This window comes from Hemicordylus capensis, chromosome 3 (assembly GCF_027244095.1).
Source record: "Hemicordylus capensis ecotype Gifberg chromosome 3, rHemCap1.1.pri, whole genome shotgun sequence".
In the NCBI taxonomy this organism is placed as follows: Eukaryota; Metazoa; Chordata; class Lepidosauria; order Squamata; family Cordylidae; genus Hemicordylus; species Hemicordylus capensis.
In genome coordinates this window covers 232,640,209-233,720,726 of record NC_069659.1, presented here as the reverse complement: position 1 = coordinate 233,720,726, position 1,080,518 = coordinate 232,640,209, and the positions used below count along the sequence as shown (strand labels likewise).

At 44.0% G+C, this 1,080,518-nt stretch overlaps 6 protein-coding genes and 3 long non-coding RNA genes across 33 annotated transcripts; 4 read left to right on the top strand and 5 right to left on the bottom strand.

Annotated features, from left to right (window-relative positions):
* Positions 1-13,783: 13,783 nt before the first annotated feature.
* SLC29A3 (solute carrier family 29 member 3) lies at positions 13,784-67,937 on the top strand. 3 transcript variants are annotated; one of them, XM_053312924.1, is made up of 6 exons: positions 13,784-14,121; positions 17,907-18,205; positions 48,394-48,476; positions 55,622-55,848; positions 58,788-58,950; positions 61,033-67,937. In XM_053312924.1, the coding sequence occupies exons 1-6, from the start codon at positions 13,953-13,955 to the stop codon at positions 61,706-61,708; spliced, it is 1,617 nt and encodes a 538-aa protein (XP_053168899.1). In that variant the 5' UTR covers positions 13,784-13,952; the 3' UTR covers positions 61,709-67,937. The 3 variants fall into 3 exon arrangements, with proteins under 3 accessions (XP_053168899.1, XP_053168902.1, XP_053168900.1); XM_053312927.1 differs by lacking the exon at positions 13,784-14,121 and adding an exon at positions 14,365-14,693; XM_053312925.1 differs by lacking the exon at positions 13,784-14,121 and adding an exon at positions 14,365-14,763.
* A 46,583-nt stretch (positions 67,938-114,520) lies between these two features.
* Positions 114,521-961,050, top strand: CDH23 (cadherin related 23). 18 transcript variants are annotated; one of them, XM_053312564.1, is made up of 68 exons: positions 114,522-114,847; positions 169,168-169,242; positions 196,811-196,888; positions 308,395-308,537; positions 312,690-312,737; positions 313,931-314,023; positions 436,548-436,742; positions 437,306-437,434; positions 460,427-460,505; positions 495,905-496,017; positions 501,411-501,599; positions 534,579-534,728; positions 539,565-539,723; positions 600,159-600,223; positions 603,367-603,604; positions 614,140-614,245; positions 614,391-614,518; positions 644,568-644,640; positions 650,012-650,128; positions 652,136-652,248; positions 671,321-671,428; positions 689,479-689,668; positions 692,230-692,375; positions 695,350-695,569; positions 697,823-697,975; positions 707,754-707,867; positions 710,343-710,491; positions 736,956-737,016; positions 740,521-740,669; positions 744,773-744,908; positions 745,947-746,335; positions 746,429-746,530; positions 759,285-759,434; positions 776,001-776,129; positions 776,832-776,960; positions 781,815-782,042; positions 829,554-829,775; positions 829,902-830,021; positions 836,509-836,689; positions 855,817-855,950; positions 856,276-856,485; positions 858,427-858,534; positions 860,399-860,501; positions 862,706-862,831; positions 868,266-868,469; positions 870,657-871,115; positions 874,302-874,418; positions 874,588-874,812; positions 883,119-883,288; positions 890,707-890,844; positions 891,963-892,082; positions 893,226-893,403; positions 894,675-894,886; positions 903,276-903,470; positions 910,042-910,152; positions 917,910-918,039; positions 920,038-920,301; positions 920,849-921,010; positions 921,416-921,672; positions 921,896-921,993; positions 922,790-922,910; positions 933,789-933,868; positions 934,868-934,908; positions 935,930-935,990; positions 945,683-945,812; positions 952,010-952,132; positions 957,244-957,357; positions 959,921-961,050. In XM_053312564.1, the coding sequence occupies exons 2-68, from the start codon at positions 169,173-169,175 to the stop codon at positions 960,245-960,247; spliced, it is 10,080 nt and encodes a 3,359-aa protein (XP_053168539.1). In that variant the 5' UTR covers positions 114,522-114,847; positions 169,168-169,172; the 3' UTR covers positions 960,248-961,050. The 18 variants fall into 18 exon arrangements, 17 of the variants coding, with proteins under 17 accessions (XP_053168539.1, XP_053168521.1, XP_053168523.1 ...); XM_053312546.1 differs by lacking the exons at positions 114,522-114,847; positions 169,168-169,242; positions 196,811-196,888; ... (2 more) ...; positions 313,931-314,023; positions 957,244-957,357 and adding an exon at positions 431,910-431,937; XM_053312548.1 differs by lacking the exons at positions 114,522-114,847; positions 169,168-169,242; positions 196,811-196,888; ... (5 more) ...; positions 460,427-460,505; positions 957,244-957,357 and adding an exon at positions 480,116-480,162.
* On the bottom strand, positions 677,419-680,321 carry LOC128352205 (uncharacterized). Its single transcript, XR_008320258.1, has 3 exons — positions 680,194-680,321; positions 678,596-678,667; positions 677,419-677,459 (listed from the first exon to the last, which is right to left on the bottom strand). It is a non-coding gene; the product is annotated as an uncharacterized LOC128352205 (long non-coding RNA).
* On the bottom strand, positions 713,139-753,717 carry C3H10orf105 (chromosome 3 C10orf105 homolog). 4 transcript variants are annotated; one of them, XM_053312567.1, is made up of 5 exons: positions 753,580-753,715; positions 738,795-738,824; positions 730,652-730,791; positions 729,189-729,425; positions 713,139-716,463 (listed from the first exon to the last, which is right to left on the bottom strand). In XM_053312567.1, the coding sequence occupies exon 5, from the start codon at positions 716,456-716,458 to the stop codon at positions 716,039-716,041; it is 420 nt and encodes a 139-aa protein (XP_053168542.1). In that variant the 5' UTR covers positions 716,459-716,463; positions 729,189-729,425; positions 730,652-730,791; positions 738,795-738,824; positions 753,580-753,715; the 3' UTR covers positions 713,139-716,038. The 4 variants fall into 4 exon arrangements, with proteins under 4 accessions (XP_053168542.1, XP_053168546.1, XP_053168543.1 ...); XM_053312571.1 differs by lacking the exon at positions 729,189-729,425 and having other exon boundaries at positions 753,580-753,717; XM_053312568.1 differs by lacking the exon at positions 738,795-738,824 and having other exon boundaries at positions 753,580-753,622.
* Positions 791,759-822,637, bottom strand: VSIR (V-set immunoregulatory receptor). Of its 2 annotated transcripts, XM_053312565.1 has the most exons (7): positions 822,405-822,635; positions 812,779-813,228; positions 811,556-811,612; positions 805,244-805,351; positions 796,390-796,417; positions 795,548-795,732; positions 791,759-794,184 (listed from the first exon to the last, which is right to left on the bottom strand). In XM_053312565.1, exons 1-7 carry the CDS (start codon positions 822,496-822,498, stop codon positions 794,147-794,149), a joined length of 960 nt encoding a protein of 319 aa, XP_053168540.1. In that variant the 5' UTR covers positions 822,499-822,635; the 3' UTR covers positions 791,759-794,146. The 2 variants fall into 2 exon arrangements, with proteins under 2 accessions (XP_053168540.1, XP_053168541.1); XM_053312566.1 differs by lacking the exon at positions 811,556-811,612 and having other exon boundaries at positions 822,405-822,637.
* Positions 961,051-972,070: 11,020 nt separating the features above from the next.
* On the bottom strand, positions 972,071-1,034,207 carry LOC128348948 (prosaposin-like). The gene is made up of 15 exons (XM_053304739.1): positions 1,034,096-1,034,207; positions 1,007,800-1,007,933; positions 1,005,487-1,005,561; positions 1,003,083-1,003,208; positions 1,001,554-1,001,739; positions 999,408-999,551; positions 997,516-997,575; positions 993,079-993,084; positions 991,887-992,006; positions 988,363-988,458; positions 987,569-987,752; positions 986,415-986,599; positions 986,157-986,237; positions 980,680-980,781; positions 972,071-975,353 (listed from the first exon to the last, which is right to left on the bottom strand). The coding sequence occupies exons 1-15, from the start codon at positions 1,034,154-1,034,156 to the stop codon at positions 975,318-975,320; spliced, it is 1,596 nt and encodes a 531-aa protein (XP_053160714.1). The 5' UTR covers positions 1,034,157-1,034,207; the 3' UTR covers positions 972,071-975,317.
* Positions 995,819-1,002,894, top strand: LOC128348950 (uncharacterized). Its single transcript, XR_008318447.1, has 3 exons — positions 995,819-996,746; positions 999,372-999,565; positions 1,001,510-1,002,894. It is a non-coding gene; the product is annotated as an uncharacterized LOC128348950 (long non-coding RNA).
* Positions 1,006,067-1,034,194, top strand: LOC128348949 (uncharacterized). Of its 2 annotated transcripts, XR_008318446.1 has the most exons (3): positions 1,006,074-1,006,387; positions 1,032,056-1,032,172; positions 1,034,043-1,034,194. It is a non-coding gene; the product is annotated as an uncharacterized LOC128348949 (long non-coding RNA). The 2 variants fall into 2 exon arrangements; XR_008318445.1 differs by lacking the exon at positions 1,034,043-1,034,194 and having other exon boundaries at positions 1,006,067-1,006,387; positions 1,032,056-1,032,236.
* A 943-nt stretch (positions 1,034,208-1,035,150) lies between the features above and the next one.
* On the bottom strand, positions 1,035,151-1,075,834 carry PSAP (prosaposin). Its single transcript, XM_053304737.1, has 14 exons — positions 1,075,679-1,075,834; positions 1,059,380-1,059,516; positions 1,058,058-1,058,132; positions 1,056,633-1,056,758; positions 1,056,154-1,056,348; positions 1,054,200-1,054,343; positions 1,053,625-1,053,681; positions 1,050,884-1,050,997; positions 1,047,386-1,047,481; positions 1,046,585-1,046,765; positions 1,046,289-1,046,452; positions 1,043,502-1,043,582; positions 1,037,364-1,037,471; positions 1,035,151-1,037,173 (listed from the first exon to the last, which is right to left on the bottom strand). Exons 1-14 carry the CDS (start codon positions 1,075,722-1,075,724, stop codon positions 1,037,138-1,037,140), a joined length of 1,560 nt encoding a protein of 519 aa, XP_053160712.1. The 5' UTR covers positions 1,075,725-1,075,834; the 3' UTR covers positions 1,035,151-1,037,137.
* Positions 1,075,835-1,080,518: the final 4,684 nt, after the last annotated feature.

The following is a 1,080,518-nucleotide window of genomic DNA, read 5'->3' as shown; positions in this document are numbered from 1 at the left end:
CGGTATTGCAGAAACAGCCCTGTTCTCCTCAGACTTAAAACTGTGCAATCACAATTTTAATAATGGGTGTCATGTTGTGCAACTGTGATTGCACAATTTTAAGTTGGAGCAGAACAGAGCTGTTATGCAGCAGCATGGATGGTGTTTGGCGGTGTTTTAAATGTATGCAGAGGCGTCAGTGTTGCACCATCTCCATTACCTTGCACAGTATGTCAACCACTATTATGTACCAGCCATTTGTGCTAAAGATATGATAACTTTTGGTTGGGATGGGAAAAGTGGAAGGATTTGAGTTGGTTGTCTTTTTGTTTGAGTAGCTCACTAGCTTCAATGGTCCCAAATTTTGTTTTGTAAAACATGCAATGGAGACAACTTTCAGCTCTCCTTTGCTGCTGGGCTGACAACTTGAGGGTCAGGTTCCTTCCCTTACTTGCTCCCCTGGGCTGGCAACTTGGCCTGGCAGGCTGAACAGATAAAACCCTGCTGGTTTGTTGGGGTAGCCATTTATATAGGAAGTCATTGAGGAGAATCTGGCCCACATTCCAGAGGCTGTTAAATGTGTTCTCTCTTCATAGAACGACTGTCTGGGTAGATTGACTACCCAGAAATTTGGAGAAAATGGGAAGGACTGCAAAGGTGAGGATCTTCTTGTACAACTCCAATCCTTCTCCATGGGTCTCAGTCCCAATGCTGTGGATCTCACATAGCCCATGATCCTCGTCTCTTCTTCCTTTTACCATTCCACTTTGGCATATTTGGGGTGGGGGAGGGAGACTGTCTGCTTTCGATTAATAGTAATAATAAACTAAGTTTGATTGATTAGACCAAATAGTCAAATTCAATTTGTGTAACAGGTGATATACCTGTAGGAAGCCAGTGCAGATGTTGTAGCCAACAATCATCTCCCCTTTTGTGGGGACAGGTTGCTGCACTCTCTACTAAGTGTAAGTACACAGTATGATAGATCACTGTGTCACCTTGAAGGCCCTAATTCAAAAGCACTCCAGTGGCTACAAAAAACAACTTCATGTTGCATTTATTGATCTTGCCTCAGCCTTCTATTCAATCAATAGGTTCCAACTATGGGAGAAACTTGAGAGGATGGACTTCGATAGGCATTGTCTTGGGCTATTTATCAAACTACACTCTGGTATCAAGGCTAGGGTGAGAGTCGGCCATCAAGGATCTTTATCAGATCCCATTTTCTTGCAGAGAGATGTTAAATAGGGCTATTTAGTTGCTCCTTTTTAATTTAATTTTTATATTAACGCTATCCTGTTAGCCATGGAATTGCAAAGTTTCTTGCCCCCTTCACTTAGTGGGCACAAAGTTTCAATTTTAATGCACAGTGATGACATGGCACTCATTTCTTGTGCCGAGATTGGCCTCAGAAAAATGTTGGCCAGACTGGCTGATTATTGTGAAAGGGAGAAACGGGGGACAAATTATGACAAAACAAAAGTAATAGTCTTTGGCAGTAATAACTCCAAACATAGGCGGTCAATTAACACCCAACAAATAGAGCAATGCTCCTCCTTTAAAGGCATCTCCTTCCATAAGTCCCTTGCATGGAAGACACACCTTATCACATGTCTTAACAACTGCTCAACATACCGTGGGGGCTATTCTGAAGTTTTTCAACTCTAAAGGAGGGCAGTTAATAGCCCCTGCACTTAAAACATTTCAGGGCAAAGCACAGATGTTGTATGGTGTTGAGATCTGGGGATCCCATCTTCTGATGGAAAGGCTATTGCCCACTTGGAAATAGTCCAGAAAAATTTCCGAAGGGAGATTTCCCAGGGCACTCCTGCCTATTTAAGAATGGAGGTAGTAGGGCTACCCTCAATCTCCGTTAGAGCCCATTTAGCATTGTTAAAGTACTTTAAGAAATTAGAAAATATCCAAGAACACCACCTAGTTAAATCTTGTTATTTACACTATATGGGTGGGAATTAGTGGAATAATTTTTTGACTCACATCCTACAATTCTACTCCTTGCCTCAGGTGGGGAATTTAGTTCTTGGAGCAGAGAAAATATCAGAGATCAGTAGGGATGTACACAAAACCGGCTTGGCCTGTTTGGTTCAAATTTGAACCGGCTTCAAACCAGGATGGGGTGGGGGTTGGTTTTGCTCAAACCCGCCTTCGGTTTGGTTCAAATTTAAACCCAGTTCGAACCAGTTTTGGAAGGTTCACCATAGGCTCTAATGGAGATTCAAACCAGCCCCTTATAGCCTATGTAGAGCACTTAGGGGCACAAAAGTGGGGTGGGTGGCCTACCACCCACCAAACCCCAAGGCAATCAGACACTTCTCTGATTATTGGTGAATTTTTGAAATTTTTTTTATTTCCCATAGGAAGTAATGGGGATTTGTGGCAGCCCCGCCCCATCCCTTTGTGGGGTGCCAGGGCACCCCAAAATGGGTCTGGGGGCATGGCACGGCCAGCCTCAACTCCCCCAAACCACCCCCAAGTGGATTGGATTTATTGTTATTTATGAATTTTTAAAGTATTAATTTCAGACTTTTTAGGAAATTATTGCTGAGCCTTTTTTCATTCAGAACAACACACTGTACTATGACCTTAAATTAACTAGGTCAGTAGGTGAAAGGTCTAGCAATGGTTTCCTATGCAGCCCAAAATTAATTCTTTAAAAATTCATAAATAACCATTTCTATCAACTTAGGTTTGCCTGGGGGCAGCTGAGGCCAGCCCTGCCATGCCCCCAGACCAACTTTGGGGTGCCCTGGCACCCACCCCCAGAGGGGTGGGGTGGAGCTGCCACAAATCCCCATTGTTCCCTATGGGAAATAAAAAAATACTTCAGAAATTCAGGGGTGGTAGGCAAACACAGTGACACAACTAAGACACCAGCCAACTGGCAACCAAAACAACAACAACAACCACAGAAAGAACTGCAAAGCCAAGAGGAGCAAACCAAGCACCACAACAGCACAGCCTAGCTACACAAAAACAGCCACAAACGGCACAAGGCAGTAAAACCAACCAACCCGGCATGCAAACTGCGAAGAATTTAGGGGCAAGGCAAAAACAACACACTGCTGGCAATCACAGAATCAATAGCTCAGCCAATGCAAAGTCAGCAAATTGAGCAAAACAAGTCTCACAAAATGGAGGTCAGCTGATGAGCTGAATTGAGCAAAACAAAGACAATTCTCACGATCACCAAAAAGCGGACTAAGGGAGTCTAGCCCACTTTTTGGCAGTTGTGTGCTGCAACAGGAGCTGCACAGCTCCCAAGAGCAAACTCCACTAATTCCCCCTCCGCTTAGCCCAGGTTAGTGGAGCGAGCGCTCCGCTAACCCAGGTTTTTTGGTCGTGTGTTGCTGCGGCGCAGTTCTGTGCCATGGCAACACATGAGGAGACCCCCCAGCCAGGAGGCTGCAAGCAGCCTCCCGGGCTCAGGGGGTCTCTCCAGGATGCCCCACGTGCCCATGGGGGCAGTGCAGCCACCAATCCCCACAGCCCCCGCCAGCTCCATAACGGAGCCATCAGTCATGTGGGTGGCCAATCTGGCCACCCAGGGCTTCCTGCCTGCTCGTCTGCAAGGAGAGCGGTCTAAGCCTGCTCTCCCCACAAACCCCCTAGAGGTGAGTCTCACTGATCGTGAGACTCGCCTCTCAGTGTCACAAAATGGAGAACAGACCTGAAATGGACCCTAGGAGCTTTGAACCAGTTCAAACCGGTTCAGTTCGAACCGTGGCCAGTTCGGACCGGCAGGGCAAAACCAATGCCCGGTTTGGTCTGAGTTTGAACTGTCGAACCAAATTGATTCGAACTCGAACCGGTTCGAACTTGGAACTGGTTTGTACATCCCTAGAGATCGGCTCCTTGAATGGGATGCCAGTAGAGATGCTGCTGCGGTACAATCTTCAAAGTTCTCATCCTGGTACTACCATTATAAGAAACATAGAAGTCTCTCACAGTATCTCGTTAATATTACAAGTGCACCACAGAGGAAGGCTTTCATAACTTTTCGTTTCCAGCCTATGTCCACAGCATATCTTGAAGGGAGATTCCGCAAACTCCCAGTGGAACAGAGCCTTTGTCCTTTTGGTGCTGGTCAAGTGGAGAACATCATCCACTATGTCCTATACTGCCCCGACATATGATGTGATCAGGAGAAAAACACTGATGATAGATAAACTTAAGGGTTCAGATGTAGAAAGTTTGACTTTTTGCAGATGCAATTCCGTATGTCAGTTGTCAAGTTGCCACCTTCATTATGCTTTCTTTTAAACTCTGAAAGAAATGTGTATGTTCTAAAATGTAGCTTTGGTTTTAGTTCTACCCAACAGATGTAACCTTTTGTTATGTTGTGTTTTCCCCCCTTGTTATGCTATGTTATGGCCTGTGGTCACAACAATAAACATTATTTACTTACTAAGTGAGCTTCTGAGCAATCTTCAAGGGGGTAGGCCCATGGTGGTTGCACTGGACTATGCTCAATAGTCCCATTTTAGATGTCAGTGAGGGGGCAAGGGTTTTAGAACATTGGTTATTATTTTTCTTATACATGCAAATAGCAGGCTCATTGTCCACAGGACTGTCACCAGATAGTTCTGTGGCTCTTACAGGACTACCTAGTAAATAAGCCCATTTAATTATTTAAAACAATCATCACTCAGTTTAACAGCATAGGGATAGGTTCTCCCAATGAATAACGACATGGGTCTGAAACACAGGAGGGGAACTACACCCACCTGCCCCTCTTAAATGGTGCCCCTGAGTATATTTAAAGCCTTATCATGCTTCAACCCCATGGCAGAAAAACCAGTGTCTCTCTCTTCAAACAAGACACGGTCCAAAATGAATAGTCTCCAACAGGTTTTGAATAGGGGCCACAATTGGCTCAAGAAATGCATGCAGGGAAAACCAAAGAACACAGCAATGGAAAAATCATATTACAAGTGTATGAAAGCTTGCAAAAGCTGTTACGGGCCACCACACAAATCTGTATTACTGATTGAATACATCCAGCTTTTGGCTTTCTAAGCAGTTTTTAATGGGTAATATTTACTCGATGGACCAGAACGGCTTCAGCTAAATGCAGGTTTTTCCCGTTACCAGCCCTAATTGTATTGTTTACCCTGGCAGGCTGTCACAGTCTCTTGTGCTAATCTGATCTGAGTCGCTTTTTTCAACAGTGCCTTTTCTGACATGATCGACCACAGCAGCTTGGAAATATCAAGCATGTCCTCCTGAGCTGATGACTTACAGTTCAGGACAGGCTGAGCAATCTCCTCCTCGGGTGCTTTCATGGCCTGGGTTGGCCATGCAGTTGAAAATCAGTGTGTCTTTTATAGATTCTTCCAATTTTAGGCACATCTCCATTTGATACCCTGCTTTGGGGACATCCAGGGGTTTCTTTTTGTTTGAGGAAAAACAAAAGTGGGCTATTTTTATTGGATCCAAAGACCAATTATTCTGATATAGCCTAAACGGCCACACAGGAATAGATCAGCTCTGTTAAGGTCAAATTACATCCTTTCGAAATGGCTGTTATCTACTATGCATACATCGTCAGTGTGGAAGTTGTTAGTATTTATAACATTTTCATCACTGCACAAATGCATGTGATATTAGAATCCAACAACCTCTCCATCTCATCCATATATAATATCCCACCCCGCTTTGATGTTATTGCTAGAATTGCCACTCTTCCTTTGATGGATCTTGAACCCCTGACATGAATGGCTGCAGGGCTGGATTAAGCTAGTGCGGGGCCTATAGCATATGTTATGAAGGGGCCCTAAATTTAAAAAGATGCACATAAATATTAAAACATAAATTATTTACTTGCATAGTAAAGTAATTCAATTTTTTCATTTGCTATATTTTGGAGTATGGGAGACCAAGCCACAAACTCACACTTACTACAACAACAGTGAACATTTATATACCGTTTGTCAATCAAAATTCTCAAAGTGGTTTACATAGAAAAATAAAGAGTGGACAGATGATTCTCTGTCTCCAAAGGGCTCACACGCTAAAAAGAAAAATGTGGTAGGCGCCAGCAACAGCCACTGGACAGATGCTGCGCTGGGCCTTCTCTTAAAAGGCACATTTAGCAGAAAAGGGATATTTTATCTAACATGGACCAAATAAAACAGGCAAAGTTTTAACTTTGATTCCCAGAGTTTTTGATTTAGGAATGAAAACAAACATGCCAAGGAAAAGTGAAGGGCAAGATTGGAAAAAGTCAAAAACCGTATCTGTCTATATAATTCTCTAAGGCATACCAGTGGCTAATCCCATGTGTGGCAGCTCCCGTGAAAGTTCACGAGCAGAAGCCCCGTGGTGACTGGGTAGTGAAGATTCCATATGCAGATAGGGAGGAGGAACCTGTGAGAGCAGAAGCACCATGATGATTGGGGGATTACATATGCAGATAGGGAGGAGGAGCCTGTGATGGTTAAGGTCAGGTGAAATGCAACTGGTACTGGTCAGAAGATGTTCTTGATTGTAGAGGAGATTAATCTATCTATATCTATATATAAATAAAAGGATAATGGGCAGGGATCTGCGAAGAAAGGTGTTGTGAGGAAAGAAAGAGCCCCTTCAGGAGGAGGCTGCCACTGTGTGAATTAGATGAGGAAACAAGATGAACAAGATCTGTTAACTCAGGAAGGGAGAGAAAGAGAGAAAGAACGAAAGAGAAAAGAAGGGAGGAAAAGAAAGACAGAGGGGAAGATAAAGTGGAGGAGAGAGAAAGAGAGAAAAAGAAGGGAAGGAAGAGAGAAAGAATGAAGGACGTGGGACAGGCCCAAGACTGCCCAAGGCCTGACGGGAATGAGCGGCCATGGCAGCACCGATTGGGAGCAAGGAAGGGCCCAGTCAACCACTGCTGCTGTTTGGGGCTACCGAGGCCATTGGCAGAGGGAAGCAGGCAGGCAAGGGACAGGCCCAGGCCTGTCAGCGGCCCGAGGGGGAATGAATGGCTATGGCAGTGGTGGCAACGAGGAAGGGTGCTCAACCGCTTCTGTATTGTTTGGGTGGGTGGGGGGGGCAGCTGAGATAAGGCTTGGGTAAGATTTGTTTTGAATATTTTGGAGCCCGTCTGGAGATGGGGAGATCGGAGAGCGTGTCCATTGGTCTCGGTGCGGCAATCCCAGTAGTGGTGGGGAATAGAAGAAGTTACGTTGGTAGGTCAGCAGGCCGTTGCAGGAGAAGGGAAATCAGAAACTTAATAGCTGTTTCCCCTTCTGGCTGCCCTGCTAGCTCTTTGACCTTGGGGAGTAGAACCTTGCCTTGCGCCTTTGTAACGCCAGGTCAGTCCAAAACAAATCTAAAGTAATCCATGACTTGATCAGGGATGAAGGGACTGACCTGGTGTGTATCACAGAGACTTGGTTAGGGGAGGCTGGGGGCCCAGTTTGGGCCCAGCTTCTCCCTCCATGGTACTCTGTAGAGGAGCAGGTAAGGGAGTGTGGGCGGGAAGGTGGAGTAGCTGTGGTCTTTAAGGTAATATCTCCCTTACCAGGATCCCTATCAGAGTGTCTGATCATATTGAATGTGTGTATGTACGTTTGGGGACCAGGGATAGATTGGGACTTCTGTTGGTGTACCGATCACCCCGCTGCCCAACAGAGTCCCTAACTGAGCTCGCAGACTTGGTCTTGGGTTTGGTTTTGGAGTCCCCCAGGCTTATGGTGCTGGGGGACTTCAATATCCACTTCGGGACTGCGTTGTCTGGTGCAGCTCAGGAGTTCATAGCGGCCATGACAACTATGGGCCTATCCCAAGTGGTCTCTGGACCGACACATGTTGCTGGTCATACTCTTGATTTGATCTTTCATTCTGATCACGGTGGTGTTCCATGGGTGAGGACTCCTGTGATCTCCCCATTGTCATGGACGGACCACCATCTGGTTAAGGTTGGACTCACAGTTGCGTCCCACCTCTGCAGGGGTGAGGGACCTATTAGAATGGTCCATCCAAAAAGGTTATTGGATCCAATAGGATTTCAAGAAGCCTTGGAAGGATTTAATGTTGGCCCTGCCGGCGATCCGGTTGATGCCCTGGTGGAGAAGTGGAATAATCAGCTCACCAGGGCAGTAGACATGATCACTCCTAAGCGTCCTCTCCAACCTGCTTCAGAAATGGCTCCTTGGTATACGGAAGATCTACGGGAGCTGAAGCGGCAAGATAGACGACTGGAGCGCAAGTGGAGGAAGACTCGACTCGAATCCGACAGATTACGACATAGAGCACATTTAAAGATCTATGCTCTGGCTATACGTTCAGCAAAAAAGTGTTTCTTTTCTGCCCGTATTGCTTCCGCAGGCTCTCATCCAGCGGAGCTATTCAGGGTTGTGAGGGGTCTAGTAGGGCCCCCTACTCCCCTGAATCTGAATTTGGAACCATCAGTTGCCCGCTGTGATGCTTTTAATGAGTTTTTTGTGGACAAAATCTCTCGTATTCGGGTCGATCTAGATCTAGATTTAGACTCCACAGTTATCGTGGTGTCAGATGCAGAGGTATCCAGCAACTCCTCTTGTGTGGTTAGACTGGATCAATTTCAGTTTGTGACTCCTGAGGATGTGGACAAGCTGCTTGGAACAGTGCGTCCTACCACCTGTCTGCTTGATCCTTACCCGACGTGGCTTATACTATCTGGCAAGGGGGTTGTTGTGGAGAGCCTGGTGGCAATTATAAATACCCCTCTGAGGGAGGGCAGGATGCCTCCTTGTTTAAAGGAGGCAATTATTAGACCTATTCTTAAGAAGCCTGCATGCAGCGTGAGCAGACACAGAAATGGGCACCTAGAACACCCGTCTGATGGAGGAATCAACCAATGCACTGCACTCATCGCATGGTGTATTGTGGGATACCAGGAGACTGGGACTATGACTCTGGGCATCAAATGATCCATGCAGCGGAGCAGTGTGGATCATCTGGGTGTGCGGCGCTGTGCCAAAGGCTTCTAAAATGATTGTTGGGCGGGGGAAGGTAAGTGAAGCATAGCCTCCCCCCACCCCCCTCTACCCACCCAGTCAGCTGAGCTGAACTCTGGTCAATCAGGATTTCAGATTGTATGGAGGAGCCTACTGCAGTTTGTTTGTTTGTTTGTTTGTTTGTTTGTTTGTTTGTTTGTTTAACATATTTCTATACCGCCCCAAACACAAGTTCTCTGGGCAGTTTATAAAACAATAAAAATAACCGATAAAAAGATTAACACATTTCAACAATTAAAATTTTAGAAGTTAAAACTATTAAAACACAATTAAAACAATATCTAATTAAAAGCCTGGGTAAACAAATGCATCCTGACTGCACTTTTTAAAGTTGTAAGAGATGGGGAGGCTTTTATTTCAGCAAGAAGTGTGTTCCAAAGCCTCGGGGCAGCAATGGAGAAGGCCCATCCCTGAGTAGCCACCAGATGAGCCGGTGGCAACTGCAGATGGACCTCTCCAGATGATCTTAATGGGTGGTGTGGTTCATAGCAAAGAAAACATTTAGGCTATTCACACAATAGGGCGAAATCAGGCTAGCGGAGGCTAACCCGATTTCGCCCCATCGTGTGAACCACCGGGCTCGACGGTAAGCCCAGTGGCTCCTAGGTGGGTAACCCGCCTGAGTACCCCCCCACACTTAAAACCAGGTTTGCCGCGGTTACTCACGAGTAGGTGAAAAGCCGCCTCCCAGCTCCAAGGATCTCCCCAGTATGCCCTGCGTGCTCGTCACCCGGCTTCACCTGCCGCCCGCCTGCCAGCCACCCTCAGGCTGCCAAACTCCTTTTGGCTTTCTGATGCAGCCGTCTGCCAGCTGCCAAACTCTCTGCCACTCCCAAAGCAGCCAAACGCCTCCTCGCTTGCATGGCGCTTTCTCCCACTGAAAGGCTGGAACTCTAGCAAGAGGTTGCCACGCATCCCCACGCATGGACCATCTTGGATAATTAATTATATAGAAGAGACTGATGGAACTGAACCCAAATTTTTCATGGCTGAACTCCCTGATTTTAGGAGCATTTGATTGTGGGGTCCACTTACAAACTGGTGGCACAGCCTAGACAAGAGTTTACCACCTTAATGAGAACTAGGCCAGAAAGATGGGATAAAAACCAAGTTGTTTTCCCCACACATACACACCACTTTGACAATCTCACGTTGCCTTAGAGGTGACTGGTTTAAATTTAAATGTTAAGGCAAATAAGTAACTTGCAAATGAAATTCAGCTTTGTGATGCCTGCAAGGAACTGAAGTGAAGAATGAAAATGAATTAATTTGAAGGGGGCACTCCTAATACATAACCAAGTACTTGCAGTTACTAAGCATAGTTATAGGTCTTGTTCAGAATAGGTCCTTCTGCTTCCTGAAGGGATTGTGCGGTTTACATCCTATCTATTGAGTGTGTGCATGTGTGCGCGCGCACATGCATCCACACATGTGTCTGTGTGAAAAATTGCTGTAGTGAGAAACAAATCTTCTGCATGTTTTTTCCATCCTGCCTCCCAGGCCTCACTTCTGAAGTGAAATGTGATGTTAGTGATTCCTGTGACTTTTCTGCCACAGCAACAGTGCCCATAGAGTTCAAATAGCTGGATCCTGAACCCTTAACTACAAAGGACTTTGATTACAAATTGCAGAAAATGATGGCTTCTACTGTGATACGCACTGGAGAAAGGAAGGGAGTTGGGTTGTTGTTGTTTTTTATCAGCCCCCATTTATGGCACAACCTGGCCATAATTACTAAAGATACAAAAGATCCATAACAGGGTGAAAAGACAGAAGACTAGTATCAGAGGCGCTCTTACCCCTGGACTTTGGGGCAGAAGTCCAGGGTCTCACCCCCCGGGCCCCCAAAATCCTCTTTAGTCTGTCCTGGCTGGTGTGGTTTGTGCCCTCAAGAACCTATGTGTTTAAAATGATGCTTAACTTTAGGGTTGTCATATTCTGGCTTTCCAAATCTGGTTGCCTAATTTGCATCCAAAGGCCTTTAGGTCCAGGCTCCAAAATTACCAACGGGCACCTCTATTATTCCACCGCTGGAGTGAGCGCTAACTGCTAGAAGGCACTACCACTAAAGGGCGATGCTACCTCTGTAAAAAGTAGTCACAAGCTGCTGGATTAACTCTAGGAGGTGTCCCACGATTGCGATTGCTTGGCTTCAGCATCCTTAGTTAGGGGTACAGTGCCAGACAGAGGGAAAACTTGAGAAGCAACTCATCACTTTTTGTGGTGGCAGGGGGAGGAAAGACACTACTGTGGGGGGATATATGGGTTATTAATTTTGGCTCATCAAATGCTTACGGGGACTGCACTCCTGCTTAGTGGCCTCCTGTAATGTCCAGACTCCAGACTCAATGTACCATTATGTCTAAATAGCCCTAGAGAGTTGGAGAACCTACGGCTATGAGCACTTCACCTGATCAGGAACCTGGCATGATCGGAATATCTGTTGGGATGATAAACACTTGACATGGTCTTGCTTTCGGCGGGGGGGGGGGAGCGTTGCAATAGTGTGTGTGTACAGTGTCAAGAGTTGCGTAAGCGGTGATTTAAGAAGAGTTATGCGCTGGACATCTCCAGTTTCAAGGACAGAAATGCTAAAGATGAAGACATTTTAAAAATCAGTGTGCTTAATTTCATACAATTCAGATTACTACATGCCTAGGAAAGGAAAGTTCTCTGAATATACATGCGCTGGTTCTCTTAAATGAGTATTGTGAAGAGGGAGGTTTGATGCAAAAAGAGACATCAATATTATTAATTCTCCAAGACAGGCCATGCGTGGGGAACGTGGTAGAAAGGAGGCAATTGGCTGACAGAGTTTGCAAGCAGAAGCACCTGATTGGGCAGTGGGGATTCTATATGCAGATAGCGGGGAGGAGCCTGTGGCACTGTGCTGATTGGGCAGTGGGGATTCCCTATGCAGATGAGGAGCCTGTGATGGTTAAGGTCAGTTGGAATGCAACTGTTACTGGTCGGAAGATGTTCTTGACTGCAGAGGAGAGGAATCTATATATATAAAAGGATAGCAGGCAGGGGTCTGCAAAAAGACAGGTTGTGAGGGAGGAAAGAGCCCCTTCAGGAGAAGGAGGATGCCGTTGTGTGAATTAAATTAGGAAACAAAATGAACAAAATCTGTAACTCAGGGAAGGAGGGAGATAGTCAGAGGAAAAAAACATGAAGGGAGGGGGAAGAAAGAGTGGGAGCAGGAGCAGGATTCAGGTGAGGGTGGAGAGGTCTCTGGGGATATGGGGCTGTAGCTTGGCCAATAGGCAGCAGCAGCAATGCTGCAGCCACGACCAAGAAGGGTGAGGGGGATGGAAGCAATGGGATGGAGGAGGAGCAGGAGTGCAGCTCAGGTGAGGGTGGGGAGATCTCTGAGGTCAGAGGAGCAATCAAGTACTAACGCTCAGATGCTCTAGAGCAGGCCTGCTCAACTTAGGCCCCCCAGATGTTTTTGGACTACAACTCCCATAATCCCCAACCACAGTGGCCAATAGCCAGGAATTAAGAGAGTCGAAGGCCAACATCTGCAGGAGGGCCGAAGTTGAGCAGCCCTGCTCTAGAGCGTGCAAGAGTTCCAACACTGAAGCGGAGAGAAATAATGGCGGTGGTCAGGATGCAGAGGTGGAGGGCCAGCAGGCGAAGCCCTGCCGGCCAGGAAGAGGAAACGGTGGTGGGGAGAAATAATGGTGGCGGCAAGGAGGTGGGCAGATGGTGGGCAAAGCTCTACCAGACGGGAGGAGGAGGTGGGAGGCGGCGGCAGGATGGCCTGGCCCTGGCCCGCCCAATGGGGAGAGCTGCGGGGGGAGAGAGCTGCGGGGGGGGGAGTGAGTGACCTGCAGGGGGAAGAGCAAGCGAGCGAGTTGTGGGGGGAGAGCGAGTGAGCTGCGGGCAGGAGAGCGAGAGAGCGAGCTGCAGGGGGAGAGCGAGCAAGCGAGCTGCAGAGGGAGAGTGACCGAGTGAGCTGCAGGGGGGAGAGCGAGCGAGCTGTGGGGGGGAGAACGAGCGAGCTGGGGGGGAGAACGAGCGAGATGTGGGGGGAGCGAGTGAGTGAGAGCATTGCAGGGGAAGAGCGAGCGAGAGCACTGCGCTCAGTGCCAGAAGCTCAGTGCACATCTGCACAGATGCTCTGTGAGGGGTCAGCTAGTCTATATACTTATTTCTCTTAGACATGCCGTTCCATCGGAAATCACATGCGTGGCGGAACTCTTGCGAGAGTTCTGCACATGTAGTCAGCAAGAAGTTTGGGCGGGCGGTGGAGCCGTGCACATGGCAGGAGGCAGTAGGCTGGCTGGTGGACTCGGCCTTGCGCGAGGAGGTGGGCAGTTTTGGCAGGCAGTGGAGCCGTGCGCCCGACAGAAGGCAGTTGGCTGGCTGGTGAGAGGAGGCGGTGGGTGACTGAGGGAGTTGCCGCCATCGACCGGAGGCTTGACCGACTGAGGAAGGGAGCAGTTTGGGCAGGCAGTGGAACCTTGTGGGCAGCAGGAAGCGGTGGCCCGAGTGAGGGAGCTGATGGCGGGGAGGAGGATGGGAGGCTTCGGTGGCTGTGGGACCTGGGGAACCTTGGACAATGGAAGGAGGCGGTGGAGCTTGGCCGAGTGAGGGGGCTGGCAGGGGCAAGTGGGACAAGACGGCACCTTCTTCTCTAAAGTGACCAATGGTGAGTGTAAATAAGCGAGGGGAGGAACATGGAGAACAGATACCAGGCGGCAGAGAGGGTGGTGGGCGGCCCTCCTCTCCGCCTGTCCTGCTGCCAGCATGTCACTGGGGCCAAGCAGAACCACTATCTGCAGCATAGAGAGGGAGGAGGGGGTGGGGGATCCCAAGCGAGGAAGTGTGAGGGGCAAAAGCACTAACTAAGACTAAGCCAAACAGGTATAACAGCATATAACAGCAGTAGGGCAGTAGCACCCAGATCACTGGGGCCAAGCCTGTGCATTAACTTTGTCCGCCTGCCAGAAAAGTCACAAAAGACCAATGATTAACTGGGTGACTGCTCTCTGCTGTGTAGTTATGAGTGCTGGAAAACATCACAGCCACAGCTGCCAGGTGAGCGCATGGGGGGAACACACGTCCAAGCAGCAAGTGGGGCAGGAGAGGAAAAGCCAAGCAAAATCTCCGGAGAGAAGGAGACCAAAGGCGAAGTGTAAGTAATACGGTACGGCACAGATGCTCTGTGCGGGGTCGGCTAGTTTCTTACATTCTGTGATGTTGGTTGACCGGGATAGGCCAAGGTCCCAAAGACAGAGACACTGGACAACGGGGAAGGAAGAAGAGAGATCTGGCATTAGCGAATTGTACTAGCTGACACGCCACTCACCGATTGGCGTCCTTTGTGTACTTATACGACACGCTGTTATTGAAGTAGGACAGCGATCGACACCCCTGACTGAGCAGAAGCTTGGACGAGAATATAAAAGGCAGAGGAAGGCCGGAACATGATCCACTGGATCAGAGAGAGTGTTTAAGAGCAGGAGCTCCGTTTTCGGCAAAGAGGGGAGCGAGCCCAGAGTATCGGTGTGATTCTGGTGGGAGACAGAGTTGCGTGTCAGCGCCGCCGCCAAAGAACCTCCTCCTTCCTCCTGCGGCCCCGCCTGACTCCAGGAAAGCAAAGCGGAGGCGCGGCTTGGGGAGCGCCGGTGGAGCCAGTGTGTGGCACAGGCCCAGTTGTGAGCCGGGGGCTCAGAGTGGATGGGGAGGCGAGGAGGGCCGGCGACAGTAAGTGGCTTCTCCGCCTCGCTTTCCTCTCCCCCTTGCCTGCGAACCTTTCGCCTTCGACTTGCAAGGGGTCTGTGTTGTTTTGTTTCCTACCTCCGACGTCTTTTCTGTTCGCGTTTCTCCTCCTCGCCACCCCTCTCTTCGTTGTGGTATCGTCTCGGTCTCAAAACCTGGTCTGAAAGGCATGGTTCATCTGTGGGAATATGGGGGGGAGGGGCTCTAAGCATTTGCAAAGTGCACTTCTGGGTGTCCCCCGAATAACTACTGCCGATAACTCTCCCCCCCCGCGCCCCCCAACTCCTGGAATTGGCGAGCGGGGCTCCCGGTTCACAAGGCTGAGCTCTGCTGCCTCTCTGTTGAACTCGCCCACACAACAGAGCGAGGGTGAGCCTCCGCTCTGTACGCTCGTCTACTGGGAAGCTTGCCCTTCGAAATGATGACTCGCTTCTTACTTTCCTGTTCCCCATCAAGTCTGGCTTCAGGTTATAATTTCTCCTCCTCACCCCCAGTGGGCTCAGTCCTCTCCCCCACGCCACTAAGCAAGATAGGACAGGTGTGTGGGAGCGGGTGGGGAGTCGCATATGTTCTCTCCAGGATTATTAATAATAATAATAATAATAATAATAATAATAATAATAAATTATTTATTTGTTAGCTGCCCCATACCATTTACTTTACATATAAGCGTAAACATAAATAAATAAATAAATGTTCTCTGGGCAGGTTACAGCATAACATTAACATAAGATAAAAATACACGTTAAATCATAACAGACCCACCCCCCAAGGGGGGATACAAAACACAATACAGAACAATTTAAAAGACACTGTTAAAATCAAATAAAATCAGATCAAAATTTTAAAGTTTAAACTTTTTTTAGAAGTTGCTGGGCCGTGCTGAGGTGCTGGCTGTAGCACCAGGGACTGAGGAAAATAAAGATTCCCATGTCTGAATTTCTGAAAACTTGCCCTTCAGTATTGTTTTCAAGAGGTGGAAGGAGGCTTATATTGAGGGCAGATCCTTTTCCTAATTGCCCACCTTGTACTGAAAGGAAGATAAATTCTTGGGCTGGATCTCTAGGTTCATTTCTGGCCAGGGTGAAACTTTGTGGAATTCTTGCTCTTTCTTTAAACTGAGCATGTTTAAAAAACAAACAGCCTATATATCTTTTGGGGGCGGGGGGGGGGGAGAAGAGTTAGCAGGTCTCCCATTGGGTGAAGAAGAAACAGTTTTGTGTAAGTGAAAAGTCTGAATGTCTTTCTGAGCAATTGTTGGCCAGTTTGCATCTCCATTGTAGATTGACACTGAAGTTCTCCTCACCCTACGTCCCCCCCCAAATATGTCTATTTTGCTTGGGCTGCACAGATGGGGGAGAGAATCTCGTCTGCTCCCCCCTCACCAGTTCTTGACGTCAGAGCTGAGTACTAAAGGATGAGGCTTAAACAGATGGCTTTAAAACAGAACTTTATGTAAATAGAACTGTATGACACACTTGGTGTGGTCACGCACCTGTCAGGGCCCACAGTCCTAGCTCTGTTGTCCCTCCTTCCTTGATGCTGTTGCCTGTTTGTTCATCTACCTTCTAGCCCAGAGAGGATGAGGAAGAGGGCAGTGATGGAAACTGCTGCCATCTGCTTTCTCATCAGCTCTCTTCCTGGCAAACCAGCGGCAATGGGGAGGATGAGGGCCCACTGAAGGAGGGAAGCCAGACTAGGTGCACTTGTCCAAAAAGATCCCCAGAGTCTGTATCGAGCATAGTTGGCCAGATCCACAGTAACTAAATCTGTTTTTTTTTAAAAAAGAAGTTTTCAGTATTGAAATAACTTTGCTTTTGCTTAGTCCATGTGATGTTATTTCCTCACTGCGAACCTGCTGAGAATTGTTATTCCATAGTCCATTGCAATCTTTAATTGTGTGACAAACTATTTTATCCTGCCTTCTCTGAAGGCAGCTTATAGTTCAACATTAAAACAACAACAAATTAAGTTAATACCCTAAAAGCCTCCCAAGAAAACTATGTAAATATTTAAGAATATACTTAAGCATCTCTGTTCAAATGAGGAATTTTGCAGCCGGTCTTCCGAAAGGCCTCCTTGGGCTGTGGCAAGCCTCAGTGGGCAGTGTTCCATAATTCATAAAGACACTCAGGCTAACCTTTTCTGCTCTGGAGGGTTGCTCCCAATACTGGAATTGTTTATCCTTTTAAAAATCATTTCCTTGAAATGCTTGGGACTGTTGCAACTTCCAATAGCAACTAGATTAGTTTTGTTTCTTTATAACCGGCATTTCTATGGTGCATTTCAGGTGCTCAAAGCACGCCACGTATTCCTTACAATAGCCTGATATGATAGGCCAGTACTGTTTTCGCAGATGGAGCAAAGCTGAAAAAATAGCAGCTTGCCTTAGGCCCTCTCATGAGTTTCTGGTGGAAATGAGATTTAAACTAGAGAGTTACAACTTGCAACTGTCATTCTTAGTTCCTACATGACACCAGCAGAAAAGCAACAAACCCTACAGTGCTTTTGGTGGTGGTATTTCCAGTGGTGGGTTTTGAGAGTCATCCAGTGGGAAAGGGAATGTTGCTCACATGCTACGCAATGCAACTTGGGCAGTCGGAGCCCTGCGTGTGCTGCTGTGCATGTGTAAGCACTGTTGAGAGAGTTATGCCCCAGGACAGCTACATTCTAGTGAAACATTGGGCAGATGCAGTGGTGCAACTGGGTGTCCATTGGAAATAATGGGTGTCCTGCTGCGCAACTGCGTGCGTGCAACTTTCCGCCAGAATGTAATGTGTAGAGCCAGTGTGGTGTAGTGGCTAGAGTGCTGGACTAGGACCGGGGAGACCCGAGTTCAAATCCCCATTCAGCCATGATACTAGCTGGGTGACTGGGCCAGTCACCTCTCTCTCAGCCTAACCTATTTCATGGGGTTGTTGTGAGGAGAAACTTAAGTATGTAGTACACCGCTCTGGGCTCCTTGGAGGAAGAGCGGGATGTAAAATGTAAAAAAAATTAAAAAATAATTTTTTTTTAAGAGTGCAATTGCCCTGGGGTGCAACTCCGTCGACAGTATTTACACACACTCAGCAATGTGAGCGGAGCTCCTACTGAGGACATTGAATTACAAAGTATGTGAGCTACCATCCTGAGAATTCGATCTTGCAGTGCTATTGGTTGTAACTTTCACACACTTATATTAATTTCTTCTAAAAGTGGCTGCTGATTTGAAGAACGAAGAAGACTACCACCACAGTGCTGACTCCTTTTTCAATTCAACAAACAACACTATCCAAGAAGAGAAGCCATTATTTGAGGAGTCGGCAAGAAGCAGATATGGTTTGTACAAGCCTGAAGATCACTTAAATGGCGCCTATATTATTTTCTTCCTCCTGGGGACTGGCTCTCTCTTGCCTTTCAACTTCATTGTGACTGCAAAGCATTACTGGATATATAAACTTCAGAATTGCTCAGAACAGCCTCCTCCAGCAGAGCAGGGAGCCTCCGATATCCGTGTAAGTGTGGCAAGTTTGTGTTTTTAATATGATTGTGTGAATCTTCCATTTGTTTGAATCTAAGATGTGGATCTGATGTTTTGTTTATTATCATTAGTAGGGAGCACAAATGAAGCTTAAGATGCAGTGTTAATCCTGAGAGTGTCTTGAGTGTTTATCAAATAGCAGTAACAACTGGTATTCATGGATGAAATTAAAGGTAAAGTGTGCCTTCATGTCGGTTTTGACTCCTGACGCCCACAGAGCCCTGTAGTTGTCTTTGGTAGAATACAGGAGGGGTTTACCATTGCTGCCTCCTGTGCTGTATGAGGTGATGGCTTTCAGCATCTTCCTATATCGCTGCTGCCCGATATAGTAGCAGCAGATGACATTACATGCTCACTATAACCCTATTTTTCTCCCCACTGTGTTTTACCAGTGAGGCTGTGTTTGTCCAGGATTTTCCTATCCCGCGTTTCTGGTTTTGAGGGTCAGACAACACGTCATGCTAACTACAGAAATGCTACTGAAAATAGCTTTCCTGTGAGAACCAGTTTCTAACCCCTGCTCCCGCTCCTAGCCACCTATACATAGATTATGGCCATCACACTGTGAGTTTTCACACATGGCAGAATTTCCTAGCCCCAGCCTTACTAAGGGGTCTACCTGTTTGCTGTAAATTCTGCAGTTGTTTTTGTTTTGCATGTGTATTGTGTTTTTCTGCCATCCCTTTTCCCCTCTCACTTGGGACAGACTGGGTTGAGGTGACTGTACATGCTGTCTTATGGTATTGTGTGGGAAGGAAGTCTGGGGTCCAATTGTTCTATCAAGGCTTCTGTATCTTGAAACTTTGCTGAACACAAAGTCTGGCTATACTAGTAGCCTATCCACAATGGTGAAAGCAGGTAGGAAACCCCTCTCAGCGCCTGGCTGCACAGATTCCTCAAAGGGTAATGCTGACACTTTAGAATGTGAACTTTAGAATGTGAACTCAGCATTCAGTTCAGTGCTGAGATATTGCTTTTTAAAATATATACTGTCTCCTAGACACTTTTATATAGGCACCTAGAAATTTGGAATACTTTTGGGTCTTGTGTGGGAATCCTAATTCATACAGGTATAAAGGAATTTGAGAATAAAGACACATGTAAGAAATAAGGCAAGGTCTGGATTGAAGACTTCTAGATAAGAGGCTTTGCTGTGTGTGATAACAAAAAGTATATTGCTTTTGAAATTGCACTCTGCTTCCTTCTAGTGCTATTAATCTCTCGGACATATGGGGGCTTTTGTTATAATGCATGTAGCATGACAACTCTCTGACTGCATAATTGTAACTGCGATTTAAATCAGTGAAGGTGCCATACAAAAGATCCACTCAGATCACAGCATTGCAACTTGAGTTTGGGATTCATCACATTTATGAGAAGATAAGCAAATAACCTGGGAGTACAACCCAGTACCTACTAGAAAGGGATCCGTCCAAGCCTTGTCCCATTTTCCACAGACTTGAGAATTATCTCTTGGATTTGGCAGCCTTGAGAATGGGATTCCAGCAGGTTGTGTAGCTGGCCACAAAAGGCTGGCCTAGGCTCAGCATTTCAATGTCCTGTAGCCAGAAGTAGCAGTAGAATTGGGTCACATAAATGAGGGGTGGGCGGAGTTTGTCGTAGCCTATGACAGGAGGGAATGGAAGGAAACCACCTCTACACACTGCCTTGGCAAAAGTAAAGTGCCTTTAACAACTTCCTCCTTGGACTGCTTGGCTGCATAAGCAGAAGGTCAAATGGAACATGAAGCAGTGAAACACCCATGATCAAATCTTCTAACAAGCTGTTTGCTTTTTTAACTTTCAAGCAGTTACTGGGGGCTCTGATCTTGATCAGGTCAGTAGCACTGGGGGTGTACACCATAGTTCCATAGTCCCCACACCATAGTTCCAGTCTAAACTACCCTCTGCTAACACTTCTACGAGCTCTACAGTAGGAAAAAAATATGTGCGCATAGGTACAGTACCTGTATTTTAGATGATGATAGCCCTGCTGGATTAGGCCAGGGCCTACCTATCCAGCACCCTATTTCCCCACAGTCAACCAAATGCCTCTGGTAATCCCACCAGCAGGAAATAAAGGCAATACTCCTCTCCTGCCACTGCTCCCATTGTTCTCCATGGATTTGTCTATTTTGTCTGCTGTAGGGCTTGTAGTTTCACAAGGTGGAAGCATTTATATCTGGAAAACAGAATGAAGAGAGAAGTAAACACTAGCTTGCCCAGCACCGTTGCTGTGATCAAAATGAAATCCCCCAGCATCCCTTGAAAATTTAAACACAAAGCTATAACCATGGGTCTTCCCCAGCATGTATGATTTGGCCCTGCAAGTCCTCTGCTTCTTGGAAACCTCCCCTTCAGTTGAGCAGCTCAGTTAGTCTGTCTACCTTGCTCCAGTCTCCTCCTCCTCCTCCTCCTCTATAGGTTCTCACCATTATGGCACCTGTCCCTGCTCTGGGACTGGCAAAGCAATCAGGCCCAGTTTCTGGAGCTAATAGCTAATGCTTTAGGGCTCTGACCTTGACTTCTCCCACAGTAGAGTGAGCCATTGCTGGGCTATTAAGGGTGGGGATGCTTTTTAAATTCAAACTGCACATTACTTTAATAGGGTGCTTGGCCCTACGTGATTGATTTTTCTTTACTTGGTAGCATCAGCTGCTAGGGTTGAGGGAGTGATCTGGATTGGGACTGTGGCATGGTGGAGGCCCCTTCCTCATGCCAAAGTCCCAATCTGGATTGTGCCCTCACCTCCACCCCTGCAACTGCTGCTGAGTTTTGTTTTGTTTTGTTTTTTAAACCACCTCAGATATGTTGGGGCCAAATGCTTTATGAATGTAATGTATAGTTTGGCCATGGATTACGTGAATGATGGACTGCTGCGTCTTACTTTGTTTATTGTTAATCAGAAAGAGGCAGGAAAAGTAGGTACGTTCCCGCGCCCTCTGACTCTAGAATTGTCAGGCAGGTTTCTGTCCTACTGCTAAAGAATACTCTCAGGGTCCATCAGCAACCATGCAAATGTCTTCTGTGCTATTCCTGGCATAGATCTCTTCAGGATAAGAGGCACCTTAGCATCCTAAGCAGACTAACTGCTTAGTTTTTCAGGCCTGTGAAATGTATCCAGTGTAACTTTTAAAGATGAACCTGCCCGAGTGTGTAATAACACTTTCCCCCCACTCCCATCTCACAAATGCTCTTGTGTTTCTAACATTTGCTGTGGCCTGGGTCCTGCAGAATAGTTGCTACAGCTGCCTAGAAAAACCAATTTTCGCAAGTGCTATCAAACTCTAACAGAGGCTTATGAACCTATCTATCAGATTGCAAAGTACTATAGAGAGGATTAAAACAAAGTTCAGGCAGTGTAGGCTGAGAGATGATGGTTGGCTGTTGGAATGCCACAGAGAGAAGCATTAAAAAAAAAAAAATTTGGTCTGGAGGGGACCCCAGATGATATACAGTAAACTTAAATTCAGGAGTAGGAAAGCCTACTCTTCTTTCGGATAGAGGTGCCACGTGAAAGTATTAGCCAATTTTAACAGGTATGAATGGGTCCAAGTGTTTCTGCATTCAAGATCAATGTGAGGGATGGGAACAAGGGAATGCGCTGCAGCACGCCATCTCAGGGCTGCGTAGAATGAACTATACACCTAAAACTTGATGCATATTGTTCAATGCCAGAAACCTTTGTCTCCTGCTATGAGTCAAATTTTCTTCCTCATCAGGAAATGGCATATCTTCCCTAAATGCCTGCCTGGAGGCATTAATGGGCTGGATGAGGGATAACTGAAGTTGAATCCAAATAAGACAGTGATACTGACTGAGGGGAGGGGGGGCAAGATCTGAGAGATTGTTTAGTTATGCCTGTTCTGGATGGGGTTACACTCCCCCTGAAAGATCAGATACGTAGCTTGGGAGTGCTCCCTGGCCCAAAGCTCTGCCTGGTTTCTCAGGTTGAGGCAGTGGCCATGAGCGCTTTTTATCAGCTTTGGCTGATACGTCAGCTACGTGCATTTCTAAAGGCAAATGACCTTAAAACAGTGGTACATATTCTGGTAACCTCCAGGCTTGGCTACTGTAATGTGCTCTATGTGGGGCTGCCTTTGTACATAGTCCAGAAACTACAATTGGTACAGAATGTTGCAACCAGATTGGTCTCTAGGACAACACAAAAGGACCATATAACACCAGTTTTAAAAGAACTGCACTGGCTGCCAATATGGTTCTTGGTGAAATACGAAGTGCTGATTCGTACCTATAAAACCCTTAACTGCTTAGGTCCAGGCTATTTAAGAGAGTGCCTCCTTTGTCATAATGCATGCTGCCTGTTACAATCTTCTGGAGAGGTCTGGTTACAGATGCCATCAGCTTGTTAGGTGGCAACCCAGAACCAGGCTTTCTCTATGGCTGCAGCAGAGCTTTGCAATATGCTCCCTACTGAAATAAGAGCATTTTCTTCTCTGTTTTCAGGAAGAACCTCAAGACTCTCCTACTTCATCAGGCTTTTAATTATAATTAATTCTTAATTTTTTTTAAACTTGTTTTAATAACTCTTTTATTCTATTTTTATTGTCATGTATTTTAATCTGTGACTTTTAAATATTTTAAATTTTGTACACTGCCTAGAGATGTACATATCAGGCAGTATAGAAATATGATAAATAAATAAATGAGAGTTGATTCTAACTCTTGATCAATTTTACTTTTCCTGTGTCTGCTGACCACTGAATGGTCTGTACCCAACATAGCTGATAGGCTGTATTCTTCATGTTGTCCCATGAAAAAATTGTCTTGCAGTGATTCACCCTATGGTGAAATCTGCCCAAGGTATTGAGCAACAGCTGCAATAATTTTGTGAACATGGTACATTCAGAGAATCATCTATAATATTTTTTGTTCTCAGAGTAGACATGGATAGGTGAGCATCATCACCTTTCCAGCACCTGTTACTTCGCTCCAGATAATGGAGAAGTTAAGAAGCACTCTTGTTGTTTCTTACCTTTGCCAACTCCTGGTATGATGAAAGGAAAATTTGTTCCCCTCCCCGCTTTTCTGTGTCAGACCACTTGAGGCAGAGAGGGTCTCATCTGACAGTGAGACAAGGCTCCTCCTGTGTCTGTCATCATGGCAGAGGATACTGACCATATACTCAATATGGAACTGAGCTTCTTGGGCTTGGAGGCTGAAGAACTGGGACAATTTGAGATAAGAGAGGATGTTCTAAACTGTCTTGAAAAACTAAAAATAACCAATTGTCAGGGCCAGATGGCATCCACCGAGAGTTTGAAGGAACTCAAATGTGAAATTGCTGATTTCCTAACAAAAATATGTTAACTTGTCTCTACCATCAGGCTCTATACCAGAGGATTGGAAAGTAACTAATTTAACTCTAATTTTTAAAAGGGATCTGGGGTGGAGGTCTGGGAAACTACAGGCTGGTTAGTTTAACTTCTGCGCTGGGTAAATTGTTGGAAAGCATACTTAAGGACAAATTTTTTAAACATATAGAAGAACAGGCCTTACTGAATGAGATCCAGCATGGCTTCTGCAAGGGCAAGTCTTGCCTCACAAACTTTATGGAGTTCTTTGAAAAATGTCAACAGGCATGTAGATAAAGGTGATCCGGTTGACATAGTATACTTGGACTTCCAAAAAGCTTTTGTTAAAGTTTCCCACCAAAGGCTTTTGAGTAAACTTAGCAGATTTGGAATAAGGAGAAAGGTTCATGTGTGGATTAGTAACTGGCTGAAGGACAGGAATCAGGGTAGGAATAAATGGACAGTTTTCACAATGGAGGGAAGTTGGAAGTGGGTTCCCCCAGGGATCAGTACTGGGACCCCAGGGGTCGGTACTGGGACCAATGCTCTTTAACTTGTTCATAAATGATCTAGAAGTTGGGGTAAGCACTGAAGTGGCCAGATTTGCAGATGTCATTAAACTATTCATGGTAGTTAAATTCACAACAGATTGTGAGGAGCTCCAAAAGGTTCTCTCCAAACTGGGTGAGTGGGTGACAAAATGTCAAATGTGGTTGTTTATTTTCAAAAGGGATTGAAAATTAAAATGTTAATATTATAATGTCTTTATACAAATCTATGGTGCTGCCACTTCTGGAGTACTGCGTACAGTTCTAGTCACCATATCTTAAGAAGGACCTTGTAGAACTGGAAAAAATGCAGAAGAGGGCAACCAAGATGATCAGGCACCAGGAGCACCTCCCTTATGAGGCAAGGCTACAGCATCTGGGACTTTTTAGTTTAGAAAAGAGGTGACTATGGGGAGATACGATAGAAGTGTATAAAATTATGTGTGGAGCAGAGAGAGCGGACAGAGAGAAATTTTTCTCTTACACAACACTAGAACCAGGGCTCATCCCATGAAATGGAAGGTTGGGAAATTTAGCATCAATGAGAGAGTACTTTTTCACACAGCTTATAATTAATCTATGGAATTCTCTGCCATGGCATGTGGTGATAGCCACTAACTTGTATGTCTTTAAAAGGGGCTTAGACAAATTCATAGAGGACAGGTCTATCGATGGCTACTAGTCTGAGTGCAATAGGCCACCTCCAGCCTCAGAGGCAAGATGCCTCGAAATACCAGTTGCAAGGGGGCAACAGTAGGAGAGAGGGCATGCCTTCAGCTCTTGCCTGTGGGCCTCTCAGAGTCATATGGTGGGCCACTGTGTGAAACGAGATGCTTGGCTAGATGGTCCTTGGACCTGATCTAGCAGGGCTGTTCTTATGTTCTTCTCCAGAGCCTAGCATGAAAAGGGAGACAGAGACTAGCCAATGTTCATGTTGCATGTGGGAAGACTTGACAATAGGTGGTGACCAAAAGCCATTGCTGGCTATTAAGACAAAACATATGGGCCTATGCATGTGCCTGCTTCTGGACTCCATTCCACCCCTCTAATCCCTTGTGATGAAGCATGTGTGTAAAAAGCAAAAAGACTGTTGTGGCAGTAGAGCGGTACAGATGCCAACTACAATCTAGCTTTCCTACAGTTAAGCCCTCTTAGCACCTGTTTGGAATTCTGCAAGCTGCCTCCCAGTATTTTATGGCTTTTCCCAAAGAATTGGCAAATCTGAACAGGCTGCTTACTGCAACAGTGAGCCTCTGGTCTTGGCATGCAAGATTAGGAAGTTGTCGCTTCTCGATTCATGGGCTAGGCTTTCTGATGCAAACCTGCCAGTGGAGAAAGCCTGGTTGGCATCTCAGTGTCCAGGCTGTCATCCCCCTCCCCCCCACTTAATTCCTTTTTCTTCTCTTCTTCCTCTGGATTCACAATTTCTCTGTAAGAGAGTTGATATCTTCTGCAGACGAGGAAACACATCTGTTATGATAGGCAACTGCAGAGTTTATTTATTTATTTTACTACAATGGATGCTAAGTCTGTTTTGCAGTGTTAGTTTCTGAAATTGTCATGTCGGTAAAATTAACATACTTGATGTGCGACTCCACTGAAAATCCCAACAGCCCATTGCATTGCTAGCTTCTGGAGCCATCTCGTACATTCCAAATGACCATGGAGTGCGACAACATGATTTCAGTATTTTTCCCATTGGCCCTGAGGGCAAACTGAAGTCTGCCCCATACCTGTAGGGGCTAATCAAGTTTGGTCTGCATGAAACCTGCACGCTGTCTTACAAAGGTTAAACATTTCACTGCTTTTCCCTTTCCTCTTTGCTTAACATTCAGCCTGAAGAAAGAATCTATAGAACCCCAAATTTACTCACTCACTGTGGGATATTTTGATTGGTCCTAATAAAGGTGTTACCCTAATTTAGCTTTTGAATGATTCATTTGAGTTTCTGATGTAATGTGTGAAAGAGACAGTGACTGGCAGAGCCCTGCTTTTGTGAGATCTGGAGCCAGAACTTATTACTAGGGAATTAGGCCCCCAAGACTTCAGTAGTGCTTTGTTTGCTTGTACTTTGCTCTCTAATAAAATTTATTGCTGAAACCCAATAGCAATAAAAATATCACTAAAAACACAATACTAAGATCATAAGAAAAAGTGCTATATAAATATTAAATGCTCAAAGCACTTCCCATACATTATCAGTAATCCTTGCAACAGCCCTGTGAGTCCTGAGATGAGGATGTGAGACTGAGAGATCATGGGTTGCCTAAAGCTATTCAGTGAGTCCTTGCCTCAGCTGAGTTTTGAATTGTTGGTTTCCCACTCATGCTTTTCGCCTCAAGTGCTGCATGAATACATCAATTTGTATGCTGCATCAGAAGCAGAAGTTGCTCATGCTACTGCAAACCCTGCATCTGATGTAATAACTGAATTGGCTTTTAAATTAGAGTATATCACTCTTTAAGCCTTGTCAAAATAGCTCTGTGCTATCAGCACTAATGAAATATGACTATTGGCTCTAAAGAGATGAGCTGCTGTTGTTTTCCTGACTTTGCTGGTGGGAATGCCTGTTGTTGACACGTTATAATAACAAATAACTGTTGAAAATAGTCCCTCTTGTTTGTGTGAGTGATTCTGTTCTAGTCAATGGTATTGTTGCAGTCTAGTATACTCTCCATGCCAGGTAATTCCATAGCCCAATGACAAGAAAAAGGGCAGTTTTTGCAGTCCTGTTTGGGACAGAAGCTCAGTATAGTTTGCTGATTAAAACTTAGTGGCTGCTTTTCAGCCCCAAGGAGCCACCAAACGGATATATAGCAATCATAAAATAAATGCAAATTTCAAAGAATAAAGAAGACTTTCATCAACATAAAAACAGACCAAATAGTTCCAATAGAACCTACTCCCTCCCCCGCCCTTTTAACATGGTGACTCAACCATATGTCATGAATCTGCTTTGTATCTTAGTGTCAGCACTTGGGTTAGAAAGGGGTGTTGTCTGTGTGACTGCCATCCAGTGTTCTCTCTAATTTTTTTTTCATCTGTGTGCGGAATGAGTGTTGTTCTGAGTGGCAGTATCAAAGCAGTGTGCAAGCACATGCATTCAGAGTGGGATCTTATTAATGGGACCAATCATTTGCTTTGAAAAATAGGCTAGAAAGGAGAAGTCAGTCACAGGGCCAGGCAGCAAAGTAAGTAGAGGGAAAACAGATTGCTCGGTATTGTTGAAACAAGACAGCCTTCAACATCTCCTTGGAAGTTAACAGGAAAGGGGCTAGATGGGCTTCCCAGGGGTGGAAATCCTAGTGTCTAGGTGCCACAGCCTGTCCAACATACTTGCCAAAATGCCATGTGAACTGGTATCTGGGGTAAAGCACCTCCTCCAAAGATCTCAATAGGTGGGCAGAATAATGTGAGAGCACGTCCTCCTTTAAATGCAAAAATCCCAAACAGTTTTGGGCTTTAAGGGTGATGACCAGAACTTTGAATTGGACTTTGAAACAAAGCAGTGCAGGCTACTGAACACTGGAGTAAACAATAATATAATAAGGGGCCCCTGTTGACACCCTGGCAGCAGAATTCTCCACCAGATACAGCATACACTGAACTGAACCACAGCTGTAAGTGCATTGTACTAATAATGATTAAGGACTGGATGGGGAAATACATGATGTGTGAAGAGGAGAAATGACACAGGTACTACTATATACTACTATAATAAGTGCACCACTTTGCAAAAAGGGATAGTATGCATGTAACATCATCTCATTCGAACAAGAAACATTGTTTACCCTCTTCAATCACCCCATCAGTCTGTGTGATACAGTAAGAAGCTGTGGAAGTATGTGCAGGGATTAATGTTCTGAGCCCTCAAATACAGCACTCCTGTAGTGATATGTAAGTTGTAACATTTTACATGAAAAGTGTTTGATCACTGTCTCTGAGGCCTTCAGCAAATGAGGTGACACTGAATGGTTTGGCATCATGAATTTTATCTCCTTCCCCTCCACTTTTCTGAACCAGTTTCCCCTGACTAGGGGTGTACAGAACTGTTCAATCGCGAATTGGTCCACTGTGACCTGAGCCGGTTTGAGTGGCTCAATCCTGAACTGGACCAGCATTCAGGAAAGGGGGTTGATCTTAGATGGACCCGAATTGAACCGGGTTTGAGTGGATATGGCAGCCCTTGGTGCTAAGGTGATTCCCATGGGTTCTTCCTCCTCCATTTGGGGGATGGGCCGGAGGAGGAGGGAGGCGACAAAGGGCAGGGCAGGGTTGGAGGGAGGGGAAGGAGGAAGCACCGTACTAAAGCCAAGAAAGTGGGAGTGGTGCGCCAGCTTGCTTCTCCCTTCCTTCCACTGTTCCCTCTAAAACGTGCACGTGCTCACAAGTTTTTGGATGTCCACTCAGTTCATTTCAGATCCCGCTCAGGTTGAATCAGGAAGGGCCCACTCTGAATGCATGTGCACACACACTGCCTTAATACTGCCACCCAGAACAAATCTCTTTCCACCCAGATGAAAAAAATTAGAGGGACCACTGCTTTTCCCCTCCTGCTGCTGGAGTGGACCGCTTCGCTCTGAGATGGTTGGGAACACGACACTGAAGGTACCTTGAGGTAAACGCCTCCTGGGCTTTGATCTGTTGTGTTCCTTCTCCTCTCACTACTCGCTTCGCCATGTTTCCCTTAAGGCCACCTTCCTTTACCGGGCACCTGCCATCTGTGCTCTGAAGGTGTCATTGCACATCCCTGAGAGCACCCAAGGGGCAGAGTTCCTCTAAGGCATGCACATGTGCATGCACTCACACGTTTTTTTAATTTCCACTCAGATAATTTTAGATCCCACTCAGGGATCAGGAAGGCCCCACTCTGAATGCACTTGTGCACACACTGCCTTGATACTGCCGCCCAGAATAAAACTCATTCTGCACAGAGATGGACAAAAATTAGAGAGAACACTGCCGAGGGGCAACTGCTGGAGGCCAGGGCTGCTCGCTGTCCACTTTGTACTTCCTGGCAGTTGCAAGCTGCTTGACTGGTTTTTTCATTTCCTGGCTGAAGTGCTCGAGTGCCTGGTGGGCTCCCAGGACTTTATTAAAGGACACTTTGCCTGACAGCTTTTGGAGATTGAGACTGGGGCCAGGTGCCATTTGGGAGGGCTGTTGTCACTTGCTGAAGGAGTGTTGTCAGGGCAACTCTGCCTCCATTGGCTGGGAGGGAGGGACGAGGGATGGGGGAGCGCAAAGGAGGGAGTTTCAAACCACTTTTCCAGTGGGCAAACTGGTCCAAGCTTGTTCATTGAACCGCCCAGCTGGGCAGTTCGACTGAACCGGTTTCTGGATCCATGGTCCAGTTCAAATGCTACTTAAATTCGGACCAAACCACAGAAAACTGTCCCTGCACATCCCTACCCCTGACTTCATGAAATGTTAACACACACATACAGCTGCAATCCACACCCATGTTTGCTACAGTAACTCACAGCTTTTCCTTCACAGTATCTGTCTATATAAGAACAGCCCTGCTGGATCAGGCCCAAGGCCTATGTAATCCAGCATCCTGTTTCACACACTGGCTCACCAGATGCCCCTTGGAAGCTGTAATGATCAGCCAATAACAGCCTTGCCTAGCCCTTTGGGGACAGGGATAAATCTTATGACATTATTATTGTTTTCTCTATGTAGACCGCTTTGGGAACTTTAGTTGAAAAGTGGTATATAAATGTTTGTTTGTTTGTTTGCCTGCCTTTCCTCTAAAGAGTGAGCTGGAAGTGTACCTTGTCCTCACTGATGGGCTAGGGATCAGCCACTCAGCACACAGTGGGCGGGACCTTGAGGGCCATGAGAGAGGAAGAGAAGGGTTTCTTTGTCTCAGAAGGAGCTAGGTGGAAGATGAAAGAGAACGGGTGGAAGGCTTAGTGAGCAGCAAAGGAGTTTTGTTGCCTCATGATTAACAGCTAGCCTAGAGAATTCTCTCATGGAAGGAGAACTGCATATCCTTGAGAGACAGGATTGCCGGAAGCTTAAATTCTCTCCTGGAGTTTGAGGTGAGTTCAAGGGGGAAGGAAGCCAGGGCTTTTGGCTTCTGAAGGTTTTAGCCAGGGAATAGTTTGTTAGCTCACATTAGATTAGTTTCTTTCGGTGTGCTTTGCAAATCCTTACAATTGTTCTAAGTTTGTTTATCTGTAACGTAAGAAATGCTAAACCTGTGCCCCAAGTCCATCCAGGGTACTGCAAAAGTCTCTGTAACCTAAAGGGACTTTTAAAAGTTTCTATATCCTGGTTCCTTGCTCTGTGGTCGCCAGGAGTCAACACCGACTTGAGGGCACAATTTTACCATTATAATAGATCAACAACAACACATATTTATATACTGCTTTTTAACAAAAGTGTCCAAAGTGGTTTACATAGAGAAATAATAAATAAATAAGATGGATCTCTGTCCCCAAAGGGCTCACAATCTAAAAAGAAATATAAAATAGATAGCAGCAACAGTTGCTGGAGTGGTACTTTGCTGGGGGTGGATAGGGCCAGCTGCTCTCCCCCTGCTAAATAAAAAGAATCACCACATTTAAAAGGTGCCTCTTTGCCTAGTTAGCTTATAATATATATAAAAAACCAACCATATAGGACTTACTAGCCCTTTTCAGATGGTTCACAGATGGTTTAATGGACATTCATGGTGGGTGGGATCTGTTGTAGCATTTGTAAAGCTTCCTGTGTACATTGCAGTGAGAATCATGAGAAGTGGAAGGCCACCCACACACATCCTAATTATGTCTTGTTCAAGTGTTTGAAAAGGATGGATGTGTGTTTGAAATGGGAAATGACCATCCCTCAGTCTTGAAATCATCCTACACAACTTTGGGGGCTATCTTCATATGCAAATGTGGGCTTATTTCCTTGTATTTAAAAAGCAAACAGCATGTCTTTCTGGGTTCATTCTTATCTTGATAATGAAACTGATCTGACTATATCATATGATTCTTATTGTCCTAATTAACTTATTTGTAGAGACTTTGTTTTTGTGAATTTCTTTCCACTGCTGACAGCAGAGACAATTCAGTACTTGCCTTTGCCATGTGGTTGGAATTACAGTATGAGAAAAAGACTGGTTGCATTCATGCAACTGAGTTTTAGACTTATGCTATGCCCATAGTATTTCACAGTCTTCTGAGAGAATAGTGAAGTATGAAAGAGGAGGCAGCATGTCCTTGTTGATCATTGGAGATAAGGGGTGAAATTTGAAAAAAGTCACTTCCCCAGCCTGAAATAGTAAATTTTTTGTTGTACTTATAGAGATGTTTTAAGGTATGACAAACCCATGATGAACTTTGGAAACTGTTTTTTAAAGCCAAGCAAGAAGCTCTTCTTTGAAATAAAAATATATGGGTGGTTAATATTCTTTGTGCAAGTCCAAGATTGTTACCTTACAGAGATCGGGTCTAGGCAAGCAGCCGAAGGAGGTGGTAGAATGGACTGAACCACTTCAGACTGCAAGTAAGCTATCACATTTTTAAAGCTCCCAGTATTAAAAACTCAATGCAAATAGAAAATTAGCACATCGGGGAGAAAGGGCTCTATTAGAATCTTTTTCCCTGGATGTGCTAGTTATCTGTTTGCAGGGAGCTTTTCTCATGGGTGTACCCATCTAATAGCGCAGTGGGGAAATAACTTGCCTAGGGAGCAAGAGGTTGCTGGTTTGAATCCCTGCTGGTATATTTTCCTGACGATGGGAAACAGCTATATTGGGCAGCAGCGTTACAGGAAGATGCCGAAAGGCATCATCTCATACTGCATGGGAGATGGCAATGGTAAACCCCTCCTGTACTCTTCCAAAGAAAATCACAGAGCTCTGTGGGTGCCAGGTGTTGACACTGATTCAACAGCTCAACTTTACTTTACTTTCTCATGGGTAAGCAGTTAAGTGGCATGTTCCACACATGTAGACTAAATAGTCCCTTTATCATCTAATTCCTGCCTCATTCTACTGTGTATGCAGATCCTTGGTTGCCTTAAGCTGCGTATTTTATAACCTCCAGTATTCAGGTCAGAAAGCATTTCTGACCTGTGAATCCCTCAAGTTTAGTCTTGAAGCAAAGGACAGTCCCTCAACAAAGACAACAAAAATCCCAGCTGGTGTTAGCATTTAAGAGTGAGTGCTGTCTTTGGAGAGGTGGTAACCTCACAACCCAAGTGGTTTCCTGAGGCAAAGCTGACCTGATTCCTATGGTCAGGTAGATAATAACATTAATGCCAGATGCTAAACTCTGGTAATAAGTAGAATGGCTAATTGGGCTTGGTGTGTCAGTGCCTTCTGTCCTCTTCGGTTTCATCGCTTATTAAGTCTTGGAGGAAACTGATTTTCTCCCTCGAAGTAGGAGGTCACGGCTCACAATGGGTTGTCTTCCGCTCCTTGCTCCAGATAGACAGGAAGTCTCAGGTGTTTCAGATAGGTGATGATCCATCCCCTTCTCCCAGCATGCCCAGGTGCATTTCCCTAGTTCCTTCCACATTTCAAACTGGCTTTAGAGCTGGCTATGAGGTTGAGACAGCCTTGGTCGGCCTGATGGATGACATTTACTGGGGAATCGACAGAGGGAGTGTGACTCTGCTGGTTCTTCTGGATCTCTCGGCGATGTTCGATACCATCGACCATGGTATCCTTCTGGATCGCCTGGCGAAGTTGGGGATAGGGGGCACTGCTTTGCAGTGGTTCTGCTCCTATCTCTCAGGTAGATTCTGGATGGTGGAGCTTGATGACAGTTGCTCCTCAAAATGAGAGCTGTTATATGGAGCCCCCTAGGGCTCCATTCTGTCACCAATACTTTTTAATGTCTACATGAAAGCGCTGAGTGAGGTCGTCAGGAGATTTGGTGCTGGGTATTATCAGTATGCTGATGACACCCAAATCTACTTCTCCTTTTCATCTTCAGGAAATGGCACTCATTCTCTAAATGCCTGCCTACAGGCAGTAATGGGCTGGATGAGGGAGAACAAATTGAAGCTCAATGCAAGCAAGATGGAGGTGCTCATTGTGGGGGCTCAGAATCTGAGGGGTGAGTTAGACCTTCCTGTGCTGGATGGGGTTACACTCCCCCAGAAGGAGCAGGTGTGCAGCTTGGGAGTACTCCTGGACCCAGGCCTCACCCAGGTATCTCAGATGGAGGCCATGGCCAGGAGTGCTTTCTGTCAGCTTTGGCTGATTCAACAGCTGCACCCATTCATTGAAGAGGATGACCTCAAAACAGTGGTGCATCAGCTGGTAAACTTCCCGGCTCGACTACTGCAATGCACTCTACGTGGGGCTGCCTTTGTATGTAGTCCAGAAACTTCAGTTAGTTCAGAATGCGGCAGCCAGATTGGTCTCTGGGGTAACTTGGAGAGACCTTATTATGCCTGTTTTGTAACAGCTACACTAGCTGCCGATATGTTTCCGGGCAAAATGCAAAGTGCTGGTTATTACCTTTAAAGCCCTGAATGGCTTAGATCTGAGTTATCTAAGAGAGTGCCTTCTTCTTCATGATCCCCACTGCATGTTAAGGTCATCTGAGGAGGTCCGTCTCCAGTTGCCACTGGTTCGTCTGGTGGCGACTCAGAGGCGGGCCTTCTCTGTAGCTGCTCCTGGGCTGTGGAATGCACTCCCGGCAGAAATTCGTAATTTGAGATCACTACTGTCCTTCAGGAGAGCCCTTAAGACCTATCTGTTTGGCCTGGCCTTCCAGGGTTTTTTAGCTGTTTGAATTGTTTAATTGGTTGTATTCTGTTTTTATAGTTTGATTTTAACTGTTAACTTGTTTTAATTCTTTATAAACTGCCCTGAGCCATTTTGGAAAGGTGGTATATAAATCAAATAAATATCTAAGGTCATCTGGGAAGAGCTGCCTACAGTTGCCTCTAGCTCATCTGGCATTGATTCCTTCTTTATAGCCAACCATAAGCTTGGGAAAGACTGGTGGTCCTTCTTTATAGCTGCCCCTGTGCTTTGGAACATGCTCCTTGCTGGAGTAAGAGTTTGAAGATATCTGGCTGATGTGGCACAATAGAACATCATCCTAAATTATTTTTTTAAAGGTTTTGTAAATTGTGGACGATGCAAGTCATTTAATGGTCCTAGAGAAAGACATGCTGTTCTGGTAGCTCCAGGTCTTAACACTCACATCAATTTCGGAGGATGAATACAAATGAAGGGAGCCCGGGCAGGTGCATGGCTGGGGGAGTCAGTCATGTGACTTACCTCTGGGCCCCCCCCAAGGCAGTGGGCCCCCAGACAACTGTCTCCCCTTGCCCTACTATAGTTATGCCCCTGTAACCAGGCTTTCAGTTGAGGTTTTAATTGTGTAGTTCTAATAGTTTTAATTGTGTTGTTGTTGTTTTGACTTGTTTTCTTGTAAACTGCTACAGATTTTTATAAATTGATGTTATAAACATGTGATGGATAAAGAGCAAGGACTTCAATAAATGTTGGAAGATAAGCAGACTTAGTGCCAAGATAACTTCTTGGCGGGCAAGAGTTCAATTTCTCAGGGCCCACACTGGAGAAAGAGACTCTGTGGTAATAAAGACATTTAGTTTCCACAGAGCATGAGACTATTCCATCATGCCAAAATTTGACTGGGTGCTTTCCAGATGGCAGCTTAAAATTGCTTTGCAGCATATAGGCTTGGTGTGTGTACGTATGATCTAGATTTTGACAAACACTTGCATAGGGGAACATTAGCAAAGCCACAGCCTGAATTGGATCTTATCTTGACGTTTTCAGGCTTAAATGGTTGTATGTGCATAAGAAAAAAATAGCTGGGTTTTTTGTCTTTGTAGGCTTGCTCCGCCCCCCCCCACTCCCTCTCAGCTTCCCCACACACCCTTGTGGTGTGTATTTGTCTCTCTTGCCTCTCACCTCTCTCTCACTCTGTCTGGTTGTCTTCTACCCCACCACAACCCTCCCAGTGGTGCCCTTGTGCAAATTCACCGTTCTTTTCTCCCCCCCCCAACTCCCAGCTTTGCAGTCTCCCTCTCCGATTTGCCTCAAGTGTGGGGGTTGTTTCTTTCCCCCTCCTCCTTCTTTCTCTCGCTCTCCCCCATCCCCTCAAAAATATCACAAACCACTTTTGAAACTCAAAATGCACTAGTAACAGTGAGGAGTTACTAGTAACTTAGCACTAGTGACAGTGGGGAGGTGTGGTGGATAGTGAACCCCCAGGAGACTGGTGGTGCCCTTGCGCAAATTCACCGCAAGTGGGGGGAGGGAGGGGAGGGAAAGCTGTCAGTCACCCTCCCCCTCCTCTCACTCTCTCCCAAAGGAAGTGGTGTTGCATTCCACGGCAGCTTCAGAATTTTAGGGTAAAAGCTGTGGGATTGTATACCACTTCCTCCCACAGTCTGGAAAACAGCCTGGAGTACCTGATAGCTTGCTGACCATGTTGGATATTTCCATTGGTCCTAATAAAGGGGTTGCCCTTACTTCAGCTTTTGGATTTTGGTCTGATGATTATGTAGGATAGCTCATTTGTGTGATGAGCTATGTATGGTTTTTGCACAATTATGTTTGTAATTCCTTGATACACAAAACAAATTCAGTAATCTTACTGCTACGGCATCATGACAGTTCCTAGTAAGGAACCTGGGTGTGAGACAGAGGGGGATAACATTTTTCATCATGGACTATATCTTGGGATACACTGTAACTTTGCAGGGTTTTTGTTCTGGTGAACATTTCTTAATATTGATGAAGTTCTAGGTGGAGGATTATTATTATTATTATTTCTTGTTTACACAGTCAGACAGGTGTTATTGACTGGTTTGTTTTATCCAGACATCGAGTCCTTCCCAAGGACCTGGGATGGCTGCAATTTATTGTCAATGTTGTTGCTGTTGTTATAGATATCGTCGCAGAATATAGGCTGTTCCCAGTAAAGCTGCTTTTTGTAATTGGCTGATGGTGATTTCTGTGGCCCCTATGGTGTTGAGGTGCTCTTCAAGGTCTTTTGGAATTGCACCCAGGGCGCCAATGACCACTGGGATTATTTTGGTCTTTTTCTGCCACAGCCTTTCAATTTCAATTTGTAGATCTTTGTATTTGGTGATTTTTTCTATTCCTTTTTCTTCTATTCTGCTATCCCCTGGTATTGCTATGTCGATTATTTTAACTTGTTTTTCTTTCTTCTTGACTACAGTTATATCTGGTGTATTGTGTGGCAGATGTTTGTCTGTTTGTAGTCGGAAGTCCCATAATATTTTTACATCTTCATTTTCTTCAACTTTTTCAATTTTATGGTCCCACCAATGTTTGGCTACAGGTAGCTTGTATTTTTTGCAGATGTTCCAGTGTATCATCCCTGCTACCTTGTCATGCCTTTGTTTGTAGTCAGTCTGTGCGATCTTTTTACAACAGCTGATTAGGTGGTCCACTGTTTCATCTGCTTCTTTACAAAGGATGCACTTGCTGTTTGTGGTGGATTTTTCAATGTTTGCTCTTATTGCATTTGTTCTTAGTGCCTGTTCTTGTGCAGCCAGTATTAAACCCTCTGTTTCTTTCTTCAAGTTGCCATTCTTAAGCCATTGCCAGGTCTTGGTGATGTCTGATTTCCCACTTATATTGTGCAAATATTGACCATGCAGGGGCTTATTTTTCCATTTTTCTGCTCGGTTCTTGACTTGTTCTTTCTTGTAGGCCTGCTTTGTTTCATTGGTGTTGAATAGTTTTGCATTATTGACCATTTGAAGTGCATCTTCTTCAGTGTCCTTGATATATTCTTCAAGGCCTCTTTTCTCCTCCTCTACTGTTTGATGAACTTGCAGCATTCCTCTTCCACCTGAGCTGCAAGGGAGGTATAGCCTATCGACATTATTATTATTATTATTATTTATTAATATTAAAACATTTTAATACCGCCCAAAACTTATGTCTCTGGGTGGTTTACAACAGAATAAAAACAAAGTAAAACATTCATTAAGACAAAAATGCTGTGGGGGGGACAATTTAAATTTTTTAAAATAATATTTTAAAACAGCATTAAAACCATTAAAACAACATTAATTAAAAGCCTAGGTGAATAAATGTGTATTTAAAGACTTTTTAAAAGCTGTCAGAGATGGGGAGGCTCTTATTTCACTAGGGAGCGCATTCCAAAGCCTCAGGGCAGCAGCGGAGAAGGCCCGTCCCTGAGTGGCCACCAGATGAGCTGGTGGCAGCTGCAGACGGACCTCTCCAGCAGATCTCAGTGGGCAGTGGGGTTCATGCAGAAGAAGGCATTCCCTTAAATACCCAGGGCCCAAACTGTTTAGGGCTTTATAGGTTATAACCAGCACCTTGTATTTTTCCCAGAAACATATCGGCAGCCAGTGTAGCTCCTTCAATACAGGAGTTATATGGTCTCTCCGAGATGACCCAGAGACCAGCCTGGCTGCCGCATTCTGGACCAACTGTAGTTTCTGGGCTACGTACAAGCAAAGCCCCACATAGAGCGCATTACAGTAATCTAGTCTGGAGGTTACCAGCAGATGTACCACTGTTTTGAGGTCATTCATCTCAAGAAACGGACGCAGATGGTAGGGGTGTGTCCGAACCGGTCTGGAGGCCATTCTAATGGCCTCCGAACTGCTGGACCGGTTCGGACTTGGCCGGTTCGGGTCCAGGTGGGGGGGTCTTACTTTAAGGGCGGGAGGGCTTGCTTACCCCTCCCGCCTCTTTGCCCCCGCCAGAGGCCGTATCGTACCTAGTAAATGGGGCGCTGGAAACCAGCCGCCCCCGCTGCCCCCCCCCCGCGAGCGTATTAGGGCGAAAAATTAGTAGGGTACTCCCGCCGTCCCGCCCTCCCTCCTTCCCTCCCCCCCCCCCAGTGCTCACCGCATTGTTTCAAAAAAAAGAGAGGAGCTCGCGAACAGAGCTCCTCTCTCGGCAAAGTCTGTGGCCCAACTGGGGCCTGGGGCACGCGCGCGATACGACGTCTAAAGGAACTACTGATCAGATTAAGAGTTGCCTCATGAAAAGCCAGACCATTGACATACCCCTGCCAGTTCTGTGTACTCTGATTGACAGCAGCTTTGCAACAGCTCAGATGATATAAATTTCCTAAGCTTCACGTTTTCCTCAAAAGGCAAATGTGGGTGGGTGGGGACTTGCAGGGGATGACTGGTGGGCAGGAGGAGGTGCTCCACCCTTCTCCCCAGGTGATGGGTATTGCCAGGTTACAATTTGGAGCTTTGAGTGCAGTCTTCCAAGTCATTCTGCTGTCTAAAATTGCACCCTGGGAGGATTGAACATGCCTACTGAGGGGAGAGATGTGAGAATGCACCCATGTCCACCTTGCAACTAGAGATATGTCAGTGCTTTTTATCCTGAGATATTAAGGCATATAGATCACTGGCAGGGAGACTCACCCAAGTACTTCAATGAGGTCTTTCACATCCTCTCTGGGGAGGGCAGGTGGTCTGTGGGGAGGGCAGGAGCTCGCCTGCTTTCCCCAGCAGACAAGTGGCCACGGTCCTCCCTTCTGTCATGCTACACACCCACAGGAGCGGCGGTGCAGTGAAGGGAAATGCTGGGAGCGGAAGCACTTGCCCTCCTGCATCCCAGGCTGGCCCAGGACACGAGTATGTTGGCTGCTCTCGTTAGAGCGGCTCCCGTGCTTGGCGCAGCTGATCCTTCCACCTGCTCGCTGCTGGAAACGATGGCGGGCTAGGGGGGAAGCCGTTCACCCAGCTAGCCAATAAACATGGTTAGGATGGAGTTGTTGGACTACTAATATTAATTTAGGCTCTTCTCAGGGCACCAAAAAAACTGTGTATGTTTCAGTTCAAGATGGAAAAGTATCCCTTGGTGTGTGGTTTATTTTGCCTGTAACAAGTAAGATTTGCTTCCAGGCAAGGAAATCTTTGCGAAAGTGGCTTCTCTTCCCCACCCTCACTTCTAGGCAGAAAATAACTAATATTGTAAGGGGCGTTGTGGGCTAGTAAAGATTTTCAGTTAATTACGAACTCTTATGAACTTATTTTCAAGGCTGTTTCACTAGTCTTATTGTAAATCCCCACGCACCCCTGCCTTCAATAGCGGAGCCATTGTCTTGGACAAAACAACCTGGAGAAGATAGCTAAAGTGCTACTAGCTGAGTTGGTTGGTTATTTTAATGTTCCCTAGTGACTTCTTTGTAAATTTGACACGTGTGTGTGTGTGTGTGTGTGTGCGCGCACATGTGCAGGGGGTGGGGTGGTGGTTTTATGATTGTCTATGCATAGGGAAATCAGCTGAATCATGTAGCAGCAGTATTATTGCTGGAAGTCGCATATGGGAAACTTCCCCCCCCCCCCCGCTAGGTTTACATAATCCAACCAGCCTGCAAAATGGCCTAATCTAAACAAGGACATTGAGGGGGCCAGGGGCACGGTGGGGGGCGGGGGAATGAGTTAAGAAAACCACGAAGTGAATTTTATTGCTTATGAAAAGTGCTGGCTTGCTAGCCCTGAAAAATGAAATGCTTTATCCATTGAGCTCAGACAGCAGAGTCAGCAACAACTCAACCCCTTATTCACCTCGCCTGCCCTCTGACATTTGGAGGGAGCAGCTTCAGTTGCAACAAATGCCAGTTCACAGATTCTGAAAGTGGCAGGTTTCTTTTAGACAGTATTGTTCCCCCTTATAGGCTGCCTGGAATGTAGTGTGTACCCTGCCCAAACATGTATTCACTCCATGGCCATTTCTGTTATCATGGCAAGACTTCTTGGAACTGCCACATTCACAGATATCGGCATTTGCTGTTAACGTGTCCTGTTAACGTCATTCCTTGCAAGTGCTGAGAGAGCCCATAACGTGGCACTGGACACAGAGCTTAGAGACAATGAATGACAAAGTAAGTTTCTAGCCCATATGGTTGTGCAGATAGGCTTGAAAGTGAGTGGGACCTCAGACACCAAAGATGCAACTGAATAAGATATCTAGAATAAGGAATGGGATCTTCAGTGCCCTGCATAACTTTACCCAAAGCTTACTGAAAAGCTGAATAAAGTATACAGAATAACTAAAAATATGCATGATTTACATAAGTTTTTTAAGCTGGCTTTTCTTTGAGTAGAATTTAGGTTACTCTTGTGTACTTGTGTTTTGTCCAGGGCTTCCTACCTCACTTGTATAGAACTTGCAGTCTCTTTTAGGTTTGCTAAATAGCTCTAACATGTAACTTCATGATGTGCTTTTCTGCTCTGGAAGCCTGTCCTTTCTTAACATCCACCACTCAAGCCCATGGCTCTCTTCTGCTCTCAGCTCTGCATGAGTTGTCATGAAGTGGATGAATGTTCAGCCCATCATAGTTGTCCTTTCTAAGGAACAATGGACATTAGAGGCTTTAAATATTTCTCAGCACTTAAATTTTGAAGAAGGCTGCAGTCCCATTGCCATTGCACAGGTATTTTAATAATACCAACATTATTGCCAGATATGTTAAAGTGAAATGAAATGCCAGCAAAAGTGGTCTAATGCGTGTATATGTCCAACATACCAAGTTGATTGCACAGCAAGGAGTCTGGCAGTCTGTTGATGACGCCTGACCTACAATCTGAGGGAAGCACTGACTTGCGCTAATGGTCCAGTCGGGGATTTGTTTTTTTAAGGCTTTAGCACGGTAGCTTGTTTTGATGCCATCGGTAACCCATTTTTGGTTGATGAGGACTAGAGCCAGGCCTTAATTTGTGCTGGGGCTCACCAGGGTTCCATTTCAGCATCTCTTTCAGATTCATGGCTCAACCTTGTAACATATTTTATTTATATACCGCCTGGTGCATTTCTTTCTTTCTCTTTCTTTCTTTCTTTCTTTCTTTCTTTCTTTCTTTCTCTCTCTCTCTCTCTCTCTCTCTCTCTCCCTCTCTCTGCAGTGTATGTAATCCAAACTACAATATGAAAATAAAATAATTAAAACACTTTCACAGAGTAGAACAATTACACAGTTTAAAATTAGCTTTAATTAAAAGCCTGAGAAAGCAGGTGTGTTTTCTCACCTGCTTTCTCTTATGTGTGTTGAGGGTATTTTTAAGAAACAATCAGAGATGGAGAAGCTCTTATTTTGACAGGGAGTGCATTCCAAACCCCTTGGTCAGCCACAGAGAAGGCCCGGCCCCAAATCGCCTCCAGACAATCCGGAGGCAACACCAGACCTCTCCAGACATCTTAATAGGCGTCAGGGTTCATGGCAAAGAAGGCGCTCTCTTAAGTACCCTGAACCTAAGCCATTCAGGGCTTTATCGGTAATAAGCAACACTTTGTCTTTCACTTGGAAACATATCACCAGCCCGTGCAATTCTTTAAAAATTGCTGTTATATGATCCCTTCGGGTTATCCCAGAGACTAACCTGGCTGCCACATTCTGTACCAGTTATAGCTTCCAGTTTATGTATAAAGGCAGCCCCACGTAGAGTTCATTACAGTAGTCAAGTAGGTTACCAGCATATGTATTACTGTTTTAAGGTCATTTATCTCCAGAAATGGGTATTGCTGATGGCTGATAAAAAGCACTCCTGGGAACTGCTTCAACCTGAGAAACAAAAGAGTTTGGGATCCAGGAGCACTCCCAAGCTCCATATCTGACCTTTCAGGAGGCAAGCAGAACACATCGAGAACAAGTAGACCTATATCATCTCTCAAGTCTTGACCCTTCTCCCCCCCCCCGCCCCCAATCAGTACCTCTGGCTTATTTGGATTCAATTTCAGTTTGTTATTCCTCATCCAGCCCATATCTGCTTCCTGGCAGCCATTTAGGGAAGTTTTGCCATTTCCTGATGGAGTTGATGGGAGAAATAGATTTGAGTGTCATCAGCATATTGATAACATCCTGCATCAAATCTCCTAATTATCTTTCCCAGCAGTTTCATGTAGAATGTTGGAGACAATATGGAGCCTTGTGGAACTCTATATAGTAACAATCACTTTGCAGAGCAAAAGCCTCCAAGTGACACCATCTGAAATCTACCTGAGAGGTAGGAATGGAACCACTGTAAAACAGTGCCACCTAATCCCACCTACCTCAAGTGACCCAGAAGGATTCCATGGCCGATGATACTGAAAGCCGCCAAGAGACCCCAAAGGATCAGCAGAGTCACACTCCCTCTGTCAATACCGAATTGGAGATCATCCATCAGGCTGACCAAGGCAGTCTCAACCCTATAGCCAACTTGAAAGCCAGATTGAAATAGGTCTAGATAATCAGTTTCCTCCGGGACTGTCTGAAAGGGCCTCTAAGCAGGTGCAGAATAACCTCACCAATTGGAAACTACATAGAGTCCCCACACATTGGGTATTGGGAGGAAGGGCTTCCAGATCAGAAGATGAGATTTCTGGACAGGTTTGAGCCTTGGCATCTCCTCTCCTAGAAATTAAGCACTGCTTGGAACCAAGCTCTGTAAAGCAAAGAGATCTCCTGCTGTGTGCTGTTTAATTATAGTTCCTTCCATCTGGTGGTTTTTCAGGGTATGGTGCAGTCAGACATTTCTCCTAATTACAAATGACCAGAGAGAATTGATAATGTGGATGCTACAGTTCTCTATAGAGAAAAAACTAGGAGGTAAAGAGGGTAACGGTTCGATCAGTGAACAAAATGGAACCCCAATCTAATCTGAAATTAAAAAGCCCTGCATTTTGCCAATGTCTTCATGGGCCTTGCATTTTGGCCAGGCCTGCATCCATTTTTCACAAGCTACATAGCATCCTTGCAGAGAAAATTCCTGATCTTCCTTCAGTCTATGTAGTAGCCCTGAAGAGTGGACTGCCATGGAGCATGCAGTCAACACAGGGGAAAGCTGCATATTTCCCCACCCCACTCCCAGGATTGCTTCATACTGCTGAGTGCACATTTAGGTGTTCCAAATAAAACTAATCTAGATCTAGCTGCAAGTGCTCAATTGTTGTGCCCATAGCTTTATGTAGGAAAGCATAGGTATCACACTTATATCCCACTTTTCCAGGAGCTCAGGTCAACATGCATGGTTCTCTCCCTCATTTTACCTTCACAACAACCCTGTAGGGGAGGTGAGGTTGAGAAATAGTGACTGGTCCAAGGTCTCACCCAGTGAGCTTCAAGGTGATTGGGGGTTTGGGTGCAGGTCTCCATAGTCCCAGTCTGTTGCTCTAACCACTATACCTTGCTGACTCTACTTTAGGATTGGCAAGGATAATGGGCGCTTCAACTTTTGCAACGTGCTTGGCTTGAGGCCTGTTATTTGAAAGAGACAAGACAGGAGGAGGAGGAGCCAGTGAGGTTATCTGACTTAACTGGCCACATTTTCTTTTTGGCCATCGGATGCCTAGCAGTGGTCAGGAAGGATATGAATGCTTTTGCCCAGGGCTGCTCAACTTCAGCTTTCCTACAGATGTTGGCCTACAGTTCCCATAATCCTTGGCTATTGGCCATTGTGGCTGGGGATTATGGGAGTTGTAGTTCAAAAACAGCTGAGGGGAGCCTAAGTTGAGCAGGCCTGCTTTTGCCACTCAGTGGACCACTTGAACAATGCAGGAAGAAGTAGGACTGGCATAGCAAGCTGGAATTCTGTGGGTGTCCCCCACTGATCATCATTTATTGGATACAGCATTGTGCAACAGATATGGAGACAGTTGAGATGTAGGATCTCCTGCACATGCACCTGTTTCACATGCCTAAGACTGCCTTATAGCCAGGGCCACTTACTTGCTTACTTATTTGATTTATATACCGCCCTTCTAAAAATGGCTCAGTTCCATGCAAGGCTAGGGAAGTATAAAATGGCGTTGGGTGCAGAATTCAGCTCTCTGAGAATCTTGGTTTTCTTTTTAATAAAAAAAATTGCAAGCTTCTAGACCTCAAGGTTGCAAAGATAGAATAGAAAGTGTGTGGGCAATCTCTGAAAGCATAGGTATGGCTTAATGAGATTTCTAGTATTTAAAGTATTTTTACACTGTCTTTTGACCATAGTTCCAAGGTGATTTACACCTTATTTTGTTATGATAGTGTTTTTAAACAGCACCTAAAACCCAGACAAGAAGACAGCTGAAATCCTCAAAATAGAAGAACATAAGCAATAATCCACTGAATGCCTCTAAGTGCTTGGCTGTAAGTGTTGGTACTTAAATGCAAATAAAGTAGGTGCCTGATGGGTAAATATAGGGTGCTTCTACTAAACAAAAACACACCATATTCCTCATAGCCACCCACCTTATTCATTGTTTTGTTTTATGCAAGCCATCTAAGTGGACTATTAAGGTAGTAATGCAGTAAAGGATTGTGCCGTCCGTTGAGTTGGTGTCAACTCCTGGCGACCACAGAGCCCTGTGGTTTTCTTTGGTAGAATACAGGAGGGGTTTACCATTGCCATCTCCCACGCAGTTTGAGATGATGCCTTTCAGCATCCTGTATTGCTACTGCCTGATATAGGTGTTTCCCTTAGTCTGGGAAACATACCAGCAGGGATTCAAACCAGCAACTTCTTGCTCCCTAGGCAGGATATAAATATTTCACAGAGAATATTCCAAAGGTGCTGATGAAAATCTCCAGGATAAGGCAGGTTGGAAGCAAGTGGACCTTCAGATGTGCCAGTCCCAGGCCATTTAAGGCTGTGTAAGTCAAAACCATCACTTTAACCTTGCAGCCACAGTGAGTGCAGATCTTTGAGCATTGGTGAGATGCAGTCATTTCTTCCTGTCCTTTTAAAAAGCCTATGTGTTGTATTCTGAACCAGCTGAATTTTCCTAAGGTTTTAAATAGCAAGTCCCATGTACAGCGCAGTTCAGTAATCTAACGAATTTTGCTTCCTTTTGTTTTGTTGTGGAGTCCTACTTGTAACCATATTTGCTTCCTTGACAGTACTGTGGGGCTGGGGCTGGGGACACAATAGTGAGGATGTACAGTTCCGAAGCTGGCCGACGGAGTTGTTAATCTGGGCAGCTCGTTACAGGAGACTGGTGGCTCTGCTGCAGCTGAAATTTCCAGTATTCCTGCTTGCTTTTGAATCTGGTTACTGCCAGATTATTTGGTGCTGGGGAGTGGAAGGGGAGCAGGGGAGAAGGGAAGTATTCACTGGCCCTGCACCGATTCATTAAAAGCGAGGCTTGCCTCTCTGAAGATGAGCTCACAACCGCAAACGGTTCTTGGCTCCAACCTGCATGCTGCTGCTAATTTCATGCCCTGTGATCCAGGTAACGCTCTAGTGCCTTGCTCCGTCACCCAGGGCTTGAACTGCGTTTTTTAGCCCAGCAGGTGCCCAGCTGCTTCTGCTGCTGAGTTTAAGCTGAATAAAAAGCTACTTTGCAAAAGCATCTTGGCAGCACAGGGCAGAGTTTTTGCTGAAGCCACTGAGTGAAACTGCTCTCTTGCCATTTGGAAGAGAGGGAATTGTGAATCTCATAGATCTATAAATATGTCCAGTGGTGTTACCTGTGTACAGAAATCATGGCATTATGATGCTAGACCTAAAGTTATGTCATCCCCCCTCCATTGTAAACATCCTTTTTCATTGATTTAGAGTGTTGGTAATTGATTGTTGCAGAAGACTCTGGAGGATGAAGGCTCTTTCTTTTGTAAATATGATCAGGATCAATTCTCCCAGCTTCCTAGGAATTTTCCAGAGCAAATTCTGTATGTAGAAGTTGGCATCAGGACCACAAGCCATCCTGTGCATGACCATGGATGCAACTCTGCACCTCAGTCTCCTTATATATGAAATAAGGGAAGTTTCAGGGAATTAAGCAACAGTGGACGCTGGCATGATCTGCAAGGCTGCTGTATCACTTCCTGTAAATAAGTCCACACAAGTTAGTAGCCCATAAAAATGTTTACTGGCCTGCCTGCTCCCACACGTGCCTACGTTAGTCATTTGTGGTGCACCAAAGGTCTAAAAAAGAAGAGAGAATCAACTCTCTTCCAGTTTATGAAAGTCTCCCTACCTAGTCATTTCAAGGCCTTTTGTTTTATTTTTTTACAGGAAAAACTAGTTTTCTTCTCATTTTACTTTGGCCTTCCATAGCCTGAAATTACTAATATACACACATCGGTACGAGCAGGCTTGTGAATATTTTTATGGGATTTTAGTAGGCATTGCCCACATTACTTCAAGCATACAGGCGGACCTCGCTATACGCAGATTTGTAATCAGGTAATTGACACCCAACCTCAGCATACATGGGGAGGGGGGAGGAACCAGCAAAAGGGGGGTTAATTTCATGTATGCATGGTTTGGAGATGGCTGGAAATGACCTCTGAGGTCATTTTTGATCACCATTTTGTACAAGATCCATTTTGTGTCTCATTTAGTAAAAAACAACACATACACACACCCATGGAAAAATGGAAGAATTTGGACTTTTAGTGGGCATTGCTGGATAGCTGTAGGCCTGCAGAGCATGTTAGGGCACTCTGTTTCGCCTTTTAAAATGTGTTTGGGCCATTTCCCCCATTATTTCCACAAGCTGAAGTTGAATCCAAACAAGACGGAGGTACCGTCTGTAGGGGGTCGGGATCCAAGAGATGGTTTAGATACCTGCACCCCCCGTAAAAGATCAGGTTCGTAGTCTGAGAGTGCTCCTGGATCCCAAACTCTCCCTGATTTCTCAGGTTGAATCTGTGGCCAGGAGTGCTTTTTATCAGCTTTGGCTGATACGCCAGATATGTCCATTCTTGGAGACTAGCAACCTTAAAGTGGTGGTACATATGCTGGTAACCTCTAGGCTTGACTACTGTAATGCACTCTACATGGGGCTGTCATTGTACAGAGTTTGGAAACTACAATTGGTACAGAATGAGGCAGCCAGATTGGTCACTGGGTTTACCCAAAGGGGCCATATAACACTGATTCTAAAAGTACTGCACTGGCTGCCGATTTTTTTCTGAACAAAATATAAAGTGCTGAACCCTTAATGGCTTAGGTTCAGGGTACTTAAGAGAACGCCTTCTCTGTCGTGAACCCTGGCACCTATTAACATCATCTGGAGAGGTCCGGTTACAGTTGCCGCCAACTCGTTCAGTGGCAACTCAGGACCGGGCCTTCTCTGTGGCTGCCCCAGGGCTTTGCAATAAGAAATAAGAGCATATCCTTCTCTGTTTGTTTTTAGGAGGACCCTGAAGACATACCTATTTTCCCAGGCTTTTAACTGAAATTTATTTTTTAAATTTTAATGTGTTGTGATTTTTATCTGTTTTAGGAATTTTAAATGTTTTATATTTTATTTATATTATGTTTTAATCTGTGCACCGCCTAGAGATTTCTATATTAGGCAGCACAGAAATTCAATGAATGAATGAATGAATGAATGAATGATTTTGATCCTCCGGGAACCTAAAACACCACCCCCCAATTCCATAGGTGCAATGACACGTTATTTGCAGTTTTGTTACCACAGTTGTAGGCAAGGAATGGAACCAGTGGTCACTCTAATGTTTTTCATCTCTGTGCGGAATGAGTTTTGTTCTGGGCGGCAGTATCAAGGCAGTGTGCATGCATGTGCATTCGGAATGGGGCCTTCCTGATTCAACCTGAGTGGGATCTAAAATGAACTGAGCAGACATCCAAAAACTTGTGAGCGGACACATGTGTGCATGTCTTAGAGGGAACAGAGAATGGAACCCCCACGAATAACGAGGTACACCTGTATTGCCACAGCCATAGAAGCTAGAAATGTGATTGAGGTGGAAGCCAAATTCTGCATCCAGTGCCACATGATGTTGTTTGTTTGTTTGTTCGTTGTGCTCTCATAGAATCACGGCATACACTTAGTTCTGGCCATTATATGCTGCTTGCGTTACCCCACCACCACCAAGGCAATTGTTGCTCATCCCAAGCAAATGGGCAAGGACCAAATTACATGTCTGCTCTTAGAGCCTGGTGAATATTTTTGTCCTATATGGGGATGTCCAGTACAGTGTAAAGACTGTAGGCTTCATGTTGGGTATCTTGACTGCTGGCACAATTCATGAAAGATCAGGAGGAGACAGACACTCCCTTTTCTTTCTCCTCTTGTATTTTTACTCTGTTTCATCGGAACTGAGAGACGATCACCATTCAGTGCACACTCCAGAGGGACTGGAAACACAATAAGTGGATCTTGACATTTACAGCAGCAGACAAGCTCCTCAGTGAAACAAAAGGAATGCTGTAGGTTTAATCACTTTGCAAAGTCTTCAGTCTTGTAAGCTTTAGAATGCCATGAGACCATGACCTTGGGCCTCTGTGTCTTAGTGTCTTTGATCTGTGAAAGAGGGATCTGGGGACAGATCATGTCATGTTCTTCTTTTTTTCCCCCTTTCCCCAGCTTAGTTTCTCGAACCTTCTTTGACAATTATTTTTCCCCCCTAGGACTTCTTTGAAAGCTACATTTCCGTGGCTTCCACTGTGCCTTCTCTCCTCTGCTTGATTGGGAACTTCCTCCTAGTCAACAAGTAAGTGCGTCTGCATTAGTCACCAGCATTTTCTCCCCCTCCCTGCGGCCCTGGCCGTGCCACTTCTCTCCCCAGGTTGCAGTGTTAGCACAGCAGTGGGCTTGAAGTCGGGCTAAAAACCCCTGATGGACAGAGGAGTTTAGCCGGAAAATTCTTAGCTGCAAAACTTCTCAGAGTGATTGGGCAACATCCAGACTAGTTAGTCAGCACCAATGAAATCAATGGGAGATGTTAATCATGACTAATTCAAGTCTCATTATGTTCAGCTTTAGCAGCTTAATAGTGACCACAGAGGACTTGATTGCTGTTGGCAGTGAATGGACTACTTGAAGCAATGTAGTCCCTTGCATTCCTGCGCATGCCTCCAATATGCAAAGCATGGATGGCAAGGGGTGGCTTCTAGGGGAGAAGTGGTGGGAGTTGCTTATCTCTTCTCCCTGCCACTTTCCCTTTGCAGCACTTCCCCAACGTTCCCGGAGCGGGGGGGAGAGGCTGTTTGGGGAGATGTGACTGGGGTAAGTAGGCAAGGAGGGGGAAGGTTTAGGCAACCTTTCAGCTGCTTTGCTTTTGGAAGCCAACATGGATTTCTGTATTTGCTGCCAAAATGTAGCTTTGCCCTTAAATTTGCTCTGTGTCAAGTTGTGAGGCTCAGATGCCTCCCTTATTACATTCTGGCAACATGAGAATGACCTGCCAAATCTGAAATGTCCTCAGAATTCACCCTTTTGAAGGTCTAAGATGTACTTGGATGGGTTTAGGTAACATTGAGTAGACAATGGAATCTTGGATTATGATACAGTCTTCTTCCTGGAAGGTAGAGGCCAATTGTGAAGCTTTCCCATGTTTTCTTTTACGAACATGGTAGTCACAAATGTGGCATGTGGGAGGTGATTGGCTTTCCAGGTGATTGGTTGCAGACAAAAGACCCAAATGCTGGGCTTGTCAAGAGAAGTTGGAAGAAGATGGGGCTAGGCAAATGTAGCATCCTCTCATTGTCACATCAGGCTTCTTGGAGTGAGCAGATCTGCACCAATGAATTCATACAGCTGACTCTTTTACCACACACTTGCATATGTGGTATCATAAAACCCTCTTTATTTGCCAGGACGATACAGACAAAATAACCAAACTGCTCAAGGGTGAGAGAGCTAATCCCAAGATACTTAGGTCAGCTGTGTGAGGTCTACGTATGTTGGGGGTGGGGTGGGGAGGACTCTCTGCTCACAACTGGCAGTGTGGACAGGAGGCACAATTTTTGTTTTGTTTAGGTTAGCAAATGAAGCTTAAGAGACATCTTAAGGATTTTGACATCCTATTCAAAAATTAAAAAAAACTATCACTCCTGTGTATCCCAGGCTTGCTTCTTTTGGAGATGCAGCTCCAGATGGCATTGACCTTTTGTTCTGATAACTTTGAAGTAGCCTGCCCATAAACCTTTATAAGTTTGGGTGCCCCAGGCTCAAACTTTAAGTATTACTTATCTCCAACAGCTTCCAGCTCGAAGCAGTCCCTAAGGGACCAGTTCCCTAGACCCCTTTCCGTTCGTTGGTCGACCTCTGTGTTTGCATCCAGACATGTTTGTGTGCCAAGACGAGGATTTGACAGGGCACAGAGGAATGTTCCTTTTGTATCGTCTGCCAAAAGAAAAAGAATACAATGGTGATCCCCACCTGCAGGGTGAAAATCTTTGCAAGTTCTTGAAGCTCTTCTCACGATCCGCGAGGAGAGCTTCTGTCGGGTCTGCGGGGAGACCGGGCTTAGCCTGCCCTCCCCACAGACAATCCTGCCCAGAGCAGCCATATCAGCCACCCGCATGGTTGCCGGCTCCGCCACAGAGCTGGCAGGAGTGGCGGGGATTGGGGGCCAGCTGGCCACCAGAAGTTCCAGGGTGCCCCGTATGAGTGTGCAGGGCATTCTGGAGAGACCCCCGAGCCCGGGAGGCTGCTTGCAACCTCCCGGTCGGAGGTCTACTTGTGTGTTGCCACATGCCGCAGCAACACACGAGCAACGAAATGAGGTTAACAGTGCTCTCGCTCCATTAACCTCATTTAAGGGGAGGGTGTTTTAGGCAGGCTAGCTGCCTTGGGAGCACCAGGCTCGCCCACGTGTCCGGTGGTTCCCACGATCCACGGAAAGCAGGCTAAGCTCCTTTAGCCCGCTTTCTGTTGATCGTGAGAATAGCATCCTTGCCTCCCTGCTGGCAGGAATGGTAGTTTCTGAGTTGTGTTACCTATGATGTTCCAGGGATGCCAATGCCTTTTGTCTTTTTTGTTCTTTAGTAAGTGGAACTATGCAGAGCGATTTTCAAAATCCCAAATCCACCCTGGAAGCTGAAAGTGTGGGCTGTAGGTTAAGGCTTGATCGTTGGAATACTTAAGCAGGCAAGCACTTTCTCTACTGAAGTGGATCTCTCTCTCTGTGTAAATGCCCTATTGTTTATTACTGCTACTGTCCTAATTGAAGAATTCCTATAGCAGAAGAATTCCTAAAATAGAAAGCAAGATCTTTTCTTTCAATTATGCCATGAAAAAAGTGAAAAGAGCAGAAGGCAAAGGAAGGAGACACAGAGATAATGCCTGTTCTTTTTATATATTCTCCAGGTTGGAAATCCATTTCGCAAAACCCATTATGTGCTTAATGCATTACATTTTAAATGTAGCATTCATTTATCTTTGGCACATTGTTGATTTTGCTGAGTGGCACATCCATAATCAATAAGTGTTTTATTATGCTAAGTTTTGAGTGTCATAAATACACATGAGGTAGGCTTGCATTTATGGAAACTCCTGAGCAGATCGGTTCCCTGTAGTTCAGCTCCCTCTGGAGAGTAACTTATGGCTACTCTGCACTCCACTCTTGCTAAGGGCATCTGTGATGCTTCTGAAGCTGATTTCATGTTTGCATAGCTGAAGGTGACATCTCTGGGGAGAGAGTAAAGAAGTCATCAAGTGACACTAGTAGGTTAGAATGCAAGAAGTGAAACTGTTACTGGTGCTCCTGTTTGTCCAAAAATCCATTTTGTGTGCTTAATGTGTGCCTTTAAAAGTATTCTGTGGAAGCAGATTGCATTTGTCAGGAGTCCCTGGGCCAGGCAGGCAACATTTCTAACTTTCACAGTTACATGGCATGAAGTATATCACATCTGGGGTCTCTTAAAGGAGGGTGTACATCATAAAGGCACATTGAATCCAGGGTCCTATCCCTGAAGAAGAAATAGAATACTGTACCCTTTGGTTGTTAGATCTTGATCAGTTGCTTGCTTTAGTCTCCTTCCCTGCCATCTGCACTGAGAGGTTACTGATCAAGTCATCAGTGCATATAATAACTAACTTTCCTGTTCAGGCAGCTAATTATCAGCTGGTGGTAAGTATGCAATTGCTTCTCCCCAGCCTGCTGTATTCCCCAAGCAGGCTCCATCCCTGCTATGGCTGCATGTTGCTATTGTGATTTCTTTTAGAAATGGGTATTTCCAGCTTGGCTGGGTTTCTAGAGAGACTGGATCAAATAAGCATTGATGTGGAAAGTAGAATCTGTATACTTGATATCAAATAAAACACACACACACACCCCCAAGCCCTGATCTGTATTTATCTTGTATTTTTGTATGTGGCCCTGCCCCCTCCCTAAAGCATTCATTCAGAACAACATATACCCTGGTTCCGTCTCTCTAGCTACCTGGCTTCCTTTACTTTCCTGGAGAATTCCCCAGAGCTGTCACATCAGCAGCCTGCTATGAGCAGCCTAGATGTGCCTGCACTCCTTAACTCAGTGTTGTAGCAAGGCATCTGCGGGAGCCTTGTGGAGAAAATGCCATGTTTTCCACTTTTGCACTTAAATCGGATTAAAGCTAGCAGTAGAGCTGGAGACGGTCAAAGTGAAGAACAGATAACTCTTCAATTTGATGAAGCATACAGGAAATAACTGAGTTTCAGTTTGCTGTTAGTACATTGACTTTCCTGTATATTCATTGGCTGACATCCAGACTAACCCTGTGCCAACCACTGTACCAAGATTTTCTGTCATGTGGGAGTGATTTTTAGCAATTCCCCCTTCCCTTTGCAGCTACCTGTGCCTCCCAAAACACTGTCCCTGGAGGCTGGGAGACCATCTGAGACATAGTTTTGAGAAGGGCAGGTGACTGAAAAGGGAAGGGGGAATCACCAATAATCCCCTCCCCCCGGTTGCACAAGGGAAAACCCTGGTGCATCAGTGCCAGGATTTGCCTGGCTGTCAACCATTGTGTTGAAGCACTATAATAAACCTTTTCATAATTAAAGGCATCAAAGCCAAAGTCTATCTGTCTCAGCAGCTGATTTGCTGCTCCATTTGCCCATATTGTGGTACAGCCCTGTTCTGAGGAGCTTTACCTGGCTTCAGGAACACTTTCCCTAGGGGACGTGGCTGCTCAGAATTGTGTGTCTGAGACCGCACAATTAGCTGAGACGCAAAAAGCTAGCCCGTTCAGTAGATTTCTAAATGGGTTCAGGGGAAGGGTTAGTGAGCTCTCCACACAAGACTTCAGACAGAAATAAAGATGGAATCCATAAGGGCTGGAGGGGACCTTGTTAGCACGGGGTTCCAATGTGGGGGGTCCCAGAGCTAGAGTGCCCCCAACAGATGGCTGACCAGCCGCTGCTTGAAGATCTTCAGCTAGGGAGAGCTCATGAGCCACTCTTCCCCAGATAATTAGTTTCTTTCTCAAACTGCTCTTGCTATTAAGATAAAATCATAGAGGGTTTTGTTTTGCTTTGTGATTGGCTGCAGTGCACTATGGAGTGAACACTCCACTGCCAACCTGGCTTTGCCTCTTGTGTGATATGTAACAAAGCAATGAGCCCTTTGCTAGCTTGTCTGGACAGGAGAGCTTGGTGAGGCTGGGCCACTTCACACACTGCATTTTTAGGTGTGACTCTGAAGTTTACCTTTAAAAATGTAACAACTTGCAGCAAAAATGACTAATCTTGTAGCACGTTTAAAAATCAACACATGCGTTTCAACATAAGCTTTAGTGGACTAGAGTCTACTGAGTCTGATGAAGTGGATTCTAGTCCTTGAAGCTAGTCTTTTTTGCTAGTCTTTAAGATGCTACAAGACTCCATGTTTGTTTTCTTTCTTAAAAACCTGAAGTGTGATGATGACGACAATGATGATTTTACATTTATATACTGCTATTCCTCCAAGGAGCCCAGAGCGGTGCAACTGCAACAAACATGTTCATTGTAAAGGTAAAGGTAGACTCATCAGATAGCCGTGATTGGCTGCAGTGCACTATGGAGTGAACACTCCACCGCCAACCTGGCTTTGCCTCTTGTGTGATATGTAGCAAAGCAATGAGCCCTTTGCTAGCTTGTAAAGATGGTACATTCATTTGAAGCCTGTAAGTGGCTTCCAGGGTTTCGTGTTAAGAAGAGGAGCCCATTTGGTATAGTGGGCACAGTAGATATAGTTGACTTTGATTTAGCACTCTAGCTGAGGCAAATGCATGGCTTCAATTGTCATGGTAATTTTAGATGTAATAAAGCTATTATTATAAGGTCACTCTCCCCAACCTCAGTTATTTTTGCAAGATGGATCATTTCTTGTGAATGTGCTCTCTCACCAATATCTCATGTTTACTATGTAACATATGTGTCCCTTTAGATTACTGTGGGTCTTTGCAAGAATTCATTAATTTAGGCAAAAAAAATTGGTTGTAAGGAGAGGCATCAGATTGAGGCTCCTCTTTCTGACTCTGCCACAAGTATCTTTCCTGGATTTATGCAGGATGCCTTTCCCTCCTCCTTTTTTTATTTTCCCACCTGTCCATTGTCTGAGATATCTCTGACCTTTTGTGGAGCACCACTCCTTGTCACTCCAGACTTCTCTGCAGTACTTTAACACACACTCACAGTCAAGTTTGCAGTGGGTTCAGCCTTTCCTGGAGGGACAGTTCCAGAAAGTGGTGCTATGTGCCTGCCACTGAACACCTTGGCTATCTGGCCAATGGTGTCTCACAGGGTTCTGTCTTATCCCCTATGCTGTTGGGAAGCTGGAAGCGGTCATCCAGAGATGTCCTCAATAAATTGTTGAGATCCATCTCTCTCTGCCTCTCCGACCCTCTCCTTTTCATGTCTGTTCAAGGAGACGGTTGAGGTGCTAAATGGGTGGCCAAGGTCAGTAAGGGCCTGGAGGGTGGGGGGAAACAAATTGTAACATAATCCCAAGAAGACAGGTATTTCTGGTTAATAGGATGGCTGAGCTAGGGATAGGGATTCAACCTGTTTTGGCTGGGATTGCTCTTCCCTTGAAGATCACACTTCTCGACCCAGCTTTGCTTCTCTATGCCCAGGTGGCAGCTGGGCAGGAGTGCATTTGCCCATGTGGGTTGCTGAGCCAGCTGCATCCCTTTCTAGACAAAGCACTTCTAGCAAGACTCTCACTTATGCCTTAGTCAAATTAAGAAAGGGTACAGCAGTAATCAATCTTGGACTGCCTACAAAAGAGTCTAGAAACTAGCTGCCACATTTTGGACCAGCTGTAAAATGTTGACTGGGGCCAGTGTGCAGAAACAGATGACCCCTTCTGGTAACAGCATCATTGGCCTCAGATCCATTTCTTGGCCCAATTTGCTGGTTGTTACCTTTTTTAAAAGCACTAAATGGTGTAGGACCAGGAGACCTAAAGGGCTGACTACCTTGCACATGAACCTGCTGCCTGTCATGAGCAATGAGGCCCTTCTTCACATCCTGGCAACATCTGAGGAAGAGCTGGTTGGCATGCATGCCAGAGTGATTTCTGTGGCAACACCTATACTCTGGAACTCCCTTGTAGGAACGCTCACCTCTCCCTCCCCCCCCCACCTCCAGCAATGATATTTTGCTTTCTTATGAAGTCCTCTTCAAGCAGGCACTTGATGTGTCAGTCTGATGGGCTCAACTGATCCTCTGGAGGTAGTATTGATTAATTATTATCTCTCTAGCCCTTTAACATTGTTGGGTTTTTAATTTTTAGTGGTGGTGTTTTTTAAATATTGTAAGCTGTCCTGTGTGTGTTAAACAGAAAGGCCGGGTATGAATATTTTATTAAATAAGTTACAAGGACTTAAGGAAAGAGCAAATGATTTCTGTTCAAAAACCCACATGCCAACCATTGCATTTCTTCTCCAGGATCTCTGCCAGGGTGCGCATTCTCTCTGCCTTAGTCGTCATGTTGGCTGTCTTCATGGTGCTCACAGTGCTGGTGAAAGTGGACACCTCTTCTTGGACTTCATGGTTTTTTGTAATCACCATAATTTGTGTGGTCGTCATCAGCTGTGCTGCCACAATCTTCAGCAGCAGCATCTTCGGCCTGACAGGATGTTTCCCCATGCGGAATTCCCAAGCATTGATTTCAGGTTAAATCTCCCTATGAAATCTAAACTGGAATGTGTAGCAAGTAAATGGAACTTCTTCAATTGCAGAGTCCTTTAACTGTTGTGGGCAGGATGCTGTTTTTGGACTTGAGGTTTTGGCTGTAGCTAAACACATGACAATTCAGTGTGCTGACTTTAAAATAATGAACCATAGAGTGCTTTTAAAAGGAAGTTCTAAAGGAAACTCAGCAAATGATGTGTGCTGACTTTACAGTTTCTGCGTATACTCCCTTTTCTTATCTCAAATTCTGATATCTTTCTCTCTCTCTCCAAATCTTATTGCATCTTTATTGAAGATTCAGAGTTAACTTTTTTTATAAAAGGAAAACATCTGCATTCAGCTCCATGTTTGTTTATATCTCAGAAAAATATGAAACTGCATTGTCTCATTTTATATTCAGCATTAACATTCATTTCCATAACTGATGAGCTCCAAGTTTGCAGCTATGAATGATGAGGCCCCTCGAGGTTTTGGAGGCATTGATAACACTAGAAATGTACTGTAAGATACAAGGAAAGCTGGGTGGGAAGTGGAAATCTCCACACAGAGATTTCAGACATCTTTTTCTGGGCCATGGAAAGGATTATATTTGGGGTTGACCATTCTGGAGATCTTCACTGCAAGGCCCTCTTGGAAACCATACAATATTTACAGAATTCTGAATCTGGTCTTGTGGTAGCAAGCATGAATGACCCTCTGCTAAGCAAGGTCCACCCTGGTTGCATTTGAATTGGAGACAACATGTGAGCACTGTAAGAGATTCCCCTTAGGAGATGGGGTGGCTCTGGGAAGAGAGTATCAGGTTCCAAGTTCCCTCCCCGACAGCATCTCCAGGATAGGGCTGAGAGAGACTCCTGTCTGCAGCCTTGGAGAAGCTGCTGCTAGTTTGTGTAGATAATGCTGAGCTAGGTGGACCAGGGTCTGACTCGGTATATGGCAGCTGCCTATATTCCTGTATAATTTTATTTTTAGTGCAGAGTTAGAAACAATACACTGAGGTCATTCACATGACCAGGTCTTCCCAGGCTAGCACAGCCCTAGCTGGGTAGACCTGGTTGTGAGAACTGTCGGGATCAGTCCCAATCCCAGTTCTCCTCTGCTGGGTAGCCTGGGTTTTTAACCCTGGTTAAAAGTGAGGTAGGAGAGACGCCTGCTAACTTGGCAAAGAGGCACCTTTTAACGTGGTGTTTCTCTTTATTTAGCAGGGGGAGAGTAACTGGCCCTCTCCACCCCCAGCGCAGTACTTCCAGTGACTGTTGCTGGTGTCTATCTCATGCTTCTTTTTATAGTGTGAGCCCTTTGGGGTCAGGGAGCCATCTTATTTGTTTATTATTTCTCTGTGTAAACCGCCCTGAGCCATTTTTGGAAGAGCGGTATAGAAATCGAATGAATGAATGAGAGAGCGTGTATGCCCTCCTACCCACCCCACCCGGTCGTGTGGGAGCATGGGCTGCCAGCAGCCCTTGCTACCATAGAGGCTGCTTGCACTGAGCTTTGTGGGATTCCTGGCAGCTGGGCATACTTCCCCTGACCTCTTTCTTGCTATGCTGCTCATTACAGCAGCAATCTTTTGTGAGCTTTGCATGGCAAGTGGGGCAGGAGCCTCCGTGGTGTGGGGGAAGGTAGGAATGATCCTGCCTTCCCCTAGCCCTCCCTGGCCCCAGGTCAAATGGTTGTGTGAACGACTTTTCTCTATGTTCAGACCTATAAACTGCATACATAGAGGAGTTATCTGGCAATAGGGATGGGAGGGCAGAAAGATTTACCCACAAGATCACTGCAGAGCTATTTCCCATGATTAATGTAAAATTCCTGCCTAGGTCTTTAGTTCCCACATCAACTATAATGATAAAGTTTAAGGCCTTTGCAGTCTGGAGTCTGATAAATGAGAGTGAAATTTCACTGTAAACATTAAATAAGGATGACTCCACATTATCAAACTTGTTTACATAGTTGGGGTTCTCAGGATTCTAATGTGCAGAAAACTTCTGCAAAGACATCTTATAGCTCATGAGATGACTGCTGTCTTTCTTTCCAAAGAACAGCTTCTCCAAACTGCCACCTCAACATCTACTTGAGAAATGTTTTAGCATTTCAGAAGCAGCTTGCCATGTGGTAGAACAGCCCCCCACCCCCTGCCGTCTACGGCAATAATCCCATGTCAATGAAATCCTTAGCCAGGTGAGCACCTCTTTCCACCTGATTCACTTGTTCCTCCTGCTCACACTTTGTGTTGGTCTTGGTCCCTCTTCAGATGTCTTTAGAAGAGGTCCTGTACTAGTGTACAGCATCTCAAAATGGTGCCCACCTGTGTCCTGCCCACCTGTTCATCAGTCCCAGCCGCGTGCCGCTCACAGTTACAACATGCTGACAAATGCTGCTGTCACCATGAGCAGCATGCTGCAGGGACTGAGTAAGGGGTGGGTAGGTCTTCCAGACCTGCTTTGAGACTCTGTACATGAGTCTGAAGAGGGCTAGCATCACACTCAGACATATGGTTGCTGTTGTTGCTCATCTGTGAACATTGTATAATTCTCCAATTTGTGCGGTTTTGTTGATCACAAAAAGAAAACATTCTGGCAAGACCCCACATGTGCACATGGTGAGAGCAGAAATGAAAACAGACACAAGATAACAGGAGCAGGGAAAGGGAAGTGAAGAATGGCCACTGTCCTGTAAGCAGAACAGACCCAAATCGCAAGACGTTATTTAAGCAGCAGTGCAATGCAAATGCACCTGAAATGTCAGCCTTGAATCCCAGCTTCAGCTTCTCTTTTTTCTCTTTCACTTCCAGCGTGTCTTTCTTCGGTAGCTCTCTATTCAAAGCATCTGGCTTTGGCTGACCCAGCAAAGGCTGGGGCTTATTACACAGTTCATTGACTTCTGTTCTTCTCCCTCACTCCATTCCCTTGCCATGTAGGTCAGGCCATGGGAGGAACAGTGAGTGCCGTAGCATCGGTGGTAGATCTGGCAGCAGCATCCAATGTTACAGACAGTGCACTGGCCTACTTCCTGACGGCAGACATCTTCATCATTCTGTGTATTGGGATGTACCTGATCCTTCCCAAGTTGGAGTACTCCAGGTAAGTCCTGCTGGACCATCAGGTCAATCCTCAGCATGTGACTTAATGGTTTTGTTCCAAAATAGCTTGCTTTGGATGCTGTGAGCCTGCCTTTTTGTGGAGATCCCCTTCTTCTATACTTAGAAAGTATTATGCAGTACATCTGTTGCTCAGAGTTCTGTTGCTTTTGTCTCTCTGGCTGCTCTCTCCAGACTGAACTTCCTTTTTTGATCAAAACTGCAGGCAGAAACAATGGGGGTGGGGGAATCAGCACATACTATAGTATATGCTGATTCCCCCTCCCCCATCCCTTCCTGAAAAGCTATCTGTGGGTGGGTGCAGGGGCAATGTCAGAAACTACACAAACAGTTCATGAGTTACTGAGACAAGACCGTTATTGTCATCTCCATCCCAAAAATATTGGGGCGGCAAATTAATTGAGCTCTGTGACAAAGTTACCTTTGAATCTAAGATTCACACTGCCGCTATGATCCTTTTTGGAGTTAACTAGAGGTCTTTTTAAAAGCTCATATTCTCAGAGCTATCCCAGTGCATTTTCTACCCCTAGATCATGTTGAAAATAATGACCTCGCTCGCCCTCTAAGGGTTTCCTGATAACCTTTAAAGTCATTGTATGACATCCTCACTATTGGTGTGGAGGCACCACTTGTAAAATGCCTGCACAGTTTTTAGTAATGCAGCATCACACTGCCTGCATTGGACTTTTGCTGATCCTCATCCCTGGAAGTTCTCCTTATGACCCCATAGGAGGTCCCTGAGTTACAGGGACCTACTTCCAGGTTTTAGAGAGTGCTTCAGGGAGGGAGGGGAGAATCAGTTAAAATGGGCCTCCCGTGTGCGCACAGTGTGACTCAGCACTATTAAAGACTGTGGAGGCAGTTTGCACTCAGCGCCTCCACACCGTTAGTGAGGCTGTCAGCCATTGTTTCTGCAAAAGGGCTATTCACACATTTTTGTGCATGTAAAATCTGTGCACTGTGTACAGAGATTGCTAATCTATGCACACGAATAGTTATTCACACTTAATGTCCAACACATGTGCAGCAGGACACACAATCTGTTCCATACTTTGGGGAGGGGCAGTATCCAAGTTCACTCTTAAGATGAACGTGCGTACATTCACCCCCAAAACATATACAGACGTGCAATAAATAGCCCTGCATTATTGCATAGCACAAGCTGCTTAATGGGGACCAGTCTGTGCAACAGATCCTTGTCAGACCCGACAAAACTACTCTCATCTGTGTTTCACCTTGGTGCCTCTGCTAATTGGTGCGCAGGTAAGATGGTGTGCCACCCTCCGCTGGTATAGTGTAGTAGTGGCTAAGAGTGTGAGTTGAGAGATCCTGGCTTCACATCTTACCTAAGTGGCAAGCCACTATCTATCTCCACAAGCAATATAGGGGATAATTCTGATGTAACTTAAAGCATTATCAAAAGGTTTAGTGAGATACTATATATGGAGTGATTTGAACACTCAAAAGCCCTGCATAGTTTCATATACCATTAGCTGGAAACCTGCATCTGCACCCATATCCATCCATGCTTCCTGTTTCCTCCAGTATAACCTGAACGTAAGATTTTTGTACATTGAGCTCTGAATGGATGGAATGTATACTTTCCAACAGCACGCTGCTGAAGCATGGCAAATACATCAAGAGAAAACATATTAAGCTGCTTTATATGGAGACAGAACATAGGTCCACCTTGCCCAGGATAGTCTTTGGATTAGCAGTGCCTCTCCTGGATTTCAGTGAGAAGTCTTTTCTGCTACCTCAGATCCTTTTACCTGGTGCCAAAGATCAAACCTGGGACCATCTATGTGTAAAGCATGTCTTCTCCTAGTGAGCTATGGGCACTGGTATGATTGCTCTCTCTATTGGCTTCTGGCAAGACATCTGGATGTTGTTAACCACCCAGAGACAAAAGTTTGGGGTGATGTAAAAATTTGACAAATAAATACATAAATCTTTATGAAGCTGGTTGTGAATGTTCTCCTTTTGAGTTTCAGTACCAACTTCTCCATCTTGGTTTTTGTTTGTTGGACTGCCTGATAGCAGCCTTTTTCCTGTCTTCCTCCAGGTACTATATGAGACACCAACAGGGCAGCACACAGCCACCATCCACCTTGCCTAATGATTACTTGGAGGGAGAGGATGTTGTAACGGACAACACCAGCCTTTCCCCACAAAGCAGAGAGCCTGCAGCAAGCATCCCTCCCTTGCGGCTCATCCTAAAGACGACCAGTACATTGGGCTTCTGTGTCTTCTACACATATTTCATTTCTGTCATCATTTTCCCTGCAGTCTCATCCAGCATAGAATCTGTCAACAAGGACTCTAAGAGTCTGTGGACGAATAAGTACTTTACGCCCCTGACTAGTTTCCTCCTGTACAATTTTGCTGACTGGTGTGGTCGACAGATCACTGTCTGGATCCAGGTTCCTGGGCCAAAGAGCAAGCTGCTGCCTGCCATGGTTCTCTTGAGAACATTTCTTGTCCCAGTCTTCATGCTCTGCAACTATCAGCCTCGAATGCACATCATGAGGGTGGCCTTTGCCCATGATGTCTATCCAGCGGTCTTCAACGTATTCCTAGGATTCAGCAATGGCTACCTGAATACATTATCCATGATATATGGCCCCAAGGTCACATCTAAAGAACTGTCAGAGGCAGCCGGGGTGGTGATGATGATGTTCTTGCAGTGGGGGTTGGCTTTGGGATCAGCCTTCTCAGTTCTTGTGGTCCATCTCATATAGAAGGGATGAGGTACATGTTACTGTCGGGTTAACAAGGGAAGGAGGAAATCAAAGACTCAACGGATGCAAGCCCAGGGGTTCCAAAATCTGTGATTCAAGACCTTTCTAAGGAACTCTGACTGCAACTGGGATCTCTGTAATTGCATCAAGATAAATCTGATGACTCTTGATTTCCTTCAGAGTAGTTGATATTGCCTGGTCCTATTTGATTACAACTGTAGTCCCATTAACATGGAAGTGTTGAAGTCTGAGCTTAATCAGTACCAGGACATTTTCAAAAGGGCAGAATGAAGAAGTGCCAAAAAGCAACTATTTTCTTTAGGTGCAGATCTGTACTCTCTTGACTACAGTGAAATGGGGAAAGGAAATGCATCACAAAGTAGAGGGGCCAAATTCATAACTTTATGGTGCATTGTTGATGCTCTCCCTTCCTTCTAGGTAGTGGGGTTCCATCTTTAATTGTGTTCCCAGTTGTAATATATTGACTCTTGCTTACTTCTATTATTTATATGCTACATTTCAATGAACAATTCTCAAAGCAGTGTACAGAGAAAAAGTATAATAAGATGGTTCCCTAAGAGGAGAGCTGGTCTTGTGGTAGCAAGCACGACTTGTCCCCATAGCTAAGCAGGGTCTGCCCTGGTTGCATATGAATGGGAGACTTGATGTGTGAGCACTGCAAGATATTCCCCTCGGGGATGAAGCCGCTCTGGGAAGAGCAGAAGGTTTCAAGTTCCCTCCCTGGCTTCTCCAAGATAGGGCTGAGAGAGACTCCTGCCTGCAACCTTGGAGAAGCCGCTGCCAGTCTGTGAAGACAATACTGAGCTAGATAGACCAATGGTCTGACTCAGTATATGGCAGTTTCCTATGTTCCTATTCCCCAAAGCCTAAACACATGCATGCACAGTAGACACCAGCAACAGCCACTACAGGCGGTGCAGTGCTGGGGTTGAATAGGGTCAGTTGCTTTCCCCCAGATCAGTAACAGAATCACCACTTTTAAAAAGTGCCCCTTTTGTTCAGTTAGCAGGGGCAAATATAGTAGTACACTTCCTGTCTGAAGCCTGCATTTGAGGAGATTTCTGTTTTGGTACATGTCTTTCCTCACAGGGTTTATGGGGAAGAGAGATGTTTATGTTTTGCTAGGGACACTTAATTTTTGGTCAAATTTAGGGTTGATCATTTGAAAAGGTGGGGGAGGGGGGAATCATAAAATTGTGTGTTCATTGTTCTGCAACTCCATGTTCCAGGTCAGGATCCTCAATGAGGTTAAGTGCCCTGTGGTGTTGCAAGCCCCCACCCATTCATAATATTGTTTAAAATTGCAGTGTTTACCAATAAGGATACTGAGGTATGGGCTATGCCTATTCCATTGCATGGGAAAACGAAAGCCCTGTGCACTTATGGTGCTAGGGGTCAACGAGACCCCTCAAAATGCTGTTGTTATACTGTAATTGTTCTTTTATTCTGCTTGGACCAGAATCTGTACCTTCTGTGGCCTTTGGAAAAGGAGCACACACCAGATCTCTTCTAGATCATGTTTTTAAAGAAAAAAATCAAACGCTGGAGGGAAAAATACCCCTCAAGGCAAATGTCAAGATTAGTGTGGGATTCCATTATTGCTGGTGCTATGGGGAGGAAAAATGAATGACATTGAATAGGAGAATGCCCGATGAGGGCAGCATTAGCCATTACAAAGGAAAAGGAGGGTGTTTTCATCTCCAGGCAAAAGTAGGGAGAATCTGGATGCAGAAGATGCTCAACTTCTTACCCATGCACCCCCAGGCCGTTGTTAATGCCTGTCATCACCCAACTGGAAAGGAGCCTTTTTGGCAGAAAGAACTGTGGAACCTTTGCTGGGGAGAATCTGTGGGCAGGACCAGGGCTGAGTATCCCTCCCTCCGATCCTTCCCAGCAAGTGTTTGCTCTAGCATTTGCGTTCTTGGCACACATGGGTTTAGGAATATGGCTGAGATAATGTGTGTTTTCACCCTAAGTGTACAGCCATGTTTGCCCAGGCACACTCCTCAATTAGGCAAGCATTTTTGTATATGTAAGGCATTGGCACACAGGTATTGGAGAGGAAATATCTGGACACAGGAGTTTTGTCAGCAGAGTGAATGACAAAGTGACCCATGACTTCTAATAATCACACAACAAGGTCTCACTATGTGCCCCTTCTTATCTGATAGCATCCTTTTCCTGTGACTAAAATATCAGTAACAGACTGATTAAATGGCATCTTTTAATCCTGTTTAATCTGTACTTTTGGAATTATGGGCTGCATCAATAGTGTGTAATTTTTCTAAATTGATGCATATTGATATTGAGTGTGTTTGCATTCCCCAAGCTCCCATATGAAGATCTAAAAAGAAATATAAGACATTACTGGAGCTGATAACGCTTGTGCTTTATTCAGCTAAGGGACTGAAGAAAGAGACTTGCTGAAATCCATGGTAATGTTTGCACAAAACTGGTATATTGCTCAAGGTGGGCATTATGGAATCGAATGGACTGGTTATTGCAGGTCATGTTCATTTTAATCATGATGTAAAAAAAATAATCTTATGTTTAATTCTGATGCACTGATAGAAAAAAACACAAAACTAATGTAATCAATTTGTATATCAATCAAAGTGGGGTGTCTTGGAGGTGATTTCATACCTTAGAAGGCTTTAATATTTAAAGTACATAAAAATATTTAAAGTACATAAAATAGTTCTGACTTTAACTTGAGTTATATGTTTTTTCCTCTTGTAAACAGGATTTATTTGCATGCAGAAGTATAACTTTTTAAAAACTTGTTATACTGTACATCTGGTGGACGCGTTAAGCATAGAAAACATTTGCTTTGGGCTTTGCTGTTCTAGATCTGCTTCACACAAGATAATCTCCTACGTGCATAAAATTTTCAGGTTGAAAAAACTTTGTGCATAATGTATGTGCAATGGCCCATGTGAGAGATGCACAAATATTTGTTGTACATATATACGTGGGGAGTGAAGATGTGTGTGCCTGTCATATGTGATGGTGTATGTTACATGCCCATATAGGAAACTATATGGTGTGAACCAAATGGAAGAGTGAAGATGACAACAGTGGGCACGTGTACTTAAATTTTAGGACATTTATTGCAGAGGCAAAAGCTAAACTGAATCCTGTCCATTCTCTTTCTGGTGAGAACTCAGAGATAAAGCACTTGGTGCAATCCACTGAGATTTTCTGTAATGTAGGTCCCATAGAAATGCATTCAACTTGCACAAGTCATGCAGGAGAGATTCCAGGGGGTTGTGCCATTGGGATGTTGGGTGCTGCACTTTTGTGGGATGCTACTTGCACTGTTAAGGTGGCTTATGCAGTCTGCTCTGTGTTGTGGCTGTGGGCCTGGATTAAGAGATGACTTGAAGACCCAAACCTCTGTGTCTCAGTATTTAACACTTGACAGAATGCTAATTGGAAAATAATCTGATCCTGTTGCCAAAGACTGATCCTGTTGCGTATCATGTGTAGGAACACTGGCTGCTTGTAGTGTGGTTGTGAACAGAAAGATCTTTTAAAATCCAGATCTCTTTGCTTTCTGTTTTTATTATTGGATCTAAAGAAGAGAACAGAGCTAGTGGATAGTAAACTGACATGATTGACATCTCAGCAGTAACTGGGAATAGAGTGCCCTAAGTGTGCGTTTGCTATTTAGCTTGGGATCACTAGTAATGCGTACCAAGTATAGCTTTATAGGTAATTTAGGAATAAAAATGAAACCCAGACGTGAGTAGAAAATTTACTAGGCATGTGATGGAGGAGAAGCAGCTTTATGGTTTGTGATATGCCATTGTGTAAACTCTGGAAATCGTAAGTGAATACTTGTTCCATTAGGAAATCCTTCGGTCTTTGCTGCATGGATTTATGACCTAGGCTGACTGGCTTTGATTAGTCTCACACTTCCTATTTGCTTTTCCATTTGGAAAACAGCACAGATAAAAGGTTTGGAAGCGCCCTATGCTCATCCGTTTTGGAATGAGTTGTGTGTGTATATAAATGAGCCCAAAGTGTATTTCAGGCTGTATTTTCTGCAGAATATCCGCCGCCCCCCGCCCCCCCCCCCCCACATTTTTGGTGCAGCTGAAATGTAATACTAAACCATACTTTAATCTCTGAAAAGCATAGTTAGGTCTGATTTGACAAATGAACGTGGCATCTTCAGAAATTCAGCTGTTCAAGTTCTTAAATAGAGGTACTGTAACTGTGCCTCTTGTGGTGCTATGGTAGAGAAGTCCTTCCACAAAAGCTATGAGCAAAGCTATGAGCTATGAGGGTCATTTTTAAACCTTTTTTTACACATGTCAGCATGTACCTCTGCTGTTGTTCATTTGTGACCTCAAAGAAGCAAAATGCTTAACTTCTGTTAGGCTTCTGTTCCTGGTGGCAATCCTTATTCATTACAGGTGAGCGACACCTGCTCAGCATTCTACTTGACTCTACTTTGAAAAGTCAAAAAGCACTTGTCCCTTTTAATATTTTAATTGAGACCTGTGAATGAGGAAGATGCTGGCAGCTATTTGTTATCTTGAAAACAGGGTTTTGTTGACTCTTCTCCTTAACTACACTGCAGATAATTGCTCATTTTGTCATCTGTGACAAATGAGGAGTGCTACCAGGCATGGAAGCTTGACCAAAGTTGAGCATTTTGTTTCTTTTCAGCCGTGGATGTAGATAGGTGGGCTAGTTCAAAAGTCAAAATAGATATATAACAGACATTAGGAAATGGAGACAATAGACACTTTTCCAATAGTCAAGACTAGGTGAATGCTTAGTTGGCATGCCGCTCTCTGTGGTTGCATAGAAATTGAATCTTATTTGAGCACACTGTTCTGGAGGCACACTCATAGAGGCTTACGCAAATTTCAGGACTGAGCTCTGGAAAAACCAATTCTGCAAGTGCAGCAGAAGCTAGCTATGCAGGGCACTAGCCAGCCAGCTCAGTGTCCTTCATTGCAAGGCCCATAAGCCAGTGACAGATCCCCTCAACCCCTATGACAGTTCCCTGACTAATTGTTGGTTAGGCCTGTGCTGAGCTTTGGCCAAAGCCAAATACTCTTCATAGCTCTACACACACACACACACATGCGCGCCGTGGGTACCACACAAAGGCAACCATTCCCACTTTGTAGGCTGTGATCTGTCTACTGCCAGTGGGACCCCTTTAAGGGAAACAGAGCCCTGGCACCATCTTGGAAGGTGTTAATAGAGCACTGGGTAGTGTAGTCCTTCCCAGCACTTTCCCCATAGAGCTCAGTGGGGAAGGACTCCACTTCTAAGTGCTCCATGTGTACCTTCCAAGATGGCACTGGGGCTCAACAAGGCTCTGCTTCTCTGAAAGGGACCCTCACAGCACTGCATGGAGGATCAGCACATGGGAAATGACTCTCACCTTGAAGGTTGCCAGAGTGGCCCTCACTTGAAAAATAGTGAAGCTCACTGGACTAGCTACTGCTTATGTACCACCTCTCTCCCTGCCTCCCTAGAGCACTTCTGCAACTTTTTTTAAGTGATTGTTTTTAATTTTTAAAAAGGCAATATATGCATTTTTAATTGAATAGGATTAAATGTGGTTTTTGTTTTGCCTTTTTAAAAAGGCAAGATAGTTTGATGTGTAAGGGAAGGGAGCAAGGCTGTCAACTGAATTAATGTGTGAATTGCTGGTAAGTGTCTGTCAATTACATTGGCTTTCTCCCACATTTGCAAACTTGCCCCAAAGGAACAAAGTCGTTTAATATTCTGTTTGTACATAGGCCAGAATTTGCCTGCCTGAATTTGAAAGTATTCCGTGGGTTCAGCCACAGTACTTGTTGCAAGTGACAGACAAACCAAATATGCACACCCACAAGCCCAATGGGGCTATGCCAGTCTTTTCCCTAGCCCATTAGAGCAGCAATGATCTGTGGGGACATCAGAGTGTCAGTAGTGTGTAACCAATCATATTGTGCCATATCTGTGCACCAAGCACTACCTCTTCCTGTTGACTTCTGTGATAAAGCTGATGTTTGGAATATCCTAGACGTTTTTATTGCCAGATCCTTGTAAGTCTTCTATTTTGTTGAAATCTAGCTTTCTTATTGTAACAGGTTTTGCTCCACAATGGACTCTGGTAAATTGTTCACCAATCAAATTAATTGTAGCTTTTTGAAACACAAACTTGTCCAGCATCACTAATAAAAAGTTTTTATAAATATTTGTATGTGCTGGTGTCTGGTATGCATTAAATTTAAAGTTGGCTGATGTGATGTTACAGCAGGTGTCACCACTGTCTGCAGTAAGATTAGCCTCTAGGGAGGAGGCCTTTTCAGTATTGTGAAATGCTCTCCCCCAAGAATGGTCCATCAGGCACACCTTATTGAGAGCTTTAGGCTACCAGTTAAAACATACACTCTTGTATGGACACTAAGCTTGATCTTGCCTAGCTTCTATACATGTGCTCCAAATGCTACTTTAAAGTAATTTGGACTGTGTGGGCGGGGAGAGAGACAGCAGATAAACTTCACCCTAAACTGTTCAGGAATGGTGCTCTGAGGGGGAAGACGTGCATACTCGTGTCTTAATCATGTAGGAGCAGGGCCAGTCAGAAAGTGTTGTCCAAAGGGGCTCTCCTAGAACCTGATGGGGAGGCCATGCCTGAGCAGAATTTGCAGTGGTTGGATGCTGAGGTCAGCAATCTGAACTGTGCCTGGAAAAATGTGGAGGGCGAAGAACCCACTGAGTGAAACAATAAGAAGTTAGTGCAAAGAGCACAAATGCAGAGCAGTAGTGATAGCACTTGAGCTAAATCACAAGCCGTATTTCGGTGATGCTGCGAAAGAGACCGGTGTTGGAATGGGTTCTCAATACTTCCTGGCACAACATTAGGATGGTGATTATTCCCATACACTGAACTGGGGGTCAGGTTTGACACTGTATGGGAATAAGATAAACTAGATGAAAATCTGCAGTAACAGTAAGTTGCTTCCAAATGTAGACGGGTGGTTCTTTAAGCAAAGTGATAAGCCCTCTTCTCAGACTGTCAGTACTGAAGATGGTTGTGTATTCGAGGCTAATGCTTTACAACCAGCGAATATCACTTTGTGACACACTGCACAAGGGAAACCCTGGTGGTTACGTCACCCCTGGGCCCTCTGTGCATGTGAAAACACTGCCAGCGGTGCTATGGTTCAGGGCAGTACTGCTCTGTTGTAAACTAGTGCAAATGCAGTTGCGTGATTGTGCCCATTATTTCCAGAGGGCATTGCGCTACTGCGCCTGTGCAACTTGACAGTGGAGCGGTACTGCCCTGAAGCATAGCACCATCAATGGTGTTTACTCATGAACAGGGTAAACAGCAGTAACGGTTGGCGTTCCCCTGCACGGTGTGTCAGTGATCTGTGAGAATAGTTTTTTTTCTCATGACGTGGAGGGATAGACTTGGATATTCAGTGTCTTATTCTTTGTCCATCTTGCATTCTGGAAGTGTGTGTGTTTGTGCATACCATGTTTGCAATGGTTTGTTAGAAACAAATATACCATTCTGGACCCAATGGACAAGCTGCACATAATGGAACAGAAGAAGTGGAGGTAACAATGTACTGCTATATCTTTTTGTAGAGTTGGAATTCTGACAAGTGCAGTTTTTCTCACTCAGTTTTGCTGCATTGCAAAGCTGCAGTTAGATCCCAGAGTCCAGTTGCCCTTCCCACCTGATCACTCTAGAGCAGGCCTGCTCAACTTCCGCCCCCCCCCCCAGCTGTTTTTGGACTACAACTCCCATAGTTTCCAGCCACAATGGCCAAGAGCCAGGGATTATGGGAGTTGTAGGCCAACATCTGCAGGAGGGCCAAAGTTGAGCAGCCCTGCTCTAGTCTAGAGAAAGTGAGTAAGAATGAAAAGGTCTTTTTTCTGATAAGCTTATCTTTAGTTGCCTCCAAGAGTTCACAGGCTATTAGAGGAAATGAACTGAGTGAAAATGGGCACAGATATCTGTTTTGTTTGAAATATGCACCACTTCGCACCTTCAAATAGCCAGATGGAAAGTTCAAGATGGCTTCAAACCTTTTTTTTAATATTCAAGTTTTATTCTGCCAACTCTGAGATGCGAGAGACAATTAAATAGTTCCTTTTATTTTTGCATACGTTTTCTAGACAGCATGGGTGATGGTCAAATCCAGGAACAGGAGCATGCATCTCCTTGTCACACCCATTTGCCTGCATGCTCTCAACAATGGCAGATTAACAGGTCAATTATTGGTCAATTATTTAAAACAAAATTGACCGCCTCTTATGCTTCTGAATCCAATCTGTTTTCAGTGGGACTACAGCCCTGTATATAGTTTCAAGGCAATGGCATTATTATTTTCCATTTAACTAGACAAAATATTGCACTTTTCAAGCCCATTGTTTTCAGTGGGAGGGTTAAGTGCACACTTAAAGCTCTTTAACTGAGACTAGAGGAGCTTGAAAATGCTTAGCTTTGTCTATGTCATGCCCAATATTTGTTTAAAATATAATGGTTTGAGATCAGCTTCGCCAGTGCCTATCTGGTGAGCGGAATTTCTATGAATATCTGAAACTGGTCACCAGTAATTTCTAACTATTGGGGCATTGAGAATGGCACATTATCAGTGTTGGGTATCTTTCACTAACATGCCTGACTGAAAAAATCAAAACTCCCCCCACCTCTGGAAGAACTGTAAGCTATATGTGTTGGCTAGAAGTACATTTAAATTCTTCTGGCCATGGCTTGGAAACTCATCACTGCCTCGGGCTTTGATCCCGCCAGGATTCCATGTATGTAACACTTGACCACTATGATATTCAATCTGTCTGTCATGTTATGCCTGCAGGAGTTTTCAAGAGTGAGCTCCCAGGATGCTCCAGCCAGCCAGAGCTGAATTCAATAGACCTGAGAGTCAGCAAGTGGATCCTTCACATCTCATACATGCACAACCACTGAGCAGCATCCTGAGTAATTAGTCATGACTAAGTCCCATTGAAATGAATAGGATTTTAGTTGTGGCTAACTTGCCTTGTTGACTCTAACGGTGATTAACTAGTTGGTTCATGACTAATTACTTTGAATGCTGCCCATTGTCATCTTCAGGTGGTAAGGACACAGTCAAATTATAGTAATACTTCCACTGGGATTGTGTAGAATACTTGAATAGAATGACATATTCCCAATCGGTGGTACTCCAGATGTCGCTGAACTACAACTCCCATCTGCCCCAACAGCAAGTTATCCTATGCGCTGTACTGAGGAAGTAATAAGTGCCTGGCTGGATCGGACCAAGAGGCCATCTAGTCCAGCTGCCTGTTTCCCAAAGAAACCAACCAGATGGCTTCTGGGACTTGTCCCTGCAATCAGGCTCTGTACCAGACGACTGGAAAGTAGCCAGTGTAACTACAATTTTCAAGAAGGGATCCAAGGGGAGATCCAGGAAATTACAGGCTGGTCATCTTAACTTTGGTGCTGGGTAAATTGATGGAAAGCATACTTAAGAACAAAATTGTTAAGCATATAGAAGAACAGGCCTTCTTGAAGGAGAACTAGCATGGCTTCTGCAAGAGAAAGTCTTGCCTCACTAACCTTCTGGAGTTTTTTTAGTGTGTCAACAGGCATGTGGATAAAGGTGATCCAGTTGACATAGTATTCTTGGTCATCTGAAAAGCTTTTGATAAAGTTCCCCACCAAAGGCTCTTGAGTAAACTTAGAAGTCATGGAATAAGGGGACAGGTTCATGTGTGGATTGGTAACTGGTTAAGTTACCAGGAAACAGAGAGTAGGAATAAATGGAGGGAGGGAGGAAGTAGGGTCCTCCAGGGAGCAGTACTGGGACCAGTGCTCTTCAACTTGTTCATAAACAATCTAGAAGTTGGGGTGACCGGTTAAGTGGCCAGATTTGCAGATGACACTAAACTATTTAGGTTAGTGAAATCCACAACAGATTGTGAGGAACTCCAAAAAGATCTCTCCAAAATGGGGGCCTGGAAGACAAAATGGCAAATGCAGTTCAATGTAAGCAAGTGTAAAGTGATGCACATTGGAACAACTTCACCTATACTCTGATGGGATCTGAGCTGTTGTTGGCTGACCACGAGAGAGATCTTGGGGTCGTGGTGGACAGTTCATTGAAAGTGTCGTCCCAGTGTGCAGCAGCTGTGAAAAAAACTAATTCAATTCTAGGAATCATTAGGAAGGGGACTGAAAATAAAAAATGCTAATATTATAATACCCTTATACAAATCTATGGTGCGGCCTCATCTGGAGTACTGCATACAGCTTTGGTCACCGTATCTTAAGAAGGATATTGTAGAACTGGAAAAGTTGCAGAAAAGGGCAACCAAAATGATCAGGGGCCTGGAGCACCTTCCCCAGCATCTGGGGCTCTTTACCTTTGAAAAGAGGTGACTAAGGGGAGACATGATCCAAGTGTATAAAATTATGCATGAAGTGGAGAGGGTAAACAGATAAACCTTTCTTCCCCTCTTACAACAATCCAGGGGTCACCCCATGAAACTGAAGGTTGGGAAATTTAGGCCTGACAAGTGGAAGTACTTTTTCACACAATGCATAATTAATCTATGGAATTCTTTGCCATGGGATGTGGTGATGGCCACCAGCTTGGATGGCTTTAAAAGGGGTTTAGACAAATTCATGGAGGACAGGTGTATCAATGGCTACTGGTCTGATGGCTGTGGGCCATCTCCAGCCTTAGAGGCATGATGCCTCTCTATACCAGTTGCAGGGGAGCAACAGCAGGAGAGAGGCATGCACATACCTCTTGCCTGTGGGCTTCCCAGAGGCATCTGGTGGACCACTGTGTGCAAGCAACAGGATGCTGGACTAGATAGGCCTTGTGCCTGATCCATATGGGCTGTTCTTATGTAAGCCCAGAAGCAGGACATGTGGACAAACACCCTCTTCTGTTCTTGCTTCTGAGCAATTGGCACTCTGAGCTGTACTGCCTCTGAACCTGGAGATAGCTTACAGCTATCATGACTAGTAGACATAGACTTCATCTTCAATAGAATAATGGCGATTGCTATGTCTTGGAGCAGAGAACCTCATAAATATGATGTGTTGTAACAAGAAGTACTTCTTCGTGAGGCTGTTCTAATGAGCGGCTTAGCTGCCCATGAGAATGGCCAGGTTCCACATGGATCCCAGCAGCCCTGCAGCACCAAACCCAGCATTGAAGCCTGGTTCTTAGCACAGGTTAAGGGTGCAAACGCACCTTTAACCTGGCTGCTGGGTTCATGTGTCAGCATGAGCTGCTTGCAGCTTGCACCAACACCGATGGGCACCTGGAGCGCTCATCCCCTGGGAGAATCCCCCAGTGCACTGTGGTGCACTGTGGAATACTCAGAGGCCAGGATAACAAGTGCTGGACTCTGTTTATCCGCGCTGCTGGAAGCAGTGCAGATAGTTATGGTGGATAGTCAGCACAGGTCGTGCACGGCTTGCACACCACAGGGGCTGAACACAATCATCTGGGGGAAGGTAGGTTGAACCCTGCTTCCCCCACCCCTGCCCATGCGGTTGTGTGAATAGCCCCTGTGTCTATCTTGAATCTCTTGCCCATCCGTTTCAAAAGACAACTTCAGGTTCTACTGGTATAAGAGAAGGGAAAAGCACTTTTACCTACTTTCTCCATCCCAATGCATAATTTGATTCCCCTCTCTCACATCCCACCCCGCCTGCCTTAGTCCTCACTCGCTCACTCATCGACCAGCACAAGGGACTAACATTGTGTACATAATCCAAGCCTGTACAGCTCATTAACCCGTGAAGCCAAACACAACCAGCTGTCTATTGTGCTACTCGAGACAGTTCCATACTTGAATGGACGCGTGCAGAGCAGACGAGCCACCAGCAGGGGCTGGGGGTGGGGGGAGTGTTACACACTTTCTGGTACTAATGTCACTCAACTTTGCAGGCGCTGCTTGTCTGCTCATCCACTGCCACCTTTGCTGCCCTTGCCGAATACAACATGGTCTAATTACATCTCTGCTCTAGCCCCTGTTCTCACTGGGATGGGCTCGCACTGGGATGATTGCATCAAGAGGCCACATCACCAGTGGCGACAGTGGCCATGAATGAGCAGCCAAACTAAGGCCCACGAATGGAGGTGCTCTTATTCCTGGACTTCCGAGCCGAAGTCCACAGCCCCTGGTGGCCCCCAAATCCTCTTCAGTCTGTCCTGGGTGGTGTGGTCACACAGATGAGCATGATGAAGCTTAATGTGGGGGGGTGTTCCAAAGGCCTTTAGGTCCAGGCTCCAAAATTACGTAGGTGCACCTCTGGCCAAGAAGGCAAGCAGCAGCAGGCGGGAGGCTGCAGAGGCAAGTGGTGGGTGGGCAGTGGTAGCAGCAGGGGGGGCCAGCCAATGGCTGCTACCAACATCATCACACCACTGGTATGACTACTAATAGTCCCAATAGTAGTGGTAGACTAGAGAATGTGGATTTTGCAGTCCAGGCAGGTAATTAAAACTAGACTTGCTGAGCCCCTTGTACTCCACCCAGGAGTGTAGCAAGGTTGGAGTGGGCCCAGAGACAAGATTTTAAAATGCCCCCCCCGCCACTGAGAAAGTGGTACTAGAGAAAGACATGCTGTTCTGGTAGCTCCAGGTCTCAACACTCACATCAATTTGGGAGGATGAATACAACTGAAGGAAGCCCGGGAGGGTGCGTGGCTGGGGGAGTCAGTCATGTGACTTGATTCTGGGGGGCCCCCAAGGCGGTGGGCCCCCAGACAAGTCTCCCCTTGCCCTATTATAGTTACGCCCCTGACTCCACCATATAGAATGGGTGGGCTTCATTAAGCTTGGGGGACCCAGAACTAACACAAACAATAGACTTTAGTTACCATTGGCAGCAGTTCCTCTTTTAGCAATGGGGATGCTTATTACCACCGGTGGCATCAGAAAATAGCTACTCTGCAAATGCTAATGTGGAGGGGGAATATTGCCAGTGCATCAGCCACTTAACAATATTTTGTTGCCTGTTGCCTTGGGATAAGACTGTGTGAGGGTTACTCACTTGGAAATGTAAGTTGCTTTGCTTCCAATTCACCTTCTGTCTTCCTGGGTATGTTTCCCTTTCATCTGTTTTCACAGAATGATTTGCACCACATTTCCATGATGTTGATGAACAGTTTTGAAAAGGAAACGGAAGAAAATGCAGCTGAATGGCTTGTTTCAAAAAAGCCCTGTTTACCATTCCAAAAAAGATTAAAGTGAGCAGGGGAAAAAATAGCCATCCCAGGGACATTCTGCTAGTCAGTGTTGGGTACTTTTCCCTTGATTTGTGTCTGTAATGTGAGGAGAAAGAGCCACAGATGCATGCAGAAGTCTGCAAGGAACATATGCATGCATTTAAATCATTTACGGCTTTTTACGGGCACAATTGTGAAGCACGTTTCCTTTTTTGCATTCATAATTAGGTTCCAAACAGATGGTGGAGGAGTGTAGCACCCGATTAGACAAGCTTTTGCTCTGCTGGACTACACTGGAGAAACTAACCAAGCTTTGCAAGTTGCTTAATTTATCACACTGCTAATGGAAAGGAGACTACAACTGTGCTTAGCAAAAGTGGGCCAAGACTGCATCGCAGGGTGCAGTCTAATGTGCACCAACATGCAAACAGCCAAGCCATCACCAGTCGATGGTCTCCATCATCACTGAAGTTGCAGAGCCCAGCTCTCACCATTACAAATGATGCCTTTTATCTGTCCCTCCCTCCCTTCTGTGTGCTTGAGGTGATGCACAACTGGAAACGCTGGTCTTCCAGAATGTTTGCCGTGATTGTCTTCCTCGCTTGTCACAGGCCGGGGACCTCCAGTGCCTGAGGCAAGGGGTTAAATGCTCTCTTGCCCCATTACCCTGACGACCCCTGAAAACTTTGAAAGTGTCACAGGAGCACAGGGAAGTTGTCAGCAGCCTCTCTGTCTCTCCTTGTGCTGCTTGCAAGCTTTGTAAGTGTGAGGAGAAGCAAGGCTCAGATTGGTTCCAAAGAGCTGCTCTGATGGCAGAGGCCAGAGGCGTCTTGATTGATGGCGTGCTGGCACCCCCAATAATCTGTTGCCAGGGGCAACCGCCTCACCTAGCCTCATGAAAGGGCCACCCCTGTCGCAGGGGAACTTATGGGTTGAGTATATGCTCTCACCTGCTCTTCTCATGCTGCTCTCTCTAATCGGAGTTATATTTGTGAGGGCTAAGCAACATGTTACATTAAATGTGGTGATGGCCCTTGCTTGCTCATTTTTCTTTACCTACATTTCCCTAACGTGAGGCAAGGATCCAGATTGGGGCTGCATATTGAAGTGGGGGATTAAGCTTCCCCCTGATGCAGTCTGATCAGAACCGCCAGCACCACCACCACCCGCTGCTCTTTTCTTTTTCGGCGGTGTGGTGGTGGGAGCATGAAAGGAGCAAATACTGAACCCCAGCGCAGCGCTTTCCCAGTGACTTGGTAGTGTCTGCCTAGTGTTTCTTTTTAGACTGTGAGTCCTTTGAGGGCAGGGGACTATATTGTTTCTTTTTCTATGTAGACTGCTTTGTGAACTTTTCATTGTTGTTGAAAAGCTGTTATATAAATATTTGTAATAGTAGTAATAATGTGCTTTAAGGAACATGTGCTATGACGCTGTCAAGATGCTCTGCTTTCTCTCACCTCCTCTTAGGCCAAGGTGGTTCTTCGACGTGGTCTCTGTGCTTTACACTAATGGGCTTTGTGCCTGCGCAGAGACCACATCGGAGCTTCCAAGCTAGAGTTCTAACTTTGGGCAGTAACCCCGCCCCCTTGGTATATAGGTGGCTGCGCGGGCTTCCCTCTCCGTCTTTCTTCGTCCACGATAGAAGACACATCGTGAGCACTTCTTGCTAGACTACACTGTTGAGTATTTACCCTTACCGTTTTTTACCCTATATTTTGTTCAGTATTTCCTTTCATTAGCGTCTTTATTTCATCCTTGGTACCCCCCTTTCCCCCCTCAAAGTTCTTTCTTGAGTTCGCCATTCCGCCGTGGCCTTCGGGCCCAGCGTGTGACGGTCTCTCCACTCTTTCTTCAGCCTATGGCCAAGACTACAAACTTTAAGCAGTGTGGTCACTGCAGATCTAAGATCCCCTCGACCAATGGCCACAAACTTTGCCTTTTTTGCTTGGGCGAGGCCCATAAAGTTGGCTCTTGCTTGCACTGTGCGGCCTTTACTAAACAGGCATGCAAGAATCGGGCGTCTCGGCTTCGTTCTTGGCTTTGGGAACAGGCCTTCAAGTGTTCGGGATCGAACAAAGGGCCTGCGATGCAGGCCTCTTTGAGCACTTCTCCTTTGGCCCAGGGCTTACAGCCCATTTTCTCCCCACTGGGGATCTCAGTTAACACTCCAGAGGCCAATATACCAGTCGATCCTATGGCTTGGGCTTTGACCTCGGTATCGAAGAGTTCTGTAGCAGTGTCGATCTCGATGGCGGCACTCACTGAACCACGCTCGGTCCAATCTGCCAAAAAAAAAAAGAGAAAGAAGGCCTGTCATGCTTCTACAGAGCCTCCTAAGAAAAAGCATAGACTGACCTACGATACCGAACACCGATCCCGTACACTCCAGACGGAGACCATCCTGGATGCTGAGGTGATCTATGCATCTAGTCCCCATGATCCCGTATACGAATCCGAGCGAGATTCTGAACCTGAAGAGCTTCCCCCAGAACAGCCCTGTCAATGGTCCAATCAGGAACTCGAGGCTGCTCTTGATGAGCGCTATGCCAGTCAAGTTGAGGAAGAGGTGGACTACTTCTATGCCCACCAAGAGGTTTGCCAACACCGCCAAGCCTCGGCCACCACAGAACAACCCCTCAGGCGTTCTGTCTCACCCTGGCCGTTGACCTCAGTACTGGCTTCGATACCAAACCCACGCTCGGAGACAACTACTCTTCCTCCTCCGCCTTTACCCCGAACCACGTCTCTGCTACCACTGCGGGTTCCACTGAGAAGTTCTCCTGTGCAGGCAGCCATGGCTACGATCACCCCAGATTCTCGGCCACCTCTCACTCGGCTTTGAATCCAACCCCTTCCTCCTCCGGTTTCGAGTGATTCCTTGGATTCGTCTTCGGATGAAGAGGGACCAGAATCCTCAATTTCAGACAGGATATCGTTGGGCTCTTCGCCCCCTACACTTATTATGGAACCTAGGCCTAGCTGTCTATCGGAAGATTTCCGAATATATACTGACTTTGTCTCCTGTATGGCGACCTCCCTGGGCGTTCAACTTTCCCAAGGAGACAAATTCGAGCTGGACCCCTTTTTCAATTGATTGAGGATGATGCCTGTCCATCGGTATCACTCCCTTTGAATCCATCCATCCTCAAGGTCACTAAGGCCTCTTGGTCAAAACCCTCCTCCCTGCCCCAGACATCAAAGAAACTCGATTCCTTCTATAAGGTGCACGCTTCTGCTGATCAGGACGATTCCTTTCTGAAGCAGCACCCTTCCACTGACTCCATCATAGTAGAGTCCTCACTCTCTAAGTTCCGTGGATATACCTCATCCACACCACCCAACAAAGAAGGAAAGAAACTGGACACATTTGGCAGGCGTTTGTATTCGATTTCATCTTTATTGACCAGAATTACAAATTATCAGGCCTACTACGCCAGATACCTCAAGGTTGGCAGGTTTGGCTTTTTTAAAAGCCAAACTTTGGGTTATGGCCCATTTGACCCACGAGTATACCCCTTAGGTTCTGGCAACCTAGGATACCATTCCTTTCTGTGGGACCACGTTGCCCCCTTCTTAGATCATTTGCCTGAAGAACAGCAGGGCCCTGCTAAAGTCTTCCTGCGTGAATCCACGCAGGTTTCAAAACAGGAACTCCACGCAATCTGTCACCTAACAGAAGGTGCTGCTAAGGTGATGGCAACCTCCGTCGCTCTTTGTTGACACGCCTGGCTCCAATCTTCCAGCCTTACACCCGACACTAGGTCCAGAGTGGAAGATCTTCCCTTTGATGGCTCATCCCTGTTTGGAGAAAAGACGGATGATACACTTCAGAGAGTGCAAAAACTTCATAACACAGCCCGCTCTATGGGATTTCAACAATCTTCATCCCAACCTTACAAGCCTTAGAAATGGCAGCAACAGCCATACTCCTCCAAGCATCATTACTACCAACCGCAGGACAGATCCTTTCGCTCCGCCAGGTACCAGCCTTACAGAAAGCGCTCAACTTCACTGGCTCCAAGCAGCAGCTATGCTCTAAGGGCTCCCAGCCCCAAACTAAGAGACAATGACTTGAAGTCTCCCCGTTGGGGCACCAGACTCTTCCCCTTCATCTCCACTTGGGAAAATATCACCACCGACTCTTGGGCTCTTACCATCATGAGAGTCACCTATGCTATAGAATTTGCATCCACCCCTCCATACAATCCCCCACTCCCCACACTGGCCACCCCAGCTCTCCTAGTGGAAGTCGACTTTTTACTCACAAAATCTGCAATAGAACTGGTTCACAACCTGCAGTCTCTGGGTTTCCATTCCTGATACTTCACTGTACCCAAGCCAGACGGCTCTCTCCGCCCTATCCTGGATCTCCGGGAACTGAACTCCTATGTCACATACCGGAGGTTTTGTATGGTCACCATTCCCACCATCATCTCCCTCCTGCACAGAAACCAATGGTTCATTTCAATAGACCTCAAGGATGCCTACTATCATGTCACCATCAGACCTCAGCACCATCATTTCCTCTGCTTTCAGATAGCGGACGCCACTTACCAGTTCCACGCCCTCCCCTTCGGGCTGACATCTGCTCTGCGGGTGTTCACCAAATGCATGGCTCCAGTGGTGGCGGCCCTGCAACAATAAAACATTCAATTTTTTCCATACTTGATGACTGGCTCGTGGTAGCTGACAACCCACAATCCCTATTGAGGGATCTTCACACAGTCATCGACCTCCTTTCCAACCTGGGGCTCCAGGTGAATTATGAAAAGTCGAAACTCAACACTTCCAGAACCATAGAATTTTGGGGGATCATTTTCTACTCCATCCAGTTGAAGATCTTATTACCTCAGCGCAGGATCCAGGCTATTCTGGACTTGTCATCCCACCTTCTCTACCACCCGTGTCAGCTGGCTTGAACAATCCAGTGCCTATTGGGCCACATGGCTTCCACCACCTACGTCCTCCCTCACGCTCGTCTGCGTACCAGGACTCTGCAACATTGGTTTCTCTCCGTGTTCTCCCCACATGAAGATTCCCTCACCCGCACCCTTAGACTCCTGCCTCGAGTCCTGCGTTCCCTGCTGTGGTGGATGGACCCTGCCAACCTCAGCATCGGCTCCCCCTTCCAAACCCCGTGTCATGCCCTTCTACTCACTACGGACGTGTCCATGGATGGCTGGGGTGCCCATGCCAACAACCACAACATCCACGGCATCTGATCCCCACCGAAGCCGCTCACCATATCAACTACCTCAAACTGCTGGCCATTTTCAAGGCTCTAAGAGCTTTCCTTCCTCTGATATGGGATTCTCACATTCTGGTCCAAACTAACAATACTACCGCCAAGGCCTACCTGAACAGGCAAGGCGGCACCTCCTCCAGCTCCCTCCTATTCCAAGCCATGGAAATGTGGTTCTGGTGCATTTGCCACAGCGTCATCCCTCTGGCGGTCCATATTCAGGGACAGGACAATGTCACGGCAGATAGGTTGAGCAGGACTCAGTCAACGTCACACGAATGGCAACTGCATCCCCCCATGTTCCGCTCCCTCTTCCGCCGCTGGTTCCTCCCAGAAATAGACCTCTTCGCATCAGAAACGAATGCGCAATGCCACCTGTATTGTTCCAGGTCTGGGATCGGACCCAACTCTCTCACACGTTTGCCTTGAACTGGGTGGGATGCCTAGTCTACGCTTTCCCTCCAATTCCTCTATTTCCTCGAGTCCTTCAGAAAATCTCCCAGGACCGACTACATTGCATACTCATTGCCCCATGGTGGCCCAGGAGGCCCTGGTTCCCCCGCCTCCTCCACCTCTCCAACCATCAGTACCACCACCTACCCACACACCCCTCACCTCCTCTCCCTGCAGGGCGGTCACCTCCTACATCCAGACCTACAGCGTCTCCACCTCAAGGCTTGGCACATAGTCCTAACCTGCCCGTAGATCTACAGAGGATAGTCAGTGCCTGCTACCGTTGCCTCCTATTCCCATAAATGGATATGTTTTCAGAACTTTCTAAAGGACAGAGACGTCCTCTCACATTCCATCTCTGTGGAACATATTTGCTCATACTTACTCTCCCTCAAGGAGGTCAGTCTTAAGATACCTTCCTTGCGCGTTCATCTCACAGCCATAGTGGCTAATTCCCCGCCGTCTACGCTATCGTGGTTCCAACACCCTACGGTTAAATGTTTCCTCAAAGGACTCACTCACCTCTATCCAGATCCTCAGATCATGGCACCCGCATGGGACCTGACCTTGGTCCTCTCCTCTCTCATGCACCCTCCCTTCGAACCCATGGCTTCAGTTTCTCTGGACCTACTTTCTTGTAAAGTAGCCTTCCTCACAGACATCACTTCTGCCAGGCGGGTCAGTGAACTCAGGGCACTTGAGTTGACCCACCTTACTTGGTTTTACACAAAGAAAAGGTCATCCTTAGGCCGGACATTGCTTTCCTGCCGAAGGTAGTCACTTTGTTTCATCACTCCCAACCAATCTCCTTACCTGCGTTCTTCTCTGAGCCACCGACTGCGGCCAAACGACGTCTCCACCCTCTCGACGTTTGCAGATTGCTTGCCTTCTACGTAGATTGGACCTCCGCTCTCTGCACTTCTGACTCTTTCTTCATGCTTCACTCTGGACCCAATAGAGGCAAGCAGGCTTCTACACAAACTATATCCAGATGGGTGGTTCACACAATCTCTCTAGCATACCAACTTTGCAGGAAGCCTCTCCCACCCTCCATCAAAGCGCACTCAATGAGGGCAGTTGCGGCTTCCACTGCCTTTGACAGGTCCATTCCTTTGGATGTCATCTGCCAGGCAGCTACGTGGGCGTCAAAATATTCATTCGTACAACACTACGCCCTAGATGTCCAAGCCAGAAAAGACATGGCGTTTGGCAGGACGGTGTTACAATCCATCTTTGCCTGATCTCTCCTCCAGGTGTGCATGGCACGGGTGCAGCTTGCTATGCTCCCATTCATGTAAAGCACGTTGAAGAACGACAGGTTGCTTACCTGTAACTTGGGTTCTTCTAGTGGTCATCTGTGCTCTTACACGCCCACCCATCCTCCCCTCTTCTAATGTCTTTTCTGCTAGTCTTTCAGATTTGCGGACTCAGAAGACTGAAGAGGGAAGCCTGCGCAGCTGCCTATATACTGAAGGGGTGGGGTTACCGCCAAAAGTTAGAACTCTAGCTCAAAGCCCATTCATGTAAGAGCACAGATGACCACTAGAAGAACCCAAGTTACAGGTAAGCAACCTGTCGTTCTTAAAGACCTCTCTGCCTGGAAAGGCCACCTCAACTGGAACCACCAGTGGGATGGTGGGCAACTTGCCATGTTAGGCAGTGAATCAAAGCCTTCAAAGCTCTATTATAATAAGGTAACCTTGAAGTACATTTGATGTAGGATTATTGTATGTATCATCTGTATTCCTTCATCTCAGAAAACCCTATAATGGATAGTGCCCATAAAACTTGTATCTTTGATGCCCTTTAAACATTTGATTTGTGTCACAGAATGGAGACCCTTTTCTGTGGCACTAACAAAATGCTTAAAATGCCAGAACCAGGTGAGTGGTTAAGCGGGACAATTGTCCTGACTATGGAGTCAGTATGGATTTCCTTTAACAGGTTACAAAATGGAAGGAGGGATGGGCTACAACCATGCCCGTGGTGAGAATGGTTGCTAGATGCTTGGAGATCAGGGATGTGGCAGTCTCAGGTGAGGTCTAAGAAACTGGGAATAAGAGGCAAGGGCAGGAGAAGTTATACCCCATGGTGAGAGTGAGGAGCAAGTAAAGAGTTGAGGCATAGGAGGATTGAGTTGAGAGAGGCTAGACAGTTGTATGGAGAGACAGGAATGGGAGTGGGTGGCAAAGCTGCTATTGGAAGATTTCTGTAGTGAATGTTTAGTGTGTGTGTGTGTGTGTGTGTGTGTGTGTGTGTGTGTGTGTGTGCGCGCACGTTGTAAAAATGTATTAAGTACTGAAAACATTGCATTTTTCTCTCTTGGGACTTTGCGTTCAAATTGAAGGCCACCCTGAGACTTTGGATAGTGTGGAATAAAAATCTTAATTAATGAGCTAACTAACTAAAGGAAACAAGCATGTGGTACATTCCCTTTGGTCCTATACCACTTCAGTCTGCAGGTGGATACCCATATGTTTGAATGCTCCAGACACCAGAACAAATTCCTCACTTCCTAATGCATTTTCAGAGTTTGTAACAAACTGATCTTATTTTTAACAAATACTTTATCTAGCCTTTAGAGCCAAAGAAGGCTTCACAAGATGACTAAAATTCAAATAATAAATACATATCTATATAATTTATATTACGATGATGACTACTACTATTAAACTAAGCAATTGAATTCAGCACCAGTAAGCAAAACCAAAAAACAGCACGGGAGAAAAAACCTCAGTGGAGTTGCCAAAAAAAAAAAGTCCCTTCTAGAACTCTTCCATCATCATCATCATCATCATCATCATCATCATCATCATCATCATCCTTTCAAGTATTAAAATGCCAGCAGAGAAGGAACATAACAAAACTTTCCACAGAAGGGGGTTCTGTAGTGGACTGGTTCAGAGAATAGGCCTGTTCACACAATCATTTGGGGGTGGGTTAGAGGGTTAGGGAACTCCTAATACCAAGCCAGAGGTTGTCAGTTCAAATCCCCGCTGGTTTGTTTCCCAGATGATTGAAAATACCTATATTGGGCAGCAGTAAGATAGGAAGATGCTGAAAGGCATCATCACATACTGCGTGGGAGATGGCAATGGTAAACCCCTCCTTTATTCTACCAAAGAAAAACCACAGGGCTCTGTGATTGCCAGGAGTCAACATCAACTTGACGGCATACTTTACCTTTACGCTAGTTGCAGCAGATGATCAAAACCTCTATTGAGGTCTGATAACACAGGGAATACATGAGTAACCCCAGTAAAGCCTCCATTACTGAAATGGGGAACTGGAAGCATGCAAAGGCCTAGCAGGCCATCCTAGCATGCTTTGTGCCACCAATAGACTGGAAAGCCACATACATCAGCAGCTGCCCTCTGACTGGCCACAAGGAGCAGGAGACAGACCCAATCCAGCTGAATAGCTGTATAGATTGGATCATAGAGTGTGCTTTGCAGAGTGGCACATCAATGGTCAGCAGGCCCTGTAGCTACATATTTCTATTGTTTCCAGGCCTATTTCCAGGGTAGAAAATGTGAATGAGTTCACATGAGCAGAAGAGCAAAGCTCTCTTTTCCTCCTACCTTGGTTAAGGACAGAGTAGACAATCTGGGTTATCCTGATTTGAGAAACCTGGGCTGGAGGGATTTTTGCAAGTTCACACAAGCATTAAAATGTGGGTAGACCAACTTATAAATTTTATTGTCATTATTGTTAATTGCAGGAATAAAGGTATTATTGTTTTAACTTTTTTTTACTGTGATCTTCCTTGTGCTGTTCATATCCTTCAGTTTATGACCTCAGTTCACTCATGTACTTTTTATTTTCCAGCTGGAGTTAGCAGCGGCACTGTGGGTGAGCATTTCAGTGCTTCAGAAACGATGAATTGCTGGAGTGTTCTGCAAAGCAGAAAAAGAAAGAAAAGGAGGGGTAACAAATTTATTGTGACCAGAAGAAGAGGAGAGGAAAGGTGCACATGAAGGTGGAAGGTGCACCTTGCTCCTCCCTCCCCCTCCCTCCTTCCTCTTTAGGAGGGCAATCACCCTGCCCACGCTTCCTGTGGAAACCTGCAGGAGATGCATACACAGATCACTGAATGTGTGTAGAATAGTGGTATCCTCCCACCCACCCACTCCCATATATAGCATGGATTTGGGGGCATGGATTTGTGAGAGACAAATTCAGATTTCTACATGTGTCATTTATACGGGCAGCAACATCATCCGTTAAAATTAGCACTAAAGCTGGTTCAAATTGCTGTTTAGAAGGGTTCTGTTTGAACCACCCTAATGTGTGTGAGCCAGTTCGCTTACTGTGAGCATACAGAAGCACATCCTTCTCCATCACTTTACATATCCTTTCTAATCATGTGGGGGGAGTGCAGATGTACCCCTCCATCTGATTAGAAGAAGGGAGAAGGCACACAGGGAGGAGGAGCAGGATGTGGGTGTTCATGTCCCTAATTATGTGGCAGGTGAGGACTATGTTCCCTCAAGGACACATTTCTGGAAACCAAAGAGCACTTTTGGAGGGAGGGACGACCAGCACAACTCACTCCCCCCCCACCCCTGTTCATGTGCTCTGCTGCTCAACAAGCCTTTAGCTGAGCTCGGAGGTGCCCTCACTGCAAGGCCGCGGCTCCTGCTTTGGCTTTCCAACACTGTGCTGGATGTCAGCCAGCATCTTCCTTGTAATTTTTTGTTGTTGTTTAAATGAGTGATCATCTAAAGCAGGGGTTCCCAACCTGGAGGTTGCTGAATGAAAACTCCTATCACCCCCCAGCTACAATTTAATGTGGCTGGGAATGCTAGGAGTTGTGGTTCAGCATCATCTGGAGTACCACCGGTTGGGAATCCCTGATCGAAAGTAAGTCCACAGTCCCACGTCAGTAATACTTTTTTTTGGTTGGTCCTAATAAAGGCAACAAAGCATCAAACCAGAGGTGTAGACAGAGGGGACATTTGAGGGAGCAGCTCTGCACTTACATTTGGTGAGGGAGAGGAAAGACACTTTTGGCAAGGTGTAAAATATGTTTTGGGGATTGAAGATACTAGTCATTATGTTTGGTGGGGAGATCTCAGCAACATGAGAGAGGCATTTCTCAAATGCTATGGAGGGAATTGACTCCCCTCGCATCAAACAGCATCTTTTCAAATCCTACAGAACTCTTCGTCAGGCTGGATGATAGCAAAAGGATGGATGGGGAAAGCAGGCATGTTGGAGGTGCCCCTGTAGTATACAAAATCTAAAAATAGGGTGCAGAAGATTGTATCTAGTCTCTTATTGCGCTATGCGTTTTGCAGCCTGTAATCAATCTTGCAAGTAACTGTTACTTTGATGCAGGCATAGTCCAATATTCCAATGTGTTAAAATAAACCAACTGGGCAGCAACACAATCGTAGAAATATTAATATCAATGAAAAATGAATACTGTTGCATTGTCTTGCTGTGAGGAAGTAGGATGCTAAAGGGATTGTTGTGTCTGAAGCCAGCCTCCAGGTGGCACTTGTTGTGAGTATCTACTATGCTGTTTCTCCTCTCTTGCACTTACTGTTTTCATTGCTGAAAGGGGAGAAAAGTGCATATTTATATTATGGAGGGTTCATTCATAGGACATTAAGTCTGCTATATGAAGCCTGTTGGATGTATGATCCTTTCCTAAGGCTGAATTAACTAATCCTGAAGACTATAGCACATGTTACTCCCACCTCCCACAAACTTCAAGAATGCTCCCAGAAAGCAAGTACAAGTGGTTTTGTATTGTGGCCACAATCCAGCACAGAGTTTGATGTGCTTAAAAGTCCACTGAAATCCAACTTCTGCATTGACTGTGACTTTTGGGTTTAATAGACAGAGGCTTAGAATCTGTTTGTAGAAGGACCTATTTGTTGAACTTCTGAATGATAAGCATGAAGAGATCTGTTCCTTCACCACTGACTAATCCCAGAAAATGCCCATGTATTTGTCAGGGAGGGTTTCCAAGCAGCTTTCAGACCCAGCACCTAATGTTAAAAACTAGTCCCTGCTGATACTAAGCAGCCGAGGCATGTTACAAAGTGAGTTAGCCAAAGCAGAAGTCAAACAGAGTAAAAGGTCCTACATAAATACTTGAGAATTGGCCAATATACTCAGTGACTACGTTACCAAAGAGCACCAAATACAAAAGCTAAAAAATAATTATGTGTTTTGCAAGTTAGACCAGGGGTGTCAGTAGGGGGTGGCCCATGGAACACAGGCCTCCAGTGAACCTCTCAGGGCCCTGAATCTCATCAGCCATTTCCCTCCTCCATGACCTCTTCCAGAAAGAAATTTGCACAGAGCATGGGACTGGGAGAGAGCTCCTAACTTCACCTAGCTTGCTGTTGCTCTGCTTGCACCTTCATAGGAGCACCTATGAAAGCTCCTTCTTCTGCATGATCCTCACCGCACATTGAGATCATGGAGAGAGGTCCATCTCCGTGTGCCACCAGCTCATCTGGCAGTGACTCTGGGGCGGGCCTTCTCTGTAGCCACTCCTGGGCTATGGATTGTGTAAATTTGTGGTTTAACTTCTTTGCCAGCCTTCAAAAGTGCCCTTAAGACACATTTTTTCAGCCAGGCTTTTAGTAATCTCTGAATTGTTTTAAAATTTTAATTGCTGTTTTAATAGTTTATATTATTATTATTATTGTTGTTGTTGTTGTTGTTGTTGTTTGATTTTGTGAACCACCTTGATTATTTGGAGTCAGGTGGTATATAAATTAAATAGATGATGATAGGTGTATTATAATATTAGAGACTTTTAAAACATATGCAGTTATTGTTGGGGGTTATGAATGAGTAATGGATCAAAGGGGGCTGTAGGCCCAAGACCTGGATCTTTTAAGTACCTAGCAGTGCCCCTGGTTTAGGCAATCCCAGGTAGAAATATAGAAATGGATTCTTTCTGTTGCCATATCATAATATTTGATTTAATATTAATGCTTTTTAACAACATTACCAGTGCTGGAAAATAGTTTATTTCCCAGTTCTGGAAAACCAGCATGAGTTATACAAATACAGTACATGTTTCTTCTTCAGCCTTTACATTATTGAAATGGGATGCCTCAGTCTTGACCAGGTTTCTTATTTGGTCACCATCATTTATAATTTCCCATATACAGAGCACAATCCCAGAATTGGTCTTCAAATTTGCGTGTAATAGACCTAGAAATTAATTTCACATGGGGCAAAAGGATCACTGTCAACCATAACATTCAGATATTTTTGCATGCATGAGCCTATAAAACCAGTCCAACGCAAATTAATTTATTGAATTGGACTCAGTGATAGCAAAAGGTGCTGCTATCCCAGATGTGAGAGACAAATTGGGGCAGGGGAAGGACACTCATGGTTGAACACTCGACATCCCCTCTGGAGTGCAATTGCATGAAGAATGATGTTAGCTCTGGTAATTACTGGAATTCTAATACTGCCAAAAGGTTCAGAGCAAGAACAGAAGTCCACTGTACTCTGTGCATAGAAGTACCCAGCTCTCTCTGCTCCTCAGAGTTTACACCACCAAAAGGGAGTACAGAATACATTAAATGGTGCTATTTTATTCTGGATTAATGTATAATATACAGGATATATACCAGTCACAATCTGCTTCTAGTCTCCTGTAACAGTGTTTAGAATGCCTGCCGTATGCTTTTTGGGTACACTCTCAAGACTCTGTAATGCTATTTAGACAGGTCTTGACTCAGATTAAGCACTTTAAAGTCCCGTTTATGGCAGCAAATCAAGTGTAAATTTACCATTGAAACCGATGGGACAAAGGCTCCAATCCAATAATCTCTAATTTTGGAATAAATCCCATTTGACTCAGTGGACTTGCTTCTGAGTAAATATGCTTAAGATTGGGCTGACTTTTAACTTTGACTGGATCATGCATGCCTTAATAGTGGTTAACATAAATATGTTGTTGTCTGCATTATATAAAAAGGGGTGGGGGGAGTTCAAAGAAATTGAATTTCCTGAAATATTCCATATCACACTCACACGCTCCCCAAAAGTCTAGCCTTTGCCCTACTACAGCAATGACTTTGAAAGCAGCTGTCAATTACAATGTATGTTCTTGCTGGAGGGATGGGCTAGAGCCTTGCAGCTGCTCTTTGTGCTCTGGCCAGTTCCTGGGACCAGGAGTTTTCCCAGCCAGCATGCTTTAACACAGGTTAAGGCCTGTAAGGCTTTACTGCAAGTTTGAATTTGCCCCCCCCACCCCCAACAACACAAAAAGTGGAATTTTAAACCCCGGATATAAATCAGCCTACACTCTAACATGCAATGGAAAACCCAAATTGTGTGTGAAGTGCTCCCCTATAGCTCGGGGATTTTGGAGTAAATTTGGCCAATATGTGAATGTACACCTCCATTCCAGAGGTGATGCCTCGCAAACTAAAAGCCAAGTGTGGAAAACTTCCAGGCTATCTTTGCCCTCAGTTCTGAAGGAGGATAACAGACAACTGCAGCAAAGTTTTCTCTGGACAGCAGAGGTAAGGAAACACCCAGCAGATTAGTCATGTGGACATTGGCTGGGAGTATGTTGTTGGTCTTCCTCTTGATGATGTGGTTCTTACTGGGAGTCCAGGCTCCCCTGTTCTTCTGGCTGGGGCCAGGCAGTCCCTCCCCTCACTTCTGTAGCCTAAGGCAGTTAAAGATGATCTGACCTCATCTAGCACTTCAGGTATTGAAGAAACCAGAGGCGGTATACAATCTCATACACTTTCCATAGAGCTGAAACAAATTTTAAAGTCTCTTAATTGAGAGTTTAATGAAACTGGCAGACTTTGCTGTGCTGACAATTCTTGTCAGCAATGTAATAAGATATTTCCTTGGAAGTTTCCCATCTCCACCCTGCTTTATCTATCAGTTTAAGAGACCACTAAACAATCTCTCTCTCTCTCTCTCTCTCTCACTCACACACACACACACACACACAGAGCTTTCTAGAGATTAATGTAAAGAGAGATTTGTGGGGGAGGGGGCAGGATGAGCCAGAGAGTAATTTCAAACCTTATCATTCTTTCTCGTGTGTAATGAAGAGCTCTCTTGTTGCAGACAGCTGCTCTTGAGGGGATGTTTTATAGCATCACTTCCATAATTCAAGGTCTAATAAGCCTTGTAACTGGGAAGCTTAGACAGACTTATAGGAAGGGCGATTAGAATTAGCTCTAAAACACCAACAAAACAAAAGCTCAAGAACCAGATTCACCATATACATACATTTACTTCATTTGCATTGTGGGTGGGTGTAAACTGTGTTGTTTATAAAATAGGTATTCTGGGTGTTTGCATTTAAAAAAAATATCTGCAGAATTTGAGATAAACACTGGAGATAAAGGCTTTGGATTAACAAACCATGTATAACCCTGTCTTTTGCCTGTTTCCTTGCATAAACATCCTGCTGTTTTCAGTGGGCCTTTCTTCCAGGTAAGTGTGCATAGCAGGGGCGTAGCTATAATTGAACGAAAGGGTTCAAAGAACACAGGCCCCCAGCTCCTGAGGGCCCTCCAGATCCCTCCCTCCCTATTTTCTTCATTATCTCCCTCACTCTGGGGGGCCGCCAGAGAGAGGGATGAACACAGGCCCCCTCTCCCCTAGCTACGCCCCTGGTGCATAGACATGCAGCCTAGGGGTCGGTCATGGGACAGTGACAAAGAGGCTTGGGGGAAGGGCTAGATGCTAAATACTACCTCTGGCCATTGGAAGCGCTCTGTCCCATCTGCTATTTAAAAGCCTTCAACAGAAAACACTTGTGGAAGTCCAACCTTGGAGAAACCGCTGCCAGTCTGTGTAGACAATACTGAGCTAGATAGACCAATGCTCTGACTCCGTATATGGCAGCTTCTTATGTTCCTATGTTCCTAAGATGTGTAGACTAGTGATAACTGGAACAACTTCTTCATGATCCTCTTCGCTTACTAAAATTGTCCGGTAAGATCTGCCTGTCATTGCCACTGGCTTGTCTGGTGGTGACCCAGGGTTGGGTCTAGCTGCCCCAAGACTTTGGAAAACACATCTGTCTTGAATTAGAGCTTCAGCATCCTTGACAGCCTTCAGAAAGAATCTCAAGACACACCTGCTCAGCCAGGCATTTGGTTAGTTAAGTCATTTTTAAATTATTTAAACATGTCTGCATGGCTTTTAACTATTTGGCTTGTCTTAATTTTTTGTTCCTGCATTTGAATTGTGTAAACTTCCTAGAGACACAGGTTTTTGGCAGGATATAAATGATTTAAATAAATAATATAATCCTCCCCACCCAGCAAGCTGAAAGTGGCACAACAGAGACATTGCTGCTTGTAGTGTGTACAGTTGCCTGGCTCTGTTCATAGGTTTTTTAGGGTTCTATACAGCTTTAGCTGTTGGAAGTGAAGGACTTTGCGCTGTCTCTTGTCTCAGTGACATAGGAGGACAGACTAGTGAGTCAGAGGGCTAGAGGGTCAAGACATTGGTCATCCCTTCTCTACTGCTCTGACACTATCCCTTTGGAATGTAGATTGCTAATCTCAGGGACACTTCCTTCCTCTCTCCCTTCTCTTCCTGTTCCTTCTACCTTGCAACATGCAAGCTCATCTCCCTGCACCACGTGCAGAGATGCAGAATCCATCTGCATCCAGCTAGCTAGCTAGATTAGAGATCCTAACTCCTCACTTTCCTATCTAGAATGGAGTTCTTTAATAAATGCTATATATGTCGATTTGAAACTATGAACTGGCTCCAAATTACTTTACTCTCCGCATACACGCATGCCTAACCAAATTCTGCTGTGTTGTGCCTCTGTGCACTCTGCTATAATGAAAAAGGGATTCTCTTACCAGAGAGAATTCCCAACATTAGCATTCTGCAAAATCTGTTTGACTAGAGAAGACAACTGGGCAGGTGGTTTTTCCAGTGAACAGACAACTCATTTCCTGTGGTTTCTAGCCAGTGTAGCACTCGAAGTGTTCTTCACCAGGGCAAGCACAGCTCAAAGACCTAGATGCATCTGGATGTTGATTCCTTCCAACCCATCATACTCTATTAACATGTATTGATCAAGCTGTGTGCAAATATAATCAGATTTTCCTTCACCTGCAGCGTTACCATTACTGAGATAATGTGTGGAAGTGCTTTGAACACTAAAAAATGCTGTATAAGTGGTAAGCATCTTTATTTTTTTTAATTTTTCATTGTTGATCGTTTTATACAAAAACAAACAGCTCAAAGCCAGGATTGATACCCTTAACATAACATCACGTCCACAATTGCACAAATCCCTCCATATATATGCAGCAACAGCATTTTGAACAGAGAGACAGGAGCCTAAAACCCATTTAAACCATGTATCAGTGCCATCATCCCTCATTTTCTGTGTGCTGTTCTTCCATGGGCATCCAGGATGGCCATCACTGCTTATCCTTCCACCAACCACTTTCTGTGTATTTTGCTCCATGTGGGCTTAATTTTACCAGTTCTGGATGGGGTTGCACTCCCCTTGAAGGAGCAAGTACGCAGCTTAGGGGTATTACTGGACCCGGCTCTGCTTTTCGAAGCTCAGGTGGAGGTGGTGGCCAGGGGTGCCTTTGCACGGCTTCAGCTAGTGTGCCAGCTGCGTCCCTTTCTTGAGAAGGCAGATCTGGCCATAGTTACCCATGCCTTAGTCACGTCATGGCTAGATTGCTGTAACGCGCTTTAGGTGGGGCTGCCCATGAAGAATATCCGGTAACTGCAGCTAGTGCAAAATGCAGCAGCTAGGGTTTTATCTGGAGCTGCCCGGCGGGATCACATCACACCCATTTTGAAAGAGCTGCACTGGCTGCCAGTTCGTTTCCGGGTCCAATTCAAGGTGCTGGCTTTGACCTTTAAAGCCCTTAATGGTTTGGGCCTGAGGGGACACCTGCTCCCAAGGGTTGCTGCCCACTTGACAAGGTCATCTGAGGGGGCTCTGCTATGGGTGCCGACAATGAAGGAGGCTCAGTTGTTGTGCCCGCGGGACAGGGCCTTCTCTGTTGCTGTGCCCAGACTCTGGAATCCTCTCTCAGCGGCTATTCGCTCCTTGGTCTCCATCACAGTTTTTAGAAAGCGTATTAAATCTTGGCTTTTTACCCAGGCTTTTATATGATTGTCTCTACTGCTGTATTTTGTACAGTTTTTATACTTGTATTTTAAATCTTTTAAATCAGATTTGTTTTATATTTTAGCTTAATATTTTAATTGTGTCTTTTTTATAGTTTTTAACTTTTGTGTAAACCACCTTGGGATTGTTTTAATGTTGGTGCAACTTCTCTTTGATTCTGGCCACAATGAAGAGCCAGTCATCTAAAATGGGAATAGACAGATGGCCTGTTGGCAGTGGTGTGCCACCATCACCACCACACACTTAGTAAAGACTCTTGCTGTGGTGAACAGACCAAATGGCATGACCCTGTATTGGTAAATACTTTTCCCAACACAGAAGTGTAGGTCTTGTCTGTGGTGCGGCCAAATCGAAATATGAAAATAGGTGTCTTTAAAGTCTATTGCCATGAAACAGTCATTGTGAAACAGAATCTCTAAGATCTGGGTGAGAGTGGTCATACGGAACCAACAGGAGCAAAAAAAGACTGTTGAGGCCATGAAGCTCTAGAATGGGCCTCAGGCCTCCATCTCATTCCGGGATTGCGAAGTACCTAAAGTAAAGTCCCCTGGCTGTGTTTGTGTGCACTGTTTGAATGGCGCTTTTCTTGAGAAGTGATTGAATTTCCTGTTGTAGGACAGGGATAGATTGTCTATAACATGTTCCCCAAAGGGGTGGAAGTGTATGGAACTCTATTGCAAATCCCAATTGAATTACAGTCATAACTCACTGGTCTGTAGCAATTGCCCAGCATGCTTCTGCGAAAGGGAAGAATCTTGAACCAGTCATCATATCAGGCCCTTTTATTGTAGGCTGGCTTGGACATAGGAGTGGTTTTCTGTGATGGCGTAGTTGACTTGCAAAAGGACCTGTAAGATTGATACCTGTTCATTCTGAGGTCATGTGGTGGAACAGCTAGTAAGATGATCTTTGTTGAAAGTGTTTGGTCCAAGGGTGTTGCTTAACTGGACTTCACTGATGTGGCCATGTGTACCTCCATAGTGCCACTTTCACTGCCATTGCCATAGAACTGTAGTCTGCCTTGTGGTGGGCAGAGTGCAGTTGCTGCTTGGTAGTCTGTAAGCCTACAGAGAAAGGTCATAGCTGCATCCTTTTGGTCCAGTTGAAACTGTCAGATGAAAGGTTCAGGTTTTTCAAAGAGAAAATGCGCATACCTAGGCATATACCCCTAATAGTGTGATACGCGCACCTGAAGGCTTGCAATGGCATATATACATTTACCAAATGAATCTAGCTTTTTGCCATCAGGATCTGATGGGGAAGATAACTTCTGTTTGGCCCCTTGCTGAGAATAATCAACCTAATGATTGAGTTAGGTTTGGGATACAAAAACAGGTAGGGCACATCACTTTGATGTACTCTATAGAAGTACTCTATAGAAGTACATTTAACAACAAATTAAAAATAAAAATAAATTTCCAGATATATGCATCATTCCCCAGCTAAGGAAGACTGCAGATGGTAGTGTGTTCTTGATGCTCTACTATGGATAGCATAGATGGATTCATTGAAACTGAATTAAACCTCCAACTATTATTCTTTGAAATTCTCCACATAGAGCATCCCCATATATGCTACCAAATGGAGGAAGTAACGAAAGCACAACCACATTGACTAGCACTGCTTTCTGGAAGTGATTTGCATGATCACAGCAGATTAAAACAAAGGGCCATTTTGCTCTCATGATTCACCTTTGGGAACTAGTCAGTTTGGTCAAGCTAGCTCAGATTTTACTTCTTCCAGTCTAGTGAGGATGCCTCATGTTGAGGATTTTATAGAGTCTGAATTGGGCTGCAGATTCATATGCAGCCACCCTAATTAAAGGGACAAGATTATCTATAATGCTTGATTAAAAGAAACAGATCTGAAGTAGTGAATCAGATCTAGCTATTCTTCTAGCTATTCACTTTAGAGGTTAGATCAGTCTCGGGCTGACCTCGAATAAGTCACAGGAAATATTTGGCTAGTGAAAATCAATAGGCACCTCACAGTTTGATAATATAGTGAAAATCAACAGGCACCTCTCAGTTTGATAATATAGTTGTCACTGAGAGGTAGGGATATGCATGGGCACCGGCCACTTCCAGTCTGATGCTGACCAGGGTGGCAGAGGGTACGCTGCTGCCCTGAACCATAGATTTTGGGCACAGTGCCGGCAGCAGAACGTGGTGTGTGTGTGTGTGTGTGTGTGTGTGTGTGTGTGTGTGTGTGTGTAAGAGCACCCTCCCTGCTCCTTAAAGTTAACCCCCACCCAACTGACCATCTGCTGGTCCATGCACATCCCTACTGAGAAGTGCTCTTTATGAAGACCCACCATAATTAGCCAGTTCTAGATCTCAAATTTTAATACGTAATGTAAAGCCATCAAAAGACTCTTCATTTAATGGGAGAAGTGGAGAAAATTGTTGTTTTTTAAATCCAAAAGGGATTCCTTAGCAATCTAAAAAAGTAAATAGATGTACATTTCCAAAATTGTTTTTAAAAAAGAAAAGAAAGAAAAATGTAGAATTTTCAAATTGGTAGAGGCTGCAATCTTCCTAAGCATATTTGGAAGCAGGTTTCACAGAAATCAATTTACTTCAAAGTAAATATGGTTAGGATTAGGGATGTACACAAACCTGGGAAGCACCCAACCAGCCCAACCCCCTGGGTGCCTGTAGCCAAACCAGTTCAGTGGGATGGGGAGTGGTTCCCTTAAGAAGCTGGTAAGCAGGTCCTTAGATGCTCCACTGCCACCCCGCTGCTTTTCAGGGCATAGTACTTGCTCTAGCAAAGGCTGCAAGTGGCTGTGGTGCTGTTCCCTGCAGATATATTAGCCCGCATGTGCATGGTGGTCATGTGCGTGCCAACACTATGCGCTCAGGCTGAAGGGAACAGCACTGCAGCCACTTGCACCCTTTGCTAGAGTGAGCGCCGTGCCCAGAAATATGGTGGGATGGCAGCGGAGCAGGTAAGGACCTGCTTACCGGCTTCTTAAAGGAACCATTCCCCTCCCTGCCCCGAGCCATTCATGCACATCTCTAGTTAGGATAGGACTTGCAAAAGTGCTAAGACCCAATGTGACACATTCTCATGGATATATTAGCCTGCACATGAAGCTCATTGTGTATTTTAATACTGCACTGGCCCAACCAAAGTGCTATGTTGGCCCATCCAGGTAATGTAATCACTTTTAAGTCCTATAAATTGGAGAGATAAGCACATGCTTAAATCTGACATCCATGGGATTTAGAAGTGTTTACATTTTGTGAGATAGTGCCCTTATTACTAACTAACTCGCTACTCCATGTTCAGATCAGTCTAATGTGTAGTTTGGAGAGTTGGTTGACTGACCTGAATCAGTTAATGAATTGGTACAAAATAACTAGGGAAATGCACAAATCGATTTTTTAAATTCGACTTGTACTCGAATGGAATCACCCCCAATTTGTTTTGGGTCTGAATGCAGCCAGCTAGCACAGGGGTGATTTGTGTTGTCGACAAATCTCCCGAAACAAGTAGATCCAGGTACAAATTGTTTTGTACCCAAATCGATTTGCACAGGCAATGATTCTTTCAGCAGCAGGAAGGGGGTGAAAAAAAAAATCTCTTCTCTTTTCCTCAATCAGGAAAGCAGGAGCAAAAAGCAGAGAATGCACTCCAGGCAGCAGGCAGGCAAGACAAAGCAAAACTCCTCTTGCTCTCGCTCTTTCTCTTCTCCCACGAGGCAGAAAGGCAGAATGGTGACTGGCTGCCTCAAGTACATTTGAAAATCCCTCCTTCAAAATCCCCCCCCTTGTCCCTTCTTTGACCCTTCCCCTAGCCAATGTGGGGTCAGTCACCCCTGGCAACACAAGTCACCAATATGAAGCTTGGGAGAGCGGGATTTTCAAAAAATTTCCCTGACACAAAATGGAGACAGCAAGAGAAATTGCCACAAAATGGAGGTCTGAATCTACAAATTTTCAGGTTTGAAATCTGGGGGATTTGTTTTGGACCCAAATCTGGCCAGCTAGCACAGAGGTGGTTTGTTTTGACCACAAATCGCCCAAAACGGGTAGATTTGGGTACAAATCATTTTGTACCTCAATTGATTCACACATCCCTAAATAACTGCTTTTTGATTTGGATATATGAAGGATGGATTATACTTCTAGCACAGTGTCTTTTCCAGTGACCCTTGATGGTATCTCTCATGTTTTTCTTTTGTTTCTCTGTGTGAGCGGCTATGAGATAGGGATTTCCACCCCCCAATCCCACCGATTTCTCTGTTGTGCAAACCACTCTGTAAGCTTTTTGTTGTAAAACAGTATATAGTTATTCTAAACACAAATGGCAGTTTATTTTTTTTCTTAGAAAAACCATCCTATTTGCATAGTCTTGAAATAACAGGTAAACACTACAATTTGCAACAGTTATAATCATTGAAAACCTTTCATAGTGTCAGTTCTTGTTATTATAAATTTAATATTTTAAAATCACATTTTAAGTTAGGAAACACATACTTAATTCTAAATAAAATCCAGTACACAGGCAAGCTTCTGAGGATCAGGAGAAAAGTGATTATTTTTAAATGGAGGCACCAGGTAGATACATTATTCCCAATGCCAACAATACAGAGACAGACCTTTTTACAATAATACCATAGTATTATTTTTATAGTGCATTCACCAAGTGTTCTAAAAGCTCCACATACCTTGCTTGTTTTATGTATATTTCGCCTTTCCTCATGGAACTCAAGGCAGCATCCATAGAGTTCCCAAGCATGTATGTACCTACTTGTGGTGTTTTTTGGTTAATCCGTTCCTTGATCCAGACCAGCTTTTGAATGGGGCTTTAGTTACTTGAATTTCAGTCTGGAGCTAACAAACAGCCACTAGCAAGAGCACTGAAAAGCATTCTGCACTTGCCTCTCTGTACATAGTATCTATTTCATTAAACTATTAGTATTCCTGATCCCACTCCTCTGCCTTGTCCTTGCATACCACAACTCTTTCCTTTGGATTCTACACTACCCAAATAGTGACCAGACCCAGATCTGCTTAGCCTCAGAAAAGTTATTGAGTGCCTTCAGACCATGTCCTTGAACCAGGGATGCTGACACACCTCTAAGCATATGCAGAGTCTGCCCCCTCCCAATTTTTACTGAATGTCCTGCCACCAAACCTAATAAACCATACTTTTAATGTTCAAAACATAGTTTTCTACCCCTCAAAGGTGTCTTCCTCCCCACCCACCCACCCGCCTGCCAAAATTTGGTTGTTCTGTCGGCACCAGAACTGATACATTATCTCAACAATCCTTACAACCCTATAGCCTAGGCTGGTGTTACTGCAGTATTCTTATCTCCATAGTGCTGATATGGCACTGAGACTGAGACTATCTAGTAAGTCCTAAACTGAGCAAGAACAAAAGAGAACATTTCTAATCCTTTCAAACCTGCCAGTTTGCTTCAATACAGGTTTTACATTTTGAACTGTGTCTGTGTTAACAGTGGATTTGGGAAACTGCTTAATTCATTAAACCATTGCTTGATTCATGAAATCGACAACACTATTGCCTAAGCAATGAATTAAGCAAATTTCCTGCACAGTTCAGGAGACCAGCCGTGCCTTGCCTTGATTTATGCAACGATACCTTTGCCTAATTCATGAAGTTACATGGTTTTATCTAAGTGTCTGCTTCCTTCATGCAACTAGCAAATGAGACTCAGAATCTTATGAACTGATATTATTATTTATTTTATTATTATTTATTACGTTTATAAACTGCCCCGTCTAGGGGCTCTGGGTGGTGTACAACTACTTTTAAAAAGACATAAAAACACACAATTCAAAACACAGTGCTAAAAACAATTCAAAAACAATTAAAACCATTTAAAAGCAATTAAAATATGCTTAAAAAACACTTTACAAGCCTGGGAAGGCCAGGCCAAACAAATATGTTTTTAGGGCTCTCTTAAAGGCCGACAGTGAGCCTAAACTGCGGATATCTGCTGGGAGTGCATTCCATAGACCAGGAGCAGCTACAGAAAAGGCCCGGTTCTGAGTTGCCACCAGACGTACTGGTGGTAACTGGAGACGGACCTCTCCAGATGACCTCAACGAGTGATGGGGATCATACTGAAGAAAGCACTCTCTAAGGTAGCCCAGACTCAAGCCGTTCAGAGCTTTAAAGGTAATAACCAGCATTTTGTATTTTTCCCGGAAACATCGGCAGCCAGTGCAGCTGTTTAAAGACAGGCATAATATGGTCTCTCCAGGTTACCCCAGAGACAAATCTGGCTGCCACATTTTGAACTAACTGAAGTTTCCGAACTATGTACAAAGGCAGCCCCACGTAGAGCGCATTGCAGTAGTCGAGCCTGGAGGTTACCAGCTGATGAACCACTGTTTTGAGGTCATTCTCTTCAAGGAATGGACACAGCTGTCGAATCAGCCGAAGCTGATAGAAAACACTCCTGGGCATAGCCTCCACCTGCAGGCATGTGGCTCATCAAACCTTGTCCCCCCAGACCAGGGATATACCATTGGTGCTGTTGGTGCCAAATGTGTTATGGCTGGGTGTCTGCCCCAAGAAAACACAACTATTTAAGGGAAATGACCATGATCTAATGGAAATAAATTGATTACTGTAACTGATTAATCATTAAACAAGAGTTGATGCCTTCAGCTCTTTTGATTGCAGACATTTTGAGTTATCACCTTATTACACACAAACTCCCATCTGAAGTTAAACATAGCATCATATCTTTCCTTTTATGAGATTGCTACACAGTGTCAGCATTTATATTGTATTCAAAGGACAATCTTAGTTAACTAGCAGCAGCACTGACCATTGCCTTCTGTGGCCAAAGTGAAACATTATTCTAAATGTGTGCCTGACACTGAAAATAGAGTCATGCATTTAGCTCCCTCTTTCTCCCTCTATAACATCTAATAGAGCTTACCCTTTCTCCAAATGTCCTTCTTCACTCTCACCACTTGCAGCGATGTGGAGTGGGGGTGGGGCAATTCAGAACACAGTGACCTCAGACCATGGGTATGTTCTCTTAGATGTTAAGGGGCGGAAACTAAATATGTAGCCACCATTTGTGATGCATGGCATAATGTCTCGTTCAACCCTGAATAATCCCAGCTAAGTGTCAGGGCCCATCAGGGTCAGAGACAAATGCCAGATTTGAAATGGACTGGAGGTCACGTTCCACAGCAGGCAGGCAGTGACCAAAAGGGCTGGAGACAGAGAACATGGCTGAAGATGGGCTGGTGATCAGGTACCAAAATAGCAAGGCAATGTTGTCTGTGTGGTTTCTCAGACTGGAGAGTCAAGCTTAAGAGAGTTCTTCTATAAGGCCAGCAGGGCCCCTATTGGCTGCCCAGGTCACCTGATTCCTCAGGAGCTGACTGACCACAGTATGCCTTTCTGCCACTGAACTGTTGTGCCTAACACGAAGCTTCACCTGCCTTCAGTCTAGAATAGAGGTGTAACACAGGCAGTTTCACACAGGAGGCTTAGAGTCCTTGCTCACTGACAAACCTTGGGCCAGACAAGATATCTCTCTGCCTAACATACCTTGTTGTTAGGATCAAATACAAGGAAGGAACATCACAAATCAAATACAAGGAAGGAACATCACAAATTGAAAGGGTGGCATGAAAATGTAACAAATAAACAAAAGAGTCTACAGTGGCACACAATTGTCCCTGGCTATTCTAGCTATACATTTGTATTACAAATGAATGTGTTAAGCTGTGTGTTATACTGAGTGTGTGTTATACTGAGTCTGACTCTTCTTCCATCTGTATTGCCAGCTTTGTAGTACTGTATTGCCTACTTTGGGTGGTGGCAACTCTGGGGTTCCAAGCAGGGATATTTCTCTGACCTTGAGGTTGTTACCTTTTTAGCTGGAAATGCTAGAGACAGAAGCCTGGATCTTTTGCATACAAGGCATGTGCTGCAGTACTGAGCCCTCCCCCCACCCTTCTATGTTTGTTTTGTGTATTAACAACCACATGTTTACAAAAATAGTGCAAAAGAAGCTCAGAGGCCATTTAAACCATGCATGTGAAAATGCCTGGAGTTATGGAACGGATCGTGTCTCTTAAATAGCAGGGCTACTGTGGATTAGTATGGAAGTGCATTGATAGTACCACACCAGGGAACATGGCCACTTCCTACCCTCATTATATTTGCCTTAGGCTGGGCATATTAGTCTCTCATTGCATAAATATTGAAATTCACTCACGTTTAATGGGTGGGAATTGAGGATCTGTCAGCCAGCAGTTCCTGTTTTAAATATAAATGTGTAGAAGTAACTAGCAACTTTATCATGAGAGAGAAATGAGCCTGCAGGAGCATTAATTGAACTAGCAATGAGGTCCTTCTGCAACTGAGAGCCTGGAAAGGAAGGTGGATATTTTGCACCGCTGTCCCCAGTCATATGTATGAAATGTCAAAACAGACTGAATCTACAACCTCCCACCTTCTCTGCAACAATAACAAACAAGCAAGCAAATACTTGTGACGTACTTATCCCTGATGCTGTGGTTGTTAGCTTGCTCCTTGGTCAGGGGCGTAGCAAGGTTGGAGTGGGCCCAGAGACAAGATTTTAAAATGCCCCCCGCCCCCACTGAAGCTCAGCTCATGAAGTAAATAAATCTTAAATGAGGCTGAATAGTGGCAACCAAAAGCAAAAACATTTTTTTAAGGTTTTGTAAATTGTGGATGGTGCAAGTCATTTAATGGTACTAGAGAAAGACCTGCTGTTCTGGTAGCTCCAGGTCTTAACACTCACATCAATTTCGGAGGAGGAATACAACTCAAGGAAGCCCGGGCGGGTGCGCGGCTGGGGGAGTCAGTCATGTGACTTGCCTCTGGGGAGCCCCCAAGGCAGTGGGCCCCCAGACTACTGTCTCCCCTTGCCCTATTATAGTTACGCCCCTGTCCTTGGTTGTGCATACTTCCTCCCTCCCCTCTTGCATTTGATAAATAGGTAATAGGGTTTTTAGCCTACCTACTTTCCAATAGGCTTATGAGATCACCCTGCATTCTGTGTGTCTGTGTGTCCCCCATCAACTTGGCACACCTGGACCAACATGAACCAAATCAGGTACAGTTGTAAGGACATGCAGGACACCACAACGGCATAGTTTGTGGTGATGTCATCCACTCCCATTCAAGATGGTGGACGTGTAAAACCTTTGAGGTCTAAGTGGGCCAACTTGTGAACCGCTTAACTGATTTGAACCAAATTTGCTACAGCTATAGGGACACCTCAGTGATGTAGTTTGTGATGATGTCTTCCAACCCAATCCAAGATATTGGACTCATGAACATTTGAGGTGCAAGAGATCTAACTTGTGGACATCGATTTGAACCAAATCTAGTCCAGTTGTAGAGCTACTGAAAGGAAAGAAGGCAGATTAGTTCTTACTAGAACAACTTGTTATTAGTAGTTTGAGAGGGCTGGTGGCTGCTTCAAACTGCTGAGAGTTATGTTACTCTCCACCTGTCGGTGTGAACTGGGGTGGGTGGGGGATGTTGCCATTTGAATGAGCTTATGAGAGAGAAACCTTATGAATTTGCATCTAGATGGAAAAGATTGCTTCGCAGATTCTGACTGACAAGGAGCAGCCTTCAGGGGGTTAAAAAGGAGGCCTGGATGCTGCAGTTTACTATACAATGTGTATGCCCCTCTGGTCACTAACTCACAAATGTGTATCTTGATAAGGCTTAGAGGTGGAATGTTGTTCACCTGCTCCCTTGTCCATTCCTATAGCTTCATGTGGAGGCTGTACACCCTATCCTTGTACTTATTTCAACACTAGAGGATACTGGGGAATTCCTATCTTCCTCCTCCCCTTCTTGCAGCCACACTGACTGATCTAACTGCGTCTGATCTCTGCAGTCTAGACCTAGAAGTACTTCAGTGTGGTCAGATCCCTTGCTGGTCTACATGGTGATCAAGAATGGACACAATAGCATCCCAGATGTGCAGTCCACATGTGGGCTTACAATGTAACCATGACCCAGCAAAAGGGTAGCTGTCTTTCCCTAGGACATTCATACATGGCTGAGGAATGGTGCCCAGCTACAGGGAACTTGGGAAGGTGCTATGCTGACCAGACATGCCCAAATTTAGCATTGAGGAGATCTGAATGATTTTTGGTTTTTTGACCCAGGATTTCTCACTATGGACTACGTCCAAAATTATATGTTACAAACAGGCTTAAGACATGTCTCAAACAAACTTAAGAAATGTCTCAGTGAACCTCAGAATGAAATTACATTTGCTTTTATTGTTCTGCTGAGAGATGCACACGCAACTGGTTGACCTGCAAAGCAGATGTACATATACCTTCTCTGATGCTATGAGGGATTTAGCGGGCGAGATCACCCTTAGGGTGCTTTACTGAATTCGTTACCTAATCAAAGACAGGTTAAATATTTTAGGCTGTTGAAAAAACTTTTGAGATATTTAGACACTATGCAAAATTAGCATAGTATGTGTTCACATTTGTTTACAAAACATAAGTCAAATATGTTACATCAGATCTCAGTTGATTTAGAGTTGGTGGGCTGCACAAAAAGTCTTGGTGGGCCACAGGTGGCCCCCAGGTGATATTTTGTGCACCCCAAACCTAAATCAAGCTCAATCAGGTGGTGGGCTGAATCTGATTCCTCCTCCTCCTCCCTCTTTCTCTCATTCTCTTCCTTCCTGCCTCCCACCTTGCCCTACCACTTAAACTAACTGAATGCACTACTTTTTATACCAGAATATGCTTGGGAAATTTTTAAATAAAAATTTAAAGTATTTTTAGGAGCATAAAACATTATATTTTAACTGTTATTGTTCTAAACAGATTCTAACCCTCAATAATCAGATCAGTAATCATTCCCCAAGAAAAGCAGAGTTCCTCTTTCCCCCTCGCTTATCCTCAAGTCACCCTTCTTTCTTTTTCCTCCTCCCTCCTCATTCTCTTACCCTCTGCCTCTCTTCCTTTCTTCCTCCCCTCCTCCTCCCTCCCTTGTCCAGAGAAAAAGTGCCCCATGGTGTCTTCTGATTATGTCATCATTGTCTTCCTCTCCCCCTGCCCCCTTTAATCTCCTCTCTTCAACTTCTGGGTTAGTGCTTCACATACTGAAAAGGCTACCATGAGGAAGGGAAGAAAGTGGCAGTGGCAGAGGAGGAAGGAAGCACTGATCTCCGCTGACTTTTCCCATCCTGCCTGGCCCTGCAGGGTGCTCTGTGTTGGTGTTGGTCTCTGCTAGCTGGGTGCGGGGTGAGAGAAAGAAATACCACCAGTGCCAAGGGTGGGGAGAGAAGGAAATAAGAAGGCATGCTGCCTCTTTGGCAGGCAGTGAAGGGAAGAAAGTGGCTCCTGCGTAGACTTGTCCCGGCTTCATGTGGATTGGTCAGATGAGCTTAGTGGGCCTTATCCAGCCCATGGGCTGGCAGTTTGACATCCAGGCTGCTAGGGCATTGGGGGGGAATTCACAATTTTTTTAAAAAAATTCTGATTCAAAATTGTTCAGAAAATCCATATCACTGTCCTCATACAGTGAAAGGGGTTGAATTAACCTTTCTGTAGGGAAAAGCAAGAAAGGGCTGCTTGGGGGATAGTGGTTTCCTAAACTACAGTGCACTTTATCACTGGAAAAGACAAGCATGCAGCTTTTAGTGATAATAAGAAGGAAACGGGGGTGGAGAAATGATGGGATGTGCAAAGTGACAGGATTAAATGGGGAAGTATCTCACAATATAACTGGTAGTAACATTATGGGCACCATTATTTATTATTATTATTATTATTATTATTATTATTATTATTATTGATTTACACAGTCAGACAGGTGTTATTGACTGGTTTGTTTTATCCAGACATCGAGTCCTTCCCAAGGACCTGGGATGGCTGAATTTTATTGTCAGTGTTGTTGCTGTTGTTATAGATATCGTCACAGAATATAGGCTGTTCCCAGTAAAGTTGCTTTTTGTAATTGGCTGGTGGTGATTTCTGTGGCCCCTATGGTGTTGAGGTGCTCTTCAAGGTCTTTTGGAATTGCACCTAGGGCACCAATTACCACTTGGATTATTTTGGTCTTGTTCTGCCACAGCATTTCAATTTCAATTTGTAGATCTTTGTATTTTGTGATTTTTTCTATTTCTTTTTCTTCTATTCTGCTATCCCCTGGTATTGCTATGTCGATTATTTTAACTTGCTTTTCTTTCTTCTCAACTACAGTGATATTTGGTGTATTGTGTGGCAGATGTTTGTCTGTTTATTGTCTGAAGTCCCATAATATTTTTACATCTTCATTTTCTTCAATATTTTCAAGTTTATGGTCCCACCAATTTTTGGCTACAGGTAGCTTGTATTTTTTGCAGATGTTCCAGTGTATCATCCCTGCTACCTTGTCATGCCTTTGTTTGTCGTCAGTCTGTGCGATCTTTTTACAACAGCTGATTAGGTGGTCCACTGTTTCATCTGCTTCTTTACAAAGGCGGCACTTGCTGTTTGTTGTTGACTTTTCTACTTTTGCTCTTATTGCATTTGTTCTTAGTGCCTGTTCTTGTGCAGCCAGGATTAAACCCTCAGTTTCTTTCTTCAAGTTGCCATTCTTAAGCCATTGCCAGGTCTTGGTGATATCTGATTTTCCACATATTGTGCAAATATTGACCATGCAGGGGCTTATTTCTCCATTTTTCTGCTCGGTTCTTGACTTGTTCTTTCTTGTAGGCCTGCTTTGTTTCATTGGTGTTGAATAGTTTCTCGTTCTTGACCATTCGAAGTGCATCTTCTTCACTGTCCTTGATATATTCTTCAAGGCCTCTTTTCTCCTCCTCTACTGTTTGATGGACTTGCAGCATTCCTCTTCCACCTGAGCTGCGAGGGAGGTATAGCCTATCTACATATTATTAATTATTATTAATAATAATAATAATTTATTTTACATTTATATCCCGCTTTTTCCTTTGAGGAGTTCAGAGCAGTGTACAAGGTTATGTTTATCCTCACAACCACCCTGTGAGGTAGGTTAGGCTGAGAGATACATAACTGGCCCAGAGTCACCCAGTGAGTTTCATGGTTGAATGGAGATTCAAACTCAGGTCTTCCCAGTCCTAGTCCAACACTCTAACCACTTCCTATGCTGACTCTCATTCATTAAGTGCCCATGATACTAGCGCATCCACCAACCCCACATTAAAAATATGGAAAATACTTGTTCTTTTGTTGGAACGCAAACCATTATTTCCCAACAACTGCATTTAGCAGTAGTTGTCATGGGCTGAGAAGCAAAGGTTTGCTGAGAGCATCAGCAGTACTTGATTGGGCAACAACATCTGGTCAGGGGAGCAAGAGTCCACAAACACACTTGCCAGATTACTAATAGTGATCACAAAACCCCTTGATGTCTACCTGCCCTTGGTTGCCCAACACAAAAAGACTTCCTCCCCTTCTCCAAGTTCTCTGTGCATGGCTAATAACTCAGAATGGGAAGGGACTCTCATTTTATGCTGGATGGGAGACAGACCCTCCTCATCCTCTCCTAAATTATCTGACATGTGCAGAAGGATTGGGGGAAGGGCAGGCTCACTGCTTCAGTGTGTCTCCAAAGCATAGTATGAAATGACCCTCTTCCTGCTACCCTGTATGTGTTTGAAGACTTGGGGGAGGTGTGGAGTAAGCGGCAGCAACCAGTAATGGTTGTCAACCATCTCCTCCCCAGGGCAAGCCATAGTGTCAGGAAAGACCCAGATATATGCAACTAGCATGTATTCTAAAATGGGAAATATATCTGGGAAAGACCCAAATATATGCAACTGAAGGCATGGGTTCTAAAATGCATGTCAGTAAAATGAAATGACAGAAGTTTGTGAACCTCTCTTTTAAGAAGATGCCCTTCAAAATTTTTGTAATATGCAATCATTTACTAAGGGCAGTGGGGAGGGAAGAAGCTGGATCACTGCATTAGTTGATGCGACTGTTTCATGCCCCTTCAAAGAAATAACTTTTATTGTGTGGCATTCATGGAGCAAAACAGGTGCAGAGAACATTTTAATAGTTGTCTTCCTTAGTCGAAGCCAGGTGCCAACTTCTTAACAGCTAGCAATATAAAATAAAAGCCTATTGCAAGGGAGGGGGGAATCATTGTCCATTGAAACTGTGCATTAGGTACCAGAGCGGGAGCAAAGAAGATGTGAATGACACCCTTGCCACTTCATACTTCTCTAACAGCATGGCATGACGGGCCAACTTCTGCCCATCTGGGCCAGTTGCAGCTATTCCACATTCATGTATGATTCATGTACCCCACATTGCTCAGCCAAAATTTTCATTTGTTTTTAATATCATAGTGGTTCTATAAAAAGACGATGCTATAAAAACCAAGAGGAACTTTATGTCCAGGCACAATTGGTAGTTTAGTATTGTGGGGGTAATTCTCTTCTAACAGACAATTGTTTTCCACAGCAGCTGATGTTGCTGCCAAAATAAGAAAATTTGTTTCTTTTCTAAAGGCTTTTATGTGTAGAACTATCAGCCAAAGAATGAACAACCCTGATTAGATTTAAAAGAATATTTTGGATGCCAGGTCCCACAAGAGAGAAACCCAGCTTTTAACATACATGCTAATTTTATGGAGACAGACACAACCAAAAGAAAGGGAGCCAGGGAAATGGGAGATGGCTCTTGAAGATAGTTTGACAAGTAAATTACTTAATTTAAAAAACCAAAAAAACCCACAAACAAACCAAAAACCAAATGGGGGCTATAGAATTTTTGAAAATGTGTGTGCTGCAGAGAAAAGAGCAACTAAGCCATACTAGGAGAGATTGCCAACAGAAGTACACTACTGGAGCTTGTGTGTGCACCATATAACATAATCATCTAACTAAGATGTCTGGAAGGGACATTTTAAGGCGATAACTGCATTGTATATAATTTTGATAATAGCTACTCGAATCTTCAAATGCCTATATTGGCCATGCAGGATCACAGCCTTGCACAGTTAAACCATGATCCTCTTGTGTTCAAGCAATGTGGCAACCATAGTTGATGGAACGCATATTCTGGGGATAGCCTCAGTGAATGTCTCCCTGTACATGTTTGTACTGTTGCATAAAAGTATGTTAGCATATAATTAATGTTAGCATCTAGCATACATCTGTGGGTATGACCATACACCTACACTGGGTAGATGTATGTGGTGGATTCCTGTGGTGTTTAGGAAGTTCCATCATATCTGCATTCTTCCCCCTAGGCCAGGAGTTTGCAACCTGTGGCTCCAGAGCTGCATGTGGCTCTTTTTAAGACATCTGTAACAACTTGTTTTATTTATTTATTGCTACATTTGTATACTGTCTTTCATTTAAAATAATCCCAAGGCAGTTAATAACATATTAAAATACAGTACAAATATATTAAACAATTAAAACAGTACAAATATTAAGTTTGAACATTAAATACAGTACAAATCTATTTTAAAGGTTAGAAAACATTATACCCAAGAGAACAGTAAAATGCTGCAGCACACAGAAGCTGCAGCAACAAAAGAGGAGAACAGCACTCATATCAAAGGCCTAAGTAAAATGCCATGTTTTTTACCTGCGTTTTAAAAGCGGCGATGGAGACTGAGGAGCAGGTGCCAATTGGGAGAACATTTCAAAGCCTGGGGGCAATGACTGAGAAGGCCCTGTCCCGCATGCACCATGACTGAGCCTCCCTTGTCGTCGGCACATGGAGCAGAGCCCCCTCCAATGACCTTACCTGGAGGGCAGAAACCTTCGGGAGCAGTTGGTCCTTCAGATATCAAGGGCCCAAACCATTAAGGGCTTTGAGCATTTGTACTTTACTTGTTTACACTTTCAAATGCACTACTTTATATGGACAGTGTGAGCAAATCAGGACTCTGCACAGCCAGAAGCCAGCCAGAGCTGCAGAGGATGGTGCACATGAGAGGAGAGACACAAAGAATGATGCTGTTTTAAGAGAAAGGCAGTTGGGAAGCTGCTAGCAAAGAGGGTTATACGAAAAAAATAAGGTATAAAGTTATTAAACCATTTTGTTTGGTAATGAATAACAGAAAGAATAGAAGGGGGCTTATTGTGAGCTGAATTTGATTACCCCATATATTCTTCTTTTATGTCAGTCACAACTGGTTATGATGGTACCACCATAACTCCAAGGACTTCTGAATGAATCTGCCTTTCTATATCCTTATCAGTCTGGCTTCAGGCCTGGGGTGGGTTTTTTTGGTTTTGTTTTAAATGGAAACAGCTTTAGTCACTCTGCTGAAGTGTGACCCTGTTGACTCTCCTGGATCACACAGTTGTTTTTGATCCCATCAGCTGTGACATCCTTTTGGCTAGACTGGAAGTGGGAGGCACTGCATTAGTTCAATTCCTACTTGTCAGATCCCAAAGGTTGCTTTGGCCCATGGGACTTGTCCTATGGGCTTCCACAAAGTACCATCTTGCTTTCTGCTGCTTAACAACTACACACTGAGGCTATTCTCATGGCCTCCGAAATCTGGACTAGGGGAACCCACCCCAGTTTTTGGAGGTTGTGTGCTGCAATGGGAGCCATGCGGCGGCTCCCAGCAGCAAACCTCCTTAACTGCCCCTACCCTTAAATGAGGTTAGCTCCGTGCTGACTCACGAGGACATCCCTGACTTTGAGGCTCTAACAAGCCTCCCAGCCTCGGGGGTCTCCCCAGTATGCCCCACGCACTTGTGCGGGGCATCCTGGGACTTCCAGGGGCCAGGTGGCCCTTGATTCCCGACTGCCCCTACCGGCTCCATGACGGAGTCGGTAATCGTGTGGGCAGCCGATCCAGTGCTAAGTTCTCAAGACCTCTGCTTCTTAACCTTAAATTCACCTCCGAGTTAGGTTTGGCACCAGCCTTTCATCCAACTGCATGTAGCAGGGTACGTCGCGGATGTTCAGTAATGGACCGGATGAAGGTGAATAAGCTGAGCCTTAATCCAGACAAGAGCGAAGTACTGTAGGTCGGTGGTTCCTCTGCTTGGCCACAGTTGCTCATGCTCTGGTAACCTCTCACTTAGTTTACTGCAATGCATTGTATGTGGGGCTGCTTTTGAAAACTGTCCAGAAACAGTTTTCAACTGGTACAAAATAGGGCTGCAAGATTATTAACTGGGACTGGACATTTGAATCATATTACACCAGTGCTTTGTCAGCTGTGTTGGGAATTCTCTGTGGTGAGAGAATCCCTTTCTCAATATAGCAGAATGCACAGAGATACGACACAGCAGAATTTAGTTAGGCATGCGTGTGTGCTGAGAGTAAAGTAACTTGGAGCCAATTCATAGTTTCAAATAAATATAAAAGGCATTTATTAAGGAACTCCATTCTAGATAGGAAAGTGAGGATTTAGGATCTCTAATCTATCTATCTAGGTGGATGCAGTTGGATTCTGCATCCTCTCTGCACAAATGGTGCAGGGAGAGAACCTTGCCATGTTGCAAGGTAGGCAGCCAGGTAGCAAGAGAGAGAGAAGGAGGAAGTAAGTTTGAATCCCTGAGATTAGCAATCTACATTTCAAAGGGATAGCATCAGAGCAGTGGAGAAGGGATGACAAATATCTTGACCCTCTAGCCCTCTGACTCACTAGTCTGTCCTCCACTGTCTGAGGCAAGAGACAGCGCAAAGTCCTTTAACTTTCCAACAAACTTCACTGGTTCCCAGTCAGTTTCTGGACCAAATTCAAAATGCTGGTTTTAACCTTTAAAGCCCTAAATGGCTTGGGACCAGGTTACCTTGGAGAGCACCTTGCCCCATATGGCCTGACTCAGATCGTAAGATCTTCTTCAGAGGCCCTGCTCCAAGTGCTCCTGCCAAACGAGGTGAGGCGGGCGGCTACTAGAGAGAGGGCCTTTTCAGTGGTGGCACCAAATTTATGGAACAGCCTCCCCAGTGAGGCTCACCTGACACCATCACTTTGTTCTTTTAGATGCCAGGTGAAGATCTTTCTGTTCACTCAGGCTTTTTAAAATTAGGGCTTTTTTTAAAATTAAAATATCAAATGTTTTGTATTTTTTGTTGTGATTTGTTTGTCACGTTTTGTGTTTTTAATTGGATGTTTTTAAATGTTGTGTTGTGAGCCACCCAGAGAACAATTTGTTATGGGGCGGCTAACAAATAAAGAGCCCTTTCTCATGAACAGTGAGAAGGCGCTGGAGGCCTTAAAAAAGCTTACTCCCCTGCAGAGACGATCAGGTTCCTTCCTTTGGGTGGGCAGATCACCAGCCGAGATGATTACTGGCTACTGCCAGTAGCTCTGAGGATTGGGGTGCTGGATGAATCACCCTTCCCCTGGAGCTCCCATAATGCACTGCACAAGTGCACGGTGCGTTATAGAGATCTCCCTCCCTTCCCCAAAGCTGCCCAGGATCTCCAAAGTCTGCCAGCCTTGGCTGCAAGACAATAGCAGAAACTGGGTTAGGAGAGCGCTCACTCTCCTAACCTCATTTTGGAGGGTGGCTCTGTAGGCTGGTTTGCCACCATGCCCATGCTGCTGGGATTGGGTCTGATCCCAGCGGTACACAGGTGTGTGCAAAACCAGGCTGGGTTTCCTTAGCCTGGTTTTGCATGCGTGTGTGAATAGCTTCAAAGTTTATTTTATTTATTTCTGTATGGGCTTGTACTCTGCCTGAAGAATCAAGTGCATAGTTTGAGGTTGCTGTTGGACCTGATACAGCTATTGGATTCCCAGGTAGCTGCTGTGCCTAGAAGTTCCTTTTGCCAGCTACAGTTACTTCTAGAGAAGGGCAATTTGGCCACTGTGTGATGCATACTTGGGTAACCTCCAGACTGGGCTACTATATAACCTCTTCAATATGGGACTTTAAAAAAAAATCTATCATACTGACATGCACCTATGTATTTATAAATGGATGACATGCACCTATCCATTTGTAAATGGAGTAATAAATAAAAACTTTAAATTGTTTTGGCTATTTAATTGGTGTTTTATGATGTTTTAATTGTTAATTGTTATTTTATGCAGTTTTATAATTTCTGTTTTAATTGTTAATTTATGTTAATGGTGTTTTAATGTAAACTGCCCTGAGCCTTTTGGAAGGGTGATATAAAAATTTTAATAATAAAATAAATAAATTTAATTTCAGGAGTAGACCAAAGGGGGCGTATGATATTGATGCCACCCGATTTGTTTCCAAAAATAACTTACAGTCCTAGTTTTAACCTTTAAAGGCCTAAATGGTCTTGGAGCAGGTTGCCATGCCTGAAGAAGGGCCTTCTTTCTCAGCAGTAGTCACATACACTGTGAGCCAAGCTAGGAAGCATTAGTTTATGCACATGATATATGAACTTTTAAAAATGAGATGGTTTTAACTTTTAATTATGTGGACTCATTTTGTTTTTTTCTCTTTTATATTTCTTGTTTTTTTACATTATATACACAGGACATATCAGATGCACATATCAAGCAGTATATAAATATGATAAATTCGATGATTGGTGCTAGTGTGCTTGTTTTTTATTCAATTCATTGTAACTAGATATGGCCCTCCGCAAACTGGGACCACCATGGCATGGAAGTGGGAGGTTAACCCTCTACTCCTGCCACAGTCCTGATGAGATCCACCCCCCTCCAACAGCTACTATGTGTCCTGAGGAAAAGTGTTCCTGCTGATGCCAATCATATACATTAAGTAACACCTATGTTGAGCCCAAGACCCACAGACAACACCTTGCTCTGGTTCCTCCTGTCCCATCCTTGACTGAATTAAGATTCCTGGGTATGAGGAGCAGACTTTTCTTGGTGGAGCAGAACTTTCTTGCTCTCTCTGGAACTCCCCCTTTAGGGACACCTGCCAGGCAAGCTCTGCCCTAGTTTTCTGGGTAATAGTTAAGGCCTTTTTATTTCAGAAGGGTGAAGCAGATGCAATTTTAAGTCAACCTAGGAGTTTTTATTTTCTGCTCTGTGGATTTTATTGTTCTAAAATTTTAATGGTTTATTTATTTATTACATTTATATACCTCTCCATCCAAATGGCTATGGGCGGTGCACAGCAAAATAAACCCACGAATCAGTCCTTTAAAAACAATCATTACAAAACAATTTAAGAACAGTATAGAACCATTAACAATTGAAACATTTAAAACAGTTTAAAAACCCTGTAAGGCCAGGCCAAGCCGATAGATTTTATATTAATGAATTGTAAATTGTAACCACTGCCTGTTTTATGTTTAATCTTTATATTTATAAACTGCCTTTAGGCCTTTTTAAGGCTATGCAGTCAAATATAAGTTGAAATAAAGTTATTTTCTGGGTATCCCATGAGAATGTATTATATAAGAGACGTGGCTTGCATACTGTACAAAAATCTGTCGCTCCGAGAGGCATGTGTAATGCAAACGAGCCACTCCAAAGCATGCCCATGCAGCTTGCGGAGGTGGGACTGCTCTGTGGCTGGCAGCTATGCAGTTTGCAATCACAACTGTGAGGGCACACCCACTGGGAAAAATGAGAGTACCATCACAATTAGAATTATGCACTGCTTAGTAGCCCCAGAGTGGTTGCACTTTGGAGTGGCTTGCAAGCAGTACATGCACATCTCAGAGCTATGGATCTCTGCGCAGTATGCAAAGTAGTATTGGAAAGTTCTATAATTTTGAACAATTACAGTCATCTTCACAAATAGTAAATAATTAAGCAGAGCATTAATATAATATATATGGAATATAATGTATTCCACATGCCATTAGAGTAGATAACCTTGCTATTTCTTCCTCCGCACACTTGAGGCAAAGAGGGACAAACAGAAACGATTAAACAAAAGTCAATGGATCCTTACACTGGGGTGCTACAGAAATCAAATAGTCAATGTAGTCATTATCACAGGAAAAGAATCAAGCAGTGTTTAATTTCTAAAATGAGACACACAAACTTGTTTGCAAGCTCCGTCCCCCAACCCCAGATCCAATATCCTGTCTTTCCAAGCTTGAGGCCAACTTCACACTAAGTCTTAAAGGTCTCTAAGTCTTTAAAAAAAATGTTGGCAACCATACTGGTACACACCTTTTTGGAAAAGAGCCTGGTTTTAGAGAAGTGAGATAGCTAGCAATAGTGCAAGCAGCAATACATTTCTTGTTCTGCCTGTGGAGAAGTGCGCTCTACTAACCCCGAGGGTTTAAATAAATAAATAAATAAATAAATAAATAAATAATCCCAAAGCAGGAAGGGGGCGCTTAAAGCCTGCGGAAGGGATGTGTCCCCTATACAAAGGAAATCGCAATACAGTTTTAAAAAACCCAGGTGTCCGTCTATTTCCCGGTGCTTTCTGAGGTAAAAACTAAAGGTAGCTCGTGCAAGGAAAGGCTCGCCCGGGGAGCTGTGACATCGTTCAAGAGCATTTCTTTGCCACAGATGAACTCGCGGTTTGCGTCCTGCGCTCCCGCTTTCTCTTTGGGGGATTGGTGGAGTCGCCAAAGCAGCAAGTCTCGTGACATCAGCCAAGGGGGCTGTTTAGCTCGCGCTGAAATATTCATTACTTGGTAATGAGACGCTCGATGCTGCTGCTGTTTTCTGCTCTGGCACGCGCCAAGCGTTACCTACTTGTTCCTTCTCCCTCCAACAGGCGCAGGAGCGCGCGCTTTAGGAGCCCCCCTCCCCGCACACCTTGAGAGAGCTGCCGCGCCCCCTTCCCTGCGCGCGGCCGTCGCTCAGGAGGGGAGGCGCCCAAAGTTGTCTGGCTTCTGAAGAGGAGCCATCAGGACTCCTCCGGGGCGCGCGGGGTTGGGAAGGCAACACTCTGCTTCGGGCTCCTCAGGCGAGGAGCGTGAAGGCACCGAGGAGGGCGGCTGGATTATTGACGGCGGGCCATGGCAGCACCGGCGCCGGGTTGCCAGGGGTGGCGAATAAGGGACAGGAGAAGGTGAAAGAGCTACGCTTTCAGTCCCCGAGACTTTGAGACTCTTTCTGACTCTCGACGCTGTTCCTGGCCAAGCACTCCCTTCCCAAGATTCTTCCTTTGCTAGCTCCGTGCATCTCTCGGAGCCCGTCTGGGCAACTACTGCACGACTCCACTTGCCCGCCAGCCAGGTAAGGCGAAGTGCCGAACCCTTCTTCTCCCCTCCTCCCCTGCGCGGCTCTCCCCTTTCTCTCCGCAAGAACTTTGAGTCTGCCCCTCTTGGATTATGGGACTGTGTGCGAATGTGAACCTCGGAGTGGTTTGCATGGAAACGAGCCTGCTTTTGCTGGCAAAGTAGTACTTCGCAGGCAGTCCTGACAGTAGTTCTCGCGACAGCTGACTGTGGCATCCCCACTTCAGTCAGTGTCGGGAGGTTCTGAACTTGAAGCTTCTTTTGATGTTTGTTGGCACTTGCCGCCCGCTCTAGTCTAGAGCTTTATGGCGGGTAATAATTTGCCCGTCGCAACGAATGAATCCACGTGTTTGTAATTCTAAGCAGATGTTCTTTGAAGTTCCTTTTCCGATTAAAAAGTGCTTGGTTCGATTAAGACCGTTAGTACTATCTCGTGTGTGTGCCACTCGAAAGTGAATCACGACACGACGCTATATTGAATGGGCTTTGTTGTATTCTATCTAGCAATCTTTTGGTTTGCTGTGTGGATGTTTGTCCCAGTGCGGATCCTGTAGAGAGTGGTGTCAGAAAGGGAAAGGAGGAGGAAATGGAGTTATTGCTGAATAAACCTTTAGTTAAATCTATAGAAGGGTTCTTTGTGTGTATGAGGCTATAAAACTGGCTTTCTCCTACATAGGATGGTAGCCCATTTTTCAAGGCTCGGGTTTTTAATCTCTCTATTCAAACTCTTTATTCATGAAGGGAAGCTGAGAATATATACACTATTATTCTAAGGTTGCAGTCCTATGCACCCTCACCTGCTATTGAACTCGATGCATAAGGCTTCTGAGTAAACATGTAGCGCTCTAAGGCTGTAATCTCATGCACACCTGCGACTAAGTCCCCTTGAACTCATGGGGACTTACTTCCGAGTAAACATGCATGCGATGAAGCTGCACTTCAGTGCGTTTGCCACTTTCCAAAACACTTTTTATCCACCAGAGGACAGATAGAAAGCAAGGGTTAACAAAGAGAGAGAATCATCTTCTCACACACCGGAGACATCTTTTAAAATTGACTTTTGAGTATTTGAGTTGTCTCTCTGCCTGCTCAACGTAAAAACCAGGCTCACAACATAAAAGCCCCCCCCCCAAATAGTAAGACAAGAATTCGAACAAAAATATTATCGGCAGAGAAAAACAGTGCAAATACTGTGTGCCATAATCCTAGCACAACATACAACCACCTAGTATTATAAACGTCAGACTAAAGGTTCGTATAAAAAAACTTTTAAAAGGTCTTCAAAAAAGACCAGCCCCTAATAATCTGGAATAGAATCGTAAATAAAAGACAAGGAAGGACTCACTGAAACATAACAGAACAACATTATTTGAACAGCAAAATAATACGAATATCTTATTAAGCTTAAAAAACAACACAAAACCTTTCTGTTCAGAACTGTTACTCGACAGGAAGGATAGTCTTATTACCCTTTTCCCAATACCAAGGGTGTAATCCTGTGCATACTTGGGAGTAAGCCTCCTTGAGCTCACTAGGTCTTATTTCTGAGTAAGGATCAGGGTGCACAGGTGCAACTGCTATCTCCCCCCCCCAACCCTGGCCACCTGTTTCAGGTAGTAAATGAAGGGAACTGAGCTGCATTTAGAGGTCTGGGAATGGGATTTGGAAGAGAAAGTGAGTGGAATTTGGAGATCCTCTGAACTGCAAGTATAAAGAATACGCAGGGTTGTCAACATATGTATTTCTGGCAGAGTTCTTGTGCCTTATTGAACGTCTGTGCAATACGCAAATAATTCGACAGGTGAAGATTTTCCTATATCTCCATCTCAATACTGGAGAAAGGTCCACCTGGTAAAGGCACAGGAACTCTGCAAGGAAGAGGAATAAAAGCTGGCAATTCAAAGAGCTTCGATTTGGAGAGAAACACATCTATTAGCGCCCCTTGCCTCACACTTACATCAAAAACCTGGAACGATGAATGATGGCATTCAGACTGGGATGATTCAGTCAGTCGACCAGCCTTGTAGGCACTTAAAGCCGCTTAAACTTGCTCGGTCCCTGGAAGGACCTCGGCTGCTTATTACACTACTAGAGTGTGAAGGCAGCCGGTGATCGCCTCCCCAAGTAGACAGTGTTTCGAAGGGCGGCGGCAGCGGCATCAGACGGTGCGAGATCTCACTGGCTAAGAAGTCGCTTTGCACGACAGTCGCTTCCAGGTGTTGTTAGGCGGTCCACAGCATCGCAGCCGTGCAAGCCGGGTAGAGGCAGAGGGAAAGCGTGAGCAGCAGCTCCTCGCTTAATTTTCTTTTGGGGGGGGGGCGGGAGGGAGAAAAACACTTTTTGGGAGGAGATATGGGCTATTAGGTTTTGAGGGGGAGCTCAGTAAAATGATGGGGAACTCTGCACCGCGGCCACCCCAGTTTTATTTTCTTGGAAGTAAATTACTGAGTTTCAAGGGGACTTGTTCTTCCTAATTTAGTGAGTGTGCTCGGGTTTGCAGTTTTTCCAGTTCCGGTCTGTCCCAGAAGGCTGAGGGCCACTGAGAGGTTGCACCTCCTGTTTCCCATGAAGGCTATAGTGGCGAGGCGGTGAGCAGCCTAGCCTTATCCACGGGCCAAGGAAGGAGCAGCTGAGGGAGCTGCTTCTCCTTTCCCTGTTGGAAAAGAGCTCTCTATTCCAACTGTCATTTCCCCAGGAACTGCCGAGGAAAGGATAAGCACCCCCACTTTCTGTGTTAATAGCGATTTTAAAGTTTTTTGTTAGCCGCCTTGGGGCTATTGAGAATGGGGGTCGTAAACTCAATTCTGCTGGTTTTTTGTTGATGCTGCGCGCCTAACGTTCAGTTATGCACATCTATTTTGAAAGCAAGTTCCATTAATGTCAACGACGTTTATTTAATGTAAGCACCCTAAAGTATAGTGCTAGTAGTGTTGGGATTGCCTCTACAGAGCAGCAGGCAGACGATTTAGAAACACGGATCAGATAGTGGGCTGCAATTGGCAGGGGTCAATTAATTTGAAATGTTTGTTAGTCTGGCTCATACCCAAGTGAGTGTGCTAAATAAGGGCTTGCCTTATTCCCCTGTTTAAGCTTATCCATGGTTTCTTCTCCTCCGCCCCCACGCTCTTCCGTCGGTCACTTGAGGTCACTCAGTTCCAGAAAACGGTGCTCTCCAGCCCAGGTGCAGCTGTTTGCTCCAGGCTTCTAAATAGAAAGCTGCGGTACTAGAACTTGCTGCATTGGAAGGAGAACCTAAGTGTTAACTTGCTTCCGGAAGCACCTCCGAGCTCATCAAGTTCAGATATGGCTTCGGTGTCCCTGGACTTGAGGGACTTCAGACTACAAATCGAAGTCCCTTTACTCCAGGACTGTCGCACATGCAGCCGTGCTTTGGATTGTGTTACAAGGAAAGGCAGAACCAGAGGTGTAACGAGGCTGGAGTGGGCCCAGAGACAAGATTTTAAAATGGGCCCCTCGCTGATACACACACACTCACTTCACATGTGACTTGCCTCTGGGGGGGGCCTTGAGGCGTGGGGGCCCCCAGGCAGCTGCCTCCCCTTGCCTAATGGTAGTTACGCCCCTGGGCAGAACTAAGTTCTGAAGGCACAGTAGCAAGTGTCAGAAAGTGCCTGGCAGGTTCAGCAGCAGATTGACCAACCTTCCCTCTTTCCTGCTTTGTGGTGGTTGTTTTAATTGACAAACGGCAGCAGCCCATAATAACCTTCTGTGTTCTGAATTAGTCTCATAGTTACAATGAGCACAGCAAACCTGGTAGAACTATTTGTCCACCAGGAACCCTGCTCCAGATTCATACTCCTAAGTACCTTGGCACCAAGCTACTGTGGAAACTTCATGCTGTACTGGCATAATGTAGTCTTCTGCAATCAAGTGATCTCTCTTTCTTCCTGTTCTCTTCGCATTCCACAGGAAGTGATTTTTGGATCATAGCCTCTCCCTTTAGCTCCCGTCGGCCTTCATATACAGTGTATATTATAAGACATTTGATCTATGTTGCTTCTCTTAGTCCCTTGCAGGGAGAGTGTTCTTCCAGGCAAAAACCATGGAAGAGACTTGTGGCACTGCTATATGCTAGATGGCATAAGATTTCATGGGTTACAGTCCACTTCATCAAATGCAATCTTGTAATGTAAATTCATAATCATGTAATCCTCAGTAGGCAGGTACATACATATGTTGGGTGGGCAGTTGGAACCGAGGTCTCAAATGGCAGGTAATGCAAAGGGCCTAGTCAAGTGACTAGTTTAAAAGTATAAAAGGTGAAGATGGTGACAATTCACAATAGGTAATAATCTCCTAGGCAGTGCTAAATTAATTCAAATGAGATTAAAAAATCCTTTGAGGTTAGCAGAGATATTTTCAAATTCTAATGGAACTGATTTTTGCTTTAGTTTCCTTTGAAAAATTTCTGTTGAAGAATTGTCACTTTAAGATCTGCAGTAGGGTATTCTGGAAGGCTGAAATGTTCTGGAACTGGTAGCTGACAATTGCTATTTCCAATGTCAGATTTGTACTTGAGATCTCTCTCTCTCTCTCTCTCTCTCTCTCTCTCTCTCTCTCTCACACACACACACACACACACACACACACACACACACACACACCCACCCACCCACCCACCCACCCACCCACCATGTGTGCACAATATACTTCTCTCCTGAGGATTATACTTCATACATCTGATGAAGTGCAGTCCATTAATGTTTATGCTACAAATCTATTAGTGCCACAACAGTCCTTGTTTTTTCTGCTACAGACAAATGCAACTATCTTTCTAGAAGTTCTTGCTTCTGGAGTGTGTGTGTGTGTGTGTGAGAGAGAGAGAGAGAGAGAGAGAGAGAGAGAGAGAGAGAGACTGAACTGATTGATTAACACTGCTGGCAAGGAAAGTTCAAAGCAGGAAAGGGAATGGGGATCTTGAGGTTATCTATGTTGCTTTTAAGCAGCTATCCTGGACTAAGGGGAGGAGAAAGTGATTGCAAAGTGCAATTCTGGAATAATTTTCAGAATGTGATTCTTCAGATAGATTTGACCAATTTAGTATTGTGTAAACAAGTGCACAGTTTTGTTTGATTCTGAAACAGTCTCATTTAACAGAACCCCCTATGAGTTTTGCCAATCCACAGGGACCATTTATGGATATTGTTACATTATGTTATATTATGTTTCTAATCCCAGCTATAGTTACAAACTTTGCTAATCTAAACTGTAGCCATAAACTTTGCTAATATAAACTTTGCTAATCTAAATGAGAATAACTCTATTTCAGTGGCAAAAGGTTGGGTGAATACAGGTGGGCTTCTGTCTCAGTGGTAAGTTGTTCCTTCAGTGGTGTCCAAGTGGTTTATCATATGGGGGTGGAATTAAACACTGGGGTGAAAAGAGGAAATGCAGAAGGACAAATATGGCAGGTGTATATACTTGTCTTTATAGGATCACAGATTATTTACATTTGGGCAGGAGGGGTGATGTTGAAGGCTCAGTATATATTTATGTGTTAGTAATGTCATAGTAGTTTCCCATATAACCAATTTAACTGGGTTGAAAAGCATTATATAACTGACTGTGTACAACTCCAAGCCACCTAATGGTGCAGTGGTAAAATGACTTGCCTAGCGAGCAAGAGGTAGCATGCTTCAAATCCCTGTTGGTATGTTTCCCAGACTATGGGAAACACATATATCGGGCAGCAGAGATATAGGAAGATGCTAAAAGATATCATCTCATACTGTGCAGCAGATGCCAATGGTAAACTCTTCCTGTATTCTACCAAAGACAACCATAGGGCTTTGTGGTCACCAGGAGTCGACACCAACTCGACGGCACACTTTATCTTTACAAACAGCTCCACAAAGCCAGTGCCAGTAACAGTGCAAACAGCACACACTTGCATATTTGCCCTGCCCTCATCATCTTCTCATTGAAGCCGAAAATATTGCTTTAATCTATTTCTCAGCCCAAAGGGGGAAAATATCAAAAGGGTGGAGAACCTTCTTGTACTTACTACTACTGCTATACAGTGCCATGTTGTAGAAGGATTCCTAGAGAGTCCACCTACCTCACCTGCGTGTGCAGTCACTTTCCCCAGCTGGTAGAGGAAGAGAGCTTTGCTGATTCAAGTCTGACGTTACCTCATAGTTGCATATTAAATTGAAAGCTGCGCCTGCAAAAAGAAACTGGGATTTAAATAGATATTTTGGACCACCCCAAGTCATCTGTTCAGACCACCAGTACCCTGTCCTGTGTGTGTCCTGGTAACATGGTGCCCAATCAAAATATCATTGGTGTGAGATATCCTTCCAAGTGAATAAAACAAATATTTATATACCGCTTTTCATCAAAAGTTCCCAAAGCAGTTTACATAAAAATAAATAAATAAAAATGGCTCCCTGTCCCCAAAGGGCTCACAATCTAAAAAAACACAACAACCCCTAAGTTAGACACCAGCAACAGTACTGTTGTGCTGGGGTTGGATAAGGTCAGTTGCTCTCCCGCTGATAAATAAAGAGAATCACCTCTTTAAAAAGATGCCTCATTCAGTTAGGAATGTCCCATTACAAAAACTGTGTTGGAAGTGAAGGACTTTGCACTGTCTCTTGTCTCAATGACATAGGAGGACAGTTTAGTGAGTCAGAGGGCTAGGGGGTCAAGACATTGGTCATCCCTTCTCTACTGCTCTGACACTATCCCTTTGGAATGTAGATTGCTACTCTCAGGGACTAACTTCCTTCCTTCCTGCTTTGCACTTCCTCTCTCCCCTCTCCTCTTCCTGTTCCTTCTACCTTGCAACATACAAGCTCCTCTCCCCTGCACCATGTGTGCAGAGATGCAGAATCCATCTGCTTACAGCTAGCTAGCTAGATAACTCCTCACTTTCCTATCTAGAATGGAGTTCTCTAATAAATACCATTTATATTGATTTGAATCTATGAACTGGCTCCAAGTTACTTTACTCTTAGCATACACACATGCCTAATGGTGCCTCTGTGCACTCTGCTATAATGAAAAAGGGTTTCTCTTACCAGAGAGAATTCCCAACAAACTGAGTGTAGGCAAATGAAAAAAATGTCATGGCTGGTCATTTATGAGGTTGATCATGCCATGATCGGATGATGCTCTCTGCTGCCCAAAGTGCTTCATCTGACATCCTTTGTAAGCAAGAAGGCTTGGAGGATTTAAAAGGGCTGGATAATGTGATATTCAAATCTGAAGTACTTATTCAGTCTGCATCTGTACCTTTGAGTGAAACAGGGATCAGACACAGGATGGAACTGCCAAAAACAGACATCTGAATTGGTCTTTGCTTCATGCTGGTGGAGGGGGAGAGCATGTTTACTAAGCATGCTCCCTTGTGGCAGTTACCTGACCATTTCCCCACCGGTTCACTTAAAAATTGCAATGGGTGGGGAGAAAGAAAGGACAACAACTCTAGTTACTAGCAATAGCATGTAAAACCTGTATTGCTCTCCCAAAGGGCTCAATTTTCAGCTTAATGTCCTTTGGATCATAAGTGAACATCTGTTAGTGGACTTATGTTGCATGGTTGAAAAGATACACTGATGGCAAGCAAACTGATCTTTTCAGAACTAGATGGAAGGTGTGCTGCAGAGGCACGCTTACCCCTGGACATCTGGGCTGAAGTCCAGGCCCTCCACACCCCCTGGGGCCCCCCAAATCCTCTTTAGTCTGTCCCAGGTGGTGTGGTTGCCACGCTGCCAGTCCACAATGTGCCGGGCAGCCAAGCATGACTGTGACCTGTGCTGGGCACCGAGCTTGACCTCTGCAATAGAGACAGAGGCAGGAGTGGGGAAAGAAATATGTGGGATGGGAATATGTTAATTTCTGGGTTGAAATGTTTCTGCTAATCCATATTTGCACAAATATTCCTGTTTTATATTCTTACATTCTTGTGAGTTCAGTTGCTGTTTGGGCCATCAAGAACTCACATGTTGGTAAATACTGTGTGTACCACAATGTATGCGTGTGTGTGTAGATTATGCTTAACTTGCAGTGGGGTGGACGGTGGGGGGCGAGGTTCTTCAAAGGCCTTTAGGTCCTGGCTCCATACCTCTGGGTATGTGTGCAAGTGAACTAACTTTAAACAAGTAAACTGTATCATGTTGTTTTGCACATCTTAAGCTTATAGGATATTTTTATAGGATAATATTTTTTGCTGAATGGGACCATGGAAGCTTATTTAGTGATTTATGTCTCCCTTTTCTGAAACCCAGGCATGAAGACAGTGGAAATACTTGAGCAACTCTTCACTTAAATTTTTGAGGGGGATAGGAAAGACACTTTGGAGGGGGAGGGATATGGGTTATTTGTTTTGGCATGGGGGAGTTCAGTAAAATTAGTGGGGAGCTCCTCAAATGTTTAGATGGAATTTGCACTCAAGCTGATTCCTACTGTGCAGGAGTTTGGGAAAATGTTTGCACCTCTCTAGCCCTGGCAGAAGGGCAGAGATGGTAGAGAGAGGAAACAAATGTGTATGCTTAGTAGACTACTGTCCTGGTTAAGCTCAAATTGCCTCAGTCCTTCTTTCCTATGTTGCTTTACTGTCCAAGAGTTTGACTAAGAGTGCCTTCTTAACAATACCACTTTCCCCCCCAGTTTACAAAGCAAGGGTGCACAGAGAGGTGAGTTCTTCTATTTGGTGAAAGCTTGGAAGAGAGAGGCTACTCAGTAGTTGCCCCAAGGATCCTAGTTATGGAATATGAGTTGGAACTAAATGTTCCAAATGTGATGAGTTGGAACTAAATGTTCCAAACTAAAATGTGACGATCTTATAGAAATCTTGTAATACAGCTATCTCATTATATATTTTTAAGCATGTGTTTGAATTTTTTATCTTCATTCTGAGTTAATGCTTAAACTCTTCTCATTTGATCATCACCCCAAATCTTTGGGTATGGTGGCTGGAACCTCAAATTTTTGCTGTTTGGCTAAATATGATTGGCTTACAGGTAGAAAAAAGATCTTCTCTTTCTTGGCCTAGCAGCTTGCTGTTGTGTCTGAGCCTCCGCATTTAGGAACTTGATATGTGAAGCCAGATGGGTTGTGGTTCTGGCCCTGACAAAGCAGACTGCTAATTATTTCCTTACTTGTCTGCTGATTTGCTCTCACCTCTCCACCCCTGATAGGCACAAATATATTGCTGCTTACTTGAAGCTGGTACTCTTGAAGTTGCAGTCCTAAGCATACTAGCTTCTTGGTAAATACAAGTAAAGTCAGTGGGTTTTACTTCTGAGGAAACATGTTTAGGATGAAACTATTAATATATCTAGTCTAGCTGTTAAAAGACATGAGATCCACAACAGATTACATCTTTTGCTGAACCATAGTGGTAAAACAGCAAGCTTTCAAGTTGCACAAAACTTTGGTGTATGGAAACCTATTTGGAGTTAGGTGGAGGATTGCATGAAGAGATATAGCCAGTGCTATAGGCTATAACATGGCTCTACAAATGATGCCCACAAATGATGCAAATTATTATATGTAATGGGAATTCTAAATTGTATCTGTTTAAACAATGTGTGCCGTGATCTTGATGTACTTGTTCCAAAGTGGTTTGGTCTGTGTTTTTTTAAGGCTTAGACCAGGTTTGGGGATGGGAACTAACTTGGTAGACATAGGGATGTGTCTTGGTTGTTCTGCTGGACTGTTCAGGCAGTAACTTTCAATAGCACTAACCATGGTATTCTTCTGGGCCACCTGGCAAGGATGTGGAGGGGGTACCAATTTATAGTGGCTCCACTCTTACTTGGGGAGCCACTACAAATCGGTGGCTCCCATCCTTGCCATAGAATACAAGGATGGGTTCCACTCCTACCTGTTGGATCGGTCCCCTAAGGTGGTGCTGGGGAACTACTGCTTGTAACTTGGAATCCTGGGGTCCAACAGGATTCTATCTTGTTCCCCATGCTGTGTAACATCTACATTAAACCACTGGAAGAGATTGTCCAAGGATGTAAAGTACAGTGTCATTAGTATGCTGATTACATCTATCTCTACTTTTCCTTTCTATTTGGTGCCAGAGAAGCTGAGGATCTCTTGAACCAGTGATCTTCACTATTTTTCAAGCATGGGCCACTTTGGCAAAATACTTTGAATGTGAGAGCCATTTCCCACTGTGCTGACCTGTACAACACATTTAGTGATGGGAGGACCCCTTAAAAGACACATGATCTTCTCTTAAGAACTCTGTGGGGAATATGTTGGGAAGGGCTATGCTTCTCAGTACTCCATGAACACTTTTCAAGATGGTGCAGGGGTTCAAGAAGATTCCATTTCTTTTAAGGGAGCCCCACCAGTGTTGGGGAAAGTACAGCACTGCACGGTGGGAATGGTTGTCTCCACATGGTGCCAGGTGGATTGTGTAGAGCAGGGTTTCTCAACCTTGGGCCCCCAGAAGTTGTCAGACCACAACTCCCAGAATCCTCAGACATGGCCTTTGTGGCTGGGGATTCTGGGAGTTGTAGTCCAACAACATCTGGGGGCCCAAGGTTGAGAAACCCTGGTGAGTATTCAGCTTCAGTAGAAGCTTCACATAGGCCCAATAAACAATTAGGCAGGGAGTTGCACTCGGGGTTGATGGGGACCACCACTGGCTCTTGGCTTTACAATGAAATGGGGACCACCACTGGCTCTTGGCTGCTGCTGCTGCTATATAGGGCAGGCTAGCCCAAGGGCCTGGGGGAGGAAGACAGAAGGAGAACAGCTTGGGTGGGGCACTGACTGACTGCTGTCTTTGCCCCTGCCCCACCTTTCCTCAGGTGTGTGTAACATCTCCTTGGGCTGCTGCTGGGGCTTTGGCTGCTGCTGCTGCTATATAGGGCAGGCTAGCCCAAGGGCGCGAGCCTCTTGGCGCGAGCCGAAGGGCGAGAGCACAAGGGCTCTCGTCCTTGTGGCTCTCTGCCGTGGGGCAAGCTGCCTGAGGACCAGAAGATCTCTCTCCTTCCGCCCTGAAGAGCCATCTTCTCACAATTAAGAAGTCAGCAGGAGACTACGCAAGCCTGGTTTTGTTTTGTTTTTAATTAAGCCAAGAAGCCGTGTTGGGTTAGTATGGGGAGATGTGTCTGGGGGAGCAAAAAAGTGGGTCTGGAGCGGGGGCGGCAATATCACAGGTAGCGGGCAGAGGGAGGTATGGCGGTGGGAGTTGGGCGGGCCGTTGCTGGGGAAATCGGTCCAGGCAATTGAGGCCTGTTCCTTTTTCCGGCCCTTCTCCCAACCCTCTGACCCTAGGGAGCTCTGGGAACACTCCTTCGAGGATTAGGGTGCTGCTGCTGAATGCCAGGTCAGTTAACGCAAAAACATCTCTCATCCACGATCTGATTGTGGATGAGCGTGCTGACCTGGTATGTGTGACGGAGACCTGGTTGGATGCGCTGGGCGGGGTCAGTCTCTCTCAGCTTTGTCCTCCAGGTTTCCAGATCGTGCAGCAGCCCCGCCTCGAGGGTCGGGGAGGAGGCGTTGCAGTCATCTTTCGAGAGACCCTCCCCGTTTCCAGGTGCCCGGTCAGGCAATCTCAGAATTTCGAGTGTTTGTCCTTGAGGGTGGGCCTCCGAGATAGGCTGGGGATTCTGCTGGTGTACCGACCACCCCGCTGCACTTCAGTCTCCCTACCTGAGCTGGCGGGGGTGGTCTCGGAGGTGGCTTTGGGTTCCTCCAGGCTTATTGTTTTGGGGGATTTCAATGTCCACGCTGAGGCCCCCCTAGTGGGTGCGGCTCAGGATTTCATGGCCTCCATGGCAACCATGGGCCTGTCTCAATTGGTATCGGGCCCTACCCACGTGGCGGGACACACTCTGGATCTGGTTTTTGCCGACCGGGAAATAAATGATCTGGAGGTGGGGGAATTTGAGACCACTCCCTTGTCATGGACAGATCATCACCTGGTAGGGTTTAGTTTGACTGCTCCGTCTGCCCTCTGCAGGGGTGGTGGGCCGATTAAGATGGTCCGCCCCCGGAGGCTTATGGATCCGCTTGGATTCCAGACGGCCCTCGGGGAGTTTCCAGTGTCCAGAGCTGGTGACCCTGTCGACGCCTTGGTTGATCTCTGGAATGGAGAGGTGGCCCGGGCTGTTGACACGGTTGCCCCCAAGCGCCCTCTCCGGCTTAGTGGAGCCCGTTCCGCTCCTTGGTTTTCCTCGGAGCTTAGGGCGATGAAGCAACTCGGACGACGGCTGGAGCGACGCTGGAGGAAGAGTCATCACGAATCCGATCGAACACGGGCTAGAACCCATTTTAGGGACTACGCCGTGGCGGTGGGGGCGGCGAAGAAACGTTTTTTCTCCGCCTCCATTGCGTCTGCTCAGTGCAGGCAAACAGAGCTGTTTCGTGTGGTGAAAACATTGCTCCACACATCCCCCCGGACAATGGGGGAGGAGCCATCTACGGCTCTTTGTGATCGGTTTGCCTGTCGCTTTGCAGATAAAGTCGCTTGCATCCGTGCTGACTTGGACTCCAGAGTTTTGGCAGTTCCGGCAGACGTGCCTTTGGTACCATCTGGTCCCGTTGTGTTGGATTCTTTTCGGTTGGTGCGGCCTGAGGATGTGGACAAGATCCTGGGCAGTGTGCGGGCGACTTCGTGCGCTCTTGACCCTTGCCCTTCATGGCTAATAAAAGCTGCCAGGGAGGGGACAGGTAGATGGCTGGAGGTGATGGTTAATGCTTCATTAAGGGAGGGCAGGATGCCATCGTGCCTTAAGGAGGCGGTGGTAAGACCTTTATTAAAAAAGCCCTCCCTTGATCCCTCCAGCCTGGACAACTATAGACCTGTGTCTAACCTGCCCTTTTTGGGCAAGGTGATGGAGCGTGTGGTGGCGTCCCAGCTGCAGAGGGTCTTGGATGATACGGATTATCTGGACCCTTTTCAATCTGGCTTCCGCCCCGGGTATGGGACTGAGACTGCCTTGGTCGCTCTAGTGGATGACCTACGCCGGGAACTAGACAGGGGGAGTGCGTCCCTGTTGGTTCTGCTGGACCTCTCGGCGGCGTTCGATACCATCGACCATGGTATCCTTCTGGGCCGCCTCTCGAGTATGGGAATCGGAGGCACTGCGTTGCGGTGGTTCCGGTCCTTTCTTGAGGGGAGGGTCCAGAAGGTGGTGCTGGGGGACTACTGCTTGGCCCCGTGGCCGTTGGCCTGTGGGGTCCCGCAGGGTTCGGTCTTGTCCCCCATGCTGTTTAACATCTACATGAAGCCGCTGGGAGAGGTCATCCGGGGATTTGGACTGAGTTGTCAGCAATATGCGGATGACACTCAGCTCTATCTCTCCTTGTCATCTGATCCTAGGGAGGCGGTGGATGTCCTGAACCGGGGACTGGAGGCCGTGATGGGTTGGATGTTGGCTAACAAACTGAAATTGAATCCGGATAAGACGGAGGTGCTGTTGGTCAGTAGGAGAGCCAATCGGGATGTGGAGATTTTACCAGTTCTGGATGGGGTTGCACTCCCCTTGAAGGAACAAGTACGCAGCTTGGGGGTACTACTGGACCCGGCTCTGCTTTTGGAAGCTCAGGTGGAGGCGGTGGCCAGGGGTGCCTTTGCACGGCTTCGGCTGGTGCGCCAGCTGCGTCCCTTTCTCGAGAAGGCAGATCTGGCCACAGTTACCCACGCCTTAGTCACGTCGCGGCTGGATTACTGTAACGCGCTCTACGTGGGGCTGCCCTTGAAGAATATCCGGAAACTGCAGCTAGTGCAAAACGCGGCAGCGAGGGTGTTATCCAGAGCTGCCTGTTGGGAACATATCACCCCCATTTTGAAAGAACTGCACTGGCTACCGGTTCGTTTCTGGGTCCAATTCAAGGTGCTGGTTTTGACCTTTAAAGCCCTAAACGGTTTGGGCCCAGGGTATTTGAGGGACCGCCTGCTCCCAAGGGTTGCTGCCCGCTTGACGAGGACATCTGAGGGGGCCCTGCTCCGGGTGCCGACAATGAGAGAGGCCCGGCTGTCGTGCACTCGGGACAGGGCCTTCTCTGTTGCTGCCCCCAGACTCTGGAATGCTCTCCCAGTGGTCATTCGCTCCTCGGACTCCATCATGGCTTTTAGAAAGCTTGTAAAGACTTGGCTTTTTACCCAGGCTTTTACATAATCGTTTTTACTGCTGCTTCTGGGTGTTTTTATTTCTTGTATTGTTTTATGCCTGTTTTTATATGTTTTTATACTCTTAGCATGTTGTTTTTATTGTGTTTTTATTGTATGTTTTTAACTTTTGTAAACCGCCTTGGGGCTATATTTTAACGAAAGGCGGTATAAAAATGCAAAAATAAAATAAAATAAAATAAAATGAAGAACTCTGTCTTAAGTAGGTGCTTGGCTGCAATGAAGGCCTGGATGTGGGCTAAGAAATTGAAGGTTAATTTAAGTAAGGCAAAAGTGTTGTCAGTAGGAAAACTAATCCAAGAATGAGTTTCCAACCTGTTCTAGACAGGATTGCATTCCCCTTGAAGGACCAGATTTGCTGATTGGGTATGCTACTGGATTTGGCTTTGCTGCTGGGGAACCAGGTGGTTGCTGTGGCAGGAGTGATTTGCTTAGCTTCAGCTGTGTGCCAGCTGTGCCTCTTCCTGGAGAAGGCAGATGTGGCCACAGTGATCCATGCCGTAGTTACTCTATAGCACGTTACTCTGGTGCTCTTCAATCTGCCATTGCTAACCAGTTTGTTTATCAATAGGTAACCAAACTGGGCTATACTAAAACTAAAGTTGCTAGTTATAACCTGTCCCTAAATGGCTTGGGATCTAGATGTTTGAAGGACCTCTTTCTCCCCGTAAACCTGCTTGGCTCTTGTATCCATCAGAATAGGCCTTGTTCTGCATCCCATATTGGAAGTGCAGTTGGTGGGGATGTGGGACAGGACTTTTTCAGTAGCAGCACCCAGACTGTGGAACTTCCTTCCACCTGTGGCCAGGTTGGCCCCCTTGCTGCTGCCTGTAAGGCAAACAGTTAGCACCATTTCCCCCTTTTGGGTTTTGACTGATTGGTTTCTGTGTTCTTATTGTAATGTATGTTTTAAAAAAACTTTTAATTAGATTCCAATTTAATATTTTATTGTGTAACTGTTTTATATTCTGAATGTTTTGTAAACCTCCTTGAGATTGTTTTAATGAAAGGCAGTATAAAAATCTAACAATAAATAAATAAAATAAACAAATTGTAGTCTTAAATGCTTCTGTATTGGCTGTAACTGGCTCCCTTCTGTGTTTATCTGTTTTTTAAAAAGTATAATTTCTTTACTGGTTGGTGTGAATCTGTGTTATGCTGCATTTGTGATTTGATTATAAGTCCATTACCCATTCTCTGTGTCTTTGTGGCACTTGGGACATAAACACTAGGGATGTGTGAATCGATTTGGAAACAAATCAATTTGTACCCGAATCTAGCTGATTTGGGTGATTCGGAGACAAAACGAATCACCCCTGTGGTCCGTTGGCTAGATTCGGGTACAAATCTTGCTAACCCATGGGGTACAGGGTTCTGTTGTTTCTGAGGTAGTCTGAGTGTAGATTCTATGGTAGCAAATGAGAGTGGATTCATGGTTTGTATTGAAAATCTCATTTGCTACCAGAGAATCTACACTCAGAACACCTCAGAAAGAACTGAACCCTGAAACCCATGGGCTAGAAACCCATGGGGGTGGCTGGCACCCTCTGTTCACTACACCACCACTTACTCTGGGTCACCCCAGCACCCCCCAAGTGCAGTTATGGGGCTGCTGAAACCTACATGATTTCCTATGGAAAACTTCAACAATTCACCAAAAACCAGCCCTTTGCCCAATCCCTCTGCAATTTGGGTGGTAGCCTCCACCCATTAGGCACTTAACTTAAACTGAGTAGTACCTCACTGCCTTGTGGGTGGGAGTGGGGTGTAGTTGGCACATGGCAGTTGACAATTGGCACTGTCTAAAAGACAGTCAAAATGAATAGAAGAAATGAAGGTGTGTAATGAATCCTCATAAGGATTCATTGAGTGAAAGTTATTATACACCAAAGAATCCGAACACTTAAAAAATAGTGACCACACATTTTGCTCCATAACTCCACTTCTATAAGGGCTAGAGCTTAGCTTTTTTTAAAAAAATGAAAGCTGGGAATCGGGGGAAATAGGACAGATCCGAAATCCGAATCGATTCAATTCAGATCAGCCACGATTCGGATCGGAATCGAATTTGGGGTGATTTGGATGGCTCAGATTCGGATCCAAATTGAATCAGGGTTGTTTCGATTCGGTTACAAATTGAAGCACAGATAATCTGAATTGCACACCCCTAATAAACACTCTTAAGCGTGTTTTCTCCAAAGACTGCAAAGAGCTGCATTTTTGTGTTGGAAATGATGTACAGGCATGGTAATACACAGGTATTTCTTGGAATTGAGTAGTCTATCACCTGTGTAAGTTTTTTTTTTTTTTTAATAGGAAGACCTGCAAGAACAGTCTCAACTTTGGAAAGAAACACTAATTTTGATCTAAGTGAAACTGCTCAGTGTGTCTAGATATGGGTGCTTGTGTAAGGCATTTTATGTTGATAGCAGCACAGAATCTTAAGTATGGAACTTACAAGAGTCATTAAAAAGGAGGGACATGCCTAGGTCAGAGAGAATGACTGATAGAATGGTCAGGATTAAGGATTTGAAATTAAGCTAAAGTTGATTGCCAGGTTCATAAATCCAGTTCCTAGTTCAGAGGTGCAGGTGGTGCCTCTATAAAGAACTGTGATCAGAACATCTCTGCATTCCAACATGACCTTTTGATCTCTCCAGTTCGCTTTTCCACACCATCAGGAGGCTCTCTTGTGAGCTAATGTATGTGGATGCCCAGTCCAAAACTGAATAATTATTGCAAATGTCTATATAACATTTTGCAACAAAATGTTCTCAGAACAGTTTAGATAGCAACAAAAACAAGAAGAAAATAGAAAATACAGGTGGCCCTCATTATCTCTGGGGGTTCCATTCTTGCTTACAACTGTGGATAACAAGACCTTGAGTCAATGGGAAGGGGGTGGGTTTAGGTTCCTGGAGGTTAAAAAAAAAAAGGCTAAAAAGCATGGAGGAGGCAGAAATAAGAACAACACAGTACCATACTATGCTCTCCAGCTGTTCAACAATGCCCCAACCCCCAATTGTGCCAATTTTCTGTGAAAAATAACAAGAAAACAAAACAAAAATTTAAGAGCCACAGAATGGCTCCATTCAGCACTAGCTGTGGATAATACTCTGGCCCTAGAAGTCCAGACTTGCAGTGAGCTTTAATTTATGCTGGTTTACATGACTGATGGCCTCATGCATGTGAAATCTTCTGGTTTTCCCCAAGTAAATATGAAGTTGTCTTGAGTAGTGTGGGAAGGCAGTAAGGGGAAATTGATCCCTGACTTTCCATCAGGTCACATGTGAAGAAGCTCCTCCAGGCAACCGGGCAAAGAAACCTTTATACCCTCCCTGCTTTCATGCTATTTGTGTGGCACAAATAACTAACCTTGGCAGGTATGAATAGACAGGCTAGTAAAAAAAATCTTGTGGATTAATAACTCCTGTGAACATATTTGTAAGGTTGTGTGTACTATGTAAACCAGGGGTGGGGAACCTTGGCCCTCCAGCTGTTTTTGAACTACAACTCCCACTTATGGCTGGGGATGGTGGGAGTTGTAGTTCAAAAACAGCTGGAGGGCCAAAGTTCCCCACCCCTGATGTAAACCTTCAGGGAGACGAAACTACCACAAGACAATTGGATTTTTCCCCCTTGCCCATGCTACATGTTTTTGCCCACAGCAGAACATGTAGAGGAGTTCTCCCCGCTAGGCTCTAGTAGTAATGGAATAATCAATCTGCTATTACTATTGCATGAGACCATTTTTCTCCCCTCATTCTTAAAGGTATTTGAAATGTTGACTCACTGAAACAAATTGAGGTCTTGCAGGGGCCAGCATCCTCTCTTGGCTCAGGATCTCTAGCTGAGTGTCACAGGTACATTCTTTGAGACTTTCCTGGAAAGAAAGTTGAAGCAAAGATGATTAAGCAGTCATCTTGCCTCTTCCTTTTTGAATGTTTTGTAACGTTTCTCTGGTGGGACCACCGAATTGTGACTTTGCAATGTGATGTACCTCTCTTATGCAAGTTTACGATTGGGGCAGTGATACTTGGAAGCAGTGATACTTGGAAGCAGTTCAGAGCATGTGGAGTACACAAGATAATGAGCATAAGTAAGAAGTACAACTTTTGGAATGTAGTACAGCAAATCTGATTACACACAAATTGGAGATGGTCAAGAGGGTGCGCTCTGTTTCATTTAACTCAAAATCCAGTTTAGTGTGTTTTCTTAATCCCTAGGGATTATAAGGCCCCTTTTAAGTCATTCCTTCTGGCAATAATCAAGAGCCTGATTATCAGATTATACACCTACATACTGTATAATATATACAGCTGTCTAAACCTTTTTACTGTCACAAGGAGAGTCTCTTGTTCCAAAGACGTGTGAGTCAGTTGGCCAGATTGCCTGTAATCACATAGCAGTCTGCTCGGCATCATGCAGGCAGGGCCGGATTAAGCTAGTGTGGGGCCTGTAGCATATGTTATGAAGGGGCCCCAAATTAAAAAAAAATGCACATAAATATTGAAACATAAATTTACTTGCATAGTAAAGTAATTCAATTTTTTCATTTGCCTAGTGCCCCGCACACCAACCACCCCATGCCTCCACTCAGCTGAGCCAGCCAGTCAACAAACTTTGCAAAACACCCCCCCCCCCACACACACACACTTTTGTGACTCCTGACCGTGGGTTCTCCTTTGGAGTTATTTTCACAAAGAGAAAGGGGGTGGGGAACAAAACTCTGAATGTTTAAATTAAAAGGTTCTCAGGAATTCTGTACTTTGAGAAATCTGAACCTATTAGCAATTTTGGCACACAACGGTGGATGTTTGATTCCAATGTGTGCAGAACATATTGGATCCCAGCAGCCATCACATTAAAAGGGCCATTTGACAATATTAAGAATATATGTTTAACCTCTTGTGCAAGCCTGACAGGAAAGCAGATGTATATTTAAAATAGTTGATGCATTGCAAATGAATGTGATTATGATGAGGTGCATTAGCAACTTCCACGAAAACAGAAGTATCCAAAAGACAATCTTTTGGCAGGAGGCACAGCCTCTTTCAATCTAAATTACACTAACATGCTTAATATAAAAAAGGAGGAAATGCACAAATCATTCAGTGCAACCCTAAGCATGTTTACTCAGAAGTAAGTCCCACTGAACTCAATGAGCCTTACTCTCTAGTAAGTGTGTTTAGGTTTGCAGCCTCCGTTTATCTTTGGACAATTTCAATGGGCATCCCAGTGTAAAGCTAATGAAGTTGGCAACGAAGCAGTAGTTATTTCAGTTCTAGAGGAGAGGAAAGGAAAGGAGCTCACCTTAAGTTTGGCAGTTCCTTGAAAAGCAATGATCACAAATTCCCTCCCAACAGCACTAGATACTAAAGGAGGATATAAGTGACCTTACCCAACAAGACCATAATATAATCTCCATCCAAGCTCCCCTCAATTGATCCACTAAACTTTGAGACTCCTCTTGCTGTGCATCTGAGTTACTTCCGGCTTTCTTTTTCCTCTTAAAGGTACACATTCTCATTGTTTATCTTTACCCTCTCCCAGTCAGTCGGAAAATGCTGGCAACATTCAACTAGCATCTTCTTTAGCTTCCTTTCTTCCGCCCGGCATTAATGGTTAGTTGTTTTTAAATCTAAACTGCTTTTATTTCTTTTACTCTCTGTGTGTATGTTTTTAAAAACTTTTACAGTTTAAACAAATAAGGACCAACTCCCTGGTGATTAAGTTATCTTTGAGACCCCTTTGCAAGCTATCTGTTGCTATTTTTGTTCTTACTACTCCCTCCCATGCTGCTTAACATAATAGATAACCCAATCAACACCATGGTGCCAGGAAGACCTTGCTTAAACGCCCTCGAGCAAGGCGAGCGATGCTGGAGATGAGAATGGGCAGCAGCAGGCAATGAGGAGAGTCAGCAGAGAGCACCAAATAGAGAGCAGAAAGAAGGGGCAGACGTTCAAGCCAGGCATGTGGGGCCCTAGAAAACGTGGGGCCCGTAGCAAATGCTACATTTCCTACTATGTTAATCCAGCCCTGCATGCAGGTTGGCCTAGATAAATAGGCTCCAAGCTTAATAGACCATTGAGCAGTGAATGTGTAATGTTAGTCTGAGTGCACTATCAAGCCTTTACCTGCTTCATTTATGTCAAAGGTGCTGACCACGTCAATGGTGCTGTTTCATGAACAAATCATATTTGACCTTGGTCATTTGAGCTCTAGTCACTCTAAGATTATAGTTATCTAATGTGCTCTGCATGGGGCTGCCCTTGAGGATGGTCCAAAGGTTTCATTTGGTTCAGAGCCTAGGTACTGAGTAGAGCTGGTCAATCGTATCATATCACACCAACATTTTACTAGCTATACTGATTGCCAAATTGTTTCTGGGCTCATTCCAAGGTGTTGATTTTGACCTTTAAAGCCCTAAATGGCCTGGGTCCAGAGATCTTGAGAACCGTGTCTAGTAGTTCTACATCTGAGCAGGGCTGTCCTTGGGGTATGGCTAGCAGGGTGACTGCCCTGGGTCCCACTCTCTTAACCCCCATTAGAATGAATTGTAAGGGGCTCCTGCACTGGGTTGCGCCAGGCCCTTGCACTGCCAGGGCTCTGTAAGGACAGCCCTGCTTCTGAGGCCCTTCTCTAGTGCATGTGGGCACTGAAGATGGGATTTTCTTGATTGTGGCACTTAAAATCTGGAGCAGCCTCTCAAGAGTCACCCCTGACCCCATTACTGCTTCTTTTTTCAATGAACAATGAAGATGGTTTGATTCCAATGGGTCTTTCTTGGATACTGCTTTTAATAAGGTCCTGGCTGCTGTTACTCTTATATTTTTACTGTGAATTGTGTTTATTTTGTTTTATGGATTGATTACTTTTATAGAAAAGCAAGGTAAAAATAAGTGTGACACAAACCTTTTGAATAAACTCCTACTACAAAAGGTAGCAAATGCTTCCATGCATGGATTCCATGCATAGTGACATTTCTTTGAGGAATTTTAAATTTAATTGTAGACCGTCAAACCTCAATATTCTAAAAATTTTTTAAAAATAAAGCATACATTTAAATACTCACATTTTATGGAAAATATTTGTGGATTATCTTTAATTCTTCCGCACAAATCACATTTGCCAGGTGTACCATTTAGTTATGGAGGTGGGACAAGAAGATTTATAGCAAGATGATTTATAAAAATATATGTTCTTGGATAGATTCTTGTTTTTCCCATTTTTATCCTGCCTTTTGCCCATGGTCCCAAGGCAGATAACACAAAAAATTTAAAAACATGCCAGTACACTTATTGATATCACAATGTAATACACACTCAAAGAAAACAGACCAAAACGATTAAGCTTGTTTGCCAGTTCATTGCAGCACAGAGGCCCCCGGTTGGGCCCTCCTTTCTCCAGGGCAGTAGTTCCAATGGAAGGGTTCCTGCATTCACACACATTCAATGAATGATGCATCTAGGAATTATTTGGGCTCACTGACCTGTATTTATTTATTTGGCATAGTCCAGCAGTGGTAGTTGGCCTCATCTGCCTTGTTGGCCCACATTTACATTGGAGCTCCTTACCTCTCTTTTTGACCTGCTGTCATCCTCAGCCCTGCATGAACCTCCTGCAGTCTCCAAGACCAGACATTCCCCTCCAGCTTCTCATCCAGCAAGTGTCTTGTCCTGTGTTAACCTTGTTACTATGCAGTATAAAAGATCAAATCATCATAATAAGCACTCTTTACACTGTTCTTTTGCTATCATTGTAAATATAGTTGTGGGTGTGGGCCTCCTGACCAGGGGGCCTACAGGCAAAGAGAGCTCAGTTGTTTCTGGTTGCATTCAGTTGGCATCCTACCAATTCCCCCCTGGCCATATAACGGATCTCCTAAAAATGAAACGAGAGGGGTGTTACCCTAGGTCCACCCACCAGCCCCAGGTGAAGTGAGGGCAGCAATTGGAGTTCCTGCTGTGTATTGCTGCCCTCATATGCCTCCCATTCACTGGCTGTCATTTGGGTGATCCGTAAGTGGCAGCTGAGGAGCTCTCCCTTAGGCTCTTCTTTGCCTGTAGGTCCCCTGGTCAGGTGACCCACTTCCACAACTATATTTACAATGATGTTGCAAAAGAACAGTGAATGTTTGTTGTGGTGACTTGATCTTTTATACCTCATAGTAACAAGGTTAACACAGACAGGACAAACCTTTTTTTAAAAGCAGAACTCACTTCTGTGAATGGATCAATAGATATGTACGCCGGCTAAATATTTTTATTTATGTGAACTTTCAGCAGCCATTTTATGTGGGAAAGGGTACTTCCACGAGCTCCTATAGTCAGTCGATGTGGATGAGTTCCCATTCTGGTGTCCAAGGGGCAGGCAGGATGCTAAGTACTTAAAAGATCCAAGACCCAGGCCCATAGCCCTGCTCTTGATAATTAAACTCAGTCATACCCACTAAGAGTAATTGCATTTTTTTAAAAGTCCATAACTATAATACAGCACATATGAAGGAAGAAGCAGGAGGGAGTGAGGCTAAGAACTCTCTCACATGCTCTGCACAGGTGCCTCCACTGCTGTACTTCCTTTCTGGAAGAGGTCATGGAGGAGGGAGGTGGCTGAAATGATTTAGGGCATTGCACAATTCACTGGAAGGCCACGGCCCGCCCCCTAATGATGTCCCTGTTGCTGTTCCAAGAGCCATGGTCTCAGAATAAAGCGTTGGGTTGTCTTGCTCATTTCTGACCATGCCTACTTCTATGTGGCACATTGTGGTATATAGAGCGCCAGAAGCAGCTAAGCATATGTGGAAAGAAATTGGTTCTTCATTTCTAACCAGGCGCAGGTCGGAGATCTGCACTGGCAATGTCACCATAGACTAGAACTGTGTTGATGCGGCCGTTTACAGCTGCCCAAACCTTCCTTGTGGTAATTGGCCCAACCAAGTAATACCAGTGGCTGTGAGCTGATTACAGCTCCATGGGCATATCACCTGCAAGCTCTAAAGGGCCAGGTCATTCTAGGTGCTTCTGCACATGGATGCTACCTACTCTTCAGTGCACTGTTACTGAGCTGGAGGCTGGCTGCTGGGTATCCTCAGATCCAAGAACAGATGGCTGCAGTAGGCAAGTCCTGTTATGTGGATCTGCCTTAAGGCATGAAAAAGCATGTGTTGCCACTGGAAGAAAAAATATGATTTAGGTCTCAGCTGCTCTGGCTTCTGTTCATAGTAGAAAACGTGATTGTAGCTAAAGAGAGTGGCAGATTAAAAATAAGAGAGAGCAGCCAAGCTGAGGTGGTGTAACTTAGCTGAATAAAAAGGTTAAGAGCAACAGAGTGATTTACTGCCTATATGAGATGAAATGCTATGCTACTGGAAGAAAAATACTTGCTCAAAGTTTCCTGTACAGTCAGGAAGAGAACAAGAACAAATTCAAACCCTGGATTCTTAGAGGACAGAGCCCAAAGTGGAACTACTAGTGGTATTCACCTAGGCTATCCCTGCAGAGCCTGTGGAAGTCTAGAGTTCAACTGGGTACTGCAGATTAATTATGTAAACTGCCATTGATGTGCACGTTACTTTTTGCACAACAGAGTGGTCCATAGTCTTCATTACAAGGTTGCAGATACAAATCCACACTTGTTGGTTATTCCCCAGCACAGCTGGGACTTAAATAGGTTCGCTCAGGGGCGTAAACGGACAATAAGCTCCCTAAATATTGTAAACAGCCTACTAAAACAGTATGAAGATAGAAGGTCAGCAGGGGAAGGGGCACTTCCCAGTGTATTGCACAGAGTGCCACATGTACGACTATTTGCCCCATGGGCAGAAGTCATGGGTGTGTGCTCGGTGCAAGGAGCTCCTTGCTCTCAGGGAACAAATCCGTTCCCTCGATACCAAGGTGGCGGATCTGGAGAAGCTCAGGGAGACAGAGAGGCATGTGGATGAGACCTTCAGGGATGTGATAGAGGCATCCCACTCCAGGGCTGGTAGCTCCTCTGCTGTCAGGGAGAATGAAGGTCTTGGGCGAGGAGGACATCGGTCTGAGGAAGAGGGAAATGCTCCTTTAGAAGGGACCCCTTCCATGGATGATGAGCCCATATCCTCTCGCACAGGGGATACTCCTCTGGGGGGTGGGGGCCTCCTTGTAGTTGGTGATTTGATCATTAGGGGGATAGAGAGATGGGTTTGTGACCCGCGTGTTGACCGCACGGTGACTTGCCTGCCTGGTGCGAAGGTTGCGGACATTACGCAGCGTCTAGACAGGCTGCTAGGCAGTGCTGGGGAGGAGACAGCTGTCGTGGTGCACGTCGGCACCAACGATGTGGGAAAATGCAGTCAGGAGGTCCTGGAAGCCAAATTTAGGCTGATAGGTAGCATTTTGAAATCCAGGACCCCCAAGGTAGCATTCTCAGAAATGCTACCTGTTCCACGCACAAGTACAGTGAGACAGGCAGAGCTGAGGGGTTTCAATGCGTGGATGAGACGTTGGTGCCGGGAGGAGGGCATTAGATTTGTTAGGCACTGGGACACATTTTGGGGCAAGCAAGGCCTGTACAAAAGGGATGGGCTGCACTTGAACCAAGATGGAACCAGATTGCTAGCACTTAAAATCAAAAAGGTTGCAGAGCAGCTTTTAAAATGACACCTGGGGAACAGCCGATGGGAGCTGGGCAGTATCCCGTTTGGCAAAAGCCATCCTTTAAAGTGTGAGGCTGCAAAGAATCCAAATAAAACAGATGGGGATGGAGCAGAACTGCATAAAGAGCAGACAGGAGGCTGTGCCAGCAGGTCAAAGAGTCAAAGGAATAGCATACATCAGGGGAAAGATTCAGTGTATAGGTGCTTGTATGCCAATGCCAGAAGCCTCCGAGCCAAGATGGGTGAGCTGGAGTGCTTGGTTGCTAATGCAGAAATAGACATAGTGGGAATAACAGAAACATGGTGGAACAGTGAGAACCGGTGGGACACTGTTATCTCTGGGTATAAACTCTATAGGAAAGACAGGGAGGGGCGCCTTGGAGGAGGGGTAGCACTGTATGTTAAAGAAGGGATAGAATCTAACAAGCTAGAAAACCTAAGTGGACTGGAGTCCTCCACAGAAACCCTGTGGGTGACTATACAAGGCCGGAAAGGAATCATGCTACTGGGGACATGCTATCGCCCTCCGGATCAAAATGCCGACAGTGACTGGGAGTTGCAGGAGGAAATCAGGCAGGCATCAAGGAGAGGCAGGGCTGTAATTATGGGTGATTTCAACTACCCACACATAGACTGGGTAAATTCACATTCAAGTCAGGACAAAGAGGTCAAATTTCTAGATACGCTAAATGACTGTGCCTTAGAACAGTTGGTCATGGAACCGACCAGAGATAAGGCGACCTTGGATCTAATTCTGAGTGACACCCAGGACCTGGTGCATGATGTCAGTGTCATCGACCCTTTAGGGAACAGTGACCACAGTGCCATCAAATTCAGCATACATGCGGGGAGAGAATCACCAGGAATGTCAAACACAGATATTTTAAATTTCAAAAGAGGAAACTTCTCCAAAATGAGGAGTATGGTGAAAAGAAAGCTGAGGGGGGAAATCAGGAGAGTCACTTCGCTCCAGAGTGCATGGCGTTTACTCAAAACCACAATACTAGAAGCCCAGTTAGATTGTATACCCAAAAGGAGGAAAGGTACCACTAAGTCCAGGAGGATGCCAGCATGGCTAACGGGTACCATCAAGGAAGCCATAAAAGGGAAGAAGACTTCCTTCCAAAATTGGAAGGCCTGTCCAAACGAAAAGAACAGGAAGGAACACAAACTCTGGCAAAAGAAATGCAAGGTGACAATAAGGGAGGCAAAAAGAGAGTTTGAGGAACATTTAGCCAAAAGTATCAAGGGGGATAACAAAAACTTCTTTAAGTAAATCAGAAGCAGGAAACCTGCCAGGGAGGCAGTTGGGCCATTAGACAATGAGGGAGTGAAAGGGATTATTAATGAGGATATGGAGGTTGCAGAGAAACTGAATGAGTTCTTTGCATCTGTCTTCACGGCAGAGGATACTGAGCATATACCTGTTCCTGAACCAGGCTTTTTAGGGATGGAGGCTAGAGAGCTGAGTCTGATAGAAGTGACAAGGGATGATGTTCTAAACTGTCTGGAAAAACTGAAAGCTAACAAATCACCAGGGCCGGATGGCATCCATCCAAGAGTCCTCAAAGAACTCAAATGTGAAATTGCCGACCTCCTTGCTAAAATATTTAACTTATCCCTGAAATCGGGCTCTGTACCAGAGGACTGGAGAGTAGCAAATGTAACACCGATTTTCAAAAAGGGATCCAGGGGCGATCCGGGAAATTACAGGCCAGTTAGCCTAACGTCTGTTCCAGGCAAATTGATGGAAAGCATCCTCAAGGATAAAATTGTAAAGCACCTAGAAGAACAGGCCCTGCTGGGAGTGAGCCAGCATGGCTTCCGCAAAGGTAAATCTTGCCTCACCAACCTTTTGGACTTCTTTGAGAATGTCAACAAGTATGTGGATAAAGGTGATCCAGTTGACATAGTCTACCTGGACTTCCTAAAAGCATTTGACAAAGTTCCTCATCAAAGACTCCTGAGGAAACTTAGCTGTCATGGAATAAAGGGACAAGTACATGTGTGGATTGCTAACTGGCTGAAAGACAGAAAACAGAGGGTAGGTATAAATGGAGAGTTTTCACAATGGAGGGAAGTAAGAAGTGGGGTCCCCCAGGGATCTGTACTGGGACTGGTGCTTTTTAATTTATTCATAAATGATCTAGAAGCAGGGGTAAGCAGCGATGTGGCCAAATTTGCAGATGATACCAAACTCTTCCGGGTAGTGAAATCCCAAACAGATTGTGAGAAGCTCCAAAAGGATCTCTCCAAACTGGGGGAGTGGGCGACAAAATGGCAAATGCGGTTCAATGTTAGCAAGTGTAAAGTGATGCACATTGGGACGAAAAACCCCAACTTCAAGTATATGCTGAGGGGATCTGAGCTGTCGGTGACAGACCAGGAAAGGGATCTTGGGGTTGTGGTTGACAGCTCGTTGAAAGTGTCTATTCAATGTGCGGCAGCTGTGAAAAAGGCAAATTCCATGCTAGGGATCATTAGGAAGGGGATTGAAAATAAAACGGCTAACATTAAAATGCCCTTATACAAAACTATGGTGCGACCACACTTGGAGTACTGCGTACAATTCTGGTCACCACATCTTAAAAAGGACATTGTTGAACTGGAGAAGGTACAGAAGAGGGCAACCAAGATGATCAGGGGCCTAGAGCACCTTTCTTACGAGGCAAGACTACAACACCTGGGGCTTTTTAGTTTAGGAAAAAGACGACTGCGGGGAGACATGATAGAGGTCTATAAAATCACGCATGGTGTGGAGAAAGTGGAGAGAGAGAGATTCTTTTCCCTCTCACACAACACTAGAACCAGGGGTCACTCCATGAAATTGATTGCCAGGAGGTCTCGGACCAACAAACGGAAGTACTTTTTCACGCAACGCGTGATCCACTTGTGGAACTCTCTGCCACAGGATGTGGTGACGGCCAACAACCTGGATGGCTTTAAGAGGGGTTTGGATGACTTCATGGAGGAGAGGTCTATCAATGGCTACTACCGTGTTTCCCTGAAAATAAGACACTGTCTTATATTTATTTTTCCTCAAGGAGACACACTATGGCTTATTTTCAGGGGATGTCTTATTTTTATTAAGTGTGGTACAACAATCTACATTTATTCAATTATAGTTAAGTCATCTTCTTCTGGAACATCGTCATAACTCCAGGCTCGGACTGGCCCATAGGTCAACAGGGCATATTCCTGGTGCGCCCTACCCATGCGGTGCCCCTGCGCCCCAACTCTCACCCTTAATTACCTATTCTGCTCAAAACCTGGCGCCCTCCCCACATACATTCCGGCACCCTCTCGGTGCCCCCAGTCTGGCCCTGCATAACTCTCATATGATCCATATAAGACCCACAGACTGTTGCTGGTCAGTGTTGGGGAGCAGCAGCTTTACAGTGTTGGCGGCGTCGCTTCCCGGCGTACTCTTGCCGCCTCCCGCACCACCGCGCCAGGAGGAGGGGAGATTGAGGAGGAGATTTTCTGAGGAGATTTTTTACCGTACTTCCCTCTACCGTATGCCTCAGCTTGCAGCCTGCCACCCCTACCAGTATCGTTACGCCCCTGTCTGTGGGTCTCTCTCACCCCATACACACACACCAGGGGGATAGGGGAAAAGCTTCAGCAAGCAGCCTACTACTGAGCCAGGAGAGATCACCACTATGTCTTATTTTTGGGGTATGGCTTATATTGCACAACTGCTTAGAAATCCTGCTACGGCTTATTTTATGGGTATGTCTTATTTTCGGGGAAACAAGGTAGTCAGAGGGCTGTGGGCCACCTCCAGCCTCAAGGGTGTGCCTCTGAGTACCAGTTGCAGGGGAGCAATGGCAGGAGAGAGGGCACGCCCTCAACTCCTGCCTGTGGCTTCCAGCGGCATCTGGTGGGCCACTGTGCGAAACAGGATGCTGGACTAGATGGGCCTTGAGCCTGATCCAGCAAGGCTGTTCTTATGTTCTTCTGTAACTACTATTAAGCAAGGGGAGGCGGCTGCCTGGGGGGCCCCACTCCTCGAGGGGCCCCCAGAGGCAAGTCACATGACTGTATATTGTGAATTGTGTGTGTGTATCAGCGAGGGGCCCATTTTAAAATTTTGTCTCTGTGCCCACTCCAGCCTTGTTACGCCTCTGGGTTCTCTATAGCTGGTGGTTAAATGTTGTCCCACTTGCAAAGGGACCCTTTTTGATATTGCAAAGAGCACTACCTGCTGCAGCAAATGGAGGAAGAGGAAAGCCTTCTATGACGGAGGCAGGGAGAGATGGTATATGACTCTGCCAGTCTCCTCTCCCATCCATACTTTTTAAATTCTTGATTGTTTAATCAGGAACAATTGCTATCTTGTTGCACCATCTTCATAACTACTAACATGGACCTGAAGTCTTGCATGTCACTCATTAGCATGAATTGAAGGGATAGCAGGATTCTCAGGTTGTTGCCAAATCCTGGAAACTCCATAATTGCAACAGTGGATCTTGCAGTCCAGCTGGGAAGACCATGCAGAAGAACAGGTGGAAGACTAATCTGAGTTCATCAGCAGCCTCTGTATGGATCAGGAGTAGTTCCTCTTCATGCTAGCTGTCCTTGGCTTGCTTAGAGCCTTTGAATACTTACTTGAGCCTGTTGAATACTAACAACAGTTTCTGTGATGCCAAATAATCCTGAATATGGTTCACCCTAGGCATCTGCACCTACTGAAGTCTGCACAAGCAGATTGGATAAGAAAGTATACCATTCCATTATGCAAACAGCAGTGAATAAAGAATGAAACAGAATTGGGGTAAAGAGGATCACAACTTGGTCAATGATGTCACTTTTAAAGCTGCATCTGCAACAGAGCACCTCCCTCCGTAACATAACTTTTAGTGTGGGTTATCTCTATGTGGGAGTTCATAATCTGTTTCTCTCCCCGCCCCTGCAGCGACAATCGCTGGGTGAGATCCATGCTGCCTTTGTACCAGAAGCAGTCAACCACTGATCCCATTTTCTCCTTGCCTCATACCTGAATGGTATGATGGAGGCCATGTCTGAGTCACACTCCCCTTCCTCTAGCCAGCTAACTCTGGTGGTTGAGTCAGGCATGATTCCAGATGTATCCCAACTCAGTTCTTGAGGCTACAAACTCTGAGAAACTGATCTGAGAAATTCCTTCAGCTTGTGTTAGATGGCTCAAGATGCTCACCAAAATTTCTCTACTGAACTGATTTGGCAATCATGTTGGCTGTAAAAGAAAATTTAGGGCGGGAAATTGACTAAACTGTATCAAATTGTGTTTAAGCTGATCTTATTATATTTCGTAGCCTGGTTACTTGTGGATAGCTGTTGATGGGGAGTTGAACTATCCCATCCCCAACTGTTGGGGGAGGGGGTTAGAGATAAGTGAATGTTGGCAGAAGGGAACAATGTGCAGTAGTGAAACCCTAGCTGGTTGAAGGGGAGCAAGCTGTCTGCAACTTGCTTCGTTCTGTTCTGTTTAAGGTCTCAAAGAGTAGGAGGGAATTAGGCTTGAACATTCCCCCCTAAGGCATGTGTCCTTCAAGCTCAACTTCTTCTCCCACAAAAGGATCCTTGAACATGTGAGGAAGGCTTCCCTCTGAGATTGAAAAGTGAGAGGTTGGCCTTTTAGTATACATCCTCCAAACCCAATTCCTCTAGCATAGGAGGAATTATGCTGGTCCCCTAGCATAGGAGATGAACCACAGCTTTTCTGTTTGAGCCAGGAACTTCCTGACTTGAGCAAAGGGACTGCATTGGCTGTTCCCAGAGAAGCTCTGTAGGGATTAAGTGTATAAGATGTCTTGCCAAGGGTAACCAAGTGGGCTTCAAGGCCAAGTGAGATTTTAGAATCAGACCTTGCTAGTCATAGTCCAACACTTTGGCAATTGAGTCACATGGCTCTCTACCAACTTCCTTCTTTATTTACAATAAGTAAACTATATAAACATCAGAACTTCATCCCCGAAGATGTTTCTACAGTGGCCATGGGAACATTCAACTGAACTGGCCAGAAAAAGATAACCAACCAAGCGCCCTTCTCAGGGTATCTTCATCCCTTTTGATTATAATATTGGACTAAATGTTCAAGGGATCCCAAGAACAATTTTTTTTTGGGGGGGTGCCTTAATGATAATACCTCTTTAGAGTCTCAGTCCTTTTGTTTGTGATTTGCTGAGGAAAGGGCTGATCTGCTTTCTGTCTATGGGTTGTGTGCAAATCTTGCTTTCTTTCCATACTATCTTGTGCCCATGCAAAGATATGTGTGCAAGTTTCATTGATGCCACCTGCAACCTTCAAAAAATCTGTTCTAGAAATTTGGCAAATCATTAGAAGCAGCTTTTTAGGGGGCGCAGAGGGCTGAAAAAGAAATGGAGAAATGGCAAAACTTGCCTGCTCTTGTGTGAATCCAGGATAGCAGGAGCAAATATATAAATACAACCTTATATATTTGGATATCTTAGAGAAGACTGTGAAATAGCATGTGGTCTATCTAGACTTCAGTGGTTTAAGCTGTATGCTAAGAGTTCTGAGTGTGGGCCAGGCCCTTTTACACTGTGAAAATGTAACATCTGAAATGGCCTTTGCCATAAAGAACTTGTCAAAGTTGAATGGTTCATGAATGAAGAAAAAGAACTGAATTAGGCTGATGGAGGAGAGAAAATATTCACTGAGTTGCAAAGAGAACCAGAATGTTCAGGGAGAAATAACTAGATAATGTGACGCCATATTAGCAGTTGGGGATATGTGGATGATCTCACAAGAGTCAATGTATTTGTAATGGTATAAAGTAGTCTGATAGTAAATTGCACGTGTTCATGTGTGAAAGGTTTGCACTTGTTGCTTGATATGCTGCTATTAAATGGTGCAATTTGCTAATATAAGATTTAGAAAGTGGACTACAACAGGAGCTGTCCCGCTGTGAGTGCTGAATTCATTGCTGCATCTGTAAGATAGATCTCTTGAAACAAGCCAGGTATTTTAATGTGATTTTCTAAACATGACGTTTGTCTGTTTGGGCTGTATTTGACATCCAAAATGGTTTTTTTTTTAAAGAACTGTCTTTTTAAAAGAGGGAGAGGCTATAGCTCAGTGACAGAGCACATGCTTTGCATGCAGAAATTCCCAGATTCAGTCTATCTGCAGTAGGCTTGGGGGGAAAATCCTGTCTGAAGCACCAAAGATATCTATGTCAAGTCAATGTGGCCAGTCCCAAGCTATATGGATCAGTGGGCTGACTCAATATAAGTCAGGTTCATATATTCAAAATGGTAATATTAGGTTTGTAAATTAACTAGACAAAAGCAAGATGGTTAATAGACTGGGGAGAAAAATCTTTCAAAATTGATATCTTCTTTCCCCACCCCCACTAACCATAGCCTCATAAAATCTATATAACTGAAATTATGTCATGGCGTTTGTAACCTGGACACTAAAGAGTTATTCTCAAAGGTTGTCAGAGTGGCTTCCCCTGGTGTAAGTCAGGCCAAAATGTGAAACTAATTTTTGTTATGTCTAATCATACTGTAAGCATTATATTGGAAAGCATCAGGTTAGGTAGATGATAATTGTTTTCATGTGTCTCTTCTGCGTGTGTTTCTTCTACTTTCATGTATTCCTATGATACTTTTTTTGCTCGCCCTGCTCTCTGAGAATTTTTTAAAAAACCCTTTCTTAGGCTTCCCCCTCCAGTTTTCTTTCATCTCCCCACTTTTTTAGTTGGAGGTTTGTTGTTTTGCTTCCCCTGTCCTGAGAATATGCTTCATACTCTCTTGGTCAGTCGGCCTAAAGGTCCAAACATTGCAGGGTAACATTTCCTTTTTGCTGTTGCATCTCCTTCATGGCAACATTTGCTCTTGATCTCCCAGCTACAACTACAGTTTTCTCTTCTTCTGCTCCCTCCACTCACTGATCCTTAGAACAAAAGAGGGAAGCAGACTTTGTGTTCCTAGTTGAGCATGGGCTGTAGCTACTGCCTCAATATTTCTCCCTCTCTCTTTCTCATGACTGAATCCCTTGGGTGGCGAAGGAGAAAAACTTAAGGCAGTTGCTCCAAAGTTTTGGCTCTGAGATGGCTCACCTACCAACACCATAGGCTAACTGGTTTGAAGGATGAGTGAGTGTCATTCTGCTCATAGCCAAGTCTATGGCTGCGTCCACTACTCTAAGCATTTTGATTGGTATTTTAAACCTGCTTGCTTCATAGAGATTCAAAGGAGCTTATAATAAACAATACAAATAAGATGCATCTGACGTAAGCTGATACATAGAAAACTCTTTATATTCTTCTTCTTGTAACTCATTATCAGTCCCTGTAGTTTGTGGGCACTGAAGTGGGGTGATTGTCCTGGCGTGTTGGCAAGGCTCTGCGCAGCCAGGAATGCTCACTCAAGATTCAGTGGGGGGTGCCAGCGAGGTCACACTGTTGAGATTGCCGGAGCAGCTGAAGAAGGTAGGTACCATGTGGCAGCAGCAGAGTCTGGAGCAAGGTAGTGGGTCAGGACAGGAGCGAGGCTGCAGACGGTGTTAGGAAGCAAGGGCTAAGAAGCTAAGGTCCCTTCTAGGAGCAAGGGAGAGCTGGAGACAGGGTCAGCAAGAGCTGAGATACTTATAAAGCTGAGGTTTGGTGAACAGAGACTAACGAGTAACTCGTTGTAGCTGGGGCTTATGAATATAACTTCTCCTTGCAAGGAGACCCTTTTCCTTGGTCATGAGTAAGCCTTGATCTGAGCAGCTATGTGCACTCTGCTCTGCCTGTGTTCTCAGATGGCTTTGCAGTCCTTCCTCCAGCACTGTTGATGCTGGTGGGAAGGCTTCTCTTGATTTGAGTCCACTGGGGGTTTCGAGGGGACCACCCAATGCCCACCATGGACTGGGTATAGAGGGGCCTCATAGAGGACTCAGGGCTGCTTTCTTCTGAGGCATCCTTGGTTCCATGGTCTTGGGAAGGACTTTAGAAGGGTCCCTGCTTCCTGTCTCAATGGTCTCCACGCCAGCTGAGGATTCAGTGGGTGTGTAAGGGACACCTGGTTTATCTGTCCTAACTCCCTCCTGATCCTGTTCAAGATCATTACTGAGGTATCCATCAATAACCGGTTCCATGGCTACGTCCTGATCTGATTCCTCTGAGTCTGACTCTGGTGGACCGGGGCAATCCCTGACAGTGATGACTTGGCATAGGTACAGAGAACAAGCCATCTTTAAGCTAAGGTAGTATACCACACTTTTTCATACTCCCCACTAATTCTTTATAAGCAGGTCTGCATAACGTGGATCAAATAGCAGGGCTAAGGCTGGAAGATGTATCCACTGCTGCACAGGCATCTGAACCATGCCTACATAAGGAGGAACACCTCACCCTGTGAGGTTGTAATGTAAAATCTGGCAGCTACAGAAGAATCCTGTAGAGTTGTTTTAAGACTATATTGCTAGCTTTCATTTTTGTAGGTGAAAACAATGAGGATAATTTCTGTTGAAGGTCTAGAAACTAGGGATGTGCATGGAACTAGCGACTGCTGGTTCGAAGTGGTTCGAAGTGGGAGGGATAACTTTAAGGACTGGGGAGCAGTGGTTCCTCTATTTTTTTTCATCTCTGTGTGGAATGAGATTTGTTCTGGGTGGTGGTATCAAGGCAGTGTGTGCACACATGCATTCAGAATGGGGCCTTCCTGATTCAACCTGAGCGGGATCTAAAATGAACTGAGCAGACAACCAAAAACTTGTGAGCATGTGCATGTGTGCACACCTTGGAGGGAACAGTGCTAGGGAGGGTGCTCTTACTCCCCCTCCTTGCATTTCCCCCACCAGCGCTGTTCTCAAAAATGATCCAGCCAGGGCAGCAGTGTAGGTTCTTGCCACCCGGTACATCACAGCAAGGAAAATGTGGTGTAGGGAGGAGCTCCCCCCACCTTTGAATTGGCCAAACTGCTGGCCTTTCAAACTGGTTTAGAGGCCCATAAAGGGCATCTGAACCAGTTCTGTGCACATCCCTACTAGAAACAAGGGGAGGGATCTTCCAGGGGTCTTGTGGTGAGATGCCTGCCCTTCACACAGTTCCCAGATTCTTTCCATGATTCCACCAGCCTCAAACCCTCTGCATGTCTGTCATTCTACTTTACCAAAGCTCTAGTTTGGGGGGAGCACAAAAATGGCCAAATTCAACAACCTCCACCCTATTTCAAAGTCGGATACAAATAAAGTAATTTTATGTAACCTTTCATGATTGAGTTTAAAAGCAGAATCTGCATGTTCTGTTTGCAGCATTTTATGGGTTTTTTTTTAGCTCACACATTTTTGGATGTCCGCTCAGTTCATTTTAGATCCTGCTCAAGCTGAATCCAGCCATTCTAGCTATGGCACATTGAATACTGGTGGCTTCTTGGTTATCTTTCCCCCTCCCCAACCCCTACTTTCCATTTGACAATGAGTGATTAGCCGTGACATGCCCATGGTGTTACCATATAAAGTAAACCATCACCTCTATGAATTTGAACAGCTAGTAGGCACTGAAATGACTTTAACAGCAAAAACAAACAAAACAACAACAACAACAAAAACCCAACCCTCTCCCTAAGAATTAAGTGAGCTTTGTGCAAAAGCAGCATGAACACTCTTTATTTGGATGAAATGTGAGACTTTTTGTAGCCCAGGCAGCCCAGTGAAATCAGTTGCCTACTCTCTTTAAGATGAAGATCCCCAATTCATTGCTCATGCTGCTGTAGGAGTAGTTACATCACTTCTTTTTCAAAAGGTGGTATTTATTTATTTATTTATATTTTATATCCCGCTCTTCCTCCAAGGTGCTTAGACACGGAACTGAATTAAGTCTTTCCTGTATATGAAGCAAATATCTTGAAATATGAATATATATAATATAAAAAGAATCCAAGTTGCTGTGTTCCTAGTTCTAGTGTGTAGAATCAGCTGAAATATGCATAGACCAAGAGAGTGGGGAAAAGGTTAATGTTTAATAATGGGCTGAGGTTAGTAAAGTATTGTAGGTAGGTAAGGTTCAAGCTTCTTTCAGATAACTCTGCTGGTGCTCAGTGCTTCTGCTCCTCAGTTACTCTTGTCTCCCACATTTCCTCATCATTATCTATGTAAACCACTTTGAGAACTTTGGTTGAAGAGCGGTGTATAAATAGTCATCATAGTAGTAGTAAGACCACACAGAAATCAGTCTTCTCTCTAGTACTATCTTTGTGTCAGGTAAAACTTGGGTAGTATTGGCTTGACATGCATTTATAATTAAATGGGGCACAATCCAGTCAAAGTTAAATGCTCCACTTCACCAAATCCGTAAGGCTGACACGCCCCCCCCCTCCAAAAAGCTGCCTGTGCATCCATCCAAACCATGGTTTGTCAAGGACTATGTTGATGCCAGGAAATCTCTTGTTTCTGCCTACAAGTTCCACAAATCCAGTTCAGAAACCAATGCCGCAATGGTCCTCCCAAACCTCCTCAAGTTGAGGCAATATAAACACCTATTGGCATGCAAGAAAAGTGAGGCAATGAAGGCCACTTGGTCACGACTCACCCAGGCAGTCAGAGCAAAGGACTCAGCTATGTTCTGGCGCATCATAACCAACTCCACCGGCAATGGCTTGGCTCAGTTAGGCACCCATATCCCATCAGAAATCTGGGAAATGCACTTTCAGAAGCTGTATGAAGTCCCCACTATGGAAGATGCCCCCGCCCACCACCGGATGTAGAGGACTTGCCCAGGTGGCCACCAGTCTCTATGGTTGAGAATCGAGTATCTCATTTCCCAAACCAGAGTGGGGAAGGCCCCCAGGGAAGACCTTATCACTCTGGAGCTTATTAAAAAAATGTTTAAATTAAAATTTACTTTAAAATGGTGGGCTCCAGTTTTGGCCTTGCTCTTTATATACATTGACTCTCATGACTGTATTCCCAAGGACTGGAGGCTAGTGATTATCATACTCATATTCAAAAAGGGAAGAAAGGATGACCCCAGCAACTATAGGCCAATCAGCCTGCTCAATACCATCAGCAAGCTCTATGCTAGACATCTACATGGGAAACTGGCTAGACCATGAAAATCTGTTTGAAGAGGAGCAAGCCGGCTTTAGGGAGGGTAGATCCAAAACCAACCAATGCCTGGTGCTTCAGCACCTCATTGAAAAATATTCTTCCAGCAACTCAGCTTCCCTTTATGCTGCCTTCATTGATCTTAAGACTGCTTTTGATTCCATCTCCCGATTCAAGCTATGGAAGAAGTTGGAAGTCTCCTCAATCAACTGTCATCTGCTTTATCTGATCTGCATTTTGTATGCAGGCCCAACCCTCAAGGTAAGGTGTGACCCACAAGGGTACCTCATGAATCCTGTCTCGACACAGAAGGGAGTCAAACAAGGATGCATCCTGGCCCCGTTCCTTTTCAATTTTTACATCAATGACATAGTGAGACAACTTAGTAGCCCAGACTTTTACCCTCCCAAGCTAGCAGATAGATGCATTTCCTCCCTGCTCTATGCCGGCGATAGATATCCTCTATAGGACCCCTATAGGTCTCAGAAGAGCACTGATGGCTCTAACTCAATAATGCAGGAATGATCAACTTGAAATCAACTATAAAAAAACTAAAGTTATGGCTTTCACCAGAAGACCCAAGTCCCATCCCTGGAGTATAAATGGCAACAAGGTCAAACAGGTCATTTGTTTCAAATATCTGGGAGTGATCCTACATGCCTCTGGCTCAAGAAAGGCCCACTGCAACCAAGTTGCCCTCACAGCTCAGATGAGTTCCACAACCATTTTAAAATTCCTGTGTACTAGAGGAGGCTATTACATACCCACAGTACTCAAATTATTTGAGGCCTAGATGTTGGCAGAACTCTACTATGGTGTTGTGCACCTTTATGGTGCCCAATCAGGGCCTCCCTCCAATCTTTCCCACTTGGAGCTGGTGCAGTCCAAATTTCTAAGAATGGCCCTCCAAGTGCCTCACTGTGTCTCAAATATCACACTATGCTTGGACATGACAAAGGTTGAGGCCAGAGTGTGGCTGTCCATTCTTAACCTCTGGCTTAAATTATCCCTCAACCCTTGGGGCTTGGCCCCTCTGATCCTACAGGACAAATTTTAATTTTATTGGAAAAGGGCCAGGTGTACTAAATTGTCGCTCCTGGGCTTTACACCCCCCCCCACACACACACACTACTTGCTACGGGCCATGACCAGACATAACCAGTCATCAGACAGAGGATAATGGACACTGAATGCCAGGCTGACCTAGGCAAGGTTCCATCCTTCATGTCCTCGGAAAGGCTCAGATAATCTGCCTCCCCTGCCGTATACTTGTCACGTCTATAAATCTCAAGCCACAGAAGGGCTTATACCCTCACCTGTTGTGATGCTCTTCCCTCTGCTGTACTGGATGGCAAATACAGAAAGATCCCAATTGCAGAGAGACTTTTGTCCCTGTGGCACTGGGGAGGTAAAAACCACAGAACATACACTTCTTTTTTTGCCCCCTTTACAGAGACACTCGGGCCAAGCTTATATTTCTGCTACTTCGCAAGTACCCTGGCTGCCCAAACCATGTCTATACCTGGTTGCTGCTTTTGGATGAAGACTCAGCCTTCACAAATAACACTGCCAATTTCTGCGTGGCAGTGAGCAGAATCTATCAGGTCATGATTACCAGACCATTTCCTTGTATCACCTCTGCATATTTTTAAACCACTGACTATTTTATTTTTAGTGTTCCAATTTAGGTGCCTTATTTTATATACCCCGTTTTAGCCACCGCTTTTTGCATCCCATATATTTCACATTTTGTATGGTCATAATTTTTTTTAATACAGCTGTTTAATAATCTCATAGCTACTCTCTTTTTTTAGGAATAGCCGCTTTATAGTATTATAATATAGCTTTATACTATTAGAGTAGTAATTTTATAGTTTTATGGTTCCATAATCTGTATTTAATCAGTGTTTATTATTTTAAATCATGCTCTATAGTTCTATCTTATGCTGCTCTTGGACTGTAATAAGGATGATTGATTGAAGTGCTCCACTGATATCAATATGTGAGATATAGGCCCATTCATGCTAACCTTTCCCATTGAGATCAATGGTATTTGAAATAACTTTGACTAGATAGTGCCCACATTTTAGCAAATATCCATGTATTCTGTGACTCTCAACAAAAGTGAGGGCACATGCATACTTGTGTAATTTGTTTTAAATTAGTAAAATGCAAGTGAAATTAACCAACAACATAATATGAAATATGGTCCTTGGGAGGTTTTTAGCTGATTGTTCAAGGAGAAGGCATGGCCATCACAGCAGGAGATAAAATTGCCTTTCAGAATGGTAGATTAGTGCTGAGATATTAAGATCTTACAGATGTGTGAGGGTGAACAATGATGATAGTCGTAGGCTAAAAGATAGGCTTTTATATTGCTATAATTATTCCTAGAATCAGTGGAGTAGTCACAAATTCAGAAGTGCAAGTGCTCTCCATGATAGCCCCCATAGCTACACCACCATGGCCACACACCCCACTTACATGCAGTAATTTGAGGTGTGTATGTGGGTTTCTGTTAATAAGAAGTTAAGGATAGCTTCCTAATTCGATGGAGCTTGAACCACATGTGGTTATTCACTCAGAAAAGCAGTCTGAGTTGTCAGCCACAAAGGGTGGGGTATACTTCTTGTAATACAAGACAGGAAGAATTGTAACAAAATTAATTGTAGTCTGATATTCAGTTAGGTAACAAACTGTTGGAATAGCAAAGGTAGTTGATTATTTCCATTTAGAAAGCCCAGGGCTAACAATTACAGGTGGGGGTGGGGGGAGTAGTTATTGCTTGCTCAGCCAAGCAATTGGAGAAAAGATCATGAGCAAGGAGCTGCTGTAAAAAGGGCAGAATGAGCAACAAGAAAGAGAAAATCGCTCCCCTCTCAGTCAGCTGCTTTATGTCCCTGCTGAAACTGTGGAAGAAAAAAAAGTATCAGGACTGTCACTGTAGTCCTACACCACTGCCTAGAACAGATGCAGTTTTTAGGTATCTTAACTTTTTATTTAATCCAAGTGCATGATTTAACAGTTGTCATATTCATGTAAAACCCTTAACCAGGTCTCTACAGACCATGCCAAAAAAACTATTGTGGTATTTGTTTCTGTTTGGGAATCTGAGAGATGGATGTATAAATAAAAGTGCATGTAATAGCAACTGTGTTCCTTAATAACTGAAATTAAAACCTAGGACTTCTTGACCTAGAACATTATTTTCCCAAGCTTGAATTTGAGAGCTGGGTTTCCCCAGAGGCTTACAGAATTTCCTGTTCTTATAAAACCAGCATAAAGGCTAATGCTTCTTGCGGTGAATGGAAGCCTATACAGATGTTGGTAATTTGTAACTGGGAGTCTGTCATGACTATTGTGGAAAGAAAAACTTTTTCTGTAGCAGTCAAAGGAAGCCTTATTATTGGCATCAAGGGAATAAAGATTTCTATGAATATGGTTCTACAAAAGCACATCCAGAACATGTTTGTGGAAGTTATTGTACTTTTAAGGAAGCATGCATCATTGTTTAGGATTCCTTGCCATGTTGCAATTGCAATGCTGCATAGGAATATCTTGTAATGCTTGCTTAGATATGTTTTACATCAAAATATACCTGCAAGTGGTGGTAATATGAAGTTTGAATTTTAAAAGGCGGAGAAGGGCTGTAATAGGAGGATTTATTTACTTTTTTGCTTTAAGACACTGCTATGCTTAAATACTCGTCCATAAACATGGCACATTGCTTTTATCAGTTGTGTAATATATGTGCTCCAAATTATGGCACTAGGAAATAACCACAAGGTGGGAGCAAAAGCAATACCACCAGTGGAACTGCAGCACCGTTCCATTGAACACACAAGGTTGGCTTGTATGGAGTCAGACTGTTCTAGCACTGTCCATTCCATTCTGACTGGCAGCGCCTCCCAGAGGACTCCTCCAGCTTTCCTACTTAAGTAAAGGTGTTGGGAACCTTATGCATGCAAAATAGGTGTGCTATAATACTGTTGAGTGATGGCTTCCTCCGCAAGAATGAGGTCATAAAAATAATATTTTAAGGATTTTGAATGAGTATCCTAAGTCTATAATAGCTTTTGGCATCATGACTGTGGAATATAGCAGTCATACTCTGTAATATATTTATCCCTCTATATGAAGTGCCAATGAACTATATTTATTAAGGGACCATGTTTAATCACTATGGGCGGTGGGGGTAGGAGGTGAGATTCTTCACTGGGAACAAATCTCATTTTCAAGAGTCCTTACAAAATGAGCCATAAAATTACAATATTTCAAAGCACTTCGTAATTCCAGAGCAGGCAGCTCTTCATCATAGAATCTGAAAGCTCAGAAAATACAAAACTCATTAGATTAAAATAAACCGCCTACTGCGAGGAAGAAAAGCTTATTTATCAATATCAATTTTGCTTCTGATTATACTGCATGGCAATTTGTTATTTTTAAGAATTATGATTTGGGTATCATTTAAGCCCAAATGAAAGTGTCTTTCCTAAATCTTAGTTTAGCTCTCTTTCAAAATATTGTTAGTTCTAAGGCAGGTGGAAAATGATGGTGGGTGACTGAGCAACGTGCTTCACTTTTCATAAGACAAAAATCCAGCCAACTAAGCAACCAAACATTCAGCGGTTATGTGAAAACTATTGTATTCAAAACATTGTCAACATCTATTTGATTTAGATAGATTATTTCAAATATCTATTTTCTATACTTATTTATAGGGCAGAAGGATTTTGTATCGTGCCTAATTGCTGAAGACTGTAAGGCAGATCACTGATTCAACTTTTTTAAAAAAGTCACAGTAAATGATATTGATTTATTTACTTTTGATTTGTGTTTTATACTGGATTAATGATGATAACAAGAAGCTCTGGAACAAACTAATGTGCTTACCATACTTCTCTTTCATTATAACCCTTATTTATTTGTTGTTTCTCTGTGTAAACTGCCCTGAGCCATTTTTGGAAGGGTGGTATAGAAATCGAATAAATAAAATAAATAATTGATAATTATCAACTTCTGCCTCAAACATTTCTGCATCCACCTTCTTGACTTGGGGTGGTTTCATCATCACAAACTATACCATTGAGGTGTCCCTACAACTGTACTAAATTTGTTCCAAATCAGTTCCCACTTGCGCCTCAACCATCCACGCATCTGCCATATTGAATTGGGGTGGGTGTAATCATCACAAACTATGCAATTGAGATGTCCCTATAATTGTATCAAATTGAGTTCAAATCTATTCCACTTGCAGCTCAATGGTCACGTGTCCACCATCTTGAACTGGGGTTTATGACATCATCACAGACTATGCCATTGAGGTGTCCCCATGTGTCACCCACTACAACTGTACCAAAATTGGTTAAGATTGGTTAGGCAGTCCACAAGTTAGCCCACTTATGCTTCAAATAGTCACGTGTCTGCAATCTTGAATTGGGATGGATGACATCATTACAAACTACACTGCTGAGGTGTCCCTATTTGTCACTCACTACAATTTACCAAATTTAGTTCAAATCATTCCAGGCATGGTGAAATTGATAGTGGGGACAGACAAGGACAGAAAGCTGGGTGATTTCATATGTTTAAGGAAAGTAGGCTTAAAAATAGCACAGTTGTGGGAGGGTGGGGAAGACTAGAAAACTACAGCAGTTAAGATAATGCCAATTGGAGGAATATGAATCGCCAGAAGGCTAACTAATGCCATTAAAAGCTCATGAGAACAGGATGGACTCTGTTTGGCACCAGAAGAGATCAAAGAAGGTGCCAGCTGTGCATGTCCTGGGAGAGAATTATTTGATTTGAACCCTGCCACTGAGAAGGCCTTCTTATATCAGAGGGTGAGAGTGTCCAGAAGCATCTTGGATTATCTGAAATGATGAGCAGGAGCATGTCTTATTCTGATTTAGTATTGTCCACACAGACTGGCAGCAGCTTCTCCAAGGTTTCATGCAGGGGTTGCTCAACCCTAACTTGTAGATGCCAGGGAGGGAACCTGGACCTTCTGCATGCAATCATGCAGGTGCTCTTCCAGAGCGGCTGCATCCCCAAAGGGGAATATCTCACAGTGCTCACGCATGTAGTCTCTCATTCAAATGCAAACCAGAGTGGACCCTGCTTAGCAAAGAGGATAATTCACACTTACTACCACAAGACCAGCTCTCCTCATATGGCAGCTGGTAGTCTTTCAGATACTTGGCCTCAAGCCAGGCTGGCTTAAGTCTACTGTAACTGCAGCAGGGGCACAGCATTGTGGGGAGTGGCATGCTGGGCTGGGGTCTGTGCAGAACAGCAACAGGAGGGGAGAAGAAAGTCTCAGAAGCTGTTCTCTCTCAAGCTGGATTTTCAGACAGGCTTGCCCTCTGCTGATATAAAGAGAGGAGAGGCAGGAGCCACAGGGCAGCCGAGGATGACACCAGCCATGGAGGGTTGAAGGACCTGGAACTTTTTGTATGCAAAGTAGGGGCTCTATCTCAAAGGTTTCCCCTGGACATAGGAAGCTGCCTTGCAATGAATCAGGACTTCAGTCTATCTAGCCCAGTATTGTCTATCCTGACTGGCAGCAGCTCTTGAAACTCCTCCCCAGCTCTGATACCTGACGATCTTGTAGCTAGAAATTGAACCTAGGACCTACTGAATGCAAAGTGTATGCTCTTTGCACTGAATTCCTTAGATAATGATACAATGAGGCTATTCACGTGACCATGCTTGCAGGTGGGAAGGCAGGGTTCAACCTACCTTCCCCCAGATAATTGCACGCAACCCCTGTGGCACACGAGCCACGTACTCACATGACCTGTGCTGCCAGGAGCAGCATGGTTGAGTATCTGTGCTGCTCCCAGCAGTGTGGATAAACAGAGGCCAGAGCTTATTAACCTGCCCTCCGGATATACTACAAGGCACCGTGTGATGACTGCAGTGCCTTGGGGGATTCTCCCATCAGATGGTGCTCTAGGTGCCTGTCTCTATGTTTCCTCAGCACTGTGGAGCAGAGCAAACTCACGAGCCTAGCAGCTGGGTTAATGGAGCACTTACTCTCTTAACCTTGGCTAAGAGCCAAGCTCGGGAGTGGGGTGAGGCTGGGCGAGAGCACTGGGATCTGCATAGATGGTGCTATACATAAGCAGCCTATTCCAGGCTATAGGGGTCTGCACAAAACCGGAAAACTCTGTTTGGTTCGCGTAGAACCAGATTCTAACTGAACTGGGCCGGTCCAGTTCTGTACACACTAGAGCTGGGCCTGGTCTGGCTCAAGTCGGAACCAACTAGTGATGTGCAAACAGGTTCAACGTTGAACATATTCAGTGTCAAACCGGTTTGGTTCAACTGTTCTGGGTTGAACCGAACCGCCCCCCCGCCGGCTGTTTGCGGGGGTTTGCAGGGTTTTTACATTTTATTTAGTGTTTTTTAAAAGAACTTATCCCTTTAGAACTTTAGAACTATTTTTTAGAACTTACCTAGACTTGCTCTAGGTGGTGAGGGGGGTGGTCCATGGGGTTTCCCCCTCCCCACACCGGCCTCCTTGCCTCCAAAACCGGCCCGTTTGGCCCGCTGTTCAGGCCTTCCTCCTCTGGTGTGGTGGCCATTTTGGAAGATGTCACGCCTGCACAATCGGCCTCTGTGTGGCCTGGTCAGTTTTTTTTTAACCAAACCAGCCTGGCGGGTTTGGCTCGATCTAGAGCCAAACCGGGCCCAGTCCAGCTCGAGGGTGAGCCCTCGAGCTGGACCAGTTTGATTGTGAACTGACTCTACCTCAAGCCGGCTTGCTCATCCATACCAGGCTAGGCTGCCCTAGCCTGGGCTAGGCTACTTGTGAGAACAGCCTCACTGTGTGAAAAGGTCCTTCTTTGTCTTCACCCTAAATCTCCTGCCAATTAGCTTCATTGGATGACCCCTGCAATGAAAATGAGGCAAATAAAAATGAGGAAAGGAAATGTTGCTTGGAGGCTGCTGTTAGTTCTCTTTCTTTTGTTCTAGATTGTTGCCAACTTAGCTGAGTCAGTGGAGCAGCCAAGGGATCAAAGTGCTGCCAATCTTTCCACTCTTTAATCCAAAGAAAATTAGCTGTACATTGGGGGCCCCAAACCTAATTTTGCAGTAGGCCCCAAAATTTCTAAAACTGGTCCTGCTGTTTTAAGACTTTGCAGCTGTAAAAAGAAGAAAAACACTACAATTATATAATAACAATATACGTTCCAACTGAGTTTATTTTGGTTGGTTGAGAGAATTACTGCTGATTTCCAGTGCCAGATGAATACAGCCTTGTCTAAGACTTTTGTTAGTAGCTAAGTTCTCATTGAAACAATATAATCAATGCATCAAATTGCAATTTAACATCAGACCCAAGTATATTTGTTGACCCAGGGATGTATAAAGAGGAGAGGTGATCTGTATGTTAATAATTCTGTCTCTTAAAGTAATAGACATTTCCTGAGTGACAGAGAGCCGACATCTGGTAGCAGATAGCTGAAAGCAGAAAGAGGAGAATTGAAGCTTGGGACAAATGTAACTGGACACGTTGGTAAACGGATCTCTATAAAAGTTTGTTACACTGATACTTGATCCTACAGTATACAACTGAGAAGTAAAACAATCTAATATGAGTGTTCTCTAGCAGTTCGTAAGCATAGGTTCAGACTAAACGTGGGTCACATATGTTTTTCCTCTAATACACACAACTACATTGGTTAGAAACATATCCATTAGAGAACTATGGGGTGGACACTCACCACAATGCCTTTCATAATAGCACTTATCTGAAAAATTAAGCTTCCTTTTGCTCCTGTATATACTGAACAATATTGTGGTGGGAGCTCATATGCCATGAGGAGCTAGAGGGGAGGGGGAATTGGCAGCCAGGTGGTTATCAGGAGCTGGGTGGCTGGGTTCTTTGAACCTGTCCATCCAATTATAGCTCCATCCCTAGTTTACACTAATCTTTTCATCAAATTTCACTTCATGAAAATCAAGGCAAAATTTGAAGGGTCTTTGTCAGGCAAAACATTTATAAGAATGTTGCAGGAAGCAGAAATAATAAGTTGTGTAAAAAGAGTGGCATTCCTTATGGGGCAAGGAACATCTCTGCAACAGTATACCCAGTATGAAAGTGAAGCATTTTTGCTTGCAATATGCAAAACTAACTTTTATATCCAGTATTTTAATTTTCACAATGCAGAAGGTTTATTCCTATCCGGTTCAGCTTTCCACTTTAGCTTGTTAGCTTAAAGTTTTTGCTTTTGTTTTGTAATGCTGTTAGGCAGCTAATTTTTACACTGCAAGACCAATGTGTGACTGGTAGAATTACTTACATGAATACATATCAAGTTTGTCTGGATTCCATTTGAGTTCTTAATGGTAATGAGCACAATTTATTTAGGGATTCAAAATGTGAATATTTTCATGCCAATAAAGTTATCTAGTGGTACAAATATTTCAGCTCAGTCTCAAAAAATCTGTCATTTTAAAAAGAATGCTTGAGAAAGATAGCTTGCTTTTTAAAATTTCCTTGGTCAGTTGCTTTACAGAGGGTGTCAGAAGATTAATAGGCAAAACCTGGAGCTAAAACTGGAATTCTGGAAATGATCCTACAGAACATTCTAGCCATGTTTAGTGCCTTTTCTCTTCTAGGAATAAAAGTAAAGTTGTGCATTCGAGTTGGTGACCACAGAACCATGCGGTTTTCTTTGGTAGAATACAGGAGAGATGTGAAAATGTTAATCAAACAAATTGTTTCCCTTTGGCACCAGAAAGAAGATGAATTGATACTTAATGATGTCAAATGGACCTTTTGTATTGGTAATGCCTTACTGAGTATACCATATACATATTGTAATTAAACATATCGACTGAACAATATAACAATATAGTTAGAGATTATAACTATAAGAGATGATAAAAATGGTCTGGAAACCTAACTAGCCACAACAATGTCACATCATCTCCCAGGTCAAAGTTCAACTCTGTTCCAGAATTCATCAAATACCTCCGTTAGATAGCAGACACAACTGAAGGACTGGGACCCAAACAGCTGCTTAATCTCATGCAAAGAGTTTACACTAACTGGTTGGATGTTTAGTTTTTTCTTTGAACAGCTGATTTCCCTGTCCTGTGTGCCCATATCAAAACTGCTTTTGACAATCTCCTCTGTTTCAAAAGCAGTTGAGCATGCTGTATGCCTTAGGCGGGGAAAGTCTAAAGCTGTCATGGCCTCATGGAACTCATTCCACAGTTCTTTGGATCCTCACCATAATTCCAGAAAATTGCAGTAGTGATGATTGCAATCTAACAGTCCCATTCTAAAGCCATGCCATAAAGAGTGTTATCTAGATAGAAGCCTCACCTTGGTAGAAAGCTGAAACATTAATGTGGACAGAACTGGTAAATTAGTCTGGGCATTGCTTTGTTAAACTAAGTAACTTCCTTAGAATAAACACTGAATTAAAAAGGATGTTGTCAGCTGAATCTCCTGTAAATAATGTAAATTGTGTTTTCGCTTTATGCTGAGTTTTAAAAATGCTCAAGGGATGGTAAAAGTAACATTCCCTTCCTCTTCAAGTTTGGTAAGTGGTAGACTTAAATTTGGCTTCAGCATTGTCATGGAATTTAGTTTGTATAGCTTTGCATGCATGACAACAGGAGTCCAGCAGCTCAATCTGTAAGATAGATTTCCTTCTTGGATTCTCCATGCTGAACTGTTCTCTCTGTAACCAGAAGAAGCAGTGGAATTTTCTGAAGCACTAAATAAACTCTTTTTAAAAAAATGTATCAGTTGCATGTGGTTAGTGTAGAAGAAGGTGGGACATTTGTTCCAGGGCCGCAAACAGAGGGGGGCTGTCTTCATTCTCCTCCTCCCACCTCCCCAACTCACTGGCACACAGGCTGGAGGACTCATCTTGCAAGCTTGGACAAGTCTTCTCTGGGAGGGGAGCGGGATATGGATAGGGGTGGAGTATCAGGCAGCATCCTTCCCTCCCTCTTTCCTTGTGACTGGCTGGCTACATGCTAAGGTTCAGTCCACGCTTCAGCCTGACTGACAGATGTAGCAGTGAGGGAAATACTGCACTGAACAGCAGCCATCTTTTCCCTCAACACTGAGCCTGTAACATGCGCAAACTGTTGCGGAGTAATTACTTTACTTATATAAGTGATTACACAGGAAGCTTACTTCAACTGAGAAACAAGAGTTTGATATTTATTACTAATTAAATATAGGCTAGTCACCTTAAGTGGCGCAGCGGGAAAATTCTTGACTAACAAGCAGAAGAAGGTTGTCGGTTCAAATCCCTGCTGGTATGTTTCCCAGACTATGGGAAACACCTATATCGGGCAGCAGTGATATAGGAAGATGTTGAAAGGCATCATCTCATACTGCGCAGCAGGAAGCAATGGAAAACTCCTCCTGTATTCTACCAAAGACAAACATAGGGCTCTATAGGTGTCAGGAGTCGAAATCACTTAACTTTACTTTACAAACATAGGCTAAGAAAACAATAAGCTGCCTCTCATGTAGAGAGAGGAAGAACCTCTCAGTTTTAAATTTAGGGCAGCAAGTAAGGAGCAGACGAACAAACTGTGACTAGCCAGTACATAGACAAATCAAACATAGACAAACATGTGTCCGGGGCAGAGCCACCATCCAGTGGATGGGTTCAAAGAACCTGGCTGCAAGCCATGGAACGGCTGTGCAAGCCCTCCAAAGTTTATTCCCAGCCAGCGTTGGATGGCTGGGTGCATTTATTTCCCTTTCTCTCCCCAAGAAGGGTGCGACTCACTGAGCAGCAAACACTGGCTAGGAATGAGTTCTGGAGGGCACATATGGGCCCTCTGGAGACTAGGCCATGCTCCTTTTGTGCATGACATCAAACACATGCGTGTATGGTCCAGTAGGAAGCCTACTGTGGAAAAAGCAGGAGCGGCTTCAGGGGGTGAGCAAGCTTTTCTAATCAACAACATCTAGCCTCCCCCCCTTTAAACTAACTAACAGGAGGAGGGAAGACTTTGAGGGGCTGGTTTCTCTTTAAGGGATAAATCCTAGTCTATGTGTGTGTGTTATTTGCCAGGGCTAGCATAGTCTCTCTGTGTGTTATTTGCCAGGTCTAGCATTTGCCAGGGCTAGCTAATTCCTGTATTTTAGTTTGTCCCTGCCTGGAGGGGGTGGAGTCAGCTAGGGCTGGGGGCGCCCCACATTCCTTTGACCCACATCCTGTGTCTCAGTTGGAAGCCTACTCTCTACATAAGAGGTGTAGGCCTGAGAACATAGTGAACAGGGATAACAAACAGGATGTTGGAGTTTTGCAGGAGTTTAGTGGGAAGTGTGCCTGGAACAAGCCCCTGTGATCACAAAGAGCCTGGTGGAGAAGAGAAGGTAAGTATACTGTAAATCCCTCCCTCATATTCCTGATAAAGGCTGTTTGGATAGTTAAATAGCTGACCATTACAGCTGAGACCTATCCTTCAAATAAACTATCACTAAATACCAGGGTGGATTTGATTTAAATCAAACTGATTTAAATCACGATTTAAATCACTAGCAGGGTGGATAAAAATCAAAAAAATCCAATTTAAATTAAAAAAAATCTGATTTAAATAAAAAAAATCGGATTTTTTAAATTTAAATCGGATTTTTTTTATTTAAATCGGATTTTTTTTATTTTTATCCACCCTGCTAGTGATTTAAATCGTGATTTAAATCAGTTTGATTTAAATCAAATCCACCCTGCTAAATACTGTAATCAGCCAACAAAACCACTAATAAGCTAGAAATCCAGCAGGAGAGGGGGCACTTCCCAGTATATTGCACAGAGTGCTACAAGTATGACTATTTGCTTCATGGGCAGAAATCATGGGTGTGTTCTCGGTGCAAGGAGCTCCTGACTTTCAGGGAACAAGTTCATTCCCTCGAGACCAAGGTGGCAGATCTGGAGAAGCTCAGAGAGACAGAGAGGCATGCAGACGAGACCTTCAGGGATGTGGTAGAGGCATCCCACTCCAGGACTGATAGCTCCACTGCTGTCAGGGAGAATGGAGGTCTCGGGGAAGGAAGACATCCATCTGAGTAAGAGTGAAACACTCCTTTAGAAGGGACCCCTTCTAAAGAACTCAAATGTGAGTTCTCGGGAGAATGGAGGTCTTGGGGAAGGAGGACATTGGTCTGAGGGAGAGGGAAATGCTCCTTTAGAAAGGACCCCTTCTAAAGAACTCAGATGTGTGTTTGCTGGCTGGGTGCATTTATTCCCCCTGCCACTGGGGACAGGGCAGAACCCGTGCCTCTGTTCCCTGGCTCTGCCACTGCATGCCCCACTCAAAGAACTGAGACAATGTCCATAGACAATCCCCTTCACAAGCACACAACTGGTTTTAAATTAATGTGTGTTGCTCAGACAGGGTCAGATAATTTAGCACCTTGAAATGATAAAAAAATGCATTTTGAGGGGTGGGGGAAGTTTATTTATTTATTTATTTATTTATTTATTTATTTATTTATTGTTAAATTTATATACCACCTTTCATTAGAACTGTAGAGCTGTCTCGCTTCTCATAAAAGTTCTGAGTTGCCTTGAATCATAGTTACCAATTCCATTCAATTCAATTTTTATTACAGCCATAGGCCATACAATCATAGTTACCATCTGTTTTCATTAAGACTGAAACACCCCACAAGACACACATGATGATTCACAATGAAGAATCTGATGCATACTTCCATACTATCTAAATAACTCACAGAGGTTTTACAAGAGACACCTTTTCTATTACCTGTCTTTTAGCTCACTGTACCCCAAGGGTACATTTTTTGCCTGAATAATGGCTAGAGGCAACAGTGTAGACCACACCAGTCTCAAATCCATGTGGTCTCAAATCTGTAGCCAGTTTTACCAAAATATGGTCTATCATTCTCAAATGAAATGGGAATTGCTGTTTACTCTCCTGGGTGATTATAGTTTTGCAACTGGGGAAGGGCAGAATGCAAATAAATTAATATGATTTTGGTGAAATTTGTGTCAAGTCTGTGCTAGGACTAGCATTTTACATCATGCCTTTTCAGTCACTTGATATGGCCAACCCACAGGGAACACAATGCAGAACAGGAACACTACAACAACAGCAACAGCTGCATCCAACCAAGAAGTATTGCCCTGTTCGTCCTCTTCCCATCGCCCATCTTTCTCTTGTTAATTACCTTCACAAACCCCCTTTTCCTTACCCTAGTTAGACTTTATTTTTTTTGGTAAAATGTTCAATAAAACTACTGTTCTTTTTTTCTTTTAGTATTTAGTGTAATTGTATATGGTATGCATATAATATGCACTTTCTCTTTTTGATATGATTCCTATATAGTAATCTTGTTCCTCTTCTGAAATCCTATGATAATTACCTCTGATTTGGAGTTTGCCTTTCTTCTTTATTGGGATGCTTTTGGTTTTATTTTTGGGAAACAAGATAGCATCAGTGAGTTGCCATAGGTCTAAAGACTCCACTACCATATTTCATTCTAGTGTGTGTGCTTTTCTTTCCCCCCAGTGTAAGAAAATGTATGCTCAGATAATCTATACTTGGGATTTTCCTGCAGGCAACGTGGGATGCTCATGTTGGTTTGCATGCTAATGTTCTTCCCAGCACATCACACTATTTCATAGCAGTGCTCAGGATTGGATTGCTTAAGATATATTCATATGTCTTTTGCTGGGTGCGACTTACCAGGATTTCTTTTGCTGAAGCCCCATTGCAATGAACAAGGGTGTCTCACGTTTGTAGAGCTTGTCTTCTTTATATTTTGTTTTTCCAAATTTTTGTTGAAATCTTGATTATGAGAATTGTTGCATATGGAGTTCCAGTGCATCAGCCTTTTGCACCAACTATGCTAATAACCACTAGGGGCATTGGGAGTAGATGTAGCTAGTGAGGGGCTCATTGACCTGTCCCTGCTTCCCTCTACTCTGTGACCCCTGCGTTGACTCCTCAGGTCCTTCCTGTAGTGAGTCAGTCCTCTTCCTTTCCTCCTAAAGCAGGCCTGCTTAACCTAGGCCCACCCTAGATGTTTTTGGACTACGACTCCCATAATCACCAGCCACAGTAGCCAATAGCCAGGGATTATTAGAGTTGTAGGCCAACATCTGCAGGAGGGCTGAAGCTGAGCAGGCCTGTCCTAGAGAGAAGATGGAAACATCCTTCTCTCTCTAAATATTCATTATGTACGTAGCTGAGAGATAGGATAGGTCTTTCCTATCTCAAATGTACTTCACCAATAGATCAATTTAGTTTAGACTCTACAGAGATCTCCATGTGTGTTACTTAAATAGCTGCAACAACTAAACTGTGCACTCTATAACTGGAGTGGGAGCTTCCTTTGGTGCTTTATCCAAAAGTCCTGAAAGTCAGCTCCAAAGCATCAGTCAAGCCTCAGTGAGTCTCAAGGGGAAGGGAGCCCATAACTTCTAGTGAACTGCTGGAAAATGCCTCAGTGTGCCATTGTTCTCATAAACTGTGCAAAGATGGTCACATTAAGAGAGCATCCTTGGCTGACTTGAGAGATTATGCTGAGACATAGTGGAGGAGTTGGACTCAAAAGTATGTTGGACCTAAGTGTTTAATTCTATGTGTTGTCAGAACCAGTATCTTGAATTGTGCCTAGAATACAACAGGAATGCAGTGCTGGTGAAATATTGTCTCAGATACCAGCCTTTGTTAGGAGGCAGATCATTGGGTTCTGCTTCAGCGGGATTATCCATACAATCTTCAATGAAAGCAATATAGAGAAGACTGCAATAGTTTAGCCTCAGAGTGATGAAGGCAGGAATGATAGCTATCAGTAAATGACTGAATGACAGTCATACAGGATACAGCCAAAAGAAGGGAGTGCAGCCTTGCCACCAGATGACATTGGTGGAAGATACTCCTGACCATTGTGGAAACTGAGCCTTCCAGGTGCATGGAAAGTATTGCATCTATTATTCTGAATGCAGCTACACCTGTCTGAACATGAATGACCAGGGAAGGGTTGGAAATTCCATATTTGCAGATCACTGTGGCCTAATTTGGATTCAGTGTTAGCCTGCTGAACTGCTTTCACCGCCACCACCATCACCACCCCACAATGGCCAAGTACTAGGTAAATACAGATTACATTACCTGAAGTAGATGAAAGAAAGGTACAGCTGCATATATTGGAATACTAATTGTACCTTTGTACAGTCTTGTGCAGTGGAATTGCACATGAACGGTATGTGTCAGCAAGACAGGGCATGGCAGGAGCACCTTGTCATGTTTACACTCTACTCTCTGACATCTCTGCTCTCTGAAATGTCCCTATTGAGAACAAACACAACCACCAATAATCCTGCAAGGTTGCATAACTGCCTCACCAACAAACACTTCATGATCAATTGTATTTAAGGCCTCAGGAACAGCTCAACAGGATCAATAAGATGCAATTCCTCCTATCAATCTGTAGGTGGAGATCACTGACACAGGCCAGAAGCACAGTTTCAGTACTATTCCTGGACTGAAAGTCAAGTAAAGCTAGCTGTAATGTTCTGCAAATGCAATTTTAATCGTAATATTAACTATTCACAGCTGCATCATTTCAGACCTTTAAATATTTGCTACCAAAGCAGCCTATTCCAGGCCTTGCACATTTTGCTTTTAGCCACGGGCTTGTATGAAGCTCCGATATATGTGACCCTATAGCAACTAATTCACCTTGTATTCTAATGGACCTTTGACAACTGTCTTGTAGGTTTGCAAAATGATTCTCTTACTGGTTCACCAAATCTTTTGTTCTTTCCAGCAGCAGAGTCTTGCGGACGTAGCAGAAAGAGACTAGTGTAGTGCAGTATGGGTGAAAAAGATTAAGAATAATAGATGCAATGCTTTCCATACATCAACAAAATGCAGGTAAGCAAGCAGGACTGTATCAGAAAGAATAGAGCAACACTATGTGCTCCAGAACTGCATCTATAATGCATATGTATGTTTGTATATGTGTACATATTATGGAGCAATTATGAAGACAGGGAGTAAAGACTGTTCCCTGGTACTACACTTATGAGAAAACAGTTGAACAGAACAACTGAATAGCAACGGTTCCCAACTTTTCAAGTATATTCAGAATAGACTATTCTGCATGTAACTGAAAAGTTGGAAACAGTTTGCCAGAATTCAGTGTCCTTGTTTCTTGTGCTTCCTCACCCTGTATTGTGCTTCCTCACCAACTTTTTGCCCAAGCTTTCTCAGCTTTAAAAAATGGTCTGTTTTAATTTTATGGTTGATTATAAACTGTTGATTTGTTTTTAACTTTTTTATGTATTTTAATTGTTTTATGTTAACCACCCAGAGACAAAAGTTTGGGCGGTATATAAGTTTGATGAATAAATAAATAAATATTGTATTTTAGTTCTTCAAATTGCTTTTCTTTTTGATTCTAGGTTTCAATGCTCCTTGAAGACGAGTCTTCTATTAAACACAGAAGGATTGAAATCATTAACATCTCTATGTTCTCCTCTTTTAGGAACCATGAAGTATTACTCTTCTGCTGCCAGGAACATTTTCCTTGTCCTCTTTTTCTTGGAGTCAGTCTGTTTGGGTGAGTACAAATCCATTTTGGTTCATATCATTGCTGAATGATTATTCCTTCTCTCCTTTTGCTTACTCCACCATTGGTGGGTACCTAAAGAACAGCTAAGCCAAATTTGAACAAAACACAAAACCAAGGGTCCAGTGGACCCACAGTTCCACTCCCACCCACCTGCACGCACTTACCTGTCTGAATTCAGACATAAGTGCTGGCCTCCTTTCTGCAATGTGTGAGACTGCAGAGAGGAGGGGGAAAAGGCTGCCGGGCTTCCTCCTTTGATTGGACAACCACAGCAGCCAATCAGGACAGAGAGAAGGAGAAGCTTCCTTCCCTTAACTCTGGTCCCAGGGAAGGCTGTCTCCATTACTGAATTCGGAAGTAATGGAGGCAGCCGCAAACTGGAGGCCAGAGCAGCGAACCTCACTTCAAACCGAAGGTTCAAACTGAGGGAGTTTGGTGAGTGAACTCTCGTGTTTAGTTAGGGTCCAAACTGCAGCTTCCTGCATTTGGACGTTCAGAGCTGGCTGCTCTGCCTTTGGTTCCCCATTATGTCCGAATCCGGCCCCAATGTAATCCCTAACTGCATCCAAATACGAGGCCCTTTGTGATGGCTAAGTCCAGATTTTCTACTAAATGGTTATATTGTTAAATCTTAAACCATCAGTATATTGCCTTTTTCCTGCTCTGCCTTGCCCTCTCTGTGTCCCAATATTTTCTTTATTGGAGGTGAATTCACACAACTGACTTACCATATCCTGTTTGCTAGTACTTATTGCCTGCCGTTCTTGGGTAATAGATTATGTGATACAGGAGAGAATGCCCATGGGAGCTGATCTGGGAAGCAATTTGACACAGGCAACTGAATGATTATTTCAGTTAATGTGTGGGGAAAACACAAATGACAATAGAATAATGAAACTATTGAAACATGTGTATTTTATATACAGGTGGCCCTCATTTGTGGGGGGTCCATTCTGGCCTACAACCACAGATAATGACACTTGCAAAAAATGAAGCCTGAAGTCAATGGGAATTGGGAGGATTAAGTTCTGGAGCCCAGCAAGATGACAAAAAAATCACTGAAAAGACAGACTAAAAGCAGGAATAAGGATGGAGCTCAGCACCTGTCCCTGGCCACCTCAGATCTTCCGCTCTCCCACTCTCTAGCTCCTCCAGCAATACTCCCCAGCTCCTCCAGTAATTCATAATCAAAAAGTTTACTCACCCACAGTTGAAGTTCAGTACATAGCAGGACAAGCCCCTGGCCTGTTTGGTCGGCAGGTTGGCCAAAGAGGCAGCCCAAAACTAAATCCATTTCAAGTAAACACACACAGAGCAGTGAGAGGCAACTCAATGCATAATTAAAATCAATTTTTATTTTCATTTTAAATTGAATTGTAGTTGCAATTTAAGTTAAATATACTACCGTAATTATCAAAATTAAAATTAATTTTCTAATTTGAATTTTTAGTTAAAAATAAATTTTCATCAAAATTAAAATTATAGAAGTGATATTAGTATCTTGTGAGGGCAGCATGATGCTGCAAAAGGCTCCAGAAAATGGCTCCAAGAACTCCACAGGAATGTCTCAAAAAAGCCTCCCAATGGCTCCCTAAGGATACCCAAGGCTGCCAAATGCTACCCCAGATGGCTTTTAGAAGCCATGAGCACATGCAGCAAGAGCATGACCATGTAAGGGCAGTACTGTGCTGCCGAAAACTGCGGATACATGAAACTGCGTACCACAGATAACAAGATTGAGTATATATTGCCCAACCGCGGATATGTGAAACCACGACTGCTGAAACCGGGGATACCGAGGGTCACTTGTACAGACAAACATGTAGAAAAAACATGGCAACACCAGTGGGAGCTCTGCTACTCCCCCTTCAACTTTAAAACGAGTTTTAAAGAAAGAAAAAATGTGCTGCTCTGTCAGGTTACAGGTAAACCCTCCGCTATGAAGATGAAAGGGAGATCTGAATGAACCAGATGGCTCAAATGCCATTTGCAGTTCTGTGCCATTTGTTTCATAACAAATGAAAAGTGAACCAAATGGATCTAATTTAGTTGGATTTTTCATTCATTATAAAATGAATGCGCACTCCTGCTGAGCAGTGAAGCTATGGCTGCGTCCTCGCTGATCATGAAAAATGCTAGACCTATTGTTAGGAATGCATGCTGTTTGCAAGGAAGGAAAGAGAAGCCCTAAAGAATGATCATGACAGCCAGCATTTGTGCACTCTCCTTTCTCACTGCCCATTTCAACACATTCCTTTAATTGTACTACAAATGGCTCTGCCCCATTGACAGCAGGAAATAATTCATTTCCAGTCTTGGTTCAGAAGGGAGTACGGGGAAACCACTTGCTGAGAAGTGACAAGAGTAGTTAGCAGCAGAGAGTGTTATCTTCATGTAGGAGAAGAGAAGTCTTACTTGGAAAGGGTTAAAGCCATAAGGGGTCTTCAGCTTGTCATCTGTTCTCATCCATCTTGGAGGACTATGTGCCAAGAGCAAACTTTTGCCCTAAGGCAGCAAGAGCAAATTTTTATTCTCTTAAGAGGATGTTTGGCTGATACTTTCATTATTTGCTGCTCTGAAGCCTGAATGCAATTACGGCTTCCAGTCAAAGTTGAATCCTGTGATGGGCACAAGGCTGCTGGTTCCCCCGCAGGCTGGTCACCATGCACATGGCTGGGACAGTGGCAAGGGGAGTGGTTGTCAAGGTGACTGATTGTCAAGGAGGACATTTGCCTCTTATCTTCAGATTGGCCTCAGAAGAAGAAGCAGGGGGAATCCCTGAATTTGGGTTTAGAGGTGCTGAGGCCTGGCTCAATACACAGAGTATAAATAAAGTTGTACTTTCTCAACAGTATTAACTAAGGCTTACCAATACTGAGATGAGGGTTGGTTCATGTGACAGTTGTTGTCATATGTGTATAATTTGTGTAAAATCAATATTTATCACATCCTGGATTATCATCTATTTTAACACAATTTTTTGTTGTTGAAATGATCACCTTGTGTGAGTTGGCGTAATGTAGTGGAAAAGAGACTGAACAGTGGGTTGGGACTTTTCTAGTTTGAATCATAACTCTGCCATGAACTTAGAAAGTTCTTGGGCAACCTACTTCCTTTCTTAGCCTCAGCCCCCAATCTGCAATATGGTGATAATAATTTGTGCATTAAAAGATTGTTATAAGGATTACATTAAGATAATACATGTGAAGTGTCTTGCACACTCAAAAAATGCTCATTATTGTAATTACCAATTTTAAAGATTAAAAAATGATCAATGTGTATCAGCCATGTTCAATCTTCTCATATGTAATTTCCTGTGTGAGAAATGTGGTCTGAATCGGCATTGACTAAATAAGAAAAATATCATGGGATAATGGTGGATAAGCCAACAAAGAATCAAAGCAAACAAAGCACCAGCTACAAGAGAGGCACATTTCGTGCTAGGGATTGACAATAAAACTGCCAGCAACCTAATGCCTTTATATAAATCAATGGCATAGCTACATCTGAATATCTTGTGTGGTTATTATAATTTAACACACTTCTACACTGCCCAAAATGCATGTCTCTGGGCAGTTTAAAACAAACAAACAAAAAGCTAAAACATTAGTTAAAATAAATGACAAAAAAAACCCCTTAAAACAAAATAAATGACATAGTAAAAGTTAAAACTTTTACTTAAAACAATTAAAAATTTTAAAATATTAAAACGATGCTAAAACTGTTAAAACAATATTTAATTAAAAGCCTGGGTGAAAAGGTGCATCTTTAAAGACTTTTAAAAAGTTGTCAGAGATGGGGAGGTTCTTATTTCAGCAGGGAGTGTGTTCCAAAGCTCTGGGGCAGCAGCAGAGAAGGCCCGTCCCCGAGCAGCCACCAAACGGGTTGATGGCAACTGCAGACAGACCTCTCCTGATGATCTCAATGGGTGGTGGGGTTCATAACGAAGAAGATGTTCTCTTAGTTTCCCAGGGCCCAAGCTGTTTAGGGCTTTATAGGTAATAAACAGCACCTTGTATTTTGCCTGGAAACTTATCGGAAGCCAGTGTAGAGCTTTCAATACAGGAGTAATATGGTCTCTCCGAGATGGCCCAGAGACCAACCTGGGTGCCACATTCTGAACCAGCTGTACTTTCCAGACTACAGACAAGGGCAGCCCCACATAGAGCACGTTACACTAATCCAGCCTGGAGGTTAACAGCATATGTACCACTGTTCTGAGGTAGTTTATCTCAAGAAATGGACGCAGCTGGCGTATTAGCCGAAGCTGATAGAAGGCGCTTCTGACCACCACCTCAACCTGGGAGACCAGGGAGAGGCTCTGATCCAGAAGCACCCCCAGACTGCGTACCTCATCCTTCCAGGAAGTGTGATCCCATCCAGAACAAATCTCATCTCCAGTATTTCGACCCCACACAATGAGTACCTCCGTCTTATCTGGATTCAGTCTCAGTTTATCCCTCATCCAGCCCATTAACTCCTCCAGACAGGCATTTAAGGAGGTTATGCCCCCACCTGTTGACATGGAGAAGTAGATAGGGTGACAGGACAGTTGCGTCCCTGGTTGTTTGCATCCCTAACCCACAGTATAACTAATATTTCCACATTAGATTTCATAAAAACAATTTCATTAATTAAAAAAGAGATTGTAGGATGCATCAAAATTGATTTTTACGTCTGCAAAAAGTATGTATGTTGTGGGCACCCCTCATAAGAAACTTATTTTGTCCTCAGGATTGTTACATGCAAGTTATTGATATTCTTATTTCTGGGTTAGACAATAATCCCTCTTTGGTAGTCAATTTTCTTATTTTTGGCCATAGCTTCCTCTTTCTTCAACACATTAATTAATTTCCAAACAGAGGGGTGTTGACAAGTAATTGAATTTTGGATAGCATTATGCCACCCCTCTAAACTATTGTTAAATCTAGGTAAGTGGTTCATTGTCCGATCATGAACATTCCAAGATTCAATGGAAAAGGTCACTGCAATCCTGTGCCCCCTTCTGCTTCTTGCTTGGCCTATGTATGTAACTTTAAAGTATACGATGAATTCGGGAGGTAAGTCGTGATCTTCACTCAGATCCAAAAAGCCTGCTACCACATCATTTACTGGAAGGAAAGCTAATGCAGAGAAACATCTTATTTGTATATTGAATTCTTGATCTTTGTCGTCTTAAACTGAGGTCGCATATTTTCTTAAAGATGGATTTTGACAAATGGAAAATACATGAGGAAAAGTTTCCTCTATACTCTTTCTTGCTCCTAGTTCAAAATCCGTCAGCACTGATTTGGGATTAAGTTATTGGTGAATTGGCAACAAAAGAGTGAATAGGCAGTCATATGTTTCTTTAGTCTTATTGGGTAGAAGAGCAAATACACGGGAAATACACCATCTTGGACATGGATGCAATACAGTTGATACAGTAGTAGATGTGTGGGCAAATTTTGAAAGTGCCATCTGCTGCCCAATTCTGAAATCGTGACAAGTCATCCAAACCCTCTTCTGAAGCAAAGATGAACATTCTATTTTCATTATTTATGCCAGTATCAATTGCAAGAAACCTTTGTCCTGTTGGGAGAATACAATATTTTTCTGGTATTTCATAATTACAGTAATCCCTCTACCTACGAACTACTCACCTTACGTTTTTTTCGAGTTACGAGCGACAAAAAAGACCGGAAGTAGTTGCCGGTTTAGAATCAGCTTACTCGACCTACGAATGTTTAGATGCGGCTTCCTCGAATTACGAGTGTTTTGAGACTTCCGTGGTGCACTCCTCGACTTACGAAAATTTCGACCTCCGAACATGCGTTCGGAATGGATTATTTACGTAAGTCGAGGGACCACTGTACATATTTGGTTTCGTATAGGCGGAGCATTTTGTGCTCTCTGTCTCCAAAGACGAACATTTCTCCCCACTGCTGAGACAGATGGCATTTCTGCCATTGAAAATTCATCATGTTTTGACAAAGTTGTTCCAATGAGATGTCTGGTTCTTGTGAGGATATCACAGTTTCTTTCAATTCTGAAATAGATTCTTTGGCTCTAATTGCAGCAGGAGAAGAACCATGGTAATGCTCATTAATTCATTTTTTTACTATATCGCTCTCCGTATGAACTCTTGCTTTGCAGGATCGTACCACACATCTCCATTAAAATTTCCTTCCCATGGCATTTTTCTTATGATGATAGCTATAATTTCCATCATCAACACCTATGCTTGATTTCACGAGCTGTGACATAGCTTAGCTTACCAAATTCATGTGGGGATTTGTTTATAATTAGCTCAGTCACAAATGAGGGGCCCATCATTTGCCTACAATAACACTAATTGATTCGACGGGATAAGAGGCTTAACATATATAACATGGGGTTTACTTATAGTTGGGTTAGGGACGCAAATGTCTGGCATGCAAAAAACCCGGACGCAAATGTCCAGGGATGTCCAGGGACGCAATTGACCAGGATGCAAATGCCCTAGTACCTACTGATAGCAGAACCTCCAGAAGGATACTATTGAAAGTTGCCGAGAGGTCCAAGAGGACCAACAGAGTCACACTTCCTTTGTCAATTCCCAATTGGAGATTATCCATCAGTCTGACCAAAGCAGTCTGACCAAAGCAGTCTGACCAAAGCAGTCTGACCACCCCATAGCCCGCCTGAAAGCCAGTTTGAAATGAATTTAGATAATCAGTTTTCTCCAAGACTATTTGGATCTGGGAGGCCATCACCCTCTCAGTTGCCTTGCCGAGCCTCGGAAGGTTGGAAACAGGCTCTGAGGGATCCAAGGTAGGCTTCTTCAGAAGCGGTCTAATAATTGGCTCCTTAAGACAAGTAGGCTTGGGTTCTCATAATCTCATAAATGGTGCAGTAAACTGATCAGAAAGCAGAAGCACCTGTGAGAAGAGGTTAGGTGTTTAGGTCTTTTTAGGTTAGAAAAAAGGTGGCTAAGGACACCTTTAGCAGAGGTTTATAAAATTATGAGGCTCTTCTCACTATCGGTAAGAAGAGCCTGGATGGGGTTTGCGTGGAGAGCCCACTCTCCAGCCCTGGAAGGTTGGAAACAGCCCGCTGTCCCCGCAGACGAGCAGGGAAGCAGTCCTGGGCAGCCGCAGTGGCCCCCTATATGACTGCCAGCTCCATTACGGAGCCGGCGGGGGCTGCGGGGATCGGGGGCTGAATTGCACCCGGAAGCTCCAGTATGTCCTGCACGAGTGCTCAGGGCATGCTGGACAGACCCCTGAGCTGGGAGGCTGCTTTTTAGCCTCCCAGTTGGGAGTCTACTCATGAGTTGCTGCAGCAACACACAAGCACAAAGACAGGGTTAGCAGAGCGCTTGCTAATCTCGGCTAAGGGCAGGGGCAATTAAGCGGGTTACCCACTTGTAAACAACCGGGCTCACCCGCGAGCCTGGTGGTTTACACAACCAGTAAAAATCAGGCTAGGCTCTACTAGCCAGATTTTTGCTGGTCATGAGAATAGCTCCTATGTCTAGGTGGAAATTATGATGAGTGAAATTCTTCTATGAATTTTTAGACAATGAGAATGAGAGGGCATACAGGAAAATTAATTGGCAGTAAATTCAGGATAAAGAGAGTATCTCTTTACAATGTACATAATAATTTATGGTATCTACTGTCAAAAGCTGTGGTGATGTCCATGGCTTTAAAAGAAAATGAAGCACATTCATACAATATGAATGTCTCCAACCTTCCGTGTATATATATATATGTCTCCAACCCTCCGTGGTTGGGCAAGGTAATTGAGAGGGTGATGGCCTCCCCGCTCCAGACAGTGTTGGAGGAAACTGATTATCTAGACCCATTTCAAACTGGCTTCCGGGCGGGCTGGGGTGGAGACTGCCTTAGTCAGCCTGATGGATGATCTCCAACTGGGAATTGACAGAGGAAGTGTGACTCTGTTGGTCCTCGTGGACCTCTCGGCAGCTTTCGATACTATCAACCATAGTATCCTTCTGGAGCGTCTGAGGGGGTTGAGAGTGAGAAGCACTGCTCTGCAATGGTTCTGCTCCTACCTCTCGGGCAGGTTCTAGATGGTGTCCCTTGGAGACTGTTGTTCTTCAAAATCTGAACAAATGACACAATAAGTTCTAAGCTGTAGCTGTTGCATATCCCAACAGAAAGAAGTTGAACCTGCTGACTCCTTCATGCCAGTGGTGTAGGAAGGGCATAGGTGGCCCATCTTGGGGCCACCCACTCCCCCCAACCCAATTGCCCCCCCTGTACATGTGGCAGTGGCCTCCCTGACTGAGCCACCTGAGGTAGGCTGCCCTGCCCCTCCTGCTCAGCTGGCTATTGTGCATGTATGGTGGCCGGTTGAGTGGAGGGGGCAGGACAGCCTATCCCGGGCTGCTCGATCAGGGAGGCTACCACTGCCAGATTCTCATAGCAGTAGCCACGGGGAGAGAAGGGGCAACTGCAGCAGCCCCAGAAACAAATGGAGGTTGCCCTAGTGGCAGATTTTGGGGTCACAGTTTTTTAAAAATTATGTGGGCATAATTACAACTCTGCCCCTGCTTTATACAATATCATGATTAAAAGTACAGAAGTCCCGTATAAGTTAGTAGTTGGGAAAGGTATGGAGTAAAGACCATGGCCAAACACCAGCCTTGGTTATATCAGGAGTTGACTACATGGCTTAATGTCTCTCAGGCAGGGGTGTAGCCAGAGAATAGGGGGCCTGTGTTCACCCATCTCCCTGCCAGCCCCTCGGAGTGAGGGAGATAATGAAGAAAATGGGGAGGGGTTGAGCTTGGGGCTCCTCAGGAGCTGGGGGTCCCAGGTTGTCTGAACCCATCCACTCAATTAAAGCTACACCCCTTCTTGCAGGCAAAGTTTCTTGTGTTGGATAAGAGAAGAGAGACAGTAAAGGAGAACGTCAGCTCTTTCCCATGTTATTTAAACAGACTTCATGTTTTCAGCCCAATACCTTTTAATATATGCCCTGTAATAAGTAACACCACTGTCTCGGCTATAAAGTGTATTTCTTCAACTGGGATACTTAAAAATTCATGGCATTCTGACAGCCAGATAAAGGAGACTTCTTCTATATTGCTTTGCTGTTGATCCCTCAAATAGTAATTTGCTGAGCAGGGGGAGAAAACAAGTCATTAAAGTTAGCGACAATGTGTTGAAAAGATCAGCAACAGCTGCCTCAAACACCACCTGGCAAGGCTTTCATGTGGTGGCATTAACAGTCTAGTACAAGTGAGCTCCCAGGTGAGTATGAGAAGCCACCTCCCAAACTCCGCCAGTGGATAGCTTTGAAAAAGTCTTTTTTCCGCTTTGAGAAAGGTGTTGAGACTTTCTTTCAAGGAGGCTTCTGACAGCTGTAAAGAATGACAAACAGAAACTTGGCTTCCTTCTGTCCCTTTGGCCCTCACTTATCTAAGGGGTCTAGATCAATGCCATCCCACTCTTGTGCTGGAACATTTGCTTAGGCTGCTTAGCAGTTGGATTCTACTAGAATCTATGTTCTGATACTACTATTGAGATGAATCATGCCACTTCTTAAAATGTTGTTGTTATTGTTGTTTACACAGTCAGACAGGTGTTATTGACTGGTTTGTTTTATCCAGACATCGAGTCCTTCCCAAGGACCTGGGATGGCTGAATTTTATTATCAATGTTGTTGCTGTTGTTATAGATATCGGCACAGAATATAAGCTGTTCCCAGTAAAGTTGCTTTTTGTAATTGGCTGATGGTGATTTCTGTGGCCCCGATGGTGTTGAGGTGCTCTTCAAGTTGTTTTGGAATTGCACCCAGGGCACCAATTACCACTGGGATTATTTGGGTCTTCTTCTGCCACAGCCTTTCACTTTCAATTTGTAGATCTTTGTATTTGGTGATTTTTTCTATTTCTTTTTCTTCTATTCTGCTATCCCCTGGTATTGCTATGTCGATTATTTTAACTTGTTTTTCTTTCTTCTCGACTACAGTTATATCTGGTGTATTGTGTGGCAGATGTTTGTCTGTTTGTAGTCAGAAGTCCCATAATATTTTTGCATCTTCATTTTCGACAACTTCTTCCATTTTATGGTCCCACCAATTCTTGGCTACAGGTAGCTTGTATTTTTTGCAGATGTTCCAGTGTATCATCCCTGCTACATTGTTATGCCTTTGTTTTTAGTCAGTCTGTGCGATCTTTTTACAACAGCTGATTAGGTGGTCCACTGTTTCATCTGCTTCTTTGCAGAGGCGGCACTTGCTGTTTGTTGTTAATTTTTCGACTTTTGCTCTTATTGCATTTGTTCTTGGTGCCTGTTCTTGTGCAGCCAGTATTAAACCCTCAGTTTCTTTCTTCAAGTTGCCATTCTTAGGCCATTGCCAGGTCTTGGTGATGTCTGATTTTTCACTTATATTGTGCAAATATTGACCATGCAGGGGCTTATTTCTCCATTTTTCTGCTCGGTTCTTGACTTGTTCTTTCTTGTAGGCCTGCTTTGTTTCATTGGTGTTGAATAGTTTCATGTTATTGACCATTTGAAGTGCATCTTCTTCACTGTCCTTAATATATTCTTCAAGGCCTCTTTTCTCCTCCTCTACTGTTTGATGGACTTGCAGCATTCCTCTTCCACCTGAGCTGCAAGGGAGGTATAGCCTATCTATAACACTGTGGGGGTGTAGAGCATGATTGATGGTCATTATTTTCCTGGTCTTACGATCTAGCGTCTCTAGCTCTGCCTGGGCGCAGTCTATTATTCCTGCAGTGTATCTGATAACAGGTATAGCCCAGGTGTTTATGGCTTGTATGGTATTCCCTCCATAGAGTTTGGACTTTAGGATTTTTCTAACTCTCCTGATGTATTCACTTTCAATTTTTCTTTTAACTTCAGTGTGTGCGATGTTATCAGCCTGGAGAATGCCCAGGTATTTGTCATGTTCTTTCTCTTCCAGGTTCTTGATCTTGCTTCCATTGGGCAGTTCTATTCCTTCTGCTTTTCTTATTTTCCCTCTGTTCATTATTAATGCAGCACACTTGTCTAGTCCAAACTCCACTGCTATATCGCTACTGAATATACGGACAAGTGTTTAGCAGTGGTTTGATTTCTGACTGGGACTTTCCATACAACTTCAGATCGTCCATGTACAGCAGATGGTTGATTTTACTTGATGTTTTAGATATTTGGTATCCGAGGCCTGTTTTGTTTAGTATTTGTGAAAGTGGGGTCATGGCAATTACAAACAATAGAGGGGATAGTGAGTCCCCTTGGAAAATGCCTCTTCTAATGCTAACCTGTCCAAGTGTCTCGCCATTGATTGTTAACTGTGTACTCCACCTGCTCATTGCTTTTTATAATAATAATAATAATAATAATAATAATAATAATAATAATAATTTTTACATTTATCTCTCGCTCTTCCTCCAAGGAGCCCAGAGCGGTGTACTACATACTTGAGTTTCTCTTTCACAACAACCCTGTGAAGTAGGCTAGGCTGAGAGAGACATGACTGGCCCAGAGTCACCCAACTAGTTTCATGGCTGAATGGGGATTTGAACTTGAGTCTCCCCTGTCCTAGTCCAGCAGTCTAACCACTACACCACATAAGTTTTGTGCTAATCAAGAACGTTTGTTCCTGCAGAATGAAGGTCATTTGTTCTATGGAAAGCTCTCTGCCCATCAAGGATTGCAGTGAAATCGTTGCTATTCAGAGGTCTGCTTTGTATGTGTCTGGCAGTTTCAGAAAGCTGCTGCCCAGCAGGTTATGTAGAAACTTGGGCAGCTAGTAATCGTAATCTGCAGGTGCTCTAAGCTAAGATTTTAAAACTGAGCATGCCACAGAATGTGTTATTCACTGGTCTTGTAAATATTCCCTCACAGTATAATGCTTTTTCATTTCTCTAATCTACAATTTTTTGCTTTCAAACTGAAAAATAAACCAGTTAGCATAACAGTCTGATCCTCTGGAAAAGGGAACTGGCATTTCTTAAAACCGCCATGTTATTATTCTTTGAATTATTGTTATCATTCTTCCAGCCCTTTAACATAGGATGCTGAGATTCCAACACAGGACAAGTAAATACCTTAATGGAAACAAATTTATGGTGATAATTGTGATGGCTAACTGCTCAGGAAAGAAGATAAATCTGTTTAGATGTATGCAACTATGGCATTCTTGTAACACTCCAGTATCGTTTGCCTGTGTGCGGTGTGTGGAATCCTTCTGTCAACACAAAATGCAGTCTTAGGACTCAATGGTTGCCCTCTTGTCATACTATAGCCTGCTTATGTATCTTGTTGTAGTACCTCTAGACGTGTAGTGGTGGACAGTATCCTTGTTTGACACAGTTATGCAGTGGTGTAAGAAGCCCTGTAGTGGCCCATGTTAAAAATTGCATGAAGGCCCCCCACAGCACCAGAGCCTCCCACCACTTCACCAAGCCTCCTGCTTGTCTCCATTGTCATGGTGGAGGCAAGTGCTTGCCCATCTGCATCACCCTGGGCCTTGCTGCTGCTGCCACCTGCTGCTGCTGCCACCTCAGTCTCCTGCCTCTTTGTGTCGTCATTTCCCCACCGGCTCTTGCAGCGGCGAGCAGGTGGATGAGCTGTCTCCTCTCTTGTGTGAGCAGGAGGAGGAGGCAACAGCAACAAGTCAGGGGGCAGCACAGAGGGGCTAGCCCCCCCATGACAATGGAGGTGAGTGAGGGGTTTGGCAGGGGGTGGGGAATAACAGTTGAGGGGCTCTCATGTTTTGGACATGTCTGCACCATTACAGTCACACCCCTACAGTTATGCTAGCATTTTGCAGAAGTGCTAGAATATAGCGTCTCTACTAATACAGAAGCCCTTCAAATAATTTCTAGCAGGGATGTGCCTGAACTGGTTTGGTGATCCTTTCCCACACTGCTGAACCAGTTTGGAGGTCCGGCATTTGAGGGGACCAGGCCCCTGGCTACATTTTTCCTGCCAGCGCTCTCACCAAAATTGCTGGGGTGGGATGCCAGCCTACCTCCTTGCTGCCCCAGTCAGCATCAAACCAGAAGTACCCTCTCATGCACGTCAAGCATTTCCAGCTTGATGTTGCTGTTATGCCTTTCACTGAGTGAGTAAAGAGCACAATTAGGGTCCCAAATAGCACATACTAGCTGACCCCGCACAGAGCATCTGTGCACTCTTTGGGGCTGGCGGTTACCTCCCCCACTTCTGCCCTAGTCTCTGCTTCCGGGCCCAGCCACCTCTCCTCCCCACTGCCACTTCTGCCCCCCCCGGCTTTCTTTTCCCCTCCTGGGCCTTGCCTCTGCGGCCGAGGCAGAGGCAACCAATCATCCTGGGTGCGCCTCAGCCAATCAGGTGCATCCGCCACCCAGCCAGTCAGCTGGGCTCTGGGACGCACATTCCAAGGCACACCCAGGAGAATTAATATAATAGAAGATTACACCATTACCACTGTGCTGCATGATGGAGTGGTGAGGTTCCATGCTGTACAGAGCTTCTCTTTTATGCCAGCATGACAGGTTCCACCACACCCCCCCCCCGCCCACTAGTCTCTTTCGGAAATCTGGTGGGAGTGTGATGAACTGGGTGAAGGCTAGAAGATAGTGAAGATAATATACATATTAAATCGTCTTCCGAAATACAACTCTGAGGTTCTACTGAATTTATCCTATTGATTCCCTCTAGTGTTTGATTGAAGCAACTGCACAATTTAGTTTAAATTTAGATTAGCAGAAAAAGTTAAGGTTGTTGCTAAATCAAAAAGAACACATCTCAAGTGACTTGTACAGTTCATCTAGAACAGACATAAGTAACTCACAGTATTCATTTGTTAATACATTGCTGCCACACCTGTTGTTGTTTGGAACTAAATGAATTGTGCAAACTGAACTTAATGCACGTTTACTTGATAGTAAGTTAGACACACAGAGCATTGCCACCACAGATGGTCATTGTGGGTTATAATGTTCTCCAGCCTCTAAGGTTGCATTCCTGTGCACACTCAACTAAGGCCCATTTAATACAGGGGGAAAGTTTCAATGGGCCTTAGTTAGGTGTGCATAGGATTGTAGAGGCTGGAGAGGGTTTATGGCATCACTTGGTTGAATATCACTCTCCAGTAAACATTATAACCCATGATGACCATCTGTGTGTGGCAGTGCTCTCCTAGTCTTACAGGAGCATCAATAATTGACATTTCTGCAGCTGACTGTCTCTAGAACAGATCAGTTTGTCTTAAGTTGTTTCTCTCCAGGAAAAAGAGCCACAGCAGAAACCTGAGAATGTAGCCTGGAGTTAAGAAAATGCAAGTGGATTTATTCAGGGGCAGGCAAAAATACCTGGCGGTCAAGTGCCAGGTGCAAAGCCTTCACCCCCAGAATGCCACTTTTTTCATGAAGCAGGAATGCTCTCTTGTAGCAAAAACATTGCAGCAGAAATTTTGTGGCAATTCTGTAGCCACATTTTGTGCCTGTCAGACACACAAAAGCCGACTGTTACAAAACTGGTAAACTGGAAAACTATTCCCAGACTTTCAGGTTCTTACAGTATCTATTAGTATCTGTATTCGTATAGGCCCATATGTGAACTTTGAGCAACACAGAAGAGGAGGAAAGCTCCTGTCACATGGGAGCATGTATACATCATTGTGAATATTGCTAAGTCATAATGGAGGTATATATTTTACTGATCCTGTGACTTTTGCCTATTGCCCTACATAACCTAATTGTTTAAGCCCTTAGTAAATCTTGAAAGAAGAAGGAGCTCCTGTAGGACTGTATAAGTCTTTCTCCACACCACATGTCTTCCCTTTGCCAAAGTGTCATGACTGAGCTTCTTATTACATAACTTCTATTGGGAGTCTGGCGGTGAGCTAGTTTGTTTAAGTTCTGTTCTATATAGTTATAGCTTAATTTCCATTAAATACTTTAATAAACTATTTGAAAACTTTTTGTTTTTCTAGCATGTTATAAGGCACAAGAGATGATGAGGGAAGCCTCAGTATTTTTCCAGAAATCCTAGGTTAGTGTAAAAACTATCCTAGGGGCACTATCCTGGTCTGGTCTGGGAAACACCCCTCACTTCCATAATATGACACCTGTTAAGGTACTCTGTGTTGCTGTGACAAACGTTTTTAAAAATGTCGCATCAGTGCTGTGCTATCATGTGTATAACATAATGAATGAAAAAACGGGAACAGCTGCAAAAACAAATAGTCAGGTGCTGGAGTTACTGCCAAGAAGATTATACTGAGTACCACTCTGAATTAGAGTTCTTGGCTCTTAAACAGAGAAGATTCTTTGCTCCTCTTTCAGTTCCACCTGTTTCTGCTTCTGAAAAACTTCAGTTTTTAAAATACATTTTTTCTCTAAAAATTTCTGAAAGACAATAAATAAAAATTCCAAATATTGACACTCATATTCAGGGAAGGAGAAAGGAACATGCATTTATTGCTAAAAATAGCATCATGCTGCTTTGTTCTATGCTGCCCCTGAGAGAGATACGTCCATCTGTCTGCCTCCCCTATTGTATATAGGCATCTCTTTTATAGGATTTGCACAGGTTCCAGGACATCTTTCTGATGAGCTTCAATTGGCTTTGTTTGTTGACATGCTTTGTGGTTAGCTGCCTCTCTGTCTCTTGTTTGCCACTTTCGACTTTAGAATGATTTAAAGTACTTCAGAGCTAATCATATATGGGGTGATTCCATACCTGTACAAGAATGAAATTAGTGGATAGGATGACCAACACAGGCATCCTCCTTGTGCTAAAAGAAGCAGTATTGTCAATTTATAGAGGGGAAATGGAATATGTTCATGAAGGACATCCTATTTAAGGATGTCTTATTCAGTCATGATTAAAGCCAAATTTCTGATGTTACCTAAGAATATGCAGACATGTGGTTACATTGACAGCTATTTATTGTTGCATGTCAATTTGGAGAAAACCAAGACATGTAATAAGACAGGACTGCTCTTTTGTTTGGGTTCTAATTGTGGGAAGGGAAAAGATGGAGTACAGGTTGGCAACCATAATGCTGGAAATGAGAAATGGAAGGGAGGAATTGAGACAGAGATGAGAAAAGAGAGGAAGAGTGAGTGCCACCAAATTAGCAGTCTCCAATTCTCTCCCTTTTGTGTTAGACTGTAAAATCGATGTAAGAGTGGGAAAGGGGTAAACAGATTGGTGGCACTATGTTTATTTATCATTTTCCTAGGCAGTGCTATGTTCGTATATAACTTTCCTAGGAGTAAGGAAATGATGCGGGAGGGGGGGCTTTGATTGCAAAATAGCCAGATCTCCAAACCCATTCTTTTCAGTATGTTTGGGGTTTAATATAATTTAGGAGCATAGGAGGTGGGAAACATCTTTTCAGCCTATATTATTTGACATCAAAGACAAAAAGCAGTGTTGAAGTGGCAGTTGGTGTTATTAGTTGATGTGAGAGGAGAGCTGGTCTTGTGGTAGCAAGCATGACTTGTCCCCGTAGCTAAGCAGGTTCCACCCTGGTTGCATATAAAAGGGAGACTTGATGTGTGAGCACTGTGAGATATTCCCCTCAGGGGATGGAGCCACTCTGGGAAGAGCAGAAGGTTCCAAGTTCCCTCCCTGGCTTTCCCAAGAGAGGGCTGAAAGAGATTCCTGCCTGCAACCTTGGAGAAGCCACTGCCAGTCTGTGTAGATAATACTGAGCTAGATAGACCAATGGTCTGACTCAGTATATGGCAGCTTCCTATGTTCCTATCTGCACAGCAGTTTCTTTTGGGACTTCACTGGCATTGTGGGAATCCTCTTAGGATGTGGCAACTACATCCTTTCCTGTGACTCTTTTGTCATTTGCTGATATTTCTAATCCAGCCCTGTAGATTAGACCAGAGGTTCCTAACCTTGGGTCCCTAGATGTTGGACTACAACTCTCATTATCCCCAGCTGCAACAGCCTTTGGCCATTGAAGCAGGGAATCTATTTATTTAAAATTTTCTTATATACTGTCTCCTCCAAAGACTCTAGGTGGTGAACATTTTCAAAGGCAACCCTCGGTAGAGTGCATTAAAGTAATCCAAACAAGAGGTAACAAAGGCATGAGTTACTGTTGCCAGGGCCTGCCAGTCGAGAAAAGGCCGTAGCTGGCGAACCAGCCGAAGCTGGGCAAAGGCACCCCTGGCCACGGCCTCCACCTGCTGTTCAAGCAGGAGCCACGAATCCAGAAGGCCCCCCAGATCATGAACTGTCTCTTTCAAAGGAAGCGCAATCCTGTCAAGAGATAAACTCACACACGGTAACTGGCCAGATCACAAACTGAACAGGAGCAACTCAGTCGTTGAGGGAATGATGGGAGTTGTAATACAACATCTGGGCACTCAAGGTTGGGAACCCCTGTATTAGACTATTCATTTGGACTGTGATTTAAGAATGTGCTTTTTTATTTTATTTTATTTTTTATTTTATTTTTATTACACATTCATCCAATTAGCTTTCAAGTCCCCACATGGGCTGTCTTCAGTGGGTCTAATGGTGTGTGTGTGTGTGTGTGTGTGTATTGTGAATTGCCCAAGTGTATGACCCTGTGCATGTTTATCCATAAGTAAGTTCCAATATGTTTAAGTGAACATAAGATTGCCTGTATTGCTACCTAAAATTTCTGCTAAAAATTATAAGCCAAGAGGTATCTTCAGTGGAAAAAGGAGCTGAGTTTTAGTGCTTCAGTCCTTGTCTGCTGGAACGTTTTTATCTGCCTGAGGTGGCACTCGTGGGTTTTGTAAAACGTCTAAGCTTATTGGATGAGCTCCTTTTGAATCTACCGAACTGATTCTAGTCATTTAAGGAATATATATATGACACTATACTATCAAACTGCTAGTGTCCAATATGCATTCAGGTGTTCTGGTAGTGGTTTGTGTTGAGAACTGGGCACCTGCTTTATAGGTATGCCAGAAACCAGATCCTGCAGAAACAAGATGCAAAACATTTCTGACAGACTAATTAAAACCCTTATTTCCCTTGTTCAATAATGTCTGGCAGCTAAACGGGATCTCTTAATAAGAGACAGTGTTGGCTACTTCAACACTGGCTGGGAACCAAAGTAAACCCATCTGTCAAATGTATTACACTCGGCGTTTATACCCTTTCAGAAACTTCCTAAGTCTCTCTTCTGCTGCAATAATTGCTCGGTTTTTCACTCTACCTCCCGACCAGTGTGGGCCAATAAATAGATCAATGGTTCTTTTGCATTTGAGAGTCCTGTTTTTTTATTTTCCTGGATCAGCCATGTTTCAGCTTGGTTGTCCATTGGTAAAATATTACTTCTGAGCTTCCATTTCCCATTTATAAAATGGTCATAAGAGTTACTTTTGACAACCTTGTGAGGCTAGCATGATTGTGATTTTTTTGAGGGTTTGTAACCAGTTTGTAACCAGTGTTCCCTGTAAGAGGGAATCTCAGACATTGTTGACTAAAGCTTCCAGAAACCCCAGCTGCAGTGGGCTTTGGCTGATGGTGCTGGGAGCTGTAGTCAACAACATCTGGGATTTTCTCTTAGAGGGAACACAGTTTGTAACACAATGATTAGGGCAAAATCCAAATTATAAACATGAGAGAGATTGTCATACAAGATCCTACACCCAAGTGTGTGGGTGTTGGACTTGGCTGCTCATGTTCCAAAACTCCTATAGCCCTAAACCTACCAGAACACTGAAGGGCTTACAAAATTTGGAATTGGCAGACACACCATCCTCAAATGTTTATTTAGCTTTAATTATTTTAAATCAAATGCCATTATTTTCAGTGGAGCTCCTTCTCTGTCCTTCTCTGAATGTTGCCTGCTGATTTTCCTGTGTTTTGGCATCACTACTCCCCAACAACATCCATCTTGGAAATCAAATTAATAATAATGACTAACAAGCAGAAGGTTGCCGGTTCGAATCCCCACTGCTACTATATAGGGCAGCAGCGATATAGGAAGATGCTGAAAGGCATCATCTCTTACTGCGTGGGAGGAGGCAAAGGTAAACCCCTGCATTCTACCAAAGACAACCACAGGGGGCTGTGGGCACCAGACAAGTCAAAATTGACTTGACAGCACACTTTACCTCATTAGAGGAGAGCTGGTCTTGTGATAGCAAGCATGACTTGACCCCATAGCTAAGCAGGGTCTGCCCTGGTTGCATCTGAATGGGAGTCTTGATGTGTGAGCACTGCAAGATATTCCCCTCAGGGGATGAAGCTGCTCTGGGAAGAGCAGAAGGTTCCAAGTTCCCTTCCTGGCATCTCCAAGATAGGGCTGAGAGAGATTCCTGCCTGCAACCTTGGAGAAGCCACTGCCAGTCTGTGAAGACAATACTGAGCTAGATAGACCAATGGTCTAACTCAGTATATGGCAGTTTCCTATGTTCCTATGAAGTTGCCATATTCAGAGTCAGACCTTTTGGTCAATCTAGCCCAATATTGTCTACACAGATTGGCAGCGGCTTCTCCAAGGTTGCAGTCAGGAATCGCTCTCAGCCCTATCTTGGAGATGCCAGAGAGGGAACTTGGAATCTAGATACTCATCCCAGAGTGGCTCCCTCCCCTAAGGAGAATATCTTACAGTGCTCTCATGTAATCTCCCATGCAAATGCAACCAGGGTGCATTTGCTAAGGGGACAAGTCATGCTTGCTGCCATAAGATCAGCTCAGCTTTCTACCCTGTCTTACAGCACCAGATCTACTGTTGCAACATCACCGAGTCCTCTGATGCTGCCGTCTGTGATGTGGAGCTCTATCTGCTGTAAGGGGGCTGCACAGCCACCTCAGGGAAGCAGACCCCTCTGCAGCCCATGTGCTTCCATTACCTATGGGCCCAGGCACCACGGAGGCTTCCACCACCTGCAACAAGGCGAAGGGGAGAAGGTGGGGCTCTGTCACACAATAGGGAAGCATCAGGGAAAGGAAGCAGAGCAGAACCAGGTTAGGAGCGAAGGAGGACTGCTTTGCCTCAAGGCCCCTTACTCTAGAGCAGGCTCATGGAGAAGATTGAGAATGTCTGAAAAGTACTTCTTGCCCATAATTTGTTTTCAATTTCAACTAGCAATGTTTATAACCTGTATAGATTATGCAACTTGCACAGGGTCTAGGTTGCAGTTTGCCACATTGCTCAGAATTAAATGCTCTAAACTTTCTTTGAATAAATGAGCCCCAGTGCAAAAGGCTGGTTGGCTGTGGCTGTGGGGAGGTGGCAGGTGTATGTGCTTTTATTTAGCTCAAGTGACTAAATAAACATGCAACTGAATTAAATGAGCCTCATTATTAAAGGTGAAAGGAAGGGATGCTTTGGTGGAATTAAGGCTGACGAGGCAAAAGGCTCAGAGCCTTGGGAACAATATGAGATATTAATCATGTGCTAAAACAATAATTGCCATCTTCTGTTCCTGTGCACTGCCTGCCACCTCCCCACAACAAAATAATAATTATAAGAGAAACAGCCATTGTCTTTGGGAAGAGCAATGTATCTGGTTCTTGTATTTACAGCAGTAAAAGCACAGTGGTTGGAAACCATGGCTGGTGACAAAGCTGGCGCCTTCCAAGGTTCTTTCTGAAAATGTGCAACATAACTGTTGTGTTGGTAATAGCCTTATTTTAGGAAATTGCCATTGTTAGTCCATTTTCTTTCATTCTTTTACATCTCACGACATGTGCAATCCTGTGCAGGGGTGAAATAGCAAGGGCCATGCACAAATCCAAATAACATCTATAACTCCGTCTTAAAACACAAACAATAAATTTAAGATTGTGTGTGGGTCGGGGGGGAGATCTCTTTACCCACCATGCCCTAAAATGGTAATGGGCAGCCCCCTCCTCTTTATTTCAGAATCAACTCAGTAATTGCAAGTTTGTTCATCAAGTACTCCCCCCCAAATAAAATAAAATAAAATAATTGCTTGTTTTCATAAGAATGGCATCTCAACTCTAAGGTTGCCATATGCATCCTGCCCAGGAACGGTAGTTCCTAGTGTCACCTATGTCACTAGGAATTGCTTCAAAATTTCTTCCCCTCTCTCTTTTCTCCCTTCTTCCTCACAGTTGCTAGAGCAAATACACTGAGGCAAGTATTAGGTCTGGATGGGGTGGGGGGTGGGGATGATAACACATAAATAGTTTTAAGAAACAATTGAGTTGACTGACCCAACCACAGAACAGAGAGATGATGTTGTTCGTTGATCAGGTGATCTAGTCATATAGCTGATAGCAATCATCAACCATTTCCATGAGAGTAAGGGGATCGACATTAGGAAACCTTTGTTGCATGGATCTACAATATATCTGGGAACCAGGCCTGCTGAATGTTGACCATATAAGCTCAGCACCTAATTTTACATTTTGAGCTGGATAAGAACTTTTTAGGGAAATCGCACTTGACTTGAATACATCCAAGTATTACAGGATGGACAAATTAGTAGGGATGTGCACAAAGCTGGTTTGCCCAGTTCGGTTTGAATTCAAACCAGGAGGGGGTGGTTCGGTTTTGGTTAAGCTCGAACCTCCCCCTGGTTCGGTTTGAATTTGAACCGTCTCGAACCATTTCGAACTGGTTTGAACCAGTTCATACATCCAAAAATGAGTAGGGTGGTATCTGGCACCCAGGGGTACCTGCCTCCCAAACCCCAAAGCAATCGGACACTCATACCATTTTTTAATGATTTTTTTTTTTTAAAAAAAATTCTCATAGGGTATAATGGGGCTTGAACCAGCCCATTATTCCCTATTGTGGAGCACCCATGGGTGCCAACAACCATGCAAACCCTGAAGCAATCGGACACCCCTGTGATTTTTTAAATGGATATTTGAAATATTTTTAATTATTTTTCTCATAGGGTATAATGGGACACTAACCAGCCCATATCCCCTATTGTGGAACACCTAGGGGCACAAAAGTGGGGTGGGTGGTAGACACCCGGGGGTGCCTGCCACCAACAAAGTTCCAAGTTAATCGGACACTCCTCTGATTATTGGTGAATTTTAAAATTATTTTGGAATTCCTCATAGAGAATAATGAGGATTGCAGCAAATGTATAGCTTCACGTCAGGGAGAAAGAGGTGTCCTAGAGTGGAGTGTGGTGGGTGGTAGTTCCCAAGGTGGGCAAGGAAGCTGTCAGAATTATTTGAAAGGAATTGAGCAAAGGGCTGATTTTTAAGTGATTTTTGAAGTTTATGTGTCTTTAAGGTTAGCAATGAGATTGGATTCATGGTTTGTCACTGAAAATCTAATATGCAACCAAAGAATCTACACTCAGAACACTTCAGAATCAACAAAACCCAGCACCCCATGGGTTAGCAACCCATGGGGGTGGTTGGCACCCTCGCTCTGGGCCACCCCAGCACCCCCAAGTGCAGTTATGGGGCTGCTGAAACCTCCATTCTTCCCTATGGAGAAAAACCTTAAAGCCATTTGTAGGGTGCTGGGGTAGCCCAGAGTTAGTGGTGGTCTAGTGCAAAGAAGGTGCCAACCACCCCATGGGTTGCTAACCCATGGGGTACTGAGTTTTGTTGTTTCTGAGGTGTTCTGAGTATAGATTCTTTGGTAGCATATTAGATTTTCAATGACAAACCATGAATCCACTCTCATCTGCTAACCTTAAAGACACATACAGGTGAAACTCGAAAAATTAGAATATCGTGCAAAAGTTCATTAATTTCAGTAATGCAAATTAAAAGGTGAAACTGATATATGAGATAGATGCATTACATGCAAAGCGAGATAAGTCAAGCCTTAATTTGTTATAATTGTGATGATCATGGCGTACAGCTCATGAGAACTCCAAATCCACAATCTCAGAAAATTAGAATATTACATGGAACCAAGAAGACAAGGATTGAAGAATAGAACAATATCGGACCTCTGAAAAGTATAAGCATGCATATGTATTCAGTACTTGGTTTGGGCCCCTTTTGCAGCAATTACTGCCTCAGTGTGGTGTGGCATGGATGCTATCAGCCTGTGGCACTGATGAGGTATTATGGAAGACCAGGATGCTTCATTAGCGGCCTTCAGCTCTTCTGCATTGTTTGGTCTCATGTCTCTCATCCTTCTCTTGGCAATGCCCCATAGATTCTCTATGGGGTTCAGGTCAGGCAAGTTTGCTGGCCAATCAAGCACAGTAACCCCATGGTCATTGAACCAGGTTTTGGTACTTTTGGCAGTGTGGGCAGGTGCCAAGTCCTGCTGGAAAATGAAGTCAGCATCCCCATACAGCTCGTCTGCGGAAGGAAGCATGAAGTGCTCAAAAATCTCCTGATAGACGGCTGCGTTGACCCTGGACTTAATGAAGCACAGTGGACCAACACCAGCAGATGACATGGCTCCCCAAATCAACACAGACTGTGGAAACTTCACACTGGACTTCAAGCATCTTGCATTGTCTCCATTCTTCCTCCAGACTCTGGGTCCTTGGTTTCCAAATGAGATGCAAAAGTTGCTCTCATCAGAAAAGAGGACTTTGGACCACTGAGCATCAGACCAGTTCTTTTTTTTCTTGAGCCCAGGTAAGACGCTTCTGATGTTGTTTGTTGTTCAGGAGCGGCTTGACAAGAGGAATACGACATTTGAAGCCCATGTCCAGGATCCGTCAGTGTGTGGTGGCTCTTGATGCAATAACTCCAGCCTCAGTCCACTCCTTGTGAAAGTCCCCAACACTTTTGAATGGCCTGTTCCTGACAATCCTCTCCAGGCTGCGGTCATCCCTGCTGCTTGTGCACCTTTTTCTTCCACACTTTCCCCTTCCACATAACTTTCTATTAATGTGCTTTGATACAGCACTTTGGGAACATCCAACTTCTTTTGCAATTACCTTTTGAGGCTTTCCCTCCTTATGGAGGGTGTCAATGATGGTTTTCTGCACAACTGTCAAGTCAGCAGTCTTTCCCATGATTGTGATTCCTAAAGAACCAGATTGAGAGACCATTTAAAGGCTCAGGAACCCTTTGCAGATGTTATGGTTTGATTAGCTGATTGGAGTGGGACACCTGGAGCCTAGACTGTTGAACCTTTTCACAATATTCTAATTTTCTGGGATTGTGGATTTGGGGTTCTCATGAGCTGTACGCCATGATCATCACAATTATAACAAATTAAGGCTTGACTTATCTCGCTTTGCATGTAATGCGTCTATCTCATATATCAGTTTCACCTTTTAATTTGCATTACTGAAATTAATGAAATTTTGCACGATATTCTAATTTTTCGAGTTTCACCTGTAAACTTCAAAAACCACTTAAAAATCAGCCCTTTGCTCAATTCCCTTCAAATAATTCTGATAGCTTCCTTGCCCCACTTGGGCACTACCACCCATCACACTCTGCTCTAGGCCACCCCTTTGCCCCTGACGTGAAGCTATACATTTGCTGACACCTCCATGCTTCTTTATGGAGAAAAACTTTAAAGACGCATAAACTTCAAAAATCACTTAAACATCATCCCTTTGCCTAATTCCTTTCAAATAATTCTGATAGCTTCCTTGCCCACCCTGGGAACTACCACCCACCACACTCCACTCTAGGACACCCCTTTTTCCTGGAGGTGAAGCTATACATTTGCTGCAATCCTAATTATTCCCTATGAGGAATTGAAAAATACTTTAAAATTCACCAATAATCAGAGGAGTGTCTAATAGCCTTGGGGTTTTGTGGGTGGTAGGAACCCCTGTATGTCTACCACCCACCCCACTTTTGTGCCCCTAGGTGCTCCACAATAGGGGATATGGGCTGGTTCAGGTCCCATTATACTCTATGAGAAAGATAATTAAAAATATTTCAAATATTCATTAAAAAATTGTAGGAGTGTCTGATTGCTTCAGGGTTTGAGTGGTTGTTGGCACCCATGGGTGCTCCACAATAAGGAATAATGGGCTGTCCCATTATACCCTATGAGGAAAAAATAACAATAATTTCTAAAAATTCATAAAAAATGGTACGAGTGTCCGATTGCTTTGGGGTTTGGGTGGTAGATAGCCATGGGTGCCAGCTACCACCCCACACTCTTTTGGAGGTCTGAACCAGTTTGAACCAGTTCGAATCGAACCACCCCCTGGTTCAGTTCGAATTTGAACCCCCAGCTCAAACCTGATGGCTAGTTCAGTTCGAATTCGAACCTTTGAACCACCCCGGTTTGAATTCGAGCCACCCCGGTTTGAATTTGAACCGGTTTGCACATCCCTACAAATTAGTATTCCAGGCCAGGTGACCAGTGACCACAAACTTAAGAAACATTTAAAGCCATAAGCCATATATAGTAGGTTCCTGTGACACACACTCAAATCAGTCCCATGCAGTAATTAATATAGTGATGGACACGCTAACTTTTAAGGCTGTGCAGTTATGTTGGTCTGACAGGAATGTTGGACCCAATATGCCCATGGTTGAGCACTATTGGAAGAACTTCAAACATGACAGTAGAGAGCCCTGACGGTTGAAACGCTTACTAAAATCCCTGTTTTCATGTCTGAACTAGGGATGTGCACGGACCGAGTTTTAGGGATGTGCATGGAACCAGCTGGCCCGGTTGGGTTCAAGCCCGGACTGGCCTCAAACCCAACCGGGCCAGTTTGGTCCGGCACCTCTCTGCCCCACCCCACCCCGGCTCCAGTTTGTTTCAGTCTGGGTGGGTTCGCAAGCTTCATATTGTTAATGTGGTGATTCTCTTTATTTAGCAGGGGGTGAGTAACTGGCCCTATCGACCCCCAGAACAGTACCTCCAGTGACTGTTGCTGGTGTATGTCCTGTTTCTTTTTAGATTGTGAGCCCTTTGGGGCCAGGGATCCATCTTATTTATTTGTTATTTAAACCGCCCTGAGCCATTTTTTTTGAAATGTGGTATAGAAATCAAATCAATCAATAAATAATAATTGTTTTAAAAAATAACTTCTCACCTGCCGGCCTTCCTCATGCCCCCCTTGACCGGTTCTCGGCCTTCACCCAGTGGCCATTATGGAGCCTGCACACCTGCACACTTGGCCTCTGCGTGGCCAAGTTTGTTTATTTTTTACAATGTGATGCTCATTAATCCTCTGAACATTCGGGGGGTGTTCGGTCAGTCTGGGGTCAGACCGAAAAGGGGCTGGTTTGGTTCGACCCCAAACTGTCGAACTGAACTTGTTCGATGTCGAACCTGTTTGCACACTCCTACCAAGTTTAATGCACTGATTCAGTGCGAAAGGGAGGGGAGGGGGAGTGTGGGATATTGGAGGGGAAAAAGAAAAAGGAGAGCAGATCCTTACCTGCTCTCTGCCAACACATGCAGCTTCCGGCTGTGGTGGTGCTTGTCCCAAGTACCTGTGTGCTGTGTCAGCACACACATGGTGCCCACACAGGTGCAGGCTGTAACCCCCCCCAACCCCCCCCCCCCAGAGACACACACAAACATGGTGCCGGACCAGTGCATGAACCTTGGTTGGTGCACATCCCTAGTCTGAACTCCTTGTAGTTCCAATGTTCCTGCTGGACTGGGCTGCATTTGAGGGATAGCATGGTAGAAATCCAGGGAAGTTGGATGAGACAATCCCCTCTGCAGGGGACCCCCAGGGTCAGAGGGCCCCCTGCAGGGATGCCTGGTTCTCCCCTTTCCTGGATTTCAAGCATGTAGCCCTTCAAAAACAGCTCCACTGCCAAGTCAGGGAGAAATTCCCTTTGACTTGGCAGTGGAGGTGCTTTTGAAGGGGCTGCATGCTGGAAATCTGGGGAAGGGCGGAGTAAGGTAAACCCCCACAGGGGATCCCTAGGGTCAGAGGTTCCCTCATGGTGGGTACCTTTGCCCCACCCCACCCGATTTTGTGGGATGCAATACTCAAAAAGCAGCCCAAGAGCTTTCTCTCTAAGCTTGCACCTGGGCTGCTTTTTGAGGGCGTGGGGGCAAAGGCAAACCCCCATGGGTTCACAGGGCTAGAGGGTCCCATTGTGGGGGTGCCTTTGTTCTTCTCTCCTGTATCTTGAGGGTTCAGTCTCTGAAAACCACTCACATTCTGTAGGGAATGATTCAGACCCCCTGATAGTTTTGCAGGGAGCATGTTAGCCCTCCTGACAATTTCTCCATTAGGTCTGGTTGGATCAAATTGGATCCAAAATTTTGTATAGAGCACAGGCCTACTATCTTGACTAAGTGTCCCATTTTCTCAGTATTACACTCCAAATGTTAGGTGTTATCCTGAGGAAGATGTGTGGACTGTGTGCAGTAAATAAGAAACAAATATACTTCTGTTATGCAAACCACCACCATAGACTGTAAATATTTATATATTCTGGGGAGCAATGCTACCCACAATGCTACCCACCATTCCATTTTGTGTGCACTACACTATTTCTTTTCTTCCCTATATACACTGGGATCCAAGACTTACTCCTTTCATTTCACCACTGAGTCAATTTGCTATGTTTGGGTAAAAGGGATAAGTCCTTTACAATAGCTTGACTGGGGCTAGTTGTTTGCTTTGGGCCATGCAAAAGACTCCCTCTTTACCCATTATACTCCCAGCAATCTGTTCTGGGTTATAAGCTAACAAAATGTCAATTATCTCAACATAAACATGACCTCACAAATATAAATAAAATATTTATCTTTCCCAATTTTTCAGGTCTGAGCAATCGACTGCCGTACTTCATAAATTATTTCTTTGACACATACCTGTTGATCAATGAAGATACTCCCGTGGGTAAGTGCTCTGAGCTAGTATTTAATGAGTAAAATGGCACTTTTGCATCCAGCTGTCTTTGAGGAGATGAGAAAGTCAGAATGGCAACTCAGCATGTTGATTTTTTTTTTTTAAAGAAGCTGCCTATAAAAGGAAAATGGATCCCCTCCTAGAGCTTTAAAACTTTCACTGTCTTTGGTTGCTTGCAGAAGGCAGATAAACATTTTGTTGATGAGGCTGTTGGTTTCCACATAAGATCTGATTAAAGGGAAATTAAGGTGGATGCAAATGGACTGTGATACTCTGTACAAAAGTTGAGGGGGGGGGAGGCCAAAAAGCTCACACCAAAATATGTTTATATTATTTAGAAAATTCCTATTTTATACACCACTTTTTAAACCAAAACAAGTTCTTAAGTGTTTATATAGCAAAAGCAATGAAATAATGGTTCCTTGTTCAAGAAGTGCTAATAACACAAAGGAGACACCAGCAACAGCCGCTGGGGAGGATACTAGGTTAGGTTCCATAGGTTTATTGGCTCTTCCCCTGCTATATATCAGTGCTGCCACTTGAAAAGATGCCCTGTTAGCAACAAGGTATAGGAAGTCTGGTAGAAGCCCTAGAAAAATGGGAGGGTGGACACCGCACCACCCCCTCCATTGCTTCTGTTGTATCTGCCCCCTTCTTCTCTGGGTGCTTTACCCCATATTAGTCATGCCCCTTCCATCTACATCTTCCAGCCAACGCTGGAGCCAGGAGGTTAGTTTACCTGTCCTTTGTCCTGTAGTGCATTCATTGCACTTGTGGCTCGCCTCATGGGGAAATGGACAGAAAGGCAGGAAAAGCACAGCGAGGAGCAAAGGGCTACAACTCACTGGTATGAGAGTCGGTAGGATAGTGATCCAAGCAGATTCCGAAGCCATGTGCTTTGGCTAGAGGTACTTATACTTTGAAAGGTGCCCTGAGGCAGTTTACAAGCCATTCCACACACCCTGAAGGTGGCAGATTCCATGAAAGACAAGTGAGTGTATTGCTACTTGATCTTCTGGTTGAGAGGATCTTGCCCAACAAAGTCAAGAGGAAACTATGTAAATGCACCTGGACATGTGTGAATAAAGAATTGCTGGGTTGCCCTTTCAAGAACAGCACGTCTTTCATTGAATAGATTAGATACTTCCAATTTTGATGTGCTCATCTCCCTGAGTCCTTGCCAGCTAGGTTGTTGGTTCAAAGACGGGTCAGGAAATACACTGCTTATCTGTGCGACTCTCAAGGAGTAGTTTACTGTTATCTCTCATGGAAGGGAGGATACCTTCCTTGATTGTTTTACCTTTTGAATCAATGTCTGCTCACTTGGCTGAATGCCTTCTCCTTTGAAAGAGAGGGGTGGGGTCTTTCCATCCAGTCTTTGATATTCTGACCTTAGGGTACATTGCCCCATGCTTTACTCATGCTGAGCGACCAGCTGTTAGTCTTGCCAAATATAGGCAGGTGGAAAGTTCATGGTCTCATGAACTGAAGCATCCAAAATGGAGACACTGATCCCACAGTCACATGCACATAAAGGGGTGCTTTTCTGTGCTATCCCGAAACACAACTTGTCTGGTAATATCAGAATTGAAACCTTCTGATGAGAAGAAGTAGTAGAGTGTGCTCTATTTCATCATTTTCATTCCTGGGATGTACTTCTAATTAGAAATGAAAGGACATCTTCCATTTCTTTCCATTATTGCTCTGTGGATTCACTCTGTGCAGTGTCCTAAATTCCTAAATTCTGTTTTTACTAGAAAGAATTCTGAAAACTAATTCAGAATCGCACATGGATTTATGCAGTTTCAATTTCTTCTAACTTAAGTGTTTCTTTTTCTTCTCTACATTACTGATAGGCACATGTGCACTAATAAACCACTTCAAATAAGCCATCTTGATGTAATCATGTGTATGATTACATGAGATTCTTCTATGCAAAAATAATTTTGGTACAACCAATTGTACAATTATATAAAGGCTGCTTTTACAGTGTTTGAAGCAATAGGCACAATTACATGTGCATTGGTATAATACTGCTCAGATGAATCTTATATGATCACATCAGGACTGCTTGATTGCAGTGTTTTATCAATGTGCACATGCATGTCATTAATACAGGAGGCAAAGATGTGAATAAAAGGAGGGAACAGAAAGCTGTGGCAAACTGTAGTGCGCAATGCAGAGCACTCTACAAAATTCAGAAATTATAAAATGGAGTGATAGAGAATTCCCGATGCACTGATTTTGTGGTCTTGGTTCCAAAGGGAATCTGGAACTCCAAAATACAGGGAGAAATATGGCTGGTGAGGAATACCCCTGTTCTAAATTCTGCCCTAGGGATGTGCACAAAATGGATTTTGCATTTTGTTTCAAGCACAAAACAAAATTCAGAGAGCCGAAACATTTTTTTGAAACAGCAGACAACCCAGTTGTTTTAACAGAATAAATGTTGAAACGTTTCAAGTGTTTCAGCCATAGGGAAAAATAGGGAAACATGAAACACTCCAATGTTCCCATGGGTAGCTCCTAGGGACACCAAAATGGGTTGGGCGGTAGGCATGATGAGTGCTTCCTGCCACCCAACCCACAAAAGAAATGTCCAAGCAGGTGATTTTAAACAAATTTTTAGCCTTTCCCCAAAACCCACAAAGGATACTATAAGGGCTCTCTCTCTGCCTCCCAGTCCCTTTAAATTCATTTTGAAAGTCCCTCATTTGGACTCCCCTCTCCCTCCCCCCAGCCAATGGGGGCACAGTTGCCCATGTCTGGGGCGTAACTACCATTAGGCAAGGGGAGGCGGCTGCCTGGTGGCCCCCACGCCTCAAGGCCCCCCCCGAGGCAAGTCACATGACTCCCCAACACCCGCAGAGCTTCGGTGCCGTGGAAAAGCCAACCCCAAGTTCGGAGCAAAGTCGGCATGCATGCAGCAAAGTCCTTGTCTGCAGAAGCAACTCTGAGCCGGGAGCGCTCTTCCCATGGGAGGGTGGAGGGACGGGGTTAAAGCGAGGGAGTGGAGTTTTCTAGAGAAGCTGGCATAATGGGGATGTGAGTGTGAGTGCACTATATATTGTGAAGTATGTGTGTATCAGCGAGGGGCCCATTTTAAAATTTTGTCTCTGGACCCACTCCAGCCTTGTTACGCCCCTGCCCATGTCAGCACTTGATTTGTGTGATAACAAGCCAACCAGGAAGCAAGGAAATCACAAGCCAATCACAAGCCAGTTCCAGTAAACAAATCAGCAAGGGAAAAACAGGCCTCCAAAAAGGCACTCAAAGTGCTGAAAACGGGGTTGTTTTGTTCTGAGTTTGAAAAAGACCTTTTATTTAAAGGGTATTTTGTTTCGGGCTCAAGATGCTTGAAATGGCCCATTTTGACACTGAAGCATTTTGCTCATCCCAATTCTGCCCCACTGCCCAGGATGAGTTAAGAAGAATTTTGGACCTTAATTCTTCCCAAAATTTTAAGTTGTCACTACTCACTTTCCTTGGAGAGGCTTGTGGAAAAAATCTACAGTTGTCTATAGCAGCACATCTCTAATTTCCACTGTCACACCAGCCGCTTTCCGGGGCTGAATGTGTTTTGCTGTATTATAGGCAGTAACAATGTTTATAGGCAGTGAAGTTGTGCCACTTTTATCTGGCCTGCTGCCTTCACTAATCATCTGAGCAAGCTGATATCTGGTTTTTCATTTTTAAAAACTTGTTCAGTTATTCCATACTGAAAAGTGTTTCATTCTCTTTTCAGAGACTGGAAAGAGGTTTAAAAAGTTTAACATTAACAACTGTCAATAAGATCTTTGCTCATTTTGACCCCTTTCCAAGTTAGTTTCAGGGAAGACATTCCTATTGCCACATCTCTACACTGCTGGAGGGGAGAATAGAGGAAAAGGAAGGGCATGCAGCTCTTCTAAACTTTTTATCTGCAACCTAGAGTGCTAGGGCTAACCACACAGTTATTATTTATTACCATTGTTATTGTTCTTCCACTTCTGTGTTTAAAACAAACAAACAAAAATCTATAAACACAGGAAGTGGCTTACCAAATTTAGAAGCATATGCAATTAAAAAAAACAAAACGGAAGCAGTAAAATCACATAAGTAAACAAATAAAGCAGTATGGCTGGATCTCCTATGCTTAAGGTCGGTTGACAACAGCTCCAGAATGGCAGCAGCAAGGTGCTGTTCATATACCCAGTGACATTATTCACCCTTTTAAAAAAATTGCTCTTGGCTCTTATAGAGTCATTACTGAGCCAGAAAAAAGTAGCACTTTCTAAAACACTTCATGGAATATGCTGTGATTTTGGAGAGGCCCCAGCTATTTGAGCTGCTCCCCCCCCCACCTCTTCCTCCGCCTTTTACTCATCATGAGCAACTCATCAGAGCAGCAGTACTGGGGAAAGGAATGTTTGTAACACCCCTTTCATAGCTGCTATTAGCCCTGTGGAAAAAGATACTTGTACCTATGTTTCTCCCTAACCCTGATAGCAACTGGGGTGTGTCAATTTTATCTAGTCATAGGTCTCCAATGTCGTGTGTGGTTTGGTCCTCTGAGAAAGAGCTCCTGTTGTTGTTTGTGATGCAGCACACCTAATTAAAGGAAATTATAATGTTTAGAACTGTTAGGAAAGGGACAAAGGATAATTATGAAGACAGCTTGCAAATGCTTCTAGAAGATTTACCCACACCTTCAGAAACATTTGAAGTGTAGGTCTTCTTTGAAAGAACGTAGTAGATGTGGAAAAAGAACAGAAAATAAAATGTTAAACAATTGATAATTCAGGGAAATGACTTTCAGAAGCCATCTGGGTGCAAGAAAATTCAAAATGAAAAGGCAAGTTCAGGGAAAATGTTTAGAAATACTGTTTACTTTTCCATTAAATGTATATTGAGGTCTTACTAGTTTTTGCAAGTAAGTTTAAACCAAATAAGTGTATTTCATGTTGAGAGAATGAGGGCAATGGGCAGTATTATAATGGGCTAGTATTGTAGATTTCATAGAGGAGAGGAATATATATGGTTATAATAGCCAAGATGGCAGGCACCTTCTCATCTGGGGTCTTGCCAAACCAAAAAGTGTTGGGGAAAATAGCATGAGATATGGGAGACTGAGACCTTGCAAAGCTGCTCTGTGCTTTTGTATGAATCCACTCTCACATTCTATCTTCAGACATCGTGCAAGACCTCAGTAGCAGCTGAACTCCACCAGGCACAGAGCCTGACTGCCAGTGGCCTGTGTGTGGCCGTGGTGGCGGCCCCGCTCACCCCGTCCCCCCACGTCTGATGTCAGATGTGGGGTGTGTGGTCTGGCTCCCGAATGAAGCTGCGCGGCTCAGTTCAGGAGTTGCAATCTGGACGGTGCTGCATTTGCAGCGCCAGCCATTTAACTCCCAAAGGGGCTGCATGGCCCCTTCAAGATCTAGACTTGGGCTGTCACTGTGTTTGCAGTGTAGCCAGGAGTGGCTCTTCCCTGAAGAGCCACTCCTGGTTGTGCCGTGAATGCAGCAGTCATTTAACTCCTGAATGGGGGTCACATGGCCCCCTCTCAGGAGCTAAACCAGCACCCCCACGTCTGACGTCAGATGCGAGGGGTGTGTCGGGGCCGCGAGGCGTGGCCCTTGATTGGGCATGGCCTGGGTTCTTTGAAGCCATTCACCCAATTGTGGTTCCGCCCCTGAGCTCCAGGCAACCTCAATTAGCCCTGGGAGCATATGTTCCTCCCTCCCATCCTTGCGCAAGTGCTTGCTTACTTTCTTGGTTAGGATGTTCTGAGATTGGTTGCAACAACATCTGAACCAAACAATCTTGGCATATTCTAACCTATTTGCTTAAGAAAATCCAAGCCCCGAAACTCATTTGAACCATCAGACATTTGAAGCTGCCCCTTGAATTATTCTTGAGTTCAAGGGATCCTTCAGCTCTAGGAAATGTCAACTGAGACAATCACTTGCTTATCTTCTTATTTTATATGCTCAAAATGTGCAACTGGGAAACTAAAGTACGTATGTACTGCTTTTCAATTGATATATATATTCCTTATATACAATACTTGAGAAGAAATAAGTTCTCAGAGCAGTTTCATTTCAAGAGAAATGAAACTGGGAGTGTCCATATGCTCACAGAAATACCATTCACTGTGCACTTACCAGATCTTCTAAACAGGGGTGTAGCTATAATTGAACAGATGGGTTCAAAGAACCCGGGCCCCTGAGCTCCTGAGCGCCCCCCCCCAGCTCCACCCCTCCCTGTTTTCTTCATTATCTCCCCAAGGGAGGATTAAGCTCTTTGCTGCCGTAGGTGGCCAAAGATTTTCCACCAGTAGCAAGGAGGAAGGGTGGGGGGAGTTAAATCTGTTTTTAAAAAAATATTAAAACCACCTATCTCCCAAATGATAGCTATCGCCTGATTTTGGGCATTTCTGCTCACTCATGTGTGCAGAAAGGAGAAGAGGGCAGTGATACCCCTCCTTACCGAAGCCCACTTACCTCCCAAATGACAACTATCACTCGAAATCTTGCTTTTCTGTGCACCTATGCGCTTGCACAGAAAGGCCTGATTTCGGGTGATAGTTGTTATTTGGGAGGTAGGTGGGCTTGGATAAGGAGGGGTATCACCGCCCTCTCCACCACCACGCTGCTGCGCTGCAGTGCAGCGGTGGTTTTAAAGTTAAAAAATAGATGTTTTAAAGTCTAATTTTTAAAGTTTTAATTTTTTCCCCACCCACAAGACCAAAATTTGCTGCGGGTGGGGGGGATTTTGCCACCATAGGCAGTTGCCTCTACTGCCTCTTCTTTAATCCATGAGTGTATCTCCCTCACTCCAAGGGGCCGCTGGAGAGAAGGGTGAACACGGGCAACCTCTCCTCTAGCTACGCTCCTGATCCTAAACCATTTAAAAGGCAGGCCTTTGTAATAACAGTGTAATGCTCAGAATAACCTAAACATTGAAACTCTACTGAAGTTTGTCCTGCTCATTTAAAAAAGAAGAAGACAGAGTAGAAACAAGGGCCTTGCTGAGCTAAAAAAACTTCTGTAAATTTAAAAATGTTAAAATCTAATTGAACTACTTTCCCCTTTTGCCACCCTGCAGGATAATACAAATGCAATGCATCCCGCACATCTGGCTGCCTCAGCCACCTGTAAACTGGCTGAGAATAGAGAATGGGGTGTGTTTAATTGTGCCCTTGGTGAAAATCTCAGGGTTTGATTGACAGATGTAGCTTTTATTTATTTACGTTGTCAGTGATCAGTTTTAGTAAATGTAGAAATCGATTGGGCCTTTCTTGGCCTCTTTCCAGGCTCTCAGTCCATTAAATTGGTGCTCTTCAATCAGGGCCTGTGGATGGCTTGTAATGCTGTTCAAATTGATTGTAAGCCCTATGTGTGCACAAGCACAGAATCTGTGTGATGGGCTTCTTTCCCCATTCAGGTGAATAACTGTGATTTTATCAGGACCCTGTTGGGACCTGTGGCTTGGTCTGGGAGATTAACTGTTAATGTATTAGTTAAAAATATACAATATGTATGTGACCTTTCTTTTTTCCAAAACCCCTTTGTTTTATTTCGCTGCCACCACCAAATTATATCTTGATTTGGGTTTCTGTATCTAACTACAGTATTGTGTCCTAGGATAGCATAAGGAGAAGAAATACAGACACAATTGAAAGTTGTAAACCAAAAAAGTTCTAAACCAAAAAACCCTTCATTTTCTTTTCAAGAAGGTAGGGCCGCATGCGTAATGGTTGTTGAAACAAAGTAACAGAATAACTCCTGAACAGACAGTAAACCAATTGTCAGACCTTTGGTTATGATATACTCTTAGGTTAATCATTGGGGTGTTTTTTTTGTTTTATTTTTCTAACAGAGATTTTCCTTTCATGTTTCTACTGATATGGAATAATGAGCTTGCATTGACTTTGCTGGAATACACCCTCCTGGCTGTATAGCTATGCACTTACAGCATAAATGTTTCTTAGTCATACTTGACTGACTGAGGTTTTCCCTTGTGTGTTGGAATCTACCCATCTAACCTCCCACTCCTTCCCCCAGTCCCTCTCTCTCCCTCTGGAGACACTTTATCTGGCTCATCCTAGCCCTCTCTAATCAATTAATTGTGATCTCTATTTATAACCTCTTGTTCCCTCCATTCTAAAGCCCCTCCCTTAGGAATCCTCTAAGAGGAGGTGCCTAGATCTAAATTATATTTGATTGACAACTTCCGATGGCTAATCACCACAGGCCCCAGTTATAGAGCCTTCTGTCTTTATGCATGTGCTCCTCTCCTTGTTTTTACTTGCAGCACACCTTTGTTAATGTATGCATCTTTGAGAAAAGGTGGTTTGTTAAGTACTTTAAAACATACAAACCACAGGATACTTAGGACAGACTTCTTTGAAAATGCTAAAAGGGTTCTGTTTAGCATAAATATGTTCCTAAAATTTCTTCACTAAATCAGAGATAGCCGTGATGTTCTATTAGAAGAAAAATCAACAACCCATAGTAGGGTAATCAGGGGCAGCTCCCCCATGAGGCCAAATGAGGCAAGTGCCTCAGGTGGTGAGTGTGTGATGGGATGGAAAGTGTCGGCATCCTGCTGGCCTGCTGGTGCTAAGCACACTTCAGTTCTGCTGACATCATTACCTCTATGCTTTATTTCTCCCTCACTGGCCCCATTCCCCATTTCCCCAGCCCAGGGGCCACCTTCTTCAACCTCACCACCAGCTTCAGCTCCTGGCTGTTTGCACAGCACGCAATGCAGTGTGGCGTGTACCCTTGGCAGCAGTGATTAGTCTCTCCATCACTACACTGCTAAGCCCGCAGTGAGTCTCTCCCTTCCCTTTCTGGGGCTGTCTCTTCCCTCCAGTAAGAAATGTGTTGCTGATGGGCGTTTAATCAAGAAACTTGTTCTATAGGTGAGCAAAAATGTGGGTGCATTTTCTCACACTGCAACATATGCCCCCATTTTGGAGCTATTTTGAGTGTGCCATACCAATTTTTAAATGGGAACACAGATAAATTCCTTTATACCTTCTTTGTACCTATTTAGCATTCAGACTATGGTAAATATGTTTTGTTGCCCCTAGCAATAGTTTTTGAACCTTCTGTTTGTTTGTTTGGAAAGGTAACCCTTCTTCCTTGTAAATGTGACATCTTAATTGAGGTAATTGGATTTAGTTATGTGATGATGTTTCTGAGGGATAAATAAAGCTAGGTCAGAGTGAGGGCAATGTCTCTTCAGGAAGCAATGTCTCTTCCCTTGCTCTTTTTGTCCTCAGTAATGTGGTCATATTGCCCAAAATTAGGCTGAGTGGAATTATACTTACTAGGAAGAAGAGGTATTTTAAAACAAAACAAAACAGTGCTGAAGTTGATTGGGGTTTCAAAGAGCAGCAAGCCAGTGCAAAAACTGTAATATTTTAGGAAACGTTCTGTGCTCCCCCCACCCCACTACTACAGTTTTACTTTGAAAAATTTGTAGGGGAACATTCAGCTCAGCTCTATGTATTGCTTGGCTGCTGTGGTCTACTATAACTCATTCACCATCCTTTTAAATCCTCCCCCCCCCCGCTGCTGCTTCTGTAAATCCCTCCTCTCTCTCTCTCCCTCTACCTGACTAGAATTTCACTATCTCCCCTTTCCCTCACGTGGTGCCTAAAGGAGTGTTAAGCAACAATTAAAGACATAATTCCCTCTCTAATTACTTACATGAGTAAATTAGTCTTGTCAAGAGCTATTAAGACAGAGAGCTCAGAATTCATTAGGCTAGATTGGGCCTATGGTGCTTCTGGCATCACTGCTAGTCCAGGCTGATTAATTTCCTTGAAAACATCATCAATGCCCATCTGTTTCATTTAGGTCTTCAGAGAGCAATTTTCAGGTGGACTGACCCCCTCGTCAGTTATTTCACCCAGAAGTAATGACTGACACAACCTCCTGCTGCAGTGTGAAGAGGAAACTCTCTTTCGCTCTTGTTCTGTGTGTAAAATATTTATACACACTCACACAAGGCCTGCAAACAACATTTTGGCCGATTATGTTACATTGGCCAAGGGAAATTCAGCTGCCGCCTTGTCCTCTGCATTTTCTGGTTACATGTTCTTTTTTTCAGTTTGCTTCTCCCTCATTCCCTGGACCACTCTTTTTCAACCCTTCTTTCCTATGCTGTCCTGTTGCCCTTTTCCTGCTGCCATTTTTGTCCACTGCTTCCTCATTTGAACAGAGGAACAGCCCTGCTGGATCAGGCCCAAGGCCCATCTAGTCCAGCATCCTGTTTCGCACAGACCCTATAATGTACACTCCCTTCCCTGTGGCATGCAGAGCATGCAACAGAAGATTTTCTCTTCCAGTGTTTTGTCCCCTTTGCCCTGGCCTCTCTCTCCCATGCTGCCATCTTAGCTGCTGGCAGGGGTGGAGCCACCATTGGGTGAATGGGTTCAAAGAACCCGGGCCGTTGCCAATCAGGGGCTGCACCTCACTGCCCCAACACGGCCCCCGTGACTGACAGACGCAGGGTGTGTTATTTCTCTCCCAAATGGGACTGCATGGCCCCGTAGGGGAACAAAATCGGCCTGTGCTGCATTGGCAGCATGGGCTGGAGTGACTCGCCCTGCCTTTAAAGGCAAGGAGACCTGCTCTTGGCCTTGCTGTCAATGCAGCGGAGCCAATCTCCCTCCCAAACGGGGCTGCATGGCTTTGTTCAGGAGGGAAATCGGCCAGCGCTGCATTGGCAGCGTGGCCAGAATGGCTCTCCCTACCTTTAAAGGCAGGGAGAGTCACCTGGCCCACGCTGCTCAATGTAGCTCTGGACAATCTCCGTTCCGGATGGGGCCTTGCGGCCCTGTTTGGGAGGGAGAGTATGCCCACACATCTGAAGTCAGACATGGGGGCATGGTCTCCTTCCCAAATGGGGCCGCGAGGCCCCATTTGGAATGGAGATCAGCTGGCGCTGCATTGGGCAGCATGGGCCAGAGCGACTCTCCCTGCCTTTAAAGACTCTCCCTAGCCAGCCCCTGCATCTGACATCAGATGTGGGGGTGGGGCCAGGGGCCATGGCGGCGATTGAACACAGGCTGCCGACTTGCTCACTCCATTCCTGGCTGGTGGTTGCAATGGAAGTAACATTACTTCTACCACAGCTCTTTCCCCTGTCACTGGTCTCCCACTTTCCCTGCCTTTTGCAAACTTTAATTAAATTTGCATCTTAAATTTTGCAGAAAATAGGGAACTGAGCAGCAAGAAGTGTGGACACACTTCTTGAGTACCCACACTTAGCAGTTCTTGCACTAGTTTATTTCACTATTTTCTGTCCATGCAAAGGTGGATGTTGCAGGTTGTGAGCACTCCCTCTCACTTTCATTAGTACCTAAGGTGCTTAATGTGAGCATATGCAGAAAGCAACAAATTTTACTTTTTTATTTAAATGTTGTGGAACAGCATACTTCCCACTTACTGATTTTCTGCAGCATTTCCTGTCCTGCCCCACCCTTTGGGCCTGCCAGTACCTTCGGCTGTGCCTCTTATACAGGTGGTACCTTCTCAACTGGTCCCACTGCTGCCTCCTAAACTCCCTGAGCTGGAGTCATTGGGCCTGAGTGCTCCAGCTCCATGTCAGTTGCCTGCAGCTACCTTGTTTCCATTATGTTCAGGAGTGTTAACCCTCAACTCCCAAAGGAGCTGTAACTCCAGTGAAGAGGAGGGCAGAGCCTTCATTGGTGCTGATGAAAAAGGCTCATAGACTCCCAGAAGCTCCTCCTCCTCCAGCGCCTGAGTTACTGGCCCCAGGTGGTGCTCCCTCAGTACGTAAGAAGCAAAAGATGCTTAAAATACTGAAAGCACCAGTGGCCATCCTTGGGCAACAGCAGGGCAAGTGCAGAAAGAAACAAGAACATGTAGCAGAGCCACATGTACCTTCTTCTCCACTACTGCCCCTGCTTGGACCTTTGGGTTCTCTCTGCTCCAACTCCAGTTTGCCCAATCTCCCATGGCTGACCCAATGAGTACTCCTGCAAACCCGTGCTCTTATGGGACCCACAGCTGCCCTAGTGTTTCCTCCAGAAAGTATAAAAGATGAAGAAGGAGTCCATCTTGGGATTCACCTTACTCTCCCCTCAGTAGGGAATCATCTAAATACTACAGGCCCACCTTCTCTCCGGTGGGTGGCTATTCCTCTCCTGAAAATGAGGACTTTGATTCCTATTATGACAATAGGCACTGAGATTATAGGTGCTGCTATTCATAATGTCTACCCTCCTGAATCTCATTACTCTTCCTTTTGTTACCTGTCACATTACACCCTTTTGGACAGAGGCTATTATGATGCTTGTCATGACAGAGAATAATGCTACTCCTCTCATTGACATGGCCAGACTTACCATAGGTCTTGGTCAGTTTCCAGATTGCACTCTAGGACCTGGTTTCGTTCAAAGTCACCTTCAAAGTTATTGGTCCTCATTGCAGCTGTGAAACCACAGTGTCAAGCTCCAGTAATCCCAGTCCATGCTGATGTACTCTCTGCACTTCCACTTGAACCTCCTCAAAAGCCACTTGTCCTGGTGCCTGTTCTGCCAAATTCTGTCTCACTTCCACCTGATCCCATGCCTGAGGACCCAAGTCAATCCACAGCTGCCGAGTCCATTTCATCGGACTCAGAAGAACCACCAGAAGGCATGTTAGTAACGTCAGCTGCTGAGTATGCTGTACAAGATCAGGCAGACGCCCCCTCCCCTGAAAGTTGAAACACTATGCTGAACAATTGCTTCAAAAGGCTTCGTCTTTGGGCCTCACTGTGCATCAGCAAGCACCCACTGTAGATGACCCCATATCTGAATTGATTCAATCAGATTCCAGTGTTCATGTGGCACCTCCTCTGCTGCCAGCACTAGCCCAGGTTGTCAAGACAGCATGGGAGAAACCATCTACAGTTTCTGCTACTTCCTAGAAGTTGGAGAATATGTACAAGATCCACAGGATGATTCTGCTTTCCTAACTAAGTATCCTGTGCTCAACTCTGTCATGGTTGAGTCCACACAAGCACATAACAAGCATCACTTTTCTATCACTCTGTGTGACAAGGAAGGGAAGAAGTTGGGCTCTTGGTAAGAAAGCTTATTCCACAGCAAGTCTTCTCATCTGTGTCGCTAACCACCAAGCACCAAGCTTGTTGGGCACGATATCAGTACTTTGTTTTAGCGAAACTAGTGCAGTTTATCAACCAACTTCAGCAAGACCAAAGGGATGTGCAGGCCTGACCTTAGGGTGGGGTGACCAGGATGGTAGCCCTGGGCCCCATGTTTGGAGGGGCCCTGCTGTGACAGCAAGTGGCGGGCAGCCTCGCAGACTGCCCACACGCTTGGCTCCAGGCGGTGGCGTGTGCGGTGAATGCCACCACCATGTGTGCTTGCCTGAGAGAGGGGGGGAAGCAAGCCCCACGCCTGCTGCACCTGACGCAGGGGGCGTAGCTTCATTCTGAAATGAGTCCGCATGCTCAGTTTCAGAGCAAATACCAGCAGCGCCACATTCACAGCGTGTCTGGGAATTGCTTTCCCTGCCATAAGGCAGGGAGAGCAGCCCCCAGCCACACGGCATATGCAGCGCTGGCTGACATTTGCTCCAAAACGGGGGGCGCAGCCCCATTTCAGAGAGAGGCCATGCCCCCTGCTGCATCTGACATCAGATGCTGCTGATGTCAGATGCAGGGGCAGGCCCCTTTGCTGCCGCCCCCCCAAGGGACGGTGCTGGGGATGTGGCCATGGTTTTCCATGGTTTTCCATGGTTTTCCATTTTTCCATGGTTTTCCATGGTTTTCCATTTTTCCATGGCCATGGTTTTCCATTTTTCTGCTATGTGTGGCCAAGCAACAGCTGCATTCTTTACGGCATTGTGCAGACTGCGGGTCTAGATCCATGTCTACTGCAGTATCTTTGAGATGGCATGCATGGCAGCAATCTTTCTCCCTATCCCAGGAAGCCAAGAGTCACATTGAAGACTTACCTTTTGATGATGAGACTATCTTTGGCCAGAAGACTAATGACATGTTGGAAAGGGTCCAGAAGCTCTGCACGACAGCTAAACCTATGGGTTTCTTGCAGTCTTCTGCCTCTGCTTCAATATCTATAAGAAAGAAGCCTTGATCCCATTACTCACCATCAAGGCAATCTACATACCACTTAGGTAATTGCTTTCGCCAGCAGCACTGCTTCTGGCACTGCATGACTACCAACCTATCAGTGGGCTCTAGACCTCAATCTACTCTCAAGTCCAAAGCCTCTTTTTCAAAGTGACAATGAAGCCACTCTATTATCCTTGCGTTCAAAGCATTACAGGGCCTAGGCTGCTATAATGTCATATGGCAATAAATGTCAGGAGGCAATAATAAGACCTTTTCTGAAGTAGCCTGCATTGGATCCCTCAGAATTAAGCAACTATCATCCCGTCTCCAATCTTCTGTGGCTGGGTGATAATTGAGAGGGTGGTGGCTTCCCAGCTCCAGACAGTCTTGGAGGAAACTGATTATCTCAACCCATTTCAAACTAGCTTCCAGGCAGGCTATGGGGTGGAAACAGCACTGGTTGGCCTGATGGATGATCTCCAATTGGGAATTGACAGAGGGAGTGTGTCTCTGTTTGTCCTTTTGGATTTCTCAGCGGTGGTATCAAAATATGTTTAAAAATATATGCGTGGGTCCTAGCCATCATTCAGAACAGGTACAAAATAGAATTTCAATCACTGACGCCGGTTTAAAACAGGCATAATATGGTCTTTCCGGGTTCCCCAGAGACCATTCTGGCTGCTGCATTTTGTACTGTTTCCGAACTATGTATAAAGGTAGCCCCATGTAGAGTACATTGCAATAGTCAAGCCTGGAGGTTACCAGCTAATGAACCACTGTTTTGAGATTGTTCTTGACAAGGTATGAACGCAGTTGTTGAATCAGCCAAAGCAGATGGAAAGCGCTCCGGACCATAGCCTCCATCTGAGATACCAAGATGAGGTCTGGATCCAACAGCACTCCCAAGCTGTGTACCTGTTCCTTCTGGAGGAGTGTAACCCCATCCAGCACAGGAAGATCTAACTCATCCCTCAGATTCTGATCCCCCACAATGAGCACCACTGCCTTGCTTAGATTCAGCTTCAATTTGTTATCCCTCATTTAGCCCATTACTGCCTGTAGGTAAACATTTAGGGAGTGAATGCCATTTCCTGATGGTGATGATAAGGCAAAATAGATTTGGGTGTCATCAGTATACTGATAACACCCTGCACCAAATCTCCTGATGACCTCACCCAGAGTTTTCATGTAGTTGTTAAAAAGCATTGGTGACAGAATGGAGCCCTGGGGGACTACACATAATAGCTCGTGTTTGGAAGACCAGCTGTTACCAAGCGCCACCAACTGGTATCTGCCTGAGTGATTGGAGCAGAACTACTGCAAAGCAATGCCTCCTATCTCCAACTCCCCCAGGTGATCCAGAAGGATATCACAATTGATGGTATCAAATGCCACCGAGAGATCCAAAAGAACCAGCAGAGTCACACGCCCTGTTGATTCCCTGGTACAGGTCATCCATCAGGCTGACCAAGGCAGACTCAACCATATAGACTGCTCTAAAGCCAGTTTGAAATGGGTCTAGATAATCGGTTTCCTCCAAAACTGCCTGGAGCTGGTTAGCCACTACTCTCTCAATCACCTTGCCCAACCATGGTTGGTTGTAGACTGGCCTATAACTATCCATCGCTGAGGGATCTAGGGAAGTCTTCTTAAGAAGTGGTCTAATCATTGCCTTGGTCAAACAAGAGGCATTCTACCCTCCCTCAGCAATGAGTTAATGATATTAACTAGGCCATCTCCAACAATTTCCATGCTAGACAGAAGCAGCAAAGTTAGGCAAGGATCCAGAGAACAAGTGGTAGGCTAAACCACATTAAGCAGCTTGTCCACCTCCTCGGGCATCATAGATTGAAACTGATCCAATCTAATACTGCTAGAGGGATTGCTGGACACTACCTTAATAGACTCTGCAAAAACAGTGGAGTCCAAGTCAGCTGGAATACAAAAGATTTTGCAAAGAACCCATTAAAAGCATTGCAGCAGAACAAGGTCTCTGGGGACTGGTGTGAAATGGAAGGAGCCTGAATCAAATGTTTCACAACCTGGGACAGCTCTGCTGAATGCGAACCTGCAGAAGCAATGTGTGCAGACCAGAATTGTGGTTTTTTGCCGCATGCACTGCTTTCGCATAAACCTTCAAATGGGCTCTATGCTGTGTCCTGTCAATTTCGAGCTTTCTCCTCCACTTGTGCTCCAGTCACATTCTTTGCTGCTTCAGACCCTGTAACTGCTCTGTATACCAAGGGGCCACTCCTAAAGCAGGTCAGAAGGGATGCTTAGGAGCAACTGTGTCTACTGCCCTGGTGAGTTCCCTATTCCAGGTTCCCATCAGGGCATCAACAGAATCACTGGCAGGACCAACATTAAAACCCTCCAAGGCTTTTTGGAATCCTACTGGGTCCAGCAGCCATCTCAGGTGGACCATCTTAATAGGTCCTCTATCCCTGTTAAGGAGGTAGTGGTCCATCAATGACAATGGGGAAAACACAGGATCCCCCACCCATGGAACACCCCCTTGATCCAAACAAAAGACCAAATCAAGTCTGTGGCTGGCAACATGAGTTGGTCCTAAAACTAGTTGGGATAGGCCCATAGTTGTCATGGCCGCTATGCAGGGGTGTATCTAGGGTGGGGCAGGCAGGGCACATGCCCCGGGCGCCACTTGAAGGGGGGCGCCATTTTTAAAAATAATTGGTTTTTTTAAAAATGGCCACCAAAAACAAAATGGCCACTGGACATGCACAAATGGCCTCTGTGAGGCCCTAGACCATGCCAGGCCTTGCAGAGGCCATTTGAGCAAGCGTGGTGGCCATTTTGTTTTCAGCTGCCATTTTTTAAAAAACAATTATTTTAAAAAATGACCACTGCACATACTCAAATGGTGCCTGTGAAGCCCTAGAGGCCAGTGGGAGGAGGGGGAAACATTGCAGACCCCCTACAGCAGACACCCGAAGGGGCTACAGGTAATTTTTTAAAAAAATTAATATAATATAGGTCACTGTACACATATTCAGATTGGCACTATGTACTGAGAATCAGGGCTTGTAAATACTGTGCTGAAGTTTATGAGCTAAGATTGTATTCATTTGCTCTTACTTTGCTTCTTGTGATAAGTGAGTTAAATGTGATGTCTTAATAATATGGCTATTAATGGTGAGTTTGTCTTTGAATCAGTGTGAAATCCTTAGTATTAAGGCCCACTGGGAGTTTCTTGCTCTTTCTCTCATTTTAACAGTCTTTCTGAAATACTAGAATATATTCCAAGCAGTGACACAGTTTACTCTGCATATCGTTTAATTATTTTCAGAGTATCTGGGAAAAGTCATATTCTCCATTTATTTTTAAAACTTATGTAATCGTGATGCTACAATGTATAGCAGAGAATTAGACAGGCACTTCTATTTAGTTTTTCCAAGTATACCTCCGCATAATATTTGGGTATTTCAAGAGCCCCAGCATACTGAAATTTGTAGTTTTCCAGCATTTTCTTGGTCTGGCTACATCCACTGCTAAATAGTTTTTGAAATATTAAAAGATTAACGAGCTTGACTTGTATTTTTCAGTTGATATTATGGTAAAGTTATCTGAAAGATGGGTGTCAGATGTTTGGACAGTGGGCGCAATTTCAGTGCTTGCCCTAGGCGCTATTTTCCCTAGATACGCCTCTGCCGCTATGAATTCCTGAGCTGTACCAGACATGTCAGCCTCACTATGGATATTGAATTCCCCCAGCACTAAAGGTCTGAGTGATGGCAACACCAACTCTGCAGTAACAGCAATAATAAATAAATGGGCAAAAGATCATACTGTTGATCCACTGGCCTGGGGAAAAAATGGACTGGGGGAAAAGTGTGCAAGGGAGCATATGGGGAGTACATTTGTAAGTCAGTCCTCCCATACATCATCACCTGTGCAGATAAACATTCCTCCACAGGTTGTGCTATGGCTGTCCACATTTTTCCCTCCTCATGCAAAACTTTGCACTGCACATTCAAAATGAGAGGAAAAGGAGTATTGGAACACATTTCTTCCCCAGATTTTTAATTGTGGCCCAAAATCTAGGCAACACTGCCCACAGGAACTGGCATAACAAGATGGAATATATAATTGTCTGGAAAGACTTTGAATTGAGAAATTGTGTTAACTGTATGGCCAATGTACAGGCAGTGCAGAAGAGAGAGGAAAAACCTTTGGCACCCCTGCCCACCAGCTTATTAGGACCAGCCGCTACTGTCAGAAAGTCAAAATGGTAAATAGGCTAATATGCATTTTCATGCATAGACTTTGTTGCCTGAGTGTTGCACAAGAGTCTCTGCTTGCTTGCTTGCTTGCTTGCTTATTTATTTATTTATTTTAAATATTTATACCCTGCCCCTCCCGTGCACTACTGCTTGGGACGGCTCACAACAATAAGATAGACACAGATACAATAAAAGTAACAAAATTAACTATTTTTTTTAAAGTCATATTAAAAGCCACAATTATTAGGTTCAATTTAAAACTGAAAATTATAAAAAGCTAAATAATCTGCTAATAGGTCCTAATGGATCCTACTATGCGTGCACACATATACAGTATTTTAAGCCAGAAGAAGTGTGCAAGAAAGTCCTTCAGGCAACTAGATAATGAGGTACTAATTAGGCATCAACTTGTGTGAGTTAAATGAAACCCAATGGATGATTAGAAAGATGTAGCAAAGTCAGTAGCAAGTAGCAAGCTACATTTGTATACTTTGGATACAATATAATGCTCGGAAAATACAACTATCTGTCTATCTGTCTACCTACTGTATCTATCTATCTATCTATCTATCGCATTTATATACTGCCCAATATAAAAATCTCTAGGTGTTATACAGAATTGAAATATAATATAAAATATAAAACATTTAAAATTCATAAACAGATAAAAATCATAATAGATAAAAACACATAAAAATTTAAAAATTTTATATCAGTTGAAGGCCTGGGAAAATAGCAGGGAGCGTGTTGCATAGCCCAAAGGCCCAGTCCCGAGTTGGCGACAACCATAACTGGACCTCTCCAGATGATCACAATAGGTAGACAGTGTTCATGTCAGAGAAGGTGCTCTCTTAACTACCCTGGACCTAAGCCCTTAACTTTATAGGTAATAACCAGCACTTTATATTTCGTTCGGAAACATATCGGCAGCCAGTGCAGTTCTTTTAGAATCGGTGTTATGTGGACCCTTCGTGTTGTCTCAGAGACCAATCTGGCTGCCGCATTTTGAACCAATTGTAGTTTCCAAACTATGTACAAAGGCAGCCCCACATAGAGTGCATTACAGTAGTCAAACCTAGAGGTTACCAGCATATGTACCACCGCTCAATGAGGTCTGTTAGCCTGCTCTCCCCTCAGACGATGGGCGGCAGAGCCCTGGGTGGCTGGATCAGCTGCCCACACAACTGCCGGTTTTGTCATGGAGTTGGTGGGGGCTGCAGAGATTGAGGGCTGTGCAGCCCCAGAAGTCTCAGGATGTCCTGTGTGAGTGCACGGGGCATCCTGGAGAGACCCCCAAGCCCGGGAAGCTGCTTACAGCCTCCTGGCCAGGGGTCTACTCATGTGTTGCTGTGCACCACTGTGACCCATGAGCAACAAAATGAGGTTAACGGAGTGCCCGCTCCATTAACCTCATTTAAGGGGAGGGTGTTTTAGGTGGGCTAGCCACCTTGGGAGCACTGGGCTTACCCACAAGCCTGGTGGTTCCCACGAGCAATGGAAAGCGGGCTGAGTTCCCTTAGCCCGCTTTCCATTGATTGTGGAAATAGCCTCCTCATGTTATTGATCTTCCTATGTGATGCTGATGCCATCCAGGAAACAAGCTATCTAGTCTTGCATAAGCCCTGGAAGCTCATATCAAGAAACACCCCATCTAGAAATACTCTGATTTTCCCTACTACATTTCTGGAATGAAATACTGTATCTTGAATGTTGCCCTTAACTGTCAAGGAGAGATCGAATGTTCCCCAAATTTCTTTGTATTCTTATAGCCACTGTACTCTATAGATAAGTTTATATAATCCATTATGTAACTTTCCCCTTGTCCTTATTTTGTGGCTAATGTTTCTTCTAAATTAATGCTTGTGCACCTGGATTTCTGTTTAATTTCTGGATTTCTATGTCCTGAGAAATGATAAAAACTTTCAAGTTTTAAAGACTAAAATTTACATTTGTCCACATGTTGGGGGCATCACTGGTAACTTACTATAATGAATGATGACTTATTTTTAACTGAAAACTCTGAATCTATTTAGATATTTCTCAAATAGAATTGCGCTACCACATGATAAGTAGGTCTCAAGACAGTTAGTTGAAAATAATAAATCGCAAACATTTGAATAATCTGTAGGCCAAAACTGACTAATATCCAGATATGGTGCTTTATGCATAGTGGAAGCATCTTGGTAACTTGTAAAGTCCTGTGTTGTAAAGTCCTTTGTTGGTAGTTACCATGTCAAGGGGCATAGCTACTATAGACAAGGGAGGATAAATGTCCCTGGGCCACTGCGGTCTGGAGGCTGCCATGGTGCCCCTTCTTCAGGGCACCCACTTGCCCCCCCCCCACTCAGCTGGCTAATGAAGCACTCGCTTGGCTGGGAGTACAAGGTGCAGCTCCTCGCTCCCAGCTGACACTCTGCTGGCTGGGAACAGACGAGAGGTGCACAACCCTCTTCCTCTTCTTGGCCATGCCCTGTGTTGGTATCAGATGCACACTGACACGGGGTATGGCTAGGACTGAGAAGGGGGGATGAATTGCCATTCAGTCCTTCCCAGCCAGTGCTTTGTTTATTGGCTGGGTGCTTTCTTTATTGCCCCTGCTCTGAACAAAGCACCTGCTGGGAGCAGGTAAGGGACTATGTGTCCCCACTTCCTGGTTCTGGCCATGCCGCCTGTGGCAGCATCCATGTCACACTGTGACATGGTGCAAGGGGCATGATCTGCACAAGTTGGCAGTGATTGGGAGGCCGGTGGCAGTAGCCTTCCTTGGGCTGTCAACAAGCCCCCTACACTAGTGACTATGTCATTAGGGTAATCCATAGAGATCTATGCATCATGCATGCTGCTATATGTGGAAATCCATGTGAAATTTGCTATAGATGAGAGACTCTGTCTTTTTGTCTTCTGTAAGAGCTAAAATTTGCCCAGATCTCTGTTCAGATTTCCAGTCCTTACTGTAAACTATACCAAAACTCAGTTTCCTGTTTTTCCTGTTTGTAGGACAGGAAACAGAGGGTAGGTATAAATGGACAGGAGAGCTGGTCTTGTGGTAGCAAGCATGAATTGTTCCCTTTGCTAAGCAGGGTCTGCCCTGGTTGCATATGAATGAGAGACTTCGTGTGAGCACTATAAGAGATTCCCCTTAGGGGATGGAGCCACTCTGGGAAGAGCATCTGCATGCTTGCATACAGAAGGTTCCAAGTTCGCTCCCTGGCATTTCCAAGATAGAGCTGAGAGAGATTCCTGCCTGCAACCTTGGAGAAGCTGCTGCCAGTTTGTGTAGACAATACTGATGGGCCAATGGTCTGACTTGGTATATGGCAGCTTCCTATGTCCCTGTGTCCCTATGACAGCTCTCTAAATGGGCGAAAGTAAGAAGGGGGTCCTACAGGGATCTGTACTGGGATCAGTGCTTTTTAATTGATTCAAAAAATGCTCTAGAAGTTGGAGTAAACAATGAGGTGGCCAAATCTGCAGTTGGCACTAAACAATTTAGAGTAGTGAAATATAAAACAGTTTGTGAGGAGCTCCAGAAGGATCTCTCCAAACTGGGGGAGTGGGCAACACACGGAATATGCTTTTCAATGTTATCAAGCATAAACTGATGCATGTTGGGGCAAACTTCACATTTATGCTGATGGGGTCTGAGCTATTGGTGACTGACCAGGAGAGAGATCTGGGGGTTATGGTGGGCAGCTCATTGAAATTCGCCTCAGTGCATGGCAACTGTGAAAATGGCTAATTCCATGCTTTGAATCATTCGGAAGGGGATTGAAAATAAAACTGCTGATATCATAATGCCCTTATACAAATCTATGGTGTCGACACATCTGGAGTACTGTGTACAGTTCTGGTCACCATACCTCAATAAAGATATAGAAGTGGAGAAGGTGCAGAAGAGGGCAACCAAGATGATCAGGAGCCTAGAGCACCTTCCTTACAAAGTAAGGCTACAACACCTGGGACTGTTTTAGTTTAGAAAAAAGACTAAGAAGTGACATATAGAGGTGTATAAAATTATGCATGGTGTGGAGAGAATGGATATAGAGAGAAATTTCTTCCTTGTTCACAACACTGGAACCAGATATTATCCCATGAAACTGATTGCCAAGAAACTTAGGACTGACAAAAGAAGTACTTTTTCACAAACTCATAACTAACTTATGGCATTCTCTGCCACAAGATGTGGTGACAGCCACCAGACTGGATGGCTTTGAGAAGGGCTTAGATAAATTAATGGAGGACAAGTCTTTTAGTGGCTACTAGTCTGAGGGTTATAGGCTACCTCCAGCCTCAGAGGCATGATGCCTCGCAATACCACTTGCAAGGGAGCAACAGCAGGAGAGAGGGCATGCACATACCTCTTGCCTGTGGGCTTCTCAGAGGCATCTGGTGGGCCACTGTGTGAAACAGGATACTGGACTAGATAGGCCTTGGGCCTGATCCAGCGGGGCTGTTCTAATGTTATTAAATGCTAATTTTCATTGCTTGAGCTGCTATATTAAGTGCTTGTGCAATTTGTTTATATTTCTTTAGAATGTGGCCAAAAGTTTGAAGAATTAGATTAATGCCTACAATTATGCTATTTCCAGTCTCTAATTCAGCAGTGCACTTAAACATCTGTTTTAACAATGTTTCATTTGAGACTTGAAACTATGCTTAAAGATAAACATCTGTGAGGTTTATTAGCTAATGTAGTGTTGTGTTCAGTATGTATCCCTTCAATGTGTAGCTTGCCTATGTTTATATCTATGAATAATATTAATATATACAGCATCATATGTATAATATACTATAAAATCAATATATAGTACTGATGATATAGAATCATAAAAAGAAGGAAATTTCCTTCTTTTACATGAGGATCTTACTTGGATGGCAAGCTTGTTTGAAGCTGTGAACTTCTTTAATGTGAGTGTAGTAGGATAGGCTCTTAGTTGTTTGTGTTTTTAAAAATTATTTTATTGCAACCTAACCATCACTTGGATGAAATATTCTATCAGATCAAGCTGTACTTAAAATGCTGTCCTAATCAGGTGTTTTACTTGCCCTCTAAAAGACAATAGTCTGTCATAACTCAGTATCTCTAGGGAATAAATTATCATGAGATATATAGTAGGGGTGTGCACGGAACCGGCTGACCCAGTTCAGTTCGAGTCTGGACTGGACTCAAACCATACTGGCCAAGTTCAGTCCAGCCCCTTCTAATAAAATAATATTTTATTATTAAAAATAAAACAAAAGCACCTGTAGCTCCTTCGGGGGCTTCCTGTAGGCCGTGGGGTGGGGAGTGGTCCGCAAATGTTCCCGCTCCCCCTGCCAGCTTCTGAAATCAACTCTTTTCGGTCCGTTCGGGCCTCCATAAGTGCATGTCGTGGCCATTTTGGCCACTGCCATGCATGCGTAAATGGCCTCTGTGAGGCCTGGCATGGCCCATGGCCTTGCAGAGGTCATTTGCGCATGCGTGGTGGCCATTTTATTTTTCCAAAATGGCTGCAGTGCATGTGTGACGGTGGCCAAAATGGCCAGCGTGCAGTTACGGAGGCCCAAACGGGCTGGAAAGAGTTGTTTTACCCGGCCGCAGCAGTGATTTCAGAGGCTGGTGGGGGGAGGGGAACCTTCGTGGACACACACACACCGCGGCCTACAGGAAGCCCCCCGAAGGGGCTACAGGTACTTTAATTTAATTTAATTTTTTAAAAAAAACTTTGAAAAATCCGCGGACTTGTTTGCAGGTTTGGTTCCGGTCCGGACGGAACCGGGGTGGGGTTCAGTTTGATCCCGAACCCCTGGACTGAACCCCCAGACCTCCGGACCAGTCTGCACATCCCTAATATATAGCATAGCTGTTAACATAAGAGAGTCATTTCAAAAATGTGTTAGTTTCCCCCACCCCAGTATGGCATAATAAAATAATAAAGAAATAAAAGCAATGGAAAATGCTAGGTGTAACTTAGAGTCAATTTAAGTATAAGCATGACTCCACTAATTTTAATGGATCTAGATTGTACCCATCGACTGTGATCCACTGTCTTCTATGCACTAGTAGTGTATGTGGAACCATCAGGCAAATACTGCTTCATTCTCCTTCATGAGAGGGAAAACCCTTAGCTTGCACATAAGAAATCATCATATGTGAGCAGAGGCAGTCCCCTGCACAGAAGGCACAGGGCTTTGAATAGTTCCCATTGATCATAGCTGAGAAGACAGTTCTGCATTCTAAATCCTGTAGATTTTCATTAAGCATGTGTATGTGACTTCATTCTGTGTTTCATATAAAATATGAATAAGCTGGACGTGCAGCATATCAAATTAAAAATAGTATTAGTATGTGTATTGTACTGTCATAACTCTGCATTTGCTAGCTGCTAAATATGTGTTGACCATATAAGTGATCACAAGACTTGTTCAGACTGCCCACACGTACTTGGTAGCTCTTAAATAACCTCAGAGGAAAAATACAGTGACAACTTGGTGAAACATCTGCTCGATTAGATGCTTCAGGCACAAGAGTGAATTGAGTTCTATGTCTTTTTTCTTTAAAAGATGTATTTGATTTAAATTTTGAGGGGAGAGAATTATCCACTTTTTATTTAATGGCTAGTGCCTAAATTTTATTCTGGTAATCTGTACTGCCTGTCAAATTATGGCTTGATTGCTTTGTATAACAGTGTTGAGTCTCCTCACTTCCTATTTCTGCATTTATAAATACAATTGGATTCAAATTTTTAGATTTTATGTTAAATTATTGCCTTTGCACACACAGGCAAACCTCTGTTTTAGGAATCTGGCTGATCAGATGTTTGGTTTAGTAGAGAGTACTATTTGCACTGACAGGGTTCCATTGGGTAGTACGGTATCTGCAGCAACCTATGTCAAAGACTTAGTGCAATCAATTATCACCTTACCATCCTCCTTCCTGCAGCTATAAAAGCCATCCTGAGCCATTTCTGCAATGGTGTGGAATTGCCATGCTGGTGGCTGCAGTGCAGGGAGGGCGAGGGAGATGCAGAAATCTTACAGAGATGGACTGGAAGGTGTGCGCGCACTTCTCTCCCATTCCCCTGTGGCACAGCATCCCATGCAGTTGTTGAGAATCCTTAGACCCTCAGGAACAGCTTTCGTAGGAGCTCTGAGGGTTGCAAAGAGGAAGGTGGGAAGGGAAGAAAAGTTCCCATTAAGTCGTTCCACATGCACTGCTGTGGATACTACCCATTGACATGAATTTACAAGTACTCCTTTGAATTTGAGTACTCCTTTTTCTACTGTTCTAGTCACGTTGGGGTGTTTGGTTTTCTTTGTATGAATTTACAAAGGCAAGCAACACTGAGTACTTACGAAGGGGTTATCCCAATACCTCTTACCATTTAATTTTTTTTTTTAATGTAAAGGAGCACAAAGTACAAACAAGCTCCCCCTCAAAGCTTAGTGAAGTCATTTTAGGGGTACCTTGGGGTTCTTTTGCACTGTATTCCTAATTCCTGGCCTAATTCCTAATTCCTAACTCATTGGCTGTATTCTGTCCATATATGGAAAATTGTTAGTGGACAGTTACTTTTTGAGGAAATGCTCATACTTGAAGTGACTGGGCTGAGAACAGTGAACTAAAAACTGAGGCTGTTCTAGCAAGGGTCTTTCAAATTCCTCTGGGATAGGGCACATACTCCTCTTCAGAATAGTGTGCGTTTGTACCCCTCTCCTCACTTTAACAGAAGAGGAATTGTGTGTGTGTGGGCGCGGGTTGGGTCTGTTGAGTCAAAGTTGATGAGAACATACCCAAGTTTACTAGATATTTGTCTGTGAGATTTGTTTGATACTGTGTCAGAAATATGTGCATTGCAACATTGGTTTCCCAAATCTTGTTCAGTGATCAGTAGCTCTTGGAGAGGGTACAAAACAAAAGGCCAGTGACTTGCACTTCTAAAACAAACAGATGATTAAAAAAACAAACAGCAGCAACATTCCATTGGTTTAGGGAAAAAAGCTCCAGGAAACGATTGCCATAGAGCTAACTTTAAAATGAAAACTTTTAAAATTAAGAATATTATTTAGTACAATACTTCTTGCTTCTGTACTGGTCAAAGACTGTGATAAAGTTTATCTATCTATTTAGTACAATAATAGTACAGCTCACAGTGATGGATTCTTCCATTCAGTTCTGTTCAGGTGTTTGCTTAAGAGCTGCAGAAATGTGAAAAGCCAGTGGAAAGGTAACACATGATTTGCGCTATTGAGGGAGAGGATTGTGTGTGTGTGTGTGTGTGTGTGTGTACGCAAGTCAAGATGAATGACTCTTAATAATTAGTTTGGAAAAGGTACACAAAGGAATAGAAAGAGCAGAAGAATTTCAAACTACCGCTGACACCTGGGGATGAGCAAGCTGGTTTTCATAATTTACTTTTCTATCACACAGAGCAAAGCAAGAAATATTTCTGCAATCAGAATCTTGGCATGGGATTCATTATAGCAAGAGATGAAGGCAAATAGCCCAACTATATTTGCCTTTGTGAAATACTACTTAAGACTTTGTGAGTTTCAGAAAAGCCTTTAAACTACGATCATAATGTTTTGTGATATAGGATCTCATCTGGACATACTCTTGTGCTTAAAAACTAAGCACATATTCAAGTTCCTTGCTAAATGAGAGCCAACTTATACAATAGCATCTGCTTGGTCGCTAACAAGACTATAATGATTGCAAACACTCCCCATCCTTCAGAGAACAAAACTTGCTTGGGGAAAGTTCAGTGGTGAGGAGAAAGTTCTTGTTTACCTTGTCTTCTGTTCCTTGCTGTGCATTTTTGGGTGTGTGTTTGTGTTTGGTTTGCAACAGTATTGAACTTGAAAAGTTCAGCCTTAGCATATACAGTACTACACAGAAAGAATATTGTACCTCCCACAGGTGAAGGCAACAGGGAAAGTCTTAACCTTTTCCTCTCGCTGTATTGAACACATGGTGTGAAAAACTATGCAAAAAGGGGTAAACTTATTATGATATTGTAAAAATTGTGTCTCATGTAATTACAGCCAGGGATTTAAAATGCAGATGTGATTTAGCAACTTGTATATCTAGGTGTTGATGATCATAACACCTTGCTCCACTGAAATTCTGAAGGAGACAACTATGTAGTGCATTTCCCCCCATGGGTAAAGAGCATCTGGTTATGAGTTTTTTTTTAAAAACAAAAACAAAAAACAAATGAACACACAGATGTTTTCCTGACATCCTGTCAGCATGAAAGGGAGGAAAAAATCTTCTTCTCTGTGGCCGATATTCTTCACTGTCCTGCAGAAATTGGCCTTGTGATTGGAATATTGTCTGTAGTCTTGTCAGGTACACAGCAATGAGTGACAGGTTATAGAAAGCAAATCAACCGAAAGCTATTACCCTCTTACTTCAGTGGAGTTTGAAAAATAGTCATAAATTAATGTTCTGTGCTGACTTAAAGAAAAATTCCCTACAAGCATTCCAAAATGCAGCAGGTCATAATTTCTTTTTAGGAGAGGTGCAACATAACTGAAGAATAATCTAGTTTTTCTTTTAAAGTCTACTGCTTCTGTCAAAACTAAATCTTAACCCTGTTTGGAAGAAACTCCAGCACAGAAAACTATCCAAAAGAACAGGTTGTAGAGGTTCTCTTCTGCATTTCTGCATCTCTGGCACAGCAAGGGTTGCTGCTTAACCTTTTAAATATTCAGGCTTGAATAAAAAGACCACTCTCCTGCTTCATAATTCACACACTGCTTGTTTTACAGCTTATGGAAGAGAGAGGCAATGTATTCCAGTCTGCTTTCAGAACCAGCAAGAAGGGGTGTGTGTGTGTGAGGGGGGGTGGGTGGGTTACTTTCTAACAGCAATGGGATATATGGGCCATAAAAGCATTGGTTTCTGCTTCTGTCCCTTGTAGTGAGAGATGACGAGCGAAACTTAGATGTTTCTGTAAATACCTGGTTGCCACCACATCTAGTGCTTGCTCCTACTATGTAATGTCCAATGGCAATGGAACAGTTTGTGTCAGGATACCACAGTATTATTTATTGCCCATCTTTCCCTAGCTTTTTACATCATCAGCTGTCAGAAATAGGATTGTTACAATGTCAGGATATGGATAAATCCTGTGAGGCATAACAAAGGGGGAGGACAGTGCGCGACATATGATGGCTATGTTTTGATGACAGCGGCATGTTTACTGCAATGTCTAGTTTGGCCCCATGAGTCCATTCATAATTGTATATTATTTGAATCATGCAATATCACTAGAGGTATTTACAGATTTGCTACTTGCAAAAGCCTGTAGTGGGGCAAATCTCAGCTTTGGGGGAGGGGGGTGTTTTTGTCAGGAAGAGGGTTTTGTCAGTCAAACCCTTCTTCTCCGGTATTGCCATACCAGAGCAAGATCCTGCAGCTGTTTTATTTATTTATTTATTTATTTATTTATTTATTTATTTATTTCTTTATTTATTTAAAGACGGAAATGTGATAACACTTTGTTGTGTTTAGTTTGACCCTTGCATACATTCATTTGAACATCTGAAGAGAGCTTACACACATACAAGTAAATGCTTTGCATAGGTTAAGGGCAGAGTCCCTCCCGCTCCTCCCACCGCCACATATGCCCATTCTAGCAAAACCGAATATCTGTGAAGAGCTGCTTCCATCCATAAAGTGGGTGACAGTAGTTATTTTGTTCACTGCTCTCCTTTTGAGCCTTTTATTGGTAGTAGAGTAAAGAAATCTTAACTGATTAATAATATGAGTTTTAATAGAGCAGCCAATTAATGTAGATTTGGGAAGGATTGTAGCCCAATGGAAGAATATCTGCTTTGCATGCAGAACGTCTTTCTCAGGTTCAGTCCCTGACATCTCCTGCTGGAGATTTCTATATCAGGTGGTATAGAAATACAATCTATCAATCAAATAAAGAAAATATTTAAGTTTGACTAGAAAATACCCATCTGAATCCCTGGAGAGCCACTGCCAGTCAGTGTGGACAAGACTGTGCTAGTTAGGCCAATGGTACAAGGCAGCTTCCAATGGAACTTGTGTTGAGTCTGCATAAATGTATGCATTAATAAAAGAAACATTTTCTCTTGTGTGTATGAGAGTAGAAGGAATGCCTCTTTTCAGAGCCAGTCACAGTGTTATAATTACTTGTATTAAGAAAATACAATAAAATCTTCTGCCTGATTAATTGGGGGCACTTTTTAAATAAAAAAGATTAAGTGGTTAATCATCCTTAGTGATTAAGTTGGGGTGCAAAGAGGGAAAACATCTGAAAGTGTTTCTGCTACATGCTTGCATGTTAGTAGCATGTGTGAAAGTCTTAGCTGAGGATGGAAGTAGCAGAATAGCAGAGAGTGGAAATATGCAGAAACCATGTTGAGGTTTAAGGCATGTCCCAGGTCTAGAAAAGCTGAAGACCATTGCACTGGACAACACTGGCTGTTGTTTCTGGAGGCCCCTTGTGTCCATGTTTGAAAGTCCCTGCCTCAGCTGTCTACCTATGCCAGTCCTTCCCCGTGTTCTGTCTAGCATGGCTAGACAGAAATGGAACCCAGAAATGGAACCCAGAGCTATGCTGAGGAAGAGGTGGTTCTATACAGATCTGCCTTGATTCCCAAAGGTTCCTACTTGAGTGTGACTCTCTATGCAGCAACAAAGTAAATGGGCTATCATTTGATAAGATATGGCATATCTTCTCTGGCATATCTTCTCTGCTTTCCTTTTTTATGGCCTGTCATAACAATGGGTATTTTAGCCTTAAACAATAAATACAGTCAGTCCTCACAAAGCAACCAGTCCTGATTTCAAATGTAGGCAGCAAGTTGTTTGTTTGTTTGTTTTGTGTGTTCCTCCAAGTCCTTGTCTGACAGTCTCTTGACCTCTTCAGGTTAGATACTCATCCTAGCTGCGTTACTCATGTGAGTCTGCATGCAAGTCTGCTTTGAAGGATGAAGAAAACGAATATTTTGCTGAATTGGCTGGAGAGCAAGTGATGGTTAATTGAGGTTTGGCAGGACAGTCCATTTCTCCATTCTTGTTTGGGTCCCTTTTGTCTCTTGAAACCTGCTGGGTTATAAAAGCGAAAGTGGCCCCAGGTGGCAGGATAATAGCATCTTTAATTGTGCTCAGAGTGAAATTAGCTTCTTATCTGACAGCTTGACAACTTTATTGTTAATAATGTGCATATTGCACAGCATTGATTTTGCAAACTCTATAATGACAAATGTTTTCCTCTTCTTTCTATTAGAAATAGATGAATGGCTCTGAGGAGCTCTGTTTAACTCAAAAGTCTGCATCTCCTATATCAGTCAAAAGGCAGCCCCATCAAAAAATATTACTTAGCCTAGTTGCATTTCAATAATAATTTTTTAAAAAGATGGCAGGAAGACATTGACTTGGTAATGTGCTGTGTGTTTGTGGTAATCAAGACTAACAGGTTCAGAAGGAGACCTGAACTATGGCTGGACTTGGGACAAGAGTAGACAACTGCTATAACTGGCAAATCTAAGAAAACAAGAATTTAAACATAGAATGAACAAAGTCCCCCCCCCCTTTTCCTGTCAATACAGAACAGCTTTTCCTCTCACCCTTCACTCACATTTCATTCATTTTAATAATGTTTAGAAGGAAAACAAACAAAACAAGTGTGCCAAGAGCCAGTCGCATTCTGGGTTGAGCCATGTGGTGTTTTTAAAGCCTTCTCAGTGGCATCGCATCTCTAAGGGTTAAACTATTCATTGATCATTGGTCATTGATCCACTGGATGACTGAGGGGGATGTTTTGTCCTTGCAAGAAGAGATGCTTGGCAATCAGTGCTCCACAGAGAATCCATTTTGTCTGTCCCATGGTTATGTCCTAGATAGCTGGCACATAACCCAAGGGCTCAGGAACAGGGTTGCAGAAAGACACAGTGAATGAGAATTTGAGCACCAGGTTGATGTCAGAAGGCAGCCACTCATGGGCACACTCACATCACACCCACAAAGAGGAGAGCTGGTCTTGTGGTAGCAAGCATGACTTGTCCCCTTAGCTAAGCAGGGTCTGCCCTGGTTGCATATGAATGGGAGACTAGAAGTGTGAGCACTGTAAGATATTTCCCTCAGGGGATGGAGCCACTCTGGGAAGAGCAGAAGGTTCCATGCTCCCTCTCTGGCTTCTCCAAGATAGGGCTGAGAGAGCTTGCTGCCTGAAACCTTGTAGAAGTCACTGCCAGTCTGTGAAGACAATACTGACCTAGATAGACCAATGGTCTGACTCAGTATATGGCAGTTTCCTATGTTCCTATATACACCAGGGTGGCAGAAGGGTGTTCATATCTCCAGCATTGTGGTGTGTTTCTCTCATATTGCTCCTCACTCCAAAGAAAAATATGAGAAATTTCAGCTGTATTAATCTGAGGTTGAAAAAAAATGTAGAGGCTTTTATTGCTTCTAGTGTTTTTCATTGTGCATTTGGGATAGGCCATCTTATCTCCCTATTCCATTCTTCTCTCAACAATTGTACATCTGGCTTGAAAATAGGTGTGAGTAGTTTGAGCATAGGCTTAGGCAGGTTGGGAACATACTGTGTAGTGTGGAGGTGAAGGCGGGAAGCTCCGATATTCTTCGTGCATATTGGTTCGTGACAAGTGATAAGTTGAGGGTAATGATGTCCTCTGTTCAGCCAGATTTTCTGAGTGGTTGTGAGAACAAGACAACAGCTCTTCAAATTTCTGTAGTCTCCTACCAACTGGCTCTCCTTGTGGTTAGAACTGCCACTGGGTAAGTGATGGTTTGACTTCACCTTCAGAGGGCTTGACTTCACTTTCTGTTCACCAGAGTGGTCTGTTGCTGCAGTTTCTAAGATCCCAACACATTCTCTATTACTTTATTTATTTATCATTTATATACTGCCTGATATGGGCATCTCTAGGCAGTGTGCATATTTTAAAGCAACTGCCGGCAACTCCCCTGCCAGCACTTTCCCAAAAAGCGTGGGCACGGGACTGCATCGTTCCTTCTTGCAACCCTGTTCAGCATCGCCATGCAAATGGCTGATACGCATGTGAATGGCATGCACTCGCATCGGCTATTTGTGTGGCAATGCTGAATGGAGCTGCAAGGAGGAATGCTGCAGCCATATACCCACACTTTTGGGGAGAGTGCTGGTGGGGGGTGGGGCAGAAATTGGCAGGTAAGAGGCACCCTCCCTACCCTCAAAGTAACCCCCCTACCCTCCCGGGAGAGCATGGATCCAGCACGGATCCAGTTGCGTGCACATCCTGAGTCCCAACACCCCATAGTCAGTACTTCTGTCTTTTTGAATTCAGCTTCAGTTTGTTATCCTTCATCCAGCCAGCGTGGTGTAGTGGTCAGAGTGCTGGACTAGGACCCGGGAGACCCGAGTTCAAATCCCCATTCAGCCATGATACTTGCTGGGTGACTCTGGGCCAGTCACTTCTCTCTCAGCCTAACCTAATTCAAAGGATTGTTGTGAGGTGAAACTTAAGTATGTAGTACACCGCTCTGGGATCCTTGGAGGAAGAACGGGATATAAAATGTAAATAAAATGTAATAATAATAATAAAATAATAATAATAATATTACCCCCAGTGAGGCACTACGGTATATTATTATCACTATATTATTACCCCCAGTGAGGAACTATCTTGACGTGGTTGTGGGGCTTGCGAGCTCCGAGGAAGGTCAGAGCTATGCCAGAGGTCCAACCATACTGGACAGGTCTCACCAGAGGAGCCAGACAAAGAGTGCCTCTCCCATCAACAATATGGTGAGATGTAACTTTAATAAATCTATACCGGATCAGTCGTTGCCCGGGTCAACAAGGACTGCACCAGGTGCTGGAGTCCCTGGACATCTGGTGGCAAGAGGACTACAGGACTCAGGATCTTCAGTTGAGGAACCAGGGCTGGAGACTGCAAGGTTACTGGAAGAAACATCGCTTAACCGGAAAAAATATACGAAAAATGCCAACAAGGAAATAATGATCTGCTATTACAAGTCTAGGGCAACTAGAAGAGGTTATTTAAAAAGAATGTACCAAACTTGGAAAGAGAAGCATCCAGATACAGAAATAACAGAACAAAGGCTAGCAGACCAGAGAAGATTCATAATAAGAAATAAAGTATTCACAGGAGTTGAGCTGGAAGAACTGAAAAGAGCAACACAGGCTCAAGATATGGAAGAATTACCACCAACTGAAGAAGTTGCTCAGGCACAGGTGAAGGAGGTGTTGGAAATAGGGGATGCCATTGTTGCTGAACTGTTTCAAAATCAAAACCAGGCAACCTCCCCTTTGCCTTCATCTCAAAAACCCAAATGCCGTTTAACAGAAAAGCAACAAGAACTAAAGCAAAAAATAACTGAGCACATGAACCAAACAACCACCAGGGTTCGACTTCCAGCTCTAAAAACAGTTGCCAAAAAACCACTTGCTCAGGCATTAAAAGATGTCAATGCTGCACGTGCAGAAACAACAGCCAATAATTTGCAAGAAACAAACCAACTAATGTACAGTGCAGCAACAATAACAACACAAGAGCTCGGATATAAGATCAGTGTACCTGTAAAAAAAGAAAGTAGTACATCACCTAAATGGAAGATTAGATTAGAAAATAAAATAACCAGGATTAGATCAGATGCTAGTAAATTGAAAGATATGAAAGACAAGAAGCTGAAGAATGAAAACACCAAACAATATTTGATCCAAAAATACCACCTAGATTCAAATAAAATTAGAGAATTCCTGGAAATAATAAAACAGCAAATAACAGCAGTGTCAAAGAAGATTAGCAGATACGAAGCCAGAATCACACAACACAGGCAGAATCTCCAATTCCAGTCGAATCAGAAATGTTTCTACCAAAGCATAGAAGGAGAAACTGCAAGACACATAGAAACACCAAATGAAGAAGAAACAGTGCAATTCTGGGGGAAATTACGGGACAATCCAATAGATTATAATAAAAAAGCAGGCTGGATGAAAGAGGTTGAAAAATGTAAACAACAAACACAAGATCTAATAATAACACCAGAATTAATAAGTGAAAGAGCAAAGAAAATTAAAAACTGGACTGCGCCAGGCGACAATGAACTGCATGGCTTTTGGCTTAAACACCTAAGAAGCCTTCATAAACAACTATCAAAACAGTTGAATCACATTTTGCAAGGAGGTGATATTGAACAATGGCTAACAACTGGGAAAACTCATCTCATCATGAAAGACCCAGCAAAAGGTGCAGTTCCAAGTAATTATAGACCAATAACATGCCTGCCAACCATGTTCAAATTATTAACTGGAATAATAGCAGATGAAATGATGCAACACTTATTAACTAACAAACAGCTTCCAGTTGAACAGAAAGGAAGTTGCCCAAACACCAGAGGCACAAAAGACCAGCTGCTGGTTAACAAAATGATTTTAGAAAATTGCAAGAGAAGAAAAACAAATCTAAGTGTTGCATGGATTGACTACAAGAAAGCCTTCAATTCATTGCCTCACACATGGATACTAAAATGTTTAGAAACAACTGGTGTCAGCAAAAACATTCAGATATTTATTTAAAAAAAGCAATGAGCATGTGGAGTACACATCTACATCCCTCTATGGAGGGAACACCATACAAGTCATAAACACCTGGGCTATACCTGTTATCAGTTACACTGCAAGAATAAAAGACTGGATCAAGGCAGAGCTAGAGATGCTAGATCGTAAGACCAGGAAAATCATGACAATCAATCATGCTCTGCACCCCCGCAGTGATGTCGATAGGCTATACCTCCCTCTTCAAGTGGAAGAGGAATGCTGCAAGTCCATCAAACAGTAGAGGAGGAGAAAAGAGGCCTTGAAGAATATATCAAGGACAGTGAAGAAGATGCACTTCAAATGGTCAATAACGCGAAACTATTCAACACCAATGAAACAAAGCAGGCCTACAAGAAAGAACAAGTCAAGAACCGAGCAGTAAAATGGAGAAATAAGCCCCTGCATGGTCAATATTTGCACAATATAAGTGGAAAATCAGACATCACCAAGACCTGGCAATGGCTTAAGAATGGCAGCTTGAAGAAAGAAACAGAGGGTTTAATACTGGCTGCACAAGAACAGGCACTAAGAACAAATGCAATAAGAGCCAAAGTCGAAAAATCCACAACAAATAGCAAGTGCCGCCTTTGTAAAGAAGCAGATGAAAGAGTGGACCACCTAATCAGCTGTTGTAAAAAGATCACACAGACTGACTACAAACAAAGGCATGACAAGGTAGCAGGGATGATACACTGGAACATCTGCAAAAAATACAAGCTACCTGTAGCCAAGAATTGGTGGGACCATACAATTGAAAAAGTGGTCGAAAATGAAGATGTAACAATATTATGGGACTTCTGACTACAAACAGACAAACATCTGCCACACAATACACCAGATATAACTGTAGTCGAGAAGAAAGAAAAGCAAGTTAAAATAATCGACATAGCAATACCAGGGAATAGCAGAATAGAAGAAAAAGAAATAGAAAAAAATTACCAAATACAAAGATCTACAAATTGAAATTGAAAGGCTGTGGCAGAAAATGACCAAAATAATCCCAGTGGTAATTGGCGCCCTGGGTGCAGTTCCAAAAGACCTTGAAGAGCACCTCAATACTATAAGGGCCACCGAAATCACCATCAGCCAATTACAAAAAGCAGCTTTACTGGGAACAGCCTATATTCTGCGACGATATCTATAACAACAGCAACAACATTGACAATAAAATTCTGGCATCCCAGGTCCTTGGGAAGGACTCGATGTCTGGATAAAACAAACCAGTCAGTAACACCTGTCTGACTGTGTAAATAAATAAATAAATAAATAATTACTGCCTCCAGGTAGGCAGGCAATTAGTGATGTTATGCCATTTCCTGATGAGGTTGACATAGAGAAATAGATTTAGGTGTCATCAGCATCTTGATAACACCCTGCACCAAACCTCCTGATGATCTCTCCCAATGGTTTCATGTAGATGTTAGCCTTGTGGAACTCCATAAGTTAACTCTCACTTTGCAGAGTAGCAGCCTTCAAGTGACACCTTCTGAAATCTACCCAAGAGGTAGGAATGGAAGCACTGTAAAACAGGGCTACCCAATCTCACCATCTGAAATTTACCCAAGAGGTAGGAATGGAAGCACTGTAAAACAGGGCCACCCAATCTCACATCCCTCAGACGACCCAGAAGGATACTATGGTCAATGGTATTAAAAGCCACCAAGAGATAAAGAAGGATCAACAAAGTCTCATTCCCTCTGTCAATACTTTATTAGAGATCATTCATCAGGCCGCCCAAGACAGTCTCATCCCCATAGACCACTCAAAAGCGAGTTTGAAATGGTTCTGGATACTCTGCATCATCCAAAACTGCCTCTTGCTGAGGCCACCAGCCGCTCAGTCACCTTGCCCAACCATGGAGGAAACAGGTCTGTAATTAGCTAACTCTGAGGGATCCAATGCAGGTTTATTCAAATAAGGTCCGATAATATTATTAATAATATTACTATCTGAGGATTAGATGGTTGCAAAGTGTAGTGGTTCTAAGACAAATGTTATTGGCAAAACCTTTCAGACAAAAGGCAAAATGACCTGCTTATACTGTTTTGACAATATATTAATCAAAGCCAATATTAAATTATTCACCAATTAAAGATGCCTAATGATAACTATTACGCAGCTAATTTCGTAGCTGTGTAAGTTGCAATAAGAGAATGCCACATCGTGGTGATAGGATGAGAACTTCACACTTCTTTGAGACATGGAGGGTAACTTCTCGGTGCAGATGTTGGGAGTTGTTAGAAAAATAATAATATAGAAAACATTACACTGGCTTTTTTAAAAACACTGGTATATTTATTTAATCACTGACTAATCTTGCATGTCTCCTCTAAAATGATATATAGTAGAACTGGGAAAGATGAAAAAGCAGGGGGGGAAGTGATTGGAGTTATGGAACACTTTGCTGTATTGGGATATTACAGAAGTGAGCAAAAAAGCTAAGTAAAGCATGTAAAATCATGAGCAGACTGGGAAGGGAAAAGGTGAAGAGGGAAATTTATTTACCATGCAATGTAATGCTTAAAGCAAAAGGCACCAAGTGAAATTTACACAGCAAATGTAAATATAGAGATGTATGAAACCCCCCCGGTAAATTTTTGCTGATTTTATAGGAATTCTTTTAACTTCTATGGATGTTTTTAAGTTGAATGCAAGTTGCCTTGAGCAAATTGGATGAGATGGCATATAAATGTAGAAATAAAATTAAAACTTCACTTGAAATCCTTAGCAGGACTCTCCAAATCTATCTTGCATTTCATTATAGGTACAATCTTGGCAGCTAGTTTTGTGTGGGAAGAACTGCCTGTGAAATTTTGCTGATCTTAATGAAACTGAGTTTTTCAGTCAGAATCCTCCAAACCTACTTCAGATTTGACCCACACTTTAGTTTTGGTGAAATTTGGCAACAACTGTAACATCTCATAGTAGACATAAGGAATTCTTCTGCCTGGAGCAGTAATTGCTAACTCAGAAAAAGATAAGAACATTCGCAGCTATTTGGTACAGTAAATGGGATTTTAAAGTCACTCATCAAAATACGTGGGATGCCTGCTTCTTCACATGAGAGTCTCCATGCAAACTACTTTGCAAAGTGCCTACTCCATGCAATGAATCTTCTTCTTTTTTTTTTTTTTTTGGCGGTGGGGTATATCAGCTCATTATGCAAGTTGGCCTTCACTATTATGGTTTGTCTCCAACCTGCTGCCAGGAATATTGGGCGGTGGCATGGAGTCACTGCATGGTGGGCAACCAACCTATATGGTGAACCAGTGTACATATGTACACACCTGCATGTGTACAGGTGCGGGTACACACACAGAGACACACACACACCCCTTACAATGTGAATTTGGCACCATACAGAGACAGTTAAAATGTCTGTGCATGGCAGCCATATCAAGTATATCACATTTTAAGTTATCATAAGGGATGGAGTATTCTCATAATATTTTGTGCTGTATTACATATGTGGCCCTTCAAGCCAGAGACAGGTTACTTCTAGTCTGCTTTTGCAGGGTTGTTCTTATCTATCTAATTATCCATTCATCCATCACATGCTGCAATTATTATCTTTGTATTGTTGCAAGAATTGGTCCTGTGTATGAATCTTGATTTTTTTATCTGCTGTTCCCCATTAGCTGCTCTCATATGCATACCAGCTGTGGTCCTAGTTGATCTGTGAAAGTGATCAGACAGCTGGGGGAAAAGGTAGAAAAGCGGTACAGAAATTTCTGCATATAACTACCTCAAGGAAGAAGTCTATTTTAAACACAGAGGCTACACAGTACTTAAAATACCACAAGAGAGGGAAAACTATCCAGCCACAAGTATTCGTTATTTCTCAAAAGTGTCTAATGTGAAACTGTAGGTGGCTAGGAAGAGGTGCCATTTTCTTGGTGCTACTGTCATGCTAGGAAGCAAATATATTTGGGATAGTTCCTGGAAACTTCCCTGGGGGGGGAAAAAGTACTGCACCAAACCCAGATGCGAATGAAAAATATCCTAGAAGAATCCACACAAGAGCCAAGCCATGCAGAGGCCCATTGCGCAGGCGTGGCAGCCTCCAAAATGGCCACCGTGCCAGAAGGGGAAGAGCCAGCCAAACAGGTTGGTTTGGGCAGTAAGGGAGGCCGGCGGGAGGAGGGAGAACCTCCGCAGTCCCCCCACCACCACCTTGAACAACTACTCCATAGGGGGTAAGTTAAAAAAAATCAAATAATAATTTAAAAAATCACGAAACACACACACACACACCGCCCGCCATTTGGTCCAGGGGTGTCAGTTCAGGGTTGGACCGAACAAGGGGTGGTTCGTTTCGACCCCAAACAGTTGAACCAAACCAGTTTGACATCAAACCTGTTTGCACATCAATAGGGAGCAAAAGGTTGCTGGTTTGAATCCCCGCTGGTATGTTTCCCAGACTGTGGCAGCAGCAAGATAGGAAGATGCTGAAACCCCTCCTATATCCTACGAAAGAAAACCACCTGGCTCTGTCGTCGCCAGGAGTCAACACCGACTCAATGGCACAACTTTTAGTTCCTGTTAACTTCCCTGGGGTGGGGGGAAAGTATTGCACTAAACCCAGATGAGAATGAAAAATATTCTGGAAGAATCCACACAACAAGAACACACACAATCACTGTCTGTATGTGGTGCTTAAACCACATTTAGAAAGAACAATACAGAGCACTATTCTTTCCTAGTAGAGGTAAAGGTTGCTCACCAATGAGGCAAACTAAGGCTATGCAACAGACAAGAGCTGCACCTGCCATGGGGAAGCAAATATATTCCTCTCCATCATCTCTTCCTCTCTGCTTCCAGACGAAGATACAACATTGTGATCTGTGCCATTACAGTATGCTGATATTGCACCAACAGGGTAGCACAGGTCACTGCTTCTGTGCTAGTAACAGATACCTTTGCCAGAAGTACAGTTCAGTACTTGCATAGTTGTGGGGGCAGAACTGGAGATGACTTACATTCCTGGCACCCTAGTGGTATTTCAGCCACCATATAGCAAGTATATCCCCTAGTAATCTTTTATGAAGGGGATGATATTGTAACAGACAGGCAGCATGGCAAAAATGACTTCGCTTCCTTGAACAAGCTGCTACAGTAGGTGTGGATAGTTTAAGTGGCTGATATGATGTGCAGTTCCCTCTCAGGCAGCATCTCCAAGAGAGGGCTGAGAGAGATTCCTGCCTGCAACCTTGGAGAAGCTGCTGCCAGTCTGTGAAGACAATACTGAGCTAGATGGACCAATGGTCTGACTCAGTATATGGCAGCTTCCTATGTTCCAGTGTTACAGAGCAGTAACACAGTACCCTGGGGCTTCTGCAGACTTGGGGACACCTATAGGAAAACTGCTTTTGCAATTGCTGTTCCAAAAGAGCTTCAGGGCTGAGGTCTGCAGCACCTCCAGGCTGCCGTGTTATGGCTTCATAACACTGAGCATCATGTGAGCCAATGTCCCCTGCATATCACTATATCTATACAACTAAAGTGCCAGTAATGCATGTTGGGAATTCTCTCTGGTAAGAGAATCCCTTTTTCATTATAGCAGAGTGCACAGAGGCACAACACAGCAGAATTTGGTTAGGCATGCACGTATGCTGAGAGTAAAGTAACTTGGAGCCAGTTCATAGTTTCAAATCAATATATATGCATTTATTAAAGAACTCCATTCTAGATAGGAAAGTGAGGAGTTAGGTTCTCTAATCTGTCTATCTAGCTGGATGCAGATGGATTCTGCATCTCTGCACACGTGGTGCAGGGAGAGGAACTTGCATGTTGCAAGGGAGAAGGAACAGGAAGAGAAAGGAGAGAAGAAGGAAGTGTCCCTGAGATTAGCAATCTACATTCCAAAGGGATAGTGTGAGAGCAGTAGAGAAGGGATGACCAATGTCTTGACCCTCTAGCCCTCTGACTCACTAGTCTGTCCTCCTATGTCACTGAGACAAGAGACAGTGCAAAGTCCTTCACTTCCAACAATGCAATCATTAATATGAAAATGAGGGGTATAGAGAAGTCTATCCAGTGCTAGCATCTTGGGGAGCAAAGCACACTTCTTTGCATAACTTAAAAAATAAAATAAAATATATCAAGCTGGGGGAGGGGGCTCACTATGTTGAGAGACTTCTGTTGTAAAAACATCTGTCCAAGAGATAAAACGGGATGGAAATCATACCGATGAAAAGCAGGGCAGAGGAGATGACAGCACACATACCTGTTGTTTTGAGAGGAGGGGTGAATGAGAAAGTTTCTCTGTACTTATCACCCAGGAAAAGCGACCTTCAAGCATAGTCATTCTTGGGAAAAGTTCCCCCATCCGTGACAGATTTGACTATAAATCTCTAGTATTAATGCCTAGGTTCCCAAGGTCTGTCATCCTGCATGCCGGTTAAGCACGCACGTCTCTTGAAAACAATGTACTAACTCATCTGTCATTTCTGAAACAGATCTGATCTGGTTTCTGTTACTAGGAGACTGGAGGAAGGCTGGAAAATTGAGCTCCGGGTGTGAGAATGCACATGGCATTTGCACAAATGCGTGCAAACCTATGGATCAAACTGGGCATCATGCAAGAGATGCACAAACACGATCTCACATTGGGTTTTGTTTTTTTTGAATGACAAATGAAACCTCAGGAGAGCCCAATTCAGATTGTAACTACTGTTGTGGAGGAAGGTTTTAAAACTCTTTTGCTCAGTGCCATTTTTCTACCTAATATGCCCCCCTCCCCGGAAACAAAAACTGCCCATGGGGCAAAACATACAAGTACCTATAGAAAAATTGACAGTAACTATCCAGAGCAGAAATCTTGGGGTCATGGTGAATACCTGAATAAAAATGTCAGTTCAATATGTAATGGTGACTTTTAAAAAGACAAATTCCATGTTAAGCATTATCAAGGAGGACTAAGGGCACCTTCACACATCATAGAGAACTGGTGACTTGACTGAATCACTGATTCCTGGAGCATGTGCATGAGCCCAGTTTCTGGTGTCAGGAAGATATTTTGAACCCAACACCTGTAACCTACTTTGAATTTAGGCTACAGGTGTTGGGTTTGGAGCCATGGGTTGGTGGTTGGTGGGTTCACATGTCACACTTAATGCTGACATAGCTGTCCTGATACCAGAAGTCAGGCTCACGTATGCGCTCTGCCAGTTCTCCATAATGTGTGAAGTTGCCCTAAGAAAGGGATTAAAAACAAAACCACCAGGCATCATACTGCCTTCTTACATATCTATGTTGTTACTGCATTTGGCATATGTATTCAGTAATCCAAAAACCTTCAGTTTAAGATGAGGGTTAAGATGCTTTACATTTTCACTCGTGCTCTAAAACAAATGGAAATTGCAAGGTGCCCATCTTCTGCGCCATATAAGCTGCAGTCTGGAATATGATGCTGGCTTTAGATGATGATGCTGGCTTTAGAAATGGGGCCTACTGGTTAAGTAGAGTCTTCCCATTCTTAGGCAGTATACCTCTGATGTAAAACCTCTGTGTTCATAGGCAAGGTGCCACCACATTATATGCTTCCTCAAAGCCCTGGACATCTCACCTCTGCCTTGCATTCCCTGGTAAGAACAATTGCCACCTCATTGCTGACATACATGCCTTCACAAGTGCATTCACAACCCTGCCCCCACTGCCTCATATAGCTTGTAAGGACCCCTGTTATCTTGCCCCCAGCTTGTGCTTCCTCATAAGCACTCACCCTAGCTTAAGTTCTCTTCCACAGCCTGTTGCCACCTCCTTACATACCCTTGCAAGTCCATACCCCACTCTGTTGCAGCCATGGAAATAGCGCTGGGAGGAAATAAACTTCCCACATGTCTCCATGTGCTTTCCTAATGTCCCTGTGTGGCTTCTTAGTCATATGGACTCTGCTTCCTGCAGAAGAGGCCCTCCCAGTTCCGGGAATGTAATGAACTGTGCCAGAGATGGCCATGGTGGAAGCAACACAATGGGGATGCTACAGATTAACTGGGATTGCCGTGTCTAATGAACATCCCTAGTAGCCAACAGGGATGGGCAAACCGGTTCAACGTCGAACTGGTTTGGTTCAAAGGCTCAGGGTCGAGCCGAACCACCCCTGGTTCAACTTGACACCAGACTGAACCCCCCCGTCCATTGGGGGGGGGTGTTGCAAGCCTTTTAACACATTTTTAAAAGTGCTTAACCCCCTCTGGGGGGCTTTTCTGAGGCCTGGGGGGGGTCTCTGTGGAGGTTCCCCCTCCCCTGCTGGCTTCCATTTTGACAAAAAGCACCCAGTTTGGGCATTCTTCAGTCCATTCTGGGCCATTCCCCCATTGCAGTGACCATTTTGGAGGCTGCCACACATGCGCAATGGGCCCCTGCATGCCCCTGCATGTGCAGAGGCCCATTTTGCATGCGCGATGGCCTCAGTACAATATCTTTATTATGGTACTTGACCAGATTTCAGCATTATATACAAAGTTGACATTCAACGCAGTGGGTACAGTCTGTCAGATATCACACTTGCATTTAGGTAGAGGAAGTTTATTCATCAGGGACCCTTACCTAACTGATGTGGGGGGCGGGGTTTCTGCCATTGCTTGACAGATCTTGTATGCAATGGCACAAAACCTAGCAACACAAGAAGTATTTTACTTTTACTTTTATCTTTATTCGGTCAATTGACCAGCAAAACAAACAAATAAAACAGCAGCACAATCAGAAAATACATTCAAACAATCCCACCGGTCCTGCCACGCACCAGGACACAAGAAGTAACAAATACAGTCTTATCTGCAAGAAGATATGTTACATAAAAATCCATTGGTCTTCCCTGAAGGTTCTCTAAAAGAAGTAAAATCGATTTGCTACCTGGAGAGCTGTAAAATTTACAAAATTTATAGTACATTAAAATATGAGACAGAGGCGCTCTAACCCCCGGACCTTGGGGACCCAGTCAGGTCCTCCAAGGTCCGGGTGTGTGTGTTTCCAAACGGCTCGGGGCCTCTGGAGGCCACTCCGCGCTCGCCTTGTCAAACCTCTGTTTTTTGAAAAAAATCATTACCGCAGCCAAGGGGTGGCTGCAGAGGGGAGCGGAGCAGTCCTTCTCCCCTCTTCCCCCCCTCCCCTGGTGGCGGTGGGGGCCAGGGCAATGCTGGGTCCATCTGTTTGGACCAGTGTCATCTTCCAACTGTGAGGCGTGCCTGCGCAGTTGAGATTGTCACAAGCCTGTGACATCATGGGCTTGTGATGATCTCGCAGGCATGCTTCGCAGCTGGAAGAAGATGCTGGACTGAATGGATTGGCCCAGCGCCACTCCGGCTGCTGCCAGGGGAGGGGAGAAGAAGGGAACTGTTCCATGCCACCCCTCGGCTGCGGTAATGTGTTTTTTTTTTAAATGGAGGTTTGGTGACGGGCCCCCCAAAGGAGGTTTTGGGGGGCCTTGCATGGGGGACCCCCTCATTGCTGGGTGGTCTGGGAGCCCAAATTACCTAGGTGTGCCCCTGTATGAGCCAAATTATCAACTTGGTCTGATCCACAGGCACACTTGTACAGGTGATAGGGTGTCTTTTTATATCTCCTCTGTAACCAAGCTGATGGAAGAACATTATAACAAGCGAAGGTGAAGGCTCTCCAATGGGTTGGACATGTCAGATAGCTTGCCGGAGCTAGAATTGAGGTGACCCATCAATTCTTAATGCAGTTAGGGAGTTTGCTTCTCTCTTTTTGTGATTTGATATCTACTACTACTACTACTATTAGGTTTACATAGAAAAATAAATACATAAAATAAGATGGTCCCCTGTCCCTAAAGGGCTCACAATCTAAAAAGAAACATAAGGTAGACACCAGCAACAGCCACTGGAGCGATGCTGTGCTGGGGTTGGATAGGGCCAGTTGCTCTCCTCCTGCTAAATACCAGAGAATCACCACTTTTGAAGATGTCTCTTTGTTCAGTCTAGAAAATGTTCTATAATTTTATTGGCTTGATCAAACCCCACAACAATTAAAGATTCAGAAGAGAGTCCAACTGTCTGGAGTTTTCCCATTAACTTGGGTAACCACTTAGAGTAGGTCTGATCCTCCAGAACTATGGGGGCCAATCCATTTGGTTGAAGTTTTAGCTTTAGCCAATATCAAAAGACTGCCAACCACACTCAGGTCTCCACCTTATTCACTCCAGCCTTAAGGCTGAGTTGGCTATGTCTTTTGGCATTTGAAGAACTGTTCTTAGAAATTTGGTTTGGACAGCCTCCACAGGGGTAAAGTTTGAATATGGATCCGACTGAGCTGCAAAGAGCAGCTGGGCCATTGACTTCGCTTGAAACAGCTTAATAGCTGCTGGGACAAATTGTCCTCCCCTGGAGTGATAGAACATTGAAATCACAGTAGTTGCGGCTAGGGGAGTGCACAAAACCGGCTTGGCCTGTTTGGTTCAAATTTGAACCAGGGAGGGTAGTTTGGGTTTTGCTGAAACCCCCCTGGTTCAGTTCAAATTCAAACCCAACTCGAACTGGTTCTAAAAATTCTACATAAGGTATAATGGGGACTCGAACTGGCCCATTATTCCCTATCCATATCACTTAGGGACACAAAAGTGGGGTGGGTGGTAGGCACCCATGGGTGCCTACCATCTACCAAACCCCAAAGCAATTGGATGCTCCTGCTATTATTGATGAATTTTTGAAGCATTTTACCTTTTTTGCATTTTCCCCATAGGGAATAATGGAGATTTGAGGATGCTCCATCTGCCCCCCTGGGGGAGTTCCTGGGCACCAAAGTGGGTTGGAGGGCAAGGCAGGTATGGCCAAAACCCACCCCAGGAGCCCCAAGAGGGTGGGGTTCATGGTTTTTTAACAATAAATTTTAAAAAGATTTTAGCCTGTTTCAATGCAATGAATAGAGGAATTGCTCCCACATTCATAACAGTAGAACAGCGTCTGACTTAATGTGCTGTGAACTCTCATTCACAGCAATTAAGGAACAATCTGTGAGGGAGAAGGCCCGAGACAGGCCAAAGAATGCCCAAACCGGGCGGTTTTTGCCAAAATGGAGCACGGTGTGGGAGGGGGAACCTCTGTGCCCCCCCATGGCCTTGGAGAAGCAGTATTTCTTCCCATTGCAAGAGGTCAGCAGGAGAACTCCCTGCCGTCCCCTTCCCCTTTGCCGGCTGGGCTGCAAATGTCAGTATGGAGGCTTCATTTCTTAAGTGTGGTCAAGTGAAGCTTCCATAATCACTGGCAGTTTGGCTTGGATGTAGAACCTCCATGATCAAGGGCAGTCTACACCAGAATGGTGGTTTCTTGGTGCTGGGTGGGAATGGTTTTGAGGTTCCTTCTTTGGAACTTCCTAGCATGGAGTCCTTGGTCCTCATATTATAATTTCTACTTAGAAGTAAGCTCCAGAGAAATAAAAGGGGCTCCCCGCTTACAAGGGTTCCCGTCTTCTATGCTTTGCTGAGGGGCTGGGAGGAAGGAAAAAAAAGAGAACCCACATCTTGCGGATATCTGCTGGTCCTAATTCCTATTTGTGTTTACTCAGAAGTAAGCTCCAGTGGAATCAATGGACTTACTTTCTAGTAATTTATTTCAAGCTTTGCTGAGGGTCTCTGCTTCCCCTGTTTGGTGGGAGTGAGAGAAGGGGTCGGGGACAGAGGGAGAAAACAAATGCCCATAAGAGGAAAGGGAGGAAGAAGGAATTGATGTTTAACTGTATGAGTGCCAGAGTGCTCATAGACCTACCTATGTTCAGAACCAGAAAGTTATTCTCCAGAAATTGCCAGGACTTGCCCAATGTTGGCTTCAGAATTCTCAGTGAGAAGACTCAGATATGCTCTTAGCTAACTATCCCTTTATTTCCCCTGTTGTTATGGGGATTTCAAATAATAATTACTCAACATTCAGTAGATTGATGTTTTTCAAACCAGTAAAAGGCACCAGTTTAGTATGGACTTGAATTTTTGGGGAATGCTACAATACACAAAACATTTTTAAAATCTATATAATTAATTCTCCAATACATGGGGATGTGGCAGAAAGGAGGTAGTTGGCTGACAGAGGAGGAAAGAGTTCCAGAGCGGCAGGAGTTTGGCAGGCGGCTGGAAAGCAGTTTGACAGTTTTCTCGGGGTGCCATGAAGTGACAGGGAGCTCGGAGGCTGGGGGCGGCTTCAGGAGCTGGACAGTTGCCTTGGGGGCTGCGGGCGGCAGACGGTTGGCTGCGCCGTGCCATGAAGCAGCAAGGAGCAGGGAGCTCGGAGGCTGGCAGGTGAGTGGGCGATAGGCCTTGGCAGTGGCAGGGGGAAGCAAGGACTGCGAGACAGAGACAGAAAGACTGAGGAGAGAGAGAAACGCAGGAGAAAGCGAAAGAGAGCTGTGTAGGCAGAGCAAGCTGTGGGGGGCGGAGCGAGTGAGCGAGTTGTGCAGGGTGGAGAGAGCGAGAGAGTTGTGCTGGGGGGATGCCACAGGCTCAGTGCACATCCTCACTGATGCTCTGTGTGGGGTCAGCTAGTATACATTATCTGTTGTGAAAAAATGTCACCAACACTTTGAACCCTCTTTTTAGAAGTTAAAAACTTGAAATGATGTATCTCAGCCAGTTTGCAATGGATTTGCACCAAATATGGAGGAATGATGTCACTTGTCCCATGGTTGATGTGTGCAAAGTGTCACAGGGATTGGGTGGATACCTTTCAACTTCAATAGAATGTTCAAGGCTTTTAATGACGGAATTTGAAAACATTCCTCATCTTAACTATACTGGCATGAATGTGCCAATATAATAGAATATGTGCAGTTCTGGTCATCCCATCTCAAAAAGGAGAGCTGCAAAAGGTGCAAAAAACAGGGACAACCGCATGATTAGATTTGGAGCTGAATGGAGAGGGTTAGGAGAAAGACCATATATATACTGTGTGTGTGTGTGTGTGTGTGTGTGTGTGTGTGTATATATATATATATATATATATATATATATATATATATATATATATATATATATATATGGTGTGGAGCAGTGGCGGAGCCTGACCACCAGAGACCTGTGTGTGGTGGTGGCCCTGCTCACCCCGCCCCCTGCATTTGACGTCAGATGCGGGGGGCATGGCCTGGCTCCTGAACGGCGCCTCGCAGCTCCATTCGGGCGGGAGTGAGTCAGGCCGGTGCAGCGCCAGCCATTTAACTCCCTAAGAGGCCACGCGGCCCCTTTGGGAGTTAAACTTCTGCTGGTGCTGCGTTCGCAGCACAGCCAGGATCAGCTCTTCCCTGCAGGGAAGAGCCACTCCTGGCCGCGCTGTGAATGCAGCAGCCCTTTAACTTCTGAATGGGGGCCGTACGGGCCCCGTTCGGGAGCTTTACTAGCACCCCCGTGTCTGACGCGGGGTGTGTGTTGGGGCCGCAAAGCGCGGCCACTGATTGGGCACAGCCCGGGTTCTTTGTAATCATTGGCCAAAAGGTGGCTCCACCCCTGGTGTGGAGAAAGCGAGTCTCTCTCTCCCACATAATATTAGAACTGGAGTGGGGGCCACCTACTGAAAGTGATTGGCAGTAGATGCGAAAGAAAGAAAATTTCTTCACACAATGTATAATTAACATGTGAAATTGACTGACCCAAGGTGTGGTGATGACCATAGCGTTAAAAAAGGAGTAGACAACTTCATGGAAGATAGGTTTATCCATGGCTGTTATCCATGCTGGCTGAATGGAACCTTCAGGTTCAAAGGCAATTGGCCACTGAATAGCTGTTGCTGGAGGGCAACACTGAAGGATGGCTGCTGTCTTTGTGCCTTGCTGGCTGGCTGTTATGGGAAACAAGATGTGGGACTAGATGGACCTTTAGTCTGAGTCAGCAAACGTGATCTTGCGAGATTGTGTCAGCCCTGGTTCTAGATCTGCATCTCTGTGTGCCATGTGAAATATCACAAGAGCAGCCAGAGCTGGAAACTCGGTGCTTTTCCATTTGTTTGCTTAAGGGTTTTTTGTTCGTTTTGTTTTTTGCAGTACCTTAAAATAAATCCCGGATAACGAATAAAGTTGGAATAGCTGCTGCTGGCTTTGCCATGGAAAGTAATTTCACATCCTTTTCCAGAGCAAAAGGTTGGGCTTTTGCAATGCTGGGCTGAAGGCAGTCTAAGGAGCCAGCAGGATGGGAGCAGATGGGGGACAAATACCAGGAATCCTCTGGGAAATCCAGTAGTCAGGGATATAAGAGCCAGGGATGACAGAAAAGGCCAAGCTGACTATTGCCCAGGCAAAACTCATCTGACTTAGCAACTTTTGTATCCCTGCTAGGGATTGATCAGTAGGCTGCTTGAGTAGGCAGAAGTGGTGGTACCAGAAAAAATGTGGGGGGCACAGAAGTAGCAAAATGCATGAATGGATCGGCAGGCTGTGTCCCACATATTAGGTATCTGAACCAGGACTGGGGTCAAACTATTTGTCTGAGGGGGCACTTGTCCCCACCACCACTCTACCCCTAGAGTCACCCTCGACAGGCAGTCACTCTGGAGCTTGGGAGGATATTCTAACCTTGAGAACAGGCTGTACTAGTTCTGAGTGGCCAGGAGGCAATGGAGCAGAAGCAGAAGACTCCTAGTTCCAGCCCTGGTGGCTCCTTACAGGAGCCAATCAAGTAGCTGCTCCTTGTCATTAGACAAGGTACCTTCAGACATTACAAAATTTGCCTAGAATCTCATTCTCTGAAGGCTAGTGACATCTCTCTTGCACTGAAGAATTTCCTCTTAAGACAGTGCTCCTCAGTGCTGTTTTGTGTTAAACTCTGTTCCTTCACAATAAATTTACTCCATCCTTATAACTGTGCATCAGTTGTAATGCTTTTGGGGTCAATAACTATTCACAACAGGAATGAAGAATGGCCCAAAGCACAACTTTAATAAAGCAGAGTGAGTGATTTCAGACTAACTACAGAATTCACAAGCTGCCTTCTGTTGTAAAAGCCCCATGTGACCTTAGGGCATGTTCACAAATTACCTTTTTCTTAATATGGTTAACTAGTGTGCCATATAAGGGAATATGTCTCAATTATAAACTATTATTACATCAACCGTCGGTTTGAATGAGTGTGTAGAGATTCTGCTGCATGGGAAAAGAATAGGTGGATTAGGACAAATGGATATTTAAAGATAATTTAGCATGAGTGCTCCCTTTCCTACCTATCATTGTTGCTCTCTGCCTGGCAACAGGGCCAAGCTGGGCTGTTCTATGCATTGACTTAGAGCAGAGGAACTGAGCTGCCGCTCCCTCCTGATGCTGCTTTCAGAGTGTATACTCAGGGTCTCAGGAGAGATAAAGAGACAGGACTTTGAGCCACTGATCATCTTCTAGCTACAATGGAACTCACTCAGGAGTCTCAGTACATTTGACACAGTCCCTCCCATTCTCCACATGGGTCTCTCATGACTTCCTTGGTGGACCTGAGCCACACAATATAACCTAAGCATTTGTTTTCCTCCCCACGAAGTAATGAACTATGTATTAATTTTGCCTTAGCGCCCTCCCCCCACCCCACCCCCGCCTTTGCAGTGTTCATACTTTTCAGGAGAGTGTTTCCAGGCCTTATTCAACTCCATGAGTTCCTCTTCCCTTGTGCACTTTTGGTTACTAAGATGCTCAATGAGTTTCCTCTTGTAAGGTCACCATCGGTTCAATGTTCTATTTTGTGGCAGTCAATGGCAGAATTAGCTTCCTGGGCTCATACACTAACAGAAGATTGTATTTTAACTAGGGGGAAATGTATTGTTAGAGCTGCATCTTGAACAATTTGTCTAAAAAAAGGAGACATGAATTGGAAGAATTTTTCTATTGAGGACGGGAAAGGGGAAGGCTGACTGCAAAACAGGCTCAGCAAAGGCACCTATTTTATTTGTATAGGCATTAAATGGAGTTATGAATGTATTGCAGTTCTCGCTGCAAGGGAAATCCTTTCTTTATTCCTTTCTCATTCACTGCTGGATGATGGGGTTTATTATAACTTTTTAATAATGATAGATTATCACTATGTTGAAATTGAGAGAACTCAGGAGGTTACTTGGCACAATGTTCATCTGTTTCTTCATAGGGAAAAGGCCAGTGAGTTCTTCCATGGCTGTCATCTTGAAATTTGTACCATCTTGTTCAGAGAACTGATTCATGTTGCTGTATCACATGGCCTGCTTTAATTGTCATACAATTAGGGTTTTGCAGCAAAAATGTGATGGTACAGAACAGCTGTCATGGGTAGGTCTAAGGCAGGAATTGTCAGTTGGGGGTATGCAAACCGCTGGTGATACTTCAAAGCCTCCCACCTGTCATGCATGCCACACCATTGGTTCCCAATAGGACTCTTCTCTTAGGCCAAGACAGTGAGTTCTCTGAGATGAGTCCCCTCCAGGAGTGGGTGGGGGAGAAAGGAGTGTCAGGAAGCATCCCTCCTCTCCTCCTGACTGGCTTCATGCACAGGTTCAGCCCACTCCTCCCTTGGCCTGACTGACAGGTTCAACAGCGAAGCAACTGCTATTGCTGAGCATCAAGCAGCATTTCCCTGGCTGCTGAACTTGTCCATCTGGCTGATGGAAGGGTGGACTAAGTTTCAGTATCTAGTCAGCCAATCATGAGGAGAGCAGGAAGGGGGGTGGTGCCTGGCCAAGAGTATGCTGTGGAGCCCTGGCAGTGAGGCTTCAGAGTGTGAGAGGAGAAAGGAAGCCATGGGTTTTCGTTGCTTGCCTGATTATAGGTATGATTAATTTGGCTTGTATTTCTTGCTACCAACTTTGGCAAGTTTTGCCTGTGGGTGTTGCAATTCCTGCTTGCTTGCCCATTATTGTTTTATGTCCAATCAACTTCAGCAAGAAGGCAGAAGGGGTGCACTTGTTTAAAAAGGCTGAAAAGCCCTGAACTAAGGTATTGCATTTTTAAAATGGAAACATTGTTATCAGGTGAGCTATTCACTTGATAACTACATCTTTCCGTTCATCAAGAGACAGTAGGCTAGTTCACATGACATTTGCTCTACTCATGTTTGGGAGCGGTGTGCTCCCATTGCACCCAGAACTCCCAAGAAAGACAGGACAAGCATGTATGGATAAAACTAGGGACATTTTATTGATAAATAACTGGGCAAGGATCTGCAACAAACAACACATGACCTAGTGTGTGGGTACGTCCACCCCTCATGGGTAAGGTCTGCCTCCTATAGAGGACAGGCCTCCCATTATTGTTGGGTGAAGCAGTCAAATGCCAGCTGAAACCTCAGCATGGCCCCACCAAACCACACAGCTACCTGTGTCAAGGAGACAGCTGTTCAGGTCACCCCCCACAAAGCCACAAGACTCTGAGTGGGTGAGTTGAAGAGCACCCCCAAAATAATCCATTCCCAGACACCACCAGGGCTGCAAGACCCTGAGGGGCTCTTCCATGAAACCACTAATCACCTTAAAGGTGCCTACAGCTCAAAGCCTGGCACAAAAAGGGGGAAACCTCAGTTTAGCCCCTTCCCACACATCCTACCAATAACATCATGGATGCCTTGCTGCAGATCCTTCAAAAATATGCCATTGTCCTGCTCAGAAAGGTGAACATCATCCTCCCTGTACAAACTTACCTCACTATGCCTAATGTCCCCATGAGGGATAACCATCCTTCCAAGTGATTGAACTATTCTACCCAGCTCACATTTGACACCCCTTCGTCCCGTTCTATAGCACAAAGGTCACCGGCTCTGCGCCAGCAGCTCCTGAGAATTAAGCAAGACCATATAAGGATTAATTGGGGCCAACGGGCCAACAGGACTCGAAAGTCCACAACGGATTGCAAAATAAGGGCCTTGCCCTTCATTGCCACCAAGATGAAGTACCAACACACGCGGGTGTGGGCAGGAGCTGAAATGATGGAACAGGAGGGGCAGCAGCTGGCACCATAGCATGCCTCTTCATCCAAGTCACTCCACCCAAGCAAAAATGCTACAACCCAACAGGGTTCCCCAATTACTGAAGCAGTTGCGGTGACTGACCCAAAATATGAAACTGTGTCCACAGATCAAAATGTGGACCATACCATGGTGGCTCCCAAGATCTGCAAAAGAAACAAGTCAACCAACTAAAAATTACCCCTTAGGCCCCTTCAAAGGCCAAGTATAATCCCTGGTAGGCAGAAGAATGACACCAACCAATACGCCAGATGAAAGCTGGGGGCAGAGCAGCGGCTGCAGCAGCAGCGGATGCTTCCCCAATCCTAAAGAAATGAGTTCTGAATGAACCAAACAGCACACCCACCGCATGCAGAACAGACTTGGTCTGAGTCCAAAATTGGTAATGCTTCGGCAGGACAGCATGAGTGTGCATGAAGAGAGGCCTGGGAGAATCCCTGTGGACCAAAAGGTAGGCAAGCTTGGCTGATACAAGACAAAGGGTCAGAGCAATGTTGAAGCTGGAAGACAGTGCCCATACACTCCTGATCAGTCTTGGAAACCCTCAGCCCTACCTGTAACACAGTCTGAGACATCTGAATGCTCCTGGCTAATGCTCTACCAGATGAGTCTAATTTGGACAAGACCACCAGTTCACTAATCCGTAGGGCGCCCCCAAAGGCTAGCAAGGCGGCCACCTGAAAAAGCAGGGTCTCGTAATTGAAAGAACAGAGTATACCGAAATGTCTCATCACCTGGGGGAGAATCAGTGGTGAAATGGGAGACCTGTTGTTCCATGGCTGGTTCCTAAAGCAATCCTCCAACAAGCATCTGATTCTAAAGTCACTAGTGTTGTCCTCTTGGCAAGGAAGGAAAGAGCCAACTGCCACAATGAAACAGAACAAGGGGCCATCCCTCTTGTGTGAAGAGCCACTCAAGATGGCATCAAGTGCTCTCTTCAAGCCATAAATCTTCCATGTGAGACTCCAGTTTAAACTGCCTTGTTTAGACTCCAGTTTAAACTGCCTCCGTTTGGCAGCCTCATACCAAACTCTGGCGCTGGGTGCAAAGGACTGCTCTAAACTGCCAATTGTCCACAGGTAGCACCACGGGTGCAGGAGCAGATACTGGGACGAGTTGGCAGAATCGCTCAACCTGCATCTGAGACAGTGAATTGGTGATGCTGTTATCCAGTCCCATGTTGGGGGCCCATAGGTACACCACCACCACAACAACTGGAAAGAATTAAAAAAAGGTAAGGTCCCTCATTAAAAAATCTGTCAGCCATGCTGCAGCACACCATCATCCCCAGAAATACAAAACAAACCAGTGGGCACCTGAGGCGTCTGAATGGACCTGTAGTTCAGCTTCAAGCAACAGCTCATTCCTCCACAATGAAACTCCATTAAACTCACTGAGGAATTGCAACCACACTCAGAGGTCTTCTCTGATAGCACCAGCGATGCATAGTCTGTGATGTGGTGCCCTAGCTTCCAATATAGCATCTCACCAGCATCGCAAGAAGGCTCAACCAGGAGCAACCACATGGCAGGCAAAATTAGGTGACCTATCAGAGACTGGAAATCCTTCAAGGTAGCATTTTTACTATTTAGGAAATGCCACAGATGCAGACAGAATAACAGGTCGGACACTTTCTTGCTAGGCAGTCAACAACACTCTTGAATAGAATCAATCTCAATGCCAAAGAAGGAAAGAACCAGGGAGGGACCTTCCATCTTTTGTACAGCAAGGGGAACACCCACTTCCTCTGCCAGGTATTGGAAAGCATGCATGAGTACCCAGAATGTTGGGGGCAATATGCTAAATCATTGTAAACCGCTTAGAGAGCTCCGGCTATAGAGCGGTATATAAATGTAAGTGCTATTGCTATTGCTATTGCTATAAGACATTGGCAAACTGGGGTGGGGGCAGCCGGTCCAATAAAAAGGAAATAATTGAGCAAATGAACAAGGGAGTGATGTCCCATCTGCTGGGAGACACACCATTCTAAGAAGGTACGAAAACACTTGAATGCTGAGCAGGAGACAGAACAACTCATGGGCAAAGCACAGTCCAAATAGATTTTGCCCTCAAAAGCAAAACCCAGAAGTTCAAAATCATCAGGATGGACCGGCAGTAGACGAAAGGCAGATTTTATATTGCATTTGCCCACGATGGCTCCTGTGCCCTGGGACCACACTCTGCAAATTGCAGTGTCAAAAGATGTGTATCAGACTGTGCAAAGATGGTGAGGAATGGCATCATTAACAGACTCCCCGTGTGGGTAAGAGCAGGGGCAGCCAAAGATTTGCTGCCCCAGGGACAAGAGTAAGGGGGCTTGGTGGGAAGGGAAACTTAACTCTGTTTTTTTTACCTTGAAAAACACTGCTGTGTCGTAGTGGAGGCTCTGCCCATCTCCTATCATCACAGGAGATGTGGTTGGGCACTGGGGGACGGTGGTGAAAGAGGTCCTCCCTCAAGCCAGGCTTACTCACAGATGACACAGAGTGGGCTATTTCGGGCCTCTGCATGTGTGCGCACACGGGCAAAGGCCCGAAATCACCTACTTCGAGTCATTTGCAAGTAAGCAGGGCTTGAGGGAGAACCTCTTTCGCTGCCGTCTCTGCTCACGCGCAGAGGCCCAAAATCGCCCGCTCTGTGTCATTTGTGAATAAGTCAGGCTTCAAGGAGGACCTCTTTTGCCTCCATCCTCCAGTGCCCGACCTCACCTCCTGTGATGGTTTAGGAGATGGGCGGAGCCTCTGCCACTACACAGCAGCATTTTTAAAAGTAGAAAAAATAATTGTTTTTTTCCAGATGTCTCTCCCCAAGATTTGCCACCATAGGGGACTACCTATATTACCTATGCAGTAAACTGCCATTGGGTAAGAGAGATGTTTATAAGGTGAAATTCACCCAGCACCTTCTTAGGTACTACCCCCCCAATGGGAAGACTCTAAGTGATGGTATAGGAGGGGCCATAAATGGGCCGAGCACCCCCCCTCCTGAACTTCCTTCTTATCTTCTTATCTTACCCCATACCACATGTTCTAACCCGAGCATGGACTTAAGATTGCGTGAAAAGTATGGCAAATGTGGGCCATCCAAAGGAATGAGAAAACCAAACAAAACCCTTTGAGGTTGGTGGTTTTTTTGTGTTTTTTTGCCAATAATTATTAGGATAGGCCTCCAGCACATGCAGTAAAGCATGGATCTTAATCGGACTAGGTCCCCTTTCCCATCGCACTTCTGGTTGGCCTGTGGGGCCCTATTTCAAATCAGATTCCCCCACACTCGACTGCAGGAGCTGAACGGGTGAGCACATGATCACAAAACAGTGATCACTTTTATGAGCACACAAAACTTGGGTTGGACCCTTGTCCTACTCTATTGCTGGCTGCAAGAACCACTCTAGTGGCTGACATCCTGACTATCTCTGTGTGTTGAGGTCCTCAAGCACATCTGCTGTTATGGAAGAAGGCGTAGAGCTTGGAGCTCTTCCTGCACTCTGGAGCTGCTCTGTAAGATTATAACATATCTCTGTAACATGTGTGTGTTGTAGGGGTGTGTATGGAACCAGCTGGTCCAGTTCGAGCCTGAACTGGACCCGAACCATACTGGGCTAGTTCGGTCCAGCACCCCCACAACCCCCCTTCCCCAGTTCAGTTTGGTCTGGAGCAGATTTGCAATTTTTTTTAAAAAAATTGAGGCGGCGGCGGGGTTCCACAGAGGTTCCCCTTCCCCTGCCAGCCTCCCTTATTCCATTCAGCCGGTTTTCAGCCTTCCCCCCTCAGCATGGTGGCCATTTTGGAGGCTGCCGCGCCTGCGCAATAGACCTCTGCATGGCCTGGGTCATGCTCCCACATATTCAGTTTTGTTCCATGCAGCACAGAGCAGGGTGGATTGATCTGAGGCCAGGATTTGTCCCAGCCTCCATGAAGCCCATAATGCACATGCTACATGTGCGATGCATTGGGGGATTCTCCCAGGAAATGGGCACTCTAGGCACCCGTCTCTATGTCAGCTGGACTAAATATAGCCCCAGCAAATACACGATCAGTTAGCTCGGGTTAAAGGAGTACTTGTTCCCTTAACCTTAGCTAGCAGTCGGGTTTGAAAGCGGGGCTAGGTGGTGCTGCCCTTCTGGGATTGCACCAGATCCCAGCGGTTCTCACACACAGCCTAACCCAAGCTGGGCATCCCTAGCCCAGGTTAGGCTGCACATGAGAACAGCCTCAGTCTATTATGTCCCATGTCCTACTTGTCCTTGGCACAAACTGCAAGAGGACTATCTGTTTCAACTTTTCATCCCGCCCTACCCCCTGCTTATATTTCCATGTCGCTGTCAGCAAGTTAGATTCAGATTTGTAGTGGCCAATACCCATTGCTTTCATAATAGTGTACAATTGAGGCCTCAGAAAAGGTGAGTAAAAGTGAGAGCTCTGAACCAGTGACCTAGAGACTTGCTTAAAAGTGAACCTTTTATTTGTTACTTCTCTGCAGCCCTGTTCATCTCTAACAATCCAGGAATCTGAGGATAACATGGACATAATCCCTGACTTCCTTATTATTTTTGACTGATAGATTCAGGTGTAAAATAGCCACTACAAAAAGGTGTGCCCAGAGTGGGAGCATTGCTAGACAACTGGTGACATGAGAACGTCAAAGCCTATCTAGTCTCTGAAAAACTGCAGTGACAGATCTCATATAGTTTTGCTGTGTATACTGTGCAGATTCGCCAAATGCACATGGAAAAATATAATCCTTTGGCCCGATGGGTCCAGCTCCTATAATGGCATGGCTGCATTATGTGTTTCACTGCAGCTGCATATATCTGAAGCCTGCTTTATTTATTGTTGTGCCCCAGTGACAGGAGGAAGTTTACTGTAAACATAGGCCAATGGGTTGGGCGGGGACCCCTCTCTTTATTGTTCATGTAAGATTACTTGCCCTTGTTATGAGGAGTTATATTTATTTATGCCGAGACCTGTTTTGTTTACCAACCAGGTGTCAAACAGTTAGTTCTTTCAACCGTTTCTTTACCTGATTAATAGAACTTCCATGTTAGTCTCATGGCATGAAGTTTAAATCAAATATTAATTATGAGAGATTGGCCCTACTTGCTTAGATGTTTGCCCCAGATACTGGCTTTGTTGGGATTGATAAGGAGATAGCAGCTGGGACTGATGGTGAAGGATCCTAGGAGAATATGCTCCCAAATTGTTAGATTTCACTGTAATGTCAAATCTAGCAATGCCAATCCATGACAAAGGAAGCTTGTCTGCAGGGATGGTTCTTCTACGAGACAAGGTTAGGTGACTGTCTGGAGGTCTGCCCCACCTTCCTTCCAGTGCTGCTTGCCACCTAAGCAGCTGTTCCATCAGATAGTGCCACACTGTTCAGCAAAGAACCGCTCCAAAATGGCCCTCCTCCACTTCCAATACTGCTGTGTAAAAAGGTAGAGGTTGGTGAGGGTAGCAGAAGGAAATGGAGTAAGGCCCTCAGAGTACTAGTCTAGAGCATCTCTGTGGGGAGAGGCTGTAGGCTAGCACTCTACTCTCCAGCTGAAAGCACTTCCCCCTTCTGCTTCTTCCCATGGCTTTTCAAATTCCAGGGTGGGACTAGAAGAGAGTGAGGTCAGCTCAGGCTTGTGCTGCTGCTGGGTGAAAAGAGATGGGTGGTAAGTAAGGAAGCGGGGAGTGACAGGTGTGTGTGTGTGTATGTGTGAGAGAGGATGACTGGGCATGGGGGTGGGAGAAAGAATGAAAAGAAACGACTGAAGCAATAGGCCTAGCAAGGTCGGGTGAGAGAGAGAGAAGGGAGGACAGTCAACCTGGGGGAAAAAAGTGCCGCATGTAGCTGTTGGTATAAAAAATATGGAGGATGGGTATGGTGCTTTGTGTTACATAAGTGGAAGCAGCGTATTGCTTCCTGCCTCAGGTGCCAAAGGGGCTTGAACATCTCAACTTATTACACAGCTGTTGCCATAAGAACTGTCCATTTGGGTCTTCCCTGAACATTATTCCAATTCATGAGTATATGGCTGAGACCTTAGAAGTATGTCAATGTTTCTTGCTCCATCATTGGGGCTAAAGAATATATTACACATTTTTATTTCCATTGCCCTTTATGCCTTTGGTACTGGGGATGAGTTGACATTGACAATATCCAAGTGGTGAGAACAAAATATGAATCATGAACAAAACCCAAGTAAAGTTGGATGGGCTTCCTTATTAAAAGGTTTGGGCCTGAATTAACTTGAGGATTCTCAAGTGGTTCTGCTAAATCTGGAATTTGTAGGTTATTTTCCTACACATAGCTTGATCAAATTTCTGTGACATGTATCCAATGCTCCAAGGTTACTTTTCTGTGCTAATAAATATTTTATATTTAATTATGCACTACTTGCTTTATGGAAGTATGCCATGAAACCTGTAAAAACTTCTATCATGAAATTAGTATGAACAGCTGGCCCTGGAACAAAATAGTCCTATTGTCCATGAGGTAGTCCTCAACTTAAGAGTTAAGATTGCTGTTGCAATCATATAGCGAGAACCGTTATGGACATGTGGAGGCAAATATTTGTGTACTAGTCTACCCACACAGAGCATCTGTGCGCTATTTGGGGCTGGCTGTTCCCCCCTCCCTCCTGCCCCACTCTCCCTCCCCCTCCCTCCTGCCCCACTCTCTTGCCCTCTCCCCCTCCATTCTGCCCCACTCTCTCTTGCCCACTCCCCCCTCCCTCCTGCCCCACTCTTCACTCTCTCTTTCCCACTCACCCCCTTTGCAGTCTCTCCGCTGCTTCCCTGCCACTTTCTTGTCTCTCCAGCCTGGCACGCCGCCTCCCGCCCCCGCCACCGTCTCCCCTTAACCTGGGACTGCCGAGATGGCTGTTTCACCACTGCCTCCCACGGGCAGGCCGGGCTTTGCTGCTGCTGCTGCCTTCCCCTTACCTGGGACGGCCATCCCGCTGCTGCCTCCTGCAGGCAGGCCGGGCTTTGCCGCCGCCTCCCTCCCTTACCCGGGATGGCATGGCCAGGCCAGGTCGTCCCGCCGCTGATTCCCAGCGGCTGCCATTTTTTCTTTGCCCCGAACTCTCACCCAATGCTAGGGACTCTTGCGAGAGTTCTGCCGCCAAATCCAGGAGGACATGCATGCCGGCTAAGAGAATTAAATATATAGAAGATGATAGGACTCACTTGAATGTGGATGTGTGTTTGATACAAACAGGGATGAGACAGGCCTTCAATAAATAAATACTCAAATTTATTAAAATAGAATCAAAACATAGACTCTTATTATGGAATTAGCAAACTAAACTGTTTTTGTGGAGAAATTAGCAAAATTTCAGCTCGTTATTGGGGAGATAAGCACAGTAAAACAATACATTCAAGCAATACTATTGGAATGAATGGGAAACCTTGAGTTTTGGGCGATGGGGCCCATGGTAATCTAGTGGTTAGAGCTGGTACTAACTAAAATAGCTGACAATTGTAGAGGCTATGAGAGAGATGGATCCTAGAACAGGCAGTTCCGAGGAGAGAATGGATTGACAGAAAACATAGCAAACCAAAGAGGAGAGGTTCCTAAGGCAGGAGAGAATAGGGAAAATACAACTATGCACTGCAGTCTCACTAGACCAGCTATACATAGTCTGCAGCAGGAGAGCAAATACTCAAGTGGTGGGGAGGGTTTGACAGGCTCAGGAGAGGCTCAGGAGAGGCTCTTCCGAGTTGGCTTCTGTGATATGGGAAGGTGGTGAGAAGAGGGAGAGAGGATTTTGGAGAGTCCAGTAACTCTCTTAAAGGCTCAGCACAGTCAAAAGGACGTATTCATAAATGTGGACCTTCAGTGTACGAGAACCACTATCCTTGTGATTCATATAGTTTTCCAAAGTTTGTTGTGGCTATGTGCTTCCTTCCTTTCTGACCCCTAAATGCCCTTGATCAGAGTACGCTTTAACAAATAGGGATCCCAGGTCTGCTGGTTGAAGAACAGAAAATAGTTGAAGGAAAGAGAAAGACTCCTGGAAGAGGAGGATTTCTATCTGCTGGGCATCCAGACAGGCCTTTATTGAAACGGGGCCAACTGGTTGTTTCTGCAGTCAGCTCTTTAGGAAACTGGAGGAAAAATGGGTAAAACTTGATTGTTCAAGTTAGTAAGAAGGGGGAATATTCCTGTCCTTTCTGCATAACATTCTTGGGCTGGAAGCAAGATGGTCAGAGGCCTGCTTGGCAAGAGGAACTCTGATAACTCAAGGTCGGGAGACTCACCCAAGGGGGTGAAAGCAGTGAACATAAAAACAACCTTGCTGGATCAGGCCCAAGGCCTATCTAGTCCAGCATCCTGTTCTACACAGTGGCCCAGCAGTTGCTTCTGGGAAGCCCACAGGCAAGAGGTGAGGTCATGCCCTCTCTCCTGCTGTTGCTCCTCTGCAACTGTTATTTAGAGACATCTTGCCTCTGAGGCTGGAGGTGGCCTGTAGTCACCAGACTAGTAGCCATTGATAGGTCTGTCCTTTATGAATTGTCTAACCTTCTACTAAAAATAATGCTTAGTCAAAGAGTTTTAATCTATAAATTGTAGCATCAGTTCTGCCTGTCCTGGTAAGACATTGCTGGGGGTAGAATGGGGAATAGCCTGCTGGTGTTTCTGCTTTTTTAAAAAATGGATTTAATGAGTGATCCTGTGCTGGTGTGCACAAGAGTCTAATTCATTGCCTACAAAATAGTCCAAGCATGAGAAGGTAGCTTGTTACTGTTGATATTACAAGCTGTATCTAGTGGTGACATTTTGTGTAGTGAAATTGCATCCAGCACTTGTAATAAAAGTGGATCGACTGTCTGGAGGGAAAATCACATTATCCTAGTGGTGAAATATATTTGAGTGCTAGTTAAATGTGATATTTCTATGGCCTTGAGGAAAAGATATATGAAGTGAGAAACATGTGTATCTCTTTAACGAACAAAAACCTGTGGAAAAGCAAATACCTTTTAAATACAGTAGCAAATCTCTGCCAGCCAACTTCTCTTGCTATGTGCTAGTTCTCATAATGCTTCAATATGTTTCTTATATTGCATATCCATTTCTTTTTCTCTTATATACACCCTATGTAGACTGTTCTGCTAAGGTCTTGTACAGTGGTAGATGGAGAATAATAGAGAATAAATGCCTTATTTCATTTTCTGTCCAAAGGCTTGCGGTTCTTGACTGTACCAGAAGTCAATAAGTATTCTAAGATGTGGGTCAAGGGCTTGGATATGAAGTTGTTGAAAGCTGGAATATCAAGGTTTCAGTACAATCAGAGACCCAGAACCTTAGCCCAGCCCTCTACAAGAAGGCTTTATCAATTCATTTGTGAGTCACTGGTCCAGCACAATCCATCCATTTTCCAATTTTATTTTTTGTGTCTGTTGTTAAACAACCTGAGCTAGTTTAAACTCCTGTAACTGAACTGCCCCATTACTCACACGTGAGAGAACAATAGAACACCAGGCTGCTCTTAAATGTCTCCACACATTGGCATCATTAATAACTGTAATGCTGGCATCACTCGCTCCTAAATAGCCTCATTTATCAACAAGCAATTTACCGTGGAGTGGTGGCAGGGACGCAGATAAGCAGTTGTGGATGAGGTACCTGCATGCCACCTGCCAAGTTTTCCTCACCACCTCCTCTACAGGACTGGAGAAGTTGAGTAAGTGAGAGAGAAGCTGAGGGGGGAGGGGGGGAGGAACTTCAACCTGAAACATGACTTTCATGGTGAGCACTGAAGCCTCTTGGCAGTTTCCAAAAGTGCTTCTCCTCTGATAAGGCTGTTGTTAAGAACATAGGAAGCTGCCTTCTACCAAGTCAGACCATGAGTCCATCTAGCTCAGCATTGTCTACCCAGACTGGCAGCGACTTCTCCAAGGCTGCAGGCTCTCTCAACCCTATCTGGAGATGCAAGGGAGTGAACTTGGAACCTTCTGCATGCAAACATGCAGATGCTCTTCCCTGAGTGGCCCCATCCCCTCAGGGGAATTTCTTACAGTGCTCATACATGTAGTCTCCCATTCAAATGCAAACCAGGGTGGACCCTGCTTAGCATAGGGGACAATTCTTGCTTAGATGTGCATTTGCTGGTGTGTTTCCCTGTGCTTCTGCCATTGTTGCCCTGCTGGTAAGAGAAGCTGGGTTATTGTTAAGTCATGGCTATATAGCATCCATGCAGACAACATTTTTTACAAACAGCTTGATATCACCTATGGTGGTTGCTTAATACAATAGGACAGCAACCCACATGGGCATAGGGCTGTTTGTTCTCTTCCTGGTGTGGGTGCAATCACCGAAGCAGCAGTAGCTATTCCAGTATATGCACATTGTAAAGGAGCCTTAGGTATTATCCAGACAACCACCACCACCACCTGGGTTTCCCTGCCTATAGAATAGCTGAAGGTAAAGACAGTGAAAGTATCTGAAGTCTTTCTTTTAAAGAACAGATTTCTTTAAAAACACACACCATGAAATGCAAAAATATGAAAACATTTCATATTGCCATATTTAAAGACTGAACTGTAATTTTTCATCTTGTTTTGTTGTCTGGATAGGGGCCTCCACATCCCCTGCTCCCCCATCCTCTTTAATCTGTCCTGGGTGTTGTGGTCGCCCAGCCGAGCATGATGATGCTTAATTTGCATGGGGGGAGCTCCAAAAGCCTTTAGGTCCAGGCTCCAAAATTACCTAGGTGCACCTCTGGATGTGGATCATCTTGGGTCATTGCTCAAAAGCATGGATCTACTATATTTAATAATACTCTCTGAAAATAGATTTCTCTTTCCAAGTTTGTCATAAAATGTACTTGAACATATATCAGCTCAGGCTAAAAAACATAACTGCACCTACTTGGTTTATCCTCTGCATAGTTTTAGTTGTGGCTTCACAGAGAAGAATCCACAGTAGGGCATGTTCCCTCCTTGACTTAAGGTTCTCCAAGTATAAATCTTATGGCAAATTCAGATTTGAAGAACTCTCTCTCTAGTGTGGTGCTATGCTCAGTCTTATTTCATTTCACATTCCTTATATAAAATGAAGCAAATAGAAGTTATGCTGTGACCACTGAAAGTAAATTAACTGTTTGTTAATTGATATAAAAGCTGGTAGTGAGGGGGAGAAAAATAAATTAATTGATACTATTGATGAAACAATACTTTTGTTTGGATATATATGTCATGCAAGAGTTGCTACTGTTCCCCTAAAACAACATTTGAGATGAATTGTAGGGGGGTTCCTATATAGGTGAAACATCCATGGGACTTTTTAGATAAATTGGAACATTTTTGGTAAAATATGTAACACTTTTCAGGGGGTTGTGTATGTCTAGAGCAGGCATCCCCAAACTGCGGCTCTCCAGATGTTGCTGAACTACAACTCCCAGAATCCCTAGACATAATTTTTTGTGGCTGTGTATGCTGGGAGTTGTAGTTCAGCAACATCTGGAGGGCCGCAGTTTGGGGATGCCTGGTCTAGAGTTACCAATGGATTTTGAATAAATACAATTCAAGGCAAATATGGAGGTGTTGCTCAATTTTGTAGGAATGTTGAGGAAAGTCAAAATAATTTCAGTGTGCTCAATTAAGTTTTTTAGACAGGTTTCACACATAACCATGGAGACAAAGTGTACAGCTGTTGTCTCAGAGCAAGCTCACGTGAGGGAAAGAAATGCTGAATCATTCCTGCTGAGCTGCCTGGCTAGGCTTTTTCTAGAATTATTCTGTATTCCCAGTAGGTTTAAAATGCTGTGACCACTGCAACCCCTCTTATCGACTGAGCTTGAACCTCCCTGGGCTTGGGGTGGAATCCAAGGGGAAACTCTTTATTTTGCTATTGGATAAGTACAAAAATCTTCCACATGCAAGCCTACACATGGTGAGAAAATGGATAGCTTCTGACCGTTTGAGGATGTGTTTGCATTAGAGAATTCCCCTCCCCCCCCTTTTTCTGAGTTAAAAACCAACTCGGAGAGGCTTGTAAGAAGAAGAACTAAAAAAAACCCACCCCAGTTTTATTCAGTTACTACAGACTGCTTCCGTCTGAGGCTTTCTCAGATTTAAATACATTTAGAATACTTAGTAGGATTACAAAAATAGGTTGTCTTAATGCACACTTAAATGTTTATGCAGTCTTTTGCAACACCCTAGGTAGGGTGGGTGTAGGCTTGTGTTTCTTATTTTAATTATGTTACAGGTAAACAATAATAGAACAGTATCAGGAATTTGCAAAAGCATACACAAAGAAATATAAGTTTCTACCACAAAATCTGACTAACAAATTGTTCTCTATGCTGAATCTCATTTTCCTTAAACTTACCCAATTCCTGATGAGAAACAAGCTTCCTGCAATCCTTTTTTTCAAGGATCTACAGAGTAATTCCATGAGAGAAACCTCCATGCTGGCTTTGACCAGTGACCGGTGGTGGTGGGGAATAGAAGAAGTAATGTTGGCAGGTCAGCAGGTAGTCAGAAACCTAATACCTGTCTCCCCTTCCAGCTGTCCTGCCAGCTCTTTGACCCTGGGGAGCACTGCCAACAACCCTCATAACCTTACCTTGCTCCTCTGCAATGCTAGGTCAGTTCAAAATACATTAGAACTCATCCATGATTTGATTATGGATGAAGGGATCGACCTGGTGTGTATCTGACAGGATGCAGCATAGAACCCATAGAACCCAGCATAGAACCGAATCTGACAGGATGCAGCATAGAACCCATTTGAAGACCTATGCAATGGCGGTGCGTGTGGCAAAAAAACAATTTTGGTCGTCGCGAATTGCGTCTGCGGGCTCACATACGGCAGAATTATCCCGGGTGGTGAGGAGTATAATTTCTGCTGCTTCTGCCTCAAATCAGTTCCCGGAGACACTCTGCTGTGACGCCTTTAGTGGGTTCTTTGCAAATAAAATCTCCTGTATTCGGGCCGACTTGGACTCCACTATTTCTGCAGGGTCCGGGAGGGAGGTATCTAGCAATCCCTCTTGCAGTGTTAGGATGGATCAGTTTCAATCTGTGACTCTTGATGACGTGGACAGACTGCTTGGAGCGGTGCGGCCTACCACTTGTTCTCTGGATCCTTGCCCGACCTGGCTGCTTCGATCTAGCGGAGAGATTGTTGGAGATGGCCTGGTTAATATCATAAATGCATCTCTGGGGGAGGGTAGGGTGCCTTCTTGTTTGAAGGAGGCAATAGTTAGACCTCTTCTTAAGAAGCCTACCCTGGATCCCTCAGTGATGGATAGTTATAGGCCAATCTCCAATCTCCCCTGGCTGGGCAAGGTAATCGAGAGGGTGGTGGCTAACCAGCTCCAGGCGTTTTTGGAGGAATCTGATTATCTGGACCCATTTCTAACTGGCTTTAGAACGGGCTATGGGGTTGAGTCAGCCTTGGTCGGCCTGATGGATGACCTTTACCGGGGAATCGACAGAGGGAGTGTGACTCTGTTGGTCCTCCTGGATCTTTCGGCGGCGTTCGATACCATCGACCATGGTATCCTTCTGGGTCGCCTGGAGGGGTTGGGAATAGGGGGCACCGCTTTGCGGTGGTTCCGTTCCTATCTCTCGGGCAGATCCCAGATGGTGGAGCTTGGTGACAGTCGCTCCTCAAAGCAGGAGCTGTTATATGGAGTCCCTCAGGGCTCCATTCTGTCACCAATGCTTTTTAATATCTACATGAAACCGCTGGGTGAAGTCATCAGGGGATTTGGTGCTGGGTGTTATCAGTATGCTGATGACACCCAAATCTACTTCTCCTTTTCATCTTCAGGAAATGGCACTCAGTCTTTAAATGCCTGCCTACAGGCAGTAATGGGCTGGATGAGGGAGAACAAATTGAAGCTGAATCCAAGCAAGACGGAGGTGCTCATTGTGGGGGCTCAGAATCTGAGGAGTGAGTTAGATCTCCCTGTGCTGGATGGGGTTACACTCCCCCGGAGGGAGCAGGTGCGCAGCTTGGGAGTACTCCTGGACCCAGGCCTCACCCTGGTCTCTCAGGTGGAGGCCGTGGCCAGGAGTGCTTTCTATCAGCTTCGGCTGATTCGACAGCTGCGTCCATTCCTTGAGGAGGATGACCTCAAAACAGTGGTGCACCAGCTGGTAACCTCCCGGCTTGACTATTGCAATGCGCTCTACGTGGGGCTGCCTTTGTACGTTGTTCGGAAACTTCAGTTAGTTCAGAATGCGGCAGCCAGATTGGTCTCTGGGGTAACCCGGAGAGACCATATTACGCCTATTTTGAAACAATTACACTGGCTGCCGATATGTTTCCGGGCAAAATACAAAGTGCTGGTGATTACCTTTAAAGCTCTGAACGGCTTAGGTCCAAGTTACCTTGGAGAGCGCCTTCTTCTGCACGATTCCCACCGCACATTAAGGTCATCTGGGGAGGTTTGTCTCCAGTTGCCACCGGCTCGTCTGGTGGCGACTCGGAGGCGGGCCTTCTCTGTGGCTGCTCCGGAGCTGTGGAATGCGCTCCCTGCGGAAATCCGTAATTCGAGTTCTCTGTTGGCCTTCAGGAGGGCCCTTAAAACATATTTGTTTGGCCTGGCCTTTCAGGGCTTTTAAAATATATATGTGTGTATGTGTATGTGTATGTGTATGTGTATGTGTATGTGTATGTGTATGTGTATGTGTATGTATATATATATATATATATATATATATATATGTGTGTGTGTGTGTGTGTGTGTGTGTGTGTGTGTGTGTGTGTGTGTATGTATATATGTATATATATGTGTATGTGTGTTTGTGTATATATATATATATATATATATATATATATATATATATAATCTTGTAATTTTTTAATTTTTAACTTGATTTAGTGTTTTTAATGACTTAATAACCCACCCACCCCCGCCTTGTGCAGATGGGAGGGAGTTTGTCACAGCCTGTCCTGTGCGAAGCCCAGGAAGGGTTCCGTTTGACCTCTTTGGTCAAGGGGCGGGGTTTCGGCCAGGATTGACCTATCCCGGCCCCATCCTCCATTTTCCATTCTCTCTTCAGTTGGGGTCAGGCAATCACAGGAGAAGGGGCTTTCCCCTCCCTCCCTCCCCGGTGCAGAGCGGGTCTAGAGACTGGCCGCCTGAGGGGGCCGAGTAGGAATTTTTTGCTCCCAACGCATTGGCCACTGTTGGGGTTTTTTTCGCCTACTCCGTTCTGTGTCCTGGGTGCGTATTTAGAGTTAGGTTAACCACAATGGCAGGAACAGTGCGGGCGGGGTGGCAATTTGAGGGTTAGAACATCGGTGAGCACCCTTGGATATGTAAAAGGGGTGATTGGTTAATCGCTCCTTTGTAGCCTGTGCGGCACGGGGAGAATGATTGCCATGAACCCTGCTTCAGGACTTCTCTAACCTTTGGGCTGTGCGGTCCGGGGTGGACGAATGCCTAGAAGTATCCAGACCCTCTCTTACAGAAGGGGGGGTTGGCTTTGAAGGAATTGGGTGGGATGTACCTGCCCATTCCCGAGCCAGGGTGTGTCCCCCCAGTAGGGTGCTGGGTAGGATTTCAGAGTTCTGACCTGCTTCTATTGGCCCGCACTGTTCTTTAAGGGTGATTAATCACCTGGTGTTCCAGTCTGCCATGCTGTGTGTAATAGTTAACAAAGTTGTGGCCCTTTTCCTCTATACTGAGTCTACGTTTTCTTGAGCTGGGGTCTGGGGATAATGTTTTATTTTTGTTTTAAAATGTTTTAAATTGTTAGTTGTTGTTTTATTGTTTTAATTTGTTTTAGCTTTTTACTGTTTTATAAGTTGTTTTAATTGTGAACCGCCCTGAGCCATTTTGGAAGGGCGGTATATAAATCAAAATAAATAAATAAATAAATAAATAAATAAATATTACCAAGACTTGGTTGGGGGAGCCTAGTGGTCCAGTTTGGTCCCAGCTTCTTCCTCCAGGATATTCTGTAGAGGAGCAGGTGAGGGGAGGAGAGGTTAGGAGAGGAGAGCTGGTCTTGTGGTAGCAAGCATGACTTGTCCCCATAGCTAAGCAGGGTCTGCCCTGGTTGCATCTGAATGGGAGACTTGATGTGTGAGCACTGCAAGATATTCCCCTCAGGGGATGAAGTTGCTCTGAGAAGAGCATAAGGTTTCAAGTTACCTCCCTGGCTTCTCCAAGATAGGGCTGAGAGAGATTCCTGCCTGCAACCTTGGAGAAACCACTGCCAGTCTGTGAAGACAATACTGAGCTAGATAGACTAATGGTCTGACTCAGTATATGGCAGTTTCCTATACTCCTATGATGTGGGCAGGGAGGTGGCGTGGCTGTGGTCTATAAGGATAATATCTTCCTTACCAAGGTCCCTGTTAGGGTATCGGACAATATTGAATGTGTGTACTTGAGTTTGGGACCAGGGATAGATTGGGACTTCTGTTGGTGTACCGATTGCTCCGCTGCCCAACAGAATCCCTTACTGAGCTCGTGGACTTGGTTGCGGAACTTGCGTTGGAGTCTCACAGACTTTTGGTGCTGGGGGACTTCAATGGTCATTTCGGGACCAATTTGTCCGGGGCTGCTCAGGAGTTCATAGCGGCCATGACAACTATGGGCCTATCCCAAACAGTCACTGGGTCGATGCATATTGCAGGTCACACACTTGATTTGGTCTTTTACTCTGATCAGGGTTGTGTTCCATGGGTAGGGACTCCTACAATCTCCCCATTGTCATGGACAGACCACCATCTGGTTAAGGTTGGACTTACAACCGCTTTCCACCTCTGCAGGGGTGAGGGGCCTATTAGAATGGTCCGCCCGAAGAGGTTACTGGATCTGGTAGGATTCCAAGAAGCCATGGAGGGATTTAATATTGGCTCTGCTGGTGATCCTGTTGATGCCCTGGTTGAGAATTGGAACAACTTACTTACCAGAGCAGTAGACACGATTGCTCCTAAGTGTCCCCTCCGACGCGCTTCGAAATTGGCCCCCTGGTATACGGAAGATCTACGGGGGCTGAAGTGGCAATGTTGGCGACTAGACAAGTGGGGAAAGACTCCATTTGAATCTGACAGATTACTACATGGAGCACATTTAACGATCCATGCTCAGGCGATACATGCGGCAAAGAAGTGTTTCTTTTCTGCCCATATCGCCTCTGAGAGTTCACGTCCAGCGGAATTGTTCAGGGTTGTGATGGGACTAGTATCTGCTCCCTCTCCCTTGAACCAGAATTTGGAAGCATCAGTCACCTGCTGTGATGTGTTTAATGAATTCTTCGCAGACAAAATCTCTCGGATTCGGGCTGACTTAGATGGAGACTCCACAATTAATTTGATGTCTGAACTGAAGATGTCTAACAACTCCTCTTATACAATTCAACTGGATCAATTTCAGTTTGTGACTCCTGAGGCTGTGGGCAAACTGCTTGGAGTGGTGAGGCCTACCACTTGTTCTCTTGACCCTTGTCAACGTGGGGCTGCCTTTGTACGTAGTCCGGAAACTTCAGTTGGTTCAGAATGCGGCAGCTAGGTTGGTCTCTGGGTCATCTCAGAAAGACCACATTACTCCTCTGTTGATGGAGCTACACTGGCTGCCAATAGGTTTCCGGGCAAAATACAAAGTGCTAGTTATAACTTACAAAGCACTAAACAGCTTAGGCCCTGGGTATCTAAGAGAGCGTCTTCTTCACTATGAGCCCCACCGCCCATTGAAGTCACTTGAGGAGGTCCGTCTCCAGTTGCTGCCAACTCGTTTGGTGGCTACACAGAGACGGGCCTTCTCGTCTGCTGCCCCGAGACTGTGGAATGCACTCCCTGCTGGGATACGAGCCTCCCCATCTCTGGCAATTAAAAACAACACTTCTGAAAACACATCTCTTCGATCAGGCTTTCTCAGCTTTTAAAAACTTGTTTTTAAATTGTTCTGACTATTTAATTGTTGTTTTATGATGTTTTTAATTGTTAATATTGTTTTATGTTTTTATATTTTTTCTTTTAATTATTAACTGATTTTATTGGTGTTTTAATGTAAACCACCCTGAGCCTTTTGGAAGGGCAGTATAAAAGTTTTGATAGATAGATAGATAATGCTCCATTGCCCCTTACTAAGCCTTTCCATACCCACCTCTCTCCAACAAAGACCAACCTTCTTGTTCCCAGAATTCCCAGCAACCGCTTTCTAGGTCCCACCCACCTGGTCTACTGATTGGCTACCTGGGAGTTCAGCAGCCTGTCAGTTGAGACAGGGGTTCACTCCCTGTTAACTCTTTAGAAGGAGAGGAGCCTGATATTACACAGAGAGTTGGTAAGGGAGTATGGTGGAGCTATGTTAAAGTTAAAGCTTCAACACAGAGCATGATAGAGCTATCCTGAAGTGAAAACTTCAACATAGATCCCCAGTGCAAAGAGAGAGGAGGGTAGCACACTCCAAGTTTTCTTTGAATTTATATCTGCTTCCATTTGTTCTTAATCCTCTGAAAGATTGCACTGGAAAAGGGGAAAAAACACTATAATTATGCCAAGTTGTGGAAAATGCAGTTTTCCTATTTCATCATTGGGAAAAAAACCTATTTGTGTGATCAGCCGGATCATTGATTTAGATGTGAAACCATCTATTGGCTTATATAGCTAGCAGCATTGGAATACCAGTTAGTAGATCAATGTCTTCACCTAGCAAATAACAAAAACACCTAGTTGACAAACAGTAATTGATTATGTGCTTACCTCCTGACACGCTTCTAACTGGAATGATCAGCAACAGGAATCCTCAACCTCATTAAGACACTGGAGGTGACAGGAGATGGAGGACTTAGATTGAACTAGGGCCCATCAGAGCTAGTATATAAAGGAACCCATATTGAATGCTGAAGTTTGGGTCAAGAACCTTAGAGAGGATCATGAATATATTTCCATTGCTATCTCTGTCTAAACAATTACAACCCCACAGCTACTACTTTTTCAAATGGGGTGCTACTGCACAATCCCAACGAGATAGCATTGCTATTTCTATATAAACAATTACAGTCCCACAGCTACTACTTTTTCAAATGGTGCTACTCTAATTGGCCAAGCAAAGTGAGGCCTCTGGTTTACATAGCCCACTAGGCATTTTTTTCCTAATTCTTTTGAACATCAAGACACCAAAATGAAATTTGTTACACATGTACATGACACAAATCTATTTCATTCACCTATCCCTGCTTTCAAAGTGAGAGCAAATGTAAAATACATTGTATACACTGAGGTTGTTCACACAATCAAAAACTGTGTTCTACGCAGGTTTTGGAGCTGTGTGCTCTCCCAATTTTCAGTTGTGTGTAAGCAAGGTAAGAGGAAAACCTGGGTAGAAGTGATTGTGTGGAAGCAAGGTAGGAGGAAAAGCTACCCAGGCTTCCCCCCTAACTTTCTTCCAAACTGAAAATTGTGAGCATATACAGCTCCCAAACCTGGGTGGAACATAGTTTTTGATTGTGTGAATAACCTCAGTATATTCTTTGGACTGAGATATCCCCTCCAACCTGCTTCAAAAATGGCCCCTTGGTATACTGAGGAGTTGCAGGGGATGAAGTGGTTAGGTAGGCAACTAGAGCGTAAGTGGAGGAGAATTCGGTTCAAATCTGACAGGATACAGCATGTGACGCATTTGAAGACTTATGCAGTGGCGGTGCAGGCAGGAGAAAAAGAGAGTCTTGTCTGCATGCATTGCGACTGCATGTTTGCACTCAGCAGAGCTATCCTGGGTTGTGAGGAGTTTGGTCTCTGCACCTTCTGCTTCAGATCAGTCCCTGGGGTCGTTCTGCTGTGATGCTTCTAATGGGTTCCTTGTGAACAAGATCTCCTGTATTTGGGCTGACTTACTCCACTATTTCTGCAAGGTCTATGGAGGAGGTGTCCAGCAATCCCTCTTGCAGTATTAGATTGGATCAGTTTCAATCTGTGACTCCTGAGGATGTGGACAAGCTGCTTGGCGTGGTACAGCCTACCACCTGTTCTCTGGATACTTGCCCGACTTGGCTGCTTCTATCTGGCAGGGAGATTGTTGGTGGCAGTCTAGTTAATATCATAAATGCATCGCTGAGGGAGGGTAGGGTAGGGTGCCCCCTTGTCTGAAGGAGGCAATGGTTAGACCTCTCCTAAAGAAGCCTTCCCTGGACCCCTTAGCGAAGGATAGTTACAGGCCAATCTCCAATCTCTCTTGGTTGGGCAAGGTGATTGAGAGGGTGGTGGCCAACCAGATCCAGGCAGTTTTGGAGGAAACGGATTATCTAGATCCATGTCAAACTGGCTTTAGAGCTGTCTATGGGGTTGAGACAGCCTTGGTTGGCCTGATGGATGACCTTTACCGGGGAATCAACAGAGGGAGTGTGACTCTGCTGGTTCTTTTGGATCTCTCGGCAGTGTTCGATACCATCAACCATGGTATCCTTCTGGATCACCTGGGGGCGTTGGGGATAGGGGGCACTGCTTTGCAGTGGTTCAGTTCCTATCTCTCGGGTAGATTCCAGATGGTGGAGCTTGGTGACAGTTGCTCCTCAAGACGGGAGTTGTTATATGGAGTCCCCCAGGGCTCCATTCTGTCACCAATGCTTTTTAATATCTATATGAAAGCACTGGGTGAGGTCAACAGGAGATTTGGTGCTGGGTGTTATCAGTATGCTGATGACACCCAAATCTACTTCTCATTTTCATCTTCAGGAAATGGCACTCATTCTCTAAATGCCTGCCTACAGGCAGTAATGGGCTGGATGAGGGGAAACAAATTGAAGCGGAATCCAAGCAAGATGGAGGTGCTCATTGTGGGGGCTCAGAATCTGAGGAGTGAGTTAGATCTTCTTGTGCTGGGTGCGGTTACACTCCCCCCAGAAGGAGCAGATGTGCAGCTTGGGAGTACTCCTGGACCCAGGCCTCACCCAGGTATCTCAGATGGAGGCCATGGCCAGAAGTGTTTTCTATCAGCTTCAGCTGATTCTATAGCTGTTCTCATTTCTTGAAGAGGATGACCTCAATACAGTGGTGCATCAGCTGGTAACCTCTCGGCTTGACTATTGCAATGCACTCTACTACATGGGGCTGCCTTTGTATGTTGTCCAGAAATTTCAGTGAGTTCAGTATGTGGCAGCCAGATTAGTCTCTGGGGCAACCCGGAGAGACCATATTATGTCTGCTTTGAAACAGTTACACTGGTTGCCAATATGTTTCCGGACAAAATGCAAAGTGCTGGTTATTACCTTTAAAGCCCTGAATGGCTTAGGTCCGAGTTATCTTAGAGAGCGCCTTCTTCTGCGTAATTCCCACAGCACATTAAGGTCATCTGAGGAGGCCCATCTCCAGTTACCACCAGTTCGTCTGGTGGCGACTCAGAGGCGGGCCTTATCTGTAGCTGCTCCTGGGCTGTGGAATGTACTCATGGCATAAATCTGTAATTTGAGATCATTACTGTCCTTCAGGAGAGCCCTTAAAGCCTATCTGTTTGGCCTGGCCTTCCAGGGTTTTTTAATGACTGAAAAATGGTTTTAAATGGTTTTAAATGGTTGCCCTGGTTTTTCAGGGTTTTTTTTTTAGCTGTTTGAATTGTCTAACTGGTTTATTCTGTTTTTATAGTTTTGATTTTAACTGTTAAATTGTTTTAATTGTTTTTATCTTGTTGTAAACCACCCTGAGCCATTTTGGAAGGGTGGTATATAAATTGAATAAATAAATAAATAAATATTGGAATGAAAGTTGATGTGTGCATTTAAGGCACCATTGTGTGTTTCAAGGTAGATTGAACTAACTTGAACACTGCCCCAGTTTTCAAGGAGGTGTGGAAAGATATAAAACACACTGTGAAGAAATTTCTTCACTAAGCATTGGAAAATATGACTAAACGTGTGTTTATGGCATTCTCCATTTGAAGTTCAAATTTTTTCAAGGCAGGAGTGGGTTGAAAAGATACAAAACAGATTGTAATACAATATTTGACATGACCCCTTCTCAGATTGTCACACTTCAGTCAGTGCTGGAGCTGGGCAACTCTGTTCATAATCTTCCGAGAGAGGCAGAGACCAAAATGGATCAAGGGAAATAGATAGGTTCTTGAGGCCAGAGTGCTGAACTTCAAAGGAGTTGTCCACAGCTAAATTCAGGCAGGAAGAGGTGTGCCTTACAGATATTGCATCAGCAGCTTCCAGGTAGCAACTGATGGATATTATCTCCAGGCTTGCAGTCCTCCTGCTGCACCAGTGGTCAGTGCACAGGGATTCTCCTCAGTAGTGCTATCAGAAAGGAGGCATCATGCAGCAAGGAGGACATCCTGACTTCCAATGTAGGCATCTGTTTGAGCTCATTGCTGTCTTTGTTCTTGAGGTCCAGAGGTTATTGCAGGGGGGTTCGGAAGGGGAGGATGAGCCCAGATATGGAGATAATGGGCCCTCACATGTAATAGAGAACGGCTTCTTCGTAATGAACCCCGCCGCCCATTGAGATTATCAGGAGAGGTCTGTCTGCATTTGCCACCGGCTCGTCTGGTGGCTACTCAGGGACGGGCCTTCTCTATTGCTGCCTTGAGGCTTTGGAATGCGCTCCCTAGTGCAATAAGAGTCTCCCCATCTCTGACATCCTTTAAAATGTCCTTAAAGACACATTTCTTCACCCAGACTTTTAACTGATGTTGTTTTAATTGTTTTGAATGTTGTTTTTAGAACATTGTTTTAAAGATTTTGAATTGTGTTTTATATTTCTTGCTTTTAAATTTTTGTGTTTTGTTTTGTTTTTGTTTTTAATTAATGTTTTACTTTTTAATCTTCTTGTAAACCGCCCAGAGACGTAAGTTTTGGGCGGTGTGAAAATATGATAGATAAATAAATAAATAAATAAATAAATAAGATAAGATAAATAAGATAAATAAGATAAATAAGATAAATAAATAGATTGTGGTCATACCTGGTCAGGTGAGGTGTGGCAGGAAGCACACTGCAGAAGCAGGCAAGGCAAACAAACCGGAGGTCAGGGGCCAGAGATCAGTCAGGTAGGGGCAGGCAAGCCATAGACAAAATAGGCCAAGGGTCAAAAGCCAAACATCAGTCCATTGGGAGTAGGCAGTGTTGAAGTCCAAAAACAAGCAAGGGTGCAGGCACACACATGCACAACAAAGTTCCTTTAGCAAATGGTGGCAGCAAACTGAGGCCTTAAATACAGAGCCAACACTTCAGCCCCACCCGAACCTGGAATGTCTTAAAGGGGTTAGGAATCATAGGAACATAGGAAACTGCCATATACTGAGTCAGACCATTGGTCTATCTAGCTCAGTATTGTCTTCACAGACTGGCAGTGGCTTCTCCAAGGTTGCAGGCAGGAATCTCTCTCAGCCCTATCTTGGAGAAGCCAGGGAGGGAACTTGGAGCCTTCTGCTCTTCCCAGAGCGGCTTCATCCCCTGAGGGGAATATCTTGCAGTGCTCACACATCAAGTCTCCCATTCATATGCAACCAGGGCAGACCCTGCTTAGCTATGGGAACAAGTCATGCTTGCTACCACAAGACCAGCTCTCCTCTCCCAACCCAACCCAAATATGGGTTGTACCATATTTCTTAAGAAGCGTAGCTTGGTGGCTGTTAGTGGAAATTGGGGTGCTTTGGGTTCATCCTCCAACTCAGAGGACACAGGCAAGGGTGTGTTGAGGGGGTCAGCAGGTCCTGGCATTTCCATTAGTGGAGGCGAGGGCACCTTGAAGCTTACCTCATGCTATGAGTCCTCTTGGTCAGAGTCAGGCTCAGGGGTCACAACTAGGGATGTGCAGATTGATTTGGGTACAAAATCACCCGATTGCCCCTCTGCCCAGTGGAATCCCTTACTGAACTCATGGACTTGGTTGCAGAACTCACGTTGGAGTCTCCCAGATTCTTGGTGGTGGTAGACTTCAATGTTCATTTCGGGACCAATCTGGGGTAGCTCCGGAATTTATAGTGGCCATGACAACTACTGGCTTATCCCAAGTGGTCTCTGGACTGACGCATATTTCAGGTCACACACTTGATTTGGTCTTTTACTCTGATCATGATGGTGTTCCATGGGTGGGGACTCCTGTGATTTCCCCATTGTCATGGACGGACCACCATCTGGTTAAGGTTGGACTTACAACCACTTCCCACCTCTGCAGGGGCGAGAGGCCTATTAGAATGGTCCGGTTATTGCATCCAGTAAGATTCCAAGAAGCCTTGGAGGGATTCAATGTTGGCTTTGCCAGTGATCCTGCTGATGCCCTGGTCGAGAATTGGAACAACTTGCTCACCAGGGCAGTAGACATGATTGCTCCCAAGCGTCCCCTCCGACCTGCTTCAAAATTGGCCTCTTGGTAATCGGAAGATCTACGGGGGCTGAAGTGGCAAGGACTGGAGCACAAGTGGAGAAAGACTCGACTCAAATTCAACAGATTGCGACATAGAGCATATTTAAAGACCTATGCTCAGGGAATAAGTGCGGCAAAAAGGTGGTTCTTTTCTGCCCGTATTGCCTCTGTGAGTTCACGTCCAGCAGAGTTGTTCAGGGTTGTGAGGGGACTGGTATCTGCCCCTGCTCCTTTGAACCAGAATTTGGAGTCATCAGTTACCCACTGTAATATGTTTAAAGAGTTTTTCACAGACAAAATCTCTCGGATTCGGGCCAACCTAGATGGAAATTCCACAATTAATTTGATGTCTGAACTGGAGGTGCCCTACTCCTCTTATGTGATTCGACTGGATCAGTTTCAGTTTGTGACTCCTGAGGATGTGGATAAGCTGCTTGGAGTGGTGAGGCCTACCACTTGTTCTCTTGACCCTTGTCCAACATGGCTTGTTCTATCTAGCAGAGAGGCTGTTGTAGACAGCCTGATGGAAATCATAAATGCTTCTCTGAGGGAGGGCAGGATGCCTCCTTGTTTTAAGGAGGCAATCATTAGACCTCTTCTAAAGAAGCCTGCATTACATCCCTCGGAGTTGAGCAATTATAGGCCTGTATCCAACCTCCCATGGCTGGGCAAGGTGAATGAGAGGGTGATGGCCTCTCAGCTCCAGGAGGTCTTGGAGGAAACTGATTATCTAGACCCATTTCAAACTGGTTTTTGGGTGGGTTATGGGGTGGAGACTGCCTTGGCCGGCCTGATGGATGATCTCCAATTGGGAATTGACAGAGGGAGTGTGACTCTGTTGGTCTTTTTTGATCTCTCGGCGGCTTTCGATATTATCGACCCTAGTATCCTTCTGGAACGTCTGAGGGTGTTGGGGATGGGAGGCACTGTTTTATGGTGGTTCCTCTCCTACCTCTGAGACAGATTCCAGATGGTGTCGATTGGAGATTGTTGCTCTTCGAAATCTGAGCTTAAGTATGGTGTCCCTCAAGGCTCTGTACTTTCTCCAGTGCTTTTTAACACTGACATGAAACCGCTGGGATTGATCATCAGGAGATTTGGAGCTGGGTGTTACCAGTATGCTGATGACACCCAGATCTACTTGTCCATGTCAATTTCTTCAGGCATATCCTCCTAAATGTGTGCCTGGAAGCAGTAATGGGCTGGATGAAGAAGAATAAACTGAAGTTGAATCCAGATAAGACAGAGGTACTTATTGTGAGGGGTCAGAACTCTAGAGACGATTTTGATCTACCTGTTCTAGATGGGGTCACACTTCTCCAAAAGGAACAGGTTCGCAGTCTGGGAGTACTTCTGGATCCACACCTCTCCTTCATTTCTCAGGTTGAGGCGGTGGGCAGGGGTGCTTTCTATCAACGCCGGCTGATACGCCAGCTGCACCCATTTCTCAAGATCAATGACCTCAAAACAGTGGTACATCTTTTGGTAACCTCCAGACATGACTTCTGTAATGCCCTTTACGTGGGGCTGCCTTTGTACATAGTCCGGAAACTTCAGTTGGTTCAGAATGCGGCAGCCAGGTTGGTCTCTGGGTCATCTCGGAGAGACCATGTTACTCCTTTACTGATGGAGCTAAACTGGCTGCCAATAGGTTTCCAGACAAAATACAAAATGCTAGTTATAACTTATAAAGCCCTAAACGGCTTAGGCCCTGGGTATCTAAGAGAGCATCTTCTTCACTATGAGTCCCACCACCTATTGAGGTCATCTGAGGAGGTCCATCTCCAGTTGCCACCAACTTGTTTGGTGGCTACACAGAGACAGATTTTCTCGGTCGCTGCCCTGAGGTTGTGGAATGCACTCCCTGCTGAGATACGATCCTCCCCATCTCTGGCAATTTTCAAAAAAACACCTGAAAACCCATCTTTTCGCCCAAGCTTTCTCAGCTTCCTAAATTTTTTAGGTTTTAATCTCTGGTTTATTTTAAAATTGTTAAATTGTTTTAAGTTTTTGTATATGTTTTTAACTTGTTTTATGCTATTGTTAACTGCCCAGAGATGATAGTTTGGGGTGGTGTACAAATTTGATAAATAAATAAATAAATAAATATGATTTGTACCTGAATCTAGCTGATTCAGGTGATTTGTAGGCAGAACAAATTGCCCCTGTGCTCAATTGCCCAGATTTGGGTACAAAACAAATCACTCACATTCAGACCCCCCCCAAAATGGGGATTTTGACCTCCATTTTGTTGCCACAGTGGGTTGGGTGGTAGTGCCCAATGGGTGGAATCTACCACCCAAATTTTAAAGAAATGGGGCAAAGGGGTGATTTTTAACAATTGTTTGAAGTTCATGCGTCTTTATGTTTTTCTCCATAGGGAATAATGGGGATTTTAGTAGCCTTAGTTATAACTCCACATGGGGGGGCACCAGGGTGGCCCAGAGTGGGTTGTGGTGGGTGCAAAGAAGCTACCACCCAGATTTCAAAGACATTGGGCAAAGGGGTGATTTTAAACAATTTTTGAAGTTGTTGTGTCTTTGTGGCAGATTCGGGGCAGAAAAGGGGTTCCGGGGGCAGAAGAGTGGGTAAGGTGGAAGTGACCCAATGGGTGCCTGCTACCACCCAGATTTCAAAGAAATTGGTGAAAGGGGTGTTATTTATTTATTTATTTAAGTTGGTGCATCTTTAAGCTTTTTTCTCATAGGGAATAATGGGGATTTCAGAAACCCCATAACTCCTCTTGGGGGGCACCAGGGTAGGTTGTTGTATAGTGCACATAGGGTGCCAACCACTCCCAAAACCACAAGCCCATGGGGTACTGGGTTTAGTTGTTTTTAATGTTTTAATGTTTGAGGTGTTCTGGTGGGAAATGAGAGTGGAGTCTAAGATGATTTATCATTTTTCCCCAAAGATGATGAATGAACAGCTTTCAGCTCAAACCAGTTGAACCAGTCTGGTTCAAACTGAACCTGGTTTGAGCTCAAACTTGTTTGCACACCCCTAGTGTAAATATAAATTTAGACTTCCTCCTCTCCTATGAAGAGGGGAAAAGAGGAAGGGAGATTAGGAGAACCCAGCCTTCTTCAGTAGGCCTACTTTGCTTCTGCCTCTCAACCTCTAGCTTCTCTCAATCAGGAGCAGAGAAACACTAGGACTTTGTAATACATTGTTTGATTAAAAAAATAAAAAGCTCTCAAGGAGATAGCTGTGAGCCAGGGATAGGGGTAGGACTTGACAAATACAAAGAAAGAACATCACGTTCTCCAGGGTACCACATTTTAAGAAGGACACACACAAACTGGAACAGGATCAGAGAGTCTTTCCAGACAGTGAGGCGGGTCTCACGATCCGTGAGACCCGCTTTTGTTAAAACTGTGGGGAGAAAGGGCTAAGCCCGCTCTCCCCGCAGACGAGCGGGCAGGGAGCCCTGGGCGGCCGGATCAGCCACCCACATGATGGCCAGCTCCATGGCGGAGCCGGTGGGGGCTGCGGGGGCCATGCAGTTTTTCGTCTCCTGGCAAGGGTGTACAAGACATACCGGGGAGACCCCCGAGCCGGGAGGCAACTTTTCGCCTCCCGGCCGGGGGATCTACTCATGAGTAGGCGCAGTGTGAAGCCGCAAGTGGTGTGTGTGTGTGTGTGTGTGTAACATTTCTCTCTATCCAGCCCCTCGTACACCTCGATCATGTCTCCCTTTAGTCACCTCTTTTCCAAGGTAAAGAGCCCCAGATGCTGTAACCTAGCCTCATAAGGAAGGTGCTCCATGCCCCTGATCATCTTGGTTGCCCTCTTCTGCACCTTTCCCATTTCCCATTCACACACTCATCGTCTAAGGATTGAATCATCCACTATTTCGAGGCCCCCACCCCTTGGAGGAGTATCCTCTGTGCGAGAGGATGTGTGTCCAGTTTAAAAAAAGGGGGGGGAGCTCCCTGATTTGAGTCACAGGAAGACAAGTATTGCAAAATGGTGATTCAAGGCTGCCCAGTGAAAACCAATCAAGTATTTTCAATTCAATATTTTTTACTTTTACTTCCACTGAGGACTTACATGTTAAATGAGATATACTGCATAATAAAGCAATTATCCCTTTTAGGATTCAGTGGGGTATCATTCTTCATGCTCTGTCAATCCAAGACTAAAAACTAGAATGTGTCCAGTTAAGGCTATACTTTAACCTACCATTTTTGTGAAGAGCAGAAAGGCTAAGACAAGGCATCCCCCCCCGCCACAAAAAGGGAGGGGAGCCAGTGAGATTGTTTGACATAGCAGCTTTTCATGGCACAAACAATGGATGGAATGGCATTTGCATAAAACTCATTAGAAAAAGTGCAAGTTTCATAAATCTTGTGATAAATTAGTGTGATATCATTCCAAAAGTGATGCATTAATTTTAGGGCAGAATGAATGGTTCTGTGATCATTGCAGGTAATTAGAAGGCTTCTAGGTAATGCAGAGGAAATTATTTTCAAGGGGGTTTCTATCATGGAAAGTCATTGCTCTTCGAGTAGGGTGGATGGCCTAGAGAAAGGACCAAGCAGAGATGGACATGTGTTTTGAACTCTATCACTTCTATTTTATAACTTGCTATGGTTTCCTAAAGTTCCATTTACTTACTATTTTTTCAGTCTTAAAACTAATACATAACATCTTTGCTTTTCTTGTTTTGCTGTTTCTTCCCCCCTCTCCCCATTCTAGCAAAAGTTGATATTCTCCACAAACCCCACCACTGTCACAATATTTCTGCTACAGTTGTAATCAGCAATGATTCCCTGCTGTTTATGTCCTCACTTGTACATTACTGATGATCTCAGCGGGAGCATGTTAGTATGGAAAGAGAGTGTATTAGAATGCTGCAGTTGCAAGACCCTTATAAAACATTCTTTTCAGAGGATAACGAGCACTGAAAGGACCAGCTATGCCATGAAGTGATGTGAAGCAGTGCGGTTCAGGTGGCAGATTCCTAAGAGGTGGGGTTTTGTTTCTGTTTTTGGTTTTTTTTGCCTTATCTTCTTAGCCCCGCTATACCTCATTGCCATTTTAACTATTTCCAAAAGAGCTGGAAATGTTATGCTTCTTATGGATGCATAACTGGAGCACCAGCAGGTGAGAGGGAGGTACTGACAGACCTGGGGTAATCTGATAATACTTTGGTTTCACAAATATCTGAAGAAAAAAGGGAGCCACGGCCACACAACTACCTCTGTAAAACTCAATGGACTGGAATGTTTGTGGAATTAGAGGGTGCTTAATAGACAAACATCTAATGGATGGAGCTAATGGAACCCAGTGGTGAGTGGGGGAGGAGGGCTTGAACAAGAAGTGTGGAAACTTTCAGTAAACAATAGGGAGAACACAAAGGTGGTGAGGGAAAGGACTGCATTAAAAAAAGTTTTAATTTTAAAATAAATAAAAATAAATAATGAACCCCTGAACCTGAACCAGGGGTTGTGTGGTCCGTGATCGGGTTGAACAAGGGCCCGTTTGGTTCGGGGGTGGTTCAGTATCGAAATCCAATGGGTTCACTACCGAAACTGTTCGCACATCCCTACAATGCAGTCTTTCCCCCCACCCCCTTTGTGTTCTCCTCTTTGTTTACTTGTGTTCTCCCCTTTGTTTACTTCTTTCTCTCCTCTTTTCCTCATTTTCTCTTACTACTTTTCTTGATGCCTCTGAGCCTCCATGCATGCTCACTCAGCCCTTCCCGCAGAGCTTACTCTGGGCATGGGGAGAAGGGGGATGACAGCCCCAACACCACATGAAGTGCAGGAAGTACCCATGGTGCTTCATTCTCCTAGTGGTGGCAGCAGCAAGAGAGAACAAGCAAGCAATGGAGCAGTCCAGAGCAGGGTGCAGGGGCAGAGCCACCACTGGGTGAATGGGTTCAAAGAACCCAGGCTGCCGCCAATCAGGGACCACACCTCACCACCCCCCACACGCCTTTTTTAAGGCAGGGAGAGCCACTCCTGGCCATGCTGCAAATGCAGCATTGGCCAATTCTACTACCAAATGGTGCTGCGCGGCCCCATTTGGGATTGAAGCCCCACCACCTGCATCTGATGTATGATGCAGGGTGTGTGGCTAAATGCACCCTGCGTCATATGTCAGATGCAGGGGGTGGGGCAAGGGGGGGCTGCACTCCTACAGTAGCCAGAAAACTGATATTTGATACCTATATACCACACTGGAGCCAGCGTGGTGTAGTGGTGAGAGTGCTGGACTAGGACCGGGGAGACCCAAGTTCAAATCCCCATTCAGCCATGATACTTGCTGTATGATTCTGGGCCAGTCACTTCTCTCTCAGCCTAACCTACTTCACAGGGTTGTTGTGAAAGAGAAGCTCAAGTATGTAGTACACCGCTCTGGGTGCCTTGGAGGAAGAGTGGGATATAAAATGTAAATAAAATAAAATATATATATAATCCAAGTCACCCTGATTACTAGAAAAATTTTAAAGGGAAACATTTGTAACTTTTTTGCTAGGATGTAGGTTGGGGTGTGGAGACATGTATGCTTAATATGCGTAATATGCTCCAAAGTGCTTAATATGCTCCCAAATGACAAAGCTGAATTTGGTGTGCACACAGCCCAAGACACAATGAATACTAGAAAAGCCTGGCAATGAGACATTTATGCACTTAGCTGTCCAAACTTGGGCTGTGAACTCTGCCTGATAATAGAGAATGTTCCTAGCATTCTAGCTTGGAGCAAAGTTAAGTTGCTTGCGGATCAGAAAGTTGATCTGTGTGGGTTCTATTGCCTCTTCAGCTTTTAATTTAGGGGGAGTGAGCATAAGCAGAATGCAAGCCTCATTTACTAGTGAATAATAATAAATTGCATGGGTAAAATAGCATAAACTGAGAACTTTGGGGTTAGAAGTGTGCACTTCCTCTCTTCTGTACCACATTCTTAGTTGTGATGGAACAATATGAAGACATTTCCACTTTGTTTATGTCTTGTTTGTCCCTTAGTACCCTGCCTACTTTAGCTTTTCTTGGCTATTTGTATATTCCTGCTTTGCAGAGGATTTAACTGAATTCTCCATACTGAAAACTTCCTCTTCTCTGTTGTTCCTTTGGAGTCTATACTTTGGCTTCCCAGTGTGACCTCATAATTGTTCTCTATATAGATACACGCTCCAGCCTGGACAAGCTCCTGCCTACCCTGCTCAGGAGGGAACCTGATGCTTTGCATTTCCTCCTGCGGCCAACATACTGAGAACTGTGTGCAGGAGAAACACTATGAAGGCAGAACCAGGAGATGCGATGTGGACTAGGAATGTGCAAACAGATTCAGTGTCGAATGTGTTCAATGTTCAACAGTTTGGTGTTGAACCAAACCACCCCGTTTGGTCTGACCCTGGACCGACCCTCCCCCAGCCATTTGGGGGGTTCGAAAGTAGTACTTAACACCCTCTGGGGGGCTTCTCCAAGGCTGCAGGGTGTGTGTGTTTGTGGTGGTTCTCCACCCCCCCCCCGCCGCCGGCCTTCCTCATGCCAAAAATCGCATGGTTTGGGCATTCTTTGGCCTTTTCCAGGCTTCCCCCCTATTGGAGGCCATCGCACATACTCAATGGGTCCCTGTGTGGCTGGGTCATGGCCCAGGCCACACAGAGGCCCATTGCGCATGCCTCCAAAATGGCCACCATGAAGGGGAAAGGCCTGGAAAGTGCCGAAGAACCCCTGAACCAGGTGATTTTTGGTACAAGGATGGTGGGGGGGGGAGGGAGAACCTCTGTGGACACACACACACACACCCGCCGTGGCCTTGGAGAATCCCCCCCAAAGGGGGTAAGTACTACTTTTAAAACAAAACAAAACAATGACTCATGACCCCCCCCCCCAAGATTGGGGGGGGGACCGAACTGGCCCAGTCCTGTTCAGGTCCTGTTCAGACTTGTGCACACCCCTAATGTGGACAGCCCAGCTGAAATCTCATTTCATCAGTTGTCTGTGGCAGTCACATTAAAACACCTTACAACTGAGTCTCAAGCACTTAGGGTTCTGCTGACCTATTTGCATGGTGGCTGAAATATTTGTTGGATGCTAAGCAGATGGGTCCTGTGCTGCCCCAGCATATATCCATGCCATTTCTCAATTGTCTGTTACAGCAGTTTTACATGGTGTCATAATATAGCATTTGATGGTGGAGTTTGCTGCTGGCTTAGAACCTGTCCACATCTTTATATCAGTGAAATACCCCACATTTTGCATATTTTTTGCATCCAGTGAGCCAGGGCTGCACAACTCAAATGCCCTGGTGGGCCAGAACCATCCACAACTTGGTGTGCAGGGGCCAAGGTCGGACATTTAGCACATGATTACATTAAAAAATTTTTAAAATGTTATTAGTTACTTGTGGATCTACTCCCCCTGTCAATGAACCCATAGTTTTAACCAGTGATAGTGGCCAGAGAATAGGTCCCATCCCTGCTCAACCAGTGGGGCCCCTGGAGTGCATGCCAGCCCCAAACAAATGCTAAGTCCTCTCCTCTCCCTAAGTTGTTGTTGCTTTCAGGCGGTAATGCTAGGCTTGCTTACATGGGAGTAAACCTCACTGGGCACACCATGGAAGATATTTCTGAGAAAGCATGCACAGGATGGCGCTATAAGGCAGTTTCCCACTCCTGTGTTGCTGCAGGATACCTTGGGGCCAGTGCAATAATAATAATAATAATAGAAAAAATAACAAAATGAAAAGATCTACAAATTGAAATTGAAAGGCTGTGGCAGAAAAAGAACCAAACAATCCCAGTGGTAATTGGTGCCCTGGGTGCAGTTCCAAAAGACCTTGAAGAGCACCTCATCACCATAGGGGCCACCATCAGCCAATTACAAAAAGCAGCTTTACTGGGAACAGCCTATATTCTGGGACGATATCTATAACAGCAGCAACAACATTGACAATAAGATTCAGCCATCCCAGGTCCTTGGGAAGGGCTCGATGTCTGGATAAAACAAACCAGTCAATAACACCTGTCTGACTGTGTAAACAAGAAATAATAATAATAATAATAATAAATTAATAATTCACTTCAAATGGTCAATAACGCAAAACTATTCAACACCAATGAAAGAAAGCAGGCCTACAAGAAAGAACAAGTAAAGAACCGAGCAGAAAAATGGAAAAATAAGCCCCTGCATGGTCAATATTTGCACAATATAAGTGGAAAATCAGACATCACCAAGACCTGGCAATGGCTTAAGAATGGCAACTTGAAGAAAGAAACAGAGGGTTTAATACTGGCTGCGCAAGAACAGGCACTAAGAACAAATGCAAAAAGAACAAAAGTAGAAAAGTTAACAACAAACAGCAAGTGCCACCTTTGTAAAGAAGCAGATGAAACAGTGGACCACCTAATCAGCTGTTGTAAAAAGATCGCACAGACTGACTACAAACAAAGGCATGACAAGGTAGCAGGGATGATACACTGGAACATCTGCAAAAAATACAAGCTACCTGGTCCCAGAACAGATCCCTGGCGGACCCTACTTCTTTCTTCCCTCCATTGTGAAAACTCTCCCTTTATACCTACCCTCTGTTTCCTGTCTTAACCTGTTAGCAATCCACACATGTATTTGTCCCCTTAACCCATGACTGCTAAGTTTCCTCGGGAGTCTTTGATGAGGAGCTTTGTTGAAAGCTTTTTGGAAGTCCAGGTATACTATGTCAACTGGATCACCTTGATCCACACACTTGTTGTCACTCTCAAAGAACTCCAAAAGGTTTGTGGGGCAAGATTTACCTTTGCAGAAGCCATGCTGGTTCTCTCCCAGCAGGGCCTTATTCTTCTGTGTGCTTTACAATGTTATCCTTGAGGATGTTTTCCATCAATTTGCCTGGAACAGATGTTAAGCTAACTGGCCTGTAATTTCCCAGAGCACCCCTGGCTCCCTTTTTGAAAACTGGTGTTACATTTGCTACCTTCCAGTCCTCCGGTACAGAGCCTGATTGCCGAGATAAGTTATGTATTTTAGCAAGGAGGTCAGCAATTTTACCTTTGAGTTCTTTGAGGACTCTCGGATGGATGCCATCCGGCCCTGGCAATTTGTTAGTTTTTAGTTTTTTCAGACAGTTTAGAACATCATCTCTTGTCACTTCTATCTGACTCAGTTCTTTAGCCTCCATCCCCAAAAAGCCTGGTTCAGGAACAGGTATATGCTCAGTATCTTCTGCCGTGAAGACAAACACAAAAAAGTCACTTAGCTTCTCTGCAACCTCCATTGTGGGATTCCCATGTTAGATGGGCATTCTAGGCACCCACTCTGTGACTCCTCAGGCTGCATGCAGCCCGAGGAGATGCACAATCTTGGCAGCTGGGTTTATAGAGCACCTCACCTAAGAGCCAGACTTAAAAGTAAAGTTTGACTGGGTGGGAGCGCCAGGATCTATGTGGATCCTGATATCCATGTGGATCCTGGTGCTCTACAAAAGCAGCCTAGCCTAGGCTAGCTCGTGAGAACATCCTCAAGGAATGATTTATCCAATCAATTCAAATTTTCACATAAAGACTTCTTTTCTAGTTGCATGTCTATTATATCTGAACAATTAAATAAAACTGAGAAATAACTTCTTTCACTAATGTAATATCTCCCCTCTTTTCTGGTTGCTGTTTTTGCAAGTTGGTTCCTGTGTTCCCTAACATTTCTTATGTTTGGAAATGTTTTGAAAATTATACTGGTTAACTTGTAAATTACTACAGACGTGATACATCGATGTTTTAAATACCATTCACAGAAAAGCTGATTGTGCAATTAACATTGTACAAAGAAAGAAGAAAAGTAAATTCAAAGCCATAAGTAGATGCAAAATTAATCTATGATCATGCTTATGCACAATATTTGAAGTTGCTGGATGGAGTTGAATTATACTACATGTCATGTAGGAGTATCTAAATTCTGTCTAAAGCTGTGATGTAATCAGATTTATTGCTAGAATAATTCACAGTTCGAGCCTTTTTAGTTCAATCCAATTTCTGGGTATCTTGGGTTGAAGTTTCATCTCTGCCATAAATTCATTTAATAGGCTTTGGTTAAGTTTACAAGTCTGAGCCTCAGTTTCCAATAGGCAAGGACTGAATAAGAGTAATACCCTCCTGCGGTTCTTTAGTTTATCACCACCACAAATTATATGACCAGTACAAGAATTTCTTGTCTGATTTCCAATGTATGTAGAAGAAGAAAAAGTTCATGAAGGCACCATTCATCAAGATTTTTTGTCAAAGTCTTTACAAAAACTGGGTTTTCAGGAGGAATTCTAGGAGAAATGTGTCAGTTTTTATAGGGAGTCATGCCAAGTTCATTGTGATAATTCGTATTTTCTGTGCTAGAAATTTCAGGTTTTGAAATTAAAACAAGACAATGAAACAGGAGGATTTTATTTTGGGGCAGGTGAAGGAAAAATGTATATAGGTTTCACTAAGTTCAGGTACCGGAGAATTTAAGTATTTGAAGTAAGTGTGTGTGTGTGTGAGAGAGAGAGAGAGACAGAGAGAGAGAGAGAGAACAAAAGGAGACAAGATAAATTGAGATTATCCACAGAAATCAGGACTCTTAACTGCCCTGTCTGATTCCTGAGAGGAAACAAATGGAGCCTATAACTTTACAGTGTGAGAAGATCATTTGTTCCTGTTTCTACAGTCCTTCAGCTGAATCAGTTGGCATGTCGGGTTCATTTCTGATAGTGTCCAACTCAGGTGAGAACAAATACTTCCTTCTTTCCCTGTAACCATGCAACTGTGCTTTTAAAGGTTCAGTTATACTGATTTTCCATGGATGGATCCTAATATTGGATCACAACTCCATTTTTGTATTGGGATTCAATACTTGCTGCCAGAACCTCACCTTAGAATATGTGAAATGCAGAGAATAGTGCCTGTGAGTAAATACGCAACATGTCCATTCTCTTACCAAGTAATCACTCTTAGGGGCTATTCAGACGATCGGCAAAAATCGGGCTAGGAGAGCCTAGCCCGATTTTTGCCGACCGTAAGAACCACCGGGCTCGCAGGGGTAACCTGCTCGAGAACCCCTGCCTTAAAACCAGGTTTGTGGAGCAAGCGCCCTGCAGACCTGGTTTTAATTATCATGAATAGCTGCGGTGCCTTCACGCCACGCCTACTCACGAGTAGACCGCCAGAGGGGAGGCGAAAAGCCACCTCCCAGCTCTGGGGGTCTCCCCAGTATGCCCTGCATGCTCGCTCAGGGCATACTGGGGCTTCTGGGGGCCACGCAGCCCCCAAGCTCCCCAGCCCCTGCCAGCTCCGTCTCGTAGCCGGCAACCGTGTGGGTGGTCGACCCGGCCACCCAGGGCTCCCTTCCCACTCACCGCCCCAAACCGGGTCTCACAGATTGTGAAACCCGGTCCTTAGTCTTTCCCCTCTCCCTCAATATCTGTAGTTAATGCCAGGGTTTCCTAAGCAAAGACACTGGCTGACATTGTTTGCAGCCCTACAAGAATGGAGCAAGTTCCCTGCCCTCACAGGAAGCTGGGACACTAACTGCACTACAGGCTTGCCTCACAGCACATTGTGTGGAGTTGGAGATGTGATTTTTTGCTTCCCTCCTTGCAAAAAGCCCTGTTCAGTGACAGTAATATGTGTTAGAGGGCTAATATGTGTTAGAGGAACATGATCTTGGTGACAACAGTGGTGGCACAAGAAAAAAGAATGGGCGGCACAGAAGGGGCAAAGTACATCAGTGGATAAGCAAGCTGTGTCCCACATGTTAGATTTCTAAAAGAGAAATAGAGGGGCAAATGGAGAAAACACTTGTCTGAAGGGGTGCTTGCCGCTTTTTGGAGCTGCCCTTGGGCAACACACACACTTTTGCAGGGAGTGGAGAGAGGCAAAAATCACATCTCTATTGCCCTCCTCATATGCTGTGCTGTGAGACAAGCCTGCAGTACAGACAGTGTCCTGGCATCCTGAGAGGGCAGAGCTCTTGCTCTGCCCTCATAGAGCTGAGGAGAATGTTAGCCATTGTTTGCAGGCAAACATTAATCTCTGCCTCTCTCTCTTATAAGAAAGTAATCTCTAATCATGTGTGGACATTGTGTGTGAGCGTGGGAGGGTATAACACGTTTCCTAGTCTTTTACTTTAGTTGCTTTAGTAAGATCAGGGCCAGCACAACAGCCAAATATTTTAAACAGTTTAGGTCTTTGAACTGTTTGGACATAGGACATCACACCAGGCTTGTCAAAATACAGATCTGTTGGGGCCAAGGGAAAGATCATACCTGTCAACATGTCCCTATCTCCCCATTCACCTGAATGGGAAAATAGGGACATGTTGGCAGGTATGCGAGATGATTTAGAAGTGGTGTGTCTCCTAACAGATTAACACTAGCAGAACAGCTGTCATGGCACTGTTAATCCATTGGGGAGCTGGAAGGCTCCTGGAGAACCCCTTTCTCCCTCAAACAGGTTACCACTGTGAGAGAGGTACAGTAGGGTTGGTGCTTTTTTGTTGAAGCACACCCACACTCAGTCCAGTTATTCTCTCCCTCCTGTAGCAGATCAGCAAAGTTCTTTGACTTTCCTTTTCTTCTAATTATGCCTGTTGTTTCTTGGGCCATCAGGCTCTGGTTTGCAGCAATCTGTTCTTCCAACCTGGCATGAAGAACCCATTCCTCTTGGCTTGCTCTACCTTGACAGATCATCATTTGTGTTTCTTGCCTCATTGGTCTAGGTCAATAACCTCACATACTTGATGCTTTGGCTACAGCATTTAGCATGTGTCCTGACTTTATCTCTCTGTCTGCCACCCTTGACAGCTGTCAAGAACAGGGGCTTGACCAAGGTCTGAGACTAGGGCCTGCCTTAGTGAGTAAATTGTGTGTGCTTAGGGCTGATCCACATATTACTTGCAGCTTTCTGTTTCTGAAAAAAAACCAGCACCCCAAGTACTCCACAGCCGAATACACAGTTAAGGTAATGTGAGTTTGGCCCTGGCCTTAGAAACCTCTTCAGACACAGGATTGTCTGCATCACAGGATGGGGATGGCATCACTAGTCCCTGCAATTGGCACACAATATGAAATACCTGGCTTGGCCCGCTCTAGCATAAATACTAGGGGTCTGGTCTTCTGCCCTTGTCTGTCAATGGAGCAGTATCTCCTGCTCGCTGCACTTTTAGGTTTCATCTTAAGTTACCAAGCTTGGGGACCCTCAGCACATCAAGTATGCTTATGGCTCTAAGCTGGCCCTGACAGCTGTACAATATTTTGTCTGGCCTGCCTAACATGATAAGGAAGCATGAGCTCTGAGAGCTCCCAGACACAATTCTTTAATTGTATGTGAAGACCTTTCATTTTAACCACCCCTTTATATACTTCAAGGTAGCATTTGTAGTGCATGTAAGTAGGGTGGTTCGGATGTGCAGGTGGACACTAAACCTTGGATATAATGTGTATTTATACGTGTATATATATGTGTGTGTATGCACAAACACACACACACACACACACTCCAGTTATATACATTTTTAATCAGTTTGTGTCTGAAATATTTTTTTACTACAGTTCAGGACTTTGCAATTCAGTTGTATGGTCCCCTGCAACTGCCCCCCTCAACACCACATGCAATAAAGAAATAGCACCCGGCATGCCAGTGGGGGAGAAGGATGTGTGGACTCTTATGGCACACATGCACATCTTTATCACATAAGGAGGCGGAGTCAGACAAAGTATAGGCTGAACCAGCCCAGTATTCAATTATGCCTGACTCAATTTACAAATCAGCACACATCCCTGGTACCAGCCTGCTGCAAAATACAAGTCTGGCACTATCGTAATTCTGAATTTGTTTTGTTAAAAGGCTTGATAAAAGTTTGGGAGGGGAAAATAAGAATGCCTTAATTTCTTTATTGATATTTAGTTGCTTGTTTGCTTATCCTTACTGCCTTATTAAGGAAATAGTCTGCAGTGCTTGTCCCTAATGTAGCAAACCAAAAGGCTTCAATACAGGCCTTGTGCAGCAATCAGTCCCTGTGCAGCTCATCTAAGAGGTCGTTCATCTCCTTTTAATGAATTGCCAAATAATAACTGATACAGCAACCTACATTCAGCAGTCTCAAGTGCTCGACAAATATTAATGAATTAAACTTCACAATACCTCTTGGAAGGACAATATTAATAGCATTGTGTTACATATAAGAAAATAAAGATGCAACCACAAGCATATCACATGGTCTTATAAACTCTTTAACACAGACAGGAGTAGTAAATACTCTCATTAGGCCTTATCTGCATTATAAACCTAGCTTGGTTTTATATCAGTTTGACTGTCATGTCTTCCTTCAAAGAAACATAGGAACTGTCGTTTGGCAAGGTGCTCAGAATTAGATTCTGAATAACCCAAGGAAGTACGGCAGTAGTCCTTGGATTCCTTGGGAAGAGGGAAAGATTGTTGTAAATGCTTTATGTCTGCTGTGTAAAAATGCCCTAAGTCTCAACTTCCAAGTGGCTTTCTCTTTTCTTAAATATAGCTTCATATACTAGGAACAGAAGTGCTAAAATTGGCTGTATGTGTATGTATCTGAGCTACCAGTTGGTTAATGAAACCCCAAGTTATGATGGAATTCATGTAAGGTATCGGGGAAAGTGTAGAGCTAAAGAAAGGACTCAACTCAAAGGACAAGTGTTTAAGTTCAGATGTCTGCATTCATGGGACTATATGTTCCCCTCCCCAATTCCAGTTTTATTAGAATCTCTGATTCACTTACTGTGCTCAACTAACTCAACCTTTCTCATTCTCCCATTAGTTTTCTACCAGAAGACTTTGAATAGGCCATATGGTGTGAGGTGAACTGTTGCTTACAGGTCCTTATTTGGGCTTGGCTGACTTTGAATGATGCATGTACGTGGAGCCCGAAGCAGATGGGGGAGACTGGGTACAGAGGATGCACATCTTCCAGTTTGCCTCCTTGGAGACCACTTATTTTCTCTCACATGATCTGTGAGGGAAGCACCATAAAGGAGTGTCCAGTCAACCTTTGCCATTCAATGGATCCCAGTTGGCAAACCTGGAATCCAAGGACATATGTCCCAGGGCAAGCATCCTTAGAGCCTAATTCCTCTCTCCCCCCACAACTCTCTTCACAGTGAAGGGACAAGATCATTAACCCCAGTGAAATTTTCACAGTGCCCTACTATTTCTTTCTTAAATTTCCTAGGCTGTAATTCATTCTAAATGCCCTGTTGAGTGTTTTTCTCTACTGTGAAAACTGTAAAGAGAAAAAAAGACTAGAACAAGATATGGATGTTTGGGAAAATGCACTGGGGCCATTCAGACGACCTGGCAGGCGGAGGAGCAGGCAGGTCTGGGCATGGGAAGGTGGTCCAAGATGATTGATGAAATGTTGCTGGGAGTGCAGACCATGCTCCCAGATGATGCATGCTGCAGTGCACAGCTCTGGAAGCCGGGACAATGTGTTCCAGCCTCTGGATATCCCACAATGCACCAGTGAACACACTGTCTTGCTCAAGCCTTTAGCCCTGGCTAAAAGCTGACTAGAAAGCTCCCATGCAAGCATACTCAAGGCAGTTTCCTAAGATCCTCAAGGAGACTAATCGCTACCTTTCTCTGAAGCTCTCTGAAGAGTCAGACTATCTTCTTATAGTTTAAAGGAGCTGGTTGGCTCCAGTGATTAGCTGATTGCTGGACACACCACCCAGTCTTTAAGTAGCTGGAGACTTGAGGGCCCCTCCTTTGCAGGTCTCCATTTTTTCTTGTTCCTTGCCCACATTCCTGTTTTTTTCCTTTTCTTTCACATGTGTATCAGAGCTAAGCATTCGGCAATGGACTATGCAGAGAATGTTTTCCCATAACATTGATCTAAGTGTTCCTACCCTCAGACTTTTCTTATCACCAGATTTTGATTGAGAGCCAGCTTTAGACTCCTCATCCATTTATCTCCCTCCCTGTCTCAACTGTCAATTTCCCCCCTCATGTGTTAATATAACAAAATCTACTGGGAAAGTTAACTGTGCTCATAGCTTACTACTTGATCTGTTGTTGGATGGAACCAATTTTTGACTGGAGAACATAGGAGTAAGCATCATTCTCCAACTTCAGAGCATGGGAAGTAAAATCAAAACTATGCATATTAGAGTCTACAAAGGTATATAAACTTGACAGGCGCGGCTCATGAACATGCCTCCGGGGGTGGGGGTGGCGGGCGGCTTCTTTAACTGTAAACAGAGCCGGTGCTCCGTGCCATCCAGCATCCATCCGCATCCGGGAATTGCCTCTGCCACTTAACTGGCTCCCATGGAGGTGAGCCCCTGCCAGTGGCCAGGTGAGTGGTGGAGGCGATTCCTGGCTGAGGGGGCTGCTGGGTGGCACAGAGCACCAGCTCCATTTACAGTTAAAGAAGCCGCTCCCCCCCGGAGGTGAGTTCACCAGCCGCCCCTGAAACTTGAGGACAGATATGAAGGGCATCCCTACTAAGAATTCATTTTGGCTGTAGATTTGAAAATGTCCATCAATTTTGTCCACTTGACAATGGTCTAGCTCTCAAGCTCTCTTTAAGGCGGTAAACCTGAGTCTGGACAATATCAGACTGCAGGCAGGGACTCACAATTAAATTCTTCTCCATACCAATAAAATAAAATAAAATAAAAATCCACCCACATAGAAAACAGTTTGGATGTTCAGCCTTGCCTGAAAACCTAAACCTACCCTTCCATTCCTTCTATAACCTATTAGTTCTTAATGCTGAGTTTCACGAACCATCTACCATGAGTGACAGGGCAGCGCACTAATGAGATGAGAGCCAGCATGTACAAATGTAGTCTCGCATCAGGAAAACATTTGCCTTGTTTTGAGTACATGTTTAGAAAGAAACAGTTTAAGTGCAGAAGTAAAGAATATCAAGACCAAATTGCATCATCGATTTGTGCACAAAGGAAAATTAGCAAACTCAGCACGTCAGATGCAAGCGGTGTTGGGAACATTTGCCTCCACTGAGTTGTAACCTTCCCTGATCTTTCTATCCTACGGATATGGGTGTGGGGGAGGAAGTTTCCATTTTCACACCCAGCTTCACTCTCTACTTTCCCTGAGCTGAGAAATGGCCTCTGGCAATGGAAGGGCTTTATGTGTCACATGGTCTGACCTTGGGCTGGAATTCCACTGGGCTTCCCTAGCTTTGATAGCAAACCACACTATGCATTTTTATCCATTTCATCTCTGCTCCTCATGATTCTGCCTCCACCTTTTTGAGTGCCTGAGGGGAAGAGAGAGGTTTTCTCTTCGGCAGTGATGAAATCAAAGTAGCTGCTGTCTTTCTTTTGCCTTTTACTACTTTTCTTCTTTTGTAAATCTCCTTATGGAAAGCTTATAGAACTTTTGTTGCTGATAACTGGTTTGTCATCTTATGTGAAAGTATATACAACAGTTTGTGATTCTTCAATAACTAGGATTGCCTTCTCTGACTGATGCTATTCCTAGAGCTCCCCTCCCCGCAATATCTCTCTCTATAGTATGCTAAGGTTGTACGTGGCAAGCCCCGCCCACACAGTGCTTTACCAATCAGAGGTAACACAGAAGAAGCACCATGGTGATTGGGCAGTGGGGATTCCATATGCAGACAGGGAAGAGGAGTGGGAGGGGGTGAGAGAGGGAGCAGCAGGCAGGGGGTGAGTGAGCGGCAGGGAGGGGGCGGCTGAGAGTGGGTGACTGACACTGAGCAATAAAGCAGGGGCTGTGACGGGTGACAAGGAGAACAACAAAGTCCTATCGCACAGATGTTCTATGCGGGTTCAGCTAGTTTTTCACAATTTCAAGCCATTAAGATCTCCAGAATTGCTTTCAGTAGTCACCTCGAGACTGATGCCAATTCCTGGAGACTGTCTCCAGGCTTTTAAGATGTTATAATTGCTTTGCTCTTGCCTCATGCATGCTTTGCTGTATGACAAAACATTGGCTGAGCTTGCAGCCTCATTGCACAAGGATTCAGCTTCCTCATGGCAGCCAATGGCAGTGCAACCTATGGGCCTTTGTATTTTGATTCCCCTCTCCTTGTTTTTAGGTTAACTGTAGTTCAGGCTTCCTTTCATTGTAATTCTTTTCTATATTGCTTTTTAGCTTCACTCAGCAATCACAAACCTTTCCATCTCTCTTCTGATCTTCACTTTTCACTTGTGTTTTCATTTGGAGCATGTGATGTGCTGTGGGAGATTTTGATACTGAATCAGATACCTTCTTGTTTTTAAGGCAGTGGTGGGGGTGGCGAAGGACCTAATTTGAATTGGGATCATAGTGCTGGGAGGAGGTGTTTAAAAACAAGCAAACAAACAGACGTCTTTCCCATGCTGTTTTCCTGACTTAAAATGATCCCTTCTCCCCCAAAGGCATTGTGCGGAAATTAGTAGATGTGTGGATGCATGTGCAACCTTAACTGGGAAAATGGCATGGAGGAAAGGGCTAACTTCCCCTTGTCCAGAAGTATAATCCCAATTAAAATAATGGCCTCCTGCAGCTGTTGTTAATATATTGTGAACCAGAAGAGATCCTATTCATGGATCTCAAGTATTATGTCTAATTTGACTCTGAAGGATCTTCCATGCATGTATGGCCCTGCCTAGTATAGTTTAGGCATATAAAATAATGTTGGCAAATGGTAAATAATAAATGACATATTGCCGTATCAGACTCAGGTTTGCCACCAAATGGATGATGAACATAGAGCCATAGCCAATCCAAACTTTGTAATGGATGTATATTTGTGAATACACTTATTGCATTCAAACTTTACACGTTTAAGACATACATATAAACACTAAGAACACTTTTGTGAATGTACACTTTCCTGGTCTTATTCCCACATCTTTTTAAAAGACAAAAAATCTGGAAAAGTGGAGTTGCCTCATCAAAAGCTCATACCATAACTACATATCTTTCTGATCCTGAATATAAGAGCTCATTTGTAGCGAACAGCCACTATGGGAGAAAAAACAGCTACAATTGGTGCGGGTAGTTGGTTTAGGCAGGGAAAATGAGTAAGGAGAAAAGTTTAACCTCCTGTTCCTGCAGCTTTGGTTCTTATCAGGATTAGGCCCCCGTAGCTGTGTGTTGTGAAAAAAGAAGTGCTTCTGATTGAAAGCATGCCTCTTAACATCACATTTAGATTCATGTCTCATTTTTCTTAGTCAATAGGAAACTGGAAGTCACTTAGATTCAGGACTCTTCTTCTCTAACTAAGCAAAACACTGGTGCTGCCTTGAAGAAAATGTTCCCACCCTTTGGTCAAGGATGGAAAACCAAAATATTTCAACTAACTGTCTTTGATCTTCTTGGTAGCCCTGGTTCTTACATATCTATTAAGTACTTTTGAGGGGCATGTCATGTGAAGACAAATGCAGGCGGAAGCTTTATTCCCAGCAGCCTGTGGTTTTTGTCATAAGTTAGAAATCATCAGCATTGTTTGACATTCTCATCTCAAATGTATAGTTATAAAAAAATTACACTTTTAAATAAATTATTTCAGGAACGGTCACTCGCAATTACACTTGAGTGCTATACTGCCTTATTTTGAATGCTAAAATGATTATTTCTGGCAGTGGATAATTGTTGATAAATGGATAAAAAGTGATAGAATTACAGGTTTGGTGACAGCTGATGGTGGTTTAGTCCTAGCTCCTTTTATTATCCACAGGTGTTCAGTCTTCATGCCTTTAGGACAGTCTGTTTGTACTATAAATGTTCCACAAAATTGTCTATGCCTCTCAATTTTCATCAGGCACAGATTCCACCATATGAAGGATCCCTGCACGATTCTAGAAATGCACCAGATAATAGCACTAGTGTTTCTTCTTATGCCTTATTGTTTCTATTAAGGAAAAACTATCATGCTGAAGAGTATCACATTGTTCTGGTGTAAGGTATGGGGGAGGAAACTCTGACTAGGGAAGAGTGAAAAAATAACACTATTAACACAGCCTGTGCCTTGTTTTATAACTAAATAATAAATTAGAAAGCAGCCAAGTAAATGCTGCCAGGAGTTGTCATGGCAGTTCTTGGTTTTATGGCCACATATGTTGTTTCTATGCATTTTTAGGCTCCCTTTATCTACCTCTCTACTTCCCTGGGATAGTTGCACCAGTTTCTTCCTGTGTCATGACATATGTAGCCAAGTGCAGACATTAAGGGCTGATGGAAATATTACCATCAGGAGAGGAGAGGAGAGCTGGTCTTGTGGAAGCAAGCATGACTTGTCCCCTTAGCTATGCAGGGTCTGCCCTGGTTGCATATTAATGCGAGACTTGATGTGTGCACACTGTAAGATATTCCCCTTAGGGGATAGAGCCGCTCTGGGAAGAGCAGAAGGTTCCAAGTTTCCTCCCTGGCATCTCCAAGATAGGGCTGAAAGAGACTCCTGCCTGCAAGCTTAGAGAAGCTGCTGCCAGTCTGTGTAGACAGTCCTGTGCTAGAGGGACCTATGGCCTGATTCAGTATATGGCAGCTTCCTATGTTCCTAATCCTATGTACCTTGTTGAAGGTCCCTGAAGTTCTCTGTGTTGTAGTGGAGTATAATGTTTGCCTTGCACTTCCTACAGGAGTCAATCTCAAAATGTGTTGTGGCAATCCTGCACTGCCTTAATAGCAGAAGCTGCTAGCATGGAGATATTCCACATGATTAAGTTGACTTAAGTGGTAGCCCCAATTCAGTTGTTATGCCATGGAATAATAAAACAAGGCCACATAGAAGACATTTTTGTTAGTCTCCATTGCTTGAACTTGCCTTCAGGTTCCAGTTTGGGAAGTTGTTGGGCAAGGAAGCCTCTTTTGGCAGGAAGTTTGCAGGAACTGCCCTTCCTTCCCTGCAGTATAGCAGAATTGTATAGGGATGTGCATGAATTGATTTTTTTGATTCAATTTGTACCCGAATCAAATCACTCCCGAATTGTTTTGGATCTGAATCCCCCCAGATTCCATTTGTACCCAGATTTTCTGAATCCGAATCTGAATTAATTCAGGGGGAAAGGTGTCCTGGGGGCAAAACAGTGGGGTGGGTGGTAATGCCCAATAGGTGGAAGCTACCACCCAAATTTCAGAGAAATTGGGCAAAGGGGTGGTTTTTAAAGCATTTTTGAAGTTGGTGCATCTTTACGTTTTTCCCCCCATAGGGAAAAATGGGGATTTCAGCAGCCTTATAGCTCCATGTGGGGGGCACCAGGGCAGGTTGTGGTGGATGGTAGTGCCCAATGCGTACAGGGAAGCTACTACCCATATTTCAAAGAAACTGGGCAAAGAGATGTTTGTTTTTTAATTGAAGTTGGCATGTCTTTGTGGCAGATTTGGGCAGATAAGGGGTTTTGGGGGCAGAAGAGTGGGTCAAGTGGTAGTGCCCCAATGGGTGCCTGCTACCACCCAGATTTCAAATAAATTGGCAAAAGGGGTGATTTTTAATTTTTTACTGTAGTTTGTGCATCTTTAAGCTTTTCCCCATAGGGAATATCAGCAGCCCCATAACTCCATGTGGGGGGCACCCTGGGTGGTCCAGAGTGGGCTGGGGTGTAGTGCATATAGGGTGCCAACAAACCCACAAGCCCATGGGGCACTGGGTTTTGTTGTTTTCAATGTCTGAGATGTTCTGAGAGTTTATTCTCTCTCATTTCCTACCAGAGAATAAACTTTGAAATTTGGGTGGTAGCTTCCATCCATTGGGCACTACCACCCAACCCACTTTGTCCAAAATAGAGGTCCAAATCTCTGAATTTTTCAGGTCTGAATCTGGGGTGATTTGTTTTATACCAAAATCTGGGCAATTGAGTACAGGGAGGATTTGTTTTGTCTACAAATCATCCAAATTATCCAGATTCAGGTACAAATCATTTTGTACCCGAATCGTTTCGCACATCCATAGATTGTAATAGTAAGCCTCTAAGCATTAAAAAATGGCACATGATACAGCCACCTCACTGAAGTTAAATAGGTCTAAGGTTCTAGGGTCTGATCTATGCCTAGATGGTGACTCTTGGGAAGTCTATCCTGGGAACTCCATGTACTCTATCTTGAATTTCAGGAGCATAATAAAATGACTTTCTTCCAACATGAGTTTCTTCAGATACAAAGACTATTCTCATGACTGGGAGGTGGGGAGGGAGGGCGAGGCTGCACAAAACTTACCTCCCCCCACCCCACAGATTATCCTGAAATGGTGAAGGGAAGCAAAGACTGCTCCCACACGACCCATGCTGCTACATGCAGTATGGATCTCTGGAGGCCTGAACGATGCGTCCCAGTCTCCATGTATCCAGCAGTGCACTGCATGATGAGTGTGGTGCATTGGTGAATATCCCCATGTGATGGGTGCTCTAGGCGCCCGCCTCTGTGTGTGCTCGGGCTGCAAGTAGCCCAAGTACATATAGAATCCTGGTACCAGGGTTAAGGGTGTGCTTACACCCTTAACCTTGGCTAAAGGTTGGGCTCCAAAGTAGGTTTAGCAGGCAGGCAGTGGCAGAGGCGCTCTCACCTCTAGACTTCCGGGCCAAAGTCCAGGGCCTCCACAGCCTCTGGGGCCCCCCAAATCCCAGATGATGTGGTCACCCAGTTGAGCATGATGTTGCTTAATTTGCGGTGGGGGGGGGAGCTCTCTACGTCCAGGCTCCAAAATTACCTAGGAGCCCCTCCAGGCAGTGCCAGGATCCATGCAGATCCTGGTGCTGCATACGAGCAGCCTACCTCAGGCTGGGCTGCCCTTGCCTGGGTTAGGCTGCTCGTGAGAACAGCCTTATTGTTTTCTGCTCAGGGTTGCATAGAGATCAGGAGGGGATTGGGTATTTGTATGATCCCTTCTCTACCCAGTTCTAGTTTGGTGGCTCACTTCTCCCCAGAGTGAGAGAAGCAAGAAAAAGGAACAGGAACCTAAGGCCTATTTCCACTTTCTTCTGGGATAGGGGGAAAACTAAGGTCTGAACAAAGTGTCTCAATGAAATATTTCCTGTGAGTGGATACTCCAGACATCTTCCTGCTGGATTCTAGTTCTTACTGAAGCACAACCTAAATTAGTCTAGTACACATGTGTGCATATATGTTCCCTCTCTCTCCCTCCCACCCCAGGGCTGAAAGCAGTGAGCTGGCTCTGCTAAACTGAACAGTGATGTGTGTTAAGGGAGAGGGACTGCGGCAACTGCAAGTCCTTGTGACCACCTCTGTGCCCACCCAATGGCCACACTATGTGAGAAAAGCCCAACTTTTGTAACCTGAATTGTAGGCTTGGCCTATACCCTATTTGGTGCATAAGCCAACATGGAAAGCTGCCATCACTGCAGCACACACAATGTGCTACACACCAGTCTCCCCATCCCCATAACCCTGAAATCCTCACACACTCCATAGTGTCTCCTTTCCTAGTAGCAGCTGCTCCTGATCTAGTATAAGCCACCCCAACCCCTGCATTTTCAGCGGGCAGGGAGTGAGGCAAGATCAACAGGAGAGGGAGCAGGAGTGGTAGCAGTGCTGCTGCAGACTGAGCCATCGCCAGGTCAGATAGGTGTAGGGCTGCTGACAGAGAAAGAATGCAGCTCTGCCCATCCAGCTGAAGCAGCTGCCTCACTGCACCTCATCGGCGGACCAGCCCTGCCAAGTAGTCGTTGATTTCCAGATTTCCTATGGGGGTTTGTTGGATTTTGTGCGTGTAGGGCCTATACCAATTCAACTTCCATATGTTGATGTACATAGGGCCTGGATGTGGCACAGGCATTTGTGTAGCTGGTAAGAAGCAGCCCCATGAAATATCGTTCTTCAGACTAATTGCTTCTGGACATTTTCCACAAATAAGACTGAGGGTCAGTTAAAGATTGCACATGGAATCCATTAATTCGTTTTCTCCTATATCTCCAAATAATGACAATTGTGTGTCAGACCAAAAGTGTATGCATTTAGAAGTTTCTGTTGGTAAGGTAGAAGGGGATGAATCAGAATAATGTTAGTCCCCTTTCTGTCAGGGGAGTGACAGAAAGGCCTTTTGTTTGTTTTTGTGGCATCCCTGTGCAATCTTGCATTGCTCCCTAATATTTTGTCTCTGTCTTATCTTCAGTGTGTTCCAGGCTTTGTTTGAGGGGCTATATAATTTAGGAGGTTTTAAAGGGGTACTGGTAAAGCCTAATTCAAATATGTTCTTTGAGGAAACAAAGAGAAATCCCCATTTCCCATTCCTGCATTTCCAGCAGCAGTCTCACTTGGAGAGGTTTGTATATAAGAGAGACATGTGTCTTTTGCATGTGAGAGAAGATATAAACAGGTGTTCTTGGATGTAGTTCAGTCCCAAGAAATATGTTTCCCAAAATCTTGCATTTCTTTGACTTAACATAGTCCTATGGCAACTTCAGCTCTTTTAAAATACAACTCCTGGGTGCTTTGCGGGCTAGCTGGTCAACAGCAGCAAAATGCAAGTCGCACTCAAAACTTAAACAGCAGGGGGAGCAGTCTGGCGGAAACTAACAACCCAAATAAACAGCAGCTTTCTTACACTGGATAAACTATGTCCTACCTCTATATCACAGCAATTAAATTCAAAACAAGGCATTGGAAATGTGAATGGCACCCTGCTATCTGCGTAGGGGCTACAGTGTCACAACACAGGAAGTGGGGAAACACACTTCTGAGATACGACATGACCTGGTTGCAGGGTCTAATCTGGAAAGCGCCCTGGTGATGGAGTACATGGGCAAAATGGCTGGTGTTACTTTTACCTTCCATTGCTGAATGGCTTGCATGTCAAATTTCTTACTTCAGATGATGCATTAATGCTTTCCAATGTTCCTGAGATTGTCTCCTCTACAGGGAGGGACTGCTAATTTGACCTTCCCATGAGCAGCAATTTCTTTCTGTCAAAAAGTTCAGTCTCTTCACAAAGTGTTGACTCAGCAAGGCAAATATAACTTTGCTAAACATAACAGCTTTCACTGAGGGGAAACATTTGCTACAGATGAAGCCTGGGCTGTTAAAAACACACACACACACACACCCTTAAAGAAGAGGAAGCAGAGTCCTGGACAGTTACTTCCCAAAATCCAAAACTTCCTTTATTGTTGGGGAGGGGGTGGTTGATAGCACAAACAAGAGATATTCTTATGACACGAAGTCTAACAGATTTATGGTGGCAGGAACCTAGTTTCATGGACACACAAGATGGACAGTAAAAGTGGTGGAAACACACAATATATGCACACATGAGTGCAATAGAAGAGGGGAAAAATCTGTTTTACAATGCAGTGTTAAGTGCTCACACATTACATTTGCAGAAAACCTGAGTTTGTTACTCAGTCAGGGGCGTATTTATGGTAGGGCAGGCAGAGCACGTGCCCTGGGTGCCACTTGAAGGGGGGCACCGTTTTTTTAAATTAAATTAATTTTTTTTAAAATGGCCACCAAAAACAAAATGGCCACCATGCATGCTCAAATGGCCTCTGTGAGGCCCTAGGCCATGCCAGGATGCGCAGAGGCCATTTGAGCATGTGTGGTGGCCATCTTGTTTTCAGAGGTCATTTTTTTTAAAGTTATTTTTAAAAATGGCCACCACACATGCTCAAATGGTCCCTGTGAGGCCCTAGAGGCCAGTGGGGGGAGGGGGAACCTTTGCAGACCCCCTCGCAGCCTTTAGGAAGCCCCCCAAAGGGGCTACAGGTTAAAAAAATTTAATTTTTTTAAATATAAGTCACTGTACACATATTCAGATTGGCACTATGTATAGAGAATCAGGGCTTGTGAATACTGAGCTGAAGCTTATGAGCTAGGATTGTATTCATTTGCTCTTATTTTGCTTCTTGTGATAAATGAGTTAAATGTGATGACTTGCTAATATGGCTATTAATGGTGAGTTTGTCTTTGAATCAGTGTGAAATCCTTAGTATTAAGCCCCACTGGGAGTTTCTTGCTCTCTTTCTCTCATTGTAACTGTCTTTCTGAAATACTAGAATATATTCCAAGCAGTGACACAGTTTACTCTGCATATCCTTTAATTATTTTCAGAGTATCTGGGAAAAGTCAAATTCTCCATTGATTTTTAAAACTTATGTAATAGTGATGCTACAATGCATAGTAGAGAATTAGATAGGCACTTCTGTTTAGTTTTCCAAGTACACCTCCACATAGTATTGGGTATTTCATGAGCCCCAGTATACTGAAGTTTGTAGTTTTCCAGCATTTTTTGGTCTGGCTACATCCACTGCTAAATAGTTTTTGAAATATTAAAAGATTAACGAGCTTGACTTGTATTTTTGAGCTGATATTATGGTAAAGTTATCTGAAAGATGGGTGTCAGATGTTTGTACGGGGGCGCAATTTCAGTGCTTGCCCTAGGCACTATTTTCCCTAGATACTCCTCTGTACTCAGTAAGCCAGTCCTGGCTCCCCATGAATGAATCTGTATGATATGCTTATTTGCAAGCCTGTGTTGATTGCATTCATATATACATTTTAAAACGTAACACTTTAAAACATGTGAAATGGCTACTGTGAAAGGAAGCCCAGAGACCCTTGTTTACAAGTCTCACCTTCTGCTTTGTAGCAAAAGACCTCAAAATAGGAATATAATGGCTTTCCTACAGGATACTCCCCACTCCCTTTCTATCCTTTTTCCAGCCCATCCCCTGATAGCTTCCACTGACCCCCCTGGGTAGATCAGCTGACTGAGTAACGTGAGATTCCTGTAGGTCAACTGATTGGCTGCTGATTCACCTTGTATTCACTGAGGTCAGCTATAGGCTTAAAACAAACAAACAAAAAAACACTAATTAACAATTAATTGCCTGAAGTTGGGATTTTCTGCTTACTTTTGATCCCATTGTTTTAATCTCCAGTTGGATAAAAGTGATAACTGTTCTTCGGAAACATGGAGTAAGCAGGCTCTTTATTGTAGCTATGACTGGGCAGGAGCATTTCTTCCTCCTCTCCGAAAAAGGCATAAGCCTTCTAATGTTCCTTCTATTTCAAGTCTTATTGCATGTAAAACTTTTTAAATAGTTAATAAATTGCACTGCCAATGCAGCTACTGTCCATCATTGTTATCCTCCTGTTACAGGCAGGGTGTGTGTGCTGTGGCTAGGAGATGGTGTTTTGTGACAGGCCTGCCTGTCATGAGGGTAACTGTTGTTACCCTCACATTGCATTTGAGGGGAATGTCAACAGATAATGGCTTAAGATGCTGCCAGCCCATTCATTTCTAGGCTCAGTCCAAAGTGCTGACTTTGGCCTTTAAAACCCTACACAGTCTGGGTTACCTTAAGGACTGTCTTCTCTGAAATGAACCTGCCTGAATCTTTAGATTGGCCTGTACGCTGACCTGTCTCTAACTGCAGGGGAGAAGGAGAGTGGAAGCTCCACCAAAGAAGCATCAGAATTGCAATGTGTAGTTTTAGCCCTGAAAGTGCCCTTGAAAAAGGACAAAAAAAACTCTCTAAAGCATCTGTGAGTTTCCTCCCCTCTGAGTTCTAAAGATTTTGCTGATGTTTGAAAGGCTTGGAGTTTTAGGTGGTGTCCAGATTCTCTTGTCTGTTTTGGCATAGTAATCTCTAGGAAAACTTTTCAATTAGTTAATTTAAACTTTTCCAAATTTTGAACCAAACTTTTGGTTCAAATGAAAAATGACTTAGATCAGTGGTCTATGTCTGATTCCATTAAGTATTTGGGGGAAAATAAAGGTGTTTAAGAGTAATCTAATGCCAAGGCCTTTAACCTTTAAGAGGTTTTCCAGTTCTTGAACATTCATCATATTTTAATGCAAGTGTATACATTAGTGAAATGACTTCTTATGGCAAGGACATCCACTTAGAATGTCCTTTGTAAACTCCAACTACTCATTGAAGAAGGCAGGTTTAACTTTCCACATTTTCAAGCTTATCATTGGGTATTTATCATCCATCATCATCATCATCAACAACAACAAATATTTATATACCCCTTTTCAACAGATGTTTCCAAAGCAGTTTACATAGAGAAATGAATGAATGAATGAATGAATGAATCCCTGTCCTCTATGGGGCTCACAATCTAAAAAGAAATATGATAGAAACCAGCAACAGCCACTGGAGGGATGCTGTGTCCCCACTGGAGGGATGCTGTGTCGTCCCTATCATGGATAGGGCCAGTTTCTCTCCGCTTGCTAAATAAAGAGAATCACCACATTAAAAAGGTGCCTCTTTGCCCAGTTAGCAGGAGTTATATTATATTTTCAGCTCTAGGGTGGAACAATGAGTCTCAGGTTTTGACTATGCTTTGGGCTCAGCCTGAAAGTCATCTGACCCCAATGAAATCTTGGCAGGTGCTGGGCTCATCATTTGTTCGTGGATCTATGTAATCACCTGAGTTTAAAGCTTCAAGGCATATATGGAGAATTTTGGGTTGTCGATTATCGGGGTGTGCACAAAACCAGCTGCCCCAGTTTTGGACCCTGTCGAACCCCGGTTCCGTTCAGGGGTGTCCGTGAATTAATTTTTTTTGTTTAAATCAACTTACTCGCTCCAGGGGGCTTCTCTGAGGCTGTGAAGGGGTCTCTGGAGGTTCCCTCTCTCCCCCACCGGCCTCCATTACTGCCAAAATTGCCTGGTTTGGGTGGTTTTTGCCCATTCCAGGCCTCATGGTGGCCATTTGGAGACCATCGCGCATGTTCAATGGGCCTCTGTGTGGCTGGGTCATGACCCCGCAGAGATCATGGTCATGGCCATGCAGAGGCTCATTGGGCATGTGCAGCAGCCTCCAAAATGGCCACCACAATGGAGGGCAGGCCCAGAATGGGCCAAAGACTGCACGAACAGGGTGATTATGGCAGTAATGGAGGCTTGCAGGGGGAGGGGGAGCCTCTGGAGACCAGTGTTCCCTCTAAGGGGGATTCTTAGATGTTGTTGTCTACAACTCCCATAATCCCCAAGCAAAAGCGATTGCAGCTGGGGATTCTGGGAATTGTAGTCAACAGCATCTGGGTATCCCTGTTACAGGGAACACTGGTCTCTGGAGGCTCCACCTCCCCCCACAGGCTTCTCTGGAGGCTCTCCCCCCACCAGGTGCAAGTTTTGGGTGGCATAGAAATAAGAAAGAAAGAGAAAAACATCTGGGAGTGCCTGTTAGAGGGAATACTGCCTGAGGACCCTCCCCCCCAGCCTTAGAGAAGCCTCCTGGAGGGAGTAAGTTGATAAAAATTGTTTTTAAACTTTGAGCCCCCCAAACAAGTTGGGGCTTTTGGCTCGATGCTGAGCTGAACTGCTGGGGGGTTCAGTTCGATGTCAACCTGATTTGGTTCTGAACTTGTTTGCACATCCTTATTCTAGACATGGTTTTGATCTTTTCTTGCATGAAAAGTTCATGCTATGGAGAATCCCTGTTTAAAGGTTGCTCGTAAATCTTTTGGGAGGCCAACTGGCCATCCTATAACATCATTACATTAAATCAGTTGATTTATTATGAAGCTGTTTTCAAATCTTTTGAAATGTTGAGAGCAGAGTTTTATTTATATCTAAATGCTAGCTAACAGCTTATTCAGTGGAAACCTCTATTATCATGGCTTTTTGGTCCTGATGCAATTGCTGCTTCTGAAACTCCACCTCTTTTCTTAGACCTGGAACATCTATCAGATGCACCTAAACCTGTAGCCTTGTTTTATGAGAAGCTTAAATATGAGATCAGCATTGATTACATCCAAGATTTTGGAATAATGTTCTTGAATACCCTATTCTGTTAAACCAATGGTGGGTAACTGTGAAGGCAGTGAAATGTGCCTCTTTGGATCTCAACATGAGGCTAATACTGCAGAAACCTTTATTTTGTGCTATTGGACACCTCAGAGAATGTTTAATAAGGGCTGGTTTGCAGACTTCTGGATTTTGGATATGTAATTTGTATGATGGCGCATCACCTTAAGTGGTGCAGTGGGGAAATGCTTGACTAACAAGCAGAAGGTTGCTGGTTCTAATATCTGCTGCTACTATATTGGGCAACAGTGATATATAGGAAGATGCTGAAAGGCATCATCTCATACTGCGTGGGAGGAGGCAATGGTAAACCCCTCCTGTATTCTACCAAAGAAAACCACAGGGCTCAGTGGGCTCCAGGAGTCGAAATTGACTTGATGACACACTTTGCCTTTACCTTACACTTCCGCATATGGTTTGGTCCTGTCCAATGGTGGTTTCATTTTGGCTTGAAATCCATAAGATTGTTAATATGATTTTGAGGACATTCATGTTTTGTTGGGTTACATCTCCAAAATATGGAATCTAACATTACATCAAGAATTGTAGATTCTTCATGCTTGGGTGGGGGTCGCCAAAAGGATTATAATGCAGCACTGGAAGGACAAATTTACTCCTGAATTACAACTTTGGATAACTGATATGTGTTCCTTGGCATTTGAACTGGTTTTTATACCAACTGAAAGGTAACAAAGAGGAATTCTCAGAAATTTAGTTGAATTTCAATGAATTGTTCATGGTTTTTAAATATATCCTTAGAATAAGGTTTTTCTTTTTCTTCATTTCTTTTTCCCTTTTTCTTGGCAGGTTGTATTTTATTATGTTAATATTATGTTATGATTTTTTTTATTATCTCCTCCCCTCCTTACCCCCCTTTTCTTCAGTTATACATACAGACAATTGTTGTCCTTGATTACTGCTGTAATCTTACTTGGGGGGAAAGGGGGGAAAGAGTCCCCCCCTGCCCCCCCTTCTAGTTGGAATACATTTGGGTGGGTAACAGACATGAAGCCTTTTCAATGAAAGTATCATACCTGTGGAACTCTCTTCCCGGGGTTTTATGTCGAGCTCCTTCATTTGCTGTTTTTTTTAAAAGGTGGTTGAAGATAGACTTTCTACTTTCACCCAACTTTTAGATTGTAATATTGGATCAGTGAGACATAGATCAATTTATGGTAGGAGTGCAGATCTCCCTTATGCAAGTGAGGAATCCCCCCCTCCTAGGGATGTGCGTATAATAGAGGACAGGAGGTGCATATAACAGAGGACAGGAGGTGCATATCTGCTCCTCCACCACTTCTTGTATTGGCAGCACTCCCCCCAGCTATCTTCACACACCGGCAGTGAAGATAGTGTGGCACCAGAATGCATATCTCTTCCAGCTGCCCTCTCATGATGCCGGTACGCACATGGCTTCCGCACATGTGCAGAAACCATTTGTGTGGTCAGCATGGTTGCTGACCATGCAAAGGGCTGCCACACATGCTTGGGAGAGATGTGCATGCCAGTGTCGCACAAGGGCAGATGGGCACTACCAGCCATGCAAATGGCTGCTGCACACATGCGGAGGAGATTGGTGCACCAGCGTCATGTGAGAGCAGCTGGGAGAGAGTGCCGTCAGCGCACAGAATAGCTGAGGGAAGTGCTGCCGATACAGGAAGTGGCAGCGAGAGGTGGAGGCGCAAGTACGCATTTGCTCTCCTGTTTCAAAGGTGTCAGGGATGTGCTGCAGATTGTGCTTTGAATGGTGATTCATGCACATCCCTACCCCAGCCTCATTTTACTGAACATCCTCAAATGTATCCCCCACAAGGACTTTCTGTCCCTTGAGGAGTTGCTCCTCAAGCTTTTGCTGTGTCTGCACCCCTAGTTTTTGGACTGCTGCTTTTAGAGTATTCAACTTGTATTGTGTATTTTTAGGTTGCTGTTTTATATTATGTTTAGTGGTATTGTCTTTTTAATTCATATTATATAGTTTATAGTTTAATTGCTTTTTTGATCTATTTTATTTTCTCATTATGTTACATGGTGACAAACAAATAAACAAAACATGACAAAAATGTCTCTGTAAATACACAAAAAACCCATATAGTGAAATTAATACAATTTCTAGCACAAATAACAATATGTCAGCTCATGCACCAGAGTGGTGATGATAATATCAGGAAAAAAGAATATCATTCCAACATAAGCTGTTTAATTGTTGTAAACCACCTTGTGCCTGTTCTTAACAGGGAAAAGTGGAATGAATAAATGACAAACCTGTTATATATTACTTACTTACTTTATTTATTTGTTACATTTTTCTCCCGCTCTTCCTCTAAGAAGCCCAGAGCGGTGTACATGGTTATGTTCATCCTCACAACAACCCTGCGAGGTAGGTTAGGCTGAGAGATATGTGACAGCCCAGAGTCACCCAGTGAATTTCATGGCTGAATGAGGATTTGAACTTGGGTCTTCCCAACACTCTAACTACTATTAATATTAAAAATTGGACTACAGGATGAGGTAGTGGATTGTAACACTTCTGCAATATATTCTACTGTCATTCCCATATTACAGAGCGGGTGGAGGGAGGCTGAAGTGGAGGAAGAGTAATTTACAACAATCATGCAGTGTAGTCCACTGTTATGTATTTGGCAACATATAATATATCATACCACTGATTTGTATAACGGTCAGGTTCAAACTACACATTATGCCAGCAGATGGATCTTCGGGAAGTTTGTTTGTTTGTTTGTTTGTTTGTTTGTTTGTTGGAAATACAAGTGGAGGGGTGGCGTCTATGAAGTTGATCACAGCAGCAGCACTGTGGGGAGCGGCGACTAGGCCATTTCCAATGGGTCATTTTTGTGATCAAAATCTCTCCCAGCTGCTTTCTCTCCTGCAGAAATGCAACTGTATTTTCCTTTGTGGGTTGGAAAGCCGCTTGTGTGGGCAGCTTTGATAGCAGGAATAGCCTACTGGGAAAGGGTTAATCCCCCCCAGAACTGCTGCTTTGATCAACTTTACAGTCCACCCCCCACAATCATCATATATCTCCAAGAAATCAATCTTCAATCACAGGAACTCCTGGCATCATGTGGAGTTTGGGATTTGTGGTTGTTAAATAGTGCTTAAAATGATATAATGGAAGTTATACTTTGCCTTGTCACGTTCTGTCAGTGTCTGTTTTGGATTTCCAGGTGGTGGGGGGAATCCTCCAAATATACCTCAGATTGCAGCAAAGATCAATCTGGTTAAATTGCTCCCTCAGATTCCACCAACCTGTCGCCAAACCACCAGTGCTTAGTTGCATGCAGATATCTTGTGCTCCACTGGCTTGTTTGCAGATAGCTTTGCAAAACCTAAAATGAAAATTTGAAGTCAAAATGTATCTGGGGAGTGTGTGTGTGATTCTAGCCTTTCCATCTAGGAGATCAGCTACCCACATGATTGCATCAAAGCTCTGAAACTCACCATGAAACCAGAGACATGCATAATTCAGTCCACTAAATTTCCAAGATCTTCACTGTCTACTTCATGCATCCGATGAAGTAGACTCTTCCCTACAAAAAATTGTCATATTAACTCTGGTAGTCTTAAAGGTGCATGAGACTCTTTCTTGCCTTTATGAAGAAAGAAGATATGTGTGACTACAATTCATTTGCTAGAACACTAACCTTTTCATTGCTTTTTCTTCCTCTTGTGTTCTTATAGGTTCATCAGTGACACAGTTGCTTGCCCGTGACCTAGACAATGATCCTCTTGTGTTCGGAGTAGTTGGGGAAGAAGCTAGCCGATTCTTTGCTGTGGAAAGCATGACTGGAGTTGTGTGGCTCAGGCAACCATTGGACAGAGAGGTAATGAAGGATATATTTTTTAAACTAAACATTACTGTATCAGGATTTAAGTCCACAGTGAGTCTGGACAGAAGACCCAAGAGATCCCAGGTAGGGGATTCAACCTGTTCACTGTCACCCAGCTCTGGCCAAAGGATGGAACTGCGGGAAGACCATCCATACCAGCCAAGGAAGTTTCCTATAGTAATAGATCAGAACCAGCCCATTCTATTTCCTGCTTGAGGGTTCACATAAGCAACCAAAAGGGATGGTGGGGCTATGAAATTGTACAAATTAAGAAATAGCTGAACAAATCCAGAGGAGAATGGGGAAATTTTAAGCATGTGTTTCAAGTGTTCAAAGCATTTCACATACATTGTTTCAGTAATGTGTGGATCACCCAATGATGTTGTTCCTATATTGCAAGTGAGGAGCTGAGACTGAAAACAGAGTGGATTGTCTAAGGACAACTCAGTAAGTTCATAGTGACTATCTAATGACTTCCTCAACCTACAGGTCATATTCTTAGCCAATGTGCCACATTAGCATGCAGCTGAAAGGGAAGGGGGTACTGAGGATCAGTTAAGGAAGCACAGATAAATTTACTTATAGAAAAAGTAAAAAAAAAGGTTTTTAAAAACCAGGAGTTCAAAAGCAACTTTTGTCAATACATTGTGATAAGAAAACCAATATATCTTGGGCTGCTAGAGTCATTGTTCTGTGTATGAATCAACAGTAAAGGACCCAGCAGTCAAGAAATACACCACAGACTAGCACTTGGTATGGTTGCAATGAAGGTCTTGGAAAGGATATTTAGATGCCATGACATGTCTATGCCTACAAAGATTAGAGCAGTTCGGACAATGTTTTTCCCATGGCACTCTATGGATGTGAAAGCTGGACTTTGAAGAAGCAAGATAGAAAAAACATTGACACTTTTGAACTTTGGTGACGGAGAAGACTTTTGAGGATACCATGGACAGCCAGGAAAACAAACAAATGGATCATAGAACAAAGCAAACCAGAATTTCCACTTGAGGCACAAATGACCAGGCTCAAACTATCATGGACACATTATGCGAAGATCCAGCTCCCTTGAGAAGTCCATAATGCTGGGAAAAGTTGAAGGAAAGAGAAGAGGACGACCAGCAGCAAGGTGGATGGACTGGATTATGACAGCAATGAATGCACCACTGAGAGACCTTAAAGGCCAAGTTGGATCATCTGGAGAGAATCTATCTATGTGGTCGCTAAGAGTTGATACCGACTTGATGGCACTTAATCAATCAATCAATCAATCAATCAGAAAAATGAATAACTCACCTGCCTATCTGTTTAATTAGCAATCACTTGTATATAAAAGTTTTAATGAGTGCATTTGTAATGCACACATGCACACAGAAGGAAGGAATGGTAAGAGTATACTGGTAATTAATCTGAGGTATTTTGGTGAGTAGGTCAAAGAGTGTTGGAGAGACAGAGGCAGATGTGATGTGAAAGCTAAAGGTAATGATGAAAGTAAGTGGGAATGTGATATGGAAATAAAAAGAAACAATGAAAAGAGATTAATTGAAAACTGAAAGAGGACATAATGACTCAACATAAGGAAAGAACAGAGAAAAGAAACTTCTGCAATATACAGCAATATACATCAGATAGTTTGAGCGGGACAGCATGGACTGGACAAATGTACAATATATTTTAAAAGCAAAACATTATTTGCTAGAAAAGAAAAGTGTATAATGGAGTATGCTGTAGGGTAGATTTTAGCCTGGAGTACCCTGTCTGTCTGTCTAATCTCTACCCTAACCTGTCATTTTCATGTTCAGCATTCTCTTTTCAGGTATCTTTCACCATTTCCTTTCGTGTTGCACAGGTGAAGGGGAGGGAGTAAGTGAAAGAGAGAGGTAATGGAAGGAATGACAGAGTGTCTTCCTGAGACAAATGGATAATGTCTCCTTTATCCTTGGGATTTGGCTTTCAGAGACTGGCTTCAGGCATTGCCCCAAGGCAGGAGATAAATCTCCTGTAGGCCCTTCTAGTTTGCATTACCTAAGTGCTCATGGAGGACATGTTGTGGTAAAATGTCCTCGGATCACGCTCCAGGAAAAACAGTTACCATGGTAAAGGAGGGGTGAACCTGCTGGTTTGAGAAGTGCAGTTCTCTATCACAAGGTCTGATATCACATCTATCAGGTAAATCAACTATTTGATTTACCAGCAAATACAGTGACTCAACACATTCTTTTCATTTGCGCTTCTGGTCACCATAAGATATTGAGACAATTCTCACAACCAGCCAAAACCAGGCTAAGGGAGCCCAGCCTGCTTGTGGCTGGTCGTATGCTGCACTGGGAGCTGTGTGGCTCCTGGCAGCAAGCCCACTTAAATACCCTCCCTTAAATGAGGTTAGCGGAGCACGCACCCCTCTCATCCCATTTTTCTGATCATGTGGCTGCTTGTAGCCGTGGCAGACACACTTGGGGAGGGGAGGGGGTACCCCAGTAATGCACCGCACACTCACATGGTGCATTACTGGGGCTTTGGGGGGTGGGGTGCCACACGGCAGTGCTTCCATTCGCCTGTCTGGGCGAGGCGTAGGTGGATGGCAGGATAGCTGCTGCTTGTCTGCACCACTGATCTGCCCGTGCCAGGAACCCTCTCAGATTGTCTGCAGGGAAGGGAAGGTAAATCCTCCTTCCCCGGAGTTCATTGCTCTGGTCTGCTCTGCAATCTGTACTGCAAGGTGTAAGCCAAAATGTGGCTGAAGTTGCTCTAGTTGAGCATATGGCAGTGCTTGCTGCTAAGGGTGCTGCTGTGGCAGCTGTTACAAAGCTAGAAAGTAAGGAGTAATAATAGTGTGTTAGAGAGCAACTTGTGCCAAAATGATGTTACTGCAGTGTAGGAACTGTAGCTGGCAGTGGATTCTGGGTTAGTGATTCTTTTGGGGGGGCATTTTTGGACTGCGTTTGAAATGTGTGTTCTTTGTTGGGAGGGACAGATCTCCTTTTACGGTGTGCTTCTGTTCTACCGTGTTTTTCAAGGCAGGGATGCAAAGTGTGCACATTCTGCTTGTTCCGGCCATAGGGAACAATGGGATACTTGAAACACCCAATTGTTTCCCATGGGTAGCTCTTAGAGACACCAAGGGGGGTTGGGCAGTAGGGCATGATTTAAACCTTTCCCTGTAGGATCCTATGGGGGTTTGGGAAAAGGTTAAATGAGTTTAAAATCACCCGCTTGCCCATTTCTTTTGTGGGTTGGGTGGTAGGTAGCACTCATCATGCCCAACCACTCAACTCACATTGGTGTCCCTAGAAGCTACCCATGGGGAACAATGGGTGTTAGTTCAAGTGCAGCAAGCAGATGGGCATCTCACAGATGGGGTGTTTCAAGTTCCCCATTGTTCTTTATGGCCAAAATGTTTAAAATGTTTTGAGTCTGTTTTGTTAAAACAGTCAGCTTGGCCACTGTTTCATTGAAACATTTTAAGCATTTTGTGTTTCATTTTGAGCTGGAAATGAAACACAAAATCCATTTCATGCACATCCCTAGTTTGCCCTTTTCAGATTTCTCCCCTCTTATTGTGAAATCATGAGGAAGGTGATTCTCTGTCTTCATCTGTGGCTGGCCTGTTGCGATATAGTTTGTCAACAGCTGTCTGTCTCTGTTCCCTATATGCACCATGTTTTTACACTCATGCTTTTCTGGCTTCCTCCTAGAGCCTTTAATACAAGCACCTTTTCTTTACAGTTGTCTGAAAAGTTTTCAAACAGTCTTTCTCTGTACTATATACATACAGATAATAATTTTTAAAAAACGATCTGAAAGGCACTTTCATAGTTAAGAAAGCTGACTAGCTCTTAGCCACACACTCTCTGTTTTTCATTAACCTCTTGTCCTCTCCTTAAAATGTTCTGCTACCAGTCAAGAAGCAAGCTTCTCCAACACTTGCCTGCTGTTAGTTGACTCATTGCAATCACCTTGATATTCTTGTAAGATTATACTAGCATTGCAGTCTTGAGCTGAATTTTTGCAGTTACTCCTGGAATGCCTCTTCATCTTCCTCCAGGCCGCAAAAGCATGTAATTATATTCAGCTCAAGTCCAAAGCCTTCTATCAACAGATTACTATTGTGGCATCTCTAATTATATCTCTTTCTTCCCGTTTCAGACGAAGTCAGAATTCACAGTTGAATTTTCTGTCAGTGACAGCCAAGGGGTAAGCATGACATTTGTTCCATGATTTAAAATGGAGAGAAGTGTGGACCTGATTTGTATAGCATGCTCTGTGGGGAGGAGATTGCAGCTGCTGCAGTCCCATCATCTTTCTGAAGGAGGAGTCCTTGAGATGTAGAAGTGTAGCTTGTAATTTCAATGGGGCTCCCTTCAAGTAGTTTGGTCAGGATGTCTGCCAGTGTCTTATTTTGCTGTCACTTGCCCTCTCTTGTCTTCTGTTGCTGTATCTTGTAGTATTTGCTAGTATTTTTCTTTTTCAGTATAAGCTTCCTTGAATGGGGAAGCAATTAAATAGCTCCCTATAATTTCAAAGTGGGAGGGCTTTGTGTAAACATCTCAGGGACTGAAATGGGGCATGGGATGGTGTAAGACATGCAAGGTGAAACTCCTTATCCTTGCAAAAATAAAATATATATAAAAAGCAGGCTATTGGAATGACCCTTAACCTTTTCCTTCAACACTGCCACTCCAACCCTGTGCTTGGGTCTCAGACCCCAAATCTTTACCTTCCCTGCAAAGTTCCCTCTTAGTAGTAAAGTGGAGCTCAGCCCACCTTCAGTACTGAAAAGCTTCTGAAGGGTGAAGGGCAGGCACATGGCCACCATTGAGCAGAGGAGGACTAGTGTCCTCCAGCTGCAACGGCCCTGAGCACTTCTGGGGGCTGCCAGAGGCTTACTTGGCTTTCCCCCACACCTTTAGGGGCCACCAGCACTTGTCCCTCCCTGCTCTGGGCGCACTGCACTTGGTACCTTGTTTGCACATCATTGGAGTTCAGTCCCCAGTGACGTGTGAATGAGGTGCAAAGTGCAGCAAGCAGATGGGCATCTCACTTGCCTTGCTGCTGATGGCCACGCCCCTTGCATATGACACACCTATGCACATTAGCAGAGGAGTAGGGGCCCACCAGTCGAGCTCATCCTGTGGCCACCAGCAAGCTCCCTAGACCCCTGGGGGAAGGATTTGGGCTACAAGATTATGCTTCCTTGAAATCCAATCCTTCTCCATAAAGATAGGTTCAGCAGTAAAAGTGAGCCCTATTTCACTGTCAGAAGGGTGATGTGGGGGAACAACCCTCTTTTGTTAAGTTGTGAAAAGTGCAGTCTGCTATCTCCATAGTAATTGAAGAAATACCAGCAATATGGGTTACTAAAGTCATTCTTATTCTTCGAATTGCAGGTGATCAAAGGGTCAGTGAATATCCAAGTGGGGGATGTGAATGACAATGCACCAAGGTTTCATAATCAGCCATACAGTGTCCGTATCCCTGAGGTAGGAACTGATTTCCTTTTTTACTTTTTGAAGACCTCCAGTTTGTCGAGGAAGATATCCTCAAGAATGTAGAAACAAGAAAGTAGAAGTTGATATTTCCCTCGGGGGGGAGACATAAATACCACCTGTACTTAGGGCACTTTGGATTGGGGAAATTATGTGAGAGGAAAGAGTTAACTCCCCAGTGCTGTGGCTTCTATCCAAGTCCATCTCCCCACCGAGATGGCAGTTTGATCACGGATTCCCAGTGTCACATTTGATTTGCTCCCTCCTCCCTGCTGAATTCGGAGCCATTTAATCATAGTTAGGGGCACATTCCAGTTTCCTTGTTTCTGAGAATTCAGACTCTCCAGTCTCCCTAGTTCAGCTTTCCAGGGTTGCACACTATTCCCCTGTCTGATACAGACAGACTGTGTTGGCAGCAGGCCAGGCCAATGAATGTGTGTGAGAGACAGCGAGTGAAATTGAGCCATCTTTAGTAATGAAGAAGTACAAATTATTACATTATGAATGGTTCATGCATAGGCTGGCTGCCTGGTATCCTGCTCTGATTGGGTTTTGATTCTTTGCTCTACCTCCCCAAGTGTGCAAGGACCCTTCATTAGCCTGCTTGTGGTAAAATCGGCCCAGAAGTTGAGTTCCCTCTGTGTTCCATCTGTTTTAGAGTGACACAAATTATCGGAAGCATTCCTTTGAGACTCAGTTTGGTTCAGAAACAGCACATCTCTTCTTCTAATAACTTCATTTATAACAGAGTTGCTTTTAAATTCTGTGGTTTGGATGTAGAGAGAGCTTGCAAATCTTATGCACTGGTATTACTCACAGGTTTTCTTGCCAAACTCCAATGAAATTTTGTTGTGTTTGAATTTGGAAATTGGGGTTTGTGCTGGAAGGTGCAAGAATGTTCTTTGATGTTTTGATTCATCCCATAAAAATTATTTTGGTCCAAAATGATTTACCTCCAAGCAGTGCTGGCCATGACATTTTGTGGTTCTAAAGCAGGGCCAAATGGCACCCCTTCCCAGACTCTCAATTACTTCCTTCCTTTAAAATCTCTCCCCCTTCTTTCCTTTTCCTACTATGAAAAGAGAGAACAAAAGCCTTCCTTTTTCTGCAAACTATCCTGGGGTTCTTGGTGGGCTAGAGGAAGGGGTTCTGGATGTGCTGCTGTGTCAACCTAAGAACTGGTTCACAATGTGAATAACATCCTGCTTCATGTAGGGTTGGACCTGCCTCCAAGTGTTTTTGGTTTTGTTTTGTTGTGTTGTGTTGTGGCTTGTTCTTTTTGCCTACAATAACATTGCATTGTAGGCACCCTTAACATTATGATACCAGAGAAAATTCTTTAGGAATTGAGGAAGACTAGGCATTGTGGGAGAGATGGAGCTGCCACCACTCTGCATCTTTTTACACTTTGTGCTTTGTAATACAAACAATTTACATAAGAACAGGCCTGCTGGATCAGGCCCAAGGCCCATCTAGTCCAGCATCCTGTTTCACACAGTGGCCCACCAGATGCTGCTGGAAGCCTGCAGGCAGGAGTTGAGGGCATGCCCTCTCACCTGCTGTTACTCCCCTGCAACTGGTACTCAGAGGCATTTTGCCTTTGAGACTGGAGCTGGCCTATAGCCCTCCGACTAGTAGCCGATGATAGACGTCTCCTCCTCCAAACCCCTCTTAAAGCCATCCAGGTTGTTGGCTGTCACCACATCTTGTGGCAGAGAATTCCACAAGTTGATTCAATTTCATGGGATGACCCTTGGTTCTAGTGTTATGTGAGAGGGAGAAGAATTTCTTTCTCCACACTTTCTCCACACCATGCATGATTTTATAGATCTCTATCATGTCTCCCCGCAGTCGTCTTTTTTCTAAACTAAATAGCCCCAGGTGTTGTAGCCTTGCCTCATAAGAAAGGTGCTCTAGGCCCCTGATCACCTTGGTTGCCCTCCTCTGCACCTTTTCCAGTTACAGTGTTCTTTTTTAGATATGGTGACCAGAACTGAATGCAGTACTCCAGGTGAGGCCGCACCATAGTTTTGTATAAGGGCATTATAATATTAGCAGTTTTATTTTCAATCCCCTTCTTAATGATCCCTCGCATGAAATTGGCCTTTTTCACAGCTGACGCACATTGAATCAACACTTTCAACGAGCTGTCCACCATGACCCCAAGATCCTTCTCCTGGTCAGTCACCGACAGCTCAGATCCCATCAACGTATACTTGAAGTTGGGGTTTTTTTTGTCCCAATGTGCATCACTTTACACTTGCCAACAATGAACTGCATTTGCCACTCTGTCACCCACTCACCCAGTTTGGAGAGATCCTTTTGGATCTCCTTACAATCCATTTTGGATTTCACTACCCGAAAGAGTTTATCATCTGCAAATCTGGCCACCTCGCTGCTTCCCCTTACTTCTAGATCATTTATGAAGAAATTAAAAAGCACCGGTCCCAGTACAGATCCCTGGGGGACCCAACTTCTTACTTCCCTCCATTGTGAAATCTCTCCATTTTTTCGGTGACACAACATCATGCTGTGAGTCTCTTTGTTTCCACCTCACATCTATATGTGAGGGAGACATATAGCACAATGATGCCAGTTCCTAACCTACACTTGTACTACAAAACCTGCTAAGATTATATATGCCTGAGGCATTCTAATGAGTTTTTAAATCCAGAGGCCACCTCCAGCCGCAAAGGCAGGATGCCTCTGAGTACCAGTTGCAAGGGAGTAACAACAGGAGAGAGGGCATGCCCTCAACTCTTGCCTGTGGCTTCCAGCAGCATCTGGTGGGCCACTGAAACAGGATGCTGGACTAGATGGGCCTTGGGGCTGATCCAGCAGGGCTGTTCTTATGTTCTTATGATCTCTTCTAGTGATTAGGGCATCTTCAGAATGGAAAAGACAAAGGAATTACTCGCTTGTCTCTATGAAACTTCAAGAAGAAAACTATATTACAGAATATTGTGACCTGGTGGTGGGTAGTTTGGAACATGAAGACTTGTTAAGGAAAGAGCAAGGGCAGCAGGAAATGGCAGCTGCAACATTATATATACACCCCGTCATGTATTGTTATCTTATTAAGTACATGTCCCTCCCTCCTCTTGTGTATGAATCATATGTCTTGAAATTCAGGTGCCCTAGGAGTTTTTCAGGTGAGTTCATAGCATGGGTCCTTGCAACAGATGGTTCAAAATAAAGTCCTTAAGGTGTGTGTGTGTCTGTTGTGTGTGTGTGTGTGTGTGTGTGTGTGTGTGTGATGTTTTCTGCTTAATGGAATGCTCTCTGCCATCACTCTCCATGGCAGGGTGGTCAGCTGCCCCCAAGGATGATCTGAACATGCATTATTAATTACAACAGCAAGTGGCTCTGAGCCAAAGGACATGTGATATTACTCATGTCATTAGTCCTAGGATGTTCAATTTTTCTAGTGTAAATGGCATGTGGGAGGTGCTGGTACAATCTGGACTGGGACCATGGCACGTGGTAGAATGATCTGGAGTGGGAATGAAGTGAGGGATATTATTAAAGCCTCCCTATTCTTCCTGCCATGATCCTGATCTGGATCACACCTCAATATATTGTTACCAGAAAAAGCAAGCACACTAGGGCTAATGGCATGGTTAGCTTCATATATTGGCCCTAAAACAGAAACATTTGTAACAGGACCAATTCGCAGCCAATTGACCAGTGTTCAAATAAACTCATTAGGAAACAGACTGTGACAGAATGCTGTAATATCTCAGAAATCCAAAGTTTACAACCAACCAAAATGCATCAGTGTGTAGTTATAGGTTTTAGTTTACTCATGAGTAGCAGTTGTGCTGAGCCATGAATCCAGTCAGGATCACAGTATGGAGGTAGGGATATTTAATTCCTTACTTTCATGATGTTTTTTGCTGGAAAATGGGGGCACCCTCGATGTGGCAAACAGCACTGTCAGAGTTAAAAAGCCACTTGGAGTGGATTTTTGACAGGGAAATGGCAGGGAGGTGACGGATAAAATACCTCCATGCTATAACTACATGCTGAGACATTTAATATCATGTGTCGTTTGACCCTTAGTTAAACCCACCATTCTTTCTTTTTTGTTTCCTTTTGCCCAGGCAACTCAGTCCAAACTCAGCGGGCAGGAGAAAATGTCCTATCCACCCTCAGCACAGTAGTCTTCCAGTGACTATTGCTGGTGAAGTCATTCACATGACCAGGCAGGCGGGGCAGTGGGTGGGCAGGAGGGAAGCCTGGTGTAAATCACCTTCCCCCCAAATGAGCGATGGTATGTTTCTGGGAGCGTGGAATGTACTCCCAGAAGAGCAATGCTGCATGACACAATGCACAGCTCTGGGGGCCGAGACAGTGCGTCCGGGCCTCTGGGGATCTCACAATGCACTGCGCAGTTTGAGCAATGCATTAGGGCAGGGGCACATCTAGGTCACTTTGGTGCCCAAACTGCCCTGGAGGGAGCCCCCCTCCCACATGAGGGCCTCACCTGCTGTGAGGCCCCCCAAACCTACTTTGGGGGGCCTCCTGTGCCTGCCTCAGCACACCAAACATTCCTTTAAAAAAATTCCAGCTGCCACATGGCTGAGAGGTGGCGGCCGGGGCGGGGGTGAACCCAGCAGTCCTTCTCCCCGCCACCCTGCAACGGTGACTGGAGAACAACAGGCCCAGCTGCAGGTGGCTGCAGTCTGCTGCCATAATGGAGGGAGCGTTCAGAGGCCCCCCCAGGCGGCGAGGACCAGGCCAGATCCCCATGGCCCAATCCTAACTCACAGCTGGGCTAGGTGGCACTGCCCTGCCGGGATTGGGCCCAATCCTAGCAGTTCTCATGTGCAGCCTAACCCAGGCTGGGCTTCCCTCACTTGGGTTAGGCTGCATGTGAGAACCGCCTTGGTGTCTATCTTATGTTTCTTTTTACATTGTGAGCCCTTTGGGTACAGGGATCCATCTTATTTATTTATGTACTATTTCTCTATGTAAATCGCTTTAGAAACATTTGTTGAAAAATGGCATATTCAATGCCCTTTTCTTTATAATAGTTATGATGAGATCCAATCAGGATCTATCTTTCTGTATTTTTTTTCCCTGTGGGTTCTGCTGTGCCAGTTTCAATGCCTATTAAAGCCATTACTATCATTGGTGCCATTTTGAGGAATGACATGCTAAAGAAAAGACAAATCTCTGCTATGCAAGCTTCACAGGGCCTCACTGGTACATTTGCAAAGGGCTCTGTTGTGTTATATAGCAATATGGGTTGATAGCAACATGCCAGAAGCCTTGAACTAAGTGGCCATTTGAGGTTCCAAAACATAACTTGAAATGGCTTTTCCAAAACTTTCAATGGAATCTCGACATGGAGATGTAGGTCCATTGATATTTCCTTAACTATATCTACCAGGATCTGTATGAATCAGTTGATTGCAAAACTTCACCTTCTAGAGGGGAAAACAACCATGTGAATCAACACAACTGCACACACAATTCTGTTTGTTGCAGTGTAGTCTCAAACATCCACTAATATTCCCATATTGGAGATGGGTGGTGTGAGGAAACAAGACCAGCAGCACAAAACTCAATCACACACATCCCACCCCCCTCCCAAGTTAACTGATAATATGTGGATGAAATGGTATACTGCCATTCCATAACTGTCCATTGTTTGTCTTGCTCACGGATTACACTTAGAAAGAGGAGATGAAGGTGCCATTCCAAGAACAAGCCAACTCCACCACCCAAATGAAAGGAGCACTCTTTTTTAGCTCCAGGCTAGGGAGTACTTTCTGAATTTGGTTCCTCCTTTTTGAGACTTAAACTGCTTCCACTATCTACAAATTTAGAGCGGTCATAGCACAGTGTCTGGAAGACAAAGTCCCCAACCCCTATTCTCTCTTCAGTTAGCTGAGGTAAACCAGTGTTTTGCATTGCCAAAACTCTTTCACACCTTAGAAAGCAGGCTTCCTGAGCACAGTTCAGGGGTGAATTGGCTTCCCATCAAGCTCTGAATTCCTGACATTCAACTTTTGACCCTTTAACTCCCTGACATTCTACTTAAAAGAATAATATGACTCTCCAAAGCATCTTGAAGTGCTTTACTGTAGAGCACTGGTTTTTAACTGCTGTATTGAGACCTAAGGGTGGGTTGCAGGCCAACTAAACTAGGTTGCAACAGGAAAAGAACCACAATTTAAATTTTTTTTTAATCTTTATTTTTTAAAAAAGAAATAGAAAAGCAGAACGCTAAGGCAAAAGTAGGGGGTGGTGAAGAACACAGGAAGTTGCCATATACTGAGACAGACCATTGGTCTATCTAGCTTGGTATTGTCAGACTGGCAGTGACTTCTCCAAGGTTGCAGGAAGGAATCTCTCTCTCAGCCCTATCTTGGAGAAGCCAGGGAGGGAACTTGAAACCTTCTGCTCTTCCCAGAGTGGCTCCAACTCTTGAGGGGAATATCTTACATTGCTCACACTTCTAGTATCCCTTTCATATGCACCAGGGCAGACCCTGCTTAGCTAAGGGGACAAGTCATTCTTGCTGCCACAAGACCAGCTCTCCTCTCCTGAGAGGGGAAGAGGGGAAGAAGCAGAAAATGAGGGGAAGCAGAAAGACAGATAAGTACATTAAATAGTAAATGGGTCCCATGTTTCCTACATTAAGTTTTAGCTTGTGCTAAAAGTGGGTTGTGATACTGCTCTAGAGTGAAAGAGTTCGGCATAGAACTGCCCCATAGAGCTTTTCCTAAATACTAGCCTACCCGCACAGAGCATCTGTGTGCTCTTTGGGGCCAGCTGTTCCCTCCTGCCCCCCGCCCCCTCGCTCTTGCTCCCCTCCCTCCTGCCCCACACTTCCTTGCCCCCCGCCCCCTTGCTCTTGCTCCCCTCTCTCTTGCCCCTGCCCTCCCCTCCCGCCCTTCTCCCCCTCCCTCCTGCCGCTCTCCCCCTCCCTCCTGCTCCTCTCTCTTGCCCCCTCCCCCTCCTGCCCCACACTCTCTTGTCCTCCCTCCCCCCTGACCCCTCCCTCCTGCTCCCCTCTTTCTTGCCCCTGCCCTCCCCTCCCGCCCTTCTCCACCTCCCTTCTGCCCCCTCCCCTCTCTCCTGCTCCCCTCTCTTGCCCCCTCCCCCTCCTGCCCCACACTCTCTTTCCCTCCCTCCCCCTGCTCCCTCCTTCCTGCTCCCCTCTCTCTTGTCCTCCCTCCCCTTCTGTTCCTCTCCTCCTTCCCCTTCCCATGCACTGTGCATCTTACCTCAGTGGGTGGCGAACAGGGAACCTCCTCCCGGGCAGCCAAGTCCAACCGCCTGTTTCCCTCCCACCCCGGCCTCCAACGGGAGCCTGGGGCTTCGTGCTGTCACCTGTTTCCCACTCACCCCTCTCGCCGGCGCTTCCTCTGGCAGTCCTGCCACCGCCACCTCCTGCTCCCACTCCCAGCAGCCAGGCCAGGCTGTGCCGCCACTGCCTCCTTGTCCTTTCCCAGGATGGCCTGACTTGGCCAGGCTGTTCCACTGCCTCCCGGCAGCCAGCCTAGCCCGCCTCCTCAGGGTGTTTTGCAGCCCGCCACTACTGCCCGCTGCCATTTTTTCTTGCCCGCAACTCTCGCCCTTCGGCGACGGAACTCTCACAACATGTTGCGAGAATTCCGCTGCCAAATCCAGGACACGCATGCCGGCTAAGAGAATTAAAAATATAGATAGATTACTAATGCTGGAAAACAACCACTGACCTAACAGTACTGACTTCCCCCACCTTCTTCTTTATACTAGACACATGGATATGCAGTAGACAGACTGAGGTGGGAAGTGTATGAGGAAACAGACAGCTGTACTGCAAATACGCCCTTGCTCAGACTACTAATTAGTAATATTTGTAGGCGCTCCCCCACCCCCTTTCCTTTTGCTTTGACATGAATAATCCTCTCAGTTGCAGCACTTCTAGCAAAGGGGTAGAGCAGTAGGGGAAGGCTGTTCAAATTTACTGCTGTTGTTTGGCAGCTGGAACATCGGAAAAAGATAAGCGTGAATAAGTGGAATGTGAAATAAATTTGCCTCCTAAATACTGATTTAAAATATGCATAACATTGCTTTGTCAAGTGGGTTTGTTTGGGGAATGTAAATTGCTTGGGGCTGGGAGAGGCACTGCACTTTGGGATGCATGGAGAAAGATTTTGTGGCTATTACTTGGACAGCTGCATGCTAGAGGGATTGGAACTACAGAATGTGTGTTGGTAGAAATGAAGCAAGAGTGTCAAGCCCCCATTCTGAGAAGCACAGCCGTACGGACAAAGGTTGAAGTCAGACTAGTTGGAACTCTAGTTAGCTGAAAGATGGGCCAAACTGGTCTGAGAGAGAGATGCAAGAGCAGTCTGAATAGGTAAACAGGCTGGATGCAAATAAGAACAGAAAGGGCTGTCAGGACTCAAACACAAAATGGCTCTTACAGGGAGACTAGCTAGGTCATCGTGGACATCTCTTAAAATTAAGAGGCCAGAATGGTTCATGTGGTACTTCCTGAGCTTTATAAATGTTTCTAGGCCAGGCTTGCTCCCAAAGCAAAAAACGATGACTTGGTTGCTTTTTTTCCTGTGAGAGACTACCCTTGCCTCCCCCAGTCCCTGCTTGGTAGGCACCAAGTCTGGTGGGAGGCAAACAAAGCTTGTTGGTGAGGTCATTCATGTTGGAGCTAGGACCCTGGCAGCATCAGTTCTCAGCTACAATGTCTCATATTGACCACTTGCGGAGGGGGTGGTTAGAGTCATGGATAAAAGTGCTGGACTCCTCCCCTCTTTCTTCTTCCAGTGTGAGTCTCCATTTTGGCTCTCCAGAAATGGCTGTTTAGTCTCTCTCCCCTTTCAGCCTTAAGCTCAGCTTTCCTATCCTTTTGTGACTTCTAAATGATTCTTTATAGTTCTTCAGTACTAAAGAACTGTCTCAAGACCTCTTGCTTTGCAAATTCAAAGCGATTTTGAGTAAGGGGCTTAGACAAATTCATGGAAGACAGGTCTATCAGTGGCTCCTGGTCTGGTGGCTGTAGGCCACCTCCAGCCTTAGAGTAATAATGCCTCTCAATAGCAGTTGCAGGTGAGCAACAGCACAAGAGAGGGCATGCCCTCACCTCTTCCTTTTGGCTCCCCTGAGGCATCTGGTGGGCCACTGTGTGAAACAAGATACTGGACTAGATAGGCCTTGGGCCTAATCCAGCAGGACTATTCTTGTGATACGTTCAAATAATGTGGCCAACTTAAAACTGGTGACCATTATGTTCCCACAAAAGTATTTTAACTCCTGAAAATTCATGTTTCTGCTTTTTGGGGAATAGAAATAAATTTGAAATGTGGAGGGTTTGGAAATTCCAAGCTGAAGCTCCCCGCTGCCCAAACAATTTCTGTGCTTCTCAATCAAGATTTTCTAAGGGCTATGTATGGGTTTTGGCATTTACAGGTAATCATTTCTGCACTAGAAATTGCCAGAGTGACTGCAGTACATCCACCAGTTGTAATTTGTAACAAATGCATACAGACATACAGGTGAAACTCGGAAAATTAGAATATCGTGCAAAAGTCCATTAATTTCAGTAATGCAAATTAAAAGGTGAACCTAATATATGAGACAGACGCATTACATGCAAAGCGAGATAAGTCAAGCCTTAATTTGTTATCATTGTGATGATCATGGCGTACAGCTCATGAAAACCCCAAATCCACAATCTCAGAAAATTAGAATATTACATGGAACCAAGAAAACAAGGATTGTAGAATAGAACAATATCGGACCTCTGAAAAGTATAAGCATGCATATGTATTCAGTACTTGGTTTGGGCCCCTTTTGCAGCAATTACTGCCTCAATGCGGCGTGGCATGGATGCTATCAGCCTGTGGCACTGATGAGGTATTATGGAAGACCAGGAAGCTTCATTAGCGGCCTTCAGCAATTCTGCATTGTTTGGTCTCATGTCTCTCATCCTTCTCTTGGCAATGTCCCATAGATTCTCTATGGGGTCAGGTCAGGCGAGTTTGCTGGCCAATCAAGCACAGTACACTGTATACTTTTCAGAGGTCCGATATTGTTCTATTCTTCAATCCTTGTCTTCTTGGTTCCATGTAATATTCTAATTTTCTGAGATTGTGGATTTGGGGTTTTCATGAGCTGTACGCCATGATCATCACAATGATAACAAATTAAGGCTTGACTTATCTCGCTTTGCATGTAATGCTTCTGTCTCATATATCAGTTTCACCTTTTAATTTGCATTACTGAAATTAATGGACTTTTGCACGATATTCTAATTTTCCGAGTTTCACCTGTACATATTAGGGAAATGGCATGCATCTAAAATATCCATGTTATCTGTGACCTTGTTCATGGAGGTATTTTTCATTGGTCTGTCCACATGGTAGAAGTTCTGGTGGATATATTGAACATGGCAAAAATGGAACCGTACTATCTGGATATATTCTAATCCTGTTACTACAGCTACAGTCACATCTTACCCTCATGATCTTGGCAGTGGAACAGAAGAAGAGTTGTTGTCTTTAAGTGGTAGGTTGATCAATGAAATCTTAATAACATAATGTTGTGCCTCATTACTTGGGAGTAAATCCCATTGAAACTAATGGGACTTATTTACAGGTAAACATGCATAGGATTAAATAAAAATTAGGGCAAAATTTAGTCAATGGAACTGAGTTTAGAGCATATTTTCTCTCTCTTTCTTTGAAGATATTTTAGTCCCAGTATGGGAATGCAATAGGAGATGAAAAATATTTATAATGACTTTCTAACAAGGAATGGTAGCTTCCAGTTTTAATAATCCTATCTCAAAAAGCTATCAGTATTAAGGTTTCTGTATTGAAATTTATGAATACCAAATGTAATCAATTAATTGGTGAGAGAGCAAATGATCAACTAACTTACTTTTAATTGGTTGGCAACCTGAACACAAAGCATTGGTAGTTGTGGGAGAAGGAATTGTTTAGTAATGCATATCTGTGTAAAATCACTGTGTCTTGTGCTAAATCATTTCTGGGGAATTGGCTTCAGTATGAGGACCATGACATACTAGTTGTCCGTACTTGCTCTGACTTAATTATATCCTGATTTCTTGCTTGAACTTAAAAAGAGAGAGAGGGGTGTGTGTGTGTGTGTGTGTGACATGTGCACATGCAGGAAGCGGATCTCTCTCCTTCACATAATCCTGTTCTACAAGTAATTACCCATCTTGCCTGCACAATTCACTTGTCGAACTCTAACAAGGCAGTGCTCATCAGTCTGCAAAGAAGGTCTGTAAAGAAAGGGGGAATCCTGCTAGAATTGGCAACTTAATTCACCAAGCTGGACTTGACAGACCTCATTAAGTTCCCGTGTATTCATTTCAGGCTAATGGCTGTCATGCTGGCTGCTGTTTGATTTTCTGTAATAGACTTTTATAGCTTTCCAATTTACTACAACGTGTTTGCCTGTGTCTGTGCCCCACAGGTCTAGTCCAGTGTGTTAGTCAGGCACCCGTACACTTACTGTCCTGACCTTCAGGGTTTATCCTTTCCATGTACTTTTTCTTTCTAGCCTTTCTTCTCTGTACAATGCCTTCTCTCAGCAGCCTTCCATGTATGTATTTCCTATTCTGTAGATTTCAAATTGCAAGGGACACAGTCAAATGGTTTTTCTCTATCTCTCCACGTCATTGAAATGCATAAATAAAAATTCCAGGAGCCCTTATGTGTGTATACTTGTTTATCTTTGGGACTGTATCACGTGATATGGCTGGCTCAGATATCAATTGTGTTCCTTTCTGGCCTTTCATTTTACTTAAAGTAGATATGATGTATAAAGTAAACTAATTGGAGTCAGAACAGCCTTCACTTGATTGGCTTATCTGTGTGGTGTTTTGATCAAGAACACTGGCTGGCTGGCTGGATAAAGACTACTTCCCCTAGATGTTGCAGCAGTATTTATTCAACAGACAGCTCCAAACCACCAAATACTATGGTTGGGCAGTCATGACATCCCGGGTAGGTTGCTCTTTGTATTCAAGGAGGATGTCCTGCTCTGCAAAGATGGATACTTGTCACTCTTTTGAAATTTTTGCATTCTTGAAACCAAGATTAGAAAGTTTCCTGCTTTGTGAACACTGCTTTTTGGCATCAACAGCATTTATGCATTCTAGTATGGGCAATCTCTTAGCCATAGGGGCCATGTTTGAAATCTTGGTTGCGCTGTTACATTTAATTACATATTTTGCCAAATGGAATAATTAACATGACTTGCATATCTTTTTCATAAACATGGTTGCTACCTTACTAAAATTGGGAGGCCCATTTCTCTCCTTTTATAGTTTCTGATTTCTAATTTTTTACCCTCAGATGAGGAAAATCAGAATTCGCATTTGGAATATGTATGGGCATAGAAAGCATTTGAACAACTTAATGAGTTAAGGGTTCTTTTTCCTCCCTCTGGAACTATGCTGAATAATGACATTTTCAAATGGCAACAAATGCAAAACTCAATGTTTAAAACCCTCCCCAAGCAGTCAAATTGCCAGAATATCAGTAAATAAACAAGTGGTTCTTCACTGACAAATGCAGGATTTTCTTCTTCACTGTTTCAATGGAAATACCTCCGTGCAAGTGGCAGTTTGTGCCGCTTGCCCCTCTAAACTGCCTCACCATGGCAATGGGATGGATCCCCGGGCCGGCATCCCTTGTGTGGCGTCAGCACATAAATTGTGTAAATGTGGGGCCAGCATGCTGTTTAGGCACCAGGGAGCCAAAGCATTTTGACGCCTCTCCAAAGAGGCACCAAAACACTTCGAGCGTATCCCTAGTTTTCAAAGACTTGGGCATTTTTAAAAAAAGATTCTTCCTACTCTGAAACTGGTATAAAATTTTTCATCAGTGAAAAATAATGTGCATTGCTTAGGGAACACATACACAGCCACAAGAGTTTTTTAGTTGCCTGGTCATACAACCTTTTTTTTTTGCAAAACTAAATCTCAATATGGAACATCTGTAAAGGCCACTTTTCTTCCTTATATGTGAAAGGTGGACACAATTAGAATCAATGCTCTCAGTAGTTCTTATTATCTTTTTATTTGCCTCCTTGTTTCTGATGCTTATTAACGTTGTCATAACTTTTTCAGACAATCTATGAAATCATGACGACTATAGACCTTTACAATGAAATCTGGAATTCTGCTAATGCTCTCAGGCCACACACAAGTGCCTCAGGGGATGCTGGCAAACCATGGCTCTCGCAGTACTACTTTTAATGCAAAGCTCTCCTTTTGGATATTAGACAACTGAAAATCTTGATTGGCTGACTGTTTACTTCCTCATTCAATATGTCTATAGGTCATTTGTTTCAGGGAGTTTTTTATCATCTTCAGTTGCAGTGGGTTATACATCTTGTGTCCTTTTCGTTACAGCTTCCTTTATATGTTGGTCCCTATGTTAATAAGCACTGCATGCTGTGACATCTTCTGGCATAATTAGATCATGCTTTTAATGCTAGAACAGTACTGCATGCCTAAGCCCCTCTTGAAATGGCAGCCATGCTAGAAGAAGTCTGTAGCTTGAAAGGATATATTAATTTATACCAGAATGCTGCTTTCAAGAGGCTTCCACTGCATCTAAAACCTTCCCCCTATTGATCTCTTGAGTACAGACTAATAAATCAACACTGAGCCTTCTCAGTTTGTAGATTTAGTGGATGAGCTGCCAGTGACTTTGGAGTTTTCAGGGGTGTTGGTTTTTCTCACTGCCCTTGTTGGATGCTTTTGGAAGCAAAGGTTTTTTGACCTACTCTTTTCTGAAATAAAGTGGATTTTTGCTGAGGACGCTCCTTTAATTCTGGGGGAAAGCATCCTGCACAGTGGCTGCCAAAAACCTATGATAAGATCCTTAGAATAGTTTCACCAGATACAGACCAGTGGCCTGTTTAGTGCTGCATCATTTTTATGCTGGGTTCAGAAGGTCCAGATGCTTCACCAACAGTACATGTTGATTATGCAGAAATCTTTTTCCAGCCTTTCGTTCCCAGTTTCTCCATATTTAGGACATTTTAGGACACTGGCTGTGTAGTTCAGTGTTCATAGAGTAGCTCTAAATGTTTTAAAAGTGTCACACCCAAAGAGAGAGAGAGAAGTACTGCATATGTGATGTATGACTCCCCATGTTATGTCATGAGCCCCTGGTGGCACAGTGGTAAAACTGCCGCCCTGTAACCAGAAGGTTACAAGTTCGATCCTGACCAGGGGCTCAAGGTTGACTCAGCCTTCCATCCTTCCGAGGTCGGTAAAATGAGTACCCAGAATGTTGGGGGGCAATATGCTAAATCATTGTAAACCGCTTAGAGAGCTTCGGCTATAGAGCGGTATATAAATGTAAGTAAGTGCTATTAACATCATAAAAGCAGGGCTTCTTAAAACAGTGAGTGTTTGAAGAGGGCTGCAAAGAGGGGGGGTGGGAAATCCCTTGGCCCACTTCTCAAATAGATCCAGCAAGGGATGCTCCTTTTCCCATCTCCCTCCCCAGCAAGCTGTTCCGTAGGGAAATGCCTGATTCGGGACCTGCAATCTCATCTAGGTTTCTCAATTTTTTGGCAGAATCAAGGCAAGAGAGTGTGTGCTGATAGCGATCAGGGCAGGGGTTTAGCTGAGAACTGGGCAGGGCCCCTTAAATGTTGCCTTCTGCAGGGATCTTTGCAATTGAGCCTGCAGAGATAGTCATTCTTAAGAGAAATGAATAAAGAGCCATTGTTACATGTTTTATATACAGAGTTTGAGGGGGGAATCTCACTGCTATCTCTGGTGAAGCAGGTCTTTTTGGTTTCTGAAGCACTATTAAAAATCTTTGAATAGAGACAATAGTGAGACTAGCATATACAACAACAGCTCTGATCATACTACCTTAAAGTATCTGGGAGGGGGGACAGTTAATTCCAACCTGAGACACTTATCTGCATATCACCTCTTGTGCTACAGTCTTCTGTGCAATTACCACACTTTTTCATTCGAGAAAAACTAAATAAGCACAAGCTCTGATCTGAGAGAGATGGAAGAAAAGAGAGGTCTCTGCTTGCAGCCATCTATCTTGTAGAGCATGTCCAGATTGACTAGTACCAAACCTGCAAGTGTGAATAACTACAGATCAGGGCTGGGTGGTGAAGCATCACCATTGCATACCTAGAGGGGCAAAAAGAAAAGGAGATAAGGACTTTTCAAAAGAAAAATAAGTTTTAACAAAGAAGTTTTATTGCAACATAATAACCAGATATTGAGTACTGGTTGCACTAGCAGGGTTGAAGCCTTTTGAGGGGAGGGAGGGGGTGAAAGAAAAAGAGCAGTTGTATACCTGTCCTGGTCTGCCGAGGATGATGAGAGGGAGGGGCAGGGTGGATTTGATTTAAATCAAACTGATTTAAATCACGATTTAAATCATGATTTAAATCACTAGCAGGGTGGATAAAAATCAATGATTTTTTTTTAAAAAATCAAAAAATCGGATTTTTAAAAATTTAAATCGGATTTTTTTTATTTAAATCGGATTGTTTTGATTTTTTTAAAAAAAACACGTTGATTTTTATCCACCCTGCTAGTGATTTAAATCGTGATTTAAATCAGTTTGATTTAAATCAAATCCACCCTGGGGAGGGGTGACTTTCTGTTTAAGATTCCAGTTGCTTAAGGAGAACCAGCAGGGCTTCTGCAAGGGTAAGCCTTGACTTACTAATCTCCTTACTAAAGCAGCCAGCGTGGTGTAGTGGTTAGAGTGCCAGACTAGGACCAGGGAGACCCGAGTTCAAATCCCCATTCAGCCATGATACTTGCTGGGTGACTCTGGGCCAGTCACTTCTCTCTCAGCCTAGCCTACTTCACGGGGTTGTTGTGAGGAGAAACTCAAGTATGTAGTACATCGCTCTGGGCTCCTTGGAGGAAGAGCGGGATATAAAATGAAAATAAATAAATAAATAAATCTTGTGGAGTTCTTTGAGAGTGTCAGAAAGCATGTGGATAAACCAGCTGACATAGTATATTTGGGGGTCCCCTGGGGATTTGTCTTGGGAGCTGTCTTTTTAATTTAGTCATAAATGATCTAGAATTGAGATAAGCAGCAAGGTGGCCAAACTTGCAGATTACACTAAACTATTCTGGGTAGTGAAATCCAAGACAGATTGTGAGGAGCTCCAAAAGGATCTCTCTAAACTGGGTGAGTGGGCAGCAAAATGGCAAATGCAGTTCACTATAAACAACTGTAAAGTGGTGCACATTGGGGCAAAAAAACCCCTCCAACCATATATGCAGTGTTGGAGAGCTGAGCTGTCAGCAGCTGACCAGGAGAGGGATCTTGGGGTAGTGGTGGATAGCTTGTCTAAAGTTGCTTGGGAGCATTAAGAAGGGGATTGAAAATAAAAGTGCTAATATTATAACGCCCTTATACAAATCTATGGTGTGGCCACATTCAGAGTACTATGTACAGTTGGTCTGGTCACCATATCTCCAAAAGGACATGATAGAAGTGAAAAAGGCGCAGAAGAGTGCAACCAAAATGATCAGGGGCCTGAAGCATCTTCCTCATGAGGCGAGAAAAAAAGGCAATTTGGGGGACATGATAGAAGTCTATAAAATTATGCATGGTGTGTGGAGAGAGAGAGAGAGAGAGAGATTTCTCCCTCTCTCGTAGCACCAGAACCAAGGGTCATCCCATGAAACTAACTGACAGGAAATTCAGGACCGATATTTAACTCAATGCATAATTAATCAATGGAATTCTCTGCCACAGGATGTGGTGATGACCACCAGCTTGAATGGCTTTAAAAGGGGCTTAGACAAATTCATAATGGATAGCTCTATCAATGGCTACTATCTCGATGACTATAGGCTACCTCCAGGCTCAGAGGCAGTATGCCTCTAAATCCCATTTGCAGGGCAGCAATACAGGAGAGAGGGCATACTTCTGGTGTCTGGTGTGCTGCTGTGTGAAACAGAATGCTGAACTAGATGGGCCTTGGGCCTGATTCAGCCCGTTCTTTATGCTCCTGTGTAAGCCCTTCACTGTGGGGATAAGTGAGTGAGGCAACAGAGGCTGCTGGGCTGGCACCTCACTTCAGGGATCCAAAGTGCCATGCTGCCAGTGACACCAGAGTCCAAGTGGGGCTTGAGTATACAGCATGTGCTGCAAGGTGACCTCTGGGGAGAGCACCAATGCAGGTCCTAGGCGGGGAGATCCCAAGGCAGTCTGGGGCAGTGTGTCCACTAATGTCTGGAAGTGTACTGAGATTTGAGTGCTTGGATCAGTGTTAGGATTTTTAGAAAAAAGGAAAACAAAAGGCAAGGAGTTTCCTATGTGGGAATTTCCAGGGGTTCAATGGACAGGAGGGCAGTTGTGCTATATATTTTTACTGAGTCTTGTGGGAACTGACTTGGGTGAGTTAACACCACTCAATAGAAGTGCAAAGATGGCAGGGCTTTGGCTATGCCAGTTCAATCAGTGGCTAGGAGTTGCATTATAGTGGGGCCAGTTTGTCTTTTTGGAACTTTCTATTTTCCTAGGGCCCTTACCTGCTTCAATGGAAATTCAGCTTAATTAGTAACTGGCCCTATCCACCCCCAGCACAGTACCTCCAGTGACTGTTGCTGGTGTCTATCTTATGTTTCTTTTTAGATTGTGAGCCCTTTGGGGACAGGGATCCATCTTATTTATTTATTATTTCTCTGTGTAAACTGCCCTGAGCCATTTTAGGAAGGGCGGTATAGAAATCAAATAATAGATAGATAGATAGATAGATATTTTAAAGAAGCAAATTCACTGGATGCAGCTTTCCCAGACTGTCTATGGGACTGCCTTGCATGCCTGAAATGGAGGCCAACCTTCAAAGCATAAACTTGGTACACATGGCAACTTCCAGGTGGGGGAGGGGTTAGGTTCTGGCAATAATGGTGGTGACACAGTATTTTACCACTTGGTGACTTCTGTAATGGTTGGTGACTTCTGTAATGAACATGACATGCCTATAATAAAACTTCACAAACCTATTCCTATCATTTTCATCTTTAGCTGCTTCATGCTGATGATGTACCATTTGTCCTTTTACTGTCTCACTCCCAACCCTTATTTATTTTATCCTCCTAAATGTCCCTCTTTCCCTTACATAGCTGGCTGATTTCATTGTACTAGCCACAGGAATAGGCTGGCTGGGGAAGGGGTTAAATACTGATACTGTAATTAAAATTATTTTGTCTTAATGTTCATAATTACATCAGTTTCCCAGCTGATCTAGCCCTGGAAATCTTCAGAAACCAATATAATTATATTGCAGTGGCTACGGGGGTCTGATGTAATGAATATGAAGCAGTTGGGATGCATGCTAACTTGGTCTAGCCACACTAGTGATTCACTTGTGTACTACAGGCCACTTCACTCTCTTCTCCCCCTCCCTCTTTTACATAAAGACCCTTTAAATTGGAAGAGCTGGTAATAGCTCTGGCAGAAAAGACCTTCTTGCTAATATTGGGCTGTCAGTTTGAGTGCCTCCTACTCTCCTTTCTTTTTGTATCTTTTCAAGAGCACTTACGTATATCTGTATGTGTGTTAGTCACAAACAATTTACAATAATGAATTAGTTCCAGCATCCTTTTCCTGCCTTACAGGATCATTTCCTCCTGTATTACAAAAAGGCAAACCCAGGGTTGCCACTGAGGGTGCACTCAACAGTGAGCTGCAGCCAATCACTCTTGGACTACTGTATCTTTATGATGCATGTGTTTGCCAGTGTGTGTGTGTTTTGCATTCACACTGAAAACATTTTAGGTGTACACCTAAGAAATGCAGTGGGTGAAGTCATCTGCCGAATACCCTGGAATCGGATTTCCTCTTAGGTATTTGGCATGCAAAAAAGTATTTGATAACTTTTAAACAATTCTCATAATCCTAAATTAGCCTGTGAATATTCACATTCAAATTCTTTGCAACAGCTGATCAGCAGGCTCTTGGTATTGTGTTTTGTATTCAAAAGCAAGCAGAAACGGTTGTGAGTATGCTGGAGTTAAAAATGTAAAATGTTTTATTTTGCATGCAATCACTCATGCCTGAAAAATTGTCATTTGCCTGCTGCAAATGTTCATACAGATAAAACTCCATCACACAGCTATTCATGAGAAGTGGACACCAGAAGAAAGTGCATTTAGACAACTGTTATTAACTTTCCACACAGGTTACTCAGGAGGTGTGGGAAGATCATAATTTTTGAATTTCAAAATCTGTGCTACAGAAATAAAAGAATCAGTCCTTGGTCACTGTAACAAATAGCAGATTTAAACCCAGCCTTTGTTTCAGAGCAAGCCAAGTGGGGGGAAGAGAAATGTTGAATCATTCCCTCCATGTTTGCACAACAAAGGCTGTTCCTTTTAAAAACTTAAACTGCTTCCTCAGTAACTGATTCACTGCCACCACACTCTAATTATTACAGTGTTTGCCCCCCCCCCGGATTTGGGTGAATGTCCAGGGAGACTCTCCTTCCCTTCCAAGGGAAAAGTCCAAAAACTCTTCCACATGCAGCCTACACATGATGAGAACACTTGGTAGTGAGTTGCTGAGCAATCAAACTTGAGGTGTGTTTACACCAGGGTAAAACCCCTTTTCATGAGTTAAAAATCAATTCAGAGGCAGCAAAAATACAAAGAACAAAAAGAGAAAAACTGTATTCAAATTACTACAGCCTGCTTTGGTCTGAGACTCTCTCAGCTTTGAGTTACAGGTAACAGAAACACTCAGTACTTGCAAGAATACTTCAGAAAACACCCTCAGATGATAATGGGGTGGTTAAAAATCATGGTTACCCAGTTGCATAGAACAATAACGCAAGAAAATACAAAAAGCCCCCCTTGAGAGTTTACAGAGACTTTTGCAGTGCCCTAGTTGGAAAGAAAGGGCACAGGCTCAGTTTCTCTTAATTTGTAATGTTACAAATAAAAACACAATAAACCATTTGTAAGGATTTGCATAGCACAAAAAGAAACAAATCTCATGTGAGCTAACTAACAAACTGCTCCCTTGCTAAACTCTTCAGAAGCCCAGAAAACTTTTTTCCCCCTTGGAACTCACCACAAACTCCAGGAGAGATTTCAAGGTTCCTGCAATCCTGTGTCTCAAGGATCTGCAGAGGTCCTTCCATAAGAGAATTCTTCAGGCTAGCTTTTGTCCATGAGGGAGCAAAAGCAACATCGCTGCACCCTATTATGCATTCCGCCCATCCGCTCTCATCCCCCTCCTAGCTCCTTCTGAGAATAAAGGCATACAAGTAGAATGAAGGGAAGACAGGACTGAACCAAGGGGCACTAGGATTGACCCTCCCCTGTCTGCTGACTTAACATACCTGAGGAAGGCAAGCCTCACCTAGGGAAGGGAGTCACAAGGGAGTGGACAGACCGAGAAAATATTTAGAGTTAGAAGACAGCAAGCCTGGGAGAAGTTTGGCCCAGACTTGAGTATGCTGGTGCAGAGGGAGGTAGGCCTGAGAATACAAACCTGCCGGAGTGGCAAATCTGGAGCAAGTGGCAGCAGTGCAGATTATTTAAGCAGATGGTAGAAACGGAAATAGACTGTGAGCCTGAAGCTACGCACCATGGGAGAACGGGCATGACTGCATCCTACCGCTTTATCCTTAAAGGTAAAGGAAATCATTATTACTGTGTTTCTGTGCTTTCTGGGCATTTTCCAGATTACACGCTGCCATGTGTCTCATAAGTGCCCTTCCATATTGTCAGTGTTTTGACATTGCACTGACTGTGCTGTCAGCAGGGTGTCGTCCATATTTCCGATCCCTTATTTCAAATTTTAATGATGCATTATGGCCCTATAATGTAGTAATCGCGTTGCAGGAAAGTAGCTGTATTTTTCAGTGGTAGGGAAGCTTGCAACGGAGTTTATGCATTGTGATGTGTTGCATATGGACAGTTCTCCCCCACCCCCCACCCGCCGGCTTACTTCTTCTGCCCCCTCACCACGGGGAGAGAATCAGGCAGAGAGAAATCTCAGCTTTCCCCTCCTTTCCTCCCCACAGATCCCAAACCCCACACCTCCCTCCTCCTCCATTTGCTTCCAATATAACATGAGCTTGTCAGCACAGAAGGGGAGGATGAGAGAGGAGATGGGAGGGGTTGTATTATTATTTTTCCACCGGAGTTCTTTTGTGCATTCCCCTTTTAATTTGCTACTTTGGCCAGAGACTCATACTAGTGCAGCTGAGCAGATTTCAGAATCCAACCCTTTCTCATGCACTTTTTATTGAAAAGGAAGCCTATTGGACTAAATCATTTCATTTCTATGCAACCCCCCTTGCTTACTACAGGGCAAAGAGAGAACAGTCACTTACTTGAAACGAAGCCCATTGAACTGAATCATGATTCATTTACTTCTGTGCAATCTCACAGCCCTCCACCTCCTATTTATTTATTTATTCATTTCTCTGGAGGAGTGCCGGTTCCTGTCTTTCCCGCTTCCTGGCTCGCCACAGGATTCCCTTTTGCTCTGCCCCCCCCCCTAAGCAGTTCCCTTGTTTTATCACTCCAAAAGATCTCCTCATGCACCCCACTCCCCCTCTTTTCTTTTTTTAATTTCTCCCCGGTTATTCCTTGCACAAAACTGGAACGATGCAAGACAAAGTTAGAGTTTTGTTTTGGAACGGTGCTTCCCCCACTGGTGGATTTGCACAAGGCAGCAGAGACCTTTAAAAAAAAAAAATTCACGTCACCCCTCCCCCCCACCGCAACTCAGTTGGCCCAAATGGAGCAGGAGGAGGTACAGATAAACCTGTTTCAAGGAGTATATGGACAGTCCTGCCTTGAAAATGCATTGCAATGGACAGAAAATTTGAATGGCCACCAGCCTACAATGAAGCATTGAATAATGTTTTACTCTCGGTTTTAAAAGCCACCTAATGGCACAGTGGGGAAATGTTTGACTAACAAGCAGAAGGTGGCTGCTTCAAATCCCCACTGGTACTATATCGGGCAGCAGTGATATAGGGAGATGCTGAAAGGCATCATCTCATCTTGTGCGGGAGGAAGCAATGGTAAACCAAAAGAAATTCTACCAAAAGAAAACCACAGGGCTCTGTAGGTGCCAGGAGTCAAATCTGACTTGATGGCACACTTTACCTTTACCTTGGTTTTAGACCGTTGCACTATTCCGTCACTCTTTGCAATGCTTCACCTGTTGCAAATTAGGGATGTGCAAAACTTGTACGGCGGTCCAGTCCGGAGGTTTGAAGGTTCAGGATCGAACCAACTCCCCCCACCCCGGTTCCATCCAGACCAGAACCGAACCACTGGACAGGTCCTAGAATTTGGTGCGTGAATTTTTTATTTAAAAAAATTAAATTAATGATGAATACCTGTAGCCCCTTCAGGGGGCTTGCTGTAGGCTACGCGCGTGGGGGGGTGAGGGTTCCCCTTCCCCCCACCAGTCTCCCTCATCACTGCCACAGCCAGGTAAATGTAGTATTTTTGGCCCTTTCAGGCCTCCGTAAAGGTGAGCGGCGGCCATTCTGGCTGCCGCCATGCATGTGCAAATGCCCTCTGTGAGGCCATAGGCCATGCCAGGCCTCGCAGAGGGCATTTGCACATGTGCGGCGGTGGCCAAAGTGGCCGCTGCTCACCTTTACAGAGGCCCCAAAGGGCCAAAAATACTACATTTACCCATCCGCGGCAGTGATGATGGAAGCCGGCGGGGGGAGGGGGAACCCTCACAGACACACACACCCCTCTACGGCCTACAGCAAGCCCCCCAAGGGGCTACAGGTATTTATCATTATTTTAAAAAATAAAAAATAAAAAAAATCGTGGACCCCCACCGGACCAGACCAGACTGGAGGGGAGGGTTCGATGGGGGCCAGACCGAACTGGCCCGGTTCCTTTCAAGGCTGGTTCAGCCTCAGACTGAACTGGGACAGACGGTTCCATGCACACCCCTATTGCAAATCTAATAGTCCAGAAAATACCCTGGAGACTTAAAATAGCATTCTTGGTCCCATTTGATGTGAAGCTGCCCCCTTGGGAGGAGAAACCACCAGGTTATTGAAGAGTCATGGCATGTGTTATATGAGCAATTGCCAGATGCCTTTATGCGCCATGAAATGCTAGTAAATTGACCAGCCTCATACCTACCCTGGGACATGCATGTTGATGCTATCACTCAACTCTCTCAAACTCAACATGCCTTTTCCCCTTGTCCACAGCAAGTCTCTTCAACCTCTGTTCTTGCTGCTCAGATGTCCAGCTTCCAAAGATTGGTTGATAACAATTTTGGAATACGCTGAGATGGCAAAACTTATAGCACTCATAAGGGATGGAAACTTGGAATGTTTCAAAGAAGATTGGGAGCCATTCTTACTTTATTTAAAGAACTATTTTTCAAATATGGACCTTTCAGCAGGGTTTGAAATTTAGTAATAACAGCTGGTTGGGTAGGGTAAAATCGAGTTTGCAATGTGGACTATATGTGTTTTGAATTATTATAGCAATGGTAGATTTGTAGAGCTAATATGAACCGTGCAGATTGGTGAGCGGGAAGTCAATATTTACTTAATTAAATGTAATTTGACTGTTAAGATATTGTAAAAACCAATACAATTTAAAAATGCAGATGCCCAGTTTCCCACTTCCAATGCCTTACTTTCTCTCTCTTACCTCTGTAGTAAGGGATGTGCACAAATCATTTTGGCATGTCCAATAGGGATGCTCCGATTCACTTCGGCACAGTCCACCGAATTGTTTTTGTGGGGCATGGAGTAGTAACTTTTAAGCATGAGTAAAGCTGGTCCTTACCTGCTGCTCCGCTACCCCACCACATTTTCTGGTGCGCTGCTGTGCTTCTCAGAAGTTCGCACACAGCTGACAGGACATACATGGCCACCAGACACATTTGTGCAGCCATGTGTCTGATCAGCAACACCATGCTGCCGCACGCGGACTTTAGAGCAGTGCATCACCACACCAGGAAATGTGGTGGGGTGGCAGAGGAGCAGGTAAGGACCTGCTTTACTCATGCTTAAAGGTACTGCTCCCCACCCTACCAAAACTATTTATGCACATCCCTATTGAACTTTGACTGTCAGGTCTCTGCCCCCTTTTGGCAAATGACTTTTTGTTCCTCCTGAGTCACCTAGGGGAGCAGTTCCTCAGCTACTTCTGAGGAACTGCTTCAGGTACTGTAGGAATTGAATAGGGAGCCCCGCAGGCCAATTATCACTTTTCTACTTCCTGTGCCATTAGTGCTGCTGATGGAAAGAGAGAATTGTAGATATTTCAGGCCAAGGAACAGAATAACAACTGCCACTACTACTATTTTATTGGCCGCCCTATAACCATTGTTCTCTGAGCAGCTCACAAATAGAATAGAATAAAACAAAAACGAAAGAATAAAAACATACAATAAAAAGTGCATTAAAACAAAACAAAAAAGACAATAAGATACAAACACATTTTAAAAATATGTTTAAAAACCATCCTGAGTTTGGCATCAGGTGAAAGAGACAATCCCAATTCTGATTTCCTGCTGCCCATTGTCTCCCACATCCTGCTTGGCTCCTTGACCTGACCAATCCTGCTGCAGAAGCTATGGTTTTGGCTGGGCTGCATATTCCACTCCTTCCTTTCTCCTTGCTTTAGGACATCTGCAGCCTGTCAAGCCACTGGGGCTGACCCTTGGTTCAGGTAATGAAAGAGTGCCTGACAATAACTTCCTGCAATCTCAGGAAGTCTCTTCCCCGCTGTCCTTTATACCAGGGATTCTCAACATGGGGTCCCCAGATGTTATTGGTCTTCAACTCCCATAACCCCCAGTCCCAGTGGCCTTTAGTTGGGGATTATGGGAGCCGAAGTCCAATAACATCTGGGGACCCAACGTTGAGAATCCCTGCTATACTTTCCAGATAAAGCGTTGTTACTTCAGGAATATCCATTTATAGCTGGCCACAGCCACTGTGGCAGCACTAGGCTTAGGCCTGGTATTCTCATGCAGCAAAATGGGATGGTAGAATCTGAGTTGCTAGCATGGACACTGTTCAGGCTGTAGATGAGGAATGTCATTTCTGAATGCCCCCTTCCCCCCCCCTCTCTCTCACACACACACACACACACACACACACACACACACACACACAAACACCCTCTATGCAAGTAAAAACTAGCAGATTAGGGAGAAAAGTTCTGAGCTGACCCTCATGCTCTGCTAGTTTTCTACTTGCAGAGTTAAAGAAAACAGGGCATTCAAAAGTGAAATCCCTCACTAGCAATCCATTCTATAATCTCCTAGCACTTAACTTCTACCTCATTGTGCTGCATGCATAGTTAGATCAAGCCTAGGCTTATGCACTGAAGTGGAAACTAACCACAACTGTTTAAATTTAAACGTTTAAAACCAAACCTTTGTCTTCAGGGAGATCTGGGAGTCAAAATGCCACTTCCTTTGACTTGCAAAACATCTCTGACAGTGTGTCAGTGCCCATGAGGCCTAAGATCTGATTTTCTTAATATGTCCCTTCATTGATTCTGTTGATATTGTGAAACCCCTTTCCCCCCTCTGGACATTCTGGGCAGTTGCCCAAGTCATTCATTCCAAGTACAGGCTCTGAAAGAATGGCTCTTGACTTGGGAATCATTACAGCAGTAATATGGTTACACCTGCATGTATGGGGTGCGAGGGGGTGGGTGGGTGAATACAAACAAAAATGAGAGGCTGAATGTCATAACCAAAGACTATTTTGGATTTTGCAAAATAACCTTAAGGCTTACATTTTTGAACTATAGCTCTAATCTGCAGTTTTTAAAATAAGAATTTATTGCTTAGCTACATTTTGTTGCCTATACAACTTGATATGCTAAATTATCAGCATGTTTGATGAAAACAATCTGCATCACTCCTGAGGTGGATAAAGTAGGGGGGTGGGGAATGGCTGAAAAATCTTTCTGAAAGCTACTTTTACCAATGGGAGAACTGACTAGAACTCACGAAAGTTTGTGTATTTTATCCTGTACCACTCACTGCTGGTACACACTTTTGCTTATCTATCTGTCTATCTGTTTATTTCTAGGCACCTTTAATTCTAACTCCCATTAGTAGCAATAGCAATAGCACTTACATTTATATACCGCTCTATAGCCGGAGCTCTCTAAGCGGTTTACAATGATTTAGCATATTGTCCCCCAACATTCTGGGTACTCATTTTACCAACCTCGGAAGGATGGAAGGCTGAGTCAACCTTGAGCCCCTGGTCAGGCTCGAACTTGTAACCTTCTGGTTACAGGGCGGCAGTTTTACCACTGCGCCACCAGGGGCTGGTGTACTGACTGGTGTACTGATTAACCAGTACTGACTGGTTAATCTGTCATAAAAACAACAACAGGATAGGTGTGTATTCTCTCAGCTTGACATTAAAGAGCAGGTCACAATGGGTTTATTTTGATGAGTCTTATGGAAGATCCCTTCCATCTAAGCCTAATGGCACTATAAAAATTCCCCTCATTCTGTAGCAGTAGCCTTTAATTACTTTGTAACTATGTATGGCAAGCTAGTGGAAACAGAGGGCAAGCAGTGAGAAGAAGTTGTTCTTTCTTTTAATAATATTAAATGGAAGCATTATGTCTATTTAAAAAGCCATCGCTTTGCCAGATAAGATAATATGTTTAAGAGGGAGTCATTTGATCAGTAATCGCTGGGTACAATACCCCTGAGAGAAATACTAACTCCTCCCAGCCCCAGCTTGTATATGGCCCTTTAATATTGGTCAATTTCTATACCATTTTGATAGGTACAACAGAGGTTGGTATTTGTGTTAAACTGTGTTCACAGCTAAGCAAAAAAGAATGTGTTGGCAATGCACAATAGAATTCAGAAAGTGCAGGCACAGAAAATGAAGGCTGAATAATTTAGAACTTCTAAAACTAGTAGGCCTTTTTGGGCAAGATTTTCCAGGAACAAGTAGATTAGTTTTTCCAGGAACAAGCAAAATTAGGGGTGTGCAAACCCCCGCACTTGCAGTAGGGTTCCCAAATGTGGATTTTTACCCACTAATCGGCAACTATGTTAAACCCCCTGAAACTATTTCTATGCTGGAGGGGGTTTCCAGAGTTCCAGCAATCCTGCTGCAAGCACCCAGTGGCTCCAATAACTCAGTGGCTGTTACCCATGGGTAGGCCCATTGGAATCAATGGGCTTACCCATGTGTAATGTTTGCTGTGTGGTGGCAGGAGGAGCTCATTTGCATGCTGCTGCTGTGCTGGTAATTTCCAGCCCATTTCCCCAGCCAAGTATTTTTTTGCAGCAGTAGCCTCCCTCCTTGTTTTCTCAGTGACTCACTGAGATTGGGCCAGTGGCCTCAAGGAGGGACTTCTGACTGTGCCACATGTCTCTGCTGCTCTACAGCTGTGGTGTGTAGCCAGTCAGCTCCCTCCAGGTCAAGAAACCTATGCTTCCTCTAGATGCACCACTGTGGAGGGGAGGTTAGTGCTGAAACTGTGGAGAAGGGATATGTTCCTCCTCTGCAATTAAAATAAAATGCACCATTTTGCCTTATGGGGTAATGTGATCCAGAGGTTACTGGTGTTTGAAAGGGTTCTGTGGTGGTTTCCCTCCCCCTTGAAAATGAAAAGAAAATACACCATTTGTCCCATAGAATTCTATGATCCAGTCAGAGGAAGGCTGGTGTTTGAACTGTGTGGGAAAAGGGGTCTGTGAGTTGTGTGTATTCTCAAATTATCCTGTTTTTAAGCAAAGCATTCATATATGATACCAATTAGCATATGTAAATTTTATGTACATTTTAATGAAAAATTGAGACTTTTTAGAGACTTTGTGTGTGTGACCATTTCCACTTTTGTGTGTGTGACATATTTGAACTATTTTCATCACCTAGACCTGTTGCCCTAGAGCTAGATGTTTCAGGTGGTGGGAGTAGAATGTGTGCACAAGAAGAGGAGAAGGAAGAAGGATGCCTCTTACTTGCCTCCTTCCCTCTTCTTTAGGCCAACAGAGATACCATACCACCACTCCCCCTCCCTTCTTCTCTTCTTGTGGCATCTGTTTCTGTCAAGGAGGGGAAAATGTCACTTAAGCTGGATTTCCCCTGGGGGCCACTAGTTGCTTGTTCTAATTTAAAAGAAAATAATACAACTATGCACATGTGCCCCTAGGTGCCATACAACAAATCAATACCTGCAAACATGGGATGTAGGGCAGTTATAAGCCAACCAATAGGGCAGATATGGTCAAAAGAGGTCACATTACTGGCCTTGGGATTTTCCATTATTTTAAATGTGGAAACCCCCTAGACAATTTTTAATTTTACTGGAAATATAACCCTGTCAACTCTCCAGGACTATTTCTTCAGAACCTGTGTTTTAAAAAGGTATTCTTCAGCTTAGGGAATCCTGCCATTTGTCCATGTTCAGTTGCAAATCCAAGACCCAGACTCTTTAAAACATATGCCCAAGTTGTGAAATGAGAAATGCAACAGAAACTACTGGGGTGGAAAACTCCAAATGGTGTGGAAGTAATATCTAAAGTGCGCTGGAGATTACAGTCATTTCCATGAAGCAGCACTTCAACAGGGTAGGGAGGGATACTGCAGCAAAACGTGCGAGGGGGGAGGAATAGCGGGGAACACATGTATATATTAAAATATAATTATTCCACCTAGTTCTGGAATGTGTGAATGAAGGAGAGAACTGCATATTGTTCCAACAGAGAGAAACATATAGGGGAATCCTTTAGTAGTGTGTGGCTGAGCTGTTCTGGAAAATAAGATTCCTAAAACCAAAGAAATAATATCAGAACTGAATTAGAAAGGCTCTGTACAGCAGAATTCTCCAAAGTGTCCCATGAATAGAAAGAGGAAGTACTGGGATTTAATCCACAGAAACAAGCAGTGATGTGTCTGATGGCAGAAGGAACAGGAAAAGCTACTCACCTTGCAAGCCACAGACTCTTTTCCCCAAATCCCCCACTCCACATTAGATGATTGCAGATCTCCAGTTCTTATTTCCAGGATTATGTTACATTGTCTTTCTGAAAATGAACATGAATATAATCAACTGGGAATTTCTTCAGGACAAAATAAATTAAAATGAAAGGAATTGGCCAAAAACAGGATGCTCCTACAGAATTATCTGAAGAAGTCTTTGGTAGATTTGGACCACTGTCATGTTTCCAATCCCACCCCTACCAGCTCAGCATTCTGAAGGATCAGCTAAAAAAACACCTTTCCCCAATTTGTACTGTACAGTCTATTGCATAATATCCTGCTATTCCCTCCCAGGCAAGTGTTAAGCAACCCTCTCCCTACATGCAACTGATTTCTTTATACTTCACCGTGACTCTGCTCTAAGTCCTTCATCCAATTTAAAATACTAATGGAAATGTTTCCCCTAATGACTATACATTGCATGGAATGTGCTCTTATTTGGACACTATGCCCCTCTTAATACCATCTAAGATTGCTTTTTACCAGCTGCATTACACTACTGGCTCATGTTCAACTTGTGGCCCACTTTTCACACACACAAATAATATGTTTCTGCAGCAATAATCTTTTCATAGCATAGCTTCTGTCCAGATTGTTGCAATAACTTACTTATTTATTTGATTTCTATACTGCCCTTCCAAAAATGGCTCTGGGTGGTTTACATTAAAACAAAACAATTAACATCAATTAACTATTAGAGACTATAAAACACCATAAAAATTAAAAGTTAAAACATTCAAGACAGTTTAAAAACCCTGGAAAACCAGGTTATAGCAAGTTAAAAACATTTACAACAAATTAAAAACCCTGGAAGGCCAGATCAAACAGATAGATTTTGAGGGCTCTCCTGAAGGCCAAAAATGAATTCAAATTATGGGTGAGGCCTGGGTCCAGGAGTACTTCCAAGCTGCGCACCTGTTCCTTCCAGGAGAGTGTAACCCCATCCAGCACAGGAAGATCTTACTCATCCCTCAGATTCTGAACCCCTATAATGAGCACCTCCGTTTTGCTTGGATTCAGCTTCAGTTCGTTATCCCTCATCCAGCCTATTACTGCCTTTAGGCAGGCATTTAGGGGATCAATGCCATTTCCTGATACAAATGAAAAGGAGGTGTAGATCTGGGTGTCATCAGCATACTGATAACACCCAGCACCAAATCTCCAGACTACCGCACCCAGCGGTTTCATGTAGATATTAAAAAGCATTGGTGACAGAATGGAGCCCTGAGGGACTCCATATAACAGCTCCCATTTTGAGGAGCAACTATCACCAAGCTCCACCATCTGGAATCTGCCTGATAGGAGTGGAACCACTGCAAAGCAGTGCTCCCTATCCCCAACTCCCCCAGGCGATCCAGAAGGATACAATGATTGGTGGTATCAAACGCTGCCGAGAGATCCAAAAGAACTGAGAGATCCAAAAGTTCCATTCCCTCTGTCAATTCCCCAGTAGAGGTCATCCATCAGGCCAAACAAGGCTGTCTCAACCCCATAGCCAGCTCTAAAGCCAGTTTGAAATGGGTCTAGATAATCAGTTTCCTCCAAAACCACCTGGAGCTGGTTGGCCACCACCCTCTCAATCACCTTGCCCAACCAAGGCATATTGGAGATCGGCCTATTATTATCCATTGCTAAGGGGTCCAGGAAAGGCTTCTTGACAGCCAGCTATGCCGCCGGCCATGCCTCAGGCTTGCCTTCCAGAAATCTATGCCTCCTGAATCCCAGAAGCCCCTCCTCTCATGAGACACTGCTGAGCCAGCGACAGGTGGTCAGAGTCTGGCAATCCTGGAAGGCAGCCAGCTGGAACAAAATGGCAGGCTGGCAGGCAGCCCTTTGTCCAGGCTGGGAGATGGAGCTTCCAGAAACAGAGGGGGTCAGATGTCAAAGTCCAGGCAAGGAATAGGGACCAACAAAAGTCCAGCCCTCTTAACCAGCTCCCCCTGCTTATGGCATTTATACATTCCAACAAGGTGCATGAATAATTCTCAATGCTGTGTTATTGATATAAAACTCATCCCGTCTGAACATGCCATTGTGTAAATGTGCAGTAAATGAGCTTTATAAATATACCTTTCCAATTCTCACAGTTATCTTTCTTATTTCTCTCTTCTCTTGCTGTGGTTATCAGCTTTAGCAGTTCAAGTTCCATCTGTCTGAAATTTAACAGCAGCTTAGGGTTACTTTGCACATTATTTTTTATGTGTACAACTTAGTTATTCTAAAGTCTGACAGGGAATCAGAGATCGGCTTTTTGTTTCTGTTGTGCATACTCAGTGGCTGGCAAACCTAAGTTTTCTGCCTTGCAGTGTGTGAAATGGCTTTGAGGTGGCAATCCTGGAATGTTGACCACAGTTCATGCTAACTAGTTTGGTGGTGTAGTGCAATTCTCCATACTCTGCTCAAGTGAGAGTATGGCTACGTTTACATGTACATTGAATGGGTTTTTCACTTCATACAGTTGTACAAGCCTCACTTCTATATGAGTGAAGAAATATTGCTGATCAATTTAGGAAACAAAATTCTTTGCAAGATCTTTTGATAGATGAAGGAAAAAGAAGCCTAGAAGGAGGCATCTGAGCAACCAAGCATAGTCGTAGAGACTGGAGTCTCAGCAATGGTTTTTTTTAAGAATATGCAGTGAAGGAATAGCACATATTATGGTTCTCATGAAGCCAGGAGGAAGACATACTGATCTAGAGAATTTGTGGGAAGAAAATTAAGAAGACATGGCACCAGAAAGGAAATATTTAAAACAACTTGTGGGTGAGGCCCACTTGGTTGATAATGCCATATGATAATGATTAGGAAGATATTGTCTGGTCATCTGAAGTATGTTGACTGTTCCAAAGACAATCTTTTCAGCATGTATAACCCATGCCCATAAAAAGGAGAAAATTTTGCTCATGATGAGCTTGCATTGAGCTGAATATGATATGGATTAATGGTTTAGGACTGCAGTCTACTTAAGACATGTGTTCTTGGAATCTATATCTCTCTGTCATTGCTGCTTGATGGGATGATATTACATTCTTAGCCTCTTTTTGTATAAGGCAGGTAGAGGATAGCTGGTAGGAAGGAGAAAGAAAGATAAGACCGGAACTGAGGCAAGTTGTGTAAAGACTGGGCATAAATCTCCAAGCCAGAGAAATCAGCAAGGTCTATTAGTCACGTCCATTCTGCACGTTTGCGCTTCAAACAGGGCTGCAGCAGACATGCTTTTTTTGTTTTTGGTTAAAAAGCCTCATCGGAGCGTTATGGAATTGGAATGTGAAGGGTAATTGAGCTGAAAGCCATTCTCTTCCTGCAGTCGGTGCGATAGGAGTGATTGAAGCTCCCTCAAACGCAGCTTGGGAATCCTGATGAAAGTCCGTGTGGCAGCTGGACGAGGGAGGAAGGGAAGAGGAAGAGAAATGTGGCTTACTCTCTTCTAAGTATAGTTGCAGAATGGTCCACCATTATTGATCTTCTTGCCCACCAAGATAATTGTCCTGGATAAGCCCATCTTTTGGTTTCAATTAACTCTAACTGGGCATTCTGATATTTAAATTTCTGGGTTTTTAAAATTATTATTGTACATGAAATAGATGGGATAAAGATGTTTAACATCTTAATCCTATGCATGGTTATTTAGCACTAAGTTCCACTGTGTTCAGTGGGGCTTACTTGCACTGCATGTTATTGTAGCTGAAGTGTTTTAATTAGAAGGTATTCATTAGACTAGAGATGTCTATATCAGGTGGTATAGCAATATGATAAATAAATAAAGGGAGTAGAACTGAATTATTTGGGAGACATTTGTTGGTAACTAAGTAAGTTGTGGTAACAGTAAAGCTGAAATCATGTGCATGCTCACCTGACAGTGAGCCCCATTGAACACAGTGGCATTTGTTTCTGTGTAACTATGCATAGGGTTGCACTGCACAGGTTGTTTTGTTTTGCTTTTAATAATAGGCTACTGGAGTATCTGACTAGTAAATTCTGCTTGGGCAGACAAAGGTTTCAGAAAATTCTGCATCTGTTCTTGCTCCTGGGGTTATATTTTCATTCTATCTCTTTGTTGTTTGGTGTACTTGTGTTTGAACCCACAGATCTCATCAGTTTTCAATGATGAAAATTTTGCCATTGCGCTTCAGTGTTCTTCCTTTAAAACCTCAAGAACTTCCTTGCATTATTTTGTGGAACACACACACATGGCAATTTTAACCTGACCAGATAAATTTTATAAATGGTCAACAAGGTTGAGGATAAACAAGGAATCTGACTACATAGAATAGACTGGAACCATAATGTTATAACCTCATGAACGTACGTGTGTGTGTGTGTTAGTTGCACTTCCTGCTTTTGGTGGAATCAAATAAGGGAGTTGTACTGTTAAGGCCCATCGTGCTGTCTGCTTGAGGAGGGACTGAGCCGAATATCAATCTGTTCTGATTCTGAAGCTCATCAAGGGCTTGCAAGTGTCTTGTATGACAGTGCACATTGCCTAGTCTTACTGATTGCTATGTAGACAGTGTTAAATGTGTCTCATTAATATTTGTGTTGATTCCTTTGCTAAACTCTGGTGTGTGGCGAGGATGCGTCTTATCTCTCTTCCACAGGCTTTCTTTCTAGAGGATTGCACTTGCTCATGACAAACCTGGTCTTCATAGCAGCTGGGCTACTTTCCCTGATTACAGAAGGAAGGATGAGCTAGGCGCTGACACAAAAATCATAGGAATTCAGCAGAAAGTAGTTAAGGCTAAATTTTTAAAAAGAAAAGACTATCCTCCATTTGTGCAGATGGAATATTGGTTTCTTTGCTCAATTAGGTTTGTAAATCTATCAGAAGAGACAATTTGTGTGTGGAATTAACTTTGGATGACGTTCTAAATACATGTTGGAAAAAATTCATGTAGTGTGAGATATGGATTGGTGTAGCTGATTATTAAATCAATATTTCTCTGCCTGATCTTAAGTTTTTCATTTAGTTTTTGAAAAATGAGGAGGATTTTGCAAACAGGCAAGACTGTATAGTTGGCACGTCTGCTTCTCCATCCTGCAAAAATGATTTTCCTCTTGAGTTACTCTCAATTAAATTGGGACAGATTGCAGGATACTTCACAAACTTCTATCCATACCTCCATGGACAATGTCTACAGCCCTCTACAGACATGATAAAAACTGAGGATGATGTATTCACATACAATGTCCCCAAGGGTGCACTCTGAATCCCTGCCCACATGTTGAAGCACTTGGAAGTCCATCTCCCTCTATCCATGTTTACAGCACTTGTCTGCAGAGACAAATGCTATACTTATGGTCAGATTCTTCCCGTGATGAAGAATTCTGGGGCACTCTGTCAGAGGTGTGTCTATGGAAAATAGCGCCCAGGGCAAGCACTGAAATTGTGCCCCTGTCTAAACATCTGACACAAACTTACAATAAAAACTGTTTTGTTCCAGTATGGTGGGGAAAAGTAACGTAGAAAGGAAATACAAAAACAAGCCCACCTCCCACACAAAATCAGCACAAGGTTCCCGTAAGAATTCAGCAGTAAACTGGGTTTTCCAGCAGTCCCCAAAATTGTCGCCTCCCTATTGACTGAGCCATCCATGTTTGATCCCTACAGGGAGCATAATTCATTACAGTAGAGATTTTCAAATGTGTGCCCTCTGATGTTGCTGGACTACAGCTCCCATCATCCACAGCAAAAAAACCCACTGTGGGTGATGGATGTTGTATTCCAACACCTGGGGACCCATGTCTGTGAACCCCATGCACTCAACAACTGAGAAACAAAGAAATAATTACTTTGACATTTATTTTTTACATTTGTATTCCACTCTTCTTCTAAGGAACTCTGGGTGGCATGTATGGTCTCCCACATTTTAGTCTCAAACTTGAAAGAGGGACGCTCAAAAACATTCAAAAACCTGATTCCCACATGCACCCTGAAGTAAAGGTAAAGTGTGCAGTTAAGTCGATTTCTGCTCCTGCCACCCACAGAGCCCTTTTGTTTCTTTTGGTAGAACAGAGGAGGGGTTTACCAACCCTGAAGTGGTACAGTCCAATCTTTCACCTCAGGGCTATACCACATCATTTTAATGAATATGTAGGCTGGAGCTGCAGTGGATCCGCCTGTCACAAGCTCTTCAGACTTTGAGTAAAGATACTTGTAGGGTTCTCATTCTTACTGTGGCAAAAACTACTTTTATTTGTTCTTACAATAAACTCCCTTTGTTAATTAAAACCTCTCTCCCAAGCCAGTTTTCTTGAGTTCAGACACTTGCACAAATTAAAACTGCTTGGAACTCTCTCCCCTTTTAAGCTAAATTCCTCACATTCGCCCAAACTGCAGGTGTTGACCAATCATCCCCAAGGCAGTTCCATCAACAGTACAGGCTGACAAAGGATGGAGAACTACATTGTGTAGCGCACACATGTACCCAATAAACACAGTATCACAGTTCCGGACTAAACATCAAGTCTGGAAGTGCCCTTCTATTCCTTTTGGCCGGAGAGATATTTGAAAGTTTTTTTAAAAAACAACAACAACAAACTCAGAAGCCATAAAGTGCTGAATAAAACTTCTGATAGTCATACACTGGGATTTTGATGCTTGTTGGCTTTCCTGAAGATTTACAGAAGCAACTTAGATAGATGGTAAGCTGCTTGATACTGAGTCAGACACTTCATCTAGCTTGGCATTGTCTCCTCTGACGGGCAGGGGCTCTCACTGACATATTAAATTTTGTTTAAAAAAGTTTTAACCTATAGCCCCTTCAGGGGAGCTTCCTAAAGGCTGGGGGGGGGGTTTCCTGCAAAGGTTCCCCCTCCCCCCGCCAGCCTCTTAATTTATCACCGCAGCCCATCCCAGGCTGATTTTCAGGCCTGCAAAGATCAGCGTTGTGGCCATTTTGGAGGCAGCCAGGCATGCTCAAATGGCTTCTGCAAGGCCTGGCATTTGAGCATATGCGGTGGCCTTTAAAAAAAAATTATTATTATTTTAAATGGCTGCCGAAAACAAAATAGCCACTGCACATGCTCAAATAGTCCCTGTGAGGCCCTAGTCCTTGCCAGGCCTTGCAGAGGCTATTTGATGTTTGCAGGTCCAAACAGGCCCGAAAATCATCCTGGGGCCAAGCTGCCGCAGTATTTTAAAAAAAACCTCATGAACTGGGGTGGAGTTGGGAAGCAGCATGGCACTGGTGCCCCCTTTCAAGTGGCACCCAGGACACGTGCCCTGGCTGCCCCACCCTGCTGCGCTCTGGTGTTCCTCTCATGGGGAGACTCTGACCACAAGTACAGTGTTTGTCCTGCAGACAAGCACTGTAAATGTGGAAGATGTGGGGACTGGACTTCTGAGAAAGTGATTTTGGAGGGTGGGCTTCAGGGTATGCTCTTGGGAGCATAGTATGTGGGTACAGCATCCCCAGTTTTTATAATTTCCAAAGTCTTATGTTGTACTCAAATTATTGCTGTTTGCAGGAGATTAAAATATTTTCCCAATGTGTTTGACTAGAGTGACCAGGATAGAGATCTGATTCCTTTAATAGTCATACAGAAAAGGAATTTCAACAGGTGTAGCTTTTCTCATCCTTGCAAGAATTCTCAAGCTCAAAACAAAATGATTTTTAACACATTTTTAACTTTTCCTCAAAACCCCCATAGGATCCTATGGGTCAGGGCTGAGGGGAAAGGTTAAAAATTTGTTTAAAATTGCCCATGCCTGTTTCTTTCGTGGGTTGGGTGGTAGGTAGCACCCATCATGCCCTACCACCCAACCCACTTTGGTGTTGCTAGGAGCTACCCATGGGGAACAATGGGGTGTTTCTTATGGCCAGAACAAGCTACACTCACAGAGTGCACACAAGTTTTGGATTGCAATTTGCAATGCATTTTGAAAAACATACATATAAAACAAGAAGTTATTAGCCTGTGTACATCTCTACAAAACAAAGAAATTTATCTTATGGCAAATTCAGCATTCATTTGCAATCCAGAGAAAATTCAAATAATTCATTAATATAAATGTAGCATGACATTAGTTATCAAGTCTCCTACATTTCAACCTCTTAAATTCTTGACTCTGACTATTTTGATTGGAGGATAATATTGTCCTCTCATCTTAAGAGAAAATGCCAGCATGGTGTAGTGGTTAGAGTGATGGACTAGGACCGGGGAGACCCGAGTTCAAATCCCCATTCAGCCATGAAACTAGCTGGGTGACTCTGAGCCAGTCACTTCTCTCTTAGCCTAACCTACTTCATAGGGTTGTTGTGAAAGAGAAACTCAAGTATGTAGTACACCGCTCTGGGCTCCTTGGAGGAAGAGCGGGATATAAATGTAAAAATAAATAATAATAATAATAATAATAATAATAATTAATAGGTTTTGTATGTATCGTAATCATCCTTTTAGCTGGCAGGCAAAATCTACTCTTTCTTCAATACTTTGGAAATGGTTTTTGACTTTTGATATGAATAGCTAGCTCTCTGTCTGTTGCATTTACTGGTCGAAGAACCTTTAATCTCAAAGATTCTGATTCTAAACAAGTTTTATTGGAAGTAAGGTGCATTGATTTTTATCATCATTGGTGCTTTTGCACATGTTAATCTTGTAACATGTGTTGGGGATTTTTGAGGACCTGTGTGTAAGAAGGAAAGCCTTTCAATACGCTATGAATGAAAAAGTTGCAGTTTATTGAAAACATATTTTAATGGAAAATATGCTGACAATAATAAATTTTACATATGTTACAAGCAGTGTTCCCTCTAACAGGGATTCCCAAATGTTGTTCACTAATCACTACAACTTCCAGCATCCCCAGCTGCAACGGCCTTTGGCTGGGGATTATGGGAGATGTTGTCAATAACATCTGGGAATCCCTGTTAAAGGGAACACTGGTTACAAGTAAATAGAAATATTTAATCACAACTGTGTCCCACTTCTGACACATCTCATTTTGAGAGCCAGTGTGGTATAGTGGTTAGAGTGATGGACTAGGACCGGGGAGACCCGAGTTCAAATCCCCATTCAGCCATGATACTTGCTGGGTGACTCTGGGCCAGTCACTTCTCTCTCAGCCTAACCTACTTCACAGGGTTGTTGTGAGGAGCTACTCAAGTATGTAGTACACCGCTCTGGGCTCCTTGGAGGAAGAGCGGGATATAAATGTAATAATAATAATAATAAGAAGAAGAACAATAACTGAGTCCTAGACTATGAAATCACATTCAGACAAAGTAATAAACTGACTGCAACAAGCATAGTGGTTTTATTTTGTTTTAAAATGTACTAACTGGCCCAGGCGCAGAGCATCTGCACCTTTAGTTCTCCCCTTGCCACCATTTTCAGTGCCCACCTGCTGCCATTTCCCCCCCTGCCCACCACCATTTTCTTCAACCGCCCACCTGCCACCATTTTCTTCTGCCTGCCCTCTGCCACTTTATTCTGTGCCCACCCCCTGCCACTGTTTTCTTTCCCCAGCTGGCCGGCCGCCACTGCCGTTTTCTTCCCCCCCTCACCCACAAAGCTGTCCAGCACCACCGCTTTCCTCCCCCATTGCCAGCAGATCACTTGTGAACTCTCACGAGAGCTGCCACACATGGGATTAGCGGCGGGTACACCTTAGAGAAAGACATATAGAGAGATACTATACTTAAATAATTTCTGTGGAAATCACTGCATTAATCTGGGAAGTTCAGTTGAGATGATTGTCCAAATAATGCTCTGGAAGACTGGGAAATGTTGGGGACATGTATGCTCCCATTTTCTCTCCCCCATACATTCCTTTGCTTAATTTCCAAGTTGCAATAACTGTATTTCACCATGATGTCCCAATTGGACACCTATAATTACTAAAGGTAAAGTGTGCAATTGAGTCGGTGTTGACTCCTGTGGTTGTCTTTGGTAGACTGCAGTTTACCATTGACATCTCCCGTGCAGTATGAAATGATGCCTTTCAGCATCTTCCTATATCGCTGCTGTAACCTCTAATGTATGCTTTGCCAATTCACTTCAGATTATGGTTACACCAGCAAACCTCAGACTAGCACACTCCCCCTCCCCCTTCCTCCTCCCTTCACACACTCTACCAAACTCCCTGGTTCATGGCAAAACATGGAATGCGTTGCCAATTTTTCAGTTTGTTCGTAGTGACAAACTATGGCTTGCCAATAACAGGTAGTCAGAGAACCAGAGTGAGAGGGGGGGAGGACGGAAACACGTGAGCCTGAGGCCTGCCTATATTATGTAATATCAAATGATGATTTGATGCAGAGGCGTAACTAGGGAAAACGGCGCCCGGGGCAAGCACTGAAATTACGCCCCCCCCGCCGCGTCCCCCCCGCCGCCCCCCCCAACATACATCTGACTGACACACATGTTTCAGAAAACTTTTATTTTAAAAATTTAAAAAATTACAAAAATGACCAAAAATTTCAAAATGCACTACATACTTAGGTTTTTCCTCACAACAACCCTGTGAAGTTGGCTTGTATCTCAAACATCAGAATTATGATGCAATGATGATACATACTACATTATACTTAGGTTTTTCCTCACAACAACCCTGTGAAGTTGGCTTGTATCTCAAACATCAGAATTATGATGCAATGATGATTATTATGATGCCCCTCCCTCACGCCCTGGTTCTGTTCCTGACTTTCCCTTGTGAGTGACTGTATTTTAACAAAACAAAAACCAAGGACTCCAAAGTAATTCGAGGGACTAGGGTGATAGTGCTAAAGACTCCTTATTCTCCCGCTGTTAAAGAAAGACTCCCCTTTTCCAAAACCGCGCGCTATTTACACCAGAAAAGGTTTCAAATGGAGGGGGAAGCATTTATGCATTTATGCATTGTTTTATGTTACGATTTCAAAGTTAGAAAAACTATAAAAGGGCCATTTTAGAGAAGATATGCACTGCCTTAGTTGCAAATCCTGCTTTTTTGAGATTCCCTGCAATTGAATAAAGCGATAATATACACCTTTGCTATTTAAATTGGTTGGAGAGTATTTATGACAATAAAAAATGAAATGGCATTTCAGATGCAACATTGGTTGCCTAAGACCACTCAGATTTAACTAATCTTCATCACATTGACAAAAAGAGCAATTAAAATTAAAATCCATGACTAAAATCAAACCACTTTGGGGTTGTTTTTAATGAAAGGTGGTATATAAATTTAACAATAAATGTTTAGAAGTATATGCTTTCACCCCCTGCCCAACCTACAATTAATTCCAGCTTATTTTCAAAGGGCTTCTAGTTTTATTTACAAATTGCTTGGCAGCACCAATGTTTAAGTAATCGCTAATTGCTTCTAATGATAGTTTTACTTATTGTTAAATTTATATACCACCTTTCATTAAAACATTCTCTGTTCATCTGATTTTCAGTCTGGTTAATTAAATCGGTGGAGGTTTAGACTTTCCTGATGGGCTGAAACAGCTAATCCATTTTGATGATGACATATAATTACATTAGCTTGCATTACATAGTGAAAAAGTCCAGGAAGGGAGAGATGGGGGGATGTGGAACCCAAGGTTCCACATCCCCCCCATCTCCCCCTCCCTGAACCTTTTCAGTTAAAACGTGGTTAGATTATAGGGGAGGAAGGACTTGAATGAGCAAAAAGGGGAACTGGTTCGGGCGTTCAGGAAGTTGTTCAGAAGAGGGAGTTGTTCAGGAAGTTTGCTCTGGTGCGTGTCCTCCTCTCGACGCATGCGCGACTGGTGGCGGGGCGCGTCGGGGAGTGAGAGTCAGAGACTTGGACTACGAAGACGCCGCTGCACCCAGTGCTGGATGAGCAATGCCAATGGGGGGGGGGCCACCGGGACCGGGGGAGGGGGACTGCTCTGCAAATAGAATAAAATAAAAATAAAAAAATTAAAAAAAAAATTTTCTGGCAAATCGGCAGGGGCACTTTTTGGCGCCCCCTGCCAAGTGGCGCCCAGGGCACGTGCCCCCCTGCCCCCCTATAGTTATGCCTATGATTTGATGTTCTATGTGAACTGGCCAGATGTCATTTTGATTAAAATTGTTCAGTATATATAAGCACATTGGAAGTGATATCCAGGAGCTGGAATTCTTTTATACAACAAGGGAAGAAGCACTGTCAGCTCTACATTATAAAAAAGACTGTGGTCAAGGGACCTTATGTAATAACAGGAATACTGTTGGTACAGAGACAACCAGTTGTACCCTTATCAGTAAATTACTCCTTACAACATGAACCACAAATATTCTACTACCTTTTTTGGCAAATATATTTTTCAGGAGAGGAAGGAGGGAGAAATAGGACATAACCTGAAATATTGACAGGATTCTAATGAAGGAAAAAGTGATAGATGCTTGCAGGGGTTTCAAACTGGGGAAGCTGATATGGTGTGATTATTTAATGGGGTTTTAAGACTTTGGTGGCATCTGGTGAAAGAAAAATTGTTAGTGACAAATGCAGGTGAGGGTGGAATGCAGTCCCCCTGTAGATCTGAAGCAAGGAGGTTTTACTTAATTAACTTGTTCTTTAGTAGATGTCATGCACATCTTCAGTTAATTACTCATCCATCTGTTCTTGAGCTTCTTTAGACACATGTTTTTAAATACAAAAGAGTGAATGAAAGGAGAGCAGCTGGAATGCCAGTCCTGAGATCATAACTGTTTCAGGAATAAGACTACCAACTTTTTCCTGCTCCTGCTCCTGTGCCTTTAGCAGCAGAACCCTCACACAGAGAAATTAAGCCAATGAAGCTTTTCCTATTACTTTTGTCTCCATGCCAGGGAAAGCTTCACCTGCTGAATTTGTGTGTGTCAGACTTCTCTTAAAGGCACAAGAGCAGCACTAATAGAAAAGTAAGCATCTCTCTGTGGGGGAGATCGCATAATCTCTAGAGCAGTGGTTCTTAATGCATTGTCCACCAGATGTTGCTGAACTACAACTTCCAGCATTCCTAGCTTGGGGATGCTGTGAGTTGTAATTCAGCAACATCTGGCAGACCTCACGTTAAGAACCACTGCTCTAGAGATTAAATACCCTAGAAACCTGGATGAAATAGTGGCTGACATTCTGACTAATGAAGCATCAGTGCAATGGAAGAAGCACCTGTGTCTCACCAGACTAATGTTGCATCAGTGGTAGTGTGTGTGGAAGGGAATTTAATCTACCTCCCCTTCCCCAGAGGCCCTCTGTGTCACTGAAAAATAAGTCCCTGAAGGCTGCACAGCCCTTAGGGACATATTTTCCGGTGGTACAGAGGGCTTCCTGGGAAAGTGGGTTATTGAAATTTGCTCCCCCACCCACTCACCCACACACCACTGAGCTAGTAGCAGAACGGAGTTAGTTGAACTTCTCATAAGCACAAGTGCTTTTTCTGTGCACTGATGCTTCATTAGTCAGGATGTCACCCAGTGTATTTTAAAAGGAAATATTTTTATACTAAGGATACCAGAGTTCTCTTATAACCTTAATAACCAAAACAGGAGTTTTTGTTATCGTTGATGTGTAGTATACTAACCTTACCAGCATGTTGTTAATGGTATTTGACAATTCACCATATATTTCTAATGAATAGCTGGTGGCAATACCCAGAGCTCTGGCTTAGTGTTGATTAGTAGAAAAAGATCCAAGATATGTGGGTTCCCTGTAGAAGAAGTTGTTTTCTTTCCCAAATGGGAATCATTATTTCTGAAGGGGAACATCTAATATCATTGTGGCTAATCAAAATGAAAGCTCATGTATCTGAGGCAGGAGTCTGATAACCCTTCCAGGATCCAGCAAATTTCAGCTTGCACATTATTTTATATGATTTTTGTCAAAGTGTCAAACTTTGTGAGGAACAAAAAAAATGAAGTCATGTGAACAGTTATCGTCTCAAGTTTTTGAAGCCAACAACAGTTTCGACTCAACATTATGTAAATAGTCTGTTGAAGGATGTTTTTGGGTTTTTTTTTACAAACTTCTTATTAAATTTTAGACTACATACCAGCTATGAAATAAGCATTGCACTGCTCCAGAGAAAAACTTACAGATTTTTACACAAAACATGTAAGCTAAAACAAAACTGAGCAAACCTTTTGGTGTACACCATCTTCAGTGCTCTGTTTAACATGACAGCTGAAGGCACTTCAATACAGAAGCTGAAAACCAAAAGCTTCGAACAGATAATACATAACACATAAGAGAGGAGAGAGTAGACCTTTTGCAGAGAAGATATTAACCCTTTCAGTGACCAATGTATCTTATGGCTTTTTTCATCTCATCCTTAACATTAATATTAGGCTTCAATTGTTCTATGAGCATTGCTTTCTTGATCTTACATCTTATTAAATTTCCTTCAACAGCCAATGTTGATACTTCTGTTCTGGTCAATTTTCCATTGAGTTTTACTTTCCAATGTATCGCCCACGGTTTTTTGGACATTTATTATGCTGCATATCAGCCAGATGTTCTTTGTAGCTTTTCATTAGTGCTTTTCCTGTTTCTCCAATATAAAACACTGCACCTCTTCACCTTACAGCAACCCTCATCCTCCTCTTAGATAGGACAATCCTTCTCATCACAACTATTATTGTACAACAGGGATTTAACTAAATGTTGTTTTAAATTTTTAGGTGTTGTACAAACAACATTAGCCTTAACTCCATATCCACTCAAAGTTTTCCGTACCTGCCATGCATATCTGCCTGTTACAAAAGGTATTTTTAAAGCTGGCCATCCTTTCACAAACTTTACACCCCTGCTTCTACTTAGTGGAAGTGTATAACCATTAAATTGAATCAACTTCAGTCTTTTCCCTAGATGTAACGATGTGTTCACTAGATGAAACGCCAGTAGCTGTTTGTATTACATTCTTAACTGATCCTTTACAATTAGCAGATAGTTAATAATGAATCACTATTAATTAAAATTTGCTTGTTCATGGCGTTCCTATACTGTACCACCTAGTTTCCACACAGCCTCCACAAATTCAGATTTTCAGTATCTAAAAATGATAACCATCCCTGTTCATTAGGTTGTTCCCTCATTAAGCTTATGCTCCCCAGTCTGTTGCACTCCCCACTATCAGCATGATCTTTAGTTCTAGTAACAATCAAGATATTGTCAATATACCTCTTGTACAATATATCCTGATCTATACACTAGGGATGTGCAGAACTGGCTTGACTGCAAACCAGTCTGCTGTGAACCAGGGAGGGTGGTCCAGTTCGCAGTCAAACTGCTTGAACCACCCTGGTTCACAGCAGACCAGTGCACAGTCGAGTGCCCATGAGGGTGGCGGTTAGGGGTGGGAGCAAGAGGCGATTTTAAAATTAAATGAGAAGGTCCTTACTGGTGGTAAGACCAGGGGAGCAGCAAAAGGCAACTTTAAAATTAAATGAGAAGGTAGGTCCTTACTGGTGTAGTGCTGGGGGAGCAATGATAGGCAACCTTAAAACAAAATGAGACGGTCCTTACTGGCAGTTCTGGAAGCTGCCTATAGCAGTGGCACTCCCCCTAGTAGCCCGCGCAGTGTGACTTGGGTACTCACCTGGTCTCTGTGCGTGCGCAGAGGTCATTTGCACGGTCAGCAACCTGTGCAGAGACCAGGTGCATGCACAGCCAGGTGCGTGGCGGTCCCACCTCTACTATGCACCACCTCTCAAAAGCAAGGCTTGTGGGAAACTGACTTGCACCTTTACTTGCTATTTCCTATATGAATTCTTTTGAGAGGATATTTGATTTAATATTTGATTAAATATTTAACCATATCTAATATTTTCATAATACAGTCTTTTTATGTTTAATAACTCTTTTCTCCTTCAAAAAAAGACGACCAGATTTTGGGGGAAGAAACGGTTCAAAGTGACTTCCCATTTTACAGTGGTCTGAAACTTCTTAGACAAAAGCAGGATAGGGATGTAAATAAGTGAACAGATGTGAAGCTTGGTAGGTATCCTATACCATTAACAGCTGCACAGGAAAGGGAATTTAGGGAGATGTAGCTTGTCAATGAAGGCTGAGAAAAGCTGTACCTGCAAAAATGGCAATTTAAAAACCATTATTAAAATGACCTTTGCACTTGATCACCTGTAAACCAGTTCCACAAATTGGGGGACCATTAGGGCGAAAGTCTTGATATTTTGGCCAGTAGTGTACATGTGTGCAAACACACACACACACACACACCCACTACATTGTCTTGTTTGACATGTCTCTCTCCTTCCCGCCTCCATCCCCTTTAACAGCTAGTTACAAATTTTACAGAAATGAGACTCTGGGTTTATGAGGCAGAAGGAATACTGTGCGGGCATTAAGGAGATAAGGGCAAGAGGTGTTTTATTGGCCTCTCAATGGGACAGAAGCACTCTGTAAATTACTGTTTGCTAATCTCTTCTGTGAGGTCATGGGCTTTGATGTGGCAAATAATGTCTAAAATCCTGTAAAATAGATAATCTTTGACACACCAAAATATCTTCTCTTCCTGCAAAACATAACAGGGGTTTTTCCTTCTAATAGCAGAGCTGTTTCATATGTCATGATTTTAATTTGGACCACAAAAGTGCTTTCTTTTAAACAGATCTTTTATCAAGTCAGTTCTTGTTGAGTTTTCTCTTTGGAGACTCAGGGGAATTTATTCTGTTAACATGTTGGTTTTTCTGTCAGTTATTCATTTGAAACAGCTTGTCTGTGTTTCTCTGGACAGCTTTATTTTGCAATGTTAGAAATTCATTCTTTCCCCTGTTTGCTGATGCGACAGTGTTATGTTGAAAGTAAATTCCATTATTCAGCTGGCCAGTTTAGATTTGCATGTATATATGTCACAGTAAAAGCTGATCTTAAACATGAAGGCAATGCCTTAGGGTTTTACAGTCTTTTGTAAGATACTCCCCAATCTTCACCAGTGTGTTTGGGTTTTGAGAATTGGTTGTGGTGCTGTGATTTTTCACAGCAGTTCAGAGTAAATCCCTCAGCCAGTTCCCAATAATTTAGACACTCTGTTTTCTTACTGTGATCCTGCCAGCTCTATTCTGCATAGGCTGAATTCTTACATTTCAGTGGTTCTGCTCAGATTGAAACATTTCACTGTTAACAGTAAAGGAGTACCCAGAATGTTGGGGGCAGTATGCTAAATCATTGTAAACCGCTTAGAGAGCTCTGGCTATAAAGCGGTATATAAATGTAAGTGCTATTGCTATTGCTATTGCTATTGCTATTTCATAGTGACACACAGACGTCTGTTGTTTTTATGCAATGGAAGTCACTAAATATTTTAGTTACTGTGCATATTTGGTAAGGTGCATAGCTATGCCACTATTTTGTTACACCTGTTATACCAGTGTTTCTAGTTACCATGTTGGATTTTGAATATAAACCAATCTGGTCAAAAATTGTGACCAGGGTTTATTTGTTTCCAAACTCATTGCACTGCTTAATAGTTTGAAATAGTACTTTCAATTTTAACAAATCATTTGAATTGAATCTACATCTCAGTCAGCACTAATTAAAGGTTTCCTGCAACTGCCTTTGCTTTTTTCTTACATCATGGCTACTGCTCATGCTCTGTGGATGTTGTGTAGATCTGTAATACAATTTTAAGGAGTTAGATCAGGGATGCCCAACATGGATGCCCAGTGGTTTGTGGGGGCCGAGGTCAATTTTAGCACATTAATTATTACATTAAAATTAATTATTGAAAATACTAATGAAAGTGAGAGGGCAGAAGGTTGGAGTCGATGAGGAAAGACGGATGCTGTCAGTGGACTCTGACCCAGGGTTGGGGGACATCTGGTCACAAGTAGCCAACTACATTGATTCATTGCTGCTTGCCAATAATATAGGCCAAGATCTCTTTCTGGCTCCTATTGTTGCTCCAGGATATTCCTTCCTGTAGGCCAGCAGAAAAGTCCCCGCAAGCCGGATCCAGCTCCCAGGCCTTATGTTGTGCATGTCATGAGTTAGACAAACTTACGAAGAATTGAGCCATTCCAAGCTAGTACAGTTTGTTGTGCAACCTCACATTTGGGGAAAACGTTTGTGTGCCAAAGTTTGGAAATGAACTTCACAATGAGTTACTTCATTATTAGTGACTTGCTAGTACTGGCTACATTTGGAGATCATGACTAATAGACTACTGATATGATACACCTTCATTTGTCCAGGTTTCTTAACATTGCCAATTACATAATAACAATTTTCCTTAAGCTGACTCTATAAATTTTGTGTTATGTACCAAGATAGCTATCTGATTTTATTTATTTATTTATTTATTTTATTTTGTACGCTGCAGAAATTTACAGTGAGGGCTAATCTGGATGCTGATGTGGGAATAATACAAAGGGCAGGCAACACTCTTCTAATGCAAAATAATATACATTTATTGAATGGCAATTAAAATATATATTGTCATTTTGGGAATCAATAGAATTGGTACCTAATTGTTATGCTAGCAAGTCAAAATGTTTACATGAGGAATTTCAGTAGACTAAACTTGCTTGAATAAATAACAACATAGAAAACTTGTGTAACTATAATAGGGCAAGGGGAGACAGTTGTCTGGGGGCTCACTGCCTTGGAGGGGCCCCAGAGGCAAGTCACATGGGGGGGGGCCAGGCCGCGCACCCACCCGAGCTTCCTTCAGTTGTATTCATCCTCCGAAACTGATGTGAGTGGAGCTACAAGAACAGCATGTCTTTCTCTAATACCATTACATGACTTGCATCATCCACAATTTACAAAACCTTTAAAAAAATAATTTAGGATGATGTTCTATCAGTGGAATGAATGAAACAACCATAGAGTTCAAAAAAACATTACTCCAAGTGAGTCTTGGTGTTAAACTAACTGCTTAACATGGCAATGCTATGTAGGGATGGTTTCTGAGACAGGCGGGGAGTTAATTGGCACAGGGAATAACAAATCAAAGGAGAAGATGGGTTAGAAAATGAGCGGATGGGCAAAAAACATTAATGCTATTCAGCTGTGTTTCAGGTGAATCAGATGGCTTAAACTGGCAATGCAGTGCAAAAGGCATGGGGACAGGCTACCAGTGGTTCCCAAACTGGGAGCCTCCAGATGTTGCTGAACTACAGCTCCCATCATCCCCAGCCACAATAAATTGTAGCTGGGGCTGATGGGAGTTGTAGTTCAGCAACATCTGGAGGCTCCCAGTTTGGGAACCATTGGGCTAGACCTTGTGAAAAGATGAACGTGAGAGGGTGAGGCTCCTGGGTTAACTATAATTTAGGTGGGCAATGGAAGAAGTCTGGACGGAGAACTTTAGAGGTTAAATCCAGTTCACATTTGTCAGGGAAAACTCATGGGTGGCTTTTCCTGCTACTGACCACCAAGGTGTAGGTCAGAGACAGATGAACCAAGCGGCTCTGCTTTCCTAGTTAAAAGATAAAAAAGAAAAAGAAAAGGGAGAGAAACCCCTGCTCTAAAGTGGGTGAATTTGGGAAGGGTGTCTTGCAGCTTTGTCCTGAGAGTTAAGATGGGAGATTGAACTGACAAGAGCAAACTCCAGGAAGCTAGTTTCTTGGCTTACAAGGAATTGGAGCTCAAAAATAGTGATTTCAGATAGTGATTTTCAGAATGCATGATCTCTCTTAGTTTCAGTGGGATGGATGGGCAGGTTAGCAAGAGGTGGGCACCCCAATCTTTGGGGACAGCAAGGTGAAGCTGGGTGAATTCTTGATCCATGGCCTGTACAGAATGCTATGAATAGTGCTGTACTGTTCTTGCAAGTGGGACTGTTCTGAAAGAGAGAGAGACTAATTCTAAGGAGGGGTTTTTAATTTGTTTGTTTGTTTGTTTGTTTGTTTTTGTTTTTGGATAGTTGGGCTGAGCACCATCCACTTTCTAGAATCATTATCTAGCTATATTTTGTTTCTGGGGGAATTAAAATAAGCTGAAGAGCCTAAAGGTGGAAATCACTATGGATGTGCATAGTGCCTCAGCCCTTTGGGATTGATCTAATCATGAGATTCTGGTCCTCATTGTGCATTTACTTGGTTAGAGGGATAAATGGGTTTTATCAGTGAAATAGGGAGATTGCTCTGTGGAGGATATTGGTGATCTTTAAATGCCTGAGGAAGGCTTCATGGAATAGGAATACCAAACCTAGCCATTTTCCATGTAAGGTCTTCCCAAGGCATCTGGGTAACTCGAAGACTTCTTCAGCCTTTTTGTTATTGAGATTCAGCAGGAGATAGGGGGATGTGTGAGTTGGCTCAATTTGATCCACAGTTCAAATCAAACCGGCCTGGTCTGGCTGGTCTAAATTCAAACCAGAACAGCCCCGGTTCAAACTGGTTTTGGGCCAGTTCAGAGGGTCTGCTGGTAAAGGGGAATATGGTAAGGATTCCCTTTTACCAGTAAAGGAACAGGGGGGCTTCCCAAAGGCTAGGGGGATGGGCGGGAGGAGAGTCATGGGTACTTCTCAATTTTTGGTGGGGGTGGATCCCCCCCACCCCTGCCGGTCTCTCCCAAAGTGGCCCAGGCTGGCAGTGGACAAGTTTGGACATTCTCTGGCCCATTCTAGTGACTTCTAGTGACACTAGAATGGGCCAGAGAAGGCCCATACTGGGCTGCTAGAGGCCTGGGCTACTCTGGGGAAGGCCAGCGGGGGTTGTGGGGGAGCCGCTGCTTCTGAAAATTGAGTTAAGTACCTTGACTGGTCTCACCCACTCTCTAGTCTTAGGGAAGCCCCCTTCCCCCTTTTCTGGTAAAGGGGAATCTTCACCAGATTCCCCTTTATTTTATTTATTTTATTTATCACATTTTTATACCGCCCAAAATTCGAATTCTCTGGGCGGTTTACAAGACAATAAAAACCAATAAAAAGATTAACACATTAAAATTTAAAATGTTAAAACTATTAAAACACAGTTAAAACAATGTCTAATTAAAAGCCTGGGTGAACAAATGTGTCTTGACTGCCCTTTTAAAAGTTGTAAGAGATGGGGAGGCTCTTATTTCAGCAGGAAGTGTGTTCCAAAGCCTCGGGGCAGCAATGGAGAAGGCCCGTCCCTGAGTAGCCACCAGATGAGCCAGTGGTAACTTTACCTATAGACCCCAGAACCAGTTCAAACCAGTCTGACGGTCGGGCTGGGTCTGGTTCGACCAGGCCGGGTCTGTTAGAATCTGGTTCGGATTCTAATCAAACCAGCATAACCTGTCCCATGCACACCCTTAGCAGGAGATTGGGATACTGCTGTCAAAACCTCCTTTCACATGCCATTGCCAATTGTCTTGCTCTGTTTGGTCTCTGGTCATGCCAATGTGGACCTGAAAAGGTTCTGGTGTTGCTTTGGAGACCCATAAGCATATAGTTTGTGCTGAAAAGGGGATTATGCCTAACATTTGTTTCACATTTGTGTACAGGCTATATTGGGTCACCAGACTCCACTTTTAATTATGGACACTTCTCCTTGCTCTTGAATATGGAATGATTTCTGGATAGTTTCCTTTGGCTCCTTATTTCCTTTTATTAAATTGATCTCATTCCTGGAAAAATATATGCATGGCATTGCTTTAGACTCATGTAAGTTTTAAGGAAGATGTGAACATTTTAATCAATAAATGGCAGTCACAGTGGAGTGATGAACAGTAGTCTAAGAGAAGGGAGGATGAAAAGGGCAACCAAATATAAGAATTTGTTTCTCTTAACAGTCAAGACATAAGTCATTTGTGTCATGATCCATAGTATTCAGTCTCTCTTAAGAACATAATGGCCTTATTATGGATCAAGGTCCACTTAATTCAGTACTATTTTCAAGAATCCCAGCAACCAAGCAGGTGGTCTTCTGGAAACTGGCACATGTTCTTCTAGTAGACCACAGTCTACCTCTCTGTTTTGACTTAGGGAAAAATATTCAAGATTTTGAGTGAAGAAGAATCTTGTCAGGAAGAAAGGGAAGATAAAGAGAAGTTTACTTGCTAATGCAACTTGGGCTTTTTCACTAAGCATAGTATTGCATTCTGAATGATGTCAAATGACTGAATTACTTTGCTGTTTCCAGAATTATAATTGATGGTTTCCTATATACATCACATGAAAGATAAGACATTCCTTTGAAGCAACATATGCACTTGCAAGAAACAAATTGTTGTACATGAGACAGACTTTACAAGTATCAACCACTATCTGGGCTTTCGGTCAAATATAAAATGCTGTATTTGTGTTTTGTGATGGGGAACTCTGAGTAGATCTAGTTGGCATTTTGTTTGCTGGGTTGCATTTATTTTATGCCTATAAGGACCAAAATGATATCCATTGTTCTCCTTCCATTTGTGCCTGAAGCTCAATTTAACTACAGATTTCAGAACTGCCTAAAGCTTCTCCATTTGAAAATGATTTTTGGCTTCCAGGAGTTTCAGACATTTATCCTGAGCCAGAAATATACACAGATTTGCTCTCTAATTTAATAAAGCCATCCAAATAATATGATTTTCTCCTATAACCATCGTTTATGTTTCACAGCAAAATGATAATGAGAAAGCCATTAGAAGTAATAAACAAAACAAAAGCCGCACAACTTAATCCTTCACTGAGTCTGACAGAGGGGCAGAAAAGAAATAACACTTGAATCCTAATTAGCTAGTGTAATGGTTTCAGTTGTGTGTGTTTTTTGTTTTTAGCAAATGTGAAATGCTCCTTCAGGAATGTTTTTTTTTAAGCCATAAAACAGTGTTTTGGAGATAGACAATGCAGCCTTGCCAAATGCAAGGATATTATTTTTGTAGAATACTGCTTTGCTAGTATAGTACTATCAAGGCCCTGTTCTACATTGGCTTATGATAAAACAGAGATTCATTTCTTCGTTATGCTCAAAAAAGAATTTAAGATTTTCTTCTAAGCATAATTTGGTTGGCTTGCTTTTCCAGAGTTGTAACTAACTACAGGTGTGCTTTTGTGGTACAAACAGATAAACTCTGAAAATATAAGCCCCAAGGCCAGCCTTAGATGTTTTGGAACTCTCAGCAGGCATTAAAATGTGAACTCTCTTCTTCTTTCTACCTCTCTCAGCCACTGACAAACAAAAGGTGTTAGTTTACTATGCTGATTCCCTAATGTCTGCATGGACACTCATATCCCTCATATCCCTTATATCTCGCTGGGGAGGTTTCATCCCTGTATTGCCACCCCTCTGCCTCTTGGCTCCACCTTACTTACTTGCCTTAGCATTGGGTTGCCACCCCTTTAATTTTATGAATTGTTCATGTTTGTAAACTCTGCACTTAAAAGTACACAAACATATCATGGGTGGACTTTGTCAATAGTTTCTGTTATGATTTCATCATAACAGAATCCTAATATAGTATAGTCATTTTTGCACAACTTGTTAGTCAGGCTATGCATTTGCCACAAAGGTAGGCTGATCAAATTTATATGCTATCTTTAAAAAACAACAACACATATTAGGGGCAAATAGTGATGATTTGTTTTGGGGTGGTTTTTTTTTTAAAGTTGCTTTTACATGGAATTCCAAAGCAACTTACAAGAAGAAATAAAACCATAGTAAAATTGTAACAATATAAACAGGCTTGGTGAGAAATGCCCAAACACCATAGAATAACAGCTAAAAATTAAATTATTGTCTGGGCATGTAGTGATAGTAGTGAAAGTGGACCTCTCCAAACCCAGAGTGAGGGGCATGGTTTACTGGACAACAGCCTATAGAGAAGTAGGGGAGGGGTTTGTTAGAGTTCAGTTCTTCCCTGGTGGCCTGTGGTGGCCTGTGAAGGAGGTCTGATCAGAAAATACTCTGTAAAGCAAAGAGAGTCTAACAGCCTTGGTCTGGGACTCAACTGGGAGTTCCTTACCTGGAAGTAAGAGGAAGGATAGGGACCAGTTTAGCTAGACGTATCAGGGAATTTATTTTTGTTTAAGTGCTTGGATCTGACTGCATGGTTCTTGTAGTTACTGAGGAGGGGTTTTACTTGAAGCAGCTACTGTGTTGCCTCTATAGTTTTCCTTATCACCCAATTATTAACAAATCCTTGTTGTTAAAGCGTTTTACTCCTTATTGGGTCCTGCCCTAATAACAAACCCTCTGCTCAAGCCTTTCTTGGAGGGAGAGGTTTTCCACTTTACTCTCCCAGAATATTCTCTTGGAAGGGTGAATTAAAAAGAGGATTCTGGCAGCCTGCCTAGGACTCCGCAAAGCTAGAGAGGTTTTTTTTATTCTCCCCCCCCTCACTTTTGATAGTTACAAAGCAAAAAAAATTCAATATAATTAAAATGATGTGATCAATACCCACAGTTATAGGGTGGTCTCAGTAAGCCCCCTGATGATTGACTGCAGTGGTGAATGGCAGTGGTGCACCTAGGTCATTTTGGAGCCCCCACCACCACCACGAGGCTCTCCCTTAAAAAATAATAATAAAGCCTGCCAGAATTTGTATGCCGCCACCCTGACACTCTCTTTGCAATTTTTGCAGCCATTTGCACAGCCTGGAGGGGGACTTACTTGCATCCAGACCCCAAAGCTTTGGGGAAGAGGGAAGCGGCCTCCTGCCATGCAGGGAAGCTGCCAAACACCACCACCAAGTTCCACCCTCTGCTTTGATAGCATCTCTTCTCCCCCCCCCGCCCCTCCATTCACAAGGCATCTCTCACCTGAAACCTTGCCCTCTCCACCCAGTATTATGCTCTGCTACTTTAAATAAAACCCGAAAGGCTCATTTGTTTCCTCCACCCCATTTCCCATCCTGCCCTCCAGCTCTTCGCAAATTGCAGCCCGTAAATGTCATTCTTCTTCAGCTTAACAAGTTCTCTGCTCCTCTCCCCAGGCTTCAATGAACCGATCGTTTCCCTCTGACTTTGGCGGCAAGCATTCTCGCGTTGAGACTTTTTGCAGCCCACAAAACGCCTTGATTTAATTTAGTGATTTGCCACTTGACAGTTTGGAGACAAAGGAAAACCCAGGGGGTGTGCTCTTCTGTACAAGAAAGATAAAGAGGGAGCCTTGGAGGGCATGATTCCTCAACACTCTCGATTCAGGGAGGCAGACGCTGGCATCAGCCACCAACAAGAGAAGATGCAACACCCAGCCTGGAAAGCTGCCCTCCATCCCTGGCTCCCATTCACGACTTCTTTCCCTCTCCCACTGGATAGAAGAGATTCCGCTGCTCACTTCCTTGTTGTTAAGTGACAGGCAGCCTGCAAGAGAGGCACCTGGTTGCAGCTAAGTAGGAGAGCCAGGCAGCAGCAGCAGCAGCAGCAGCTTCTCACTGAGTCCGGCATGGCTGCTGCTGGTGGAGCTTGAAGCAGGTGTCCAATTGTCAGTTGCAAAGCAGCAGAGATGAACCTCGGTAATTTTGGAGCCTGGACCTAAAGGCCTTTGGAGCCCCCCCCCGTCCCCTTCAAATTAAGCATCATCATGCTTGGCTGGGTGACCACAACACCCAGGACAGATTAAAGAGGATTTTGAGGGGCCCCAGGCGCTGTGGAGGCCCTGGACTTCGGCCCAGAAGTCCAGGGGTATGAGCGCCTCTGCAAAGTAGAATCTAGTTCAGCCCAAGGTCAGGCAGCGGCGGGGATGGGCTGCGAGCAAGAGAAGGGGCTCCATGCTTCCCACAGGAGATCTTTTATAAGACTGCAGCAGCGTGTCACAGAGCTGGGAGCTGGGGAGGCCTGCTCAGCTCACCCTACCCCCACCCCCTGCCGGCTGCGCAAATAATGGCAGTGAAAATTGCAAAGATCAGTGGGTGTGGGGTGAAGGCAGGCTTCTGGGGAGGCCCCCAACCGAACATTTGGAGGGCCCCCCGAGAAAGGCCACAAAGCAGATCTCCAAGGTCTGTGGGAAAGAACACCTCTGATGAATGGCTAAACAGTCTAAAATGTTAACATAAGAACATAAGAACCTTATGTTCCTTATGTAAAGCTAGCAGGAGGACATTCCTGCCAATTTTCATTTCCATTCCTTTGACATCGCTAACATTTGATAGTCATTTTTGTGTTTTTAAAACTTTTTAAAGCTTCTAAAACACCATTGCAAATTTGGCTGCTGCAGGCCCAATAGTTGGGACAATAAAAGAATGATTTAAACACTGAAAGCTGAAATTATTGTAAAGCTATCACCTATTTTCCATATCTAGGGTGAAGATTTCAAAAATTATAGTGAGTATTCAGCCCACAGATGATATAAACCACTCCAGCTGGCTCATGTATTCTCTACCCTATACGATTTGTACCTCCTTTTAAAAAACTGCTTGTCATTGCCCCACTGCATTTGCAAAGGAGTAAAACACTCTGTCCAAGCCTGTACAGCATCTTAACTTGCATCTATTTCTCCTGATCTGCCACCACCAAGTTGTTTGTTTTGGATCACCTGAGTGCCCCAAAGTAACATTAATCTATATAACCATGAGTGCTGTCATAATACTCATTAGATTAAAGAAACTTATATAAAAGCTTATTATAGATAGGTAGAAACTGCATAAAATATTAAACTGTATATAGGATTCATTAGGTGGCTACTTTCCTTCACTTAGCTCAAAATGGAATTGGAATTCTAAGCAAGACCCAAAAATTCACAAGATCTGAAAAAAGTTTGTTTACATCATTTGAAAGTGTTTTGATAGATACTGACACATGACTTTTAGGCCACTCCTGACTCTAGCCAAGTCATATGTCTAAGTCTTACAAGGCATCAGAGAGCAAAATAAAGAAGAAAAAAGAGAGCAAGCTCACTGTCTTCCTTTCTTTCAAGCCCTGAATGCTACTTGCTTATGTTGTGAAAAATTGGGGCGTTTTGCTTGTGTCTGTCAGAAAAAAACGAAGGATACATTACACAACCAGGACACAAAGATAGCAGACATCAGGGAAGAGATTCAGAGTATAGGTGCTTATATACCAATGTCAGAAGCCTCCGAGCCAAGATAGGTGAGCTGTAGTGCTTGGTTGCTAACACAGAAATAGATATAGTGGGCATAACAGAAACATGGTGGAACAATCAGAACCAGTGGGATATAAACTCTACAGAAAGGACAGGGAGGGGCACCTTGGAGGTGGAGTAACACTGTATGTTAAAGAAATGATAGAATCTAACAAGGTAAAAAACCTAGGAGGACCAGAGTCCTCCACAGAAACCCTGTGGGTGACAATACAAGGCCTGAAAGGAAATGTTCTACTGGGGTTGTGCTATTGCCCACTGGATCAAAATGCTGACAGTGACTTGGAGTTGCAGCAGGAAATCAGGGTGGCATCAAGGAGATGCAGGGCAATAATGGGTGACTTCAATGGGGTTTCCCCATTGTCATGGACGGACCACTACCTGGTTAAGGTTGGTCTCACAGCTGCAATCCACCCCTGCAGGGGTGGTGGACCTATTAGGATGGTCCGTCCGAAAAGGCTGCTGGACCCAGTGGGATTTCAAAAGGCCTTGGAGGATTTTGACGTTTGTGTGGCTGGTGATTCTGTCGATGCCCTGATGGGAACCTGGAACAGGGAACTCATCAGGGCAGTAGACACGATTGCTCCTAAGCGTCCCTTCCGACCTGCTGCAAAAATGGCCTCTTGGTATACTGAGGAGTTGCGGGGGCTGAAGCAGTGGGGTAGGCGACTAGAGCGCAAGTGGAGGAGAACTCGGTTCGAATCTGACAGGATACAGCATGTCACCCATTTGAAGAGTTATGTGGTCACGGTGCATACGGCAAAAAAGAGCTTTTGGTCTGCGCGCATTGCGGTTGCAGGTTTGCACTCAGGAGAGCTATCCCGGGTTGTGAGGAGTTTGATTTCTGCTCCTTCTACTTCAGATCAGTCCCTGGGGTCGTTCTTCTGTGATGTCTTTAATGGGTTTTTTTGCAAACAAGATCTCCTGTATTCAGGCTGATGACAAAAACTCCACTGTTTTTGCAGGTTCTGTGGAGGAGGTGGCCAGCAATCCCTCTTGCAGTATTAGATTGGATCAGTTTCAATCTGTGACTCCTGAGGATGTGGACAAGCTGCTTGGGGCGGTGAGACCTACCACGTGTTCTCTGGATCCTTGCCCGACTTGGCTGCTTCTGTCTAGCAGGGAGATTGTTAATATCATAAACACATCACTGAGGGAGGGTAGGGTGCCCCCTTGTTTGAAGGAGGGTTTGATTAGACCACTCATAAAGAAGCCTTCTTTGGATCCCTTAGTGATGGACAGTTACAGGCCAATCTCCTATCTCCCTTGGTTGGGCAAGGTGATTGAGAGGGTGGTGGCCGACCAGCTCCAGGCAGTCTTGGAGGAAACTGATTATCTAGATCCATGTCAAATAGAGCCCCTGGTGGCGCAGTGGTAAAACTGCTGCCCTGTAACCAGAAGGTTGCAAGTTCAATCCTGACCAGGGGCTCAAGGTTGACTCAGCCTTCCATCCTTCCGAGGTTGGTAAAATGAGTACCCAGAATGTTGGGGGCAATATGCTAAATCATTGTAAACCGCTTAGAGAGCTTCCAGCTATAGAGCGGTATATAAATGTAAGTGCTATTGCTATTGCTAAACTGGCTTTAGGGCTGGCTATGGGGTTGAGACAGCCTTGGTCAGCCTGATGGATGACCTTTACCGGGGAATCAACAGAGGGAGTGTGACTTTGCTGGTTATTCTGGATCTCTTGGCAGCGTTTGATACCATCGACCATGGTATCCTTCTGGATCGCCTGGGGGAGTTGGGGATAGGGGGCACTGCTTTGCAGTGGTTCCGCTCCTATCTCTCTGGTAGATTCCAGATGGTGGAGCTTGGTGACAGTTGCTCCTCAAGATGGGAGCTGTTATATGGAGTCCCCTAGGGCTCCATTCTGTCACCAATGCTTTTTAATATCTACATGAAACCTCTGGGTGAGGTCATCAGGAGATTTGGTGCTGGGTGCTATCAGTATGCTGATGACACCCAAATCTACTTCTCCTTTTCATCTACAGGAAATGGCACTCATTCTCTAAATGCCTGCCTACAGGCAGTAATAGGCTGGATGAGGGATAAAAAATTGAAACTGAATCCAAGCAAGATGGAGGTGCTCATTGTGGGGGCTCAGAATCTGAGGGATGAGATCTCCCTGTGCTGAATGGGGTTACACTCCCCCAGAAGGAGCGACTGGCCTGCTATAGCTAAGTGGCCTGTCCCCATGGGCCATAAACTGTGGACTGTGGAATGCGCTCCCTGCAGACATCCGTAATTTTAATTCTTTACTGGAATTTAGGAGAGCCCTAAAGACCTACCTGTTCAGCCTGGCCTTCCAGTGCTCTTAAATTGTTTTAAAGGGTCTTTGATGTTTGTGAACCGCCCTGAGCTATTTTGTAAGGGCGGTCTAAAAATTGAACAAACAAACAAATAAATAAATAAACAAACTGAGAGCTCACAATGCTGTAAAGCTCCTGAGCATATCAAGAGTGAGATCTCCAAGCCTGGAGACTCAAACACAAACGAGGGGGCTCCTGGCAGCCAGCAGAAAAACATTGCTAACAACAGAACTCTTGTGGTATGAAACATATCCATTATCCAAAACGTGATGGGAGAACAGAATGTTTTCATCTATATTTAAAGAAAATTCTCCAGGCAGTTAGGAATGTGCGAACCAGCTTGACGTCGCACCTGTTTGCCATCAAACTGGGTTGGGTTGACCTCCAGCCGAACCCCCAAGGCCAGCTTGGAGCTGTTGGGGGGTTCTAAGGTTTGGGGTTTTTCTTTTTTTAAATTAAGGACTCATGCTGGGTCCGGGGGTGCTGATGTGGCAGGGTCTCTGCCATCTCCCTCCGCTGACCTTCCCCACTCTTTAAAGGGCCATTTTGACCAGTTTTCAGGTCACTCCGACCTTTCCTCCTGTGGTAGTGGCCATTTTGAAGGCTGCCACGCATGCACCCTGGCCATTTGTGTGGCCTTAGGGGCCAGGGTGCATGTGTGGTGGCCTTCAAAATGGCCACCGTCACCAGAGGAAGGGCCGGAATGGCCCAAAACAGCCCTTTAAAGAGCAGAGGAAAGCCAGCGGGGGAAGGGGAGAAGGCAGGGCCCTACCGGGGCAGAACCCCCAGACCCAGCAGTGAGTCCTTAAATTTAAAAAAAAAAAACACCTTAGAACCCCCGAACCGTCTCACATTCAAGCCTGTTTGGGGGGGTGGTGTCAAAAAACCGAACATGCCCAGTCTGGTTAGAGTCCAGTTCAGATTTGAACCGAACTAGACAAACACGTTTTGTGCAAACCCCTACTGTGAAGAGAGAAACTGGAAAACAGAATTGTCAAATATTCTAATAGCATATTGTTCTATTCCACATAGGGCTTCACAGGAAACACCAGCCAGATTGCTTCTGTCACATGATATTCGTACTAAACATTCTGGCCTAACAGTCAAAGAATGGTGTATGATTCACATTAGGGACCAGCACCAACAGTTCTGGTACCAGATGAAACATTAAGCTGATACCACCCATAGGGTTAAGGGCCATAGTTTTCAAGTTGGGGTTCTGGTGTATATTGCTAACAATACTGCAGGTGACAAACTTCAACCAGCACACAGATATGTACACTATGTTGTCCTTGGGAGCAAATCAGATTCTTCCTTTGAACTTTTCATTCATTCATTTGATTTATATACCGCCCTTCCAAAAATGGCTCAGGGCGGTTTACACGGAGAAATAACAAACAAGTAAGATACGCTCAATATGGCAGAGTTTTGATTAGGAATGTCAAACCTCTAAAAGTTCCATCTGAAGCAAAATGCGATGATTTAGCATTCTCTAGCAACTCAGATTTGCGTATTCCTGTGATGTAGGACACTGACCAACTCTCTGAGAACAGTGAAAACAAGAATTGGTGAGTAGTTACAAGAGCTTCTAGATTTAAGGACATGATTATGTAGGTTCGGGCAGCATGTAGGAAGAAGTGTTATCTTTCAAAAATGTTTTTAAAGCTGGACAGTGTTTAGGTTTGTTTGTTTAAAAGGGGAGGGATGTAGTGTAGCTGCTTAGAGTTTCCTGCAATACTACAGATCCCACCAGTCTGTGCAGCAGAAACAGGAAATGGCAGCAGAAATGGGAAGTAACAGCACAGACAGACTCAGGCTGCATTCAGACAATACAGAGCCAGGAGCCCCAGTTTCTCCCCACTGCTCCCATGTCTGAATTCAGACATAAGCACTGGCCTCATCTCTGCAGTCTGCGAGACTGCAGAGAAGAGAGGGAACTGGCTGCTGGGCTTCCTTCTCTGATGGAAAGCTGCGGCTGCCAATCAGAACGGATAAAGGGAGGAGCTTCCTTGCTTCAACTCCAGTTCCAGGGAAGGCTACCTCCAGACTCCAGTTCTGCATTCAGACATAAGGGAGGCAACCACAAACCAGAAGCCCAAGCAGCGAACTTCGCTTCAAACCAAGTGTTCAAACTGGAGTTTGTAACTGAAACTTCAGTTTGAGTTCGGGTCAAAACTGCAGTTTCACGCATTCAGACACACAGTTATTTGACTCCTGGCCACCTGTAACAGCAGTTTTGTGCAATGTCTGAATGTGGCCTGAATAATAATAAGATTCAGAGACTGGTAGAAAACAAAAGGCTTAGTAAATATGTTGTTATTAAAGACCTTAATATAATTTACAGCTCTGGAGCTGTTTGTTAAAGATTAAACAAGAGAGTACACAACGGTCATCACACTCTGTTTTTTAAACATTGCTTTCAAAGGAGACATGATACTTGCCATATCATGGCAAAAACAAAGCACTCCAACACAACACCTTAAGCATATTTCAATATGCTTTCAGAATATACAAAAGGAAAGAGTGTGTGTTGGCTGGGTGGGGAAGACCGTTTAAGAATAAGTCTGGGTTTGTGAGGTTAAGGAAATGTTTCTTATGTGGTGGAGTACCTTTTGTATGGAACGTTTGGTTTTCTATGGTCTTCCAGTAGCTAGGCTGGAATTAGACCAAAAATATCAACAAGTAGTGAGAAATAGATTTCATATTCTCCCTTTCCTGACAAGCCAAGTCTCTAACCCACCCATTTTTCTCTCTGCTAATTGTTTGCTAGGTGCTTGTCAGATCTGATGAATGAAGTGATGCAAAAACTAGAGATACCGCTCTTTATCTGCCTCTGTGGGGTGGGGGGAGTTGCTGTTAACTCTAAAGGCATTCAGTGCAAACTCTTTCCCTTCTGGCATTTGGAATATTTTTCCTTCTCCTTCCCACCCAGTCCCATTTCTCCCAGGGAAAGATTTAATTTTTGTTTGCACTCGTGTTAAACAGCAGAAGAGCAGGTGTTCATGCAGCTGAACCTCTGGCATTACCACAGAACACATTTATGAACATGTTATAATATACACATGGGGCATGTTAACCCATCATTTCCTACACACATGAGTTCACAGCTGAGATTCAATATTTTAAAATATATATATCTCAAGATTCATATCAGCTGAGTAGATGGGCCATTCTGCTCTGTCAAAACTCTACCACTAAGTCAGAAGCCAGCTGCTGCTTAGTTTTCAGGAAATAGCTTGGTGTTGTGGGGGGAAGGTATAGGGCAAGGTTTAAGGATGGTAGATATCCTTCAAACTGAAGGTGGAATTATGCTCCCATGAGCTGACTTTGTAGGCCATTTCACACATTACACAGCAGCAATCACAACAAGTGCACATTTGACGGAACTGAAGCCAATCCTGGCTTGTGCGTTCTATGATACAAACAAAAAAACATGTTTGATGCCTTCACACTTGACATTTTCAAATGTACACTTAAAAATGTGATCCCTGAAACAGTCACTCTGTGGCAAAAAACTGTAGGCACCCAGGACATATGAATGGTTTGATACACATTCAAATTGCAGCCTTTAGTACTGTATAGCATCTTTACATTTTCTGAAAAAGCAAGACTTGCTCTGCCACAATCTAAATTTAAACTGTGACGGCAGGTATGTACATGGACACCACCCTCTAGAAAATGACTACTAAGTGACAATAATGTGCATGGATCCCAGAGTGAAGAAGCACAGAAAACAAATAAAACATGTAGTTTTAGACAATGCACCTGCAACATGCCATTTTAGGAAACAGCTTTTAAAATGCTGTTTTATAAATTTACTGCTTTCAATACTTTTACAGTGGTCCCTCGACTTACGTAGTTAATCCATTCTGAATGGACGTTGGTAAGTCGAAATTTTCGTAGGTCGAAAAGCACACCCACGGAGGTCTGGAAACACTCGTAAGTCGAGGAAACCACATCTAAAAATTCGTAAGTTGAGGAAGCCATATCTAAACCGCCAACTACTTCCGGTCTTTTTTGGTGTTCGTAAGTCGAAAACGTTGGTTGTCGAGTAGTTCGTAGGTCGAGGGACTACTGTATATGGCTTTTCTGGTGCTCAAAGCAGTTTACAATAACAACATAAGTAAATTAAAAATCAATAGTCTCAGTATAGCTAAGCAACCTCCAAAAAGGGCTTCAGTTAAAAAACAAATAGGCCAAAAAGAGTGAGAGAGAGCCTTACAACCCGTTTAGGGGGTGGGGGGAAAGCTAGAGAAGTAGCTGTCCTAACCTCCACCAGGATAAGGTTCAACCGCTTTAGAGTAGCCACTGTAAAAGCCTGGCTCCAAGCTGTTCCTGTTTGTATTTGCTGTGAAGATGGTGCGGATTGTGAAGCCTGTTGACTGGATTTCAGTAAGCAAAAAGGTTCATTCACGGAGAAATAGTCCTTAAGGTATGAGAATACATTCAAAGCTGTAAAGGTTAAAACTCGTTCCTTGAATTGGTCTGGAAGCAGATTGGCAACCAGTGCTGCTGGCACAGCCTAGGTTGACTATGGTTCCACCTTCCTTCACCAGATAGTAGCTTTCTGTAGCAGTGGAAGCATTAGAGACTTTTGTTGTTGTTGTTGTTGTTGTGTTGTTTGTTGTTTGTTTGTTTTAGTCAGGTTCCCAACATTCCTTAGCAAGGCTAAGTTACAAGCTTGTAGAGGAACTTACTTGATCATGTCCTTGCCGCCATTTAGTAAATCTCTTCTTGCTGCAGAGAAGAGACGGCAGCCAGGGGCTGCTCGTACATCTGGGACCCAAAGAAGGAGAAGCCCCACCCACCTGGTACTGTCACCTACTGCCAGATTTTTCTTGGTAACCATTTCTTGGGTGTTATTTATATTGGGCCTGGCGCAGCTTTAAATACCATCAGCAACCACAGTCTGAAATCCAATACTGAGAGAGCCACACTGGCTGCTGTTAAGTTTCAGGGCAAAATACAAGGTGCTGCTTATAACCTATAAAGCCCTAAATAGCTTACAACAACAACAACAATTTATATACTGCTTTTCAAAAAATGTTGCCAAAGTGGTTTACATAGAGAATGAAAGAAAGAAAGGAAGGAAGGAAGGAAGGAAGAAAGATGGTTCCCGTCCCCAAAGGGCTCACAATCTAAAAAGAACCCTAAGATAGACACCACCAACAGCCACTGGAGTTACTGTGCTGGGGCTAGATAGGGCCAGTTACTCTTCCCCTGCTAAATAAAGAGAATCACCACATTAAACATGTACCTCTTTGCCCAGTTAGCAGGGGTACCCCTTAGGGTATTTAAGAAAATGTCTTCTTAACTATGAACCCCACTGTCCATTGAGATAATCGGGGAGGTTTGTCTGCACTTGGCACCGGCTCATCTGGTGGCTGCTAAGGGCAGGCCTTTTGCATTGCTGCCTCGAGACTCTGGGATGCGCTCCCTGCTGAAATAAGAGCCTCCCCATCTCTGACAACTTTTTAAAGGTCTGTCAAGACACATTTTTTCATGCAGCCTTTTAATTAGATACTGTTTTGAGAGTCAGTCAGTCAGTCAAGTTTTATTTACGGTCCTAGACCAAACAATCCATACATGCAAAAGGCAAAACAGATTTATAAGAAACTCTACAGGTTCTCATTATACATCTTAAAAGCAATATAACAAAATTTGGCTACAGAGTTAAAATTTAAAACATCCTCATCAGAGAGTAGAAATTTAACATGTTGTTCAGCAGATTGATCCAGCTGTTTACAGACCAGAGGTAAAATTAAGTGCTCCCTCGATTGCCTATGTATTTTACAGGATAATAGAATATGCTCAATGGATTCTATTTCCCCACTGCTGCATCTACAGTAGTGTTCTTCCAGGGGAACACCATTGTATCTCCCGGCTAATAATGCAGAGGGAAAAGAATTTGTTCTTGCTCTTGTAAATGCCCACCGGAATTTGCTGAGTGTAATATGGGACAAATAGTTTGCTGGTGAAAGATCCCATCTAGTTCTTACTCCTTTATAGAATTCTGTTAAGGAGGCCCAGTTATTTTGCAATTCAATATCTGTCAAACACTGTTTTACTATTCTTTTAGCATTTGCCAAGTCTAACTCCAGCAATTGTTCTGGGTCTATTCCTAAAGCAGCAAGCTTTTTACTAACTACAGTGCACCACTGCGGTTGTGGAATTAACGATAGAAACTGAGGAATTAGGCCCACCGGACATAGGTGGACTCTCAGCCAAAAATAAATTATTAAAAGCCAGGCACGAGATTCGACCTTTATGAGGCTGGCCTCCATGCGCAGTATTACATTTGAGGTTTTGAGAGTTTTTAACATTTTTTAAAATTTTAAATTATTGTTGTTTTAGCCTTTTTATTTTGTTGTAACTTGTATTATATTGTGAGCCACCCAGAGATGCAAGTTTGGGGCGGGATATAAATACGTCAAATATATAAATAATAAAAAATTATTTTGTTTTTTTAGATTGTCAGTAAACCACTTGAGAGAGGCCTTTGCCAAAGGCAATATACAGATAAATAAAATGTTTCTTGTATCTCCCTCATTGTGCTCTTTTATTTCACATAGTACAAATATGCCTTTTTCATGATGATCTGGCAGAGTGTTTGAGGATACTAAGGGCCAATGTGGTGAGGATGGTAGACTGAATTTCCTGAGTAGGAAATACATTTTGGTGGTAGGGGTGGGTGGGAGGTTGGATGGCGGCGTCTTCTTGATTCTTATTCATAAAGGTGCAAGTGCCAAAGTACTGAGGTCTTGCTCTGCCTCGTTTTATCCAAAGGAGGTATGTGAAGGTATTTCTCATTCAGCTGATGGCCTTTTGGAAATAGTCAGTCATCAGGCACTTATGGATCTCTCAAGCCCCTTTCTCTCCCTAATAATCCTACCTCTTGGGAGGTATTGATTCTCTGCAGTTGGCTGCCTCTTGGTATTCCGCAGCCCATTTTTGTCTGTGTAAATCGCTGTGCTGTCATTTTCACGCAGCAATTACCTGCTCTGATTTCTTTCATCCTGAGTCCTTTGCCAGAAATCCAAACTTTATATTGACAAAACACAATAGAAGCAGAAGTGGGCGGTGAGGGGGAAGCCTGAGCTAAGTAAAAGTTTGAAGTTCAAGACTTTGGGGAGAGTTGCCTCAACAGCCAAACTTTTTGTGACTCATCTATGGCAGCATGGATCTCATGTTATGTCATTCTTTCCTCTGTTAGCAGTGGGAATTTGCAAAACCACTAGCAGACAAATGATACTAGCCCATGTTCTCTGCAGCTTGCCAGGAGCCAAGATACCAGTTGCATTGTAGCATTACTCTGCAGCCCAGCGTGCAAGAAGGGGGAAGTGATTTCTGCTTCTATCCCCTTCCTGCAAAAGGCCTGTTTGCTCCCGGGCAGATATCCCCAAGGGTCTCCAGTTAATTAGTTATAATGCTAAATTGTTACCTTTTTCACTTTTCAATTTTTCAGCTGTTATTATTTATTTATTTGTTTGTTTGATTTGTATACCGCCCTTCCAAAATGGCTCAGGGTGGTTTACAATTAAAAACCTGTTTTTTTCTACCAGAGATTTATGTCTAGTGAAATTGTGCTAGTAAATAAATTAAGTAAATAAATAAATAAATAAATACATTAAATTAAATAAAAACCCACCAAAAATCATTCAGCATTTTGGACATTTTAAAATAAATATTAAATGCTTTGCCCTTGAATTACAATAATTTCATATTAAAATATATGTATGACAATATTTATTGAAATAAATGTGTGCTTTAAAATGTATGTTAAAAGTGCTTCTTGGCATGATATAAAAGTGCCCTTTTGTGTTAACCCCCCCCCATCAAAAATTCCTTTTAAAAACACCACCTGCCACTTCCTGGCTCAGTTAATCCAGCCTTCAAAGTCCCCCTTCCAACTTCATGCTGTAAAGCTCCACAGTCTTTTGCACATGCTTAGAATCACTCTTCTTTATTGAGTGTTATCCATTATTGTTTTGATTATTCCAAAATTGTATGACAGTCAATTTAAGATAGGGTGACTTCTGAGTACATTAGTGTGCTTCTGTGGGCTTATGAAAAAGAAACTCACGAATGTATATCTCAGTTTTTTTCTTTTAAAAAAGCACGATGATAAAAGGCAATTAATCATGTTCACATATTTCTCTGCAATCAGCTTAATTTGTTAACTAGTTAGTTTATCTTAATTAACTTTAATTAACTTTCAACTAGTCGAAAATGGCATTATGGAATTTTCAACTTTTTTTGAAAAAATATTACAAAATCTATCAATTTAATGTTTAACGTAATTTTTAAGATGAGTAACTATTAACCTTGACTAGTTAAAATGTTCATTAACTTTTCCAGTTACTGCTTCCTTGTAATTTCAGCCCATTGGCTCTAGTCCTGCCACCAAAAGGAACAAATCCACTCCTCCTATATGACAGCCCTTCCGAAATTTGAAGATGGCTATCGTATTCTCTTTTGGACTTTTCTTCTGCAGGCTAAACATGCCCAGCACCTTCAACTGTTCCTCATAAGTTTACAGATCTCTCACCATCTCTGCTGCCCTTCACTGAACCCATTCAAGTCTAATCATTACCTTCCTAAAATGTGGCGCCCCAAATTGGACGCAGGAGTCCAAATGAGGTCTGACCAATGCAGAATAGAGTGGAATTATTACTTCCTTGTGCCTCTATTTAATGCATCGTAGGATTGCATTAGCTTTTTTAGCAGCTGCATCACACTACTGGCTCAGGTTCAACATGTACTTTTCACATGTACTTTTGCTAAGCCAGGGCTCCGCCATCCTATATTTCTGCATTTGATTTTTCTTACTCAAATTTAGGACTTTACATTTGTCTCTGTTGACCTTATTCTTGTTAGTACCTGTTTGTTAATATTGGTTCATTGAGTGAATGTGTGAAGCATCTTGAAGCTGAACACTCAAAAAGCACTTTGTAGTTGCTGAACATTATCAGTTTGAAAGGCCCTTAAAGAAAGAAAGAAAGAAAGAAAGAAAGAAAGAAAGAAAGAAAGAAAGAAAGAAAGAAAGAAAGAAAGAATCTTCCCTTCTTGTTTTAAGAAAGTGTGATGGAGGGAGAGGGTAGAAATTTGGTATGATTGTACGAAGCCCCTCTTCTGAGGGTTTTTTAAATCTTGTATACCATACCATGTAAATTATAGCCCTTCAGCCTCCAGCAACAAGAGCACAAAGTTCTGCTTTCAAACTTGAAGGCATTTTGTTATTAAATGTGTACGCCTGGCCAGAGATCTCTCTCACTTGAACAGAATCCTCATCCTAGCAGAGAATAAAATTTAAAAAGTCAGCTGTCTAAAGCTGCTTCAAGGAGTACAGCGACCAGAGATAGGCTCAGAATTCAGATAACAAAGTGTCTAGAATTGTGATGCTTGATGCAAGCCGTGAAATTAAAACCTCCTTCTTACCCTCTCCCATCCTATGTCCCTTCATATACCCCTTAGCTAAATGGTCCCTTCTATTCACTAGGGAGAGAGAGTGAATGATTACATAGAAGTTTATTTTGTGTTTAAGCTACATTTGAGGAATGTCCACACTTTTATCTTTATTTTGCCTTGCTGTCTTTGGAGACAGGTATAGTTATTGCTGTGTGCAAGCTACCTGTGGGATGGGATGGAGTAGGGTCGCCAACACTGTGTTGGCAGAAATCAGGACTGGGACTCCGAGGGGGCTGGAGGTGGGTGGAGGCATGGCCACCTAGGGGCAGGGCTTGTCTTTTTTTAAAAAAAGACTTTTAAACGAGTGGCGCATGTGCGCAGAAGCCTGAAATCAGCCCATCTGCCTCATTTGAAGGAAGGCAGGGCCAGGAAGGGAGACTTTTGCCCACCTTCTCTCCGACTCAATTCCTCCCTCCTTCCTCCTGCAGTCAATGAGTGGTGGCCACAGTGGTGAGTACTCCAGACGTAGTGCCTTTCTTCTGGCAGCAGCAGCGCGCCTGTCACCACTCGCTAGCGTGCCACCCGCCCTAGCCAGCCCTGCCTCAGAAAGCATTCCTTTCCCATAGTTTGGGAGGTGGGAGAGCTGTTGCCACCATCCTGCTCCACTGCTGCTCAGCAGTGGCTTTAAACGTTTTTGTTTTTGTTTTTAATTAAAGGTGAAAAAATGGGAGAAATTGTATCCCAAATGGCACAAGCATTTCCCTACTGAAAGTCGGGACATCCCGCACAGTGCAGGACAGTTGGCAACCCTAGGATGGAGTAGAGGCCGAAAAGGGGAAACAAATGTAATTTACTCATTTGTTGGAAAACATAACTGCAAACATTTGAAAATTTACAAAAGGCAGATCATAGCTCCCCTCTTTCTACACACCTGTAGTGAAGGGTGCACACATACAAATTGTAACTTTTATTTAATGGCGCAGCAGGGAAACAACCTGCCTAGACAGCAGGAGGCTGTTGGTTCAAATCCCCACTGGTGTGTTTCCCAGAATTTGGGAAACTCCTGTATTGGGCAGCAGAGATATAGGAAGGTGCTGAAAGGCATCATCTAATACTGCGTGGGAGAAGGCAATGGTAAACAATTCCTGTATTCTTCTAAGAAAACCACGTGGCTCTGTGGTCACCAGGAGTCGACACTGACTCAACGGCACAACCTTTCCTTTTCTTATTTGTATTTTAAAAGGAAGAGCTTAAATTTATACATATGTAACTATTTGAGACATTTGAATTTCATACTCTATTTTGGGTACCCAAGTATATGTCTCACAAGAAGCACCCCTAAGTCACTGCACTGTTTTAAGCTTCCACCTTCCCTAAGTTACAGGAAGTTTCAGGATCACTTTCCTTGTGTGAAAAGTATACTGGGGATTTTTTTGGTGATTTTGGAATATTGTATTACAAATATAAAAGTTTAGCTTTTTATAATTTTCAGTTTTTATCTTTTAAAATAACCTTTAATTTGAACCTAATAATGATTGTGTTTTTCAATCTGACAATGTTTTTGTTTAATATAGTTAATTCTATTACTTTTATTGTATCTTGTATCTATCTTATTGTTGTGAGCTGCCCCGAGCAGTAGTTTACTGGAGGGGCAGGGTATAAATATTTTAAATGAATGAATAATAAATAAAAGTTGAACTGGGGGAAGCAGACAAACCGGAGTTACATGTGGCTGGGGTTTGTGTAACTGTGTGTCTGTATGCGTGAAACTGCTGTTTGGACTCTAACTCAAACTGAGGGTTCAGTCACCAAACTCCAGTCTGAAACCTCGGTTTGAAGTGAGGTTTGCGGTTCATGCCACTGGTTTGCGGCTGGCTCTCTTATGTCTGAATGCAGAACTGGAGGCAGCCTTCCTTGGAACCGGAGTTGAAGGAAGGAATCTCCTCCCTCTCTGTGTCCTGATTGGTTGCCACAGCTGTCCATCAATCACAGGAGGAAGCCCAGCAGTAAGCTCCCCTCCCAGCACTTATGTCTGATTTCAGACAGGTAAGCTTGTTGGCGGGGAGTGGGGGAGTGGAACCAGGGGTCTCGGTTCTGTGTTATATCTGAATTTGGGCAGAGACTGCTAGTTTTTAAAGCAGCTTCTATTTTCCCAAAAGCTAACTGCATTTTTCCAAGGCTGTTTCACAGTAGCCAGTTCCAAAATTCAGTTTTGCTTCTGTTTTATAGCCTACCTTAAAAAAAAAGAAAAGGCTTCTTTCAGCACCCATCTGAGCAAGTGCAGTGTCACAAATTCTAGTAGCCACCATCCATTGCAAGCTCATTAAGTAAGAATGTTCAATTAGCAAACCCTCAAAAACCTTAAGAGGTGGCATATTAAAAAAAGAGAGAATGTTTATAACAATATAGAGAGGATGAGCTTTTTCAAGGAGTTTGCTCTAAAGAATCATCTTTTGCTTATTTGCTCACTTTTTTTCTTATTAGAATATTATTATTTTTATCTTTTTAAATCTCTCTCTCCCCTTCTTCTTTTTTTCTTATTTTCACCAAGCTTGCCAAAGCAATATTATTGGTTTTGCAAGCTGGGTAGAAAAAACAAACTGGTAGCATTTGAGATAAGTTTGAGAAGTAAGAAAGTAGAATAACAGGAGGATCTATGGCTCAACACTTTTGAGTCAAAAGTGTTAGGGAGACAGAAGCTAATGGTGGTAGTTAGGCCTTCAAAGAGCTGCAATTGGCAAATCCACAAAGTGCTGTCAGTACTAGGTGACATCAGTACAAAGCTTTGCGGAGGGAAGGTTATGCAGTCATTGGGAGAGTCTATCCATTATCAGATTCTGTGAAGGAAATTCATGGAACATGAGAATTATAGACTTGAATAGGGATTAATTTGCTGCTGCTTTTTCTGTACTAACAGGTATTGATCTTGATATTGGTATGTTTTTTAGACGTTGTGAGTTGCCTTGAGCATATAGAGAGGCAGAATAGAAATATTTTGTGTAAATGCATACAATTTACTACAGTGTATAAAAGAAACAATGAAATATAAATTTGTGAAGACATTTTAGAACGTGTATTTATAAATTCTACCATCAAGAAAAGACAGAAAACAAATTAAAAAGCCCACTCTGGGTATTATTATTTTTTAAACGTAGTGTCCAGCCAGCAAGGGGAGAAAAGAGGCAGCCGAACTGCGGGGAGAGAGGGCATTTCCTGCTTCCTCCTCACAGCTGCAGCAGCTTCCTTCCCCACTCCACTACTGGAGGGTATTTTGCCTGCTAAGCAAAGCCATTCCCTTACCACGTTGCTTTGGGGACCCTGCATCATCGCTTCCCTGGATTAGACATAAAAGGGCAAAAAAGACACACACTCATGCGGTGCGTTGTGGGGATTGCCCCAGCAACGGTCAGGTGCCCGTCAGTGTTTCAGCACCAGCTGAAAGCAGCCAGCGTTGACACATGGTCAGGTAAACAGGGTTAAGGGAGCGCTTGCTACCTTAACCTCATTTAAGAGGCGGGCTCCCAAGGTGGGTTTTCCACCGACGTGCTGCCAGGAGCTGGTTGGCTCCCAGCAGTCCCACAGGCAGCTAAGCCCAGGCTAAGCCCAAGGCTTAGCTGCCTTAGCCCGGTCCTGGCTGCTCGTGAGAACAGCCTCATCAAGGGTCTTAAGCTGGACTGATCTGTATCCTGGATAAGAATTCGTTTTTCATTGTTCAGTTAAATATATTGAATGCATTAACTGAAACATTATAAAGAGGGTATGGTAAGTGGAGTTGTGGTAAATTGGTTGTACATTTCTTATTTGTAAAAATGAAACTTACAATAAATAAAAATGACTGAGAACCTCTGCATTAATAAAATGTAAACTCCTGTCATATCTTTCTAAAGGATATCATAAGCTAATTGAAAAGAAGGAGAAAGGTAAGGTGAAAAATACAGGAGAAAATTCAAAAAATTTGTATTCCTTAGAAGGAAAATCTGAAGATTCACCCAGTTCAGTGTATAACAGCAGTGTGTTATTGCAGTTCATCACATCACCAGTGGTGACTGCTGCCATCTGGACCTGGCGGGGGGTGTGGGGGGGCTGCTAGTTGCAAAAAAAACACAGTGAATGTTACACATGAGTAAGCCCATTATTGCCAATGGGCCCACTCACATGTAACAGACATTGTGTGATTTGAGCCATTCCAATCTAGCAGCAGCCAGAACCCCTCCTACAGACACCCCAAAAGAAAACAGCCCATGGCTGGTAAAAGAGAACTTTTCTGGGGGTAGTGGCAGAGCGCCCAGCACCAACAAGATGATAGTCTACGGAGGAGGTCAGCTTTCCCAGGCTTCCTCCCCACCCGACTGCCCTCATGCTCGATCGTGAGAAAAGCCTCTATAATTATGCCATGGTTCATTGCATCCCCAGGCCCCAATTTATTTATTTTTAATTTTTATTTACTTAACATATTTTTATACTGCCCCAAACTCACGTCTCTGAGTGGTTTACAACCAACCAACCAACCAAACAAACAGAAAAAGTTAAAACATTAGTTAAAATAAATAACAAAAATCAAAACACCAGTTAAAACAAAGTAAATGATACAACAAAAAAACCGACGCTACAACAATTCAAGCCTTAAAACATTTTAAACAATATAAAAACAATATTTAGTTAAAAGCCTGGGTGAATAGATACATCTTTAAAGACTTTTTAAAATTTGTCAGAGATGCGGAGGCTCTTATTTCAGCAGAGTCCTTGTTCCAAAGCTTTGGGGCAGCAGCGGAGAAGGCCCGTCCCCAAGTAGCCACCAAACGAGCTGGGATGAACTAATCCCAGGACACACTTAAGTGGAGTAAAATAGGGCCACTTTATTGATGTACAGTAGAAATAAGACTTGCAAAGAGGTACCTAACTAACCAGAGTGAAGGTGCTCCTCCCATGTGAGACCGCCTCCTAGGGAGGGCTGTCTCACACCAAGGCGAAGGGCTGGGTGCTGATTCTGTCAGGTGCCCTCACGCTCGATTGTGAGAAAGGCCCCTCTAATTATCCCATTGAGGCAGACTCAGGTTTGTGGTGGTCAAGAAATGGTTAAAAGGGTCTATTACCAAATTGCACTAATTGCACCGTGCCAGCAGCACAATAAATCTGTCTCCCGCTGGAATGCAGGCAAAGGGGCCCTTCTGATATCTCTAGATAACAAGGCGTTAGCTAACGGCACCTTCAAGGACACATCTGCCAGGGAGTGGAATAGTTGGCAATCAATGTGCAGAGAAAGAGGAGGAGGAGGAATGCTTAATTATAGTTAGTGGGAATATTGTCTGATTGGTAAATAATTGTAAAATGACGATTAAGTGATGCTAACCAATGAGGATTGTATCCACTGAATGTTAATTGATATGAATATAAAAGCTGAAGCCACAATGTAACCGGCGCTCAAGCTTTGGAAGTTATTCCCTTGAGTTAATTGCTAGCAATAAATTCTGCTTTCAACTGTTGATGCCAGTCTCTGTCTCAAGAACCCGTGGGGAATTTCTGCTACACCATGGTTCACAATGTAAATCAGTGCTCAAAAAAGAAAGAGAAACAGAGGCCCCAAATAAAACTATTATTTTTTTGTAACTGCCACTAACTCTTCTCCTCTGTGCACAAACTCAAAGACCAACACAAAATGGAGATCTTTGAAGTACCAGCCTTTTCCTCCCCAGCCCCTTAGCGTTAACAGACTTCCTTAGTTTTCAAAGAACAACCTACCATTCCTTCTCTGGAGTTACCACAGAGAAAGGATAAAACGGGCAGCACTTTTTAATCAGTGTTACATTAGATGGAGCTTATATTATCACTCTGCTTCATTACAGCTATTTTAAAGCGGAATGTGGCGGGGAACATTAGGAGTTAATACTATGCTTCAAGCCTGGTTGTGCTGGATTCTGGCAGGTGGTGAAGTACATCAGAAAATCCAGACAGTGAAGAAAAGAGCCAAAATGGAGAAATAACTGCACCAACTGACTAAATGGGTGCTTAAAAACAAAGTAAAAGAACATTTAATAACAGAGGGTATGGGCTAAAGTGGAAGGAATAGGCTGCATCATCAGTTGTAATCAGCAGAATCAAGAGGGACTGTAATCACTGTCGTTTGGGAAACAGTGACCTGAAATGGGAGAGGGCAAAATGGAGTTGAGAATGAGGAGGTGTCTTTGCTGATAGACTTCCCCCCACCCTTCATGGAAACAGAAAATGAATCAAACCTCCATTTTATGGTCCTCACTACTGATGTGGTTGAGATATCAGGCCATTTTTACTCTGTTTAGAGTACAAGAGTGCTTTGGGACACTGAAATGGTGACTGAAGTTAATCTCTTGACTCCAGGCACTTTTTAAAAAGGAAAAAGGCACACACACACACACCCTCTGAGTTGTGGGGCAAGGGAATGTTTTCAGAGTAAAAGATTTATGTTTTTATCTGTACCATTTCCTATAGCTTAACTTGGCACATGTATAGCTGAGAGATTGAACGTTTGATAAATGGGGGGGGGGATTAGGTGGAGAAGATGAGCTTTTTTATTTTTACTTTTTTATTTTGTATTCTTGTGGGCCAGCCTTTCCTAGTACAAACTATGTACTAAGTACTTTGTACATATCTAATACAAATATGCTAAGGCTTTGGAAATGACTTTCTGTTGAGATCTGCCAAGCCTTCACCTTGCTTCTCTTCTGGAATGTGTCATGACCCATTTCTTCATCCAAGCCTTTAATGGGTCATAGTGGGAAAGTATCTTCTTTGTTATTTTTCTAATTATTTTTGATGATGTTTACATTGTGTTTGAGGTTTTGTTAGTGTTTTGTAAGCTATGTCAAATGGGAGGAGAGGTAGGAATCAGGATATAAATATTTTTAGTAAAATATGTTCAGATCACATAATGTATTTCTTGAGGCAGGGTGGGGACATAGTCTGCTGGACCTTTTGCAAGGTGGGGTGTGTGTGCAAATGCTACAATCCTAATACCCAGTTACCTAGGAGTAAGACCCATTGAATTCAATGGGGGTGAGATAGGTGGGCAACAGCCCCTCTTTTCACCCTTGGATGCCCATGGGTGGGGATAAGTGTCTATTTGTTGCTGTTGGAGTTGACCTGCTGTCCATTAATTTTCAAAATTTTGGGAAATGCCCTAATTCTTTCCATGCCATCACATGACTTTTAAGATAGCCTGGAAGTGCCTTTTTATGGCCAAATGAGAAATGTGTTAAATGTATCATAGACATAATCTAGTTTGGGCTTTGTGTTAAAATAAACGTAGTAGATGTATGTGTGGCAGGAGGAAAGTTCAGTCAGGACTACAGTGCAGAGGTAACGGGTCTTTAACGCTTCTGTGTCATTTTCTCACTGGAAATCCGTCCTGAAGATGTTTTACGTCCTCAAAGGTAGCTCTGAAACAGATGGCAGTTTAGGGGGTTCAATTTTTGGTGAGGAAATAAGTGGCACAGAAGTAAAGGATTAAACAACCTGTTGTATTCTAACTGGTGGTCCTTTATGTTTTGTTGATTAGAACATTGTCCCAGTGGGGATCCTGTAGAGAGGTTTTTTTTTGGCGGGGGGGGGGTACATGGGGGTAAAGTCAGAAAGAAAAGGGAAGGGAAGGAGAAGGAGAAAATGGAGTTGTTCCTGGAATAAAGTCTTAGTTAAACATACAAAAGATTACTTTGTACTGTATGTTGTATTTATGAGGGAAGCAGTTACCCTTTACCTCTTAATGTGATCCTAATCTTGATCACCCCCACCCTAGCTCTCATAGTTACTTTAAAATGAAGCCAAAACTAAATGATGACACATTGAATGTCTAGCCATCAACTTGCTTAGTCAGCAGCACAAGGGCATTCAAAGGCATTGTTTGTGGATTATTCAAGCAGTCTTGTGATTAACTTATTATTGTATCCACCCTGAGCCCTTTTAATAGGACAGGCAATAAATCAGACAAAAAAGAATAAATAATTGCCCCTGTAGAAAGTAGCAATATAACTCACCCTGTGATTGCTAGCTAAATACTTGGAGAGATAGGGTGAGATGCAGGCTGGGTAGAAACCAGCATTTATTTAAGAATCCTAGATGAGAAGAGGGCTAGCTAGAGGTGCCTTGACATTGCTGTGGGGTTCTGTTTGTGATTGGCAAGTCAGGATTCTGAACAGTGTAGGTAAATAAGGGTTGATAAACACATATCCTCAATTTCTGGACCGGAGAAGTTAAGGTACCACTTTACTATTTCTCCTGTTTGGTCAAAGAGACTAAGACATGTTCTAAAATAATCCCTCTGAAGTAGACATCTGCTGCTAAGTGGATATTTTCATCATTTTCCTTATTTACCTTTTCCATGCTACCCACATTATATTATTAACTCTCTAATTGATCTTTTTCATTTACTTTATTACCAAGTCCAACAGAACTGAATGTAATTTCCCATAGAATTGTGTCCTTAATCCCATCAATTTAATACACACACTCTCTCTCTCTCTCTCTCTCTCTCTCGCCTGGACCAACCCTTTCAAACAAATTCCCGTATTACTATTACATTACCAGTGTATTAGCTGTTGCTTTACAGGTAAACTAGACTGTAAGGTATTCTACTTGCCTGGGTCATGGGAGCCTCTAGGTAGCAAACACCTTCACTTGAACCATGGAATTTGTTGCTTTCAAAATATGACATTAGAAAGAGAAGGAAGTTTTCATTTCAGGTGGAAATTTTGACCCATAGCTGAAATGTCAGATTTTTTTTTTTTTTTTTAAGCAGGTTGGTAATTCGGAAACTGATTGTTCAAGGAATAAATGAATCAAGACCAACATATTTTGACAAGATGTGTTTATCCAACAGCTTACAGCTTCATGTTTGTTTGTTTGTTTGTTTTAAACAGTGAAAAGGGACATGGGAACAGATGGAGAAGAAAATATGTTCTAGAAAAGAAAAGAGGGCTGTACTTAACAATTCTAATTAGAGTAAGAGAAACATCCTTCCCAAGTTTGGGAGCTATGCACACTCCCATTTCCCAATTGACAGTGAGTAAAAAGCTAGGTAGGAGGGGGAGGACGTGATCGCCTGCTAAGCAGTAGCTGGATTGGAGGGTTTTTTGTCCTACCTTGTTAAAGAGCTTGGTATAGTTGCAGGGTAGGATGGAGCCCTCTGACTCAGCTTCTGCTTAGCAGATGGTCATTTTCTCCTTCTACTACCTTGCTTTTTACTCACAGACAATTGGAAACACCTCCCGAACTTGGGTAGGATGTGTCTCCTACCCTAATTGGCATTGTGTGAACCAGCCTATGATCTGCGTTAGGAAAGTCTGAAAAGGACTATCTAAATCATGGAGCTTTTGCCATGCTATATATTAGAACTGTGCATGTTGGAAAACAGGGATTTCCAATGCCAGGCATGTGGGCTTCCCAGGCTGCCTGTCGTTGTTTCCTCCCCCCTCCCCTTGCTCCCAGAAATCGCTGCATTGCGCAGCCACCCCCACATCAGTGCTGCGTGCAGTTAAATGGACCCCACCACTACTGTATTACCCAGGGAACTTGACCTAGATTTGGCTGCCTCCTGGTGGTGCGGGTGGGGATTTCCTCCTGGTGGGGGTGGGGGTGGGGATTTCCAACATGCACAGGACTATTTTATATACCTTTACTTAATCTCTGAAGTGCCCATATCCCTAAGGTACAATATAAAATTATCATCATCTGCGCACCTAAAGTACAGATAATGAAACTGGCTGTTCTGAAATGCAGCTGCCAGAGCTTTGGAGAACCTGTGCCATTTATTTAAAATATGTATGTCCCATCCCTCCAGTACACTAGTGCTTGGGGTGACTCACAACATTAATAAAATAGATTCAATGTAAAGTAAAAGATTAATAATGTTAAACAAGTTAATAGACCAGGCTAAAGCCACATTTAACATTACCATTTTTTAAAAAAATTCAAATTAGAAGTTATTAATAAAAAGCTAAGAGGTTATGCCATCTCCTGATGATACTGACATGGAGAAGTAGATCTGGGTGTCATCAGCATACTGATAACCCCACACACCAAATCACCTGATGGATCTCTCCCAGCGGTTTCATGTAGATGTGTAAGCAGCACATAAAACATTTTAAAGCCTCTTTAATTGTTTTTTTAAAAATACTGAGGGAAGGGAGCATGGCAAAGTTCTGGTATCACAGAATATATATATAAAAAAACCCCATAAAAGGAATATAGCAGTTTTTTAAAATAAGAATCCACAAAGCAGTCCAAATGTATTATGCCAGTGTGGTGTAGTGATTAGTGCTATAGACTAGAACCAGGAAGATCAAGGTTCAAATATCTACCTTTCTATGAAGCTTGATGGATAACCTTGGACAATCAGTGTCTCCCCATCTAACTACCATCTCATATGGTTGTTATGAGGATAAAATAGGTTGAGTGAAAGCATGAAAACCCTTTGAACTTCTTGTAGTAGAGGTAAATGTAAATGTAATCTCCAAATTAAATGTAATCTCCAAAGTAAATGTAAACAGAATCTCCAAAGCAGGGTGTTTCTCAAATCAGTGTGTAAACAGAATTGCCAAAGTAGTGTGGGCACTGCTACAGAGAAGATCATGGTCACTGCCCCCACCCCAACCCCCGGCCGCCCCCTAGCATTCAATAAGAGGCATATGTTCTTTTCTGTCCATGGTTGCACTGCTCTCACACTCTCTCATGCTGAGTCAGGTCCAGTTCTTGTGCTTCTTTTTTGTCTGGAAGAAATCACTCTGATGTGATCTTGCCAATCAATTTAATATGGTCACTGTTCACTGGAACATACTGCCACTTCATGGAGAAACGCATTTAAAATTGCATGTAGTAAGTACCAGCTTCCACCAGGTCAGCATGCTTTCAGATATTTGCTGTGCAAAATGGATCTGCTTAAAGTAAAACCACATAGTGCTCTATCCCAGGGGTGCAGCGTGCCTTACACCATTTTTTATCTAAGCCCTTAGTCACAATTAATGTGAAAAGAGGGCCTCGACAGAGCTGAAAGAGTATGCGGTGGTATATCAGGTTCTCTGGAACAGAGGTAATTTTTAATAGAGAATGGTGAAGGCTGGCTTCAAAGAAACTCAGAGCTATACAGCTGTCCACATTCCCTGTCAAGGATGTTTCTCTGTCAAAGGTGCTTTTGGTTATAGATAGAGCAAAGAGAAAAACAAGCAGTCCCGGCTCAGCTGTCAGGTCAAGATCTCATGCCCCTCTTCCCTACCTGGAAAAGAATAACATGAAATAAAACTGGCAGCTGGCATGTCAGGCACTTCTTCCTGCTTGTCATCAGGACATTTACCAGCAAAGTTGCCTGGCCTATATAGCAGATTTGTTCTTAGCAGTAGGTTCTAAGTGCTTCCTGTCTGACAGGCTGAATGGAGCAGGAGGCAGAGGCAGAGAAGGAAGAGTGAGGGAGGGGCTGGCAGGAGCACTAGTGGCCTGGTTCTGCTGAGAGAGCATCCTGAAAAGAGGAGCCTGTGGTCAAGCTGCCTCCACTGCCAGATTCCAGGCGCCACCCATCAAGTATGTCATGCATCCTGAGGGGCTACAAAATGGAGACAAAAGGAGGAATGGTTATGGGTTAAAAAGAAGTGTGGCAGTGGAATGGGGAAGAGAGTTGTTAGAAAAGGCCTTTCAAAGTGGCCTGTCTCTGAACAGTCACAGTGCTACTGGCCTTTTGTAGTGTCCCGGAGGTGTGTGTTTGCCCTATACTGTATAGCCAGATCCTTGCTGCTTAGCCAGCAGGATATACTGTACAACCAGATCCTCCTGTACTGCATAGCCAGACCCCTGCTAACTGGGCAAAGAGACACCTTTTTAACATGGTGATTTTCTTTATTTAGCAGGGAGAGAGTAACTGGCCATATCCACCCCCAGCACAGTACTTCCAGTTACAGTTGCTGGTGGATATCTATGTTTCTTTTTAGATTGTGAGCCCTTTGGGGATATGGAGCCATCTTATTTATTTATTATTTATTTATGTAAACTGCTTTGGAAACTTTTGTTGAAAAGCAGTATATAAATATTTGTTGTTATTATTGCTGCTACAACATATCTGGATTCTGTTGTGTTTAAAATGTTGCTACTTGAAAGTTTAGTGACTAAGATCGGGATAAATCAGTAAGAGGCGTCAGTAAGGTGTTCCATGGCAATTAAGTAACTATCTGTGTGAACCCAAACCAAGTGTCCCTTAACTGGAGAGGCTAGTTGCTCTGACAAATACACACTCAAATTGTCTGAAGCATTCTTGTACTGGAAAACTCTATCTGATGTGGAAGTGATCACTAGCAAGCGAAATCTCATGATGACAGGGCTTTCGGATACCCCCTCACTCAGTCCTGGGAAATGGTTACATTACATTGAACACAGGTACAGCAGTACACTTCCTAACAGCATATTGCATTTCAGGGAGCCTGGAACTAGGTTCACTTTTTAAATGGATGCAGGTACAGTCATTCATGTTATGTGTGTACGGACAAATGAATGCAGGTACAACATATATAGAATAGAGCTTAGGACTCAACATGTGTTGATTAGCCTTTGCTAATCAACTTGAAATTTGTTGAGGCCTTTGCTGCATCCCACAGTGGCACAGGTCAATAATGTCCTCAATCTACATGATGCACTTATGGCCTCTGCATGTGCCCAACAGGACCTAGCAGGCTCCACACTTTGTTTTGGAGCATCAAGTGGACTTTCCAGAATTCATTGGATTCAATATCTGACCTTGACACAATCTGGGGCTGCCAAAACTTGGACACAGAGGTCATGGTTGTCAGAGGTTTGCTACAGAACTGGTCTGCTGAGAAGCATAATATTCCCTTGAAAAAGAGTTTGATTCAAAACGTGTTGATAATATCAGTAAAAGAGGCATAATGGTCCTTGCAGCTGTTCTTTTCCTTTTCTGTCACATTTTGGTTTACAGCTGCTTTGATCCCTCTTCTGTGTTGAGAACTTTCCTAGCGTAATGACTGTTGTTCCTGCTCAAGAGGGATGAATATCAGCATGACAAAAGTCTTCCTTTTGAGAAACAACGTTTAAAAATTTACATCTAGTCTACAGATGTAAGAACAAAAGAGATCTCCAAGCTGGAGCAGCTAGATCTTACTTTTTTATTTCAATCTTCCCAGGGACGTAGCAAATTGGAGTGTGCCCTGGGACAAGAAGTGAAGATGGGTCTGCCCCCTTGGGCTCTCTGACTTCTCCCCCCCCTCCCAATCTGTGTATTTGTGCCTTAAGGATGGTTAGGACATGCTGAAAAACAAAACAATGCCAATGGTCATTGGCATGCCCATTCACTCCTATACTAGTAAAGCTCATGTTCCCCATGCAGTCCTCCCCTCTTCCAGGCCCAGGGACATTTGTCCAACTTTATTTAATTATAGCTACCCCCCCCCCGGATCCACCCATACTTTCTGTAATTCTCTTAAAGGTCTATCACACCCAGAGCTAAACCAAGTAGTCCCACCCATCTCTCTTAAGAAAAGGGTTATATGGGTCTACCTGAAGGACTAAATCTTACATTATGCTTTTGCCATAACTTTCATATTTGACAGCTTATCCAAATGGTCCGCTCACATGAACAGTATTAATATATGAAAATAGTTCTCATACAAGACTGCAGCAGCTGTTTTAAAGAGCAGGTTATATCATGACTGGTTAAATGTGTGTTAGGGCAATTTCATTACAGATGACTATGCTTAGGATGGAAAGAAGAGGAAAGGTTTTTACAGGCCCACATTTATATGACTGGAATTTAGCAGAATAGAGTGATTCATCCCTGAAAATGCATTTGAAATGGAGGGAAAGATGCTGCCAACTTTCCCAGTGTGAAGCTAAGAATTCCATGCATGTCAAGCAGTTTGTGAAAATAGGTGAACATAGAATCAGGTATTGAGAAGTCCATGTTGCATGATTATTATATTCTAGCAAATCCATATGCTCCTTTCACCTTCTGAAACCTTCCTGAAAAATGGACATAGGAAGAGGTAACAATACTTTAGAAAGCTTTATTCACTTTTTCTGTTGCATATCAAAATCATAATTCTGTCAAGCATTAGGAGTAAACTTTGACACTGGTCAGGATCAGGTGATAAAATAAAACCAAACTCTGTTTTGCTTAGTTCAACAGGATCTTGTGGAAGAAAATGCATGGCTGTTGGCAAAGACAGCAAGCCAGTTGTTGGCAAGAGGGAATGCAGAGTACCATTATTAAAACCCCTAAAGCAACTATCTTTCAGCACACTAAACCAGTTTATTTTGATAAAAACTATGTTGGATTTCAAATTACAGTGGTGTTAATTAGGCAGAATGAAGATGCTAGTTGTAAAGCACAATTGGCTTTAAAAAAAGGAAACATTTCACTCTAAGGCTGGTAACCTCTCGTAGATTCAACAGACTGGATGTGTGAATAGAATTAATGCTACGGTTATTGTTGTTGCTCTTATTTTAGAATATTTCATTGCTGCTTTTTAACAGAAAAAGTTCTGAAAGTGGTTTACCAAGCAAAAGGAATGAGAAGATAGTCCCCTTTCCCAAAGGGGCTCACAATCCAAAAGGAAACATAAGAGAAAAACCACCAGCAACCACTTGGGGATACTATACTGGGTTGAGCTTGGGGCAGTTGTTATCCTTCTGTGAAATATAAAAGAGCCACCACTTTAAAGTGCTAACATTTATTTTCCTAGTGGGTCTCAGAAAAGGCTGTGTGAAAATATATGTATTTCAAGTCTCACAGACATAACTGAAGTTTTATTGTATAAAATGAATTGTGAGACACCTCTCCTCACCATAAGCTGCTGTGTTTATGTATATACTCTATACACATAAACCAATATAGTGTGTGACTTGAATCCTCTGGGAAATACCTTGAAGCACGATTTGTGCTCCACAAGGAAATGAAGTCAAATGAGTGCAATTATCTAAGTGAATGTGAGAATATAAACTGGTTACAAATTGTGTATTTGAATACTTCACAGTCTGGTTCCAACAAAGGATCTTCTTGCATAATGGTTTCGCTTTAAGGGAATGATTCTGGCCAAAACAAAAAAAGTGAATATCAAGTGGAAACATGAAAAAAATATATGTACACATTTTCTATCTGTTTAGCTTTGGTCATCTATGATATTTTGGTTTTGCTTATTACTAGTCTTGGGTTTTGTTTAGCATTGCCTCCTCCCTCACAGTATGAGATGATGCCTTTCAGCATCTTCCTATATCGCTTCTGTCTGATATAGTGCCAGCAGGGATTTGAACCAGCAACCTTCTGCTTGTTAGTCAAGCATTTCCCCACTGCGCCACTTAAGATGACACACTTTAAAAACCATTTGAGAAACATTGCCTTATTGTTGGGTGTGGGGAAGGAAAGACTTGAATATTATGTAAAATAATATAAAGATAATTGTTCAGGACCCTACAATAGAAGCCACCTCTACTTGGCCTATCATATAACAACTTCTGAGAACGACTTCTTGAGTTATTTCTTTTTACATTTGTTCATTTTTAGATTTATATCCTGCTCTTCCTCTAAGTAGCCTAGAGCTGTGTACACGGTTATGTTTATCCTCACAATAATTTATGCCATCCATCTGCGAAGTCTATATGCAATCATCACAGAGGGATGTGCTCTCTCTCCTTGATCATCCTCCTCCTAAGCTGGACTTTTATTTTGATATGTGCATACATAATAACTTTAGATTTTACTCATCATATCTGTGGTTGTTGAACTTTGAATATAGCATAGTCTGCTGTGAGCCCTCTGGATATGGTGTGATAAAAATCCAAATACATAAATGAAATAAATACATTTGGGTTTGTTTTGGTGTTCTTTTTTATTTTATTTTATTTTACATTGTGGAGCTCATTGAGTCTTCATTGCCTGACAATAATTCCACTGCAATAAATAGAGATGATTGTAATAAACCATTGAGCAAATGCAATAGTATTAGCAGACAAATTTATACACAGAATGCACATATATTTTTGTAATATGTTGTATAAATTAATATAGAACCTAATGATTCGTGATTATTATTTGAAGGGTCCTACTGTTACATACTTATTTGTCATTACTTGTAATAACACCGATGGTAATGAATTCATTTGTATTAATGTGAGTGCCATGTAGACTTCCACTGAAATTCTATGTTAATTAATGTACCATTAAAATAAAGTGTCACCCAATTAATATTGAGTGGAAGTGATATGACCAGTGTCCTATCATTAGAATTTCACTTGTAATTCATTGTATTAACATACATTTAATTAAAGTAATTTGCAATCCAAAGCATCCACCTTGTTAACTTCCATGAGAATACCAGTGTTAAACATGGGTTCTAGACTATGTTAAAAGTTGCATTGCTGAACTGGTGATAATGGAACACTTTTAGAACAGGTTGGTTGTACCACCTCTGCTCAAGCACATCCTATGTCAATTTTAGGCTTTCAACATTAGCTCCCTATAGTGTATTTCAGAATCTATTTTAGTATTAGAAATCCTGTCTTCTCAGGCTTCTCAGACCTGTCTTGAGACAACCCCCCCCCGCCCCCCTGAAACCCCCCCCAACAACAGCCTTGGTCTTTCCTCATTTAACGCTTTCATAGACTTTAATTCCAGGGGGGTGGGATCTGATCCTCTAATCTGGATGTATCAGCTTGAGAATCTTCTCTAACATGTCGGTCTTTGATGTGTTGGGACCAATAAGTGGGTCCCACTTACCCAGAGGTTCTCAAATGTTTTGATACTGTGACCCCATAAAATAATATATAAAGCTACATGACACCCCCTCACCCATGTTTAAAGCTACTGGCTGATATCCTGACTACTACAACAACAACAAATATTTATATACCATTCTTCAACCAAATTTCTCAAAGCGGTTTACATAGAAAAATAATACTTAAATGAATAAGATGGCTCCCTGTCCCCAAAGGGCTCACAATCTAAAGAGAAATATAAGGTGGATACCAGCAGCAGCCACTGGAGGGATGCTGTGCTGGGATTAAATAGGGCTAGTTGCTCTCCCCCTGCTAAATACAAAAAAAAAATCACTACTTTAAAAGGTGTCTCTTTGCTCAGTTAGCAGGGGTGTAGACTAATGAGAGAGAGGAGAGCTGGTCTTGTGGTAGCAAACATGACTTGTCCCCATAGCTAAGCAGGGTCTGCCCTGGTTGCATCTGACTGGGAGACTTGATGTGTGATCACTGCAAGATATTCCTCTCAGGGGATAAAGCCGCTCTGGGAAGACCAGAAGGTTTCAAGTTCCCTCCCTGGCTTCTCCAAGATAGGACAAGTTTGTTTGTTGGTTTGTTTTTGATAGGACAAGATTTTTTTTTAATTGAGATAGGGCTGAAAGAGACTCCTGCCTGCAACCTTGGAGAAGCCACTGCCAGTCTGTGAAGACAATACTGAGCTAGATAGACCAATGGTCTGACTCAGTATATGGCAGTTTCCTATGTTGTTCCTAATGATGTATAGACCAGAAACATGTTGTTGAGGGCTGAAACATATGTTTCCAGACCAGCAAAGTGCTCCAAATATACTGGCAAACTCCAAAAAGTATTTGTGGCCTTGCACAAGAGTGGAAGAGTACCCATACTTTGGAAGCATGGCAGACGAGCACTAAGGGTGTGCACGAACCAAAAATCGTGGTTCAGCTCAAATTAGAATAGAATTTGAGCTGAACCACATGCTGCCAAACTGGTCAATCCTGTCCATTTGACTGAACTGGTTTGGTAGTTTGGCAGCTAATATTTGTAAAGGAGAATTTGGTTAGGATTCCCCTTTCCAAGTAAAGGGGTGGGGGTCCTGGCTCCTGTTAAGGGGCGGCTGGTGAGCAGCGGCAAGAAAGGTATTTTAAAAGGTTGTCTTACAACCCATTGTGACACGGCTGCTCACCCCCCTCCCACTGCTGGCACCTTCGCTCGCCCCCTCGGTGCAGCCCATATCTGAAGCATGCACGACCCTCCCTCTTTTACCAAGCTGCCCGCCCGGCAAGGCTTGGTTCTAGTCTCCATGCATGTTTGGCCATTTGTGTGGTGCCTGCACATGTGCAGATGCCATTTGCTGTACCTGCCCTTGGCTCTGTGAGCAATGGAGGAGCCAAGCAGTTGTTGGCTTTTGTTTGTCTTTGCCTCCCATCACCACTGACTCCACACCTTGGACTTGTTGGGTAAGGAACCGGCCCTCTTAACAGCAACTTTCTGTTTGGGACTCCTTTTTAAGTTGTATGGGACCCCCCTGGGGGTTCCCGACTCCCAGTTTGAAAACCCCTGCTATAAGCCAATGTAGGTTGCACCAGTGGTACCACCACTGGTGACAGCTTTTGTTGCCATTTGTTTGTGCACTTATTTTTAAGGAAAGGAGAAAGAAGAAGTTGACCAGGAGCTAAAGAGGACGGGGCTTCTATATTTTATAGAAGGGAGAACTGTGTCAGCTCCAGCTTGTTATGCAGAGGTGGAAAAAGTGGTTTCTGCTCAAATAGCCTCTTGTATGCCACTTTCAAAGGTACAGGGATCATGCCTTCTTTTGTATCTGGTCATCCTTGTGTCAGGAGTGACTGGTTCTAGAACCACAGTGGTGGATCCTCAGATGTGTTCCATTGCCCCTTGTGGCCCTCCACTCAGTGGCCCACATGATGTGCAAGGCAGCACCGGTGTTCCCAGTTGTCTGGCACTGCTTTGCATATGGAAGCTAGCCCTGACAACGTTGCACAACAACATAGTTGCACAACTACTTAAAACAGTCCACCTGCAATTGCACAGCTCTATAATAGAGGGCCATACAGAGAGCCTATTCTCCTCTAGCAGTTCAAGATGATCCAGATCATTAGGGAGGCTATTGAATTTAAAGGGGTAACTATCAATATTGTTGGGTAACCAGGTAACCAGGGGTACATCAATACTGCTGGGTAATCATCCTTTGTTAAACTTACTGTTTCCTAAGAGTCAGGGATGATTGACTGATGTTTCTCCAGTGTAAGGTAATAATTAGAGATGTTCTTCTGAATGGGATAATTACTGGCAGGGTTGGTGAGGGCACCCCATAATGAAGTGACCTGAACCAGATGCTTCAGATATGGATTCTTAGAGAGGTGTGTGGGTGGGGGGGATTGGCTTGAGAACACCATATGTTCTCTATTATAGAGGACAAGAGACTATTTTGGGGACCAACTGACTCCCCCCCTTTGTGGTGTCTGAAGTTCTGGGGGGCAACTAGAACATTTTGTGGTTCAGAGCACTTGGCTCTCATGAGCAGCTTCCCTTCCTCTGTCTCCTCCCCTTGCTGGCTTCCTACTGACCAAGGCTGTTCACACGTGCAGCCAAGGGCAGGCTAAGGCAGCTAAACCCACTCTTGGGGCAGCTCCCAGTGGTGGCACAGTGGCAAACCTGCTTAGGGAGCCCACTGCTTAGCCGGAATGAAGGGTGCAAGGGTGCTCTTAACTTGGGCTAACTGCTCGTGTGTGAGCGCTGCATGGTGCCCAGAGTGTTGGAGTTCTGGGTGCTGGGATGACGCGTCCCTGTCCCCAGACCTCCATGCTACTGGTTGAATCAAGGGGACCATCTGAGTGCATGGGATCATGCAGCCTGACCCTCCTGGACTGGCAGCTGGATTGTCTATGTGGAGGTTGCTTCTGCTTCCTTCGCTGCTGCCCTGTGTCTATGGGGAAGGTGCTTCTGCAAGTGAGTGGTAGACTGGGCACCCGCCACAGCGTGCAGGCCGGCTGGCTTGCAGGCTACCAGTGTGCAGGCTGGTTCAGTAGCTGCACTGTAGCTGCATCAGCTTAGGTGGCTGCCCTAAGCTGCCCGTGGCTGCCTGTGGGAATAGCTTTTATATAAGTGAATCTTCTAAAGCCCTGTATAAGTATCTTTATTGTTATTATTGGATCACCAACAATGTAAAATAAAATGTAGAGGGTAGTGCCTGGGACGGTAGGAGGGCCTTTTCTGTGGCCGCCCCTCTTCTTTGGAACACTCTCCCCCCTCCCTGACTGCTTTTAAGGCCCTTCTTAAGACTCCCCTGTTTCACCAGGCATTTGCCCTTTATTATTATTATTAATTTACACAGTCAGACAGGTGTTATTGACTGGTTTGTTTTATCCAGACATCAAGTCCTTCCCAAGGACCTGGGATGGCTGAATTTTATTGTCAATGTTGTTGCTGTTGTTATAGATATCGTCGCAGAATATAGGCTGTTCCCAGTAAAGCTGCTTTTTGTAATTGGCTGATGGTGATTTCTGTGGCCCCTATGGTGTTGAGGTGCTCTTCAAGGTCTTTGGAAACTGCACCCAGGGCGCCAATGACCACTGGGATTATTTTGGTCTTTTTCTGCCACAGCCTTTCAATTTCAATTTGTAGATCTTTGTATTTGGTGATTTTTTTTTCTATTTCTTTTTCTTCTATTTTGCTATCCCCTGGTATTGCTATGTCAATTATTTTAACTTGTTTTTCTTTCTTCTCGACTACAGTTATATCTGGTGTATTGTGTGGCAGATGTTTGTCTGTTTGTAGTCGGAAGTCCCATAATATTTTTACATCTTCATTTTCTACCACTTTTAAAATTCTGTGGTCCCACCAATCTTTGACTACAGGTAGCTTGTATTTTTTGCAGATGTTCCAGTGTATCATTGCTGCTACCTTGTCATGCCTTTGTTTGTAGTCCGTCTGTGCGATCTTTTTACAACAGCTGATCAGGTGGTCCACTGTTTCATCTGCTTCTTTACAAAGGCGGCACTTGCTGTTTGTTGTTGACTTTTCTACTTTTGCTCTGATGGCATTTGTTCTTGGTGCCTGTTCTTGTGCAGCCAGTATTAAACCCTCTGTTTCTTTCTTCAGGTTGCCATTCTTAAGCTATTGTCAAGTCTTGGTGAAGTCTGATTTTCCATTTATATTGTGCTAATATTGACCATGCAGTGGCTTCTTTTTCCATTTTTCTGCTTGGTTTTTGACTTGTTCTTTCTTGTAGGCCTGCTTTGTTTCATTGGTTTTGAATAGTTTCATATTATTATTATTATTATTATTATTATTATTATTATTATTAAATAATAATAAAATAGTTATTGGTATTGTTGTTTACTGCCTAGAGTCTTTGGAGGAGGCAATACATAAGAAAATTTTAATACATAAATAAAATAAATAAAATGTATGTGTGTGCAGAATGTTAAAGGGCTTCTGTGCAGGGTAAAAAGGTGTTCTTATGTACTTGAATTTAACTTGCTCAAGTTTTAATGAAATCTTGCAAACAGCTCTATGAAACCTTCTGACTGATAGCAATCGTTATTATCTCTAGAAGGGGGAAAAAAAGTCACAAAATGGCCTGCCTTCATGACAGGGCTTGCTAAAACATGACATGACAGATGGGAACTTATGTTGGCCTAATCTGAAAATCAATGGCAAATGCTACCTGTTGGTTAAACATGAAAGCATCTCAGTCAGAAATCCAAAGGACACACATATTACTGGTTATTTTACTCTCTCTTCCCCAATCTGAGATGAGCTGGCTTTTCTGTTGTAGAACATCACGTTCAAGAGAGGGATATTCAAAACTATCCCTTATTTTCATCCAGTGACGACTGCGTCTTCCCACTTGTTGGCATTGCATATTCTGGACTCTTATCTGCAAGAACAAATATGTGGTTTTCGTAATGCAGATCAGATTCATTGTCACACATCATGTGCATATTATTATCTGCAATTGGGTCAATTTCATATCCTCTTCTCCATCCAAAAGCTTAAACATATCTCTGGGGCATTCTTATACAGATCTGAAAAATTGTTGCATGTGCAATTGATTTAATTAAGAGAGAGCTTGCGCAATTTCCCATCATTTTTTCCTCCTCTACTACTCTGATAAAATATTCTCATATTATCCACAATAGCAAATATGCAGTTTTAGTACTGGAAGCAGAACATTATGGATACTCTTAGTATTTCCAGACAGAGTCAGTGCCATCACAATTTTGAAAAACTGCCCAGCTCAAATATGATAGAGGATCTCTTTTTAACTTCTGCCTCCAGTACTGTCACCAGTGCTTAATTTCATTCATGCAGCCATGAACAAATCAACCCCCTTTTCTATTTCGTGTGAGAGAACGTTTTTGGAGAAGCTTCCTATAGCTTAAGCTTCCAGTTTAACCATCTCAGACCACCTCTCACTGTTTACTAGTTTCACATTGGCTAATAGTACACAAATTCTACAAGAGCATCTGCATAATCACCTGTAGAATCTAACAATGCTGTAAGACTAAGGACTTTGACAAAATAATCTAGAACTGCTACAACTATCCTCTCAATATAAAACCTTCATGTTATTATAACGTCAACAGGTTATAGAACTCCTTGCCTCAGGAGAACCTACTGGCCCCATCATTGTTTTTTTGGTTGTTGTTGCTTGGTAAAAACTTCTTGTTTAGCAAGGCATTTACTGTAATTTAGGGTGATGTTCTTCCTCTTTCATGAGTTATGCCATTAATACCCAGAAGGGATTCCCTGCTTCAGAGTAGGGTGCCCAGGTGCAGATGGCGAAAAAACTGGATATCTATCACCAAAGAAGTTGAAATAGAGGGCACTTTTCACCAAAAAAGTCTCCCAAAACTCTCTACTTTGCATAAAATTTACATATGAATTGGTATTATATATGGATATTTTGATTAAAATGGGATAATTTGAAAATAAAAACAACTCACCACTGTGAATCCAATGACCAGGTGAGCTGTATGTCTGCTCAGTTTGGCGTGTAGGTGCTACATTCTCAAGGCCTCTGCTTCTTAACCATAAATTCATCTCCTGGTTAGATTTACCACACGCACGCACAGCTCCCACACGGACAGGGTGCATGCTGCACAGGCTGTCAGCGCCTCCTGGCTCAGTTGACTAGGCTGCTGCTGTGCCATTGACCATCCTGAAGAGCTGCCCCTGTACAGCCTGGGCAAGCTGCCACAGGGAGTTCTCTGTTCTCCTTCCCATGGGTCACCTAACCTGTTCTTCCAATCCAGGCCAGCAACTTTGCCTCTTGGCTTGGGGCAGGGCAGTCACCTAAGTTAGCATCAGCTGTTACCTGCATTGAAATTCAGCTTCAGGCCCTAGTTAGATGTAGCATGAATACATGTAGCAGCCTCCCTGATAGCCACTAAACATAAGGAAAAATGGCTTTGGGAGGTGACCCTTTAGAGCAAATAAGGTGTGTGTGTGTGTGTGTGTGTGTGTGCGCGCGCATACACACCTCTCTGCTTCAAATTGCACCCTCTGAAGAGCTGTTTTCCCCAACCCTTAGCAAAATTGGCCATCAGGGTTTAATGTAGTTAGATCCTTAATTTTGTTTTTTCTAAATGTATGATTTGCTTGTTAGTCATTCCCTATGAAGCTGCATTCTCACAATCATGGCAATCATGGTTTAAGAGTTAACCAGGATTGGTAAACTTTACCGATTCTGGTTATCTATCCTGATTATCTATGCAGTTTAACCAGGATTGCCTGGGAAAACTGCTTCTCACAACCAGCTCTGTGGGGCTTAGATATCCTGGTTAACTCTTTAACCAGGATTGCTGTGATTGTGAGAATGTGGCCTTAGTATAATTTTTTACCAGGCTCAGTAATGTCATAACAACCAGAGTTTGTTGGAATTTCATAGAATTTCACCAGGCTCAGTAGTGTCATAACAACCAAAACTATATTGGTCTATCTATGTTACAGAGCCATAGTTCTTCGACATATTCTCTTCTGTATCACATGAACTACTACAATGAATGTTTATATAATCTTCTGTTCTTATGCTTCCAAATGTTAATGGATTTGTCAAAATGTACAGCTGCTTTAAACCCTCTGCCATCTGCCCTCAAAGCTTCCCAGTGCAATGTGGGCTATTTTCTTAGAATCCATATTTGGCAACTCACCTAAACCTTACTTAGGCTGATATGAAAAACCGTCTAGAAACTACCTGCTTGCTATCAGAAAGACACCAAGGAACATTTTGCTTTGGTTTTGTAAACTGAACGCACCTTGAGTATGCATAGGATTAGCAGCTGTTTGGGGAGCAAGCCCCATTGAACTTAGTGTGACTTATTTCGTACCTCCAAGAATAATTACATCTTACTCCCTCCCAAAGGGAAGCTGGAGGAGACAAGTGCTGCATGAGGGGCTAAAGCATCAATTTTCTCACCAGCAGAGCACCTTTTTGAGAGAGACAGACACAAGAAATCATAATTGCTGCTAGAGCATGAGCAGTAGAGGCAACTGCCTGCCCACCCCAATTTGAGAAGGAAATGACTGATGATATTTGGGGGCCAGAGCCATTCACTGGGGACCTGATCCCCATGGGCCACCCCCTAATGATGCCCCTCTGGAGGCATCCAGTGAATGAAATATGAAAATATTCAGAAGCAGCTCTCTGAGGTGGATCCTAATTCATTACCTGAGGACTATATAGTATAAATAGAAATGTGGTTGATTTGGTATACTTAAGACTAGCAGAGGTTCAAGAAGAATTGTCTATTATCTCCCCACCCCCATGCAAGACTCCCACCTCCCAAGTTTCAAGCAAACTGAACTCCACAACCTTCTGTAGGTGGAAGGGGATCCCCACTTTCTCAGAACATTCTTTTCTTTTTTAAAAAATTATTTTAATAAGACTTAAAATTTACAATAAAATAGGTTTGTGTCATTGTGGGCTTGTGTAAAACAGATATAGGCACAACTCTTGATTCATGACCTCTGCATTTTGTTACTCCAATAATTTAATAAAAAGTTGCCAGCTTTCATTAAATCTTATCACAGTGTTGATTACCTTTTAACTCATAGTGGCCGTATTCGGATGTAACGTAAAACCGGAGCTAAATGGGGCAGAGGTTGGAACTTGGTTTCGTCCAAATGCGTGCAACCGTGGTTTCGAGCTGAAAATGACCGGCAGTTTGCCTCACCAAATTCCAATTTGAACCTTTGGTTTGCAGTAAGGTTCACCACTGAAACCTGAGGTTTGGCCACTGTAGTGTTATGTACGAATTGCCACAGTGTTATGTCCAAACATGGACAGTGCCATAACTATGGTTCAGTGCACTTTCTGGAACTGCAGTCATAGAGATGGTGGCAGAGACCTGCCCGGGATCACACCCGCACCATGCCCGTGGCACTGTGAGCATATTTAAATGCCCTTTCCATGCTGAAGGCAGGGAGACAATTGAGAAAAGGCATGATTGCACTTGGCACGCCGCCTTTAAGATTGTAGCCAATGGCAGCCACTCTAGTGACATGTTGGTGACTTGCCACAGTCTGGTAATTCAAGTGCTTGAAGCTTGTTGGGATGTGGCCTTGGCATACCAGGAAGTGGGAAGGGCTCCCCTGTTCTGAAAATGGAGGTTGCTGTTTGATGAACTTCTGTGATGAGATTCATAGGTTCAACTTGAAACTGTGGGTCCGACGACATCCGGTTTATGTTATGTGTCAATATAGCCAACTAGTATAGCCATAAGGACATAGTTTTGTCATAGATGTTATTTTATTCTGTCATAAATAAATATGCTGATCTGGTTTGTTGGTGGCTGTCTTTTTTGTTTTCAAAATAGATTATTAATTTAATCTTGTTGATTTGAGGCTGCATGATGAAAAGTTACCTATAATTTAAACAAAAGGATTATTAAATAAATTGATGCTATTCTTAGGGCATAAAGCACTCTTGCAGCCACCATAATAATGGCCAATATGTTCTGGTATTTGCTACTGATATTTTTTCATGTAAGTCAATAAGACTATCAGAAAGTCTAAAGGCACATACAGGTCTCTTATTCTGGTGACCAGGGCATTATAAGGGGATAGCCCATGGGGCACTCACCTCGAATGAATTTCTGAGAGTCCTGAATCTCATCAGCTCTTCCATTACCTCTTCCAGAAAGAAAGCGCAACAGTAAAGGCTGATTTATTTATTTATTTCTCATATTTGTATACCACCCACTACCAAAGTCTCTAGGCGGTTTACAACTTTAAAACAAAACAAAATTTTTAAAAACAATTTAAAACAAATAAAAGTTCAAATTAAAATAGCTAAAATGCAGGTGCACAGAGCATGGGGGAGAGCTCCTAGCCTCACCTAGGTCTCTGCTTCTTTGACCTTCATAAATACTGTATTATAATTTTAGAGACTTTAACAAATATATGTAAGTATTCTTGGGGGGGGGTATGATTGAGTTTAATTATCAAAAAGGGGGCTGTGGGCCTGGGTCCCAGATCTTTTAAGTACCTGCTAATGTGCCTGCTGGTGACCATTCGGTTAATATTATGCAAGTATTTTTTAGCTACTGTGTAAGTCTGCCTACTCAAAAAGTCCACTGTGGTATCATAGCCACAACACTGGACTGGGACTGAGAAGACCAAAGTTCAAAATTCCATCTAGTCTTGGAGCTTACTAAGTGACCGTGTGCTAGTCACTTAATCTGTTCCCACGATCAGTAGAAATCAGGCTAAGAGAGCCTAGCCCACTTTCTACTGATCGTGGGAACCACCATGCTTGTGGGCGAGCCCAGTGGTTCCAAGGTGGCTAGCCCGCCTAATCCCCCCTCCCCTTAAATGAGGTTAATGGAGCGAGCGCTCTGTTAACCTCAATTTTTTGCTTGTGTGCCGCTGCAGTGTGCGGCCACACATTAATAGAGCCCTGACCAGGAGGCTACAGCCAGCCTCCGGGGTCTCTTCAGAATGCGCCATGCACTCGCATGGGGCATCCTGGAACTTCCGGGGGCCACATGGCCCTCAATCCCTGAAGCCCCCACCAGTTCCGTGACAGAGCCGGTCGTTGTGTGGGTGGCCCATCCGGCTGCCCAGGGCTGCAGGCACGATTGTCTGTGGAGAGAGCGGGCTAAGCCCACCAGAAGCTCTTCTTACGGATCGTGAGAAGAGCTTAACTATCTCTCAGCTTAACCCACCTCATAGGGTAAGGAAAAGGCAGGGGTTGCTAGTGGGTAGTACAGTGTACACTGTCATGAGCTTTATGAAAGGATCAAAAAAGTGTCCACCATAAATGATAGAAAGCATTCCTCCTTTTCCAGTCCAGGGGTTATGATTCATTTTCCTCCTGCTGATGTATGTGAACCAAACTCTTCAGTCTCTTTCCCCTGCATCCAAATCTTTCAGCATCCTTCAAACAGGGTATATCTTCCTGTTTACCTGAGAAACCAGGGCACTGAATACTTATCAATGAGACTTTCTCCCTGGATGTTGGACAGCCATCTTCATCTGCCTGAAGAAAATTGGAAGAAGAGACTTAAGTGCATTAGCTTTCTCTTCCATGTTAATGGACATGGAAGCTTGGGAATGCTCCTGGATCCCAAACTCTCTCTGATTTCTCAGGTTGAGGCAGTAGCCAGAAACACTTTTTATCAGCTATGCTCATTTCTGGCATTAAATGACCTTAAAATAGTTGTGCTTATTTATTTGTTTAAGCATATTTGTATACTGCCCAAAACACAAGTCTCTGGGAGGTTTACAACAAAACAATAAAAACAACAAATAAAAAGGTTAAAACATTACAACAATTTAAAATTTAAAATGTTAAAACTATTAAAAATCACCAAACTATTAAAACAGTTTGTTGATTACCAGCATATGCTGGTAAGCTCCAGGGTTGATTACTATAATGCACTCTACGTTGGGCTGCCTTTGTACGAAGTCCGAAAACTGCAATTGGTACAGAATGCAGCAGCCAGTTTGGTCTCTGGGACAACTTGAAGGACACTGGTTTTGAGGGAAGTCCACTGGCTGGAGATATGTTTCTGGGTGAAATACAAAGTGCTGGTTATTACCTAGAAAGCCCCCAAAGGCTTGGGTCCAGGTTACTTAAGAGAACATGTTCTCTGTCATGAACCCTGTCACCTATTAAGATCATCTGGAAAGGTCCGGTTACAATTGCCACTGGCTCCTTTGGTGGCAATTCAGGACCGGGTCTTCTCTGTGGCTGCCCCAGGGCTTTGGAATATGCTCCCTGTCCAAATAAGAGCATCTCCTTCTCTGTTTGCCTTTAGGAAGACCCTCAAAACACACCTGTTTTCTTAGACTTTTAACTGAAATTAATTTTAAACACTTTAATTGTTTTTATCCTATGAGATTGTTTTAACTTTTTATTCCATGAAAGTTTTGTTTTTACTGTTTTATATTTGTTGTTTGCGCATATCAGTGTGTATATCAGTGTGATAAATAAAGTTTGGTGAATTCTGCATACTGGTACATGATGTAATGGAAGGATTAGATGGTACAAGAATAGTTGCATTTGTTCGGTGTTGTGTTTTCTTAGAACTGTCTTTGGGATCTAAAAGCTCAAATGAGTTAGTTTGATTCTAGAAACAATTACAGAAAGGTCTTTGTCTTGACCTGCTTGTTGTTCTAGCCCTATCCCGTCAATATGCACTTGTCAGTCCATTTCTATTACCTCCTCTCTTTTCATCGACCTTCAGACAGCTGTTCAGCCAGATTGCCTGCCGTTTACACATTATTTGCATTTGGTACAATGTGTGTGTCTTTGCATTCTAATCATTTTTACCAGCTTCTCATTGTCCATTCTGGGGTGACATTGCCCTGCTGGAAGGGCCATATGGAGGTCCTGTGTGTGAGTGTATATGTACAGACCTACAAGGTTGTTACGAGAGTGAGATGCAGTAGGTCTTGAGGTTTATTAGGGGCATAAATGTTGCCTACAACATTTGGACTTTTTACACAAGCTGTCACAGGTGCACTAAGAGTGCTTTCTTGTCTGTTTTCTTGGACCAAGACTGAGAAGGATGTGGGTGATTAGGTTGCTTGGTCTAGCTAAAGAGTGACAGTGAATGATTCCTTTGAGATGCCTACTTGCCCCCATTAGAGTAAGAAAGCAGGTTCTGTGAAGGCAGCCTCTCTTCCCTTCTTCTGGTGCAATTATTGTAAAATGTACAGTACTTGGTAGAAAGGGAGTCACTACTTTCCTATATTACAGAGTTTAAACTCCAGTCCAGAGGGCAATCATTTACCCCTTCTGTGTCCAGAAATCTTACTACATCAATGTCCTACCACATTGGAATGTTTGCACATCAGTAAGGAAACATACAAGTGCTACCCAGATACTTCCAGAAGTGTTACTTTGACTGGATTCATGTTACTAGCATTGCCATATGGCTTTTTTTCCTGGACATTAGAGTAATTCACAGGAGCACTCCAATGCAATTAAACTGTAACATAAGAAGAGATCCTGAGGCTATTTTATTTCAACAGGCCTATGGGCTTAGTTGATTGATGGATTGAGTTATCCCACAAGTAAGTGTGTGTGAGTGTTCCTGCTGGTTTTAGGTTGTATTTTTAGTTTTATTGTTGACCTTCTTGACATGTTGCTATATGTGACAACAGAAGGTGAGATATAAATGTTTTTAATAAATAATATAACATTTTCTTTGAAGTCCCATTGTGTTCAATTGGGCTTGCTTTCTTGTAACTATAGATAGGATTGCAGCATTAACTAGACTATTGTTCATGAAACAATATGCTACAGCAGAACATCCTGACTGATTTTAAGTGTTTGACCAGAGTTTAACTAAAAATTAAAAATGAAATGGTGTAATGATTCTTTTAATAAAATGGGCAGCTGGGAAACTCATTTTTTAAAAAAAACATCTCTCTCCCTGTGCCCTCAACTTTATTACCATCCAACACTTATCCTGTTACAGGAGAGTCAACTTGCATGATATAAGCCATCTCTCCTTCACACAGATGGGCATTTGGCACTAGGCCAGTTGGATGAGACTGTCAACAAGTCACGTTCTAGGTGTTCCGCAGCTCGTGGTCCGTGAAATGATTTTGATACGGTGGAGAGCTCTTAAAGACACAGTACAGATCTGTTCTGCTCACAGGTTTATTCTTTGAGCAGGGTCTTTATTGTGCCTGCCTGCCTAATGTTTTTATATGCTGACAGAGCTTCCATGCAGTGGCTGTCTTGTTGTGCTCTTGATGTCCAATTTATTTGTGAGGGAGGTATGCTGGATTTAACCCACACTAGTAAATCCTTGATATATTTCACATCAGTTTGAGCAAGACTCCTTGCTACAAAATACCTAACCGGTAAGTTTCAGACCATCCATATGTCCTATCTCTATTCAGTCCAATATCACACCCTTTAATATATTCTGTCTTCCCAGGAAGGGTTCAGAGCCCAGGCCAACAACAACAATTTATATACTGCTAAGTTTCCAAAGCGGTTTACATAGAGAAATTATAACACCAGCAACAGTTACTGGAGGTTCTGCGCTGGGGGTAGATAGGGCCAGTTACTCCACCTTCTAAATACAGAGAATCACCATGTTAAAAAGGTGCTTCTTTGCACAGTTAGCAGGGGTTAGCAACAATCTACAGTCTGTCCAGTCCACAGATTGGTGGTGCTTTAGAAAAGAATACAGTTGGGATATTGTCACACAGCCTTAGTTGCCCCACTTCCCAGAGCTCTGAGAAGTTCCAAGGGTTTGCAAGACATCTTGGATTCTCCTTTTCTTTGGAAGGAGAGTTACTGCAGACTTGGTAATATTTGGCTTATTTACATAAATATACAGATTGAGCCTTGGATGGAATCCTCTATAATAAAAGGCTTGATCGTGATCCCGTGTCATTTCTCAACCCATGTCTTTCTCGGCTGTTCTGGGCATGCGCGGAGCGCATGCCCAGAACATCTGAGAAAGATACGGCTGCCCAGACACGTGCGGCCATGTTGGCTCCCGGACCGGGAGCAGGGAGCAAGGAAAGACGGCGGCGGTGGCAGGAAGGACTGGCCCCGCTGGCACCGGGAGCAGAGAGCAGGGAAAGACGGCGGCGGCAGGAAGGACTGGTTTTGCTGGCAGCCGCCGCGGGGAGAAGACTGGCCCCGCTGGTGGCGGCCGCCACAGGGAGAAGACTGGCCCCGCTGGCGGCCGCGGCTGCGGCGAGAAGACTGGCCCCGCTGGCGGCTGCGGCGAGAAGACTGGCCCCGCTGGCGGCTGCGGCCGCGGCGAGAAGACTGGCCCCGCTGGCGGCCGCGGCGAGAAGACTGGCCCCGCTGGCGGCCGCGGCGAGAAGACTGGCCCCGCTGGCAGTGGCTGCGAGAAGACTGGTTCTGCTGGCGGCGGCCACTGCGGCGAGAAGACTGGCCCCACGGGCGGTGGCTGCCACGGCGAGAAGACTGGCCCCACTGGCGGCCCAAGGAGAGGATTGGGCTTCGGAACACAAGAGCAGCACCCCCCCCCCCCCAGAGCCCGTTATTAAAACGGGCTAAAAAATACTAGTTATGACTATAAAAGAGCATTCTTAGAAGTCAGCAGCAGATTACATCGGAGAGGTCAAACTCTGCATCCTAAAATGCTGCCACTTTCTGCCTTAGCTGCCTTATTCTAGGCTCTCTCAAGTCTTTACTTGAGTCTCTCACATAGCAGCTGCCACCTGTTTCTTTCCACACTGGCTTCACACACACATGCACAGGCATCCCTTGCAAGGGAAGGGAGGATCAGTAATCCTATACCAGGACTACATAGCATTGGCCCTCCAGCTGTTGCTGGACTATAACTCCCATCATCTCTGACTATTGGCAGCTGTGGTTAGGGATGATAGAAGCAGTAGTCCAACAACAGGTCGGGTCCCAGGTTTTGCGCTCTGTCCTACACCTTCTCATGAGTCTCAGCTAGGAGGTGGGAAGTATTTAACTCTCACAGATTTCCCCCTAGTTTCCTGCTCCAGGGTAGAAGCCCTTCAGGATCATTCAGAGTCATTAAAAATGATTAACACAAAACATTGGTCAACATTGGCCATTAACCACCCCAAACCACGCCTCCTGCATCTGACGTCAGACACGGGGAATGGCTAGGGCACAAGGCATGGCCCCTGAACACGGCGGCCCAGGTTCTTAGAACCCGTTTGTGCAGTGGTGGCTCCACCCCCTGGTCCCCCCCCACTTTTTTTGCAGTCACACTTTTCCTTGTGTTTACAATACTTAATCCTCCTCTGGCACTGACTTTAACAAATAAGTTCATGAAATTATGAAGCAGTTCCAGAAACATCACAGTCAGGGGCGTATCTTAGGTTAGGCAGGCAGGGCACGTGCCCTGGGCACCACTTGAAGGGGTCGCCATTTTTTAAAATGAAAAAAAAAATTTTTTAATGGCCACCGAAAACAAAATGGCCACCACGCGTACTCAAATGGCCTCTGCAAGACCCTAGTATCTGGGAAAAGTCAAATTCTCCATTTATTTTTAAAACTTCTATAATAGTCATGCTATAATGCATTGTAGAGAATTAGACAGGCACTTCTGTTTAGTTTTCCAAGTACACCTCCACATAGTATTTGGGTATTTCATGAGCCCCAGCATACTGAAATTTGTAGTTTTTGAGCATTTTTTGGTCTGGCTACATCCACTGCTAAATAGTTTTTGAAATATTAAAAGATTAACGAGCTTGACTTGTATTTTTGAGCTGATATTATGGTAAAGTTATCTGAAAGATGGGTGTCAGATGTTTGGACAGGGGATACAATTTCAGTGCTTGCCCTAGGGGCTATTTTTCCTAGATACGCCTCTGATCACAGTAAAAGAACCACTGTTGAGTCTTTAAACAAACCCAGAAGTCTAAACATTTGAGAACTTTCTAGCTCCTTTGAAGTGACTGAATTTCATGAATCCCTCTGTGTCAGGGGTTGCAATTGTGAGGGCCCATTTAGAAGGTGAATCAGAGGGTTCTGTTTCCCGGTTTTCTCTTTCAGGGAGCAGAACTTGCTCCCTTCCACCCTGCCTCGAAAGCACGAAACTTCCTCAGCAGCTTTTTGTCCTGGGATTAACAACTCCATGAGGAGCAAATGGGAAAGTCCAACCACCTGGTCTCTCAGGGGCAAAAAATGAGAAGGGCTCTTCTTGCTTCCTCACATGGCTCTGGAATGATTTCTGATCAATCCAACTTGTGCCTTGGGTCCCACTAAATATTTGAAAGTTGCCATAATCCCTTATCTAGGGATTTCTTACCTAGGACCAACTGAGCCAAACTACCCAAGCCAGCAAACTGCAATCCCCCTCTCACACCATCATCCCAGTCAGTTATACAGGACATTATTTTCAAACAGACACAGACAGATTTCCCAGTCACTTTAGTCCCCATAATTTACAGATTTCTATGAGAGGAGAGCTGGTCTTGTGGTAGCAAGCATGAATTATCCCTTTGGCTAAGCAGGGTCTGCCTTGTTTTGTATTTGAATGGAAGTGTGAGCACTGTGAGATATTCCCCTTAGGGGATGAGGCCACTGTGGGAAAAGCGCCTATATGCTTGCATGAAGAAGCAGTCTAGGGCAGTGATCACACTGGCAAGGACCTGGGGCTGTACTTTTAAAGATGCTGCTCACTGCCCTCCCCCGGTGGTGCCTCCAACCACGGAGTTGGTCTGTGGTTCGGCCGAACTGGCTCCAGTTGGTACTCCAGACTGCAGACTGAACTGCAGTCCATGCACACCCCTACTACATCCTTGATGCCTCCCAATGCCGCTTATAGCATTCAGAAGGGGTGAGGACATCCCCTATAGCATCCCCATAGTGTGCATTCTGTAGACTTCTAGCAAAATATTCTTGAGCACACTCATTCTTGAATCAACTTATGTCCATGTAAATCCCATTATGATTAAGGCAGAAGTCACATTTGGAAGCAAGAAGAGGGCCACTTCAGTGTTATGATATGTACTTTTTTAAAAACTCTACTGACCTAATTTACTTTATAGTTAATTGACTAGGGTCTAGTTTTCACAAAAGAACCGATGAGGTGACATACCTATTAAATCTAAAGTGGACTACTTCAGACTGCATGATTGATTGCTCCTTCGAAAGAGAGAGAGAGAAAGAAAGAAAGAAAGAAAGAAAGAAAGAAAGAAAATTCCTTGCACATAAAACTAGATGATAGGGAGAAGATACTATCCTAGCTATCTTTCCTGACCTATTAGTTTGCTGTGTGTAGGATTTGGTGGGGATGGGGAAGCATGTCATTAAGTGAGCCCTCATGTGCACTCTTAACATTCCAGACACAGGCTTACCACTTGAGCTGCTGCTTTTGAGAACTACACATAGGATTTGCATTGGTTAATCTGGGTTTAGCATTTGGTTAATGATAAACACGATCAGTCTTTCTCCAGTGGCTGATACTCAGTCAACAATTTCTCTGCTCCAGGTGGTGACACTCTGACAAAAAAAAAAAAGTGTCAGTGTGATATACATGGAGTCCCACTGAACAGGGTAGGGTAGGGTCATGGATAAAAGTGCTGGACTCCTCCCCTCTTTCTTTTTCCAGTGTTAGTCTCCATTTTGTCTCTCCAGAGATGGCTGGCTGTTTGGGTTTCTCTCTTCAGCAGGGGCAGAGCCACCATTGGCCCAATGGGTTCAAAGAACTCAGGCCAGTGACCAATCAGGGGCCGCAAGAGCGGCCCCGACATGCCCCCTGCATCTTGTTGGAGATGAACTTCCAGTGCATCGACCTTTTGCACCAACTGTCCTAATGACCACTAGGGGCATTGGGAGTAGAGACAGTGAGTCAGGGTCTCCCTATCTGTCCCTACTCTATGACCCCTGAACTGACTCTGCAGCACTTCCCGTGCTGAGTCACAATCCTTCCTTTCCTCCTAGAGAGCAGATGGAAACATCTCTCTCTTTCTCCTTACCTATCCACTATGTAGTCCTTTAGATTAGATATAGGTCTTTCCTATCTAAGTGTATTTAACCACTAAATGTTTAGTGTTTAGTCATACAAGGATCTCCATGTCTTTTTTCTAAATAGCTGCAATATCCAAACCATCTTCTGCTACCTACTCTGTAACTGGAGTGTGTGCTCATTCCTTAGTGCTCTGCTGTTTTACCTATTGTGGGTAAAAATCAACAACCTCTAACACGTCTGACGTCAGACACGGGAGCGGTAGTTTAGCTCCCGAGTGGGGGCTGTGCGGCCCCTTCAGGAGCTAAACTAAGGCTGGCGCTGCATTTGCAGCGCCAGCCAGGAGCAGCTCTTCCCTGCAAAGGCAAGGAAGAGTCGCTCCTGGCTGTATGCTGCAAAGGCAGCGCCAACCTAACTAGCTCCTGAAGGGGCCACGCGGCCCCTTCAGGAGCTAAGACTGGCGCTGCCTTCGCAATGCAGCCCAGGAGCGACTCTTCCCTGCAGGGCCCGTGCGGCCCCTTCCGCAGTTAAGCTTCAACTCCTGAACGGAGCCTCAAGGCTCCGTTCGGGAGCCAGACCATGCTCCCCCCCCCCCCCCACGTCTGCCATCAGATGTGTGGGCGTGGCTATCCCCTGTGTCTGATGTCAGATGCGGGGCGGGGGGGTTATTGGGCACGGGCCGCCGGCAGGCTGACTATGCCCCTGCTCTTCAGCCATGAGCTACAGCTGAAATAAGCTGCAGGCTCTTTCACATTTGTTTGTAACCTTTTCTTTAAATAAATCCTTGTAGTTCTTCAATACTAAAGAACTGTCTCAAGACCTCTTGCTTGGCCGCTTTCTCACCAATCTGGTTTTGCTCTGCTATTTGGGGACTGAACTGCTATTCTTCTCCTACAGTATTTAGGAGACATGACCCTAGGAACTGGTAGTCAGTTAATAAATAAAGGAAGTAATGTTTCTAACTACTAACTTATACTATAACTAGCATTATTCTTCTCTCAGCTTTCTTCCTCATCAGCCTCTCCTCTCTGCTTTGCCTTGCCACCCCATTGCTTGAAGCACTTTTCTCTCCAGACTTTGATACCAGAAGTAAGCTGGGCAGAAAAATGCTTCACACAGTGGGGTGCAGTGAGATAAAGCAGGCGAGGGAGGGAGGATGTTTCTCTCACACTTGGTTATAAAAATTAGACCACCCACCCATCTCACTTTAGATATGAACAGGGCAGGCACAGGACCGATCAAATGTGGCTTTCACTGTCTCCCTCGCCCCCATCATGTCATGTTTGGCCTTGGGGGCTTGCATTCTGGCAATTAGCACATTTCCAGGGTGAATAAACTTGATTCTGCTGGCTGCAAGCAGATGAAAATTAGGATTTTCCTCATTATGAATGAGGCTTTATAATATACTTTGAACATTGTAGATCATCAGAAAAAAGTGATAAGAAGATTATAAGGTGGTTAATTATCCCTCTTATTATCTACAACACTTAAAGTATATTTGGACACTTAATTTTCACTGAGGAATTGTGTACATTTGCATGTTTCTAGTGTTGACTCACTCATCCTGGCAAGATTACATTGAATTTTCTGCTGTTAAGTGCAAACATTGTCTGTCTAAGGGCATTTGCAATGATAAATACTGTGCAGAAATGTAAATGCCAGTAGGAACATTGTCTGACTTGCATGGTATCTGACAGAAGGTTTGGGCTGCAGCAGCATATGTAAAACAGCACTAAGTTTTGGCAGTTGATGGTGGGAGCCTTAAGTTTCTTTTCATTCTTGCAAGAAACATTTTTTTGTTGTTCTGAGAAGAGAAGCATCACAAATGCATGGTTGTTATTGACTAGATTTCCTCTCTGGGACTGCTAATATCCCCTGCTAACTTGGCAAAGAGGCACCTTTTTAATGTGGTGATTCTCTTTATTTAGCAGGGGGAGAGTAACTGGCCCTATTCACCCCCAGCACAGTACCTCTAGTGCCTGTTGCTCGTGTCTACCTTGTGTTTCTTTTTAGTTTGTGAGCCCTTTGGGGACAGGGATCCATCTTAATAATTTATTATTTTTCTGTGTAAACCGCCCTGAGCCATTTTTGGAAGGGCTGTATAGAAATCAAATAAATAAATAATAATATAGTTGATCAAGCTAATGTAAACAGAACACTGAGACTCTGACCTAGCACTCCTATACAAGTGATCTTTCCCATTGACTGCAATGCTATATGTTTGCATATATATGTATATCCCATTGGAACCTATGTGGCTTCCTTGAATAGCATTCGTTAGAAATATATCACTTCAACAACAAATACAAATATTTATATACTGCTTTTCAACAGAAGTTCCCAAAGCGGTTTACACAGAAAAATAATAAATAAAATTGATTCCTCCCTGTCTCCCTGCTCACAATCTAAAAAGAAACATGATAGACATCAGCAACAGTCACTGGAGATAGGGATGTGCACGGACCTGTTTGGAGACCCTTTTACGGGCCTCCAAACAGGTTCGAATGCTGTGGGGGATCGAAGTTCAAAGCTGGGGGTGTGTCTCACTTTAAGGGCAAGGGAGGGTGCACTTACCCCTCCCTCCACTTTCCCCCTGCCAGTGCCTGGTATTTTACAGGTCCTATGGGGTGGCTGCGTACTTCTCTGCCGCCCCGTTTGCTCTTTGGCCAGAAGTGGCCAGAAGTAGCTGGTGCGCGTGCGCCCATTGTGCTCGCACACATCCTGCGGGTGCACGGGTGCATGTGATGTGCATGCTCGGGCACCCAGCAGGCGCACACGCACCAGCTACTTCTGGCCACTTCCAGCTGAAGAGCAAATGGGGTGGCAGGGAAGTACACTGCTGCCCTGTAGGACCTGTAAAGTACTGGGCACTGGCACTGCATAAGTGCACTCTCCCCCATCCTTAAAGTGAAACACTCCCCCCGCCATTGAGCCACCCATGCCTGGTTCCGTGCACATCCCTAACTGGAGGTACTGTGCTGGGGGTGGATAGGGCCATTTATTCTCCCCCTGCTAAATAGAATCACCATGCTAAATAGGTGCCTCTTTGCCCAGTTATATTGGTAACTACAATAAATTATAAATACTACAATAAATTATAAATACTACTTGACTAACAAGTAGAAGGTTGCCGGTTCGAATCCTCTCTGGTACTATATCGGGCAGCAGCAATATAGGAAGATGTTGAAAGGCGTCATCTCATACTGTGCAGGGGGAGGCAAAGGTAAATCCCTCCTGTATTCTACCAAAGAAAACCACAGGGCTCTGTGGGTGCCAGGAGTAGAAATCGACTTGATGGTACACTTTACCACTACTACTACAGAAGTGCTCAAAGCAGTTTGTCTAAAACTAAAAAGAATAAACAAGATGGTTCCCTGTCCCAAAAGGGCTCACAGTAGAATAGGCAATAAGGTAGACATCATCAGCAACCATTGGGAGAATGCTGTGCTGGGGTTGGACAGTGACAGTTGCTCTCCCCCTGCTAAATATAAAAGAATCACCACTTTAAAAGATGCTTTTTTGCTCAGTTGTTAGGAGTAAGATACATTTTATAGTAAGAACATAAGAACAGCCCTGCTGGATCAGGCCCAAGGCCCATCTAGTCCAGCATCCTGTTTCGCATAGTGGCCCACCAGATGCTGCTGGAAGCCACAGGCAGGAGTTGAGGACTTCCACTAAGAGATATTAAAATTGTGACTGGACTTGGTGCGCCCATCAAATATTTGAAAGGGGTTCTATAGCTGAGAGATTAAACTTGCATCATTCTCACTTGCTTTTGTTTTAGGGGAATTGATTAGTTATTAGATATACCAGAGGTATCGTTGGGAAGTATCCAGACTTTTTGTGAAGTGGTGCTCTGTGTATAGAAGCTGCTTCCATGCACAGGAGGGGACTGCACATGTATGAGTAGCCAGGTCCTTGTGCAAAGGGAACTCTCTCCTTTCATTTCTGAAAGGAGCTTCTGCCAACAGAATGCTGCTGTGCTAAAGATTTGCTGCTGATTGCTACCAAATTAGCCTTTTCACACAATAATAAAAATCAGGATAGAAAGTATTTTACCCTGATTTGCATGATTGTGTGAACTCACAAAAATACCTGCAACCCAGGTTGCTCATAGCAGGATAGTCCAGCTTTTATACCCTGCTCTTAACCAAGACAGGAGGAGAGGAGAGCTCCCCTACCTTGCTTTTCTGGTTGTGTGGATCCACTTAGTTTTTCTGTTCAGCCACTGGGACCCAGTAGGCCTGGAAACAATAGAGAGCTGTGGCTGTAGGGACTACCTCCCATGGATGTGCTACTTGGCAAAGCATACTTTGTGGGGGAGAATCACCAAGGATGTCTAACACAGACATTTTGAATTTCAGAAGAGGAAACTAAATGAGGAGTATGGTGAAAAGAAAGCTGAGGGGGGAAATCAGGAGAGTCACTTCGCTCCAGAGTGCATGGAATTTACTCAAAACCACAATACGAGAAGCCCAGTTAGATTGTATACCCAAAAGGAGGAAAGGTACCACTAAGTCCAGGAGGATGCCAGCATGGTTAACGGGTACTGTCAAGGAAGCCATAAAAGGGAAGAAGACTTCCTTCTGAAATTGGAAGGCCTGTCCAAATGAAGAGAACAGAAAGGAACACAAACTCTAGCAAAAGAAATGCAAGGTGACAATAAGGGAGGCAAAAAGAGAGTTTGAGGAACATTTAGCCAAAAGTATCAAGGGGAATAACAAAAACTTATTTAAGTACATCAGAAGCAGGAAACCTGCCAGGGAGGCAGTTGGACCATTAGACAATGAGGGAGTGAAACGGATTATTAAGGAGGATATGGAGGTTGCAGAGAAGCTGAATGAGTTCTTTGCATCTGTCTTCACGGGAGAGGATACTGAGCATATACCTGTTCCTGAACCAGGCTTTTTAGGGATGGAGGCTAGAGAGCTGAGTCTGACAGAAGTGACAAGGGATGATGTTCTAAACTGTCTGGAAAAACTGAAAGCTAACAAATCACCAGGGCCGGAGGGCATCCATCCAAGAGCCCTCAAAGAACTCAAATGTGAAATTGCCGACCTCCTTGCTAAAATATTTAACTTGTCCCTGAAATCGGGCTCTGTACCAGAGGACTGGAGAGTAGCAAATGTAACACCGATTTTCAAAAAGGGATCCAGGGGAGATCCAGGAAATTACAGGCCAGTTAGCCTAACGTCCATTCCAGGCAAATTGATGGAAAGCATCCTCAAGGATAAAATTGTAAAGCACCTAGAAGAAGAGGCCCTGCTGGGAGTGACCCAGCATGGCTTCTGCAAAGGTAAATCTTGCCTCACCAACCTTTTGGACTTCTTTGAGAGTGTCAACGAGTGTGTGGATCAAGGTGATCCAGTTGACATAGTCTACCTGGACTTCCAAAAAGCTTTTGACAAAGTTCCTCATCAAAGACTCCTGAGGAAACTTAGCTGTCATGGGATAAGGGGACAAGTACATGTGTGGATTGCTAACTGGTTGAAAGACAGGAAACAGAGGGTAGGTATAAATGGAGAGTTTTCACAATGGAGGGAAGTAAGAAGTGGGGTCCCCAGGGATCTGTACTGGGACCGGTGCTTTTTAATTTATTCATTAATGATCTAGAAGCAGGGGTAAGTAGTGATGTGGCCAAATTTGCAGATGATACCAAACTCTTCTGGGCAGTGAAATCCAAAACGGATTGTGAGCAGCTCCAAAAGGATCTCTCCAAACTGGGGGAGTGGGCGACAAAATGGCAAATGCGGTTCATTGTTAGCAAGTGTAAAGTGATGCACATTGGGACAAAAAACCCCAACTTCAAGTATATGCTGATGGGATCCGAGCTGTCGGTGACGGACCAGGAGAGGGATCTTGGGGTTGTGGTGGACCACTCGTTGAAAGTGTCAACTCAATGTGCGGCAGCTGTGAAAAAGGCAAATTCCATGCTAGGGATCATTAGAAAGGGGATTGAAAATAAAGCGGCTAACATTATAATGCCCTTATACAAAACTATGGTGCGACCACACTTGGAGTACTGCGTACAATTCTGGTCACCACATCTTTAAAAGGACATTGTTGAACTGGAGAAGGTACAGAAGAGGGCAACCAAGATGATCAGGAGCCTAGAGCACCTTTCTTATGAGGCAAGACTACAACACCTGGGGCTTTTTAGTTTAGAAAAAAGACGACTGCTGGGAGACATGATAGAGGTCTATAAGGTCATGCATGGTGTGGAGAAAGTGGAGAGAGAGAGATTCTTTTCCCTCTCACACAACACTAGAACCAGGGGTCACTCCATGAAATTGATTGCCAGGAGGTCTAGGACCAACAAACAGAAGTACTTTTTCACACAATGCATAATCCACTTGTGGAACTCTCTGCCACAGGATGTGGTGACAGCCAACAACGTGGATGGCTTTAAGAGGGGTTTGGATGACTTCATGGAGGAGAGGTCTATCAATGGCTACTAGTCAGAGGGCTGTGGGCCACCTCCAGCCTCAAGGGCAGGGTGCCTCTGAGTACCAGTTGCAGGGGAGTAATGGCAGGAGAGAGGGCACACCCTCAACTCCTGTCTGTGGCTTCCAGCGGCATCTGGTGGGCCACTGTGCGAAACAGGATGCTGGACTAGATGGGCCTCCTTGGGCCTGATTCAGCAGGGCTGTTCTTATGTTCTTATGTACTCTATGATCCTATAGCTGGAACAGCTTCAGCAGGGCTGGGTCCTTCTCCTGTTCCATGGCCAACAGCTGTTGATATGATGAGGCTTTCCAGTCTACTGGCTGTGCAAAGCATGCTGGAAAGGCCTGCTAAGGCTTCAGAGGACTTTCCATGCTTGCAGCTCCTGATTTCAGTAATGAATGTCTCGCCTGGCTTATTAGTGTGTTTCCTGAGTTTGCTAACCCAAACAGTTTCTGATCATGTGCTACTACTGAAGTAGGATCTGTCTAACCCTCCAATCCATCCCCAAATGGTCATGTGAACAGGCATAATGTGTGTTATTGTACTAGGCCATTTGAAATCCAAGGACTATTCAGTCTTGTATGATCCTAAGCCGGGGGGGGGGGGAGGAAGTGTAGTAGTACTCCTCACTGTTATAGATTATTGTTTTGACCAATAATGCAAGTAGGAATTGGCAACATGTATCTCTAGAAAAAACATGTTCCATATCTTTGGTCTCTCACCTCTTAACTGGTTTAGGTATAAAATGGTTGATTTTGATTGTTTAATAATTGTTAAGCAATCAGGAATAGGCAATGGAATAGTGTGCTTCTTCCCCCAAACCTTCAGGAGCACAAATTCCCCTGTGGGGCTTAATCACAGTTGACTGCTATGCAACATCAACTGCAACTAGGGCTAACAGGGGTTCCTCATCAACCCAGTATCTGAAGCCATGGTTTAAAGCAACCTTTTAAACATTGCTGTAGCATCGTGGGAGCTGCTTTTCCATGGGTTCCTAGTCCAGTATTGCTGATGTTTGAAAGGCAACAACCAGGGGCAGACCCATCATAAGATGAATGGGTTCAGAGAACCAGGGCCACCCAGCTCCTGGGAGCTTCCTGACCCAGCCCATTCCATGGCTAGAGCCCCGGAAGAACTGTGCTAGACCTCTGGATCTCATAGGGCATATGCAGAACTTCTGGGTAGGGAAGTGCGAGCTATCTCGCATTGAGCCAGCCCAGTTTGGGGACTCCGATTTTGAACTGGACCAGCCTCCCAAATGGGGGTGCCCATCTGAGTTCAAGCCTAACCGCCCCCTATCTAAAGAACCAGCTCACGGGCTGGCTCAGGAGGTATACTTGTAAAGGGGAAGCTGGCGAGGATTCCCCTTTACAAGTACAGGGGGGTTCCCTAGACCAGGGTTTCTTAACCTTGGGCCCGCAGAAGTTGTTGGACGACAACTCACATCATCCCCAGACATGGCCTTTGTGGCTAAGGATGATAGGAGTTATAGCCAAACAACATTTGTGGGCCCAAGGTTAAGAAACCCTGCCCTAGGCTAAGAAGGGGGGCAGTGAAAGGGGAATATTTACCTTTAGTTTCCCAACGGCAGAGGTAGCTGCGGCAACACTGGAGGTTAGGGGTGTGTGTGCCTGGTTTCCTGAAACAGAAGGCAGCCAACACACACACCCCTCCAATGTTGCTGCGGCCACCCTGCCAGCAGGAAACTTGAAGGGTTATGTGGGAATTAGGAAAAACTGGACAGTTACTAGGACTCCCTTTATTGATGTTCCCAGTGCATTTAGAATATGATCTTTGTCAAGAAAAGGTTTAGGCAAACTAAACATTTAGACAGTCTGACTAAATTACTCCTGAAGAGTTCTACTGCAGTTAAGCAATCCTTTAGAGTAACTTGTGTGTAGTATTATTCAGTAAGTTTGTGAGGATGTCAGCTGCCATTTTTCGTTTTGACAGAAGTTTGCCACTGAGCTTGGTCTGTAAAGAAGCTCAACAGTCTCTTTACAAAGCTCACATTCAAAAAGCATTAATAAAAGGAAAACCAGTCCCAGCAGCTCTCCTGTTTTTTCATGTTCCTATGGTGAGTTACAGCTGCTTTGATCCTCCTTCCTGTTTGTTATGTGGGAATTCTAGTTAGTCTTAACTTGAGGTGAAGTTGCTGCTGACATAACAATTAACTGTGGTTATGCCTGCCGGGGGATTTTGCAAGCCAAAAAGGTGCAGGGAGGAAATGTGTGATCCTGGGGTCTGGTCTCAATTGCTTAAACATGTCCCAAGGCTGTCTGCTTGACTTTCACCTTATGTACCTTCCAAATGTCTGTATCTTACTTTTAATCAAAGGTTTGTTCCCTTCTGTTTTAATTCTTGGGCGGCTGTGCTCATGAATGTACAAACTGCTCTGCATGATACATCCATATATCTCCTCATTTCCACTTGATCTCCAAGTCTAAAATTCTCTTGTGCCAAGCAGAAGAAAACTATAACTTCAAAATGTAATATGCTTTTAAATGGCTAGGCAGCCATGGGTTATTATTATTTATTTATTATTTTTACATTCTATATCCCGCTCTTCCTCCAAGGAGCCCAGAGCAGTGTACTACATACTTAAGTTTCTCCTCACAACAACTCTGTGAAGTAGGTTAGGCTGAGAGAGAAGTGACTGGCCTAGAGTCACCAGCTAGTATCATGGCTGAATGGGGATTTGAACTCGGGTCTCCCCAGTTCTAGTCCAGCACTCTAACCACTACACCATGCTGGCGCTCATGCTGGGTTGGTATTAGAAGGAAGTGTATGGAGAAGTGGTTGTGGGAAAACTGACTTGTCTCATTGTCAGAGCCCTACTCTGCATAGATGCATAAGATCCTCTCCTATATAGCTCAAATAAAAATGGCTTGTTTCAAGCTTTGTTCTTGTATTTCCTTCCCTTAAGGGCAAGTGCGAAAGGAAAGTCTGGTCAGATAAGAGACCATCAGTTGACCTTTATCCTCAACTACAATCCAAACAGCATAAATATTTTATTTGTATGCACATTTATTTGCATATCACAAAAATATATCAAAGCAATTTACAGAGAAACTGAACAACAATAATAAAGTGGTACTGTTGGAGACCAGGCCTGATTGGTATACCAAATATGCTCATTAGCTAGTATACAAAATCAGGTCTGGCGTCAAGTTCTTTTATATGGTGACCCATGTTGGATCTGGGCGCAAGGAAGAAAGGAGATGCAAACCACTCAAACAGGATTCAATGGACTTTATTGAATATAAAAGGCTTAGCAACAATCTAGCAAAGCAGAAAGCAGAATACTCTATTAATATTAGCAACAGTATTTAAATGGAACATTCTAGCCATCACCAATATTCCACCCAGTGTTCCTAACTAAATATGTGTGTGCACTTAAATCTTCCTAGAGCCTAGTACAGTTTTAGATACAGGCAGAAAAGACGGGGAGGGAGAAGGAAGGCTGGGGGCTGACATGGTTTTGGGGTAATTAGTAGAGGAAAGGGGGGAAAGAGAAGGGAGTGGGGAAAAAGATGAAGGGAATTCCCAAGGCTTGTAGCATATTACCAGGATCCGAGGCTGGAGAGAGACGAATCACTTCAGCTGAAGCAGTGAGGTGCTGGCGGAGACAGGAGTTGTGCAGTTGCTTCAGGTCATAGCTGAGAGCTCCATGGCTGGGGAGCCTTGACTTCTCACTGCGCAGTGAGAGTCATAGCCCCTGAGCACGGGCAGAGTTCCTGCTTAGCCCCACGGCTGGGCAGCAAACTGTGGGCAAGCGAGTGAGCAGATCTTGTTGTAGGCACAAGAATGCTAACTCTCTGTCTCAAAAAGCCTCATAGTGATTTTCTCTTTGATCTATACAAATCTCATCTTTTCCTGGGTTCCCCAGAAGGGGTGACAAAGCTGTTACTTTCAGGACAATGTCTTTTAATCACTCAGGATATTGGCCAGTTCAGAGAATTCTGAATCTCATCTTCTGAAATCTGTGCACTCAGGAAGGGAGCGGGGGGGGGGGGGAAGCAAGTGTTAGTGGAAAGACTAAATCTACAGGTGTTCTCCCAGGATGGAATTTCTATAGACAGCAACTGAGTAATCCCCCTTGGGGCATGGCAGAGCCAATCATTGGCAATGATTAGCATAGATTTCTTCCACAGACATTATCTGATAGTGAGTTACATTTTAGCATATTGATTAGCTCAAGCCCAGCCCTTTGTGTTTTGTTAAGTATCCAGTTTCACAATGCAATGCTGGAATGTCTCACCCAGAGGCAAAGCAGGCAGTTCACCCAATTTACAAAACAGTGCAGGATTCCTCCTGCCTCTACAAATCATTGACCAGGCAGTCATGAGATTCACCTCCAGTTCAGACACTGAATTGAACTCTTAATATAAATGAAATCAGACACACGCCTATATTCTATATACGTATTAGTATTTTGGGGTGCTCATAAGAGTACCCTGTCCCCAAATGGCTCACAAACATCAAACAAACAAACAAACAAAACCTAGAAGGTAGACACCAGCAACAGTCACTGGAAAGATGCTGTGCTGGGGTTGACTGGGATCAGTTGTCCCGCCTCCTTGCTAAGTATAAAGAGAACACCACTTTGAAAGGTGTTACTTTGCCCAGTTAGCAGGGGTAATGGCACTGTACAAAGAACAAGAGGATACACCCCTGCCTGAAGGGACTTGCAGTCTAGATATGGATGCAGGGCAAACTGAGGAAGTGGAGGGAAATGTGATGTGCTGGAAGGAAGAATAATGGCAAGGGAGATGTTAAATTGTGAGGGGCAGAGGCGTGTGTAAGGAAAATAGCGCCTAGGGCAAGCACTGAAATTGCACCCCTGTCCAAACATCTGACACCCATCTTTCAGATAACTTTACCATAATATCAGCTCAAAAATACAAGTTCAGACACTTTCAGGAGAAACAGGTTGTAAGCAACACACACATGCATACACACACAAATACAACCACACATGTGGCACACATGTGTCAGTCGCCTTCCCAAGGAAACGCGGCACATCCATGTGCTGGGCATGCCTCCATAGAGCTAAGCAGTGAAAGCTCTCTTTAGCAAATGCTCTGCCACCTCAGCACACCTCACTATAGGTGTGGGGGGACCTTTGTAGCCCCCCCCCATGGCCCTTAGGAAGCCCCCCCCCAAGGGGCTACAAGTAAAAAAAAATTCTAATTTTTTATTTTAAAAAAATCTGCGGGAAGGGGGTGGGGGGCAGCCTGGCTTTGGTGGGCCCCCCCCCCAGTGGCGCCTAGGACACGTGCCCTGGCTGCCCACCCTAGTTTCACCTATGGTGAGGGGAGAGGATGAAGGGGATGAGGAGGGATTTGCTGAGGCTAGATTGCTAATGAATGAGGTGGGGAGAAGGAGGAAAAGGTTAAGGGAGATGAAGGAGGGGAGAGTGCTGGAAGAGGGAGGAGGACACAGGAAGTGGGAACAGAATGGATGGTTTCAATTTTGGCACTGAAGAAGGCAACAGCATTCTGGACCTCATCCAACAAGGCTCTTATGGAGATGAGAGGGCTGTATACTGTAGGTTGTTCAGAGAGAGGGGCAGACATGTCAAGGTGTGTGAAGACAGGGAGGAACTGAAGGCAGAAACTGTAAGGAGGATGTAAAGGAGACAGAGGAGAAAGGTGGGGCTTCAAAGAAAGTCACTGTATCAATGGACTGCAGGTCACAGAAGGGACAGAAAATGGGGAGGGTGGATAGTGTGCAGTGCTGAAGAAGTAGAGGTGATGATTAGACAGAGGGAATTTCCATAGCAGAGACATCAGAGACAGAGCAGTTCTTGGTGAAGATGTTGTTAGTTTAGTTTAGTTTAGTTTAGTTTATATACTGCCCTTCCAAAAATGGCTTAGGGCAGTTTACAACAAAACAAAAACAAAACAACTGAAATCCAAACTAAATCAATCAAACAATTAACATCATTTAAACATTAAAATCATTTTAAAACAACATTAAAATTTAAAACCATAGCTCTAATTAAATGTCTGGGTGAATAAATGTGTCTTCAGTGCCTTTTTAAAAGTTGCCAGAGATGGGGAGGCTCTTATTTCAACAGGGAGCATACTCCAAAGTCCAGGGGCAGCAATGGAGAAGGCCCGTTCCCATGTAGCTGCCACAAGAGTGCTCAGAGGGAGTTTCTCCAAAGTCAGAGCTTAGAGCCTTTGGGGACAGGCAATCATTTTATTGATTTATTTATATCTATGTAATCTGCTTTGGGGACTTTTGTTGGAAAACAGTATATAAGTATTCGTTGTATTTGTAGAGGAGGTGGCTAGAGGGAGGTGCCAGGAAGCAGCTGAATCCAAGAGATTGTCCACATAAATGTTTAGATTGCCAACAAGCAAACAAAGGCTGTTATTGGACAAGAAAAAGGTGAGCCAGGCATCAGGGTCTGGAATGAAGCATATGAGGAAGCCAAGAGGGTGATCTATAACAACTCAGAGGTGCAAAGAGGCAGTGGCACTCTTATCCCTGGACTTTGGGGCCAAAGTCCAGAGCCTCCACACCCCCGGGGGGCCCCAAATCTGTCCTGGGTGGTGTGGTTGCTACTGGCCTGCACTGTGCTGGGCAGCCGAGTGTGATTATGACCTGTGCCAGATGCTTTAGAGACAGAGAGGGGAGTGTGGAAAGAAATATGTGGGATGGGAATATGTTCGGTTGTGTGTTGAAATGTTTCTGCTAATAAGAACATTAGAACATAAGAACAACCCTGCTGGATCAGGCCCAAGGTCTATCCAATCCAGCATCCTGTTTCACACAGTGGCCCACCAGTTGCATATTTGCATAAATATACCTATTTTATATTCTTACATTATTGTGAGACCAGTTGCTGCTTGTGCCCTCAAGAACCTATGTGTTAAAAATGCTGTGTGTGTCACAGTGTGTGTGCGTGTAGGGGGAAGATGCTTAACTTGCAGGTGGGGGTGGGGGGCTCCAAAGTCCTTTAGGTCCAGGCTCCAAAATTACCTAAGTGCACCCCTGCAAAGAGTTATAGAGTCCAGGGGCAGATTAAGCCTTTTGCCACCCATATGCGGACAAGGATTTGCCACCCCCGCCACTGCGGTGGTGGAAAAGAAAGCCCCTCTTTTATCTCCTTAAAAACCGCCGCTGTGTGCGGCAAGATAAGGTCAGTGAAGGCTGCACAGTGGTGGCGGGTGAGGGGAAAGTCCCCCCTTTACCTTAAAAAAGCTGCACAGGCGACGAGACAGCAGGAGCTGCAGCGGGGCAGGTGGAAGTGGACCGAGGGGCGGGTTCCCCCTGCCACTACGTGGGCAGCAGGCAAGAGAGAGTTCTTTCCGTCTCCTCTCCTCCCTCTCAAATGACTGCACACTCCATCTGCTCTGCAGTCCGTTATGGGCCTTTCTCCAGGAAAGGAAGCACTGTGAAGAGGTTGGAACAAGCAAGAATTGGACGGAAGGCCTGCAAAATTAACAGGGCTTTAAAGTACTCTCTCATCTGCTGATGTGACATAACAAGGACAAAACCTTATGACATTTGTGACCCCAGCTTTTTAGCATGAGCTGTCTGGGGGGGGGGTGTTAGAGAACAAATTCTCTTCAAAGCCTGATGTTAGGCCTTTGTATAAAATACAATGGCAGTGAAAATCAACTCTTCAGTTTTGCTGCCAGGCTAATAATCACTCCTGACCAGAGTAGATTTGCATGTTAAAGAGAGTGACTGGGGAGACACTTAAAAAGAAGATGATGTGTATTAATCAAGAGCAGCTTTATCCTTCTGAATACTGTTATTCATACCATGCACAATGCACCCAAGACCTCATCTGAGTGGTACTGCATTTATATGCCTCCCCCGCCCCCTGTTAATAGTTAATTTGTCATAGTTTTGAGTCTCAACTATATATTGTATATCTTGAAAAAAGTAATTAAACTCTTCTCAGACTCTGCATAGAGTTGGTGCACTTCTTTCAAAAGTAACTGGCTGGTGAATGATGTCAGTGTGTGAGAATGGTATTCAGGTAAGCAGGGAGAAAGTTCAATATTTACAATTGACTTAACAATGGCAAAAATGAAACATAAAGAAGAACATGAGAGCAGCCCAGTTCTACTTGAATGTAACTGTTGATCCTATAAATTAGGGTCCTGGGCTGAACATGCACCTTTCTGCTCAGTCTCAATGCCATGTTCCTTTTCCATTGAGACATGCAACATTTTCCTACAAGATGGATGTTCAAAAACTGCTTCATGCCTTTCAGAAAAGCAAGGAGAGCAAGAATGACTCATGTTTCTTCCCCCACCCCGCCTCTGTTTCTATGAAATAGGATTGAATGGAAATAGGTGGCTCATTTGCAGAAAACCTTTATTCTTCTTTAAAGAAGGGGATCCCTGTTTGGGTGATTTTTAGGGAATAGAGGCAAAAATGTTCATCCATTTGAGGGGTAGGAAGAAGTGAATTCACCCCGAAGGCAATCAGGTAATTACATCTTCCTGTGGTGAAAGTAGTAATGTCATCAAATTACAGAATGGGTTTCTATCTCAGTAGAGATATCAGTCTCTCTCCTTTTACCCCACCAAGAATTGTGGGACTCTCCATTTCCCACTGTCTAGGGTAATGCCACTGACAGAAGAAATGAGATGAGTTTGTCATGGCAAGAAGAACTTAGGAGTCCCTTTTTACCTCCTGCCAGAGTGGTGCTGACTAGGTGCTGCATTCTCTTTTTCCTGGTCTGGGAAGAAGAGAAACGTGGACGATATAACCCACCCACCTCCAACACAGAATACATATCATTGCCACTATCTCTTTGATCCATGGCTTATCTATGATATGTTATATATTTGTTGTATTTATCCCACTCTCTGTCCAAAGGCTTTAGAGTGGCTTACATATGGTTTCTAGGAGGTCTCTCATCCAGTGAGTTTACAGGGTCAGGAGTGCTTAGCTTCTGCAGAAGAATTCCATCCTGTGCCTTTGGATATCTAGACTTGGGATGAATATGCCACAAAGTATTTTCAAAAGATTCTCATGGCGAATATATGAGGTGGGGAATTCCAAGAATATCCTGCTGGACTTCCAATTATTCTCAGAATGTTCCCCAAATAATTATCATGCTGTGGCTTCATTTGCAAATGAAAGGTTAATCTTTACCTTTTTGCAAATCATTCACCACTTATTACCAGCTTAGCACCAGGAATTAGTGTCTCTCAGCAGGGGAGGTAGAATCATGCCTTCTCTGGAAAAGGCAGTTTGTCTTAAGGTATGGAAGTAAGAATAATGTTTTAAAAGTAATAAATTTGATTCTTGATTGATCTGAGCATAGGATTGGCATTAGGTCACCTGGTTAGATTAGTGGCTGAGGAGAATTGGACATGGGTTCTTTCCGCACTGCTCTGAAGACCGTGTGTGGCCATGCTCAGGTGTATACAATGAGATTGGTAGCGTATGAATTATATTGTTTCCCTGTGGGTCCCCAGCTGTGGCTGAGCTCCAACACCCATCACCCCATTGTCAATCACAGCAGGGCATGATGAGAGTCAGTCCAGCACCTGTAGAAGGGTCAAAGCTGGGCAGCCATTCTCCAGGTCGGGCTGGATCCTGAGGCTGGTTGACTGTGGCTGGATTCCCACGCTCATCCCTCTGTCATCCATGACTCTAACCCCGCTGCTGAGAGACACTAATTCCTGGAGCTAAGCTGGTAAATGCTGGTAATAATCAGCATCCTTTTATATATAAAAGAAAACAGATTTACTCTTTCACAGAACCTTCATTGTGCCCTGAAGCAGTAGGAATTTTCGAATTCGAATGTTGGCTGTCTTTAAGAATGTCCGTAGTTGAGAATTTACTGATGCACTTTTATTCTTTTAGCAGTTCTTTCCTACTACCAGTGCAGTGTGTGTGTGTGTGTGTGTGTGTGTGTGTGTGTGTGTGTGTGTATATATATGAATATTCTTTTCCAAGTCTAGATGTAGCACAGTTGTGCTCATTACAGGTTTCTTGCAATGTTTTATGTGTAAGGATTTCCTGAATTTAAGAATTGGTGCCCTTCCACCCTTATTGTAGTTGTCTGAGGTCCTTTCCCCACCCCTCTATATTCAAGGAGTTTTTAACAGTAAATGGCAGCCTTTTGTAATGATTGATATAGATGGACCACATTTCACAAACTAATCATAATGTGCATAGCTCCATGTGTATGAGCATCAGAATTCCAGGAAGTTCAGAGTTCATCATTTTTTGAAGAACTGCATGTTGGAATCCTGCAAATGTTTAATATGTAGATATGTTTAATAAGTTTCCCTTTCTGTTTTCTAGGCATACTTTAAAAAATACACACAAATACTCACACAGGGGTCATTTTGGTCTCAATCAGTAAACAACAGGGAATGCCAAATTGTGTTTTATACTTAATATACAGAGGCGTATCTAGGGAAAATAGCGCCTAGGGCAAGCACTGAAATTGCGCCCCTGTCCAAACAGGGATGATGGGACTTGTAGTCAACAACATCTGGAAATCCCTGTTAAAAGGAACACTGTACCATCTAGACATGGTTGTTGATCAAAACCTGAAAACATGAGCCATTTTTATTAAAGACTTAGAACAACAGTCAGGAGTTATGTGAGGATTCCAGTGTCATTTTCTGTCTCATCTCATGCTTTTTAAAAACCATGACTTTGTCCTAAAGGATCACCTGCCCAAATTCCTGACAGCCTTTGTCTTGTGATGACAGTTGGCTCATGATGGGGTATATGTTCATTCACCACACTAGTGCTTACTTTGGCACCAGGAGGGAGGAGGATACATTAGTTTGCCACACTAGACAGAGGCATTTGCAACAGGAGCAGACAGCCAAGTTCTGCCAGGGCCAAAAGCAGCCCTTGCCAGATTAAGAAATCATTGTAATTTGCCCCTTGCCCCCTTCCTATCACAAGCAGTGTGCTGTTCTTTTATTATTGACTCTCAGATATCCTAACTCTCAGATATCTCAGTCATGGATGGAAAATATAGGATCAATTTACAAGAGACACATTTTCTACATGGAAGTTTCTTCTGTGCAGGTGTTGTGCAGAAACCCATGTGTAGTGATCAATACATATGTATCTATTCCGCACAGTTTCTTTCAAAAATGACATCCCCACAGGAAATTTTGCTTCACATTAACTAGTTCTGGGTGATAGGCAATGGACAAGAATTTGGCAAAAGAATTTGGGCAGTATAAAAATATGTTAAATAAATAAAATATTTGTTTTTATCTTGTTGTAAACCTCCCAGAGATATAAGTTTTGGGTTGTATAAAATATGTTAAATAAATAAAATAAAATGAAGTTCCATTTTATGAAGAAACGCAGACAATGTAAGCATAAAGCTGGATACAATAAAGCAGGAAGTGCATCAGAGACCCTGGGCAACAGCAGGGTCTTTTATATGTTGTTCTATATGCAAGGAACTATTATATTTGCAAGGAAATTCCTGTCTCTAAAAGTCATTTCACTTTATGATATACATATATTTAATTAAAGGATAAGCAAAGTACAGTGTTTAAGAAGCAGAGCCCCACACACCCAGTTCTTTTCCCTATGTCCAGAATAGGGTCATGTTCTACTGGAATATCTCCTATGTTTATGGATAACTTTCTACTGAATTTTACTCTTAGTGGAAGCAAGCTAGGTGTGTTATTTATGTTTCAAAATCTAAATCTAGATCAATTTGCTTGGATTAATATTGAACACACAAAATTTGAATCTAGATTAATTTTAACCTGCTCCTTTGAAATAAAATTACATTAATATAAATGTAAAGCTGACTTTATTTAACTGAATGACTATTTACATTTCAACTATTTTTTAAATCATATGAAGTTCAGAATAATATCTAATTCAGCAAAGGAAATTAGTTAATTTTAATTCTGTTTCACTGAATATAAATTTTTGGCAGTTTGAGGGAAGCAAATGTTTACATCAATTGCAAACATCTTGTATTTTTAGAGCTAAATGGCTATTTAGTACAATGTGTTGGATGTAGAAAATTTTGAATTCATAAAAATGAAAGTGTAAATCAGCTTTCTCAGTTTAAAAGCTGCACCTACCAAAATTCCCTTCTTCCATATACAACTAAAAGGAAGGCACTCTCTCCTCCTTTGCAGCTGAGCACTCGATCTGCAGCCCTGTTCCTTCCTTTTCCCCACCAGCAATGGGTTTTCCCTTCTTCTATACCAGTGATTCTCAAACTTGGGTCCTCAGGTATTATTGGACTTCAACTCCCATAATCCCCAATCAAAGGCCACTGAGGCTGGGGATTATGGGAGCTGAAGTCCAATAACACCTGAGGACCCAAGTTTGAGAATCCCTGTACAGTCAAGGCTTCCTTTCTCTTCCTTGAACTCACCCTCTTCTTGCAGGATTTCCATTGAAAAACCTCCTGCCTTGCAAACTGCAAGCCACAACTGCTCACAGGTTGGAAAATGCTGCAAACACAAGTTTTTTTTTTACAAGAAGGAGGCGGACAGGATGGAACCTGGAGAGCATTCACATTTCTGGACCTCCCTAGGCACGAACTCTCTGTTCACTTAACCCTTTCAGCCTCTCCTGAAAAAGTAGTTTGTTGCAGTTCTCTTACATTTCTTTTATTGTATACATTTTTAAAAAGAAACAAACATCTTCCGCGGGGGCAGGGGGGAAGCATCGGCCTGAGAAAGCACCAGTCAGATATAATTTTTCGGAGACTACTTGAGAGCAGGCGGGGCACAGGCAATTTACTTACTTTGGACTCTGTGGTGGGTCAGGACTTGCAGCAAGAACATAAGACAAGACAGCAGGGCAGGCAGCCGCAGTGCTTGCAAATGGGAACAAGCAACCCCGCCCAGGTTACTAGGATTCCCCCTCCCCAGCACTTGCCAATGTTTGCTGCCTGAACGCAAGCACTCAAATGACTCGGAAGAGCTTGCTCAGGCTCCTCGGAGCCTGAGGCCACGCCCCCTTAGATGTCACATGCAAAGGGGAGGGGCCTCAAGCTCCTTGCTCTGGCTCTTTGAAGCTTGAGGCCACACCCCCTTTGATACCACATGCAAAGAGGGCGTGGCCTTGAGCTCCAAAGAGCTGTGAGCAAGCTCTTTGGAGTCATTTCAGTCAGCGCTTGCTGGCTGAAAGCATCTGTTCTTCCTTTCTCTCCCTCTCCGGAGGAAGAGAAAGAAGAAGAGACGCTTTCAGCCAGCAAACGCTGGCCGAAATAACGCAAGTGCTCGCTGGGGGCGGGTGCCTCTCCGGACCTCAGTTGGGGTGGGGGCGGGGCATGGCAGGCAGGCAGTTTGCGCCTTCCCTGCAATGGCGCCCAGGGGACGTGCCCTGCCTGCCCCACCCTCGTTACGCCCCTGCTAATATAATTGTTTGTTCATCTATATGTGGTGTGCCTGGATAAACACACAGTGAACCCAGGTTCCATTCAGAATTGGTGCTTTGACTTTTACATAGAATGTTCTTTTCTGTAAAAATTTCAGCCACAGTAATATTGTGAGCCGTACATCCATTTTGCAGTAACCAGAAGGAGCAAGCAGCTGGACTGTTCTCAGTGAACAGACTAATTTTCTAAGGATGCTGTTGGGGTTCCAGAACACACAGTGAACATTCCACCACCACCACCACCATCACCACCACCAAATACTATTATAAATGTTGTAGTTACTTCAGTGCTGTCATAAACAACTTGTATTCTATGTTAGCACCTCAGAAGCATAGAATTGCTTGCTTTTGACTCTTTTTGAAATGTTTCTTGTACATCTGGCAATTGCTAATGGTTTTTTTTTTTTTTTTTTACCAAGAAGAATGTTGGTTCTAGAAAGGCACTTGGCTTACTCTATGCATTTTTTTTATTTCTAGAATACACCAGTGGGAACTCCAATTTTCATAGTGAATGCTACAGATCCAGATCAGGGAGCCGGTGGAAGTGTGCTTTATTCTTTCCAGCCTCCATCCAACTTCTTCGCCATTGACAGTGGCCGTGGGATTGTGTCAGTAATCCGAGTACTGGATTATGAAGTGACTCAGGCTTACCAGCTTCAGGTCAATGCTACAGTGAGTATGAAGATCCCCACAACTTTCATTCTTTAAAATCTTAAACATGTGTGGAAACAAACATAGGTCTTACATTAACACCACAAATTCCTCTTTTTATATCAGGTTTCTTATGGCTTGCAACTTTCAAAATTCTTTTTTAGAATACTTTGTAGTTTTCCCCTCCTTGGAACACTTGAATATTGAGCATGAGGGCAGAAGGATTTATTTTAAGCCATTATGGGAAAGTATACTAAATATATTACTTGTATTTTTACTTTGGCAAGAAAAAATACTATTGCCAAAGTATTCATATTCATATATGGCATCTCCAGTAGCATGGCTGGAAAAGAGCTCTGCCTGAAACTTTGGAGAGCCTCTGACAATTAAAATAGAGCAAGTATTAGATGGACCAATGGCCAGACTCTAAGATGGCTTTTTATGTTAATTTCTAGATTTAAATAGTTACTGAGCGAGACAGTAGAGATGTTTCAAGACATGTTATCATTTTGGAGAGGAACTTGAGATTTCATTGTTTTGCGTTTAATGTTGTTTCAGTATTTCCCATGCCTTATGTTTTTAAGGACCAAGATAAAACCAAGCCCCTCTCCACTCTGGCCAATCTTGCTATCACCATTACAGATGTACAAGATATGGACCCAATTTTCATCAACCTGCCCTACAGTACAAACATCTATGAGAACTCTCCTCCGGTAAGAACCTTCAACAGGTACCCTTATTACTGAAGGAACTATTGGAAACCTCTCCCGCATAATCTCTATTGAAACATCTTTGTCCACATATGTTTGTTGTATTGTGGAAGTAGGAGCTGGGTCAGAGATAGGAGGAAACAGATAGTAGGTGCTTTAAATATGTGGGTGGATTATCCTATTCAGTTACAAAAAGAAAAGAAAAAACTGGATTCAGTATAATTCTTTAGGTCACTGATTTACAGTAGTGGAGACCAACTACTCAGGTGGATCAGAACATGTAAAGTAAGATACTAATTGCATTTGCAAATAGGTATCTTCTGCCACAGAAACACAACTTCTTGGGTATTTCTAGCACATTTTATAAGCATAGTTATATAGCTTCTTTACAGGGTCATGCAGAACCTCATATGAGAATCTACGACTGCTCAGGCTGGCTTCCTCTCAGGAGAACATAATATGTACTTTAGCTAGATCAGTGTGACCACACCACTTGTACAGCTAGAACCAACACAATAACCTGTTTAATTACTTGGTTTCAGCCAAGATGGAATCAGTGCTTCATGCATTAAAAATAACAAAAATAAATAGTATTATTTTTGAAGTGGGCCCAGAAAATAGCCTAGGAGTAGCCGATGCTGTAGCACTGTGTTTGTGGATCTGATCAGTGCTTAGATGGGAGACCATTGAGAAGTCCATGTGCCTCATGCTGAGCTTTCTAAAGGAAAAGTTGGGATATAAATAAGGGATGTATAGAATTGGTCCCTCTATTTCCATCAAGTTCCCCACTATTCTGCCCACCCAGTGCTGGCTTGTCGTCATTTGCCTCTAGAGGTGAATGGCAACAAGCTGCCCTGCCCCCTGTCATTGGCCTCAGTCCTAGACAGGACAGAGCCAGACTTGACGTCACCCTCCCCCCTCACTGACCTCACCTGCACCCCTCATGCCCAGGCACTGCCCTCTTCACCTTGTCTCCACGCTCGGTGGCTGGGGCATGCCCTGCAGGAGGCAGCATGGAATGTGCCTGCTGCGTGGGCTCTCCATTGTTGTTGTGCTACTAAGTCAGCAGCAGCTCTGTCCAATCTCTTGCTGTCTCTTGTTCCCTCCAACACAGTGCGGGAGGGAAGGGGAGAGAGCGAGAGTGCGCGCTGCTGTAACTGTTGTCTTTGTATCTCAGCAGGGATGGTGAACCCAGAGAGTAGGTATGCTCCATGCCGCCTCCTGCGGGGTGCACCCCATCTGCTGAAGCTGGCAGCAAGAAGGAAAGTGGGTGAAGTTGGGTGAAGGGAAAAGGCTGCTGGAAGCAGAGGTGGCAGAAGGCTGGCAGGCTTCCAAGGGGGGTGGGGGCATCAGGGGGGCATTCTGCCCCTCAGTTTGTCTCATGGGGGAGCCACCCATGGGAGCCACTCTATGGTGTTATTATATCCACAGAAATCCCATAAAGTGACTTGGATATCTGCAGAGCTTCTGAACAATTTGTGCACATGCATGCACTTTTCCCTTTCAGAAAGTTGTTATTTCCCCTCCCTTCTTGCTTGCATTACAGTGGCTGGTCCTGGAAAGTTCAGAGCAGTGGTAATATTAACCTGTTTCCCTCCCACTTCTGCAGCAAGTCTAGAGAAGCCTCTTCACTGTAGAGGTGAAACTGACAAAAGGGTTTCAAAACCTTTGTGAAAGACTTCCTGCTGAAGTGCCAGAAAAGCAGTTGCCAGTTTCACTCCAGGGACACCAGTTATTTCACTCCTAATCTTTGCTGTCTTTGTTCATAACATTTCCATTTTGTACAAAATTTTGTGCATTTAACTACCTCTAAAGTTTATTTCTCCTCTGAGCAGCATGTGCATCCAGCCACCAATAATTATTTTTCCTCATGCAAATTAAATTAATAGCATTGGATATAAGGAGAGTTTGGGATAACTTGTCTGCACCAGCAGAACCACAGTATCCCAGTCAGAAGTTGAACCTGGTGGATTATGCAATCAGCATGCTTCGAAATAATTATAATAGTCAAATGAATGCTCCCGTGATATATAGGGTAAACTGAGGCCTCTCTGGGCTGAACTGAGCATTCTGTTCACTATTTTTCACTGCCAGTGAAATGTAGATCCTGTGAGAAAAGAGTCAAAGTGGAAATAATTCTGTTGAGCCTGCCTCTTTGGAAGATCTAGCCAGGTGCTCCGAGTGTGGGCAGCAGGGCTGGATCCTTAATGTGAGGCCACCAAGACAATTGCCACCAGCCCCATGCTCCTGCAGGTCCTGCACCTGCTTCCCTGCCCTGTAGCCAGCATGGGCTCTGAGATACCCCCCACTGCACCCCATGCACCCACAGCATAGGACTGGCCAGGATCAGGAGGCTTGCTTGCTAATGAAAGGCTTCCCTCCATACCAACTATCAGCAGTTAGGCAGGTGGGTGGGGCTTCCAGAGGCCTTTCTGCTGGTGTCCCTGAAGCTGTCCAGTGGAGGCTGGCAGGCTGCCTGCAAGCAGCAGATAAGCAAGGAAGCAGTGTGATGATTTTTAATTTTTTTTCTTTAAAAAACCCTTCCAAAAAAAGTCCTATGTGGCTTGTTTCATGGCAGAAAACTACAAAAACTTTGGGAACTGAAGCCTCTCCCCACAGACCACCATTCCACCCCCATGTGGAAGAATCTGCTCTTTGCCTTCATAAAAAAGGGTAAAGCACCTCTCTTTTGCCCTACCATTTAGATCTCCTGGAATCACTTGGCATAGGGTTTTGATATTGAACACAGATATAGGGCAGAGTAGGAAGAGCTCTATGTATTTAATGTGAAACAGATTGGTCAATCTGTTGATTTGTAATAATGTTTTCCTACTGCAGTAAAGCTGCCAGAAAGAGTGCTCTCTAGCCATAGAGTATTTCACACCTAGTGAATGTGGAGCTAACTATAAACAGCCAAATAAACAAACAATCTATTTATTTGTATTTGTAAATGATTTCCCTGTGCTGTTTTGGGCTCTGTTTTGCAGGGAGAAAACAACTGAGAAAATGGCCTATGCTTGCATAAGTGCAAAATGATTTTCTTTGATAGTATTCTGTTCTGAATAGTGCAGACACTTTCAAATATACAACCACCAAGTGCAGAAATAGGTTATACATGAAGTGTGCTGTGCTATAATTGCTGCTCTTGTAAATGTATCTCTCTTGGAGGACCACTCCAAAAGAAGAGTTTGTTTTACTCCATACTAGTGGATGTTTTAGGTATTTAACCAATGAAGCACTTGGGTGGGGGGGATGCTCAAAAGACTGTAAAGTAGCTGGAGGAAAAGGAAGTCACTGATTAATACAAATGGCTGTCAAAACAGCACACACATTGTTCCAGACTTTATATTAAATCTTTTCTTCACACAAGACAGTATAAGCAGTGAAGAGGGGGGCGGGAATCCTGCTTAGTACATTAATAACAAGGGGAGAAGAAGAATGAAAAGATATTACAGCAGTGGAAATCCTCACTAGCATCTAAGATTATGGACTAGATCACCTTCACTGAGTGACCTTGTGGCCAAAGAAGGAATATCTCTCAAATTAAATGACTATATAGCAATGTCTGGAACTAAATGGTCCCTTTCTATTGATACTTTCACTAATACATAACAATTAATGTCATAAGGCAGGCTACTTATACTAGACAATTTTTTTTTAAAGTCCTGGAAAGGATTGGTATCCAACATGAAATATGATGTTTCTCCTGAATACTTCAGCCATGGCCTAATGGTCTTCCAGTTTGTTTACAGCAGACACTAATTTTTCTCCCCCCTCCTCTAATTTCATCTGAAGAACAATTAAAAACAATGTGAGAAGTAGAATTCTGATCCAATACAATCATCCCTCGCCTACTGCAGTTTTCCCAATTGCGGATTTGAGTATCTGCGACTGGGAAATTGTGACCACCCTCACCATCTGCAACCTGAGCATCTTCGATTTGGCATGGGTTGTGGGTTTTTAAAACAAAATTTCAGTGGTCAGGGGGTCATTTCTGAGCGTCGGGGCGATTCTTTCAATTTTTTACCTTGGTTTAGGTCACTTCGTGACCACGATTCCCCTAACCCCTTGTTTGCCATTGAAACCAATGGCTCATCTGCAGCAAATTCACTAACCACAGCATTTCCAGGAATGGAACCCTAGCGGCTGGTGAGGGACAACTGTATTACTTTCTTCTTCTTTAGTGTGTGCATCTTTTACACTGACTGATTTCCACATCATGTTCCCTGTTGTCATGTGGGGTGTATTAAACAGGTAAATGTTCAGGGAATGTCCTCTTTGTGACTGATAGATTGAGAACAAACAATGACATGTATTTTCCCTCTAGGGAGCCGCTTGAGAAATCAATAGAGAGCACACAGGAACATAAAACTACTTGTGCATGCTGACATATGCCTGTGTTTTCAAGCCCCCCACCCCCAGGTCTCACCAAAACACCTGTCATGAATTATTATTCTCATCTTTCTTTCCTCTCAGTGTGCTTTGAATGCTTTCACATCTCCAAGGGATTGCTTGTATCTCTGACCAGGGCATTTTGCAACACAATTGTCTTCTGAGAATGGTGGATAGATGTAGTACAAATCTGGAAACACTAGTGAATAAATACACTATACAGACTTATGAGGCATCTATTCTTTCTTAATTTAAGGCATTTAGTTTGTTGAGGATGATTATCTGCGGTACTCATTTTACATCCTGAGGCTCTCAATAATACTATGTGAAGATAAGTATGAAAAGAACATGTGTGTTAGAAGTGTCCCAATGCCTTTGACACACAGAAGATGCTTATTTTTGTGTTGATTTCATAGGATGTACAAAGGTGTGTTGTTATTAAAGGCTCCTGTGAATGTTCTTGGCCTATCTACTTTCATTGCTCTTTATACTTATCAACAGCACACAGTATGTCTGTATTTTTCTATCTCTGTATCATTCCCGAGTACCTAATCTAAAACTGTATATATTACTTAATAACATCCTTCTTTTTGGGATTATTGCATCAAATTTTAATTTCCTCACTCGAGTAACAGCATGTCATCTGGTCCGTCAGGGAAGAGCCGACAGAAGGGGAAAGAAATGGATAAACTACAGCGAATTTTTGCAAGCAGATTCCTATCAGCCCTTTGACTGGAATTAAGAAGTGCGAAATAGGATTTCTTGCTTCCAGAATCTGCTGTAGCAGCTTTCCACAGCACCCTTCTGCTCCCCCCACTCTGCCCCTCCTACTGTGACATGGAGCTCTGGTTTGCCTTTCAAGTCCTTAATCCTATAATTGAAGAAGAACAAAGAAAGAAAGAAGAGCGGCTACAGTTTCATTTTTATGTAGCCAGAATAGTGTGGCATAACACAAAAGCACTTTTTACATGCCCTTGTAGACCCTTTCCCCAGTCCCGAAGCACATTGCATTAGCAGGCAAAGTGGGAAGAGAGATTGCAATCTATTGCCTGCTCTTTCTTAAAATGTTACTTTGAGTGGGCTGTATGTATGCCACTTTAACTATAATAGACTACACAACTGTATACATTGTGCCCATTGAACTACTGGGAAAATTTAGCACCTGTGAAACAGTGTTTGGCAGAATAAGGTTGCTGACAGACAATAGTATTCAGAAGAGTTGGAAGGTGATATGATAGAGCCACTCTTTCCAATGGCCACTATTTCTCCCCCACCCCCGGCCCCTCTGTCTTATCTGGAAAAACAGGTTTTGCAAGTTATTTCAAACACTACAAAATCCTGTTTGACCACAGATATACTACTTTCCATGTATTGCTGTCTCCTGTCTGACTAATCGCCCTACCCTTTAGAACAGAACAGTATACTCATTCTACAAATGAGTGAATGGAGAAACAGAGATGTCATAATTGTCTTTCAAGGTAGGAGAAAGACAAGGAGGAGAGGAGAGCTGGTCTTGTGGTGGCAAGCATGACTTGCCATGCAAGTATGACTTGTCCCCTCAGCTAAGCAGGGTCCACCCTGGTTGCATATGAATGGGAATCTTGATGTGTGAGCACTGTAAAATATTCCCCTCAGGGAATGGAACTGCTCTGGGAAGAACATCTAGGTTCCAAGTTCCCTTCCTGGCACCTCCAAGATAGGGCTGGAAGAGATTCCTGCCTGCAACCTTGGAAAAGCCACTGCCAGTCTGTGTAGACAATACTGAGCTAGATGGACCTATGGTCTGACTCAGTATATGGCAGCTTCCTATGTTCCTAAGGTGTTTGGGGAATGCTGGGAAATTTAGCCCATCCAGCGCTTTCCTCATCTAGCTGTATGTAGGGCCCTCCCTCCAAATCCCTGTAAATGCCCTCCCTGGTCCCTGGCAGAGGACTGCTCCATGCGGAGGGAAGTGCTGCAGGCCTCCTCCTCAGGCTTGGATTGGCCCACAGGGCAACAGGGCATATTCCCGGTGCGTCCTACCTGTGTGGCACCTCTGCGCCCCAACTCCCACCATTAATGACCTATTCTGCTCAAAACCCGGTGCCCTCCCCACATACATTCCACCGCCCTCTCAGTGCCCCCAGTCTGGCCTTGCTCCTCCTCCTCCTCCCTGTGGGGCGACATGCATTATGATTTGGTCTCGACGCTTGGAAGCCAAATCTTTGCACAGTCCTTCTGAACAGGTTTGAGGATTGTTTTATTGCTTTCAGTTCCCAAACGCTTAAAAAAAGAAAAAGAAAGTAAGATTCTATATTCTGATCTATCATTCTTTTTGTGTAGAGGCCACTGCATTTAAGTCAAGGCCATGACTCGTGTGGTACTTTTCTAAGGGCACTAGTATAGTCTCATTAGTCACACCTGTGTCCAAAGACGGATCAGAATATAATGTGAGAAACAGAACGAATGGATGTGTTTCCAGGAGATGGCACCTGAACTTTAGAGTCTTTAAAGTCTTGCCATACCTGGATCTTCTCTTGGGGACAGGTGCTTAAATTGTGATCCATTAAAATGTGCTAGAGGGTCAATCTAGAAGTGAGATAGGAGTCCTGTGACTGGAATGCCTGCTGTCTTTCTCTTCTTCAAAAATCAGCCATGCTGGGGTGGGAGTGGGGAGAAATTTGGGTTGGGGCTGTGGAGTGGGACAAGAGGAGTTAACTTTTTGCCCCATACTGATTCCCTGACTTAAACACCTCCTTGAAACTGCTATTAGTTACAGTGGGGGGAACTTGCAGCCATAAATTTTCCTTTGCAGTGTTAATAGCAACTTCAGGGGAAGCGGTTTGGATCAGGGCTGAAGTGTTCAGGGAAAGAGTTAGCCCCTCTCCCCACTGCCCTGCCCTGACCGCATCACAATCAGACCCCTCTGTACTGTAGTTGCTTTCTGAAAAAGAAAAAGACACACAGATTTTGCATTTTTCTCATTCTTCATTTAAAAACAGCAGCGCTGTCAGTGTTCATCTAGACAATAGCCCAGGGGAGACGGAATCGGAGGAATTGGGGAAGTCAGCCCCAGCCTGGATCCTTTATCCCAACAACAACCCCCTGGATCCATCAGAACTGGAGCCAGCCACCCCCTTGGAGCAGTTCTGGAGCACTGGTGCTCCCAGGGTGGTTTCAGCCCCTTCCCTAGAGCCACCTTCATTGCCCTGGACCCAGGAGTGGAACATAAGTACAGCCCAGCTGGATCAGGCCCAAGGCCCATCTAATCCAGCATCGTGTTTCATACAGTGGCCCACCAGATGCCTCTGGGAAGCCCAGAGGCAAGAGCTGAGGGAATGGCCTCTCTCCTGCTGCTACTCCCTTGTAACTGGTATTCAAGGGCATCGTGCCTCTTAGGCTAGAGGTGGCCTATAGTCCTCAGACTACTAGCCATTGATAGACCTGTCCTCCATGAATTTGTCTAAGCCCCTTTTAAAGTCATCAAAGCTAGTGGCCATCACCCATGGCAGAGAATTCCATAGATTAATTATGTGCTGTGTGAAAAAGTACTTCCTTTTGTTGGTCCCAAAATTCCAGGCCATCAGTTTCATGAGATGGCCCCTGGTTCTAGTGTTGTGAGAGAGGGAGAAAAATTTCTCTCTGTCCTCTCCCTCTATTCCATGCATAATTTTATACCATCTGTACTATAAATATCATGTCCTCCAATAGTCCCCATACTCCCCACATCTATCATGTCTCCCCATAGTCACCTCTTTTCCAAACTAAAATGCCCCAGATGTTGTAGCCTTGCCTCACAAAGAAGGTACTCCTGGCCCCTGATCATCTTGGTTGCCCTCTTCTGTACCTTTCCCAGTATTATCTACAATGTCCTCCTTAAGATACAGTCACCAGAACTGCATGCAGTACTCAAAATGTGGCCACACCATAGATTTGTATAAGGGCATTATAATATTAGCATTTTTATTTGCAGTCCCTTTCCTAATGATCCCTAGCATGGAGTTGGCCTTTTTCACAGCTTCTGTGCACTGAGTCAACACTTTCAATGAACTGTCCACCATAACCCCAAGATCTCTCTCCTGGTCAGTCACTGACAGCTCAGACTCCATCAGTATGTATGTGAAGTTGGGCTTTCCCCCTCCAATATGCAGCACTTTACACTTGCTTACATTGAACCACATTTGCCATTTTGTCGCCCACTGACCCAGTTTGGAGAGATCCTTTTGGAGCTCCTCACAATCTGTTTTTGATTTCACTACCCTAAATAGTTTAGTGTCATCTGCAAATTTGGCCACCTTGCTGCTTACCCCAACTTCTAGATCATTTATGAACAAGTTAAGGAGCACTGGTTCTAGTACAGATCCCTGAGGGACCCCACTTCTTACTTTCCTTCATTGTGAAAACTCTCCATTGATTCTTACCCTCTGTTTCCTGTCCGTCAACCAGTTACCAATCCACAACTGAACCTGCCCCCTTATCCCATGATTGCTAAGTTTGCTCAAGAGTCTTCGGTGGGGAACTTTGTCAAAAGCTTTTTGGAAGTCCAAGTATACTATGTTAACCAGACCACCTTTATCCACATGCCTGTTGACAGTCTTAAAAAACTCTATATGTTTTGTGAGGCAAGACTTACCCTAGCAGAAGCCATGCTGGTTCTCCTTCAGCAAGGCCTGTTCTTCTTTATTTTGCCCTTAAGTATGCTTTCCATCAATTTATCCAGCACAGAAGTTAAGCTAACCAGCCTGCAATTTCCGGGATACACACACACACACACACACACACACACACACACACACACACGGCGGATAAATTTTTGAAAATCAGAGTTACATTAGCTACTTTCCAGTCCTCTGGTACAGAGCCTGATTGTAGGGACAAGTTACATATTTTTGCTATAGGTCAGCAAGTTCACATTTGAGTTCTTTCAGAAGTCCTGGGTGGATGATGGAGCTGATGTTGAGCTCTGAATCTAGAAGTGAAGCACACGCCTGGCTGCTCAAGGCTCCCTCCTGATGAGCTTGTGTGAGAGGAGGGCTACCCTTGGAACCCAGGAAGAGGCAGGGCTCCTGCAAGATATAAATGCCTTCATTTGTGGCCCACTCATTGCTGATTCAACAACTCCACTAGAAATCTCATACTGCCTTGTTGCCCCACATTCTGCTGCCCTGCCAGATGTAGGTTTGGGCACAGGCCCACATGAAAGGTAGCCAGTCCTAGCATCCTGCCCGCACTGCTCTGTTGTTTTCACAGCCCAGCTGAAAGAAGCTCATCACTGTACTGTAGCAGAAGTGTGAAAGCATTTGGACAGCAGCAGCAGCGGCAGCAATCCTACTAGGGAGCTGCTGGTTTCCTTTACTCTTACTGCCTTATACACACACAACATAAAATATTACATATTTGATACCCCAACATTCTAAACTGCAAGGAGAGAAGCCCAGTTCATATTTCTTCCTTTGGAGGTTATATGATCAGGTTGGATGGTGTGTTTTTATGTTGGCATGGCAGCTACTACTACCGTATAACAAACTTGTCCCTGCACATGTTCCTACAGTTCCTCCTTCAAGAGAATTTTCATGTTGGATAAATAGTGTTGATTCATGCTGTCTTTGCCCCAGAGGCTCAGTATCTCTCAGTTAATTCCTCTTTATAATATTTTTTCATCTACCTGTCAATGCTTTATTAGAAGCTCAAGGTTTTATTAAAATGGATCTAAGTACATCCTCTCTGTTTCCCAAGTTTCTCCAGGAAGTTTCTTTCTCTCTCTCTCTCTCTCTCCCTCCCTCCCTCCCTAAAAGTAGGTGTGCATTTAACTAAAGGCTATTGGTAGTTTCTCTCTGTGTGTCCTTTTTGTTTGAGCCTTGCAATGGAAGGGTTCTTCTGTGTTCCTCCAAAACTGCAACATCCACAGTATTGCTGGTGAGCCACTAACCCTTCTTGGGGGAGACTAATGCAGGCATTACACCTACCTCTTGATATCTGTGTTTGTTTGTAAGGCATATAATGTCTTTTCCACCTCAGAAATCTACCTCATGAATTCTATGATCTGGCATGCTAGGTTTCTTTCTTGGCATTGTGATAGCTTGCATTATGATCACATGAGCTGCTGCTTGGCCATCTATCTAGGCTTATACATCTCTTCAAGTATTGGTGTCCTTTGTGTGCCTGAGCAGTTATAAGCAACAGTGCCATTATGGACAAACACAAAGTACATCCTCCTGAACAAGTGATGCATCATGGGACATCTTTCAGAGAAAAGTGGGGGCGGGGACCCTTAGAGTCTGTGCCTTTCACAACCATACTTATCATACAACAGTGTGCAGCCCTCAGAGATGTATTTTTGGAAATGGAAAGGGCTTTTGGAGGCAGGGGAGAGAAGCGGAAAGTGCAATGCACACACTGCATTGCAGAAAAAGCCTTCACCACAGGTACTCTCCAGCCTCTTTCCCATGTGGAGCCCCTTTTCTGCTCTTGAGTCACTGAGTAATGTCTGGGCCACCAGTTCTGACATCATGTCTGTTAAGCAGCTCTGCCTTCTCTCCAGAACTCATTAATATTTCGCCATCTTCTCCAAGCAACAGACCTTTCACTTCCTTGACCTTTGTTTTGTTGTAGACACAGTTTTTGGCATCTCTCTCAAGTTTCAGCTTGTTCACAGCCTTCGCTTTCCTGACATCATCTTTGCAGGTTCAGGTCACTCTCTGGTATTCTTCCTTTATTTCGTGCTCTTCCTTCCATTTCTGCTACATGCCCCTTTTGCATTTCTGCTGTTCAGTGAGCTCTCTGTGCATCCACAGTTATTTCTTGAGGTGTTCCTCATTTCCTTCCCATGGAAATTGTTTGTGAAGGTGCCTTCAATATCTCTATTTTCAGAATATTCCAACCCTCTTCAACTCCTTTCTCCTTTAGGATAGCTAGCCACGACATTTTTCTCTGAGTTTATTATAAACAGGTTTCCTGAAATCCAGGGTACTTGTCTGACTTCCTTCAGTCTTCCCTCCCCCCAGTATCATTAATTCTAAGGTGGTGTCTTCACGGTTTCTCTCAGGGGTTCTCCTGCTTTTATGATGATGCAGTGGTGGTAGAGGATGAACGGGTTGCTCACTCATCTTCTTCCTGTGGTTCCAGGCATTATATGAAGGGGGTAACTGTGCTTTTACCCTGCTGAGAAATGCATGAACTGTATCTTCACTGGGAGAACACTCTCTTCTCACAGGAGAGATGCATACATTTCCACTTTGTGTGATACCTGCAAGCATGGGGAAAGGAGTCAGTTGCATATCCTGTTTTGCCACTCCAGTGTCATGCATGAATCAGTTAATAGCCATGATTTGTAACAGAAACCAGCTATGGACAGATGCACTCATTTCTGACCTGAGATGAAGGTTTCCTTGCCTTTTCCATTTCAATAACATCATGATCCCAATGTGGTTCTCTATATAAAAATAATAGGCTTGTTCACACAACCATAAGAGAGTAGATTGGCGGGAAGGCAAATTCCTACCCTGTGCCTCTCAGATGATCAGAACTCCTGTTTGAGTCTACTTTCTGAACCCCAGGACAATTGGGCTGCTGCACGTTCTGGTATTTTAAACAATGGAGCTGGGACCTCTCTAATGTGCAAGCAGTAGAGTGGCAGCCCTCAGTACTGCAGCAACTCTGCTCTGCCTGGTCCCTCTAGCCACATAACTCTTGGATAAAGATGGTTGTCAGCTGCCAGGAGCTATATAAAGCCCGGATCACACACAGATGACCAAAAACTGTGATAGGACAGCTGCAGTTTCTGTCCTACATCAAGCTGTGTAGCTAGGGGAGAGGGGGCCCGTGTTCACCCCTCTTCTCAGTGGCCCCTCAGATTGAGGGAGATAATAAAGAAAATAGGGAGGGTTGGAGCTGGGGGGCCCACTGGAGCTTGGGGGCTCAGGTTCTTTGAATTCATCCGCTCAGTTATGGCTATGCCCCTGCCTTCATTGGTTAGCTGGGTAGAGGATCTGGGTTACCCAGAGTTGGAACAGCTGGGTTGGGTGGATTCCCATGGGTCCAGATTTTTTAAAAAAAGCTGTGTTTACTCTTTTCAACCCAGGTTTTATGGTCGTGAGAACAGCCCTAGTGTAAAGTAACCAGAAACAGAAGGTGGCAAAAGCAGTGATTTATCAGAAGAGGAATTGTAGGAATCAGAGCAAATAAGGATAGTATAAATCAAAACTTTGTGACGTTAGAGCTGATTTTGCATTCCATCCCTAAATAACAAATTACAAATAGTATTTCAGTGGAACACATGCAAACTCAGCAAGCAGTTGATATGTGCAGTCTTTGTCTTGGCGAAGTCTGATCAGCGACTTGATTTACTTTGATGCTTAGAAAAGTTTAGCAACTTGGACAATGACAGGAATGCTGCTGGATGAAAACTCATAGCAAATATGATGGAATGTGTGCTGGAGCCTATTTGAAGGACTTATGCCATGTCAGTGGTGATACTGAAGAAAGTTTAGTTCTCTGCCAGCGCTGTATCCACATGGTGTAGATCAGCTGTTTCTAGTGGCAAAAACTTCATTACAAGCTGTCTCTTGTGGAGATGGGAAGGTGTCCCTCAAGAGCTCACTGTGACCAATTTTAAGCCACTTGTATCTATTCCGAACTGATCTTCAGGACCAATTGGACCTTGCAAGCTTTGCAAAGATCCTTGCAAAGTTTGCAAGAAGCACAAGGAAAAAAGAGGAGGCTGCTGGCAAACTTTCGTCCTCCTAGCCCCCCGTGGCACTTCCAAAGCTTCCAAGGGCCAGTTATGAAATGGAACTGGGCCCCAGCAGTGTCATGGGGCAAGGCAGCATTTGGAACCCTTAGGCACCACCATACCTTGCCATCATACCTTGGGTGACTCCCAGGCCTGAGACACATTCATCCGTCCAAAGCAGTGTTCTGGATTATATTGCAAATTTGGGCATAACCCTTCTCAAGAAACCATGTTACCAAGCAATCTGGGCAGTCTCTTTCATAAAATCTTAGCACAATGTTGTATTCCAGAGAAAGCTCTTATTTCATAAGGCGCTTTAATGGAGAGAAAAAGCAGGTAAATAATAGCATATACATTTGCAAATTACTAAAGATTACTAAAGTAGGGTCATTTTTTCCTTTTCTTGGCTTATATGAGCTGCCAAGCAGTGCTTCAGAATCTTGGCATCACGAAGAGTCTGAAATGGCACTGAGAATATTGTTTCTAGGCCAGCTAGCCCTGGAGCAGCTCAAGCAAACCCACATATCTCCTATCCAGGCATTAGGTAAACATAAGAGAGCACTGACAGCAGCTGTCCTGCCTCTTTTCAGCCTAAAATCTCCAACCGTATCAGACGTCCATGCCCTCAGTGCCCTGGACCAATTAGAGCCAGGCAACTTATTGATGAAGACAGGCAGTGGCGCTGGGCTATCACAATTCCACTTTGTAACAAAGAAAGACTTAACCTATTAATTGAGAATTGCAGCAGGTAAAAGTAGGCTAAACAGAATACACAAACTCCCTAGGAGTTCCTAGTCAGGGAAAGGGGTGCAACTTACCAAACACTGTGTGGGACAAACCAGATTAGACAAAGGAGATTCAGCAACATACTTCTAACTGATGTTATTTGCAATAACTTTGGGATAAATAGTTGGAATAAGCAGCTATTTAGAGATAGCTTTGCTATCTCCCAAAACAGAGTTTGATGCATTTAAAATGGCAGTTGGTCACATCAAGCAGGCCAAATATTAATGACCATAGCCAGGGTGTTTTCCACACAGGGCTTTTAAAGCCCTTTAGCTCGCATCTCCTCTGGAATGGAGGATGTGTATACATATATCGGCCAGATTTATCCTGAAGTCCCTGCAAGCTATTGGGGAACACTTCACACACAATTTGGGTTTTTCACTGCACAACAGAGTGCAGCCCGATTTACATCTGAGGTAAAAAATTCCACTTTTTTGTGTCATTTTTGGGGGGACAACTTTGAGTTTGCAGTAAAGCCTTGCAGTAAACCCGCAATAAAGCCTGCTGTATGAAGAACACCCAAGTTAAGATCAGGTTCATCACAGGCATCTCATCTTCTATTTTGCCTAATTCTTTTAAAAATCCATCTAAGGTAGTGGGCATCACTGTCGAAGTGAATTCCATGAATTAACATGCCTCTGAGCTTTGTTTGCCCAACTCATTCATTTCAGTGGGACTTGCACGGAAGAAGCTTCTGCACTGCACTCAGTGTTCTTCTTTGATGAAGAAGCTATTGATGCTCCTTATTTGTGATGGCTTAATAAAGTCTCCCAAGCACTGCATAGATTAATATATGTTCTATATAGGGACAAAACTGAATTGGGATTCAACAGGAAGGTTACACAAAGAAGAAAGCCCTATTCTCTTTTACAATGGCATCAGAAGTACTAAACTTCTGTTTCCAACAGTGATCATAACACGCAGCACTCACAGAAGTGTTGGCTTGTTAAGATAAAGCTGTCACATAAATATTTACAGAGCCATTACTATTCCTACACCATCACTAACCCCACCCTGCTCAGCAGCTGCCTCCCTTTTGAAATGTGTTGCACGGTTTGTGACACTTATCATTCTAAGCTGCTCGCTCTCTTTTGACAAGTGATGAATGAACCGTTAGATGGGCCATGCTTTTACCCAGTGCCTTTTGGAATGCAGGAGCACTTTAGTTTACAAATGAGATGCCAGGATTTCATACTTCTCCCACGGGAATGATAAATGTAAAGTGTAGCACATTGGGGACGTGATCACTAAATCTTGTACATAGAATTCTTTCCCTACATATTGCTTTCTCCATTGTCCCCTTCAAATCTGTTTATATACATCCCTCTCAAATTCTTTCTAGCCCAATGCTTTGACTGGGCAGTGTACATTGAAGACACTGGGTCCAACATATATTCATGTCTCCAGTTACTGCTCCTATAGTTGCATGTTGCTATATTTACCTGAATTCAAGACTAGTTTTTTCCCCAAGTTTTTTGATATTTGAAATTGAGAGGTCATCTTAAATTTGGAGTTGAGTCTAATTTTCATCCCTGAGGACGTTTGCTGGTTGTTTACAAAGTGGCAAATACTTCTGTGTTGCAGAGAGCTGATTGCTTTAGAAAAATAGCTAAGCACTTGCCTAGGAGATTCCTTGGAAAGGAATTGCATCCTCAAATATAGGTTGCCTCCTTATAGTCAGAAGGTTTCTGAGCAGCAGAGTGTACAAAGGGGGAGGGGGAGTGATTGTTGCTGATCTCCCCTGCTCCCAGAAGTTCTCTTTGCCTTCCAGAAATGTGTCCCTGAGGGTTGTGTGGCCCTCAGGGACCAATTTCTTGAAGACAGAGTACTTCTGGAAGCAGAAAAGATAAGACAAAATAGCTGTCCCCATCCCCATTCTCATGCTCTGCTCCTCAGGAAGCTTTTTGCTGTGAGAATACATCCTCCTTTCTCTGTGAGGATGCAGCTCCTGCTCTGTCCTCAGAATGCTGCTCTGGATGTCAGCCAGTGTTTTAAAGACTACTGTAGCTAAACTAAGCCATTAGCTAGAAGGAATACCCAGAAATTTGTACATGACCACATTACATTTTAAAAATTTGATGACTGACATGAGGAAAACTACTCAAAGTGGTCCCATTGAAATTAAAATAGGGAGGACAAGTAACGTATCCTTTTAATTCCAATTCGACTGCTTTGAGTAATTTCCCTTATGTAGGCCATTCATTTTTAAAAAATGGGCAAGTGTGCAGAAATTGTATATGGCTATATGAGCACTCAAACCATTAATAATTGGTCTATGCACTCTCTACTTCAAGTGGTAGTGAATCTCCAAATTTGCAGGCAAATGTCTTTCCCAGGCTTGGTAGAAGAAATCCTTAAGTGGAGATGACAGGGACCTAATACAGGACTTTATACATGCAAAGGATGTACTCTGCTGTGGAGCGATGGTAAATTTTGAATGAACCAGCTATCTAGATTAATGAGGGATGGTAAATGTAAGTGACCTGTAGCCTCTGTAGCTGTATTTACTGGTTTGGAAAACATAATCACTGCTGGTGATTTAGAAACTCTTATTACTGTTAGAAGCATGGTTGTAGCTGCTGCTTTATGTTCAAAGGTCATGTACCAAGGATTAGTTAATGCCTTCAGATTAATGTGAGCACATTTTAAAAGTGCCCCCACAATGCCAAGATTACAAGTCTATGGTTTCAAAGAATGTTCAGAGTGTTAGAACTCATTTAATATTTTCTGCATACATACCACTGAGGGAGCCAAATGTGAAAGTGTAGATAACAATGACTTAGGCTGTTTTTAAAAATGTATATAAGATGACTGCTTTGGGTCATTCACTGATCTTTGGGTCACTCTCACAGGAAGGCACACAGGTGTGCTTATACTGAAGTAGAAAGAAGATCAGAGCAGGATCCCTGTTCCATGTCCTGGATATCATATCACGTGTCAAAGCATGCGTTAGTACAGAAAACTTTGTGGTTTGCAAAGCAAGCAAGCAAGCTAATGTGGTTAGGCACTCTTTCAGGGAAAGGGATCTTCCAGATAGTTAAATCACAGTCACAGCTCAATTTCAGTCAGGGTCTTTGAGTCAAACTAGACATGATGTGACAGCCATGTCTGTTTTATCCACACAACTGCCTTATTTACATATAATATCAATGTGTGTATGGGGGCATTTATTATTTCGTGTTTACACAGTCCGACAGGTGTTATTGACTGGTTTGTTTTATCCAGACATCGAGTCCTTCCCAAGGACCTGGGATGGCTGAATTTTATAGTCAATGTTGTTGCTGTTATTATTATAGATATCGTCGCAGAATATAGGCTGTTCCCAGTAAAGCTGCTTTTTGTAATTGGCTGATGGTGATTTCTGTGGCCCCTATGGTGTTGAGGTACTCTTCAAGGTCTTTTGGAACTGCACCCAGGGCGCCAATTACCACTGGGATTATTTTGGGCTTTTTCTGCCACAGCCTTTCAATTTCAATTTGTAGATCTTTGTATTTGGTGATTTTTTCTATTTCTTTTTCTTCTATTCTGCTATCCCCTGGAATTGCTGTGTCGATTATTTTAACTTGTTTTTCTTTCTTCTAGACTATAGTTATATCTGGTGTATTGTGTGGCAGATGTTTGTCTGTTTGTAGTCAGAAGTCCCATAATATTTTTGCATCTTCATTTTTACAACTTTTTCAATCTTATGGTCCTACCATTTTTGGCTACAGGTATCTTGTATTTTTTGCAGATGTTCCAGTGTATCATCCCTGCTACCTTGTCATGCCTTTGTTTGTAGTCAGTCTGTGCGATCTTTTTACAACAGCTGATTAGGTGGTCCACGGTTTCATCTGCTTCTTTACAAAGGTGGCACTTGCTATTTGTTGTTGATTTTTCGACTTTTGCTTTTATTGCATTTGTTCTTAGTGCCTGTTCTTGTGCAGCCAGTATTAAACCCTCTGTTTCTTTATTCAAGTTGCCATTCTTAAGCCATTGCCAGGTCTTGGTGATGTCTGATTTTCCACTTATATTGTGCAAATATTGACCATGCAGTGGCTTCTTTTTCCATTTTTCTGCTCGGTTCTTGACTTGTTCTTTCTTGTAGGCCTGCTTTGTTTCATTGGTGTTGAATAGTTTCGCATTATTGACCATTTCAAGTGCATCTTCTTCACTGTCCTTGATGTATTCTTCAAGGCTTCTTTTCTCCTCCTCTACTGTTTGATGGACTTGCAGCATTCCTCTTCCACCTGAGCTGCGAGGGAGGTATAGCCTATCGACATCACTGCAGGGGTGCAGAGCATGATTGATGGTCATTATTTTCCTGGTCTTATGATCTAGCGTCTCTAGCTCTGCCTGGGTCCAATCTATTATTCCTGCAGTGTATCTGATAACAGGTATAGCCCAGGTGTTTATGGCTTGTATGGTGTTCCTGCCATTGAGTTTGGACTTTAAGATTCTTCTAACTCTCCTGATGTATTCACTTCCAATTTTTCTTTTAACTTCAGCGTGTGCAATGTTATCAGCCTGGAGAATGCCCAAGTATTTGTAATGTTCTTTCTTTTCCAGGTTCTTGATGTTGCTTCCATTGGGCAGTTCTATTCTTTCTGTTTTTCTTATTTTCCCTCTGTTCATTATTAATGAGCACACTTGTCTAGTCCAAACTCCATTGCTATATCGCTACTGAATATACGGACAGTGTTTAGCAGTGATTCGATTTATTATTTATTTATTTATTTATTTATTTACATAAAATGGAGTGCTTGGGTAAGGAAGCTCTATCCTGCCCTTTCTCATCCTCCTTGCATTGCACATTTTCCTCCCTAGCCCAGTTCATTTTTGGCATCAGAACTAGATTGGGAGGAAATTGCTTGACCAAATCAAGTCCATTTATTGTGATGTTGCAATTTGCCTTTGTCATCTTAAGTGGCACAGTGGGGAAATGCTTGACTAACAAGCAGAAGGTTGCTGGTTCAAATCCCCGCTGGTACTTTATTGGGCAGCAGCGATATAGGAAGATGCTGAAAGGCATCATCTCACACTGCGTTGGAGGAGGCAATGGTAAACCCCTCTTGCATTCTACCAAAGAAAATTGCAGGACTCTGTGGGCGCCAGGAGTTGAAATCGACTTGACGGCACACTTTACCTTTACCTTTCATTGGCCTTTATACAAAGTCCACCATAAAACAAGAAAACAAACCTTACACATTGAGCAATATGAAGCCTTGCAAATTATCACAAAAATCATGACACCAGGGAAATATTGACAACTCTATAATGGTCCACAGTAATCCATAGCATTTTCATTCTCTTTGGAAAGCACTAGTAGTGCTTGAACAATAAATGTTGCTGTCCTAAATGTAACATATTTCATAGCATCCTTTAGCAAAACCAGCAGCTTATCTTGAGCATATCCCATCTTTGAAGCAAACAATGGATGGATGTACTTTGCATGGAGGTGTTTGTACAGCTCACGTTCAGATATAAAATGGTTGAGCTCTTCAATTGACTGGAGATTGCAAAAGCATACTTTGTTTCTTCTAGGGCCCTACTATTGTGCAATTCCACTCTACCATTCTGCAAGAGGAAGAATGTTCAGTCAGACTTTGAAAAAGGCTCTTCTTAGTTTCACATGTTAGTTTCACATGTTAGCTCCCTTACATTGCTTAACCAAATAGAGCAAAGCAGAGAAAGGTGGAGGAGGGAGTATATTTTCACTCCTCTCACCAGTGTGTACCATTTTATGGAAAAACCAAAAACTCCCCACCTCCCCTTTTTTATATGTCATTAGCGAAAACTCATGAATAAATGCACTTGGTTGCCCTGAAATGTCTAGTTTGATCCTTACCTTATAAAGCAGAATGGAACGGGATGGAATCTTTTTTTAGTCATTAACCAGACTAAAATACAACACAATAGATAAGTCGTAACCTCCAGCAATCATGATTCTGCCAGTACTTTCTTACCAAACACCATTTACAATATAACAATACATAGCAGAGTCAACCGCCTTGGTGGAAACATTAATATCACTGTCAGACAAAAGGAGAGACACATAAAAGGCCAATGACCTACCTGGGAATCTAGACAAGATAGGTGACAAAAGTGCCAGCCAAATATCTCTATAAAATAAACCGTGAAGCAACATATGATCAATTGTCTCAACCGCTCCTGACTGACACGGGCATACCCTTTGAGCAAAAGGAATACTGAGATAGCGACCCTCTAAGAGAGCTGAGGGCAGCGCATTCAAGCGTGTCAATGCAAATGCCCTTCTCGATTTGCCAAGAACAAGCTCATGTAAATATTTAGTTGGTCTATGCGGGCGCATTGCATTACCAAAGAAAGGTAAATGTCTGACTTGGGCCCTGTTTTCCTGAATCACTATGTCCCAAATCCGCTACCTAATTATCTCCTTGGAAAACATAATGGCTAATATATAGTGGTTAGTTCAGTTGCAGCTAGCCAGTTAACAATGGCAATGCAAAAATGTTTTAAATAAATAAGTGCATGCTCGTGTATATGCGGCAGAAAAAGAGAGCCATCATTCTGATATAATCAGCTAATGTCTCAGATTTTTGAGAAAGAAGTATGTCCAGTGTTTAGAAAGTTGAAGATCTTGCAAATTTCTGTTGAAGTGTTAGTAACCTGTAATGCAAATGCTGTTAAACTCTGTTAAAATGGTCTAGATTTCCCAAGTTTGCAGATGCTTACCTCCAAGTTTTGGAATTCCATACAGTGTTCCTTGTAACAAGTATTCCCAGATGTTGTTGACTACAGCTCTCATAATTTCCAGCCAATGGCCACTGCAGCTGAGGATGCTGGGAATTGTAATCAGCAATATCTGGGAATCCCTGTTACAAGGAACACTGATTCCACAATCTTCTCCAAGATTGCTATTAACTGAAGCTGAAACTCTCCCTGTGATATTTAGTGAACATCTACTGAAGAACAGCCATGTTCTGAAAATTCAGAAAGGAGATATTTGTCCACTTTCCTGTATTAGTACCTGTAGATGAGAGATGATTGAGCTACGTTTCATCTTCCTAGTTTACCTGGAAGATGGTAAGAATATTGGGGTATTTATTTTCTATTAGAAGCAGCTATTTCTATATGATGCACCTACTATGTTTGCATAGTGTCCTCCAAACAACAACAAAACACCAGCAACTGATGCCTAAAATAATTATAAAGGAAAGGCCGGCTAATAAGACATTTCTATAAGAGACAGAAGTGTAGTGACTCTGTCTGACCTCTGACCTTCAGCTGATAAATTATGACATTGGTTTGATTCTGCCAAAGCAAATGTGTGCTCTTGCTGTCTCATTAGACTGCAAATGCCACTGTTGACACTTTCTCTCAGCCTCTTTTTCCTGAGCCTCAATAAACAGAGGAAAGCAGAACAGCCTAAAGTCATAAATGTTGTGTTCACAATACATTAATTATTATTATGTGCATAAATGTGGGCATTTGTTGTGTAACTATGACCCCAGTTGTAAATTTGGAGCTTTTATGCTGAAAAGATGTGACTAAGGGGGAAAGGCCTCATCCAGGAACCATGGTCTGTATCTCATGGATTCCTTGCATACTCATATAGTCCTATGTAGGCAGGGCCTTTCCAATTCACTTCATTGTTGTTGACACATAACTAAAGCTGTCTTTGATGCAAATGAGGCAAACCCTGCTTGTGCAGAGAGCACTTTATTTAGAGGACTCAATGGCACACTTTACCTTTATAAAACATTGCATTTATGTGTATGACTCACTTTCTTCCCACTCTTTTTGCATTGGCTTAGCAACAGTCATCTGACCCAGCCAGTCAGATATTTGAAGTTCCATATTATGCACTGATTCCTGTATGAAGTTTCATTCTAATCATAGTTGCCTGAACTTACCTGAAAAATCTATTAACCTGATCATGGATTGGATCATAATTCTCCTTCTCCACCCTATCCAGTTCTAACCAATATCCTGCTTTTCTTAACAAGCAATTAAAATGGACTGTTAGAAAGTGTAGCCTATCAATTGCATTTGCAATTAATTTTTCTTATCTATTTTTCTGAATGAGTGTGGCTTTTCAGTGGAAGCAGGGAGTGTGGGAGCATTAGAATGGAACTGAAAACATGTTACTTACTTCTCAAGTATTCCTCATCCAAAGAATAATGGAGAAACAAACTGCAAGGTTTCCTCTTGCCCCCAGAAGAGCATCTCTGTATTGTGGATTGCTGGGCACACTACCAAAAAGAAAGAAAGAAAGAAAAAGCAGCAGCCTTATTGAGACAGTTATCTTTGGGTTGCTGGTAGGATGGGAATTACAAAGCAGAATAAAACATGCTGTTTTTCCTGGCTGGTGGTGGGCGGCGGGGCGGGTGGGCAGAAAAAAGAGGTATTGTCCATAAATTGCTTCTGCATTTTAAATTTGTAGTTGCTTCTCATCACTTCTGCTGAGATTTCTCTGTTTCAGCTTCCAGAATAAAGTGACCCAAGTCAAAAACAAAGCTCCAAACTAATAGCCACATTCACCTTGGTGACCTAGTTTCAGCTCCATCTCACTGGCTACATGATAAGTGACATTGAAAATGGTCTTGGTGTTCTCTTCAGAATCCCTCTGGAATTCTGCCCACTAAAAAAAAACTACCATCCAATTCCTCTCATGTCTACCCACAAGAACATGGGTGCCACATCAAGACCAGTTAGTGTCATCATGAAGGTTATAGGTCAGGATTGAAATTTGCTGGAACAGCTGTGTAGGGGAGTGAGACTTGAATTTAAAGAGACAATGTAGAGTGAAACACCATGGTGAAACTGCATTGGGAAGGTTTGCTCTGGGAATTCCACATGCCTTTTGTAGTCCTTGTTCACCTCACAGATAGCCCACTGCTAGGTAAATTAAACCATTTCAAAGAGTCCTGGCGGTGGCTGTTCTCTCTATAGCTGCGAAACTTGCAACTTGCAGAGATTCTGAATACTTAACATGTGAGAATAAGTGTTACAATTTAGCAAAATAAATGTGAGGGGATTAGATATGGAACTACCCAGCAAGTATGATAAACAACATGGAAATGATACATTGGAAATTCAACAAGATCTGGAATGTTCCAATTCTCTTTTGCTTCCTTTGTTGTCCCTAGGGTACAACTGTGCGTATGATAACTGCAATTGACCAGGACAAAGGACGTCCGAGAGGTATTGGATACACAATTGTGTCAGGTGAGTCATAAAGGGACACTGCAAAGCAAGCATGATTGATGTCCACTTGGAGTGAAATGAGAAAAAGTGACCCGGTAACAAACTTTCAGCTACACCATCTGATCTTCATAGCAGAATCTCAAGGGTTACAAGTGCTTTATAACGTAAGTTGATAAACCATACCAATTCTGCCTATATTCCAACATCCTTCTCCTCTTCTGCTTTCCAGGATTCCTTTTGATAATCCTTTGTGGGCAATGGGCATCTTTATTCTTAGCAATGTGAATGAGTTCACCATACGATGTCAGTAACATTAGGTTTCAACAAATGTAATGTTAGAAGAGGACTTCATCTGTGAATAAGGGAAATAATCTTTGCCTTCCCCATAATAGCAGTTGTCTCATTCTGTTCTATTCCTACCCCAACTCTGTGACCTGTAATTATTTTTTAATGTCTTCTTTCAACATCTTAATATTGGTTTGTGCTTGAACTGAGGTTCAGGGGAAGATGCTGTGGTTGTTGCATCCCTGACTGGAGCTTTTAAGCCTGAATCCTTTGCCCATAAAGAATCAGGACACTTTATGTTCTTGAAAATTTCTTTTAACTTTATTCTGTAATAAACAAAGAAATAGTTCCAGACTGACAAATAATCCTGGAATAAAGTTTCACTCACAAATGCTGTGAATTTTCCATATTAATGTTTAAATTAATGCTGAACATTTCTGAGGGGAAAATATCCTGGAATTTCACAGCATTTGTAGTATTGTTGTCTGAAGAAGAAAAGATATGAATAGTAAAACAAAACAATAAAAATTTCATATTGTCCTAGAATATGTAATTTACAAAGTTTTTGTTTTGAGCTATGGGAATTTGCAAATTCTGATCTGAAGTCCATATTTCATATTTGCTTCATGTCCCCTGGAAAGTTTATTGGCCATATAATCTCTTCTTAAAAGAGATGGATTTGATATCACTATTATACATGTAGGCTAGCAGCCAGATTTCATATTTTATTCAATGTCATAGGAATATAGGAAGCTGCCATATACTGCGAGTCAGACCATAGGTCTATCTAGCTCAGTACTATCTACACAGACTGGCAGTGGCTTCTCCAAGGTTGCAGGCAGGCATCTCTTTCAGCCCTCTCTTGGAGAAGCCAGGGAGGGAACTTGAAACCTTCTGCTCTTCCCAGAGCGGCTCCATCCCCTGAGGGGAATATCTTACAGTGCTTACACTTCTAGTCTCCCTTTCATATGCAACCAGGGTGGACCCTGCTTAGCTAAGGGGACAAGTCATGCTTGCTAACACAAGACCAGCTCTCCTCTCCAGGCCCATGGCGGAGGCTTGGTCTACCCGTCTCACATGGCAGGTAGACCAGTCCTCCAAGGAAGGGCAATGTGCTAAGTCTGGAGCAGAGGCCTGGTCTATAGGGATGTGTGGACCGGTTCGGGGGTTTGGATCGAACCGAACCCCACCCCGGTTCCGTCTGGACTGGAACTGAACCTCCGGACTATTTTTAATTTATTAAAAATAAATGAAAAATATCTCTAGCCCCTTCAGGGGGCTTCCTGTAGGCCGCGGAGGGGGGGGGTGTCCTCAAAGGTTCCTTCTTCCCCCCTCCTGCCTCTTAAATCAATGCCGTGGCCTGGGGAAAAGCTTCATTTCGGGCCTCCAAAAGTGCACATGGTGGCCATTTTGGCCAACACCGCACATGCGTAAATGGCCTCTGCGAGGCCTGGCATGACCCAGGGCCTCGCAGAGGTGATATGCACATATGTGGCAGCCATTTTGTTTTTTCCAAAATGGCCACTGTGCATGTGCAAATGACCTGTGCGAGGCCCTGGGTCATGTCAGGCCTCACAGAGGCCATTTATGCATGTGCAGCAGCGGACAAAATGGCTGCCATGTGCACTTATGGAGGCCCGAAATGAAGCATTTTCCCAGGCCACGGCATAGATTTAAGAGGCCGGTGAGGGGAGGGGGAACCCCACAGCCTACAGGAAGCCCATGGGTATAGCAAGGTTGGAGTGGGCCCAGAGATGAGATTTTAAAATGCCTCTCCTCAAAGTCCAGGGCCTCTGCACACCCCAGGCCCCCATGGATTTAAGTCTGATATTTCAAAATAAGTATGCTGCCTGGAAATACATTTCACTGAATACACATACACACACACTTCACAGTATATAGTGATAGACATTGCATACTAAATATTTGTGCTACTTTTAATGCCTAGAACACACTAGAAACATTAATTATTAAAATGGGCCCCTTGCTGCAGGTTAGCAAAGGAGACTTTCAGCCATGGAGTGTGAGCCTATGTATGTTTTCTCAGAATTCTGAACAAATTCAGTAAAGTTTGATTCCAGGAGGTTTTTCACACAGGGCTTTTAAAGTCCTTTAACACACATCTCCTCTGGAATGGAGGTGCTGCATTCACATGTTGGCCAGATTGACCCTGAAGTCCCTGCGAGCTATTGGGGAGCAGTTCACATTCAATTCAGGTTTTTTACTGCTTGTTGGGGTATAGCCTCAGCCTAACCTACTTCACAGGGTTGTTGTGAAAAAGAAACTCAAGTATGTTGTACACCACTCTGGGCTCCTTGGAGGAAGAGCGGGATATAAATGTAATAATAATAGCCTGATTTATATCCAGAGTGAAAAAACAATCTACTGTTTTGCGTTGGTTCTTTGGGACAACTTCAATTTCGCATTGCTGTGTGTAAAAGTCCCAGGTAAGTGTGTGGAGAATTGTAGCCTCAGGCAGCAAATTTAACCACATTTAGCTGGAAGTACATTTCATTGAAACCTAAAGGACTTACTAGCAAGGAAAGCATGCCTATTTAAAAAAACCTCCATTGCATTCAACTGTGTAAGATCCTTCCCTGGTAAGTGCATATAGGGTTGCACATGCTCAGGGATGTAAACCAATCCAAACTAATTTGTGCTCCCAGCATATTTTGCTCCCTACAGAAGACCAGTAAGTCCCACTGAAGCAAGAAAGATAGGTGTTAAGAAATAGAGAAAAGAGCAAGAATTAGCACCATTCCTCGGGAGAAAAAGACGGGTGTGTGGGGGGGAGAGAATGAAGAATCTGCCTCTTCTTGGTAAAATTTTAAGATAGATGAGACATGCTGGGGCTCAAGGAGCTCCTGAAGTTTCTGAAGTTACCTAGTCTGTCCTAAAAGTCATTCTCCCTGCTGCCCAATGTGGAAGTAGGGCTGGTTGTGGTCTCTCACTGTTCTGAGATAAAGACCACTCTCTGCAGGTGCTCAGAAGCAGGGTCATCCCTAGTGGGGTGCGGGGCTGGGGGGCAAATCAGCATGTGCAGGGCCTCCTCAACATTTCATATCATTACAGAATCATACTGACTGATGACATGCAGTGTAAATAGTGTGAGTGAGGTTTTTGGACATATCCAACCAGCTTGGCATTTCTAAAGAAAAATAAAATAAAATAAAAGCACAACACATGCTTCACAGTTCTCCCTCAGACCTTATGGGTTGCAAAACAACTCGAACATCAGTGCATTTATAAATGAATGAATGAATATAAATATAATATTGATTGTTCCAGAAGTTTTTGGTTTTTTTAAAAAAAGCCAGAATATTTTCCAATTTGTTTTAAATTACATATTCCGTATCCGGGAGTGGGGGCCTGGGCAGAGGCTCTGCAGATGGATAAGAGCAGCCAATGCTGGCCACTCTGCCTGCGTCCTTTCTTTCTTCCTTCCTTCCTTCCTTCCTTGCTTGCTGCCTGGAGAGCTTCAGGCTTCAGCGAGGCCTACATGGAGTCCTCTCTGGAAGCCCCGCCCACCCGCTGATCAGCTGAGAGGCAGGGAGAGATGGAGCTCTAGCAGCTTGCAGGCTGCCTAGATTGTTGGCCAGGAGGGCGAACAGGGCAAGTGGCTGAGGGGCCTTGGGGCTGGGCAGGTGGGCAATGGGGAGTCATGTGACGAGTCTCTCGGGGGGCCCTCGAGACAGGGGGCCCAGAAACAACTGTCTCCTCTTGTCTCCTCATAGTTGCGCCCATGAGGACGCCCCACATAGAGGCTAGAGATATTTTTCATTTTTTTAAAAAAATTGTGAAACCAACCCCCCCAACCAGACTGGACCAGGCGGGGGGGAGTTTTGATGGGGGCTGGACCGAACTTGGCTGGTCAGGTTCGAGTCCAGTCCGGACTTGAACCAAACCGGGCCAGCCGGTTCTGTGCACACCCCTACTGGTCTACTCTCCACATGAGGCAGGTAGACCAGGCCTCCATTCTGGACTTAGTTTTGCACATCGTTTTGCACATCTCTAATATTTACTAGATTTCTGATAGCTGCTCACTGTACATCCTAAAACCTTCTATTCTCTCCAGCAGTTTTCTGTTGTGTTTGTTTACAGACCAACACAATATTGTTGCTAATGAATTTGCTTTGTCCCTAATATTACAACTCTTGTTTCTAAACTGTTCCTTTCTTATAGCTTTGTCCTTTTTTGTTATATACAGCTTGTATCATTTAGCTAGTTTGGGTGTGAATTCTGTTCTTGTTGCTAGCATCTTCAGATTTCTTAGTGTCTTGTTTGGCGGGGAATTCTCCTATCAGCATTGTCAATAACGGAAGTCTTAATATAAACAAGAAGGATCTGTGTACAGCTAGCTATATTCATCGGCTGACATTCCAATTAACAGACAACTTAACTAATGAAGCACTTCTAGACTAAGACAATGTGCGCACTCGTGTGTTGGGTTGTTCAATTTTTGCCAGTTTCCCCTGTCCCTAGATTCCCAAACGTGGGTCCCTGAGGATGTGCAGCTCTTTCCATACTATAGCCAACTACTGCCTTATTTTAGAAGCTGCACTGGTGTAACAGGTGCTGTGGGACATGGCTTGGATAGTACAGGAGATGGGGTGTTTTCCCCTCAACATCACCTGTTCTTTTCAGAGCATTCAGCAACCTCTAAAGCTCAGGTTTACTATGTGCTTCAAACAATATTTTTACTGTTTCCTTTTCTTTACACAGACTTTAAAGGTTTTTCTCTCTCTCTTAAAAAACCCATTTCAGTAATTATAAATGAACTTGAAAAACGTTTTACCGCTGTGATAAATTTGTGGTGTGAACTGGTCTATGTTGTTACTTTCTTGAACCTCTGATCTTAGCCTAGTGGAGGTCATATTGTTGACATGCAATTGTTGACATCCAACATTTGCAACAGATCAGTTTTAAAGCCAATTTCTGAGGTGCTGTTTTCCCTTCTACAAAACAAAGTTGTCTTTTCTAGTCTGGCTTTGAGAAACTTAGAACTTTGTTGTGGCCCACATGCTGAGCAGAACAAGGGCTCCATCCTCCTTGGAAGCCTTGAGATGAAATGCACTTCCTCCGCAGCCCAATTCATGGGGAAGGGAAAGGGGAAGCTATTTTTGCTTATCTCCCTTCCTTGAAACAGTCCTTTCCGACTGCCAGAAATTTGGAGGGACATATTTCTGACAACAAAAAGGGCTTCTGCGTGGAGGGGAGAGAAGTGAAAATCATTTCCTGGCACACACACGCACACCCCATGGGGTGGGGGGCTGCAGAGCTAGTCCTCAGCAAGAGTCTCACCATGAGGGTGGAGACGTGTTCCACCCTCGTATTCTTGCACAATATGTGGGCCACTGTAATTGTGTGTGTGTGTGTGTGTGTCCTACTTTTTGTGTCTCGTGCTGAAGGACTAAGAACCAGTTCACTTGACAATTTGTACATGTTGAAGTTGACATTGATAGAAGTGCTTTTGTCATATTGAGCTGATCTTGTGAATACAGATCTGACCTGTTCACTAGGCAAAGGTAGGCGGTCACCTAGGGCACCAGTTCCTGAGGGGCACCACAGCTCTCTGGGTGGAAGTCGTGGGCAGGGCCTGCCTCCTACCTTGCCTCTGGCTTGCTTTCCTCCTCGTCCTCTCTTAGCTCACTCTGTTCCCATCTCCTCCCTGTCTCACTCTGCTCTGTTACTGCTGCAGCTACTCAGGCAGGAGCCTCCATCCTGGTTTCTCAAGTGCCCAGACCACAAACAGGAAGTGTGTGTGTGTGTGTGTGTGTGTGTGAGAGAGAGAGAGAGAGAGAGAGAGAGAGAGAGAGAGAGAGAGAGAGAGAGAGAGAGAGAGGGCTTGGCTGCAGTTGGGCTTGATTGGTCATGGAGGGAAGCTCCTCATAGAGCTATTAAAAGCTGCCTCTCAGTGAGATGGAGAAGTTTGTTGGCCCTGATTATGGCAGGCTCTGAACTGCTGAGGGGATGGAGGTGGTGGCAATTACAGAAGGAAAGGCATTGGGCAGGCCCCAAGCTCCTCTTTCCCCTCTCCCGTTGTGTCCCTAAACCAGTGTGGGCTAATCATTTGCTGGTACAATTTGTCATATCCTGAAAAATGTGGATAGAAAATGGAAGGAGGGAAAAGCGAACCAGGATATAGTGAATTTTGTTCTAGGCAGGAGTCAGACTATTTATGAGGCTGCTCCAACATGCCAGTATGAACAACGAAAATCAATGTTTGTCTGTGCAGATGAAGCTGTCACATAAGCTATTACTTTTCCATTCACTTCAGCACTGAGAACATTTTCCTGTGAATTATGGGGGTGCCTATGCAGTGCTGTTCCTGGCACTGGAGTGAGCAGGGAAGCCTCTGTGCAGCAGCTGTGCATGTATCAGAGCTTCTGTGCATGTAAGAGTGTGGCACCTTGGCTAGGGGACAAGATCCAGCCATGGCACGGAGGCCAAAGTCAGTCCTGAGTGGTTGAGCAGCAGAAGGCCAAGGGCCAGAGGGACAGTCAAGGATGAGCCAGAGTTGCTATCCAGTTGTAGACAAGCAAAGGGCTAGAGCCAGAAAGTGTAAGCAGGGCCAGGCTGGAGTTGAGTACCAAGAAAATCAGTCAAGCAGAGGCTGGGGTGCGGGGAGGCAAGTCAAAGATGAGATAAGTCTGCTTTGCAGCTCATACTATCAGGCTAGCTTAGGGGTATGCTGGGGTCTCCTGGCAGTGTTCAGTCTGGTATTGCAACACACTCCAGAGGGTGCTTCTGGTCCAAGAGGCTTTGTTCCCTCCAGCTTGCTGATGGGTCAGGAGGTGCGTGATACAGGGATTAAGGTGTGGGAGACTGGCTGCTTGGATATTTAATTCAAAGCATGCACACACACACCCCATCTTAAAAAGAACCACTACATCAGGACCACTGTGTGTGCTTCTTTCCCCAAATACATATCTGCTATTAGGGTTAAAAACTTCTATATAACAAAAGGAAAATGAGATTCTTAGGATCCCAAATTCTACATCTGTTATTAGATTCTGGGTAGAATTTTGCATACAAAATCAGAGGGGGAATACTGTGTGCTGAACCATGCTCTGTGAAGCAAATGCAGAAGCCTTATATCTAAGTCTTACATAGCCTGTTTTACTGTATTCTGAGTTATAGCAACCATGTTTATCAGTACTTTCTTTTAATCTGACCAAGGTAACAGTCCAGATCCCCCTATATCACCTATTTTTCAATAGATGTATTTCAAAAATAGCCTGAATATGCTTCTGGGAGATTTGTGTTCCTGCAGAGTAAGAGTTGGTCTCACACTCACACGTTATCAAAATAATTGCATTTGCTCATATACATCAATAACTTAATCACTGCCTCTGGGTCTATCATGTTGGGGAACCCACCTATCATCAGAGAAAATCATGCAGAATACATCAAAGTCACAAGTGATTAAGCTGTTTTGCATTTTCTCTTTGGTTTGTGTCTGCAAGCTAAAACTACACTTTTAAAATCTGCTTGAAACTAACAGATATTAACAGTTTTCAATAGTGTGGCACCTTTGTAGGCAGAGGAAGCGCTCAGCTGGCAGACTTTGCCGTGTACACTTTGAGCATCTGATTTTGGCATGTGGGAGATTAACTGTAGCATGCAGTGAATGTAGTTATTCACCACTGTGATCTAATGTATCAAGGGTCAGGCGGCTCAGCAGCAGCAAGTGGCTGTGCTCAGTTCCGCCCACGTGGTATGTGAGATTTCCCCAATGGTGTAACAGGTGAGGCGGCAGCAGAGTTAGGGAGAGATACTGATTGATCCCATGGATGTTGCCTTCATTAAGGAACTTGAGTTGCTCCTGCAGGATTCTGACAATCTCATAAGAGGAGGAACTCTTGTGAGATGGGAGTTTCTCTTCCCTAAAAGATTGTGCTGTCAAGCGCTAACACTCTAATTGTCTGAGCTCTACCAAGGCCAGTGATGAGGGAGCTGAACCAACACCAGTTTTTTATGGTTCCAAAGCAGGGGAGTGTCTATAATTGGTGGATGTGCGCTAAGAACACGAGCTGCCCTGGGCCTCCAAGAAGAGGGGCCACCACAGACCCCTCACCGGTTGTCCCTTGCTCACCTGCTGCTTCTACAGCAGTCCCGCTAAGCCCACAGTCCCCATGTGCAGCCTGGCTGGCTAACCTTTGCCAACCATAGTGCAGTGTAATGGCGTTTTGGCCTGGTGTCAAAAAAAGGAGGAGGCCCCTATGTGCAATTCTTGCTAACAGAGCCCTTCTGAGCTTGTTATGCTACTGTCACATAAGCTGAGGAGAAAGGCTCAAAAAGGAGACGGGGAAAGAAGGTACAGGAACCTTCTCCTTGCTCATACCTCATTCAGGCCACCAGCAAAGTGGGGAGCATCACATACAGCATTTTCCCTGTGCCAGGGATCTATCATTCTGTACTCTGGTTTTGTGCAGCTAGAAAAGGACCTCCTCTGCCATACCTCTAAACAAATGTGTCTGTGGCTCTCTCTTCCAGCAGGCTATTGAGTAGGGTATCTCAGAGATTAGTTCACATTCATAAAGCCCTGTGCTCTGCTGAATGGGTCAGCATAGATTTTGCAAAATGTTTTGGTATAAGTGCACAAACAAGTGTGGTCTGCTGGTGGCAAGCTTATTGTCAGTGTGGACACAGCTGAGCTTGCAACATAGAGTGGGATAAGTCTTCTAAGGCCAGATTTCGTGACACAGAAACCTAGTGATGGGACAAACATGAAAGGTTGCCTTCCCTGTGGCACGATAGTACTGGCTGACAAATATGTAAGTGCAACAACATGCAAGTAATGTCAATGGATCCTGGGTGTGTGGACAAGCTAGGCTGCAGCATGTGATGGCAGGCTTTATCACCTCTCTTCTAGGAGAGTGATATATAGAGAATTGATAGGAGCTAAATATCTGGAGGAGGACAAAAAGTTCACTACAAAACTACTGCTGTGCTTCAAATGTTTCCTTGAAGGATAGCTAAACAGTCATGGGACTATGGGTGTGTCACTGCTAGGGCTTAGGGGCAGGCAACGGGAGGGACAGGAACTGGAAACTAGGCATGAGACACAGTATTAGTGTCAATGCCCAGAGAAAGTCCCAGCCTGACCTGAAAGTCTTTGTAGTCCTTCAGATCAGGGGGAGACAAAAGCCAGCTTGGGTTAGTGCATCACTTCAGAACCTTTGAACATTTCACAGTTCTAAGAACTCTGCAGTGCTCCTACCTGTTGTGTCTGGAGCAGCTTCACCAGCTCAAGGGCTGCAGAATGGCCCAAAGACAGCTTCATGCTGTATCTGAGAAGAACTTCTGGAGACTTCATCATACTGTCTTTGGCAGCTTCTGGAGTAGCCAGGATTCAGACACAGCAAATGCTGTTGTTGCCCTGTGAAAGCCTAGAATAGAGGCTTGGTCAGGGGAGCCAATGGCTGGCCTGGTGGATGGGGATCACTCCAGAGCAGGGATTCTCAACGTTGGGTCCCCAGATGTTATTGGACTTCAAATCCCATAATCCCCAATCAAAGGCCACTGGGGCTGGGGATTATTTATTTATTATTATTTATTCATTATTTATTTATTATTAAAACTTTTATACCGCCCTTCCAAAAGGCTCAGGGCGGTTTACATTAAAACACCATTAAAATCAGTTAATAATTAAAACAAAAATTATAAAGCGTGAAACAATGATTAACAATTAAAAACATCATAAAACAACAATTAAATAATCAGAATAATTTAAAAACAAGTTTTAAAAAGCTGAGAAAGCCTGGTTGAAGAGATGTATTTTCAGGTGTTTTCTGAAAATTGCCAGAGATGGGGAGGATCGTATCTCAGCAGAGAGCGCATTCCACAATCTCGGGGCAGCAGCCGAGAAGACCCAAACAAGTTGTGTAGCCACCAAACGGGTTGGTGGCAACTGGAGACGGACCTCCTCAAGTGACCACAACGGCCAGTGGGGCTCACAGCGAAGATGACGCTCTCTTAAATACCCAGGGCCTAAGCCGTTTAGGGCTTTATAAGTTATAACTAGCACTTTGTATTTTGCCCAGAAACCTATTGGCAGCCAGTGTAACTCCATCAACAAAGGAGTAATGTGGTCTCTCCGAGATGACCCAGAGACCAACCTGGCTGCCGCATTCTGAACCAACTGAAGTTTCCGGACTACGTACAAAGGCAGCCCCACGTAGAGCGCATTACAGAAGTCCAGTCTGGAGGTTACCAACAAATGTACCACTGTTTTGAGGTCATTGATCTCAAGAAACGGGTGCATCTGGCGTATCAGCCGGAGCTGAGAGAAAGCACCCCTGGCCACCGCCTCAACCTGAGAAACCAAGGAGAGACGTTGATCCAGAAGTACTCCCAGACTGCGAACCTGTTCCTTTTGGGGAAGTGTGACCCCATCTAGAACAGGCAGATCAAAATCGTCTCTAGAGTTCCGACCCCGCACAATAAGTACCTCCGTCTTATCTGGATTCAGCTTCAGTTCATTCTCCCTCATCCAGCCCAATACTGCTTCCAGGCAGGCATTTATGGAGGATATGCCAACTCCTGAAGAAGTTGACATGGAGAAGTAGATCTGGGTGTCATCAGCATACTGGTAATATCCAGCTCCAAATCCCATGATGATCTCTCCCAGCGGTTTTATGTAGATGTTAAAAAGCATTGGAGAAAGTATGGAGCCTTGAGGGACACCATACTTAAGCTCAGATTTTGAAGAGCAACAATCTCCAATCGACACCATCTGGAATCTGTCCGAGAGGTAGGAGCGGAACCACTGTAAAACAGTGCCTCCCACCCCCAACACCCTCAGACGTTCCAGAAGGATACTATGGTCGATAGTATCGAAAGCCACCGAGAGATCCAAGAGGACCAACAGAGTCACACTTCCTCTGTCAATTCCCATTTGGAGATCATCCATCAGGCTGACCAAGGCAGTCTCCACCCCTTAGCCCGCCCGAAAACCAGTTTGAAATGGGTCTAGATGATCAGTTTCCTCCAAGACCGCCTGGAGCTGGGAGGCCACCACCCTCTCAATTACCGTGCCCAGCCATGGGAGATTGGAGACTGGCCTATAATTGCTCAGCTCTGAGGGATCTAACGCAGGCTTCTTTAGAAAAGGTCTAATAATTGCCTCCTTAAGACAAGGAGGCATCCTGCCCTCCCTCAGAGAAGCATTTATGATTTCTACCAGGCCGCCTACAACAGCCTCCCTGCTAGACAGAACAAGCCATGTTGGACAAGGATCAAGAGGACAAGTGGTAGGCCTCAGCGCTCCAAGCAGCTTGTCCACATCATCAGGAGTCACAAACTGAAATTGATCCAGTCGAATCATATAAGAGGAGTTGTCAGACACCTCCAGTTCAGACATCAAATTAATTGTGGAGTCTCCATCTAGGTCAGCCCGAATCCGAGAGATTTTGTCTGCGAAAAATTCATTAAACACACCACAGCGGGTAACTGATGCTTCCAAATTCTGGTTCAAGGGAGAGGGAGCAAATTCTAGTCCCCTCACAGCCCTGAACAACTCCGCCGGACGTGAACTCGCAGAGGCAATACGGGCAGAAAAGAACCGCTTATTTGCCACAAGTATCGCCTGAGCAAAGATCTTTAAATGTGCTCCATGTCGTAATCTGTCGGATTCGAGTCGAGTTTTTCTCCACTTGCGCTCCAGTCGCCTACCTTGCCGCTTCAGCCCCCGTAGATGTTCTGTATACCAAGGGGCCAATTTTGAAGCAGTTTGGAGGGGATGCTTGGGATCAATCGTGTCTACTGCCCTGGTGAGCAAGTTGTTCCTGTTCTCAACCAGGGCATCAACAGGATCACCAGCAGAACCAACATTAAATCCCTCCAAGGCTTCTTGGAATCCTACCGGATCCAGTAACCTCTTCGGGCGGACCATTCTAATAGGCCCCTCGCCCCTGCGAAAGTGGAAAGTGGTTGTAAGTCCAACCTTAACCAGATGGTGGTCCGTCCATGACAATGGGGAGATCGTAGGAGTCCCCACCCATGGAACACCACCCTGATCAGAATAAAAGACCAAATCAAGCGTGTGACCTGCAATATGTGTCGATCCAGAGACCGCTTGTGATAGGCCCATAGTCATCATGGCCGCTATGAACTCCTGAGCTGCTCCGGACAAATTTGTCCCAAAATGAACATTGAAGTCCCCCAGCACCAAAAGTCTGGGAGACTCCAACGCAAGTTCCTCGACCAAGTCCGTGAGCTCAGTAAGGGATTCCGTTGGGCAGCGGGGCGATTGGTACACCAACAGAAGTCCCAATCTATCCCTGGTCTCCAAACTCAAGTACACACATTCGATATGGTCCGATACCCTAACAGGGACCCTGGTGAGGGAGATGTTATCCTTATAGACCACAGCCACTCCACCTCCCCGTCCCCGTCCCCTCACCTGCTCCTCTTCAGAATATCCTGGCGGGAAAAGCTGGGACCAAACTGGACCACTAGCCTCCCCCAACCAAGTCTCAGTAATACACATCAGGTCGGCCCCTTCATCCATGATCAAAACATGGATGAGTTCTGATTTATTTTGGACTGACCTGGCATTGCAGAGGAGCAAGGTAAGGTTATGTGGGATGTTGGCAGTGCTCCCCGAGGGCAAAGAGCTGGCAGGACAGCCGGAAAGGGGGACAGCTATTAGATTTCTTACTACCCTTCCCCTGGAACAGCCTGCTGACCTGCCAGCGTTTCTTCTTCTATTCCCCACCACCACCGGAATAGCTGCCCCACCTTCAACAAAGGCACTACCTGGCTCCCCATCTCCAGACAAACCCACATACATTACAACTTATGGGAGTTGAAGTCCAATAACATCTGGGGACCCAATGTTGAGAATCCCTGCTCCAGAACACTGCAACTTGTAAGAGCCCAGGGAATACTTTGACATGCTGTCTTGCCACATGGGGCAACAGAACAAAGATCTGCAGGTTCCTGTTTCTAGCCCCAGTAACTCCTGACTTAAAGGGATGTTCCTGATGTAGTTATCCAAATGAAGGAAGTCAGAATATGAATGAACAAATATGTGTATATAAGTAATTGCACCATGTATATGCTTTAAAAGTGTGTGCAAGTATTTAGTCAATGAAGACTCCAGTAATCCATGCACCAAAGGCAAGTTTCACTTTTTGTTGTTGTCAGTCCAATAGAATATAATTAATTTGTCATTATCCCCAATTATTATGGTAAAGGTCAGTGAGTAGGTTTTCTGCTTGGGCTGGAAAATTTGCAAAATGTGCATGAAAAACTGTCTAATGTATGGGCGCTAGCTGGTGCATTTGATTAGGAATTAACTAAACAAGACTGAACTTCACTATTGTAGCCTTTTTTCCGTTGTCAGAGCTAAATTTAGGGTGAAAATCAAATGGCATGTTCAATGAAAAGTAAAGCTGATGTTGGAATGTTTCAGTTTAATTAATGCTATATTTATTGTCACAATAAAGGGCAAAAAAAAAATTAGGGCAACATTGTCCTCTTTAAAATACAGATTGTGGATCAGATGTGGTCTATATAGTTGCTTCAAAATACTGCAGAAACTGTTATGTTACTTACACACAGAGACACCCTCTACAAATAGAAGGTTTTCACCTGACAGAACAATAAAACTAGAAGATGAAGCATAACCACTTCAAGAAAAGATTAAGCTCAAGCTCAAGTGATTCAATTATAAAGATATCAAGTATGCAATCACATTGTCTTATCTGCTCACTCATATATTTTCCTTTCTTAAGATAACATGGCTAAAGGTACTCTTTTCTGGAAGAGACTCTCAACTTGGCCGAGGAGTAGAATTGCCAGTGAAATTTCACCTAAAGAGAAATTTGGGCTGAATTTTAAGGATCCTACTCAAGTGAAACATCTGAGGAATTTTAAGTGAGGCAAATGAAGCTGCAATAAGGCTAGTGAAAATTCTCCACAGGGATCCTACACATCCTTAGGCTTGAGAAAAGATTTAACTTGAAGCAAACTTGGAAGACAATTTTAAGACCCGTCTTCTAGTGAAACATCTGGGGAATTCTGAGGGTATCTCAGGGAAGCTTGAGAAGCCTAGCAAACTTGCTCAAAGTGGTGGTGGATATATAGGGAGGAAGGCTAACTGTTCAAGTTTTATAGTCTGCCTCAAAGTGGTAACAAGAATCCTGTGCCCCATTGCAAACTGCACTCGTATAGAAAAGCTTGTCCTTTAAAATGGAATGTAATTTATTTAAATTCAGAGATGATAATGATGATGTTGATGATTTTACATTTTATATCCTGCTCTTCCTCCAAAGAGCCCAGAGCGGTGTACTACATACTTAAGTTTCTCCTCACAACAACCCTGTGAAGTAGGTTAGGCTGAGAGAGAAGTGACTGGCCCAGAGTCACCCAGCAAGTATCATGGCTGAATGAGGATTTGAACTCGGGTCTCCCTGGTCCTAGTCCAGCACTCTAACCACTACACCACCCTGGCTTGAGATTGCATAGGGGACCAACTCAAAAGCCTTCTGAACATGCAAGGACTGGGACGTAAAATGGAAGGGAAATGAAATGCCACCAAGAACATAACTACTTTCCTAGCAGGGTATATCACTGAGTAGTAATGCTGAGGGTCACTCCTTTCTGGTAAATTGGACTGCAACCAGCAAATGGTCACCTTTCATATTGCCATACAGGAAGCAATCCCTCGATTTGTGTTCATGAGCTGGGTTGGAAGTTTGGTGGTATTCAGCCATTGAGGTCAGGGCTCTGCTTGAAGGACAGGTAATGAATCCAGGAAAGTAATCCACAGCTCTTTTTTTGGCAGATTTATGGAGATAGCCTCTGTCATGGAGACTCCACCTCATCATCTTTCATTTCCCAAGCAAAGCTAGTGACTTGTTATATAACATGACCTGCTCTGGATAAGATTTTTCATTTAAGGGAGCTCATCAAGCTATGAGAGATTGATGTCCTGGCGACATCCAAGGTGCAACTAGTGATGGAAAGATATCAGAAGTGGGGTTGAGCAGTCAGGTTATTATTAATAACCATGAAGGGAGGAGTTAAATTTAGATTGCCATTGCCATGCCAATGGGGTGTGGGAACAATAAAAACTGAGATGTGTGTTACATTGTCTCTTTCTACTAAATTGTAATGGGCCTGACTTTAGGACCTTGCAGTGAAGTCAGGAGTGAGAATGAGCAGCCAGGTGAGTAGGTATATAAAATTTTCCTTATTCCACCCCTCCCCCACAAAGGTTGAAAAAGGCAGCCTAGAGCAATGTTTGGTACCAGACTTTGGGCAGAGATGTGCGAACTGGCTTGATGCCAAGCCAGTTCACACTCGAGCCAGCTGGGCTTAAAGACTTGCCCCTCGAGCTGAATGGGGGGCGGGGCGGGGGCAGGCTTAGTCCAGTGGCAAGCCAAGCCAAGCCAAGCCCCCCTCTCATGAGCTGGCTTGAGGGCCATGTAAACGGGAATCTGGCAAGGATTCCCCTTTGCAAGTAAAGGGCTGTGGTGGAGGCAGGGTGGAGGGGAAAGTTCCCCCTTTAATTTTTAAAAAATAAGTTGCTGCGTGGCAGGATGGGGGCGGCAGTAGCTGCTGAGGGGAGGGCAACAAGGGCTGAGGTGGGGGGGGAAGTCCCCCCATTGATCTTTATGAATACATCACTGCGTGGCGGGATGGGGCAGCAAGGGCTGCAGTGGGTGGAGGGGAAAGCTCCCCTTTTGTCTCTAAAAGCCACTGTGTGGTGGGATGGGGGTGGTGGTGCCTGCAGTGGCTGCTGGACGGGAGCAGCAAGAACTTGTTTAGCTCCCCTCCTGCCTCCCTAATGGAGTGCAGGCTGGACTGCAGCTGGTCTGGGGGGGTTTCTGTGCATGTGTTCCTTCCAGCTTCCCTCCTGCTTCCCGAATGGAGTACAGGCTGATCTTCAGCCAGTTTGGGGCCTTTCTGCATTCAGCATGCCCCCAAACCAGCTGCAGACCAGCCCACACTCCATTCAGGAGGCAGGAGGGGAGCTGGGAGGAGCTCTTGCCACCCCCCATCCTGCAGCCGCTGCCCCATCCTGCCACACAGCCTCTTTAAGAGGTAAAAGGAGCTTTCCCCTCATCCCCTCGCAGCCCTCCCCACAGTGGCCGCCACTGCCTCCATCATGCCACGCAGCGGGTTTTTTTAAAGGGTGATGTCGTCCCCCCCACACACACACACAGAGCCCTTTACTTGTAAAGGGGACTCCTTGCTGGATTCCCCTTTACAAGTATGGCCATCAAGCCATTGAGCAGGATAGACAGCCAGATGGAACTGGCCCGGGCTTGTTAGAGCCCGAACCAAGCCACCCGGGGGCAGTTCGAATCCAGTTCAGATTTGAACCAAACTGGGCTGGCTGGTTCCATGCACATCCCTAGTTTTGGGTAGTGTAGTGGGAGTAGAGATGAATTGCCACAAGTTGCATCAAGTATAGTTGGCAGGGAAGCCACAAAGAGCATCAGTGTTTCCAGTCAGGTGGCATAGAGAAAAAGAACAGCTGCTGTTTTCTCTTCCTGGGATTGCTGAGCTGACTACCTTTTTAGGTTTGCATTTTAAAAAAAAGATATACATCTAAAAATGTGTATGAATTGGGCCTGAGGTAGAATGAAGTAGCACAATTTCAGCTTTTCTTTTCTCAGGTTAACCTAAATCTTGGTTCAGTTGGAGCCAGAGAAATTCAGTCTCCTGTCCTGTCTATGCAGGAGAGCCTGAAACAATGTCACCCCACCCCTTACAAAGAGCGCTATGAGGTGCATAGGGCTAATACATTTTAGATTTGTGTAATAGTTTATACATACCAACTTGAATTGCATGATTTATACATCAAAAATTGTAGTGTACATGACTTGGATCTCTATGGGTTGATGTCTATGCGTGTAGGCCATTGTGCAAAAGTTATATTCATGGCAAGGGTGCTGGATGTGCTGAGGGAGCAAGAGTGGCTGGCATGATCTTTTCCATTGTGCAGAATACCAGTCTCTGCAAACAACAATGGCCAGTAATCAGGAATGATGGGAGCTGCAGTCCAACATTTGCAGGAGGGCCAAAGTTGTGCAGCCCTGAACTAGAAGGAACTGGGTGTGTGATGTATCACAGCAGAACGTTGCTAGAGAAGGAAAAGGAATGTAAAGTTAGTTCACAGTGGCCTGGCTCAGACATAACAGGAAACCAGAGGTCCCTTCATCTCTGGTTTCCTAACCTGAACTTCCAAATTTGGGGAAATGGAGTTTGTGGGGGAAAGCAACCCCCTCGTTTTCCTCTCCAAACTCCACTCTGAAACTTCTTTCAATTTCACAGCTGCAAACTCCACTTCTGTGGCGCCAGAGTTACATCCAAATGCTGACACCACAGCTTGGGCCCCACAGATCTAGAGCTGAGGGAAGGAGGAGGAATCTCCTCCCTCACTCCAGCCCGATTGGCTGTGGAGGCTGTCCTTCAGGAAAGAAGGAGGCCCACACAGCCAGCTCCCCTGCCTCTCTGCAGTCTCGCTGACTGCAGAGAGGCAGCTCTCCCCAGTGTCCAAATGTGGACAGGACGGGGGGGTTGAGACGGAACTGCAGGTCTATTGGACACGTGGTTCTGTGTTACGTCTGAACCGGGCCAGAGAGTTACTTACTGATATAAGAGACTGAGGTTTAGTTTGCACATGTGGCAGAATGAGATGGCAGAGTTCAGTGGCATACTGCCTCTGAACCTGGAGGGTCCATGTAGCTATTATGGTTAATAGCCATTCATAGCCCTGTCTTCCATGAATTTGTCTAATCTCTTTTTTAAAGCTGTGACCATCACTGCATCCATCATGTAGCAGAGAAATTAATTTTATAACAAAGTATTTGTAACAAGTATTTTCCTTTGGCTGTCCTGATTTTAATGCCAGTCAAGAAAAATACAACTGCACCCTATCACTCTAGTCTAAGCTTGTCTGGAATTTAATTTAATTTAATTTACATTTTATATCCCTCTCTCACTCCAAGGAGCCCAGAGCGGTGTACTACATACTTAGGTTTCTCCTCAAAACATCCCTGTGAAGTAGGTTAGGTTGAGAGAGAAGTGACTGGCCCAGAATCACCCAGCAAGTATCATGGCTGAATGGGGATTTGAACTTGGGGTCTCCCTGGTCCTAGTCCAGCACTCTAACCACTACACCACTCTGGTTCAATGGTCACACTTGAACTTGGGATCTCTCCTAAGCAAGAATTGACCTAGAGCAACAAGCCAGGCCAAAATAGATGGTACTGTTTGTGACTGCAAATGGGGAAAACATTTATTAATAACCCCTGAGTAAAAACCTCACCACAAATAAAATAAAAATACAGCATAGCAGGACGCAGGCAGGCCAACAGTACTTCTCCCTGATGTGCTAGGATTTTTCTGGCAGGGCATACCGTTTACATGGAGAAGCATTCAAAAATTGCATCTTATACAGTACCTTCAACCTAGTACAATCCACTCTAGGATCCTGCTACCTCACTCTGGTGTGTATGGAGAGCAAGTCCAAAATGGAACTGGAAGGTGAGATATCAGCTGCTGCTACAGCCTGAGCTCCTCAGACACTTCTGTGGAGTAGAGAATCAGCAGCATGTGCTATATTGTTTTGGCATGTTGTTTTGGCCCACTGTCAGTCTGGGAACAATCTTAGTGAATTCAGCTTTTATAATGGCTCCTTTCATTTCAAACAGCTTCACCACCAAATGGCTTTCAGTAATTAAAACAGTAAGTCAACACCAGTTTTGGAAACAGCTGGAAAGAACATGACAGGATGGTGGGGAGGGAGTTAGCAACTAGTTTCACAGGAGTTGAGGATCTGATGGCTGCCTCTGGAATGCTGCTGTGGTTTGTAAGTGGCAGTGGTGGGACTCACTCAGTTTCAGAGGGACTGGATCCAATAGCATTGTCACTGTTTATTTTACTGAAGTGCAAGAATGCTACTTTAATCAGGGTAATGTAAAAACAAGTATAACAGAAGGCAGACATATAGAAAAGATATGGTAATGACTATGGCTTGTAATGGAATAATAGCAGCTCTCGTGTTATAGCCAGGTAGATAGTGTTTTCTATTGCATACAAGCAAAATAGTCAGTTGGAAGGGAAACTTGTATTGTGATCAGCTAACCTAGTGATAACACTAGCCGCCTTCGGATGTTGTTAAGAACTGTGGATTCAGTGAACCTGCGGTACTCTTGCCCATCCCTCGACGTGCTCCCAGACGGGGCAGAGCTGCAGTCTCGAAGCCTGCAAGGGGGTTGGAAACTGGCTGCACAGGTTTCCTAGGACCCAGGAAGGAATGCCACATCAGCCAATGGGCTTTGAGCAGTGGGAGGAGCTTCCTCCCTTAACTCCAGTTTGGGTGAGTTGCCCAAACCAGACAACACGCTCCAGCCTCCGGCCCCTTGGTTTGGTAAGTGAACCTTACTTACAACTAAGGGTTCAATCGGAGGCTGGGGGTGGGAATCAGAGCGGCGGTTGGGTCCTGGAACTGTGGCTCTGGTTGCTCAGACGTCACAGGGGGCCAACCTGAGGTGAGTTTGCCTCAGGTTTCCCCTGACGTCTGAAGGCGGCCTGATGTCTGAAGGTGGCCATTATGTCAGCTAGTCATCTGAAATTATCCAGGAACATCTATAGCCTTAGCTGTATATCCATCTGCTGTGGCATGGCTGTTAATTTTATGTGTCTTGGTTCCCATGCCACACTGTTAACATCTGTGACTAGAAACTATGTGGGACAGGCAGATGATGTGGCAAGTTTCCTTGCCAGCACTGAATTTCCCCAGAGGCCAGTGGTGTTACTGTGAGAACCTATGAGGCTAAGGTCACTAATTCCTGCAGAGCACCAAATGCATTTAATAGCACACAATCTAAGGAAAAATAAGTATGTGAAAGTGAAATCAAAATCAGTGGAACATAAACAATTGTACCAAGCCCCATAGATTTAAATATAATTTAAATGCATTTAACTTTCTCTGAATTGAACTTATTGTTTTTAGCTCTGATGTGTTTATTAGTTATGATATATCCATAGGATATTAAGCAAACTGTTGTTGCTGTAGTGTGTGTGTGTGTGTGTGGTTTTTTTCAACAGGGTTAAAAGTGTTAGATCAACTGATATGGATCTAATTGTAGAATATATGTTTGTAACCAAAACCATTGTTCATTGATGGAGATGTAGAAGTTAAGGAAAAACATTAGTTGTGGTTTGGGCTCTGTGAGTTACCTAAAGGTTGGAATAATTTATTGTTAATCATTTAAAATAATGTGTGGAAATTGTAGTAAACGGAGAAATGACATTTAGACATTCCTGATTCAGTCAACTGCATGTACTTGTTATTATGTCACCAGCAAGGTATTTGGGTGTGTGTACAGCACATCTCAACATTTTCGGTATGTTTCATATCAGTGATAGATTTTTTTTTTTAAAGGATCAATCAGTGTGCAGAATGCAGTATGAAAGCTTTTGAGTTACGCGGTACTCTCTTTCAAACTGAATGTTTAAAGAAAGTATAAGAAAAGAAATGATGTTTCTGAACAGGGACATGATATTAAGGCCACCTTAGTCTTTTACAGAGATCCATTTATGTGTTTTTTTGTTTATGATCTTAGGATGGAAGGTAGAAGTAGCTGGTTTTGATCTGTGTTTTTCATGAGTGTATTGCTGTGAATGAGGCCTCAGTGTATAAGCTCAGCCATAAACAACCCTTATACACAACCTTTCCAGCAAAGAAATAGTGGTTTTATGGGTGTGTTTTCTCTGTAAGCATGGTTGTGTAAATTCATTCTGTAAGCAGCATTTGAGCTAAAATACGTGGAAATCCAAATGTGTAAAGCAAACTATCTCAGTGGGAAATATATTTGCATTCTACTCCCAGTTTACTGGGATGCAGCCCTTTGCCAGTTTAAATAGAAATATGGAATGCTGCCATAAATAAGTGGGTACTGTGAATATGTGTCTTGGACCTAAGGCCATAGGTGAATTCTGTATTGTGCTGGGGAAAATACTGGCACAACCTGCCCTATTGAGCTGATGCTCAGACACAACCTCAGCACTAGTACAACAGCTGAGCTTGGTACTACAGAGGATATGATATCTCCTGTCCTTTTTATCATGCAACTGTGTCACATAAGGGACTTAGAGTGGTTCCATGAACTATTTTATTTTATTCCATTTCATTTCAGAGATTATAGGACATCCTTCACTATTGCTACGTCCAGGGTGGCTAATGAACAACAGACATTAACTACAAAATCCAATCCATTTCATGAAGCAATAGCATTAAATTTTTTAAAAAGCAAAAACTGCAGGAGTAAGAAAGTAATTAGAGAACCAGTCTTATTCAGCAGCACCTAGACCTGCATGGCTTCCACTCTCTTGAGCACCTTGCCCAAGACAGGGTTATCTGCAATTGGCCTGCAGTTATTACAATCCTCTGGGTCCAAAGGGTTGTTTTAGAAGTGGTTGAGTGACTGCTTCCTTGCTCCTTCCCTCCTGAATTCAGCTGGACAGTCCCCTCTTGCTAAATGTAAACAGTAGTCACTATGGGCTAAACAGACACTTGATAAGTTGCACTCCTCCAACGACATGTCCTCAGGCTATAACAACTTAAACTGAGCCATTGAAGTGAGAGTAGGCAATGGTCTGGACACACCTGTAGACTGAACTGCAAAACTAGTGGCATCCAATTTGCAGTGGATGTGAGCAACTTCATCCTCAAAGTGCTTACCAAAAAGTTTACTGTGGGCCTGCAAGGGTTTCTTGAAGAAGGTGCTAGAAAAGCTCCATGGGATAGCTCTCCATGTATGCAATGGTGGTGAAGAAATCTTGCTCCTTTGCAGCAATCTCCATGACAGAGTAGACTTGATTACTCATCTTACTTGTGTTCATCTGGATTCACATTGCGTTTTCTGCCTCTTGCATTCAAGATGTCTCCCTGGTGAACGAATGGGGTTGGACAGCCTTGATATAGTGGGAGAGGGCTCTTGAGCAGTTGTGTCTACTGCCTGAGACATCTGTAGGTCCCACAAAATGTCAAAGGTGTTGGCAAGAGTGACAGTCATGCCAACTGGAAAAACCCCAGGGGCCCACAGGAACCCACCAGATCCCCATAGCCTCCAGAGTGGACCATCCTAATATCACCTCTGTGTAGGAGAGAGGCTATTCACCCAGAAGTGATCTGGCCATGACAAAGGAATTAAAGAAAACTCTCCCACACTCAGATTGCCATTTTCAGTCAAGAATAACAAGTTTAAGAGCCACATGGGTTGGATAGCTGACATGTTGAGAAAGCAGCCTTGAAATCCTGAGCCACCCCACCAAGTCAACCTTGGCATGAATGTGGAGGACTCCCAGGACTACAAGTCTGGGGTTCTCAATACAAAGTCCAAGATCACCTGTTAGCTCTAGATGGGAAATGGTTGGGCTGTTCCTTTACACAAGGCCTACGGAGTAACCATGTGCCATTGCTTTATACCCCAACGTAGCTATTGCAGTTATGATGACCAGTGATGGAGAGTTGTGTGGCTTAGTCCTTTCCCCTTCAAATCCACAACAGTAAGCAATAATAACCTGTGGCCCCAAGCAGCTTTATGTCCTCATTATCAGGCTTGTGCCCGAAATGTTTCGGAGGCCATTGTAAAGGCCTCCGCAACGTTTCGGCGCTGGGGCGGGATTCAGTGCTTCGGCACCGGTGGGGGTAGTACTTTAAGGGCGGGGGAGGGTGTACTCACCCCCCTGCCGCGTTTTCCCCGCCGGCGCTCTGCAAACTTCAAGCCCCTCGGGGCGGCAGCGTTCCTCCCTGCCGCCCCGTTCCCCCCGTCGGCCGGAAGTAGCCGGAAATTGCGAGTGTGCATGCGCCCGTCGTGCACGCATGCGCACGGCAGATGGATGGGCGCGTGCACGCACGATGGGTGCACGCGCGCTCGCAACTTCCAGCCACTTCCGGCCGACGGGGGGAACGGGGCGGCAGGGAGGAATGCTGCCACCCCAAGGGGCTTGAAATTTGCAGAGCGCCGGCAGGGGAAACGTGGCGGGGGGGTGAGTACATCCTCCCCCGCCCTTAAAGTACTACCCCCGCCGGTGCCGAAGACCATTCGGGCACATCCCTACTCATTATTATAACCCTGGAATAACATTCTTCACTGCTCTTAATCCTGTCTCTCTGTGCTTTCCTTGCAACCAGCCCTCTGACTCATGCTCCTACATTGCGCATCTGCCTTTGAATCTGAATGACTGATATCCTAGCTTGTTGATTGCTTCATGTTTAGTTACTATACTTACTGCTTTCGCTGTCCCTTTGGCTCAGTGATTCATTTAGTTTTGCTTGATCTCCTAGCTTCCAACCTCTTGGCCTTTTCCTTGGATGTGACTACTATTTGCTGAATTGTCAGTCCTCACTACAGCTCTCCTCCCAGAACTTGCAAAAGATCTCTCATAGAGCCTAAAAATAGGTTGGGAGAAGTAACAGGAAGGCTGCCTTGAACACTTGTCTAGATGGTGTATGGGGTAGAATTCAAGGTGAAGATCAGTGAGGTGGTCAACGCCACTGATGGACTATTTATATAATGATAACTGTGTCTGTTGCTAACTCTGTGAACCACATCCAACAGCATCTATTTCAGTGCAGAGGAGCCCTGACAGAGCATATTTTGATTAATAAATTATCCCCTAGTATAGACTAAGTTCCTCTTTCACATCTCATGAAAGTCATTCGCTCTTTTAAGTTTAGTGGCTTAGTGAGTCTAGGCCATTCTGAACAGAGCATGTTTTTACTCTAAATGCCCTTTCATCAAGAAGAAGAATATTATTGAATTATACGCCTAAGATGTTTTCATGAATTCTACTAAAGTTTTAATGAGAGCCTAAGAGACACATGGCTGCCACAAACACAGCTGCCCTGCGTCTCTTTCTCTCCCTCTTCCCCATGATGTTTAGTAAGTAAAATGCATGTTGTGCAAAATCATCATACTTGGGGTTCCCTGTTACACTTCATTGGTTGCCACTCATAAGGTGGCTTCTCATGACATGCAACCAAGCTGAACCACTGGTTCCTGGGGAGTGCATGCTCCTAGAGTGAGTTGCAAGTTCTGTGTGTTTTGTGACATCTGGACCTGGAAATATCAGGTTGTCAATCAGCAGAGGCATAGACAGGTGAAGCTTGAGGAGCAACTCCTTACTTAATTTGTGGGGGCAGGGCAGGGCAGGGGAGAGAAAAACATGTTTTGGAAAAGCACAGGGGCATACCAAGGTTGGAGTTGGCCCGGAGATGAGATTTTTAAATGGGCCCCTTGCTGCCTTCTTCTCCTTCTCCTGGGCCCATGTCTCCACTGCGGAAGAATATTAAGGATGCGTGTAATATAGTGTAGCAGATTGACAGAGGACAGGAGACTACATTTACAAGGTGTAAACAACAGCAGAACCAAATAATACTACAGTATCAGCTTTGTGAAATACAAGAGGGCAATTCATGCTTGCTACCACAAGACCAGGTCTCCTTCCCTTCTGTGGATTCCAAAGGAAGCTTCAATTTTTGTCAGGGCTGTAGCATGGTGGGATTTAAAAACAAAACAAAATACAGGCACACAATATTTTTCATTTGGAAAAGGCAGGTGAAGGGATATCCAGGCAAACCAGTTTTAAATTAGCAAGCAATCAGGAAGAATGCTAGGCTAGCTCCACTTTTCCCTAACCCTCAGGTATTGTGAGCCATTCTGAGAGTAGGGATGTGCAAACTGGTTCGGGGGTTTGGAGTCAAACCAACCCCCCCTGGTTCCATCTGGACTGGTACCGAATGCGCCCCCACCCCTGGCCGGCTCGCAGTTTTTAAATTTTCTAAAAATAAATTAAATTACCTTATGCCCCTTCAGGGAGGCTTCCTATAGGCTGTGGGGTGGGGTGGGGTCCATGAATGTTCCCCTGCCCCCCACCGGCCTCTAAAATCACCGCCATGGCCTGCCAGAGTGTTATTTTTTTGCCTGTTCAGGCCTCCATAAATGGTCATGGTGGCCATTTTAGAGGCTTCCACGCATGCACAAATGGCCTCTGCGAGGCCTGACATGACCCAAGGCCTCACAGAGACCATTTGTGCATGTGCGGCAGCCATTTTTTTGGTGGCTATTTTTTTAATTTAAAAAAATGGCTGCCACACATGCACAAATGGTCCCTGTGAGGCCCTGGGCCATGTCAGGCCTCGCAGAGGCCATTTGCCCATGTGTGGCATGGCCCTGGGCCATGCCAGGCCTCACAGAGGCCATTTGCCCATGTGTGGCGGCCTCCCAAATGGCCACCATGCTGATTTATGGAGGCCTGAACGGGCCAAAAAATAACACTCCGGTGGGCTGCAGTGGTGATTTTAGAGGCTGGCGGGGGGGGGGGGGCAGGGGAACATTCGTGAACCACTATGCCCCGCAGCCTATAGGAAGCACCCCAAAGGGGCAGAAGATAATTAAATTTACTTTAATTTTTTTAAAAAATTGTGAACCCCCCCTCCCCAGATCAGACTGGACTGGGGGGTGTTCAAAGAGTGCTGGACCAAACTGGCCTGGTCAGGTTCGAGTCTGGTCCGAACTCGAACCGAACCGGCCCAGCTGGTTCCATGCACACCCCTATCTGGCAGCAAGGAACATTTTTTTGAGAACTTGTTTGGTTGAAAAACAATTGGATATATTTCCAACAACCACGGCACCATCAAAGAACCAATCAATAAACCCCCTGCCACCACCCACTCGTTCCTTTCCACAGAGAGGAAAATGACTCATTGCAAGTTCCAAGGGGGAAAAGATCACTTCAAATGGGTCATCAGGACTTAGAGGGAAGAACCCAATCATTTAAAATCATTTTTTAAAAGTTTAAAATAGCTCAGGCACAAACAAGGGCTTGTGGGGGAAACACATAAAGAAACAAGGAAGGCTTTCAATTGGGGATAGAATCTCTCTCTCTCTCTCTCTCTCTCACACACACACACACGCCATAAATGTGGGAAGCAGGAGTAAAAAAATCATACACACAAAACACACAGATAAGAGTTGTTTGTTTGACTTTCCTTTCCACTTGAACAGCTTGCTAGCTCCCAGTTCCAGCTCCATCCTTAGTTAACTACACTCAGTTACTGAGCAGGGGAGGAGCTCAAGATGAGGAGGACCAACAGCAGCTGCTGGGGAAAGAAACAGCTGCTATAAGCCTTCCCTTTCTCTGCTGCTGCAGCTGCTCTTCTCCGCTTTGACTGACAAAAGGGAAATCGGGAGTCACAGAGAACCTGCTTGCGGGGACTGCAGTTCACACTCCTGGCTAAGGGACTGGAGAGAGGAGAAGGACTGGCCTTGGAGGCCCCTCAGAGGCTGTGGGACAAGAGTCTTATTAACAGTATGCCCCTGGAAAAGCACTGTTTACCTGTTGGGGGAGGGGAAAACATTTTGGCTAGAGAAGAAAAAGATTTTGGTATAGGAAAAGAAGATAGTTCTGCACTTAAATGGAAAAATTGTCTACTCTCTAGGATCTCTGGAGCATGCTGGGAAATGTAGTCCCAAAATGCTCTGTAGGCCCAAGGGTTGAGTACAAGGGTATCTACAGTGGGGGTGGAGCACTTGCCCTGCAGGAACTCTGAATTTAGTTACACATTTAAGTTCTGTCCCACCCACTTCTAGTTTGCAAGGCACCTAGATAGAGATCTCTGAGACCATCATAACAAAGAGAATAGTAGTGGATTTCCAGGCTGAAAAACCCATCCACAGGCCTAGAATGTGTGATCTGGCCTGTGCCAGCAGCTACAGCTGTGTGAGAATGCTGCTTGTTCCATGTGCTCTAACACTGCTTCTGTTTCCCCCCGGTAAATTCCACAAGATCTGGATACTCATAGATGGAAATAAGCTTGCATAATCCTTCTTAAGTGTGATAGTCTGCAGCTAAGCTTCAGTTTCCCCTTTATGGCTCAGTAGCCCAGTTTCTACCTCCATTAGACCTCAAAGCCTTGACCTCAAGTGTTCCCATTCTGTCAGCCTTGGCTTGGGTCTCCCCCACCCCGGCTTTTCTGGCTCCAGGCTTTCCTCTATCCCCAAACAGAGCTGAAAGGAAAAGCAGCACAACAGTCTGCCAGCCCCACATTTGATCTCTCCTTTATAGACTAGCACAACCAGCAGGCACTGTTCCCTCTAAGGTATGCACGTGAATGCGTACACACAAATTCCCAGGCCTCTGCGCAGCAGTTCCTGTTGGGCACACAGTCTCTGCTGTACCATCCACCACCACCCAACTGCCCAGCACCCCATTTCCCCCTCTCCTCACCTGGGCCACCGCCGCCACCTCTTCCCACCCCCAACCCCAGCTTGGCACAGTGGGCTTTGCCCCCCTTTTTAACCTCTGAAAGTCCACCACTGTGCAGTACGACCTGATGGGGGGCAGTGAGCTCCTTCCACCTCCCCTCCTCTCAATTGACTGCACGGGCTCTGCTATGTTTGCAGCCCATTTCCAAATATGTTAAATAAATAAATACTTCTATACTAAAACTATAATTTTTCAAATTTTTTCCATGAATAGCATGAATAGGATTGAATAGCAACAAATTGAAAATATTCTAACTAAATTAAAACGACATGGCATTTTTGGTAAATATTTCCCTTCCAATAAAAACTAGGCCATCAGAGCTGAAGATGAGAGTCATTAAGTTTGGCAAGTGGGGTGTGTGTGGAGTTCAGTAAAATGAGGGTGAGAATTCCTCAAGTGCTTGGGGGAATCTACACCCCTGCTGAACACCCCTTCCCCCTGTCATCCAACATCTGCCACCTAACATCTACCCACTTCAAATCCTGATTACAGATGCCGGGTGGCGGATGAAAATACAGCTTGGCAACCCAACATTTCTAGTTCAGACATCATAAAATGAGCAGAATTTGTGGCTTGCACTGGTAACAGGTGGTTCAGCTTGGTGTGTGTTGTATGAAGCCACCAGGAGCATGGGATGCTCAATGTGATATCACATCACATGCTCCCAGCCTCCCAATGCCCTTTAATCTGAAATGTGAAAGGGTGGGAGCGAGGGAGAGCTACTTCAAATCAGATGTATGTTCTAATCAAAGTTACATTTCCCCCCATCCTGTTTGTAGAGAAGTGTGCTGTATCCATGCTAGCCTGTTTGTTCATGACTCATGAAGACTAACCTCTTTTAGTCTTCTAAAAGAGCTCTCCTAACCCCATTTTCCTGATTGTCTACCAGCCCTGGCACAAGTAGCCAGGGCTAGCAGACTGTGGGGCTCCTAGTTGGCTTTGGGGCAGGGAGGGGGGATTCCCATAATGTAACGCCCACTCACACGGTGCATTATGGGAGTTTGGGGGGGCGGCGGTGTGAAACGTCCCGGCACCCGGACCGTCCATGCTGACAGTAGCCAGCAATTGTCTGGGCAGGCGATTCACCCACAAAAGAAGGAGCCCACAATTATCTGTGGGGAGGTAAGCTTTTAAAGGCTTCCTCCCTGCTAGCCCTGTTGCCTTTTCTCACTGATCATGAGACAGGGCTCATTACTTCATTAAATAAATATTCTCTGTCCTGGAGAGAGGGAGAGTGGGTGGGGGAGAGAGAGATCACAAACTGGAATTTTAATTAGGGACAGTGGTGGGATGAGGTGCAGATTGCACTAGCTGTTCTGAGGATATGTCCCAGAATAATTAAAAAAAAAAAAATCTGATGATCACAAACTCTTGTGGAACTTTCCATGCTTCCTTGAGAACACTGTCTTGCTTTTTAATTACAGATGCAGGAAGAACAAATACTAAACTTACATTGGCTATAGTGTAGAGTTTAAAGGGTCTCTCTTTTCTGCTTTGTATCCAGCATTATCAACATTCACACATGCACACAAATAGCACAGGTGAGGCTCAAAGGCACTTTTATTGTCATTTGTGAAAATTCTCCAAGTGTAGTAGCTAATGAGAGGCAGCTAAGAGCTTTAGGGCTGAGTGTTGATTGAATAGTTTAAGTATTATATACTCACAATTAAATAAAAAAAGTAACCACCTCCTTTTGTTGTTTTTAAGTCTTATTTTTTAAAACAAAGATACAGAAAAGTGAACATGTGATATTTCCTGTATGGATATTTTCCATCGTATTCTGAATTATGCTCTGCATCTTTAAGATTTTCATATATTGAAGGTGTGCTTGTTTTCTAAGTATCAGAAGTCATGTTGCACAAAAGCTTTCCTGAAAGTTTAAGTAATGTATCTAAAGCTTTTGCTACATCAAGTTTTTGCATCATTAAAGCTATCGGTTAGAATGGATGTTTGTCCAATTCCTTATTGGCGAGGCAGTTCAGTAGATCATGGATATCTTCCTTGGTCTAGCTGGTTTCTGTAAAATTTTGCTAAACTAGGGGTAGTTACTATTTAAACTAATTGAATATTGCCAACATTATGGGTACCTTTATAGCACTCTGGACTCTGGATGTCCATTTCTGTTCCATTATCCTTGTTGCGCAAGCTGAATGAGAGTGCAAGGGACTGAGCAACTTCCTTGAGCATCTGTTCATCTATGGAGAGTCAGGGAAATGCCTCCACTATAAATAGTGGTGACTATAATGGGCAGATATCCAATATGCTACACTAACAGTTCCAGAATTCGTTAGCATAAATCCATGAATATGTGGAATAAAATGTGCTTATTGAGAAATGGCAAATTTAACTTGAGCGCTTTATTTTGGTTGCAAAATCCATTTGGAATGGGGCAAGATGCAGCCTTAGAATGGCTTTATTTCAATATTTTGTATGTGGATTATGAGTGGACAGTTCAGGGATGTGTGGCACTGGAAGGTACAATTGTATGAAAAACCCCACGTCCTGGACACCTGAGATATGGTAATAATAAGCCCAAATAACAGGCAGCAATGATATTTTGTAATGCTTTTAGAGACATGTTGAATCCATGGGAAATAATTGTGGTGTGCAAAGTCAAGGCCGTGGAGTGGAATCAGGAATATTAATTATTTTATGAAATAGATACTATGTACAGAGAGGCAAGTGCAGATGGCTTTTCAGTGCTCTTGCTGCTGGCTGTTTGTTATCCCCACTTCCACTCCAAGACTAGAATACAAGTAACTAAAGCCCCATTCAAAAACTGGCCTGGATCAAGGAATGGATTAACCAAAAACACCATAAGCAGCAATATGGTTGGTGAAACGATGGGCTGTGCAGGGTTCTGCCTTGGAAAGCAAAGGCCATACATGCTATTCTGATGCTAGCACTTGCACTTTTCAGCCTCAAAAGTCCAGGTTCTGGCCTGACAGGAACTCATAAGAGTGCTACTTTAGAAATGTGTTTGTCAGAGGATAGGACCAAAAACTCAGCATTGGGAGAGGATCAGGATAGCACTGGATTGCACATGTTTGGCAGTGCTAAATAATCCTAATGAGGGGCAACAGAATGGTGGTGGAGTTACAGGCTGGCATAATGCAACATGGCTAACTGTCAAGCATCATGATACCTTGTTCTTATTCTTATCTTGTGACTCAGGACACTGCAAGTGGCAGGCAGTTTAAATATGGATGGTAGAAGAAATTTAGCAGCTTTACAGCCTAATTTTAAACATGTTTGCTCAGTCAGAAATAAGCCCCACTGAGTTCAATGAGGCTTTCACCTTGTAAGTGTGCTTAGGAGTGTAGTCTTAATCAGGCGTGGTTGGACTGAAATGAGAGAATGTGATGAATGTATTTATAATTCCTGTTCCTTTGATGTGATATTATGATTTTTAAAAATCAAATTAAAAAATATGACAAATATAAAATTAAAAATTGGCAGGAATATCTTGATATTTTATGTAAACTCTTTTGGGCCGTTTGCTTGAAAATGGAATAGAAATGCCAATAAGTAAATAACAGCATATGTGATTGTATCATATGCCCAATACCACCAGAGCCGGTCTCCCTGAATGGCATGACTGTAACTTCTGCCGGATTGCTGCTTTGGTGGTAACATACATATTGGAGAGCATGTGGGGAGGGACATGGGACCCAAGAATGCCCCACATGAATGCTGCCCATCTCTGGAGGCTGGTGAGACTGTTGTGGGGATTTATCATGTCAGTCCTCCCCATTGCATGTATTACTCACCGGAGCAATGTGGAAAGCAGCAACCACTCTATTCAGGTCAAATAAGAACATGTACATGTAATCTTCTTTGTGGGAAGGAAAGACGAGGGGAGACTTTTCTTATGACCTGCTACTGATTCTTCGTGATGCTGCAGAAGCAGAGCAGCAGGCTCCCACCTCTTAAAAGTTGTGTGTAGCATCCAGTTGGTTCAGGAATAAGAGGTCGACAGTAGGCCTGGGCTTTTGTTGTTGTCCTTGTTCATCCCCCCCACCCCTTTCTTTTTTGCTTTCCACATAGGGAGGAAGAAGGAGAAAGTGTAATTGCTGTTAGGCCAATGGAGCAGACAAACCAAATGAAAGCCATCAGACAGTTCTGCAGTATGCACACTCAGCCACACACTAAACTGCACTTAACACAGGCTGGGACTTTTTAGTGGGTCAAGAAATTGACAGAGAGATAACAGTAGAACCAAGAATGGTTTACAGAGGAAGAGGGGGTGGGGACTTGGACACGGAAGGAAATGAAGAGCAACAAGTGTGAGTGCAAGTGGGAATAAAACAGAGAGGGGTGGGTTGGTCTTCCTTTTTTCTTTACTTCTTTCTAAATGTGAACATACATGTAAGCACAGTGAACAGTAAGGCCACTCTGGCAGCTTCTTCAGTGGATTCAGTTCAAACTAACCTTTTTCGCTCGAGGACTGAACTTTTTTTGGGTGGGGGGGGGGCAATTCTGCAAATTTCAAGCAGAAGCCAGCTGTACATTGTGCAGGTTGGCTAGCTCCTATGATGTCCCCATTCTTGAAGTGTGTCTGTGTGTTTTACCCTGAAAAGGTTTCATTTTTAAATTACTAAAGGAATGAATGAATACATGCATGAACATTCTTGTGGTGTTCTAAACAAATAAATAAAATATAGACACCTTGCCTGAAGCATGGGAGAAAGGGGAGGCAAGAATAACAACTGAGCCCATGCTGTCTGCTGTCCACTGGTATTTCAGATGCAAAGCTGGAATGAAACTCAGACTCTCACTACAGCTTGAACATTAGATGTGAGCTATCTTTTTCATATTATATTTCTCTGCTTTCATATTTATTTTCACTACGGCAGGCACATTTTAACATAAAAATTATCAACCTAGTTTCCAATGTCATGTAGTAATTATTGTTCAGGGGGATAATAGAACAGATAATGGAATGCAAGATCTGTTGGCGTAGGTGTGTGCAGTGTTCCCTCTAATTTTTTAATCTGTGTGCGGAATAAGTTTTGTTTTGGATGGCAGAATCAAGGCAGTGTGAGCGCATGTGCATTCAAAGTGGCACCTTCGTGCAGGGATGTAGCTATAATTGAGCGGATGGGTTCAAAGAACCTGGGTCCCCCAGCTCCTGAGGGACCCCCAGCTCCATCCCTCCCTATTTTCTTCATTATCTCCCTCACTCTATAGGGCCACAGGGGAGAGGGGCGAACACAGGCCCCCTCTCCCCTTGCTACGCCCCTGCCTGAGCGGGATCTAAAATTAACTGAGAAGCCACCAAAAGCATGTGAGCATGCCCACATGTACATGCCAAAACTCTTCATCAGGCACATACATTGTATATAGCTCTTAAATAGCATATACATTGTAGATGCAAATAGATTTAGAAATATATTAAGTGTTAGTAAGTTTATTGTTCTAACCACAGGTCATTACACACATATTAGAACATATTAGAAAATCCCAAATTTCTTTCTGAGCTGCTTTCCATGTAGGCAGCTTCACACATACTGGTGGCAAGAAAGTAGGAGGGAACAGCTGGTTCCTGGCAAGTGCAGGCACCTATACTTCTCCCCCTTTCAGACTCCCCCTGTCTGGACCTGGAAATGAATGCCGGGTCCCCTCTGCCACCCGACATCTGCCACCCAGCTTCAAATGTAGATTACAAACGTCAGGTGGCAGAGAAGACCCAGCACTGGCAACCCGACATTTCTGGGTCCAGATGGCACAGAAAGGGGAGGAAGTTCCGGCTAGTGCTGGGAGTGTGCATTTGCCAGGAACTGGTGGCTCCCTTCTGCTTACTTGCCACTGTTACGTGTGAAGCCAACCTATGTGGTGAGGTAAATTTGTATAGTAAAGGGGCATTAGGTGTGTAGGTACCAATTACTTAGAGATAAGTGAGCAAACTTGTAACTGGAGTTTCTTGCCTTTCTAAAAGGCATTTCTAAAATTAATGTGCAAAGACACTGAGGGGATTCATCTCCTCCTCCCTCTCATGCTGACAGTATCAGGCAACATACTCCCATGTTGACAGTATTCTGCACAAATGCTGGTAAGTATTTGGAGCAGGCAGGCAGAGTGTTAGCATGGTTGTCCTGACAAGTTTTCCAGACTGTGAAAGTCTAGCTGCTCTGGGAGCTTAATAGCAGGCGATGATACAGGATTGACTCTCTGCAATTACCTGTTTCTCAGGACCAGGAGGATTTGAAGTTGTGCCTGAAGCCTTCTCTTCCTACAAGTGACCCCCACTGGTGCAGGTAGTAGGCTTGTGCAAAGTCGGATTGGAAATGTCAGAATTCATCTGAGATCTGCAAAATTGGTAAAAACCTGACATTTTGGATATGACATTGACTTTCCAATATAGGATCAGAAATATCTGATATGGTGTTGGAAAGCTGGAATTCATGTCAGAAAAAATTTGGAGGAAACAACCATTGTAAAGCCTTCAAAAAATGAGATTTCCCCCCATAGGTGTCAGTGGGGAGAAAAACTAAAAATCTCTAAAAATCACCTGTTGGTCCTTGAAAGCCTTGAAACTTGTCACACATGTGGGGAAGGAGAATAGAGCCGCCTGTGGTAAACCTGAAGAGAATTGGTTAATTACCTAACTTTTTGTGATTTTTTTGTTTTAAAAATGGCTAAAAATGGTGAAATCTGGCTTGTTTCTAGCCACAACTTCACAAAAATTTCTGAAACTGAAGACCCTCATTGGACCATCATCCCACCAGCATTTGGAGGAATTTTTTCATTACCCTTATGAAAAGGGGTAACAGCATGCCCTCTTTGCCCCCTTTTTATATTTCTGGAATGGGTGGGCATACAGTTATGAAATCTGGCACATATAAAGTCCACATTGGCAGGACTCATTGTTTTTCAAAACTATGGGTCACTGCTCTGATTTCTGGTGGGGGGAAAATTAAAATGGTTAAATTCTGGCTCGTTTCAAGCCAGAATTTTACAGAAAGAGTAGTAATATCGAACCCAATATCCAAAATGCCCAGGGGCAAAGAATCTACTTCAGAAATTTTCAGAATTGGATCAGGCCGGATTCGGATTGGATCCAACTTTTTCAAGTGCACACAGGCCTAGCGGGTAGTAGGGAATTCATTCCAGATTTGCAAACCCTGGGTTGACTGACAGATAGGAATAGTTTGCATTTTCCATAGTATAGTGTGTAGATATGCTAACCTGTTTTTATCTTGCTCCCCACTTTTCAGTGATTGGGTTGTATACCACAGTGGAGGAAGAGGAGGAGGAGGAAGGATTCTATTTCCTACCCCTGTCCTGTACTTCCCTTCTGATCTTATCTGGACTGTCAATAATGTCTTCAGTGAACTACCCTCCCTCCACACCCAGTCTTTGATGTTTAAAGAAAACTGCATATGTGTATCTGTGTGCTCTATCAGAGACCTAGAATCAGTAACAGAAGTGATGTGTATACAAAAGCCATGAATACATTTCCATTTTAACAGGAGTGCTTTGAAACTCCTACACAGCCTGAAGTTTTTGTGATGCTATCAGAAGGAATGGCTCAATTCTCAAACTTGTATCTTGCTAGGCTGAGGCAATGAGAAATAGAGTTTGTTCTTTAAAATGCATCCAACAATGTTTTCAAGTCTTCAAGTCATGGCGCCGTAATCTGTCACTGGCTTGGGGTTTAAAACAGGACAAAATTTTGGCTCTCAAGCTTCTCGTTGCATCTGACCAATGTGAGGAGGGGGAGACAAAGTAACTATCTGTAGGTTTCCTACTCCCCTGTATGTTGAGTCTTAAGCTTTTTTGCGCTTTTCTGCACATGAGTTTATTTGTGCTGATCCTATTTATTTTATTGCCAGGCAACACCAACAGCATCTTTGCACTGGACTACATCAGTGGTGCTTTAACTCTGAATGGGCCACTAGACCGAGAAAATCCTTTCTATAGTGCTGGATTCATTCTTACAGTGAAGGTGAGAGAGTTAGAGACTGGCTTTATTGGAGCAAGTGTCTGGAATATCTCAAGGGAGAAGAAGGGCATGTCAGCTGCTGCAGCAAGAGCTATAATGGGATTTCATGTGAAGCTGAACCTGACTATATTTTTGAAATTTGGAATTTGAAATGCAATCTCTGTGTGCAAATTTGAGAATTGGCAAAAATTTCCACACACACCCCTGAATTTGTTTAGTATATTGAGGTGCCTAGGAATAAATCACACCAGAATCATTAACTTATTTTTCCCCTGCCAAGGATTATGGGTATGTGTAGGTAAATCACATATTGTATTCTGACACAATGATGGAATCTGAGAAACTGAGTGAGAATAAGCTTACCGTATTTAATTTTTGACCATATGTTACAGCTGATAGGAGCTTGATAACAAATTATTTCAAGTAGATTGTGGCAGTCTTCCTGTCTGACTCAAAGTGTTTGGACACTGAAGCATACAATATGGAGGAAAGCTAGCTCCAGTTTTTCATTTTCCATATGTCCCACTTGTAGAGTTGGAGTACTGGTAGGAGGGTGCATGAACCGCGGTTCAAGCAGTGGTTCAACATCAAACCAGTTCAGACAAGGTCCGAACTGGTTCAGCACCACAGGGAGAGGAGTGGTGAACAGGAGCTTTAAGAAAAAGGAGAGCATAGTGTTGCTAATCAAGCAAAGAGTGCCCACGCATGCGCGGATGCCATGTGTACACTGGCACCACGTGGGGGTACTTGGGCCGAGTGCTGCCCCAGGAGAAAGCTTTGTGGGGCGGCAGAGTGCAGGTAAGGACGTGTTCTCCTCTTTCTTAAAGCTCCCACTCCCCGCTCCCCTCCTCGCAGTGGGGAACCAGTGCTCAAACTGTAGTTCATTCACGCCTTTAATCACTGGCATAATGTCTTCACGTGCAATAAATAAATTGGCATGATGTCAGTAGCCACCACATGAAGGTGGTGATTCCAATGGTTAATATTTCAAGACTCCATCATGAGGTATATTTTATGCTTAAAATAAATTGTTTGGCTTTTGAGAAATGCTTTAATACCCAGACAACAAGCATTTTGTTAAAGCATTTTGAGCAATGCTTTAACAATGCCCAGGCAAGTGAGCAATGCTCCCTTTCTTCACATTACCAAACAGACAACTCAACTAGATGCACAATAATGAGGCTATTCACACGAGCATGCAAAATAGGGCAAAGGGAGCCCAGCCCTTTTTTGCATGCTTGTGTGAACCACCAGGATTGCGCCTGATCCCGGTGGCTACATTGCAGCAAACCTGCCTATGAAGCCTCCTGCTAAAATGAGGTTAAGGGAGTGAGTGCTCCCTTAACTTCATTTTTTTGGTCGTGTGTCAGCCATGGATGGCACACTCAGGGGGAGGAGGGATCCCAGTAATGCAGCATGCACTCATGTGGTGCATTATTTGGGCTCTGGGGGCGTGGTAACACATGGCGGCACATCCTGGCACCCTGACCCCGGAAGCTGCAGCAGGTGTCACTGCTTGTCTGAGTGGGCAATCCGCCCACCCATGGACTGACAACATCATCTGCAGGGAAGGTAAGCTTAACCCTTCTTCCCCGCAGACAACCCATGAGCTCTTCTCATGGATTGTGAGAGGAGCTCTTATGTCCTTTTGCATGACATGAGCCCCAAATGGCTAGGATCATGCGCTAAGGAGGGAGAAGATTAAATTGTGGCAGAGGAGGAACATAAAGGGGTAACCCTGCAGCTGTGAACAACCATGAGAAGGGATACCTTTAGGGAAGCATTTTTCACCCATCAAAATTTCATTTTTTGCCTCAGGTATTTACAAGCAATAATTACCTCAGCCCTAGTTTCTCATGCAGAATCCCTTTTCTTATCACTTGAGAGAGATTCTTCTGTGAAGAATCTCTTTAACTTCCTCGTGTCTCTCTTCACTTCTTCCATGTAGCAGCAGACAACCAGAGAAAGAGGACAAGATCTCTTGTTGCATTTTGAACTAGCTTACAAACTCACACTGAGTTTATTCACCAGAGGTGAAGTCAGCATTTCCCCCCATTTAAAAATAGATTCTGCCTCCAGTTAGATTTTTCTTTAACTAAAAAGAAAACAGACCAAGGGAAAGAAGCAGGATTTCAAGGGATACCGATAATAGCATATTGACCAAGTAGAATTCCACTGAATAACCCTCAGCAGAGGTCAAGTGGAGTAATTGCATGCCACTTTCCCTCCCTGACAAAGTACTGCCCTTCTAGGCAGCAACAAGGCGATCAGTACTCCTCTGGAAACTGCCTGCCACCCTCCCAATCAATGACCCCTTTTAACATATGCCTTTTCTTCCCCTCCCTGCCCCCCTCAAGCCCAGTGGAATCCATACTACTAAATATGTTTCCAACCAACTTCTTGGCTTGGTATTGATTTTAATTAAAGAGCTGTGATTGGAGATGTTTCAGAAGAGGGGAGGAAGACATTCTTAGATGGTGGAATATGATGCTCCAAGGCATTTGTTTGCCAAGCTGTTTTGCCCCTCCTCATTGTAATCCTTGTGCGACTTAGCATGGACATGCTTGTGCCTGAAAGGTCTGCTGAGCACCAACAGTTAGACTTGCCATAGAGATAGCCAAAGGTTTTCTTCAATATTGTAAAGGCAGCTCTGCTGTTTAGTTCTAGCAGACAAGCTCCATTCAGCAGATTTCTTCAAGAATCTCTGTTGTGGCCCAACTTGCTATATCCATGGCACAGCCCAACTTGCTATGCAGTAATATCCAGTGGGTGAAGTTCTCAGATTTTCTCACAGCTAATAACATCATGTAAAGAGAAGAGAGAGATGCGTAAGTGTTGAAAATAAGATCCAAGAACAGAATCTCAAACTGCTTTCTAAAGATTACTGAAGAACTGTATATATAACCTTCTTTCCAACATGTTTATATTTGCTGCCGGTCGAGTCTGTTGAAATCTGAAAACATTGTGTGGAGTGGCTTATGTTATATATTCCTCATATTCCACTTACCTCCTATTGCATCACCGCCCTGTAATCTGCATTATACAGATGCTCCAATCTGGGATTTTTGAGTTGGCTAGGGCAATATAACTGCCACAGTACATACAGCACAGGCAGATAGGAGTCACACGATCCCCCTAGGCAGCCAGGGAAGCATTCCCTCTCTTTGCTCACTGTGTTGCAGCTGTTCATTGCCCAGACTTACAGGGGTAGCTCTGGAAGACAGGGAATGTATGATGCACTCCTTTAACTCACACAATGGGCAAAGAATTTATCCTTGTTCAAATTTTGCCCCCTCCCTCCCCACAAGCATCACTAAAAGTAGGGCTGTTTTGCAGGTCATAAACAGGGGCTGTGCATTAGGAGTGGGAATTTCAGCTTAGCCCTATTAGAAACTATTCAGTACCCCAACTATAGTGGTAAGAAAGCACCACTACTCAACCTTCTCACCCTTCCACCCCCACCCTACCATCTTTCTACTCCAATCATTTCTAGCAAGCAAGGTGTTGAGTTAAAGAGGAATAAGATGAAAGTGGGGGGAGGGTGGATAGAAATGTAAGTAATGATACCTCTGGGATTCATAGGCTCGCATAATAATAGGGTGTACCAGTAGCACATGTAATGAACATTCTTCATTGTTCAATCACTCAAAGAGGAGTCCCTTTCAGGTGTGGCGGCCATTTTGGATGCCACTACATCTGCGCAATTGGCCTCTCAGAGGCCAATTGTGCAGCCTTGGCAGCATCCAAAATGGCCGCCACACCAAAGTGTGAAGGCCCGAACTGGCCGAAAAACCGGCCGAACACACTGCCGGCGGTGATAACGGAGGCTGGGGTGGGAGGTGGAACCTCCACAGACACCTCACCACCACCCGAAGGAACATCCCTGAAGGGGATACGGTGAAAAATAAATAATTATTATTATTATTATTATTATTATTATTATTTTAAAAATTGGTGAACAGTCGGGGGGAGGGGGTTCGGTCTGAGGTCGGACTAGGTGGTGGTCAAACCATCGGACCATAGAACTGAACCAGCTTGATGTCGAACCTATTCGATGTCAAACCGGTTTGCCCATCCCTACCTTGAATCTTGCCCAGAATTGGACCGGTAACCAATGAAGCTGTCTCAGGATGGGTGTGACTTGCACCCATGAGCATCCTTGGAGCAGCATTCTGGACCAGCTGAAGCTCTCGAACTGTCTTCAAGGGCAGCCCCATATAGAGTGCATAGCAGTAGTCCAATCTGGATGTTACCAAAGCATGAGTGACTGAGGTCAGGTCTGACTTCTTCGAGTAGGTGCGCAGCTGACATACTAGCTGTTGCTTGTAAAAGGCACCTCTGCACACCACCTCCACCTGTGTCTCCAAGGTCAGTATCAGGTGAGGGGGATGATCTCCCAATGAACCAGGGCAACCCTACCTCCCCACCCACCCTGCCTTGGATGATGCTGCACCCAGAAACTTGGTGGGCACAGGTGGGAGAGATTTAGATCTCCCCCTCATTCAACCAGATCTCCATAATGTATGCCAGGTTGGCATGCTCTAGGACAGTGATTCTCAAACTTGGGTCCTCAGGTGTTATTGGACTTCAACTCCCATAATCCCCAACCAAAGACCACTGAGGCAGGGGGTTATGGGAGTTGAAGTCCAATAACACCTGAGGACCCAAGTTTGAGAATCACTGCTCTAGGATAACCTCCTAAATGGCCGTGCTCTTTTCATGTATGGACCTGACATTTAATAGCACCAGCTTCAGGCAAGGCAGGCTGTTGGGAGAATTACTGAGGTCTCCTTGGATGGGGGAAGGACTGGAGGGTGTGATGGCTTTGATATAGTCAGCGTGCCTTCCTCTCACCTGTCATGGCCTAATCCCACCACCATATCACCCTCTCCACCTCAACTGGAAGGGCTTCCTCCAAAGTAACATGCCCCTCACACACTTGTTGTGAATAGCAAACCTTAATAATGACAAGATATAATGACTGAATAATGGAACAGTAGTAATTTAAAAAAACTGAGATCTGGTTCCGTAGCAGGAACTACTATGATTTGACATAAAAATACAATTAAATGATAAATGCACATTGGATGATTCCTTCACTCACTTGGAGGCTGGTGGTATTTACACTGCTGATGACTGCAATGTATCTGCTTCTTGTTAAGAATTACTCCAGTGCTCTATGAAGGAAATACACACAGACCATTTAATGGTGTTAAATAATTAATGGACAAGCCCTGGTGATGTGAAATACAAGAGGATTTTATTGGCTTCATCTTAGTTATCAACAGTCTGATATTTGCATGGATGCAATTTGTTTTATAACCACAACTTCTGAATTTCTCTTTGGAATAAAGTAAGTCCACCCTGACTTTCTTTTCTAATTTTCCTTCTTGCAGGGCACAGAGCTGAATGATGACCGTACGCCTTCCAATGCAACAGTGATGACTACTTTCAACATTCTTGTCATTGACATAAATGACAATGCCCCTGAGTTCAACAGTTCAGAATACAGTGTGGCGATCCCTGAATTGGCTCAGGTGGGCTTTGCACTTCCTCTTTTCATCCAAGTGCAGGATAAAGATGAGGTAAGAGATAAGAACAAGATTAAAGTTGCCTTCTGCTTTGTTTTTGATCCACCCACTAATTAATTCTGTTTCTGGTACTCTTTGTTTCTTCTGACTTGACATTAGAATTAGAATAAGGAAACTGTTTGCTATCTTATAATTTTCTTTTAAATAACTTAAAAAATTAATTTAAAGTATCAAGTTACTGAGGACAATAAAAACAATTAGGAAAGTTTCATTTTTAAAAGGAGAAACATGCAAGTTCATTTTCCTGGCCAACCGCCATAGCATTTCATTATATATACAATATCACACATTGTTATTCAAAATTAGAGATATTATACAGTCCTTTTTCGTGCTGTATTTTTGCTGAACACTAATCAATATATTGCATGATTGTTTTCATATTAAATAGTTCACATACTTGAATATTTGACACAGAAAACTTGTTATTGAACAATTTAATATTTTTAATATTACACACGTTCCACTAACCCAGGTAGATTAAAATGCACATAAATTCAAATTAACTGTGTTGTGTACATTTGTAAAATGAAGTCTTCAAATTAATGTAAAAGCTTCCTCAATTGAGATTTAAATCTATTTGATGTTTTTGCAACTGTTGATAATGATTTATTTGTCCTCCTTCTGAAACCTTAATATCACTTGGACATCCATTCCACATACTAAGATTATACAGCCATCTTCCTTCTGTGAGTTGTGTTCCTGCATCTTAACTGTTTGCCATGTTAATTGTAATCAACTCTGTGATGCTGTATAATCCACCATAGTGATACAATGTGAGATGTGCCAATAATCTTGTGCCAAAATGTGCAGTGTTAACAGTGTAACCATGAAATTTGGGGAGTGGATTTAATCATTTTTTAAAAGAACTGCATCTTCTCAGCCTGTAAAGTATTATTTTCTTCTGTAAGATGAGGACAATGTAGCTGATGAGTTCCAGCAAGTGCAGTTTTTGTGCAGATGAATTTCTTCCTTTCTCAAGTTGTTTTTGTAAATTGAGAGGGTTTTTTCTCCCCCGGTGACAATCATGAGTCTATGGAATTGAAAGCTTGGGTTGTTTCATCAGAATTCTTCCCTGGAATCATTTTATATTTTGCATGCACAAAATGGCTATTTACATTCAAATGTATCTACAGGAATTAGAAATTCTGGCTGTGTGGAAATCAATGGCAATGATATTGAAGGGCTTAGAATTTCATCCATAGTTCCCATACTGACATCACCTCATTTTCTGTGCCTGTGCTCTTACAGTAATTGGTGGTCAGATTATATATCAATATCAGTTTAGTGGAGGAAGTCATGGGAGAGATGATGATGTTTGCTTTCCCCAACCTCCCACTTGTAAACGTACACTTGAAGTACTTCAAGACCATACAAAAAAGTGAGAAACATCCTTTTATGTTGTGATGTGGGATCTCTCCTTTCTCTAGCACAGGGCTTGCCAACCAGTGGTACCTCAGATGTTGTTGAACTACGACTTCCATCATCCACAACTACAATTTATAGTGTCTAGTTCAGCAACATCTGGAGTACTACAAGTTGGGAACCCCTGCTCTTCTAGCCCAAAACCAGGAGTGCAAGGAGGCTGGTGGTGGCCCGTGTGCAGCTGCCACTGTGGCCCCCTGGTCCCCCCCACCCCCCCCCACGTCTGACATCAGACACAGGGGCCTGGCTAGCTATACCCCCACGTCTGACGTCAGACACGGGGGACGTGGTCTCCCTCCCAAATGAGGTCGCACGGCTCCGTTGAGGAGAGTGTCTGGGGTCGCACTAGCGGCCCCTGATTGGTGGCGGTCTGGGTTCTTTGAACTCGTTCACCCAGTGGTGGCTCCGCTCCTGCCCAAAATTCAGTGAGCATCAAGGCGGAGCCGAGAAAGTTTAACGAGAATGGTCTGGAAAAGAACATTAACACAGAACTAGCTAGATATTCATCAGTTCCTTCCTTTACCACCAAAGGTGGACTTCTATTTTATTCCCACACCAGAGACTTCTGGACCAATAGAAGTGAACTTGTAAATATTTAATAAACTATTTGGCTTACAAATTGGCCTGTTCTTAGATATTATTTTGCTGGTGGCTGACACCAGACTAATGTTGCACTTGCCAAAAAGTCTTTCACAATAACAACAGGGAGGAGTGCTTTTTGCAGATCTCCCCTTCTCTTTGCAGCCCTCTGTTCCTCCAGAAAATATGTCTCCAAGGTTCCCACAACCTTGAGGGACATATTTTTGGAAGGGTCATGTTCCCCTAATTTCATACCTTCACTTTCTCTCTCTCTCTCTCTCTCTCTCTCTCTCTCTCTCTCGCTCTCCCTCTCCCTCTCCCTCTCCCTCTCCCTCTCCCTCTCCCTCTCCCTCTCCCTCCCTCTCTTTCACACACACACTCACACACACTCAGACCCCTCACTGACTATGGTTACCTCCCATAGCAACATCACTTTTGTACTAGTTCCCGTCAATATTTACTAGAAAAATGTGTTGCCTACCTCTCTTGTGTAGTTATTTTGCCTCTGGAGGGTTAATGAAATTTAAACTTGAGTTTTCCATAAGGAATTGGATAATTGATTATAGCACAAGAACATAGCAAGCTGCCTTACACTGAGTCAGATCATTGGTTGATTTACCTCAGTATTGTCTACACTGACTGGCAGTGGTTCTCCAAGGTTTCAGGCAAGAGTCTTTCCCAGAATTACCTGGAGATGCCAGGGATTGAACTGCAGACCTTCTGCATGCAAAGCAGATACTCTCTCACTGCACAACGTCACCATCTATTTTAAAGTATATATTCTTCCCTAGGGAAAATTGTGAAAATTCACTTGTTGCAAAAAGGTGGCAGTTTAATGTTTTGTGAAAATTCTGCACAACAGGCAGCCTTCCCTTAAGAAAATGCACATTCCTGAAATACTCTGTTGAGGAAAAGAAGTATTTTTAAAAGTACTTTAAAATATATATAAATATAAATGTATATTTTATAGATAAAAATATACAAAGTGGTTTTGTCACAACACCCGTTGCAAAGTTTTGTTTGTGTCATCCCACAAGCAAATAATTATGGAATGTATATCACCCCTTAGCCTTTAAATACTGTGATGTTACCTCTTTAAGAGCGTAAGGAGGCTCTCCACACAAGCAGTGTGGAGAGCCTAACTGATCAGACGAGCAGGGAGCTGTCCCTGGGAGGCCAGATCAGCTGCCCACACAACTGTGGAGCTGGTAGGGGTGGTGGGGATTGGGGGCCACCTGGCCCCCTGAAATCCCAGAATGCTCTGTGCAAGTGTACGGGGCATTGTGGGGAGGCTTGTTGGAGCCTCCCGGTCGGGGGTTTCATGAGTCGCCATGGTGCGGAGCTGTGCCATGGCAACTCACGATCGTGAAATGGGGTTTGTCACGCCCTCGATCTCCGACAGCAAGGAGGAAGGGGAAGCTGTCAACTTTCCAGGCGATGCAGGAGTGTCTGAGGGGCAGATCCCGGCTGTCAGTGTTCATGAAACAGCTGTGGATAATGACTCTGAGCAGGCACAACAACCTGAGGCAGCAGAAATCGTGAAAGACCAATCGGAAGAAGAGCCATGCAACCAACCCCCGCTGACCCCCCAACAGCGGCATGTCACGAGACACAGGGATCAATTGGAGACTCTTAGGAAAAGCAAACGCCTATTGCAGAGGGCTGATAAGCCTTAAATCCCTGCCAGCTGGGAGCTCTCATGGCTTGCACTATAAATCACGTCGTCAGTCGGCTACTCACTGCTGAAAAACAACATTCGTCAAACTATATGTCTACAGCGTGCAGCCAAGTTCGGTCAAGACCTTGACAGGGTTAGTGGAGCACTCACGTTGCAGCACACAACCTCCCAAAAGTGGGCTGAGTTCTCTTAGCCCGTTTTTGGGAGGTCATGAGACCAGACTCAAAGTTAATCTTTTCTGTTGTTTAGGGAATAAATATTTAGATATAGGAACTTCTGCAAAGATTCTAGAGACTGGTGATCCAAATTCTTTTTTAGAGACCCACTGAGGGCTGAATGTAGACAAGGGGCTACTTTAACGAGCTTCATGTAGCTACTGTTTGGTGAAATGGTTTTGTGTGCCAGTGAATGTGGTCTTGTTTATCATGTAGCTCATGCAATTTTCACCATGCAGTCACAAACAAAAAAATCACCCTGTCACCAGGGGCATTGGAAGTGTGGCTGCCAATCCTGCAGCCCACTCTCCTGCGGCCTTTGCATCCCTCCCCCACTGCTGCCAACCTCTGGGAGAGGAACAGGCGGTGTGTGCATGCCCCAGTGTCAAGTACCCTGTCCCCTCTATCAACGGCAGAAGCATGCCAATGCAGGGGGAGTGGCCGGCATTGGGGCATGCACACATTACCCATACTTCTCCTAGTTGGTGAGCAGTTCCATCCCTGGTTGGCTGCTTCTTTTGTCTTCCTCTCTCCAAGTGAGGGAGAGAAAAGAAGCACCTAACCCCGAAAGAACTGCTCACCGACTAGGAGAGGGGTGGGTGACAGAGGTTCATGAGTGTCCTGATACTGACCACATGGCTGTGTCGGCATGCTTCTGTCATTGACACAGGGGGCATGGTGGCCAGCATCAGAACATGGAAGTGTTGCCCATCCTCTCCCAGTTCATTCGCCAGCTGTGTGCTCTGGCAAAACAAGGGAATGCCCTGAGGGGGTCAAGGAAGGCCCCTAGGCAGCCTGAGAGCCCAGTAGTCCAGGAATGCTTGTCCCTCCAGTTCAGTGGTGGCTGTGCCACTGCCAGTCACCATGATGAGTGGCTGCACATGGACAGCTCACCACACCGTAAAGCCACCCCATTGAATAATGTAGAACAGACTCCTTAGAGCAGTTGCAATGCGGAAACTGGCCTTAAGTCGGGTGGCTACTTCTTATTTCACCAGATCAACCCATAAACATAAAAATTGGCTTTTTGAATTTCTGTAGAATCCATCTAGTTCATTCAGAAGTGGCCATCCAGCGGTGCATGATAAGAGACAGACCTCAGCACCCTCCCACTATGATGTTCACTACCTCTAATCATAGATGCTTCATTTGGCTAACCATGGGTAATATCTTTGCTAGATTTATCTTCCAGGCATTTGCCTCATCCTTTAAAAAATGATCTAAGCTAAAAACAGAGGTGTGTTCTTCAGTGTTGCTTGAGAACCGCAGGAAGGAAGGTCTGGCTATTTGGCACAAGTGGAGAAGAACGGACAAGTACTCGCAAGTTAGGAAGCTGCTAATAGCTGGCAGATGGGAAGTACGGAGGTTGGATTTGTGAGGGAAAGTAGATTTATGCATTAGTAGTAGTTAGTAGTAGTTTGTAAGGAAAACTGTTTTTAAGTCGTATGCAAGCTGAGTTCCTGGATGTGTCTAGCTTTGAGAAGGCTTCCATAAAAACCACACCCTTTTATTAATGGAATAGAATCGCCATTCTGCATGCCATTGTACATTCTTAAATATTTTTTAAATGTTTACTTTTCTTTATTCACACCATTAAGATGATTAATAGTTGATAAAACATTTTAAATGGATATTTTCTACTTTTTGAGTGTATATTTATGAGTGTTCTCATAATTCTGTTTAAAGAAAATCCGTAAACTGGATTAATCTGGAATTTCTTGCAGCTATTAATGCAATTTAAAACAACACCCCCATTTTTCAAATGTATAGAGGGATGTGAAAAGGCCTTCTGCTTAATCCCTCTGATGGTGTGGTTAATGTGCATTAAGGGGCAATTGATCTTGTGAATGTCCCCTAAATTTCTATTATATTGATGTTTTGAATCTTTAAATAAAGTAATAAGGGGACTAATACCCTCTCATGTTTTTTTAAAAGAATAAATTAAAACGGTTGATTAACTGTTGATTTAAATAATATTTTGATAGGTGTTTGTATAGTGCAAAGTACAATAGATTCCTGATTCATGGGGTCCCCCTTCACTGAACGTTTACTTTGACCAGATGAGTTGATGGAAACATGTAAAACTGAGACTGTCGCCTCGGAAGTGAAGATTTGAGGAAGAGCTGCAGTTAGTGTACAGATTTGCTTCCTAGCAGGGGCATAAATAGGTATTAGCACTTGTGAAGCTGTGATGCTGAAAAGGGAGAATGACGCAGGCTTTCACAATGGGCATGCATATGAATTGGCGGGATTACTCATCTGAAAAGGCCTCTTGGGGGAAATGAGGATCATTTTTAGAATCTTGGTGAAATTATTTATTTACCCTGCTGAAAAGCATCCCTCCCTCTCTGGAGTCAACATGCCAAAACAGAAGAAACTATATCATTATAGTGGATATTAAGGAGTCTCTCCTTCACAGAGGGCACAATATCATTTTACCTGCAGCCTTTTTTTGTAAGTACAGCAATATTTCAAAATGTTTAACATACTGAAAACTTACTTGGGATGAAAAGCATGTTTTCCCTTTTCCTGTTTTTCTCATATTTCATTTCCCCCCTTTCACTTCTGTGTTTTTCTTCTACCCACATACTTCTAAATATTTTTATTTTAATAATGCTTACTCCACCTAAGGCAACATAGATCATTGTTAACAATAGCAGGTGTGATTTTGCCCCAGTTCATTTTATGTCCAGTTCATCCTGAAGGAGAGAAAGTCACCACCTTCACCAGGATCTTATCCCTCTGAAAAACATCCACAGGATATCCCTCTCTTTGCTGTTGCAAACTTCCAGTGGTTTAAGGCCACGGTTATGGTGGGTGAAGAGATGTGAGTCTAATATATTTAAGCTGAAGCCAGAGCAGAGGGGCAAATATGCAACTTTTAAATTGATGACTTCCTTATATTTGCAGGGGGACCAGCAACTGTCCTTATCCAACACCAGCACGGCATCCCTTCAGTGGTTATTGCTAGAGATGAACATGGAACTGGTTTGGAGGCCCTTTATGGGCCTCCGGACCAGTTTAAAGAACTGGCTGTTCCACCGGTTTGACAGTGGGGGGTGTCCAACTTTAAGATTGGTGGAGGGTGCACTAACCCCTCCCAGTGCTTTCCCCCGCCGGCGTCCATTATAGTCAAATCCTGTTAGGGCGGCAGCATACCTCCCTGTCGCCCCCGTTGTCCAGATATGTCCAGAAGTATCCACTGCGCCTGCATGAGCTGGTGCAGGTGCGCGCACGTCATGTCCAGCAAGCGCATGCCCCCGACGTGCACACAGGCAGGCATGACGTGCGCATGCCCACACCGGTTTCAATCATATCCGGACAATGGGGACAATGGGGCGGAAGTGAGTTACGCTGCCGCCCCAATGGGATTTGACTAAAACGGATGCTGGCAGAGGAAAAGTGGCAGGAGGGGTAAGTGCACCCTCCCCCGCTCTTAAAGCAGCACCCCCGCTGCCTTCAGGCCTCCCCCACATGCTTCCGTGCATATCCCTAGTTATTGCTAGTGTCTGCCTTATATTTCTTTTTAGATTGTCATCCCTTTTGGGACAGGGAACCATTTTATTTCTTTTTCTTCTTATACCACAAGAGCTTGTCTTGTGGTAGAAAGCATGAATTGTCCTCTTTGCTAAGCAGGGTCTGCCCTTGGTTTGCATTTGAATGGGAGACCTACATGTGTGAGCACTGTACGATATTCCCCTCAGGAAATTCCCCTCCTGCTTTCATGCAGGAGGTTCCACGTTCCCTCCCTGGCAAATCCAAGATAGGGCTGAGGAAATCTTCTGCCTGAAACCTTGGAGAAGCCACTGCCAATCTATGCAGACAATACTGAGCTAGATGGACCAATGGCCTGACTCATTATAAGGCAGCTTCCTATGTTGTTCTGTGTAATTGCGGTGCTTGAGGCATGGTGCCAAATGCTGCCTGGCCCATGTCCCTGGTGGGGATCAGCTTACAGCTCTTGGTCTTGTGGTAGCAAGCATGACTTGTCCCCATAGCTAAGCAGGGTCTGCCCTGGTTGCATCTGAATGGGAGACTTGATGTGTGAGCATTGCAAGATATTACCCTCAGGGGATGAAGCCGCTCTGGGAAGAGCAGAAGGTTTCAAGTTCCCTCCCTGGCAGTATCTCTAAGATAGGGCTGAGAGAGATTCCTGCCTGCAGTCTTGGAGAAGCCACTGCCAGTCTGTGAAGACAATACTGAGCTAGATAGACCAATGGGCTGACCCGGTATATGGCAGTTTCCTATGTTCCTATCTATACCATTGTCCCAGTTGGGTTATGGGAGGATTTGGGGGAGATTGGTGGGCTGGATAGCTGCATTTGATAGAAGTGGAGCAGACTGGAGAAAATATCGGAATTCATCTACAGAGTTTATGGTATTCAGTCTGGAGTACCAGGGGTTTGTGATATGATGGGTGCTTGCTGTCCCCACATTAGATCAAGGGGCAGCTTCTGTTATCTTTTAGGAGAGGAGAGCTGGTCTTGTGGTAGCAAGCATGACTTGTCCCCATAGCTAAGCAGGGTCTGCCCTGGTTGCATCTGAATGGGAGACTTGATGTGTGAGCACTGCAAGATATTCCCCTCAGGGGATGAAGCCGCTCTAGGAAGAGCATAAGGTTTCAAGTTCCCTCCCTGGCTTCTCCAAGCTAGGGCTGAGAGAGATTCCTGCCTGCAACCTTGGAGAAGCCGCTGCCAGTCTGTGAAGACAATACTGAGCTAGATAGACCAATGGTCTGACTCAGTATATGGCAGTTTCCTATGTTCCTATGTACTTTCACAATCAACCCTTTCGATCTTTGAAAGTGGCAGGGAGGAGTGAAGGTTGCCAACAGTCTCTTCTGCTTGTGCTTCTTGCAAGCTTTGCAAGGAGTGTGAAAGGTACTCCTTGCAAAGCTTGCAAGGGTTAGGCTGATCTTGAGGAGCTGCTTTGAATGCAGCAGCAGGGGGCATCTTGCCTCCCTGCTGGAGCCCCAGTACTCTGTTTCCTGAAGGTGACTACCACCTTGTGAGAGGACCACCCGTGCTGCTTTTTGGGGGGTTGAAAAGTGGCATATAATTATTCCTTGTCGTCATAGTAGTAATTAATTGGTATCCACAGATGTTGGTTTGGAAAGAGTGGTAGTTCCTTTTAATAAAGGAATTAAGCATCGTGCAACATTCACTTTAATATTTTGTTTTGAGCCCATATCCATAGGAATAGATTCAGAACATTTCTATGAGCCATGACATGTTATCAAAATTAGGTTTTAACCATGTTGCTATCATTTTTATTCCTAAATGTTTTATATAATTAGGTTGCCATTCAAAAGGCAATTTGTCAAAATTCTGCTTTGTTATGTTTTTGCCTAGCCTGAAACCTTCTGATTTAGATCAATTTATCTTATAACCAGATAGTGTGCCAAATAGATGGATGAGTTCCAAAAGAGTTTTATTGGTACTGTTTCCTCAGGATGTGAAAGTTAAGCAAAGCACCTTCTACATGCAGGACAATCTTATATTCCCTATCCCCCATCCTAATTACTCTAATCTCTGAATGTTGCCTTATGGCAAAGGCCAAGGGGTCCAGTGTTAAATCAAAACTAAATGGGGTGGGGTAGGGGGAGGTAGCCTTGCCTCACCAATTGCGATTTGAGCACATTTTTTATAATACAGGATGTGCATTCTTTATGCAGTTGTTCTCTTATCCACCAAATGCAGAGTTTAAAAAGCCCCCATTTTTCTAGTACAATATATAAATATGATTGTTTGACACAACTGAAGGCCTTCTCCGCATCTAAGAACAATGTAGCTAGGGGACTTGTTGGGTTTTCTGTCGTAGCAAGTACAGCTAGTAGGAACCTCACCTGGTAATTAATCTGCTGTTTTCATATAAAAGCTGTTTGAAGTGAAAATAGAAAAGCACATTGTTGTCTTTGCCAAAATGGTCATAAGAATTTTCATATCTGTGTTCAAAAGAGAAATTGGCCTATAACTTGAGTATCCATGGTCTCCTTACCAGACCTGAGTAAATCCTGATAGCTGTATTGTAAATAGTTTATCCATTCATTCAAAATATGTATATTCCATCTTTCCAAACTTACAGTAAGATGCCCAAGATGACTACCATCAACAAGCATTGATTTAAAAAAACAAAAGAAAACTATACCATAAATTCAAAATGACGCAAGCAACAACAACAGATAGTGAGCAGCATGGAAATACAGCAAATAAAGGGATGTTTTAGCCTGTGGCAAAACAGCATTAGGGAGTGGACCAGCTGGGTCTCCCAGGACAGGGAGTTCCAAAATCTAGGGCCATGATGGAGAAACATTCGTTCTTGTGTTCTCTCTCCCTCTCCCTCTTATCTTCCTGTATAGATTAGGGAGATAATGAAGAAAATAGGGAAGGGTGGAGCTGGGGAGCCCTCTCAGGAGCTGGAGCTGGTTCTTTGAACCCATCCACTCAATTATACCTACACTCCTGGTTGTTATTGCTTTAATTCCTGCTCAGCTGGGGAGCAACTAGACATGACAGTGGACTGGTTCAGACAATACGTCTGCTGACCCTCTCATACCCATGGGGGAGGAGCATGGGTGCACATGTCTCCCCCCCCCCAATCCAGCCCACTGTCTCACAACTTAATTTTACATGGGGGCTGGTTTGAATATCCACTCAACAGGTAGATGAAATATTTCTACCAAACTCCTATAATGGTGGGAGAGTAGTTTCCAGTCCCGAAGAGGTGAGGGGGAGGGTGCTAAATTGAAACCAAAAGTAATCCCTGCCAGGTGTGTACCTTAGTAGAGGAAAAAGGTGTGTAAAATGACACAATAAAACCAGCATAGATATGGACCCATGTAACTTAGCAAAATGTGGGAGAAGACAGCAACAGAACTTAAACAGGGACAAGAGCAAATACCCCTGTATGGGAGCAGGTGAAGCCCAGCAGTCGACCTTGCACCTGTGAAAGGAATCAATATTTCTCATAGCCTAATGGTGCAGCAGGGAAATGACTTGACTAGCAAGCCAGAGGTTGCCAGTTCGAATCCCCGCTGGTACCTATATTGGGCAGCAGCAATATAGGAAGATGCTGAAAAGCATCAACTCATACTGCACGAGAGATGGCAATGGTAACCCACTCCTGCATTCTACCAAAGACATCCACAGGGCTCTGTGGTCGCCAGGAGCCAACACCAACTTGATGGCACATTTTACTTTAACTTGTGTAGGGCACTATATGACACATAGGGTGTAGGGTTGTGTAGCAAGAGGGTTGCTGTAATCTGTCTCACCTGGCCTCCAGTTTGAAGCTATCTACTGCTCTGCCCTGCAGGTATAAGAAGGCTGTACTGTCCATGGACAATTATATTACCTTAGTACCTTATCTGTTCTTGCTGGAGGGAGGTAGTTTCAGAGGGAGATGGTCCAATAGGTGAGAGGGGAAGAGAAGTTTAGAAATGTAAGTTTATGTATCTGACAGAAGTCCTTCAGCCTTCATGCTGGAGGTGGCATAGTTCATTTGTTTTAAGGGGTTGAAATAGGATTATTCAAGTTGCCAGGGGAAACTAAATAAGTATGGGAGAGGATTCAGATCAGGACAATACTTTTTGTTCTTCTTGTAGTGGTAGCTTTAGGGGAGAGGGAAAACAATCTGCTGCATGTGCTTGCTTTCTCTCCCTTTATAAATCCTCTTTTCTTCTGTCGAAAGGAGATACAATTCTGGAACTCTTGTTAATGATGATTGAAGTTTCAGCAAACCACAGGTACTTAAGTGGTTTTAATCCTTCATCACTACTGCAGCCCCTTAACAACTGTTGTTGTCTTTCCCTGAATTCCATGAAGTGAGAGGTGCCCTATACCCAACTACAACAGCAGGAGTTCAGGTATGGTCTCTGCGACCAAGCCATATGGCGCAGGAGATTTTTGTCTCTAGTCTCTGTAACATTTCAATATAGGCAGTTTAAAATCATATTTCTGCCCCCAGTAGAGCCTTTAGATAATTTGATGTTGAAACGTCTGGCTCTGTTGCTGCTGGTACCAGTGATGATGATACTTAACGTTTATGTAGCTCACTTGAGTATTCAAAGCACTTCACATACATTTTATGAAATGACTGGTGAGACCTGGGTTCAATTCCTAGATAAAAGGAGAAAGGACATGAATGCTACCCCAAACATTTTGGGAAGAAAGGTACCATTAAAAAAAAAGTAATAAATACCATATTAGCCATTAATCTTTCTGTAACTCAGTCGTTCCCAACCAGGGTTCCTCCAGATGTTGCTGAACTACAACTCCCAGCATCCCCAAACACAATAAATTGTAGCTGGGGATTATGGTAGTTCAGCAACATCTGGATTATGGTAGTTCCCAACACCTGGTTGGGAACCACTGCTGTAACCATTTGCTTACATTTTGAATAGTCTCATTTGTATCCCTCATCCCACAGACAACATGCATGGGGTTATCTCATTTTAACCTGACAAAATCTCCATGAAACAGTGACTTGTAATTTCTTGCAAGATGAGCTTCATCATGGCTTGGCAGGGGTGTGAACTCTTTTCTTGTCACCACCATTCTATATATTTCAGCCTTTCACCAGACTGGTGTAATCCAGAAGGTTGCATTATAAATCTCATTTAGTTTTGAAATCCCTCAACAGAAAAAACGATGAAAAGTGGCCCAAGACACCTTGGTTACTAGAAAAGCCTGGAAACAGTTTTCTTGCCCCAAATCTTACAGCATGAATGAAGTCCAACATATCATTGCAACCAGCAGTCCCATAGACAGCAAGGCAAACAGTTCCTCTGAAAGGATGGAGGGGTGAGGGAGCCCTTCACTCAGATTGGGGCGGGGTGGTGGTGGTTTCTGTTGACAGCTAGGAATGTGTGCTTAGAGAATGCAAGCTGCATTTACTGAAATGCTGAGCTACGTCAGATAATTAGTTCAATACGTTATCTGATATGAAGATTATAATGCATACAGGTGGGATCTGCAACACTGCAGTGTATTCCCACCCCACTAACAGGATGTCTCCTACACAGTGTTCCAGCTAGCATAGAATAGGAGGCTGGTGTTCAAGCCTTGAAGAAGACATTTTTTGTGCTTTCCACTATGCCATATAGTGCCAGAGGGCTCAGGGCTGGCTTCTAGCCCTGAAACTCAGCACTTTATTGCTCTAGAGCTGGGACAGGACTAGCAAGGAAAGTTGTTTGAGAAGGAAAGTTTTTTAACCTCATGTGTGCATCCCCCTCCTCAACCATATTGCTTACCTCCATGGTCCTGTAAGCTGTTAGGGCCAATTCCCTCCATCTCCCTTTGTTAGCTGTCATCTTCTTTTTCTACTAAATACTTTCAACATTCCAGAGCTCAGCTGCTCTCAACCATAGGTTTAATCTATAGACTCACACACCTAGTCCTTTTAGACCCTGTTTTTCACTCACAGGCCAGAAGTGAGAGCTGCTTGTAAATCCAGGATTTTAGTGCAGCTGCGACTGAGCAGCGGCATGTCCTCAGCACCATCTGCCCAAATGAAAGGTAGCAGCAAAAATGGAAGTTCCTGTCTCTGGCATTCAATATTAATCTGCAAGTTCCTTATCATGGCAAAAAGATGAGTTATTCTAGTGTTTTCTTATCCTTGTACCTAAATATTCCACAGATCTTGCAAGCTCACAGGGCCACCTGGAGGGCAGTTAATTTGTTTTTGTTTTTGTTTTTCTTTTAACATTACAAACCGAAGTACATCTGGAGTTCTTGTAGTAGTATGTAGCAACTGTTGCCTTATTTTTTGGTGGTCCCATTTTACTTCCAAATTGACAGGCACTCCACCATCTGAGTTTGCTATCAGAGAGAATGATAATCATACACACACACAAACACACAAACACACCATAGACATTTATTAACACGTGTATTAAAATTCATATAGGTACAAGCACTATAAATGCATTGCATAGATCATAACTATGACGGATAATGGACAGCTCTGTAGTATTCTTTCCCAACAGTGCTGGCTGCCAATTGGAATGAATTAGATTTCACAGGGTTTTTGCAATACATGGAATTCACCAGCAAATTACCCTTAAAGAGGGAAAATCAATCATTTGGAGCAGAGATAAGCTGAAGGCGAGTCAGCCTCGGATTGATCCCGTCTGTGCAAGCGTGTGTGGAATTCAACAGATAGCCTGGGGAAAGCAGGAAGGAGGGAGGGAAAGTTGAGCACAAGAGAACATTTCAACATAGGAAAGAGGGGGAAAGACAAAGAAAAGGAAAGTTGCACACTTGGGCTCCAAATGCATTTGATATGTATATAAGATTTTGGGGTGGTGGGGAGTGTCGGCCTATTCAGATAATCTTTTGAAGCTCTTTCAGCCTCAGTTTCCAGTTTGCTGAGTAGTACTGTGCTGAATTTTCATGATGTTTAATTTTCACTACAAAAGCTGTGTTGGGGGTGCAAAAGGGTTCACAAAATAACAGATTTTTACACATTCTTTCTCACCTGTTTGCAGCTGTTGTTTTCCCAATTCGCTGCTGTAGCACAAATTTTTTTAACTTGAAAGGACTTTTTTCACTGCTTCATTCCAGTCAATCAGGGACCACATATGTAATGATGAATGCAATGATGTCAGGGACACTATATACCCAAAAAGTTTGGATAATGTGGAAAAATCACTGAATACAAAGCTCTCCAATTGCTCTCACTCTTAATGGGTAGTGGAGATAAGAGGGAACAAATCCTCAGTGCCGATGCTCCCTGCCTTACCCCATTAGTAGATTCATTGCCAGCCAGCAATATACAGCAAAACCTTTGCCCAGATTGAACTCTTGTGCATCTTATTGAAACAAATGTGCTATGACTGGACAACAGCCCCATTTGGATATGCACCCAAATGCGCATCATCACCCACATTCTGCTCCCAACTAATCAATTAAGTGTAGCTAGATCCCACAAGTAAACAGCTGACTGAAAAGATAGTTTCATCTAGAAAGGTTTGGATTGTTACATAAGAACATAAGAAAAGCCCTGCTGGATCCGGTCCTGCATCCTGTTTCACACAGTGGCCCACCAGATGCCTCTGGAAAGCCTACAAGCAAGAGGTGAGGGCATGCCCTTTCTCCTGCTGTTGCTCGCCTGCAACTGGTTTTTAGAGGCATCTTGCCTCTGAGGCTGGAGGTGGCCTATAGCCCTCAGACTAGTAGCCATTGACAAACCTCCATGAATTTATCTAAGCCCCTTTAAAAGCCATTGAAGCTAGTGGCCATAGCCACAGCCCATGGTAGAGAATTCCATAGATAATTATGCTCTGTGTGAAAAAGTACTTCCTTTTGTCAGTCCTAAATTTCCTGACCTTCAGTTTCATGGGATGGCCCCTGTTCTAGAGTTGTGAGAGAGGGAGAAAAATTTCTTTCTCTACTCCATGCATAATTTTATACACCTCAATCATGTTTTGCCATAGTCACCTCTTTTCTAAACTAAAGAGCCCCAAATGCTGTAGCATTGCCTCATAAGGAAAGTGTTCAAGGCCCCTGATCATCTTGGTTTTCCTCTTCTGCACATTTCCCAGTTTTACAATATCCTTCTTAAGCTATGGTGACCAGAACTGTATGCAGTACTCCAAATGTGGCCACACCATAGATTTGTATAAAGGCGTTATAACTCTAGCATTTTTATTTTCAACCCCCTTCCTAATGATCCCTAGCATGTAGTTGGCCTTTTTCACCACTGCCACACACTGAGTCGACACTTTCAATGAACTGTCCGCTATGACCCCAATCTCTCTGCTGGTCAGTCACTGACAGCTCGGATCCCATCAGCATATATGTGAATTTGGGGTTTTCTGCCCCAAAATGCATCACTTTACACTTGCTTACATTGAACTGCATTTGCCATTTTTTCACCCACTCTCCCAGTTTGGAGAGATCCTTTTGGAGTTCTTCACAATCTGTTTTGAATTTCACTATCCTAAAAGGTTTAGTGTCATCTGCACATTAGGCCACTTTGCTGCTTACCCCAACTTCTAGACCATTTATAAACAAGTTAAAGAGTACCAGTCCCAGTACAGATCCCTGGGGGACCCCACTTCTTTCTTCCTCCATTGTGAAAACTGTCAAGTTATTCCTGCCCTCTGTTTCCTGTCCCTCAACCAGTTACCAAATCACACATTAACCTTTCCCCTTATTCCGTGACTGTTAAGCTTACCCAAGAACCTTCAGTGGGGAACTTTGTCAAAAGCTTTTTGGAAGTCCAAATATACTATGTCAACCGGATCACCTTTATCCACATGCTGGTTGACGCTCTCAAAGAACTCCAAAAGGTTAGTGAGGCAAGACTTGCCCTTGTGAAGTCATGCTGGTTAGTGGAAATAAGGACCGTGGAACATGTCCTATGCTACCTACATGCAGGACTCCTGGAGCTAGATGGGTTCCACCTCATGAGGACTGGGAAGAGCAGTTTGGCAGGAGCCTTGCTAACATACTCAGAAGGGCTTTAAACTGAACCCAGTAGGAGAGGAGACAAAAGCCCAGTGCCTAGTATAAAACTAAGGACAAGAAAATGTGTGTCAAAAGTAGAAAGAAAAATGGAGGAGGTGGCATCCAGAAATTTGCAAGTGGAACTAATGTTCTCCAGTGTTTATTAGGGATGTTCCCGATCCACAGTTTGAAGTATGGTTCAAGCACTTTGAGAGAAATTAAAAATGGAACTTGAAGGAAATGGAGAGTAGGTACTTCCCTGCTCTCTGCTGCCCTTTCCAGCTTCCTGCTGGAGTGGTGTGTGCCCCCAAAAGCCCCTTGCACACACATGGCATCCACGCATGATGAGGGACTGCTTGTTAAATTTGCACACACATGGCATCCACGCATGATGAGGGGCTGCTTGTTAAATTTGCTGATGACATGAAGCTGGTGTGTGTGTAGACAGCATACACCATTGAAGACAGAATCAAGAATTCAGTCTGATCTGAACAGGCTCAAATATGGAGGAAGAACCAAAAAGATGAAGTTCAACAGAGACTCATGTGAAGTCATGTATTTGAGTAAAAGTAAAGTTAAATTCACAAGTATAGAATGAGGGAGACCTGGCTTTGTTAGCAATGCATGCAAAAGGGACATAGAGGACTTACTGTAGTGGACAACAAGCTGGATGTTGTGGTGCAGCTGTTAAGAAAGTGAATGTTGTTCTGCATTGCATTATGAGAGACATAGCATCTAGATTATGAGAAGTAATTGTTCTACTCTGTTCTGTGCTGGTCAGACCTCACCTGGAATATTGGGTCCAGTTCTAGGCCCACATTTGAAGAAAGACATTTATAAACTGGAAGGCAACAAAGCTTGTGAGGAGTCTAGAAATCAAGTCCTATGAAGAACAGTTGAAGGAGCTGGGTATGTTTGTCCTGAGTAACAGATGACCAGGCGTGAAGCTCTAATGGAGTAGTGGGGGGCAAAGGTTTCTGGGCAGTCAGTGTCTGCATGACTTCTGGGGGCTGCTGGAGACTTGTTCCCCTGCCCTCACTCCCCATTCTCTGCCATTTGGGGAGCCCAGACACTGGGCTTCCAATGTCACTGAGTCGCCAGCAACCACCTGCTTGCCTGCCACCCCAGCACCCTGCTCATCCAGTCTTCCTGCACACTTATCCACCCCCATGGACAGCCTGCCTCCCGCCTTGCCTGCTTGTCTGTTCACCCACCTCTTTGGCCAGCAGTGATGTGGTGATTATCTTCACCATGGGCCGAACACACAGGAGACCAGTGGCAGTTGTGGCGAGAGTGTCCTCCTGGCCCTGGTTGTGACTACGTGCAACTGGCTCCATTGTGGGAAGTGTTCAAGCACCTGGTTTGGCCCCACCATGACCTGCTCCTCCTCCACTCCCATGCTAGGTTAGCTATATGAGTGCCAAGTGGGCTTGCTCAACTGTGCCACTTGATTGATGCAGCAGTGGCAAGAGGAAGAAGGCGTGAGGCCAGTGCTGGAGAAGTGCCCCCTTTCCTTAGGCCTTCTCCTTCCCATATTAGGGTGCTTCCTTCCAGAAGCCGATGTTATAATTGAATAGGGGGGAGAGAGAGAAATGTCCCTGGACACCTGAGGGGGACACCTTGCTCTTTGCTCTTCCCCACCAAGGAGGATTTTCACATCTTGTTTCCAGGCCAACTCCAACCTTGCTACACCCCTGGAGAAGTAAGGGGAAGGGGATATGATAGTGTCTTCAAATATCTGAAGGGCTGACACATAGAAGAAGGAGGAGATTTGATCTCTCTTGCTCCTGAGGGCAGGGCTAGGACCTAGGGGTTGAAATTACAAGGAAGCCGGTTTAGGCTAAAGATTAGGAAGAGTTGCCTAACTTTTAGAGTTGTTTAATAGTGGAAAGGTCTGCTCTGTGCAGTGGTTGGCTCTCCTCCACTGGAGGCATTTAAGCAGAAACTGGACAGCCGTCTTTCAGGAACTGTAGCAGTTTCCTGCTCTCAACAGTAGGGTGAACTAGAAGTGCTCCAAGGTCCCTTACAACTCTAAAATGCAATGATTCTAGGTGAGGAGGTGTTGACCCAGTTGCTATGGCAATGGGGACATGTTCCCTCTTTCCCCCAAAACCCATTTCCTCGCAATCACTTTCACATCCTTTAGTAAATGGCTATAAAAATTCCTGTAAAGTTGTGCATATTTAATGAAGGCTAAAATGTGCATGCCCCTCACATTGTGGCCCAGTGGTAACTGAATCTCATCCACATATTAAGGCCTGAGCTGGTTATGTGAGTAGTAGTAACAGCCAGCTAAACACTAAGGCAATTCACACAATGAAGAAACAAGGCCGGAGTCAAGGCGCCATACCTGATTGTGTGCTCAGTAGCAGCTGAGTCAGAGAGTTTTTCACCCTACTTCATTTAGCAGCTGGGTTGGAGGGAGCCTTGTTTTTAACTGATGATCAGCAAACTGGAGCACACACAGCTCCCAAACTAGGGTAAGATGTGTTTCCTACTCTATTTTTCATTTTGTGATCTGCCCTATCAAGTTCTGCCTGTGTTAAGAACTCAGCTTTTGCTGCATTTGATTATTCAGAGGTGAAAAAATCAGCTAAATTGGAGGGCAATTTGAGCCACAGGATTATTTCGTTTAATGAAATAACATTTTGTTTTTTATGTAAAAATACAATACTGATCACAAGAGCAGCATGGTCATCAGAAGACAGTTTTTAAAAAGAAAAAGCTATGGCCAAACTTGTAATTTAGCATTCAATGGAATCTGTGGTTCCACATAAGCAGGATCTTCATACTTGTCCAGAGAAGTTTCACATGCTGAGAGTTTATAATTCATTACCGGGGGAATTTATAGCAGAATTGTATCTATAATTCATAGCAGAAACCCTTATATTAACAAGGCTTTCATTTTGCCGCAAGTCACTTGTATACATTTGTGACAGAGGCTGAGTACCTACTCTTGGAAAAACGTCCCTTCTGTTCCTCCTGAACAACAGGGACCTTCCTTAAGCTAATCACAGCTTCTTTGTTATTGAACAAATAGTTGGAAAATCACTAGTCAATCATCTCTGAAATGCGGCTTCTGTAACGAAGTGCACTAAAATGGTCTTCTAATCAGTTCTTTGTTAGCTCACAATCCCCCTATACCTTTTTTCTTCTTTCTTCAAGAGAAGATGCCTTCTTTTATTTTTCTGACTCTGTATGTGGTCACTCTATGTGCTTGATTGGGCTTCAATTATATGAAGCAGGGAATAGTGTGTTAAAGCACAAGTCTGTACACTTGGATTTTCTGACATCTGTCCAGTAAATTGGAAAGGGAGTTGTTTGACAGTTGCAGAATCCAGAACCTTTATATCCTAACTTTGATTCTACATATATTTATACTTTCTTGTACTTGTTTTTATCAGGGTCGGTCCCAATATAATGAATATCTGACCAGCAGTGTCTATATACCCACTCTGGGCATTATAGCTCTCTAGGCTACAGAAGCAATGGATGTAGTCAGTCCCTACACAGTTGTAGGTGCCCATGTGCAGACTGATCAGCATAAGGCTCAATGTACCTCCCTCCACTTCTTGACATGCATACACAAGTACACATTCATTTCAACATCATAGGCCATTGCCATGAATGGAATGACTCTATGCTTCTCCCAAATCCCCCATCTAGCATTCTTTCACACCTGCACAAGTTTCATTTGTTTTTACATTAATATCCCGCTCTTTCACGAAGGAGCCCAGAGTGGTATACATGGTTATGTTTCTCCTTACAACAAACCTGTGAGGTAGGTTAGGCTGAGAGAGACGTGAATGGCTCAGAGTCACTCAGTGAGTTTCATGGCTGAATGGGGATTTGAACTCAGGTCTCCCCAGTCCTAGTCCAACACTCTAACCGTTACACTACACTGGCTCTCACTGCCTGAGCCTGAAGCTCAAGGACAATTTAATCCCACATAGGAAGGCTAGATAAATAGCTGAAGTGGCCCCCTCCCTCCCGCAACTGCCACCACAGAGTGACCAGGGGCCATCTTTCTTTGAGGGGAGGAGAGAAGAAAGAAGTGAGACTAAGGCCCATGTAAAGATGTAAATGTGTGGCTTGATATATTGTTCTTTATTCAAGCTGGGGTTTTTTTTGTAAACAACCGCCACCACCAATATTTATATTCTGCTTTTCAACAAAGTTTCCAAAGCTGTTTACATAGAGAAATAATAAATAAGATGGATCTCTGTACTCAGAGGGCTCACAATCTAAAAAGAAATGTTAGATAGACACCAGCAACAGTCACTGGAGGTACTGTGCTGGGGGTGGATAGGGCCAGTTATTCTCCCCCTGCTAAATAAAGAGAATCTCCACGTTAAAAAGTTGCTTCTTTGCCCAGTTAGCAGGGGAGGTTTGAGAGGTTTGCCTGAAAAGGGGCATAAAAATGCTAAATAAATAAATAAATGATCTGGAGGGGGTGCAGGAGGTACACAGAGGCTTACTGATCCCAACAATGGCATCGTAGGTGTGGATCAAACAGTTGAATGGGGAACAGGTCTCTGTGGAATTCCATGTTAATCCTTTCATGCATAGGTGGTGGCACATATGTGATATTTTATTTTTGTATTTATAGCTACTAGCTTAACCCACGCAGAGCATCTGCACACTAGTACGTGATTGCTCCCCTCACCCCCCGCCACAGCCCTCTCACCTCAGAGTTCTCGCTACCCTCACTTGGGCTGCGCTCTTGCAACTTCTCCTCCATCCCATTACTTCCATCCCCCTCATCCCCTCACCCCTCTTGATTGCTCCTCCATCCCATTGCTCCATCCCCCTCACCCCTCTTGGTCACGGCTGCAACATTGCCAGTGCTGATTGCCCAAGCCTCAGCCTCTTAACTCCAGAGACCTCCCCACCCTCACCCGAGTCCTGCTCCTGCTCCTCCCAACAGGAATAGTAGCAGTAGTTGACTGGGGTCTTTCTCACTGCCACCGCCACCATGACTGCTTATTCTCCTCAGGATGCTGACAGCCTCTTGCCTGTCCCTTGCCTACCCGCCTCCCTCTGCCAATGGCCTCTGTAGCTCCAAGCAGTGGTGATGGTTGACTGGGCCCTTCCTCGCTGCTGCTGCCACCGCCATTTTGTCATGGCTCAGACCTCTGAGTCAGAAGTGTCAGAGGAGGAACGGGAAGACTTGATTGGGAGAAAAGGCTCAGAAGCACAGCAGGAGGATTTGGCTGTGAGAACAAACACTTAAGCTGAGCTGGGTCAGCAACAGACAGGGGAATCTGGACAGCTGACAGCTATGAGGGCTGAGGAGACTGATCAGGAGGAAACTGGAATTTCACCTGTGTTAAGAAGACGTCTCAAGAGAAAGGCTCATTGGGAGACATGCAGGCGCAAGATCTCACAGGAGAGGCAATAGAAATGCTGAGTCAGGAAAGCCTGATTGGCTGCCGGTTATCTCGAGTCCTATATCAAGCCAATGTGGGTTCTAGGTCAGCACTTTCAGCAACTTTGCCCTTTTTCGCAGACAGTGTCCTCATATTTGTAGTTTCTTAGTCTTCCCTGTTTCAGCCTGTCCTTGTTCTGTTCTTCCTTGTGCCGTTATTTCAGTTATTACTGAGTTATTGTAGAGGGGGGTACCTAGTTTAGTTTCAAGGGACTTTCTTTTGTTTATAATACTTTATCTTGAGAGTCATTCTTTGCTTTCATTCGTGCAGCTAAGCTGCTTCTCTTAGCTACAGAACTTTATTTTGACTCACACAAATAGAGCTGAAGGGTTTGTAAATCCTGTCGGGTCAGCTATGCCAACTGATTTACAACACATGGCCACTCGTTCTCTTCAGGCCGCTGACAGGCCCAAGCCTGTCCCTCGCCCTTTTCTCTCCCCCCCCCCTTTTCCCCTCTCTCCTCCACTCACTCTTCCCCTCTATCTTTCTTCCCCTTTCTTCTTTTTTCTTTCTTTCCCTCTCTCCCTTCCGGAGTTAACAGATCTTGTTCATCTTGTTTCCTCATATAATTCACACAGTGGCAGCCTCCGTCTCCTGAAGGGGCTCTTTCCCCCCTCACAAACCCTCTCTTCGCAGATCCCTGCCGTGTGTGTGTGTGTGTGTGTGTGTGTGTGTGTGTGTGTGTGTGTGTGTGTACACACACACACACACAGAGTAAAGCACTGTGTAGGCAGGTCTTGCCATGCACCATTTGCCACGGACCACCTAAGCCTTTTATATAGAGAGAAGATGTAAACCACTCTGAGAACTTTTATGAAAAGCAGTATATAAATATTTGTTGTACCATGCATATAGATTATACTTAATATTTATCATATTACAGGTTTTGGAGTGTACTGAATTTCTTCCTAATTAGCACAACATCTATCTTTACCTATTTGGCTAGAAGATTACTGACTCCCTTGCTGAACTGAAAAACAATTAAACAGCACTGCATTTCGTTGGGTTCTGGATCCATAGCATTGTGCATCAGGGGCGGAGCCACCATTGAGTGAACGGGTTCGAAGAACCAGGCCGCCACCAGTTATGGAGTCCCAGCCATGCCCCCTGTGTCTGATGTCAGATGCAGGGGGCGTAGCTTTGCTTGCAAATGGGGCTGTGTGGCCCCGTTTGCAGGCAAAATCCCTGGCCAGCACCACGTTCACAGTGTGGCCGGAGTGGCTCTCCCTGCCTAAAAGGCAGCAAGAGCAACTCCCGGTTGCACTGCAAATGCAGCACTGGCTGGAGATTGTGCTCGCAAACGGGGCCGCTTGGCCCTGTTTGCGAGCTAAACCGGTGCTGCGTTCACAGCGTGGCTGGGAGCAACTCTCTCTGCCTTTTAGGTATGGGGAGTTGCTCCAGCCATGCTGCAAATATGGTGCTGCCCAGGGATTATGCTTGCAAACGGGGCTGCACGGTCCCGTTTGCAAGCAAAGCTACACCCGCTGTGTCTGATGTCAAACATGGGAGTGTGTGGCTTAGCGTCTGCCGTCAGATGCAGGGGTGGGGCTAGGGGGCTGCAGCGGCGGGCTGGACCTGGGCTGCCATTGGCCTCCCTCCACCCCATTGTACAGTCAATATAAAAATGTCCAGGTAAGTAGTGATAGACAAACCAGATCAGTATTTTGTTGTCAACACTTTCTACTTCCACTGAAATATTTAACAGAATAACTTGATAAACACAATCCTCTTTCCCCCCCCCTCCCTCACACGTGGGTGTGGGGTAGGGATTTCTTTTGCATTTACACTGGCATGAAATATATCTATGTTGTCATTAAGATTTGTGTTCTACTTGCTCATTAAGATGTCTGGACAGAGCCATATTTATCGAAGAGTTCATTCTATAGATGAGCCAGGTTCACTTTGATAAGCATAACTCCGCCAGAGAGAGAACTTGGATGAAGTCTTAATATAAATAAATTAAAGTAGGAAATGTTAACAGTATTTTCTTGTTTTGAAATAGTAGCTTAGGATCTGAGATCAGTTCCTGGTTTTGAGAAGCATTCTTCCTTCTTGAGCAGTTTGCAAGGCTTGTTTATTCTTGTAGGGTTGCCTGTCATGACATGCTGGCCTGTGACGGCTGGTTCATTATTTTATGGCTGCTCCTGTGTGTAGGGTGCTGGCCTTGGTTTTATTTTCCTCATAAGAAAGAGCACTGAAGCATTTTTGCTTTTCACAGAGGGAAAGTGCAATTGTGTCGACTGACAGAGGTACTGGAGTCTGAATCAAATATGAGAATATTGGCTGCAAGTCACTGCTTCAGGGGCAAACATTTGCTTCAGTGGCAATTTTCAGTGGGGAAATGGTGAGTGTGGAAGGAGGTGACCCTTCCATAGTTGATCAGAACTCTGCGATAATTCAGAATTGGGGCTCACGCTGTTGGGCAGGTTTCTCCCCACCACCCTCTGCAAGAAGAGGTGCTTCTGCTTGGAAGCACACTTCTTCAAAGCACATTTGCACATGCCTCTAGTTTGTTCCTGGTTAGGAGGTCTTGCATTTTATATGCCTTTCCTCTATGAGGCCTCCTAGCCTTAATTTTGAAACCAGAGATATGGAGTAAGTGGTGGTTAATTTTTAAAAAATTGACCTCCCATGTATCTTTTTGTTCAGGGATCCAATACTGTAGGAACCTGCATACTTGCATGCAGGAGGTTCAAAGTAGGGATGTGCATGAATTGGTTCGGCACTCCTTTTGTGGAGCGCCAAACCAGTTCAGAAGTCCAGCATTCGAGCCAGTTTGGTGGCAGGAGGGTCCTTTAAGGAGCAGGGAGAGTGCCCTTACCTGTCCCACTGCTTCCCCGCCGGCACTCTCCCCAAAAACACTGGCACAGGGCTACAGCATACCTCCTTCCTTGCAGCCCTGGTCAGTCATACCGAAAGTAGCCGATGCGCGTGCACACAGATCTAATTTCTGTGTGATCTCTCCAGAGCTAATTTCCAGCCATTGCTTGCAGGCTGCCTGCATTATTTCCCTTTCTCTCCCTCACTGGAGGGAAAGGAAGGGAAATAATGCAGGCAGCCAGCAAATGCTAGCTGCAACTTAGCTCCAGAGGGCTGGGCCCTCTGGCAATCAGGCCACGCCCATGTGCATGTGACATCACACACATGGGGCATCTCTTGCAGCCCTTTTCATTGGTGACTCCTTTGAACCCTCAGTTCCATCTAACTGAGAACTCAGGGGCAGAGCCACCATTGAGCAGTAGGGTCCAAGGAACCCGCAATGCCAATGTAAAGAGCTGTGTGCGACGCCCCGTGCATGTGACATCACTTACATGGGGGCATGGCCAGAGGGCTGAGCCTAGCTCTCCAGAACTAGTTTCCAGCCAGCATTTGTTGGCTACCTGCATTATTTCCCTTTCTCTCCCTTGCTGGAGGGGAGATGAAAGGAAATAATGCAGGCAACCAGCAAACGCTGGCTGGAAATTAGCTCCGGGATGTAGAGCTCACATGAGGAGCTCTTTGAAGCCTTGGATACGCCCTGTTTGCACATGATGCAGGGGTGTCACTTGTGCGCGTGGTGCGCACACAATGGGGCCACTGTGCCAGGATGGAACAGGGGCCACCATTCTGCTGGCTCTGCCACTGTGAGAACTATTCCATTAACAAGTCCTTTAATAACCCCTGCTAATTGGGCAAAGAGGCACCTTTTAATGTGGTGATTCTCTTTATTTAGCAGGGGGAGAGTAACTGGCCCTATTCACTCCCAGCACAGTACCTCCAGTGACTGTTGCTGGTGTCTATCTTATATTTCTTTTTAGATTGTAAGCCCTTTGGGGACAGGGATCCATCTTATTTATTTATTATAACTCTGTGCAAACTGCCCTGAGCCATTTTTGGAAGGGCGGTATAGAAATCAATCAATCAATCAATCAATCAATCAATCAAATAAATAAATAAGATGCCTCGAATATCTGCTGTTTCCACTCGTGAAGTGGAAACTGCATCGTCACTGTTGCAGATAAGTGTTCTAGACAGACAGTAGCTTTACAAATATTATAGTTGGATTTATTTTTAAAAAGTGGTGGTTTAATTTCACAAGTTGCTGCACAATTAAGCCAATTATGCATGCAATGTGCAGCAATTATTCAGATTTGCATTAATTTATATTGCTGTCCATGGTTTTGAATAGGGAACATGATGTGTAGTTGTAGAAGTTAATATACTTGTAATGCACAGTAATTATTTTGGATCTGTTTTGCAAGAACTGCAGGGTAGATCAGTATCCCAATGAAATGATGCCAGAGCAGGGGAAGGTGGAAATAGGAGGGGAAATAAAGGGGAAAATATTGCATATCCCTTTCCCTTAGTATTTTTGAACACATAATATTGAGTCAGTCTTTTATTTTCCTCATTCTGCATGCCTCAGTATCCTAGGTAGAGTAGGATGAGGTGAAAGACTGATTTCCTTTTAAAACAATATAGCAAATCTTTCAGAATCTCCCCACCTTTTCCTGTAGGCCAGTGTGTGTCAGGAGGAGATAGTTGTGATCCAGCCTAAGCTAGTCCCTTCTGGTGGGCAGCTGATAACAATTTGAATATTCAGATTTGCTTGTGGCCATCTGCAGGGGGTTCAAAGGCTTCAGTAAACTAGGAGCAAGCAAAGCAGCATGTGGCAGAAACAACAACAAAAAATGACAAAATAAATAAGAGGGGGAAATATACTACTTCTCCCAACGGGCAGATGAATTCTAGTTCTCAAGACTTCACATGGGGAAGCTGAGGCACTGAAGTAGTTAGTAATTAGCAATGACAAATATCAACAGGCTGATCTGTTTTCCCAGCTGGAGGGGAATTAAATAGCCCAGCTCCGTTCTGCACATGCTGGCGGCTTCTTTTGATGTTCAACATTTTCATGCCTCCCCTAACAAAATCGCTTCTCTTAGGGTCCAAGGCAATCCATGGCAGCTTAGCATGATGAAAGGTATTTACTTTCACAGCAATAATGGGACACGATTCCAGAGATCTGTTCCATTCCTGTTATGCCCACTGAAGAGTGGTGAAGATATTTCTGTGGCTGTCTGCCCTTGCATCTGTGGTAAAATTTGTGACAGTGAAGAATTCAAAAATTGATATTCCGGACTTCAAGACGGGACTTTTGCAAATGTTTGCAAAAGCTGCATATGGGTAGCGCTCTAAGAAAGCTAGCATCACAACCACACACACACACACACACACACACACACACACACTGTGGTGATTGGCTAGTAAACACTGTCAATCAAGAGGAATTTAAACTTGGGAACCGCCTCTGGAGAGAATTCCTAAGAGAGGGGCTTTGGAATGGAGTGAACAGGTGGCTATAAAATTCAGTTGGAGTTAACTGACAGATTTACATAGGTCAGTTAGGGCTAGAGATAGGATCTCTGTTAGTGCCTATAGGGCAGGATGGAGGGTGGAACTGGGAGGTTGGTGGGTAGGTTTTACACACCAAGCATGACCTCTGTGCCATGAACTTAGTAGGTGGTCTTTAGCAAACCAGTGGCCCTGTTGGACATAATGCCAAGCGAGAGGTAAACATGCCAGCGGGTTTGTGATCATCCAAAAGTGTGAAGCCACAGTTTCGTAACCCAACCACAGCTCTGTTTTCATTCCCAAACCTGAAATTGAACTACCTCAGTTTGTAGTGAGTTTTGCTTCTAAAACTTGAGGATAGAAGGCAGCATTTTGTTGTCCAAATTCTGCCTCTGTGGTAACCTGGGTTTAATGCGCAAGATCCTCCCACCACCATGGAGAGGCCAGCTCAGAGTAGCCCATAAATGTGACAGTTCTAAGGTGGTGGCATTTCTTGCTGACTGCCCCTTGGAGCTGATGCTCCTCCCTCTGCCATCCCCTTGCTGCTCCTGCTCCTGCTTGGCAACAGGGATGCCATGTCCCTCCAGCTCCTGCATTTAAAGGGACAGAACGGCATTGGGGAAAGCATGGTGTAAATAAAAGAAGAATAGACACATGTGCAAAGAGCCCTTTCACTGACCTAATACCCAATCTAGCCCCATTCCTGGGGCTCTCAAATGTTATCAATGGAGTGTAGTTTCTTTGGTCTTAATGTACACAAAAGGTGTGAGAGGGCAGCCGAACAGTGCTGAAAAGGCACAATTGCGCTGAGCATGCCCCCTCTAACATTGCGGCCAATGGTTGAAACGTCACTAGCATGCTGATCTTGCCCACACGTTGCCCAGAGTCTGTCAACATGGGTGGAACATAGCTTGCTGGGATGTAGCCTGGGCAGACTAGAAAGAGGGAGGGGTTCCTCTGCCCAGAAGCCAGAGGCTGCCACACCGCAGTTAGTAATCTGTGGCATGATTTCCAGCTTCACAGATTAGCCACAGCTTCATCTACCCCAAGGTTTCACGCTATGTCCGAACCGGTCCTGTCTCTCTTAGTTTTGTCCACAGCTGCAGCATGGAGATAATAATGCCATTCACTTTACAGGTTTGTTGTAAGATATAAAGCAGTCTTATTAACGTGAAGTACATTGAGCACTGAAAAGTACTAAATATTAGAAATACTAAATATTATTATTATTCATTGGTTATGATACAATTCACAATTAGATTGTGACTTTTTTGTATGGGGCAGAATAGAAATGTACTAAATAAATAAATAAAATTCTATTAGGAGGTCTAATTTTGCCGTATATGAAAGACACATAATAACTGTAAAAATTAAGATTTGTCTTGATTACTTTGAGCCAAGCAGCCATTTTCAAACCTTACTCTGCTCTGTGACAAGCCCTGGGGAGAGTGAATTGAAATTAATTACCACTCTTCTAGTTGTTTCTAATATCATTTGCATGTGGACTATGATGTGCATTTGTCAAATATGAATGACTTTCTAGTGATCAACTATTCCTTCACTTATCTTTAGGACCAATCTAAGATGATAGATCCAGAGTTTCATTTCCCCCTAGAATTTATAAACCTCCCACTGTGGGCTGGGCAATGTAATTTTGTTGTTTCTCCCTTGGAAAACATGATCCTCTGCCCCTCATGCAAGCAATTTGTTCCATCTATTCTCCTGCCACTCAGAACACAAAGGCAGGGTGACAGATTTGCCCCCCTTTTCAAAAGTTGAATACTAAAATGGCAGGGAAACTTTTCTAAGATACACATGGATATGCATGAGTACCTAGAGAGCACACCATACCATTGAAAAGCAATGGCTCCAGTGAAGGAATGGATCCACATGCAGGTAGGGCTGAGTCCCAAAATAAACCGTGTGTATACTATGGGTGTTTAAATATATGTAAATATATGAAGTTTGTATGATGTGCCAACGTATGTGAGTTCTAACTATTTTTCATTGCTAACTGACCATTGAGATACCCCCACTTCCAAATTTGTGGAGACTAGCGGGATTCATCTCCCCAAGCAACTCCCTCAAGCTCCAAGTTCCCTCCTCTGTTCCCCAAATTCTTAGAATCTGTGCTGAGAAATCACATTTTTCCCCTTATTTGCTTTTCCATAAAGCAAACTGCAAAGGTGCCAGCTCTGTGTAGCACTGAAACTCATGCCATCTGAAGAATAGTGGTTCTTCATTATTTTCCTGTATGCAACCTACTCAATATTTTTGATGCAAAACTTTTATCTTTTCTTTTGTTTCTTTTTGTGCTTAAGTTGCCACGTTTTTGGAACAGGAAACTGGTCATCTTAATCTGTTCATGAAGTACCACCCTTGCTGCTAGTGCTGAATGAACATCCACATCATTTTAGCTCTGTTCTGCTGTATTCTAGGATATATATTTTTTGTTGGATTTGGTTGGGAGGAGGGGGAGGGAGGCAGAAATGGAAAGGGGGATTCTCTAGCCATGTCACCTGCTTCTCAACTGTCACGCTCAGCCAGCTTTTGCTATTAGTGCCCCTTCGTGCATTTAATTGGTCCCTCCTTCCAACAAGACTGACTCCATTTGGGGGAAAATTGGAAATTCAGCTTCAGCAATTTTTTCAACTTTATTGTAATGTGCTCAGCTTGGCTGGACTCTGGGAAGGAGCACAGTACTTGGCATGGGGATTGTGAAGTGTCAATATTTGGGAACTTAACTTTTTTTTTTGCCCACCCATCGTTTCTTCGCTCATACTGTATTGCTGTTGCTGCTTCTACTCCTACCCCCTATTAATTCCACAGTACTGGTTTTGTGCTAAAAGGTGCTAGTTGCTAATTATGAGAAAAATGTGAAATCATTAGGCATATTTCATAACAACCACTTGGAATCTATATTGCATTGATATTTATTGCTGGTATTTCTATCTCTGAATTGTACAGACAATGTTTAATTTTAAGAAAAGGAGAAGGGTGGAACCCAAACCTGGCTGGAAGCCATGCTTTCTTTCCCTAGAATTCCTGCTCCCCCACCTCCATGTGTGTGGGACAGGCTGTGATGACAGTGAAGAGAAGAAAGGAACTCTGCACATGCTAAGAGAAGCTTTTCATTGTTCTGAGGCTTATCTTTGGTATTGAAAACAGTTTCTGCTGGTAAGCCTTGCATATAGTCCTAGGATATATTGGAGACCTGCTCCTAGAATCGAATCCTAGTGGCTATGCAGATTTAAAACTACCAGTTATTGTGAGGACCCTGCTGTTATCCTACGTGTGGCGACAATAGCGTCCAACACTCAATGGACTTCTTCAGTCAACCCAATTCCTTGTGGAAATCCACCATGTGATGATTCCACAAGACAATAGCTGACCCTAACTAGCAAAGTGCACATGTTAGGAGGTTCTGTGAGGATGCAACGGGGACCCTTACACCCCAGGAGAGGAGAGCTGGTCTTGTGGTAGCAAACATGACTTGTCCCATTAGCTAAGCAGGGTCCATCCAGGTTGCATATGAATGGGAGACCACATGTGAGCACTGTAAGATATTCCCCTCAGGTGATGGGGCTGCTCTGGGAAGAGCAGCAAGTTTCAAGTTCCCTCCCTCGCTTCTCCAAGACAGGGCTGAGAGAGATTCCTGCCTGCAACCTTGGAGAAGCTGCTGCCAGTCTGTGTAAACAATACTGAGCTAGATAGACCAATGGTCTAACTCAGTATATGGCAGCTTCCTATGCTCCTATGCTATGCACCCTCACACAGCTCCCCCAGCCTTCTTCTGGGCACACTTTTGCACCAGTGAGTGAAACTTCCCAGCCCTGCTGATGCTTTGGGAGCACTCTGTAAGGGAGGAAGCACATCTCTGGCCCTTAGCAACATGTCCTCTCTTACAGAACAGTTCGAAAGCATGGTCAGAACTGAAAAGTTTTGCCTGCTGGTGCAACAGCACACACATAAAAGGACTGGGGGAGTTGTGCACATGTCTCTGTCATGTGCCCACAGAGCCTCCTATTGTAAGTGCTTTGTTAGTTAGGATGTCAGATGGGGCTTGATGAGTGAAAATCTGTCATCTGGAATTATTCTAAGGCAGCAAACCTGAGCTTGCTTACTTTTGAAATAAGTTATACTGGAATCAATATACTGGAATCTTCTTTCCCAGTAAGTGTATATAGGTGCTAATATGTCAAGGTGATAGATTGCCAGATCATTTGTCTTGCCCAGATGAATTATCTATCTATCTATCTATCTATCTATCTATCTATCTATCTATCTATCTATCTATCTATCACATTTTTATACCACCCAAAAGTTCTCTGGGCGGTTTACAAGACAATAAAAACCAATAAAAAGATTAACACATTAAAATTTAAAATGTTAAAACACCATTAAAACAATGTCTAATTAAAAGCCTGGGTGAAAAAATGTCTCTTGACTGCCTTTTAAAAAGTCGTAAGAGATGGGGAGGCTCTTATTTCAGCAGGAAGTTTGTTCCAAAGTCCCGGGGCAGCAATGGAGAAGGCCTGTCCCCAAGTAGCCACCAGACAAGCCAGTGGCAACTGCAGACAAACCTCTCCAGATGATCTCAATGGGCGGTGGGGTTATAGCAAAGAAGGCGTTCTCTTAAATACTGTTGGAATCATGAACAGCCCAAGGGAAAAGATGAATGACATGCCCAAGAGGGACTTCCGGTGCACTCTCTGTTTTTATAACGTCTGAATGAGGCTTCAGTTATTTGGATAATCAGAAATATGGATTGTGTCAGAATGTTATTTCCATAGAACTTCACTGGTTTGGGACTACATGGAAGACTTTTTTTTTTTTTTAAACCATCGGGAGCTTTAGAGAATAACATTTCTACCATACTTGTCTTGTTTGTGCATGCTGTGTATGAAGGAGGAGAGAGAATATGATTATATGACTTTTAAAAAGAAAGAAATCTAACTTCCCAGATATAAAAAATATCTCTGGAATAAGTATGCTGTGATTCCTGTTATGTTGCATATGTGTACAGTGTATCTGTTATGAGGCTTCCTCTCATGTCTTCAAATATAGTAGCACTACCCTGAATGGCCAGGGTTCTGTTACGGAACCAGGACCTGCTGGCAGTTAGCTGAAGGAGGCAGTTGGTAAAGGGGACTAAGAAGGGGTTGACGCCATAGGATACATTTTGTAAAGTTGTAGATGAATTGGTTGGTTTTGGTAAGCAAGTCCCTTTAGACCAGGGATATCAAACTCAATCAGGTGGTGGGCCAGATTTGATTTTGATACACCTCGAGGGTGGGGGGGCGGTGGCACATAGCCGCACACTGCCTTCTGTCTTCCTCCTCTTCCTCCCTCCTTCTCTCACTCTCTTCCTCCTTCCCTTGCCCTGCCACTTAAATTAGTGTGTATGAAGCTGCTGATGAAAACTAGTGAGAAAATGTGCTTTTTAAAAACCAGTAAGGGACATCCACAGCTATACTCTCAAATAGCAACAATTTCAGCTATCCCATCAGAAATAAAGAAATTCTGCCTGCACTGCTGCTTTATTCTCTACTGAATTGGCATTTCAGAGAATACAGAGGTGCAATTCTTCACTGCTGAATGAGAGTTGAAAGAAATTTCATTTTCCCATTCTCCATTTTGGTTGGTTTCTTTCATTGCTTTAAAAAAAAATAAATTCTTTATGCCTCCTCTGCGTATTCCATTTCTTTTCTGTTTCTTCATTGTTACTCTCTTCTTTATTTTGTGTTCTGCACAATTTTTTTTAGTTAGCTGGAGCTTTCCTTGTAGTTAGCATGGCTAGTTCACTTTGCCCAATCAATCTATTCAGCTTCATTCTGCTTTAATGTTTATGTTTTTATTTTATTTTTCAGGGGCTCAACAGCATTTTTGAAGTTTATCTGGTAGGAAACAATTCCAACCATTTCATCATCTCCCCAACTTCAATTCAAGGAAAGGCAGACATCCGGATAAGAGTTGCAGTGCCGCTGGATTTTGAGACAATTTCCCGCTATGAATTTTCTGTAAGAATACTTCTGAGGCTATATGTATGGGCAGCTTGGGGATGGGAAGGAAGAGGGACTGGAAATAGTTGGATACCGTCCACTGGCCATTATGGAAAATAATAATATGCTATTGTGGGGTGTTTGTATAGTGTGAGATATTTTGTGATTGTGACTGTTATTGACTTAGCGTTTGTAGCAAAGGACAAAAAGATGCATCAAATGTCAGATTTTGAAATCTTTACTGATGATAGAATGTGTCCCAAGTAACTATCATGGGAAACTATTCCGTTTCAAGACACATTGTTCATCATTACCACCATCATTTATATATAGCATGTTTCAACAGATCAAAGTACTTCACATTCAGTAAACCAATTCACACAACATGAGCTGCTTGGGTTACCCCAGGCAGCTCGTGTCATCTGGAGCATCGTGAACCCTCAGGACTCGGCTGCTCTAGTCCTGGGTAGCCCAGATCTTCTACCCAGGGCTTTACCGAGGTAAATGTACCTATGATTCATTTTACCTTGGTGGTGATTATGTGCACGATCGCCCCCAGGTAACTGGGCTCCCTACCAGCCCACCACCATTTTAGACAGTGAAAAATACAATTGTAAGTATTTCCCAAGGACCAAATGAGGGAGGAGCCAGGTGCTTTCATACCTGAGGTGTCTTCCCTCTGTAAGTATGGAATGGCAGTTGTCTGCTATTTCTGAGGTTAGTGACCTTTTAATAGGGAAAAGAAAGTGTGGGGGGCAGAAGTGGCAGTGGGGAGGAGAGGCAGCTGGGCCCGGCACGGGCTGGCCATGGTTAGGAAGCGGAGACTGGGGCAGAAGGTGAGGGGGGGGAGGTAACAGCCGTCCCCAAAGAGTGCACAGATGCTCTGTGCAGGGTCGGCTAGTTTATCATATTTCTATAGCATCTGATATACAGGACATCTCTAAGCAGTATATAAAGTTAAAACATAACAAATGTAAAATGATATAAAATGTTAAAATTCACAAAACAAGTAAAAACTATCTCAGTATATAAAAACATAATAAAAATTCAGAATTTCAGCTCAAAGTAAGTCTTGAGGGTCTTCCTAAAAACAAGCAGAGAAGGAGTTGCTCTTATTTCAACAGGGGACATATTATAGAGTCCTGGGGCAGCCACACAGAAGATCCAGTCCCAAGTCACCACCAAACGAGGTGGCGGCAACGGTAGTAGAATAGTAGCTAGCCAGCTTACACTGCACTGGTATGCCCATTACATTTCACTAGCTCAAACACCTGCTCAAAATTAAAGATGTTTAGGAAATTGCTTATCCATAAATACAATTTTTTGTGTGCTCCCATCCTTCTGGGCCACTTTAGGAAAATATCTCTCTTGCCTTCCTTCTCTCTCATGGGGAATAAGTGTTCAACCCACTTCTTTCCTCTGTCCCTTTATAAAAGCTCCTTCCCCAACATCTGTTTTAGCAGCTATCTTGTTCCTTTCCTCTCCAGGTGTACCACTTTCTATGAATTTAAAATAAATTTTGGCTATCTTCATAAATGTTATGGTCCCTATGCCACAGGCTATGCAGTGGTGCAATTAGGCCATGTGAAAGCTGTGCCAGAACAGGTAGATGTTTAATAAAGCACAGCTGTATGAAGCTTATGCATACATCCCCACCACCACCACCACCACTTTGGCAGATTGTACCCCAGAATTGTTGCCACCAAATAGCACTTTCCAAATCCCTGTGTTCATGTTCACCACACAAAGCCACATGTCTTTGTTCATCATGGCTTGCAAGAGCACTCCCATAAAAACTCAAAAATCTGTGTCTGTTCAACTGGAGGCAGGTTGTCAATAGCCTTTGCAGATTATTGCTTGACTGTAGTGGGCTTTTTCTAGCCACTGTTGACAGGTACAGGTATGGATGATGAATTAAAAATAATTAAAAATAAATTAAACTGACTGACCTGTGGTAAAAAAGGAGCTGATATTTTGGGTTACAATAGAAATGTGTTCCAACTTTAAAATGTGTTCAAGCCCTGAAATGGAAGACTCTGAAGTCTTTGGTTGCTTACAAGCTCTAGTCATCCAAAGGAATGTGGTGTATCAATTTGTGAATGAGAGGAAGGAAGCAGTCTGTCTTTGGTCTTAAGTTTCTCCTCTGGTGCTTCTACCTCCTCTTCTGTTCCACCTCCTGCCGTATATCAGAAGGCATTGGGACTACAGAGATATGATAGGCTTCTGTGGCTGAAAATATTTCCTGAACTGGGATCAGTACTGGAGACGGAAAGGCTAACAAAAGGCCTTCTTTTCTAGGGATTCACATTTTCTTTATATAAGTGCTTCTGCAAGTTGACTTTCACAATGCAGACATATCCAGACCTAATCAGGAATTGGACATTGGTATGCCAATTTGGCTGTGCACTTTTCAGCACATTTGACTTGGGTTTAACACCGTTTTAATGATTTTTTATTTATTTTTTTTTTGGGTAGTGGGAGTGACTTGCAAGAGTACTCCCAAGGGGGAAACAATCATACTAAGGGGAGTAATCGTGACCCTGAGGAACTCTGGTGCCCTGGAGGATGGCAAACAAGAAAATAGCTTAGCAGGGCCAATAGCATGGTGGAAAGGAATCTCTGTGGAATGCTGTCTTTTGGATCTTCAAACCTTCCATGAAAACAATAAAATAATTGGCCAGTTTTAAGGGGAATTGACTTAGCTATATCTTGTCAGTCAATCACGAACAAGCTTTTAGGTCTCTTATATGACTAAAAAGGTATGATAATTTTAAGAAGAGGAACAGTGGAACCAGGAAACTCTGTGGCCCATATGTTTGACAAACATGCATTAGCATATCTCTCATGGGGAAAGTTTACAAAACCTGCTACAGTGTCCATGTTTTACAGTCTTCATATAATTTCCATGTTATTGGCTAACAGGAAAGTGGATTGCCATAGCTAAGTAAAGTTGCACCGTCGAGTCGGTGTTGACTCCTGGCAACCACATTGCCATGTGGTTTTCTTTGGTAGAATACAGGAGGGGTTTACCATTACCGTCTCCCACACAGTATGAGATGATGCCTTTCAGCATCTTCCTATATCGCTGCTGCCTGATATCGTGGGGATTTGAACTGGCAACTTCTTGCTCGCTAGGCAAGTTATTTCCCCACTGTGCAGGGTCAAAATTTTAGTATAGCAAGCTTGTTAGGAGTCAAGAATGAAAGCAACTGATGCATGCAGAGGAGATTTACAGCATTTGCTACTTCTGACCGCTTTCACAGTATTAAAATTTAGCTAAAGAAGGAAGAAGACAATGAAAAGAGGTCTGCTGTGAGCCTTGTATTCCAAAATGTAGGGCTACAGCTGCAGAAACTTAAATAGAACACCCCCTCCTTTTTATGTTTTGGAGCTATAAAAGTTTTATGTTCTATAAAACTTTGGTTTAAATGCACCTATCAGGCAGTGGAGCTCTTTCCAGCTGCCTGCTTGAGCTTCATCCCAGTGTCTGGGTGAGCTGTAAATTTGTGGGAAGCCAAAGCAGCTCTGTAAACATCATGCCAACAGCCTCTGTTGCTATTAGTCTTGACAGTGGGGCCTTTTCACACTAGCGAGGAAGCATAAATAAAAGCCTGCCTTCCTAGAGCAGTAAAAGGCATTAAATAGAAATGTAAATCCTTGAATTAAATTCTGCCCAGTTTTAGCAGGTTAGAGGACAAGATAGTAGCAAATCCCTATGCTGCAGTCCCTCAGGCAGTGATGCTTATAAGTATCATAGCATTGCTGTTTGTACCCACAGTTTATACTCCTGGTGATTATCTTTAAGCAATAAGAGTAGAATACTACAAATACCATGAACCCCTCCCTTACTACAGGAAACAGCTCTCATAATTTCCAGTTAAGCAAGGCCTGCAAAGCTTCTCTCTAGGGATATGCGAACAGGTGCGATTCTGAACTGGTTCAAAGTTGAACCAGTTTGGTTTGATGGCTTGATGTCAAGCCAACCATCCCCCTCCCCAGTTTGGCTCAACATCAGGCCAACCTCCCCCCTCCCCGCCGGCCTTTTGGGGCAAGCATGACTTGTCCCCTTAGTTAAGCAGGGTCCACCGTGGTTGCATATGAATGGGAGACTACATGTGTGAGCACTGTAAGATTTTTGCCTTAGGGGCTGGAGCTGCTCTGGGAAGAGCATCTGCCTGCTTGCATGCAGCAAGTTCATAGTTCCCTCCCTGGCAGCATCTCCAAGATAGGGCTGAGAGAGATTTCTGCCTGCAACCTTGGAGAAGCCACTGCCAGTCTGTGTAGACAATACTGAGCTAGATGGACCAATATGGCATCTTCCTATGTTCCTAATCACAAAGATTAGAAATGTACTTTCAAACAAAATATAAAGAGTAATTCATGGAATTCTGTTCCATGCCCAAGGGTCCTTCTAAGGACTAGAAAACTGCAAGTGTGTCAGAAATGTTACACATGCATCAGAATGACAGTTACATTTTCTTCTGCTTTCTGCTGATAGGATTTCCAGATGCTGCATTAGTAAGTATTAGTGTGCGCTTACATTGCAAGGCTGAGATTTAACCTCCTTGTTGCTCAGAATAGGGGAGGAGAGCGCATCAGTCTCCAGATGTTAAAACCTGGCGTTTATAACCTAGAAAAAGGTACAATGTCATAGAAAAGCAGGCAGCTTTGATTCGAGAAAACCTTCATCACCATATATGATCAGTGATACCTGGTGCATATCATGTCCAGCCAAAAGCTTGCTGCGGTTGTAACAGGCCATCAAAGGAAATCATGAAGCATTTCAAATCTTTATTTTTTTAAAATACACACACACAGCTTCATACTCAGCACTTTCCTCTTGTCTCCACTCAGCTATTTGCAAATGAGAGCATGCCAGACCACGTTGGCTTTGCACGGGTGAAGATTAACCTGATCAATGAGAATGACAACCGTCCAATTTTCAGCCAAGTCCTGTACAACATCAGCCTCTTTGAGAATGTCACCGTGGGAACGACCATCTTGAGGGTTCTGGTAAGCCTCAGATGAAGAAGTCTTCATCTACTTAAATAACATTTCACTATGTCTTCCCCTTGGAAATGTCTATATTCACTCTCCAGTGTACATAACAGAATGATGGGGCAGTCTGGAAGTATGTTCAAAAAAATATAGCATTTAATCTAAAACCAATGAACTAACACTGGCGAGTTCGGACATGAAGAGAACATATATCTGGCTGGTGTTCTGCGGTCTGGACTTACAAACCTTTTAAGTAAAGTAAAACTGTTAGCCAACTATATGACAGGTTAAATCAGTGGCTCTCTTACCCCTGGACTTCGGGGTCGAAGTCCAGGGCCTCCACACCACCTGGGCCCCCCTGAATCTTCTTTAAACTGTCCTGGGTGTTGCGGTCGCTGCTGATCTGTACTGTGCCAGGGGGCCAAGTGCAATTATGACCTGTGTCAGGTGCTTTAGAGACAGAGAGGAGATTGGGAAAAGAAAAATGGGGGTTGGGAATAAGTTGCGTGTTGACATGTTTCTGCTACTGCATGTCTGCTTAAATATAATCCACATGTTAAAAATACCATGTTAGTTAGTGTGTGTGTGTGGTGGGGGGATTATGCTTAATTTGCAGTGGGAGGGGGCCTCCAGCGGCGGGGGCCCCCCAAAGGCCTTTAGGTCCAGGCTCCAAAATTACCTAAGTTCAGCTCTGGGCTAAACACAGTGGCTGAGTTCTGTGCAAGTAACTTGAACAGTTCAGCACTGCCCATGCTGCTGTGCATGTCTCAAACACCATCTGCAATGTGGAACAGCCCTTTTCTTCTGTGACTTCAGCCCTTTTCAGACGTTATGAGAGCAAGCCACACTCACATTTACTACTGCAAAAGCAGTTGTTAGCCCTGCTCCACTCCCCTCCCAGCTGGCCTATTCATGCTTACAACCCCATTTGTCTGAAGGGGAAGCACCATAAGCATGATTGCAGCTTACAACACTTCCCCCTTCAGACAAACGATGATGTAATAGGTCAGCTGGAGAGGGTGATTGACAGCGCAGGATGGGATTTCCTCCCTGCTGTTGCTGTTGTACACATGAGCACACTTGTACTCATAATGTCTGAAGAGACAGTTGCCCTATCACAGTCAAGGCTCTAACCAAACTATGCCAGGAAATCTGGAAAATGACACAGTGGCCAACAGATTGGAAGAGGTCAGTCTACATACCCATACCAAAGAAAGGAGACTTAACAGATTGCGCAAACCATCACACAATATCTTTAATTTCACGTGCTAGCAAAATAATGCTCAGGATCATCCAATGCAGATTAGAGCCCTACGTGGAAAGGGAAATGCTGGATGTTCAAGCTGGTTTCAGAAAAGGCCAAGGAACAAGATGCTGATGCATGCTGGATAATTGAGAAAGCCAAAGGATTTTTTTTTTTAAGTCAATATGTGTTTTATTGACTACAGAAAAGCCTTAGATTGCATTGACCATGTCAAGTTGTGGAATATCCTTAGGAAAATGGGTGTCTCAGAACATCTCATTGTTCTCATGATAAACCTATACACAGGACAGGAAGCCACAGTCCAGACGGAACATGGTGAAACAGACTGGTTCTATATCAGCAAAGGAGAAAGACAAGGCTATATGCTTTCTCCTTATTTATTCAATTTATATGCTGGACATATACTGAGAGAAGCTGGATTGGAAGAAGATGAGTGTGGTTTTAAAGTTGGAGGAAGAAGAATAAATAACCTGCACTACGCTGATGACACCACTCTGATAGCTGAGAATGTGGATGATCTGCAAGCTCTAGTAATGAAAGTCAAGGAGTACAGTGAAAAAATCTAGACAATGGTTTTTCCTGTGACACTCTATGGATGCAAAAGCTGGACTTTGAAGAAGCAAGATAGAAAAAGTATTGTTGCTTTTGAGGATACCATGGACAGCCAGGAAAACAAACAAATGCATTATAGAACAAACCAATCCAGAATTTTCACTTGAGGCACAAATGACCAGGCTCAAACTGTCATACTCTGGACACATTATGTGAAAACCCAGCTCCCTTGAGAAGTCCATAATGCTGGGAAAAGTTGAAGGAAAGGAAAGAAGAGGATGGCCAGCAGCAAGGTGGATAGACTTGATTACGACAGCATTGAATGCACCACTGAGAGACCATAAAGGCCAAATTGAAGACAGATCATCCTGGAGAGAATCTATAAATGTGATCACTAAGAGTCAATACCGACTTGACAGCACTTAATCAATCAATTAACAGTTGCACAAAGTTACATCCATTCTACTGCACTACTGTGATTGTGCATTTTACATCACACTAGCGGTGTTTTAGATGTGCACTTCAGTGCAAGCAATACTGAACCATCTGCATTACCCTGCACAGAATGTTAGCCATTGTTTTCAGAACATAGAATCCCTGGTGGAGCATGAGGACAGGAAAAAGAATCACCCACTTTGGACATGATCTGGAGGGAAAGAGGAGGTGTAGATCACTTGTGCTTATGCTTCCTCTCTTACTACTGTACTTCAGTCTGAAGTTTTTGGTTGTTAGTCCAGTATGAGTTAGTAGCCAAATGCTAGTTGTCAAAGTAATGGCAGAAACATTATGGGAAGAGAGCTGGTCTTATGGGAGCAATCATGAATTGTCCCTTTTGCTAAGCAGGGTCCACCTGACTTTGCATTTGAATGGGAGACTACACATGAGCAATGTAAGATACTCCTCTTAGGGAATGGGAAGAGCACCTGCATGCTTGCATACAGAAGGTTTCAAGTTCCCTCCCTGGCATCTCCAAGATAAGGCTGAGACAGATTCCTGTCACAAGCCTTGGAGAAGCTGCTCCCAGTCTGTGAACACAATATTGAGCTAAGAACATAGTAAGTTGCCTTACACTGAGTCAGACCATTAGTCCATCTAGCTCAGTATTGTCTACACAGACTGGCTGTGGCTTCTCCAAGGTTGCAGGCAGGAATCTCTCTCAGCCCTATCTTGGAAAAGTCAGGGAGGGAACCTTCTGCTCTTCCCAGAGTGGCCCCATCCCCTGAGGGGAATATCTTAGAGTGCTCACACATGTAGTCTCTCATTCAAATGCAAACCAGGGCAGGCCCTGCTTAGCAAAGGGGGCAATTCATGCTTGCTACCACAACATGGGCCAATGGCCTGACTCAATATAAGGTAGCTTCCTATGTTCCTAACAATGTACTGGTTGTAATCCAGCAAACCATGGTTATTGGAATGTGATTGCAGCCGGAAAGAGATCCAAGCTCACTCCTTCTCTCGCCTTGGTGCAGAGCTGTGATGCAGGTCAACTTATGACTACTGTTGTATCTCATTTGCTTGGTTCAGATGATTATGAATATGATAGGAAGTGGTGCTGAGTTCATACACGACCTCTTCCCCCTTTTCTCCTCCCCTCATGTGCCTAGCTGCAAGGGAGAAATCCTGGTTAGTTAAACCACACATTTATATGATGTCCAAATTTCAAAGGGGTAGTTTAACTGCATTTACAAACCATGATATGGAACTAAGATCAGATCTGATCTTGATTACATATCCTGGATCGTAAACCCAGAGGTGCACCTAGGTAATTTTGGAACCTGGACCTAAAGGCCTTTGGAGGTCCCCCCCCCCCGCTCCACTGCAAATTAAATCATGCTCCACTGGGCAACCACACCACCCAGGACAGACTAAAGAGGATTTGGGTGGCCCCAGGGGCCGTGGAGGCCCTGGACTTTGGCCCTGAAGTCCAGGGGTAAGAGCGCCTCTGGGTAAACCACAGCTCCCCAAATCATACAAAGCATGTGAAGCTGTGGTTTAAGTAACCATGATTTCTCCATTGTAGCTGCGTGCATGAGGGAAGGAAGAAGGGGGAGGAGAGAGCACAGCATAAAGTCTCAGCACTCCTTCCTGCCACATTCACAGTTAACTGAACCAAGTGACCAAGGTAGTTGACAATAGGTGTTGAAAATAAGCTAGAGCTTGTGTCACGCTAATAACGGCTGAGCACTATATGAGGGTGCCATGTTAAAAGCAGTGGTGAATGGCACGACAAGGAAGAGGAATCAATCACAGATACTGGGAGGAACGAAAAAGCAGGCATATGAAACAGTGGCTGCACACAGATAAGGTTGGAGGTAGGCAAATGCTGATTTTGTGCTGGACGTCCTCTGACCTTTGAACCCTTTATGATCTCATGTAGTCAATCAGCCACAAGCTACCTTGCCTGATCAGGAATCATTCAGCTGTGGCTATGATTGCTGCGTTTAAAAAATATTATTACACAAGATGCTCCTTTACGTGGGGTTACTAGAGTGTCTTCCTGTTTCTTCTGCATTCTGGAATCAGTTTGAGGCCCAATGGACCTAACATGAATGACTGACCCTGATACAAAAAGAGAGAGAGAAAGCAAAGAGAGTCAGCCAAGGTCACTGTGTCAACAGGATGGAGATAAATTTACCTACTTCATTTGGATAAAATTAGAGGAGAATGATAATACAGTATATGTATAGCTTCCAAATGAAAAAATGAAATAGTACTCTAGAGGTTTTTTTAACCAGTTAAGTCCCACGTTTAACTTGTTGTAATAGAATTCCAGAGTTCTTAACAAAACCTAATATTAAAAGAAGTAGTTATAAAATACAAATGTCCCTTTTTGCCACTGTGGTTAAACATGCATGAATTATTCCTTCTTCTTCTTTCGGCTCACTGGGCTGATTCACACTTTATGCAGCTGACGCACACCTGTCTTCTGATAAACACCATAATGTTTGGAGTGGGGGAAAGTGTCTGTAAATATATTGGGACATGCATTAGGTGCATACCATGGAGCTGTGATTGACTGCAGCTAACTAGTACACACACACTGTTTATAGTCATTACAGGTATTCAGTGGCAGATACAGTCAGCAAATGGGAAACATGTCTGCAGTGTAACATATGAATGAGTCATCCATTGGGGGTTTCCCCCAGTAAGATGTTCAAACCTATCAGTCCGCATGGTCCTGGGCTGGTATATTCCCCTACCTCCCATCAACCTACATATGCAAACAGTGGCAGAATAGCAATACAGAACTCAGACAAAATGTTTAAAAGTGTTTGTGCGTGTAAGTGTGTTTATTCTACAAACAGATGGTGTGAAACTACACAGAGCCCCTGAGCTGTTCCCATCTGACAGTTATTAATATTTCAAACAGATGTTTAGCTAGTCAGGCTGTCAGACACTAAACAATGAGATTGTTACAGCATCTTTCCCCCCGTACACTTCCAGCTATGCCAGCATTTTGGAGCAAATGCAAAATGCCAGGAGTTGAATCTTCTATGATAAATCAGAATGTATGCAATTAGCACTGAAATCCAGATTACCCTCCCAGCTGATCCCAAACTTTTAACAGGCTTCAGAAAGTGCTTGTTCTTTTTCTTTGGGAGTTTGAGATGCAACACTCTGCACATGTCAAAAGTGTTGTTCATTTAAGTTATTGTTCCTGTAAGTGTCACCCACTCTGAACAAAATTCAGTGGTGGTGAGAGGAGCTCAGTAATCTGCAAATTGTGTTGCACAGTGATGAAATACTTTGTTCTTCCAACATGCGTTTGTTAAATTGCATGATTAATAAAACTTTTTTAAAAACCAGAACTGAATTTACATTTCTTAGAATATGTATCCCTTCCCGCCAAAAAAAAACCCCATAAATGATTTCCTGGCAATTTGACTAACATACCTGTAAATGGCTTGAGCCCTACATAACTTCAATATGTTCTGTTACCGCCATTAAGACTAGTCTGAGGGAGAATGTCTTAAGAAATACTGTTTGTGGACTATGCTTCAATGAAAGATGATGACATATATAAACCATCTCCCCACAGTGTTTCAGTGATATGATAGGTGTGAATTGCTGGAGCAGTGCTGGAGCTAACTGAAGGCATATCTGTTTATCTTTAATAGGTTCATAGCTGACAGAGAGGGTGGCTTTTAAAAAAATGTGTTTCTTGGGAGTCATGCATGGTTCATGCCTTGCTTCAGTTGTTACTTTGGGCAGCTGCTTCAGAGAACACATGTGATAAAGTGTGTCTTCCTGTGAGAGAAATCAATACTAGCCCTTCACATGTCACAAGTGCCCTTTGTGGCTGCCTCATTACTTCTCCGTGTGTGTGTGTGTGTTGTTACTTTATCTCTGGGACATAAATGGGTGGAGACTTAACACAAAGACTGGTAATAATTTCTGGGTAACATCCAGAGTGATGTGTGCGCATAAGTTTGTGCACGTATGGCAGTGTTAGAAAACGAAGCATGCGTAAGTGTTAGACAGTTAATGGGTCTAGAAAGATGTAAGCCTGATTCAGAAATAAGCACACAGAATATGAAAGACCACGAATACTCTTTTTTCCTAGCCGTATCTTCCTGATTTTATGAAGTTCTGTGTAGGGATGTGCATGAATCAATGTTTTCAATTCAATTTGTACCTGAATCGAATCACCCCCAATTTGTTTTGGGTCTGAATCTGGCTAGCTAGCACAGGGGCAATTTGTTTTGTCCAGAGATATCTCAAAACAGGTAGATTCAGGTACAAATCATTTTGTACCCAAACCGATTCTCACAGACAGCAGGTGGTGATTCTCTCAGCAGCAGGAAGGGAGTGAAAAAAATTCTCTTCTCTTTTCCTCAATCAGGAAAACAGGAATAAAAAGCAGAGAATCCATTCCAAGCAGCAGGCAGGCAAGGCAAAGCAAAGCTCATCTGGGTCTCTCTCTCTCTCTCTCTCTCTCTCTCTCTCTCTCTCTCTCTCTCTCTCTCTCTCTCTCTCTCTCTCTTCTCCCATGAGGCAGAAATGCAGAATGGTGGCTGGCTGCCTTCTTAAGTACATTTGAAAATCCCTCCTTCAAACTTCCCCCACCCTTGTCCCTTCTTTTACCCTTCCCCTAGCCAATGCGGGGTCAGTCATCCCTGGCAACACAATATTTGAATGGAAATGAGCCAATCTGCAACCAGGGGGGAATTACCAGCCAACAGTTGCACACTGTAAGTCACCAATCTGAAGCTTGGGAGGGCAGGATTTTCAAACAAAATTTCCTGACAAAATGGAGACAGCAAAAGGGATTGCCACAAAATGGAGGTCTGAATCTACAAAATTTTCAGGTCCAAAATCTGGGCGATTTGTTTTGGACCTGAATCTGGCCAGCTAACACAGGGGCAATTTGTTTTGTCCAGAGATATCTCAAAACAGGTAGATTCAGGTACAAATCATTTAGTACCCGAATCAATGCACACATCCCTAGTTCTGTGTGCTTTGTGCAATTTCAAGGCCCTTGTGAATGAATTGAGTAATTCTTCTTCTCTTTGCCATAGTGCCTGCATTGTGCCTGGTGAGTCCTACCCCTTGCTTTGCCTTATGAAAGGGTGGTCTCTGGGATCCTGGAGTATGTGTGGCAGCCATTCCTGGTGACAGCAGAGTGGCAGCTGGCACTGCAGGGTCTTCTAGCTTCTCCTAGCCAGAGACATGGGCTGTTTTAAAACTGGGAGTGTGAGAAGGGAATAATCTGGATCCTGTGCTCAAGATAGTGACTTCCCCATCTGCTGTGCAAAGGAACCATTTGAAAAGTGCTTCTAATCTTGCGGGAAATCAAAGTTTTCACTTCAGTCTCTTTTCAGACTTCACTCTGATACACAAGAACTAAAGTTGCTGCCATTTAGATGCTTGGATATTGGAGTTACATCTGAAAGCCTATGTGGATCTTGGATATCTGGTTCCAGACACATCTTTGCCATAAGCCAATAATGTCCTGTCAAATAATGTCCTGTCTCAGCCTCTCTTCCCTATCTGTAAATTGGGAAGAATAGCAATCAGCTTTACAAATAGGCGGGAACAGAACCCGTGTGAATAAAGAGGGCCTCCTGTAAAGCAATTTGCTAATTTAAAATGCTTATTAGTAACCTACATAGTGCAGTGCATAGAGTGTGGGAACTGGAAGATTGTAGTTCAGAGACTATTTCAACCTTGGGTGAGCTCCCCCACCATGATTTGTCATCTCCCAAAGCAAATGGGAGTTTAGCCATTAATTTAAATGGAACAAAGATTGCAGCTTCATACTGCATATGAATGGTAAGTAAAAACAGAAATTCAGAGTCTCCTGAGATCCTGGAAAATATACCAAGCTATGCACATTTTTGTTTGCTTACTTGCTTGTTGAATTTGTATCCCCTCTTTCTTCTGAGCAGTAGAGACCTTAAAGCAGCATTTTATGTTCGCAACAATCCTATCAGGTAGGTTAAGCTGAAGGATGATGACTGGCCAGGCCACCAAGTGTGCACTATAGCTAAATAGGGATTTGAACTTCAATTTCCAATATCCAAAGTCCATCACCATCCACAGCTGCCTTTCCCCCTCTACCATTTAGGTCTGGATTTATGAAAATGTACCTGAAAAGGGAAAGAGACTTCATTGTTGCTGACAAATGACTGCTCATTTCTGTAGCATTTCATCCTCTAATGTCTCTGATGGCAGAGAAGCTGCTGCGTTTTTAACTTATAAATCAGCTGTAAAGCAATGGAGATTGTAAGCAGCAGAGATTCAATGCCTCCTTTTCTTTTCTACTCACAGCTTGTCCCATCTTCTTTCTTCTTTCTAAGTTCAAACATACGTGTCCACATGATTTGGCTTGTGGAAAGTTTTACAACCCTCTGCACTCTTCTTTGCTGTCTTTTAAAATATGTTTTACCACTATATTTTAATTTTCTCTATTTCACATTCTTCCTCTCACCCCTTCTCTCCCACCTGGAGGATGGGAGATACTGTGCATTTTCTTTTACATATCCCTCATAAATTCCTTTGTGCTCATCTTTATCTTATTTGATTCAGGAAGCATTTTGCTTGCAGGTGAACAGCTGGACAGCACTGTCTTTATGGCAGCAGCTTCTGTATTCTGTTTTGGAATGCAGAGAATGCCTCTAGGCAGCCCTCATGCTGCAAAATCTTCTTTTCCAGGGGCCTGATACTTTCCTATGCTCGGAGAAGTACTGTATCCAGTTGACACCAGTAGTGGGACTGAGGCTGCGAACAAATTTGCCCAAAGAGGAGTGGGTACAGGTTATCCAGTTTTTGCAAGCTTGTCTTCCTTCCTCCTTTGCTCTTCAAATGACATATTTATAACCTCCAAATTGATAGGGCCTGTTCTCCACGCTTCACACAGACTGACTGCTTTACTTTTTTCTATCTCTCTAGCATTTGTTTGGCACTTTAAAATGTTTAGGTTTTTTCACTTTGATATAAACTTTTAAATCTGCACTGGTAAGGGAGGTGTCTTTGTGAATGACATGAGGACCAGCCAATTGGCACTGTGCGCAGTTCAGTTGTGAGAAGAGATGGTGGGTTTGCTTCTTGGTTGACAGAAGGGCTGGCCAATCAGTGCTGTGCAATCTGGTTTATTGGCTAAACTAGAACACACATGCACACATGTATCTAGGGGTGCAATCCTCAGAAGATATGTGTCTCAAATATATGGTGAGTATGCTTTCAAAGCAGGTGGACTATCAAAATGATATATGTCTGAACACAACCTATATGAATATATTTAGCACAAATATATTGTGCTAAATACCTTGATTGGCAAGCATTAATGACAGTGACCCATGCCCTTGTTATCTCCCTCCTAGATTATTGTAACGCCCTCTATCTAGGGTTACCTTTGAGGATGATCGGAAAGCTACAACAGGTCCAGAATGCAGCAGCTCGTTTACTTATGGGTGCCAGAAAATATGACAGGGTAACACCTCTCCTGCAGTCATTGCACTGGTTGCCTATTTGCTACTGAGTTCAATTTAAGGTCCTGGTTTTGACCTTCAAAGCCTTGCGGGGTTTGGCACCTGTTTACCTACAGACCTGCCTCTCCCATCCAGTTACATCCCGCCCAGTCAGATCTGGTCAGATGGCCCTTTTGTCAGTCCCCGATTTCTGAGAGGTTCAGAGAGCTAGAACCCGTGAAAGGGCCTTCTCGGTTGCCGCCCCACTTCTCTGGAATTCCCTTCCCCTGCAGATTCGTTTAGCTCCTTCTTTGTCAATTTTAAAATCTTTATTGAAGACTTTTCTTTTTCACCAGGCTTTTACCCTGTAGTTTATCTATTCCCCCCTCCCCCGTTAGTTACTTTAGTTTTATTTAGAATGTATTTTTTATACTGTCTTGTTTTGCATGTTTTTGTACACCGCCCAGAGTCTTCGGAGTGGGCGGTATATCAAATGTTTCAAATAAATAAATAAATATTTAAGAAAATGAAGTTATTCCTTATGATCATGTATGTGAGCAATGTTTTGTGTAAAGGGTCAGCTTATACACACAGGGGGTCTTTCCAGACAGTATTTTATTCCAGCATGACCACAAATTCTTATGGAGGGGAGTTAGATGATGTTATTCACATCATCCCATTACTTTGCTTCACCATCTGCCTGACAATTCGTGAAACACCAGTGTCTTTTCATTTCGTCTCCTTCTCTTTCTCCTACTCCTTCTCCTTCTTCTACTATTTATATACCAAGTCTGGAGGAATGCTGTACTGGGGTTAGATAGGACCAGTTGCTCTCACCCTGCTAAATATAAGAGAATCACCACTTGTAAATGGTTGCTCAGTTAGCAGGGGTCCATTTTGGGGGCATTTCAAGGCCCTTTCTGCATGCGTGCACAGAGAGCCCTGAAATGGCTCGAAAATGGGTGGCAGGAGGGCCCAAGGAAGGAGGTATCACTTCTTCTGCTGCCATCCCAGATGGCAGGGGGCGGCTGGGGATGAGGAGGGGCAGAGATCTGGATCGGCGGGGGGGGGGGCGGGAACTGGTCACGGTGGTGAGAGTCAGGAAGAACTAGCACGCAGATGCTCTGTGCCAGGCCAGCTAGTTACATTTCTTCTAACTGTATTGCAGAAAGGCACAACCTTTCACAAGAAGGAAAAGGTGTATATGGGCAAATGGATGTCCTGTGTTGGGCTTCATCAATAGATGAGAAAATGCAAGAGACATCAGTGCTATTAGCTATAAAAAAATTGGTCAAACATTTGGGAGTTGCTAATGCGCTCCTGATTATGTTTTCAGATCATGCCATTCTACCCAAGGTTGAACTCTTGCTTTGTTTTGACATTCAGGCACCTCCTTAAAACATATCTATTCTCCCTCACTTACCTGATTGACCCACCTCCCTTTTTTCTTTATTATCTCTTCCTTTTTATCTCTTTCTCTAGTTTGTAAATCTAAGAACAGGACTTGTTACTTTTAAAAAAATGTGTGCAGTGATATTGGGCACTTTATAACTAATAATAATTGGGGATGATGTTGATAATGTATGTGTGAGTATTTAGGGAATTTCAAGCTAGGAGCGCAGTCCACAATTCATCTGGGAGATCCAGATTAATTTTCAGATGTTGAATGGACATCTGGGTAATTAATAATCAAGTTTTCTTGATTAATTCTGGATCAGACTGGGGCAGGAAGTTCCTGATCTATATTCAGAATATCTGTCTGTGGGTTTAAATTGGTTACCTATTTAAAAGCAAGTTAGTTTACGTTATAGTCCCTTTTTCTGATCTTGCCTCTTCTGTTTGGGAAACCTTTCGAGGAGAGGCTTGTGCTGGTAATGCTGAACGTTCAAAAATAAATGTGTGCACCATGCCATTCATACTTTGAGTGTGCAGACCTTTCTCCATCAGTTCATCAAACTCACACAGAAGGCACTTTCTTCATAAATGGCCACACCTTCCCTGGTTCCTGAGACTATCAGACTCGCAGAGATTCAGGGAAGGGTGTCAAATCCCCCCATGTTGATTTAGGGTACTCTTTGCTTTCTCAGCATCTTCTGCTCCTGGAGTCAACGAAGTTATAGAACTACCATCTTGCTCAAGAAGTGTGAAATTCGTTCTCGTTGACCTTTCTGCTATGTTATTAAAAGGTTTCATGGTCAGTTGTTCCAGTGGCAAAACACCCTATACTATTTCAATATCTTCAAGAAGTTGGGACAGAATTTACCAATCTCTCTCTAAGCTATGATCAGTAGTAGGCACTATTTTTACTTCAAGCCTATCCCTTTTTATCCATTAAATGATGTGCTTCTGGGGAACTCATTACAAGTATCAGTATTTTGAAAGGAAGTTTAAAGTGTCACACACAGGCAAGGTGGGATTATGTTTATGTATATGCAACAGAAAATATGCATGGTTCTACATTTACAGTTCTGAATGAGCTGTTCATTATGTCTTAAGATTTTCAGGTTGTATGAAGTAAAGCAACAGGACTATCAAATTTGTTCTTCGTGGCTAGAAAGTAGTATTCCCTGCCATGCATTCTATCCTGCCGCATGCTCAATCTCTTTCCCCATTTTGGATTCTGTTTGGGGTCAAAAAAATAGAGGAGGCGTGTGTCAGGTGTCCCTCATCACTTCATTTTGCTTGCCAATTCTATAGTGGCCTCAGAGTGTAAAACCTAGAGTGGGCCTCTGACAGCAGGAGGGGAATCACTGGATGTGTGTGTCCTCTGCATGCCTCATCACTGGCCTGGCAAACAGGGCCTGGCAAGCTTCCACAGCCCCATTGTGGGGGTGAACTCCCATCTCGCGATAGTTCCTCCTCCTTCAAGACTGCCTGTTCTCTGCCTAGCTGCAGAGGTGCCTCTGGTGGCTCAAGGAGCAGGACTGCCTCCCTTCCTTTGCTGTCCTGCCAGCCAGGGAAATGACAGGATGCCTGTGGATGAGGCCATGTGTGTCCCAGCAGTGGCTACTCCCTGATCGAGGGTTATCAAGCAGCAGGTAGGCTTCTATGCATGACTGATACCTTACACACAGACCAGTGGTCTAACAGAGGCCATATCTGATACGATGGCACTAGAGTACTTCTACTTTGGAGGGTCTTTAAAAACCAGGCAATGGAGCTAAATGGCAACAATTATCTCCTTGAGTAAGGAATGGACAGGAGCAGGTGCGGCTTGTGAACTCTCCTCCGGCGGGGGGGGGGAGCCGGGCGGCTTCTTTAAGGTAAACGGAGCCGGTGCTCCATGCTGCCCAGCAGCCCGCGTGGTGGGGAATCGCCTCCACCACTCACCTGGCCGTTGGCGGGGGCTCGCCTCCGTGGGAGCCAGGTGAGTGGTGGAGGCGATTCCCCACCACGGGGGCTGCTGGGCAGCATGAAGCACCGGCTCCGTTTGCCTTAAAGAAGCTGCCCGCTGCCCCCCGGAGGCGCGTTCATGAGCTGCGCCTGGACAGGAGGTATCAACACTGAATGGTTAAGGGAATTCTTTGCTTAGTGTTTGCCATGAAAACAACCAGTTTGTATGTGCTCCAATTTATGGTTCTCGTAACCTTCCCAGCAATAAGAAGAGTGTGTTTGTATGATCGGAACAGTGTAAGGCTTGTAGTACCTTATGTTATGTTATCTTATCTTATCCAAGTGCTTGATTATGGTTTCTACAAAAAACTGGATCTTTCAATAGCTGCGTGGAATATCAAGTGAGGTAAAGGTTGGGCCACTTAATTCAACCCAACTTCACCATGTGGTGAACAGGTCACATTATTATTTCAACATATCTCCAGATTATAATGCTCTATGTCCTTGTTCAACGTGGTATAGTGGTTAGAGTGCTGGACTAGGACCAGGGAGACCCGAGTTCAAATCCCCATTCAGCCATAAAACTAGCTGGGTGACTCTGGGCCAGTCACTTCTCTTTCAGCCTAACCTACTTCACAGGGTTGTTGTGAAAGAGAAACTCAAGTATGTAGTACACTGCTCTGGGCTCCTTGGAGGAAGAGCGGGATATAAATGTTAAAATAAAATAATAATAATAATAATAATAATAATAATTATTATTATTATTATTATTATTATTATTATTAATTTAAGAATATATACTACTCCTTGGAACATTCTGAAGAATAAGCTCAGTAGAGATTTTGACAGAATATTGCTTCTCCCCTTGCCTCGTGCAGGAAGAAGTGGCTTTGCCCCACCTGGCTGAGGGAGCATGAAGCTAGGGTGGGTATAGAGCAATGCCCAGTGGGAGGGGTGTGCTGAAGCAGAAGAAACCAGCACACTCTTGCGCCTAATATCTCATTCACCATATTGATCAGAAACCTTCCAACCCTTACAAATGCTGAACCTATTTGCACATCCCTGCAGTTTATATGTGCTTGGTAAACAACCTGCCATTTTATTTTGTTCTTTATCTTGATACTAATAAAATAGAAGTCAGACAGGAGTAACTGATGCTGCTGTAATGACCATTGTTTCTGTTCTTGTGTCTCTATACAAATTAAAAGCATATCAAAAACAAAGGATGGAAGTGATGCTGGCATGTTGGCCTCATTCCATCCTGAGTCGGTGAACAAAGTTGAGAGCCAGCGGGCTTTTGCCAATCTGATCAGGTTGTAGACTCCCCATGTCCTGGCAGTGATGAACAGTTGTATTAATTCATACAACTGTCTGAAGCTCAGAAAAGCTTCTGCCATTCAGTGAAGCTGCGAGCTGTGAATGTGAGAGTGATTTCAGCATAGTAGGGACCTAGTGTCCCTCAGAGCCTTACACTTCAGATATATATTCTTATTAAGTTTGAAGCTTCAGAGTCAAATTATCAGATAAAACAAAGTGGGGTTCATCTTCAGAAGCCTCATGCAGTTTGAAGTACTTATATTCTGGATGTGTGAATGCTTGGGAGAGTGTGTGGAGCCACATACATAGACACTGCTGATGTTGTCCTATTGTTCAGATTTCCTGCTTCCCTCCCAGCTGGCTGATAATTAGTTGGTAAGGAAGTATATCGTGGCCAGAAGCGTATCTAGGGAAAATAGCGCCTAGGGCAAGCACTGAAATGGCGCCCCCTATCCAAACATCTGACACCCATCTTTCAGATAACTTTACCATAATATCATCTGAAAAATACAAGTCAAGCTCATTAATCTTTTAATATTTTAAAAAAATATTTAGCAGTGGACGTAGCCAGACCAAAAAATGCCAGAAAATGACAAATTTCAGTATGCTGGGGCTCATGAAATACCCAAATACTATGTGGAGGTGTACTTGGAAAACTAAACAGAAGTGCCTGTCTAATTCTCTACTATGCATTGTAGCATCACTATTACATAAGTTTTAAAAATAAATGGAGAATTTGACTTTTCCCAGATACTCTGAAAATAATTAAAGGATATGCAGAGTAAACTGTGTCACTGCTTGGAATATATTCTAGTATTTCAGAAAGACAGTTACAATGAGAGAAAGAGCAAGAAACTCCCAGTGGGTCTTAATACTAAGGATTTCACACTGAAATAGTCATATTATTAAGACATCACATTTAACTCACTTATCAGAAGAAGCAAAGTAAGAGCAAATGAATACAATCCTAGCTCATAAGCTTCAGCTCAGTATTCACAAACCCTGATTCTCTGTACATCGTGCCAAACTAAATATGTGTGCAGTGACTTATATTATATTAATTTAATTTTTTTTAAAGTCTGTAGCCCCTTCAGGGGGCTTCCTAAAGGCTGTTGGGGGGGGGGGTGTCTGCAAAAGTTCCCCTTCCCCCTGCTGGCCTCTAGAGCCTCTAGTGCAGTGGCCATTTTTTAAAATAATTTTTTTAAATGGCTGCTGAAAACAAAATGGCCACTGTGCATGCTCAAATGGCCTCTGTGAGGACTGGCATGGCCTAGGGCCTCACAGAGGCCATTAGAGCATGCATGGTGGCCATTTTGTTTTGGTGGCCATTTTTTATTTTTTAAAAATGGCGCCCCCTTCAAATGGCACCTGGGGCACGTGCCCTGCCTGCCCCACCCTAGATACGCCCCTGATCATGGCCCTTGTTCTTGTGGTTTCTGGGCACAAATAATTCGCACATCAGCTAGTGCTGGCTCATGGGATTTTGCTGCCTGAAGTGGAACAACAAACTGCACTCTTCCCTCCCCTCTTCTTTTTTCTTTTTTGCTATTAAAATCACAACCCCAAGCCCTTCTTTCCTTTCAGAAATCTTCCCCATTCCTAACATAAAAGAAAGAAGGAAAGCAGCATGGTGCCATTTTGGGGGTGGGTGGGGGGGAGCTGTGCTGCCCCTGAGAACTGGACCACAATATGTCCCCTGAAGCATCCCACTTCACCTGCTTCATTAGCCCTGTACAGGTTTTTTTTTTTAAAAAAAAGTAAAACGGGGGAAGCTGTATTTGTGTACAGAATTTCAGAGCATGCCTGAAAGTCCCCCTGGCCCAGCACTGATGTGCCTGAAAACCTCACCCAGGCCAGGGGCAGGGCTTCCACACATGTTCTGATGTGCTGTACATGAATGCAGCATCCCCCCCTTTAAAAACATCTGAACAGGGCTACTGTATCTATAGTCCTGAAGCAGCTCTCATGCTTCTAGGTATAAGCCTGAATGGAAGCTTTCTTCCAAGCAAAGAATGTAAGAAGTACTAGTCACATCTGCACAGGTCTGCCAGGTTCTTGATAAGCTTTTCCAAGTTTATTTCAAAGGAATTCAATCACTATTGATATATTACTCATATATCTTATAGAGGATGTCTGAAATGTGGTGACTGCCAGTATTCACTTCTGAAATGATGACAGCCTCCAACAACTGTTATGAAAGTTCACATTTCATAGAAATATTGATGGATGTTGACAGCTGAGGTGGCCCCTCTCTCCCCAATTGCCACAACAGAGGAACCAGGGGCCATTTTGCTCTGAAGGGAGAAGAAGAGATGAGGCATCGCCTAAATAGCGCAACATGTAAAGATGCAAACATTTTGCTTATATGCAAAATTGTGCTTTTATACAAAACGCTTTGGGAGATTCACCTGAAAAGTGAAATAAATAAATACACACACACACACACACACTGAATGAATGGATGTGTGTGTATACACAAACATCCAACCATCCAGCATTTATTTTCATTATGTCAAAAAATAGAGAAATGTATATCTGATTCAGGGCATTCACAACATCCATTGAGATTTTCTGTGCTCGTATGTAAAGGGTAAATTTTGCATCTCATATATAAAACTTACATTTTCCACACTTTGGACGTTTGCTATAATTTTGTATTTCTGTACACTTTCAGCATTCAGGACCTTTCTCCACACTGGAAAGTGTGTGCATGCATGAGTGTGAGTGCATGTACATTATAGCATTTCCCCCTGGACTGTCCTAAATAAAGTTCTCAACCATACTAGAATCCACAAATTATACTGTAGCCTGTGAGAGAGAGAATTTCTTTAAATGTTTGGATGTTTAGTTTTCTATTTCCTTTTCACCTTTCCCTCCAACAATAACAACAAGCACAATTAATAATAATAATAATAATAATAATAATAATAATAATAATTCCCCGTGAGGCACTACCTTGGCGTGGTTGTGGGGCTTGCATGCTCTGAGGAAGGTGAGAGCTATTCCAGAGGTCCGACCATACTGGACAGGTCTCACCAGAGGAGCCAGACAAAGAGTGCCTCTCCCATCAACAATATGGTGAGACGTAACTTTAATAAAACTATACCGGATCGGTCATCGCCCGGGACAGTAAGGACTGTGCCAGGTGCTGGAGTCCCTGGACATCTGGTGGAAAGTAGGCTACAGGACTCAGGATCTTCAGTTGAGCAACTAGGGCTGGAGACTGCAAGGTTACTGGAAGAAACGTCGCTTAACCGGAAAAAATGTACGAAAAATGACAACAAGGAAATAATGATCTGCTATTACAAGTCTAGTCCATCTAGAAGAGGTTATTTAAAAAGAATGTACCAAATTTGGAAAGAGAAGCATCCAGATACAGAAATAACAGAACAAATGCTAGCACATCAGAGAAGATTCATAATAAGAAATAAAGTCTTCACAGAAGTTGAGCTGGAAGAACTGCAAAGAGCAACACAGGCTCAAGATATGGAAGAAGAATTACCACCAACTGAAGAAGTTGCTCAGACGCAGGTGGAGGAGGTGTTGGAAATAGAGGATGCCACTGTTGCTGAACTGTTTCAAAATCAAAACCAGGCAACCTCCCCTTTGCCTTCATCTCAAAAACTCAAAAGCCATTTAACAGAAAAGCAACAAGAACTAAAGCAAAAAATAACTGAGCACATGAACCAAACAACCACCAGAGTTCCACTTCCAGCTCTAAAAACAGTTGCCAAAAAACAACTTGCTCAGGCATTAAAAGATGTCAATGCTGCACTTGCAGAAATAACAACCAATAATTTGCAAGAAACAAACCAACTAATGTACAGTGCAGCAACAATAACAACACAAGAGCTCAGATATAAGATCAGTGGACCTGTAAAAAAAAGGAAGTAGTACATCACCTAAATGGAAGATTAGATTAGAAAATAAAATCGCCAGGCTTAGATCGGATGCTAGTACACTGAAAGATATGAAAGACAAGAAGCTGAAGAATGAAAACACCAAACAGTATCTGATCCAAAAATACCACCTAGATTCAAGGAAAATTAGAGAAGTCCTGGAAATAATAAAGCAGCAAATAACAGCAGTGTCAAAGAAGATTAGTAGATACAAAGCCAGAATTACACAACACAGGCAGAATCTCCAATTCCAGTCAAATCAGAGACGTTTCTACCAAAGCATAGAAGGAGAAACTGCAAGAAACGTAGAAACACCAAAAAAAGAAGAAACAGTGCAATTCTGGGGGAAACTATGGGACAATCCAATAGATTATAATTTAAAAACAGGCTGGGTGAAAGAGGTTAAAAATGTAACCAACAAATGCAAGATCTAATAATAACACCAGAATTAATAAGTGAAAGAGCAAAGAAAATTAAGAATTGGGCTGCACCAGGCGACGATGAACTGCATGGCTTTTGGCTTAAACACCTAACAAGCCTCCATAAACAACTATCAAAACAGTTCAATCACATTTTGCAAGGAGGTGATATTGAACAATGGCTAACAACTGGGAAAACTCACCTCATAATGAAAGACCCAGCAAAAAGTGCAGTTCCAAGTAATTATAGACCGATAACCTGCCTGCCAACCATGTTCAAATTATTAACTGGAATAATAGCAGATGAAGTAATGCAACACTTATTAACTAACAAAAAGCTTCCCGTTGAACAGAAAGGAAATTGCCCAAACACCAGAGGCACAAAAGACCAGCTGCTGATTGACAAAATGATTTTAGAAAATTGCAAGAGAAGAAAAACCAATCTAAGTGTTGCATGGATTGACTACAAGAAGGCCGTCGACTCATTGCCTCTCACATTGATACTAAAATGTTTAGAAACAACTGGTGTCAGCAAAAACATTCAGATATTCATTTTAAAAAGCAATGAGCATGTGGAGTACACAGTTAACAATCAATGGCGAGACACTTGGACAGGTTAGCATTAGAAGAGGTATTTTCCAAGGGGACTCACTATCCCCTCTGTTGTTTGTAATTGCCATGACTCCACTTTCACAAATACTAAACAAACAGGCCTCAGATACTAAACATCTAAAACATCAAGTCAAATCAACCATCTGCTGTACATGGACGATCTGAAGTTGTATGGAAAGTCCCAGTCAGAAATCAAATCACTGCTAAACACTGTCCTTATGTGGGGCCCTTTATTTACTCTAAGTCCTCTAGCACTGCACGGCCCAACAGCAAGGTAGCCCCAGGAAAATGGACACAGACACCAGCTGGTTTTAGTCAATCAATGATTCATGTTTATTATAGTCAGTTAAACAGCAAGCTAGCTCCTAATTCACACACACACACACACACACACACACATACTCACCAGCCCCACTCCAAAGATGATCAGTCTTTGAAAGGGGTGTTGGAAGAAGCGTGGAGGCCTCACTCTGGGTTTCCTGCCTGACTTATAAAGGGACGTTTCCACTCCGGCTGGTACATCTGCAGTCCACTTCCATTTCCGTGATCACAAGATGTACTCATCTTATCTTTTTGTTCTATTCCCAGTTCTTTCTCCTTTACAATGTCTTTGGCAGTTCTTCCGGGTTTTCACTGATTCTTCAGGCCTTTGGTGTCTTTCCCAACATTGTTTGTGTTCGAGAGGGAGTGGGGCTGGGGCACACTTGATGTTGCTCACTCATGCATTCCTCCATACATACTGTTTGTAAGCACTACTTAAGTTTCTTAATTTGTCAAGATCACATGGCTAATAGGGTTACAGAAATGAGCTATTACAAATTAGAATATTGTTTCTTTTCTCTAGATCATTATAAGCTTGCAATTCAGCCAAGTATTTCACTGTTACAAATTAATATATTGTTTCTTATTTCTGGATCTTTATAAACTTGCAAGTTAGCCAAGTACTTTATGCATCACTACTATCACAAAGCTAGCATAATTCTACACATATATTCAGTAGCGATATAGCAATGGAGTTTGGACTAGACAAGTGTGCTGCATTAATAATGAACAGAGAAAAAATAAGAAAAACAGAAGGAATAGAACTGCCCAATGGAAGCAACATCAAGAACCTGGAAGAGAAAGAACATTACAAATACTTGGGCATTCTCCAGGCTGATAACATTGCACACGCTGAAGTTAAAAGAAAAATTGGAAGTGAATACATCAGGAGAGTTAGAAAAATCCTAAAGTCCAAACTCTATGGCGGGAACACCATACAAGCCATCAACACCTGGGCTATACCTGTTACCAGATACACTGCAGGAATAATAGACTGGACCCAGGCAGAGCTAGAGATGCTAGATCGTAAGACCAGGAAAATAATGACCATCAATCATGCTCTGTACCCCTGCAGTGATGTCGATAGGCTATACCTCCCTCGCAGCTCAGGTGGAAGAGGAATGCTGCAAGTCCATCAAACAGCAGAGGGGGAGAAAAGAGGCCTTGAAGAATATATCAAGGACAGTGAAGAAGATGCACTTGAAATGGTCAATAATGCAAAACTATTCAACACCAATGAAACAAAGCAGGCCTACAAGAAAGAACAAGTCAAGAACTGAGCAGAAAAATGGAAAAATAAGCCACTGCATGGTCAATATTTGCACAATATAAGTGGAAAATCAGACATCACCAAGACCTGGCAATGGCTTAAGAATGGCAACTTGAAGAAAGAAACAGAGGGTTTAATACTGGCTGCACAAGAACAGGCACTAAGTAAAAATGCAATAAGAGCAAAACTCGAAAAATAACAACAAACAGCAAGTGCCGCCTTTGTAAAGAAGCAGATGAAACCGTGGACCACCTAATCAGCTGTTGTAAAAAGATCACACAGACTGACTACAAACAAAGGCATGACAACGTAGCAGGGATGATACACTGGAACATCTGCAAAAAATACAAGCTACCTGTAGTAAAAAATTGGTGGGACCATAAAATTGAAAAAGTGGTAGAAAATGAAGATGCAAAAATATTATGGGAGTTCCGACTACAAACAGACAAACATCTGCCACACAATACACCAGATATAACTGTAGTCGAGAAGAAAGAAAAACAAGTCAAAATAATCGACATAGCAATACCAGGGGATAGCAGAATAGAAGAAGAAGAAAAAATCACCAAATACAAAGATCTACAAATTGAAATTGAAAGGCTGTGGCAGAAGAAGACCAAAATAATCCCAATGGTACTTGGTGCCCTAGGTGCAATTCCAAAACAACTTGAAGAACACCTCAGCACCATAGGGGCCACCGAAATCACCATCAGCCAATTACAAAAAGCAGCTTTACTGGGAACAGCCTATATTCTGTGACAATATTTATAATAAAACAAACCAGTCAATAACACCTGTCTGTGTAAACTATAATAATAATAATAATTAATAAAAAAGCAGGCTGGGTGAAAGAGGTTGGAAAATGTAACCAACAAATGCAAGATCTAATAATAACACCGGAATCAATAAGAGCAAAGAAAATTAAAAGGCCTATATTCTGCAACGATATCTATAATAACAGCACCAACATTGATAATAAAATTCAGCAATCCCAGGTCCTTGGGAAGGACTTGATGTCTGGATAAAACAAACCAGTCAATAACACCTGTCTGACTGTGTAAACAAGAAATAATAATAATAATAAATTAATAAAGTCATAACAAATGTAATATCTCCCCCACCACAGTCTCTGTTTAACTGAACTGATAAACAATACTGACTATTCTTCCACTCAATGACTTTCACACATGGCACAGATTATACAGAATGAAAGACAACACCTCCGTGTTGGGATTGCTTTATATTGTTGTAGTGATTCTGTTTGATTATGCAAAATGTGCATCGTTCTCTAACATTTTGCATAGCTTAATTGTTTAATGATGATAGTGGTTACTTGAAGCAACTGGAATTTTGTCACACATGATCTACCTTGCTGGGGACTGAAGGAAATAATTTTGCAGATCAAATTTCTCCAGAGATCAGGGAAAGTTTGATTTTTTCCAACTGGATAGCAAAAAGCTGCCTTGAGAAGTTGCAACTGTGTGGTGTTGCTTTTGGGGGACTGGTGCTGTTTTAAGATTATTCTAAACTGTACAGGTGCCTCCCTGCTACTCCCTATTTACTACAAGTCTCTAGTACTTCCTCTTCACAGGGAAGCCCATCCTGAAATGTTCTACTGCCTGTAAAAGTGGGAAGTGTAAAAATCTTATCTTCAGACTCCCATCCCTCTTCCCTTGTACAGAAACAGAAAGTAATGTGGAAAAATTTGATTAGATATTCAATAATTTTATTGTGGGTGAATTAATGAAGGACATTCTTATTCAAGTAGTCAAGGGTTGCCAAGCCCTGGGGCCATTTGTGAGTTTTTCTCCCTAAGGTTATGCCCGGATAGGATAGACTGACTTGAACATTGTTGGCACCATCATTAAGAAGTCCCAGGTGTATGGAAGGGGGTAGAGGAAAGACTATCAGATGAAGGAACTGAAGGTAGGGCAAACAATCCTAACTGCAGACAGGCACAGGGATGCCATCTCAAAAATATATAGTTAAAACAATTAAATGTTGAAGCAGAGCAATTGTGTTTGTTCCTGTGAGAACATGCATTACACTTGGCTTTGAAGCTCTGAAGCAAATCATTGCTCAGGAGACAATTATTTTGTAGGTAGACCTGACCCCCTAATCACTCTCTCTGCCTGATTTGCTCCCAATGTAGCTCGATGGATTCGACTCAGATCAGTTGTTTTAGCCTGCTTGACTCTCCTGGTAGCAAACAGTTGCTTAACTTCTTCTGTTAAGCTCTCAGGGGCTCTGCTATAGATTGCCTACTGCGATCTTGTTTCTTTCTTGGTCGTGGAACAATGTCGGGTTGAGACAGAGAGATAGGCTAGTTGAGCAGTGCTGCTGCAGCTCCTTTCACCTTCTTCTTTGTTAGTAGTACCATAGATGAAAACATCATCAAATCATTTATTCTGATCACAAAGCAGAGCTCTTCTCATGATCTGTGAGAAGAGCTTGCAGGCGGTCTGTATGGAAGGAGGGTTTAACTTATGTTCCCCACAGATAATTGGCTCTCAGTCCCTGGGCAGGCGGATCGCCCGTGCAGACAAGCAGTGGCTCCTGCTTCAGCTCCTAAGGTTGGGGTGCTGGGACGCACTGCCGCGCATCACCTCACCCCCTGGAGCCCCAATAATGCACCGCGCAGGTGCGCAGTGCATTACTGAGATCCACCCCCGCCCCCCCAGTGGGCCAGCTGCAGCTGACACATGACCCGATAAATGCTCACTCCCTTAACTTCATTAAGCTCACTCCCTTATTTAAGGGCTATTGCCCTTGTATAACTGGGAGGCTACTTAGCCAGGTTTGCCGCCATGTAGCCGCCAGAATCGGCCCAATCCTGGTGGGTCACACGAGCGTGCAAAACCAGGCTGGGCTCCCTGAGCTTGGTTTTGCATGCTCATGTGAATAGCCTCAGTGTGTGTTTCATAAACGGCTATAAGCTTGATAAAACCAATTCTTTGTTAAATAACAGTCGTTGTAGGGGTTAGAAACATGTAGACCAGTTAACTATTGGGCTTAAAATAATAGAATTAAAAGAAATGGAAGAGACCTTGCAGACTATTTAGACCAGGATCCTGTCCTAAGGCAGAGAAGCTATTCACATGATTGGGTAGGTGGGCAGGAAGGCTTTTCCAACTTACCTCCCTCCCCCACAGATGATCAGCAGACTGGTGCTGCATCTCACACTGACTCCAGACAATCTGTGCTGCTCCAAGCATCACGGATCTCCAGAGGCTGGGATGATGCATCCCGGCCTCCGGATATCCCACAATGCAACATGCAATGAGTGCAGTGCTTTGGGGGAGTCTGGCCCTCTAGGAACCTGACTCTGTATGTACTTGGGCCAGGGTTAAGGGCGGGTCTGGGGTTAAGGGCACATTCACACCCTTAACCCTGGCTAAATGCCAGGGTAAATAGCCGGGTTAGCGCTGAGATCTGTGCAGATCCTGGCACTGCACATGAGCAGCCTAGCCCAGGCTAGGCTACTTGTGTGAATAACCTTATAGTGTCCTATCCCCATGCCTTTTGTGTTTTCTTTTCTGTGTGTCAAACCTGGCTGCTTTGTATTTATTTTTGCTTGGATTAATTTATTTTTTTTGCTTGGATTAATTTATTTTAAAATGTGTTCATAACTTTGGACATTTAAAAAACACACCCTAGAAATGCAGTTTAAACATATTGCAAATCTTCTTCCACACCTTTGATGCTTTTCTAACCATTTTCTTGAATGTTACCAAGGAATAACATTCTAAGCTTCCCTGGGTGCTTTGTCCCACTATCCTTCACACCTGCCATGCCACTGGCCTCTCCTCAGCTGTTTTCCCTCTCCCTCTCACCTCTCCCAGACAGGGCCTCAGAGTTTTTGAGGGAAGGGGGTTTGGTTCACCTGAGCCCTCCTCCTCCAGGCTCCTTGGGGTCACTGTGGCAGTCTCTCTCCGGAGGCCTCCACCACTCGCCCATGCCAACACTTGATTTGAAAGACAACAAGCCAACCAAGAAGCAAGGAGATCTCAAGCCAGTCAGATTCCAGTGCCAGGAATCCAATCAGTGATTGAAAAACATGGAGACAAAATGGCATCCGCTGAGTTAATAGATTAGTGATGAATCAGCAATTTGATTTGCAGACGAATCAGCCCCTTTATTTAGGGGGTAGTTCAATTCGCAAATGAATGTGCAAATCAACCCCTAGAAAAGTCCCACTACCTCTCTACATACTTATCTGAGGTCAAACTGGTATTTGAATCCAGAAATGCATGCCTCATGATAGGTGGGGTGGAGAAATAGGAAAGGAAAATAGTTTTGACATCAGATTTGCAAAACACCTTTTTGTACAGGAAACAGAAGCAGAGAATGTAATCCTTATCAATCCTTTACAGCATTTGATCACCAGACTTCAACCTGTTTGTACATTTTAGATCAAGGAATGTGTGTTGCAGTGTATACAAGTTAGATTCATCTTAAGGACACCTCAAATCAGTGCTAGCCTGTAGTAAACACATAGAAAAGCCCTATGGTTCTCTGGAACTCAATATTTCTATTAAACGACTGTCAATGTTTCTCTCCGGCTAAACATATTGGAAACCTGTAAGCTGACAGCCCAAATCTATTTTTGCAAGTGTGAAATGAGCAGCAATATAGAAAAAGGGATCATAGCTTTCTGGTGCCCTCCAAGCTGCATACTTTGCTCTTTCTCACCTTTCTCCTCATCCCACACTCTTTCCCCCTCCCACCTACCTCTCACCATTGGCATCTTAATTGATCTCATTGTTCACAATCCCCAAGAGTCCTGAGATTCCAGCTGTGCTTAAACAGAACAAAATCTCTTCCAATTTCCCCACCGTTTAAAAGGAAATTGAATTCTTTATCTGCAGTAGGAGAGGAAAACCTACAAATGCGTGAAACAGTAAATAGTTAAGTAATCAAAGCAGAGAGAGAGAGATTCCAAATTGTCTGGAAAGCTAAACACAAATGGATTTTTTTTGACTGAGCTCTTTGTTCCTTTTAAATATTCTTATCAATTCATCTCTGTAAATAAAGTGAGGGAAAAGAACAGAGAGGAATTACTAGGTAGCAAAGTGACTGACAGATCTGAAGTTCTCGTCTGTCTGTCAGAGTCCAGCACTCCTTGGTTGTGTTTATCTCCTTAATCTAAATATCAATCCATAAATGAGAATGGAATGGAATAGGAATCATGACAGCACAAGCACTAAAGAGTCAGGTGGGGAGAATGAAAGAATTATTGCAGCTTTCATTGCAGCTATGTGTCCTGATGGAACTGTCAGGATAAATACACAGTTTCAGAGTCCAGAGGTGGGGAAAAAATGAGCAAGAAAAATGAATGAGAGGAACCAGCAAATATACATTTGTGCCTGTTCAAATTATATCCTTTAGGAAACAAACAAGCGATCAAGAGTTGCTCCTTGAGTATTGTGGTTTTTCAACCTCTCCCCTCCCCCATTACTTTTGTGCTGTGCTGGTGCTTTGAAAGCTACTGTGAGTTTGAGGAAGTTTTGGTTCAAGGTGAGATGTCCATTCAAGCTGTGGATTGCTTAAGGCAGGGATGAGAATAGCCTTACCATATTATTTGTTTATTACAAGATTTATATCCTGCTTTATTTTCCCACAGTAGGTTAAAACAGCATAATAAAGAAGTAAATAAAAAATGAAAGCCAGCAGCCATAAACTCAATGCAACAAACAAGGAGCCCAAAACACCAGGCACATCAGCCCCCAGGAAGCCAGCCCATATTTGGAAAAGTCCAGTAAACAGAAAGGTCTGCTTTCTGCTTAAATAGGGCACTAATCATACCTTGGAAGGAAGGGACTTCCACAGAATGGGGGCAGCTACAGAGAGAAGGTTCACATTCATGTTGTCAGTCTCACCTCTGAGAGAGGGAATGCAAAAAACAGTCCCCCTAAAAGATCTTATGGGCCAGGCAGGAGAAGGCATTTGTTCAATGTTAAGGTAGATAATCTTCAATTATCTTAAAATCCATTTAGGGCTTCAAAGGGCTAACTAGCACCTTGGATTGCACCAGAAGTCTCATGGTAACAGTGTAGTTGATAAAGCAAAGGCATAACATGCTCTGAGTATTTAGTGCCCATCACAGGTCTTACTACTGCATTCTCTACCTGCTGTAGCTTCCAAAGGGTCTTCAAATCTATCCTCACCTAGAGCATATTACAGTAGTTAATATAGATAAAAAGGTGACACAGGTGTGGACAGCTCTGCCTAAGCAAAAAAATGCTTTCCACTGGCACACCAGCGGAAGCCAGGCAAATGCTCCTTGAGCCACTGATCATCTAGTAGCAAAGCTGGGCCCAGGAGCACATCCAAGCTGAAAATGTGCTCTTATTATTTATTCATTCATTCCTTTATTCATTCCTTTATTCATTCCTTCATTCAGTTGATGTACCACCCTTCCAAAATGGCTCAGGGTGGTTTACAATTAAAACAAAACAATTAAAATCAATTAACAGTTAAAACAGAGATTAGAAAACACTGTAAAACAACAACAATTAAACATTCAGAACCATGTAAAAACCCTGAAAAAACAGGTTACAACATTAAAACCATTTACAACAATTTAAAAACCCTGGAAGGCCAGGCCAGGCCAAACAGATAGGTTTTGAGGGCTCTCCTGCAAGACAGTAATGAACTCAAATTATGGATTTCCTCTGAGTTGCCACCAGATATACCAATGGTAACTGGAGACGGACCTCTTCAGATTACCTTAACGTGTGGTGGGGATCATGCAGAAGAAGGTGCTCTCTAAGGTAACATAGACCTCTGCTGTTCAGGGCTTTAAAGGTAATAACCAGCACTTTGTATTTGCCCTGAAACATATCGGCAGCCAGTGCAACTGTTTCAAAACAGGCAAAATAACGTACAAAAGAAGCCCCACGTAGAGCACATTGCAGTAGTCAAGCCTGGAAGTTACCAACTGTTGCACCACTGTTTTGAGGTCGTCCTCTTCAAGAAATGGACACAGCTGTCGAATCAGCCAAAGCTGATAGAAAGCACTCCTGGCCATGGCCTCCACCTGAGATATCAGGGTGAGGCCTGGGTCCAGGAGTACTCCCAAGCTCCATACCTGCTCCTTCGGGGGAGTGTAACCCCATCCAGCACAGGGAGATATAACTCATCCTTCAGATTCTGAACCCCTACAATGAGCACCTCCGTCTTGCTTGGATTCAGCTTCAATTTGTTATCCCTCATCCAGCCCATTACTGCCTGTAGGCAGGCATTTAGGGAATGAACACCATTTCCTAATGATGCAGATGAAAAGGAGAAATAGATTTGGGTGTCATCAGCATACTGATACCACCCAGCACCAAACCTCTTGATGACCTTACCCAGCGGTTTCATATAGATATTAAAAAGCATTGGTGACAGAATGGAGCCCTGAGGGACTCCATATAACAGCTTCTGTTTTGAGGAGCAACTATTACCAAGCTCTACCATCTGGAATCTACCTGAGAGATAGAAGCAGAACCACTGCAAAGCAGTGCCCCCTATCCCCAACTCCCTCAGGCAATCCAGAAGAATACCATGGTCAATGGTACTGAATGCTGCTGAGAGATCCAAAAGAACCAACAGAGTCACACTCTCTGTGTCGATTCCCCGGTAGAGGTCATCCATCAGGCCGACCAAGACTGCCTCAACCCCATAGCCAGCTCTAAAGCCAGTTTGAAATGGTTCTAGATAATTAGTTTCCCCCAAAACCGCCTGGAGCTGGTTGGCCACCGCACTCTTGATCACCTTGCCCAACCAAGGGATTTTGGAAATTGGCCTATAACTATCCATTGCTAAGGGGTCCAGGGAAGGCTTTTTAAGAAGAAGTCTGACCATTGCCTCCTTCAAACATGGAGGCATCCTACCTTCCCTCAGCAATGCATTTATGGTATTAACTAGGACACTTCCAACAATCTTCCTGCTAAATAGAAGCAGCCAAGTCAGGTAAGGATCCAGAGAACAAGTGGTAAGCTGCACTGCCCCAAGCAGCTTGTCCACATCCACAGGAGTCACATATTAAAACTGATCCAACCTAACACTGCAAGAGGGATCCCTGGACACCTTCTTCAGATGCTGCAGAAATAGTGGAGTCCAAGTCGACCCGAATACAGGAGATTTTGTCCACAAAGAACCCATTAAAAGCATCACAGCATAACACTTCCGAACTGATTTGAAGCAGAAGAAGCAGATATTAAACTCCTCATGACCCAGGATAGCTCTGCTGAATGTGAACCCGCATACTCAATGCGCTCTGACCAAAATCCCTTTTTTGCCACATGCACCGCTACTGCATAAATTTCAAATGGCTCCTATGCTGCATCCTGTCAAATTTGAGCCGAGTTCTCCTCCACTTGCATTCCAGTTGCCTACCCAGCTGTTTCAGCCCTTACAGCAACTCGGTATACCAAGGGGCCATTTTTGAAGCAGGTTGGGAGGGACAGTTAGGAGCAATTATGTCTACTGCCTCTTCAAGGAGATTGCAACACCATCCAGAACAGACTGACATACCATTGCTGGATCTGCCCTTTTCTTGACCAGAAGAACTTCTATCTTGCCTGGATGTAGTTTCCGCTTGTTTACCCTCATCCAGCCCATTACCAACTCCAGGCCCCGATTTAGAACATTTACAGCTTCTCTGGCCGAGGATGGTAATGAAATGTACAACTATTTAACTGGGGGAAGGCAGCACAGTACCCCTCCTAATGACAGTTGCTGATGTCTACAATGTGTTTATTTTTAGATCACGAGCTCTTTTGGAGCAGAAAGCCATCTTCCTACTCCTTTTTCTGTGTAAACCGCTTTGTGAACTTTTTGGCTGAAAAGCAAAATATAAATATCCAAATAAAATAAATAGGTAAAAGAGATAAATAAATAAATAACTGGGTGTCGTCACCATATTGATGACAACTCACACTGAAACCCCCAATAATCTCTCCTAGCAGTTTGTATTAAAGAGCATGTTGGACTAGGTTCCACTTATTCCTCCCCAGGATTTGTTCTGAGAAGCTGTCAAGGAAGGCGGGTCCCCTGCTGCTTCTCCTGCAGCATTTGGTATTCAGGGGGATGCTACCTCCATATATGGTGGTTCCAGTTCAGGAGTGTAGCTATTATTGAGCGGATGGGTTCAAAGAACCTGGGGGCCCCAGCTCCACCCCCCTCTGTTTTCTTCATTATCTCCCTCACTATGAGGAGCCACTGGGGAGAGGGGCAAACACAGGCTCCTCTCCCCTTTTTATGCCCCTGCTCCAGTTAGTGTTCATGGCCAAAAACCATTGACAGTTCTGTCCTCCATGAATTAGTTCAGTCCTCCTTTAAAGCCATATAAGATAGTAGCCATCACCTCACCTTGTGGTAATTGATTCCATGGGTCAGTTGCTTAATGTATGAAAGCATATGATTGGATGACCAATTTTAATGATTTTATATTTGAACGCTGTTTCAAAGTGGATTCCTTGGAGACTTTATTCTAAAGGATTGCCTCATTTCCCTATAATTTTAGATTGGACCACCCTTATCTGCTCATGCCAATGAATGGGAACTGGGCCTTATGTGCTCTGAAGGATGCCTGCCTTTCTAGATCTTCCTTTCATATATGAATCTGCCTCATACTGAGGTTTACCATCACTCTATCTACCCAAATATTTTATCCCTGACGAGCATGGCTTGCCAAGGGCTTTCCAAGACCTGCTAGTTGAGATCCTTAATTGGCGATGCTGGGAACTGAACGCAGGACCTTTTGCATGCAAAGCATACAAGCCAAGACCTCTCATCCTTCCAAGTTGCGCTCTTCCATCAGCACCTCTGGCCATGGCAGGCTCCAGGATGACTCATAATCTCAGTTACATGAACAAGCCAGAGCTTTTAATGGTGGCAAAGGGGAGAGAGAAGAGCTAAGGTTTGCACGGATGAGCTCTTCCTGAAAATGTTTCAGAGTTCATTGTGCTGATTTATGTTTCCTTCTTTAGACTTTGACCTTAATTTCTTCCATTTTGCTGGGCTGTAAAATTCATTAGAGACCTAACAGCAGAGTGATTGAGATGTCAGCCAAGCTATTGTGTGGTTATTTAATCTATCAGATATGCCGCTTGCCATTTAAGCGAACAAGAGAATATGAAATCAATACGGTTCATTAGGAGAGAACTTGCGGCTGGCCTAGTCACAGAGCTCCAATAAAACCTGGTGAGGCGAGCATCTAAATTGTCCTGGTGTCACCTTGTGGGGTGGCTAAAATGGAAGAGAACAGAACAGTGTGGTAGCTCTGCCTAAACAACCACTGTATTCCTTTGCTGTAAGGCTGCTAACAATATAATATGGCTGTTGACTAAAATTTTAAACTGTAATCCCTGACTGCTAACAGCCTGGCTGAGCAAAATTACTCTGTAAAATCGAGGAGTCTGCTGCCTTGCCAACTCTGTGCAGTATGCTAGCAGCTGATGTTAAGGGGACTGCTGTTATAAAACACAATCAAGAGAAGCTGGGACTTCTTCTGCTCCCCCACCAACACCTGGGAGCAGTAGTAGAAGAAGCTCTGTAATTCCCAGGGGGGTTGATTGGCCATTTTCCTCCTGCCAGTCTCAGCAGAGTAGTCAGGTTGTTAGTTTGACTTTAATGTCTATATCCATCGAGGCTCTGCAATCTCAAGTTTCTCAAGGACCACTTTGACATTTTAACGGTGTCTTCCCCTTAGTTATTCTTTCCATTTTTGTGTTCCCTGCCTCTTTCTTCCCTGCTTCTCTTTCCTCTAATCAATCACCTTCATACACCTCCACTCTAATAATTGTAGTAAGCAGGTCAGATCCAGTCATTTCTGATTGTAACGTCATGCATTTTGGAAGCATTCAGAGAAAATGTAATGTAATGTTGCTCTCTCCTGGAACTCCCATAATGCACCATGCAAGTATGTGGCACATTATGGGGATCCCCTTCCCCTCCCCTCCCCTCCCTGCCCATTGGAGTCCCCTGCCCATTGCTAATCTGCTTTTGAGCACTTGAGGTTTGTTTGTAGTGCCAGAGCCCCTTGTGGAAAAAATCATTGTAGGCCACTCTGAGCCCATTGGGCAGAACGGGGTAGAAATCAAATAAATAATATACTAGTCTTGTTCACACAAAAGTTCAAATCTAAGTTTTATGTGGTACTGACATTAGTGTGATTGTGTGAACCCATGCCAAGGTGGGAATTTCAGATTCCTCTTGAGCCATAAACCACCTTTGTGTGAGTTCATACATAGGTACATAGGAAGCTGCCATATACTGAGTCAGACCATTGGTCGATCTAGCTCAGTATTGTCTTCACAGACTGGCAGCGGCTTCTCCAAGGTTGCCTCCAAGGTATGCTTGCTGTGAGCAATGCAGCTGAAACAGAAGTCCCAGAGTTCTACGTTCTTTGGGCTAACATGTACTTCTATCTTAATGTTGTTAGTAATGGGTGATGTCCAAGGCTTCGTGCTACATACAATACCAGATAGGGAGAGACAGTGCTGTTCTTCTCATCCTGGCATATTGTACGGACCACTCATTCCTTTCTGTATCTGCTCACCACCCCATAAGTATCACTAGAAGGTTGGCAAGCAGTATGCAGTGATGAGAATCATGGCAGGTCACTCTGATGCCTTGACAGGTTTTTGACAGTCAGTAATTGCTTTCCTGCTACAGCTCTTTTGAGCAGAGAGTTTCTGGCCAAAGCAATTTGCTTCCCATCAATTTTTATTCTGTTTTTTAAATAAAAAAATCCTCCCCCAACAACAAACAAACAAACCTGGGAATCCCTTTATTTAGCAGACCTGATGTCATTCACTTTGCAAGGGCACTCTTGTCCTGTGGAGTGTGACTTATTTATTTATTTATTTATTGTTAAATTTATACCCCGCCTTTCATTAAGAAAATCCCAAGGTGGCTCACAATAAAATTTAAAAAAACAAGATTATAAAAAAGACACATTAAAATATTGAGCTAAAAAATATAAAAACAAATCTGATTTAAAAAAAAATTAAATTAGAACACTAGCATAAAAACAGTACAAAATACAAGAAGCAGCAGTGGAGACAATCATATAAAAGCCTAGATAAAAAGCCACGATTTGACATGCTTTCTAAAAACTGTTATGGAGACTGAGGAGCGAATAGCCACTGGGAGAGCATTCCAGAGTCTGGGGGCAGAAACAGAGAAGGCCCTGTCCCAAGTGCATGACAACCTAGTCTCCCTCATTGTTGGCACCTGGAGCAGAGCCCCCTCAGATGACCTCATCAAGTGGGCAGCAACCCTTGGGAGCCTCAGGTATCCTGGGCCCAAACCATTAAGGGCTTTAAAGGTCAAAAACAGCGCCTTGAATTGGACCTGGAAACGAACTGGCAGCCAGTGCAACTCTTTTAGAATGGCTGTGATGTGGTCCCAACGGGCAGCTCCGGATAAAACCCTAGCTGCCGCGTTTTGCACTAGCTGCAGTTTCTGGATATTCTTCAAGGGCAGCCCCACGTAGAGCATGTTACAGTAATCCAGCCATGACGTGACTAAGGCATGGGTAACTGTGGCCAGATCAGCCTTCTCGAGAAAGGGATGCAGCTGGCGCACTAGCTGAAGCCATGCAAAGGCACCCCTGGCCACCGCCTCCACCTGAGCTTCCAAAAGCAGAGCCAGGTCCAGTAGTACCCCCAAGCTGCGTACTTGCTCCTTCAAGGGGAGTGCAACCCCATCCAGAACTGGTAAAATCTCCTCATCCCGATTGGCTCTCCTACTGACCAACAGTACCTCCAACTTGTCCAGATTCAATTTCAGTTTATTAGCCCACATCCAACCCATCACAGCCTCCAGCCCCTGATTCAGGACATCCACTGCCCCCCTAGGATCAGATGGCAAGGAGAGATAGAGCTGAGTGTCATCCGCATATTGCTGACAACTCAGTCCAAGACCTCTCACAGCGGTTTCATGTAGATGTTAAACAGCATGGGGGACAAGACTGAACCCTGCGGGACCTCACAGGCCAATGGCCATGGAGCCGAGCAGTAGTCCCCCAGGACCACCTTCTGGACCCTCCCTCCAAGAAAGGACCGGAACCACTGCAACACAGAACCTCCAATTCCCATACTCAAGAGGCGGCCCAGAAGGATACCATGGTCGATGGTATCGAAAGCCACCGAGAGGTCCAGCAGAACCAACAGGGACACACTCCCCCTTTCTAGTTCCTGGCGTAGGTCATCCACTAGAGCAACCAAGGCAGTCTCAGTCCCATATCCAGGGCAGAAGCCAGATTGAAAAGGGTCCAGATAATCCGTATCATCCAAGACCCTCTGCAACTGGGACACCACCACACGCTCTATCACCTTGCAAAAAAGGGCAGATTAGAGACCAGTCTATAGTTGTCTGGGTTGGAGGGATCAAGGGAGGGCTTTTTTAATAATGGTCTTACTACTGCCTTCTTGAGGTACGATGGCATCCTGCCCTCCCTTAATGAGGCATTAATAATCACCAACCATCTACCTGTACCCTCCCTGGCAGCTTTTATTAGCCATGAAGGGCAAGGGTCAAGAGCACACGATATCACCTGCACACTGCCCAGGATCTTGTCCACATCCTCAGGCTGCACCAACTGAAAAGAATCCAACACAATGGGACCAGATGGGACCAGAGGCATGTCTGCTGGAACTGCCAAAACTCTGGAGTCCAAACCAGCATGGATGTGAGCGACTTTATCCGCAATGTGACACACAAACTGATCACAATGGGTTGTAAATGATTCTTCCCCAATTACCTGGGGGGATGTGTGAAGCAATGTATTTGCTACACAGAACAGCTCTGCCGATCTGCACTGAGCAGATGCAATGGAGGCGGAGAAAAAACATTTCTTCGCCATCCCCCCCACCACGGAGTAGTCCCTAAAATGGGCTCTAGCCTGTGTTCGGTTGTATTTGTCATGACTCTTCCTCCACGATCGTTACAGCCATCGCCCGAGTTGTTTCATTGCCCTAAGCTCCGAGGAAAACTAAGGAACAGATTTGGCTCCACCAAGCCAGAGAGGGCATTTAGGAGCAACCGTGTCAACAGCCCAGGCTGTCTCTCCATTCCAGAGATCAACCAGGGCCTCGACAGGATCACCAGCTCTGGACACTGGAAACTCCCCAAGGGCCATCTGGAATCCAAGCAGATCCATAAGCCTCCGGGGGCGGACCATCCTAATCGGCCCACCACCCCTGCAGAGGGCAGACGGAGCAGTCAAACTAAACCCCACCAGATGATGATCTGACCATGACAAGGGAGTAGTCTCAAATTCCCCCACCTCCAGATTATTTATTTGCCGGTCGGCAAAAACCAGATCCAGAGTATGTCCTTCCATGTGGGTAGTGCCCGATACCAACTGAGACAGGCCCACGGTTGCCATGGAGGCCATGAAATCCTGAGCCGCACCCACTAGGGGGGCCTCAGCGTGGACATTGAAATCCCCCAAAACAATAAGCTTGGGGGAACCCAAGGCCACCTCCGAGACCACCCCCGCCAGCTCAGATAGGGAGACTGAAGTGCAGCGGGCTGGTCGGTACACCAGCAGAATCCCCAGCCTATCTCAGAGGCCCACCCTCAAGAACAAACACTCGAAATTCTGAGATTGCCTGACTGGGCATCTGGAAACAGGGAGGATCTCTTGATAGATGACTGCAACGCCCCCTCCCCGACCCTCAAGGTGGGGCTGTTGCATGATCTGGAAACCTGGAGGACAGAGCTGAGAGCGACCAACCCCACCCAGCTCATCCAACTAGGTCTCTGTCACACATACCAGGTCAGCATGCTCATCCACAATCAGATCGTGGACGAGAGATGTTTTAGCATTGACTGACCTGGCATTCAGCAGCAGCACCCTAATCCTCGAGGGAGTGTTCTCAGAGCTCCCTGGGGTCAGAGGGTTGGGAGAAGAGCTGGAAAAGGGAACAGGCCTCAATTGCCTGGACCGTTTCCCCCTGTAACGGCCTGCCCAACTCCCACCGCCATACTTCCCTCTGCCCGCTATCTGTGATATTCTAATCTCCCTCTGCCCGCTACCTGTGATATTAAGGCACTTCTCATACGCAGCCCAACCCAGGCTAGGACAGCTCAGCCTGGGTTAGGCTGTGCGTGTGAAGCACTAGAATCCACACAGATCTCAGTGCTGCAGCCCAGCCGAACCCTTCTTTTAAGCCTGGATTTTAGCCAGGGTTAAGGGCATGAGTGCACCCTTAACCCAGTTGCCGGGATCGTGTGCAGCCCGAGGAGACTGGACGAGCCCAAGGAAACACAGAGATAGGCACCTAGAGCAACCATCTCATGGGGATATCCCCCAATGCACCACACTCATTATGCAGTGCATTGTGGGATACCCAGAGGTCGGGACGCACAGTCTACATTCCCACCAACAATGATTGATCGTCTGGGGTGGTGGGGGGCGGGGGAGGTAAGGTTCACAGGAGGTGCACAGTCTTCCTCCTGCCTTCCCCCACCTCCCGGTCACATGAATACCCTTACTGAATGGAATTCTCTCTTCTTGGAACTACCTTCCATGGCTCTTCTTTCACCTCTCTACTCCCCCCACCACCATAGTACACCCCACATTTGCCTTCAATTCTTGTTAAATAAGGCTTTTTGAAAGTCTGTAGAAGGAGTTTTTGTTTTTTGTTTTTGTTTTTTGCTCCCTCAGTTTTCCTCCAAATAGCTCAAGGCAGCATATTAGTATTGCATGAGGTTATCTTCACAACAACCCCATCCAGTTAGTTAGGATAAGGCTATAGTGATTTTCTCATGGCTATGAATGGAACAGAGATTCACATCCAACATCATAACCACTATACCAGTGATTTCTTTCCAGACCCAGAACCAAACTGCACCTCCAATATGCTATGGGGACTCAAATTTAAATGTTTATACATTGCTTTAACCTTTACAACTACAAATCTAGATCTGCCCTTCTCTCTCTCCCTTTCTATTTCCCTCCTCTGTTTTCTGCTCCTGTATTTCCAAAGGTGGAGAGGAATCAATGGGCAAAGATGAAGGAATCAGTGAGCAAAGATTACAAATGTTCAGTAGCTGTTGCTTATAATATCAGCAGGTTATGCACCAGTGATTAGACTTTTCTCCCATAGTTCCAGATATCAGTTAACGTATCAATCATCCATTGGCCTATTCAGCTTATTTAAAAGATGCAGTTGCTTTTAAACCCAGAGTTGACAGAAGTGGTACTGCCTTAAATGTTTGGGGAGAGTTCATCAAAACATCCAAGTTCAGAATGATTTCTCTAGAGAAAATTCTGCTGTTGAACAGACAAAGGATGGGCGGTATAGAAATCGAATAAACAAACAAACAGACAGACAGATAGACAAAGAAATATATAAAGCCTTGGACCTGAAAGATTATTTGGCTCAAGTGTTTAATTGTCCATCATAACCAGTATAGAGTGGGGGTTTGGGGGCTGAAACAGCTTCTAGTGTTTTTGCAAAATATCATCCTGGTTGGCAAGATGCAGCATATTTCCATACTTAGATATTCACTTTAACAGAAAGATTGTGGACATCTCAATTACACCTCATGATACAGGCTGTTACAGATCTGGATCTCCAGGTTAACTGGGAAAATTTGAAACTGGAGCCATCTCAGATCATAGCCTTTGATGGAACTGTATTTTAATTCTGTAAGGGGAAAATATTTTATCTGGGCAGAAAGGATTAGAGGTATCTGAAGTGGATCAATTCTGATGATATCAGTGACATCTTGTGTTTGGGATTCAGTTTTATAGAGGCTTCCAAAAAAATTGTGATTCCAACAGCAGGGCTCAAGATGAAATGGTTGATTTTTGTGTGTATTAGATGTGTTAAGAATTAGTTCTGTGAAGAGACTTGCCACTCCTTGATCTTATGTAAGGTCTCTCCTGTAGTGGACAAATTTGAGCAATCTCCTCCCAGGAGTTATTTTTGAGCTGCAAGTTTCAGAAATTACTGCCACTAATTATATCACTCAAGGGATGAGGTGAGCATCACATGCATATCAACATTGAAGCTGTGGGAAGTCAAAAGGGCTTTTGCCTTGTTATCCCCCATTCTGAGGGGAAAGTAATCCAAGCAGCTTTGAGACTATGACAACAAATAATTATATAAACAAGCAAGATGAAACTGGACAGCAGTCCTATGCAGAGAGGCAAAATGCATATGAGAATGGTGGCTACAAAGCTGAATCTAACTTATTGCAATCTATGTGACAGAAAGTGAAAATGTTTAGTGGTTTTACTCAGCAGGCTTGCCCTCTCTGAGTCATAAATTGGGCTCTGAAAGAAGAATACAGTACCTATTCTGATATCCTGATAGTCATCATGGAGACAATACTAAATGTTTTGTACAAAGACAGCCCAAGATCCAGATTCCTTGGGGGAAGAGTTTTAGGTCCCATTTGGGAGCTCTATTTTATGCATTTTCACTGGTACCATTAATGATCCAGGTCCTTCACAAGTTCAGGCAGTATAAATCCCATAAGTGCTCTGCACAAACTTCTCTATTTTCTCAATGTGTCCCGCTAAGATTGGGGTGCTTTCACAGGGCTTTTTTGGTTGAGTGAGGGAGAAGTTTGTTGAAAAATGCATCCAGGCAGAAGATATCCCAGATGGGCAGGAGTCTGCACTATCTTTTTTAATCACGAACATTGCCCCCCTACAGATGCAGAACATGCACAGCCTTGTGCAGCAAGTCTGTGAGAACACTTTGTCCTCAGATGCCACAGCCAGCACAACAATAATGGCAGCATGGGGAAAAGCTGTTGGAGGGCAGGTGTGGCTGTGATCAGTGTGCTTAGCGTCTCTCCTTTGGAGTGCTACCTCCAGTGCTCCGTTCAAGTGATCTTGGTCCTCACTCCCTCCTCTCACATGTAGGTCAGATAGGGAACCTTCTCACTCCAACATGGATAGGCAAAACAGTGGCACTGGGGGGAAAGACCAGATGGCACTGACCCCATAAGGTGAGGATTTGTTGCCACAATCGAGCATCTTTCCAATGCCAGGGGGTGAATACTCCCTCACCGGTCAACTCTTCCTTTCCCAAATCTGAGTGGAGACAAAGAGGCTGTTCTCACATGCAGCCAAAACAATGCTAAGGCAGCCAAGTCTGGACTTGGCTGCATGTGAGAAGCAGCAGGAGGCAAGTGGCTGCCAGCAGTGCCATGGTGGCAAATCCGCCTGTGGAGCCCACCTCTAAAACTGAGTTAAGAGTGCATAAGCGCCCTTAACTCTTTTTTTTAAAAACTCATCTGTCAGTGCCAGCTGTTTGCAGCCGGTGCTGTAGCAGTGACAAGTGCCCACCTCTGTGCAGATCTCCACAATGCACCATATACAAGTGTGGTGCATAAGGGGATATCAGAGGGCTGGGATGATGTGTCCTGGCCCCCAAACCTCCGCACTGCCAGAGGCAGCTGCTGAGCATCTGGCCATACGATTGCATGCCCAGTAAGGACTAAGCAATCATCTGCGGGGAAGGTAAGTTTTTTCAGCCTTCCCTGCCTCCCGCCCGGTAGCCCTTCTTACTGGTTGTGAGAAAGGGCTCAAGGACTTCCCTGGGTTTATGCAGTGGGTTAAGACTTTAGTTTACCAAAGGAGGCTGTTCCAGGACTGGAAGTTCAACCCTGTGGCTGTTCTAGAGTCTACTCTTCCCACAAGGGGAAGAAAAGGAAAGATAAACATGGGCCCCAAGGCAGGGAAAAACATAATCATAAAAAGCAAAGGTCCCAATTCAGTAGCTCGTCCTTGTTGTTGGCTTCCCCATCCTCTGCTTCCTCTCCATCCTGCCCCTCCCCTGCTGCCTCAGATCTCTCTGATTCTCCTCAGGGCCAGTTATATTAGTCAGACTTTTTCCCTTACCATTCTGGCTATTTAAAAATGGTGTGTTGAAAGTGGAATGAGCCATTCCTGCCAGGTTTTGCTCTATCCACCATTTAGCCAATAAGTTCTGTGCTCCACCTAGTAGCACTGGAGTTTCTCAAGGTTCCTGCTGTGGATGCTGCAGTGGTGGCACTGACATTTTCTGTTGTTGTCCCAGCAGATGACAGGGAACCCAGAGACCCATATGAATGGCTCTTTGTAGGTCCTTTCAAGCATCAGCCACCACATTCAGAATCTCTGTCACCAATTCTGTATTCTCAAAGACAGGGTTGAGGAGTTGGCATGACAAGTCCATATCTATTGCAGTTAAGATAGTTCCCATAGCAATGTTGGCAGATTCCTCCTTGGATGTTGTGGAATTAGTATCTAGATCCATGGCAGTCAGCACAGTGGCCAGACAGAATATTTGGCTGTGGAACTGGAATGTCGAACCTGGTTCACAAGGCAGGCTGGCTAATTCTTCCTCTTCTGGATCTGGGGATTTCCGTATCCTGTAATTTTGTCCTGTAATTTTTCCATTCCTTTCATATTTAATTTTGCAGGAGACATATTGTTCTGGTTCTTCCAGTCAGCTCTGGGAGGGTGGAGCAGCCCCTCCTCCTGGAGGAGCTTTTTGAAGGATCCTGCCTACTGAACCAGGGAGAAATGCCATCCCAATGGTGCCCAATGGACTCAAAGAATCTCAGAGAACAAGAAATTCACAGATAACAGTTTTCCTCCCCACCCCCTTTCCTTTTCAAACTGATTAACTGTGATCTTAGCCTCTGCTGGACCTGAGTACATTGTTTTTACATGTTGTTTAAGTGGTTTTTGTTTTTTTGCTGTTCGCTTCTATATAATTAATATGCTTAGCCAGCCATGCGTGGGGATGCGTGGCAAGGCTATGCTTGGCGGAACTCATTCGCCATTGGGCGGGAGAGCTCCGGCAGTCCAGCAGAGGTTGGGAGACGATTGAACTCTGGGGTGGTGAGGCGGCGGCAGCGGTGGGCCCTGGCAGAGGAGGTGGCCAGCAGGTGGGCCAGTGAAAATGGCAGGGAGGGAGCCCAGTGGGGAGAGAAAGCACTGCCAGGGGGCAGGGAGGGAAAGCTGCCAGTGGCGGGAGGAGGACGGGGACCTCCAGAATGGACTGGGGACTTGACTGGGGTGGAAAGGGGGGGAAGTGGCAGGGAATGAAGGAGAACAGAATGACGGGGAATGGACAGGGGCGGAAGGGAGGGGGGAAGCAGCGAGGAGAGAAAGTGGCGGAGCCCGGCTGGGCAGAGACAAACTAGCGGTGCAGATTCTATGCGCTAGGTCTGCTAGTATATTAATATTTTATCTGTTTTGTTGTATTTAAATTGGCATACGTTAGCCACCCTGGTTCATTTTGAAGGGTAGGATATACATATTTTAAATAAATACATACTTACAAAGAAAGGCACCTAGTCTGGTCACCTGGCAAAGGTGATCTGAGAACTATGATTGTTCATATCATAGTTACGGTTGTAGGTGAAGTGCATTCAGTATTTCACATTCCAAGTATTTCTTCTGCTGAAAAGTTCCTGTATCTTTAAGCTCTTTCTTTCCTTCATTACCATCTTCCTGCAGCCCTTATGCCTCCCTGAAGCTGCTATGAGTAGAGTTAATCTCATGTAGTTTAAGGAGTTATTCATTGGGGGCTCAGTGGATGATGAATGTCGAATCCATTACCGGCAAAGCACCAGGGCTCCATGGAGCTGTTTAAAAATGCATTCTCCCATGTAAATTTCTGCTCCATCAATCCTTATGACATGTCAAACATTGCTGTTGTTTCCTGAACAAATTGTACGACATGCCCTTTTCTGCAGATTTGTGCACAAGAGCAGAACTTCTCCACAGCTTCGCCTTCCGCTTTTGTCTTGGAGCAGGTTTTATAGCAGCAGCTGCAACTGTGCCAATTTTGATTACAAGTGGATGACGGATGTATAAGAATGAGGGGGAGGAGAGAATGATCTCCAAATAGAATAGATGTACAAGATTGATAGGTACAAGATAGGCATGTTTGAGATGTGAGGGAAAGTATGTGAGACAGATACAAAAAGGTGAGTAATTATGCATACACACATAAATAGTTCTGAGTGTGGCCAATCAAATATAAATATTCATATCATGACTTTAAAGAGGAGGGGGCTGTTCACATAACTTTGGCAAAAGCACTTGAATACAATTTCCAGGCAGGGCTGAGAAAAAAAATTCCTGCCAGAAGCCCTGGAGACCCTTTTCTAACATTAATGCAAGGAATGACTAGCAGAAATTTATACTACTTTCTATTGGCCAGTGAGGACTTAGGAACATAGGAAGCTGCCATCTGCTGAGTCAGACCATTGGTCCTTCTAGCTTAGCATTGTCTACTTTAACTGGCAGCAGCTCTCCAGGGCTTCCAGTAGCAATTTTTCTCAGCTCTGCTTGGAAATGCCAGAGTTCGATACTAGAACGTTCTACATGCTAAGCAGATGCTGTACAACTAAGCTACACCCCCCCACACACACACCTTTGACATAAAGACATTGAGCAGGCGGACCTGTTGTAAAATGTAGGTATGCTACAATAAGGGTAATGACAATCACTAGTAGAGCTATCACTGCCATCAGCTGGATTGGGCACTGGGGCCCTCCTGTCTGGTCCTGTGCTGCGCTGTGATGTCCATAGCAATGTACAAGATCGGACTGAAGCAACAAAATGATTATTGGCGATTGATGATTATTGACGTGAGATTGTTCCTAAGCACTCAAAGAGATCATTCAGATGACCTCAGCCATGCTCGCCTGCTTTCCCCCACAGATGAGTGGCAGCCATCTCAGGCTCCACCGCACTGTGCACCCACACGAGTGGTAGTGCAGCAGAGTCCGTAACTGGGATTAGGAGAAGGAAGTCCTCCACCATCCCAGTGTATCCAGTGCCAGCCATGGAGCAGCTGCTTTCAGTAAAGCAGCTGCTCCACTTGGTGTGGCAACTCCTCCCCCCACCCGGCTTGCTGTCCAAAATGGCGGCAGGCTGTTGGGAAGCCCAGATGATAGCCTTCCAAGGTGGAATGGATGGGTAAAACACCTTGGTAAAATGCTGGGTACAAAAAGCGGGCTGCCCTCAACTGGAGCAGCCGGGAGTGGAGGGCTCCTGGTGCTCCAGTTGATACAAGCTCCCTGGGATAACCCAGGCAGTTTGTGTCATGAGAATGCCCTTAAAATGTGTTCACTTTACAGCAGAAACCACAAACAACCAGGTACTTTGCACAGACAGAAACACAGACAGAAACACACACACACACACACACACACACACACACACAGAGTTCAGAATGAAACAGATTTTTCACAAACATTCTTCTTGCACATAAAGCTCTGTAAATTATTTATTATTATTATTATTATTATTATTATTATTATTATTATTATTATTATTACATTTATATCCCGCTCTTCCTCCAAGGAGCCCAGAGCGGTGTACTACATACTTGAGTTTCTCTTTCACAACAACCCTGTGAAGTAGGTTGGGCTGAGAGAGAAGTGACTGGCCCAGAGTCACCCAGCTAGTTTTATGGCTGAATGGGAATTTGAACTCGGGTCTCCCCGGTCCTAGTCCAGCACTCTAACCACTACACCACGCTGGCTCTCATAGTATATTATATAACTTATTTCTCCTTTGTAGAAAACTTGACCATTAGGATGCGGGTTTTGAATTCAAATTTGCTAACTTTCCTGACAGGAACTGTGACAAACAATATAATGAACAGCATTAGACTTCTGTCCAGATAAGAGATTCTTCCCCTTCTTCTCAATAAAGTTTTTGCCATTACAGTATATGAACATTTATACAAACAAATATTTTGTTTGCTAAATTTATTTTAGCAGAAGCTATACTTGGTTAATTGAGATTGCATCTCAAAATCCTTACCCCATTTCTTTTCTGTTACAAACTCTATCAGATTTGTATATAGCAATATATGTGCACACATTTGGCATTTATGAAGGAAAAAATATGACCAAATTGGGCATTTATTAAGAAAAAGAAATAAAACCATGAGCTTCAATTCTGGGAGCAAGAAGCATGTTTTGTGGGAAACTAATGAAGATTAGAACTAGGACTTTGATGGACAAATGTTAATGATACTGCTCCCAGGGGATTGGCAAACATCCTTGACTAACTTTTGGGCTTCTGTGGGGAACCAGCGAGTGTAAAGGGAGGAGCCCATTTCAGAATAAATTTGTGCAAAAGTTCCAGTCTGGGAAATAACTGACAGAGAAATGAAGTTCAGAAAACAGGGTCAGGTTTATTTTACAGTTTTAGGGGTACAAGAAAGAAATCTTGATTAATAAGCAACACAATATTAGCTAATAAAACTAACAAGGCTAGCAATATCAGTCATACTAAGCATGAAACTCACGAAGAGGCGTTTTAGCTTGAGATCCAAATTAAATCCACTGAAGGCTGACCAGAGAAACAGTCTTAGAGAACAACTTTAGACTTGAGTTAGAGAGTGGGAGAGAGGAGGGAAAGAGACTTAGGAGCAGAGATTAGAATATATCACATCCTTTCCTGGTGGTGTGTTTCGACACTTGTTGCTTGAATGATACTGAGGGCTCTCTTTCCTCTGGGACAGGCAGGAAGGCAAAATGCAGGAGCGGAGACCCAAGTGCCACTCAAGGGTCAGGGCACCAGGAAAAGTCCAAAGGAGGTGTGATCTCAGGGGACCAGTATCTTGCTGCAGCCAAACATGCTGCACAGATCGGGCCTGGAAGCAGGGCTGGTCTGGAGGCAAAAAGCAGAACAGGCACAAGATCCAAAGCATAGCAAGATGATATAGCTGGTGCCAAGACACATGAGCACACAATGGGTTAATCCATAGAATAAACACACTGCTTGGTGGTCTCGGGGACAGAAATAGACCACATCTTGCCCAGGGGGCAAATGTTAACCACACCTTTCTGCTGAAAAAAGGTGACATACATGATAGACAAAAGAATACGTTGAGGCTATTCTCACGATGGGGGGAAACTAGGCTAAAGGAGCCCAGCCTGTTTTTCACCCATCGTGAGAACCACCAGGCTCACAGTGGTTCTCTGGTGACTAGCCCACCAAATAAGCCCTCCCCTAATGCTCTGCTACCCCCACTTTCCCAATCGTGAGTCGCCTCAGCATGGCTCTGCACTGCGGTGACTCGCAAGGCAACCCCCTCCAGGAGGCTAAAATGAGCCTCCCGGTGTTGAGGGTCTCCCCAGGATGCCCTGCATACTCACGTGGGGCATCCTGGGACTTCCGGGGGTTGGGTGGCCCCCGATTCCTGCAGCCCCTACTGGCTCCGTGATGGAGCCGATGGTTGTGAAGGCGGTCGATCCGGCTGCTCGTCTATGGGGAGAGTGGGCTAAGCCCGCTCTCCCCACAGAACCCTCCCAGGCTCTACACACGGACAGTGTGGAGACCCTCATTTTGTCCTGTTCAGACTTTGCTGGGTGTGCTCTACCAGCACAATGAGGTGAATAGGTTGAGAAACCTGTGCCGTATGGAGTGAAATGGGTGCATTAGAGCTTTTCTTGTGTGATCAAGAAGGACCTTGATAGGTGCTGGAATGTGTTAACAAGCATGCCTCCAGAGCCTTGAGCCAGCCAACCATTAACACTTCTTGTTAGAAAGATGAGCCTGTTAATTCTTTTCTTATTCTTTCCTGTGAAGGCGATAAGCTTGAGAGCTAATCCTAACTTGGAGGGGAGTATTGGCTATCCCTGTTAGAAGAATAACGTTGAACTAGTGTCTTCTTTGGCTTTCTCACCTGCACTGAAATCAGAGAGGGGAGCAGAGGAATAGCCCTCTTACAGTCAGGAGTTAGGTTTGACCTGGAGTTACCTTTCTCCATGCTTTCTGCCAAGTAACATGCCCTCATGAGTTAGCTTCATGCAAGCAAATGGTGAGCCCACAATCCCATGAGGTCAGAGAGACAAAATTGAAACTACAAGCCTGTATCTCCAAATCAGGTAGAGGGGTGCTACTGGGAACCCCCAAACAAGGTAACACAAAATATGAAATAAAATTCCACATGGGGACTCAAGTGGTTGCAAGGATCTCTGGCTGTGGGCCTTGCATTGAGGGTAATATAGGAGAAGAGGAGCTCTACTGAAAAATTGATGAGGCTCAATAAATACAGGGACACTGATATGTTCAGGCTACATTGCAAAAAAAAAAAAAAAAGCAATACAGATTCTACACTATCTTGCTTTTGATGATGTAAGCATGTTTCCCCCCTAATAAATCCATGGGATTTGGTCACATTGAGAACTGGATTTAGATTCTTTCTTGGCTTTTTGTCTCTTCATGTAGGGTATGACCCACTAAGAAACTTCATCTGTAAAAAGCCAGACATTCAGTGAGATGAAAATTGCAACAGCCACAAATTAAAGGTGTCCAAACTGTGTGTTCTGACTTTTCTGTCTTGTCTCCTGTCAAACAACGATAACCTATATTATTTCCCTGGCTGCCTCTGTAAGACATATGAGCTTACATACCATGTGACTCAGTCACTCTTTCAGTTTATAAAAGACTCCACTCATCATGATCCTGGCCCCAGTTTATACTGGTGTAAATCATAAATAATTCTTTAGAATGTTCTGAGAAAACTGGAGCTAAAGTGAACTTAGAGAGAAAGAAAGAGGACCACTTTTTTCATCTTGAGACAATGATTGCCTGAATGTGTCACATGCGTTTTGCCTTGGCAGTGCAATGATGTTTTTGAGTCTGATTACGCACATCTTTGCCATCCTGGTAAAATGGCAGATCCATCACAGGCAGTTTGTGAGGCAGCAGAATGGGTAAGATTGCAAGCAGCTGCCCTTCTGTCTCTTCTGCGATGTGGTGAAATGCTTGTTGCCTTGCTCTCTCAAAAAGAAAAGAACTAAGCTAGGAAAATTGCCTGGCACTTTCTGTGTGGCGGTTTTAGTGGGTCTTGTTTAACATAGTAGGAAATCGCAGAATTATCTGCACCTAGTTTTGATCCTTCCAGAGGCTGCTGGAATAATCAGTTTGGGCCCCCACAGACCTGCTCTTCTAACCTTGTATTATGTAACCTTCTTTTAACCTTCTTCTCTCAGTTTCCTCCTCTCCTCAGTGTGGATGTCAGCAGAAGAAAATTATACTTTGCCCAGTGTTGTCCATCATTGAAATAAGCACTTACAAATGCAATTATAAAGGGCCAAATGAGGAAATTAGTTTTGCTCGTAATGCCAGCTTTCAGTAGCATTGTCAAGCTTGTTATAAATCATTACCTCATCAGTGGCCAATCCACGCATTTGGAAAGTCTACTTATCTTGTTGTTTCTGTTCTTTTGCACCATACATGTACTAAATGAGAAGAAAAGTGCTGGCGTGGTAACTGAGTCTGGATACCTGTAAGGCACATAAAAAATTAGGATAATAACTATCTACTACATTATATAAAATAATCAATGATTCAGAGTATACACCCCTCCCCAGCCTATGTTTTAGCATAGCAAACTATTACCTGATTGGCTAATGAGGTGTCAGAACTGCTCATCTTGGTGCTCTGATATGGTCATTTAAACCATCTGCCGGGCTGTTTCCTGTTATGAGATAAGAATCTCCCACAAAGTCAAAAATTTTAAGAGTAAACAGTTCTGTTTCCAAAACCAAAGTCAAGGAGACAGATGACCAGCCTTGTGTGCCAGCATGGTGTAGTGGTTAGAGTGCTGGACTAGGACCGAGAAGACCCGAGTTCAAATCCCCATTCAGCCATAAGACTTGCCGGGTGACTCTGGGCCAGTCACCTCTCTCTCAGCCTAACCTACTTCACAGGATTGTTGTGAGGAGAAACTTAAGTATGTAGTACACCGCTCTGGGCTCCTTGGAGGAAGAGCGGGATATAAAATGTAAAATAAATAAAATAAAGTATATCTATATCTATGAAATCATTTATATCCCTCTCTTTCTCCAAGGAGCTCAGAGCAGCATACATGGTTATGTTTATCCCCACAACAACCCTGTGAGGTAGGTTAGGCTGAGAAATATGTGACTGGCCCAGAGTCACCCAGTAAGTTTCATGCCTGAACGGGGATTTGAACTAGGGTCTCCCCAGTACTAGTCCAACACTCTAACCACTGCATTACACTAATTCTCTCCCTGCCCCCTGCTCTTGTGACATGAATCAAGAGCAAATCCATTCATCATACTAAAAGTTGATTTGAGTCAAGTACTCTTAAGTGTAAACCATTAATCCAGGAAAGGCAGAATCTGTACCTTTCACCTCCCCAGGAAGTTTATCACACGGGGCTTTTAAAGCCCTTTAACTTGCATCTCCTCTGGAATGGAGGGTGTGCGTTCACATATTGGGCAGATGTACCCCAAAGTTCCTGCTAGTTATTGGGGAGCAGTTCACACAAAATTTGGGGTTTTCACTGTACATTAAAGTGTAGCCCGATTTATATCCAGGGTAAAAAAAATCCACTATTTGTGTCGCGTTTTTAGGACAACTTTGAGTTTGCAGTAAAGCTTTCCAGTAAACTCAGGTAAAGCCTGCTGGGTGTAAAAGTCCCAGGTGATAGAATACACATGAGAAAGAGGACAGACTAGTTCAGTGATGGCAAACCTGAGTCTCAATAGCTGTTTTTGAACTACAACTGCCACTATCCCCAGCCACAGTGGCCAATAGCCACTGATGTCAGATACAGGGGATGTGGTGAGGTGCGAGCCATGACCCCTGAGTGTGGCGGCCCAGGTTACTTGAACCCGTTCGCACAATAGTGGCTCCGCCCCTGAAAAGAGAGTAATAATGAGAGCTCTAGTCCAGGAACAGTGGGAGAGCCTCAGGTTGGCCATTCCTGCCCTAGTTAGAGGTGAAATTCCAGTATTAAATAAATATTCTCAAAATTAACTAGTTACTTTATTGTGATTGCTTACAGATAAACAACACTATGAAAATTCCTTGTAAATCTAATTAATAGAAAACAAGTGTGCTAACAAATTCAAGCCATGCTTTTATTACCAACATCCATGGTGTGCACACTCATCCCACGGCCATCTCTGTTCAGTTTTTACAGTTTCCTATAATGCTTCAAAAAATGTGTCCGAAGATGACCGTGGAACAAAATAAATGAGTGTGCCATAGGAAGTGATATTCAACTCTTAAAAATTGTTTCTTGTCTCCAGCCTCATATCTGAAGGCCAATGTTCAAAACAAAGGTACCACTCTCTGCTAGTCCTTCCTTCATTGCCGTATTTTTGCATTGCTGCTGGCTACCATGTTGCATTTGTATCTGGCAATGAATATATCCAGAGTGAACAAATAAAGAGAGTTTGGGATGGATGGTTATGTCTGAATAGTTCCGTAATTTAAACATAATCATTCTAATAATGTTTATGTGAAGTATGGGGAATTTTGATTTTGCTTCCTGGCTGTATTCTGAGACCATCCTTTTAAATGGGGCATTCATATGATGTATAGAGTAGCACTCAAGAATCTGGTCCTTTTTACAGAACAACTTGATCTCCAGGGACTATTTGGGTGAAGAGCCATCTGGATACCTGTGGGCAGGCTCATCAACCATATTAGCTTGCAGCCGCCTGAGAGATCTATCTGTGAAAGGAAAGTATAGGATAGAACATGAGGAAGTTGCCATCTTGCATGACCAGCTCGTTAGCCTTCTCCCTAATGAGGTGGAACACATTTTGTCCAGGAGTACAAGGAGCTCTTTCCCAAATCCATGTTCTGAGCCAATCAAGATCAAAATCTGATTTTGTGAGGCCATGCGGTGACAATAACCCACCAAAGAGGAAATTGCAACTCTCCCAGCCTCCAGCTGGCAGGGCAGGGCAAACACCTGGAAAGTCTGCTGCACAGGGCTGAACAGTTGCAAATTGATAGGTACATAATATCCTACAGAGCAAGCCCTGCCAAACCAAGCAGCAGTGCTGTTGAATAGAAGATGCTGGTTTTTTTTAAAAAAAGGCAAAATGAAGAGGAAAGGGTAGAATTGCTCTTTGTACTTCTGATAGTACAAAATGCTTAAATGTCAGAGAGTTGGCTTAGCCTCAGAATGCACAGAAATGCCATGTTTGCTTAAAAGTCCTATCTATATATTTAATCTTCCTTGTTTTGCATCTTAGAATTCATTTGAGAGATATTTGTTCCCAAGTTCTACAATTCCTTGGTTAATTGGTTGTGTTGCTTTGTACTAGTAGTTAGGTTTGAATGTTCATGATTGAATGTGTGTGAGAAGACTGATCATAATGGAGAAACCTCATGATTAAGGCACTGTCCTGTGACATGTGGTTATAAGCATTTCTCTCTAATTGAAATGCAATTAAAGAACAAACAGGAAGTGTTTTTCATTCTTGTTTAGTTGTTAATGTTGTGTTCTGCTTCTCAAAATCAAAATGAAACTTGCAAACCAATGCAGGCCTTTTGTTTTCTGAAGCACTCGTGGCAGATAACCACCAAGTTTCCACTTGCCCATGGAACCATGGGGAATCCTCGGGTATCCCTTTTAGCAGTGTGAATGTGTGCGTGTACAGGTAATGCACGTGAAGATCATCCTTCTGAATGAGATTTTGCAGGTGGTTAAATTTTGATATTTCAATCAAGGTTTTATTTTTGAACAGATAAATAAACAATCACATAGACAGTATCATTTAAATGTTACAGCATGTAGACTGAGGTAGTCCTGTTTTCAGCTAGGAGAGATGCAAACATATCACTGACAACACTGGAAATATATCGAGGCACTTCACACTCTCCCCGCAGACGAGCAGTTGCTCATGGTTGGGCAGCCGGATTGGCTGCCCAGATGAGCGGCTGCTCTGGTTAGGCGCTCCCGCGCCTGGTTGCAACTCTGTTGGGAGCCCCAGGGAAGGGGAGCACCATCCCACCTCACAGCACCCCAGCCCCTGAACCACAGGAAGGCACTGTGCAAGTCCATGGTGCCATCCTCGGGTCCCCCCCCTCCTCTCCTCTCCCCCCCACCCGAGTGTGTCAGCTGCAGCTGCAAATAGCCATGGCTGACACATGATCAAACTAACAAGGTTAACGGAGCACTCACTCTATTAACCTCATTTAGGGGGAGGGGCTGTTAGGCGGGCTAGCTGCTAGGGAACCACAGGGCTCACGGTCAAGCCCAGTGGTTCTGATTGGTCAGAAACCAGGCTGGGCTACATTAGCCTGGTTTTGATCAATCGTGAGAATAGCTTCATTCCTAATGTAGCTTGGCAGTCTAATGTATCCCCCCACCCTCCCAAATTTTGCCTAACTCCTTCCTCAAGTCTTTATGCCATTTTCCTTATTCACTGCTGCCTCACCCATCACCACCGTCAGTAAGCAAAGTACAGAAAGGGACTCAGCCCTTTGTGACCTCCTTGTCATGATCTCTTCAAGGATAGGCAAGGACAAAAATAAATTAAGGTTGTAGAACAGAGTGTTTCCCATGTCACTCATAAAGTCCTTTGAGTCTGGGCATGAAATTTGTCTCTGACACTGCTTTTCCTCACATCCATCAGCCTCTGAAAAGCCCATGCAGAAATCAATTTAGAAAATATGTTGAAAAACAAAATAGTTTGGGATTTTATTCCTTTGTTCTCATTTTCAAAATACAAATTTGTCCCCTTTGCCTTTGCTACTATCCATGCATATTTTATATATTCATTAGCGTTAAGACTTCAAAACATTCACAGATCTTGCTTTGTTCACCAAGAATGGTACTGTGAGCTCTACACATTTTGCTGAGAAGGTTGATGAGAAATGAGAATTCTAAAGCACTGCTCTTAGCACTGCAGTAACTGCTTTTGGCCACTAGAGGCATGATGAGATATTATTATTTATTTACACAGTCAGACAGGTGTTATTGACTGGTTTGTTTTATCCAGACATTAAGTCCTTCCCAAGGACCTGGGATGGCTGAATTTTATTGTCAATGTTGTTGGGGTTGTTATAGATATCGACGCAGAATATACGCTGTTCCCAGTAAAGTTGCTTTTTGTAATTGGCTGATGGTGATTTCTGTGGCCCCTATGGTGTTGAGGTGCTCTTCAAGGTATTTTGGAACTGCACCCAGGGCACCAATTACCACTGGGATTATTATCGTCTTTTTCTGCCACAGCCTTGCATATTAGGGCCATACTTGACTGGTCGGGCCCAGGCTGTCTTCCACCTTTGCCCCTGGAGGAGTCCAGTGATTATGATAAGCTTAAAGATGCTATTCTAAACCATTATGGAGTTACAGAAGATACATATCCCCAGAAGGTTAGAGCCATCCATTTTAAGAGGAGTGATAGGCCCTGGGCATTGGTGGCTGAACTGTGTGAGGCTGCTGTTCGCTGGCTCCAGCCAGCTAATGCAGGGAAAATCTGGATTATTGAAAAGGTGTTTTGGGAACAGGTGCTAAATGTATTCATGGCTGGCCCACAGGCTTGGCTGATTGATCTTCCATAACCCTTGTATGATTCTTAGGGGCAAGACTCCTATTGAGTTTACTGTATGACAAATGCAAGTAGAAGGGGGGTGTGTGTGTGTTATGTGTATATGTAAGTAAAGAAAACCAAAAGAATGCAGGAGTGTAGCAAGGTTGGAGTGGGCCCAGGGACGAGATTTTAAAATGCCCCTCCTCAAAGTCCAGGGCTTCCACATACCCCAGGCCCCCAGGGATTCAAGTCTGATATTTCAAAATAAGTATCCTGCCTGGAAATACATTTCATTGAATACACACACGGACATTTCACAATGTATAGTGATAGACATTGAATACTATATATTTGTGCTACCTTTAATGCCTAGAACACACTAGAAACACTGATTATTAAAATGGGCCCCTTGCTGCAGATTAGCAAAGGAGACTTTCAGCCATTGGAGTGTGAGCCTATGAAGGTTTTCTCAGAATTCTGAACAAATTCAGTAAAGTTTGATTCCAGGAGGTTTTTCACACGGGGCTTTTAAAGTCCTTTAACACACAGCTCCTCTGGAATGGAGGTGCTGTATTCACATGTTGGCCAGATTTACCCTGAAGTCCCTGTGAATTATTAGGAAACAGATCACATTCAATTCAGGTTTTTCACTGCTTGTTGGAGTGTAGCCTGATTTATATCCAGAGTAAAAAAAAAAATCTACTGTTTTGCATTGGTTCTTTGGGACAACTTCAGTTTCGCAGTAAAGCTTCCCAGTAAACTTTCAGTAAAGCCTGCTGTGTGTAAAAGTCCCAGGTAAGTGTGTGGAGAATTGTAGCCTCAGGCAGCAAATCTAACCACATTTAGCTGGAAGTACATTTCATTGAAACGTAAAGGACTTACTAGCAAGGAAAGCATGTCTACTTAAAAAAAAACTCCATTGCATTCAACTGTCTGAGATCCTTCCCTGGTAAGTGCATATAGGATTATTCCTCAGGAGAAATAGGAGGGGGGAGAGAATGAGGAATCTGCCTCTTCTTGGTAAAATGTTAAGATAGCTGAGACATGCCGGGGCTCAAGGAGCTCCTGAAGTTACACCCTAGTCTGTCCTAAAAGTCATTCTCCCTGCTGCCCAGTGTTGAAGTAGGGCTGGTTGTGGTCTCTCACTGTTCTGAGATAAAAACCACTCTCTGCAGGTGCTCAGAAGCAGGGTCATCCCTAGTGGGGTACGGGGCTGGGGGGGGGCAAATTAACATTTTCAGGGCCTCTTCAACATTTCATATCGTTACAGAATCATACTGACTGATGACATACAGTGTAAATAGTGTGAGTGAGGTTTTTGGACATATCCAACCAGCTTGGTATGTCTAAAGAAAAATAAAATAAAAGCACAACACATGCTTCACAGTTCTCCCTCAGACCTTCTGGGTTGCAAAACAACTCGAACATAAGTGCATTTATAAATGAATGAATGAATATAAATATAATATTGATTGTTCCAGAAGTTTTTGTTTTTTTAAAAAAGCCAGCAAATTTTCCAATCTGTTTTAAATTAAATATTCAGAGACTTCTCACCCCCCCCCATATCAAAGCCCTATGGCATGCAGATCCCTATATATCTGGGGCGGGGGCCTGAGCAGAGGGTCTACAGATGGGTAAGGGCAGCCAACGGTGGCCACTCTACCTGCCTGCTTGCTTGCTGCCTAGAGAGCTTGAGGCTTCAGCGAGGTCTACACGGAGTCCTCTCTGGAAGCCCCGCTCACCTGCTGATCAGCTGAGAGGTGGAGAGAGATGGAGCTCTAGCAGCTTGCAGGCTGCCTAGATTGTTGGCCAGGAGGGCGAACAGGGCAAGTGGCTGAGGGGCCTTGGGGCTGGGCAGGTGGGCAATGGGGAGTCATGTGACAAGTCTCGGGTGGGGGCTCAAGGCAGGGGGCCCGGAGACAACTGTCTCCTCTTACCTAATCGTAGTTACACCCATGGATGTGCCAGGAATCCATAGTAAGATTTCACAGAGCTCACACTGCTTTTTTTGGTTCATTTCCCCCCAGTTGTGATTACCTGAATTGCAAAGGAAAAGAAACCAATGAGTAAGCTAAATTAGAAAATGTGTGACTTTAGCTACCTTCATACTATGAATGGAAAATCAGGTCGTGACAAACAGGGGGAAAAAAGATATAAATAAATTATTGCTCCATATAGGGGTGTGTCCGAACCGGTCCGGAGGCCATTCTAAAGAATGGCCGAACTGCCGGACCGGTATGGACCTGGCTGGTCCGGGTCCGGGTGGGGGGTATTTCTTTAAGGGCGGGAGGGCTTGCTTACCCCTCCCGCCTCTTTGCTCCCTCCAGCGCCCGTATTCCACAGAGTAACGGGGCGCTGGAAACCAGCCGCCCCCGCCGCCCCCCGCCACGAGCAGATTAAGCCAAAAACTAACACTGCCGCCGTCACCCGCCAGCCCTCCCTCCCTCTCAGCCGCCCGCCCGCCCGCCCGAGTCCTCACCCATGCTGCTGAAAACAAAGAGAGGAGCTACCGAACAGAGCTCCTCTCTCTTTCAAGTCCTGTAGGCTACTGAGGCTTTGCGCGCGCGCATGTGCGCGCTGCAAAGGACTTGATCGCCGGAGGCCCGGTCTACCCGGCCTTTTCCCGGCGGGTAGACCGGGCCTCCGGCGATCAAGTCCTTTGCGGCGCGCGCATGCACATGCACAAAGCCTCAGTAGCCTACAGGACTTGAAAGAGAGAGGAGCTCTGTTCGGTAGCTCCTCTCTTTGTTTTCAGCAGCATGGGTGAGGACTCGGGTGGGCGGGCGGGCGGCTGGGAGGGAGGGAGGGCTGGCCGGCGACGGCGGCAGTGTTAGTTTTTGGCTTAATCTGCTCGTGGCGGGGGGGGCGGTGGGGGCGGCTGGTTTCCAACGCCCCGTTACTCTGTGGAATACGGGCGCTGGAGGGGACAAAGAGGCGGGAGGGGTAAGTAAGCCCTCCCCGCCCTAAAAGGAAGGCCCCCCTTCGGTGCTGGTCCGGACTGCTCCGGACTGTGCACATCCCTAGCTCCATAGAACCAACAAAAAGGAGAGGCAAGTCTTGTAATCATAAGGGGTAAGCAAGATAGTGCAATCATTGTTGAAACAGTGACCACAGTGCTATTACGTAAGTGAGAAATTATCTAGAAATTATTTAACAGCATTTAGGAAGTGCAGGCTATTGGCTCTTCATAGTAGACCAGTAAAATTTTAAGCTTACTGGCAATGTCTTTAGGGTTACCTTAGATTGCCAGGTGGCACAAGGGAAGTGGACCTCTTAGTAGTTCAGGAGTTGCCCTTCACTCTCCTTTTGGGTCGGGATATGCTGGATTGCCAGCATTTAATGCATCGGGTCACATCAGATGACAGTCCTAGTAGCCTGTGGACAGTGGTGCCAGAGGAAGAGAACACACACACACCCCTTTTCAGTTCAACATTTGTCTAGCGAGAAAGATAAACAAGACACCTTAGGGGGAAAAAATTCTATGTTTGGGGGTTGGGGGTGGTTTGCGTGTATATATGTGTGATTTTTGTCACGTTGGCATGTCGTTGATACTAGAATGTTTTATAATGCAAGCACTTTTCAATCAGTGGCTCTGTGGATGCTCTCAGGTAAGTTTTTTTTTAAAAAAATCTAAAGCCTCAAAAACTGTTCATTTGCTTCCAAAAGAAGGGGGCTTACTATTCAGCTTCCTACAGACTGCAAGAGGAATGGTGAGTGTCAAGCAAGTTGTGATAGTAATTAAATATTGCATTCGTTCTCTCGTTTTCCAGAGATGTAAATAAAAAGCTGCAGGGGGTGGGGGCAAGGAGCAAAAGGCATTATGAAACGTTCAAAAATTTAACTGGCTATTACTTTTTGTTGCATAGATTGTGTTGTGATTCATGTTTGCATAGTGTTATGCCACCATGACTTTTCCTATTGTTTTTGAAAAAAGCAATTGATACGTCCTCATTAGTATCGATGGCATTACTTTTATGGCTAAGATCCAGTTCCTATAGGGGTCTGATGTGCATAAATATCATCAGAGATTAACAAGCCAAATGTCATGTCCTTGTCCTGCCTGCTGGGACAGATCCAGGACTGATGGACAATCAGAGAATAAGAAAAGAGAACAATGGTATTGAGGTCATTCACACAATCAAAAACTGTGTTCTACCTGGGTTTGGGAGCTGTGTGTGTTCCCAATTTTCATTTGTGTAGAAACAAGGTAAGAGGAAAATCTGGTAGAAGTGATTGTGCAGAAGCAAGGTAGGAGGAAAAGCTACCCAGGTTTTCCTCCTACCTTGTTTCCACACAACTGAAAATTGTGTATACAGTGTGTATACAGTGAAAATTGTGTATACAGTGCTCAGTATATGGCAACTTCCTATATAACACCAAGGATATTTGCAAGCTCTGTGTATATACCATCTTATCCTCAGTTTGCTAGAGAGCCTGTATTTTGAATGGTAAGAGCTCAGCTTAAAGAAACAGTCTGTCCACTCTCAGTCTGTCTAAACTTTCTAATCCCTCTGACCAGCTGATTGATTTTTCAAGGCAGCTTACAAATAACACCAGTACATTAAAATATTTTAAAATCACAATCCCTAAAATGGCAGTATACAATTCAAAACATTCTTAAAATGAAACACAATGTTAACAGTTGAGTGTTCCTAGCCATGGATCAGACTCAGATGAAATTGTTCAATATATTCAGCTGGTGTGAGCCTTATTTAGTCTCAGATTGATTTGCCACACAAGAAATGAGGAGGGGATTCCTTTGATGTTGTCATGTCCTTGAGGATTGACCCTGGATACATGAACCAGCTACTTTCCATAGATGGCATACTTAATAGTCAAATTTGTCAGCAATCCCTAGCCTTGATGTTTTCTTTTGTATTGTTAATCTGTGGTAAAGTCACAGTTTTTGTGTAAAACTACATTCCTTTATGACTGTATGTGTAGTTTTATGTTCCTTCTGTTTAAGAGCATAAAGTTGAAATTCAAGCATCTGGGCCTTCATGGCTGTTTGCCTTGGTTTACTTTTCCAGTTTATGTGGGCTTTACTCTGTTTCATTTTTCATGCCAATGATTCTCTGTGTGCAAAGATCACAGCACTGAGTCATGATTTGTTAGTGGCAGTATGTTTTCCCTGAATGATTTCAACAGGGACTGATTCTTGTGGAAGCAGAGGAAGGAGTAATTGAGGGGTGCTGAATGATAAGGATGTAAATAACAGATGTAATGCAAAATCTATCACAGGCAGTCAGTCAGTCTTTATTACAGCCCTTGACCAATATAAAAACCTCTAAAACAAATGTAAAATTTAAACATAGCCATATTAACAACATATCTGTACACTGGATCTAACCATTATGAGCAGAGTGTGTCAAACTTGTATTGCAGAACAGAATTTCACAACTCTGTGTGTGATAGATGGATTTGCATCTGTTAACAAATATTTGACATAGAATTTGTCCAATCATCCTGGCAGGTTATATAACACAGGTCAATTAATCTTTGCCTAAGACCTATATAAAAAACACACCGCAGGAGCACATGTGCAATTGACTCTATCTCCTCAGAGTTACAGGGGCAATATATCTGCTCAGTTGGAATTCTGTTATATCTGCTAGCCAGTAGTTCTGAGGGAGGGTATTCGTACAGGCCCGTCTATGTTTAGAGAAGATGAAGAAGTATAGGTAATCTGCTGGGTGAGTTCTCATCCCACCACTGAGCAGGTGGAATGACCTAAATGTCCTTGACAGATCATTCTGAAACTCAATATCCCAGATCTTTCATTTAATAAGTACTTTGGCCCTGACCAATAGGGATGTGCACGAATCATTTTTTTCAATTCAATTTGTACCCAAATCGAATTACCCCAGATTTGTTTTGGACCTGAATCTGGCCAGCTAACACAGGGGCAATTTGTTTTGTCCACAAATCTCCCAAAACAGGTAGATTTGGGTACAAATCATTTTGTACCCAAGTCAATTCACACAGATGGCAAACGCAGGCAGTGATTCTCTCAGCAGCAGGAAGGGGGTGAAAAAAAAGATCTTCTCTTTTCCTTAATCAGGAAAGCAGGAACAATAGTCAGAGAATCCACTCCAGGCAGTAGGCAGGCAAGGAAAAGCAAAGCTCCTCTGGCTCTCTCTCTTCTCCCACGAGGCAGAAATGCAGAATGGTGGCTGGCTGCCTTCTTAAGTACATTTGAAAATCCCTCCTTTGAACTCCCACCACCTTTGTCCCTTCTTTGACTCAAGATTTGAATGGAAACAAGCCAATCTTGAACCGGGGGGAATTGCCAGCCAATCATTGCACACTGTAAGTCACCAATCTGAAGCTTGGGAGGGCAGGATTTTCAAAAAAATGTCCTGACACAAAATGGAGTCAGCAAGAGAGTTCACCACAACATGGAGGTCTGAATCTACAAAATTTTCAGGTTCAAAATCTGGGCGATTTGTTTTGGACACGAATCTGGGCAGCTAGCACAGGGGCGATTTGTTTTGTCCACCAATCGCCCCACACAGGTAGATTTTGGAACAAATCATTTTGTATCTGAATCGATTCACACATCCCTACTGACCAATCCCACACAGAGGATTGCCTCAGGCGAAGGGCCATAGGTACGGAGTTTCCTAACACAGTTCTCCCACCAGCTTGAGCAGTGCCTATCCAATAATAACAAGGGAAGGAGACCAGAGGGCATTAGGTTGATTCTTGCCCTGTTTTTTGTTTGTTTGTTTGTTTGTTTACTACTTTATTTATTCAACATATTTTCAACACCCTGCTATTCAACACCCTGCTAACTTGGCAAAGAGGCACCTTTTACCGTGGTGATTTTCTTTATTTAGGAGGGGGAGAGTAACTGGCCCTGTCCACCCCCAGCACAGTACTTCCAGTGACTGTTGCTGGTGTGTATCTTATGTTTCTTTTAGATTGTGAGCCCTTTGGGAACAGGGATCCATCTTATTTATTTATTATTTCTCTATGTAAACCGCCCTGAGCCATTTTTGGAATTATTATTTTTTATTATTATTATTATTATTATTATTATTATTATTATTATTATTATTATATTTTATACCACCCAAAACCTATGTCTCCGGGTGGTTTACAACAAAACAAAATAAATGACAACAGTAAAGTTAAAACATTAGTTAAAACAAAATAAATGACAACTGAAAAAAATTAAAAGTTAAAATAAATGACAGCAAAAAAATTAAAATATTACAACAATTTAAAATTTTAAAACAATGTTTTAAAACATTGTTAAAACTATTAAAACAGTATTTAATTAAAAGCCTGGGTGAACCGATGCATCTTAAAAGATTTTTTTTTAAATTGTCAGAGATGGGGAGGTTCTTATTTCAGCAGGGAGCACATTCCAAAACTTCAGGGCAGCAGCTGAAAAGGCTTGTCCCCAAGTAGCCAACAGATGCTGCTGCACATTGAATTAATTAATAATTAGGTATTGAATTAATTGATAATTAGTATTAGATATCAAGCTCTGGCCTCCATTGCGATAACACCCACTTCCAGTCTCAGAGTGGCATTAGAAATACATCTGGGGACATGTTGATTTTTTTTTTTTACCCTATGAAGAAAGTAACCTAACAATATCTGATCTGTCATCCTGATGGAAGCCATTTTGAGCCTAGTGGCCAATATGCTGCGCCTGGAGTTAGGTATCTTGAATTCAAATCTCAACATTTTACACAAATCACAAGATCCCAACCAGCTCTATTTAGTATAAGCTGCAGTAATCTGTAAGTGATTAATGACCATTAATGTTGGTGGCAATTGTCCAGGATATGGGTGTGGAGAACACACAGTCAGATTATTCAATTACTTCTAGGCAGGATTACAAGACGCATAAGTGCTACATGGACACAGAAAGAAGCATTGCTATGTTTACCCACATGGAATCAATTTGTCCCCAAAGACTTTGCACTCAGAAAGATTAGAAATGAACAATTCAATGAATCACTTCTCCTGAGCTATTTCTAGTTGGAAGCTATGCTCTTTCCTCTTTCCTATAAAGTCTTTATTAACTGGGTGGTGGTGGCAAGAAACAAAAATCTAACCTAGAATGAAAGAAGTGGTATCAACAGAGTCATGGTCCTTGTATAAGTAAAAATTTGGTGTGGCTCTCTTGGGTGTGTATTATTCCTATATGCTTTAAAACTCGGGATTTCTTTTTTGGGGCTCCTCAAAAAAATGCACTCCTAAAACATATTTCCATTACTAGTAATGTTTTTTCTTCTTTTCTTTTAAGGCAACAGACAATGATGTCGGCTCTTATGGAAAAGTTAGTTATTATTTCAGTGATGATCCTGACAGGTAAGTGCTACAACGAGCAGAGTTGTGCTGCAGGATTTTTTTACTTCATTCTAGTGCCATTTGGACTCCTATTGTTGATAAGATGCATGCCTTTTCTTCATTTCTATCAGCTATATCTGTGATAGCAGAGTAAGGAATTTTGTATTGCTATTCATTTCTCACGAGGTGCCTGAAAAAGTGGGATTTCACCCAGCAGTCAGGGTGCAAGTGCTGGATTGAATGGATGGGGTCCCTTGCCTAATGACAGAACTTGGTGTGGCAGATACTCCTGGAGGCAGTGAAAAAGGGGAGAGATCAAAAGAATAGAAGATGCTCCTGGCAACAGTTGCTAGGGAGACATGACGAATATTTATAAACTGCTTTTCAACAAAAGGTTTCCAAATATATCTATGTAAATTTATTTTATTTATTTATTTATTTATATGTAAATATATTTATTTACATAGATATAAATGAATAAAATGGCTCCCTGTCCCCAAATGGCTCACAATCTAAAAAGAGAATCATAAGATGGACACCAGCAACAGTCACTGGAGGGAAGCTGTGCTGGGGATGGATAGGGCCAGTTTCTCTCCCTCTGCTAAATAAAGAGAATCGCCATTTCAAAAATGTGTCTCCTTGCTCAGTTAGCAGAGGTCCCTTGCCTGATGACAGGACTTGGTGTGGCAGAGACTCCTGGAGGCAGTGAAGAAGAGGAGGGATCAAGATAATAGAAGATGCTCCAGGACAACAGTTGCTAGGAAGACAAGAATGTTGGGGAGTGGCATTTAAGGAAGAGAGGACATTGAAGAGAAGGAGGAAGAAAAGAGATACAAATAGAGAGAAAAACAACTAACAGTGGGATTGAGACGTTGGCAATTGTGTATTGTCAGCAAAGGCAAGGAGCAGGCAGACTTGAGGCAAAGGATGAGAGGGTTTACATTCATGGACAGAATGGTAGTGAGGGGCAGGGGATCTGGCAGCCTTCAACACAGACCATCGTGAGGAACTGTATTGAAAGGGAGTGAGAAAGCAATTGTATTGGGTTAGATGTTTGTTTCTATTGTTATTCCTTTGTTTATTTATAGAAGTTGTTTGCAGCTGAAGTGTTTGTTCTGGGTTCTATCTCTTCTCCCAGATTAATATTCAAGTGGGCTGTGGCTTGTATTGGCTACACTGGTATGGCAAATTTTTCTATCAGGCAAGGAAACACATAGATTAATGTCCAAAGAAGTAATTCCATAGTAAGCAAAGGAGCGAGGAAGGAAGGAAGGAGAGCAGTTAAGATAAATCATGCCAAGAAGATACTGGCTAGGTATGGGGTAGAATTCCAGAATTTTCTGCAAATCTTATTTGTTTGGATAGAATCCTATACAATATGAACTTACTGGGTTCTGGAGGGAAGTTCTGAAACGAGTTACACAGGACTTCAATAAGTTTCTGAGCATAGCCTGAGGAAATTATAGCACATTCCATGATCTTGGATACTACCACACATATAGAAGCCTTTCAGCTTAATGGGGAACATTGTTTCCATTTGTGCTTCCCACCACCACTCCTTTCTGCTTTTCCAGATCATACAAAGGGGGCAATAGGCCACAGGGTGGACATGAACTTCCCCATGTAGGGTTACACGTTCTTGGAACACTTTAGGTCCTGATGCATGACGTATTATTTGCACATGCCAAATTTCAAATTGGTATTTGAGTTAGTAATGGAGTAGAGCTTCTAATTCAGACAATGAACTAATTATGGAGCCAAACTGCCAAGTTCCTTCCATCCTTATTCCTAGCTTGCTTTGCATCATCAACAGAATGTCCAGAACTGAGTCTGATCTGACCTGAAAAGGTTTATATTACTTCTAGCCAATCAGAAGGCCAAGCTAGAAGCTCATGAATGCCTAAGAATTCTTGAAAACAATACAGAAAGTTAGGATAGTTCAGAGCCTGCCAGGCCCTCTCAGCTCACTGAGGTTCCTCTCTCTGGACCAAAATAATGTGGATTGTAGCAACAGGAAAAGGAATAGGGTGCAGCACCTAATAATATACTAGAGAGATTATTCAAACAAGTTCAATTTTAAGATAACCACATTTTTTAAAATGTTCTTGATCACCAAGTAGATTCATGCAATTCCCACAGCAAAAACTCCCACACACCTTAGTTGGAAGCAAGGTTAGAATTAGTTTTCCTGTCTAAAGAGTAAAGCACATGTCACATGCAAAGGCCTGTATTGAAACACCTTTTTTAAAAAAATCAGCCTTAGGGGCTGTAATTTTGAGTCAAGGGGGAGGGTATGGGCTTAACCTTTTTCCTGCCATCCATTTTCCTACTCAGAATCTTTCCCCAGCTGCTTTTCTTCTGTGGTGTTCTAGGTGAATATTTACTCTGGTGATGGAGTGCCGTCAAGTTGGTGTTGACTCTTAGTGACCACATAGATAGATTCTCTCCTGGATGATTTATCTTCAACTTGGCCTTTAAGGTCTTTCAGTGGTGCATTTACCGCTGTTGTAATCAAATCTATCCACCTTGGTACTGGTCATCCTCTTCTTCTCTTTCCTCCAACTTTTCCCACCATTATGGACTTCTCAAGGGAGCTGGATCTTCACATAATGTGTCCAAAGTATGATAGTTTGAGCCTGGTCATTTGTGCCTCAAGTGAAAATTCTGGATTGATTTGTTCTATGATCCATTGGTTTGTTTTCCTAGCTGTCCATGGTATCCTCAAAAGTCTTCTCCAGCACCAAAGCTCAAAAGCATCAATGCTTTTTCTATCTTGCTTCTTCAAAGTCCAGCTTTCACGTCCATAGAGTGTCACAGGAAAAACCATTGTCTGAACAATTCTAATCTTTGTAGGTATAGACACGTTACGGTATCTAAATATCCTTTCCAAGGCCTTCATTGCAACTCTACCAAGTGCTGGTCTGCAGCATATTTCTTGACTGCTGGATCCTTTACTTCTGATGGCTGATCCTAAAAGGCAGAAGCTATCCACCTCTTCAATGTCTTCATTGTCAACTCTGAGGCTGGTAGCTGTGCCCATTGTCATTAGTATAGTCTTCTTTACATTTAGTCATAGTCCCATTTTTTCACTGTGCGCCATGACTTTCATTACTAGAGCTTGTAGGTTCCCTTAAATAATACTGGTTTGCTATTTTGATCTGCAGGTTCTCATTGGACAAAGACACGGGTGTAATGACATTAATTGCTCGTCTGGACTTTGAGACAACCCAACGCTATACTTTGACGGTGATCGCCAGAGATGGTGGTGGGGAAGAGACAACAGGGAGAGTCCGAATTAACGTTCTGGATGTCAATGATAACATCCCAACCTTCCAGAAGGAATCCTATTTGGGAGCTCTGCGGGAAAATGAGCCTTCAGTAACTCAGGTTGTCCGTGTGAGGGTAAGAAACCGATATTTAGAAACTCTTGATGTATGTATCTCAGCTGCTAAGAATATGAAAAGGCAATGAGAATCAATGTAAATTAAATGCTAATTGTGAGATGACCAACAAATGTGTTTCTGGAAACTGTCAGCTCAGATAGAAATGTGCTTGTGGGAAATGTGTTTTGAGAAATGTTCTTAATGTGCACACATCACATCACTAAGTTAGAATGTTTAGTGACATTTTGTTACAGCCCAAACCAGATTTGTTGGATGTTCTAGGGCAGTACTGCACCAACCTTTCACAAGAGGAAGTGGAAGAGTGCAGCACCTAACAGCATAATGGAGAGGTCATTAAAAGAGATTCATCTTAAAGTGAACCACATTAAAATAAGCTCCTGCTCAAGTAGGTTTATAAAACTCCCTCAGCTGAGTATTGCTATAATGACTTTTTATGAGGTTTGGTTTTTAATGCAAAAGTTGCCAGTTCAGGGGACATACAAATATTCCCCCCAAAAGCCACTCATCATGCATTTTTGTATTTGTTCACAACCATTGTTCCCCGATTTGCTGCTGCATATGGGAGAGAGGAAATATGTTTCCAATAACAAGGCAAGCAGATTAAAGCTCCCTCGCATTGAGATGAACATCCAAACGTGCATCTCGTTCAAAGCAATGGAATAGAGAAGAAACTGGAATGCATATTCAGATGCAGATGGCATTCCTCTGTGCTGCATTACTTTAAAGAAAATGTATATTAAGACATGTATTCCAATGTGAGAGAGCCTTGGTCTGGTTGCCTTGCCAATGGGAATGTGTTCTCTTGTGCCCTGATAGCTAGTTTTAATTCACACCTTTATGCAAAAGGGTGCAAAAATTGCAAAAAAGGAGGAGAAGCTTATTTTTGTGGGGGTAAAGGTGTTCATGAAATGCGCGTGCACACACACACCTTTTCAGTACAGCATTTGTCTAGAGAGAAAGATAAACAAGCCACCTTAGAAAATTACCACTGCCTCTCCTGACAGCTGTTATACTATGCTATTTAGTGTCATATATTCCCCTCATTCCAAAGAGGTGAGAAGTTCCTGGGATAATGCTATTTTATTTATTATTTATTTATTACATTTATAAACCGCCCCATCCAGAGGCTCTGGGCAGTGTACAATAACTTAAAAAACAAACAAACCATAAAACCCACAATTAAAACAATGCTAAAACAATCTAAAAACATTTCAAAAATGATTAAAACTATTTAAAACCAATTAAAATACTTTAAAAAACAACAACACTTTATAAGCCTTGGAAGGCCAGGCCAAATAAATAGGTTTTTAGGGCTCTCTTAAAGGCCAGCAGCGAGCCTAAACTGCGGATTCCTGCGAGGAGTGCATTCCATAGACCAGGAGCAGCTGCAGAAAAGGCCCAGTTCCAAGACGCCACCAGACATACCGGTGGCAACTGGAGACAGACCTCTCCAGATGACCTCAACGAGCGATGGGGATCATACTGAAGAAGGCGCTCTCTAAGGTAACCCGGACCCAAGCCGTTCAGGGCTTTAAAGGTAATAACCAGGACTTTGTATTTCGCCCGGAAACATATTGGCAGCCAGTGCAGCTGTTTTAAGACAGGCATAATATGATCTCTCCGGGTTACCCCAGAGACCAATCTGGCTGCCGCATTTTGGACTAACTGAATTTTCCAAACTACGTACAAAGGCAGCCCCATGTAGAGCGTATTGCAGCAGTCAAGCCTGGAGGTTACCAGCTGCTGATGAACCACTGTTTTGAGATCGTTCTCTTCAAGGAATGGACGCAGCTGTCGAATCAGCCGAAGCTGATAGAAAGCGCTCCTGGCCATAGCCTCCACTTGAGATACCATGGTGAGGCCTGGATCCAAGAGCACTCCCAAGCTGCGTACCTGTTCCTTCTGGGGGAGTGTAATCCCATCCAGTACAGGAAGATCTAACTCATCCCTTAAATTCCGATCCCCCACAATGAGCACCTCCGTCGCTTGGATTCAGCTTCAATTTGTTATCCCTCATCCAGCCCATTACTGCCCGTAGGCAGGCATTTAGGGAGTGAATGCCATTTCCTGATGATGAAGATGATGATGATGATGATGATGATGATGATGATGATGATGATAAGGAGAAATAGATCTGGGTGTCATCAGCATACTGCTAACACCCAGCACCAAATCTCCTGATGACCTCACCCAGCGGTTTCATGTAAATATTAAAAAGCATTGGTGACAAAATAGAGCCCTGAGGGACTTCATATTATAGCTCCTGTTTGAAAGAGGAACTGTCACCAAGCTCCACCATCTGGAATCTGCCTGAGAGATAGGAGCAGAACCTCTGCAAAGCAGTGCCTCCTATCCCCAGTTCCCCCAGGCGATCCAGAAGGATACCATGGTCAATAGTATCGAACGCTGCCGAGAGATCCAAAAGAACTAGCAGAGTCACACTCCCTCTGTCAATTCCCCAGTAAAGGTCATCCATCAGGCCGACCAAGGCAGACTCAACCTCATAGCCCACTCTAAAGCCAGTTTGAAATGGGTCTAGATAATCGGTTTCCTCCCAAACCGCCTGGAGCTGGTTAGCCACCACTCTCTCAATCACCTTACCCAACCATGGGAGATTGGAGACTGGCCTATAACTGTCCATCACTGAGGGATCTAGAGAAGGCTTCTTAAGAAGTGGTCTAATAATTGCCTCCTTCAAACAAGGAGGCATCCTACCCTCTCTCAGCGATGAATTAATGATATTAACTAGGCCATCTCCAACAATCTCCCTGCTAGATAAAAGCAGCCAAGTCAGGCAAGGATCCAGAGAACAAGTGGTAGGCCGCACCGCCCCAAGCAGCCTGTCCACATCATCAGGCATCACAGATTGAAACTGATCCAATCTAATACTGCAAGAGGGATTGCTAGACACCACCTTAATAGACTCTGCAGAAACAGTGGAGTCAAAGTCGGCCCGAATACAGGCGATTTTGTCCGCAAAGAACCCATTGAAAGCATCACAGCAGAACAAAGTCCCCGGGAATTGGTTTGAATTGGAAGGAGCCTGAATCAAACTCCTCACAACCCCGGACAGCTCTGCCGGACACGAACCCGCAGAAGCAATGCACGCAGACCAGAATTGTTTTTTTGCCGCACACACCGCCTCCGCACAAACTTTTAAATGGGCTCCATGCTGTGTCCTGTCACATTCAAACCGAGTTCTCCTCCACTTGCGCTCCAGTCGCCTGCCTTGCTGCTTCAGACCCTGTAGCACCTCTGTATACCAAGGGGCCACTTTTAAAGCAGATCGGAAGGGATGCTTAGGAGCTATCATGTCTACTGCCCTGGTGAGTTCCCTATTCCAGGTTCCCACCAGGGCATCGACAGAGTCGCTGGCAGGACCAACATCAAGACCCTCCAAGGCTTTTTGGAATCCTACTGGGTCCAACAGTCTTCTTGGGTGGACCATCTTAATAGGTCCTCCAGCCCTGCAGGGCTGGGTTGTGGCTGTGAAACCCACCTTAACCAAGTAGTGGTCCATCCATGACAATGGGGAGACCACAAGATCCCCCACCCACAGAACACTGCCCTGATCCGAACAAAAGACCAAATCAACTGTGTGGCCAGCAACATGAGTTGGTCCTGAAACTAGTTGAGATAGGCCCATAGTTGTCATGGCCTCTATGAACTCCTGAGCCGCACCAGACAAGTCAGCCTCACAATGGATATTGAAGTCACCCAGAACCAAAAATCTGGGTGACTCCAACACCAACTCCGAGACCAGCTCCATCAGCTCAGTTAGGGAGTCAGTTGGGCAGCGGGGTGGATGGTACACCAACAGAATCCCCAATCTATTCCTAGTTGCCAGCCTTAGAAAGACACACTCAATATAAGTCAACTGTCGCACAGGGACCCTGGTAAGGGAAATGGTATCTTTATGGACCACAGCCACTCAACCCCTCTGCCCACACCCCCTAGCCTGCTCCACAACACAGTAGCCTGGTGGAAGATGCTGAGTCCAAACTGGGCCACTAGCTTCCCCCATCCAGGTCTCAGTTATACAAGCCAGGTCAGCTCCCTCATCCATGATCAAGTCATGGATGATTTCGGTCTTATTCTGAACCGACCTGGCATTGCAAAGGAGCAAGACTAGGTTCTGTGGGAAGTTGGAACTGCTCCCCGAGGCCAGAGAGCTGACAGGGCAGCCGGAAGTGGAAACAGTCACTAAATTACTGGTTTCCCTTCCCCTGTAACGGCCAGCTGCTCTGCCAACGCCAATTCTTCTATTCCCCACCACGACAGTAATAGCAGTAATAGCTCAATCGAGACAGGAATGCGCAGGCAGGGTGAGACGGCTGTTGTTCGTCAGGAGAGGTCAGGGAGCTGAAAGGATCTAGCCCCCTCCTCTCTTCACCCTCTTTGATCTCCCCCCAAACTGAATGCTAGTCAGTTTTGATTTCCTTTGGAGGAAAGGAGACTCATGGTGTTTTAGTAATATATTCTTTATTTATGCATACAAGTGAAACATAGGTAGGGGCAAACAACCTGAAATCCTACCAGGCAGCAAATCCACTACCTCGCATCAGATGCCATAGAGAGACCACTCTTGGCTCCCATCGTGTATTTAGACAACTCTCAGCTCTCTGATTTAAGCTGCAAATGGTGGTTTTCTTGATGCACGCATGTGTGTACACACACACATACACACTGTTCTCTTACATCATGTTCCTGCCCTTAGCTGGAGGAAGGTGGGATGTGTTACTTTCCCCAAACTCTGATGACATTTCCTATTCCAAACATTTCAGCAGACATCACTCACTGACATCCTGACTAACAAAGCAGCAATGCAACAGGAGAAGCACCATTACCTTTGAAAAATTCAGCTAACTCAGCTCCATTGTTGCTTCAGTGGTAGAGGGCAGGGCTAGGGGTGTGTGAGACTGCTCAATTTGAACCATGGTTTAAAATGAACTGGCCCAGTTCAGACATTCCAAGTTCAAACAAGACTGGCTCCCCGAAAGAGGCTGCTGGTTTGAGTTCACACCAGACCGGCCCCAGTTCTAAGAACTGGTTCATGGGCTGGCTTGGGTATACTTGTAAAGGGGAATCCTTAGTAAATGGGGTATCCCTACCCTCTATGTTAAAGGCATGGGGGTGTGGTGGAGAGAGAAAGTGGCCTCAGTACCTTTTTAGAGGAGGCTGAGGTGGAGGAGAAGCATCGGAGGAGTGATGTGGGCTCCTCCAAGCCCCCTGACAGCCTCCAGAATGACAGCCTGGGTCATCTGCGGCCCAGTTCAGGCCTTCATGCCCACATGGAGGTCATTTTCCTTTGCACATGCACAGAGACCATTTGCATCACCATTTTTTGTCCTTGCACAGTTCCATGTACACTTCAGGCCAAACCAGTTCCATGTACATCCCTAGTAGGGGCACATTTCCCTCCTCTTCCTCAAGAAGCAGGGGTGTAACTACCATTAGGCAAGGGGAGGCAGCTGTCTGGGGGCCCCCCAGAGGCAAGACACATGACTATATATTGTGAAGTGTGTGTGTGTGTATCAGCAAGGGGCCCATTTTTAAATTTTGTCTCTGGGCCCACTCCAGCCTTGTTACGCCCGTGTCAGGAAGCACTTTGTGCCACCACAAAATGTCTCTGGTCATGCAGTCCTCAGGGACATATTTTCAGGTGATACAGAAGGCTTCTAGGGGAAATGAATGTAGATGAAATCTCTCTCTCTCTCTCTCCCTCTCCCTCTCTCTCTCTCACACACACAACACACACACACACACACACCAGCATTAGTCTGGAACGGTTTAGAAGGACTGGTGCTACACCAGTGTTTCTCCCATTGCACTGGTGCTTCAGCTACTGTATCCAGAAATGATCTTCTAACAATTAATGTCATAAAGAAATATTGACTGACCACTAAGGAGCTTTAACATTCTTTTGTCAGACCCTAACCCTGAACAGGTATAGCTTTAAGGCAAACCCATAACACCAAGGAGCACAAGAAGAATAGGAACATAGGAAACTGCCATATACTGAGTCAGACCATTGGTCTATCTAGCTCAGTACTGTCTTCACAGACTGGCAGCGGCTTCTCCAAGGTTGCAGGCAGGAATCTCTCTTAGCCCTATCTTGGAGAAGCCAGGGAGGGAACTTGGAACCTTCTGCTCTTCCCAGAGCGGCTTCATCCCCTGAGGGGAATATCTTGCAGTGCTCACACATCAAGTCTCTCATTCAGATGCAACCAGGGCAGACCCTGCTTAGCTATGGGGACAAGTCATGCTTGCTACTAGGGATGGGTCCGGACCGGTCCGGAGGCCATTCTAAAGGCCTCCAGACTGTCCGGACTGGTCCGGACCTGGCCGGTTCGGTTCAGATGGCGGGGGCTCCTTTAAGGGCGGGGGAGGGTTTACTTACCTCTCCCTCCGCTTTCCCCCCTCCAGCGCGCATATTGTATGTAGTAATTGGGGCGGCAGGATACCTCCCTGCCGCCCCTTCTCCCTCTTCAGTGCAAAAGGCTTCACAGAGCCTTTTGCGCACGCGCACGTCACGCGCTCCGTGAAGCCTTTTGCACTGAAGAGGGAGAAGGGGCGGCAGGGAGGTATCCTGCCGCCCCAATTACTACAAGGAATATGCGCGCTGGAGGGGGGAAAGCGGCGGGAGGGGTGAGTAAACCCTCCCCCGCCCTTAAAGGAACCCACCCCACAGTGCCGGACCGCAGCTCTGCGATTCCGTGCACACCCCTACTTGCTACCACAAGACCAGCTTCACAAGGAATAACAGTATGCAAAGATTTGGGGTGCCACAATTATAGGTCAGTGTTCACAGCAGATTCAGATAAACTAAGAGAGTTTTTAAAAAATTAAAATGGGTAAACTAATTTTAAAAGTGCTGTTTAAACCAATGGTTACATTCATTTTATCACCTCTTTTTACTATTTATGTATTTCTGATTTGCGCTCTCGTGATGTTTAAGTGTATATATTGTATAAAATTAATCAAACTGGAAGTATGGAGGCCATTCATCAATTATCTAGAGCAAGAAAAGTTATATAAGATCAAATGGTTGAACAGACAGGTCTATCAATCGCTACTAGTTTGGTGGCTAATATACGCCGCCTCTAGCCTCAGAGCCAAGATGACACTAAATATCAGTTGCAGGGGAGCAACAGCAAGAGAGGGCATTCACTCACCTCTTGCCTGTGGACTTCTCAGAGGCATCTGGTGGGCCACTGTGTGAAACAGGATGCTGGACTAGATAGGCCTTGGGCCTGATCCCACAGAGCTGTTCTTATGTTCTTATGAGATGGAATGAGAGAGAGAATCAATACTATAATACAGTGCTTGCATCCTGGAGTCAGTATCTAGGAAGTAAGGCCTTACTAATGGGTAAGCCTTAGCCTTCCTAAGCTCACCCAAGTGTAGCTTAGTTGCCTGTGTTTTGTATGTGATCTGTGTTTGTGTGATATCCACTTTTCCCCTTTTGTGTCTTCAGTTTCACAGCTGGGTACACAAAATAGTGTAGTATCATGTCTCTGGGAAGCCTTGCCTCAAGAAGTAAATACTGTTAATTAAGCTCTTCATGGAGGCAATTAAACAAAAATTAAACAGTGTCAAGTATGTAGAAAGAGGAAGAAAGGGAACAAACTGCAGTCTACTTGTGTACTAATTTGGATTCCAGATAAGCTCAGACACTTATATAAGAGAGAGAAATTCTTTATTGCAGAGTGAACATTGACCGAGAACAGCTTAAGCAAACAACTTTAGCCAGAACTAGCTCTACCTTCCCAACTCCTGTTCCAGGGTCCATCTTCCAATTTCCGTCATAATGTTCCCCATGAGGGATTATCTCTAAATTACAGTAATCACTGCAACCTACTCCTTCAGTTTGTTAAGTTAGCTATTGACATTTACTATGCTTTCTAGGTCTAGGGTTTATTTTCATCATATCATTTCCCTCCTTCCTCCTTGCTGTTCTTCATTAGATATGGCAGATAATTTTACAAATGGGGTATTCAGAATACAAACTTTCCAATTCAGAAATCCCTAACCCATTACAAATGGGCCCAGTTCATAATGGTCACCATCCTCAGCTAGCCTTCCCTGTTTTCTAAGCAAACTTACCCTTGTGAAGGGGGAAACCAATGGAAAAGTGCTTGATGGACACTTTAGGCCTAGACCAATTTATACAGGAGCATAATTTTCCTGTCAGGAAACATGGGACTTATAGTTTCCTATGTCTCCTGGCCCAATTAATTGTATCAGGGGACATAGAAAAATACAAGTCTCTTGTACCTTGGGAAGAAATTATGTTCCTGGGCATGGTCAGAAGCACCCTAGTTTTAAGGATGAGGCCTACAAGTTTTTAGCTATCTCCAGCAAGTGTCCCACTGCAAGGGCAAAATTGTTTTGGGAGGGGAAAAACTGGCAGGGAGGACGGCGAGGGGAAGACATGAATTTATTTTGACAATTATCTGCAAAAGGCTTTGGAAAATTGAATTCATTTTGCGGGAAGTTGGGAATTCAGTCATCAATATGCTTCATGCGCAGGCTTTATTAGTAAGATTTCAGTGCACTGCAGGTGACTGGGAATTCCCCTGAAGGTTTCTGAATTTGTGTAACAAGACTGAAAGGCTATTGTAATTTGTCAAAGTAATAAGAGCATAGGAAGTCAGGAGAGCTGTAGTTCCATTCCCCCTGAATGTCTGTACCTTCCTTCCCAGACATTACTTGTGAATGCTGTAGGAGAACATGAATGTTCTGTTAAATGGAGACTACAATTACTGACAGAAGTACCACTTCCATTTGGATATGTTTGAAACGTATAATATGAGAACCCGTCTCGCTTCAGCATTGTTCGCTGGCATTACAAAAATGTATGAGCATTGACAAGCTATGCAAGTATATATAAAGTAATGAGCTGAGGAGAGGGAAAGTCAAAAGGATTTCACATGACTTCACCTGCAATACACACAGAATCATGAGCATATGCTCAATAGAAGTATTCCTCTGAATACAATCTTTTTACCCACAGTATTCTCATTTGAGCCATTCCAAAGCATCAGCAGCTACTGCATGAAGGGGAGCAGTTGACCTGGTTCTCGCTGATACGTACAATCCTAAGCTTCTCCTCATTGGAAGGCAAAAAATAACTCTGTGTGTGAGAGAGAGAGATTTTAGAGTAATCTTTGGCGGGGGGTGCCACACACATGTCCCATCTGATAAGTTATTTTTGCTTTTTCTCATCCCAGAATACTCTGCTGCTATCCTTTGCAGTTTACATCAGCAGTGAGCTTCACACAGTGTGCTAGGGTGATCCAGTGGCAAGCAGGGTGTGTGTGTGTGCTTCAATTTGCACCTTGAGTGTGGCTAGCTAGAGTTTTTCCCAGCCCGCCGAACTCCTGCAGCCCAGTTCACAACTTGGTAGGGCTCCAGCCCTCTGTTTCAATTGTCCAGTTTTCCTAGCCAAAAGACATGCTCCTGAAGAAGTGGGCAATGTTCCTCATAGTATCTGTAGGGTAATTTTAGGTAGAGATGTTCATGAAATGAATTTTTTTATTCATTTTGAATTTGAAGCAAATTCCAAAACTTCGTTCCAAATTCGAATCAGATTTGTGAAACTACTTGTCTCTGTTTTGTTGCCCTTTTTAACCAATCAGAGGGTCTGGGTGGTTTTTTAAAGGTGCCAAACAGCTCTTGAATCAAATTTGAATCTAATTTCAAATATTTGTTTTCAATTCAAATTGAATTGCCTTTTTAAGGGGTGATTCAATTTGAATCACTTGACTCACCCAGATTCAAGTCGAATCAATCCAAATTTGAATCAATTTGCACATCCCTAATTTTAGCGTAGAAGTAGATATGCACACAAATGCACAAATGTGCTTTTAAGAAGCAGGGTTTCTCTGAAATACCCCTTTTTCAAAAAATAAAAATAAAATAAATCCTCGACAGCAGTGGGGGGCCCAATCGAGATTAGAACTGCAAACAAGGTAAGAAACATCCTTTCCTTGTGCGCTGATTTTTCCATTGAAAATTCCCTCAAATGCTCCCCCTGAAGTGATTACTTGAATTAAATAGCCACTTATCTGCTTTTATGCCCCAGATAGGGTGATTTTCAGTGGGAAAAAATGGTCATAGAGAAAGAGTTGATCTCCCTGCATGCCATGATCCAAATCAGGTCAAACTAGAAATTCACACAAGGATGCTTTTTAAGAGAAGCATTTCCAACTGGAAGCACCCCTTTTTAAAAAGGTGGAAATAGTCCTCTTAAAAGCACCTTTGTGTATGTCTAGTGTGACCTTAAATCTCTCTGTACTGAAAGATTCACTTTCCTCCAACAAAACCAGAGAGTGGAGGATTCTCAGCCCGTGATCCCATGCAGAATATGATGTAAATAGCACTAACTTTTCCTTGGAAATGTCTGGGGAAACAGCTGATGCTAACTTACCCTCAGTTATTAAATGTGTTCCAAGATCCTGTTTCCTAAGTGTTTTAATAAAGATCAATACAGATTGATAACATTAAGGCATTTCTTCCCTTTTAATATAGGCATCAGATGAAGATTCTCCTCCAAACAACCAGATCACATACAGCATTTTGCATGCTTCTGCATTCCGCAGTTATTTTGACATTAATTTGTCTGAAGGATATGGAGGTGAGTGTATGCAGTGCAGTGTGTGTGTGTGTGTGTGTGTGTGTGTGTGTGTGTGTGTGTGTGTGTGTGTGTGTGTTATGCTCAGAAGTGGTTTTTCAAGTGGCTAATGTCAATAATTGCCAACACAAGCTTCTTGCATTTTCAGTGATAAGTGTTATCCGCCCTCTGGATTATGAGCAAGTTGCGAATGGTGTTGTTTACCTGATTGTAATGGCTAAGGATGCAGGCATCCCAGCACTCAACAGCACTGTCCCCATCACCATTGAGGTGTTTGTAAGTATCAGTGAAGCCTTCCATTGTAGTTTCCCACAATGCATTTTTTTGTTCTGATATGAAATGGTTCCCTCAGATCTCATATCCTTCATATCTCATTTAACCAGAACAATGCTACACATGCACACTGTCTTGTTGTTCAAGGCTCTCAAAGCACCAAAACAAGGATTACTTACTCATGCCTTGCGGTGTTGTTTCCTAACTTTGCTGCTGTCACATCATCTTCAACTCTTAGTGGGAGGATCATTATTATCTGTCTTTAGCCTAAATCCATTTGGAAAGTAATATTTGGAGTCTTGTTTTCAGCTTCCTGAGGCAGCTGAAGAGGAATTGCTCTTATATTATTAAATAACAAGACTGTCCAGTGTCTTTTTATGTTAGTGTATTGTGTACTGTATAAATACTCTTAGAAGCTCACACAAATGCAGGGGTCATCCTATGAAACTGACTGCCAAGAAATGTAGGACTGATAAAAGGAAGAACTTTTTAACACAATGCATAATTAACCTATAGAATTCTCTGCCACAAAATGTGGTGACAGCCACCAGCCTGGATAGCTTTAAGAAGGTCTTAGATAAATTCATGGAAGACAAGTCTATCAAATGCTACTAGTCTATAGCTACTAGAGGGTTATAGGCCACCTCCAGCCTCAGAGGCAAGATGACTCTAAATACCAGTTGCGGGGGAGCAACAGCAGGAGAGAGAGCATGCCCTCAGCTCCTGAATGTGGGCCTCTCAGAGGCATCTGGTGGGCCACTGTGTGAAACAGGATGCTGCAGTAGATAGGTCTTGGGGCTGATCCAGTAGGGCTGATTTTCAGTGGTCTCTCCGGATCATTACCTTGTTGATCAGCAATTGCTTAAGACTTAAGATTTACATATCTAATGTGTAAGATACATAACTTGCCCATGGAAATAACCTGTTTTGTGGTTTAATCGTTGTACAGCTCATTTTTAGGTGCTTTATAAATGCTGCTGTTGTTGTTTCTTGTTTGCATAGTCAAACAGGTGACATTGACTAGTTTGTTTTATCCAGACATCGAGTCCTTCCCAAGGACCTGGGATGTCAGAATTTTGTTATTAATATTGTTGTTATTGGTATCACCAAAAAATGTAGGCTGTTCCCAGTAAAGTTGCTTTTTGTAATTGGTTGATGGTGATTTCTGTGGCCCCTATGGTGTTGAGGTGCTCTTCAAATTGTTTTGGAATTGCACCTAGGGTGCCAATTACCACTGGGATTATTTTGGTCTTTTTCTGCCACAGTCATTCAATTTCAATTTGTAGATCTTTGTATTTGGTGATTTTTTTTCTATTTCTTTTTCTTCTATTCTGCTATCCCCTGGTATTGCTATGTCGATTATTTTGACTTGCTTTTCTTTCTTCTCGACTACAGTTATATCTGGTGTATTGTGTGGCAGATGTTTGTCTGTTTGTAGTTGGAGGTCCCATAATATTTTTGCATCTACATTTTCTACATCTTCAATTTTATGGTCCCACCAATCTTTGGCTACAGGTAGCTTGTATTTTTTGCAGATGTTCCAGTCTATCATTGCTGCTACCTTGTCATGCCTTTGTTTGTAGTCAGTCTGTGCGATCTTTTTACAACAGCTGATTAGGTGGTCCACTGTTTCATCTGCTTCTTTACAAAGGTGGCACTTGCTGTTTGTTGTTGACTTTTCTACTTTTGCTCTTACTGCATTTGTTCTTAGTGCCTTTTCTTGTGCAGCCAGTATTAAACTGGCTTCTTTCTTCAAGTTGCCATTCTTAAGCCATTGCCAGGTCTTGGTGATGTCTATTATTCCTGCAGTGTACCTGATAACAGGTATAGCCCTGGTGTTTATGGTTTGTATGGTATTCCCGCCATTGAGTTTGGACTTTAGGATTTTTCTGATGTATTCACTTCCAATTTTTCTTTTAACTTCAGTGTGTGCAATGTTATCAGCCTGGAGAATGCCCAAGTATTTGTAATGCTCTTTCTCTTCCAGGTTCTTGATGTTGCTTCCATTGGGCAGTTCTATTCTTTCTGTTTTTCTTATTTTTCCTCTGTTCATTATTAATGCAGCACACTTGTTTAGTCCAAACTCCATTGCTATATCGCTACTGAATATACGGACAGTGTTTAGCAGTGATTCAATTTCTGATAGGGACATTCCATACAACTTCAGATCATCCATGTACAGCAGATGGTTGATTTTACTTGATGTTTTAGATGTTCGGTATCCAAGGACTGTTTTGTTTAGTATTTTTGAAAGTGGGGTCATGGCGATCACAAACAACAGAGCGGATAGTGAGTCCCCTTGGAAAATACCTCTTCTAATGCAAACCTGCAAATTGTCTTGCCATTGATTGTTAACTGTGTACTCCACTTGCTCATTGCTTTTAAAAAAATGAATATCTGAATGTTTTTGCTGACACCAGTTGTTTCTAAACATTTTAGTGTCCATGTGTGAGGCAATGAGTCGATGGCCTTCTTGTAGTCAATCCATGCAACACTTAGATTTGTTTTTCTTCTCTTGCAGTTTTCTAAAATCATTTTGTCAATCAGAAGCTGGTCTTTTGTGCCTCTGGTGTTTGGGCAATTTCCTTTCTGTTCAACTGGAAGCTTTTTGTTAGTTAATAAGTGTTGCATTACTTCATCTGCTATTATTCCTGTTAATAATTTGAACATGGTTGGCAGGCAGGTTATCGGTCTATAATTACTTGGAACTGCACTTTTTGCTGGGTCTTTCATGATGAGATGAGTTTTCCCAGTTGTTAGCCATTGTTCAATATCACCTGCTTACAAAATGTGATTGAACTGTTTTGATAGTTGTTTAAGAAGGCTTGTTAGGTGTTTAAGCCAAAAGCCATGCAGTTCATCGTCGTCTGGTGCAGTCCAATTTTTAATTTTCTTTGCTTTTTCACTTATTAATTCTGGTGTTATTATTAGATCTTGCATTTGTTGGTTACATTTTTCAACCTCTTTCACCCAGCTTGCTTTTTTATTATAATCTCTTGGATTGTCCCATAATGTCCCCCAGAATTGTACTGTTTCTTCTTTATTTGGTGTTTCTATGTTTCTTTGTTGTCCCTCATCCAGCCCATTACTGCCTGTAGGCAGGCATTTAGGGAATGAGTGCCATTTCTTGATTATGATGATGGCAACAAGAAGCAGAAATAGATTTGGGTATCCGCATACTGCTAACACCCAGCAGCAAATCTCCTGATGACCTCACCTAGTTATTTCATGTAGATATTAAAAGCATTGGTGACTGGAGCCCTCAGGGACTCTATATAATAGCTCCCGTTTCAAAGAGCAACCATCACCAAGCTCCATCACCTGTAATCTACCTAAGAGATAGTAGCAGAACCACTACAAAGCAGTGCGCCCTATCCCCCACTCAACCAGGCAATCCAGAAGGCTACCATGGTCAGTGGTATCAAATGCCACCGAGAGATCCAAAAGAACCAACATAGTCACACTCCCTCTGTCAATTCCCTGATAAAGGTCATCCATCAGGTCGACCAAGGCTGTCCCAACCCCATAGCCAGTTTGAAATGGGTCAAGATATTCAGTTTCCTCCAAAACCACCTGGAGCTAGTTGGCCACCACTCTCTCAATCACCTTGCCCAAACATGGGAGGCTGGAGACTGGCATATAACTATCCATCGAGGGAGCTAGGAAAGGCTTCTTAAGAAGTGGTCTAACCATTGCCTCCTTCAGACAAGGAGGCATCCTACCCTCCCTCAATGATGAGTTAATTATATTAATTAGGCCATCTCCAACAATTTCCCTTCTAGACAGAAGCAGCCAAGTTGGACAAGGATCCAGAGAACAAGTTTTAGGCTGCACTGCTCGAAGTAGCTTGTCCACATCCTCAGGCATCACAGATTGAAACTAATCCAATCTAATGCTGCAAGAGGGATTGCTGGATACCCCCTTAATAGCTTCTGCAGAAAGATTGGAATCCTAGTCAGCCTGGATACAAGAGATTTTATCCGCAAAGAACCCATTAAAAGTGTTGCAGCAGAACATAGTCTCCGGGGACTGTTTTGAAACAGAAGAAGTTTGAATTAAACTCCTAACAACCCAGGATAACTCTGCTGAATGCGAACCTGCGGATGTAATGCACCCAGACCAAAGTTGGTTTTTTTGCTGCACGCACTGCCACCGCATAAATCTTCAAATGGGCTCTATGCTGTGGAATGCACTCCCGGCAGAAATCTGTAATTTGAGTTCATTGCTGGCCTACAGGAGAGCCCTTAAAACCTATCTGTTTGGCCTGGCCTTCCAGGGTTTTTAATTTGTTGTAAATTGTTTTTAACTGCTGTAAATGTTTGGACTGGTTCTCCAGGATTTGTAACTGTTTACATGTTTTAACTGTTAATTAGTTTTATGCTGTTTTTATAGTTTTGATTTTAATTGTTTGTTTTTTACTTTGATGTAAACTGCCCTAAGCCATTTTTGGAAGGGCAGTATATAAATTGAATGAATAATAACTAACTAACTAAATAAATAAATAAATAGATGGTCCATCCATGACAATGGGGAAACGTTAGGATCCCCCACCCACAGAATACCCTCCTGAACTGAACAAAATACTAAATTGAGTGTGTGGCTGGCAACATGGGTTGGTCCTGAAACTAATTGGGAAAGTACCATAGTTGTCATGGCCACTATGAACTCCTGAGCCACATCAGACAAGTCAGCTTCAAAGTGAATATTGAAGTCCCCCAGTACTAAAATGTCTGGGAGACTGCAACACCAACTCAGAGACCAGCTCTGTCAGCTCAGTTAGGTAGTGGGGTGGACAGTACACCAACAGAATCCCCATTCTATCCCTAGTTCCCAGCCTCAAAAATACACACTCTCCGGCTGGTCTTGCCCCTTTAGTGTTATCAGACAGTTTCATTTCAAAATGGAAATCAGCTCTGAAATTAAAATTGCATCACTTGGGCACGTCTCAAGAAGATCTTATTGGGCGAGGATTAGAGCAGGCGCTTTGCTTTGTGAAGCAACGGCTCCAAGATATAGATTTGCAGGAGGAGTCCGCACGGCTACCCAAGGGAATATACTTAGATTCTCAAACTTTTAACCATAAACCGGCTGAATATTTAAACCAGATCTTGGTACCAAAATTGAGGAGATTTCTGACCCTTGCGCGATTGAATGTTCTCCCTTCGGCAGTACTTGATGGTTAATTAGAACGATTTCCTTATGATCAGCACTGTTGTCCCTGCGGCTCAGGGGATATAGAGTCTGTCACCCATGTTATTCTTTATTGCCAGTTTTATAAAGATGCTCGCACCACCCTTGCATCACCCATCTTAAGAGAGACCAAACACATATCAGCAAAAGGCCTGGCAAAACTCAATAAAAAGGGGGACCAACAACTCTAACCCAGTCCTCCAGCCCCCCAATATAACCCTCCTGCCCCCAGACTTCAGTCCTACACTGAAGGTCCAGCCCCTTTGGTGGCTGGCTTCAGTGGCTGGTTATGCCATTGGATGTGCCTCTGGCATGCCTTCTTCCTTTTATGCCCCCAAGAGCTCCAGGGCCTCTCCTCTCACAAGAGATTCCTGGGCCCCAGGGACAGGTGGAGCTAGTCTAGCCATCAGGAAGAAGGCACAGATGGAACAGGGCCTGCTGAATTCAAGCAGCAAACAGGCTGCTCTTCAGAAGGTCTGGGCTGCAGACTATCTCCCTCGTCCGAGGCAGGGAGACAAAGCTGGGATGTGCAAGGAGAGGTAAGACAACTGGCATCTATCTAGGCAAGGTCAGGGAATCCGGCAAAATCCAAACCTCATTCCCTTGCTCCTTCTGTCATCTTCAATCTCTCTCTCTATAAAGCAGTTTGGGCCTCACTGACGTGACACTCCCAGGCCAAACCATGAAAGATAGAAACATGCTAGCAAACATAATAAAATAACAGCAGAGAGATTGGAATGCAATATCCATGGCTTGTGATGTCTATGCACTAATGTACAGAGCATAAGAAATAGATAAGAAGAGCTTGAACTCCTTGTACAGAAAGTAAATATGGTTTGATAGGTATAATTGAGAATTTGGTAGGTCAACTTCCAGGATTGGAATATAGCAACTGAAAGATATAAGTTGTTCAAAAAGAATAGATACAAATGAAAGGAAAGGGGGGTAGCATTATATGTCAAAAATGTGTACACCTGCTCAGAAATTTAAATGAGTGAACATAGTGGTCCAATATAGAGAATCTGAATAAAAACAAATAGAATTGGAAATAAAAACAACCATGTAGCTGGAATCTATTGCAGACTACCATCCCAAGGAGCAGATGTGAATGATGCTTTTCAGAAATAAGTTACAGATATTTCAGAGAAGGAAGAATTAATAGTGATGTGGGGCCTCAGCCACCCTAATACCTGTTAGGAGACGCACTCCAATAAACATCAAATTTACAGCAAATTCTTGCTGACAACTTCCTCTTTCACAAGATGGAGGAAGAAATAAGGGTATCACCTATCTTTGACTTGATCCTAATCAGTAGGGAAGAGTTGATCAAGGTGGCAGAAGATAGGTCTATGCACACCCAAAAATGTCATATCAGATCCAACCCCACAGGGAAATTGTTGGGATAGACTTACATAGCCCTTGCCAACTGTTATGTTGGTTGGTTTGGATCAGAGCTCCGACATTTGTCTGACATTCTGTCAGACCACTCTTATGCTTCCCTTGCTCTCCCCTCATCTTATCTCAGAAGGAGTGGGGGCAAGGGATAGGCTGCATTATGTCCCTTTTCTCCCTAAGGGGATTGTTGATCCAGTCACTACATGCTGGTCTTTTATCCCAGCTTGCCTTTTTTAAAAACACCAAGCCAAGGCCAAAGGCACAATGGGAGGCAGCTGGCCAAGTGACCAGGCTCTCTCCTTTGAGGAACACAGTGGGACAGGGGAGTGCCTTGTCAGACGGCCACTGTACATGACCCCAGCGTGACTTCATACTAAATCAAGCCAAGGCCAAAGGCAGAGCAGAGGTGGCTGGCTGAGTGACCAGGTGCTCTCCTTGGGGAGCCATTGGGATGCACCTTGTGTGCTACCTTTGGTCTTGGCTTGGCTTTTTAACAAGTGAAGCCAGAGTTGAAGGCAGAGTAGGAGGTGACTGGCTCAGTGTCTGGGCATTCTTCTTAGGGAGCATCCAGTCAGGCAGCAACCTCATGCATTGCCTTTGGTCCCGACTTGGCTTTTTAACAAGCCAGAGCTGAAGGCAGTGCAGGTGGTGGCTGACTGAGTGACTAGGTGCTCCCTTTAGGAAGCCATCAGGATGCAGTGGTTTTCAAAGTGGAGCACCAAGTCAGGCAGGTGCCTCACACTCTGTCTTTTTAACAAGCCAGTCTGGGGCCAAAGGCCAGCTCAAGGTGGCTGGCTGAGTAAGTGAGTGCTCCCCTTAGAGAGTAAAGAGGACCTGGTGCAGCCTGTCATCCACTGCCCTCACCTGAGTCCAAGATGGGGAGGGGGATGGCAGGGGAGGGTCGAGTCCAACTGGCATGCAGGGACCTCCAAGGGTCCCTCCCTGCAACAATAGGAGGGAATTTAGTTGGAGTTCCAGCTGTTTGGGGTCTCTCCTGTCATTGCAGAATTCCTTCCGATAATGTCCAACAGAGGGCATATTGGGTCCAGCAGGTATGACACACAGCTCTAGTAAAAGGTAGCAGAAGCTTTGTTGGAAAGTGACCAGGTAATGCTAACGTACTTACTTTTCTGGAAAGTGAAAGGTGAGTGTAGTCAAACATATACTTTGGATTACAGGAAAGCTGATTTTAACAAGCTCAGAAAATCATTAGATTGGATTCCATGGCTGGATAGACTAATGAAGAAAGGAGCTGAAAATAGATGGGAATTGCTGGAAGAGGTGTTACTAAAAATGCACTCCTAAACAATTCCAATGAGAGAGAGAAATTGAAGGTATCTAAAAAGCCAAAGTGGCTGTATAAAAAATGTAGTGATGAGCTGAAAATAAAAAGGAAACCTATAAGAAATGGAAGGAGATACAGATCACCAAACACAAATGCTGCCACATAGCCCAGACTTATAGGGACAGTGCCAGGAAAACTAAAGCTCAGAATAAGCTGAAACTGGTGAGAGATGCTAAAAGCAACAAAACAAAGCAATGGCTTTTCCGGGCACGTTTGGAGTTAGAGGAAGAGAAATGAAACAGTGGGCCCACTGCTCACCAAGGATGGTGAAATGTTAACAAGTAACAAAGGGAAGACGTAACTGCTCAATTTCTGTTTTGCCTCCATCCTCTCTCAAAAGGGGGTCTGTGTGCAGCCTCACTAGAGCTGTATGAATAGTCAGGGGTCAGAATTGCAGTTAGAACTAATAAGGAGTATGAGGAAATGCTTATCTACCTTAAATGAGTTAAAGTCGCCAGGGCTGGATGAACTGCAACCTAAGGTACTAAAAAACCCCGTGATGTTAAACTCTCCGAACCTCTGTCAATCACCTTTGAGAAATACTGGTGAATGGGTTGAGGTACCACAATCTTGGAGATGGGGCAGTATTGTCCTACACTACAGAAAGGGGGAAAAGGAGAATCTAGGAAACTACAACCAATCAGTCTGACTTTGATACCAGGGAAAATACTAGAATAGATTGTTAAGTAATTAGTCTGTAAACATCTTGATAACAATGCAGCGATTAATGGAAACCAGCATAGATTTGTCAAGTATACATCATGCCAGTCTATCCTCTCCCCCGCCTCCCCTCCCCTCTCATTGGGTTGCTACAGTAGTGGATTTGTGGGAGAGCTGTGAACAAAACGGGTTTTTTTTTAATTTCAGCAAAGTATTTGACAGAGTGACCCATGATAGTCTGGTTAGCATACTAGTCAAATTCAGGCTATTATAATACCACCAGGGCGCTTTCCAAATTAGACCCTGTGATGGGGTCACGTCATATCTCCGAAGTGTTGCTTTCGCATTTTGTGCGTTGTGACATCACAGTCCCTATGCTAACGGCAGGGTGCTGTTCAGATTTCCAATGCCTTGTTTCAAATTTAATCACTGTGATATAGTGCTATGGCATTGTATATCCGGCGTAAGGAAGTTGCTGTGTTTGGGGATTAGTTTCCATGAGACTTCTCCCTCTGCTGTTTATGTTTTGAATGCAATTTGCCTGAAAAGGAGCATTTTCCTGCTGTTAGGCAGCTGATCTGGAAGGTGCCCAGGTGGCTTCACAATAGATTGAAAAACCGTACTTAAGGGTGTTCATCATTGGCTCCTCATCAAACTAGAGGAAGATTTTGAGTGAAGTGCTGCAGAATTTGTTCTGGATCCAATATCCTTCAACAATTTTTTTATCATTGACTTAGAGAAAGGTAAGGGGGGAATCCTCTTCAAATCTGCAGGTGACACAAAACTGGGATGAATGCTGAATATGTCAGATGAGAGGAATTAAATTTAAAGTGAACGTGATAGAATGGAAAACTGGGCTGGAACCCAACGAAGACAAAGACAAGTTGTACTGCTAGGCAAAAAAAATCAAATGCACCAGAATTGGCTGGGTAGTAGCACATGTAAAAAGGATCTTGAGTTGAACACAAGCAGAACATGAGTCAGCAATGTGACATAGCTTGAAAAAAGGTGAATGCAATTTTAGGCTGCATCAATATTACCACAGTTTATAAGTGAGAAGAAGTAATAATTTCACTTTAGTCTGCACTGGTCAGATCTAATCCTGTGTCCAGTTCTGTATGCCCCTAAGAATGATGTAGACAAATTGGAATTGGTTCAGATGAGACAAAGATAGACAGGGATAGGAAAACAATCCCTGTGAGGAAAGACTGAAGGACTGGGTATGTTTGCTAGGGATGTGCGAATCTCTTTAGGCTTGAATCGATTTGCTTTGAATCTGGCTGTTTTGAATGTTTTGACTTCAAATTGAATCACCCCTAAGATGGTGGTTGTTGTGCACAGAGACCATGTGTTTTGTACCCAAAGGCCATTTGAAGGGATAGCCTGATGTTTCTTTGCTTGCACAAAGGTGCTTTTTTGCCCAGTCCTGGTGTGAGCACTGAGTGGCTGGCTGGTCACGGGGAGGGATGGCGGGTCGGACTGCCGCCACCTCCCCCACCACCACCACCACTGCATGAAAGGAGGCTCTCCTCTCTCTCCCCCCACCTTAAACTTAAGACAGTCGAATCAATTTGGATTAACACAAATCAAAACTAATCTGAATCGAATCAGGCGTGTTTCGGGGAGATTGGATTCAAGGTCAAATAGAATCTGATGTGCTTTCATTATCGAGTCCCAGCTTTTTATTTGTGCACATCCCTAATATTTGCAAAAAAGATTGAGAGGAGACATGACCGCCCTCATCAAATACCTAAAGGACTGTCTCATAGAAGAGAGCAAATAATTGTCGTTTGCTGCCACAGAGGGCAGGTCAAGATTTAATGGGTTTAAGGTACAGGAAAGTAGATTTGGGTTGAACATTGGAAGAAACCTTTTAATGATTAGGACTTAGAACAGTCTGACAATGGAATCAATTACTGAGCAGGGGTGGGGGCTTAGTGAGGAAGGCCTTCAAGCAGATGCTGGGCAGCCATCTATGGGGGAAGCTCTAGATCTGGATTTACTACCCTGAACAGGGAATAGGGTTAGATGCAACTAAGATTCTCCTCCAACTCTGATTCTATGACTTAACTACACTTATAGCTCCAATACTGTTACTCCATGTTGATCATGGATATGTATAACTTGCTAACTTGGCAAAGAGGCTCCTTTTTAATGTGGTGATTCTCTTTATTTAGCAGGGGGAGAGTAACTGGCCCTATTCACCCCCAGCACAGTACCTCTAGTGCCTGTTGCTCGTGTCTGTCTTATGTTTCTTTTTAGTTTGTGAGCCCTTTGGGGACAGGGATCCATCTTATTTATTTATTTGTTACTTCTCTGTGTAAATTGACCTGAACCATTTTTGGAAGGGCAGTATAGAAATCGAATAAATAATAATATATCTGTGTAAAAAATAGGGTATAGATAGAAAGCCCCACATCTTTTATTGTCTCAGTGGACTGTATGAGCAAGTGAAGGTATCTCCTCCTTCCTCTTGTTGTTGTTATCCAGCTGATGGGAGAGGGCATCTTCAGTGTATTTTCAGGTCAAGCCTCTTTAGTGAGCTGGTTGCTTGAGTAGTGGGGGAGGGGTTCCCTGCTTCCTAGCCTGCCAGGAAAAGCCTCAACCATCATCTTGTCCATTGCTTGGGATACCTGCTCCCTTGTGTCCATATCTGTACCAGTGTTATTAAGTCCAATTCCACCTTAAAAGGGATGTGTTCCATAACAACTCTAGCTATCCTGACACTGACATTCACTTCAATGGCTGTTATAAGACCATCTCCTTCAATTTCAGGGCAAGCCTCTGAAAGGAAGCTTCAACAGCAGCTTACCTCTTTGTTACCAAGCAAACTGGACAAACACTGGACAAGTAAATGAAAAAGAAATTACTTCATAAAAAAAATCCTTTAAAAAATGCAAAAAGAAGAGATGCCTTCCTGATATTGATGAGGATTATGTTTCGGTATCAACAAAAACCACTGATGCCTTGCCATTGTGGGGTTGTTGTTTTTTTAAATGAAGTAAAAAATTCCCCAAGGACATCAACGTCCAGGTTGACATCAAAATTAACAACATCCTTGACAATTATTTATGAGAAATCAGCCATGCCATCAACACCAACCTTGACTGAATTTCAATCTCCTTTCCTCATTGTCAAAGAGAATTGGAGACAGAGAGACAGGAAGAGGAGGTGTTGGAAATTCCACCCACTTTCCCTGAGAACCTCTATATTCTCCACTACAATATGACAGACTACACTGGAGACATGACAGAAAATACCGACACCTGTGGTTCTGTTCTATATGTCGCCAACTAAGTCATCCACCTTGGGCGACACCTGCCAGGTTTGACTGGAGTCAACCACACAAAAACAGTGCAAGAATAGAAACTTTTATTCAAACTATCCACCACTTGATTACAGATTGATTACTCTTACCACACTGTATATGGTCCTAGGCTTCTTATTTTCACCATGACCCTGATTCTTGAACATCTTGGGACATGTTCCTCATTTCTGGGAATCTATGCAAACAGGAACTGTGCATCCTTAGGTAAATCTAATAATAAATCATTCTTCACCCACAGATAAGGAGAGCAGGAAACTGGATATAATGGGAAGGAAAGTCTATTCCACTTCATTGCTAGCTAACAGAATCGCCAGTTATATGGTGTGTATGTCTTGGGACCACCATTCCATATGGGAGCAATTTAAAGATTGCTTTAAAGATACACCAGAGGACCTACAAAACAAATTTATGGAATTTTATAGTCTACAGATCTCACAAGAAAACGTATTAGTACATCTCATCATCTAGTTGATTATGAGTCCAAAACATAGCTAGCTCTGTGGCTTTAAGATGGCATGCATGGTTGCAATAGTCAGCAACGAAATATGAAACCAGCAATAAGTTTGAGGCCTACCCTTTGGAGGGGAAGGGTTATTTAGTACCAAACTGATGGCAACTTGGAGATCAAGATACATAGCAAAAACCTTTGAGGTCCTCTCACAAAGGTCACAGCCATCTGACAGATTCAGATAATACTACAGTTTTTCATGCTCAAAGTATAGAACCCAGTACCATCAAATGTCTGACCACAGAAAATTTAGAAAACCCTCAAGTATCAGCAAAGTAAACCTTACTCTCAGATCTTAACCCATTTACTCATCTGAAGATGGGTATTTATAAACATTCTGTGCCCAGATCTGGGCCACCCGAATCACCCCTGATTCGGTTCGGATCCAGATTAAATCCGAATCGATTCGGGAAGGAAAATTGGGTCCCAGGGGCAAAATAGTGGGGTGGGGTTGTAGTGCCCAATGGTTGGAGGCTACCACCCCAATTTCAGAGTGATTGGGCAGAGGGCTGATTTGGGGGGAATTGTTGAAGTTTACGCGTCTGTAAGGTTTTCCCCCATAGAGAAGCATTGAGGTGTCAGCAAATGGATAGCTTCACGCGGGGGACAAAGGGGTGGCCTAGAGAAGTGTGGGGTTGGTGATAGTGCCAGGTAGGGTCAAGGAAGCTACCTGAACTTTTTCAAAGGATTTGGGCAGAGGGCTGATTTGGGGGGAATTGCTAAAGTTTACGCGTCTTTAAGGTTTTTCCCCATAGAGAAGCATTGAGGTGTCAGCAGCCCCATAAGTGCACTTGGAAGGTGCTGGGGTGGCCGAGAGCGAGTGGTAGTGTATTGCACATAGGGTGCCAACCACCCCCATGGGTTTCTAACCCATGGGGTACAGGGTTCTGTTGTTTCAGAGGTATTCTGAGTGTGGATTCTATGATAGCTAATGAGATTTTCAATGAAACACCATGAATCCACTCTAATTTGCTATCATAGAATCCACACTCAGAATACCTCTGAAACAACAGAACCCTGTACCCCATGGGTTAGAAACCCATGGGGGTGGTTGGCACCCTATGTGCAATACACTACCACTCGCTCTCGGCCACCCCAGCACCCCCCAAGTGCACTTATGGGGCTGCTGACACCTCAATGCTTCTCTATGGGGAAAAACCTTAAAGACGCGTAAACTTTAACAATTCCCCCCAAATCAGCCCTCTGCCCAAATCCTTTGAAAAAATTCAGGTAGCTTCCTTGACCCTACCTGGCACTATCACCAACCCCACACTGCTCTAGGCCACCCCTTTGCCCCCCTGCATGAAGCTATCCATTTGCTGACACCTCAATGCTTCTCTATGGGGGAAAACCTTACAGACGCGTAAACTTCAATAATTCCCCCAAAATCAGCCCTCTGCCCAATCACTCTGAAATTGGGGTGGTAGCCTTCACCCATTAGGCACTACCACCCCACCCCACTCTTTTTGCCCAGATCCCACTCTATGCCCCCGAACTGCCCCAAAGACACTAAAACTTCAAAAATCCCCCCAAAATAAGCCCTTTGCACAATTCCCCTGAAATTTGGGTGGTAGCCTGCAACCATTGGGCACTACCACCCCACCCCACTATTTTGCCCCTGGGACCCAAAATTCAGGCTGACATCACTTCAGACCTTTTTGCATTCAAATCAATGGATGCAAAAAGGCGGGAAATTCAAAGAGATGTCATCCTTAATCACCCGAATTTTTTGGGCCCAAAATTCGGGTGATTTGGCTCGGCCCCGAAAAATATCAGGGGACATCGGGGGTGATTTGGTTTGGACCCGAATCACCTGAAATTGCTCGTTTCGGGCACAGATCGTTCTGTGCCCGAAATGTTTTGCACATCCCTACTGTTAGGTCATGTTCAAATTGTTTTACATTTCTTATTGGATTTGAGGATATATGTAAATTGGGAAAAATCACATCTGCAGCCATTCAGGACTATCCAAAATATAGGGGCAATCTTGGGTGCAAGTCAAGAGAGCCCCTCCTCCACAAACCAGAACAAATGTATTAAAGGAAAAGGTCAAGATATTTCTGAACAATCCCATTCAAACTGCGAAGGAAATGCAAACAGGCTGCATAGCCTCCTGCACTTCAGCAGTCAGATATGAAACCAAGCTCTAAAGTTTGCAATCCCAGCCAAGATACTGAAAACCTATTAATGGGAATTTCATTCCAGCCATTACACCTCTCTGTAGTAGAAACAACAGATGCAACCCTTCATGGTTGGGGTGCACATTTCCAAGGCTTTACTGTCAGTGACATCTGGTGGAATCAAGAGACAAGCTACCACATAAACTACTTGGAACTTCTCGCTCTTTTCTAAGCTTTGAAAGCATTTCTTCCTTTAATTCACAGTTCTGTGGCACAAGCTCAGGTGGACAATACCATAGTGATCGCTTACTTGAACATGCAGGGAGGCACTGTCTCCAGGTCCCTTTGCAAACTGTCTGTCATGATATTGAACTGTTGTCTAGAACAAGGCATTTCATTAGTTGCAATACATATAAAAGGTGTAGACATGTACAGGCAGACTTATTACAAAGAGAAATGACTCATGATCAAATACTCTGTCAAGGAAATTCCTACAACCGTGTTTGTTTGTTTGATACATTTATATTCCACTCCTCCTCTAAGAAGCTCAGAGCAGTGTCCTTGGCTATATTTAACCCCACAACAGCCCTGTGAGGTAGGTTAGACTGAGAGATAAGTGACTGGCCCAGAGTCACCCAGTAAGTTCAATGACTGAACAAGGATTTGAACTTGAGTCTCCCCGCATCCTAACCCAACACTCTGACCGTTGCACCACACTGACATTTCTGATTTTGGGGTTTCCCTCAATAGACACATTTGCAACAAAGGAGAATAAACTATGCAAAAAGTACTGTTCAAAAGCAGGGATAGGGACTGGATTCTTAGGGGATGCCTTATAAAAGAGGTGGATAACAGGACTGTATTATATGTTCCCACCATCTCCTCCCCACCCCCCGCCCCAAGAGTTATCAACAGAATAATGACCTACAACATGAACTGCATTCTAATCACAGCATGGTGTGCAAGACAGTACTGTTTTCCTTCACTACTACATCCATCCAGTCAGTACTCCTTGTTATGTACCATTACAAGGAAAGCAACATTCTTCATCCAAATCTAGACACTTTGAAGTTAGTGTGGAGGACCCGCAGGTACATCAAACAGAGATTCTACTACAATCTATATTACTAAACATTCTCATCTCTTCATATGGAAGACAAGGAGGTTTCAATCCAAATAATGCAACAATTGACCAAATTTTACCATATTCAACAGAGCTTAAAACCTCGAGTCTAACACCTCTTTAAAGCTTTATCTATTGGCAGTCTCAGCATACTACTCAGAAATTGATTTGAAAACTGTATTCTTGCATCCATCTGCAAATAACTTCTTAAGAGGTCTTCAAAATCTGTATCCTCCAGTAAAAATGCCAGTACCTCAGTGGAGCTTGTCACTGGTTCCTTCTGCATTGATGGGAAAGTCTTTTGAATGAATGAATATCATATAACTTCAGCATCTGTCCTACAAAATCATGTTCTTGGTTGCAAGAACTTTTGTTCTATGGCTCAGTGAGCTAGCAAGCTTAAGAATGGATCAACTGTCTATTAGAATTCATAAAGATAAGGTGACACTAAGATATATCATTTGAATCAAAGATAACATCATCATTCTATGTTAATCAAGACATAGCCCTTCATATTTTTCTTCTTCAAAATCCTGAATCTTATAAAAAGTTAAATATGCTAGATATTTGCAGAGCTCTAGCTTTCTATTTACAGTGAACAAAGGACTTCAGATGTGAAGGTCTATTCATTTTCGCCCAAGGCAAACAAAAGAATAAGACAGCAACAACTTTCACATTGAATAATGGATACTATAAATTTAGCTTATTTACAGAAGTTGGTTCCACTTTTATGAATTAGGGCACATTCTGCAAGGGCAGTGAGTTTGTAAGTAGCAGCTAACTCCAGCTCAAATTACCAGTTCAAGAAATCTGCAAAGCAGCATTATGGACAATAGGATTACCCTTTGTAAAAAAAAATCATTCCTTTGTTATGGGATCAGCGAAGGCAGCATCTTTTGGAAGGAGTGTCCTCAAACAAGTGCTTCTATAAACACCTGCAATCCCCTAAGGTAAGCTGACTTAAATAACCCAGGGGTGTAATACACCAAGGATCACAATAAGGATATACAGGTTGCTTGTTTGTAACTATTGATCCTTGAGTGATTCTCGTGTATGCACATGACCCATCCACCTCCCTACTTCAGATATTTCTCTTACCTGTTCATATTTCCTCACTTACATTTCAGATGATCATCCTATTTGTCAGTCATCCAGGGACAAAATAGCAATGGCATTTCAACATCCTTAATCAATGGAAACTCTACACTTTAGAGGTGGAGTTGGAGCATCATGAGGAACTTTCAGTCATCCCAGTCAGGGCTAATGCACAGGCATGGACCCAGGGGTGTAACTACATGAAGGTCATTCAAGGATCAATAGTTACAGGTAAGTAACCTGTTCTTACAGGTAAACTCAACCTTCTTTTTTCTCTCTAGTTCCCTTTCGTTAAGCTGATGACCTTGTTCCTTTATTTGGCTTTCATTAAGGGGATGATTTACAACTCTTCTGCCCCTTACCTGATCTTTCTTTCTTTTTTCTCTTTCCTGAATCTCTGCTGTTTTCTGTGTTGTCTCATTAAATGAACATCCATTCTTTCAGCTTTGGGTTTTTTTGTTCTTCTCCTCAGCCTTTTTCAACAACGTTTTCTTTTGTTTTTTGATAATATTGCTGTTCCCCTTAAGTTTGAATGTTGGAAGCATTTTCTCCATGTATCCAGGCTCCTGCCAAGTCTTGTTTTCAGTTCATTAATTTACCAATAACTTTATCTTTCTACAGTACCAAAATGTTAGTTCATGCTCTTATCATTGATTATTGTTATCCTCTTCTCCTTGGTCCTTCTGTTTCTGCTCTTAGCACTTTCCTCTCTGACTTAAAATTTTGCCACTGGTTTGATATTTTTTATTTATTGATATTACTCCTTTGTACCATTCTGTTCACTGGCTTCCTCTCCATTTTAAGTTCCTTGTGTTCACTTTCAAATATTTCCATGGACTTTCCCCTTTCTCTTTTCTTTTCTTTCTCTTTTCCCCAATGTAACTTCAGTCAGAGGGTTAGGGTTAGAGTTAGGGTTAGAGGCAAACAATCTGTTCTTACTGTTCTTCCTAGAAAGTTATTCTCAGGAATCCCTGGGAAGGAAGGGGGTGGCGTTTCACTCCCAACTACACACATGTGGTTGTGGCATGTAAGATTGCACCTATGACTTTTAAGACATTTGTTACATGTCACAACCACACAAACAGCAGTGCTTAGAATCTCAGTTTTGGCCCTCGAGATTGTGGACACTTGGCCCTCTCCTTGAAGCTGGCAGTAGAACCATGGAGTAGTATGGAAAACATTGATTGATTGAGTGAGTGCCATCAAGTCAGTGTCAACTCTTAATGACCACATGGGAAAGATTAAGTTACCTGATACTGAGCTAGAATTCATAATAGTGACACCCTTCCTGGGAAGAGAACTGTCTTTCTTTTCTATCTAGCACTGACAGCCTCAAGAGATCCATCCAGCGAGCCCTTCATAAACTGGATCACATGCAAAGCAAAGAGGTAGAGAAAAGACAGCAGATGCTTGACAAGAGAATAGCTTCATTCATTTTATTCTATGCTAAGTTCAAAAGGTTTAAATGGAGAATATTCCCTTGTTCCTGTTCCTCCCCCACCTCCTAAAGAGCTGAAGGTGCCTAAAACCAAGCAGCTTTGATTATGAGTTGAATATCAAATGCACATTAGCACTTGAAGTGACTGAAATTATCAGTCATTGACTCCTTCACAGCTGTTTATTTTTCAGATGTGAGCTGTCCTGTGCTGGAATGACTAGCTGCTGTTTTCCTGAATCCTGATGCAAACATTCTTATCAGGATTGGTGATTGTGCACTTGCATGTTGGTAGCAGAGTTAGTGTATTACTGTTACTTGGCAGGATTAAAGCAGGTTGTCAAAGTGCAACAAGCATTGTGACTCAACAAAAGCTTTAAAGAAGGTATCAGCTATGGAGCCTGCTCCCTTGATAACCTTTCAATCTTAGCTCTGGCCTAATCAGATCTGACTTGGAAGTGCCAGCAATTTATTGACCCAAGAATGCGGGGAGATCCTTGTTGCTGCAAGAATTGACTGAGTTTCATCTTGTCCCTTTCATATGATTGTAGGGGAGAAACAAATAAGAAGTAGCCCAGGGATTTAATTGAGGCTAAATACCTCTTCCCCATAGCTACTCTTTGGACAGTGTAATCCCATCTGTCTAAAGACCACACTTGAAAAGGTCATTTCCTTCTAGTTGATTTTGTACATGGGTGATTTTTAAGTAGCTGTCACATTCTGCACTTTCAACCAAAAGGGATTTTCTCTTTCAGCTGGAAGGAAAAAAAACACACAATGATGATGATAAACTGACTCACAATGGCACTGAAGGAACTGAAATGAAAGTGTGTGAGAGAGAGAAGGCGGGAGGAAGGGAGGGAGGATGGCAGTGCAGTACAGTAACTTTTTCTGCTTTTGCTTGTTGATTTTTTAATAAAGAAGTGAAACTCGCTTTGTAGATTTCCCATTAGGGGACAATAAGCTTTTGTAGAGGGAGCCACTGAGTTAGAACTAATATCAAGCATGATTCCAGCATCCTAGGAAATATCACTGCTAATAAGTTTCTCTCTTGCTCTCACTCACTGACATTCTAGGTGCCATTTTGTGCAGTGAGCCAGCAACTTTAACTATGTTTAAGTATATCATAAAAGAGACCTGTTCATTTGCTTAGGGTACTGTTGATTTACCAACTCCTCCATCCCAGAGCTGATGATATAACTGCCTGTCTAGTTAAATAAAATAAAGTATAGATAAAGCAGGGAAACAGAAGGCCTGCTGAGGTTTTAGTTTTAGTTTTCTCCCATTGAAACTGTTAGATAAATGGTGTGCAACTTTGACCCTCCAGCTGTTGTTAGACTACAACTCCCATCATCCCCAGCCACAGTAGTCAGAGGTGATGGGAGTTGTAGTCCAACAACAGCTGGAGGGTCAAAATAATACAGCCCAAATGTTAACCTCAAATTAACCTAAAGGTTCAGTCCTCCTAATCCATGTCAGTATTGTACGTGCAAGGCTGAAGACCTATGTCCTGCACTTGTATAGACCTATCCATGCACCTGCATGCAGTGCTATAGACCAGAGTTCTAGGGACATGGCAATGGCATTGTAGAGCCATTTTTGCCCACAACTAAGAATGGATGGGGCCAGCAGCGTAGGGAGGTGTCAGACGTGGGGGAAGTGGTCTCCCTCCCAAATGGGGCTGCGTGGCCCCGTTTCGGAGAGAGATTGGCCCGTGCTGCATTGGGCAGCGTGGGCTGGAGCGACTCTCTCTGCCTTAAAGGCAGGGAGAGCTGTTCCAGCCGTGCTGCCAATGCAGTGCGGGCCGATCTCCTAAACGAGGCAGCGCAGCCCCATTTGGGAGGGAGACCACTCCTGAATTGTATAGGAGTGCAAGAAAACCAAGTGAATACTCCTTTCCCCCCCACAGCAAGGCCTCCTCCCCATTGCATTGGTACAGTTATCTAGCTGCTGAAAGTGCATCAGGGCTAGTGCTACTGTACTAAGTAGCAGTAAAGGGAGAGTCAATTCCATTGCTCCAATTAAATAATCACCTATACACAACTGGATCAGACACACCCATCAGTGTGCAGGCCATGCATGTGTGGAAGGGGCAGCTCTGCAGGAACCTCATCAGGGACCCTTCCTTGCTTCTCTAGCTTATGGCAAGTGGGCTCCCAAGCCAGCCCCAGGAGGCTGGTATTTGCCTGTTCCCTCTTGGCTATGGTGGGTGCTGGCTCTGTCATTGGCCTGCGGAGCTGTCCATTTGTGAATGATCCAACCCACTCTAGCTGGTGCCTCTGCCCTAAGGGCTAGGGTGAACCAGTGGTCAGAGGAGCGAGCATGATCTCAGCAACTTCAGGTTGGGCACTGGAGGGGTTAAGTGCTGCCTCCTGGGACCGTCCCAATAAGCGTGCATCAGGATGGAGCACTGGTCCACCAAGGAGTGCCGAGGCTTCCTAAGTGCTATCAGGCTGACAGCAGCAGCCACATGGCCTCTGTGAGCCAGTCGGGCTGGCTGCCACCATCACTGAGGTTTTGCTAGGTTGCTGCTAGTGCGAGGCATGGCAGTTATAGCAGGGGGCAGGTGTCCAGAGGACCTGCTGGGGCTGGCTACTGCTGCTTGTGGGCCTGGCTGCCGCTTGGCCACTAATCATATGCATATACCTAGGTATTGTGGTGCCCACCTCTGCTGCTTGTCTTTCTCCTTCCTAACCCAAACTTATCGTGTGTCAAGGCTCAATGGCTCATGTATTTGATTTCACCAGGCTTCTCCTTTTTGTGTGTGTTTTCTTTTAATTTTGGTGGTTGTCCCACACTGATTGTTTTCCGGGGGGCGGGTGTGTGTGTATTGAAACACCTTTGAAAATAAGAGTTTTTTAAAATTATATATCCGGCCTGGGATCTAAAGAACCTTATGTGTGCAACTAAAGTACATCAGTGTGTGCCTGGAAACCTTCCTGATTTTCATTTCTGGTTGCAGCACTGTATCAGATGCCTCTAGAATGGTTTCTGACCTTCAGGAGTAGCTTGGGGAGCATGTAAAGGGGTGTTGGGGCTATTCACCCACATTTCTTTCACTCTACCCCTATCTTGGTGCCACACTGAGGCTAATACTGATCTCCCACTCTCAAATAGACAAGACTGAAATCTCTCACATGAGCTTTGCCCAGGTATGAAATCCACTGATATAGCCTCTAAGCAAATGGACATAGAATTGTATTCCAAGTATGACATTGTTTAAATTTAGTATCCTTAGTTAGATAATTCCCCATATTACTCACTTCCTTCTTCAAGGAATGTCAGAAAAAAACCAAGCTTCAGGCATTTGGATTATCGATGATCAATATACTTTATAATGTAGGGAAGACAATGTATAAATATGGGCATTGCAGAAATCATGAGTGATGAAAAGGCTGATTAAAGACCACCTGCTCCAAGCAAAAATAGCAGAGGATGGCAATGTAATTATAGCACGATGGGCATCACTGGCATGTGAAATTACCTAAAATATCAAATTTAATAGCAAAAGCATCAGTCAGGGCTTAAGGACTAGGGTAGCTCTTCGACATTAAAAAAAAGTATGGCAGAAGTTCAGTTGTTGGTGAACTTGATTCAGTTGAAACTTTATATCTCTCTATTCTGTTTTAATTCAGATCTTTAAGTTAATCTTGAAACACATCCAGGAAGCTTCAAGTTAAATTTAAAGCTGATTTGTCTATCTTTGTATGCAATGTATTTTAATTTTCTAGAAATAATATATATTGCTTTCAAATTAACTGAAAAGGAAAGCATTTACATTGAAAGTGACATTTATCTTTCAAAAAACAGGTTAAGTGATATTTTATTGGAGTTTAAATTTTACAAGCTTTCAAATACACATGTTCTTCATGATGCATAGGTATTCAAAGCAAAAATCCAGAATAAAAATATATCTTCTTATGTCCAGGATGAGCTCTGTTACTCTTACAATAAAGGAGATAAGAATGGATTATGTTAATTTGATTGCCAGTCCTTAGGCTTTCCCTAGAAAAATGGCCTGGTGCTCAGATAGTTTTAGTCCCTCTAGAGAAAAATACATGATGGGAATTGAACATTTAATGACCAGATAGACATTTTAAACATTTCCATTTCCATATAGATATTACCAAACCCTTCTAAGGTAGATAACAGAAGAAAAAATGCTGTACAGTATAGGTGAAACTCGAGATTACTGTTGAAAGATATTAGGCAAAGAACCTGTTCAGTACAAATTGAGCCCTTTCTCATGATCAGTGAGAAGGGCTTGGTGGAGGGAGGTGGGGAAGTCTACTCAACTTCCTTGCAGGCAATCCCTCGTTGCTCCTACGGCAGTCAGATCACCCACCCCAATGATCACTAGCAGGCTCCGGAAGCGCAGAGGGTTGGGGGACATGTCGTCCCAGCCCTCAGATGCACTTGCATGGTGCATTATTTATTATTTATTTAGCATATTCTTTTATTTTTATTATAGGGATATCTGCCGTGTTGGGAGGTGCCCAGTACTGCACACAAGCAGGGGAATGGGGTCAAGGGAGCAAGTGCTCCCTTAACCTCATTTAAGAGGGTGGCTGCACAAGTGGGTTTGCTGCTGCGGTGCTGCTTGGCTGCTTTAGCCCGCTCTTGTCTGCACATGTGAATAGCCTCATTGTGCATGTTGTATAGTGGTCCAGGATCTGGGTTTGAATCCTGTAAAAACAGACCCACCCTAACACATTGTAGGATCTGTACCCTTCACTGCGGAACAGACTGTTAATCTCAATAAGTGGGGGAACTGCCATTATTTGAAACTGGAGATTTAATTGGACCTGTTTGTTTATTTGTCTAAAATATTGCATTGTAAACAGTTTAAAATTTACATCTACAAGTTTGATACCTAGTGGCCAGCATCCTGACTAGCAAAGCATCAGTGTTATGTGAGAAGTGCTGCTGAGTTCCTGACTAATGCAGCACCAGCATTCATAAGGGGAAGGGATGAATTCTGATGACTCTCCTTCCTCCAGAAGCCCTCTGTGCACAACCCTCAAGAACATAATTTAAGGAGTACAGAATGCTTTTGGTGGAGGGGGAGGTTGTGAATATTCACCAACACATGTTGGTGCTGTTAGTTGAACTCATTAGCAGCACCCACACTTCTCACGTAACACTGGCACTTGGTTAGTCAGGACATCAGCCACTGTCTGTAGAGTTGATTCTTCAGAATGCCATGCTGAAGAACCACATATTTGCCAGTAGGTTGTATGTATGCACTTTCACATTTAATTGATCATCTCTTTGTGCCAAGAAAGAAATGAACACTAAAGACAAAGACAAAGTACAAAACCCATCAGGAGCGTGTAGAATGATGAAGGAAACTGAATGGCAGCTGTGACTTCCTACAGACAACCTAGACTAGGATAACCCGGAATATGTTGACACAGGATGCATTTTAAGGATATGTTCACGTACTGATAGTCTTGTGTGCAGACATTCCTTTTCTGAGTGATGGCAGTGAAATGGAAACTCTTTGTAAAGAATAGAGATATGTTTCCTCCGGGTAATGCCTCCGTTGCAAGTGAACCCAGCATTCAGATTATATTGGGAAGTTGGTTCAATGCTCTCTTCCCCCACCCCAGTTTCAACACTGTTAATCTGTACTGTACCAGGTGGAAGCAGTAGTATAGTGAGTCCGGAAAGCACCGGAACACAGTTCTGGTGCTTTTTCTGGCCCCTGGCGGAGCTTGAGGAAAAGAGGGTGTCTCAGCTGCCGATGAGTCCAGCACCTTTAGCTCCAGAGGGGGTGGCGAGGGCAGCACATGATTTCTTTTAAGAATGCCACCTGCTCTTAGTCACCTGTCCTTGGGCACTTGTGGCATACTCTGGGAACCTGTGATGGTTAAAAGAGGCTGCCACCGGGTGCCCGAAGATAGGTAGTGAAGAAAGAGCATTTTTAAAGGGAATCGCTTACCGCCTCAGCAGCAGCAGCAGATTCCTCCATCTTGGGTCTCTGAAGACCCAGAGTCCTGCTGCTTGCCTCGCTCCATACTTCCTCTCCTGGTTGGCTGATTGCACCTCCCCCATCTGACGAATCAGCCCCATAATATTTCTCCTCACAACAACCCTGTGAGGTAGTTTAGGCTGAGGGAGAAGTGACTAGCCCAGGATCATCCATTGATATCATGATTGATCTGAGCAGGGATTTGAACTCAGGTCCCCCTGCCCCACTGCCATCCTAGTTCAACACTCTAACCGCTACACTATGCTGCCTCTCAATTGGATACACCTGAATTCAGTGGAGAGCGGGCCTGAGGAAGAGAGCTGGCCCTGTGGTAGCAAGCATGTTAGTCAATTTATTATGATCTTTGATCAATTACAAATAACAGCAAAGTTGTGAATTAACAAAATTAGCAACCCTTCCAGAGATATATCCAGATTTATTAACATGATGATTGGAAAGAAGGTAAGTAACATAAAACTCATCTGAATTATTGGGATATCTGTTAAGAAGGGGATTAATAAGTCTAAGACACAAGAGGCTATGCTAATTATATATTTTACTTGTGGACAGAAATAGCTTGCCATTCTGTGAGCTTGCTTTTCATAGTATGATCACAGTATACTGTGAATAACTATTGCTGTTCTAATTGTTATATTTGATAGTACATTATAACATATTAAAATTTATAAATAAATGGTAAGCAATAGTGAATACTGTATATACCATGAAATTTATAACTAGCATTATCATTGTAATAATTATTAATCATAATGGTGGTAATCTGTTCTTATCAGGAACATTTTGTAAAAATTATAGTCTGCAAACCAGGGGCGGAGCCACCACTGGGCGAACGGGTTCAAAGAACCCGGGCTGCCCCCAATCAGGGGCCGCGAGCGCAGCCCCAGACATGCCCCCCACGTCTGACATCAGAGGTGGGGGGTGTTATTTTGGTCCCAAACAGGGCCACACTGCCCCGTTTGGAGCCGAAATCAACCTGCGCTGCGTTGGCAGCGCGGCTGAAGTGACTCTCCCTGCCTTAAAGGCAGAGAGTGCCGCAACTGGTCTCGCTGCCAATGCAGCGGGGTCACTCGATCTTACTCCCAAACGGGGCCACGCGACCCTGCTTAGGAGAAAGATCAGCTTGCACCGCATTGGCAGCATGGCAGGGAAAGAAGCTCCAACCCATGCTGCCCAATGCAGTGTAGGCTGTTCTTCTTTCCAAACGGGGCTGCGGGCCCTCTTTGGGAGGGAGACCACATCCCCCGTGTCTGACATTAGACACAGGGTGTGGCCAGCCGGGCCCCTGAATCTGACATCAGGCGTGGGAAGCGGGGCCAGGGGGCGCAGCGGCGGCCGCACGCAGGCTACTGCCAGCCTCCCTATGCCGTTGCTGCAAACTGTATTGATAGCCCTGAACATCAGAGTACATCATTATCAAAACGTTAATTAGCTGAATATTGAAGTTATCAGAGTCATTGGGCATGTTCAGAGGCAAAGCAGAAGCTTGGCTAGATTTCAGCATTCCCAGTTTGTTTTTTCCATCCAAACGCACTTCTGAAATTGAACCGAAGTTCAGTTTGGCAAAACATACCTTTGCAACTGACGTTTGTGGTTGGATTGTTTGTTTTAACCACACTTCAATTTTCCATTGTGTTGCATCTGAACCTACCTTAGTGGGATTATTCTTGGCTTGTTGTAAGAGCTCAGCTTCCAGCCAGTCACAGAGGTGCCAGTGCAGAGCAGCTGAGACGCAGCCTCTTTGTGGTTTTTCCTCGGGACACGCTTGGGTGAAACCTGCCTAGTGGTTACTGACTTCATCACTACCATAAGTGATCCTTAACAGCAATTCTCCCATACTGTTATGTGCTGGGTGCAGTCTAGAGGTTTTGAGGGTGGGGAAAAGGGCAGGGTAAAGGAGCTAAAAGCAAGCCCCAAGTGGCTCTCTGGGTTGGGGTGCCTTGGGCTGCCATCCTCCTTTCCCGCTAACCTGTTATAAGAAAGCTCCATGTTGACAAGAAAGCTGCAGGCTACCTATCATTGTATATCCACACCATGGCTGAGCTCTGATCAGTTGAGAGTAGCCAAGGACGGCTAAAAAGAGCCAAAGCAGCTCATGCAGCTTTTCCATGCCCACACCAAGCTGGCAACCAATGGGAAGGAAGGGCGTGATGGGGCAAAGCATTGCCAGTTGCTGGGTGGACTTGGAACTCTTGGATTGTGTTCAGGCGGACTGGGAAAAAGGGAAGGGCCAAATAAACCACCAGCAGCCAAAACAAGCCACTCTGTTGCTGATCATCTGTGGAGTGAATCTCTGCATGCCTTTAGAAGCTTAATTAAACTACAATTTGACGCTATATTGCATCTGACAGGGCCAATTATGTGCTGCCCTGTAATTTTATGTTTAAAAAAGTATTCCCTTTAGCTGAACTTCTCATTCTAAATGGTTCAGATATTTTAGGCCAGGGGTGAAGTGTGCGAAGATGGGCCCATGGACCTCCTGCCACCTTTTCTCCCCACTCACCCCCCATGTCTTGGCTGCAAAAGAACTGTAAGGACAAGATGAGAAACAAGATATTCTCGATATGTCCTTTTTCTCACTTCTACTCAAATAATATCACACACTGCCCACACAAGCAGATGCTTTCACATGCATACTTGTGTGCACACATTCAGAGGCGTAACTATAGGGGGCAGGGGGGGCACGTGCCCTGGGCGCCATCTTTTCAGGCCACGTGAGGGGCACCGCCATGACCAAATTTTTTTTTTTTAAAAAAAAATTAATACAAATTTCTCCTGCTCAGTGCAGCAGCGCTGCAGCAGTCAAGGGAGTGCGTTGGCGCCCCCTCCCCCACGAGTGGTCCCTTCCATTCCGCCCGCTGCCCCCCCCCCCCATTGCTTTGCTGGCGGCCAGTCAGTGGCCTGGCTTGGCAGTGGCGGGCACCGCGGCGGGCGCCTTTAATGCTACTCACTGCGCCTGCCTGCCCGCGCCCCCCCATTGCTTTGCTTGTGGCCAGTCAGTGGCCTGGCTTGGCGGCGGGAGCCACGGTGGGTGCCTTTCATGCTGCTCACTGCACCTGCCCTTGGCTGAGGCTCGCTTGCTCCGTCGCTCGCTTAGTCTGGAACAGCCAGAAAGAGGCCCTCTAGTGGCTTGCCAGCCAGAGGGTCTCTAGTCAGTGATGCACGCACACGCGACTCGGCCAGCGTGCTGAGTCACGCTGCACATGCGTGCGGTGCGTCCGTCCTCCTCTGTTCGCCTGCACGTGGTGGCGCGGTCGCCGTCGTGGAGGAAAGCGTCGTTGCTGGGGCTGGGGCTGCACTGCAGCAGGTGCAGGCAGGATGACGAGGACACACACGGACACCCGGCACGGAAGAAAGGATTCGGCGGCGGGCGGGTGGAAGCAACAGACCAAGTGTCAGGGTGAAAATGAGTTGCAAAAACTACAGAAGCCACATGTGGGGAAAAAAAACATATTAAAGAATCAGGCTTTTATTTAGCTGCCCAACTATGGTCTCAGGTGCCTAACAGGTGTTAATGTTTGCATTATACGCTCCTCTCTCCGCCCCAAAAGAAAGAAAAACAATTATAAAAATTCTTTGGCACTCAATCTTAAATGCATGCATGTATATGGAACTGAGAGTCAGTTCCCACAGCCTGGGTAGTACAGCAGTGTGAGTTGACTCAAGCAGTGTAACATAGCTGCCTGTGCATTGTTACAAGGTGTTTCAAGAGAGTTTTACCATGAGTTCTGCTTGCTGGCATGCTCGTTTTTGCACTGTGAAAGCTTGCCTTGTGATCTCAGTTTACGCTGAAGTGCTCCTATAACAGCTCCATCTCAGAAAAACCTGCAGTGTTAGCTTTAACAAGTGCCTGTGGTATCCTGCTAAAGACACAAAGTTTGGCAAGAAAAATGGGGGAGGGGGTTATATGCCAGGACCTTTGAAGATTGTCTCTTGCTTGTGAGGAAAAACCTAAGTACAATGTGGTGTGTATCATCAATCATTGCATCATAATTCTGTTGTTTGAGATACAAGCCAACTCCACAGGGTTGTTGCTTGTGAGGAAAAACCTAAGTATGTACTGCACCACTCTGGGCTACTTGGAGGGAGAGTTCGCATTTTTGGTTATTTATTTCATTTTTGGTTATTTATCGCATTTTGAAATTTTTGGTAATTTTTGTAATTTTTTAAATTTTTAAAATAAAAGTTTTCTGAAACGTGTGTCAGTCAGATGTATGCTGGGGGGCGGCGGGGGGGGCGCAATTTCAGTGCTTGCCCCGGGCACCGTTTTCCCTAGTTACGCCTCTGCACACATTCCCCTGTCTCAGAAATATTTGTTTAATATGTATACCTACCTATATTCATACAACATCAACAGTAAAGAGTGAGCTGTCAACTTGCGGATGAGTCCAGGGACATCACACACACCCCACGGCCTTGTTCAGTTATAGCTAACCCCCTATTTTAGACTTACAGTGACTAGCAAAGTACTTTTTTTAAAGCAACCTCAATAATAAACCAGCAGGCACTCTCCACTGTACAAGACAAGCCAGGCCGCCACCAACAGCCTGCTCTCTGATGCTTCGGTCTCTCTCTGATCCTTCCTCTGATGCTTCTTCAAGAGAGGCACACTAACAGGCTCTCTCTGCCTCCCAGTCCCCTTAAATACATTTCCTTCCTTTTAGGTTCCCCACTCCCTCTTCTCTCCCCCCACCAATGGGGGCATAGCTGCACATGACAACACTTGATTTGTGTGATAACAAGTCAACCAAGAAGCAAGGAGATCACCAGCCAATTGGAAAACCAACCAGCAAGGGGGAAACAGGCATCCACAATGGCACTTGGAACGTCGAAACATTTCAAGTGATATTGGGTTGTTCTATTCTGAGCTCAAAATAGGCCGTTTATTTAAAGGGTATGGTAGGTTGGGGTAGGTTAATGTTAATGAATGGTAGGTTAATGTTAGAATGGACAACCGGGAATGTTGTCCTGAACACGATTGTCCTGAACACGATTACCAGCTTTCATTCTAATATCTCAGTTTTCAAGATAGATAATATGTTTCAATATATTCTACCACGTGTCTTTGCAAATTGGTGTACGGGTGGATATAGTATAGGAATTTGGACTATAGAATTGTATCCTGGAAATAAGTGTCAACACCAAACAAAATGTCAAATTTTATTTTGATATTTCCAATATGTCAGTGTTTGTATTGTGTGACAAACTCTTGGGACATGGCAGGGAAAAGCAGGGGTACTTACTCCTAGACCAGGGAGATCCCAGTCAGCATGCCATGCGCTCTGTCCACCATCCCAGCTTGATGCAGGCGGTGAAGTTGTTGCAGTCAGGCCAGGCCAAGTATGGCCCAAAGTGGGAGTAGGTACAGCCAGGTTTCTGAATGGTGGCAAGAGAACATGTGGCTTCTGGGGACTCTTGCAAGATCTTGGGGTGAGATCTCGTTTTGGCATGAGATCACATGAGATTTGCCAGGGCTACCTAGATCTATATAAAAATAGACTGGCTAATGATGAGGGGCCAGTTACCAAAGAGGGCCTGTGCTGGCAAGTGCTTGATGACTCAGCAGGATGAGCACTACTAGCAGGGGTTTTGTGAATGGAACCAGTGCCCCGCTCCCCACCCAGTGCTGCTAGAAAGACAAACCTTTTAGGGTTGAAAAGCCCTTCTTGCAACCTGGGTGCTTCTAGGCCTGACACAAACAAATGAAAAAACCAGAATGCTGAATGGGATAGTTAAACCAAAATCCTTACTTTACTAAGCCATAAATTAGACTGAATGTTTTTATGTCATATTCCATGACTGGATCTTGTTTCTATCTTAGAAGTTTATGGTATGCCTTAATTTTCTTTTTATTTCTGTAGGATGAAAATGACAACCCACCCACATTCAGCAAGCCTTCCTATGCTATTACAGTGATGGAGGATATCATGGCAGGTATGAGAACAGTTCCTCTGGCCAGTAATCCTAGTCGCTTAATAAAAATGTGCTGGAATATAGTTGACTAAGCCAATGAGGAATATCTAGAGAGTCCAGGTGCTGTTTGCCATCTCAAAAGATTTCAGTTAGTAGGGTTGAAATATAACACCCTGTGATACAGAACATACCTGTTGTGGATATTTCCCTGGCAGGTATATAAGGGCTAGATGGCTGTTACTTGGGGAGAAGCAAACTGGAAGGTTGAGACAAGGTCTTTCTAGCTCTACCAAGGTGTATGGTACACAGAACAGAGCTACCTGTGAGCTAGACTGGAAGTTTCTCTTCCAGGAAAAATTGCAGAGAGGCCCTGCTGCCTGAAGGTCTTTCTATGACAGGAAATCCATGTTAGTTAAGATGTTGATGCAGTAGCTTTATGAGAAATGAAAACTGACCCTACGAATTCCATAAGAGCAGGCTGATATAATTCCAGAAAGAATGCTCAGTATCCCAGAGATCTCAGTTTACAAGTCTTACATGCCAATATGCTTGCTTCTTAGTCCCAACAGTTCAATCAAATCCATAATAGTTCAGGAAGAGCACAGTCCTGATAGCTATAATAAACTTTCCTGGTCCCACCTGCCTTCAACCATTAATAACCACACTTTGAAAGTTAACTTCAAAGCCCATTTATTCCTTGGCTGGTCCGAATTTAGAAGTGTTGCTAAAGTTCCCGCCCTCATGGCTGCTATTTTGTAAATCCATTTAAACACTTCAGGGTTAATTACACATTTAATCCAACACATATTTTGCCCCTAACTGGCCTGTGTGGTTTACAAGCAGGGACCCACAATGCACAATGGAAGACAGCAGGCAGAAGGGTGTTGCAGGACCTTGGAGAGTTCTCGAGTCAGCAACTTGCTCCAAAGACAGTGCTCAGCTGAGGTTTTAAATACCTTTGAGCTCAAACTATCCCTCGCAGGCTCTACCCACACCAGCAATAGAATGGACCATTTTAAAGAGGCAGCCCTATGACCTAGAGCATTACACTCCTCCTCCTCCCAATCAACTCTCTCCTGTCTGATTGTTGGTGCTGTCATGCAGGCACAGTGGAATTCAAGTTTCTTGGTGTGCTCAGGGCAGATTCCTTGGAGGGATCTTGCTCAGGATATGTGTGCCTTGGGGGCTCCCAGACCAGAGTATGTTGGCTGGCATTCTCAGCCCAGTGTCAGAGTCTGGGTTAGGGTCCAGTGCTGCCCCCTCTTTGTCTGGATCAGAATCTGAAACACGGATCAGGGCAGAGGTTATGACACTAACATGGCTACCCCTCTCGATTTTGCAAAGGCAGGCTTTGAGTTTTTGAATCTTTGCCTAGCAGCTTATTAAGAATTAGAACTTGTTCGACAGTATACCATCAATGAGAACTAGAGTAGAAGAGTTAGAGTTGGTTTTTATTTTGATTCATTTTCTAAAATTGCCTGTTCTGTTTATGCCTTTTCTCTCTGTGTTCTATAAATAAAAATATTGGTATTTTATTAACTGCTCTAGGCGGGTTTTAAACTGCAGTTCCAAAATGCCTCATGTGCTTTAACACTCTGTTTTGTTATTGATTTGAAATGAGTGTATAAAGGGAGTTTGAAAAGATCACACTCAGAGAGACTGGGAGGCCACAGACCTGCCATTATCATATACCCTTCTGAACCATCTCTCCCCAAAGGGTGCAGTCTGCTTTGGAGGAAAGAAATAATCTTTAGAACCCTGGTGACAGAGAGTTGTCTCTGAGCCATGGCACAGAGGACTCATTATTAGTCAGAATTTGTGAGGCCCTGCCTAAAAGGGGTTGCTGGATTCCCTACAGGAAGCAGGTTGAAGATAGTGGCTGACATGATGTGCAGCATGCCGTGGACACTTCTGCACCATCTTTGCTGGTGGGGGTATCTAAAACAATAGCATGATGCTATGGCCATTGCAAATCATGACTGTAGCATTACATCATTCTATTGGTGTTCCCCAAAACCCCACCAACCCCCTTTCTAAATCTCTGTGTTTGGAAATGTGACAAACCCAGATTTTGGATGGACTAGAATTTTCCTTGTTTGTAAACTCCAGTGATTCCAAACAAAGGATGGTACAAATAGAATTGTTGATGTACAGCTTTCCTCAGGCACACTCCAGATTGCAAGAAACCAGTAGACAGTTTACACATTCTTACATATGAAGTGCTCTGGCTTCAGAATTAGTGCTTTGGCATCTTTGTTTCCTTTTGTTTTTTAAATTCTGCTATCAGTCAAATGTGACTCTTGGTTCCCAGGTCACTGGCCAACATCCAGAGCAATAAACCACTTGTGCAATGAACCAACTTGTGCTAGCCCAAGGAGTTAGCTTAATTGTGCTAAAAAATTGGGATTTGCAGAATTATACTATAGAGCTTTTGTGCAGATGCCTCCACTAAAAGAAATGAGCATCTTGCAGTTTACAGTGGCTGCTTGTGCTCCAGACTTAGCACAACAGTTTGGCACTAGCATAACATCCTTCCACAAGTGGTTCATTGCTCTGGATGTTGGCCATTGTCTAGAACTCTTTCTCCTACAATTTTCAGATGCACACAGTTTTTATTACTAATAAGAGGGTTTGTACTTTGAGCACTCAGTCAATTGTAGCAAAAAAAATCCCACAATGTGCCATGTAATTCTGCCCGACCGGATACAAAACTAAGCATGTGCTTAGTATTTTACTAAGGTAAAATACTGTTTGAAAGTAAACATGTGTCTCTATCAAATTGGAAGGAAGGTTTTATCAACATATTGTTGTGTTCTTCCCACTCTAGGCATATAGCAAGAAGTCAGGCTGGTGAAGTAGTTGTTTCTCCAAGAGCATGTGTAGGGGATGGGACCAGGGACAGTGGCAGTGCTGAAAACTGCTGGGTACTGTGGAGATTAAAGAATAGTGGTGGGACGGGGAGAGAAAATGACAGTTGTAGAGACGTAAAATCAAACTGCTGGAGGGAAAGGAGGATGAGGAGAAGATGACAGTAATATCATGGAAGGAGACATATTGGATCCTAGAAGGCAGATAGTGAAAGGAGTGGTGGCTCACTGGCTGAGTGAACACTGGTGCTGAAGAAATGCAGACTTCAACACCATTAGAGACTGCTGTCTTAAGCTAACAGGAATGACAGACCTGGTACAGGGCGAGAATGCTGCTACTGTGTACTGCCTTGTGATCAAGATTAGGTAAGCAAATATAGAGGCGATTCTCACAATCACCAAAAAATGGGCTAAGGGAGCCTAGTCTGCTTTTTGGCAAGTGTGAGAACCACCGGGCTCGCATGTGAGCCCGGTGGTTCTCACAAAGCAGGTAACCTGCTTAAACCTACCCTCAAAGCGGGTAGACTGCTTAACTAGCCCTCCCCTTAGATGAGGTTAGCGGAGCAAGCGCTCCGCTAACCCCATCTTTTCGATTGAGGAGACCCCCGCCGGGAGGCTGAAACAAGCCTCCCGTCCCTGGAGGTCTCGCCAGGATGCCCTGTGCACTGGAGTGCCACTGACCTCAGCAACTAGGCTTACTCATGAGTAAGCCTAGGGCATGCAAACCCCCAAAGGGGAAGGGGCTGGGCAAATAGAACTCGGCAGCTCCACAATCCCTGCTTGTGGCAGCCTCTTAAAACCCAGACAGGTGTGCCCCCCTCAAACCATTTGCTCTCAACCCAAAGAGGGGATGCCCTGCTGAGGTTGGCTATCTCTGTCATGAGGGACATGTGTCAAGGTATGACCACATGCACGGGGGTTGGAGACACTGGGTTCCACAATGTTCCTTTACACCCATTCAAAATTCCCGGGTTCTGCACCATATTTCCCAGTGCGGGGATTAGTGGGAGAGGGGAACCCCAGCTTCCAGCTGCCCCAGGACAGCAGGTTCACCATTTAGGGCCACAGGCAAGGATGAACATCTCGATGTGGGCACACCCTAACCCTAACTGGCTGGCAGAGCACAGGGTTTGACATCTACTTGGCGGCAGTTCCCAAGACCATGACAGCGGTTGCCAAAGTACCCATACCTGCAGCTTCCCTGCATAGAGCATCCTGGCTTGATATCAAGCCCCCAAGGTTTGCCACTCTTATGAGAGAGCAGTCCACGGGAGTATGGGCATGCCACAAGGGCATCTCAGAGTACCGTCTTCTTTCTCCTCACAGATGGTCTTTCTGATGAGCAAGCCTAGGGACCGATAACCCCATGAGGAAGGGCCTGGGGCCCCCTTCCCCAACCTTTCTGTGAAAAAAATAGAACTTGCCTGCTCAAGAATCCCTGCCTGATGCTGCCTTTTGGAGCCAACCCCCCACCACCCTATGCTCCCCTTCCAGTGTTGTGATGGGGTGCCCTGCTTATTTAGCCACGAGTGTCTGTGCTTTTGAGCATACATGGTTGTTGCTTCCTAGACATGTTTTAATAGCAACTGCCATTTTGGTTTTAGATATTGTATCATCCTGGATTCTTTTAGCTACTCTTTCTTTTATGATCTTTTAGGAAATTTCCGAATACATTTTGCTACTAGCAAATAATAGTAATTGTATCATAATAATTATATATCCTGACTCTTAAAATGTAACAGGGTTTAATAGCAACTGTCATTTTGGTTTTAGAGATTGTATCCTGGATACTTTCAGCTACTTTCTTTTTAAACATGTAATCAACCTATATTTTATGCTTGTCCATGACTGTAATAAGGGTTGGTTGGTTGATTGGTTGTTGCTTCCCTATGAGCAAAGAACTTCATGCCTGAGCTGTCATCCCATCTTCTTTCCCTCCTGCTTGCCAGGTGGGGAGAGCAAGGGACAGAGTGGCAAGAAGGAATACCCCCGAGCAACTGTGCAGGTCGACAAGTCTGGGATGGGGGCGTGGCATTGCTTGTCAACTCCATTGCTGCATAGCTGCAGGGCTGGTTCTCCAAGAGACAGCCAGAGAGAAGCGCCGAAGGCATGGGCAGGTCTGCGCTGCCGCCTCTATGATTGCAGTTTGGAAATTGGCATAAAACCATGGTTATGGCTGCTTCAGAAGGTTATTTTTACTACCCCAGAGATTAGTGTCTCTATCAAAATGAGCCTGTATTTTGTGGCAGTTTTTCCAATTCATAGCATTTGGACAGACTTTCATATCACTATCCCATTGTTACAAAGTACATGTTTTTTCTGATATTACTCTCTGTGGTGAAATAAGAAAAGTGTCAAGAGGTACTAAAATAGAACTATTTAGCTGTAAGGTGATTCATTTCTAGTGGATTCAGTGATCCTAAATCAGATTAAATCCAAGGTAGTTTAAATTGGTTTGTGGATCACGCTGGTGTCGTGCCTGAACAAGAAGGATCTGTATCGCTTTTTTCTTGTCTTTCTCCAAGGTGCAACAGTGCTGTTTCTAAATGCCACTGATTTGGACCGTTCACGAGAATATGGCCAAGAGTCCATTATCTACTCCTTGGAAGGATCCTCACATTTTCGGATTAATGCTCGCTCAGGTAAAAGTACCCATGATACTATTTCCCTTTCCCTTTCATATTCCTTGCTTCCTGTCTTTGCTGTTTTTATATTTGTCATCTTCTTCCTCTTCCTCTTTTCTGATTTTCTGTCCAGAGAGGGAACATTGGGTTTTTTTAATACAGAAACCATGGCTGCACTAGCAGAAATAAAAAATCAGATCAAAGTTCTGTACAGCATGATCATATGATTTTTGTTACACCTTACCAAGTAGAAATGCAAATTTCCCACATCCCAAAGCCACATATACATTACAATACTGTAGGTATAGTCTTCTACACATTATGGCAATTACCATTTAGCACATTTTTCTTCATGTTAACAAATTAAAACTACCAGAATGCTATTCTCGGGGCTTCACATTGAAATTTAATAGTTCTAATACAGAGATGTGCACATGATCATTTAAGATTGGTGTGTTCAGGTAATACTGTGAGGAAACTCTGGGGACATAATGGGTGATGTCCCCTAAGAGAAACAGGAAGCAACCCATTCTAAATTCTTTACCTGTACTAGGCAGAAGGTGTCAGTGAGTACACCGTGTTTAGTTATCCCTTGTCACCAGTCTTCTGTGCCCCACCCCCGGTGCCATTTTCCTAGTTACAGGCCTGACAAATAATTTGAAAAAGACTTATTTATCTAAGATCACGTTCAGCCATGAATATTCCTGCTTGTTGGCGTATGCTATAGGAGATGGTGCATGCAGAAAGGAGAAGAGGGAAGGGGAAACCTATCTTTCTGCTCTGTGCCTTGAAGGAGTAAGAATTTTTCTGTAAGAGTTCCTCACTAAAATTAGCTGAACCTGCTGTGTGAAGGTGAACCTAATTGGATGTAACTTTGTGGGCAAAGAAGAACAATCCATCACTGAGACACGTTCATATTTAAAACTTTCCCCTCACTGATTAATTTTTTTTCCAGTCTACAGATTAATGGTCATCACAATAACTGTGGAGGCAAATGTATGTAAGCAGACCCCTTTGACCTCTTGCAGTTCTGTGATCAAGATTAATTTTTAACCCTCTCTCTCCCTAAAAGCCCCTGCAATTCTGTTCCAAACAGAAACTGAAATGCAAGCTGAGTTGTGGAAGTTGATTATTGGGGCTGTAATTGGGGTGGAGTGCGGAGAGGCTGGTAGATGTATGATCCTGTCCTCCTGGGCCTGCTGCATGGATATTCTGGCCCTTTTCAGCTCAGAGATCCTCAATGCAGGAACAGTGGTAAGGCACTTTATATACTGTACTAGGAAAGAGCAATTATTGAAGTTACAGGCCCTGATCCAGACAGCCCTATTATGATATGCACTTGCACAATTTATACAATATATATGCAGTGGGGCTCTGTCCTGATTCTCCCAAACTACAGCCTGTTTGTGTGCTGCCCTAGGGCCATTCTAAATGTTACAGTAGAGTTACACATGATGATGATGATGATGATGATGATGATGATGATGATGATGAAGAAAATATGAAATCTGCAGCCAAAGTTGTGTCTGATTAGTACAGATCAATCATGAGCTGGGCCAGCTTCCCAGTCAGCTTTCTACCACAGCCACCCTGTCTATCCAGTACCCCTGCCTGTGTTTCCTGCTTCCTGCCAACAGCACACAGACTTTCCTGTTCATAAAGTCTATAAAAGGTGGTTTAAAAGAAAATCAAGCCAACTGACCTTTTACTTCACTCAAACGCTGCACTGTTTGTCAATATATTGTTGCTAACATCTTTTCCCTCAGCAGTTAGAATGTGTGAACATTTCATACCATTATAGCTCATGCAATGGCTAGAAAAGTTTGCTTGTTTTTAGCTTATTATATAGGACAAATATGCAATATTTCTATGTATTATATATGTCACGTATATTATGATTTTTCACTTGCATGTGTTGTGCTGTTCTCTGTGATCTATAACATAAAAGTCTCCTATCTGTCTCTTAGATGCCCCTGAGGCACAAACCTCCAACCAGCCTCATATCTCCTTTCTTGTTTTCTGCAGGAGAAATCACTACAACATCTCTGCTGGACCGGGAAGCTAAATCAGAATATATACTCATTGTGCGGGCAGTGGATGGTGGTGTGGGTCACAACCAGAAAACAGGCATTGCCACAGTGAGTTAAAATTATTCCTTTTCCTGTTGTGACTTTGTCAGACTAGTGCTGAGCATACTTTGCATGTGCCAAATCCACTTCAAAATAATAGGGCTTCCTCAAACCAATAAAGAGGGTTAGGAACCAAAGCCTGTCATATTTCCTTCACTGCTGTTAGAAGAACATGCCAATAGCACAAAAGCAACTCATTTAACATGCTATAGTCTCCATATATATCCATCCATATTACAAATCTGTCTCGTGGGGAATTTAACAAAAGAGTGATAATAGAGAATTTGGACCGTGCTTCTTGAAGAGTCACCTTAATCCAAGACCCTCTGTATTTAATTAGATGATGATGATGATGATGATGATGATGATAATAATAATAATGCTGCACCTCAAGTGGTGCAGCAGGGGAAATGCTTGACTAAGGAGTGGAAGGTTGCCGTTTCGAATCCCCGCTGGGACTATATTGAGCGATATAGGAGGATGCTGAAAGGCATCATCTCATAACTGCGTGGGAGGAGGCAATGGTAAACCCCTCCTGTATTCTACCAAAGAAAATCACAGGGCTCTGTGGGCACCAGGAATCGAAATCGACTTGATGGCAGACTTTACCTTTACCTGTATTTAATTATCTAAATACAGAATGTTCTTCTTTTGTTTGTATTTCTTCAGTGACGGAATAACTTATTTTCTTCTACATCAAAGCCCAGTTCTATCACAAACACGTGAACTTGATAAAAGGTATCCTAGCATATTTCCCTAAATGTGTTTATAAACTGAGAGATGAATGGAACTAACACAAAATGACTGACTGATTAAAATACTGGCTACTTATTTAGAAGGGTGGTGCATTTGGAAATTACCTGAACTCTTTGGTCTATTCCTTCAGAATAGGCAATTAAGTACCATCATCACACCAATGGGTCCCCATGGGAGGACTTGCCTGGAATTTGCTATCTACCTTATTGTTTAAACAGATGACAGTGTCTACAAGAACCTCAGTTAGCACACCGTTTGACTTCACCTGGCTTTCTAATTATAAATGCCACCCAATAATGCATAAAAGAACCAAAAATGAAATACTCCTGCCCGCCCGCCCATCCATGAACCCTAGTTCATGTTCCTTGAGAGAAATTTTTAGTTTTGACATATTTTCCTCAAAGGAGTGATATATCTTGGCTCATTAAAAAGAGACTGGAGGGAGCAGGATGCTGCTGCTGACCATTACTGTATGTATCAGCCTGCAGGAGATGGTCAGGTGGTTTTTTCCCTTCCTTTTTCCTCTCTGTTATGAAAACGTCTTAGATAATAACACAAGATGTCTTTATCATGACAGATTTCCTTGTAACCATCTCCTGGATGTGCCTATATTCATATTCAACAGATCAGTTGTGCACCATAATAAAGAAGTTATAGCCAAGATTATTCCCAGATACCAAAGATTTGCAACTGTGTGGCACCAGGTGCAACTGGGTGCAACTAATCTGCAACTGGGTGGCACCAGCACCTCATTGAGGCACTAACTGGACATGTTTCCACATGTCTGGAATGGTCTTATCTCTGTGTTGTAAACTCCTTTCATACCAGATTTAAGCACTACTAATCCTTTAGGGAAATAGACATGGAAAAACAGATCTCTGAACTCAGAGGGAGGTTCCAACCTCGAATTGGTATGTTAAGGGATGCCAAACAACAGATAGTAACTGATTCAGAAATCAAACAGAGATGAAAGGAGTATACTGAAAATCTGTACAGCAGGGACACATCCAAGATACTCTAGAAGATATCCCCTACTTGAAAGAACCTCTAGTACGGGAAGATGAAGTTAGATCAGCACTCCGGTCATTACCAAGTCAGAAGGCTACAGGAATTGATGGAATAGCTACAGAAATATGGCAGGCAACAGTAGAAGAATCAGTCAAGGCTCTAACCAAATTATGACAGCAAATTTGGAGAACAACACAGTGGCCAACAGATTAGAAGAGATCAGTCAATATACCCATACCAAAGAAAGGAGACTTAACAGAGTGCGCAAACCATCGCACAATATCTTTAATTTCACATGCTAGCAAAATAATGCTCAGGACCATCCAACGCAGATTAGAGCCCTATGTGGAAAAGGAAACGGCGGGTGTTCAAGTTGGTTTCAGAAAAGGCCGAGGATCAAGAGACATCATTGCTGATGCACGCTGGATAATTGAGAAAGCCAAAGAATACCAGAAGGAAGTCAATATGTGCTTTATTGACTATAGAAAAGCCTTTGATTGCGTCGACCATGTCAAGTTGTGGAATATCCTTAGGAAAATGGGCATCCCAGAACATCTCATTGTTCTTGTGAGAAACCTATACACAGGGCAGAAAGCCACAGTCCAGACAGAACATGGTGAAACAGACTGGTTCCAGATCAGCAAAGGAGTAAGACAAGGCTGTATACTTTCTCCTTATTTATTCAACATATGCTGAACATATACTGAGAGAAGCTGGATTGGAAGAAGATGAGTGTGGTTTTAAAGTTGGAGGAAGAAACATCAATAACCTGTGCTACGCTGATGACACCACTCTGATAGCTGAGAATGCGGATGATCTGCAAGCTCTACTAATGAAAGTCAAGGCGCACAGTGAAAAAATGGGACTGTGACTAAATCTAAAGAAGACTAAACTAATAGCAACGCGTATAGCTACCAGCCTCAGAATTGACAATTAAGACATTGAAGTGATAGATAGCTTCTGGCTTTTAGGATTGACCGTCAACAGTAAAGGATCCAGCAGTCAAGAAATACGCCACAGACTGGCACTTGGTAGGGTTGCAATGAAGGCCTTGGAAAGGATATTTAGATGCCATGATGTGTCTCTGTCTACAAAGATCAGAATCGTTCAGACAATGGTTTTCCCCGTGACACTCTGTGGATATGAAAGCTGGACTTTGAAGAAGCAAGATAGAAGAAGTATTGAAGCTTCTGAACTTTGGTGCTGGAGAAGACTTTTGAGGATACCATGGACAGCCAGGAAACAAACAAATCAATCCAGAATTTTCACTTGAGGCACAAATGACCAGGCTCAAACAATCATACTTTGGACATATTATGCAAATACCCAGCTCCCTTGAGAAGTCCATAATGCTGGGGAAAGTTGAAGGAAAGAGAAGAAGAGGACGACCAGCAGCAAGGTGGATGGATTCAATTATCTCAGCAATGAATGCTCCACTGAGAGACCTTAAAGGCCAAGTTGAAGACAGATCATCCTGGAGAGAATCTATCTATGTTGTCGCTAGGAGTTGACACCAACTTGATGGCACTTAATCAATCAATCAGTCCATTCCCTTAGGGGTAAAATGTTGAATTTGGTTCTCTTCCCTAGTATGCTTCTGAGATTTGCAGCATGAATTTAATGAACACTCATTAACTAGGAGTGCCAAATGCTGTCACTCATCCCATTGTGAACTATGACAGATTTTTTTGTCAGTGAGCTGTAGTGTATAGAATATTGGGCATGGGTTTAAATGTTTGCTCAACTATGAAACCCACTGAGTGACCTTAAGCCAGTCACCATCTCTCAGCCTAGTTTTCATCACATGATTGTTGGGAGGATACAATGTGAAAAGAGAACTTCTTCTTCATGAACCCCACCACCTATTGAGATCATCAGGAGAGGTCCGTCTGCAGTTGCCATCAGTTTGTCTGGTGGATACTCAGGGTCGGGTCTTCTCAGTTGCTGCCCTGATGCTTTGGAGGATGCTCCCTGCTGAAATAAGAGCCTCCCCATCTCTGACAATTTTTTTTAAAAAAAAAATCCTTAAAGGCACATTTGTTCACCCAGGCTTTTAATTAAATACCGTTTAAATAGTTTTCATTGTTTTAAAATATTGTTTTAAGGTTTTAAATTGTTGTAATGTTTTAACTTTTTGTTACTTATTTTAACCAATGTTTTAATTTCTTTGTTGTCATTTATCTGTTTTAACTAATGTTTTAACTTTCTGTTTTTTGTTGTAAGTTTTGGGCGGTATAGAAATGTGTTAAATAAATAAATAAAAATACATAAAACAAAACACAGCCATATGTCTACCACTTTGAGCTCCTTGGAGGAAGAACAGGATATAAATGCAATAATACATCCTGTTTGTAAGTAACGTCTTCATCTTCTCCAGTCCTCCCACCCCAAACCTCTTTCTCTCTGACTTAGGAGGGAGGGGAAGAGTGCTTGTGAAAAAGCTGTTGAAAACCTTTCAGCCTGACAAAAATTTGTTATGAAGTTAAAGAAAAGTGTTTGAAAAGAAAAGATGTGATGGTGACACGGTACGAAATGTGAAACAGATATCTAGGTTTCTCGTAACTCTCTCTATTTAATCATCCTTATTTACTCCATCAAACACAGAGTCAGAACAGATCATACCACTACACTGATTGTCCTACCGCTGTTTTACTGCTGGTTTTAGGGGGCACAATACAATATAGGGATATTGAGGAGGGCTGAGTAACAAACAAGTAATGCCTTCAGTAAACGCCTTCAGGAGCCACTTTTCATTTCATCATATTCTTACTCATTTTTCCTTATCTCCTTTCTCATTACAGCCTCCCTTTCTCACTGACCTATTTGTTTAATTTTGATCACTCCAGACTATAATTTGCTTTCTAACTAGTCCTGTGCAGGGGACATCTTCTTTAGGTATTATGGGGAACACTGGAACTACACCAGTGTTTCTGCAGCAAACGTGTAACAAGTGCATGCTCTCCGCATTTGTACATGTATCTAAAAACCCAGAGTTCCTCTGTATACACAGACATTTAAAAAAGATTACATTTAAAGATGATGATTACATTTAAAGATGAAGATTACATTTAAAGATGAAGATGACATTCATGCTTGATCAGTTTGCTGTGAGAAAATAGTGGTGTAATACCAATGTTACAGCATTCTTCATGTCTAGAACTCCCCTTAGCCCTGTCACCTCCTCCTCTATGATCTTGTGTCTTTTGGCTACTTCCCTCTCTTTCAATGAGAAAAGTATTAGCTTTCTCCTTTACCGTAACTGTTTTTCTTGACCAGTATTAGATCATCCCTCCTTGCCACCCACCATAACCCCATTCTTTCCAGCCTCTTACTGCTCATTATGTTCTTGGTGTATGCTGTCTGTCTTTCTGGTTTTTTCTCTCCCCCCCCCCATTTTTACAATGTTCTTTCCTATCTACTCCCACGATTACAGAATGAGCATGCTGCGTCTCTGATGGCCAGATACTCTTTAAACAATCAGCCACTGCTGCTCAGTCTACCAGGTGACTGCCCCAGGGCATCGATTTAATAGGCATTTCAAACACTTTAAATAATTTACTAGAGCAGTGAGAAACCAAGGCAGCTGCTCTGATTGCCTATCTGAGCTCCTCTGGTCTGCTTCTGGCACTATTTCTGAAAGGCACAAAGTGCTCCCAAAGTTGCTCTTGTGCAGCTACGGCTGCACCAAATTGCCACCGGTTTTCTTTTTTAGTATTCTTATCAAAACTTGCACTTCTGGATGAATGTAAGATTTTGTTGATTCTGTCATTAAATTATCTGAAAAATCAATTTTTATCCAAATTGGTTAACACCAGTAATTGTTTTTCCATTGCTGCTTCTATCAGGTCCTTCAGCAATGACTTCTATAAATGTTGTCACATATGGGTCTTAGTACTTGGTCAGATGCTACATAACAGACAGGATGGCACCACCACACACTGACATGTGATGTGATGAAGTTACTAAACTTTCGTCAACATAGCCAGGCAAATGCCATGTAGCAAGCAGGGTATCATTGTATGCATTGACACCAACTATGGTAATATGGCTGATCCTGAATGCAATATTATGCCTTTCAGCAAATGCAGGAAAAAGTCAATGATGTCTCAATAAATAGCTAGAAAGGAAGGCATTTAATTTTTATCAACAATTGAAATTAAAATATTTGATCAAGTCCTACTCAGAAACATAGTATGAGGAGTCTTTTTGCATGTGACTATTTCTGAGAGTACTCTGTACCTTGCCAAAGTTCCAGAAGTAGAGAAGAATACCCGATCCTTATCTTTCTCAGAAGCAGTGATCTATATAACTACTGCTCAAGTTGTATTTTCAAGACACAGGAGTGGGCTGAATGAGAACATTCCGGTAGGAATTTATTGTTAAAATCGCATCAAATGAAGAATCCACTTTCAAAAGAAGGTGACCTTTCCCCCATGTTTAGCTATTGAAGGGCCAGTTCACACATACATGAGCATAACTCTTCTATAGCATCAAGCTATCACTTGCATGTGAGAATGATCTATAAACAATTTCAGACAGATTTTTCAAATCACCCAATGTCAATCCAAACAGTCAAGTTACACATTCAGTGATGCTGAGTAATCAAATGTCATACATGTATGTATGGTCCAGTCCTGACAGGATCTTCTACTATCAAGTATTCCTCTGCATTTGCTGGGGGAAATGTGAGTACTTTCCTCTACATTTTTGATTTTGGGGGTAGAGCAGCTTGCCACTGCCTTATCTTCCCAACCCTTCTTCAGTCAGATCCATCTCTTTCTTTAATTGCCCAGGAGGAGCCATGTTAGGACCTGTCAGGAGTTCCATGTGGTCACTTCCCAGTTTGGCTACTCCTTTAATGCAGAGTGTGTGTGTGTGTGTGAGAGAGAGAGAGAGAGATTAACTGCCAGTGAGAGATAAGTACAAAGCAGCTGCTTAGGAACCCATTGTATGAAATTCAAGCTTTGCCTCCTATCAAGGCATTACTCTGCATTGTAATTATAGGGATAATTAGAAATAAGTAAATTAGCAACACCTGCTTGTTGTATCACAGCACATTGTCTATGCTCAGGGATGCCATTTAGGTAGAATGAGTAATAAAAGATATGAGAAAATGCTTCCTTGTCCCATAACTAAGGCTCAGAGCCTTTAAAAAAAAAAAAAGCACAAAGTTTATGACAGCAACAACCAGGTCTTGAATAGGGACAGTTGCTCTTTCCCTCCAAAATACAAGAGAGCTACCTTGAAAAGGTGCATCTTTGCCTATATAGCAGGGATTCATAATCACAACAAATGCTCCCTGCATACACTTTTGTTTTTTGCACAATGTGACCTTGCATCCACCCCACACACACATCCAGCCTAACTAAAATCTATTCTCTCTTCACCCTACAAATTCAAAATTGTGCCCTTGTGTGATAGATGGCCTTTAGGAACTCCCTTTCCCCCTACAAAATGATGGCTATTTCAGCAGGTTTATTCCCCAAAAGACCTGTCTTTGATCACTCAACCAATTGCTACCATCTAACAACCTTAGGATAAAAAGAAAAATATTTCATGTTTAAAACTCTAGTAATGAGATTTGTGTGGCGGGAGTGGGGAGGAATAGACAAGCAGATACAAAATATAAAAGACCCAAAACAAAATAACTTTATTATAAGAAACAGAATAAGATAAAATTCAAATTAGTGAATTATATGTTTGTGTTGCTTGCTTGTTGCAGAGTAAAAGAATGGCTGGATTAGCACTTTCCCCTAAATAAATGCCAAATCGATTATCCTCCCTGATGCTCCATAGTTTCCTTTCTCTAAATCCTCCCCAGGGGCGGAGCTATAATTGAACAAGGGGGGACAAAATGTACCTGAGTACCTGAAGGAGAGGGGCTCACCAGCTGAGCAACAGTCTGCTTGCTCTTGGATCTCCCCCTTCTGCCTCTCCAAATTAAGATGCAGGGAGGTGGTGGGAAGTTAGGAATCCATATCCTGTTTTTGTCCAAAGGCTGACTCCAGCTTTGCTATGCCTTTGATCTTCCCCCTTTGCCAATTCCGCTGAACTAAACTGCCCTGATTCAGCTCAGAGGACCTGAAGGAGGATTCTTCTTCCATGGCCTTCCTGAGTTCACACCTTCACAGAAGACAGCTAGAGGGTCACTTTTCTTAAGGGACTCTTGCTCTCTACACCCTTCCTCTTGCTGCTCCTTCTGGGTTGAACCGGGAAAGTTTTTTTTTACCTGGGGATCTTCTTCTCCTAGCCACCCTCTGGCTTTCCTGGCCAGCTGCCACTTTGATGCCTCCCAGTCTCCTAGACTGCTTCCTCTGAGGCAACTCTCAATCCTCTGCATCTAGAGACTTCCTGCTGATTGAAGGACAGGATCCTGGATCCAGCTTCTGATTTGCCCACAACTTTTTTTTCTCATTGGCTTAAACTAGGCAGCTTTTGGCCTATGGACTATTCATTTTTCCATTCCCCATCCAATCCAAATTCACAAACTTTTGAGACATCTAATTTGCATATCAGGATGTGCCCAGAATTTACCTCAGACAAATGCCTTCCATAAACCATTACTTCATCCCCCAGGGATTGACATTTCCTGTACGGGGACTGAAAATCCTATAAAGGCTGGACCAAAGTGATTTCTCCACACCTGTTCATTAAGGCTGCACAAAGGCTTTGAAGTGTTGAAGCTGAATCATATTCACATTGCTCTTGGCCCTGAGGGGGAGCAGCTGCTTGCAGCAATTACCTCCACACTGAGCCTTGCATAATATGGGGTGGACCCTTAAGAGTCATGGGAAGCCTCAGTGATGTTTTGAAAGGTGCACAGCAACATGCACAGAGAGTGCTGGGAAATGTAGTCCTTCCCAGCATTTATCCCATAGAGCTATAGCACAGTCATAACTCTGCACTTCCTGTGCACATTGCTGTGTGCCTCTAAGGCCTCACTGGAGCTTCCCACCACTCTGAATGAATCCATTTAAGGGCCTTCCCTGATGCTGCTCAGAGGACTACTTTGTAGAGATGTAAATGCTGCAAGCTACCACTTTCCCCACAGGGACAATGTGCAGATGAATCTTCATACAGTCCTACTGACCATTCTTCTCTGAGTTCTGACTGGGGGTATAAGGAAAACCATTATACCATACTCCTTGCCTATAGAACTGGTATGGGAGCAACCCAAACTGTATGAGTATATGAATGTGAATAAATGCTGTGGCAGTTAGGAACAGTACTAGTGGTGTCTTTTTCTGATCTCCTATAATTATTTTCCTTTCTACACATGGTAAAGACTACACTAGATTCAATTGGAGACAATACTACTGTTAGAATTACAGGGCAATTACCTCCTGTGTGCCATGCTGACTGATTACTCTCTGTGCTTGTCTCTTATCACTATTGGGAACATGAATACCATTGATTGTAGAAATGTTCATACATGTTACCACTCTACTGCAACTTTGGGGGAGGAGGGCACAATAGCTTTCAAGTGTGTTCTTAATTCTGTATTCCAATTTAGACTGAATGTGTGCCTAAATGCTAATTTAGCAGAGTGCTTATTTATCGAAAGGTTAAAGAGAATTGAGTAAGAATCAGTGGTTCCAAATTGGACATTAACAGAAGGTTTTTATTCTCCTTTAACTACTAACATTATGAAATAGTTGTGGGTGCAAAAAGCCTCACTGGGTTTAAAACAGGCTTGGGCCACTTCTAGACAGCAATAATATGCACTGGTACAGCACCTTTCTAAGTGCAATCTTACTCTCTTTGCACACCCACCTGCAGGTTTCTGTAGTCTTAGGCAGTGGGTATCTTCACTCTGCCTATATGTACAGCAGGGTCCTAGCATGTTTTTCTCAGTGCCACCTGCTGGCCAGCTCCTGCTTTATGTGGAGAACTGCATTCACCAGAAAAAGTAGAAATCAGTTCTTTATGGAAAACAAGAGCTGGCCAGCAGGGACTGTTGGGAAAAATCACACTATCAATCAATCAGTCAGTGATTTTTTTTCAGGAGGGGCAAGATGGTGATGGGCTACCAGCCTAATTTCCAAGCTCCTGCCTGTGCTCGGACATCCCCCCACCCCAGGCATGTCATCCAAGGGGCTAACCCCCCCCCCCGGGGGAGAAAAAGACTAGAAAAGAGTCCCAGCAACAAGAGCACACCTGAGGAAGGAGGGGGAAGATCTAGGAAGAAGAAACAGCTAAGGATTGAAAACTTCTTCCCCCCAGATGAGGTAGCGCCGTTTGCTGTGAGTACCAAGAACAGATTTGCAGCCCTGGCCATGGAAGCCCCTATCCCCACTGCCAAGCCAACTCCCCAGGAGACAGATATCAAACAATCTACCTTAAAATTGTCTCATCAGAGAGAGGAGGAGGGAAACTCCCTGAGACAAGGGGTCCAAAGCTCTATAGCTGGACAATTACCTAGCTCCCAGTCTGACTTTTTTACCCAGCAGCTAAGCGATGCTTGCCTTATCTCAGCGGAAAGCCTGAATTTAATTTTAGGGTGTCTGAACCAAATTGGGGGATAAATAAATAGTTTAACACAGGCTTTTGCCCACTTATCAGCTAGAACCCAGCAAGGGGTTAACAGCACAGCTGACATCAACAGCTCCCAGCCAGCCCTCCCCTCTTGCTTGACTTCTGACTCACTGCACTGGGTATACCCAGAAGCAGCTGGAAATAACAAGGAAAAGCTATGAAGAATCTTGCAAACTCATCAGACTCTTATCCACTTTCCCAGGAAGGATTCATATTTATGGGCAAGCAAAATAAAGATACTCACCTCCCTGTTGGAGCTTCTAAACCAACCAATATCCCCTTCAGAGATAGAGCACTTTCACTTTCTACTGACACAGCTAGACCATAAAGGCTATTCATAACCTTCAAGTCTGCAAGGATGCCCACACAGCTAATCTATTCAGCCCAGTGCTTGAGACAATTCCACATCACCTCGCACCGTGTTTTTAAAGATTTTGGCTTCAGACCATTAATGAAGGGCCTCAAAAACATTAGCAGCAAGAATCCTGTCTCCTACACTAACAATAAACTGCCCCCTCTGAGCTGTAGCAGCACCTCACTAGCTGAGGCTTGGAATGCTCTACCAAGGACACAAATCCAAAACAAGCTTTCTAGCCAAGATAAGCCACAACCAACTCTCTCTACAGAGTTGGCAAACTCTGAACCCTGCAGACAAGATGACCTGATACAATTATAGAGTAAACTTGCGGCACTTTTGAAGAGATTGAGCCCAAAAAGACACAGAGCTGGCTACTCAGCCATGGACCCTACCACAGACTCTGAAATCGATCAGGAATTATCAATGGAAGTCCAGCTAAAATCACCCCAAAAAGACTTTAAAAAGTGATCGCAGAAGATTGTGCAGCTGATTCAGGATCTGAAACGGATCTAGAAAGTGACTGTGATAAAGACCAGTCCCCCAGGCTCCTCCCTATCTCTAATGAATATCCTAGAACATTCAGGACAGAGGCCCCAGAAGCAGGCGAGGGACCTCTGGCAGGGGCCACTACCTTGCAAGAACTGCACCCTGGAATGCTATTTGCCAGTGACCCACACTTCGACAAGGTCACTGCACTGCTTAACTCAGGCAACCTGTATGTGTCAACCACCCTAGGGGAGTGTCTCCATGCTCCCCCGCCACATCATCTCCACAACCTGAGGAACCACAAACCATCTTGGATACACCTGGGAGTAGGGTGTGCCTCCAGCTCCATTTGTCCCCCTACTTGAGCCACGAGCAACTAGAGGACGAGGCTCCTTTGGGATAGTCATCACTTCAGAAGCAACAACAGATACATACATCACTGGAAGTAGGTAGTTTGTCAGAGGTAGGGGCCCCTGCAGTGCCCCCATCGATCGAGCCCCTCTCTGTAACCACAGAGGACACCAGCACACAAGGCTTGGGTCCAGGAACTCTCCTCAACAGCAACAACCCCTCTGACACTTTTACCACGCTAACAGAGGTGGGTGCCCAAGAACCTGAAATTGCTCCACCTGCTATCTCCCCTCAGGACTTATGCTTCCCACAGCAACCCTGTGTAAACCCGATGACATTGCAGGATCCCTCCACACAACCGCCACCCTTCGACTCTGCACAATGACATCCCCCAGACCAGCATGGGATCAAGCTCATATCATGAGCCTCGCTGGCTGGGTTTGTTGCAGAGACAGACTGCAACAACTTCCTCTCACAATTTGATATTATCCTAGCCCAGGAAACCTTGACAGCAGCTGATCTTATACTCAATGGATTTCACGCATTCTCTTTGGCAGCGGTACCTGGGACTGGGCATGGTAGGCTTAAAGGAGGCTTGACAATACTTGTTTCCAACTCCCTGCGGGCAACGCTGACCACCCCCCTCATTAAAACAATATGCTATGGCCTTGTTAATCCATTATGGCCCCAATTTGCCGCTGCTAATCAGTATATACTTACCACCTCAGCAACGGAAACCTGTAATTTGCTCTCTATGGACTGAGCTCGAGCAATACACAAATGACCTACTGCTGGTGAACCCCGAAGCTCTGGTGGTGATGGGAGGTTACTTTAATGCTAGGATGGGACCAGATGAGCACACCTTATTTAATCGACATCAGCTATCCTCCCCTCACTCAGGATCGGAACTCCTACCCCTAACCCGCCTGTCAAAGGATCTGAGAGCAAACTATGTGGGATTCTGCCTAGCACAAATGACTGCCAGACTTAACCTTCAGATCCTAAATGGCTCACTGGAAAGTGACCATCCAGGTGAATTCACATATTTATCCTATACCAAAACAAGCACCATAGACTATATTGCTGTTACCGGGAACCTGCTCCCTTTGGTGATTAACTTTGAAGTCATCTCTCATGTAGATAGTGACCATTTTCCACTCCTCCTCCAACTGGCGCCCTTGAGCCAACAGTTACACCTAGAGATTCGCTACACTCCCAATATTTTACCAGAAGGTCAGGGGAGATGCTGTGCCAAATGGACACCTGAGCTTGATCAAACGATAAAAGAATTGCTTGCAGTAGAACCCTTCCTGGTTCATCAGAAAGACCTCACTTCAAAGGAGCCATCTCTTGCCCCTCTGGAGAGATATGATGCTTTAGTACGTGAACTCCAACATCATTTAATTAGGAAGGTGGACTACACTTCAGAGCCCCCCAAGTGTGCATCCAAACTGTGGTTCTATAAGGACTGCATAGAATAAAAGAAAGCCCTTACATCCACTTACCTCTCCTAGAGTGCTGGCTCTGGGGCAGATGCCCTAGAGGGCCTCTCACATCTTAAGAAACAATATAAATACTTATTGACAACAAGAAGAGAGAGGTCATGAGGGCCACTTGTCACAACTCATCCAGGCAGCCAAGGATAAGGACTCCTCCACATTTTGGCGCATCACGGCCAACTCCTCCTACAATGGCATGACCCCAATAGATTCCCACATCCCTCCAACAACCTGGGAATTGCACTTCCAGAGCCTATATGAGGATGCAATGGCAAACTAACGACCCCCTCCAGAGGATATAAAAGACTTGCCTGGCTGGCCACCAGTCACTGCAGTGGAGGTTGAGTCCCTTATCACACAATCTAAAGTGGGAAAGGCCCCAGGAGAAGACCTCATCCCTACAGATCTTCTAAAAAGCAACCTGGAGTGGTGGGCTCCAGTCCTGGCCTCGCTATTTACCCATATTGACTGCCAGGGCCGCATCCCCAAGGACTGGGGGTGGGCGATATTCAAAAAGGGACAAAGGGATGGCCCTGCCAATTATAGGTCCATTAGCCTGCTCAACACCATCAGCAAACTGTATGCAGACACATACATGGGAAATTCAAGGACTGGCTAGAGCAAGAAGAGATGCTGGCAGATGAACAAACAGGATTTAGGGAGAGCAAATCTACTACTGATCAGTGCCTGGTGCTCCAACATCTTATTGAAAGGTACTCTTTTAACAAATCTACCTCCCTCTATGCTGCCTTCATAGACCTTAAGCCTGCATTGGACTCCATCTCCCGAGTGAAGCTTTGGGAAAAGCTTAAATCCTCCTCTATTGATTGACGCCTGCTGTATCTGATCCACACCCTTCACACATACACATAACTTAAGGTGAGATGTAGCCCCCAAGGACACCTTACAAACCCTATTTCAACCCAGAAGGGAGTTAAACAAGGATTTCTCTTGGCCCACCCTACTGTTCAACTTCTATATCAATCCCATGGTGAGCTGCCTCAGCAACCCTGACTTCCACCCTCCCAAGCTGGCCACTTGACCCATCTCCATCTTACTTTATGCAGAAGCTACTGCTATCCTCTCAAGGACACCTGTAGGTCTCAGAAAGGCGCTGGCAGCACTATCTCAGCATTGCAAGAGTAAACAATCTATATATATAATTCTCCTGGGTGTGCCTTGGAATGTGCGTCCAAGCGCCCAGCTGATTGGCTGGGCAGCAGACGCGCCTGATTGGCTGAGGCGCACCCAGGAGGATTGGTTGCCACTGCAGCCCAGCCGTGGAGGCCAGAGATGGCAGGCCTGGCCTGGCCACGGAGGCCAGGCCCCGGAGGGGGGAAAGAAAGGGGGGCAGAAGTGGCGGTGGGGAGGAGAGGCGGCTGGGTGCTGGAAGTGGAGACTGGGGCAGAAGGGTGGGGAGAGGTAATCGCCGGCCCCAAAGAGCACACAGATACTCTGTGCAGGGTCGGCTAGTTGGAAATAAATTATCAAAAAACCAAGGTCATGGCCTTCGCCAGAAGACCAAAGATCCACCATTGGAATATTGATGGGCACAGAATTGAGCTGGTCGCCTGCTTTATGTACCTGGGGGTGGTCCTTCATGCCTCTGATTCAAGAAGGTCCCATTGTGAACACGTTGCTCTAGCAGCACAGAGGAGCTCCTCTGCCATTGTGAAGTTCTTACGTACTAGAGGCGACCATTACATACCTGCAGTGCTCAAACCATATGAAGCCAAGTCGTTGGCACAACTTCTATTTGGCACCCACCCAGGATCTCCATCCAATCTTGCCAAACTGGAACATGTTCAATCTACATTCCTGAGAGGGACCTTTCAAGTGCCTTGCTGTGTCTCCAGTGCCACCCTATGGCTGGAAACTGGCATGATAAAAATTGAGGCGAAGGTTTGGATGACAGTTCTCAACAACTGGCTCAAACTAGCCCTTTGCCCACGGGGCTTGGCCCTACTAACCCTGCAAGACAACTTTCAGTCCTCATGGAAATGGGCAGTCCCCAACAAAGTGGCACAGCTGGGCTTCTTTCTGTCCATTTTGCTTACAATGGGCTGGGACAAGGCAAAAATGGCCATCAAACAGGATTCCAGACACGGAATGCCAGGCAGATCTAAATAAGACGACAGGCTTTCTGGCCCCGGACAGTTGTAGGTTTACCATCTCCCCCTCTGCATATTTGGCACACTTGGAAATATCAAGCCATAGAAGGGCATTCACCCTTGCACGATGTCGTGCCCTTCCCTCTGCCTTTCTGGAAAGCAAATGCAAGAAGATCCCGTTCATAGAAAGGCTCTGTCCTTGTGACTCTGGGGAGGTAGAAACCACAGGCCATGTGTTCCATTTGTGTGCCTTTTATTAAGACAGTTGGGACAGGCTCATATCTCCCCTGCTTCTTAAATACCCCAGCCACTCTAGTCAAGTCTACACCAAGATGCTGCTCTCAAGATGACAGTCGGTCCTTCACGTACAAAGTTGCCAGGTTCTGTGGGGAAGCGTGAAAGATCTGTAGGATCCTGACCACCAGTTAATATCCTGGCAGCAGATGTCTGACTGTTGAGCATTTTATTTGCTTGATTGTATAATAATTTTAATTTGCCTTTTACTTCACTGCTTTTATATTGCTTTTATGTAGCTTGTACATATTATTTTAACTATTTTATACTTTTAGTTGCCATACTTTTAAGGATAGCTATTCATTTACTCTGTTAATCTTCCTACAAGTTTTTAGGCTTAGCCGGTAGCATTTTATTTTATTAATTCCATACAGTTTTAAAATTTGTATTTTACTACTATAATCATCCTTAGCTTCTAGAGTTATATTTTATTTAGCATGAGTTTCATTATATTGTAACTGTACTTTATCCTGTGCTGGTCTTTGACCATAATAAAGATGATTGATTGATTAATTGATTTTATTTCAGTCTTTGACCAGCATAAAATACAACATATTTAAATATGTTCAGCACTGAGCAGCAGATTAAGAATTACACTAAGACATTAAACATTGACATTAGAATATTAAAATATTAGAAATACTAAACAGCAGAAACTACAGCACTAAATAACACCAACCCCTTAACTAACCCTAAATAACATATTATCAGTGATCAATTTACAGTTTGTTGGCAGTCTGCTCATGATGTATTTTACACTCTGCAACACAGAACCTAACAACCTTATACAGGTGAAACTCAGAAAATTAGAATATCGTGCAAAAGTCCATTAATTTCAGTAATGCAAATTAAAAGGTGAAACTGATATATGAGACAGACGCATTACATGCAAAGCGAGATAAGTCAAGCCTTAATTTGTTATAATTGTGATGATCATGGTGTACAGCTCATAAAAACCCCAAATCCACAATCTAAGAAAATTAGAATATTACATGGAACCAAGAAGACAAGGATTGAAGAACAGAACAATATCGGACCTCTGAAAAGTATACAGTGTACTGTGCTTGATTGGCCAGCAAACTCGCCTGACCTGACCCCATAGAGAATCTATGGGGCATTGCCAAGAGAAGGATGAGAGACATGAGACCAAACAATGCAGAATTGCTGAAGGCCGCTAATGAAGCATCCTGGTCTTCCATAATACCTCATCAGTGCCACAGGCTGATAGCATCCATGCCACGCCGCATTGAGGCAGTAATAGCTGCAAAAGGGGCCCAAAACAAGTACTGAATACATATGCATGCTTATACTTTTCAGAGGTCCGATATTGTTCTATTCTTTAATCCTTGTCTTTTTGGTTCCATGTAATATTCTAATTACCAGTGTGAAAGTCCTCTTGTGTCTAGAGACGGTTGAAAATTATGGGTGTGCACGGACTCAGGTTCAAGCACTAGTTTGGCACCGCAGGGAGTGGAGGCTTTGAGAAAAAGGAGAGCAGGCTCTAACCTTCTCTCTTTTACCCCCTTGAGCTTCCTGCTGGGACGGCACTCGGCCCAAGCACCCACACGCTGCACCAGCACACACATGGTGTCCACACATCCACGGACACCATTTGCACGGTCAACATGGTATTGCTGACCATGCAAACGGTACCCACGCATGTGTGGATGCTATGTGCATGCTGGCGCTGTGCGTGGGTACTGGAGCGAGCACCACCCCAACAGGAAGCTTCATGGCATGGCAGAGAGCAGGTAAGGACATGCTCTCCTCTTTCTTACTTAAAGCTCCTACTCCCCTTCCTGTGGCACTGAACTAGTGCATCACACTAGGACCCTGCTGTCCATATGGATAGAATGTGAATTTCTGCTGTCTGAGACTAGGGGAGCCTGCTGGTGTGTGTGTGTGTGTGTGTGTGTGTGTGTGTGTGTGGAAAGAGACTAAAAATGTGCTTGGAAAAACATGATTTCTGTGCTTTTTATTGCCATCTGGAAGAGGTCTTGTTTTGTTTTGTTTTTGTTTTTTTAAGGATACTGTATAACTTTTTTCCTGATGGCCATTGGGGTCAAGAAGCACTCCCCTCAATCCTCATTTGGAATTTTTTCCTCACTTTCTCTGTGGTATCTGAAAGTGCTATATCCAGAGTCAGTATACTGAATGGTATGGAAGCATACCCAGTTAAATTTATGCTGTGATAATTTGATGAATGGGTTTCTTGGGATGGATTGGCAATGACAGAGGGGGAGGGGGTTGTTGTCCTCACATATTCTATAAGTAATGCAGTCACTATTATTGTACACTGGTTTGGGTTGTCCAAGCTGATGTGAGGGGCCTAGTGGGTGGATGGTTCATCCTTGAAGCTGCGCGTTTGATCATATGGCTTTTTGATCCTTTCTAATTCTGTGACTTTATTTTTTTTAAAAAATCCATCAATAGATTGGTCCAATAGAAGTTATGATCCCAGTCTACAATATGTCTTAGAACTAGAGTGATATTAGGGCTGCTATAAGGATACTTCTGAAAATGGCCTGCTCGTGGAGAGTATCCCCACTTCAGGTGTAACATCTACAAATAGGTTTTTGTTAAATGTATATCCTGCTTTATAGTCTTAATGGGAACTACAATATTAAATCACAATATTAAAGGATAAAGGTTATTGTAAAGCAGTGTAAATACATCATAATGCAAGTTTCCTGGTTGCCAGGCTCTTTCATATTCAAACAGAAACTTAAAATGTTTCTTGACCCTAGACTTTCTCATGAGTGAAATTTCACTCGGCATTCAAGATTTCATTTATGTATGGGTTCTTTCATGTTCTCTCATGTACATGGATTGCTGCCCTACTCCACATTTCTAGCTACTACAGGAATGGGACATAAAGATTCATAACATGATGGTATTAATCCAGACATGCTATGGAGAGGCCATTTTCAGCAGCATCCCCATGGCAACTGAAACATCTCCAGATCATCTGGCTTGTGATGGTGGCATCACCCTGATGACCTGCAGTGGTGTTTAGCCATGTCAGCACTCCTGACAGCAGCTAACAGCTTTGGTATTAAAACCACACTGTCAAAAATTATGAGACTTCATCCTAAGCTTCACAAGTTCTTTCAAGGAACAGAAGAAACATGTGACTGTTTCGACCTAGCAGATCTTATTTCAAATATCCCCAGTGACAAATATATTCAGCAGAAGAATGTATTCATCAAGATTACTCCAGATATTGTGAACAGTCCGGAAGACAATAATGGAAATGGCTCAGAGGTGGAGAGAAAATTAGTCAAATTCAGATATTTGTTGTGACTCATGTGCTTGTAGACAAAGGTGTTTGTGCATCTGTCAGGCAATCTAAGCACAGAATTCTGAAAGCTCCCCTGGAGAGCAGCACCCGCTTTTTTCAGCATAAACAATGAAGAATAAGCACTGGCATTGCTGAGGCAAATAGGGTTGAAGCAGCAACATCTTGCTAAAAAGCTATTGTGTGTGACAGCAGGGCGTTCAAAGTCGCATGAGGAAGAGAGCTTTGTGAGTCATTGGCATCAAGTTCCTGTCTGGCATGTATAGCTTGGAGGGAGGGAGGGAGGGAGAGAGAGAGAGAATGAGAATCTAAGCCTGCAAATACAGGCTTAGGGTATTGCCTAATATGTAAACAAGCTCATATTCACAACTGTCATTGTTTTCAGGTAAACATCACTTTGCTGGACATAAATGATAACTATCCCGTATGGAAAGATGAGCCATACTTCATTAACCTAGTGGAGATGACCCCTCCAAATTCTGATGTCACGACGGTATGTGTTCAAGAGACTAAACATGCACACTATTTAATTCCCCCCCCACCCGAAGCACAGAATTGCCATTTTAATGTCAATATGTTTTCTTTTTTTGAGAGTACCTTTGTAGGAAATCACAAAGTGTGGTAAGTGGAACCTAGAGTCCAAGTAGGGTAATATAAATCCTCATAGACACTGGCCTGGAGTCCCACAGGGATAGAAGCAAGGGTAGGAACATAGCAAGGTTGGAGTGGTCCCTGGAACAACAACAAAAAAATGAAGATGAGGTCCCCCCACCTTCTTCCCCTTTTCCCCATGCCCCTTGTATCTTTGCTGCAACAGTACTGTAAGGACATCTTATTTATTTTATTTTCATTTTTTATTTATTGTAAATTGTTAAATTTATATACCACCTTTCATTAAAACAATCCCAAGGCAGTTTACACAGAATTTAAAAACAAGATTGTAAAATGACACAATTAAAATATTAAGCTAAAAATATAAAACAAATCTGATTAAAATTTTAAAACACAAGCATAAAAACATTGGGGGTTCCATTCCATGCTACAACTGGATACGGAGCCCATGAATACTGAGTAATTGGGGCAATGGGGAACTGAGGGTTGGGTTCCTAGTCACCAGAAAACCTTGCTGAAACATCGAATTTTTTTTTTGGAGGGGGGGTGCAGAGGAAAGCTGCCTACCATCTTAGCTGACACCCCCCCGAGTCACACAGTGCCCCCAAATGCCACCAAACCAGCCAAAAATCTCCATAATAGAAACCCAATCTCAGCATACATGGGGGGAAATGCGGGGAGACATGATGAACATGTATATCCACAGGTCAGGCGTGGTCGGAAATTACCATGGAAGTGATTTCCAGCTTCCATTTTGTGTTTCAGAGCCTCAGAATGGCTCCATTGTTAATAGTTGGGGACAGCAATTTTCAGCTGATTTTCGGCCAATCTGGCAGCATTCGTGGGCACAGCATGACTTAGGGAGAGCACCTAAGATGGTAGGCAGCTTTCCCCCACCCACCCCACCAAATTCGATGTTTTAGCGAGGTTTTTCAGTGACCAGGAACCTAACCCCCAATTCCCCATTGCCCCAATGATTTGATATTCATGGTTTCTGTCTCCGTGGTTGTAATGTGGAATGGAACCCCCACAAATATTGAGGTCCTACTGTGTACATAAATCACAAACAATGCTTTTGTCTTTCTTATTTGCCCATTCTCCCTCTCTCACGCATTCCAGTTGGGGTAGATCTGGTGATCCTTACCCTCGCCTCCTCAGAACCCTTTGTGCCCATCAAAAAAGAGGGTGAAAATCTATTCCTTTACTGTGCTAAACATTTTACTCTCTCCAGATCATGTTTTGTCCAACTTAAGTTTCCAAAGTATGTGTCAGTTGTTGCTCTACATACTTAGCCTTTCCTTAAATTAAGGTAAGATGTCAATGGATTCAAATGAGATGCCAACGACCAGCAAGGGTTCAGATCTCTCCTAAGTACTTGAGGACTTCTCATTTTTCTGAACTTCCCCTGCAAATGTTTTCCTTCTTTCTTTAAAATGCTTTTCTTCCTTCCCAACTATTAAACAATATTTTTCTCTCCCCTTATGTTAAAAAGTGCTTTGCTGTCCCCCCAAAAACAATTTTCTCCTCCCAAAAGTATATTTTGTCTCCCCACCCCCAAATTTAAGTGAAGAGTTGCTCTTCAAGCTTTTCCCCTTTCTGCACCCCAACAAACAGAGAGGAGAAAATGCACTCTACAGATGCTTCAAGGCTTCATTTCAAACTCTTTGGGCCTCTTCTGTGGCCTCACCATTTGCCCGAGCTGCCTCCATGTAGGACAATGAGCTGGTCCCCCTTTCTGATATTTCAACAATGGCCTCAAGAGGATTTCCTAAGCCTCTGCCTTTCTAGCAGATGCCTTTTTGGATGCTTTATGAATGGAGGTTCATTCTCTAGCCTCTAATGAGACTAGAAACAGCATGTTGCTTTGTCAGTGGAGATTTAGTTCTTCACTCACTAAGCTAAGCTAATGTTCCCTTTGCAAGGAAAAAGTTATTCTATGTTGTCCTAGTCAAGGCAAAGGATAAACAGAAGGCATTTCCCGTGCTTTCCTTAAAAAAGCAGCAAGAAAACTTGAACTCCTAACAATGCCTTTCGTCCCTCCCATCCACTCTGTTTCTCTCACAACAAGCAGGACAATAAGCCAAAATGTCAGTCTTCCAAGCTTCAAAGTGGTTTGAATCAAAAGCCACATTCTGGCAAAAAGCCCTTTCTTTCCTCCTACAGGATGCTTGGAATCAGTCTCCTTTCTTTGGATGGTAGACCTTCATGCCTTCACAGAGATCTGGAAGACCACCACCACAGACGAGATGCTCAAAAAGTCTTTCCCCTGGAATTATTTTGTGCCCTCTGAAACTGACTGATTCCATTCCCAGTCTTCCAACAAATCCAACAATTATTGGGTTTCCAATGCTATTTTCCATCTGCAGGAGTGATAGAGCAGTCCCAGATTTTATGGGGTGTTCTGTGATGTACACTGCTTAAGAGAAGTTGGATGCAAGACTAAACTATAGATCTGAAGAGAGTGAACAAATTAATTGTGAAGAAGTCCGACATAATAGAGACCTTGTCCTCCATTTTTGCCAGCCTTAACAAAAATATATTTCCTATATACACCGATCTCACAGAGGCACACTTGCACATTCCTGTTCAACCTTGTCACCACTGCTTCCTGAGATTCAGCTATGTAATTAACCAGTTCCAGTATTGAGCTCTTCTGTGCAGCCTGTCCGAAGTCCCCTGAGTCTTTTCAAGTAGCTTTGATAGCCCACCTCAGAACTATTGGTGTATACATCCATTCTTATCTGCTGATCAACTCTTTTTCCTTGAATCATGGAGCCTGCATTGTGTTTTACTCTCTGGGTCTTGCAGCCTCCTGACTTCCTAGTGAACAAAGTGAAGGGTTGATGCCAGCACAGCAGATCCAGCATTTGGGAGTTGTTCTAGGTACCAGCAAAAACAAATTCTTCCTTTCAAAAGAGAGGATTTCATCCCCATGTTCTCTGGCATCAGCAGTCAAGAGGAAATGTGCAATCTGCTTCATTTGCATCTTTTCATGATGATGGGATCCAGCGTGGATTGTTTGGCTCGGTCTCATCTTCACTCCAGACCTTTCCACTGTTCTGGGACCAAATCTTTTCTTATCTGAATCCTCACAACTGCTATTATCTTGAGGTTCACAAATATCTGGCCAGCTGGTCCAGGAGAAGTACTTTGATCTGGAGATCCCCCATAGTTTCTCGAGCCAGAATTATTCTAACCGGTGCCAGCCTGATCAGCTGGGGAACCTATTGCAAGAAAACTTTGCTTGGGGCCCCTACTCCAAGAAGAAGACAGCTCACATTGTTTACTTTTGGGAATTTCAGGAAATACATTTAGCCCTCAAAGGTTTTGCTCTAAGATTCCTTGGGCAGGACATCTTAATCCACACACACATCAGCCTCAGTGCTTATGTAGGAATATAACTTCCCATAACTTCTCAAGGAAGTGATCTTCTTGCTTCCATGAGTGGAGACTTGTTTTACACCCCGAGTAGCTAAGCATCTGAAAGGAGAACTCAACAACCTAGTCAGACTGGCTCGACCACAGTAATCTGTGAACCAGCTGGAGTGAACTCTGAACCACAGGTTTTCATACAAATCTCATTCAGATTTGGGATCCCGGTAATGGACCTCTTTGCCACCAAAGCAAATGCAGGTACTCTACAAGAAAGAAATACAACCTTGGTGGACACTTTTAGGCTCTTTGATCTCAAGATCTTTTCTGTGCTTTTTCTGCCCTTCCTTTGATCTTCAGAACTATCAGAAATATCAAGGACCTGGAAATAGATATCATCCTCATTGCTCCCAGGTTGCTCCTAGATCCTTGACATGATCCCGATTGTATTCACACTACTGGGCAATTCACATGCAGCAGCCTCCTCAGTAGGACTTTCAAGTTCCACGCAATGCTCTCGCTCCACCCCACACTTGTGCTCATCCGTTAAGAATGGTGGTTGGGGCATCGATACCTTCAGTTCCTTTCTGACCATTCCCTCAGCATCATTGGAGGGAAAACTTCAACTACCTGAAAAATAGTGTGTGAGAGATTGAATTATATTACCAATAAAAACACTTGCAAATTGTGCAGATCTTGCAAAGCTGAACTTCCCACTTCAGATAGGCACGACTTGTGCCTTCTGTGTCTTGGGCAAGAGCATAAGAAAAACATATGTAAAATCTGTTTGTCTTTTTCAAAACAAAAGTGGAAGAACCATGAACTCAGCTTAAAGGATGTTCTCTGTTCATTGGCACTGAGACTGCCACAAACCACCATGTCGATGGCTATCCCAGCAAAATGACATCAACTCCAGCCCCTTCCCCATCGAGGCCAGTTGCTACAGTATGAACAGGGTTGGCAATCCCACTGCCTACACCTGCATCACCTTTGGGAAAACTCTGTCCAAGGACAGAGACTTCTACATCAGCTGAACAGTCAATTTCCATGATGAGTGCTTCGATGTTGAAGCTGCTTCTCACTACCCCAAGCACTTCAAAAAGTGGGGAGGGAAGAGGAAAGTGAAGTCTGCCAAAATAACAAAAAATCTCTTGGAGAGAGAGCCAAAAGAGACCAAAAAGAAGAAACTCCACAAGTCATCCTCTTCATCAGAACACCAAGATTCAAGAGTTACCCCCTCCATGTCTACTTCAGCATCAGCATCCACAACGAGGGAACCTTTGGCAAAAGGGTCAAGGGAAACTGCATCATTGACAGGACCAAATCCGCCAAAATCAACCACGAACACGGTTGCAACTGCAGTTTTGTCGACACCATCACTGGTACCATCAACATCAACAATTCTAACACTGGATACCTTAGCAAAGAGTGAGGACAGTCCAATATGTATGGTAGCTCCACAGCACTGATATTTTGGCTATACCTACAATGCCTAAAGTTACATTGGAATCCAGAGCATATCCAACACATTCACTAAGAGGTTATATCAGGTACAGTGTTGAGGTGATTGAAATTCCAAAGACCGCTTCAATATTTCCTGCTCCACATAGATCACCAATTGAGGATGGGAAGGGCAGGTTGCACAACTGGAAACCGGAACAACCATGGTGTGATCACTGCTACAGGCACAGTCCCATGTGACTAAAACCAACAGCATGGTGTACCCATGGCATGCAGGGGATTATGACTATCAACCTAAAGATCAGCATGCAATAATATACAGGAGAATATATGCTCCATATTCTTTAGAATTGAATTCTAATTCATATTCTCCTCTAAAGAGCATTCATTAGAACTAGAATGCATAGTTCATTAGACTACTGTGTTCAAAGTAAAAGATATGAACCACAGATGCACTGTGGTTATATTGAGGAAAGTCCAAGGAAGGATGACAGCATGTTCTGTCATCCTCAAGATGTCAGATGTCCTCAACCACATATACTGACCTACACAATAACAATGGCCACAGCAACAACCTCTGCATCTCGTACATCATCTGACCCACAATCTGATCTGAGGATATTCCCTCAGATATTCCCCTTAAGGGATGGAGGGAAATTGATGGAAATGTCAGTTACAGATTCAAAATGATGCAATAGGAGGAGAGCTGGTCTTGTGCTGGCAAGCATGACGTCCCCTTAGCTAAGCAAGCTCCGCCCTGGTTGGTTATGAATGGGACACTTGATGTGTGAGCACAGGAAGAGATTCCCCTCAGGGGATGAAGCTGGCTGCTCTGGGAAAAGCAGAAGGTTCCAAGTTCCCTCCCTGGCTTCTCCAAAGATAGGGCTGAGAGAGATTCCTGCCTGCAACCTTGGAGAAGCCACTGCCAGTCTGTGAAAACAATACTGAGCTAGATAGACCAATGGTCTGACTCAGTATATGGCAACTTCCATATGGAGTGCATGTGTAGGTAAAAGAAGAAAATTGTATATACCTGTTCAAACATCCAGTTCTTTAGTTGTGGACTATACCTCTTCATCCTGGTCCGATAGAAAACATGCATAGAGGAGGAAGGATGTTAGATGTGATGGGGCATAGATTTTACTCAACCTCAACCTTGTCTCTGCAGATAGCCAGTTATATGGCATTTATGTCTAGGTACCAACATGCACATTGAGAACAATTAAAAGAAACAGCAAATACTAAGACAGAGAGCTTAGTGGATAAGATTAATGAATTACAAGTTAAATCTGCAGACATCACGAGACAACAGATAAGCACAGTGAGATATTTAATGGACTGTGAGTCTAAGAATACTGCTGGAGCAACTGCACTACACAGACATGTTTGGCTATGCTCATCCACTCTACAGTACAAAACTCAGAAAAAGATAGAGCACCTCCTCTTTGAGGGTGAAGGACTATTCAGTAAGGAGACCGATGAAACATTAGAGAAACGAAAAAGGCCAAAATTGACATCTAAGACATTTGCAGTTCTGACAACTCAGCAGAACTATGCAACAAAACATAAGCAACCATACACCTTCAACCAATCATTAGGTAGGTAGGTAGGTAGGTATTTTATAGTAATATAAGAGCAGTCATAAGGTAGGTAGGTAGATATTTTACAGCAATATAAGAGCCAACATGAGAGAGTACAAAAAGATGGGAAGAAACCAAGATTGACCCTACGTATCTAGTAACAAAACAAACAAAACCCACCACCAGAAACAAAGCGAGAACAATAAACAGATGACTCCGCAAACTGCCATCAAACCGTTTAGATAGTCCCATTAATAGTGGACCACTATTCACTGTGGAAATAGATAACATCAGACAGATGAGTGTTTTGCATTGTTCAGAACAATTATGCAATAGAAGATGGGGGCATCTACCCAATCATGGATTTGTAAGTATTAAATGAGTTTATCCAAAATTCAGACCACAACATTCAGCAAGATCTCAATACAGGCCATACTTCCACTATTAATAGGGGACAGATGGTTTGCTGCAATAGATTTGAAGGAAGAGTAATTCCATATAAGAATTTGGCCAAATCGCAAGAAGTATCTGAGGTTCATGGCAGGCGATCAAGTGTACCAAACAAAGTACTACCTTTCAGCATTTCAACTGCCCCAACAACATTCATGAGGTGTATGGTTATTATAGTTGCTTACTTGAGGGGAAGAGGCATGCACCTCTTTTTGCATCTAGATGATTGGTTATTGACAGCTCATTCTCCAGACCATCTGCAAAGGGATTTGGAGGAAATGAAGTTGTTATTAAACAATCTGGGCATAAGGATCAACCACAAGAAATCCAAATTAAAGCCAGATATTATATTATATTATATTATATTATATTATATTATATTATATTATATTATCCAGATATTACTAGGACTGACGGCCTCCTGCAGAGCCACCATTCTGCGTGTGAAATGAAGAATGCAGCCCTTACAACTTTGGTTTCTGGGGACATTCGATTTCCAAAGTGGAGATCAGTCACAGACCTTGATCATTCCTGAGAATGTGAAGCATTACTTCCTGTGGTAAAACAACTTTAAAAAAAACTTGACCACAGGTATGCCGTTTCAACCCATGTATCCAGAGGTGATAGTGACTTTGGATGCTTCAAAAACAGGGTGGGGACCTCATAAGGCGAGCAGCAAATGGACAACAAATAAACAAAAACTGCCAAGAGTCTCTCTCAGCCCTATCTTGGAGATGCCAAGGAGGAAACTTGGAACCTCAGATACTCTTCCCAGAGTGGCCCCATCCCCTAAGGTGAATATCTTACAGTGCTCACATGTAGTCTCCCATTCAAATGCAAGCTGGGCAGACCCTGCTTAGCAAAGGAGACAATTCATGCTTGCTACCATAAGACTGACCACATTAAGTGGCACAGTGGGAAAATGCTTGACTAACAAGCAGAAGGTTGCCATTTCGAATCCTCGCTGTTATGTTTCCCAGACTATGGGAAACATCTATATCAGGCAGCAACGATATAGGAAGGTGCTGAAAGGCATCGTCTCATACTGCGCAGGAGGAGGCAATGGTAAATACCTCCTGTATTCTACCAAAGAAAACCACAGGGCTCTGGGGGCATCAGGAGTCAAAATCAACTTGACGGCACACTTTACCTTACCTTACCATAAGACCAGCTCAACCCCCTCCTCTGGTGCAGGGCGGGGAAAGTGCAAGTAATAAATAATGTCAATACTATTGCAATAACATATGTGCACAACCAGGGGAGAACAGTTTGCCACCTATTATGCAATCTGGCAATACAGTTTTAGAACTGGTGCATAGACTGCTGCAAACCACCCTGCGCCATTTTTGGAAGGGCGGCATAGAAATTGAATAACTAAATAATAATAATAATAATAATAATAGAAGATTACAGATCCATTGTGATACATATATCCTAATAATAGATCCATTGTGATACATATCAGGGGAAGAGACAACATAGAAGCAGACATCCTGAGCAGAGATGTTACCAAAACAAACATGCACAAGTGGAGTATCCATCCCCAATATTTACAAGAGAGATTCAACACATGGGGGACTCCAGCCATAAAAATGTTGAATCCCTCATCATGGAAGATCATGGGGATCCAACAAGTGAAGAACTACTAGAACAGATTCTATTCAGTGAAAAGAAAGTGTTGATGAGGAAAATGTATGCCACAAAATGGAAGAGATTCGGAGCCTATCGTACTGGCAGATCCCGCTTGCCAGCATTGGCCACTATAACCCAAATATTGATTTACCTGTCCAGTTTGAAATTGATAGGTTTATCCAAATCTTCCATAAGGGTTCACCTGGCAGCGATCTCCCACTGCCATATGGGTGTGGATTCATGGACTGTGTTCTCCCATCTGCTATCCAAATAATTCCTAAAAGGATTAGAAAATGTATACCTATCTGTACAGAAGCCAATAAATCAATGGAGTCTATCATGGTTTTAAAAGGCCTAATGAACCATCCTTTTGAACTGATGGCAACAATGTCACAAGTTTCTGTCATTAAAAACAGCATTTCTGATTAAAGTGACTACTGCGAGAAGAGTTAGTGAATTACATGTGTTAAGAGCAGATATACCTTATGTTCGATTCCATAAAGAGAAGGTTGTCCTTCGTACTGACTTAAATTTCATACCAAAAATAAATACAAACTTCCACATTAACCAAGATATCATCCTTCCCTCTTTCTTCCGCAACCCACACATGGATATAGAATGAAAACTACACACCTTAGATGTGAGATGCACGTTGACCTTCTACTTAAACAGAACAAAGGACACCCAAAAACATAACTCTGTGTTTGTATCCTACAGGGAAGTTCAGAAAGGAGAAAATATAACTGGACAGAGATTATCCAGATAGATAGACTCAGCTATAGTAAAGCATATAAAAGCCAGGGGATGGAACCACTGACAGACATTAAAGCATACTCTATGCATGCAGTGGGTTCCTTGGAGCCAATTTATCAGAAGTGTCTATAGACAATATTAGAAGGCCAGCTATCTGCTCATCTGATAATCCCTTCATCGGGCATTATGCTGTGGACATTAGGTCTACAATGGATGCAGCATTTGGCAGAGGAGTTTTGAAACAGAACCTAGCATGACAGGTGACAAAGAAGTAAGCCACAACCTGTATCTCCCACCCCTGCCAATGCAGGGAGCTTACTAATCACCCCGTTGGGTGAATACAACTGGGATCATGTCAAGGATAAACAGGTTGCTTACCTGTAACTGATTATCCTTGAGTGATCTGGTGGTACTCACACGACCCACTCATCCTCCCTGCTACAGGTGGGATAACTGATGTTTCTCAATAACTATTATCTCTTACTTACCTTACCAAGTTCCACACAGGATGGTTGCTGAGAATGTGGCAGTTGTCCAGGAACTGAAGGTAATGGCACTCCAACTGCCATTCCTAACAGATGCGCATGAGTGCAGGGCGAAATGAGAATGTCGCACAGAGCTTGAAAATCCTACCTAGGTGGCTGCTGTGTGCATGCACATTGCCCAGTTGTGTGAATATACCTGGATCACTCAAGGATCATCAGTTACAGGTAAGCAATCTATTTCTCCCCACCCCAAAACCTGGTAGTCTTTTCAATCCAGAGCCCAAGGCTTCTTCCAGAAATTCAAGACTTGTTCCTCCAAGAGCGTCTCCTCTACCTTTAGCCTCAGTTATTCCATCTGATTACTTGGAGGTTGAAAGGCAGGCCTTCCTAGACCTGGGTTGCCATCCCAGGGTGGTTTCTGCTCTCTTGGCCTCTTGTAAGCTATCACGGTTGAGTCCGAAGTGGTCCAATTCAGGTAAAGCAGCTCTCTCAGCCTCAGTGAACAATATGCTTCTTTTTCTGCAAGATGGTTTAGACTCCAGACTTTCTCCCCACACAATAAAAAGAGAGATATCAGCCCTTTTTCTAGCATAATCACTGAGTCTATGAGACACCAAGTTTCTTCTCAACCATTGATTAAAAAATTCCTCCATGCTGCCTCTTTGACTTCTCTCCAGTCTGTCAACTGACCTCATGGAACATTTATGTGGTTCTCAGAATGCTCCCCCAGAATCCCTTTAAACCTCACAGTGCGGATTCACTGAAGATCCTCAGCCTATAAACCCATTTTTCTGCTGGTAGTTACTTCAGCAAACTCTCTTGCTCCTGCCAGCATTGTGGCACAATTCAGCCATTGGGAGGTGAGTCTTTCATCATTGTTTCCCCCTCTTCCTCTTCAGCCACCCCATCTTTCCCTCATGCTGGGCACATGTAGTAAGGATCTCAGAGGTTACAGGGGGCATGAATATCTGGGTGGATTGCACCCACCTCACTTCATATTAATTTTTAAAAGCTGGGATTGTTCTTTATTTCTACTAGTGTGCAACTGAACAGTTCTACAATATATTATTTCAGAATTATAGAATTCTGTATAGTAGTACTGAGAATAATGAAAAAATAATGAGAAGGCTGCAATTCTAAACAATGGCGCACCTAGGTAATTTTTGTGCCCGGACTGCACTCACTGTGAGGCCCCCTGCTGCTGCCATGAAGCCCCACCACCACCACCATGGAGCCCCCTCCCTGCCACAGCGAGCTCCCCTCCGCTACAGCCATGAGCTTCTCCCCTGCTGCCGTGAGGCCGAATCCCCGATTTTTTTTCCAATAATTCTAGCCGCCGGTGGGTGATGGTGAGCCAAGCAGACCTCTCCGGCCTATCCCCGTGGCAGTGGGAGCAGCCACTGGGCCTGACGGTCGAGCCCAGAGAACTGTGAGGCGCTCCAGGGCGCCTGCACAGTTATAATAGAGTGTCGCTTTGTAGGATTGAAATTAGGAACTCAGCACTGCATTAATGCTGTGTGGAACTACAACTATAATTGCTCTTCCAGCTAATTGCAGGAAAGCAGTGCCTCCACAGTGCTAAAGCGCTGTAGTGTGGAAAGAACCTAACAGCTAGGAACAGTCCATTAGCAACGGAGGGTATCCTCCCATTCCCCAATACGCATATGTATCTAGGCCTAGGAGGCTAACAATCAGTGTTATAACCAGTTTATAGGTGTGAAAAAGTATTTATTGATGGACGTTGTTTCCCCAGAATGTAATGACTCACTCATCTAGCTGCAAAGACCAGTGAATTGCCAATAGTTGTTAACAGTAATTATTTATTGCAATTCAAGACACAGCCTCTGTTGTGTTGGTGACAAAGGGTTTGCAATAAAAAGAAATTGCAAAGGTTTAATCACAGACTTGGAATTTAAAGCACTTCAGTTTTTTAAAAAAAACCCTTTGAAAGATGCTTCACATTTTCTTCTCCCAATATAGGCATTAATACCTATGTCAGGAGAAAATAACATGAAGTAGCCCTTATGCTATTAGTCCAATTAAACTGTCATTTTAAAAAATTAATCACAAAGTTGCTTAAGAATAGGGTTGAGTTAAGCTAAAGAAAACCCTATCAGAGTTTTAACCAGTATTCGTGTAGTTACCTTAGAACCATGGCCTTCAAATCAGCGTAACTGTATGTAATGTTTTATGCATCTTAGCACAATTCCTGTTGTACAATTTTAGTGCATAGGAACATAGGAAGCTGCCATATACTGAGTCAGACCATTGGTCTATCTAGCTCAGTATTGTCTTCACAGACTGGCAGCGGCTTCTCCAAGGTTGCAGGCAGAAATCTCTCTCAGCCCTATCTTGGAGAAGCCACTAAGGGAGAGAACTTGAAATCTTCTGCTCTTCCCAGAGCAGTTCCATCCCATGAGGGGAATATCTTACAGTATTCACACTTTTAGTCTCCCTTCCATATGCAACCAGGGTGTGGGGTATGGGGTCTGGAAACCAAGTGCTATGCATATGCAACCCTACTTAGCTAAGGGGACAAGTCATGCTTGCTACCACAAGACTAGCTCTTCTCTCCAAACTGGCAAAGCTGCAGTTTTGCCAGTGTGATATAATGGACAGAATGTTGAACCTGGGCTGAGGACACCTGGACTTAAATTCCCACTCAGATGAAACTCACTAGGTGCCCTTGGGTAAATTGCTCAAGTCGGTGCCGTCAAGTCAGTGTCAACTCCTGACCTCACAGGCTGATTGTGAGGCCCCCACAGCCGCTGCTGTGAGGGCTTCACTGACCTTACCCCACCATGTACAGTGGTGGTTTTTAAAGTGAAAAGGGGGGGCTTTCTCCCTCCACCCCCACCCTTGCTACAGCAGCGGGGGTGGAAAATCCTTGGCCACCTAAGAGCAGCAAAAGACATAACCCACCCAAGGTATCTATACAGATATTATTATTTATTACTACTACTAATTATATATGTACCCTGCCCTTCCTTCAAGTAGGTTCACAATCTCTGCCGCCGTCCATGCAGGCAGTGCCCTGTGCCTGACAGAATTTGGGAGGCGGATGGGCCCACTAGGAGCTCTCGCCGCCACTGCTGCACAGCAGCACTTTTAAAGTTTTTTTAAAAAAAGATTTAACTTAACTTTCCCTGCCCCAAGATTGCCATCACGGGCAACTGCCTCTATTGCCTATGCAGTAATCTATCTTTGTAGATACCCAAGTACAAAAAATGCACACTGCCTCAGTTGTGAAGGGCAAACATGTTTATGTCATTGCGTTTTCTTTTCCAGTTGTAATGGTCATGACAAACTTTCATTTCTGTTTATTTTAGAAGTAAAACTCTAAACCAGGGATTCTCAAACTTGGGTCCTCAGGTGTTATTGGACTTCAACTCCCATAATCCCCAGCCTCAGTGGCCTTTGGTTGGGGATTATGGGAGTTGAAGTCCAATAACACCTGAGGACCCAAGTTTGAGAATCACTGCTCTAAACACACACTTTTGGGGGTGCCTCCTGCCACACCCAACCTTCGTGGTTTTTTAAATTTTAAATAAATAAAGGCCGAGGGGTGGCTGCTGGGGGCGGGGGTGAGCCAAGCAGTCCTCCTCCCACCATGGCGGTGGCTGGAGTGACTACTGGGCCTGTCCATTCAGCCCAGCAGCTCTTGCTAACTGCGAGGCGTGCCTGCACAGATGAGGGAGATCGTCACAAGCCCTTGACATCACAGGTCACGGGCTTGCGACAATCTCCCTCAACTGCTCAGGCATGCCTTGCAGTTAGTAAGAGCTGCTGGGCCAAATGGACAGGCCCAGTGGTTGCTCCAACTGCCACCACCACCATGGGTGGGCAGGACTGCTCGGCTCCCCCCACCAGCAGCCACCCCTTGGCCGCACAGTATCTGAAATTTTAAAAATGTAGGTTCGGCACACCGCAGCAGGCATGGGTTGGGAGGCCCCCCCCTCCGGACTTGAAGGCCATAGACTGGGGCCCCAAGGTCTGGGGGTTAGAGCGCTTCTGCACGTGCATGCGCATGTGCACGTGCATGTGCACACACACACACAGAGACACACAAACGTAGCCTTCTCTACTGATACATTGCACAAATATTTTGTATATATTCCAGTCTCTTTACCCAAATAGAAAATGTCAGCATATACTGTACCTTGTCAAAGAATCCTAGCATGTTAGAGTTGGAAGGGACTTTAGAGGTCTTCTAGTCCAACCCCCTGCTTAGTGTAGAAAACTGCTTCAGCATCTCTGACAGATGGCAGTCCAGCCTCTGAAAACCTCCAGGGAAGGAGAGCCAAGCCCTGCACGAGACCAACTTCCACTGTTAAAAACCCTTACAGTTAGGAAATTCTTCCAAACATCTAGCCTAAATCTGCTTCCTTGTAATTTCAACCCTCAGGAGCAACAGAGGAAAAGTCTGTTACTGCTTCTATATGATAGCCCTTACGATATTTGCAGATGGATATCACTTTCCCTCACTCAGTCTTTTATTCTCCAGGCTAAACATACACAGCTCCTTCAACTGTGTTTCATAGCACTTGGTTTCCAGACCCCACACCATCTGTACTGCTCTCTTCTGAACCCATTCTAGTTTACCAATGTCCTCCAAAACATGCAAGGCCCAGAACTGGACACAGTTTTCCAAGTGAGGTCTGATAAGCACAGCATAGAGTGGAACGCTGGACACAATGCCTCTGTTAACACAGCCTAAGACTGCATTAGCTTTTTTAGCAGTAGCATCACACTGCTGGCTAAGGCTCAGCTTGTTCACTGAGACTGCTACAAGATTCTTTGTCACGTTTACTGCTACAAACTAGTATGGCTAACCCTCTTAAAAATGGTTAGAATTTGTTCCACATTCAGTTCCTGTACATGAAGTCTGTGGACTCCATTAGGATTCCAGACCCTGATGTAATTGGGAAGGTGTGAAATCCCAGCTAGTGAACACAGTCCTTGAACTGCATCCACACTTCCCATCCTTTGCAAGCATGACATGGTATTAGCTTTTGTGAGTGTGCATGTTTTAGGATTCTTTTTTTCTAAGTAAATTTTTGGCCAATTTCTACTTTCCCAGCCTTGCTTGCGACCTCCTTCAAGGACCTCTCTGAAAGGCATTGATTTAAAGCCTTTCAAATCCCTCTGGCAAAATAAAAGAGAGGGAGAGGAAGAATTATTCTCCATCACACTAGGAGAAAAATGACGGGCGTGAAACAGAAAATAAATGAGGGGAAAGCGAAGAGAATCCACAAAATCATCAAACAGGAAAGACTGTGTTAAAAAAAACACCGTAATGAAACATTAATCTTTTGGGGAGGAGGGGAAATAGCAAAGGGCTCCAGTCTAAGTTCACGGTATAGAAATTAGCTCTCAGTTTCCTTAACAGGCCTCTGAGTTCTCCTGCCTTCCCTATTGTTGAGCAAGTGTTGCTCTCCATGCGCGCTATTAATCTGGATATGGCTCTGGCTCCTTGTAATTTTGTTTCTGCTGCAAAAGATGTTTTCAAAAGAGGCAACCCAAAGCACAGTGGTTCAATAACAGATTAATTCAACTGTGTATGTGTTGATCAAATATAATTTATTTCTATATAATTAAAAAGTACTATAATGATTTCAAAAGACAAGCCAGCTTCTCCTTTAGAACTCCTGCAGTCTGTCAGTTTCAAACCCTGAAACTTGATTGACAGAAGTAAATTTCAAGCTTCCCCCCCCCCACCCTGAATTAACTTTTCAGTCTCCTTGTGGCATTCTTTAATTGTGATATTGTTTTATTAAATGTATTAGTCACCTTCTCTACAGGAAACCTGTAGTCGTGTTAATTTATGACAATATTTAAAAAATACGCATACACAAAAAGCCTATGAGTAAAAATACTTAAAAATAAAAATGAGCAAATTAAAACCAGAATATCAACAGCCATTAAAATACTCAAATTAGTTTGTAATTGGGAAAGCTCACAAGAAAAATTGGCAAGTGAAAGATAATTGAAGTCATCTTGAAATGGATCTACATATTCAATGTGTTTCACAAGGCCCCTGCTACTGCTGCCACTGCTGCTGCTGCTGCCACTACCACAATCAATATCTATATACCACTTTTCAACAAAAAGTTCTCAAAGTGCTTTACATAGATAAATAAACAAATAAGATGGTTCCTGTCCCCAAAGAGTTCACATTATAAAAAGAAATATATGGTAAACACCAGCAACAACTACAGGAGGGATACTGTGCTGGGGTTGAATAGAGCTAGTTGCTCTCCCGTTGCTCAATATAAAAGAATCACCACTTTAAAGGGTGCTTCTTTCTCAGTTAGCTGGGATTAGAACAACCCTACTCTGCAACTCCATCAGCTGTATGGGAAGGCAGCAGCCTCAACAAATCTTAAAGGAGGGAGAGAAAGATAAGGCTGAAAGTGCTGCTAAAAGTACACAGAGCACAGGGTAATTAGTGTGTGGGAGCTGGGTACAAATCTCAGCTCAGCAATAACGTTCTCTGGGTGACTTGGGCTAGTCACTACTAGCAGTAAACAAAGCCTTCTCATGGAACTCACTCTGAATGGTGGATGGAAGACGGCAGTCAGATCAAGCATTCCCTCTTCTCTTGACATATGCCTCATATAATGCACACACATTTTTGTATTCTTTCAAGCTTCTTCTGCTTCCCCCATACTCCAAAATTCACCAAATCACCAAATGAAAAATGAAAAATGATCAAATAGATTCTCAACAAATGTGAATTATTCACAAAAATCCTGCTCCCTGGGTTTGGCTCACCTATATTGAACATACACTGAACCATTCACCACAAGAATAGTGTGCTAAACATTTGCCAAAAAGTGACTGAGTGTATCTAGCTCATAACAGGAAAAATGGCACGTTCATGAATCCGCCCTGTGTCTTCCATATACAGACCTTAACCAGTTACTTGGGGCTAAAACTTCCATTAAGAATTTGAGTCAGGAAATTATTTATTCAAGTTATTCTTGCATTTAAAGCTACATGGAAAGATTTCATACACATACCTACTGACAAACACCCCATCCCACCCTCGCGTATATGAAGATTTCGGGAACAGCATGATTTTCAGTATGCTGTTAAAATCACAACTTGGGAAGCCATCATCACTTGTAAGAAATACCTATATTTTAGAGTCAGAAGTGATTCTGATACAAATTTCACATATCTCAAATGTGTCTGAGGATAGGTGCAAATGTAACATGAGGTCTACTGCAGTATTAAACTAGCAAGTGGTGTGTTTGGTTAAACAAGTCTTTAGATTTGTAGTGTGCAGATCTGTGGATTGTGTAGATTTAAATAGGCACACAAGAGCATTAATTGCAGCATACAAATGAGCGATGTCCGTTAGTGACTGGGATGGAGCTGCTAACTATGAGGGCTGCTAATGTGTTGGGACTTTACCTATGTTGGGATTTGGGGAGTCATCTTATCCTGATGTATTATATAACAAACAGAAATTTATTTCCTAAAAGAGAAGAATGCATAAAGAAGAATTTAAAAGTTTCTGATAGCACAAGTGCCTTAAGTTACTAACCATATGACCTGCCTGTCCTCTACTGTTTACTTAGTGAAGTTACTGTTTACTTAGTTCCCTCCTTATGGAACACTCTGCCTCCTGAGATTCGTAATGCCCCCTCCCTTCTGTCCTTTAAGAAGCTCCTGATAACCTATCTATTTTGCCAGGTTTTTGTTTTTAATGTGTGTCTTCTTCATTTTTTCTTATCCCTCCCCCCTTCTTCTCTTGTCGTTGTTTTAATTTATGTAAACTGTCTCGAGTCAAAGGAAGTAAGGTGCTCCATAAATTTACTAAATAAGTAATGTATAAATAAATAGTGAAGTGTCATAAGGCACATGGGACAGAGCTACACAGCCCTGATTTGCCTGCCTTTAATAATTCCTTATTGCTGTTTTGCTTACGTGTGTTGTGCTGATAAAGTATCAATGACAGTTGCTGCTGCACCCCAAGAGGGTGTAAGGACAGTTTTCTTCAATTAGGTCCTATGTTGTGTGCTTAAGTGCAACAGAGCATGGAATCGAAGTGATGCTTTTATTCTCAACTTTTCCATTTCTTGCCTCAGTTTAGAGTCAGCTTCACAGATGCACTCAGACATGGGAAGGATTTTTTTGTTGTTGTTGTTTCTTCGAAATATCAGACTGCATCATTCTCTTGATCTCTGTAGGTGGTAGCCTTTGACCCAGACTTGGCAGAAAATGGTTCCCTCGTGTACAGCATCAGACCACCAAATAAATTCTACAGTCTAAACAGCACCACAGGGAAAATTCGGACAACAGGGGTTGTGTTGGACAGAGAGAATCCAAACCCTCAGGAAGCCGAGCTCATGAGGAAGATTGTGGTCTCCGTCACTGATCGTATGTTTGTGGATCTGTTTGCATTCCGTTAACTATCTCCTTACTTTGTTGCTACAAATCCAAGATTTGCTCCTACATTCTTATCCAGAGACGGGACATGGGGTAGGCGAGCAAGACAGCCACCTGGGCACAGCATGAATAAGGATGCAATGGATGACAGTTTTAAGTACTAACTGTTATCCTTTATATGGGGTGGAAACTGCCTTGGTCGGCCTGATGGATGATCTCCAATTGAGAATTGACAGAGGAAGTGTGACTCTGTTGGTCCTCTTGGATCTCTCGGCGGCTTTCGATACTATCGACCACAGTATCCTTCTGGAACACCTGAGGGTGTTTTGGGGTGGGAGGCATTGTTTTACAGTGGTTCTGATCCTGCCTCTCAGATAGATTCCAGATGGTGTGGATTGGAGACTGTTGCTCTTCAAAATCTGAGCTTAAGTATGGTGTCCCTCAAGGCTCCGTACTTTCTCCAATGTTTTTTAACATCTACATGAAACCGCTGGGAGAGATCATCAGGGGATTTGGAGCTGGATGTTACCAGTACTCTGATGACACCCAGATCTACTTCTCCATGCCAACTTCTTCAGGAGCTGGCATATCTTCCCTAAATGCCTGCCTGGAAGCAGTAATGGGCTGGATGAGGGAGAATAAACTGAAGCTGAATCCGGATAAGATGGAGGTACTTATTGTGTGTGGTCAGAACTCTAGAGACGATTTTGATCTGCCTGTTCTAGACGGGGTCACACTTCCCCAAAAGGAACAGGTTCACAGTCTGGGAGTACTTCTGGATCAACATCTCTCCTTGGTTTCTCAGGTTGAGGTGGTGGCCAGGGGTGCTTTCTCTCAGCTCCGGCTGATACGCCAGATGCGCCCGTTTCTCGAGATCAATGACCTCAAAACAGTGGTACATTTGTTGGTAACCTCAAGACTTGATTTTTGTAATGCGCTCTATGTGAGGCTGCCTTTGTACGTAGTCAGGAAACCTCAGTTGGTTCAGAATGAGGCAGCCAGGTTGGTCTCTGGGTCATCTCGGAGAGACCATGTTACTCCTTTACTGATGGAGCTACACTGGCTGCCAATAGGTTTCTGGACAAAATATAAAGTGCTAGTTATAGTTTATAAAGCCCTAAACTGCTTAGGCCCTGGGTATCTAAGAGAGCATCTTCTTCACTACAAGCCCCACCGGCCGTTGAGGTCATCTGAAGAGGTCCGTCTCCAGTTACCGCCAACTTGTTTGGTGGCTACACAGAGACAAGCCTTCTCGGTCGCTGCCCCAAGATTGTGGAATGCGCTCCCTGCTGAGATACGATCCTCTCCATCTCTGGCAATTTTAAAAAAACACCTGAAAACCCATCTTTTCGCACAAGCTTTCTCAGCTTCATAATTTTTTTTGGTTTTTAATCTCTGGTTTATTTTTAAATCATTAAATTGTTTTAAGTTTTTTGTATATGTTTTTAACTGGTTTTATGCTATTGTTAACTGCCCAGAAACAAAAGTTTGAGGCGGTGTACAAATTTGATAAACAAACAAACAAACAAATAAATAAAATCCCTCTCTTTGGTGCATATATTTTGTGATTATAGACTTTTTAATATATATCAGAAAATTCCTCCCTCTGTTGCATGCAATTTGTGATGCTTCAAGTCGCAGTTGTTAAAATGAAGGCCCAAAGCCTTTCTGTGAAAAGTATTGCACAGATGTTTGACAGTGTGTGGTGTGAGAGAGGGAAGAATTACTGGAACTATCACAAAAGGCAAACGGACATTGCTATGGTGGAAAACAAGAATCCAAACCTTCTTTCAACAGTAAATCATGAATTCTACAGCCTGAAATTTATGCACATCCAATTGCTTCTCAAGAAAGATATAAATATGTTTTTATGGCAGGAAGGGATAGCAAGTCTCTGTTATATATAGGGCTGGTTCAAACAACCACCTGAAAGTAAGCTAGATGGGAACCAGAAGTTCCCAGGGAGCTTGCATTCCTGGTGGAAATATCTTTGGAACTCCCCAGTGTCTGGCTCCCATGCCAGTTCCTGACTTCCTCCTGAGATTCTCCATTCAACTTACAATGTCGGTGACAAGTTGGTCAGAAAATCTCGGGCGGATGTTGGGGACCGGTTTTGAGAAGTAAAATTGTATACTTCATACTTTGGGGGTTTAATTTTCAAAGTTTGCCTTGGGCTCACAAATGTTTTGTCTCACTCTGTTCTTACCTGTTCTGTACTTTTTATAGAAGTATGGCTTTTCTCCATAGTCCATAAAATAACTTTGTTGCACAATAGTTACATAGCAAGAATAGGTTGCTTAAGGTTAGAAAAACATTACCTTCTTACCTTTTTTACTTCTATAATTTATTGTAATTGTGTTATCATCACACTGACGTTTTCCAAATCTCATTTTGAAGGGACAGTGAATTGTAATTTACTTTTGAAGACCTGAATAGGGTTTTTCTTGATTTAGGAAGATTCACAATGATCAAATCTTTGAAACTTTGCTTTGCAACCTTCAATGGAAAGGGTACTGGTGGAATTAAGGCTGTCTCTCTGCTGATCTCTCCAGGTGGGAGGCCACCATTACGAGCCACTAGTAGTGCCACTGTTTTCGTAAACTTGCTGGACCTCAATGACAATGACCCCACCTTCCAGAACTTACCTTTTATCACTGAGATTCCAGAAGGTCTTCCTGCAGGGTCATCTGTCTTCCAGGTGAGTCTTCTCTTCTCTCTCTTTTTATTTCAATGATATGCTAACTGGGGCTTAAGAAAATGCTTTGGGATTGATTATACTGTAGATGTGATACGTGGCTGTATTTTCATCACTGTATTTTGACTACAGCTTTCTATAGAGTTAGCATTTCAGCCGTCACATACTTTGAAAATATTTTGATGTGGTAAATAGCACATATTCCATTCAGATGGCTACAATGGCTGCTATCTACAAACCATCCCTTACTATGCAGAAAAGACAAGGGAGAGTTAAACAAAGGGAGACATCACTGACAGACTGAAAGCCTTTGGGACAGACCATCACTTTCCCCAAAGCTTGAAGAGATTGTGTTCCCCTTAACCCTTTCATCCTAGCTTCTTCAAGATAAAGTTGAGCATACTCCAGACCTAGAGTTAATAGATATTCACACCCAGCCCTACATCTGGTTTCTGTAGTGTAGACTGTTTCCCACCTCCCTTGGGATAGAAGTGAGACCTACTCATAGAAAATAATGGATAAATCCAGGATTTTAGCATATTGGTTAATAGTGTGTTTATCCACAAACAAAAAATACCTTCCAACATGAGAGTTAATGCTCTTTCTAAATCGGGTCTTATTTTATGTGGAAAACTTAATTTCTTTGCAGTTTTAGACTTTCAAAAGAATAAACCCATCTACATGCAAATCAATGCGGCAGAATTCTGCATGCCACTGAGTGCTAGATTGGGGCTCGGAGGGAGTTGAGAAAGGCATTTAAGTAGACTGTTCTTTACTGCAACCTGAGGGGTGTTGGATATATGGGATTTGTGGCTGGAAATCCTAACCAGACTCAGCCCTATATTATTCAGAAGAAAGAGAAAAAGCAGTTACCTCCTCAATAATTGAGGAGGACCTCAATTATTGTGTGGGTTACATTCCACACTACCACCGCAGTAATTGAAATCTTGTGCCTATGGGAATGATGGGGTTAGGTTTCTCAGTGCATTAAAAAGTACTAAAAATTACCCCCAGAAAAGTGGGAGGGGACAAATAGTAGAGGAGTAGGAACATAGGAAGCTGCCATACACTGAGTCAAACCACTGGTCTATCTAGCTCAGTATTGTCTTCACAGACTGGCAGTGGCTTCTCCAAGGTTGCAGGCAGGAATCTCTCTCAGTCCTATCTTGGAGATGCTGCCAGGGAGGGAACTTGAAACCTTCTGCTCTTCCCAGAGCAGCTCTACTCCCTGAGGGGAATATCTTACAGTGCTCACACTTCTAGTCTCCCTTCAAGGAGATGCCAGAACGAACTGGCCCGGACCATTTCGGAACTGACCCGGGCCAGCTGGTTTTGTGCACACCCTTACTCCTCTGTCTCCATCACAGTTTTTAGAAAGCATGTGAAATCTTGGCTTTTTACCCAGCCTTTTATATGATTGTTTCTATTGCTGCTGCTTTGTGTCCGTTATGGTTATATTATGCTATTTTTTAATCTTTTAATTAGATTGTTTTTTTAGTATTCTAGCTAATATTTTAAATGTGTGATTTTTGTAGTCTTGTTAAGTTTTGTGTGAACCGCCTTGCAATTGTTTTAATGAAAGGCGGTATAGAACTCTAACAAATAAATAAATAAATAAGCAAGCAAGCAAGCAAGCAATCAGGGTAGACCCTGCTTAGCTAAGGGGACCAGTCATGCTTGCTACCACAAGACCAGCTCTCCTCTCTAAGGTACAGCATTGTACCTTGACCACTCCAGCTTTCTAGCTCTCCAGCTCCTCTAGTAATGGTCCCAAAACATAACAAAACAAAACAAAACAAAAATCCTCTATATTCCACAAAAAGACATCCCAACATTGCTCCACACTGCCTCCAGAAGTGCCTCCAAGCCAGAAGTACCACTGAAAATGCCACCAGAAGTGTGGTGTGCACAGGAACTGTGAATGGCTGAAATTTACCACCACAACAATTGAAATCAGGTCTATATAGCTGAACTGTAAGTACCTGGAACTGCAAATTCAGAACCTGCAATAATCAATGGCCTCCTGGTATGTGACTTTTTTTCACTCTGCTACAAGCCCCACCTCTAACCTTCAGTATAAACTGTGGACAACTAAGCTGTCCTAAGCCACATTCTTTCATCCTCAGTTCTGCTCCCATTTGGGGGATAATGTACTGTATTGGCATTGGAATTCTCAGGGCAGTTTTTAAAATGTTTAAAAGCTAGCATGTGTGTGTGCACACATACCTGACTTAGAGCATGAACAAGTGGTTTTTGCTGTTACCTTTTACTGCAGCAGAGAAAAACTGCTTCCCAATCACAGCTACTATACAACTCTGGATTTCCTTATTTATTTCTATGGGCAGCTCCAAAAACAAACACACTTCCGGTGTGAATTGGAAAGTTCTCTAGCCAGACAATGAGATGAGTCATTCTAGTATTGTTTTATCTCTTTGTTTTCAGGCAGCAGAACTGCTGGAACTTCAATGTTGGTTCTGTCATTGGTTCACTAGTGATTAGGGGGCTTTTGATCAATCTCTGTCAGATTCCATACCTAAATTAATTGGTGTAGTATTGTTCTTCATTAAGTAGGAAATCATTATTTTGAATTTTTTGAATCACAAATGTTAACCGACATTTTTTATTTTTATATTATTTATTATTATTTATTTATTACATTTATAGCCCACTCTTCCTCCGAGGAGCTCAAAGTACATGCATATTTTTATCCTCACAACAACCCTGTGAGGTAGGTTAGGCTATGCACAAAGGTTTGGGCCATAGCCTGTCTCCCATAAATAAGGAGACTTTAAATGCAGCGAAGTCATACTTTGCTGTATAAAAGCAACTGAGGCAACCTTAAATGCAGCTACCTCAGTCTAACACCGAATCTCTGGGAAATGAGGCATTACTCTGTTGTCATTTGAGGCTTCTGGCTTTATTTTCATCACAAAAAGCTCATCAAAAAATTGTGCCTCACTTTTGCTTTCTGTTTTAGGTGGTAGCCATTGATCTTGATGAAGGCTTGAATGGCCAGGTGACATATCACATGCAAGTGGGCATGCCCAGGATGGACTTTCTCATCGACACCAGTAATGGTCTTATCAACTCCACAGCTGTTCTAGACAGGGAGAGGATTGCTGAGTACTATCTTAGGGTAGTGACAAGTGATGCAGGAGTGCCATCAAAGAGTTCCACTGGCACTCTCACTGTCAGAGGTGATTTGAAGCTTGAAGCACTCGGAATGCTTTCTCAGTGTTAATGCAGCTTATGTTTTTAAATATGTTTTTAGTTTCAGTGGTTGTGTCTACATTTTGTTCAAGAACTTCTTGCCTCCTCTTATTCAATTAATTTCCTGTGTATTAGCAAGGGCGAATAGTTAGGAGTTACGTGTCATACTCACTTTGCAATTAACATGTTGTATTCACTAATGAATAGGCAAAGAGGCCTGCTATGCCCAGGATTGCATAGTATCCTTGCCATGAGGCTGGCAACTTCCATATGCTTGGTTCAGTTAAGAGTTCTACATTTCTAAAGGTGCAAGTTTAATACAAAAATCAAAACCCACAAAAATTTGGCACAGCCTATTAGGCTTTGAACTTGTCCCTCCAAACCGTTTTGATCGTGCTGTTCCAAAGCCTTTGCTTTAAGTGTTCTGTGGGAGCCTGAATGCCAATGCCACTTAGGTCCGTTACTCATGCTACCCCAGTACAGGGATGTGTGAACTGACTTTAAGTCGAGCTGGTTCACCATCAAACTGGGCTGGCTTGAGGTCTTGCCCTCAAGCCAGACCAGGACCGGTTCAGCTCAAACTCGAACCAAGCCCCACAAGCTGGTTCAAGCCGGTTCGGGGGTTCTAAGTTGAATTTTTTCCCTTTACATTTAACACTCACCACAGGGTCTGAGTCACTGGTGGTGGGGTCTGCTATCTCCCTCCTCCCCCACTGGCCTCCTTTTCTAAAAAGGGCTGGTTCAGCCCATTTTCAGCCTGTTCTGGCCCTTCCTCCGGTGGCAGTGGCCATTTTGGAGGCCACTGCACATGCCCAATGGGCCTCTGTGTCACCTGAATAATGACCTGGCCATGCAGAGGCCCATTGGCCATGCACTCCAACCTCCAAAATGGCCACCAACATCGGAGGAAGGGCCGGAAGAGCCTAAAAATGGGCCAAACCTGCCCTTTCTAGAAAGGTAGAAGGGCAGCGGTGGTGGGGAGATGGCAGAGACACATATCCCCATGGCTGCCACTGACCTGGACTCAGTGGTGTGTGTTAAATGTTTGTTTGTTTTTGTAAAAAAAAAAATTCCAGCTTAGAACCCTGAACCGGCTTGAAGCTGAGCTGAGGATATGTTGGGGTGGGGGATAAAACCAAACATGCCTGGTTTGAGTCAGGACCGAACAACCCAGTTTTGTGCCCACTCCTACCCCAGTAGTGTTAAAATGGGTACAGTAATGCCACTGTTCCTTCCTACACTGCAGAGTAACATGAGAAGCAGAGAACATGAGAATTTGACCATTGTCCGATTTCCACACAATGGTCAAATTTCAGGAAACTGGGTGGATGCAAGCATGGGGAGGAGCCACAGCATGGGCTCCTGCTGCATGGTCCCAGGCTTCTCATGTTGTCTGGCAGCATGGGAAGGAGAGTGCTGCTGCAGCTACCATGCTATAAAAGTCATGTAAGAACCCATGGCTGGGTTGCCAACACTCACTTGGAAATGTTTTGAGTATCTGTTTGATATATGTGCAGTTGTGATACTGATGCCAAAGGAAGCTGGATATAATCTAAAAGTGTTGAGATGATACCACTTATTGAACTCATACGGTCACTCTGATAAAAGGTGTCATCTGATTTACTTTATATGTTATCTGTTTCCCTTAGCTTATGTTTTAAACAGGATTTTAACATTAGCAGTCACCTTGTTATTGCTTTAAGTTTTGCACAACTTGGTAGCTAGTTTAAGGAGATTTTAAAACCTAGAAAAGTTAATCTATGATCCATGTTGGGAAGAGTCTGTTTCTGTTCTGTTTCATAGACTTTCTGACATATACTGGACAGCAGTCTCCGTCTCTTTAGCTTGAGATCTGGAAGAACGGGTACTTTTGTAAATTAGGCAAAGTTATCAACATAGCTCTCTAAATCTCCTCATCTCATGACTTAGAATCTTAGAGTCGAAAGACCTTTAGAATGGAAATTATTCATAATATTCATTCACTCTGGAATTTCTACAGTCAATTCCATCACTCTCCTTCAAATCCTTTGACAGCTAGCTGTACTGTTCGCACTCATTTCCCATTTCTCCTGCTTCTCTTCTTTGCTTATGGCTTATGTTTTGCAAATGATACACAGTAGCAATGAAATAACCAATGACTGACTAGTAGTAGTGGCTTAAGGGTTCACCTTTTGAGAACTTATGCCAGATAATTTCTGGAAGATACCCTAGCGTTGTTCTGATAATATTCTCTCTTGCAGTTTTGGATGTCAATGATGAGAACCCCACCTTCTTCCCAGCTGTCTACAATGTCTCACTTCCTGAAAATATACCTCGTGATTTCAAAGTGGTTCGCCTGAACTGCACTGATGCTGATGTGGGTCTCAATGCTGAACTCAGTTATTTCATCACAGGTATAACATTTTTTCTGAAAGCCTCTCTAGCTAGATACACCTTGGAATTAGAAAACATTTCATTCATAGGAAATGGAGAACACTGATATCCTTATTGCTGTGTTTTTCTTTCTTTCAGATTTATAGCCTGCCCTTTTCCAGAATCTCAGGGTGGGTGACAATGCACAAGCATAAAATCCCATTAGCAACAAATAGAAATGAATTAACAATTGGCTGGCTAAGGCCTCAGCTCCTTTTTACATCCTTCCCCTAAATTCTTCATGTAAAGGCAACCATCACCTAGTTTTCCACCTCTACCTCTCACCAGATAGAGATCCTTCTCCTCTCTTTTCTTTTCCACATTTAGTGGCATGGTGTCTCCAAGCCATCTACCCATTTCCACTCCTCTAGCTCAGCCTTGAGAAAGCACCTCCACTGCCTCCTGTAACCACCTCCATTCCCATTGGGAATATGTTAGGATGCTGTGGTGCAAAGTAGTGTGGGGGTGGGGGGATATGTAAATCAGACAGCCAAAAGGGCTTTCCAGCCTGCTGCTAGGTTTGCAAGGCTAATTTGCATGAGATTTTGCATATGTTTCCTATAATGCTTTGCAAATGATAGCAGAACTGTTTTGGGCTGTTTGCGGCTGGGAATTATCTATGCTTCATCAGACTGAAAGAGTCATCAGGTGGCTTATGTCTGTCGAATGTGGATATAACAATTTGAGGAAAGCATTGTGGCTGAACTCATTTGCAATGCTTGGTGAAGTGTAGCAAGGTAAGTTATATTCTGATGTAGAATTTGGCATGAAAATAAGTCCTCAACTACTTTACAGGGAGTTGCTTTGTGTCTGGTATTATTAGTATTGTTTCTGTATTTTTCTTTTGGGGTTTTTTTTAACAGTGTAGTTTCCACTGCAGAATAGGTCAATCAGCTATGGTTTACCATGATTTGAAGAGGTATCCAGAAATAGGATGATGGATTTGAGATACCCCTTATTATACAGGGTTCTCTCTAGCATTGGACTGTTGGGGTAACTGTCTGTTGTGCTTTTTATATGGTACACTGTCATATTGCTAGGTGCCCAGACCTGTTAATTCTCATTTTTAAGTCATGAACTACAACAGTAAAGAATAATATGCCTCTCTTGCACTTATAATTTCATTTTGTTTTATTCACTTTAGAATAAATTCACTGTAGAATGAATAGAGCTGACTTGAAAATTATCCTAGAAGCATTTTTTGCAGAAATTCAAGAATTGGGGGGTGAGAGAAGAAGAAAAGAAAAAAGAGAAATTTCAAGGAAAAGCAAAAATATTCTTGTAAAGTGTCAAGGGAGCAGAGGCGCTCTTAACCCTGGACTTCCAGGCCAAAGTTCAGGGCTTCCACACCTCCTGGGGGGCGAGGGCCTCCTTAATCCTCCTTTTAACAGGTGGCTGAGCGTGACCTCTGCTTTAGAGACAGAGGGGGAAGTGGGGGAAGAAATATGTGGGATGGGCATATGTTAAGTTGCGTGTTGAAATGTTTTTGCTAATGTATATTTGCATAAATATATCTGTTTTATATTCTCACATTATTGTGGCTTCAGTTGCTATTTGTGCCCTCAAGAACCCATGTGTTTAAAATACTGCGAGGCTATTCACACAATTGCAGAAAATCGGGCTAGCCTCCGCTAGCCCGATTCCTCAATCGTGAGAACCACCGGGCTCGGCTGCGAGCCTGGTGGTTCTTGAGCGGGTAAGCCATTTAAGTAGCCCGCCCCTAAAACCAGGTTTGTGGAGCAAGCGCTCCACAAACCCCGTTTTTTAAATCGCGAGTAGCCGTGGCGCACCTCCATGCCACGGCTACTCACAAGGAGACCCCCAGAGGGGAGGCAAAAAGCTGCCTCCCGGCTCCAGGGGTCTCTCCAGCATGCCCTGCACACTCACGCAGGGCATGCTGGAGCTTCCGGGGCTCGATGGGCCCCTGCTCCCCCCAGCCCCCAATGGCTCCGTCACAGAGCCCGCAGTCGTGTGGGTGGTCGATCCGGCCACCCAGGGCCCCTGCCGTGCTTGTGTGCAGGGAGAGCGGGCTCCCTGCTCACATTCCAAAACCGGGTCTCACTGATCATGAGACCCGGCCTTGCATGTGTCTCAGGGTGTGTGTGTGTGTGTGTGTGTGTGTGTAGAGGGGACCTCCAAAGCAAGGGGGGCTCCAAAGGCCTTAAGGTCCAGGCTCCAAAATTACCTAGGTGCACCTCAGCAAGGGAGGCAGCTTACTGTTATTTGGAGGCAACAACAGTGGGTGTTGTCCGTCCTTTCTCCAATGGCTTTTCATGACCCACATGAGGACAGTTGACTGAGAATTGAAAGATTAACGAGCCATGTGCGCTCGCAATTTCTAGTCATAAGAACAGATAAATTGTCAATAACGTTGAGTTGGCACCATTCCAACCTGAAATTTAACCAAGATCAGCAAGCTAGAATTTGATCTAAGGTTATCAATCCCGGTTAAATGTCAGGTTATCATGGTGCCAGCTCGACATCATTAAAGATTTCCAGCTTCTTACAACCAGAAATTAGGAGCATGCACAGCTCCCAAATCTCCTGATTTCTGGTCAGCCAGCCTTGTGCAAGTCATGAGAACCCACCCCTTATTTCCTTCATTTTTTCTGTTTATGTGGTGCCTTTGCAGGCAGAGGCAATACTAGAAGCACAAGACCTCTTCCCAGCATTGGCTCCATCTGGCTGCCATTTTTGTTCTAGAATGCCCCTGGAATGATGCCACATCATGATGTAGAATCACTCCAAGGGGACGTCGGAGTGGGGGTGGAGCGGAATGGCATCTGGACAGAGCTGCTGACCAGGAAGAGGTTGTAAACAGAAGTACTGTAAGCAGAACAGGACAGTAGACAGAATCGCTCCTAAGCGTCCTCTCCTACCTGCTTCAGGATTGGCACCTGGATATATGGAAGAACTTATGGTTCCAAATTCTGATTGAAGGGAGAAGGGGCATGTAACACAACCCTAAACAAAGCTCCACTCCCATAGTTATCTGTTGTAACATTTTAAATGGATAAAACTCTCATATTTGGGCCAGCTTAGACTCAGATCCCACAATTATTGCAAAGTCTAATATGGAGGTGTCTAGCAACTCCTCTTATGTGGTTAGGCTGGATCAGTATCAGTTTGTGACTACTGAGGATGTGGATAAGCTGCTTGGAATGGTGCTGCCTACCACCTGTTCTCTTGACTCTTGTCCAACATGGCTTATACTATCTGGCAGGGGGTGTTGTTGTAGAGGTCCTGGTAGATATTATAAATGCTTCTCTGAGGGAGGACAGGATGCTTTCCTGTCTTGATTAGACTTCTTCTGAAGAAGCCTGCATTGGATCTCTCAGAGTTAAGCAACTATAGGCCTGTCTGCAACCTACCGTGGCTGCACAAAGTAATTGAGAGGATGGTGGCCTCCCAGCTCCAGACAGTCATGGTGGAAACTTACTATCTAGACCCATTTCAAACTGGCTTTCAGGTGGGCTATGGGGTGGAGAGTGCCTTGATCAGCCTGATGGATTATTGCAATGGAGAATTGACAGAGGGAGTGACTCCGTTGGTACTTTTGGTTTTCTCTGAGGCTTTCGATAATCTTGACCATAGTATCCTTGCAGTGGTTCCGCTCCTACCTCTTGGGCAGGTTCCAGATAGTGTTGCTTGGAGATTGTTGTTCTTCAAAATGTAAACTTTTATATGGCATTCCCAAGGCTCCATACTGTCTCCAGTGCTTTTCAGTATCTACATGGACTGGGGGCAGTACATCAGGGCTGGGGGAAGGAGGAGACATGTTGAAAAGAAACATGTTCTTGCTTCTCCACATACAATGGGCTGCCACATGGACAATTTATCTTAAACCAGACTGTTGTACCATTCCAAGAGGGCTTTTTAGGAGAAATGGTGGTTGTCAGTGGGCTGAGAAATTAGTCAACCTTTCTCTAGCACTCCCCTCCCCCTGAAGAACTGTGGTAATTGTCCTCTCATTTTCTCCACTTCAGAATTTGGAAAGGAGAAGGGGAAGGGCATTTCAGATTAGCTCTAATTTAATCTATAACATTCTAAACTGTATTTCTTCACAGAGGTTTCCTTAACAATTTTAATAAACAAGGTAAGTTTTGCAAGAAGTGAGCTACCAGATAAATGCAGAGTATCTTGGAAGAGCTCAACCCTTCTGAAGACTGATTAATGCATGTTGGTGAATGAAGTATAAGCAAGCTTTACAAACACAGGGCATGATCTAGCCAAAGTTAAGCACTTTTAAGTCTTAGAATGTTAGCAAAATTCCACTTAGCCAGGCTCAGAAGTTAATTTCAGGGCTTAGGAGAAGGGAACTTTACAAGTCTCCAATTTTTTTCTCTGACTGAGATTAAAATTAAAAAGACAGTTGCTGCCTGGGATTTTCCCTCTGCATTTGATGAGTTGGCTACTGCCACAGGCTTTGGGGGCACAGAATGGAGTGGTTTTTCAATAATTTTGATGTTGTTTTAAATCTTAAATTGTTGTAATGTTTTAACCTTTTTATTTGTTGTTATTATTGTATTGTTGTAAACTGCCCAGAGACTTGCGTTTGGGGTGGTATACAAATACGTTAAATAAATAAATAAATAAATACATGAAATGAAATGAAATGAAATGAAATGAAAGGGAGAATATCTGCTTGGTCTCCTGGCTTCTTATTTCATGTGATGGAGCTTTATGATTCCATTATATTAAATTGGGAGCAAATTCAGATGTTGCTGGAACAAAAAGCAAGGGTGTGTGTGGCGGGGGGGGGGGGGCTGGAGTGCCAACCCTCTAGGGAGGAGCTGTATGATTGGCTCCCTCTCCTAGCCCTCAGTTTTTGCCCCTGCAATGTTCTCCTTCAGACTGAATTACTTGCAATGGACCAACAACAGCTGAGCTCCGTTACACTAAATTGGGGCCAAATGGGTTTTGGTGTATTTTTTGAAGGGCTGCCTCATACGAAATGAGGAAAGGGAGCAAAGAGAGTCGCCCACAGGGAACTCTGTGACCCTGAGAGTTCCCCATGGGGAATTGTCTTTCCTCCTCCACATCATTTTCCAGAGCCTCTTAGCTAAAAGAGATGCAAGCTCTGGGCGGTATAGAAATGTAATAAATAAATAAATTAAATAAATAAAAGAAGCTTCTAAGCTAAGCAAGAAATATTTTTTCCTTGCTTTGCAAAGAGGGTACTTTTTTGAGGCTCCAGTTGGCTCAGATGAAGAACTGAGTTGCTTCCCTTATTTTGAGGACACTTGGTTTCCAAGGTGATCCTGAGGAAACTTGCACATCTCTGTTGAAGTCAATGGAAGAGATTACTTACATACTTACTTACTTACTTGAAATATTTATACCCCGCCCCTCCAGTACACTACTCCTCGGGGTGGCTCACAACAATAAAATAGATACAATGAAAATAAAACTAATAAAATTAACTAAGTTAAGTAAACCAGTTAAAAGTCACGCTAAAATCACAATCAGAATTAAGTTTCAAATTAAAAGTTATTTTAAAAGCTAAAAATTGAGAATTATAAAAAATAAAAAATAAAGAACCTACCAGATACAACCAAAGATGGAGCATTAAAAAGCCTCTTTAAAAAAAGATGTGTGTCTAGTTGTTTTTAAAAACACTGAGGGAGGGATCATGGCAAAGTTCTTCAGGGAGAGCATTCCAAAACCAAAGGGCCACAACCGAAAAAGCCCTGTCTCTAGTCCCCGCCAATCGGATCTCCATTAGTGGCGGAGCCATGAGCATGGCCTGAGATGAGCGGAGGGCCCTGGCAGGTTCATATGGATGAATGCAGTCTGACAGGTACCCTGGCCCCAAGCCATGTACAGCTTTAAAGGTCAAGACCTGCACCTTGAATCTAGCCTGGAAGCAGACCCGTAACCAATGAAGCTGCCGCAGGATGGGCGTGACACTCATGAAGCAACTTGCACCCATGATCATCCCTGCAGCAGCATTCTTGACCAACTGAAGCTTCCAAACCGTCTTCAAGGCATCTTTAAGTATGTGCTTCTGAACAACTTGTGACCCACCAAGCCAAATGCAGTTCAGTACTTCTATATTGTGGCCCACTGTGTACTTGCCAGCCCCACATGACCTCATTTTTGCAGATATACAGAAAAAATAGAAGCCCTTGATGGACTGCTATATGTCGCTGGTGGGCTGTATTTTATTTGATAAGTTGCAAGCCTAGCAGTCTCATTCATTGAAATCAATGGGATTTACAAACACATGCTTTACTTGTTCTCCCACTCAAATTAGTGTACTTAAAAGTATTTAACCTTGGCTGAAATTTACCCTAAATAATTAAATGTTATTTATGAGATCACAGTCAAATGGAAATTCCACAAACAAACATTCCTTATTTTCTAAGGCTCCAAAAGTTGTCCATTCTCGCCCTCTGCTGCCCAGTGTCCCTTATGTCACCCAAATTTTACTTGTATCATTATGTTCTCTTGTTAGCAAAGGAGAAATGCAAGCACCAAAATGCTTAATTTGGTTTTAAAAAACTGGCATTATACAAATATATATATACATTATATATTTCTTTATTCATGGTTTTGTTATCCATGGTTGTAGGCCCTCATTATCCACAGTTTTGGCACTCACAGTTTCACATATCCACAGTTGGGCAATTTATACCCAACCTCTTTATCCGCAGCAGACGATTTCACATATCTGTCATTTTCAGCAGCACAGTTCTGCCTTTGGTTGTGTTCCTGCTGCATGTGCTCATGAGTTGTGGGAGGGGTTTGGAGGAGGATGGTGGAGTGCTTTGGTCTTCATGTTTAGATCTTTTTGTGCTTCTAAAAGTCATTTGGGGTAGCGTTTAACAGCCTTGGGTAGCCTTTGGTATCCTTAGGGATCCATTGGGAGCCTTTAGGAGCCTTTTTTGAGCCATTCCCATGGAGCTTCTTGCAGCCATTTTCTTGCAGCATTGTGCTTCCCTTGTGAGATGCTAATTAGCACTTTTATAAATTTAATTTTAAGTTTGGTATTTAATTTTATTTTTAATTAAAAATTAAAATTAATTTTGATAATCATGGTATTGTATTTAATTTAAATTGCAGCTAAAAATCCAATTTAAATTAAAAATTGATTTTAATTATCTGTTGAAAATTGATTCTCCTCTCTCTCGATTCTCACACACTCTTCTGTGTCCACTTGAAATTGGTTTAATTTTGTGCTGCCTCTTTGGCCAACCTACCAACCAAACAGGCCAGGGCTTGTGCTGCTAAGTTCTGGACTTCAATTTTGGGGTAAGGAAACTTCATGATTGCACATTACTGGAGAGTTAGGGGGTATTGCTGGAGGAGATAAGAGTGTGAGAGAATGGAAGATCTAAGGTGGCCAAGGTACAGGACTGTGCGCCATCCTTACTTATGCTTGCCTTTTGTCCTGTCTTTTCAGTGGGTTTTTTTGGTCATTTTCCTGGACTCTAGAACCTAATCCCTCAATTCCTTTTAAGGTTTCTTTATTCATGGTTTTGTTATCCATGGTTGTAGGCCAGAACGGAACCTCTGTGAATAACAAGGGCCACCTGTATTCAAGCCATGAAACCTTGAAATCTTTCAAGCAATTAAGCTACAGTGTTGTCAGCAGGAGAATTACCAGTTCAGTCTGATATTTGTTTCTTAAGATTCTTCCTAATTTGGGCAATGGTCTTGCAGGTTGAGTTTTGTTGCGGCACTATACAGGTGACCCTAGTTATCTTCAGGGGTTCCGTTCTGCTCTACAACCACAGATAACGAAACCATGGATAACAAGACCTTGAGTCAGTGGGCTTTGTGGATTAGGTTACTAGAGCTTTAAAAAGAGCTAAAATGTGGGGAGGAGGCAGAAATAAGAGAAATAAAGTACTGTACCATTCTTTCCAGGTATCCAGCTGTCCAGCAATGCCTCTCCAAATGCTCAATTCCTCTGATTTTCCATGAAAATTAATGGGGGAAATTGTTGTTGTTTTAAAAGAGCCACAGAATGGCTCTGTGGTGCAAAATGGTGGCAGGAAATGACATCAGAAGTCATTTCTGACTGCCCAGGAATAGGTGAATTTTGAGTATTTTTTGAACCACGGATAAAGAGGTCGGGTCTATATCGCCTGACCGCAGTTACGCAAAACCGCAGGTGCTGGGACCATGGATAACCTGTATACATTTCTACAGTATCTTAAAAATAGTTTGGGGTACAAATAGGAGATTTGTTCACACAATTCACTGTAAACCATTAAATGGTTTTAAATTACCTAGCAGGGTACTGGGCTATCCCTTGTTGAAGGATGTGAAACTGAGGCTTGAGAACCATCTGTCTGGGATGCTTTAGCTCTGGAATTTCTATATCAAGCAGAGGGTTGAACTAGATGAACTACAGGGCCCCTTCCAGTTACATTATTCTATAATTCAATCTTCTTCTTCTATATACTTATTTCACTAAGACGGGCCATGCGTGGATGAAGGGGGATGCATCGGAGAAAACTTGTGAGAGCCGCCAAACTCTCCAGAAACTCTTGCAGAGAGGCAGGGGGAGAAGCAAACTGGCCCAGTGAGTGAGACGGAGGCAGGGGGAGAAGCGCAGTTAGGAGGAGGAGGCGGCTGGCTGTCACCTGGCTGCCAAGAGGAGGAGGTGGGAGGCAGTGGCGGCGGGATGACCAGAAATGGGGGGCAAGAATTGCACAAGGAGGCCCTGGCCTGGCCATTGGGAGGGGGAGGCGAGAAGCAGGCAGCCAGTGGGGGAGCGGAGAAAACCAGGCATGCCAGTGGAGGCGGCGGCATAGCCAGAATGTGTGTGTGGGGGGGGGGGAGAAGCAGGCAGCGGGGGGGGGAGAAGAGAAAGTCGGGCATGCCGGCCGGGGGGGGGGGGCATGATGGCTGAGCACAACTAGAGGTGCAGATGCTCTGCGCCCAGGCCAGCTAGTATTTCTGTAAAGCTGTTAGCTCATACATAATGCTGATGTACAAAAACATACGTACAATGATGGTTTTGCATCTTTCATATAAAGTAACAGAAGGTCTGAACTACCTCAAAAGCTATTTAGAGACCTCAAATTTCTGGGAGGGAGAACCTTGGGAATCATCTGATTTTGAAAAACCATGGAATTACTACCAAAGCCTCCTCAATGTTTTCACCAATCATCATAGTAAAACAATGTTTCAAACCAGTTTAAATTTGTAGTACATATACAATTAAAAGGTGTGGAATCTAAAGGGAATATATGTTCTTCTCAAGTGTTTCAAATTTGGCATTTCTGAATACACTTTGAAATTTGGAGCTGTGATAATAAGTCCCTTTGTGATATTAATTAGCATATGCTGTCTCTGACTTTTTTAAAAAAATGGTATATAGCAACCGCAGCTAAATTTGTGAGAGGCGTGTTGTTGTTTTTAAGATAAACACACACTCAGCACAAGGTTAAAAGAGGCAGGGAAACTGAAGTGCTGATAAGTTTCATACCTAAAATAATCTTTCAGGATCTGGGGAAACAGTTAATAATAATGGAAGCATCATTTGTCAGAGCTAGGGAACATTACTGAGTAGATTGGTATGTAAAGGATGGTGGTGTCATATCCTAAGGCTGTGCATAGATCTATGGATGTGTATGCACATCTGCGTGAGCACATACTTATATGGAGGAGCCAGGAGTATATGTGTTTTTCACATGATTTGATTTCCTAATATTTCATTCATATATCTAATGTATTGTAGTTTGTGTTTGTTTAAACTATGCTTCTCATTCTTCTTTGAAGTCATTTCCTTTGTTCCTTCTGCAGGTGGGAACCAGGATGGGAAGTTCAGTGTCGGCTTTAGAGATGGGGTAGTTAGAACAGTAGTCAGCCTGGACAGAGAGACCGTGCCATCCTATACACTCATCCTAGAGGCCATTGGTAAGGATTTCTTGCGGAGTACTTTTGTTTCAGTTATCAAAGCAACCGATGTGCATCTCCTTCTGCTTCATTTAAGGTGCAATGGAGAGAAGGAGCTGTTTGCAAAGGACCAACATAAATTAATGATGCAATGTTCCGTTACATTTCTAAAGTTTTCATCCCAGTACCATACTAAATCTCAATTTTGTATGGATAACATTGCTTTTATAGAGCAAAAATGATTTTCTAAAAATTTATCCTCAGCCAGTTCTGGGCTTTCCCAGCATTTTAATCACTTATTCTGGTGGGGAACATTTTGTAACCTTGGATAAGAGGAAGATTCTGTATCTTGTAAACTTGTTAATAGAAATATTATCCAGGGTACTGTATAGTGAAACACAATAATCACATACTAGTTTCACATGTCAATTAAGACAACTAGCATAATTTATAGGACTTAAGTAGTACTAACCAAGACCTGCCCTTGATCACGAATATTTTTTAATGCAGCACACATTTATGAAATATTTCACATTATTTAAAGTGGCAGCTGATTGGTAGTATTAGACATCCTAAAATGGGATTTTAGATTCCTCTGGTTTCATAGAGATGTTTTGAATATGAGAAGTTATAGCTTTCATAGACTACTTATTAAAATTGAAGCAATAATTTATAAAACAATTGCAAGTGCAAACTGGCACCATGCAGGTTTAAACACTCATATGTTAAATGTATCTATTTCTGGGAGTTGGCATGAATCTCCAACATGTCCCACAAAGATTCAAAAATCTGCATTTTGCTGGAAAACCAAATCCCTTCTACAAAATATTATATTTCCAAAAATGAGAATTTAAAGAGTTCAGAAGCAAATCTGATCTTTGAATTCAGAGATTTATAAAATCTGCAACTCAACCAAATTTGAGTTTAAAACATATCAATTTTATTTGTAAACAGCTCTAGCCATTTACTTTCTGCCTATCACCAATCAAAACTAAGGAGATTAGATTATATTAATTTCCTTTTTCTTTGTTTAAGAAGCACTTTAAAATGTACAGAAGCACATATGAACTTTGAATCACATAGAAGACTGGGGAAAGAGAGCTTAAATTTCCCCTACCGTGTTCACTAGGCACCTAATGGCACAGTGGGGAAGTAACTTGCCTGGGAAGCAAGAGGTTGCTGGTTTGAATCCCCACTGGTATGTTTCCCAGACTATGGGAAACACCTATATTGGGCAGCAGTGATACAGGAAAATCCTGAAATGCATAATCTCATACTGTGTGGGAGATGGCAATAGTAAACCCCTCCTGTATTCTACCAAAGACAACCACAGGGCTCTGTGATTGCCAGGAGTTGACACCGACTTGGCAGCACAACTTTACCTTTACCCTGTTCACTAGTGATACTTGTAAGTACTTTTCTAGGTCAGGAAGATACTTTTTGTCAGTCTAATAGTGGGCACTGTAGCAGACCTGAACTGGGCAATGTGTATTTAGTGAACATGTGGTGTGTTTTTTAAAGGGGGCGGGATTTGTGCAAAACACCAGTGCTACCTTCATTCATCATCCTAGCCACCAACTACTTGTGTCTTCATTATGCATGTGACAGTAAACATGTGGCTAGAAAGCCACATACATAGCTAGCCCATATCCAGCATCTTTCTCATACCTGGACCTGGTATTCAAATTAGAGTGATATGGTAATAGTAGAGTATTCAAGCTGAAGTAAAATAGTAGCAATAGCAATAGCACTTACATTTATATACTGCTCTATAGCCGGAGCTCTCTAAGCGGTTTACAATGATTTAGCATATTGCCCCCAACATTCTGGGTACTCATTTTACCGACCTTGGAAGGATGGAAGGCTGAGTCAACCTTGAGCCCCTGGTCAGGATCGAACTTGTAACCTTCTGGTTACAGGGCGGCAGTTTTACCACTGCGCCACCAGGGGCTCTAGTAATACTTAGTTCAGGCATTAAACAGACCTGTGTGGTTGTATGTGAAATTCACTATGAATCTCAGTTAAAATGTCCACTAAACTGTGGAGACAATAAACATATCCACTAGATAGTATCATCATGCTGTGCAATCAAGTCACATATTCTCTCTGGTAATATTAATTGGAAGGTGCCTTAGTAAGTCTCAAGCCTACCTGGAGGCTTGAGTTTGGAACTGTGATAACAGAACTTGATCCCAGTCCAGAGCAAGATTCCAGCAACAAGACAGAAGTGGAGAAGTCTGGGGCTGCTGCAGCATGATACCTTCCCAGCAAGTGTTAACTCAGAGATAAAGCCAGCAGTGGGGTTTGGGATGGAGTAAATGAAATGACTTGACCAATAGGCTACAGAAGTTAAGACCAAAGAGGAAAAGAGGCCCAGAAAACTTTGCTCTTGTTTGTTTCATAAATCCCTGCATTTAGTCAATGATCAGCTAGTAGAACGGACTTTTCATCAATGTTAGGAGATTATATGAATCACCTTGTTGTTTGTTCTCACAGATAATGGCCCCACTGGCAAACGGAGGACTGGGACAGCAACGGTACACGTGACTGTGCTGGACGTTAATGACAATCGGCCAATCTTCCTTCAGAGCAGTTATGAGGCTACTGTTCCTGAGGACATTCCAGATTACAGCAGCATAGTTCAGGCATGTAACTCAGTTGTTCTTTTCAGTAAAATCCAGCAGGGTAGGTGGAGGGGTGGAAGAAGAAGAGGAGAAATAATGTGTTTGGCTACTCTCACTATATCCCTGCTATGGGTTCGAAGCAGAATATCAAACTGAGTGATATTGGTCATGTTTCTCCACCAAAACTTTACAACTGCAGTCACTCCCTTCCCCATTACTGGAAGGTCTAAGAACAGGAAACAAATATAAAAATGAGTAATAGCAACAATATCTGGAGAAGTTGAAATGAGGTCAGGAAAATATTTCAATACTACCTCTTAAGCTTTTGTTTGTTTGTTTGTAAACAGGAAGTTCAATAGCTAACCCATGATGCGAAATGGTGGTGACCAAGTTGCAGCATGGATAGCATTAATATTGCTCTCTGAATGTGATGATAGGTTATATCTCCTGAAAATACTTATGAGCTATACTGAGTCAGGCCACATTTGGGAAGCCAGGTTTTTCATTGTAAAAGAAGGTCTCCCAAACACAGCTCCTTTCAGTGAGGCACTAGCTGAGGCTTCCAGGTCCTTTTTTGACAGTTCCCTTGTGTGTGGGTGTGCACATAAAGCAGCTCTAAGGGGGAGAGAAGTATATGCAGTCTCTCTTTTTTTTTTTTCCCCTCTTTGGAGCTAGCCCTCAGCTGAATGAATGGCAGAGAGAGCTGGTAAATGAATACATTCATTCATACAGTTTCTATGGTGTTTCCAGTTCCCCTTCAAGACCAAACTCTTTTTTTCCTGTAGCATGAACTGAGTAGTGTTCATAGCATGCTCTCTTAGTTGGTTTGTTTTTCCTTGAATTTTCTTCTGTAGACTGCCAGTAGTATAGTAAGGTGATAGGGCTTTGTTCCTAATTAAATGCTGTACCCAATTTGTAAGCAAGAAGTTGACTACGTTGTGTGAAATATCTGGGATAATATACTCGAGACAACTGTCTGGGTGGGGGGAAATGCCTCCTTATAGACCACTTAATTAACCCTTGAATACTACTAAATCTGAAAGTATCATAGGGATAAGCAAGTTAGCTGTGGTGGTTTTATGGAGCTTAAAGGGTTTCTTGTGGCAAGAGACTCTATAATACCTGATTGGTGAATGATAATGAGACGTTTCTGAGAAGTGCAAAGAACCTCACATTGCTATCATTTTCATTGCTTCCTGGTACTTGATGATCCCCTACACAGGGAGTTGAGTGGCTACCTCATTTCAGCCTTAGCTCACAATGTAACCAAGGCAGTTGACAAGAACTTCTGCCTGCCTATGCTGGCAGAAGTTCTTGTCAGTTGCCTAGCAACAGGCAGGCAGAAGTTCTTGTCAGTTGCCTAGCAACCACATGGCTCCTCAACTCAGATAATGCCTACTTCCCATTTGTAGCCAATCCCAGGGAACTCAGGAAAGCGTCAGGACAACTCTTGTAAGGTAGACTAGGTGGGGAGATAGTGCTTTACCAGGACTTGAAGCAAGTGTGACGCTGTCCATTGTGGCATGCTGACCCAGGGATTTCCTTCACTAAATTACTTACCCCACCCTTCACAGCCTGTAGTAGAAGAGGCTTTGTTTCGCTTCTGGCCACAAGTGAGCCCAATGTCCTACAGGAGATGTTTCTACCCAGTGGCAGAACTGGCCCTGAAATCAAACTGTTGATTGCAAATGAATTCCTTATAACTTCACATTTCTTTCCCCACGCCCACACCCAAATAAAACTTGCAAGGCGGCTGTTTCATCATGTTGATTAGGCCCCTTTGATGCTTTTAAAATTAAAATATGTCAACGCATCAAAACATGATTTTCTATGGGAATGACATAAATGCTTCAAGATTTGCTTTTGTTTATGCAGTAACATTTCTGATTGTCTCTTGATATTAACATGAGAATCTGGGATAGAGAGCAATGCAATAAGAAACAAAATTGAACCTAGTAGTCAAATACTCCTAAAGATTGTAATAAGATGCTCCCTCAAATGAAATGTACTACAGGAATGTCTGCAAAGGGGAGGAAGTGAGGGTCTATGAAGGATCTCTAGTGAAACTCACTTTAATAAATTGGAGATTGCTTTTCTGGCCAAAATGAAAGGAAAGTCAAATAGATTAAAGTGAACATAAACACTGCCACAAATCAAATTCAGGAAAGAGACAATTCAATAATCTTTTTAGTTTAAAATCAATTTTACAACTGAGTGAGTCAAGAGAGGTGGGTTCTCCCTTCATTTAAAGTTTGTGTTTGGCTAACTTGTGTGATAAATCTCTTTAAGTGATTGGCATGATGAACTACTAATATTCTGTTCTTGGTATTCTCCTATGATTCAAATGAGGAGCTGCCATGTGCTAAACCATTCAGAGAGGTATGAGAGCTGCATTTAGGTGCCTAAATCTGATTTGTTAGATGTTACTCATCCACCTTAGCATGCTGTGTATGCTGTCTATTAATAGTCCTCCATATCAATGAAGATATAAGAGGTACTGTAGTTTTGGTGAACCAGAAAAAAACCTCCCATTTTCTGCTAGGGATTTAGTTTAGGCAAGCTACTGTCTTGCAGCCAGTCTTATCTGAAATATGAGGATTAAAATACTGGCCTACCTTACAGGGTTGTTATAAGGCATACTGATGTAAAATACATAAAGCACTCTAAAGACTGTAAAATACTGTATTATTATTAATTGACCAATACTTGTGAGGCCCTCTACATGCATTCCCAAATGTGTTTGTGTAGCCTTCCTTATAATTTTACTTATACATTTTTTTAGCAGGCAATAGTGCAGTTTATGATCACATGCATCTATAGCTCTGTGTGTGTGTGTGTGTGTGTGTGATGTTGTAAATATAAAAAATGGAAGTGCAGTAAAATCATTTTAGCATGCACTTGTTTAGAAATAAGCCAGTTGAGAGCATACACTCCTGTGCAGCAAACCATTACTACAGCAACGATGACAAAGATGAGTATTTTATATTACATAATTATAGTGCTGGGCCTATTTGATATGAGGCTCCAGTACAAAAATAAAGCAAACTAAGCATATGAACTAAGCAATGCACTACACAGCTAAAATCTAACAGAAACCTGAATAGACCTTTCATCTGCCATTGCTGATTCCTAACTTGACCTGATCATATGGTGTGCCAGCTTTCAAGAAGTGTTGGTGTACTTCATGATGTGTGGGTAGTCAATGCACAATCCAGTATTCTTGAAAAGTCATCATGCTGGCAGAATGCTTGCAAGGAGCTTCCCTTTTTTTAGCCCCTGGGCTAAGAAACAATGGATACAATCCAGGGAGAGGCCTTGAGTCCCATTGAAAAAAAGATGACTTAAGTGCTTAATTGTCTCCTTGTCCCACAGATTTCAATGGATCTTAGGCAAGTCTAACTTTCTCTGGATTGCACCCATGGCTCCATATTTGAAAATAAATAACTTCTAAGGTATGACAAAGTTCTTCTTCCTCAGTCTTCTTCCACTCATTTCCTGAATTTTACTTCTCACTCCTTTGTATTAAGAGGTGCAACGAATAATACAAAGGCAAATGATTTTCCAATATCATGGATAGAACAATCTCAAAAAAATAGTGAAGCTGTTCACATGCACAGGCAAAACTGGGCTAAGGAAGCCCAGCATATTTTTGCCTGCATGTGTGTACCACTGGGATCAGGCCCGGAGCCGCGCAGTGGCTACTCACAATCCGATAGCCCAGGTTTGCGGAGCGCTCACTCCGCAAACCCGGGCTAAGGGGCAGGCTACTTGAGCGGGTTAGCCACTCAAGAACCACCAGGCTCGCAGCCGAGCCTGATGGTTCTTATGATCAGGAAAAATTGGGCTAGGCTTTCCTAGCCTGATTTTTCCCAATTGTGAGACAAGCCCCCAAGTCAGAATTAGGGGTGTGCACGGAACCACACAGCTGGGGTCCGGCACTGTGGAGGGGGTTCCTTTAAGGGCGGGGAGGGTTTACTTGCCCCTCCCGCCACTTGTCCCCCTCCAGGGCTCGTATTTATTGTAAGAATTGGGGCGGCAGGATACCTCCCTGCCGCCCCTTGCCCCTCCGCAGTGCAAAAGGCTCTGGTAAGTCTTTTGCACATGCGCACATCGCGCGTGAGCTTCACGTCTCCCCGACGCCGGAGGCCCGGTCTACCCGGCCTCGGCCCCTGCTGGCGGGTAGACCGGGCTTCCGGCGTCGGGGAGTCGTGCCTGCGCAGGGACCTCACGGATCGATTAGCTAGCTCCTCGTGGCGCCTCCAACTGCCACGCACGTGACCCTGCTTCTCTTAACCTAGGCAGTTGGGGCGCATTTCACTCAGTTTCTGGTGAACCGTCAGTTGCCTCTCCTGACGACCCTTCATGCCCTTTCTGTCCTGCCTTTGTCCCTGCGGGTAGGTCAGGTGGGTTTTAGGAATACAACGGATCATATCTAGATCATCTGTTACAGGTGAGCAACCTGTTTATCTGGATCATGATCCGTTGCATTCATAAGGAATGGGTGCATCCATAAGGAATTAATAAGTTCTGCCCCAATATCTCCTCTAAGGTGTACCTGTCAGCTGTCATTAATCCCATGTGTGGCAGCTCTCATGAGATTTCACGAGTGAGGGGAGGAGAAGGGGAAGGTGAGCAGCCAGGTAGAGAAAGTGGCAGCCAGGCCAGCTGGCCACCGGGTGGCGAGAGGAAGTGGCAGACAGGCCAGCTGTCAGGGGAGATGAACTGGGGCTGAAGGGAGTGGGAGGAGAACGAACTGGGGCTGAAGGGAGGGGGGCGAGAATGAACTGAGGCTGAAGGGAACTGTGCACAGTGCATTATGGGAATCCTCCCCTCCCCTCCCCTCGATCACCTCCGTCTGTCAGCTGTGGCTGCAAGAAGCTGCGGCTGGCAGACAATCAGCAAAACAGGGTTAGGAGAGTACTTGCTCTCCTAACCTTGTTTCGGAGGGTGGTTCAGTGCGGCCGGGATTGGAGCCAATTGGGCTGGGCTTCCTTAGCCCGGTTTGCACATTTATGTGAATAGCTTCCCAAGGTGATTTCATAGGATGGCTCTCAGACGTGGTTGTGCAAAAGGACCTCAGTCTCATCTAGCCAGTTTTAGCTAATGTTATGGCATCAAAATGAATATTGTCCCACATCTCAAGGGCATTTTATTCACTGGCATTCATTGGACAAATGAGCTGTGCATCTTTCTCGTGTCTTTGGTAAAAACTTCTGTTCTCCTAGGTTTAAGAGTTTTAGGGCAGACGACCACAGGTGCAAATGAAGCCAGGAATATTTAGGGACCTAACTGTCTGTACATACAATTCCCTATTTCTGACTATGGAAAATACATAGTTCCTTAAAAAGAAGTCTTCATTGGTACAATATAGTTTCAATATATCAAACAGGCACTGCAGATTACCCTTCTGCCCCCCATTTTCATAGTCAGGACTATAATTACCACTATGGTTTTTGAGTCCCTCAATCTCAGCCATTCTGTGATTCTCTACAAGTCAATTGAACAGTTTGTGAAATGCAATTGAGACGAGGCATTTTCTGCAGAAGACTCACTGGACATTTGGCCGAATCACATCTTGGTGGACTCCATGATGCTCCAATCCAGGCTGACAGGTGTTTTTCTCGAACAAGTTTCATGGGCTTGAGAAATGGGGCGGCAGCGCTTGACACTACGTATCGAATGCCTTAGCGAACCCAGACGTTTCCAGAGCCTGAGCTGTGGCTCACTGGCATCTTCTGAATGATAAGGCATGCACTCATGCGGCCCATAGAAAGACTGATGTAGAGCGACTGGCTTGCAGAGAGTAACAAAGATGAGGCAGGTAGCCAGGAGAAGGAAGATACAGATGAGAGCAATGATTATAGGCAAAGAGTCAGGCTTCTCCACAGACGGATCAGAGCTCAGTGGGACCAGTTCTGTGGTAGCATTGAGAAATGCAAGCATACTGGTGGCTGGAGAAGTCTTATATGTGGTGTCTTTTGTGCTCATCTTTTCTACAAGACACAACAGGAACAAAGATTGGCGGGGTTGGAAGGGTTGGCAGACATGATAAAAGAACCAGCTGGCATTTATATAGGAACATCAGGGATAACAAAAATACTGGACAAAATTATAAATATAATTATGTTTCTCCCAGTGCAATGGTTCCGCAAACCTTTTTACGGAGATAAAGAAAGAAAGAACTTTATTTGTTAGTTGCCAGCCAGAGCTTTGTTAGCTGCCAGCCAGAGAGATTTGTTAGCTGCCAGCCAAATTGTTCTCTGGGCAGCTTACAACACAACATTAAAACATGAGATGAAAACACACAACAGATTAAATCATAACAGACCAAAAATACAAAATACAATTCAAAACAATCTAAAAGCCATTTTTAAAAAAAAAAACAGATCAAAATTTAAAGTTTAAAAGGCCTGAGTGAACAAAAACGTTTTTACCTGGCGTCTAAAGGAACAAAGTGATGAAGCCAGGAGAATCTCCGTGGGGAGGCTATTCCATAAATGAGGTGCAACCACTGAAAAGAACCTCTCCTAGTAGCCACCTGCCTCACATTGTTTTGCAGGGGCACTCAGAGGAGAGCCTTTGAAGAAGATCTTAAAGACTGGGTTGGGACAATATGAGGCAAGGCACTCCCTCAAGTAACCTGGTCCCAAGCCATTTAGGGCTTTAAAGGTTAACACTAGGACTTTGAACTGGGCCCAAAAATGGACTGGGAGAGATATCAGCAGAACTCTGTTTGGGACCCACTTGTTAGTCCCACTTCTAGACTGAGATACCATCTCTTTATTCCCATCTGCTATATTATTTCCAGTCCCCAGTCACATAGTGGGCGATTCTCATGATCAACAAAAATCGGGCTAGCAGAGGCTAGCCCGATTTTTGTTGACCATAAGAACCACCGGGCTCGCAGCCGAGCCCGGTGTTTCTTGAGCGGGTATCCCGCTCGAGAACCACTGCTAAAAAGCAGGTTTGCGGAGCGAGCGCTCCAGCAAACCTGCTTTTTAGGATCGTGAGTAGCTGCGGTGCCACGCCTACTCACAAGTAGACCCCTGGCCAGGGGTCTCCCCAGTAAGCCCTGCGCATTCACGCAGGGCATACTGGGGCTTGTGGGGGCCGCGCGGCCCCTGCTCCCCCCACCCCCCGCCAGCTCCGTCACGGAGTCAGCCATCGTGTGGGCAGCCAATCTGGTCACCCAGGGCTCCCTGCCCACTCGTGAGCGGGGAGAGTGGGCTTAGCCCACTCTTCCCACTCACTGCCCCAAACCGGGTCTCACTGATTGTGAGACCCGGTCCAGTATGTTTCTAGTGTGAAGCCAACAGGGCTTCTGCCAGCCACTGAAGATGCCAAGTTTTTGTTTTGGAAGTTATCGTGTCTGATTTCTACAAAGTAACAATGAACCATGATGAAAGGCTAGCGAGAATAATGTGAAGACATTTGCATTAGATTTTAAGCCTGCAGGTAGAGCCTGGTCTTGATTTTATTACTGTACAACAGTTGACATAGGTATTCTTAGATACTTAATAAATAACAATCATAACAGTTTGTCTACAGAGGATTATGGCTTGGAGAGATCTGCTTAAGTTGCCTTATACTTTGAGTACCACTGATACATGCTTAAGTTTATCATTTCTTTGTTTCCATACTCAGTGCATCAAATTGAAGCTACCTCATAATTACACTGAGCTCTCACAGTGGCAAAGCAGCAGAGAAAAATAAGTTGTTTATTATAAGAATAGTTGCCTGGTACACTGCAGCTCCTCCTAGGAGTGGATTTGTGATTGTCTGAGTTTCCCCTGCTGTGGTTAGGATCTTTGAGGGGATTTTCTTAAATGTCAGAATAAGTGTGACTAACCTCTGGCTATTTCTACGTGTCAGGGCATTAACAGCTATGCCAGCTGGACCTTACTAAGTATGTAAAAACAAAATTCTGAGGTTGGCATTTGACAGTGGCATAGCCGCCATGGAACAGGGGAAACAAATGTCTCTGGGCAACCAGCATCTGAGGGATGCCTGCCCCCCGGGCACTCCTTCCCCTCCATAGAGCACCCAGCCAGCGAACGAACCTCTGACCAGCTAGGAGAGGGCAATGGGTGGTTAGCAGGGGACACACTTCATAGCTCTGCAGCAGTGTAACAACAGGGAGGCAAATGGAACAATGCCTCCCCAAATGGAATTTTCTTTCAATCCTCAAATTCCTAACTTTTTAGTATCATAAAACCTCAGCTTTAAAAAATACAGTTTAGGCATCCAGGGTGGGGTGAAGTGGGTCAGTTAATTGTTCATACCAAGGAAATGTGAACACAGTTAACAAATACAAGAGAAAAGGTGTGAATGATCTTAAATGTCTCACTTTGAAGTCTACTCCACTCTCACTTTGTTTGTTTGTTCGTTGGTTTGAGGAGTATTTGTGCACATTCATCCTTTTGTGTGTCCAGGAAACTATAAGGCAGCAGTAAAATCTTGGTTTTAATGGCTTTAGCTTTCTTTGGGAACCCCTTCCCCACCTTTCCTTTTATTGCCCACAAAATGGCAGGCAGAAGTGGGGGAAGTCACTGGAAGTCAATATGGTACCTGTTCCCATGATGCCATTTTGAGAACCCCTTCTGGACATGAATGGTCCTCAAGAAACAAGGAAAAAGACCAAGAACCAGGGAAAGGCAAGCAAAAGCAAATCTCTGAAAACTGAAATTTTATTGCTGAGTATGGAAGGCAAAAGGGTAAATGAGCACAAATACTCCTAAAAAAATTTTTTTTTAATCAAGAGCAGAGCAGAAACCCAAATAACTTGACTACCATCTGCCCAAAGGTGACAACAAAACCCTGAAAGGATCCCCCCCACTCAAAACATGCTTTGTGTTCTCTACTGTGTGATCCTAGCAGAAGCTTAGGTGCTTGGCAGCACTCCTGCACATGCACAAATACTCCAAAACACTGCAAATTAAAACAAAATTGGGATCCAGTAGATCGTTTGTTCAGGGGCGTAATCCTAAATGGACAGATATGCTCCAAGAACATGAGCCACCATTGCTTGCCAGTCACCCCTCCCTGCTTACCACCACTGCTGCTGCCACCTGGCACTGCTCCTGCTTCCTGCCACTGTATTGCTCCTGCTGCCCCCCACCTTGCTGCCATTGGTTAGCTGCTTATGCAACACAACACAAGATGCTGTGTCGGTATCTTACCCACCATTTCTCATTTGGCTTGTGAGCCGTTTTGCAGTTCAAGTTCCTAACTAAAATGCCACACATTGGGTAATGTTTTGGTCATTGTTACCTATCAAAACCTTTTAACAGAAATCTTCTTTATGGTGACCTGTCTCCAGCCCTCCTGCCTCCCCAGTGTTTGCCTCTGCACCCCCAGTGAGAAATGTCTTGCTGTACCTCTGGCTCTCAAAATAATGAAATTGGCTCTGGTATCTCTTACCTTGTGCCAATATCATTCTAATTACAGGCAAATCTTTTCTTAATTAAATGATTTGTTCTTTCTCACCCTATCTCTTCATGAGAACTGGTGCTGTTGTCTCTTTTCCTGCAGTCTTTTTAATCTGCTTGTGTTCACCTACTTTCATGATAAGATTTGCATTTTGTCAGTATACAGTGTTTTACAAGTAAATAATAAGTGAAATGGTATCACACAGGGACAGAGCAAGGTTGGAGGGGACCGTGTGACAAGATTTGAGAACATGTACTGGCTGCCTGCCTTCACTTTCTCCCTACAGCCTGCTGCTGCCTGCCTTGACCGCCCAGCTGCACTCCAGCTGAGCCTACACAGCCTGAAGACATCAAGCTAGTTCAGTGAGACAGGGCTGCCCCAATGCCAGCAAGGGCCTGCCTTATAGGGGCCACCTGTTCTCGCTGCATTTGGGGCAGCTCTGTATCAAGAAACAGCTGTGATTGCTCTGGCTTAGAGCTTAGGGCTGAATGCCCAGTGCAAGGTGGGGTTGAAGCAGCAGGCAGCCCCCGGACATCTGCAATCTCCAGCCATTGTGCCCCCTTACCAAAGGTAGCTATGCCCCTGGTGTCCCAAGATAGGCAATGTGTGATTCCTTTCATCCATTATTGCAGAACTTGACATAAGAGATATTAACATTATAAAGGATGCATACTGGAACCAAAAAATAAAAATAAAAATTGGAGAAGAAGAAACAGACTGGATAGACATCAAAAGAGGCATCAGACAAGGATGCATCCTATCTCCCATAATCTTTAACCTCTATTCAGAGAAAATAATTTAAGATGCCTTCATTGAAAGGGATGAGGGAAATAAAGGAAATGGTGTTAACATTAACAACCTAAGATATGCTGATGACACAGTCATTTTAGCTACTTCCCAGGAAGATCTACAAAACCTAGTCATAGAAATAGCAATAAAAAGCCAGGAAATGAAATAAATGCAAAAAAAAGATTAAAACAAGGTGCATAAGTAAAATGAGAATTCCCCTCAAAGTATAATGCAGTAACAAAAACTTAGATCAAGGAGGAAATTACTGTTATCTGGGGAAAAACCTTTATCATGACAATGACCAAACAAAAGAAATCCAAAGCCACATAGGTCAAGCAAGAACATAATTTAACCAAATGAAGATCTTCCTGTGTGAGAGTAAACTAGATCTGCAACTCAGAATCAAAATGATGAAATATTACATCTGGTCTTTTCTCCTGTATGGATGTGAAACCTGTACCATCAAGAAAGAAGCACATAAAAAACTGAAAGCCTTTGAGATGTGATGTCTCAGAAGAACACTCAAGATTAAATGGACCCGCAGAACAACAAATGAAGAAGTATGTCAAAAAGAAAAAGCACATAAACAAATACAGACAATCTAGACACAAACTGAAGCATTATGGACATATCCTCAGAGAAGTAAAATATGAAATACCACAACTAATGCTAGAAGGAAAGCTATCAGGGAAAAGATCAAGAGGAAGGAGGAGGAAGGGTTGGATGGATGGATGACCTGAAAGAATGGCTAGGAATGGATACAGAAGATATCATCCATGATTCCAGGGTCCACACCCTATAGGGCGATTCTCACGACCAACAAAAATCGCGCTAGGAGAGCCTAGCCCGATTTTTGTTGGTCGTAAGAACCACCAGGCTCACAGCCGAGCCTGGTGGTTCTTGAGCGGGTAGCCTGCTTGAGAACCCCTGCTAAAAAGCAGGTTTGTGGAGCGAGCGCTCCAGAAAACCTGCTTTTTAGGCTCATGAGTAGCCACGCTGCACCTTCACGCCGCACCTACTCACAAGTAGACCTCCCGGCTCGAGGGTCTCCCCAGTATGCCCTGCGCGCTTGCGCAGGACATACTGGGGCTTGCGGGGGCTGCGTGGCCCCCACTCCCCCCACCAACTCCGTCACGGCTCCATCACGGAGCCAGCTCCCTGCTCGCTCGTGAGCGGGGAGAGCGGGCTTAGCTCGCTTGTGAGTGGGGAGAGCGGGCTTAGTGCCCTAAACCAGGTCATGAGACTCGGTCTTTTGGCTTTTGCTGGCTGCCAACCTCCCAATCATTTATTTATTGTTACACATACACACTTCTCTCTCCCTCATCTTTTTTATCCAATCCAACTTTTCATTGTTTCAAGGAAAATTGGAAACAAAAAGTTATTTTTTTGAGAAAATAATTCAAATGTTCAAATTAAATGTAGTCATTCATAATCTAAAATAACTTATTTTGCAGAACCCCAACTATCAAAAGCTCTCTCTCTCTCTCTCTCTCTCACGGATGATCCTTAAGCAAATGCGTCACTTCAGAAGAGGAAGCAATAGCAGCAATAAGAGGCCAAGAATACAAGATAGACATAAGAAAAGGAGAGACAGAAGAGAAATATCAAAATAAGGTAGAAGTGAAACAGAGTAACAATGAGAACCCAAGAGAAACAGTGAAGTAATGCAGAAGGTTACAAAATAGCTGTATAGATGTTGGAGATCCAATATTCTGAATAGCAGTGCAAAAAAGTAACAGTGCATAAGACAAAACAAAACAGAAAACCTGATAAGAAGAAGCACAAGGAAAGGAAAGATATTATTAGGTTGCAAGTCCCAACACCCTATTTCTGTATGACAGTCCCCTAACACCTTAAAGGAAAGCAAAAAACAAACAAACAAACAAACAACCCAAAACCCCACCCCTCCATGATCACAATGATCCACACCTGAGGCACAAGAACATAATGAAACACCCTTCAATAATGTACCTAGCTGCAGTCTGGTTATATATTCAGTGCCTACCAGAGAGCCAGCATGGTGTAGTGGTTAGAGTGCTGGACTAGGACCGGGGAGACCCGAGTTCAAATCCTCATTCAGCCATGAAACTAGCTGGGTGACTCTGGGCCAGTCACTTCTCTCTCAGCCTAACCTACTTCACAGGGTTGTTGTGAAAGAGAAACTCAAGTATGTAGTACACCACTCTGGGCTCCTTGGAGGAAGAGCGGGATATAAATGTAATAATAATAATAATAATAATTCCGGGGTATAACTATAATAGGGAAAGGGGAGACGGTTGTCTGGGGGCCCACTGCCTTGGAGGGCCCCCCAGAGACAAGTCACATGACTGATTCCCCCAGCTGCGCACCCGCCCAGGCTTCCTTCAGTTGTATTCATCCTCCGAAACTGATGTGAGTGTTAAGACTTGGAGCTACCAGAACAGCGTGTCTTTCTCTAGTACCATTAAATGACTTGCATCGTCCACAATTTACAAAAGCTTTTAAAAATGATGATGTTCTGTTGTGGCACATAGGTTATTTATATAGATATAGATATAGATAGATAGATATATAAACTTCAGGGGGGGCATTTTAAAATCTTGTCTCTGGGCCCACTCCAACCTTGCTACACCCCTGCTACCAACCTCGTATGCAGTCATCCCTGGAAGTGTACAGGCTGTGACTTAACTTGCAGTTGAAAGGTACTCACTCAGAGGCACCGTTTTTATGAAGAACTTCCCTCCACATGGAAGTTATGTACACAGCTGTTGTGATTTTTGCATTCAGCCGTGTCCCTTTTCCAAACTCTTTTGATTGTTCAGGTCACAGCAACCACATGGCCTGTGTCAGGTAAGTGCTGGATCGTAGTTTCATAGCTGTTACTCCTAGTTATGCATCTGATTACTTTGCCAGATGGAATAAAATGGGGGCCACTGTATGAAGCTATTCATACTTGCAGGCAAAACCGGGCTAAGGAAGCCCAACCCGTTTTTGCCTGTGTGTGTTGCTAGGCAAACCCGCTTAGTCAGCCACTCTCCAAAATGAGGTTAGGAGAGTGTTTCTGTTACTGTCTGCCCACCGTGGCTGCTTGCAGAGATCTCAGGGAGGGGAGGGAGGATCCCTATAATTATTGGAGCTCCAGGAGGTGGGGCGATGCATCACAGCACACTGGCCCTCCGAGCTACCAGCAGCAGCTGGTGATCGTCTGGGCAGGCAGTCCACCCACCTAAGACGGCATGCTCAGTTGTCTGTGGGGAAGTAAGCTCTTCAGGGGAGGTAAGCTCTTGCTCTTGTCCTTTTTCACTGCTTGTAAGAAAGAGCTGTGTCTTTGTGAACCAGTAGTTGTCTCAAAAACAATTAAGCTCTTTGCTCCAACCCCTGTTCTGCAGACATTGAGGCGGGTCTCATGATCGGTGAGACCCGCCATAATGGGATTAGCGAGGAGAGAGGGCTTAGCCTGCTCTGCACGCAGACAATCATCCAGTCTGCCCTGGGTGGCCAGATTGGCCGCCCACATGACTGCCGGCTCCATTATGGAGCCAGCTGGGGCTTGGGAGTTCGGGGGCCACATGGCCCCCGGAAGGTGGAGCATGCTCTGCACGAGTGCACAGAGCATGCTGGAGAGACCCCTGAGCCAGGAGGCTGCTTTTTAGCCTCACGGTCGGGGGTCTCCTCATGAGTTGCCACAGCACGGAGCCATTCCAACACACGATCCAGAAACCCCGGTTAGCGGAGCACTCGCTCCACTAACCTGGGCTAAGGGGAGGGCTTCACAAGCAGGTTACCCGCTTGTAAACCACCGGCCTCGCCTGTGAGCCCGGTGGTTTACACAACCAGCAAAAATTGGTCTAGGCTCTTCTAGCCCAATTTTTGCTGGTCATGAGAATAGCCTCAATATATGTCTCAATGCTTACTTTAAAAGGGTTTTACAGCTATGCCCTGGCAGTAAACTGTTGCGGTTGTTGCTACTATCATTATCTTTTTTGCATTTATTAGCTGCTTTTCAGTGAAAACCCATCCAATGCAGAAAAGGAAGATGTAAGTGCTGGTTGGGGAGCTTTACCCTATTGGTATGACCCCCCCCCTTTACCAAGGCAGGAAGTGGCCACATCCCTGAGGATTATTCAAGTATTTCCAATTTACTTTGGGGGATGGGTGTTATCTGTTTCTCTTTACATCAGCCTCAGTGTTGTAAAAAACATAATTTACATTTTTCATACTTTAATATGTGTTAATCTATTGATATAGGCATTGGCAGTGGTTTATTCTTATTGGTGCTGATTCTGGTTCTCCTAATTTAGCAGTAATTTGCACATTCAGCTGGGCATATGGTGGCCATTTTAGAAACCTGCACATTGTTGCTCAGCCCATAAGCAAGCTGTTCATATGCACCTGCTGCAAAGCAAAAGATTTTACTTTCGGCCTGTGTTGCCAAGCTAGCAGTATTTGTCAGTATATGATAATACTTAATATTGTATCCAGCTTCATTTGGAGATGGAATTAGTTACAGGGTGCATTTCTCCAAGCCCAGCTCTCCCAAAGGATCCTTTAAGCTGTGGGGGCGGGACTGTCCCTTTGCACTTTAAAGGATTAATTTAAGGGAGTGGCATAATGATGCACTTCTCTGAATATAGGTCTCTTTCCTGCATCCATAATGATCCCACAAGCCCCCACTTATAGCAAATAATAAACTCTTAGAAAACATGAAACATATTCTAGAAACTTATTGGGTGACATATTCTAGAAACTTATTAGGTGATCCATGTCACCCTTTTTTTGTCTGCAAAAGAAAGACACTTGTCTCCTGGAGCTTCCCAGACAGCAGGCTTTACCGCAGGTTTACTGTAAGGTTTTACTGCAAGTTCGAAGTTGCCCCCCAAAATTGTCACAAAAAGTGGTGTTTTTTTACCCTGGATATAAATCAGGCTACACAATGCAAAACCTGAATTGTGTGTGAAGTGCTCCTGAATAGCTCGCAGGGACTTTGGGGTAAATTTGGCTGATATGTGACCACTGTTCCCTCAAGGGCATGCACACGTGTGCGTGCTCACAAGATTTTGGATGTCTGCTCAGTTCCTTTTAGATCCTGCTCAGGTTGAATCAGGAAGGCCCCATTCTGAATGCAGGTGCATGCACACTGTCTTGATACTGCTACCCAGAACAAAACTCATTCCACACAGAGATGGAAAAAATTAGAGCGACCACTGTATGTGACCTCCATTCCGGAGGAGATGCAAACTGAACACCTGGTGTGAAAAACCTCCTGGGGAAAATACAGTTAAATGCATTGTGTGCTTAATTTTTTATTATTGGATAGGACTTGTGATCATTTTAATGTTAAATCAAGTTCCGAAGGGCTTGTGGTTTGTGGAATATTGTACAACCCACACTGGAATCAGCAAGCATGTAATAAAAATTATATTGTTTGCTGCTGTAACAATCAGTTGCAACTTCAAATTTCTGACATCTTAGAGGTAAGATGGTCACTCTTCACATGACCATATAAACCTGGGTTATCTGCCTCTAATCCAGGGTAGCATGCTTGTGTGAACCAGGGCAAAACCACAATCCTGGTAGTCCAAATCTGGGTAACCCAGCTTCTAACCCTCAGTCTTACCCCAAGTTAGTGCAGTGCAGGGACCCCAGCACCTGGGGTTGTTTGTTTGTTTATCAGTTTATATACCACCCTTCCTAAAGTGGTTCAGGGTGGTTTACATTAAAATCAAAAACACATAACAAAATTATTAAAATCAGAAAACATTTAAACCAGATTAAAATTAAAATTAGTGGCCCTTTCTCATGAGCAGTGAGAAAGGGCTACAGGATTTGTGGGGAGGAAACCCTAGAGAGCTTACCTCCCGGCAAACCATCATTCTGTCTTCCCTGGGTGGGCGGATTGCCCACCCAGACAAGCACTGGCTTGTTGGGGTACTGGGACACATCACCCCATGTCGCCCTGCCCCCCTGAAGCAAGTGCATGGTGCATTATAGGGATTCCCCTCCCCTCCTGGGATCCTCCCTCCCCAAGTATGCTAACCATGGCTCTTGAAGCCACAGCTGACAGATAATCTGAAAAATGAGGTTATGGAGTGCTCGCTCCCTTATCCTCATTTTAAAGGGAGGCTTCATAGGCGGGTTTGCTGCCATGGTGCCACTGGGATTGGCCCAATCCCGACGGTACACACGTGCATGCAAAACCAGGCTGGGCTCTCTTTGCCCAGTTTTGCATGTTTGTGTGAATAGCCTCTAGGTATCATTAAAAGCCAGGCTAAAAGGATGGCTCTTTAAAGGTCTCCTGGAGGCCTCCAAGGAAGATAATCCTCTTCTATCCATGGGGAGCATGTTCCTCAACTTAGGGGTGACAACTGAAAAGGCCCAACCATGATTGTTGATCATGTGTCAGCTTTTCAATCTCTTTGCAGGCTCCGGCCACCATGTTTGTTAGAGAGCGTTGCAGCTGGAAGGGCTGTGATCTGTGAATGTGTTGCTCTGCACAGCCCACTCTATGATCACTTGCTCAAAATGGCTTGAATGTGGCTTGCCCCACCTCCTTCCCTCTCATGGCCAATCAGAGGGTATCTGTGATGTAATGAGGGTTTCCCTACTGCCAACAGCATGGTAATTGTGGGAAGTCTCTCCTGATACCAGGAAGACTTTCCCTCCTCCCAGCTTTCAACAGCTGCAATCATCTGGGTGGTGAGTAGAGGGAGCCCAATAAAGGCTCTGGTTGTCTGTGGTTATGACTCTTCTCTACCCCAAACCACCCTTAAATGATCGTGTGCAAGGCCCCATTGGCTGACATCCAGACCAGGAGTTCCTCTAAAGGACTACTTAATTTCAATAGCACTTCAGACAAGTAATTTAGTCAGGGTATCAGCCAATATGCTTCAAAGTAACTACTAGTTATATATGGCATTCTACAAGTTCACAATAACTCGGGCAAGGCATTTTCTATGCAAAAGTGATATTCCCTCCCCCATATAAGCAAACTATATTTTATTTATGAGAAAGCTAATAATTAAAAACTACATTTTACATGCAGTTGCATATTCAGTAAATCATCCTATCATATTCCTTCAAGCAAATGAAGATAGCAGTTGTACTGGCTTAACCTTCACACAACCACCATCCTGCCCCCTTTTCTGGAACTTTTACACTGAACGGTGCCTTATTTAGTATAAATACTGTGCAGCAAATGTACTCCGTTCTCATTCAGCTCCCCAGTGATGCTGTGTCAGGCTGTCATTCTGCCCGTTCATACCACTCACAGATCACTTCTGATGACCATTTATTTTACTTAAATGCCACTTATGCATTGAGCCCTCCTTTTCTTCCTCCTCTGGAGAAGTTTTGGGTTGTTGTTCCTCTCCCCCCCCCCCGATGGTCTACATCCTGTGTATATGATTTTCTTGTAGAATGTTACCTATTCGCTGCCTCTGGTGGCATGTCTCATAAGAAATATTTTGAATTCCTTTAAAAAGAAAAGATACCTTAATACACAATGGAAATAGCAGCATTCAAACAAGGTCTTCCATTCAAACAGTATGGGTGTTAACCAGGAAACAACATGATGGACAAACAGCAAACTCACCTGCTGTAAACTGGACCTAAGAAGCTCAGGATACTTGTTAACTGATTCAGATGGAAGAACTCAAATTTGCTTTGGAATCTAGCAATAAGAGCACTGTGAAAAACTTTCTATGTTGTTAGCCTGTAAATTGGAGACATTTAACTGATGGCCAGTAGGTGGCATTCATGGACCTTTCTTGACCTGCTTACACCATAACCCTTTAACAGAAGAGGAGCCCAAATTAAGTTCAGTATTTATTATTATTATTATTATTGCATGATGATTCTGTGCTTCACTATCTTTTCTGCAAAGTAGCAGAAAATATAGACAAGCAATTGCCTTTCCTCTGCAAGGATGAAAACAAGGAATCAAAACCCAATTTTTTAATTTTAGAAGGTACATTAATTTTTGCAAAATGAGAAGAAAAACATGCTTATTTTTTCTGATAAAATGGCTATCTCTGTGATGCACAAATGGTCAGATGCAAGTAAATAAAATCGTATAAATAGTAGAGAAACATCTTGGAGCTTTTCAAGGCATGTATCTCAAATTCACATTTACACATTCCTTTAACATGCAATTATAGGCATATTCTGGCCTCATCCCTAGATTCCCCAGAAGTGATCCTCTTCTTTTAAGACAAGGTTCAGAAATAGGTGAGGAAGTTGTGCATCATCTAGAAAAGAACCATGTGCTACTCTTTCCCTTTGCATACAGCATGCATCTTAAAAGCAGACATGTGTGCCCCTGTGCCTTCTAAGAGTAACTTTTGAAGTGGCCCAAACTTAACCAGCTCTAGTGCTTTTTGCTTTATACTAGGTTCATCTCAGATGAAATTTATACTATTCTCTTGGGTGAAATCTTCAAATCAATTTGTACCAAAACATCTCTGAAGTCAAAACAGGGAGGGTGAAGCAGACAAACATAGCAGATTACTCTTAATGCACTGACCTTGTTCTTGGAAGTTGTCCGTGGGCAAATCTGCTTCACCCCAGCTGCAGGAAAATTTTTAGGCCATTGGCTGCCCTTGTTATCTTTCTAGAAAAACCTTGTTTTGTTGCAGCCTCTTTCCTTACTGTTGGTTTCTGTTTCTCTCTCTCTCTCCCCTCTCAGCTTTACGGGGATGTTTTTCTCTTTTTCAGACCCTAAACCCTCGTATAGCCTCTGTTGTCTTCCAGCCCCTGACAACTTGGGGGAGGGGTGAAAGGAGGGGTAGGGTGTGAGAAGAGGACAGAGGGATAAGCGGAACAGCCACAAAGTAACTTAGATGTACCAGCAAATGTTGAAGGTCTAAAGCATAGCCAAAATAGCAGACCTTCTGAGTATTAGGGGTTTGGTTTTTTTAAGAGCATAAAATAAATTGTTTTAAGGTCAGAAACCTTCTTGAATTGTGCTTCTTTGTCTCCAACAGCTGTCCCTTCCCCTGCTGGAAGTTTAAATGGTACGGTCTGACCACTGAAGTCTATTCACTGAATGCCAGCCTTCAAGTTACTCGGAAGTTGGTTAGGGATCAGCAGTTGGGGGAAGGGGAAAAGACAGAAGGGGGCCTTTATCGCCTGGCCTCTGGCTGTAGATTTTGCCTCCCCCACACCTTTTCCAAACACTTTTCTCCCCTACCCACATTTATTCTCCTGACTACATTCCAATCCAAGATTATTCTCTCATCTTTAATGTATGATGATGACCCCACTCTCGATCTAGGATTACTAGTTGTTTATTATTATTTAAAAGACCTGTTCCCACTCCTCACACACAGATCTGGCAGAGAAAGATCTAAAGAAGCTGTGGCAGAGAGATACATCTGGGAGAAATTAAGGCATTCAAGAGGAGAAATGTGGGGATAAGCATTTTGAGAACTTTTGCTGGAAAATGTATAAAATATTTGTAGTAGTAAGAAGAAGAAAATTGCAGGGAGGACAGAGAGAGTGCTTCTAGTGATACTAGTCGAGGGAAGGAGCACAACGTGGTACTTCCCCTATACATGCTGTCAGTCTGTCCATTTCTGAGCTGAGTATTCAGAAGACAGAGAACTGCTGAACCTGGTCTCGTCCTGAAATGATGGGTGGGATACCGCTGCTGTTCTTAGTGGCTGCAATTCTCTGGTAGTAATTGCTTGCAAGGTACAGCCTGGAGCTATTCTGGGTCACTGTGACTGCAGGAACTTGGGTGAACATGCTTTGCATACCACATGGCCAGCAGCAACTTACTGAATGTGGCAACAGTGCTAGAGGTGTGCACATGCATGTGCTTTCAGAATACACAAATAGTGTACTCAACCCAGTCAACACCTTACAAGCATACACACACACACACACACACACACACACACACACACACACCACTTGTCTGGCCCATTAAAAGATAGCAAGTGACAGCCCTGTTTATTTGTGGGTTTTAAAAAAAAGATTTTGTACCTTTTCCTCCCCTTCAGACTTCTAGGAGTTTTTATCTGCATGCTGAATAGTTTCTCCTCCTTCTTCTTCTCCTTCTCCTCCTTCTCCTTCTCCTTGCAATATACAGTAAGTTTCTAAAGCCATGTTTATTTCAGCTGATTCTAAATCAACCAAGAACAGACTTATGTTACACGAGAATAAGCTACTTTCAACTGATTTTTAAAGTATCTACAGAAACAAATAATAAGCATGAAAAATGGGGTCCTGGTTATTTTCTAATAACTTCTGCCATGTTGATTGTAACAAAATCTGACCATTTAATCATGCATGCTCCATTTGTAATTGATAGTATTACTTGTGTATTTTGCTGCTTTAACGTGAGTACGTTAATGTTATACTGTACCTAAGTTCAAAATGTAAAGTGAGAGCCAGCCCTGACTGTGCCTCCCTAAAACTTTAACTCCATAGGCCTATAACTGAGCTGTGGGTTTGAGTTGTGGTTTGAGACCACTTTACCATGGTGAAAAGTCAGATCATGTCAGCTCTATTGGAGGCTGGATAAAGCCTAACAATGCTTGCTGAACTCAGCATGGATTGATTTTTGACATAGAATGAATAACCTTTGACAGCAACCCATCAAAAAGCTACAATTCACACTGGGATGTCAAAAGCCAGCTTCTTATATGTTCTGTGAGTGCTATTTGGTTTCACTTGAGCAGCTCACCATGGACTGGAGCCAGCCCAGGTGAGCAACCATCACTGTTCCTGAGTGTTCGTTTGGATGGACAAATGGTATTGAACCAGCAACTGATGGATACAACTGGTAGCGACACCATCATTGTTCTATTCACTGCAATCACAGGAATTGTTGACAGTCATATATGTGTTCCCCATGTTCACAGTTACAGGTGTCTGTCTACACAGATGCATATCTAGGAGAACTAGTCAGGGTTGCTAGCATAGAGAAATAGCCTGCTACATGATCTGGCCCTTAGTGTGTGGAAAAGATTTAGTATGGTAAAAATCTCACACTTCCCCCATCTACCATACATCTCTCACACAAATATATAGATGTATACACACACACACCATACATCCATCTCTCTCTCTCTCTCTCTCTCTCACACACACACACACACACACGACTTTCTGAAGTAACACAAATATTCAGTAGTTACCACAATGCATTTCACTCTCTTCGAGGACACATTTATCAGTCTCAAATGTGATATTAATCTTATAATTTTTAAACAAAATTTTTCCATACTAATAAATTCTATTATTTTCTGCCTAACATTTGAGAAATGTCTAAATTTTGCATGCAGTACAGACTACCTAGTGTGTGTGATTCCATATGGCTCATATTCATAGCTCTAGTTCCACCAATGGTGCTTAGGAGAAAAGAGACACTTGCAATGACTAATAAGAACACCAGATGGTATTGTTGGGTTATGTTTCCTTTAGCGTAAGGCAATATTCCATTATTCGTGCTGTCTCTGAAACACATATATTACCTGAACATACGATGCAAGTAATGAACCAGTTTTTGGCAGTGATCACTGGCCATTAGTAGAAACGTCAAGTGAATATTAGACAAATAACTTGCTCAGAGCCAGTAATTTTAAAGCTTTTTTAAACTGTTGGTTACCACAATTCTGTTTTGCTTGGTATACCAGTTACATTACTGCCACTGCACTGTGGACTAAGGATGTGCGAAACGTTTCGGATACAAAACGTTTTGTACCCAAAACAGCCCATTTTGGGTGTTTTGTAGACAAAACAAAACACCCATTTTCCAAATTCAAAAGTTTTGTATACAAAACAAAACGTCCCTGTTTCGGCTACAAAACGTTTTGTTGTTTCGGACCTCCATTTTGTGGTGATCTCTGAGTGAGTCTCCATTTTGTGTTTGACATCTCTTTGAATTTCCTGCCCTTCCAGCCTTCCAATCGGTGACCTAAAGCATGGGCTGGCCTGCTGACAATTCCCTCCTTGTTCCCCATGACTCTTTTGCTTCTTCCCACTCTTTACTGACCCTACACTGGCCAGGGGAAGGGTTGCTAACCCATGGGGTGCTGGGTTCTGTTGTTTCTGTGGTGTTCTGAGTGTAGATTCTCTGGTAGCATATGAGAGTGGATTCTTGTTTTTCACTGAAACTCCCATATGCTACCAGAGAATCTACACTGACCACCTCAGAAACAACAAAACCCAATACCCCACGGGCTTGTGGGTATGGGCGTGGTTGGTACCCTTTGTGCACTACACAACCCCTCGGGCAACCTCAGTACCCCCCCAAGTGGAATTATGGGGCTGCTGAAACCTCCATTATTCCCTATGGGAGAAATCGTAAAGACACATAAACTTCAACAAATCAGAAAAAAATCAGCCCTTTGCCCAATTCCTTTGAAATAATTCTAGTAGCTTCCTTGCCATTGGGTACTACCACCCACCACACGCTGCTCTGGGCCACCCCTTTCCCCTCAATGTGAAGCAATACATTTGCTGGAAGACCCATTATTCCCCATGGGAAAATTCTTAAAGACACGTAATCTTAAAACATTCACAAAAAATCAGCCCTTTGCCCAATTCCTTTGAAATTTGGGTGGTAGCTTCAACCCATTGGACACTATGACCACCACCCACTCTTTTTGCCCTGGAACCCTTTTTAAAAATCCAAATCGATTTGGATTTGGAGTCTGAAAATTCGGCTACAAAACAAAACGGGTGATTCAGATTCAGAAAATTTGGGTACAAAACAAAATGGGGGTGTTTCGATTCAGATACAAATCGAAATGAGAGAATTCCAAAATGCACACCCCTACTGTGGACTATATTTGGAAAGCTTTTGGCTTGAAACTCCATTCCTGACACACTTCTATGCAATTGCACTAAATACTCAGAAGGAAAATGAAAAGAAACATCAGCTCGGTGCTGAATTTCCCCCCTCACCCTTTATAATGTGTAATGCAGTTTATTCCATGTCCTGAAATCATCAGATTGTGTGTTTCCCATTCTCCCTAGCAACAGCCAATGATGTGGGATGAGGAAAGGCACAGTGTGATGGTAAAAGAACATAGGGTAATTTGTATTACATGTTACAGAGGAGAAAGGAAATAAATCAAGAGGGAACTGGAGTTGGCAGCAGCCCTGTTTTGTTTTTGTTGTTTGTTTTCCTAATGGGTAGTTCTGCCTGCCATCACATATAGCGTTGCCAGGTTCTGTGCGGCAGCAACCAGCATTTGACCAGCATTCGTCGGTGGATGGTTGGCACTGAGTCCTATCAGCCTTAGTCTGACCCTCAGTGCTTCAGGGTGGGCTCCACATTCTGCTCATTCAGTACTGACTTACAGTCATTCTATAGTCTGGTCATTATTCGGTTTTATTTCTTAGGTTTTTATACATTTTTTATTTCTATATCTTTTAATCCTTTTGCATCTCTTTACATCCCTTTTATGCTCCCCCATCCCTTTTATGCCTCTTATGCTCTCTTATGATTCTTGTGCCTTTTTCAGGCTTGTTATGCCTTCATGGCTCTTGTGTATTTTCTATTATCATTAATTATCCTTTGTACTTTATGCTGGTCTATAATTGTAATAAAGACTGATTGATTGACTAGCTGTAGCCAATGGGTAGTTCTGCCCTCAGCATATTTACACTGGTTTAGCATACTTACGCTGGATTTACATTTACATTAGTTTTAATTCTTTGTTCATCACTGCTGTAGAAAAAATATTTCAGCACTATCCTGTTATTTTTAGCCTACTCCAGTAGGCCTATGGAGCCACCTAATGGCACAGCAGGGAAGTCAGTTGCTTAGGGAGCAAGAGGTTGCTGATTCGAATCCCTGCTGGTATGTTTCCCAGACGATAGGAAACACTTATATTGGGCAGCAGCGAAATAGGAAGATGCTGAAAGTCATCATCTCATACTGCATGGGAGATGGCAATGGTAAACCCCTCCTGTATTCTACCAAAAACCCCACATGGCTCTGTGGTCACCAGGAGTTGACACCGACTCGATGGCACAACTTTACTTATGAGTTCACAACTAGGCTTATGAGATCACCCAGCATTGTGTGTATATGTGTGTGTCCTTGAGGCTATTCACACAATTGAAGAAAATCGGGCTAGCCTTCGCTAGCCCGTTTTTCTTCAGTCGTGAGAACCACCGGGCTCGGCTGTGAGCCCAGTGGTTCTTGAGCGGCTGACCCACTCAAGTAGCCCGCCCCTTTGCCCGGGTTTGCGGAGCACTCCGCAAACCTGGGCTATCAGATCATGAATAGCCGTGGTGTGACTCCGCACTGCACCATGGCTACTCATGAGGAGACCCCCAGAGGGCAGGTGTAAAGCTGCCTCCTGGCTCTGGGGGTCTTGCCAGCATGCCCTGTGCGCTCGCGCAGGGCATGCTAGAGCTTGCGGGGGCCAATTGGCCCCCGCTCCCCCCAGCCCCCACCAGCTCCATCACAGAGCCAGCAATCGTGTGGGCAGCTGATCTGGCTGCCAAGGGCTCCTGAGCGGTCGTCTTCAGGGAGAGCAGGCTTAGCCCGCTCTCCCCGTAGTTTTGTCAAAAGCGGGTCTCACTGATCGTGAGACCTGCCTCCTTGTGTTCCCCCCCCCCATCAACTTTGCAATGCTTGGACCAATATAAACCAAAGTGGGTTCAGTTATAGGGATACATAGGGACACCTCAATGGCATAGTTGATGATGATGTCATCCACCTCAATTCAATATGGCGGACATGTAAACATTTGAGGCACAAGTGGGCTAACTTGTGAACCGTATAATCAATATGAACCAAATTTGCTACCGCTGTAGGGACACACAGGGACACGTCAATGGCATAGTTTGTGATAATGTAATTCACCCTGATGCAAGATGAGGGATGTGTGAATGTTTGAGGCACAATTGGGCCAACTTGTGGACCGTCTTAACTAATTCGAACCAAATTTGGTACAGTTGTAGTGAGTGACACAAAGGGATGTCTCAGTGATGTAGTCTGTAATGGTCTCCACACAAATAGTGTAAAAGGATCTGAAACGATGAATCCAAAACACAACCCAACAGATCCAATAATACAATTAGGGAAAAGGACATAAAGAACAAATATATAAATGTAAACTATATTGGAAATAATAGTCATATAAACATAGTATTATTGATGGATCATGTGAGGCAAAAAATGCTGACAAAACATGAAATATGCTAAACAACAATGAATAAAAAAGGAGAATTATGTTGTCTGTAATAGATATTAGAATGGCAACAGCCCAGTCTTAAAGCTTTTTCAAACTATTTTTCCATGTGTCCATATAAGTTCATATTATCTCCCATAAATGTCAATCAGATCTACACTTCAGTGGCATGGTTTGTGATGATGTCATTCACCAAGATGGCAGACACATGAACATTTGAGGCACAAATGGGCTAACTTGTGAACTGCCTAACCGATTTGAACCAACTTTGCTACAAGTGTAGGGACACATAGGGATGGCTCAACAGCGTAGTTTGTAATGATGTCATCCACTCTGATTCATGATGGCAGATGTGTGAATGTTTGAGTCTCAAGTGGGCTAACTTGTGAATTGCCAAACCGATTTGGATCAAATTTAGTCTAGTTGTAGGGATAGTGAAAGGAAAGTAGGCAGATTAGTTCTTACTAGAACAACTTTTTTTCTTTGTGTTCCATAGGATAAGCTGAAAACATATTGTACCCTTATGGTGGTACATCCAATAAAATTCAGGGTGGAATTAGGAGTGTATTCTGCCTCCCTCAAAGTATGGCTAGTGTCATACAGTAAATAATGTTGACTTACAGTGTTAAAAACCCAGGTTCAAAGCTCAGCCATAACTAACTTAAGCAAGCCATTGTCTATCATTCTAAGTTGCCTCATAGTAAAGGGGTAAATAAGATAACTTGAAAATACTTACACACTGTGCCGTCTTTTAGATGTATTATTATCATCACCATCACCATCACCATCACTATTTATTTATTAATTTGGAATAATCATCAACACACTCACATTAAATCTGTTTTTCTTAAACACAATACTAAGTTTGCTTCAGTTCAGATCTTGGTGGCATTAAATTCAAATGATACTTGGGCATTTATCTCAGCACTAGTATTTGCTAGTAGATAATTATTTTATTTCTCAGTTACTGCATGGCAAGTAACTTTCCTGTGAGCATGGGGAGATGGAAAATACTACACTTGCCTGAGGATTTCTGCATCATGGTGAGGAGTTAGGCATTTGACACAATATGAAAATACATTGATGTTTGCTTGTTTTTTATTCATTTATTGTTTTGTCTTTTTTCTTCAAAGGTGAAAGCCACAGATGCAGATGAAGGTGTTAATGGCCGTGTGTGGTACAGAATTGTTAAAGGTAAGTACAGATATTTCTTTAAAAGGAAAGGAATTAATATGCCCATTTAATCTTTATTAGATTTTACCATAACTTTTACATTATTATTATTATTATTAATAATATTATTATTATTATTATTAATCATATTTTTACACCGCCCAAAACTTACGTCTCTGGGTGGTTTACAAGAAGATTAAAAGTAAAACATTAATTAAAAACAAAAACAAAAAATTTAAAAGCAAGAAATTTAAAACACAATTTAAAATGTTAATACACTATTCTAAAAGCAGTTACATCCTAACAGTTAAATTCAGTTACATTCATTTCCTAACTCTACATGTAAATAAATGTTGACTTCCAGCTCACCTATCTGCATGGTTCACAATAACTATACATATAGACCACTGCTATAATAATTCAAAATATTCAAACAGCATTTAATACTGCTTGATTTTTACCCACCCCAACCTGCTGCTATTACTATATTTCAAACCATACTAAAAAGTCCATATTTGGAAAATAATTCTTTAAATAAAGCAAAAAAAGGTTCACAATCTTCTCTAGAGCATTCGAAATTGTCTTCTCCTATAAATGTTGTAAGCTTTGCCATCTCAGCATATTCCAAAAATTTTATTAACCAGTCTTCTGTCGAGGGCATTTCAGCGTCTTTCCAATTTTGCGCCTAAACTGTCCTGGCTGCTGTGGTTGCATACATAAAAAATGTTAAATTTCTTCTTAGATGCTCTTCTTGTATTATTCCCAGCAGGAAGGAATCTGGCCTTTGAAAAATGTCATTTTGAGAGTTTTCTTCAGTTCATTATATATCATACTAGTGGGCCCGGGCGCAGAACATCTGCGTGGGCGGGCCGAGTCCCGCGGCCGGGCTGGGGCCCGCCGCCACCGCGGGCTGAGTGCCGCCGCCAGCGGGCCGAGTGCCCCTGCCGTGGCCGCTGCCGCCAGCGGGCCGAGTGCCGCTGCCAGTGGGCACTCCTGGGTGCGCCAGCCAATCAGGCGCCCCCGCAGTCCAGCCAATCAGCTGGGCTGCCGGGACGCATTTTTCCCTGGCACACCCAGGAGAATTAAATATATAGATCCCAAAAGGCCTTTGCCCTCCTGCATGACCACCACATATGTAGAAAATTTCGTTTACATTCTCCACATTTCCAACATGCCCATTTAATCTAGATAATATATTCTTTTAAAAAAATCACAACTAGGGCAGCTATATGGAACACCTTCAGCCTGCTCTTAACTCCAGCAACCCTATGTGCTCAAACAATTTTCTAATTTAGATTTGATTATTAGGAGATACGAGTCCTAGTGGATTTTGTGTCTAATATATGTGACTTTCAACATAATGAAATTACAATTAAATTCCCTTTTAATACCATTAAAATTTAATTCATTTTTCAAAACCTCAAGATTAATTATATTGCAGAAAATGGCTTATATTGTATCAGTATGTCTTAACATTTAATATGCTAAGGTGGTGATTCTAAGCACACTTCCTTGGAAGTTCAATTGATAATGGGATTTGGTTTCATATTTCTATGCTGGGGTAGAGATGGTGATGCAATAAGAATGACCAAAAAAAAAAAAAAAGTAGGAAGGTAATACTTTGAAGATAGAACTCTGGGGTTCAGCCAATAGGGAACCTGGATAGAAGCTGAAGGGGAAAGAATTTTGGTGTGTGTTTGAAAAAGGAGAGTTGAAAAAGGACAGTTGGAGGAGAAGAACCAGGATAGAAGAATGACTGAAGAAAGGCAATAGAAGGCTGCAAGAAGTACCACACTCACCTGGGAATCGCATTTCAGCAGATCACCATCCTACAGGAAGAAAACAACTGTGAGAGATAACTGGCTACAGCATGAGCCAACAAGGTTATAATGGCAGAGGGACAGGGGGACTATACAGAGGCATAGACAACATGTTATATGTGAGCATGTGTAACAAAGCCTTAAAAGTCAGTTTTTGTAAAGGGAAGCAGCTTTAAGAGAGAGTGAGGTCATTCACACAATCAAAAACTGAGCCCTTTCTCATGATCGGTGAGAAAGGGCTCATGGGAAAGTGGGAGAAAGACTGCTGGCACCTCCCTCCCTGCAGACAATCTCTCTTCTCTTGCTAGGTGGGCAGCTCACCTGCCCAGACAATTGCCGGTTGCCCCTGGCAGCACAGAAGGTTAGGAAACATCACCCCACCACCCAAAACTCCCATAACACACCGCACAAGTGCGAGGTGCATTGTGGAGATTCCCCCAACACCGGCCGAGGACCTCACAGTTTCCCAGCCCTGGTTGCAAGCAGGGATCTGCACAGATCCCTCTTTTTGAGGTATGGTGACTAGAACTCTATAGAGAACTCCAAATGTGGCACTATGATAATAGCAATTTTATTTTCAGTCCCCCTTCCTAATGATTCTAAGCATGGAATTGACCTTTTTCACACTCTCTATTACTCCTCTGTATGATTATTCCTCTTTATGATTGTTCCCTTACAACATTTCCTTCCAATATAACTCTTTTTAACTTATATTCAGCACACATGCAGTCTGTGCACAGTGTATTCACATGCATATCTGTATGCATATGCAGTTATTAACACATCATGTCCAACACTTCTTATCTGTACTCTGAATTGGAGGAGGCCTGTACTGAGATTAAAATGAGCACATGTACAGAGTTACACAAAAGCATGTACATGTGTTTGGACACCTCTACGCATGTACAGTGTAATATCTCAATAGGCTATAGTTTCACCATAAACTAGGATTTGGACTGTGTGTATGTGAGAAGTGGGGGGCAGGGGGGGCTCCATCCATTCTCTAGGCTGCAAGCACACCCAACAGAGACAGAAATGCCTTCTGTGCAAGAAAAAGATGGTAGTGGAGATCTTCCCTTGCATCCAAGACTGTATGTGCATATTCACAGCAACATAGGAAAACAGTAAATTATGTTAGGTAGTGCCCATGTTAGTTTTTTGCAACACAAATAATGAATAATAATGTGGCATCCTAAAAACTGATGAATTTACTGTGTAAATCACTTTTGTAGATAAGGGTCCTATGGTAGCAAGCAAGACCCTTAGCTAAGCAGGGCTAACCCTGGTTGTATATGAAAGGGAGACTAGAAGTGTGAGCACTGTAAGATATTCCCCTCAGGGGATGGAGACCCTCTGGGAAGAGCAGAAGGTTCCAAGTTCCCTCCCTGGCTTCTCCAAGATAGGGCTAAGAGAGATTCCTGCCTGCAACCTTGGAGAAGCTGCTGCCAGCTTGTGAAGACAATACTGAGCTAGATAGACCAATGGTCTGACTCAGAATTTGGCAGCTTCCTATGTTCCTTTGTTTCTACAGCTGATGAAGTAGACACTTGCCTACCGAAGTTCTTGCAACAATAAATCTGTTGGTCTTTAAAGTGCCACAAAACTCCTGGTTTTGTGGACTGCAATTCTGATGTAGCTGGGGGATGAGCATTTCAAGCTGAGAGTACACTGCCATGTACTATTTTCCATTCTTTGTCATCAACAGGAAACAATTTCAACAACTTCCGGATCAATCCCAGCAGTGGACTGGTCATGCGGGGCTTGCGGCCCCTGGACAGAGAGCGCAATTCCTCCCATGTCCTTGAAGTGGAAGCCTACAACAGTGAACAAGGACCTATGAGAGGCTCTGTTAGGGTAATGCTTCTGTGAGAAACAAGAAGGGCTGCCTTGAGGTGGTGGGGAAAATTATATTAAGATCTGGTGGTTATAGTGAAGCGAGCAGATTCAAATACAACCATTCACAACCTTGATCTGGCTTGACAGAGTCCACCACCACCACTTAATGGGGCGGAGAGGGTGATAGAAAGCATGTGATGTGTTTGGATGATAACATGCTCAGATAAGTAGGAGTGTGCTACTTATACACTAAATAGTGTATTCAAATAACCAGGCAATTTGGATAACTATAATTAATCTCATAAGTGTTCTCCCGGGTTTGTTCAGGTGTGCAAGTGTTCAATTTTTATTTATGCACCATGCAGTCAAGATTATTTAGTTTCATCCCATTATTCTTATGTTCTTATGCTCTCCCAGTTGAGAACAGCATCAATCTCGATGGCATGGTCAGGATTATTATTCTCAGCTGATTTTTCTGGCTCCTGAACAAAATATGAAAGACCTACTGAAATTTGTGAAACTCTAGAGTTGATATCTCAAGTTCAAAGTGGAAAAATGTTGGAAATATGTTGGGGGAGCTTTTCCTCCACACCTTGTCTCTCATATTCACCTAGTAGTAGTAAATGTATTACAGTCCTTAGACCAGCTTAACATTTAAAATAATATATTTATAATTTACAAAATATTCAAGTTGCTAATACAAGCTCCATGAAGTTTGAATGCAACAAAACAAAACTTGGCCACATTAATAGAGAGAACATTTAAAATTTGACAGCAAGAAATCCAAGTAAAATTGATCCGTATGGCCAGGATGATTCGTTAAGAGAGGAGCAATGAACTTAATACGAGCATCCCTATAAAACTGACAATACAGAATAACATGTACAACTGACTCTATATCCCCTGAGCCACAAGGGCAACGGCGCAATGCATACGGAACTCATTTATATTTCCCATCTAGGAGTGCAGAAGGAAGGGCATTCAAACGAGCAAGGGTCAATGCTCTCCTAAACTTAGGTAAAAATATATGATCTAAATATTCAGCCGGTTTATGACTGAAATTTTGGGAGCCTATATGCATTCTCCTTGGTAGTCGTGCACACTCCTCCTGCAGATCTATGACCAATAGTCGTTGTCTGACAAAACATATTGCCTGATCTAAATCCCTCCCTATAAGGTTTTCTTGGGACGTGCCCAGATAATGCAATTTCATTTTCAGAGTTATTTCCCATTTAGATGTAAAGCTGTCAATTAACACTAAAGGTGCTAGACCGACTGGGAAGAAAACCAAATGCAGCCAGTATTTGAATATACAAAAGTATTTTGTAGCATTCTCCTACAAAATGCTTCAAAAGCTCTCGGAAATTCTCTAGGCATCCTGCATTCTGTTACTGATTCTTTGTCAGGAGAAAACTCTTTAAATATGAAGAATGCAGGTGAAACAGATTTTTCTAGCAATTCTTGACCTTACTTCATATAACTGGAAGTTCATATCTATTGAAGGACAAATTGACTTCTTTTTAGCCATATATTTATTTATTTATTTTTACATTTATATTCCGCTCTTCCTCCAAGGAGCCCAGAGCAGTGTACTGCATACTTAAATTTCTCCTCACAACAACCCTGTGAAGTAGGTTAGGCTGAGAGAGAAGTGACTGGCCCAGAGTCACCCAGCAAGTATCATGGCTGAATGGGGATTTGAACTCGGGTCTCCCCGGTCCTAGTCCAGCACTATACCACGCTGGGTCATATATGGCTGTAAAGCCTGAATGAAATTTCATGAGGACAAGGCAAGTCTGAGAGCTCCTTGTTCTTCATTTCAAAAGCCTGCTGCAGGCCTTGTGAAATTGATGTGAATGTGCTGCAAAGAATTATTGGGATGCTTGCAGTGAAGAGTGTTAGCCAACCTGATCCTAGCTCCCCTGTCTGATGATCAGCAGTATATTTTTTACTTCAGTTATGCCATGCATATCCAGGAATATTCCAATCCTTTTTTTCTTCTTCATGTGTACCAGGGTCACAGCAAGTTGGAGTGGGCCCTGGGACAAAAGTAAAGATGCCTCCCCCCTCCCACACACACCTGTCACCACCAACTTTTTTGGAGAGACAAGAGGGGAGAGCAAAGAGCACGCAGTTGCTTTGCTAACAGACCCCTGCCCCCCCCAGGGGCCCAAGAACATCTGTCCCTCATTCAATCATAGCCATGCCCCTGATTTTATCCCACTGGGATCAGGAAGTGTTTTCCCTTCATATGATATTTATATGGTTTTTTGCAAACAAGATCTCCTGTATTCGGGCCGACGTGGACTCCACTGTTTTTGCAGGGTCTAAGGAGGAGGTGTCCAGCAATCCCTCTTGCAGTGTAAGATTGGATCAGTTTCAATCTGTGACTCCTGAGGATGTGGACAAGCTGCAGTGGTTCCGTTCCTATCTCTTGGGTAGATTCCAGATGGTGGAGCTTGGTAACAGTTGCTCCTCAAAACGGGAGCTTCCATATGAAGGCCCCCAGGGCTCCATTCTGTCACCAATGCTTTTTAACAACTACATGAAACCGCTGAGTGAGGTCATAAGGAGATTTGGTGCTGGGCATTAGCAGTATGCTGATGACACCCAAATCTACTTCTCCTTTTCATCTTCAGGAAATGGCACTCATTCTCTAAATGCCTGCCTACAGGCAGTAATGGGCTGGATGAGGGATAACAAATTAAAGCTGAATCCAAGCAAGACGGAGGTTCTCATTGTGGGGGCTCAGAATCTGAGGGGTGAGTTAGATCTCCCTGTGCTGGATGGGGTTACACTCCGCCAAAAGGTGCAGGTGCGCAGCTTGGGAGTATTCCTGGACCCAGGCCTCACCCTGGTATCTCAGATGGAGGCCATGGCCAGGAGTGCTTTCTATCCGCTTCGGCTGATTCGACAGCTGCTCCCATTCCTTGGAGAGGATGACCTCAAAACAGTGGTGCATCAGCTGGTAACCTCCCGGCTTGACTATTGCAATGCGCTCTATGTGGGGCTGCCTTTGTATGTAGTCCGGAAACTTCAGAATGCGGTAGCCAGGTTGGTCTCTGGGGCAACCCGGAGAAACCAAGTTATGCCTGTTTTGAAACAGCTACACTGGCTGCCAATATGTTTCCGGGCAAATACAAAGTGCTGGTTATTACTTTTAAAGCCCTGAATGGCTTAGGTCCAAGTTATCTAAGAGAGCACCTTCTTTTACATGATCCCCACTGCACGTTAAGATCATCTGAGGAGGTCTGTCTCCAGTTGCCACCAGTTCGTCTGGCGGCGACGCAGAGGCGGGCCTTCTCTGTACCTGCTCCTGGGCTGTGGAATGCACTCTCGGCAGAAATTCATAATTTGAGATCATTGCCGTCCTTCAAGAGAGCCCTTAAAACCTACCTATTTGGCCTGGCCTTCCAGGGTTTTAAATGATTAACTGTTTTAATTTGTTTTAAATTGTTGCCCTGATTTTCAGGGCTTTTAGCTGTTTTATTGGTTTTATTGTGTTTTAATAGTTTGATTTTCATTGTTAATTTGTTTTAATTGTTTTTATTATGCTGTGAACCACCCTGAGCCATTTTGAAAGAGCGGTATATAAATCAATCAATCAATCAAACAATCAAATAAATAAATAAATATAGTTGTCTCTTCCTTCCCCAGTACAACAGTGATTGCCACAGCTAGAGAAATGATACTGGGTGGTATGGCTGTACAGTCCTTACAATTTTCTTTGAGTTTGTATTCCATGTGCCCATAATCTTACTAATTTGGGATAGAAAAGTAATGTTTACCTACGCTCAGTTGTTGTTTGGGGGAGGCTAGGATCCCCCCCCCCACACACACCCAGCATCATTTTATTGACTTATCTGTTCAAATAATCTAGATATACTCCTTCTGCAGTTCATTTCTGCATTGTACTTTATCTCTGAGTGTAGCCAGGATTGTTCTTGTTTAGAAAAGGTGGTGGTATGAGAGGGTGATCCTGCAATTCAACATGGAGTTGATCTTTTGGTCCATTACACATCCAAAATGATATACGATGCTATCCAAACTGAGCCTCTGCTTCTTCATTTTCCAGAACATATTTCAAGCAAGTAGATTGTTCATATTTTAATATTTCCTAGGTAATAGTGTATGTGGAAGATGTCAATGATGAAGTGCCAGTATTTACCCAGAGGCAGTATAACCGGCTAGGTTTGCGAGAGACTGCTGGGATCGGGACATCTGTTGCAGTTGTCCGGGCAACAGATCGAGACACAGGTACCGAGACTGCATGAAATGGCTACATGTTTCAGTTAATTGTGAGTCTGTGTTGTTCTTTTTAATCTCTAGCTTGCTTATCCTGCCTTTATTCTTGGTAGCCACTATGATTAGAATACTATCTATATTGCAAAAGATGTTGCAAAATGATGGAGTAGTACACAAAGGGGAAGACTATGGGGTGGGGACTGTATTAGGGTGGATCCTTTCTCTGTGTGAGCCATTTTATGGGTCAGAGATACACAAGTTCCCAAAACATAACTCACTGTAGTGCCTTGGTGCTAATTAATGTAGTTTTGCCTAAAATCAACCACTCACGCTTTTGAACTTGGGTGTTGGAGAAGACTTTTGAGGATACCATGGACAGCCAGGAAAGCAAACAAATGGATCATAGAACAAATCAATTCAGAATTTTCACTCGAGGCACAAATGACCAGGCTCAAACTATCATAGTTCGGACACATTATGTGAAAACCTAGCTCCCTTGAGAAGTCCATAATGCTGGGAAAAATTGAAGGAAAGAGAAGAAGAGGACGACCAGCAGCAAGGTGGATGAACTCGATCACGACAGCAATGAATGCACCACTGAGAGACCTTAAAGGCCGCGTTGAAGACAGATCATCCTGGAGGGAATCTATCTATGTGATCGCTAATGGTCGACACCGACTTGATGGCACTTAATCAACCAATCATTAACAAATAGCAAAGACAACTGTGTAATAGCTTTTAGTTGGCCTCTTTTGACCTGAAGCTCCTATAAAAGGTGCTGAATAAGGTAATCACCATTAATTAGAAACCAGTAGCACCTGTTACAGCTGGGACCCATTTTATAACTTTCTTCCATTTGGGGTAAATTGATTACCCTTAATTTTTCTTCAGAACAGAAATTGTTCTGAAGAACTTCAATTGTTCACGCTTATCCCTGTTTTGTACTCTTACCTCACCCTCCTCTTACTTTGTAATTTCTGCCACAATGTATAATTTAGATTTGTAAGTTTTGGTGGATGAGTTCCAACTAAAGTCTTTTTCTCTCCCTAGGAAATGGAGGTCTGGTGAATTACAGAATCATCTCAGGTTCTGAGGGGAAGTTTGAAATTGATGAGAGCACTGGCCTCATTACCACAATTGACTATCTGGACTATGAGACAAAAACCAGCTATCTAATGAATGTTTCAGCCACAGATCAAGCACCCCCCAAAAACCTAGGCTTCTGCAGTGTCTATGTCAGCCTCCTCAATGAACTGGATGAGGCTGTGCAGTTCTCAAATGTCACCTATGAAGCAGTGATTTTAGAGAACATTCCCTTGGGTTCGGAGGTACTGCAAGTCCAGGCGCGCTCCATTGACAACCTTAATCAGATCACGTACAAGTTTGACCCAAATACTAATGCCCAAGCTCTGTCTTTGTTCAAGATAAATGGAATCACTGTAAGTAGTTTATATGTACTTAGTACTTTGACTAAGGCAATAGCCTGGTGCTAATAATCCATGGCCTTCACATATTTATTCCTTTCCTGGCAGGGTGTGATCACAGTCAAAGGACAAGTGGATCGAGAGAAGGGGGATTTCTATACTCTAACTGTTGTTGCAGATGATGGAGGTCCAAAGCTTGACTCAACTGTGGTGAGCTATTTTTATTATAATCCTTTACCCTTACATAAGAATGTTAAATGGGCTCCTTGTTTCAAAGCTAGATGTTGTTGTTTTTCCAGAATCTATTAATATGCAAAAGTAATTACTTCCTTGTCCCATTCTTTTTTCATATCCATTGATCCTGTTGCTTTTCTCAGCAAAAGTTTATATTCCAGCATTACTGGCTCACCTGCAGTCTAACCAAGTGTATGCACTGCAAAAGTGGGAGGAGTGATTTTTGGCAGTCATTCCTTCCCACTGAAAGCCCACTGTGAGTCCTCAAAATATGTCCCCGACTGCTGTATGACCATCAGAGATTTATTTTAGGGAGTCACAGAAGGCTTAAGAAGGAAGGGGAGATAACTTAAAATTGCTTCTTCCCCAAAGTACATGTTGTGCATTCACAGCACACACACTTTATTAGTCTGCATATCAGCCATCGAATACAGTCATGTTCTCTGAAATGTCTCAGTTAATGATTCTCATATATGAAATTAGCTTTCCTAGGAAGATGCAGACAATTACCATGAGCTTTTTCAGACAGCAGGCTTTACTGCGAGGCTTTACTGCAAGTTTGGGGCATAACGGATACTCCAACGCAAAAACTTTTTTTTTTTACCCTGGATATTAATTTTATTTAGGTTCCAATATGGAGGGGGAAACCCAAATCATGAGTGAAGTGCTCCCTGAAATGTCGCACAGACTTTGGGGTAAATCTGGCTGATATGTGAACGCACACCCACCCTCCCAAAGTAAAGTTGCAGTAAAGTCACCATCTGAAAAAGCTCCATGAGAGAGGAATCTTCCTCCCTAATATCAATCTTCACCATTTATGTCTGCATCAACCCAGCAGTGTACCAACCCCCCTCCCCTCAGTACAGACAAGAAAAGTGCATGTATACTTTATGTGATCTAATATTTAAACCAGGGGAAGTAAATTAACAATTGGGACTGTTACCCAGATTATCACTTTAGATACATTATTAAATCCATAGATAACAGTGGGGTATTTGGCTTCAATTCTTTTGTGCAAGTATTCACAGTCTGTTTTTCTGAGTCACACCTTTCTAGTATGGGACTTCTTTCCCTTCATTGAGCACAGGATTTTACCTAGGTATCATTTGGTGTTTTTTAAAGTATGTTGAGAGCATGATTTTTTTTTTACCCCATAAACTTTTGAAGTGTGCATTCAGTCCAAACACAGTTGATGTTATTTTCCAATTGATTCTTTCTTCCAGCTTTCAAAGTGTCATGAAATCCATAATGCTAGATTTCATAATTTCATTATATTTTATTTATAAAATCCATAATGCTGGATTTTAAAAGGTCAGAATTAAGCTCATAGCCAGAAGAGCATCTGAATTGGATATTCCCCATCCCTTTTTGGTAGAAGAACATGCGTAGCATCCACCATCCATTGCAGAAGGACTCCTTGTGACTGCAGTGCTCCACAAAGTTGTGCTACTGCTAGCAGAAGAGAAGCCACCTGAATGTATGTGGGGCAAGGAGTTCCCCACTTGTACATAGGCAGACTTGTGTGAAGGAACAGAGGTGAATTTATTTGCACAAGAGCTATACGCTACATCTTTGTGCTAGCAGAATAGCATTTATACTAATACAGGACTATTCCGGAAGCGAGCTCCATATATAAATTAGATGAAGCATTTCTCATGTTTTCAATGTATGTTCCATCCATTGTAGGAAACATATATGTTTAAAAAGCCAACCTGGAATAAAGCTGGGTCTTTGAGATTCCTCTTTTCTCCATTTCTACTTTATTTCCTCCTCCTTTTCTGCCCCTTGCATATTGTTGTTGGCTAAGTGTGGTGCCGGATAAATTTTAACTAGACAGCTGATGATATATGTTGGGCTTGGAAGCTTTTAGAAGCATAGGAAAAACCAGTCAGATTGTTAATATATGTAAAGCAACCTAGCGTACGTACACGGTATTGGTAGTCTCTGTTAAGTGTTGATATGCAGTCAGCAATATGGCACATAACACTCTGTAATAATCACCTGGGACTTTTACACACAGCAGGCTTTACCGCACGTTTACTGGGGTGCTTTCCAGATTAGACCCTGCAACGGGGTCACGTCAGATATCGAAAGTGTGCTTCCACACTTCCTGCGTTGTGACACCGCAGTCCCTACATGGACAGCAGGGTGTCGTTCACATTCTCAATGCCTTGTCTGAAATTTGATCACTGCATTTAGAGCTAGGATGTTGTATATACAGCGTAAGGAAGTTGCTGTTTTTTCAGGTTGTTAGTTGCTGTGAGACTGCTCCCCTGCTGTTTACATTTTCAATGCGACTTGCCTGAACGGAGGCATTTTGCTGCTGTTGAGAAGCTAGTCTGGAAAGTGCCTGGGAGGCTTTACTGCGAATTCAAAGTTGTCCCAAAAAACCAACACAAATAGTGGATCCCAGCACCCCCCACCCCCAGATATAAATCGGGCTATACTCAAACGCACAGTGATAAACTCAAATTGTGTACTTCTCCCCAGTAACTCGCAGGGACTTCGGGGTAAATCTGGCAGATATGTGAATGCACCCCCTCCATTCTGGAGGAGATGCGAGTTAAAGGGCTTTAAAAGCCCCATGTGAAAAACTTCCTGTAATCACCTTCAGAGGCGTAACTATAGGGGGGGCAGGGGGGGCACGTGCCCCGGGCGCCATCTTTTCTGGTCACGTGGGGGGCGCCGTCATGACCAATTTTTTTTTAATTTTTAATTTTTTGTTAATACAAATGTTTCCTGCTCAGTGCAGCAGCGCTGCAGCAGTCAAGGGAGCGCGTCGGTGCCCCCTTCCCCATGAGTGGTCCCTTCCGCGCCGCCTGTGCCCCCCCCCATTGCTTTGCTGGCACCTGGTGGCCAGTCAGTGGCCTGGCTTGGCGGCGGCGGGCGCTTGTGAGGAAAAACCTAAGTATAATGTAGTATGTTGGGGGGGGAGGTGGGGGGGCGCCATTTCAGTGCTTGCCCCGGGAGCCGTTTTCCCTAGTTACGCCTCTGATCACCTTAGCTATGATTTGAAAGGACTAAGCAAATTAGCCCGTAGTGTGAACATAAGACTTTTTGTAGAAGCCTACACAGCAGAAATTCCCTCTTGCAAGCTTTCCCTCAGACAAATTGTATACTTGTAAACCCTATTCTTTCATGTGTAATGCCCTTTTAAAACATTGCTGAAGATTTTTCTCCATCTGCTGTGAAGTGAATGAATTTTAGATGAACTTGGCTGAGACAGTGCTGAATAAAACGGTGGGAGGATTTGTTAGGCACTGGGATACTTTTTGGGACAAGATGAGCCTGTACAAAAGGAATGGGCTCCACTTGAACCAAGATGGAACCAGACTGCTGGCACTTAAAATAAAAAAGGTCACAGAGCAACTTTTAAAATGAAACCTGAGATTTTTGCACACAGCAGGCTTTACTGCAAGTTTACTGGGAGGCTTTACTGTAAAAACAAACACACACAAAAAACCCAACATAAATAATGGATTTTTTTACCACAGATATAAATTGGGCTACACTCTAACGTGCAATGAAAAAACTGAATTGTGCGTGAACTGCTCCTCGATAACTCGCAGGGACATCGGGGTAAATCTGGCAGATATGTGAACACACCCCCTCCATTCCGGAGGAGATGCAAGTTAAAGGGCTTTAAAAGCCCTGTGTGAAAAACGTCCTTGGCGATAACCAATAGGTCCTGGGCAGTATCTAGTTCAGCAAATGCCATTCCTTAAGATGTGAGAGTGTAAATGCTTCATAAACCAGAAGGGGTCAGAGTAGAACCAGGTAAAGAGCAGACAGAAGGATCAGCTAGCTGGTCAAAGAGATCAAATGGCCATAAGAAAGAGAGCACACACTAGAAAAGAGATTTAGCATAGAGGTACTTATATGCTTATGCCAGAAGCCTCCAAGCCAAGATGGGCGAGCTGAAGTGCTTGATTGCTAATGAAAACATAGATATCATGGGTGTAATGGAAACATGGTAGAACAGTGAGAACTGGTGGGACACTGTTATTAGGGATGTGAACGAAACCGCGGAGCTGCGGTCCGGCACTGGGGTGGGGGTTCCTTTGAGGGCAGGGGGAGGATGTACTTACCCCTCCCGCCGCTTTCCCCCCGCCGGTGCACATTTTTTTGTAAGCATTTGGGGCGGCAGGATACCTCCCTGCCGCCCCTTCCCCCTCTCAGCAGCAAAAGGCTTCAGAAAGCCTTTTGCACATGTGCATGTCGTGCGTGTACATCACGTCTCCGCGACGTGCACATGCCATGTGCATGCATGCAAAAGGCTTTCTGAAGCCTTTTGCTGCTGAGAGGGGGAAGGGGTGGCAAGGAGGTATCCTGCCGCCCCAAATACTTACAAAAAAGGCGTGCCAGTGGGGGGAAAGTGGCGGGAGGGGTAAGTACACCCTCCCCCCGCCTTTAAAGGAACCCCCACCCCAGCATTCGAACCGCGAACCACCCCATGATCGGATCGGTCTTGAGGCCTGTAGAATGGCCTCCGGACCGGTCCATGCACATCACTAACTGTTATTCCTGGTCTGGATATAAACTCTATAGAAAGGACAGTGAGTTGTGAATTGGGGTAGAGTAGCACTGTATGTTAAACAAAGGATAAAATCTAACAAGCTGGAAAACCTAGGAAGACCAAATTCTCCACAGAAACTCTGTGGGTGACAATACATGGCAATACAATACAAAGGAAATGTGCTACTAGGAATGTCGTATTGCCCACCTGATAAAAACACGGACAGTGAATGGGAGTTCCAGAAGGTAATCAGGGAGACATCAAAGAGAGATAGAGCTGTAATAATGGGTGACTTCAGTTACCCACTAAATTTTTAGATATGCTGAATGCCTATGCCCTAGAACAGTTGGTCATGGAACGAACCAGAGAGAAGGCAATATTGGACTTAATCCTGAGTGGTGCACAGGACCTGGAGCTTTCCCAGATAGCAGGCTTTACTGTGGGTTGACTGTGAGGCATTACTGCAAGTTCAAAATTGTCCAAAAAACCCAACACAAAAGTGGATCTTTTTTTCCCTGGACATAAATCAGGCTAGGCTCTAACAAACAATGAAAAACCCAAATTGTGTGTGAAGTGCCCCCCAATATCTTGTATGGACTTCAGCGCATGTGTGAATGTGCCCTCTTTTCTGAGCTAAAAGCCCCATCTGGAAATGCTCCAGATGCAAGATATCAGTGTCATGGAACCTTTAAAGAACAGTGTCCATAGTGTGATAAAATTCAGCATATATGTGAGGAGAGAATCGCCAAGGAAGCCTGACACAGACACTTTTAACTTCAGAAGGGGAAGCTTCTCTAAAATTTGGAGTTTGGTGAAAAGAAAACTGAAAGGGAAAATCAATAAAGTCACTTCACTCCAGAGTGCATGGCGTTTATTTAAAACTACAATAATAGAAGCCCAATTAGAATGCATACCAAAAAGGAGGAAAGATACCACCAAGTCCAGAAGGGTGCCAACAGGGATGTGCACAAATTGCAATTTGAAGCGTGATTCATAGCACATCCCCGGCATCTTTAAAATGGAAGAGAGATGGTTCATAACTGCTCCTCTGCTGTTCGCCTCCACTTCATGCATCGGCGGCACTCCTCCCACCCACCCACTCTCTTTGTGCACTGGTAGCACTCTTCCCCAACTGCCCTTATGCAACACCAGCACACGCATGGCCTCTGCACATGCGCGGCAGCCATTTGCGTGGTCAGCATGGTTGCTGACCAGTTTGGGGAATATGCTTGAAAAGGGGAATCCAGTGAGGATACCCCTTTACAAGTAAAGAGACATTCTCTAGGCAACAGCGAGAGGGCGGGGGGGAGAAGCTATTTACCCTGGCTGGCTGGCTGGCACGGCTGCCGGAATCACTGTCACTTGCCCTTCCGGCATGACAAACCTGCTCCCCACTCTGTAACTGAACCGCTGCCAAGCTGGTGGCTCAGTAAAAGAGGGGAGAGCATGCCTGCCATGCTGGGAGGGTGAGTGGCAGCACTGGCAGACACACTGGCCAGAGTAAGCAGCTTCTTTTACCTCTTGCTGCCCCCCACCTGTTTGTCCCAAACCGGGCTCAGTTCAGTTGAATTGGCCCCAGTTGAATTGGCCCCAGTTCAAGGCGAACCAGCTTGGGATGAACTGTTCGTGCACACCCCTGATGCAATTCGTTAAATGGGAGCTTGTACCAGGGGCATAGCAAGGTTGGAATGGACCAAGATGAGATTTTAAAATGGGCCCCCAGCCCCTCAAAGTCCAGGGCCTCCACACATCCCAGGCCCCCAAGGATTTAAGTCTGATATTTCAAAATAAGTCTGATATTTCAAAATAAGTATGCTGCCTGGAAATACATTTCACTGAATACACACATGCACACTTCACAGTATATAGTGATACACATTGAGTACTATATATTTGTGCTACTTTTAATTTCTAGAACACACTAGCAACGCTAATTATTAAAATGGCCCCCTCGCTGCAGATTAGCAAAGGAGACTTTCAACCATGCAGGGTGAGCCTATGTATGTCTTCTCAGAATTCTGAACAAATTCAGTAAAGTTTGATTCCAGGAGGTTTTTCACACGAGGCTTTTAAAGTCCTTTAACACACATCTCCTCTGGAATGGAGGTGCTGCATTCACATGTTGGCCAGATTTACCCTGAAGTCCCTGCAAGTTATTGGAGAGCAGTTCACACATAAGAATAATAAAATAAAATAAAAGCACAACACATGCTTCACAGTTCTCACTCAGACCTTCTGGGTTGCAAAACAACTTGAACATAAGTGCATTTATAAATGAATGAATGAATGAATATTTGTTCCAGAAGTTTTTGTAATTTTCTGACATGAAACAAGCCACTTATGGGCCTTTTTAGATAGTTTTTTTTTTAAAGCCAGACATTTTTTAGTCTGTTTTAAATTAAATATTCAGAGACTTCTCAGTCTTGCCCCACCCCCCCCATATCAAAGCCCTATGGCAAGCAGATTCCTATAGGGGTGGGGGGACCACAAAAAGGAATTCACAGCCTACCTGGCAAAGGCTGTACTGGATGGTCTGGGCAGAGGGTCTGCTGCAGGGAGCTCTGCCAGCTTCCTTCCTGGCTTCCTGCCTCCCTTGGGGCCTGCTGAGTTCAGGCTTCAGGGAGGCCTACTTGGAGGCCTCTCTGGAAGCCCCACCCACCCGCCAATCAGCTGAGAGCCGGGGAGAGAAGAGCTCTGCAGTTTGCAGGCCTTGCCGATCCTAGGCCTCTTTGCCGATTAGCCGGAGCTGGAGGCAAGTGGCTGAGGAGCCCTGGGGCTGAGCAGGTGGGCAATGGGGTGGGGGTGGCATGAACTGGTGTGGTGCCCCCACCTCAGTGGTGCCTAGGGCACGTGCCCTGCTTGCCCCCCCAGTTCCGCCTATGTTGTTAACTGCCCAGAGACAAAATTTGGGGGTGGTGTACAAATTTGATAAAAAATAATAAAAATAAATAAATATATGGGTAGCCATTTTTATTTCCTGTAGATTGCCTCCAGATAGTTGATCTTAATAGTCAGAAGCACAACCCAAGATTTTTTATACCAACATTCAGTCCAAATGTGTTGGCAGTGGTGTGGGCTACAGTACAGTCAGTTCTCCCCCGCTCACCAAAAAGGGTTTATTATTGGATTAAAAGAAAAACAACAGTATGCAATAACAATAATTATCTCTTCATAAAGCAGATTGTATGAGAGAGAGAGAGAGAGAGAGAGAGAGAGAGACAGAGAGAGAATTTTCATTAACTTGTCAGTTCTTACAACACAGAGTGGCCGTTTGAACTGGCTATATAAGAGTGATGCCTTCTGGCCAAAGGGAAATAGATGAGGGCTCACTCCTTCAGGGAAATAAGTCAGTATTTGCAGACAATGGTAAGTGTAAAATCTGCAGCTGGTTTAGAGACTTGGCAATAAAATAGCCAAAAATATTGTAACAGGCCCTGGGCTTTCAGAAATTAAGAAGATCTATCAACACAGTAAGTTTAACAGAATTTATGGGAAAAGGTAAGAAGGAACTGAAAGTGAAAAAGCAGTCACAGAAATACAATGTAATAAACAACGTCACCTTAAGTGGCGCAGCGGGGAAATGCTTGACTAGCAAGCAGAAGGTTGCAAGTTCAAATCCCTGCTGGTACTATATCAGGCAGCAGCGCTATAGGAATAGGCTGAAAGGCATCATCACATACTGTGCTAGAGGCGGCAATGGTAAACCCCTCCTGTATTCTACCAAAGAAAACCACAGGGCTCTGTGGGCGCCAGGAGTCAAAATCGGCTTGATGGCACACTTTACCTTTAAACAAACAACAGTGGTTACACACGATAACAGTTTTTCTGCACCTCCAAAGGTGCCTATATCCCACAGTCCCAACTCCCAACCAGCTTCCCCAAAGCTTCAGTCAGGCCTAACACTTCCACTATTGGTCTCTGGTGTTCAGGATCAATCATGGGAGCTGCCATGTAAGAGAAGTCTCTGTTCTTCCAGCCTTTGCTTCTTCTTGTCCTTAGCATCTTCTGCAGCCGCCTTCAGTTTCTTTCTCCTGATGATTTCTCCTCAGTCCGTCTTCCATCCTTTGCTTTCCCCCAACTCCCTGCTCCAGCAACAGTTTTTAACTTCTGGTTACCTAGGAACTTGCTCCAGCCCCCCACTGACTTCTTATAGGCGTTCCGTGCTAGGCTATAACACCATGCTTAGATTGGGCAGCAGTGGGGGGCGGGTGTTGGCAGAGCCACTACCAAGAAGTGTGGACATGGTTTACCTGTGCTGTGATTCACTGCATCTGTGCCTTTAACTACTATCACTTTTCCCCAAAGCATTGAATTCAAGTTACATTATTAAAAGGATGAATATCTGATAACCATTTCTTCTTCTTTTTCTTCTGCATCCTATTTGTGCTTCCCTCCAACAGAAGGTAAGAGCACCATTTTCCCATTGTGGCTATCTTCGGTCTTTGGTCCTTTATGATGATTTTCACATGTGCTATACACTTCCATGACTGGTGTAATGTAGGGTGCAAAATGTGTGAGCTATTGTGTGCCCTTAATTGGACTAGGGTGTGCAGGCACCTAGAACTTTCTGAAATAGAACAGGCTTATCAGCTATTCAGTGTGTTAATGCTGCTTATAAATACAAATGCAGACTTAAATTCCTTTAAGATATATGGTCGTCCTATATATCATTAAACGGATTTGATTTTAGTCCACAGTTCCAGGAAACTTGAATGAAACAAAATGACCCATTGCCCTTGAGAGCATTGGGAAGCATTCTAGAAAGTGCCGCCATTTTATGGTGCTTGTGCTTTTACTAGAATGCCTCATGCACTACTGTTTGACTCTTCTGTGCAGTCTCTTCACTCTAGGCTTGAAACTGAAGAGAAACTGAGTTATGTTTCTTTTAGATTTATTGGTGAAACTCACCTACCCTAATCCTGGTCCAAATCTCTTGCAATATAAGAAACAGTAACTTTGTGCAGAAATGAAAGGAAGCTGTTTCTTGCATCTGTTTAGCTATCCTCCTCCTCATTTTTCACAGCTCTACAATCTCATCGTTTCCTCTAGGGTTCAGGGTTTAATCTGAGTGTGGGTTCAGCCTTCAGTTTGGTTTCAATGTGAAGGTGCAGCGTGGGAATATCTGAAAGAAGAATAAGAAAGTCTTGTATCTGCACAGGGCCAAACTAGATGTCACTTTAAAGATATCATTTGAGCCTGTGTTTGGGGCTTTTTGTTTGGTTTTTGTTTTATAAATCACAGCCTCAGGAGCTCCAATCTGGACTAGGACTGTGGTATCATGACTTTATAAATATACAAATATTTAAAAAATATATGTATACACAGCTTTTCAAAAAAAAATGCACAAAATGATTTGCATAGCAAAGGAGTTGAAGGGAAAAAACCTAACCTTTTGCCCCCATTGTGGCCCCAATCCTGATCATACATATGGTCACTCTGCCACTGCTGTTTACAAAAACAAACACATGCAGGGTCAAATAGTGCATTTAAAGTCACATCTCGAAATAGCTGGGGCTATTGTGGAAGAGGGACCATGTAACAGTCAACAATGGGAGTAACTGAAATAGATTGAAAGCAACATCTGGTTGCTCAGGTGGCCACACGTTTCAGCAACTCCTTGTTTTTGAACTAGATAACCATGCCTCCTCTCCTGACCAATTTTTTTGCTGCAATAATCTAAATCAGCCTGAGTGAGTGAGTGTATGGCTTCCTCCAAAAACAGGCTATGTTGTCTAATCTTGTATCTGGAACTCATTAGTCAGGTAAATAAATACTCATGAACAACATGTTCTTCATCTGTGCATGTATGTACAGTTGGTTTTAGATATGACAGAAGCCTGCTTTAGTACCCTCTGGGTGATTGTGAACTAGGGATGTGCACGAATCCATTTTTTATATTTGATTTGTACTCAAATCAAATCAAATCACCCCCAATTTGGGGGGTGGGGTTTCCGAATCTGGCTAACTAGCACAGGAGTGATTTGTTTTGTCCACAAATCTCCCAAAACAAGTAGATTTGGGTACAAATCGTTTTGTACCCAAATTAATTCGCACAGACAGCAGGCACAGGGACTGATTCTCTCAGCAGCAGGAAGGGGTGAAAAAAATTCTCTTCTCTTTTCCTTAATCAGGAAAGCAGGAACAAAAAGCAGAGAATCCACTCCAGGCAGCAGGCAGGCAAGGCAAAGCAAAACTCCTCTGGCTCTCGCACTCTCTCCTCCCACGAGGCAAAAAGGCAGAATGGTGGCTGCCCGCCTCCTTAAGTACATTTGAAAATCCCTCCTTTGAACTCCCCCCACCCTTGTCCCTTATTTGACCCTTCCCCTAGCCAATGCAGGGTCAGTCACCCCTGGCAACACAAGATTTGAATGGAAACGAGCCAATCTAGAACTGGGGGTGGGGTGGGGTGGGGGAATCGCCAGCTAATCATTGCAGACTGTAAGTCACCATTCTGAAGCTTGGGAGGACAGGATTTTCAAAAAAAATTCCTGGCACAAAATGGAGAGAGCAAGAGGGATCACCACAAAATGGAGGTCTGAATCTACACATTTTTCAGGTCTGAAATCTGGGCGATTTGTTTTGGACCTGAATGTGGCCAGCTAGCACAGGGACAATTTGTTTTATTGAGTTAGTTAGTTATTTAACATATTTTTATACCGCCCAAAACCTACGTCTCTGGGCAGTTTACAAAATAAAACAGTTAAAACAAAAACAAAAAGTTTAAAACATTGCAACAATTTAAAATTTTTAAGACATATTTTAAAACAGCATTAAAACCCTTAAAACAATATTAATTAAAAGCCTGGGTGAACAGGTGCGTCTTTGAAGACTTTTAAAAAGTCTTGTTTTGTTTTGTTTGTTTGATTTGTTTTGTCCACAAATTGCCCAAAACAGGTAGATTTGGGTACAAATCAATTTGTACCCAAATCAATTCACACATCCCTATTGTGAACTCATGTCTGCAGCTGAGGTACATCCATAACAACCAGCTCCCCTCTTCCAGATAGGGGACACCTCTCATACTGTAGTGATTGTAAGAACACTTTGCTGCTGTGACAGTTCAGTGACATCACAATCTCTTGGAATGGCTGTGTTTTGCTGAGCTCGCATGACTGGATTCATGCAGCAGTACTGGTGGGACAAAGGCTGATCCTCCATACTATATGGCAAGTTACCTTTCCCTTTGAGCAGTGTGAGTATGGGAACTGGAGGAACCATTTCTTTTGGAGTTACCTGGATGTACACTTAGATTGCATTCCTCTGTACTCTTGGAGTAAAATCTTTTGAACTCATGGGAATTTACTTGAGTACACCTGCACATGACTGGGCTTTTACTTCTACCAGCCATACAAAAGTGTTAATAGCTTCTAGACCTTCAAACCAAGGCCTCTGTCTTTCTGACAAAAATTATGCTTGAGTGCATCACCTTCAGGTTAAGAAGTAAAAATTTGTGCCTGTACTGTACACTAACTGACCTCCTAATTAACATTGTGTGTATGTGCAGCCAAAGGATGCACAGCCACAATGGCCACATTTCCTCTTCAACAGCATAGGCAGTTGTGCATGTAGGGGTGATTTTCACCAATCGCTTTTTCCCCTCTGGCCAACCCACAAGTATATTCCTGAGTGCTATGAAGCCCTCCAAGACATAGCAATAGCAATAGCACTTACATTTATATACCGCTCTATAGCCGGAGCTCTCTAAGCGGTTTACAATGATTTTAGCATATTGCCCCCAACATTCTGGGTACTCATATTTGTGAGTTGCACAGAGTGGTTTGAGGGTGAGGGGAAGATGAGCAGAAAAATCTCTGGCAGATGTATTGGCGAAGCAAGAACACAGCCGCTGCAGCTGTGCATCCTTTGACTACATGCATGCAACATTATTTAGGTTATCAGCCATCAATACTGGTTTTTATGCTAAGGTTAAGGAAAAGCTATGGCTCCCCCCTCCCCAAGAATCCCTGGCAATTGTACATTTTGTGGGCATTTTTGTAAGTCTAGGAGGAAACCTTTGATCCCCTACAGCTCCCTGGGGTCCCTTGGGGATAAAATTCATAATTGTTAAACAAGCTTACATTTCTGGTGTACACTGTAGACAACTCAGTTTTGTTCCAATTTCTTAGAAAGCTGGCCTAAAATGTATCCCTCAATAGCTGTACTCCTCAGAGAGAAGGGGAGCTCTTTTTTACATCTGCATTCTCCATTGAACAGGTTACCATCACCATACTGGATGAGAACGACAACAGCCCACAGTTTGACATTACTTCTGACTCATCTGTGAGTGTAGCAGAGGACAGTTCTGTTGGACGGCGAATTGCTCTGGTTTTGGCCAGGGACCCTGATGCAGGAAGCAACGGGCAGGTAGCAATGACTGTGTAGCTTCATAATGTAACATTCTTGTGGAGTAGCAATTGGAAATGGCATAGAGTGTTCAGTCAAATTTTGTTTATTCTGCTTAACTGATTATCATAGGATTGGAGTAAATAGTGTCTAGTTTCTGTGTCAGAGTTCTGAACATGAAAACTTCTATTAGCAACATACAAGTGCTGCTTCTTGTAAACTTGGTTTCTTCCCCTAATTGTTATGACAAATTTGTTTCATTGTTACAGCACACTTCCTGCTTTAGACTGAGTTCTTTATCCATTCCAAATAGATATGTATGCTAACCGCTCATGGTCACAGAAATATCTGTGCAGGAAGCCTCATAGAGGAGGCCCTGTTCTTGCACTACACTTCAAAGTATCTGTTGTCTTGTTTAGGGAAGCATCAGAACCCAGAAGGCTGACATGAGGGGCCTGTTGGGCACTTAACTACCAAACACAGACAGCTAGATGTTAATGCTGTTGTAAGCAATACACTTGCTGTTTAAAGAGACATGTATGGGTCATGCAGAGGCCCACTGGGCATGCACGGCAGTCTCCAAAATGGCCTCTGCCACGGGAGTGAGGCCCGGAACGGGCCAAAGACTGCCCAAACCAGGCAATTTGGGAAATAAGGGAGGCCAGTGGCGGGCATGGGGACTTCTGGAGACACACACACAGACACACAGCCTTGGAGAAGCCCAAGGAGCAGCAGTGGCGAGTTCTATTTCTGTTTAAAAACAACAACAACTATTTAAAAAATTAAACTCGCGAACGCCCCAAACAGGCCGGGGTTGGGGGGCGGTTTCAGCTCAAACCGAACTGGTTTGATGTCGAGCAGGTTTGTTTCCAAACCTGTTCATACATCCCTAGTTCAATGTAAGTAAGTGTAAAGTGATGCCCATTGGGGTAAAGAAGCCCAGTTTCACATATATACTGATGGGGTCTGAGCTGTTGGTGACTGACCAGGAGAGGGATCTTGGAATTGTGGTGGGCTCAGTGTGCAGCAGTTGTGAAAATGGTGAATTCCATGCTTGGGATCATTAGGAAGAGGACTGAAAATAAAACTGTTAATATCATAATGCCCTTATGCAAATCTGTGGTGCAGCCACATTTGGAGTAGTCAGTTGAGTTCAGGTTACCATATCTCAAAAAGGACTGTAAAACTGGAAAAGGTGCAGAAGAGGGCAACCAAGATGATCAAGGGCCTAGAGCACCTTTTTAATAAGGCAAGTCTACAACATCTGAGGCTTTTTAGTTTAGAAAAAAGGTGACTTGTCTTTCCTTATACATGACAGAGGTCTATAATATTATGCATGGTGAAGAGTGAGTAGAGAAATTTTTCTCTAACCCGGATAACCATGCCACAAGATGTGGAGACAGCCAACAACCTGGATGCCTTTTAGAGGGGTTTGAATAACTTCATGGAGGAGACGCTGGATCGTGATCCGTTGATTAATAAGTATTGGGTTCTGAGGCTGCACAGGGACCTCACAGACAGATTAGCTAGCTCCTCGTGCCACCTTCCATTATCCCAGGCAGTTAGGGCGTGTTTTACTCAGTTTCTGTTAGACCGCCTTTGTGTCTACACCTCGGACTGCTTTGGCCGCCGATACATTATTCGACCACTACGGCGGGAACATCAGCACAGATGTCTCATTCCTGTGGATTCTTGCATACCCCATCAGTGGTATACCTGACAGATTATGCAGAATAATGATTACCAGGAAATTCATGACTGACAAAAGGAGTACTTTTTCATACTGTGTGTAATTAATCTATGGAATTCTCTGCCACAGGATGTGCTGATGGGCACCAACTTAGATAGCTTTAAAAGGGTCTTAGACAAATTCATGGAAGACAAGTATATCAGTGACTACTGGTCTTGATGGCTATAGGCTACCTCCAGGCTCAGAGGCAGGATGATTCTAAATTCCGGTTGCAGGGGAGCAATTGCAGGAAAGGGGGCATGCCTTCATCTCTTGTCTATGGCCTTCCAAGAAGTATCTGGTGGGCCACTGTATGAAACAAGATGCTGGAGCAGATAGGCCTTGGGCTTGATCCAGCAGAGCTGTTCTTATATAATTCCTTTCACTTTTAGTTGAGAGATACTATACAGGGAAATATCATAGATTTTTTAATTGGTTTTTACTGGGAATGAAAGGGGAAACATCTTCCTGATTGCTCTAGTACTGCTCTTATCCAAAGAACAACATCAATGGAAGCTAAAGAGGATCCAAATTTGGTACCAGAGGATCCTTTTAGCATGATTCTCTCCTGGAGCTGTCTGTTTCTTCAGCTAACTTTCCCTTTATCCCTAAAAGTGTTCCTCCTGATCCATAGAGTGTCTGCTCACAGGTCTCTTCCACTAATGAGTGGGACCCATTAGAGTTAAATGGCTAGACTGTGGGGAAGTTTCAAGGGGTCAGATAGATGGGGAGAATTTTGCTCAAGAGCCTTAAGTTCTCAGCCTTTCTTTTATGGTACATATTCTAACTCTTCTCTACAATGAAGAGTTCTGAAAAGAATGGGCTTTAAAAAAAAAATAGGTTGAGAACCCTATGTTAACCATTACTCTAAGGTTTTGTTTTTGGTTATGGTTTTTTAAAATACATATTAGTCAGACTCATTATATATGTCATCACTTCTGTTAAGATTTCTGAATATTATCAAGGAGGTAAAGCAGCGGAGCACAACTCAAGTACCCCAGTGGGCCGGAATTAACAATGACTTAGTTTGCAGGGGCTGAGGTCAAATTTCAGCACATTAATTATTACATTAGAATTAATATTAATGAAAACAGTTATTAGTTTCTTGTGGATATTTTCACCCATCAAGGGACCCACAATTTTAACCATGAATAGTGGCCAGAAGATAGGTCCTGTCCCTGCTTAGTCAATGGGGCACCTGGAGTACATGTCAGCCCCAAACAAATATCAGATCCTCTCCTGTCCCTAAATTGCTGCTGTTTTCAAACTGCAATCCTAGGCCTGCTTATTTGGGAGTAAGCCTACTGGGTACTTCTGAGTAAACATGCATAGATGGTGTTGCAAGGCAGTTTCCAGTGGGGATGACTGCCCCACCCCCTCCGGAGAAGAGCAAACTGGTCGAAAGAATGACCTTCTGCCTTTCTAGGGTGCGCTCTGCCTGTTGCTGCTGCTGTATCTGCTGTTCCAACCCACTCCATCACTGCTGCTGCTCCAGCAACAGCAGCAGCAAGTGGTTCACTCACTTTGGTCCATCACTGACACATGCATCTGATCTGGTCTCAGTGGGCCAATTGCATTGAAACACTGCTACTTGTTAATGGAACAGGCCCAGAGCTCTTCATGGTTCCTGCTGCAAGATATTCCTACCTGAGGACCATCGAAAAAAAGTCTCTACAGGCCAGGTCCAGCCCCTGGGCCTTATGTTGTGCAGGCCTGAGGTAAAGGGATACTCCAAAATATCACAAGGTTCTTATTTTGAATGTAAATGTGTAGTTCTGTAGTATATAAAACATGTTGTGATACACACACACACACACACACACACACACACACACACACCATGTGTGCCATGTTCAGAGAATTATTCTGAAAATCAACAACAAATCTTTATTACAGTCATTGACCAGTAACCAGAAAAGTACAATACATACATACATACTTCATTAAAGCATACATTATAACAAACGCTAAACATCTGACTATCTGTCAATCTAAGAATTGTTGTCATCGATAGTCTGGTCTTGTCAAATTTCACACACTGCAGCACAAAATTTATCATAATAAAATCTGCAATATAATAGGACATGCCCCATGTCTCAACAGGACCCACATTTCAAAAACATATATGCCGTGAAATGGAGATTTTTCTAAACCTTCTTTCCATTACTGCTGATGGAAGAGTGTTACATCATGCCAGCATAAAAGCCCTCCTATACTGGGAACCACTAGCTGCCATAAACCATAAAATAATAACCATAAAATAATTGACAGGTGTTACACGAGGTGTTACACCAGTCCCATCCCCCCAGAATAATGAAATTTGGCACCATCTCCTGGTCTATCTAGCACTCCACATCAAAAATTTGCTGCTTAAGGGAAAAGAATTCTGCTGTGATCAGATGGAATATCAGGATTAACAGATAAGACTTCCTGTCCCTACTATGCCCACCACTGCCAACAACACCTGAAAAATGAGTAAAATCCTTGTCCTAGCAAGACAGGAAGTTGTAGCATAACCAAATGAGTGATGAAATGGCTTAGTAAGACTCCATAGAGGCTCTATTTTTCTTCTTCAGGGCCAATTCACATATTACCTTCTGCTGCCATTGCTACAGTTTCCATGGCCTAGAAATAGGCAGTGATAAGTTATGTGAGATGAAGACTTGTGGAACTCACAGAGTTCACCACCAGTCAAGTCCATGAGTCCCACTTCACACATTATAAGAATCACTTGCACTTCTGCTTCCCTCCTTTTTTGTAATGTGTGAACTGGCTCTAAGGCTCTAACTTTCAGCCACAGGCCTTCCCTGCAAGATGAGATGGCTACACACTCAACATAATTCAGAGCAATGGCTCAGCAGATGGCTGTAAAGGATCGTAGGAAAAAATAGCGTCTAAAACAAAGCCCCTTTTTGCCAAGAAGCTGCTTAACAGCTGGCAGATGGGACAATTGACCTGAAACTTTTGAAAAAAACAGATGTGGCTTTCTCACTATCACAATGTACCAAAGGAAGTTCTCTCAATATTAAACAGGAAGCATTCTGCATTTAAGCTGAGGTGTGTTTTCTTTCCTTGAATTTGCTGCCTGAATTAATTAGCTGCTATGAACTTCTCAAATGGTTTCACTCTTGCAGTTAAAAGGGTAACTGCTGCATTCATATGTCTCATTTTGAATGTACAGTAAATATGCGAAATGGTTCAAACTTCATATAGATAACAATCTGAGGAGATTTTCATGGGACTTTAGTTATTTCTAAAGTTACTTTCATCACACTTTTTAGTTCACTAAAATCAGGGTTAATAAAGACAAAGGGACCTGGAAAGATGCATGAGCAAGATAAACAGAAACTAACATGATATCCAGAAGTGATGGAGAATATGACTTTGAGTGTTCATTTGTAACACGGGGGCACTGTTGTGTGTCTTTTTTGGAATCTCTAAGGCTATGTTTATAAAACAAGAAGTTTCCAAAAAAGTGACTACCAGAGGCTTAAATCCAATTGAAATATATTTCATTAAATACAGAGTGAGGCTTGGGTCATATCAACACAGGGCATTCTCACATGTCATAGGACACACAAGATGAAATGTGTCTGGGCACTAATGCTTGACCTTTGCTATATTGGCTATTCATTGTGTATGTGTATTACTAATTAGGTGCTTACTGTTACAGGGAATTGGGAAGGGAAAGTGGTGAGCAGTGGTTAAATTAGTGAGGAAAAGTCAGTGGACAGATCCTGTTAAAATCAGAGAGAAAAAGTGGGTAGAGGCAGGAGGGTGAGCCGGGAAAGACCAGTAGAAAGACAGGTTTGTAAGCATGAATGGAGGAAGAACATAACATAAGTACATAAGACCAGCCCTGCTGAATCAGGCACAAGGCCTATCTAGTCCAGCGCTCTGTTTCACATCGTGGCCCACCAGATGCCTCTGGGGAGCCCGCAGGCAAGAGGTATGTTCATGCCCTGTCTCCTGATGTTGCTCCCGTGTAATTGGTATTGAGAGGCATCATGCCTCTGAGGCTGGAGGTGGCCCACAGCCACCAGACTGTAGCCAATTAAATTTATAGCAGTGGATGGGGGAAGGGGGCTGCTGACAACTAGGAAGCGTATGTGAGAGAGAGGAGGCAGCTCCTGGTGTTATTGGAGGCCAACAAGGATGAGAGGTGATTGGTGTTCTGAAGTTGTTCAGGTTCAGTGACTGGGAAGGGAAGGAGCAAAAGGCTGCATGAGCAAGTTTAATAGGGCCACCCAATTAATGCTCCTAACTGCTTGACTAGGGGCTGTCTTTCCTGGGCTCTGCCCTGGGCCCTGGCTCCCCACAGGAGAGCCTCTTGGATCTAACAAAACTTTCTAGCTTGGCCTAAAAAGTCATAAGCGTGTGCGCACACACACACACACCCATGGAGAAAGAAAGGAGGGAACTCACGGGAGCATAGGAAAGAAGGAAAGACTCCCTTTTATAACTTGTCTTGACGTGAAGGCTGGTTTCTCTGTGATGAAGCTGGAGTGCGATGGAAGAAGCAAGGTGGCAACAGCCTGGGACGAATCCCAAAGACTGTGCAAAATGGGGCTTCTGGTTAACTATTCTTATAGGTTGGAGAGGAGGCTGGCTTGGCTTCTCTGTTAATAATTTATTTATTTATTATTTATCTGCTGGTGCATTGAAACCTTCAAGAGGAAGGTAATGGAGGTACTTAGGGGAACAAAAGTATTTCAGTATATATCTCAGACAGGCGCCTCTGAAAGATGAGGATTCATGGAAATGTCAGGAAGATCCTGCAGGGGAGATTAATTCTGGAGAACTGTGGACCCCTGTGGCTTTAGTGCAGATCCGGGAAGAACTGGACCATTTTATGTTTACATACAGGAATGCTTGAAGTGTGGAGAATGTGTTTTGGAAGGACTAGGCAATGGAGACGGAGTCTGGGAAAGTTTTCAGGGCTGTTTGGAAATAGCCATGTGGTCAGCCTGGCTTAGGGGATCAGGGAACTTTTTTCAGGCTCTCAAAGAGCTGTTTTCCTTTTGGCTTCCTAGGCTATTCCTAATGCCAGTGTTAAAAATTGTCGCATTCCTACATGTGTGTAGCATCCATTGGACAAGCTGGGACAAATGTCCCTAGGCCCAGAGGGCAGACCGCCCCACCACTGCCAACCCTGCCCTGCCACCACTTCCCTGCCTCACCACAACTTCTTATCTTGGCCTCCGGGGGGTGGGGGATGAGCCAAGCTGGGCAGGCCATCCCCCATGGCCATGGTGGTGGGCACTGCGGCTGTCGGGCCTCTCCAGCCAGCCTGTGCACCTGCACAGTTTGACTAAGGATGTCGCATGCCCATGATGTCACAGGCATGAGACGTCCATAGTCGAACTGCGCAGGTGCGCAGTTCGGCCAGAGAGGCCTGACAGCCACATAACACACACACCCCCGCCACCACAGGGGCCAGAGAAGAAGCGGCATTGGCGGCAGCCAACCGGAGGTAGGGGCAGCGGCAGGGAGATGCTGGTTGCCATACCCCTTGTGTCTGACATCAGATGCAGGGGGTGGGGCTTTGGGTGCTGAGGCACATGTGATGGGGGGACCCTGCCAGGATTTTGTCCCCTGGTCCCCTGGGGTCTCGCTACGCCCCTGCATTCCTGGATTGTTTCCGACACATGTCTTGCAGAGGTGCCTGGGGGAGGGGGGTACAGTCAGGCCCAAATTGAGACCCTGTAATACTCATGTTGTTTGTAATGCAAGTGTAATGCAAGGCCTTCATTCTTGAAGAGGAAAAAGCAGAAAATGGAGTGACAGGTTCTGCTAAAAACAATTCTAATCTTTATTTCCAAGTTCGACACGCACGTGTGCATACATTGAGTGAATAACAAATTATTTAGTCTCACACATAACATAACTAAGCTGTGGTCTTTGAATAATATTGTTGCTATTATTATTTTTTATGCCGCTTTTCTGAAAAACACTGCAAACAGCCTATAAAGACAAGTAATGAGATTAAAAAATACAAGTCAATAGATGAATACGACTACATAAAATACTAGAATAGCAGCACTAAAATGTATCAGATCTGGATCGTGATCCGTTGATTCCATAAGTAGATGGGTTCTGCGCCTGCGCAGGCACCTCTCGGGCCGACTAGGTAGCTCCTCGCGACGCCCAACCGCCCTTCTGCACGTGCTACTGATCACTACTTATACTGGGCGGTGGGCATCTTCCGTTAGTTTCTGTTTGACCGCCACAGCGTTCAGACCTTGCTTGGGCTCCTCGGTAGCGAAAAGTATTTTATTTTCTTGACGGATATTATCGTATATTTGGAATTTGGACTGTGTTTTGGACTGGATTACAGCTTTCGGACTAGTTTTGGAGAAAGATCGGATGGATTTTATTGGATTGAACTGGAGTGTTAACGGAGATGGAAACGAAAACGACCTTCAAGCGGTGTGTGAGGTGTCGGGCTAAGCTGCCCTCCACTGACCACCACGATTCCTGTATGCTATGCCTAGGAGAGGAGCACAACACAGGGGCTTGCAAGATCTGTTGTGCCTTCTCTAAGCAGACGAGGACAAACCGAGCTCTGCGTCTGAGAGCTGCCCTGTATGAAGACGCGCTGCGCCCTCCCACCCCTCGGCCTGAAACACTGTCGACATCGACATCGGCATCGGGGAGGGAGGTACACGGAGCTGTATATTCACAGTCTAAAACCGTGTCCACCGATACACCTTTTAAGAGACCCTTGCAGATCTCTTCTAAAGGAACAGAAGCGACGAGAAAAGAGGCTTCGTCAGGAGGCTGCGGAAGCTGCCGGTACGGGGCACTCTAGTCGGAGTGAGCATAGGCGAGAGACCCCTTCACCCTCATCGGTGCAAGCTTCTGAGACAGAGTGGAGTGCAGTACCATGGGCTTCTAGTCCAGTAGCGGATGCTACAGCTTTGGAGAGCACGCGCGCCCCGTCGGCATCGACATCGAAGCCTCCTCCGGCATCGACATCGAAGCCTCCTTCAACGTCGAAGCCTTCGACATCGACGCCTTTGACATCGACGCCTTCGACATCGAAGGGAGAGCAAAGAAGGAAGGATCGCTCGACTGCGACACCCTCGACATCGAAGGCGAGCAAGACTAAAGCCTCCTCGACATCGAGACCCCTCTCGAGGCCGAGCGAGGAATCTCATCTGAGAAGGCGCCACTCACTGTCGCCAGCTCATACACCACAGCAATCTCCATCAACCCCAAGGCAACAAAGTAGCCAACGCTCTGATGGAAGCGCAACTTCTGCTCTCAGGAAGTTGATGGACTCTGGCCCTAACACTCCAGCGAAGTCCACTTTTCAGGGTTTCCTGAGTGCAGGATTGGATGATGAAGAGGATGATGAGGAAGCGGTAGAGAGTCTTCCACCACCTAAGACTCCATCACTTTCCCCAAGGGCTGCAGCTGAGAGCTTACTTCAATCACCCATGGCTGTAGTGCAACCATTGGCAGGTGTCGCGGATGGTAGTATACGCCACCCTACTTCACAGCCTGAGCACACTTGTGGTTTCAGACATTCTTTGCCGCATGACTATGCGGAGTACCTAAGGTGGAAGGCCATGCAACCTGCCCTGCAACAACCGGTGGTGAGAGGTGATGTGTCGCCTGCACCTGGGAATGGAGAAGGTGTACAAGACACCCCCCTGGAGGGGCAGGCTGTGCCTGTGAGGACACCACAGGACAAGCCTAGTGGAAAGCAAAAGAGAAAGAGCACCCCGCCTCCTCCAAGTCCTTCATCCAAGGAATCGTCTCCAACTTCAACGCAACGGGATTTTGAGTCTGACTATTCAGATTCAGATCACGCCAGTCGGCAGGTGGAGCCTCGATCTGAGGTTCCACCACGTCTATCAAGATCCCCGACAGAAGAACTCAAGGCCTACCATTCCCTAATCAGAGAAATGGCAGAGGCATTGGGTTTGGACTTGCAACTACCTGAAACAGAGTCTGCTGACCCTGTGTACAGCATGATGTTTCAGTCCAAATCTTCTCACCCTGTTTCTCTACCAATGATCCCTGCCATTGCAAAAGTGGCTAAATCAGCATGGGACAGCATACAATTGGCAAATCCGACATCAAAGCGCATAGAGAACTTATATAGGATCCTTGAAGAAGACAATACGTACCTGTTGCGCCACCCGGATCCTAACTCGATGGTGGTAGATTGCGCGTCAACATCAAAAGGCAGCCGCCGGCACACAACTCCTGCGGACAAGGAGGGGAGGAAGATAGATGTTTTAGGTCGTAAGTTATACGCCACATCGAGCCTAGCTATACGGATAGCAAATTATGCAGCTTGTATGGCTCGATACACCCATCTGCTGTGGGACAACTTGCTGCATGATTCAACATCAATGACCCCAGCAGAACTACAAGTGAAACTTCATGAGGTGTTTGACAAGACGACGTCAGTGACAAAACAGCAACTGAGCACGTTCAAGCACTTGGCGGAAACAGAGTCAAGGGCCATGGTGACCGCAGTCTCAATGCGGCGCCACGCTTGGCTGCGCGCAACGTCGCTCCAGGTGGACATGAAGGACCGAGTGGAGAATCTGGCTTTCGATGGAAAGGGACTTTTCCATGAGACCACGGATGCCACTATGGAAACTCTAAAAAAATCTAAATTCACTGCAAAGACATTCATGGTGGCTACCTCAGCACCTAGTACTCGCACGTACAGTTATAATAAACAACGGATGTACCGTTATCAGGATAAGAGAGATTATAGGAGGCAGAATAGGCCCTATCAACGCCCAAGGGGCTTCAACAGCAACATCAAGAACAAAAACCAGAACGCTAGGAACTCCAAGGAGAGTGCGAAACAATCTTTTTGATTACTCTGTCAGCCCACTGCATTTAAGACCAATTGCCAGGACCACTGTCATCGGCCCTGTAGTTGCCAGCTCATCCATCAGACTGGCAAGCCATGCTATTGCGTGGCACAACATAACATCAGACAAGTGGGTTTTGAGAATAGTGGAAACGGGTTATGCAATAGAGTTCGCAACCCAGCCCCCGTTCTCAGGCCTGCGTTTCACGAAGTCAACACCGGTGTTAGAAGAGGAGGTGAAGGTGTTGTTGGAAAAGGGGGCAATTGTTCCAGTGCAGTGGGCAGAGAGGTTGACCGGATTCTACTCCCGCTATTTTCAAATACCCAAGTGGGATGGTGGGATACGGGCAATCATGGACTTGAGGGATCTCAACAAATTTGTCTGGACCCGGAAGTTCAGAATGACAACGTTGCAGGAGATTCTACCCTTCTTGGAGCAGGAGGAGTGGGCGGCAACATTAGATTTGAAAGACGCTTACTTCCATGTGGGCATCCAAGAAAATTACCGGAAGTATCTTCGTTTTACAGTGGGGGAGGCGATATATCAGTATGCAGTCCTCCCCTTCGGATTGTCAACAGCCCCGAGGGTTTTCACCAAGGTGGTGGCAGTAATAGTTGCTCACCTTCGAACTCAGAGCCTGGTGGTCTACCCGTATCTGGACGACTGGCTCCTGGTGAGCAAGGACAGGAGGCTACTGGAAGCTCAGATACAGATGCTGCTGCATCTTCTGGAAGGCCTGGGGGTCACTGTGAACTGGAAAAAAACAAATTTAGTACCAAGGAAACAGCTGAGCTTCATAGGGGCTACCCTGGATATGGAACAGCAGAGAGCATTTTTGCCAAAGGAGAGATGCAGTCAGATCACTTCATTGGCAAGTCACTTCTTCTCCAATCCTGCACAAAGGGCGAGAGGCGTGCAAAGGCTATTAGGCCTGATGGCCTCGTGCAACACGACCGTATGTTATACAAGGCTTCGGATGAGACCCCTGCAACGGTGGTACCTGGACCATTTTCGGCCCAATGTAGACAGCCAAAACATGCTACTGCATCTCCCCAAGAAGGTGCTTGCTTCACTGCAGTGGTGGAGGACAGAGGCAAATCTCTTAAAGGGAGTACCATTCCGGCCTCTTCTTCCGACGGCGTGGGTCACAACAGATGCTTCCCTTCAGGGATGGGGGGCACACTGCGGCCAGGATTGCACCCAGGGACAGTGGACGCCTCAACAGGCCCTACTACATATCAACTACCTAGAACTGTTAGCCGCGTTCTTAGCACTGAGGGCTTTCGAACCCCAGCTGAGGGGTGCCGTGGTGCAAATCCATTTGGACAATACTACAGCAATAGCTTATCTGAACAGGCAGGGGGGTACGGTCTCACCAACACTTTGCACCTTGTCAATGAAATTGTGGAACTGGTGCATCATGCATGCCATTTATCCAGTGGCAATTCACATCCGGGGTGTGGACAATCACAAAGCAGATGCTCTGAGTCGGAGCACGCAGATCAACCAGAAACACGAGTGGGAACTCAAACTGGAGTGTGTCAGAGATCTCTTCAGTCTCTGGGGTACCCCCGCGGTGGATGTATTTGGCACGGAGGGAAACAAGAAGTGCAAGAGATATTGTTCTCGTGCGGGGATAGGTGTGGGGTCTCTAGGAGACGCATTTCAATATGTGTGGAACAGGGGACTCCTTTACCTATTTCCACCCATGCCACTCCTCAATCGGGTGTTGGCACAGATTCTGAGGGACAGGGCCAATTGCATACTGATTGCCCCGTGGTGGCCACGTCAAGCGTGGTTTGCCCTGCTGCTTCGCCTGTGCAGAGGAGACTTTTACCGTCTACCAGCAGTGTCGGATCTCCTACAGCGGGCGGAGGGAAGGATACTACACCTAGAAATCCAAACACTGAAATTAACAGCATGGAGAATAAACTTCTGAGAACTATTCTGTTGAATAGTAGACGGAAGTCAACTAGGCGTAGCTATTTATGTAAATGGAGAAGGTTTAGGGCATTTGCAAAATTAAATAAGTTCAATGCAAAACGGGCATCAGTGCACCAGGTTTTGCTTTATTTGACAAGTCTAAAATTAAGGGGCTTAGCAAATGTTTCTTTGAAGGTACATTTGGCAGCTCTATCCTCTAAACTCCCAGGATGGGATGGAAAGACTGTATTTACACATCCTGAATGTAGAAGGTTTATGAAGGGACTGAATAATATGTACCCACCGCTTAAGGAACCTTTAGAGCAATGGAGTTTGTCATTGGTTCTTTCGGCATTGACAGAACAACCGTTTGAACCACTGCATGAGGCTAGCCTGAGGTTGCTAACGCTTAAGACTGCATTCCTCATAGCAATAACCACAGCAAAAAGAGTGGGTGAATTGTCTGCGTTGAGAGCAGACAAGCCTTACACCCTGTTCTACCCACATAAAGTAGTTACGAGGCTTGATCCTAGTTTCCGCCCTAAGGTGGTCACAGAATTCCATCTGAATCAGGAGGTGGTCTTGCCGACCTTTTTTAAGGACCCACAGACAACATTGGAGATAGCGCTTCACTCGTTAGATGTACGCAGGTCTTTGTTGTACTATTTGAGAGGGACAAAAGAATTCAGAAAGACAAATAAGCTGTTTGTGGCTTACAAGGGCAAGTGTAAGGGAAAACCAGTGTCTAGACAGCGTATTGCACATTGGTTGGTTGAGCTGATCCTATTAACTTATAGGCTGCAGGGGGTTACCCCACCTAAGACAGTACGAGCTCACTCTACTAGGGCTTACTCGACATCAGCAGCTCATCTTTCCGGCATTAAGATGGATGACATCTGTGTGGCTGCAACCTGGTCTTCACAGCAGCCGTTTGTAAAACATTATGCAGTGGACCTCCGCATGGCGCGCCAGGCGGAATATGGGCGAAGTGTTTTGAAAAGGGTCTTGCTGTAGAAGGCATCCTTCTGCACCCGCCACCAAAGGGGGGCAGCTAACTAATCACCCATCTACTTATGGAATCAACGGATCACGATCCAGATAAACAGGTTGCTTACCTGTAACAGGTGATCTGGTAGTGATCCGTTGAATCCATAAGGCCCGCCCAGAAACCAACCCCACTGCAGAAGTATGAGGCTCAGACAGAACATTGGGAAGCAGATTGCAAAGCGGTCTGCACAGAAAACTAACGGAAGACGCCCACCGCCCAGTATAAGTAGTGATCAGTAGCACGTGCAGAAGGGCGGTTGGGCGTCGCGAGGAGCTACCTAGTCGGCCCGAGAGGTGCCTGCGCAGGCGCAGAACCCATCTACTTATGGATTCAACAGATCACTACCAGATCACCTGTTACAGGTAAGCAACCTGTTTTTTTAAAAGCAGCAGTCCATAAAAATCCCTTTAAACTATTTTTAATCAAAAAGATAATTAAGTATTAAGAATATTAAAATATTTACTGACATCCAGACTAGTACTGTACTGCTGTAGCAACGCTGTGCTGGTGAGCGAGGTGGGGGACAATTTCCGATTATCTCCCCTTCCCTCTGATAACCTCCCCTTCCCCTGTGCCTCCTGAAAATATATCCCTGGGGGTTACACAGCCCTCAGGTATATAATTTTCAGGTGGCACAGGTCACTTCCGGGGGTAGGAGAGATCTGCAAATGTCCCCTGCCTTGCACAGTTGGCACTGTAGAGCTCAGTTCCCACACATGTTCCTGCCTGTTCCTCTAATTCTGAGAGTTCTGGCAAAGATAATGGCAGACCACACAACGTGCATCCTGATAGCCCCTTGGTGGCCCTGCCAACCCTTGTTTACAGTGCTATTCTAACTATCCAAAGGCAGATACCTTCATCTGCCATCGTATCTAGATCTCCTGTCATCTCAGGAGGGGAGTGTTCTCCACCCAGATCTCAAGAGACTGCACCTAGCAGCATGGAAAATAGACCTTGGCACTCCCATTTCCAAGAGGTGCAAGAGGCAATAGATGCTTCATGTAAACCATCCACCAGATCTTCCTACTGTTCTAAATAGAAATATTTTTCTGTTTATTGTTGTTCAGAATCTAAGGAGCTGACCACTACTTCAATTCATTTTGTTCTTTCTTACCTTTTACCACTGAAGAAGAGTGGTCTGAGTATTTCTTCCCTGCACGTTCATTTGACCACAATTTCTGCCCTACATTCTACTAAATTGTTGTTCTCCAAGGAAGAAGTTCAATGTTTCTTTAAAGGCTTGTTTAGAATGTATCCTCCTTTACCCAGGGTGGCCCCTCCATGGGATTTGAAGTTGATATGTAAGTTCTCTCTAAGTTGATATGTAAGCCCTATGAACCACCTCCTATCTGTACCTTTCGTCACTTATTTAAAGTCATCTTTCTGGCAGCTTTCACTTCTGCTTGGTGGGTGGCAGAGCTGAGAGCCCTCCAGGCAGACCCTCCTTTCATAGTTTCCCAACCAGACAAGGTGATACTCCAACCAGATGTCTCCTTCCTGCCAAAAATTGTTTCATCTTTTCATGAGTCTCAGGACATTTGTCTTGGACTTTTCTTCCCATCACCATCTTCTGATCAAGAGTATGCTTGGCATTGGACATCAGAAGGGCTTTGGCCTTTTATATCCACAACACATCATCTTTTTGCCTCACCCAGGCCCTTTTTGTGTCTTATGAAGGTATTAGGAAAGGCCTGCAAATATCTGCTCAGCACCTTTCCTCTTGGATCTCAGTGACCATTGCCAGTTTCTACCGTTGGGCAAACAAGCTGTTGCCAGGAGCTATAAAGGCTCATTCCACTAGAGCAGTGGCTTCGGCTATTGCCCTTTTTCATGGAGTTCACTTAAATGCCATCTACAGAGCTGCTGCTTGGGCTCAATCATCCACCTTCGTGAAGCACTACGCTCTGGATCTGAGATAATAAAAGCATTCACAATTGGATTCTACAGTTCTGCAATCAGGTCTCAGACATTCTGCACCCTCCTCCAAGCATGTGAACTCTCAGTTCACCAATCAGAAGGAATGTGCAGAGACCACGTAGAAGAAATTCAGGTTGCTTACCCATAACTGTTGTTCTGGTGGACTGCTGTGCATTCACACAACCCGTCTTTCTTCCCTGCTGCAGTTATTTTTTCTTACCTTCTCAGCTGCACTGGTCTTTGAGGCAATTGGTTGGGAAGTGTGCAGAACACAGCCTAGGGAGCATAGCTACTGCCAAAATGTCTTTGTGAGGAAAAGCTTGGAAGATTCTGAATGAGAGCTCTGTGCAGAGGCAAAACCCATCAGTGTGAATGCTCAGCAGACCACTAAAAGAACTAGAGTTACAGGTAAGCAACCTAAATTTCCATCTATACAAAATGGGAAGATAATTTGTATAAATGCATTTTAATGGCAAAATTAATAAGCTATGTAAGAATAAAAGAAATGGGATTTTAGTAGTTTTCCTATGACTTGGAATAAATTTTTTGGCAAAACAAATTGCGTAAGAAAACATTAAAAGCTTGTCATTAAAAAGTTCTTCAATAGATGCTTAAAAACAACAAGAGAAGAACTATTGAATTCTTCAGTAGATGCATTAAAACAACATATCTCCACAATGTGGGCACTGCTCAGTTTTGGCACCACCACAAGGAAGGAGGAAATCTGCCCATTTGATCTTGCACAATAGTGGGATGGAGAACAGGATCTCTAATGTTGACCTTAAAGGTAAGGCAGATGTGTATGGGAGTGTATACATAAATGAGAACAAAATTTGGCCTTCAGCTGCCCAGAGCTGTATGTAGCCATGCTAAGTGCTGATGAGTTGACTTCTATCGTCATCCTTTGCTCAAAACAATATACAGAATCTGGTTTGAAAGTTTAATGAGGTTAGATTTTTATAAACATTGCATTTGTAGACTCTTTCATTTCTGATTCCAGGTATCACCAAAATGTTTGTATGTTTATTTGTTAGCATGAAAAAAGGCCAATTGTAACATGATTTGGAACATAGTGCTCTTCACTTCCCCTAATCTTCCCATATATTGTACATTTTGTTTTTGTACAGGTGGCTTTTTCTCTAGTATCAGGAAACATAGGCAGGGCCTTTGAAATCCGTACAACCAATAAAACATATGGAGAAGTGTTTGTGGCCAGACCACTGGACCGGGAACTGATAGAGCATTACACCTTAAAGGTAACTAAAAGATGCCCACGATCCAGGCTGCAAGTTCCATAATTTTATCATTAGCTGGGTCCAGGAAAACAGCTTACATCAGGAGTTCTCAAATGTGTGTCCCCAGATGATGCTGAACTTCTACTTCCATCATCCCCTGCCACAGTGGCGGGGGCCATTGTGACAGGGCATGATGGGAGTTGCAGTCCAACAATTGGGGACCCAAGTATGAGAACTCTTGACTTACATAAAATGTGATTAACCATCTTATTGTCTGAATTCTGTAATTCCCTGTATGATCCATCTGCATGTTATTATATAACCAATTATTTAACATACTACTGACTTGAAACTTCCATTAGAGGGAAAAGTATACCTTCCTTGAATTTTGAATTAAAAATCTGTATGAAATAATATAATGCAGTGTTTTGAACATATACAAAACTGATATTTGACACATATTGACTTTCACTGCCTTTCCATTCAAATTGGCCCACTGGTAATAAAAACTGTACCCATTGACCACACTGCAATCCCTTACTGAAATCACTATTGCTCTGTTTGATTTGCCTTATATACAACTAGGGCTATTTGCTTGGATATAGGCATATTTCACTGTTCTGTTTATGGATGATTGAGGGGGTGGGGGTGTAGACTCTGCTACTGTCTTATTTGCACAAGTTTGACCAAGACTATAATTTTATAACTTTTCCTACATTCCAGATTCACGCAGCTGACAAAGGTGTGCCACCTCGCAGGAAAGAGCATACCTTAAGAGTTAATATACTGGACGTTAATGATAATCCACCAGTCATTGCAAACCCATATGGATACAATGTTAGCGTTAATGAGGTAAGCATCTCTGACTGTTGACTTTCTGCACAATGACTCACGATCCTGTTTCTCCCCCTTTTGTGAAAGTGGCAGCACACAAGGAGATCTTATTTAGGTTCTCACTCTGTGTGTATGAAGTTCTGTTTCATATGTAGACACTTAAGAATATTCTTTGGAAGTGTGCTTCTGGGTAAAAGGCATTGTAGGCAGCAGAGTCCTGCTAGAGCTAGTTGCACTTTGTGCCAGACAAATGAATGAATGAATAGATCAAGGAAACAAATTCTGAATGCACATTTTCATAAACGTACTTAACATGCTGAGTTTAGTGCAATGTGTGCACACACTGCAATGCGTGCCTTTCAGAATTCACAATGTTTTAGCGATAGAGAGTAAAATATTGAGGAAGGCAGGAATGCAAACTGAGGGAAAGCTTGTGGAACAACTGCTCACTTAATTTTTTTTTTTGTTAGGGGGAGGAAAGACAGTTTTGCAGAGGAGATATGAATTATTAGCTTTGGTGTTTTGGTGCTGGGGAGTTGTAGTGACCAGTCTCCCCACCCTCTAACGCAGGGCTGCTCAACTTTGGCCCCCCAGGTGTTTTTGGACTACAGCTCCCATAATCCCCAGACACACTGGTCAATAGCCAGAGATTATAGGAGTTGTAGGCCAACATCTGCAGGGGAGCCAAAATTGAGCAGCCCTGCTCTAAAGAGTTAACAGGAAGTGAACCCTTGCCTTGACTGACAGGCTCCTGAACTCCAGGGCTCACCCAATCAGTCCACAGGGCGAGGAGGCGGGGCATGAGAGCTGCAGGTGGAATTCTGGGAACAAGAAGGGAAGTCAGGGCAGAAAGTGCGGACTAGCATGAGGTTGGATGCCTCATGGCAGAGCTGCAGGATAATCTCTCAGGTTGAGAGATCTGCAAGAAGCTTGATTCTCATCAGGAGTTTGGTGAGTTCAAGGGTGGGGGGGAGCCAGGGTTTTGGCTTCAGGAATTTAGTCTAGGGAAAGGTTTGTTTAGTCCAGACTGCATTAGGGATTTTATTTTGCTTTCTGTGTGGTGCTTTGCATTTCCAAATATCTATTCTTTGCAAATAAGTAACTAAGATTTTAACATGAGCCACCCCAGAATCATCTGAGCGTTTTTGAATCATTATTGTAATGAACTAAGTATTTTAAAGTGTTTCTAAAAAGCTAAAAGCCCCAGACAGAACCAGTTTGTAGTAACTGAATAAAAGTTTTTTTCCTCTGTTCTTTTTACAATCTCAGAGAATTGGTTATTAACCCAGCAGCAGGGAGCTCTAAGTGGAGATTTCTCTGATGCAGAACACTTCTCAAGGAGAGCTTGGCCAATTAGTAATTAACTCCACATGCAGGCAAAATGCACGGGAGGGAAAGGTTTTATTCTTGCCTATTAGCAAGAAGCATATATATTTTTTGTATTTGCCCATTTCCCAGTTACAAAGAGACTCTGGACTAAAGCACTCTAGTCCAACAGTCAGATTCTCTGAAAGACTTAGAGTGCTTGGTGGCAGCAGTAACCTACCAGAACTTCTGGGTTGACCAGAATCTTTTCCTTCGCTTTCTGGGTTTTTTAAGCTAAGGAATTTTTATCATTCATAAGCAACTTCTCTGAGCACACTGCAGAAATTACTTATCGCTGCTAGGAGTTGAGAAGGCTGCTAAGTAGGGCTGTGCACGGAACCAGCTGGTCCAGTCCAGTTTGAGTCCGTACTGTGCCATTTGGATCCAGCACCCTCTCGACACCCCCCCCCCCAGTTTGGTTCTGTCCGGAGGGCTTCATGAACATTTAAAAAAAATAAAACTTTTTAAAACTTACCTTATCCGGGGGAGTCGTTGGAGGTGGCGGGGGGAGGGGAAACCTCCATGGACCCCCCGCCACCTCCAACAACAACCCCGGAGGGGTAAGTTTAAAAAATGTCCGTGAACCACCCAAACAGTCAGGAGTGTTTGGTCCAGGGTCATCTCATCAAAACGGGATGAGTCAGTTCAATCCTGAATGGACGAACTGAACCAGTTTGACGTTGAACACATTTGTTGTTGAACCTGTTTGCACATCTCTGCTGCTAAGAGCTGGTTAAAACCAGTTCAGCCAATTTATTCATTAAGTGACCTGAGTCAGGAAAGGAAATTTCCAAACCACCCACAATCTACTACAGGAGCTTAAAATGGCAAGTCAAGCTCCTCAAATGCCCTTGGGGAGAGATTTTTTTGGAGATGGAACTCCAGAAGGAGCATTAACTCTTGGCACCTTTTATTCTAATGACCACTAGGAGCATTAGCCACCTAATGGTGCAGTGGGGAAGTAACTTGCCTAGGGAGCAAGAGGTTACTGGTTTGAATCCCTGCTGGTATGTTTCCCAGACTATGGGAAATGCCTATATTGGGCGCAGTGATATAGGAAGATGCTGAACAGCATCATCTCATACTGTGCGGGAGATGGCAATAGTAAACCCCTCCTGTATTCTACCAAAGAAAATCACAGGGCTCTGTGGTCGCCAGGAGTTAACACTGACTTGATGGCATAACTTTACTAGGGCATTGGGAGCAGTGACAGTAAGGAAGGCTCTTCCTCTTTATTTCACTCTTGTTGTTTGAGCTGGCTTTCTGTGATTGGTAGAATGATATTCTCAGGGCCTATCACTCCGCCCTTCTTGCTCCTAGACTGCTTCTTGCTCTCTGACATGTTGCAGGCTCCATTAGCTGTTCTGTCTCTGTCTCTCACTCTTGCTCTCTCTGCTCTATACTACAAAGACAGCTCAGGCACACAGGGTGTCTATCCAAGAATGTAACTTTCCCAATAAAGCTTGCTTGCTTTTGGATCTTAAACAACTGTCTCAAGCTACGTTTTAATGGGCTCAACTTTTACTGTTCACACTGGCTCTGTTATAATTGAGGTTAGTCAAACCCATCCCCCTCCAACAATCTGCATCCCTGAAGGATTAGAAAATTAGGGACCACTTGGCAACAGAATTATGTCACAGGCAATGGAGAAAGTTCCAATACAATGTTCTGAAGCCTCACTTCCCTCTACTAAGTGTTCCATCCAATGTTTTCTGTGGTTCCTGGGTGAAATTGGCATTAAATTTGCTAGAGTAAAAATGTGAAGCAAATGTGAATGTTCCTGCTCAAGCAAAACGTCTGAGGAATTTTGAAAGTAACCAAAATAATTTTGATAACGCTAACATCCTTCAGGGGAGTTCTGTGCATTTCTGCACCTCCTGAGCCTCTAATGGATACATATTTTCACATTTTTCTCTGTAGCTATGAGGATTAAAACCATTTTTTAAAAAAACTGTGTCTCAGAAATGTAAACCTCTATATTTATGGGTTTGTATCCAAATGCATTGAACTCCCCAATATGACGGTGATCTAGCCATCTTTTTGAGTAGGTTTGTTTAGAAAGTAGCCAGTATTGATTATTTATCAAAGTTCTAATTTTTGTGAAGTAATCGTTATCCTTTTATTTGCTTGGGCTCTAATCTACTGGGAAAGCCTCCTCTACAAGACCTTGTTGGAATAAATGGAAGCTGTGCAAAAGCACAACTGCGCTCTCGTGCAACTTTTACTTATTTCAGTGAGGACTGTGGCTGTCTTTTTTTATTGTGCACACGTGCTTACAGGCTTGGACAAACTGAAGCTGTCCTGAATTATAACTGTGATGTGCAGAGAGTTCCCTGTTCACCATGTAGGTTATTATGCAGAAATCTCCTGACAAGGGAATTTTGATAATGAAATAATATAACATAAGCAAACATTAAAAAGACAGCTTAGATCCTGACAACCTAATACTTATGCAAGGGTATTTTAATATGATTACCAAAGACAGAAATGCTATCTGTTCGGCCAGTGAAGTTTATACGTGTCATTATTATTTATAGCTTGTTTATTAGGTCATCTAAAATCCCATGTCTTTATCATTCATGTTATGTCAATTGATATTGGCCAGAGGCCTGGTGAATTCAGCTGCTCATGTAAGTTGTTCAACAAGTCCCTAACACACCAGACTGCTTCTGCCAAGACTCTGACCACATTTGCACGTAATGCAGAACTGGAGCTTTAGGGGGCAGAAATTATCTCATCATGTTGTCCAAATGTGTGCAATTCCAGTTCTGCGAGGCGACCCAACCAAGGTTTGGATTTTGAAACTGCAGTCTGAGGTTGTCGTGAGTTTCATCAGCCCAACCTGTTTCCATGGAGGTGTCATCTGAATTCAGAACCACAGGCTGCGTTCAGTGTGACTGAGAGAGGAAGCTCCTCCCTCCCTCTGGCTGTGATTGGTTGTGTGGGCTGTCCATTCCACAAAGGAAGCCTGCACAGCTAGTTCCCCCTCCTGTCAGCAGTCTTCCTGACTGCAGAGAGAGTGCTCTCCATGACATCCGGATTCAGACAGGAGAGCGGGGGAGGGGCAGTGGGACTGTGGGTCCATTGGACCCACGGTTCTGCATTGCATGCAAATGCAGCCTCTCTTTCTAACGCAAGTCCTTCTAGTCTCAATTTCACCTTTTTTGCCCATGTGTGATGTGTGTTTCCTAGAAAATCTTCAGCTGGTTGGAGGGACCCTTGCTTCAGTGAGAAATGGTTAGTTAATCAGATTTAATTGCTTGTAGGCCCCACACTGAACAGCAAAAGCTCCAAGATGGCAGTTTTCCCTGCCATATTGATGGGAGATTTAGCTATGCTATTTTAATATGAAATGCATTTGTAGTCTGTGCCTAATCCCCAAGCCAAATTTAATGTTAATGACACAAGTCAGCTGACCAAACATTTTAAGAGTTTATTTATTTAAAAAATCATGCCAGACATTAATTTCCATCTGTTTCCATATTCCTCCCCTGTACGTACTCTTAGAACGTGGGTGGAGGCACTGCTGTGGCTCAGGTGCGAGCAACTGACAGAGATAGCGGACTCAACAGTGTCCTTTCCTACTACATCACTCATGGAAATGAAGAACTGACCTTCCGTATAGATAGAGTGACTGGAGAAATTGCCACCCGCCCATCCCCTCCTGACCGTGAGAGGCAACAGTTTTACCAGCTGGTGATCACTGTGGAGGATGAAGGCAACCCAGCCCTCTCAGTAAGTGGGGAAAAGATAATAGACTTTATGGTTGGTAGTGTTTGGGGGAATTGTTGGATGCATTTATTACTGAACACTGTTCCCATGAAAAAAACGATCAGGGGAAAATCGTTTAGCTATATCTAGTATAGAGCTGGAAGTTTGTTTTGAAAATGCTGGAGTATGTCAACAACTTAGTTGAATTATACTCTGTTAAGGGTGAGACAGAAAGATTTCATTCTGATATTATAATCAGAAATTGGGGGTGGGGAGGTGCTATGGCTAAGAGTTAGAAAATAGCTCAACTGATTGATTTTGAAATTTGGCATTGTAAGAGAGGTGGATTTGAGAATGATCCTTGCTGATTTTGAGGGACAAACGATAAGAAATGGCTTATTTATAGGAATTTAAAGTTTGACAAGTACCTCCAGCAGTTTGATGGGGTTTTGTCATTTTTTTTCCTTATACACTTTGCTGGGGTTGGACTTCATTGGTTGCCGGTTCAAATCCCTGCTGGTATGTTTCCCAACACCTATATTGGGCAGCAGTGATATAGGAAGATGTTGAAAGGCATCATCTCATACTGCACGGGAGGAGGCAATGGTAAACCTCTCCTGTATTCTACCAAAGACAACCACAGGGCTCTGTGGGCGCCAGGAGTCTGCACTGACTCAGCGGCACACTTTACTTTACACTTTATTTTGGATGGGGGAGGTTAGATGTTTTCATTAAAAATACGATTAATCTGCCTGTTTTAGCTTATGGATGTGATATGGTCTAACCTGGCATGTGCTCAGTGAGAAATTGTGTTGCCTAGCGACAGTTTCAACTACAGAAAGCTGCCTCTATGGAGGCATCATTTTGCATTAAATCTTGGAGCTGCCTGGGCAATGTTAGGTGTGGAAATGCCCCTGCAGCTGATATGTTACTGGAAGTGTGTGTGTGTGTGTGTGTGTGTGTGACTGGGAGAGCCTTTAGGGTATTCAGTGTATTAAATAGGCATACCCCACTCCCAAAATTCAAGGACTGTTTTGTGTGTGGGCAAGAGTTAAATTGAGGTGCTGGGTTAGGACCTTTAAAAAAAAGTTCCCCATACTTTCCTCATCTTGTTCCTCAACTAATATTACTGGTTCAAATTCTTCACATCTTAATAATGGCAGAGCAAGAACTCTAGGGGTGTGCCCCAAACCAGTTTGCGCAGTTCGGTTTGAGTCCAAACTGGACTCGAACCAAATGAGGTATGTTTGCTTTTGTGCCCCTGAACCCACCCACCCCCGGCTCAGCTTGAATTTGATCTGGTTTGAAGGTTCTAAAGTTTGTTGCTTTAAAAAAAACATCAAACACTCAACATCAGGTCCAGCGGCCTTGGAGGTTCTGCCACAGGGGATGGGGTGTCTGCCATTTCCCTAAAGAGATCTGCCCTGAAAGGGTGCCAGAACAGTACCTGTGCTGCAGTATTGCTCCACAGCCCAGGATACAGGGAAGGAGTCAGAGAGTAATTTTCACTTCTCTCCCCTCCCTGCAAAAGACAGGAATATATCACTGAGGGCTGTGTGGCCCTCAGGGACATATTCCTGGCAGTTAAAAGAGCTTCTGCAGGGAGGGAAGAGAGGCTAAAATTGCTTCCCAGTCTCCTTCCTGCACACTGGGTTGCAGAGCAATGCAGCAACACAGTTGGTGTCTCAGCTCCCTCCTCCTGACTAGCTGACTAGTGCTCAGGCTCACCCCCAGTCCCTCCTTCAGCTCAACACCACAGGTAATGTCACTGAGCATCAGTCAGCCAGTCACAAGGAGAGGAGGAGGGGATGTTGTTTGGCACTACTACTACAACCCACTAAAAGCTGAAACAGGTGTGAATATATCTTTAATTAAAAGAGCTTAAGGACTGTTTTTGTATCTGCCCTTTTAAAAAAGAACAGGGTAAAACCACAATACTTTTTTTTCCTGTTTCCCCTCCTCCAAACATTTCTTAGCAACAAGGTTCAGTTTACCCCTAAACCCCAGAGATGGAAGTTTGGGGCAGTCTACAGATTTGAAAAATAAATAAAATAAAAAATAAATCCTGGAGTGAAATCTGAGACTCAGTTTCCCATGGAAAACTTTGACTGTGGGGTTTGTGAGAGAGAGAGAGAGAGAGAGAGAGAGAGAGTGTGTGTGTGTGTGTGTGTGTGTGTGTGTGTGTGTGTGTGTGTGTGAGAGAGAGAGAGAGAGAGAGAGAGCGCAAATAAGAAAGACAGAAGCCTTTTTGATGTTGCATGAATATATGAGCTTATTGTAGTAGGTATACAGGTTAAAAATGTTCCCGAGTTAGGGGGAGGTGCTGCACAAGTAAGTGTGTGTGTGTGTGTGTGTGTGTGTGTGTGTGTGAGAGAGAGAGAGAGAGAGAGAGAGAGAGAGAGAGAGAGAGAGAGAGAGAGAGAGAGACTGCATGCTTGGGAAGTGTGAGACATTATTTTCATAGGAGTGATAGAATGGGTGTATCAGTCTATACACTGCCAGCCAAATATGTCTGCTTTCTTGATCCACTGCCATCATTTATTCACTACAAGCTTCAGCTATCTTTTCCTCTTCAATATCACTGTCCTTGGTAGGTGGTAAATGCTGTAGGCATGGGAGTTACATGCATACACAGTAAAAAAAACACACACACAACAAAAAGAGTTTATTATTTCTACAAAAGGTGTGCCTTTAAATTTCATTTAGAAATTAATTCTAAAATTCATTTAGAAATTAATTCTAAAATTCATTTAGAAATTAATTCTAAAATTCATTTAGAAATTAAAAGATAACTATTTACAGGATTTCTCAAGCCCCTGATAATGTTGACACTATCAGCTTTGACAGCTATGACTTTGGCAGATACAGATGGCTGTGTTTAAAGCTCTTCTGAAGGTGGAAGTCTTACACACTTTCTCCCTTGCCTTCGCCCCCCCTCCACCCCCACCCCTTAACACCTTTCCTTCTTCCTACTTTAACCACCTTCAACATCTCTGCCCTTCAGTGAAGCTATTCTCACGATCACTGGAAAGTGGGCTAAAGGAGCTTAGCCCACTTCCCAGGGATCGTGGGTACCACCGGCCTCTCAGGCGAGCCCAGTGCTCCTAAGGCGGCTAGTCCGCCTAACTACCCCTCCCCTAAGATGAGGTTAACGGAACGAGCGCTCTGTTAACCTCATCTTTTTGCTTGTGTGTTGCCGCGGCGTGGGGCATCCTGGAACTTCCAGGGGCCGTGTGGCCCCCGATCCACGCCACCCCTGCTGGCTCCGTGACGGAGCCGGCAGTTGTGTGGGCGGCCGATCTGGCCACCCAGCTACGAGCGGCTAAGCCTGCTCTCCCTGCAGTTAGCCCCAAAGCTCTTCTCACTGATCGTGAGATGAGCTTCAATATCTTGTTTCCCTGTCAGTTACTTCTTCTCCATGGCAGCTAGCTCCCCAACTGCTCCTGCTACTTCAGTTCTAAAACCCACAGAACTCCATCCATCAAGCAAATCCAGCCACACCCCCTAGAGACCATAGTTAGAGTCCAAGCACCTGGCCACAGTTGCCATGCTCACCTTCCCACTAAAGCTCTAAATCAAGAAACATGCAGAAATACAAACAGTTTTTAACCAAACCCTTTTTACTAGGAGTCAGTTCCTCACAAGACCTCTTTCACTTAATGTGCCAGGGTGAGGGTCCACTTTAATCTTTCTGCAACCTTAAATCAAATTCCATTAACAAAACACCTTACAGATTAACATTTGTTAGGGGCTTTTCATGTTCATGCAAACTCCAAAATGCTGGGAAATTGCAGCTCTTAAGGGCACACCTAAGAAAATTCTATTGTGTTAATGGAACTCAATATATCGTTTGTTCATATCTCACGTTATGCAACCCCATACACAAACAACACAGGGGCGTAACTATCATAGGGCAAGGGGAGACAGTTGTCTGGGGGCCAACTGCCTTGGGGGGCACTGCCTTGGGGCCCCCAGAGGCAAGTCACATGACTGATCCCCCAGCTACTATATGTTTTGTTACCACTATTCAGCCTCATTTAAGATTTCTTTACTTCATGAGCTGAGCTTCAGTGGCGGGGGGGGGGGGGGGCGCTTAAAAATCTTGTCTCTGGGCCCACTCCAACCTTGCTACGCCCCTGAAACAACATATGATTACTATTTTAGTGACCTACCAATTAATTATATAGAGTATTTCCATGGTATCCAGATTGTGTTGTCTGTTAGAAATGGAGCAGAACAGGTCCCTCACTCACACAATACATAAATATAGTGGCTGACATCAAGACTAACATTGCATGTGCTGAATAACATTGTGAGGATGGGCAATTTCTGCTGACCTCCCTCTTGGTGCCTTGCAGAAATGTGCCCCTAAGAAATGCAGGACCTCCACGGCATATGATTTTGAGGTAGCGCAGAGTGCTGTCAAAGGAAAGGAGGATTGGTGAAAATAACCCTGCTCCCCTATTGCATGTATGCAGTGCATATAGATCTAGATCTTGATATAAATGTATAGATATATTTCAAGGTAGTTACAAATATTTTAGCCTGGTCCAATATAGTGAGGAGGAGTGTTATTCCTATAACTATATCTGTTTATAATATTCATTGTTTGTTCTTTCAATCTCCTGTGACATATTTTTAGCCTACTTTCCAGTAGGCTTATGAGATTACCCGGCATTCTCTGTGTGTGTCCGTGTGTCCCCCCCCCCATCAACTTCACAACGCCTGGACCAATATGAACCAAATCAGGTACAGTTGTAGGGGCACACAGGGACACCTCAATGGCTTAGTTTGTGATGATGTAATCCACCCCAGTCCAAGATGGTGGACATGTAAACTTTTGGTGCTCAGGTGGGCTAACTTGTGAACTGCCTAACCGATTTGAACCAAATTTGCTACAGCTGTAGAGACACATAGGGATGCCCAAATGGCTGGATGTGTGATGATGTCATCCACTCCAGTTCAAGATGGCGGCCATGTGGACATCTGAGGCACAAGTGGGCTAATTTGTAGACTGTCTAACCAATTTAAACCAAATTAGGTACAGTTGCAGTGAGTGACACACAGGGACACCTCAACAGCATAGTCTGATGATGTCATCCACTCCAATCCAAGATGGCTGCCATGTGTACATCTGAGACACAAGCGCGCTAATTTGTGGACTGTCTAACCAATTTAAACCAAATTAGGTACAGTTGCAGTGAGTGACACACAGGGACACCTCAATGGCATAGTCTGTGATGATGTCATCCACAACAATTCAAGATGGTGTACGCATAAACTTCAGAGGCGCAAGTGGGCTGACTCGTGAACCGCCTAACTGATTTGAACCAAATTTGTTGCAGCTGTAGGGACATATAGGGACACCTCAATGGCATAGTTTGTGATGATGTCATCTACCCCAATTCAAGATGGCAGACACATAACCTTTTGAGGTGCAAGTGGCCTAACTTGTAAACTGCTTGACTAATTTGAACCAAATTTGGTACAGCTGTAGGAACACAGGGAAACATCAGCGGTGCAGTTTGTATGGATGTGCACAAATAACTTCAGCGCCAGCAGGGATAGTACTTTAAGGGCGGGGGAGGGTGTACTCACCCCACCCACCGCATTTCCCCGCCGGTGCTCTATTATCTTTAAGCTGCTCAAGGCGGCAGCGTTCCTCCCTGCTGCCCCGTTTTCCCCATCGGCTGGAAGTGGCGAGCGCGCATGCGCCCGTTGCATGTGCGCACCTGTCTGACATGCACAATGGGTGCACGCACGCTCGCTACTTCCAGCCACCTCCGGCCGATGGGGGAAACGGGGCAGCAGGGAGGATTGGAATGCTGCCGCCCCGAGGGGCTTAAAGATAACAGAGCACCGGCGGGGGAAATGCGGCAGGAGGGGTGAGTACATCCTCCCCCACCCTTAAAGTACTACCCCCGCCAGCACCGAAACCCACCCACCCCCAGCACTGAAACATTTCGGAGGCCTTTATAATGGCCTCCGAACATTTTGGGCAACTGCCTAGTAGTTTGTGATGTCATCCACCCCAATCAAAGATGGTGGTTGCGTGAACGCCTGAGGTGCAAACCAGCTAATTTGTGAACTGTCTAACCCATTTGAACTAAATTGGGTACAGTTGTAGTAAGTGGCACACAGGGACACCTCAGTGGTGTAGTTTGTGATGAAGTCATCCACCCTGATTCAAGAGGGTAGAACCATAAACCTTTGAGGTACAAGTGAGGTAACGTGTGAACCGCTTAACTGATTTGAATCAAATTTTCTCCAGCTGTAGGGACACATAGGGACATCTCAACGGTGAAAATTGTGATGATGTCATTCACCCCAGTTCAAGATGAGAGACAAGTAAACCTTTGAGGCACAAGTGCACTAACTTGTGGACAGTCTAACCAAGTTGAACCAAATTTGCTACAGCTGTATGGACACATAGGGATGCCCAAATGGCATGGTGTGTGGTGATGTCATCCACTTCAGTTCAAAATGGTGGCTGCGTGAAAATCTTAGGTCCAAGCGGGCTAATTTGTGGACAGTCTAACCCATTTAAACCGAATTTGCTGCAGCTGCAGGGACACATAGGGACCACTCAATGGCATAGTTTGTGATGATGTCACCCACCCTGATCCAAAATGGTGGACGTGTGAACTTTTGAGGCACAAGTGCACTAACTTGAGGACTGTCTAAGCGATTTGAACCAAATTAAATACAGTTGTAGTGAGTGACACACAGGGACACCTCAGTGGTGAGTTTGTAATGATGTCATTCACCCCAATCCAAAATGGCGGGTGAATATTTGAGGTGCAAGAAATCTAACTTGTGGACCTTGTAAAGCCAAATTTAGTCCAGTTGTAGACACAGTGAAAGTAAAGTAGGCTGATTAGTTTATATTAGAACAACTTGTTAATATTGATTTGTATTTGCATTTGTTATTACTACCATCATGCTATCTGTCTATCTATCTATCTAGTCCCTTCAGGGAAGAGTGTTGTCTTATAATGCCTTGAGACTGCTAGATTAAAAAATAAAATGCACCCAGAAGGTTCTTGTTTTTGTTTTTCTGTTTTGTGGGGCTGCCTTTTTTGCCTCATTGTTTGGACAGAGCAAAGGTTTACATCCTGGCCACCAGCCATATCCCTCAACTTGATCTGGGACAGCTGCTATGTTTTTATCTCAGAATTTGTGGTTTCAGTTGCCCCCATAAACACTTCATCTCTCTCTCTCTCCCTCCCCAGTACTGAAAACACAAGCTGGACAGCTGCCCTGCCCCACAGCTTCTTTTGCTCAGAATCAGACATTCAGAGTACATGCTCTACTTCCCTGTGTACTTGGCTTATTTTTGCATTTTGTCAGGCTGGTGGGGTTTGCTATAGTTTCTCCCTGCTGACTTCCACTAGGTGACTTGGCTGGAGTCTTAGATATTAGAGAAATAAGGTGCTTAATGGGTTTACCACAACACTTTGTGCACATTTACATTAAAAATATACATGCAAAGCTTTAGAGATGGGCCCGGACCGGTCCGGAGGCCATTTAAAAAGCCTCCGGTCTGGTCCGGACTGGACCGGTCCGGACCTGGGCAGTTCGGTTCGGGTGGGGGGATACCTTTAAGAGCGGTGGGAGGGCTTACTTACCCCTCCCGCCGCTTTCCCGCTCTTTCGCAGTAATATCTAGATTAATTGGGGCGGCAGGACACCAGCCGCCCCCGCTGCCCCCCCTGCGACTGGATTAGGGGCCAAATCGGCCCAAACTACTGCCGCCGCCGCCAACCACCCACCCAACCGCCCAACACAAGGCCCGATTTCGGGCCAAGGTAGCCACGGGGGGCGACCTGATTAGGGGCCAAATCGGCCCAAACTACAGCCACCGCCGCCCGCCCGCCCGAGTCCTCACCATAAGAAGGCCCGCGTCAGTTGGGCCGATCAGGGCCCCACAATTCTAAAAGGAGAGGAGCTCGCAAACAGAGCTCCTCTCTCTGCAAAGTCTCGGCCCGAACTGGGGCTTTAGGCGCAAAGGACGCCTGGGAGTTCCGATGCTCTTCGGAACTCCCAGGCGTCCTTTGCGCCTAAAGCCCCAGTTCGGGCCGAGACTTTGCAGAGAGAGGAGCTCCGTTTGAAAGCTCCGCTCCTTTTAGAATTGTGGGGCCCTGGTTGGCCCGACTGACGCGGGCCTTCTTATGGTGAGGACTCGGGTGGCTGGGAGGGGGGGGGCGGCGGCGGCGGCTGTAGTTTGGGCCGATTTGGCCCCTAATCAGGTCGCCCCCCGTGGCTACCTTGGCCCGAAATCGGGCCTTGTGTTGGGCGGTTGGGTGGGTGGTTGGCGGCGGCGGCGGCAGTAGTTTGGGCCGATTTGGCCCCTAATCCAGTTGCGGGGGGGGCCGGGTCGGCTGGTGTCCTGCCGCCCCAGTTAATCTAGAGATTATGGCAAAAGAGCGGGAAAGCGGCGGGAGGGGTAAGTAAGCCCTCCCGCCGCTCTTAAAGGTACCTCCCCACCCAGTGCCGGACCGCAGTTGGCGGTTCCGTGCACACCCCTACAAAGCTTCTTGTTTTGAACACTTCCCATATTAGGCCATCTCTGTCTGTCTGTCTTTCTTTCTTTTTAAATGGATACCTTGTTTTTGGTTAAGTTTCTTTTGAACTAGAGGTTGCTGTCAGGCAAAAGAATTGTTTTGGGTACTGAGAGTACACATTCAGTATGTTTACCCAGAAAGAAACTGTGATAATCCTGGATTAGTACATACCAACCACCAGCATAATTCTATGCATGTTTACTCTAAAGTAAGTCTCAGCCAGTTTGGTGTGGCTTATTCCCTGGTGTTTAGAATTGCAGCCTTATATCAACATAGATGACACAAGTAAAATGTGTGACTATCTTAACAAATCATACACTGCTTTTGTAGCCGTCCCTTCACCCATATTTGATGTTGCACTGCAGCATGAAATCAGCTGTCCAACAATCTTATATAACACTAGCACATTGCCTATGTATTTGTGGAATTAGTTCAGTCGAGGATCTCCCTCACACTGCTTATTGGACAGGCCTTTGGATATAAAAAGATACTTGGTCTTTTGAGGCAATATCAATACAGTACAATATCAATACTGTACCTTTAATATGGGAATCAATAACTAAGAACAGCTATGCGGAGGTACCCAGGAATCATAGGCCAATAAGTCTGTTTTGTCTTTTGTATTGCCTCAGTGCTTTATTCCCATATTCCTTTTGTCCAAATTACCCAAGTAGCTGGAAATTGTATCCTATAGAACTCCCTTTGTCTCAACTTTTGCTATCAGTTCAGTTTTGTAATAGCTGATCTCCTTCATAGAATATATTTGTTATCTGAATGCTAGATACCTTAAGATAATTTTCATTATCAGAAGCTTTAATCAAGCACTGCATCTTACCAAAACTCAAGGTCTGAAGCCTACTCTATCTTGACAAGGAGCAAATTCTTTACCAGTTATTCTAGTATATCTTATTGTAGTTCCAGATAAGTAGTCACCATGTATCTGACTTCCTAAAGGGATAGAGGCTGTCAGGATAGAGGTGTCATCTCCTTGAAGGTTCTTTTGTCCTTTGTGACATCAGAAAGGAAAATAACTGAATAAAAATTGGTTTGTTTTAGTCATTAAGATGGTGCTGTATAGCTCACTATGATGCTGAAAACAGGAAAGCCACAATCTAAAAAACATTAAAAGAGGAAACAAAATAAAGGAAGCATGGCAAATCATTGCACATTTTACCCGTTCACGTTTAGTAGTTTGTTTATTGCAAAGGGAAGTTGCTGTATTGCCTATGCAGCCGCTAAATGTTAGGATGTGCCAGATTCTCAAAACCACCTTCTTGGCTTGAGAGTGGGGTGGGGGAGGGGGGGATTGCCCTTTGTCAGCAGTACTAGTTGCAAAAGTAGTTTGCATCATGCTAGACTTATTTTAAACCCTAGAAAATCTCTATATGGAGGTTTGAAGGCACACTTCATCTCAGGATGTTAAAATGGCATGTGTGCTAAACTACACCCCGGTGCTGACAGCAAGACTTGTACACTTAAAGCTGTCTTAAAGACTGGTGCACAACTGAAACTCCAATGATATTTCATGGGAGGACAAGTCACATGCACACTCCACTCCATGTTCTCATATTTTGTATGGCTCCCATGTTTAGGGGGTGCAGTTAGAGATAAAGATTGGTCTCTTATTAAAGAACTAGCTTAGGACCAGAAGAATGTTAGAAAAAGGTCAATTTACAGTTCTAACCCCACCGCCCCTTGAATGACATCCAGAGTACTGTGCCTGCACAATGGGGGAGTTGCTATTTTATGTCCCCCCCTTCCCTCTGAAGCCCACTGTGCTTGCCAAAAATATGTCTCCAAGGGCTGTGGGACCCTCGGGTACATATTTTTAGGACCCTCAGGAAAATATTTTCAGGATGCAATGAAGGGGAGATTATTTTATTTATTCATTCATTCGATTTCTATACCACCCTTCCAAAAATGGCTCACGGCGGTCAGGGTTAGATTGGCAAAAAAAATCTCTTCACCCCTGTGGAACGGGGACAGCATTATTCTGGATGTCAGTCAGCCCTTGTGTTCTCCTTCCATCACAGCATGGAATTTTTTCTGGATTTTTTAAAAACCCAGTTTAACTTCAAGCATACCATCTCAAATGGTTTATGAATGTAGGAAGGAGCCCCTGGGATAGGGGTTTTGTTAGCAACATTTTACAAAATGACTGCAATGATTGCTGTCCATATAAACTTTTAAAAATAATCATAGCCTACTGATAGACTGTTTTCAAACAAAAATCTGCTAAATATACATATCTCTGCAGTTTTTGTCTTGGTTGTATCAGGCTGAAGTGCATGCGTCAATCCCTCTCAGCAAGTCTATGTGCTCTGGAACTACTTGATGCAATCTACCAGTTAATGTGGGGTGTGATCAGTCAAAGAGCCCCAGATGTTTTGCCTTACCTTACAATTTGCTTTGTGCACTGGGGATGTGCTAAATGGACTGTTAAACCAGATTAACATGAGCTGGTTAAAACATGTTTTTAAGCTAAGTCATTTGAAACATATCCTCCTATGCACAGTCTCTGATAATTGCTGCACTTCTGATAGAAATTGTATTAGACTGGAACACTACATTCAGATAAATTTTCAAAATTAGGCCTTTAGCTTGTTCCAAAATCCACACACTAGGCACATCTCAGAAATAGGTCTGAATCACTCTGTAAACAGCCTGGAGTTTAGGATGACTGAAGGCACTAGATCCACATTTTTCTATTCAGGCATATTAATATCACTGCTGCACCACCATGCTCACAGTTATAATTTTCTGTGTACCACACAGCAAGACTGACTCATAGAATCTGGAGCCTCAGTTCAGAACCAGACTTCCTAAAATAATTAGGAAAAAGAAAGAAGAGTGTTGTTGGAACCATAGCCTGATACTGAATCATTGTTGTATGTGATTTTCTAAGGCAAACTACAAGCTGAATGTGCTGTTGCTATGCCAAAGCAGCAAAATAGTACAGACTTTAAAATAATATATGTACACCATAATTTATGTAAAGAAAAACACACTAAACCTAAACACACTTTTTCTGAGAGAACTTTGTTTGTTTTTTAATCCATCCCATATTTCCAGGGGACAAGGTATTACGAGTCCAGGGAAACAATGGCTAGATCCCTGCTCAGTAACTTGTTAAGGCTTTTGGTGATGGTATTCATAATCCTTATAATTAAACAGTCTTCTTATCTCTCCTCCAGCCCTGCAGACAATTGTGGTGTAGTGAAACATACACCAATTAAGACACATGTTGCAATAATTGTTCATAAAATTACCAACTTCTCTGTGATGTAAAATTAAAGGCCAGCAAAATCCCAGAATGTTTCAGTACCTCTGTATCTTCCAGAACTTATTTTCTGCCCTTCAATCTTTCAAAGGAAAGGCATGGAGCACAGCAGTGAGTGTGAAATGTTGGGACAAGTATCAAGTGCTGGAGAAAATGCCTGCCACCCCCACCCCCACCCTTGTCTCAGAAAAGCTTTTTTTTTTTTTTTTTTTTAAGCAGCAAGCAAATTCTTGTCCAAATGGCTGTCAAAGATGCATTGAAAGACGTTCTTCCTGGGAAACCTCATTATACATTTATCAGGTTTGGTGAATCGGGAACAGGCTCTAAAAAGTATAAACAATACTGGTTAATATACTTTTTCCTAGATATTTGTGCCTGCAACATTATTTAGATGCTTCTGTGTCTGTGGTTAGGTACAGATTATGAAGGCTACTGAGCCCACTCCTGCCCACCAGCTACATAAAAGCAAATAAAAATGGCCTTAGTGATGGGCCAAACTACACATTACATTAATAACATACTTGGCTCTGATGTCCTTAGTTTTTCTGAGTGAAATAGCATATGAACATGTGAAGCTGCCATACTAATTCAGATCATCTAGTTAAGTATTGTCTACAGTGACTGGCAGTGCACCAGCCCACCCGCACCCCTGAAGCTACTATTTAGCTCAGAAAAATTAAGCATGTCTGGGCCAACCATGCTGTTACTGTAATGTGTAGTTTGCTAAGTAGGAACATAGATTGATCCACACTATTTGCCTCAGAACTAGAGATGTGAAGGCCAGGGGTGGGGGAATGATAAAAATTGAGAGCGGGGGAGTTTTCCTTGGGGGGGTGTTTTCCAGGCAACACCCCCCCCCACCCCAGTTTTTTCCCACAGGCCTTCACATCTCAACTCAGAACTAGCAGTTATAACCGGCAAAGTATTCAACTGGAATCATCTACAGACAGACTTTATCTATAGAAGTCACAGTGCTATGCCTACGTAAGAAGTCAGGTGATATCTCAGGCTTCTCTGTATCCTAATATCTCCCTGTTGTGTCAATACCACTAGGAGTGAATCTGGCTCCTAGCCAGGTAGCCAGTTGTTGGCTATCCCACACAGGGAAGTGAAAATAATTTAAAGTGGGAGACTGTATTATTTATTATTATTTACATTTTTATATCCCACTCTTCCTCCAAGGAGCCCAGAGTGGTGTACTACATACTTAAGTTTCTCCTCACAACAACCCTGTGAAGTAGGTTAGGCTGAAAGAGAACTGACTGGCCCAGAGTCACCCAGCAAGTCTCATGGATGAATGGGGATTTGAACTCTGGTCTCCCCAGTCCTAATCCAGCAGTCTAACCACTACACCATGCTGGCTGCTCTGTATCTTCTATCTCCCTGTAGGGGATAGAAAAGCTGGCAAAGGCTGCTGTATATCCCCAGTTCTGAGCAGAAGTAATCAGAACATGAAGAACATCATTTCCCATTCCCCTTATCTGGAATAAGGAAAGCACCATGAAGCCAAAGTGCCCGTGGCCATGGGCACTTTCTGAACAGAAAATTATTCCACAAGCAGCCATTCATGTGTATCCACTACTAGCTAATGAAGAGATACCTCCCACGCACGTATGCACATGCACACATGGTATTCACTACTAGCTAATGAACAAACATCACACATACACACAATTAGGTACTTACCCAATGATGGGAAGAAACAGTCCCCTGGAACTGGGGGTGAGAGTGGAGTGTTTGGTTCTGAGAGAAGATGTCTTCCTGACTCTGACTGCTGGTGACTGGCCATATATGTTAATTGTGGCCTAGGCTTGGATTCTGAATTTGCTGGGACATCATCAAAGACAGGGTTCTCAATGCCTTGGGCATTGCTGCAAGAGAAAGCACAGAACCATACTCAACATGTTCCAGTCAAGGAATGCCCACTTTACTGGAAAATGTCACTACACTTTAAAAATGCTTTTAGAATTCTTCAGGGGCATAGCGAGGCTGGGTTGGGCCCTGGGACCAAAAGGGAAGACTCTGCTTATATCAGTAGTGGCACAAAGACTTGTCAAGATTAGCAACTTGAACTGGGCATTCAGATTCCTAAATGGCCTGGGCCCAGGTATCTTAAGAAGCAACTCATTCCATATGACACACTTTCACCACCATTATTCTGAAATTCTTAGGTAATCTGAAAACTCTCCATTCCAGATAGCACATCAACAGCACTTTTCCTGTGGAATCCCTTTCCTAGAAAGGCCTATTAAACACAATCCCTTCTGACTTTTATGCGGGAGGCTTTTGGAATTCCTGACTGATTTGGGGTAGGTTAATTTGGCAGCAGGACGTGGGTGCTAGTCATTGGTGTTTTTGGCAGCATAGTCTGAGTTTGGGGGTTTCTTTTATTTGTTTGATGTGTTAAACCACAATTATTTGTGTTTCTTTTGCTGTGTTGCTCACTCTTGTTTTTATTGTGCGACTCTGAAGGGTATTTGCAGGCCATAGAATAAAAATAGGATACATAATAAAACAGAATTTCTCACCTGTCCATTCTGACAAGTTCATGAGCACCTGCAAAAACAATACAATGTTGTTACTGTAAGCATTGCTAACTGTAGCCCTATTTCTAAACATGGAAATTACATAGTTAATTAAATAATTATAAATCTAAATAGTTAAACAAATTAACTTTTTTACCTAACTAGTTAACATTTTCAGCTGTCAACTTTTAACTTTAACTAGTTTAAATTGTTAACTTCAACTTTTTTTTCAGTTTAAAGATGTTTGAAATCTGGCTTTTTCAGAGTTTTTCTGACACATCCACTCTCTACATCTCTATATGAATCATATTTTTTTTATTGAAACTCTAGTTCTAATTTAAGAGGCAGAATGAAATATCTTAACTTACAAGTTTGCTTATATTTTTTCTTTTTAAAAAGTAAATTTCAAGGCATAGGCAAAGGAATGTTTTCCAAATGATTTCTCAAATATGCTGAACTTAGGGACAGGGGAGCAGATAGTTCCAAGGGCTTTGGAAACTAATTTGCTTGTATAAGAGCTGAGTGCTGTTTTATTCCACCTGCAATTTGTCTAGTGGAATTTTGTTTCTGTTTTAAAAAAATCTTTTTGACATTCTGGACCTTTTTAGGTAAATGTTAAGTACAATGTTTCCTTAAATAACAATCATTTTATATCAAAATACATAACAATATTTCTTTATTGAACTAAACATCTTTTAAAATATAAGTTAAGTGTCTCTTTGCATAATATAAAAGCGCCCTTTTGAGTTCACCTCCTGCAGTGAAAATTCCTTTTTTTAAATGTCCTGTATCTCCCGGCTTAGTCAGTCTAGTCCTCAAAGAACATGTCTAGACAGAAAATTGTGCCACCTTGAATGTTGATGTCCATGTGGGAAATTGCTGGCCATATACATGACATACATGCCATTCCATACTTTTCTACCACAAATGGCCCTCAAATCCATGGAAAGGGTAGAACCAAAAAAACAACAACAAAAACCGCTGGTTTTTGCTCTGTTGAATATGTGAGTAGCTGCCATGTGCATTAGATTTCAGTATGTGGACACTTAAAAACAACTTTCTGCGGGAGGTGTAGGTGTGGTGATGACCTTCTCTGGGCAGGGAGGTGTGGGCTTGCTCCCTCTTTTCTTCCCCCCTTACTTCTAGCCCCTCTACTGCTGTTGCCACAGCCTCTTCAAGCGCACACTCTCTCTCCCCCTCCTCCCCTTCCCCCTTCCTCAGCCATTGTGGTGCTCCCCAGGCTCTCAGTCTCTCCCTCCCCTCTTCCTCTTTCCCCTTCTCTGGCCCTTACCATGATCCATGGGCTCCCTGTGCACTCTCTCTCTTCCCTCCTCCTCCCCCTTCTCCTGTGAGGCCACATTCCCCAGTCTCTTTCTCTCGTTTGGCCTTCCTTCTCCTGCCACCACTGTGCATGGCTCCCACTGCTCTCTCGCTCTCGTTCTCCTCCTGTCACTGCCAAGAGAGAGAGAGAGCAACAGAGGCGAGCCAGGCGCCAGGGCTGGCAATGAAGGAGCTTGAAAAGTATGCAAAGGCAGTAGAACAAACTTAGGTGCATATACTGCCCACACTCGCTCTGGATTAAATAAAGTTCAGGAATCCACTGATCCTGTCACAAAAACCACTCCAGTCTAGAGGAGCTCAAAGTCTCCTTCCCAACTCATGTTGCAAAGCTCCATGGCCCTCTCTTCTTCCGACCTATTACTTCAATAGTCCAGGAACAATTTCAGAAATGACATGAATATTATCTTTTATTGTTGTTTTGATTATTCAGAAATTTTTATAGCAAGTATACCAGTCATTTCAGGTAATCCATGGTGAGGTCCAAGTAAACTAGCATGCTTCTATGGGCATGCTATGCTATTTTCCATCTTTTCTATGGAAAAGAAATCCACTAATTGCATTGGAAAATGGAAAATGATGCTATTAGGGAATTCACTGCTTTGCGCACATTTCTTAAACATCAACAACTTTTAAACTAGTTAATTTCTTTTTAACTTTTAACAAATTGAAAATGGAGTTATGGAACTTTAGCAACTCAAGCCAATATTTTAAGGTCAATAACTATTAACTTTAACAAGCTAATTTTTCATTAACTTTTACAGTAATTGCCTTTTTCACATCAAAATTTGGATAATAGAATTGAGGCCATGAAAATAACCCAAAGGTCATCAAGTCTTGGACTAAAGCAATATCCTCCATACCCAGATTAGCAGGAGGAGCCGATGTTTACCATCTCAGAGTAAAGGTGCATATAAGGATGTGTGTTCCCTTTCCATTTCCTTTATAGAGACAGTTTGCTTTGCAAAGCAACTAATCCCACCCCCCTTTTGTTTTTCTGAGCTGAGTATGTTGGCTTGGTGATTAGGACTGGGGAAGTGGAAACTACTATTTATTTATCTGATTGATTGATCGCTATACCGCCCTTACAAAACTGGCTAATCTATATGATAGATAGATAAAAACCCACAAAACTATTTCTACTTTTTGGTGTATGTATTTACTCATATGATCCTAACCTTATTTTAACAACTCTCTTTAGAAGATGAAGTTTGATGTTATGAACATTACTTGTTTCTATCTGGCAGGGGCAGCCCAAGTCATTTTCCTGCCTGAAACAAAGCACAATCTGATGCCCCCCCCCACTCCCACCCTCTTTCCATCTACGGGCCAGTTTATATAGCAGAATCAAGTGGCAAACATTTTCCTGGACTACACCACTTAAATGCTTCCCCATATAAAAATATCCATGCATACAGAAAAGTAGCATGTCAGGGAGGAAAGGTTCAGTCCACCATTCTTCCTGACGCATGGTATTTCTATGTGCAAGAGGAAGATTATCTTTTTGTTTGTATTGGGCTTTCAGAGGTGGAGGAGAGAAGTATTAAAACATACAACCCTACCCCAACCTGAAATGATGAAATCCAGGAAAAATAGTTGCTGGTTGTTGGGCTTCTACCACCTTTCAATAGTATTTTGTTACTGCTAGAAGATCGAAATCACCAAAGCAAGCTTTCCACATTTTCTGTGTTTTTAGGTTAACGCCCCCCCCCACACCCCCACAAAAAGCACAAACACACTTCTAGTTTTAAGAATGTAGAGTCCATCCAGGTTCCCTCACTCCCAGTTACTGAAAAGTACAAAGATAATATAGTCTCGGGTTCATTCCTTGACAGCTCCAAGTAGGGCTGGGAACAGTTCTATGACTGGGCAAGACAGCATCAAGGAACTCCCATTGAAATTAAAAAGGCAATTTAGGCATTGCCTAACATGTCGTTTTAATTACATTGAGACTTCCTTGAGTAAATTTAGTTAGAATATCAGACGATGTGTGTAGACATTACAGACGTAAATGAAGCAATGGTCTGATTCAGTATAAGGTAACTTCATATTCTCAAACTTCATATTCTCAGCCACATAAAATGAACAAGAAAATGAGACAGTTCCAGTGCAATTACTTGAACAGCCAATGCAAAATAAAATGACCACATTCACAGGCAAGGCTAGATCACATTTAACTTTTACAAGAGAGAGTAAAAATTTGCTCAAACATATGACACTGGATTGCATTTCTTTTAAAATCAATATATATAGGGTTCAGCTACGGGATGACATGCAGCAGCTTTCAACTCCACTTAAAAGTCCATCAAAATAGAGGAATAACATAATCAAATCAAAGTGTGTTAGCAAACAACTGAAAACAGAGCTTAGCCTAGGAACTAGGGATGTGCCTGAATCATTTCGGCATCTCTTTGAAGGGGCGCCAAAATGATTTGGCTCCCTGCAGCCGAAACGTTTTGGTGCGGGGCGAGGGGTTCCTTTAAAAGGTGGCAGGCAGGTCCTATCTGCCTCTCCTGCGAGCCTTCACCACCCCATTGCAGCACTGTTCTAAGATAAACATCCCTGTGGAAGCAGCAGCCCGTGCCACAGTCTCCTTTAAAATGCCCCACTGCAGCAACAGGATGCTTCCCCCAGCACCCCTTGTGTGGCATCGCATGCTGATGTTGCATGAGGGATGCTGGGGGAAGCATCCCATTGCCGTGGCGGGGTGTTTTAAAGGAGACTGTGGCATGGGCTGCCACTTTCATGGGGATATTTCTCTTAGAACAGTGCCGTGATAGGACGGTGCGGGGCAGCGGAGGCTTGCAGGAAGGGAGCATGCCTGCTCTTAAGGGAACCCCTCCCCACCCCCTGGGATGTGCCCAAACTATTTCATGCACATCCCTACTAGGAACTTAGTTTAAGGAGGGGTTGGGGGGTGGACCCCAGAGTGCTTACCCTTGATGTTGGTGGCATAATGGGATTGAGGAGATTCTTTTTTAAAAAAAAATTCTTTGTGCTACCTTTTCAGAAGCACCTGGAAATATTGAGAGTTTGGGGCATAGCTATAATTGAACAACATTGGACAACTGTTCCTGAGGGAGGGGTGTTCCATTGGCTAGGCAAAAGCTCACTTGTCTTTTCCCACCTACCACCCACTGGCCTGTTTCTGGCTCCTGATTGCAGAAGTCACTTCAGCTTCAAAGGAGACAAGTTCTCTCCAAGATGGGAGGGAGAGGTGTGTCAGGCAGTATCCTTCCTTTCTCCTCTCCTTCTGAATGGCTGGCTAGTGCTCAGGTTCAGTCCATACCTCCCTCAGTCTGACAGGCTCAACAATGAGGGAAATTTCACTAAGCATCAACCAGCCAGTCATGAGAAGAGGAGGGTGAAATGCTGCCTGACACTCCACTCCCTCTCCCCCTTCCTACTGAAGCTGAGACTGAACTGAAAAGATCTTCAGTTGAAGTTGCTTACTGACTCTTTTAATATTCTGTTCTTGTTAAAAAGAACAGGGTGAATCCATAATATGGTTTTTCCTGCTCTCCCCCTCACCCCAATATTTCTTAGCAGCTGGGTTCAGTTTACCCCTATGTCCTGGGGCAAAATCTGTGACTAGGTTTCCTGTGAGAAACTTTGACTAGGGTGCGTGTGTGTGAGAGGAGCAGGGAAAGAAAGCAGGTGACAAAAAAAGAAGTGTTGATGAATGAATATATGAGCTGATTGTATGTGTGTGTTTCTCAGCTAGGGGAATGCATGCGCACAAGTGCATGTAAGTGAAAGTGTCTGTGTGTGGGGTGCATATGATATTTGCTTAGGAGCAAGGGGGTGCATGCCAAGAATATTTTGTTTTTCACCATGTCACTACAGTTCTGCAGAGAAGACATGAGGAGGGAGGAGAAAAAGTGGGGAGAGACCAGGGGCTCATCTTCGCTTCTTGCCCCAGGACTTACTCCAAACTTGCTAGGGCCCTTCGCCAATCCTACTTTCCTGCCATGGGTTGCCATTCTCAGCACTTGCCTTGTACAACCCGTCATTGAGGCGCTTCAAGTGCTTGCACATGGCTGTGTACAATCTAAAGAGAAAAGAAATGTGCCTCCCTCCCACCCCAGGTGAGTGCTGGAATTTCCTCAGTCCCACTCCAAGAAGACACTGGCTGAAGCTGCACTGAGCCTCTGCCAGCTCTAATCAAAGCACATCCTATTCCCAAGGAAAGGGGAGAAACCAGCTGCCATAGCACTCTCTGCTGTGAGAGCAGCAGCAGCAGCAAGCTTTGTGAGTAGTGGCATTGGTGGGAGGTCCCTGGAAACTGAACTCCTGCTTATCCAGTGCTCTGCGTGCTGCTGTTGCTGTAGCAGTGACCAAGCAGTGTTTGCTTCCTCTCCAGAGAGGACATTGAGGAGACAAGGGATGTACTGAGGCACTTGTCTCTTTCACTTCCTCTTCGGGGAGTAGACAAAGGAGCTGCTAGACTTAGCTGCAGAGGCAGCAGTGGGTGGAGTAAGTGTATGGAGTGCACCCAGGAGGGGGTGAAGAGAGAAAAGAGGAGGCAAGGGGGGCCGTGGAGATGAGAAGTGGAGGCAGCAAGTTGTGTGCACTCACTGCTTCAGGCATCTGTTTCACCCCACCTCATAATAGGACAGCTCCTGCTGTCTGGAAGGGAAGAAGCCTTTGCCAATAGGCCATCAAGTGAGTTGATGGCCTATTGATGCTATTCACATGAGCACAGGGTTAAAGGAGTTCAATATCTAGAATGTACGAAAGGGTGGTGCATAAGGTTAAGAGTAAGTATCTATGCATTCCTGTAAGTACGGAAGTATATGGGGGAGGGGGGAGTACAATACCCAGCTTTCTTAATGTTATTTATTTTCTGCTTTAAGTACATAAGAACAGCCCTGCTGGTTCTGGCCCAAGGTCTATCAAATCCAGCATCCTGTCTCACACAGTGGCCCACCAGATGCCTCTGAGAATCCCACAGGCAAGTGGTGAGGGCACGCCCTCTCTCCTGCTGTTGCTCCTCTGCAACTGGTATTCAGCGGCATCCTGCCTCTGAGCCTGGAGTCAGTCTATAGCCATCAAGACTAGTAGCCATTAATAGACCTGTCCTCCATGAATTTGTCTAAGCCCCTTTTAAAGCCATCCAAGCTGGTGGCCATCATCACATCCCATGGCAGAGAATTCCATATGTCCTGTGTAAAAAAGTACTTCCTTTTGTTGGTCCTAAATTTTCTGGCCTTTAGTTTCATGGGATGACCCCTGGTACTAGTGTTGTGACAGGGGGAGAAAAAATTATCTCTGTCCTCTCTCTCTACTCCATGCATGATTTTATAGACCTCTTTCATGTTTCCCCGCAGTCGTCTTTTTTCTAAACTTAATAGCCCCAGATGCTGTAGCCTTGCCTCATAAGGAAGGTGCTCCAGGCCCCTAATCACCTTGCTTGCTCTCTTCTGCACCTTTTCATGTTCTACAATATCCTTCTTAAGATATAATAATAATTTGAATTTTGCCAACAAATACTCTCAATAAGGATTAGAAACAAGCTATAGAAAAAGGGATCAAGTTACTCTCTACACCACAATGTTAAGTCTGCATAGCTAGAAATAACTTGGTTGTATCAGGCAGAGGACATTGGAGGGAATTACATTGCTTTAGTATTGCAACTACTCAGCAAGAGTGCATTGCAGTTCTTGACATTTAAAGGGACAGGACTTCAGTGGGATGTGTCAGGATGCCTGTCGTCTGCCACAACGTTAATGATAGCTGTAAAATAAATCACTGTGAAGTATGGTAGTGTCAACATTAGCAAAAGCACCTTTGTGCCTTTCTTCTGCTGGCTGTACACATCATATGTATGCTCTTAATGTGGGACATGTACATTGTAGCCAGTGTAGCTTCTATATTCACATTATAGACCATTTAAAGAAAAATCTGTTTAAGCCTAACACGTGAAAACACCCTGAATCTAAACAAATTAGCTGAGTCAGATCCTGTAGTGATTATTTGCAAGTGAATGCATTTACTTAGGCAAGTTTAGGCAAGAAAGCTAAAATATCCCAACCATGCTCTGTGCCCTTAGATTTTTAAATTACCCTTATGAGTTAATTTGACTGGACAAAAAGCTGATTGTGCACCAGTCTAGTCAATTTCACAATATCATTGACCTGCAGGAAGCAACTGCCATTAGGAAAGAAGAAGAAAAGCAGATTTTTCCTCTTCACTGAGCCTCCACACCTCCCCTTATTTTGTACAGTTCTTAACCACCCAAGCTCTAAAGGAGAAGTTACTCCTATTGCTTTTCAGAAATGACTGTCTGCACATATCCACAGTTGTCCCATGAAACTTCTGCTAAGAAGAAGAAAACAGGCCATATCCTCATAGCAGATGTTGATGCATTGCAGATATGATGTGACTAACATCTAAGCAATGACTACACATTATGCCACACCCCAACACAATTTTCAACATGTTGATGCATATTTTTCAGCTCCATTAAAGAACCCTGTCCTTTAGTTCTGCAACTTTTTCCTGATCACTAATTTTCCAAGAAATACATATAAACAAACAGAAAAGGGGAGGAAATGACATGTGTGGAAAAATAAAAGCAGCTGGAACCTTCTAAAGCCAGATGAGAAATGTTGGTCTTAAATAAGAATGGGTTCTGAAATCATGGTAGAAGCCGCTGCCAGTCTGTGCAGACAATACTGAGCTAGATGGACCTATGGTCTGACTCAGTATATGGCAGCTTCCTATGTTCCTACCTGACATAAATATTAGTTTTCTTTAAACATAGCTTGTAAGATATTTTTCTGCGAGTTCAGCAAGGAAACCATTGAAAGATATGCAGCAATATTCTGTTCTTATGTGCTTCTTATAGACAACATGAAGTAGATGTTAGTCAGACAAAGTCAGAAATGATTTGTAGATATCTTTTTGCCTGTGTATGCAGGCCTGTCACCATAACCGCTTTTCTTAAAATGGATTGTTTGTTTGATTAACTTCACTTCCACCTAGAATTGCCAGTTTACAGTGCAGAGTTCATGCAGATCTTTTAAACAGCACCACATCAGCAAGAGATGATGCCACCACAACTTCTTCCTTGGTCCCCTCACTCACCTTCTCTTTCTGTGATGCAAAGCATGCCCTACTTGCTCCAATATGGGCAAGAGAAGGGTGAATGAAAGGTTCAGGGAGAGGAAGCACTACTACATCATTTCTTACTGCTGCAGAGTTGTTCAAGAGAGATGCAAGATCTCCCAGTTGAAGCTCTACTCTCTATAACCGGAAGTCATTCATGGAGTAGCATAAATATTTGCATATTACAATGTAGTGTATCTGCTCTTGAATGCCTGAAAATAGATCTAGAAAGGAGAGTATTAAAACACTTCTGATGGAATAATCTGTACTTTGAGTAGTCTTGCCTTTAGACTTTAAGGGAAGAATCAAATGGCATATTGATTTGTATTTGTAACTTCTGAGCCTATAAGCAGAAATAAATCGTGAAGGGATGGGATGAGGAAGAGAAAGAGAACATTTTTATACATACGCCTGCTATGGATTGCTTGTCTCTGCTTGTAAATAAGAAGCAGGATGAGGGGCAGGCAGAGAATGCCCACAATGCAGGCCCCTGTTGCGAGTGCAGCTGCTGTGATGTCTGAAAAAGAAGAAAGAAATGAGAGGCAAAATAAGTGAGCAGAAGGTTATTCTCATTGCTAAAGGCTAACACTGGAGCATATTGTGAGTCAGCAAACAATAGCCATGAATTTGGATACTATTGTTGTGTAGTTATTTAGGTAATGAGGCCCAATGTTCCATAATTTAAAGAGAAATATTAAAAGGTGGTTCCTTTTTCTATGGTATGATATTCTTATATAACAAAGTGGATTTTCCTTATTTATAGTCTTTGATGCCTCATCAAATAAAATGTACTGTTGTATAGTAAGTGTTAATGGTGTCCCTTACTAGTCTGAAAAGTTAAGATGACAGCCATTGCTCAAATACAAGGGAAAGTTTTATATATTTGCAATTAATAATAAACTCATTTCAATGCATTCCATAACAGCTTTCCTATTGCCTGTTGATTCTTTGTATGGTTGCCATTGTTCGATCATAGAACCAACTTGTGGCACCTCAACTCCAGTCAACACTGGATGATCAGATTACTTATCTGATTCAATCTGACTTTCCAATCCAGTCTGACTTTTGGTCTGGATATGGCACAGAAACTGCCTTGGTCACCCTGGTGTATGACCTACACCAGGAGATGGAGTGTAACTTTGTTGATTCTCCTGGAACTTTCAGTGGCTTTCAGTACCATTGACAATGGTATCATTCTAGGTCATCTCCTTGGGTTGGGACTTGGGGACACAGTTATATGATGGCACTGTTCCTGTCTGGAGGGTCGTACTCAGAAGATAGTGCTGGGAGGTGGCTGCTGCCCTTGGTCTATGGGTTGCCTCAGGGAACCATTCTGTCCCCTATGCAATTTAACATCTACATGAAACCACTGGGAGAGGTCAGATGACACCCAACTCTACTGATCATTTAAGTCAACAGATTCCAGGGAGGCAGTGGATATTCTGACCCCAGTTTTGGAGGCTGTTCTGGTCTAGATGAGTGCAAACAAGCTGAAACTTAATTCAGATAAGACAAAAGTGCTCTGTGTTGGTAAAATGGATTATCCAAGTAGTGTGGTAAATCTGGTATTGGATGGGCGTCACCCTCCCCCGGAAAGACAAAGGTCCACAGCTTGGGGGTGCTTCTGGACCCCGTGCTGTCCTTGGAGGTGCAGCTGGCAACAGTGTGCAGAAGTGCTTTTTACCAGCTATAACAGATACACCAGCTGCAACCCTACTTGGAGAAGCCAGACCTGTCCTCAATCACTCATGCTTTGGTGGCATCCAGATTGAACTATTGCAGTGTGCTCTACATGGGGCTGCCCTTGAAGACTGTTCGGGAGCTTCAGCTGGTCTAGAATGCTGCTGCAAAGATGCTCATGGGCACAAGGTGCTTTGTGTTACATTCATCACTGCAGCAGCATCACTTTTATTCAAAATCACTGCAGCAGCATCACTGGTTACCAGTCCATGTCCGGACTAGATTCGAAGTACTGGTCTTGTTCTTTAAAGCCCTACATGGTTTGGCACCAGAGTACATATGGTCCATATGAACCTGCAGGGCATCTGTTTGAAATCTCAGGCCCTACGCATGGCCCCACCACTAACGGAGAACTGGTTGGCAGGGACTAAAGTCAAGGCCTTTTCCATTGTGGCCCCTCGACTTTGGAACACTCTCCCAGAAGAAGCTTTGTCATGCTCCCTCCCTCAGTGTTTTAAAAAATAATTAAAAACATCTTTTTAGAGAGGATCTTTAATGTTTTATCCACTGCTTTTATCAGGTAGATTTCTTAACTTTCTACTTATAACTTTTAATTTGAAACTTTTAAAATTGGTAACTTTAAAATGTAGTTTTAGCCTGTTTTAATTTTTTTATTAATTTTTTTAAAAATTGTTTAATGTTGTGAGCTGCCCGGAGCAGTAGTGTATTGGAGGGATGGATTATAAATATTGTAAAGAAATTAAATGAGTACATTATTTTTTCTAACAGGCAGAACTTCAATAGATGTAACTATTCCTAGCACAGATATAAAGACCAGAGTTCCACCCAATGGTTAGTGTTTAGCAAGAACCTTTTGTAAGCAGAAATGGAACTAAGCATTATGCTATTTTTTGTTTTGATTAGAACTGAATAAGGGAATTATTAAGCCACTATGCTTCCTTGGCATAAAAATGAAGCTGTATATGTAAATAAAAACACAAAATACCTATATTCCTATTGCCTGAAGGGAGGAGGATTGGAAGATTAAAATGTCCTAGTTAGGTGTTATTAGCTGTTTTAGCTAATATTTTATATTGGTTTGATTATTGAACTTGATTAATTTGGGCTGGTTTGGAGAGAGAGTTTCAAACATTGGTAGAGTAAAGATGAGCCTAGACCATGAAATTTTAAATTTTCATGGTCTAGGCTCATTTTAATTCAAAATTTAATCGCATTCTGGAAATGCACAATCAAGGGGATTTTGTTCAGTCTCCTTTTTCAACACAGAGATAAGAGCAAAAAATGCTTTAAGGGCAAAGACTGGACTCACTCCAAAATCTACTGAAGTCAGTGAAGAGATACTTGTGTTCATTGCCCTTTGGCTCAGATCCATGGTAAGCTAATGAAAGTTCATAACACACCAAGCACTGTGTTTCAGTTGCTAGACCACATATTACTGTAGTTTTATTATGTCTTTTTAGTGTGCAAATAGTATTCATTCTACACCTGTCCACTTCTTTGCAGATTCAAATAAGTCAGTAAAATCCAAATTCTGAGAGTTGGATGCAAATATAAAACCAGGGATATATTTTTATTTACATATATTAAATTTTGTCTAAACTACAAAGCGACAAAGCAGACCTGGCTGAAAAATTAAAATGGCAAAGTAGGTTTTTAAGTTAATATTGTTGTAACTTAGCTGTCTGAAAAGAAGGAGAGAGAATACTATATACTAAACATTGCCAAATTGCAGTGAAAACACGACTTTCTTTTACGCTGGTTGGAGCAACAACCATCTGAAGAATAGGTACACTATCCATAAGAAAGCTAACAACTGTATATCAAATAAGCTAAGCCAGCTAATTAAATTAGCTCAGCCAGGTAATGCTGTGAATTTCAGATTCAGACCCATCCAAGGATTTCTATGGATTTTCTATAACAAGCTGAAATTCTTTTCTCTGATCCTTAGAATGTTTTAATGAAAGATGCAATCAGGCTGTTCTCATGAGCAGCCTAACCCAGGATAGGGCAGCTTTTTGCCCCAGCCTTTTACCAAGGTTAAGAGTGCAGTTGTGCCAACTGTGGCACTGGGGTTGTGTGGGTGCTCGGGCTGCTTCCAGCCTGAGCACGCACAGAGACGGGCACCTAGAGCACCCATCTCAAGGACGTATTCCTCAATGCACCATGCTTGGTGTGTGGTGCATTGTGGGATACATGGAGGCTGGGATGATGCATCCTAGCCTCTGGAGAGCTGCACTGTGTGCAGCAGCACATATCATCTGGGAGCACAATCTGCACTCCCAGCAGCTTTACCTGGAACATCTGGGGGAAAGGTAAGTTATGTTCAGCCTTCCGCTCGCCCTCCCTCCCTGCCCCCCAGTCATGTGAATAACCTTAATATATATTAAGCAGACTAAATAAAAGTAAATATATGATGTGCCAAAATTAGAGACAGAAAGTGTACCAAAACATTAAGGAAATAATTGAGGGATGTAGAGTTATAAAAAGTTCATTAAATTATTTTCAGAGAATGTGCATAACCCAGCCAACATGCATATGGTGCAGTGTCAAGGCCTTTGGATAAAATCTGCAGAATCAAATGGTCAAAATAAGTGGGTTTTTGTTTTTAATTGACCCACATCAAGCTGCAGGTTGTATGTTTCAGTGCTTTTCCACCAAAAATAAATAAATAAGAAAACTGGTAAAAGTAAAGTGTGCCATCAAGTCTGTGTTGACTCCCGGCAAACACAAAGCCCTGTGGTTGTCTTTGGTAGACTACAGGAGGGGTTTACCATTGCCTTCTCCCACGCAGTATGACATGATGCCTTTCAGCATCTTCCTATATCACTGCTGCCCGATACAGGTGTTTCCCATAGTCTGGGAAACATACCAGTGGGGATGCGAGCTGGCAACCTCTGGCTTGCTAGTCAAGTCAACTAGCTTTCTCTTTGAGATGCAGTTTTTCTATATGCAGAGGTATTGAGCCCTTTCTCACAATTAGTGAGAAAGGGCTTGGGGCGCGCAGGGAGGGAGGCTGTAAAAACTTACCTCCCTCACAGACGATTGCCCCATTTGTGCTGGGCGCATGATCCACTTTCCCCAGCAATGCGGAAAGTCAGGGACTGGGACGCGTCACCCTGGACATCCCCTAATACATCGCCTGAGTGTGGGGTGCACTGTGGGTATCCCCCAGGGCTGGCTGGGAGCCCCACAGTCTCCCAGCCCTGGCTGCAAGCAGCCAGTGCTGTCAGACAGTTTTAAAAATGGGGCTAAGGAAGCGCTCACTCCCTTAACACCATTTAAGAGGCTGGCCTTTTTGGCGGGTTTGCTGCCATACCGACAGGAGCTATGTGGCTCCTGGCAGTTCTTACACTCAGCCAAGACCAGACCTGGCTTTCCTTGCCTGGTTTTGGCTGATCATAAGAACAGCCTCATTTTCTGTGAGGTAAGAGAGCATTCAAACATGTAAGCTACTCACCTGCAGCCTGAAAAGCTTTACAACTTGATTTGGCTTTTTGTATAAACTTGCCCTCAGTGTGCCAAGAGGTTTCTGAATAACCGAATCCCTAGCCAGGTAATAGTCCAAATAACTCAGGGTATGTGAAAAACAGCAGCTTTGTTTTTCAAGACAATGGACAACAGTGCAGACATTGTTGAGACATTTCTTTGTTGAAGGAGTTTTATCATTAAGACAAACAACAAACCAAGAAAGTAGATATCAGTTTCTGCCCTAAATATAACAAAGATGTACATTAGCAGCAACTGTAGAGCTGATTCTGGGCAATATACCTGACAGCAGAGCTTTTTTGCTGAACTTGTTACTTTTTAAAAGTGTTTTCTTATTAGAAATTACACTAATCTGTAATTAGACTGTTTTAACTAATTCTATAAGGACACAGCTGTGGAAACAGCTGTAGCAGCATAACCACAGACTAATCAGTCTGCATTTACAAATTTGACATAATGTAAAATAAAAGGTTGCAGACTAGGTCTGAGGCTAGTATATTACCAACAGAAGTGCGCTAGTTACAGGTCACAGCCATCCCCCCACCCCTACCAGTAATGCACCAGGAAAAAGATGTAATGTTTTGTAATGACATGACATTGCTTCTTGTCCTGGTGCATTCTAGAGTACACAGTGGAGGGAAAGGTGGCAATTTGAAATGCTTCCAGTGTGCCTCCTTTTGGGGCAGCAAATTTCTTTGAGAAGAGCTAGATCAGCAAGATCACACACACACTGATAATACTTGATGCAATGCCGTTACGATGCGGCATTGAATCAAATTAATATAGATATCAGGGACATAGTTCACTGGAATCATTTCTGATGAAATATATCACAATAGGGACTGTATCAAATCGGATCTGGTTATTGTTTCAATTCAGCACACACTCCTAGTAACAGATATCTGCCTCTTTCTAAATTCCTTGTGCTACAGGGGGAGAACAAACAATTACTGCTACAGTGTTAACATAAACTGAGTGCCAATAGTGCCTTAGTTTACAATCTGCAGTTTACAATCTATATTTAATGTAGACTTCTGAAGTCTACATTAGATATGAAAGGGGCACAGGAGAGAGATATCAGGGATTGACAAATAAGTAATGAGATTATGGGGCAGAGAAGATCAATGGAAAAGCTACGGTATGAGGTTGGGATAATTCAGGAAAGGCCTTGTAAAAGAAGTGGGTCTTCAGAAGGAAATAACCTGTTGCACAGTGGAGGGGAAGCTGTTACAAGTGTAGGGGTGCTGCACGGCAGAAATAAAGGCAAAACAACAAATAAGAAGGGACCCTATAGAACAGTGGGAGTAAGAGAGGCTATAATGGGAGATGAGGCAGACAACATGGTCAGGACTCAAACCAGACACCACTAGAAGGAGACAGCTGACCTGATCAAACCACCAAACCATTTAACTGCAATGTGTACTTTGCACTCACTTAGGATACACAAGTTTCTTCACTTGAAAAATAAGCATTTTTAGTTTATATATGCCTACTCAAACCCCCCCCCCATAACAATGTAACAAGTGCATCTTACTTTCACTCTCTGTGTTGGCAACAGGATGAAAAGTGCAGTCTGGAAGTGTACCATTTGCTGTGGGGGGGGAAATAAATGTAAATTTTCTGGAAAATCCATTCTCATCCAGTAATCCGTGTTAAAAATAAAAACCCTGTTTAGTCATTGTATTTACAAAGAGACCAAATTCAAAGCACAAGAGATTTCTGAAATTTAAATTAATGTAATGCATACATATATGTAGTTCTAGGATTCTGTTTCCTCTTTACTAGCATAGTTTCATCTAAATGCACTGCTGAGCAGAAGGTTTCTTTAGTGACAGGTGTCCCAGCCCCCATGGTGATTATTGCTTATACAAATAGCAGACCAGGATCTAACATGATCAGTGTAACTGGTATAGGCACTGCCCTCGCCTCATTTCTAGTCTGTGCAGCAGCATTCACTATGGGTGAAATTGTCATTTGCACACAGTCATAAATACAACTTTATTTTCCTGTGCTTTGGGCATTTGCAATATAATGTAGTTTTAAGCTGCTTTCTATTGTCACTGCTGTTCATGATATCTCTGGACTCAAAGTTCCAACACCTTTTATACTTGCTGACATCCAGACTAGATTTTTATCAGTCTTCCCTTCCCTCTGCTGTCCGCTATACCTTCTGAAAATAAGTCCCTGAAGATCTCCTGGAAGCACAGTGGATTGCAGAGGGAAAGGGAGATTGGCAAAACTTGCCCCTCCCCCACTGCATGCATGGAACATTTTCTAGCATGCGCAACGGTAGTCTGGATGTTAGCCACTGTTTTCCTCAAATCTTAATTTTTTTAGGAAAGATAGTTTGAATTTGGATATATTTTTGTTTATATATAACACATAGCCATGTTAATCAATTAGACAAAAGATATTTCTTTCAGAGCTGTCATTTTAAGAGTGAGAGTATGCTTCCTGAACCAGCGTGTTCTTCACTCTGAATGAGTAAATAGTTTCACCCATTCAAAATAAATTCTTGCCCTAAAAAAAACCATGAAAAAGAAGGCATTTTTCACCACTGGGGGAAATAAAAAGATGAAAAGTGCCCCTCCTTTGGCTCAGCTCTAATTTTAAACTTTCCCTTTCTCCCAGTTATAATATATAGTTCCTGATTTTTAGTCTAGTTCACGTAATCTAGATTTGTCAGCTTAATACTAGAGAACTATGCTAGAGTAAAAAGGCTATATAATTTTAGATACATCTGCTCTGGGTACTTACCTTTCTGTATATGGAGTTCCATGAAGCTATGAGCTTGTTGCCGCAAATGTGCCTTGTTGTGCTCTACTGCATAGCAGCAGTAGTTCCCACTGTCCTGTAGAGTAAGATTTGCTATGGTAATATAGAATATCCCGTGTTTATCTGTTGAGTGCTTGACCCCATGATGGTTGGTTTGTTGCCCATGAAAGTTTTTCTTGGCTGTGGAGTTACTACTAGGAAGCCCATGGTGCTTCTCTTGTTCATAATGCAACTGTCTTTCTGCGAAGTTGCGGATATGCTTTTTCTGAGAACAGCTTTGGTCACCCTGATGGCTAACATACCAAATGCTGGAAATACTATCATGCTGAACAGCAATGGATCCACTGAACTTGCAAGTCAAGGTAACATTTTGACCTTCAGGGCAGACATAGAGTGAGTAAGGAGCAGTGATTTTGAAGGTGGTTGACTGTGCTATGTGAGGAAAAAACAGAATGTCAGATAAATATTTATAAATGACACAACTTCATTGGTACAATATATCAAGCAGAGAGTAGCATTATTATTCTTGTTTTACAAGAGAGCAAACTGAGGTATAAAAGACTCATAGGATCACATAGCAAAGCATCATGGTGAAGCTGAGTCCCTCCTAGCATCTGAATACTGGCTTCATTAAAGTCTTGCTTCATGTTCTCTTAATATCCAGTTTTACCTTAGACTGATCACAGAATGTTTTTCTTGATAGTCAGTAATATCTTGAAAATCTTCACTCAGGAGCTTAGAACCCAATGTATTTTTTATCCCATGTGTTGAAGTTATGTACATAATTCCAAGCATGTAAGGCTCATGAAATCAATTAGGCTTATTAAATATGCTCCAAGTGGAGATGGGCAGCGGGGGATGGGGGGTGGCACATCAGCAGCATCAGTGGGACTGAATATTTGGGAGAGGATGAACCACTTCCAGTTGAGGAAATTTAGAACATGCATATTTCTAGACCAGCTTGTTGGAATTTATGTCTAGCTTTTGATTATTTCCCACATAAACAATGGCAATAAACCTGCAGTTGTTCATGGCTCCACCCACCCCTAGAGACCAGATTGCTAAGAACTTTTTGTTCGCACAAGACTAAAAATGTTTTTCATTTTTAAATGGTATGCAGAAACTGCTGTGGCTCAGATTTCTTAAAGAAGAAACCTTCATCTGCAGAGTTAAGATGCTGTGAATCATGATAAACAAACACATGCACATAACCTGAATAACTGTACTGTTCCCAGATGAAATTAAGGTGTGGTATCAGAGTTGTTTGGAAAGGTTGTCAATCCCTACAGGAAGATAAAATAGGGTAACATATATATATATATTTCCATGTCGACTGATTTAAATATATGTAGATTTAGAATAGCTCATTTGTTCATTTTTTCAAGCTAAGCTGAAAACAAAAAAGCAGTCAGAGATCAGTCCTATATGTGGACAGTCAGAATGAAAGCTGCACTCGGGTCAATATAGAGAAGCCCTGATGGCATACATTAAGAGAGTGAGCCTTAGAATTGTTGAGGAGTGTGAGGAACATTAAAATCCTCACACAGCAGAGTATGCTCTGGTGATAAATAGGTTTAGCCCAAAAGAATCTTTAAAGATTATCTGGAGACATTCAGCTGAGTAGTTCAAAAAACCAATAAGGATTTATTAAGAAACTAAAACATCACACACGAAGGGAGATATATTGAACAACATACCCAAACAATCACTAGCCTTCAACAACAACTGAACAATTCTAATGGACTCTTAACTGACCAAGGCAGACCTGTTAACATCTCATCATGCCTCTCGTGGCCAAAAAAGGTTACTGTGGCACGAAGAGCAATGCTTTAGAATTCTCACTACTAACTAGAATTACACATTTATACCTCATCCTTTCATACAGCTGAATAAAATTTGGTTCATTCCTTATATGACCACTGTGTTTGGTGTTTTTTTTAAGCAATGGTACTCTTGTTTGCTTTGGAGATTTTAATAAAAAAATTGTCAATAATGCAAAGCTAGTTAAATTTTTTCAGCTTTTTAAATAGAAGTAGTCTAGTATTAACACCACAAGATGTTCTTTTTAACTGCAGCAACATCCTGTTTTTCTATGTTAGATATACCTTTGTTTTAACTTGAAGTTTATTTTTTTCTGTAATCAACCATGAAATAGATGAAGATGATCATAGCTTCTAGATAAGATGGACCTAATGTTCTTTAAGCTTGGTTTTTATCATAAACACATTAGAAACTAATACCATGGAAAGAACATTTGAAATTGGATTCTAAGGGTTGCTAAATATATGTTGGATGGCCAGCCTTTCAACATTAAGGCTCCTGAAACTAATAGTTGTATAAATTAGGGTATTTTGAGGGATGCAGATTTTCAGATCTCTGTAGCACTGTGACATAATTGCTCAGTTTGTTTCTTTAACATAATAAGGTCATTCACATGACCTTAGGGGCTGGGGAAAAGGCAGGAGCCTACCTACCTTTCCCCCACACGGCAATCCAGAGCCAGGGAGAAGGATGCCCAGCTGCCAGGAATCCCACAATGCACCTTGTGAGGAGCATGGTGCATTGGGGAACTTCCTGCTGCTGGGTCACTCCTCTCCCGCCCCCGGCATTATGATCTTGATGGCTGCCAGCAGCCCAAAAGGAGCTGCCAGCAGATTGAACTCATGTACACCTGGGCAGTGAGGTAGGAGGCACCCTCCTATATCACATTTAGCCTGGGTTTCAAACTTGGGCTACCCAGCGGAGGAGTGCCAGGAATGGGAGTGCCAGGATCAACCCTACTGAGGCTAGCACAGCTCTGCCTGGGTTTGACTGATTGTGACAGGAGCCCTAATATGGTATGGTTGGTTATCCCTGTTGCAGTTGTTCAACAGAGAATATCTGGCCCCAACAAAACCACAAGTGCCAGTAAGAATGCCATTATGGGAAAACTGGTTGAGTTAAATAATATCTGCGGCTAATTCATATATAGATATACACATAAAAGAACTGAAAACAGTCTTTGACATATGCTTTCCCTCCCCCACCCCCGGGACACCCAGAGAACCTTTGTGCTCCCCCCACCCCGCTTCTTTCCTTCTTTGCAAAGATTCCCAGCTGGGGTGATCCCAGATGGCCTTCCTGGCATTGAAACACTAAAACAAACAAGTCAAACAAACACATACCAAGGATCTATGCCTGCCAAGACTTGACAGATGAAAAGAGATTATGAACTTTACACTAGAAGTTCAGGCTTGCTCTTTTAGTTGCATCTAAATATTGCATTAAAAGTTGTTTGTAAGTAAGTTGAACTTTGCCTGAAAAACTCAAATCGCAAAAAAATGTGGTAGTCTGTAAGGTGCTGCAGACCCTTTTTTTTTTTTTGCTACAGCAGACAAATGCCTTGTCTTCCAAAATTTTGCATTCAGAGAGCAGTTTTCCTCCTCCCTCTTCCATTCTCAAAGCTTAAGATGTATGAAAATGTTTACATCAAAATATGAAAGTTTCTATTACGCAGAAAGCAGATCTTCACACCTATAGGGAATGCCCAGATAGCAACCTCTCATCCTCAGCTGGAAGTGCTAGAAACATATAAAGGTTATCATGATGTGCAGCATTCCAGAGCTTGACACTGTGCCCCGGGGGCTGCAGTAGATTCATAAGGCAACCCCAAAGCTGCAGAGAATGGGCAGTTGATCAAACAGTGCTACCACAGTTTCTCCCATTGTCGTGAATGGGAGAAACGACAGTAGTGCTGCTTGTGCAACCACCCATTCTCTACAGCATCAAGGCTGCCTTATGTTTCTGCAGCAATCCCAAGGCACAACATTACAGCTCCATTACACTGTGCATCATGTCAGTGAACTTATTTAATTTGTTTTTAGCATGCAAACAGTATGCCCCACCTTGGCACTGTAATTACTGGTGCCCACAGTATGAATGGGCAGGAAACAAGTACAGGATGAAGTCATAGGGATATGCAGACTGTGAACTCGAGCGCACTCTGGATGCCACTGAGATCCAAAAGGTGTGGGAGTCAAAGCACATGGGAAGCTATTTAAGTGAAGCATCTTCCATGCAAGTTGGGTCACTTGTAATTATGCCAGCATTTATTGCCAGACTGGCATAATTCTGACATAGTGCAAATATCGCCCCCATGTCTGGATCTAAAATCAGTAACAATTCACTGAACATTAACCAGCAAATGAGGGGTACGTATGGCTTTGCTGTGTTTCTAGCCATACCCTGCCTCCCTCCAAGCATCCCCGTCTCCTCAAATACACCCAGTGCAACAGGAATTATACAATATCTCAGGGAGCTTCAAAACAAAGTGTGATTTTACTTCCTGAGATTTAATTAAAACTAAATGTCAGATTATGTAAATATCTGTAAGCAAAACAAACATCAGCAAGCAAAACAACTATCAATAATGTGTTTAAGTAAATACAGCAGCTGCACACTGTTATACTGGTCTCCCATTGCAGGGTGATAGAGGAGACCGGGAAGGCTCACCCATGTAGGTTCACCATTGTGCAGCAACTGCGGGATGTTTACATGGATCACTAGAAGCATCTTCACAGCCACTGTGTGGCTAGGCTTACATCATGTGGATTCACCTCTTGAATAGCAAAAATATTTGTTTTTATATTTGTTCAGAGTACTTTTCTGGGATCCTAGACATTTTTCAGGCTAGCTTTGTCTTTCATGTATAGTTCTCCTTGCCCTCAAACTGGAAAAGACCCACTCATTTTGCCAGCTTATGATGATAATGATAGTGGTGATGATGAATTTCTGATGTGATTTCAAATAGCAAGGTGCTTTACACTTTGTGAGGTGGATCAGAGGAAGGATTGACTTGCCCAAGGCCTCAAACAAAATTTAGTGTGTTTTTAATGGCATCATCATGTTTTTAAAACAACTAGCTGACCCGGCACAGAGCATCTGTGCAGTTGTCCACTGAGCCTGTGGCATCCCCCTGCAGCGCTCTCGCTCACTCACTCCCCCCCCCCACAGCACTCTCGCTCGCTCACTCCCCCCCCACAGCCCGCCTGCTCACACGCTCCCCCCACAGCCCACCCACTAGCTCCCCCCGCAGCTCACCTGCTCCCCCGCTCCCCCTGGCAGCTCACCCACTCGCTCGCTCCCCCCACACCCTGCCCGCTCGCTCACTCCCCCCACAGCCTGCCTGCTCGCTCGCTCCCCCCACAGCCTGCCCGCTCGCTCCCCTCGTTGCCCGCTCGCTCTCCCCGCTGCCCACTCCCACCCACAGCCCGCTGACTCATTTGCTCCCCCCTGCAGCCCGCCCGCTCGCTGCCGCCTATTGGCCAAGCTGCAGCCCCCTATCCTCAGAGACCTCCCCACCCGAGCCCTGCTCCTGCTCCTCCCCCCAGGAGCAGCAGCAGTGATTGCCTGGGCCGTTCCTCGCTACTGCCACCACCATGGCCGCTTGTTCCCTTCAGGCCGCTGACAGTCCCAGGCCCATCCCTTGCCTGCCTGCCTCCCTCTGACAATGGCCTCGGTAGCCCCAAACAGCAGCAGTGGCTGACTGGACCCTTCCTTGCTACTAGTGCTGCCATGGCCGCTCATTCCCCTCAGACTGCTGACAGGCCCGGGCCCGTCGCTTGCCTTTCCTTCTGTCTCTCTTTCCCCCTCCCTTCTTTTTCTCTTTCTCTCTCCTCCACTCGCTTTTCCCTACTCTTTCTTCCCCCTCCCTTCATGTTTTTCCCCTCCCTCCCTCCCTCCCTCCCTCCCTCCCTGAGTTAACAGATTTTGTTCATCTTGTTTCCTCATTTAATTCACACAACGGCATCCTCCTTCTCCTGAAGGGGCTCCTCCCTCCCTCACGACACATCTTTTTGTAGACCCCTGCCTGCTATCCTTTTATATATAGATAGATTCCTCTCCTCTACAATCAAGAACATCTTCAACCAGTAACAGTTGCATTCCAACTGACCATAACCATCACAGGCTCCTCCTCCTTATCTGCATAGGGAATCCCCACTGCCCAATCAGGTGCTTTTGCTTGCAAACTCTGTCAGCCAATCGCCTCCTTTCTACCATGTCCCCATGCATGGCCCATGGCCCATCTTGGAGAATTAATAATATAGATTGCAATTTATGTTTCAAAAGCTTTCAATCCAATGGACAATGCAGAACAGGAGTTGTATTAAACCCTTCTATTTATGCTTACTTTTCATCTGGAGCTTTTAGGCTTCCAGGCCAGAGTTAAATTTTATTTGAATTCCTACACAAGCAGATCTCCTCATTCACATGGTGAAGCAGCAACTCTGTATGGACATGCCCTTGTTTGGTTGGAACTGTCCAGTCCATTAAAGGGAAAGAGGAAGCCTTTACAGATACAGGAGCTCCATGACCTTAATGAAGTTTCTGAAAAGAATTGTTTGGACTGAGAATACAAAGACTTGTTAACCTGATAGCATGATACACTCTTCATTCTCACTGCTGTGGCCTTTTCCCAAAGGCCTGTGCAGAGGTGCACCAAGGTAATTTTGGAGCCTGGACCTAAAGGCCTCTGGAGGCTTCCCCTACCCTGAAAATTAAGCATCATCATGCTCGGCTGAGTGACCAAACCACCCGGGACAGACTAAAGGGGGGGGGTCCCAGGGGCTGTTGGAGGCCTTGGATTTCAGCCTGGAAGTCCAGGGGTAAGAGCACCTCTGGGCCTATGCAACCAGTCTCCACAGTCCATACTGCATCCTGATTCATGCTCAGTACTCACTGGTTACCTATCAGCTTGCTTCAGTTCTAAGACACAAATATGGTAAGTTCTCAGGAAGAATTACTCCAGTTATATTCAAAAGCTCCAGAGAGAGAGCAGACTTTGCTTGTTACTGAGATTTCTTGCCAGTTAGTAGAGGGACATAAGTAGCTGCTTAGCCTTCCAAAAAAGTGATCACCAAATAGATGTACTTGCAATATAATCTAATGCTTGAGCCTAGAATGATTGTTAAATGTGCTGCTGTTGTCAGATTTCGCCATAATTTTATTTTTCTCTCTTGGGAAGATTTTATTAAAAGCCAAAATTAGGGCTGGAATCCCTTTTATGCAACCAACTGGTATCTTCAAAACTTCTTTTGTTGAGGTTATTTTTTTCCTAAATAATTTGTGTTGCTCCTTCTCTAATGCTAAACTCAGAGGTGCACCTAGGTCATTTTGGAGCCTGGGCCTAAAGGTGTTTGGAGGCCCCCCCCCACCCCCAGAGTATTTAAAACACATTTTTAACATGTCCACACCACCCGAGACAGACTGGAAAGGATTTTGGGGGGCCCAGGGTGTGTGGAGGCCCTAGACATCAGCCCGGAAGTCCAGGGATAAGAGTGCCTCTAGCTAAACTGTATGAAGACTTGCAACTCATCTATAGGACTTGTCATGACCAGGCCACTTGAGGGAAATAAGTACATAAGAACAGTCTTGCTGGATCAGGTCCAAGCCCATCTAGTCCTGTTTCCCACAGTGGCCCACCAGATGCCTCTCAGAAGCCCAAAGGCAAGAGATGAAGGTGTGCCCTCTCTCCTACTGTTGCTCCCCTAACTGGTATTCAGAGGCATCTTGCTTAGTTTGGGGTCAATGTGCCCACACCTCCACATTCCTAGCCCCACCCTTCTGTGCTTTGCACAGCCATCCACCAGTGAGCATACCTCCCTTCAAACACTGTTCTGAAAATGAACTACTTCCTTTTGTAAGTGTAATAAGTACTTCCTTTTAGCCTGCTGCTGGATAGCCTTGTTGAGCACTCAGAACTCTCTTTGCCAGGGGCTCTTCCAGACAGTTATATATTCCATATATTATATATTATATTTGTGTATCAAATCACAATTATGATACATAATGTGTATGTGATACATAATGTGGATGATTTATTTGCCTTGCTAATTTAAAGTAGAGAAACTGTGTAGCAAATAATTTCTTCATGCTTTTTAAAACCATTTTTTTCCATCATGCCCTTGTTAAAGCATCAGTGACCATCAGGAACAAAGAGCCAGAACATGTGAAAAATAACTATTCTACATGCATGTATTTTAAACAAACATTTAGAATCATATAGTGTTATTTATCAATCAGTGCTACAGCCCTTTTCATATGTTCTTTACAGTATTAATCTTATTCAACTTCCCAATAACCCATAGAAGCAGAAGATTAATATTTTCATTTTGTATATGCAGACCTTAATTTGAAAGACAGTTATTTGTCCAAGGCCATGTAGTGAATTTGTAGCTAAGCAGATAGGTACACACTTCCCCAGATCCAAGCCTAATATCATTCATCAGAATGTACTATTTTAGGGGCAATTTTGACAGCTCTTCACAATTCAAGTGGCAAGTTTACTGATTATTTAATATTTTGTCAGTTTGTGCAAAGGGGAGGAGAGAGTGTATGTTACATTGCTCAGCTGTTCCTATCATTCCACCTCTGCTTCTCCCTCTTTAAAACACTATTTGCTAGACATCAGTGACTTAATTTTGAGTTATCTCAGCTTCTCTTGGCAAACGGCAGGAAATCCAATTACAAAACAACAAAAAGCCCTTTTCCTCTGTGTTCAGCAAAAAGCCCTTGAGGCTTCATGTTTGAGAGTAGTGGCTTTGTGGCAAGGTCACCCGAGGGTACCAAGGCACCAAGTGAAGGCCTGAAAGTTGGCCTGTAGCTAACAACTGTAGCCCCCCCGCCCCCCCCCCGCCCCCACAAATAACCATGCAGATATCATTACTGATCAACTTTAAAGCCAGAGAGGCACGATCCCTTTGATGAAAGCTGGGACACAAACAGGTGTGTCGGCGCCATAGGCATAGCAAACGAGATGCTTCTCCATGGCATATTGCAGACAAGTCCCCACACATTGCCCAGGACTAGTGACAGCAGAGCAGGCGGCTCTGTGGACTGCAAAGATGCTCCTCCTGGAATGCAAACAAACCCCTCTATATGTCCTGATGAAAAGGCTTCATTCCTCTCAAGCAAATGTGCTGAGGATATACCCAGAGGCAGCACCAGGGGGAAAATGGAGGAGGGTCACAGAAAGGGCAACGTGCATTTATGTGCTATATCCCACATATTAGATTTCTGAAACATAATAGGGGGGGGCAGGTGGGGAGCAAACTACTTGAGGGGGCGATTGCCCCTTCTGGAGCTACCCCTGGCTATAGCTCAAATAAGTCAAACCAGCCCTGCTTATCTCCTCGTGTGGGTGGCTGCAGGGAGGCGAGTCCAAGTGGTTTCTGCTTCCATTTAACTGGAGGTGTTGGTGGGGAAAGGCAGGGGAGAACAAGATACTTCCTGGGAAAGAGGATTTGCACACCAACTCGAAAGCTCACTTCTTTACTCCCACCTTACTCTCCCCACCCCGCATCAACAGCCTCACTTCTCCTCACGAAGCTTTCTCGGGACTTGCTCCGCCAGGCCTCTCAAGTTGCGAAGACTGGGGGCGACGACGAGGCTCTGGTCTGGAGAAGTAAATGCTTCCCACCCCGTAGGGGCTTTTTGACGGTGTGGTTGCGTTGAAGACGCCCAAGGCGAGTGCAAATGGACGGGGGCGAACCCGAGCCCTGCTCGTCTCAGGGGCGAGACAGGAAAGCGGGGGGCGGGGGTGGACGGGGGACAGCCAAGCTCGTCCTTACCTTTATAGGGCGCCAAGGCAAGCGTTAGCTGGATGAGGAGCAGCCACCTCTTCCCTGCGTGAGCCATGCTGCCGTCCCTGAGGTAAAACTCCATGCGTCCGTTCACTCCTATGTGTGTCCGTTAAATTTCGTGAGGCGACACCCTGAGCTGGGCAGGCACAAGGAGCGAAGGGAGTTGCTTAAACTCACAGGAAATTTCGCCGACGCTGATGGTGAGAGTACAGTGCACGTTTGGCAGAACGAGCGGAGAGCACCCCCAAGAGGTCTGAGGAGAGCAAGAGAGACTTTGCGCTTGCCCCACACATTTGACAAGTGGAAGAGACGCCAGGCAGGCATTTCTACCCAGAGCTGGGAAGGAAAAGAAGAGTTGACTGGCTTGGCCAGTTCCTTAGATGTGTGTCATTCAGACACGAGGAACACCACACACACAATCTGTGTACACATCTTCAGATCTATCCGCATGTATAGTTTTTTCACACAATGTTCAATGCATTACAATCGCACACTTCCTTTTACACAAAAACATGCACATGTGTACGGACACAACGTGCACTTGCAATGTAAAGTCTGAATAAGGCTTAAGACAGCCACCTCTCGTACTAGGAGGCAATTTTAGCCCAATTCCAAAATTATGCTCAACCCAGGTACAATCTGTACACAGTGTGTGCACATACGTGTTTGTATACATATACAGTTATTCAGACATTATGTTCACGTTCAGCAATACACTTCCTATCTGTACACTGCAGTTAAGGCAGTGTGTACAGATTAGCTTTTGAAATGAGTGCATGCACCATCATTCACACAAAAATGTGTACATATGTACAAACATCTGTACACATGTAACAACCTAATATCTGAAGTTGTTTGAAACAGAGTGCTCTTGCCCTTTTACTACCCAAGAATATCCAATTCAGAGGGATAGATCTTCAGGCCTCTTGCTAGAAATTTCTTAATGGAGGGAGAGCCTAATGGTATCAGACAAAGCTTTATAAGTCAATGTGAAACACCAAAACAACTGCAAGTAGCCCAGCATGTTTCAATGAAAAGTATGTGAATTATTTATTTTATTAAACAAATTGAATTAATTTAAAAAGTAAAATTTTCAATACGGTATTCTTTTAAATTGCCAAATTCCTGTCAGCTATCCTTTGCTCTCATTGACTGCCATCTTGGAACTATCATTCTTGAAGCCAGAAACAGATTTATCTATTAGTAAGCAATTGAGTCAATGTTGCCTGCAAATTTTACTGTATATTTCAAAAGGTATGCAGATTAGAAACTAGTATCTCCCCCCGCCAGTCTACTTTCCTTAAGGAAAGTAAGGTTATGAGATCATCCAGCTCTGTCTGTGTGTGTGTCCATCCCTATCAACTTTGCAATGCCTGGACCAATTTGAACCAAGTTTGGTACAGTTGTAGGGACACATAGGGGCACTTCAGTAGCTTAGTTTGTGATGATATAATCCACCCCAGCTCAAGATGGTAGATATGTGAATGTTTGAGGTGCTAGTGGGCTAACTTGTGAACCACCTAACTGATTTGAAACAAATGTGATACAGTTGTAGTGATACATTTTGACACCTCAACGGCATAGTTTGTGATGATGTCATCCACCTCAATTCTTTTGAGCGGGAAATGGGCTAACTTGTGAACTGCCTGATTTGGACCAAATTTGGTACGGTTGTAGGGACACATAGTGACATAGGGACAATATAAGAACATAGGAAGCTGCCATATACTGAGTCAGACCATAGGTCCATCTTGCTTAGTATTGTCTACACAGACTGGCAGCGGCTTCTCCAAGGTTGCAGGCAGGAATGTCTCTCAACCATATCTTGGAGATGCCAGGGAGGGAACTAAGAACCTAGATGCTCTTCCCAGAGTTTCTCCATCCCCTAAGGGAAATATCTTACATCTAATAGCATAGTTTGTGATAATGTCATCCACCCCAATTCAATTTGGCGGACGTGTGAACTTTTGAGGCACAAGTGAGTAACTTGTGAAGATGGTAGTTATCAATTAAGATTTTAGTGAAAGGAAAGTAGGTAGATTAGTTCTTACCAGAACTTCTTGTTTTTAATGAAAGTTAAAGATTCAGGTAAGTGGCCTGTAATAGCCCGAAGTGGTAGTTATGGTCCTGTATTTCTTATTGCACCAACAGTTATTAGTATAATAAATATGTAAAGTTCAAGAGAACTTTCTCATCAGGCAGAATGAAAAGGTGGTTGAACCACAGCTCTTAGTAGCTATGTTTTATTTCAAGATGGAGGATGGGGATGAAATATAGAGGTAAATTAGTTTTGTTTGCCTGGCACTTGAGAACTGCCGTGTGCACAGCACCCATACACACAGATTCCCAACTAGCCCATGATGGCATATATGGGGAACGGCAGGCTGCACAGTCTGAAGGGAAACTATGTGGGCATTTGTTTGTTGCATTGTACACAAAATGACTTTGGAGTAGAAGAAAAGGTGGATGTGGCTACCTGTCGATCTTTTTGTTTACTAAGCATTTATGTAGTATTTGGTATTTACTATCTTAATCATATTTAAAATATACTCTTTGGTTTCAACCAAGCAATATTAAAGTAAAAGATAAAATAATTTCTCTGAAAATGGTGTAGACCAAAAGAGGGAGTACAAAGGGAAAAGAGACTCACGTTCACATAGAGGAGATTTCAAGAGAAACTTGACAAGGATGTTCATTGTCTTGCCAGACAGTGCTGCAACCACAGGATGTTGCACAATTACTTTCAAAGGGAACAGAGGCTCCATCTAAAACATGATGTGCAAGAACAGAGAGTGGCCAATTGATTTGATATTGTATGTGGACATACAATGTGACATACTCCTAGGTCTCATGGGCTAATATTCTTACACATGCAATCTGAATAATTCAGCCTAACTCTGCTATGTTGAATCCATCCTCTATTCTGTTTGTTTTCTTGGTGGGGAGGGATGGTGTATTGGTTGAGTTGCATGGACTTAATATCCTAATGGAACAGTTGCCAGTGCCTGCTCATTTTCCTTTAAGGGTGGCATAGCAGGGTATTCAGTAAGAGTGGCTTTTATCTCACTGTGACAATAGAAATCATGCCCTCTTTGCATATCTCTGTGTTACAGAAGAATTACATTTATAAAACCCTGTTTATTGAAAATAGTCAAAATAGACTTTTGAGCCTATTTGAGAGAACAGAAACGTGTGTTCTCATTTTTGTTTGTATTTTTCTCCCTGTGATAGCAGCTTCAGGGGCATTTAGATTGGGGAAATGGAATGGGAGAAAAGAGTTAAGCACCCCTTCCCCTATTCAATTTGGAACTCCCTGCACCTGTTTAAAGTTTCTTTAACAGTTTGTAGATTCACTCATGATCTCCTACATCAAGTGCGTATAACCCTTCTTCCATAGAGAATTTTTGCATTCGTCTCCACATAAATAAGAAATAACATTCTCCTGCACAGCAAGCTGTTCCATAACAAGAAGTACCAAACTCCTTAATCGTTTGTCTGCTGGGGTGGCTGGTATGTCTGGAATGTATCCATGTTTGTTTGCTGTTCAAATTGTACAGTACCTTTCCCAGACAGCAGGCTTCACCACGGGTTTAGTTTAAGGCTTTACCATGAATTCGAAAAAAATTGATGAAAAAAGTGGATTTTTTTAACCCCGTATATAAATTGAGCTACACTCTAATGTGCAGTGAAAAACCCAAATTGTGTGTGAAGGGCTCCCCGATAGCTCACAGGGACTTCGGGGCAAATTTGGTGGATATGTGAATGCACACCCTCCGTTCCTGAGAAGATACAAACTAAAAGCCGGGTGTGAAAAACTTTCAGGAGATGCCCTTGCTCTCGCCAATGGGCGCAGCAAAGATCAGTTTTCAGTCTTCATAAACAATTTTCTTATCTAATACACACACACACCCCCTAATACAAATGTGTACATGTATTTATAGCAGAAGCTGCCTGATGCTCCTCTGCATCCATCTCACCAAGTAGCAACAAAAGTTGAAGTTAACTGAAGAATTGTAAGAACGGGAGGTTTTGGCAACTGTAGTTTTGTCACATGACATAACTGTGCTGCAGTGTGGCAAAACACTTTGCCAGTGGCAATTCCCTTTTCTTCACAACTGCATGTGAACAGGCACCTTGTTTCACTGTTCTATTTGATCAACATACTATCAGAATACAGGACACATCATGTTTTAATTGTTATTGCTTCTTATGCCTACATACTTTTGGTAAGGCTAAATAGGCCACTCTTCAGCTTACAAGCACTCATCTACAAATGCATTTGTATAACAATTACACACAGAGAGATAAGCAGGACATAGGAAGCTGCCTTCTAACAAGTCAGATCATTGGTCCATGTAGCTCAACATGGTCTACGCTGACTGGCTCTCCAAGTTTTCCTGTAGAAGTCACCCCTACGTGGAGAAGCCAGGGAGTGAACCTGGGACCTTCTGTATGCAAACATGCAGATGCTCCTCCACTGAGCTGCAGTCCCATTCCCTAAGGGGAATATCTTTCAGTGCTCACATGTAGTATCCCATCCAAATGCAAACCAAGATGACCCTGCTTAGCAAAGTGTCATTTTGCATGTTCTGGTGAAAATTAATAAGGGATAAGGGACCTTTTTATATTTCAATCACTCATCTGGATACAATGTTTCATTCAGGTTTTGTCCACTATTTTAATATACCATTGTACCTTCATTTCTCAGGTGTATTACACTGTGCTGAAACAGTTTCTTCCCTTCAAGTGGTAGAAGAGACTTCATGTTTTCAGAAGAAGTTGACTTAATTAATTAAAAGTACTGTCTTACCTACCTAGGTGCCTCTCAGGGGCACTGGCAACATAATGTCAATTATGGCCAACCTCATTTGCTTTCTTAGTGTTCCTGATTAAGAGGTTTAGTTGATCTCTTTCCTTGAATATGCCTCTTGGATGACACTGACAACTGCTCTCTTTGGGACCAGCCTTAGAGCTGGATGCCTGTTGCTCTGCTTACTTTTAATACTTTTAATACATTTTTGTCTCAGTCACAGGTGGGTCCCTTTCCCTTTGTTTTGCTCTGTATGACAAGCATTACACAGAAATACTTAGACTAATAATAAATATACTTTATTTGTTGGCTGCCCCATAACAAATTGTTCTCTGGATGGCTCACAACACAGACTTAAACCTCAAATAAAAACATACTAGCTGACCTACTAGCATACTAGCTGACTAGTGGAGCTTCTGTCCACTCTTTCGGGCTGGCTGTTCCCCCCTCCCTCCAGCCCCCCTCCCCTTCCCTCCCTACTCTCTTGCCACCTCCCCCTTTCTCTCACCCCACTCTCTGTTGCCCGCCCTCCCCCTCCCACCCAATTATCTTGCCCTCCCTCCCTCCCCCTCCTGCCCCACTCTCTCTTGCCCTCCCCCTGCCCCACACTCTCTTGCCCTTTCTCCCCCTGCCCCACTCTCTTGACCTCCCCCTCTCCTCCCCCCCTCTCTCTTGCCCTCCCCTCCCCGCACTGAGTACTTTACCTCCGCTGCAGCCCTCCTTAGGGTGGCGGGTGGCCAAAAAGGGCCCCACCGCCGCCGTTCTTCCTCACGGGTGGTGAACAGGGAAGTCCCGCCTACTGGTTCCCTCCCACCCCAGCCTCCCATGGGCAACTTGACTCAATGGGTGCCTCTGCGACCAGGCCCGCCGCCGCCTGGCCTCCGCAGGCGGCCGGGCCGGAACTGGCACCCCCACAGGCAATCCTCTCCTCGTTGCTGGGTAGATGGATTGGCTGCCCAGATGATTGCCAACTTCTGCAGGGGAACAACAGCAGGAGATAAGGCATGCCCTCACCTCTTGCCTGTGGGCTGCCCAGAGGCATCTGGTGGGCCACTGTGTGAATGTGAAACAGGATGCTGGACTTGATAGGCTTTGGGCCTGGTCTAACAAGGCTGTTCTTATGTTCTTATGCTGGCAGCAGGGAGGTTTGGGGGCCTTCAGAACTCCCATAATGCACCACAAAAGTGTGCAGTGCATTATGGGGAGTGTTTCAACATTGGCCGGGAGGCTGCTGGTGTGTGGATGCTACATGGAGCTGCATGGCACTGACACATGATCAGTTAGCCCAGGCTAATGGTTTAATAATCTTGCAGTCCTATTTTGTACCAGCTGCAATTTCTGGACTGTTTTCAAAGGCAGTCCAACATACAATGCATTGCAGTAATCTAAGCAAGAGTTTACCAGAGTATGAGTAACTGTGGCCACTATCTCTATCTCTATCTATGAGTAACTGTGGCCACTATCTCTATCTCTATCTCTATGAGTAACTGTGGCCACTATCTCTATCTCTATCTACCTGTGGCCCGTGTGCGGCTGCCCCAATAGCCCCGCCCACTGCGTCTGACATCAGATGCAGGGGATAGCCACGCCCCCACGTCTGATGTCAGACGCGGGGTGTGTGTGTGGTCTGGCTCCCGAACGGAGCCTTGAGGCTCCATTCGGGAGAAGCAGCTTAACTGCCGAAGGGGCTGCATGGCCCCTTCGGCAGTTAGACGAAGGCTGGTGCTGCGTTCGCAGCACAGCCCAGGAGCAGCTCTTCCCTGAGCCGCTTCTGGGCTGCGTTGCGAACGCAGCACCAGTCTTAGCTCCTGAAGGGGCCATGCGGCCCCTTCAGGAGCTAGTTAGGCTGGCACTGCGTTTGCAGTGCCAGCCAGGAGCGACTCTTCCTGCACTGCAAACGCAGCGCCAGCCTTTGTTTAGCTCCCAAAGGGGCCACGCGGCCCCCACTCAGGAGCTAAACTACCACCCCCTTGTCTGACATCAGACGTGGGGGGCGTGTCAGGGCCACGAATGGCGGCTCCCGATTGGGCACGGCCCAAGTTCTTTGAACCCATTCGCCCAATTATAGCTCCGCCCCTGTTCTCTATCCAGGTAAGGTCGCAGTTGGCATATCAGCTGAAGATGATAAAAGATGTTCTGAGCCACAGAGGCCACTTGAGCCTCTAGCAGTGCTGGATCAGTGAGCACCCCCAAACTGCAAACTGGTCCTTCATGGGGAGTGCAACCCCATCTAAATGAATTTAAGTAGCCTGAAATGCATGTCAGATCTCTGTTTTTTATTTTTGTTTTGCCCTCATGGTTCTAAATCTATCAATATCTGCCCACAGGCTACTACCACTGTGTATGTAACCATCCTGGATGAGAACGATAATGCCCCAGTCTTCCAGCAGCAGCAGTATGAGGTCACACTGGATGAGGGCCCAGGTACCCTCAATGCCATCCTCATCACCATCAATGCTGTGGACCTGGATGAAGGGCCAAATGGTACCGTTACATATGCCATCACAGAGGGGAACATCATGGACACTTTTCACATAAACAGCATGACGGTTAGTAAATTACTCCACACGACTGCTTCACTTTGCACTACCATACTGCGTCCCACAACTCAAATGCCATGAGGCCTGACTTCATTGCTCAAAATTACCTCTGTGTTTTTTGGTCTCTCATTTTAGGGACAAATCCGTACAGTCAAGGAGCTGGACTATGAAATCAGCCATGGGCGTTATACACTGATAGTCATGGCTGCGGACCAATGTCCAGTCCCTTCACGCCGTCTCACATCCACCACAACGGTACGTATCACTGGAAAAAGGAATGGAATCTGTGAACTGCAAGCACCCCTTCAAAAGTACTTCCCTCTGCTATTTGCCACCATCTTTCTCACAAGCATATCCCTCCACATTTTTTTAAAAAAGCAACTATTATTGAAATTAATGTGATCCCATTCTATGATGTAGATGCAGCAAAGTCCCTACTCTCCCAATAAATGACAAATACTGTAGCCTTATGTATTCTACCATTGCCACTGAATAATCAAAGCAACTCAAAATAAATCCTGTATCAGTGCTTCTCAAAATGAAACAAATTTTCTTTGATAGTTTCCATGGGAAGAACGTGCTTCTCCCTTATTCATTCTCAAGGAGTAACTTGATTTGGCCAGGAGACAAGATGCCAGCCAAAAACCTGAAAATCAGTGCAGTATGGTAAATTGTGGAGCCCACTCCTTGTGTTGCATGTCAGCCTTGAGAATCAATGGACTTAGTCCAGTTTCCTGAAGCCCTTTTCTCCTTTTGCCTGTATCTGAAAATTAATGGCTGACATGATGCACAGCATACCATGGGTGGTTCTGCACCACCCACACTGTTGTGGGCATCTAAAACGATGCTAGGGCTGTTGAAAATAATGGCTGTAGCATTGCTACAAACAGATGCAAGATTTAGGTGGTATAAAAATATGTTAAATAAATAAAATAAATAAATTGTGCAAGCACTATCATGCAACTTTATGTATTAGTGTACAACAGTTCTGGCATTGTTTTAGATGCCAGGAGCTTTCCCAGACAGCAGGCTTTACTGTGGGTTTTCTGCTAAGCTTTCTTGCGAGTTCATAGTTGCCCAAAAGCAATGACACAAAAAGTGATTTATTTTTTTACCCTGGATATAAATCAGGCTACACTCTAATGCCCTATGACAAACTCGAATTGTGTGTGAAGTGCTCCCTAATAGCTTGCACGGACTTTGGGATAAATTTCACTGATATGTGAATGCATCCCCTCCATTCCGGAGGAGATGCAAACTAAAAGCCGGGTGTGAAAAACTTCTTGCATCAGTGTGGGCGATGCAGAACTTCCCACAATATGCTGCACATCTTATCAGCCAATGTAATGAGGTCAGGGTGTTATTTTTCTTTTTCAAATCTGCTTGTTCTTAGACTAATAAGATAAGCAAGTGCTGCCTGCCTCATCTTCCCATTTTATTGCAGTGCATGTAGGGCCAGTTTATGCATCATGACCACCACAAGGGAGACCATTTTAAATTTCTTTGTGTGGCTGTTGTTAATGTGCAGGCACTTACTATGAAAATTGCATGTGTTTCATCACAGCTCTGCAAATGTCCAAAAAGACAAGCTTGTAGTAGCATGCTGAACATTACATCTGATGAACTGCGTCTGCAATTGCTCCATCTTTAACTGCTGTCACATATTGAATGGCCTCAATGTGACAGATGTAAAATATAACAGAACAGCTGCTATTTTGGATGCAGGGACTGAATGATGGTTTTTCTAACTTAAGAAGGTCATTGTTTGTAGAGACTGCCAGTACACTTATGAACAAGTTCTCAATTGTCAAGTAATGACAGTCTCTTTAAAAGTTTTCTTTAATGAAGTCTTCTTTTTAGCTTTGCTAGAGACTGTTGACAGTTTGCTGCTATCTGCTGTCATATTGCACAGAGAGAGAGCTAGATAGGAACATACTTTGTTATGAGTGTCATCGCAAGCCTGGATTACAGTAACACGGAAATGCTAACCACAGTTGTTTTGCCACTTTGGTTGGATAGATGGTTTCTCATCAAAGGGTGTGGTGCATATATATTATGTGACTCTACACTGCATTTGGGTTGCAACCTTCTGCAACGCTGTGTCATTTCTTCTCACAACACATGATGGTGACAGTCTGCATGCAGATAGAGAGGCTTACTTTGGACGCTTTCTAACCCCTAGACCCAGGACCTAGATGGAACTAAAAGTAACTTGGCACAGACTAGATTAATGGCAGGGCAGCTTGAAAAATTGGATGAAATAGCCAGCCAATAGGACACACTGTAGTCACATTGTCAAACTAAAAGTCTTGTTGGCTGGAAACGTAATTTATTTTAGTGGATTTGGGGCTTAGGATTTGTAAATATGAGGGTTCTTCCATGATTAATTTCTAAACAAAAATGGTATAGAAGATCTTGAGCAGAAGACTAAGTTCGTCATGACTAAGTCCCATTGCAATTAATTAGACTTAAGTTACACATGTCCTATTTATTTCAATGGGTCTTAGTATGGATTGTGTGCCATGTCTACCAGGAAGTCACATTCTTTGACTTGGAAGTCTTTTCTTATCAATTATCTAATCAATAATGTGGAGCTGGCTGTGGTTACTCAGTGCTGAGGGAAAGCTACTCAGATACACTGGCTGACATACTGTGCAATGGCAGGTCAGCCTAGCAATGTTACATGCATGCAAATGACAAAAATGTCATTACACAATAGTAGGCCCATTGAAAATAATGGAACCTACTTTTTGAGATATCATTTGCCCAATTTTTGCAGTTTGCCACTTGTGTATGTGCAACCTTACTAGGCTGATGTATCATTGTGCAGTATATTGGAGAGGAGAGCTGGTCTTGTGGTAGCAAGCTAAGCAGGGTCTGCCCTGGTTGCATCTGAATGGGAGACGAAGCCGCTCTGGGAAGAGCAGAAGGTTTCAAGTTTCCTCCCTGGCTTCTCCAAGATAGGGCTGAGAGAGATTCCTGCCTGCAACCTTGGAGAAGCCGCTGCCAGTCTGTGAAGACAATACTGAGCTAGATAGACCAATGGTCTGACTCAGTATTTGGCAGTTTCCTATGTTCCTATGTTCCTATATCAGCCACTCTCTTTTTGTTATTTACTAGGGATGTGCATTTTGTTTGTTTTTTCTGTTTTGTTTTTGGCCCGAATCCGAAACACCCCCATTTTGTTCTTTGTTCGAAATCAGCCAATCCGAAACACCCCTATTTTGTTCTTTGTTTGAAATTGCAAAATCCCAATCCGAAACATTTTGGATTTTAAAAAATGGCCTTGGGGAAAAACTAGTGGGTTGGGGTAGTAGTGCCCGATGGGTGGAAACTACCACCCAAGTTTCAGAGGAATTGGGCAAAGTGCTGATTTTTGGTGAATTTTTGAAGTATAGGGTTTTTCCCATAGGGAAGAATGGAGGTTTCAGCAAAAGTATAGCTTCATGCTGGAAGGAAAGGGGTGGCCCAGAGCAGAGTAGGGTTGGTGGTAGTGCCCAGTGGGGGCAAGGAAGCTGCCAGAATTATTTCAAAGGAATTGGGCAGAGGGCTGATTTTTAAAGATGTAATGGAGTTTACGCATCTGTAAAGTTCTTCCCCATAGAGAATGATGGACCTTCATAATTCCTGCCCCATAACTACACTTGGGGGGCACCAGGGTGTCCAACCACCCCCATGGGTTGCTAACCCATGGGGTACTGGATTCTGTTATTTCTGAAATGTTTTGAGTTTTGATTCAGATTCTCTGGTAGCATATGAGAGTGGATTCATGGTTTGTCACTGAAAATCTCATATGCTACCAGAGAATCTACACCTCAGAAACAACACCTTGGAAACAACAGAACTCAGCACTCCATGGGTTAGCAACATATGGGGGTGGTTGGCACCCTATGTGCACTACACCACCACTCGCTCCCGGCCACCCCAGTGCCACCCAGGTGGAGTTATGGATCTGCTGAAACCTCCATTATTCCCTAGGGGGAGAAAACCTTAAAGAAGCATAAACTTCAACAATTCCTAAGAAATCAGCCCTTTGCCTTATTGCTTTGGAATCTGGGTTGTGGCAGGCACCCCTTGGGGCACTGCCACCCAACCCACTGTTTTGCCCCTCAGGCCCCCTTTCTGCCCCAAAGACATGTCAACTTCAAAAATTCTTTAAAAATAAGCCCTTTCCCTAATTCCTTTGGAATCTGGATGGCAGCAGGCACCCATTGGGGCACTACCACCTGAACCACTCTTCTGCCCCCAAAGCCTCCTTTCTGCCCCAAATCCACCCCAAATAACATCAACATCACACATCAACAACAGCAGAGCTTTGGAAGAAAATCAGGCAGATTTCCAAAGGTCATGCACATCCACATACACACAACAGTGTGAAACAACAACAATAAAATGCACACTGCCCCACTGGCCAATGAGGGTAAATGCACACTGCCCCACTAGCCAGTGAGGGTAAAATTTACCCTTAAATTTGCTTAAAAGGAATAAGGAGGCAATTGCCAGCAGATCAGCTAATGCTTTCGCTGGCCAATCTGAGGGCTGGAAGGGCTGGAAATTCAAACAGATGTCAAAACTCAAAATGGAGACTGAAGGAGAAAGACTTTTTGCGATTGCAAAATGGAGTTCCAAAACAGCCGAAACAACAAAACGTTTTGTATCCGAAACAGGGACGTTTTGTTTTGGCTACAAAATTTTCTGTTTTGAGCATTGGGTGTTTTGTTTTGGCTACAAAACAGCCGAAATGGCCTGTTTTGTACACAAAACGTTTTGTATCCGGAACAAAATGCACATCCCTATTATTTACTCATATGCTCAAGAGTGAGTCTTGCCCCTCAAAACAAGTTCTAGAGCTGATCCTAGGCACAAATTAAGCCCTAACTTGTTCTCCATGGTTGCTTCCTGGATTAAACTGACTACAGCTGTAGCTCAACATAAAAAATGCCAGGGAGTTAGTGATACAGAATTCCCAGAATGCACTAGCACCACTATTTGAATGGGATCATATGGCCTGGGTCTGTGTGATTGTTGCTATAAATGCTCAGGCAGGGGCATAACTATAATAGGGGAAGGGGAGACAGTTATCTGGGGGCCCACTGCCTTGGCCCCCCCCGAGGCAAGTCACATGACTGACTCCCCTAGCTGCGCACCCGCCCGGGCTTCCTTCAGTTGTATTCGTCCTCCAAAATTGATGTGAGTATTAAGAACTGAAGCTACCAGAACAACATGTCTTTCTCTAGTACCATTAAATGACTTGCATCATCCACAATTTACAAAACCTTAAAAAAAAAATCAGTATGATGTTCTATTGTGGCACACACACATGTAAATTTTACTATGCTTTTTGTTACCCCTATTCAGCCTCATTTAAGATTTCTTTACTTTGCTTCAGTGAGCGGGGGGTCATTTTAAAATCTTGTCTCTGTACCCACTCCAACCTTGCTACACCCCTGTGCTCAGGCAAACTCTCACACAGCTTTAACATGTTAAGAAATATAACTATAACAACAGCCAGATTACTGGTTAAACTGGAATACTGAATTTTCAATTTCAGTTATTTTGCTAGGCTGTGCAAACTCCTACCACTGCTGAAATCCTTTAAAAAGTATTCTGGTTTACTAGCTGATATAAAGTGTGTAACAAAACACAAGCAGTTGGAGCAACATCCACGTTGCAATATCTATGTGAACACAACTGATGGTGGTGTGGACCAGGGCATTTATGCTCCATTGTAAAGTTGTGCAACTGTGTTTGCACAACTTTATGATGGAGCAAAACTGCCCTGGTCTGTAACACTATCAGCAGTGTTTGTTCAACATGACACGACAGCCTATAAGCCATATTTAAGAGTTCTTGCTCATGTCTACGGATTGTCTGGCACTGGCAACAGCTTCAGGCACTCGAACTGTCATATTGTTAATAGATTTCTTCAAGCAGATCTGGCAGCCCAGTCGCTGCAACTGCCTGCATTTCTTTGTGTAGTATGTCAGCCACTGTTTGTATTGTTTTATTGTATCTTTTGTACTTTTTGTTGTATTTTGTTCTACTTTAAATTTTGCTAGCCATCTCAAGTTCCTTAGATATAGGCAGGGTATATATTCCTAAATAAATAAATAAGTATCTGGGAGAATGACCCATTAAACTCAGCAGAGCTATTTCTTAAACATGCTTAGAACTGCATGTCAAATAACAAAAGCCCCCACCCCCCGTCCTTAATACTTTTTGAATGCAAGGGACCGAGATGTTTTGTGCTTGCTGAAACATGAAATAGGAAGATATTAAATAACTGAAATAATAATAATTAAATAACTGAAATAAAACAAAAATGAAGCTGGCAGTCATGTGAAGGATGCTGCTAACTGGCCAAAGAGACACCTTTCAAAGTGATGATTCTCTTATGGTTAGCAGTGGGAGAGCAACTGGTTTTCTGATGCCGCAGTACAGTAACCCTACAGTTTTGCTGGTGTCCACATTGTGTCTTTTTTAAAAGATTGTGAGCCCTTCAGTGACAGGGAATCATCACATTATTATGGTTCTTTTACTTTCTGTTTAAAGTAGTAGTGGTGGCAGTAGTAGTAGTAGTAGTAGTAGTAGTAGTAATATAGTGTCTTGGTAGGAATTTCCTGTCTTTACTTAGTGTTGTAGATTCTCCCCAAACTGATTCTTTCCCAGACAAAACTTACATAAGTTCCCACTGTCCTTCAAGAATTTGAGAACTCTTTTCTGCATTTAATGTTAATCTCAGGTGTTAGTAAATTTGAATGATATCAACGACAATCAGCCAACATTCCCACGTTCTTATGAGGGGCCCTTTGACATCACAGAAGGACAGCCAGGTCCAAGGGTGTGGACTTTTCTAGCCCATGATGGGGACTCAGGGCCCAGTGGACAAGTGGAATACAGCATCACAGCAGGAGATCCCCTTGGTAAGTAATGGAAGAGAATGATAAAGGGGAAGAAAAATCCTGTGTACAATTCTCAGCCAATCTAAAAAAAAAAACTTTAGTGTGCACATGATGAGAAGGGATAGTTGTCCCACTACTATAAGCCAAGCCCAGGAGTCAAAATTCTATTTTACTTCATTCACCTACTTACTGCTCTAAGCAAACAACAATCTTCTCAAGCTTTGGTTTTCTGATTGAGAAACAAGGACAGTTTCTTCTGCCTGTATCTCAAGCAGAAGATAATAAAATTGAACTGAACTGAACTGAACTGAATACGGTTCTTATCCTCCATTTTGGAATTTCCACTTGAACCACAGAGATGTGTGTTCAAATTCCTGCTTTAACATTAATTTATTGAGTGGGTTTGAACAAATCAATAGCCTTCTGCTCAGTTACCTATCAGTACAATGGGTGTCCAAATTACTTCACAGTACTGGGAGGATGAATGAGAAAAACTTTGAAATCAGAAATCCTATGGAAATTATTCACAGGAACTACAAGTGGAAACCATTAACAAAATGTTGCAGTGTTTTCCCATCCCCTAAAAAGTATTCCAATTCAGGGCTTCAGACGACTGGCAATAAGAATCTTGTAATGATGTTCAAGGCTTGCAAAGACAGAGACAGACAGACAAACAGACGCACGCACGCGCGCGCACACACACACACACTCTCACTCAGACAAACCTTTTTTTCTTTCCCTTTAATTATGCAGTATACCTTCTGGAGGTATATAGCTAGCTGGCTGCAAGCTAGACTTCTGTGCTAGCTCCCTAATCCCATGCATTTTATTGCTATATAGGCAAAGGAAGGGGGTAGGTTTCTGCAGATTTGGAAAGTAAAAAATGATGTCACTTCTCATTTCCCTGCTTTTGAAACTTCCCCATATAGTACAAGGATGGGGTTTTCCCCTTTTGCTCTGTCTGTTTTGTGTTTTTAACACAAAAATGATTTAATAAAAATACATGTTTTACATGTTATCCTGGTGGGGTGGAGTCCTGATCAAGCTTGGGGCTGCAGCATGGGAGGGTGAGGAGTTTAACTCTTTCTCCCTTCACCATAGTCCTCATGAAAAATCCCCCCTGCCCCCTCAAAAATCCTATTGCCCTGAGGGAAACAGCTATTGTTGACAATAGCAGCAGTGGGGGGGAGAGCAGTTTGTGTTGGAAGTGGGGGAAAGTTAAAAAGAAAGGTTAACCTCCCCCATGCATATCTCTTTTCCAATCTGAATCATCCCCCCACCCCACAACTTCTTTGTTTAAAAAGAGAAGAAGAAAGCAAACACAACCCTTTCAGCATCACTTTTAGTGTTTGGCTCTTAAACTACACCAGTTCGACTAGCTTTGCTCATTCTGGTCAAAGTATCCTTCTCGAAAGCAAAGTCAGATATTCTGTATGAATACAAGGAGATAAGTTATTCTTAATGTATAAACCTTCCTTCAGTGAGAGGGAAAGCATGTGAATAAAGGCAGAAATGTCTCAGGAAAGAGAATGGCACATTTCAAAACTCTCCTCAGGCGCCTCTTTCTGAGAAATTGAAGTGTCTAAATCAGGAAATCCTGTTACAAGCAGTATCCGTCACACAAGGAAACGTTGCAAATCTGTTGCATTTGCTATACTATAAGAGGCTTGACAAGTTCATTCCATTAAAACACACACCCGCCTCAAAATTTTAGAAGAGCTATCAGAATTCCTTTGGAAGGGATGAAAGACTGCCTTATGCAGTGACTGTTTAAAAACTTTTAAGTATAAAAAATTGTAGAAATCAATTATGCTCTTAAGCAAATATAGATAAATACAGCATCCATACTAGTTAGTCATGACAAAGCACCATTGAAATCAATTAGACAGATTAGTCATGACTAACTTAAAATCCACTAATTCAATGGGACAGTCATGACTAACTTAATCTGGATGTTGCCAGGGCCAGCCCAAGAAGTTTTGGCACCCCAGGCAAAGCCTGGCTACCCTTGACCTGCCCTGCTTGTGTTTTTTGCTTCATAGTGCCTAATGTGAAGACCTGCCCTGCTTCACAGCAAACCATGTCCTCTCCTGCCAGGGTACTCTGTTGAGGAGCAGGTGAGAGGACATGGCCGGGGAAGTGGAGTGGCTATAGTCTATAAGAATAACATATCCCTTACCAGGTCCAGGATCCCTGGAAGTGTCTGACCATATCAAATGTGTGTACTTAAGTAAATGTGTGTACTTAAGGACCAAGGATAGACTGGGTCTTCTGTTGGTGTACTGATCACCCTGCTGCCCAATGGAGTCTGTAAATGAGCTGATGGACTTGGTCTTGGGCTTACATAAGAACATAAAAATATAAGAACAGCCCTGCCAAATCAGTCAAATCAGTCACAAATCAGTCACCTCTTTCACACAGTGGCCCACCAGATGCCTCTGGGAGCCCACAGGCAAGAGGTATGTACAAGCCCTCTCTCCTGCTGTTGCTCCCCTGCAGCTGGTATTGAGAGGCATCATGCCTCTGAGGCTGGAGGTGGCCCACAGCCACCATACCATTAGCCATTGATAGAACTGTCCTTCATGAATTTGTCTAAGCCCCTTTTAAAGCCATCCAAGCTGGGGGCCTTCACCACATCCCATGGCAAAGAATTCCATAGATTAATTATGCACTGCATGAAAAAGTGCTTCCTCTTGTCAGTCCTAAATTTCCTGACAGTTTCATGGTGAGACTCCTGGTTCTAGTGTTGTAAGAGAGGGAGAAAAATTTCACTCTGTCCACCCTCTCCACTCCATGCATGATGTTGGAGTCTCCCAGGCTTAGGGGGACTTCACTTTGAGACCAATTTGTCCTGGGTGGCTCAAGATTCATAGTGGACATGATAACTATGGGTCTATCCCAAGCAATCTTAGGACTGACACACTTTGCTGGACATACACTTTATTTATTAATTATTATTTTATTTAACGCATGTATATACTGCCCAAAACACAAGTTCTCTGGGTGGTTTACATCAAAACAATAAAAACAGATAAAAAGATTAAAACATTATAACAATTATAATTTAAAATATTAAAACTATTAAAAACACAATTAAAACAACATCTAATTAAAAGCCTGGGTGAACAAATGTTTCTTGGCTGCTGTATTAAAAGTTGTAAGAGATGGGGAGGCTCTTATTTCAGCAAGAAGTGTGTTCCAAAGCCTCGGGGCAGCAACAGAGAAGGCTTGTCCCACCAGACGAGCCGGTGGCAACTGTAGACGTACATCTCCAGATGATCTCAATGGGTGGTAGTGAAGAAGGCATTCTCTTAAGTACCCAGGGCCAGTGTTCCCTCTAACTAGGGATGTGCACAAAACCGGTTCACCCAGTTCGGTTCGGATCCGAACCGGGTCCGAACCAGGAGGGGGTGGTTCAGTTTTGGTTTTGTTCGAACCACCCCCTGGTTCGGTTTGGATCCAAACCGGTTTGGATCAGTTTGGATCAGTTTGGATGCCCAAAAATTGGTAGGATGGTAGCTGGCACCCAGGGGTACCTGTCACCCAAACCCCAAAGCAGTTGGACACTCGTACGATTTTTAATGAATTTTTGAAAATTATTTTTATTTTTTCTCATAGGATATAATGGGACTCGAACCAGGCCATTATTCCTTATTGTGGAGCACCCATGGATGCCAACAACCATGCAGACCCTGAAGCAATCAGACACCACTATGATTTTTTATGAATATTTGAAATATTTTTAATTATTTTTCTCATAGAGTATAATGGGACCCGAACCAGTCCATATCCCCTATTGTGGAGCACCTCAGGGCACAAAAGTGGGGTGGATGGTAGACAGACAGGGGTGCCTATCACCCAAAAGATCCCAAGGCAATTGGACACTCCTCTGATTATTGGTGAATTGTTAAATTATTTTTGAATTCCTCATAGAGAATAATTAGGATTGCAGCAAATGTATAGCTTCACGTCGGGGGGAAAGGGGTGTCGTAGAGTGGAGTGTGGTGGCTGGTAGTTCCTAGGGTGGGCAAGGAAGCTATCAGAATTACTTGAAAGGAATTGGGCAAAGGGGTGATTTTTAAGTGATTTTTGAAGTTTACGCGTCTTTAAGGTTTTTCTCCATAAAGAAGCATGGAGGTGTCAGCAAATGTATAGCTTCACATCGGGGGTAAAGGGGTGGCCTAGAGCAGTGTGGGGTTGGTGGTAGTGCCAGGCAGGGGCAAGGAAGCTACCTGAATTTTTTCAAAGGATTTGGGCAGAGGGCTGATTTTTGGTTAATTGTTGAAGTTTACGCGTCTTTAAGGTTTTTCCTCATAATAAGTTATAATGGAGCTTTCAGCAGCCCCATAAGTGCATTTGGGGGGTGCTGGGTGGCCCAGAGCGAGTGGTGGTGTAGTGCACATAGGGTCCCAACCACCCCCATTGGTTTATAACCCATGGCGTACAGGGTTCTGTTGTTTCTGAGGTATTGAGTGTGGATTCTATGATAGCATATTAGAGTGGATTCATGGTGTCTCATTGAAAATCTCATTTGCTATCATAGAATTCACACTCAATACCTCAGAAACAGTTTGCATGGTTGTTGGCACCCATGGGTGTGCCACAATAAGGAATAATGGCCTGGTTCAAGTCCCATTATATCCTATGAGAAAAAAATAAAAATAATTTTCGAAAATTCATTAAAAATCATACGAGTGTCCGATTGCTTTGGGGTTTGGGTGACAGGTACCCCTGGGTGCCAGCTACCATTCTACCAATTTTTGGGTGTCCGAACCGGTCCAAACCAGTCCGAATTGAACCACCCCCGGTTCGGTTCGAATTTGAACCTGCAGCCCGAACCTGATGACTGGTTCAGTTTGGATCCGAACCGCCGAACCACCCCGGTTCGGATCCGAACCGGTTCGCACATCCCTACCTCTAACGGATGCAATGGCTTTTGCTTGGAGATTCTGGGAGTTGTAGTCAACAACATCTGGGAATCCCTGTTAAAAGGAACACTGCCCAGGGCCCAAGCTGTTTAGGGCTTTATAGGTTATAACCAAAACCTTGTATTTTGCCCAGAAACCTGTCGGCAACCAGTGTAAATCTTTTAAGATAGGAGTAATATGGTGTCTCTGCGATGTCCCAGAGACCAACCTGGCTGCCACATTCTAGACCAACTGAAGTTTCCAGACTACGTACAAAGGCAGCCCCACATAGAGCGCATTGCAGTAATCAAGTATGGAGGTGACCAGCAAATGTACTACTGTTCTGAGGTCATTTATCTCAAGAAATGGACGCAGCTGGCATATCAGCCAAAGATGATAGAAGGTACTTCTGGCTACTGCCTCAACCTGGGATACTAGGAAGAGGCTTGTGTCCAGAAGCATCCCCAAACTGTGTACCTGTTCCTTCTGGGGAAGTGTGACCCCATCCGGAAATGGTCTTTTACTCAGATCAGGGTGGTGTTCCATGAGTGGGGACTCTTGTGATTTCCCCATTGTCATGGATGGACCACCATCTGGTTAAGGTTGGACTCACAATCATGTCCCACCTCCGCAAGGGTGAGGGGCCTATTAAGGTGGTCGGCCTGAGAAGATTATTGGATCCAATAGGATTCCAAGAAGCCTTGGAAGGATTAAGTGTTGGCTCTGCTAGTAATTATGTTGATGTCCTGATGGAGAACTGGAACAACAAACTCAGCAGGGCAGTAGACCTGCTTCAAAACTGGCCCCTTGGTATAAAGAAGAACTACAGGAGATGAAGCAGCAAGGTAGATGACTGGAGCGCAAGTAGAGAAAAGCTCAACTTGAATCCAACAGATTACAACATAGAGCGCATTTGTAGACTTACAGTATGTTAGGCAATATGTGTGGCAAAGAAGCTATTGCGTTCTGCCCATATTGCATCTGCAAGTTCACATCCAGTTGAGTTGTTTAGAGGGCTAGTACATGCCCCTCCTCCCTTGAATCAGAATTTGGAACCATCAATTACCCGTTGTGATGTTTTTAATGAGTTCTTTTTGGATAAAATCTCTCGTATTCAAACTGACTTAGATTCAGACCCCACAATTATTGCAGAGTCCATAGCAATGTGTCTAGCAATTCCTTTTATGTGGTCTCTTGACCCTTGTCCAACATGGCTTATACTATCAGATGGGGGTTATTGTAGAAGGCCTGGTAGATATTATAAATGCTTCTCTGAGGGAGGCCCGGATGCCTTCTTGTCACGCCCTCGAGCTCTGACAGCGAGGGGGAAGGGGAAGCTGTCAACTTTCCAGCTGATTCAGGAGTGTCTGAGGGGCAGAGCACGGCTGTCAGCATTCATGAAATGGCTGTGGTAGATCCAACTAATGATTTAGAGCAGGCATGGCAACCTGAGTCAGCGGAAGGTGTGGGGGACCAATGCGAAGAAGAGCTATGTAATGAAACACCACTGACTCCACAACAGCGCAGGCTCACGAGACGTAGAACACAATTAGAGGCTTTTAGGAGGAGCAAACGCCTGTTGCTGAGGGCTGGCAGGCCTTGAATTCCAACCAGCTGGGAGCTCTCGGCTTGCTCTATAAATCACATCTCCAGCCTCCTACTCATTGCTGAGAATCAACGTTCGTCAACATTCCTTGTCGACAGCGTTCAGCCAAGCCATATCCGATTTCAGCAGCTCCGCTTGCTTCGTGAACTTCCCTAGCAGCTGGCCAGACCTTGACACTTCTTGGCTTAAGGAGGCAATTACTAAACAACTTCTGAAGAAGCCTGCATTGGATCCTTCAGAGTTAAACAACTGTAGGCCTATCTCCAACCTCCGGTGGTTGGGCAACGTAATCTATTTCTCCATGTCAACATCATCAGGAGAAGGCATAAACTCCCTAAATGCCTGCCTGGAGGCAGTGATGGGCTGGATGAGGGATAACAAACTGAGACTGAATCCAAATAAGACGGAGGTACTTATTGTGCCTCAGGAGACAACTCAGAAGTCAATTTTGATCTGCCAGTTCTGGATGGGGTTACACTTCCCCAGAAGTAACAGGTATGCAATCTCAGAGTGCTTCTGGATTGAAACCTTTCCCTGGATTCTCAGGTTGAAGTGGTGGTCATAGGTGCTTTCTATCATCTTTGGCTGATACTCCAACTGCATCTGTTCCTTGAGATAAACAACCTCAGAACAGAGGCACATATGCTGGTAACTTCCAGACTTGATTACTGCAATGCACTCTGTGTGGGGCCAACTTTGCTCATAGTCCAGAAACTGCAGTTGGTCCAGAATGTGGCAGCCGTGTTGGTCTCTGGGTCATCTCAAAGAAACCATATTACTCCTATATTAAAAGAAATACATTGGCTACCAATATGTTTCCGGGCAAATTACAAGGCGCTGGCTGGCTGGTGGGCCAGAGGAGAAGAGGAGGTTTCACAGCCGTAGCAGCAAGGGCAATTGCAAGATGGAGCTTCTCTTGCCGCCTGTCCTGCACCCACCAGCACTGCCGCCATATTTCCTCTTCTCGGTCCACCCATGCACTAGGGGTGTGCACAAATCAAAATCGGTGATTCGATTTGAGGTTGAATCAAATAGCAGACTCCTTGAACTCATTTGTTGAAAGCAGCGGACTTGGCCAGATGCCTTGACAAATCAGCCCCGTATAACCTGAATCGATTCAGATCATTTGTGCACCATTTTGAGGCCCATTTTGCTGGGGAAAGGGACTTCAGAATGGCACATTTTATCAGGCAGACCTGGCCTAGCAATTGTGATAGGCAGGTAGACCAGCCCTCCATTCTGGTTATAATCTATAAAACTCTGTACAGTTTAGGTCCCAGGTATCCAAGAGAACGTCTTCTTCACTATGAACCCCATCGCCCATTGAGATCATCTGGAGAAGTTTCATCTGCATTTGCCACCAGCTTGTCTGATGGCTACACAGGGATGGGCTTTCTCTGTTGCCGCTCTGAGGCTCTGGAATGTGCTCCCTGCTGAAATAAGTCTCCCCATCTCTGACAACTTTTAAAAAGTCACTAGACACATTTATTTACCAAAGCTTTTTAACTAGACTTGTGGGTTTAAAATTGTTTTGAGGTTTTAATTTCTGTTCTAATCAGTATGTTATTGTAAACTGCCCAGAGATGGACGTTTTGAGTAGTGTACAAAAACAATAAATAAATAATGGCACTGCAAATTTTTTTTAACATCCAACTGCCTCCCTCTCTTCTGCTTCTGCTGCTTCCTCTATCTCCATCACCTCCTTCTCCTCCACTGCCACCCCAGCAGCTGGCCAGCAAGTGAGCTGGAGGAGAAGAGGAGGTGTGGCAGTGGTAGCAGCAAGGGCAAGTGCAAGATGGAGCTTCTCTGGCTGCCAATCCTGCACCCACCACCATTGCCGCCATATCTCCTCTTCTTGGCCCACCCACTCACTCGGGGTATGCACAAATCAAAATCTGTTATTCTGTTTAAGGTTGAATCAAATAGCAAACCCCTTGAACTGATTTGTTGAAAGCAGCTGGCTTGGCCAGCTGCCTTGATGAATCAGCCCTGTATCACCTGAATCGATTCAGATGATTCGCACACCATTTTGAGGCCCATTTTGTTGGGGAAATGGACCTCAAAATGGTGGTGTTTTTTATTCAGGCAGAGCTGGACTAGCAATTGGGATCAGCAGGTAGACTATCCTTCTGTTCTGAACTTAGCGCATCAGCAACCTTGGAGGACAGGTCTGGTCTACCCACTGATCCCAGTTGGTAGGGTAGCTATCCCTGGGCGAAAGCACCACTTTGAGGCCCGTTTTCCCAGCAAACGGGCCTCAAAATGGCATTTGAATCACCCAAATTGATTTGGGTTGAATCAGAGGTTATTTTCTTATACCCCAATCAGGCCCTCTATTTTGAGGGTGATTTTATTTTGGGTAAAATTTTCAAGTCATCCCCGATTTGACCTGAATCGATTTGACAGCAAATCACATTGCTCACCCCTGCCACGCACCCTTTCTACTTGGACTGGGAGCCGGAAGACTGGGCAGGTGTGCAGGCAGGCAGAGGAGAAGGAATGGTAGCAATGGAAGTGGGCAAAGGACAGGGCCTCCCTGGCCTCCTGCCCTGCATCCGCTGTACCTCCTTTTCTTTTCTTACTCATCTGCTCTTCCTGTTTCCAGCTCACAGCAGGTGGAGGAGAAAAGCAGGAAGGGCAGGACGAACAGAGGAGTAAAGGGGGAGACAGTTGGGTTCCATACCTGCTACCTTGTGCCCCATCCTCACCCCTCCCCATTGCCCATGACCACCATGGCGGGGGGGGGGGGCAGGGCCATGGCAGTGGTGGTGGGGACAGCAGCAGGCACCACGCAGTGGGTGAAATTGCACCCTCCACAGGAAGCTGCTTAACTGGCCTAGCAGTCAGGCCTGCCCAGTATGTTGCCCACTTTTTGTAGCTATAATTCACAGGGGTGTACGACAAGCTCCCGCCAGCAACCCCTACCCCCTTGAAATTGGGGCACAATGCCCTAGCCACACATCCTGCATTGACATAGGATGCAGGGGTGTGGCCAGTATCAGGAACGGGGCGCTCAGTCCCATTTCTCCCCAGTCAGCACTGCATTCTAGTCTGGGTGGAAGGTTTTTCCTTTGCCTTGAGGAAAGAGCTCCAAGCCAGACTGGAACACAGTGCAGACCGGGGAAAATTGGGAATGGGGCTAAACACTCCATTCCTACCACACCCTGTGCAGCTGATGTCAATGCAGGGGGCATGGCCTCTACCCGGAGGAGGGTCCATTTGGATCCTTCACAGTCAGCATATTCCAGCACTGACTGGTGAGGGGTTTCTTTCTCTTCCTCACTGGGAGCAGAGGTGAACCTAGGTAATTTTGGAACATGGACCTAAAGGCCTTTGGAGCTCCTCCACCACCACCTGCAAGTTTAGCATCACCCCCCTACATACACACAAACAGACATACACACATGCCCAACCTTAGGGCGAGGTGACCGGGGTATTAGGCCCTGGCCCCACGTTTGTAGGGGCCCCACTGTTCCAGCAAACGATGGGCAGCCTCGCAGACTGCCTGTGTGCTCGGCTCCTGGCTGTGGTGTGCATGGCGACTGTTGCGGCTGCCTGCTGTCACCATGTGTGCTTGCCTGGGGGAGGGGAGGAAGCAAGCCCCACGCCTCCTGCGCCTGACGCAGGGGGCTCAGCTTCACTCTGAAACGGGACCGCACACTCTGTTTCAGAGCAAATACCGGCAGCGCTGCATTCACAGTGTGGCTGAGAGCTGCTTTCCTTGCCTTAAGGCAAGGAGAGCAGCTCCCAGCCACACTGCATACACAGCTCTGGCTGCCATTTGCTCTGAAATGGGGTGTGCGGCCCCTTTTCAGAGTGATGTCATACCCCCGGCTGTGTCTGATGTCAGATGCTGCTGACATCAGACGCAGGGGGTGAGCCCCTTTGCCCTGCACCCCACAAGGGACGGTGCTGCGTGTACACACACACACACACACACACACACACACACACACCATTTTTAACACGTGGGTTGAGGGCACAACAGCAACTGCACTCCTAAGAATATAAAACAGGTAAATTTATGCCAATATGCATTAGCAGAAACATTTCAACACACAATTTAACATATCCCCATCACACTTGTTTCTTTCCCAGTCCCTGCTCTGTCTCTAAAGCAGAGGTTATACTTGGCTGGCCAGTGCAGCCACAGTCACGCTTGGCCACCCAGCAAGTACACCACCTGGGACAGATTAAAGAGGATTTGGAGTGTGGAGGCCACGGATGTCTGCCCAGAAGTCCAGGGGTAAGAGTGCCTCTGACTAGGAGCAAGGCAGAGAAAGAAGACCCCAGAACAAAGACCCCAGAACTAGAACAAAGCACTGGCTGAGCTGAGAGGGGTACGCCTCACGTTCCTAGCCAGCAAGCACTTCATTTGCCGCCTGGGTACAGGAGGTAGGGATATGAACAGAACTGGTTTGGAAGCCCTTTTATGGGTCTCCAAACTGGTTTGAATGGCGGGTGGTTCCGCCTGTGCAGGCACATAGGATACTTCTGGTTACTTCCGGTAAAGGGGGCAACGGGGCAGCAGAGAGCTACACTGCTGCCCCGATGGACGGCAGTGTAGGAGATCTGTACAGAGCGGAGCACCATTCGTAAAAAACGGAGCACTGGTGGGGGGAAGTGGAGGGAGGGGCGAATGCATCCTCACCTGCCCCTAAAGATGTACCCCCCACCTTTGAACTACCCCACCCGGTTCCATGCACATCCCTAGCAGGAGGCGAGCAAGGGGGTGTCCTGGGGGAAGGTAAGAGGGATGCCTTTGGCAGCCCCCTCCCCCAACCACCACAGCCCAGGGACTCTCATCCTCCCTTGCTCCATTATCCCTATGATCCAGATAACCCATCATCAGAAAGATCCCCTGTGCCAAGAATATTAGGATGGGTAGAAGAAAGGGTATGTGTTTCATTCACTCTTTGAACTCTGTAGCATTGGTTCTTGATTGAAATTCTTCTGTTTTCAAGCAAGAGAAAGGAACAGTCATTTTTCAAGCAAAGCAGGGACAGAGTCTGAAGAAGCTCTTTCTTTTGAGAAGCCTATCATGCCTGACAGATGCCAGCTTCCCCAAGCTTTCCAGTGCACCAAAACTCACATGTATTAATTTTTGTGAACTTATACTCCACCTCATCCCAAAGCTTGGGACACATAATAATGTAAAAGACTACAAAGTCCCATTAAAATTGAATAACATCCAACCAGAGTAATTTCTCATTCCTGCTTCCGCCATAACAGCCAAGTTACTTTTTGCTGGTTTGCCCCTAGCCCTTTGGATGCGAGCCCAAGGAGATAGTTTGTGCAATACTTCCAAAAGCTTGGACAGTTAGGGAACCCATGGGGAGGAAATGTCATAAATGGTGGATGGGGAGAATAATTTAGGCAAATTATACTAACAGCCATTAAATCTCTGCTCAGAGGATAGAGGAGGTCATACAAACTGACTGTGGTCCTCTAAGGGCCAAACTAGAAGAGTCACAGAAGAGTCATTATAGAATCTTCTAATGCTTCCTTTAAAAACAAAAACAAAAAAACAGCTGCATATCCAGTTGGGCAATGGTGCTATGGGGACAGACAGTAGCCCTTCTGTCCCATAGCATTTTCCTGATCTGAATCCTTCCCCTTGAAGCTGCTCCACTATAGAAAATCTAAGTGTACTTGTATGTTTTCCCCAGTAGGGCAAATAGCGGGTGAGGTGGGGATTTTAGTTAGGAAAATTGTATGGAGGAAAGAGCTAACCTCCCCTGCCCCAGTGCCACAGACCCAATCCATCAAGACATCAGTGTGTCTGGCTGTTCTTTTTTTAAAACACGCATATAGAAAGGAAATGTTGGTACACACAATTACAGATCTCCTACTTTTCACCTAGTTTGGCCCTAAGACACATCTCTAGAAGAGAGAAACCCAAACATTCTATTTACATGTGAACTGGCATCAGTCTTTACAATTTATTGAAATGAAATTGTTGTAACCTCTTTAGCAAAGCATATGCTGATAGCATGGTCATTCAAAACATTATTTAAAAGATCAAAATGAGCGGGGCGGGGGAGAAAATGAAGTCAGTATAAAAGAAGTGGCTTAGATTTCATATAAACAGTTAGTATTCATACGGGTTTCATTTTCAGTTCTTGTTTAGTCAAGTGCACAAACAAGTTCTAGCTGTATCTCACTGCCACACGCATATACTTGCTACCAAAGTGCAGAGGCTGTGTCATGGAAGAAAATTAACCTTAAAGGAAAAGCTAAAGCATTTAGGGATTTTTCATTTAGAAAAAGCAACTGGGGAGCATGACAGAACTTATAAATTTATGATCATTTGAACAGAGTGGATAAAGAGACATTTAGCTCCCTGTCTATGGTTGAATTCTGGGTCATCAAGTGAAATTGATTGGTGGTAGGTTCAGGAAAGACAAAAGGGAGCACTTTTTTGCAACATGTAAAATAAATATATGGCTTTAAAAGGGATACATTCATGGAACATAATCTAACAGTGTTAGCCATAATAGCTAATGAAACTTCCATGGCCAGAGGCAGTATACCACTAAACAGCAAATGCTGGAGAAGAACAGGGCATTCGCTATCACTTTCACGCTCTGCTTATGAGCTGCTAAATGCATCTGGCTGGCTGTGGTTGTTGAAAACAGAATGATGGACCAAATTTATATTGGTCTGATCCAGCAAGACAATTCATAAGAGATAAATTAAAGCAGTGTATAGAGTATGAATTTGTCTCGTTGCACACAGATCTCAGTATGGGGTACAAGAAGAGAGAGCACTGCTCAGAATTAAACAGGATATAATTAAATGATCTCTGAGGTGATCCATGTTCCCTCACAATGTGGATTCTGCGCCTGCGCGGTAGCCCTGGCAGAAGATTATAAGCTCCTAGGAAGTGCTCTTCGGCACCGCAGAACAGTGTGCATGTAGCATGTCAGTTGATCTCAGCTGGAGAGTGCCTGTTCCCTCAGTTCCTTCTTCACCACCGCGCTGCTCAGTTTGGAAGGTTTCTCTCCCCTCTGTTGCCCCATTCCTTGCGCTATTTCTGACTAACATTCGGCTTCAACCAGGGGCGTAGCTAGGGGAGAGGGGGCCCATGTTAATCCTTCTCTCTGGTAGCCCCCCAGAGTGAGGGTGATAATGAAGAAAATAGGGAGGGATGGAGCTGGAGAGCCCTCAGGAGCTGGGGGCCCGTGTTCTTTGAACCCTTTTGTTCAATTATAGCTACGCCCCTGGCTTCGACTTGGTTTCTCCTCCCGCCCTTGACTTCATCTTCTCTTAAAGTATTGACTGTTTATTGGGACTTTTGGACTGACTTGGACCATTTAAAAAAAAATTCTCTTTGGACTTTACTTGGACTTGTAGCCACTCTCAGATTCACAGCTTCAATCTTTTACTGTTGTCCCCAATGAAAGACCTGATGGACAATAGAAAAACCGCCCAACAAAACTTGTGGCACTACCTTTCCCTCATCAGATGGGCATGATCAGTGCCTCCTCTGTCTTGGGAAAGGGATAACATAGAGGCTTGAAAAATCTGTCCAGGCTTTGCTCGGCAGACAAAAAAGTGCAGGGAGTTACGCTTCAAAGCTGCTATTTGCGCATCAGTCCTTTGACCCTCAACATCGAGACCAACATAGAGACCGACTGTCCCCAACATCAGTGGCTTCAACATCGACACCAGACTGCCCCTTAGGATTGAGGGCAACCTTGGGCTCTTCAACCCATGCTGGAGACTCGGGATTTAGGAAACCTGTCTCAGGGGCCAATGGTGCTAGACATAGCCATCATAAGAAAAAGAAGAAACATTGATCCCGCTCTTGCTCTTCACCTAGCCCTAAATGCTGTCAGACATCCTCAACGTTGAGTGATGCATCAGCATCAGGAAAGCTGTGAAAATTTACACAAAAAGACAAGGCCTGCCACCTCCTCAATGTCAGGGGAAATCCACAAAGAACACGCTACTGGGAAGCTAGCAACTGCCTCAATGCCAAGTACAAAGTCTCGCATTGCAACTGCTGTCAAGGCATCTCCCGTCTCAACATCAACAGAGAGACAATCCTCGAAGCCGCACACTTCAATGTTGACACCTCCAAAAAAGCCAATTCCTTTGACATTGGGGGCTCTGAGGGCTCTAACTTTAACACTGCAAACCCCATCACCTTCAGTGGCCCAAGCAAAAACTGGGAAGGTGACGCAACCGAGTGGAGGAAGGATACTTTGACTGTATCAAAGCCAACATCACAACCTCCATCACCTTTATTGGCACAGTTGTCACTGGTCCATAAAATCTCATTAGTATTGTCATCCTCTGTGCATATACACTGTACACTATCTACTGCACTGGCACCTGTTTTGGATCTGACAATGATACACCTACTACCTTCACATTTAATGGGATCTACCGGCATGGCCTTGACAGAGATGATGATGACTGGACACCCTCTGTGTCCCTAAAACCCCATCAGCCTCTCCCATAAGGACCACACTACATTGCTCTCCTTTGCCTTCAAGAGCGCTATTACCATTCTGCACCAAATTATGCTGCCCTCATCAGGCCAACAGACTACTGGAGTTTGCCAGGAAGCTTGGACCCTGATTTTATCAGGGGCTTGTGATGTTTTCAAGACCTCTACTATTTGCCCTCACCAGACTTGCCTTATGATTTCACTGACTATAAGGCATGGAAGTCTAGACAACTTAGGGGTAATGGCCAGTCTCCGGCTGGGTCAACATATGGTGCAAAGCCACTGCATTCATGCATATCACCCTGCAAAAAGCCACTCATGCCTCCTTTACCAGTGAAGCCTATGCAGCCACCACCTGCAGATGACTCATTGGTCCCAAAGAACCCTTCCATCCCATTGACCCCAATTAACTCACCAATGGGCAACTCAGTTCCTTCTGACCTGGACTCTGCCTCTTCCATAGAATCTGAGGATGATGGCGATGCTTCCCCGGTTCTTCAAACACCATCTGACACTTCGCCAGATGACACAACCCATCTGGATCCCCTAATGAGGAGGTCTGTTCTTACAGAATCCAGTTGGCTGACATGGCTGCTGCCCTCTAGCATTGTCTAGCATTGAAGACAACTAAAACAGAAATCGAGTACCCTGTTTATAACTTTATGACTACTTCCTCCGCTGTACAACCCACAGTTCTACCAATGCTGCCTTTACTTGCAAGAGCTGCCAGAGTTTGTTGGGACAAACCCTTTGCTTCAACCATGACTTCCAAGAAGCTTGAAAACCTTCCCAGAGTTCAAGAAGACTCCTGTCCTTTTTTGTTTACTCACCCGCCACTGAATTCCTTGGTGGTGGACTGTGCAGCCAGCACCAGATCTAATAAGGTCCACTCACCTACCTGGCAAGAAGCTTCCTCCCGGACCCTAATCAAAGGGCCCAATTGATACAAAGGCTACTGGGCCTCATGGCTTTGTGCACTTCTGCAGTCCCATTCCCACGCCTCTGGATGTGAAAGTTGCAGCTATTGTTTCTGTCGGAGTTCAGGCCAGCTTTCAACAATCAAAATAAGTGGCTCACTCTACCACAGGCTATACTGTGGCCACTCTGATTCTGGACCAATCTGTTGTACCTGGAACATGGCATGCCCTTTTCCCTGCCTGTCCCTTCCATCACTCTGACAATGGACAATTCCCTAGAGGGCTGGGGAACCCATTGCAAGGGATTGTGCATTTAGGGAGCCTGGACCTCCAAACAGAAGCTCTTAAATATAAACGGTTTGGAGCTACAGGCCGTGTTTCATGCTCTTATCTATATATTTAATCCTCCTGAGTGCGCCTTTAGAATGTGTGTCCCGGGGCCCAGCTGATTGGCTGGGCAGCAAAGGCGCCTGATAAGTTAAGGCGGCGGGAGCTCATGCGCAGCAGGAGGCCATTGAGCTGCTGCCAGGAAAAATGGCGGCGGCCGCAGCAAGGCAGCAGGCACAGCGGCCCCAGCCACGTTGAGGTGGTGGCCTGTGCGCCCACCAGGTTAAAGAGGCGGCTGGGCCACCAGCAAGAGAAGGCAGTGGCAGGAGGCAAAAGAAAACGCAAGCGTGGGGGGAGAGAAGCGGGCCAGGCAGGCATCAGAGACGCCCGCTGGCCTGGAAGACAGGGAGAAGGAGCTGGAGGGGGGAGAGAGTTGAACTAGGGGCACAGATGCTATGTGCCCAGTCAGCTAGTAATCATCCTTGCCTCTTCGGAAGCACCGCACGGTTCAGGTCCTACTGGACAATACCATGGTGATAGCGTATCTGAACTGCCAGGGCAGAACCATCTCCAGATCTCTGTGCACTCTGGTCATGGAGCATAGATCACTGCGTTCACCCAGTGGCCTTGAACATCAAAGGCTCGGAGAATGTTCTCGCAGATGCACTGAGCAGAAATTTCTCTTAAATCAACAGCATGAGTGGGAGTTCAAACAGAAGTCCTCCAGAATCTCTTTTGGACCTGGGGGACTCCCAGGATAGACCTTTTTGCCACCCAAATGAACAAGAAGTGTTCTGCTCTTGAGTAGGTGTAGGAAATTGCTCCCTAGGGGACACCTTCCAGATGCCCTGGTTGTCGCATCTTTATTACTGCCCCCTCCCCATTATTGCTGCTGTGCAAGGTGCTGAGCAAGAGCCTACAGCACTACTCAGTGCATATTAATCACACTTCGTAGCCACGACTGCCATGGTTCCCATTACTCGTATGTCCATCTCGAGGGAATCACGGACTCTTGTCACAATGTCAAAATCTCCTTTCCAGGAAACGTCACTGCCTGTCCCATCCAAGTCTGGATACACTGAACCTGATAGCAGGTTCTCCTGAATGAACATAGAGAACCAACATGTAAGAACTACATGTTAAAATGTACTAGTTTTACTGCCCATCCCACTTCTAAAGGTTTTGATCCTTTCTCAACCACAAGCTGCCAGGTCCTCCTTTATGTGACAAACAGTAAGCAATTGGGCTTATCCAACTGTTCTTTGAAGGTCCACCTGGCCACTCTGTCTGTCTGTCACCCTGGATGTTTTTTAGCACTCTGAAATTTGAAGTGCTTTTTGAAGGGTATAAATAATCTCTTTCCTCCTGTTCACGACCTCGTCCAACCATGGAGTCTGTCACTTGTCCTATCCTCACTCACTGAGACTACCTTTGAATCCCTGCTCGCCTGCTCCCTGTGGCACTTGTCTCTGAAGGTGGAATTCCTAGTGGCCATAATCTCTGCCTGGAGGGTCAGTGAGTCGTCAGCACTCCAAGCTGACTCCCCATACACTAAATTTTATCCCACTAAGGTGGTTCTGAACCCTCTTTCACCCCCAAAGTGGTCATGGACTTCCATCTTAATCAAGATATCATCCTGCCTACCTTTTTCCTAGGCCCATCGACTCTCCTGGAAAAAGCAATGCACTCTTTTGACGTACAGCGTTCTCTGTTGTATTTTCTGAAAAGAACAAAAACCTTCAGGAAATCCACTCAGCCTTTCATCTCATACAAAGGTTCAAACAAGGGCCCTCCTGTTTCCTGACAAACTCTCCCACTGGCTTGTACAGCTCATTTACGTGTGCTATGAGGAAAATGGCATAGAGCCTCTGACTAAGATAAGGGCCCATTCCATGAGGGCTGTTTCGACTTCTGATGCCCATATGTCCAGCATAAGCATGAAGGACATCTGTCAGGCTGTGACATAGTCTACTGACCATCAAGCATTATGTAGTGGATTTAAGATCTGAGGCAGGCACCACTTTGGTCGGTCAGTTCTCAAAAAGGTGCTCTAAAGTGTTTCCTAGTACCCACCTCCATTTCTGAGAGCTCACTAGTCAGTCACCCACATTGTGAGGGGACATAGATCACCTCAGAGATAATCAGGTTGCTTACCTGTAACAGGTGATCTCTCTGGTGATCCATGTTCACTCACAATGTCTGCCCAGCCATTTCCACTGCTAGGGAAACATATTCTGGATTGTGGACTTACCTGAATGAATATCACATTGTGCCTTGACACTACTTCCGCTGATCAGGAACTGAGGGAAGAGGCACTCTCCCACTGAGATCAACTGGCATGCCACATGCATGCTGTTCAGTGGAACTGAAAAGTGAACAAACATCACCAGAGAGATCACCTGTTACATGTAAGCAACCTGTTGTTGTTGTTTTCATTTCCATAACTGATCTCTGTCTCTGTTGTAGTAAACCTTTCCAGAGCAGTGCTTAATTTCATCAGTGTAGAACCTTCTAGGGAGAGTTAGGTCATGTCTCTGGCATGAGAAGATAAGTTACAACAATGTGCTGTACAGACAGCAACAATGTGCTGTACAAGAATCCAGCACAGACACCTTGAACAGAATCTAACAGAATGATTGCACCAGCAATTGTCCTGTCCTATCTAGATCTTGTGGCTTGATGACATACTGGCCCAGAGCAGATACACAACCACTGAATGGAGTTGCACTTCTACAGAAGTATGTTTAGAGGAACCATGACCATCCATTCCCAATGTATGTACTCATCTTTCTACTCACATTTTCCCTGGAAAGGGAGGGATAAGAACATGATGCCCTTGAGTGTCTCTTCTGCAGTTCTTTGGGCTGGCAAACATTCTTTCAATACATATTCCTTGTGTCTCCTCTCCCTCTATGTATGTGTCTGTTTTGCAGGAGAATTTGTGATCTCTCCTGTGGAAGGGGAGCTACGCGTGCGGAAGGATGCTGAGCTTGATCGAGAGAACATTGCTTTCTATAATCTTACTATTGCTGCCAAGGACAGAGGGGTGCCTCCTCTCAGTTCCACTGTAAGTCATAGTAGTCCAGGAGCAAACTACAAGGGTGAGAGTGACTGAGTGAGTGTGTGTTTGTTGAAATTGAATTGTATATGGGTAGGGAAAATTTTGTACAGTTCTTGGATCTATAAAGCAGTGTAAGGGAATGCCTGATTATAGTGAAGTTGGCAAAGGATAGAGGCAATGTGGGGATGATGGGAGTCGTAGTCCAACAACAGCTGGAGAACTTCAGGCTGGCCATTACTGGCATAGGAGAACCCTATGGGTGAATATTCTTTGTGATAATAGTCTTGGGCATGTTTGCCCCTTCCTCATCAGCTTCCTCTCTGTGTTTCAGGTCATGGTGGGAGTCCGGGTTCTGGATATTAACGATAATGATCCTGTCCTCCTGAACCTGCCAATGAATCTCACTCTCAGTGAACATGCACCCATCTCCAGCTTTGTCACCCGCATCCTTGCCAATGATGCTGACAGTGGCAGAAACTCTCTTTTAACCTTTAGCATCACAGCAGGGAATATAGAGAACGCCTTTTTCATCAATGGCACCGTAAGTCTCCAGCCTGTTTTTCTACCAGCTTCCATAGGAGATGGCTTCCTATGTCCAGCCTGTTTTTCCCTTCGTCTCAGTTCTGTCTACTTTTGACCTTGCCTTACTCAAACCTTTCTTACTTATTTTTTTTTTCTCTTCTCCAAGATCTTGGTAGTCTTAGTAGCTCACCTGCATTTTCAGGGAATACATCTTCACCCCATCTGGAAAATTTTGTTATTAGGGCCTCTTTCTTGCAACAAGTTCAAAGCTTGCAGACAATTGCAGCATTGCTTTTGCAGCCCAGAAAATGCACACAGCACAAGATGGGTAATGCTAGGCAATATCATATTTTATATACGATAGCACTGGACGACTTGAGTTTATGTAAATCAACAAACAAACTTTATGAGGACACATGACTTGCAGAATTGTGAGTTTTTTTACCCTGGGACCAGAATGTCCCCTTTTTTAGATCCAGTCAAAAGGAGAATTTGTCTTAGCAAATGAATCTCCTTTTGGAGGGGTATGAGCAGAGAATATGGCATCCCATCTTTTCTGATTTCATCCAGTTGTGTCTTCCTTGATAGGGTAGTTGACCTAATTTTTTTTTATTTTGTGATTTATTTATTTTTTAAATTAACATTTCTTCTTATAAGCCCTTGCTGTTCCAATCTGAAGACAGAAAGCCTCCTCGCCTGGGTATGGCCATTTTTAATTTCTTGCCTTCTGTGTCCCAAGGTTGCAGACACAGGGCCAGTGAGAAGCTGCAGTGGACTCTACTCTGCCTGGCCTGCCATTCTCAGCTAAGGCTCTAAGCTAGTGGATATCTGCCTTTTAATCCACCACCTTTCAAACGTATCCCATTATTCAGCATGATGTTGATGTCACTATGGCTGCATTCGCACATAATGCAGAACTGCAGGTCCAAGGGACCTGTGGTTCCATTCCCCTCCCCACTCTCTTCTGTCCAAATTTGGACATAATGGAGGGTGATATCTCTGCAGTCAGCAAGACTGCAGAGAGGAGGGAGAACTGTGCAGGATTGTGCAGGATTCCTTCTTGCTTGAAGGACAGCCAGTCATGGCTGAAGCTGAAGGGGATGCAGCCTGCAGTTACGCATTTGGATGCAATCACTACGTCAAACCGCATTTGCATGCATTAGCACGTAATGCTTTGGGAACCACTGGCCCTTTCCGCTCCAGTTCCATGTTACATGTAAATGTGATGTATATTATGCCAACATTTATCATTTTATGCCCAGATTGCACTAGAGCAGGAGCTCAAATCACCCCACCCTTGTTGCATTAGTAAGAGTTCTCACTGCCTGTCCTGCAACCCCAGAATATAATTTCTGAGTTAGCTGAACAATATGGTCTGAGCCGAGTCATAATTATGCCCTATCTTTACTCATCACTGGCTCATTTGGTGGGGAGACACGATAAAGGTCTATAAAATCATGCATGGTATGGAGAAAGTTGATAGAGAGTGATCCCCCCCCCTAACACTAAAACCAGGGATCATCCCATGAAATTGATTGCCAAGAGATTTAGGAACAACAAACAGACGTACTTCTTTACACAATGCATAATCAATTTGTGGAATTCTCTGCCACAAGGTGTGGTGACAGCCAACAACCTGGATGGCTTTAAGAAGGGTCTGGATAACTTCATGGAGGAGAGGTCTATCAACGGCTACTAGTCAGAGGGCTGTGGGCCACCTCCAGCCTCAAGGTCAGGGTGCCTCTGAGTACCAGTTGCAGGGGACTAATGGCAGGAGAGAGGGCATGCCCCCAGTTCCTGCCTGTGGGCTCCCCAGAGGCATCTTGTGGGCCACTGTGTGAAACAGGATGCTGGGCCTTGGGCTTGATCCAGCAGGGCTGTTCTTATGTTCTTATCATGAAGAGAAGAAAAGAATGCAGTTCTATTTTATCTTCTTCTTTTCCCTCCTCTCTCTCACCAGACTGGCATTGTATATGTAAACCGGCCTTTGGATAGGGAGTTGGTGTCAGAGTACAAGCTGACTGTGGCAGTGAAGGACAACCCAGAAAATGCACGCAATGCAAGACGGGTAATGATACGCAATATCACATTTTCCAACTGTAACACTGGATATGCGTTTATGTAAATCAACAAACTTTATGAGGACACATGACTCAAATGAAGGCTTTTTTTCTCAATCTCTCTCATCAGTTAGATAATCCAGATCTAAATTTACAAAGCCAGGGCAAGAATATTTATAATAGCTATATAAGGTCTTCACACTTCTGCCTCAGTTAAGTGCTTCAGTTATCACTCAATTATCTGCTCCCTTTCTCAAGTACCTGCCTCACAGAGCTGCCTTTTAATGTTTTGATCTCATCTACTGACACCTGAAAAAACAGATATTATGCTGTACTACAATGGTACAGATGGGCTTAAAAACAAAATAAAAAGCTATCTGATAGTTCAATAACTCAACCAATATTCCAGGATGACTTCAGTGTAACTCACAGCCAAATTAATCATCATAGGCCATGCATAATTTTACTTAGTAAACAGCAGTTGGATTGGGGGTCCCTGTGGATTGGGACTGCAATGACTAGCAGAGGTCTTTATCTCTTCTCCCACCACATTCCCAATCCAAATTCCCTCCTGCTATTTTCCAAGGGGGAAAAAAGGGAATCCAGATCAGGACCATGGCAGGTGGTAGAGTTAAAGTCACCCTACCCCATCCCTCCATGATCCCAATTGATGGGAGCCTCCTATCCAGCTGCCTTTTATCAAGTAAAATTAAAGCACATCTTGGCCAGTGACTAGGGATGTGCCCAAACCTGTTCACAGGCCCTTTTATGGGCCTCCGAACAGGTTTGAACATGGGGCCAGTTCGAAGTTCAAAGGCCCCAGGGGTGGCACTTTAAGCATGGGGGGAGGGTACACTTCCCCCCGCTGGCGTTATTTTTTTGTAAAAACCTTCGGGGTGGCAGCATACCTCCCTGCCACCCTGTTGCCCTCCTCGGCCGGAAGTGGCTGGAAGCACCGTGTGTGAGTGTGCACATCATGTGTGCACGCGTGCCCATCTGACATGCATAGGTGCACATGTGACAGGCACACACTCACCTGGTACGTCCAGCCGGGGAGGGCAATGGGATGGCAGGGAGGTATGTTGCCGCCCCAAAGGTTTTTATGAAAAAATAATGCCAGTGGGGGGGAAGTGGCAGGAGGGGTAAGTGCACCCTCCCCCTGCCCTTAAAGCACCACCCCCACCGCTTCAGAACCACCCAAACACGGTTCCATACACATCCCTACCAGTGACATGTTTAATGTCACATGTAGTTTGGCCCTCTGTGACACAGAATTCTGGGCTTGTTTTAGCATGGCAGATGTAGTCCTTGTCCAGATATAGTACGCCACTTCTCCAGTGTTTTCACTGGTGCAGTTTTTTGGTGCTGGTTAACCTCTCCATGTGTCCATTATGATCTCTCCTCTTCATTATGTTTCCTGATATGAGATCCAGCAAAACCACTATTATGATGGAATGATACCATAATCAATCAGTTTCAAATCACAAGAACATGAGGAGAGGCACTCTTGGGTGCCTGCCACTTCCATTTGCAAGCTCCCCAAACAACTTTCAGAAGTGTTATAAGACCTATCTGGCCGTTGGGGTTCAGGGTTAAGTTGCTAGAGTGGGAAGAAGTTGTAATTTGATGACAAATCTATTTGGTTTCTTGTTTTGCTTTTGTTGCCCACCCCAGATTTTCAGAATTGGGCATGCTATACATCTCAACAACAAATAAAACATTTGATGGAAAATCTACTAGTGACCAGTACATATTCTTTAGTTTAAACAATCATGATGATTGTGAAGAGGAACTGCTAATGCCTGCTAACGATAACTGCAGAGTCTTTTAAAGTCACTCTCTCAATTTTCCTTTTCTTTCACATAACTTTAGGATTTTGACCTGCTAGTAATTTCCATTGCGGATGAAAATGATAACCACCCACTCTTCACTCAGAGTTCCTACCAGGCTGAGGTGCTGGAGAACTCCCCACCAGGTGGGTGTTTCCTCCAACTGAACAGAATCTTACAGAAGGTGTCTTTGTTCCAACCCAGTAGACCTGAAAGATTGGTTTTCCCTTAACAAATGTATAGTGTTAAGAGTATGACAAATAGTTAAGTAGTTTCAGGAAGAGGAAAGCTGCCTCACATTGTTTTGGTTTACAGTAAAAGCTCCTCACTTTGTGAAAGTGATTATTGTTTCTCCCACTACCATATCACTTGGCCTTTCTCCCTTACTATCTTCCTCAGCCATTTTCTCTGAAACAGAGGAAGTGTTCCTAGACATCGCATGTGCAAAGTGACAAAAAAAAATCCAACTCCTCTGATATTGTGAACATCAGGACTTCAAATGAGTAAAATTGGCTTTGGACCGAGTCTCACAATCAGTGAGATCCAGTTCCTAGTGGTGAGTGGGAAGGGAGCCCTGGGTGGCTGGATAGGCCGCCCACATGATGACCGGCTCCAAGACAGAGCCGGCGGGGGCTGGGGAGCTCGGGGGCTGCGCGGACCCGGAAGCCCCAGTATGCCCTGCGCAAGTGCGCAGGGCATACTGGGGAGACCCCTGAGTGGGGAGGCTGCTTTTAAGCCTCCCGGCCGGGGGTCTGCTCACAAGTAGCCCGGGTTTGCGGAGCGCTCGCTCTGCAAACCTGGGCTAAGAGGCGGGCTACAGGAGCGGGTTAGCCGCTCTAGAACCACCAGGCTCGGGTTCTGACAATCACAAAAATCGGGCTAGGATTTTCCTAGCCCGATTTTTGTATCGTAAGAATAGCCCCTTTTTCTGCTTGAAGAAGCAGCTAAGAGAATCTGGGGCTACCAAAATGCCAAGATGAAACACATTATATTATACCAGTCACAGAACATTTTCTGGAACAAGACAAAAAGTCTTCAATAAAGTTGGTGAACAGTATTTGAGAAATGCTACATAGGAAATTTAAAGCAGCATAATACTTGGGGAAAGGGGGTTTGCTTGAAATATGTTGTGCTTTTTAAAGTAGGTTGATTTCTTCTACTACATAAACCTTCATTAAAGACTTCTTGTATTGTTCAGCACAACTGGTCTTAGTTTTCTTTGACTACTAAAATACTGTTCTCTTCTGGAGAGCTGGTCTTGTGGTAGCAAGCATGAATTGTCCCCTTTGCCAAGCAGAGTCCATCCTGGTTTGCATTTAAATGGGAGACTACATGTGAGCACTGTAAAATATTCCCATTAAGAGATGGAGCCACTCTGGAAAGAGCAGCTATATGCCTGCATGCAGAAGGTTCCAAGTTCACTTGCTGGCATCTCCAGATAGGACTGGGAGAGACTCCTGCCTGTAACCTTGGAAAAGCCACTGGTAGTCTGTGTAGACAATACTGAGCTAGATGGACCAGTGGTCTGATTTGGTAGAAGGTAGCTTCCAATGTTCCTATGTTCTCCTGTCTTAAAACTGAATAGTCACTTTTTTGGCTCTTTGCAACCATCTTTGGGATTTCTTTTTGAACACAGTTATAAGCCTAGGACTGTAGAATGTGACCCTTTCTGACTGCTTCAGTTATATTAGTATGTAAGAAAATGAGTATGTAATAATATGTGGTCTCATTGGCTGATGCCAGATGAGGGATGTATATCAGAATTCAAACTAGCCCCCTCACTATTCCTCACCTTTATTATTTATTTATTTATTTACTTACTTACTTACTTACTTACTTACTTACTTGATTTATATACCGCCCTTCCAAATGGCTCAGTTCGGTTTACAATTAAACATTAAGTAGTCGGGTGAATACATACCTCTCCACCTAGTTGGAGATCACAAGTTTCCTTAGTTGGATCTCTAAATATTTTGATTGCTTCTAAAATCTTTAAACTTCAATCAGTCTCAGTGATTCTTTGCCTGTCACATTCCTCATCGTGTACAGGAACCAGCTAATGAGGCAAAATTCTTGCTGAATATCCTTTTATTTCAATATGCCTGATGAATGTGTGTTGTTCTGTTTTGTTTTAGCAGGGCTTTAAGGCTTCTCCCAGGGGGCTTCTTGATTCAGTCTGCCAAGGTTGCACCTCTATGTTATGTCTCATAGGGCCTCATTCAGCTCCATTCATTCATTTTTCAATGTTGCTCATAGGATCATTGGTGTAGGGAGGTGGAGGGAAGGATATGGAGAGGAGGTTGTCTATTGCTGATATTCCCTGTTACTGACACTTGTATGTTCAATTCAGGAACTCGCATCACAGTCCTTAATGGGCCAATTCTAGCTTTGGACAATGACCAGGGAATCAATGAAGTGGTGACATACCAGCTCCTTGGGAAAGCAACAAACCTTTTTGCCATCAACAACAGAACAGGTAAGAAAGCCATACAGACCTAGAAAGCTTTGATATTATGAGGTAATGGAACCTTTGCCCTGACTAATAGAAGTACAGGCTGAAAGCAGAGGAAAAGGAGAATGTTGGGAAATGTTATAGAAAAGGGAAGTTGAAAGAGAAGAACTAGAATGTTTGTGGGAAAAGAAGAGAAAGCAATAAAAGTTGAGGGAGAGGCAAGACATATGGAAAACAAGCATCTTTGAAAACAGGAATGGACAACCAGCTGCTCAATATGGAGCTTGGAACAGAAGAATTGAATAGAATAAGAGGCAGCAGTTGATGTTGCTGAGTGGAGTTACTTTTCCATCACAGCCAAAAGATCTAATCTGGAGAAGACCCAGATGGAAATAGTCTATAACTTCATGACAATTTCATCATTAGTTTGGTTAAAGCAAAATAGGTATTGGTTATATGGATATAGATAAGATGTTATATTCATGCTTCTTTAAGAAAATCAGCTCTAGGGATGTGCTCGAATCACGATTCAACATGCGATTTGGAACACATCCCCAGCACCTTTAAAATGGAAGAGAGCAGGTGCATACCTGCTTTCCCACGGCTCACTAGCACTTCCTGAATCGCTCCTCCCAGTTATTTTTGCACGCCAGCGGCACTCTCCACCAACTGCCCTTGCACGACACTGGCATACACATGGCCTCCACACTTGCACAGTAACCATTGCAATGTTAGCAACTATGCTGACCACACACATGGCCGCTGCACATGCACGGAGGCCATATGTGTGCCAGCATCACGTAAAGACAGCTGGGGGAGAATGCTTGTGAAGATAGGCATGTGAAGATAGCTGGGAGGAGAGCTGCCAATTCAGGAAGTGGCAGCAAGCAGCAGAGGAGCAAGTGTGCATCTGCTCTCCTCCGTTTAAACGTGCCAGGTATGTGTTTCAAATTGAGCGCTGAATCACGATTCATGCACATCCCTAATCAGCTCTTGTGTGCATTACATTAGACTACTACAGTCTCTGTTGGGATGGGGGGAAGGATTTCTGTACAGATCCTCGTAGTGCATTTTTATTGGCTGACATATCCTGCAGTGTAACATGGCCAGTGCAGACCTGCCTGTGCTGCTGCAAGATCTAAATCACCTAGCGAAGCTGCTGCACAAGAGGGCAGTACCAGTACTGCTGACTCTTACGTGATCAGTTGTTGTACCCTGCTTCCATTATTCCCAATAGAAGCAGTATACAATGCTTGATCACATAAGAGTCAGCAGTACCAGTACTGCCCTCTTGTTCAGTAGCATCACCAAGTGATTTGCAGCCTTGCAGTGGTGTGGTCAGGTTTGCAGCATCTGCATTATGCTACAGCCATTGTTTATTTTTATCAGGTTGTTGTTTTGTTGTGTATTGTATTGCTGTTGGCATATTTTGCTTTTAATTTTGTTTTAATCTTTGTATGATCTCTGTATGGCCTATGGCTGTAATAAATTGATTGATTGATTGATTGATTGATTGATCAGGTTGTTGTGGTGGGAACTAATCTGCCAACTTTCTTTTCACTATAATCTCATTTGTTAATTACCATCCTCACAAGTTAGCCCACTTAAGCTTTAAATATTCATCCATCTAGCATCTTGAATCAGGGTGGATGACTCATCACAAACTATGCCATTGAGGCATCTTTATGTGTCCCTACACCTGTAGAAAATTTGGTTCAGATCAGTTAGGCAGTTCACAAGTGAGCCCATGCACCTCAAACATTCATGTGTCTGACATCTTGAATTGGGGTGGATGACATAATCATAAACTACACCATTGAGGCATTCCTATGTGTCCCTACAGCTGTAGCAAATTTAGTTTAAATCAGTTAGGCGGTCCACAAGTTAGCCCACTTGCATGTAATTTTTTTTTACATGTCCACCATCTTGAATTGGATGACATAATCACAAACTACACCATTGAGGCATTCCTATGTGTCCCTACAGCTGTAGCAAATAAATTTTTTTACATGCAAGTGGGCTAACTTGTGGACAGCCTAACTGATTTAGTTAGGCTGTCCACAAGTTAGCCCACTTGCATGTAAAAAAATTTATGTGTCCACCATCTTGAATTGGATGACATCATCACAAACTACACCATTGAGGCATTCCTATGTGTCCCTACAGCTGTAGCAAATTTAATTCAAATCAGTTAGTTTGTTCATAAGTTAGCCCAATTGCACCCACCATCTTGAATCAGGGTGGATGACATCATCACAAACTACGCCATGGTGGTGTCCCTATGTGTTCCTACAATTGTACCAAATATGGTTCATATTGTCCAGGCATTGCGAATTTGATGGGGGGACACACCGAGACACACACAGAGAATGTCGGGTGATCTCAAAAGCTTACTTTCCTTAAGGAAACTAGGCTAAAAATGTATGTTTTCCCTTGTTTAAACCACAAATCAAAACATTTTACAAAGACTGCACATATTCTAGACAGATACATTGGAATGTAGTCCCTTTACACAGAGTGTTAAAATAGATTACTACAATCCAGTCTATACTGAAATAGAACTGAAACAGGTGAGCACAAACCTATAATTCCATATGCAGATAGGGAGGAGAGGAGCCTGTGAGAGCAGAAGCACCATGGTGATTGGGCAGTGGGGATTCCATATGCAGATAGGGGGGAGGAGCCTATAGCACCATGGCAGTGGGGATTCCATATGCAGATAGGGAGGAGCCTGTGATGGTTAAGGACAGTTGGAATTCAACTGATACTGGTTAGAAGATGTTCTTGATTGTAGAAGAGGGGAATCAATATATATATAAGGATAGTAAGCAGGGGTCTGCAAAGAGAGGGGTCATGAGGGAGAAAAGAGCCCCTTCAGGAGAAGGAGGCTGCTGTTATGTGAATTAGATGAGGAAACAAGATGAACAAGATCAAAGGGAGTGGAAGAAAGACAGAGCGGAAGAGCGGGTGGAGGAGAGAGAGAAAGAAGGGAGAGGAAGAGAGAAAGAAGGAAGGGCAAGGGACGGAACCAAGCCTGTCAGTGGCCTGAGGGGAACAAGTGGCCATGATGGCACCTATTGGCAACAAGGAAGGACCCAGTCAACCATTGCTGCTGTTTGGGGCTAGCGAGGCCATTGGCAGAGGCAGGCAGGCAGGCAAGGAATGAGCCCAGGCCTGTCAGCGCCCTGAGGGGAACGAGCGGCCATGGTGATGGTGGCAGTAAGGAAGGGCCCGGTCAAACACTGCTCCTGCTGCTCCTGTGGGGAGAAACAAGAACGGGGCTCAGGTGAGGGTGGGAGCTCTCTGGGTATAGGGGGCTGCCACTTGTCCAGTAGGCTCCAGCAAAGCTGCAGTTGCAACCAAGAGGGGTGAGGGGGGTGGAATAAAGGGATGGAGGAGTGACCAAGAGGGGTGAGGGGGATAGAAACAACAGGATGGAGGAGGAGGAACAGGAGTGCGGCTCAGTTGAGGGTGGAGAGATCTCTGAGGTGAGGGGGGCTGCGGCAGCGGGTAAGGGGAGCAATCAAGTACTAGCGCGCAAATACTCTGCTCAGGTTAAGCTATATATCTTGCTAAACTATACCATTTTGTACTACAGGAGAGGGATGAGATGTTTGAATGCTTCCCTTTTCCCCGACTCCCCGCCCCCCAAATTCTCCCTACATAGAACTAGCAAGTTAGGAAGAAGACTGACCTAAATTTTTGACATGTGAGTTTTGTGTTGTACGGCTGTTATTTTTGTGGAAGCATTCCATATTCTACCTGCTGTATGGAAAGGGACACCCAAGCAACAGTTACATCATCTGGAGATTCTGCTCATCTATTTAGCTCATAGTTGGGAACAACCCATTGAAAAGGTTTATATACATTCGTCCCTTGCCTACTGAGGTCAGGAGGTCATGTCCAGGGATCGGGGGGGCAATTTTGGGGGGGGTTGGGGGAGATTTTCAGGGGTCCAGGGGCAATGGGGGGGCTTAGGGAATCATTTCCGGGGATCAGGGGTTATTTCCAGGGGTCAGGGTGACATTTCCAGGGGTCAGGGAGTCATTTCCAGGGGTCAGGGGGTATTCTTTCAATTTGTTATCTTGTTTTAGTCACTTTGTGACCGTGATTCCCCTAACCCTTTGTTTGCCATTGCTTTCAATGGCTCTCCGACCAAGAATTCACTAACTGTGAGGTTTTCCAGGCACGGAACCCTCGCAGTTGGCGAGGGATGACTGTAATTACAATAATCATTAGTGATATAAGTTTTGCCTATCACATAACAGGTAAGTTGGAGGCCCTGTCATGTTGTTTGTAGCACTGCCTACCTTTGTTCCTGAGTCAAGCACATGTTTAGAACTTTTTGACAAAGTAGTCTAAACTATGGGGGGAAATATTTGGAGGCATGCAATAACAGATGCACAGTTTTGATAGCATGCCGTACATATATTTCGTGTAAGTATCACACCGTAATGTAGGTGATAGACTTCACAAGAATAGAATGTGGAGCTGAGGTGGCATGATGTTCAGTCTCCAGTTAAGGAAGTCTCTGGGCCTCCTTTTCCCCTTGCAGTTAGCCATTGTTGCCATTTGCAAATGCCAACATGTATTTTTAGCCTACTTTCCAGTAGGCTTATGAGATCAACTGTGTGTGTGTGTGTGTGTGTGTGTGTGTGTGCGCGCGCGCTGCTATCAACTTCACAATGCCTGGACCATTATGAACCAAACTGAGTACAGTTTGTAATAATGTCATCTACCCCAATTCAAGATGGCAGACGCATGAACATTTGAGGCACAAGTGGGCTAACTTGTGGTCAGCCTAACCAATTTGAACCAAATTTGGTACAGTTCTAGTGAGTGACACACAGGGACACCTCAATGGTATGGTGTGTGATGATGTCATCCACCCCAATTCAAGATGGCAGACACATGAACATTTGAGGTGCAATTGGGCTAACTTGTGAACTGCCTAACCGATTTGAACCAAATTTCCTACAGGTGTAGGGACACATAGGGATGGCTCAAGGGCATAGTTTGTAATGATGTCATCTACCTTGATTCAAGATGGCAGATACATGAAGGTTTGAAGTGGAAGTGGGAACTGATTTCGACCAAATTTGGTACAGTTGTAGGGGCACATAGGGACACTTCAAACACATAGTTGTGATGATGTAATCCACCTCAATTCAAGATGGTGGATGCATGAACTTTTGAGGCACAAGTGGGCAACTTGTGAACTGCCTAACTAATCTGGACCAAATTTAGTCCAGTTGTAGGGATAGTGAAAGGAAAGTAGACAGATTAGTTCTTACTAGAACAACTTGTTGAGGGATCCAATTTGCTGCAGCTTTCAGTTAGGTGACATGAGATCTGTATTCTGTGGAGCATACTTGGTCAAGCTTGAGAAACTTTTGACTGCATTTGTCTATAGTTGGCTTTTCCCTTTTTCTAACTGTCTTTTATAAAAACTCTCCAGGTGCCATTTTGGTGAAGCGAGGCCAAGTGATAGACAGAGAAGTCTTCTCAAATCCAGTCCTGGAATTTCTTCTGGTTGCAGTAGATGTTGGCAAGTTGAACAGCACTGCTAGCCTCACAGTGACCATTCTGGATGATAATGACAACAGGCCAATCTTTCACCCAACAATGTTGACTGTTCGGCTGATAGAAAACAGCCCTCCAGGTTAGAATGAAAAGAAAGTGCAGGGTTACAGCTGGGATTGAGGTGAGGCTTGGTTTGGGGAATGTTAGAAGAGGAACAGTGGGGAGCCAAAAGAACTGAAGTGTGGTAAGGAAAGATCCTTTATTTTAATTATAAAATAAATGAGTCAAAATCAATCAGAGAAATTAAGAGGTCCAATTGCAATATTCTGCATAATCCTTTCCTAGTTTATGAACAAAACAAGTTATATGTTTTCCTTACTACATTAATAAATGTGATTGTATTATGAGAATAGACTCCTGGAGCAAAGTTCAATTACACTTAAATTGGAAGATTTTTTTTTCCTTCTTTGCATAATAAGTTGTTTTTTTAAAAAATGAAACAATTTGATTTATTTTCAAAATTCCAAAGAATGAATATCTGCATTAATAAACAGTGCCATGCAGATGAGCCTGTTAATTTCTTGTTTTCATTGTTACCAAGCTCAAGATTATTATTTGTCATTCATCTGATACTAGGTGGTAGTTGTATATGTTTTTGGTGTTGTTTTTTAAACAAGTAGATAAGATGTTTGTCAGGGTCCCACCCTGATGCCCCTCTCAATTCTAGGGAGGTGATTTGTTTTTATTGTTCTATGACAGTTTAGTCTCCAGGTTCTGGGAATTCATTCAGCTTTTACTTTCCCTCACTGCCACCATATAAATTATTGTTGCCCTGCAGGATAGGCATATATGTTCAGGATATAAAATGAAACAAAACTTGAGGTATAAAACAAAAAAACAAGAATAAGTTTATTATTTACAGATTAGAATAAAGATCTCTGCAAAGCAGGGCACACAAGCTTCTTTACCAAGTTCCTAGGTACATCAGCTGTTCTGGATAAAATGTAACATATAGGGAGGTGAGAAAACTGGGACATAAGTAATTAAACTTGGGTTTGTAAACTTAGTGAATTTCTCCAGACTTTCTTGTCTATTACTAGGAGCTGCCCAGAACACTGCTGGTTCTCCAGCCTCTACACATTCATGTTTCAAGTTCCACACAACCCCCCTGAACAGTCTCTCCTGTTGAGAACACCCCCCCCCAAATTCTCAACCCCCAGCTCAAAACACCTCCTACTCCCACACAACTAAATCCAGCTCCCTCTCTCTTCTCTCTGTCTCAGCTGCCTTTCTTAAATCCCTCCCCCTCTGAACCTTCTGTGCCTGGGTTCTAGGGTAACCACACACACTCACTCATTCACCAGCTCCTATATACGTCTCATCACAATGTTGAATCTGGGTTGACTTCTCAGTGGCTTTTCACATGGTAATGATGCCGTAATCAGTAAAAATTTAATTTTTGTGTGCATGCAGAATGCCCGATTGCAAGCTTTAATCATTGTCTTTAATCAATCCCCACTCCCACCCCAAGCTGGCAAATAAGGAAGAGGCAGGAATTTGATTTCTTATATGCATTTTTAGTTGGCAAGTCATCACTTAATTTTTCTCAGTTGTGTTTGTAAATGTTTTCAGTCACACTTCATATTTTAATGAAAGAGTTTTATGGGCCACATATATGACTTTATTTAGTTCTCCATGAATCCACATAGAGACCTTGCAGTCCACTACAGACTCATGAAGTTGATTTGCTTAACCCTGTGAGAACAAAAATCTGTAGTTTGACTTCTTTACAAATTATGGGAAGGAATAATTTTTCACTGCAACAGTTTGGACGATACTTTGCCCAACCACACTGCCCCAATAATAAAGACATAAACAGACATCTTCCCCACCCCCCTCACACACACACTGTTCCTTGATCACATGGGATGTGTGGTTCATCTGAACTGTCCTGCTCTATGCTGTCCAAATACTACTTAAAACTCCAAAATGTTTGGTCTTCATGTAGAGGAGCAGTTTGGATGAACCATTCCCCATATGATTAAGGAACAGCATGCCGGGGGAGAAACATGTACTCTGATGACATGCTCACATCTTTATCACATGGTGCAGGCCAGTTGGGTAAAGTAGCTTCTGAACTAATCCATTATAGCTTCATTTGGCACAGTTAGCTTAATCACAGGAGTGTCAAACTTCCTTACAGGCTCCAGGAATAGTATGTTAAACACAACTGCCTGTTGGACTGATTCAGAATGGTAAATATTTAGTTCTAAAAACCCAGATGATTGAAAATCCTTCTAATGTCATAGTTTGGGTTTCCCCCTAGGTTTTTCTGTCCTACAGGTAATGGCAACTGACAAGGATAGTGGCCTCAACCAGCAGCTGAGCTACCGAATTGAGAGTGGAGCTCAAGACAAGTTTTTGATCAATGCAAACACTGGGGTGATCAGTGTGGCCAACATCACCATAGACAGAGAAGAAAAGGACAACTACCGGTTGACAGTGGTTGCCATGGATCAGGGTACACCCCCCCTCTCTGGCACAACCACTGTGAGCATCCTGATTGAAGACATCAATGACTCTCAGCCAGAGTTCATCAATCCCATCCAGACAATCAGCATTCCTGAGTCAGCTACCCCAGGCACAGTTGTTGCAGAGGTGACTGCAATAGACAGAGATCTCAGTCCCCAGCTGGAATACTACATTATTGAAATCCTGGCCAAGGATGACAATGATGCTCTTGTGCCAGATCAACAAGGAGCATTTGCAGTGGATTTTAGAACAGGTACAAAAATTGGCAGGTGAAATACTATTCTAAACACTTTTTAAAAATGTCTGTGGAAGTTAATCACATGCACAGTTTCTAAGAGAAAAGATAAACACAATAGAAAGAGGAAACAAAGTTCTATACTGTTTTCACCTTGAAAATAACAATTTTTTGCCCCAATCAGCATTTACAGTAACTGGCTGACATAATGAAGATTACTCAAAGTTGTCCCATTGACATTTAAAAAGGCAAGTTAGGCCATGCCTAACCTATCCTTTTAATCTCATTGGGACTATTTTGAATAATTTTCCTCATTTTGCTAACCACATCTATTTGCTTTATTAGACCTTTTGTATTTTAAAGGGCTGGATTGCTGTTATTGATCCATTTTCCCTTGTGAGATGTGCTGTGTTAACAATGCAGTAGATAATGAGGAAAATACCCTCCCTTTTTCTTCTTCTTTTCATATCCGTTTCTCTTTCCTTTTCCCTTTCTCCTCTTTCCCGCTTTTCTCCATTTTCTCTTTGTGTTTCTTGCCCTTTAAGGGCCAAACTGGATGTTATGCACAGTTCAAACTTGGAATTTTACCTAGTTTTTTATTTTATTTTAAAAAACAGCAATCAGGGGGGCGGGGGGCAGAATAGTTATATGGCTATAGTTATATCCTCTTCCCCCACCACACTAAAACCCCAGTCTAGCCCCCCCCCCATTCTCCCGTCCCTCACTTTTTGATGGGGGGTGGAAATCTGGAGTTCTCACCATGAGACATCTACTTTGGCTCTCTTCCTTGCTTTCTCTGAGTTTCTCTGCACCCTTTTGACTGGTACTTGCTTTAGCTAACTAACCAACTAACGAATCTTTTTATTTTCCTTTATGGCTCTCAGACCTGCAGGTTTGATTTCTGTGCTTCTGTGTGTGTATTCAATGTCTTCCTTCCATCTCAATCAGCACCTTCTTCATCCTCATCCTCATCCTCATCCTCATCCTCTCTGGTTTAGTGCTGGTTTGTGTCTTGCTGGCAGCTAGCAGCTGAAACACATGCCTGCCATGCATTGTTGTAGCCTTCACAGACTGAATGCTGACAGCTCCTCAGAAGCATCTAGCTGCTAGGGAGTGGGAGGGGCAAGCATTTTTAGGGTAAGTGATCTTTTGTCCTGTGTTTCAGTATGTAGTGGAGGGTGGCTAACAAGGGAAGCTGAATATAATGTAATTCAGGACAGCTTACATTTGGACACAAGTATTATAAACCTGAAGATTTGCCCAGAATAGGCTATCCTGAGAGATACTGATCCACCCAAAGTCACCTAGTGAGCTTCATGGCTATGCAGAGATTTGAATTCTGACCCCCACTGGTCAAATCCAACTATGCACAATTCCACACTATCTCAACTTAATTCTGTGGTTCTATATGTGTTTGCCGTGGCTCAACCTATACACCAATTTATCATACCAAGCAATGACTGTCAGAGGACCTTGAACAGTATACTGAAGACTAATTCTGAAATGCATTCATTTACTTGTTTTATTTTCAGAATTTGTATCCCACCAGGCAGGATACTGATTTGTATCCTGCCTTCTCAAGGCAGCTAACAACAAAAAAGCAATAAGTGTATAACAATCAGTAATCAATACAACCAAAACCAGCAGTAGATAAACACAGAAAATGAGCAGTTGTCAATAAAAAGCAGTTCTAATTAAAAGAGGAACATTGTTACAAAAATTATGAAAGAAGCCAGATTAATTCAGGGGCTCAGTTTTAAGCAACTGTACCTTAGTACATTTTCTATACAAAGAAGAAAACTTATTCCAGTCCAGCATCTGAACTCATTTAACTAAAAACTGTAGGTAGAGGCGTTTGGTCACCCTTCCCACAAAGTAACTTGCCTCAATATCTAGATATCTTAAGAAAACACAGACGTTGTCCATAATAGAAAAGTAAGTAGAAATGAATCATCACAAGATGGTTAAAAGATCTATGGTGCAGGCCTACAGCCTCCCTCCACTTTGATAACTGAAAATTTTTCATGCTCTCTAGAGGAATCCAGTAACCTCTTCCACTTCTTTTAAAGCCTTTAATCTCTAGTACATATCAGCATATTTGGCCAGGGACATTGCTTGGGTCCTGTTAAATTGGGTCCCTGGACCACAGTAGTTGCTTTATTGGCAAATTCCACTCCCCTCGCTCACTTTCCAATCACTTGCAGAGGAACATGTTTACTGTGGATTAGTATTCACCCCTCGATCTTTCTTTCTTTTTAGTGTGTGGTGGTAGCTTCACCACCATTTTGTTTTTTAACAGAGCTTTGGAAGAGTTAACAGTACTTTTGGGGGGCGGGGGGGATTTACCCACCTCCTTTTTCTGGGCCATCCCCACCATCAAGCCTGGCAGTTGTGTTGCTGCTGAGCAAGAGGGCCACCTGCCACCTCCTGTATTGAGCTCAATAGCTGAATTGCTGCTGGGCACAGTGGGCTGCTGACTGCCCCCTCCAATCAGTCCAGCAGTTGAGTTGGCTTCCAGGTGCATCAAAGGAGCCAGCCCCCAAAGCAATTGCCTTCCCCTCTCCTTTGCCTGCAAATGCGAAGGAACTGCATCCAGCATTGGGAACACATGTCCCTCGTGCCCAGTGCTAGCAAAGCCAATTATTATTTCTTGTTTACACAGTCAGACAGGTGTTATTGACTGGTTTGTTTTATCCAGACATCGAGTCCTTCCCAAGGACCTGAGATGGCTGAATTTTATCATCAATACTGTTGGTTATTATAGATATCGTTGCAAAATATAGGCTGTTCCCAGTAAATTTGCTTTTTGTAATTGGCTGATGGTGATTTATTATTATTATTATCATCATCATCATCATCTACTATTCGATTTTTATACTCCCTTTCTAAAAATGGCTCAGGGCGGTTTACAAAGAGAAATAATTAATAAATAAGTTGGACAGAGAACATTAAAAAGCATAGCTTTAGGTAAGGTAGGATACAGAAAAAGGATGGAATGAATTCAAGCAATCTGAATTAGTGATGTTTTTGTAGACAGGAATGCTAGCTGAATTAATTTAGGAAGAGGTTCATGCATATGAAGATGAAAGTCTTGGAAGATAGAAGTTTTAGAGCTCAATGCACTTTGTCAGTATATGAAGGCATATCTCATAAGGTGCTTTTTAACTGTTTTTTTCTTTCTTTCTTTCCTTGTCTACCTTCCAGGTGCTGTGAAAGTTAAGTCTGCTTTAAACAGGGAACTGGTGGCCACTTATGAAGTCACAATATCTGTTTATGACAATTCCAGTGATGTGGTTGACCGCTCAGTTAGTGTTCCAAATGGTAAGGTAGTTCCTATTTCAGATTAGATTCATTGCTTTGCTTTGCAGTGTTGAGATTTAAAAGCAGAAGGGCAGCAAAGTGGTTATAGAGAGTTTTTTGTTTGTTTGTTTTTTAAATGTTCACTATTCCTACACTCCCATTTTAATCCCTTTCCCTCTGTATCTCACAGCCAGACTGACAGTAAATATCTTGGATGTCAATGATAATGCTCCTCGGTTCCGCCCTTTTGGAGCAACATTTTTCACCGAGAGGATCCTGGAAGGGGCCACTGCAGGGACCACCTTAATATCTGTGTCAGCTATTGATCCAGACAAAGGTGCTAATGGACAGATCACTTATGAGCTACTCAATCTCTCACCTGAGGGATATGTCCAGCTTGAAGACATCTCGGCAGGTAGGTGAGGATAAAACGAGAGTAATCTTGGTAGATGGAGGTGTATACCCCAGCTGAAGGGTGGACAGCTCTGAGCAAGAGTGGACAGCTCCATCATCTGGGTCTACCAAGCCTAACTTCCTGCTCCAATCAGACTATACCTTTTTTGCAGCCCAGTAGAAGGCATTTTTAAGGAGCATTTTCTCCCTCAGCACTTCAGGGCTAAGCTTGTTAGCCTGATCTGCTTTGGTCCTGCTTTTTTTAAAAATCCAAAATAAGTCTATTCTCCACAGATTGGACCAAGAATCCAATACTATTCATTGCCTTTATCATTGGTGGGAATTATTATCATTGTTATTACTCACTTATTCAGTGCCATCCATTTTCATGGTGCTTTATAGAATAACAAAACCAAAAAGAGAGCAGTCCCTATTCCAAGGTGATTACACAATACATTTCAACCATATTATGGGGCAGGGATAAAAGAGGGATAGCCAAGAGTAACAAATAACAAATTGAGTTCAGATAGTAGAGCTAGAGGTAGGAGTCTGGGACAAAAACTAGAAGTTGGTATCAGACCATTTTGCGATAGAAAGATATTGCCCCATCACATTATTTTTTAGATTGTGAGCCCTTTGGGGACAGGGATCCATCTTATTTACATATTATTTCTCTGTGTAAACCGCCCTGAGCCATTTTTGGAACAGCGGTATAGAAATTGAATTAATAATAATAATAATAATTATTATTATTATTAGAGAGGAATATGTCCCTCTTTTCTCTTACATTTTAAGACCTAGGCAGCTACAATTTGCTTTGTTTCCTGTGAACAAATAATACAAGTTGTTCTGGTAAGAACTAATCTGCCTACTTTCCTTTCACTATAATCTTAATTGATCATTACCATCCTCACAAATTTGCCCACTTAAGCCTTAAATGTTCACATATCTGGTAGTGGTTCCAACATCCATAAGGACTGGGTTCTGCGCCTGCGCAGACCACACTTCGGATGGAATTCTTTAGCTCCTCGCGACGCCCAACCGCCGGCAGCGCGTGGCTGCAGTACTCTTAAGCAGCGGTTAGGCATCCCCTTTCCTCAGTTTCTTGTTGACCGCCTAAGCGCTCACATCTTTGGGAAACTTTTTGCTCCTCAGATAGTGATTTTATTTGATTGACATGGACTTGACCTATTTCGGACTTTGACTATTCTTTCTGGATAACCTTTGTAAAGACGAACTGTTAAAAAGAGTAAAGATTAAATAAAGACAACGACTCGGAACGGCCTACGGACTTCTCTGGCAAATGATGCGGAACAGACATCGGCTTACTCTAATGATCAACTGGCTTACAGGCACAGTATATTATTACTACCCCAGTATTCGGAGATTTGGGAGTACCTATGAGTTCCGGCAGAGAAAAAACGCGGGAAAAGACCACCTTTAAGAGGTGCCGTAACTGCCACGGGAAACTCCCTTCCACGGATGGGCATGATCTCTGCCTCTTCTGCTTAGGAGAATCCCATAGTCTCTCCAGTTTCAGCATCTGTTCTACTTTTAACAAGCAGACTCTTAAGAACAGAGCTGCTCGCCTGAAGGTGGCATTAATAGAGCAGGCTTTACAGCCTAATCAACCGGGAGCTCCGGACTCGAGACCTGCCACAGTGCAGTCTAAAGTCTCGACATCATCAAAGGGTGCCCTATCAGCCACTTCGACATCAGCGGATCAGGCTTCACCTTCCAGGAGAAAGGCAAAAAAGATCGCCTCGGCACCGGCGACTTCGGCGCCGGGAGCATCGACGTCGGCCAAAACCTTTAAGAAACCGAAAGGGGTTCTTCCAGGCTTGAAGTGGAAATATTCGGAGTCGGTCTCGGATCACCTTGTGAAGAGGTCGAAGAGGCACAAGGCTAAGGAACTCCGGGCTAGCTCTGAACACACGCCCTCCCCAACGGGGTTGCAAATGTTTCAGAGCCCTCAACGTCGGGCGGCCTCATTATCCCCAGCTCTGACTCCAAGCCAATCTCTCCTGACATCGACTCGGCCTTCTGAAATAGCGTCGACGTTGAGGACAGTGTCGACGTCGAGGGTTCCAATTCTGAAGCCACCAACATCGAAGATATCTTCAACACCAGTTGAAATTTCTGCAGAAAACAATCCTGTGTCGATGTCGGAGTCACCTGGGATGGGTACACCTGGTACCATGGTAGGATTGACCTCCGACACAGCAGAAAAGCAATATAACCTATATGTGGTTGGTGACAGTGGTCCCATCGTGGATCCGTACGATACAGTGGCAATAGTTCATGATACAGAAATAGGACTGGAACCCGTTCTAGAAACTGAAGAGGTGGCTTTAGACCGTCAGAAGTCGCCTACGGCGTCAGAGGAAGAGGGCACACTTTACTGTATGCTCCACTCAGAGGAGATGCCACCCTCCACTAATACCTTCAAGGGCTTTCTGTATGCCTCTCCTAAGCCAAAGACGCCTTCCTTGACTTGCCCTACAACCCCTATGGTGGGCCTTTTACCACAAGGGGGTTGGCAGAACACTTGTACCGTCTCCCCAGAGGAGTACTCTCTCTTCCAGTTGTGGCTTTCAGAAAGGGAGCATCCTTGCTCACCAAAGCAATTAAAGGAGACAGCGGTGCAAATTGCCACTGCGGTGACTCAAACGGCCACACCTGTAGCTTTACAGAGATCAGTTTCACTACAGGCTAATTGGCCATTACAACCATTACGAACAGCAGTACAGATGAAATCGATCGCATTGCAAACTGCACAGCCACCTCAGGTATTTGCCCCACAGTCGGTAACAAAGAAGACTGTGGCACTCCAAGCAAACCTGACAAATCGTTCAGTTCCGACACGTAAGGTGGATGCCTCCTCATATACTGGTGAGGTGGTCCCTCTGACTTTCCCTCTATCTCTTTCCTCACCTTTACCTCCCTCTTCGGACGAGGATGAGGATGATGATGAGGAGGAGGATAATCCTGATGATTACTCGTCCGACCCCGCAGAACCGGAGACTCCGGACGAACCCACACTGCCAGATCCAATTGATGATGTCGCTGCGGTCCCGTCTATCTCCCCTAATGAGGAGATGAAGGGATATCATCAACAGGTAGCGGAAATGGCATGTGTGTTTGGCCTCAACGTAAAGCAGAAGTCACTGGATTTGGACGATCCTGTTTATAATATGCTTAACAAGGCTACGGGTTTGCAACCTGTTTACCTCCCAATGTTGCCTCATATATCACATGCAGCGAAATCGGCTTGGGACGTTTTACAGACATCAACGCCTACCTCCAAAAGGTTGGAAGTCCTCTACCGTGTGCAGGAGGAGGAAAACGAATATTTGATGAAACACCCTTCCTCAAATTCTTTAGTAATAGACTGTGCTACTACCTTTAAGGGGGGTAAACGACATACGACCCCTGCGGACAAGGAGGGGAGGAAATTGGATGTCTTAGGTAGAAGAACCTATTCGACTGCTTGCTTCTCAGTTAAGATTGCAAACTATATTGCCTGCCAGGCCAAGTACACACACTCACTGTGGGAACTCCTGTATGAACAGCGCACGACTTTGGATCATGAGGCATTCTTAAAGAAGTTTGAGGCTACCTTTATACGTACAACTTCCACCACTAGACAACAGCTAGCTAATGCGAAGCATTTGGCAGAATCTGAGTCTCGTACGTTAACATCCGCAATAGTCCTAAGACAACATGCGTAGTTGCGAACCACGCAACTTCAACAAGATATGAAGGATCGGATTGAAGCTTTACCTTTTGGGGGAAAGGGCCTGTTCTCGGATGACACAGATACTACCATGGAACAGTGGAAGAAATCCAAGTTAACAGCACAATCCTTCACTAATCAGAAGCTTAATACTCGCTATCAATCATATCAAGAATACCAACCTTATCAAAGGAAGCAAGGTTATTATCGGCAGTCTGAACGCCATGACTCCAGGTGCCAATATCAGCACAGTAATCGGAGACAGTACCAGTCTAGAGGCAGGAATAACCAGCAAGGCCACAACAAAGTGGCTCAACAACCGAAACAGCAGCTTTGATCTGTTTCTGAGCCCACAGGCGAGCAACATCTCGGCCGACAACATCTCGGGCCCTTCTCCCCACGAATTGGACAACCCCACCTTGACGCCTGCCAGAACTAACATCAAACTGGCCAGTCATGCTCAAGCATGGCAACACATAACATCAGACCAGTGGGTCTTAAGGATTGTTGCGACAGGCTATGCTATAGAGTTCTGGGAGACCCCACCCTTTCAAGGGATGAGGTTCATACCGGACACTCCGGTTTTGTGGGAAGAAGTGCAGGAATTGCTTTGAAAGGAGGCAATATCGCCGGTACAGTGGGCTCAAGGCCATTAGGGATTCTACTCCCACTACTTTCAGATACCAAAGAAGGACAGGGGAATTTGTCCAATAATGGACCTACCCTGGCTCAATCAGTACATAGAAGTGCACAAGTTTCGCATGACAACATTGCAAGGCATCCTTCTCCTACTACACGGGGCGCAATGGGTTGTGACGCTCGATCTCAAGGACGCGTACTTCCATGTAGGGATACAGCAAAACCATCGGAAATATCTACGATTTACCCTATGGATCAATATATACCAATACAATATTCTACCCTTCGGCCTGGTAAGGGCACCGAGAGTGTTTACAAAGTGCATGGCAGTGGTTGTTGCGCACTTAAGGGTACTCGGTCTGTCGGTTTACCCACATTTCGACGATTGGCTGATAACAGCGCAAACCAGGGACCAACTACTCTTGGACATAGACATTGTGAAGTCACTGCTAAACGACCTAGGAATCCAGATCAACTGGAAAAAGTCGCATCTGTCTCCAGCAAGGAGCTTACAGTACATTGGGGCACGACTCGATATGCACCAACAGATGGCTTTCCTGCCAGAGGAGCGATTCCTTCGCATACACTCCCTAGTGTGCCAATTCCTGATGACACCAGAGCAAAAGGCGAGATCTGTACAGGTGCTACTCGGCCTGATGGCTTCGTGCAGCACCACAGTTCCTTATGCAAGACTGCGGATGTGCAGTTTACAGCTGTGGTTCCTCCGGTCTTTTCGATCACACTGCGACCCGCAAACCTTGTGACTTCTGCTGCCAAAAAAGGTTCAACTATCGCTGCATTGGTGGACGAAGCAGGCTCATCTCCTTCGGGGAGTGCCATTCAAGACTCCCTTACCATCGTGTACCCTAATGAGCGACGCGTCTGCGCGAGGCTGGGGAGCTCACATGGGGAGCAGGAGAGCTCAGGGCTTGTGGAACCAGAGGGAGTCTTATATACACATCAACTTCCTGGAACTTTTAGTGGCGTACAAGGCTCTACTCGCTTTCCAGGATGCACTACAGGACATGGTGGTCCAAGTGCAGATGGACAACACCACAGCGATAGCCTATGTGAACAAGCAAGGGGGGACTGTATCCCGGGCTCTGTGCAACCTCAGTTTGCAGATCTGGAATTGGTGCATCCCGAGGAGTCTGCACTTACAGGCGATGCACATCAAAGGCAGCTTAAACTGCCTGGCAGATACGTTGAGCAGAGAAATTGTGTTACAGCAGCACGAATGAGAACTGCATACGGAAATCCTAGACACGCTGTTTGTGGCCTGGGGCAGACCAGAAGTGGATCTTTTCGCAACACAGCACAACAAAAAGTGCGAGGCCTATTGCTCCCGAATGGGACAGGGAAAGCATTCAAAGGGCGATGCCTTTCAATTTCAGTGGGTGAGGAGCTTCTTTTACATATATTCACCAACTCCGCTCCTTCCCAGGATAGTGGCCAAGCTTCTTCAAGAACGGACACGGGCAGTCTTGATTGCACTGTGGTGGCCCCGCCAATTCTGGTTCACTCAGCTTCTCAGACTATCAAACGGGACGTACAGACGCCTTCCCAAATGGAAGGACCAACTAACCCAGAATCAAGGCCAGACCCTGCACCCCAACCTGTCAGTTCTCAATCTGACAGCGTGGACGATAGGCTTTTAAGGAAAATCCTTCTGAATACTCGGAGATTATCAACACGGAGGAGCTACAGGGCAAAGTGGCGAAGGTTTTGCATCTATGCTCGTGAACATCATTTCCAGCCTGGGGAGGCCGGACTGAAGGACGTGCTCCTTTATCTCACTTTGTTGAAAAAGGCTGGGTTAGCCAATGTTTCTATTAAAGTGCACATGGCCGCACTGTCTTCGCGTCATCCAGGATGGGATGGCAAGACGGTTTTCACACACCCTAGGTGTAAAGACTTCCTGAAAGGCCTAAATAATTTGTATCCACCTGTTTGTGAACCAACGGAAAAATGGAGTCTTTCGCTGGTTCTTGGTGCGCTTACAGAGGCCCATTTTGAGCCCATGGTGGCGGCATCGTTGAAATTGACGGCTCTTAAGACTTTATTCTTGGTGGTGGTGACCACAGCAAAAAGGGTGAGTGAGCTTGGGGCTCTCAGAATGGATGAACCATATACCGTAATCCACCAGGATCGGGTGGTGATGAGATTGGATCTGGAGTTTTGGCCAAAGATCCTCACCGACTTCCATCTGAATTCAAATATAGTCTTACCTACCTTCTTCAAAGATCCAACAATGCCGCTTGACAAAGCACTGCATTCTCTGGATGTCAGACGGGCACTGCTTTATTATCTGGAGGCTACCCGCCACTTAAGGAAGACAAGGCTACTTTTTGTCTGCGAGAAGGGTCGGCATAAGGGCCAACCCCCGTCTCGCCAGAAGTTGGCATACTGGTTGGTAGAGCTCATAAAGAAGGCATATGATTTGCAGGGGGTTCCTCTTCCCGCAAGAATTTGTGCGCACTCCACCAGAGCTGCGGCGTTGGCTGCACATCTGTCAGGCATTGTATTCCAGGACATTTGTTTGGCGGCCACATGGGCTTTGCATCAGACGTTTGTCAAACATTATGCTGTGGACATAAGACTTGCAGCGGCAGCAAATTTCAGGCGAGCGGTGCTGAAGAGAGTCCTACCGTAGCCTCATGCACCCTCCTCCATTCTCTACAGCTTGTGATTCACCCAGTCCTAATGGATGTTGGAACCACTACCAGATAAACAGATTGCTTACATGTAACGGGTGATCTGGTGTGGTTCCACACATTCATAAGACCCGCCCTTCCATCCCCGCTGCATGTATTGCTACGATCAAGAAAGTGCTATGGTGCGTACCATTGGAAAGGTCTTCTTTGTGTGTCAGTCAACCTCAGTCAAGCGAGTCGGCTTATCACCAAGAAACTGAGGAAAGGGGACGCCTAACCGCCGCTTAAGAGTACTGCAGCCACACGCTGCCAGTGGTTGGGCACTGCGAGGAGCTAAAGAATTCCATCCGAAGTGTGGTCTGCGCAGGCGCAGAACCCAGTCCTTATGAATGTGTGGAACCACTACCAGATCACCCGTTACAGGTAAGCAACCTGTTTATCTGCCATCTTGAATTGGAATGGATGACATCACAAAGTATGCTATTGAGCCAGCCCTATGTGTTCGTACACATGCAGCAAATTTGGTTCAAATCAGCTAGGCGGTTCATAAGTTAGGCCACTTGCACCTCAAGTGTTTATGCATCCACCATCTTGAATCAGGGTGGATGACATCATCACAGACTATGCCACTGAGGTGTCCCTATGTGTCACTCTCTACAACTGTACCACATTTGGTTCAAATCGGTTAGATGGTCCACAAGTTAGCCCACTCAAATGTTTACGCATCCACCGGGGTGGATGACATTATTACAAAATGTACCATTGAGGTGTCCCTATGTGTACCTACAACTGTACCCAATTTGATTCATATTGATCCAGGCATTGTGATGTTGAAAGAGGAACGAACACACACACACACACACACACACACTCAATGCTAGGTGATCTCATGAGCTTACTTTCCTTATGGAAAGTAGGCTAAAAACTGTACCTGCATGGTTTTTGCTTATTATGCAGGAATGTTTATCAAAAGCATTCTCTAGCTTCAGCCAAAAAGAGTGTCACAGTTCATGATCATCAGCGAGCACGGACTCCCATCTAGCATTAAGTTATCAGTAGAGTCTTAAAATATTCTTTTGTAAAAGCCCTGAATGTGTATGTGTGTTTCTAGAGAATCATTCTGAAATTTGTCACAATGAATCTCTAATTGCAATTCATGTAGTATCTGTCCTGTGACAGTTTGTAGAGTGTCTTTTCATGCATATTCAAATCTATGTACTGAAAGACTGCAAAAAGGTAAGAGAATAGTTGAAGGATCATATAGCATAGCAGTCCTAATGTCTACCTTCTCTCTTCCAGGAAAGGTAGTTTCCAACAGGACGGTTGACTATGAAGAGGTGCAATGGTTGAACTTCACTGTTCGGGCCTCAGATAACGGATCTCCACGGAGATCAGCTGAGATACCGGTATACCTAGAAATTGTGGATATTAATGACAATAACCCCATCTTCAGCCAGCCATCCTACCAGGTGAATTGGAACAGAATGTATGTGTGGGGGGAGGTAAGAGGGAGGGAACAGAGACAAGATGGGAAGACAACAATCATGATACAAAGCTTGTATTTAAATAGGCCACTAGTATAGTAGAGATAACTGTATAACTGCCTGTATGAAATCAAGTCAGGCTAGTATTCTGACTGTGGGATTCTCTGTTTACCCACCTTGCCAGGAGTAGTGCAGATAGTCATCTGCACTGGTTCCGGCAGTTCTGGTCATGTGCGTGCATGGCTTGTGTGCCGCCCAGGCTCAGAGTGATCGTCTGGAGAGGAGGAGAGGTAGGTTGAACCCTGCCTCTCCCCCCCCACCTGCCCGTGCGGTCATGTGAATAGCCCCCCAATAAGCGCTTTACTTCGCTAAAAGAATTTTACTATATACTTGCTGGAGGAAAGAGATGCTGATTAATTCTGGCTTATGTTATGCTATTAAATTAATTGCAATTATCCTATGATAAGCTGGTTTGTAAAATTGTTGTAAGAGCAAAAGAAGGTAAGAATTGCCTTGTTGGATCATGCCAACCTAGTTTGGAATCTACATCCAATACTGATCAGACAGATGTCCCTGAAAAGTTACAAGTAGGGCATGATAGTGATGACCTTCCTCTTTTCTAACCCACCTTGAGTTTTATAAATTGATGGTATAAGTATGTAATAAATAAAGATAAATAAACCCAGTACTCAGAGCTATACTGCCACTGAACATGATGATTCTATTTAGTCAGGTATATCTTCTGTGAATTTGCCTAATCCTCTTAAAAGCAATCTAAGAGAAAAAGCAATCAACACATCTTGTGGCAATGAATTCCACAAGCTGATTATGTGTTGTGTGAATCACAGATTAGGTTTGTATGCATCAATCAAATGTTGCTCTGCCCGGCGCAGAACGGTGTTGGGCAGGGCAGGGTTTGGACCCGGGCTCCATAGAGGCAGAACAGACATGTTACATCTGCCCTCTCCATGTGATGGGGGATGCCGTCTGAGTGGTGCCAGAGATCACGCCGACCAATAGGAAGCAGGAGCTGCACTTTGAATGTGCAGCTTGGGCTCCCTCCCACCTGCAGTTCTTCAGGCAAGCAGCTCCCACCCACCCTCCTGTTACGCAGTGAGAGATTAGCTGGTTGTTTCAGGGCCAAGTAGTAATTTTTTGTCTTCACCCAGAATGGCTTGGGGTGTAGATTTTCCCACCTACACCTCATTGTAGTGTATTTGAGGAGTTAGGGGTGGGAGTATGTAAGGTTAGGTATTTGCTCACACAGGCAGGTGAGTGTGGGCAGGGTCAGGTAAGGAATCAATTGTGTGCAACCGGAGGCACCTGTTGTAGGTGAAGGGTGGCTCCATGGAATAGCACCTCAGGGTTTTGTGGCCCAGGGTTGGCTGTGATCGGACAACTTTTTGTGGCCCCTTGGCTCACCCACTCAGAGTTTGGGGGCTCAAGTGGGGAGTGACCAGGGTGGTTGCCTCCTCGGCACAGTAAACTGTGTGACTGGATGAAGCTATTCAGCGGACACTGCTGGCCTCTTTCAGGCCCTATTGCTTCACCCAAAAGCTCAAGTGGGCAGGCAGTTCTTGATAGGAGGCTGAAGAGTGGCCCGTACTCTAGTTAATTGTTATCTTGTTGCTTATCCTTTATTGCTAGTTAATAAAGTGTGGCCCTATTTTATTCCATACACACGTGTCCTGTCTTCATTTTTGGGGGTCCAGGGATAAATAAATGTTACACTGACACCTCAAAGATTATGTGAAATGGATCTGATACACTTTTTGATAGCTATTACCCACAGGATCTGGATCGAGATCCATCAAGATCAATAAGTATGGGTTCTGTGCCTGTGCAGGAAACACGTAGTAGCAATGCCACAGCTCTTTGAGGCATCCAAGCCCCGCCTCCACGCCTACAGCATGTTATTCAGGCGGGCTGGGTGCCATACTCCTCAGTTCTTTTCCTACCAGCATTGCATTTGGACCTTGGTCTGTCACTCATCATTGGAATAGTTCTTCAGCACATTCAATTTTGTGAGTTTGTGTGTGTGTGTGTGTGTGTGTGTGTGTGTGTGTGTGTGTGTGTGTGTGTTTAAAGGACTGTTATTTCAGAATTTGGCCCATTTCTGGTTGATGGACACTGACCGGTGTTTTTTGACTTATTTCTGGCTGATGGACAACGAATGGCATTTTTGACTGCCGGAACGAACTCAGCTTATGCATATGCCTGTTGATATGGCTGAGGACAAACGGAGCTTTAAGCAGTGTGAGGGCTGCAAAGCAAAACTCCCCTCTAAATATCTCCATGAGTTGTGTCTCATTTGCTTAGGAGGAGAGCATAATGTGTCTACTTGCAAATTTTTTCTGTCATTTTCGAAACAGACACGCAAGAATCGGGCTCTTTGGCTGCATGCCACCATTTACGACGATGTGTTAAGCCCGTCGATTCCAGGTGAACCACGCCCATCTTCTTCATCTTTGAAAACACCACCAAAAGCTTCTTCAGCATCCAAGTCCCACAAACCTTTGACATCAGCCTCGACCTTGACAGGAACGCCTTCAAGGTCAAAAGCTTCCAAACCATCAACATCGACTTTTCGTTCTCCAGGCTTGACACCAAGGCCCATGAAGTCTGCAACTAACCAATTGACTACTGATCCTTCGATGCCGAAACAAAAAAACCCCTAAGACCATCGATTTAACACAAGAACGGACACAGTCTCCATTGAACCTGCAACAACTTCCTTCGATACCGATTCCTAAGTCAGAGGCTCCCCTCGACATCGACCCTTCCAAGTCCTCAATGTCAAGGAAGTCACTGATACAGACAGGACCTCTCAATGCCCATAGACACCGATGCTGTCAATATCAAGGGCTCACTCGTCCCTGGCACTGACACCAGTCACCTCATCAGAGCCATCGATGCCAACTGAACACTGTATTGCTCCATCAACACCAGTGGTCCCCTCACCACACTTCCCACTCTCAACATCGAGTCTACATACTCCAGTGCTGTCAACATTCAGGCAAGTCTCATCACGGTGTCAAATGTTGACACTGACATTCGATATCAGTGAAGGAAAAGGAGAAGCAGATAGGGATGCTGGCTTAGACCCTACAACTGCACTCACATTGTTGTCCATTCTAAACTCCTCTTCTAGTACCCCATCTACATTGATGGTCAAGGGATTTCCTCCTTCAAGTGCTGACAGGGCTCGACTATGCTCATCAGCTCCACCAGTACACCCTCAGGCTACCTTATCTGCTGCCCACTTAGGAAGCCCTTCAACCTGACGTTCTTGTGGGTTCTCCCATACATCAGCAGCTGGCACTGCACTTACTATGGCATCCATGGGGTCATGCTCCCCTGATGCCCCATATGATTATCAGGGTGAAATACCATGGAAATCCTTTGCACCAAAGTCATACACTCTGATCTCTTCCGCATTACCGATTGCCACCCTAGTGAGTAGGAATGCTTCAAACAAAACTGTCACATTTGCCTCTGAGTCAACATTGACCCTACCACCAGCTGGAGTGTCTCAGGCAATGTAGACTAGCCCCCCACTGTTCAGGGAGGTGGGTACCCAGACAAGAGCGCAATCTCCACCTTTCAAGTCCATAACAGAAACCCAAATGTGTATTCCTTCATCTCCAACTGGGTCTCCATCAGACCACCATGGATCCTCTGATTTTGAATCTTATCCAGAAGATGCAAATAGCTTAGTGGATCCTTCAGCTAATGTGCCACCCTCCACCTATGTTTCTCCGAATGAAGAGATGAAAGCTTACCATAGGCATGTAAGAGCAGAAGCTTTAGGTTTGAATTTGAAGTCTGAGCTTTCCACAATAGATGACCCAGTATACAATTTCATGATTAAATTACAGGCCACTCAACCTGTGGCTCTTCCTGTTCTACCTGTAATATCCAGGGCAGCTAAGTGTGCTTGGGAAGTACTGCATATATCCACTCCTACCTCTAAAAGACTGGAAAGTCTGTATCAGATTCAAGAAAAGGATAATACTTACCTTTTAAAACATCCAGAACCAAACTCCCTGGTAATCGACTGCACCTCCTTGTTGAAAACTGGGAGACAGCACATGACCCCATCTGAAAAGGAAGGAAGAAAATTAGACCTTCTAGGGAGAAAAATATACTCAACTTCATGTTTGTCCATTAAAATTGCTAATTACTCAACACAGTAATGCGCCATGCATGGCCAAGTACAATCATGGCTTATGGGAATCTCTGAAGGGAGATTTAGATAATTTATCACCTGAAGAGTTCAAAAAGAAATTCCAGAAAACTGGAAAATCTGTTGGACTGACCAGACAACTGTTTAGCACAGCAAAACCTCTCACTGAGTCGGAGTCTCCCTCCTTGGCTGCAGCTGTCACACTACAAAGACACGCATGACTGCAATCCACAAACCTTCAAAGTGACATGAAGGAGAAAATTGAAGGCTTGGCCTTTGATGGGAAAGGCCTTTTCAGTGAAACGACTGACTCCACCGTGGAGCAACTTAAAAAATCAATATTTACTGCGAAGGCTTTTACCTCTACACCATCAACATCCACTTATGGATCAAAGTATCAGCCTTACACCAACGAACAGAGCACAGGTTAAAGGCAACAAGGTCGGCAGGGCTATAAGAAATTATCCGTACCACAAGCATCCTTACCAGGGGAAGGGCAAGAATACTTAGTCCCAACGCACCAAGCAGGCAGAAACTCAAAAGTGCCTTTGAGATACGAGACTGTCCACCAACACCCCTAAACTCCCTCCCATTCCTGCCACCAGGGGCATTAACATCTTGGCAGGCGAGCACCTCCAACAGCCTTGCAGTTCCATTTCTCCCACCAGCACACTACTCCATCAAGCTGGCACACCATGCCCCTGTATGGCACTGCATAACATCGGACCACTGGGTCCTAAAGATCATATCCTCAGCATATGCCATAGAATTCAAGATGACCCAATACTTTATGGGAATGAAGTTCACTCCACCGTCCCTGTCATTACAGGAGGAAGTGAAGGAGTTATTGGAAAAGGGTGCAATCAACCCTATGCAGTGGGTGTACAAACAGGAAGGTTTTTACTTCCGCTATTTTCAGATTTCAAATAGGGATGGCAGAATCCGCTCCATCCGGGATCTACGCCACTTCAACAAACTTGTCCGCATCAGGAAATTTTGCATAACGTTGCAAGAGATCCTACCGCTTCTCTATCAAGAGAACTGGCTTGCAACGCTGGATTTGAAAGATACCTATTTTCATATTGGCATAAGGGAACAACACAGGAAATACCTACGCTTTACCATAGGCAATCAAGTGTACCAATACAACATCTTACCCTTCAGACTTTCCACCGCCCCAAGGGTGTTTACCAAATGTATGGCTGTCGTGATCTCCCATTTGAGGATGCAGGGAATTGCAATCTGGTGTTCCAGCAACATCCATCACAGCCGGCTCAGCTAATCCAACAATTCTGGGGCCTTATGGTGTCTTACTACACAGTAATACGCCATGTACAGTTGAAAATGAGGAAACTGCAACTTTGATTTCTGTCAGTTTTCCATCCAAACTTAGACAGCCAGCGCAAGCATATAGATATACCATCACAAATCCTACACACATCAACTTCCTGGAGTTTCTGGCTGTCTTCCAGGCGATGAAGGCCTTCCTACCACTGTTACAAGGTAAAGTCATCCAAGTACAATTGGACAACACCACAGCCCAAGCATACATCAGTTGTCAGGGGGGAACAGTGTCAAGGACCTGTGTGCTCTCAGCATACAACTGTGGCACTGGTGTATCAGGCACCAAGTTTTTCCAATAGCCATCCACATAGAGGGCTTGGACAATGTCCTAGTGGACTATCTAAGCCGCAAGTTTGCACAGCAATGGCAACATGAGTGGGAACTCAAGTGGGAATATATTGCTTCTCTTTTCGACCTGTGGATGAGCCCAACCATAGACCTTTTTGCGACTTCAGAGAACACAAAATATACTTGCTTTTGCTCATGGGCGAGACACGACCCTCTGTCTCTAGGGGATGCTTTTCAGGTGGACTGGACTCGAGTGAAACTATACATGTTTCCACCACATCCTCTGATAAGTCAACTAGTAGCACATCTCCTAGCTGCTCCTACATCATGCATCCTAGTGACTCCATGGTGGCCAAGGCAACCATGGTTGCCACAGCTGCTCAAACTATCAGGAAGCCATTACAGACATTACAGGCATTACATTGTCTGCCTCAGAAGCTAGACCTCCTGTCCCAGGACAACAGACTTGTCCTCCACCCAGACATGCTCACATTCCATATGACAGCATGGTGAATCGACTTCTGAAAAATATCTTGCTTAATCCAAGAAAGCCCTCCACTAGACATAACTATTTTGAGAAATGGCTGCATTTTAAGACTTATTCCAGGATGCACGGTTTCCTGATATTTTGCCCAAAATAGTGTCCAACTTCCACCTCAATCAGGACATTGTGTTCCCTACATTCTTCAGAGATCCAACTACACTTTGGAAGGCACAATGCACTCTCTGGATGTACGCAGGGCACTGTTGTACTACCTAATGTGTACCAAAGACTTTAGAACCACCAAGTGCCTCTTTGTGGCCTACAAGGAACCAGCCAAAGGTGCCAGCATATCCAGACAAAGAATGTCCAGCTGGCTGGTTGAGCTCATCTTGCTGACCTACAAGTTGCAGAACATAAAACCACCAGAAGCAATCAAGGCCCACTCTTCTCATGCCTAGGCTTCATTGGCTGCACACTTGTCAGGGGTAACTTTCACAGACATCTGTAGGGCAGCAACATGGTCCATGGAGTTACTTTCCATGAAATACTAAGCCATAGATGTGCGCTTTGTTGCCGAGGCAAACTTCAGGAGAAGCATTTTTAAGTGGGTGTTACAATAACTACTACTGCACCCTCTTCCATGGGGAGCTAGCTAAACGCCCATACTTATGGATCTCGGTGGATCTCGATCCAGATAAACAAGTTAATCACCTGTAACTATTGATCTGGTAGAGATCCGTCGACAACCATAAGACCCTCCCAGACCACCCCTCTGCAGTAGTGCTCTGCTATGTGCGTATCAGTGTGCAGACCATTCTTCTTCTTCAAGGGTGATGAACTCACCGGCTTATCCAGATGATAATCCTTCATGGTGGTCAACCTAGAACTGAGGAACATGGCACCCAGCCCACCTTTAAATAGCACACTGTAGGCATGGAGACGGGGCTTGTATGCCTCAACAAGCTGTGGCATTGCTACTGTGTGGTTCTTGCGCAGACACAGAACCCATACTTATGGATGTCAACGGATCTCTACCAAATCAATAGTTACAGGTGATCAACCTGTTTTTCTGACTGCAATTATCTCCTCTTGTTCTTGTAGAAGCCTGTTTTTGAGGATGTCCCACTGGGCACTGTCATTATGAAGCTCCGAGCAACTGACGCAGATTCTGGACACTTTGCTCTCATCCGGTACAGCCTAGGAGATGGAGAGGGCAAGTTTGGAATCAACCCCAACACGGTAATATGTTAAGCCAACATGCAGGCCTCGGACTGGCCAAGTCTGTAATTAATTTTATTTTTATCCTGCTTGTTTTAGAATTGTTTGCTATTAGGCAACCCTGACTATGTAATGTTTTAATTATGTTGCTTGCATACAGATTTGAAAAATAAATTAATGACATCTGCCACACTTGTGTAAAGATATTTTAATGCCCTTCCCCATCACATTTTGTCTGAATTTAACCGATACCCAATGCCTCCTTTATCACGACATTGCCACCCACCTTAATGTGCAGCATATTTTATGGCAGGTCTTAAGACACCAATGCCAGAACTGCAGCACAGGGACACTGATGCAGATGGACCTTTAGTGGCTGATATGACACACACATTACAGAGCTGTGACACTGGGCTCCTGGTTTATAGTAGACTTTAAAGCAAGCCCCAACACTGTTCAGAAGAAGCGGGTGCGGAAGCAGCGTTTCCACTGGTTTGCCCATTCATGACAATGGGGAAACCGGCAGAATTGCTTCTACCACTGAAGAGCATCGGGGCTTGCTTTGAAGTCTGTAGCAACCTGGAGGGTGCAGTATTACAGCTCCATAATGCTGCACATCATGTCAAACAGTGACTGCAAAAGTCATGACATGTAGGGAAGGAACTTGTCTGCTCAAGCAAGAGAAGCTATAAGCTCCCTTTTGCCTGGCATACCTGAAATAGAAACTACATTCTGACCACCAATTCATTTGATTTTACTGGTTGACATTCTGTGCAGCACAGTATGGGCAATACAGACACACCGACACCGCTGCAGGGCTCCAAATCACTTGGCAGTACTGCTGCACAAGTGAGCAGTATTGGTTCTGTTGATGGTTGCATGATTGCACATTGCTTGCTACTTCCATTGGGAATAATGGAAGCAGCACACAAGGTGGGATCACACAAGAGTCAGCAGTACCAGTACTGCTGTCTTACATGGCAGCATCACCAGATGATTTAGAGCTCCCCTACAGTGGCATGGACGGGTCTGTATTGCTGCATTCCACTGTGCAGAATGTCAACCACTGTCTCCGCAGTGGTGCCAGAGGTTTCTCTGAAAGGACCCAATAAACTTCTGGAGCTTTGTGTGTGTTCCAGGGCGATATCTACATTCTATCAACCCTGGACCGGGAAAAGAACGATCATTATACGTTGACAGCTGTAGCCAGAGACAATCCAGGAGACATTTCTAGTAACCGCCGAGAGAACTCTGTGCAGGTAACCATGGGATATGGAGACTTTACAGCATTTTTTCAAGCACTTGAAAGGGTGTCCACTATATTTGCAAGAGGCAAAGTATCACTTTTTCTGCTTTGCTCATCTGCAGCTGTACTCAATATTTCTGTTCCAAATGAAACAACTAGGACAGAAGATGTACTGTTTCAGAGTATGATCAAAAGTAAGTGATCATACTCTGTGAAACACTATATCTTGAAGTGAAGAAATACTGATGGTGTATTAGGGTAGACTTGACCCAGTAGGGGAGGTTCTTTTCTGGGCAGTTGGAGCCAATAATCAGCCCAGATGAGAGGTCTTAAAGATCAAAGCTTTTATTCTGCAGAGGTACTACTTTGGCTTATGCTCAAAGCAGGACAAAGGACCATTACAGAGAGCATACATTTATACTCTTAAAATTGTTCTCCAGAATAACATGTTGTTCAGCTACATAGCAAATACGTCATCATGACTTGCTAAGATTAGGGAATAAACCACAAACATGCACGCAGGCAGACAGACAGCCTTATCTCAAAATTGTTCTACATTCACGGTCACTCTAACTTATGGGAGATGGAAGACTACTAGAGAGAATACACAGTAGTAAGCATCCTTCTAGCAGAGCAGATCCTTGAGTTTAGTTAAACATAATGGTGTTGCTTATGTCATGCTGTGAACCTCTATGCATTTCTGATTTACTATACATCACAGACAAGAAGCTTCATGAGGTTGTGAATGTATGGAAGTTCAAGATAGATGGGGAAGGGGATATAGCTGAATTTAAAAAAAAAACCCAAAAAACAAATGCATAAGCTGAGTCAGAACAAAGGAGAAGAAGAATCAACCTGAGAATACAAGAAAGAGAACAGATATTACGGGAAGAAGAAAAGGAGTAGCACAGTCAGAGACAAAGGTTTAGTTCTTTATTTATGGGAATGTTACGATTGCTATTCCCTATACTGCTCCAGTAATTTAGAAATGCAGAAAACGCATAGCAGCTGCAGCAGCCAGGAAATTTGTGTCAGCTTCTTGCATTCACCATTGTTAACAGATGAAGCCAATGGGAAGGCCACTATACTCATGTGCTTTGATGCGTCCAAGATTTTCTTGGTCTATTACCACATTAATGATTTGCTTTGATGACAGGTGTTGATTACAGTTCTGGATATCAATGACTGCCGCCCGCAGTTTGCTAAAAAACAGTTCAGTACCAGCGTGTATGAAAATGAACCAGCAGGGACTTCTGTGATCATAATGACTGCCACTGACCCTGATGAAGGAGACAATGGAGTGGTGACGTACAATATGGAGGGGCCTGGAGTAGGTATGTAGTTCCATTAACAGAGTATAGGTATATAGACAGTTGAAAGAGAGAGAGACTGGTTAAAATCCTAGAAATTTTCAAAGGCACAGAAGCCAAACTAGACATGATGTTAAAAGTATTATTAGCCCTGATGGGTTTCATTTTTCTTTAGTCAGTAGTTTACAGATTGAGGGCCCCATGGATCACAGCAAGGAATAGGAGGCTTTAGAGCCAATCTGATCCAATTTTGAAAATACTGGAGTCAGAATCTTGGTCCCCTGTGGTTGTTGGGTTGGAGTTGGATTTCTGGTCGGAAATCTGACTTAACGTCAGGTCCTTAAGTTGGATGGTTTCCCATAGAAGTCAATGGGGAAATGAAAATAATTCAGGGGAAATGTCCTAGGACTTTGGCATTCAGTAGAAGTGAAGTATGAGATGGAAGGATTCTGTGTAGTGAATTTGAAGTGAATCAGACAAATTGTAAATAATTTTACACATTACAACTGCTGTATAAAATCAACTATACTGATAAGCAAGCAAAGGGTACAAAACAGGCCTGTTTAGCACCCAAATATCAGATTAATTCTAATTCAACTAAAATGTTTCAGGGAGAGACCTACATGGACTCCACAACACTGAGAGCACCATTCTGCCATTGTTAGAATGGTGTTCTTGCACAAGAACACCTCATTAAAATTCATTAAAAATCACAGGATTGTCCGATTTACTTCAAATTCACTACACGGTGTTCTGCCAACCTGTACTTCATCTGTGCCAAATTTTGAAGTCCTAGACTGAGCAATTTATTTTTCCTGATTTTATATTCCATTTCCCCATTGAACAATCCAATTTTCTTTGTTTTTCAAAATGGCAATTTCCTTGTGCTTCCGACAGTCCAACATTAATTCCAATATTAATTCTGACAGTCTGGCATGAATTCTGGCAATTCCAATCCAATATTGGGGACCCAGTATAATATCAAAATCTGGCCAAGTTTTTAACACTTGCCACAATGTTGGATCAGTTCCTGCATTGCCAATCCAACTTTGCACAGGTCTAGGATTCAATGTACTGTTGTGATGGAGAATTTCACAACTAGCAACTTGACATGAATGAATTTATAGTGTTCTCTGCGGGCATATGAATACTTTTATCCAGCCTTTCGGTTCCATTCTCCCAACCTGATTCTCATTTTTACTATATGCTAAGCTATAACACTGTTTTTATAGAGAAAATATTTTTGTAAACAATTATGCTGTATCCAAAGTGAGATATGTCTCTTCTGTCCTTAGAGGCCTTCAAAATCCATAAGGATTCAGGGCTCATAACAACTCGCAGACGTCTGCAGTCTTATGAGAGATTCAATCTGACAGTGGTGGCTACTGACAAAGGAAGACCACCACTCTGGGGGACTACTATGCTCCAGGTGGATGTCATTGACATCAATGATAACCGACCGTTATTTGTCCGGCCCCCCAATGGTACTATTTTGCATATTAAAGAGGTAAATTTCCAGCTGGAATATCTCATGCTTCTTCTGATATAACAGTTTTCCAGGTCTGGCCTTCTATAACTACTGCTGTTTAGTACAACAGATTTCCACTACAAGTTGGGAATCCACTGCAAGTTGCTTTGATTAGTGTTTATATCCATAACTTCCTTTCCTAGCCAACAACATATAAAGGCAGTTCTCTGTCTCATGTAGGGTAGTAAATATGAATGAATAGCATCTAGATCTGGATTGAGATCCATCGACAGCCATAAGAATGAGTTCTGCGCCTGCGCAGGAAACCCCGTGGTAGCCATGCCTCAGCTTGTTGAGGCATCCAAGCCCCGCCCCCACGCAGAGCATGCTATTTAAGAGCGGGCTGAGCTCCATGTTCCTCAATTCTTTTCTGACCGCCTTTGCGTTTCGACCTCGGTTCTGCCGCCTCTCCGTCGGAAAGTTCCTCGTGAGTTCTTTAAAAAAACCCAAAGAACTATTATTACCACTGGACTGAACTTTAGTGTATGACCTTTTTCCTGGCTGACGACATTTCCTAATTTCTGACTCAGACCAGCTGACAACCTTCGACTGGCTTTAACTGCGGACCGGACTTGACTACCCCTCTCGCTTACTGTAATGGCTGAGGAGAAAAAGTCTTTTAAGAGGTGTGAGGGCTGCAATGCTAAACTCCCCTCAAAGGACCTTCATGATTTGTGCCTGATTTGGTTGGGTGAGGAGCATAATGTCTCCTCCTGCAAAATATGCCTTTTGTTTTCCAAGCAAACGTGGAACATAAGAACAGCCCTGCTGGATCAGGCCCAAGGCCCATCTAGTCCAGCATCCTGTTTTGCACAGTGGCCCACCAGATGCCGCTGGAAGCCACAGACAGGAGTTGAGGGCGTGCCCTCTCACCTGCCATTACTCCCCTGCAACTGGAAGAATCGGGCACTTCGCCTCAGGGTAGCAATTTATGATGAAGTGTTAAGTCCCTCGACACCGGGCACACCCCGTCATTTGACGTCGAAAGTTCCACCAAAACCTACTTCAATGCCTCACTTGAAGTCAAAACCCTCAACCTCGATGCGTTCGGTATCACCTCATTCAAGACCGAAATCCTCTACCTCGATGCACTCGGCATCTCCAAGACATGCCTCGACATCGGACCATCCCTCAACATCAAAAGCTATGCACAGCCCCTCGACTTTGAGAAAATCCTCGACCTCGATGTCAAAACATAATCGTCGTGTCTCTTCCACTACTGACAGCGACCCCGACGTCGATGAACATACCGATAGGACAAAGTCTCTGAAATGCTCCGCTCCGGCTGCAACGTCGGCACCTTTTGCAAAAACGACAAAAGTTAATCGACCTGACTCAAGTTCATAATCCCTCTCCTTCGGCAATTCAGGCTTCTTCGTCAGCTCTACCTGCACCTTCCACGCCTGTTCAGGATGTTGAAGTCGACCCTCCATCACCAACACCGATCTTGACCCGCCCTTCAACGCAGAGACCAATGCCAATACCGACCTTCTCGATGCCGAGAGCAAGATCGCTTTCGCCAGCTCCGACGCCAGTTCCTTCATCCCCCACATCGATACCAGCTGTGTCTTGTCCAAATGTCTCGTCGACGTTGCACACACCAGTGATCTCAACATCGAAACAAGTCACTCCTCGATATCGATCACCTCTCCCGGCATTCGACATGGAGGACACTGCTGCAGATACTGAGGTGGGTCTCCACCCTTCTACGACGCAGACGCTGCTGTCTCTCTTAGATTCAACTGCAAGCACTCTGTCCCAGGCTACATTCAAGGGATTCCTTCTGTTAGAGGAGGATTCCCAAACTATCCCTGCACCTCCATCTCGTCCAGTGCCGCCACTCTCAGCAGCCCAATTGCAGAGCCCACTACCCTGGCACACCTGCGGTTTCACCCATGCACCACCTGCCCATATATCTGGCTCTGGACCAGCGATAACTTCCTGTTCTCATGCTTCCCCCTCGGGAACAGCCCAACCTTGGGAACCATTAACATCACTTCCTTCCACCATGTCTCTGACCACGTTATCTAAAGCTGCTGCTACGGTCCGTCCCACTACCCGGCAGTCGGCTACTCAAACTGATATAATTATTGTCTCTCATCAATCAATTCAGATGAGGCCCCGATCGACTCGCTCCATAGTGACCCAGACGACGGCCGTTTTGACCTCACCTATGACAATGGCACAGACTCAAACTGCGGTGCCTGCATCGCCCACTGCCTCACCCTTGGAACACTACGGCTCCTCGGACTTTGAGTCTGATCCTAAAGGAGAAGACACCATTGTGGAACCTCCCACTGATGTAGCTCCTACTTTATATGTGTCCCCAAATGAAGAAATGTAGGCCTACGACAGGCACGTTTGGGCCATGGCAGACGCCTTGGGACTTGACCTATGATCCGAATTGGCGACCATAGACAACCCGGTCTACAACTTCATGCTTAAGACACAATCTACAGCACTGGTTGCCCTCCCAATGCTTCCAGTGATAACGCGAGCTGCGAAATGCACTTGGGAGGTCCTGCACACCTCCACTCCGACATCTAAAAGGCTAGAGAGCCTCTACCGTATAATGGAGAAGGACAATACTTACCTCTTGAAGCACCCAGCCCCCAATTCCTTGGTAACTGACTGTGCTTTCACTTCCAAGGCTGGTAAACGGCACGTGGTTCTGCCTGAAAAAGAAGGAAGAAAGTTAGACCTGCTAGGCCGGAAAATCTACTCCACTGCGTGTTTATCTATCAAAGTAGCTAACTACGCAGCGTGTACTACTAAATATACCAATGGTCTCTGGGAAAATTTGCAAACTGATCTGGACACTTTATCTCCAGAGGAATTCAGAGACAAATTTCGTAAAACTCTAGAACATTTGAGTGACCTCACAAGACAACAACTCAGCATCGCAAAACATCTGGCTGAAAGTGAGTCCAGGGCCTTGACTGCAGCTATTACATTGCGTAGGCACGCATAGCTGAGGTCGACTATGTTCCAGCACAATATGAGGGATAAGATAGAAGGTCTCCTCTTTGACAGTACCAGTCTGTTCATTGAAATGACTGATACCACAATGGAACAGCTCAAGAAATCTAAATTTATGGCAAAGACATTCACATCCCAACCGTCTACTTCTACTTATTCTGCCAAATAACGCTCCTCCTACAATAGACAATGCCCTCGTTCTGTCAACAGGAGCGCAAAGACTTCCAGAAATCCTACCCACCGTATCAACAACACTCTTACCAAAACAAGTTCAAGTCATCACAAACCCAACATTCCAAAGGATCGGACACTCAGAAGCACCTTTGAGGTTCAAGTCTGCCCACCGTCACCACTCCACTTCCCATTCCCACCATCGGGGGCTATCACATCTCAATTGACGGATCACAACACCGATCCACCTCTGCCACAGCCTTCCATCAAGCTGGCATGACATGCCCTCACATGGCAACACATACAGTAATATCAGACCGTTGGGTCTCGAAGATCATATCCTTGGGATATACCATCGAATTCAAGTTGATCTCACGGTTCATGGGAATGAGGTTCACTCCTCCATCTGCCACCTTACAGGAGGAAGTCAAAGAACTGTTGGAGAAAGGGGCTATTGCCCCGGTACCATGGGCGGACAGGCAGGATGGGTTCTATTCCCGCTATTTTCAGATACCGAAGCAGGATGGGGGTATCCGCCCCATCATGTACCTTCACCAGTTGAACAGATTTATTCGCATCAAAAAGTTCAGAATGATGGCATTGCAGCAAATACTGCCACTCTTTCAGGGGGAGAAGTGGTTGGCAATGCTGGATCTCAAGGATGTCTATTTTCATGTCAGCATCCGACCTCAACATCAGAAGTTCTCACGGTTCACGGTCGGCTGCCAAGTGTACCAGTACAATGTATTGCCCTTCGGACTGTCCACCGCCCCAAGGGTCTTTACGAAATGTATGGCCGCAGTGATCACCCACCTCAAGACACGGGGTCACCATCTATCTCTATCTAGATGATTGGCTCCTGACATCAAAGGACAAAAGTGGGTTACGTTCCCAGATCCGCTATGTATTATCAGTCCTACACGATCTGGGCACACAAGTCAATTGGAAAAAATCTCGTCTGGAACCAATGCAATTGGCAAACTACATAGGTGCAATACTGGACACTGTAAGCCAAAAAGCATTCTTGCCGGAAGAAAGATACAACTCGATAAGAGACCTAGTGACTCTGTTCCAACAGAACCCCGTGCAACCGGCGCAATCAATTCAATGCTTACTGGGCCTTATGGCCTCCTACAATACAGTATGCCCGCCTGAAGATGAGGAAGCTACAGCTATGGTTTCTCTGTCTTCCACCCAACGAGACACAGTCAGAGGAAGCGCTTCGAGATCCCAACCCCAGTTCTCCGATCCCTCTCTTGGTAGACAGAACACACAAACCTCTTAGAGGGAGTACCATGCCAGGCCCCATCACCGACAGTCTGGTTAACAACAGATGCCTCCCTATTGGGATGGGGGGCACATTGTGTGGGTTGACTGACCCAGGGGAAGTGGTCCTTGAACCAGAGACAATTCCATATAAACTTCTTAGTTGCTGGCAGTTTTTCTTGCTTTATGATCCTTCCTACTGACTTTACAAGACACCTGTGTCCAGGTTCAGTTAGACAACACAACAGCACAAGCGTACATCAACCATCAGGGCGGTACTGCTTCCCTGAGCTTGTGCACACTTGCCATCCAGATGTGGCACTGGTGCATCCGGCACAAGATATACCCTGTTGCAGCTCACATCAGGGGTCTAGACAACATCCTGGCAGACAGTCTTAGTCAAGTGTTCCTCCAGGACACTCATCATGAATGGGAACTCAACGCCAAATGTATCATCCCTCTCTTTCACCGATGGCTGCACCCGTCCATGGACCTGCTTGCAGCCTCGAAGAACAAGAAGTGTACCCTGCATTCTTGTGACCCTGTGGTGGCCAAGACAGCCATGGCTTCCACAAGTACGCAGACCGTCCAGGAACCTGTTTCATTAGTTTCCACCAAACCCAGACGTCCTCTCGCAGGACGGCGGCCTCGTCCTTCACCCGGATGTTCAAACCCTCCGGCTGACCGCTTGGCGGATAGGCTTCTGAATACCATTTTATTGAATCAGAGGAAAGCGTCCACATGATGCAACTATTACAAAAAATGGCTTCATTTTAAAGCACATGCAAAATCCCAGAGGTTCTTACCAACACATGCATCTATCCGACAGGTGCTTCTCTTTCTGTCCACCCTGAAATCTCAAGGCTTGGCCAATGTTTCTATGAGAGTCCACCTGACTGCTCTCTCATCCCGACACCTGGGTTGTGAGGGGAGAACTCTTTTCTCACATCCTCTGAACAAAGCCTTCTTGAAAGGCCTCTCCAACATCTACCCTCCTGTGAAGACTCCTGTAGAACCTTGGAGCTTATCATTGGTGCTCTCATCGCTTACACAGACACCCTTTGAACCTATGGCCACAGCACCTTTAAAGTTGGTCTCCTTAAAAACTGCATTCCTAGTTGCGATCACGACAGCGCGACGGGTCAGCAAGCTTACAGCCTTGAGGGTGGATTCTCCGTAACACGATTCTATGAAGACAAAGTCCACATGCATCTGGACTCCGCGTTCCTACTTAAGATCGTCTCAGAATTTCATCTCAACCAAGATATTATTCTACCTACCTTTTTCCGGAATCCGCAGTCGGCCCTGGAAAAGGCCATGCACTCGCTGGACGTGTGTAGGGCTCTCTTGTTCTACATGTCACACATGAAAGATTTCAGATCCACGACACGCTTCTTCATTGCCTACAGTGGTTCTGCCAAGACCTCTTCAATATCTCGACAAAGGTTGTCTAGGTGGCTAGTGGACCTCATCCTACTCGCCTACAACAAAAGACACCACCAGAAACCATCAAAGCCCACTCTTCACGGGCTTATGCTTCTTCAACAGCACACCTTTCAGGAGTTGGCTTCTTAGATATCTGTAAAGCGGCCACCTGGTCATCGAATCTCCCATTTGTAAAACAGTACGCCATAGACGTGTGCTCTGCTGCAGAGGCTAGCTTCGGGAGAAGCGTCCTTAAATGGGTGTTGCAATAGCACTACTGCACCCTCCTCTGTGGAGAGCTTGCTAAACACCCATTCTTATGGCTGTCAGTGGATCTCGATACAGATAAACAGGTCGCTTACCTGTAACTGATGATCTGGTAGAGATCCGTCGACATCCATAAGACCCTCCCAACCTACCCCTCTGCAGTAGTAGTGCTCTGCTATATGCGTAACGGTATGCTTGCTGTTGCCCTTGGTTTCATCAAGTATGAACTCACCTGCTTGCAGGATGATCGTCCTCCATGGCAATTGTCCAAAGAACTGAGGAACATGGCACCCGGCCTGCTCTTAAATAGCATGCTCTGCGTGGGGACGGGGCTTGGGCGCCTCAACAAGCTGAGGCATGGCAACTGCGGGGTTTCCTGTGCAGGTGCAGAACCCATTCTTATGGATGTCGACAAATCTCTACCAGATCATCAGTTACAGGTGAGCAACCTGTTTTTTCTCTGACTTTCTTAAGAACTACCCTCGTTTGACCAAACAAGTTCCATAGCTAGGTGCAGAGGGTCATCCATATCCAGTCCATCTGGATTAAAGTCCACATTTAGGTTTGTTTGTCTGAAATGTTTCTGATTTTATTTGGAAAGAACCCATTCTAGATAGTGACTAGAAATATGACAGATGACAGTTGGTCAGCCTAAGCAGAAGGGAGAGGTAAAATGTATATATAGGTCTTTGGAATCCAGGAAGCCCATTAATCTTCAGATCCTATGGGATCAACATGGTGACACAAGCAACCTACCTTCTTTTTTGGTGACAGTTTCCCATTCTTCTAGTTTTAAACTAAAGCACTGTTGGGGGCATGGATAATTCCCATGCAGATATACACTTGTGAGATATAACAAACGTATTTGGTACAAATATCAAAGTAAATATATCTGCAGATTATGTCTTAGGTCTGGGGGTAGAAACCTATTACTCTCATATAGTCCCCTGCTAACTAAGCAAAGAGGCACCTTTTTAAGTAGTGATTCTCTTTATTTAGCAGGGGAAGAGAAACTGGCCCTATACACCCCCAGCACAGCATTCCTCCAGTGACTGGTCTCTAATGTTTCTTTTTTAGATTGTGAGCCCTTTAGGGACAGGGAGCCAATTTATTTATATCTATGTATCGCTTTGGGGGCTTTTGTTGAAAAGCAATATATAACTATTCATCATATTGGTATTTGTAGATATCTCCAGCCCTGTTTTAAGTTTCGTCATGGTAATACTTCAGTTTACTCATTTCTTTATTGCATTAATAACGCAAAAAAGTAATTACACACACTTATGCAGATGCCACTTCAGGAAACTTTCTGTGGCCTAAACTTTGAAAGTAAAGTTGTGCCCTCAAGTCGATGTTGACTCCTGGTGACCACAGAGCCATATGGTTTTCTTTGTAGAATATAGGAGGGGTTTACCATTGCCTCTTCCTGAACTTATGTGTGGTGAGTAGTGAGGTAAACGGTGGGACATGAAAGTGAACAGAAGTGGCAAGGGCAGGTGAGTCAGTATGTTCCCTTGAACCAAAGTAGCTTATCTCACAACAGGTCACCAAAAAAAACCCCACAGCATTAAAGAGCTCAACACTTTAGGGTAGACCAGTGCTGAAGCCTGTTTCTCTTGTGAACAAAAAATAATGACTAAAGCTAAAATGACAAATCAGTCCATCAGGTGGCAGCAATGCAAACAAATAAGGAAGATGATTATAATAAAACAGAGACTGTCTTGATTCAATTTGAATGAACATTGCATCCCAAATTGTGTTAGGACTGATCAATACATTACCTTCAGTTCTCTTTATTTGTAGAAGTGGTGTGCTTGTATGCCAGTGTAACAAATGAATTTGGAAGTCATGGATTTCCATCACAGCAACTTCTCACATTTTCTAAAATGGCAAAGTTACTTTCTGGATGATTCATATTGCTTCAGATAAGATTTGTGAGCTTCCATTCAAACTAACATATTTCACTGCTTGCATGTACTGAAGGATCTGATTAAAAGTAAACTGGTTTTTAGCACATTATGTTCCTACACATCAGAGATTGTCTTTAGAAGGCTACTGGTACATAAAGGTATTTGCTGCAAGAATACTCAGAAAGAGTTTCACAAGCTACTACACTCTGAACATCTTTAATGAAGGAGCAAGAATGTGTGTGCAGAAACCATATACTTGTAGTTCACAGGACATAGAATTTTCCCATACACACACACACATAGTTGTATTCTCATAGTTCAGCTGATACGGTGTTTGTGTCTGCAAACAGGAAATCCCTCTACGATCCAATGTGTATGAAGTCTATGCTACAGACAAGGATGAGGGCCTCAATGGAGCTGTGCAATATAACTTACTCAAGACTGGTGCAGGAAATAAAGACTGGGAATACTTCACCATCGACCTCAAGAGTGGGCTCATCCAGACAGCAATGAGGCTGGACCGAGAGAAACAAGCTGTATACAGTGTAAGTCCTAGGGCAGGACTGCTGGGGTTTTGAGAGACATAGTCCAAATGTTTATTTGCTAACATTACCCAGTTGCTTTCCCCCACCTCCCACTTAATGAGCAAGTTCAACTTCAGCCTTCCAAAGGTATGTCCATATGATATTATAATACTCAGGTAAGTGGAAGTCTCAGGCTAGAGCAAGTGGATCACCAGATCAAGATTAGGGATATGGTCACCTTAAATGGTGCAATGGGGAAATGTTTGACTAATAAGCAGAAGGTTGCCAGTTTGAATCCCCGCTGGTACTATATTGGGCAGCAGCAATATAGGAAGATGCTGAAAGGCATCTTCTCATACTGCGTGGGAGGAGGCAATGGTAAACCTCTCCTGTATTCTACCAAAGAAAACCACAGGGCTCTGTGGGCACCAGGAGTCGAAATTGACTTGACGGCACACTTCACCTTTAAGGCTGTACTGAAGGATCATATTTAGACCAGCATACACAACTTTTGACCCAGCAAGAAAAGTGTAGCTCCCCAAGGGCTTGATAGTTCTCCAACTCTTCAGCATTAATTCTGTGCAGTTTCAGATATGGGAATGTGCCACCATGGGTCACAGACAGGATATTCTAAATAGATCTGGAGGATTATGGATACTGGCCTCCTCCACCTCAATCATGTCCAAAACTATTGTATAGCTGAAGTGAAGGACTGGAGCCAGTGCCTCCTTGTTCTGTTCTTTCTGACTGCAAGAGAGAACAGTAGAAGAAAGACTTCCGAGTGTTTCTTCCTTCAATCTTTTACTTCTACAGTAGGTAATTTTCTTCACTTATCCTTCCTTCAATTAGTCTTCCTTTCATTATTTTTCTTGCTTCATTCTGAGTAAAACCTTTTAACGAAATGCCATGAATGCAGTAGTTAGATCCCAGAATTCAATTTGCTTGACTCTTGTCTTATCTACTTATGTACTCTCCCTCTTCACAGGTGGCCACAGGCGGCAAGGAATCTAACCTAGTGGTAGCATTCCTTGGCTTTGAAGCAGGATCCCTGCAGAGGGTGTGTGAGGGTGGAGAAGCAGCATCTGGAAGGCAAGGTCTCTGGGGTCCTAGGGAGCCTGAAGGGTTGCATGAGGGTTCCCAGTCAAAGGCAGCAAGGAGTTCAAGGTCTAGAGACTAAAGTTTGTTCTCTTGGAAATTAGAAACTGCAGTAGGTAATGATGATGTTCCAGCATCAAGCTGAGAATTCAGGGAGGCTAAAATGGACTAATGACTGGATAATGGCTTATTAGCCCTGGCAGCTGAGGCTGGTGTCTCTTGCTTGCTTGCAAATTGTCCCCTTGCTCTCATGGAGGGCTTTTCCTGGGAAACCCTATTGAGTCACCAGATGGGCACTCCTCTACTGCTCCTGGAGCTCGTCCCTTGTTCATTGGTGCTGGCACTTGTGACAGCTTGGCAGTTCCTCCCTATCAGAGTTCTCATGGGGTCCTGCAGGGTCTGGTCAGAGTGGCCAGTTCCAAATAGCAGATGGTCTGGGAACTGTATTGTCTGCATCTTAGGACCACTGGTCTGAAGCCTCTGTGTGATCTTCCATGGTTGTGGTTTCAGGGTCGGCTACCCCAAGGTCCCCATTGGGGTGCCCTCCCATCTTGTCACCAGTCTCGATGGTGCCTCATCTGCTTTGGGCTCTTCTAGCACCAGGTCCTCCTTGGGTGAGCTGTCCCCCTTAGATCCTTCAGGGTTCTCCACTTCTAGAAACATCTTGGGGCTAAGCTCGAGGTCCTCCTCCTTGTCCATCTCCATATCTGAGAACTTATCGGGGTCCATGTCACCCACTGATTTTCCCTCAGGTGAACCCAGGCAGAACCTGACATTTTGTGAGAGTCATGTTGTAGAGAATAAACACGGTCCAAAGCTTTTAAAGAAAGAATTACAAGTTACAGGCCCAATACCCTTAAGATCTCATGGGGAAGAAAGTCCTTCAGACCACAGATCAGATGTTCCACACTTGTACAGTTATGGATTCCTCCCTGCTTTTGCTTCACATTCACTTTACATCTCTAGCCCTCATGATCTTCTGTTCAGTCTCCTAAACCTTCTGAGATGATTGATTCAGTTTCACCTTTGAAACCTGACATCCATGAAGTCTTCAAACTCTAGATCCTCAGTGTTCAACTTGTCAGCACTCAAACCTTGATGTCTTAGGCAGTGGTGTATCTAGGGTAGAGCAGGCAGGGCACGTGCCTCAGGCGCCACTTGAAGGGGGGTGCCATTTAAAAAATTTTTTAAAAAAATTAAAAATGGCTGCCAAAAACAAAATGGCCACTGTGCATGTTCAAATGGCCTCTGCAAGGCCCTAGGGCATGCCAGACCTCACAGAGGCCATTTGAGCATGCACGGTGGCCATTTTGTTTTCAACGGCCATTTTTTTTTAAAAAAAAAATTTTAATGGCCACCGCACATGCTCAAATGGTCCCTGTGAGGCCCTAGAGACCAGCAGGGAAGGGGAAACCTTTGCAGACCCACCCCCCACGGCCTTTAGGAAGCCCCCCGAAGGGACTACAGGTTAAAATGAAAATAAAAATATATATAGTATAAATCACTGTACACATATTCAGATTGGCACTATGTATAGAGAATCAGGGCTTGTGAATACTGAGCTGAAGCTTATGAGCTAGGATTGTATTCATTTGCTCTTACTTTGCTTCTTGTGATAAGCGAATTAAATGTGATGTCTTAATAATATGGCTATTTATGGTGAGTTTGCCTTTGAATCAGTGTGAAATCCTTAGTATTAAGGCCCACTGGGAGTTCCTTGCTCTCTTTCTCTCATTTTAACGGTCTTTCTGAAAGACTAGAATATATTCCAAGCAGTGGCACAGTTTACTCTGCCTATCCTTTAATTATTTTCAGAGTATCTGGGGAAAGTCAAATTCTCCATTTATTTTTAAAACTTATGTAATAGTGATGCTACAATGCATAGTAGAGAATTAGACAGGCACTTCTGTTTAGTTTTCCAAGTACACCTCCACATAGTATTTGGGTATTTCATGGGCCTCAGCATAATGAAATGTGTAGTTTCCCAGCATTTTTTGGTCTGTCTACGTCCACTGCTAAATAGTTTTTGCAATATTAAAAGATTAATGAGCTTGACATGTATTTTTCAGTTGATATTATGGTAAAGTTATCTGAAAGATGGGTGTCAGATGTTTGGACAGGGGGCACCATTTCAGTGCTTGCCCTAGGTGCTATTTTCCCTAGATACGCCTCTGGTCTTAAGCCTTCTAAAACCTTCACTTTCAAGTTTTTTGACATCAGCATCTTTGCTAGATACCGCCACTTCCACGGCAGTACAGTCTTCTACCTTAGATACCTCTGGTTCTGTAGCAGAAACACCTGCCTTGGCCACTTAGACAAGATTGGATTCAACAGACCATGATTTGAACAATGGCAACTCACCCAGTCCTTCTCAAGATAGAAAGAAGCATGACCATGACCAATCACAACATAATATTCTTTTCTACTTAATCACGTGGTTGCTGTAGAACTCCAGGCATTGTTGAAAGACACAGATTATCTGGATCCATTTCTATCCAATTTAAGGCCTGGTTTTGGCACTGAAATGGCCTTGGTCACCCTGATGGGTGATTCTCTGCCAGGAGAAGGACAGGGGGAGTGCAACCCTGGTAATGCCACTGAAATGTTCAGTGGCCTTCAGTACCATCAGTCATAGTATCCTTCTATATAGACAGCATGAGATGGGAATTGGGTGTGTTATGCTCTATTCTTATGCTAATGGCCATTTCTAAAAGATGATCCTGAGGGACTTTCGCTCGCCTCCATGGTAGTTTTGCTGAAACTTCTGAATGAGGCCATCTGGAGATTTAGAGTGAGGAGTAATCAATGTGCAGGTGGCACTCAACTCTATTTCTCCTTTTCATTAGATTCAGATGAGGCTGTGAAAGTGCTAAATTAATGGCTGGAGTCAGTAATGGTCTGGATGAGGACCAATAAACTGAAGCCCAATCTAGTCAGGATGGAGATACTGTTGAGGATGGTTAGTTTGACTTGAGAAGTGGTGTTCAGTTTATTCTGCACTCCCTGCAAAAGATCATTTTCACAAATTGGGGATGCTGTTAGATCCAGCCTTATCTTTGGAGATCCAAGTGGCTTACATGCTGTGTACCAGCTGTGGCTGGTGCATCTGCTGCAACTCTTTCTAAACAGGTACAACCTGTTCACAGTTATCCATGCACTGGTAACATCCCATGTGGACTACTGCAGTGTGTTATACATAGGGCTGCCTTTGAAGGTTACTTGAACATTTCAACTGGTACTAAACACAGCAACTGGATTATTAAGTGAGTTTGATTAAAAGGAATTTATTTAGTGAAACAACTGCACCACCTAATTGTCAATTCCTGGTTACAATTCAAGATGTTAGTTCTTACTTTTCAAGTCCTAAATAATGAAGCTCTCTTCAGGGAAACTCACCTGGCATCGCACTCTGATGACCTTTTGGTGCCAAGTGAAGACCTTTTTATTTGCCTGATCCTCTGAATATAAACGTTTACATAAATTGTTCTACAATGAAATTTTATTTGTTTTACTGAGATTGTGCTTTTTAAAAAGTTGTTCATGTTATGCTTTTAAATTGAAAGCACTCAGAAAGTCTTCAGATTGAAGAGCAAGATAGAAATATTAGTAAGAAACTGATGGTGGTAATAGTGATGAGAGGAATGTTTGATGCCATTGACCTTTTATTGAAGGTTTGAAAAGCAAATGTTTAAACTGGAGGGCAATTTTCCAGCTTGTATCAGACTTGGGCCTATAAGTCACCTCTGTCTTTCAGAAATCTTACTTAGTTATCATAAATGTAGAAAGTCCAGCAGCTATAAAGCAAAGAAGAGATTATGAAATATATTACTACTGTTACAATAATGAGTAACACCATCAATTACAGAACTGATACAACAAACAGCTTCCCAAATTAGTTCTGTTGGTTTAGTTCTTCAGCTGATACCATAAATCTAGAAAATACCAAGGTCACTCCAGCTTTTGACTATTTCCCTTTTTAGCCTACTTTCCAGTAGGCTTATGAGATCACCTGGCATTCTGTGTGTGTGTCCGTGTGTCCGTCCATGTGACCCCCCTATCAACTTCGCAACACCTGGACCAATATGAACCAAGTCGGGTACAGTTGTAGGGACACATAGGGAAATCTCAATGGTATAGTTTGTGATGATGTCATCCTCCCTGATCCAAGATGGCAGACATGTAAACTTTTGAGGTTGAAGTGGGCTAACTTGTGAACTGCCTAACCAATTTGAACCAATTTTGCTACAGATGTAGGGGGGACACATAGGGATGCCCAAACGTCATGGTGTGTGATGGTGTCATCCACTCCAATTCAAGATGGCGGCCACATGAACATCTGAGGCACAAACAGGCTATTTTGTGGATTGTCTAACCAATTTAAACCAAATTAGGTACAGTTGCAGTGAGTGACACATAGGGACACCTCGATAGCATAGCTTGTGATGATGTCATCCACGCCGATTCAAGATGGCAGACACGTAAACTTTTGAGGTGCAAGTGGGCTAACATGAACTTCTTAACCTATTTGAACCAAATTTACTGCAGCTGTAGTGACACATAGAGACACCTCAATGGCCTAATTTGTGATGATGTCATCTATCCCAGTCCAAGATAGTGGACGTGTGGACATTTGAGGCGCAAGTGGGCTAACTTGTGGACTGTCTAACTGATTTGAACCAAATTATGTACAATTATAGTACGTGACACACAGGGACACCTTAGTGGTGTAGTTTGTGATGATGTCATCCACCCCTGATTCAAGATGGCAGAAGCATAAACCTTTGAGGCTCAAGTGAGCTAAACTGTGAACCACTTAACCAATTTGAACCAAATTTCCTACAGCTGTAGGAACATATAGCTATAGGGACACATAGGGACACCTCAACGCTGAAGATTGTGATTATGTCATCCATCCCAGTTCAAGATGGTGGGCATGTAAACTTTTGAGGCACAAGTGCACTAACTTGTGGACAGTCTAACTGATTTGAACCAAATTTGCTACAGCTGAATGGACACATAGGGATGCCCCAATGGTGTTGTTCATGCAAATGTCACCCACCCTGATCCAAGATGGAGGATACATAAACTTTTGAGGCACAAGTGCACTAACTTGAGGACTGTCTAACTGATTAGAACCAAATTTGGAACAGGTATTGTGAGTGACGAACAGGAACACCTCAATGGTGCAGCTTGTAATGATGACGTCCACCCCGATCCAAGATGGTGGACACATGAACATTTGAGGCACAAGAGCTCTAACTTGTGGACCTCGATTTGTACCAAATTTAGTCCAGATGTAGAGACAGTGAAAGGAAAGTAGGCTGATTAGTTCTTACTAGAACAACTTGTCTGATTCTGGAGTGGTGCCTTACCTTCTAGTTGTAGTGGAGCAGTGGGAGGGGATAGAGAAATATTGCTTTTCTTCTAGAACTTCTGCTCTTGCCATTGACAGGCCAGGTACATGACCAGCCTATTTGTGTATGTGTTTCTCCTATAGTTGATCATTGTGGCGTGTGATCAAGGCCAACCACCCTATGAGACCATGCAGCCTCTCCAGGTGGCACTGGACGATATTGATGACAATGAACCTGTCTTCCTGAGGCAGCCTGTAAGCAGGTCTATCCATTCCCCTACTGGACTTCATTGAAGCTGTGGAATTTCAGATCCCAAGGGGGTTCCTTCTGGAACGACACACAAGCAGCTGTTTATTTTGTCATATCACAGAAAAATATGCTTTTCTTAACATTGTCTCAAAATTAGAAGATATTTTTATTTGGGGAAAATATTTTTATCTGTTACTTTTATTTTAGGCAAACATTTTAAATCACTTCTTTCCTATAATAGTAACATTTCTAACACAAAGAAAAAAGGTCAGCTGTCCTTGAGATAAGACAATAGGATAAATAGAGAGAAAGTAGCATAGTTCTCAGGGTTATAACAGGGTGGTTTTCAGTGTAAAGGTAATGATATAAAGTGATGCTGTGCTTTATTGCTAATTTCACTAGCTCATTAAGTTAAGCACTGCCCATCCTGCTCTCCAATTTTTTTTCATTGAGAAGTCTTGCATTCTAGATCCTTCTAAGTGGGGCTACCATAGATCAGGCTTGCAGACTTATATATTCAAAGCATGTACCTTATCAACATTTTTATTATATGCCAGTTGTGTACCTGTAGGACAGTAATTCCCATGGTTTAACTCTTTATAAAATCGATAAGGAATGGAAGCTTTAAAAACAAACTCTGAAATAAGTTCTGAATAAATTAAACCACTCTTGGAAAGAAAAGGGGCAATTAAGACCCTCAAGAGATAAATGGGGGAAAGGAGAGCTAAGTTGCTTCTTTTAGCAATCTGATATGTTTGTGTTACATGGCTATTACTGTTAAAGGCCTAAAATTGTTTGGAACCAAGATACTTAAAGAAGTAATCTTCTTCCATAAAACTCTGCCCTTTGAGATCAACAGGGAAGGCATGTCCCTGTGAAGGTTTGGATTTTGTGAGGTATGTTTTGCAGGGGCACATGACATGAAAGGGCCTTGACTGTAGTGACACCCAAGCAGTGGAACTCCCTGCCCTGGGAAATCTTTAGAAAGGACTCCTTTCTACTATCATTCCACCTTTTTAAAAAAATAACATTTTATTTCAGGTGTTTGATTTGTCTATCCCTATTTTATCTGCCATGCTGTCAGTTTTTAATGCTATGCTATCTTTTAATTACTTAATGCTGTTAGGTTTTTTTAAATTGCTTATTAGCTACCTTGAGCACTTGGAGTAAAAAAGCAGGATATTTTCCTATACAATACAATACACTTTCATTTTATTTATGTTTTTAATATGTTTTGATTGTAACCAAATAAATGACCTGATACTTTTTAAAAAATCATTTTCATATGTATAATCCATATGATCTAGATAGTGGTTCTATAATTCATAAGTAGTGGGTTCTGCACCTGTGCAGACCAGCTTCGGGAAGAATTCGTTAGCTCCTCGCGACGCGAAACCGCCCACTGCATGTGACTGCAGTACCCTCTAGCGGCGGTTGGGCGCCTCCACATTCAGTTTCTTTCTGACCGCCATAGTGATCAGTATTTGGAGACTGCTCCTCGTGGAAAGTTGTGGAAAGTTTATTATTCATTTTAAAGGATTTTGGACTTCTGGTTACGGACTCTGACTATTCTTACAGATCTCCCTCGGTTTTGGCATTACTTTGGACTCGGATTTGAATATTGGGACAGTTTTGACTACTCTTTCTCTAACTCCAATAGATTTGACCTCGATCTCGGAACTCCCCCTCGACGTAGGAACGGAACAACTACAGTTTTTCCTCAAAATGAGCAGCTCGGGCAAGCCTGGTAAGGCGAGTAATTCCGACAAGACTACCTTTAAACATTGTACTAATTGCCGTGGAAAGATCCCCTAATTGCCATGGAAAGATACTCTATGTCTGTTTTGCCTAGGAGAATCACACGATACAAAATCCTGCTCGTTCTGTGTAACTTTCAGTAAGCACTCTTAAGAATCGTGCTGCGTGTCTTAAAGTGTTCTTGTTGGAGGATGCTTTGCTGCCTAAAGGTGCTCCGGTGGCTGTGTCTACGGGTCCGGTGTCGAGTGCTCAGTCTAAGGACCCAGGGAAGTCGAAGGAAATCTCAGCTTCTGGCACTTCGGCATCTGCCACTTCGATATCGAGGGCCACGATGTCGAGTGCTTTGTCATTGGACCCTTCAACAACATTTAAGCGACCAGAGGAACGTCAGTCTGGTCTGAAGAGGAAGCGCAAGGAGGAGACTTGAGCGCACGGTTCTGCCCATAAGAAGTCCAAGCATAAGCATCGTGACCAGGTTGTGGAGCTTATTTCTTCGCCTTCGGGGCTGCAGGACTATGTGATCGCTCGACGTTGGGCAGCTTCCTTATCCCCAGCTCCGATGCCCTATCAGTCGCCGCTGACTCCAGGGCCCCGAGCGCACGGCATTTGACATCATGTCCAGTCGATGTCGGAGGCATCCAGGCAGGAGTTTAAGGAGCGCTCTTCAAATTCGAGGGTTCGACATCAAGACAATGCTGCAGTGACCGCTACTGCGACTCGTCCGTCGACGTCGAAGGCTGCATTGGAGTCAACGGTCGCTATCATTTTGGATATGGAGCTCAACGCAGACCCCGACATCGAAGTCGACATCGAGGACGCCGCTGAAGCTTTGGATCCTTTTGTTTTAGAGGAGGTTATCCTGGTGCCATCTCCAACGACACCTGGTGGAATGGAGGATCAAAATGCTACTCGCTTAAACCAGATGCTGCATTCTGAAGAAAGTACACCCTCAATGGGAACCTTTGCAGGGTTTCAAGAGACTGACTACCTCCCTGGGCCAGTGCCCAGGACACCAATACCCCAAACACCTTCATTTTCGGCTAAGGGGACGTTAGTCTCAGGAATCCTACCCAGTGCTGGTTGGGGTGACTCAGTTCGCCTGCCGGGCAAAGACTATGCTTTGTTTAGGGAGTGGTTACAAGAGAGAGAACAGACCCCCAGTGTCAGGAAGGAGACGGCTGTGCAGACAGCTGTAACACCAGTGCAGCGCGTGGAGATGGCCGTTCAGGCTTCAGTACCATTGCCTCAGCAACATACTGTCTCATTGCAAGCTAATGTGCCATGGGCTCAACCGCTTTCCGCACCCACTTTACATCAAGTGGCAACGCAGATGACGCATATACCTGTGCATGTAACCTCTGCTGCTGTGGGCAATTCACCTCTACCCTTGGATGATGATGATGATGATGATGATGATGATGATGATGATGTAGAGGATGAGTATACCTCTGATTCAACTGTGCCGGATCCAGGCACCTGCTCTACCTGATCCTGATTCAGATGTTGCGACCGTTCCACTGACGTCGCCCAATGAGGAAATGAAGGGCTACCATCAGCAGGTAGTTGAGATGGCTCAGGTCTTAGGCCTTTCTCTGAAAGAGAAGACCACTGACTTAGAGGACCCTGTTTATAACATGATGCAGGTGGCTACTGGTTTAAAACCGGTCTACCTGCCTATGCTGCCTCATATCACCAGAGCGGCGAAATCAGCGTGTGAGGTGCTCCAGACTTCAGCACCCACCTCGAAGCGCTTAGAGGCTCTATATCGAATCCAGGAGGAGGAGAATGCTTATCTGGTGCTGCATCACCCTACTCCCAATTCATTAGTGGTGGACTGTGCTACGACATCTAAGGGTGGCAAGCGACACACCACACCTGCAGACAAGGAGGACCGTAAACTGGACGTCCTTGGGAGACGCACGTATTTGACAGCGTGCTTGTCTATCAAGATTGCCAACTATGTGGCCTGTCAAGCAAGGTATACGCATTCCCTTTGGGAGGTGTTGTTCGATCAACGTACTAAGCTGGAACCAGGCGAATTTGTGAAGAGATTTGTGACTGTATTTGCAAAGTCAACAGCAGCTACCCGTCAACAATTGGCTAATGCCAAGCATTTAGCTGAGTCTGAATCCCGCACATTGACGTCATCAATAATTCTGAGGAGGCACACCTGGCTGCAGGCTATGGGTCTCCAGCAGGATATGTGGGATCACATTGAGACTCTCCCATTTGACGGACTGGGTTTGTTTTTGGATAAAACCGACGACAACATGGAGCAATGGAAAAAATCGCAGGTTACCATGCTAACCTTTACCAACCAGCGGTTTACCAAAGATACCACCCATATCATCAGTACAATCAGTACCAGAGGCGCCAGAGCAATTACCGGCACACCGATAAGCAAGACTTCAGGCGACCCTACCAACATTTTGGGGGCAACTACAAGCGGCCTTATTATCCTAAAAACCAGGCTAATCAGTCCAACCAAAATAAGAGAACACCACAATCGAAGCAGCAGCTTTGATCGGGAGGTGAGCCCACTGCCAACTTGCAACTTGCCTCATCAAAGCTATTTGACCAACATCACAGCAAGGAATACCATCTCCTTGAACTGTGCCGGAGTGACCATCAAACTGGCACCATATAACATCGGACCAATGGGTCTTACGCATAGTAACGACAGGCTATGCTCTGGAGTTCAAGGAGTACCCTCCGTATCTGGGTGTGAAGTACACTCCAGAAACCCCAGTCTTGAAGGAGGAGGTGGAAAAGCTTTTGATGAATGGGGCGATATCACCTGTCCAGTGGGCTCTCAGCCAGTCGGGATTTTATTCCCATTACTTCCAAATCCCCAAATGCGTTGGGGGCATAAGACCATTCATGGATCTTCAGGGTCTGAATCAATATATCGAGGTACAGAAATTCAGGATGACAACGTTGCAAGCCATCCTTCCTCTCCTCCACAAGGAGAATTTGATTGCAACGCTCAACTTGAAAGATGCTTGCTTTCATATAGGCATTCAGGAGAACCATCGCAAGTTTCTCCACTTCACCATGGGGAACGAAATTTATCAATATAACGTGCTACCCTTCAGCCTGGTCACCGCCCCATGGGTATTCACAAAGTGTGTTGCGGTGATAATAGCCTATCTCAGGACAAAAGGACTGTCCATTTATCTGTATTTGGACAACTGGCTGTTGACGGCCAGTACGTGAGAACAACTGCTGGAGCATGTGCACATGGTAACGACACTGTTGGACGATCTGGGTGTGACTATCAATTGGGAAAAATCCTTTCTACAGCAAGCGAAATGCCTTCAATATATCAGGGCACTGTTGGACATGTCGGCCCAAAGGGCTTTTCTACCGAGAGAAAGGTTTTCACGCCTGTAGGCGCTCATCCTCTTGTGTCAGAGGAATCCGGTGCAGAAAGCAAGGACTATACAGGTGATTCTCGGCCTGATGGCGTCCTGCACCACCACGGTTTCGTATGCAAGACTACGCATGCGCAAGCTACAGCTCTGGTTTCTGAGAGCTTACAGGCCAAGGCTAGAGCCTCAATCCAAGCAAGTGATGCTTCTGGGCAAGGTGCTAGACTCACTGATGTGGTGGACAAAGGAATCAAACATGCTCAATGGCGTACAATTCCAGTCGTTGAGGCCATCTGTCACGGTGACATCGGATGCTCCGCTGCAAGGCTGGGGTGCCCACTTACTACACCACAAAGTACAGAGACAATGGACGCCAAAAGAGAGGCTTCTGCATATCAACTTTCTAGAACTGCTGGCTGCATACAAAGCCCTGATTGCCTTCCAAGAGAAGCTCATGGGGCAAACCATCCAACTGCAGATGGTCAATACAACAGCCATTGCGTATGTCAACAAGCAGGGCGGGACAGTGTCCAGGTCATTGTGCAGCCTCAGTCTACAGTTGTGAAATTGGTGCATTCCTTATGGGATTTATCCCATTGCCATTCATATCAAGGGCACCATGAACATTTTGGCGGACTCTTTGAGCAGGGAACTTGTGCTGGACCAGCACGAGTGGGAATTGAATCTGATTATACTGGAACAGCTATTCCAAGCATGGGGCAGACCAAAGGTGGATCTGTTCACAACGTTCAGGAACAGCAAGTGCGACCACTATTACTCCCAGATGGGAGTCGGCCCAGACACCAAGGGAGATGCGGTTCAGTATCAATGGAGCCAACAGCTGTTTTATGCCTATCCTCCGATTCCGTTGCTCCCCAGGGTGGTGGCCAAGCTTCTGCAAGACAAGACTCGGGCGATAGTGGTTGCCCCATGGTGGCCAAGGCAACCATGGTACATGCAGCTACTCAGACTGTCCCAAGGCAAGTACAGACGACTGCCACAGTGTACGGATCTGATAACTCAAGATCAAGGAGAGGTGGTTCACCCCAACTTATCCACGTTGAATCTCACTGCATTGAGGATCGGCTCCTAAGGAGAATTCTCCTCAACACCCATAAGCTGTCCACTAGGTGCAGCTATCGAGCAAAATGGTGCAGGTTTAAAGCGCATGCTACCTCTAGGGGATTTGACCCCAAGGAAGCAAGCCTTAAGGCTGTTCTTCTCTACCTGACCTCTCTGAAACAGAGCGGCCTGGCGAATGTCTCTATAAAAGTGCATATGGCAGCTATATCGGCACACCATGATAGGTGGGATGGAAAGATGGTCATCACCCATCCGAGGTGTAAGGACTTTTTGAGAGGCATCAATAATCTATACCCACCAGTTAGACTGCCGGATGAGAAGTAGAGTCTCTCTTTGGTGCTCTCGTCACTAACGGAATCACCTTTTGAACCTATGGACCTTGAATCACCTTATGAACCTATGAAACTCTTGACCCTGAAGACACTCTTTTTAGTGGCCATCACCTCGGCCAGGCATGTAAGTGAGCTACGTGCGCTCCGCATAGATGAACCTTATACAAAGTTTTATCCAGAACGGGTCATCATGTGCTTAGACCCCAAGTTCCGTCCGAAAATTGTTTCAGAATTTCACCTTAATACTGGAATTGTGTTGCCTACCTTTTTCAGAGAACCATCGTCCACACTCAAGCAGGCAATGCATTCATTGGATGTTCGACAGGCCCTGCTCTTCTATTTGAGGGCCACTAAGGATATTCGTAAGACACCACAGTTGTTTATTGGATTGCAAGGCAAATGTAAGGGGTATTCTCCTACTCGCCAAATGTTGTCTTTCTGGTTAGTAAAACAGATTAAGATGGCGTATGATCAACAAAAGGTCAGCCCACCGACTACCATCAGGGCACACTCCACTAGGGCTTACACCACGTCTGCAGCACATCTATCAGGCATTCGATTCACGGATATCTGCACAGCAGCGACGTGGTCATCTCACCAGACATTTGTAAAGCACTACGCCGTGGATCTGCATACTGCTAGGGCTGCAGACTTTGGATGGGTGGTCCTTAAAAGGGTTTTACAGTGACTTGCAGTGCTTACCCACCTCCTACTGGGTAGCTCGTAATTCACCCACTACTTATGAATGATGGAACCACTATCCAGATAAACAGGTTGCTTACCTGTAACAGATGATCTGGTAGTGGTTCCATACATTCATAACACCCGCCCGTCCATCCCCGCTGGCAAGCCACTGTACTCTATGCACCTTACGCAGGTCACTGTGCCAACGAGACTTGGCTGCTATGTCGGCCATCAAGAAACTGAATGTGGAGACGCCTAACCGCTGCTAGAAGGTACTACAGTCACATGCAGTGGGCGGTTGGCGTCGCGAGGAGCTAACGAATTCTTCCCCAAGTTGGTCTGCGCAGGCGCAGAACCCACTACTTATGAATGTATGAAACCACTACCAGATCATCTGTTACAGGTAAGCAGCCTGTTTATCTGTAGTGGATAGTATTGCATACTGTTTACTATTTTGCTCTGTGACATCATACCTGTTTATTCGTACTCCCTGGTAACACCTGTTCTCTTTCCTCCTCCTGACCTCATCTGCAGAGAGGGGCTCCCTCGTACCAGATTCTTTCTGTGCCTGAACACTCTCATCCCGGTACAATTGTGGGGAATGTCACTGGAGCAGTGGATGCCGATGAGGGTTCCAATGCCATTGTCTATTATTTCATTGCAGGTAGCCTTTGCTTCTCTTCCTAATCTTTCCTTTGATCTGTTTTGTACTATGTAATGCCTGTATTCCTAATTAAATTAGCAACAGAAGTAGTTGTCTTCAACTTACTCCCACATCTGAAAATAATATGGGAAGGATAAATATATTGGACAAAAATGTGGTTACTGTGAAATCATGAGCAACACTGAAATACCTATATCTTTCTCAGACCCAGAGGTTTGTGTGCAAGCCACTGTGAGAGCCATTTCCCACACTGTTGACTGACCTCCAAAAAGTACTGCACTTTTCTCAGTGCTGGGAAGGCCATTTAAGAGAGATGGAGATACATGTTTCTATCTCCATCTCTCTTAAAGATCAAGACAGATGTTTTATTTGGCTGTGTACAAACATACTTTCCAGTATAAACTGGTGCATTTTTTCCTGCCATTGGGAGAGCTCTACTTCCCGCTATCATTAACTCCTCCAGGGGCAGTCCCTCCTTGAGGCAATGTGAGGTGGTTGCCTCAGGGAGCAGATTACTGGGGAGCCGGTGAAACACCTTCCTGCCCTCTGCTTTAGGAAAAAGGGGAGAAGAGAGGGAGGAGGGTGTGTGATTGGAAGGGCAGCATTTGATACCCTGACTCAGGTATACAGAGATCTTGAGCCACCACTGAACTCTTGTAACTCTACATGTGCCTGGCTCTGAATCCAATGCTGATTTCTTTTCTCTTTGCTCCTTTCCCATGTGATAGGCTTTTAAAATGATTGGTATGCTTGTTTAGCATATTTTCTAAAAAGCCAGTCCTTGAAACATTAATCTGGATGGGGGTTGGGATTTTATGATTGTCACAAAGCACTAACAGCCTGCTAGGAAATGGGTAGGGATGTTACTTGATGATTGTCACAAGGGACAGGCAATCAGCACTATGTATTAATGCTGGTCCAAAATCCCCCACCCCGCCCCCATTTTATTTTTATTTTTTTTACACATTTTATATCCTACTCTTCCTCCAAGGAGCCCAGAGCAGTGTACTATATACTTAAGCTTCTCCTCACAGCAAACCTGTGAAAGGTTAGGCTGAGAGAGAAGTGACTGGCCCAGAGTCACCCAGCAAGTAAAATGGCTAAATAGGGATTTGAACTTGGGTCTCCGCAGTCCTAGTCCAGCACTCTAACCACTACACCACACTCCCATGGTCAGCAAAAATGAAAAATGTATTCCATGGTACTCTGGCTCCCCAGAAATCAATGCATTCTTGCTTGATAAAGCCACACTTTGGACAGTGGCGGCAGCAGCAGCAGCACACTTCTGCAGTATCCCCACAAGGAGGGTGCCATTTCTTTTCCTTGAATGCACTTGAAGGATGTGATATCATGACATCCATCATTGCCTGGTACATTTTGAGGGCAAATCAATGGTGGCTGGCAAGAGTCGGTCACCATGAAGAGCAACAGTGCTTAAAATGCTGCTGCTGACATCACCACCTCCATTTACCAAGGCACAGTTTTGCCAAGCAAGAATTGCCACAACCCTCCATGCCTCAAACATCCTGATGCATAGTTTTCAGTTATCCTCGTACAGCCTTGAACACTCCACAGGACACAAATATTCACCAAATATGTTGTGCAGTGAATGTTCAGGGCCAGTATTTTTCTGTACAGTTGGCTTCTGTGGGCAACAGAAAGAACTGGTTGTTACTGAGTTCAATTGTCTGAAGAAAGTTGTACATCTGGTCCAAACAGGTGAGTGCACATCCACAGCTGGCTCGCCACTCATACTATGCACACTTAAACACCCTTCAAAACATCATTTAAGATTACAACTCCTATAACTGTTATAACTGTTCCCATGCAAAATCTGTCCTGCTTGTCCTCCCTTTTGACAGTGGACAATAGATAGTGAGGGGGAAGGAACCTAAATTTCTGTGCCCATCTGTTTTTTTAATCAAATACTTTCATACAAGTTTCAATTAAGAACCATACAGATTTCAAGTAAAACTGACTAATACTTTCTTTTTCTAGCTGGTAACAAAGAGAACAATTTTCAGCTGAGTCGGGAAGGCAGATTACAAGTACTGCGGGACTTAGACAGAGAGAAAGAGGTTTTCTACTCTATCATTGTCAAAGCCTCTAGTAATAGGAACTGGACACCTCCCCAGGGCCGCCGGGCCGCCAGGATCCAAATCATGGACCTCAACACTGATGCTACCCTGCAGGATGTACGGATCTTTCTGGATGACATTAATGACCAGTCTCCCCAGTTCACCAAGTCAGAATACACAGCAGGTAAGGATTATTCTACTAGACATGGTTGATCAGTCAGGGAGCTGCTTTTCTGGAGGCTCATTTTGAAGCTTCGTGATATAGAGTGGGATATGAGTGATGTTCATTGAGATGCATGTGACTGGGTAAGTTTCCAGCTAGAAAATGAAAAAGATGAAGCCTTCATGCACATACTGAATTGTACCCAGGCCCTACCCATTCCACCTTCAATAATAATCTGTCAAGGAAAAGTGTGATATTGTAAAGGTTAAACATTTTGTGCACCATTAAACTTCACACTTAACTCTCTTCCAGTGAAGTAATGGGATTTTAAAATGCTTATCTTAGTTGTTAAACACTTGAACCTTAGGACTATGTTGCTGTTATGGGCTATAGTGTCTGTATCTGTGTATACAGCTACAGTGGAGAATTGAGGGATAGGATTGTCTACCAGGATGCAAGTTAAACTATTTGGGCATTATTCTCACATTAATGGTTGTTATTCTCACAATAACTGTTATTCTACTTTTTGGTCTTTTCCTTTGTCCCATTTCTCCACCTGTTCTGAAAGGTGTTGCAACAGATGCCAAAGTGGGTTCTGAGCTGATCAAGCTTGTTGCACTGGATGCTGATGTGGGAAACAATAGCCTGGTCTTGTACAGCATTCTGGGGATCCGCTATATTAAACAACACTCCAACGATTCAGAAGAGGTAGCCAACATCTTCAGCATTGGTAAGGATGGCAATGGTACATGTGGGAGTTTCTGTCAATTGGGCTTTCAAGTTCTCATTCCCTTCCATCCCATCTGTATCCTATCTGTATCCCATCCCATCTCATCCCATCCCATCCCACTTTGGTCACAGTCTTCAAACTGTGAGTGGAGGGTTGCATGTCTGAATGCTCCCCCTTATAAAAATAGAAATGCTCCCTACAGTTAGGAAGCTGGTAAATCAGAAAGATGGCTAGGCTAAAATATTCTAATAATGTGCTATTTTTGAAGTGCATGGAGGTTTCACATGAGAAAACTTTCAAATATGCAATCTCCTACCTGCAGTCTGAAGTGGTGCTGCATTGCATGATTGTTCTGAACATGTAGACTGGCTTTAAATCAGGGTCTATCATTGATTCTTCTCAAAGGTAGCCTAGATGGGATTCTTCGGACCTTTGACCTCTTCACTGCCTACAGTCCTGGCTACTTTGTGGTGGATGTCATGGCTTCGGACTTGGCTGGTCACAATGACACCGCAGTTGTGGGAATCTATATCCTACGGGATGATCAACGAGTAAAGATCATAATCAATGAAATCCCAGATAAAGTGAGGCAGTTTGAAGAAGAATTCATCAGCCTGTTATCTAACATTACAGGAGCTATTGTCAATACAGATGATGTGCAGGTAACTCTTTCTTTTGGGCCATGCATTCTCTTTTGAGCTGTTGATCTGTGCATGCTCTTTCTCGCTGAGGTTAAGTATGATGGACGAAGAGTGGCTAATTTCCTACTAAAATCACACTTCTGAGATTGCATGCCCTGGAGCTGCCTTTTCACAGGAACATGCCGTAAGATGTTGCATAGTCAGAAAGACAAGAGGAGGGCCATCTGTGTTTTCTCTCTTACAGTTCCATGTTGACAAAAAAGGCCGAGTGAACTTTGCCCAAACAGAGTTGCTGATCCATGTGGTGAACCGGGAAACTAATCGGATTCTGGATGTAGAACGGTAAAGATGCTGTGTCTCTATATATGTTTAGATTTGAATCTAGAAAGAAATATAGGGATGAATTTGAACTGGGAACTTGCCAGCTGGCACTCTTGGCCATTGCACCATACCACCTCTTCCTCCATGGAGTTGTCTTTGTTAGGAAGTCTCTCACTTGGGTGTCAGCAGTTAGGAAGAGACCTTTTAGGTGATATTCAGTTGCAGAGTGGTTCAGCTCTGCTGCTACCATAAAAGAGATGTCAAATTATTCTCAGAGTTAAGACACAATGGGGCATGCTGCCTGCCATCTTTGAATAGGTTTGGAGTAAGTAACTACTTGGTATGTATGTGTGCACATAAACATGCACAGAGAATTTTGGCCCCAGTTGCTTTTTCTTTTTTTAAGATCCCAAAGCCTGTTTCATTTGTAACTAGCATGGACGGCTGATGATGAACACAACAGCAAATAAGAGTTTGATCATATCACTCCTTTCAGGCTTACACAATGATATTTTCCCATCATGGCAAAGATTTGCACAAAACCTGTTCTTGTGAACCTGCCTACTCCACTTCCATATGATAGTTGCACCTGATTTTTTTGCCTTGTGTCCCCACTGCCTCCCAAAACTCCTTGGATGATTGGCTCCACAATGTCTCTAATGTTGTCTAGTGGTACAAGTTCCTGCTCCCAGAGTCTTTTAAATTGTAAATTCTAGCAAGGAGATAAGGGTTGATCATCTTATCATAAACAGTCTTTTTTAAAATGCTTAGCAAAATGAATCCATAATTAAATGTTTAAATTTAATCGTATCCTCAGAGTAATACAGATGATTGATGAGAATAAGGAGCAGCTGCGGAATCTCTTCAGAAATTACAATGTCTTAGATGTGCAACCAGCCATCACTGCCAGGGCTCCAGATGACCTCTCAGCATTGCAGGTAGGATATGGGATTGGGCCTTTACACCATGTGCTTAATTTACTTTCAGCCACCATACTGTTCTGGAAGTCTTGCACAGTGATTATTTGGATTCCACAGAATGGGAAGAAACTATTGTTTCATAAATTGTTATAATAGCTTTGCCAACGTCTTTCCAGACAGAGGCTCATTCATCTTTCATAAGTATGCAACAGCCAAAAATTATGCAGCTGCACCTGTTGAATGTTAGCCTTTCATGTAGCTGTTATAAGACAGGATTTTATTAGGAAAGAAGTTGCTGAGATCAGTAATGAGCTGTGTGAGGATTAACAAACTGAAACTAAATTGGGACAAGATACAGATGCTGTTGATCAGAATACATACTGACCCAGTGATGAACTATCAGCCTGTTTAGGATGGGGTAGTACTCCTCTTGAAGGAACAGGCTACAGTTTGCGCATATTCCTGGATCTGATTTTGCACCTGAGTGTCCAGGTGGCAGCTGTGGCCAGAGGGGCCTTTGCAGAGCTTTGGATGGTGTGTCAACTGCACTTATTCCTGATTGGTCAAATCTAGCCACAGTTATCCATGCATTGGTGACATCAAGGCTGGATTGCCATAATATACTTTACATAGGGCTGTCCTTGAAGATAGTTCAGAAACTTCAACTGGTGCAGAATGCAGTTGCTAGGCTGTTGACCGATCCCAGATGTCATAATCATGTCATATCTTTATTATTTTGTCTTTACCAGTTGCCAGACACAATTCAAGGTGTTGGTTGTTATGTATAAAGTCCTAAATGGCTTAGGACCTAGATACCTAAAGGACTGCTCCTCCCCATATGAAACTAGCCAGCCCTTTAAGTTGTCAAGTGAAGCCCTCTCATGTGTCTTATTGCTTGTAGAGTTTCAGCTGGCAGCAGTGACGTGCAAGAGGGCTTTTTCTGCTGTGGCACATAGCCTGCAGAACTCACTGCTTTGAGAGGTTAATTTGGCTCATTTTGAGAGGTTCATTTTGTCAGTGTTCCACACACAACATTCCAAACAAAAGTGAAACAGTAGTGGGGGAAACAGAGATAGCAAAAACAAGTAAACTGAAACACAGGAGAGCAGACCAACTAAATCAAATGAAATACCTGGTGAAACAAAAATGTCTTTTAAAACAGATGGAAAGTAATAGCTCGTCCTTACAAGCTGGGGGCGGGGGCACAGTTGCCCTTGGTTCCCGGCAACTACAATTGCTCCTCTCTCTCCCATCCAGCCCTGGAATTAACAAGAGTTGCACTGCCTGCAGTCTGGCCATTCATCAAGTAGAGCTGTGCGGACTAGTTAATCATTGATGATGAATGGCCACCTTATAGGCTGCACAGCTCTCCTTAACACCAGGATGGGCGGGATGGGAAAGACAGGAGCAACCGGAGCTGCTGGGAACCAGAGGCAGGTGCATCTCATTTGCGATATCCCCCATCCCAGACTGTTTACAGATTGTTGGGGATGTTTTGTTTGACCAAGTATTTGATTTAATTGGTCTGTTTGTTTACTTCAGTTTACCCTGTACCCTGCCAACCAACACACCCATGTGGGGATGTGTACCACTCCCTGTAGCCCCGAAGGGCAAGCCCACTGTCCTGGGCCACCTGGAAACAGGAGCTCCCCTCTCCTGGGAATCTACACACCAGGCGATGCACCACATCAGACCAAGCCTAGGAGTTTTAATGGGTTTAAAGGTCTGCACCCAACCATGTGCCTGTACCTTCCACGCAAGTGGGTATGCCCTGACAAATGGCCCCTCATGACAGGGATAGCCAGCATGTGCAGGGCATTCCCTCCGGCCAGGGAGCAAATATTTCGGAGGAGTGCTCCTGTTTGGCTTTGAGGGGCTGCCACAAGTAGGGATTTGGGAGCAGCAAAGTTCTAATTTTTTCACATATAGGTTGGGGAAGGGGGGCCCAGCCCCTTCCACCTTTGGGTTGTTGTCCCCCCCCCCCAGGCTTACTCCTGAGCAGGGCCGGGTGACTGGATTGGCAATGTTCCACTATAGGAGCGTGCACCAAAAACTACAGCTCAAGAGAGTGCCAGGCCACAGGGACACCCCCAGACAACTCATGAGAAGGACCATCAGAGGGGAGGGGAGAGAATTACTGAACAAAAACTCTACTGAGGCCTGATGGCAAAACATCCCCTTCTCCCACAGACAGGACTCCCACAAGAGTGTCAGGTCATTGGGGCTCTAAATAGAGCAAGGTTGAGTTTTTGGATGGTGGCCATTGGGAGTGGTACCCTGGAGACAGCTTTCCACATCTTGGGTACCATGGCCAAGTTGTTGCAAAAATGTGCCCCCTGCCAGACTGCCCTTCCATGTGGAGATGTGCACGCCTGCCCATGCCTCCCATGGGAGGGGACACTGTCCCAGGGAAACAGGAAACCATGGCTTTCTGCTCCTGAAAATCTGCATATGGCACCATGCCAGGCCAGACCCGGGAATTTTGAATAGGTTTAAGAGTCCAAGCTGCAGCCCCATGCCCACACCATCCATGCAAATGCTTTGGGTGGGGGTGCTATTGGCAGGCTTTAAAAGGCAGCCCTCCACAGGGATTCCCTAGCAGCCAAGTTCTATCTTTTTCACAGAGAGGTTGGGGAAGGGGTGGCCAGCTCCTTCCCCTTTTATTTTATTTATTATTACATTTGTACACCGCCCCAAACTTTCATCTCTGGGCAGTTAACAATAGTATAAAACAAGTTAAAATATATACAAAAACTTAAAACAATTTAACAATTTAAAATCAACCACGAATTAAAACCTTAAAATTTTTAAAAACAGAAAAAGCTTGGGTGAAGAGGTGGGTTTTCAAATGCTTTCTAAAATTGTCAGAGATGGGGAGGATCGTATCTCAGTAGGGAGCACATTCCACAGTCTCGGGGCAGCAACAGAGAAAGCCCGTCCCTGTGTGGCCACCAGCCGAGCTGGCAGCAACGGGAGACGGACCTCTCCGGATGACCTCAGTGGGCGGTGGGGATCATAATGAAGAAGACTTTCTCTTAGATACCCAGGGCCTAAGCCATTTAGGGCTTTATAAATTATGACAAGCACTTTGTATTTTGCCTGGAAACCTATTGGCAGCCAGTGTAACTCTATCAACAAAGTAGTGATGTAGTCTCTCTGAGATGACCCAGAGACCAACCTGTCTGCCACATTCTGTACCAACTGAAGCTTCCAGACTATGTACAAAGGCAGCCCCACATAGAGCGCATTGCAGAAGTCAAGTCTGGAGGTTACCAACATATGTAATACTGCTTTGAGGTCGTTCATCTCAAGAAACGGACGCAGCTGGTGTATCAGCCGAAGCTGATAAAAAGCACCCCTGGCAACCACCTCAACGTGAGAAACCAGGGAGAGGTGTGGATCCAGAAGTAGTCCCAGACTGCGAACCTGTTCCTTTTGGGGAAGTGTGACCCCATCTAGAACAGGCAGATCAAAACCGTCTCTAGAGTTCTGACCCCACACAATAAATACCTCTGTCTTATCTGGATTCAGTTTCAGTTTATTCTCCCTCATCCAGCCCATTACTGCTTCCAGGCAAGCATTTAGGGAAGTTATGCCATCTCCTGAAGAAGTTGACATGGAGAAGTAGATTTGGGTGTCATCAGCATACTGGTAACACCCGGCTCCAAATCCCCTGATGATCTCTCCCAGCGGTTTCATGTAGATGTTAAAAAGCATTGGAGAAAGTATGGAGCCTTGAGGGACACCATATTTAAGCTCAGATTTTGAAGAGCAACAATCTCCAATCGACACCATCTGGAATCTGTCTGAGAGGTAGGAGCGGAACCACTGTAAAACAGTGCCCCCTACTCCCAACACCCTCAGACGTTCCAGAAGGATAGTATGGTCGACTTGATAGTATCAAAAGCCGCCGAGAGATCCAAAAGGACCAACAGAGTCACACTTCCTCTGTCAATTCCCAATTGGACATCATCCATCAGGCCGACCAAGGCAGTCTCCACCCCATAGCCCACCCAAACACCAGTTTGAAATGGGTCTAGATAATCAGTTTCCTCCAAGACTGCCTGGAGCTGAGAGGCCACCACCCTCTCAATTACCTTGCCCAGCCATGGGAGGTTGGAAACAGGCCTATAGTTGCTCAGCTCTGAGGGATCTAATGCAGGCTTCTTAAGAAGAGGTGTAATAATTGCCTCCTTAAGACAAGGAGGCATCCTACCCTCCCTCAGAGAAGCATTTATGATTTCTACCAGGCCTCCTACAACAGCCTCCCTGCTAGATAGAACAAGCCATGTTGGACAAGGGTCAAGAGAACAAGTGGTAGGCCTCACCGCTCCAAGCAGCTTGTCCACATCCTCAGGAGTCACAAACTGAAACCAATCCAGTCAAACCACATAAGAGAAGTTGTCGGACACCTCCAATTCAGACATCGAATTAATTGTGGAGTCTCCATCTAAGTCGGCCCAAATCCGAGAGATTTTATCTGCAAAAAATTCTTTAAACACATAGCAGCGGGTAACTGATGGCTTCAAATTCTGATTCAAGGGAGGGGGGGCACTTACTAGCCCCCTCACAACCCTGAACAACTCCGCTGGACATGAACTCACAGATGCAATACAGGCAGAAAAGACCCGCTTCTTTGCCGCACGTATTGCCTGAGCATAGATCTTTAAATGTGCTCTATGTCGTAATCTGTCGGATTCGAGTCGAGTCTTTCTCCACTTGCACTCCAGTCACCTACCTTGCCGCTTCTGCCCCCGTAGATCTTCCATATACCAAGGGGCCTGTTTTGAAGCGGGTCGGAGGGGACGCTTAGGAGCAATCGTGTCTACTGCCCTGGTGAGCAAGTTGTTCCTGTTCTCAACCAGGGCATCAACAAGATCACCAGCAGAGCCAACATTAAATCCCTCCACGGCTTCTTGGAATCCTATTAACCTTCTTGGATCCATTAACCTCTTTGGGCGGACCATTCTAGTAGGCCCCTCACCCCTGCAGAGATAGAAAGTGGTTGTAAGCCTAACCTTAACAAGATGGTGGTCTGTCCATGACAATGGGGAAATCACAAGAGTCCCCACCCATGGAACACCACCCTGATCAGAGTAAAATACCAAATCAAGTGTCTGACCTGCAATGTGCGTCGGTCCAGAGACCACTTGGGATAGACCGATAGTTGTCATGGCTGCTATGAACTCCTGAGCTGCCCCGGACAAATTGGACCCGAAGTGAACATTGAAGTCCCCCAGCACCAAAAGTCTGGGAGACTCCAACGCAAGTTCCGTGACCAAGGCCATGAGCTCAGTAAGGGATTCCGTCAGGCAGTGGGGCAATTGGTACACCAACAGAAGTCCCAGTCTATCCCTGGTCCCCAGATTTAGGTACACACATTCAATATGGTCAGATACCTTGACAGGGACCCTGGTAAGGGAGATGTTATCCTTATAGACCACAGCCACTCCACCTCCCTGCCCATGTCCCCTCACCTGCTCCTCTACAGAATACCCTGGAGGAAGAAGTTGGGACCAGACTGGGCCACCAGCCTCCCCCAACCAAGTCTCGGTGATACAGACCAGGTCAGCCCCTTCATCCATAATCAAATCATGGATGACCTCGGGTTTATTTTGGACCGACCTGGCATTGCAGAGGAGCAAGGTAAGGCTATGTGGGTTGTTGGCAGTGCTCCCCGAGGTCATAGAGCTGGCAGGACAGCCAGAAGGGGAGATAGCTATTAAATTTCTGACTACCCTTCCCCTGGAACAGTGAGCTGACCTGCCAACATTACTTCTTCTTTTCCCCACCACCACCGGAATAGCTGCCCCATATTCAACCAAGGCGCCCCCTGTCTCCCCATCTCTAGATGAACCCAGACACATAACTACTTTGACCTAATCTCACCAACATTGAGGTGAGCAAGAACCTTCTCTAGCTGTTCAAGTTAGTATGTTGGCCCCAGCCCTCAGTCCCACCTCCAAAGGCCGCCTCCGAAGGCCAGCCCCCTTTGGCAGCTGGCTTCGGCGGCCGCCTGCAGGCGGCCTGCACCAGCGGCTGCGTTTCTGGCTGCAGCCCACTCTAATAAAGGCCAAGATCTCAGAAGCCCAATGGATGTGTCTCACACCCACACCAATCAGGCAGTTTGGCCAGGTGCAGAGTATATCTGAGCACACTTAGAGTGAGTTCAGCCCCTGAAAACAGGCTACAGCAAGGAGGACAATAGTGAAGAAAAAGCCTTGGCCAGAGCCTTCCCCACCCAGAGGAGAGCGGAGCGTAGAAGCCAGATAAGAACTCCTTACCCCCACAGCTGTCTTCCTTCCAGCTACTCTTCTTGGGGGGGGCTCATGCCCCCCTCCCCAGGCTTACTTATGATCAAGGCCAGTCACCAGGGTCAGTCTTAGGTAAACCATGATCCTTTTTCAAGGATCCAGTCACCTCACTGGCCAGGCATGGGAGGGAAAGGCCATGGAGACACCCCCAGACAACTCATGAGAAGGACCACTGTGGGGGTGGGGGGGAGAAATGCCTGGACAAAACATAACTGATTCAAGAGGTTAATACATCCCCTTTTCCCAACAACACCTCCCTCATGAGAGTGTCAGGGGCTCTGAATAGAACCAGGTTGCTATGTGCAGTCGAGCTGCGGGGAGGGCTACCCCAACAACTGATTTCCTTGTCTTGGGTACCAAGGGGAAGCTGCTGAGAAGCCATGCCCCCTGCCAGTCCATGTGTATATGTACACCCCTGCCAGCACCCCTGAATGGGGAACAGGGGCTCTTCCCTCCCAGGATTCCCCATGGCGGGATATCTGCATGCAGTGCAACAACAGACCAGGGCCCAGGAATTTTGAATGGATTTAAAGGTCCATCCCAGTGTCAACACCTCCCTCCCCTCTGCATATGTGCCCAGGCAAGGACAAAGGGAGCATCTAGATGGCCTTTGGGTGCATGAAAATCTGCACAGGGGAAGAAGTTGGGGAGGTTTTAGGAGGATCTGTTCTAATTTTTACAAAGAAGGGGTGGAGAAGTGGAGCCCAGCCACTTCCCCTGGTGGGTGGGATGTTTACAACCCAAGCTTACTCATGAACAGGGCCAGTGGGATAAGAATCATTCCAGTTTTTGGAGTGATTCTTACTCTGCAATAAGGATAGCTACCAAAGCCCACACGGACTCCACCCACTTATGAGAGTGTCAGCCCATGGGTGAGCTGTGCTTTGTTGCCGAGTGTTTGGAACTGGTGGACAGGGGTATCCCAGATACTTCCTTTCTGAGAACGGAGACAGCGGCCAAGGTGCTGCAGAAACAAGCCCCCTGCCTAGCAGTTGGCATCTGTGCACTGATGTGCCCTTGCCTGCAGCCCCTGCAGTCAACCCCGCTTCACCAGGGCTGGGGGCAAAGAGGAAAGTGCCCTCTCCCATGACTCCCTGCACCCACTTATCTGCAATAGGTTTCCGGACGAAATACAAAGTGCTAGTTATAACTTACAAAGCCCTAAACGATTTAGGCCCTGGGTATCTAAGAGAGCATCTTCTTCATTACAAGCCCCACCGCCCATTGAGGTCATCTGAAGAGATCCGTCTCCAGTTACCACCGACTCGTTTGGTGGCTACACAGAGACAGGCCTTCTCAGTCGCTGCCCCAAGATTGTGGAATGTGCTTCCTGCTGAGATACGATCCTCCCCATCTCTGGCAATTTTCAAAAAAACACCTGAAAACCCATCTCTTCACCCAAGCTTACTCAGCATCCTAAATTTTGGGGGTTTTAAAATCTGGTTTATTTTAAAATTTAAAACCTGATTTCAGGGGTTTTAATTACTGTAATGGTTTAATTGTTGTTTTAAAATGTTTTTAAATTGTTAGTCGTTATATTGTTTTTAATTTGTTTTAGCTCTTTACTGTTTTAGTGGTTTGTTTTAACTGTAAACCGCCCTGAGCCATTTTGGAAGGGCGGTATATAAATCAAATAAATAAATAAATAAATAAATAATGCAGCACACAGAGAGAGCGAACCCAGGATTTTAAAATTTGTGCAAATGCAGGGTCCCATTGGAGCACTCTACAGCCACTCACATGGCACATGCGGTGTCAGGATCTCCTCTGGGGTGCATCCAAGCATTCAGAGGGATTTGGGGGGAAGTAGGTAGTGAAGAATATTTCTTAATAGGGATGTATACAAATAGATTTTTTATTCAATTTGTGCCCCATACAAATCACCTCTGATTTGTTTTGTGTCCAAATCTCCCCCCCCCATCACCCCAGATTTGATTTGTATTTGCTTCAATTTGATTCAGATTTGGACCAATTCAGACCACTTAACAAGGTCCTAGAGGCACCAAATTTATGTGGTCGTAGGTCCCCGTGGGTGCCACTGCCACCTACCACCCACATTTCAAGGCAGTGGGACACTTGGCTGATTTCAAATGATTTTTTTTAGTTTTTATTGATTTTAACATTTCCACCATAGGAAATAATGGGGATTCGAAATTGCCATATCCTACCCCTAACACGGAACCCCAGCTTTCATTTAAAAAAAAAAAAAAGCTAAGCTCTAGCCCTTGCAGAAGTGGAATTATGGAGCAAAATGTGCAGTCATTATTTTTCAAGTGTTTCGATTATTTGATGTATAATAACTTCTCCTCATAAAGAATCCCTATGAGGATTCATTGCACACCATCATTTCTTTTGTTCATTTTGACTGTCACTGGACAGTGCCAACTGTCAACTGCCATGTGCCAACTACACCCCCCACGCACACCTGCAAGGCAGTGCGGTACTCATTTTAATTTTTAGGAATATTGAAATGTTTAGATTCTTTGGTGTATAAACACTATTTTACAGGTTTATAAACCTTTTGCTGGTGTCCATCTTATGTTTCTTTTTGGATTGTGAGCCCTTTGGGGACAGGAATCCATCTTATTTATTTGTTATTTCTCTGTGTAAACCACCCTGACCCATTTTTGGAAGGGCGGTATAGAAATCGAATTAATAATAATAAATAATAAAATAATAATGATAACAACAAGAACAACTTTTCCTCATAATGAATCCCTATGATAATAATAACTTTTCCTCATAATGAATCTCTATGAGGATTCATTATACACCTTCGTTTCTTCTGTTCATTTTGACTGTCATTGGACAGTGTCAACTGTCAACTGCCATGTGTCAACTACACCACACACACACACACACACACACAAACGGGAATTAATTTTTTAGGTATTTTTGAAGTGTTTAGATTCTTTGGCTCCGTCTAGATGTGCAAGGTTGATAGAGAAGTATCCCAACAGACTCAAGGCTGTTATTAAAGCAAAAGGTGGTTCAACAAAATATTGACATGGGGGGGGTTGATCCTTTTTCAATCTCCGTAATTCTTGTTTTTTATTTCTGACAGTTTTTCTGGACTGTAGTTGTGATGTTTTTCAGTTGGATGTTATAGGTTGCATTGGATAAGTACAGCTGGTGAAGGGAATTTTCTTTGTGTTTTCATTTCAGGATGTAAGGGAACCAGAATGTAAGGTCTATCAAAGGGGGTGATTCTTTCCTATACCTACTGTAAACTGAGTAGTACCCCACTGCCTTGCGGGTGGGAATGTAGTGTAGTTGGCACATGGCAGTTGACAGTTGGCACTGTCAAAAAGACAGTCAAAATGAATAGAAGAAATGAAGGTGTGTAATGAATCCTCATAGGGATTCATTGAAGGAAAGTTATTACACACCTTGAAAAATACTTGAAAAATAATGACCACACATTTTGCTCCATAACTCCACTTCTACACGGGCTAGAGTTTAGCTTTTTTTTTTTTTTAATGAAAGCTAGGAATCTGCAGGAATTAATAGGAGGGATCTGAATGTTGAATTGATTCAAATCAAATCAGGCGTAATTCAATTTGGACCTGAATCTAGCCAATGGACCACAGTGGTGATTTGTTTTGTCTCCAAATCACCCAGATTGGCTAGATTCAGGAACAAATCGATTTGTACCTGAATCAATTTGCACTTCCCTATTTCTTAACAAAGAGCATTTGGAGCCCCACTAAAGTGAGGCCCCATTGGATTCCCTGGTGGTTAAGTGGACTGGCTATACTCATGAACTTGCAGTCCACAGGTAAGGAAAACCAGTCTACATCCCCAGTAGACTGGCCCTCTCATGAGACTGCCAGCCCACTCGGCAGCAAGCTGTCAGACAGAAGGAACTTGCTTGGGTCTGCCCAGACTGCTTTGCCAGGCTCACCCCTCCAGACATCTCCCCAGGTTATGATGGGACAGACCGCCCCCGCCCCAGCATCCTTTGCCCTGCCCTATCTGCATATCCCATTCTATCAAATGTAGATTTCCCCCTCCACTCCCACAAAGAAAGCAAAGTTCCACCATCACACCCAGCCCCAAAAGCACTGGGGAATTCATGCTTGTGTGGTACCTTTGGAGTGTGGGGCTACTTGGGGGTGGTGCCACAGAAGAAGCACTGGCTTTGCTGACATTTAAAGGGCTTTCAGTGCCCTTTCCCTGCTGAGGGCAGGCAGAGCACTTCAGAAATTCATGATCACACTCAGCACGCCCCTTCAAGATCATGGCCAATTGCAGCTGACACAGTAACACTTTGTCCACAGTTGGGCCATGGAGCTGGCTGGGATTGGCCTTGGGTTGAGCAGCAGGGAGGGGCTCCCCTTTCCTGCAACTAGAATTGGGCTGGCCATGGTTTGGTGAATGTCTATGGTGCAATCTGGAGTTTCTAACTAAACCCCTGGCCACCTTTAACTGCTATTAGCCGTTAAGTCTGAATCTGGCCAGTGACTCAAATGTGTGTATAGCTTGGAATCATTTTGTCAGTTATTGATATCACACAATTAGTGTAATTTCTAGACATTCCATCCCTGCTGTAATAGTTGTTTTTGTTTTTTGTCATTTCTAGATGGCAATAATCATTCTGGCTATTCTCCTCTTTCTGGCAGCCATGTTGTTCATCCTCATGAACTGGTACTACAGAACAGCGTGAGTAGCTTTAAATGCCTGCATTATGTGGGCAAAATGAGTGTATTTCATGATATATTTAGAGCAGAAGGTCTCAAATGTCACCGTAGACAGATATTTTTGGATATAAGAAGCCATCATAAATTTCCTAATGCATTAAATACTGTACAGTGTGCTGCCTTGATTCAGAAAGTCATAAAAGTAATAATGGCCATTGACTGTTCTGTCTCCATAACCTGGGACAGGGCTGGCCATCTCCTTTTTAGTGATTTAAGGTAAATTGCCTCCTCCTTTAATTGCACCCCAATCTACTACTGAAACTGGGGCGTTTCCTCCCAAATCATGATAAGATTGGGCTTGATGCTATAGGGGCATGGTAGGATCTGCACAAGTGGACCACCTCACTTGCAGGTCTCTGGATCAGGGCCACAGGCTGGGGGACATGCAGCAGCTCCTTTCTCATGCAATTGGGGAAATCTGTTTCCCGGTGGTGATCCTCCCTTTATGGGCTGGGATCTGAATTAGTAATTTTACAAACAGAGATATTTTAACGCAACTTAAGGAACCAAATTGCACTTGTTTGTATTTTATATAGCACATTATTTCTATTATGTTTGTTTTTGAGAGAATTACTTCATAGTATTCAAATTATAGGAGAAGAGGTAGCAGGGGCTTAATGAAATCCACAAGGCCCACCCTTGACTGCCCCTAATTTTAGACCAGTTATGCCCCTTCCCCTGCAGCCTTCTAAAAATAATGTCTGTCACAAAAGTTTAGGGAGCTCTCTGGTCTCTCTGAAATTTGACACTGAATTAGATGACAAGGATATTCCTCTGGCTGTGAGGGGAAAGAAAATAGCCTTAGCTAAAAGACTGAAGGTTCTCAACAGAGCCTTGTCCTTTTTTCATGTGATTTTAATGGACTATACTAACTCACATTACACATGTGAATAGACTTCACAAGATAATTATTGTGTCCTCCTCACCTACAGTTGTTTACCTGTTTTAAATTGTTTTGCAGACACAAACGAAAATTGAAAGCTGTTGTGGCTGGTTCCACAGGTGAGAGATATTGAAGGTTCTTTTACTTTCTAGTTCATGGGGGCAGAGGGAATTGGGCATTGATGAGGTAATAATTCACCATTATACTGGCTGATAAACCAAGTCCCTGACACACACAAAAGTTGGCATGTGAAACTTCCTTTGGCATGCTAATAAGTGATGGAGAAAGCTTCTACTGCTAATCTTTAGTGTGTTGGGTACAGGTGTGCACGGAACCGGTTTGGCCATTGAACCAGGCTGAACCAATTCATGAGCTGGTTTGAGGATATACTTGTAAAGGGGAATCTGGCAAGGATTCCCCTTTACAAGTATAGGGGAATTCCCTGTATTGAGGTGTGGGTGGGTGAGAGAAAGGGTCCTTAGTGCCTTGATTTTTCCATTGGGGGACGGCAGAGGTGGCTGTGGCGGAGGTGGACACGGTGGGAACTCCTCCAACCCTAACCCCGGCCTCCCAAAGAGCAGCCCGGGCTGGCTGTGGCCCGGTTTGGACCTCCATGCATGTATAGAGATCACCAAATGGCCTCTGCATGTGTACGGAGGCCCGAACTGGGCCACAGCCAGCAGGGGCTGCTCTTCAGGGGCTGCCCCCACCCCTGCCGCCATTGTCTCCACTCCCGCCTCCACATCCCCGCTGGAAAAATCAAGGTGCTAAGTACCCTTTCTCTCTCACCCTTCCCCCTCCTTACTATAGGGAATGCTGCTATACTTGTAAAAGGGAGTCCTTACCAGATTCCCCTTTACAAGTATATCCCCGAACCTGTTTGGACTGGTTGTTTTAGAACCGGGGCCAGTCTGGTTCAAATTTGTACCAGCACCCAGTCCGTTTCAAACTCAAGCTGGCTGAACCGGGCCGGTTCAGTTTGAACCAAGTTTCAAATCAAGCCAGCTCACATTTCCCTAGCATCAGGCTGCTGTTAAAGGCATAAGAACAAGGCCAGTTTTGGTTTTTTTTTTTAAATGTCAACATGAACCCTAAATTCAGCTGATGTAAATGCTCCTCAGTAAATTCTGTCTTCCACAGGTAACCGAGGTTTCATGGACATCATGGATATGCCAAACACAAATAAATATTCCTTTGATGGGTGAGTTCACAATAGTTTCAGAAACTTCTAACCACTGGTATCCTTATCCTAGGCACATTACATGGAAGTAAGTCCCACTGATTTTACCCTGGTTAATTTTCCTACAGTGGAGGAGGCTTTACGTGCCTCCTTCTTGCTGCAGTAGGCAGGGCTATGCAAAAGAGACTTGTCTACATCCTGTGGAGAAAGCCCTTCCCGCTTTCAATCCTGCCTTGCTTTGAGGCATAAGAGAGTGACAGAGCTCCATCATGTTCAAATTAAGAAGAAAGAAGGAGGAAAAAGGAGAGAGAGAGAGAGAGAGAGAGAGAGAGAGAGAGAGAGAGAGAGAGAGAGAGAGAAGAAAGCCTGAGAGGTTGCTTAAGTGGCACCTGGTTCTTGACCACTGCAGTCAGTTGGCAGTGGGTTTGTGGAGTAACAGCCTTGGCCGCTCCCAATTCCTTTATTAATGTAGCTGTATGATAAGGATGGTAAAACTTAGGAGCTAAGAGGATTTTCTAGGAACCAGTTCAGAAGAAGAAAGACATGGAATTCATCCATGACAGGGAGGAATCCTGTATTTACTGATCCGGACTGTTCTCAATCTGTACCATGCTCTACCTTCCAGTAGTTTCTCAGTTAAGTGCTCCAGCCAGTGCTTAATTGAGAGACTCTGGCCAGCCTAGAGTGTCCAGGAGGTACCCAGGGTAGGGATGTGCAAACTGATTTGGGTACAAATTGATTTGTACCCGAATCTAGCTGATTCGGGTGATTCGGAGATAAAACAAATCACCACTGTGGTCCATTGGCTAGATTCGGGTACAAATCAAATCGCACCAGATTCAACTTGAATTGATTCAAGTTTCGTATCCCTCCTATTAATTCCCCCAGATTGCCAGCTTTCATTTTTTTAAAAAAAAGCTAAGCTCTAGCCCGTGTAGAAGTGGAGTTATGGAACAAAACGTGTGGTCACTATTTTTCAAGTGTTTGGATTCTTTGGTGTATAATAACTTTCACTCAATGAATCCTTATGAGGATTCATTACACACCTTCTTTTCTGCTATTCATTTTGACTGTCTTTTTGACAGCACCAACTGTCAACTGCAATGTGCCAACTACACCCCATTCCCACCCGCAAGGCATTGGGATACTACTCAGTTTATGTTAAGTGCCTAATGGGTAGAGGCTACCACCCAAATTGCAGAGGAATTGGGCAAAGGGATGGTTTTTTGTGAATTGTTGAAGTTTACGCGCCCTTAATGTTTTTCCCCCATAAGGTATAATGTAGGTGTATCACTTCACATCGGGGGGGAGGGGTGGCCTAGAGTGGTGTGGGGTTGTTGGTAGTGCCCAAGGGAGGCAAGGAAGCTACCAGAATTTGTTCAAAGGATTTGGGCAGAGGGCTGATTTTTGGTGATTTGTTGAAGTTTATGCATCTTTAAGGTTTTTCTCGATAGGGAATCATGTAGGTTTCAGCAGCCCCATAACTGCAATTGGGGGGTGGCGTGATGGGGTGGCCCAGAGTGATTGGCGGTGTAGTGAACAGAGGGTGCCAGCCCCCCCATGGGTTTCTAACCCATGGGGTACAGGGTTCTGTTGTTTCTGAGGAGTTCTGAGTGTGGATTCTCTGATAGCAAATGAGAGTGGATTCATGGTTTCTATTGAAAATCTCATTTACTACAACAGAATCTACACTTAGAACTTCAACAATTCACCAAAAATCAGCCCTTTGCCCAATCCCTCTGCTATTTGGGTGGTAGCCACCACCCACTAGGCGCTACCACTCCACCAGGGTTTTTGGCCCTGGGACCCATTTTTTGATCCAAATCGATTCAGATTCGGATTAATTTGGATCCAAATCGAATCTGAGGTGATTCGGATGGGTCAGATTTGGACCCAAAAACAAATCAGGGGTGTTTCAGTTCGGATCCAAATTGAAACACCAAAAATCTGAATTGCACACCCCTAGCCCAGGGCTGTGCATTACCACCGCCGAGGTTATTCCCCCTATATATTTGGGCTGGCACGGGGTGAGAGGCAACTTTTAAATTGCCCACTGACACCAGTGAATGCAAAGCTCCCCCTCTAGAATGTGAGGAAAGCCAGACTGCTGTTCCTCTCTCCACCCAACCGTCAGTTGTAGGTCGGGTGGGCAGGACTTTCAGAGGTAGTGGAATGTGTGAGGAAAGCCACGCTGCTGTCTTGGTGCCTGCCTGCCATCTGCCCTGCTGCGCTCCTGTGCTTTATCGAAGAAATGGGATAGAAAACCACCATGCAAAGGTAAATGCTCAGGGACTATAAATAACTAATGCTAACGGAAGCACTGCTGATACTGCAAAAGTAGCCAAAATTCTGAATAGAGGAAAGAAGGCAAGACGCATATGTCCGTAAACCAAATTCAAGATGCTATATTAAAATGCCAATAGTCTAACAGATAATTCTGCACATGCATATACCCAAATATTAACTCTAGTAATGAAAAATAATCATAACAAAGAACAGGTATACATATGAACAAACACATGAATGTACTACAAATGAATGTGTATAAGTCCAAATGAAAAATAGTAAATACTCCAACGTTGATGAAAGTTCCAAATGAGTGATGAGACGCTGATATAATGATAGATGTCTGAGCATGCATGCAGAAAAATATAGCATCACAAAAGGGGACTGAAGATTCTTGCCAAAATGGAGAAGGTCCTGTAAGAAAGTCCTAAGTCCTTATGGGCTAATCCGGGATTCTTCAGCCCATTTCGGCTGATCCTTCATCAGAGAGCACAATTATTCTATAACAATAAGACAAAAACTGACAAGTCTCATAACCAAGGATTTACATGGATAATCATAATGATATAAACAATGTCCTCCCCCTTATGCACAAAGCGATACATATCGACTTTCCTCCTGTTTAGGTTTACAATCTTTATAGAGGCAACCTTTCCTCTTACATCTTACTACAGAGAGAAACGCTTACTAATTGACAAACCGCAAGGCTTGAGAATATATAGTCCGATACCAATTAAAAGAATTCTAATCAGGTGAACCCACCTACAAATTGGTCTCCCAAGACAGTAATAAGCACATAAAAGAATCAGCTGTGTACTATCACCACATTCATTAACAATGCGATTTATCTTAACTTTCAAATTGTCAACATTAAACATCCTGCTAAACTTGCCAAAGCAGTGATCTAGCACACAATTCACTCTACTTTTCAGGTCACTAGTATGTCATATTATTAAAGGAGTGTTGCAATTAACTATTACAAAACATAGTATCCGCAAAGATAATCATCAATTGAGTATTTCAAATGTTGTAAAAGACAGCAACACATATGGAGTATAACACGTAGCATTTTTTTCCTAGTTATAGGTCAAAAAACCTCTCATATACTTATTTCAGAGTCTCTTGCTAAATTTCTGATGAAACCTTTTGGACGTATTCCAGTTTTTTATATACTTCCTAAGGTTCACAAAAGTTTGGTCTCCCCCCCCCCCCCAGCCGCCCCATTGTGTCAGGCTGCGACTCCCTATTGGAACCACTATCTGTCTTTGTAGACTCATTTCTTAGACCCTTTGTTCCACGCATTTCTTCGTATATAAAAGATACTAAAGATCTTATTAATCAATTGGAGGGCATGCAAGCACCTGAAGGTTGTATACTTGTTACTTTGGATGTAGCGTCTTTATATTGCAACATTCCCCTGGATGAGGCTAGAACTACTATCTCCAATTTTTTGGACAAAAGGGACAACATGGACCCTCCTTTCTTTTTCATTATGGAGTTGGCAGATATTGTTCTGGAGGAAAGTTTCTTTAGGTTTAACGAACAATTTTATCTTCAACATAAGGGCGTTGCTATGGGCAACACCATGGCTCCCAGCCTCGCCTGTCTTTTCATGTCGGAACTAGAAGAAGCCACTATTCTATCTCAAGAATGCAACCCTTTTTTTGAGTACATTGCCGTCTATAAACGATATGTCGATGACATTTTTTTGATCTTTAAGGATTGCAAGAAACTTTTCGAATTTGATCAATGGATCAATTCGATTCACCCTTCTATTAAATTTAGTATGGCTTCAAATCCTCACAGAATAGCGTTTTTGGATACCTATATTAATATAGGAAGTGATAGATCCATCTTTTTTCAACTTTCTCGTAAATCAACAGATAAGAACATGCTGCTCCATTATGAATCCTGGCATCCTGACCATTTGCGTAGAGGACTTCCGTATGGTCAATTCTTATGGTTAAAGAGAAATGCACTCATAATTCCGATTTTGAGAAAGAGACTAAAACCCTCACGGAACATTTATTAGACAGAGGGTATCCAAGACAGGTCATTAGTGCAGCCAAAATGAAAGCAAGAAGGAAAAGCAGAGGTGGGCTATTGGAAGAAAGACCTTATAATAACAGAAAAACTAATCGACTTATATGGTCTTTAGATTTTACACCTTTGAGTTTTAAGATCAAAAACATTATTTGCCAGGAATGGCACATTGTTAAAGATATTCCAGGATGTTCATTACCACCTATTTTTGCTTTCAGAAGAACCAAAAATATTAGAGACCATTTAGTAAAAGCCGATATGTGTGTCACTCCAGTATTTCATATGTCTTCATTAGGGTTTTATTGTTGTGGCCATTGTGCCGCTTGTTCTTTGGCTGTGGAAATCGATGAAATATATGTTACCAGGGGAAAACGAATGGTCAAATTATCATTTTTTGCTAACTGCAGTAGTAAAAAGATCATTTATTTGATCACATGTCCCTGCAGTTTAAAATATGTGGGTAAGAGTACCCGAGCAGTGAGGACTAGAATTCTGGAACATCGCTCCAGAATAAAACATATGGTTTTGGAAGCACCCCTTATGGAACATTTCAGGAGTTTCCAACATTCCCCTGAAGACATCAGGTTTAGTGTAATTTTCAAATACCAACCACAGAAATTTGGGCATGAGAACATAGACCAATTACTCCTAAGAATGGAATCCACTTTCATATATAGATTGAATACAGAGGCGGATTAACATAGTAGCAAATGTAGCATTTGCTATGGGCCCCGCGTTTTTGAGGGCCCCACACGCCCGGCTTCCAACTGGGAATTAAAGTTAAAACTTTACCTGTTTTATTTGGTCCATGTTAGATAAAATATCACTTTTTTTCTGCTAAATGTGCATTTTAAGAGAAGGCCCAGCGCAGCATCTGTCCAGTGGCTGTTGCTGGCGCCTACCACATTTTTCTTTTTAGAGTGTGAGCCCTTTGGAGACAGAGAAGCATCTATCCACTCTTTATTTTTCTATGTATACCACTTTGAGAATTTTGATTGAAAAATGGTATATAAATGTTCACTGTTGTTGTGTGGGTTTGGGGCTTGGTCTCCCATACTCCAAAATATAGCAAATGAAAAAACTGAATTACTTTACTATGCAAGTAAATAATCTACATTTTAGTATTTATGTGCTTTTAAAAAAATTTTAGAGCCCCTTTATAACATATGCTACAGGCCCCACACTAGTTTAATCCGGCCCTGATTCAATACGGTTTTCCCAAATGGGCTTAATTCAGCATGTGATATGGCAGTGTTTTTGTAATTTCATCATCTAGTTGTATAATTCCTGTGGAAGGTTGGCTGTATATATCAGTTACTGACAAGAATTTGGCTGTCATCTATCATTTGTATATGAGAGGTTTTTTGAGCTATAACTAGGAAGAAAATGCTACGTGTTATACTCCATATGTGTTGCTGTCTTTTACAACATTTGAAATACTCAATTGATGATTATCTTTGCGGATACTATGTTTTGTAATAGTTAATTGCAACACTCCTTTAATAATATGACATACTAGTGACCTGAAAAGTAGAGTGAATTGTGTGCTAGATCACTGCTTTGGCAAGTTTAGCAGGATGTTTAATGTTGACAATTTGAAAGTTAAGATAAATCGCATTGTTAATGAATGTGGTGATAGTACGCAGCTGATTCTTTTATGTGCTTATTACTGTCTTGGGAGACCAATTTGTAGGTGGGTTCACCTGATTAGAATTCTTTTAATTGGTATCGGACTATATATTCTCAAGCCTTGCGGTTTGTCAATTAGTAAGCGTTTCTCTCTGTAGTAAGATGTAAGAGGAAAGGTTGCCTCTATAAAGATTGTAAACCTAAACAGGAGGAAAGTCGATATGTATCGCTTTGTGCATAAGGGGGAGGACATTGTTTATATCATTATGATTATCCATGTAAATCCTTGGTTATGAGACTTGTCAGTTTTTGTCTTATTGTTACAGAATAATTGTGCTCTCTGATGAAGGATCAGCCGAAATGGGCTGAAGAATCCCGGGTTAGCCCATAAGGACTTAGGACTTTCTTACAGGACCTTCTCCATTTTGGCAAGAATTTTCAGTCCCCTTTTGTGATGCTATATTTTTCTGCATGCATGCTCAGACATCTATCATTATATCAGCGTCTCATCACTCATTTGGAACTTTCATCAACGTTGGAGTATTTACTATTTTTCATTTGGACTTATACACATTCATTTGTAGTACATTCATGTGTTTGTTCATATGTATACCTGTTCTTTGTTATGATTATTTTTCATTACTAGAGTTAATATTTGGGTATATGCATGTGCAGAATTATCTGTTAGACTATTGGCATTTTAATATAGCATCTTGAATTTGGTTTACGGACATATGCGTCTTGCCTTCTTTCCTCTATTCAGAATTTGGGCTACTTTTGCAGTATCAGCAGTGCTTCCGTTACCATTAGTTATTTATGTTCCCTGAGCATTTACCTTTGCACGGTGGTTTTCTATCCCATTTCTTCTATTAGGCATGCATCCCAGTTTTTTGCCTCCTTTGCTAAATCACCTGCTGGCCAGTATGCTTGCTGTCTGCTCTGTTGCCGTCACCACTGCAGTGCCTCAGAAAATCACAGAGAAGGTGCATGTGTGGGACTGTGGTGTGTGTGTGATCCGTTCCCTCCCTTTAATATCTCTGGAATGGCTTGGCATAGGGCTTTGAAATCAGGCACGGATGTAGGGCAGTGCTGAAGGACTTTGTGTATTGGGTTTGAAATGTAATGGTCAATCCTTTGATTTTTAACAATTTTTAAATGTTTTCTAAACTTCAAAAAGCCCTATAAGTGGCCTGTTTCAAGCCAAACAATTACCAAAACTTCTAGAACTGAAAGACACCCCACCCCACCCCACCCCAGACCATCATTCCACCCCCATGTGGAGGAATCTGCTTTCATTTAAAAAGGGTAATGCACCCCACTTTTATCTTTAGATCTCCTCTATATCTCCTAGAATGGCTTGGCATAGGGCTTTGAAATTGGGCATAGATGTAGGACAGGGTAGCAGTAGCATTTGTACTTAACATCAGTCCTATTTTCTGGAAATGCTCTGTGTTGCTCTTGGTGTTTGTGAGATTCAGAACCATGGTTTACTTTTGCTCTATCTTTTATACTTTAGCCTCTTATATATCTAATATGTGAAATTGCACATTTGTTCAAGAATATTTTCATGCTTAATTCAGAGCCAATATGCTATTGACTGCATGCAAGTTGCAGAGGAGCAAGGCAGCAGGAGAGGGGAGTCCATAACCCTCTCCTGCTTGTGGGTGTCTCAGCTGCTATCTGGCTGCTCACTGTGGAACATAGTACAGTGTACTGGACAAGGCCTTAGCCTGCCCTGGTCACAGCAAGCAGCTGTGCTTTGAGACTGGGTTAAAGGCTTCTAAAAGTTCTAAAATGCATCTTTCACTGTAAAGGCAAGGAAACTTTGGTTATAAACTAGAAGTACTCCTGTTGTGGTTGCTTAATGAAGACAATTTACAGTTGATGTAGATTTCTATTTGTTATAAATTACAACCGTCTGTTGTAGTTAGTTAACTAGGTGGATTTCTATTTGTAATAAATGGAATATAGATAGGAACATAGGAACCTGCTTTATACCAAGTCAGACCAGTATCTACACAGACTGGCAGTGGCTTCCCCAAGGTTGCAGGCAAGAGTCTCTCTCCATAAAAAAATCTTGTCCTATCTGGAGATGCCCGGAAGGGAACTTGGAACCTTCTGCATGCAAACATGCAGGTACTCTTCCCAGAGCAGCACCATCCCCCAAGGGAACTACCTTACAGTGCTCACACATGTTGTCTCCCATTCAAATGGCGGACCCTGCTTAGGAAAGCAGACAATTCATGCTTGCTAGCTGCTACTACAAGACCAGCTCTCCCCACTTAGACCAGCTCCCCTCCCTTGATAAGCATACTCCTGTTATAATTGCTTGAGGAAATCCACTTACTGTTTTTACCATATGAATTTTTATTGAATATATTAAGGACGTTGATTTAGAAAATTGCAATTTATTTTGAATTTTGCACTACTTCAGTATAAGTGTCTCAGGCTGCAAATTGTTTTTAAAAGGCCATATAACCTGGCCCACCCCCACGTTTGTGATCCCCCTGCCAAAGACCTTTAGGCTGGCTACAGGCCTGCTTTAGGATCCAAGCCTATCCAAAGGTCATCCCTCTGACTTGAGAGCCCTTCTTTTAATGAGCAGGTGCTGCTCATCATAAATGGGTGCATTCTATATATGTTCCAGGGTGGACCCTAACACTGAAACAGGTCCTGGGAAGCCCTAGCTCAGATCCAGTTCTGCTTCCAGTGAAAAGTATCAAAGAAAAAGTGCAGAAAATGGGAGTGGGGGAAAAACTACAAATGAGATGGCAGGGAGAATTCAGAAGAAATAATAAAGATGATGGGGAAAGGGAACTAGAGAGAGGGAATGGGAGTTTTCAGTCTAAGGGTCTGAGTACATGTTACTACACACAATTTTGTGTAACAGCAGCTTCTTTTCTTACAGAAAAGCTGCTTTGGAAAGGAACAATCTGGAATGGCAAAGTGACAGAGGGAGGGTGTTTAATCACAGCTCCGGTTTGCATTTGAACAGGATACATTGTGTGACCATTGTAAGGTATTCCCCTTAGGGAATGGGACCGCACTGGGAAGAGCACTTGCATGCTTGCTTGCATGCAGAAGGTTCCAAGACAGGGCTTAGAGAGACACCTGCCTATAACCTTGGAGAAGCCGCTGCCAGTCTGTGTAGACAATACTGAGTTAGATAGACCAATGGTCTGACTCAGTATATGGCAGCTTCCTATATTCTTATGTTCCTGTCACATTCCATTCTAAATTACCCCTTCCAAAAGTAACTTTTTAATTTAAAACAATTCACATGGGTGGGCAGGTGGGGTAGTGGGCAGGTGGGGGAAAGCTGCATGAAGTTTACCTGTAAGCCCCCCTGAGATTTTATATAGGGTGGCATATAAATGCATAAAATAAAATAAATATTCATATTCTCCATTTTTAGAAGTACACTTAAAACTTTTTAAGATTATACAAAATATGTATTGTGTGAAGTGGCCTGCCATTAATTAGCTGTCAGAGGCTATCTGAGTGCTTGGCATCTTAGTCCAGTCTTGCTTGCTACAGGCCCTGATACTTATGATGCTCACTTTGAAGGAGGTAGCCACTACTTAAAGAACTGCTCTATGAACTTAACCAACTTTTTTATGAATGTGATTTGACAGGGATGCTTCAAATTACCTGTAACAGTGTTGGCAAGAGGGTGGGTCAAATTAAAGGAAGCTCTCTGAATGGATGATCTCATATTTCAGTTCTTTACTCTAGCCATGATTTATCCCTTGCAGAGCAAACCCCGTGTGGCTCGACCCTTTCTGCAGGAATCTAGAGCTGGCAGCACAAGCTGAGCATGAAGATGACCTGCCTGAGAACCTAAGTGAAATAACAGACCTATGGAATAGCCCAGCCAGGACTCATGTGAGATAACACCTGCTTTCCTTTAGGGCCTGAAATCCAAATAAAATCAACACTATTGCCCGAAATCTCTCTGTGCCAGCATAAACAGGAATCAAACAGACAAAGCATCAGTACACCTTTTGAAGATGTGATTAAATTACTAATAAATGTTGACATTAGTCAAGCTTCCATCTCATGCTAGAACATATGCTAGATGATCTCTTTATATATCTGGCAATCCAGCCACAACTATGTGTAACTGGGAGCAATTTGGGCAGTTTTATTTATTTATTTGAATATTTATACCCCACTCTTTCAGAGCATTATTGCTTGAGGCCACTCACAAAATTAAAACAGATAAAATAGATAGATAAAGTTTATTACAGTCATAGACCAATTGATCTTTACATTTTACAAAATATTTGACTAAGTAATGCAGGCTTTACGAAGCTTACATACAGTAAAACAAAATTTGGCCACATTAACAGACAGGTAAAATGTAAAAACAATATAAAATTAATTAATTAATAGAAATTAACTAAAACAAGATCCAGATTAAAACTGAATTTACAAGGTACCAATTGGAAAGTTAAACGTTAGAACCTACCAGATATGAGATGCAGAAAAACATTAAGAGCCATCTCTAAAAAGATGTTTTTATTTTGTTTTTGGTTGTTTTAAGACAGGTCTGCACAACCTAAGGCCCAGGGGCCAGATCTGGCCCACAGGGACTTTTTTACTGGCCCCCAGGTAGGAATATCCTGCAGCAACATGGCAGCTCGAAACTGCCTTAAAGTGCCATCCTATGCATGCTTACTTGGAAATACATCCCACAATGTACCCAGTGAGGCTTACTCCCAATTAAGTATGCCTAAGATTTCACTTGAAAGCAACAGCAATTTAGGGAGAGAAGAGGACTTGGCATTTGTTTGGGGCTGCTGTGTGCTCCAGGTGCCTACTGACTCAGCAGGGACAGGGCCTATTTTCTGGCCAATATCCTTGATTAAAAACTGTGGGTCCCTTGATGAGGGGGGGCGGGAATCGACAAGTAACTAGCAACTGCTTTCATTAATATGTTTAATAATTACTTTTAGTGTAATGTGCTGAAAATTGACCTCAGCCCCTGCACACCAAGTCATGGTTGGTTCTGGTCCACCACGGTATTTGAGTTGTGCATCCCTGTTTGAGGACCTTCTTATTCTGATAGGAACAGGCCTTGGTACACTTCTTTGTGACTGAGAAGCCCTGGGTATCCAGCACAGACGTAAATTTGTGGTGCTGTTTGGTGGTTAAAAGAGTTGATCTGTAGTGTGATCCATAGTACATTCATAATCCTGAGGCTCTGCGCCTGCACAGGACCTTGCGGGTGGAATATCCAAGGTCCTCGTAGCACTCGCGATCTGCCTCTCACACTCAGCATGACTGGTTTTTTTGGCAGTTGAAGCACCTCTTCCTTAGTTCCTTTCCGACCTCCAAAACATTCACCTCGTCAAACTCTGCTTCTTGGTTGGATTTGGTTCTGTGGCAAAGAGAGTAAAATATTGGTGAGATCTTTCTGGTTTTTGTACTTTGGGACTGGCTACTGACAATTCTTCCTGGAATTTGGACATTGGCTTTTTGTATTTTTTTGTATCAGACTGATTTTGGTTTGATGCGGTTTGGCTTTCAATATCCTCATGGGCATTTAAAAATGGTTTAAGAAGTATAAGGAGCGTGGTGGGAAGCTAGCTTCCACAGATTACCACTCCTGTTTGTCTGGGGGAGGATCATAACAGCAGGACTTGCAAGATTTGCACATCTTTCTCCTGCAAGACACTTAAGAATCTGACGCTCCACAGGCACTTCGCCCTCTGGCATGCATCGATGCTGTGGTCCATGCAACCCACAATGTCAGTGTTGTATCAATCTTTATCAATCTGTTTTATCAATCTTGTATCAATCTGTATCAAGAGAGACGGTCGTTGCAGCTGCACAACTACAGCTTCTGATACTGAATGTCGGGAAAGCATGTGTTTAAGTGGCCAGCTGAGGTTTCCGAAGGTTCCTCCTCCACAGTCCAGCATTAAAAATGCAAGGAAAAAAGAAAGCCTCTGATGAGGAAATGCCTGCCTTGTCGCCTGTGAAGAAACACAAGTCAGCTGATGCCACAGCAGCCTCAGCTTTGAGGAAGGATCTCTGCACGCCCTCTCCCTTAGAGCTGCAAGTGCCGAGATAATGGCAAAGGGAGGCTGGCAGCAGCCTGTGTTCAGCAGTGAGGATAGGAGTGGCTCTCCCTGTCTTTAAAAGGCAGGGAGAGTCACTCCGGCCACGCTGTCAATGCAGCACGGACTGATTTCGGTCCGAAACGGGGCCGCGCTGCCCCATTTGGGAGCGAAATAACAGCCCCCACATCTGACATCAGACACAGAGTGTGTGTGTCTGGGGCCACGAGGAGCAGCCCCTGGGGGTGGCAGCCCAAATTCTTATAACCTGTTTGCCCAATGGTAGCTCCACCCCTATACCGAGATCACTTGCTCCTCCTCTATTGACATTGACTTTGTCGCAACCATTGACATAGATGTTGACATCGAAGCCAAGAGAGTCTCTGCATGTACATTCTTCATCACCCCACACATTGATATTGACATCGAGGTCAAGGGAGTCCCCACGCGCCCATGCACTGGTAGTGTCGACATCAGAAACATCCAAATGGGAGGAGTCGATGTCGACAGTTAAGTCAGCACTAGAGAGAGAGAGTCTACCTTCTCAAGGAGAGCCATCGCCCTCAATGTCAACCACCAATGAAGACAATCCTTTGATTGTTATGGAAGGAGGCTTGGATCAGGCTACTACACATTCATTGTTATCTTTTTTAGATGCTACAGAAAGCACTCCCTCTGCTTCCATGTGTAAGGGGATCCTTAGTCAGGGATTGGATGTGGATGAGGAGGTTATTGCCATTTCTAAAAAACTCCATCAAGGTCTCCAAGAAGATTTTATACTCCAAAGCCAGTACATCAGCAAGGCCTTACTTGGATAAGTGAGGATGCACAAAAGGAATATACCTCTTGCAGCCTCCATTGCAGATGTATTGTGGGCTGGGGCTCTTCTGCAGCTCTGGAGTGCTCTCACCGCCAAAGAATTAGCAAGGGTTTTGAAGCTCACAGAAAGTATTGCTGCACTATGTCCCCTGGACTACCATACGATTATGATGGATATCATTTGTCAAAAGCATGGTGAACTACCTCTATGGGACATATGAGAGGAGAGCTTGGAGCCTTGTTTGAAAGTCTCTACAAAAAGGGTGGCCCTTCTTCCACTAGGGTCTGTCTGTAAGATCTGCATTTAAAACACCAGCAGCAACCTCATTACAGCCTCCAAGACCAATGGCTACTACTAGTACTAGCTTGGCTCCTGTTCCAACACAGCCTGTTCTAATGTCCTAGCCTCAGTCTGCACTCACAGTGGCAGTGCAAGTATTGTCAGAGAAACCAATTAGTCATACCCAGAGTACTCAGGAAATTGCAACTAATATTCTGGGGAGGATTATGATACATTTTTAGAATCCGCTGCAGATTCAGCAGTCACAGAGCAATCATCTGATCTGTCACCCGATGAAAATATTCCAGCAAGGCCATTGTGGATTATCTCATTTCCTACCAGAGAATCTACTCTCATAACACCTCAGAAATTGAAAACAACAAAATCCAATGCCCCATGGGTTTGTCATTTTGGGGGTGGTTGGCAACCTATATGCACTACACCACAACCCACTCTGGGCCACCCTGGTACCCCCCAAGAGGAGTTATGGAGCTGCTGAAATTCCCCATTGTTCCCTACGGGGGAAAGCTTAAAGACGTGCAAACTTACAAAAAAAAAATCAACCCTTTCACTAATTTATTTGAAATCTGGGTGGTAGCAGGCACACATGGGGGCACTACCACCTGACCCATTCTTCTGCCCCCGAAACCCCTTTTCTGTCCCAAATCTGCCACAAAGACATACCAACTTCAAAAAAAAAATTAAAAACACCCCTTTGCCCAATTTCTTTGAAATATGAGTGGTAGCTTCCTTGCACCCATTGGGCACTGCCACCCACCACAACCCGCTCTTGGTCATCCTGGTACCACCCCCCCCAGGCAGTTATAACTAAGGCTGATGCAATCCCCATTATTCCCTATGGGGGAAGGCTTAAAGATGTGCAAACTTCAAAAATCATTTAAAAATCATCCCTTTGCCCAATTTCTTTGAAATATGGGTGGTAGCTTCCTTGCACCCATTGGGTACTACCACCCACCACAACCCACTCTGGGCAACCCTGGTGCCCCCCTGATGGAGCTATAAGGCTTCTGGAATCCGCATTATTTCCTATGGGGGAAAGCTTAAAGATGCACCAACTTCAAAAATTCTTTAAATATCACCCCTTTGCTCAAGTTCTTTGAAATTTGGGTGGTAGCTTCCACTCATTGGGCACTACCACCTAACCTTCTTTGGCCACAAAATGGAGGTCCGTATATCCAAATTTTTGGGGTCCAAATCTGGAGTGATTTGTTTTGTACCCAAATCTGGGCAATTGATCACAGGGGTGATTTGTTTTGTCTACAAATCACCCAAATCAGCCAGATTTGGGTACAAATCATTTTGTATCCGGATCGTTTCTCACATCCCTATTGCACACCATGGATGTGTTATGAAAAAGGAAAGGTTGTGCCTTTGAGCCAGTGTCAACTCCTGGCAACCACAGAGCCATGTGGTTTTCTTGGAAGAATACAGGAGGGGTTTACCATTGCCATTTCCCATGCAGTATGAGATGATGCCTTTCATGCCTTTCAGCACCTTCATATATCGCTGCTGCCTGATATAGGAGTTTCCCATATTCTGGGAAACACACCAGCGGGAATTCGAACCAACAGCCTCCTGCTCTCTAGACAGGTTACTTCCCTGCTGCACCATGAGGTGGCTTATGGATGTGTGTAGGGCTCTATTATTCTATATGGTCAGAGCAACATGTTTTTGGATCACCAAACAACTTTTCATCACATATAAAGGCAGGACTAAAGGTCAACCAATCTCACACCAACTACTATCCCATTGGTTGGTGGAACTTATATCTCTAACTTATAAGATACAAAAAGTAGAACCGCCACGTATTATCAAAGCACACTTTTGCAATATCTGTCTGGAATACAGGCAGAAGACATTGGCAAAGCAACAACATGGTCTTCAGAGCTGCCTTTTATGAGATATTATGCAATTGACATATGTTCTGTTGCAGAGGCAAATTTTGGAAGAGGTGTCTTGAAAAGGGTCTTGCAATAACTTCTGCTCCTTCCTCCTGGGAAAGCTTGCTAAACACCCAGGATTATGAATGTCCTACAGATCACACTACAGAAAACTGGTTGCTCACCAGTAATTTATTATCTGTAAGTGATCTGTAGACATTCATAAGACCCTCCCATCCTCCCCACAGCAGAAACTAATATTTTAAAAAACCAAAACCTCACCACAAGATAGATGATCGTCATGTCAAGGTGGCCATCTAGGAACCAAGGAAGAGGCACGCCAACCACCACTATAAGCAGTCATGCTGCGAGGTCCTGTGGTGGCACAAAACCCCAAGAATATGAATGTCTGTCACTTACAGATCATGTTACAGGTGAGCAACCTGTTTTTATTGTATTCAGAATATGTGTATATGGCTTTTCAACGGAAAAGGTTATCAATGTGGTTTACATCACAAAAGGAATTAGAAGGTGGTGGTACCCTGGCCCAAAGGGACTCACAGTCTAAAAAGAAACCCAAGGGAAAGCCCAGCAACAGGCACTGGAAGGGGATGCTCTGCTGCATTGAATTGGAGCAGTTGTCACCCCCCTGCTAAATATAAGAGAGTTGCCATTTTAAGAAGTGCCCCCTTGCCCAGTTATCAGGGATTAAGTATATGTCACTGGTCATTGTTACTGAATGTTTGTTCAATTTATCAAGTTCACACTTGGTTATTAAATATTGCAAAGGGAGTTGACCAACAGAAAATGGAAATTATTTTGACAAAAGTTAACAATAAGCATCTGGAAAGTGAGCAGAAACCCAAGAAGGATTCTAGCATGGATTTTCCTTCAGCTTTGTTGTGAGACAAATTATTTATGTGTTTAAAAATAGTACACTAATAAAGCAGCAGTGTGCTAGAAAGACAGAATAAAAATATTTTAAATATATGGCAAATTTAAGCCTCTCCTTTTTAGGGGACATTTGGACGAGAGCCTTCAGCTGCCAAACCTGAAGATGATCGGTACCTGAGAGCAGCCATCCAGGAATATGACAACATTGCCAAGCTAGGCCAGATCATGCGAGAAGGGCCCATCAAGGTGACTATATCTGCCATTCCTTACCTTGCCTCAATAACCTGCAGGTTTATGGCCAGTGACGTACTTTACCATGGAGGTTATGCAAGAGGTTTGGTTTCCCTAGCATATAACCAAGTAGCAGCAACCACCTTTCTTCTGGGGCTTTTGTTCTGTGTGCATCCTTTGGCATATACCTACTAGGAACAGAACACTGGATTTTTTTTCAGTTTCACAATGCCATCTTTAATCTGCAGTCTAATCTTGGAATACCTTTTGTTGAGATATTCACAGAAAATAAACTGTGAGGCTTTACAGACAGGGCTTCTACCCTGAATCTCCTTTGGGAGAGAGAGTGTGCGTTCACACACCAGCCAAACTTACCCCGAAGTCCCTTCAAGATCCTTGGACCCACTCTACACACAAGTCGGGCTTTGTCTTGTGAATTCTAGCTTATCTCGAGATATTTCTGGGTTTTTTAAATGCTGGTTCTAAGCTACTTTTTCTGAAAACGCCAGAACAAATAGGGAGAGGCACTGAAGTAGAATTGTTTGTTTGTTTGTTTGTTTGTTTATTAGATTTTTATACCGCCCTTCCGAGCTGGCTCAGGGTGGTTTACAATTAAAAACAGAAATCATTAAATACAAATACAAATATACAATACAAATATAAACACCAATTTAAAAACATCTTTAAAAACAATTAAACTATCAAAACAAAACCCTGAAAACCAGGTTAATATTAAAACAATTAAAACTTATTAAAAACCCTGAAAGGCCAGGCCAAACAGATGGGTTTTAAGGGGTCTCTTGAAGGTCAGTAAAGAATTAAGATTACGAATTTCTGCTGGGAGTGTATTCCACAGTCCAGGAGCAGCTCCAGAGAAGGCCCACCTCTGAGTCGCCACCAAACGAACCAGTAGTAACTGGAGACAGAACTCCCCAGATGACCTTAACGTGCGGTGGGGATCATGTAAAAGAAGGCGCTCTCTAAGATATCTTGGACCGAAGCTGTTCAGGGCTTTAAAGGTAATAACCAGCACTTTGTATTTTGCCCAGAAACATATCGGCAGCCAGTTAACTGTTTCAAAACAGGCATCATATGGTCTCTCCGGGTTGCCCCAGAGACCAATCTGGCTGCCGCATTCTGAACTAACTGAAGTTTCCGGGCTACGTACAAAGGCAGCCCCATGTAGAGCACATTGCAATAGTCAAGCTGGGAGGTTACCAGCTGATGAACTACTGTTTTGAGGTCATTCCTCTCCAAGGAATGGGTGCAGCTGTCAAATCAGCCAAAGCTGATAGAAAGCACTCCTGGCCATGGCCTCCACCTGAGATACCAGGGTGAGGCCTGGGTCCAGGAGTACTCCCAAGCTGCACACCTGCTCCTTCTGGGGGAGTGTAACCCCATCCAGCACAGGAAGATCTAGCTCACCCCTCAGATTCTGAGCCCCCACAATAAGCACCTCCGTCTTGCTTGGATTCAGCTTCAGTTTGTTATCCCTCATCCAGCCCATTACTGCCTGTAGGCAGGCATTTAGAGAATGAGTGCCATTTCCTGAAGATGAAAAGGAGAAGTAGATTTGGGTGTCATCAGCATACTGAGTGTCATCAACATATCCAGCACCAAAACTCCTGATGACCTCACCCAGCAGTTTCATGTAGATGTTAAAAAGCATTGGTGACAGAGTGGAACCCTGAGGGACTCCATATAACAGCTCCTGTTTTGAGGAGCAACTGTTACCAAGCTCCACCATCTGGAATCTACCTGAGAGATAGGAACGGAACCACTCCAAAGCAGTGCCCCCTATCCCCAACTCCCCCAGGCAATCCAGAAGGATACCATGATTGATGGTATCGAACATTGCCAAGAGATCCAGAAGAACCAGCAGAGTCACACTCCCTCTGTTGATTCCCCGGTAAAGGTCATCCATCAGGCCGACCAAGGCTGTCTCAACCCCATAGCCAGCTCTAAAACCAGTTTGAAATGGGTCTAGATAATCAGTTTCCTCCAAAACTGCCTGGAGCTGGTCGGCCACCACCCTCTCAATCCCCTTGCACAACCAAGGGAGACTGGAGATTGGCCTGTAGCTGTCCATCGCTAAGAGGTCCAGGGAAGGCTTCTTTAAGAGTAGTCTAATCATTGCCTCCTTCAGGCAGGGGGGCACCCTACCATCCCTCAGTGATGCGTTTATGATATCAACTAGGCCACCTCCAACAATCTCCCTGCTAGATAGAAGCAGCCAAGTCGGGCAAGGATCCAGAGAACAGGCCGCACCACCCCAAGCAGGCCGCACCACCCCAAGCAGGCCGCACCACCCCAAGCAGCTTGTCCACATCCTCAGGAGTCACAGATTGAAACTGATCCAATCTAATACTGCAAGAGGGATTGCTGGACACCTCCTCCATAGATCTTGCAGAAATAGTGGAGTCCAAGTCAGCCCAAATACAGGAGATCTTATTCGCAAAGAACCCATTAAAGACATCACAGCAGAGCAACTCCGGGGACTGGTTGCCAGAACCTCAGGGGTATACTTGTGGGTCAAATGGGCCGTAACCCAAATTTTGGCTTTAAAAAAGCCAAACCTGCCAACCTTTATGGAAGTAGAAGGAGCTGAAACCGAACTCCTCACAACCCAGGATAGCTCCGCCGAGCGTGAACCTGCAGCCGCAATGCGTGCAGACCAGAATCTCTTTTTCGCTGCGCACACTGCCACCGCATAAGCCTTCAAATGGGTCACATGCTGAATCCTGTCAGATTCAAACCGAGTTCTTCTCTACTTGCACTCTAGTCGTCTACCCAACCACTACCCAGTCAGCCCCCGCAGCTCCTCAGTATACCAAGGGGCCATTTTTGCAGCAAGTTGGAAGGGATGCTTAGGAGCAATCGTGTCTACTGCCCTGTTGAGTTCCCTGTTCCAGGTTCCCACCAGGGCATCGACAGAATCACCGGCCACACCAACGTCAAAATCCTCCAAGGCCTTTTGAAATCCCACTGGGTCCAGCCACCTTTTTGGATGGACCATCCTAATAGGTCCACCACCCCTGCAGGGGTGGATTGTGGCTGTGAGACCAATCTTAACCAGGTAGTGGTCCATCCATGACAATGGGGAAACCACTGGATCCCCCACCCATGGAACACCCCCCGATCCGAACAAAAGACCAAATCGAGTGCATGGCTGGCAACATGAGTTGGTTCAGAAACTAATTGGGATAGGCCCATAGTTGTGGCCGCTATCAATACTGAGCCGCACCAGACAAGCCAGCCCCAAAGTGGACATTGAAGTCCTCCAGAACCAAAAGTCTAGGAGACTCCAACACCAACTCCGCGACCAGCTCTGTCAGCTCAGTGAAGGAGTCAGTTGGGCAGTGGGGTGGATGGTACACCAACAGAATCCCCAATCTATCCCTAGTTCCCAGCCCCAAAAATATGCACTGAATATAAGTCAGCTGTCTCACAGGGGCCCTGGTAAGGGAAATGGTATTCTTATGGACCACAGCCACTCCACACACACCCTGCCCACTTCCCCTGGCCTGCTCCACAACAGAGTAACCTGGTGGGAGAAGCTGAGCCCACACTGGACCACTCGCCTCCCCCAACCAGGTCTCAGTTATACATGCCAGGTCAGCTCCCACATCCATGATCAAATTGTGGACAATTTCGGTCTTATTCTGAACTGACCTGGCATTGCAGAGGAGCAAGGCCAGATTCTGTGGGTCATTGGAGATGCTCCCCGAGCCTGAAGAGTTGACAGAACAGTTGGAAGTGGAAACAGTTACTAAATTACTGACTTCCCTTCCCCTGTAACAGCCAGCTGCTTTGCCAGTGCCAATTCTTCTATTCCCCACCACTACAGTAATAGCTGCCCCCAAACTGCTAGGCACACCCCCAGCACCATCCCACTCAAGAGAGCCCAAACACATGTCTGCAAGAGGCCTGGTCCAACCCCCCAGCCCTCAGTCCCACCCAGAGGTGTAACTATAGGGGGGGCAGGGGGGCACGTGCCCCGGGCGCCATCTTTTCTGGTCACATGGGGGGCGCCGCCATGACAACATTTTTTTTTTAATTTTAATTTTTTTTTTGTTAATACAAATGTTTCCTGCTCAGTGCAGCAGCGCTGCAGCAGTCAAGGGAGCGCATCGACGCCCCTTCCCCCACGAGCGGTCCCTTCCGCGCTGCCCGCGCCCCCCCCCATTGCTTTGCTGGTGCCTGGTGGCCAGTCAGTGGCCTGGCTTGGCGGCGGCAGTGGGCGCTTGTGAGGAAAAACCTAAGTATAATGTAGTATGTTGGGGGGGGCACACGGGGGGGCGCCATTTCAGTGCTTGCCCCGGGCGCCGTTTTCCCTAGTTACGCCTCTGGTCCCACCCCCAAAGGCCCGGCCCCAAAGGCCTATGGTGAGCCTCCTTGCTTTTAAGCTTGCAAGCCCCAGAAGCCACTCCTCACACAAGCAGCTTCCAGGACAAACAGCAGGTGGTGGGACTTCAGCAGTCTTCAGCAATCTGGGAGGCTGGCAACCAGCCAGCTGGAACTTGGCAGCCAACAAACAGGCTGCACTCTGTCTGTGCTGGAATGTCCACAGGAGGCAAAGGGGCTGGATGGTGAGTCCCAGCGAGGCAGATGGAATGGCCCTGCTCCCCCATTACTTTCCCCTTATCATTACCTTATCATTAGCATGATAAGAGGGATACTGTCTTTGAAATGTAGATGTCGCTCTTTAGTGATATCTCTCTCCCCTTCCCCCACCGCCCATTGGCTAGAAGGAAAACACGGAGGCATGCCATGTGAACTTGTAAAAACAAAACCCGAGAACAACAGAGGGGAGGGGCTTGCTTCCCTCAATGCCAGGAATGTGATTCAATGTGGCTTTACTCAACATTTACCCCACAGCATGAAGCCATGTGCAAATAACTCCCATGACAAGTATCTTATTTAAATATGAATTAATGCCACATGTGATGCAACAGCAATTCTTCCTAACCTCAGCAGGCTTTAATATCCTTTTTTCAGCCATTTTTTAAAAAGGTAGAGAAAATGGCCATTTCGGCTTTGGAGTAGCTTCTCCTAGTAAGTTTCATGACATATGGCAAAGGGCCCTATGTAACCTTTCCTGTTGCCCATTCCCTCCCTCCTTCCAGGGTTCTCTCTTAAAAGTAGTCTTGGATGATTACATGCGACTGAAAAGACTGCTTGCTGAGCGGATGGTGCATAAAGCCACCACCAGTCATGGAGACCAGTCCTCAGTCTCTGAGGTAGAGTCTGTTTGTGCATGGGCGTTTTTAAACTTGCTTGCTGTGCCCTCTGGGATGTAGTGTCTGCTTTTCAAAGCTATAGTCTTCTGTACATCTTGTGTGGTGCTCACGGCTCTTTCTTTCTGTAGCTCTGAGATATCTGAGCACAAAGATGGAGAAGTTGAATAAAGTAGGCAGAAGTGGCCTTTCTCCAGCTGCAGCAGGGCCAATGCACTAGCCAATTTCTGGGTCTCCTAACCAGAGGTGGAGCCACCATTGCATGGGGGCAGGTTCAAAGAACCCGGACTGTCACGCTCAGGGGCCGTGCCTCACACCTTCACCACGCCCCCTGTGTCTGACATCAGGGCCGCAAATGGGGCCGCGCGCCCCATTTGGGAGGAATTCCAGCCAGTGCTGCTCTCCCAGGGAGCCCAGCTCCTGCTGAAACCTCTTAAAAACAGAGCCATGCCATTTCAGCCAGCACTGGGCTCACAGCCTGGCCGGGAACACCTCTCTCTGTTTTTGCAAGCAGGGAGAAGCCATCCCAGCCATGATGTGAAGGCAGCACTGGCTGGAATTTCCTTCCAGATGGGGCACATGGCCCCATTTGCTAGCATGGCCACGCCCTCTGCACCTGACCTCAGATGCAGAGGGTGTGGCAAGGGTGGTGGGGGCTGCCGGCAGCAGGCTGGACAGGGGCCACTGCCACTCTCCATACACCTCTGGTCCTAACTCCTTGGCACGCGAAGTCTCAAGTCCACTGCTCATTCGTGTTCTCTCCACACCACAGTACTGAAACCCTTCTGCCCCTAATGGCTTTTTCAGATGTTAGAATGGCAAGTACTAGAAATCCCCTTCTAGCCCCATAAGGTAACTAGTCTTACAAAAGTGCATAGGTACAGTCTGGGCAGAGGCAGGGAAAGTCCTAGATCAGTGGTTTCAATTCAGAAAGGAAGAGTTCATGGGGAGCCCTCAGGCTGTCACCTCCAAGGAATGAAGACAATGCAACACAAGGGTCCGAAGAGGGAAGGTGAGAGGCTGAAACAGGTTGTAAACAGAGATTTGATGGGGGAGGGTGGCTGCTGATACAAAGATAGAGGATTTTAAGCAGGGTGAGGGAGCTTTGTAAAGAAAAGGACATTTGATGACTTGCTCACTGCTTTTGTTCTCTTGCCTCAACAGGAATGGCACACAATGAAGTAAACAGAGAGATGCCAGGAGTGAGATTCATTGCCCTCCTGATAATTCATCAGCCTTTGGCCACAACTGAACAGTAGCTGGACTGGAGCCAAAGTATTATCAGGAAGCAACTCATTTTTCTCTGACATCTCTCTGTTTATTTCATTATGCCCTTTACTTTAAACCAAGTGGTCAAAAATGTTAAGCCAGTAATGGCTGTGCTGTATTGTAGTCTTTGTGTCTAATCTCAGTTTCTTCTGTTGCTGCTTTTAATTTACTGACACCAATAGGTAACTCAGACTTCTCAGCGTTTTCTTTCTGCTGGGTGTCCATTGGCAACCACGCTACCCAAAGCTCCATGTTCACCTTGTTAATTTTTTTTTAAAGCATGTTATAGTATAGAAACATTGGCTGACATGATGCACAGTGCTAACAGGGCTGGAAGATACAGGTGCTGCTGCTGTATACATAAAAGAAATGAAACGGTTGCAAAAGCTGCATCCCTGCAGTTTCTCCCATTCACTACAATGGAGAAACTACCAGGATGCAACTTGCACTGCCACCAGTTAAGACAGCAGTACCACTGCTTCTGTGCACAACAGAATGTCTTCCGGTCCCATTAGCATTGTGTATCACGTCAGTCATTGATTCTTGGAAATCTGTGAATATCAGTTGTTGTTATTGGACTTCTACATTAGTATCCTGTCCTTTTTATTTAAAAAGTTCAAAGTGGCATACCTGGGGTTTCGGGGGTGGGGCAGCCATCTGGGTAATAGCCAGGCCTATGCCTGCTTAGCTTCAGAAACAGAGAGTTCTTGAATTTTCACACTCGACTGTTCAAAACCCCATACAGAAATATCTGAATGTGTCTAATGAATGCATTTTATTCATCAGATATCAAACTCTTTGCAGGAGAAATCTCACATATCTATCAAGAGAGTACAACTGAACTCCCAAATTCAATGTATGATTGCTATCTGAATGAAGAAGAAGAAAGTAATAGTGATGTTATGTCACCCACCCACGCCCCAGAAATAATCTAATCCTTGCACCTCAATCTAGCAGTCTGTTCTGGGAGTGAGAGATCTGGCACTTGCATCGAATTCCCCAATTATCCTTGTCCTTTCAATGAAGAAAGCAGACTTATGTGTACTTTCCTTTACACACAGAAATTGGCTTCTTCCATTCAGAAAAAAATCGGGCCCAAATCCACAAGTGTGTTCACATTTTTGTATGCAGGGATCTCTTGAGCGAGTGGCTAGGTTCTGGATATAACTAAAGTTTTGAGAAATAGTTCTTGTAGGCACTTGTTTATGCTAGTACCTGTAGCTGAAAAAAGAATGCATTCAGGTGGTCTGAAAAAGGGAAGAAAGACATGATGTGTTGGTTTTAACTTGTGTTCCAGCTTATCCAGAATGATCTAGATGATGAGGAAGAGCAAAGGAGTCCAAGTCAGGGGAGCCTTCGCTTCCGGCATAAGCAGCCCATTGAGCTCAAGGGACCTGATGGGATCCATGTGGTCCATGGCAGCACAGGTACTCTGCTGACCTCTGACCTCAACAGCCTTCCTGAAGATGATCAGAAAGTGCTAGGCCACTCCTTGGAGACACTGACTGCAGATGGTGGGGCATACTGTGACAAGAATGCCCGTACTGAGTCCGCCAAATCCACCCCTATGCACAAGATGAGGGAGGTGATTATGGAGAGCCCACTGGAGATCACAGAGTTATGACTAGAAGTGGCATCGCTGGTGTAGCACCCCAAGGAACATGGGCCCACACAGACTGTTGCCGCAAGAGGAAAAGCACTGAGCAATGGACATGTGTGGCAGAAGAAAAATCCAGCGGCCTAGGTCACTAGTGCCTGGCCACCACCTGATCCAGAATAAATCCAACCAAGATAGCCAACTGTTTTGTTATGGCAGGACCTAACCCCAGGGGGCAGGTTCTCAGGACTGCTTGCTTTTACCAGGCACTCACACCATTAAACTCATAACTTTTTTAATTTTATTTTTTTAAATATAAAGTGTTAAAAAGAGCAGTGGGAGGCCCTGAGCACAAACTGGAGGCTAGAAATGCAATAATCAAGGTGCCATCAGCCACTCTCCAACAGGTCCTGGATTGCACCAATATGTTCATTATTCATTTATTGACCAAGAACATATTCCACCAGGATGGCAAAGAAAATATGGGCTGTCGACCCAATGCAGCTAAGATGATCCTTGGACACTCAACGCACACATGGGGATTGTGTGATTAATCAGGAAGCCCCACAAATCTGCATTAATCTGTGTTTTCATTTTTCCAAAAGGGGCGGAGGGGGGGAACCGACCCTGAAGCCATTTCTTCATTTTGCTGGCTTACCAAAACACTGCAGCATCAAAAGGAAAAGTAACATTAATTCAGGTTCTGAATGTAGAGTGTTTGTGTGTAATTTTTAATTTTTTCCCCTTCTTTTGGTTTCAAACAGTAAAGTGTTGAGAGTTTTTGGAATGGTCTGTCAAAGGAACCAGAAATATACTATACATTAATTTGGTTAAGCTGTGTTTTATCTTTCCCACCCCAACTGTCACACAGACTTGGGCATTGTTTTCAGTGCTTATTTGGGCTGAGGGCACTCTTCTACATGAGCAGAGGAATCTGAGCAATAGCTGTGCTCATCAATATACCAATCTGTATATTTCCTCTCCATAAAAATATCAAGGAGTCAAGGAGAGGCTTGATGAGCATGCCTTATTCAGGGCTGTGTATATGATGCACACACAAAAACAAAAGAAACTTCTGCAGTTTGAATAAATTATGCAAATTAAGCAAACCTACTTTAGATCATTTTGCTTTCAGGTTTTCAAAAGCGTTGACATTATAAAAAGAGTGACAGAAGTATAGGGTGAAGAGCACCAACAGAGAGCCATGGGAAATAAAAAACAAACAACTATTTAAGACACCAAACTCTTCAGGCACAATCAAGGCAGCATTAAATATGCAAGGCCCATTGATTATCATTGGAATTGGAATAGTCTTATCTTGCTCCAACTTGTGTCTTTAGGCCTTGAATCCTCTCTAATAAAACGCTTGGTGTCCGTGCCTCCCTGGCCTGTTCTGGGCATGTGCGAAGCGCATGCCCAGAACAGGGCAAGGGAGACACCATCGCCGGCACCCGGCAGCCATCTTGGGCGGCCAGAAGCGGCCGCCCCGAAGAAGCCGGAGAAGCGGCGGCGGGGGAAAGTGACCGAGGTGGCGGCAGAGCCGCCGCCTCGGCCGAAAGAGACGGAGGCTGGGGGCGGAGCGGAAGCCATGTAACTTTTTAAAAAAATGCTCCCGCGGCCAACGCCGCCGACCGCCCACCCTCCCTCCCAGTTGCCGAGTCCCCCTTACCCTGGCCGACTGCTGTCGGCCGAAGACAGCCCTTAATTTAAGAGGCAGAGAGGAGCTCGCAAGCAGAGCTCCTCTCTGTGCAAAGCCTCTTGCCGAACTGCCGCTTTGGGCGGTTGCGTCCCTTGCGCCCAAAGCGGCAGTTCGGCAAGAGGCTTTGCACAGAGAGGAGCTCTGCTTGCGAGCTCCTCTCTGCCTCTTAAATTAAGGACTTCCTTCGGCCGTCAGCAGTCGGCCAGGATAAGGGGGACTCGGCAGCTGGGAGGGAGGGTCGGCGGCGTCGGCCGCAGAAGCAATTTTTTTAAAAGTTACATGGCCTCCGCTCCGCCCCCAGTCCCGGCCTCCGTCTCCCCGGCCTGGCGGGGGCAAGTGCCTGGGCCGATTTGGCCCTTAAAGGTAGGGGGGGACACAATGGAGCTGGGAGAGCGGCCGGATGGCGGAGGGAGGGGGAATGGCGGGGGGCCAGGAGCGCCGTTACTAGCGCGCGTTATTCAATGGGCCAAAATTCACTTGTATTCTATAAAGCAGGGCTGTCAACTGCTGGCCCATGGGCTGGATGCAGTCCATGGAGCTCAGCAGTCCTTCCCGCAACAAGCCGCTGCCATCATGTTTTCCCACCTGCCACTGCACATCTCTCTTCCACAGATGGAACCAGACTGCTGGCACTTACAATTAAAAAGGTCGCAGAGCAGTTTTTAAAATGATGCCTGGGGGATTGCCAACAGGAACTGGGTGGTATCTGGTTCGGCAAACAAAATCCCCTAAGGTGTAAGGGTGCACACGTTTCAGATAAACCAGAAGGGGACAGAGTAGAGCCAGGAGTTGAACAGAAAGAAACACAGGACAGCTTGCCAAAAAGGTCAAATGATGGTAAGGGAGATAGCACATGCCAACACGTTTAGGTGTCTATATACCAATGCCAGAAGCCTTCGAACGAAGATGGGTGAGCTGGAGTGCTTGGTTACTAATGAAAACATAGATATAGTGGGTGTAACAGAAACCTGGTAGAAAGGTGAGAACCAGTGGGGCACTGTTATTCCTGGATATAAACGCTACAGAAAGGACAGGGAGGGGAGGATTGGGGGAGGAGTAGCACTGTATATTAAAGAAGGATAGATTCAAACAAGCTAGAAAACCTAGGTGGACCAGAGTCCTCCACAGAATCATTAAGGGTAACATTATCAGGACTGAAAGGAAATATGTTACTAGGGACATGCTATCACCCTCTGGATCAAAACACTGAGAGTGGCCTGGAGCTGGAGGAGCAAATAAGGGAGGTTGGAGTTGGAGAAGCAAAGAGAGATAGGACAGTAATAATGGGTGACTTCAACTACCCACACATAGACTGGGTAAATTCACATTCAGATAATGAAAGAGAGGCCAGATTTCTAGTCGTGCTAAATGACTGTGCCTTAGAACAGGGAGATGGCAGACCTAATTCTGAGAGGTGCCCAGGACCTGTTGTAGGACCATTGGGAAGCAGTGACCATAGTGTGATCCAATTCAGCATATATGCAAGTGGAGAACTGTCAAGGAAGTCCAACTCAGATGCGTTGGATTTCAGAAGAGGGAATTTCTCCAAAATGAGGGGACTGGTAAAAAGGAAGTCAAGGGAAAGTCAAGAGAGACAAATCACTCCAGAAAGCATGGAACTTATTTAAAATCACAATACTAGAAACTCAGAATATATACCAAGAAGGAAGAAAGGTACCACCAAGTTCAGGCAGACACCACGAAGCTATAAAAAGTCATGGCTATGACAAAGTCAGCGAAACTATAAAAGGGAAGAAGACTTCATTCTAAAAATGGAAGTCCTGCCCAAATAAAGAGAACAGGAAGGAACATAATAGTGCAGGAGCATATAGGATGATTTGGAAACCCATGGGATTTTTGATGAAAGCAAACCACATATGTAATTATCTTCAGAATACCTCTAAAAACAAGAAAACATATGTTGGCACTCTGGGAATCTGCTCTGTTTTTTTTTAATAATCCCTCATTAAAGGAGAAAGTCAATTTTTTAGGTATTTAATAATGTAAAAGCAATATTCATGTCTGTTAAACCAACAGACAAGGTAATTAACCACAGGCAGTGATTTAACTCCCTTTATAACATAAAAATGTAATTCAGAGGTTGGGGTGGCAGTTGTGTGTTGCGGAAACCAGCTGAACATGACATTACCATAGTAAAAGTTTTGAGGTTGTTTTAGACGTGTACAAGTTTGTTTTTAGTATAGTTTTCAATTTGTGGGGGGTTTTTGTGTTTCAGATCCTCAGAGCCACTTAAATATTGTTGAGACTGTTGTTCATTGATTAACAATGGAAGGCCTGAAGTTTGTGGAGCTAAAGTAGCAAGATATGACAATAACTACTCGCTTTGTATCATCTGTCAGAGACAAATGAGGCATTGGTGGAGAAGCCTGTTGCTATCCTATGAAAAATTACTGAGCTTTATCAGGGAGCATGCTCAGTATGGAGACAAATGTTTTCCTGAGATTAGTAGGCGCTGCAGTGATGTCCCATGGCAAGGTCTTCAAGCAAAAGGATGTTCGTGGCATAGAAAATGTTATCAAGAGACTGTTCATACCAAAATGCTCAAATGTGTCAAAGAACAATATGGGGGGGGAGATAAAACTACATACTAAGGAAGACCCAATACCTTCAAGCAGTACCTTCACTTGATCTCTATCATTACCTTACAAAGGGGAATTGTGTTTCTTTTGAGAGAATGGACTAAGTTACAAGAACCCTTTGCATTTAATTGCCACAGAAAATGCTGGTCAGTCACTTAAAGATGCAGTTGAAAGAAGTGGGAATGCGAAACTGCTTGTCAGGCTTTGTATATCCATTGATCCTCAAGATGCACATGCTATTGGCAATAAATACCACAAATGGTGCTGGGCAACACATGTAACAAATGTCAATCACTCAGCACTCAACCCACAAAAAACCAGGCAAGGCTAATGAGGTGGCAGCCGAAATTGAATTCCTTAGTCTGCTTGAGAATACATTGTTAGATGGAAATATAGTCACCATGGCTCATCTTCAAGAGGCATACATAGGAATCCTTATGGCAAATAATGTGGACAGCCATCCCAGCCGCAAAAAAATAAAGCAACTTATATAGCATGATATACCAATTGTAAAATTCCATAAACCAAAATGAGTGAATGAATCAGAACGTATTTCTATCAAAATTTTAAGAGGTGCTACAATTTAGTTAGCAGAAGAGAGCAACACTAACAGAAATGATGACATGAAAATACTCTATGATGCTGCTAAGATTCTACAAAAACCTATTACCAAACTAGAGAGATGGGTATTTTCTGGTTCACTTGCAGAAGTTACAGATCGGAGTGTTCCAAGTGAATTGTATAGTTTCTTCCTTTGGAGTCTCATGGGACCAAACACAAGCCTATCCACAGGAGAGAAAGAAGACTGTGAAGTCAACCAGCATGCCATGAGTTTAGCTCAGACTAAATTGTCCTTGTTTCTGTCCCAGGACCAGGTCCAAAACAAGAAATCACAGATTCTAAGGACCACCCATGAAATGCCTCAACAACTGGGAATTGCAATAGCAGTTTGCCAAGCTTTTCAGAGCAAGAAGCTTGTCAACATGTTGCATCAATTTGGTTTGTGTATTGACTATAAAAGGATTTTAAGACTTGAGGCACAGATAGCTACAACTGATGTAGAAAGAATGCTGGTCAATGATGGCATCTATTTGACTCCTGATGTGGTTGAAGGAAGATCCATATTCTTTGCAATAGACAATACTGATTTTGTGGAAGTTACGCCTGATGGTAAACAAACCCTTCATGGAACAGCAATGGCTATATATCAGAGGTGTGAGGCTGAAGATGAGGCACAATAACTGAGCTAACATGGAGAACTCAAAACCACTCACTGAAAAAACTCCCAAGTACAATAATTAAACTTTCAGATTGTCATAGACCATCAGCAAAACGAATGAGTCCGGTATACACCTCATTCAATTTAAAAGAACACTCCCAACCACAATTACTAGAATCATGTCTTGCAGACATTACCTGGCTTACGGGATGATCAGTGGTTAGATCTCACAAACTGAATGTAAGCAGCATTCCTTGTACAGGCAAAAACAGTGGAGTAGGTGATGAAGCTAATGATGTAGATAAAATAATGGACACTAGCAAAGGCAACATTCCTACATATTCTTGGTACAACTCACTGTTAGAACACGGATTCCCAAAAACATGAGTTGGTACACCAATTAATTGTAGCGCCTGCACACAAGTGGAAGACATTACTGACTATACTCATGCAGGCACAGGGTATCAATCCAAAAGTCATAGGTCCTGACTGTAAAATGGTCATCACACTAGAAATGGCCTCTACAAGCCAGCAAAGCAGCTTCATATGGCTTGAAAGGATTTGGATAATATTGTACTCCAACCTGGAGAACTACATATAGTGATGACCCAGCTATGTGGAGTTGAGGCCTATACTGAAAACAGTAGACTTGACCTATGTTGGACAGAGGCTAATCTGTATGGACCACTCATGGTACATACATTCCACCGCCCTCTCAGTGCCCCCAGTCCGGCCCTGCCATCATACATTATTGAGATCATTCAATTTCAAGCAAAATCAAAACATTGAAGCACTAACTGCCACTCTTCACAGCTTTACAAACCCATTTACTGAGGACAGTGGTGATCTCTTCAACCTGGCCACAAAGGCAGCCATGCCTGAGAAAGTCAAAGAAGTTACTTGTAAGCAAAGTGAAATTGGTAGGAAGCTACTTGAGAGTTTTGTTTTTGAGTGTATAAACCAGGGAAACATCAACCTGTGAGCTCCTATGAGAAAATGTAAGTTGCAGACTTTTAAGAACATTGGAGGGAAACAAAAAGTGATTGCTGAAGATAGTACAATTGAGCTGAAAGAAGACAGAAAACTTTTTGCTCAAATGTTATTGGTGACATAATCCAGATCAGAACTAAATCTTGAAGACTTTATAGGGAAACACGAACTCTCAGTTGTACAAAGGTCTATGTTTGCTGATGATGATACAATGCTGAAATGCCAAAACAAAAACAGTCTGATGGCTTTTCTGGAAAAATGACTTACTGGGGAAGACACTAGGGGTGTGTCCGAACCAGTCTGGAGGCCATTCTAAAGGCCTCCGAACTGCCGGACCGGTTCGGACCTGGCCGGTCCGGGTCCGGGTGGGGGGGTCTTCTTTAAGGGCGGGAGGGCTTGCTTACCCCTCCTGCCTCTTTGCCCCCTCCAGCGCCCGTATTCTACAGTGTAATTGGGGTGCTGGAAACCAGCCGTCCCCGCTGCCCCCCCTGCGAGCAGATTAGGGCCAAAAGTTAAGTACTGCCGCCGTCCCGCCCTCCCTCCCCCCCGCCCCCCCGAGTGCTCACCACATTGTTTTCTAAAAAAGAGAGGAGCTCGCGAACAGAGCTCCTCTCTCGGCAAAGTCCCAACCCAACTGGGGTCTTGGGCGCGCGCGTGCGCGATAGGACGCCAGATGGAACTTCCGCCAGAGGCCCGGTCTACCCGGCCTCGTCCCGGCGGGTAGACCGGGCCTCCGGCAGAAGTTCCAGCCAGCGTCCTATCGCGTGCGCGCGCCCAAGGCCCCAGTTGGGCCGGGACTTTGCCGAGAGAAGAGCTCTGTTCGCGAGCTCCTCTCTTTTTTAGAAAACAATGTGGTGAGCACTTGGCGGGGTGGGAGGGAGGGGGCGGGATGGCAGCAGTATTTAACTTTTGGCCCTAACCCGCTCGCGGGGGGGGGCGGCGGGGGCGGCTGGTTTCCAGCGCCCCAATTACACTGTAGAATACGGGCACTGGAGGGGGCAAAGAGGCAGGAGGGGTAAGCAAGCCCTCCCCGCCCTAAAAGAAAGGCCCCCCCTTCGGTACCGGTCCGGACTGCTCCGGACCACGCACATCCCTAGAAGACACATTGCCTGATGATGGGGATGCAGAGCCACTAACCATGAACAAGGAAAAAACAGAAGCCTTTCATAGTGAGCCTTATCATTCAGTTGGATTTGAGGTAGGACTTGTAAATGGGATGGCAGAACTCCAGTCACTGCATAAAAAACTGTGGCCAGCTTGCTGAACATTTTACAGATTATTTTCTATCAAAATACAGAACCTATGATGAACTTCATGTGGTGTTTGAGTGCTATAATGTTGATTTGTCACTCAAGACAGCAACACATCAATGAAGACAAGGGCTACAACCGGTGATAGCCTACCACATCACGGATACAACAAACATAGCAAAATTAACAATGAAGCAGCTTCTTTCACATGTGAAAACAAAGATGGAGCTAACACATAACTTGTCAAAGAAGATACTTGAAAAAGCACATACAAATGGTAAAAAATATGGTAGTGGCATGGGGATGTGAATGCAGAGATATGATCCATCTTCAAAGTAATCAGGAAGAAGCTGAAAGAAAGCTTTTGCTTCATGCCGCTGATGAAACAAACAAGGGGGTTTCCAGAATCAACATTCACTCACGAGATATTGATGTTTTTGTGCTAGCTCTTCAACATTACCCAGAATTATGCACTGACATGAATTTTGTTACTGGAAAAGGAGAGTTTTACAGCACTATTCCTCTACCGCTCATACAGTATAAGAAGCTCTTGGACTCAGCAAGGTTTCTGCTTTGCCCCGCTTACATGCTATCAGTGGTGCAGACAATGCTGGAAGTTTTGCAGGGAAAGGCAAACTAAGTTTTCAAACTAAAGCTTTGAAAAATGCCAATGGTCATTTTATAAGTGCACTTGCAAGCCTGGGGGAGGATTTACTCCCCAGTGATGGTACATTTGCTGCACTTGAAGAATTTACATATCAGGTTCTCTTGCCTCTTACACAGATCTCACAGGTTGATAAGTTAAGGCTGTTCACCAAGAAACAAGCCCAATCTGAGAGTCTTCCACCTACAAGAGATGTATTACACCATGCAATACTACGAGCGCACCAGCAAGCAATCATTTGGAATAATAATATGAACGTGAAACGTGTAATCCCTTCACCTGAAAAATATGGTTGGAAAATGGAAGGGGATGTCTGGATACCAATAGTGACTGAAAAGGCTGTACTTCAGTTGGTGAGGTGTGGCTGCATTACCTCCAGATGCCAGAGAGGAAGATGCAGCTGTCGTAAAACAGGGTTGATCTGCTGTGACATGTTCCTGTTCATCTCAAAATATACAGAACCAAGAGGATGCTTGTGACAACGTGATGGAGAATGAAGATCCAGAGGACGAGGAGCTAGAGGAAGATGATGAGGATCTCTAGGAAGAAGCAAACTAATACACATAATGTGATGCACCAAAGTGCAACCCCCCTTTAAATTAATTATGCACATTTTTCATATGCTGTAATATTAATTAGGTGCAAGGTAGTTCCTTTTTGTAAAAAAAACCAAAACCCTATGTAAAACTTGTAGTAAAAGTCATTTATGCAAAATGGTTATTAGCTATCATTTAATTATGCATTAACAAATTTCATAGATCCGCACGAAAGTCATAGCAGATTCTCAGACTGCCAACATGTTTTTTTTCTTAATCTTTGAAGTATTTTGAAGAGAACTGTTAGGTGGTTTGCTTGTATCACAAAAGCATTGTGCATGCTCCCGTACTATAAATTCTATCAAAAGAAATGCAAGGGCACAATAAAAGATACAAAAAAGGAGTTTGAGGAGCATATAGCTAGAAGTGTAAAGGGGAATAACAAAAACTTATTTAAATATGTCAGAAGTAGAAAACCTGCTAGGGAGGTGGTTGGCTCCTTAGATGATGAGGGTGTGAAAGGGATTATTAAGGAGGATAAGGAGATTGCAGAGAAGCTGAATGAGTTCTTTGCATCTGTCTTCACGGCAGAGGATACTGACCATATAGCCTCTCCAGACCAGAATTGAGCTTCTCAGGTCTAGAGGCTGAAGAACTGGGCCAATTTGAGTTGACAAGGGAAGATGTTCTAAACTGAATTGAAAAACTAAAAATTAACAAATCACCAGGGCCGAATGGCATCCACTCAAGAGTTCTGAAGAAACTCAAATATGAAATAGCCGATCTCCTAGCAAAAATATATAACCTGTCCCTACAATTAGGCTCTGTTCCAGAGGACTGGAGAGTAGCCAATGTAACTCCAATTTTCAAAAAGGGATCCAGGGGAGATCCAAGAAACTACTGGCCAGTCAGCCTAACGTCAGTGACAGGTAAACTGTGTGGATCGGTAACTGGTTGCAGAACAAGAAACAGAGGGTAGGAATAAATGGACAGTTTTCACAATGGAGGGAATTAGGAAGTAGGGATCGGAACCAGATCGGTACCCAAGGGATTGGCACCAGAACCAGTGCTTTTTAACTTGTTCATAAATGATCTAGATGTTGGGGTAAGCAGCGAAGTGGCCAAATTTGCAGATGACACTAAACTATTTAGGGTAGTAAAATCCACAACTGATTGTGAGGAGCTCCAAAAAGATCTTTCCAAACTAGGTGAATGGGTGACAAAATGGCAAATGTGGTTTGATGTAAGCAAGTGTAAAGTGATCACATTGGGGCAAAAAACCCCAAACTTCACCTATACTCTGATGGGATCTGAGCTGTCAGTGACTGACCAGGAGATAGATCTTGGGGTCATGGTGGAAAGCTCATTGAAAGTGTTGACAGTACTCAGCAGCTGTGAAAAGGCCAATTCCATGCTAGGGATCATTAGGAAGGGGACTGAAAATAAAAATGCTATTACCATGCCCTTGTACAAATCTATGGTGCGACACATCTGGAGTACTGCATACAGTTTTGGTCACCGTACTGCGTACATCTTTGGTCACCATGTCTTAAGGAGGATATTGTAGAACTGGAAAAGGTGCTGAAGAGGGCAACCAAGATGATTAGGGGCATGGAGCACATTCCATATGAGGCAAGGCTACAGCATCTGGGACCCTTTACTTTAGAAAAGAGGCGACTAAGGGGAGACATGATTGAGGTGTATAAAATTATGCATAGAGTGGAGATAGTGGACAGAAAGAAATTTCTCTCTCTCTCTCTCTCTCTCTCAACACTAGAACCAGGGGTCATCCTATGAAACTGAAGGTCAGGAAATTTAGGGCCAACAAGAGGCAGTACTTTTTCACACAGCGCATAATTAATCTATGGAATTCTTTGCCAGGGGATGTGGTGATGGCCACCAGCTTGGATGGCTTTAAAAGGGGCTTAGACAGATTCATGGTGAACAGGTCTATCAACGGCTACTAGTCTGGTGGCTGTGGGCCACCTCCAGCCTCAGAGGCACAATGCCTCTCAATACCAGTTGCAGGGGAGCAACAGCAAGAGAGAGGGCATGCACATACCTCTTGCCTTTGGGTTCCCCAGAGGCATCTGGTGGGCCACTCTGTGAAAGAGGATGCTGGACTAGATAGGCCTTGGGCCTGATCCAGCAGGGCTGTCCTTATGTTCATGGTGGTGGCGCTCCTAACTCCTGCCACAGTGCTCTTTATGCCCCCACATACACACCCTTGCCATGTTACCTTTTCCCACAATAGCACTCTTCTTTACCACTCTCCCCCACTGCACTTCTTCTTCCCACCACAGCATTCCTTAACCCCCATGCCTGCCGTGGTGCTTCTTCCCCCACCCCCAGCACACTCAGACTTTGAGGGGTCATGTCACTTGTCATCTACTTAATGTCTGTAAATGGTCAGGCAGATGACAGAGAACTTTGATTTTTATGACCAATAGAGTTTATAATGGTAAAATGTTGAAGCAACTCCTCATATTAACTATACTGCACTACTGTACCAGTCTAATTCCACACATTGGTCACAATCTAGAGATCTTTCAATCTTGCATATGTTTATTTGCTTTGAATTCCCTTCACTTCAATTGTGCAGGCAGCCAGCTAAAAATCATCAAAAGATTTGCTGGAAAAATTGTGTTCTTAAGCTATTTAAAACCAATACAGCCACAGTGACCCCCAAAACAATTCCCTTTGATTCAGTTCCAGTAATAAAATGCACTGGATGCCTGCAATCTCAGCCCTTCCAAAACTCTTGGACAGTATTGCCTTGTGTTATATTTATTTTATTTTTATTTATATGAAGATCATTTGTGTCAGAGAGATATTGGATACATGGTCTTAACACATCAAGCCTTAAAACTTAAACAAATACAGTAGTGAATGTCAAATTTATAAATCCTTTAATGTTTCTTAACTACAGAAGCCTTGGTAGAATGCTCATGATGATGTTCTTTTATGTTCAACTGGATATTTTCTCATCAGTTTCTTTCATATTGAGCATGGTCCATGGTCATACATAAGAAGTGTGGGGAAATACAAATTCACAATAAAAGTTCAGTCTGCCCTCTCCCTACAAGTAACCGTAACCCAACTCAATAAAGAACAGGGCTTGTATACCCTGAATAGCAGTGTAGAAAAGGGAAGTGTCATGGATAGCAAAAATTTTCGTCACTGCATCATGTGTTAAAATTCCCTCTTCTACACAGCTATTAAAAATACAGATGCATGTACAGTAGTCAGTGCTTACCATCAAATACGTCATCTACCTGTATATGACTCTGAGGTGCCCATTCATACATTCAACTGTCTCCACAGCTGCAAGTTATAATAGAGTTAAACCAATGACCTTGGAATTTGTCTTTAAACATATTCTGGTAAGTCATACACTTTCCCCTTATCCTGCAGTATAAAGAAACCCTAAATGAAACGCTTGCTTCTTTCTTCACTGCTCAACATCCCATCTGACTATTAGGAATAGCAGTCACTTGTTGCCTCGATGGTTGGCTTTTAAATACTAGGCATTTTTAGAAACCTAAACCCATCCATCCAATAGAAAAATTAAGAACCATGGTTTTCTGTCCTACTAACACCCAGGATACATACCCACCCAAATCTAATCTATGTGAGAAAGTACACTCTTACATATGCATCTGATGTGAATGTGCATCCCTAGTATCATGGTACCCATCTGTGCCTGCTGAACCAGCTAGATGTGGCTTTTGATAGGGATACATGTTCTCATTGGGACCATTCATTGCTGCATGCAGCTAAAATTGAAGCAGGGCAGGCCAGTGCACATATGTCCCTCAAAACGTTAGGGCTGAACTGAAGGCAAATTTAAGCTTTACAAATTAAAGTGGTACATCCTCCACTATTGGCCCATATTTAATGTGCACAAGCAGGAAACCACAGATAATTATCTTATTTTCAGACTCTTTTTGACATATGGGCTATGGCACTATGGGCTTACTCAAGTTTAACTGGCATGCAAAATTTAAGTCATGTGAAGGGGTGGCAGCCCTTTCCGATTTCTCAGTAGCTTCAGGGCTAGACAGCCATGAATGAGGTGGAAAGGTAGGTTATTTCCCCTTTAGTTTTCATGTGGAAAAGTAAAGTAAAAAGTTGTGCCGTCAAGTCGGTGTGTAGACTCCTGGTGACCAGAGCCATGTGGTTTTCTTTGGTAGACTATAGGAGGGGTTTACCGCTGCCATTTCCCACACAGTAGGAGATGGTGCCTTTCAGCATCTTCCTATATCGCTGCTGCCCGATATAGGTGTTTCCCATAGCCTAGGGAACATACCAGCAGGCATTCAAACCAGCAACCTCTTGCTCCCTAGGCAAATTACTTCCCCGCTGCGCCATTAGGTGGAACGTAGCCTCATGAAAATACCCACATGTAGAAAGCATATTATGAGGCTGTTCTTATGAGCAGGCAAAACTGGGCTAAGGAAGCCAAGCCCAGTTTTGCCTGCAGATGAGAACTGCCAGGAGCCCTGCAGCTCCTGCTGGTAGCTCAGCAGCAAACCCCTCAAGGAGACCCACCTGTTAGCCAGGGTTAAGGGCTCAACCATGCCCTTACCTCCACTTGGCACCCACACACCATCCAGTGGGGGGGGGGGATCCCCATAAGGCACACTTGCATGGTGCATTATGGGTGTTCTGGGGGCTGGGATGATGCATCCCAGCCTCCAACTCTCTGAGCTGCTGGCTGTTGCCGGAGAGCAGAGAGATTGTCTGCGGGGAGCTAAGTACAAGCAGCCTTCCTCCCTGCTCTCCCTCGAACCCTTTTTCACCAGTCATGAAAAAGGACTCAATATCTCAGGACATCTCCAGTTAAAGAATGGGAAAGAGCTCCGCTTGAGAATTTGGAGAGCTTCTGGACTGGGTAGAGCAGTGGTTGGAAGGCCAAACTACTTATGGCTTCTGAAGTATTATTAACCCCAACATGCTTCCTTTTTCATAGTCAATAGCAGCTGAATTGGAACTCTTGCAGATCAGGACTGTGGTGGAGGTAGAGAGATTGACCCCTACCCCCCCCCCCCACTGTCCCAGGCTGTGGGGATCCCAAATGTGGTTACTATTCTGGGGAACGCTTCTACTGGGTCCAGCGGTAGCTTTTTCTGCCTAATGAGCCAGATCAGGCCCCCTGAAGGTCAGACTGCAGCGGGCAGAAGGTTAAAGTCCCCCTACTTCCATTATGGTCCCAGTCTGTGAAGGTCTGGTTGCTATTGACTAAGCTGGTCAGAGTTAATGGTGCTTTAAATATCACATGTAGTTTGGTCCTCAGTCAGTGACAGGAGATGGTATTTATCTTTAAACCTGCTTTCTTAACATGTGGGGAACTGTCACAAGATCAGACCAGACAAAAAAATGAGGAGGAAAAGCTCTTTGTGGTGACTTGCCTACTCCAATAATCATGCTACCCAGCCATCATGCACCTGCAATTACCAGGGCTTCTTGTAGAAAGGTATGATAGATTAAAGCCATTTAGAAAGTGGTCCCAATGTGCAGTATAGATGTGCTTTGAAAGAACTTTTAAAGGCTAGATCTACAGCATGTGTGAGGGGAAAAACTTCACTCAACCTAATGGAGCACTACTAGTTTATATCAATTGAGTTTGCAGCCCTTGGTACCTGTCAAAACCTTAAATTTTCTCCCCCAAGTTACAAGAATATTGTTATTTTATAGTTAGTCATAAGGCAATTTATTCACACTGAAATAACACTCATTCTAAGGAGTGTGCCCTCCCAGCATCCCTTTCCCCACCATGGCTCAAAAGACAAAAGCTTGTGGTGATTTGGAGAGTTATGAACAAAAGGTACAACTTTTCCTCTTCTTAAGCACTGCTGACATCCACTGTGCAGCCACATTGCAAGCTAAACCGAAGGTAGGAAAAGAAGATGGGGTTCTTCCAAGTTCATTATTAAATTTTATATACCGCTTTTCAACAAGAGTTCTCAAAGCGGGTTACACAGCAAAACGTTTGGGGAAATAGTTATTTGTCCCCAAAGAGCTCACAGTGTTTAATTAATTAATTATAGTTAAACTATATCATTAAACAATAACTGTTTAATTCAAGGATGCTTTCATCAAAAACCATAGCCAATGTTCTCCAATGAAAGAGCTTCTTCTAGTTCCATATATGACGTTTGCAGTATTCAGCGGCCTGTGGGGGAGAGAAGGGGACTCATGAACTAAAGGCTATTCAGCTGATAGTCAACTAATCTTGCTTATAATTAATTAATTCAGTCACATATAATTCGGAATTATAGTTAATTCTATAAAATGTGCATGGCCCGACCAAACAAGAGAACTGTGCACACAGAAGCACATGTTCGAATATGAATATCTACACGAATAAAGATATCTACAAAAGCGGTGAATGCCAGGGCAGATGTGCATCTGGATGTGCAACACAATGCCTATCCAGGCATCATTGAACTGAAACGTCTTATGATACAGAAGTGGATATGCATCCCACATCATGGGATTCTAAAGCCATTGTGTGCAGCTAGAGCCAGACTGGGGACACTATATTATTACAAGTAAATTTTAGCCCGTTGAATAACGGGCGCTAGGAAGGGAAGGGGCCGATAACCGTCCTCCCGCCCTCCCAGCTGCCCGACTTACCCTTCCCCGTACCCCCCCCAAAGGAATAAGGGCCTCCGCGGCCGCCGGAACTGCCCTCCCGCCCTCCCAGCTGCCCGAGCCCTACTCACCCGAGTCAGCCCGCAAGAGCCGGGCGAAGTGCAAGCATGTTTTCAAAAGGTCCAGAGAGGAGCTCGCAAACAGAGCTCCTCTCTGTGCTAAGTCTCTTCCGGGAAGAGACTTAGCACAGAGAGGAGCTCTGTCCGCGAGCTCCTCTCTGGACCTTTTGAAAACATGCTTGCACTTCGCCCGGCTCTTGCGGGCTGACTCGGGTGAGTAGGGCTCGGGCAGCTGGGAGGGCGGGAGGGCAGTTCCGGCGGCCGCGGAGGCCCTTATTTCTTGGGGGGGGGGTACGGGGAAGGGTAAGTCGGGCAGCTGGGAGGGCGGGAAGGTGGATATCGGCTGTGGCGGCGCTGCCGCCAGCCTCTATGCCGCAGCCGGTCTCCCCGGCCAGGCAAGGGCCCCAAGCCGCCCGGCTGCGGCGCCAGGCCTCGGTGGCGGCTCGGCCGCCACCTCGGCCGGCTTCCCCCGCCGCCTCCTCCCCCCGCCCGGCTTCGGCGGCGCGGCCATGGCTCCACCGCCGCCTTGGCCACGCTGCGTCCTCTGGCCGAGGCGGCAGCTTTGCCGCCGCCTCGGCCAGTGTCCCCCGCCACCGCTTATCCGGCTTCTTCGGGCGGCCACTTCTGGCCGCCCAAGATGGCCGCCGGGTGCTGGCGGTCGTGTCTCCCTTGGACTGTTCTGAGCGTGCGCTCCGCGCACGCGCAGAACAGTCGAGGCACGAACGCACGCTTGGTGTCCGTCCACGGACGGACACCAAGCGTTTTATTAGAGAGGATTATTATTTTACACAGTCAGACAGGTGTTATTGACTGGTTTGTTTTATCCAGACATCGAGTCCTTCCCAAGGACCTGGGATGGCTGAATTTTATTATCAATGTTGTTGCTGTTGTTATAGATATCGTCGCAGAATATAGACTGTATCCAGTAAAGTTGCTTTTTGTAATTGGCTGATGGTGATTTCTGTGGCCCCTATGGTGTTGAGGTGCTCTTCAAGGTCTTTTGGGACTGCACCCAGGGCGCCAATTACCACTGGGATTATTTGGGTCTGTTTCTGCCACAGCCTTTCAATTTCAATTTGTAGATCTTTGTATTTTGTGATTTTTTTCTATTTCTTTTTCTTCTATTCTGCTATCCCCTGGTATCGCTATGTCGATTATTTTGACTTGTTTTTCTTTCTTCTCGACTACAGTTATATCTGGTGTATTGTGTGGCAGATGTTTGTCTGTTTGTAGTCGGAAGTCCCATAATATTTTTACATCTTCAGTTTCTTCAACTTTTTCAATTTTATGGTCCCACCAATTTTTGGCTACAGGTAGCTTGTATTTTTTGCAGATGTTCCAGTGTATCATTATTACATTTATATCCTGCTCTTCCTCCAAGGAGCCCAGAGTGGTGTACTACATACTTGAGTTTCTCTTTCACAACAACCCTGTAAAGTAGGTTAGGCTGAGAGAGAAGTGACTGGCCCAGAGTCACCCAGCTAGTTTCATGGCTGAATGGGGATTTGAACTCGGGTCTCCCCGGTCCTAGTCCAGCACTCTAACCACTATACCACACTGGCTCATAGGAACTTGCAATCTACCAAGTCAGACCATTGGTCCATCTAGCTCATCATTTTCATATATGCAATATTTTCAAAACATCAAGGACGGAATACTTAGAATTCCAGTTCCACATACTTTGAAGGGAAATTGATAGGATCTCATCCTACACACTTACAATCAATGTAACGTAACAGTGGCTGACACCCAGAATAGCCTAATGGTTCTAGGATTCATGCACTGCTGCATGCTCTCCTTGAAGCACAGGTGGTATTGAACTCCTGTGAGAGCATGTGAACACTTCGTAGACCAGGCCCACACTCCGGAAGCACTCTTTTAGACTGGAAACACATGAGTGACAGTCAAGCAATTTGTTTCCACTCTAAAAGGGTGCTTCCAGCATGTGGGTGAGTTCTAGAAAATATCTGCACTCTTGGGCTAGAGCACAATATTGCCCCAATCCTCAGGGAGATTATATAGCAGTGCAGGAATGATAGAAGTGCCCATGATAGGCTGCTCTGGAGGTCTGTCAGTGGCTTATATGATGTGTAAATGTAATGTCTCCATAATGCACCACTCTGGGTTAGAGATGTGCAGAACATTTCAACGTTGAAACATTTTGACTTGAAACAAGCCGTTTTGAGTGTTTCGAGCTTGAAACAAAAAACCTTCTAAATAAAGGGCCTGTTTCGAGCTCGGAACAAAACAATCCTGTTTCAATCAAAACGTCTTGACCTTTCAAGCGCCATTTTGTAGGCCTGTTTCCCCCTTGCTGCTTGGTTTCCTGGCACTAGCTCTGATTAGCTTGCAATCTCCTTGCTTCTTGATTGGCTTGTTATCATACAAATCAAGAGTTGTCATGGCAACTGTGCCCCCACTGGCAAGGGAGAGGGAGAGGAAACACAGACGAAGGGAATTTCAAAATATATTCAAAGGAACTGGGAGGCAGAGAGAGACCCTATACTGTGCCTCTCTTAAAGAGGATGCATAAGGAGGAGAGGATGAAGGAATCAAGGAAGATCTGATTTTGTGGTTTTCTTTTCTCAGCACTGAGCATAATATGTTGTCATATTGCTGCTATAACTATCTGGTTTTGCTGAATGTCAGCTTGACAAAGGCAGAACTTGGGCGCCTGCCTTCCTTGAGTTTTATTTTGTTTGTGAGAATAGTGTTGAGGCAAAATATGGACAGTGGCACCTATGTGTAATATCTCTTGGTGACTGCTGTGATGAGCTCCATGTCTGGCCTTGAGACTAACTTGTGCTTCACTCACTGCTCTGGTCTGCTCTGCAATCTGCATTGCAAGGTGTTGTACTCAGTCAAAATGTGACTGAAGTTGTGCTAATTGAGCTTATGGCTATGCTTGCTGCTAAGGGTGCTGCTGTGGCAGCTGTTGCAATGCTGGGAAATAAGGAATCATAATTGTGTGTGAGAAAACAACTTGTGCCAATGATGTTACTGCACCGCAAGCACTGTGTCTGTCAGTGGATTCTGGGTCAGTGATTCTTTTTTGGCCATCTTTGGACTGTGTCTGAAATGTGTGTTCTGTGTTGGGAGGGACAGACTCCTTTTTGCAAAATGCATTGCAAATTGCAATGCAAAACTGTTCTGGCCATAGGGAACAATGGAAAACCACTGTTCCCCAAGGGTAGCTCCTAAAGACACCAAAGTGGGTTGGGTGGTAAGGCATGGTGGGTGCTACTTACCACCCAACCCACAAAAGAAATGGGCAAGTGGGAGATATTTAATTTTTTTAACCGTTCTCCAAAAACACCATAGGATCCAATGGGATTTGGGGAAAAGTTTAACAATTTGTTAATAATCACCCACTTGCCCATTTCCTTTGTGGGTTGAGTGGTAGGTAGCACCCATCAACCCACTTTGGTGTCCCTAGGAGCTACCCATGGGGAACAATGGAGTGTTTTGAGTTTCCCCATTGTTCCCTATGGGCAGAACAAGCTGTACTCAGAGAGTGTACACAGGTTTTGCATTACAGTTTGACTTAGCACGTCAGCCTACCTCAGAGGACAGGTCTAGAAGGCTCCAGAGCATAGTGCTGGTCTACCTGCTGGTCCCAATTGGAAGATCAGCTCTCCCTGGAAAAATTATCATTTTGAGGCCCACTTTTCCAACAAAATGGCCTCAAAATGGCATTTGAATCACCCAAATTGATTTGGGTCGAATTGGGGTGGGGGTGGGGGTGATTCTCCTTGACCTCAAATCAGGCCTTCTATTTTGAGGGTCATTCAATTTGGGGTTGAATTTGTGAATCATCCCCAATTTGACCCAAATTGATTTGACAGCAAATTGAATTGCACACCCCTAAAATAGAGTTTTAAATTATGTAAGTTAGCTCAGAACCTTTACTCTGAAAAACACTGCTTCAGAATCCACATCTATTAGTAATTTGATAAGTGATTCCACCCTCAATTTGTTTTTAACCCTTGGATTTGTTCTTATGGTATGTACTTAAATCTTGTTGTTTGCCCTTGCAGCTTCTTGTGATGAAATAAGAAAATCATAGTTTGGCAAGGTGGTAACAGAAAATGCTTAATCCAACTTCCATGAACCTATTTCCTCCTTTTATTTCTATCTGAAAGCCATTAAGTTCGTTCACACAGCTAGCCCTGACAGGGCTAGAACAGAGCTACCCCAGGTAGGGTTGGATGCAGCACCGGGTAGCCCTGCTTCTGTACTTGGACTAAAAATGGAGTAGGAGGATGCACATCCACCTCCTACCTCATGCCAGGGTCATGTGGGCACTTGATCTGCCAGCAGCTCCTTTTGAGCTGCCAACAGCCATTGAGACCATAGAGCTGGAAAAAGACAGATCCAGCCGCAGGAAGTTCTCCAGTGCAGGATTCCTTGTGGTTGGGAATCCATCCCCGCAACCTATGGATCACCATGCTGCTTGTTGCCCTGCCGATTGTGTGGGTGTGTGGTGCGGCAGAGCCCAAGAGTGGCAGGGGCCATGTGGGGGAAAGTGGGTAGGCTCCTGCCTTCCCCCCAGCCCTCCCCAAGCCCAGCACTGAAGGTCGTGTGAACATCCTCATAGTGTTTGTTTGTTTGTCAAATTTGTATACTGCCCCAAACTTTTGTCTCTGGGCGATTAACAAGTGTTGCTTTCCCAGGAAGTGTAAGGAGTGCCTCGTTTAAAGATGGGTCCAATTCTTGCCATCCCCATCTTATCCCCCCCCCCCCGCCCACTCTCCTGCAGTCCTTGGAGAATCTCGTCTTACATACCTGGCACTGAGTTGCAGTCTCCATATTTGTGCACCAATAGCTAGGGCCTCGGACACAGGCTTCCATGCCAATAAGGTGGGATTCAGGACAGACTCCTATTTTCTGTAGGGCATGAGCAAAGGGTGTAAAAAGGGACAATTATACTTTTATAGTTATCGTCCATCTTACCCTACTGCTCCCATTCCCAATTTCCCACCCCTTCCTTCAGCTTGATTCACATTGATCCCCACTTTTCCAAGCAGCAAGGAATTCCAGGGTCAGCTTGTCTGTGAGAAGAAATACTGAAAAAATGGGCATTTTTTTTTGCAATATCTATTTATTTACAAATATACAGAGCAGGAGGGAAGCAAGCAGGCACACAGGTAGAGTTGTCTTCAAGAAATATATCTCCTGATTGATTCTTTTGTGTATGGTTTCTGGTTCTGCTAGCTCAGGACCTCTAAACAACTTCTCCAGCCAGCTCCAGAACTCAGGACTGCTTTCTATTTCTTGGGCTATATTAAAAACTACTCCTTTCTGGGTCTTTTAATGCCCCATACTCACACTGAGAAATCAGTTTCAAAGTCTCCTCCTCCCCTGCAAGTGAGCGTGCATTAGCCTTCCAAATGGCGATGGTGAACTGCCTTGATATCCCATTAATTAGCTATGCCAAAGCTAAAGAGAGATGGAACAGCAAGGCAGCAAGGCCCATAACAATAGCATAGACTCTCTCATGTTGTCATGATGGTGTCTCTAGTTTAAACTGGAATATATTGTATATACAATGGTAAAGGTAAAGTGTGCTGTCGAGTCAGTGTCGACTCCTGGCGACCACAGAGCCCTGTGGTTGTCTTTGGTAGCATACAGGAGGGATTTACCATTGCCATCTCCCACACAGAATGAGATGATGCTTTTCAGCATCTTCCTATATCGCTGCTGCCCAATATAGGTGTTTCCCACCATCTGGGAAACATACCAGAAAGGATTTGAACCGGCAACCTCTGGCTTGCTAGTCAAGTCATTTCCCCGCTGCGCCATTAAGTGGCTATAGACAAAAGAGGCTATTGTAATAAGCAGCTTTCTCAATATACAGTATTTCTATACTCAAGATACTCAAGCCATGGGCTAATTCTTCTTCTATACCAACTGTAGATTGCTTGATTTAATGTCAAAGGCTTAGGTACAGCACAGCACCCTGCTGATCCATGAGTGGGGCACGCACACTGCTTCCATGTGAGTCCAAATCCCATCCATGCTGGAAGCAAGCTTGGAGGTGCTCTGTTTCTCCTAAGAACTGCTTCAGTACTGAAGCAAGGATTTCTCCATCTTTCCTAATAGAAGACGTGTCGCTTCAGTACTGACACCATTTTTAAGAGATGTGGGGCCTCTCTGAGCTTGCTTTCAGCATGGTAGGGTTTGGACTCGCATGAAACCAGTGCAGCGGAGCACTGCACTCTATGTAAGCCATTGATCCTCCACAAAAGCTGAAAGACATGTTTTTCTGTTTTGTCTACACTCTATGACCAAACAGAAAATATTGGGTTGGTTTGGACAATACATCTGAGCTGTTCCTGTCCGCATGCATTTAGGAACATGAATGAGCACATCCTGCTCCCGCTCCCAGTGTGGTGTTCCCATTCTCCTCATTATGGCTGGGCAGGATTTGTCCAAACTGCATCTTCACACACACTCTTCTACACTGAAACAGCATTTAGATTGTGGGTAAGAGAGTGGGCAGTTTGTACGAACGCTCCATGCTGTTAGGAGAAGAGAAACAGGACATGCTCCTTCATGTTCCCAATTGTGTGTGGATGCATCATCCAAAGCAGTCCACCATTAGTTTACATTTCGACTTCAGTCTTGCAGAACACCACAACCCAAGCTGTTGTTTTACAGGATGGAGAAGCCTTGCAAGCCTCCAAGAAATAACTTGCTTGTTTGAGATTTTCCCAAAGCCTGTTGGAGATGGACTTCCAGTGCATCGACCTTTTGCACCAACTGTCCTAACGACCACTAAGGGCACTGGGAGTAGAGATAGTGAGTCAGGGTCTCCCTAACTGTTCTACCTGTCTCTACTCTATGACCTCAGATATGACTCTTCAGGTATTTCCTGTTAGAGTAAGAATCCCTTCCTTTCCTCTTAGAGAGCAGAGGGAAATGTCTCTCTCCCTACCTATTCATTATGTAGTTCTGTAGATTAGGGTTAGGTCTTTCCTATCCAAAGTATACTTCACCAATAAATACTTAGTATTTACCGTGTTTCCCCGAAAATAAGACAGTATCTTATATTAATTTTAGCCCCAAAAAATGCACTAGGGCAATTAGTGGTACATCAGAAATTACTGCTAGGTCTTACTTTCGGGGTAGGTCTTATTTTCGGGGAAACAGGGTAGTTCCATGCGTCTTCTGTAAATAGCTGCAACAACTAAACTCTGCAACTACTCTGTAACTGGAGCGGGTAGCTTCTTTAGTGCTCTGATAATTAACTAGGGGATAAAAATTACAACCCCCAACAGGGTTCTGGGCACCAGCAGCCTAAAACGTCTAGAGCAGAGTTTATTTTCCTTTTAAAGTGCAGCTGAGTTAGTTAGAAACTACAGCCTGGATCCAGGAACTACAGCCTACTCAGGAACAGCTGCTCCTTTTCCCAAATTGGATGCAAGCAATTACAAAATATGGGCTTTGAAGATGGAAGGAGCTTTCATGACAAAAGGAATATTTGATGTCCTCACGGAGCAACGTCCAGCCAAAGGAGCAGCTGCTCAAACCAAATAGGATAAGAAGAACGAGCAGGCATATGGACTCCTGATTTTGAATGTGAGTGTTGATTTATTGATTCATATATGTGAAACTAGGATAGCCTCAGAAGCATGGGCAATATTGAAGCAGCAATGTGGGCAAACCTCTCCAAACGCTGCTCTCCTTTTGTTTAAAAGACTATGCCAAACACAGCTACAGGAAGGGGGCTATTTCCACATAGCAAGTCTCTTGGAGACTAACAGACTTTTAAAAGCCAACAGATGTGAATTGAATGATATTATGATTATTGGACTAATCCTGCAATCTTTGCTTAAGAGTTTTGACTCTTTAACTATGGCTACTGAAGCATCAGGCTCTGAATTAAAACTGGAAAATGTTATATCAAGCCTGAGGAACTTCAACTTGAAATTACAGCAAGAACGTTTTCAAACCAAAGCTGTGCAAAATTCAAAGACTGTAAGTCTGGTTACCATGACTACAGAGATAGTTACCATGGCAACAAAGTAAACACAGAGCTTAGTCATGGCGACAAAGGGCTGAGGAAAAACACAGGCAATGTGGTCACTTTGGGAAGCTGAATAAAGAAAGCGTCTCTGTGACACAGAAAAGAGGGAGTGCTTCAGCCAAAAGCTATAATGTAGCATTAAATATAGACAAAAAGCACGAATTCATAGCGGATTCCGGTTCTCTGCAGAACATGTTTAATACAGCTGATATTTAATACAGCTGAAAAGGAAATTTTGGAACTTGTGCATTCTGACCTTTCTGGTCCATTGCAACCAAGCCTGGCAGGAAATTGATAATACTCACATTTATTGAAGATTTCTCCAGATTTTGCTATGTATATGCTTTGAGAGAAAAGTCAAGTGTTTGAGAAATTTAAAGAGTATGTTGCAATGGTGAATAACAAATCTGGAAGAAAACCCCAACGCTTGAGGTCAGACAATGGAGGGAAATATGTGTCAGGAAAATGGAATTTTGCATCAAAATATTCCCACATAACACACCTCAGCTAAATGGTGTGGCAGAGAGAAAGAATCACTCTCTGCTAGAAATGACCAGATGTATGCTCCATGATGCTGATTAAGTTCTGCAGAGAGGCAGTGATGACTGCAAACTACTTGCAAAACAGATTGCCAACCAAGGCAATAGATAAAACACCATTTGAACTACGATATGGGAGAAAACCTTCCCTAAATCATATCAGAGTGTTTGGATCAAAGGCATATGTACCGAAGGCTAAAAGCACCACACTCAATTGCAGATGTGAATTCACAATGCAGTGTATTTTGATGAAAGACAAAGGCCAGCTAGAGATGAGATGTCAGGACTTTTGCCAGAAATCCAGATGAATGAGAAACCACATGATTGGACTCTAATGAAACTGGAACCAGACAGTGAACACAAAGAATCAGTGGAAGAACCAGTGCCAGATTCAGAAGGGGCTGCACAACCTGAACCCGAACTGAGGCACTCACAGAGGCCCAACAAAGGGGTTCCACCTAAAAGACTCTCACTTATGGACAAAGGAGGAGAGATACAAGAACCCACCACATGGTGAGATATCGAAAAGATGCCAACTGATTAAGCTGAGAAACGGAGAAAAGCATCATGAGAAGAAATTGATTCCCTGCACAAAAATGAGACTTGAAGACTTTTGGAACTACCCGTTGGAAGAAAGACTGTGGGGTGCAAGTGGGTCTTCAAAGTCAAGCAGGATGCAGAAGGGGATGTACGGTGCTACAAAGCAAGGCTAGTAGCCAAAGCATACTCCCAAATGAGGACTGCGATGAGACCTTTGCACCAGTTGTGAAACACACTTCAATTAGGACACTGCTCAGCATGGAAGCAGCCAGAAAGATGCAAGTTGGATGTAAAGACTGCCTTCCTTCATGAGGAAATCAAGGAAGACATCTACATGCAACAGCCACCAGGCTTTGAGGTACCTGGAAAGAAGGGGCTTGTATGCAAACTCCAAAAGGGCATTTATGGCTTAGAACAAGCAGCCAGAGCGTGGAATGAGAAACTGAATCAACTGCTACTTAAGGAGGGGTTCACGGGAAAGCTGACCCCTGCCTATGTTCAAGATTTGGAGACAACAGATGGACTTGCATCCTGACTTATGTTGTTGACGTGATTATTACATATGAGGAAAAACAAGACAGCCATGAAATTGTACAGCACCTGAACAAGGAAATAGAAATGGAGCAACTCAGAAGCATCTACTATTACCTCGGCATCTAAATAGAAAGAGAAGAGAATGAGACATTCCTTTTCAACCAAGAAGCAGAAGATAAAGGAACATCTAGAATGCCTGGGACTGACAGATGCCAGTGAGTTCAGTACACCAATGGATGCAAATTTCTGGAAGCAAGATGGAGACAGCAAGCCTGTACCAGCCAACAATCAATACAGAAAGGCAATTGGAAAGCTTCTGTATACAGCCCTAGTAACAAGACCAGATATTGCTTCAGCAGTGGGAATCCTGAGCAGAAAAGTAAGTGCACCAACCAGCAATGAAGAGTTTTACCAGCCAACAATCAATACAGAAAGGCAATTAGAAAGCTCAATTTGTCTTTAACCCTTGGATTTGTTTCATTTATGGTATGTACTTAAATCTTGTTGTTTGCCCTTGCAACTTCTTGTGATGAAAAAAGAAAATCATAGCTTGGCAAGGTGGTAACAGAAAATGCTTAATCCAACCCAACAAAGCCAAGCTCAGCTTTGAGATGACTTACGGTGCACACAAACGACGGCTCCATGATCTGTACCAGGAGGCGTACAGCAGCTGGTTCATATTCCACCATAAGTTGATCACACTGTAACAAAGCAAAGGTGTGAGGGTGGGCCCTCTATTACATGGTAAGCAGACCCACACATACACATGCAGAAGAATGGCAAGCCAAGATCTCCATCCCTTTCCCTTCTCCCTCCTCCCCACCCCAGCAAAGACTCCAGATCTCTTAGACTCCACAACAGGCATCCAGCACACTTACTGTATACTCCAAAGCTTCTGGCAATAATTTGCAACCCTTGGTAAGTGCAGTTCCAATCGCTGCCTGTGTTTCATTCTTTTCCAACTCATCATCGATATATTTAACTAGAATTGTACAGACATGGCAGAATTGACCATCATGGGATTTCTTAGCGTGTTTTGATAGCTGGTCCAATGGTATACTCTCTGAGGGGGGGAAATGTACCATTAGGGAGTCTGCAGCCTAAAAATCCCAATTTATTTTTAAATGTTATTTACAGTGTTTTTATCCCCCTTTCAATCTAAAAGCTTTCAAAGTGGCTACCAACAGAACTCAGAACCATTAGTTAAAATACAAAATCAACAAAACAATGAAAGCTACAATAAAGCCACAGCAGAAGGAAAAAAAGAAATAGTAGTAGAAGCAGCAGCAAATATTGATAAAAGCAGAAAATAGCAAAGCCAAACATATCATAAATTTTTAAAAAGCTCAGAAGAACTAGTTTGTTAGCACTTAGATAACAGAGAAAAGCAAAGTAGGTGCCACCTGAGTGTCTTTGGGAAGAAGGGGCACCACCAACAGGGAACCATATCTCTGGTTAGGTAAAGGTAAAGTGTGCCATCAAGTTGATTTTGACTCCTGGTGCCCACAGAGCCCTGTGATTTTCTTTGGTAGAATACAGGAGGAATTTATCATTGTCTCCTCCCGTGCAGTATGAGATGATGCCTTTCAGCACCTTCCTATATCGCTACTGTTTGATATAGTACCAGCGGGGAATTCGAACCAGCAACCTTCTGCTTATTAGTCAAGCATTTCCCCGCTGCACCATTAAAACATGGTACACAAAACATGGTGTCTCCCAAAGTTCTTAAAGAATGGGCAGGTTCACATGAGAGCAGAGAATGCTTCAGATACCCAGCTCTCAAATTGCATAGGCTTTATAGGTCAAAACCAGCACCTTGAATTGTGCCTAGAAACAAACTGGAAGGGAGGGAGGGGTGTGTGTGTGAGAGAGAGAGAGTGAGAGTGAGAGAGAGAGAGAGAGAGAATGTCTGTCTGTCATATGTGAAACAAATCTGGCCTAGAAATGGACTCCCCCCTGACCACAGAGCACAATGTAACAGGTAAGTACCATGCCAAGAAAAGATGACGAGTACTTCAAATAAATCACCTACCAGTGCTTAAAGAGATGTTTCTAGGGCAGAATTTCAACAGAATACACACGGACTCAGGGCTAGTTGCATCCAGAATCATGACAACAACAGCCTTCCCATAGGTGTGAATGAAGTCCTTGCAGGGGGAAATGATGTCATGGGGCAGCATATAGCAGATTTTTATCAGTTCATGGATTGCTTTCTCCTGAAATATAAAATCAGAAATGTGTGGTAGCAGGGAAGGAAGGAAGGAAGCAAGGTGGTGATGCAAATGTTCCTTCATCTGCCTCTCAATTCCTCCTCCATGGACAAATGAAGGAGAAGAGTTCTCAGTAATCTTAAGGACCTTATAGCGACTAGGGCCAAAAGAGGCCAGGATTTTTTCCCTACAATGTTCTGCAGAAAAAGGGACCATGCCAGGCATTGCTAATCATGGAGGAATGAGGGGAAACGGCACTTGCTTAAATCCCCTCTTCTCTAGTCATAAGAAAAATACTGAGGCGCCATCTCCTTAGTGGTTCCTCTTTTTCTATATACTATAAATACTCACAGATACTGAAGCCCTGTCATTCTAAACCAATCTGTGTTTGCACACAAAGCACAGAATAGAATGGAAGGCTTTAGACAAATGGAAATTAGACATTGGTTTGTGTGAATAACTTCCCAATGAGAAAAACGGTGGCAGTCCAAGTCAGTGGTCTAACTCATAGCAGCAATGGTGCAAGTCTCAAAGAGGAGAACAGCAGCTAGAACATTCTAGAACATGTTTTCCCAACCCTGCCCAAGATAATAAATGCTCCCTCAATCTTACTTACTTCTGTTGCATTGCTCTCCACCAGGTTCTCTGCTGTCGCAACCATTTTTTTGCATATGTCACACACAAAGTGGGACTTTTCTTCACTTGATGTTTTCTGCAGAATACATTTATTTTTTAAGAAATGCATTTTTTAAAAAATGGAATGTAGCAACAGTAATGCAGTGAAATCCTGTCCACTAGGGCAGAGCCCAAAGGAAGTGTTTTATTAGTATTTTTGCTGAAAACAAAGGGCACTATTCTCTTCTGGTAATTTTTCAGTGGCTGCTGAGAAAGCGTTCAAAAGTGTCTGCCTATTAGGGAAGCATTGACTCCGAATCCACTTAATTTGCCCACGATGGCATCAGCACATAGCCAAATCTGATGCAGAAACATCAACTTGTTGGAAGCACCAATGGCCTGATCCAGGAAGAACTGCTCTCACTCTCAATTGGTTTTGTTTTGTCTCATTAAGTAAGTCACACAGCCAAATCTGATCAGCAACCTCACTTTGCCATGTCACCTCATACATTACATGATCCTCAAATGGTGAGGATTACCCATGTGAATATTGGAGGGACAAGCAGTAAGTGAAGAAAGCAAGTAGAATGAATGGAACCCACTTTTCATTTCTTTCAATATCCATATGATCTCTCGTGTTTTCCAGACAACAGATTGCAATAGAAATACCCCCATCAGGATCCCCTAAGATCTCCTCCCATTCACTGCAAGTTTGGCTTGTATTAGACTGTAGTCATATGGGGCAACAACCACACTAGTTAGTCATAACAAAGCAATATTGAAATCAATGGAACTACTTACTTTTGACAAACAAGACCCATTACTTTGTTGGGACTTGGTCTGAATGTTGCCCATGAGTTCTAAAGGGATAGTGCTTATACTCTGAGTAGCGACCAACTTGTTTCAAAATGGCAGGTCACACTAAAAATAACCCCATCAGATCCCTGAGGTCACCCTGCCTTGTATTGTAAGTTTGGTTTGTAGCAGACAGTAAACACATGAGTTCTAAATGGGCGGTGCTTAGAATTGCATGGCAGATTGCAACAGAGATATTTGGTTTGTATCAAACTGTTAACACAAAAGTTATTAAGGAGATACACATGTATACACAGTAATCTCATAAACTTTCTTGCCTTTGGGAAATAGGTTAAAAATACACAGGAGCAGGACTAGAGAGGAAAAAGCATGGTAGCAAACAGTAAAGGAAAAGGGTGGATATTCTAAGTATGTGTGGGGAAGATATTTTCCCCTCCTCCAGAAGCACCACTTTTAACCCAGAAATCATTTGCCACACTTCTACTATTTACTTACTAAATAAGGTATGCCACATATAAAGACGTTCTTTCAGACAATAATCTAATAATAAATAAGCTACCCTGATGCTTATTTATTATAAGCACCCCAAAAATGCTGTTCCTTGTCCACGATGTTTCTGGACTTTTCTTAGAGAGACTAAACATGTTCCTGGCAAGAGTAAGAACTTTTGATTTAAGCACATTGTGAGGTCATTTGCACAATCAAAAACAGTGTTCTACCCAGGTTTGGTAGCTGTGTGTGCTCCAAGTTTTTGGTTGTGTGGGAGCAAGGTAGGAGCAAAACCGACCCAGGTTCTCCTTTTACCTTGCTTCCACACAACTGAAAATTGGGAGCACACACAGCTCCCAAAACCAGGAAGAACACAGTTTTTGATTGTGTGAATGACCTCATTGTTTACATCTCTCTCCCTGTAATAAACAGAATTTATTCTTACCTTTAGTGGGTTGTGCCCATTACTTTTTAGGGGCTATCTCAAAGACAGATGTGTCATATGCTTACATCTGTGCCATATGCTTAATGGGACTAACCAGTGTATGGGTTCCCTGTGGACAGGGCATCCATTAAGTCTTATGATAAGTATGTGCAAACAACTCCCCTGCCTCCCTTCTCGAGAAATTATCAATATTTTATAGTATCTATTTCATCTGAGGAGCAGCTTCTACATTTGCCTTGAATTGTGCTCCAAGTAAAAGTCAGTGGACCCCCAAGGATGAGCAGAAGCCTCCTGAGAAATGTGACACGTTTTATATCAAAACCCATTTCACTTCCCTTGGAATTCCTCTGATGTTTTGCCCAAGAAGGAGCCTTCAGATTCAATGCTCTTTGAATTTAGCTTTAGGCAAAATTTGGTGGCAGCTCTACTCAGGGGCGTATCTAGGGGTAGGGCAGGCAGGGCACGTGCCCTGGGTGCCACTTGAAGGGGGGCGCCATTTTGTAAAATTAATTTAAAAAAAAAATGGCTGCCAAAAACAAAATGGCCACCGTGCATGCTCAAATGGCCTCTGTGAGGCCCTAGGTCTTGCCAGGCCTTGCAGAGGACATTTGAGCATGCGCAGTGGCCATTTTGTTTTCAGTAGCCATTTTTTTAAAAAAAGATTTTTAAAAATGGCCACTGCACATGCTCAAATGGTCCCTGCGAGGCCCTAGAGGCCAGTGGGGGGGGGGAGGAACCTTTGCAAACTACCCCCAGCCTTTAGGAAGCCCCCCGAAGGGGCTACAGGTAAAATAATAATAATATATAATATAAGTCACTGTACACATATTCAGATTGGCACTATGTACAGAGAATCAGGGCTTGTGAATACTGAGCTGATGCTTATGAGCTAGGATTGTATTCATTTGCTCTTACTTTGCTTCTTGTGATAAGTGAGTTAAATGTGATGTCTTGCTAATATGGCTATTAATGGTGAATCTGTCTTTGAATCAGTGTGAAATCCTTAATATTAAGGCCCACTGGGAGTTTCTTGCTCTCTTTCTGTCATTTTAACTGTCTTTCTGAAAGACTAGAATATATTCCAAGCAGTGACACAGTTTACTCTGCATATCCTTTAATTATTTACAGAGTATCTGGGAAAAGTCAAATTCTCCATTTATTTTTAAAACTTATGTAATGGTGATGCTACAATACATAGTAGAGAATTAGACAGGCACTTCTGTTTAGTTTTCCAAATACACCTCCACATAGTATTTGGGTATTTCATGAGCCCCAGCATACTGAAGTTTGTAGTTTTCCAGCATTTGTTGGTCTGGCTAAGTCCACTGCTAAAATAGTTTTTGAAAGATTAAAAGATTAATGAGCCTGACTTGTATTTTTCAGGTGATATTATGGTAAAGTTATCTGAAAGATGGGTGTCAGATGCTTGGACAGGGGGCGCAATTTCAGTGTTTGCCCTAGGCGCTATTTTCCCTAGATACGCCTCTGGCTCTACTAGTCACTCTTCTTGCTCAGCAGGCTCAGGCACCATAAGAAGCCAGTCCGTCAGGCTCTAAGTGGTACTCAATGTGAAATTTGTGCTTCCATGGCTTTTAAAAAAATTCAAAGAGCAGAGGGGCGATCACAATTGGGACTCCAGTGCACAGAAAATGAGCATTTATCCCTTTCCCCATGTGCCACAGCCCCTAATGAAAGTCAGCCCCCTCTCCTAAGGGCCCCAGGATGGAAGCTGCTATTGGTCCATGTCAGTGTGGCAGAGGCTTGGTCACTCTTACCTCTACGGACTTTGCTGTATCCAAGTCATGAAGGCGGTTAGCTGCTGGTTCCAAAGAATATAGCGGCTCAGATTTTACAGAGTCACATAATCTAACTTTGCTACAAATATGCTTTGGTTCCTAGAAGTGGGAAAACAATTCCATCAGAGAACAAATCTCAAGTGCTGTTAATACCATGACTCAGTATGGGGTGGATTCAGACATCACACAAAACTACGGTTAAATCTTGGTTCCACACAATGTCTCTGAGCCTTAAGAGAGTGTGCTCTCCCCCTCCCCTGCCCATGCACAAATCACAAAAATTCTACTTCCATTTGTGGTTAGTCACAAATCAAGATAGTTCATGACATACAAACCAACTGATTAGGTTTATTCTAACCAAGGTGCTTGCAATAAACTGTAATCTGAAACCCACTTCAGACCTCAGATTCAGATCTCAATTTACTGCAAACACATTGGTTAGGAAAAAATAAGACTAGCCAATTTGGGTATCATGATGGATTTTTTTTGTTTCCAACTATAACTGGAAGCAGAATTCTTGAAACTTGTGTGTAGGCAGGGGAGACAAGAGTACACACTGACGGGGCTTGGAAACATTGCACAGAACCAAGATTTAACCATGACTCTGCATGATGTCTAAACCCATTGCTTCATATTCAGTTTTTTCCATATTCCAATGTGATGTCCATGTAGAAAAGATGAAGTGTGAAAATATGCATTTCTTTCCATTTCTTTCCAAATATGCATGAGCGTAAAAGCCCAATCCTTCTCCCTCTCCCTTACTTTTATGGGGGTGGCCACATCTCTCTGACATAGAAAGGGGCAGGAGCAGTCTGCCCTCTGAACTTGGTCTAGATATCAGAAGCCAAAAACAATAATAATAGTGGTCTCTGATTCTGAGTGGGCATTGCTTTGATCCTGCTTCCTTAACAGCAGATAACCCCATAGTAGCCACCCAAGCTAACTTTGCTGTAAATTCAAAGGTGATATGGAACTGAGGACAAGATCTCCCATAGTTCTTGTAACTAAGAAATCTTGAATCAGAAAGAGCCATTCTGAAATGGGATAAGATAAAAGTAAACAAACATTTCTTTAGAAATTTAAAAAAATATATTGCTATGTTAAATTTCTCAGTGGAGTGGGGAAGTCCAGCTTTCCAAACTAAAACTCTTAATTCGGGGAAAGCCAACGCTCTATCCTGCAATAGTCATAAATTATTCAAATATATCAGCATTACCTGAACTTGTATACTTCATTTTGGTTATACATTGAGGAGGCCCACCCCCCGGGCAACATTTAGAATGTTTTGTTCCAACTGACTTTTCATGTACTGGAAAAAGAGGGTTGGGGCTCGTGAATGTTCAGTCATGATGGGTAGTGGTTTTCAATTTGGGATCAGAGCGGCTTTCTCCCTGGCCATGGAGATTTGTCCTCCTTGCCACAGATGCCAGGAGCCCCACTTCTCTTTGGGGCAAGAGTGACTTTCCCCTGAATTGGGAATACTTCTTTCCCAGAGCTCACATTCTCCTCCATGAAGCACACAGCAGACTTGTCAGGGACAGATAAATTGTCAGGTAAGCAAATGCTGAATGCAGCTACTAACAATAAAAACAAGTTCACAGAGCAGAAGCTCTATGCGGAAAGTCCTGTTGCCTCAAAGCAGGCAGGACTGGAACTGGGGAAACTCCTTATAGGAGGCTGCAATACCGAGTCAGACCATTGGTCTGCCTTGGTCAGTATTGCCTACACAGGCTGGCAGCGGCTTCTCCAAGGTTGCAGGCAGGAGTGTCCCTCAGCCCTATCTTGGAGATGCCAAGGAGGGAATTTGGAATAGTTCCAAACCTTCTGCATGTAGATGCTCTTCCCACTGTAGGAAGCCCAAGCATAAAGTCATTTGTGTAGCCCACCCTCTGAAGCAGGAGGATCACCACCACCACTGAAGGAGAAGCAAGAGGCAGATACTGGGGTGACTGAGAGCTTTGCTGAGTGAAAAACTGCCATTTTTGAAATGGAAAGTTCTGTCCATAAGTTTACTCATTTCTATGCTTATTCTACCAAAAGAAAACCACAGGGCTCTGTGGGCGCCAGGAGTTGAAATCGACTTGACGGCACACTTTACCTTTATGCTTAAAGTATGTTGAAAATCATTGTACTGAAATATAGGTTATAAATTATCTAAACAAAAAACATTGCTTAGATTTTCCAGGTTTCCTCCAGAATCATGTGAACTAGAAACAAAATACTTTAAGAAGTTCATTATTTGGTATTTTGCAATAAGAGAATTCCCATTCGGTTCTTTGGGAATGCTAATTTAACCACTATGAGGCACTTCCACACCTTGGCCTCTACAATTACTCTAAAAGCCAAGATTATCTAACTGGACACTGTAATTTACCTTCACCCTCCCTCCACCCCCCAGCATCCCTTCAGTCAGGCAAAGCTGAAACATTGTGGTGATTGTTGATCAACCTACAACTAGTTGGTAAATGGCTGAGGTTGATCAACCCACAATGAATCAGCCATGAAAAGCAAAACACCACAAAGTAATATTCTTACATACCTGTTCCTGTGATTGATATCAAAACAGACAAGAGGAAAGAAAGAGACAATAATAAACATTCTAAGAAAAGAATTCAGAGAATAAAATTCTACAGTCTAAATCAGCTTTTTTTAAAAAAACAAACAAAACAACCCTATTATTACATTTATATCCCCCTCTTCCTCCAAGGAGCCCAGAGCGGTGTACTACATACGTTTCTCTTTCACAACAACCCTGTGAAGTAGGCTAGGCTGAGAGAGAAGTGACTGGCCCAGAGTCATCCAGCTAGTATCATGGCTGAATGGGGATTTGAACTCGGGTCTCCCCGGTCCTAGTCCAGCACTCTAACCACTACACCACGCTGGCTCTCTACCCTACCAATATCATGCTACAGCTTAACTATGTACATTTTCTCTAACCATTCAGTATCTAACTTTAAACAGATTAAAATTACCATCAATACACTTTGAAACATCATAAACTATAAGCCTGATAAAAACAGGTGTTTTCTCAAAAGTTCTTTAAAAACAACCAGTGATGGGGAGATTCTGATTTCATTTGGGAGTGTGTCGCAGAACCTCAGGGCAACCCTAGAGAAGGCCCAGTTTTGGGTCACCACCAAGCAAGCCAGTGGCAACCACAACTGGACCTCCTCCAATGATCTTAATAGGCTTTGGGGTTCATGAAGAAGAAGGCACTCTCTTAAATACCCTGGATATGAAATGGAATCTTTACTATTCTGTATATGGCTTCGTTGATATAAAATAATATCCAATCACACATATACCATGGGATAAAGGTCAGCAACTGCCCCTGGTGGCACAGTGGTAAAACTGCCGCCCTGTAACCAGAAGGTTACAAGTTCGATCCTGACCAGGGGCTCAAGGTTGACTCAGCCTTCCATCCTTCCGAGGTCGGTAAAATGAGTACCCAGAATGTTGGGGGCAATATGCTAAATCATTGTAAACCGCTTAGAGAGCTCCGGCTATAGAGCAGTATATAAATGTAAGTGCTATTGCTATTGCTATAACTGGAGGCCCTTGGGCAAAATCCAGTCTTCTGAGGACAACAGCCTGCTGTCTTTCTCTTCCCCAACATTACATCTATCAAGTAGGCCCTAGCCCACAAAAGCTTGTGCCATCACTCTATATAAAAGGCTACGGATATATGTAGCAAGCTCCGCCCACACAGTGCTTTAACAATTGGAGGTAACAGAGCAGAAGTACCATGGTGATTGGACAGTGGGGATTCCATATGTAGATAAGGGGAGGAGCCTGTGAGAGCAGAAGCACCATAGTGATTGGACAGTGGGGATTCCATATGCAGATAGGGAGGAGGAGCCTGTGACGGTTAAAGTCAGTTGGAATGCAACTGTTACTGGTCAGAAGATGTTTTTGATTGTAGAGGAGCGGAATCTATCTCTATATAAAAGGATAGTGGGCAGGGGTCTGCGAAGAGAGGGTCGTGAGGGAGGAAAGAGCCTCTTCAGGAGAAGGAGGCTGCCACTGTACGAATTAGATGTGGAAACAAGATGAGCAAGATCTGTTAACGCAGGAAGTGGGGGGGGGGAGAGAGAGAGAGAAAAGAAGGGGGGAGAAAGACAAAAGGGAAGAGCGAGCAGAGGAGAGAACGAAGGGAGGAGAAGAGATAAATAAGGGTGAGGAATGGGACTGGGTCTGTCAGCAGCCTGAAGGGAACTAGTGACCACAGCAAGGAAGGTTCCGGTCAACTGCCACCACTGTTGCTTTTTGAGGCTGCCGAGGCCACTGGGGGAGGGAGGCAGGCAGGTGAGCCTGTCAGCGGCCTGAGGGGAATAAGCTGCCATGGTGGCAGCAGTAGCAGTGAGGAAGGGCCTGGTCAACCACTGCTGCTGCTGCTGCTCCTCCTCCTCCTCCTGCGGGGAGGAGCAGGGCTTGGGTGAGGAGATCTCTGGCGTTAGGGGGCTGCGACTTGGCCAACTGGAGTTAGCAATGCCACAGCCAAGACCAAGAGAGGTGAGGGAGATGGAGTAACAGGATGGAAAAGCGACTAAGAGAGGTGAGCGGGTGAGGAAGCAATGGAATGGAGGAGGAGGAGCAGGAGTGTGGCTCAGGTGAGGGTGGAGAGATCTCGAGGGGGCTGTGTCGAGGGGTGAAGGGAGCAATCAAGTACTAGCGCACAGATGCTCTGCACAGGTAAAGCTAGTACACATTTAAAGGTTCTAGAGATTGTTGTTGATCTTGCAACAGTAGATAGCATAGTGAAGCCTCTGGAATTCTTGCTTTAACTGTCCTTATGGATTAAGAACTGATGGCACAGGATTACATACTAAATGTTGGCAGGTACGTTGGACAAGCATATACAGAATCAACTGGTGGATAGCTGATGTAGCTTACTCAAATATTTGCAAACTTCACTATTAATTGCCTTTTTCTTGTGTGTTTACTAAATGCGTTGGGTAGCGACCTGAGTATTGCTCACCTAGCATGCGCTAGTGCAAAGCATCTTCCCTACTTCCTCCTCTCTAGAGACGCTCCCTGATCCCACTGAAAAGGCTTGGCTAAGAGTCAGGGGGCTTTCAGAAGTGGCATGGAATGTGGTATGGAGGACTGCAGGTAGTGGTGGTGGGGATACTCAGAAACCATGAGGGGAACCATTAAAGGAGGCACCACTCTGCTCGTGGTTTCCAGATATTCCCCCCTCCCCCTTTAGCCCCCCTTTCCCACTACATTCCATGCTGTTGCTGAAGATTCCTGCAAATTTCAGCTAGGGCTCATGGGTACATGCTTAGGGTACTCAATGTGGGGGAGGAAATGGTGAAGGTCCCTTGTGCTGGAACATATTGTGCCAGTACAAGATTCTAGAAGCCACCCCATACTTCCCACCCCTCTGCTTAGCGTATCTCCTAATTGTATCCCTCTCAATGACAATAGAAATACCAATCACATCTCTAGAATATCCAATTTCTTGAGATATCATTCACGTTTACAAAATATTATGATGCCTTCCTGTCAGAAAACTGGCCCTGAAGCAGCCACTCTTCTCTTTGAGTTGGTGTGGCAAAGACTAGAATGTATAGACTAAAGGAGTTTGTCATTGCAATCAACTTACCAACAAGTATGTCAGCAACTGCACAAATACATGGGAATATTCAAAGGCATACTTCTTGCACTATGGAAGAAAAACAGCTTCAGTAATAGCTAACAAATCAACTTCATGAACACGGCACACTTTGGAGAACTCTACACACCAGCTCCAGAGCATTTGGGGTTTCCACCCCAAATTTTGTTTGCTTGTTGTAGTCTTCCCTTTAAGCTTGATCAAAGACATACCTCACAACAGAGATACTGTCTGTGAAGGAGCCAGCAGTCCATCACCTGATAAAGGCATTGTACTTTGGGCTTTGAGCTTTAAAGTCATTATAATTTAATCTCTGAAGATCCACTGCATTCATTCGCCTCAAATAAATGCTCTAGAATTAATAGCCATCCTACAACAAATCCTACCCAGCAGTTTCAGTAAGTTACCATCAATAGTAAAGAAAAGGGCCAGAGACTAGGACAAATAGCATCCAGAAGGTGATGTAGACTTTGGTGACTCTGGAAAGGTCTAGGCAACCAGATGTTTGACATGTAAGTGCAGTTCAACCAGTCCTAATGGATTATATTGGAAAGTCCAGATATTATGAAGGAATGAGGGCACATCCTCCAGGCCAATGGGTATGGAAGGCCATTGACCTGCCAGGCAGGCTGGCGCTGCTGTGGAGGTGAGAATTAGGCAGGGTTGTGGGGCCCCACACCTTCCTCAGCGACAGGGAGTCCAGCACAGCTTTTCTTGCTTTGATTTCTCTTGTTCTTATAATAAGAGATCTAATTTAAAAGTACTGCTGGCCACATAAAAGAAACATACCTGCACAGGATTACACATGGCTTGTGTCACATTTAAAACTGGGTTGCCAGTTCTTACACATGCAGTGCTGAATGCTAACAATGCATGCATATGATCTGGTGATGAGTTAAACAAGATGTCAGCTCCATCTGACATCCTGGTAGTGGTAGTAATAATAATAATAGTGCCTTATAGCACTTCACACGTATTATCTCATTGTAATCTTTTTAAAAACCCTGTAAGGTTGTTTTTAATTAAAAACAAACAAACAGCAAGGTAAGTATTATTATCCTCATATTGCAGACGGGAAGGAGAGGGGCTGAAGTTGAGAGGGAGTGGTTTGTCCAAGACTACCTAGTATGTTCATGGCAGAGGTGACATTAGAACCAGGAACTTCCTGATTCATAGCTTAGTTTCATAGCTACTATGCAACATTAGTTCTTTTTCACACACCAGATCAGCTTTAAACTGCCAGATATGACATTTTGGGTGGAATCAAATGACCATCTATAGGAGTAGCTTCATTTCAAGGAAGTCTAAGAGGTTTGTTGTGTAACTCCAATTTAACTTGAACTGGATATTCCAAATATTATGAAGAAACACAGATCCACCCCTCATCACTTTCAGCTTTGCCAGATTTGTACACCGGGTGTGTGTGTGTGCTTCTTTCCACAGTTAATAGTTGCTACCTGCACAGGTGAAAAAGATTGTTATGACGTGGGGAACATATGATGGGCACTTCAATAAATGAAACTATGCCATGATAATTAGAAGCGAGATAGGAAAAACACTGTTGTGTAAATCCGTCCCCTGAATAATGAATTATTCAGGCCATGGCCAGCCATGGCCACGCTCATGGCCGGTGCACATCCATGTGCGTGCCATGCGCATCAGCCATGAGACAGGCAATGAATTAAAAAGGTGCCTGTTTTTCCTATGCCTATGCAAACAGCCCACCTAAGCAAAAACAAATGGTACCATTATACCTTTCTCACACTCTGGTGCTGAGAACAGAGGACTCTGGAGAAGGAATAATTGCCACCAAGCTCGTTATCACGTTCTTCTCTATATTACTACAGTAGATACCACTTGGAATGAAAGAATAAGTCTGTTACCTCAGCTGCTAAGTTGGAGCCCAATAGATCACAGTGCTGTTTGACATAAATCACTAGAGACTGCATAAGGATGGGGCTGCGCTTCACGGCTTCCTGCATTTCAACAACTAGTGCCGCACAGTCTCCACAGGGGTTTTCTGCCTCCTGACAGAACAGAGGTAAGAGGAGAGAACAAAGAGTTAATGTCCATGAATTAAGGCTGCCAAAGCTCCTTTCAAAAAGAAGGAGGCAGCTAGAAATGTGGTTTTAAAATGCTAGAGCCTTTTTAAAAAATTAACTCAGGTCATATTGATGCACTTTGATAAGTGAGAAAACCCAGAGAAGACTAGGCCATTCTGTGGACCGAAATCCCTCACTCCAAAGTCCTGCCCGAGTGCTATTTGCATATCCCTTTGGTATGTCACTTCCATTATTTTCTTATGGCTGGCCAGCAAATGTCAAAGAAGAAATGGTGAAGATGTATGCTCATAAACATATGAACAACCCCCACCATGGAGAGCCAGTGCCATTTGCTTTAGCTGATGCATACACACCTCAGCTAAAGCACACACGCTGGTTTGACCAATCAATGCTGTTTGCAAAAACTAAGTGTGCCTCAAACCCCACTTGCACAATTGCAGAGGATTCTGGAGTGTCTTCTAAGTAGGGATGTGCATGGAACCGTCCTGGAGCGCCGAACTGGTTCCTTCCACTGATGTTTGAGCCAGTTCAAAGGAGGGGGGGTGCTTTAAGGGAAAGGGAAGGCACTGCCTACCTGTCAACCCGTGCCCTGTCGCTTTCCCCCCCGCCAGCGCTCCCCCAAAATGCGAGCTTGCTGGGCTGCAGCGTTCCTGCTTGCAGCCCCGAGCAGCGTCGCCATGCTCATGGCCAGTGCACGTGCATGTGCGTGCTGTGCATGTCAGCCATGAGTGTAGCAATGCTGATTGGAGCTGCAAGCAGGAACGCTGCAGCCCAGCAAGCCCGCTTTTTGGGAGAGCGCCACCAGGGGGGAAGTGGTGGGGCAGGAGCTGACAGCGTCTTCCCTGTCCCTTAAAGCAACCCCCACCCACCCTCCCAGGAGGACCAAACTGGTTCCCCCAATATCCCTACATGATATACATCCCTAATTCTAAGATTATATGAAGGCCCTGCTAGAAGCAGCACAAGAGCTTGTACTTCTGTGCACTGCTTCTGGCATGGAGATAACCCTTGAACGGGATAGCAGCCCTCTCTTCCTGTATGGTAGCTGGTCCTCTCTATAGGCCAGGAACAACATTCTGTATCAGAGATTACCCAAAATATCAACTATATATTAATCAGCTTATTAAATATATTGCCTGCCCCTGCTGTAGTCACAGCCTGGTGTGTAGCTTAAGGCCAAACTAGTCCTGATGGAGGCAGCCATGTTTGTTGTTCACCTGTCTGTCCTATCCACATATAAAGCAAGGAGAGTGTCTAATTCTTACCATGAAAAGGAGTGTGCAGGTGAGGATAGCTAAACTCTCCCACCTCCTTCACCCTGCTCTATTACCCTAGGCAATGGGAGAGCTGGGCTGGGAGAAAAATTGCTGAAACAATGGCGTGTGGGAAGATGAACCAGAAAAGCAAGCAAGATTCCCCATTCCTTTTAATGAGGACAGCCAGGTTTGATTATCCATGTCATGGCTATATGGGTAGAACACAGGAGTGCACCTCAGAGTTGAATCCTCTTCCCTTATCTCTTCTATAATTTTGTGAGCTGCGTCTTTTGCTCCTAAGTGCTTATGCAAATTGGCCCTGCTCATGAAATATGTCCCCTTTGGGAGGAAAAAAGGTGTGTGTGTGTGCACGTGCGCCCAGATCATGTAACCAAGACCTACCCACATAAGGACTTGCAGGAAGGAGAGACAAAGTTCACATTAAAGGTTATATACACAGTATGAAAGGGCATACAAGCCTAAGGCGCTCTCCTGTGTTCCACTCATACATAAACTTCATGCCAAACTGTGTGTAAGCTGGCCTTTAGAATGAACATGAAATTAAGTTGTTTCAGCCATCAACAACCCTCTCTAGCCAAACTGGCAGGATTCCACCTCTGTTGTCATGCTCTCAAGAGAATTCTTTCCTGCTTCTCTTGTGTGCAGCTGTTTCAAGGGAGTAGTCAAATCCACCCACAGTGTATCCTCACCCGAAGCTCAAGATAGGGATCTTCTTGAGGGTACAGGAGGAAAGGCACATTAGCTATGAAAGGAGACATCATTTCAGGGAAGTCCAGTTCAGGCACTCCATCAGACTTCTGGAACTTCAGAGCTCCTTCGGAGGCTCTTCGAGAGCTGCACAACCTAAAGGCACCACATACTATTTCAGGCCTATCCTGGGAAGAGAAAGAGAGACACAAATCATTCCTTAAGGCAACACTGCTAGTCTCTAAAGCTGAGAAGAAAACAAACACGTTGGAAGAGAATACTTCTTAGGAGATTGCACGCTTGCTCAAGAATGGTTTCCACATTAGAAATATATAGAATCACAGGAAGGCTTCACACAATGTGCAGAAGACATGCCTAACCCTCCAAAAAATGGATGGGGAAACTTTCAAAGAAAAGTCTTTTCCACATGTCAAATCAGGACTTTGAAATGAACATAACAAGCACATGAGGTCTTCACGAAGGAGCATAACACTATCCATGGGAGATGTATGTGAGAAGTCTTAAGACTGGAGACAGACACTTTTTTTGCAGAAAGCTGAAGTTGCAACTACAAAGGCCTTATTACCAAACACATCCATCCCATTGCCACCTTTGGCAAAGAGATTTTGCAGGAATGTGTAGTCCTTCAAAAATGTGGAAAGCCTATGTGACCAAAGATGGCAGTGGGAGAAAAATGTGGCTCTTGCGACTTTCAACATGGTTACAAGTGATCTGTCTACAACTACACCTAGGGAGCTTGGCAGCATTTCATTATAAGCACCAGGCAGATTCTCATCGAACTGCTTCAAAATTAAATGACTGGAAAACATTTAGTGGAAAGAAACTCTGTGTCATCCAAAATCATGGGATCTTGTTGGAAAAACTAGTCAGTATTTTAAATATTAAAGTTTGGGGAGTTTTTTTAAAAATATCTATTTTATTTATTATTAAATTTGTATACCGCCTTTCATTAAAACAATCCCAAGGCAGTTTACAAAACATTTAACATTATAAAACCATACAAACTAAACAATAAGAATTAAGATGGAATATAAAAATACATAGCGAAAAGTTTTTTAAAAACATATCCTCAGATCAACAGGAATGAAACTAAACACTAAAAGTTGTTCAATTTGAGGGACATCTAAATATATGCACCACAGCTCGCTTCAAAGACATATGCTACAATCCAACACAGAGAGGGCTGTACAACTGTTAACTCATAGGTGTATCTACACTACATCCTTAATTATCATTCCCTCTCACTACGGAACCCTGGAGGTTGTAGTGCTAGGATGAGAGAAGAGTAAAGAATGAACAGCGAGCTCTCAGCACTATCCCAATTTACACATTCCAAGATTCATAGCAGAAGGATGTTTGGCAGGAAACTTGGTTTAAAACCAAAATTAGTTTGTTGTGTAGATATAAACTCAGAAAGCAGCACACAGAGAAGGATGCGCCTATGTAAGCCACAGTCAAAAGTGATAATACCAGCAATACCCCCGACTCAAAGTCTTTCTAGTCAATTTACCTGCACTTGCTTTCCAAGCTGTGTTAGAATTATAACTCCAGTGTCCACCATCTTCTTGCATTTGACTAACCAGTCCTGAAAAGGAAGATAATCGCATCCCTTCTCCAAAAATTTACTGATTATTTCCTAAGAAACAGAGAACATAATCAATTGTTTTGTTCAGAACTAATCTCCATAATTTGCTAATCCTCATAACTTTAGGGTGAGGGGATGAAAATTTGTGAAAACTGAGTTGGGGGGGACTTAGTTTGAACTAAGTCATGGCAAATTCAGCAGCACATAGAATGTGGCATCTTAGCAGAGATCTGAAAACGTAAAACATCCAAGATCACCTCAGAGCCAAGAAAGTCAGGAGCCTTCCATCCCAGGGCTTTTTAAAAAATGTGCAACCAGATACAGAATGTGCAATTCAAATTTTAAAAGTGCAATTCTAAAATTACATTTGTGCAGTTCAAAAATTCAAGACATGCAAAAGTTGTATTATGTTAAATGATGTAAAAAAACTGACTGAAAACAATGAAGAAAGTCAAGTGAGTGTTTGAGCTCTTTTAGAACCTAGGCCACAATCAAGCATACCCAATTCTTCTCCCCCTACCAAAGACACATCATGAAGACACCACTGCTATTCCCCACGAAGTCCTCCCCCCAAAAATAAGACATGCTTCTGTAACAGTACCGCCGAATTCCCAGAACAGAGGATTTCCTCCCATTCTGTGAATGTCATGGAATGTGGCGAATGTGGCAACAAAGAATGTGTTGCACAGGCAAGGAAAATGCACAGCCTGGTGTGTTTTTTAGCAGCGCATGCTACGTATGTGAATTACACTTGCATACGAGTTCTGAATTCACCAGTTCACATACTCACATACCAGTTCTGAATTTTTCTTTTAAAAGCTATGCTCCATCCTTTAGTAAATAAGTAACAGACCCTTGATGGACTCATATATTCAAACAGTAATTAAAAAACTGGTAAAATAAATAATAAATAAAAGTTAAAAAACTGGTGTTGAGAGTTGCAAGTGTTTGGACCATATCCTGCAGCTGTGCATTTTAACAACAGTTTGATTGACAGACATTAACAAGCAATATCTCTCTTGCCATGAAAATCTTCACCAGGAGCTTTTTCACATAGGGCTTTATTTTGCATCTCCTCTGGAATGGAAGGTGTGTGTTCACATATCAGCCAGATTTACCCCGCAAGTCCCTGAGAGCTATCAGGGAGCACTTCACACACGATTCGGGGTTTTCATTGTGCATTAGAGTGTAGACCAATTTATATCTGGGGTAAAAAAATCCACTTTGTTCATTGGTTTTGGGGGGCAACTTTGAACTTGCAGTAAAGCCTCACAGTAAACTTGCAGTAACGTCTGCTGTATGAAAATGCTCCTGGGAGTTATTTGCACTTGGCTACAGGCTTTGGGGTAAACGTTGATTGAAGCCACTTCAAAGGGCACTCGCGGCATTGAGGGAAGCAGCCCCTCCCCTCTATTCTCAGTTTTCTTTTGAAACAAATCCACATGGCATGCTCCATGTTTTCCTTCTAGCCAATGGTGGGGTGGGGGCAGAGGTCCTGCAGAGATAGATCTATATTTCTGAATAGAGCATGCCTCTTATCATGCTTATGGTTGTACATCAGCGCCTCTCCCATTTTTTCTGGCATTTTCAGAAAAAGTAGCTTAAAACCAGCATTTTAAAACCTGGACATACATCAAGATAAGCTAGAATGCGCATCACAAAGCCCGGTTTGTGTGTGGAATGAGTCCAAAAATTTCGAAGGAACTTCGAGTTAAGTTTGACTAGTGTGAGAACAGGCACACACTCTCTTCTGAAAGAGATTTGGTACAGAAACTGTGTGTAAAGCCTCCTGGAGATTTTACAGACAGGGCTTTTTCCCTGAATCCACTCCTGATTGGAGTGTGCCCGTCCACATATTCACTGGATTTAACCCGACCTCCCTGTGGGCTATCAGGGACCAGGACAGACAGGGCTTTGTTTTCCCCAAAGGGAGGCTGCTAATTCTGGCTTAGCTCAAGGTATGTCCGACTTAAAATAATCTTCTATTTCCAGCAGCTTTTAGAAAAAACCCTAGATGTTTCTGCTAAGCTCCAACGCTTGTCTTTGACGTGCGTAGGGAAGCAGCCAAGGTCTATGTGAATGCTCCACCTAATTCCCTGGATTAAACTGTCTCGAATCTGCTGTGAAGTAGATTCGCTCCTCGGATACTCCACAGCATAAAGCCCTGTCTGTAAAACGTCCTGCTGATTTCTGCAAATAAACCTGCTGTTAAAGGCTCACAAGCAAACCAGGCTGGCTTTCTTTCTGGTCAGTAAACAACCTGTGTGCCCAGTCATTCATCAAATGGGATGTGGGGAGGGAAGTCTAGAAACTTCTACAGTTTACTTACATCTGTGGAATTGTCTTGCATGACCTTTGCCATCATTACCACCATTAGTTTACACATAGCACATTTGAAGGTCTTCTGAGGAAAAGAAGAGCAGAGTTACTTGTGGGAGTTGTACATGTTAGCATGTATATGAAAAAAGACCTTCAGTTTACTGTTTCTTTTTATTCATTTATTTTATTAAAACATTTATATCCTGTGTGATTATTTTCCAATATGCTTGATTTCCAAATAAGATCTTGACTGTAAACCCACATAAAGGTATCCTGCCCAGAACCCACTGAACCCCAACCACATGTGTCTCTGCTGCCACCAACCATGTAGTTCAGAATAACTAAAACTTTACAAACCTTACTAGCATATGGTTTTGGATTTATTTATTTATTTATTTATTTATTTAGCACATTTTTATACCGCCCTAACCCAAGGTCTCATTTAGGCACAGAAGAATCAACTAGGAACTCAGTAATGTTTAACACACACAAATTATTGTTGTCTGATAATTAAAACTCAGTGGTTTCTTTTTATTCAGCTGTTATACAGATATTGAGTACTGAGGCTGATGTTATTAAAGATTGTGGCTGTAAAATAAGGCTTCATTCATTCTCCTAATGTTTATGACAGTCACCCTGCCAATCTCTACCCCAGTGATGACCCACAACAAGTAGGCAAATAGATGTTTTGTGCCTTTAAGGGATCAAGCCTCTGTTGCTACTACAAAGGTTGCTGCCATAGCTATGTGTTTGGAATATTCCTCTTGCTGTTGCTAGGCAGACTGTGCTTCTGTTAAACTGATCGTTCCTATACTCTCACTTGATGATTCCTAAAGAACCTCCATCTTCACTTCTGGTCCTTCTTGCCTTACCAGCTCCCAATTTCCAGTGCTGAGGGACACACCCAGCAGGTGGGTATCTGATGCAGACAGTCTTTTCTGGCAGTGTTATATGAATACAAATGTGACGAATATTTATATTCCGCTTTTCAACAAAAATTCCCAAAGCTGTTTACATAGATATCAACTAATATCAACTAGATATCAACTAGATAAATAAATAAAATGACTCACTGTCCCCAAATGGCTCACAATCTAAAAAAAAAAAAAACAGAACGTAGACACCAGCAACAGCCACTGGAGGGATGCTATGCTGGGATGGATAGGGACCAGTTGCTCTCCCCCTGCTCAATAAAGAGAATCACCACCTTTAAAAGGTGCCTCTTTTGTTCAGATAGCGGAGAGTGCTCCACTCTCAGGAAACCCCTCTGAAGACTGCTGCAGGTCACCAGTCTGCCTTTAGCAGCTTCTCCTTTAGCAATTTCTGCTTCTGCTTGGCCTTTCCACCTTCCACCTGAAGATCATCTTCCTTCTCTGCTGTCTTCTTCCATCAACTGATACCACCAACCGACTCTCAGAGCCTTGGCTAGACTTTTGACCAATCCAGAATGAATCTCTAGCTGCTCCAGATGACCAATAAGTTTTGAGTAATTTTAATATATCTTGGCTTCCCTCTTGTTGGCCTGTCATTGGTGGCTGATGGTGGGGTTGCCATGGATGTGAGGGATGTGGTTGACAGGGCTGTGCTGTCCCTGCATGGTTTTTCCCTTCTCCCATTTTATGCTGGATTAGTATCTCAACTACATGAATCTGATATTAGGCCAGGGTGAATGAGATGCATTCATACATTCCCTTTAGTGAGGACCCTGGAAGCCACACCACATTGCCTTGGGAACTCCTTGCCCCAGATGTGTGAGGGAAGATTTTGATTACTCAGCAAAACTGCTAACTTTAAAATAAAATATTGGTGCCTGAGGATAGAGCCTAGATTGAATTCAACAGGCAGATCCTAGAAAAAAAGGGCAAGCCTGCTCAACTTAGGCCTCCAGCTGATTTTGGACTACAGCTCCCATAATCCTCAAACTCAGTGGCCAATAGCAAGGGATTATGGGAGTTGTAGGCCAACATCTGCAGGAAGGCCAGAGTTGAGCAGCCCCGGTCTAGGGGAAGGGTCCTGCCCAGAGGTTAAAGTGTATAACAAAAAATTATTGCATTAGGGAAAGACCTGGCCTTGCCCCTTGTGTTTTTTTAGCCATCCTCTCAAAGAAAAACAAAATGGTTTTTTTTCCTGGTCAAGTGACAACTCTTATTATGCCATTGCAAGCAAAATGTGGCCGATGCATGCCCTAGGCATCCAATTATTATTATTTATTCACATGTTTCTGGGCAGAATTCTGATGATCCACAGCTGAAATGAAGCCATAGCTGGAGGAGCACTTATGATGGGGGTTAGCAAAGCGTCTGCCTGGAACAGATATACTCACCACTTGGGTGTTAAGACCCATCATTTGCTGACAGTAATCCAAGGCCCCACACTTCACTGCAGTTGGGAAATCCTGACACCATGATTCTGGGCCCTCCTGGCACTCTTTCTGCCAGGACAGAGGACTTGCAGCAGCTGCCAACAGGACAAAAAGGAAGCATACACTTAAGCAATACAGTAGATTGTTTTCAACTGTAATGAAAGTAAGTTCTGTTCCCCAGCATGGAATCCATTTCTGTTTAAGTCATTTTGATCTTGTTTTGAACTAGAAGCAGGCTGATTGACATAGCCCCTCTGCTGTATTCTACCTAGTTATCTTGTTGTTGGGAAGTTTGTCCCAGTGGGGATCCTGTAGAGAGTGTGTGTGCCGGGGGGGGTGGGGTCAGAAAGGAAAAGGGAGAGAAAGGAGAAGAAGAAAATGGAGTTGTTGCTGAATAAACCCTTAGTTAATCTACTTAGGTTTTCTTTGTTTGTTTAAGCTAAGCAGTTATAAAACAGGCTTATATACTGCCTGACTTTAAATTGCACAAGCACAGCCATGCAACACGATTTCCTTTATTTTCAGTGCCCCACTGCTGTTTTAGACCCACGCAGCAGTGCAGGTGATGCTGAACTCCTAGCGTTTTGCTGTGCAGTATGTGAGCCAGTTTGGATTTAGGGCTGTAGATTTAGGATGTAGGCTGGAAGCCAGTTTAGAAATGATGGAAGGAATGGTATCTCTGGAGAAGTATCTGAGCTGCAGATGTCCATCTGTAAAATGGAAACAATAGTGATGTGCTGCATGGTTCAATATTGGGGCAAACCTGATACAGACTGAAAAGCACAGACGTGCCAAACAAATTTTCTGTGCACACACAATTTTATACTGCATTTCTGCAAATCCTTGGGTTCTAGCACAGCTAGGCCATCCTCTTGTACTAGTGCAACTTTTCTCATTTTGCATGTGGTTCACTGCTCTAGATGTTGGCCAGTATTTTTTTGTCTTGCAATATGAAACAGGACAGCCAGGCATCCAAATGTCAAGCAGGGTAGGGGATCAGAATCTTATTCCAGATTGTTCAATGTACAATAAATACCACACTCCGGTCTTGTTCACATAATGGCCAGTTCAGACATAACACCAAAGTACATGAATGAGCTGCAGGCAGACTTGTACAGTCCCTCCCTTCACGTTTATAAGCAAACCATAGTTTTACTAGGGCAGGACCAGTTTAAAAAGAGAGAGGCAGCCCTCCTGTTAAAAAGCACAGCATCATGTGCAGAATCAACAGCCCATATCTTTCACAGATAATTGTTGTACATGGAAACCACCCTGTCGACCTAATGAAAATATAAAGCTGACTGCACTGGAGTCCCCATTGTATACGTTGTGGTAAATGTGGCCAACTTGTTATAACCATTTCAGGTCACTAAGGAACAAATCTGAAGATAGGAGACCCCTTACTGAAACGCACAAGTCCTACACCTTACCATTCTAACCAAATCATAGTCCCTCTGTAGCCTTCTAAAAACAGGAGCTCAGAGGCCATCACAAAAGGAAGGGGACTGAGCCCGCTCTGGCTGCCCCTCCAATCAGAGGTGCACCTAGGTAATTTTGGAGACTGGACCTAAAGGCCTTTGGAGTCCCCCCCCCCTAAGTTAAACATCATTTTTTAACATGTAGGTTCTTGAGGGCACAAACCACACTACCCAGGACAGATTAAAGATTATTTGGGGGGCTCCAGGGGGTGTAAGAGCACCTCTGCCTCCAATAATTCAAGCACTACCAACTATATTTATTTCCAGGTTCACAAGGAACTGAAACTCAACCAGTGTGACTGGGTTCTTCAACCAGGAAGTTAAGTTAGCACAGATGTACACATATTTCTGTATTTGCATTGCAAGGGAGAAGTGAAAGTAGAAAACATCAGTTTCAACCCTTTCGCTCCCCTTTGAAATCAGCTTGGTCTACAGGGATAAACAAGTGGTACAGCTTATTATCCGATTGACATGAAAAGCTTCACCTACTGATTTCAGTAAATTAAAGAAGAATTGTACAAACCCTGGAAACAGACTATTGCCAGACTAGTCAGCTGGCAACCCTGAGAATCTCTGCTTTAGGAAACATTTTTCAGAAATGGTGGCAAAATCTCAGCGAGATCTAGGTAATTCTTTTCAGGATAACCCAGGAAGGCAGTACACAGTATGATGACTAGTCGGGCATGAAAATCTTTCTCTGTGGCTTAGGTCCTCTACCTAACCACCTTGCCCTCTGTCAAAAGACCCCTAAAAACTATTTACAAGGCAAGGCCCTTGCAGTCTTGTCCTTGATCTTTCTTTAGAAGTTTAAATAAATAAATAAAGGAAGGAAGGAAGGAAGGAAGGAAGGAAGGAAGGAAGGAAGGAAGGAAGAAGATTGTTGGGACCATGAAATTGAAAAAGTTGTAGAAAATGAATATGCAAAAAATATTATGGGACTTCTGACCATAAATAGACAAACATCTGCCACACAATACACCAGATATAACTGTAGTCGAGAAGAAAGAAAAACAAGTTAAAATAATCGACATAGCAATACCAGGGGATAGCAGAATAGAAGAAAAAGAAATAGAAAAAAATCACAAAATACAAAGATCTACAAATTGAAATTGAAAGGCTGTGGCATAAGATGACCCAAATCATCCCAGTGGTAACTGGCGGCCTAGGTGCAATTCCAAACAACTTGAAAAGCACCTCAACACCATAGGGGCCACAGAAACCACCATCAGCCAATTACAAAAAGCAACTTTACTGGGAACAGCCTATATTCTGCGACATTATCTATAACTAGTGAATTTCGGTCCGTTGAATAACGGGCGCTAGTAACGGCGCTCCTGGCCCCCCGCCACCATTTCCCCTCCCGCCACCGCCAGCCTGCATGCCCGCCCACCCTCCCAGCTGCTTTTTGAACCAACCCCCCCCCCACGATTAAGGGCCAAATCGGCCTATGCCCTTGCCCCCGCGGCCACTGCCGCCGCCCGCCCTCCCAGCTGCCGAGACCTCCACAGCCCCGGCCCACGTCCTTCGCTCGATCACAGTTCCTATTTAGAGAAGAAGAGAGGAGCTCGCAAGTAGAGCTCCTCTCTCTTTAAAGCCTCTTCCCGAACTGGCACTTTGGGCGCAAAGGACGCCTATTGCGTCCTTTGCGTCCATAGCGCCATTTCGGGCACTGACTTTGCACAGAGTGGAGCTCTGCATGCGAGCTCCTCTCTCCTTCTCTAAATAGAAACTGTGACTGAGCGAAGGACGTGGGCCCGGGGCTGTGGAGGTCTGGTGTGGGTAAGGAGCGGTCGGCGGCGGCAGCCGCGAGGGCAATTACATGGGCCAATTTGGCCCTTAATCTTCGGCAACATGGCCGCCCGTGTCTGGGTGGCCGTATCTTTTTAGGCAGTTCTGAGCATGCGCTCAGCGCATGCCCAGAACTGCCGAAAAAGACACGGGCGCACGGGATCACACACAGGGCTTTTATTATATAGGATAACAGCAACAACATTGATAATAAAATTCAGCCATCCCAGGTCTTTGGGAAGGACTCAATGTCTGGATAAAACAAACCAGTCAACACCTGTCTGACTGTGTAAATAAATAAATAAATAAATAAATAAATAAATAAAAATAATAAATATATGTTGTTGTTTTACTAAAATGGCTGGTTATTCTTTCTCCAATTCTGAAAGTTACCTTAAACATAAAACCAGGGCACTTTCCAGATTAGACACTACAACAGGGTCACGGCATATCTGCTAAGTGTGCTTCCGTACTTCCTGTGTTGTGACACTACAGTCCCTACGCTGTCAGCAGGGTGCCATTCACATTCGGATGCCTTGTTTTGGATTTAATTGCTGCGATACTGTGCTATAACATTGTATGTATGTCACAAAAAGGTTGCTGTATTTTCCTGTCGTCGGATTTTTTGATTCTGGGGATTGTTGTGAATATGATCCTGCCAAGCCGAAAGCATTTTACCATGGTTGTAGTGGGTAATCTGGAAATCTCCCAAATCAGGCAAGCTCTTGCTTTTATGCTTCAAGGCCCTCCCCTGCTCCTCCAAGTAAAGTGAAGCCTCTCAGTTATCACAAATGCATATTATTCTGGTTGGTGTCAGGAAGAATGGCTCATTGTTAGGAATTCACTTCTTCATGCAGTTTCACCCTGAGTGAGTTGAAGAATATTAACCCAGTAATTTCACATATTGACAAATGGGTTCCTGTGCTTACTTTTCATTACACTGTGGATATATTTTACATGTAAGGCATAAGAGCCCATCCTTTTCTGCTTGTGGGTTCAGATCAAAAGGTCAATCTTGTCCAGCATCTTGCTTCCCTGACACTGATCAACCAGAGGCCTCAGGAAAGTCCACAAATGGAGAGCTTGAAGACAATCGCCCCTTTTCTATGAATACGGAGAATATTTTTCTCTGTTGCCTCCCTCACTCCCACTCCACAACCGGTATTCAATGACATATTGCCTTTGAAGCTGGCCGTTTCATATGTTTAAAAGCCACGAACAGACCTTTTTTCCTCCTCTCATTTCTCTAATTCCCTTTGATAGCCAAGGGCCACCCCTACATTGTGGCAGCAAATTCCATTACATAAATAAATCCAAGAGGGGTATCCTATGTATGCCAACCTTAACTCCTTGGAGGAACAGTGGGGTATAAATGTGAACAGCAATTAAATATTGCTTGCTTTTACCTGTTCTTAACCTACTGCAACTTAATTTCAACCTAGTATGATGAGATGGAGGAAAACGTCTCTCTTTCCACTTTCTGCAGACTATGCCTAATTCTGGGACCACCAGAACTGTACACAGTATAGCAAATGTTGTGTCACAAAAGATTTGTATATGCATATTTCAGTACTAGAATTTTTATTTTCTAATCATTTTTAAAATAATTCCTAGCTTGGATTTTGCCTTCTTCACAGCTGCTGCGCACGGATGTTTTTGTTGAGCTATCCACCATTACCTCAGATGACTTTCCTGGTTAGACACTGAGAGTTCAGACCGCATCAGCGTCTTTGTGAAGTTAGGATATTTTGCCCCAATGTACATCACTTTACATTTACTTAAGGCAAAATCACATGTGCCATTTTTTTGGTCCATTCACCCACTTTGGAGAGATCCTTTTGGAACTCTTTGCGATCAGTTTTTATTTTCATTAGCCCAAGTACACAATCTCTACTGGATCACCTTCATCCATGTTTATCTAGACAGCTTTTCAACTGGTAATACTATCTAGCCTTTGAACAAGGACTAGATTTGGACTACTGATACAAGCAAATGTATGTGCAGATTCTGTACAGAACAACAAGGGGAGAATGGATTGCTCCCCCATGCAATTGGTACTCTGAACAAGGCTGATTTCTGCAAATCAAGCCGCTGTTCTCTGGCAGTCCTATCTAGATGTGCTTTATGCATCCCACAGCTCACAGAGCATGTAGATGACAGTTGGTGGATTTTTCACCCATATTAGCTCAAGGCTCAAGGGCTCAAGGTTGACTCAGCCTTCCATCCTTCCGAGGTCGGTAAAATGAGTACCCAGAATGTTGGGGGCAATATGCTAAATCATTGTAAACCGCTTAGAGAGCTTCAGCTATAAAGCGGAATATAAATGTAAGTGCTATTGCTAAGTGCTATTACAGTTTCCATCTATGATAGTCATTTTGCACATGAGCCTTTATTTGAGTCATGTGAGCAGGACAGGGTGACACGAGTTTCCTTTGTGCTCATGCATCTACCCAGAAACTTCACTGCATTGGTGCGATACGTTTATGCCCCACACACAACTTCACCAACCCAACAGCACAAAGTCAACTATGGACAGAGATGAGACAGCAGAGGAAGGAAAGAGAGCTGGTTAAATTCATTAGTATTGTCTACCATCCCAGGGTCCAGAGGTCGCTTTGAACTGGTTCAGTGTGGCAGAAAGACAATAGGAGTAATTCTTTTTTTCTTATAAACATGAGTTATTCTTTGAAAACACAACAGTACAATAAGGATGCAAGAATGTTTTTTAGTTGAGTCCAAGAATTTGCATGCAGAGAAGGGTTTCTCTTTTTCCTTTCCTTTTTTGTTTTACAAGTCCCCTGTATTTCAAAAGCAGCTTGCTATGTAGCACAGAAGTGAAGGGCTACACTGATGTGTGAAAAATATAGAGCTAGAGCTCCCTTGGGTGCCTGGAACTCATGCACTTCTTTGACTTTCAGCCTACCTTCAACACACAGCTCTGCAGGAGCACTGACTGGACAAACTGGAGAATAGATTAAACGCAGGGCCTATTGGTGTAGGGGGCAGGACCGAGGGCCATTTGGCCTGGGCCTCAAGCTCAAAGTGGACCTCACATTTAGACACTTGTTAATTTTTTGGCATGTGATAAGTTCTGCAACTTGGGTTTATGTGTCATTTTTAATAGCTGGGGGCCTCAAAAGCTGGAAGTGGCCAAGGCCTCTCTGTAGCTCTGAGTGGGCCTGATTAAACTTACCCCAGGAGTTGAGGGCCTCCAACAGGATTAGAGTTTGGTGTTTACACACCCGTTTGTGACTCCTTAGCAGAGCATCTCTTACAGAAGAGCTACTTAATATAGAAGGCAGAGCACCAGGGCTTCTCCCCCTCAACCACAGCCAACAAACCCTGTTACCACAGCTGCTACTCCACCCATCCCTCTTATTATTTATTTATCTATCTATCTATCTATTTATGCATTTATATACCCCCTTTCATTAAAAGACAACCCCAAGGCGGTTTACAAAAGTTAAAACATACAATAAAAAGACAATAAAAACATCAAGCTAAAAAGTATAAAAACATATAAAAACAGGCATAAAAACAATACAACCCTTGCTGCTGGATTAAGAAAGGGGGGTGCGTGGGTGGGTAGGAGGAATGGCAAATGATGTTTGGCAATTATTCATAGGGACCAGATATAGCCCTGAAGATTTTTATGTTATTTCAAATAACCCCTTTCCCCGTTAATTTAATTTTCACTCATTGCTGAGGTAAACAAAGTTTTGAATAGCTGACTTCAGGTCAGAAGTTTCAAAATATATAATTTTTATTAGAGACTGTTTAATATTTTAAACTGGGTAGAGGGCCGAGGAACTTGTTTCTGCTTCAGAGCAGTGGTGTAATGCTGCAAGGATGTTTTCCCTTCAGAGTCTCAGCAGGGACAAAAAGCCCTTGGCTTTCTACATGGAAATAATGTGCTATTCCAACCATAGATGACTATTCTTACTGTCTTAGGAACATAGGAAGCTGCTTTATATTGAATCAGACCATTGGTCCATCTAGCTCAGTATTGTCTATACCGGGCCTGCTCAACTTTGGCCCCACAGCTGTTTTTGGACTACAACTCCCATTATCCCCACCCACAGTGGCCAATAGCCAGGGATTATGAGAGCTGTAGGCCAACATCTGCAGAAGGGCCTAAGCTGAGCAGCCCTGGTCAACACTGACTAGCTGCAACAGCCTTTCTGTAGATGCTGCCAGGGACTCAACCTGGGACTGCCAGCATGCAAATCCAACAGTGGACTAGTGCCAGGACATTCTAAAATGAATGACATGGAATGCCCACGGAAATGCACTCGTTCCTTCCAAATGGCCATGGAATGCATTGAATTTTCAAATGGCAAACAGCCATTTGGAAGGAACCAATGCATTCCAGTGGGCATTCCCTGTCATTTATTCTAGTACATTCCCTAGAGTCACATGATCCTTGATTTCTTGTAACAGAACCACCCAGATTATTGCATCTCTCTAAGTGAGGGATAAGAACATAACATAAGAACAGCCCTGCTGGATCAGGCCCAGGCCCATCTAGTCCAGCATACTGTTTCACACAGTGGCCTACCAAATGCCTCTGGAAGCCACAGACAGGAGTTGAGGGCATGCCCTCTCTCCTGCTGTTACTCCCCTGCAACTGGTACTCAGAGGCATCCTGCCTTTGAGGCTGGAGGTGGCCCACAGGACCATGCTGACATGGAGAGCACCTGCACTTCTTAATTTGCAACTAAGAATTGCTTAAGAGGAAATGTTATCTGACTACTAATTATTTCAAATAAACATTTCCTGTTGCCTCAAGATTACCAAAGGTAGATCATTCACCATGTATGTCATTTGTCCTACATTGGTACAGAAAGTCAGTGCTAAACAATTTGATTAAATGGTTAGGGATGCCATTGTCAGAATTTCAGGCAGAGGGTATTAATTACAAAGCCTGGCATTTCAGCTGTACAATCTCCATTCATTTCAATGGGACTTCCGTGCAAGCCACCAAAGAGATGGAAGTGTTGCAATAGCAATGCAATAGTTCTTGGTCTCTAGTGAGAGCTGATCAATAAACAGTAGAGTAGAAACAAGATGTTGGAATTCAACAACTTTTCAACATTTGAATTTTAAACTAAAAATATGTGGTCACAATTTGAAATTATTTTCAAAGTAGACCTCAAACTGGGTTGGATTTGTCACGTATTTGAGGGATGCTTTCTGATTGGTTAACTAAATGAAATGCCAGGATTTACTAAATGCTATTGCGTGACAACTGCCCAATAGTGTTACATATTGGAACAAACAAGTGTATAGTCAGATATCACATAATAATCTTTAAAGCACTTTTAAAGTCAACTATTTAAAAAAATTATTCCGATATGTGACCCTATAGTAAATCTGGAGTGTTCCAAGTGCTTCATATACCTTATATTATGTTGGTATCCTTGGACCATCCCTGTAAGATAGGCCAATATTATGATTGCCATATTGTAGATGGGGGAAGGGACTGAGGCCATTCAATGATTGTATTCATGTATGGAGGTTTTAAGCTAGGCATTTGCAATCTGACAGTTTCTACTCTTGGCTACTTCACTACACCAGCTTCCTGGCAAACTGAGATGAAGGGCAGACTAATTGGAGTTTAGTATGATGCTGTGCTTAGAGTGTTGGACTGTGGAGACTTAGGGTAGGGTTCCAAATCAGAGCCCCACTCAACTCAAAACACACTGGGTGAATGTCAGCGTGCGTGTGTGCCCCTCTCTCTCTCTCTGACCTACCTCACAGGAGGGATTTATGTATGCTGTTAAAAGCTCCTTGATCAAAGGTTAGGATACAAATGACATCAGAACCACAAATAATTGGGAAGAATACTTAGGGAGGAGACACGTAAAGAATTAAATATTGGTTTGGTTCATATGGCAATAAAACCGGAGCTTAAAGATGGAGATTACATATTAAAAACCCTGGGCCACCCAGGGCCCCTTTAGATAAAATGTAAACTAGAAGTATGTAGTTTCCTGGGCCTTAACACCTGATGCAAAAAGATTTAATATTTTACATTTTAAAAAACAAACAAATAACTAGTTTTTCCCCTACTAGTGTTCTTGCTCAGTATAGCCTGGAACTGTGAGCAGGAAGAAGCACCATGACCAGACCATATTCATAACATACCCTGAAGAAAGCAAGACCATTAGTGAACTGCCCCAGCATGGGTGTGTTCTAAGGTGAACAAGGCCAGTTAGCATCTTTAATGCAATCCACCTCCTACACCAGGCCTGCTCAAAATTCAGCCCTCCTACAGATATTGGCCTACAACTCCCATCATCTCTGGCTATTGACAACTGTGGCTGGGGATTATTTATTTATCTATCAAATTTGTACACCGCACCAAACTTTCGTCTCTGGGTGGTTAACAACAGCAATAATTATGGGAGCTGTAGTCCAAAAACAGTGGGCGGCAAAGTTGAGCAGGCCTGTCCTATACCAAATGTACCCCTAGTTTAGTTCCGCTCACTTCAGAAGTAGCTTCTGTGGCTAAAGCTCAGCTGAGAGCTTATTTACATGAGCATTTTAGCAGTCAGTGGTGCTTCACTTCCTGCAGTATAGCAATCACTCAATACACTTTGAGCAATTTCAGTTCACTTCCATCCACATCTGTATAAATTCCCCTCGAGGTAATTGTGTAACCAGCAAAAGGCATAAACAGAAGTAGCAGGGAGAGGGAAACAGAAAAAAAATCAATCTAGAGATAGTTCACTTTACATCACAATCGTATACTATCTTAAAAGGAGCACCCATTTGAAGGACCTAGTACTGACCCTAGGAAGCCCTTCGTCAAGCTTTTCAGGCTCTGGTTATGTCTGGCTTCCCTTTAAAATGCAAACCATAAGCAGCAGCATTTGTAATTGGGACCAAACCTCTTTAATGCTTATTTCCTCTTTCCCCTGCCTGCATTCCCCTTTAATAGCCTCCAGTGCAAGATGAAGATGCAGCATTTCCAGGGATGTCATGCAACCATTGCGGAATGCAAAGGCATCAGCTCAAGCTGGTCTATCTGGTCTAACACACATATCAGATGTTGTGCTATGGGAACAATTCCAGTGAGATCTAGTGCAGGATTGAGAGGAGTGAATGTCTTCTGCAGAAGGGCCTTGTGTAAGCCTGGAGCTCTGAGTTGTGCCAGGCTATTACAAAAGACATACAGGTTTCACAACACTCTCTCTCTGGTTGTTATCCCAGATTAATGTCTATACCTGGTGTTTTTTTACTCAGGCATTATGGTAGCACATCCAGATTTCTCACCCCGATGTTCACTGCTTCAAGAGAGCCCCAGCAAATTGGCCCCTAGATCCTGGCTGCCTCCATCACCTCTGCTGAAAGAAGCATGATTAGAATCAGATCACATCATGCCAACTGAGCAGCAGGGCGTAGGTTGCTGAGCATATGGCATCACATAAATATGAGCTCACCATGATTGCACAAAAGAACAACTTTCACCCCTCAAAAGTTGCCCACAGCATGATGCTGCATTATATATTTCCCAGTAGTGCAGTAATCCGTTCAAGTGGGATAGTCAGTTTAGCCTATTGCAGCAGAGACAAAGGGCTCTGTGGCACCTAACCAATTGATGGTGGCATCAGCCTTCATGGGAAAGAGCCCACTTTGCCAAATGCGTGAAGGACCATGTCAGTGAGTAGTTTGTGTATAAAATAAAATATTTTATAAAATATGTTTTATAATTTTATTTATAATATGTTATATCATTTTATAAAATATGTGTATAAAAGGCCCCAAGACAAGTGGGGTGTTTTTTAAAATATAAATTTAGGTTAAAAAGACCAAGTAAGCCAAGAGATGTACACCTAAGCAGAACATAAAGCCTGACTAAAGAATGAATTCGCAAAATTTGACACTATCATACCAGGACTCAATAAGGACTAGGAGTGGTTAGATCATTACAAAAAGCAATTGTTTCCTCTTAAGTGCCTATCTAGCCTATTCAGCTTGCTTTGGCAGTTCATCATCAGTTGGGAGTGGATCAAACCCACTCCAGTTGAATCATTTACTCTTGATAGGATCTTATTCTCATTTGTGTTCTGCATTATAAATATGACACACCTCTCCCTGGAGGAGTGGGGGGAAGTTCTTGAGAGCAAACAACAAGAAGCATCCTGAGTTTAAAAAATATATATCACAAGAACACTAATAGAGATAATCTGTACTTTGTACAAATAATTATTGTTGTGAAGGCAAATGAAAGGATTGCAATGACTGTTAGGCATTCATGACCTATTTTCACCTCTCTGTACTTCATAACTTAAATGATATGCATATGCCCAATGATTATATTGTATACATAGTACACCCATTTTGCCCTATGGTAGTACAGAATGTTTGAAGTATCACAATTTTGCTAGCTTAAAAAGACAAGAACATCTTCTTGTCTAGAGAGGAGAGCTGGTCTTGCGGCAGCAAGCATGACTTGTCCCCATAGCTAAGCAGGGTGTGCTCTGGTTGCATACGAATGGGAGACTTGATGTGTGAGCACTGTAAGATATTCCCCTCAGGAGATGGAGCCTCTCTGAGAAGAGCAAAAGGTTTTAAGTTCCCTCCCTGGCTTCTCCTATATAGGGCTGAGAGAGATTACCGCCTGCAACCTTGGAGAAGCTGCTGCCAGTCTGTGTAGACAATACTGAGCTAGATGGACAATGGTCTGACTCAGTATATGGTAGCTTCCTATGTTCCTATGTCTACTCCCTTCCTCTAGCTCATTTTAAAAAAATTGTCCAGTTGTACACCAGTTGTACTAACATGTAGCTTTCATGTTAGATTTTGCAGTATTCATGTTTTTAGAGACCACAGCTAAATTTGTGGAATTGTACATATTCAATAAGGAGCCAATTCCTCTTCCTCTGTACCCTGCCAAACCACACCTTTCAAACAAAAGGAATTAGAAGTAACGTGACTCGCATCTATATAAAAAGGAAGAACACAATTCAACATTTATTCAAAGAGCCTCAGTACATTTCAGGCAAGCATTCCTCCATACTAGGGGAAGAACATAAAGAATCTGGTCATCTTATTTCTTGCTCCTAGGTTTCGGGGACGCACTCCCTGTGGATATAAGAGGATTATCTTCCTTGGAGGCCTTCAGGCTGTTTTTCACACATGGCTTTTAGCTCGTATCACCTCTGGAATGGAGGGTGTGCGTTCACCTATCAGCCAGGTTTACCCCGAAGTCCCTGCGAGCTATCAGGGAGTACTTCTCACACGATGTGGGTTTTTCATTGCACGTGTAACTCGATTTATATGCATGGTAAAAAAAATCCACTTCTTGCATTGGTTTTTTGGGGCAATTTTGAACTTGCAAGTAAAGCTTCACAGTAAATCCTGCTATATGAAAAATGCCCAGGGAGTTATTCGTGCTTGGCTTCAGGGTAAACATTGAGCGAAGCCACTTCGAAGTACACTCGTGGCATTGAGGGAAGCAGCCCCTCCCCTCTATTCTCAGTTTTATTTTGAAACAAGTCCACATGACATGCTTCGTGTTTTCCTTCTAGCCAATTTGGTGGGTGCAGGAAGAGAACTCCTGCAGAGAGGGATCTATATTTCTGAAGAGAGCATGCCTCTTATCATGCTAATGATTGTATGTCAGTGCCTCTCCCATTTGCTCTGACGTTTTCAGAAAAAGTAGCTTAAAACCAGCATTTTGAAAACCCAGACATACGTCAGGATAAGCTAGAATTCGCATCACAAAGCCCTGTTTGTGCGTGGAGTGGAGCCAAAAATCTCAAAGGGACTTCGAGGTAAGTTTGGCTGGTGTGTGAACGCACACATTCTCTTCTGAACGAAATTTGGGGCAGAAGCCCTGCATGTAAAGCCACCAGGAGAGCCCTAAAGACCCAGCTTTTTAGCCTGGCTTTTAATGATATCTTCTTGTAATTTTAATGAGTTGTAATGTGGTTGGAATTTTTATTTTTATTTAATTGTTTTATTATGAGATTTTGATTTTAATGTAAACCACTCTGAGCCACTTTAGGAAGGGCGGTATATACACTAAATGAATGAATGAATGAATGAATGAAGCTTAATTCTCTATATCCATATTCAAAATGTGCTGGGATGTTTCCAATTGATGTTTTTTAAAAAGCATTTTGTATTTTCTTCCTTGTATCAGAATGAAGGCAGATGCCATTTCTGAATGCTTCCCCTTCATCTGTTAGAACTCCCTGCATTTTCCCCCCTAAGACAACAGTAGCACAACCGGAAGTGGCTTACTTACCTTACCTTACTTTCTAATTACTTTACTTTCTAATGCTCTAGTTTTCTTTTTTAAACTTGCAGGGAGTTTTCCTGATGTCCCTTTCTTTTACAACCATCACCATTCACTGTATTACCCAACAGGGAATTCTCATCACACTTCCACCAAACAAGAATTTTGAGATCTGTTTTAGGACACCTGCAGTGGTGGCAAGGACAGCAGCCAAGTGTCCTTCACCACTGCGCCCACAGAGCCTTTGTATGGTGGCAACAGAGTGGTTCTCAGGGCTCAGAGAAGGCTCCCTGGAATGGGCCCTGAATAGGGGAAACCATATAAAACTTTACGCTGCAGGTGGGACCATGATGCAAAACTTGCTCCACCAGCAGGGCATGTAATTCAGTCCTCTTGTGCAATGCTGCACAGATACCCACATGCTGCCGCCAGTGCAGTTGACATTAGCTAATCTGACCAATGTTAATGCAGTCCCATGTTCCTGCAAAGAGATGCCATGATAAGAACCTACAAGCAATTATTCTTATCAGAGTGTGTGTGTGTGTTTGTGCGCACGCACTCACACGCATGCACGGTTTGCAATATTAGATTTGAATCTCATCTCTCATCCTAAAGAATTTATCAGTATACATAAAGTTCTTTAATACTCAGGGTCATCACCCTATTAGAAAGGTTATGCTGAGAGATAATGATTACGCCAGTGTGCCACATGGCTGAGCCAGAATTTTAACCCGGGTTTAACTACATCTTAAGCCCAGCATAGTGGTTTCCTTTCCTACCGGTTACCACACAGCAAGCACAGTTCTTTATTTTCATCCAGATTAGAATAGCTGCAGTCTGATTATTGTCAACTGGGGAAATAACACTGCGACTAGTTAGACTGCCTGATAGAAGATGGTCCCAGGTTCAGTCTTGGTCATCTCCAGATGGGGTTGAGAAAGATTCCTGCCTGAAAACTGCTGCCAGTCAGTGTAGACAATACTGAGCTAGATGGACAAATAGTCTCAGTACACAGCAGCTGGTCACACACGATTTGGGGAAGTGGTTCCCATAGATGGAGTTGTTTTTACACTTGCCTCCATAAGATCATACCTTTAACAGCAGTTCACTGTGCACCATATAAAATCAACCATTACTCACACATACACACAAATTGTTGCCTATATCAGGATTCTGGAAAGCTTCCCTTGCGGTCAATCAGAGCAGAGAAGCAGGGTAAAATGAAAAATATAAAGGGTACTACTATGGGTCAGCCACCTAATGGCGCAGCGGGGAAGTAACTTGCCTAGGGAGAAAGAGGTTGCTGGTTCGAATCGCCACTGGTATGTTTCCCAGACTATGGAAAACACCTGTAACATGCAGCAGCGATTTAAGGAAGATGCTGACAGGCATCATCTCATACAGCGCAGGAAATGGCAATGGTAATCCCCTCCTACAAAAGAAAATCACATGGCTCTGTGGTCGCCAGGAGTTGACACCGACTCAATGGCGCAACTTTACCTTTACTACCACGGGTTACATTTGAGAAGACATGCGAATGAGCTAAAGTTGACTGATCTAAACTTTGAACACTTGCAGTTACTCAGTGGTGAAATTGTAGTCTGTCTTCACAACAGTCAACCTCTTCTAGAAGGAAAAATTGTTTATAAGCATTCCAAATGGCTAATACTATAACCTCAGTAGCACTGCACATGGAGAGCTTCAAAGCAGAATGATTCAGATAGCAGCAGTCTCCTACATACTAGTTTCAGTTTGTTAGCAGCTGGTTTTCTCAGCTGATGAGCCATTCAAGAAACACCCTGCTGAAAGGCACTGAATCTTATCAATATTAAAACCACACATCAATGATTGAGAAAGTTCATGAACAGAACTTTTTTCTAAACTGACACTTAAGGTGTATTTGTAAAAAGGTGGGCAAGGAAAAAGACAGGCCCTAAATACATACCTAAACAGTTGAACTGAAAATTTAAAAAAGTTAATTCATTCAATAAAAGATTGAGTTGGCCCCTAAAAAGCTGCCATGATCTCTTTGGGTGGATGGACTACCAGACCATTTTTTCCCCAAGCCCCCAAACCAGTCAGCTTTCCAGTCAAACATAACATTTTTTAAAGAGTTCAAGTGGGAACAGAACACAAGGCATGACGGGAGGATAGCAAGGGAGAAGTCCGGTACATGAACTTCTACCAGCCCAATTGGTCACCAGCATTTCTTTATTCTACATGACTGCAAGACTATATGCAGCCACCACCATCTTGTACTGGTGTTCACGAGAATTCAGAGTACAAGATGCTCCTTATTCCAGATTACAAACGCAAAGCTTAAGCAATATCCCCCGTTTCCAAACAAGTTTTGGGATGCTCCAGAAACAGAGTTCTGACTCATGACTTTCAACCGCTTAGGGTTGTTGAGTTGACCTTTTTGTTATGCAGGATAGAAAAGGCTTGTTTCCAGCAGAGGTTAATGTGGCTTTAATTATCCCAATCCTTCAGGAATATCACTATGTCCAACCAGGCAATTTCACAGGAATGTTGGAATTGGCTTCCATGATGAGCAGGTCTTGTACTCCACATTCCTAGATAAACATCAAAAAGCTGCCAAATCTGGCATTGACTACAGTTCCTTCTGAGAGAGCTGCCACTTTCATTGTTAAATAAAGCAGATTGCTAATTGTTGTGGCCACGTAGGTGCTTCACAGCATATTATTGGCAATGGCTGGCAAGAAGTCAAAAGTCAGGATGGCAGCTAGTTAGTGGGATTCCCCGGGGCTGGGGCTTGAATATCCTCCAGCTAGCTTGCTGCTGTTCCCTGTGGACTAGCAACTGAAGAATGACAGAAAGCCAGAGAATGACATGCCAGTGTACTTTCTGGATATATCTCACAGTGTTCTACTTTTATTGACAGAGCGTACAGAGTCCACTGCCCTCAGTTATGAGATACGGTCCATGTAGTGAAAAGTACAGATGTGTTTTGGAGGGTCAGTTTTGCATTCAAGTCTAATAAATCAGAAGGACTAGTAGGCTCAGAGAACTCTGCATTCTGCCAGTGTTGAAGATCAAAGTGAGGAATTTATTTGCTTATTTTTACATCCCACTTTTCCATGATTATGTTTATCCATCCTCACAAGCCTAGGTTAAGGCTGAGAGATAAGTGACCAGCCCAGACTCACCCAGTGAAGTTAATGGCTGAATGGGATTTGAACTCCAGTCTCCCTGGTCCTTGTACAACACGCTAACCACGACACATGTTATTCTCAGGTGGAAGGCCGTATCACTTAGGAGGGTCTCACCACTGTTTATGGTACAAGTTAACAAAAATTTTGAGCCAGTTTCTTACAGCTCCAAACTAAAGAGCTTTGGACAGTGTGGTTTCATGAAAAGACAGGAGGTTATCCAACATTTTTGTATCAGACCGAGTTATAGCCACTAGGGAAATACAAGGTCCAAGGCAAGTGTTAAGCAATATAAAAAGTTCTGTCTATGGTGCTTTGACTACAAGAGCAGGCTGTTGCACACAACAAGCCAATCTCAGAATGATTGGCTTGTTGTATGCAACAGCCTGCTCTTGTATTTTTATTTTTATTTTTACATTTTATATCCCGCTTTTCCTCCAAGGAGCCCAGAGTGGTGTACTACATACTTAAGTTTCTCCTCACAACAACCCTGTGAAACAGGTTAGGCTGAGGGAGAAGTGACTGGCCCAGAGTCACTTGTAGTCAAAGCGCAACAGACAGAACTTTTTAATATCGTTTAACAATTGCCTAGGACCTTGTATTTCCTCAGTCCCTGAATTGAGAAGATTAGCTAGCACCATTTATGTCTTTCATAGAAGAATGGGAAACCTGTAGTAACCTTCTTCCTCCCCCCGCTAAAATTATGTTTAAATAAGACAAGCTTCTCCAGTGCTCTCTGAACAGTGTTTCCTACACTGAATGCGTTTCAATGAGGGAGAGAAAAGGTATCAGATATTACCAGTGACTTGAAGCAAAAAAAAATTGCAACAGATTGCAGCAATCTGTACCTTAATTAAGCATCTCCTCCACCTTCAACAAGATCTTCAAGCCCACTTTACCTATATAGTTCTTGTTTAAAGGTAAAGTTGTGCCATCGAGTCGGTGTCCACAGAGCCCTGTGGTTTTCTTTGGTAGAATACAGGAGGGGTCTACCATTGCCTCCTCCCACGCAGTATGAGATGATACCTTTCAGTATTTTCCTTTATTTCCAGCTTCCAGGCTAAAGTCACAATATTTCACAATTTAGTTCTCTTGTAGCTGTATAAGCCAAGGATGAATGTCTTCCATCTACACATGCACTGTACAACAAGGAATCTAAACTCAACAGCATGGGTCTCTGAGAAGGCTCTGGTCCACATGGCCAAGGAAGTAGGTGTGAAAATACAGGTAGTGTCTTTCAAAGCATTAGGAGTCAAGCAAGACATTGCTGCCAAGGCACAAGAGAAGGGCCTCAAGCTAAACCCATACACCTAAGAGCTGCTTATCCCTACTTTCTTGCCATCTGTTGTTTTAAACCTGTACCATTCACCTCCCATTTTCTTTGACCCTCACCTCCATGCTTCTCCACTCTACAAAGCACTTGAAATTAAAATTGTGCAAGCGGGACAGGTTTATGCAAATCATAGCTTGTACAAACGTACCACAAAAGAATCTCGGTTCCCTAACCAAAGGGCAGCATCACCCATGTGCTGATATGGGACTGCCAGTTTGTATTCAGTCTCATTACACCAATATACCAGAAGGTCAGACTCAAAGTCAGCATGTACATAGTACTATTTGCTGCAACTAGGTGTGACAGACCAAGGAAGGAGAGAAAAGGGGGAACAAAATGAAGTTGTGCCTTGGATTGTTTGACGCTGCTGAACGCTCTCTTATAGCCATGGGCAGGAGATGCTTCATGTAGCTACATGCTGATTTTTACACTTGTGACATTGGCCCGATGCAACAGTGTCACATGGAGCTGTTGCTTGCTCAAGGCAACAGGCAGCACGAGGCCAAATCAAGCTAAAATAATAAACAGCCCTGTCCCAAAAGGGCTCACAGTCTAAAAAGGGACATGAAGGTAGACACCAGCAACTGCCATGGGAAGGATGCTGTGTTTGGGCTGGATAGGGCCAGTTGCTCTCCCCTTGCTAAATATACAAGGGCAACATCATTTTTGAAAGGTGCCTCTTTTGTATCAGTTCTGACTTTTAAGATCTTTTGGCAGCCTCTTCACATCCTTGAAATGGCACCCAGAAAGTAGGCTGAGTGACACAAGAGTTTAATTTGAGCCAAGGACTTGCCCCAATGAACACAGTCCCAGAACATATATAAAAGACAACTAGGCATTTTGCACACACTTAGCAATGACAACCATTGGCTAAATATCTAGGGTGGCAGGGAAGAGGTTTGATGTCAGACAGGCTTCTAGTCAGACTTCGAGCCCTAGCCGTTTGCCAGGATGTCCTGCTAGGAGGCTTTTGCAGACTGCTGAAGCAAACAGTCGAGAATGGACAGCTCACTAAAGTATGGTCTCACTAAATATATTGCAGCCTTAGTTGGTTCTGTTTCACAAAGTGGGCAAGTAACAGCCACCTTCCTCACTGTTGTCATGAGCAGGATGAATAAGGATTGCAGATGATTTATGTTGATTGTTATAGCTATAGCCTTGATTGTTGTACAATAGCAGCAGTTTCCATTGATGTCAACTAGAAGTTATTGTAGGTAATACTTCACATGTTCCACCTTAAGTGGCGCAGTGGGAAAATGCTTGACTAACAAGCAGAAGGTTGCTGGTTCAAATCCCTGCTGGTACTATATCGAGCAGGAGCAATATAGGAAGATGCTGAAAGGCACCATCTCATACTGCGCAGGAGGCGGCAATGGTAAACCCTTCCTGTATTTCTACCAAAGAAAACCACAGGGCTCTGTGGGCGCCAGGAGTCGAAATCGACTTGACGGCACACTTTTACCTTTTAATACTTCATGCACCCCCAAATGCAATTGCAAACCTCAGTCATCTTCGTAAGAAGGCAGGTATTCCCCCACCCAAGATGGGGGATTTAACAATATTATACCTATTTAACCATATTACACACAGCTCAATTCTCCCCCTTGCCTGTAGGCCTTTTCTAGTTACCAATGCCTTAAGTGTGTTAAATTCATCTTCCTTTCTTGGAGAGAGAAATCTTACAGCATGTTAAAAACTATCCAACCCCAGCATGCTCTCTCCCCAGTGGTTGTTACTGGTGTCTTATATTTCCTTTCAGGCTGCGAGCCCTTTGGGGACAGAAAACCATATTCTATGTAAACTGCTTTGAGCACTTGTTGAAAAGCAGTATATAAATATTCGTAGCTGTAGTAGTAATCTGAGGAGGTCAGTGACCAAAAATCTGACCTTAAAAAAGGGAGGTTTTCTCAAGATAGAGGCTATCATTTGAGCACAGTAGATACTATCAGATTCCATAACCCTTTCCACATACCCCACCCCATGCTTCTGGAGTTGCTCACATGTGGTACGGCCAGTGAACCACCACAACAGAAAGGAGTGCTCTAGATATTATCTTTTCATCTTGGCAGGTTTAATACTGTGTTCACCTAAGCAGCGCTGAACTCCTGGGGGCAGGGATGGAATCGTCTTCAGCTTGCAAGCAATGCATCTCCCTATGGTGCAATGCTGTGGGAGTCAGGGTGTGGCCTGTATCATTCACAGAATATCCCAGGAATGACTCTGCTGCACCATATTCTTCCTACAGACCTTCCTCAAGACAAGTTAAGCATGATAAACTGCTTGGTATGATACCCTGCCTACGCTCCAGAGAAAGAGGTGACCGTGAGAGAGAAGTATGGGAAAGGATTCAGGAGCTCTTGCAAATGTTCATAGCCTGAATAAAACTAAACGGCCGTGTTCCAAAAGGGAACATGTTCTCAAAGTCTTAGAAAGTGTTAAAAAAAAATGTAGGCCCCTAATCTTCTAGTCCTCATCGACTAGGGACCCAAAGGCCCTCAACATACCTCTCCCCTCATGCTAACAGACTTCAGAAAATTTGTACTCCCATTGAAATTAATGGGACAAGCTCTATTAATTTCAATAAGACTGTGCATGGGTAAGTTAGTGTACATGTGGGCTGGTTACTGTCATAGCCCATCTCCTTAACTGTAGCATTTAATGTGTGCTTTTATCTATGTGGTGTTGGAGATCCAGCTCCAGATGGCATCGACCTTTTGCACTAGTAACCCTAATGACTACTAAGGGCACTGGGAGTAGAGCGAGTTAGGGTCTCCTCTTTCCTGTTTATCTCTGCCTCTAATGTCCTTTCTATTTATTCATTTATCGATCATGTTTTTAAACCACCTCACCTGTACATCTCTAGGCGGTGTACAAGAATCAAAATATTTTAAAAGTCACAAATTAAGATACATAATAAAAATAGAATAAAATAACTATTAAAACAAGTTTGAAATTATTAAAAATTCTAATTAGAAGCCCGCAAAAACAGAGTCTTGAGGATCTTCCAGAAAATAAACAGAGAAGTAGATGATCTTATTTGAGCAGGGAGCATATTCCAAAGCCCTGGAGCAGCCACAGAGAAAGCCCGGTCCTGAGTTGCCACCAGACGAGCCGGTGGCAACTGTAACCGGACGTCTCCAGAAGATTGCAACAGCCAGCAGTGATTCTGTATTCTTTATTAAAAAATTTCTTATATGCCTCCGCCTCCTCCAAAGACTCTAGGCGGTGTTCAACAAGAATTCCAATCACATTTTTTAAAAATATATAAAATAAAATAAATTAAAGGGTAAACGCCTGGCGAAACAGGTAGGTCTTAAGAAAGGCCTTAAAAGTAGCTAGGGAGGGAACTGAATGAATCGGGGGTGGGGAATGTTCCAAAGAAGAGGGGCGGCCACAGAGGAGGCCCTCCTAGGGGCCCAGGCACCATGCACTACACCAGGGCCTGGGACACTAAGGAAGGCCAGCTGAGAAGACCTCACAGGATGGGATACAAATGGCTGAGAGAGATAATCCCGGAGATATACAGATGCTAAAAGCCCAGAAGGGTTTTCTAGGTGAGAACCAGCACTTTGAATTGGACCCGGAAGCAAACAGGCAACCACTTTAGCAAGCATAAAAGGTGTAACACTATCAAATCTACAACCACCCATGAGGCAGCAGGCTGCTGCATTCTGGATTAGTTGAAACTTCCAATTTGTTTTCAAAGGCAACCCTAGGTAGAGCACATTACAGTAATCCAAATGAGAGGTAATAAAGGCATGAGTTACTGTTGCCAGGGCCTGCTGGTCAAGAAAAGGCCATAGCTGGTGAACCAGTAGAAGCTGGGCAAAGGCACCCCTGGCCACGGCCTCCACCTGCTGTTCAAGCAGGAGCCGCGAGTCCAGAAGGCCCCCCAATCAGGGATTCTCAATGTGTGGGTCCCCAGATGTAATTGGACTTCAACTCCCATAATTCCCAACCAAAGGCCACTGGGGTTGGGGATTATGGGAGTTGAAGTCCAGTAACATCTGGGGACCCATACGTTGAAAATCCCTGCCCCAGATCATGAACTGTCTCTTTCAAAGGAAGCGCAACCCCACCAAGAAATAAACTAACACGGCAATTGGCCAGATCACAGACTGAACAAGAACTCCTCAGTCTTGGAGGGATTAAGCCTGAGCTTGTTTTGGCCCATCCATCCAGGTCCTGACAGCCTCAAGGCACTGAGCCAGCACATGGACAGCATCAACTGTTTGGCCAGGGGTAAAGATATAAAGCTGAGTATCATCAGCATAGTGATGACAACTCACCCCAAACCAATGGATGACCAGGCCCAGAGGCTTCATGTAGATGTTAAAAAGAATGGGAGCAAGGACGGAGCCTTGTGGAACCCCACAAGAGAGGGGCCAGGGCACAGAACACTCGCCCCCAATCATCACTGACTGGAATCGCCCAGTGAGACAGGACCGGAACCACTGAAGAACAGTGCCCCCAAGGCCCAGGCCACTTAAGTGCTCCAAAAGGACAGCATGGTCGATGGTATCTAAGGCTGCTGAGAGATCAAGGAGAACCAAGAGAGGTGCGCTTCCCACATCAAGGGACTATGACAGAGGAGGCACTCTCTCTGATAGTGTTGTCCCCGAGACCAGTCTGGCTGCCACATGGTGTACCAATTGTAGTTTCCAGACCATATACAAAGGCAGCCCCACCTACAGCGCATTAGAATAGTCAAGCTGGAGGTTACCAGCATATGTACCACTGTTTTTTAAGTTCATTCACCTCTAGAAATGGACATAGCTGATGTATCCACCAAAGCTAATAAAAAGCACTCCTGGCCACCGCCTCAACCTGAGGAACTAAGGAGAACTTTGGGTCCAGGAGCACTCCCAAGCTCCGTACCTGATCTTTCAGAGGGAGTGTAACCCCATCCAGAACAAGCAGATCTAAACCATCTCTCAGGTCCTGCCCCCATCCCCCGCCTGTCAGTACCTCTATCTTATTTGGATTCAACTTCAGTTTATCCTTCATCCATTCTAGCTATTGATAGAATGTATTCTGGAACTTCCTAAGAGTGACTTCCTCCTTCTTCCCAGAATGCTTCTCGCTCTCCCTGAGCACCATGATTCTATAGATCTCTCTCTGACCAACATGTAGCCAACTGTTAGATATAGGTATTTCCCTATAATTTACTTCTGAATAAAGTAGATTAGTTTAACCTAACATGAATTTCCATGATTATCATTTACAAGCTGTTGCCCCCAAGACACTTAACTTCTGCTGTAATGGGGGCAGTTAGCTCCTGAAATACTCCAATATTTAATTAATTACCCCAGATAGATAGATAGATAGATAGATAGATAGATAGATAGATAGATAGATAGATAGATAGATAGACAGACAGACAGACAGACAGACAGACAGACTCAACACACTGTCTGTATGGGGCACCTGCTGAAGACTTGTAAGGGGTAGAGTTGTTAAATGTTGGGAACCACTGCGCTAGAGTCTCTCAAAATGAACACACATTCGTCATACATAATGACCTTTGGAAAAGACTCTGCTCCATTTCTTCTAGAGAATTAGTGGGGACAGGGCCTTCTTGGTAATAGCTCCTTCCTGCCGGACTAATACCTTCTAGAAAGGTGTAACCATTTCTTTCCAGTAGGCAGTTGGAAGAGGGGCTTGTAATTTATGTTACTGGGCACTCTAGCTTTAAGTACTGTACATGGAAGTTGTTGGATTGTCCTCAGGACAGCTGCTATAAGGAGTTTATCCCACCCTGGACCGCCCCCCCCCCCGCCCCGGCACACGTACATGGCTGTAGAGAGACTGCATTCACACTTCATGCAACAAGCATTTTTCCATTTGTATATAGGACACACACTTTGTGAAAAAGGCAGGAATGACTTGACAGGCCAGTCATTAGGGCTTGCAGAGGCGGAACCTTATCAGGCAAGGGTTCAATATGAAGAAATCCAAAGAACAAACCAATATGGTCACTTCTGAAACAAGTTAAATGTGCCCCCATTCTTGGCAAACTGCCCCCTATCCAAAGTAACCATCATAATCTCATCCCTAGAAGGACTAGTAGTACACTTCTCTACAGAAACAAGTTGGTGCAAAAAATATAAGTGTAAGGGACAGTATACTCTTAAATCTGTGAGATGTTTCTAAAGCCAGGAAAAGTGTTATGACCTGTATGCTCCCTTATCCAACCTAGGTGGTATGCAAGTCCTGCCTTGAAGCAAAGACGCCTCTTAACTCTGAAAACCAGTTTGGCAAGAATGGATCTGCTAGCAAGCAGACAGAAATTTCCAACTGAAGACCTACTTCCCCTGTGAGTCTATGTCAATACCTGCTGTGCTGTAATTAAAAACCCCTGTTTCAAAGTAAAAAGGAAATTGTATAGGGCTGCAGACAGTACTGTAAAGGTACTCATTTACATCCCACCCTTCCTCCAAGGTGCTCAGGGCAGCACACAGTCATCTTTTATTAGACACATGCCTGCAAAGTAGTTTAAGATGAGTGGCTATGACCTTGGACCTGTCACTCAGTGGGTTTCCTGACCAAACAGTGTTTTGAACTAAGACCTCCCCAGTCTTTGTCCAGCGTTCTGCCAGCTATACTGCAGTGGATTCAAAAAAGGAAGCTTCAGGAATCAAACAAGGGGCAGCAGATTTATGGGTTTCAAGCCTAAAGGTCTGGTAAGCACTGGGTAGTGTTGCCACATTTTGAGAGGATTCCTGGATACAACTGTCAAAAGAGAGGGGTGCAAGCTTTGAAGGCCAACCTCCCCCGCCCCCCTCCCAGGACTGAAAGACTGCTTTCAACAGTGGAGCTCAGCAGCTCTTGTGTACTTTCTAATGTTTTGCACAGAATGTGAGGTTAGGAGCATCTTACCTCAAACACAATCAAATATGAGCACATGTATGACAGCAACAAGCACAGTGAAAAGGAAAGAAAGCTGTATTGTTTATTTTGCTTAATTGCAGTTCACAAACCATCATAAAATAGTGAATGTTCTGGAGAGAAGTGGAACCCTGAGAATGCCACTAGAGAGAAGGGGGTTCTGTCCATACACTTCACAGCTAAACCCAGAGATTCACTATCATATTTATTAACTCTGGAGATAATCCAGAAAGGAGGGGGAAGGAGTTTGAGCAGTGTGAAACAGAGAAAGCCAACCTATCTAGTCAGCCCCACTGGTGCCAGAAAAAGAACAGGGGCTTTAAAAACCACTGACACTATGCAGCTATACCACATGGAGAGAAGTACCAGAAAAGGTAAAATTTGTTAAAGCACTCAAATTCCTTGACATTTCCTATCCAGAAGAAAACCTTTCTGGCACGCTGGACTGGATCAATGTTCCCTCTAACAGGGATTCCCAGACGTTGTTGACTACAACTCCCATAATCACCAGCCAAAGGCCACTGCAGGGATGGGGATGCTGAGAGTTGTAGTCAACAACATCTGGGAATCCCTGTTAGAGGGAAGAGAACAGGATGTCTGATTCCTGGGCTGTCCAGGCCCATCTTTGACATGTAGCAACCCTAGGACAGGGTCATGCCCATAGTATCAAAACCTCTGCTCAGATTTGATATTCTAGCTCAATATAGACCATTACAAACAAACTTCATCACACCACAATCATACCTTTTACAAAATATGCTCAGAGCTTTAGCTGTTAATTCCCAAAGGGAAATTCTATTAGCAGCAGGAGATGCCAAGATGACTGTGAAAGAGAGTCTAAACAAACCAAGGTGGTGTTTTACTTTAAAGGTAGTGTGCCATCTAGTCGGTGTCAACTCCTCGTGACCACAGAGCCCTGTGGTTGTCTTTGGTAGAATACAGGTATTTACCATTGCTATCTCCCACGCAGTATGAGATGATGCCTTTTGGCATCTTCCTATATCACTGCTGCCAATATAGGTGTACCAGTGGGGATTCGAACCGGCAACCATTGGCTTGCTAGTCTTTTCCCCACTGCGCCATAAGGTGGCTAGGGACTTGGATATTCTTCTCTGAACAAGAATGGCAAATAAGGTCAGCATTTCTCATCCCACCTGCCCCTCTACAAAAAAGCTTCCCATTCACATAAGTCAAGTTTGTCATGTTTTTCTCAGGAAGCCAAACTAAGAGAAATGATCTTTTCAACTCATTATCTTATAATGAAACAAATATCCTTTCTATCCTCCCTGCTCCCTTAGATAAGAATTCTCAAGGCTCTACTTTTCTCACCACAACAGAAGTCTGCCCTTACCCTGGTAGGAAGCCAAGTAGAGTGCTATGAGCAGCACCCAGCATTTCCAGAAGCCCTCCATGGCCTTGGCGTTAAGGAATCCTTCAGTGGTGGGAAGGAAAGCCAAGCTGGTGCCTCCTGCATACAGCAAACGATCCAAGTCAGGCAGCAGAATGGAGTGAGAAAGCTTGACACCCACACACTAGACGTTTCACAAGTACCATTTACCACACCCTTCCTCAGGTTAATGTCATTAATTCACATAATTTGCAAGAGCAAAGAGCACTCCCAGATAATGCAGTAACTCCAGTTTTCCATGGGATTGCCTAGTTCCTGCCAGCTCACAAGATGCACCTTCTCTTTGATTCTTACTCACGGTAGGAAAACTATGAAATAGTTTAGTATAATGAAGTTGCATAGTTGTAGGTCTCCCTCCACACAATCCAAACTAGCTGTATAGCTAGTTTGTTAATTATAAATTGATTTTAATTGTTTTTATTTTGATGTAAACCAGTGTTTCTTAACCGTGGGCCCCCAGATGTTGATGGACTACAACTCCCATCATCCCAAGCCATGTCCATTGTGGCTTGGGATGATGGGAGTTGTAGTCCATCAACATCTGGGGGCCCAAACAAGAACTTAGCAATTCTAGTTGCAATCAGTCTGTATCGACCAAGTATTACTGCAAGTTGTTAGGAACAACCAACTGAACGCCATACATAAGGAGTATAGGGCATTCACGGCTCCCCCACTCCAACCCATGCCAACTATGCACCCAAGTAATATTTGAAACCACCATGGAAGACTGAAGCACAGATTTCTGCTATATGTTCCATTCAAACTTCTTAGCAATAATGTATGTTCTGCTAATCCTGTACAATAACTCCTGATTGTCTACCAAAAGTTGCTCCAACATGGAGTTTTATTTAGGCTAGTCTGGAAGCTTCAAGCTTCCAAATGAGCCTAAATAAAACCTGTGTTGACCCCAACAGTGAACAGGTTATCAGCATTTGAAAGTTTGTGTGAAGCCTGGAAAGAGGCTCCTAAAAAAGAGTTTCAAAAATGGTACACATGGACAGATTTATAGTTCCACTTTTATTGTTAAATTACAGAAGCTTTAGTGCAAAAACCACATTAAAATTGAGACAGTGGTTTATTAAAGCAAGTGTTTGTTTTCTGCAGTTCACACTTAAATTCTAAACACTTAATCTCAAATGAGATGGGAAATCAATTTACAAAGCAAGAAATTGAGAACTGCACACACAAGTAGAAATTCTAACGAAAATACAGTAGAATAGCATCTAATCTGAAATGACAGCAAAGCACAGTCCAGCAATTGTTTTATAGCCTCTTAGAGCAAGGAGGCTCCTGCTAAGGAGAGGCAAGTGTTCACCCTACATCGGCAGAGGAGATTAAGCAGATATCAGTTTAGTCAGCGTTGACACCTGCAGTAAGGTGATAAGGACACGGAAGTTGCTTTGTAACAGATATTAGCTTCTGAGTTGCAGGAATTGCTAGCCAGACAGCAGACAAAAATCAGTTTGATAAAAATCAAATCAATGCCCTCACCAAGTACATTTATGGTATATAAAATAAAGCTGCACAATCATGGTTATAGCCAATTTGAACCAATTCGTTTGCTACCATGAGAAAGGGGTTCCCACCTGATCCTACACTACTGACTATACTAAAGAAATCAGAAGTTTTCAAAGCTCCAGTGAGCTCAGCTGAAATCTGGGAAGTTGACTCAACAATCTAGGCAAATTGTTTAGACAGCTATGTATTCAAGGGTTCAGGGGCACTGGGTGTGAGGAATAATTCTCACCTCTCCACAACATACTGCTTCCTTCACATCCCTGTGCCTGGATAAATCTCGAAAAATATCAAGAGTAGAGTCTGTTATCTAGGTCTTGCAACAACATCAGTTGTACTGCTTACATGGGTCACGGAGCTAATCCCCCTGCTCTCCAAGAACACAAAGCCATCAGTGTCCTGATCCGTGCTGCTATTACACGATGAGCTATTCTGTGTATCCAAGTTACCTCAAGCATTATTCTGTCATGCAAATAGCTGCAGACTACGAGACAGCTGCACTGCAACCACACACACTGTGTGCTTTTTCAAGCTTCTTCTCTATTCCACCTTTGATATTCTTCTCTTACCAAAGACAGGAGTGTGTTAAGTCATGAAGTACACCTTAGCAGAAGTACATGCATCTCAGAAATCAGAACATACCAGGTACACTCCTTAATTTTTCCAGTCTCATAGCAATCACATTGTTCTTTCACGTAGTGAGTGGAGTATTTTAAAAATAATGGGCTACACCAATCCTTGAGTGCCTAAAGCTAGCATGGGGAGAGACAGAGCAGCAACTAATACTGTCTGCATTAAGACTATTCATTACATGGCCCATGAGTCACCTAGTTCAGAAAGGGACACAACTCTGGCCTTAAACCAATGAAACCCACAATAGCTTCCAAGACTTGCAGCCTTATGTTATACAAGCAACATAAGCCCAGTATGTCCCCTCTTTGGAAGATTCCTTTTGCAGGAAGGGTATTCCTGTGTGTTTATGCAGTTTTGCTCCAAACACTTTTGAGGGATTCTACTACCAGTTAACGGTTTAGAAGCGGGCATCATTTCAGTGGTGGTTTTAATGCGGAGCACTCAAACACAGGGACATCAGCAAGAGTGCCTTTTTAAGGATGTGTTACCAACTTTAAGATATACACAAGGCAGTGGTGCCCTTGGACTACTTTGATTACAAGCACTCCTTCCTCAAAAGGCACCTGGGACAGCCAGCATTGATTTACTATTTATTCTTATGTACCATATGGAACTAAAACTAGAGTTAGAAACCTCATTAAGTCAACACTGTGGAACTTTCCAGGGTAGTAGCACTGCTACCAAAACACATTCATAAAGAAACTTGAGAGATCTCGGGATGGCTGGGGTGGAGTCGAGGTGGGAAGAAGATCAGGACATCCAGATTTAGCTTTTGACAGTCTAAGCCTTGCCTCTTGCTTTATTCGAGAACAAAAAAGTTGCCCAAGGGGGTTTTCTCTAGTTCCACACATGGCGTTTGCAGTGTTCAACAGCCTAGGAAAAAGGGACAAGAGTCAAGGTCAGAATGAACTTCATTCCCACAATGATTGGAAACAAGAGAGAATGAACAACTCAAGTCTTAAAATAAATCAAGTCTCATTTATCACACAGAGGGAGTCAGATACCAAGCTACTTACAGGACTATGCAAGTGTTCTTAAGCACACAGAACACACATTTACTCACATTGCACTGAGATGCCGTTTCCATATTCTTACACCAATAGCCAGGTCCCCAGACACATACGTCTGACCCCAAAAGAGGCTGTGTGGATGTCACACAAACTCCAAGTTTCTGTAAAAGAAGGGGAGAGTTGCAATTATCATTTCATTACAATGGGAATCTGAATTGGTCTCAGCCATGATCACTTCCACTAGGCAAAGAGACACTCAAGAAAACACAGCTGGCTTTCATTATCAGGACACCATGGCTTGCTTTTTGGAAGAAACAAGAGTGGGCTGCCTGGGTGCTACTTTTATTCAGTCCTTCTGGGTTCAAGACTCAGTAAATGGCACCTTGGTCTAGTGGTTGAATCCATTCTTTTCACTGCTATGCTAGCGACTGGCTCTGAGAGGAAGTGGAGAAGTGCTTCTTAAGCTAAACCCTGGCAAGTCTTTCTTTAAAGAACTTGCATCCTAGTGAGTAGACTGGAGAACACTCCAGATAGTGGTGGCTGATCAGTAAGGGCGGGGGGGGCAGCACCCACCCCCACAAATAAAAACAAGCAAGCTAATAAAAGATCAGACCAAAAGCAGTCAGTGAAACCTTCAGAGCAGGGAGCTTCTTCCAGCCCCTCCTCCCCTACCTGTAACCTTGTTTTGGTCTTAATGGCTAGAACAGCTGCTACTCAAGCTGCTCCAGCCAATCTGATTCCTAGGGGGCTCCTCCTGGCACTGCCCCCAGGAAGAACTAAAATAATGGATTAAAATGCACTTCCTGGTTACTTCAGGGAGTATATTCTGAGTATGTTTTCCCCTTCTTCCTGGAGGCAGTGCCAGGAGGAGCCCCCCAGGAATCAGACTGGCTGAAGCAGTTAAAGGAGCAGCTGTTCCAGCCAGTAAGACCAAAAGAGAAAGTTGCAGGCAGGGGAAGCGGGGCTGGACGAAGCTCTGGGGGATTCTCTGACTGCTAGTAAATCTGATATTTTACTAGCTGTTTGTTGATTGGGGGGGGGGGGTCAATCACTGCTTTTTTCCTTCCGTCCTTCTTTCTGCCCTTTGCCCTTCCTTTCCGCCTTCTTTCTCCCTGCATTTTGCTGCTTTCTGCCTCCCCTGCCCCCCAAAAACCTTTTCTGTTTTCTACTTTCTCCCTGCTTTGCCCCCTTTCTGTTTTCCTCAGTGCTGGAATGCTTGGGTAAATACTCAAGCCTTCTGGCGTGGAGGAAAGGCGGGTGGGTAGGCTCCTGCCTCCGTGACCAGGTTCCCCCCTGCCGCCCCGCTCCAATGCCCACCAGCTGCTACTGACCCCAGAGCACTGGACCACTAGTGGGTGAACAAGGAGACTGAGAATTCAAAGATAAGGAAAGTCTCCGTTACTTACCGTTGCTAGCTGCCACTTTCCTCCTATATTTCAAGTTAATAGTAAAGTGAGAGTTCTTCCTCTCACCTTTAAGAGAGCCATCTTATCTATCTTTCTACGGATTATACTGGCACAGTAGTGGTTAAGGTGAGGAGTTGTTCCAACATTCTACCTTTATGTGCCCTGAACATTCTACAGGTGATAAAATCAAAGCCATCTATCAAATCACCTGACCATTTGCTGACATCAACTAGGTGACAAGACACACCAGCCCTCCATACTTGGGGCAGATCTGAAGTGGCTGAGATATAGCAGTGTAAATATCACTCTTTAAAAAAAGAGATGCCTTCTATGTTTTTCACTTTTTTGCAACAGATATTTTTTAAGTGTCATTTTAATATATTTTTTTAAAGTTCAGGTATATGCTGCAGTATAATCCTGTGATTTGGAGAATATTATTCATTATTTCTGAAGTTGTTACTGTTGTTATTACATTTATATCCCGCTCTTCCTCCAAGGAGCCCAGAGTGGTGTACTACATACTTAATATTCTTTCACATCATCCCTGTGAAGTAGGTTAGGCTAGGCCGGGCCACTGACTGGTCCAGAGTCACCCAGCTAGTATCATGGCTGAATGGGGATTTGAACTCGGGTCTCCCCGGTCCTAGTCCAGCACTCTAACCACTACACCATGCTGGCACTCAGAGTTAGCCTCTGAGGTCCCCATAAGATCAGGGCAAAATCAATGAAGTAAACTTAATGTTGATTTTGCCCACTGAGGATTCTAAAACCAGAGCTGAGAGGGGCAAGTAACTTCTTGGTTCTGAATGTAGCTGCTTAATATGGAGAGACTAGGAGAACTCTGGCACTTCTAGAGATAAACAGATGTTCCTTTTCTCCTCTTCCTTCTGTTGTGGGCATTTACTTTCTCCTTCCACTGAGGCAGCAGCAAGGGGCCTTGTCAGGGCATGAAAGGTGAGCTGAGGTGGCAAATGGACTTGGAAGGGTGGCTGCAGTAAGATGACAGAGGCCCTTGCAAGGGCACACAAAGTGGTGGCAGACCGTCTTTGGATATGAACTTTCTACATCAGAGATAAACTACTTGTGAATCTGGAGGCTCCACTTAGTCAGCAAGGGTAAGACATACTGTTAAGCTTCCCTTTCCCACAACACCCAATCAGGTTTCCCTTTTCAAAAACCCTGCCAATTCAGTCATTCATAAACCTTTAATTTATGTTGAGAGTTAAGATGGCTTTCCACTTCCACTTGTGCTCTAAAAAGCATGTAAGTGGCAAGTTACGGTGCTCATCTTCACTTCCACACCATGTAAGCTGTAAACACTTTGTACAGTCTCTCATATTACGTTGCTTTAGAAATGAGACTCCACGTACCCAAACTTTGCCTTGAATTTTCAGTTGGATATTTGACTGGGAAGGGATGCATCCAGGCAGAAATTCAACAAGCACAGTTTCCTCAATTACCTGCTAGTGATTCCCCTGATGAATTTCTGCCTGATGCATCTTTACAGGGCACCATGCTTCCCCCAGATGCCACATGTATAGTAAATGTCCAGAGATCAGCCAACAGCAGCTTCCTACAGATATACCTAATGATCTTCTGTTTGATGCATCTATAAAAGGCACTGAATAAAACTACAGTCGCCCCTCACCTACTGTGGTTTTCCCTATAGTGGCTTGAGTATCCATGATTGGAAAAATGAGACCTCCCTTGCCTACCATGACTTGGGTATCCGTGAATCACACTGGTTTACATTGGCATGAAAGGCGAGAAAATTTGTGGCAAATCAGAGAGAACGTTGGAGAGGTGTGGAGGAGTATTGCAGAGCTATTTGGAGAGGTTTTTGAGGACTTTGGGTGGCTTTGAAGTGGGAGAGGCGGAGAGGAGAGCTGCGAGAATGGGGGCTGTAGATGTTGGGGCAGCTTCTGTGTCCCAACAGCTTGCCTGTGTCCTAACTGGTTCTGAGTCTTTTGAACCGTTTGCTGAATGTGTTGGGGGTTGCATAGACTGGGAGGCTGGATAGCTTCTGTGCTGCTTTTGAACTGTAGGGGGGCTGATGGCTGCTGTGTCTTCACAGCCTTTTGGAAGCGTTGGGAGTCAGACAAAGCGATTGGGAGAGGCGGAGGTGAAAGCTGTGGAAATTGGGGGCTCAAAATGTGGGGGTGGGGTGGATGGCTGCTGTGTCTTCACTGCTGCTTTTGCACTGCTTTTTAGGGAATGGTGAGAGGCACGCAGTGTTGAAAAATGGGTCCAAAGCATGCAGGCAAGGGAAAGGAGGAAACTGTGGCCAAGCAGGCAAGAAATGTGATGTCCCTGGAGAACAAGATTAATAGGGATGTGCAAATTGATTTGGATACAAATAGTTTTGTACCCGAATCTAGCTGATTCAGAGACAAAACAAATCACACCTGTGGTCCATTGGCTAGATTCGGGTACAAATCGAATTGCGGCTGATTCGGGTTTCGGATCTGTCCTATTAATTCCCCCAGATTCACAACTTTCATTTTTAAAAAAAGCTAAGCTCTAGCCCTTATAGAAGTGGAGTTATGGAACAAAATGTGTGGTCACTATTTTTCAAGTGTTCAGATTCTTTGGTGTCACTTCTATATGGGCTAGAGTTTAGCTTTCTTTTAAAAATAAAAGCTGTGAATCTGGGGGAATTAATAGGACAGATCTGAAACCCAAATTGATTCGATTCGTAACAGCCACGATTTGGATCTGAATCGAATCTGGGGTGATGCGGATGGGTTAGATTCGGATCCAAATCGAATCCGGGCTGTTTCAATTCGGTTACAAATCAAAACACAGCAAATCCACACCGCTAAAGATTAAAAAGTCTTAGACTGCCTGAGGGAGGGGCAGAGAAACAGCGTGGTTGGACTGTTCGAGGTGAACGAGTCAACCATCCACAGCATAAAGAAGAGTGAGGATGCCATCAGAGGCAGTGTTCCCAGTGGGACCCAGTCCTCCCTTAGAGTCCTCTACATGTTGTGGGACCCCAACGTTGAGAAAATCGAGAAGGCCCTGTACATATGGATGGAGGACCAGGCACAGAAGGAAATCCCTCTCAGCACCCGCATGATCATGATCAAGGTGTAGCAGATCTACTGGCACCTGGTGGAGAGGTGAGATCCCGAGAATTTTCAAGCCAGCAAGGGCTGGTTTTGAAAACTTCAAGAAGCCCTTCAGCCTGCACAACGTGAAACTTGTTAGTGAGATTGCCTCTGCAGACCATGAGGCTGCAGCCGCATTTCCTGCTGAGCTGAAGAGGCCGATAGAAGAGAAGGGCTGTGCACCAAACCAGGTCTTCATAATCCAGGCTTTCAAGAGCTATTACACCAGGCAGAACTTTGGGCACATAGGGGACCTGATGGATGCAGACCCGAATCTGACTCTTAAGGAAGGCTGGAAGGGCTACAACATCACCTATGCCTTCACCATCAAGGAGGCAATGGATGAGGTCAGGAGCAGCACCCTGAATGCCTGCTGGAGGAAGGTGTGGAAGGAGGCTGTAAGGGACAACACGGCGGGGGAGGTGGTGCTGGGGGATTACTGCTTGGCTCCTTGGCCAATGGACTGTGGGGTCCCACAGGGTTTGGTTTTTGTCTTTGGTTCTGGATGGGGTTGCAACCCCCCCTTCCCGTGAAAGAGCAGGCGTGCTGTTTGGGGGTATTTGCTGGGCCCGGCTCTGCTTCTGGAAGCGCAGGTGGAGGCGGTGGCCAGGGGTGTCTTTGCACAGCTTTGGCTAGTGTGCCAGCTGCAACCCTTTCTCAAGAAGGCAGATTTGACCATGATTACCCACACCTTAGTCAAGTCACAACTTGATTACTGTAACATGCTCTACATGGGATTGCCCTTGAAGAATATTTGGAAACTGCAGCTAGTGCAAAATGTGGAATCATATTACACCCATTTTGAAAGAGCTACGTTGGCTGCCAATTTGCTTCCGGGTCCAATTCAAGGTCCTGGTTTTGATCTTTAAAGCCCTTAACAGTTTGCGCCCTGGATACTTGAGGGACCACCTGCTCTCAAGGGTTTCTGCCCGCTTGACGGGGTCATAAGAGAGGTCTCTGCTCCATGTGCGGACAGTGAGAGAGGCCTGGCTGTCATGCATGCCGGACAGAGCCTTCTCAATTATTGCCCCCAGGATTTGGAATGCTCTCCCGGTGGGCATCTGGCTCCTCAATCTCCATCACAGTTTTTAGAAAGCAAGTGAAATCTTGGCTTTTTACACAGGCTTCTATGAGTGTTTTTGTTACTGCTGCTCTGTATTTTATGGTCATCTTGTATATGTGTTTTTTTTAACTGTTGATTACATTTGTATTTTTATTGTGTAACTCATATATTATTCTAAATGTTTTGTACGTTGCCTTGAGAGTGTTTTAATGAAAGGTAGCATAAAAAACCCAAACTATATTCATAGTAGTAATATTTGACCTGACAGGACCCAAAGTGGACAGTGCTTCACTTTTCTTAAACTGCATCTAGTTGGGCCCACCTAGATGCTGAAATTTTGCACAGCCCTACTATTTAGTCAAGACCTTCACAACACAAAATAGTATGAGTCCTCCAATGGCTAAAAAATACCCTAAAGATTTTTCTTTACACAAAACTTTTCAAGATGCAGCATTATCCTCTTATGTTTTCATTTGCCAGAGCTGATTCAAAAAGAGCCAAGAGCTGGTGATGCAAGAACTCAAGGCACTCAACTGCCAACATCAATTCTTATGGAATGGTCCCTGCATCAGCAAGTACTCTATGAACAGTTATTCTTGCTGTGGTACTTACAGTACACACAAAATTGGGATCCATGATTTCTGTCAAGAGCTGCACGACTGTTGGCTCATACTGCTCCACAAAGTTATCACACTGTTTAAGAAAAAAGAAAAACCACAGCATTAGACTGCTAGTCCATAATGGGATGCAGACTGATCAGTTAACAGAGATGTCACATCATACACGGGTGTCCAGCTCAAGCAAAACACTTTTTAAAGTCCCACTAGTTTTAACAGGACTTAGTTAGCTTAACTGATTTGTACCCATTGCATTTTGTCTGTTACAGATATGAATAAGTACAGAGGGCATTACAAAATATAACTTAACCCCACTCGCTGCCCACAAAAATACTTGGATATACTTTTCACAAATTCCAAATAATTATTCATGACTATGCTGGTGAAGCAGATCTATTAAACAGGAGGGATTCTAAAACAACAGGGCTTCCCACTGGTGCCTGTTTGGGCATTCCATCCAATAGAGCCAAACATCAGTTGAAAGGGGATGTTTTCCCTCAGGGAAGAACAAGTTGCGACCCATTCCCAGAGTTAAAGGGCCAGAGCAGGGCAAAGCACCTAGCCCTGTAAGCAATGCCCTGCCATCTCAAATGCAAAGCAGCAAACATTGCTGGCATATTGATGCAATATACAAAGTGGGTTGACTCCTCTAAGCGCATTTGAACATGACCAGGTGCCAGGTGGAACACTTATAGGAGCAGATCCATTTTGGCTCTGAGAGTTCTCAAGATGGCAATCCTCACCACAGAAGACTCCTTCACACACAAGTCAGAGGCTGCTACCACCTGTATTCTTCTGCAGTATAAGCAACTGCTGCTTCCTAGGCAGGTGCAATAGAAGCCAGGGGTTTCCAGCTCTGAGTCCTCAGACATTGGACTACAATTGCCATTGTCCCCAACCACAACAGCTGAAAGCTGGAGGTGATGGGATCCCCAAACACACCGGCTGAAGTCTGGGGATAATGGGAGTTTTAGTCCAACATCATCTGGAGATCCAAGGTTGGGAATCCCAACAAACAAGCTGATATAGTAGCTTGTCTGTACCCAGAACATTACAAGAAATTTGATAAGAGTGTTTGCTATTCCCTTTTTTTTTTTTTTTTTAGTTGCTTGCAGGGATATACAACCTGCCAATGTGTTTCACCAGCAGCTTTCTACTAAAAGTGGCAGTGGTGGTTATTTTTAGCTGCAGCAAGATGCCCTTCCTCCTCTGCCCAACATCCCATTAACCACGTTCTTTCCTCCTCCCCTCATCTGAGTCACAGATCTTTTACCTATCTCCCTATAAAGATATTTTGCTCCCAGCTTACACCCTGTGGTGGGAGAAGATACAAGCTCATATCCTTTACAAAGCAGTACAGAGAACAGGAAGTTACTCAAACTCCAACCCACATCTAACATCCAAAGCTTCTCTCCCTCCCCCATCCCTGAGGACTGCCATCTGAGAACGGTTGGAACCAAACCAGATGCAACACAGATGATGAGTATAATAGTTGTCCATGTTGATAGGCAGACTGACAAGTGCTCAGGAACAAGCTGGTGCAGAATGCTGTAGCTATCGATGGGAATAGGCAGCTTCACTGCTGTAAGACTGGCGACAAGGAACCAGAGGGGCTCACATTTCCTTCGTCCCTTTTGTTATGCAAAGCATTTTGAGAACTTGGCTGAAAAGCCATATACACATAATCTAAAGATGTGTTTGAGAAAAAATGGGAGCCAACATGAATTTACTCCATTCAGGTTCATTTCCAGAGATCCTGAAACAAACATGGCACAAGTGGTTATGAATCTCTACTTTTTAAAAGGATCTTGACTTTTTACAAGTTGTTTGCCACTGCCTAGGTCAGTGGCTATAGCAGAGTCACTGTGCAGCTATCTCTGGGTGGCAGCCATTTCACCCACATGCTGCCACCGACTGGAGCACCTGCCACTAATGACATAGGCAGCAGTAAAAATGGTTGCAAAAGTAAGAAAATATGTCCAGATTGGTGCGATGAAACTAATGGGAGTCTGAAAGTGAGCAAGGCTGCTGAAATGCAAGTCTTTTTAAATGTTACACTCCACCAGGCTCTTATGGATATGCTCCCATAAACCTCTAGTTCAGGGCTTGACAATTCCCAGGTACCAGCTCACCATGGCACCTAGAAATTTAAGCATGGTGCTCGAGCCAGGAAGCAGACACATGCAGCCAGGAGCGAGCAAGCAAATCAAGGACAGGTTGCTCCTCCTCCTGGCTGCATCAGGCCACTGCCTCCCTGAGCCAGACAGATGCAACCAGGAGGAGAGCGAGCAAGAAAGGCAGGGGCAATCAAGGTGGAGCATCTGCACCCCACCCACCACCATCAAATGGAATGTGTTGCGGGGGGGGGGGAGAGTCCAACCCCCCACCCACAGAACTGAAGCAGGAGGCAATTTGGCTCCTAAAGCCAAATACAATCAAGATCTGTTCCAATTCATCTCCAATATATTTATGGACACCAAGGAAGTGAGACCACTCTTCCACTAGGACTTTGGGTGGTCAGAAGTCTCATTTCCTGGTTAGGATTCTCTCAGCCTATGGATAGGAAAGCAGTACCATGCTGCAGTCCCTACTCCAGAGCTCTACCTACAAACAAGGAAGGGGTGACAACAAAGGATGTTAAGCACAAGCCAAGCTCACCCTGACACACACACACACACACACACACACACACACACACACACACACACACACACACACTTAAGCTTCTAACCACAGAAGTGTGAGGTATTTCAGTTGGAATCATTCCTATTAGCTATTTTACCTGGTCTTTATAAGCTTTTGGAAGCACGCTACAGATTTTTTCCAGAAATTCCTCAATTTCTTTACTGGTAGCATTCTTTGCCAATTGCTTGTCTGCATACGCTACAATCATCTTGCATACATCACAGACGTCACCAGTCGGCAGCTGCACTGGAACAATATTTTCTGCAAACAAAGAAATGTTTAAAGTTTCTTCCTACAATCATCTGAATACACCATACTGCCAAAAACACCATAAGTAGACTGATATTTGGATGTGTATTCAGTACACAGTGCGGGTTTATTCAAGATTCTTACCAGCAGGCAAAACATCATTTGCACACAATTTCAGCATAATGCACACCTCCTTAGGACCAGTTGCTTCCAAAAGCATATCAATGACTGCCTTGCCATAGACATCCACAAAGTCCTTGCACTGGTCTCGGATTTTATGAGGTAGTAGCAAACACACTGCCCGTATTCCCAGCACCACCTCCTCCTAAAACATACAAAGTGAGAGATAAGGAAAATAGTCCCAGAATTCTTTGTCTATATCTGCAGACCTTATAAGGAACACTGTCTATCTGTTCAGTCAGGAATGCAAATAGCTTTCTGCAGCCTTTTGCCAGTCACCTATGTTTCCACTAGAAGAACAGGCCTGCTCAACTTTGGCCCCCAGCTGTTTTTGGACTACAACTCTCATAATCCCCAGCCCCAGTGGCCAAAGTCAGGGATTATGGGAACTGTAGGCTAACATCTACAGGAAGGCCAAAGTTGAGCAGCCCTGCACTAGAACATGTATAATCAAGTTCTATCCCACCCCTCCAATAACTCTGTGAGACACAAAGAGCCAATTAATGTAAAAACATTCATAGTGAAAAATAGAGTGGGGCACTTCATAGCTGATATCTCAAGTCAGAAAGCCTCTTAAGATGCTTGAAAGCGTAACTGTCAATTGTATCAGAAACATCCAGGAAAGACTTTACTATAACACCAACACGACCTTTTAGATCACCACAACAAGTAGTATATGCCTAAATAGCAAGCTTTTTTTTTTCAATGCAAAGGGCAATTTTAGTGCCCCCATCCAAAGGTTGCTTAGGTGGAATATATACATACCTTTGTCTTATTGCTTTCCAAAAGTCTGTCCACCTCTTCAACCACAACTTTGCATACTCCACACAAAGAAAATGATTCTGCTTGATTTACACTATTCTGCATATTTGAATGAAAACAATAGGTTCAGTAAATAGTACCCAGCCAATCATGTAAATTCAGAAAATCCACAACCAAAATGTGAAATAAAGTCTATTTGAGTAATGAAGTTTACAGGGTGGATAAAATCCAGTTAAAAAACCTACACAGTTATGCCAAGTACTTCTACCCACGGTTTGCATTACATTTAAGTTTCACCCTTAACATGTTCAAGTCTACACTTGTGATTCTTTTAAGTGGTCAGATTCAGTTAACCTATGTATCAAGTTAAAGGCATCCATGTAGGAAGAGAACCAGTCATAGAATAGTATCTGACTTGAAAGGTGAAGCATTATGAAAGAATACTATGGACAAGCTGCTTGGAGCGGTGAGGCCTACCACTTCTTCTCTTGACCCTTGTCCAATGTGGCTTGTTTGATCTAGCAGGGAGGCTGTTGTAGGCGGCCTGGTAGAAATCATATATGTTTCTCTGAGGGAGAGCAGGATGCCTCCTTCAAGGAGGAGGCAATTATTAGACCTCTTCTAAAGAAGCCTGCGTTAGATCCCTCAGAGTTGAGCAATTATACGCCACTTTCCAACCTCCCATGGCTGGGCAAGGTCATTGAGAGGGTGGTGGCCTCTCAGCTCCAGGCGGTCTTGGAGGAAACTGATTATCTAGACCAGGGATTCTCAAACTTGGGTCCTCAGGTGTTATTGGACTTCAACTCCCATAATCCCCAGCCTCAGTGGCCTTTGGTTGGGGATTATGGGAGTTGAAGTCCAATAACACCTGAGGACCCAAGTTTGAGAATCACTGATCTAGACCCATTTCAAACTGGTTTTCGGGCGGGCTATGGGGTGGAGACTGCCTTGGTCGGCCTGATGGATGATCTCAAATTGGCAACTGAAAGAGGAAGTGTGACTCTGTTGGTCCTCTTGGATCTCTCTGCGGCTTTCGATACTATCGACCATAGTATCCTTCTGGAACGTCTGAGAATGTTGGGGGTGGGAGGCACTGTTACAGTGATTCCGCTCCTACCTCTCAGACAGATTCCAAATGGTGTCGATTGGAGATTGTTGCTCTTCAAAATCTGAGCTTAAGTATGGTGTCCTTCAAGGCTCCATACTCTCTCCAATGCTTTTTAACATCTACATGAAACCGCTGGGAGAGATCATCAGGGGATTTGGAGCTGGGTGTTACCAGTATGCTGACGACACCCAGATCTACTTCTCCACGTCAACTTCTTCAGGAGTTGGCATGTCCTCCCTAAATGCCTGCCTGGAAGCGGTAATGGGCTGGATGAGGGAGAATAAACTGAAACTGAATCCAGATAAGACGGAAGTACTTATTGTGCGGGGTCAGAACTCTAGAGACGATTTTGATCTACCTGTTCTAGACGGGGTCACACTTCCCCAAAAGGAAAAGGTTCGCAGTCCGGGAGTACTTCTGGATCAACGTCTCTCCTTGGTTTCTCAGGTTGAGGGGTGCTTTTTATCAGCTTCGGCTGATACACCAGCTGCACCCGTTTCTTGAGATCAATGACCTCAAAACAGTGGTACATTTGTTGGTAACCTCCAGACTTTTCTGTAATGCGCTCTACGTGGGGCTGCCTTTGTACATAGTCCAGAAACTTAAGTTGGTTCAGAATGCGGCAGCCAGGTTGGTTTCTGGGTCATCTCGGAGAGACCACGTTACTCCTCTGTTGATGGAGCTACACTGGCTGCCAATAGGTTTCCGGGCAAAATACAAAGTGCTAGTTATAACTTCCAAAGCCCTAAACAGCTTAGGCCCTGGGTATTTAAGAGAGCATCTTCTTCGCTATGAGCCCCACCGCCCATTGAGGCCACTTGAGGAGTTCCACCTCCAGTTGCCGCCAACTCGTTTGGTGGCTACATAGAGACAGGCCTTCTCGGCTGCTGCCCCAAGATTGTGGAATGCGCTCCCTGCTGGGATACAATCCTCCCCATCTCTGGCAATTTTTAAAAAACTTCTGAAAACACATCTCTTCAACCAGGCTTTCTCAGCTTTTTAAAACCTGTTTTTAAATTGTTCTGATTATTTAATTGCTGTTTTATGATGTTTTTAATTGTTAATCATTGTTCTATGTTTTGATAATTTTTGTTTTAATTATTAACTGATTTTAATGGTGTTTTAATGTAAACCGCCCTGAGCCTTTTGGAAGGGCGGTATAAAAGTTTTTAAAATAAAATAAAATATGAATTGTGGCAAGTGCTCTGACAACAAGCCCCTATAATTAGCACACCTGCTTGATCAGGAAGACGGCACAAAACTCAATTTCCAAGATAGGCTCCTGGCAATGTAAGTCAGATTAACTGTCTAATAGTAGTTAAGTTTATTAGACATGGATTGTCACAGATTACTATAAAAATGAAAAAACTAAACTGCCCATTATCCACAAAATCTTATATGTAATATGCAGTATTTAACGTGTGATGTTTTATTGTAAACCTCCTGGAGAGCAGAGTTTTGGGTGGTGTAGACATATGCTCATTAATAATCCTTAGCAACCTTCCAGTGTTACAAGATAAAAATATGATATTTCCCACACTTGAAAATCTTTTTCCTACACATTTCAAGAATGAGCTAAAGGAGTCTCCAGAACAAAGGAAAGGAAGCAATAACGCACAACAGAAGCCAAAGCAGGGGCTGTGTAACTCCAGCCCCACAACACACTGAATAAGGGGGGCTCTCCACAGAAGTCTCAGGCTTCTTTATTCTCCGAACCAGCTTTGTCATGCAGCACCATCTCCAAGATGGCACATGTCCTGAATGGAACATGCTTCATGCCTGTTTGAAGCTTCAGGCTTCTTTATTTTCTCAGTGACTGTGGGAGGCAGCTTCATCTCTAATGTTGTGGCTGAAAACAGTAGCTTTCTATTTACTCTTAACCCTTGCAAAGATTTCACAATCATTGTCAAGCCTCAGGGCCACTTAACTATCATCCCATGTCCACTGTACATCCCTCTAACAAGGGCAGGGGGAGAAGAGTATCAGGGGCTTGAAAGTCCTGTTTCTCACAATCTATTACTGAATAGTACAACTGCTAGATCATATTTGATTCCCCCCGCCCCTTTTAAAAAAAGGGACAGAACACCAGACTCTATTGTGGATGAAATCAACATGTTAAGAACTGCATGGAGCGCTGGATTTCTCCATATATGCATTAACTCCAAGTTTCTTCCAAATACTAGTCTGAGCTTGTTTGGTTCAGTGATTCATCCTATTCGGATGGCATTGGTGCTGAACAGAAGCCAGCAAGTTTTGTTTTCACTGCAACACAATACTGAAACCTATGAGAATGATACCACCTCTTGTAGTCAAGTAAACCATGAAGGACAGGACTCTGAGCATCATTTTACTGCCCCAAAGAGAGATACAGATTGTCTAAAGCCAAAGCTTACCTCAGCTGATTCTGCCTTTACTTCAGAGATAGCAATAGCTGGCACCAGACTCTGGAGAGGCATAGATTTCTGCGAAGAACATAATCCAACCATGCTACAAATATCCTCTGGTCGCTAGAGACACAGAACAGTAATGAGTTATTTCCCATAGTCTGCAGGAAGCACTAATCAGTTAACAAATTATTACTGAACTACATCATTGAAGAAGTCCCAAATGTCACAAGGCAGTTCTCATTGGAAGGCTTTATAAACAGCTAAACAAAGAGATATGGCTTTTCTGATGTTTGCTTTGCTTGAATACACCTTTTGGCACATGTAGATTTCCAGAAAATGTGGTGCTCTAGTGAATTGAGTTTTCTACAAAATGACTGTTAAGTCATGTAGATAGATATCCTAGCCATCTCTGAGCACAGTTGGCATGGGAAAAGGTTTCAAGGTACTACTGCCCTACAAGAGACCAGGGAGCTTTACGCCAAACAGGAAGGTTCCTATTTAATGTGAATCACTAACTGGAAGAATTTAAATAGCCATCAATACAAATTTCTCTACATAGCAAGAGGGCAGCACTCAATCTAGCTAGATATCCTCAAGCGGTTTTGGTTTTAGCTTTGACAACTTGAAGCCTTCCTTGAATTCAAGGAGAAAACACACCCTTATTCTGAAGGGCTACTATTGTAGCTTACCTACAGGGTATTTGACAAAGTATCTGTATGATCTCAAGCTACTGTGATTCTGAAGAATTTATGCAACTCCATGAGCATTGCTACAGATTTAAAGCATTTAGAAAAAGTTATTCAATTTGTTTATTGCAATCTATTGGAGATTTCCCAAACCATACCGTTAGGGTATACAAGAATAAGAGTGGTAAGCAATTTCAGTACATTCCATCTCTTCTGTACATCCCACTACTACAGTAGTAAACTACTCAGGAATTGAGTTCAATTTGTTTTTATTATTGACTGGATGGTTTTTAAATTGTGTCACTTTAAACTGCCTTGAGATTTTACTGAAAGAAGAGCTGCAAATACTTTAATAAAACCGAAGACAATCTAGTATGGAAACAACCAGACAGCTTTCAGGAATGAACAGATGGTCTTGCCATTCCTCCCTCCCATCTCCAAGGACTCCCATCAAAATAAGTGTTTTCTTCCTCAAGATCAAGATGGAGCACCCATTTCTTTCAGTACCAATCACTATTTAAGCCACCATCCAGTTTCATGCAAGGTGCATAGCTCTAGCATTTAAGAGTCAATATCCCATAACATTCTCATGCAAAAGCAGAAGATATGCCGGGGGGAAGGATGTTTCACATCTCTAGTTAGATTCAGGAAGTGGGGGGGGGTTTCCCTTTTAGTCCCACTTCCATCCCATGTTTTCTTGGTCCATGCACTTTCAGCATACTAAAGTAATACTAGAAGAGCACTACACACATGCAACACGAATTGCCACTAAAACCATGACAGCAGCAAGGTCTTCTAGGAAGCTTTGTTTTGAAAGTGAACCACTACCCCCAATTCATGTTCTGGAGGATGACAAAAGCCCTGATAACTGGTGTTATCCTATGGGAGGTAGAGTACACTGGCTTAATGGGGCACACTTGAAGTTCAGTTGCTTAAAATGTAAACCACCCAAGTCAGAAGATGACCACAGTTTTAGTTCAGAATAGCTGTAGAGTTTCAACTGGCACCTGGACATAGCCCTTTCCAAAGCCACTATCTACCCCTTGTATCTGTCAAGGCTGTATTCAGCCACACCACATTTGCTAGCTATATTAGCAAGAGAAAGCTACAGCCTCTCACTCAAGTGGTGAGGAAAATAAAGCAAGGCACCACCACAAGCAAGCTTCTCACATACCTGTTCCTGCTGTTGACGGAATGGAGAGAAAGGAAGACAAAACAGTTAGCAATGGGGAAAAACCAGATCAGCTAAGTGGTGCACAGATTTCACAGGCAGAAAGCCAAGTCTTTTCACAGGCAGAAAGGAAGTCTTGCTAGGGGTGAGGGACCAGGCCCACGTCGGACTTCATTAGACTCAGGAAAGTGACAGGGAGTTCAACATTTATTCACTCCAAAACATTCAAAGTAATTGGAGGTGTGCCCAGAACAAAAAACTCAATACTATTTAAATAGCCATTAATCTGACTTCAGGTTTTGACCTCCATAGAGTGAGCCTTTCAGTATCTTTCAAGGAATATTTGCTGGTATACAACCTCCTCCTACAGTTCAGATTTAAGTCTGTGTAAAACATCCAAGCCTGAAAAGGCCTAGCAGCTATTAAGAAGAGCAATATATATTTTATATAAAAGTTGAGTCTCTAAAATTAACTGTCTTCAGTTTAGAAAGGGTACTTAAGATACTGCCAGACTTCCACCACAGTGCTTAACACATCTGTGATATTAATCATAGTGGCACAGATATTAAGTTAGATAGTAACCTCAGCTAACTGAGCAGAGACACACCTTTTAAAGTGATGATTCTCTTATATGTAGCAGGGGGAAAGCAACTGGCCCTATCCAGCCCCAGCACAGCATCCCTCCAGTGTCTGTTGCTGGTATCTGCCTTGTTTCTTTTAGATTGTGAGCCCTTTGGGAACAGGGGAGCATTTTATTTATGTATTTATTTTCTTTATAAACCGGTTTGTGAACTTTGGTTGAAGAGCGTTATATAAGTAGTAGTAGAAGAGCGGCCTCTTCAGACCATAAAGCACAACATTAAGAAGAGTACAAGTAATATTCTTCTTACCATATGCATAATCATCTGGATAGCCAAATCTGAATACTGGGAAATGTAGTCTTTGCACTATTGGAAAAGGGAAGACAAGCTGCAGGTGAGAACCACACACTGGCCATCTGAGCCACTGTTTAAGCCGTTTTACTAGGTTCAAGAATCCAGCCTCCTTGCAACTTGCACTCTGGAACTATAAGCTGCATTACCATTTTTATCCTGCCCTTCCTTCAAGGAGCTCAAGGCAGCATACATTTTGCCTCATTCCTGCCATTTTATCCTCCCAACAATCCTGCAAGATAGGCCACTCCCTAATGAAAGACCAACCAGCTTCGATGGAGGAATGGGGACTTTAGCCCATGTCTTCCTGACCCTAGTTGGACACACTGATCATACCTCTGGGCTGACTCTTAACTTAGACAGATGCGTTGGGGCTTAAATTCACTATTGAGACAAGAGTTCTACCTGGATTGCAAGTTTAGAAAGTGACAAAGCTAATGAGAAGTGAAAGACCTCACCAGAGTGCCACCTTATTTTTACTGACCCACACTGCCCATTTTACACAAAGTCTCAAAAATCCACGCAATAATTACCAGGTCTGAAAAGGCAGGTGCCAAGCGTTCACACTCCTCTTTGGCATGATCAATTAGGGAATTCACAAAGGTGGCGTTTGACTTCACAGCTTCCTGAACATCAGTTATTAGCTGGACACAGTCTTTGCACACGTTCCCACTTTCCTGCATCAAGGAAGGATTTAACACACTTAAGTGGCAGCCTATTGCCTGATTCTTGAAGAAAAACATTCTATTCCAATATGCCTTTAAGAGATCAATTCAGGACAGAGACCATCTGACAAATCATAACCCATACATTAAATTTCACTAGAAATATCAGCTCTATTAGGAATACGCTCTTCAGCCCAAACCACTGTTTTTGGAAAAAGACTGACAAATGAGAGTTTGTTTCACAGCTTAAAGCATATCTGAATGCAGTTTCTGGCCATCCCCACCCCAAGCCATGTTTCTGGCTTTGGTTGATGGGTCTGTCTCAAGTTGGAAAGAGTAATCTCTATTCCACTAAGTTTAGCCCTTCAACATCTCTATGATTGACTATGCATAGCTACAGGATCTGATTAGCATTCAAAGGCTTTCCTTTGAACTGTTAAATATGCTGAATATATATAACTAGGCTCATAGAATTTAACATTGTTTTTAAATTTTGTTTTGGGTTTTATTGTAAACCAACCAGAGAAATGAGTTTTGGGTAGTATACGAGTGTGTTAAACTAGAGAGGCTTTCCTTACTCTTAGAGAGATCTGAAAGGTTACCCAGACAGTTAGTCAGCCCAGAGCCTCTGGAATTCCCACCTCCCACAAACCTCAAAGTTGGACAGTTTACACAATTTAGATTGTTTGTTCCTGATGTTCGACTGCCATGGCTGGCTTTATGGGTGAGTGACACACACAGAAACGCACAGTATGCCATGCTTTCGAGTGCCAAGTGCACTCCCCTAAAAGCCAGGGACACACTTTATCACAGTCCGGCCAGCTGGGCATTCTGCTCCACTTGCAATTTGTTCCTGTCCCCTCTTATGTTGCTGCTGTGTTTGTGCCAGCAGAAACATGGGGTAGGGGGGACTTGCCAGTGGGTGCAGGAAGAAGTTGGACAGGACTCTTAAGACTCCTGTGTCGGCCCATGGCAGCTGCTAAGTTTCGGCACTGATGGTTTCTGGGCACCTTAGCTTGCTCCAGTGAAGAAGAGAAGACAATGAGCTACCTGAATGGGGGAAAGAGAAGATCGTTTGCCAGTTGTCAAGCAAACAAGCAGTCTCTCTGTCCCACTGACCTTGCAGCTAAGGCCAAGTTCCACCAACCACGGTCTCCTGCTCCATTCTTGGGACACATATCCCCACAGCCCAGGACCTGCAAGTTTGACCAGGCACACATCCCTTCTATCGGCAACATCATGCCACACCTAAAAGTTGATAAACTTTCCAAAGTTCATTGTCTCAGGCCCGGCTCGTAGCCCCACCACTAACAGAGATCCGGTTGGTGGGGACTAGAGACGGCCTTTTTGGTTGTGGCCCCTCTGCTTTGGAACGCCCTCCCTAAAGAGCTTCGCCATGATCCCCCCCCCCAGTGTTTTTAACATACAACTAAAAACACATCTTTTAAAAGAGACTTTTAAATGCCCCTTCTGTGGTTATACCTGGTAGGTTCTTTAGTTCTTGGTTTTTATAATTCTCAATTTTTAAGCTTTTAAAATTTTTAATCCTCCACTTAATACTGATTGTGGTTTTTAACTTGATTGTTCACTTAATTTGGTTAATTTTATTGCTTTTATTGTATACTGTATCTATTTTACTGTTGTGAGCCACCCCAAGCAGTAGTGTACTGGAGGAGTGGGGTATAAATATTTTAAATAAAGTTGATAAACTGTATTTTATTACTCCTGGATCAGTAGAGCTGTGGACGAATAATCCAGTGTTTTAGTTTTGATATGTGGCCAGTTATAGCCTTGTACCTAAATGAACAGGTCATGTTCTCACCTGTGACTTTTTCTGGGGCTTGTCCTGAGGGTAAAGCAGAAGGGGCACATTAGCCATGAAGGGAGATGCCAGTTCAGAGAAATCTAGCTCTGGGATCTTGTTCGACTGAAGTTGTTTCTGCAGCTTCATCATTGCCAGGTGCTTCTGAAGAGACTGGCACAGTGTGAGCGAACTGCAAATAACTTCAGGCTTATCCTAGGGAACAAGGAAATAGAATTACACATTTGCTTTTACCCACTTTCCAATCTGCAAGACAGAGGTGCCAGCTAAGTACCCCTCAGAACCAAAGTGCAACCTGCTTAAGACTTCTAGTAACAACAACATGAATCAAGCGGCCTATACAACCTTAATGCCTTCCCTACCCCACAACAACTAAGCTCTGTATTTAGAGTAGTGAACACTACTAGCTGCTAAGCTTGTCTGGTTTATTCTAGTAAGAATCTTTGGCACAGAATTGCTCACTTCCGTATTCAACTTACAAGTTCCTGCTTGATCATGTCCAGAATGTTTGGCAGGTAAGCATCCACCATTTCCTTGCACTCGGCTACCATGCCTTGGTCAGGAATAAATTCACAGGCCTTAGTCACGTAGGCATGTATTTCTTCCTATGACAGAAGATGAATCAATTAGAACAGTCTCCCCAAGAGTAGATTCATTTCTCTCACGTTCAAGCAACAACCTTTAATTCTGACTGACTTAAAAGAAGTACATTAGTAATTAATTTTCTTTTTTAACACAATTGTTAAGTTTCTTGAAAGTGAGAAGGGCCAACCCTTGCAGCCTATGGTCCCCTATGTTGCAATATGGTCTGCAAAGTGGAAGAGCATCTGCTTTGCATACACAAAGTCCCTGGTTCAATCTCTGGCATTTCCAGGCAGTGCTGGGAAATATCCATCTGAAACCCTGAAAATATCCATCTGAAATGTTGTAAACTGCCTGGACATTTTGGCAATGGGTGGTATACAAATATGCTACCTCTATAATAATCAGCTTGAGCGTGATCCCGTGTCCTTTCCGGCCGTGTCTTTCTCGGCTGTTCTGGGCATGCGCGGAGCGGAGCATGCGCGGAGCGCATGCCCAGATCGGCTGAGAAAGATACGGCCACAGGGACACGGCGGCCATGTTGGGGCCGGGAGGAGGAGAAGCAGCGGAGGAGAAGTGGCTGCCGCCAACGCTGGGAGGAGAGTGCGGGCGAGGCGGCGGGTGCGGGGCGACTGGCCCCGATGGCGACGGCCGCCGCCGCGGGAGTACGGGCGAGGCTGCGGCGGAGCCACAGCCTCAGCAAGAGGTGGCGGTGGCTGCGGCGGAGTGACTGGCCCCAATGGCGGCGGATGCCACGGACTGGGAAGGACTGGGCCCGCTGGCGGCCGCACTCGGCCCCGCGGGAGACGGGGGGTGGGGTCGGTCTACTAGCGCCCGTTAATCTAACGGGCTAAAATTGCTAGTGCTACAATAAATAATAAAAAACCCGGAGGCCAAGCAGTGAAGTCAATACTGAGCTAGATGGACCAGTCATCTAACTCTGTATAAGGCAGCTTCCCAAGCAACCATAATATTCTACAAGGTGGACAGTCAACCTTTGCCCACCTGATTGTTTTTTGCATTCCACCTAGTCGCATCCCTTCACGTGTTTTTCACCCAGTCACATCCTTTCATGTGTGTTACGCAATGGGAATTTTAGTTTGAGGTATTTTGGTGATGGGGTGTATGGGGTCTGAACTCCCCCTCCATTTCATCAGGGATAATTTATAGCTTAGAAAGACATACTTTCTGCACTCGTGGCCCATTGTGTTTCAAAAGACACGTGTTAGCATGAAGCAATGCACTTCAGTTTTATTGTCCTGCAGTTTGGCTTTCAGACTAAACACACAGGACACCACTTGATAAAAAAGGATCACTCTTACCTCTGTGCCATTGTCCTTGAAGAACTTCCCAGCCACAATTACAATTTCTTTACACAAGTCACAAGGAATGCTTTTCTGAAGAGAAAACACACAGCTTTGAAGCAAGGAAATCCTTGCACAACACAACTTAAATATCAGTTTTGATCTTCCCCTCAATTCCCTGGCCCAAAAGAATCACACATCACAACTGCAGTAAGCTACATGTTCTCTTATATCAGGCAAAAAAAAAAAAAAAAACCCACACAGAAGTTCTGTTCCAGATTTACAGAATGCAGTGTGAACAAGGCAAAAGGCTGACCAGTATGCAAGGCTTCTGCTTTTCCGAATCGAATTGCTCCACTTTTAGACTTTTCATTTCATCAAGCTTAGAAAGAGGCCTTATTTTAGAACTTATGCAGTCTCCCTAGCTGGATAAATAGCACAATTTTTAAAAATTCACCTATTTAAAATAAGCAATCTTTAGTTTAACTTTTATGGATGTGTGATATTTTATCTAAATAATCTGCAATCCAAGTTCAGTAGTGTCTATACCTACAATTCCTTAAAAACTGAATATACAATTCTAAGCACACACTGAATTAAAGCCTTTTAAAAAAGACACATTTCACATTTATATCCCACCTGTAAAGAGCAAACCAGTATCTGACTTGAGCTCAAGCATTACAATCAAGACAAAATAATCACATATTATTGTGGCATGTTATGAATGCTTATGACTGATGCACGTGAGTTTACCTTCTCACACGGAAGTCCCTTCTCTGATGGCCTTTCACCAACAGATGGAGACCTTCCTTTTCAGCCAGACCTTTGGCTTCTAGAATTTTGATTTCTCTGCCCATGGGCATTTAAGTAGTTTACTTGTTAAACTTGGTCTCCCAGGTGTCTTTTTGTAATTGAACATGTAAACAGAAAGGTGGGATACAGGTCTAAAAAAAAACCCCACCAAACACACTTCCTCAGCAATTATGAGTCCTTGCTACTGGAAGGTTCTGTGGGCATTTAGCATCCTTGCATGTGTATAGGAATTTGAGGGCAAAAGAACTGTTCTTAGCCCTCCAGTAAGTTATTAACTGCAAAAGATACCCGACTGCTTGACCAAAAGTTTGGGCTATGCTTCTAGGCAGTATAGAGGTTCAGTGTAACTTGCTTTTCTTTTGCAAGCACCCCACGTTTTGTTACAGCAGCCAAGTGGTATGCTTTCTAGTTCAGGAAATATAAATTACAGTGTGGGAAACTCTTTAAGCAATCTCAATGGATTTTAAGATCTACCATGTAAACTCAAATTAGTTATCACTTACATCCAAGTGTACAGTCTCACTTACCACTGTAGGTTTGTTCCAAACAGTTTGCCGACAATGTTTAACTGCTCTGCAATGTGACGCCGTTCGTAAGTTCTGGCACCATACCTCAGGACCTTTCGCACAATCCTTCTCCACTAAGAGGGGACTTGCCAAAGCAGCTGGAAGAAGAGGATAATTTTCAGATTACTTATTTGAAATAATATTTTTAGGAACAAACATATTTAGAACAAAATACAGTATGCAGTCCAACCAAATACAGATATGTTAAATGAGTGCCTTGGAAGTTATGCAAACAGCCTGCATTTGCAGTTTAGTAGGTTTCTTTGCTGCTCACTAAGCCAGTGTTTCTCAACGTTTTTGGAGTCATGGACCGGTACATCCTTTGTACGCAGTTTCCAGGACCAGAAGTTAGTAAAGGGGTCACCCCTGCCTCGCCCCCACCAAAACAATTTCAAGCCGAGGGGAGGCACTGCCGCTGGGAGCTCTCTAGAGCTCATTTCTAGGCAGGCAGCCCTCGCTGCTGGGATAACACTCATTTAGCTTCCTTGAAATGAACGTTATCCCAGTAGTGAGGGCTGCCTGCCTAGAAACGCGCTCCGGAGAGCTCCCAGCAGCAGTGGCCCCCACTGGCTCAGAATTGTTTGGTGGGGGGATTAATTCCTCATGGATCAGTACGGACTGGCACTCAACTCTTCACGGACCGGCACCAGTCCACGGACTAGTGGTTGAGGAACACTGCACAGGGCATCTGTACTCAATAAGGGCTCTTCTGAATCCCATGGCTTGCTACCAAGCCCTTGTCATAAGGCAGCAGCCATCAGTCAGCTGGGAACTGCCAGAGGGCCCTATTTCCACTAAGGTAGCATGTAATACATCCAAACAGCAAATAGAGCCAAGTATTTCTCACCCACCCACACACCCACCCACTTATATTCTGCTCTTCCCAAGGAGCACAGAGCAGTGAACATGGTTATGTTTATCCTTACAACAACCCTGTGAGGGAGTTAGACAGAAGGATCAGTCACTGGCCCAGAGTCATCCAATGAGTTTCATGGCTGAAGGGGGACTTAAAATGTGGCCTCTTAGTTCTAGTCCAGAACTCTAGCCCAGGGCTGCACAACTTCAGCTTTGCAGCCATTTTTGAACTTCCATCATCCCATCTACAGCGGCCCAGAGTCAGGGATGATGGGAGCAACATCTACAGAAGGGATGAAGCTGTGCAGCCCTGCTCTAGCCACTATACTACACTGCCTAGAGAAAGTTGCTTATGTCCAAGAGTCTCCAAAGCAGCATGAATTGCACAGCAATATTGTATTAGCATGTAAGTAGACCTGGAAACACTGCTCTTCCCAACACCCAGGATTAAAAAGGGATCTGAAGTTTCAGAAAATTGAAAAGACTTCTTTTGAAGAGGTGTTTCCGAATAAGTGGAACACTTTAAAGCAAAGTTCTAAATTAAAGCTAGTGTTGTTACAAATCTTACATCCAACATTCAAAGACAGAATGACAACATTACTCAAGGATCCACAATTTCACTCACCATGGATAGTGTGCTATCATCAAGAGCCCCAGACTTCCTCTCAAACTGTGAGCTGGGGATCATCCCCACAATTGCACTGGGTTGGGCCCTACAAAGCACAGCACAATTGTAGGGAAGGCCCCTTGATACCTCCAAATGGGAGAGGAAGGCTTGAAGCTGGGGATTTCCCCTGACTTCACAGAAACAAAACTTGTTCCTTAGGGCAAAAGTTTTTGTGAGGCCCCAAGGCCAAAGTCTGTCTGGAGTGTTAAGAGCAACAACCCTGGCAACAGACTACTGCTGGGTTTTGTTTTTTGTTTTTGCCTATGATGAGATGGAAAGGGATCCCGAGCAACTTCCTGCCTCATTCTGGACTTGACAAGAACAGCATGCAGCAGCACCCAATTGTTACATCCCTAGTACTGCATAAGTGCTCACTCAGCACTTACTTCCCTTGTTGATATGAACCATTTTTGCCTTGGAAATGTTGTTCTCCTTGATTTGAAACAATCTGTATTGCAACAGTGCTTTTTTCCAGTTGTGCTATCTGATCTGTTAACCTTTTGTGGCAGTATGCAATACACCATGGGAACACTAATCAGATTATTTTAGTTTGGATAAAAACTTAAGAGTACATAATATTTTTATGTAGGAAACAATCACAGACCAGTAAAAGGACAACTACCAGCATGCCTGCCCCTGTATGTCACAAGCTTCTGGGCAGATATTACTCCTAGCAAATGGCAAACTGCTGAAGGGCTACAAAAACAGCTATAACCAACAGAGCCAGAATTCAAGTCAAGGGAATAACTTTCACAAGACACATAGTAATAGGACAGCACATCATAGTTGCCAAAGTTGATTGTGTGTTTTGTACACACAAAGTTTTGAACAGTACTGTGAGTCAGGGTGGGCAGATCAGGAATGGTCTCTGGACCTATACTGCCTACAGTCTGTGGTCCTTTATCAGAATTCACATCCTTGATGAAGATGTTTACAGTTTAATAAGCTAGAAAATTCAGCTTACTCTACAGTATGCACAATACCCATCAGATCAAATCAGGTCAGGACCTCAAGAGCCTTGTAAGTATTGTGTTAGACACTAGTTCCAAGTTTCTCCAAATTTTCCATTTTAGAAGCAAGCCATTTCAAGAATATTTATGTGCTTTGTTTTGCCATGATGCCATATGTAACTTGAATTTCAATCGAACAGAATCAACTAAGATTCTGGGCCAGCATCTATGTACGTTCCATCTTTCCTCCCAAAAAGGAAGTATTTTCTTCAGAACACTAGAGTAACTAAGTGTGCTTTAGACAGCAGCTTTATTGGGAAGTGTCACTGAAGCCAATGGGACTGAGGGTCAAACTAGATGCAACTTTAATCACATAACTGGCCCTGGCATGCTTGCTTATCACCCTACTGCAAATAGCACATTTAGGGGGGCAAGTCTAGACTGAGACCATAGCAGGGGGGTGGGAAGGCTTTCACCTGCTATGGTCCTGATCCAGATTGGTGCCCCACAAGTGCTATATATTGTACAGAAAAGGCACACACCAGGACCAGTGCACAATAAAAGCCATACATCATTCAGGTGGGTGCAGATGCAATAGGATTCGTATCTTAATGATGATGAAATCAATCATGAAAGTGATAATGAAAGCAGGCATCAAGTTGGCATGCTTCCTTCTCCCATACAAAATCCCCTTTCCTCATCAGCATCAATGTAGCAACAGGAGACCCGAGTTCAAATCCCCATTCAGCCATGGAAATAATTGGGTGACTCTGGGCCAGTTATATATTTCTCAGCCTGACCTACCTCACAGGGTTCTTGGGAGGATAAAAATAACCATGTACACTGCTCTGGGCTCTTTGGAGGGAAAGCGGCATATAAATGTAAAATAAAGATAACTAAAGCTATGGTTTGCAAATTAGATTCATTCTGCCTCAGAGGCAGCTGAGAGTTGCACATGCAAATACTCACAACTGCAGCTTGGCAGTGGAGAGAGGCAGGGGGAGATACAGAGCAGGAGATGGGGAGGAAAAGAGTCATTGTTGACAAAGCTGGGTTATAACAATTCTCTATTACTGTAAAACACAAGCAACCAATAAAATGAGATGGTGACTTTCCAGAGGCCTGATCAGCTGATCAAGCTTAGCTCACAAACGGTTTCTATGATGGCATAAATCACTTGCTCTGTATGCAACACTATTACAGAAATGCTAGTGATTTGTTTTTTTGTGTCTTTGCCATGATCCTAAGCAGGCCCACTCAACTCAACAGAATTTGCTTCCAAGAAATATACTCAACTACTCCCTCCTTCATATTCTTGAGAGAGGAAGTTTGAACAGTTAAATAGCTGACCATACAGCAAAGACCTAACTTTCTAATCGCCAATCTCTAAATACTGTAAACAGCCAACAAAACCAGTTATAAAGCTAGAAAGCCAGCAGAGGATGGGGCACATCCCAGTGTATTGCACAGAGTGTTGCATGTATGACTTTTTGCTCCATGGGCAGAAATCATGGGTTTGTGCTTGGTGCAAGGAGCTCCTGGCTCTCGGGGAACAAGTTTGTTCCCTTGAGACAAAGCTGGAGGATCGGGAGGAGATTCGACAGAGAGGCATGCAGATGAGACCTTCAGGGACATGATAGAAGCATCCCACTCTAAGGCCAATACTACTTCTGCTGTCAGGGAGAATGAAGGTCTCGGGGAAGAGGACATCATTCTGAGAAAGAGAGAAACGCTCCCTTAGAAGGAACCCCTTCCATGGATGATGAGCCTCTTGCATAGGGGATACTATTCAGAGGGTGGAGTGCACCTCCTTGTATTGGGAGATTCAATCATTAGAAGTACAGAGAGATGGGTCTGTGTCTGTGACCCATGTGTTGACTGCACGGTGACTTGCCTGCCTGGTATGAAGGTTGTGGACAGCACTCAGAGTCTAGATAGGATGTTAGGCAGTGCTGGGAAGGAGCCAGCTGTCGTGGTGCATGTCGGCACCAATGATGTTGGGGAATGTAGTCGAGAGATCATAGAAGCCAAATTTAGGCTGCTAGGTAGCAGACTGAAGTCCAGGACCTCCAAGGTAGCATTCTCAGAAATGCTACCTGCTCCATGCGCAGGGTCAGCGAGATAGGCAGAGCTGAGGGGTCTCAATTTGTGGATAAGACGTTAGTGCCGGGAGGAGGGATTTAGATATATTAGGCACTGGGATATATTTTGGGGCATGCAAAGCCTGTACAAAAATGGACAGATTCCACTGGAACTAAGATGGAACCAGACTGCTGGCACTTAGAATCAAAAAGGTCACATAACAGCTTTTAAAATGATGCCTGGGGAATAGGCGACAGGAGGTGGGCAGTGTCCGGTATGGCAAATACCATCCCTTAAGGTGTGAGGGTACAAAAGATTCAGATAAAATAGAAGGGGACAGAGTAGAACCGCATAAAGAGCAGACAGAAGGCTGTGCCAGTAGTGGTGTCCACGGAACCGCAGAGCTGCGGTTCAATGCTGGGTGTGTGTGAGATTCTCTAAGGGTGGGAGAGGGTGCACTCCCCCCCCCTCTTCCCTCGCCAGTGTTCCATTTTCTGGAAAGCATATGGGGTGGCAGCGTACCTCCCCGCTGCCCCTTCCCATTCTTGGCCAAAAGTAACATCTGCGTGCGCGCCTGGCCCAGGTGCACACATCACGCACGTGTGCAGGGGCTAGGCGCATGCACAGATGTTACTTCCGGCCACTTTCAGCCAGGAATGGGGGAAGGGGTGGCAGGGAGGTATACTGCTGCCCATATGCTTTCCAAAAAAAGAGTCCTGGTGGGGTAAGAGCGGCCAGAGGGGGGGGGTAAGTGCATTCTCCCCCGCCCTTAAAGAACCACCCACCCACTCCTGGGGTCGAACCTTCGCACAGTGCCACATTCGAACCGCTTCAGAGGCCTCTACAATGGCCTCTGGACCAGTTTGTGCACATCCCTATGTGCCAGCTGCTCAAAGAGTCAAAAGAAAGCTAGCAGACTCCAGGGAAGCGTATAGGTGCTTATATGCCAATACCAGACGCCTCCGAGCCAAGATGGGTGAGGTGGAGTGCCTGGTTGCCAACACAGAAATAGATATAGTGGGCATAACAGAAACATGGTGGTACAGTGAGACACTGTTATCAATGGAAATAAACTCTATAGAAAGGTCAGGGAGGGGCGCCTTCGAGGTGGAGTAGTGCTGTATGTTAAAAAAGGGAGAGGAGGACCAGAGTCCTCCACAGAAACCCTGTGGGTGACAATACAAGGCCTGAAAGGAAATGTGCTACTAGGGACGTGCTATCACCATCCAGATCAAAGCATTGACAGTGACTGAGAGTTGCAAAAGGAAATCAGGGAAGCATCAAGGAGAAGCGGGAAGTAATGATGGGTGACTTCAATTACCCATACACAGACTGGGTACTTTCACAGTCAGGTAATGACAAAGAGGTCAAATTTCGAGATACGCTGAATGACTGTGCCCTAGAACAGTTGTTCAGGGAACCAACCAGAAAGAAGGTGACCTTGGACTTAATCCTGAGTGACACCCAAGACCTGGTGTGTGATGTAAGTGTCATTGACCTTTTAGGGAACAGTGACCATAGTGCAATCAAATTCAGCATACATGTGAGGAGAGAATCACCAAGGAAGCCTAACACAGACATTTTGAATTTCAGAAGAGGAAATGTCTCCAAAATGAGGAGTATGCCAAAAAGAAAACTGAAAGGAAAAATCAGGAGAGTCACTTCGCTCCAGAAAGCATGGAGTTTACTCAAAACCACAATACTAGAAGCCTAGTTAGAATTTATACCAAAAAGGAGGAAAGGTACCACCAGGATCAGGAGGATGCCAGTACAGCTAACAGGTAGTCAAGGCAGCTATAAAGGGGAAGACAACTTTCTTCAGAAATTCGAAATCCTGTCCAAATGAAGAGAACAGAAAGGAACACAAAATCTGGCAAAAGAAATGCAAGGTGACGACAAGGGAGGCTAAAAGAGAATTTGAGGAACATTTAGCAAAAATCATCAAGGGAATAACAAAAACTTCTTTAAATACATCAGAAGCAAGAAACCTGCCAGAGAGGCAGTTGGACCGTTAGATGACGACGGAATGAAAGGGATTATTAAGGATATGAAGGTTGCAGAGAAGCTAAACAAGTTCTTTGCATCTGTCTTCACGGCAGAGGATACTGAACATATACCTGTGCCTGAACCAGGCTTCTCAGGTATGGAGGCTAAAGAACTAGTTCAGATAGAGGTGACAAAAGATTATGTTCTAAACTGTCTGGAAAAATTAAACTAGCAAATCACCAGTGCCAGATGGCATCCATCCAGGAGTCTTTAAAGAACTCAAATGTGAAACACCAACCTCCTTGCAAAAATAGATAACTTATTCCTACAATCAGGCTCTGTACTGGAGGACTGGAAAGTAGCCAATGTAACACCGATTTTCAAAAAGGGATCCAGGGGCGATCCAGGAAATTACAGGCTGGTTAGCGTAACGTCTGTTGCAGGCAAATTGATGGAAAGCATTCTCAAGGATAAAATTGTTAAGCACATAGAAGAACAGGCCCTGCTGGAGGAGAACCAACATGGCTCCTCCTGCAATGGTAAATCTTGCCTCACGAACCATTTGGAGTTCTTTGAGAGTGTCTACAGGTATCTGGATAAAAGTGATCCGCTTGACATAGTATATCTGGACTTCCAAAAAGCTTTTGACAAAGTTTCTCATCAAAGACCCTTGGGGAAAAACTTTGCAGTCATGGGATAAGAGTACAAGTACATGTGTGGATTGATAACTGGTTGAAGGACAGGAAAGAGAGGGTAGGTACAAACTGAGAGTTTTCACAATGGAGATTAGTAAGAGGTAGGGTCCCCCAGGGATCTGTACTAAAACCAGTGATTTTTAGTTTCTTCATAAATTATCTAGAAGTTGGGGTAAGCAGCGAAGTGGCCAAATCTGCAAGTGACACCAAACTATTTAGGGTAGTGAAATCCAAAACAGATTATTATTATTTTTACATTTATATCCCGCTTTTCCTCCAAGGAGCCCAGAGCGGTATACTACATACTTGAGTTTCTCTTTCACAACAACCCTGTGAAGTAGGTTAGGCTGAGAGAGAAGTGACTGGCCCAGAGTCACCCAGCTAGTTTTCATGGCTGAATGGGAATTTGAACTCGGGTCTCCCCAGTCCTAGTCCAGCACTCTAACCACTACACCACGCTGGCGAGGAGCTTCACTTTTTGATGTCCACTCAGTTAATTTTAGATCCCACTCAGGTTGAATCAGGAAGGCCCCACCATGAATGCATGTGCACACACACTGCCTTGATACTGCCGCCCAGAACAAAATTCATTCTGCACACAGATGTAAACAAAAACAAAAACAGAAAGAACACTGTATTTGACCTGTCCCAAAGAGTTCTAATTAATGTGTTTTTTTAAGTTTGGAAATGTCAGCACAGTGCAGGCGAAAGCTTTTCTCTGCAACTAGTTTTGGTCTCTCCCTCAAAGCTCAGTCGCTCTTGCTATTCCAGGTTGCCTAGTTGGAGGAAACTCACTGGAAATCTAAATGAAGTGTGGAGATCTCCAACTCCTACAGGGGTTCCTTGGCTTTGCCCTCCGACTCCTTTAGATGAGTATTGTGAGGTATGATCCAAAAAGGAGATGGCTGTGAGCTGAGCCTTATCCACAGCACAGAATCTATTTGTGATCTCTGTTGTAGGGCCGAATTCAGAATAGAGATTTACCTTGTGCCTGATCCTGTGTTTTCTGGACCTAGGCTCTCAAAAGCTATGAGACTCTCCAACATCCGTGGCCAGCTTCCAGTGAGACCAGCCTCGGGTCGTCTCACTCTGAGAGTCTCGACCGCAGCAGGACTCTTGGAGGGAGACTATTCCCTCTGGCTCCTTCACAAGAGCCCGAATGGCAGGCGCGCAGAGGCACCACTCAGGCTCAGCAGCAGGGAACAGGGCTCGCGGAGGGAGAGGATTCCCTCCTTTACAAGAGCCCCGGTGGCCACAGGGAAAGGAGGCGGAGGGTGGGGAGCAGCAGGGAAGGGGGCTGCTTACAAGGTGGGGGAGGGTGGAGGGAAAAGCCATGGGATTTCTGTACACAGTCTTTTAGTCTGTATATGAGGGGGTTTGTCATTTTTGCCTTCATGAACATTAATTTCGTAATGTAGTTCAGCTGCTTTGTTGTTTGTTGATCCCCACATTGAAGAGAAAAGGTTGAACTCTCACAGTAGCATACCATTCTGAATCTCATGGGGCCGTGCATCAAACGAGATACTTGGCAATGGAATTCTCACATTAAACCCATCACAATTTCCTGTAATGGCTGAGGCCAAGCAAGCCTGAGCAGCAGAAAATGGTGCCTTGTGTGTGTCTGTCTGTTTCCTCCCCCCCACTCTTCATCCTTTGCAGCAGCAACAGGAAGAGCAGTAAAACCCTGGCCAACCCTCTCTCTCCCCTATGGGTCCCCACACCTCCTCTGATGTGTCATCATAGAAGACTGATTGTTTTATAGCACTGATCTATTTTCCTAGACAGAAATTAATATACTTTTGGAAGTTGACTTATTAGTTGAATATTAGCTGAACTAGTGATAATGAAATGTTTAATCCAGGCCTACAAATAAGTATATAAAAATATATAAAAGCTTGTATTAAAGTGTAACTTAAAGTATGTATAAAGTGTAATATTCCCTAATGGAATATGAAACTAACAGGAGGCCAGAGTTAAGAGCAAGAAGCCCCCCTCCCAAGAATGTGGGTTGAGGGGCCCACCGAGGCAACAGGTACCAGGAGTGGTCAAGCACAGGCCATTAGTTGAATTCCTTCGCAAGCTGAAAGAGGGTCTGGCTGGTATGAAAAGATACCATAGGGATTAAAGTTGTCAGAAGGCAGGTAGTTAATCATCTTCTCAGGCTCTAGATGACACCTCTGGAATATGTAAGTTTGATAACTAATGGCGTGTATTAATCGCTTTATTGATATGCATGTATGTTTGAAACCTATAAAAACTTACCTGCTGTATAACTCGGCGCGCAGTATCATCCAGATGCGCTCTGATGATACTCGTGCCTTTCATGACATGAAATAAAGCGCTTTCTTTGAGCACGTACCCTTGTTGTTTGACTTCATTCAGTTAAGACAACAAGTATATTGGCGAGAATTGAGTCTAATCCTCTTTGGTTCTGGAAAGACGCCCCATTCTCTATCCAAGTGATAGAAGGATGAACGCAAGTGGCTGAATCAAACAAGAAGGCTAGATTCTAGAGGGATCTTTTCCCCGCAACACTAGTTCCATTTCTTAAAGAGATGTGCTTTTAAAAAATCTTAATACATAAGGGGAAAAACCCATGCAGCCTTCTAATTTCCCTCCCCTGCAATACTTTAATTTTTTAATTTTATATCCATCCCTGTTGGCTTTTAGGCAACAACTAAAGATATCTTTTCAGCCAAGTTTTTTAGCTATTTGGTAGTTTTATGGGTGTTTTAATTTGAACTTTTAATGTTTTAAGTTAAATTACAAGTAACATTTTATTTTATTTTTTTAATTATGTGTGATCCTTCAACAGTGATTCTAGAATAGGTTAAAAAATGTTTTACTGCTTGATGAGGTAGCACTCAATCGATACACATAACATGAAGCATTTGGTGTTGCTTTCTGCTGGTTTTAGCCATCATCCTGCTGCATCTTTGACTGTTTTGGTTAATGTCTTAATTGCTATATATGGTTAATGTGCCTTTCATGCAAAATATTTAATATTTTAAATATTTTCATGTTTTCAGTTAGTGTATATACACTTATAGTTCTTGCTCTGCGCTTGTTTGACACTATTGTTATTTATTATCATTGCATACCACTTTTCAATGGCCTATGTAGGCTTCCCAGCACCAACTGGTGGGCCACTGTGTGAAACAAGATGCTGACTAGATGGGCCTTGGGTCTGATCCAGCAGGGCTGTTCTTATGTTCTGAAAATATTTTTTAAATATCTGTCCAATGTAAACTGATTTCCTATCCCCAAAACCAACTGTCTTTACAGGATAAGAGCAAGAAAGCAAGGATGAATTCGAATTTAAATAAATCTTAGACAACTGGGAATTAATTATTTATGTTTATTTTAATTTAACAAAACAAAACTTAAATTTACTTACTATAACTTAATTTTATTACTTAATACAAAAGTATTATTTTGCTATAGGCCCCTTTTAACTACCAATTACTATTAAAAAAGAAAGCAGATAAAGGAAATTGGCCAGCAGCCTCTTGTAATACAAAATCAAATATATTATATACTTCTTTTTCCTTCCATATTTATGGAGCTTTGTAATGAATAATTCGTTTCAATGTTGATTAATAAGCTGCAGAAGAAGAGGTGGGAGTGGGGAGATAAAATTTTACACACCACACTATGCGCAGCACATTCTTTATTTACGTGTATGTTTGTGAGAGAGAGTGTTTGTGCGCACACTGTCTTGAAACTGCCACCCAGAAGACAAATGTTTCCACTCACTGATGATAAAAATTAGAGGGAACACTGGCTTCCAGCCTGAAGCCTGGGAATATAAAGACCTCTGCTTTACTCCATCTACTCCAGGTCTCTCTCCCACCCACCCCCACACCTTTTTCCTTTTCTTATAAGGTTAAGAGATTATTGGTAGTTTTGATGTATTAGTTATTGCTAACTGTTAAGGCAACACACATACACACTGCCTGTCATTTCTTTGTAAAAAGCATCTATTAAGTAAACATTTGAAAGTCATTTTGTGTCTGTGCTTTCTCATGTCTCTGCCAAGAAATTGCTATATCTCGCTAAAGGACCAGAGGGAGTTCACAGGGGGAACTGTTCCTTTGGCTCTGGGGCACTCTAGAGAACATGCAAACTGGCTGAGAACATTGCATCTGAGAAGCACCTTTTCTCAGAGCAATGTATGGGTTCAAAGTTGAAGACCTGTGACTATGTTCACCAGAACTGAGCAGGTCCATGGACAACAGATCTTGCCACAGTGAAACCGGGCAAGTCTCCACAGAAATTTTAAATTGTTATATCAGAGATCAATTGGACAAGACCTTTTAGTTGAAGGTTTTTTATTTTAGCATCTTTACAATCCGTTTCAGAATAGTTTTCAGCTTCAATAATTTCTAACAAATGCCCCTGTAATTGTTAGATTTCCCAAAGTAACAAGGCTCCTGGATATCTGCCTATTTAAATTGGAGGAAATAAGGCTCCAATCATCATTTTTTTTATTATAAGGTCAGCTCCTCACCCACCCCCCATGTTTACTACATTAAAAATTTAAGAAAAACATGTTATTAGCTATTCAGAGAAAAACCCGTTCTAATCTTTTGCAGCCTGAAACTGAAACTCATCAGAACATGCACACCTTCCAGAAGAGGTGCACACAAAATGCTAGAACAGGTTTTTAATATCTGCTTGCTTGGCTCTGGAATTTAGAAAATCACATCCTGGCAAGTTTTCAGTTTTGAAAAATGAAAGGGTAGTGCATTCTCTTCCAGATACACACAGATAATGGAGAGGAGAGCTGGTCTTGTGGTGACAAGCATGACTTGTCCCCTTAGCTAAGCAGAGTCCACCCTGGTTGCATATGAGTGGGAAACTACATGTGAGCATTGCAAGATATTCCCCTTAGGAGATGGAGCCACTCTGGGAAGAGCAGAAGTTCCAAGTTCCCACCCTGGCAACTCCAAGATAGGGCTGAGAGAGATTCCTGCCTGCAACCTTGGAGAAGCTGCTGCCAGTCTGTGTAGACAATACTGAGCTAGATGGATCAATGGTCTGACTCAGTATATGGCAGCTTCCTACAGTGGTCCCTCTGATTTCCCCCACCCCATCTCTGTGCAGAATGAGTTTTGTTCTGGGTGGCAATATCAAGGCACTGTGTGCACAGATGCATTCAGAGTGGGGTCTTCCTAATTCAACCTGAGTGGGACCTAAAATTAACTGAGCAGACAGAAAATTTGTGAGCATGTGCACACATCTTAGAGGGAACAGTGGCTTCCCATGTATTCTTTCTCCGAACTACCGAATATATATTGCAAATATGTTACATTATACATTAGATAATGTTATTTGTGGCCTAGTAGCTTGTGATGAATTTACAATATGCTACTACCGTGTTTCCCCGAAAATAAGACACTGTCTTATATTTATTTTTCCTCAAGGAGACACACTATGGCTTATTTTCAGGGGATGTCTTATTTTTTATTAAGTGTGGTACAACAATCTACATTTATTCAATTATAGTTAAGTCATCTTCTTCTGGAACATCGTCATAACTCTCCAAACCCGGAAGTCCATCCTGAATTTCTTTTGACTCCATTTCCTTTAGAACCATTGGCCCCAATCTTTCATGTCGAGCAATAGCGCTCTCATTAAATGAGCAGCTCTTATCCATGTAACCTGCTCGGAGTGCATTGGCAACAACACTGTCAGTGATTTTATCCCATGAATTCTTCACCCAGATCACGACCTCTTGCAGGCTAGGTTTCACAAAGTTTCCACGCTGATTTCTTGTCATTCTATTTTCAATGTAGTCGTTAATTTCCATATGCAAATGGTCTTTGAATGGCTTGTTTACTGCAATATCAAGAGTCTGCAGATAGGCAGTCATTGCTGCAGGAATCATTATTTGATCTATTCTTCTCTCTGCAAGGAAGTTCTTCATGTCTTTAGCACGGTGAGTGCTGGCTGAATCCCAGACTAGCAGACCTCTTTGGCCACCTCGCAAAACAAGTGGCAGCATTAAATCAAGCCACCTCCTTATAACTGCTTGTGTGCACCAGGCTTTTTCAGATTCAAGAACATAAATGCCAGAAACACGTTCAATCTTCTCTTTCTTGCCCTTAGTGATGATAACAGGTGTGGCTTTCTTTCCATCCAGACGAATTGCCAAAATACAGGTAACACGTGAACTTTCGTGACCAGTGGAGGGAACGTAGATTGAGGAGGCACCCCTCTGTTCTATTGTCGTTTGGGCTCCTTGACCCATAAACACTGCAGTTTCATCCATAGCAATCATGTTGCAAAGTTGGTATTTAGAAAAGTCGATGCCATCAACAAAGGACTTGAATGCAAGTGCTCACTTAATAACTTCAGCATCTTCCAACTTAAACAGTGTTGTTGATTTTCTGAGAGACAGTTCATATCGCTGAAGGAAGCCATCCAGCCAGTGTTGTGATGCTTTGAATTCTGGGGATATTTCGAATTGTGGTGCCATTGCAAGGGCAAATGCTTGAATATCAGCCCTGCGCACAACCAAAGCCTTTGCTCTCCTGTCAGCAATCCATTCACTGATCATGTCTTCCAGCTCAGGAAATAAAGGCTGCCGACCTGAACCACACTTGCGCTTCTTAGCATTTCCTTTGTCTGCCTGTAGAATGAGGTTATCATATTCTGCCCGCCATTTTTGGACCATTCGGATATCCAACTTCTTCTCTTTGCAGAAAGCCGTAAGATTCTTGCCCTGGGAGTCCTCCACAATTCCTTTCTTGTACTCAACAGAATAACTCTTTCTTTTTGCACTCATCTTGTCTGGGGGTACAGGCTTACCGGTATTTATCAGGGATCCAGTGAGACTGGTGTGTGTGGGGGGTGAGAGAGACCCACAGACTGCTGCTGGTCAGTGTTGGGGAGCAGCAGCTTTACTGGTGTGTGTGTGGGGTGAGAGAGACCCACAGACAGGGGCGTAACGATACCGGTAGGGGTGGCAGGCTGCAAGCTGAGGCATACGGTAGAGGGAAGTACGGTAAAAATCTCCTCAGAAAATCTCCTCCTCAAAAATCTCCCCTCCTCCTGGCGGTGGCGGGCAGCGGCGAGAGTAAGCGCAGCGGTGGCGGGAGGCGGAGAGAGTACGCCGGGAAGCGAAGCCAGGCCAGACAGCAGGCCTCGGCGTCGCTCTGCGCACTCCCGCCTGCCACCGCCGTGCTTACCGTACCTGTACTCTCTCGCGAGGTGGCGAGAGTACCGGTACGGTAAGCACGGCGGTGGCAGGCGGGAGTGCGCAGAGCGACGCCGAGGCCTGCCGTCTGGCCCGGCGTCGCTTCCCGACGTACTCTCGCCGCTGCCCGCCACCGCCAGGAGGAGGGGAGATTTTTGAGGAGGAGATTTTCTGAGGAGATTTTTACCGTACTTCCCTCTACCGTATGCCTCAGCTTGCAGCCTGCCACCCCTACCGGTATCGTTACGCCCCTGTCTGTGGGTCTCTCTCACCCCACACAAACACCAGGGCGATAGGGGAAAAGCTTCAGCAAGTAGCCTGCTACTGAGCCAGGAGAGATCACCACCATGTCTTATTTTCGGGGTATGGCTTATATTGCACAACTGCTTAGAAATCCTGCTACGGCTTATTTTATGGGTATGTCTTATTTTCGGGGAAACACGGTATACACTTTATATACATACAAAACAGCAGTATCTGGGTATGATGTATTTATAGAGCTGCTTTGTGCAGCATTCACTGTTGCTGCCAGAGTACCAACCACACTCCAGAGAAAGCCTTTTCTGCAGTGCCTTGCTCCTGATTCTTAATCATAACAGTGATTAAGAGAAGAGCAGCTTACGTATCTATGGTCAGGGGGAAATTATGAGATTTTATTTCTTCTATGATTGTACATGTACGGAGAACATATTCCAGGAGATCTATCAAAGCAGCAGAGATAGCCTTTAGAAGGGAACACACAGTGCTCACAGACCAATCAGCCATGATAAGCTAAATAAAACCTTCCATGGCCAGAAGCAATGTCTTTCTAAATACCAGACAGTGGGGAGAAACAGAGATGAGAGAAGGACTATCAAATTCATATCCCTGCCTGTAATCTTCCAGAGATATTTGGATGGCTCCTGTAATGAAAAATATTTATACACTTCCAACAGGAGTTCTCAAAGCAGTTTACATAGCAAGACAACAAGAAAGCAGTTCCCTGTCCCTAAAGGGCTCCTAATCTAAGAATTGAGGGACAGAACACTGGGCCATGTTCTAATCCAGCAAGGTAATCCTCAATTTTGAGTTTTTGTTTGGGGGGAGGGGGAGCAAAGAAATCAGCCATTCCTGGCTGTCGGTCATGACACCAAGGGCGACCAGCTCCCTTTTACTGGGGGAAAGGGGCAGCACAGCCACGCCCCAAGGCCAGTAAGCCATGTCACCAAAGCCACCACAAGGCCTCGAGACATCCAGCAGACGCATCTACACCAGTGACTAGCGCTTTTCTCCCCCCGCCCCTCCGGTCCGGCTCGCAGGCTGCGACGTAGTGGCTGGGCGTGTGTGTCCCAAGGGACCGAAACACTTCCCCCGGCCAGGGCAGGGTAGGAGTCGTGCGGAAGGAGAGAGATCGCCTGGAAGCTCAGCATCAGCGCTGCTGATATCCAGGACAAGGAAGCAGACCGGGAAGAGGGGGGCGCCCCCAAAACAGCGACCGACGAGAGAGACGAGGCCAAGCTTTGTCTCCCTCCTTTGACTCGCCTGCTGGGGAGCCAACCCCAAACCCTGCCCCACCCAGAGAGCAACCCAGGCGGGGCTCTGCCCGACAGGGGCGCGAGCCTCTCTCTCCTGCACCCGCCCTGCCCGAGGCCACAGAGATCCTTCCCTCCCGCTCTCCCGCCCGCCCGCCCGCTCGCCGCCATCTCTCCGCCGCAGTGCCTGGAGGGCGCGGAGAGCACCCGCCCGACCCCAGAGCGCCTTCCTGCCCGCTCGCCGCAGCAGCAATGCCGCCGCCCGGGCTTAAGGCAGTTGAGGGGAAGACTTGGCGCGGCTTTGCTCGCTTACCCGCAACCAGCGAGCATAGGAGGCCGAAGACGCTGAAGCACCGCATCTCGTTGTTTTCGCTTTTCTCTCAGGATTCTGCAGTCTGCAATGCGGGAGCATCAGCTGACCCAGCCGCCTATATAACATGCCTCGCGGAGAGGGCAGCTACTGCGCGTGCGCCGGTTGAGCCGGCCCCCAAAATTGCTACTATTGCGCAAGCTCAGAAATACTGGGGGGGGGACTCGCTTCTTCTTTTCCTCCTCTCCTCAAGGCGCTCTCACTGCGCGCATGCGCTCTGCTGTCTGCTCCCTTTCCCCTCGGGTCTGCTGATCCTGATTCATTTTAGGGAGCGGGACATGGAGGAGGAGGATTGTGTGTCAGAAATTGGGTTAAATTGGGGAGTAGGTCCTGCGGCAATGTAGATTAGATTAGGAAGGCGCAGGAATGCTTGCAGCTCAATTGTACGCATGTTTACACCGAAGTTACTGTATTTTATTTTGTCCCAATTTTCTAGGCATTTAATGAATATAAATTAATTAAATTCCTTAGGCGTTTTTCTAATTAAATGGCATTCGAAGCGACATACGATCGTATTATTGTGCGACTTTTATTGAGTTCAGTGGAATTTATTTTTCGGCGACATAGTTTATAGATGCTTAGTGACTAATAAATAGTATTATTACAAGTACAGTAACTCACTGAGTTTAACGAAACTTACTTCCAAGTAGTGCAGTTTCTATGCAAAGGAGATAAGGGCAGCAAAAGTCCACCATCTTACTTTAGGGATTTGGGTTCCCAAAGACGATTAGCTTTTGCTCTGTAAATGCTTGAAGATAGCCCTTGTTAATCTATTGTGTTGCTACAGTTGCGCTATACTAACTTCATCTTGCTACCATTCTGTTTGCAGTATCATGAGTGATCGTATGTAGAAAGAGAGAAAACAGTGTAATATGTATACATCAAAAGTGTTTTTGTTTTTAAAGTTTCAATAGAATGAGCAATTTGGCAACTAGGAAGACTATTTAATTCCTAGATTTCTAAACTGCTATATAATATAGAGGTCTTGGCTATGATCCTAAAAACATAGCTTTGCCTTTTGCTTTTGCTTTTATGCTTCAGTGAGCTGAAACAGGACTCGCTGCAAGTGCTTTTTGTATTATTGTATCTCTAAATCAGGATAAGCCAAACATTTCTACACTATTGGCCAAACATAACATTTATAGTACATCCACAGGCAGAGCTGTTGAGACCTAGAGAGTGTCATCAGCCCTGCTTGGATATCTCTAGAATGATTTGTATTCTCCACATTCTGTCCCCCATCCCACTTCTACACCCTGAGCGAAGTCTAATTTTGCTTCTACATTCTTTAGATATAGAAAGAGAAAGAGGGTTGACTACTGAACTAGATGGAAGATTGTCAATTCGACCAGGGCTGTGTCACCTTTGTTCCTGTAGTCTAAACCTGTGTATACTGGATCAGCAATATATTTTACTACATTACATTCATGTAGTAGGCCCATCCACTTCTATCATCCTTCCATTTTTGTTTTGCTTTTAAACAATGTTTTGATTAAAAAACAAATTATCAAGAGGTTTTAAGCGACAGGCTTGAAAAGCACAGGGGTAGTAAGAAAAAGATAAAGCAGCAGAAGAGCCAGGAGCCATAACCACACCCATCTGCGGCAGTGTGTAGCAATGTTTTTTTCAGTTAAAGCTTCTCTGGCTTCTGTCCCAGATAGAAGGCACAGCAACTTAGGCTTAGAGGCACAGCAACTAAGCCTGGAAGTCACAAGTGTAATCATCACTGCTTTCAGACTGGTCTCTCAGCCTGCTCCTTCAGACTCCCATTAGCTATGAGCTGGAGATGGTGAACTGATATCATTCTGGAACCTCTGCATACTACTTTTGTACAAACCCCAAAGGGCTCATGGAAGGAAGGTGGGTTTTCCATATAGCTTTGCTATGGAAAGTCTCTGCATCTTCCCAGGACCTTGGTATTACTTGGTATTACCATTACTAGCAATGGACAATAAAGGACAAGGCACAACACTGGATGGATCCTCCTTCACTACTGATTCTTCCACTTTCCTGTTCCCACTACCAATATCATACTTACCAGCTTGTTCCTATTTTCCCATTCAGGTGAATAGGAGAATAGGGACATGTTGGCAGGTATGCAATATTTGTGCTAGCTGGCATAGTGGGCAGAGTCTTGATTTGTGTTGGTAACCTTGTGTGATAAACCACTACCACCTCCAGATTCCAGAGAGGGGGCTTTGAGTAAGACATATGCCATATAAGATCCCTTCCTTCATGGGCCCTCAGCCTCTTCCCCGTCATTGCTTCTGGCGGTTGCTCACTAACTGGGAGAGAGATTCTGAGGGTAGGTTCAGATGAAATTGCCCCCTCTCTGCACATGCATTACAAATAATACTTTAAGTAGAGAAGTGGTTTGGCACAGTGGGGAAATGACTTGAATATCAAGTCAGAGGTTGCCAATTCAAATCTCCACTGGTATGTTTCCCAGACCTATATTGGGCAGCAGCGATATAGGAAGGTGCTGAAAGGCATAATCTCATATTGTGTAGGAGGAGGCAATGGTAAACCCCTCCTGTATTCTACCAAAGACAACCACGGGGCTCTGTGGTCGCCAGGACTTGAAACTGACTTGATGGCACACTTTACCTTTAGTGGTTTGGAACTTCCCTGCCTTGTGATTAGGGAAAGGTGTTCTGATGCACTGGAGATGAGAGGGAAAATACATACTGTACATGCTGAGGACATGCATGTCCTAATCACATGTGCAGGGGGCAGTCGGACACATAATGTCAGAACTAGCCCCAAGTCATCTTGGTTTCATTTTAAAAGTGAAGCCATGAAAGAAGCTGCTCCCTCCCTCTGCACCCACCAGGAAAAATAAAGTAGAACCATCCTGTCTCCTCATACCAACAGGTATAATATGGACAGGGCTCAGAGGAGGGTGGTGAGGTTGAGGCAAGGCTGAAGTGACTGAATCACTTTGACATCAAATCAGCCCAATTCAGCCACAGCTACTTTGATTGAGGCAGAAGCAGTGGTCTGGATCTGAATCAAAGTGTTGATGGCCAAATCAATCCAAATAGCTTCTGCATCAAATTGGCCATTTAAGTTTTTCACAATCCCCCTTTCCCGCCCACACCCTCCCATATCTGCAAGCCCTGAGAAGTTTCACCAATCTTTTTCTCTAAGGGAAAGGGGGCAAGATTTTATCAGTTTCCCCCTTTAAAAATAAAAATAATGTTGATGGCAGGGAACAGGCAGTTGCCACAGTGAATAGAGAGGACTGCACTCCCACATGCCTTTCGCTTTACATAGGCACCTTTACATAGACAAAGTGCACCTTTGAACAAGGCTAACCCTTGAATAGCATTGATTAAAACAACCTTTGTATTGTCATGTGGAAGCACTCTCTCTGTGTGAACTGTTGCATGAGTGCATCTTATCCCTAGGTTAAGCACCATTCAGACATGCTGCTCAATGCCATAGACTTGGAAGAGACTTCTCAGGCTCTGACTGAGACGAGGCATAACAAATGGAACTTTTCACAATTGGAAAGTGTATATATATTTAATAAGACAGAAAGGTCACTATTTGTAATGCTATTGTTCCTCTAATTGTAAAGCATGAACATGGCTTCAAAACAATATACCAGCTAAGCAAAAACTGTCATGCCCCATGACTGATTTTTGTCAGCTGACACCCACATGAGACTTTTATATGAAGTCAACTCAGACAGAAGCAGACTCAGATGTAAGGATTTTTAAGGCAGTTAAGCTATTGTGCAATGGATTTTCAAATGATGTATTCAGTTCCTCATACGAGTACCTTATTCAAAACAATTTACATTTGTAAGTCATTCCAGAATTGGTAGTTTTAGAACTGCATCCAGAGCCACAGCTGTGTGATTCAAGGGGCTGAGAATACAGCCCTTTACAGTTTGAAGCCACGGTAGCTGAAGAATGGCCTTTCCTCACAAGAGTCTGCTCTGCATAGGTAAGGAGGCAGAGGTGAACAGACTTTCCATCCTGCTGTTGCTGCTTCTGCTCACTTGAGAGGAGATCCCTGACATACAGACTTTGTTGCCAAATGGGGCTGGCCTTTGGTGGTGGGATTGAGGGCTTGGGGCAGCAGTTAACATTTTAAAGGATTTTGTAGCCTGTGCTGAGACTGCCTCTCTCATTAGTTTGGCTGAGAGGTGTGTCTAGGCCAGGCCTGCACAACATAAGGCCCCGGGGCCAGATTTGGCTCACAGGGACTATTTTACAGGCCCCCAGGTATCCTGCATCCAATACAGGAGCTGGAAACTGCCTTATAGCACCATCCTATGCATGTTTTCTCAGAAATATGTTCCATGGTGTCTTACTCCCATGGAAGCATGCCTAGGATTGCAGCTTGAAAGCAATGGCAATTTAGGGAGAGGAGAGGAGTTGGCATTTATTTGGGGCTGGCTTGCACTCCAGTGGCCCCACTGACTGAGCAGGGACAGGAACTTTTTTGGCCACTATTTCTTGGTTAAAACTATGGGTCCATTGACGGAGGGAATCAATCCACAAGTAACTAATAATATGTTTAATTTTAATGTAATAAATTAATGTAATGTTTAATGTAATAAACAACCCCTGCTAACTTGGCAAAGAGCCACCTTTTAATGTGGTTATTCTCTTTATTTAGCAGGAGGAGAGTAACTGGCCCTATCCACCCCCAGCACAGTACCTCCAGTGACTGTTGATGGTGTCTATCTTATATTTCTTTTTAGAATGTGAGCCCTTTGGGGACAGGGAGCCATCTTATCTTATTTATGTATTATTTCTCTATGTAAACC

Coding starts and splice junctions, on each gene's coding strand:
- SLC29A3 (XM_053312924.1), top strand. CDS start 13,953: ATGATTAACTGGGTGACTGCTCTCTGCTGTGTAGTTATGAGTGCTGGA. Junction 18,206..48,393: donor AGGGAGCCTCCGATATCCGT/GTAAGTGTGGCA, acceptor TTTCCCCCCTAG/GACTTCTTTGAAAGCTACAT. Junction 58,951..61,032: donor CCCAAGTTGGAGTACTCCAG/GTAAGTCCTGCT, acceptor GTCTTCCTCCAG/GTACTATATGAGACACCAAC.
- CDH23 (XM_053312564.1), top strand. CDS start 169,173: ATGAAGTATTACTCTTCTGCTGCCAGGAACATTTTCCTTGTCCTCTTT. Junction 650,129..652,135: donor TCGGATTAATGCTCGCTCAG/GTAAAAGTACCC, acceptor TGTTTTCTGCAG/GAGAAATCACTACAACATCT. Junction 874,813..883,118: donor GCTTGAAGACATCTCGGCAG/GTAGGTGAGGAT, acceptor TCTCTCTTCCAG/GAAAGGTAGTTTCCAACAGG.
- C3H10orf105 (XM_053312571.1), bottom strand. CDS start 716,458: ATGAGCACAAAAGACACCACATATAAGACTTCTCCAGCCACCAGTATG.
- VSIR (XM_053312565.1), bottom strand. CDS start 822,498: ATGGAGTTTTACCTCAGGGACGGCAGCATGGCTCACGCAGGGAAGAGG. Junction 811,613..812,778: donor GGAACTCCATATACAGAAAG/GTAAGTACCCAG, acceptor CCCCCCCCACAG/CAAATGGTACACTTCCAGAC. Junction 795,733..796,389: donor GAACTTGTCAGAATGGACAG/GTGAGAAATTCT, acceptor TTTCTCTTGCAG/CAATGCCCAAGGCATTGAGA.
- LOC128348948 (XM_053304739.1), bottom strand. CDS start 1,034,156: ATGGAGGGCTTCTGGAAATGCTGGGTGCTGCTCATAGCACTCTACTTG. Junction 1,005,562..1,007,799: donor TGGGTCTTAACACCCAAGTG/GTGAGTATATCT, acceptor TCTTTTCCTCAG/AAGACCTTCAAATGTGCTAT. Junction 975,354..980,679: donor AGACTGCAACTCAGTGCCAG/GTATGTAAGACG, acceptor TCTCCCCCACAG/GCCGCTGAATACTGCAAACG.
- PSAP (XM_053304737.1), bottom strand. CDS start 1,075,724: ATGCGGTGCTTCAGCGTCTTCGGCCTCCTATGCTCGCTGGTTGCGG. Junction 1,056,349..1,056,632: donor ACATGATCAAGCAGGAACTT/GTAAGTTGAATA, acceptor CTTGTTCCCTAG/GATAAGCCTGAAGTTATTTG. Junction 1,047,482..1,050,883: donor TAAAGGCAGAATCAGCTGAG/GTAAGCTTTGGC, acceptor TCAAATATGCAG/AATAGTGTAAATCAAGCAGA.